Source organism: Schistocerca cancellata, chromosome 4 (genome assembly GCF_023864275.1).
Source record: "Schistocerca cancellata isolate TAMUIC-IGC-003103 chromosome 4, iqSchCanc2.1, whole genome shotgun sequence".
Taxonomy (NCBI): Eukaryota; Metazoa; Arthropoda; class Insecta; order Orthoptera; family Acrididae; genus Schistocerca; species Schistocerca cancellata.
Window position 1 is genome coordinate 453335652 of NC_064629.1, and position 1153433 is coordinate 454489084.

Consider the following 1153433-nt stretch of genomic DNA (forward strand, 5'->3'; position numbering starts at 1 on the left):
AATCGTCAATAGTGAAAGCCACTGACCATGCACGCTACACGCCCTTTGCCTGGATTTTGGTGGCACCTGTATCTGTAGAGTGTACACACATCTTCGATCGGATGATTTCAAACTCTGCAATCTGTGACCCATTCGCCTCGTCTTCCACTAGACTAATAACCTAATCGTTTCGAGGTATAATATCTGAAGGACTATTGGTCGAATCGGTTGGGGTGGCTTTTTACTACTTCATATGGGTCACATACCTTCACCCATTATATAAAAACAACTGGCCGTGTCCATATAAACTAACATGGGACCTGTGAAATGAGTTTTCACAAACTCGTAATGGCACCGGTACATGTGGAGTTTGGACAGGTCTAGTACACACATACCAGGATATAAAGGTTTGGTGAACACCACTGAAGCTTTAGCCGCCACCAGAGCCACATCTCCTTCACTAATGACAGAGGACAGTTTAAAATTTGTCCACACGATATAATTCCTTGCGCCGTAAAGCCAATCCCAGTGGTATATTTCAGTGGTTTCTCATTTTCTCCAATGTCTTACTGAAAACTGCATTAATTTTAACATAAAAAGTTCTTTTTGAAGCCACATGTCATGAGAGTCATCTGTCCAGTACTAACATCAGCGTGACTGATTAAAAGAGGTAGCGCAGGCGACTCTAACCAGTTCCATGCCGAAACTGAAGCACTGCTGGAGGTTCTTGTAATGCATTATGGTCTTGCCCAAACTGAGGCACTGCTGGAGGTTTCTATAATGCATTATGTATCTCTCCTTGCCCATAGTCTCATCATCACCTGAGGACTGGACCTGCTGTACGCACTATGCAAATCGCTGTGCGCATCATGCAAGTTATAGGAATATGTCAGTTTTGCCTCCACGACATTTGCCTCACTGGAATCAGCAGCCACATCCCAAAATTTACCTAATCCAGAGATTTCCACATCAGACAACCATCGAAACCCTCCAATCTGCAGAAATTATTAAATGGCGTCTCTTTATAACATGTTTATATCCCAGTATTGGATGTAACTCAAATTCTCAGATGCATGTCTATGCTTGCACGGGCAGAGCCTTCACGAATCCCGCATTCGAAAACGAGCTGACGGCCGAAGTGGCCGTGCGGTTCTGGGCGCTGCAGTCTGGAAACGAGCGACCGCTACGGTCGCAAGTTCGAATCCTGCCTCGGGCATGGATGTGTGTGATGTCCTTAGGTTAGTTAGGTTTAATTAGTTCTAAGTTCTAGGCGACTGATGACCTCAGAAGTTAAGTCGCATAGTGCTCAGAGCCATTTGAACCATTTTTTGAAAACAAGCTATTTGTCGACACTGGGCAATAGTTCGATGCCGATGTGTGTCATTATAGCGTCCCACAAAAGCCCTGGTGTAGTGTAACAGAAGGTTGGATCCAGTGTGTATGTAGTTACGTATACACGACAGTATTTCCCGAAAATATCAGTAAGTAAACATACATCGATCTCAATATACAGATTTGTGTACATCAGAGATGTTGAGCTCCGCCAAAAATTCACTGCATGCCCGTTCTTCGAATCCATTATATCATTGCCTGTAAGTTTGTTGGTAAAAGCGGCTACATCAGGAAATGTGGTTTTATTCAGTCTCCCCAACAAATCTAGAAATTTTTCAGGGAAGACCCCATTCTCTCTCACAAGCAGAAACTTTGCATCATATGGATGTTCAGTTGTTGTGAGGTGAATGTCCTTGTGATGAATTCTCTCAGCAAGTTCCAGACATGATGCATGCATAAATCGAAGGAAGTTTAAGAAGCACAACATAATTTTCAGCGTCCGCGTAATCCGATCGTGCGGCGAACTGAAATCACACAAGCGGTCAATAATGAAGCAAACAACACACCCGCTCATATTGTGGAAGGTATTTCAGGTTGAATGCATTATTTGCTGTGCCATGGAATTTCCACAGCAGACGCCAGTGGCCTCTACATGGAGTTTCCACTTTTCTATCTAACGGCAGCCCGTATATATGACACTCAACTGGGTTCTTATACAATGCATCACCCTCATGTGGTTTGGTCATGAGAGCGTTGGTAAGATAAATCTCACAAACACACTTTGCAAGTTGTTCGAGGTCAGAGGGCAACCAGCTCTCAGTATTATTCCCAACATATGAACAAAAATGATTGAGATCTGACTCATTTGAGTGCACAACCTGATATGCCACCGTATATGGCATATGATGCTCTGTGAAGATACGTATCACCCTCACAGAAGGGAGGAAACATTCAAAGTCAAAATATACACGAAAAGACAGTGTCTCTTATGATGGATGTTCTTAAACTACAAGAAATTTCTGCCTCAGCAGTATTTCCACACACACCAGGTCCTAACTGGAGCAATCTATCAGATACCTTGCTTAATACTCTCTCATAGAAAATGAGTTGAGATGTGAAGGGCAATAATTCTTTGTACCGTGATGTTTGCTTCATTTGGAGTGAAGTAAGCAGGACATATTTTTGAACCATATTTGGTGTTGATTCTCTCGTTGAGAAAAAAGCAAAAAATCTACGTTTTAGGTATGCTGATCGGATATTTACAGAGAAGTAGTGAGGTCCAACGCCTCTACGCCTCTATACTTTACTTCGTTCACCACATCATGCTTTTGTTCTTCTCGCTTGCTTTCTTCTTCCTTTCTCAGGCCATAAACGAAACTGATATGTGCGAATTCAGCATCTCATATATATCAACGTCCTGAACGTTAGTGGGGAAATTGATGTTGTCAGAGTTATAAAATGAAAGAAAATCTTTGGTTTCGTATGTATTGAGATGCTCTGCATTTTGATGTAAATTCTCTCAGAAGCCAGTAGTGACTTAGCAAGGTGAAGTTAACCGTCATTATTTTAGAAATTAATACATGCGTGTTTAACAGCTGTATCCTTTGGGAGACTCATGCAGGAGGAGCCCCCTTTGAATGGTTCATTGACAAGTCAATGGACATCCAAATGGAGTGTATGTCTGAGTGCCTTACAAGACCCTCTTTCCTACATGTAGGAAAAACGACCTAGTACGAAACGTGACGTAAAAGTTTCGAACCATGCAGCTATTGGACATCCCACAATATCACTCCAGTTTCCCCCTGACAACAGACAATGGTCTTTCACTCAACATCACTACTATCTGCTGCTGCTGCTGAATACCGCAGAAAACTGATGCCTAGGCTGCACATAGACATCATAGCCATCTTCTGTACCATACACAGCACATGCACTGCCCACCACAGAATTCCACGTCCTGATAAGAGGGAGACACTTGCCCCTGTTAATTAAATTATCTGCAAATCTAATTTCAGTTGCATCTATATAATCACTGTTCCAAAACCTGGAAAAAGTGGCAACTATCAGAGTCCCATCAAATTTCATCCCACCTCCCTCACTTAAACAATGTTCCGCGGCCGACGAATTTTTCAAGCTGTTCTAGCCTTGTGGGACAGCAATGTCCTGTGAACCTCTCCTGAACTGTGTGGATTGAATGGCCGGTGTAAGCGTTCCCACATTGGCAGGGAATTTTTATATTCCTAAGCCCAAACAACATCTTTGACAGAGCTGAGTATTGCCCTAATCTTGGAAGGTGGACAAAACATCAATTTCTTGCGGTCTTGAACGATATGCCCCAGTATGGGCAATAAAGGCCACAGTTCTTTGCTTCCCTTCATGTATCTCTGGTGATGGTCCAAATTCCACAGGTCGAGGTATCTGTTTTTCAGAGTACCCATTTTCCTTAAACGCAGCCATTAAATGTGGCAGTTTCTGGGCTAAGTTGTTTGCCTCAGAAATAATATAATTTCTGTGTACCAAAGATTTAAGACTGCCATTGCATTGGCATAATGAATGGCAACTTATACCAAGCAGATACCTATCGGTGTATGTTGGCTTACGTGAAAACTATGTCCCAGGGAAACATAACGTGTTTTGTAAACCATGACCTCCATGGTAAAGTTAATGTTGGGATGAAGGCATCTGAAATGATATAAAAACTGGTGCTCCTGCACCCAACCAGTTGCGCCCAAATGGGTGTGGCTGTACTTGGATAAGAACATTGCTCCCTGATTAATCCTAGTCGATGTTCCAGCTATATTCATACACACACACACTCGATTTCATATATTTGTTATCGAACGCCAAACTACTCTGCTTTTCCAGCAGCCATCGATACAAGTGCGGATGTACACTATGTGATCAAAAGTATCTGGACACATGGCTGAAAATGACTTAGAAGTTCGCGGCGCCCTCCATCGGTAATGCTGGAATTCAAAATGGTGTTCGTCCACCCTTATCCTTGATGGCAGCTTCCACTCTTGCAGGAGTACGTTCAATCAGGTGCCCACTCTTCACAGAGTGCCACACTGAGGAGAAGTATCGATGTCGATCGGTGAGGCCTGGAACGAAGTCGGAATTCCAAAACAACCCAGAGGTGTTCTGCAGGATTCAGGTCAGGATTCTGTGCAGGCCAGTCCATTACAGGGATGTTATTGTCGCGTAACCACACCACCACGGGCCGTGCATTATGAACAGGTGCTCGATCGTGTTGAAAGAAGCAATCCCCGAATTGCTCTTCAACAGTGGGAAGCAAGAAGGTACTGGCCTGTGCTGTGATAGTGCCACGCAAAACAACAAGGGGTGCAAGCCCGCTCCATTACAAACACGGCCACACCATAACACCACCGCCTCCGAATTTTACTGTTGGCACTACACACTCTGGCAGATGACGTTCACCGGGAATTCGCCATACCCACACCCAGCCATCGGATCGCCACATTGTGTACCGTGATTCGTCACTCCACACATCGTTTTTCCACTGTGCAGTCGTTCAATGTTTACGCTCCTTACACCAAGAGAGGCGTCGTTTGGCATTTACCAGCGTGATGTGTGGCTTATGAGCTCAGCGGCTCGACCATGAAATCCAAGTCTTCTCACCTCCCGCCTAACTGTCATAGTACTTACAGTGGATCCTGATGCAGTTTGGAATTCCTGTGTGATGGTCTGGTTAGATGTCTCACTATTACACATTACGACCCTCTTCAACTGTCGGCGGTCTCTGTCAGTCAACAGACGAGGTCGGCTGTACGCTTTTGTGCTGTACGTGTCCAGTCTCGTTTCCATTTCACTATCACATCGGAAACAGTGGACCTAGGGATGTTTAGGAGTGTGGAAATCTGGCGTACAGACGTATGACACAAGTGACACCCAATCACCTGACCTTGTTCGAAGTCCGTGAGTTCCGCGGAGCGCCCCATTCTGCTCTCTCACGATGTTTAATGACTACTGAGGTCGCTGTTATGGAGTACCTGCCAGTAGGTGACACCACAACGCACCTAATATGATAAACGTATGTTTTTGGGGGTGTCCGGTTACTTTTGATTACATAGTGTAATTCGATTCACATGATGCACAGTAAGCCTCGAATTTCGCTTATCGTTCTGTGTGCGTTGGACCTTGGGAGGGGGCCACCTGCAAACACATTGGCTTATGCCAACTTATCGACGAATTGAGTGACATATTCTCGCCTAAACTTGAAGAATGTGATACCGTATCTGGAAGAAATTGAATACATACTGTGAATATATCCTTTTCTGAATAACTTGTGTATCTCTGTGGAGATGGATGAATAGATAATAACACATCGTATTTTTATTAGAAGTATTTAGTCACCTAACTTAAAATCAATTCGACATTTTCTGAAGCTGACATAAACCTAAAATAAATATACTTTCATCACCATATTCCTTCTTCAGCTCTCAGGGAGGGGGGTATCTACATGATTTCTAGTTCTGGTTTGTTGGCTCTTGTAGATTCCACACATCCATCATATCTTCTTGTCACATTTAATACATAGAATCGTGCCTTTGTTGTCAAACATTCAAAGCGATGTCATTAAATCTGCGTATGGCGCACCCGTATCGTCCCACTGTATTGAATGATAAAAATGCATTAACCATAATGTAGTTCTTCATTTGCATTTCACATCCTCGAATAACTTTGGTGACGCTACATTCGGAGAGACTGTTTCATTATATGACCTCTCTTGATGATTGCAATAAGCCCTATATCCTGTAACATAAACTATTCATATTCATCATTCAAGCATCAAGAACAGTGTTCACACTTCAAGGTGTATGCATATCCGAAGGATCTTTGCATCGTATTTCTGAACAACACAGGCACTACCATATCGCATTCATCCGGCGACACCAGACAAATATCTCCCCTATACAGGAATATACATAATGAATGTACGGGTACAGGTTGTTGACACATGGTTGATGGTAAGGTGACCGATTGGATAAGCAGGAAATCCTGGTTCGAGTCCCAGCCCAGTACGAATTTTCATTATCATCATTTTATTATACAGCTGATGGTTGTCCATATCCGCAACTGTGAATTAATTTCATGTTTTTCGTAACGGCTATAGTCGCTGCAATGCCTGTTCCATTGGACATGCATGAATGTTCAGATGAACTTTGCATCGTATTCCTGAACAACACAGTCTCTGCAATATCGTATTGTATCGAAAGGTATATTGCTTTGATGAGCGTCTCTACACTGATCAGCCAGAACATTATGGCCACCTCCCTAATAGCCGGTATGTCCAACTTTGGCACAGATCACAGTGGCGACGCGTAGTGGAATGGAAACAATGAGGCCTTCGCAGGTCGCTGGAGGGAATTGGCACCGTATCGGCACACACATTTCACCTAATTCCCGTAAATGGCGGGGAGGGAGGGGATGAGCTCTGACGCCACCTTCAAACAAATTCCAGATGTGTTCGATCGTGTTCAGATCTGGTGCGTTGGCGGATCAGTATATCAACTGGAACTCACCACTGTCTTCCTCAGACCGCTCCATCACAGTCCTGGTCTTGTGACAAAGCACATTATCTTGGTGAAAAATGTCAGTACTGTCAGGAAACAGGATCGTCATGAAGGGAAGTACGTGATCTGCAATCAGTGTAGGATGCTACTTGGCCGTCATGGTGCCTTGCACGAGCTCCACTGGACCCATGGATACCCCTTCTAAACACGGAGGGCACGCTCACTGGTACTAATTGCACCATGTGTGTGTCTGACTGGCAGTAATGCCTCGCCAGGTGACGCTGCTATCGCCTGGACGCATTTAAATCGATAGTAGGTCCGTGATCATTATGTTCTGGGCCATCAGTGTACAATCTTATAATCTGGGCTGGCCCGGGGAGTAATCCATTAATTGTACGAATCAGCTTGTTGCTGAGATATGCGTCCATTGTGATACTATACTCGACGAGACTTGTACTGGCTGGTAATATATCTACCGGCTGAGCTGACGCAAAAAATTTATCCGCACTCTTCCTCAGAGCTTGACCATTTTAGAAACCTAGTATTGGTCCTACTGAACCTTCCAGCCTAAAATCTATTGTCGCCTGTGTTATGCTCATTTCCTATTGAAGCATATTGATGTTTGCACGTAGAACCAACCCGTTCACTTTCCATTTTATAAATGCGTTTAAATCATTAATATCGTATGTGCCAGGTGATATTTTGACAACTTCTTTTTTAATATCAACTGATAGTTTACTATTGCCTCAGTGATCTTAGGAATGGTGTTATACGTCGCTAGTCCAGTTAGTGTGACATTCCAAATCCCTTTGCTTAAATCAGTTAGTCGAAAACAGCTCGTATTAAAAGCTGACGATAGTTCTTTTAGGATCAGAGTGTATGATATATCTGAACTTCAGGTGATGTTGTGATATGCAGGCTGTCTGTTTCTATGGACTTGTCACGAGAAAACCTAGGCAAAAATGACTGCAGAGATATGAATCGAAGTCTTGACAGCATTGAAAGTTATGGAAAACACAATTGTTGGCGAAGTAATGGCCCAATTCCTCAGGTGGCTGCTAGTCACCGAAAGTGTGAAAATTGTCTAAGTTATTTCTTTTTTTAACGTGCACAACGCAGTGAGTTCCATGTCCTGCTGCAACAGCTCAGTTCACAATCCCACATTCTTTTGATTTCCAAGTAGTCATGGATTATGTATTCCACACAAACACTCCTTGAAATCTTGGAATGTTGAATTTTCTGCCGAATTTCAGGACATCAGTATTTGTGAGTAGCCTGTTGGGTAGTATGGCTATGAGATTTTTTACGAATAGTCCAAGCCCTAGACAAAGTTCTTTCTCAATAACCACGGATTCAACAATCCAGTTACGTCTTTTCGCCCCATCAAGCTGTTCCTGTGAGTTTTTCTCATTTTTCACTGTCCTGGAAAAAGCTGCAGCCACTGCAGCTAAAGAACCAGTCACTTAAAGACCCGTCAGCGCAGGAATCAGAAATGGAATGGAATAATTGCACCTGTTGTATTAGGTATTGGTAGAACTCATCATTTTCATCATCTCCCTCCTTTCTACTTCACGATGCCTTTAGCTGTGAACAGCACTGATTAGATGCACTTTTCTAAATGTGTTATGGGTTTATTCTTTGTCGTCTTCAGTGTACCACGAGCAACATTCATAACTTATCAGAAATTTACTTCCAAACAATATTTGAGTTTGGTGTGCATTGTTCTATCGACAAATGCTGTGATACGCTGTCCTATGTCGATGTCTCTTCTGTCACACATACCTCTAGCCTTATCAGCTAAAATTGGAATCGTAACGTGACGTTCTGTAAAACCTTTATTTGTAGCGCATGCAATATTATGTTGTTTGCACGCCTCGCCCAGTAGGTTAATTACCTTACCATCACGTGCTAGTCGTTTTTCAAGCTTTGTTCCCAGTCTACAATATTTATAGGAAGGAATAGCAACTCCACTGGTAGCTTATCTCACTACCACCACCGCCTCTGATTTTCCTCCCAACATTCATGTTATGTAACTACAGTATGTCGCTTGCATATGTTGTTCTATACCAAATCATGCATGCAGTCAACTGTTGTGTAATGATGGGAAACCCAGTAATTTAACTAAAACTCTGTTCCTTTCACGTCTTATGACATGCTCTATGAGAAAAATGTCTAGTTCACAGCTTCTCTGCAGTTCTTCTTTGTAAAAACCCCCAGCAGTATCTCAACCTTTCCACCCTTTAACTTATACTTCGGAAACCTTAAATACGAGGTACGTTTAATAAGAAATGTAACACATCTTTTTCTGAAACCAGCTTGCTTTTGTTCAGGAGTCCAGTACATGACACTACTCCCCACTCTTTTGACTACAAAACCATGTTTTTCAACACAATCTCAGTTTAGTTGCTGCATCATCTATATACTGCTTCTTGTAGAATGCATCTTTCATTGGCCAAACAGATGAAAGTCAGAAGGCGCAGAGATCCAGAGTGTAGGGTGGGATGACTTGTGTGAAGCCTTGCATTGTATGGAGAAGGACATGTCCATTTGCAGCTTTGCAGCGACGAACACGATGACATCCTTTCTTCAGTTTCCTGAGGGTAGCACAATACACTTCAGAGTTGGATGTTTCACCATGAGGGAGGACATCAAACAGAATAACCCCTCCAGTGTCCCACAGGACCGTCACTATGACTTTCATGGCTGCGGGTGCGGCTTTGAACTTTTTGTTTGGAGTTGAGTCAGTGTGGTGCCACTCCATGGATTACTATTTTGTTTCTTGTTTTAAGTGATGATCTATAGACATTCTGCAAGCACCTATGAAAATTTGTGATGCTCTCATTTCCCTCCAAAAGAAACTCAATGACAGATTTCTGCTAGGTACACACCTTCGTTACAGATGCCACTTTGAAGCTACGTAAAGTGCCGCCACCTATCGGAACTTCTTTTCCAATGAACTCTCACAGTTGTCATATTCATTTGATCCACAGCGTCTCCCAATGTTTGCATTTCCTTAGAATGACGTTTACGGGTTCCTCTGATAGTTTTAATTTCCATATTACAGCTTTTAAGACTCTCGTTTAGCACTTCAATTTTCCCATCCACATACAGCCGAATGTTCTGTCTGTGCACTCCCCAACGCTCGGGGAGATTGCTTGACAAGCAAGCGAATTTGTCCATATTCTAAAGTATAATGAAGTACTTACCTGTATAAAAGGTTACAATAAAAAGTTTCATCTGTATTGTCCATTGTTCAGTTTTCTCGTTTTATCTGATCATGGAAATCTCCACATGTGGTTAACTGAGTGAATGTTATGTCACATGCAACATGCACTTCATAAATGTGTTTGAAATTAATATTGGCGTGTCTGAAGGCTATGATAAGGTTAGCACGATCCCTTGTGAACCGTTTTGGAATCCTAGAATATGTCGGGCTCAAATAAAAGACGTCACATCCCATATGATGACCGTAACACAAACTTTTCCATATTTACTCCTGATTTTCCATTCCGACATCATCAAATATGTTCGACTTTATTTACTCTTCCAGGCTGTGTGATATTATTGGTTTCACTGAATTATGAGTACGTTACACCATCGACACCAAGTAATATCTCTTGGAACAGCTGGTATTTCCACTGAAATAATGACTTCGAAAACGCATATACATGCTTGAGGCGAATTCCATCTGGATGTGTTAGCAGTGACTTAAGGATATTCGTATTGCCACAGTTGGATGGGCCCACAATTCTGGCATGTATATTATCAGGAAAGACTGCTCCACTCTTCTTCTTCTTCTTCTTCTGGTCTTTGTCAGTACTGCAGAACCAGTCGGTTACAGCGAAGACCTTGTGATGATGAGCGTTTCGCCCACTTGGCAATGGTGATAATTGCAGACTGACATCAGCATGCAAGGTATTTTATAGAGGAAAAAACAAGTAGCTAGCTGTCACAGACACTTTACTTTCCATACTGTCTTACATATTTTAGGATATATGAACATATTACCTCATAGAATCTGTAGACGTACAGCTGCCAGCTTAAGTCATATGTCTAGAGCGTCTTGAATCACGCAACCATTATATATTAGGTTTTAAACATATGCTCTTGCAGATGAGTGCACTCTCTCTCTTTAAAATGGTTTAACTGTTCGTGGAAAGTTCCACACAGCGACCATATAATTGCCTATCTTGAGCAGTTCCAATGAATATTGCAGAAATTTGCATCGAAATAGCACACAGAGAAATCCACTCATCCATAAATAGTGCCACGTTTGTGTCACTATATCAAGCATTTTCGAAAACAACCACCAGGTAGAAATCTTGATACGGTATCATACCCACACTAATGCATTTACTTTCATTGTTGTGTAAACTGCATGTTGTATTAAACATTAATTTCACACCTGGTAGTGGCAGTGATGATGTGCCTTTATGTTACCTGCACAACTAAGAGGGACTGATGACCTCAGATGTTAAATCCCATAGTGCTCAGAGCCAACTAAGAAGAAAAGAAAATGAGTTACACATATATTTATGACTGTATTCTAATGTAACCATCGTCACCAATACTCACATGTTGGATGCACTGAGGACGATGGGTTCCTGTACTGTCGCTACACTTTTCGACATCTTTACGCTCTGAGAGTTCTTACTCGACAGGAAGAAGAGATTTCTTCAGCCTGTGTTAATAAGTCTCATTCATCAGAATGTATGCTAGTTTGAAAACGTAGTTAAATACTATTTTTGCTTTTGGGTATAAAAGAAAAAGCACTCAAGGCTCTACAGACAGTTCACTGCTGTCACTCATCACATATACCATCGAGGGTGAACAAGGTTATGTTGCTCGATGCCAAAACTGATACATGCAGAGCAATAGAACTTGTCATCAACTTGTGTGAGGGCAGTAAATTCATAGTTCAAGTTTTGAACATGGAAGCATCTTTCAATATTTTGAACACATCTATTAACGTGTTACAACGGAAATGGTGACTACATGATATTTGAGTATTCAAGAAATCTACTGAAGCCCACATATTTTTACTCTAATTATTCCTCATTATGTTATGATCTTGCACCTAGAAGACTATGAATGCGATGACAAGAATGTGGTGTTAATGCATACTACCTCCTCAAGTGGCTTAAATATAAAATGGTGTCTCAGCTGTTGTTTGAAAATTATCAGAAGCTTACAAAAGGACTTAGTTTCAATGGATTTGATTATTAACTATTTCCTAAATATCTGATATCGCTGTTATGTGATATTTCACATAGCTGTCACTGACTATCTCAAGTATTTAAGATTGATGTGCCTATTTCCAAGTATGGATATTGTTATAAATGTTTTAAATGCACATTGTAAGATTTATGGATCTACTTCTATTAAAATGCACTGTGAAGGTTGTAAAAAGAAACGAATAGGAAATTTTTTTTGTGAAAGAATGCACTGTCACCGTAGCAGCTTTGCTAACCTGTGGGGGGATACAACTGCCTCTATTTCTGTTTAAGAACCTTAGCGATAGTAGCTGCACGTCTTTATCCACTCTCAAGTCACATTAATTCAGTCTGTCAAACACTATCCACAATGGATAACTTCTCCAGATTTTAATTCAAGTGCTGTATGCCCATACATATCTATGATAGATGCTTAACACCAAAGAAGGTGATGCTTGGCGAAGGAGGATGAAATGGTTAGTACTCAGTCGTCATGTGAGCATTGATATATGTCACCGCACAATTTAGCTCATCCAATTCTGTGTACGCGAACTGCACTTCAAGACCATGTTTTACATTCTCAGTTTCCATTACTAAATGGCAGTCACTGTCTGCTTGTATACCAATATTTACACATTTGGTTCCACTACCAATTAAATTATATCTGGTGGTTAATAGTAGTACAGTAGGACCACTTAGCTGAGGCTGAACAAGTGGCAGTGCTGCAGCAAGTTATTGTGTGTTCTGTTCTGAAACTTCCACATGCTACTGTGACTCAATGAGCGAAACTGAATCAGATGAATTTTGTTCTGATGGGAAAAAGAATAAAATTGTAAGAATTTGCGAAATTACACACACACACACACACACACACACACACACACACACACACACAAATAATTATAGAGACGAGTGGCTTAATACTTACATGTTAGTTTTCCTCTGTTATTCTATTTGGTGGTTGCTCTCTCCTGATGCTTCATGACAATACATTCACTATGGTGTACAGAACACAACTGGTGTACAATTGACCTGTAGAGAGAGGGGTGGGGAGGGAAGAGGCAGTGAAGAGGGAAGATTTTGGTGAAGAAGTACTTTGACCTGTGGTCCTGAAGGACTTCGAACAGCGACCCTGAAAGACAATTGGGCCTTAGATTTTGACCCTTGACTGACCTTGCCCCTTTACTGTAGTGATGCCATCGAGGGACGGCATCCACGCTGCAAGGTACTGGCGCATATGTCAGTGCAGCATCGAACTGTTGCACATATGGCAATGACAGCGGCTGGTAGCGGTAGAGTAGGCCCACATGAGATGAATGGGTAGAAGTAGAGAAAGACCACACACGGCATATGGTCAAGCTCAGGCATGAACCAAGGTCTCCCAACCTAGACAACCACAGTTCATGGAAATTAGATGACAGGTGGCCTTTCAGCTGGAAGGCACCAGTGCAGATCCCAGCAGCATCCAGACTTAGGTACAGCAGGCAGTCCTGCAGCTTAGCGAAGTAGGCGCCTGGCAGTGGCACCTGGATGACCCATTTCAGGATTATGACCAGTGTGGAATATTTGTTGTAGCTGGATGCGTGCAATGACTGACACTGCTTGGCTAAAATGAGCAGTATTTATGTGGGCTCAGCCCATCACTGTTTTGAAACAGTATCGTTTTTTCTAAATCACAACAGACCCACAGCACGAGGCTTAGTAGGGTGGCAATCAGGTCACCACCGCCACAGATGCTTCTGTCTTTGCACTCTGTCAGCGGTAGTACAGTTCTGGCTGCACCTTCAGAGCTTAAAGGTGTAACGGTTTCTCATATCAAGATCCCCAGGCAGCGATTCCCCAAGTAGCTACTTATGCAAGAACTCCTAGCCAGACTCCTTCTGTCCTGCGTCCCTGGTGCTTCTTGCATAATCCCAGGGCAACGTCCTTTTGTTAACTTAGCTACGCCAAGTAAAGAAGCTGGGCCGCAACATTCCGTATGTATGTCCACTGACAATGAAAACATTCACATTGTCTGCTCACACTGCCCAGATTCTATTACTTTTGCTATATCCTGAGTCTTCCAGAGTAGGTCAACAAAAAAAACAGTTTTACTTTAAAACAAAACTCATATGATCACATTGTTGAGAACTTTTAGATTCAATTTTAAACTACATATGGCAAATTTGTTGCCAGCTGCTCTGAACGTAAAAGTACAGTAAAGTACACCAAACTGCAAAAACTGTTACAATAAAGCTGTATTATACTTGTAAATCTTGCAATCAGGCAAAAAAAAATCGTGTAAGGGTATTTGAACAAAACACTAGGGGTAAAACAGCTTTTGTGTACAATAATTGATAAATAAACGCCTTTCAAGTTACTTACCTCATTAAGATCCGAGCGCTGCATTTTTTTCTGTGGATCACTCTTCGATTTATGCCTCCTATCTGATTCTCCACCCTAAAAAGAGAAGCACAAATTTTTCTATTTCTGAAATTTATAAATGAAAGGGAAGATACATATGCTATTAAGGGAGACTGTTGTATTTCAGAACATATTGCTTATTTCCGTCTCTTGAAATTTAATATACTTTTTATTCCATTTTAAAATGATAGCGTTAGTTTTTTATCTGGTGCAGTCTTTTCCTGAAATCCCAAAAACTACTCAAGAAATAAGGTCTTTCCAAGTGTGAAAACACGTTCCCAGGTACAACATTGTCATCTATGTATTTATTCTATGAATCAGTAGCAATTAGTAAGGGAAATCAAACGAAGCAGAAATATTATCAAAAGCCAGTTACAAGTTAAATACATTTGAAAATAGAAATTACTTTAAAATTAACACAAATTTCCATTTTCAGGACAGGTAAAACTGTTAAGACGTTACCGAAACTAAGTTAAATGGCAAATATAACATGTGCCATGGTAAAAGATATTGTTCTGTTTTAAGGTACATGCTGGCGCACGATCAATGAAGTATGGCTTAACCGTCCATATGTTATAGATCCAGTTTTACAAATATATTGAATTTTACATGACATAAGTATTTGTAACCTAAGAATTAACGTTATACGGCAAATAACTTTAATACTTTATACGACACTTAAATGTGAAGGATTCGAAATATTTACAAATGTAGCATACAGCACAATGTCATGTCCAACAACAGCAACAAAAACAGTAGAAAATGCTGAAAACTGCTTATGGCGATCTGTAACGTGCATGCCTTCACGTGATCCAAAATCAGTTCCTAGACGGAAGTGCCGACCAAAACACATTCTGTGTTCCTAGGTACACTATCCTCTAGGTACAACACTCTCCCCTACTATTTTGGTAATAATGAAAAGAGTCCCAGTTCTCTACGTAATAATGAGCAATGTTGTGCCACTTAAGCCGAGCGTGTGCAAACATCGTTGTTTCTAAAAACAGAAATTAAATTATGCTTTTACTTGGCCGACACAGCAAAGTGCAACTTGGTAGTGTACTAGGTTTATTTTTCTAGTGGTTGCCTAACTAGGAAAATTGTAGGACATTTGTAGTGTTTTGAAATGGAACTTAAGTCTGCTTTTAACAGAATTTTGTTTGTTCTTAAGTTCCACAAAAGTTAATTAAACTTATCAAAGAAACAAGATTAAATGAATTAAGAATAAGGTTAACATAAAATGGCACGAACACTGTGGGAGGTACGAAATGAAAGCAAGAGTGCATGGAGATTGAAGCACGAACCCATCCTTATCTGTGCAGCTGACAGATACGAGATTACTGAAACAACATAAAAATTCGAATTAAATCAGCAAGACTAACGTAAGAGAAGCAGGCAGCTCAGATTACAGATCCTGCTACTGCGCATAGGCGTAGCCAAGATTTGATTTCCAGGTGCGGAGAGTTCAATAAATAAAGTGGATTTGTAATAGAACACAGTGTATTTATATATAAAATGCAGGTTATTGTGAGTCATTTAGCTAATACATTATAACATTCATCATCAAGCAGAAATCTATATAAATAAAACTGTTCATTTGTTCAGAATCTTAAATCTCCGAAAGTTCTTCACCGATAGCTTCGAAATTTTGACACACAGCAGTATTCGAATACGTGCGTTTTCTTATATATCTATTTTTCAATATATGTAACATATAAACTAACTATATAACACACACTGAAGTGCCAACGAAACTGGTATGGTCATGCCTATTCACATACAGACACACGTAAACAGGCGGAATACGGCGCTGCAGTCGGCAACACCTATATAAGACAAGTGGCTGGCGCAGTTGGTAGATCCATTACTGCTGCTGCAAATGTAGGTTATCAAGATTTAAATAAGCGATGGAACACAGCATCTCAGAGGTAGAGATGATGTGGGGCTTTTCCCGCACGACCATTTCACGAGTGTACCGTGAATATCAGGAATCCGGTAAAACAACAAATCTCCGACATCACTACTGCCGGAAAAAGATCCTGCAAGAACGGTACTAAGACGACTGAAGCGAATCGTTCAACGTGACAGAAGTGCAACCCTTCCGCAAATTGCTGCAGATTTCAAGACTGGGTCATCAACAAGTGTCAGCGTGCGAACCATTCAACAAAACATGATTGATGCGGGCTTTCGGAGCCGAAGGCCCACTCGTGTACCCTTGATGACTGCACGTCACAAAGCTTTACGCCTTGCCTGGGCCCGTCAACACCGACATTGGACTGTTGATGACTCGAAACATGTTGCCTCGTCGGACGACTCTGGTTTCAAATTGTATCGAGCGGATGGACGTGTACGGGTGTGGGCAATCTATGAATCCATGGCCCCTGCTGACATGCAGGTGGAGGCTCTGTAATGGTACGAAGCGTGTGCAGTTAGAGTGATATGGAACCACTGATACGTCTAGATACGACTTTGACAAGTGACCCGTACGTAAGTATCCTGTCTGATCATCTGCATCCATTCATGTCCATTGTGCATTCCCACCGACTTGAGCAATTTCTGCAGGACAATGCGACACCCCACATGTCCAGAACTGCTCCAGAGTGACTCCAGGAACACACTTCTGAGTTCAATCATTTCCGCTGGCCACCAGTCTCTCCAGACATGAACATTATTGAGCATATGTGGGATGGCTTGTAACGTGGTTTTCAGGAGAGATCTCCACCCCTTGTCCTCTCACGGATTTATTAACAGCCCTGCAGGATTCATAATGTTAATTCCCTCCAGCATTACTTCAGACATTAGTCGAGTCCATACCACATTGTGTTGCGGCACTCCTGCGTGCTCGCGGGGGCCCTACATGATATTAGGCAGGTGTTCCAGTTTCTTTGGCTCTTCAGTTTATAATGGGGGAAACTTTGTAACCAAGAATCTTGAAATGTTGTTCGCTGATTTACTTCAAATTTTCACAATACTCCAACGAACATACAGATGCCCAGTAGGCTATGTAGTCTTTTAAACTACAACGTACGGGTTTTCTGTTAGAACCGATTGTGAGAAACAAATGCTCTGCTGTAAAAATGTGTTGTTTTCTTTCTCCCAGCCAGTTTTAACTCTGACTGCGAGACATTTAAACCATTCGACAAATTGTTTCCCTTCCTAATTATACACATTTTTAAACGAAATTGTATGCACAAGAACGTGCTGCTGTGGTTTCTTTCTCACCGACTGCTTTCACAGAAAACAGGAAAGTTGTATTTATGGCTTCTTGGCTCATGATTAGAGTACTACCACAGAATCTGAATTTGCAATAACAATAAACGAAGCGCAATTTTAGAGAGAGAGTAGGAGAGCTTTCACAGAAAACAGGAAAGTTGTATTTATGGCTTCTTGGCTCATGATTAGAGTACTACCACAGAATCTGAATTTGCAATAACAATAAACGAAGCGCAATTTTAGAGAGAGAGTAGGAGAGGGAATATACAAAGGAGTGAAAGGAAATGGCCATAGCGGAAAAGAGGAGATAGGCATAGTGAGGGGGCCTGAGGAGTCAGAGAGAGAACGAGAAATTAAGATGAGCAGAGAAAGGGGAAAGGAGGAGGACGGAGGACACAGACAAAGAGAATGGGAGGAGGAGACGCACAGAGATTGGGACGTATGGTGAATCCCCATACATAGGAGAAACATGTGCTTTCTCTTTTCTTTATTTTCTATTTAACCAAACTGAGCCACAGCAACACGTCTCGGGGAACAGCTAGTGAAAAAAAAATGGTTCCAAGGGCTCTGAGCGCTATGGGACTTAACTTCTAAGGTCACCAGTCCCCTAGAACTTAGAACTACTTAAACCTAACTAACCTAAGGACATCACACACATCCATGCCCGAGGCAGGATTCGAACCTGCGGCCGTAGTGGTCGCGCGGTTCCAGACTGTGAACAGCTAGTGAGACAAAATTCTTTTGTCGGTGGTATCTCCCTGGAGCTGTGTTTTGTATTGGAGTAAAAGTAATCTACATATGGCAATGAATATGTGGTCATACATGTCGGCAATCCACGTCTTTCCAACACGTGGTATATGGTAATTTCAAGTAATAACGAATAAGCGAGCGAAAGAAGCAGCACAGTGACCGTCAGGAAAAGTGGAGAAGTACGGGAGAGTGAGGAAAATTGGCGCAGTGTGTTAGATGTCACATGTTAATAGGTCTTTAACTGTGAGAGCTAATCCTATCTGGTCGGTGCTGCCACTTGGTGTTCAGTTATACAAATAAGCAGGCAGAACGCGTGAACCGTTACTTGCCAGTTGTCCACGCCAGAAGCAAGGATGTATTTTGTCTTTGTTTCTTCTAATATTTGATCTTCTGATACTAAGAGGTAAGCCGTTCCCCGTTATGTTCAAATATAAATTTTTGTTGTTATACCTACCTCTGAGCATTGACACTCACGACTACAACCGAGTGAGGTGGCGCAGGGGTTAGCACACTGGACTCGCATTCGGGAGGATGATGATTCAAACTCGCATCTGGCCATCCTGATTTAAGTTTCCCGTGATTTCCCTAAACCGGTTAAGGCAAATGCTGGGAGGGTTCCTTTGAAAGGGCACGGCCGATTTCCTTTCTCAGCCGTCCCTAATCCGAGCTTGTGCTCCGTCTCTAATGGCCTCGTTGTCGACAGGACACTAAGCCCTAATCTCCTCCTCTGCTCACGATTACATAAGTATTATTTCTCTTAAGGAAAGCGGAAGTGTGGAACTAAAGTTTTATATAGGCCATACTTGTTGGGGTAATTTGAAGCACAGAGGCCACATGCATCATTTCACCCCACTTCAGTTTCACACTGATGAAAGCAGGTAGTTAATAAGATACATTAATGTATATTTAATGAAAATCAAAATAACGTTGTGCATCAGTTTTAGAAGAAGGGGTTCCTCCGTCAGATGACGAGAGCGTGCACCCATAAAACAGAAAGAGCTTCTCGGACGACGGGTGAATTAAGAAATGCCATCAGTGTTGTTGATAATGGGACTTTTGCTAGATAAAGCGTCATCCAGCCCAACATATCAGAGGCAAAGATCTGTGTGTAGTATGTGGTGAATTCGGCAAAGATGGTGAAGAATGGTTCTTGGGTATTTGTTGTGCTTTTTCGTGTCATTCTGAATGTACTGGGTGGCACAGTCCTGAAAACAATAACAGTGACCTGTGTCTGAAGAAGTTTATAGATATGCAAGAGACTAGTTACTGAATATTCGTATATCGATTCTTCTTCTTCATTTTTTTCGATATTTTATAAGAAACCTGTTTTTATTGCTTTGTATCTATTCCATAGGTAATTAAACTGATATTTTCGTTATTTTCTTTTTGTAAACTATGTTGTTCATTGTTTTATTAAATAAATATAATAATCAATACATATATTTTGTATTACAAAAGGTGTGGAATTAAATACCTTATACCATTCTTTGCTCCTGCGCATCCCCCTTACCACCTCATTTTACACAGTATGTCGGGTAAAATGATGCAATGCAATAATTATCAGTTCTTTTATAAAACGTGTAGCAGTACATTTATGGTTACAAGATATGCAACAGTAAACACATGCGGCTAATGCTATGCTAAAATGGGAGCCTGTATTTATCGTAGAATAAAGGTTATAGTCAAAATGCCTTAAGTGATCCAAATTCCTCAACTTTCCCCTATACGGAATTTCATCCTGCTCAGTGCCGAAAACACATGCAAGGTTTCCATTCCATAGGCCCAGCGATATTCTGCTACGTTAGAAGTGAGGAAGTTTAGTGTTTCATATCTCATTGACAGCTGAGTTCATTAAAAACAGAGCATTGTGCGGACATTTTAATAACGGAGAAGAAGGGAGTGGCGTGGCCTTTTCAAGGAACAATCGCAGCATTCGCCTAGAGTAAACTGGGAAACCACGGAAAACCTAATCTGTATACCTGGCCCTGGGGTTGAACACAGGTCTCCTGAATGTGAGTCTAGTGCATTAGGCACTATCCCTAAGTGCTTTGGTAGAAAAAATAATTATAAGTTTTTGTGAAACCGCAGAACAGGAATGTTTATGTTATTTGACACATATTCTAACAATGTTAGATTGCAAAGTTGACAATGCCCAGCTGCTGCCCAACGTTTACCCACTTTTACTGTCACTTGGGCCTACTGATTTCAACTGTAGCTTGTAAAAGTTTTCTTGATAGTTTCGTAACAGAAGAAAAAGGAGAAGAAGAAATTAATCATCATATCATAGTTGAAAAAAGAAGTATACACACCAAAAACAACATGAACATTAATAATCAACTGCAGAATCATCATCAGAGATCAATCTGATACACCTATTAGCGGCACCAACAATGCGTCGCTTCTTAACGCACAGAACGCTGATATGAAGGGAAAAAAAATTAATAGCAGTTTCTTCTCAGAGTTAGTGGGAATGGTTGGATGGTTACTATTGACAAGCACTACAGAGATCCTCCAACCAGTCTACTCAACAGGAGACGAAGACAATGCTGAGATGGTTCCCAATGAGAAGCATTAGAAAGTTTCCTCCATCAGCTTCCCTCTTTACAGGCTAGAGCCACATATTTCAGCCAATAGGAAACAGGTACACTTATCACTGCATAGACAGGCCGATTCCTGCATGCATGGGTGCTGTAACTTCGGTGGAATTCAGTGGCATCCTGTGATCGACAGAAAAGTATTGTTTTCCGCCCCTTTTTGGCACCAATATCACGCTGATGGTATTGCAAATGTGCGCTATATCATATTCGAGGTCGTACGTGGGCTGCACTGCACCTGACGAATATTTTTCTAATGCTTTGCAGGACCTCCCCTATAATGGTAGATTCATTGTCCACTCATTATCATGCCGGTAACCGGCGGCTGCCAAGAGACCACCAATGTTGCTGCTGCGAAGAAAAATTTTATTACCGTATACGCAGAGTGCAAGGAATATGAAGACGCGACAGGATATGCACCCAGCGTCGCAAATGACCTGTCTGATACACATAACAATATGTACTTCGAACTGGACCTAGCGAGGTGGCGCAGTGGTTAGCATACTGGACTCGCATTCGGGAGGACGACCGTTCCAACCCACGTCTGGTCACTCTCATTTCGGTTTCCTGTGATTTTCCTAAATCGCTTCAGGAAAATTCCAGGATCATTCCTTTGAAAGGACACGGCCGACTTCCTTCCACATCCTTCCCTAATCCGTTCGAACTGATGACCTCGTTGTTTGGTCCCCTCCCCCAAATCAACAAGGCAACCAACTTCACACTCGGAGTGATGCTTCGTCGGATGCCTACCTGTGTGGATCGATCGAATCTATAGCTATTTATCATTTACCTGACATGTTTCGAATTTTCATACAAGTTCCTGTAGTAATGAGAACAACCGTTCCGTTAGAGAATGGTTGCTTCCTGCCACCTTCAGATGCAAGATTATTTTATTTAAGCAGTAGAGTTAAAGCACATTGAACGTGAAGACCATCACGTTTACACACATCCATCGTCACCAAGTATTTGCCTGATACATATGGCAGCATATTCCCTCACTACGCAATGCTACTGGGAGGAGTTTCCTTTATGTGTGGACAGGAGTGGCGCAGTGTAAGAAAATTGCTGTATTCCCAGCCCCACCAACACATGGACAGTACTGGTCATACTGGGAGAAATGTAGCTACAAAATATAATCCTGCAAGCACACTGAGTGAGGATATTGATGGAAGGGGGCTACACCTGGGTTTACTTATGCATGTGTCCAAATAGCAATCAGGCTGAACCATGAAACGGATAGACTCTCGCTAATTCTACATGTAAGTCACATGTATATGTTGATCAAGTGATCATATCGTCACTTCTGCTCATGACTCCTAAATTTTTGGATCACGTCTACTCCACATGCCTGTATCTAAAAACTGTTCTACGTCGAAATATCAGCCAACACAATTCTAACTACCAAAACCAATACAGTTTGTGTCAATACACACACATAGGGATTCCTGTGGACTATTCACTTCAGCCAAACGTTAAATAACACAAGATGCTGTTCAACTGTGGCAAGTGCCGATTCATAAAAAATACTCTAAGGATACGTGATGGAAATAATGTCCAGAGTACTAATCAACCTCTGCTGTCCCATCTTAGATTTGGGTCGTGTGAAACAGCTGGAATTAATAATAATAAATCGACGGGGAAAAAATCGCAGCACTGAGAAGGAGCTGTGTGACGTAAACGAAAGTTCGTAGTCGTGTTTCTACATCTGGAAGATGATGCCTGTTCAGTTCACACGAGTTGCATAAGAGCGGCGGTAGTAGCGCCACTGAGTTTGAATGAGGTCTTGTATCAGGGCTACGAGAAGCTGGATGTTCCTTCTGCGATATTGCAGAAAGACTTGGCAGGAATGTAGCCACTATACAAGATTGCTGGCGGCAGTGGCTACGAGAACGTTCGGTCGCAAGATGACGGGGCTTGAGATAGCTACTTGGCACTACCGAGAGACAAGACTATCGTGTTTGGCGTATGGGCTTGGCGCGTCGTATTACATCTGCAGCAGTAATTTGAGCAGCAGTTGGCACGACAGTGACACAACGAACTGTTACAAATCGGTTACTTCAAGGACAGTTTCGAGTCGGACGCCCTGTAGCGTCCATTCCACTGATCACCAACCACCACCATTTGCGACTTCAGTGGTGTCAGGCAAGAACTCAATGGAGGGTACGTTGGAGGTCTGTTGTGTTTTCTGGTGAAAGCTGGTTCTACCTTCTACCTCAGTGGCCATGACGGCCGTGTGTTGGTTAAAAGATGGCCTGCTGAGTGCCTGCGACCAACCTGTGTGCTAGACACACTGGACCTACACCTGGCCTGGGGTACTTTCTTGGTTATCCCACCAACACTGACAGCAAATTTTCACGTCAGTCTCGTGATTCGACGTGTCGTGCTGCCAGCCTTCCAGGGGGTGTTATCCAACAGGACAACAGGATAATGTTCGCCTACATACCGCTATTGTAACCTAACACGCTCTACAGAGTGTCAGCATGTTACCTTGGCCTGCTTGATCACCAGCTCTGTCTCCAGTCGGGCACATATGGGACACCATCGGACGAAAACTCCAGCGTCATCCACAAACAGCATTAACCGTCCCTGTATTGACCGAACAAGTGCAACAGGCGTGGAACTACATCCCACAAACCGGCGTCCAGCACCTGTACAAAACAATGCATCACGTTTGCTTGCTTACATTCAACATGCTGGCGGTTACACCGGTTATTAGTGCACCCGCGATTCACATTTCCAATGCCTTATCTCGCGCTTACATTAACCTGTGTTGCAATGTTAATCACTTAAATATGTTTCCCAGACAAACGTGTTGCCGACATTTCTTTACTGTCCATAAATAATGTTTTGGTGTTGCGATTTTTTTTCTGTCAGTGTATTAATAATAAAAATGTCTGAGGAAATGACTTATTTCTACCTTTGTAAACACACGTAGCTCAGTTACGCTATTTTAGCGCAGCTGCTCATGGTACCGAAACAGTTGCACTTGCTGGCGTTGCCAGTCAACACAAGGAAATTCCTCACTGTCGACACCAGCAGTGATAACGATATTATAAGCAAGTACTATACTGCAGTAAATAATAAATAATTGCTACTTGACATATATATTATTATTTTTTTATAATAGTAACACTCACTTAAAAACTGATCAATACAACACTGAAACAAATTACGCTGATACCTTGCATTAACCAAATAGCGCACATTGATATCTTTTATAAAAGCACCTACTTGCCAGGTTCAGTTATGGTAAGTTCTGCAAAGCATTATTGACCTACCGACTACAAAATTTGTGGTTTTACTTTGACGATTCTCCCACTACATGGCGAAATATAGCGCACAAACTGTAGCCATTTACCATTAACCATTTCGCTGCTGCGGACGTGTATACATGTCCTGCTACGCCATTCCCCACGTACCGTGGACGTGTATAAGTGTGCCGCTTCGTTTTTCCTACAGTGCTCTGAACGTCTGAATGCCTCCTAATCTGTTGACCTCTCACTGACACGGACGAGTTACTTCTATATTTCGGTGACTAAAAATGTTTCCAGGATTTATCATACAAGATATGTTCCTCATTTCATGCTATCATTGGCAGAAAATATCGTTTCGATACAGAATAGGACATTGGGCATTACTAGCTAATCCATATACCCAGACGCCAAAACGAAAAAAATTTAACGAAATATCGTGGGCCTTACAAAGTTGTCGAAATGACTCCGCCAGTCAGAGTAAAATTAAAATTGACAACTAGAAGTTTTATAGTCCATGTAGTAGCCTGCAGTCAAACTCTTTAGATGTGAGACTGATGCACTGACTATTCCCGGAACTGTCTCAGACAAAACAGAATTACCAAGGAAAAAGGAACATCACAGAAAAATACCTTAAGCACTTAGGTTTTGGGAGTAGGGTAAATTTCATGCAAATATATATATATGGTATTTGTTACTTACTTATGTTAGTCTTAATTTTCTTTACTTCTCACGTTCTGTGTTTATGTACTTGCGTAAAGGAGAGAATCGATTGACAGTACGTCCTTTTTCCTAAGGTAAACCAGAAAACTTTTACTGAGTACTTTTGTACTTATCTGCTAGACAATCAGATGTTCCACTAACGAGTCTCAGACGGGCAGTCGTGATAACATTCGATATTTGGGAAGTAAGGAATGATGTACGAAGACTACTGGATAGGTTCACAATGTTACAAAAAGAAATAGAGAATCAAGGATTAAGGGAAGATGTGCAAAATGAGTATCAGAAATTAAAACTTTCGTACAAGAAGTTGAGAACTCAGTTGTAGCACTTACAGAGACAGTACCACGAATGGTAATACGTTCGAAACGCAGTTGGTTAAATGCAGGAGGGAAACTATTAAAAACTGTGTTGGGAACAACGGACAATGAAGACATCAAGATTTTAATGAGCACAATTGGAAAATACACTCCTGGAAATGGAAAAAAGAACACATTGACACCGGTGTGTCAGACCCACCATACTTGCTCCGGACACTGCGAGAGGGCTGTACAAGCAATGATCACACGCACGGCACAGCGGACACACCAGGAACCGCGGTGTTGGCCGTCGAATGGGGCTAGCTGCGCAGCATTTGTGCACCGCCGCCGTCAGTGTCAGCCAGTTTGCCGTGGCATACGGAGCTCCATCGCAGTCTTTAACACTGGTAGCATGCCGCGACAGCGTGGACGTGAACCGTATGTGCAGTTGACGGACTTTGAGCGAGGGCGTATAGTGGGCATGCGGGAGGCCGGGTGGACGTACCGCCGAATTGCTCAACACGTGGGGCGTGAGGTCTCCATAGTACATCGATGTTGTCGCCAGTGGTCGGCGGAAGGTGCACGTGCCCGTCGACCTGGGACCGGACCGCAACGACGCACGGATGCACGCCAAGACCGTAGGAACCTACGCAGTGCCGTAGGGGACCGCACCGCCACTTCCCAGCAAATTAGGGACACTGTTGCTCCTGGGGTATCGGCGAGGACCATTCGCAACCGTCTCCATGAAGCTGGGCTACGGTCCCGCACACCGTTAGGCCGTCTTCCGCTCACGCCCCAACATCGTGCAGCCCGCCTCCAGTGGTGTCGCGACAGGCGTGAATGGAGGGACGAATGGAGACGTGTCGTCTTCAGCGATGAGAGTCGCTTCTGCCTTGGTGCCAATGATGGTCGTATGCGTGTTTGGCGCCGTGCAGGTGAGCGCCACAATCAGGACTGCATACGACCGAGGCACACAGGGCCAACACCCGGCATCAAGGTGTGGGGAGCGATCTCCTACACTGGCCGTACACCACTGGTGATCGTCGAGGGGACACTGAATAGTGCACGGTACATCCAAACCGTCATCGAACCCATCGTTCTATCATTCCTAGACCGGCAAGGGAACTTGCTGTTCCAACAGGACAATGCACGTCCGCATGCATCCCGTGCCACCCAACGTGCTCTAGAAGGTGTAAATCAACTACCCTGGCCAGCAAGATCTCCGGATCTGTCCCCCATTGCGCATGTTTGGGACTGGATGAAGCGTCATCTCACGCGGTCTGCACGTCCAGCACGAACGCTGGTCCAACTGAGGCGCCAAGTGGAAATGGCATGGCAAGCCGTTCCACAGGACTACATCCAGCATCTCTACGATCGTCTCCATGGGAGAATAGCAGCCTGCATTGCTGCGAAAGGTGGATATACACTGTACTAGTGCCGACATTGTGCATGCTCTGTTGCCTGTGTCTATGTGCCTGTGGTTCTGTCAGTGTGATCATGTGATGTGTCTGACCCCAGGAATGTGTCAATAAAGTTTCCCCTTCCTGGGACAATGAATTCACGGTGTTCTTATTTCAATTTCCAGGAGTGTATATAGAGATACAAACTCACGAAGTACTGTTAGGTCAATTATGTCTGTAGCAAATTTAAAAGGTTTTATTAGAGAAAATGTTATTATTTGTTCAACAAAGGCGATACAAACAAACAACCACTCTCGTGAAATGCAGTTATTCTTAGGGAAAAATGAAGCAATAGAACGCGAGAAAAAAGTTTTAGCTCCTCAGATCACTGGATTTATTCCATATTTATCACTTGCTATAAAAACAGTAAACAGGACAATGGATTGCTAATTAATGGAACTAGGTGTGAAGTAGCAGGAAGACGATTTCATCTTCCAGCTACCATCAAAAGCACAACAATGATTAACGTGTCCCGACCATTGTTGTATTGGCCAAGAGAACAACCACACATATTGCTTAAAGGAAACCTAACTTTTATTGACGAGACTTAAGATTCCACGTTCCTGCAATCCCTAGACCAATTAATAACTTCAAAATTAGGACAAATTTCAGTCCATCAAATGATGCAATATGTGATACAATATCACGAGAAATGTAGAAAATATACAATTATTTTCAGTGTATCAGCGACAATCATAATACTGGTCCCAGAGTTGATTTGTGCAACTTCCGGTTTTGTAAAGCGTAAGATTTCTCATTCAAATGAGACAACCATCATCAGATACCTGTTGAATGGATGCAAACTAGTAATAAGTAATGTAAGTGGAAAGTCTAAATAGTGTATACAACCAGGATTCAATGACAAAGAAGACTAATTAAGCTAACTAAGACTGAACACTTAGGTTGAGAAGCAACCCAGAAAAAATATACAGAAACTTTTTTTTTTTTCAAATGCACGGCGGGTATAGACTTCCTAGCAATAAGTACAAGAAAGAGAAAATTCGGGACAATTTTTTTAAGGAGGAGGGATGTGTTACACGAATGAATAGTAAGGGGGAGATATTAGAAAAAAATACTAAAAGTCACTAGCACTGTCACAAGTAAATTCAGCTCATGCGAGATAGAGAGGCGGAAGCAAGAAGCGAGTCAGTAAGTCGCAAGTGGTTTAGGTATACGACACTGCTGACTAGGGATACGCATTCAGCAGAAAGTAGACTGCGACAGAAAACCAAAGGAAGCGACACAAGACTGTTCGTAAGCTAGTGCGATATGTTGCAAAAGACTCTAAGAACAAATAGCAACGGACCCACACAGCATTTAACACCCTGTTAAGTTAATATAGGAGAATAACGAGGACACATACGGTCATTGCGAACCCAGCCTTGCGTCATAGCCTCATGCTAGCTCACTTTCACTACTCCAACTCTTGTCATGAGTTGATCACTGGGATCGATGGCATTTACAGTAACAGGACTGGAATTTATGGTTACGATACTGTAATGAATCTGTGCCCTAGATGCTCCAGCACTATCTATGAACTAGCCGAAGATGTACTCAAGATGATGGCTTTCACCTGAAGAACTTCACGTTGCTTGCCGCCTACAATCTACTGACAGAGAAACTGACTGTCTCTGACAACATCACATCACAGAGTGCCATCAAAGAGTGTTGCCAGTATCGGACTTCCCGTTCAATACTCAGGCATCTTTCGGTACTGAAACCTACCATGGGGAAGGGAGGATATCAAGAGTACACACGACTAACAACACTATGTATATTATAGATGGGTCATCAAGGGTCGTCGTAGAATTCATAGTGGGACCGAGTATACTCCAGCAGCCAGCGCGAGAAGCACCAAGTTCTGGGCATGGAAGTGCTTCCTCACCGTCAGTCTGCAGCGGCGCCAGGATAGCTGATACCTTCTTCTCGGGGTACAAACGCCGAGGTTACTCGACGAACGTAAGCTAGAATCCAACCCCCTGCTGAATGAGCAACATTCGAGGCTGGTGCGAAAGAACAACATCTTGTACACATTGTGAATAATTAACTGAACTCTAATAATGTTTTACTAGAATCGAATATGCATCACACATTCCGAAAAGTTATCCTGACTTCACGCAGGGGTGTCTCCCCTCGGCCCTCTGTACTGCTATAACCGGATCTAGGCCAGAACATATACTGATAAGCTACTGGTGTAGTAGGTGAAATTGATAACAATGAACCCTCAGATTCAAATGCTGAAGAGAATCAAATTGAAATGCTAGTTTTTTGAATCCAGACACTATGATGAACATCTCTCCCGTTTGAATGGTTGATAGTAATTACTTAGTCTAGCAGAATTTGAAACAGATAAATGCTTAAAATGAACAACAAAGAAGACGCAAAGACGCGTAAAATATTTATATTAGACTTAACGTGGTCAAGTGGGTGCAGTTGTGATCTTAATTTTCAATATAAAGCTTTTTTATTGATCTGGGTAGTAGATTTATACAATAATATGGCCGTTTCGACTGTGCTAGTAATCATCTTCAGATCTAAAACTACACGAAAGAAATATTGTTCATAAAAAGTTCTATTTACTCGCACTACTACATAAAAAGAAATAACTGACTTAGAACGTGTCATAAAATTATCATTACGGTATATGTCTCATCACATGTTGTCCTATCAAGTACTACTGAGTCATTGAAATAATTGTGTGTTATTAATATATGATGCAGCTTTTTAAGACAAAAAAGGCATATCTGGCAGAGGGCATTATTATGTGCACAATTATATAACTTCTAAAGCTTATTAAATGAGAAACAATACAAAAAGAATATTGGCAATTTAACTTGGGGTAGTGAAAGAGTTCCAAAACTAATAATAATAAAATATGAAGGGAGTATATGTGAAGATAAAACAATTATTCTGATGAGCTGGCCGATAGCTGGTAATGGAATGGTTTACATCAGTAAACTACGAAATAATTTTACAAATAAAATTCAAAGTACACAGGGAACGCTGAGGCAACGATGAGTTCATTGCCGCCAGCAGGGGACGAATCATTCAGGAGCGCTCTATCTTCTTCATATCCTCAGACCATGATGGGCTGTGGATACGTAAAATAGATACAAAAACAAGTGAAATCAACAAACTAAATGAACACACACGATCTGAACAATAAACTGCATATATATGCCAGCGAATTAAATAAAATAAAGTATGAATTCAAGGAAGTCATACGACAAGTTATTTACAGAATTGGAAAACGAGCTTATAGGATCTACGAATACCAAACATTCCGATTACACTCAAGGAAAGTAAAGAACATCATGAAGAAAAACAATCCGAGGTCGCTGGTGTTCAGTCATAACTAAACCAGTAGGAGCAACAAGTAGTTTAATCGAATTGCTGAAACGAATTCAAAATCTGAGGATACCATTGTCAACACGTGAAAGCCACATGAAGAAAATAAAAATTCACCTTAAAACTAATTTTGAGAGCTGAACTAAGTGCTCAAGGCCAAACAAATTCGCAATGCTGACAATGATCGAAGTTTGTTAAGAGAGGAGACTAAATATTTAGTGCTCCTAATGATAACTGTTACTCCAAAATAACGACTGATAATTTTGCTACCAAATGGGCAATTGAAAACGTTTGATCTGGATGGATACTGTAAGACGATAAATACTGTTGAAAATTGAAAGATGGACCTTTACATAGCGACTATAAGGCAACTGGTATTTGGGCGCAACAAATGTCTGTTGCTGACGACATATGGGTAAAAGTGGATAAATTTACCAAATCAGTAGACTTCGAAACAACATCCACAGATGAATATTTGTCCAAGAATAGGAATGACAACGAATACAATCTACTAAGCCACGACGAGTGTACAGAAGATCGAAATCGGATCCCAACAAAAGATCTGGTGGAGGAATTCAGGTGGAAAAAATTATAAGAAACATCATGGGAAGAAGAAAAGGAAGAAATTTGTACGCTAATTTCCGAAATAGAAAGATCAAGGGTGACTGGAAAGGAAAGAGGAAGAATTTTCATGTTTTTTGTAGGGTGATAACACCTCGTGATGACTTGCTAAATTATGTTTTTATAGAAATTCATTGTGTATATTACCATAAATGAGTGTGTAATGGACTGGTTGAGAATCCTCCCAGTGATCGTTTGTCAGAAAATTGCGTCTTTGCGCTGTCCGTGTGTGACCTCCATTAAGTAAGATGGAGCAGAATCGTGACTTTGGCAGCGTTTTGGTTACTATATTTCTTCACCGGTAATACTGACTGCTCTATTAATTTTGCCTGTTACGAGTGTTAACGTGTTTGTCGGCTGAGCGGGGCATGTATTATCTGTGTGAGTGTCTCTTGTTTTGTTTATTTACGTGGAGCTTTCGTGGTGACACCACGTACTTCACCGCTACGTCATCAGATACGAGCAACTGTCTTACCAAAACAACGGCACGTCAACACATGTGCCATTCTACACTGAGGTGACGAAGCAGCAACTCGACGTGGCATGGACTCAACAATTCGTTGGAAGTCCCCTGCGGAAATACTGAGCCATGTTGCCTCTATAGCTGTCTATAATTGCGTAAGTATTGCTGGTGCACGATTTTGTGCACGAACTGACCTCTTTATGTCCCATAAATTTACGATGGGATACATGTCAGGTGATCAGGGTGGCCAAATCATACGCTCGAATTGTCCAGAATGTTCTTCAAGCCACTCGCGAACGGTTGTGTCATCCATAACAACTCCATTATTGTCTGGGAATGTGAAGTCCATGAATGATCGGTCCAGATGGACCAGAGGACCCGGTCCATTCCATGTAAACATAGACCACACCAATATGGAGCCCCCACCACCATGCACAGTGCCTTCTTGACAACTTGGGTCCAGGCTTCGTGGAACCTGCGCCACATTAGCACCCTACCATCATCTCATCCCAACTGAAGTCGTGACTCATCTGACCAGACCACAGTTTCCAGCCGGCCGCTATGGGCGAGCGGTTCTAGGCGCTTCAGTCCGGAACCGCGCTGCTGCTGCGGTCGCAGGTTCGAATCCTGCCTCGGGCATGGACGTGTGTGATGTCCTTAGGTTACTTGGGTTTAAGTAGTTCTAAGTCTATGGGACTGATGACCTCAGATGTTAAGTCCCATAGTGATCAAAGCCATTTGAACCACAGTTTTCCAGTCGTCTAGGGTCCAACCCGTATAGTCACGAGCCCAGGAGCCCTATTCTGTATCTTTCAGCCGCTCTGCCGATCCGCTCCGTAGGCGAGCGCATGGAGTGGCCTTGTTTACGAAGGAGAGCCCCCACGTTATTCTGTAAGCATTTCACAAACGGTGCTGCATGGTTCTAGTCAACCGAGGCGCTGTTATCAGCTCTCCAAGAGAAAACCAATCAAAAGCAAGAGGAAATAGATCAGTGCCTGCGCACTGCAACGCACACAGCGCCACAAACGCGAAGCGAGTAGCAGCCGACACAGGCACACTACTTTTCACAGTACTGAAAAGTGTGTTTAGAGTAGGTGCTACTACTCAACTTTCGCTGATCATGTGTTTCTATGTATGACTAACAACGATAGGATATTTGACTCTGTTCTGGAAATTTTCATATATGTCATTTATCTCAATTTATTCTCATTCACATCGACATCTTGATTTGGATTTTACGTTTCGGAATATGAGCTATGAATGAGGTGTAGCACCACATTGTACAAATACATCTACACTCAAGAACCAACGAAACTGTTACATCTGCACAATATTGTGTAGGGCCCCACGAGCACACAGAAGTACTGCAACACGACATGGCGTGCACTCAACTAATGTTTGAAGTAGTGCTGGAAGGAACTGACACGATGAATCCTGCAGGGCATGAATGGATGCAGGTGACCACACAGATTGCTTACGTACGTGTCGTCTGTTAGAATGGTATCTAGACGTATCGGGGGTCCCATATCACTCCAGCTGTACACGCCCCATACCATTACAGGGCCTCTACCAGCTTGAACAGTCCTCTGCTGACATGTAGGGTCCATGGATTCATGAGGTTGTTTCCGTACCCGTACAAGTCCATCCGTTCGATACAATTTGAAACGCGACTCGTCCGACCAGGCAACATGATCCCAGTCATCAACAGTCCAATGTCGGTGTTGACGGGTCCAGGCGAGGAGTAAATCTTTGTGTCGTACAGTCATCAAAGGTACATGAGTGGCCCTTCGGCTTCGAAAGCCCATATCGATGATGCTTCGAACGCTGACAATTGTTGATGGCCCAGTCTTCAAATCTGCAGCAATTTGCGGAAGGGTTGCACTTCTGTCACGTTGAACGATTCTTTTCAGTCGTCGTTGGCCCGTTCTTGAAAGCGAAACATATCTGTTAAATGGTGTTTTTAAATTAGAGTGCACGTAAGACGAAAAAAGAAAAGTAATGGTTCAAATGGCTCTGAGCACTATGGGACTTAACATCTGAGGTCATCAGTCCCCTAGAACTTAGAACTACTTAAACCTAACTAACCTAAGGACATCACACACATCCATGCCCGAGGCAGGATTCGAACCTGCGACTGTAGCGGCCGCGCGGTTCCAGACTGAAGCGCCTAGAACCGCTCGGCCACAGGGGCCGGCAAAGAAAAGTAATTACGACAATTATCGAACACTATGAGTCCCAACGACATAGAGGATGGAAGCATTATTTTCAACAGCCTCTGACTCGGATCTAACGGCAGCAGACAGCATCTGTCCTCCATGTAAGGAGCAAGTGATATTATTAACCTCAGAGTTCACAACTCTGAAAGTAAGCAACCTCTCACCAATTAAGTTGTCCCTACTTAAATTATCGTAACATGAAGAGAAATATTAACATAGAGAACACCCCAGGTGGTAACCGGTCCAATCCCACTGGCGATGTGGCAAGCCGGCCATTGGATTCTGGGGAGCCTGTACTTTCATGGGTTCCACCATATACACTACAGTGTAAAAACAAGAGCAATGTCACCTAACTAGCTATAGTAAACATCAGTTCCTTGCTAAAAGGAGATAAACATACCCTGGATGTGCTGGACAAGGGTAACATCAAGATAGCAGCACTACAAGAGACTCGTTTCACGGACAAAGCTGTAATGAAATCCAAGAAATACAGAATCTATAAAGGGAAACCAGGCACCAGAGTGAGAAGGAGTTGTTGGGGTTGGTCTTACTAACCTTACTGCGAAGAGGATAGATCACATATAAGGTCTGTTCTTCTGGTAAGGTCTCTGCTACAAAATGTCCTAAATAACCTGATGGATGCACAGTAAAAGTTGTCCATCTGTATGTTTCCACATCTCTACTACTATACAATCTTCACCTGAGGCCTTGTTGTTTTTCAGGCTCTTGATAATCTCGTCTGTTTTTACCCTGGTCGATGTTATGAAGTCTGGTTCCTAGAGAGAGCTCATGGTATGAAACTTATCAGGTTTGCAAAGCTGATGAGTGAAAGCTGTATACGGGATGGTCTGCTCCCTGAGTTCCCTACAGTGCTCTCTTGAGTTGCCCTTCTTGAAGCGTTCCTTTGCCCGTTGTATCAAGGACCTGGTGAGGTTTCTATTGGTACTGCAGTTAGTGCTCGCAGTTATTTTTCGCTGTGTTCAAAATGCCTGGTAGTTGGGCTCATGCTTACTCTGATTCTACTTGATCCAAGTTCTATGCCTTTCATCTATAGCCTTCTCACTTTCTATGATCCACCACGGACTTTGCGTTGTTAGATGAGGCAGGGATGGTTTCTTGTGTGGTATTCAGTAGAGATTTTTGTAGACTGAGCCACCCTTTTTTTAGTGTGTTTTCCCTAGGTTGGTCTGTAAGGTGCAGATCTCATTCAGTCATAAGATGTTAAACTTTGGTACCTTATAGTACTTTGTAATTTTAGATGGTCTCCTCGAAGGATGTAGTTTGATCTTTCTGGGAAGACGTAACAATCAATCTAGGTTAGCTCCTCCTAGTACCTTAACATTCTGTATCTCTCTGAGGTACGTCCTGTCTATAACCGCGTGGCCTATCTAGAATTCATCCAACAGGTGACTGGGACTTTTCTATGTAAATGTTTGAAGGTAATTGTCTTTAGGGCCATGTTATGTTTGTCGCAAGGGTCTATAAGGCACTCTCTATTCATGTTGGTCCTCGCCGGCTGCAGTGGCCGAGCGGTTCTAGGTGCTACAGTCTGTAACCGCGCGACCGATACGGTCGCAGGTTCGAATCCTGCTTCGGGCATGGATGTGTGTGCTGTCCTTAGGTTAGTTAGGTTTAAGTAGTTCTAAGTTCTAGGGGACTTATGACCTCAGAAGTTAAGTCCCATAGTGCTCAGAGCCATTTGAACCATGTTGGTACTCTTTAGGGCTGAACAGAAGCCAAATATTCCGCGATATTTTCGCCCCTTACCAACTTCTGTGTCGAAATCACCCATGTGTATGGTGGAGTGGTTTTGTGCGATCTTGTCCCAGGGTTCTTGTAGAATGCTCCAGTAGTGTTCGACCATTTCTAGATTTTCTGTATTAGTGTCATTCATAGGTGCGCGAATGCTCACTGAAGTATACACTATCTTGTGAGACCTTAAGGACTGTGATAAGTCTCTGCCATTAGGCAAAGTAAAACCTATTATGTGACTGATCATCCTTTGATGTACAGCAAATACAGTTCTAGGTTGATCTGATATCTGGCATCCACAAGATTTCCTCTACAGCTATGCTAACTAGTCACCATCCAACTTGACTCCCAACCATGCATATATCAGGCTGACTTTCGAAATAGGAGATCTTGCATATAGAAAATACATAACCTCAAGATCATCTTTAGATACCTGAAATGTCGTGGACATCCTTGGTAGCCATCTTAGTGGACTTTCAAAAGACATCTGATCTAATAGATAGGCCGAATCTTATCGCCACCCTACGACCAGACTGGCGTATGCAACTCTGAGGGAGACCACCTACAAAGTCAAATTTGCAGGTGAGCTGTGTGAGAGTTTTACCACTCAAACTGAGTTACGAGGTGCTGGCCTCTTTTGTATTCTCATCAACTGTCTACTGGAAAAGATTATTAGGGATGGACTTTCGTATTACCATCGGGAACTGGAATGAAGACTGGATACAAGAAAGACAATTCCAATGTATCCTGCTTTGTCGTTGCAGATGATCTAATCTTCTTAGCCAACAGCATATAGGAGGCAACTCACCAACAGCATAGCCTCTGCAGCGTAGCAGCTAAGACATGTTTGAAGGTCAGTATACAAAAAACTGAATTCATTACTCACATAGTGGTAGCCCCATTTGCAATTTCACTGGACAGCACCACCATTCATAAAGTCCCTGAAGCCAAATATTTAGGAGAGCGTATTTCAACAAATGGGAGTGACAAAATGGAAATAAATAACAGGTGTCCCTAGTCTAACAAATGTCCCAAGTTGGGGAGGGTCTATCACTTCTACAAGAGCGTTTACATCTCCAAATACCTTTTCAAGAAACTTAAACTGAAACTTTACAACTCAATAGTAGTAAGACGCTCCATGTTATACGCCTTTTAATGCCTGTTTATGAACACGAAGGGTCCGATCAGAAAACTAGAGCTCAAGGACCAGAAAATCCTAAGGACAATACTTGGTCAAATAAGAGAAGAGGATGGTACCTACAGGATCAAAAGCTACGGTGACCTATATCATCTCCGAGACGACATATTCACATCAATGAGGGAAAGGTGACTGATCTTCTATGCACATTTGATCTGCTTGAACCCCTGCAGATTCACGAAGAGGATGTTCATCACAACAGGTAGAGGAAAAGTCTCCAAACACAAATGAATTGTTACAGTGAAATCATACCTGGAGGAACTTTAAATTCCATTAGAAACTATACATGACTGGTCCAAATTCCGGCAGACCAGGGGTATTCCTAGTGTCCCTAACCAACAAAAAAAAAAGCACACCAATCAGCAGATCAAAGTGAGGAGAGGACAGGAAGATTACTCACAGCCAGAAATGAAAGCTTTCTGGGCTAAGAAGAAACAAAGACCCAGCTAAAGAATCAGAATAAGCCCTGTGCTCCTGAGTAGGCCCAAACTAAATGAAGAAGTAGTACTTATCGAAGGCCGGCCACTGTGACCGCGCGGTTCTAAGCGTTTTAGTCCGGAACCGCGCTGCTGCTACTGTCACAGCTTCGAATCCTGCCTCGGGTATGGATGTGTGTGATGTCCTTAGGTTAGTTAGGTTTAAGTAGTTCTAAGTCTAGGGGACTGATGACCTCACATGTTAGGTCCCATAGTGCTTAAAGCCATCTGAACCATTTTGAACTTATCGAAGACGGGCCACACAAGTAATCCCTGTGCTCTTAATTTACGGTATTTAGGATGCATCTGGACGTTATTTTTAACTATGCTTGAACAACAAATCCTATTTACAGAAAATGGCGTAAAGCTCATTTTCCCTTACTTTCGTCCCTCAATCAACTTGACAGCTACCCGAATCATGTCTTCAAATGTAAGCTATGCGCCTCTAATGTGAGCCCACTCAAGAAACACCTCGGCCGAAGAAAATTTTTCTTCCTGTTGATAGCGTTTTGGCCGGCTGGAGTGGCCGTGCGGTTCTAGGCGCTACAGTCTGGAGCCGAGCGACCGCTCCGGTCGCAGGTTCGAATCCTGCCTCGGGCATGGGTGTGTGTGATGTCCTTAGGTTAGTTAGGTTTAATTAGTTCTAAGTTCTAGGTGACTGATGACCTCAGAAGTTAAGTCGCATAGTACTCAGAGCCATTTGAACCATTTGATAGTGTTTTGAGCCTTACCAGTATCGTAGAATACAAATAACTTTTTAGGGAGGGCAACCACAGCTCAGAGACGTTTTGGATAACAATAACACTAAATCCTCAATAACCGCTCAAATTATTATAAAAATAATAACAAAATGTCACACAGTGATTTGTATTCTGGATAGATAAACCTGAAGACACAACTATACTCACGTGCATAGCATATAGCTATGCGGCTTTTGGAAACACCTCATCATTCTTGACTTTTTAATTGTTATATTTCTTATGATAATGCTGAGTGCTGAGTGTTGTTATGTTAGTCACAATAGTAGAATACGTTTGGCAACTGGGTGATCGTTTAACACATAGACTTTTCAGAGACGTTTAGAGCACATTTAACTATACAAAGAGAGGCCGTAAAATGCTGTTCTAATCGTAGATTCGGGTTCCTTGACGACGAATTTAATTCGCTTAGTTATGCATTAAAAGCAATTTTTTCTAGTCGTCTGTAACCACAGATAGCTTGACTGAGTACGGGACTTTCAAATGGTGGGACCGAATAAATATCACGGTTGACCTATCAGTTAATTCATAAATTCCGCGAAATGGCGCAGAGCTGGATTAGATTCAGTGGTCGTTGGTTACAAAAACCCACGCCAAGGAGATGGTTGGGCGGAGGGACACCGGCCTCTCCGCCGGCCAGACGCCTGTCGCCACCCTAGTATAACGCCTACCTGTGCGTGGATGGCCGAACTGACCCTCGGCTGAAAGTCTGAGCGACCGTCGACATTACCGGCCCTGCTCATATTCGCAGCAGGGACCTTTTTTTCTTCGGGAAACCGTAAAGTGTGCCATGATTCAAGTTTACAAAACTGGTGAAATTCGCCCACTCCGTCTCAGTGCGTGCAGTGCTTGGAACGCTCAGTTCATGGCAGTACATCCTAGGTTTTAGTTCGTGACCAGCAGTCGCGCGGTACTATCCGCCATTTTGCGTTTCGCGAGTTCTTCCCACAGCCGTGGAGGTAACCAAGTAAAATTACGTTCAGTTTTTATCAAGTTATTCGCAACAGAACGCTCATAGCGAAGCAGACTGTTTTTAAGACACAAATATTCGGTTTGCACCGCGAGAGATCAGTGTCATGGTTTTATCAATGTTAATTCGGTAGTCTTTGTCGTGTTGTCCCTGTGCGTATGCTCGCGACGTGTTTCCATCCTTGGCACTTTGATGTAACTTATGATTCGATTTCGAGAGAACAAGGGCTCAAACACGCGTCCGGCCATTCTGATTTAGATTTTCCGTGATCTCCCTAAATCGCTATAGGAAAATGCCGGGATGGTTCCTCTGAAAGGACACGGCTGATTTGCTTCCCTATTTTTCCCTCCATAATCCAAGCTTGTGTTCCGTCTCTAATGACCTCGTTGTCGACGTGGCGTTAAACACTTATCTCCACTTCAACCTCCTTCTCCTTGTGATTTGAATCCTGGTGTTCATCTTTGTTAAGATGCATCAAAACTCTCTCTAGGGAGTGGAATAATTATCGTTATCTTTATTCGTATTTTGTGTCTTTCCATACGCTTGTGGCTTGACCCACAGTAAACCTGCGGATTGCCTGTGTAATCCGAATTTGTGGACTAATTACCATTTATTTTTATGTGTGTTTACGATGATATATCTGCTGCTCTTTTAGCTGTCTGTCAGTGGTCTGTAGCTTCCATCTGTTCTCTTCCTTACCAATTAACTTCAATCAGCAATCTAAATCCCTGCGGTACGTGAAGAAGAACCTGCCGCCATTATTGTCCGGAGAGCAGCAAATCATCAGGCGAGGGTCTTCTACTCTGACGATAGGGAAGACGGTGAAAAGCAGAACTCATTTATGCCTTTCATTTTGATCCCACCGAAGCCAAAGGAAACGAGTAAACTACAATCACAAGAGATCGGATTTTTGTGTAAATACATATTCTTATTCTTTACCACTACTTCTTGAGAAGTGTCAATATTCATAAATTATGTTTCCAGTTTGGATGAATTTCATGTTGTTAGATATTTTTAAATATTTTACTATAACTACAAGTTTTACATATTTTAATTAATGCTGTATTAAAATACATATTACTGTTTTTATACCCTTCTTTATATTTCACTACACCCGCTGCAGGCCATTCCCTCTGAAACAGGGTGTCTACGACCCGGGACAACCGGGAGATCCGGGAAAAACCCGGGAATTTATTCATCCGCGAGAAAACCGGGAAAAACCCGGGAATTTTTTTGAATTCCGGGAATTTTTCATTGTTTTTGTTCTCAGTTAAATTTTTGTAATTTTGACTGGTAAGAACCAATACTCTAACAAACGATATTACTGTATCCCGCTAATGCAGAATAATACTGCAGCAATAAAACATGATCGAGAGAAAAAACTAAAATAAAACTTAAATTGCAAAGTAAATCCGCCATATACAGCAGCAAAAACAGTGCTCATACAAGCGTCTGCCAACAGCAAAATGTGTCAAAGGCTTTAGGAAGACTATGCAATGCTTTGAAACAACAAACTGCCTCCCTCCGATGAGCATAGCGTCACAACTGTTAACATTAAATCTGTTGTAGCAGTTACGAGTGGGATCATGCGCAGGTGCAGTTGAGTAGTATATTATTCCGCTTCTGGCTACAGAAACGTGGCTGTTGGCTGCGTAAGCAGTCGCAGCAAAAAAAAAAAAAAAAAAAAAAAAAAAAAAAAAAAAAAAAAAAAAAAAGTAGCTAGGTGCTACCGGGAAAAATTTTACTGGCGCGCACAAGCTGCCAGATTGCGCAACAGCCCTGGGTCTAGGAGTGGGAGGGGGGCTGCAAATTCATATAAACCTTGTTTCACAAAGCATCTAGCATCCAGCGCGCGTTGGTCTATCGATTATTCGTATGGCTTTGAAACGTGTCCCTGTCGGTTTCTGAACATTGTTGAACACATTATAAGTTGATTTGTGAATGCGTGCATGAAGTACGTGATGTCTCTGTCAGTGGAATCCTCTTCACATCTAGAAATAAACTTTCCTGCAGACAAAAGTGGCTATACGAACTGAGCAGAGTATAGCCGAACGTAAGAAAGCCAACCACTGTCTGATTATGTGGTTGATTGGGTTTGCATATGGTGAGCGTTGTTACGATTACCAGCGAAATCTGTAGATTCAGACTACCAGAGTGCGAATAAACGACTAACAGGAATAACAGGTAAGAAAGATTACGTATTATCTTCTCGGTGTATCCAAGAAAATGAAATTTTGACAGAAAATTTTTGGCCAGATCGCTATGCTAGCAAGGGCGAGTTGTACAGTCTCCGGCTAGCAGCCTCTTTAAGGTCTGTTCTGGAAGTAGGGCGGAAAACGCGTTGTACGAACATGTAACGATGCCTAACCGGAGAATAATCGCGGGATAACTAAACTGGTGATTCTGGCAAAGTTAGTGAAGTTAACCAGCGAATAAGCTTTGACATTGGCAGGAATAGATACAGAATTAGTGATGACAACATCGTTTGTTAGAACGAGGAAGGAGAAGACACGGGGACATCACACAAATTATGAAAGAATAAGAATATTCCAAATTTATATAAAAATTTCGCACTATTACTTTTCGATCTCATGCTTGAGAAACTGGAGCATATGAATGAAGTGTAAAATTATTTCCTAAAGTAAAGCTTTTTGCTTTTGGTAGGCCTATTAGGCATTTGGTACTTTGTGAATTATATTCCGTCGTGTTATAAAAATGACCATTTCTGCCAAAACAGTCTCGTTTATTTGGCGTGTGTTACAATTGCTGCAGTATTATAAACGTCTATTTAATTTTATCTCGCAGACACTGACAAAATATAGGTAATCAGGTCGGGAAACCACACCAGTCTTGGGCCTATTTGTAATTACAGCTTTTTCAGTATTAGACAACGACATTTCGATTTTTCATGTAGCAAAACGTGTGACGAACATTGATGAGATAACAGATCCTTTCGCAGAAAGGAAAGCACGTCATGTAAAGCTGTAGCAAGATTAGAGAGAAAAAAATTCTAGGAGCTAAGGATTGACGAAATGTGTACAGTCTCGCTTGTCTCTTCTCTTTACTGGCTTTATGTATCCTATACTTAATTTTATGTCACACAGAGCAGCAAGTTGTTAGCTAACAGGGAATAAATAGCGCAAATTTTCTGAAGAGTTTTTTTTCTTTAAAAAAAAAAAAAAAAGAGGGGCAGGATGTCAAACCGGCCGACTGGAAGCAGGAGAGGCACCATAGGACATTTTAATTTCCACTGTCCTAAATATAGTTTGATGGCATCCAGTACAAAATATACACGTTTCAATTCCACAGACCGAAATACAGTGACGTGTAATAGAAGAATGTTGTGTGAAGAGGTGTGGCGTTGCACTTTGGCACACTTAAGATCAGATAACATGTCTTACAATTCCTCGGACACTTATGTTTTATGTATCAGAGTCTTCAGAAAGATGTGCGCTACAAAATGAGCGTATGTTTGAAAATTCGATTGTTTTTAAATTTTTGACGTCCTATCTCAAACGCTCGAGGGACACCACTGTCTACTATTGCCCCGGATCGGAAATGTCGTAGATACGGGTCTGATGCGCAGAGCAGTCTTGAGTTATAATAGGGAAGCGGGTTGTCTCCATGTGACCCGTATTTACATTTAGTGATTTTGCTGTTTCCTCTTTGTCTACTGCACTCACGTCAAATGAAAACAAAATTGATTTCTTTGGCCGGTAGCTATCATGTGAATTAAAATACATTCACATAATTACGGAAGGCTAAAATACGTATTTAGTTTCAGATTTTATTTTATTTCCACCTTTCTGACAGTCAAGCATTAATTGCCGTGCAGAACAATGAAGTTATTTTTATCGGTTTGCTGAAGAAATTTTCTTTAATTAATCTTTTCCGCTGAGACAGTCAATACATTTGAAACAAAGGGTTTAATTTCAAACTATTGGCTAGTTTAAACTGTTTGGTGCATTTCAAGTGTACCTTTTCATTATGCCATAACAAAGAACCAGACATGAGATAACGAAGTACTGGTACCCAAGGAAATTTACATCCCGAAATCACGTTGAAAAACTTAATATCAGCTCGATGCCTACTTCACTGGGAATCTGGGACTCATTTAAAAATCAGCTCTTTGATGACGAGCCACTTAGAAGAATTTATAGCCCAGAAGATCACACTTTTATGTTGTTATTAAAAAATTTACTGGCACATTTGTGTGATATATCTTAAAATGTAATACGTGCATAAAAGACCAACATTATATGTGAAAGCTTAGCTTCTCTTGCCGCGTATTGGCCTTAGAGACCAATATTATATGTGAAAGCTTTGTTTTTCTTGTAGCAACATTATATATATTAATTAAAGCCATTAATTTTTCCTGTTCGTGTGATCACGCTTCTTAACAGTGATGTTGCTATTGACTGACTACACCACGTGTCCGAAGCTCTGAATATCCTCTGTCATCGGCTGGCGAGATCACGAGACATGAGCTATGACTGGCTTACAAATACGCATCGCAAATCTCGATTTCAATGCTTCGGAAAGTAACATGTGGTGTTTGGTGGAATTCGAATTTAAACTTTCGTAATACGAAAATATGCTGCGTACATGTTACTGCACATCAAACATCTTTCCAAAAGGTGCTTCGTCTTCTAAAGTGCCGGGAAATTCTACGCCTATATATAAAACCATAACCATTCAAAGGATTGATAAGTTATACAGTTCCGAGAGAAAATATACTGTCGATTAACGGGGAAAAGCTATGTTTCCACCCGGAAGAAAGTGTATTTTTAACCGGGAAATCCGGGAGAAATCCGGCAATTTTTTTTCCTTGTCCACGTATACACCCTGTGAAAAATATCCAAATCTTACCTACCAAAGAAGCTGAAGACAGGGAGTAAATTGTCTATAAATATCATGGTCCATTGCCATAAAATGTGGTTAAATGAACTTCGAATTTGAATATCGAGGGCGTGCTTACGTTTAAGTTTCTAACATTTGAAATGTCAGTTCTCAAAAGCAAAGCAGGTACAATAACAATACTATGTGTAGCATTATACTAGCCATTATTGTGTGTGGTAGTAAGCTTTGTCTGCTGTTAAGACTGGTTGATGGACAAGCAAGAAACTAGCGGCTCGAAGTTTTCCAGCTGCTAGTGACTTGTAGTGATTGAGAACAATAGTTGACATAAGAATAGTTGGCATAAGATGGACCCTGACTGGTAGCGGCACTGTTGGCAGCTTTCAACTGCAAAGCACAACCCTGAGGCGTTGGTACAAAGACGTGTACGAAATCGCGTTTTGTGACTGGTGGTGGTAGGTGCGCAAAGCTGCGGAGTCCTACCCTCTGCAGGTGTCAGCGACCTTCTTACACCGTTTCGAGTACAGGGAGCGCATGTTCCGAAAAAAGTTTTACAAATATTACTGCATAAGAATGCACGACTGTTTGTGTTCCTGATGCCTCCTGATGCATCAAAATTATCAGCTAAGTTAATATTTTCATTTAATACACTTCACTTATCTGGCCAACGCACTGCAAAGTATATCTGAAAAAGGGCGCGGCGGCTACCAAGAAGCAAAGAAAATAATTTCATAGACAAAGAAAGTTTATTTCTCAAAGCCTCGTCTCGTGTGTCGCTCTATAAAGAAATGCTGCCGAACCTAGAGAGTACATGGACTGAAGCTGTCGCTTTCTATAACGGACGTTTCATGGCATGCAATGTGAGATTGATTCATTTTCACGAGAATGTTCAGTTTCAGAATGAGAGACATAAAACGCTTTCCTGAACCTAAAACCAAAATGTTATAGGTTATATCTATCGCAACTTTGACTTCCTCGCCGACAGTGTTAAAGATCAGAAAACTATCACGTTGCCTTTGCACAAATCGTTAGAAATTGTTGAGAACATCTAGTTCAAGATGACTGACATCAGAAGTGATATTGAGCTGAGGATGGTGAATGAGTCTGACAATGTTTTGACAAGAAATCCACGCTACTCGATTCTCGCTACTATCTGCAATATTGTCAGCTGGGGAGATGAAAGACCCTCCAGTGAACATCTCTCCAGAAGTATTTCACCTCCTAAAACTTGCACTGTCAACCTCCTGTAATGTGGAGAGGTCGTTTTCCTCCTACCAAAACGTTCTTTCTAATGAGTGACATTTTATAACTGCAGAGAATTTGAAGAAATATCTGGTTGTTCATTATGTTTCAAATTGAAAGCTGAGGTAGAATACCGCAGTAATTTCAATGAAGATGGACATTTTAACAAACAGATGTGACCCACAATAATCTTCATTTTTAGCAAAGTACAGGCGTTCAAAGTATAAAACTGAATGGTGTAAAGTGTAACATTTTACTGTGTGTTTTATGTTTCTGGCACACTTAAGTACATGTTACGATAACATACTGTAGTTCAGAAATTGATTTCAGTTTAAATTATTATTTTGTGTGAAGTAAATAATAAAATGTTTTTGTGATATTACATATTTACTTACATATTTTAACTATTTTCATTACATAAATATGTAAGTATTTTGAGTGTTTCAATTGCATAATAATCCGGTCTATAGTGATAGTTAAATCTACTTGATATTTTCTTGTCATATCCATTAAATATTCCGAAAGAGTTTCACCTTCGTCAAGGGATTAATAAATCTAAGGTTTTCAGTCTCGGTGAGTCGTCCCATGCAGAATCTACCACTAATCTCCCTTATCTCAGTGATAATGTAATTGCTTTGTTCCAATCGTGTAGGAGACCTAGATACTTCGGTAGCATTTTACCTTTTGACTGACCGGCCTACAAGCTGTAAGATCAAAAATTAGCAAGGAAATTTTCTCCTTTGTACGTCCTCCTGAAAGCTCCATATAATACCCCCCAATATGTAACTGTGAAACACTTAAGAAATTGTGGAACTGCCCACTTTTTAAAAACTGCATTTTTCTACTTATGCTGACATAATATTTTAAATGCACAATTTGCTTGATTAATGTGCGGATAAGCCTAATTCGCTAATTGTGTTTCCTTACTTCCACTACAAGATTTCCATACTTCTGTGACAGTCCTGTTATTTTACTTGCACATGACGTAAGACTGAATGTAGAACCTGTTTCCAGGTCAAAAGTGCTTAATGTATTACTAAATCGTCCAGTTTTGTACTGGTGTGTGTTGGGGATACTTTTTGTTTAATTGAAATTGACTTTCGTCATATGGATACTGTAATACGTAGAAATTCATTTATACTGTACTATTACGATGCGACATGTCTAAGCAATGAGAGTGACAAAAAGTCCAAAACGGCCAGAGCACAAATGCAAGGCTGTAGTTACATGCATAGATAACAGAACGCAGCATGTCGTTCTCAATGGAGAGAAGTCTTGCAAAGTAAGAGTGACTTCAGGTGAGCCGCATGGGAGTGTCGTAGGACCGTTGCTATTCACAATATATATAAATGACCTTGTGGATAACATCGGAAGTTCACTGAGGCTTTTTGCAGATGATGCTGTAGTATATCGAGAGGTTGTAACAATGCAAAATTATGTTGAAATGCAGGAGGACCTGCAACGAATTGACGCATGGTGCAGGGAATGGCAATTAAATGTCACTGTAGACAAGTATAATGTGCTGCGAATACATCGAAAGAAAGATCCTTTATCATTTAGCTACAACATAGCAGGTCAGCAACTGGAAGCAGATAATTCCATAAATTATCTGGGAGTAGGCATTAGGAGTCGGTAAAACAGATGCCAGACTGAGATACATTGGAAGAATCCTACGGAAATGCAGTACGAAAACAAAGGAAGTAGGTTACAGTACACTTGAAACTTCCTGGCAGATTAAAACTGTGTGCCGGACCGAGACTCGAACTCGGGACCTTCGCCTTTCGCGGGCAAGTGCTCTGCCAACTTTTTTTTATTATTATTAATTTATTTACTATCAAATATGAAGACAACGCCGTTCATGATGCTGGTACTTAATATACAAAAGATTGAATCTTAATCTATATATAAATTGCACAAATAGGAAACAAGTTTAACAGTCACTGCCATCAGTTTACGTGACTTTTTATGATAGAGGGGCAAAATAAAGCAGAAAGTGAAATTAAAATTTAAACTACAGAACACCACACATGAAAGGCATGCTTTTCTGTAAAAACAAAAGTAAATCTGTGGGGACGGGGCGTGAGTTGTGCTTGGGTAGCTCAGTTGGCAGGGCACTTGCCCGCGAAAGGCAAAGATCCCGAGTTCGTGTCTCGGTCTGGCACACAGTTTTAATCTGCCAGGAAGTTTCGTATCAGCGCACACTCCGCTGCAGAGTGAAAATCTCATTCTGGATACAGTACACTTGTTCGCCCACTGTTTTTGAATACTGCTCACCGGTGGGGAATCCGTACCAGATAGGGTTGATAGAAGAGATAGAGAAGATCCAACAGTGAGCAGCGCGCTTCGTTACAGGATCATTTAGTAATCGCAAAAGTGTTACGCAGATGATAGAAAACTCCAGTGGAAGACTCTGCAAGAGAGACGCTCAGTAGCTTGGTACGGGAATTTGTTGAAGTTTCGAGAATATACCTTCACCGAGGAGCCAAGCAGTTCATTGCTCCCTCCTACGTATATCTCGCGAAGAGACCATGAGGATAAAATCAGAGAGATTAGAGCCCACACAGAGGCATACCGACAATCTTTCTATCCACGAACAACACGAGACTGGAACAGAAGGGAGAACCGACAGTGGTACTCAAGGTACCCTCCGCCACACACCGTCAGGTGGCTTGCGGAGTGTGGATGTAGATGTAGATACCTGGGGTAAATGTAAGTGCTGCCTTTGAAAAAATTTTAAATACTTTTGGAAAAACACTTGGATAAATATCAAGATTTAAGACAGCGAGCTAGTCCTAAGAAAAGAAAGAAAAGCTGAAAGATGGAAGGGATATGCACGAAATCGATATAAAAGAAACAAACTTCAGGACAATATCATAGAAAGATAAGAGGAAATGGGCGAAGACGAATGGGAGATATGGTACTGCGAGAAGAATCTGACAGAGCGCTGAAACACCTAACTGCAAACAAGGCCCCTGGGGTAGACGATACTCCATTAGAATTACTGATATCCTTGAGAGAGCTAGTCATGACAAAATTATTCCATTTGTTGTGCAGTGTATATGAGACAGGAGAAATACCGTCAGACTTCAGGAAGAATGTAATAATAACATTGCCAAGGAGGCACATGCTGACCGGTGTGAATACTACCGACCCATCAGTTTAATAAACCACCACCATCAACATCTTCTTCTTCTTTTTTTCTCTTCTTCTTCTTCTTCTTCTTCTTCTTCATCTTCCTTCATGATTTATGCTGCACAGCCTGTTCCGGAAATTATCTTGTTGTCGAACGTCTGACACGTCGCTGCCCTGTCGGCTTATAGTTCATGGCGATTCTCGGCAGAAGATCCTGCTGCATTCTTTCTGAATCGCTACACCAGTGGACTTTATGTTGTTCATTTTGCTTTCCATGTCTAAAATCTGTAGCTCTTGTCTTCTTTCTATGTTTCATACATTTTGCTTTCCAAATCTAAAATCTATAGCTCCTACCTTATTTCTATGTTTCATATTTTGCCCATCAGTGTGCAGACTTTGACTGCCCCGATAATTTCATCTCAGCTAACGTAATTTTCTTTTTGTCTATCTTCGAAAGGACTCACGTATAATTTCTATATTAATGCCATCATAACCGCCAAAGTTCTATAAAAATTCAACGTAGTTTCCTTTCTGGATTTATATTTGAGTGTTCTATGAACTGTACAACATATACCTTTAAATATGCAAATTTTGGTTCTATCTCGCGGTCTATTGTTGGGGATATTTCACATCCAAGGTAATTAAATATGGACATCTGCTCAAATATTTTGCCATTTATCCCAGTTTTAGATATTATTGTGTTTTTGCCCAGGAATGCCATTACTTTTAATTTAAATGTAGATATTATCGAACTATATTCTTCCACTATATTTGTTAAGTTGTAGAGCTCTCTTTGTTTGTCTGATGCACAATAACAGCATCGGTTGCATATAGCATACTACTTAAACCACGCTGTGGCTAAAGGATTATAACGCCATTAAAGATTTTGTCGATCTTTCTGTGACTCCGTCGACATAGATATTAAAGAGTGTTGGGGAGAGACAACACCCTTGTCTAACTCTTTTGTGTGTGCTTTAGTGATGCTATTAGATGATTCCCCGTGTCGATATACGCAATAACGTTTTCATATAGACTTCTGATTGCTCTTACTAGATGATTTCGTACACCTTTTCTGGTCCAAATTTCCCATAGCACGTCTCTGTTCATGCTGTCAAGTGTCTATTGAAATTCAGTGAAGGCGATATGGGGTTTCAAAACAGAATTCCCTTCTTTTCTGAATTATTTGTCTCACTACGAAAATAACAAAAAAAATTGTTCAAATGGTTCTGAGCACTATGGGACTTAACTTCTAAGGTCATCAGTCCCCTAGAACTTGGAACTACTTAAACCTAACTAACCTAAGGTCATCGCACACATCCATGCCCGAGTCAGGATTCGAACCTGCGAACGTAGCGGTCGCGGGGTTCCAGACTGTAGCGCCTAGAACCGCTCGGCCACCCCGGCCGGCCGAAAATAACATCTGCTGCAGACCAGCTGTTGAGAAACCCTATCCGTTCTTCGCTGAAGATAGTGGAAACTACACCCTCAAGCCTACTACTAATTATTCTGCAGCATATTTTATAGGCACTGTGCAACGAACTGATGTCTCAATAATTTTCATATTAACCCCTATCTCTCTTCAGGTAAATAACAATGACCTTCTCTTTTAGCCAGGTATTCGTCCTTATCTCCAGCCTACATTCAGCAGATGCGTGTATCTAATACGTGTAGCGAGTCGTAGTTGCGATGACCACGGAGGAGTGGAAGAGACGTTCTTCTAGCGTTAAGGACGGTGAGGGCTCTTTCCCCCGGACGTTGTGGGTTCTATGGGTTGGCAAGGGCTACGGGAGTCTGTCGGAGGTGAATGTGGCTGCAGCAAGACATGCGATATGCATGTACACTCTTAATTTCTCCAACAAGCCACAGCAGTGAGAGGTGCGGGTACTCATCCGGTGGCGCGGCCGAGCGTCGATCTCGTGGCCCACGGCTATGGAGTACTGGCACGTGGCAGCGTGGTGACTCGGCAGTTCTGACGGCCCTCAGGGAGGGGGGCAGCACTGAGGCAGGGTTACGCGCCGCATCAAATTCAGAATCTCGGTTACAAGGGGAAGGGGGGGGGGTGATGACGACGACGGCTCTCCAGCGGATTCTGGAGCGCGCCGGCAACACGACTCCTGCTGGTTACGGTCGCCTGCTCGTATCTTTGCCCGGGGGCTCGAACGCTGCTTATAAATACCGCCCACCGACTTGTTTGTTTGGCTGTCTGGCGCCGAAGGAATGCAGCGCTCGTCGGTGCATAGATGCGTCGACGGGTCGTTACGAGAGAGTTGTCGCACGTTGACGTAGCGTGTCATCAGCCACGTGTCTTCGGGGACTGTGTCCTGAATTCCCTTGAAATAACGGTGTGCCACACTCATGTAAGAAGCTGTCACAATATTTCCTGCCCTCCGCATTAATCCCGTCCATTGCCACTCTCTTCAAGAGAGATGTCTGATCTGTGAGGGCCATCTGTACATAAATGTCTTCCCCGGAATTCTTATGTGCGTACCAAAGATTTTCATATTACGAGAGCCAGGATGCCTCGTCAACCACATTTAGTTTCACGGTGTCTCTGCGTTCTTTACGTAATATTTTTAGTGCCTTTTAAGAGGAAGACTGTCGACAATGTGTGTCGTTTTCGTTGTTCGAAATGAATCTATCCCATGAATCTTGATGACTCTTCTTTTCTAGGTTTTCTGCTATTTTTCTTTTTATCCGATAGATAAATAAAAAGTTTAATATATCACTGACCAAATGAAATGTGCGTTTGGCAAGGATCTATACCGTGACGTCGTTGTGTTGTATTGTAAGGCGCCACGTATACCGTTTATATATGTATTCGTGTATGTCGTCGTTGTCGTCTCTTCTTTCCCTCGTCGATATCAGAGCATGAGAAATGTTTATGCTTGTGTTTACTATTTGCCGTCCGCGGTGGTCGTGCGGTTCTAGGCGCTCCAGTCCGGAGCCGCGCTGCTGCTACGGTCGCAGGTTCGAATCCTGCCTCGGGCATGGATGTGTGTGATGTCCTTAGGTTAGTTAGGTTTAATTAGTTCTAAGTTCTAGGGGACTGATGACCACAGCAGTTGAGTCCCATAGTGCTCAGAGCCATTTTTTTGTGTTTACTATTTGTTGTTGACAACACACAACTACACGGCTACGGTACTACCTGATTCCAGGATAGCTAGCTTAATATAGTATAAAGATAGTGGGTTTCGATGCAGCGTTATTTAAGTTTGATTTTATTCTGCGCTTAATCTTTGAGACTCTAAGAACTAGCTACTCTTAATCAGGCCCAAAACTCCACTTGTAACGAGAGCACTTACGACCAGTCTGTCACAATATTAATAATACGTAAGGTTCTATACCACTGTAAGAAAACATCACTGTTCATGAAATAACAAAATATACAAATAAACTTCTTTATATCTTTCCTTTTATTCAATGAAATGCTTTCGAATGTTCATTTCGCACCCACAAATCATTCACACGTGATGTAGAGTGTAAATGTGTGCATGAAAAATAGTACACTGTTTTGCTGATAACCACGTATGAGCTTTTGGGTTGCTAGGCTACTTCGAGCAACAGGATTTATATTGGATTTTGTTCTATCCTAACTTACGTCCTCCACAATGGCCCATCAACAGTGGGATAACCATCAAATATTCTACCCTTTCGCGATAATTGAGAATTCGCGTAAATTGTATTTTCGCGAGTTTAAAGCAAACCAAGCAGTCTTGATACAGCGACACACTCGCGACGCTTACTAGCCTGTCACGAAATTGGCCTGCATACATCTACAATTAATTCCAAGGTCATAATTCGCCCCACGCGATTTTGTGCAGTTGAACTTCATCAAATCAATTATTTCTCGAATCGTAATCACTGATCACGACACTGACCATTCATAAACACACAATTAACGCTTTTTTTTCTAAGAGTAAAGGAACGACGTCACGTCATCTACATAGTTATTAAAATATTATTCCAAATGACCTCAAACATTTATCGTCATTATATTTTAACGGTAGTCAGAAAAAATATGATTTATTATCGGAAAATAAAACATAACAGATCGCAAATTGCACGGAACTAAATGACAGCTTTGCATACCGTCGGGACTTAATAACTCAAAACTATATAAAGAAATGCCAGAAATTTCAGTTTCTCCCTATCAACTGACAGATACTAATAAGATATTCAAGACTTCATAGATCAATTCCGACCTGTAATGTTATAGACCTACCGTCGGGTAGACCAGGCGAATGGTGCAATACTTTTAGTTGACGCCACTTCGTCAACTTGCGCGTCGATGAGGATAAAATGATAAAGAAGACAACACAACACCCTCTTCCCCAGTGGAAGTCTCCGACCTGGCCGGGAATTGAAACGGGGGCCCCCGCACGGCATTCTGCCGCGCTGAACACTCAACTATTGACGTGGACATGTCGCGGTTGCAAAACACGCCATTGAGCCAAAATACTATGCCACCTGTTTACCAGCATGTGGTTCCACTTTTCTAACACAGTACAACACAGATTCTACAAGTCCTTGACAGGATTCCAGAAGTATGTAGCACCAGATGTCTACGCACAGGCCAAGCAATTTCCACAAGTTATGGGATGGTGGCTTGCGGATACGCAGCTGGCGCCCAATATGTGTCCCAGTGGATACAGATCAGGGATATCTGCTGCCCAAGACATCATTGTGAGTTCACTATAATGCCTCTCAAACCACTGCAACACGATACTGACCTTGCAACACGGGCAGTTATCTTGCTAGAACATGTCATCGCCGTAGGGGGACACTTCGAGCATGAAGTAAGACAGGCGGTCCGCAATAATGTTCATTTAGTTCACTGCTGTCATGGTTCCTTCAGTTACCACCCCAAATCCCTTGGAAGCCCAACTCAATGTACCCCATAGCATAATACTGTCCCTACCGGCTGCATCTGTGGTGCGGCGCACGTTTCGTGCAGCCATTCGCCTGGATTACGCCGCGTAAGGACCGAACCATCGAGCTGGTGTAGCAAGAAATGCGATTCATTCGACAGGCGACATGTTTCTACCGATTCACGGTGAAAACTCAGTCATTCTGTGCCCACTACAGTCATAAATGACGATGTCGTTGAGTCAACACAGGAACACGAAGAGGTCGTGTGATGTGGAGCTTCATGTTCAACAATAGCCTTTGAACGGTCTGTAACAGCATTCTATTCTGTCGTCAGATCAGCCTATCCTGGATTACACAGTGCCGCGCGGGATTAGCCGAGCTGTCTAAGGTGCTGCAGTCATGGACTGTGCGGCTGGTCGCGGCGGAGGTTCGAGTCCTCCCTCGGGCATGGGTGTGTGTGTTTGTCCTTAGGATAATTTAGGTTAAGTAGTGTGTAAGCTTAGGGACTGATGACCTTAGCAGTTAAGTCCCATAAGATTTCACACACATTTGAACATTTCGATTACACAGTGGGGGATCCTCCGACCTCTACGTTTTGTGATGAGACATGGTTGTCCAGTACCATATGACCTACTCGTTATTTCACGATCCTTCAACCACTTTCCACAGGTGCTCACGACTGTAATACGAAACAGGCGACCAGCATTGCCGTTTCAGAGATTCTCGTTTCCAGCCGCAGCTTCACAACAGTGTGCCTTTTGTCTCAGAATCCCTTATATCACTGCATTTCCGCATTCGCTGCTCTTATCTTAGCTATAATGACTGCCCATTCGTCTCTGTTCCGCTTACATTCTTACCTTACTGTGTCACGTGCCAACAACACTATCAGGAGGCATTCAACCACGTAGTGGGCAGTGGTCATACTGTTTTGGGTCATCACTGTATAGACACATATCGTTCACAGAAGTGTGTAAAAACTGGTGGGAGTCTACCTCAGAAAAGTTCAGTCTGCGTTCCAGAGAAATATAGTAACACGCAAGGCAATTCTGATCGTACGACTTATCCTAAATGACAGATTGGAGAAAGGCAAACCTAGATTTATAACATTTGTAGATTTGGATAAAGCTTTTGACAATGTTGACTGGATTTCACTCTGAAATTTTGAAGACGCAAGGAGTAAAATACAGGACGCGAAAGATTATTTACAAATTGCACAGAAACCAGACTGCAATCATAAGAGTCGTAGGTCATGAAAGGGAAGACATAGTTAAAAAGGGAATGGGACGCAGTTGTCGCGCATCCCCGATATTATTCAAACTTTGCATTGAGCAGACTGTACGGGAAACCAAAGAAATATCTGGAAAAGGAATTAAAGTTCAGGGAGAAAAAAGGCTTTAAGCTGTGCCGACGACACTGTAATTCTGTCAGAGGTAGGAAAGGACATGGAAGAGCAGTTGAACATAATGAATAGTTTCTTGAAAAGAGACTATAAGGCAAACACTAACAGAAGTAAAACAAGAAGGAATATAGTCGAATTAAACCACATTACCTGGAAAATGAGATACGAAAGGCTGTAGATGCGTTTCGTTATTCACGCAACAAACTGTTTGATGATGGTAGAAATACATACGATATGAAATGCAGATTGATAATAGAAAAAAGGCATTTCTGAAAAATAGAAATTTCCTAACATCGGATATAAATTTAAGTGTTATGAAGGTTTTTTCTGGAGTGTAGCCTTGTATGGAAGTGAAACTTGAACGGTAAGCAGTTGAGACAACAAGAGAATAGAAGCTTTTGAAATATGCTGTAAAAGAAAAATGCTGAAAATTAGATGAGCAGACTGAATAGAGAATTAGGAGTTATTAAATCTACTTGGGAAGAAAAGAAACTTATGGCACCTGGGCTCGGTTGACAGGACACTTCCTGAGGGATCAAGGGATTGTCAGTTTGGCGCTGGAAGGAAGTGTGTGAGGTAAAAATTGTAGAGACAGACGACGGTTTGAATATAGTAAGCAAGTTCAAATGGATGTTGCGGCAGTTATACAGAGATGAACAGGCTTGCAAAGAATAGACTAGCATGGAGAGTTGCTTGAAACCCGTCTTCGGACTGAAGACCGTAACAACAGTAATACAGTGGTGTTTTTAAAGCTTCATTTCGTTAGTTCATTGATCATAACAAATAAAAAAATTATTCATCAACTGTATAGTTTTTCCCAGCAGAGTGCCAACAGTGGTGTAGCTTTTCGATTCCACGTCTACAGAGGTCGTCTTTTTTGTAGTTCAGGACGTCATCCAGCCAAGTTTGAAGAGCATATTCGCCCAGAAAAATTCTGAAAATCTTTCGATAAGAAGTAGAAAAAAAAAAAACATTTGAGGGCATAAGAACTGCTACATCAGGGATAGCAACCAGAAGCCCGAGATTGGTTTCAACCGCCCTGCGAAAGAAATTCGCAAAGTTAATCCCCAGCGGCTCGCGAGCCACATGCGGTTCTTTGGCCCCTTGAGTGTGGCTGTTCTACAAATCACATACGAACGGTCACGTACATTTCCAGAATCATAAAATATCAAGGCATACTGCCAAGCCGTATCTTTGCATTGTGTCCTACAATGTATTACTGCCGAGCGCATGTCCCCGCAGGAAAATCTAGAAGTTATGGTTAAAAATCCGCATCGCTGCGGTTGACAGTTCCACCTGCCTCTTCCGAAGCGCTTCGTCTCGTTTCCAAGTTTACCCCTCCTAAGGCATTTTCCCCTCCTCTACTGCATTTCTGCGCATCTGGAGGCAACGATGTTTCAGTTGACCTGTACGCAAGAGGTAATGGTGCACGATTCAAGAACCAGTTGAGCGAGTCAGTCAGTCATCAATCTTACTATACAGCGGATAGTGCTAGTCGAGTCCGCAAAACAGGCGCGGCCGGCGGAAGTACAAAGCTTACCTACATTTTCGAAACAGCTGCAAATCCCACAGGTATTTTTGTCATCAATTTAAGAATGGTAATTATTTTGTGTGGTGGTTTTGTTATTGTAACATGAAACATTTTATGTGTCCTGTCTGATGTGGCTGCAGAAGAGAAGCAAAGGAAAACGGAAGAACGTAAACGGTCTTTCAACCTGTCTTATTTCCTAGGAAAAGTTGGCACTCGCGAAGAGAAACCAAACTTGAAGGGATGCTTTATAACCAGACACGTGTCATTTACTTCTCAACATGCTGCCTGTGATGCAAGGAAGAACACTGTTGAGAAACTTCAGAAGAATCAAGGAAAAGATAGTTCTGTTTTAAAATAATGGACTCAGTCTACCAAGAGATTGCTAAACGACGAAAACCGTAGACAGACGGCGAATGTGCAGCATGAGTCAAGAGGAAAGGTATATTGTTTTAGGGGTGATAGTATTAGTGATTCTGAACAACAAAACTTCATTTGGACATATGGATTGTTCGCAGTTGGTTCCTAGATAGAACACATTTAATGTACACTGCTATTTATTTTCTGTATTACTGTCATTGTTTACAACGTTCCACTGCAATGTTGAGGAAATTGAGACAAACAATTTGATACAGGTCACTTGTGATCTATTAAGTCCGGAAACTATCTCAAAATTGGCCTACAGAAACTACCTAAGCTAGAGTGCATGCGGGTCGTGCAAGAGTTTCGATATTCTCGCTCTCTCCTCGCGCAAATTATTAGTCCTGGAGAAAAAGATGAATAGGACTTTTTTGTAGGAAATTTACTGTAGATTGATTTCGTGCAGCAAAATGTTTCCGCTGGAGGGTGCAGTTTTCGAGTTATTCGGGAAAAACGTACAAAAGTGATATTAAATATGTTTCATCTCGGAGATCAGTCGAAATAAGGCATATGTCCACATGAAATCTTTTTGTACAGAACCACTAAACCACCACTTCCCAAAGCATGTAAATCCTCTACTCTCTCACCCAGTATATATATGAAAGGATTTCAAAAAGTAAGAAAACATGCTGTCCCACGCCAAAACCACGGCGCAACAAGAACGGAGCATTGTTCGGAGAGAGTTTCGTGCAGACAATTCTACTGCGGTATGGATAACAAATGCATCATAGTGTGGGAGTGAAACAGCGTGGCACCTGGAAACGTACTCCAAAGTTGAATCACGCGAGACAGGATGATTCTTGTGAAAAAAAGCTCTAAATTTCACACAGAATCGCCGTGAAATTCTGGCGCTATATGGGCCAAATGCAACGTCCCTTCCATTCGTAATGAAACGGTGTCAATAATTTGACCGAGACCGCATCCACATGAGCGATACTGATCGGGAAGGAAGGTAATCGACATCGATCACAGACGATAACGCCCAGATAATCGAGGAACTGATTCGTACCAGTCGAAGATTTCCGACGATGAAGATGTTCACACGGTGCTTCTCGAATGGCTCTGTGACCGTGAGCGGATTTATATCGTCTAAGAGTTCAACGATCTGCACAACGTTCCGACTGTTTTTTACGGACTACGTTGAAAAAATAGTGCCATATCTCTGTCACTTTGATGTGTATGGCAGCATTCAATAAAAGATACTTGGCCTGGCATAATCTGTAACATACATTTTGAAATCCCGTCGTAAAAAGTTGCTTTACAGATGCAACCAAATGGATACTTCGGGATTATAAGAACAAAGCAGATATCGTAACAAAATTGAAGAATTACCATTGTGTGCTGAATCAGTAAAAGATGAAACAGTCAAAATATCTTGGAATAAAATCAACCAGCAAGACGAAAATCTTACACTGAATTCAGCCTTGTCAATAGCAGTTGACGAGACTTGCGGCATAAAGGATATAGCCCTAGTTTCACTTTCTGCACGATTTAGTTCATTTACATGTTCTAAAATATAACTATTAGAAGTATTTCCACGCAAAGATTAAGTACGTGGAGAGGGTATAGCAAATTCTGTAATTGTGTGTACTGAAAATCATAATGTTCCAATCTGTAAAATTGTCTGTTTCAACACAGAGGACGGGAAGAATGAGAGGGCTTAAGAAACGGGTTTTTGTTAATATCGAGATACTTACTTACCAGAGAACCATTCATCAACAAGCTCTCTGTGCGTCGACCCTTCCAGAAGAAATTTGCAAAGTTATGCAGCTCATGATTAAGGCTATAAACTCCACTATAGCTAAAACTATAGATACTTAAATGTTTTTAAGTTGAAATAAAGAACGAGTACCTACTGAGTGAGGTCTTCTAATACATAACGTGGTTCTTTGGTTATCAAGAGTGAACATTTTGAAAGGTTTCACTTCCTTATTAATAGAAATTAAAGCATCGCTCCTGGAGAAGAGTGTTCACTATCCAGAACTAACAAACGGTTAGTGGATCAAAAAAAATTTAAAATGGTAGATGTTATATCTCCTCTAAATCAGCTTAACTGTGGACTGCAGGAGAAAGAAAACATTGTTTTCAATGGTAAAAGAAATTATTTCATTCAACAACATTTTGTCGTTTTTTGCTCATGAAAACTCTGATTCACTCTGCAAGCTCATTGAAAAATCGCCAAGAAACTAGTTACGGTAATGACATTTTCTGTTTCAAACGAACAGCTTTAAACAGGAGGGAAAGCTTTCTTAACAGGTTTCAGAATTGCAGAAACAGCAAAGCAACGTTAGCCTTTGTTGAAAAGAAACCTGTTAATGTTGCTGTAACAGAGTTACATCTCTCTCTCTAAAGGGGACACTGGCAAATGCAGCTGATGGATTTAAGGAATAAGCATTGTGGTGCTCAACATTAGAACGTGCTGATGTAGAAATATTTTAGATAAACAAATGAACTTAGTTCACAGTACATGTGGCTTTCTTCGAAAGACCAGGAGAAGGAAGATATGTTGACTGTTAACACCTGGAATGGTATTCTTGACGCATATAATCAGCTGAAAAAACTAGGTCACACTTAGGGATATTCTGCCCTAAAATCTGGCCAAAAGTCCTCTTTTTAAATGCGAGTAATTCCCGGAATGGCTAGCTCCCTGCGATAGTCTAATAGATGAGGTATTGCAGAGGCAGTATTGTACGTTATTTGCCTATTCTGGACTGAAACGCTGTAGAGCTAGTCTGTATTTGCGTCTCGCTTGCCGTGTATCTGCGCTTCTCTACTAGCCGGAAGTCACTCTGCGTTTCTGAATGAATTAAATTGTGTTTTTATTTGAATTGTGGTGAAAAGCTATAGGAATTTCGAATATACGGGCACCACTATTTACACTGAAGCGCCAAAGAAACTGGTATAGGCATGCGTATTCAATTACAGATATGTAAACAGGCAGAATAAGGCGCTGCGGTAGGCAACGCCTATGTAAGGCAAGTGTCTCGCGCAGTTGTTAGATCGGTTAATGCTGCTACAACGGAGGGTTATCAAGATTTAAGTGAGTTTGGACGTGGTGTTATAGTCGGCGCACGAGCGATGGGACACAGCATCTCCGAGGTAGCGATGAAGTGGGGATTTTCCCGTACGACCATTTCACGAGTGTACCGTGAATATCAGGAATCCGGTAAAACATCAAATCTTCGATATCGCTGCGGCCAAGAAAAAGGTTCTGCAAGAATGGGACCAACAAAGACTGAAGAGAATCGTTCAACGTGACAGAAGTGCAACCATTCCGCAAATTGCTGCAGATTTCAGTGTTGGGCCTTCAACAAGTGTCAGCGTGAGAACCATTCAACGAAACATTATCGATATGGGCTTTCGGAGCCGAAGGCCCACGCGTGTAACCTTGATGACTGCACGACACAAAGCTTTACGCCTGTACGTAAGCATCCTGTGTGGTCACCTGCATCCATTCATGCCCATTGTGCTTTCCGACGGACTTGGGCAATTCCAGTTGGACAATGCGAAACCCCACACGTCCAGAATTGCTACAGGGTGACCCCAAGAACACTCTTCTGAGTTTAAAATAAAATGGTTCAAATGGCTCTGAGCACTATGGGCCTTAACTTCTGAGGTCATCAGTCCCCTAGAACTTAGAACTAATGAAACCTAACTAACCTAAGGACATCACACACATCCACGCCTGAGGCAGGATTCGAACCTGCGACCGTAGCGGTCTGGCGGCTCCAGACTGTAGCGCCTAGAACCGCTCGGCCACTCCGGCCGGCTCTGAGTTTAAACACTTCCTCTGGAAACCAAACTCCTCAGACGTGATCATTTTTTAGCATATCTGGCATGCCTTGCAACGTGCTGTTCAGAAGAGATCTCCACCCCTCGTAGTCTTACAGATATATGGACAGCACTGCAAGATTCATGGTGTCAGTTCCCTCCAGCACTACTTCAGACATTAGTCGAGTCCATGACACGTCTTGTCGCGGCACTTGTGGTGCTCACGGGGGCACTACCAGTTTCTTTGGCTTTTCAGTGTATAATTAATAAACGGACAGATGTTTACCAGGAAATTCTCACATGAAGAATGCAATACGGACATATTATACTGGCTGTTATTTGTATGTGATCCATTAACAACAGGTATGAGACCGAAACCAAACAAAACCAGAAAACATTTCTTAAGAGAAACATAAAATTTGCTGCTCTAAAGCGAAGGATGGATTAGGCAGTTCCCCCAAGCTGAAAAGGAGGGTAAAGAGGAGTCTGCAGTAGAAACAGACTGCTCAGATGAACAAAAATGGGAGGCATCAGCAGAATAATACATATTATTGTAGCTAAGAAATAAAGACTCTAATAAAAATAGCATAATTTTGTTTTATTTCATGTTATAAAGTATATAAATACATTATTATATTACAAATATGTTCTCTAGGTCTCATACTACAGATAATACCAAACACTAATTTTGGCCAACTTTTCGCATGAAACACTCCTATGTGGGTCGTGACGAGCGGAAGGGCCGTGTTTACACCTCCGCTGCTGATGGCCGTGCGCTGTTAGCTAGTTGACTAGTTTAGCGCCCTAGAGCGTCCATAAGCACTTAACACCTATCAAACAGTAGAAATATCTCATGCTTGACAATACGTATGCACCACCTAAATCGTTTGTACGAGATGAGGATGATGTTTGGTTTGTGAGGCTCTCAACTGCATGTTTATCAGCGCCCATACAAATTCACAATCTTTACTCAGTCCAATCTCGCCACTTTCATGAATGATGATGAAACGATGAGGGCAACACAAACACCCAGTCCCCGGGCGGAGAAAATCCCCAACCCGGCCGGGAATCGAACCCGGGACCCCGTGATCCAGAGGCAGCAACGTTAGCCACTTTTTTTTTTTGTTCATCTAATTTTGTTTTATACTGGTCGTTGAATTTGTTCGGGGCGGACGACCGATGACACCCGTCTAGGTTGTTCGTTGATCCGTTCACTCAGTTTCTTACTACAGAGAGTAGCTAACCCTCTGACCGAACACGCTGAGCTACTGTGCCAGCATTAAAATGAGTGTACGGCATTGTGGGCCGGGAGTCCCCCAGTCGGGGAAGTTCGGCCGCCGAGGGCACGTACTTATGACATTCGACGCCACATTGGGTGACTTGTGGTTCGGAGATGGGGATGAAATGATGATGAAGACAACACACCACCCAGTCCCTGAGCGGAGAAAATCTCCTGCCCCAGCCGGGAATCGAACCCGGGCCCGTTCGCATGGCATTCCGCCGTGCTTACCACTTTTTTTTTTTACGACCGAGACTCGAACCTTTTTTTTTTACTCGGCACCTTTGACTTTGCAAGTGCTCTACCAACTTTTTTTTATGTCCCAAAAGAAAAATCATATATAAAAAAGAAGGAAAAGAAATATAGGACTGAAGTGACATCCTCGTCACTTCACTGGGAGTACATCCTATCCCTCGAAACAACGTAAACCTGGGACTCCCCACCGCTTCGGGGGGTTATGAAACATGCTGCCTAGAAAGTTCGCAAAATTCGTTTTATATTTAGAGTGGCGTCGGATGATTTCGTGTTGTTCTAGTAGATAATGCCAATAGTCCATGCCCGATATCAATGTCCGCGAGAGCACGTAGTGCGATGCGTGTCCACCAATCCATTAGATTGCCGAAGTTTTTTGTGAGGGGAAAAATACAGCGTCAGGGAAAAATAAAGCGTCCGTCGTGATCGTTGATTCGTCGGTGCGTCTGAGGAGGGCCATGATGCGTTGCGTCAGCCGCCAAACATCCGTTGCCTCACCGCACTGCAGAGAATGTTCGTCGGTGTCCTGCATGCCACATATAAGGCAGAGCGGGGAATCTACCATGCGAATGTCGTACAATCGTTGGCGGTTGACTGTCTTGCGGTTGATTAGTGTATACCATGACGATCGCGCTGCTGTGGTAAGGAGAGGTGTATGGACAGCTCGCCAAATCTGTCGCCAGTTTCGTGTTGGGTATTTAAGTTCGACAACATTGCTGCCATGATGACGCCGCAAGTATCGATATATCTCACGGGTAGTGGGGAGTCTTGTAGAAGGTAGCTGTAACTGAACATAACTAAAATCAACAAAAAATCGCGCGACGTGAGAAAAAGAGGGCGAGATTGTGCCTACCGCCACCGGTGGTTCAAAGGACGTGGGAAGAAGTACATCCAGGATGGCCGACGTGATGGCGTGTTGCCGTTGATTCCAAGTGCATAGCGTCGCTCGCAGGTATAGAGCTAGAGCCTTGTTCCGCACATCCGTGAGGTTAAGTCCTCCAGCATGGTGTGGGAGAGTTAAAGTCTTGTATTTGACCTTAAACAACATTCCTTGGCTGACATAGTATCCAAAGGCCGCCATTAATCTGTCAGCAATACCATGTGGCATTGGCAGTACCTGTGCCAGGTGCGGCAGTCGCGAGGCCAGGTGAACATTTGTGTAGTCCACCCTTTGGAGCAGGTCGTGCGTTCGGAGTGAATTGTTGTGTATGTGCAGTCGGACGTTCTGGAGGAGACGTCGATAGCTCGCCGCCGCTGATTGCCGTAGCGATCGGGTGAACAATACACCTAAGCATCGCAAGATGTCCACCGTCGTAAACGGACTGTGCAGATCGTCCAGCCCTCGACCGATGTGTATGATTTTGGTTTTATTCATGTTGACCCTGCTTCCTGCAGCTACTCCGTACGTAGTAAGAATGGTAACCACCTGATTTAATTCGTTCTCCGACCGGACGAGTATCATCAAGTCGTCGGCATATGCACGACACGTGAAGGAGCTCGCACGGAGTCGGACGCCTGTTAGAGTCCGTCTAAGAGTCTGCATCAATGGTTCGAGCGCTATTGTAAACAGTATCATCGACAAGGGACATCCTTGCCTAACTGAGCTGCAAACAGGAATCGGTCCTACCTCCCTGCCATTGACTCTCACCGTCGAAGAAGCGCCGCGAAGGAGGCGCATGAGGACGGTAATAAAATCCTGTGGTATCGCCATGCGTCGCATGGTCGAGTCAAGGAACTCATGGTTGATCCTGTCAAAGGCACGATCAAAGTCCACCGATACGAACGCCGCTCGCATGCGACAAGCTTCCGTTAGGGAAATTACGTCACGGTATTCGCCGAGGATAGAATGGATGTTGCTCCGAACCCCTAGACAAGCCTGGTCTGGTGGTATTGTCTTGGATATTACAGTCTTGAGCCTTACCGCCAACATTCGCGCAAAGATCTTATAATCAGTATTGAGCATCGTGAGCGGTCTAAATTGATGGGCGCTGACACTCGCTGTCGATTTCGGTATTGGTATAAGCAGTCCCGCCATGAACTGCGACGGAACGTCCGTGTCAGGGCTCAATAACTCATTATACATCAATACCAACTGGGACATCATTAAATCCGAAAATGCGCGGTAAAATTCGAGTGTCAACCCATCTGGCCCAGGGGATTTATGCACCGCACCCTTCGCGAGTTCGCCCCGGATGTCATCTTCCGTTAGGGGTTCCAATAGCGCCTCTGCATCCGGACCATCCACCTCCGTTTGCATCTGTCGCAAAATTTCTTCTCCTGTCCGACTGTCCGTCGGCGTCCCAGTGAAAAGGAGGTGATAATGCTCCAGAAACTCAGCAGCAATGTCCTGTTGTGACGTCAAGGGCCGACCATCATCATCATGGAGGACTGTGATTAGGGATCGGCGATTACGCGCATGTCCCTTGGACACATGATGCATGCCAATACGTTCTCCATCGACGTTGTCCAAGCACCGAGCACGGATCGAAAGTCCCTCCAGTCGACGTCTCGTGATCGATAAAATACAGGCCTGAATGCGATGGACTTCCGCTTGACGCTCGAGCGATGGGGCCATGGAGGACAGGTCGCGGAGCACCATGTAGAAATAATCAAGTGTATCTCGGAGCCATGTCGCTTTTTCCTTGCCATACGTGATGAGAGCTCTTCGTATCGCCGGTTTTGTACACTGCAGCCACCACGAAAGAACCGTACGGTGCAGCGGCAAACGGCGAGTGGAAGTCTGCCATGTTTCTTCGATCCGCTGGCGACATTCGAGATCCACCAATAAGGATGAATTGAGTTTCCAGGAACTACGACTCCGCCAGATCCTCTGCCGTGGGAGGGTTAACGTGCATAAATATGCAAGGTGATCCGTAAAAGCTGTGGGCCAACGTTCAGCAGCCAACACGTGATCTCTTAATCCGTCAGAAACATAAATCCGATCCAGCCTGCTCGCCGAGTGGCTAGTAAAATACATGTAGCCCTCTCGCTGCCCATGGATCTTTTCCCACGTGTCCATAAGGGCCATGTCCCGGCAGATCGTGTTCAATGCGTGGCATGAGCTGAAATTAGGAGTTTGATCCTTCGGGGCGAGTACACAGTTAAAATCCCCCCCTACCAAGATGTGGTCATACCTCCCATGGAATAGGGGGGCAATCTCCTCCGAGTAGAATCGTGCACGCGCCTGTCGATTGTCAGATCCGGAGGGGGCATAGATGTTGACGATACGAATGCCGTTCACGGTCATAGCCAAACCCCGAGCCGAAGGAAGGTAATCGAGGTCACACATCGGAATCCCTTCCCGGACTAGTATCGCTGTGCCACGTCCTCCATCTGGAGTCGGCGCTAGGTAAGTGTTGTATCCGTGCACGTCGGGAAAAGCAGCATTGCAGGTTTCCTGCATCAGCAGAATATCAATCCACTCAGCTAACGGGGCCGTACGGCACTAGACCACGAGCTGCGGACGTTTGGAGTAGAGGACTTTATGGAAGAAGTAATTAAGTTAACAGCTGAGGATATAATTGGAATTCATTTATCGATCAGTAGTAGCACTGTGTTTCTGAATTTAAAGAATCCTGAAAAATGTGACCATTTTGTCGAATTATATGTAAACAACTTAAAGTTCAAACTTTGTGACGGCAATATTGGTGAAGTTAAAGTTACTCATACAGGACTCGGAGTACGAACTATTCACATTTTCGAACTGTCCTTTAAAACAAAAGCAGAGAAAATTTTGTTTTATACTGGTCGTTGAATTTGTTCGGGGCGGACGACCGATGACACCCGTCTAGGTTCTTCGTTGATCCGTTCACTCAGTTTCTTATTACAGAGAGTAGCTAACCCTCTGACCGAACACGCTGAGCTACTGTGCCAGCATTAAAATGAGTGTACGGCATTGTGGGCCGGGAGTCCCCCACTCGGGGAATTTCGGCCGCCGAGGGCACGTACTTATGACATTCGACGCCACATTGGGTGACTTGTGGTTCGGAGATGGGGATGCTAAAAGCAGAGAAAATTAATGCAGTGTTGAAACCTTATGGCACCATTATAAGCAACATTGCTGGGAAATGATCCACTGCAGATAAATTACCTGTCCTGAATGGTGTGAGGCATGTTAAAATTGACATGGTCCCACCCACATGTCGCAGCTACCCATAACGTACGTTGCAGGAGTTCGTGGAACTGCAGCGACGTCAGAGGTAGTTATTCATGACACCGCGCGCCACGTCGCAGAGGACGCACGAATGCAAAAGATCAAATCAAACAGGGTAAATTCTAGAAGATGCAGTTTCAGATCATTAACGTGAAAAAGAACGAGACAACGGGGCAAATATTCCGCACACTGGCGCAAAATAACGATGACCTGATCGTAGCTCCAAATAATGAACTAGAGTTCACACATGACATTGAATCACAGGTGAGAAATGACGAAACAACAGAAACCTCCATCAAGGAAAACGAAAATCACAGGATTGTCCATCACGGAACGGGGAAACGTGCTCCAACTCAGAGAGAATAGGTGCAGCAGGTACGACAGCAACTACATGACACGTCATAGGAAAGCCGGGAAGAAAATCAACAATCGTCGAAGAGATCACGGACGGAAGAACTGCCAGACCGTGGAATAGGAAAATTACAGGACTCTATAAACACCATAATGATCAAAAAAGTTGCATCAAACACGAACAACCAACCTAAGGTCGTATCGAAGGGGGAAAAAGGAGCACAGAAAGCTGACCATCCATAGGCATGGGCGGGTGATAAGGATGGTTTTTAAGGCCAAGAAATGGCGACAAATCCAGAAGAAAAGGCAAGAAAAATCGGAGAAAAAGGGCTCAATCAAACACGAGACCCCTCATTACAAGAAGTAGATGCTGAACCTACCGTGACTGGAGAAAGGATTCCTAATAAACCCCACAGCAATGAATCACCAATTGTTGGTGTAGAAACACAGAATTAGCCGTATAGACAATCTCACTCGTAACAGCATGGATGGGTCTGCAGCATTGCCCGACAACACACCGCATAAAGAAATGGAAGAGTGTAATCCGCCGGCAACACTGAGTAGCGGATCCACGGAAACTCGCTGGGACTGATGCAGACTTGTAAGACAACTTCTATTAATACACAACTGTGATTCGAAGACTGGCCGAAATGAACAGTAGAACCGATTTACAATCATATAGTATAGTTATTGTTAATATAATCACTAGAGTGGCTAAAATAGAATGCCTATACACGAAGAAGAGTTACGAAGGTGGAGGCTTCATTTTTCAGTCAACCCTCGTATGGTCCATTGATCGTGACTGGGCCAAATATCTCACGAAATAAGCGTCAAACGAAAAAACTACAAAGAACGAAACTTGTCTAGCTTGAAGGGGGAAACCAGATGACGCTATGGTTGGCCCGCTAGATGGCGCTGCCATGGATAAAAAAAATGGTTCAAATGGCTCTGAGCACTATGGGACTTAACATGTGTTTTTCCTTCCAGTTAGTAGGTACCCTTCGTTGGTCCAGCTATCTACAGTAAACTGTTACTAAATGGGAGCATGTTATTTCGTATAATTTTTGTTCAATCTTACAGGTATCTCATCTGGTCCTGTTACCTTTTCGCTATCAAGTAATTGTATTTGCTTTCCAATTCCGCAATCGGTTACCTCAATATCTGCCATTTCGACGTTCTTACGATGTTTGAAAAGAGGGTCTGTGTTACGATCTTCCGTGGTGAAACAATTTCGGAAGACAGAATTCAATATTTCGGCCTTCTCTCTGTTATCATCAGTTTCGATGCCAGTATGGCCTCCGAGTGCATGAATAGATCATTTCAAACTGGTTACTGACTTTACATAAGACCAAAACCTCTTACGGGTTTTACTCAGATCGGTTGACAAAATTTCATTTTGAAAATCACTGAACGCTTCTCTTATTGCACTCCTTACGCTCATTTTCGCTTCGTGCAGCATTTGTCTGTCACCTAGGTTTTGACTTCTTTTGAATCTCAGATGAAGTTCTGTCTAAGGCATAATGAACGATGCTTTATAATTTTTTTTCATTTTTGCTCCACGTCTTCGCCCTCATCACTGAATATTTTTGATGCTAACTTCTCAGATACTCTGAAATTTGTATCCTGTTACTCTTGCTAAGCAAAAATATCTACCTACTTTTTTAACATTCCTCTAAAACCGGTAGTCATAGTTGCTATCACAGTCTTACGACCACTAAAACCTTCCTCTACGTTAACTGATTCGATAAGTTGAAGTCTGTTCGTTGCTAGGCAGTCTAAGACGTTACCTTCATGAGCTGGGTTCCTAACTATATGCTCAAAGTAATTTTCGGACAAGACGTACAGAATAATGTCACACGAATCCCTGTCTCTGGCATCAGTTTCGATAGCATGACTCTCCCAGTCTGCACCTGGAAAGTTGATGTCACCGTCCTCCCCACCCCCGCCCCTTCCCCCACTACAACAGCACGATCAGGAAAATTACTAACGATGTTCTGTGTGTTCCTCTTAAGCGCTCTACCACTACAGTTCCTGGCCCATCTGGTCTATAAACGCATCCTATTACCATTTTTGACCGACCTTTGATGGTTAACTTCACCCAGTGTCAGTTCACGAACTCCGAATACGCCACTGATTAAACATCTCTGAATCCTTTTTTTGGATTTCAAACTGCGGTCTGCGACGGATACTTTTGAGGAACAGCCATGCAGTGACCAAACGGTGGGTTTTTCTCTATACGCATACAGTTTCAAATATGTGGTAGAACTGGTCAGTCAACACCAACTGGCTCACAGGTGGGTGAATCTCACATGTTATTTGGGCGCTGTCTCCGTTGATGTAGCAGAAGAAGGTATGTTGCTACTGTCTCTTTGAAATTCATTATTTAGTGCCGCTTATAAGACTGCAAGTTGCTGCCATAAAACACTAGGTTGTTACAATTAATATTTTGATGTGTGTTAATGGGACACTTCTCCCTCTGTATCCATCTCTTCCTCTTTCCTTTCTCGCCCATCTCTTCCTTCTCTCTCTCTCCGTCCACCTCCTCCTGTCCCTCCTTCCGTTCATCTGCTCCTTCTTTCTCCCTCTGTCCATCTACTCTCTTCTGTCTCTTTCTATCTCCTGTCTAATTTCTCCACCTGCTTGCTCCCCCTCTTTCCATTTACTCCTTCTCTCTCTCTGTCGACCTCCTCTCCCGCCATCGGTGCCCATCTCTTCCTCCCTCCTATCTATCTATCTATCTATCTATCCCTACCTTGTTCCTTTCTCTGCATGTCTCCTCCTCTTCGATCTCTTTGTCCGCCTCCTCCTATTTCCTCCCCTCTCAGTCCATCTTGCCCACCGCCGGCCGAAGTGGCCGTGCGGTTAAAGGCGCTGCAGTCTGGAACCGCAAGACCGCTACGGTCGCAGGTTCGAATCCTGCCTCGGGCATGGATGTTTGTGATGTCCTTAGGTTAGTTAGGTTTAACTAGTTCTAAGTTCTAGGGGACTAATGACCTCAGCAGTTGAGTCCCATAGTGCTCAGAGCCATTTGAGCCATCTTGCCCACCCGTCTCTCTATCCATTTCTTCCTCCCCTGTCTCTGTCCATCTCCTCCTCTTTCCTTTCTCTGTCTATCTGCTCCTCCGTCTCTGTCCATCTCCTCCTACCCCTCCGTCCATCTCCTCTTCCCCCTCTGTGTCTCTGTCCACCTCCCACCTTTCTCTACACATTATCATCACTACCCAAACATGAGGTTGCTGGTAGTATTTCTTTCCAGATACTAAGTAATATGAGAAAAAGTTTGGCTGAAATCGATCCAGAGTTCAGGAGGAATGTTTTATCATATCACATATATTTAACGTATTTCGCCTGTACCCTTCCCTTTTTCATGCAGCTCAATGCTTGTGATGCCATATCTCTGGAACTATGTGTCGTACAATGACATATTTTCGCAAGTACGTTTATTAATATATGTAACTACCCTCTTCGAAATGTGTTCAAATGTAGTTAGTTCAAAAAAGTAATAAATTGATAGCTTTACAGCGAAAATGCAGTAAACGATAATCTTTCTTTCTGTTGTCATTTTGTGGGATGTCAGCAACAAAAAGTATCGTAAAGGTTTGAAATTATGTGTGAAGTTGGTTGCGAGTCACTAAGTGCTCTCACAGTGAAATACTGCATGAATATATTCTGGCTATTTGCGAGTAGTGAGCTGCGCTCCTTTTTCATCCCCACCACCATCACTTTGAGAGGTACGTGGTTCTTCCCCCACATTGGTTCCTTCCAGATAGTAAGTGATATTTATACGAAGTTTGTTTCAAATTGATCGAGTGGTTTAGGAGAATATGCGGAACATACATACATACATACACTTTTATAATGTGTATGGTTTGGGGGCAAACTAGCCATCTAGACTGACATCTAGACAAACTGCTCCATCTAGAATTAATCAGCCCGAACGAGCGAATCTTCCTGTGTGATTACATTTTAGCTAGCTTGAAGAATATAGAAAAAGAAATTTTGTAATAGGGCAGACTCTGATAACAGGGAACTATGAGAAATCCCACACGACGTTAAGTTCCAGCTTGACGCTGACGGAGGGGCAGTCAGTTACGCCAACAACAACACACGTAGGAAGGAGCACGTGCGGGCGAGGCAACCGCTTCAGAATCGGTTTTCCCACCGCTGGCCCTTCAGCTGCTCCACATATGACGATCAGGCAAATTACTGCTGACTTTGAACTGAACACGCAACTGACCCAGCTTGTGCTTGCCGGCTGGAGTGGCCGTGCGGTTCTAGGCGCTACAGTCTGGAGCCGAGCGACCGCTACGGTCGCAGGTTCGAATCCTGCCTCGGGCATGGATGTGTGTGATGTCCTTACGTTAGTTAGGTTTAATTAGTTCTAAGTTCTAGGCGACTGATGACCTCAGAAGTTGAGTCGCATAGTGCTCAGAGCCAGCTTGTGCTTAAGGATAGAGCACAAGAAAACACCATTAACTACGACAGAAGTATGGCGCTGCTCCTTGACACTGTAAACAGCGCCTGTACATCATTGCCATCGGTTAGCATGAGCTTGGTTTGTGACGCTATTAGCTGAGGCGCTCCGTTGAAGATTCGGACAAGGCCTCTGTGAAATTTGCAAATAGCGGCACCGTACAATACAAGAAGGCTACGAGAACGATCGTTGCTGATTATATCACTGTTGCTGCCATCGAAATTAATGAAGAAGCAATTATCAATTCTATGCCTCCTGTACCAGAGTATGGCTTTGAGAACTATGGGACCTAACATCTATGGTCATCAGTTCCCTAGAACTTAGAACTACTTAAACTCCCTGACCCCGCCGGGAATCGAACCCGGGAACCCGGGCGTGGGAAGCGAGAACGCTACCGCACGACCACGAGATGCGGGCTGTACCAGAGTAGACTGCACGCTCTATTTAGCAATAGCCACCTCCAATCTTTGTCGAAAACTCGGGCACCATATAGAGCCCCAACATTGGGTGAATGGGGCTGTTACTTCCCCAGTCACCGTAAAGGCCGTGGGAAGGGACATGCTGAAAATCTGTCTGCACACCATCGCTAGTCATATACGTCAGTACAGCATCTCGTCAACAACAAGGTATACCCTTATTATTCACACAACGTGACATCAGAGAAACTTCTCAGAGAGATTCTTCATCAAACTAACTGAGTTCAAGGAGTTCCTCGACTCAGAAGGTATTGATTTAAAAACTGTGAACCATATCAAGTCACTGAAGACAGACCTATTGACGCCCCAGTGAACGTCAACCTCACATATATCTATAAATGCAAACTTTAAAGGTCGGACACGTCATCCACGGCAAAGTTAGTGTTGAATACGTTAGTGCAAAACGAGGCTCTTCATAATGCTTCAGCTGTCAGGGCTTCAGTCATGCGGCAAAATATTGCTGGATGCCTGTTCGATGTGCCAAGTGTGCTGAAGGACATGACACCAGAGAATGCCCTAAAGAGAAGATGGACAAATCTGTCAGATTTGCCAACTGTGGTAAACAACATGTTTCCATAGATTATACCCAGACTTTAATAAAGCTATCGCAAAGTAGGGAGGACAACATCAGCCCATCAAATCACTCTTACAGTTCGGAAGGGCGTGAGTTACTCCGTAGCTTTCACAGCATCTCTACAGCAATCAGTAACTGAAAACAGCAGCTCATCAGAAAGGGGTGTGCCACGCACATCACCACGTGCTACTTCAGCCGCGACAGCTAGCCACTCAGTGCGGGAACCTATGAGAACGCAAATGCTTGGCCGAGTGGACCACATTACCACCAACACAGGCCCAGATCTGCGACCACACTCTGGCCGTAAGTCTGACTAAGATTACGAGAAGTCTAGCAAACATTCCAAAAACGTTGGTCACCATCTCCAAATTGATGGATGGCCACCTAAAAGACACCAGTTCGGCACTGACTTAAGCCATCCAGGAGACATTCCAGGAAAACTCTATCAAGCAACAAGGCTGGCTGCCAGACTCTCTTGATCTATCAGTAAATGGAATAACAATGACTTTCGTATTCAACACGCCTAATTTCAGCCTTCATCAGATAAAAAGTCATTAAAATTTGCCGAGTTTATTAGACGCATTATAAACATTATAAACAACGTCCCTAACTTCAGGTGTTACTGTAACGACTTCACAGCTGCTAATGGTCGTATGGCTGTTCACGTTGCAGCATACCACCAACCTCGAGGAGTTCTTCAATCGACTGACATCGAGATTTTGCTATCTCTCTGAAGCAAATAGTCCATTGCTGAGGACTTAAATGCCAAAAGCATAGCCAGGAATTCGTGACTGACAAACAACCATGGTCGATACCTCCAAAGAGTTGCTGATAGAGAAATAGTTCGCACTGTAGGAGCTTTAAACCCTACCATCCACCATGTGAGAGACCAACCTGACGTCCTTGACTTTGCTCTTATCAAAGACATCCCACAGCACGTCATGGCAACAAGAAATGTGTTGTCCTCAGGCTATCTTCTAGTGGTCTACAACATTGACCTGGACAGCTTTAATACACTGAAGCATCAACTCCACCTCAGAGGACGCAACAGAAATACCTACCCTACCGAGATCAGTTTGGCACTGGCGGCTGCACCAGCACCTTATGCAGACATAGACACTGCTGTTCGTTACCTCACACATACCGCCATCAGTGTTAACAGCTCAGCTGAAACTCGCACACACCGCCCTGGCCGCAATGAGGTTGCTGCCACAGCATATTCTGAGTATCAACACTCAGAAGAGCAGGGTCTATCAGGAGTGACTGCGCACTCAACCTCCCACAACTAAACGCATGTAAAAAGAAAACAAGGCCAAAAATGACGCACACAGTAACGACGAAACGTCCAGAAGAGCCTCCTCTCTCAGGCTAGATGACTAGCAGTGCATGGCAGGTTCCCAGGAAATTTCTGCACTGTTATCGAAAAACACCACTGCTGCAGATCATACAAGACAGTATTTGTGAACCTAATGAAAAATCAGATGCCCTTGCTAATGCATTTGTTTTTAATTTCATACCAGTCTTGGGTCCAATCAACGTAGCATACGTCCACACGATCAAGGAGAGACTTCCATGGTATCTCACTGCCAAAGACGTGCATGACTTCATCGCACCTGTGTCTTCTGAAGAATTCACTAGCCATATCAAACGCATGAAAGAATGCTGAGGTGATGCCGATACCTAACTCAGGTAAGGCTACTTGTCTGCCAACCTGCTGTAGGGCAATCAGCCTCCTGACACCGCTCTCCAAGCTATTTGAGAGACTATACTGTACAATTTTACTTCAAATTGAAGATGAAACCTGCTTCTGGATATACAGTTTGGTGTCAGACGTGAGAGCACGACGTCGAAACAATTAGTGAGACTGGTGGAAAAAGTACTGGACGCCTTGGAATGCCAGGGACCTAAGGATTCCCTGGCGTCCAGTGCTTCTTCCGTCAGTCTCAATAACTGTTCCGATGTCTTGTACTCTCTTCGAAAACCAAACTGTAATTCCAGAAGCAGACATTGAGCCTCAACGGCCTGAAGTGGACTGGTACAATATAACCTCTCAAAGAGCTTGGAGAGTGGGGCAGGAAACTGATGATGACATGCAAGGATCCTTCCCTTCATTAGGTGTTCTTGGATGTTTCCAGGTCATCTGACTCCTTAAGGCATAACAGGCTTCTGTTTAAATTACTGGAACAGGTAGTCCACTACGTTGTGTGTACTGCTACTTCAATCTAATCTGGCAGGCAGAACCTTCCGCGTGGTGACACTGGACTGCTACCCTACAAGAAGACATCGTGGTAGCAGTACCCCAAGGATTGATACCCAGACCATTTCTCTACTCATTGCACAAAGGTAATGTACCATCAATCGACTGTGTCGACCTAGCGTTGTATGCCGTTGAGACAGTGATCCACACCAGAAGCAAGAACGCTCGGGCTGCTCAGCACTGCCTCCAGTGTGCCCTGGCATACGGTGCGACTAAACGGATACTGAAATTAAATACCAACAAAACCTAAGGCACACATTTGCAATAAGAAGCATCCCAGTTGATCTGGAGCATCTAAAGATCAGTGATAGTGACATCCCATGGTTCAGACCTGCTAGATGTCTTGATGTTACCTTGGATCGATGACTGACTTGGGGACAACATATTAAGAAAATACGGGTGATAGCAGTAGGGTGACTAAGTGCCCTTTATCCCCTAACCAATCTGGACTCCACAGTGCCTCCACAACCTGAATGTGCTCTGCACAAGACATTAGTTCATCCGCTCCTGGAATATACTTAGGTGGCAAAGGGTAAAGCCGCAAATATTCACATCAAAATATTATGACAGTTGTAGAACAGAACCTTCAGGCTTATATGTTACAGTCATGACACGTCCCTTGGAGTGACCTCGTCGAGATCACTAAGAGCCCCCCTCTTCTCATACGTTATTTACAGATTGCTCCCAGATTTTACTCAAAAATGGGATGGACAGAGATCAATTTAAAAAAGCGCTGGGTAGTAAAAACCACCGAAACACCCGAACAAGGTGGGCAGATGTTCTCCACAGTCATTAACTGCACAGAGATAAAGTAAAATGTAAAAACATCTTACACCAGACACAAGAAAAGACAACACAAAAATGATATCTGGAGGTAAAACCAGAGGACTGGAGGTAAAACCAGAGGATTAATGAACTCCAAACAGACAGGAGTCCAGAGATGCCACAGTTGCGTTGGTGGAACAGGGACTAAGTCTTCAACCACGCCAAATCTGGATCTGCATCATTTTGAGGGGCCTATCTGCTGCACAATTGTGTTGAGACCTAGGATTACTCACACGTGATATTCATCAGCTCTGAGAATTTTGCTATTAAGTCACAGTTTGGTCTCTGAATTTAATTGGTGGTTTTGTGGACTTCATGACTTCTCCAGTGGATTTCTAAGAACTTGTAATAAAAGGGGGTACTCAAAAGTAATGTCTCTGATTTTTTTGTGTGAAAGCTCTTAAGACTTTTTAAATAAAACAAAAGTTATAAACATTCTACATCGTTGTTCTTCATGTCTACAAATTTGCAGCCCTCTGCCACTAGAGCGCTTCGAATTGTAGCGCGTAGCGTGACTGTTTGAAATGTAATTATGTCGATGCTTAAGAAACAGCGAATTTCGAATTCGAAGAGTTCGTCCACAAACGGAGTACCTTCTCCTTCAGCATGACAGTGCTAGACCACACACGAGCGCTGCAACATCTGCAACAGTTCGACGTCTTGCGTTCTCTGTCTTCGGTGACCCCCTATACAGTCCTGGCTTGACGCCACCTGATTTTCATCCTTTTCCAAAACTCAAAGAACACCTTCGATTACTTCACTCAGATAGTGATGATGCGATGCAAGCAGAGATGAGGTTGTGGCTCTTCAACGAAGTAAAACAGTCAATATTGATAGTTTCAACAAACTAGTCTCTCGTTGGAGAAATGTGTTCATCGTCTGGGTGACTATGTGGAAAAATAAATATGTAGACATGAAGAATAAAGATTTAGACTTTTAATAACATTTGTTGCACTTAAAAAGCTTTGAGAGTTTTCACATAAAATATTCGGAGGCATTACTTTTCACCACGACCTCATACTTGTTATGGATGCTGGTCGAGTGTTGAAGTTTGTCGTGAGTTAGCCAGAGTCAGGACTTGTATTCATTTATGGCTTGACAAACAGTCGGGACTTTTATTTATTTTCTGCTGGCGAAGAGGGCCTTATAATTATTTGTGTTAGCCACGGTTGGGACTTGTGTTGATTTCGTTGTGCAATAAACAGTTGTATTTATTCTTCGTTTGCCAAACAGTGGATCGGCTCAAAGAATTTAGATTGGTTGGTTGTTTTGGGGAAGGAGACCAGACAGCGTGGTCATCGGTCTGATCGGATTAGGGAAGGATGGGGAAGGAAGTCGGCCGTGCCCTTTCAGAGGAACCATCCCGGCATTTGCCTGGAGTGATTTAGGGAAATCACGGAAAACCTAAATCAGGATGGCCGGACCCGGGAAAAGAATTTAGGAATTTTACAGTTTTATCTATATTGTATGAGGGATCATGAGCTAGTATACGGACTTTAACATTGGGTTTAAGTACACCTGGTGCCGGACTTCGCTGTTAATACCAGTTTAAGTTAACAACAGGCACCAGTTAACACTGTCTATGAAATATGATTAAATAATCTTCCACTTTTATTAAAAACAGTGATTTATAGTACCTCCCTAGTTCACTATTATTAAGACAGTAGTTTCGTTGCAATTTAGTTCAGTCAACTACTAGGGGATAGTGTCGCTGATTTACATCAACTTGCCATGTAGCACAGCAAGATAGTGGCACTGACTTCAATAGTGCATGGAGTGCCCCTTCATCAGATTTTGAACCATGCCCATTGAATGCAGATGTCGCACGAATGTTACATGGTCACAATAACTCACATTTGACAATTATCCTAAACCCCTGTGTGGACAATATGGATTATTCCTTCTAAACGTTCTTCATGAAAGTCCGTAGGTCTTCCTGAATGTGAAGAGTACATCGTGTGAAAATAGTCAGCCTCGATAAGAGAAAACCATTTCCCCCATGGCACTAGTTCCATGCACAACACAAATGGTTCGAGCTTCCTCTACTGCTGTCACTCTTAGAGTAAATCCAAAGCGAACAACATGGCGAATATGTTAGACATTTTCCATTAGTCACTCAATTTCCTAACGCTTATACATCTCTTTTAATCCTCAAACATGGCACATTCCATACGTAAAAGCAAGAAACAAACTAATTTAAAATGGTAAATGGCAGTCGATAAATATACTCATAGCAACCTGCCCGCCATCACGCCAAACAAGAGCGCTACGAACTAACGCAACAACTTCCTCTTTCAGGTTAATTTAAAGCGAGATGTCAGATTACGTATTTCAGTATTCGTCTCGTCGTATGTTGCATGAGCTATGGTCACAGTGCAGTTGTTACTGCATGGTATCCACTCAGTTTATCGAAGATATATTGTGCTGAAACTAACACAGCTCTCCCAAATAATGCCATGCATGCGAAAGTGAGTGCGTTGTAGGGCACTGACGCAAGGTGTAACCCCGTGGTAATACACGTTACGTCGACCGGCGACCGATGGCCGGCGTCCGCAGCACAAAGTGGAGAGTCAGCCACGAGGTCTTCCGAGGAACTGCTTCTGGAAGATCACTGTATTACTACAGCCTAGAAAGTCAAATAATCTTTGGTCTTCCACCAGAACAATGCTTTTAACATAAAGATGAAATGCAGTTTATAAAAAAGCAAAGTAGGAAGTGAGGTCGACGTACGACTTTGCATATACGATGCACAACATTTGATCAGGAGTGGATACAGCACCTGAATAACTCGAGCAGACGATAATACTTCCTTCAGAAACTTCCGCATCCTACAGTGTTGCCAGTTCGTACACATGGCTGGCATTAGGATCTTGAGGGTCGAAATAAGTTTCTATGGCGGACGGCCAGCAGGCTGATTTTATGTCAAAAACTGCATGTTTAAAAAGGTACTGTTCATGTAGATAAAAACTTTTTCTGTATTTGTTAAAGATTATATGCTTACGTGATCTTCAGTGTCTGTATTTTTTACCTCCGTTTCTTCCGCGATGGTAGCATCCGGGAGTAGATACAGCAGCTTCCTCCTCGCCTTTGACTGTTTTCTTCCACCGGTCTCCGACGTCTCCATCATTACTTCCCAAAGGAGACGCCCAGGTCCTCTTCGGCCCCAGCCCATTGCAGATATCGAAACAGAGATTCTGTCAGAGGCGGAGCTGCGTGTTATTTGACGTGAAGTTGGAATGCTGTCTTTGTGTGGAGTCTCCATATTTTCTTCCAAATTTCCATTCCGCACCTGCAAAACATTGGTGGCGTCGGATTATACTTATCCATAATGGATATTGCAGATCACCATGACTGTGAACTAATTTAATACAAATATAGAGAACTGCGATCAGTCATATGTGAAGTATTTGTTTACTCTATTAACTAGTTTTCGAATGTCTTTCAGACTCATCTTGGTATTAGGCATGGGTCACTCCACGTCAAATCAACAAATGAAACCATCGTTTTCAACCTTACCCTCTTGCATTTAAATGGAATTAAGTATGCCTGTAGTACTCATAAATAGTACCACAAATTAATTTTTTCACGTTTTTCTGACAAAAAGTTACTGAATAATGGACTTTCAAAAACTGAAAAAAAATGACAAATTTTTGAATCGTGGAACACTGTTGTTTTCTTTATAACTAGTGTTCTAATTAAGCTAGAACAATAAAATTTACTTCATTGGAAAGCTCTTTTAAAGAGCTTTTATATGATATCGAACATCATTAGTTTAATACATATATACACATTGTTTATAAAAAAACATTGTTGAATTTATCGAATTTTGAAAAACTGTATTTTTAAAATTCTCAAAAAAATATATGTGAAAGATACACTTTACATCTACATATTCTGAAAGTTTCAACTTGGGATGAGCATGGGATCACTATCAAAAGCAATTTTATGTTTACCACGATTCTCCAAAATCACAGATAGGTGAATTTCTATTATTTTGCTACACATGAAAATATTAAACTGTTAGATTTTGTTACATGGTCCAAAAATTGTACTTTTGAAACGAATAACTGCTTATTAAAGTTTAGTGCTAACTATTTATTAATAGCTGTAAAACCACGGGGGAAAAAAAGAAAAAAGGAAGGTATCTCTCATTTTAAAGATTATATATAAAATGATTCTTTGGTGTTACTATCTGCAATCTATTCAGTATTTTATCTCTGGTTAATATCGTCAGCAATTTTCACCTATTGCTGAAAGTGACCCACACATTCTTTTGTTGTGAGGCAGCTGTGGTGAAATTATGTGATTAACTCTGAAATGTGTTTTGAATCTAGCTTAAAGGTACTTTTGTACAAACCTCACAGGAGTCTGTAAGTTTGTATGCCTACAACCAGTTAATGTTTGCATACAATTAACATAATGAAAATTTCTTTTACAGGAAGTGAAAGAATAGAGAAGTAATACTGTGTAGTATTGAATATAGAAAGCTGGGGCATTCAAATTCAAAAACATTTTTTTTAATTAATTCGTTCACTTGAGAAATATAAAATGCCTGAAATTTCAGCTTTGTGTTGTAATCCATTTAATGAAAAGGGCCACAATAACCACAAGAAAAACTTACGGCCTGTTTCACAATGGATGATAGCAAGAAAACCTTTCTTAACTTTAAATCAAAAAGTGTGTGACAACTGCCATAAAAAAATTGCACAAGTAGAAATTTGTGATACATCTAGCACAGAAAATGATGATGATCTACTGTATTCTGTGATAAAACAAGCAAGTGAAAAGGTTCTATGTGATAGTGACGTATAAGACATTGCAGCAAGTGAGGCCTTAGAAAGGCTGAATGCTTCTTTGCAGTCCATTGGTGAATCGCCATTTAAGAAGAAACGACTGTGTGAAGCAAAATATCCTAAGGAAAAACTAATTAAATTAACTTCAACAATTCAAACAAAGGTATTATTGCTTCCTTCCGAAAAAGAAGAGGAGGTACATGACCATGCAGAACCTGAGATGATCAGTCAGCTAAAAGATAAATTTCGTACACGTACATCTCAAAGTAAACAGATGGAAATTCTTACGATTTTACCCAAAAGCTGGAGTGTCAAGAAGCTTCAAGATGAATTTAACGTAACAAATTACATGGCTCGAAGAGTAAAAGATTTGGTGAAGGCCAAGGGAAAACTTGGAAAGACTCTTGATCAAATAACTGCTGATTTTGTTAGAAACTTTTATTGTTCTGATGAGATAAGCAGGGCAACGCCTGGGAAAAAAGATTTTGTGCTTGTGAGAGATAATGGAGAAAAACTGCAAGTACAAAAACGGATAGTTTTAAGCAATTTGAAAGAAATTTACGCGATCTTTAAAGACAACCATCCAGAGCTTCACATTGGATTTTCGAAGTTTGCAGACCTACGTCCCAAAAATTGTGTTTTAGCTGGAAGTAGTGGTACACATAGTGTCTGTGTGTGTACTACCCATCAATGGTTCAAACCCATGCTGACTGGATGTAACATTCCTCAGCTGACAAAGGATGAAGATAATCCAATAAAAACTTACAAAGACTGCATTGCAAGAGTTGTATGTAATCCGTCATTACCTGCTTTCATTTTGGTGAATGTAAATTCTGCCCTGACCCAGAAACATTTAAGACATATTTACAAGATTTGTTGAATACTAATAATATTGATTATATAACTTATCTGCAATGGATTTCCGTTGATCACACATCTCTACAAACAATCATAAAATCATCTGACAACTTTATTGATTGTTTTTTTTGATAAATTAAAATCGCTTACACGACATTCATTTGTTGCTAGTCAACAATCAACCTTCCAAAAGAGACTGAGAAATGAACTTAAAGAAGGCGAGGTCTTAGCGATCTGTGACTTTGTCATCCAGGACGAAGTTCAAGGCTATTACTGGATAAACATGCAAGCAACGATTCATCCCATTGTTGCTTATTACAAGGATGGGAACAAACTCGAGCACACAAGTCTTGTAATCATATCAGAACGACTAACACATGACACTGTTGCTGTGCATTTGTTCCAGTCGTACTTGATGGACTTCCTGACTGTTAAATTCGGTAGAAAACCAAGAAAAATATATTATTTCTCTGATGGAGCAGCAGCTCATTATAAAAATAGGAAGAACTTTATCAACCAGTGCCATCATGAAGAAGATTTCCAAACTGGAGCGGAATGGCATTTTTCAGCCACCTCGCATGGGAAGAGAGCTAGTGATGGTGTTGGTGGAACAGTTAAACGGCTTGCAGCTCGAGCAAGTTTGCAACGGCCATACAGTGATCAAATAATGACACCAAAACAACTTTATATGTTTGCCAAGGATAACATAGAAGGAATGAACTTCAAGTATGCTACTAAAGAAGATCACAAAAATGAAGAAATGAAACTTATGGAGAGATTTGAGAAATGCAAAATTCTATGGACACAAAAACTTCACACTTTTCTTCCTATTAGCAAGGACAAAATAATAACAAAAGTGTATTCAGACTCTGATGATAGTAAAATTGAACTGGTGACAGTTTCTGACAGTGATACAATACCATTCCAAGACATAAAAGGATATGTTGCTTGTGATTATAATGGACACTGGTGGTTAACCCGTGTACTTGAAAAAAATCAGGAGAAGGATGAAATCACAGTTAGTTTCTTACATCCACATGGACCGTCACCATCTTTTACATTTCCGAGTCATCCAGACATTCTTTCAATAAGCAGTAGGGAAGTAGTGGCAATCGTGAACCCTCAAACTGCTACAGGGTGAACATATAAGATATCCAGTGCATAAATGTTGATGTGCAACAGACTGATTAGTTTAAGTTTGAAGAACTGCACTAATAGGAAGCCTATTTGTAAATAATAGTAACTGCTAACTGAATTTAGGTCTGATCTCAGGTATTCATCTTTCTGTGTTTATTTTTTTATGTTTTCATTTTATATTTATTAATTGCAGAAGCATAAAACATATGTTCTTTTGTCAATTATAAGTTATTTTTAACTTCCACATTTTACAACAACATACAGCTGGTGAGAAGTAGACCTAATATCTAAAATAAATTAGTTTTGACGAGTTTTTAAAGTACCACCCTTACCATAAAATTGCTTTTGATAGCGATCCCATGCTCATCCCAAGTTGAAACTTTCAGAATATGTAGATGCAAAGTGTATCTTTCACATATATTTTTTTGAGAGTTTAAAAATACATTTTTTCAAAATTCGATAAATTCAACAATGTTGTTCTTATAAACAATGTGTATATATGTATTAAACTAATGATGTTTGGTATCATATAAAAGCTCTTTGAAATAGCTTTCCAATGAAGTAAATTTTATTGTTCTAGCTTAATTAGAACACGAGTTATAAAGAAAACAAGATTGTTCCGCGAGTCAAAAATTTGTCATTTTGTCAACTTTTGAAAGTCCATTACTCGGTAACTTTTTATCAGAAAAATGTGAAAAAATTAATTTGTGGTACTATTTATGAGTACTACAGGCATACTTAATTTCATTTAAATCCAAGAGGGTAAAGTTGTAGCACTTGTTAGTTTGACATGGAATTGCCCGCATGCGGAAGTTATATACTAATCTTTGTAACATGAAGCTGGGTATTGGTGGTTGTTTCTCTGTGACGAAGATAGTTAACACCTTAATAAATCACCTTGCCTGTCATTTTCATGGCAAGATATGTCGTAAAAATAAGTTTCTACTTATGGAGTCAGTACAGGGGGTACTGGGATTAATATCCACCTGACAGCTTCAGTTTTCATTCTCTGTTTGTCTGTTACAGGTAACGAAAATGGAAGTTATGAGGTGGACGTTAACACCAATACCATCTCTAGGGTACAGCGGGACTATTCCGCCCACGGGGATAATCCACCTAAAATTGAAAATGTTGCAACAGTGCGCTAGTTCCTCATAGAATCAAGGTCGTATTGTCTTCAGTGTGTTCCATTATCTCTGTGTCTTCGCATGTGGTTGCAGTGAGGTAGTTTTCTGTTACTTTATTGACAGGTCAAAAGAACAAACTCTAGAGGTAAGCTAATGGTGACGGATTATTGCCATAGTTAAAGAATACAACCTAACAAAAAAGGGGCACCATGCATAATGAAATGAAACTTTAGGCTCTTATTGTTGCTGATGTAAGAACACAGGTTATGTAAGGTTTGTATCAACAAATATTGCTGGCTTTATCCACAAAGGTCCGATTTGCTGCGTCTTTCGAAATGTCTGCGTATGGGGCTATTTCTCCCCGTATAGGTGCGGCTATTTCGGCTTCGTCGAGTTATCAGTTTAATATATGTTTTACTGCGAAATTCTAAAGAACACGTTTTCCTGGTTTCTTTTCAGATGATTCGTACATACAAAAGGAAAAAGGAACGTGCTTCTTGGTCCGAGGAAGATACGAAACAAACATAACAAGTGTTATATGCAGTTCCTCTGGACAAAGTGCCGGCAATGTGCTACATGGTTTCTCGAGGTGTAAGTGGGCGGAAAGGGACGAAAAAGGTTTACTTGTAATAAACGCTTTTGATTTTGACACTGAAATACACTGAGGCGTAATAGCCTCTTGGTTGAGTGGAACAGCCCCACCATTTTTTTATATTGCAATTTCTGCGTTCTTCAGATGTTTCTTCAATACTTTGTTCCTGTAAAGGAACTACGATCTTTTATATACTGGAATATACTCACAATTAATACACCATAATTGTATCACATTGACAGATGTCTTAAAAAGTTTCATGTCTTACTAAACAGGGGTTATAGTTGAAGTGAGTGGAAAAGCTCCGTACCCCATTGCCACAGTAAGTCAAGAAATTCGTTTTTCGATACAACATGCAATATTTCTAAAACACCAGACGAAGTAAAGTATTTTGTGTCTTTGTGTTACAAGGAAGCATTTTCAGAAAAATCTTCATACTCGGTCAGTATTTTTCGTAAGGATGTTCGCCCAATAATAAGTTACTAAAATGGCCAATCAGAGCACTACAGAAACTACAAAATGCACAGAGTGTTAAAAGAAATGTTCACGATATAAAAATAAAAAAATAAAATGAATATAAATGCAATTAGTATAGTACTAGAAGAAAAAAACTTTTTCATAGCACACATTAGCCCTGTTTCCCAAAAAATTTCTGGGTGCTTTTAGACAACAACACCATTCATATGGTGAACGAAAGAAAGGAACAAAACAACATTTACGACACAGCATGCAACACGAGTAAAAATACGGCAATTGTGATGATTATAAGATTAATTGTTGACAACGTGAATACCTTCATACACTTATTTATGAAATATTCTGTCGGTTCTTGAGGAACATAGACATATTAATAATTTTTGAATACGCAGTATTAATATTCAACAATAACATTTAATTAATAGTTCGCTATGAAACAGCTTTAGGCTTCTTAGGCCAGCGTCAGATAACTTAATACTAAACAGGTAGTCCACACAACTTCAGCAAGAATTCGTAGATGTACAAAGATTGCTGTACAAACATATGTGACATTTTATGACTGTATCGATAAAAAACAAAAGCATACCGTAGTACCAAAAGAGATTCTGAACAAATAAATATTATATCACAGGATACTGAAATATTAAAAGTATCTGAATGTATATACTAAAAATGTTCTACAAGTGAGTAATAGCACTGGCTGCTATCTCATATGCGCAGACTGGTGAATGTGAGGAACAGACGGACTAAAGGAGGGAGTTTTGAGAAAGTAGTCTATGGAATGTGAGTGTGGAACAATTATATGATTCAAATGGCTCTAAGCACTATGGGACCTAACATCTGAGGTCATCAGTCCCCTAGACTTAGAACTACTTAAACCTAACTAACCTAAGGACATCACACACATCCATGCCCGAGGCAGGATTCGAACCTGCGACCGCAGCAGCAGCTCGGTTCCGGACGGAAGCGCCTACAACCGCTCGGCCACAGCGGCCGGCGAACAATTATAACAAGCTTATTATCTAATGGTGACAGGAATAATAACTAGCATAAGACTTTCACTCTGCAGTGGAGTGAGCGCTGATATGGAACTTCATCGCAAATTAAAACTGTGTGTAGGGCCGAGACTCGATCTCGGGACCTTGCCTTTCGCGGGCAAGTGTTCTACCAACCGAGCTACCCAAGCACGACTCAGGACTCCTTCTCACAGCTTCAATTCTGCCAGTACCTCGTCTCCTACCCTACCAACTTCACAGAAGGTCTTCTATGGGTCGTGAGTCGTCCTTGGGTAGCTCATTTGGTAGGGAACAGGCCCGCGAAAGGCAAAGGTCTCGAATTCGACTCTCGGTCCGGCACACAGTTTTCATTTGCCAAGAATTTTCAGTAATAATAACTGTATGCTGCCACTTCAATTATGGTAAGTAATGGAACTGTGTTCGGTCGTTAAGAACCGGGTCATGGCTAGAACTTCAAGTAATGTTAGTTTTATGTCTTTAGTTCCTTTATGGAGAACATCACATTCCACATCAAATGAATGACATTCATTCTGAGCGTATTCATCAAAGGTGGAATCTTTCTTTTTTCAGTCTCCAAATCCTTTAACGTTCAGTCAGTCTAGTAGTTATAGCCCTACCCGATTGACCTACATATAGTTTGCACGCAGATTGCAGCAAAATCTATATATTCCACTCTGTTCTGAAGGTGGAATCTTATCTTTTCTGTTGAACAGAAGGTGCGTAACAGTATTCGTAGTGTAAAAAGCTGGAGTATATTTCCTGGATTTTAGTTTTCTGCCAATAACGTGTGAAGTCCTACCCACATACATCATGGGGGCCCATATATTATCAGTGTCATTTTGTGCTTTCTGAGGTGGATAAAGGAGTGCTGTTATCCTCTGTAACTTCTTTTTGTTGAGTATGTTGCCAATTTGTGTAGCACTTTAACAGTTACTGTTTGCTATTTCTTTAATTATTTTTGATTAATTTTCAAAATCTGGTTAGGTCTGTGGTACAGACAGTAGACGGTGCACTATGGAGTGAGGGCTACACGTTTGCGTGTCACGGGATGCTGGGAACTGCTTGGTATTATTGTGTCTCTTGAGGTTACTTTCCTGTATATCGTGAATAATTGATGTTGCTTACTGATGTCAATGGTGAGGTCTAAAAGGCTGATAGAATCTCCTCCCGAGTACTCTTAAATTACCTAATTACAAATTTGAGAAATAATTATTAAATATAATGCAGTATTTAATACGAACAGAAAATGCTTACAACAGTAGGTGACAGATAATGGGCAGAAACTATATTTAAAAGTTAATCCAGAAGAGCTCAAGGAAACTGAAAATCTTCAATGAAGCTTAGGAAATGAAACCTCTGTTATTAAGTCGTTTACTGCTTCTGGTGTCAATCTAATAACTTATGACAATTAATATGATTCAAACACATAGTTAACGTAAGACGGCTGCAATGAGAACTTCTGAAACCGGCTAGCTGTTTCTTCAGGAAAGGGGGCAACGCCGCCAGCTGTGTTGCATGCTCTGTGGTGCAGTGGGTTAACGTCCCTGTCTAGCATGCCGTTGGTCGTCAGCTGAAACCCAGCCATCAACAGTTAATTTTTTATTAGCACTAATCATTTCTGGAGGGTTCTCGAAATATCTGGTGTGTAATTTACTTTCATCAACCTGCCATTTATCGCTGCAAGATATGTGCACTCACTTGAATCAGGGTGTGCAATATCCCTTCACCAGATTTGCGAACCTCGCGCATTGAATGCAAAGTTGTTGGCCTTGGTGTAGTGCATGTACGAGGACATAACCGGTTATAACCGGTTTCTTATCTCAGTGTCACTTCTGGTGTCAGGTTACATTCTTGGTTAGATATATTCAGGATCAACCTCAAACCACTGGCAACTGCACGTTGTATATTTGAGGTCACACAGAGGAACTTCTGCCCACAACTTGGGGCAACTGTTCCAGACAGATTGAAGATTATGATGTATATCAACACAAAACACACGGTCCTGTGTGATATAAAATTGGCAGTAAGACACCTGTATCTCTCCTGGCCAATGGAAACATACCAATGTGATGTGAAACTCCTCCCCTCCCCACCCTGCACCAATAAGATTCACGTTCCCCCTACCCGCTACCATCCCTTACGACTACTTCAGTTACATAGCCCCCTTCATGCGAGGTCTGTACAACCCAGACAGTTAAATCTGTTATGAGCAAGTTATTACTAACAATAATTGTATAGTGAAGGGGCCACGAAATACTAACAACCACAATAAATTAACTAATGTTTTATTAATAACTGTTTTTGCTATACAATTAGTTAACAGTATTGCTTGATTTTTTATTAACGTTATTTCAAACCCTTTTCTTGGTGTATGTACAAAGTTGTTTTTGACGAATAGTAATTTGCAAGCTGATTTTCACAATATTTTTAGTGGTTATTTATGACGCTATTTATTTCTTTTTTTTAAATACAATAACTAGTAAAGTTATTTTTAGAATATTTTATGACACGTTTCCTAAAAATTTAAATACTACATTTCCCACTGAATTTTCTTTTCATTATATAAACACTTTTAATCAGAGATCATTCTATACATAATATTTACATTTTAATCACCAATCAGTCTCTATCAATCTGAATCATTTTTATATATGATATCCAGTACACACACACACACACACACACACAGATATATATATATATAGCGATCATCATTTCTGGAGGGTTCTCGAAATACCTGGCGTGTAATTTACTTACATCAACTTGCCATGCACCGCTGCAAGATACGTGCACTCACTTGAATCAGGATGTGCAGTACCCCTTCACCAGACTTTTGAACCTCGCGCACTGAATGCAAAGCTGTTGGCCTTGGTAGATATGTAGTGTATGTACGAGGGCAGAACCGGAAAATGACTAGCATCAGCAGGTGAATAAAACACACACACACACACAGACAGAAATATATTTAATATTTAGAGGCATACATGCACACAATATGCACACACACAAATGGTTTAAATGGCTCTCCGCACTATGGGACTTAACTTCTGAGGTCATCAGTCCCCTAGAACTTAGAACTACTTAAACCTAACTAACCTAAGGGCATCACACACATCCATGCCCGAGGCACGATTCGAACCTGCGACCGTAGCGGTCGCGCGGTTCCAGGCGGAAGCGCCTAGAACCGCTTGGCCACAGCGGCCGGCGCACACACAGAGTGGTTGCAGTCACACACCTGTACAACAAGTTCATCCAACTATTCCACACACGCTTGTACACACAACTAAGTATTTATAAATAAATTAACCAGGCACAGACTTAATCACTCACTGAATAGTGTGAGTACAGGAGGGTCCCGATTATGATCTTACAGATGGGCCGTTTTTCATCATGACACAGCAGCCCGACTGTCAGCTGGAGGGCAGTATGTCCCTCATAGCCTCACGACTGATAGACTGCCTGGCGCACCATATGCGGAGAGTTTCCATTGCCCTCAAACAGACACCTCCTGTAGAGAGTCTTTGAGGTCGCTTGATGCACAACCTTATCCCACCTCTGGGTGGCAGCTACATCCATACAGTATGCATACATTTTCCAACTGAACCCCAAAAATTCCACAATCTGCGAACCATTTGTGGCATGTTCCATCAGACTAATAACTTTCTTCTTTTATGGTGTTATTCCACAAGGATTATTGGCTGCACATCCAGACGTGTCGAATGCTTCATGATTGTACCTAATCACTTCATTTGGATTGCAGCCTTTCACCCAGTAGATGAAAAAACTGTCTGTAGTCATATAAAGTAACTTGTGATCAATGAAGTTGGGCTTCAGGAACTCGTAGTTGAATAGGTACATGTGTAGTTTGGAGAGTTCGATAACACACATATTAACATACACGGGTTTTGTGACCTGCACTGATGCCTAACCAACTCCACAGTCACTAGTTCTTCATTGAAACTGGTGGCCCACACGAAATTTGGCCTGGTATGCAACCTTTGGTGCCACAAGAGCCCCACCCCTTACATACACACACACACACACACACACACACACACACACACACACACACACACACACACCACACAATGGTAAAATAAATTAATTTCGGGGTATCCTCTAAGATTTTACATTGTTTTTCAACTGAGTAGTTCGTTATTAAAAAATCTTTTTTTCAAAGTCACACATCGCAAGTGTCCTCTGTTTCATGTTTACATCAACGTACTCCAGCTAGGATCCTGGTTGAAGGAAATGCCGTGGGGATCCTTGCAAGTTCCTTCCCAAACTGAGACTGGTCAACAGCTTAGAGACGGAACCATTGTGCCGGACTAGGCCGCCCAGACACAGCCACAATTCAGTGTGCACGTCATGCAAATGAGTTGGATATGTCAGGTCTGCCTCCAGAACATACCCTTCACCAGATTCAGCAGCCGCATATTGGATCTCTTTCTCTAATCTGCCGATATCTTCTTCGGGCAGCCGTCTGAACCATCCAAATGGTAGAGTTTGTTGCATTAAGTCTCTCCTCACTCATTCATGGGTTACTGCCTTGGTATGCCTTTGCACACACTGGCAAAGTCCCTACAAATCCCACGTTCAAAGAGGAACAGTATCTCAACATCAGTCAACAGTTCGATGCTGACTCATGTTCTTCTTAACATTGCATCCCACAAAAGCCCTGGTGTGGTGTCATAGAAGGCTAACTCCAAAGAGTAAGTGCCCAGATATACACTCCAGAATGTTTCGAAAAATAAGTTTGCGAGCAATCGTACGTTAGTGTTCATGTATAACGTAGCATTTTCCCCTACTTCAGGATTGCTCAACACCGGCCACACATTCATCACCTGTTCATAATCAGCATATGTTATGGAAGTACCTGTAGGCAACATGATTTTGTGCAGTCTCTCCATCAGCTCCAGGTATTCGTGTGGAAAGGCCCTCTTCTTCGTCACCAGCTGAAAATCTGTACCTGTACGTTTCCTGAAGCACATGTATAATTGCTTATATGTCCACCATAATTTTTTTCTGAGTCTTCGACGAGGTGGTCAGCTATACTCTACAAGGTTCCTTATTGATGCACTTTTGAATATATCACAAAACAACAACACTTTTCCACGGCCATTGACGAAAGCCATGACGTCTTTATGATCGTATATAAGACACGATTTCACCGTTTCCTCATGCTGCACTCTCTTCACCTCACTGCCTTCCATGATGAAAGCGAGTCAACCAAGTACCAGTCCACCGAGTCTTGGTGCTCTGGACTGTCCTAAACAGTCCACACAAAGCGACGATAGTCGAGAGTATTGTCAATACTCACCCAGTGTTGGTGAATGCATGTATCTTCAAATACAAATTGTCCGCATATCCAAAACGATGTTCGCACTTTGATGAGATATTGTGGAATGCCTCAAGCGTGATGCAGCATCACTATATTTATTCTGATCACAGTATGCCTGATGGTTCAAACTCAGTATAGGTTTCTGCTGGTCCTAATTTGACATTCTGGTTTTGCTTTCAGCAGTCGATCATGACAACTGTCACTAACTCCGTGCACTTCTGTGCGCTTAGCACGCATCCAAATCCATTGCCGTCAAAGTAAGAAGAGCAAAACCTTGAGTACACACTGTACAGTAGACCAATATTGTCATTGTTCCAGTCATGTTGTAGATTCTCGTATGAGTAATATACAGAATTCAGGAACTCTTTCGCAGTGGTTAGTTTACAGTTGTCGAACACGTTTGAAACATTAGTCACATTTCCTCTCTTGTCTGCAGTCCCAGAATAATGAATCAAGGTATTTCTAGTTGAACTGCCATCTTTACTGCCCAACTCTGGATCTCATTGGTAGAACTAGATACTCATACAGTTCCCATTAACGGAAACTTAATGGCAGCTGAACTCCAGAATTTAGCAAATGTAAAAGTTTCAGATGGTTCTCATCTTATACAGATATGTGGGACAGTTTCCACACCATCTTATCCAAACCAGTTTTATATATATGAAGATGGTATCTGTTCTTTCTGACATGTCCGAAAGATCAGACACCATTGGTGACCATGCAGCTCGTTAGAGCGAAATTACAGTGAAATGAATACCCTTAGCTGCATACAGGCGTTGATATAAGTCGACAGGGACAGTTGAAAATGTGTGCCCCGACCGGAACTCGAACCCGGGATCTCCTGCTTGCATGGCATACGCTCTATTCATTTTTTTTCTTATCTAGTATCATAATCACTTTTTTTGCTTTCATCGGCCAGCTTCTAAGCTGTATTTGCAAATAAATCATTACATTCTATTTGAAACACGAAAGCGGAAAATGATGGAATTCCATTGATGAGGAAGGAAAATAAACATTTTCTCCAATTAGTGATGTGAGTAAAATTAACAAAAGTATGTGTTATTTGCAGCCCTCCGTTGCGCAATATATGAAATGAAATTTCTTCTTGATATTTCTTTATTCCAAAGTAGTAAACATAAAAACTTATATGACACAAATTTAGTCTCCTGTTCTGCGAGAGAAAGGAAACGTAAGGACATTAAATGGGAAATGAAACTGCCTCCTGCAATGATAAGCGCCTGGAAATATTATCGTAAAATTTCGACGATAACGAAAGTCTCAGGAAGCAACTAGGATTCTTTATGTAGATAGGTGTTAACCTCTACTATCCGAAGTACTGGATTTGAAGTATTTAACCGTTTATTATGATGTGCAGCATATTTCCAAATAATCTCCTGTAGTCAGGATGTTGGCTTATTTTGAGGTGTTCAATTTCGATGTAAGAGTAATAATCTAGGAAAGTAGCATGCCTATTCTGCGTAATGAACGATTCTGTGTGGCCCATGATGCGCGTTGCAGCGTTTGTTTTTTGCTCGTGGATACCTCAAGGTTTGTGGCTGAATGATCTCTAAAAGGTCTACACTATTGGGCGTCGTCCGGTCTATCACCGACAATCTTTGAAGAAGAAATGTTGTAATATCTTCGGCAGGTCCGCACGTGAGCCTATGCATTAGTGTATCGACTCTCCCACATGCGTCACAGCTGGGCGACAGATGAAGGCCTATCTTATGTAGCTTGTCATTCGTTGCTACTTTATCCTTGACTGTGAGATACTAGTCGGATATGACGCGTGACGGTAACATGTCGCTATGCACATTCCGCCATACTATACTTAATGTTATATGTGGATATTTGTCTTCGAGACGATTCCGCTGATTTGTTGTCATGAGAAGGTTATAAAGTTTCCTGTTGGTCAGACTGCCGGTATCGAGGATGTTGTGTCGGATGTAGCTCAGTTCCATACAGTTCAGTCGCACATGTCGGTAATAAAACGGAATGCCGGTGATATCAACGGGTGGGTCCAGGCTATGAGGCTTCCATCGCTGGATGAGGTTTGTGATGATACTGGTCCTCCGGGTACGAAGTTCCTTTATGATGCGATTTAGAAGCTGGGCGACGCATTTTTTGTGTACCTTAATGAGGTTAAGGCCACTTTTGGACGTAGGTAAAATTAATGTATCAAATTGAACTTTGAAAATGTGCCCTCTAAAAAGAAACCAGCATAGTGCTCTTCGCTAGATGGTCGGATACAGAAAGAATCTGCGCCAAATAATTCATCTTGCTTGTAATAGCGATCCCTATGGTCTTAACTTTCTGTAGTATGTTCAAATCACGGTCGGAGTGGAGTATCAAAGCAGCACGTAATTTAGTAAGTATTTGTGGCCAGTTCTTCGTCAGGAATTTGTCTTACGCTGGGAGTTTTGTGACAATCCTTTACGTTGCACCAGGTAACATGGGATATATCTCCGATACCGCCTCCGATGGGCAAAGCTGTGGTTTTAGTTCTATTTAATATTGCTCCTGAAATAAACGTGAATGCTTGCAGAAGAATTTCTGCTGACATAAGTTGTTGTGACGATGAGATAGCTACGCATATATCGTCAGCATACGCAATGCATGGGATAGTAACAGAATCGATTCTAAGCCGTATCCTACAGCGGAATAAGTTGTGCAGTAGCGGCTCTACTGCAATGACCTACAAAATCATTGACAGAGGACATCCTTGTCGGATGGATTGCCCAATGGAAACTTCTTTTGTAAAATGGCCATTAATGAGAATCCTGGAAGAGACGTTTGTAGTAAGTTTGCGAATTAATTGTAAAAGGTCCAAAACCTACTTTTGCCATGCTTTTAAAGAGGAAGTCATGACGTACACGATCATACACCTTCTCAAAATCTAGAAAGATCAGAGTGCCTTTTCCTTCGGTTTCAGCATATGAACAGATGATGTCCCCCAAATCACAAGCAACTGAGATTGCACTTCGGCCTTGCTCGGCACTGTATTGACAATCACCTTAAATCTTGGGCATAATGGTTTGCATCCGAAGCTTAATACATCTGGTAATGATTTTAAAATCGGTGTTCAGGAGTGTGATGGGTCGTATGTTTCCTACCTTCCTGCTGTTACCTTTTTTCGGCAAGGGCGGGATGATACCTTCCTTGAATGCTTCACTGTTCTGCAAGGCGATTAATGCTTGACTGAAATTGCCGCCCGGGGCAGATACCCCGGTTCGCTCCCAGTGAATATGGCAGCTTGTGAGCGACAGTAAAATTTTTCCGAGTAGCATCTTGCTGCTACTGCTTATACAGCTAAGCAGCCACACTTTTGTAGCCAGAAGCGGGAGAAGGTACTACTCATGCGCGACTCAACTGCGCATGCGCATGGGCCCGCACGCAACTGCTCACACGAATCTAATGTAAACAGTTGAGACGTCACCCTCATCGGAAGCAATTTGTTGTTATAAAGCATTGCATAGTCTTCCTAAAGCCTATGACACATTTTGATGCTGGCAGATGCTTGTATGAGCACTGTGTTTTGTTGTTGTACATGGCGCATTTCCTTTGCAACTTAAGTTTTATTTTAGTTTCTTTGGCCGGCCGCGGTGGCCGAGTGGTTCTAGGCGCTTCAGTCCCGAACCGCGAGACCGCTACGGTCGCAGGTTCGAATCCTGCCGCGGGCATGGATGTGTGTGATGTCCTTAGGTTAGTTAGCTTTAAGTAGTTCTAAGTTCTAGGGGACTGATGACCTCAGCTGTTAAGTCCCATAGTTCTCAGAGCCATTTGAACCATTTTTTTGGGATCATCCTTCCCGGCAGCTTCAAACCAGGCTCGTTTTGCAACAACTGGAGTATGAGGCGATACGTCAGAGCAATAACGTGTTAGAGAGAGGCAGAAGGTCGCAGCGCGATAGCCGCTACTGCTGCGTTTCCTCGTCCTGCTGCCACCACGACTCATTGCTGTCGGGATGCTGTGCGGTGCCCGCGCCGCCCTGCCGCCACCGCCGGCTAAGTCTGTCAACGTGGCCGCATCCACCTGGCCATCACTCGGGGCTGCGACTGACGTCAGCGAGTCCCTGCGGGAGCGCTGCGGCAGCTGCTCGCTCTTCCTCTAAGCAGGTATAGCGCTCTGTTCCCTCTCGGCGCTCAGGAGTGCCTTCAGATGTTTAGTTTGTTCAGGAGTACGTTCTTGCCTCGCGGTGTTCTCGCAGCTCACTGAGCAAGAAGACTGAGGTTCAGTCTCGCTGCCACTTTCTGACACGGGTACGGTTATCATAGCATCCGGCTTTTCCTCTTTGCAGCTATTCCCTTTACTTCTCCTTCGACGTCCTTTCTTCGTTTCTTCTGCAGTCGCTGTCGATAGGGGTGGTTCAGGCAAACTGATCTGTACGTGCTTCTGTGTCTCACACGGCTAAGTTTCAGAGGAGGCCGCCGCGGCGTCGGTATCCAGCGGTAACTGTCCCGGCGTGGATGACGGGGCTGAGGTGCCGTCCGTCCTACCGGGAATGTCTTAGTCACTGTTTTCTACCAGTACTGGCATTGCCGCTTCGTTAAGATGTTCTGGCTGCCGAGGTTGTGGTACAGTCTCCGCGACTACCTCACTCAATAATGGAACAAGCCTTTCACTACCGTCTGCAGGAGGTTCCCGCGGAAGCTGAACGGGACGTCGGCGTGTGCAGTTCATCCGCAGGTGTTCTGTTGAATGGCAGATCGAACCCTATAGGAGGTTGACCAATGTAAGTTACCTGCGTGCGACAGCCGCCAATGGCAACATACGAAGGTATATGATTTTTTAAGTCTATACGTACACTTCTTACGCCGCTGTTAACTTGGTAACGATATGCACATGACCATTTTTCATTGTTAATCGACAAAACAACGCCGTAAAGAGACAGAGGACGTGCAATGATCTCATTAGGACACTCAGGTGGCACATTAAATACCCTGACGGTTCTGACTCCATACATGAAGGCACGATCTGGACATTACTAATACTACCATCAGTATGACGAAATTGTCTCATGCCAACATGCTCCTCAACGAATTTCTCTTAAGCTTCACTCGAAATAAATTTGACAAATAACGAGTATTACACAAAGTCCAACTGAAACGTGTCGACTATATCTTCAGCCTATTTCAGACCCTCAAAAATCCACTCGTGAATTTCAAACGCCGTCGGCCGCAATGCAGAGCGATCGAAAACACACTGAACACTGTTGGCTCTGGTACTAAAATGTAGACTTTCACGGCCGGAAATATTATGTCCATTATAATTATCCGGGCTGTTATGAGACAGTGGGTGTGTTGGACCTTCCATCGACCTACGGACCCCCTTGAAGATGTCTCCCGCAGTCGGAGACGAAACGTTGGGAATTGAGACAAAATTCATCAACCGACCACGGCATAACAGCCTGGATAATTATAATGGACACTGTTGGCTCTGGTAATTGTCTACATCGTACTTACTACAGTTATAAAGAAAATAGAAGTAAGCAACGCTCTCACACGCTGCTCGGCTCCCCACCTCGGCACCGCTCGCGATGTATACATTGTATATGAAGATGGTATCTGTTCTTTCAGACATTTTCTGACCACCCTATATATATATATATATATATATATATATATATATATATATATATATATATATATATAGGGTGGTCAGAAAATGTCTGAAACGCTTGTCGTGATGTTGTAGGGCAGATTGTACTGAGACATAAATGTTAAGAAAAAAATGCGATACGTTGCACCGTTTTCGAGTTATTTAGCATAGAATTTAGACAATCGGGCGTCGCGCGCTCACATTCAAGCGGCCTGCCAGGGCCGGTGTCGCCCAACGCGTGCTTTGTTTGGTTAGCTGAAACCTGAACTTGCGCGCGCCATGACCTGATTGGCTGACTTCAGTGCCAAATAACTCGGAAACGGCGCAACGTATCGAATTTTTTTCTTAACGTTTATGTCTCAGTAAAATCTGCCCTGCAACATCCCTACAAGCGTTTCAGACATTTTCTGACCACCCTATATATATATATATATATATATATATATATATATATATATATATATATATATATATATATATATATATATATATATATTACCTGCGTATATATATAAGGGTCACCGCAATTTGACCATCTTCTTCTGTGCGGATGCACAAACAGTGCACTCTTACAGGAATCGGCAGTAAAGCCGCGAATAATGAGTATAATAGGCAGGGGCACTATGAATATAGTGCGGGACAATAAGTTGCGAATGTGGGTCTCACGGGAGGCGTGCCAGAGACAAGTCCCTGCAGTCGCACTATCCTCTGCGTCCTCGATGGCTCAGATGGATTGAGAGGGATACACATGCCGGCACGGTAGCTCAGCGTTTTCGGTCAGAGGGCTGCGTGCTGTCTGTAAAAAAAAAAAATATAAATAAAAATAAAAAAACTGAGTGAACAGATCAACGAACAACCTGAACGAGTGTCATTGTCATCGGACGTCCGCCATGAACAAATTCAACGAACAAAATATAGAACAAAATGAGATAAAAAAAAGGATGGATAGAGCGTCTGCCCTGTAAGCAGGAGATCCCTGGTTCGAGTCCCGGTCGAGGCACACATTTCCAACTGTCCCGATGACTTACATCAACGCCTGTATTCAGCTAAGGGTATTCATTTCATTGTAATTTCAAAACAATTTTATTTCCTGCTGTAGCACTTCGAATGAAAATCAGTTCCAGTATGGCGTTCATAATGGAGAGCTTATTACACTCTAAGAGCTCCATAAAGATATTGAGAGGGATACACATACTAAAGCGTTTCCTTATCGATCCGTTTATGAACCATCCTGCGTTTTGAAGTGCAATGAGCTTCTGATTTGATGTCGATACGTAAGTTTTGAGTGCTGAAGAGATTCAAATGTGTACTGTGCAGTCGATCTTGACGCCATTATGTTCATATAATATTTCTTGAAACAGAAGGGCAAATGCATTATGTGCAAGTCACGACGTTTCTGCTGGAGCGCTTCCATTAGTCTTCATAAATGTGCCTTATAAGTGTAGCAAACTACTGCTTGGAACTGTTTTTCATAAATGTGCCTGCCCAGTATAGAAAACTCGTGCTTGGAACAGTTACATTATGTTGATGTTGAATCAGAAGCCTTATCTCGTTATTATTACTGCGCGTTGGAAAAGCAAAGGCTTTGTAGGAGATATATTCCCGATGAGTGGTTCGTTCATCATACTGAATTGGAGTTGTTACCTCGAGTGAAACTATTCTGTGATTTCCATCTAATCGATTTAAGAAGCTTGTAACTCTGATGGATTACTACGTTGTCCCTCTGTTGCGGAATGAAGTACTGACTAGTATACTTCATCCATACCGCTGCTGCTTTCACAGATTACTGTCCTTATCAACAGTGTTCAACAAGTAATGGTGTAATGTCTGAACTGTCACTGGGAGATATATCGGGTTGCTTGAGTTTGCATCATAATCCCACTGTAGGAAAAAGTCTTTAGATAGCATATACTAATCGATAGTTAAGGTATGAATTCGCTGCGATGTTATACTCCACACAGATAATGCTAACAAAGTGAAATATCCATTGTTCCATCCGACTCGTAAATTTTCTTGGTATTACTAAACAAAACTTGACTCCTAGAGGAGAGCAGTATTGATACTATTGAGGCTTCCTGGCTAGAGTCCTATGCCTCTTTTTGGTTTTTATCTCTGCCTTAAACTTATTAGTGTTTGAATGGGCAACAAATCCTTTCACAGATCATTTATAATTGCATTTAAATCGTCAATTCCTATGAGCCAGAAGGAATTTCCACAAACTTACCATTTCCTAGATGAAGTATAATGGTGGCTTTGACGAGATTTGAATTGCTGTTGTAAATTTCCAGATCGATCAGTGGAATACTACATTCTCCCTTGCTGAGGTCTACTGGACGCTGGGGGGTAAAGCAATTTGCGCTTAATACAGACGAGTACTCCTTTAGCGTCAGGATGTACAACATCACAAATAAACCTCATCTGATATAGTGATGTACACACTGCTTGCTTTTATGCATCTGTCAAGAGAAACATTAGACAAAATGACGGCAGAGGTATAAATCGAACTATTGGTGGGTTGAAAATCGTAGAGCACATGGTTGTTGGTAAAGTAATTTCGCAAGTCGGCTGGTGGGTGTAAAACTCAATACGAATCAGAGTAAAGCGTATTATTCCATATTTTAACATATGCAACCCAGTAGGTTCTAAGTCCTCCTGCAACATCTAAATTTATAACCCCATACTCCTTGCATTCCCACACCGGCTTTGGCAACAAATGGTTCAAATGGCTCTGAGCACTATGGGACTCAACTGCTGAGGTCATTAGTCCCCTAGAACTTAGAACTAGTTAAACCTAACTAACCTAAGGACATCACAAACATCCATGCCCGAGGCAGGATTCGAACCTGCGACCGTAGCGGTCTTGCGGTTCCAGACTGCAGCGCCTTTAACCGCACGGCCACTTCGGCCGGCCTTTGGCAACATATTCCACATAAACGTTCCATGAAATTTTGGAATTTTGAGTTTTTTGGCGAATTTACACAGACGAGTATTGGTAAGTAGCCAGTCCAGTGTTACAGTCTGAGGAATATTTTAAATAAACAGTCCAAGTCCTTTCTTCTATGATTTAAATACAGCCCCTTACCAATAGTGACGGCCTCCACCATCCTACACTACTGGCCATTAAAATTGCTACACCACGAAGATGACGTCTTACAGACGCGAAATTTAACCGACAGGAAGAAGATGCTGTGATATGCAAATGATTAGCTTTTCAGAGCATTCACACAAGGTTGGCGCCGGTGGCGACACCTACAACGTGCTGACAAGAGGAAAGTTTCCAACCGATTTCTCATACACGAACTGCAGTTGACCGGCGTTTCCTGGTGAAACGTTCTTGTGATGCCTCGTGTAAGGAGGAGAAATGCGTACCATCACGTTTCCGTCTTTCTTAAAGGTCGGATTGTAGCCTATCGCGATTGCGGTTCATCGTATCGCGACATTGGAAGCGTGTCTTCGTCATCGCCATCCTGGCGTATCACCCAGAGTGATGGTATGGTGTGCCACTGGTTACACGTCTCGGTCACCTGTTGTTCGCATTGACGGCACTTTGAACAGTGGACGTTACATTTCAGATGTGTTACGACCCGTGGCTCTACCCTTCATTCGATCCCTGCGAAACACTACATTTAAGCAGGATAATGCACGACCGCATGTTGCAGGTCCTGTACGGGCCTTTCTGGATACAGAAAATGTTCGACTGCTGCCCTGGCCAGCACATTCCCCAGATATCTCACCAATTGAAAACGGCTGGTCAATGGTGGCCGAGCAACTGGCTCGTCACAATACGCCAGTCATTATTCTTGATGAACTGTGGTATCGTGTTGAAGCTGTATGGGCAGCTGTACCTGTACGCGCCATCCAAGCTCTGTTGGACTCAATGCCCAGGCGTATCAAGGCCGTTATTACGGCCAGAGGTGGTTGTTCTGGCTACTGATTTCTCAGGATCTATGCACCCAAACTGCGTGAAATGTAATCACATGTCAGTTGTAGTATAATATATTTGTCCAATGAATACCCGTTTATCATGTGCATTTCTTCTTGGTGTAGGAATTTTAATGGCCAGTAGTGTATTATGCCTTTTTGATTCCTGTAGTTGCTTGGTTGTATTTTGCGCTTTCATTACTGTGCAGGCTAATGATCCAGTTGTTCATAATCCGGCCAAATGCTAGGATTAGAAATGAGATAAATCCACCAGATGTCTTAGGGATGGGCAGAACCTTAGCCATTTTAATACGTCTTCTTCTCACTCCTTTCTGTTTTAAGGCACTTCTTGCCGCTACCACCACTGATTGGAAGCAATTTTTTAAATTTCACGAAGGTTTCTTCTTCTTCTGCTTTAGTGTACGATGAGCTGCAGTCACAATGTGTTTAAAATTTATTCCAGCACACAGTTTAAGTTTGGCATGCATTGCTTCATCCATTTCGAATGCCGCAGTATGCTGTGACATGCCTATGTCATTCCTTCGACATATCTGCTTGGTTTTATCGGCTAAAATTCTATCTGCTGTGTGACACTACGCCAAACATTTATTTTCAACGTACACTAAATCACGCTCCAAAAAAAAAAAAAAAAAAAAAAAAAAAGAAGGGCTCTGAGCACTATGGGACTTAACATCTGAGGTCATCAGTCACCTAGAACGTAGAACTACTTAAACCTAACTAACCTAAGGACATCACACACATCCATGCCCGAGGCAGGATTCGAACCTGCGACCGTAGCAGTCGCAGGGTTCCGGACTGAAGCGCCTAGAACCTCTCGGCCACCACGGCCGGCTAAATCATGCTCATTTCAGGCTTCGTCAAGTAGATAAATCTCCATGATCCAGACATTTTTTTAGTATCATTCCAGGTGGATATAAGTTGTATCCAGGAATATGCAGATCAAATGGTACCTTATCGTGAATACTACTATCATCTCTGATGTGATTCCTAACTCTTTCGTCGTGCTACTGCTCTCTCTGATTCTTGCACACCCTGTTATATGCCAATTGCAAGCCTTCAGCCAACTGTTTTGCGATGTTTCCATGATGCCTTGTGACACAATCTACGGGAAACACATTCAGTTCAGAATTTCTCTGTAATTCCTCTGTGTGAAAAATCCCTGCAATTTCTTCGCCTTCATTGCTTTTTAAGATGTAAGTTCTTGGGTTTGTCTACGGTACTTTGGAAACTGCAAATACCTCCACTGGTGACTTCAACAGGTAAGACTTCTCAAATGCAGTTTTGTATTTCGAAATATGTATCAAATCATCTGCACTGAACTTCTGCTTCCGTAGATCCACCATTCTAATACGACTTTATACTGTATTTAACTGCCCACTGTCACAAATATCAATGGTTCCCATTTTGATCATATAATGTTCAGCTTAATTTTAGTCCTCAATAAGTGATAGACGTATGTCTAGCCATGTGTATCAGCCATGCTGATTAAATTGCGTCCATGTACGGTTTTTATGTTTCTGTTAAAATGATCCATAGTATTCGCTTTCATGTGAGAGAATGTCAAGTATGGGTTTATTCTGTATCATTCCATTACTTACTTGAATTACTTATTGTGAAATTCGCCTCTGTGGTTGTTTTGTAGGTAGTCAGGACGCCAGTTTCTCCTGACCTGTAGCAATTATTCAAAGACCACTTCCTTCCCAGTCTTTGCCATCACAGGAAGAGCTGAGGCGAATTTAGAATACGTATTTATGACCACTAAAATATATATGAAAACTTTATTGGGTATGAATATTCTCTCATATGCACAAGATCAGTCTGCCATGAATCATCCAAACCCCATATTTTGACACGACTATGAGGGAATGCTTTGCGAGCAGACCTGTGAAGTTCACAGACCACAGTCTCCATAATTATTATTGTTTAATAATGCATTTTCTTGATGTTCTGAGCCGCGTGGGATTAGCCGAGCGGTCAAAGGCGCTGCAGTCCTGGACTGTGCGGCTGGTCCCGGCGGAGGTTCGAGTCCTCCCTCGGGCATGGGTGTGGTGTGTGTTTGTCCTTAGGATAATTTAGGTTAAGTAGTGTGTAAGCTTAGGGACTGATGACCTTAGCAGTGAGGTCCCATAAGGTTTCACACACTTTTTTTTTCTTGATGTTCTGAAATGACTGATATTGCCTCGTTCATGTGAGATGTATTCCCCATGGTGGCTGATGCTCTGAGTAGTGATGGCATTCGATGATTTCGTTGGGGCCGTAATAGTACACTATGTGATCAAAAGTATCCGGACACCCCCAAAAACATACGTTTTTCATATTAGGTGCGTTGTGCTGCCACCTACTGCGAGGTACTCCACATCAGCGACCTCAGTAGTCATTAGACATCGTTAGGAATCACAATGGGGCGCTCCGCGTAACTCACGGACTTCGAACGTGGTCAGGTGATTGGGTGTCACTTGTGTCATACGTCTGTACGCGAGATTTCCACACTCCTAAACATCCCTTGGTCCACTGTTTCCGATGTGATAGTAAAGTTGAAACGTGAGGGACACCTACAGCACAAAAGCGTACAGGCCGACCTCGTGTGTTGACTGACAGAGACCGCCGACAGCTGAAGAGACCATCACACAGGAATTCCAAACTGCGTCAGGATCCACTGACAGTTAGGCAGGAGGTGAGAAAACTTGGATTTCATGGTCGAGCCGCTGCGCTCATAAGCCATACATCACGCCGGTAAATGCCAAACGACGCCTCACTTTGTGTAAGGAGCGTAAACATTGGACGATTGAACAGTGAAAAAACGTTGTGTGGAGCGACGAATCACGGTACACAATGTGGCGATCCGATGGCTGGATGTGAGTATGGCGAATGCCCAGTGGACGTTATCTGGCAGCGTGTGTAGTGCCAACAGTAAAATTCAGCGGCGGTGGTGTTATGGTGTGGTCGTGTTTTTCATGGAGGGGGCTTACACCCCTTGTTGTTTTGTGCGGCTCTATCACAGCACCTTCTTGCTTCCCACTGTTAAAGAGCAATTAGGGAATGACGATTGCATCTTTCAACACGATCGAGCACTTGTTCATAATGCACTGTCTGCGGCGGAGTGGTTACACGACAATAACATCCCTGTAATGGACTGGCCTGCACAGAGCCCTGACCTGAATCCTATAGAACACATATGGGATGTTTTAGAACGCCGACTTCGTGCCAGGCCTCACCGACTGACATCGATAAGTCTCCTCAGTGCAGCACTTCGTGAAGAATGGGCTGCCATTCCCCAAGAAACTTTCCAGCACCTGATTGAAAGTACGCCTGCGAGAGTGAAAGCTGTCATCAAGGCTAAGGGTGGGCCAACACCGTGCTGAATTCCAGCATTACCGATGGAGAGCGCCACGAACTTGTAAGTATTTTCAGCCAGGTGTCCGGTTACTTTTGATCACATAGGGTATATGTACTCCACACTTAATGTGTACATTTGGTTTATGCTCAATGTCCATGCCTTTGCCTTAGCTGTGTACATCACTTAACGCTGCTCTAATAATGTTCATGTCTTCCCTACTGTTTCGGCTTTTTAATCGTCCTTTCGGGTCATTGTCTCGTCAGTGGGCTTCAGTCATACGTAACATTTCAGCATGTGATCCCTTCTGGCGAATAATTTTTGGGGGTTTGAAGTTTATAGGAATATTTGTTCCACTAAACCTGTTGTACGCTCAAATTCTTTTTCTCCATCGCATATGGCATCCATCATTAAGCATAGCCTACAGTTCTAATCTTATCTGACCCTATATTCGTATATTTCGTATCTCGCTAGCACTGTGATGCTACCATCTGCTGGCTTGTGTAAGAACTATTTAATGCTTTGTGTTAGTAGCTTAAATGTCTTAGAAAGACTGTTTTTTCTCTATCTCAATGTCAAAAGTTGTAATCTCTGATCAATAACCTTCTATGTCTTCATCACTTTACATTTTCTCAACATGCTGCTGCATATTCAACTGAGTTGGATATAAAATGCATCTTACGTACTCTGGGACTTGCTGAGGTGATGGGTTGTTCTCCTTTTTATTGACGCACTCATTCGTCCCCCTATTAGAGCCTGTCATTCAACTGTAGAACCTTAGATTCATACATCTCTCCTTTCATAGCTGCTGCCTTGATAATGCTATCCAATTTCGCTAACCTTACCTTTCTAAGCTGCTGCCTTGTCACTGTCATCTAATTCCGTTAATATTACGTTCATTGCCTCAATTTTTTGTCAGTGTAAAAACTATTTTTTACTTGTGCCTCCCCCCAACTAAATAGCATTGCATACAAGCCAGTTTATTCATAGCCTACAATATACTGGCACAGAGTCCGCCCCAGTAGCTGAGTGGTCAGCGTGACGGATTGCCGTCCTCCGGGCCCGGGTTCGATTCCCGGCTGGGTCGGAGATTTTCTCCGCTCAGGGACTGGGTGTTGTGTTGTGTTCATCATCATTTCATCCCCATCCGGCGTGCAGGTCGCCCAATGTGGCGCCGAATGTAATAAGACCTGCGCCAAGGCGGCCGGACCTGCCCCGCGAGGGGCCTCCCGGCCAATGACGCCAAACGCTCATTATCATCATCTGGCACAGTTAAGTATTTTTACACGTTGTATGCAGAATCTACTGAAAGTCTCGTCTGTATCAACCATCATTCAATTTTCCCGTTTTTCCAATAAGGAGAAATCCATATTGTGAGTTATTCCTACAATCACCACACATGGTATCAAATTCGCTGAACAACATATCGGTTCCTACATTTGCTTGGTAGATATCCTTTACATTCATACTGTCCTGTTTGAAGGCGATAATAAGGCTCACATTACCCCTCACCAGCTGCTTCAGAATCCTGAATTAGGTTTGGCTCAAAAGAAGACATCGTCTTCATGTACCAGCCAAAACAGAAATATTTCCGTGTCTCATCCTGGTGTTTCTTTTTTTTTAATGCAACATCAAATATGAAAATGCTGTTTGGCTTTTATTTTATCAGGTGGTGCAATATCACTGCTTTCGTTAAACATCTGGTACATTACTCTATTGATACTGTGTCAAATCTCCTGCAATAGCTACTATTTGGGTGGAAACGAGGTTTTTGAAAAAATATACATGCATGAAGCGGATCCCGTCAGGATGTGTTAACAGTGATAGAACAGGATCCAACAATTAAAACACGTATATTGTTGAGAAGTAATGATCCATTCTTTTCCTCCGACTTCCGGTTTCCAGTATCCTTGCAGGAACAGTTGGTCACTACCAGACTCTCGTGGTGGGGATGTTTCATCCGCTCGTTTATGAGTACACACTCACATTGGCATACAGAGTATTTTGTATGGTACATATGTAGCTCTTGAACTCTTTTTGATTTATAAACGCTTACATATTGTAGGGTATATAAATATACTTAAACAAGACCGCAGATCTGTGTCTATATATAGCACACTGGGCTCCTACATTTCTACTTCTATAGACATACGGCATGTATCATGTCGTTGAGCGATGGTTTCCCCAAGGGGAAAAGAGTTTGGCGAGCTAACTCCTACAGATTACTTCACAATGTCTTGTAAAATCAGTAGTCATGTGAGTGCCACCTCAGTCGACACTCTACACTGGTGTGTTTAAAATGTAGCTAACATTAAACAAAACAGATAATTACCACATCACGTTGTTGCAACTTCACCTCACCCACTGCGCATCTCGACATCTACATCCTTTGTTAGTTCTCTCATGACTGGGTGACCTATTTATCAATCGCTGTTAATGTATATTATTTGCAGCAGTGTATGCAACTTTTTTAAAAAATATATATATATTCTTTGATTTCGATATGAAAGACGACTACCCTGAGCTCTACTGCCACTTCACCGACAAAATGAATAAGGTTCTGATCCTACGCAGAGAGATGGTCCTTGTTAACTTGTGCGAGGGCAGCGAGAATATATAACAAGTTATGGCCACTGATGCATCTTTGAAAACAGCCATTACCTCGCTCAGAAGAGAGAACAGCGAATGCACAACTTGGGTGCGCTGAAGAAATCACTTTAACACAGACATTCTGGATATTCCCGAATACGTTATGATGATTCAGCTGGAGGACTATGAGACCCAAGAAGGAGACGATGATCATGTAACTGCCTATTGCGTGTTTGAGTGGCTGAATATTTGTAAATTTCTTTTGAACATTTGTAGGAAACTTACTAAAAGATATCACAGTTTGAAGGCTGTGGACTATTAATTGTTTCCTACACAGTTTATAACTTCGACATGTCATATTTAACATATATTTATACTGCTGCCTCAAGTGTTTAAAAATGTTCTTCTTTCAAAGTATGAGTCCTGTTACAAGCATTATGTGTCAATGCATGATGCCCAATTGGTCGACCTTGCACTATTTAACTGTACAGTGTTGGTTGTAAAAGAGGAAACAAACATTTTTTTACTGGATTTTTTAAATTAATGATATATGTAGACACTGCAGCTTAGCAAATAGGTTGGATTATGGTAATATTTAGGAATAAATGTTTTCACAAACTTTTATTTCATACTTGACTACTTTGCTGTCGGAAGTGCTGCAGTATCTTCGTGCTCCGACCGTTAAGGAGGTGGACGGCTTATCGGCCCGTTGCTCTCGTCTACAGCGAGGCTGTATCTATTTTAACACTGCTCCGCTACAGACTGCGCCGCAGGCGGTGACGATGGGGACAGCGGCGAGAGCAGAAATGAAAGGGGTGGCGGCAACATGGCCAGCAGTCTCCATGTCCACAATTCAGAAATATTTTGCTCCTTTCAGGTAGCCTCAGGTATCAGCTTTACTACTGCCAGTACAGGAAGTTTCATATCAGCGCACACTCCGCTGCAGAGTCAAAATCTCATTCTGGAAGCATCCCCCAGGCTGTGGCTAAGCCATGTCTCATCAATATCCTTTCTTTCAGGAGTGCTAGTTCTGCAAGGTTCGCAGGAGAGCTTCTGTAAAGTTGGGAAGGTAGGAGACGAGGTACTGGCAGTAGTAAAGCTGTGAGGACGGGGCGTGAGTCGTACTTGGGTAGCTCAGTTGGTAGAGCACTTGCTTGCGAAAGGCAAAGTTCCCGAGTTCGAGTCTCGGTCCGGCACACAGTTTTAATCTGCCAGAAAGTTTCATATCAGCGCACACTCCGCTGCAGAGTGAAAATCTCATTCTGCATGTATATGTGTTGTTCCACGTATCCTCCTAAACCACTGAATTGATTCCAGCTGGACTTGACACACATACCACTTATTGTCAGGAAAGAAGTACTGTACACGTAGGGGCCACACTCCCATTCCCCACTGAGGTAATGGTGAAAAACGGGTTACACAGAAGATGGAGAGAGAGGGAGGGGAGGAGGAGATGGACAGAGAAATGGGATAAAGGCGATCGATAAAGAGAATGGGGGCAGCAGGAGACGGAAAATGCAAGACAGAGGGAGAATAGGGGGAGATGCTGGTGGCATGTGGAAGAAGAAGGTTGCAGTGGACAGGCGGAAATGGAAAAGTGTGTGAGGAGGCAAGTAGAAGATGGAGGCTGTGAGGTGGCAGAGGGAGATGGTGAGGAGGCAGATGGAAGTGGGAGGGACTGTGGGGGAGTAGATGGAAGAGGGACAGGTTGTGAGGAGGCAAGTGTAAGATGGACAGGGTTAGAGGAGGCGTGGGGAAGAGGGGAGAGAGGAGTAGAAGGGGAAATGCAGATTAGGGGAGAAATTAAAATTTTTCTTATTTATTTTCATGATGTCATTTCAATAAAACCTGGCATATACACCTGACACATTTTTTCTGTATGTGTGCAATATGGGGGTAAGGTACCCATACTACACATAGGGGACTGATGACCTCAGCAGTTAAGTCCCATAGTGCTCAGAGCCTGCCTGCCCTACTACACCTATGTATGGGGACTGGGTAAAAATGTTCTTTAACAAGATATTGGTACTTCCTTTCTATATTTAGTTGACTTAGAATACTTTTAAAAAATGTCATGCCATTGGCAGTTATTTTCGCTGTTCAGTGAGTCAAACAACTCGTGATAATATGCACTACGGTGAGCCAATATTTTTCTCGACATCTTTTGGTACCAAAGATCATGCCATAAATCTGACTACCATTGATAATTTTAACTTACTCTCTGGAGTAGTCTGGTGTAAAACAGGAGATATTGAGATATATGTGTGCAATATATGTGACACATAGGTGGGGATGAAGCCATGGGTAAAAAGTTAGTCAATAATATAAATGCCCCACATGCCGTTCTTTATCCCTTTTCCGATGTAGGTAATATGTATACTGAAAATAAAGTAGATATTGTTGAGAATAGTGTATTAAAATAAGTTCGCATGTCTATTGACAAAGCCTTCGAACAGATGGTTTATCTACTAGCAGTAACTTCGTAACCACAGATATTTTAAAGATAAACAAGTCATAAAGAACAAAACAATATTCAAAGGTTAGACTGATGGCAGCCTTTATCAAGTCAACCAATATGAAATAAGTAAGCACATAAAATGCATAACATATGGCAGAAGACGAAATTAAAGACAGATTTTACGCAAGAAATCTGTTTTTTTTTTTAACTTTGTGATGTCAAGATATGAGGAAGACGTTTTTAGTACAAACAAAAAGCCCACTTGTATGGGTCTCTTCGTTAATATCGTTGCTGATGACTGAGGAAACTGAGAAAGAGCTCTGAATTTTGAAACAAGCAACAAGAAGGCGAGGTCTTTGATCCAAATATAGAACACACATTAACAAACCTAAGTGTAAAAATAAAACTGTTTTATAATTGTAATGCAAACAAATATATATCTCTATGAAGTACAGTGGAATTATATTAAACGAAAGTGACTGTATATTTCTAAAAGAACGTGGTAACGTATGTTTCAAAGTTAAAGAAAATTTATAATTTCGCATGCGATGTAACGTCAAGATCAAAATACTAAGATTACTGATTCTATCTCTTTCATTATTACGCCTGATGACTGCAATTGTAAGATGAGGTGAAATTTTCTGACGTGCTGCAAGGACAGAAACGTGCAAGTAATGAAACAGTATTTTTTCACTTATAATAGGAAAAACATAAATATTTCTGAAAATATGAAAATGCTACACAGAGCCGACGAAGGACGACATTTAAACAGAAGAAGGAACATATATGTTTATTTCTGAGGCCTCTCCTCTTCAATCGCAGTAAAAACTTCAGTTATGTATATTGCACTAGGAAACTACTCATCTGACGCGACCATATCTGTGTCCGTGAAGAGAGGAAATGGGGTCATCTACGTTGTTCCTACTGGTCTAATGAGACTTATCGCACCTCAAGTATAAAATTTTGGTTAAGAAAAACATTTTTCGGTTGTGTTACACAGTTGGCGATAGAGAATTTTACTTTTTTTTCTGTTTTGTTATGCAACATGTAACAGAACCTCTTTTAAATTAGTGAGAAGGTATAGTAGCAAACAGGACCAATCGCAATTTTCAATTTTGTATAGTTGTAGATCTAACAATGATTGTTTGACCTGACTGGAGCTGGTCATGCAAGAATAAAAATAAAAGTTTTAAATCTTCGCATGTGACACGAACCGTCATTTGAAGGCTCTGGCGACGGTTCCGAAAACAGTAAAATGTTAGTCGTAGAAGCCAGAGCAAAATCGATGAAGAGTACCCATTTCTTGGCGGGACAAATGTATAATCACAAATACACGACAGAAGCCAACGATGTCCGCAAGAGAATTATATACACACAGTGCAGTTGCTTCGGTATTTTGTTTCCTACCAAACTGCATAGTGATTGGCCTTCATGGCAACTATATGTCGCAGTCACGGCGATGCTGATATACACACGTTTATTGTGGAGTCAGTAGCATTGACAATAAGAATGGACCAAAGGAATGCAGAATGATCCTCGACTTACCGTTGGAGAAAAGACAAGAATGTTGACTGATAAGAGACCACCGTATACCAATGAACCCACGGATTCATTGTTGTAGAAGATATAGTTCCAGTTTTGTTAGTTGTTTCAAGTTTGTATCTTCAGTTCACAATTTTTAAATCAAGCGTTGGCGTAATGTGTGGTGATGTCTTGCGATTACGCTTTACCTTACTCTGTTGGTCTTCTGTTGACAGATGTAGTTTCCTATTTTGATTATGATCCAATTTTACATACTACTGTAGAATCAAGACCGGCACTATCCACATCAGTTCTCCTGGCTGCATAAGGTTGAATTGTGTGGAACCAGCCGAAAGAATATTGTCATTAAAGAACACCGGAGAGCAATTCCTGCAGAGTACATTCTACTGTCAGTCTAATTTATGTTAATCATTGCTATGATTTTACAGAAACGTGGAACCTGGAAATCGAGAAGTTGTGGACCGTTCTGTACATACGTATAGCGTTTAACTGTAGTACGTGCTTTGCCAAACGTTTGAATTACAGGTTAATAACAGTCATATGATAATGTGCGAATAATATAAAAGTCTCGTGATCACAAACAACAGTAGCCAACGTCTTTATCTAGTACCTCTAGGATATTTAAATTTCTTACGCTATCATTAATCTTGAGGCCTCATCTTCGGTGATTCTGTATGTTACTACCAGCATTTGGTACTACCCTGAAACGACTATTTTTCACGAAAGGAAAGTAGATTTTAATTTGTCTACATACATACAGATGTCCACAAGTCATAAGCTGGCATAACTTACATTGGCCATCCTGGCTGGTTCGTAGCTGAAAAAAGAAAGAAAATATTAAATGTCAGTGATGTAGTCACAAGAAATATATATCAGTGTAAAACAAATAGCTTATTAAAGAATTTTTTCAATAATACATATAATGATAGCAATTCAAGTCAGTGAACACAATACACGAATGTAATGCATGTTTCTTGATACTGAAATTACGAACATACAAAACCACGAAGCTATTTGTAGCTGCGGTAACAATAGTCTGACACCTTTTCTTGTTGGTTCTTCAGACAATGCAATGAGATGTAACAACGGGGAATTAGGGCAAGTCATATTCTCTTTTACCTAAAGAACTGAAATAATACTCCGAGACGGTTGGATCTCTTGCATCATTTAAGTTCAAAACACACTGAATTCCTCTTGCAGAACCGCGGAAACCTACCCATCTAGGCCAAATGAATTTTCATCATGAGTAGAAACGAGTGTACAGTAAAACGGTTAATGAAGTGCTCTCACATCTGACGTATTTTCGTTTAGTTCGTGCGTTTTATTTTTTCAAATGGTAGGATTCCATCACCGCAAAACTGTCACAAACGACGTAAAATGAACGAGATTCCAGCAATCACTTTGATTCATTCCAAATAATGGCTGGCAAATACCATACGATTTAGAAAACAACTCATGTTGTTATAGTGTTTTCAATGCGACGAATGGTTTTTTACTGCTCACCATGCTAGTCTCCATTGTGCAAGTGTTTTCACATAGGCACTACAACTGCAACCTATCTCTACTTCCATCTGTTTATTGTAGTCGAGCCCAGGTCTCCCTCTTGAACGTTTACCCCCTCCCCCCATACTTCCCCCATTTCTCAACAGTCAACTCCTTACTGCATTAAAATGTGGTAGAACACCTCTGTCGCTTCGAAAGACGTGCCCAGTAGCTAGTTGCAACAGAGTAACTATATACTGGAGCGCTGTAGTTGTAAATATGCAGCATCAGGTACAGTCGTGGACAAAACGAGCGAGACCCCTCGCCTTTTCGTTATGCCGATCCGCACAGCTTTAAAGTCTGCTACACAGCATAACAAACAAGGCGACGAAGTGCTACCAACATACTATGCACAGGCCTGATATTGACAAACTATCCGAACTTTGTCAGACTGTTTTCAATCATGTGTAAGACTACATTAATGCTGATTAGTGTGTTAAACACAACACGTAAATATAAGATATAAATGAAAGAAGAAACGCTAATTAGTATGAACTGTACTAATAAAAATGAATTTCAGCTTATCGAGATAAGACAGCTGTTCTAGTAAGACAAAGTACCCCGGATCGTTACGAATTAGCAAAATATTACGCGCATTCGGCTGCGAAACGATTTTGTCAACGTTCAGACCAGTCATAGTGGATTGCCGTTGCTGACCTACCATGAAAGTGTGCAAATTTAGCAAAACGAAATTCACAAGGGAATGGTCAGACTTGTCATGCCGAAACATGTATTGATTTTTTTAGCACTGTTATTTAACTGTGCAAAAGGTCCGTTTGCAAAATTGTAGCTGCTGACATGAACTGGAAGTCCCTAAAAAAAAAATCACGAACATGGCTGTGTTTCCTGCTTGGCGCTTGCAGTGACGGCTGGCCACCCCTGGAACTGGCGAGTCGCGAGCGTTGTGCGCATGGTCGGGAAGAGCGGCCGTCTTACCGCGGCGTTCACTAAAGAGGAATATCGCTGCAAGGTTTTGGTGGAAAGGGGGAACGAATATTCGTTTCTGTGGCATGCACGTCCTTTTAATTTCTGGTACGTATTTCGAAACATACCGTCCTGAAACTGGTTAGAGATATGAAAGATGTTCTCTACATGTTCATCTATACTCCGCAAGCCACTTTACGGTGAACATTCAATCTCCCCTCACAAGTGATGGCGAACCCTGTAAATGTTTTGCTGCTTGCCATAGAGATATACCACAGGCGCCAAATGAAGCAATCAACAGAAAACACGCGTGAAGACTATGTGTTGTGCGACATGGTTGTTAAACTTCTAGACGAGCATGTAAATGGCGTAGACATGTGGCTAGAAACAACTGGAACACTCGATATTGCAGACTGTGTATACAGACGGCGAAGACACCGACGAAAGTAGCACTCGTGAAGACTCTTCGAGTGATAGTGCCGCGTACCATCATCAATTATCTCCGAAAGTAACACCAGCAACTACAATTACCTTATCAGACAAAGAAAAAGCGGTGAGGTATTGGTTGAACGAAAGTGGTAAGAAACGCCTACGCGTCAGTACTGTTCAAAATAAGTATCGCTTTGTCCGTTCTGAACGTGAATTGTATAGATGGAAAAAGCAAGTCGCTCGACGACGTAATAGTCGACTGGAAATTGCGACGGAGATAATTGCGCGACTTTTTGAGCTATTTACCGATGCCAGACAACAGTCATTTGGTGTGAGCAATGCAACGTTGAGTGACTGGGCGTTAGAGATTGCCAACGCGATAGGCGCTAAAGAATTTACATCTTCTCAAAGTTGGATTAGTCGCTTCAAAAGATCACATAAAATTGTGGCAAGAAAAATAACAAAATTTGTATCGAGAAACAGGTCGGAAAATGAAGTGACACAAATCGAAATGATAGAAGCTTTTCTTACGAATGCAAAAAATAAGGTCGCTAGTTTTAGTGAATCATACGTGGACAATGCAGATCAGTCAGGTTTTCAAAAAGAAATGCGTGCGAAAAGAACACTGTCATTCAAACGGGAAAAACATATTAAGGCGATTGCACAGTCCACGACTGCACTCACCCATTCATACACCATAATGCCCATAATTAGTCTGGATGGTTCAATGCTACCTAAAATTTATGTGTATCTTCAAGAACCAACTGGAAGTTTTGGACCACGTGTCAAAAGAACAATGTTCTACGCAAACAGTCTTGGAGTAGACACATCGAAGTCTGGAAAAATGGCAAACGAAAATGTTACACTTTTCATACGTCATGCTTTTCTTCCGTTCTGCGGGAACAAATCTCTTCTCCTTCTAGATTCGTGGTCAGGTCATAAAAGGTCTGATTCATTAAAAGCTGTATTTCGAGCCCACCCTGACAAAGAAGTAGAGATGCTTCAGATTCCACCAGGCACGACCAACGTAATTCAACCTGTAGACAGAGAATTTTTCCGCCAGTGGATGGCATTTTACAGAAAACTAACAGAGAAAATTATTGTGTGCTGATCACTGCAATTTCCTGTCTATCACCGTGACAATATTCTCAAGCTGCAATCAGTAGTACATTATCAATTTTCCTCCCCACGATTTGAGAATTTGATTAAATATGCGTGACACTCCTCGAAATATGCTGATATTAGGTCTGATTCATTCCTAACACCAGCCTAGTTTTGTCTACGGACATCTAACAACGTCTGTGATTCGCAGGGCTGTCATATGTCGTCTTTACTTGTATGTTCTTGGTACACAAAAAACCTATGTTTTGAACAATGTATCAACGTTTCGCATTTTTGCGGTAATTACAAGAAATAAAATTTGGACGTGTTATAAACCGTATATTTATTTGTGTCTATTTCATAGCTATTTGGAAAGAATGTCGTAGATAACATATCAGCCATATTTGTCAATGAATGTTTAATTATCATACGATCGCTTTCACTGGGGGAATCAGCTCTCTCACCGCTGTGGCAAGAGAGCGGCGCGTAGCTAACGCCACCTTGTCCCTAGATGGCGTTGGTATAACGTAGCGAGAGAGGCCAGGGTTGTACAAGAGGCAGTTATAAGAGTGGAAACCATGCGACAATAATGTCTTACTTCATAAAATTTTTTACAGACTTCCAGGTCATGTCAGCAGCTAAAATTCTGCATACAGACTTCTTGCAATGTTAACTCACAGTGGTAAAAAAAGCAACACAGGTTTCGACATGACAAGTCTGACCATTCCCTTGTCAGTTAAAAATCATTCAGTGCCACACGTAAGTCAATTCAATTACTGACAGAAGTGGAAAAAGGAAGGCAGTAACAAATATGAAATTCTACAAGAGTTTCATATTGACATCCACAGGGCGCCAGTACAGAATAATGGTAGAAATAAAACGTATTGGGGACGCGAGAATTTCTTAAAATTGCTTTACTTATAGTCTATTTGCCACCATCGAGATTAGAACCGAAAGCAAACCAGACTTCCCTTGCAGTAGCAAATACCTTTCACTACGCTAGCAGACAACCCAGGCAAACAGCCTTCTATTATTACCACAGATATGAATAAGCCGGCAATTTCGTAATGAAAATGGCAAAATGATCTGCAGTTTCTGTTGCATAGAGCTTTCTGGACTCTAAAACATGAATTTTCTACCTTTATGTCACCGCTTATGTGCCAATCATTCGGGATGTTTATCGAAATAACAAAACACTGTTATTTGCGAGTAAATTCAGTAAGATAATTCTGCACCACTTCAGGAAATAAACGGCTACATAGCTGCCAAACGTATTCTACAATGTTTCGAATTCTCCATTAGACTCGCCACAGCCAGAAGACGTCCATTAGCCGAAGTGTTTCTTAAGCTAGGTAGCAATGGGAATGCTCGCACTTCTAAAACGCGGTGGCATTAATACTATGATCTGAATTACCACGTGTGTAAGAAGATGGATTTTATTTGGATCGAAAGTGTAGCTACGAGTAGTATACTGTTGTATCGACTGCAACTACAACATTTCGAATAAAGAGTACGGAGAATTATTTATGCGGCCCTCATCTTCAGTAACTGTCGTAGCTATTTCCGTTTTTAAGATTTCGTCACCTAAGTAAGTAAAAATTGAACCCTACTAGTCTCACTTTCTTCAACGTCTATCTGTCTACCCAACCCTTAAAACCAGTTTACCTCGAGTACGGGTAGACATAATGAGCGGAAATGTATCGCACTTCCTGCGGTATATGGTCCCTTGGTGGTGTAAAAAAGTGAGCTTCTACGTCAACGCAATCTAAAGATAAGGCCGTTTGAGTAAAAAAAATTGCGCGAAAGGTCAAAAAATGGCTCAAAGAACTATGCGACCGAACTGCTCAGGTCATCAGTCCCCTAGACCTAGAACTGCTTAAACCTGCCTAACCTAAGGACATCACACACATCCATGCCCGGGGAAGGATCGTACTGACGGCGCAAGCAGCCGCGCGGTCCGCGTTATGACGCCGTTGAACGCACGGCTAACCTGCGCCGGCAAGCTGTTAATATCATCTGGTGTTGCTAAAAAGTTATTCACTTCTGGTGAATGTTTTTCTGGGCAGTTCATTTAAGATAGAATAACTAAAATATATTTGATGTTACGGAAGAGGAAGGACGCGTAATTCATTTCCCCTTGTCTTTATTTATGATGTTAGATTCGCAATCTGAGCATACGTACTATCCATAACCACACTTTAGCGCCAAGTCATAGTCACAGATATGCGAATACAACACATTGGCTTATACTTAAGGCATTTAGTTTCCCACAAAGTGGTGGCAGACGATGCTGTAGCGTCTTCGAAGCGCGAGTTTCGCCAGTGCTAGCTATCTCAGCTATGTGACCATCGATTTACGTTCTTAAGTGGTTCATAATTACGTTAGCAAATCCACTCAATATTTTTATGTCCTTTAAATTACATTTGCTACATGATTCGCGCTGAAGACGTAGGAAATGTATGTTATTTGGTCCAGGAAGCACGTTCCAACAGAAATTGCTGCTTACATTGACATTTACGTTGCGAGTTAACCGTCTTATCCATCACATGGACAACAAGGATGCTCTGTTTTGCTACAGTTGTTTCATAGCTAAGTGGTATTGTGTGTTGGTGGCGCTGCCAGTTTACATACTGCGCATGTAACACACAATAAAAGCGTTGGATGCCTACAGTGATCAGTCTACTTGAAAAACTTTTGTTGTCAACGTAATTTATGTAACTTGCTCTTCGACTTCCAATTTGCTAATTTGTGCAAAAATGTTTTACCATGCTTGTCCAAGTTTCAAACATTCTCTGACTGAAAAAACGTAGGCATGAAAGAGCCAGTGAAAGCAATTATTCGCTATTATAGCAAAATTTTGAATGCACTGCACACTTGAATTGTCTATATTGATTCTGAGAGTTTCGTAATTCCTCTTGTTATTTACTGTCTCAATGTCATCCCTGAGAATAAAATTAAAGGCAGTGGGATTAGGTTCTTGATCTATATACTGTGTACTAATATTCGGCGCTGCTAAGTAAATTTTTAAGGTTATATTCTTTACGTAAAACAGAGTATCGGTTTCAGTCCTAGGGTCGACGATAAACTTCAGAAGTACAATTACAGAATAGTGGCATATCGATTGTAGCTCCTCACCATCAACAGTAGTTGTTACCCACATTTTCGTATTTGCTATTTGACTGTCGCCACTCTTTAGAGACCAACCTGATCTTTCCACAACGCCATTTTTATTTGCTTCTTAATATGTCCTATAATTACAGATTTGTTGAAAATATTATTTGTTAAATACGCTATTCTACAAATTAAAAACTTCCAGTTATTTTTTATATCCTGAAACTTACTACCGATCACTTTCACTGAAGAGAAGATACATAATAATAAAATGAAATCATAGATTAGAATCTCAAAGCATACTGTGAATGGTTAAGATGAAATGAACTAAAAATCATCTTCTTGTCTGAAACACGTTACTGTTCCAGAGAACTTCGGCGCCTCTCAAAATTTTTTACACCTCTGACATTTATCCACATGTGGACATGCCTCATGAAGTAGCACTGTTTAGCCATCACAAAATAAAGCCTCAAAAAAAAGAAAGCCGTTTATTTCCTGGTATCGTGCAGAATTGTCCTACTAAATTTACTCGCTAATTACAGTATTTTGTTATTTCGATAAACATTCCGAATGATTGTCATATAAGCGGTGACATAAAGGTAGAAAATTCATGTTTTAGAGTCCAGAAAGCTCTATGCAACAGAAACTGCAGATCATTTTGCCATTTTCATTGCGAAATTGCCGGCTTACTCATGTCTGGAGTAACAATAGAGGGCTGTTTGCCTGGTTTGTCTGCTAGCGTAGTGAAAGGTATTTGCTGCTGCAAGGGAAGTTTGGTTTGTTTTCGGTTCTAATCTCGATGGAGGCAATAGATTATCAGTAAAGCAATTTTAAGAAATTCTCCCGCCCCCAATACGTTTTATTTCTACCATTATTCTGTACTGGCGTCCTGTGGATGTCAATATGAAAATGGTTCAAATGGCTCTGAGCACTATGGGACTCAACATCTTAGGTCATAAGTCCCCTAGAACTTAGAACTACTTAAACCTAACTAACCTAAGGACATCACACACACCCATGCCCGAGGCAGGATTCGAACCTGCGACCGTAGCAGGATGTCAATATGAAACTCTTGTAGAATTTCATACTTGTTACTGCCTTCCTTTTTCCGCTTCTGCCAATAATTGTGGCACTGAATAATTTTTGACTTAATTTCTTGATGAATCTTCACGCATTGCTAAATTTGCACACATTCATTGTAGGTCAGCAACGGTAACTCACTATGACTGGTCTGAACGTTGACACAAACCGTTTCGCAGCCGAACGCGCATAATATATTGCTTATTCGTACTTTGACTTCCTGGAACGGTTGTGTTATCTCGATAAGCTGAAATTCATTTTTATTAGTACAGTTCATACTAATTGGCGTTTCTTCTTTCCCTTATATCTTATATTTACGTGTTGTGTTTAACACACCAATCAGCATTAATACGAAGACTGGAACTTAAATAGTGGCAACTATTTATTCACAACCGATACAAAAGAGTGACATGCTTGTACCTGTTACTGTCCTTCAAAGAAGTCACCGCGTCGTGCAGAACCCGTTGCCACCGATGTGGAAGGCGTAATATACCATTAGCAGAGCCTGTTCTGCTGATGGTGCGAATGGAGCGGTCTAAATTTATGGTGATTCTCGTGTACGACTGTGATGGTGTTATTCTAACGCATTACGTTTCTCCACACCAGACCGTCAATCCACAGTATTACTGTTCGGTTTTGCAGCATCACCTGAGACCGGCTTTGCGAAAGAAACGGCGACACTTTCTGCACAACCCACCCACCATTTTGCACGACAATTCGCGGGCGCGTACAGCACAAGCTGTGGCTGCTCTGTTCGGTCGATGGGTCTGGGAAGTACTGTACCATCCAAAGTCCTTGTAACTTTGATTTGACTGCTTCGTGGCTTTCGCTTCAGAACTGTTCCAGAGATTCGACAGGCAGTAGACCGCTCCATTCGCACCATCAACAGACCAGGCTCTGCTAACGGTATACTACGCATTCCACATCGATGGGAAGGGGGTTCTACACAACGCTGGTGACTACTTTGAAGGACAGTAACAGGTGCAAACATGCAACTCTTTTGTATCGGTTGTGAATAAATAGTTGCCACTATTTAGGTTCCAACCCTCGTATAGTCTTACACATGATTTGAAACAGTCTGACAAAGTTCGGATAGTTTGTCAATTTGACGCCTGAGCATAGTATGTTGGTAGCACTTCGTCGCCTTGCCTGTTATACTGTGTAGCAGACTTTAAAGCTGTGCGGATCAGCATAACGAAAAGGCGAGGGGTTTCGCTCGTTTTGTCCACGACTGTACACCTCGGAAAGTTTCTTTCTTTCGCCTGGGAACTTCTAGAGATGATGATGTCCCCTTCACTGCAGAAGAGACGCTCGGCTGTGACTCCGTTTATAAACTGGTACTGTAAGAGTTATGATTACAGTAAAGTGATGGTCTTACACATTGCCCCTTACCACGGATAACACAGTGGCCGACGACCTTCACGTAACGGTCGAGAGCAGTGGCATTGAAGTAGAGTTGTCAATGCTAACAGACGAGCAACACTGAGTGAAATAACAGCAGAAATCAATGAGGTAAGTACGACGAACTTATCCGTTAGGACAGTGCAGCGAAATTTTGTTTTAATGGGCTACGTCAGCAGATGACCGACGCGAGTGATTTGGCTAACAGCACGACATCGCCTGCAGCTCCTCTCCTGGGCTCGTGGCCACATCAGCTGGAGCTTAGACGACTGGAAAACAGTTATTTGATCACATGAGTCCCAATTTCAGTTAGTAAGAGCTGATGGTAGGGTTCGAGTGTGACGCAGACCCCATGACGCCATGGACCCAGGTTGTCAACAAGATGGTAGTGGCTCCATAATGGTGTGGGCTACGTTTACATAGAATGGACTGCGTCCTCTAGTCCAACTGAACCGATCATTTACTGGAAATGGTTATGTTCGGCTACTTGGAGACCGTCTGCAACCATTCATGGACTTTATGTTTCCAAATAACGATGCGCCATGTCACTGGGCCACAACTGCTCACGATTGGTTTGAAGAATTTTCTAGACAGTTCGAGCGAATGATTTGGCCACTCAGATCGCCCGACATGAATGCCATCGAACATATATGGGACATAATCGAGAGGTCCGTTCGTGCACGAAATCCGGCGCCGGCAGCACTTTCGCAGTTATGGATCGCTATAGAGGCAGAATGGCTCAATGTTTCTACCAGGGACTTCCATCGACTTGTTGAATACATGCGACGTCGAATTGCTGCACTACCCATGACAAAACGAGATCCTTCACGATATTAGGAAGTATCCTAAGACTTTTTTCACCTCACTGTAGTACTCAGCAAAGAGCATTTCACTATAATTTAAGCGATGCCTTGTTTCATTCCGCAGAAAGTGTTGGCACAGCATCGCTACCGCAAAATGATAACACAATATGCTACACGTGTAAATTGCTGACACAGAAATCCAATAATGCTTGGTTACGCTTTATCGTAGATATCCTGAACAGTGAACCAAGTTATGTGTACTAATGCACATACTATTAACAAAATTTCACACTCGCGACCGCACCTGACTACGTCCGTTACAATCGCCACCGCTGACTTCGGTAGTCGCCACGCGACTCCTATAAACCATTATTTCTTACCAGTGACGTTACATGCGCAACCGCACTCGGGAACCTTCACCACCCAGCTGTCATCAACAATGACATCCGAGTTGCTGTCTCAAACTTTTCGGCAAATCAGGTGCCTAGATAACCCTCACTACCTTACAAGAGTCGGTTTCCCTCAGCCAACAGAAAGTGAAGAAGCTGTCTACAGATGGACTGTGACGCTGTTACTCACCAGAAAGACACCTCCGTCCCATAACAGACTCCCACACATTAGGGCTGGCCATACATTGCACAATGTTGCAGTTTGATGGATACTCGTTTGCCCTAAATGTTACGGTGTCCTACTCCTTCTTATAGTCAAATTGTGCCATGAAGTTCTTCTCTGCCCTATCATATTCTGCAACTCGTCGTTATCTACTCGGTCTGCTCATCTAATCTTGATCAGTCTTCAGTAGCATCGTATTACAAAACTTATGTTCTCTTCTTCTCTGTTCTGTTTATAGCCCACAGTTTCATTCCATATGAGACAACACCCCAGAGTAATACTTTCAGAAAAATCTTCCTAACAATTAAATCCATGTTAAACGTTAGCTAACATTTCTGTTTTAGGAAAACTATTCTTGCTGTTGTCTGTATTTTTTTATCCTCTCCATTTCGGACATCATCAGATTTTTCTGGGAGCTGATGTTCATATTATAACCCATTTTCAAGACACTGTCCATCCTGTTCAAGTAATTTTCCAAGTCCTTTTTCGTCTCTGACGGCGTTACTAAGTCTTCGGCAAAAGTTTTTACTTCTTCGTCCTTCATTTTAATTATTTTCTAAATTTCTCTTTAACTTTCTTTATTATATGTTCTGTCCACAGATTGGATAACAAATGCCGCACTGTACAACCCTCTCTCACTTCTTTGTTAAATACTGCCATCTTGTACGTCATTCGACTATTACAATTACGGTCTTGTTTACCTATTCGCTGTAGACAGCCTTTCGCTCACTGTATTTTAACTTTGATAATTTACAAACACCAAAGAATCGTACCCATAGATATTATAAAAATGTATGTATGTATGTACACCAATCAGCCAGAACATTATGACCACCTCCCTAATAGCCGGTATGTCCACCTTTGGCACGAATAACAGCGACGACGTCTCATGCCATGGAAGCAGTGAGGCCCTGGTAGGTTGCTGGCTAGAGTTGGCACCACATCAGCACACACAAGTCACCTGATTCCCATAAATTCTGGGGAGGGGAGCGATGAGGTCTGACACCACGTTCAATCACATCCTAGATGTGTTCGATTGGGTTCAGATCTAGCGAGTTGGGGAGCCAGCACATCAACTAAAGCTCGCCACTCCATCGTACTCCTGGCCTTATGACAGGGCGTAATACCATGCTGAAAAATGCCGCTGCCATCGGGAAACACGACCGTCATGAAGAGTTGTACGTGGTCTGCAACCAGTCTACGATATTCCTTGGCCGTCATGGTGCCTTGCACGAATTCCATTGCACCCATAGATGCCCACGTAAATGATCCCCAGAGCGTAATGGAGCCGCTGCCATCTTGCTTCCGTCCTGCAGCACAGGTGTCAAGGAGCTGTTCCCGTGGAAGGCGACGGATTCGCGACCTCCAATCGGCATGATGAAAAAGGTGTCGATATTCATCAGATCATGCAACGCTCTGCCACGGTGCCAACGTCGAGTACCGATATTCACGTGCCCATTTCAGTCGTAGTTGCCGATGTCGTAGTGTTAACATTGGCACATGGATTGGTCGTCAGCTTCGGAGGCCAATCGTGCACTAAGTGTTCAGACACACTTGTACTCTGCCTAGCATTAAAATCTGATACTAGTTTCGTGCGCAGCTCGTGGTCGTGCGGTAGCGTTCTCGCTTCCCGCGCCCGAGTTCCCGGGTTCGATTCCCGGCGGGGTCAGGAATTTTCTCTGCCTCGTGATGACTGGGTGTTGTGTGATGTTCTTAGGTTAGTTAGGTTTAAGTAGTTCTAAGTTCTAAGGGACTGATGACCATAGATGTTAAGTCCCATAGTACTCAGAGCCATTTGAAGCCATTTGATACTAGTTTCGCTATAGTTCGCAGCCTGTCCTGTTTTATCAGTCTGCCCAGCCTACGACTTCCGACTTCTCTAATATGGGATGGCCTGCCGAACCCCACGACGTCTGGAAGTGGTTTCACCTTGGTTTCGCCACGTGTTGAAGGCACTCGCCACAGCACTCCTCGGACACCCGACAACTCGTGCAGTTTCCGAAATGCTCGTGCCTAGCCTCCGAACCATCACAATCTACCCTCGGTCAAACTTAGATAGAACGAGCGCTTTCTTCATTCTACGCACAGTCAGCATGCTCACTGATATTACGAGGGTTGCCTAGAAAGTAATGCACCGCGTTTTTTTTTTTCTCAGCCGAAAAGAATGCTACGAATGCGAAACGTTACGTATGTATTATCTGAAGTGTCATGAGTGAGCGCGCCAAGTTTCCGTCACTTCCGATAGATAGTGTAGCTGCAGGACAGTTTCAAAATGGCGTCTGTATGTGATGTACGTTACAAGCAATGTATCATTGAATTTCTCAGTGCAGAGAAAGACACTGTGGGGAATATTCACAAACGCTTGTGCAAAGTCTATGAGTCATCTGCTGTCGACAGAAGTACAGTTAGTCCTGGGCACGGAGGGTGGAAGGCGGTTCGGCGGAACTCCACGACTTGCAGCGGTCGGAGAGACCATCCATGGCTGTCACACCTGACATGTTGCAGCGAGCTGATGTTGTCATTCGCGACGACAGACACATTAGGACTCGGCAGTCGGCGCTGCATCTGTCAATCAGCAAAGGAAGTGTGGATGCAATTATCCGCACTCTTGGATATTCAAAAGTGTGTGCAAGATGGGTCCCGCTGTGTCTAACGGTGTATCACAAATCGCACAGAAAAAAACATTTCTCTTAATTTGTTACAACGTTTTGAAACTGAGTGCGAGGTCTTCTTGTTCCAAATTATGACAGGTGATGAAACCTGGTTTCACCATTTTGAGGCCGAAACAAAACGACAGTCGATGAAATAGCGCCATTCCCATTCCCCACAGTAAAAAAATTCACAGCGACTGCTTCCCCCGGTAAGGTCATGATCACCGTGTTCTGGGACTGTGAAGGTGTGATTCTCATTGATGTGATGCCAAGAGGTGAGAAGCACATGTCAACACATTAACAAAAGTCAAGACGCGCTTCTGGCGACTTCGGCGCCACAGCAACGTAGGAGATGTTTTTCTGCGCAACACGATGACGCTCGGCGCCACACAAGTCTAAGGATTGCTGAACACATCGCAAAACAGCGTTGTACAGCGTCACCCCATCCACCCTACAGCCCTGACCTTGTCCCCTAGGACTTCCTCTTGTTTGGGCCATTAAAGGACGCCATTCATTGAAGACATTTTGCGGACAATGAGTAGGGGAGTCACACAGTGAAGCACTGGCTCCTCCACCATGACAAGGATTGGTACCTACAGGGCATACACGCCCTTGTTTCGCTCTGGAGGAGAGCCATGGAACGGGATGGAGATTACATGGAAAAATAGGGTATGTAGATGAAACACCATTTTTCAGTGTGTAATTCTCATTATGTTCAATAAAGAATTGTTGAAGAAAAAATGCGGTCTTTACTTTCTGGACAACCCTCGTACATACACAGTGCGTGTGTCTGACTAGCAGTAATTCATCACCAGGTGACAGTGCTATCGCCTAGACGGGTTTATATCGACAGGAGGTTGGTGGTCATAATGTTCTGGCTGATCAGTATGTGTATGTATGTATGTTCCACAGTTCCTCCTAAACCACTGCATCAATAACAACCAAAGTTGGTACACGTATAATTTACTTCTGGAAAGAATCACTGTGGGGGTAAGAATAACCCATCTATCAAAGGAGAGTGGAGGGACAGGGGGATGGGGCGGAGGACGGAGGGGTGGGGGGGGGGGGGGAGGAGTGAAAAAGCATTGTAGCGCACGACGCTCGAATACCAATACTTTAGTATCTGAGAATGAGAGGCACTTAGAGGCTTGCAAGAAACATAATTTCAAACCGTTACGGAACTTCTAGCTAACGACCCCCACAAAATGATGAAAGGAAAAAAAAATTGTCGCTTACTACATTTTCTCTGTTCACGCAGTAAAACTGCTAACTGAAGCATGACGCTTTAATTTATTAATTTTTTACTACCTACTTTACTCATGTCACATTTTGGACACAGTATTCACATATACCACTGAATGTACCAAACAGATTGCATCATTCTACGACACTTAGTTCAAAAGGTACGACGTCATAAACACTGAATGCGTGAGAAACCACCGCATCAATCATGCAAGACGTTTAAATTTTTACTTGGTTGCTGCTAACTCTATTTGTAACACTTTCCACACATATATCATTGTACGACACGTAGTTCAGGAGATATGATGTCAAAACTGAGATGGCCGGCCGCGGTGGTCTAGCGGTTCTAGGCGCGCAGTCCAGAACCGCGCGACTGCTACGGTCGCAGGTTCGAATCCTGCCTCGGGCATGGATGTGTGTGATGTCCTTAGGTTAGTTAGGTTTAAGTAGTTCTAAGATCTAGGGGACTGATGACCACAGATGTTAAGTCCCATAGTGCTCAGAGCCATTTGAACCATTTGAACCAAAACTGAGATGCAAGAGAAAACTGCTGCATAATGAATAGCGCTTTAATTTATTACTTCTTTGCTACTAACTCTATTCGCAACATATTTCGGAGACAGTGTCCGCTTATGCCGCTAAATGTACCTAGAAAAATATGTCAAGTACGACACATGGTTCGGGAGATGTGGCGTCATAAAAACAGAGATGCGTCAGAAACTGCCGCATCAAACATGACGTTTTAATTTATTAGTTCGTTACTACTAACTCTATTCACAATACATTAAGCAGACAGTAGGAATATGCACCACTGGGTGTAAGTGCAAAATTATATTACCGCACAACACATAGTTCACGAGATACGAAGGCATAAACATTAAACTGCGTGAAAATGAAACTGCATGGCTAAATACGTTTACAAATACGTGTGAAATATGTTTAGTACATGTGAAATATATTTGACACGTGCGTATGAGAATAAAGCCATGGGTAAAAGGCTCATCCAGACCCCTGGAACGATTTCAATCAAATTTGGTACACGTATCAATTACATTCTGGAAATAAACACTGTAGGTTGAGTGTGATAATGTGGAGAGAGAAGGGTGGACGATGTTATGGACAGAAAACGGGGGGCAAGGAGGATACAGGCACATATACGAGGAGAAGGAGATGGTCAGTGATAAGGGAGGGAAATATGGACAGAGCGAGGAGAGAGACAGAGATGGACAGGGACAGGAAAGAGGAGGAGATGGACAGAAACATGTGGCGAAAGAAACAGGTAGAGAGATGGGGTATAGAATATGAACAGGCAGTGGTGGAAGAGGAAATGGACAGAGAAAAGGAAGAGGAGGAGATGGACAGACAGAGGGAGAGGAGGAGGAGACGGACACGGAAAGTAAAGGGGAGGAGATGAAGAGGGAGAGGAGAAGATGGACAGAGAGATGGGAGAAGGTGATGGACATGGGGAGGGGGAGGAGATGATTGACAATGAGAGGAGGAGGAGAAGGTGGAGTTAGAAGGGGAGGAGCATATCGACAGAGGGGGGAGGAGTACATTGACAGAGGGAGGGCAGAGGAGGAGATGGACAGAGAGATTGGGAAGAGGGAGATGGACAAAGAGAGGGGGCAAGAAGAGACGGACAAAGAGAGGAGGAAGGAAGAGATGGAGAGAGAAAGGAGGGAGGAGTAGATGGACTAATAAAAGATTGGAGTCAATAGATACCTGGGTAAAGCCGGGATTCTCACCTAGTAACCTATAGAGGGACGTTCGGTACCTGGCTGACCGACTCACAACACTTCCTTGGGAGTCAGTGAGTCCAAATCCTTGTCTGGCCATCCCATTCTATCTTTATCTTAAATTAAATGTAATTAAAAATATGTGTACTGGAATTTGATTCTTCCTGCCTACGTCTGCCCCAAATGAAGTGTCTAACATTGTATTTTTTTCCACACTCGCATTTCACACTTAAAAATCTAATTACTGCTACGACTGTTGATGCAACATAGTTATCAGATTATGCGCTCATGTCACTTTTTATGATACATAATATTAGTTGCGACCACGATGCAGCCACTAGTGCAGGGGTGTCCAACTTTTTAGCCTAGCTGGACCACATTGGAAGAAGACGAATATTTTTCTGTCACACACAATATATTTAACACTAACAATACTCCCCGAAAAAAAGGAAAAATTGGAAGGACCAGGAATTTCAAATGGAAAATATTCAGTTTATCATAACTTCACATAAACGGAATTTTATGCATAATTCTTTTTTTTTAAATTTTTTATTTAAAAAAAAAAACGAGCGTTTTATAGATGCGCACTTCTTGGGCCGCACTGATAATTGCTTTGGGCTGCATGCTGCCCACCTTATCTTCGTGGTCCTTACGCGAAATGTACGTTGGTGGTAGTAGAATTGTTCTGCAGTCAGCTTTAAACGCCGGTTCTCTAAATTTTCTCAGTAGTGTTTCGCGAAAAGAACGTCGTGTTCCCTTCCGGAAATCCCACTTGAATTCAAGATCCTACTCTGCAGTACACGCGTGGTGATCGAGCCTACCGGTAACAATCTAGCAGCATACCTCTTAATCAGTCCGATCTGCGGGGAATTCGAAATACTTCAGAAGTACTCAAGAATGCGTCGCACTAGTGTTCCGTAGGCAGTGCCATTTATAGATGAGCTACACTTCTCTAAAATTCTTCGAATAAACCGAAGTCGACCATTCGTCTTCTCTATTACCGCCTTATATGCTCCTGTGTCAAGCAGCATAGCACTGATGCTGTGTTAGAGCCCTACAGGATTATTTTTCCCAATCATCTGCATTAATTTACATTTGTTTACATTTATAGCAAGCTGTCATTCATCCGACCTATTAAAAATTTTGTTTAAGTCATCTTCTGTTATCCTACAGTGATTCAACGACGACATCTTCCCGTACACCACAGCGTCCACAACAAACAGCAGGAGAGTGCTGCTCATCCTGTCCGTGATAGTCACTTATTTACAGTATATAGAGAATAAGAGCCGCCCTATCTCACTTACCTGGGGCATTCCTAACGATACCGTTGTCTCTGATGAACACTCACCGCAGAGGATATTATTTAGAAGGTCTTCAAGCCATTCGTATGCTCCAAACTTGTTAAAAGTCTGTAGTGGAACACCGTGTCAAACCCTTCCCGGATATCTAGGAATACGAAATCTACCTTTTGCCTTTCATCCACGGTTCGTATGATATCGTGTGAGAAAAGGGCAAGCTGAGTTTCATACGAACTAATTTGTCGACAGAATCTTTTCCGTCTCACGCAAATTTATTATATTCCAACTCTGAATATGTTCAAGAATTATGCGGCACACTGATATTAAGAATATTGGTTTTCAGTTTTGCAGGACCGTTATTTTACTCTTCGTGTATACGGGAGCCGCCTGTGCTTCTTTCCATTCGCTGGGGACTTTGCGCTGGGCGCGAGTTTCGCAAGAAACGCGAGCGAAATAAAGGGCCAGTAGCGTAGAGTTCTTTCCGTAAAGCCGAACTGGGACACCACCTGAACCTGACGACTTACTTGTTTTTATTTCAAGTTTCTTCTCAACCGCAAGGATGCCTATTTCTATGTCCTCCATGCCAGTGTCTGCGCGACGATCAAACTACGGTATGTTTGTACGATCCTCCTGTTTGAATGATTTCTTGAACGCGAAATTCAAAACTTAAACTAATACTATGCGCAAACAAAACCAGTGTTACCAAACAGGCCTTCGGACCACGGACTTAGATGTTCACGGAAATTTGCAGCTACCATAGCTCGATTGAAGATCAACCACTGCCGATTTGCACTGCACCTACACTGCACGGGCATAGCATAATCTCCACTTTGTGTCTACCGCGAAATGAAAGACACAAATCACATATTTTCTGCGTGCGACAACCGTTGGGACCTCTCATCAAAGTTGCTAAGTAATTTTGTGAGCAAGACATACCAGCTACTAACATCTGCGCCAACATTATTGGCAACTACAGACTCCGCAGGGTATAAACAACTTTACGCTTTTCTAACGGAAGCGAAAAGAGAGATATGAGCTAATTCACGTGAAGTAAATAACTTTTTGTGACCGCGGTATGTTATTGAACGTTGCTTTTGCTTTTGTTTTATGTAATCATCATTTGTATTTGTTTTATCAGTTGGCATCTGTGTCTAGGACAGTTGCATCGCTTTATGATTTACTTACGTGGATGGCTGTATGGGGAACACTCAAACGCCAATAAAATGAAATAAAACTAAGCTTTTCTTTTGCTGTCTTCTATTACCATACCAGTCTGATGTATGAGTGACTGAGTATAACCCTTCGTTCCGCTTGGTGAATTTATGCAGAATCAGAATTTTCGCCAGTTCTCAGCAAGATATTATGCTAAGGTATGGCGGTGGAAATTATTGTATACTTCGTGGACCGATCTTTTTACAGATGCACGAATTACTTCTTTTACGTGGAGAGCTTCTGTAAAGTTTGGAAGGTAGGAGACGAGATACTGGCAGAAGTAAAGCTGTGAGGACCGGGCGTGAGTCGTGCTTCGGTAGCTCAGATGGTTAGCCGGCACGGTAGCTCAGCGTGTTCGGTCAGAGGGTTAGCAGCCCTCTGTAATAAAAAAACTGAGTCAATCGATCAACAACGAACTTAAACGGATGTCTTACGACGTCCGCCCCGAGCAGATGCAACGAAAAAAAAGAAAAGAAAAGAAAAAAAAAGATGGTAGAGCACTTGCCCGCGAAAGGCAAAGGTCCCGAGTTCGAGTCTCGGTCGGGCACACAGTTTTAATCTGCCAGGAAGTTTCACTTCTGTTACGTGTCTGTCATGTGCACTTTCTTTGTTGAACTGAGAGTGCAGCAGTCTCTGCTTCCTCGGCATTTTCCAATTTTCCGACTTTTGTTACTAAACCATGGCTGATCTTTCCCATCCTTATTCCACTTACTCTATATTTATAAAATGTGAGAAAGAAAGATTCGAAATCAGTCACGCAAAATAAATATCATCTACGCGAAACAAATACCATTTATTTCTACACGGCGGGGTGTGAATTCGTCATTTCCCAGAAACTTCAGGCGCAGTCTAAATTCACAATGGCCCCTTAAAAAGAATATTGTCATTTGCTTCCAGCCCGCATGTTTATCTGAGCTTCCGTTGTGTCTCGAATGACGTAGAATATACCATATATTACGCCTTAACTAAATGTAGGAAATTTCTGGATAGCAATTCTCTGAGAGAATACAAATAACATACTGTCGATAATGCTATTCACAAGCTGTTCGTAACATCCTCATACAGTTGCTTTTCACACGATTTCTCCTTACTTAGGCCTCTGTAGACGAAATGGATTGAGAAAATAAACGAAGTGATACAGATGTCTAGACAATCATGTTCAGTGACAGAAACCTCTGGAGACAACGTTCTAGTTGTAGTTTAATGCGGGAAATCGTCGGACTGTTCTCCAATCTGTTTGTCCAAAAACCTCAGCCTCTTATTTCGCTTTCTCTAGAATGAGATTTTTATATTCAGCTGCCGCCAAGAGTCCGTGCTTTAATTGGAAAAGGTATGTTCATTCATTCATCTTTCATAACGTAACAAAGTACTTATTGACGTTAATAAAACGATCGGTAGTAAATTGCTATTACTGTGATAACTGCTACTCTTTTAACCAACTATCTTATGCTAGGGTACACGCAACGTGCCTTCCCCCCCCCCTCCCCCTCCAAAGAAAAAAGGAAGAGTAAAAAAGTTTGGTATGCCGAGGTAAGTGCCCGAGTGGTAAGACACAGGACACGTATTCGGCAGGGCAGCTGTTCAAATCCCCGTCGGACCGTTCAGATTTATATTATCCGTGATTTCCCTGAACAGCTTAAGGCGGATACCGGGAAGTTACGTTTGAAATGGCACAGCAGATTCCTTCCCCATTCTGAGATTGTGATCCGTCTCTAATGACCTCGTCATGGAAGAAACGTTAAAGGGTAATCACCCTTTTACATTTGACGTGTTTTCTTCCACTGATGATCCAACTGCCACTCTATTACTACAACAGCTATTTGCATGGGGCACTGTAACCATGCTAGTTGATACGTTACCATTTAATATGGCAAAACAGACCAGCTCGAATAGTTAACGTGGAGTGTGCTTTCTTTCAAGACACGGATATGAGTCACACCTGTCGCGAAAATTATGAATACATACTGAACAAAGTCTAAACAAATGTGTTTCACAGGTAGATGGTGCCCATGACATTCCTCCCATTGCGTAATTCATGACTGTAACGGCAAGGGAAGCACCCGACCACAAAATAAAAATAACATTATTGATATATGGTTGATGCTTAATTGTGTTTAACGAACAACGTCATTGGTGGACGAAACACTAACAAGAAAAGAAGCTCAACAATGCAAAATGACTCCACTTAAACTGAATTACCACGACGTGCATCTACGTCTATATTCCGCAAGCCACTAAATGGTGTGTCCCGGATGGTATTGCGGTACCTCCTTGTGAAAAGAACAACAGTCAGCAAAGTTCCGCATGAACATAGATTTCAATGATTTTCTCATCGTAGTCATTTCGTGAAACGTATGGGGGAAGAAGTAATATCGTGCCCCGCTCATCTTGGAACGCACGCTATCGGATTTCGAATCGTAGAGGTATTTCTGAGGCGAAAGCTATTCCTGTCGCGTCTGCCACTAGAATTTATTGAGCGTCTCCGTATAACACTGCCGCGCCTAGTAAACAAACCTGAGACGAAACGTGCCACTCTACTTTTGATCTTCTCTGTCTCTTCTATTAAGTTCAACAAATTTAGAAAGAACATTGCAAAAGAAAGTTAACAGTGACCTCAGATCTTGGAACACGTTACGTACGACAGTGTTTGCTTTTTTATTATTATTTTTGTTACTCAAACTGCAACTCAGAAACACACTAGAATATCCGAGTGCCCTAAGTACATAGTTGAGAGAAGACCGTAGTCATATTAACAATCGATGGTCTAAAGGTACAGGTGGATGTAGGGACAGAGTCCACGTCGGTAAGTCAACTAATAACATACAAAGAGAATACAAGATTAACCACAAAAATTTGTTCCACCATTCCAACAGTGCGACTTCTTATCTCATCTGAACGTTAAGGTAGTCAAGGTTTCAGTCCGGCACGTACAGAACTGAATGAAGACTAAAAACCAGGAGAAATTTACTAAGATGAAACATGTTTCAAAGAGAGCATTGGCAAGCCACAAAACTTAAGAGAGCCAGGGTGTCCGAAACTTTTAGGATCAAAATTATGTAGATGGATCATCTTAAACTGAGTACAAGGGGACAACAAAAATACGGAAACACCAAAAACACAACACATTCTTCCAGTCGTCTCGGAATGGATAAATACATGTCCTCTATGATTTTCAAGGGATTCTTATACCAATCTTCCTGCTAAACAGCGGTAGGTTGCGAAATGACCGAGCGGTTCTAGGCGCTACAGTCTGGAGCCGCGCGACCGCTACGGTCGCAGGTTCGAATCCTGCCTAGGGCATGGATGTGTGTGATGTCCTTAGGTTAGTTAGGTTTAAGTAGTTCTAAGTTCTAGGGGACTGATGACCTCAGATGTTAAGTCCCATAGTGCTCAGAGCCATTTGAACCATTTTTGAATATCACGATATGGTTGCACAAATCATCACCAAACTTCCGCCGTATTTCAATCTTAGCAGCAAGCAGTCTGCATGGTAGGCTTGGGACGGCGTACCCAAATTTAATCTCGGTCAGAAGTTGTGAAAAGGTGCGAAATGAGACTCTTACGACCAAATGACTGTCTTCCATTGCTCCATAGTCCATGTTTTATGGCTTCAGCACCACGTTTTCCTGTCATGCAGCTTTGCATCGCTGATGACTTATTCTGAAATTCCAGCTCGCCCTCAAATTCCCTGCTCATCGACCTCAATTCGTGTTATTTTTGTGCTGATATGGTTCGCAGTTCTGCAGTGACTTTTGCAACTGTCTTCCCCTGATTTTTCGTCACAATCCTCTTCAATGATCGTCTGTCACAATCACTCAACACACACTTTCATTGTGATGGTAGCGGATGATGTTTGTTCCGCTTTCCTTGTGTGTGTATAATCTTCGGTACGTTGCTTCTTGAAACAACACTGCGACTCCCTTCCTTACAGAAGAACCCTTCACGCGGGCAGCAACAACTTGACCACGTTCGAATTCACTTATCTCCGACATAATTCACTCACGACTTCAAAGAACACTGTTCTGAACACGACTGGCACTTGCAACTTGTTGAGGACATTGCCCAATTGTCATTCATGGTGAAATACAACAACGCAACTTGCAGTCTTGGCTAGCATCTGCATTTATGTTCAAGGATGCATCTCTCGCAGTTTTTCCATATTTTTGTGCAACCTCCGTACTTTTAGATAAAGAATTAATGGCCGGAAACGAATATTTCGTTTTTGTACCACACTTACACATTGTAGCAAGAAGTTCAGCTCACAGCAACTGTTCACAGAGAAGACCATCAGCCCCAATTTAAGCATCATATTGTCGCCAACAGGCGAAGGCAAAGGCAAGGAGAAGCTGAATATAGTGGCTCATATACGAAATACAAAGAAGTCTTTACAGGGCTGTAAAAGAATCAAAATTAATGACAGCCATAAGAAAACGGAAGATAATAATAAAGTCAAGGAAATTCATAAGCATCAGCTTCAGTATCACCATAAAATCAAGTTTAGCGATATATTTTTACCACTGGGGCTACCCACCCTCGTAGCCGAGGTCACTAACGTACACCAGAGTGGTACTGCTCGACTTGGAGTTAGCCGGATAGAATCCTGATGGGAAAGTAGCTGTTCACCGCCAGTATTTGATTGAAAAGGGGAGGAGAGTTGGCGGTATAATGTTCCCGATCGCCGAATTTTCGGTCTGTGTCCTGGATGAAGTTCGAGACCTCTCCGCAGTGTCTCACGGTGGCGGTGTTGATGGTTATCCGCCCGTTCAATGTAAACGTAAGTTAGACGGCACCATTGGTTCTAATCGAGAGGAGTCAGCTATGAAACTGCATCTCGTTTCACCCTCTTACATTTTTCGCCATCGTACAACACAAACATAACACCAAACTATACACTCATTAATTGTCATCACACACACTCAACATGATGCACTTTAAAACACAACTCTTAACACATCGCGTGGAATGGGTGCATTGTGCTTGGCGGAAGATATCCCTTTCTGATTATGGAGATGAACAAACCCTCGGCTTCCTCCAGTCAACGATGCCATATAACTCTCTTTTTTCATTTAATGGCTTTATATACAGCATAGCAGGAGGCATAATTGTTTTATCAGAAATAACATGAGAACGCATAGACAAATTTTATATTGTAATGGATTTTCTCATCATACAAGGGCGTGCTCAAATGTAATGCCTCGAATGTTTTACGTAAAAATTCTTAAAGCTTTTAAATAAAACAAAGTTTATTAACATTCTGCATCTGTATTCTTCATGTCTACATATTTATTTCTCAACATAGTCATCCTGGCAACGAACACATTTCTCCTAACGAGAGACCAGTCTGTTAATACTGTCACTATAGACCTTGTTATCACTGTCAGATATTGTTGACAGAGCTACGATCTTACCTCTACTCACCGCTTCATCGCTGCCAAAGTGAAGTCGTCGAAGATGTTGTTTAAGTTTTCGAAACAGATCAAAATCGGACGGGGCCAATTCGGTACAGTATACAGGGTGATCAGAAAATGTGTGAAATGCTTGTAGGGATGTTACAGGGCAGGTTGTACTGGGACATAAATGTTAAGAAAGAAATTCGATACGTTGCGCCGTTTCTGAGTTATCTAGCACTGAAGTTAGCCAATCAGATCGTCGCGCGCGTAAATTCAAGTTTCAGCTAACGAGACAAAGCACTCGTTGGGCAACACCGCCCCTGGCAGGCCGCTTGAATGCGAGCGCGCGACGCCCCGATTGGCTAAACTCTATGCTAAATAACTCGGAAACGGAGCAACGTATCGAATTTCTTTCTTAACATTTATGTCTCAGTACAACCTGCCCTGTAACATCCCTACAGGCATTTCACACATTTTCTGACCACACTGTATAAGATCATCGATGACAGTGAAACCGGGGAGTCGGATTGTTAGAGATGTCGTAGCTTTCAGTTTTCTCACTCACTGACATCGCTACATCACACACCGACATGTTACACGCTACGATTCGGAGCCCTCTAGCGGCAGCGGGCTACAACTTGCGTCAGCGAAGCGGGAAAGTCAATCGAGTAATATGTGTGATATGTAACACCTCAACCGATATTGAGAATAGAATAGAACACTCGGGAGCATTACTTTTCAGAATTCCCTCGTACATACTATACTATCAAGTAAAAACAAAGCAAGAAGCATTTTCAGAACAAGTGTTGTATTTTAATTGTATGTGGTTTCAGAACAAAACCACTAATAAATCATCTCATGTTCACTTTTTGTGGTACCCTGCGAACAGTTAATATTGTTACTCATGCAGAGTCCAACGCCACATGTACAGCACATACATTTCTGCTGTTAGATGTTGGAATTTACATGAACGTTACTTATAGACATGAAAATTTGTTTCAAGGCATAATAAGCGAGATGCAGTTGTCCGCATTGTTGCCTCTGAATGCTAGTAGTATGAGTAACTGCGAAGCCTTTTCACACTAATAAGGAGATGTCTTGAATTTTGTTTTTATTTTGCGTGTATTCATATGTATAAAGTGCATCAGTCACAAAAAACATTGTTTTGTGCGATTCCATTGTTGTTTTACAATTGCGAGTCCGTACCTATTGCTTCATTACTGTTTCAGCTAAACAGTGATAAGCTGTGTTCTCACACGTCCAAGCGAGCATCAGTAATATAAAATAAACAGGGAGTTCCGTACAATAAATGTACGATCCGTGCAAGAAAATGACCCAGATTCCGAGATAGCAGCAAATCCCACACTGAGGCGTCACCTGCGAGATAACTAGCAATAAAATAAGCCGTTGGCAAGGGGTCTGATGTAGCTGCGCTGTTTAATGCTTCGACTGGGTCATTAGTGTGTGGTAGAAGTGTACTCGGCAACAGAGTGATGTTACGAAAGTTTATTTTCTTATTGTTTAATTAAACGCTGGTTTAGTTCGTTAAATGAAAGTTTATTTTATCGTTATTTAATTAGACTTTCACACGTTATAAGTTTCTTTTATCGTTGTTTAATTAAACTAAGATTAGCCGGCCGAAGTGGCCGAGCGGTTCTAGGCGCTACAGTCTGGAACCGCGCGACCGCTACGGTCGCAGGTTCGAATCCTGCCTCTGGCATGGATGTGTGTGATGTCCTTAGGTTAGTTAGGTTTAAGTAGTTCTAAGTTCTAGGGGACTGATGACCTCAGGTGTTAAGTCCCATAGTGCTCAGAGCCATTTTTTTAAACTAAGATTAAACTGTGATTTTCCTCATACATGTTTACTTTGGTAACATAAAGACATCTATTCTTTACCTGTGTACAAAGTACGCCACGCGCCCACTCATGTTATGAAAAACGGTGCACCTTTTCGTGGGTAAAGATAGAAAAGGCGTGTTTCGGGCCCAACAGCGATAGATTAATACGTTGCGCACTGAAGGTAGGAATCGACGAAAGCTTTGTGTGCGACACTGTTCTGCTTGCTTTTGTGGCTTTCTAAAGTTTTCTATGACCCTTACTTGTGTTACTGCGACGCAATACTTTCCCCTCTAATTCAGAAAAAGGTACAATTCAAATTAGGCGAAAGAAGCAACAGAAGAAAAGATGGTGAGAAATTTTTACAACTTGACAGCATTATTATCTCCACATACAGTACATCAATCTGTGAAGAACAGACAAAATATAAAGTTATACATTAAATTTACTCGCAATAGATTACAATCAGCTGTGGAATGGCATGACGACAATGAAAATTTGTGCCGGATCGGGGCTCGAATTCGGATGCCCGCTTATCGCGAGCGGTCACCTTATCATTTGGCTAACCGTGCAGGACTCATGGCGAGATCCAAACTTCCATATGTCGTTAACCATCCGTCTACGACCTGTACTCGTACATCCATTATGTATATTACCGTACAGGTCAGACGTTGTACTTGAAAGTCGCTTTCTTGATAATGGCAGATAAATAAGATATTGCATGCAAGTCCAAAGGAACTTTGCATCGTAATAAGAATAGCACAGGTACTGCAATATCGTATGGTATAAGTGTAAAGTTTGTGACTACCTCCGTCCAAAATGTGGAAAACAAAGAGCTTGTAGTAGAGGACATTTGTTTCACAGTATCGAAGATGAGGAAGTGGTCGTTGCTCTTGAGGTGTACATTTTAGAGCCTATGTTTACAAGACATTTTTTGCTTCGAACGATTGTTCCTATTCTTGAATACTGACCATTCCGCCTGGGACATCCAGAATATTTCATAACCAAGAACTGTAAAAATACGTAATAAAAATGATAGGTTTTTCAGCTGCCAGTCAATGTAGGTTTGAGACTTCATTTTGACAAACCGACTAGAATGATGGTAGTTCAAAATTCACGAACAAAGCGTGTAGGTTTTTTAATTAAGCAAAAACATCGTTCAGACCAGTGGAACAATGGCAAGGAGTGATTAAAGAGCCACGGACTGATTCATTTATCGTGGAAAGAATGAAAATTAAGCCGACGAAGTGTACAGAAATGAGTGAAAACGTCACTGCAAAAAATTTTAACGAGAAAGTGCTAAACAAATTTCGCTGAAATTTAGTATATTTTCTCTTGAATTTATTGATATATGACCCGTGTGAATTCACTAATCTAACCCATGAGATATTCCTGCATTGTGGTTAGGTATTTTGATAAGCACTAATACAGAATAAGTCACCAAATTTTATAATCTACGGAATATTTTGCATCTGAATTGTATGACAATGCTAAAGACGGTGCATCTGTTTCTTTGTGTTACTATAAAACTTAAACAGTGTAGCACTCCCACTGACAACATTGTTTTCAGTTGAGTGCAACGTGATGATAGTCCCAAAAAGTCTCAGATGACTCCTTTTTATGAATGGAGTCCAGGATAGCGATAATTAAATGTGTACGTCAATCATTTCACTTAGGCGTCACTGAAGCATCCAAACGTCTCTAGAGATTTAAAGACTTAGTTAATTCTTGGAACCACTTTGATGCTGATGTTAAAAGTCAGATACTGACACGTTGTTGCCGCGTTGTCGATTTGGGAATATGTCCACACGCCACTGCATTGGGACAACTCAACCAGCCTTTACTTAAATGCCGTCCGAGAACAGAGTGGTATGCTGAAGGAACACATCGGTGACACTTAGTCTATTTATTTTTGTAGTTACAAAATAAAATAGTGTCGTGTGTTGATTCGCATTAAGTAGTGCACTTGAAGTGGAATTTTGTCATGGCTAAACAAAAATCGTCAAAAATAGGTCTTTCCGGTAGTGAATTGGGAAGACTTCAATTTCAAAACTAACGGCCGAGTAATTTTTTGCCAAGTCTATCAAAAACAATTGAGTAACCACAGGGTATTTTAACCATTCATTTTGTTTACCAGTCTTCTTGCGACTCTCTTTCTCTGGATTCCAAATCGATATTTAAAATTCGTTTACTAACATACAAATGCTGTTCAACTGCAGTGGATATTTTGCATGACCTGGTTCTTGTATTTTAGTTACTGTCATCTCCTTAGTGTTCGTTTGTTTTAATTTTAAATAAGCCATGATAAAATGTCACAAATCCTTCAACACAAAGATTCCGCAGCTCACATTACAAGCATCACTAAGAAGAAGAACAAAAAATACATTCAACCATTAATTTCCTCGATGACATGTAGTGCAGAGGACAGCTTTAATCTGGAGTTGTGTGAGGCTTTAGTGTCGCCACTTGTGCCGTAGAACGTGCTGAAGAACCCTACTTTTAGGGCTTCCTGGAGAGTATCATCGGCCGCAGTATACCAGATGAGCTGACATAGTGCAAAAATATATGACAAGGCTATTGCTGATATTAAAACAGGCATGGATAACCACTATATTTGGTTTTCAGTCGACATGACCACGGACAGTTTCAGATTTATAGCTAATATCATGCTATGGAAATTAGATTCCAGAGCACCAGGGAAATCTCACCTACTCATGTATAAATAATTGGAGAAGACGAATCACAATACTGTAGCCCACACTATCAGAGATGCCCTATCAGGGTGTATATGTGGACAAGGAAAAAAATTCACGGATTTTTCCTGGATTTCCGCGGTTAAAAACACACTTTCTCCCGGGTGAAAATACTCTTTTTCCGTGTTAAGTGACAGTATACTACTCCTCGGAAATGTAAAACTTATCGATCCTTTGAATGGTTATGGTTTTATACACTGGCATAGAATTTCTGAGCCCTTTAGAAAACGAAACTCAGAAAAAAGACCATTTACGCTGCATATTTTCGTATTACGAAAGTATATATTCGAATTCCACCAAACACCGCATGTTACTTTGCAAAGCATTGAAATCGAGATTGCGATGCGCTTTTGTAAGCCAGTCATAACTCATGTCACGTTATTTCGCCAGCCGATACAGTGGATATTCAGAGCTTAGGACACGTGATGTGGTCAGCCAATAGCATTATCACTGTTAAGCAGCGCGTACACACAAATAGGAAAAGTTAATGGTGTACATTAATAGGCATAGTGTTGCTACAAGAAAAGCAGAGCTTTCACATATAATATTGGTCTCTACGATTAATAAGCTGCAAGAGAAGGTAAACTTTCACATATAATGTTGACCTCTTTTGCGAGTGTTACACTTCAAGATACATCACACAAATGTGCCAGTAAAAGTTTGAATACCAACATAAATGTCTGATCTTCTGGGCTCGAAATTTTTTCTATATGGTCGTCCTCAAATACTTGATTTTTAAATGAGAGTCAAACGCTTTGTGATTTAATAAATTCATCGCACGTTCTCGCACTTTGTTCATCTTGTGTAAAAGGAAATTTACTTTGGAAGTAACACTTTTCAATCAATCATTCGCAATATTTTCCCGGGACCTGTTAGAAAGAGGTTCGTTTCAGCAGTTGCCAGAGAGCGCCAGATAACAGGCGTCACCGCGCTTGCGCAGCTACGATGACGCCGGAAGCCTGTATGTTCGTAAGTGTAAAACATTAAAAGATCTTACATTATGTCATAAAAGAAACAAGGCATCAGAGGAATTCCGTGAACCATACTAAAATGCATAATTCAGCTTAAAGTGCACATTCGTATGTCCAGATTCGGTTGTAAATTTTATTGGAGTACCAGTACTGTATTGTCTCATTTTTGGTTTTTTTTATTCTGGCATAATGCCATACTTGCTATAAGTTGAAAACATGCTCTTTTTAAATACAGCAAACAGCTGAAACTAGCCAACAGCGTGGAATTAAACACTTCGTTTCAAATAAATTGACTGCCTCAGCGGAAAAGATTAATAAAGCCATTTTTCTTATCAAACCGACAAAAATAACTTCATTGTTCTGCAAGGCGATTAATGCTTGACTGAAATTTTCCCCCGGTTTGCTCCCAGTGAATATGGCAGCTTTCGCGCGCCAGTAAAATTTTTCCGGGTAGCATCTTCCTGCTTGCTTATACAGCTAACAGCCAAATTTTGTAGCGGGAGAAGGTACATGCGCGACTCAAATGCGCATGCGCATGGGTCCGCTCGCAACTGCTCACACAAGTAAACATTTTTGACGTCATGCTCATAGGAGGCAATTCGTTGTTATGAAGCACTGCATAGTCTTCCTAAAGCCTTTGACACATTTTTCTACTGGCAGACGCTTGTATGAGTACTGTGTTATATTGTGTACATGGCGCGTTTCCTTTGCAACTCAAGTTTTATTTTAGTTTTTTTCTCTCGTTCATGTTTTATTGATGCAGTATTACTCTGCAGTAGAGGGATGCAGTAATATCCTTTGCTAGAGTATTATTTCTTACCAGTCAAATATACAAGAAATTAACTGAAAACTAAAACAAAACAAAAGTATCCCGGAATTCTGAAAAATTCCCGGGTTTTTCCCGGTTTTCTCCCGGATGAAAAGATTCCCGGGTTTTTCCCGGATCTCCCGGTTGTCCCGGGTCGTATACACCCTGCCTATGTATTCTATATTGAGGAAAAGATAGGAATTTTTGCTGTTGGTGACAGACTGTCCTGTCTATATGATAGAAGCAGGAGCAACAATGAATGATCCTATCCCAATATGATGCATCGCACCTGTCGTGACCATCACCTACAAACCTACACCGTATAGCAGGGGAAGTCAGAAATAATTTTCCTGAGGTTAATAGTATCATTTTCTCTGTTTACAAAGTATTTCCTAGAGCTCCTACTCGCATTCAGTTCTTTAAGAAAATACCTCCAAACATTCCTCTCCCACCTGAATCCATACCTACACGTCGGTGCATCTTGCTCTTGGCAACTTTATATTATGTCGTCATCTCCATCACTGAAAGATGCTGTAAGCATGATCTCCGAGGTGCAGATGAACCTGGAATAAATACCACGTTAAGCGGGTACAACGAATGTAGCTAAGTTAATGAATATTCTGCAGATGAATGCGAGTTATGAAGAAAGTGTCCGTCATTATTGAGCTTATAATGTACGAATGTGGATCGTATTGGGGGCCAAAAACAGTTGCGGCGATGAATTATGCACCACTGAGCACTGGCTGCAAATATATCTTTCTTAGCCTACAAAAATGTTCTGACACACAATAGAAAAAGCTTCACTTTACAATTGTGCACTGCAACATCATAATGTAAGATAAAATTTCTTGTAGTTGTAGATTTGGCCACGAATTGTTGTCATAGATAGGTACACATCACATGTGAGTGACACATGAAACAAAATTTTTGGGTAAAAGGTTTTTCACTGAATTATTACAAAAATAGAAATTAATTGTATCACGAGCAAATATCTCAGTTTTTGGGTATTTTTTCGAGTATCGGTATAAGGAATAGTTAACTGTGTATTTTCCACAAAGAACTAGAATAACTGCGTCAAAATTACAATAATATTTTCTATGTTAATATCAATATTTATTAGATTTTTCGTTAAAGGTCTCCTAAACGCTAAAGTAGTTAGTTTAAGCCTAAAATGGCTATAACAAGAAAATAAAACTTTAAAATCCTTATTACAAAAACCTAAAAGTCCGCGCCCTGCGCACAACTGATCCAATACAGGCGGAATACCAGTAGCCACATTTAGAAGAAGATTGCATTGTCGTTAGTAAAATTATTATTTTTTAAGTGAGATGTAAAACTATAACGTCTCTTCCATTGCCATTCACTAAAGCTGCATCACGGTGTGGTTTACAGTTACAGTTCCTAAAGAATACGTTCCTATAGGAATAAAATATATATTGAAAATTCCCAGAGAATACGTTCCTGTATGAGTCATCAAATGTATTGTTGCTTCTTCCCACATGTATCACACGAAAAGGTCATGCAAATAAAATTAGAGAGGTTTGAACACACACGGAGGCTTACCGACAATCGTTTTTCCCGCGAACCATTCGCAACTGGAACGGGAAATGGGAGACGTGACAGTGGTACGCGAGGTCCCCTCCGTCACACACTACAAGATTACTTGCGGAGTATTGTGGTAAAGATAACGGCTCCAATAGCTCGTCAACAGCTGACAATGCTGAACGCCTGGCGTCAGTGAAACGTAACTATAAAGCACATTTACAGATCGCCGATAACAACAAGAAAAATCATCTTACAGGTAACAGTTTATTCAAAGGCTGGAGCTGTTTTATTAATTTTAATTTCTTTCTTTATCTGAAAAAGTCTCTTTATTTTCTACAAAAGACGCTGTCCTGATTTATCCGCTACATTGTTCACCACTATCTCTCAACAGCAGATTGTTGAAAATTTCAATTGTTACGATTTCGTTTGTAATTGCCTTTGCCATTCTCGCCTAGCGAACCATTGCATAATAATAATAAAATTTTTGCTACTTCAGAGGGCCCCATGAAAAACGAGTGATCGTAGGACAATGAAACTTTGTGCAAAAATTTGTAACGACGTGCGAATAAAAATAACGAATAAACCATTGAAAGAAGCACATTTTTGATTTCCACATGAGAGGGTAACATTTATTAATTGTGTACATGTTTATGCTTCTGGTAACAAACATTGGTCAATGTGACGACCATTTGCATCCACAACAGCCAGGAACTTTGTACTGCTACTATTTCATAACTGTGCGCAATAATTTTTAAACGGAGGACCATGGAATATTCAGCAGCTATGACACAGCTCGTGCACTGCTTGTCTCATGCTGCATCCAGCATTCTCAGCCATGGCAACAGTAACTTCTGCAACAATTTGTGGCGCAACTGGCCGTTGGCCTCTCCTAGGAGCAATTCCAAAATCACCAGTTAATTCGAACTTACGACTTATGTTGTTCAATCCTGATTCGGAGAGAGAGCCTCTCCGTATTCCTTTAATGCGTTAATACGCGTGAGGAGCAGCAGCACTACTGCTGTTGTTTTTTGGTAAAACAGCTTTCCGAGTAAAATCCTGCTCGTCTTGTCCAGACCCATTTTGCAGTCTGTAACTGTAATGAGTTGATGCCCGTATTTCAGCCCTACGTCCCCATACCAGTACTGCCACCTAACGCCAGGTCATGAGACCAACACTACTAACAACGCAAATCCTACACAGTAAGCTATGAACTTCATTCCTATAAAGTTCACTACCCATACAGTAAATAGTTTTCCGTCTACACTGGCTCAAGCAGCGGAAGTTTAATTATAACCACTCGGTACTTGTTACCGAATATCGTCTAATCTACTTGCAACTGTGTATAAAATACGTATAGAGTATGACGTTAAAATTACACTCCTCTTTTAACATGAGTCTACAATGACCATTCCGAGAGGGGTTGCTCAGAGGATAAGGCACTGGATGCGCGTAGCGGTCATCGGACTTTTGGAAGATAATCCATCGACAGCTCTAATAACTAGAAATATTGATGACTGATGATTTCAAACTCTTTGCTACAACGAGAACAGATTATCTTTTGCTACAGTGCTGTCCAAAACAAATCTACGTGATATTGTTGCTTAAGCCGCTCCAGCAGCCACTGTACCATCCACCGTACTTTAAATGTCGGAAAAACAACGGCAAACGTGTCTCTTCCAGGGATTTAAATATGAAATTCTGAATAGCGTAATATCAGTAGGACCATACCCAAACGAAGAACAATCATGAACATTTGCGCACAGTCGTGAGATGACAGTTCCTACAGCCACAGATAACGAAAATCGCGGTACGGCCACAGAAAATAATTGCTCGTATATCAACAGCGAAGGGCCGTCGCTAATAGAGAAAAAGAAAGTCCTGTGAGGTTTCTTGTGGCAGTTTAACGTTCATTTATTCAAGCAGTGTGTACCTGTGATCCATCTGTAAACAGATCGGAGCTTATGGATTTCTACTTCTATTCTCTCTCTCTCTCTCTCTCTCTCTCTCTCTATCTATCTATCTCTCACTCCCCCTGTATCAAACACACAAGTGCTGCCACGCTGGGAACCACAATCTACCTTGTTGATAAATGTTCACTTCACAATGGCTGCAAGTTTATTTTCTCTTGTGGAAACGACAGTGAGCGAAATTTGGCAACAGAGCAGCAAGTACGAATTGATGGTGCTGCTGCGATACAGATGGCCGTGCTGCCATGTCGCTGTCACATCCACAGGGCTCTGCCAGCGCTATCGTTAAACGGTGCTGAAAGAGACTTATAAACTGCCTGAATATTACTCATATACTGCCTTTTGATCACATTGTACAAAAAACACAACATACTGAGCGAACAAATTTTCTTCGCCTCACTACTGCACTTAGGTTGTCCTTTGCTGTAATGATTTAGCGTTACTTCGGAGATTTGTCAGTTAAACTACGCACAAGCAAGGGAGATTCTTGAAGCTGACACTTATAATTAATTAACTGAGGTAATGAGATTCAGAATTACAACAAGAAACGCAAAAGCCCACTGTTTGTCAGTTGCAGCATAAAACATTGCTGTTTAATTGTAAAATGGATTCTCGTTTTAAAAAAAATGAAACCAAACATCAGTCTCATGGTGATATTTCAAATGTTAATAAAACCATTATATCATAGAGCTATAAATAAATGCGCTCAAGATTCTAGCGAGTTTGTAGAGTACTATCGTTTTAAATGCGCTGAGCATAATTTAAGGAACCCCTACGAAATATAGACCTAATTGTAGCACTGAACATAAACGCAATGAAATGCATCATTTAACAACCACTGTGGTGACTAATATGTCATAAAATCACATGTATTCAAATAACTACAGGGAATTCCGCTGGATCATGTGGATATTGGGCGGTATGTTCCTGTCATTAACGCGTTCAGACACGTACGTAAAGCAAATATTGGACCCCAACGCAAAACTGAGAGATTTTATGGGTGGCATAAATTTAACTACGAAATACGCAGTGCACGCCTATATGCTTTTCCTTGTTGTATGTGTTCCTAATTTGTGTAGTAACAGTTTGGTGGTGGGACGATGACTAAAAAAAAATATGAAATCAGGGTTATCATTCAATATCGCACTGCAGTTTTCGAAAAGAGATATCCAACATAAAGATTGCTAAAAAACCTTGATAACTTTTCCTCTTCTTGTACGTTATAATTATTAAATATCCAAGGATTTGTAATCATATTTAACTACTGCACAAATTGAATTATCTCTCTGATGTAGACATGGGATAGACATAAGCTGCCCACCTGGCTGAACTTTTTTAAAAATTTATAAATGGACTTGTATCGTGCACAAGCCTATCTTCAGCACCGTATTACATGCGGAGTGAATCAGAGCTCCATCGAAAACTTTCAGGGGTGGTAGTAAGGATCAAGGCAAGAAAAAAATTTCTAGTAAACATGAGCTCTAAAATGCATACCTTACGAGCTATGAGCACTTGTTCATCTTCGATGCTTTCCATATATTGGGAAGAGGTAGTGTAGGCCACAAGGGAAAAAGCGTCCAGTAAACATGGGCTCTAAAACTCATATCGTAAGAGCTATGAGCGCTTGGTCAGTAGAAGTAGACAACCATCTGTAAAATCTATAAACCAGGACAAGGAGCTCGAAAACCCCGGATTATCTAGCGTTAAACTCAGACATTTCAATTTTTTTACCTCACAAGTAAAATAATTATATATCACAATTATTTATTTATAAATAAAGCAAAATACGAATGTCTTTTTCTCTGATTATTCGAGAGCAAGAAACCTTAACAACTTTCAAAACAACAGTCGTATTTCTCAGACTTTTCACACTTATCAGTGTTTTAAAGAATCTTCAAAATGGCTTTCTTACTTATAATAAATTTATAAAAATCAACACAATTCAAATCTCTGAAATTATATTTAGTTGTTATGAGTTATGAAACCGTCTCTAGGCTCAAAAAAATTCTTTCTTTCGCCCACTCCTGATTAATGAGTGAAAACACTCTTCAACCGCAGAAGAGATGTGTTTCACAGTAATACGCTGTAGAGCCCCTGTTTACTAGACACTTTTTTTTATAGTTCTGGTCCACACTATCATCTCTGAAATTTTGTCGGTGGTGCTCTGATTCACCCTGTATAATGGTTTTCTAACGGATGCCAGACACCTGCTGATAACATTCATGTAATTATAATGAGACAATTACTTGAATGCTGTCAGCGTATATCTTTGACATGCAACTTCATACATCATGAAGGGCGCAAATTCCTGTACGAAAATATTATAACAGGTAGTCTCAGTCACTGGAACCAAGTGATTTTAAAAACATCCGTAGCGTAAGTTACACAAATTAATGCGACTATTGGTTCTAGATGTCTACACGGAGTAAATTCGTCTTATGTGCCACGTTCAAACTTTTATAATACTTCTTACACAAAATGGCGCTTTAGTTTATTTTGTTTAAGCAATATTTAAATGCTTCGCTCCCTGTCAAAGTGCGGACGATAAAACTCTTCAAAAAGTAAAATATTTTATCGTAAACGTCGATTGCAATTGATATAAATTACACTTACCTTTTCTTTGCAATCAGTCGCCTAAATCGTTGTAAGACAACTAAGAACTTAAACAGTTACACCAAAGATCTTCTAACACAACGATACGTACAACTACCTGACTGAGAAGAATTTAATTTTTTTCCACAGTCTCACTTACAGCAAATCTGAATTTAAAGCAAATCTGAAATCTGAATAGCAAAAGCAGACGTAAAGCGCTCAGAATTTTATATCGAATCTACCGAAACACAGATAATTGTTTTATGTCGTACAATTAAACTCTGTGTTCCCGGTAGCACGTCAAATATATCGTACAACCGTCAGAGATACATAGTTTGAGCAGTGTCAACAATAACAAATCTAAATTTGAAATCATATGACGCATATGTTCAGAGCTAATCACACATAAAAATAAATAAATCAATCAATCAAACCAGCGGTTTATGTAGATATCGTCTGCGAAATGTGTTGTGAATCGAATTAGCAGCAAATTAAAGTGTCATACACGATGCGGCAGTTTTTCACGCATCTCCGTGGATATGACGTCATATCTCTTGAACTATTGCTCGTAGAATGACGTGATTTTTAAGGTACATTCAGTGGTATATGTGAGTACTGTCTGCGAAAAGTACCGCGAATACAGTTTGTAGAAAATAAGTAACAAATTAAAACGTTATGCTTCTCGTGGCAGTTCTACTATAGTAAGCATATAACTGTTTTCACTTTTATCATTTTGTAGTGGCTGCCAGCTAGAAAAAGTTTCGTAAAGGTTTGGAATTATACATAAAGTTTGTCGCAAGTCCTGAAATGCTCTCATTCTCAAATATTTGATGTATTTAATCTGGATATTCGCGGGTCGTACGCTATACTTCTTTTTCACTCCCACTCTCAACCCTTTGATAGTTAGGTGGTTGCCTCCTCCACAGCGATACATTCCACACAGTGAGTGATATGAGTGATATGTGTACCTAGTTGGTTGAAATCTGTCCATTGGTTTAGAAGGAGATGTGGAACATACATACATACTTTTTAACACGTTTTATTAGGTCGCTTTCTTGTCTGTTTGTTCGGTACAGATTTTATAGTTGATTTTCAACTAGCTTCCGGATGAGCTACAGACTTGAAACTTTCAACATAGCTCAAAAGTGAATGACAACGCAATATTAACTCGCTCTCGTGTCTGGGATGTAGCAGAGGGTTCTTTATATACCACTGATATTTCCCCCTTTTCCTGTTTCGCCTGCGTAAGTTTCGTGGTAAAAACGGTTGCTTCCAGGTCTTTCTGAGATATTCGTGGGAGCAACGTATTGGTTTGATTCAGGTAAAGAGAAAGTGAAATAATGCTGAAATTTACTACATCTCTTCTTTCTAATCTCATCAGAATGTTTGAAATCGGTTAAAAAATTCGATACAAACAAGACGAAAAAACAGAAAAGAATTATTTAAATAAAAAACTTCGTAATATAACACGTTTTTAAAACACACTTAAAAGTATCAAATAGTTTCTCCTGGCCCCATACAGATTCTATCTGCATCCAGCTAGTCCTGAAGACTTGCACTTGTGGATTTTTAATAGCTATGAAAATGCTTGTAGAATTTAAAATGAAAAACGTGAAATACATTATTGATGCATGAGTAGTTCACCTCCTTACTGTTAGCTATTGCATACGCCCCACGTTTTCCATTTTAAATTCTAAAAGTATTTTCATAGCTATTAATAATTCATAAGTACAAATTTTCGCGACTATCTACGTGGGACTAGAAGAAATTACTTTGTACTTCTTTGTCCGTTTTAAAAAAGTGTTATATTAATAATATTTTTATTTAAATAATTATTATAATATATACGGATTATGAGCCATGATTTTCAACGTATGAACTATATAATAGATGATGGAAAAAACACTTATTGTTGTCACTTCTGAAAAGGAAAAGAAGTGAAATGCCGCACAACGGTATCTGAGAAAATCCATATGCCCATAGCTAAGTCAATAAAGCTCAACTGTTATAAGAATAATATGATAGAAAGCGCTTTTAATGTTAAAAGGATATATTTTATCCAAGTAAATGGATGTTTTACATAAATTATTTTAGTTACAAAATTTGTCGGCGTGTTTCAGAGTCTTACTTTCCATCTGAAGACGCGCATAATAATCTACGTGCTCTCTGTAAGTGCTTCAGTCACTACTGTGTTAAAACTGCGTATGTCTGGTTCTCAACAGTGAATTAACTGTTCGAGAGCGTTCACAGAAAATTTAACTCCGCCTTTAGACCGTTCTTGCTCAATCAAAGCGTATTATGTTTCTCCAAGTTCTATTTTCTCTGTGAAGATATTTGTTGTTGCTGTTATTGTGTCTCCAGTCCGACGACTGATATGATGCAGCTCTCCAACTACTCTATCGCGCGCAAGCCTGTTCCTCTACGAATAACTACTGCAACCTCCATTTTTGTGAATCCGCTTACTGTATTCATCTCTTGGCCTCCTTCTACAATTTTTATCCCCATACCTACCTCCAATACTAAATTGGTGATCTTTTGGTGTCTCGAATGCTTCCTGTTAACCGATACCTTCTTTTAATCAAATTGTGCCACAAATTTGTCTCTCCTCTTTTATTCCGAAACACCCCATTAGTTACACGTTCTGCCCGAGGCAGAATTCGAACCTGCAACCGTAGCGGTCATATGGTTCCAGACTGTAGTGCCTAGAACAGCTCGGCCACCCCGGCCGGCTCCTGCTATTGAATTCCAATCCCTTATCAATATTGAATTTTCTTCTCCCTTAACTATCTGAATAATTACTTTCATCTCATCACATACCTTTTCAAACTCTTCATTGTCTGCGGAGCTAGTTGACATACGAACTTGTACTATTGAGGTGAGTGTGCGCATAATATCTGTCTTGGCTACTATAATGCGTTCACTATACTGCTCATAGTAGCTTAACCGCATTCATATTTTCTTATTCATTATTAAACCTACTACTGCATTACCGCTATTTGATCTTGTACTCCTTGTTGTATTCACTTGACCAGCAGTCCTCCTTCTCTTGCCACCGAACTTCAGTAATTCCCATTATACCTAATTTCAACCTATCAACACTGTGTGAACAAAAGTATCCGGACACCTGGCTGAAAATGACTTACAAAGTTCGTGGTGCCCACCATCGGTAATGCCGGAATTCAATATGTTGTTGGCCCACCCTTACCCTTGATGACAGCTTCCACTCTCGTAGTCATACGTTCAACCAAGTGCTGGAAGGTTTCTTGGGGAACTGAGTGCTGGACTGAGGAGAGGTATCGATGTTGGTCAGTGAGGACTGGCACGAAGTCAGCGTTCCAAAACATCCCAAAGGTGTTCCATACGATTCAAGTCAACTATGAAATCCAAGTTTTCTCACCTCCCGCCTATCTGTCGTAGTACTTGCAGTGGATCCTGACGCAGTTTTAATTCCTGTGTGCTGATCTGAATAGATGTCTGTTTATTACACATTACGACCCTCATCAGGAAGCAGGGGACCTAGGGATGTTTAAGAGTGTGGAAATCTCGCATACAGACCCATGACAGAAGTGGCACCCAATCACCTGATCACGTTCCGAAGTCCGTGATTTCCGCAGAGGGCCCCATTCTGCTCTCTCATGATGTCTAATGGCTACTGAGGACGCTGATATGGAGTACCCGGCAGTAGGTGGCAGCATAATGCAGCTAATATGAAAAACGGATGGTTTTGGGGGTGTCCGGATACTTTACATCACATAGTGTATTTTCCTTTTTAAATTTTCCATACTACCTGCCCGACTAAGGATTCTGACATCATACCCCAGGCAAATTAGTAACAGAATCAACAAATGGGGGAAAAATTTATAAAGTTTTGAAACTTCGGAAAAATTCTCGTATAGTGTATAGTAATAAGAAACAGAGAAGTTCCCCTCGTAGGGGGCGTGGGGGGAGGCGTCCCCTTTTATCCCCTCCAAAAGTAAGTTTGCACCATATTTTAAATTTCTCGAACAGAGCTCTTATTAGTATACATATTCCTCGAAAATTGTACGCGAGAAAGATCTTGTGCATCTTTTCATTTATACGAATTGTATTTGAGGTCTAAGAATTGGAAGCTCTGATACACGTCAGCAAGGAACGGAAGGATGGGGCTCATAATCTTCTACAGATCGCTGGACTGATTGAAGTGCATAAGGTATGTTGACATGAATATATTAAGGAACGTAATATAAGGAAACTGATTAATCAGGATGTTGCACAAGCAGATGATAAAAGTTTAAGATCTTCTTCCTCTTATACATTGAATTTCAAAAAAGACTGTTTCATATGAGTTGAAAAGTATGATATAGAGGCGGAAACAAAGGAACAACACCACAAACTCCGTGGAGTGTTTGAAGTTCGCTCTTTAACTGTAAAACATACGCTGCTTGAGAAAGCAGAGAAACGCGATAATTATTTCGGTAGAAAGGTTGCCGAACACATCAACAGTGTTTTGTGTTTAACAGCTGCAGAAACCCCTTACCATCAAAACTGCTATGCTAAATTAGTGTCGAACCACTCCTCTGTTTGAAAAAAAAAGCCGTCCTCAAGATACCAACTTTCATGCCTCTTTCAAGAGTTGTGCAAATTTATAGATAGTTCAGAGGAATGTCAATTTTCACTGCTCGATTTGTTTCAAAAGTTAAAGAATGTCTCTCAGAAGGAGAGACAATGAGTATAAAAACTCTGAAAAATAAACTGACTGAACACTTCATTGATGGGGTCTTGTTTGCCACAATGCCAAAAAATCCCCCAGCTGTATATTTTCGTGGCAGTGGCCACAAACTTTTGAATCAATGGTACAATCAACAAGGCTATCATCCGTGAAGATATAAGAATGACTCCTTAGAGCATTGCCGATTACCCAAATATCAATCACTTGACAGAGAATGCTGAAGTTATGGTTCCTGACACTCTACTCTAGTTTGTGAAGGGTGTGGTTTTGTCAAAAAAGAAAGGTAGTGAACAGTCCCCTTTAAAAAAAATGTACAGCAATATCCCATGCGATTGTGTCAGCTACGAGGCCTCGTTCATTTATCTCCCCACTGCAACTTGGTCTTGAAGTGCATATGTTTTGTAAACTGGGATCAAAAACATTGATGAAATTGTCTCGAATATGGGTTTCTGTTCTTCATGTAGCACTGGGGCTTTATTTGAGGCTTCTGTCGTTCAGTTCTAGAAACCAAATTTTCAAATGATTCGTTCTCACAGTTCGTTTTCGATAATGCCGACTTCAATATTGTAACAATGACGGGCAAAGGTACATTCCATGCTATGGGTGGAATCAGGTGTGTGACTCCAGGGAGTGATAGAACATCAGGAAGTAACGAAACTCTCTGTCATGCCGAGCTCTACTAAAACAACAAGTGCCCAAAAAATTTGTCTGCTAGCATTCCGAAGGCAGAATAGAGTTGGAATGGAAGAATTTGTTCTGCAAAATGTCTACTCAGAACAGTTATTCACTGAAGCAACAGCGCCTACCAATCACGATTTTACTTGCATGATGGGGAAGTTTTTACTGCTTTCTGTTCCTGCATGGCAATGTTTTATGGAGAAAATCAAAAGTGGCGAAACCTATACGCACTCAAATGTATTAGCTCTTCCATTCATTAACATCCCGCCCACAGATTATAGCATTATTTTAACTGCGTTACCTTATGCCATAACGGAGAGTAAAAAGACCACAAAGCAAGCATGTATCGTGACGTTTGATCAACCACTCTAGATGAAAGCTACAAATATAGTTGGAATGGAAGCTAATGGAGGGAATGTGCTATTCACTAAAGTAGTTATTCAATTAGGAGGCTTTCACTTGATAACGTCTTTTCTAGGAGCAGTAGGATTCTTAATGAGAGACAGTGAACTCTCTCAACTTCTGGAGACTGGATATGCTGCAGTTTCTGTTCCCCATATACTTTCTGGTCGTGCATATACCAGGGCAATTCGAGCTCACTCTGCAGTCATGTGTACTCTTTCCATCATAATAATGGAGGAAATGGCAGTCATGGAGAAGGAGAAGCAACATATTAAGGACTGTACTTCTGACATGAGTGGAAATGGTGCATCTTTCGGCGATTTGGAAAAAGATCAAGTGATTGAAAAGCTGAAAGTGTTGTCAAAAGTGGATTCGAGAGGTGGAAGAAGATATGGGAAAATGCTGACTAGAGTGACAAGCCGAAAACGTAGTCGAAACAGCAGGGGCGTGTTCGGAGACTTTCTTCCCAAACATTGGAACACTGCTTCAAAAATTTACTGTACCTCGTGCACCAACCCGCAGTTGTGAGCGAAATTTTAGCTCCCTGCGTCGGATGAACACTTACTTGCGTTCGACAATGAAGATGAATGGACCGGCACACCTGTTCATTAACCGACATCTTAATATGAACCTCGACGTTATAACTGACGTTATCTCGTTCCCCTCAACGACCTGACTTTACTTTGTAATTTTCTGTTAGTTTCTTTCAATTTTTCGAGTTGTTTGTTTTCTACAGCGTACTGTGTGAGACTGATACTTAAGTAATACTGTGGTAAATTAAATAAACACTTATCTACTAGTTCAGCGAAAATTTGAGCTGTTAACACGTTTATGAACCATTTCAGACGAATGAAACAGCAAATCAATTCTTGGCCGCCTGTCTGGCATATTAATTCGTTTAATCGAATCTGCATTTATATTATAATATGAAAAAGTCATACTAGGTCAAAGTAGCTTCTTCATTTGGGTTGTCTTAGTCGTCCCCCTCCATCTACACCCAAAAAATAATCCTGTGTGGGTGTCTGCTTAAATCTTTTACGCCATTAGGCACTGTCAAAAGTAAAAACCCGCCTGTAAACATAAAAATCTTCCTAGAACTTTTGACGATGATTAATGGTATAGAAGTTTTAAGCATTTGATAATGGGATAACGTATTCCCTCATCATATTAACTATCACACACATGACCACTGGCGGCGTAAGATTATCACTATCGGTTCATTAGCCTCTGTATAGTTTTCACACACTTTCTGTTCCTATTAATACAGTCCTATCTGTGAAAGCAAGATGCTTATTGATGCTACATATTAACTGCGTAAGTAACGTAGAGCCGTGTGTAGCAGATATCGTTTTTACAATATATTCACTTCATGCTCTTATAGTCAGTTTACGCCTAGCAGAACCCGTGTTCTGAGTTTTTATAATTGGTGAATGTTATGCTGGAAACACATGTCAGCAGCGCTAAACCCCACGCATGCTGTCTCACTTAGTACCAATAATACCATACATTTTTATATTCTTTATCAATAACTATAATATTAGAATCTTCTCCTTTTATACTGCTACTACTTCCCAAAATGTCAGTACAAGTAATGGTAAGCAAGTTCATCGTAACGTTATTTATTTGTGCTGCTTCTCTGTCTCTCGTAATAACTAACCTACTTCTCTCTTTTTCCTCCAGAAGGATTTCCTCAATAATTCGCCGTCCTGAAAATGTACTACCGTTGAAGTGACAGTTTCTTGCGGCGGCTTCCGTTCCCTAGGGCGTACCCAGCGGGAGACAAGTGAGGGCCGCAGCCACGCCTTGCCCCCTTAAGCCCGACAAAAAATCAACCTTCCCAAATCTTCTCGCATCCTGCACTGCCAGACAAATAAACGTGTCATTTCAGTATCAGTTTCAAGTGAACCACAACATTTAATGGATATTAATGAGTAGCAAGTGTACACAGAGGCATGTGGCTTGAAATCGTCTTTCACCGCGAAACTAATATCAGTCGCCCTTCCTACATCTCAGACGCTGGGTATACTATTCCCCTGTCTGTCGATGCCGCTCGACTGTTGTGTATTCTCTGGCAAAATCGAAGGTATCCTGTATCCTCCAGTAATTCTGCTCCAAACAGCAGATAGCATTTTCATAATATATTCAAATCATTCTCCATCTTCCGTAACTTCCATTGCTTGCTGGATATTTTTGGCCAATTCCTAATCGTACCATGAAATAGGCATTATGCAAAGTTGATTCCATTGATTCATTTACAATTCATGTTGCATAAGTAAAACCATGAATTAGAGTCCTCAGCGACTTGGAATGAGTCAAGTTATACGTTAACAGGCAAAAGGAGTCACTACAGGCTGCTTCTCTAAAGTATTTACTAACATACTCTCGCTATTACTAACCTACTAACATTGCTGATTATACAAATTACCTTTGTATTATTTTATACAAACATTTCCTGGGAAAATTAACCTTCAGCGGTTCTGAATTTAAAATAATATTGCTTTCGGATTATGCGGGCATGATTGCCCACTACTACTAAACTGCTGGAACAATAGATCATTGTCAGAAAATTGTGTGTTTTCAAACATATGAAGACTAAATTCGCGGTTAATGGATTTTTTTTTTTTTTGAGCCTCATTACTTTTTTACGTATTGAAGTTTGGTACGTGAGTAATATTTACATTTGAGCTGGTTTGATGTGTGGTATCGCGAAGTTGCGTCACATTGTCGACAGTAACTGATTGCTTTACATTGTTTACGAAGCTCGTTTAAATTCGTTTGTTGTTTAACCATTGCGCCAAAAAACTTTTGCTATGGAGCGAAACATCGAACAACCAGAATACGCTCAAATTCTGACAACTAGAGACAATTTAACTCCGCTTTTGCGATCCGTCACGCTTCATGTGAAAGATTTTTGCTATCCTGTTTTTCGTTTACTTCACTAATTGTAAATTCATCCAGTGTTCCTTTACAGTATTCTTCGTACAATGATTTATTGTCCCGTATCAGTTAAAATTTAAGCTACCGGTTTCGGCCTCCACCCGCCGTCTTCAGATCAGGAGACGAAGCAGTAATCACCCACAAGCACACTGACGAAGTGATTCTCTTAATGTACCTTTAAATAAGGTTGGAATGTGGTCGGTAACAGGCGAAATCATTAATTTAAATGTTATGTCGATGTGCCGGAAGGTAAACCGTTGTCAAAAGAATTTTATCAGTCATCGACGTCTCTAACGTCTCAAACGTATGTCGCTCTTTCCATTACTGTCAGTTTGTGTGCCATGTTTCTCGCATATCTGTAAATGTGCAGTCTTGAAAGTTTATTCCACACATACAATCCAGTGTGCTCATTTCGTCCAGTCGAATATCACAGTGTCGGCTTTCGCTAACAGAGCTATCCAAACCAGTGTGTCACGACATTATACACTGTAGCAGTCTCCTAAGCCGTGTGTCGCAAAATTTTGTTCTACTCGAAAGCCTAACCTTTGTATGCATGACACGACGTATTATATTTTTTAATACCAAACGTAATAAAGCATTCAAAAACGCTTTGCAGCACCCTCATGACTTTCATAGTAAGGGTCTTTTTCTTTTATCAGAGACCTCTTTTCGATCCTCTTTGGTCACAGGAAGCCGCCACCTGTATAATGGAGATAAAAGTACGCCTGCATTCTCAGTGCCGTTGAATAAAGCACACACTGTCTCCGATTGTGGTTCACTGGACTCGCATTCTGGTGGACGTCGTTTCAAACCAACATCGGGTCACCCTGATTTAGACTTCCCGTGCTTACCCTAAATCCTTTGAAAGGGCACGACCAATTTCCTTCCCCATCCTTCCCTTATCCAAGCTTGTGGCGTCTTGTCACGGTTCGGGCGGCTTCCCCCGATGGAGGTTCGAGTCCTCCCTCGGGCATGGGTGTGTGTATTGTGCTTAACGTAAGTTAGTTTAAATAGTGTGTAAGCCTAGAGACCGATGACATCAGCAGTTTGGTCCCATAGGAACTTACTACAAATTTCCTAATTTTCCAAGGTTGTGCTCCGTCTCTAATGACCTCGTTGTCGACGGGACGTTAAACACTAATCTCCTCTCCTCTTCCTATTGTCGTCCACAAAATGCGACTTGTATACAGCCTGTTAACATGCCTCGAATGGTTGTTTCAAGCTTAGACAGCGGCTGCGTCGTTACTTTACAGCAAGAAGGGTTGTCAGCACGGATTATTATCTGCTGAAATGGCATACAGCACAACGACGTCACTCGGACGTGCAATCGCGGTTAATAACACTAATGACCACTATGTACAAATTATTCCTCCTGCGTACCACGAGGTAAATGCGACAGAACTGCCTGCTGCTTTTCGGTGGTTACTTAGAGGACCAGTGGTCGTCAAACTTTTTTGCTTAAGAGCCAATATTAACACTATAGGGCGACCCTTCGGGCCGCATAGGAACGGGGAGGGAGGATTGTTAGTGGCCACTCAAAGAGGAATTCAGGTTTCACCAAATCATGGTTACTGACAGAAGCTTATCACTTACATATTTTGAATCTACATATTATAAGGTTTCACACCAGAGATTTTTAACTGAAAAAGAAAGTAATATATTGGAACTACACCGATTTTTCTGAAGGCTTACGTAGTGAGCAGTTTCCTGTGCATAACCGGGTAACGTCGTCAGTACCATCGCAACAGGATGCCATGTTTTTTTATGAGTTCCAGGTACATTTTCTAGATCTCTTCACGCCCTGGTATATGACAAAATGCCAAGCGGCTGCAGCAGTCTCTTTTCAATCGAACTTTTGTATTGGGCCAAATATAGCAGAACTGAGATGGTCTTGAATAACATAAGTTAATTCAAAATTGTCACAAAGGAATAGAGAGACAGACAGTAGCTTTGTGTATACAAAGGGTTTAGAAGTCAGTTTTATCTGTTGTATCATTAGTGTCTTTTTTTTTTTGAAGTAATTAACTCTTTTTGAGGTGAACACCATAGCCACTTTTCCCGATCGGAAGCCATGTTGGCATTAGTGATCCACAGAAGAAACTATCAGACTAAATTAAATAACAAAGAACTACCATTGTAGACCAAAAGATGTCGTTTAACCATCGGTATCGTAAAAAATTATTATTGTCTTTACGAGTGAGGTAACAAGAATAATATAATACATCAGACAACAGAAAAAACAAACACATTCTTACTAACTTCCTCGGTCACTCTCATTGACAACAATGGAGATGTATATCGGAACTAGTTTGATCACTTCTCGGCAAGCAGCAGCACTGTTAAGCACAAAAAATGTGCAATGGCCACTTTGCCCGTACTCGCCACTTTACTACTCCTTCCCCTGCCGATCTTGTTACTAATTAGTAACCTCAATTAATTAGTGTGTTATACACACATAAATAAAGTTTCGCATCATCCCGGTTCCCAGAACTCCTGAAAATAGACGTTGACTGTGGATACTGTATCACAGACACAGTCCCTTTGACTGTTCAGAGATGTCACTAAACTCGCTCAAAGATGTAAACAACCATGCAAGAGCAGCGCCTATTAGACGGAGGGGGTCCGATCATTTCCAGTCACAGAGTCACTCTTCCAGGAAGGAGGTACACGGCTCGTGTTGTCTGTAGTCCAACCATGCCTAGACGGTCAATACCGCTGTTCGATAGCGTCCGCGTTGTCATTTTGTGCCAGGAAGGGATCTCAACAAGGGAAGTGTCCAGGCGTCTTGGAGCAACACAGACTCAAAGGAAGGCCTCGGCGCTTGTTGGTGACGTCAAGTCAGCTAGGCACGGCGAACGCCTGGGCGTGCTTATCACTATAGATCTCTTATTTTTGGACAAAATGTTTGTTATTGTTTTGGATTCTGCAGTTTTATTTAGATGAAATATTTTCTTACTATCGTAAAGCTACAAATGAAGATCATAGTTCTGTATTACTGATTCCTGTCGAAACAAACATAGATCAATATGAGAAGATGCTTTGGCCCATTGCAAGCTTCGGAATTTTTACATTCAAGTAACTATATTTACTTGATCCATTTTGCTATCGAAACTTGCCCCAACCCCCTTACCATTAACTCGTTTCTTTTATTTATTTATTTTCGTTTGACATCGTCACTGGAAATGTGAACTAATTTACATATGTAAATGTCCTACTGTTGCCAGTCATTAGACTACAGTCGTTTTCAACGATAGGAATTCTGAACAGGAAACAAAATAGCTTCATACATCGAAAAGACAGCTGAGCTTAAAATTTTTAAACATACACATTAGAAAAGATCAATATTCCCCTCGTGCAACTGAAAGGAGAAACTTTATAAGATAAAAAATTTTATTTGATAAAACAAGTATCTCTCTTTTGCCTCTTCTTCTGTCCCCCACCCCCTCCCCCAACGTGTACCATCGCAAGTTATTTCATTAACATTCAGTGCTCCTCACCCCATAGTCAACCAAGATACCTACAGAAGAGCACCAATATGTTCACAGTTTCTTGTAAAAGCAACCTAGTACCAACGTAACTTCCTCAGATTTACAAATAAGTTAAAGAAGCACGAGTTCTGTTGCTGCAGGACCATGAAGTTGTTTTTGTATGTCAATCCTTAAAACAGGTGGAAATTTTGAGTTCAGGAGTACACTATTAGTTAAGAAGTGTAATGAATTGCACAATTAATTGATTGCAGAAATCTCCCAGAACAATGTGTGTTGGTCAACTACCGCCAATAGTTTCACATTTTCCTGTGTCAGAGAGGGAGACAGCACCATTATGAGTATGCCTGCAACAGACCTGGCGTTCGCCGTGCCTAGCTGACGTGACGCCACAAAGCGCCGAGGCCTTGAGTTGGTGTTGCTCGGAGTGAGCCAAAGTGATGTTCGGACATGGAGGAGATACTGAGAGACAGGCCTCGCTCAGGCCGCCCAAGGGCTTCTACTGCAGTGGATGACCGCTACATACGGATTATGGCTCGGAGGAACCCTGACAGCAAAGCCACCAGTTTGACGACCACTGATCTAGACAGAATGTAACTGTCTGCTGACGATCAATTTAGCCTCTAGGAAAGAAGGAAGATTAGTGTTTATGTCCCATCGACAACGAGATCATTAGAGATAGAGCAAAGTCGGATTGTTTCAAAGATGGGAAAGGAAATCACCCGTGCCCTTTTAAAGGAGCGCACGGCATTTTCCATGAGCGCTTTAGGGAAAACACGGAGGAACTGAATATGGATGATCGGACGCGGGTTTGAACCATCGTCCTCCCGACCGCACGTCCGGTGTGCTAACCAATGCGCCACCTCACTCGGTAGAGCCTCTAGAGGTCCACAGGATAAAATAGTAGCGTGGTTCGCGAAGGTGGGCAAGGAAACACCTGATCAGTGGGGCCACATTTTCTTCTCTTCTCTAACGCCTCACGATCTTCGTAGGTCTGGAGACGACTAAGCTCCAGTGTTTATTTCAGGTATGCAGTTCTATGGAGTCTGCAGAAAGGTTGTTCAGTCTCTCTCTCTCTCTCTCTCTCTCTCTCTCTCTCTCTCTCTCTCTCTCTTTTTCCCCGTACAGATATCGGACGCCTATCATCACTATCAAAAGTAATTTGAGGGACACACATTATCGGGACAGAATCCTCCCACCTACTGTACAGCCCAACAGTCGGCGTTGTGTTCGTCTTTTAAGACAATTGCGCAGAAGCAGCCTGCGCCCCCCGGTAACAATGCGCAGCCTGACTTCCCTCTAATTTTCCACTAACATCAATTGTTGTAAGACGGACATGGAGGCTTGTTCATCACATGAATTTAAAATTTTAAACGTTAATTAGTTGGATGTGGGTATACAGTTTGGGGAGGGGGGAGCAGGAGAGGGGCTGGGGTGAGAGCTCGAGGGTTGAATCCCTTATGCAAGCATAAAGACAATGACATAAATTGCTCTGATGGAGAATTATCTATATTTATTTGTGAATATATGTACTTCTGCTCCTGTTTATTCTGAATATGATGACTACACGTAGACTTGAGAATGTTTAAATCCGTCTGTGTATTAGAGTGAAAATGTAGATGTGTATCCTTCATAGTCTTACAGTTTGTTTGAAGCGTAACTGTGGCGGAAATGTGTATCCAGTGCATTAGTGTCTGGGAGAGTATGGGCAACAGTCTGGAAACCATAATGAAGCTGACCAGTGAACAGCCTCAAAACGATCTAGGGTCGAATCAAGGCAGCACTCGCCTCCACAATCTGCCGCTGTTGACATGATAATGCACAGCCACCTAGAGGAGTGCCTGATTTCTCTTATTGGCAAGGAACACAAAACACAGTGTGCTATCTATTTACTTTTCTAAACAGCGGTTTTCCCTTGCCATGTGAATGGAATCCTCCCAGGGACATTGCTTTATAGAAGGGTAGTGTTGGCTGTAGCACAGCTACCAGCGGGGTAACCCAAGCCAGAGTGGTCATGACAGAGGAGCCCAATTGTGTGCCACAACATAGGGCAGGAAGGGCTCTACAGACAGGATAAAGCCAGCTTAGCTTACATAACATAGTAAACCTGATGCAAGCCCTGGTCTTCCATGTTTTGGATTTATCCCCATACTGTAAAATAATAATAATAATAAACCCCGTGGAGGCCCGGGAAAAGAATAGGCCTCCAGTATGTTCTGCCAGTCATAAAAGGCGACGAAAAGAACAAAATAGGGCTAACCCCACTTTTAGTGTGATTAGTTGGTTCAGGACAGAACTAATGAAGCCTCGGACAAGCGCTGTCATGGTCGGGGTCTACGTTTGAATCCTATGCCCATCCACAATGATAACAACACTGCTAGTCACACGGAAAATGATTTAAATCCAAATAGAGGTGTTTTGCAGGATATGCTTCCTGTAACCACTCTAGAAGGAAAACAAAGACAGAGGATGAGATGGTCACATGAAGTTAACCGACACCTCATGTTCTGTTATTACCAAGCAACAAACTTAGGAACCAACACAACTGGATACAGATCACAAGTATACACAACATTTATTACCAGATACCCAGAATTAAAATTTTTAACAGAACAACAACTAGCTGATCAGATCCGTGTAATAATCAAAAATAACAGGATACCCCGGTCAGAATTAGAAAACATCAAACAACAAGTACAACAAATACTGGAACAAAATAATGTGCAATCAGAAGAAGAAGAAAATACAGTAATGGACTCAAACATCCTAGAGCAAACAAACAAAGAACACGCATCAGTTAAACAATCAGAGGAAAACGAAATCTTAAGACAGCCACCAGAACAAGCACAAATAGAACACAAAGTGACACACATGTTAGATATAGAAGAAAAATTTCAGCTGACATGTGTAGAATACAAATACACAAATACAGACATTAGTCCACTCTTACATAGACCCCCAAATAACCCACAAGTCAAAAGAACAATAACAACCATCAACACAATCATATACAACAAAATAAATGAAAATACAACTATGGAAGAGTTCCAACTACTGGTTTATATAGAACCACTCACTACACTAAATATACAAACTAGACAGAGATCAGAACCAACCAACACACATAAGAAACCCACAAATCCAGCATGGCAACACAGGCTACAGATCAGAATAGAAAAACTGAGAAAAGATATCGGACAGCTAACACAATTTATAAGAAATAAAATATCAGACAAAAAACGAAAAAGGATAGGTAAAATCTCACAACAAGAAGCGATAGAGCAATTAAATGAAAAGAAGCAGAAATTACAAGCATTGGCCAAATCACTTAGAGGATACAAATAAAGTGAAAATAGAAGGAAACAAAACCAAACATTCAACACAAACCAAAAGAAATTTTATCAGACAATAGATGTCACACACATTAAAATATACAATCCACCAAACATAACAGACATGGAACACTTCTGGAGCAACATATGGCCAAACCCGGTACAACATAACAGACATGTACGGTGGATACAAGCAGAAACAGACACATACAAGATGATACCACAAATGCCTGAAGTGATAATTTTGCAACATGAAGTCACCCGAGCAATTAATTCTACCCACAATTGGAAAGCCCCTGGAAAAGATAAAATAGCAAATTTCTGGCTAAAGAAGTTCACCTCAACACATTCACATCTAACTAAATTATTTAACAGTGACATTGCAGACCCATACACAGTCCCTGATACACTTACACAAGGAATAACTTATCTGAAAGCTAAAGATCAAGCACACACAGCAAACCCAGCTAAATATTGCCCCATAACATGCCTACCAACAATATACAAAATATTAACTTCAGTCATTATACAGAAATTAATGACACATACAACACAGAACAAAATTATAAATGAAGAACAAAAAGGCTGTTGCAAAGGAGCATGAGGATGTAAAGAGCAACTGATAATAGATGCAGAGGTGACATATGAAGCTAAAACTAAACAAAGGTCGCTACACTATGCATACATTGATTACCAAAATCTTTTGATAGTGTACCCCACTCATGGTTACTACAAATATTGGAAATATACAAAGTAGATCCTAAATTGATACAGTCCCTAAACATAGTAATGAAAAATTGGTAAACCACACTTAATATCCAAACAAATTCAAATAATATCACATCACAGCCAATACAGATTAAGCGTGGAATATACCAAGGAGACTCACTAAGTCCTTTCTGGTTCTGCCTAGCTCTGAACCCACTATCCAACATGCTAAATAATACAAATTATGGATACAATATTACTGGAACATACCCACACAAAATCACACATTTGCTATACATGGATGATCTAAAACTACTGGCAGCAACAACTCAACCAATTACTAAAGATAACAGAAGTATTCAGCAATGAAATAAATATGGCTTTCAGAACAGACAAATGCAAGAAAAATAGCATAGTCAAGGGAAAATACACTAAACAAGAAGATTATTTATTGGATAACCACAGCAACTGCATAGAAGTGATGTAAAAACAGATGCCTGTAAATATCTAGGATACAGGCAAAAAATAGGAATAGATAATACAAATATTAAAGAAGAACTAAAAGAAAAATATAGACAAAGACTAACAAAAGTACTGAAAACAGAATTGACAGCAAGAAACAAGCAAAAGCTATAAATACCTATGCTATACCAATATTGACCTATTCATTTGGAGTAGTGAAATGGAGTAACACAGAACTAGAAGCACTCAATACACTTATACGATCACAACATCACAAATATAGAATACATCACATACATTCAACAACAGAAAGATTCACATTAAGCAGAAAGTGAGGAAGAAGGGGATTTATCGACATAAAAAACCTACATTATGGACAGGTAGACAATTTAAGAAAATTCTTTCTAGAACGAGCAGAAACTAGCAAAATACACAAAGCAATCACTCATATAAATACATCAGCTACACCACTGCAATTTCATAACCACTTCTACAACCCTTTAGATCACGTAACATCAACAGATACAAATAAAGTAAATTGGAAAAAGAAAACACTACATGGCAAGCACCCGTATCATCTAACACAGCCACACATCGATCAAGACGCATCCAACACATGCCTAAGAAAAGGCAATATATACAGTGAGATGGAAGGATTCATGATTGCAATACAGGATCAAATAATAAACACCAGATATTACAGCAAGCATATTATTGAAGATCCCAATACCACAACAGATAAATGTAGACTTTGCAAACAACAAATAGAAACAGTAGATCACATCACAAGTGGATGTACAGTACTAGCAAATACAGAATACACCAGAAGACATGACAATGTAGCAAAAATAATACAACAACTTGCCGTACAACATAAACTAATAAAACAACACGTTCCCACATACAAGTATGCACCACAAAACGTACTGGAGAATGATGAATACAAATACTGGAACAGAACCATTATAACAGATAAAACAACACCACATAACAAACCTTACATCATACTCACCAATAAAAAGAAGAAATTAACACAACTAATCGAAATATCCATACCCAATACAACAAATATATAGAAGAAAACAGGAGAAAAAATTGAAAAATACATCCAACTGGCTGAGGAAGTCAAGGACATGTGGCATCAGGATGAAGTTGACATTATACCAATTATATTATCAACTACAGGAGTCATACCACACAATATCCACCTGTACATCAACGCAATACAGCTACATCCAAACATATATATACAACTACAGAAATCTGTAATTATTGATACATGTTCAACTACCCGAAAGTTCCTAAATGCAATGTAACATATACCATACAGTTAAAAGGAAGTCACGCTTGATCAAGGTCCATGTCACTTTCCATTTTTAACCAGACATAACATCTGAGAAAGGAAAGAAATAACAATAATAATAATAAAAGATTTGACAATTAGAAGTTGGAATGTGAGGGCTACGCTTCAGCCTGGAAAGAAATAGCCAGTGAAATACCTTCAGAAACTACTCCCTAACACTTAAATTATCATTTAGTGTTAACAAGTTATTCTGTTTCGTAAATACTTTTCTTGCTATTGCCAGTCTGTGCATGATAATTTTTTTCTACTTTGGCCATCATCAGTTGTTTTGCTGTCCAAATAGGTATAAGGGAGGTTTGCCTGTCTTCTAAGATAAGTCATGGGGTCAGTATTTTCTTGTGAGTTTCTATATTTCTCAGAAATTCAAACTGATCTTCATCAGTATCAGCTTCTACCTACTTGTTAAATTGATGATTTGGGGAAACTAACATTTGTCAGCACATGACTTCTTCTTGAAAGCTGAGGGTATTTTGCCTGCCCCATATGCCTCACACATAAGGTGAAATGGTAATTTCATCACTGCCTCTCCTTAGGACCCCAATATTTCCAGTGGGATGTCATCTATTCCAGGAGCTTTATTTCAGCTCAGGTCTTCCAGTTCTTTGTCAAATACTGCCATACCTCACAGTATCATATCTCCCATATTTTTTTTTTTTGTTTACTTGCTCTTCCCTTTCCACTATGTTGACTTCCAGTTTTTTTCTTTTGTATAGTCATTGTCTATTTTCCTTTCACCAGTCAGCTTTTCCTTCTCTGCCTAGTACATGTTTGCCATTTGAGCATACAAATGCTTCCTATTCTCCAAACACATCTTTAATTTTTTTGTATGCAACATATGTGTATTTATTACAGTAATTCATGGGTCTTTAGCTCTGTATTTATCCTCTAGCAGTTCCTGCTTCATCATTTTACGCTTTTTATCACTTTCATTTTTTCAGTCACCTCTATTCTCATTTGCCTGCTTCAGATGCTACATTTTTATATCTTCTCACTTCATTAGTTAAATATTTTGTGTCATCCAAGGACTCCTACTGTGCTCTGCCTTTTTGCTAGTTTTCCTGTGCTGTCATCTCTACTTCTCTTTAAAATCTTCACATTTGTTTTCTGTTGCATTCCTATCTGCTCTTTCAGTCAACAGCTGCCTAATGCTCACTTTGAACCTTAAAATAACCTCTGGTTCTCTTAATACATCCTGGTTGAGCCTCCTTATCTACCTTTTGCAGGTTCTTCAACTTATTCTGCAGTTCATAAAGAATAAATAATGGCCAGAGTGCATATTTGTTACCAGAACTGTTTGGCAAAGTTTGGTTTCAAAATGTCTATCTTGCCATTATGTAAGCTGTCTGGAACCTTCCAGGGCCTTTACATCTTTTCAATGTGGACTACCATATTCATGAATCATAAATGAAATTTTCACACTGCAGAGAATGTGCCCTCTGCAAAATTCTTCCTGGTGACAACAAAGGATATCAGTTTATTATTTGTTTATGTAATACATACATAGTGCACTGTTTTCCTTCATGTAATGGTAGTTAATGCAGTCATCATAATATCTGTGGTGTATGTGTTAATTTCCATCTGATAGTCACCACCTACAGTGGGTGAGAATACCTCACAACCACTTTGCCACGCTCCATCCTCCTGCACCCATATTACGTTACCAGTCAAAATAACATCTACTAGACAGGATTAATTTATTAGTGACAGCAATGAACTTTCTGTTCAGCTTTACAAACAAAGTATAGTATATGTTATGTATGCTGTACTAACCAGTTATGACTCAATTAGGCCATGTCCTTGTCTAAAATTTGGGAAGGACAATAGCTATCACAGGAACCATTTGATGCTGGTGATATCTACCATTCTGACCATACTCTAGATTCTAAGATGACCTAATTTGGCCATAACTAGTCATTATAACAGCAGTGTGTGTTCATAAAATAATAAAAAAAGATTGTTATTTTCTCCTGATAGCATCTTGAGTGCAGCTGGCAGAATAGTTAGTGTGGTACTGGTTATTCAGCAGGTATCCATTTGACAGTAATAGATACACTACCAAGTTGGTGTGCACAAGATACATCCTAGCTGAATAACAGCAGATAAGCATTATTTTGTCCTCTCTCTCATAGTAGTTGCATTCATGTATATTATGTGTGAGAGTTATGCCTCATCCAATGTGGCCAACAGGATATGTTGTTAATGTTTGCACAATTTGGGTAGCTTGTGTTTTAATGTATAATGTCTAAGGAACAGTGATCACTAGGTGTGTCTCTTAATTATTGAAACACTGGCACCCTTCTGCACACCTGCCTCAAAAAAGCAAGTTCTGTGAAGTTCTGATGTACCCTTTGTGATGGTTCTCTGATCTTGTTAATTTTTGTGGCATGTTGAAGTTAAACAGAGTAGCAATTCTGTCTTAAATGTAAAGCTGTCCACAACCTGAAGGTTGGTTTGTACCCACTGAGCCACCAAATTACAAAAGTTCATTTCAAAAAATGTTATATGTTGGTCTTGATCATGTTCAATGTGCACTATGAATATTTGCAGCAAAATAGTGCAATATTGACATTTTATAAAAGACTATTTGTTGAGTGATTCAAACTGTCTAAAACAACAAGGGGACCATTTCTTGTAACATATATTATTAAAACTTTTGCAACATGTTGTGTTATCACATTCAATACTTTCAGTAGGTAAATCCTTATGATGAAAAGCACTATAGTTGACAAAAGCCATTGGATGCAGCTACATCATGTAAACTGTCTTGTGTACATGGTTAGTTGCACTATTTCTTCTCAACTGTTGGTAGCAACTGATAAGTAAAATATTATTGGTGTCAATCTACATGACAAAAGTAATCAAACAATGATTGTGATGTGTATAGCGGGTGAAAATATGATGTTGCAGAAAACAAAGTAAATAACTGCCTAGTAGATCTAAAAATAAATCCTAGGATGTAATAAGCAATATTATACAATCATTGCAACATTGCCCCATATAACAAATAAATATGAAAAACTAACACTGAAACAGAACAGATGTGTTCTTTGATAGTAAAATGCGATGTCCTCAATATTGGCATATTGGACAAAGGCCAGCATATCAGGCACAGAAGGCATCTGAATTATGAAGGAAAGAACTATATATGTATAATGATAAATGAAATCATTGCAAACAGAAAGAAAACAATCAGTGTAGATCCATGTGTGGGAACAACAGTGCCATCAGTACTGGAACCACCAGCTGAAACATTAACACACACAGTAGAAGTAGAAGCCTGTCCCACACTCAATGGAAAGGTAACTCACCATTTTGTTATGGTGAGTCACGTGAGACAAAAGCACTCAAAACTTTGTGAGACATCCCATTCTTGTATTCAAAACAATCCTCCAGTCCCCAAGCAGAACTAACTATTGCATCAGCAAAAACTGCTCAAAACAAGAACAGAAATGCACTGGTGAATGAGTCATAAGCTTTGTCTGTATTTAATTAAAATATGGTATAAGACACCTGAAGAATGAAATAGATCAATTGCTAACACACCTGAAAGATTAAGAATATGCTAGTGAACCCAACGTACTATGTTCCTCATAACATCATATCAGGAAGGGAATCCTCATGTTACAGATGGGTAACTTTAATTTTGCTTCTCATTATTGTAGCTCTATCAAGGGAAAGAGTGGTGGTGTAATACATGTTAGAAACAATGTAGTGTGGAGATCCTTAGATCCTTGCAAATAACGTGTGGAACAGTACTTTGAGGTGTGTGACACCAGTATAACAGCAGACAGTGCAACAGGTATTAGGCTGTCAATTTACAGGGCACTTGCTAGATACGTGAATATTTTTCTGAGACATATTGAATCACTCTTGTCCAGTCTGTCTAAAAAAATTAGGTCATTCATTGCAATGTGTGACTTTAATGTGAACTTTTTAATAGAAAACAGAAACCAGACAGATCTTGAACATCTGATATCCTCCTACAACTTAGTATCAGTGGTAGACATTCCACTAGAGTGACAGCCAGTGCTATGACTTTAATAGAAACACATTTATTGATGTGGATGCATATAATAATTTAACTGTGAAAAATGTTATAAATGGCCTATCTGATCATGATGGACAGTTCCTCACCATAAACCAAATAAATGTAGAAGTAGAAGTAAATTACATTAGGAAAAAAAATTAAGATTATACCCAGATATGCCATTGAAAACTCTGAATGTCAACTACAGGATGTGGACTGATCTGTATATACTGCTCTTGATGTTAACTCCAAATTTTATATATTTATCAATGAGATTACAAGTCTGTTTGAGGAAACATTTCCTAAAAAGTTATTGGGGAAAATCTGTTTAAATGAGGTCACAGGTAATGGAATACTAATGGCATTAAAATTTCTTTTAAAATGAAAAGTCAGATTTATGCAGCTATGAGGTCAATTCATCCAAATAAGATTAGGAATTACAAATTGTGCAATTAACCAAAACCATATAGATAACAAAGAACATGTTCTTGAAGGCAGAAATTTATATCTCAAGCAAGAAATAAAATCTTTATGGAATTTTGTACTCTCAATTTATTTTTGTACAGATTACCTGGTTTGCAGACTATTTGAGCACCTTAAGGAAAAAAACTCAATTTTTTGATGTTGATTGGCATGTAAGTGTCAATGAAGGAATTTTTTGTAAAAGTGGTGGCATTAAAACAAAGCAAACATTAGAATTTATTAAAAGATTAGAGAATGGGGAAACTGCTGCAAAACTAAGTGCAGATTATGGTATCAGAATGCAGACTGTTTGGGACATTGAAAAGAATAAACAGAAAATAAAGAATTTTATCAGGACATGTGAGTCTATTTATAGATCACTTGCATGAAGAAAACATGAAGGGATTTGAGCAGAATGTGACACTGTTTCAGGCATGATGCGTGCCCGAAAACTAACATTTTTTATGAAGCTATAGAGAATTTAATGCCTCATCTGGTTAGGTAACCAGATTCAAATATCAGTACAGGATTTATGAGCTTACTGTGCAAGGTGAGTAGTTCAAATCTTGTGGCAGCTGATTTCTTCTGCAAACACGTCCAGAAATTAGTGGAAAACAGAATTTCACACTCTCTATAGGCTGTGTCCACCTACCAGAACCCTTGCTTTTAAGAGCAAAGCTCATCTCCTGCGTATAAGTCATCTAATGAATGCATTACAAATTTGGGAACCGCTAATGCTTCTGGGAACCATAAAATGAAACACTTTGTGATGTTTTAAATTTTTAAAAAAATTCTCCAAGCTCTCTAGTATATCACAGCCAAGGATCTCCCTGGGCATTCTTATAACCAAAAAGAAGCATGGATGGACAGTGAAATTTTAAAACCTGGCTCCACAGCCATTTTTCACCACAAGTTGGATGATTTCTAAAAGAGAAAGAATTGTCACAGAAGGCCATTTTCCTTTGCTTGATAACACCTCTTTTACATCCCACTGAGAGGATTCTCATATCTGATAATGGTCTCATCACAGCTAAGTTTTCACTTTGTAATGTGACAGCCATTATACAGCCAATGGACCAAGGCATAACTGCATTGGTGAGATGGTGCTACAGGGCTGGTCTCTTGGGAATACTAGTTAATGAGGATGGTTTAGTAGCATTCTGGAAGAAGTTGAAAATACAGTTGCTGCAATATTAGAAAGGCCTATTTCATTTTATCTAGCAGACAGTGAAATGTCTACTGATAGTGTACTATTTTACAGAGAGGGAATACCACTGACTGATTTCAAAGTTCTTGATAACGGCCAAGGAATAGGCTACATTTTCTGTGACCTTTGATTATTCTTTATGCCCCTTCAGGGGCTGGTCATTCCACAGATCATGTGCGTTTTTATAAAGAGGATATATTTATTTCATAAAACTCCGCAGGTACTTCTGTTAGGTGGAGATTTTAATTGTTTTGCATCCTATGAATCCGACCCCTAATTTTTATTTCAGTAAGGGTCTAGAAGATTTGGTGCACTCTTTGAAAATACGGGATGCACAGATCTGTCAATATCCCACTCTTGTCAGGTACATGCATTTTACATCTACTTCCAGCAGCTGACTAGTTATTTTTTATCTTCCTGATTCTTTAAGGGGATAGCTGTTAGTGACAGACATGATACACACTTGCTTCACTGATCACTATGCTGTAGCTGTTAACTGTAAATCATGTGCCACAACCAGTAAAACTGTATCGCCTTCCCTGGATGTTGAACAGATCCGTCTTAAAGGATCCTTCCCTCAAGATCATCATTCAAGCAGTTTGGGCCGATAGCTTGCATTTGCAGGACCGTTGTCCTTCTCTTATGGAATAGTGGTCAGGCTATGCCAAATCTTTGCTCCAGATGCATTAATGCATTACAGCACTGAGAGGGCTAGGAATCTCCATCGGACCTAGGAATTTTATTATTCTGTCTTGCGTCAACTTTAGGATGGTACCAGGCAAGCTCCCTTACAAATTATGGATGTCCGTCATGTTGAGGCAAAACATCTTCAGTTAAAGAGGCTACATTTGGAAGGACTCAGGGTGCGATTAAAATCCTGTGCCTTCCTCCAGGATGAACTGACCTTCTTATATCACCTTATCTGGTTGTGGATGCATCAGAAATGAACATGTACCATGTCCCTTACTCACACCGTTGTTCACATACTGATATCCCAATGGGACATTTCCACAGCGATCTATAAATACTTTACCAACCTTTATGACACCCCTGCTACTGATACGATTGTCCCTGATGGATTTACTCCTCTCCTCGATTGCATGGTTACTCCCACATTAAATGATGACTTTCTAAGTGACTACTTGCAATGATGTATATCCCCTTATTGGTGATTCACCATTGCAGAAATCACCAGGGATCAACGGCATTCTTTAGGAATTTTATGTACATTTTTGGCCCCTTATAGGTGATACCATTATGCCACTGGTAAATGAGGTGATCCAGTGGGGTTTGATTCCTGACCCTTTCAAGGCTGGTCAAATCATTCTAATTCTGAAAGCAACTGGACATACAGACATTGGTAAAATCTGCCCTATCACACTACTTAAGTTTTGTTACAGAACTGTCACCCGGGCAATTAGTTGATACAGCTAGACAAGATTCTTGCTGTCCACCAAAGCTGTGTGACTGAGCACATGATTTTGACTTCTGTAGTCTAATGCCGCGATGTTGTCTTGGTGGCTGCAGCAACTTCTGTCTCTGGAAACTTGCTTTTTATTGATTTTAATAAGGCATTTGACCAGATCAGTCATGGTTTCTTGATGCAGGTGCCAAAGGCAACTGGTCTCAGTCATATTGCATGTCAGATATTATCCAATATTTTTACTGGTATTCACACATCTGTCATAGTGAATAGACAACTTACTCTCCAGATCACCATCTGAAGTGACTTACCGCAGGGCAACCACCTCTCCATGTCACTTTTTGTCTTGGCCATAGAACATCTGTTTTGCCGTATTGCAGATTAATTAAGTGACTGGAAGATATTAGGAGAAACCTTCTCGGTACGAGCGTATGCAGACAATATGGTACTGCTACGTCATATCTATGATATATCCTTGCTCAAGGTCATATTGGATTCCTTTTGTTCTCTCTCTGTGACCCGCATTAATTATGGGAAATGTATTCTATCACCATTGTAGGTTTTTTCCAACATGTAGTCATTTCAAGGGCAACGGTTGTTGCTCACCATAAATTGTCAGGAATTACCGTGGATCGCTGTCCGATGAAAATGGCAGCCTTCAGTTGGCAGGAGGTGATGAATCCAATAAGGGGCAATTTGTGAACATGAACGCCATTCCCTTAGTCTTCTTCACAAATTGCGGATCTTAGATCTCTACATTTTGAGCTAATTGTAGTATGTTGCACAAATATTCCTGCACCCCACAATGATGACACACAAAGGCCCTGTCCCCTTTGAGGTTTGGGACTTCACAGTATCAAAGCAAAGGCTTCAGTACTGTTTATATGGTGTACTGTTTTAACATGTACTCGAGCAATTCATTCTATTACATCTTGCTTATTTACGTGTTTTTGACCAGCCAGTCTGACTCCTCTCTCTGATGTTGGCCAGACCAACTCTAAATTGTGGCACGTATGCCAATTTTATATTATAATAACTTTTCTGGGAGCTGACATTTTATCAGTGACTCACCTTACCACCAGATCCTTGCTTTCTTGTTGGGGAGTACAATCACACCTCTCCCCAGTGGATTTGGTATCCTGTGAGATAGTGTGGTTTCACATTAGTCTTCCTATTTCCCGATAGAAGTTGCCTCATCGTGGTACAGGGTCATTCACAATTTGATACCAACCAAGGAATGCCGCCATGGCGTTAGTCTTAGTTCGACTGTTCTTCACGGTACATCATCAACCTGATACATTACCACACAGGTTTGTCTTTTGTGGACGAGAACACTGGCACTGTATACGCCAACAACTGGCTTTGCTCAGATGATCAGCTGAAGCTGCTTTCTCTTCTGTGTTTGAACTTTTTCATTTTCCCTCAGACCAAGACTAATTTGATCGTGTGGCCCCTCGGACACTACACCCACTATGTAGTCAGATGTGACAATGGTACCAACCCCCTTGTTTTTCATCAATATATGTTGTACCTTGTCTTTAATTGTCAAGCAATTGTGAACCTTTTTTTCTGGAGCCTTCTCTCATTGTGTTCTTCCCAGAGAATAGATTTGTTTCCTTTTGAGCCCTGAAATTGTGGAATCTTTGTCTCAAGTTTTCTTGCAAGAAAACAAATAACAAAAAAATAAAGAAGAAATAAAATAAAATAAAAAAGTGAAATAGAACAACCTACCTCAGTACCATGTCCATGTGAGTGACAAGCACAGTGACAGGTGGGAGGGGGCTGGAGGTTTGGGGGGGGGGGGGGAGGGGAAGGGGAGGCATCATGGCCTTCAGGTTATCATCACTGCTCACCTTGCCCCCACCTGGCCTGAAGCTGTTATGTTTCAAAAAGAGAAAGACAAAAACAGTAGACTGCCTGGACATCAAATATACTTCCACCATGGTTCAAATCCTTGTCACGTTTTCTTATATTATTTTTAGACATTCTTCCGTAGTTCTCGTCATTTGTAAGCATGACATCATTTTGTCTCATGACAATACCTTATCATATGACAATGGGATATATTAGACTGCATGCACTTGTCTAATTACCATGCATTGCACAACCATAACTGATCCTGTAAAGTTCATGTAGGGTGGCTTCCCAATGGAGTACACAAATGAGAAAGTTGAATGCACCTGTGTATCATATGTTTCTTTGCAATACTTTCCCTGACACACTAGAAAACGTTCCACTTGGCATTCAGCAACAGCTGTGTTTTCAACATGGCGGTGCAGTGCTACACTTTAGAATGAATGAAATGAAATGATCGTATGGCATTATTGGCTGGAAGGCCCCATACGGGGAAGTTCAACTGCCGTATTGCAAGTTCTTTTTAGTTGATGCCACTTCAGTGACTTGTGTGCGTCAATGGTGATGAAATGATAATGAAGAACACACAAAACCCATTCATCATGAGGCAGAGAAGATCCCTGACCCTGCCGGGAATCAAACCCGGGACCCCGTGCGATTTAAATTAAGTATTTCCAGGGTCATGGATTGGTCGTGGAAGTCCAATGTCCTCCACATTCTCCAGACTTAAATCCTCTAGATTTGTATTTGTGGTGTCACTTACAGGAACCATTTTATAATACTCTACCCATGGTTGGCAATGACCTAATAGCTCATGTGAACGCCATCTCAGCAATGGTGGAGGCAAGTATATTGCACAGGATCCAGCAAAGTGTGATCAAGTGAGTGGCAAAGTGTTTGCAAATGGAAGGTGGTCACTTTGAACGTCTTCTCTAAAGTGAACATTGCTTGTATGTTTATGGAACAGCTCTGTGAAGATAAGCCTCTCTGCAAAGATAAGCATCAGTGCTGAACATAAAGAATGAAATTGTTGTGCGTAACATAATGCACAATCTAGGGTAGCCTACCTATTCTGTTTTTTAAAATTATTTAACTGGATAGATAAAAAAATCTGCTCACCAAGCTGTGGCAATCACACGTATAAAATACTTTTGTGATTGGCAAGCTTTCAGAGCCAGTGGCTCCTCCTTCAGGCAGAAGGGATCAAGGGTAAGGAAGAACGGTGAACGAAAAGGACTGGAGAGGTCTAGGAAAAGGGGTAGATTTTGGGAAAGTCATCCTTACCAGCGGGTCAGGGGAGACTTACGGTATGCGATGAGAAGGAAAGACTGATAGTTGGGCACTGCATCGTACGAGACTTGTAAACCTGAGAGCTGAAAGGTGGAAGACAGGTCAATATGCAAGACAGAGATTACTACTAAAACATCGTGCACGAGTTAATAAGAGTGAGAAATTAAGAGTATTGTATGTGATGGTGGTGGGAGGGGGGGTGAAAAATAGATGGGAAAGTCAATAAAAGATGTAGAAAACTAAAATGGAGTGGAGCAAAGAGTAGTTACAGTGAAGAAAAGCTGAGACAGAAGAAATTAACAGAAATTAAGGTTAGGTGGGTGGCAAGAACCAAGAACATGTTCTAGTGCTAGTTTCCATGTGCAGAGTTCCAAGAAACTCTATCCAATTATATAATTTTATCAATAATTAATTGTTTTCATTGTTATATTCTATTGTGTTTTTTGTACCTCATTGGATACAAACATTATTATTTGCTGTTGGATTTATTTGTTTCATGGACAAAACAAAGTAGTCATTTAAATCTCTAAGAAGGTCATGTTATGTCTTAATGTTTAAATAAAGATAACAGTAACATAAAAAATATACAAGATGCTGCATTGTAGATATAATTTTATACTTTAACTGATAAACAAATTCAGTACAATGAAACACCAGCCAAAGTTGCAAATTACACTTTTTTTATTCACTTGATGAGTAGTTTCAGGCCAGGACCTATTTTCAATTCATCATAGTATACTCCAAAATGGTATTTCAAGAAATGCAAAAACCATATTTGCTGACCAAAAAGAAAGAGAGAGAGAGAGAGGGAGAGAGAGACATAATCACCACTCCTCGAACACTGGTGACTCTGCATATCTCTTCTCCAAGGCATTGCCTTATCTCACTGAGCTAATGGGAGAGCTCTGGCACAATGCAGAGTACATGTTACCAGTTCTTGGTCATGATGCAAGTGGTTACTGCATTTCCAATGTGTCATATTTTAATTAACATTTATGTTAAACCTACTGGCAGGACTATGTTTTGCTAGACAAACCTTTATCTTGAATTGTGATGAGGGATTGCACATTGACCTCCAAGTACAGCATTTTTACTTCACCCTGTAGATAATATGTGCTGCTTTATTGTATGCTATCCACATCTGAATCCTTTAACTTCTCATATCTCTGTGTAATTCTAACCAATAATTTAACCTGTGGAAACAGAATTGTTTTTCAAACTTTTTCAGACATGTAACAAGTGTTGCTTTCATGATATGTTCTTATGTTACAGCTGTCTCTCCCTCAGTCTCACTGTTCCTTGCCTACCAGGTGAACTTATACATACCCAACCACTTCAATCACAGGAAGTGCTCAGCAGTGTCAACAAAGTGATGGTACAGGCAGGACTTAGCCAGAAATGAGTGACACAAGTTAGAACTCCAGATGTCCAAGCACTTTTAAAAGTGGCATATTCGATGTGAGTCAGGTGAGGCATGGGCCATTTACGCTTCTATAGTTTTCAGGCAGCATTTGGTCCACGGGAAAGAGTACAAAAGGGTAATCTGAGAGTTTTGGAATTGAGTTCCAGTCCAGAAACTTATTTTTATTTTTTAATTTAAGTTTTTACAATACTTACACTGCAAATCCACTGAAGGAATGTGCAATGTATTGTACTTATTAATATTTTCATAAAATACATGAAAGGCAAGACAAAGGAAAATTTGGAATTGCAAATAAATTCCGATTTAGGATTATACTTACTTCTTTTTCTTTTTTAATTTAAATTTTTATAATACTTACACTGCAAATCCACTGAAGGAATGTGCAATATATTGTACTTATTAATATTTTCATAAAATACATGAAAGGTAAGACAAAGGAAAATTTGGCATTGCAAATAAATTCCCATTTAGGATTATACTTACATCATCCTTGAGGACTCTGCAAATAACTTTCCAAGTTTGGATTGTAATTTTTCAATTTTAAGAGTCCAATCAAACAGGTAAATCAAGAATTTTCATTCATCTACATCAACTGAAATATTCTTTCTGATGTTGAATATAATAAAATATTTACATTTCTATGTTCTATTTTCAAGTTGCCAGTATTAAAAGATTTATAACTGAACCCTGGACCATCATGGAGCAAAAGCAATTCTCATGAAATTATAGGATATGAACAATGTAACCCACTAGAATACAGTGCAACATGCTATACCCCTTTCTGGAAAATATTGACATCAGCCTGCATTTGTGTACAAGAAAGTACAGGCCACTTGGGGTGAATATTCAAAAATCAGTGGCTAAGTATGCATCAAAATATGCTTCATCAAAATGTGGGCTGAAATCGTGAAGCCCTGTGGGCAGAAAACAAATTTCTTCTGTTGATTGACTGACGGGAAGTACAAACAAATCCTCAATTATTATACAAGAAAACTTTTCACGATGAAGAAGGACTGACATTATGCAGTATTAAAGTGATTTCTCTCCTCCTTCCCCCACCTGTCTCCCAAATGTGCTCAGCTAGTGCAAACCTGTGATGTCTACTTTACCTACATAGAATTATACCAAAAAGCTTCAAAACTGCTCTTATCTCATTGCAAGAGGAAAATAAGTCACACCCAGAGAAGACTGCACCAAAATATGTTCCATTGTACTTACCAGCTATCTTTGTCAATATTTGGCTAAAAGTTGTGTTACATGTGAGAACCTTTTACATATGAAGGGGTCGGAGAGATATAGTCATAAGCCACATCGAACGAGTTTTGAGATACAGCGAGTTTAAAGTTCCATAGAGGTCTGAAAATGATTAATACAAAATAGAAACCTTATTTTTACTGTGAACACTTGCTTAATACTTGCGAAGCATGTTGTTAAATAGTCAACTCTCTGCATGCTATAAAATATTAATTTTAGAATGATTCTAATTAAGATGTAGTCAACGGTGGCTTATGACTATATCTCCCAAAAAATTCTTTAAAACATAATGTATGAATTTGTAAGGATTTATTTTAACTACTCTTACACAGCAAGCAGACTATATAATTTTTACACATTAATATATACATGTCAGGTATCTGAGATGTATAGATTACTTTTTCATTTTTACAGTTACATCAAGGATGTTCCTCTACCTCATTATTGTACACATTATTTCCAGTACATGACCGAAAGAAATCTTGATTTGCTGGAGGTATGTATGGCATAAGAGACAGTACATCATCAGTTTTTTTCTGGTTAATTGGTAGTGGCTTTCTGTTCTTTATTGGCAGCTGATATGGATTTGGTTCAACTAGCCTTCCTTTATTTTTGACACGAATATCCACTGACATGAAAGCTCCTATGTCTGAATAAGAGTGCTTTACACTTAGCTTGAAGGGATCTTCAGACTCAAACTTAAATTGAGTAGCTTCACTGAAATGGTGGGGTTTCCAGACGTGGATTCTGTACGTTTTGAGGTCAATGTCTTCAGGCTTTCCAAACTTCTGAACTCTTCTTTTTCCATTTTAGTTACAATGAAATGTTTTGGACTCGCAGATTTTATTACTTCTGCCCATTCATCTGGAGTGTACACTATTGGACGTCTGTTTCTTGCATACCGTTCAATGCAACCAAAATCACTATCGCAAGGTAGCATGGTGTGACCTACCACAGGGAAGTAATGCTGGACAGAATCAAATCTTTTGGTAGCAACAAGGGACCTTTCCAAAGCAATAATAGTCCAATTCTTTGTCTGACCCTTGCAGTTGTCTATGATTATGTGGAGATGTTTTGTCTGGGAATTAGTTATCTCCAAGTACTTCAATAAGCAGCTCCCAACCTCATCTGAACCCCATCCTCCATCTTTCTCGCTCCACAGAAACATATAATCCTTATTTGATCCACAGTCGTGGGTACCATAGTTGTATGTCCATATTTTCCTCTTGTAAAATGCTGGACCTACTGTTAGTTTATGTGTGGGGAATGTTTGCTGCATGTCCATTGCTATCACATGATGCTCTTTCGAATTTTCTTTAGCCAGAGCAGTTAAAGACACAATCATCTTTTTGAGATGCAGTTCATATTGTTGTTTCTTTTCTGTGACTTCTTCTGCATATAATTCTGGGTTATTTATTGCAATTAGAAATCCGTCACATTTTGAACAGGTGTCACTTTTTGGTAGTTTGAAGCCTACGTTAAATTCAGATATGAAAATTTCTCTGAATTTACTTTCAGATACTGCAGGAACCTGCTTTTCCTTGCAGTATTCTGAATATTTATCTCGAAAAAAGGAAGCAATTGCGAGATCACAATCCAAATACACTTTATTGGGGTTCTGTTGCCTACTGTAATGACTGTTATATTTCGTTATGGCGTTGAGAAATTCTCTAACACTTTGTACAACTTCGTCATGAAATTTATATGGGTAGTGTCCATGTTTTCCTGAAAGAAAATAAAAGATGAGCTTATATTCTCTTCCTAATAGAAATATTTGTATAGTACTCAGTTTGAGTACATCCGTAACTTATAGCACAGAGTAACATACAAACCTCTCCCATCTTCTTTTGGCACTGCAAATCCCTGCTTCATTTGATGTTGCAAATTCCCCACTCTTCGTGCATGTATCTGTAAGCCATGAACCCATAGGAAAGCTTCCTTGCAGATCATAACTTCTATTCCGCATACCCTCACATTATAAGAAAATGTAACATCCCTGGATGATATTTTCTTGGAAGTCTATTTTGGATAGCTTTGAAAGAAATTATGGCAAATATAACAAAATGAAATAAATGTACAAAATATTAAACCATTTGTATTTAAATAGTGAACAAACCTCCGATTTTTCGGTTCCATTTTCATACATCTCATCAAGTAAGTATTCGGGGCATTAAAGTTTCTTTTGTCCCAAAATGAATGAAAAATGTTTTCTTCCTCTGCAAGCAGTTTTGTGAAGCATTTATTTGAACAAGTACAGGGACTTCCTATAGTAGCAGCCTGAACAGTCTTATGGGTTTTTAAAGACTTATAATGCTGACCAGCATTTCGTTGACGTTCTGCTTTATTTTTCTTCCACTGATCAATATTTCGCTTTCTTTTCCGTGAAGGCTTTGGTTCTTCGGGTGATTCTTCATTTATTCTACTTATTTCAAGGTATAATATGAAGAGCAAAATAGTCTAAGAATTTGCATGAGATATAGTCATAAGCCACACAAAACATTAAATTTCGCTAAAATAACATTAATGAGAAAATATGTTTTACACATCTTTTGCCTGTGAAACTACATTATTGCACCATTAAGCAGTAATATAAATGTGCCCATCAAGTTTCATCATTAACACACAAGATGGCTGTCAAATGCGTTGCCAATGTTGAGAGAAACAAAGTCACAAGCCACAGGAAATTAATCACCAGAAATAAACCGTTTTATTTCCTTACCGAAACATCATCTGAGCTGCAACTGCTGGTGAATGGATGCCAAGATTCATCACTGTCAGGATCCAAAGGATAAAGCTCTTCACTTCCACTACTGTCTGTGTCAAATATTCGTTGAAGACCCGAAGACGCTTCAGACGTTCCTGACCCACCTGCCATTTTGCCGTGGCTTGTGACTATGTATCTTCTGAAACTACCACCAAATGGCACATCATAGAACTGCACTCCTTCATAGTCTGCCATCTGTTGCAGTAACACGGAACTTTTTCGACTCATTGTGAAGAAGACATTGTTAAGAATGCCGCAACATGAGAAACTCAATTTCGTGAAAGTTGTGGCTTATGACTATATCTCTCCGAGCCCTTCATATATAAACCAAGTTTATTTTTCTATAGAATCTTAACAAGCATGTAATGCAGTGATTATAAGTGTGCAGTAGGTCGAAAAAATTACTGCTTCCTTGTTCTTATAATGAGTATTACACCAGCATGTGTATATCATTAATTGGAAAATAATAAAAGTACCTAATTTTATATGTGAAGTTCCCATTTATACTTCATAATACCTTCCTGGAAATTTATTTGCAGTACCAAGTTACTTCTTGTCTTTTCATACCTTTAATGAGAATATTAATAAATACAATATGCAGAGGATTATTTTAGTTTATTTGCAGTGTAAGTAACACAAAAATTGCAAATAAAAAAAATTCAGCATAGTGACTCAAACACACAACACTAGGTTTACTGTCCTGTACTGTTTCTTCCGTTGGTCCATCCGCTGTCTGGGCAAGGCACTAACATAATGTTTCACGACTCACCCAACCCATGCCAAAAATCTATTATTTCTAAACACTTGGTCATCTGGAGCTCCCACTTCTGTCACTTTCATTTATAGATAGCCAAGCCCTGCATATAACATAAACTTGAATGAAATCAATGATGATGAGTAGGTGCAGTCCCCTTGTAAATAAGAAATTGAGTAGTGAAGAGCCACCAGTCATTCAGCAGCATCGGATTTGATTCAACTACATTCCATTAATGTTATGTCACTTTTCTTGATTTATATTTCATAATATGTTTTCAAGATCACTCATTCTGTTCAAGTGATCTACTAAGTCTTTTGCTGTCTCTGACAGAATTACGTTATCATTGCCAAGCTTCAAATTTTTATGTTTTCTACCTAGACTTTGACTCCTTTATCAATTTCTCCTTGACATCCTTCACTGCTAGCTCAAATTACAGATTGAATAACATGGGAGATAGCCTGCTGAATCCCCGTCTCAGTCCTTTCTCAGTGACTACATTCTTTTCATGTCCTTTGACTCACAACAGCATTCTGGTTTCTGTTTAATTTATAGATAACTTCATGCTTCCTCTATTTTATCCATGGTATATTCAGAATTTTCTAGTTTATTCCAGTCAACATTGTCAAAAGCATTATCAAAATATTTTCATGTTGGTCTCATTTTCAACCCAAAGACTGGTTTGATCTAACTGTCTGTGCTAATCTATCTTCCGTCTATGCCTAACTATGCCAACTTAAATCCACTGTAATTTTCTTGCTGTATTCAACTGTGATCTTTGTCTAAACTTTTTAACATCCTCACTTCCTTTCATTTACAAACAAATGATTGTATTTGTATTTCTTTATTCATCTTGTAAATTGTGATTAAGTAAATTGTTTGTACAAGCAATATAGGGTAAGTCAGTTTTGATATGCCACATACTAGGTTACACATACTGTGATTTAGAAAACAACAGCTGCTACATGTTGTGTACTGGTAATATAATTATTAATGCAATAAGATGATTGAAAGCATAGTATAGTTAAAAATAATTATGTGATCAATTACTCTATATTTTCTTGGTGCTCCAAAAACTCAGAAACAAAATGGAAGCAGTGGTCAAGCAAGTACTCTTTTAGTTTCACTTCAAATTTAGGATAATTTTGTAACAGTTACTGTGCTGCAAATTTGCAGGGCACCTGCTATATAAGTGAATATTTTTCTGGGACATATTGAATCATGTTTGTCCCACCAGGTCACAAAAACAAAAGAATTCATTGCAATGGTGACTTTAGCCAGTGCCATTGCCATAGTGGTGACATTGGTCCCCACCAGAACACCAAAGTTAAGTATTGTGATGGCCCAGGTTTGCTGAATGCTGTGAGCAAATGGGGTGCTCTCAAGGCCAATTAAGGAACTACTTGATTAAGAAGGAGCAGCACCAGTCACGACACAGTCAAAGATTGGGAGAGTCGGTGCTGACCACATATCCAACCATATTTGCATCCAGAGACACCTGTTGGCTGAGGATGATACGGCAGTCAGTCAGAACTGTGAATCTCCTTGAGGTCTGTTCGACAGAGTAATGAATGACTTACATGTGCACCTTTTAACAGAAAATGGAAAAAGAACATATCTTGAACACCTAATGAGCTCCTGAAACTTATTATCAGTGCTAGACACTCCAACTAGAGTAATAACCAGATCCAGTACTTTAACAGGCAACACGTTTATAGATAAGGATGCAAATAATAATTTAACTGTGGAAATATTACAGGTGGCTTATCTGATCATCATGGGCAGTTCCTCACTGTAAACCAAATAAATCTAAATCACACAGGAGTGAATTTCCTTTAGAGGAAAAAAGCATTAGAATTACAGACACACTGTAAACTACAAATTTAAATATTTATCAAAGAGATTACAAGTTTGTTTGAAGAAATATTTCCTGTAAAGTTAGTGAGAGAAAATCTATTTAAATTGGATCACAGGTGCTGGATTACTAAGGGTATAAAAATTCGTAGTAGAATGAAGAGGGAGCTTTTTGTAGCAGCCAGGAGATCAGATGATTTTAATACAATTAGGTGTTACAAATTGTAAAATAAAATTCTTAACAAAACCATATACACATCAAAGAATGTCTTCTTGAAGGGAGAAATTGATAACTCCAGCAAAATAGTAAAAATTCTCTGGGATTTTTTAAAGAAAGAAACAGAGAAAAGTGCAGTTTGCAATTAAAATATATAAATAAAGTTTGTAGATCTTATTATTAGTGATCCAAAAACAGCTGCTAATATATTCAACAAACATTTTTTAACAGCAATAGAACAAATAGGATTTGAAGGCTACATAAATTGAGTCCTTAATTTTCTGCAAGCCAATGTATCTACCACAGTACAACAGAACTAAGTAACAACAGTCACTATCCCAGAAACTGAGAGAGTCATTAAATTCACTGGAAAGTAAAAACTCTGTAGGAGTTGACAAAATATCCAGAAAATTATTAAAATACTTCTGCAACCACGTAAGTAAAATCCTTGCCACGTTTTGATATATCTCATGAGCAAGGAATAGTTCCTGAAAGGCTTTATTATGCAGTTGTAAAAAATTTGTATAAGGGAAATAAGGCAGATACTGCAGACTATTAGCCAGTTTCACTACTAACAAGTTTTCCCAAGGTATTACAAAAACTAATGCATGCCAGGATTTTTAATCACCTCAGCGAGGATAATGTCATCAGCGAAAGTCAGTTTGGATTTGAGAAGGTGTTATCAACATAAGATGCAATACAGTGTACTCCCAGATATTCATGGACAGATTATCTGGTTTGCAGAAAAATCCTCAGTTTTCTGATGTTAATCAGCATGTAAAGTCAACTAAGCAATTTTTTTGTAAAAGAGGTGATGGATAAATGAAAGACACATGTGTCGACATCAAATAAAATTAGAATTAATTGAAAGATTTGAGAAGGAGGAAACTGCTGCAAAACTACATGTTGATTAAGGTACTGGAATGCTGACTGTTCAGGAGATTAAAAAGAGTAAGCAGAAAATACATGATTTTGTTAGCACATGGGATTCTAATTATGTACCATCTGCATAAATAAGCATAAAGAGATCTGCACTTGATGAACACTCTTTTGCTATGGTTTAGTCAAAAATGGGCAGAAGGTGTTGTTGTTAAAGAGATGTTGTGTGCTATAAAAACAAAAATTTTTCATGCAGCTGTACAGTTAGAGAGAGAATTTAATGCCTCATGTGGCTGGCTGAAAATATTGAAACAAAATTACAGGATTCACAGACTTACTGTGCAGGGAAAGCAGATTAGGTCAAATGTTGCAGCAGCTGATTCCTTCTGGCAAGAGTTCCAGAAATTTGTGGAAGAAGAGAATTTCACACTAGACCAAATGTATAATGCAGACAAAAGTGGCCTGTATTGGAAATGTCTGCCATTGCTTCTAAGAGTGAAGTTCATGCTCCTAAATATAAGTCATTCAAAGCATAAATTACAATTTTATTGGACTGCTGATGCTTCTGGGAGCCACAAAGTGCACTACTAGGGATTGGAAGAAAAAACAAACATTCAAGGATAATAGGGCTAAGAATCTCCCTGTGCATTCTTATGTCCAAAAAGGGCCATGAATGGATAGAGAAATTTTCGAAAATTAATTCCACAGAAATTTTATACCACAAGTTGGGCAATTTCTAGAAGAGCAACAAATGCTGTAGAGAGCTGTTTTCCTTTGCTTGATAACATTCCTTCACATCCCAAGGAGACAATTCTTCCATCTGATGATGATCTCATCATAACAAAGTTTTTACTTCCTAATGTGACTGCCAATATACTGCCAGTGAATGAAACCATGATTATATCTGTAAAATAGCGCTAGAGTGCTGGTCTGCTGAGAGTTAATGAAGATGATTTGGTGGGTTTCATCAGAATGAGGTACCATCACATGTGGAGTGCATTTACACAGATATTGTAAACCATCCATCTGTCCTGATGACACTGCACTACTAATTGATAATTTAACAGACAAGCTTGTGGTGTCAGCTAACAAGGTTTTTGGGGATACTGTGAACTGCTTTAACATAAATGGTCTTTTTGTTATTTACAGTGAAACAAATTATATTCCATTTCACACAACCTCTGAAGATGAAGAAATAGGAGAAAAACTAGGTGACCAGCAGACAGCTAGGGTGGCTAGTCCAAAATACCTTAGCATATATCCTGATAGTAATCTAAACTGCTCAAACCACATCATGGATCTGTACAAAAGGTGGAATTCTCTAATTTTCTATTTACACATAGACTGCTGTTATAGAAATATGGAAACCATTGAATCAGATTATTATGATTATTTTCATGTGATTATGCCATATTGAATCATTGTTTGATGAAATGAGCCACTTGTTAAAAAAAGTACTATGTGCACAAAAAGAGTCATAAGGATCATTAGTAGAGCTGACCCTAGCACCACATGCAGATATGTTTTTAAGGAACTTGAAATCTTCAGATGCACTGCACAGCGCATATTCTCCCAGATATGTTTCATAAGGTGAAAAGCCCCTTTTTAAATATGATAGAGTGTACCATAATTATGATATTAGAACACAAGACAGTATCATCTATGAGCATGCAGACCTGTCCATGGTACAGAAGAATGTCCTCTTCAGAGGTTGTAAGAATTTTAATGCCCTTCCTTCATAAACAGTGTGTTTAGTAGATGATGAGCCATTGTTTAAAAAAAGTGTAAGACAGTTGACATTGTAAAGCTCATTTTTCATCATAGAAGAGTTCCTGATCCTCACTGAATAGGACCTATGTACCTGTAACTCTTAGATACATTCCAAGATCACTATTTGTGATCTTATCTATTTATTGTTCTGAAGCTATTTATTTTTCTATAATACATTTTCTCTAATATTTGTTTCATCTTTAATTTTGTATGAACTTCTAAATTTATATTTCTGTAATACAACCTAAGCTGTAGACACTTCAATATAAAACTGATTAATTTTATTACACAGTATCAAAACAAATTTTTAAAACTGATAGGTTTTATATCGTGTGATGTATTCACAATATGAGTTACCAGAACACAGAATAAATAAATAAATAAAATTAAGTATTTAGGCTCTACAACATATATCATAGGTTGGTTGAGACACCTGCACAGGAAAAATAGTTTCTTTAAACACATTTGTCATATTATTGTCATAAGGAAAAATATTTTTCCAAGAGCTTACTTCAGCACAGACTAATTTTAATGCCACAATTAAAACACAAATGATTCATCACAGTTTTTAGTCCACATTTATACAGTCTGTTGTTAACTTAGAATGAATTCAACATACTCTGTACACATTATGCTGTACTTGATTATATGCAATCCACATTTGAATCCTGGTCCAGATTGTATTTTTACCTTTTCCTGTAACTACATAATTCTAACCAATAATTTAATGGAAAAATTCAAATTTTTTGGAGCTTTTCAGAAATGTAAGAAGTATTACCTTCATAATATGTCCTTATAACTGTCTGTCTCTCATTCTCGCAGTTCCTTGTCTACTAGGTGTCTGAACATCCACATACCCAGCTGGTTCTCAGCAGTGTCACAAGGCCACCTTTTTACTGCCTTGTTAATACCAAGTAATGCTGAGCTATTTGGAGGCAGGTCTCTATTGAGTACCAAAGAGAAAAATAGACACAGTCCTTGAAAACAGCAAAAGGTCAATCTGACACTGAACAGTTGTTTGTGACACATCTAACATCTATCAGGGATACCACTATTCCCCCAGATCAAATAAGGTGATCTGGACCATTACTGTAGAGTAGTTATGATTCTAAACTGGTCACCAGAACTTACCCTTACGAGGCAAAAGGTTAGAATGTGGTGCTGAGGCTGTTACAGATCTGAATATCCTCTTTTGTTATACCACCTGCATGAAAGAAGATTTCCAACTATTAATTTCACCTCCTGTAACAGGGGCCCAGTGACAATTAATTCTGGTGTGTAAGTTGACCCTTTTCAGCCTTTCTCTTCCTTGAGGAAGGAACTAATTGAGCTGAAAGCTAGAATAGTTTCAATCTTATACAGACACTTAAGCCAGAATAGCAATAGCTCTTAAATAATCCCGTAGGAATACCATTAAGTCCATACTCAAGTTCATTTCATGGATAGTTGTGCATAAAACTTAAATAATTGGTATAAATGATGAAGTGGACCTAACAAAATACCTATTTATTTTATTTATTTATTTATTTATTTCTTGTTCCATAGATCCAGTTAGTGAGTCAATCACAAGGATATGGAACGTGTCATATAGTACAGGTTTCAATTTAAACTTACAATAAATACAAGGGCAATTCAATGCCAAATTGTACATAGTTTAATTAAGATATACTATAAATACAGTAATAGATACAAAGTCAGCTAGATAACATAACAACCATTTAACAGAAAAAGGAGTTTCAAATAAAGGTTAAAGATAAGAGCACAAAGTTAAATCAGTTATTAGGCCTACAAGAGTAAATACAGGTACAGCCAATTTGTTGTTACAAAAAGTGTGCTAATGCTCAAATGCACAATAAAATCAATTGAACTACTACTAGACACAATAAGTTTAGTGATGGTATACATTTTCTTTCAGATATTCATCCACAGTATAAAAAGATTTCTCTGTCAGGTAATCTTTGAGAACTTGTTTAAATTTTGGCAGTTCTGTATGAACACATTTAATACTTAGTGGTAGAGGATTGAACAACTTAATGCTGGAGTAGTAAACTCCTTTTTGTACCAGAGTGAGACGTTTCATTTTGAAATGTAGATGGTTTTTGTTTCTGGTGTTATAGCCATGGAATTTACTGTTGCCTTGGTAGATAGAATAATTTTTGCACACAAAGGTCAGCAAGGAAAAAATATACTGTGAGGCAGTTGTTAGGATACCTATCTTCTGAAACAAGTGCCTGCAAGAGTGTCTTTGATGGACCCCACACATTATTCTGATTGCTTTTTTTTTTTTTTTTGCAAGTGGTTGGTTCCCCCAGAATGTGATAGCATATGACATCAATGAGTGAAAGTAGCCAAAGTAGGCAACCTTAATGGTGTGAACTTCAGCCACTGCAGAAATTATCCGTAATGCAAATGTTGCCAAGCTAAGTTTTTTACATAGATGAAGAATGTGAACTGACCAATTACATTTACTGTCTATGTAAGCACCCAGGAATTTTGTATCTTCAACTTTCTGTATTGGTTGATCTCTAGATTTTATGTTAATTTCATTGAGATTACTTTGTGATGTATGGAACCTCATATAATGAGTTTTATCTGCATTGAGTGAGAGACCATTTGAGGAGAACCAATTTAAGATGTCATTAAAAACAGTATTTGTAGTTTGTTCAAGATCGTGATCAATGAAATCATCAATTAGAATTGTGGTATCATCGGCAAACAGGGTAAATTTGCTGTTTGTCTCACAACAAAGAGGAAGATCATTAATGAAGATGAGGAAAAGCAGTGCGCCCAAAACAGAGCCTTGAGGCACACCACACGTTATCGTGCCCCATTCAGATGAGGCAGGTTCTCCAGACGTGTCATTTAGCATTAAAGTCTGCTTCCGATCCTGTGGATATGATTGTAGCCACAATACCTGCCACTCAGGTGCAGCCTGTCTGAATGTAAGAGACACTGATGGCTCCTGTGTCAGTGTCAATGCTTAATTATTTAATGGACTTTGCATTTATCTTCATGAAGTTTAACTTATTTTACTTTAGGATCTGGCACTCTAGAAAATTTAAATGTGGTCACCAGGAACGCAGCACAGAACTTACACATCAGTACCCAGAGACAATAGAAGTTAGACCACTGAGCCAGGTACAATGTGAAACTTATCCATAGTGATGCCATTTTGTGTTTGGTACCTCAAGAATTAGGTATTTTTGTAAGGATAGGCCTCCACCAACATCAAATGTTGTCATCTACCTTTTCAAAATGTACAGAATGTGTTTGTCATACATCATCATATTTTAGGTTCTATCTTACATTGCTTTCTCGAGCATTATGCAGACATGTGCTGATTCATTTCCTGTTTTTTTTTTTTTTCATATATCACACACAATAAATAAATGTACTTTTGCTCTGGAAAGTAAATATTTATGATTTTCACACTTTTGGGAGGAAATTATCCTACTATAATACTTGGGTCATTATGTATGAAGTCATACACAGTGCTGTCCACAACTTCATCGCTCTGCTTCCTGTTGGCAGGTGTGTGAATGAATACTATTGCTTGCTTGCTTGAGAATCAAGCAACTATTTATAAAGTTTATCATTGGCTGCATGTTGGAGATTGGTGGGATAACATCACAAATCTTCTCTATTTTGTTGCATTGTTTTTCTCTTACAACAGAACTGAAATAATATTTTAGACATGTCATAAAAACCACATATACCAATAACAACAACTCCAAAGTTATTTTCACTGATAGTATGAGAACTTCCATGCCTTACATACTCATTTAAATTGAGTTGTGTTGTATTTTTTGTAGTAAGTTAGCAGTACTGAATGACTCCATGTGAATTCCATATTTGACATCCAGAGTGTGAGGCAGGGACCATTACAGAACTGAATCTCCTCTTTCATTCTAACATCTAAATCTAGAATATTTCTAACTGCTCCTTTTTGCCATCTACTACAGGGACCAGTGACAAATAATTGTCATTGATATCCTCTTTTCAGTCCTTGTATTCCTTAATGTTTTGCTCATATATAACTTCCATTTTTTGTTGATAAATGTTTCCCACTTCATCATCCACCTCATGCATGGGCAATGTTTGGTGGTCTGCTGGCCTGATTCACATAGTTGCTTGAGCTCACCCACCACCTCACCATGTGACGTGACAGCAGCACTCCTAGCACTTAAAGTGAAAACTATAGTCCGTGTCATTAATGCACACTCCTTCCCCAACACTCCACACCAACAATTTATGCCACAAACCATACTTTTTAGAGTATATTCATTTTACATTCACCTCATCGTCTGGTATATGTATTTAGTGACCCATCGTGAATATATTTCTTTACTTACAGCATTTTACAATAGGTGTCCTAAAAATTTCCATTGGTTGTTCCAACCAAATCACAGGTCTACACCACGAGCTGCAAACTTGAAGTGAGCCAAGTGTAGATGGAAATTTAAAAAGTGCATCCCAGGCAGAGAAGGCTCACAGTGTGAAACTCTCACTCTCCCACATATTTCTTCCACGGGCCAGATCGAAACCAATCACAGGTAAAGTATGATATGTGGGCCACTGGTTGCCAAACCAGTATCTACATATTCAGTGGAGCTTTGGTATACCTGAAATATACTGTCATTGTGTATGGTTCAATGAGATTTTTTCAGGATACCACTGAAGACTGTAATTATACTACTTTTGTGTTAAAACTATTGATGTAACAGCCCATATGCAAGTATTCCTACATTACACAGCTAAAAGTGGGTTTCACAAGTCATCATATGATGATCATCACTACTCGTAGGATGGCACTACAAACTACTGTTTGGCTTGTCTGCACATGCAAGAAGAACAAGGCAGTTATATGCAGTCTCTAAAACTGTGCAGCATGAGTATGAACCATTTCTGGAGCCATTGTAATGTTCACACAGGCAGTGTGGCATGCAATACGAGTGATTCATCATGCAGCCTCCAAAAGCCATTATACATGTCCATTCCTGGGTATTTCAGTCTGACTGAATCGGTATCTGTTTCACATATAGAATATTTATATCATGGTTTAGACACAATAATGTTAATCATCACTGAAAACATACATTTTCATGCGCTTTAAAATATCTCACCATCAATAAGGATTCTCACTTCCTACTGGAAACCATTTACCTGAGTGCTTGTGAGATGCGGATCACCGGTACCTCAGATTATGTGGAAGTAACATATGGCTAACAGATAGTGTAACATGATCAAACTGATTACACGTCTGTGGTAGATGAGTCAGCATTGCTGCTTTTTTTTGCTTTGAAGCTTTCCATTTGGCCTCATCATGTTGCATGGATTATGTCACTTTGGTATAAAACATATTGATGTAACTGCCTACATGCAAATGATCCTACATTATACAGCCAAAAACCAATAGTGTTGACTATCATAAGCAGCTGTATCCTGAACATCACTACTTATGATACTGCACCAAATCTGAAAACAAGCTGTAATCTTGATTGAAACTCTGTTACCACAGGCAGGGAATAGTGTTGTACCTTTGGACACTTTTAAGGCTTTCACCTCTATCCAGCTCTGTAATAGAAGTTTAATACATTTTTTATTCAGTTTTTAAATGATGCATTCATTTTTTATGTGCTGCAGTCTTTTATCACAATTATAAAAATAACTGCAGAAAATTAAGGTTTTTCCAAATTTCAAACAACATTCCGAGATAGAACATAGTCACGTATCTAGGAACAAATAATTTATTGAACTTTAATACTGGTGAAGTGTTGCAGTGCCTGTGTTGTTAAGCAGAAAAATTCAATGTTCCTTCCGGCATGCATTTGCGCATTGTATTGTTCTTCAGAGCTATGGACACACTGCAATATTGTATTTTTTTACAAATACCAGGCAGCAACTTCCAATTAAAATATCCTCCGCTGTATGGCAGTTACATAATGTGTCTCCAAGTAGAGGTTGTTGTGCAGGAACAACAACATATGGAAGTTTCGGTCTGGTTGCATGTCACACATGGACAGCTAAAGTTGTTAAGGTGAATGTTTGCATAAATTGGGAAATCCAGATTCGAGTCACAGTCCAGCACCAATTTTTTTGTTGTTGTTCCCTTGCACACAGTATGCAAATACATTTCATGTAATAGTGTTTCAGCCAAGAATATCTTGCCAGTACTGTATTTAGTTGTTAATCTGTTACATTATTAATCTGCTACACGCCAATAACCATGAAGTGAAATCAAACATAAGAGAGTATTATCGAAAACCAGTTAAGTACATTTTGAAATTGAAGCTATTGAAAAGTAACTGAAATTTCCATTTTCAAAACAGGTAAGACCTTAACTGCCAAATACCCCATTTTCCATGGTGCGTGATCAGTGAAGAATGTCCTTACTGTCCCATGATATTTAACTATCTAATACACTGAAGTTTACTTGAGGTAGAATTCAATAACTGAAGAATTAACAATATATTCCAAATAGTTAATGTGTAGAACTCAAAATGTTTGCAAAGGCTGCACAAACACAACCTCGTGTCTAGCAACAACACAGACTGTAGAAAATGGGAGAAATTTCTTTGGTGGTCTCGAGTGCACATTCCTTCTTCAGATTCTAAAATCAGTCGGTAGTATGAGGTATGAAAAGAAAGATCATGTGCTCCCTGGTACATTATCCTCTATGTACAACACTCTCCCTTATTGTAAAATCCTGCAGCCTCTCACTAAAAAAACCATATTTTGTGTTATATAGTGAAAAAATAAAACACTCCAAGAATAAGGAAACAATATTTGGATCATTATTAATACTTTCAAATCATTGGCTAGTAAAATTCAGTGATAAATCTGTCACATTAGCACCACAAACTACATCCTGTAATAAACAAACATATAAGGATCCATTATATTTACTTGTGCAGACACTGCATGCACCTCTGACAGATGTTAGTAACAAAATTCAGCCTCTGACGAGGTTACAAAATTCATGAGGTCAATAAATGACCAGTAATTCTGCTGACTATGAGGATGTTTGTAGAAAACATTTATATTTTGTACTAATGTTGTTAGGGTTATCTGCAGCTGTCTTTGCATCAATTAAAAAGTCAGAACACATTCCCTGACAGACTCAAATATGCTGAAGTAACAAAAACAACAATAATAAAAAGATCAGCTTACAGCTTTATTTATAAATTAATTGACTATTTGAATGTAAAATGACTTGTTCTGCATCATAATGATTTATCATGCAAGTTATCCATGAAACATTAATGTAATTGACTAGCTAACTAATTAGAAACTGAAGATCAGCAAACCTCCTTCAGCTGCAGACTTACATCACTCTTCACATTTTTTTCAATAGTGGCCTAGAATAGATTACTGACTGTATTGGTCACAAAATTCTGCTTGGCAAAACTAAGCAGCATTAATACTATCCCTCTTTCATTAATGATGTCTAAACATTCATAACAAAAAAACAGAGGAGTCTCATTAACAGACTGTATCCCATGCATGAAAATAACTGCAGAATTCATAAAAAGAACATGTGGAGTGTTTTGAGGTTTGGTACTGTGCCGACTATTGCTTCTGACCTCAGAGAGGAGTTCAAGAACATTTTTGCTAATGACACAACAATACTAATCAAGGGCCCAAACTCAACCTTAGCAGACACACCTCAGATGATAATTCAACATACCTACAAGTAGATTGCAAGTGACAGTTTGAAACTTAATCTCGAAAGACTCATACAAGAGCTATTCATAAACTGACATCCGACTGCTTATTAAAATAGAGAAACAGACAAATGGCTCTGAGCACTATGGGACTCAACATCTGAGGTGGTCAGTCCTCTAGAACTTAGAACTACTTAAACCTAACTAACCTAAGGACATCACACACATCATGCCCAAGGCAGGATTCGAACCTTCGACCGTACCAGTCGCGCAGTCTGTGACAATAATTTCAAGGCTGAACCCATCCATTGATTTTTATGAATGTTGTGAAGACATTTAGGAATCCATCATGCACAAAACTTATGATCATGTAGCCTCACTTTGACATTGCTAAAGGGGGTTGTCCTTGAAATTTAAGGCATGAGTTTGGAAACTATGACCTGACATCTTGCACACATCGTTTTGTCAACATGTTGCACAAGTTCATGAGTCACATCCAAATATCTTCCTCGAACACTACCATCAAGCACATCTGTGCAAATAGCCTTCAATTTTGTGCACCACTCCCTCACAGGACTATCACTCATATCCCATCCCCATACATACAATACCTTGGATACTAAATCTTCATAATATTGACTCCTGTTTGCAGAAAGTCAATGATAAAACATACCTCACAATTAGCAGGAGACACAGTAACGCCATCCATTTCAAGGGACTACTGCCTATGTATGGATGAATGAAACACAGATCTGACTGACACAATTTGACCTTCGAAGCCTTCTTCTCCAATTGTGAATACGCCATGAAGCTAAAAGCATTTGTTTATTTTTAACAATCAATTGAAGATTAACTCATGAATAGCCCTCATGTTATGCAATTTCTAACCAGTTATAATAACCCGTTATCACTAGAAGTTAAGGATCATACATTAAATGAGACAAACTGTATGCAATTTCTTGGGGTTGAGCTAGATAACAGGTTGAAATGAAATCGATGTATTACTAAACTAATCAAGGTGTTCAATTCAGCATCTTATGCCATTACAATCATCTGTCACTGTGATCACTCACAGATAAATGTGTTGGCTTATTGTGTGTTTTCCTGTGGATAATAAAAATTAATTTTAGCCTAATAGTAATATCTTGTCACAATAGAATGCACAAAAATTATTTTCATGTAGACTTTTCCTGCTAGTCTAGGGTTCAGAATGGAGGTACATACTCTAGTGGGGTGATGATAAACTAACTCCCATTTACTATAAAGGAAAAACTTGGTAATTCAAAGTAAAACAAAAAAGTTCTCATTAGCCACTATTTATACAAATTATGTGAATATCTAAACTCAGACACTGAAAAGTTCTGTTAGCAACATGGTAGATAACAGTGTTCACTATAAAGCTGAACGACAAGTAAAAATACACTGTGAATAGGACTCAGTATTTATAAACTAAGGTATACACTTTCATTAAAAATCACTGTAGTAACCAAGATATATTAAGCTAATAACACAAGATAAACAACAGTCATAGAATATAACTGAGGAAACAGCAGCTTTTTTCAAAGTGGCGGTGTCTTTCTAATGAACTCAGTTAAATACACATTTCATAAGTTTCTGCAATTTCCTAGTCAATTTCCTAGTATTCATTCCATATCCATGGAGGTTATCTATAATTATGGGAGCTACAGGACACAATGAATGAATAAAAGTGAATGAATTATATGGACTGTACCTGTCCCTCTTGCAGCTGTTTGATTCCATCTCAATGCAGTTATTTTTATGGCAATAAGTATCCATCAAAAGATCATTTTTACTAATGGTGCATCATAAGAATTACATATTAATTTGCTAAACAGTGTTTAAATATTGTGGTGATGTTACTTTGATTTTTTTCCAATCAATGGTCTTCTTCTTCTTCTTCTTCCCTTTTTTTTTTTTTTTTTTTTTTTTTTTTTTTTTTTTTTTTTTTTTTTTTTGTTCATGCATTTAACATTTTAAATGCTCTCTGGTGTGACTCTTCATCATTACAGCAATGTATTAAGGAATTTGGTTCACTGCCCTGTTTCCCTGTTTACTTCAATGAGTGTGATAAATGATAGCCGGCCGTACGGTTCTAGGCACTACAGTCTGGAACCGAGCGACCGCTATGGTCGCAGGTTCAAATCCTGCCTCGGGCGTGGTTGTGTGTGATGTCCTTAGGTTAATTAGGTTTAATTAGTTCTAAGTTCTAGGTGACTGATGACCTGAGAAGTTAAGTCGCATATTGCTCAGAGCCATTTGAACCATATTATTTATTTATTTATTATTTTTTATATATAAATGATAAATATGGCACTGCCCTATGCTTGCCCAAGCATTCCAGAGTTGAGAAGACTGCAGATACATCCTGATGCCTGCTTGCATCAGAAAAAGATATTTTTCTATTCTCAGTCAGTACCTGAGTGTTAGAAGAATAACAGCAGTTTCTATTTTTTCTGTTGTCAGATACTTATCTTCTTCATTTACATGATTTTGGTAGTAATTTATATAACTGAACTGCGTCCTCTGCATTAGGGCACATGCCACCAGCACATTACTATAATCCATTGCAAAGGGCTCATTCTGGCTATGGGGATTTTGAGCAAACTTATTTCGAGTAGATTTTGTGCATTCAGTTTTTTCTTTTATTTCAGAATAAGTTTAGAGTGTTTATAGAATATTGTACATGTGGTGAATCACAGACGAGTTTCAAAATAAATTTTTCATAAATTACAGTAAATTAGGGTGAGATATAAGTATAAATTTTATTTGTGTCCTGCCATGAACTCTTGTAATACTCTGATATGCTGACTGACTGAAGAGCTGCTATTTGTGTCACTAGTAGCATCTGTAGCTAAGCTGTAGTAATGTTAAAGCTAGTCATTGTACCAGTGAGTGTCGAATTAATCCTACATCATGCAGTCATCTGCCAGTGGTGATGGCAGTAACAGTTTGATAGATATAGTGTGTCACTGTCTACTGAATCATAGCAAATAAGCCTAATCTTTCTAGTTTAACAGTTTATTTGGGGTGTAAACATGGTTACAGAATCCACAGTTCTATTGCTGCATGTTGCAATGTGTTGCTCTCCCTAGAGATCGAGAAGGTGTCAACTTCTGGAGAGGAGATCTTTTTGAGCTAGAAATTTCAAACTGTTCTCATCTCTTGCACAGAAAATGACATTTTTCCTCTCCAGCTATTGTATTTTGCATTTTAATCCACATATCAAACATGGATAATGACACTTACAATATAACATGGCCATCTGCATTAGGGTCTACTGCAGACATGCAGCTGTGTGAAACTGAATGTAGTTTCTGCAATCCATGATAGGTTTTGTTTGCCAATAGACAAGAGGGAAACTGTTGTTGCCCTCATGGGAATTGGTCCAGACTCTAGCTGTATACAGTATAACAACCATGATCATGTACTAGTGGTGGGAGAGGAGGTGGTGTCCTGGCAATTGAAATCAGACTCTGTATTATGTGTTGGAGCAGTGTTTTTCTGTAGCTCACTAAGAGCTGTAAGACTAATCAACTGAGGAAATTTTGAGGATCCCTTCAGCTCGGTTCTGTAATGATCTGCATTCACTTTGATGCAGGATACCACAGAAACCACCTCAATGCCAAGAAAATTGCATAATTTCCATCAACAGAATGATAACCAATCTAATTCTGTAAAGTTTGGAAGGTAGGAGACGAGATACTGGCAGAAGTAAAGCTGTGAGGACCGGGCGTGAGTCGTGCTTCGGTAGCTCAGATGGTAGAGCACTTGCCCGCGAAAGGCAAAGGTCCCGAGTTCGAGTCTTGGTCGGGCACACAGTTTTAATCTGCCAGGAAGTTTCATATCAGCGCACACTCCGCTGCAGAGTGGAAATCTCATTCTGGAAACATCCCCCAGGCTGTGGCTAAGCCATGTCTCTGCAGTATCCTTTCTTTCAGGAGTGCTAGTTCTGCATGGTTCGCAGGAGAGCTTCTGTAAAGTTTGGAAGGTAGGAGACAAGATACTGGCAGAAGTAAAGCTGTGAGGACCGGGCGTGAGTCGTTCTTCGGTAGCTCAGATGGTAGAGCACTTGCCCACGAAAGGCAAAGGTCCCGAGTTCGAGTCTCGGTCAGGCACACAGTTTTAATCTGCCAGGAAGTTTCATATCAGCGCACACTCTGCTGCAGAGTGGAAATCTCATTCTGGAAACATCCCCCAGGCTGTGGCTAAGCCATGTCTCCGCAGTATCCTTTTTTTCAGGAGTGCTAGTTCTGCATGGTTTGCAGGAGAGCTTCTGTGAAGTTTGGAAGGTAGGAGACGAGATACTGGCAGAAGTAAAGCTGTGAGGACCGGGCGTGAGTCGTTCTTCAGTAGCTCAGATGGTAGAGCACTTGCCCGCGAAAGGCAAAGGTCCCGAGTTCGAGTCTCGGTCGGGCACACAGTTTTAATCTGCCAGGAAGTTTCATATCAGCGCACACTCCGCTGCAGAGTGGAAATCTCATTCTGCAATCAAATATTAATTTTGCGGCAAATTCTAAACTCACATTGTTTTCCATCACACTCAGTTACACTAAATCTCCTTTCTTTATTTAGAATCTCAGTCATTCCTAGAAAATTCTAAAATGAAGAAAAAACCATCGCCCTGACTCCAGGAGGTGGAAACAGCACCCGCTAGCCCCCTCCACATGTGCAGATGCCTATGTTTGAAAAACATTTGTAAAAAGTGTCTTCACAAATCCAATAATCTCTTAATACTCTTGTGCATTATCAAGTACTGGAGCAGCTTACTGTAGCATGTGTGGTATCGAATCAATACTTTGTGTGTCTTTGTATTTACTGGTATGTGACATTTCTCTGTTTGTGAAGGTTTAGGTGACAACCAAGCATTTTAAGATACATTAGTGGTATTAAAGCTGATTGCTGCTACTACTTGTATGCTTAAAAGAAAACTGCAGTGAATAAAATTTGACCTATGATACTGAGGAAATAGTATTTTATTCTCATTGGATGATACCCTGTCCTATTTAAAAGACACTAAAATCTATTTCAGTACATCCATACCTTTTGGAAATTTCTATACTTTCTATGCAACTATGACACAGATCTGTGTGATGGATTAATGAGACATGTGGAATATGTGAGTATATTCATACAGTACTTCAAATAAAGTAAAAATGTAAAAGAATTATTTCAAACAAGGCAAACTACAAAATGTAGCAAACGAAACTTGTAGCAAGGTGGTGGGGAACACTGCAGGCAAATATTGCTGGTCTTTGTGGATTAAATTATGTACATCCATAACCTTTCAAGAACATATATGAAGGTAGTATCTGTTCCCAAAAGAACAGGTACCATTGATGACCATCCAGCTTCTCTAGAATGAAATGATAATTAAATCGACACCATAGCTGCAAACAGGGGTTGATATACATCATTGGGGACATGTTGGAAATGTGTGCCCCGACCAGGTCTTGAACCCAGGATCTCCTGCTTACATGGCAGATGCTCTATCCCTCTGAGCCACCAAGGGCACAGAGGATAGTGTAGCTTATCCCTTTCACACTCCCCGTGAGACCCACATTACCAACATGTCCACACCACTACATTCGTAGTGCGCCTAATAGATGTTTTCCATTCACACCCATTACTCGTGGCAGATTAATCTACCAAGTCCCATTCAAGTTAGAGCATATCATGTGCATTCACACAAGAAGGTCAATGGCCGGGTAGCCATATTTTAACTATATATCTGTTCCCAAAAGGACAGATACAATTGATGAACTTGCAGCTTCTCTAGAATGAAATGATAATTAAATCAACACCCTAGTGGCATGCAGGCATTGGTATACATAATTGGGGACATGTTGAGAATGTGTGCCCCAACCGGTACTCGAACCCGGGATCTCCTGCTTACATGGGAGACACTCTATCCATGTCCCCAGTTATGTATATCAATGCCTGCTTGTAGCTAGGGTGTCGATTTAATTAACATTTCTTTCTAGAACACTTGGTAACTTCATTTCTTCTGGGCCATTTGCAACAAATGTGTTTTTATCTTACTACACACAGTATTAGAGACACATGTTCAACAACATTTAATTTCATACATTTCATGAGGCATCTATGTAAGAGCCTATCTTGATTTATTTTCTTCAATTCCTTCACATTGTATTTTGCCATATCTTGAAGTGAATCCTGATTACAACACTATTGGGTGGAATTCAACCAAATAAGTGTCATTTCTATACGTTCATGAGATAGGCTTCATATTCTATCATAATTAACCTCAAGAAAGGAAAATTTTATAATATAAAAGATGATCATCATATTGAGTGCTGGGACTATACCAGATGCTCCTGCAGGGATTTATTAATATGGCAGACAATATTTACCACAGAATGCAATTGTGTTAATTTATTTATTCATTTCAGTGGAAAAAAATGAATCATTATACAGACAGAACAGTGTGTACCATCGCAAGATATCTGAATAAGCAAGATTTTCACAGAGAAGTAAAAAAAATCTCTGAATGCTACATAAAGGAATCCTTTACTCAACCATAAAACTATACTACATCTTACAAGTTCACACCAAATCTATTATTGGTGGACTGTCTAACATCAAAAAATAATTAAAAATTATCAACTACAAATGAAGGGCTTATTTTGACAATGGAACAAGTCCATTTTTGTTTATATTGAGATACAGAGTCTTAAAGTTAAATGAGCGCTGAAAAATCTGCAGTTGAAATACCAGAAATATTCACACATATGGCGTCTTGCCAGAGATGAACCTTTCTTTCTGTTTCTTTGGGTCATTAATTTCAGAAGCATTATAGACAGAAATGTGGAGGTAATGGACTATTGAAATAAGCCCTACAAATGTTCTTGTATTACCTGAAGAATTTTTTTTGACAATGTATGATATAGTGTAATTTATGATGCATAAATAATTATCTACATGCTACAAAGTAAAAATGTGCAAGTATTATGTAACAAACAAAATACCTGAACATCATACATACTATGTTGAAAAGAAATGCTTATATCAGTGTAAAAATCTTTAAAAAATTGCTGACATCAAATCTTAGAATTTACATTATGATGTAATTAACTACCTGATGCACAGAAAAGTTTGTGGTTATTACTAATGTAGTATCTGAAATTAGATAAATTAATGTGCCCAATTCAGTCATAGATGCCGAAGTTGTGGTGTTAACATTGACACATGTAGGTGTCGTCAGCTGGGGAGGCCCATCTTTAGGAGTGTTTGATGCACTATGTGTTCAACCACACTTGTACTCCATGCAGCATTAAAGGCTGATGTTAGCTCCTCCACATTTCGCTGCCTGCTCTGATTTAACAGTCTGCCTAGCCTACAACATCCAACATCTGTAATAAGCATTGACCATCCAAAACCACATTATCTTGACATGGTTTCACCTTGTCATGGTTCCACCTACTTTCATTTATTTCGTTTTTCATCCTCGGTGTCGGCGTACTACATTGCTACACTGGCGGAAAACGGGGATTTGTAATTTCTATGCTGACTACTGTAAATAATGTAGCTGACGGATGCACAGTTGCATTTCACTATCTATTACTTTCACTTTTCACAACCCCCAATATACACATTTATATGGCCAGTGTACTATTGTTACAACTTTCAATAAACCTCATTAATAATTTTTAGGTGAACCTCCACCTACTACTACTATAGTTTACTGTTGAACATCTATGAGCAGTAAAAACATAACCGCATTGTTCACAGTCCTTCAAATGAATTGAACAGTCATTGTCATTACTTTAACACAAGGCCTATTGGTGTAACACTTATTTCACTGTTGTCATTCTAAGCAACACAGGTTTCTCATCTGAAACTCGGCTGTGGACTGACTGTCTCATAACTAATTACACATCATCACAAAATAGCTGCTGAAACTACACATTGTTCAAGGTTAAATTTACAGAAATTAAAATTAAAACTTAACTCATTAAATTAACTGAATACATAAAAAAATTTGTTCTTTTTAATAGTTCCTTTTACTACAAGAGTTAAGCCAAATTATTTGTTTAAATGATGAAATTAACAAATATCATTATGCAAACAATACTTTTCACAAAACTGTTAATTACTTTGGAATTAATTGAACATGTTTTCAAATAGAGCTAAATAGATACTTTAAGATTACTAGTATTTCATATTCTAAATATTTATAATTAGTACAGAATTTATATTTGTTTGTACATCAACAATAGAATTTATGTTATGAAACAATTAGTGTTTTCACCCTATAACAAAAGATAGTAACTAGGAATAATCAAAATAAATTAGAAAATCAATTACATGCCTAAAACTAAATAAGATCTGGTATTATATTCTTTAAAACTGAGTGCCAGCGTTTCTCTTTTATGAAAATGCACATTATATTCACGTATGTTAATGGTAATTAGTTAATTATGAAAAAAATGAATCTAAGGAGGCTGATGGCAAAACAAAAGGGGAATTAAAAATATTCCAGCTTGCTTCGTCGCATCACCTACTCATGGTATTGACCAGATAGATATTGCAGATAGCTAACTGGGTGATTCAATGATCACAAGTGACAACAGAAATTGAGTTTAAAATCTACACGCAAACAAATATTACATAATAAATCGTATCAAAACTACAGCACATATGCCTTTTTAAATTTATACTTACACGAACTGGCCATATGAATACCCCCATGCAAAATAATTACATACAGTGTATTGTTGTACAATATCACAAAATATCAACGTTATATTTTTAACAAAAATTTTGAATCTTCATCATAAGTGATGTCCTTTTTGGGGAAGTGAAGATTACATTTAAAGATACATATCATTTTATGTAAGTCCTGTCTTGCTAAACAAAATAAATCCTCAAGGGTTGCAAACAGTTACATTATACTGTGCATTGCTGTTCATTTTTCACTTTCACTTTCACTTTTTCGATAAGCATTTCCACATTTTCTCACCAAGCTGTCCACACATTCAACAGGTCCAAGTGGCAGTTAGCAAGGAAATGCATGGCAATCAGTTCCCTTGGAGGTGGTTCTCCTCCACCACAGTACATGAAAAAAATGAGACAAAATAACCTACTTTAGTGCACTTACTTTTTCTTCTATCTTAAGACTAAGAAAAAAATGTTTAACACTAATGGAAAATGATAGTCATTAAATCATAAATAAATACATTGCGTAGTTCTCATAACATTACAATAATTAGTACTAAATTTGACTATAGTGCGAAAGGTGTGGACTAGCCATTTTTTTTTTAAATCAAGTGCACATTACATTACAAAACATTACTCTTAAGTCATAACTGTCTGAAACTGGTTAAGCTTGAATGACTTTGTTTCTTTCCCATTTTCAAAACAGCAAAACTCAAGATGTGCATTACCTCTAGTAAAAACTCAAGATGTGCAGTAGCATAGATTTACTAATCATTACTTTATGAAAAAAAAATTGAGTCACCATCACATAACTTAATTATTGCTAAAATCAAAATTACTGGGATGGAAGTTGTACCAAACCATAGCCCTACTTCTCTACTCAACTCTGAGCACTGCTCTCATTCAATCAGAAAATTAAACCCTCACAAAACCACAAAATGGTACCAAATTATTTACCTGTCAGAATATTCACATCAGTCTAGCACCACAGTTATCAGTAAATCAGCAAAATTATTTTTCTTCATCCTATTGTTGCCTAGTTCACAATTAGATCATCAATACAGTTACACCACATTTGTTTGCATAGTTCTCTTTTTCATAACTCAATCATGTCCATCAGCTTCAGTATTTCATTTATATTTCTTACCTTGTTAGCTAGTGGAATGCATTCTCAAAAATATATCCCTACTTCAGAGACAGTCTCCTCAACCATTAAGACCCTAACATAATTCATTATTTTATTATTTCATTATTGTTTCATTATCTAATAAATAAACACCTGCTCTGCTCATCTAATGCACAGTTGACTCTACTGGAAACTACTCAACAGTAACAGATCCTTATGCTAAGGCAAACTTAACTCATATTACTGATCAGACAAAATTATCACTCAGAAAAACTATTATTTCACTGTATCCCACAAATTACTTGATATTCTAGCCTGAAGGGTGATATACATACAAATCTTGCTAATAAATTCCACACACATTACTCCAGGCAACTATGTTTAAATTTGTAATTCCTTAATGTTAGAAAAGGCTGTACCATGACACAGGTAGGTAGTTATCTCCATATACTGACTGTACCAAAGATTAACACTTCGACTATACAACGATATATATTAAGATCTTAGTATCCAAGATGGTTTTTTATTGCATATTGCCTCTGCTGCTGCACCAAATTCTACTAATTCCATGCATAAGCTGATTACTTCAGATGTTAATTATCCTTGACATATGCTGACACCTTTCATTTTCAGTTTACCTTACCTCATTGTTTGACAGAAATTCTTTAACCTTTATTTATTTTCTACCATACTCTTATGAATCCATTACTTATAAATAACACAAAATAATGTGTGTGTATATAACACTAGAGAATCATTTTCTACAATATTTCTATACTTAAGTATCCTACTGCACTAAATTATATGAAAGTCGAAGAGAGCTTGATTCTGATTCACTTACAAACTACAGCCAGGAGAGAAGAAGAGTTTGACTGCTTCAGGAAACATGAAAAATGAGACAGACAGATGGAGTAAACATTATCACAACATAATGAATCCAACACACAATGTTGAAACCCCTACTTGCTATATTACACACGAAATTATTCCCAAATATTACATCAATGCTGAGATTTTGAATTACCAAGAAATTGCATTTTAACAGCTTTCCTGCCAATTCTGCATTTAATAGTACTTCTTGTTTCACACTCTTTGATAGCTTAGCAGTAGCACTAATAATTTTATTTCCAGAAACATGCATTACTACTATGCCCTCTGTGTTGTTAATAGATTCAAAAATTGCTTGTGAAGTGTCATTCAAATCACTACCACTTTCCAATAAACACTTAACATGTGTACCTTGTACAGTTGCTGTTATTACAGGGTGCCAAGCTTCCTTTTTATTTACTATATGATCTTGTTCATACAATAAATCCTCATTAATCCTTTCTTTACTTAACACATTCCCCTTATTTTAAATTATAGATTCAAATACCTCATTCTCATCACTACTGGATTTGTCTTTGCTATCCTCATTACAACTACAGTCAGAATCAGACACACTCTAACGCTATGCTCTAAATTTGGTACCCCTTCCAATTTTTTCTCTATTTTAGCCAATTTTGAATCTACATTTTCATTTACTTTTTCCAGGTTTTTCTCTACCACTACTACACACTTGGTTTCTACCTCAGCTTCTGAATCATTTTTAATGTGACCGATTTGGTTCTCAAGTTTAACTCTACTTTCAGCACATTGTTTCTCGAAAACCTCCACCTTCATACTGTTGCCATCATAAAGTTTCTCTCTCCCTCTTCTACACATTTACTGCTCAATGTTAATTTCTCATTAGTATTACCACAATCTTTAACTACCACATCAAATGACTTACACTCCTGGAAATTGAAATAAGAACACCGTGAATTCATTGTCCCAGGAAGGGGATACTTTATTGACACATTCCTGGGGTCAGATACATCACATGATCACACTGACAGAACCACAGGCACATAGACACAGGCAACAGAGCATGCACAATGTCGGCACTAGTACAGTGTATATCCACCTTTCGCAGCAATGCAGGCTGCTATTCTCCCATGGAGACGATCGTAGAGATGCTGGATGTAGTCCTGTGGAACGGCTTGCCATGCCATTTCCACCTGGCGCCTCGGTTGGACCAGCGTTCGTGCTGGACGTGCAGACCGCGTGAGACGACGCTTCATCCAGTCCCAAACATGCTCAATGGGGGACAGATCCGGAGATCTTGCTGGCCAGGGTAGTTGACTTACACCTTCTAGAGCACGTTGGGTGGCACGGCATACATGCGGATGTGCATTGTCCTGTTGGAACAGCAAGTTCCCTTGCCGGTCTAGGAATGGTAGAACGATGGGTTCGATGACGGTTTGGATGTACCGTGCACTATTCAGTGTCCCCTCGACGATCACCAGTGGTGTACGGCCAGTGTAGGAGATCGCTCACCACACCATGATGCCGGGTGTTGGCCCTGTGTGCCTCGGTCGTATGCAGTCCTGATTGTGGCGCTCTCCTGCACGGCGCCAAACACGCATACGACCATCATTGGCACCAAGGCAGAAGCGACTCTCATCACTGAAGACGACACATCTCCATTCGTCCCTCCATTCACGCCTGTCGCGACACCACTGGAGGCGGGCTGCACGATGATGGGGCGTGAGCGGAAGACGGCCTAACGGTGTGCGGGACCGTAGCCCAGCTTCATGGAGACGGTTGCGAATGGTCCTCGCCGGTACCCCAGGAGCAACAGTGTCCCAATTTTGCTGGGAAGTGGCGGTGCGGTCCCCTACGGCACTGCGTAGGATCCTACGGTCTTGGCGTGCATCCGTGCGTCGCTGCGGTCCGGTCCCAGGTCGACGGGCACGTGCACCTTCCGCCGACCACTGGCGACAACATCGATGTACTGTGGAGACCTCACGCCCCACGTGTTGAGCAATTCGGCGGTACGTCCACCCGGCCTCCCGCATGCCCACTATACGCCCTCGCTCAAAGTCCGTCAACTGCACATACAGTTCACGTCCACGCTGTCGCGGCATGCTACCAGTGTTAAAGACTGCGATGGAGCTCCGTATGCCACGGCAAACTGGCTGACACTGACGGCGGCGGTGCACAAATGCTGCGCAGCTAGCGCCATTCGACGGCCAACACCGCGGTTCCTGGTGTGTCCGCTGTGCCGTGCGTGTGATCATTGCTTGTACAGCCCTCTCGCAGTGTTCGGAGCAAGTATGGTGGGTCTGACACACCGGTGTCAATGTGTTCTTTTTTCCATTTCCAGGAGTGTATTTAATTCTGAAACAAATGACTTATTTAATTCTGAAAGATTAGCACTAACTACCTTAAATTCCATTTTAATTTCTTTCTTCAGTTCTTATTTTAAACTAACCATATCAGTTCTAATGCTATCAGTTTTCTTTTCCAATTATTAACAAACCTATACATACTACTTTCCATCCTATTTTTGTCCTCTTTCGTACTCATACTACTTAACCCAGATAATCCTGACGTCCTTCTGGAAGGACGGCATCACTCACTGTTGAAATTATTTATTTTTGCGAATAACGCATTGTTGCAACGGACTGTGACACATTGTTATATGAAGTAGGCCGAGTCAGTTGCGCGCTGTGACAATCAGTTTGACGCTGTCGTTCATAATGAGTGAGAAACTCTGTCTTGAAAATAGGGCCTATTTTACCATGGACGAACTGACCGACCTTGTCATAGATATGTATGTATATTTTCTTTCATATTGCATCAATAATTCTGAAACTTGTCATTCTCAGACGATTCTGCGGAGATCTGGGGTGCAAATTTCTCGACCTCCGCTATCGGGTGGAGAAATGTAGGGTCCCCCTGAATAGGTCAGGCGTGCACTACACGCCGGAAGCGGCTACAAGGGTAGCGGAGTACGTGTGGAGTGCACATGGGGGTTTTTTAGGTTAGAGAATCCCCTCCCTAGGCCCGACAAGACGCCTCCTGAGACGCGGCAAGATAGGAGTAGGCAAAATGCAACAGGGAATAACAATATTAATGTGCTAATAGTAAACTGCAGGAGCGTCTATAGAAAGGTCCCAGAACTGCTCTCATTAATAAACGATCACAACGCCCATATAGTACTAGGGACAGAAAGTTGGCTGAAACCAGACGTAAACAGTAACAAAATCCTAAACTCAGATTGGAATGTATACCGCAGAGACAGGCTGAACAGTGAAGGGGGAGGGGTGTTTATAGCGGTAAGAAGTGCAATAGTATCGAAGGAAATTGACGGAGATCCGAAATGTGAAATGATTTGGGTGAAGGTCGCGGTTAAAGCAGGCTCAGACATGGTAATTGGATGTCTCTATAGGCCCCCTGGCTCAGCAGCTGTTGTGGCTGAGTACCTGAAGGATAATTTGGAAAATATTTCGAGTAGATTTCCCCACCATGTTATAGTTCTGGGTGGAGATTTTAATTTGCCGGATATAGACTGGGAGACTCAGACGTTCATAACGGGTGGCAGGGACAAAGAATCCAGTGAAATTTTTTTAAGTGCTTTATCTGAAAACTACCTTGAGCAGTTAAACAGAGAACCGACTCGTGGCGATAACATATTAGACCTTCTGGTGACAAACAGACCCGAACTATTTGAAAAAGTTAACGCAGAACAGGGAATCAGCGATCATAAAGCGGTTACGGCATCGATGATTTCAACCGTAAATAGGAATATTAAAAAGGGTAGGAAGATTTTTCTGTTTAGAAAAAGTGACAAAAAGCAGATTTCAGAGTACCTGTTGGCTCAACACAAAAGTTTTGTCTCAAGTACTGATAGTGTTGAGGATCAGTGGACAAAGTTCAAAACCATCGTACAATATGCGTTAGATGAGTATGTGCCAAGCAAGATCGTAAGAGATGGAAAAGAGCCACCGTGGTTCAACAACCGAGTTAGAAAACTGCTGCGGAAGCAAAGGGAACTTCACAGCAAACATAAACATAGCCAAAGCCTTGCAGACAAACAAAAATTACGCGAAGCGAAATGTAGTGTGAAGAGAGCTATGCGAGAGGCGTTCAATGAATTCGAAAGTAAAGTTCTATGTACTGACTTGGCAGAAAATCCTAAGAAATTTTGGTCTTATGTCAAAGCGGTAGGTGGATCAAAACAAAATGTCCAGACACTCTGCGACCAAAATGGTACTGAAACAGAGGATGACAGACTAAAGGCCGAAATACTAAATGTCTTTTTCCAAAGTTGTTTCACAGAGGAAGATTGCACTGTAGTTCCTTCTCTAGATTGTCGCACAGATGACAAAATGGTAGATACCGAAATAGATGACAGAGGGATAGAGAAACAATTAAAATCGCTCAAAAGAGGAAAGGCCTCTGGACCTGATGGGATACCAGTTCAATTTTACACAGAGTACGCGAAGGAACTTGCCCCCCTTCTTGCAGCGGTGTACCGTAGGTCTCTAGAAGAGCGTAGTGTTCCAAAGGATTGGAAAAGGGCACAGGTCATCCCCGTTTTCAAGAAGGGACGTCGAACAGATGTGCAGAACTATAGACCTATATCTCTAACGTCGATCAGTTGTAGAATTTTGGAACACGTATTGTGTTCGAGTATAATGACTTTTCTGGAGACTAGAAATCTACTCTGTAGGAATCAGCATGGGTTTCGAAAAAGACGGTCATGTGAAACCCAGCTCGTGCTATTCGTCCACGAGACTCAGAGGGCCATAGACATGGGTTCACAGGTAGATGCCGTGTTTCTTGACTTCCGCAAGGCGTTCGATACAGTTCCCCACAGTCGTTTAATGAACAAAGTAAGAGCATATGGACTATCAGACCAATTGTGTGATTGGATTGAGGAGTTCCTAGATAACAGGACGCAGCATGTTATTCTCAATGGAGAGAAGTCTTCCGAAGTAAGAGTAATTTCAGGTGTGCCACAGGGGAGTGTCATAGGACCGTTGCTATTCACAATATACATAAATGACCTGGTGGATGACATCGGGAGTTCACTGAGGCTTTTTGCAGATGATGCTGTGGTGTATCGAGAGGTTGTAACAATGGAAAATTGTACTGAAATGCAGGAGGATCTGCAGCGAATTGACGCATGGTGCAAGGAATGGCAACTGAATCTCAATGTAGACAAGTGTAATGTGCTGCGAATACACAGAAATATAGATCCTTTATCATTTAGCTACAAAATAGCAGGTCAGCAACTGGAAGCAGTTAATACCATAAATTATCTGGGAGTACGCATTAGGAGTGATTTAAAATGGAATGATCATATAATGTTGATTGTCGGTAAAGCAGATGCCAGACTGAGATTCATTGGAAGAATCCTAAGGAAATGCAATCCGAAAACAAAGGAAGTAGGTTACAGTACGCTTGTTCGCCCACTGCTTGAATACTGCTCAGCAGTGTGGGATCCGTACCAGATAGGGTTGATACAAGACATAGAGAAGATCCAACGGAGAGCAGCACGCTTCGTTACAGGATCATTTAGTAATTGCGAAAGCGTTACGGAGATGATAGATAAACTCCAGTGGAAGACTCTGCAGGAGAGACGCTCAGTAGCTCGGTACGGGCTTTTGTCAAAGTTTCGAGAACATACCTTCACCGAAGAGTCAAGCAGTATATTGCTCCCTCCTACGTATATCTCGCGAAGAGACCATGAGGATAAAATCAGAGAGATTAGAGCCCACACAGAGGCATACCGACAATCCTTCTTTCCACGAACAATACGAGACTGGAATAGAAGGGAGAACCGATAGAGGTACTGAAGGTACCCTCCGCCACACACCGTCAGGTGGCTTGCGGAGTATGGATGTAGATGTAGATGTAGATAATATCTTCAAGAATTAACCTATATTATTTACGGGTTCATATTACGATTGAAAGTTTTCGTTGGTTGTAATTCAATAATGTTTTCAACCGTCCTTCCAGAAGGACGTCAGGATAATATGTTGTCATTTTGTATTCACAGAAAATGATGTACACTGATGGAACTTTTGAACATGTTAGAATCAAAAGATGAGAAAATACCTAACGCTGACACGTGTAGTAAGGATTATGAAACGAAAAGTATGGGGTATGGAGTGGTAATGACTTATGTTGACCAGTTACTACCACATGTTCCATATCGAATATATTTCGATAACCTCTTTAGCAGTGTTCAACTACTACATGACCTAAAAGAGAGGGTCGTGGAAGTAAGAGGAACAATAAGAGGAAACAGCTAAGAATTGTACTCTATCATCTGTAGAGAAAATGATAAAAGAAAATTGAGGATCATATGAAATTTGTTCTAACTCAGCATCCGGGATTTCCATTGTACGTTGGAATGACAACAATGTTGTTACTGTAGCCACCAACTTTGACAGAGTGCAACCACTTCGCTCTGTAGCCAGATTTTCCAGGGAACAAAAGAAAAGTATTAGTGTGCCTCAACCTAACTCATTACACTCCTACAATATTCATATGGGAGGCATAGATTGAGCTGACGAAAATGTATCCCCATATAAATGCTCTGTAAGAGAGAAAAAGTGGTATTTCCCGATCACTGCACATTTTATAGATATTGCAGAGCAAAATGCCTGGGATCCTTACACGCACAATGAAGAACCCATGGATCATCTGACATTACGTCGTCGAATTGTCACTGCAATTCTGGAAAGTAACAGAAGAGCCACTACCAGCAGAGGATGTCCTAGTAAGATGGCAAAACTAGAATCTAGATTTGATGAAGAGAACATTAGGTTGCTGAATTACCAACGGACGAGATAACAAATCAGAAGAAGCAGCTGAAATGTCGAAGTTGCCACAAAAAAACTACTATGTGCGTAAAATGTGATGAACCACTTCATGTTTGTTGCTTTTTGTCTTATCATACTAGTGCATAAAATATGTGTATAGGTTATTTTCTTTGTTTTTTGTATTTATTAGCTGTTTTAGTCCATAATTCAAATTTATTTATGTTTATTTGAAAGTATAAAAACCAAAACAAGTTAATTATGCAATGTCATATACTTTAAAAACATGTTCCCTTATTGTCCTGACGTCCTTCTGGAAGGACGCCCATTTTTGGAAATACTAAATAGAAACAAATACTCAAAATTGTTTTTACTTTCTTCCTTATAACCTTGTGAATCTTTGTTGATAAGATATAAATCAATTTTGAAAAACAAATAATTCAGGACTAACTGGGTTAAACAACTCATCATAATTTGCCTTACCATCACTTCCACTTCTCCGTATGTCAGAAACTTTTCCCTTGCAGATTTTTGCTACTAGATTCCTCCTCCTTAACCTTAATGATCTCACCCACTTCAGTACTGTTTTTGCCCATTTTGCTCTTTACAATAGGACTTTTGTCCCCATCCTTCAAAGTTACATTCATGTTTGATTTATAATCGGCTACATAACCAGTCACACTTGGGTCTTTCTGTTCACTTAAAAACTTAACCTCTAGAGCTTTGTTCTCAGTCATACTATCTTGTTCATTAAGGTCACTCATTATCTATCACGTAATACAAAACAGCTTTTGCAATGGATTACCTTGTTTTTAATCACTCATATGCTGCTGCTCTGCTGTGGTTCTCACAGTTGTCATCTGGATCTTCAAAGTTGCAATTCTCTTGCCAAGGTATCTTGTTTATCTCCAGTCAGTTGTGTCCACCTGCATGCTGATTGGTTGCTCCTGTACTCAATGGCTACTTCCATAGAACCTGCTCACTGATTGGCTGCTGCACCTCCTTCGTTATGAAACCAAAGCGGTGACTGGCTATATTGAATCTCCACTGTAAACTGCTGCTGATTTCACTTTTCAAAGTTCACGAGTACTTGTTTTATTGTGGTTACATACAATAATCCTCACCTGCAAGGGAACCACATGTTGTGGTTCCACCTGCTTTCATTTATTTTGTTTGTTGTCCTCAGTGTCAACGTACTGTGTTGCTTCACTGGCTAAAAAATGGGGTTTGTAATTTGTACACTGACTACTGTAAACAGTGTAGCCAGCAGATGCACAGTTGCATTTCACTGTCTTTTACTTTCACTTTTCACAGCCCCCCATATACACATTTATACGGCCAATGCATTACTGTTATAACTTTCGATGAGCCTCATTAATAGTGTTCAGGCGAACCTCCACAGACTGCTATTACAGTTTACTGTTGAACATCTATGAGCAGTACAAATATAACCACATAGATCACAGTCCTTCAAATGAATTGAACAGTCACTGCCATTGCTTTAACACAAGGCCTATTGGTGTAACACTTATTTCATTGTTGTCATTCTAACAACACAGGTTCCTTGTCTGAAACTCAGATGTGGACTGACTGTCTTGTGACCAAAAACTGGGCCCTTAAATATCATCACAATAATTGGTGCTGAAACTACACATTGTTTGAAGTTAAGATTACAGAAATTACAATTAAGACTTAACTCATTAAATTAACCTAATACATAAAACATTTGTTCCTTTTAACAGTTCCTTCTACAACAAATTATTTGCTTAAATGATAAAATTAACAAATATCATTATGCAAACAATACTTTTCACAAAACTATTAATTACTTTGTAATTAATTAAGGGCTGGCTTTGCCAACATGTTTTCGAATAGAGCTAAATAGGTACTTTAAGATTACTAGTATTTCATATTCCAAATATTTATAATTAGTACAGAATTTATATTTGTTTATACATCAACAACAGAATTTACATTATGAAGCTATTAATGATTTCACCCTGCAACAAAAGATACTAACTAGGAATAATCAAAATAAATTAGAAAATCAATTACATGCCTAAAACTAAACACAAAATTAGATCTGGTGTTATATTCCTTAAAACTGAGGGCCAATTTTTCTCTTTTATGAAAATGCAGATTATATCCATGTGTGTTAATGGTAATTATTTAAACATGAAAAATGAATCTAAGGAGGCAGGCGGCAAAACAAGAGCACAATTAAAAATATCCCTGCTTGCTTCATCACAACGTTAGTTTTGTAACATCTTGAAGATACTCGCCACAGCACTCCTTGAACACCTGACAGGTCGTGTAATTTCCACAATGCTCATGACAAGCCTGTAGGCCATTACAATCTGAGCTCAGTAAAACTTGGAGAGATCGCTTGCCTTCCCCATTCTACACAAGGACAGCAAACTCACTGGCACTACATCTGTCATGCATGTGTCTGACTAGTAGTCATTTCTTGCCAGGTGATGCCACTGTCGCCTGGGTGGGCTTATGTCAATAACAGGTTAGTGGTCACAATGTTCTGGCTGATCAGTATAGTAACTAACTTGTGATCTAGACAATAAGGTGTTCTAGAAGAATACTAGGCTCTAAAATATAACAAATTACAACAATGTTTCTGAGAAGAAAATAAGTTGAAAAATTCTCTTTTTTGACTAGTTCCAAGGGAGTGGATGAACAAAATAATCTTTTAACAGGTCTTATATTACAAGTAGATAAGATATAACAGTGTGATTATTCAAAAAAGTGAACCAGTTGTGATTATAGAAGGTAAAATTTTTAACAGGGCAAATTGAATTACAGCAACTGGAATAAAGGAAAAATTGGGCATTTGAGTAGAAGGGGTAGTTTGCAAAAGGGACCAGGTGGGATTATGAGTAGTATCTACTGTTAGAAGTAGTGGGAAAGCTAGTCTGGTCATTCTACAGTTTCAGTAGATAGACATCTTTTATTAATTTACATTATTTCTAGGCACTGCAACTTATTCCCTGCATAGTGGTGATAGAGGACTTCACATTTCATCTTGTAACTAAGGCCATCATTAAGCAGGTGGTCTGCAAAAGTAGTCTCTTTTTCTGAGTTGCTAACTTCTATAGTGTTCCTTCAAGAAGGAACCCGTATAAAATTAGCCACAATCAAATGTATTATACTAGATAATGATTCCTAAATGTCTTGTCATGGACTTTAATGTAGTAGTTTCAACATAAGTGCATCAATAGATACAGTTACATATAGAGGAAATGAGACAAAGCAAATCATACTTGGCGAGGAAGTACCATACTATGAGCACGTCTGCAGTCCAGACATTAGCATAAATGTGTGCTGTTTTATGTATCATGGGTTTGATTCCCATTTATCACTCTCTCCATTTCACAGAAGTAATATTCCTGAATGGAGAAACATTCAGGCTCATGACACCAAATTAGAAGTTTCTTGAATATTCAGGTAGAGACATCTCAGTACTTGCTGTATTTCCAAAAGCAGTAATTCTCTGCCTCAACCAAGTAGTTTACTCAATGGTGTTATGAACTATGACTATAAACCCACGAAAAATGTAAAACTTTCAACAAGTTAGGCTGATGGTGAGGCATAACATACAAATGACAAGGTAAATGATGCAGTGAAAGGCTGAAACCAGAGGAAAATTTGATGACTATGTTGGACAGATGCCCTTAGAGTATGGTATTTGTTTATTTTATTTTTCTTGACTAAACAGTGACCTTGCCATAATGGAATACACCCAAGCCATAACAAACACAGTTCAGCAAGGGTTTACTATCATGAGAGCAACATCTGAAGGTGTTCCCATGCATAGTCACCAACTATTGTAAAAGGTGCAGTTTAATAATGACAGGAGGCATCCATTAGTTCTTTCTCATACATGCTATATGTAAGTACCAGTATTTAATGATATACAAGATACAGGAAAACTTAACATATCTAGAATGCATAAAATAGTTAATATGTAAAGAGCTTTAAAAAAGATACATTTTAAATAAGAAGTATTGGAAAGGTGTATTTATAAACCCAAAGCAGGATGGCCAGACAGAGCAAACCTCATCCTCAAAATTATGAAGACAGTGTCTTAACAGCTGCACCACCTGATTTAGTTCATCATTATGATACAGTGTTCTTTGAAAAGCATACAATCTGTTTGTGATAACTTATAATATTAAACATAATTCTGCTCTTTATCACAGCACACAATAAGAACACCTGCTGATGACTTATAGCCCATAAAGATGCAGCTATACCCTCTGCACTAACTCTATTCTGTTCTGAAAGCAGGCTCCAGGCCCATCAACAGTCAACTGTACTCCATATCTGTCTTCCTGTCCATCCTTTGATCCACTTGAAAAATGGGGTCACCTCCTATGTCGAATGAGATTTGAACTCAGTGCTGTGACCAGAAAAAAGTAATATTATCTTGCCACAACTGTGGGTTGTTTGAGCTCTGGGATATATTTTGCTTTCAACTACAACAGATGAAATATTAGTTCACTTTATTACATGAATGAATGAAAAGAATTACTTAATTAGAGACTGTGACTTACCACCAGAGACTGTAGAATATTTACGGCTGCCATTGACTATGAAAGCATCACTTTATCCATACAATCACAAACTGTTCTCTTAAAGTACAATGTTCAACATTAACATAAATACATTTTCCACTAAGACTTTGGCTAAAACTGTCCTACTAGATGAAATTGACTGCTGAAGCTGAGGTGACAGACTGGGTAGAGCTCTTGCCTGCTTGATACTATATTGATCTCAGTGTGAGAGAGGTACTGTTGCTGAGAGCGAGGCATGGTCTTCTGGAGTGCTATGATACTTTGCTGCAGACTGCAGCAAGCCCTTGATGATGTCTCAGGTATCGATTTGCATTGCCAAATTTGGTGTGGCACTGTGATTTCTGGATGATACCATACTTGGAAGAACAACAGGACATTACTATCATGCACATTAGTTCTCAATACATGATTTTATTTTAAAAGCAGCAAATTGTGACCATGTAGTGAAATGTGACAGGGTGTTGCAGTTATCCCCTTTAATTTTTACCTACTACTCTGCATGCTCCAAGTAATCTTTAATTGTGTACATCGCATTAATACTTGTTCCCTAGATTATGAATGCAATATTTCATGATGATGTGGCATGTGTCACTTGAACATAAGTTTCCTTTACACAACATAATTTAGTTTTTAATTTTTGATTACATTTTTTATTTTTTTACAGTTACTATGATATTTTGTGTCTAAAAATTCATCTATTGAGTAGAAAGTGTTGTTATTCAGAAATTCATTTGTTTTGTTTTTAAATGTTGGCTGTGTATCTGTCAGGCTTTTAACGTTATTTGGCAAATGACCAAAGATTTTTGTGGCAGCATAATTCACCCCTTTCTGTGATAAAGTCAGATTTCACCCAGAATAGTGAAGATCATCCTTTCTTCTGGTGTTGTAGCTGTGCACTTCACAGTTATTTTTGAATTGAGATGGGTTGTTAATAACAAATTTCATAAGTGAATATATGTATTGCAAAGGTTCTGTGAATATTCCAAGTTCCTTATATAAATGTCTGCAAGTTGATCTTGGGTGGGCTCCAGCTATTATTCTGATTACACACCTTTGTGCGATGGATACTTTTTCTCCTAATGATGGATTACACCAAAAGAGACTGCCACATGAAAGCAGTGAAAGAAAATAGGTATAGTAGTCTAATTTACTGGTGTTATATCCTAGCCAGTAATGGCAACCGAGCCCGCTGCCAAAAGGTTGGCAGCATCAAAGTCCGGACGCCGTCTGCATAAGCAGCGCCAGCGATACAGGAAATCACCGCAAGTCTGCGCGCGCCACCGCTGGCTTCTGGCTTCTTAAGCGCTGGAGTCGCGAGTGCTAGGACAGTTCTGTATTCGCCGCTCAGTTGTATACTCGCCACCGATTTGTGTACTTGCTAGTCAGTTGTGTGTTCATCGCAGCAGAGTTGTTGTTTGTCGTCAGCCAACGCTGACCTAGCCGCTCCGACTCGAACTAGACAGATTTCTGTAGACACGGAGTTCACTACTGTGTTTCTGTATCTTCGTTAATAAAGATAAGTACTGACTTTATTTAATCAGAGTGTTTGGGTTTTCATCTTTCTGTTCACTGTTCCAGCGGACCGGTCGGCCCGCTATTAAAAGTGTGGCGGTGACTTCGTAAGCCGTTTCTACAGCGAAGTGTTTGTCGCTACGAACGCCGCCACAAAAACTGGTATGTTTATTGCCTATATTTGCAATAACCCTAATAGCATAAGTAGCTGATTAGCATAAGTAGCCAATTCAATTTCTCATCAATGCTCACACCTAGAAATTTTAAATATTCTGCCTTAACAACAAACTTCTGTTCAATGTCTATATTAATGGTGTCATGCCATTTATGGTATTGAATTGTATGTACTGTGTATTCTCAAAATTTAGTGAGACTCCATTTGCAGGGGACCACTTAATAATTATATGAAAGACACTGTTTACAGTTTTCTCAGCTGACTCTTGTTTGTCTGATGTGATTAGTGTACTTGTATCATCAGCAAAAAGAACTAGCTTTGCATCTTCATGGATATAGTGTGGCAAGTCATTAATATACACTCCTGGAAATGGAAAAAAGAACACATTGACACCGGTGTGTCAGACCCACCATACTTGCTCCGGACACTGCGAGAGGGCTCTACAAGCAATGATCACACGCACGGCACAGCGGACACACCAGGAACCGCGGTGTTGGCCGTCGAATGGCGCTAGCTGCGCAGCATTTGTGCACCGCCGCCGTCAGTGTCAGCCAGTTTGCCGTGGCATACGGAGCTCCATCGCAGTCTTTAACACTGGTAGCATGCCGCGACAGCGAGGACGTGAACCGTATGTGCAGTTGACGGACTTTGAGCGAGGGCGTATAGTGGGCATGCGGGAGGCCGGGTGGACGTACCGCCAAATTGCTCAACACGTGGGGCGTGAGGTCTCCACAGTACATCGATGTTGTCGCCAGTGGTTGGCGGAAGGTGCACGTGCCCGTCGACCTGGGACCGGACCGCAGCGATGCATGGATGCACGCCAAGACTGTAGGATCCTACGCAGTGCCGTAGGGGACCGCACCGTCACTTCCCAGCAAATTAGGGACACTGTTGCTCCTGGGGTATCGGCAAGGACCATTCGCAACCGTCTCCATGAAGCTGCGCTACGGTCCCGCACACCGTTAGGCCGTCTTCCGCTCATGCCCCAACATCGTGCAGCCCGCCTCCAGTGGTGGCGCGACAGGCGTGAATGGAGGGACGAATGGAGACGTGTCGTCTTCAGCGATGAGAGTCGCTTCTGCCTTGGTGCCAATGATGGTCGTATGCGTGTTTGGCACCGTGCAGGTGAGCGCCACAATCAGGACTGCATATGACCGAGGCACACAGGGCCAACACCCAGGATCATGGTGTGGGGAGCGATCTCCTACACTGGCCGTACACCAGTGGTGATCATCGAAGGGACACTGAATAGTGCACGGTACATCCAAACCATCATCGAACCCATCGTTCTACCATTCCTAGACCGGCAAGGGAACTTGCTGTTCCAACAGGACAATGCATGTCCGCATGTATCCCGTGCCACCCAACGTGCTCTAGAAGGTGTAAGTCAACTACCCTGGCCAGCAAGATCTCCGGATCTGTCCCCCATTGAGCATGTTTGGGACTGGATGAAGCGTTGTCTCACGCGGTCTGCACGTCCAGCACGAACGCTGGTCCAACTGAGGCACCAGGTGGAAATGACATGGCAAGCCGTTCCACAGGACTACATCCAGCATCTCTACAATCGTCTCCATGGGAGAATAGCAACCTGTATTGCTGCGAAAGGTGGATATACACTGTACTAGTGCCGACATTGTGCATGCTCTGTTGCCTGTGTCTATGTGCCTGTGGTTCTGTCAGTGTGATCATGTGATGTATCTGACCCCAGGAATGTGTCAATAAAGTTTCCCCTTCCTGGGACAATGAATTCACGGTGTTCTTATTTCAATTTCCAGGAGTGTATATTACAAACAATTAGGGCCCCAAGACTGAACTCTGTGGGACACCATTCTTGATACCTCCCCAGTTAGAGGACCCTGGTGATTTTAGCAGACTACCTGAACTGTTAATTTCAACCTTCTGCATTCTTCCAGTTAAATATAAATTAAAACATTTGTGCACTGTCCAACTCATACCAAAATACTTAAGATTTTCTAGAAGAATTTCATGATTCACACATCCAAAAGTCTTTGAGAGATCACAAAAAGTTCCAATGGGTGATATTCAGTTTTCAAAGTAAATATTACTTGTGAAGAATGTGTTAGCTGTCTTTTTGAATGCCAGAAAATGCTATTTTGAGTTAGTTATTTGTTTGTATTTTGTAAATATAAAGCCAAACCAGCTGTTGTTCCATAATTATGATAGAACTATTAGTGAAATTGTTGGTAATGTATTCCCTGGTATTTTGCCTTCCTGATTTCCTGTCTTCCACCGAAACCGAAGCTGAGCTAGTGGGACATTCTTCACCTGCTAGGAAATCTGCTTTGTCCTGTGTCAAGAGGAGACAAACACAAAAGAGTGGGAGTCTATTAATCATTAGCAATTCAAATTTATGATGATTAGCGGTTCCCCTTAGAGCAAGAGACAGGAAGAAACATTGGGTACACACAGTGTGTATGACTTGGGGGTCTCCTTCAACATGCTGAAGGGGCTTTTCTGGCAGCCACTGAGATAATAAAGAGCAACCAACTGCAGAGTGTGGCACACATTGGAGCAAATGATACTTATTGTCTGGGCTCCTAGGTCACACTTGGATCATTCCAGTGATTGATAGAAAAGGTCAAGAGGATCAGTCTTGTACACAGAGTTTAGGTGAAGATCACAATTTACAGCATTGACCCCAGAGCTGATCATGGTCTCCTGGTTCTGATTCAAGTGGAAGGACTGAACATGGGTCTTCATAGGTTCCATGGAAAGTTAGGCTGTGACTTCCTGGATTTGCACCGTAGTGTTGAGAACTGTAGGGTCCACCTGAATGGTTGAGGTTGCACTACCCATCAGAGTCTGATAAGCAGGTAGCTGATTGTGTGGAAGGTACACACAAGGTTTTCTTTTTTTTTTTAGATTAGGCAGCTCTCCATTCAGGCCAGGTAATGATGGCAGTAGGAGACCCAGAAGTATTAGTGTAAGAACCAAAGGCACATCCCCCTACAATGAACAGAAGTAAAATCCTAGTAGTTAAGTGTTGAAGCATTGGTAACAAATTGCCTGAGCTCAAAGCACTCCTGAAAGTGGTAAAGCTCACATAATAATAAGTACAGAGAGTTGGTTAAAACCTAAGTTGATAGCAGAAATATATTTGGGGAAAATTTAAGGGTACAACAAAGGACAGGCTAATGGGAAATGAAGGTGGTGTATTTGTCACAGTAGACAAGAAACATAAATCCACTGAGATATAAGCTGAATCTGCATGTGAGATTGTTTGGGCAGGACTCAGTATCAGTGGTGGGCATAAAATAGTAATAGGATCCTTCTATTGACATCAGAGTCACCTCCTGATGTAACTGAAAGCTTTAGGGAAAACCTCAGTTCATATGTACCTATGTCCCCATTCATGCCATAATCACTGATGTAGAATTTAATCATCCAACAATCAACTCGAAAAATTATAATTTTATTAGTGGTTAGCATGACAAGACATCCTGTGAAACATTACAGAATGTCTTCTCTGAAAACTACTTACAACAAATAGTTTCAAACCTCACTCATGATGGAAATACATTAGATCTAATGGCAACAAATAGACATGACCTCTCTGAATATTTCTGCATCAAACTGGTATCCATGGCCAAGAGCCAGTTGTGCAATGATTACCAAAGTACAAAGGGCCACTAAAACAAGTAGGCAGATATATATGTTTGGTAAACAAGATAGAAGAGCAGTACTGTCATATCTCAATGAGGACCTCTAAACCTCTAACACAGGACAGGAGAAGCTATGGATCAAGTTTAAAAGAATAGGTGACCATGCACTGGATAGATATGTTCCCAGTATAACATTTCATAGAGGGAGGGATTGTCCATGATATACTGTCACAGTAAAGAAACCTCTAAAGAAACAGGAACAACTGCGTAATAGGTGTAAAAATAAAGTGCAGATTTATAGATACAGAGATGATAAATGAAATGCATTTGGTTGCATGGTGAACAATGCATGAAGTCTTCAGTGATTATGATAGAATGATATTGTCTTTCAGAAACCCAAAAAAATTGTGGTCATACAGAAATGCTATTAGTAGCAGCAAAGTTAATGTCCAGTCACTCATAGATGAGACATGGACAGAAATTGAAGATAGCAAAGCAAAATCAAAAATGCTTAACTCAGTTTTCAAATATTCCTTTACAAAATAAAACCCAACAGAATTTCCCCAGTTTAATCCTCATACCATTGAAAAGATTAATGAAATAAGTGTTATTGTTTGCGCTATTGAGAAACAACTGCAATCACAAAAACTGAGCAAAGCCCTAGGGCCTGATGGAATCACCATCAGATTTTATACTGAATTTGTGACTGAAATAGACTCTCTGTTAACTACAGGTCACACAAATTTACAAGAAGGGTAGTTAGTAGACGTGACCCACAAAACTACCATTCAATAACCCTGACATGGAATTGTTGTAGAATATTAGAATGTATTCCCATTTCAAACATGACCCATTTCAAACATTACCAACCAGCAAGGATTCCAAAAATGTTGATCATGTGAAACCAAGCTCTAACTTTTCTCACATGATATACTGTTGGCTTTGGTTGATCCAAACTCAAGTACCTGCAGTATTGCCAAGTTTTCAAAAAGTATTTGACTCAGTAGCAAATCTATGCTTATTATAGAAAGTATGATTTTGTGGGGTATAAAGAGAAATTTGTGACTGGTTTGAGGATTTTTCAGAAAGTTGCAGCAACTTATCTTGGATGAAGAGTTATCAACATATATAGAAGTAACTTTGGGTGCCCAAAGGAAGTGTTTTGGGACCCTTGGTGTTCATGTTGTATATTAATCATCTTGCAGACAATATTAACCTGTAATGATGTGCTGTCTGAAGGAAACTGCATAAATATACAGTCAGATATTGATTAGAGTTCCAAGTGGTGCAAAGATTGGCAACTTGCTATAAATCTTCAGAACTGTAAAATTCTGCTGTTCACAAAACAAAACAAAAATGTAGTTTCCTTTAACCATAATATCAATGAGTCACAGCTGGAATCAGTTCAGTCATACAAATACCTGGTTGCAACACTTTATATGATATAAAATGGAATGAGCACATAGGCTCAGTAATGGGTAAATCAGATGGAAGACTTTAGTTTATTGGTAGAATATTGGTGAAAATCAGTCTATGAAGGTGACTGCTTAAAATCATTTGTGTGAGCCATCCTAGAATATTGCTCAAATGTGTGGGACTGATACCAAATAAGACTAAAAGAGGACATTGAATTTTAGTAGAATTATTGTGTCATCTGCATCATCTGCAAATATGATTGTTTTATGTGCATCAACATTTAGGTTTAGATCATTTATGTATTGGAGGAACAGAAGGGGTCTCATTACTGATCCTTGGGGTTAGAAGATGCATCCTCTGGTATGTGAGCATCAGATTGGTCTGTGAGAAACTCTTTGTCTGGAGGAGCTTGGTGAGTAATGGAGATGGATAGTGAGTAGTGCTTCAAGAGTTGTTGGGTCAATGTTACAAGATAAGGTGAGAACTTCCTGGAATTGGTGTACCACAGAACTTCCTGGAAATGGTGTAGTGGGGACTCACACTGTGCAGTCATCATGGGCCCCTGTGACAACCAGCTCCTTGTCTCTAACCATGAGGCTAAGATCCTGAGGGTAGAAGCAGCAGATGTTGAGTGCCATCTGGAAATGATGGGACACAGTTGCAGGGGGCAGGGGGGAGGAAGGTCAGGAGTAGGGGATGGTGAAGCCACCGTGATGGTAGAGTCTATATCAGGGGGATCATCAAAGAGATACCAGGCAGATTTCAGTTGGTTGATGGAGATTATGACTGTCTTGCCATTAAGCAGAATGTCATATGTGTTAGGGCTGCATCAGAGGACTCTGTCCAGGCCCGGAAATGGGGGCTGAAATGTAATGTGGATAGTATTGTCATGTAGCCTGACATGGTTGCCTGGAGACAAAAACTTTAGGAGGGGCATGGGAGGAGGGGGGGGACATGAAGGTTGGCATCCATCACATGAATGTGTATATGTGAAGGTGCCTTAAGGAGGCAGTGTGTGCTGTATGCTTTTACGTTGATGGCATGATGCATAGTCCTTCGTCCACAACTTGCAGTCTCTCTTAACATGGGATCAAACATATCGCTCAGTTATAAGGCAAGTGGTATGTTTGACACAGGAGTGGTCAAGGTGTCTGACATTGGCTAGGAGCCAGTGGTCTGTGTAAATAACGAGGGGGAGTCTTTCAATATCTTCTCTAAAATACTGCATGGACTCATAAACAGCCAGTAGTTTCCAGCCATAAGCCAACAACATGCACTGTGCCTTGTTCGGCTTACAGGAGGAGAAGTGAAAGGGCTGATTTGAACTGTTGACCTTTTGCCAAAATATGGCTAATTTTGTTAAACTGCTAGTGTCAGTGGTGATTGACTTGTGAGCTTCTGAAATTTGATGGCAGCCTGAACCACATCATCCTTGATCACTTGGAAGGCCCACTGCATGTACATTGCCCTGTGACCAGTTGTATTTTTGCCTTTGAGGGTCTGTGTTAAGGGTTCCTGCAGGGCAGTAGTGTGTGGTAAGTGGTGGTGAAAGAAACTGACCATCCTGAGGAAACGACAGAGTTCATGGTAGTTGGATAGTGGCAGTAGGTTACAAATCAGGTCAGTGAACTCTGGAGTTGAGTGGACACTGGAAGCATTAATGATATGGTCCAAGAAGGTGGCTTGCACCTGGCAGAGTTGACATTTGTCTTTGTTGACCACTACACCATTGGCTTCATGCCAAAAACTTGATTGAGGCAGACAGAGTATGAGCCCATGTCTTGTGAAAAAATGAAGATATTGTCCAAATACAAGTAACAAAAATAAAATTTACAAAAAAGGCTGTCTATTAGACATTGCCTGGTTTTTCCAGCGTTTTTTATTCCATAAGGCATAAAAAGGAACTCAGACAATCCAAAACATGTGGTTATGGCAGTCTTGTGAATGTCATTTTGGTACATCAGTACCAGCAGATATACCTTCTTACTGTCAATTACACTGAACACTTCAGTGCTGGCAAGATAGAGTTTCATGTCTGATAGACCCTGCAAAGTCTGGCCTAGCCATCCTTCTTAGGGACAAGTGGGTGAGGCTCAGCTGCTCACTGACAGGTGAGTGATGCCAACTTGTAACAATTCATCCACCGCTGGTTTCATCATGCAGAGGCAGTCAGGGAGTAGATGTCTTGGGTGCTGACTAATCGGCAGGCTACATGTTGTCTTAATATGGTACACTGTATGTTGTTGATGGCTAACAAGATAAGAATATCATGAGGGTTGGAGCCTCTGGTGGAGAGTTTTTCAGCACAGGCTGTGGAGGTTGCTTTCACAAGCAGCAGAAATTATGATGGATATCAGCTGTAGGCTGGAGAAGGGTTGCCTGAGCAAGCTACTAGTCCACACATGTGCAGCTTCATCTGCAAATTGTGGAAGTTTGGACATGCCACAGCATGCAGCACTGTGTGCAGGCACTTGCTCAGCCTGGGCAGTGGTGGTATCAGATGGCAGCTGCAGACTGGGGCTGGGATGCCTATATGAGGCCAGCATGTGTGCATGCGTCATGCAATTAACACACTGCCAAGATTCAGTTGCAGTACGACAGGCAGTGCTGAGGGCAGGTATTGGCTTGGTATGGGCAGCAGCATATTGCCCAAGCTCAGGTGTGGTACAGATGAGGTCCTTATGCACAGGAGCATAGCAGGATGTGGTGTACTGTGCGGTGGTGACATGGTGCATCATCTAGCATGGTTGTGCGTGTGGGTCAGATAAGCAGTGGTAGTGTGAGCACAGTGCAGCTAACATAATTTGGCAAAGGAGCCTGCATGGAATAAGTGGCAGGGAATGTACTGATCTGGGTGACTGTTTCAGGTAACTTGTGGTGTTGGGTGACAGTTGCAGGTCTGTAACCATAAGTGATATGTAGGGAATGGAGGTGCTCAGGGGTGGAGCATGCCTCTGTGAGTTCCACATATGATATCTGGATGCAGCTGTGAAGGGACACATTGTCCTGTTGGAGGTGAGTAAGTGACTCTTTGACTCTTGAATAACCATACACTGTTGACAGATGTGTAGTAATCGGTCAGCACAGTCCATACACTGTTGTATGTACCATTGTGTGGCTGAGGGCAAGGTAGTGCCAGCATTGTTGTGCTGAGGTGGTCAGGTGGCCGTGGCACGTGTACTGTCAGCAGCATGGTCAGGAGGCATGTAGATGAGTTCATTTGCATGCAGTGCAGACACAAGGTCAAAGGCCCATGGGAAATAAGCACCCAGGACTGGCTCTGTAATATCATCAATGATGAATGACCAAGAGAAGGGTGCAGTGAAGCCAAAGTCTACAATCCTTGTTTGGATACCCCTAATGGTGATAGGAGAGCAATTATCAGCTGTCAAACAGAGGTATGATTCTACAGACTTAGGTTAGGCAGCCAGGGGAGATGCCATACTGACTTGTGATCCAGTGTCAGCCAGGAAACATAGTCTGATGATAAAGTCAGTGAGTGACTTTGAGTGCGTTCATGCAGCTTACATGTTTTTTGCACGTCAGGGATTCATCTTGAAGGCTATAAGAGTTTTGGTAGTCACAAGGCTCATGACAGAGGTGCACAGTGTCACCAAAGTGGACAGGGCACCATACGATGTTAGACTATGTTTGCATGGTGCATGATGTACCACAAATGGCAGCCAGAGCCAAGTTTCTTTTGTAAACACTGGGGGCAGTGGCCTCAGTGATGTCAGAATTAGGCAGGGCTGGAGCACTAAGCAACTGTTGGTGGCTGCAGGAGGTCACACATGTGGCAGTGTAGTGTGCATATCCATACACTTGTTGCGAGTTTTGATGATGCTGTGTCCATGATGAGAAATGGCAAAAATGCAGTCAGCCTGAAATAGACGGGCATTAAGAGACTGGAAACAAGTGGAGAGTAAAGTCATCTACCCCTGGGATGGGAGCATGATAATCCACACTGTCCACAGCACCTCAATGGGCATGATGGATGGGTCTATTTTGCTGCAAAGATGCCATCACAATTCAGAGGGTGTTCTATCCTCTAAATGTTTATCATAAATTACATGATATAGTTGGTCTTTGGGAGTCCATGAGAGGTGTCATAAGAGCATTGTTTTGATGGTCCCATAGTTATCCATAGATTTCAGTACCAGAGTTACATCGCAGATAATGTAAGTGTGGGTGCCAATGTGGCTGAGTAGAGTGACGTACTTCATGTTGTCCATAGTGATGGCACTGGGACTGAACATGCAATCAATGATCACAAACCACCGGTGCAGGTTGTCAATACAGAATGGTGTCATGAAGAAGTCAACGTTTGGTTCAATAATGTGGTAAGAATATGACCACACAGTATCAGGAGAACTGCAGGTGGGTGATGGCCGGTAATACACATGGCAGCATGAACTGGAGGACAGATAGCCCACCATGTGTAGTGGATGAGATCACATGCATATCAGGTGGACATTTGTGTAATGCATAAGATAACTGGTGCAACATGATCGGTATGGATTGGCAGTCCAGGTTGTGAAAATGTTGATGAAATGTGGGGGTAGACATTGTGCTGGTAAAGTCCATAACAAAGTCAATAAGCGGACTGTCATTTGCTATGCATTGTTGTGCCCTGAAATTTGCAATGAAGTTGCAGTGTAAGAAGTGCCATTTTCGTTTTTAATCATCTGGGTGACATACAGAGCACTGTTCATGTCTGTCAGTAGTAAGGGGTGCAAGAAATCAACAAAATTCATGGTTGGGGTAACACAATGAGGCCGTGATGGCCACATTGCAAATTTGCACTATTCTTTATTTTAGTGTTGACTCAAAGTTTGGGTCCATAAATGTGAACCTCTATGTAGAGATAGTGGATGATAGATGACACAGTGGTATGGAGTATACAACACGCTTTATTTTATAGAAACTCAGCACATACAAGGCTGCACGACATAAGCACAACTGAGCCACAGAGCATACTGCCCTGCTACTATTACCCATCAGACATAAGACTGTGAGTCCACATTACCCCATGTTAATTACATTGTTTCTTCTAAACTGTTGGCAGTAAGTGATAGTAAAATATTATTAGTGTCAATCTGCATGTTGTGATTTTTTTCAATGGTGTACAAAATCTAGGGATTGATCGATGAGAGGATACGGAGCAAAAAAGGTCTAATGAACTTATGTCTGGAAATGCATAGTTTCAGTCATACTTTGTGGCAGAGACTGTAGTCTAATATGCGCTGTACCATATAGCCAAAGTTATAGTATGCATGGTTTCCTCCTTGAAGGTGGTACTGTTCCTCATACACCATGCCTAGCTCCCTCTCCTGCCATAGCAATTGGTATTCTTGTGTTCAATTACTTCTCTTTCTGACTCACCTTGCACTGGATGTGATACAGTGTTGTACACAATGGTTCTGTGTTTGAACTGAGAGCTTGCCGACATGGTCAGGGTTGGCAGCAAGGGGGAGGGTATGGGTGCTATAGCCCTCCCCCAATGGAGTATCATATCACACTGGATAAAATTACTTCAGAAATCAGCGAATATATTACTTTAACAGATTCAACAATTTTTTTTTGTAATTATGTAGCAATAAAGGTTGCAATGAATTTAAAACAAATTTTAACAGAGGAATAAGAGTGACAAATAACTTACTATCTAAATCAATAAATATCATTTAACTTAAAATGGGTGTCTTATTATTTATTACTATACATTGGATGTATATTAATGTACAAACACCACTTACAATAATCAAGAAAGCTAAATATGCCAGGTATGCCTACCAACACTTTAACTGCACACTCCAGACAGAAACTTCAAAATTGCCAGACATCTGGGTTAAATCATATTATTTTCCCCAGAACACACATTCTGTAGACACGTTTTTACCCTGAAATCCAAAACAATTACCAAAAACTACTTTAAGCAACACCAAATTATACCAATTTGCCGGTGGAGGAGCTCAGCTCCCCTTTTGTTAAGTGATATTCAATTCTCCCAAACCCCCTCCCCCCGCCACCACCATTAGCCCCAGACCCCCCTCCACCCCACCCCCACCCCACCCCAACTCGCCTTGACCAACTTCTACAATCACCCCTGGACACGGTGTTTACTTATGGAAAGGCATATGGAAACAGGCAGCAGGCAACAAGATGGTATCAGGAGACCTGTCCCCACTAACAACAACCACAGCATTCAATGTTTGCAACAGTGCTTCACCATTTGTCTGAGACAGAGTCATTCCAGGAAGCATGAAACCATGAGGGATACACTAGAAATATTCAGACAGAAGGCTTGGGGGAAAATTCGCCCACCAGTACAGGATAAGCCAGACGACCATGTGGAACATTCTACATGACAACTGTTACTACCCTTATCACTTACAGCATGTGCAGAGGTTTCTAGCAACAGACTTTCAACATTGGGAGCAGTTTTGTCACTGGTTTCTTCACCAGGCATCCATGATTCCAGGATCTGTGTTGTCCATCCTGTTCACAGATGAGGCCTCCTTTTTACACAGTGGTATATTTAACAATCATAACAGTCATCTGTGGGGTAGTATGCAGTACCCCATGTTATGGTGATAGCGAAACACCAGCATGGGCACAGGTGGAATGTGTGGGCCAGGGCAATTGGCAATTATATTTTGGGGCCAGTTTTCCTTCCATGTTTCCAGAACTATGGGCATTTATTAATGGTGACATTGCTTCACCTGCTGGAAGAAGGCACCATTGATGATTCAAAGGGTTATGTGGATGTTACATGGTGGTGTTCCAACCCACTGTGCCATTAACGTCCGGACGCATCTCTATCATGTATTCCCTGGTTGATGGACAGAAGAGGGGGGCCAGTTGCATGGCTTGTTCATTGAGTGGATCTCTAACTGTGTGATTTCTGGTTATGGGGCCATCTCAAAAGTATTGTGTATACAGATCCCTTTCCAGAAGTGGAGACAAGGGAGCAGCATGTTCCTACCTTTGACACTGTTTGAATGCAACCTGGCTGATGGGAATGTGTGACACAGAACATACTCAGTGTGTATACTGATGCATTGAGGCACATGAAAACAGTTTTCACCACATACTGTAACTGTAGCTTCATGTTACAGTGCATATTACACCACAATGTCTGTCACAATGTGTGATTAGAGAATAGTCAAAAAACTGCCTATCAGAACTACAGAAGTTCCTAGAATGTAAGAAACAATATGATACAATTTTTTGCATCACTGTCACACAGATGTGATTTAATTCATCACTTGTGTGTGACCTAGAAATAAAAAAATTACCATTAACATAGAATAGATGCGTTCTTTGTTAGGGAAATGGTGAATTTGATATGGGCAAACTGGACAGATGCCAGCATACCATGCATGGAATATATCTGAATTATGAAGGGATGAACTGTATATGTGAAACAGTAAATGAAATCATTGCAAGCAGAGAGAAAACAAACAGGGTAATTCCATGAGTGGGACCAACATTATTACCAGCAGAAACAGCACCGTCATCAGTATCATCAAAAACAGCAGTGCCTTCAGTACCAGAAACTGCAGCTGAAATATTAACACACACAGTAGAAGCAGTAGCTCATCATACACTCATCAGAAATGTAACACAGTATTTTTATGGTAAGTCACATGAGCGAAAAGCATTCAGAAATGTGGGAGACATCTCTCTCATGAATTCAAAATGAGTATCCAGTGGCCCAAGCAGAGCAGAGCAGAACTGGTGCATCAGGAAAAACTGCTCAAAACAAATACACAAATGCAGTAGTGAACAAATTTCCAACTTCCCTGCATTTCATAAAAATATATGAGGTGTGAAGTATAAAAAAATTAACAGATAACACACCTAAAAGATGAAGAATATGGTAGTGAACTTGATATACATTACTTCTCAGAACATCATATGCTAGACAGAATCCACATGTTATAGATTGAAAACCTTTTTAGCTGCCCATTATTGTAGATCTAGAATGGGAAAGGGTGGTGTTGAAATATTTGTTAAGAATAATTTATTGTATAAACATCTATATTTAAACAAACACTGTGTTGAACAGTACTCTGAATTGTGTGGCATCAAATAACAGCAGATGGTGCAACAGTTGTTTTGCTGTCAATTTATGGGGCACCTGCTGGATTTGTGAATATTTTTTTCTGATGTATTGGATAATGTTTGTCCCACCAGACCACAAAAACAAAATAATTCATAGTAATGGGTGACTTTAGCCAATGGTATTGCTGTAGTGGTAACATTGGTTCCCACCAGAACACCAAAGTTAATTATTGTTGGGCTTGGCTAGCACTTGGATGGGTGAAGGCCCAGGTTTTCTGAGCGCTGTGGGCAAGTGGGATGCTCTCAACCCATGTAAGGCCAATTAAGGTGTTAAATGATTGAGAAGTAGCAGTTCTAGTCACAAAAACAGTCAAATGTAGGGAGAATGAATACTCACTACATATCTCTGTTCGACAGTGTAATGGATGACTTAAATGTGCACTTTTTAACAGAAAATTAAAAAAGAACTTATCACTGCTAGACAGTCCAACTACAGTAATAACAGGATCTAGCCCTTTAACAGGCAACACAGTGATGGGTAAGGATGCAAATAATAATTTAACTGTGAAAGATATCATAAGTGACTTCTCTGATCGTAACGGATCATTCCTCACTGTAAACCACATAAATCTCAATCATACAGTAGTAAATTTCATTTGAGAAACAAAGCAATAGTATTATAAACAAACACACTCTAAACTCCAAATTTAGTGTATATATCAATGTGATTACAAGCCTGTTTAAAGACATATTTCCAATTAATATAGTGAGAGAAAATCTATTTAAATCAGCTCACAGGTGCTGGGTTACTAAGGGTATCACAATTTCTTGTAGAATAAAAAGGGAGCTTTATGTAGTAGCCAAGAGAATTGTAAAATACAATTCTTAACAAAATCATTTAGGCATCAAAGAACATGTTCTTGAAGGGAGAAACTGATAACTAAAGCAATAAATTAAAGTTTTTTTGGGCTTTTGTAAAAAAAAAAAAAAGAAACAGGGAAAGGTACAGATTAAAATAAAAATATCCAAATAAAATTTTTGATCTTATTATTAGTGATCCAAAAACAGCTGCTACTATATTCAACAAACATTTCTTTAACAGCAACAGAACAAATAGGATTGGAAGGCTCCATAAATCGAGCCCTTAATTTTCTGCAAGCCAATGTATCTAGCACATTACAAAAGATCTAAGTAACAACAGTCTTTATTTCAGAAACTGAGAGAGTCATTAAACTCACTGGAATGTAAAAACTCTTTTGGAGTTGACAACATAGCCACCAAATTATTAAAATACTGCTGCAACCATGTAAGTAAAATAATTGCCACATTTCAATCTATCTCATGAGCAAGGAATATTTCCTGAAGGGCTTAAGTATGCAATTGTAAAAAAATTGTATAAGAATGGAGATAAAGCAGATACTGCAGACTACTAGCCAGTCTCACTACTGATAAGTTTTCCCAAGGTGTTAGAAAAACTAATGCATGCCAGAATTGTTAATCACCTCAGTGAGCATAATGTCATTAGCGAAAGTCAGTTTGAATCTGAGAAGGGGTTATCAACATAAGATGCAATACAGTGTACTCCTAGTTATTCATGAGCAGATTATCTGGTTTGCAGAAAAAAATACTCAGTTTTCTGATGTTAATCAGCATATAATGTCAACAAAGAAATTTTTATAAAAGAGGTGATGGAGACATGAAAGACACATGTGTTGACATTAAATAAAATTAGAATTAGAAACTGCTGGAGAACTGCATGTTGATTACGGTACTGGAATGCAGACTTTTCAGAAGATTAAAAAGAATAAGCAGAAAATACAGGTATCATCAGCACATCAAATTCTAATTATGGACCATCTGCACAAAGAAGCATGATGAGATCTGCATTTGATGAATGCTTTTTTTCTACAGAATAGATGAAAATGGGTGGAAGGTGTTGTTGTTACAGGCATGATGTGTGCCGTAAAAACCAAATTTTTTCATGAAGCTATAGAATCTAATGCCTCATGTGGCTGGCTGATCATATTGAAACAAAATTATGGGATTTACAGACTTACTGTGCAAGGAAAGCAGCATAGTTCAAATGTTGCAGCAGCTGATTCATTCTGGGATGAGTTCCAGAAATTTGTGGAAGAAAAGAATTTCACACCAGAACAAGTGTATAATGCAGACAAAAGTGGTCTGTATTGGAAATGCATACCAACCAGAAGCCTAGCTTTTGAGATTGAAGTTCATGCTCATAAATATAAATCTGAAGTAAGCATTACAATTTTATGGACCGCTAATGTTTCTGGGAACCACAAACTGCAGAACTAGTGATTGAAAAAAACTAAACATTCAAGGATATTGCAGCTAAGAAACTCCCTCTGCATTCTTACAACCTAAATGAAACATGGATGGATACTGAAATTTTCAAAAATTAATTCCACAGAAATTTTATAGCATAAGTTGGGCAATATTTAGAAGAGAAAGAATTGCTGTAGAAGGCTGTTTTCCTTTGCTTGATATCATCCCTTCACATCCTGATGAGATGGTTCTTCCATTTGATGCTGGTCTCATCATAACGAAGTTTTTACTTCCTAATGTGACTGCCATTATACAGCTAGTGGACCAAGCCATGATTGTATCATAACATCCCTTCACAACCTGATGAGACGATTCTTCCATGTGATGCTGGTCTAATCATTACTAAGTATTTACTTCCTAATGTGACTGCCATTATACAGCCAGTGGACCATGCCATAATTTTATCAGTAAAATAGTACTACAGGGCTGGTCTAGTGAGAGTGCCAGTTAATGAAGATGATTTGGTGGGCTCAATTGGAATGAGGTACCATCACATGTTGAGTGCCTTTGTACAGAATATTGTAAACTCACCATCTGTCCTGATGACACTGGGCCACTGATTGATAATTCAACAGACAAGCATGAGGTGTCAGCTAACAAGGTCTTTAGGGATATTGTGAACTGCTTTAACATAAAAGAATGCTTAAAGAGAAAAACATTAATGCTTTTAAAAGTAAATTAGCATCTGAGGAATGGCAATTAGTTCTTCAGCAAAAAGGGTCTGAATACAAATGGGCCAAATTTTATGATATTATTTTACAATATCTTAATTTTTTCTGCCCAGTGAAAGAAATTGAGAAAGTAGTAACTTACAACCAAATGTAAAAAACACCAGACTGGCTCTTCCAGCTTACATGATTAAACTCAGGCCAAATATCGATGGTCTAAGTGTGCTACATAAGTCAACTAAATTGCAAATATTTAGGGATAAGTACAATCAAGCTAAAAAACAATTTCAGGAAGAGCTCCCAAATTTAAGAAAACAGATCCTAGATAAGGAAATAGCTCAGTCAACAAACATAGGGAAGGCTTCATGAAATATAATAAATAGATATTGCAAAGCCACCCCTAAGTTAGATGCTCAAATTGACAGAATCCAACATGAAGGAAACCTTATTAATGATCCAGATAAAATATGCAATATATTTAATGAATATTTTATATCTTCAGCTGTGAATCCAGTTAATAACACAGGTCTGACTTGGATGGGAGTTTAAGGAAGTGAGTGTGGAGGAAATAGGAAAAAAAATAATAACTTAAAGAATAATACCTCTTCTGGCTGGGATGGACTGAGTAGTATTATAATTAAAAAATGCAGTAAGGAAATAGTTGGAATAATCACCCATATGATCAACAGCAGTATCAGGGAGCACATATTTCCAAATATATTGAAGAAAAGTACAGTTAAACCTATGCATAAAAAAGGATCGAAAGAAGAGCTATCGAACTTCAGGCCCATATCACTAATACCATTTTTTGGTAAAACGTTTGAAATTGTTTTGTTGACAAAACTTATTGATTATTTCACAAAGAATAATTTACTACCAGAAACACAGCATGGCTTCACAAAGCATCACAGTACCATTACGGCAATGACTGAATTTCTCCACGAGGTGTATGATGCCCTGGATGAGGGAATGCAGACAGCAGGGGTATTTCTAGACCTTACTAAAGCATTTGACTCAGTAAACCATGAGCTACTACTAAGCAAACTGGAAACTTAACAATATAAATGTCACGTCCACACAACTACTGATCACTTATCTAACCAGTCATAAGCAGTGTACACAGCTGAGTTATGAAATTAATGATCACATCAAACATTTCCAATCCCGCTATGAAACAGTAAAACAAGGTGTACCTTAGGACTCCATATTGGGCACTTTCCTTTTCCTGGTCTACATTAATGATTTAGAGGCACCTCTGTACTCCCAATTAGTAAGTTATGCAGATGATAACTCACTTTTGTTCTTTTGCAAACAAACTGATGACTTGATATTGGCTACAATTGATGGCTTAAGTCAAATAACTACCTATTTCCATGATCAAGGTCTAAAAGTCAATATTAGCAAATCCCAGCTATTACCATTTAAACATGGTACTTCATACCAAACCTGTATTGATAATATAAGTGGCATCAAAAAAGTAGACATTGACAAATGTAAATTTTTGGGGATATATCTTAGATGGGTATATCATATCAATTTTTTATGCAATAAAATCAGCAGTTCATTGCACATAATTAGCAAACTATCAAAATTAGTCTCTGAACAAACATTAAAAACTGCTTATTATGGGACAATATTTGTGTATATTAATTATGGAATAGAGGTATGGGGATGTGCTGTTGATAGACACATGAACAAAATCCTAACACTACAGAAAAGAGCAATCAGGACCATGCATCAACTAGAATACAGAGATTCATGTAATGAAACCTTTGTATAACATAAATATCTAACAGTATATTCCTTGTATCTGTACAAATTAATAACATTATTTGTGGACCATAAAAATAATGAAACTAAGTGCTCTGATGTGCATACCCATAACACAAGACAAAAAGACTGCTTCTTCAGAAACAGAACTAAGCTAAAGAGAACAGATCATAGTCCTTGGATTAATGGCCGGATATGGTTTAACAAACTGCCAAGTGCTATAAGATGCCACAGAGGTAAAGTATTCAAAAGGGAATTAAAATGTAGCTATTCATAAATGTAGGCCTAACTCTTCTATCTATATGATGTACTATTCGGAGGTGATTGTAATATATATTATTTTTGTAACAACATGCTGTAAATTCAAATACCTATACTATGTAACAACTGTATGATGCATTATCAAATACTGTACCATATATTGCCAAATGCATCACCCATAAGTGGCTTTTTGTACATGTGAATTGCAAATTCCTACTGTTTGTACAAAAATTGTATAAAAATGCTATGATGTTTGCAAAAGTCACCAGTTGGTGACTATATGCAGAAAAAGATGATAAATAAATAAATAAATAAATAAATAAATGGTCTTTCTGTTGTTTACAGTGAAACAAACTATATTCCATTTTGCACAACCTCTAAAGATGAAGAAATAGGAGAAAAACTAGGGTAACCAGCAGATAGCTAGGGTGGCTAGTCCAAAACACCTTAGTTTACATATTGATAGTAAACTAAACAGGTCAAACCACATCATGGATCTGTGCAAAAGGCAGAATTCTGTAATTTATTATTTTCACATAGTCTGCTGTTATAGAAATATGGGAACCATTAAATAGGCTTACAATCATTATTTTCAGGTGATGGTGCCATATGAAACCATAGTTTGGGGAATCTGGCACTTGCTAAAAAGTACTATGTGCACAGAAAAGAGCAATAAGGATTATCAGTAGAGTTGACCCTAGAGCTACATGCAGAAATCTTTTTAAGGAACTTGAAATCTTCAGATGCACTGGTTCATAAGGGGAAAAAAGCCCCTTTCAAAACCTGATACAGTGTACCATATTCATGATAGTAGAAGACAAGACAGTATCGTATATGAGCATGCAAATCTGTGCATGCCAAAGAAGGATGTCCTCTTCAGAGGCTGTAAGAATTTTAATGCCCTTCCTTCGTAAACTAAGTACTTCTGAGCCATATTGAATAGAATCCATGTACTTGTAACTCTTTGACACATTCCAAGATCACTGTTAATGATCTTATCTATGTATTACACTTAAAGTATTTATTTTTCTATAAAACGTATTCTGTAATATTTATTTCTTCTGTAATATTATATTAAATTCAAAATTTATATTTCTGTAAATACAACCTAAGTTGTAGACATTTCAGTATAAAACTGATTAATTTTATTACACAGTACCATAACAAATTTGTAAAACTGATAGATTTCATATCATGTGGATATATCCTCAGGATAAGAAGAGCTGCTGTGTGTAGTGACTATTTTTTATGGGATCTTTGCAATTCGAAGAAGAAGAAAAGGCAGAATATTTACAGTGTCAGCAGCAAGAAAGTACAAAGGTAAATAGTGGAGCAAATCCACTACATGAAACTTTAACAGTTGTATACCAAAATGTGCAGGGACTAGAAATTAGCTGAAATAGAAATTCTATTAACTGACTATCTAAAAGACATTATCGTACTATGCATAAGTGGGCACTGGGAAAAAGAAATGCAAGCGTCTAGCATAATTATTCCAAATTTTGAAATGATTAGCAAATTTTGTAGAATCAACCATAAAGGGGGTGGTACATGTATTTATGTTAGGGCAGGGGTAGAATCAAAAGAAATTAAATGTATACTAAAATGCATAGAAAAAGATTTTGAATACAGTATATGTGAGCTAACCAAATTAAAAATTACTATTGTGTGTTTGTACCGATCACCATTGGGCAACTTTCCCATTTTATCGAAAACCTTGAGGAACTACTGAATGAACTTAAACATAATGTAATTGTTCTTGGAGATTTTAATGTTAAATTTAAGAATGATTGTAGTAAACAACAGCAACCGTGCAATCTGTTTTTGTGTCATAATATGATGGCAACTGTAAATGAAGTTACCAGATGCGGAAATATGTCTGAAACTATAATAGATCAAGTATTTATAAACAAGGACAAGTGTGAATATAACACTGAAGTAATTGACACTGGTTTCTCGGATCACAAAAACATGGGTTACACAGGGGATTAGAAAGTCGTCAGACACTCTCAGAAAGTTAAATAAATCAGCCAGGAAGAATGTATCACTGTAAGCACATGTGAAATGTTATAGAAGCCTGTACAAGAAAGTAATAATTGCAGCTAAGAAGCTTGATAATGATTCATATATTGAGAAAGGTAACAACAAAAAGAAGTCAACTTGGGAGGTAATAAATAAAAATATAGGTAGACACAAAAGAAAAGATAACAGCTTTGTCATTAAAAGTGGGGGTAAAACTGTTAAGGACCCACTTCAGATTGCCAACATATTTAACAAACATTTCACAAATATAGCCATAAATTTAATTAAAACTAAATGCAATTCCAATAGCAAGGTAAAAATCCCCATGAATCACATGACAATGTTCCTTATCCAGTAACTGAATCAGAGGTATTAAATGCTATAAATAAGTTAAAAAATAAAATGTCATGTGGGTGTGATGGGATTCCTGACAAAGTCATTAAGCAAAGTGCAAGAAACATAGCCTCACATTTCACTGAAATTATAAATGAATCTTTTAAGACAGGGGTGTTTCCATCAAAACTTAAAATGTCAACTATAAAGCCACTTTACAAGAACAGTGATAGATATGATGTTAGTAACTTCAGGCCTTTATCAATGTTGTCAGGTTTCTCAAAAATAATAGAAAGGATAATGTATCATAGATTATACAAATTTCTTATGAAGAATAGAATATTGGTTAATGCGCAAAATGGTTTCCGTAAAAATAAATCAACTGAAACAGCTATCTTCAATTTTTGGAAACTTGTTCTAAATTCCATAAATAGAAAGGAATTAAATTGTGGAGTGTTTTTAGACTTATCAAAGGCCTTTGATGTCATCGACCATAAATTATTGCTTAAGAAGTTATATGCCTATGGGATATGTGGAGTTGTCCACAAATGGTTTGAATCGTATCTGTTGGACAGGTATCAGAAGGTGGAGATAAATCATGCAGATAGGACATATTCATCAAGATTCGAGAGAGTTTTGTACAGAGTACCCCAGAGATCTGTATTAGGGCCATTACTGTTTTTAATATTTATCAATGACCTACTAAGTCAACTATCTGAAGCAGAGGCAGTACTGTTTGCTGACAATACAAGTTTGTTTGTTAAAGCAAATAGTGAAGCTGACTTACAGGAAAAAGTCACATTAGCAACAGATGAAGCAGACAGATGGTTTAATGAAAACAGACTCATTGTGAATGCCAAAAAAACAATGTGGATCAACTTCAGACATATTACAAATAAAATAAAAACTAACCTTACAGTAGAACTGGGTAAGTGTAAGATTGAACAAGCATCATACACTAAATTCTTGGGAGTATGGTTTGATGAGCACTTAGGATGGGAAAAGCATGTAATATCATTGAACAAAAAATTAAGTCAAACATGTTATATACTTAGAATGCTTAAAAGATCATGTAATATTAAAACAGTGTTATGTGTTTATTTCTCATTCATGCACAGTTTATTAAGATACGGTGTACAGTTTTGGGGGAACAACAGTCTAACAAAACATGCATTTAGACTACAAAAGAAGGCAGTCAGAATAATAAAAGGTATAGGATATAGAGACTCTTGTAGGCATACTTTCAAAGAATTAAAAATCATGACACTACCATCCTTATACATATATGAAAGCATATGTTTCTTAAAAGAACACGAGGAATTTTCTACATTAAACAGAGATTTTCACAACTACGGAACAAGGAATAGGAATGATTTCCACAGAGAAATTCACAAAACAGCTATGTTTCACAAAAGTGTACTATACCAACCCAAAATCCTCTACAGTGCTCTCCCCAAAGAACTAAAAATAATACCAAAACTGCATATATTTAAAAGAGAATTAAAAAACGTGTTATTGAGCAATAGTTTTTACAGTGCTGCAGAGTTTATGAATCATTAACAATAAAAGCGCAGTTAATATTTCCCTGACATAATAAATATGTGTAATTGCTCACATTTAAATACTTACTGTTTCTATGAAAGTGTGAAACAGTGTTAATGTAAGAATGGAAATAATCTGTTGTGAGAATCACTAGCTTTTTTTTTTTACGTTGTTATCCTGCTTGTATATTTTTATATTAATGTTCTTATAGTTCTATTAAAATTGTAATGTCTAAGTGACAAGTAAATTCAATTATAAATTTTCATGTACATGTATTTAAATTGTAATGTTTATTGACAAGTCCTATGTCATTTTGATGATGTACCACAAGGACGCTAATAAATTGAATTGAATTGAATTGTGATCTATTCGCAATATGGGTCACCAGAACACAGAGTAAATAAATAAAAAATTAAAATTAAGTTTTTGTGCTTCATCATATCGTTATGGAAGTCTTGGGGTCAGAACTCTACAACATATAATATCATAGGTTGGTTGAGACACTTACTTCAGCACTGACTAATTTTTTATGCCAGAATTAAAATACAAATGATTTATCACAGTTTTAGTCCACATTTATACAGTCTGTTGTTAACCTAGAATGAATTCAACATACTCTGCACACATTATGCTGTACTTGATTATCTGCAATCCACATTTGAATCCTAGTCCAGATCGTATTTTTACCTTTTCCTGTAACTACCTAATTCTAACCAATAATTTAATGGAAAAATATAAATTTTTTGGAACTTTTCAGAAATATAAGAAGTATTACCTTCATGATATGTCCTTATAACTGTCTGTCTCTCATTCTCACAGTTCCTGGTCTACTAGGTGTCTGAACAGGCACATACCCAGCTAACTCTCAGCAGTGTCAGAAGGCCGCCTTTTTACTGCCTCGTTAATACCAAGTACTGCTCAAGAAGTTGGAGGCAGGTTGCTATTGAGTACCAAAGAGAAAACTAGACCCAGCCCTTGAAGAAAGCAGCAAAAGGTCAATCTGGCACTGAACAGTTGTTTATAAGACATCTAACATCTAGCAAGGATACCACTATTCCCCAGATCAAATAAGGTGATATGGGCATTTACTGTAGCATAGTTATGATTCTGAACTGGTCACCAGAACTTACCCTTATGAGGCAAAAGGTTAGAATGTGGTGCTGAGGCTGTTACAGATCTGAATATCCTCTTTTGTTATACCACCTGCATCAAAGAAGATTTCCAACTATTAATTTCACCTCCTGTAACAGGGGCCCAGTGACAATTAATTCTGGTGTGTAAGTTGACCCTTTTGAACCTTTCTGTTCCCAGAGGAAGGAACGAATTGAGCTGAAAAATAGAATAGTTTCAATATGATCCAGATACATAAGCCAGAATAGCAATAGCTCTTAAATAATCCCATAGGAATACCATTAAGTCCATACTCAAGTTCATTACATGGATAGTTGTGCATAAAACTTAAATAATTGGTATATATGATGATGTGGACCTAACAAAATACCTACCACCCAGGTGCAGCGTGTCTGAATGAAAGAGACATTGGTGGCTTCTGTGTCAGTGTTGATGCATGTTTATTTAAGGCACTTTGCGTTTATCCTCACGAAGTTTAACTTATTTTACTTTAGGATTTGTCACTCTAGAAAATTTAAATGTGGTCACCAGGAACCCAGCACAGAACTTACACATCAGTAACCAGAAACATTGGAAGTTAGACTACTGAGAAAGGTACAATGTGGAACTCATCCAGAGAGTTGCCATTTTGTGTTTGGTACCTCCTGGATTAGGTATTTTTTTGTAAGGATAGTCCTCTACTGACATCAAATGTTGCCATCTACCTTTTCATAACATACTGAATGCATTTGTCATACAATGTCGTATTTTAGTTTTTACCTGACATTGCTTTCTGAAGCATTATGCACATGTGTGCTCATTCCTTTTCTGTTTTTTTCATATATCAATACAATAAATAAATGTATTTTTGCTCTGGAAAGTATATATTTACTAATTTCATACTGCTTCCTGTAGACAGGTGTGTGTTTGTGTGTGTGTGTGTGTGTGTGTGTGTGTGTGTGTGTGTGTGTGTGTGTGTGAATGAATCCTATTGCTTACTTACTTGAGAAACAAGCTACTATTTATAAAGTTGATCATTGGTTGCATGTTGGAGATTGGTGGGAAAACATCATGAATCTTCTCTATTTTCTTGCATTGTTTTTATTATACAGCAGTAGTGAAATAATATTTGATACATGGCATATAAACCAATTATATGAATAACAGCAACTGCAAAGTTATAATTATTGACAGTATGAGAACTCCCACGACTTACATAGTCATTTAAATTGAGTTCTTCAGTATTTTTTGTAGTAAGTTGGCAGTACTGAATGTCTCCATCTGAATTTCATATTTGACATCCAGAATGTGAGGCAGGGACCATTACAGAACTGAATCTCCTCCTGCATTCTAACATTTACACCTAGAAGATTTGTAACTGCTGATTTTTGCCACCTGCTACAGGGGAACAATCACAGATTAGATTAGATTAGATTAGATTTACTTTCATTCCAATTGATCCGTAGTGAGGAGGTCCTCCAGGATGTGGAACATGTCAGAAAAACAACAATACATGACAAATATTTACAACTAAAACAAATAAGCTGATGTACCATTCCACAGGTCCCAAGTGGAATGATCGTCATTTTTTAATGAACACTAAGAGTCATATTACAAATACTAATGCACTGAATTTAAAATAAAAAAGTTTTTTATTTATTTATAAGGTAATAAACATGTAATACAACTACTGTAATACTTATTTACAGTGAACACATTACTGCACTGAAATGGTGCAGAAGTTAGATTATTCTTACACACACACACACACACACACACACACACACACACACACACACATACACACACAGACACACACACACACAAATTTTCAGTGAACACATTACTGCACTGAAATTGTGCAGAAGTTATGTTGTACTTATATACAAGTCAGTTGGTTTTACTAAGAAATTCATCAATGGAGTAGAAGGAGTTGGCCACCAATAAATCCTTTAGGCTTCTCTTAAACTGAATTTCATTGGTTGTTAAGCTTTTTATGGCTGCTGGCAAGTTATTGAAAATGTGTGCTCCTGAATAATGCACACCTTTTTGTACAAGACTAAGTGACTTTAAATCCTTGTGAAGATTATTCTCATTTCTAGCATTGATTCCATGAATTGAGCTGTTAGTTTGAAAACGTGATATATTTTTAATGACAAATTTCATTAAGGAATAAATATATTGGCAAGCTGTAGTTAGTATCCCTAGTTCCCTAAACAGGCTTCTGCAGGATGTTCTTGAGTTCACACCACATATAATTCTTACTGCACGTTTTTGTGCCCGGAAACTTTAAAAAACTTTAGCTTGGCTTGATGAATTACCCCAAAAAATAATCCCATATGACATTATGGAATGAAAGTAAGCATAGTATGCCAGCTTTTTCATTTTTATATCCCCTATGTCTGACAAAATTCGCATTGCAAACAGAGATTTGTTAAGACGCTTCAGCAGTCCTGTGGTGTGCTCCTCCCAGTTGAATTTATTATCAAGCTGTAATCCCAAGAATTTAACACTGTCCACTTCTTCTATCTTCTTGTCATCGTATGTTAGACATAGACTCTTGGGACACCCCTTACAAGTTCTGAACTGCATGTAGTGTGTTTTTTCAAAGTTTAGTGACAAAGAATTGGCTAGGAACCAGTGATTAATGTCCACAAATATTTTATTGGCTGATCTTTCTAAGACTACACAAATAATTATCATTGATATTCTCTTTTCAATCCGAGTATTGCCTAATGTTTTGCTCATATATAGCTTCCACTTTTTATTGATAAATGTTTTCTATTTCATCATCTACCTCATGCATAGGTAATGTTTGGTGGCCTGCTGGCCTGATTCACACACTTGCTTGAGCTCACAGGCCACCTCATCATGTGATGTGACACAGCACTCTTAGCGCTTAAAGTGAAAACTCTAGAGTCCATGTCATTAATGCACACTCCTTCCTCAACACTCCACACCAACAAATTATGCCTCAAATCATATGTTTTTTAGATTACATTCACTTTACATTCACTTCATCTTTTGGTATATGAATTTATTTACACCTAATGAATACTGTTTCTCTACTTACAACATTTTACAATAGGTGTCTTAAAAAGTTCCATTGCATAAATTTGCACTGAGACTAGACTGAGTTTCTCTTTGTTGTTCCAATCAAATCACTAGTCTACATCACAAGCTGCAAACTTGAGGTGAACCAAGTGTAGATGGAAACATAAAACAGACGTCCCTGGCAGAGAAGGCTTACAGTGTCTTCCATGGGCCAGACTGAAACCAATCGCAGGCAAAATCTGTCCTGTGGGCCACTGGTTGCCAAACCACTATCTACTTAGTCTGTGGAGCAGGATTATACCTGAAATGTACAGCCATTATGTATGGTGCAATGAGATTTTTTCAAGATACCACTGAAGACAGTGATTATATTTCTTTGCTGATTAATCTATTGGTGTAACAGTCCACATGTAAGTAATCCTACATTACACAGCTAGGAATCAATAAAAGTGGCTTTCACAAGAGACTGTATGATGTTCATCACTACTTGTAGGATGGCACCGAATATTGCAGTTTGGGTTTTCTGCATCTGTCAGAAGGACAAGGCATTTATATTCAGATTCCAGAACTGTGCACCATGTGATGAACCATTTTGAGAGTCATTGTAATGTTCACACAGGCAGTGTGGCATGCAATATGAGTGATACAGCATGCAGCCTCCTAAAGACCTTATACATGACAGTTCTTGGGTATTTCAGTCTGACTGAACTGGTGTCTGTTTCACATACAAAATATTTATGTCATGTTGTAGGCACAATAATGTTAGTTGGTACTGAAAACATACATTTTCATGTACTGTAAAATAGCTCACCATCAATAAAGTTTATCACTGCTACCAGAAACCATTTACCTGACTGCATGTGAGTTGTGTATCACCGGTACCTCAGATTATGTGGAAGTAACTTATGGCAAGTGCAACACTATTAATCTGATTACATGTCTGTGGCTGAGGAGTCAACATTTATTATTTTACTTTGAAGCTTTCCATTTGGCCTCATCATGCTGCATGGGTCCTATATTAGACCATCAGAATAGCAACTTAGAAATGTCTTATATGGTCATCATGATTCTAACAAGTAACCTTTCTGTCACAAGTCAGTTACAATAAAAGTTTTAGGAAATCATGTCACAAATGAGGATGCGAGCAGGGGCATTACTGAGAATGCTGTTCACACTAGCATGAAAATCATAGCAGTCTTTTATTGGTATAAGAATCCCTGGATTAATTATTCTGTGGGATAATAAAGAGCTTGCAAAATCAGTTCAGGGAGTAGAAAATTAGGCATGTTACTGATAGATGTGCCTAACTCAGTTGTATCACAATCACTGTAGTTTGCAGCTGAATGTTTCTGGTAAGGGGCTACATGCATGGATATTTTTCAGAAATAAAGCACTATTCATCCTATTGCAGTTACTTCCAATGTGTTGTTGAGTCCTTTTTGAGGTTAATTTTTCATAAAGACATAGCTATAGAATAAATATAGTGGGAGTGGAAATGGCAGCTTGCACAAAATACTTTTTTCTTTTGTATGTCAAATAACATTCATCTGTAACATTACCAGATGGCAACTTTATTTGCAGGTAATACAAACATTGCAACAAACATCAAATCAAATATGATCTTAGAAAGAATGCTTAATGAAATTTTCCTGGACATTAATAAATATTTCCTAGCCAATTTTTTGTCACTACATTTTGAAAAAACACTCTGCATGCAGCTCAGAACTTGTAAGAGTTTTTCCACAAGTATTTGCCTAAAATGTGATGAGACACAGACAGAAGAAGGTGGAAGGGTTAAATTCTTGGTGTTACATCTTGATAATTACTTCAGCTGGGAGCAGTATTCCACAGAATTGTTGAAGCATCTCAACAAATCTCTATTTGCAATGTGAATGTTGTCAAAGATAGGTGATACAAAAATAAAAAATCTGGCGTAGTACGAGGGCTTTTCAAAAAGTATGTGACTGTTATTTATGAAATCAATCTTTATTCAGATACAGTTGTTTAACACTAGTCATCTTCAACATAGTCCCTTTCAGCCTGTACACACCTCTCCCAGTGCTATTGCCACTGCTGTAAACAATGTTGTAAAGACTCTTGTAGTATGGTGGACAGCTGCTCCACCAAATTCTGCAGAATGTTTTCCCTATTCTGAAATCTGGTTCCTTTCAGAGTCTTTTTAAGTTCAGGAAAAAGCCAGAAGTCACTCGGTGTTGGCTTTGGCCAAATAACTCTGAACTTATTGAGAATGATAAGTGGGTTTATTATTGTGGGCAAGGTACCAACTGCCTGCTGCCCACACGTCTGGCTGTTTGCAGCTCTCTGCTTCATGAAGGCAACAGGGAACCTCTTGGTAGTGTTCTTTATTGACATTATTATCTTCTGGGGTGTACTCATGATGGATCATACCACTGCAGCAAAAAAAGACCTTCAGCATGCCTTTCACTTTGCTGGAGACCTACGTCACTGTTTTTGGTTTCAGGGATGACAGATACTTCCATTGTGATGACTGGAACTTTCCTGGCCATACCCACTGAAGTACATGATTATGTTACTTTAGTATTAAACAATTTGATGTAACAGCCTACATGCAAATGATCCTACATTATGCAGCCAAAAACCTATAGTATTGACTATCACAAGCAGCTTTGTGATGAACATCACTACTTATGATGTTGCACCAAATCTGAGAACAAGCTTTAATCTTGATTTGAAACTCTGTTACCACAAGCAGGGAATAGTGTTGTACCTATGAAAACTTTTAAGGCTTTCACCTATAGCCAGCTCTGTAATACAAGTTTAATACATTTTTATTTCATTTTTAAGTATTGGCATTCATTTTTTATGTGCTGCAGTCTTTTATAACAATTATAAAAATAGCTGCAGAAAATTAAAGTTTTTCCAAATTTCAAACAACATTCCAAGACAGAACATGGTCAGGTACCTAGGAACAAATAATGTATTGAACTTTAGTACTGGTGTAGTGTTGCAGTGCCTGTGTTTTTAAGAAGAATAATTCAATGTTCCTTCTGGCATGCATTTGCACTTTGTATTGTTTTTCAGAGCTATGGGCACACTGCAATATTGTATTTTTTTACCAGTATCAGGCAGCAATTTCCAATTAAAATATCCTCCCCTGTATGGCAGTTACATAATGTGCCTCCAAGTAGAGGTTGTTGTGCAGGAACAACAACATATGGAAATTTCATTCGGGTTGTATGTCGCACATGGACAGCTAAAGTTGTTAAGGTGACTGTTTGCATAAATAGGCAAATCCAGCTTCGAGTCACAGTCCAGCACCAATTTTTTTTGTCGTTATTCCCTTATACACAGTATGCAAATACATTTCATGTAATAGTGTTTCACCCAAGAAAATCTTGCCAGTACTGTATTTAGTTGTTAATCTGTTACATTATTACTCTGCTGCACACCAATAACCATTAAGTGAAATCAAACATAAGAGTGTATTATCGAAAACCAGTTAAATACATTTTGAAATTGAAGCTATTGAAAAGTAACTGAAATTTCCATTTCCTAGACACGTAAGGCCTTAATCTGCAAAAGCCCCATTTTCCATGGTGCATGACCTATTAAGAATGTTCTTACTGTCCATATGTCATTTAACCATATAATATACAGAAATTTACTTGCCGTGCAATTCTCTAACTGAAGAATTAACAGTATATACCAAATAGTTTTAAATATTTAATGCTGTGCTTATGTGTGTAGAACTCAAAATGCTTACAAAGGCTGCACAAACAAAACCTCACATATATGAACAACACAGACTGTAGAAAATGGGAGAAATTGCTTTGGTGGTCTCTAGTGGACATTCTTTCATGTGATTCAAAAATCAGTCGCTAGGCTGAGGTATGGAAAAAACATCATGTGCTCCTAGGTACATTATCCTCTATATACAGCACTCTATCCTATTGTAAAATCCTCCAGTCTGTCACTAAAAAACCAAAGCTCATGTCCTAAAGTCAAAAAATAAAACATTCAAAGAGTAAGGAAACACTGTTTGGGCCATTATTAATACTCTCAAATCATTGGCTACCAAAATTCAATGATAAATTTTCACATTAGCACCAGAAACTACATCCAGTAACAAACAAACAAATGAGGATGCATTATATTTACTTGTGCAGACACTGCATGCACCTCTGGCAGATGTTAGTATCAAAAAACAGCCCCTTATGAGGTTACAAAATTCATGAGGTCACTACAAAACCAGTAATTTGTTGGCTATGAGGATGTTTGCAGAAAAAGATTTAAATTTTGTACTAATGTTGTTAGGATCACCCAGCAGCTGTCTTTCTAATCAATTAAAAATCCAGAACACATTCCCTGGCAGACTTAAATATGTTGAAGTAACAAAAACAATAATAATAAGAAGGTAACTTATAGCTATATTTATAAATTAATTAATTATTTGGATGTAAAATGACCTTCTCCACATCATATTGATTTAAAAATTGCTTTAGTGTGTTTATCCCTCTCAAGATGCTTATGGGGTTCTTTTAGTGCAATAAGAGAGCCATTTTGCTTGCTAAACAGCGTCTGATTCTTCTTAGAAGAGGATCAGTTAATAATGTGTACATTAAAGAAGCAAAAGCAGCAAAAAATAAATCTGATTATGATAAATTAGTTTGGGAACTACTGCACATTACCATATCAGATGAGAACCACCTCAAACTTTTATATGTACTGAACTCTGGACCTTAACTAGCACTAAGATTCCATTTGCTGAAACTCTGTGAGTATCCATCTCTATCTATGACCTCAAAACATAGCTGATCGATTAAAACAACTGTACCAATAGAAACGCCATGTTTCACTGTTCTGGGGCTGCAGACAGACAGGAGAGGGAATGTGATTAAGGATTCCAGTGTATTGAACAACTTTAATCTAACAAATGGAAAAGTGTTTCATAATTTGGTATATTTCCCGTCAGTAATTCACAACTTCACTGGGACAATGAGGATATCAGTCTGCTGTACTATATGTACTCGAGATTACAATTTTCTTACTATTAGGGCAATGAAATGTGATGTGTGCTTAACCCACAAAACTTTAAAGAATGTGCACAGGAGCTCAGAGCAAAACGAAAGTATTAAAAGAGGCCCTTAGCAGCAGGACAAAGCTGGTGTCTCCCACACCTGTATTGTTACCAGATTTATTTGAGATAGCGGATCCAAGGTTGCAGCCATAGATGTGGCAATGTCCCACTGATGTCATGTCCAGAAATTCAAGTTTTGCCAGGAAAATAGGTTAATTGGGCTACCCCCACTAACTAACTCCACTCCCCTCTCCCCCCCCCCCCCACTCCCTTCCCCTCACCTATATCTGAAAATTTGCATTAAAGGACGATAGAAAGTGGATGGTGATCAGTTGCGATGGGATTATAGTGAGGTATTATTTAATGGTAGACTGATGGTGCATTCTAGAGAGAGGGAGATGTTGCTGCAGGTATTTATCGTGCAGTTAACCAATTTTTTTCCTCTTGTTCTCTTGGGGTGTATCAGTTGAGTGGTATAATTTACGTTCAACTAGTTTACAATAACTTATTCTGTGTGTGACTTAGAGCACTATTTACCTGTGATTGTTAACAGCAAACATCTCCATACCATAGTCATTGGAGGGCTTCCAACTCATGTGTGATGAAACATGCCCATTGATGGAAAACCTGTTTCAGTACTCTCATTTAGATGAACAAAGATTTATGTGAAGTACCCTATACCCCTGTCACATCTATGGCATAAATTGAGTCTTCAGTTTCGTAGCTATGGTGATTATAAGTTAGTGGTAGGTGTTTGTGAGGTACTGCAATCCTTGCGTATATATGTCTGCTTGACAGATGTCCCATTTACAGAGTTAGTGGCAGCATGGCGTGTGATATCACATCTACAACACTGCTGCTATGCATTTGTCTGTTTCCTCATAAGACGCCTTCTCCATTGCTGACGTCATTTTATTGGGTTGATGCAAGCATAGTAAAATTTCTAAAACATGACCAGATGTGAACAGTGGGTGCTGTACACCTACACAGAGCTATGTTGTGCATGTATCACAACGACTCTATGTTTTTTCTTTGGTGTAGAAGGAAGTAGTTTTATCACGTTAAAGTTTGTCATCGTAGCGAGTGGGATATAAAACCTGCAAGTTGAATGTATTTCAGATGTTGGACATGTATCTCCTGCATTATAGTATTAAGAGCATTGCATTCCACATGTCTAATGTTTTGGAAACAACCTGGCTTTAACATTATAGTGTATTTAGGTACAGAACTGTGTAGCCTTAGGAATGCATGTATTCATGTTCTACAATCATTTCTCTCTTGCCAACACATTCTTGGTCATGTCCCCAGATACTAGAACAATACTTTAGAATTGATAGTGCAGTTGACTCACATAAAATGCTTCAAACTCTGTCCATCTGGAGCTCCATCATGCATAAACCACACATTTCTTCTTAACTGTCTGTTAGACCATCACAGCATCCTCATATCTACTATACACTAATTAGAAGTGCTAACCTCCTCGACATGCGCGCATCTGGAGAGATTTTCTGCACTTGGATGGGAGCTATGAGTAAGACTGGAATAGAGCGGTCTATGCTGAACAGCAGTTACGGACTTGAGTATCTCTGTTTCTTCATGAGATTTGGAATGTAGCATGTATCATAGCCTCCTACATCTTATCAGCTACAAATTAAATAAATGACAGTGTTGCATGGCGGGTCAGATGAATACAATGCAGGGAGATCTTTCAGTCTCTAACTTTATCCTAAGAATGTGAGAATGGTCTGTGACTCCCATCAGCACAGGGAAAGATGGGCAATCGCAATTGTAAATTATACACAATGATCGCAGTGCTGGAAATATGTAGATGTATATACAACCCAGTCTGGTATACTTTTATATACATGTTCAAGAATTAACAATGAATAGATGCACTGCATAGTCATCTGTCTACACACACAATCTAGTATATTGTACTCGCAAAGCAGTGGAGGGTTGGTTTAGCAATGATACAGAAATTTGAAGCCTGCTGCTGTGTCACTGGTCAGGGTTCAAATTATGGAAAAATTGGTAAAATAGCTAAAGTTGATAGCACTATCAACTGTAGTGTTTATTAAAATACATTGCCCCATATTCATGGTGTCTTTTCCATTGAATCCATTCAATGGCATGCTGTTGGTTACCACATAATAATTGACTGACTTCACTTGCTGAAGATGGGGAGAGTCTTGGCGGGAGTAAGACATACTGGGGTTGGCCAGCACTGAAACAGTGATTGTGTACATGACTGCCATATGAGGAATCAATCAAAAAAACACCAAGACATCTCCTACCCTGTCACTGTGGAAGATGATATTAAATGTACAGGTCATCACCTTTGTGCAGCTGTTTGGAAATGCTCCACAATGCCGCAAACTCCTGCAGTTTCCATATGTTGTGATGTTTTCCACATTTTTGTCAATAAGAGATACCATCTCTGTCTTTTATTTCAATTATCCTGTGTGTTGTAAGACCAGCAGCATTGTTTACAACATGCGATGCTCAGTTGTCTGTGAGAGCTAGTGGATTGAAAAGCGTTAATATCAGTTTAGCACCTGGCACAGACCACGAAATCGTAGTGGAAAAACAAAATGTGTGGCAGTGCACAAACCTGCAATCATACACTGCTTTGATGTGTTATAGCAGAAGAAACAATATATCAAATTGCTTATGAAAGAATAAAACAAGGACGACTCTCTCTTGTGATTGATAGTCTGTGGGATATGGTCCTCCTATAGTATGAGTGATGGAACTTTACACTGATCTGTGCAAGTGACTTCGATTACTGGCCACCTGCTTCAGTGGGCCAGTATCTGTATATTTAATAGGATCGCAACATATGCTCTATATCAGCACGTGGACGGTATTTATTTTCGATATATCGGAAGAAATGGAGACGGTAATATTTTATAGAGTTCTCTACTAGGTGATGTTAGCGGAGTTTTTATGGTTCGTAGTTTTTCTCTGTTGGATAGTACAAAATAATGAGGATAGAGAGAATGATTGGGCGACGTACAAGAACTCACTTTGAGGGACATAGATCTCCTTTGCACTGTAGTACCTGTATGTAGTTTCGAAATGCATCACTATGCAGTAGTAAAATCCACCTTTCTTCCAGTTCAAATTTGATGTGGAGTTTTCCTAATTTTCTCGATAAGAAACAACACTGTAACTGCTCATACTGTCTTCTCTACTATTTCATGTTGCAGGAGAAAGCTTCAGTTGGCACTGGTCTTAAAAACTGTACATGGTTGGGGGAGCTATGAAATTATGTTCCGCCGGCCGGTTTGGCCGTGCGGTTCTAGGTGCTTCAGTCTGGAACCGCGTGACCGCTATGGTCGCAGGTTCGAATCCTGCCTCGGGCATGGATGTGTGTGATGTCCTTAGGTTAGTTAGGTTTAAGTAGTTCTAAGTTCTAGGGGACTGATGACCACAGATGTTAAGTCCCATAGTGCTCAGAGCCATTTGAAAACATGTTCCCATTTCCACCGAGTGCTCAAAACAAAGCCTGTTGCATTAACTCAGCTCATCCTGTTTCTCCATGTGATGCAGAAGATCTTCGATAGAGTGCCCTCTGATTTACACCCCGTTCAGATTTAGATTGGAACGATCACATGGACAAAGCTGCAGGGAGGAAGGAGCAGAGACTGAGGAATAGCTACAATATACATATTGATTGTCTAAAACGACGCTGGAGTTTTGCTGTATGAGGTCCTTGCAGACAGGTTCAAAAAAGGTGTCTCATTTCGAGGTATGAGAGTGCCTCAAATATGATTCATCAATGGCTGTAATCATTAAAAGTCATCTCTGTAAAGTCCAACGCAAGTATGTGGTTGAATTGAGAGACTTGATTCCAAATCGCTGACAGCATTTCTATTAGAAAGCGTAACACTATAGATCTGAAAAGTCAGTGCATTGATCATAGGATTTTGTACATTTGATATTCGATAGGATCTTATATGGCTTTCCTGCACTACAGAGAACAAAACTTTAACAGGTCCATAGAAGCAACTTCGATTACTGATCGCCTGCTCCAGTGGACCAATACATCTGTATGTAATTCAGACTGTAGCGCAGTAGTTGCTCATTTGTTTTACTTTGAAAGTAACCATCCGATTGTTTAGTAAGCCAGTCAGTCAGTCATTCAGGTTCCAGCTCTCAGCTGTGATATGAGTACGTATACAGAGCGGCAAGTTAAGTGTTTATCCTTTTCTGTTATTTCAACGTAGAATATTTATTAAATCTCGTGTGTCTTTCTCTTTTTAAGAGGGCTAATTTTGCCTTTTTTTTAGTGTAAATTCATTCAGTCTTTAGTACAATAGTTGCTCACTGAACAGCCAGCTACTTAGCTCTTTAACGCATCAGCATCCATTGGTGACACATCAGGAGGGTACAAGTCTCATATATAGGATTATCTGATTTTATAGTTCACTCCTTCATTTAGTCTTGCTAGGATGGATAGGATGTGTGCATGCAGATGTGTGGACGCAGGAGGAGCTGGCCACAGTTTGTGAACAGTTGAACATGCTGTTGGCTATGATCAGTCACCTTCATGCTGCTGCCTCAGGGTGTAGCGGTGGCGGAGAATCTGGCATGCCGCGTGGGGCGCCTCAGGCGTCACTTGCTTTGCCCATGGGCTCCACTTCCAGGGCACCTCCTAGTGCACCTGACGCAATGGATCCACATTCACAGCAGGGTGAGTGGCGGGTGGTAACGTATTCGCCTCGCTCGAGGCAGAATGGCGAAGTAGAGACTGGCCGCCTGGCTTACCCATTCACCCTGTGAATGCACAGGTGGCCGCTCCTTCAGCGGGGTCTGAGCAGACACACAGGGGAAGGGGTTTATGGGATAGTGGGAGCTCCAATTTTAGGGGCATTATGGAGTCCCTTATGCAGATAGTGTTCAGAGATGGAAAAAAGGCCAATATGCACTTGGTATGTCTGCCAGAGGGCGGCCTTGCTGTGGCTATCGAGTGGGCAGGGTGCAATCGTATGCAAGTCGTGGCTCATGTTGGCACCAACGACGCCTGTTGCATGGGTTCTGAGGCGATCCTCAGTTCCTACAGGTGGCTGGTGGAGTTGGTGAAGACTGCTAGCCTAGCACGTGGGGTGCAAGCACAGCTCCCAATTTGCAGTATCATTCCCAGAGTTGATCGGGGTCCTTTGCTTTGGAGCCAAGTGAAGGGTCTCAGCCAAAGGCTTTGTCATTTCTGTGACTGTCTTGGCTGCAGATTTTTAGATCTGCGTTATTCTGTGGGTATTTGTAGGACTTGATGGGTAAGGGTGCACTACACAAAGGAAGCAACTACTCGTGTAGCAGAGTACTAGTGAAGAGCACATGAGGGTTTTTTAGGCTAGGCGGTAGTTTGAGGTGCTCTAATTAACACTCGCCAGTCGATTCCACTGGGCAACAATGAAAATATTTCAGGCTTAAAAATAGTAAATTTACATGTATTTACATCTGCTGAATTCAAAAATCACCATAAAAATGACAGATTAGCTCTTCTTTTGTAGATAAAGTGACATTTCATTTTTTAGATTGAAGATTTTAAATTTGGGTGATTTTTTGGGGGGGAGTTGGCACACCTGTCAAATAACAAAACACAAATTCTCTTCAGCTGTTTGTAAGTCATAAACATAGATACTGTTGCTGTGACTGTGAATTACATGTAGTTTATACTCAAATTAATGCAAAATTTCTGGTTCGCGAGTGCTTTTTTAGTGTAAAAGTTGTAAAAACGCCACGAAAATGTGTAAATATGGTGAATAACTTCTGTTATATTTGTGGTGAAATAACATTTTCCTCACAGAAACGCAATCTGACATCTCTTGTAAAGACGGCCTATCAGTATTATTTCGGTATGAAACTAGGGGACCAGGATATGTCTTGTGTTCCACATATATGTTGCAACGCATGTTCAGTTACACTGCGAGAATGGCTGACAAAGAAGAAACAATCTATGGCTTTCGCTGTGCCTATGATTTGGCGGGAGCCTACAAACCATATAGATGACTTATTTCTGCCTGACTCCACCTATAAATGCAGGATTGTCTATGAAGGAAAGAAGAACAGTTCGCAACTCGAATCTTCCATCTGATATTCGACCCATTCCACATTCGGATAGTTTACCAGTTCCTACTCCACCCGAAAATTCTGTGTTTGAAGTAGAAAATGAAGACAGTGTGGAACAAAAAGAACCAAACAAGCCTTCCACATCCCATGACCCTGATTTTGAGGGAAAAGATGATAAACCACACCGAGTGAGTCAAGCGAAATTTAGTGATCTCGTTAGAGACCTTGGCCTGTCAAAGGGGTCTCGACTACAGTAATGGAATATTCTTCAAAGTGATGTGAGAATCTCACAGTACAGAAAACGTCACATGGAACTGCTTCCCTTTTTTGAGAAGAAAAATAATCTTGTTGTTTGCTGCGACATTAATGGCTTGGTGAAATCTTTGAATTTGAACCATGATCCAACTGAATGGAGGCTATTCACAGACTCCTCCAAGCTTAGTTTGAAAGCTGTGTTACATCACAACGGGAACCTTCTTTCATCTATTGCTGTTGGTCATGCTGTTCACATGAAGGAGACATATGCAAATATGACAGCTCTCTTGGACTCAATTAAATATCACGAACACAAATGGAAAATCTGTGGTGATCTAAAAGTCATTGCCATACTCTTAGGAATGCAACTGGGTTACACAAAGCATTGCTGCTTCTTATCTATGTGGGACAGTAGAGATATTGCATTATATTAAAGAAGTCTGGCCTGCAAGAAATCTTCACCCTAGCAAGAAAAATGTCGTTGCCTAGCCTCATGTGGATCGAAAAGACATTTTTCGTCCACCCCTGTATAACAAGTTGGGTTTGATGAAAAACTTTGTCAAAGCTATGAACCGAGAAGGACGGGCCTTTAAGTACATAAGAGAGAATTTTTCGAAATTAAGTGATGCAAAAGTTAAGGAAGGTATTTTTGTCGGACCAAAAATAAGAGAAACTGTGAAGGATCGTGCATTTGACCAAGTTTTGGAGGGGAAAGAAAAGGAAGCTTGGGAAGCCTTCAAGGCTGTTTTTCATGAATTTTTAGGCAACAAAAGAGATGACAACTACAAGCATTTGGTTGACAGTGCTCCTGCAAAAATACTGTAACCTTGGATGCAACATGTCCCTTAAGATCCATTTTCTCCACTCCCACCTAGACTTTTTCCCTCCTAGTTGTGGAGCTGTTAGTGATGAACATGGTGAGAGATTCCATCAGGACATTTCTGTTATGGAACAAAGATATCAGGGCTGTTGGAATGAAGTAATGCTTGCGGATTACTGTTGGTCTTTGTGTAGGGATTGTGCGGAACTCCATTCCAAGATGCAAGCTAAAGGACGACGACGTCAATAGGCAACCACATGATTCTTTTCAGACACGACCATCTGCGAAGTATTTTTTCAGCAATTTAGAACTCTTAGCATGTAATTACCAGTTAAAAAAGTCAAATGCACTTTCATTGTTGTTAGCATGTATGTAATTAAAATGTATCCTTTTCTCTCAATCCTTTAATATGTAATACTTCCATCTTGTGTATATCATAGGAGCTAGAGCTAATAAAAAATTTTCATTGTCATATTTGTTTTTCTCAACCCAAAATTAGTAGGAATTGCCTCATGAAGTGCTCGAAACGTCCAAAAATAATTTTTTTGTTGCCCAGTGTTCACAGCAAAGGAAGTCAAACAGCGTTCAGAATAAAGGCATTTCGACTGCCACAATTTTATCAGTAAACTGTCGACGTATTCGTAATAAAGTTCTCGAATTTCCTGCCCTCTGTGAAAGTTCTCGTGCTCAAATTATTCTTGGGACCGAGAGCTGGCTGAAGACCGAAGTGAAAAGATCTTAGATATTTAGTGAGTCGTGGAACGTATATCGGAAAGACAGATTAGAGGCCATAGGAGGGAGAGTGTTCATTGCAGTTGAAAAAAATATTGTCTCTATTGGCTCGAAGCTGAATATGACAGTGAAGTCATCTGTTCGCATATAGCAAGTAAAGCTGAAAATAAGTTGATTGTTGGATGTTTTTACCGGCCACATGAGTTTGCTGTGACAGTTCTAGAGTCATTCAAAGAAAGTCTAGGGTCAATAGCGCGTAAATACCCAGATCATGCAATACTAGTTGGAGGCGACTTTAACCTGCCAAGTATAGACTGGGATGTCTATGGCTTCATTGCTGTGGGTACAGACAGCCAGCCATGGGAAATACTTGTGAACACGTTTTTTGAAAATTGTCTTGAGGAGAGAGCTTGGCAGTCCACACGCATTGGAAATATCTTTGGCCTTGTAGTTACAAATAGGTCGGTCCTCAGCGACAGTATTAATAGTAGAAACAAGGATTAACGATCATAATGTCATTATAGCAACTATGATTACGAAATTTAATAAATCACTCAGGAAGGCTAGGATAGTATTTGTGCTAGATAGAGCAGATGGATGTAAAGGAATTATGGGCGAAGTTTAACCGAATTGCAAGTTGTGGTCTGGAGAGTTACTTGCACAGTAATGGATAAAGGATGGAAAAGACCCACCATCTTTTGATAACGAAATTCGGTGGATGCTGCGGAAGCAGAGGTTCAAAAATGGTTCAAATGGCTCTGAGCACTATGCGACTTAACTTCTGAGGTCATCAGTCGCCTAGAACTTAGAACTAATTAAACCTAACTAACCTAAGGACATCACACACATCCATGCCCGAGGCAGGATTCGAACCTGCGACCGTAGCGGTCGCTCGGCTCCAGACTGTAGCGCCTAGAACCGCACGGCCACTCCGGCCGGCAGGAAGCAGAGGCTGTTGCACTCTAGGTGTAAAAGGGGACGTACAAATGACGATAAGCGAGGGTTAGTAGAGATTCGTGCGTTTGTGTCAAGATCTGTGCGCGAGGCATACAACAAATAGTTCAAATGGCTCTAAGCACTATGGGACTTAGCATCTGAGGTCATCAGTCCCCTAGACTTAGAACTACTTAAACCTAACTAACGCCGGTCAGGGTGGCCGAGCGGTTCTAGGCGCTAAAGTCTGGAACCGCGCGACCGCTACGGTCGCAGGTTCAAATCCTGCCTCGGGCATGGATGTGTGTGATGTCATTAGGTTAGTTAGGTTTAAGTAGTTCTAAGTTCTAGGGGAATGATGACCTCAGAAGTTAAGTCCCATAGTGCTCAGAGCCATTTGAACCTAACTAACCTAAGGACATCACGCACATCCATGCCCGAGGCAGGATTCGAACCTTCGACCGTGGCAGGCGCGCGGTTCCGGACTGAAGCGCCTAGAACTGCTCGGCCACAGCTGCCGGCGAAGCATACAACAACTGCCAATGTCACACCTTAACAAAAGATCTGACAGAGAATCCGAGAAAATTCTGGTCGTATGTGAAATTGCTAAGCGGGTACTATTCAGTCCCTTGTTGACATGTCTGATGTGGCAGTTGAAGATAGCAAAACGAAAGTCGAAGATTTGAAAACAAATAAATCACCACGTCCGGATGGAATCCCAGTTTGATTTTACAAAGAACACTCCACGGCTTTCGCCCCTTACCTAACTTGTATTTATCGTGAATCTCTCATCCTGCACAAAGTCCCAAACTACTCGAAAAATCGGAGGTGACTCCAGTATATAAGAAAGGCAAAGGAACCGACCCCGCAAAATTAAAGACCATTATCCCTATCTTCTGTTTGCTGCAAAATCCTTGAACACATTCCCAGTTCGAATATAATAAACTATCTTGAGACTAAGCATCTAAAGTCTACGAATCAGCAGTTTTAGAAAGTATCACTCGTGTCAAACTCAGCTTGCCTTTTGCTCAGTTGGTATACTGAGAACTGGATATTTCTAGATTTCCGGAAAGCATTTCATACTGTGCACCATTGCAGGCTGTTAGCGAAGGTACGAGCATATGGAATAAGTTCACAGATATGTGAGTGGCTCGAAGAGTTCCTAAATAACAGAGCACAGTATGTTGTCCCCGACGGCGAGTGTTCATCAGAGACAAGGGTACCGTCAGGAGTGCCCCAGGAAAGTGTTGTTCTCTGTTTACATAAATGATTTTACGGAAAGGGTGGGCAGCAATTTTTGGTTGTTTGTTGATGGTGTCGTGGTGTGGCGGGTTGCTAGATTTATTACCGGTAGGTTCGAACAACACGTAAATGTTACAGAGGTGCATTTCTAACTCAGATGTGATCCCTTGACGGAATGCCACGTTCTTTTCGAGAAACACTATTGAGAAAATTTATTTGAAGCTGACAGCCGAACGATTCTACTGCCGCCAACATACATCTAGCGTAAGGACCACGATGATAAGGTACGAGATATTAGGGCTCATACGCAGACGTACAGATAGTCGTTTTTCCATCACTCTATTTGTGAGTGGAACAGGAGAGGAAATGACAGGTAGTGGTACAGGGTAATTTCCACCACGAGCCGTACGGTGGCTTGCGAAGTATCTATGTGGATACAGATGTAGAATGGGATCACCACTTATGGTTGACACCAACACGTAGACGAGATTTATTCCCAAATATATCGGGAGAGAGAGATGCGGTAAAATCTTATTGAGTTCTCTACCAAGCGACGTTATCGAAGTTTTTATAGTTCGTAGTTTTATTCAGATATGTGCTAAAAAAAAAAAAAAAAACGAGGAGAGAGAACTGTGCAGATAACAAAAGCTCGGGGACCCTTAAACTATCGTATTTCTAGTGTAGTAATCAAAGGAATACGATAAAGGGGATTGGGTCATGTACAGGAGGGGTATTTATAGATTGTTATTCGATATTGATGTATTATAGGTGTTCTGATTCTGAATTTCTTTATGGATGCCGTGTATACTCAGCATGGTAATGAATTTCCCCCTGTACGTTAGTGTGCTATTTTTCTCGTTGTGATTGCTCTCTACCTAGTCAGTGACAGGCGGAGGACTAAACAGTCCTCTAACTAATGGATCAGTGCTGTCGAAGTGTGATGGGATTTCGAGAGAATTAGCGGGGGTCTGTAACTTGGCTGGGGGGATGTCTCTTACCCGTCGAAAACAGGTGGATTCAAATGCTATTTATTGAAGACTGGAAGATTCGTGAGAATGCGGGCCGGCCGGTGTGGCCAAGAGAATACGGCAGGTAAGCGATATTGTGACGACTGGGGAAGTTGAGAGGTGACTTCTATACCGTTTCTTCAAAGTATTGTGGGTAAATATATTACAACCCTTCACATACGTCTCGAGAACTGCAATGTGAAAATTAGGGGCTAATACGAAGGTTTCTACAGAGAGACAATCGGCAGCAGCAGAAGTTCCGTCTTTTGTTTTCTCGATAAATAAGAGAAACATTCTTCCGTGACTTTTGTGTGCTTATAAATGGATGGACTGACATTTTAAAAGGTAGACTAAATTTACGTATATATGCTTACTTCGCAAGCCATCGTATGGGGTGCGGCGGAGTGTGTCCTGTAGCACTACTATTCATTCCCTTTCCTATTCCACTCGCAAATACAGCGGAGGAAAAGGACTACCTATGTGTCCCTATGAGCGCTAATTTCCCGTATCTTATCTTCGTTGTCCTTATGCGAAATGTACGTTCGTGGCAGTAGAATCCTTCTACGGTCAGCTTCAGATGCCAGTTCTCAATAATGTTCCTCGAAAAGAACATCGTCGTCCCTCCAGGGATTCCCATTCGAGTTCTCGAATCATCCGCCCAGTAATTTGGCGGGAGGAAAAAGGAACGCCTCTATGGGACTGCATTCTGAGAGAAATCTAGGTCTGCAGCCTCGTACACGTTTGGGATGTGGTGGCCAGTATACTGGTATCTTGTTATTGTTCACTACGTCAGCGTTTCTAGGACATTTCGAAAACACATCTCAGAGCCTTTCGGTTTGCAGAAAGGATGAGGGGGGGGGGGGGGGCGCATTGCTCAACATCCCGGTATTTACTCCAGCGGCATTTAAGTGCCCAGTCCTTCTAGGAATGATAGGACAACTTTTGTGAGTTTGGTATCATTAACACCTTTCCGGTACAGCAATGACGCGCGGGCAGAAGGTCGCGCCCAGGTGACAGCTGTTTCCATACAACCTGTGAGTGGAGAAGAGAGTGAAACAGCCCACTGCTCCCCCATAGACTGACAGGTCTCAGGCGTATTAGTTGGGGAGCAGTACAGCAGAATTCTAAGTGACTTACTTCCACCGGCATGGCAAGACAACCGAGAGAGAGAATGCAAATAGTGATAGACGTCTTCAGCTATTTGACCACCCATTTTGGTACCGATATCAGAGGAAGTGTTTACCTAGCCTTTGGAAAGCCTCCAGAGACGTCACGGAAGCGTGTGTAACAGTTACCTGGCAAGTGTAATCCGATTGCAGGAAAAAAAATTCTGCCGGCCGATGTGGCCGAGCGGTTCTAGGCGCTTCAGTCTGGAACCGCGCTACCGCTGTGGTCGCAGGATCGAATCCTGCCTCGGGCATGGATGTGTGTGATGTCCTTAGGTTAGTTAGGTTTAAGTAGTTCTAAGTTCTAGGGGACTGATGACCTCAGAAGTTAAGTCCCATAGTGCTCAGAGCCATCTGAACCATTTTGAAGAAAAATTCTCTCCATGCAAATGGGCTCTCATGATCAAATTAATTAATTCCCTAGCAGTTTGATATCAATGACATGCCGCCGGGTGGGTGGATGCGGGAGAAAGAGTACCACGGATATGATTCGAGAGTTGGAGCGTTAATCAAGCGTTTTTCCGTTGCGGTGAGGTCTTGTAACATAACCTACACAGGGCGAGATGATCATTGTAATAAAATCAGCTACATTATCTAATTTACAAAGTGACACGTAGTATAAACCTGATATTTACAATTTATCTGCGCTGTTACCTTGAGAGACTTCGTATGTTGCCAAGAATTTGGTTACTTTAAGAGAGTTCGAAAGTGAGGAGGCTTCCTGTGACAGAGATACAGCATGTTATTAGCACTCCGTCACGAGCCAAAAATGAGTTTAATGTTCTAGCCCCGTGATGCAGGACATAACAGATGGGAAAAATTATTTTTCTACCTGATGAGAGAATACGTAGATGAAATGTAGCCTATGCCATAATGTTGTACAGGATTTTCACAAGAAGTAACGATACTTTTATGGACTTGAAAACGAGCATATGATCCGATTTCCTCTGGCTTTTGTTTTTTCTTTATTGTAATTTCATTCCCCTGCCCCATGTGCAGGGGAGGGCTGGCAGCAGCACAGTCCACCACTCTTCAGCCAAACGGTTTTACAACATACATGAAAGAGGGGACGCTTACAAAAAAAAAAGGGGGTGATAAAAGGGGGACATAAAAAACACAGCAAATGGAGATGATGGGAGTTAAGATACAAACTAATATGGGGACATGCACAGGGGGAGGCAGTTGAAAAGTCGACATAAAGTAAAAGAAAACAGCTGGCAATTCGTTGCACACTTAAAATCACAGGAGTCAAACACAAGTTAAAAGTCGGCCATAGTATAAAAATCGCACAGAGCAGGGCACTTAAAAAGCAAAACCACTGGAAACGACCGAACACCCACAAAGAATAAAAACCGCTGGAAGGGACCTGCTGAGGGACTGGAGGTCGAAGAGGAGGAAAAATGACATGAGGGGGGGGATGGGGGGCGGGAGGAAGAGGAAAAGGGGGGACAGGGGGTGCACCAAGAGGCAGGAGATGGGCAGGGTGGGAGATGAAGAGGGAAGACAAGGCAGGGGGACAGCCCCTCATGCAAAGGGAGTGGGAGGAGAGGGAGCCCTGAAGAGGAAGGAGGAGGAAAGTGGGGTTGAAGTTGATAGCAGGGGTAGGTGTCAGGGAGAAGCTTATCATCTGGGATTGGTAGGTGCTGGAAGTTTCGTTGGGAAAGGAGGTGGACGGTGTGGAGATTGAGAGAGGGCAAGACACCAAGGTAAATTCACACGAACAGACTGGGGGTGGAGAGGAAGGGGGACACCAGGGGGTGGGGGGGTGATCGAGTAGGCAGACAATATATGAGGTACAGATGTGTTCAAGGAAAAGGAGAAGGTAAGGGAAGGGGATGAGGTCAGAGAGGATGAGCGTGGGGGCGGAAGGCAGATACAGAAGGCGAGGCAGAGTGCATGGTGCTCTAGGATTTGGAGGGTTTTATAGAATCTGGGAGGGCCGGAAATCCAAGCAACGCTGGTATAACAAAGGATGGGGTGGATCAAGGATTTGTAGGTGTGAAGGATGGTGGAAGGATGCAGTAGCCATGTCCAGCGGGACAAGAGTTTCAGGAGGCGGAGTCTGTTGGGGGCCTTGTATTGCATTGTAAGGAGATGGGGAGTCCAGGTGAGGTGGCGGTCGAGGGTGGGGCCAAGGTATTTGAGGGTAGGAGTGAAGGGGATAGGACAGCCATAAATGGTTAGGTAGAAATCATGGAGATGGAAGGAGCGGGTGGTGTGGCCTATCATGATCACCTGGATCTTGGAGGGGTTGATACGAAGGAACCATTGGTTGCACCAAGTGGTGAACTGGTCAAGGAGGGTTTGGAGGGTATGTTGGGACCATTGAAGGGTAGGATAAAGGCCTAGGAAGGCAGTGTCATCAGTAAATTGGAGGATATGAACAGGTGGGGGAGGTTTGGGCATATCAGCAGTGTACAAGAGATAGAGGAGAGGGAAAGTACAGAGCCTTGGGGCACGCCAGTGGAAAGATAGAAGATATGGGAGTTGTCTTCTGTCTTCGAAAATAACTCATATAAATGGGAGTAATATACATTTCATGTGAGAAATTCGAGGTGTATTGACAAAATAACATCACAGTTCCGGAATTTTTAAACTAAGGAGTCCATGTCAGGGATGCGGATGCAGTTAGCCCGAGTCAGGCCGCAATGTACCACGGCTTGGGGGGCTTGGGGCGGTCAGAAGTGGAGGAATAGCTGGGCCTTCGGTGAGCGGTAGTTCCTCGGCTCAACAGCTCTTTGGGCACACGTTATATTTGGTAGACGGTGCTGAACTAGACTGCAGGTGTCTGGAGGTGGCTGGTCAGTTTTCTTTTTCGTCTTGAGACACTGTGTTCAGGTAAGATAATGAGCACTAAATTCGTAAAAAACATCGTACGATGTACTTCCGATGTTTCTGTTGGCTAGGATGTGACTTGCAACCTGTAGATAGGTATAAGTGTTTTTCGTTCTCAAATCACATTGCTACAGGAATCCTGTATGGAGGGGTAGGATGTTAAGAGGTTGCTGTCCTTTCCCAAGGTGGCTTCCATAAACTTCCCCTTGCAGATGATGCCCTCTCTCCCTCCATTTATCCCTCCTATCAACTCTGATCCTCACCGCCGGCCGAAGTGGCCGTGCGGTTAAAGGCGCTGCAGTCTGGAACCGCAAGACCGCTACGGTCGCAGGTTCGAATCCTGCCTCGGGCATGGATGTTTGTGATGTCCTTAGGTTAGTTAGGTTTAACTAGTTCTAAGTTCTAGAGGACTAATGACCTCAGCAGTTGAGTCCCATAGTGCTCAGAGCCATTTGAACCATCTGATCCTCACCTACCCCTCCCTCCCTCTGTACTTTTCGCGGGCTCCCTCTCCCCCCTTTCCATCCTGTTTCTTCCCCGCCTACCCTCTCTTTGTCTCTTTTCTGTCCTCCAAGTCCTTTATTCTTTTCCCCTGCACTGCCTTCCCCACTCCTTCTCGCAGTCACCCTGGCCCCCTTTTTTCTGTGTCCTCTCCCTCCAATGGCTCTCACCTTTTCTGCCTTTCCTCTCCTCCCCTGGTTTTTGCCCTCATATGTCCAGGTCCTCCCACCCACACTCCTTTGTACTCTATAGTGCTGTCTTTCCGTGATTGTTCAGTGTTGTGCGTCCCCTTTTTATGTGCTGCGAACCACACCATGCTGTCGCTAGGTGTGTTTTTAACTGTTGCGAACAGAAACCAGATTGCTGCTGTGTTTTTTACTTGTGCCTGTCTATGTACTCTGTGTTTTAATCAGCATCACCGACCTTTTGTTTTTATATTTTCTTTGCAACTCTTTCGTCATATTTCAGTTTTAACAGTTGCCATTTTATCGTCTGCTTTTATTGTTATGATCTCTCCTAATTCTGGTTTTTTAACATTTCTGTAGACTGCAGAGTGGCGTATTGCGCTGCTGACAGCCCCCTCCCCCCTCTGGGGGGGGGGGAGAGGGGATTCGAAATCCTATAAAGGAAAAAAAAGGTTGTTATCCTTTCCCAAGGTGGCTTCCATAAACTCCTACTCCCGGATGATGCCTTCTCTCCCTCCATTTGTCCCTCCTATCAACTCTGATCCTCACCTCCTCCTCCTCCCTCCCTCTGTCCTTTTGCCAGGCTCCCTCTCTTCCCCCCTTCCCTCCTGTTTCTTCCCTGCCTACCCCCTCTTTGACTCCTTTCTCTCCCCCCAGTCATCTTCCTTTCCCCTCCACTGCTATCCCCACTCCATCTCATCCGCCCTGCTCCCCTTTTCTCTGTGTCCTCTCCCTCCATCGGCTCCCCCCTTTTCTTGCTTTTCCTCTTCTCCCCCCTTCTTTTACCCCTCATCTGTCCAGGTTGGCTTGGTTCGAATGGCTCTGAGCACTATGGGACTTAACATCTATGGTCATCAGTCCCCTAGAACTTAGAACTACTTAAACCTAACTAACCTAAGGACATCACACAACACACAGTCATCACGAGGCAGAGAAAATCCCTGACCCCACCAGGAATCGAACCCGGGAACCCGGGTCTGTCCAAGTCCTCCGTCCCCAATGTGAATTTTGTATTCTATAGTGCAGTGTTTTCCATGAGTGTTCAGTGTTGTGCGTCCCCCTTTTTAAGTGATGTGAACAGAAACCAGACTGTCGCCGCGTTTTTTTTTTTTTAATTTTGCGTGTCTAATTACTATATGTTTTAATCAGCATCACCCACTCTTTATTTTTTATGTTTTCTTCGCAACTTTTCACCATGTTCGTTTTAAGCAGTCACAGTTTTATCACCTGTTTGTATTGTTATATATCCTCATTATGTTTTTTAACTTTATCTGTAGGCTGCAGAGCGGCATATTACGCTGCTGCCAGCCCAATAAAGAAAAAAAATAGAGGTTGTGGCTTTAATCTTGTTATTACCTATCGTTATGTTCGTAGCAGCTGCAGCACTAGTAGCAGTTGCAGCAGCTATTCACTTGTAAATTGGCAGAATGTTCCTCCCTGCATTTCAGTGATGGCTCGCTGCCCTACCGTTGTTTTCCAGAGGGGGCTATCGGCTAGACTAAAAGCGCAAAACATCCTCTCCACTCCTAGCACGTATTCACATGTATATCGGCAGGAGGCTACTACCCTGTACTTCAGTGATAGGTTGCTGTCCTATTACCACCATCACCCATCATTCCCATATAGGGATGTTGGATAGACTGGCTGGAGCAACTCCCCAGAAGGACCGATGACCTCAGCAGTTTGGTCCCATAGAAACTTACCACAAATTTCCAATTCTTTTAATTTGGATAATAAACAAGTGATTTGCTGTAATCAATAAACGACATTGTCCTTTTTTTAATCATTGTTTTGTTTATTCACATCCTCCTCCTCCTCTCACTGGCTTCGGGTAAGTATTCATTATGTGGTGTCTGTGCGGCTTGCTGAGTACTTGACTTAAAATTCTCGAAACGTCCTTAATAAGTTTCTTGAAGTTCGAGCTGTCAACAGCAGCCTGCATCCAAGGAGCATCTCAGTATACAATAAGTGGCCAGTCATGTAATATCTGAAATGAGGTTTATACCTATTGAGGGAAATGCAGGCATCGTTGCAAATGGGCACTGCAGGCAGTGTTAGTCGTTTCGCCAGAGGAAAGCAGTGCCTGCGGCAGCAAACAGCGAACACATTCGCAGTGGCAACTCACTAACACTCTAGGGCGTGTTGGATTCAGAGAGCCATCTGCTCCTGGCAGGTCGCTGCTAGGCGAAATTATCTAATTGTGTGCGTAGGGCTCTCTGATAGCGGCAAAAGCCGCTAAAACTGTTACCGTCTCGTGACTGGCAATGAGAATTTTTCTACATGTAGCTGTGCAACCATTGGGGGTATTACACTGAAGCGCCAAAGAAACTGGTATAGGCACACGTATCCAAATGCAGAGATATGTGAACACGCAGAATACGGCGATGCGGTTGGCAACGCCTGTATAAGACAACAAGAGTCTGACACAGTTGTTAGATCGGTTACTGCTGCTACAATCGCAGTTTATCAAGATTTAAGTGAGTTTGAACGTGGTTTTATACACACAGCATCTCATAGGTAGCGACCATTTTACGAGTATACTGTGAATATCAGGTATCCGGTAAATCATTAAATCTCTGACATCACTGCGGCAGGAAAAAGATCCTACAAGAACGGGACCAACGAGAACTGAGGACAATCGTTCAAAGTGACAGAAGTGCAGCCATTCCGCAAATTATCCTACTGCAGATTTGAATGTTGAGCTATCAGTCAGTATCAGCATGCGAACCATTCAACAAAAGCATCATCGATATGGGCTTTCGGAGCCGAAGGCCCGCTCGTGTACCCTTGATGAATGCATGACACAGAACTTTAAGACTCCCCTGGGCCCATCAACACCGACTGTTTATGACTGGAAACATGTTGCCTGGTCGGACGAGTCTCGTTTCAAGTTGTATCAAGTCGATGAACATGTACAGGTATGCAGGCAACCTCATGAATCCATGGACCCTGCATGTCAGCAGGAGACTGTTCAATCTGGTGGAGGCTCTGTGATGGTGTGGGGCATTTGCAGCTGGAGTCATATGGGACCCCTGATACATCTAGATACGACTGACAAGTGACACGTACGTAAGCATCCTGTCTGATTGCCTGCATCCATTCATATCCATTGTGCATTCCGATGGACTTGGGCAATTCCAGCAGCACAATGCGACACCCGACACGTCCATAATTGCTACAGACTGACTTTAGGAACACTCTTCTGAGTTTAAACACTTCTACTGGCCACGAAACTCCCCAGACGTGAACATTATTGAGCATATCTGGTATGCCTTGCATCATGTTGATCAGAAGAGATCGCCACCCCCTCGTACTGTTACGGATTTATGGTGAACCTTGCAGGATGCAAGGTGTCAGTTGCCTCCATCATTACTTCAGTCATTAGTCGAGTCCATGCCACGTCGTGTTGAGGTACTTCTGCATGCTCGTGGGGGCCCTACACGACATTAGGCATGTATACCAATTCCTTTGGCTCTTCTGTGTATATTCAGCACCAGATTCACAGCAGCCTACACATGGTCTCGAAAACAATATACCAACCACCAGCGCTGTAACACAGAGCAGTGGTGAAACATAAAATTTCTTTGAATGCAATATGTGAGAGAAGCATTTGTATGATAGTGCTATTCTTTTCATAATAGGAATCTGTGGTCAGATCCTGTCTCGTCTGCACCTAAATGCGCACAGGAATCGACGTGACTATGCTGTGATAAGCGTTCCTCAAATAGGCAGTGCTCATGTACATAAAGAGGCACTTAAGTGGAGCAGCTCATTAGAATCGTGTCCATGACAGGTTTCACATTCAGACTGGTCAAAGCTACTCTTCAGTGCTTCTCACTGGCATTCCTATCCCACACTTTCTGTTGAATAACCTGATTCCCAATATCCTTTCCAAACTGCTGTTACCTCTGTTCTTCCTCACCTACCCCAACCCCTGCCCGTGCCATGAAGCACTGTGCTGCTGCTGCTAACAATGCCGTTGGTGTCACCAGTAAGCAGCCCAGATAGACGTCTAATGATACCAGAATGTAGGTATGATTTCTGTAGCTTTTTCTGTGTGCGCGCGCGCGTGTGTGTATGCTTCTTTTTTTATTACTTGCATTTATATGACTAATTTTTCCTTCGTCTGTTGCAGACATGAGTATCCCGTCATCTCTGTTGAGTGCCAGTGTACTTGAGGATATGGTGAGATAGCTCGGTGCTCCAAAGAAAGGAAGAAAGATTGGGTTTAGCGTCTCGTCGACTTTGAGGTCTCGGATTCTGTCAGGGGTGGAGAAGATAATCTGCCATCCCCTTTCAAAGTAACCATTTGACTGTGCGATTTAGGGAAATCATGGAAAACCTAAATCTGGATGGCCAGACGCCAGTTTGAACCATCATCCTCCAAAACGGTAGTCCACTGTGCAAACCAATGTGGCACCTCACTTGGTCTGGCACTCTTGTTTACACATAAATCCTGACTCTTGTGAAAGTAAGTATCATTCTCTTTCCTTCACCATTTCTCCCCATATATTTATGCAACCACCTAACATTACACTTTTTTTGTTTGTAGAATTTTCATTGACCTCAAGGCGGTGGGTATGGATCTGGTATCACAACCGAGTCCTATAACAATCAGCATTACTCTTTCCAGCACCGTCATTAGCAATGATGATGACGATTATGTATAGGAGATCCCTGTCAAGCTGACCCCATTCTCTGCTGTGAGCTCATGGTGGATAACACCTGTTTTTGAGGAGCACATATGCTAGTAGTAGTAGTTCTGTTCCTTTTTTAATTCCCAACAAAAAAAACACACACACACACACACACACATACACACGCGCGCACGCGCGCGCGCGCGTCGCGCGCACACACACACACACACACACACACACACCACTACTAACGTTATGTGTTATGTGATCTGCTTCTAGGTGTAAATGGTAATGAGTCACAACTGGATGTGTTGACTCCTATCTCCAGCATTAGCTCATGGGACATGAATCATGTCATCGAGGAATGAATAAGTGAGTAGCAGTTCTCCTTCTTCTTCTTCTTCTTTTTCGAGGAATGAATAAGTGAGTAGCAGTTCTCCTTCTTCTTCTTCTTCTTTTTCTAACGCAATTGCATGCATGTATTACTAAAGTGACGTTTGTTTGTTTCTAGCTACACTCGATGCACAGGTTGAGTTCAACCAGCTTTTGCTGGAGACAGCAGCCAATAAGGTCGTGTTGACCCATTCAGAGGAATCTATTTTTGAACATTAGTGCAAATACAAAATAGGCCTACATATATATTTAATTATGCATGGTACTTAATATTTTCCTTCCTCTGTCTGTGGTGCTGGGCGGTTGTTTTGCACCTGTAGTGGCCCTGTTGACATGGTGCAGCCACAGCTGGATGTCCAGCAGCCCAGTGCACCATCTATGCTCCTACAGACGGCTCCACTGACCACGTTGTACCTCTGCACACCATCTGTAAATCAGCAGCCTATTCCATCATTCACACTGATGCAGCTTGGCCCATTGACTAATTCTGAAGGTCACTAGAACAACTGTAGACCTCTACACACGTCTTTGTTTTTAAAAAATACTCATAATATTTAATTTTGTTCCTCATTCTGTCTGTGCAAGTGATACGCTTGGTGGCGGGCTTGTAGCAGTCCCATCATCAATGGCACAGCCTGCTCTGTCTATGGTGACAGTGCATTCAACTCTGTGGATGTATCCATAGCCAGCTATGCAACAGCAGGAGCCCGGAAAGTAGCTGTATCCACACCTAATGGTGCAGCAGCAGCAGTCAGAAAAGTGGCTGTACCCACAACCATTCGTGCACCTCAGCTCATAGCAGTCTCTACCACAGCCAGTTGATATACCCACTGCCACCCATGAGTTATATGTGATACTTAATTTTTTTCCTCTTTCTATCCATGCAGGTGAGGAGATGCTGGGTACTGGAATTGAGTTTCCTTCAGCAGCCGGAGTACTTACGATGTATCAGCAGGAAGCCATGCTGCTTCCACCACCGACCATGAAACAGGAGCCATCCCTTTCAACATCTGCGACCATGTACCAGAAGCTGGCCCTGAAGCGGCAGCCAACCCAGTCAACATATGCAATGCAGCCCCACGTCCCTGGCTTTCCCATGGCGTGGCATCACCTCTGTCTTTTTTGAAATGGGCTGTGCAGCACTTACCACACCATGGCCCATCTCACTAGTGTCACCTCAGATCGCCACGACATCACGTCAGGTCTAGCAGCAACAGCACGCCCGCCCTCACTGTTGAGCGTCACCAGATGAATCCTGCAGCCGCATTGGACTGTTGAGGTATCGCTGGCGCAATTGGGTACAGGATATAACTTGCCTGAATCGATAATTCAAATGCTGGCTACCGAGATCCTGTCACCTTCTTCATGCTTGTGAAACTGCTGAGGAAAGGGAGTTCCCTGGATATGTCAATGACCCATGGTATCCTGCCATGACGTTCAAGGCAATTCGGTATTATGAGCTCATGCAACGCTCAAAGGAGAGGAGCTTCGTCCAAATTTCGGAGGCTACTGGCGTGATATCACATTTCAAGTCGATCGCTGTGTGATTTGGAACTTTTACTAAGAGCATCATACTGAGACACTTTTCTGAGATGCAGGATATGGGGTCCACCTTGACGTTTACTTACACGCTTATGCTCCACTTAATGGGATGATCCACTTAATTGGGAAGTCTAGTTGCATTGCTTTTCGCGAAGGTGTTGCCAAGCAACATGCGTACATTAATGTCCAGAATTTTGATGATAAATATTGCTTTGCATTCTCGCTTATAGCTAGCGATAGAAATTATCATAGTTACGCAGGCGATCCTAAAACATGCCAAACAGCCGATGTCCGTGGGAATTAAAATTCCCAAGGCATCGAATTCCTTGTAAAATGCCAAGGTATTCCAATACTCGAGAGCTAGAAACCCGATTATTCAATTCAGGTTTACACTCTTGGAGTTGATGAGCCAGAAGACGAAGGCGACCATGATCACCCTCTGCAGAACAACAAAGAAGCAAATCATAAAGTAGGTGGGCCAATCTTCTTTTCCAAATTAGCCAGTAAACGCCCCAAACACGTAGACCTGTTGTTAATCTCCGAGGGCGATGGGCAACGCTACATGTGGATAAAAAGATGTCACGCCTACTTCCCTCCTAAATGAGTACGAAAAAATGTGAAAGGTATTTTTGCTGTAAATGGTTCAGTTCTTTAACCAAGAGTGGGTATCTTGAAAGACTCCTTATTGGTTGCTAAAACTAAGAACCGGTATGTGTGGAAATGCCCAGCGAGGACAGAAATTTCTTAAAGTTTAAGACTGCCCACCACAAGCAGCGAAGTCCCTTCGTCGTTTTGGCCGATTTCGAGTGCCTCCTAGCTCCGGTCGCATGTAGTGAAGGAACACTTCAACCTCCTATACCACCTTCATAGAATGGCACTTACTGAATGTGGCTGCCTATCAAGTTTTGCGCACGTATGACTCTAGTCAGAACAAATTCGAATCTTCCTTTGGTGATGATCTTGCAAGATGGTTGCTCACTGAGCTAAAAAAACTTGCGTGTGAAGTAAATCACATTTATTAAAACATTGTCCCCTTGACCAACCCAGAGGAGAATTATGCACTGTATGAGACGGCAGTTGAGTGTTTATTTTTGGGCTGCTGTTGCACTGAGATGCAGAAGTTCCCTGTACAGACCATTGATATCTAACAGGAAAGTTCCATGATGCAGCTCACAGTACCAACTGCTATGGCACATATCCTCCGTCTTTTCCACAATTTAAGCGGGTACGATGCCTATTTTCTAGTTCAACGCTTGGGCGTTTACGAGTTGGAGGGTGATAAAGTCAGGGTCATTTCCGATACCACTGAGTAGTGCATCTCGTTCTCAAGGAGAACTACGCTAAGAATAATGCTCCGTTTGCTGGATTCACTTAATTTCGCGTTTGCGTCTCTTCAGAAGCTTCCTGAGACGATGCGTTTAGAAGATATGTGTATCACCGGACCCGCATACCCAGATGATACAAAGTTTCAGCTTGTGACGAAAAAGGCGGTCTTATACACGAATACACATGTCCACCTGCTTGCAGACATCTTTAAGAAGTTCCGGAATGTATGCCTGGGCACATACTTTCTGGATCCTGCCTCCTATTTCACCACATCTGGGCTTTCGTGAGACGCAGTGCTAAGGAGGACACATGTCAACATCGAAACAAGTTGTAAAAGGAAGCGACTGATAATTGCAGGCGTTATTATGACCGTAATGAAAATGAAATGGATGTGCACGAAACAAGTTGCTAGGTGCAGATATGGTGGATGGACCAACAATTTTTTTGCAGGATTTCAAGAGAGGAGAAAAGGCCGAGCCGATGATCTAGTGGAAGATATGTAGATGACATTAAGAAGCATTTGGGAGTACAATCGATGATTTCGCTGAAGACTGGGAAGAACGGTTAAATCTAGAGGGGACCATTATGAAACACTGGATGTCAAATGGAAGAAGAGTGTTATGATGAAAAGATCGTAGATATATGAGGTGAAGAGATCATCTAAGCTCAGTTGTATGTGAAGAAATTGACAGACTTCAATTCATTGTTATCATGCCGCACAACTGTAGTTTTTTGTAAAAGAGATTGCCTGTACAACCACAGTGGAGTACTGGTAAACACTGTGGGCCACGTATCAGGTGGAGACATCACGAGTATTCAAGTGTATACAAAGAAAGTCGGCGTTAAAGTTCGTAATGTTGTTTAACTGGAGCAAGGATGTGACAGGAATGCTGAAAATTGTAATTGGCAGAAACGCCAGGAAAAACATAACATATGCAGTGAAAATTTGTTTAGGAGTCACCAAAAATCCCTTTCAAGGAGGAAAATTTTGATATAGAATACAACATTAGATAGTCATCTTGCTCGGAGGCTGGTGGAAATAATACTCAAATTTAAAAACCCAAAAATATAATTAGATGTGTATCAGGTAGCAGATAAGGAGGGCCACCGCGCTTCTCGGGCTCCATCCATGAATGTTTCAGGTAGAAGTCTTAACATCTGACGAAATAGAACCAATGGCTGAGTGCACTTCGTAATAAATTACTTATTACTTTTAGTTTTTGTTGATTTTATTTCTGAACATTTGTGAAATTTCTAGAGATGAAAATAACAATAATTTAAACTGTTAAAAGATGAATAAATCATATTTCTGGACTTAAATAGTGAATGGCTGCTTTTACTTCTCTCATAAAAAATTGTATTAATTTTATACACACGATAAAGCTTTTACGTTTGCAATATTTTAATATTCATATCCTGCCTGAATTTCACATATTTTGAGCCATTCGTGTTGACTAAGCATTGCGACTTTCTTCCTTGATAAACATTATTGTGTTGGTTTGGCTTTCAGTTTGAAAACTGGTTTGATGCAGCTCTTCAAGCTAGTCTGTTCTGTGGAAGCCTCTGCAAAATTTCTTCAGCTTTCAGTCACTGGGCTCTGTTCACTGCAATCAAGAAAGCCTCAGTCTCCCCCTATAATTTTGACTCGCCCCAAACTGCCCCCCACTATCAAATTAACTACCCCTTCATGTCTCATCGTGTGTCCTTCCAACCTTCCCCTTCTTTCATTTAAGTTGTACCATAAAGGTCTCTTCCTTTGCATTATTCTGTAGCATCATATTTCAGAAACCTATATTCACTTGTTCTGTGTGCTGTTTATGGTTGACATTTAGCTCCATATTACCCCACTCAGCCGGTCGCGGTGGTCTCGCGGTTCTAGGCGTTCAGTCCGGAACCGCGCGACTGCTACGGTCGCAGGTTCGAATCCTGCCTCGGGCATGGATGTGTGTGATGTCCTTAGGTTAGTTAGGTTTAAGTAGTTCTAAGTTCTAGGGGACTGATGACCACAGCTGTTAAGTCCCATAATGCTCAGAGCCATTTGAACCATTTTTTTATCCCACTCAATTCCTTCTATTAAAAAAAAATACCAGTTTCTGCCTGAGTACGGCGTACACTGTTCTTAGATCAATTGTCACAAGTAAATTGTTAAAATCAGTTCAAAACTGTATATATAACAATCTGAGAAAAAGTTCGTAGAGGTCAAATCTTACCATATAGCTATTGAAGAGTTGTTTTGATCATCTGAATGTACACATCAGATCGCCTATGCATTATTTCACGCACGTATTCGAAAATAACGTACAGATTTTGAGTTCCTCAATAGGCACCTGCGAATCAACAACCAGGTCAATGTCATAGTCTTCAAAGGTGACAAAAGTCTCCCATATAAACACGAAAGAAAATAATCAGTGTGCTTTAAATCTTCAAAATACTACGCAGGCATCTACAAAACTGAAGAGGACTCCTAAAAAGTTTGGTCTTACTTTAAGTCAGCCAACAGACCAAGGTCAGCTATACAGTTGGTCATTGACCATGTTGGCAGGATAACGGAGAAAATACCAAAAGACTGGCTTCTGCCCTCCGAAATCATTTCACTCAAGAAGATTGTACCTGTATACCGTCACTGGAGCAGACAGATATAAAAATACGTAAGTGTGTATTTGAAAATAATCTAAAATTCATCAATAGAGGAAAGGTAATTCGTCCTAATGGAATTCCTTTTCCAGTCTGTATAGATTATGTGAAAGAATTTGCTCTCTTTATAACATGTGTATCATTTGCTGCTGGTCTAACGAAGCGCTTAGAAAAAACGCACAGATCCCATGACTCTTGGTCTGGTACACTGGCCACCTTGAGTGTGGCTTCGATGACTTCTCGCGATCGTCTAGGCATAAGCTGAGGTCTTTCCCAATCTCCATCCCAGAAAATACGTTACACAAACAGTTAAAACGCAATAACTCACTAAATAATGTGTGGTCTGTATAACAATGTCGTAACGCCAGAAAAATTTAGCAAAAAGCGGTAAGACCTGCAGATGATCAACGCTTCTAACAATAACTACTGGTTGCCCTACAGTATAAGCAAACACTTGTCAGTGATCGATATTGAATCTTCTCAACTACCTATGTTAAAATCAGAGAATATTCACAACACACATGACGGCTGCCCAACACATACTGAGTATTAGTTCGCTATACACCAGCTCAGAGGGCGACACGGTTTTGGTCAACTGAATCCATTATCCCACCTTTCTGGTTTCGGGAGACTCAGCGTCGACTAACACCTTGAGCCGGAAATGTCAATTTCTTCTGGTGACTGGCTACCTCTGCCATGCACCCTAATGGCCGGCGGAGTCATCCTAGGAAAGCAGCCACATATTTACCAATGTAATTACAATTAAATATTACGATTGCAGCCCCAATCTGGTGGCATTCAACAGTGTGTGAAGAATCGGAAATACCTCCCCTGCTGTCTGTGTCTCTGGAAATATCAATTGCCCACATAAATTTATATCCTTCTTCTGACTGGACATTATTTTCCGTGTAAAACCTTTCATCGCCGCACGGGATTGCCGCGCGGTCTGTGGCGCCTTCTCATGGTCCGGGCGACTTCCCCCATCGGAGGTTCGAGTCCTTTCTCGGGTATGGGTGTGTGTGTTGTTCTTAGCGTAAGTTAGTTTAAGTTAGATTAAGTAGTGCGTAAGCTTACGGACCGATGACCTCAACAGGTTGATCCCATAAGACCTTACCACAAAGTTCCAAAACTTCCTTTCATTCCCCTTACGGCTATCGATGCGCTGAAATCACAGCTTTACACATGAAATCCATACCTCCCTTAAGACCGAATGTAGTCATTTCCTTTGCACATTTCTGAACGCTGACCACAGTTACTTTACACCCCAACACATTCTTTACAAGCCTGCTGATCACACTGAATCTATCACACTGTGCAGTCCTAAAGCATCAACTGCATACCGACAAGCGCAGTGCCACAAAACGGCATCAAGAAGGTCGTACGCCAGTGGAATGAGTGGGCAGCTCCACACCTCGAGGAACATAAAGTTCAGCGCCTCCTGTCAACGATGATTTATCATGCCTCCCATCGCTTTTCGGCTAAATTCGGTCTCAGTCTTTGAGACCATCTGCACTGAGTATTAAGACAAAACTTAGCTTGCTTTCTGCGAGATGTAGTAGGGAACATAAATTGCTTGTAGGAGGCGCAAGCAGCACCTCTAGTTAAGTTATATTTATTTTCTTTTTAGATATAAAGTACTGTAATAATTTGAAAGTTTAATTTTCGGATCATATCTGGATTCCTGCCGTCTGCCACTGCCATCGCAATTTCTCTCCTTCTTGGTTTATATAAGTGCTGTCTCCCACAGAAGCCGACACAACATCTGATGACGAGAATTCCAGAACCAATGCTGTCGTCACTCTGCGCCACTCCACCACAGTGCATTCGTAGGATTCGTGAACAAATTCTCAAACATTCTCATCCTCTTGTGACAGTTCCGTAGAAAATTTTGAAGTAGCTGCCGTGTGCAGTGTAACACAAAGTGACAAACAGGTATGGCCGTGCGACCGATCGTGCGCAAATCGGCCGCCTCAGCGCGCCCGGAGAAAACAAGTGTCCCTGCTTGTGTCTGCTGTGAAATCATGTTCCTACTGCTTTTATATACATAATAGACAACATTGCCCCCTCGCAGAACATGACTTGCTTTGCTTGTGGAAAGCCAGGTCATGTACAGTCTGTGTGCTTGCAACAGAAAAAGAACTCTACCTACGTTCATTCACATAAGCGCGGAGCACCTTCTCACTCAGTGCATGTCATTTTTTTTCTAAAGCGTCTACCAGTACTATGAATGACCATATTCATGATATGCCTTCACCCTGCCCCAATGCTGTGCAACGACAGTCAAACAAACTGTTTGTGAACTTCCTCATTGTCAGACGGTGTGTTGAACTTCAGTTAGACACTCCCGCTTCCGTTACATTGCTTAATCGTGCCACTTATGAACCGTTGACAAAATCTTGCTCGCCACAGTTGACAAAATCTTGTACACAACATACCGCGTATAACGGTCAGGAAGCCCGCCGCTGTGGACGAACGGTTCTAGGCGCTTCAGTCTGGAACCGCGCGACCGCCACGGTCGCAGGTTCGAATCCTGTCTCGGGTATGGATGTGTGTGATGTCCTTAGATTAGTTAGGTTTAAGTAGTTCTAAGTTCTAGGGGATTGGTGACCTCAGATGTTAAGACCAATAGTGCTCAGTCATCTGAACCATTTTTGAACGGTCAGGACAGTCCAGTGCTTGGTACACGTAGTTTGCCTGCCACATTCCAGTCTCACGCCAGAACATTGACATTTACAGTTTTTCATTCGCGAGACTGTGAAAGTATTTCTGGGTTAGATTCATTTGATTTGTTTGGTCTTCGTATTCAGGACAATATACTTTCTGTTTCTGCTTTTAGCCCAAAAGACAGTTTAACTCATTGATTGAGGAGTTTCCTGATTTATTTTCTGAAGGACTTGGCAGAGCAAATAATTTTGTATTGCACGTTACAATGAAGGACAACCAGGAACCTAACTTTTTCGGGCGCATCCTATTCCTCATACATTCTTAGAGACAAGGTTGTAAGCGAACTTAAAGAATGGCAAGAGAATGGTGTTATTGCTCTTATCCAGGCTAGTCAATGGGATTCCCCCTTAGTAATCTTACCAAAGCTTTCTGGTAGAATTAGTCTTTGTGTAGACTTTACATCTACTGTGAATCCACAGACGGTAATTAATATTTATCCGATGCCTCACCCTGAGGAATTAATGGACTATTTTTCAAAACTTGACTTATGCGATACTTATTTGCAAATTCCGCTAGATGAAGAGTCTCAGAAAGTGTCTGAGGTCAACATACATTTAGAGTTGCTAAAATTTTTGCGCTTACCCTTTGGCAGCGCTTCTGCGCCTGCCATATCACAACACTACTTGTAACAGCTTACTGCAAAAGTTCTATTCTATTCAAATTACTTGGACGATATTGTGGTGTCAGGAGTAACTTTTGTACGCTCTTTAAAGTGCGTTCAGCTGCGGGTTTGAAGTGTCACCTGGACAAATGTGTCCTTTTTTCAGACTAAAAATTAGTATTTTAGCCATGTATTGTACCCATGATGTTCATTCACTTCAATCGCATTTGCTGGCCATCCGGGACCTCCCTACCCTGCAGAACGTGACGGAATTGTAGTCAGTTCTCAGGAATTTGACATATTTTATCCTGTTTATACCCAACACAGCCCAGATCGCGCCTCCGTTGCATCGTTTGGGCCAGAAAAATGTGCCTTTTGTTTGGACCGAAGAATGTCAGGATGCATTCCAGAATCGCCGGCCGCGGTGGCCGTGCGGTTCTAGGCGCTGCAGTCCGGAACCGCGGGACTGCTACGGTCGCAGGTTCGAATCCTGCCTCGGGCATGGATGTGTGTGATGTCCTTAGGTTAGTTAGGTTTAAGTAGTTCTAAGTTCTAGGGGACTGATGACCTAAGATGTTAAGTCCCATAGTGCTCAGAGCCGTTTGAACCACATGCATTCCAGAAATTTAAAAATGCCTTGTTCAGTGACAGGTGCCTTGTTCATTTCCATCCCGCTAAACCTGTAGTTTCTTCGTACGGAATTGGAGCCGTGCTCTTGCACAGATTTGGTTAACAGGACAGGCCGCATGCTTTCGCTTATGCTTTATTGGCCAAGACTCAGTCAGTGTAACTATTCCCATACCGAGAAGGAAGCAGTCACTATTATTTATGCCGTGACTAAGTTTCACCATTATCTGTTTGATCGGAAGCTTTACCTACTGACAGTGCAGTTATTCTTTCAATCGTTCAAACCCGTTCCACCATGTATGACTCGGAAGCTGCAACGTTGGGCTTTGTTGCTGCCACAGTATCAGTACGAAATACTGTACCGGCCCATGTCGAAGCATGCAAATGCTAACGCCTTTTCTCGCCTTATGTTGGTCCTGATTATGAATTCTTCTGCCGCATCTTGTTGTCAGATTGATGCGTAGGACACTGAACTTTTTCCGGCCGGAGTGGCCGAGCGGTTCTAGGCTCTTCAGTCCGGAACCGAGCTGCTGCTACGGTCGCAGGTTCGAATCCTGCCTCGGGCATAGATATGTGTGATGTCCTTAGGTTAGTTACGTTTAAGTAGTTCTAAGTTCTAGGGGACTGATGACCTCAGACGTTAAGTCCCATAGTGCTCAGAGCCATTTGAACCATTTGAACTGAACTTTTACAGACTTTTCCACTGAACCATAGGAAAATTTCACAGGCCACAGAATCAGACGTTGACTTGAATCTTTTGTTGCACTACATCCGTACTGCTTGACCTCGTTCCGTGAAAAACATTCAGAATTATTTTGCGAGCCGATACTTTGCTTGTCAGCAAAGACTCTCCGTCCAACACGGTATGATTTTATTGCAAAATGACTATGGACAATCGCGTGTGACTGTTCCTAAAATGCAAATATATGTGTTGCGATTGCTCCACCAAGGACATTGGGAAATTGAACGCACAAAACAGTTTGCCGGGCATGGACGCCCACATTGAAAATAAGATGTCACAGTGTCGCGGTTCTGCAAAACGCTGTCGGCCCCAACACATTTTTTTCAGCTTGTCCAAAGTCTCAATTACCGTGGCAATGAGTGCATATTGAGTTAGCTGGTCCCTTTTTAAACATTCGTTGGCTTATTATTGTGGACTCATTTAGCAAATATCCGTTTGCAGTACCTAGAACTCAACTACATCGCATATTACCATTCAGTGTTGGTTACAGACAACAGACCACAGTTTACGACTCAGGACTTTGAACAGTATTGTACAGCCAACGGTATCACTCTCCTTCGCCAATGCTCTATTTCATCCTCAGTCGAATGGAGAAGCCTGAACAAATTGTGCATATCTTCAAACAACAGATGAACAAACTACTTGCCTCCCACACACAGGAGCAAGCGCTAGTGCTCTTTCTCGTAACGTAACGCTCCCAGCCTCGCGATGATCCGTCGCCGATGGAGCTTCTACGTTGACGGCGCCACTGCATCCTGCTCCAGTTGCTGCACCCACCGCAGCGCACGGCGCCTCCCACGCACCGCAAATATCGCTTTGCGCCAAATGATTCTATTATTTTCAATGTTTATCGTCGCACCGTGAGCTGGGAGAGAGGAATGGTTCTTCCCAATTCGGAAGCTTGCACTTATTTAAATCAAAGACCTGCTCGGTTGCTGCGCAGCCATCAGAACCAGGTACGTGCTTGTCAATTGCGAGATTCTTCTGCAGATTTTCTGTCCCCAGATTCGCATCCTACAGGGATCTTACGGCCGACGCGGCCCCTCATCCGGCTGCTTCTTCGGCACCGCCTGCGGAGCCGATGGAGCCGGACCCATCGCCTTCGCCACCGCAGCAGCTAAGCTTCCTCGACCTCCTCCTGGCGCCCGCCGTGGACCCCGCGCCATCGCCGTTGTCATCACCGCCCTTTCCGTTTTTCGTCGGACTGGCTCAGAAAGAGTGTGGGCGCCTTTCCTCAGGTTTTCCGACCAACGTGCCCTCGGAGCTCAGGACGGATGTTGGGGCGTGGCACGGGCTCGGCTTCAAATGGCTCTGAGCACTATGCGACTTAACTTCTGAGGTCATCAGTTGCCTAGAACTTAGAACTAATTAAACCTAACTAACGTAAGGACATCACACACATTCATGCCCGAGGCAGGATTCGAACCTACGACCGTAGCGGTCACGCGGTTCCAGACTGAAGCGCCTAGAACCGCACGGCCACATCGGCCGGCGGCTCGGCTTCGTTCCCAGTTGCAGCTCCCAGCTCCTCACGCCACCCAGCTTCCTGCCTTCCCCCCCCCCCCTCTCCCCGCCCCACCCGTTCTTGTAAGATGGCTCCTTATTTGACAACGGTGGGTAATTTGGGCGGTGGGGTGGGGGAGAGGGGAAGAATGTGCTGTCCTAAAGCATCGACTGCACAACGACCAGTGCAGTGCTGCGAAATGGCAACAAGAAGGTGCTGACCCGCATGCCAGTGAAAAGAGTGGGCAGTGGCACACCTCCAGAAAGATAGAGTTCAGCGCTCCCTTTCAACGCTGACTTAAACAGCCGCCCATCGCTGGTCAGCAGAGTTTGGTACGCCGTCTTTGAGAGCATCAGTACTGAGTATTAGAATGATGACACTTAGCCTGCAGTCTGCGAATAGTAATAGTGAACAGTAATTGCTTGTAGGAGGCAGAAGCAGCACCTCAAGTTAAGTTATATTTACCTTCTTTTTAGAAATGAAGTATTGTCATACTTTGAAAATTTAATGTACAGGTCATTATTAGATTCCTGCTGCCGGCCATCGCTACTTCTCTCCTTCCTTGTTTGTGTCGGTGCTGACTACCACAGTAAATGACACAACACACACGTCCCTACTAACTATAATACCTCGCTAATAAAAAAAATGCTAATGGAACCAAACAAAATTTAGCAAAAGTTCCTGGCTTGTTAGACATATTCCGTTTGTTTTTCTTCCGAGTGGTACCAGTGTGCCTTGAGAAGATAGACGTAATTGTCTTATAAGCTACCAGCTACTAAAAACACGATCGCAATGACTATGTTACTATCACCTTGCATAAAAAATTGTCTTGCTTCTTACAGGCATACACAAGTATTGCTAACGATATCCATGTTAAAAACCGTTCATGCTTTATAAATCGGGCTTTTGTATTGCTTTCGAATCAAGTGGTCTTCCACACAAATACCGCTACACTGGATACAGATGGTGATCAAAAGGGTGTGCATTAAAGACCGAAAGTGTGGGTGCACGTTCAAAAAATGGTTCAAATGGCTCTGAGCACTATGGGACTTATCTTCTAGGGTCATCAGTCTCCTAGAACTTAGAACTACTTAAACCTAACTAACCTAAGGACATCACACAGATCCATGCCCGAGGCAGGATTCGAACCTGCGACCGTAGCGGTCGCGCGGTTCCAGACTATTGCTGGGTGCACATCTCCAGCGGTGTAAACTCGTAATAAAATCATCCTTCTCACCGAAATTATAGATTGATTCAGTTAAGGAACGTGGTATTAAGCCGATACTGGCAACTCCCTCATGCCGCTGCTACGTATTTCTCAAGATGATAAATACACTACTGGCCATTAAATTTGCTACACCATGAAGATGACGTGCTACAGACGCGAAATTTAACCGACAGGAAGAAGATGCTCTGATATGGAAATGATTAGCTTTTCAGAGCATTCACACAAGGTTGGCGCCGGTGGCGACACCTATAACGTGCTCACATGAGGAAAATTTCCAACCGATTTCTCATACACAAACAGCAGTTGACCGGCGTTGCCTGGTGAAACGTTGTTGTGATGCCTCGTGTAAGGAGGAGAAATGCGTACCATCACGTTTCCGACTTTGATAACAATCGGATTGTAGCCTATCGCGATTGCGGTTTATCGTATCGCGACATTGCTGCTCGCGTTGGTCGATATCCAATGACTGTTAGCAGAATATGAAATCGGTGGGTTCAGGAAGGTAATACGGAACGCCGTGCTGGATCCCAGCGACCTCATATCACTAGCAGTCGAGATGACAGGCATCTTATCCGCATGGCTCTAATGGATCGTGCAGCCACGTCTCGATCCCTGAGTCAACAGATGGGGACGTTTGCAAGACAACAACCATCTGCATGAACAGTTCGACGACGTTTGCAGCAGCATGGACTATCAGCTCATAGACCATGGCTGCGGTTACCCTTGACGCTGCATCACAGACAGGAGCGCCTGCGATGGTGTACTCAACGACGAACCTGGGTGCACGAATGGCAAAACGTCATTTTTTCGGATGAATCCAGGTTCTGTTTACAGCATCATGATGGTCGCATCCGTGTTCGGCGACATCACGGTGAACGCACATTGGAAGCGTGTATTCGTCATCGCCATACTGGCGTATCACCCGGCGTGATGGTATGGGGTGCCATTGGTTACACGTCTCGGTCACCTCTTTTCGCATTGACGGCACTTTGAACAGTGGACGTTACATTTCAGATGTGTTAAGACCCGAGGCTCTACCCGAAACCCAACATTTCAGCAGGATAATGCACGACCGCATGTTGCAGGTCCTGTACGGCCCTTTCTGGATACAGAAAAAGTTCGACTGCTGCCCTGGCCAGCACATTCTCCAGATCCCTCACCAATTGAAAACGTCTGGTCAATGGTGGCCGAGCAACTGGCTCGTCACGATACGCCAGTCACTACTCTTGATGAACTGTGGTATCGTGTTGAAGCTGCAAGGGTAGCTGTACCTGTACACAACATCCAAGTTCTGTTTTACTCAATGCCCAGGCGTATCAAGGCCGTTATTACGGCCAGGGGTGGTTGTTCTGGGTACTGATTTCTCAGGATCTGTGCACCCAAATTGCGTGAAAATGTAATCAAATGTCAGTTCTGGTATAACATATTTTCCCAATGAATACCCGTTTATCATCTGCATTTGTTCTTGGTGTAGCAATTTTAATGGGCAGTAGTGCAGTATTTGTAAAGAATTCTATCTCCATGCCATGCAGACAGTTTAACAGAGGTTCTGCGGTATATCCATGGTGTTAGAAGCGAGGAAGAATGATGGTTGGTTGAGAAAGATCACATACAGTAGATGGAGGTGTGTGTGAGGAATCACTTAAAAAATGTAACGATACATCGAAGTCGCAAGAAATGTACAAAATCCTATGACCAATACACTCGTTTTTCCGATCTATAGTGTCACGCTGTTTGGTAGAAATGCTGATGCGATCTGGAATTTTTTCCCTCCATTCAACCACACCTTGCTTTGGATCCTATGGAGATGTCTTTTAATGATTACAGCCTCCGACGAATTATATTCGTGGCGCTCCAATATCTCGAAACGAGTCACCTTTTTCGAATCTATCTACTAAGGATCCCACACAGAAAAACTCCAGCGTGGTTTTAGCCATTCTCTCTGCATCTTCTAACTATTCCTCAGTCTCTGCCCCGCCCTCCCTTCACCTTTGTCCATGTAATCGTTAGAATTTAAGTCGGAACTGAGCTGAATTCGGAGAGCACTATATCTACCACCTTCTGCATCCTATGGAGAAACAGAGTGAGCTGAGTTAATGCATCAGGACCGTGCTTTGACCACTCGGTGGAAATGGGAACATGTTGCTCCGCCAATCTTGTACATTGTGTAAGGCCAGTCCCAAATGAAGCTTTCTCCTGCAGGACGAGGCAGAAGAAAAGACAGTACGAACAGGTATGGTAGTGTTTCCTATCGAGAAAATTAGGAAGACTTCACACAACACGGGGACGTGGATTTTGCTACTGCAATGCAGTGTGTTTCCGAACTACGTGCAGGTACTGCAGTCTGAAGGAGATCTGCATCTCTCAGGGTGCGCTCATATCTGTCACCCAATCATCTGTCTCTCTCTTTCTCTGTCTCTTTGTTATTGTGTACTATCCAACACAGAAAAACCGCGAACTATGTCGAACCAAATTATTAAGCTCCATGCCACCATGCCACGCACTGTAATAGCTCTTTGCTAACGTCACCTGGCAGAGAACTCGATGAGATTGTACCGTGTTTCTCTCTTCTGATAGGATAACAAATACAGTCCATGAAATATACAGATATTGATTCACCGGAGCAGGTGGCGAGTGATCAAACTCGCTCTCACAGACTCATCGCCTGTAGCTGGCCACTGTGGTCGAGTGGTTCTAGGCGCTTCAGTCTGGAACCGCGCGACCGCTGCAGTCGCAGGTTCGAATCCTGCCTCGGGCATGGATGTGTGTGATGTCCTTAGGTTAGTTAGGCTTAAGTAGTTTTAAGTTCTAGGAGACTGATGACCTCAGATGTTAAGTCCCATAGCGCTCAGAGCCATTTTGAATCATTTCATCGTCTATATGGAAAGAGACAATATCCCACAGCCTGTCATTAGCAGCAGAGGCTTTTTGTGCTACAGCTTTGTAAGCAGTTTTATATATCGTTCTTTCGCTGCAACACAGCCAAGCAGTCTATGACAACAGGTGTGTACTGCGCCATACACTTTGTTTTCTCTCCCACCATGACTTCTAGTCTGTGTCAGGTGCTCATCCGACATTAACACGTTTTCATCCATTGGCTGTCACAGAAGGCTGGACATTACACAGTGTAAGGTGAGCTGGTCCTACAACATACATACGGTGGTAGAAAAAAAAAGAGAGAGGCAATGTTTCATTTTGACAAATGTGGAAGATATTGTGACGTATGGAAGCTGGGACAGGTAATCAATATACTCTGATGCTGTGCATGAAATTTACAAAGGCAGGAATCTCCATGGAGAATTTCGTAAATATCATCAACTACGAAGATCACCAGACACATTCTTCGAATACACTTAGAATGAGCAGAGGAGCATTCGAGTATCTCATCAATGAATTAAATACGAATGTTTTTTTTTACATGATCAAGAACTTTAAACAGCCAATAAATGCGGAGAAATGACTATTACATGACTAACTGTGCTAAATATATACATAAGAATACAGATTGCTACCAGCAAGCAAAAGCTAGGTGCCGTGTAGGGGTAGCGTGTCTGGTTCGTGATTTAGTGTCAGGAAAAGATCTGGGGTTCGATTATGGGACGTTATTATATTTTTACTGACTCAGTTACAATTCTGCGTAATAAGTTTTATGTATACTGTCTACATTGCACTTATAAGTATACTTTTAAGGTCTTGCAAAAGAACTTGATCTTCACAAGTATCCCCGTACATCACACACATGTAATTCTTAATAAATTACAATGAATTACAATGAATCATGAAATTTTACAGATATTTGATGTTGCGAACGTAATTCATCAGCAGTCAATGTTAAGGCCAAGCGTTTCAATTACTCTAAATAGTCTTAAAAAGTAAAGTTTATAAAATATTTGAAAACAAAGTCAAACGTTTTGTGTAATGATCTGTCTAAAAGTATGAAATAAAAAAATATTAGGGAAACGTTTGGTGCACTTCATTTTCTGTTCATGATTTCGAGCATCATTCGAAGGCAAGTAGAACGTTTATCTGATCTACTTATTTCTCTTACACAAATCATTTCATAAAGTATTTGACTGATTTCTTTCATTTTTTTTAATTTCAAGTTTTATTCAGAAAGCATGATCTTACTGACTCCTCGTTTGCCTTCCTCACCTATTTGACTAGAAAGAAGCCTTTTTGACATTTAAATACCGCATCAATGTATCTTTTTATGTCCAAAATAACTAGCCCTTGAACAGAAGAAATTTTTGACATTTCATTTGCAGCAGCTTTTCGTGAAACATTTCAATTTTTCCTCGGCTTATTAATGAAGTTTTTATTAATTACCCCGATTACTTTCAAGCAGTTAAATATTTTCATGCCAAACTAGACCTTATTCTGGTCACTTTGATACCCTGTTTACCTGTTTCTCTCCCTTTGTTTGGCTATGAAAATTTGGACAAAACCTCATGGTGTAATTTATAGGGTGTCTTGCTTTCTTTCTGCTCACGCGTTCACAAAAACGTATCGGGTGTTAATCATATGATAAAATAGTCCTTTCTGCGTGCTGTCATTTCCAAAATTCGTCGTTTCGATACCTTGAACGTTTTACGAGATACGACGATTTTTACGACCACTTGATTCCCGAAGCGCAGGAGAGGTTCGGACGAGCTGCAAGCCACCCGTCCGTGGATATAACAACCAGTATCTCAAGAATGAAAAGAGATATCATTCCTGTCTGAATTTTAAATACAATTTAGATATATTGGTTACATTTCATACGAAATAATGTATGGCCTTAAATGAACTATACGGAAAGTCTACACAATGTGATTTTACCTCTGCAAATACTTAAAAATTTCGTGCAGCCATGTACTCAATTTCGTGCAGCACTGTAACTATGAGGAATAACAAAAATAAATTTAGACCTTTGTCGTTTAAATATATCAAGCTATATGTTTTGGAAGAATCAATTCTTTTCACCGAATAGTTTTCTTAAAATCAGATGTTAAGTAATTCATTGCTGCCGTCGCGTCCGCTCCACTGTTTTGCCGAGAAGGCATGTGGCTGTCGCTCTCTGACGCGCGTGCTGTAGCGACAAGATTCAAACACGTTTGAATTCAAACGTCGCCAGTTGCAGTGGGAGACAGGCAGCGACACAGATGTCGCTCACGTAGGACACTTCCGTAACTACACCTGCGGTTGTGTTTTGTCACCTGAAGCTGTGGCGCGCTGTCGCTCGCTTCTGTTGCTCACGTAGGACACGGCCTAACTCAAAACAATGTGTCACATAAATTACGAAGATTCTAAAACGAAACTCAAAAACATATATGATATATTGAAAAATATGGAAATTTTCTAGGCAATAACAATTTAAAGCCCAATTTCTTGTATCTGCCACCGTTTTTTCGCAAACATTGTTCTTGTGGCGTGATTTTGCTTTTCCCGGATTTTTGATACTAAACACAAATAAACAAATAAAAATACATACTTAATTACTCATATACCTCTTTAAACTTTAGAATGCTACTGCTAGTTCCGCCTCTTTAGATTAACTTGTTACCAAAAACACAGTTTCTGTCAGTCGAATCCCATATTCCGAGCTCTCATTTGTAAATGGTACACATTATGGTAAATCATGTCCGCAGATCGTGGTCCTGCTGTAGCGTTCTCGCTTCCCGCGCCCGGGTTCCTGGGTTCGATTCACGGAGGGGTCAGGATTTTCTCTGCCTCGTGATGACTGGGTGTTGTGTGATGTCCTTAGGTTAGTTTGGTTTAAGTAGTTCTAAGTTCTAGGGGACTGATGACCATAGATGTTAAGTCCCATAGTGCTCATTTGAACCATTTATGGTAAATCGGCTATGATTGCTCCATGCAGCTCTACTTGCTGCATCGCTAAACACTTTCTTCATACTAATTGGCCAAAGCATGGCAGATATATTAGCTTTTGAACTTACAAATTTACAATTTTTAAGATGACAATAACTTTTAAACTATTATACCGGTACAGTTTTGTAGCGCGTCTAGATAATTTAGCTTTACATATTTTTCTGTCCATGAGTGCCAACTCGCACCTCTGTGTCGCTCTTAGTTTTGTTTTTATCAACTTTTCTCTGGCATATAAATTTCTTCAAACACGCCAACACGGTCATATGTGCCCCTGCCTAGCGTCCACCAGGGTTTTTCCAAGGCCGTGTAAACGCTAGCCGCTCGCCACGGCCCCAAAAAACATCTCCATATCATTACACCACTTGTTCCGTACTCACTACTAGTACTACCCATAACGGCAGATAACTTTCTCCAGACGTTTTCGAAACCCAGCCCCTTCCATCGGATTGCCACAGGGTACAGCGTAATTCGTTAGTCCAGGTAACTACTTTCCGGACATCCACTGTGACTTATTTCTTTCCATGACCTCGAGCGTCGCTTAGCATTGACTTCATAGTTTTGTGGCTTCCCACTCTTTTTAACTCCCTTCACCCAGTCTTTGTGCTATCTGGACTGCTTTTAGCACTTTGGAACTCACGAGCAATTCCTTCTGCTGGTATCTCGTGATTTTTTGTAACAACTCTCCGCCATGCTTGGCGGTCCCTGTCCATCAGTCAGTCTGGTTTCGGTTTAGCTGCGGTTCTTCCTTCATTTCTCCACTTCACAGTCACATCAGAAGCAATCAGCGTGGGCGACCTTATAAGGGCTGTAATATCCAGGTTCGAAGTCAGCTCTCCTGACCGACCGATTTTTCTGGTACTGCTTCTGTACTGAAAATACAGTACACTCCGCCTCCTTCTATACAGGTGGGACCATCCCTCATAATATCTATTTGTTAATTCCTCATTAGATAGGGGTGTCTAGATACTGCCGGCCGAAGTGGCCGTGCGGTTAAAGGCGCTGCAGTCTGGAACCGCAAGGCCGCTACGGTCGCAGGTTCGAATCCTGCCTCTGGCATGGATGTTTGTGATGTCCTTAGGTTAGTTAGGTTTAACTAGTTCTAAGTTCTAGGGGACTAATGACCTCAGCAGTTGAGTCCCATAGTGCTCAGAGCCATTTGAACCATTTTTTTTTTTTGTCTAGATACTTCTGATCAAATAGTGTATATGTAGCACAGGAGACCATTTGGAAATATAGAACAAATGTTCAAGTACTCGAGGGGTTAAATAATGCCGAAACAGTGTTAATGTTGGAATAACTAAAATCACCGTACATTATCATTACACAAAATTTGAAGGCAAAATACTTAATGAAAACCTCAAAAGTGACTCAGTGAAAGTCTTTCGATACTTGGATAGTGATCTTAAAATATATGTAAACCTTTTTTGTACAGAAACAAGTATCCCTGTTTTTTCTATGTAAGCAAATAACCATCATTATGTTCCCAAACTGATCAATGTACTAGGAAGCCAACACAACCTTCTGTTGACGATTTATCTGTAGGGAAAGAAACTTCAGTGATGATAATTTTTGTATTACAGTGAAGTTGGTTGGTTGGTTTTAGGAAAGGAGACCAGACAGCGAGGTCATCGGTTTCATCGGATTAGGGAAGGACGGGGAAGGAAGTCGGCCGTGCCCTTTGAAACGCACCATCCCGGCATTTGCCTAGAGCGATTTAGGGAAATCACGGAAAACCTAAATCAGGATGGCCGGACGCGGGATTGAACCGTCGTCCTCCCGAATGCGAGTCCAGTGTCGAACCACTGCGCCACCTCGCTCGGTCATAGTGAAGTTACCACAATGAAGAAGTGCTTACAAACAGCAAGTGCCACGTTTAAGAAAACGTACTAGCACATGGAAATAATTTGTTCAATCTGTGCTGTGTATCAGATACACGAAGTAAGCAGAACTCGTGCCTGGCATCAGCAGAAATTTCAAATACGAATCTATTGTGAAAATCTAATTTTGTCCTTTCCTTCTATTCTCATACTGCCTGTCTGATGGCCGAATTGATTCCAGCACCATCTAAGAATCGTCAACCAGAGTTTGTAGTATTCGTTAGTATCGACTTTATCAAAAGCGATGCTGCTGTTGCTAAGTGACTTCAACTTGTAAGTTATTGTTCATAAAAACCATAGCCAGCTAACAAATAAATCAAGTGATGTGCTCAATAATGATGAGAAAGTTTCCGCTTACAATGCGTTATGTGGTGGGCATTCCAAGTCATAGCAACAATCGCAGCAAAAAGGCGAAAGTGGCCGAGCGGTTCTAGGCGCTTCCGTCTTCTGGAACAGCACGACCGCTACGGTCGCAGGTTCGAATCCTGCCCGGCCATGGATGTGTGTCATGTCCTACTAAGGTTAGTTAGGTGTAAGTAGTTCTAAGTTCTAGGGGACTCGTGTTTTTTTTTCTTTTTTTTTTAAGGCGAAGATCGTTACAGTCACAATTTCTAGTGACCTGGGCACATCAGCCCGTGATGCCAGCCACTTCTAATGTATGACGATCGTAGATGAATTCAATCACGTGTACTTTAAAATACCACAGACATCAACTTGCAAACAGATGGCTTTATTCTAATGCCCAATAGATCTTTAATTCTTGATAGTCAAGTGCCATGTCCCAGCAAGCATTATAGAGCATTATACTATATGAGTAACGGGTAGGCATGATGATATTTGCCACCTTGGACTGTTATTGATGAGCAAGACTACTTTGAACTGCGGATGTTCCAAAAAGCCACCGCTTGCTCAGGTAACTAGACAACACTCTCCACACGTCTCCTTCTTGAAGAGAGAGCTGAGAAACGTTTTTGCCTTGATCTGGTCTTTTGTCAGGTAAGTGGACAACTGTGCCTCTCTGTGGTACGGAAATTCATCAAGTGACCTTGCAGTGCCCTCCGTTGAATAGTACCCAACACAAGGACGGAATCAGTGTGCAGATAGAACCGGAGAAATGTATAATACCACCGCACAAAATTCCGCATGATGGACATAGAAATAAGCATCTCTGGCGTCGAAAAGCAGCTGAATGAATAGAAAACAACTAAGTCGCCAGTCACCAGGTCCAGATGGACTCCCAATTCGTCATTGGCACTCGGCTTACATTTATTGCAAATTTCGCACATAGCGGAAAGACTTAAGCGACTGGAAAGAAAAAGCTCAAGTTACAGCCGTATATAAGAAGGATAAGACAATGGACTCGGTTCAAACACCACACATTAACTTCATATAGAAAGCTTCTATTCGCAAATAAACACTAATTTTTGTCACACAATATACAGTGAGTTATGGACGAAGGGCAACAGGCAGATTCCATATTCCTGTAATTCAGGAAAACGTTTGATGCAGTACGACACTGTAAACTGTTAGCAAATATCGACTTACGTTTATTCTGATAATTGTAGGAAAGCGTGGTTCGTCTATAAAGCGGACTGCGTACAGAACACTGACCCGCTATTGAATACTGCTCGACTGTTTGTGATTTCCAACAGTTCGGGTTAAAGGGAGACGTCGAAGCAGTCCAGGGGTGTGTTGTTAGATTTGTTACTTATAGGTTCGATCAACACCGAGTATTAGGGAAATGCTGCGTGAAGTTAAACTGGAATCTCTGGAGGGAAGAAGACGTTGGTTTCGCGCAACACTATTGAGAAAGTTTAGACAAACAGAAATTGCCACTTACTGCAGAGCGATCCTACTACCAATATACATCTACCAGTATCTACCAACATCTGCCAATGTACATCTACCAATATACAACTCGCATAAGGCCACAAAGCCGATATAGAGAAATCGAGCCTCGTACAGAAGCACATTAATAGTCGCTTTTACATCGCTACATTTAGGAGTGGAACAGGAAAGAGAATGACTAACGGTAGTCCGAAGAGTATCTTGTGGCTGCAAATAAGTACTGAGAACTTGTGATATGTGCACTTTTTATAGGGGGCGAAGAGGGAAATGAGAGAAGAAGCCCTTGTACCCACGCTACATTCGCGGAAGCATCCCGAGCAAATATCGCGCCATTTAGGTGCTGCCACCAGCAATAGCAGCCAGAATCGCAAAAACACACCATTCAGCAGCAGTAAGTTGACCGCAGCTTGCAACAATATTACCTGAGAGAGACCTTCGGTGTCAAAATGCCGTAACCCAAGCACTGTCGACTTATGCCAGTTCAAGCACTGGCCAACAGATGAGCAAACACATGATGCGCAGATGGTAAACGAAGGGAAACGGACTGTATATGCAGAGAATCCCCCCATGAACCATGGAACCATGGACCTTGCCGTTGGTGGGGAGGCTTGCGTGCCTCAACGATACAGATAGCCGTACCGTAGGTGCAACCACAACGGAGGGGTATCTGTTGAGAGGCCAGACAAACGTGTGGTTCCTGAAGAGGGGCAGCAGCCTTTTCAGTAGTTGCAAGGGCAACAGTCTGGATGATTGACTGATCTGACCTTGTAATATTAACCAAAACGGCCTTGCTGTTGTGGTACTGCGAACGGCTGAAAGCAAGGGGCAACTACAGCCGTAATTTTTCCCGAGGGCATGCAGCTTTACTGTATGGTTAAATGATGATGGCGTCCTCTTGGGTAAAACATTCCGGAGGTAAAATAGTCCCCCATTCGGATCTCCGGGCGGGGACTACTCAAGAGGCAATCGTTATCAGGAGAAAGAAAACTGACATTCTACGGATCGGAGCGTGGAATGTCAGATCCCTTAATCGGGCAGGTAGGTTAGAAAATTTAAAAAGGGAAATGGATAGGTTAAAGTTAGATATAGTGGGAATTAGTGAAGTTCGGTGGCAGGAGGAACAAGACTTCTGGTCAGGTGAATACAGGGTTATAAATACAAAATCAAATAGGGGTAATGCAGGAGTAGGTTTAACAATGAATAAAAAAATAGGCGTGCGGGTAAGCTACTACAATCAGCATAGTGAACGTATTATAGTGGCCAAGATAGACACGAAGCCCATGCCTACTACAGTAGTACAAGTTTATATGCCAACTAGCTCTGCAGATGACGAAGAAATTGAAGAAATGTATGATGAGATAAAAGAAATTATTCAGGTACTGAAGGGAGACGAAAATTTAATAGTCATGGGTGACTGGAATTCGAGAGAAGAAAAGGGAGGGAAGAAAACATAGTAGGTGAATATGGATTGAGGCTAAGAAATGAAAGAGGAAACCGTCTGTTAGAATTTTACACAGAGCATAACTTAATCATAGCTATCACTTGGTTCAAGAATCATAAAAGAAGGTTGTATATATGGAAGAATTCTGGAAATAATAAAAGGTATCACATAGATTATATAATGGTAAGACAGAGATTTAGGAGCTAGGTTTTATTAAATTGTAGGATATTTCCAGGGGCAGATGTGGACTCTGACCACAATCTATTGGTTATGAACTGTAGATTAAAACTGAAGAAATTGCAAAAAGGTGGGAATTTAAAGAGATGGGACCTGGATAAACTGACTAAACCAGAGGTTGTACAGAGTTTCAGGGAGAGCATAAGGAAACAATTGACAGGAATGGGGGAAAGAAATACGGTAGAAGACGAATGGGTAGCTCTGAGAGATGAAGTAGTGAAGGCAGCAGAGGATCAAGTAGGTAAAAAGACGAGGGCTAGTAGAAATCCTTGGGTAACAGAAGAAATATTTGATTTAATTGATGAAAGGAGAAAATATAAAAATGCAGTAAATGAAGCAGGCAAAAAGGAATACAAACGTCCCAAAAATGAGATCGACAGGAATTGCAAAATGGCTAAGCAGGCATGGCTAGAGGACAAATGTAAGGATGTGGAGGCTTATCTCACTAGGGGTAAGATAGATACAGCCTACAGGAAAATTAAAGAGACCTTTGGAGGAAAGAGAGCCACTTGTATGAATATCAAGAGCTCAGATGGAAACCCAGTTCTAAGCAAAGATGGGAAAGCAGAAAGGTGGATGGAGTATATAGAGAGTCTATACAAGGGCGATGTACTTGAGGACAATATTATGGAAATGGAAGAGGATGTAGATGAAGATGAAATGGGAGATACGATACTGCGTGAAAAGTTTGACAGAGCACTGAAAGACCTAAGTCGAAACAAGGCCCCGGGAGTAGACAACATTCCATTGGAACTACCGACAGCCTTGGGAGAGCCAGTCCTGACAAAACTCTACCATCTGGTGAGCAAGATGTATGAGACAGGCGAAATACCCTCAGACTTCAAGAAGAATATCATAATTCCAATCCCAAAGAAAGCAGGTGTTGACAGAAGTGAAAATTACCGAACTATCAGTTTAATAAGTCATGGCTGCAAAATACTAACACGAATTCTTTACAGACGAATGGAAAAACTGGTAGAAGCCGACCTCGGGGAAGATCAGTTTGGATTCCGTAGAAATGTTGGAACACGTGAGGCAATACTGACCTTACGACTTATCTTAGAAAATAGATTAAGGAAAGGCAAACCCACGTTTTTAGCATTTGTAGACTTAGAGCCTTTGACAATGTTGACTGGAATACCCTCTTTCAAATTCTAAAGGTGGCAGGGGTAAAATACAGGAAGCGAAAGGCTATATACAATTTGTACAGAAACCAGATGGCAGTTATAAGAGTGGGGGACGTGAAAGGGAAGCAATGGTTGGGAAGGGAGTGAGACAGGGCTGTAGTCTCCCCCGATGTTATTCAATCTGTATATTGAGCAAGCATTGAAGGAAACAAAAGAAAAATTCGGAGTAGGTATTAAAATCCATGGAGAAGAAATAAAAACTTTGAGGTTTGCCGATGACATTGTAATTCTGTCAGAGACAGCAATGGACTTAGAAGAGCAGTTGAACGGCATGGACAGTGTCTTGAAAGGACGATATAAGATGAACATCAACAAAAGCAAAACAAATATAATGAAATGTAGTCGAATTAAGTCGGGTGATGCTGAGGGAATTAGATTAGGAAATGAGACACTCAAAGTAGTAAAGGAGTTTTGCTATTTGGGGAGCAAAATAACTGATGATGGTCGAAGCAGAGAGGATATAAAATGTAGACTGGCAATGGCAAGGAAAGCGTTTCTGAAGAAGAGAAATTTGTTAACATCGAGTATAGATTTAAGTGTCAGGAAGTCGTTTCTGAAAGTATTTGTATGGAGTGTAGCCATGTATGGAAGTGAAACATGGACAATAAATAGTTTGGACGAGAAGAGAATAGAAGCTTTCAAAATGTGGTGCTACAGAAGAATGTTGAAGATTAGGTGGGTAGATCACGTAACTAATGAGGAGGTATTGAATAGAATTGGGGAGAAGAGAAGTTTGTGGCACAACTTGACTAGAAGAAGGGATCGGTTGGTAGGACATGTCCTGAGGCATCAAGGGATCACAAATTTAGCATTGGAGGGCAGCGTGGATGGTAAAAATCGTAGAGGGAGACCAAGAGATGAATACACTAAGCAGATTCAGAGGGATGTAGGTTGCAGTAGGTACAGGGAGATGAAGGAGCTTGCACAGGATAGATTAGCATGGAGAGCTGCATCAAACCAGTCTCAGGACTGAAGACCACAACAACAATGCAGAGAATCGGTTGTTATAATCATGTGAAGAGAATGTGATGTCCAGCTTCGCATTTGTGTTTCTTTTTGAAACTTTCACACAAAATTAAAATATTGACTTACTTGGTGTCAAATGCCAGCACGGGTTTTGATTTTTCAACCTAGGAACATCTGTCATAATCATGTCAACAATATATACGGAATTTCTACACATTATCTAGATATCTGGTATCAAGAGTGTAAATATATCGGCAATGACGCACTCATAGGCACGTTCTACCGAACACAAGCTAAATTTTTGGACCATTACCTACTTGAGTCGTGTATAAACTGAAACTAACCAAATGACGAGGATGTACTCACACTTGTTTTCGATAAGTTGTAAGAGTAAGCTAACAAATGTTTCAAGCTCTCACCAACACTTGAATATTCGGCACGCACAAACCACAGTTACCCTCCATTAAAAGTGCTGACTCTTACATACTTTCTCGAAAATGATTACAGTGTAAATTATACAGCTCGATTAAACGTAAAATGCGTCGCATTATAAATTTATAAAAGCTTATACACACTGATGACAAAGCCTGATTTACATTGCGCTTAGAGAAATTTAAATTTACTGTTCACAGGAGAAAATTAATTAACGCACATTAGCAAAAAAATGGTTCAAATGGCTCTGAGCACTATGGGACTCAACTGCTGTGGTCATAAGTCCCCTAGAACTTAGAACTACTTAAACCTAACTAACCTAAGGACAGCACACAACACCCAGCCATCACGAGGCAGAGAAAATCCCTGACCCCGCCGGGAATCGAACCCGGGAACCCGGGCGTGGGAAGCGAGAGCACATTAGCAGTGCTGATTAGTTTTCACGTGGGGTATACTGGTTGACGCAGATGCAGAAATGTGTTATGTAGTGTCGTTTATTCTCGATACTGTTTGCCAAGGTAGAAAATAGTTTGATATAGTGATGTTAATTAGTTCTTTTTGTAACTTATGAGAGAGTGTTCTTACACGTTTCAGTTATTTTTTGAATTTTCCGGGCGTGTTTTATAAAAGGAATTTTTTTTCACTTCTGCGAGTTAAAAGATGAAATAACCTATCATCGCTAATTTGTTAACTTTTTACAAAACGCTAGTGCCTGTAACAGTAGGGAGTACCTGATGCACTCTGTATAATTTTCACTTGGACGACCGAACACAGATCGCTTTAGTTCGTTAAATCAAACGCCAAGTGACTCATAATGTGATTCCTCCCCTATCGTTAATGGAGGCTGCTTTGGTAGAGGTTATGGAATGCATCCAGAAAGTCAGGGAACATTATGTTGTGCACCATGTACTCTGTTTGGGGAAAATCAGACTTGGCAGGACTTCATCGTTTGTCGAATTGGACGCATCCAGAGGTAACTGCAGCTCATAAAAACAGTTCAGGGTACCGAATTTGTTTTCGTAGTTTTAAAAACAAAAGATTGACTCTAACCAGGATAGACAGAAAATTGTTCACATAACTTGAACATGAAGTACAATACTGGCTGGTGCAAAGTGATGATGTACTTACAAGTATCCATAATGGTAACTTTTTAATATTCACGGAACTTATCGCTAAATTTAATCCATTTCTTGAATATGAGGAGTCTGGGAAGGGAAAAACTTTATACCTGTCGTTTGCTACATATGGGGAAGTAGCCAATATCACGAGCAAAAGAGTAACTGGAGAAACAGGACAAAAATTACTGCAGCTAAATATTATTCTGCCACTGTTGAGTCAAGCTCTGATATTCCACATAATGATCAGTTAAGCTATATATTGTGTTATGTCGATAAAATGGTATTAGCAGAGGAGTGATTTGTTGAATTTGTCTCCAACCCAAGACATGGTGACCAGCAACTGGCAGATGGAGTACGCCACTTTCTTGAGAGACGTAGATTGGACATAAGAAACTGCAGAAGACAGAGTTTCGACAATGCACCAAATATATCAGGTATTTAGTCTGACTTGCAAGCTAGAATTACAGCCGACTGTCCCCACGCTTGGATATTGCTCGTTCACGCACACAGTGACTTTGTGGATTCAGGGGCAGCAAAAAGCTGTAGCCACACATCTTTTTGTGACATATGTCAAGAAATATTTAATTTTTTCTTTGGTTATAGTCAACAACTGAATAACGTAAAACATTTTTCTGTCCTCTCTATAACTCGATGGTCTGCTAAAGAAGAAGCTTGTACAAGCTTGAACAAAGATGGCGAGGCAATTGTCACAGCAATGTTATCAATCATTGGGAATGAAAGCGAAAAGCCCTTGTCGAAATCGGAAACTAGAGGCATGATGAAGAAACTGTGTTGTTTGAGACATCTTTCATGAATATAATTTTAGGTTCACAGCATGACAGGTACAATGTTGTAAGTAAGCAGTTTCAATCAGGAGACACTGTTCTGAAGTTGTGCAGTTCATTAGTTGGTTTCTTGGAAGGAATGAACATCGGATGTGAAGTTTTCAAGAATCTAGGTTAGAAAAAGTTGAATCCCTTTGTAATATTGCTAAAATTGAACAGTCGGGATAAGAAATGCAATAAGAAAAACCAAAGATTCTACGATAAATATGATTCATACACTGAAGAAAGTAACAGATCAGATGGTATGCAGATACTGTTCCTTTTGATTTTGAATAAATGAACTGAAGAACTCAACAACAGAGTCTCTTCCTACAAGGGCTTCAGTGAACCATTATGTTTTGTCAGACCTGATGAAGCTAAGTCCACTTGAAATCCAGGAAACGTCGTCCAGGCTTCAACAAGTCTACAGTTCAAACTTTGAAGACTCAGCATTTTACTCGAATGTTTACACTTCAGAAGCTACATCTCTATTGCAAAGAATGAAAATGAGTCATGCTGTCTTCCAGAACAGTGCAATGTGCTAAAAGGTTGCAACTTAGAGAATGTGTGCCAAATGTTTACATATTTCTTCAGATATACTTCAGTACTCTTACTTCCAATTGCTCATCAGGAAGGTCATTTTCTGCTGTGAGATGCATAAATAATTATTTAAGGACATCACAAATTCAGGATCGTCTTAGTTATCTTCGAGTGCTTCCTTCTGAATCAGATTTGGCAGTGAAACTGGGCTACGAAAATAAATACTAAACTTGCCTGTAGATGACAGGGCAAGGACAAAAAGACCTTGATATTAAAATAATCAGTGTTTTGCGAGTGGTATTTTTTTAAATGAAATTTAAGTTGGCTGTATTTTTTCTGTTTAATTTTAATAAAAGCACAGTTATGATGTTTGTATTTACATTTATTGTGTGACGCTTTATTAAGTTTACCTATTAGTAATTTTTGTAAAAGAATGGCTTTTGGTTTGCAACTCGTAGTTAAGTCTTACAAAGACAAAAAACAATTTAACATTTAGGCAAACATTAATAAACATCTGTAGTTCATATCTGGTGGGGGAGGGGAGGGTGGCAGCAAAGATTTCTTTCTTCTTTTTTTTTTCAGAAGCGTCAGGAGTTCTAAATACGGGCCTGAGTATCGCAAAAACAGAACTAAGTGAGTTAGATTATTATTAACTTCAATAAAAACTAACAGCTGTTAGTCGTATGAAGTACAATTATCGGCCGACTGCTTGGCTTAGTGGCTCACGTTACGTGAGGCTACATGGATGAACCGCCTTTGCTACAGATCAAGGGAAGCAGTCTGCAGGCTTGTTCCCGAATGTGACTCAGGCTACAGCGAAGTGATGAGTGACGCGGGATTCTCTCATGCATCATTACGAAAAAAAAGATCAATTATATTTATAATAACTCATGATTACACGGGATCTAATGAAAATAGTTATGGTTACAGATGGCTCATAGTTTGCTTTTCTCTTCAGCTACATTGTAGAAACGGCTCCGAATCATATACAGAATATGAAGGAAGACTTTCGCTTACTGCACCTTGTCTTTGTCTTAAAGATCTGTTGTTTAAATTTTATAACCTTATCTTGGTCCTGCAAGATTGGTTCTGTACCATAATCGTCATTTACGCACACAGAATAGTTGGCATTCCTGGTAGCGCCACGGAAAGCTTTCCCATTGGTGGGCTGTTGCTGCAGTTTCCCCCGCTGCCACAATTTCTCGGCTTCTTCCCCCACTCTAACCTCTCCAGACAACAAAGCCAGCGAGACGCTCAGCACGCTAGTCGCTGCGTAGCTGTTTTTGGACTGGCGGTAACCTGGAAGCAGAAGATATTGGAACTCGGACGACTTAATATTCTCGTGAACCCAAAAGCTCTGACGTTATTGGAACTCGGACGACTTAATATTCTCGTGAACCCAAAAGCTCTGACTTCACTGCAGGTAATGCACCGACAGTTTTCGTGTAATACTCTGAATACTTTATTTTGTAGAAAGTACACGGTTTTTTTTTTTCCTAGCATCAGCCAGTTTTGACCCCATGTTACGCAAGTGTCGTTGTAAGATGAAAATTTCCAAAAGCCATTTTGAACGTCCCATAATTTTCATTGGCACTAGCATATATCATAAGTGAAGCCCAAATATCTCGTTATTGATGTTTAGGATTGCAAGTGTGTGTGATTTTTTCTCTGTCATCGGAGATATTCCTCATCTCAGAATTCGTGCTATAAACTAGTGGTTGAAAATTCTCTGCGTGATTCCTAGTACCGTAGTCACTGCGTATTCTCGCATACTATTATACATATTAAAATACTCGCTTTGAGATCGGTGGTAGGGCACGGTCTCAATATCGCTAATGGAAATTAGCACCCCATTGAGAATCGTGTCATTAGACCATGTCATATGACGAAAATGTAAATCGTTAATCACGCATGCCCAAGTATTTTATGCAAGCATGTTTTAGGGTGTTTCAGATAAATTGACGGTAGCATGTGGCGCGGACAAGCTGTTTGTATTGAATTTCAGTTATGAAAGCACGCAACCGTGTGCATGCTTGAGCTTGCGTACCAAGAATAAGAAGGCTTCAGCAAGTGTTCTTGAGTTGTTAGACTGTGTCCGGAGCGTGTATACAGCGAGTAATTTCTGTAGCCGTCATATTCAACGACCTGAAAATATATCCAACCATAGATGTTTATACTGGTAACACATTCGAATTATCTGATGATACGCCAGCAAGAATTACGCCATGTCATATGTTCTCACAATTTAGAGAATCACATGATTTGACCCATAGTAATCAGCAAATAATTTGTAAAGCAATAGTTGCTCTTACTGTTTTATAAATACAGCCAACTATCAAATTCATAACAATGTGAAAATCCTAAAAAGTGCACTCAAAATCTCAAAAACGAGCCCAATATTGCGCCCTCTGTGTAATCGGTAGCTGCAGTTTTTATGCTGTTCGTGTCATTCTGAAAAGTTTTAGCATATAGGTTGTCAAAGAAAAAGCATAGTCTATCAATACATATGGCATTTTCGTGAACAGTTTTCGCCTTTTGTCTCTTTCAAATGTTCAGTGATATGAAAAGTCTTAAAAATTTTGTTTCATCCGATATTCCGCCATTTGTGCCGAAATCGAACCCAGTTAATGTATAACTTTTCATCTACTGTGTAAGTCGAAGCATAATGTCGGTTTGTATGATTTTATTGTTTTCTATCAATGCAGCAAGCAACTTCGACCTTTATTACGTGGAATTCCTGACAGCAGCGCTGAAGATCATGTGACGCAGTCACAGTCGCGTGACTAGCCGTATAAAGTCCAAAGTCGAATACCATTTAAGGATCATGAACACCTTCCGTGTACCATTTGACGATAGTTCTACATTATTTTCTTTGTTAGTAAAGTTAAAAGAAAGAGAAAAAGCAGAATAAAGCCGGACTTTAGCTATAAATGTAGGAACAATAATACAATGTGGCAATCAGATGTGTTGTTTTAGTTTCACATTCACGATTCACTAGACCTATCTTCTATGCTAGTTTCTATTACCAACTACTTTATTGTGTAAATAGTGTTACTGTCTCTGTTGATTCATCATGGACATGGGACATCGGCTGGTCAAGCAAATTATCAGTGAAATTCGCCAACAGCCGCGTAACTTATGATTTACAATTGATTCTGCATATCATATGACAAATTAAAAAATATGTGGAGAGAATTATAAGGACTGCTAATTCGAGGTTTAATGTTTATATGAAACAAATTAATCATCACTAGAACTTTTTATTTTTGTAAATATAGTGACATCACTTCTGAAAATGTATTGTGAATCTGAAGATGAAGAATGCGTGAGCGACCTCTACTCTTCGTTACTTGTGAAACTGAAGGTCGACGTCGCTGTAAGACGATATTTAATAAAGAACTGCAGAGTCCAAAATCCCCTTTAGATACACTTTAACTTTGCTCGAAGAAATTTCATTGAAGCCCAAAAAGGAGAAGTTCTCGGCAATTGTCAATGTTCGATCTAATGAATTATATTATTAACCTATATTTGTAATATGGCTGTAGCCATTTTCTGCCATGTGAATTAGCTTCACTGCGTATACAGTGGTAGATTGACATTCAACTCTGATTTAGGAGTTCTCATTCATACATGAAATACGCAACCCACAAGTGAATACAACAGAAAAATTTGTTAAAATTCCGGCCATTCCTATCAGGAAATTCTTAATTTTATAAAAAAGACATCTCAACTACCAAGAGGTTACACGTAATGCGTCTTAGTTGAGCTTCATCCGATAGTTATAAAATGATAATGCTGTGAGAAAGGTCTCCTGTTACATTTCAGATCTTGGTGACAGATTGCCCCAGTATCTGTGTGCTAGATACAAAGTGCCTGCCATACATGATGCTGAGATATTGCCCTGTTAATCAGTAACTTGTCCTGTCAGATGTCATTCATGAATACTGCGCTGATTATGACACGTGTCCTTTTTTTCTCAGTGTATAACATGTTAACTTAGCAATTAAGTAATTATTTGCAGTAACGCCTAAAATAGGTTTTGGCATATGACTAAATGCGCTTTAGCACTCTCCCAATTCTAAATAACATTTATCTTTATTTCTTTCAAGTAATTTGCTACCAGAACTCCCCTGTGTCCACGTGAACATTTGTCACATGCCAGTCGGCATTGTCTTGCTGGAATGTATAGGTTGTTCATGGATATTTTGAAACAAGTGTATGATTTTGACCTTTAAATCTTTTCTCTGGCTGCTGTTGAGAGCTCCCCCTAAAGTAATAATCGTAGTCGCAATTAGAATCAGCGATGACACACAGGATCGTATTTGTTGTTCTTAGAGTGTAACGCATACTTGGCTACAATTGTGAAGAGTACACGTCGCATGCTATAATTTAATTATTTATTTATTTTGTTTATTTTTATTCATCCAAGGATAATATCGCAATGATATAGGATTTGTCAACGTAATACAACGCCAATCAACAGGATAAAATACAACACACAGAATACATAGCATTCTTTAAGAGGATAGAACAGATAGCCTACAGGGATAGAACAAATGGCCGGCGTAGACTAAGGAACCATCTTGATATTGGCTTTAGCGTTCCAGGAAAGCCACAGGAAACCGAAATCAGCATGGCTGGACAGAGCAGTTCCATCCACTTGAATATGAGATCAGTGTCCTAACAGCTGCACTGACTCATTCGGTAATTTTCTATTGCATAATGTTCCTTCATTTAGACACAAATTGTTTCAGGCAACCTGCAATATCAAACATTGTTTCGCTCTTCACTGTCCACACACTGAGGACTTCTATTTTTGAATCCTCGACTGTTTCCAGTCACTTGCAATGTGAAATATCGTTCTGCTCTTCACTGCCACTCCCACCAATGACTCCTGCACTGAAAAGATGCTTCTGTGTCTCTTGCCTCAATTCTGAACTTCATACTCAACTGTGTGCTGCTGACCACCTGAAAAACTAAGCCAACGGACATTATTGTTATGCATTATACATCTTGATGCATGATCCTTCTGAAAACAGTTAACTTTAACCATGTAGTGAAATGTGAGAAATTGCTACTGTTATCCACTTTCATTGCTATCCACTACTCTGAGTCCTTAAGTAATCATTAAGTGTATAATATGCATTAATTGTGTATAATGTATTACCTGATTTTTAAACAAATGTGTTTTTGTAATCCTTTTTACTTCCATTTTCAATTTATTATACAATTTTATTCCCTGACATAAAATACTTTTTTTTTTGTTTTGTTTTTCCTCAGTAAATGTAACTCCAAATTAGCTTTTGTTCCACGATTTTGCATAGAACTATTAATGCAGTATTTATTAATATTTTCCCTCATATGCACCATATGTACTCACTCACTTAGTGGAGTAAGGATATTTAGTTTTTTAAATCATTCTTTGAAATGAGCTTCACTGTTGCTTCCAGTTATTACTCTTATAGCCTTATACCACAGTTTAAGAACTGTCTCCATGTTTTGTGCCTTCTTCCCGGAAAAGATCCCTATAAGTAAGAACCGGGTATATGTAGGCATAGTACATCACCACAAGACATTGCCTGTTACACACTCATGCTAACATCCTAAGGGATAGCATGCTTATGACTTTTGTTTTGTCAGTATCTTTGCATATTCACTCCATGTTAGCTGAAGTCAATGTTCATTCCTAAAAATTTTGTGTTTGTGCTACACATCATATAGATTTGTTTATATCTTGTTTCCCAAATAAGACTGAAACCAGTCGCTTGCTATTCCTCTTATACCTAATACTTCTAGCTTGCTTAATAGTATTTTATGGTCAACACTATTAGAAGACTTAAATAAGTCTAAGGTAATTCCTGTAACACAATCATCCCAATACTGCACGTCTTTCACTTCTGAAACCAAATGGCATTTCATGAAAGAGGTTGGTATTTATTGATGTAACTTAACAGTCTCTCTGCCGATATTGCTTCAGTTGTTTTTGAGACTGGAGACAGCAGTGAAACTGGACACCTGAAGTGAACGATTCATTTATTATGTTTGTTAATGGGGCATGTTGCTATATATGCATGCCTTCTGAACAGAGACAGGGTCCTCATCTACGCCTGCTGATGTATTATCTTTTAGTTGTTGTACAGTCCCCCTAACTTCAAGCTCTGATCTGGGAAACAACATCATTGTGCTTGCCATGTAAGTCATTGTGCCACATGTGCTTTAGGAAGAGTTTGCTGCAGCATCTGTGCAATATCAAAGAAATAAACATTTACAAAATTAGCCAATTCCTGAGGACTTGTTATTATTCTATCCCCATCCTTGATTTTTATGATGTTATACTTGTATCTACCTTTACCAGTTTCTTGTTTTATAACCTTCCACAGCACTTTGCTTTTATTTTTTGCAATATATGTTAATGTGTCACTGCATGAATATTTTTCTTTTTTTTGCCACAAACAGTACCCTCCTATATGTTTTTTGTGCGTCTGATAGTACTCAAGGAACTGTGGATTAGTACAGCACTTTTGCAAAGAACTGAGAAATGTAAGTGCTTCTGACTTCTTTCTAACACCCACACCTATCTATTTGGTTTCTTTAGCTGCAGCAGTAGGAATGGCTACTTTCGGGAATGACACCTCAAAAGTAATTTAAACAGTGTGCAAAATTACAGAACTCAGCATCTACATTGCTTTCCATATAAACATCATTCCAGGTTTTATTTGCTAATGCCCTGGAAAGAGTGTGTATCTTATGATCTGAGAAAATCATTTTGAAGGCCTGCAGTTTTGCAGGCTTCACAGAGCCTGTCTTTAGCTTCAGTGTCTGGCAATAATAATACAAAATGACAAGATCTCTTATAAGTACTTTACAGTTTTCCCTGTCAATGTCCATAAGTACATGGTCTAAAATTGGAACTGAACTTTTTGAACCCTCATAGCAATGTTTAAACATTTGTGTGTGCCCCTCCTGTTATTGATATATAAGCCCCCACCCTTTAAGGTAGACCGATAGTAGCAACTTGCACATTCATACTATGGTAGCACTATATGCAGCAGTTCATCGTCTCTACACCAGCACTCTCTAATGCACATTACTGTGCTGCTCAAAGACGGTGATTCAGCTTCAAGCTGGTGTACTTTATTTTTAATGGCCTGTAAATGATATAATAATAAATAATTCTGAACGAATTTTTGTGGTGCTTGACACTCCAGTGTGGTACGTTCTGTTTCTTGCATACATGGTGCATAAGTCTCTTGAGGTTTTAGGAGAGGGGAGCTTGTTGTCGTCGTTTGTCCTTAAAAAAAAAATCAAAGTTCTCCTACCCATGACAACAGGTACTTGACCATGTGTGGCCCCACATGCACCCTCTATATTCTAACTAATCAAATCCACCAACCTCTCTTTCCCAATCATGTTGAGGTCAGACCATGCCATTCATGCTTGCCATACCAGCAATTGTCGGTGTGCAGATGACAGAAATATGTGCCAGCACCCATCGCAGCATGAGTTACCCACCTATACACATGACGTGAAACAACAGTAGTTCAATATACACCGAATACTGATTTTATATTATACAAAAGGATTCGTATACCATACACAATTTTATATTTGAAAGTGTTTGTACCACTACATCCTCATGTATTCTGTTACGCCTAAAATATTTGAAGCTGGCGTAATTTGATATCTTATTTCTAAATGTCCTTCAAAATTTAATGACCGCCTGCGTAATCTAGTGGTTAGCAGCCCTGGCTAGCGACATAGATGCCTTGGGTTGAATCCCAATAAACACCCGATATTTTATGTGGGTGAGAAGTCTGGTATGCCATTCAGACTTATGAGATCAACTGAAAAACTGTTTGAATCAACAAACTGCGGAAATAGCACTGAACTGGCGTCAAATAGAGAGGTGCGCAGCAGAGAGTAATTCATACGACATTCATTCACTAGTTATGGTCCTGGAAAAGTTAGTAGTAAATCATATCTAATGTATTTTGTAGCGTTATTTAAGTTCCAGTTTACAGTTTATAGTCGCAGCTTTACCATTAGGGCTTAGGCCCAACGTTGTTGTTACGAAAGGATCTTCATTCCGATGCCACAACGCCAGAAACGCGTATCTGCGAATTTTGTTGACTGATTTTGTTTATGATATCACAATGAAGCAACTCACTCGTTCAACACAAACTATTTTTAAAGATCATCTTGAAGGTAAACGCTAGTTGATCCTCGAAAGCTAGTTTACAAAGTTTCATAACCGAATGTCAAGTGAAGAATCTACAGATGTTTTTCAGCCCCCACCATGTTACTCCCGCAGATTTCGTGAAGACAGGATTAGACTAATTACAGCACTCAAAGGGATATTTAAGAAGTCATTCTTCACGCGCTCCATACGCGTTTGGAACGGGAAGAAACCCAAAAGCCGCGTCTGCACCGGACTCGCCGCGCACAAATGCGCGCCGCAGAGCAGCGCAAAACGCAGCAGTATTCGTAGGTGTGCAGCAGCGTTTCAGTGTGCGCCCTCGCTTGCTCGTCTCAATAAAAATTGAAATCGCGGAACGCCATCCAAACACAGCCGCGCACGAACAAAGCAGTTCCTTTGATTTACGGACGCTGCGCGGGACTTGTCCGTTGTTGAGCTGAGCGGCGCGGTTTAACGTCCACACCGGACGCGCCACACTGCGCCAAACCTCTTTTCTTGGTTTGGCGCGGCGCAGCGCGGTGCGGCCGGTGTGAACGAGGTTTTACATGTGGTATCGTGATAAGTAGCCTCTGCCATACACTTCACCACGGTTTGCAGAGCATGTATGTAAATTCAGAATCTAACAAACCTCACATATACGTGTTTCTGGTTTGTTGAATCACAATGAAGATCATTAAATAACAACCTAAGCTCTCGTAATGAAGCTATGACATCGAAATGTACATTGGTATACAGGGTGTATACGACCCGGGACAACCGGGAGATCCGGGAAAAACCCGGGAATTTTTTCATGCGGGAGAAAACCGGGAAAAACCCGGGAATTTTTTAGAATTCCGGGATTTTTTGTTTTAGTTTTCAGTTAAATTTTTGTTATTTTGACTGGTACGAAATAATATTCAAACAAAGGATATTACTGTATCCCGCTACTGCAGAATAACACTGCAGCAATAATACATGAACGAGAGAAATAAACTTTAAAAAATGGTTCAAATGGCTCTGAGCACTATGGGACTTAACATCTAAGGTCATCAGTCCCCTATAACTTAGAACTACTTAAACCTAACTAACCTAAGGACATCACACACATCCATGCCCGAGACAGGATTCGAACCTGCGACCGTAGCGGTCTCGCGGTTCGGGACTGAAGCGCCTAGAACCGCTCGGTCACCGCGGCCGGCCAAAGAAACTAAAATAAAACTTCAGTTGCAAAGGAAATGCGCCATGTACAACAACAAAACACAGTGCTCATACAAGCATCTGCCAGCAGCAAAATGTGTCATAGGCTTTAGGAAGACTATGCAATGCTTTATAACAACAAATTGCTTCCGATGAGGGTGACGTCTCAACTGTTTACATTAGATTCGTGTGAGCAGTTGCGTGCGGGCCCATGCGCATGCGCAGTTGAGTCGCGCATGAGTAGTACCTTCTCCCGCTTCTGGCTACAAAAGTGTGGCTGTTAGCTGTATAAGCAGTAGCAGCAAGATGCTACTCGGAAAAAATTTACTGTCGCTCACAAGCTGCCATATTCACTGGGAGCGAACCGGGGTATCTGCCCCGGGCGGCAATTTCAGTCAAGCATTAATCGCCTTGCAGAACAGTGAAGTTATTTTTGTCGGTTTGCTAAAGAAATGTGGTTTTCATTAATCTTTTCCGTTGATGCAGTCAATTTATTTGTAACGAAATGTTTAATATCACACTATTGGCTAGTTTCAACTGTTCTCTGCGTTTCAAAAGAGCATGTTTTCTTCTTCTTGCAAGTATGGCATATGCCATAATAAAGAACCAAAAATGAAATAATACAGTACTGGTACACCAAGAAAATTTACAACGGAACCTGGACGTACGAACGTGCACTTTAAACCGAAAATGCACGTTATTATAGTTCATGAAGTTCCGATGATCTAGGAATATCCTCTGATGTCTTGTTTTTTTAATGACACAACGCAAGATCTTTTAATGTTTTACACGTACGAACATACGGGCTTCTTGCGTCATTGTAGCTGCGCAAGCGCTGTGACGCCTATTATCTGGCGCTCTCTGGCAACTGCTGAAACGAACCTCTTTCTAACAGGTCGCGGGAAAATATTGCGAATGATTGATTGAAAAGCGTTACTTTCAAAGTAAATTTCCTTTTACGCAAGATGAACTATGTGCGATGAATTTCTTTAATCACAGAGCGTTTGACTCTAATTAAAAAATCAACTCTTTGAGGATAACCATTTAGAAAAATTTCGAGCCCAGAAGATCAGACATTTATGTCGTTATTAAAAATTGCACTGTCACATTTGTGTAATGTATCTTGAAGTGTGACACGCGCAAAGAAGATCAACGTTGTACGTGAAAGTTTAGATTCTGTTGCAGCTTATTAATCGTTGATACCAATATTGTATGTGAAAGCTTTGCTTTTCTTGTAGCAACACTATGTATATTAATTTAAACCATTAACTTTTCCTATTTGTGTGTACGTGCTACTTAACAGTGATTATGCTATAGGCTGACTACATGACGTGTCCTATGCTTTTGAATATCCGCTGTATCGGCTGGCAAGATCACGTGACGTGAGCTACGACTGGGTTACAAAAGCGCGTTGCAATCTCGATAAACGGATAAGTTTTACAGTTCCGAGGTAAAGGATACTGTCACTTAACACGGAAAAAGTGTATTTTCACCCGGGAGAAAGTGTATTTTTAACCGGAAAATCCGGGAGAAATCTGGGATTTTTTTTCCTTGTCCATGTATACACCCTGGTATAGGAAAAACGCTATAAAAGGCAGTAAGTGGATTTTCATTTATTGCACTGCCTCGGGTTGCCATGACTAGCTACTATGGTTACTATGAAAAAAGGTATTCCAATGTAGATTATTTGGCATTTGACAGCAGGCTGGCCTGCCCCCACCAGCAATACACGAGTGGGGGACTGGCAATGTCGGCTCCCACTATGTTGCTGCTTCCGCTACACAAAGCACTGCGCTTCCCATTTCTTAAGCGAGAAACTTTTCTGGACGCGAAAATTTCACTTATCTCCAGGAAAAATACGACATTAATTAAAACTGAGTACAGGTTTTTGACACGCTTAGAGACTATAGAGACCTATACCATACGTGAATTTAAGATTTTTTGCGCGATTTGTGTAGAGCATTAAGAGTAAAACGATTTTATATCGCTGCATAGAGCGAAGCGCTGTGGTTGTTGCCTGCAGGCAATACTCACCGTGACAACTTCGCATCTTCTTACATTAAACGTCACATACCAAATAATTTAAATTATGCTATAACTGCGGTCTCAGAGAGAAAGAAGCAATACTTAAATAAACGAAAATAATGTGTCCGAATCTATAAACGTTTAATCATATGTAGCATTTGTACCCTGTTTTTAGGGTTATTCCTTGTTGTTGTCACAGTTTTATTCCAGTAGCGCATTCAGTACATTAAGACTCTCGAATAAACGAGAATATTCCCACCACACCAGTCGCAGTCAGTGAGCGTAAACATCTTGTATGGACGTGTTCTTGTGTGAAAATATTTTTGATTTATCGTGAGATGAGTAAGAGGGCGCAGACCATGGAAGATGTGATTCTGTTACCAACACCCTGAGCGAGATCGCCTGTCTTCCGGTATTCGGAGCTGCTGACGCACGGTAATTCATCGGCCGCTTTATGTAGTCGTAACGTCGGGTGTCCATTCTTCTCACCTCTCTCAGGTATTCGTATTCTCGAAAGGAATTATTCATTTCTTTTTTTACCCCTCACCACAGGCGAATTCGTCTTGTTATTTTTAACGACACCTTCATGAGTATTGCAAATGTGTTCTGCAGGTTTCATAAAGAAATAACAAAAGTGCACTGAAGAGATTTACAGGAAACTCGAGTCATCAGATCTGTACGATCGCTCTCAAACCAAATGTTTGTGTTCCACTATTTGAAACTGTGGAAAGCCTATACCTTACCCCTTTTATGGATTTTATAGAAGAACCGTGTAGTAGTTAGCTTCTTCAGAGCATTTCAAGGAGCCAGGTGGTGCAGTGGTTAAAGGTGTACCCTGTGAAGGCCATGGGGACGCAGCGTTTGATACATTTTTCCTAGTTCCGCTCTAAAAATTTTTCTTCGTTGAAGATCATAGAGGTTACTTTTCTTCACATCCATCCATAGTCCATGAAAGAATAAATGCTTCATTCGTACGCAGTTCACAGGTAGATTCTGTCCCAAATTTCCGAAAGACGTTCAACTGTATACATTGCCGACTCATAACCTAGGTATGAACATGCCAACACGCGTTCAGTTAGAGCTTCTTTGAGTAATATAACCCAGCGCATTAAACTGTACGACGATTGTTCAACATCTGGCGTGTTCCAAGGAAGCGTCATTGTTTTAGTTTTCGCAAACAATTAATTAGGTAGGACCAGCAGCATTGTCAGATGGTTTCTTGCTAAATTGTTGTCTGCATGAAAGTATCGTCGTTGGATAATCGTAACGAATTACAAAAATAATTGGCCAAATTTTCCATTTGTTGTAATGAATGGCAGCTCACTTTATATGTGCATAAATATAAAATAGTGCGTATAACAAACGTAAAGGCCCCTATAGTATCCGATTACAGTGTTAATGGGAACATGTGGAGCACGTTGCATCGTTTAAATGTTGGTGGATAATACCACAGGGGACATGTGCATTCTGATATTGGTTGGTTGGTTGGTTGTTTTGGGGAAGGAGACCAGACAACGAGGTCATCGGTCTAATCGGATTAGAGAAGGATGGGGAAGGAAGTCGGCCGTGCCGTGTCAAATGAACCATCCCGGAATTTGCCTGGAGCGATTTAGGGAAATCACGGAAAACCTAAATCAGGATGACCGGACGCGGGATTGAACCGTCGTCCTCCCGAATGCGCATTCTGATACTGCAAAAATATAGTCAATTAAGGAAATAAGATTTGGAGAAAATATTGTGCAGAGTTTCAAAGGGGGCATTAGGCAACGGCTGACTGTAACAGGCGAAGGACTGCAACAGAAGTTGGATGGATAACTTTGAAATACCGAATTGTGAGGCAGCAGAGATAAACCTACAAAAGGAGGCGAGACGAAGTAGAAATCCTTGTATAACACAGAATAGCTGTACCTTTTTTTAAACTGAAGTCAGCTGATAGTTATACCTGTTTAAAGGAAGCCCCTCTAACTAAGGGCTCACCTTCATATGACGTCATGTTTCAAAGCAGAGAAGGAATTAGCATATTTCATCAAAATATAAGAGGTATTAGAGATAACGTTAGTGAACTTCTTATAGATGTTGACTCTCAAATTATTGGTATGTCGGAGCACGACTTTAATAATTTGGCAACTCAGAGGCTTTCTTTACCAGGATACAGATCAGTTGGCTGTTTTTCAAGGAGTTCCTTGCGGGATGCGGGAGTGGCTATGCACGTAAAACACAGTATTCTGTTTGAGTACATAGACGTATCACTACTCTGCAATAAATTTCAATGTTGTGCTGGTGCAGTTGAATTTAATAAAACTAAACTTCTAATTTTTGTTGTTTATAGGTCCCCTAACTCTGACTTCAGAGAAGTTCTGCTCAATTTAGAGAGGGTCCTTCATTCACTTTGTAGGAAGTACTAAAAATTAGTTGTATATGGTGACTTCAATATAAATGTTGTATATGATGGAGCAAGAAAAAGGATGTTAGTAGATCCCCTAAATTCATATGATCTGATGCAGACTATGTTTTTCCAACTAGGGTGCAGGGGAACAGTAGCAGAGCCATAGACAATATTTTTATTAATTTTTCATTACTAGATGGGCATTCTGTTAGTAAGAGGGTGAATGGCCTTTCAGGCCATGACACACAAATTTTAACACTAAAGGGCTTTTGTATTCAAACAAATGTCACATATAATTACAAACTATGTAGGAAAGTTAATCCAACAGCAATAGAGAGTTTTTAAACCTTCTCAAGGAACAAGAGTGGCAGGATGATAACATAGATGATAAATATAATGCTTTCCTTAACACATTTCTCATGCTCTTTGAGAGTTGCCATCCATTAGAGCGTTCTAAACGGGGTACTAGCAGTAATAGGCTGCCCAGGTGGCTGACTAGTGGGATAAGAGTATAATGTAGAACAAAGCGGGAATTATATCAATATGTTAGAAGTAGTCACAATCAAGCTACAGTAGCCCACTACAAACAGTACTGTAAGGCGCTCAAAATGTTATTAGGAAGGCAAAGAGTATGTGGTATGCAAATAGAATAGTTAATTCACAGGATAAAATTAAAACCATATGGTCAGTTGTGAAGGAAGTGTCTGGTAAGCAGCACAAGGTCGACGATATAAAGCCAGTTCGTAGCAAAAATATATCACAAAATATTGCTCCAGAAGCTGGACCATTACGGAATACAGGGAGTAGCTCACAGTCTGTTCACCTCTTACTTTATCAACAGAAAGAAAAGGTCATTATTCACAGTGTTGAGAATGACCGTGATGTGGGGTCTGAGTGGGGTTCGGTCAAGTGGGGGGGTGCTCCAGGGATCAGTGTTGAGGTCACTCATGTTCCTTATTTATACAAATACACTCCTGGAAATGGAAAAAAGAACACATTGACACCGGTGTGTCAGACCCACCATACTTGCTCCGGACACTGCGAGAGGGCTGTACAAGCAATGATCACACGCACGGCACAGCGGACACACCAGGAACCGCGGAGTTGGCCGTCGAATGGCGCTAGCTGCGCAGCATTTGTGCACCGCCGCCGTCAGTGTCAGCCAGTTTGCCGTGGCATACGGAGCTCCATCGCAGTCTTTAACACTGGTAGCATGCCGCGACAGCGTGGACGTGAACCGTATGTGCAGTTGACGGACTTTGAGCGAGGGCGTATAGTGGGCATGCGGGAGGCCGGGTGGACGTACCGCCGAATTGCTCAACACGTGGGGCGTGAGGTCTCCACAGTACATCGATGTTGTCGCCAGTGGTCGGCGGAAGGTGCACGTGCCCGTCGACCTGGGACCGGACCGCAGCGACGCACGGATGCACGCCAAGACCGTAGGATCCTACGCAGTGCCGTAGGGGACCGCACCGCCACTTCCCAGCAAATTAGGGACACTGTTGCTCCTGGGGTATCGGCGAGGACCATTCGCAACCGTCTCCATGAAGCTGGGCTACGGTCCCGCACACCGTTAGGCCGTCTTCCGCTCACGCCCCAACATCGTGCAGCCCGCCTCCAGTGGTGTCGCGACAGGCGTGAATGGAGGGACGAATGGAGACGTGTCGTCTTCAGCGATGAGAGTCGCTTCTGCCTTGGTGCCAATGATGGTCGTATGCGTGTTTGGCGCCGTGCAGGTGAGCGCCACAATCAGGACTGCATACGACCGAGGCACACAGGGCCAACACCCGGCATCATGGTGTGGGGAGCGATTTCCTACACTGGCCGTACACCACTGGTGATCGTCGAGGGGACACTGAATAGTGCACGGTACATTCAAACCGTCATCGAACCCATCGTTCTACCATTCCTAGACCGGCAAGGGAACTTGCTGTTCCAACAGGACAATGCAATCCCGTGCCACCCAACGTGCTCTAGAAGGTGTAAGTCAACTACCCTGGCCAGCAAGATCTCCGGATCTGTCCCCCATTGAGCATGTTTGGGACTGGATGAAGCGTCGTCTCACGCGGTCTGCACGTCCAGCACGAACGCTGGTCCAACTGAGGCGCCAGGTGGAAATGGCATGGCAAGCCGTTCCACAGGACTACATCCAGCATCTCCACGATCGTCTACATGGGAGAATAGCAGCCTGCATTGCTGCGAAAGGTGGATATACACTTTAGTAGTGCCGACATTGTGCATGCTCTGTTGCCTGTGTCTATGTGCCTGTGGTTCTGTCAGTGTGATCATGTGATGTATCTGACCCCAGGAATGTGTCAATAAAGTTTCCCCTTCCTGGGACAATGAATTCACGGTGTTCTTATTTCAATTTCCAGGAGTGTATATGCCGTCTAGCATTACGAGTAACCCTAAAATATTTCTGTTTGCTGATGACACTAGCTTGGTAGTAAAGGATGTTGTGTGCAACATTGGCTCGGTTACAAGTAGTGTACTTGATGAAATAAGTTCATGGCTTGTATAAAATAAAACGACGCTAAATCGCAGTAAGACTCAGTTTTTACAGTTTCTAAGACATAATTAAACAAAACCTGACGTTTTATTTTCGCAGAATGGGCATATGATTAGTGAAACAGAACAGTTAAAATTTCTAGGTCTTCAGATATGTAGTAAACTGTCGTGGAAAGCCCACATTCAGATCTTGTTCAAAAACTTAATGCTGCCATTTTTACTATTCCAAAGGTATCTGAAGTGAGTGATGGTTCGACACGAAAATTAGTCTAGTTTGCTTATTTTCATTCGCTTATGTCGTATGGTATTATATTTTGAGGTAACTCTTCTCATTCTAAAAGGATATTTTTGGCAAAGAAACGGACGGTTCGGGCAATAAGCGGTGTAAGTTCGCGTAACTCTTGTCGACCATTGTTCACTAATATGGGTATTTTGACAATGGACTCTCAATATGTATATTATTCACTGTCATTTCTTATTAACAATATCAGCTTATTCCCAAGAATAAGCAACTTTCACTCAGATGATACTCGGCAGAAATCAAACCTGCATTACGATCGGACTTCTCTAACTCTTGTGCAGTATACTGCTGAATCCATTTTCAATAAGCTACCACTCGGATTCAAAAATCTTAGAAGTAATTCACCCGCTTTCAAATCGAAACTGAAGAGTTTCCTCATGGGTCAATCCTTCTATTCTGTCGAGGTGTTCCTTGAAAAATTAAGATGATTCTTGTTGTATTGTTGATTGCGTTTACTTAAACTGATGGACTGACTTTTTCTGAGTTCATAAACATTTTATTTTCATTTGTTATTACTTTTATGTTGTAATTCATGTACTGACACTACCGTAACCTTGAAGATTTGCTCCTCAATTTGGTCCTATGGCACACGACGTGTAAATAAATAAATAAAGATGTTAAATTAAATAGATGAAAGCATAAAACATAATGCAGAAAATAAAGTAGGCATTAGACGATACAAACACTTAAGAAATGAGAATCTCAGGAAGTGGAAAGTGACAAAGATGACAGAGAAAATCAAAACTATAGAAGTGTAGAAAATTAGATAACGCTTATAGAAAAATTAAAAGAACTGGAGAAATTGAAAAGTTGTTGTAGGAACATTAAGAGCTCCGATGGCGCGCCAGGACTAAACAAAGAAGAAAAGGCTGGAAAGTCGAAAGAATTTACACCTTGGTTGTTGTAATATTAATTCCGATGACTGAACTGCCTTATGGTGTGTGCTATCGGCTTATCCCCCCCCACCCCCTTTTCTTTTTTATTTTATTTAATTTTTTTTGTCAAGCTGTTCTGTAGAGCTCATTTCCTCCGATTCATTCCAGCACCTCTTCATTAGTTATGCCCTTGTGTGAACTGTTTATCGTCCACGTCTCACTCGTATATTATGAGACTACATTCATAACGGACTTGCTAACACTCAAATATATGTTCGATGTTAACATTTTTCTCTGTTTCAGATCAGCTTTTCTTTCTATTGTAAGTCTGAATTTTATATCCTGCCACCTTTATTTCTTTTCTTTTCTTTTTGCTGCCCAAACAACAAAAGCAAAATTCTTTTGTTATTTAGTGTCTTATTTCATAAACTATTTCCCTCGCCATCGCTTCATTTAATTCGACTACGCTCCGCTTTACTTTTGTAGATGTTCATATTACAACCTCTATTCCATGCAACTGACCTAACAATTCTTTTGACGTCCCTCCCACAATGGAAATGTAATCCACACACCTCAAAGTTTTTACTTTTTTGAACTTCGATTTCCCTTACTGCTTGCTCAATATAAAAACTGAATAACATGGCGGGGAGGGGGGGGGGGGGGGAAGGTTATCTCTCTGACTCACTGCTTAATCCTATAACCTTATGTTTGCTTTTCTTCGATCTATCATTTAAGATACGTCGTAGGTTCAGTATGGTTTCGTGTGTATAGGCATCCATCTGAAATCCAAACTGATCGTTCCACAAGTCGCTTCTTACCAGTCGCAACATTCCTCTGTAAATAATTCGGTTTAGTGTCTTGTAACATTGATTTATAAAACTGACGATTCGGCAATATTCATACGTGTCATCCAAGACACCTTTGAAATTTATATAATTATAGTCTTCTTGAAGTCCGTGAGTGTTTCGCCTATTCATATATCTTACACATCAGGTGTAATAGTATTGTCATTGTTGGTTCTCTCAAAGATCTTAATACTTCTGGGGGGATGTCGCCAACACCATTTGCCTTGTTTCGACTTAGATCTGTCAATGCTCTTTCGACTTCTCGCAATTTTGTATCCAGTCACTTCTACATCCACTTCCACTTTTTTTTCCATAATGTTGTCTTCAAGTTCATTTCATTTGCATGGCCCATCTGTACATTCCTACCAGGTTAAAGCCAGCTCTTCTGTGCTTAGTACTGGACTTACATTTGATATTCATCCAGCTACGTTTCTTTCTCCAAAAGTTTATTTAGTTTCCCTGTAGATGACATTCCGTTTCCATTGAGGAGGAGGAGGGTATTAGTGTTTAACGTCCCGTCGACAACGAGGTCATTAGAGACGGCCTTTCCAATAGTCACGCATTCTCAGCGGCTATATATACCAAAAAAACCTAATTATAGTATTATGAAAAGAGAGACGAGCCGGCTGAAGATGAGGTGAGCGAGGAAAATTTGACAACGTACAGAAAAACTTAAGTCGAAGGAAATCACCTGGAATACCTGACATTCCGTCAGAATTGTTAAAATCGTTGATAGAGCTAACCTTCACCATAATGTTCCACTTACACACAGCATCTATGAGACAGATGTAGTACTGTGTCTTGAAAAGAGGTTATAATATGATCACATAACTATAGCAACGATAATGTAGCTCACAAAGGAATTTTCCGAATGGAACAGAAATAGCTAGATGTGATGCACGTATACAGACAAACAAATGATTATGATCTCCCTTACATGGAAGTGAAAAATCGACAATAAACATGTCTGCTTTTAACTAAGAAAATAAATAGTTGGTACTAAAATGGATGATGTCATCTAGGTGTTGAATCAAGAGTATTACATAACAGATCCCAGTAGAAAAATAATGGAACACAATTCTCGTTATATTTTGAGTGTAGTACCTGTAGTGGACTGCCTGCGAGGCTTTTACTAAATATCACCAACAAAGAATGGTTTATTGCGTAAGGTCCTCTCCATTCATTATAAATGGGTTGCATCTCCATTCGTAGTATTATCCTTGTTTCAGTAGTGTTTAAAACAGCGGCAGGTGCACATTGACTAAAATTATGACACCTTTTGTGCAAAATATGCGGTACAATGTGTCCACCCAAATCTGATGCTTTAATGTTCTAGCTAATAAGTAACTGTGAAAACTTAGTATCACCAGTTATTTGGAAACATGGTGGAGAGTGAAGCTACCGTTGGAGACAATTGTGGCACGCAGATGTGACACCCCTGAGTACCGAGCGCCGTGAGTATCAGCGGGGCGTGGGCGCAGAGACGCTGCCGCCTTCCGGTGGCCGTTGAGAACGGCTGTGCTTTGAGTCTTTCCGCGGACGGCTATTTTTTTCAGTCGCGCCACAGCTTAGCAGACAATTTCACTTCCGACCTCAAGGTCCGTCCCCTTCCCACTGTCCTGCCGACTTTAGATCTCAGAACTGTGTCTTTGTTAAATTATAACACTCTCCTACGCAAATGGGATAAACGCAGTAGCCCATAGAGTAGTATCGACTTGAACCTGCACCCTTAGCAGAACTCCGAAAGCTGCGCATAATTCCCCCCCCCCCCCCCCCCCCCGCCCTCCCGTCCCAGAAAACTACCTTTCTGCTGTTTTTCCTACACAGATAGAGGAAATTTTGTAGTTTTTCAGGTAAATTTAATAAAACTGAAGCGTTATCGAAAAATATTACTCAGTACTTCACACAAATTATATAAGTCATTGTAGTAAATAAATTACAAATAGTATAATCATTCCAAAGAAATTGAAAGTAAAACAAACTTATCTCTTATTTAATGGTTATGGCAGCGTCTGTATTTTAGTACGATGTATAATAAAAACAGATTTTTATTTCCATTTCCTTGCCTTGAGCGAAGGAGGCTCATTGATTATAACTCGTGTAAAATTTAGGAGTTGCGTCGTATTCTGTTGTCAAGGTAGATAGTAGATGCAGCTCTCTTTGTTTTCGTAGCAGCTTGCCATCACAGTTATTGAACCATGATGTCTGTTTGCTATGTCTTACAACCTTGCTCATCACACATAGGTCTGAGGCATATTGTTCAGTGCTATTGAATTTTATTAATTTGTGCTTCCCCTCGTTGTCCTAGGCGTGAAATATTCGATGTTGACTGCTCAGGTACTGTGCAATTTGCGACCAATAACTCCTGTCTCTTATATCTGTTCACGTCTGCACATTAATGTACGAACAGAAATCCCATACATAAAAGGAATTCACTCGAAAGTGTAACACCAGTCCACACAATTAGGACACTAGTTCCTAGCCAAGAGTCATCGACAGAACAAGCACTAATAAACCAGAGCCCTTGAAAGAATACTAAGTGTTGTACCAGCGTTCGTAGTTGTTGAGTCTATCCAGCAGGTCGCGATGGTAAACGGAATCGGCGTAGTACAGTGATAGTGCTGATGCTGCCGTGTTGGCCTCCCGTTATCCCACGTACGAGGCTCTTGGCCACGCCCATATGATAGTGTGTGGCCTATGATGGCGGCGCCGTGGGTCTTTGTGGCTGCGTGGCGAAAGACTGTCTCCAGCTACATGAGATCCGCTGCCTCCAGTATAAATTTCGGGTAGTAGGAATTCTTGCCGTTCTGTAAGGTTCGCGGGTTGCGACAGGTCTCTGTGGGTGTAATGACTTTTACGATAAGCAAATGCCCGAAGTACTCTTACTTTCTCTTCAAAAAAACTTGCATTATCAAACACACACTTTGGGCCTGATTCTCGTAAGTGAGAAAATATCGCAAGCAAATTTTCCAATGCTCTGCTTTGTTGTAACCTGTTTTAACGACAAGGCGACAAGGTAATTTCTGCAACATGGAATTGGTGTTGTACTTTACTCAAGATAACGTTGGAAAGTAGATGTTTGTACATGCCGAAGGGCATATTCATTACCAATATGTTTTGTGATTCCTCGCTCATTGACAACGGCAGGTGGGCATCTAAATTTTACAGCAGTTCTTCTGCTCTGGTTATCAGTTATGATAGGTGAGCATTTATAGTTGATTTGAAATCCCCACACAGTCTCAATGATCCACTTGATTTCTTGATTAGCACTATTGGTGTAGTCCAGTTACTTAATGTCGCACGTTCGGTTACTCCGAAACTATGTAGGCGATCAAGTTTTGTTTTAATTGTGTTACTGCAGTTGGAACTGGGTGCGGCTATAGAATTTAGGTGTTGCTGCAGGTTTTAAAATGATACGCGCCGTGAAATTGTTAGTACACGCCGAGCCTGATGAGGATAACGACTTGAATTCTTTATGCAACTTTTCTAGGGCCCTGAATCGAGCATCCTATTGATTAAACTTGCTGCGTCCTGCACAGTGAATCCAAAAGTTGTAAATGATACGAAACGAGAAATAGTTGTTATTCCGTTATTAACCATTACCAGAAAGGAATTTCGCAGGTCACTAGTTTGTACTTTGTATCAGCAGTGGGTATTCTCATGACTGAAACTCTCTGCTTTCTGTACGATACCAAACGATGGTTAGCTTGGGGTAATGGTGAGGAGCAGATTCGATAACAAATTTCCAAGCTGCAGCACTGTTGTCGACTAAGAAAGACACTGGGTGTTAGTTTATAGTTAGATTCATTGACATTTTGTAGGGGTATTCGAACCTTAGTAATATGGCTTCTTGCGTGTTAATGTCTATTTTGCTAGCTGAATCTTCTGAGAACTTTCTTGCTTGCTATTGCACACAACTGCTAAATTGCCTCTTTGCCACAGCACTTAAACACGGCATTGCGCGAAAGACAGGTACATGTCATGCAACAAAAGCACGAATGCAAGAAAGAACTGCGCGGCTGTGCAGGAGTGTGCACGTTGTTCACTGACTGCACTGTTTTCCAAGGAGCAAATTAGTTTCAGTTTGCTTCCACGGTGTTTGCTTGTTCCACGCTCGTTGTCGCCTGGAGTCTGGCGATATTTTCCCACCGTGCTAGTATTTGAACTTTCCAAGATGAATGTCATGATTTACACATTTTTGCTATTTCTTGGAATTGATCTATTTGTGTGCTGTCCCTTTAAGCGAATTCTACTACCCGAGCTACACTACTGGCCATTAAAATTGTTACACCAAGAATAAATGCAGATGATAATTGGGTATTCATTGGACAAATATATTATACTAGAACTGACATGTGATTACATTTTCACGCAATTTGGGTGCATAGATCCTGAGAAATCAGTACCCAGAACAACCACCTCTGGCCGTAATAACGGCCTTGATACGCCTGGGCATTGATTCAAACAGAGCTTGGATGGCGTGTACAGGTACAGCTGCCCATGTAGCTTTAACACGATACCACAGTTCATCAAGAGCAGTGACTGGCGTATCGTGACGAGCCAGTTGCTCGGCCACCATTGACCAGATGTTTTCAATTGCTGAGGGATCTGGAGAATGTCCTGGTCAGGGCAGCAGTCGAACTTTTTCTGTATCCAGAAAGGCCCGTACAGGACCTGCAACATGCGGCCGTGCATTATCCTGCTGAAATGTAGTGTTTCGCAGGGATCGAATGAAGGGTAGAGCCACGGGTCGTAACACATCTGAAATGTAACGTCCACTGTTCAAAGTGCCGTCAATGCGAACAAGAGGTGACCGAGACGTGTAACCAATGGCATCCCATACCATCACGGCGGGTGATACGCCAGTATGGCGATGACGAATACACGCTTCCAATGTGCGTTCACCGCGATGTCGCCAAATACGGATGCAACCATCATGATGCTGTAAACATAACTTGGATTCATTCCGAAAAAATGACGTTTTGCCAATCGTGCACCCAGGTACGTCGTTGAGTACACCATCGCAGGCGCTCCTGTCTGTGATGCAGCATCAAGGGTAACCGCAGCCATAGTCTCCGAGCTGATAGTCCATGCTGCTGCAAACGTCGTAGAACTTCGTGCAGATGGTTGTTGTCTTGCAAACGTCCCCATCTGTTGACTCCGGGATCGAGACGTGGCTGCACGATCCATTAGAGCCATGCGGATAAGATGCCTGTCATCTCGACTGCTAGTGATACGAGGCTGTTGGGATCCAGCACGGCGTTCCGCATTACCCTCCTGAACCCACCGATTCCATATTCTGCTAACAGTCATTGTGTCTCTACCAACGCGAGCAGCAATGTCGCGATACGATAAACCGCAATCGCGATAGGCTCCAATCCGACCTTTATCAAAGTCGGAAACGTGATGGTAGGCATTTCTCCTCCTTACACAAGGCATCACTACAACGTTTCACCAGGCAACGCCGGTCAACTGCTGTTTGTGTCTGAGAAATCGGTTGGAAACTTACCTCGTGTCAGCACGTTGTAGGTGTCGCCACCGGCGCCAACCTTGTGTGAATGCTCTGAAAAGCTAATCATATGCATATCACAGCATCTTCTTCCTGTCGGTTAAATTTCGCATCTGCAGCACGTCATCTTCGTGGTGTAGCAATTTTAATGGCCAGTAGTGCGTATGCAGTACACATTCAGTGATGGGCAGTTTTTAGGTTCCGTGACTGATTTCTCTGCCTGGTGTGTATTGTAACATCGTATCGCAAATTACTTTATCCATTTATAACTTTTGACACTGATTATAGTCAAATGAGAACTTGGCGACCCAAACCATGAAAGTGCGTCACCCATTTCGTGTAGATTTGATCTGCCCTCTTATATGTCTGATGGAAACGCAATACAGCCGCTAAGATACGCGCTTCATTTCGACAGAACGCTGTTCACATATTGCTACAAAAGACAATGAATCACGGTCTGCTGCGGGGCTAGCTTGGGTAATAACTGAAATTTTTCCCGACAACACCTAGGGAGAAACAATACTTCCTGGATCTGCTCATCGTTCACATTACATGCTAAATGGTTGTAGTCATTTGATAGAGGATTCCGAGTCCTATTTATCATCGTTGAATGCTGGTAATACAGGCGGCAAGACTACAGGCTGCTGCTGCTCTGCTGACAGCTGCTGGTGGGTGGTCGAGGGTGCTCAAAATGTTCAAATGTGTGTGAAATCTTATAGGACTTAACTGATAAGGTCATCAGTCCCTAAGCTTACACTCCACTTAACCTAAATTAACCTAAGGACAAACACACACACCCATGCCCGAGGGAGGACTCGAACCTCCGCCGGGAACAGCCGCACAGTCCATGACCCGACCGCTCGGCTAATCCCGCGCGGCAGGTCGAGGGTGCTTTCGGCTGCATAATGAAGTCCATCTTCTGCTTTGGCTGCTGCTGTTATGCAAGGTGTCGTCTTTTCAGTTCCATTTGCTGTCGCCACAACTACGAGAATTCCGGATACTTTTTTACTACCACGCCGCCACTTTTATGCCGGCTGACAGCCACGCTTTGTTACACGAACACACAGTACGATAAACAGAAGGACTAAACACTAAGTTCACTCGACCGAGCGTGCTCTCTGACAGCGTCGCCTCGTTCTTGTGTGGCGACTTGGTGCACCTGACGAGTGACCGCTCCCAGCTACACAGAAATCTCTGGCGGGTCTTTATCGATGACGCTGCCGGATGCTGAAGTGCCTTTCCTAGCATTCCTTGTAACACCTCAATTTTCAGTAAAAACCCTGTCCATGGCACCATTTTATTTCCAAGACTCTCACATCCTATACGTAAAAAATTGAAATCTCGCTCTATTATAGTGGCATTACCTGTAAAGTTACTGGCGATGTTCTTAATCTTTTTTCTGAAACAGTGTGCCACTGCAGTCTCCTAGCTAGGTGAACTATAAAAGCATGCGTTATCATGTTGGACTCTCCTTTTATGCTTACTATCACCCAAATTACTCCATATTCTAACTCTGTAATAACGTCACTAACAATAGGGTTTCTTACGGCAATAAATACGCCACCACCATCAGCTTCTAGCCTATCCTACCGATAAGAGGGCTACATTTTTCAACCTCCGATCGGTCGCGAAATGGAGACTACAGTGCAAACCAAAAATGTTTTATTTGGAACATTTAGCTATTTCTGCATATAGTCGCCGCTCCGACTTAGACATATGTCATAGCGTGGTACAAACACTCCAATACCCTCGTCATAGAAAGCAACCGCCTGCACTTCCTGCCAAATCCCTACACTGAACTGTAGCTCGTGCTGTCATTGACAGCCGTTCATGTGAGCAAATGCAAATAAATGAAAACTAAAGGGTGCAAATAAATGAAAACTAAAGGGAGCCAATTTCGGGTTCTATGGTGGATGATCAAACGCTTCCCACCGAAAACGCAGCCTGAGCGTCGTCGTTGTCTCTGCAGTGTGCGACCGAGCAATGTCACGAAGAAGGATACACATGGCAGTTACGTTATGTGGACTGCATGAAATCAAGCGGAACTTCGCACTCTGCGGGAGATACTACGTCTCTAAGCATCTTTATGTGCTCACTGTGCTCTCAGAACTGAAAAGTGCGACGTGACGTGATCGACAGGTATAATAGAGAAACTAACAAACACATCTGCGCATAGCTTCATCGGATTTCCACTGTGGTTTTAACTGCGCGACCGACTGGAGGTCGGAAAAAATAGCCCTCGTATATCCCACACCGAATCTAGGAGATCGGTGCGACAGCAATTCACTTGTGGCTTCCGCCAGCTTTTGTTCCTGATACTATGGGGGAATTATTAAATCCAATAAGCGAGACTCTGGGACCTTTTCTGCTACTAACATGCAAGGACAAATGTTCTCTCCCCGAATCAAAGTGACTGTTTTTTCTCCGATTACAACAAGTAATTCATCGTTGACCTTAGGGAAGGGTTTCTCTAACACGAAAAAACCGCATGTGCACGCCACAATTGCTCTGCTACCCCAGTAACCGCTTGCTTTGTGTAGTGCACGTCTGCGCTATGCAGGAGAACCGTACAATAGGCCTAATCCACCCCACAGCGGTTGCCGAGAAATCTGCTCGTCGTCGTCCTAGAATCCTCGTGTCTCTTTTTTAATCCTTCCTCTCTCCGCCAGTCCAGAGGACCGCAATCGTTTCCGGGTTCAATGCTGCCAATCCCATGTGCGTGGCTAGCTGTCTTCATCAAGTCAGCCATCCGTCTAAACTAAAAACTCCGAAGGATGGCCTCAGAACCTCAACGACAAGCTTCATTTGTGTCGACTTGAGCTACGATGTGCAGGCAGTTGCACCCAATGCTTTCATTAACAGCTGACAGAGCCTCCTCTATATCTCGGACCAGACCTCTCAGTAAACATACTGAGTGCACGCTGGCATTCTTGCCCGATCTCCGTGCTGTTTTCTGGAGGATCTCCATTACTCGCCTACCGTTAGAGCTGTCAATGACTAACATATTGTCCGAACTTCGAAGAAAAATCGGTCAGTGGCCCCACTCATGAGGCATCCTGTGCTTACTGAGATGTCTTATCGACATTGGACAGCACGTTGTATCAGATGCTAAGACAGAGTTGCCAGTTCCCACACTCATCTTACGCCCAGACACGCGAACCCGCCATAGTCCATGACTCCCCGTCGATAGACCCGATTCTGGCGGCATCAGAGGTTTCACAGCCTTCGCCATTGCTACCCAACATCGCTGAAGCTTAGGACAGGAGCTTGTAACCTGTTAGCTGTATCCAAAGCAGCCTCTGTCTGTTTCCGGATTGATGTCAGTTCACTTAAATAGCCAATGAACACAAGAGCAATACTGAATGCTGAATGCTGAGAATCTCATGTGTTGAAAAGTAGTTCATTGTATTGTGGCCATATCTTCGAAACAAACATAAAGCTTCTTGTTTAGTTTGTTATAGAGTAGTCTAAGCTAATTTTCCTTTTCCTCACAGTCTGTAATGTGCAAGAAATAAAAGGAAATGGAGACAAGACAATTAACATCTCGTCAACGATGATGTTGGAAGGAATGAATTACTAGTTTAATCGGAGAAGGATATGGAAATGAAGCATGTTTGCTTCCTTAGGCATTAAAGACAATCACAATCCACATTCACCTTTCTCGTTGAATAAACGTGTTATTCGTATAACCAGGGGCGAAAATAGCAATTTGCCGCCCATAGACAGAGAATAATACTTCTGCCCCTCGTTTAGACGTAATTGTACTATCTAGTAACTTACATTCGTACGTAACTGAATACTACGATTGCTCCTGATAATAATAGTAATAATAATAATAATAATAATAACAATAATTACATGCACGTTGAAATCATCACACTCAAGTTAGGCAAAGTTGCTTACAACGTGCTTTCTTTGTAGCAAATTCGTCGATCACATCTTCATAGTACCCGTATAGTTGCTGTGGTGTGTCAGAATTAATGAAAAGGACAGCAAGACAGTCGACTCGATCCTGTGGGATGAATGGCCGCAAATAATTCTTGGGTGTTTTGAGGAGTGGGGAAGAGCACTCGGCCGAACATTTTTTTTGCAGCGATTGACAAAAATGTTCATAGTGCAACCTCCAAATTAGGGACAGTTCTGGAACGTGTTTTAACACAGCACACTCTACAAAGTACTTAAGGAGGAGGTTTTTATTTTGTTGGTCCTCAGGTATGCTTTAAAATTAATAACTTCATCCCTCAAAAATTTTCCAAGTCGTCTTTTTAAAGCTGTTGCAGTTTTCCAGTACATTTCAATAGCTAAGTGTTCTCTCGCCCAGAAAAATTACTTAGGAACTCAACACTGATACAAGACTCTTCTAACGATTTTTTTTCATTCCTCCAATCCAGATATCAATCTGTCTATAATAAATAGAAATTTATTTAACCGAAAATCTTCCTTTCCTTCAAAAGTAGCATCAAGCTCAATAGTTTTGTTTATCTTACTCTTTACGACACCAACGTTGTCATATGTGTCGTACATAGAAGTATTCTGTTATATATATTGAAGTAAAGAATCATACTACTTTATTACAGTCCCAATATCCGATGAACACTTTGCTACAATTTATTTGTAGCATTAAATCTCTTCAATACTGCTGACCAAAAGGTTGTCAGTATCGCAGTTTTCAGACTTCAGACTGTTCAGCTTTCCAGTCGTCATGTATCGTAGTAAAGCTCTTTGTGTTTCATCATCCTGAATAGCTTTCTAAGACGAAATTTCTACCCAGTTAACTTTGAGACTGTAGCAGGCACGGTGATGCCCTGACAAGCATGTTTTTGGTAGTCACTTTGTGGAGACTGAACTTCGGTATTTACTTTTAACTGCAGAATATTCCGTTGGCTCATCGAAGCAGAGAAGTAAGTGTAAAGTTTTGCAAAAAACGGAAAAATGAAGCTGTTTGAGGAAAACACTCTGCTGCACACGATCCTAAGTTAAGGAAGTGAGTTGGAAATGGAATATACACAGCAAGAAGATTGATTTGATTAATTCTACATTAATGACCAGAATAAGTACCAGCCATATTGCTTGCTTTGTCATATGATTGACCCCTGTATAAATGAATGTCCAAATCAGTGGTTCTCAATGCACCACGGCGCACTGGTGCGCCCTATAACATTTATGGGCGCGCCCTGTGATATTTTAAGAAAACATATGGCCAAATATAAAATAACATATAGCTACTCAGTTATCCATTTGACGACAGCTATAATACGGAACGAGTCCTTACGTTTTGTCGAATAGTTTGATTAAGGAAATAAGGTGGCTTATTCTCCTTGTAGTGTAGACAGTATTCGGAACGTTTCATGCCGACTGCCTTCTCTCTTCCATTGCTGCTAATCTTAGCTATCTAACAATAGCGGCTGTATGGGAACTTGGAAAAGGTATTTCTAAATAATGAGTGATGATAAAGCCATTGCTGGCCTATCGAGATCATCCGATACACCACCGAGAAGTGTAAGGATTTCTAGGGAAAGTGTAATTCGCAGTGGGACGAGAAAAATAATTATTCGGATGGGAGAATGCTGCGGTCTGGAGGAACAGAATGGTCAGATAATTGTCGCATTGCCACAATCATAACAATATGCAGTGGTGGGAGTGGTTTACTTATTTAATAATGAATGAAACTGTATTTATAAATGCAACACTTTATCCATGGTAAAGTTTGGCGAGGCTAACACATTAACTTAATGTTATGTTGTAAAAAAATTGCAATCCAAGACTGCATGTTTCTTACAACATAGTGCTTCATAGTCATTCATAATTAATAAATGCCTAAAATGCCATTTTCTTCAACTCTTTGCACTAGAACTGCATTACAACAGCCTTACCTCAATTTCACAATTTTTGATAGAAATAATGCGGTTTTAGCGAACCATTTTTACTTTTTTGTGTAAAATATAAAAAGGTCGTGTCCTAGGTGAGCGACAGAAGCGAGCGACGGCTTCAGGGGACAAAACACAAGCGCAGGTGTAGTTGGTGTAGTTACAGAAGTGTCCTACGTGAGCGACATCTGGATCGCTATCTGTCTCCCGCTGCAACTGGCAACGTTTGAATTCAAACGTGTTTGAATCTTGTCGCTACATCACGCGCGACAGAGGGCGACAGCCACTTGTCTTCTCGGCAAAGCCGTGGAGCGGTGAAAAAATTTGATTCTTCCGCAACTTATAATTTGATACCTTTAAACGATAAAGGTCTGAATTTATTTCCGTTATTCGTAATAGTTACTGTGCTGCACGAAACTGAGTAGCCTACGTGGGCTCACGAAATTTTTAAGTATTTGCAGAGATAAAATCACATTGTGTAGACTTTCCGTTAGTTCATTTTAAGGCCATACATTACTGCGTATGAAACGTAACCAATATATCTAAACCAATATATCTAAATTGTATTTAAAGTTGAAACCGGAATGATATCTCTTTTGATTCTTGAGATATTGGTTGTTATATCCGCGGACGGGTCGCTCGCGGCGCGTCCGAACCTTTTTTCCGCATCGGGAATCAAGTGGTTGTAAAAATCGTCGTATCCCATAAGAGATTCAAGATATCGAAACGACGAATTTAGGAAATGACAGCACGCAGAAAGGACTGTTTTATCATATGATTAACACCCGATACGTTTTTGTAAACGCGTCAGCAGAGCGAAAACAAGACTCCCTATAACTTACATCATGAGGATTTGTCCAAATTTTCATAGCCAAACAAAGGGAAACAGGTAAGTGGGGTATCAAAGTGACCAGCATGAGGTCTAGTTTGGCATGAAAATATTTAACTGCTTGAAAGTAATCAGGGTAATTAACGAAAACTTAATTAATAAGCTGAGGAAAAAGTGAAATATTTCACGAAAAGCTGCTGTAAATGAAGTGCCAAAAATTTCATCTGCTCAATACCTAGCTATTTTGCACATAAAAAGATACACTGGTGCAGTATTTAAATGTCAAAAAGGTTTCCTTCGAACCAAGTATGTGAGGAAGGCAAACGAGGAGTCAGTAAGATCATGCTTTCTGAATGAAACTTGAAATTAAAAAATGAAAGAAATCAGTCAAATATTTTATGAATTGATTTGTGTAAAAGAAATAAGTAGATCAGAGAAATGTTGTACGTGCCTTTGAATGATGCTCGAAATCATGTACAGAAGATGAGGTGCACCAAACGTTTCCCTAATATTTTTTATTTCATACTTTTAGACAAATCATTACACAAAACGTTTGACTTTCTTTTCAAAAATTTTGTAAGCTTTACTTTTACAGACTATTTAGAGTAATTGAAACGCTTGGCCTTAACATTGACTGCTGATGAATTACGTTCGCAACATCAAATATCTGTAAAATTTCATGATTCATTGTAATTTAATAGGAATTAAATGTGTGTGACATACTGGGATAGGTGTGGAGATCACATTCTTTGGCAAGATCTTGAAAACATACTTAACGATGCATTGTAAACACTATACATAAAACTTATTATACAGAATTGTAACAGAGTCATTAAAAATATAACAACAGTCCAGAATTGAGCCCTCGGCCTTTACCTAACTGGTGATCATGAACTATATACACTACCCCTACACTACATCTACCTTTTGTAAACATGTATCAATTCGTGTACTTATATTTGTATTTAGCGTAGTTGGTTATGTAGTAGTCATTCCTCCGCATTTATTGGCTGTTAAAAGTTCTTGATCATGTAGAAAACATTCGTATTTATGTTATTGATGAGATAGTCGAATGCTGAACTGCTAATTCACGTGTACTCGAAAAATTTGTCTGGTGTTCTTCGTAGTTGATGATATTTATGAATTTCTCCATGGACATTCCTCCCTTTGTAAATTTCATGAACAGCATTCATTTTCGCTTTGTTTTCTCGATTAACCTAATTCTGTATCCTTACTCTCCAACTATAGTATTCTACAGGTTAGTGATGCCGTTTCATACAAACAGCTGGTTGGCTCTAAGCAGCCATCTAGTAGCGCGACGTGGTCGCTCGCACGCAGGACACCCAAGCTTTTCGCCCAGTGCTGCTGCTTGTTGCTGAGTGTCGCATATCCAGAAGTCGCTCGCTTCTGTCACTCACGCAGGACATGGCCTGTAGTAGCTGGGTGGTACCAGGCGCACAGGCGTCCGTGGATTACTAGCAATGGTCGTGAAATTTTCCTAACCGTCACCCCTCTCACCACCCTTCGCCCTGTAGGCCCATGCAATTTATTTTCGCACTCCTCGTTCCGTGCCTTTTCTCCGTAACCAAACGGTATGACTCTTGTGTCACTCTTGAAGTTTGTAAATATACATTGAGCTAATCCACAGTGTTGTCAAGCGTTAATAGATTTCTGGTCAGATTCAAACGTTCAGAATCAGGAGAAAACAGTGAAAAAATATTTGACGATTGACGGATGTTTACGACGGAAGCTCTTACGGATATTATCTGAGTGTGTAATGCTTGTGTTTCGCAATTGATGTGCCTATCAATGTTTTTCTTTTATGATGGTAGCCATGCTGAAATCGAGCTTTGTGGGCTATGCATGTGATCACAACTTGTCCATAGAATTCGGAAGGTTTTGTGTCGTCCCCAGTGATTGCGAACCTATTGCACATAACTCCAAGTGGCGCTACAACAGCAAGTAGGAAGTGAGTTGCATGTTAATATCATTGGTCATTATAACCTATTTATGTACCGCAACAATGCATCGAAAAATTATAAATAACATCTGGAACCAGTCACTTTTTAATAATATTATGTTGAAAATGTATACCTTTCTGTTGTCAATAACATATTATTAAAAAGAGAATCTGGGAGGGGAAATTATCTATGAGAGCTGCTTATTGCTTGACCTCTACCTGTCCGTGACTAAAACCATTTCATTTCATTTTCTTTGCTACAAATAAGTAGCATATGTGAACATAATCGTCATAGTTCATGAAGCCTTGCTACTTCTGAGCGTCATTTCCATTGCAGTTTAGTGATCCAGCGGATTGTGATAAAAGCTTCCAGCAAGGTTAACAGAATTTGAAAATTATGGTTAGCAGCACTGTTAACCCATGGAGGCACAAGAATCCAGGCCCAGAAGGAAAACGCGTTTCCATTGTTGTGCGCTTGACGTTATCGCAGAGCTTTCAGGTGATATGTCAGTGAGATGTTGTTAGCGTACGTGGGGCTAATGTTTTGTGTACAGCGTACTGCTTATTTTCAAAGCGCTAGAAGTGAATCTTTTGTGTAAAATGCAATCGAATAAAATGGACAGATTTCTGAAAGACAACCATGCTGTCAAAGAAACCAGTTCTGGAAGTGAACAAACGCTAAGTACAAGTAAAAAGGCAAAACAGCGGCCAACTCGTAAGTACAATGAAAGCTACTTAAGCTATGGTTTCACTGGGACTGGGAGTGGAGATTATCCTTTGCCACTATGCTTGGCATATGGGTATAAAATGGCAAATGAATCACTGCTTCCTTGAAAACTGAGAAAACATCTTAAAACAATGTATTCTCATTTGCAAGATAAACCTGTAAGCTATTTCAAGAGATTGTTTAAACAGCAAACAAGGGCATCAAATTCCTTTAAAAGTGTAATGTCTGTTTCTGATACATGATCGCTTCCTACCAAAATTCGTACTATAGGTGAGTCACTTATTTTGCCTGCTTGCAAAAAAAGTGGTCTTGACAATGCTAGGAAATGAAACAGCTATGACAATAAGCGAGATTCCTTTGTCAAATGATAGTTCACAGGCCTATTATAGAAATGTGTATTGCTATAGAGAAAATGCGTGCAGTAATAAACTCAAACACTCAAGCTTTGCATATTAAGTTGATGAATCAACAGACATTACCAACCAATCACAGCTGTTAGCATTTGTCCGTTTCATTAATCAAGATCAAATAGTAAATCATTGTCATTTTTGCAAAGAATTAAGTGGGTCTGCTAAAGGTGTGGATGTTTTCAACATTTTACATTGTTATCTCAGTAAGTAGTTGGTAACATGGAAGTAGTGTGTAAGCATTTGTACAGATGGCTCCCCTTCAATGGTAGACTGTTTTAGGGGCCTTATTTCTGTTGAAGATGTCATCGTAACTTGCTGCTTTCTTCATAGGGAGGCCTTAATAGCAAAAGCATTGGGGGAAAAATTCAGAAAAGTCTTAGAACAAGTTGTTCAGATGGCAAATTTTATTAAAACAAGACCTGTCAAAACCCGTTTATTCGAAAAACTTTGTATCAATATGCAGTCAGAACACAGACGGTTGCTTTTACACAAAGAAGTCAGTGATTGTCGAGGGAGAAAAGTACTTAACCGTGAGCATGAGCTACGACAAGGAGTTCTTGTACCAGTAGTTTTCGAAGAAATGAAACATTAACATTTTTGCAACCTCCTTCGAAGTGAATTTTGGGTTGCCATATTGTAGTAATTTGACAATATATTTCAGCAGTTCAATATTTTGAATACTAGCATGCAAGGGAAAGAAGAAAATATCCTCACATCCACTGACAAAATTAAAATGTTTCACAGAAAATTACAAATATGGAAAAGAAAAGTTGTTCAAGGTAACTTGAAAATGTTCCAGTTGGTAAGGAGCATGTGCATAAATAAAATACTTGCAATAGTAGTAGATTATTTAATAAGTTTAGAAGAGACACTGAGTTCATTTTTTCCATCCTTCAACACTGAACGACTGCATTTGAAACCCATTCATGGAAACTTACCGTGATTTCTGCTTAACGTTAACAGAAGAAGAAGAAGAACTGGCAGCTGTATCTACTCAATTCAATTCAATTCAGTTTATTAGCGTCCTTGTAGTACATCATCAAAATGACATAGGACTTGTCAATAAACATTACAATTTAAAATACATGTACATGAAAATTTATAATTGAATTTACTTGTCACTTAGACATTACAATTTTAATAGAACTATAAGAACATTAAGATAAAAATATACAAGTAGAATAACAAAAAAAAAAAAAAAAAAAAAAAAAAAAAAAAAAAAAAAAAAAAAAAAGCTAGTGATTCTAACATCAAAGATTATTTCCATTCTTACATTAACACTGTTTCACACTTTCATAGAAACAGCAAGTATTTAAATGTGAGCAATTACACATATTTATTATGTCAGGGAAATATTAACTGCGCTTTTATTGTCAATGATGCATAAACTCTTCAATACTGTAAAAACTATTGCTCAATAACATGTTTTTTAATTCTCTTTTAAATATGTGCAGTTTTGGTATTATTTTTAGTTCTTTGGGGAGAGCACTGTAGAGGATTTTGGGTTGGTATAGTGGACTGATGCTTAAGCATAAGGGACTGCCACTTGAAGCCTTTTGGATTCCCATAAAAGAAGAATATGTGTCAATATCTAAAAAGGCTTTGAACATTTTACTTCATTTTCGACCTCATATTTATGTGAATTAGCCTTTTTGGCCTCACAACAATTAAATGTAAATAGAGGGACGAACTCTTCAATGAATTGATGAGGAAATGAGAGTTGGTCTTTCAAATATATCTCCAAACATGGAAGAAATCGTGAGGACACATCAGGGCCATGTTTCTCGTAAAGACTAGAAAGAGAAGGCATAAGCTACGTTTCATTTGTATTGCTTTATTACTTTTCTCTATGATCTGAATAAATCGTTAGTTTTGTTTCCTTATTTTATTTCAGTGCGTTTCACTTCATAGTTTCTCTTGCCTTTCGTCTTGGCAGGATAGGAGACAACACAGTGCTCGGAAGTCATATTTGGATGACAATCGTGCTTCATAAATCTCACATTTTTTTATACGAACATTATTTCTTCATATTCTGATAATATATGTTTTTATTAACATAAGTACCATTTTCTGTAGTCTGGACGCAAAATTCAAAATAAAATGTCTTAATTTTTATTTTATCACATTATTTAATTCCTGTATTGACCGTTGTAAAATATTCCTCAGAAAGGTGTATATAGTGTGCCCACAATTATTTGCGGCCTTTTCAATGCTCCCAGAGCTCAAAAAGTTGGAGAACCACTGGTCCAAAGTATATAACCTTAATAAATTTACTAATGAATCTGCTAATTCTTTTGTATTGTTCCAAGAATTTAAGACAAAACAGATAAATCTTTCAACGGGAAATATAGGCTACCTTTTGACAATTACCTTATAATGAAAGACAGCTTTAGAAAATGATCGAATTCTGCTATTAGTTGTAGTGCCATCACAGAACTTCTGCAATGTATGGACACAAATTCATAGTTACCGTATTCATTTATTATCAAGTTCACAGGATCATGAAAAACTGAATCACCATCATCATTCACTTTATATGTGTCATTTGTGTCAACTGAAATAATTGTCTCTGGGCCATTATTATTGTTTTTAATATTCAATACTGTTACGATGTTATTACACTCTGGGTTTCTAGACTCGAGCTCAAGATAGCTGTCTGTGTTTGGATTTTTAATTACACATCAATTTTTGCTCTCTTTCTTTCAATTTCCTCTTTCTTTACTGTCATATCTTTCAAGAATTTCTGGATCCGAGACCCTCTTACTCTCATGGTCACTCATTTTAATTAATACCAAAATATAAACCACAAATTAAACACTAGACAACTGCACACTTTACACTTTCGAACTGAATAGAACTGCTAGTGAAGTGGCTGGTGTTAAGAAAGACTGGTGGTATTTCCTTTGAATTTGAAATTTGAGTGGTCATTGTTGTGTGTTGACACTGGCCACTTCTGTGACAATGTTAGCGGCATCTACCATAATAAAGCTTTACCGCTAGTGAAAAGATTTGCCTATCTAACATACACCACATGAGAAGGCATGACACTGAATAAAACAAATAATGGTCACAGTATCACGATGTAGCATCTTTACTAAAACAAAACTTGCCCCTTTTCCATTGCCTGACCAGATCCTTCATGAATTTTGATCCAAATGTGATCCTTCATGAATTTTGATCCAAATGTTGCCAATGTTATTCATATCCATTAAGTCTGCACTCTCGTTTCAAGAGATGTGAGTAAAATGTTTTAAAAAACAGTAACAGCTTATAAGCCACCCCTTAAAATCAGACACCCTAGGCAGCTGCCTAGTTTGCCAAGGCCTAAAATGTCTCTGCATATGACAATCCAGTGGTTTTGAATGAACACTGTGATGATGATTGCAATTGCTTTTGTCATAGCATAATTATCTCTGTTACCGTATACATTAGAAATGTGCATATTCTCGTACTGCTCCCATTGCCTAACAATCTCTGTAAGATGCGTACATTATTTATTAGTACATTATTTAAGATCTGTTCATTTTTAGTACCATCTGAGATCTATTGAGTATGCTCTTTGGTGTCAGTTTACTCTGAAAACTATATCAGACTTACAACTGTAGTTCTGAAACAAATGTTAAAAATAGGTCATTATGTGGAATACCTCTTCAAATCATTCTGTTACCACCGCTAACATTTGTTGTGAAACAGTTTTGTTAAGGATGCTAAGCAGGAATTACTTTATCCTTGAAGGATAAATCACTCCCTCCTGGTACATATTATTATGGAATACCCTGCTATATTTTTCTCTATTGAACTTATGACATTCAGGAATTGCTATGCTAGCCATGGTCATGGTTTGGTAGCATGATTAAGGCAGACAAGAAACATTCAGCAAATATATTCATTTAAATAATCTGTAATATTTAGGTTCTATAGCAAATAATGATGAATATCTTTTGGCTATTATGAATCTGGTTTATTCAAAATTGAATGTAGATTAAGCTGACTTTTCCTATATTACAAGTATGCACTATGTAACTTTCATAATGTAATCAAAGGGGACCAAATAAAAAACAGTCAGTCAACAGATAAAGTTGCTTAGCTACTGTCAATGAAGGAAAAGTATAATAGGATTTAGAAGTGTGTTCCACTAGGGGAAAGACAGATACCGCTTACAGGAAAATTAAAGAGGCCTTTGGAGAACAGACGAGCAGCTGTATGAATGTCAAGAGATCAGTTGGCAAACTACTCCTAAGCAAAAAAGGGAAAGCAGACAGATGGATGGAGTGTATTGAGAGTCTATACAAGGGAGATGAACTTGAAGGCAATATTATAGAAGCTGAAGATGAAGTAGATGAAGATGAGATGTGAGATATGATATTGCAAGAAGAATTTGACAGACCACTGGAAGACTTAAGTTTAAACAACATCCCAGGAGAAGATGACATTCCATCCAAACTATCCTTGCCTTGGGAGAGCCAGCCATGACAAAACTTTCATCTGATTTCATCTGATGTGTAAGATGTATGTGAAAAAAAAATAAAATAAAAAAAAACATCATAATGTAATAATTCCAATTCCAAAGAAAGCAGGTGCTGACAGGTGTGTATATTACTGAAGTGTCAGTTTAGTAAGTCATGGTTGCAAAATACCAACATGAGTTCTTTACAGAATAATGGAAAAACTGGTAGAAGCTGACCTCTGGGAATATCAATTTGGATTCCAGAGAAGTGTAGGAACATTGAAGGCAATACTGACCATACAAATTTTCTTACAAGATAGGTTAGGAAAGTCAAACCTACATTAATAGCATTTGTGGACTTAGAGAACACTTCTGATAATGTTAACTGGAATACTCTTTGAAATTCTGGAGGTAGCAGGATAAAATATAGCGAGGGAAAGGCTATTTACAACTTGTACATGAATGAGGTGGCAGTTATAAGACTCGGGGGCATGAAAAGGAAACAGTAGTTGGGAAGGTGGTAGCCTGTACCAGATTTTATTCACTCTCTAAATTGAACAAGCAGTAAATAAAACCAAAGAAAAATTTGAGTAGGAATTAAAATCCATGGAGAAGAAACAAAAACTTTGAAATTTGCTGATGGCACTGTGATTCTGTCAGAGACAGCGAAGGAATTGGAAGAGCAGGTGAATAGAATAGCATGAAGACCTGCACCAATCCAGTCTCAGACTGAAGAGCACAACAACAACAATAACAATAACAAAACCCCCATTCTAACAAAAATGAAAAGAATTTTTGAATATCCTAAATGGAAGTTTACTCATACCAGTAGTCTGCAGACCTCACTCAGTACACTGTGATTGCATACATATTTTTTGCATGCTTGAGTGGCCAATGTACTTCACATCGTTTTGATTCATTGGTATGGAGGACGACATGTCACAGCAGTGAATATGAGGAATACACAAATGCATAATGTTGATATCTGCCTTGTAGTAGCTTTCATTTATCAGTTTCTGCCAAAAATAAACAAATGTTCTTAAGGAACATTAAGAGTGTCTATGAAGTGAGCCAGCAAATGCTTGAAGTGTTTTGATTAAACAATTCCAGTGCAGTTAAATGCCAAAAGCTGTCAGGCTACACCAGTGGAAAGAGGGCAAACAGTAGAGTAGCATTTACTGTTTCACTACAGTATTCACATAGTTTCCAGTAGACTGAATATACACAACAAGATAAGAGTATGCTCATTACACATATTTCCTCATGAAGGCAAAAATAACACTAATATTTCTGCAAAAACGCTTGCCACTCTCTCAGTTAAAGAGGCTGGATGTTGTAGTTGGTTCTTTATATGTTGATGAGAACTACAGAACTGAATGGAAACCTATCATACCCAAACAAAAATCCAGCATATTTTAGCTACAGTCCTAGGCCTACAACAGAATAAAGAACAAAGAACTATAAAGCAAGTGTGAGTGAAGAACACATCAAGATGTCTAGCAAAGCAGAGAGTAAATCTGGTGGACAAAAAAGAGTGAAACCATCAGTATTATCTGAGACCGAAATAAAGGTGGGGTTGACCTGGAAACATTTAAAAGGCTGAACAAAAGACAAAAGTGAATTTAAAGAAAATGATATCTGAAATCACAGATCAAATTTTAATCAAAGACTAAAAAAAATTCTAATTATATGATAACCTTCTGACCGTGAAGATCAAGCACTTTTATAAGATACATTTTATTGTGTGGATCTAGATAAACTCACAATTGCTAGTCCTAAAAGAAAATATGGACTTAACATGATTAAGATGAAAGGACTACAAATAAGAGACTTTGCATTTGCAGTGAAGTTTGTAGGAAAGAACACCAAAGTTCTATTTGTAAGGCAAGCAAAAGCGAAAGAAGAAACAATTAGAATGTAAAATTCAAGTGACCATTCCTGTTTTGTATCAGTAATTTTTCTTACAGACATTTGTTCTTTAGGTACTGAGAGGTACCCCATACAGTGCTGAGAAATGCCCCACATTGGGGATATTTTCTGACAAACATATGCTTCAACTGAAATGTAAAATTTGACCTTCCCTTTATCACCAGGAACTATGATATAAATTTACATATTGCCCAACATACTGTAGTAACTAACAGTATTAAATACAAAAAAATAAAGTGTTTCATAGGAAAAAAAATTTGAATCTAAAATTTGTTGAAATATGTCCCCCTCTATCTCAAGAATGTAGCTGACTTAGCAAATACCACACTAGCTGATAGGTTTTTTTATAAATTGTCATTCTTAAACTATACTGCAGAACATGTGCATGATCCTCTGTTGATTTATTTTTTTTATGTGGGAATAATCAGTACTAAATTTGGAAGAGAAGATTTTTTCATGTCTTTGACTTGAATTTGTTTTTATTGGTTCCAGAAATCCAGTTGCATGTTGTTACGCATGTATATGTCACAAGTCACAATTACAATTTGTGTAAATGTTACATTTAACTCATAACAAGAAAATATCTACAGCTACATCTTAAAAATGAAATAAATCAGCTGAAAACTTACAGTATTTATGGACCTGCATAATTTTTTCCCAGCAACTCTCCAGCAGAACAGAAGAACTTACTGACAAGGGAATTTTTCACTTTAGACTTAAAGTGGGAGGATTACTGCTCAGACTTTTTTCCCTTGCACTAGCTTATTGAAAACTGAAGCAGCAGAATATTGCATGCCTTACTGCACAAGAGCCAGTGAGGTGCAATCCAAATGTGAACTGGATTTTTGCCTAGTATTAACTGAGTGAAAGATGATGATACTTGGGAATGAGCTCAAATTGTTAACAACAAATGACATTAAAGAAAAGTTATAAAATCAGAATTCTCAGACTCCTAAAAGTGGTACCAAGAAAGAGATTACTACTTTTAGTTGTTATAACCTCACACTATGGACCACACTTGATCCATTGCGGGTCCCAATAGCCAGGGGTTAGCAGGTAGCGATATGTCTCACAGTTTGAGCTGCCAGTTGCACAGCCTGCTCAGAGAACATCAATCCCTGCCTGAGTCACAGCTCATAGCAAGTGCTAAATTATGAATTTTGCTGAGAATCATGAAAATCAGCAGCACTAATCCAAAAATGTTGTGTAGTATCACATTTGCCAAACCATGTAATAAATGCCTTTAAACTTCAATGTTTCCATTAGTTTTGCTGTTGTTTCCAGTTATCCACTTAATTATGGATAAGCAGTGCTTACCTTGTGTCCACTGAATACACAGCACTGATCTGACTTACCAATAACAAAAACATTTTTAATACCCATTGGCTGTAGATACTCGACCGTGTGCTGTTGTCCAGATACTTCTTCACAACAAACTATATTGTTTTAATTTTATCCTAATAATTTGTGGGATAGGGTTCCACACCTTTTGCACTTGGTTGGTCAATACAGGGAGAGTTAACGCTATTTGTGGATGATATTAGAGTTGTTGTTTCTATGATGTACCATATGTGCTCGATTGGAGGCAGGTCTGGTGATTGAGCAGGCCAAGGCAACATGTTGACACTCTGTAGAGATGTTGAGTTACAACAGTGGTATGTTAGTGAGTGTTATTGTGTTGGAAAATACCAACTGAAATACTGTTCATGAATGGCACCACAACAGGTCGAATCACCAACTGACGCACAATTTTGCAATCAGGATGCGTGAGATAACCATGAGAGTGCTCCACCTATCACATAAAATTCCACCCCAGACCATAACTCCAGGAGTAGGTGTAGGCTGTCTATCACACAGACAGATTGGGTACAGGTCCTTGACTGGCCTCCTTCTAACCAACACACGGCTGTCACTGGCACCAAGGCAAAACCAGCTTTATCAGAAAAGACAGTAGACCTCCACCTGCCCTCCAATGAGCTATCACATGACAACACTGAAGTCAGAAGTGACAGAGATTTGGGGTCAGTGCAATGCATGCTACAGATCATCTGGCTCAGAGCTGTCCTTGAAGTAACCGATTTGTAACTGTTCTCCATGTGGTGCTCTACTGCCATATTGCTGCTGCAGCAGATATAGTTCAATGCAACAGAGCCATATGCAAAACATGGTTGTCATCCCTCTTAATAGAGCCACATGACCATCAGGAGACCAGTCTTCTTGCAACCACAAATTTTGATGATCATCAGTGCGAGCAGTTGTACAGTAGCTCCATTCCTGCCAGGTCTTTCTGCAGTATCACAGGAGAAACATCCAGCTTATCATACCTTGTCACACAACCTCATTCAAACTCAGTGAGGTGTTGATAAATGCTTCTTTCTTGTCTTCAAGGTGTTCTTGGCTAACATCAGCTTATCACATACCATCTCAAAAGTTGCTAATGCTCACAACCATTACAGCATGTATTTAAAGCAAACATGATTTGCTTCCTCATAGTGGCACTATTAGCATGACTCTTATGCAGATGGTGTCAAATTTGAATGTGCCTCAACTTTCAGATGTAGAACCACACCTTTCAACTTTCATTCAAGTTGTTCAACTCCTTCTGGTTGTTGCAAACTTTTTTTTTTTCTGTCAGTGTATTTGGCAGAAGACAAGAAGCGTTATGGTGGATTTTTTTGAGAAGGCAATCAGATATGACACTAATCGTGTGACTGGATCCAGAAACAGTGTTTTGGGTAGTAACTCTAGGTCTGAATAGGGTGCAGGAGCACGAGTTTCATTGTCAATGTTTATGAAGTGGTCCTTGAACACTTCACCTATTTCCTTAGGGTCATAGGTAACACTTTCCTCATTCTTAATGTTGTTATTTAATGGCCCTTACTTTGGTTACAAACTATCTCATTGGTAACTTCCCACATGGCTTCAGATTTATTCCTAGCGTAGACTATAAATTCCTAGCTGTACAATTTCTTGGCTTCACAAATAACCTCTGTCACAATTTTGTATACGATCTGAAGTAGTCATGAAAAAACTTATTGCCTTTAGATCTTCTGTAAGTAAGCAACTATTTTCTTAAATTTTTGCAAGAGATGTGTATTCCTTAAGTTAATAATTGCTCACTAGAGTTTTTGGATTGATACTATGTAGATGTAAACCTGATTTAAATGCTATTTCATAACAGTACTGCAGAGTACCCATCAATTCACCTACATTACTGTTAACATCACAGGCACTATAAAGAAACCTCCAGTCTCCTTTATGGAGTAAATGTATGAAAGTTGCTTCATTGTTATGGTTGTCCAATGATGTTTGTTTGAATGCATTGCTGGTATGTTTGTGTCAGTTTATCTGTCCTGTTATTCTAATGTATTTTTGACTATGGTCACAAGTTTTTGAATAATTTGTTCTTTCTTGTTCTATTATAAATTAGTGCATACCTGGTGTGTTCCCCTTTAAAAAAAATATTGATTTTATCTATATGAATAAATGTATTGAATGTTATCTGGTGTATGAGTTGTTTTACTTCCAGTTCATCTTATCTGCAAAGGATGACATTACCCCCTTCCCTTCCCCCTTAGGATTAATTTCATATGATATGTCACTGGTAGTACATTATCTGCCATAACCTTGTAGTTACTTAGATTTTGTTCATTGTAATTGGTCCTAGCTAGACTATTAAAATGGTCAGTTTTGCTTCTAGAAAGCTCAATCATTTCTTTGATCATGTTTCCATGATGCTTATTTAGATACATAATTGATGTTAGATTGTACTATGTATCATTGAAACACATTTTAAGAGGCACACATTCATGCCAGTGTCCATCAGGCAGTAATGCAGCTCCATTGTTAGTTTTGTTGAGAAATATGGTGCCTGAGTTTTTCATATACTTCATGTTTTGTCTTATTCTGTCTTCCAGGGAAGCAAAAGAGTTTGTTTCACATGTGGAGTTTCTATTACCTGGAACACTAGAACTGCAGTGATCAGCCACTGGCCATATTGTCTTTCTGTTATGTACTTCACCTTGGAAAATGATTTCCAGAGCATTTTCCGCCAGTTGCAAATGTAATTTGCCCATTATGATGTAATTTCCCCTACTTTGTTTTGTGTGATTGAACTTCCTTTGTTAATAACATTAAAAAATGATGTTTAACAAACTCAAGTGGCAGACTCTGCAAGAGAGGCGCTCTGCATCGCGGTGTAGTTTGCTCGCCAGGTTTCGAGAGGGTGCATTTCTGGATGAGGTATCGAATATATTGCTTCCCCCTACTTATACCTCCCGAGGAGATCACGAATGTAAAATTAGAGAGATTAGAGTGCGCACAGAGGCTTTCAGACAGTCGTTCTTCCCGCGAACCATACGCGACTGGAACAGGAAAGGGAGGTAATGACAGTGGCACGTAAAGTGCCCTCCGCCACACACCATTGGGTGGCTTGCGGAGTATAAATGTATATGTAAATGTAAATGTAAAATCTTATGTTTGTAGACATTTAGGCATAAATGTTTGTAATTTGTACCATTTACACATAACAACACTTTCTGTGTTGGAATGGCATTTTAATGCTTAAAATTATAAACAACTTATTATTTGAAGCACATAACACTTTTAGTAGCATGTTTTTTATAGTAACATTTGTTTCAAATGGCAATTTTTGTAAATGTAGAGGTAGCTTTAGTTTTTGATGCTGTAACAGTGCCTAAATTTGTTTACACTCTCTTCTTTAAGCGTATTTTTTTTATTTCTTGCCACTTTACAAATAATGTCACTGTTAATATACACTGGAGAGCCCAAGAAACTGGTACACCTGCCTAACATTGTGTAGGGTCCCTGCGGGCATGCAGACGTGTTACAACATGATGTGGCATGGATTCGACTAATTTCTGAAGTAGTGCTGGAGGGAACTGATACCATGAAGCCTGCAGAGCTGCCCATAAATCCATAAGAGTATGAAGGGGTGAAGATCTCTTCTGAACAGCACATGCAAGACATCGTAGATGTGCTCAATAATGTTCATGTCTGGGGAGTTTGGGGGCCATTGGAAGTATTTAAACTCAGAAGAGTGTTTCTGGAGCCACTCTGTAGCAATTCTGGATGTGTGGGGTGTTGCACTGTGCTGCTAGAATTGCCCTAGTACATTGAATGCACAGTGGACAAGAATGAGCGCAGGTGATCAGAGACAGGATGCTTACATTTGTGTTACCTGTCAGAGTTGTATTTAGACATATCAAGGGCCCCATGTCACTCCAACGACACATGCTCTACACCATTACAGAGCCTCCACCAGATTGAACAGTTCCCTGTTGACATGCAAGGTCCATGGATTCAAGAGGTTGTCTTCGTACCCGTACACATCCATCCGCTCAAGACAATTTGAAGCGAGACTCATTTCAGGCAACATGTTTACAGTCATCAACAGCTCAATGTCAGTGTTGACGGACCCAGGCAAGGTATAAAGCTTTGTGTCATGCAGTCATGATGGGTACATGACTGGGCCTTCAGCTCTGAAAGCCCATATCAATGATATTTCAATGAATGGTTTGCACTCTGACACTTGTTGGTGGCCCAGCATTGAAATCTGCATCAATTCGCGGAAGGGTTGCTCTTCTGTCACATGCATGAAGTGGTTGTATGGGAATATCCCAACTTTATTGCTACATTGGAGATGCTGTGTCCCATCACTCATGTGCCAACTATAACACCACATTCAAAGTCACTTAAGTCTTGATAACCTGCAATTGTAGCAGCTGTAATGGTCTAATAATTGTGTCAGACACTTGTCTTATATAGGCATTGCTGACTGCAGCGCCATATTCTGCCTGTTTACATATCTCTGTATTTGTATATGCATGCCTTTACCAGTTTCTTTGGCACGTCAGTGTCTTTAGAGCTGTAATAAACACTGAAAACCTTACATGTCAGACATAATTATATACAAATTTTTGAATTAGTTTCAGAGCTTGTGATCACCAATCATGTAATCAAACAACAATGGTTAGCATGTTACAGCCATTTATTTTGAGGTTCAACTGGTGGTCCCCGCACCAAGTTGTTATCCTCAGCATGTCATTTTGCATTTTGTTACAGTTTTCTGGTATTGTAATTTTCCAGGTTATAACAGTACCATCTGTGAACAGCATTATTGAATTTTTAACATTAACCATTAGATCACATAGAGAACACTCATGGGCCCATAACATTCCCAAACTTACTTTTACATCTGAAAGTTTCATTCCAAGAAGAGTTGTATTTATTAGGAAGATGTTAATCCAGTCAGAGAGCTGCTATAACATATCATGATCTAATATTTTCTTCATTAGATGTCAGTGGAGAAGCCATCCAGAAGCCAAGTAACATAGCATAGGACTGGGTACCATTATCTAATGGCTTCAGTGCCTCATGTATTAACAGACCAAGCTGAGTTTCATAGGAATGCTGAATGCAGAGTCTGTGTTGATCTGTACAGTGAATATTTTTGGTTTCCGGAAATAAAATATCACATGAACAAAAAAGACACCCTGTCATTTAACAACAGACCTATGTCACTTATACAGGACTGTAGTTACACACATCTGCCCAAAGGCCCTCTTTGAAAATGAGGATGATGTGTACTCTTTTCCAAATAGTTGGTGTGTTTCATTACACGAGAGCACTATGATGAATTGCTGGTAGGAGTGTAGTAAGTTCCTTTGAATAATCTATTGGGCCACAGAGATATCACATCAGCTCCTGTTGTCTTCCATCTGTTGAGTGATTTTTCTTAGTATTCTTTAGTGTTTCTACATGCATACATACATACATACATACATATTCTGAAAGGCACTGTACAGTGCATGGTAGAGGGTACCATGTACTACTAATAGTCATTTCCTTGCTGTTCCACTCTCAAATGGAGAGAGGGAAGAAACTGTCTACAAGCTCTCATACAATCCCTAACTTCTATGATCTTATTTTCATAGTCCTTATTTGAAATGTACCAAGTACCCAGAAATTATTGCAACCAGTTATTTGCGATTTATTCTTCAATTTCTATTTTTCGTTACCGATTTTGAATCGCCTAGCGATTCAGAGGGTACATATTTATTGGATTTTTACACCACTGTGGGTGTGTGTAGAGTTATTAGTGTCTGTTGGTTTGTTCTTGGTGTGCACATTATTCTGCAAAACATAATGTAAGTTTTCCAGTGATGTCAATTTCACAGTACTTCATAAGCTTTGCCACAGGTACCTATTTCCACATACTTCACAAAACATTTATTTACTTGAGTAGACACATCCTTTGCATAGCACACCCCTGACCTGTCAAGGGGAGTCCTACAACTCACCATCCCATAACAAATGTCCAGAAATCTGCAAATATGACCATCAAGGAATCAATGCAGCCTTTTGTTGAGACCCTTCACTCAGCTGCAAACCAAAGGACTCCAGTCAGCTCTCGGTAAAATGCTGCAAATCGTGAGCTCTGCTAGCACCTCATGAGCAATGTCAGCAGTCATCACTACTTCTGCACATTATCGATAGGAACTGTGGATGGCCTCAGAACCCAAGTGACAGTTTTCACCACTCCCACCAACTGCTCATAGCAACTGTGGATGGCCTTAGAACCTGAGTGACAGGTGTCACTGTTGCTGACATGAGTAGCAACTTGCTTGCCACTGCACCCTGCACCCTCGATAGCCACAGGCAGAGCCTCTTCCACATCTCAGATGAGTCACACTGTCAGACACACCAGGTGCACACTGGATTTCTTTCCAGCTCTGGACCCTCTTTCCCTAAGGGGCTCCTTATTGTACCTAACATTGGAGATCTCGCTAACTAGTAAACACCTCCCTGTTTGCCTGCTCAGATCCTGACTACAAGTGTGGCCACCTGCCCACTCAGTGAATGGGTGAGGCCAGATGGCCAGCCTCCACATTGGATCTCTGCCTCGAGCGACATGACTGCATAGTGACCCGCCACTCACACTGCAGGAGGCACAGTCCCCCCACATTGCATGTGCTGGGAGGTCCGTGACAGAAGAGCTCATGGGTGAAACAAGTGACAGAGTTGTTCTGTATGATATTTCAGTTTCTCTGCTGCCCAGGGAAACAGCCTGTAGATGGCTGGCCGCAGCCATGTGTCTTCATCTGTTTGTGCACTGTAACCAGGTCCTGCTTCTGCACACAACACATACACACTGTATCCATTCTGCTACTACTAATTTAAGAATTAAACTATGAAAACAAACAGAAAGAGCTAAATGTGTGACTAGCTTGTCCCCTGTTGCTTCACCAGTGGAGGCTATTGCTCATTGGTGTGTGGTGAAAGGAGGAACTGTACGACCATGATCACTCTCAGCAATTAGATGATGACTGAATTCAGTATGTCAGCCATATCTGTGTTAGCCTCCATATCAGTTCCATTATGATTCCTTGATGGCTGCATAGATGATTTTTATTCATTGTCTTCACATAATGCAAGATGCCTTAGAACTTCTGTGTCACAATGGGAAGCAAAACTTTACTATAGAATTCATCAAATTCTTATTGCTTTTGTCTCCTCGCCTACATTTTGGTTTCATTCAGCTTCTGTCTGTCAACAAGACTTTGATTTTTTATATCTGTAATGAAACTCTATTTGCTTTTGTTGCCAATTTCTAACAGTGGTACTGAACCACAATGGATCAATCCTGAGGACAATAATGATGTTTGTCACTGTTGGTGAGTCTGCTCAAGCTTCAAGTTAGAGGATAATTCAGTAAATCACATTCTAAGCAAATGAAAAGGGGTTGTGTATACCTCAAAAAAATTAATTGTGATCTTATCACAATGCTTCCATTCTGAATTGTTTCCTATTTTTCAGACTATCAATATTTTTGAAAATCAGATTATAATTTCAGTTTTTATTACTTGTTCATAATTAGAATATACTGTATATCTGTTCAGTCTCATATAAATGAGTTTGACCTTTTCTTCTCAGGTTGAAGAAACAGAGATGGGATCCAAGAGAAAGAGGGGGTCCAAACGGAAAACATCAAAACAAAAGAAGGATCGACAAGGAAAATTGCAGAGTACACCAAAGGTAGGTAAAATAATTCATTAATAGAATATGTCTGGGAGGCTTGGGTTATAGCTCAAGGAACTACTACTAGCCAGTGCTGCAGCTGGCAAAAGATCCAAGACGATGCTCGCAGGAACTTTATAAATGCAAGATAGCAGAAGCCAATAAATTAAAAAAAAAGGGCCAGATGCGAGTGGGGGGGATTTTTACCAAAGTAGGACAGATTTCATTGGAAATTTTTAAAAAAATGCAGATTTTAGAACTAGTTTCAGTGGTGCTTTGTTCCCATTCCTTTCTCCTCTCCAGCCAATCACAGCATGGCATTTTAGCAGGTCTTAAAATGAGAAAGCCAGGCACTTGAATTGTGTAAATATGGCATCATGTTCAAAGATATTCAGCATTTTAAAAAATCTATAAGCTTCACATGAATTACATAAAAAGTGTGTCACATTCAAACATACTTGCCTCCTTGTTTCCATTTTTATGGATGACACTGCATGAACACATTGAACAGGGCAGGTGGAGGAGCTCTTCGAATGAGCATATATTCAGTGAATGGACTGGCCGGCCTGTTCCTCTGACTCAAATCCCATCAAGCACATGTGGGATCTGTTGAGGGGACATATTGCAGCATGTCCACATGCAGCAATAATCATCAAGCAGCTGTCAACCATCCTGGTGGAGGAATGAAATGCCGTACCTCAAGAACTCCTTACCAACCTTGTAGTCAGCAAGAGGACATGGTGCAAATCATGCACTGCCATCTGTGATGATCACACAACCTGTTAAAAGCCATTTCCCACAGTTTGTAATGTCCAGGAAGCTATCATGAACCACAGCAACTTCTGTCTCATTGTTTTCTTTGAATAAAAGTGTCACTTATGTTCATTTCATTGAATGTTTCTTTCTGTTATCTTACATACTAGACATGGTCCAAGCCATGTTAGTTGACAGTGACATAATTGTCAAGTTTTCACACCAGTGTACCATGGACTTCAGTATAGCTACAGGCTGGATGGCTAAGAGAGACAGACCTTGGGGGGAGGGGGGGGGGGGGGGGGGGGGGGGAAGAACTCATTTACAGTCAGAGTGCTGGAAGTGAGGGTCAGTCTGTCTCCTCAACATTATGCACATCACATTCTGGCAACAAGTCCTTAATTCTCTTGATAGTCTCCAAAACCTTTACAAACACACACACACTGGTGAAATAAATGAGCATATACAATTCAGCACTGTCTCCAGTTGCATACCTGCTGAGCCAGCTGGTGGTGGTGATTTTGCGTTAGACATTTTGTTCAAGTTTATTCAACTCATGGTAGGGCATTGTCCACTCTCAAACAAAATCAGAAGAGCAAGCACAGTACAAGCACACTACTTCAAGCACCACCAACATCTGAAATTTAAGTTCCTTCAGAACAAATAGATTGTGTGTGAGTGTGGAATCCTCAGAAATCAGAGATGACATTATGTGGTTCTGGAAAGAAAAAGACAACATGGCACTGTGCAGTCATATGCCGGGGAAAAAGGTCCTTAGTTTCTAAGCATGAGAGAAGATTTCCCCACACCTTGAGTAAGATATCTGACAAGAATTACAGATTATTGGTCAATTGTGGGTGTAAAATCTTGTTATACTCTCTGAAGATCCAAGATGGCCTGATTTCTGCTCATGTGGTAGTGACATCACTTCTAGTTGAGAACTTGCAAGCTTCCTTTCATGCATACAGCATTAAAACTCCCATGTATGCTTTTATTCGCTATTTGCTCTGTTTCATGCACAATTTGCTGAAGGTGTCATTTCTGCAAAAGAATCATGAATAAGCATTCAGTATGCTATCTTTTTTTTGGTAACCTTGTTTTTGTTTGCATTTCATTTTCCATGTCACTGAAGGATGATGTCAGTGTTTCTTCATCTTGACATGTATAACTGATGAAATGTATGGGACACTTCCTTAACTCAGTATGACTCATGAGTGGATTTCTCCTTAGCCCTCTCACTCATAATAAAGTTACTAAAACTGCAGTTTATTTTAAATGCTTGTACAGTATTCTTTGTTATAAAATTGACTGAATAGTTCTCTTTAGGACATTTAGGTGAATTATGCATTGAATATTGTGCAATCACTGGTAATATGTTAGCTATTTGTCTCAAAAGCTAAAATTGCATATCTTGCTTTTTCATGTGCTGTGTTAAATTTAACACAACTCATCTGTATACTAATTTCTAGAACAACAAATAGTAAATCCCATGGATGAAATGTTAGAGTCAGATTTTTATTATGTCTTAAGATGTCGCATAATGATATTTGTACTTTCCCACATGCTTGTGTTTGTGACATTTCTGAGTACATTTTTTCGATCAAGTTTTTCTGCTTTGTGTCTGCTCCACCTGAGATAATACATTTCATGCCATGTCTACTGCATATCAGCAGAAATTGATGGTGAGTGTCGAAAATAATCTTCCTGTAATCCTCTGTGAAAGTAAGTACTGTACTGACCAGGATAGAGAATTCAGAAGTTCATCATCAGTAAATTCTTTTTGTTCATTTCACTGTCTCCAGCCAGCATTCTGCAATGTGATTGCATCATTTGGTGTAAGAGATGTATATCCTCTCAGTAGCATTGTAATTCCCAGATTATGCACATGAGTAATAATTTGGTTGTTCAAGTAACACTGAATTTCCAAAAACAAGTGAAGTGTGCAATTTCTATTTAAGTCAATGTCCATAGTTTTCTGCTGCCCTCATTCATTGACAAGTCTGCCTTCAATATACAGCTGACTCTGATGTGACAGTAGGTATGTCTTCTCATTTTGTATCACAATTGATATGGAACCATTGTGAGCAAAAACAGGTTGAGAAAGTGCTTACTGTCCGCAGCTCGTGGTCGTGCGGTAGCGTTCTCGTTTCCCGCGCCCGGGTTCCCGGGTTCGATTCCCGGCGGGGTCAGGGATTTTCTCTGCCTCGTGATGACTGGGTGTTGTATGATGTCCTTAGGTTAGTTAGGTTTAAGTAGTTCTAAGTTCTAGGGGACTGATGACCATAGATGTTAAGTCCCATAGTGCTCAGAGCCATTTGAACCATTTGAAAGTGCTTAATACTTGTGATATCTGAAGTGAGCACTAGTTATCAATGAGAACTGTTTCTCTCACATTTGGTATATAACTCATCTTTTGCTTCTTCTTTCTCTTCCTCTTCACGCAGTACAACATTGAATGAGAGCTCACAGAGACTGATGTTAGTATTTATAGCACTGTGTATCCTAGTGGTGGTAGCACTTGTTGATTGTGGGGAGTGAATGTGTGCTTTCCTTTCTCATTCTTCATCGTCCTCTTCTTGTTTGTCTCCATTTTTTTTTCTTTTCAGAAACAACATGCTGGCTGGATACAATGCCTATTATGTTTCATTTAGCGCAATCAACCAGTTATTTCCTCACCATCAAAATCCACAAGATATTGGTATTGATCTCTAATTGATATTTCAGTACCAAATTCTCAAATGTGTCTTACTACAAACCAATCGAACAAACACCATCCATACAGGCCTAGAAGGCCAAAAGGTACTGACCAGCCGCCATGTCATCCTCAGCCCTTACATGTCACCAGATGCAAATTTGGAAGGTAATGTGGCCCAGCCATAATTAGTTTTCGTGACTGGTGCCACTACTTTTCAGTCAAGTAGCTTCTATATTGGCCTCACAAGGTTGAGTGCACCCCACTTACCAACAGTTCTTGGCAGACCCGGATGGTGACCCATCAAAATGCTAGTCATGCAGGACAGTTTGTAACATTGGTGATCTGACAGGAACTGATGTTACCACTGCAGCAAGGCTGTTGTTGTATCTTACATCAACTGGTATATAAATAGGTGGATCTGGTGATTTCACAATGTTCTATCCAGGTAATATTGCAGGCCAGAACTGATGTACTATGTGTATAGGAGCAGCATTGTGAAAAGAACTTCCCAGAATGTTACAGTCAATGCATAGAATGTCTTACCTCTCTCAACAAGGCAAAAATAATGTTAAAGTAACTCTATCCAGAATGTCCTTATGAGCTCTCTGATTATAAAAGGCAAAATCATTGTTTCTTAATGTATTGGGAGAATTCTAAGGAAATGCAATCCGAAAACAAAGGAAGTAGGTTGCAGTACGCTTTTTCGCCCAGTACTTGAATACTGCTCAGCAGTGTGGGATCCGTACCAAATAGGGTTGATAGAAGAGATAGAGAAGATCCAATGGAGAGCAGCGTGCTATGTTACAGGATCATTTAGTAATCGCGAAAGCATTACGGAGATGATAGATAAACTCCAGTGGAAGACTCTGCAGGAGAGATGCTCAGTAGCTCGGTACGGGCTTTTGTTGAAGTTTCGAGAACTTACCTTCACTGAGGAGTCAAGCAGTATATTGCTCCCTCCTACATATATCTCATGAAAAGACCATGAGGATAAAATCAGAGAGATTAGAGCCCACACAGAGGCATACTGACAATCCTTCTTTCCATGAACAATACGAGACTGGAATAGAAGGGAGAACTGATAGAGGTACTCAAGGTACCCTCCGCCACACACTGTCAGGTGGCTTGCGGAGTATGTATGTAGATGTAGATGTAGATTATTCTGTATAGAATTGTAAGTAAATAAACTGAACAAGGCAACCTCGAATGTGTGATCAGACAAACATTCCCCAAATCACTCCAGGCAAATGCCGGGATGGTTCCTCTGAAAGGGCACAGCCGACTTCCTTCCCAATCCTTTCCTAATCCGATGAGACCGATGACCACGCTGTCTGGTCTCCTTCCCCAAACCAACCAACCAACCAACAAACATTGTGTGTCACTAAAAGCAGAAGCTATAATAAAGTTTTCACCAAATAGGCTAAATGTTAGACCATGCTCAATGACATCCATTATGATACTGTCAGTAAGTGCTAAAAGACATGCTAATTTATCTAGAGCTCAGAACCTTTAAGCAAAGGTGTTCCCATCTCTGAGTTTTAGATGATTGAAACTTATTGTAGCTATACTTTACGGCATAGTTTTTTAAATATCTCACCAATTCTGGAGGCAGTAAATGGCTGAGCTTGTCAAAGTAATAAACAATGTTACCATTCATCTTGTACGATACTCAATGTGAACCACATTCACTTCACGTTTGGAGATTAAAAACTGCAGTCACATATATTTCAGGCATTTTGGGTAAAATATCTGTCATAAACACAGCCCGAAAATGTGGTATCTCCACTTTTTACTGCATACGTTCTTGCTGGAAGACTTAAAAGATAACTTTTTTTGATTTTCTCATATACAGACAAAGCCCATTTTCCCTATATGGTCGTAAGTATAATCCCTTCTCTGCATGATGTGCTGTTTCTTCCATTGTGCTTCTCAGCTAGATGTTTGGGAGTGGCCTTCATATCAGAGCTGTCTTAAGAATCCCTGCTGCACCATCAGCTAATTCTCAAAGTACTGATAATGAAGCAAACGTTTGAATGAGAGGTAATTCTCCATCTCCCTCTTGGATGGATGTTATATGCTCTCTACAGACTGATTTTGTTTTTGGAGCAACTTGTGAAGCAAGTTGATCCATTTTCACAGTTGCTGTGAGATTGCTGCTCATCAGCATACACTTCAGAATGCTTTGAACTGTTTTCATTATTCTATTCATTACATACTCTGTATTCTTCTTCTTCTTTTTCTCCTCCATCTGTTTCATACCTGCGTCCCTTTTAACTTCAGTTTCACTGCACCAGTCACTGACAAAGCAGTTGATTCTTCACTTAATGAGGATGTAATATCACATGATGAAGCACTACTGTTTTTTAATTAAATTTTTCATGAGATTGCCTGTGATAAGCCAGATCATATGAAGGTATCATCTGCATCTACATGTACATGATAAATGTGCAACTCACAATTAAGTGTCTTGCAAAGGGTACATCAAACGACCTTTCAGCTATTTCTCTACCATTCCACTCTCGATCAGCATGTGGGAAAAACAAACACTTAAATCTTTGCTTGTGAGCTCTGATTTCTTTTATTTTATTACGATGAACATTTCTCCCTGCTTTGGTGAGCACCAACAAGATATTTTCACATTCGGAGGAGGTAGTTGGTGACTGAAGTTTCATGAGAAGATCCTGATGCAGTGAAAAATGCAGTTGATTTTTCAATTATACAAAATGAACTGCCCTTCTTTGAACTTTTTTGATGTCCTCAGCAAATCCTGTCTGATGCAGATCCCAGACCATGCAGTATTACTCCACAAGAGGATGACCATGTGTAGTGTAAGCAGTTTCTTCAGTAGAAATATTGCATTTTCCAGGTGTTCTGCAAATAAATGACAGTCTTTGGCTCGTTTTCCCCACAACATTGTCTATGTGATCATTTCAGTTTAAGTTATTCATAACTGTAATCCCTTAGTGTTTAGCTGAAGTCACAGCATTAAGATTTGTGTGATGTGTCAGGTAACCAAAATTTAGTGGATTGTTTTTAGCACCCATTTGGATGACTTCATACTATAAATAAAGCAATTGCTACTTTTTTCCTGAGACAGATATCTTGTCTAAATTGTTTTGCAGTTGGTTTCAATCATTTGATGACTTTACGAGACAGTAAACAATAGCACAATCTGCAACCAGTCGAAGAGAGCTGCCCAGATTATCTCCTAAATCATTTATATAGATCAGTAACAGCAGAGGGCCTATAACACTTCATTGGGGAATGCCTGATATTACTCAATGACTATCTGTGTATTACTATGAACTGTTACTTTGTGACAGGTAATCATGAATCTAGTCACACAACTGAGATGATACTCCATGGATACATAAATTGATTGGAAGTTGGTTATGAGGAACGGAGCCAAAAGCCTTCTAGAAATCTAAAAATATGGAATCACTGTGATATCCCCTGTCAGTGAGAATGAGGAGCTAGTTGTGTTTCTCAAGAATTATATTTTCTGAATATGTGTTGGCTATTTGTCAATAAATCTTTTTCTTTGAGGTAATTCATGATGTTTAACACAGCATATGTTACAAAATTATACTGCATGCTGATGATAGTGATATGGGTCTGTAATTCAGCAGGTTACTCCTATTTCCTTTTTTGATTATTGGTGTTTAGGTATGAATCTTTTGACGAGCGAGCAGTTGTGTATGATTGCTAAGTATGGAGCTATTGTGTCAACATAATCTAAAAGGAACCTAACTGGTATACAATCTAGACTGAATGCCTTGTCTTTATTAGGTGATTTAAGCTGCTTCACTACACAGAGAACATCTCAGTTACTCACAGCAAACTTTTTATGGGCTTCCATAATGGTATGCAGAGCTTTTATATATGTGAAATATATAGAAAAATTCCAAAAAAGTTATTTACACACTTAGCTAATGGAATTATTATTTCCAGATAAGACAAATGTAATCTAAATCATGTATTCAGTGATCATATTAAGTCACATGTCAATTGTAATGCATTCCTTGAAATGTGTTAACAGGTATAGTGATAATGTACACAATATTCCAGTTATAAGCAAAGATGCTTACATAATGGCCATTATGGTTGTTGTTGTTGTTGTGGTCTTCAGTCCTGAGACTGATTTGATGCAGCTCTCCATGCTACTCTATCCTGTGCAAGCTTCTTCACCTCCCAGTACCTACCGCAGCCTACATCCCTCTGAATCTGCTTAGTGTATTCATCTCTTGGTCTCCCTCTATGATTTTTACCCTCCACGCTGCCTTCCAGAACCAAATTGGTGATCCCTCAATGCCTCAGAATATGCCCTACCAACTGATCCCTTCTTCTAGTCAAGTTATGTGACAAACTCCTCTTCTCCCCAATTCTATTCAATACCTCCTCATTAGTTATGTGATCTACCCATCTAATCTTCAGCATTCTTCTGTAGCAAAAAAATGGTTCAAATGGCTCTGAGCACTATGGGACTTAACATCTTAGGTCATCAGTCCCCTAGAACTTAGAACTACTTAAACCTAACTAACCTAAGGACATCACACACATCCATGCCCGAGGCAGGATTCAAACCTGCGACCGTAGCAGTCCCGTGGTTCGAGACTGCAGCGCCTAGAACCGCACGGCCACCGCTGCCAGCTCTTCTGTAGCACCACATTTCTAAAGCTTCTATTCTATTCTTGTCTAAACTATTTATCATCCATGTTTCACTTCCATACATGGCTACACTCCATACAAATACTTTCAGAAATGACTTCCTGACACTTAAATCAATACTCTATGTTAACAAATTTCTCTTCTTCAGAAATGCTTTCCTTGCCATTGCCAGTCTACATTTTATATCCTCTCTACTTCAACCATCATCAGTTATTTTGCTCCCCAAATAGCAAAACTATCAATTTCAAATATTATATTTGTATTTATCATCATCTGCTTCAGATAAACGATTTGGTAGTGTGGTATAACTTGAGATGTTTGCTTCTAATCAGTTCAAGAGTTGACTGAGCATTGCTGTTGTTGCTATGCCTCTCTGTTCCATTGTACAAAAGATTAGTTTTCAAAGTGAGATGTCGAAATACTGATGAGATATTTGCAGGAAACTGGCATTTCTGCAGAAAAGCCAAGCTGAAGATGAGTCTGTACTGAAAAGTGTGTTTAGAACCGGATCTGAGCCACTAAAGAAATTGATTCAGGAAGGGCATCTGGTCTGAATGGATAAGATGAATGACAGACAAAGGTGAAGGTGCTGGGGCCTAAGAAAACGAAGTATTTCTGAAAGCAGCAGCAGAAGAAGCAGAAGCAGAAGAAGGAGAATACATCAAGAAAAATATTGATGAAAAAGAATCACAAAAACTAATTATGGCAAAGACATGAGGTAAATTGGGTACATTATTTCTTAGTAAACCCACAGACAAAATGTGTGATACTGAATACAGCATCAGATTTAATCTGATAATAAAAGTTTGGTTCATTGGTGACTTACAGTTAGATTCAAAGGAGACGACTTAATAATTCACAGTGTAATATATCGGGCAGTGACGCTATCATATAACCTGTTGTTTCAAATTAATCATCCTGAAAGAAGTCGCACAGTACCAGAGCTCCAAATTACGGTACCATTATGAGGGCTAACAATGTTCATAAACAAAACTATTTCTCCCGCAGAGGTAATAAATAGATCATTATTGTTCAGCCTACTTCAGAAAAAAAAGGGTGGTGAATTGATACTGACAGATGATGATATACATGTCAGTCTGGGATTGAAAATATGCCTGACATTTGTGAGTGGAAAGACAGTCTCTACCACATTACCAGCACATTCGATTTTGTTCACTGGAATAATACAAACCAATTTGTGGAGTTATTAGCTTTCTTGCTAGCTTCAAAAGTGGTATACAATAATTTTTATGATAATGAAATCATATTTAAAGATGAAGTGCTTCACAAAGAATCTGTAATTGCTTGAGTTTTATGATATCTGCCAAAATTAAAGGCTAAGACCTGCATGCAGAGTGAGAAGTTGTGTATGAGAAGCACTGAACCTTGCGAAGAGATGCTGAGGGATCATATTTTATTTCAGTGGAGAAGTGAAAATATAGGCAACTGAATATATGGGCTGAATTACAGTGCCAGTATTATGAGAAATAGATGTGGAAAGAGAGAAGATTAGACTGGAGATCTGATACTGCAAGAAGAATTTGACAGGGCACTGAAAGACCTAACTCAAAACAACACCTCTGGAACAGATGACATTCCCTCAGAACTACTGATATCTTTGGGAGAGCAAGCCACAACAAAACTACTCCACCTGGTGAGCTAGATGTATGACACAGGGGGGAAAAGACCTCATACTTTAAGAAAAATTAATAATTGCAATTTCAAAGAAAGCAGACGCACACAGGTATGAATATTATCAAATTATCAGTTTAATACTTCATTGTTGAAAAATACTAACACAAATTATTTACAGAAGAATGGAGTGACTGGTAGATGCCAACCTCAGAGAACATCAATTTTGATTATAGAGAAATGTAGGAACACTTGAGGCAGGAGTGACCCTATGAATTAACCTATAACACAAGTTAAAGAAAGGGAAACCTAAATTTATAGCATTTGCAGACTAAGAGAGAATTTTTGGCAATGTTGACTGTAATAAACACTTTAGAATTCTGAAGGTATCTGGGGTAAAATACAGGGAGCAATGGTTTGTTTACAATTTATACAGAAACCAAACAGGAATTATAGGAGTCAAAAGGTGTGAAAGGGATGCTGTGATCAAGAAGGGAATGAGACAGGTTTGCAGCCCATCCCTGATATTATTCAATCTGTACATTGAGCAAGCAATAAAGGTAATCAAAGAAAAATTTGGGGATGGAATGAAATTTTGGGAGGAGAAATAAAGCCTTTGAGGTTTGCTGATGACACTGTAATTCTGTCACAGCCAGCAGACTACTTGGAAGAGCTGTTGAACAGAATGAACATTGTGTTGAAAGGAGGATGTAACATGAACATCAACAAAAGGAAAAGATGAGTAGTGGAATGTAGTCAAATTAAATCAAATGTTGCTAAAGATACTATATTTGGAAATGAGAAACTAAAAATTGTAGATGAGTTTCCTTATTTGGGCTGTAACGTAACTGGGGATGGCCAAAGAAGAAGAGATATAAATTGTAGTCTGGTAATGGTAAAAAAGCCATTTCTGAAGAAGAGAAATTTTTTAACATCAAATAAAAAGTTTATTTGTCATGAAGTCTTTTCTGGAGGTGTTTGTCTGGAGTGTAACCTTGTATGGAAGTGAAATGGGAATGATAAATAGTTCAGGCAAGAAGAGAACAGAAGATTTTGAAATGTGTTGCTGCAGTAAGAAGATTAGATGGTTATATTAAATCATTAATGAGGAAGTAATGAACAGAGTAGAGGAGAAAAAGATTGGTGCCATAACTTGAGTAAAAGAATGCCTTGGTTGTTAGGACACATTGTGAGGCTCCAAGGGATCATCTGTTTAGTACTGGAACAAAGTGTTTGGCTGAAAAATGTAGAGATAATCCAAGCAACAGAAGCACTAAAATTTGTGTTGGAGTGGGATTCAAACCCAGATGCTCTACTTCTCTAGAATGGTTACCTTAACTGTCTCAGCTACCAGCACATGCAGCCCTGCTGACCCAAATTCTGAACTTATTACAAGTAACTGCAGTGTCCTTTGTCCATTGCATCTCTTACTAGAAAATTCTTGATTACCATAGGATCTTTTTCATTATTTTTGCATTTGCACTGAAACATACATCATGGAGCCATCATGGTCATATGCTCTCTAAAAGAAGACAAGAATGTTAAGTTCTCAAATATGAAGTCATTGGTGTTGGCTATAATCTAAATTCTTTTGTGGAAGTGAATATGGCAGTAACACTTGCTTTGCAGATTCTGAACACTTTGTTGCTTTTGAAAGGCACGAACAGTTTTTGTTACAGTATGACATACTGGTTGATTGTTACATTAAGGATATATTACTCATATTTTATACATTTTGCTCACAAAATGCAATGCAGTGGTGTTTCTTTTTATTAAGGCAGATACTGATAACCAAAAGCTGGTTATGTAATGGATATGCCTCAAATATTTATTGTAACTGAAGAAAATTTCATAAGCCAAGATTGCTGAAAAGGCATTTTATTTGATGACAAGATTTGACAGAGCTATGCTGTCATCATCAGATCTAATGCTTGTGCAGTGTGAAGCAACATGTAACACTGATGGAGAATATGTTGTAAACAAGCATAAGATCTGATGATGACAGCATAGCTCTGTCAAAACTGGTCATCCTATAAAATGCTTTCTCAGCTATCGTGGTTTGTAAAGTTTTCTTCAGTTATCATAGATCACAGATCACATCCAGACTGAGTATGTCAGGAATGTATAACTCAAGTATTTACTCAAACTGCAACAAGTTACTGTTGGTAATAGATGATATTCGAAAAAGTGTTGAAGATGAATTGGAATTTGTGAAAGTCATATGTTTCCACTTTGTGACAAGTGACTTGTGCTGCAAAACAAATTTTGCATTAACAGCTTCGGCTGTCGGAGCACACTTTACATCCCACTATAGACGTATGTCCTCTGTCCATCACCCTCATTGTTCGCTGCCTCATACTGATTCCTGCAAGAATGAGGAGTGCATCTGCATTGAATGATCATTAATTGTGGTCATGATGCATATATCTGTATGAGTGGTGTCTGTTCTTTCAGAAGTGTCCTAAAGAATAGACATCACACATATAAATATACTTAATTCCTTTTTTTTCATCCAAAATTCCCAACTTGTTGCACACCACAGACATAGTGTCCCCTGCCCATTACCCTCATTGCTCACACACTTATGCTGGTTTGCACAAGAGTTTGGATAAAGAGTGTATCTGCACTGAATGATCATTAATTGCCCTCAAGGCACATAGATTTATTTGTGTGGTTTCTGTCCAAAAGAACAGATGCTACATACATAGATTTATACCTACAGCATTTTTGTTAATGTTTTTTCCTCTCACTGCCTCTGTAATATATTAAAAATTTGATGCCTTATTAAAATAACCATAACAAGAGAGAAGAAATTATGTGAAGCAGTACAGTATTTGTCGTACATAAAATTTATTGATTAAGAAAATGATGATGGCACAGATGTGGAAATATTGTACTTAATTTTTGGAGTTATGCTTGCACATGTGAGATGAAATTTAATTTAATGATCAGGTGGTACATTATATGACACAAACAAGGAGAGAGGGTAAGATGCAGAGGTGTAATGTCATGTAGTGTGTGTGTGTGTGTGTGTGTGTGTGTGTGTGTGTAGAGAGAAAGAGAGAAAGAATACTAAATGGAACAAATTTGCACAATTCAGAGGCAAACACTTTTGAACATGACACCTTTTTTATGCAGTTATAGTGATTGGCTGCTTCATATTATTTAAGTGATTAAGAAGATGATGATGGCACAGATGTGGAAATACTGTACTTAATTTTTGGTGTTATGCTTGAACATGTGAGATGATATTTAATTTAATGATTAGGTGGCACATTATATGACACAAACAAGGAGAGAGGTGAGATGCAGAGGTGAAATGTCATGTAGTGTGTGTGTGTGTGTGTGAGAGAGAGAGAGAGAGAGAGAGAGAATACTGAATGGAACAAATTTGCACAATTCGGAGGCAAATACTTTTGAACATGACGCCTTTTTTATACAATTCTAGTGATTGGCTGCTTCATATTAATACCTGCCAAAATATTATCTGTGACTGGCTGGAGCGATGAGATGTGGGAGAGAGAGGGGGTAGAAACCACTTGCATTTTTAAAAATTACCAAACGCCACCATCTTGCATTTTTCAAAATTTAAACAATTTTGCATTTTTCTTAGTTCCCACCCTCAACATCTTGCATTTTTTAAAATTACCAACCACCACCATTTTGCATTTTAAAAAATTTAAACAATCTTGCATTTTTTTAAAATTTCCTACTGGGACCATCTTGGAATTTTTGGCGACTACAGGTAGCAGCAGTTTCTCCCACTGTGACATAAATGCTACCATAGATATACTACTTTCATTGTCTTATCATCATACTTATTGGCAGAAACATGTGTTTCCACAGTCTATCCAGAAGATGAAACTGTGTGAAGTGGAAAGTGAAAATTGGAACAGTTGGCTGGCTGAGCAATGGTGACAGCTGAACTGTCTCAGCTCATTTACAAACTATTGTTTGACTGAGAAAACTTCCAACAATGAAGAGTGGACTATTACTCGAAAGAGTGCTCTTTTAGACTCATGATGATACATGGCAGACAGATGCTGCATCTAATTAAATTTATTTTAATTTTGTGGGAATACTTCTATGCAGCAGATCAAAAGTAATCCCAGTTTTTAAATATTACAATTTTGTATGCTGTCTGTAAATCAGAGAGGATCAAATTATAGTATTTATTTCTGTTATTGGCTTACATAAATTTAACTCATAAATTTGAGAACTAAGAAAATTTGTATTTTCCTTATTAGGTTGAACAGTCAATGGTAGGACCTATTCAGCAAGCATCACAAGAGGAGGAAGTTCTGCAAAACAAACACCTTAATAATTCCCAGGTAATTAAGAACTCAACATATGATCTCTGAACATATTACTATAGTAGTACTGGGAAGTTTAACAGCTACAGCTGTAATTTGGAAGAGCTGGAACTCTGTGCAGTTTTTTCACATGAACTGTCTAAGCACATGTGTAAATAGTAGCTAGCTATGCAAACTTTAACCACCGTAGAGTGTAATTTCAGTATCAACATTTAGAAAGTTTTAACAGTCACCTACACGTTACAGTGTAACTATGACTGTGGCAAACACAAGGGCAACTTTTACAAGCAGTAATACTTTTTAAAACATCAGAAATAATGCTGAAACTGGTAAAATGCAACTGTTTTAGGAGATTTAGATAGTTGTGTCTAATCTACAATTGAAATCTAGGAAAATACATGGCTGCACTCACAAGGGCAATGCTCCAATCCAACATGTCGAAACATGCCCTGAAACTTTTCAAACTGAAAGAATACAATGAAAGACAGATCCCTTCAAAATTATTGTACTTATTAAAAATATGTTGAAAACTGCCAAATTCATACCTCCTCAGGCACCTGGATAATTGTGCAACCCCACCGAAGCTGTAGCAGACTGCGCATGCACTACATTGTAGGCACATATCCCTTGTTGACGGTGCATCAGTAAACAGAACACACTACTCAGAGTGATCATAATTTTTAAAGTGTTTCTCTGAAACAAAACAAAACTCTCAGAACTGTGAAAGAAAAACTGTCCCAAACATTCACTTTACAGGATGACCACAAAGTGCTGGTACACCCCAATGAAAACCAGCATAAAAAACTAAAATTTAATCACAAATTAATTCTTCCAGCAAATCATTGGCCATCTCCAATCAGTACAACTACTAGACACATGACCAGTACTCCTACATACAGAACAAACAGCTGCTACAGCTCTGGTACATGTAAACTTGCAAATGAGCACCTCATTTGTACTAAATTTTCATGTACACCATTACCTCTAAACAAATATGAGTTCACAGGTTCCTGTGGCTTCAAAAAAGTAAATCCAGATATCATGTATCCTAGCTCACACAACTAACTCTGACCGAGCGAGGTGGCGCAGTGGTTAGACACTGGACTCGCATTTGGGAGGACGACGGTTCAATCCCGCGTCCGGCCATCCTGATTTAGGTTTTCCGTGATTTCCCTAAATCACTCCAGGCAAATGCCGGGATGGTTCCTCTGAAAGGGCATGGCCGACTTCCTTCCCCATCCTTCCCTAATCCGATGAGACCGATGACCACGCTGTCTGGTCTCCTTCCCCAAAACAACCAACCAACCAACTAACTCTGACAATGAGAGCAAACATCAAAAATAATAATATAAATAAAATTTAGACTCACCACACCACTTTGTCCTGATCTAGTACCACCAAAGCTACATCAAGTGCCACTGCCTCACTCACCACTCACCAAACACAACTCACTCACCAAAACATAGTGTTGGACATGGACGAACACTTTCTGACACAATATATTATTTGGAAAGCAAAATGACCACTTCAGACACCAAATTGTTACAATCCCCAGACCTCAGAGGGTATAACATGTCAGAATGACTGATAGGTACAGTTTGGGAAAAAAGGGGGACTCTGCTGAATTATGCAGAGAAACACTAGCAAGTGTATCACTGACTTTATTGCATCGAAGGTACACAGCGGGCCTTCTGCTGATCCCAGCAATGGTGCCACATGGCACACATGCATGGATCAGTGCCAATACCAATGGCAGAGTTTGCTGGGTTGGGTACTGGCTGCCTAGCCTTGCAGACATAGTGCTCCTACACACACCATGGCTAAGTGGCCATCGCACATGTTGACTTTACCAGCAGCCTGGGTCATTGCTAGCTGCTCCCTCAAGTGCAACTCATGGACCCAATGTAGAGCACCAAACGAAAACAAACAGCTGACCACTGTTGCTGTAGTGAGCCCTAGCATCTCCAGCCATCCACCCAGGGCAGCTTGGTCAGTGAATGCAGACAGCCTGACAGCTCTGCACCCAGGAGGCCATGAGTTCATGCCCCTGCACTGCCCCTGTGGATGGGGAGCTTGCAGTCTGCCAGACGATGTCACCCAGAAAGCAGAGGCTAGGAACCTGCTCGCTCCTCATGCTGGTGCAGCTTCAAGGTGTGGCTCGCCCCATCACATCTGTGGCATGTCCATGCAGCGGAGGTTGATGGTAGTTTCAGTGGACTGGTTAGCCACCAGTATTCATCACCAGAAGGTCATAGTAGTTGGCCTGCAACTTAAACAACTGTCATTCTCTCTGGTTCTAGACAGAGACAGAATGGCAACACAACTGCCCCCTCTGATCCTCAGGGCTTGCTTATTTATATGTCTTTCCCCTATGCCTCTGACATAATTCTTCTGGAGGGGACAAGTGGAGTGCTCTTTAATAATTGCAACATCAGCTTTCGTCAGTTCACTTCAGCCCCTACACACAGGTCACTAGGTGCTGTTGTAACTACAATGTATGGGGTCTTGACAGCATGTCAGTGCCCTGTACTGTCCTGATTACTTCACACTTGTATACAGTGCCTGTCAGCTCATGCCTTCTCACCTGTGAGGGGTGTTGTAATCCACCCTCGCAGAATTGTTTGCTAAATATCAAAATTGCTTGCATCTACCATTAAATTTGACAATCAGTCTCTTAACTTCTACCTTCCAGCCATAGCTGTGTAATATTTACAGGTACTCCCCAAATCCATGACTGTACTTATTTGTGGCACAGTATAACAGGTTACATCGCAGATGGATATGGACTAGATGTGGCTACTAGGGTTTCAGAGTAGTATGTGTGTCATGCAAAATGAGCTTTTTAAAGATTGGACAATGAGTTGCCTGCTGAATACAGAGAGAGATGCTTTGAGAGGAGAATTTTTATCCTTGCAGATCAGAAAGAGAAAATGACAATATGATTTCAGTAAACTGCAGGAATATCCATGGTAATGCCCAGAATTATTATTGTTTACTAAAAGTAATAATGTCCCAATATTATTAGGAACAGAAAGCTGGCTCAAACCAAAGGTGAAAAACTATAACTTCTGAATTCAAATTAGAATCAAAATGGTAGGCTAGATGCCAATATTGATTCCTGTAAAGAACCCTATAATACCTGTGAAGTTATGACAGAATCTGAATGTGAAATAATCTGAATATCAGTAAGCATCAAAGCTGGGTCAAACTTTGTGATCAGATGCTCTAATAGACCATCTGCCTCAGGAGTCATAATGGCGGAATATTCCAGGGAAAATTTGGGGAATATTGTAAGTTCCGGAATCATGACTTTTTAATGGGGGTGTAGGACTTCAGGTTTCCAGCTATGTTATGGGAGAGACATGGAGTCAAAATTAGTGCCAGAGACAGGGGTTTGTGTGTGATCATTTTGAATGTCTTAGCTGAAAAATACTCTGAACAGATAGACAGATGACCTGTAACGGTAATATCTTGGAATTCAAAGTAACTAACAGAAGCAAGCATTTCAAATCAATTAATATTGAGGATGGCATTAGTGATCATAAGGCTGTTATAACATCATTGCATACAGGTGTTACAAGAAATGTTAAGAAAGCTAAGAAAATACAACATCAAGTGTGATCCACATTTTGCATCAGTACCCCATTCTGCTAACAGGTGCATCAGCGTAATGTACAGTAAAAATGGCATGGAAAGTGCTTGCTGTATGCTTTGGTTTCATGAAAGAAACTCTGCAACAACTGTTTGGTGTAAATTAATGAAGATGACAGATGGGATGGTTTATCACCAGCAAGATGGTGCACCACCTCACTTCCTCACAGAAGTTCGAGGTTTCCTTGATAATCGCTTCCCAGGTCAATGGATTGGCCATAAAGGGCCAATTGCATGGCCATATCACTCCCAAAACTTGACACCACTGGATTTCTTTCTGCCCTACCAAACCGTTTAGCAGACCTGAAAAATCAAATCTATGATGCCATTGCCTGAGTTATGTCCAATTTGCTGCAATGAGATCAGAAAGAAACTAATCAGTGCTGGGACGTTTGCTGGATCATGAATGGTAGTCATATCAAATGAAAATGACACTTGATGGTTTTATGTGAAACTTGGAGTTATTTGCTACAAAATGACATAGCTACCGATCTGGTAAGTTATCTTAATAAATTGGTTTATCATTCCAAAGTTTTAAAGTCCTTTCTGACTCATCCTGCATTTTAGCATACTATAACAATGAAGAGTATCAAGTGGTTGGAAAAATTCACATGTCATTCCCACTTTCAAGGAGGATAATTAAACTTGTGCATAAAATTTTAGGCCTACATTGCTGATGTCAATGTGTAGGAAGATTATGAACTCTGTTCTGTGGAGATGCACCATGATGTTTCTGGAAACTGAAAATATCCTCTATAAATACAATCAGGAATTTCTTAAAAAAAGATCTTGAAAATACAGATCACTCTGTTGGTCCATGAAATACACAACACCTCACACAATGGCTGTCACATTGATACCATCTTCCTTGACTTCCAGAAGGAATTCATCAAAGTTCCACACTGTCATTTAGTTAACAAAATAAGACAATAACGGACCAGATTTGTGACTGGATTCAGAAATTTCAAAGAGATAGAACTTACTATGTCATTCTTAATGGGATGAAACTGAGAAATATAATGCTAATTTTTGAAGTAGCCCATGGAAATGTTATGTGGCCATTACTGTGAACACTGTACATTACTGATACATCAGCTAATATCATAAGTTCTATGAGGCTTCTTGCAGATGATGCTGTTGTCTACAAGAAATCTACAATGGCATATGACTGCAGCAAAATACAGAGAGACCTGCAGAGGATGGATGACTGGTGCTGTAGACTCTGCACATAAATAAATCTAATACAATGTGTGTAAATAGGCCAAAAGATCTATTACTGATTGATTATGTTATTTAAAATGGTGTGACTGAAAGTGGAATGCTCACATAAAAGAAATTGTAAGAAAAGCTGACGTCAGGCTGAGATTCAGTGAAGAATATTAAGTAAATGTAATTTATCTACGGAAAAAATGGCTTACAAAACACTTGGTTAACTGTTCAGCCTGGGACACTTACCAAGCAGTATTAACAGAAAGAGAGAGACAGAGAGCAGCTCCAACAAAGTGCAGCATATTTCATCATGAGATCATTTAAAATGCATGAGGGCCTTATGGAGGGGCTTAACAGTGCAAGATATTATGAGAGAAGTCTTGTGTATCATGCAGAAGATTATGGTGAAAATTTAAGTGTGTACATTTAAATAAGAGATGGACAACATATTACTTTTTTCCACATATGTGTTGCAAAATGGCAACAATGTACACATCACAGAAAGAAGAGCTCATATGGAAATTTACTGACATTCATTCTCCCCATGTACAACATGCAAATAGAACAGAAAAAGGAGAAAATTATAGACCAGACCATCAAGAGGCATGCAGAGTATAGATGTAGAAGTAGATGTAGATGTAGGAGGACAACATCTCTGGTCTTCATGTTCTCTGGTGATGAATTCAAAAAATGGTTCAAATGGCTCTGAGCACTATGGGACTCAACATCTGAGGTCATCAGTCCCCTAGAACTCAGAACTACTTAAACCTAACTAACCTAAGGACATCACACACATCCATGCCTGAGGCAGGATTCGAACCTGCAACCTTACCGATTGCGTGGTTCCAGACTGAAGCGCCTAGAACTGCTCGTCCACTCCGGCCGGCAGTGATGAATTCACTAGAATATTTGAAAGCTGTTGTTTCTAGAATCCTGGTGGAAATGTTGACTGTCTTTGTACCAGTGGTGTGGAAGCCTTCAAAATCTTAATTGCTACAGCCACATTAGTGTATCCCAAATTGAAAGGCATGTTCCAACTCAAAATTCAGGAATGAAACAGAGAAGAGGACATGAAGAGTTGTAGAAAATGAGTTCTAACATAGAAAAAAAGCACGTTTCGAGATCCATGTACAAATAACACATTTTCTCTCTCTAGGTGTGTGGATTGCATGGCAAAAGTTATGGCCAATCTTTTTGTTACACATTATAAATCTGGGTTGCGAATCTTCAAGACTTGGTAAGAGATACTGAGAAATTCAGCACTGAATGATGAGTCAGGCAAGGAAAATCCATATCAATAAAATTATTCTCATTTCCTCAACAACAAAAAAAAAAAAAAAAAAAAAAAAAAAAAAAAAAAAAAAAAAAAAAAAAATGTTGAGATGCTGCTACAGATGCGATATCTTTGCTTGATAGAGGACTGAATTTAGTTTCATAATACATCATAATTAATGTGCTGCATCAAATGAAGTAAGACACTGGAGAAAATCTGAAAGTGCTCATCCACCCTTCTCTTCCACAAGTACACAAATAATATCAAGATCTGGTGACTGTGGTGGCTGGGAGAGATGGAAAAATTCATCCTTGTGCTCCCAAAACCAATCCTGGGTTATCCAAGCTGTGTGAACAGGGGCACTATCATCTTGGATCACAGCATCACCAATGGAGAACAAACACTGCACCATAGGATGGGTCTGAACAGCTAAAATGGTCACATAAACCTTGACAGTAATGCAACCTTGCAGAGTAATGATGGGGCCCATGGAGCACCATAATATGGCTGCCAAAATCATCATCAAACTCCTGCCATATTTCACTCTTGGTGCACAAACTTGGTCAGAAGTTGGAAACAGTGTAAAACAAAACTCATCCAGCCAAATAACTTCCTTCCATTGCATTATAGTATAGTGTAGGTTTCAGGGCTTTGGCAGCACACTACCCTGTTATGAGCAAATGAATCACTGATGAGTGTGTTTGGAATTCCAGCTTGCCCTGACATTCCCTGCTTATGGCGCTCCCTTCATGTTTTGTTGGTGCTGACATGGTTTGCATGTGTGGTATTCAGTTCTGCAGTGAAGTTTGCAACTGTTGTTATCTTATTTTTTTGTCACAATCCTCTTCAATAACAATTTGTTACAATCACTAGACACCCTCTATTGCCCACTTTGTGACTTAGTCAACTATTTTTTCCACTTTCCCTGTATGGGCCATAAATCTTCAGTATGATTCCTCTTGAGTCACCAGACACTTTAGCTCCCTTGGTTACAGAAAATCCTATCACATGTGCACCAGCAATTTGGCCATGTTGAAATTCACTCAGCTAATGCACTCACAGCTACACAGAACACTAATTTATTGAAATGAAACACTTTTTGCACATGAATTATAAGCTTAGGATAATTTTTGAATAATATATATTTTAGTAACAATGAAACAGTTCCTTGTTTATTAACCATAGTTGTTACAATAAAGTGAAGTGACGTGATCCCGCAGATTTTCCCTGTGTCTTATATGATTATGCTCTTCACGGGTATGTTGCTGGATATGATCGTCTTCAGTACACAATATTTCGGCGATCCATCTGGTTGCCATCTTCAGGTGCAATCTTTGAGACACAATCACGTTGGAACTGAATGAACATCAGAAACGGTTGGTCCTTTATACCCCAGGGCCAGGTCACTGCACTTGCACAGGAAGCAGGAGAGCTGCCCCCTGCAAAGCAAAGAATTGCAGTGCCGCCGGCCATAGAAACTGGCGAAAGTGATAATTCACAAATTAAACAGGAAGTTTCTTATCACCTTCATTGTGCACCGCCACCACAGAGTAATATTTCTTCCAGTGAAAGGAAGGCCATTTGGTCATTGAGGGAAGATAAGGATCTTTTAGTTCTTCCTGCTGATAAAGATAGTGCCGTTGTTCTTTTGACTCAGGAAGTTTATTTGGTGAAAATGGCCTGTTTATTGGATGATTCTATTTACCGTAAACTTCGGAGTGATCCTATGGACCAGATAAAATGAAAGACCATTCCTCTTATTAAGAAGAGCTCACTGCCAAAGGACACCATCAAATAACTTCATCCAGGAGCGGCAGTACCACCCAGCTTGTATGGTTTACCGCAGGTGCATAAACCTGGAATTCCTCTTCAACCTATTGCATTTGGGCACTCCCACTTATAATTTAGCTAAATATCTTGCTTCTATCCTCAGCCCTTACACTGGGAAATGTGAACATCATTTATCAAACTCAACTGATTTTATTCAGTGGTTGAAGTCTTTGTGCACTTCGACTTCTGGCCTTTTAGTTAGTTTTGATGTGGTTTCTCCTTTTACCCAGCTACCTTTGGAAGAGTCCCTGTTGTTAATTGGTCAACTTTTGGATGATAAAACTACTGAGCTGCGTCGCCATGTGTTGACATTGACATATTTTTTATTTAATGACATATTTTTTGAACAAACTGATGATGTGGCTATGTGGAGTCCTCTTTCCCCCAGTGTTGACAATATTTTTATGGAAGATTTTGTAGATATTGCACTCAGGAGATACATGGATGATATTTTCATTGTTTGGCCACATGGAATGGAAGCTCTTAATCAGCTTTTAGATCATTTTAAATGTCTTCATCCATGCATCAAATTTTCTATGGAAATTGAAAAAGATGGCAAATTACCTTTTATGGATGTTTCAGTTCAAATGTTCAAATGTGTGTGAGCTCTGAAGGGACCAAACTGCAGAGGTCATCGGTCCCTAGACTTACACACTACTTAAACTAACTTATGCTAAGAACAACACACGCACCCATGCACAAGGGAGGACTCGAACCTCCGGTAGGAGTGGTCGCGCAGGATGTTTTAATACACAAGAAAGAAGATGGTACCTTGGGGCATGGTTCATATTATAAGCCCACACATATGGACCACTAATTTCGAAATATGATATTAAAAGATTTTTTTTTTTTTTTTTTTTTTTGCCAAGACTAGAGCCCTGTTTGGCTCTGTTAAAGATGGGGATTGAGAAAGCCTGGAGTTTATAAAGTTCCCCGTCATTGTGGAAAGGCCTATATTGGACAGGCTATTTGCACTGTTCATAACCAATGTGCAGAACATCAGCCTCACATACATTTGTTCCAGCCTGAAAAATCTGCCATCACCAAACATTGTCTCAATGGCATAACAGGTCATTTAAAGAGATGCAAATTGTTGCTCCGGCCTCTCGTTACTGGGATTGTCTACTCAAGGAATTCATTGAAATAAGATTATCCGATGACATTATTAATAGAGACAGAGGTTTTCCTTTAAGCAAGATACAGAACCCTATTTTATCTGATATAAAACAACAGTCCGGTTTTCGACCTGCTACATTTTAATTAGCGATTTATCACTTTTGCCAGTATCTACTGCCGGTGGCGCTGCAATTCTTCGTTTGCAAGGGGAAGCTCTTCCTCTTTTTATGCAGGCACATTGGCCTGGACCCAGGGTATAAGTGAGCTGCCATTTCTCATGTCCATTCAGTTCCGGTGTGATTGTGTCTCAGTGATTGCACCTGATGATGGCAGCCAGATGGATTGCCGAAATATCATGTACTGAAGATGATCATATCCTGCAGCATACCTGTGAAGAGCATAATCACAAAGTGAAGTGACATTTTTTAAAAGAAGAAAATACCATTTGACTGTGTATTTATATATTTACCTTATGTACCTTCCATATTTTGACTTTTATGCCATTATCAAGAACGGTGCTAAAAGGTATTAGACCATTATTAAGCCATACTTTTTAAGGCCTTGTTCATCTGCTTTGGACTATCTTAAGATATGACTTAATAATGGTCTAATAACTTTTAACATTGTATGTGATAGCAGCATAAAAGCTGAAATATGGATAGTACAAAAGATAAACATAATAATACTCAGTCAAATGGCAGTTTACTCTTTTAAAAAGTATTGTATGACTGTGGCCCTATGTCATCAAAAACTTTTTACTGAAGTGACATTTGAATGATGAAATGAACATTTTTCTTGCATCAAGCACACCTGGTAACGGAAAACTTAATGCTTTTAGACACATCACAGTAATTAATTGTTTAATTTAGACAGAAGTGAGGTGGAGTAAGAAATGGTCCTGGCCATTGCTCTGCTTATTGTGCTGCATACCGAGTATAATTATAGCAACTAGTAAGAAGTGCTGATGCAAACTGATAATGCCAAAATGACTGTAAGTTATGAATACTTTTGTGATAAACCTGAAATAACACAGAGCTGCTGGACACTATATTGTCCTACAATTTCCTTAAAAATACTTTTGACAGTAAAAAAACTTCTTTGAGGTATTGTTATGTTCAGGCCAAGGGTCCAGCAAGAGCAATGAATTAATGTCTGAAACTGGTTAGAAACCATTGTGAATAAAATGTTAAAAATTATTCTTTCCTATTTTTAAAGATTTTGATATGTCAGTTACTCTTTCCTATTTTTAAAGATTTTGATATGTCAGTTATAAGACTGTCCACAGCTCATGGTCTTGGGTAGCATTCTCGCTTCCAGCACATGAGGTCCCAGTTTCGATTCCCGGAGGGGCTAGGGATTTTCTCTGCCTCGAGATGACTGGGTGTTTTTGTGTTGTCTTCATCATTCATCCCCATTATGGTTGGAGGAAGGCAATGGCAAACCACCTCTGCTAGGACCTTGCCTAGTCGGTGGTGCAGGCCTCCCACATCATCCCCTACGCTCCTCGGAGTATGGGACCTCATCATCATCATCGATATTTTTGCCACTAAACAGTCCTTTTTTTAAATTTTTGGTCCTAATAAGCCTTGAGGTCCCCAAAGACAGATATAAAGTTGTGGGAAAACACTAATCCACTCATACTTACCACTGTCATGCTGTATATGAATGCATTATAGCATCAGTCGATGGCACAAGAGAAAGTGTTTTTTTTTTTACTCAAAATGATAAAGTGCGGTTTGCTCACAGATCTTTCATACAGCCTGATTAGTCAGTGTTCAACACAGCAGTTATTGGGATAACAGCAAGTTTCATGTACATATCAGCTATGAATTAATGGCATCTCCTCTATACTTTTACTTGAAGTAAACTTAGTTGTTTTGCAATGTCCTATGCTGTATGATTTCTTGACTCTGCTTAACTTGGTCAAAGCAAACTCAAAATCCCAGTTGCTATTTGAAGGGCCCAATATCTTCATCAGTAGTGGTGCACTGACTCTCATGAGCAGCTCTACATGGTTCATATCTCAAGAAAGCTCCTCTAAAGAAGTTTGCTCTCATTGTCAGAGTTAGTTGTGTGAGCTAGGGTACATGATATCTGGATTTACTTTTGTGAAGCCACAGGAACCTGTGGACTCATCTTTGTTTAGAGGTAATGGTGGACATGAAAATTTAGTACAAATGAGGTGTTCATTTTGCAAGTTGCCATGTACCAGAGCTGTAGCAGCTGTTTGTTCTGTAAGTAGGAGTACTGGTCATGTGTCTAGTGGTTGTACTGATTGGAGATGGCCAATGATTTGCTGGAAGAATTAATTTGTGATTAAATTTTTTGTGTGGTGTTGAATTTTTTTTTTTTTTTCAGTTGGATTAAGGTGTGAGTAGAGTACACAAAATGGTGGAAACATGTGCTACTACCTCAGATGCGGTTGCTGCTTTAACTCAGAAAGTACAAGCATTAACAGAGCAGTTTGAGGCCATAAAACAGAGAACTTTTGAACTTAATCATGAGTTAGATGCTCATTAAGAGAGTCATGATCATTCACAATCAGAGTCCTGGGAAAGTAAGTCTGAATTGAGAGTGTCATCTGTTCTGTATGGCCCAGAAATGATTACACTGATTAATCCCTCCTTGGGCAAGGCAATGGAGGATTTGACAATTTTTGTTAAAATGTTAGGGATGCTGCGAAAGCTCATGGGTGGTCAGATGAAGTAACCTTGTATGTTACTAATATTCGTTTGGAGGGGGATGCCAAGAGATGTGTTGTCTACCATAAGACACTGAATAAAGCATATGTGTTCCAAGAGGGAGCTGCTGGTTTGTGCCTGTGGTACAAAAGCAGAACAGTGCATGATTTTTTCAAGAGGAAAAAAGTATGCTCTTGATGCAGTGCAACGAGCCTGTGGAAACATTCTCAGATAGACTCTATAGACTAAATGCAAAGACATATGTGGAGATCCAGAATGTAGAAACTAATATGATACTGTTACAGGATGCAGAAAATAGAGCAGTGGATGTTGTTTTTTTTTGCATGGTATACCTGCTGAAATGTCATGGAGGGTATGGATGGAGAACCCGGAGCACTTAGGATCAGCTCTTGGGATCATAACACTTATAGAGGAGATGGATATGGCTACAAAGCAGAAAGCGAACCACCATGTGTTCACTTCTGAAGCCAAGTATTATAGATATGGTCAGGAAGAAGCATGGAAGGAAGCAGTGTAAGCAGCCAGAGCGCTATGCATGTGGCATAGTGGGCATTTGGGTGTAGAGGTAGAAAGGGTGGAAAGCACTGGCAACAGAAGCAGCCGTTAAATGTAAACTGGATTGCTTCAACCATCAGAGGGTAGTCCCAATATACCGTAACATGACAAAAGTTAGTGCTGAGACAGAATGCAGCTTAGTGGGCTTAGTGGGTGGCATGAAACAGAGATATTTGGTGGATACAGGTGCAAATGAATCTGTTATCAGTCCAAACCCTGTGGAAAAGGAAAACTGGGACCACCACAGTATGGGTTACATGGGTTTGATGATAATAGATTGCAATCATTAAGACCAACTAAACTGTGTAAATTTTCGGTAAAAATTGATCAGCAGAATAAAATAATGGTAGCTATGGGAAAGATAGATACTGATTTGTTGAGGGTACATTACAATTATATGGTTGAACTCCACTTAAACAATGAAGAGCTGCATAGTTCACACTGTTTTATCAAGAGGAGTTTTTGGGAAGAACAGGAGCACAAAAGGGGCTTACTGCTGAGCAGATTGGCCACCAGTTGTAGCTTGTTTCTATCAGGCTTTTGCATACTGTATTTCTGGGTAAGACGTAAAAGGGCACAGGCTGTGGATATCCAAAACACCAATTACCAGTAGAATGGTTGATTGGCATTGGTCAGGGAAGCAATTAGTTTTAAGGTATTAATTAGTGTATAAGGGTATGATATAGGAGTACGTGGTAGTAGTAAAGTGTGAGTGGAAGTCCATATGAGGAATTCAGTAGATTATCCTCAATATGTAATTTAGGTAGGTAAAAAGACGAGGGCTAATAGAAATCCTTGGGTAACAGAAGAGATATTGAATTTAATTGATGAAAGGAGAAAATATAAAAATGCAGTAAATGAAGCAGGCAAAAAGGAATACAAACGTCTCAAAAATGAGATTGACAGAAGGGCAAAACGGCTAAGCAGGGATGGCTAGTAGACAAATGTAAGGATGTAGCGGCACATATCAGTAGGGGTAAGATAGATACTGCCTACAGGAAAATTAAAGAGACCTTAGGAGAAAAGAGAAGCACTTGCATGAATATCAAGAGATCAGATAGAAACCCAGTTCTAAGCAAAGGAGGGACAGCAGAAAGGTGGAAGGAGTATATAGAGGGTCTATACAAGGGCGATGTTCTTGAGGACAATGTTATAGAAATGGAAGAGAATGTAGATGAGGATGAAATGGGAGATATGATACTGCGTGAAGAGTTTGACAGAGCACTGAAAGACCTAAGTCAAAACAAGGCCCCAGGAATAGACAACATTCCATTAGAAATACTGACAGCCCTGGGAGAGCCAGGCCTCACAAAACTCTACCATCTAGTGAGCAAGATGTATGAGACAGGCGAAATACCCTCAGACTTCAAGAAGAATATAATAATTCCAATCCCAAAGAAAGTAGGTGTTGACAGATGTGAAAATTACCAAACTATCAGTTTAATAAGCCATGGCTGCAAAATACTGACATGAATTCTTTACAGACAAATGGAAAAACTGGTAGAAGCCAACGTCGGGAAAGATCAGTTTGGATTCCGTAGAAATGTTGGAACATGTGAGGCTATACTGACCCTACAACTTATCTTAGAAAATAGATTAAGGAAAGGCAAACCTATGTTTCTAGCACTTTTAGACTTAGAGAAAGCATTTGACAATGTTGACTGGAATACTGTCTTTCAAATTCTGAAGGTGGCAGGGGTAAAACACAGGCAATGAAAGGCTATTTACAATTTGTACAGAAACCAGATGGCAGTTATAAAGAGTCAAGGGCCATGAAAGGGAAGCAGTGGTTGGGAAGGGAGTGAGACAGGGTTGTAGCCTCTTCCTGATGTTATTCAATCTGTATATTGAGCAAGCACTGAAGGAAAGAAAAGAAAAATTCAGAGTAGGAATTAAAACCCATTGAGAAGAGATAAAAACTTTGAGGTTCGCCAATGACATTGTAATTCTATCAGAGACAGCAAAGGACCTGGAAGAGCAGCTGAATGGAATGGACAGTGTCTTGAAAGGAGTATATAAGATGAACATCAACAAAAGCGAAACGAGGACAATGGAATGTAGTCGAATTAAGTTGGGTGATGCTGAGGGAATTATATTAGGAAATAAGACACTTTAAGTAGTAAATGAGTTGTGCTATTTGGGGAGCAAAATGACTGATGATGGTCGAAGTAGAGAGGATATAAAATGTAGACTGGCAATGGTAAAGAAAGCGTTTCTGAAGAAGAGAAATTTGTTAACATTGAGTATAGATTTCAGTGTCAGGAAGTCGTTTCTGAAAGTATTTGTATGGAGTGTAGCCTCGTATGAAGTGACACGTGGATGATAAATAGTTTAGACAATTTAGTATTGAAGGGAAGCATGGAGGGTAAAAATTGTAGAGGGAGACCAAGAGATGAATATACTAAACAGATTCAGAAAGATGTAGGTTGCAGTAGGTACTGGGAGATGAAGAAGCTTGCACAGGATAGATTAGCACGGAGAGCTGCATCAAACCTGTCTCTGGACTGAAGACCACTCTAACAAAATGTAAATTATTAGAGTTAAGGTAGCTGAGTGGGAGCACAATTTTAAAGATTCAGGATGGATCTCCTCATAAGGAAGGAGACATGCTGTCCCATGGATAAGTATAGGCATGGATTTGGGGGATTCTTGTAAATTTCTTGCAGCTATGCCTGGAAGGTAGTAGTTAAGGAACCAATTGTGAAATCAGTCTGCAGATCTGGGCATTGTTGATATTTAGAAAGCGATTCAGCAAAGCAGATTTACAGCACCACTCCAGGTGTGAAGGCATGACCTGGCGGGTGCTGTATACAACTTTTAGAGGAATCAGGGCAGTGCAGGGCACTGACATGCTAGGAAAAACCCATGCGTTGCAATTCCAGCAGCGCAAAGTGACCTGTGTATAGGGGCGAAAATGGACTGAGAAAATCTGATGTAATTATCCCCTTCCCCCTCCACATGAACTACATCAGAGGTGTAGGGAAAAGACTTATAAATAAATGGGCTGGGAGGCTCAAACGGTGGCAGTTGTGTTGCCATTCTGTCCACATCTAGAACTGGAGAGAATGACGATTGTTCAAGTTGCAGACCAACAACAACAACCTTCTGCTGATATGTATTGGGGGCCAACCAGCCCACTGAAACTACCACCAATCCCTGCTGCATGGACATGCCATAGCTGTGGCTCGGCAGGCCACACCTTTGAGCTGCACCAGTGTAGGAATGAGTAGGCTGGTAGCCTCCGCTCTTTGGGTGACATTGTCCTGCGGACTGCAAGCTACCGTCTGCAGAGGTTGGGCCAGGGCAGAACTCGCAACCTCCCAGGTGCAGAGCTGCCTGCAGTAACTGACAGAGCTGCCCTGGATAGATGGCCAGAGATGATAAGGCCCACTACAATGATGGCTGTCAGCTGTTTTCCTACGGTGCTGTATCTGGGGTCCATGAGTTGTGCTTGAGGGAGTAGCCAGTCATGTCCCAGGTGACTGGCACAGCCAGTAGGTGTGGCAGCCACTCAACTGTGGCATGATTAGGAGCACAGTGTGCAATGCTTGGTGGCCAGAAGCCAGTGAAGCAGGTTTTGGCATCAGCATTGGTGCTAACCCATGCATGCACACCATGCAGTGCTGTCACCAGAATCAGTGGAAGTCGTGCTGTGTACCTTCGATGGAATGAAGTTAATGAGAGAGTGTTTCCCTGCACACTTCTGCATGAGTCACCCTTTTCTCCCAAACCATACCCCTCAGTCATTCTGACATGTTACAACCCTCAGCTCATGGAGTTGTAACAGTTTTTTAGGAACCAATGGGAAATAACACTGAAACAAGTATGAGCCCCATCATGCATGTTGTATACATTTCATCAATAGTGAGAAGTGTGTGTTCTAGCAGATTAGGGTATTCTCAAAGAAAGCATTGCTATTCTTCTGCTGAGTTAGGATGTAAGAACATGAGTCTCTAACAAATTGTCACAACCCAAGCTCTATGAAATAGTGACTGAAAATCTTTGGTGACAATATGTTTCAACAACTATATTAAGAGTCATATCAACACACATATTCAGATTGTAAATATTTATGATTTCATCTTGTTCAAATTATGTCTCTTCCATAAATACCACAATTTCACTAAAACAAGGAGGACACGTTCTTGAATAGGACAATTCCAGTGCAGGTAAAATGGCTGCTGCTGGTCCTTGGGCACACTGTAAGTGGTATAGATACAGCAGGTTACCATTTAATACTCACTAGATAGCTATGTGGTCAATATTGCTTGCTGCAGCTACTTGTATTAACCTGACTCGAGGGTCATCATCATCTGCGTGATGTACTGTCTCCTCAAGATGTTTACCTCTCCCTTCTAGGCCTACCCCAATCACAATTAGTAGGCTCAAAAATCTCAGGCTCCTCGGTGGTTTGCCGGCTGTTGTGGCCGAGCGGTTCTAGGCGTGTCAGTCTGGGACCGCTCTGCTCCTATGGTCACAGGTTCGAATCCTGCCTCGGGCATGGATGTGTGTGCTGTCCTTAGGTTAGTTAGGTTTAAGTATTTCTAAGTCTAGGCGACTGATGTCCTCAGATGTTAAGTCCCATAGTGCTCAGAGCCATTTGGTTTTTTTCCTCGGTGGTTTGACGTTCTCTAATGAGCACTCAATATGCAGCAAGGAAGTTAGACTGTGTTCAGAGTAAAAACAGTTTAACTGTCACAATTTTATCAGTGAAGTGTAAAGTATTCATAAAAGTCTCTGAATTTATTGTCCTCCAGGAAAGTTCTCACACTTAAATCATTCTAGGAACCAAGAGCTGGCTGAAACACAAAAGGGAAAGGTCTGAGATATTTATCAAGTCATGGAATGTATATCATAAAGACAGATTAGAGGTCACAGGAGGAGTGTTCATTGCAGTTGACAAAAATATTTTGTCTATTGAGGTTGAAGTTAAGTGTAACAGTGGAGTTATCTGGTCATGTGTAACAGGTGTTGGTGAAACCAAGTTAATTGTTGGATGTTCTTATCAGCCACCTGATTCTGCTGTGAGTTCTAGAGTCATTTGAAGATAGTCTATGATCAGTAGCCTGTAAACACCCAGATCATGTAATACTAGTTGGAGGAGACTTTAGATTGCCAGCTATAGACCAGAATGGCTATGGATCCATTGTGAGGGGTACAGACAGACATTCATGGAAAATACTTTCCAACACACTTTCTGAAAATGTCTTGAGCAGCTAGCTAGGCAGCCCACCTGCAGTGGAAATATCTTAGACATTGTAGCTATGAATTATCTGGACCTTATCGAGAGTGTCAGTATAAAAATGAGGATCAGTGATCATATCATTATAGCAACTATGGTTATGAAAATTAATAAATCATTCAAGAAGTATATTAGAGTGTTTGTGCCAGACAGACCAGATAAGCAGTTGTTAGTATCTCACTTAGTCAGTAAACTGACATCACTTAATCCCAGTAAGATGGGTGTAGAAGAGTTATGGGCAAAGTTTAAGCAGATTGTAAATTGTGGTATGGAGAGATATATGCCTAGTATGTGGATAAGGAATGGAAAAGACCCACAATGGTTTAATAATGAAATTCATAAGATGCTGAGGAAGCAGAATCTGTTGCACTCGTGGTTCAAAAGAGAACACACAAATCATGGCAAGCACAGCTTAGTACAGCTTTTTATGTCTGTGAAGAGAGCTATACATGAAACGTACAATTACTATGATACCTTAGCAAAAGATCTGGCAGAGGACCCAAGAAAATTCTGATCATATGTAAAATCACTAAGCAGGTATAAGGCTTCCATTCAGTCCCTCGTTGACCAGTCTGGTGTAGCAGTTAAAGATAGCAAAACAAAAGCTTAAGTTTTAAATTTTGCATTCAAGGACTTGTTCACACAGGAGAATCATACAAACATAGAGTTATTTGACCATCTGACAGACTCCTATATTGAAGACATACTAATATGTGTCCCTGGGGTAGAGAAACAGCTGAAAGATTTTAAAGCAAATAAATCACCAGGTGTGGATGGAATCACTGTTCAGTTTTACAAAGAGTACTCTATGGCAATGGTCACTTACCTATCTTGCATTTATCATGAATCTCCTGCCCAGCACAAAGTTATAAGCAACTGGAAACAAGCACAGGTGACTAGTGTATATAAGAAGGGCAAAAGAACAGACCCACAAAATTGAGGACCAATATCCCTAATTTTTGTTTTCTGCAGAATCCTTGAACATATTCTTAGTTCAAATATAATAATCTTTCTTGAGACTGAGAAGCTTATGTCCACAAACCAGCATTGTTTTAGAAAGCATCACTTGTGCAAAACTCAGCTTACTCTTTTCGCACATGATGTAATGTGAACTGTGGATGAAGGGCAACAGGCTGATTCTATATTTCCAGAAAGCATTTGATACGGTTCCCTATTGCATACTGTTAATAAAGGTACTTTCCAATGTCTATTCTTCTTTAATGATTCCAAGTCTTCTTTCAGTTTTCTCTTTTGTATAGAGACATACTCATCTTCCTCGGCTGTTTTATTGTCAAGATATAGCATGTATTTCTGTGTAGCATTACTTGCTGGGGACAAAAGCATTTACTTTTTGCTAACCACCATGAAAACTGATGTTATCTTTGATTATTTTTGAAGAGATATAATAAGACTCCTATAGGTTTTCTACAGCCTACTTTTTGTTTACTAGGGACTCTCTTTTTATGGAGGCTTTCCCATGTTTTAATATGAACAACCCATATTTAGATGTGTTCTTCCTCATACAAGGATTTTAGAAAAATCATCCAATCTAGAATTTTGGGATATGGGATCAAAACTGGAAAGAGTGCTGTAATGGAGCAGATTCTATAAAATTTCTATACTGCAGTAGCAAGCTGCCACATTCACATGGACGAACCTAATTGCTGTCCACCGAGCTGCTTAAAATCATCTTCATTTTCTTGAAACAGAACTATTTCTTTGTCATAGTATTTCTTGGCTACATACAAGAAAAAAGGATTATTAGAGAATAGTTTAGTGGAGATTTTTCTACAACCTATTTAACAAATGCAACTACAAACTTCATAAATTCATGTCCTACTTCCTATTCATCACCCTCAATGACTTTGTTGCTGTTTAGAAGTTCCTTCAGTAATCAGTCCCTGACAAGCTAAATTTTGATGTGTCATTATGAGAATCTTTTTCAAATGTGACCTCTGCTGATTTTACTGGAGAACTGATTGCTGTATTTTTTCTCCTTTTACCACATTGATTGTTGACAGTATACTGCAGATTAAGATTGTCAAATCTGCAGTAAAAGATGGAACCAGGGCTTGTCATTTTCATAGTAAGTCGAAAATGGCTCAGTAACAAGCAAAGAAAGAAGTGTAACTTAACAGATATAAGTTTATCTTTTACAGCATTGCGTATAACACTGCATGACTTACAACATAGCCTAGTCACCTCTTCTTTCTCAAAAGTGGACACATACTTTTTCCTGTTATCCCAGATTTATGTGGCTCTTGATACTGCTGGACCATACCCCAATTATCGATGTGCACAAAATTTTAACCCAAGGTTTTTGTTGTTTGAAGATAAAACATAATCTTCACACCTTGCAGATGAAACTTTGAATGAATTATGGAGACTACTTAAAAAGAAGTCCACATTCCAAGTTCAAGCTGTCTCCCCCCCCCCCCCCCCCCCCCCCTGCCGCCACTCTTCCTGAATACATTGTGCATAACATGAAGATCACAAGTACCAACGTTTAAGATATAATTTCCAAAAACCTTTTTCACTTCAGTTTGTAACTGGTTGTAAAATTTCTGGTTTATGACTGGACCATCCACTGATAGTTGCAAAATTTTTCAAATTCTGAGATTTTATGTATAATGTCTGAAAGTTTTAAATATATCCTCTGAAGTTGCATGTCCCATGAAGCCTGATGTACAGTAACGAGTAACAGCTCTGTTCAGCTCAGGATGCTAAACTCACAAATAAATATCCATTTGCTTAATTTGGGGTGAAGAATGGAAGGGTCTCATCAAATAAAACAAATATGAGCTACCTTCATAACACTAAAATCTTCTGAAAATGGAGAGCTACCCTGAAACAGCATACACATGCAAACTTTTTATCACTGCAGGAAAAGTTTTTTGCATTTTGTGTATCATGAAACATAGAGCAGGTATTTTAGGGATAATTTAAATTTGGGCACTTCATAGACCACAGACTTTCAGCCTTAAGAGTATGGATTTCAGGAATGTAAGGAGAAATCATATTATTAGGATTTGTGGTAGTTTCTGTTGGTCAGGACACTCTTTTTCTTTATTAACTGGTGTTTTTTTCCTTTAATGAAAAAATGTGTTGTGGAGACTGTAAATGGCCAGGCTAGTATACTTTTGCATCTAATGTCTAAAAATAGTGCTATCATGTGAACCTTCAGTGCACTTTCACCCATCTCCAACATTTAGCTCTTTATTGTGAAAAACACACACTGCTTTTGTCTTGCAGGAATGAGGCTTCATCCATATTCTCTACTCTTCTTTTTTACTCCATAATATATATTAAAAACACACCGAGCATCTGCCACAATGAACAAAACAATAAAACAAAATTAATTGCATGTGGCACAATCCTAACCCATAAAAGCATAGATGAGTTGCATTTACATAGAAGTCATTGTACAAACTGATGGAGATCTGTAATTCAAAATTTCTTAACAAGACCAGTGACGTTTTGAGTGACATCATGTAGTGCATATAGATTTTCCTATGGTAGCTTAAAACTATGTTATGCTACCCATGTAATATGTAAACTTGCCATACCAAACTGCCCTTCTCAGAAGTAATAAAGTAAAATTAAGATACAGAAATCACACTATGAAATAACCTGTCAGACAACTGTTATTCTTATTATACACATAAAAATAAGAATTTTTAGGGCCCTTAAAATTTAGTAGCTCAAATAAGGACATTCTAAAGATTTTAAGGAGGCTAGAACATGAAATTTTGATACAAAACTATTTTGAAAAAATGAAAAGATATATACATATTACATAACAATTTACACAAGAAGTAAATCAGTGCTGTGACTAGGATATGGATCTTTGATATGAAACACTTCAGGAAAAATAAAAGCACATAATATAACATTGCTGAAAAGTTTGACAAATGAAAAAAGGGGGGTGAAGGAGGGAAGAGGGATGGGGGGAGTGATATACACAATAAACTGAGGTTCATAAAGAGATAGACATCAAAACTTCTACTATAGCTAGATCTGGCTCAGAGATCACTAGACTAAATGCTTATGACACAGACACTCACAAATGCAATGCTGAAACTTAAACAAGATTTTTGTTGTAAAATAACCAAACTAAACTGCCAATTTTATTATTATTCTGAAAGTAGTTTCAACCAAATGTGCACCATCTGACAGAACTTCCCAAATTACTCATTGTGATACAAAGTAACCAACATTATTTATCACTGCACAAACTGTGTGGCCCTGTACATTGCTCATTATCATCAGACTTAGTACTTGATGATGTCAAACTATATGCAAGGGTCAGATATTTGTATAGTAATAAGCAATTATAAACTGCTTTTCAAAGTTATAAACATAAGGCATCCACCTGAAGAATTTTAAGAGCTGATGCCAACTATATCAAAATTACTGGCAGAATAATAAAAAAAAATTCAGGAGCTTGCTTTCATAATTTTAGAACAAAATGATATTTACATAAGCTGTGTTGCATAATTTTAAGAAGATTTTATGGACTTAGAGATGAGTTCTAATACGTGGCAGATTATCAATATGTGTACTATGTCTCTGTATTACCTAAAACACTGAACATATCTCCACATAACATTACAGCTGCATTCTTTTCAGCAAATAAAGTTCACTGCACTTTATTGAAACTTGGCATACTGCAATATTTGTGCCAAAAGCACTGATGAGTACTTTCAGCAGCAAGTAAAGCCATGTATTACAGTACACCAAGTACTTAAAAAACCACAGTCTACTGAATACTAATCAACATGGTTTTCAAACAGGAACAGGAACACAAACAGCAATAATAGATTATGCAGATGAAATAGTTGAAAACTTGGATAACAACAATAGTGGTGTACGAGTTAATTTAGACATTTCTAAAGCTCTTAATACTGTTAGTCATGAAATTCTTTGAGATAAGATGGAAGTAATGGGGATAAAAGGGGCTGAAGACAAGTTGTTTAATTATATTTGCACAACAGATCGCAGGTTGTGGAACTCACATCAGCTTCCTGTAATTATAAAATCAGTAAAATCAGATTAGCATCTTACATAAGGAATGTTAAAACAGAAATGTTGTGGAACTCATATCAGCTTGTAATTGCAGAATCAGATTAGCATCTGATGTAATAAAAGTTGGAACAGGAGTACAGCAGGAGCCCTTCTGTTCCTTATTTATGTAGTTGGCATACACAACTCAGAAACTGCAGCTAAGATCATGGTGTTTGCAGATTACACTAGTATGTAAAGAAATATTTGTCCACAACAACTGATCATATCCTCAAGTCCTTGCATTCATGGTTCAATGCCAACAGATTGAATCTTGATGCAAAGACAATAAGTTGTATTCAATTTGCAAATATTAATCAAATCCAAAATCACCAACTGGAATATATGTTTGATTATGATTTAAACTGGAAAGACTATGTAACTAAACTCTGCTAGAGACTCAGTTCTCCATGTTTTGCTCTGAGAATTATTTCTAAGGTTTGCTCCTCATATGGTGCTAGAATGTCTTATTTTGATTACTTCCAGTCCCTTGTAGATTATGTGATAATTTTTGGGATAAAATAAATAGTCAATTAATGAAAATTTTACATTGCAGAAAGGGCTGTTCATATCATGTTATGTAGTTCTGACAGGGTTCACTACAAGTCCCTGTTTAAAAACTTCGTTTTCTCGCTGTAATCACCCACTATTGACACAAAAGTATTTTGATGACAAGGGCTAGACTTTGTGAGGTGTGAAACAACCATGATTACCACAGTTATACTGCTCACAGCTGTGGGTCCCTCCATATTGATCAAGTAAGAACAAATCATACTCGAAGACAGGTGAGACATTTTGGTGTCATTCTGTACAATGCACTGCTGACTTAAATAGAAACTTCAGAAAGGAAACTGCTTTTAGAGCAGAACTAAAAATCATTTCCTGTTGAAAAATGTTTCTAATATGAAAGTGAAAACAGCAGTTTACAAGAATACTAGACCCTCATTTTTGGTTGAATTCTTTTGATTCAGTTAACTGATGTACCATCTACGCTGCAATATAATATTTCTGCTGTTAGTTTTCTGTTGCATTTTTTTCAGATGCAGTGCCATATGCCATCTCAGACAGGTTATCTGACACCATGTTAGTTATGATACACACAGCAGTGACAGGTTTTTCATTTGTCAAACTTTTCAGCAATGTTATATTATGTGCTTTTATTTTTCCTGAAGTGTTTCATATCAAAGATCCATATCCTAGTCACAGCACTGATTTACTTCTTGTGTAAATTGTTATGTAATATGTATATGTCTTTTCATATGTATATGTCTTCAGTTAAGCAACTGTTTTCTATGTCTCAATGGATTACTTTTAACTTCAGTCATTAGATAAGATGGACACTGAAAACCCTGACACTGCACTCAAGTGATTTTGGTCAGTAATAATATTTGTAGAAAATAGCCAGGTAGTTATAAAATTTAATTGCTTTCATTTATGTGGAATCTCTTCATTGATAAATAGGAGCAAAAATGTATTGAAGTGCAGATTATCTCATAGAATTTAAATCCATGCACTTGTATAAGCCTCTTGTGAACAACTGTAATCATCCTGATGGATAGATTTTGTAGTGAAGGATGCAAGTTAGTTCTAGTTCATATACCAGCAAATGTATCTGAAAGAGGTCATTGTGTTTAAATATTCAGAATTTGATGTACATGAATCCAGCACATTTTTCTGCTTTATTTTGTTTTACATTGCACTACTATTTTATCTGTAGGTAACAGATCTGTTGTATCACTGTTCTCCATGCTACAGATATAATGGTATCCTTTTGCTCTTCAAGGCATTTGATGGAAATTTTTTTGCCTTCGTTCCTTCAAACGTTTTCTGGCTAAATGTCAAACCACAAGTCTGAAAGTCCAGCGCTGTCAGTTCCATATTTTTTTTTCTGTCACTGTTGGCTTTTTCACCTCTGGCAATGATTTAAATAAGTGAAAAATTGCAAGTTACATCATAACTTGCAACCTCATTTGACTACAAATCCTCCTCAAATGAGAATGAGAATCAGTTCTAAACTTAGAAGAAGTGTAAGGAATACCATATCTAATAGGACTATACACTGTAGTCCTCAAATCAGCCTGTAAGTGTAGAAGATCTTTACCTTCTTTCTTACAGATAAAATAAGAAAAAGTCTTACATATTTAATAAACTTTGCCTTGGAACAGAAAATCCTTTTGGTAAACCGTATTACAGGTTACAGCTTAATAACTGTGCAAAAACTATCATTTTGCACACGTAAATGAGTAATTGACAACATCTAAACAGTTCTCTCTTTGGTTAACTTTTTGTCTTTATGATTTCTTCAACAGCAAATTCCAGTAATAACTAAATAAAGTAAAAAGTAAAAAGTGAATAGATTGTGCATGAACATACTATATTGTCAGGGGATATTATTGTAGCTCACCAGATTGCTCAGGTCCCATATGATGTGCTTGAACTCATTGTTGACCAAATTGAATCATTCCCAAAAGGAATCCCTTCTCTGGAGTTCAGTAGCACTGGCTGTTTGTGAGACTTTTATTTTTGTAAATGAGGTTCCAGTATCACTGATCATAACATTTATTGATTATTATCACAGCAGTATCAGAAGATTTCCATTTTGAAGTAGGTCTACATTGTTCCATTATGTTTTGGGTGTGCAGCCACAAGAATTCTCCTTCTTCTTCTAATATTTTGGCCATATAAAGTTCATCCATATTCAGAGTGAGCAGCAAGACTGCCACTCCAGTGCTCGCTTTGTCCCTTTATACTCACGTACCATGCAACTGCACATGCCCCCACAGATGGAAGTGCACCAGAGATGGTGGTCAGTGGCAGAGACATGCAGAATGCTCGAGTTACATCTATGACTCTGCAGTCAATCTGTGTTGGCATGTTGATATATCACTGTGAGCTGCACAGTGACAGCGTCTCTTTGAGTTCATTACAGCAAGTGCCAGGATCCATGATTTATCAAGGTTGAAACCACTATCTCTATTAATTAAATTTGACATCAAGCAAATTTAAATTGCCTGCTTGACTATTGAGTCCCAAAAAGATGATGTAGTTACCAAAATTTTGACGTTGTCATAGAACATACTGCGACCAGTGTCAATGCAGTGCTCTACTGCTGTCAACTTGTTAGGTTGTAAAAGTCGTGTCTACCTCTGGTGTCCTACACATCTTTCTTGGATGGTATGAGTTGTTTGTCCAATGTAAGAAAGGCCACATTCATATGGAATTTTGTAAACTCCAGATTTTTGGAGCAGCAAATCATCTTTGACGGAGCCCATGAGTGCAGCTGTCTTGGGTGGAGGATGAAAAATCACTTTTACTTTGTGTCTGCTGAGAATCCATCGTATTTTTGATGAGAGGTCACCCACATATGGCAGGAAGGCCACAAGAATTCTCCTTCTTCTTCTAATATTTTGGCCGTATAAAGTTCATCCATATTCAGAGTGAGCGGCAAGACTGCCACTCCAGTGCTCGCTTTGTCCCTTTATACTCACGTACCATGCAACTGTGCATGCCCCCACAGATGGAAGTGCACCAGAGATGTTGGTCAGTGGCAGAGACATGCAGAATGCTCGAGTTACATCTATGACTCTGCAGTTGATCTGTGTTGGCATGTTGATATATCACTGTGAGTTGCACAGTGACAGCGTCTTCTGCTTTCTTTGTGGCCTCTTTCGGTTTCATTTTCAGTGCCTTCTGTATTTGCTGTGGGGAGTACCCATTGTCTTCAAACACTCTCTGTATGTGGGAAAGTTCATCTTACAGCCTGCTTTTGTCAGAGATAATATGTGCTCTGTGGGTCAAAGTTCGGAGAACACTCATCGTCTGGGCAGGACGGTGGCAACTATTTGCACGTACATACAAATCCGTGTGCGTCGGCTTCCGATACACTTCATATCCCGAGGTGCCATCCTCTCTGCACTGAACCAGAACATCTAAGAATGGAAGGGATCGCTCCTTTTCAATTTCCACTGTGAACTTTATTTGATCATGGAGGGAGTTCAGATGTCTAAAGAAGTCTGGCAAGTTATCTTCACCATAGGGCCAAACTACAAAGGTTTCATCAACATGCCTCCAGAATATCAAGGGTTTTTGAAGTCAGCAGATTCAAGCGCCTTCTCCTCAAAGTCTTCCATAAATAAATTGGCCACCAGAGGGGATAAGGAACTACCCATGGCAACTCCATCCATCTGTTCAAAAATTCGTTCTTCAATAAGAAGTATGTAGAGGTCAGAACATCTTTGAATAAAGCTGAAATCTTTCCATCAAAACTTCTTTCAATAAGTTGTAGAGATTCTGAAAGGGGAACCCTTGTGATTAAAGACACCACATCAAAACTAACTAATATATCAGAAGGGTTCATTTTCCATGATTTCAGTTTACTAATAAAATCAGCAGAGTTTCTTATGTGGTGAACACATTTTCCCAGAAGTGGCCCCAACAATGATGCCAAGTTTTTAGCAACATCATAAGTTGGAGAGCCAATGTTACTTACTATGGGGTGTAGAGGAACGTCTTTCTTGTGGACCTTTGTTAGTCCATAAAATCTAGGAGGTGCCGCACCACTTGGTTTCAATCTCTGGAAAACTTCTGATGGGAAGGGAGTATCATTCAGAATCAAAGCAGTTTTCTTCACCACTTGATTAGTGGGATCCCTGCTGACCTTCCAGTACATGCTGTTACTCAATAAATTGTTCATTTTATCATGGTATTTGTCCCAAGACAATAAAACAGTAGTGTTACCTTTATCCACTGGGAGTACCACCGTCTGAGTATCCTGGCGAAGCTTATGTAGTGCAGCCCTCTCTGTCACAGATAAATTGCTCCTTTGGGGGCAAGCCTTCATAATTGCACAGCATGTTTCACGTCTTATTTCCTCTGCTGAATCTGAGGGAAGCGGTTGAACCGCTTCTTCAATGGCACTAATAAATGAAGGTAATGGCAGAACGTGTGGCATGGGTGCAAAATTCAGTCCCTTACTCAAAACCATCATCATGGCATCATCCAGATCTCTACCTCTCATATTCTACATCTACATCTACATTTATACTCCGCAAGCCACCCAACGGTGTGTGGCGGAGGGCACTTTAGGTGCCACTGTCATTACCTCCCTTTTCTGTTCCAGTCGCGTATGGTTCGCGGGAAGAACGACTGTCTGAAAGCCTCCGTGCGCGCTCGAATCTCTCTAATTTTACATTTGTGACCTGCTTGGGAGGTATAAGTACGGGGAAGCAATATATTCGATACCTCATCCAGAAACGCACCCTCTCGAAACCTGACGAGCAAGCTACACCGCAATGCAGAGCGCCTCTCTTGCAGAGTCTGCCACTTGAGTTTGCTAAACATCTCCGTAACGCTATCACGGTTACCAAATAACCCTGTGACAAAACATACCACTCTTCTTTGGATCTTCTCTATCTCTTCCGTCATCCCGGTCTGGTACAGATCCCACACTGATGAGCAATACTCAAGTATAGGTCGAACGAGTGTTTTGTAAGCAACCTCCTTTGTTGATGGACTACATTTTCTAAGGACTCTCCCAATGAATCTAAACCTGGTACCTGCCTTACCAACAATTAATTTTATATGATCATTCCACTTCAAATCGTTCCACATGCATACTCCCAGATATTTTACAGAAGTAACTGCTACCAGTGTTTGTTCCGCTATCATGTAATCATACAATAAAGGATCCTTCTTTCTATGTATTCGCAATACATTACATTTATCTATGTTAAGGGACAGGTGCCACTCCCTGCACCAAGTGCCTATCCGCTGCAGATCTTCCTGCATTTCGCTACAGTTTTCTAATGCTGCAACATCTCTGTATACTACAGCATAATCCGCGAAAAGCCGCATGGAACTTCCGGCACTATCTACTAGGTCATTTATATATATTGTGAAAAGTAATGGTCCCATAACACTCCCCTGTGGCACGCCAGAGGTTACTTTAATGTCTGTAGACGTCTCTCCATTCATAACAACATGCTATGTTCTGTTTGCTAAAAATTCTTCAATCCAGCCACGCAGCTGGTCTGATATTCCGTAGGCTCTTACTTTGTTTATCAGGCGACAGTGCGGAACTGTATTGAATGCCTTCTGGAAGTCAAGGAAAATAGCATCTACATGGGAGCCTGTATCTAATATTTTCTGAGTCTCATGAACAAATAAAGCGAGTTGGGTCTCACACGATCGCTGTTTCCGGAATCCATGTTGATTCCTAAAGAGTAGATTCTGGGTTTCCAAACATGACATGATACTTGAGCAAAAAACATGTTCTAAAATTCTACAACAGATCGATGTCAGAGATATAGGTCTATAGTTTTGCACATCTGGTTGATGACCCTTCTTGAAGACTGGGACTACCTGTGCTCTTTTCCAATCATTTGGAACCTTCCGCTTCTCTAGAGACTTGCGGTACACGGCTGTTAGAAGGGGGGCAAGTTCTTTCGTGTACTCTGTGTAGAATCGAATTGGTATCCCGTCAGGTCCAGTGGACTTTCCTCTGTTGAGTGATTCTAGTTGCTTTTCTATTCCTTGGACACTTATTTCGATGTCAGCAGTTTTTTTGTTTGTGCGAGGATTTAGAGAAGGAACTGCAGTGCGGTCTTCCTCTGTGAAACAGCTTTGGAAAAAGGTGTGTAGTATTTCAGCTTTATGCGTGTCATCCTCTGTTTCAATGCCATCATCATCCCGGAGTGTCTGGATATGCTGTTTCGAGCCACTTACCGATTTAACGTAAGACCAGAACTTCCTAGGATTTTCTGTCAAGTCGGTACATAGAATTTTACTTTTGAATTCACTGAACGCTTCACGCATAGCCCTCCTTATGCTAACTTTGACATCATTTAGCTTCTGTTTGTCTGAGAGGTTTTGGCTGCGTTTAAACTTGCAGTGAAGCTCTCTTTGCTTTTGCAGTAGTTTCCTAACTTTGTTGTTGAACCACAGTGGGTTTTTCCCATCCCTCACAGTTTTACTCGGCACGTACCTGTCTAAAACGCATTTTAAGATTGCCTTGAACTTTTTCCATAAACACTCAACGTTGTCAGTGTCGGGACAGAAATTAATTGTTTTGATCTGTTAGGTAGTCTGAAATCTGCCTTCTAATATTAATGACAGGGCGTCGAATAACAATTTCTCACTGCGATAACAATTTCAGTCGACTATATTTTGCACTCTGTCTGGATGTGGCCACCTCACAAATCCAGTCTGATTTGGCCCAAGTTGTACCATCAATCCAATTCCAAGAATCATAGGGTATCACCACAGACATCTTCAGGTGCAGGCGATAAAGTTCTTCAAAAGCCAATTCTAATTTTCAGCGAGTAAAGTGGATCCTATCCTTAACAATAGCAGAACCAGCTTTATGGAAGACTTTGAGAAGAAGCCGCTTGAATCCACTGACTTGAAACCCTTGGTACTCTGGAGTTATGTTGATGATACCTCGGTAGTTTGGCCCTAGGGTGAAGATAACTTGCAAGACTTCTTTAGACCTCTGAACTCCCTCCATGATCAAATAAAGTTCACAATGGAAAGTGAAAAGGAGGGATCCCTTTCATTCTTGGATGTTCTGATTTGACGCAGAGAGGATGGCACTTTGGGACATGAAGTGTATTGGAAGCCCGTGCACATGGATTTGTATTTACTTGCAAATAGTTGCCACCATCCTGCCCAGATGATGAGTGTCCTCTGAACTTTGACCGACAGAGCGCATATTATCTCTGAAAAAAGCAGACTGTAAGATGAACTTTCCCATGTACAGAGAGTGTTTGAAGACAATGGGTACTCCCCACAGCAAATACAGAAGGCATTGAAAATGAAACCGAAAGAGGCCACAAAGAAAGCAGATGAAGATGAAGAAACCTTTAAATTGATGGCCTTTCTGCCATATGGGGGTAGCCTCTCATCAAAAATATGATGGATTCTCAGCAGACACAAAGGAAAAGTGATTTTTCGTCCTCCACCCAAGACAGCTGCACTCATGGGCTCCATCAAAGATGATATGCTGCTCCGAAAATCTGGAGTTTACAAAATTCCATGTGAATGTGGCCTTTCTTGCCTTGGACAAACAACTCGTACTGTCCAAGAAAGATGTGCAGAACACCGGAGTTACACAGTTGACCATGGCAGAGCACTGTATTGACACTGGTCACAGTATGTTGTATGACAACGTCAAAATTTTGGCAACTACATCATCTTTTTGGGACTCAATAGTCAAGCAGGCAATTTAAATTTGCTTGAGGTCGAATTTAATTAATAGAGATAGTGGTTTCAACCTTGATAAATCATGGAATCTGGCACTTGCTGTAATAAACTCACAAAGACACCGTCACAGTGCAGCTCACAGTGATATATGAATATGTCAACTCAGTTCAACTGCAGAGTCATAGATGTAACTCGAGTATTGTGCACGTCTCTGCTGCTGACCGACATCTCTGGTGCACTTCCAGCTGTGGCCGCATGTGCAGTTGGGCGGTACACGAGTATAAAGGGACAAAGCAAGCACTGGAGCGGCAGCCTTGCTACTCACTCTGAAGATGGCTGAATTTTATACGGCTGAGATATTAGAAGAAGAAGAAGGAGAATTCTTGCGGCTTCACATCCAAAACTTAACGGAACAGTCTTTGCACCACCAAAACCTGAAGATTCACATTAGGTCTAGATTGTTCAGATGTATATGCAGCATCTGGTGTGAGTATATCTGGTGACTGTTCTCATTATATCTCATGTGAAATTCGAAATATTGATTTCACATAGATCTTGCACTGTTTTATACAGTGTGGTATAAAATTTTGATTTAATATTTCCTGTAATTTTCTGACAGTTCACACCATAGATGTTTCATATTTACCCAGTACTATGTAATTTTTGGCAGTTTACACCATGGATGTTTTGTAATTACAATGTACTATGTAAATATGAAACATGTATTGTATGAACTGTCAAAAAATTACTGGAAATATATCAAAATATTATGCCAAAGAGTATAAGAAAGCATAAAATTGATATGAAATCAGTATTTTACAATTTCATATGAAATATAATGAGAACAGACAACAGATATAGTCATACCAGCTGTTTAAGTCTTGACAACACAGACATACTTAAAATGGAAATCTTCTGAAACAGCTGTCATAATAATAAATAAATGTTGTAAGCAGTGATACTAGAACCTTATTTGCAATGTCCTTTAAGAACATATATTTTACTGCAGTAATAATCATCTAGGAACTTTTCATAGCAACTAGCAGTAAATGTAATGAAGATCCAAATCAAGATGTCATACAATGCTGGTGTTAGCAGAGTGCAGTTAGGAAATTTGTTTTGAAGTAAAGCTGGTCTTTCATTTACCGGAGGTGAAATACTCAGCATAGAGTAAAGATCATGACTGCCAGTGTAAGTAGGTGCACAAAAGACACAAAGTGCAGATTCTTAAAATGCAATTTGAGTACATTACTGTTTGAATCCAATAATAAGTAATGGTTAAGGGACCGTAACAGTTAGTAAATATGTTAAATGTTTCTTATTAGCTCATTGTGGTATAATTCATTTTGCATCATGTATAGATAGTACTAGAATCAATTACTTTAATTTTGTAGTTAGGGTGAGTATACACATTTTTAATTTGATTTATAAATTTAAGAACTGGAGGAATTAACTTTTCATTATTAGGATGAAGAACCAGGCATGGCACCTATCCAGGAAGCTGCAAATTTGGAGGAGACACAGGAAGGGGAACAATCTGCTTACTCAAAGGTAAGTTAAAAGTTTATTTTCATGGTGTTCAAACATCAAATCTTATCTAGATCAAATTAGCAGATGCACCAACAGCTGGAATTTATGAACTCCAGGACGACAATTGAAGGGCATTCTTTTATTTAAACTTGGAGAGTAATTGTGACATGCTGGAATCAATAGATAGCAACAATGTTGAAAACCATACATACTTAAGATTTTTTGTCAAGCTACAAAAATTGTTCCTATGGTTTTATGAAAAAATTTGAAAGGAATTTATTACATAAAATACTTGGAAAAAGGAATATCAGATGGTAAATCTTTGATGTGCCAAGGAATCAATGACTCGGACATGAGTCTCTTGGCATCTAAATAACATGATGACCTTTTTTGAAAATATATCTATATTTCCAAATCTTCATCTTACAATGGGATTTTCAACTTTGGAATCTTTCCAAGCAGATTAAAACTGTGTGCCAGACCAAATTGATATCAGAGTTTGTGGGCAGGTGCTCTTCTGATTGAGCTATCAAATGGTTCAAATGGCTCTGAGCACTATGGGACTCAACATCTGAGGTCATCAGTCCCCTAGAACTTAGAACTACTTAAACCTAACTAACCTAAGGACATCACACACAACCATGCCCGAAGCAGGATTCGAACCTGCAACCGTAGCGGTCGCGCGGTTCCAGACTGAAGTGCCTAAAACTGCTCGGCCACACCAGCTGGCACTGAGCTATCCAGCCATGACTCACGGCCCATCCTCACAGCTTCACTTCCACCAGTATCTCATCACCCACCTTCCTAACATCACAGAAGTTCTCCAGTGACCCTTGAAAGACTATCCCTCCTGGAAAAAAGGATACTGTGCAGACATGGCTTAGCCACATGCTGGGACATGTTTCCAGGATGAAATTTTCACTCTGCAGCACTGTGTATGAGGTCTGTTCAAAAAATTCCAGAATTTGTCCACAATTTTTCTCTGTTTACCTTTTACTTATTGTGAATGGTCTCCTTGGAAATATTCTCCTTCACAATTGATACACTACATCCATTACAGTTTCCACTTCCAGAAGCAGTCTTGATGTGCCTCTTGCTGGATTGTGTAAACAACTGTCAGAAAAATTTTTATTACCTCATCTATAGTTCCAAATCTTCATCTTTCAATGGGATTTTCAACTTTGGAAATAAAAAAATTTCATAGGGGCCATGTCTGGAAAATACAGAGGATGAGGCAGCACAGTGATTTCATTTTTTTGCCAATAGTCACGCATCAACAAGGATGAATGTGCAGGTGCATTATTGTGATGCAAGAGCCATGAATGGTCTCACCATAGTTCAGGCCATTTCCATCTCACATTTTCTCACACACATCACAACATTGTCCAATAGTACCATGTTGCTTTAGCACAAATTCATGATAAACTAATCCTTAAAATACAAAGAAAACTATCAGCACAGCTTTGACGTTTGACCTGACCGGACAAGCTTTTTTTGGTTTTGGAGAATCTTTCCTGACCCATTGTGAAGACTGAACCTTGGTTTGAACATCATAACCATACACCCACATCTCATTACCAATTATAGTTCTCTTAAGGAACATCTCATTCTATTTTGCACGATCTGAAAATTCTTCACTGATTGTGAGGCAAAGGTCTTTCTGGTCTTGACTCTTGAGCCATGGACAAACTTGGTGGCAACACTAGGCATTCCAACATGCTGTGTCAGGATTTCATGAGATCAACCAAATGAAATATTACATTCTTCTGCTATCTTTCTGACTGTCGCCTTTGATTGGCATGCACAATTCGATTGACATTCCTGACATGAGCATCTTTGGTAGACATTGAAGGGCATCCTGAATCAGAGTCATCTTCACCTCCCACCTGACCATTTTTAAACCTTGTGGACCATTCATAACAATGAGTATGGCTTAAGCACTCATCACTGCAGACTCCCTGCATCATTTGGTGCATCTCTGTAAAGGTTTTCTTGAGTTTCACAGAAAATTTGATGGAGATGCATTGCTCCTCTTACTCTGCCAGCTTGAAATTTGCAAACTGTGTGACAAAATGTTCTACTCATTGCAGCACTGAACAATAACTAACAGACTACAAAAATTAAACTTCTGGCAATTACACATTAAACACAAGCATGTGCAGGGATGCCAACTGCATTTCGTTCCAACACACCATTGGTGCAAAATTATGAATATTCTGGAATATTTTGAACAAGACCCGTACACTAATATGAAACTTCTTAGCAGATTAATACTCTCTACATATACATCCACATCCATACTCCGCAAGCCACCCGACAGTGTGTGGCGGAGAGTACCTTGAGTACCTCTATCTGTTCTCCCTTCTATTCCAGTCTCGTATTGTTTGTGGAAAGTAAGATTGTCAGTATGCCTCTGTGTGGACTGTAAGCTCTCTGATTTTATCCTCATGGTCTTTTCGTGAGACATGTGGGGATATACTGCTTGACTCCTCGGTGAAGGTATGTTCTTGAAACTTCAACAAAAGCCCGTACCAAGCTATTGGGCGTCTCTCTTCCAGAGTCTTCCACTGGAGTTTATCTATCATCTCTGTAACACCTTGGCGATTGCTAAATGATCCTGTAATGATACACACTGCTCTCCACTGGATCTTCTCTATCTCTTCTATCAACCCTATCTGGTACGGATCCCACACCTGTGAGCAGTATTCAAGCAGTGGGTGAACAAGTGTACTGTAACCTACTTCCTTTGTTTTAGGACTGCATTTCCTTAGGATTCTTCCAATGAATCTCAGTCTGGCATCTGCTTTACTGACGATTAATTTTATTTGGTCATTCCATTTTAAATCACTCCTAATGCATACTCCCAGATAATTTATGGAATTAACTGTTTCCAGTTTTTGACCTGCTATATTGTAGCTAAATGATAAGGGATCTTTCTTTCTATGTATTTGCAGCAACTTAAACTTGTCTACATTGAGATTCAATTGTCATTCCCTGCACCATGCGTCAATTCGTTGCAGATCCTACTGCATTTCAGTACAATTTTCCATTGTTACAACCTCTCAATATACTACAGCATCATCCACAAAAAGCCTCAGTGAACTCATTTATATATATTGTGAATAGCAATGGTCCTATGTCACTCCCCTGCGGCACACCTGAAATCACTCTTTCTTCGGAAGACTGCTCTTCATTGAGAATGGCATGCTGCTTTCTGTTATCTAGGAACTCTTCAATCCAATAACACAATTGGTCTGATAGTCCATATGCTCTTACTTTGTCCATTAAATGACTGTGGGGAACTGTATTAAATGCCTTGCAGAAGTCAAGAAACACAGCTTCTACCTGGGAACCTGTGTCTATGGCCCACTCAGTCTCATGCACGAATAGCACGAGCTGGGTTTCACATGATCGTCTTTTTTGAAACCCATGCTGATTCCTACAGAGTAGATTTCTAGTCTCCAGAAAAGTCATTATACTCGAACATAATACATGTTCCAAAATTCTACAACTGATCGACGTTAGAGATAAAGGTCTATAGTTCTGCACATCTGTTTGACGTCCCTTCATGAAAACGGGGATGACCTGTGCCCTATTCCAATCTTTTGGAATGATACGCTCTTCTAGAGAACTACGGTACACCGCTGCAAGCATGGGGGCAAGTTCCTTCGCATACTCTGTGTAAAATCGAACTGGTATCCCATCAGGTTCAGCAGCCTTTCCTCTTTTGAACAATTTTTATTGTTTTTCTATCCCTCTGTCATCTATTCCAATATCTACCATTTTGTCATCTGTGCAACAATCTAGAAAAGGAACTACACTGCAGTCTTCCTCTGTGAAACAGCTTTGGTAAAAGACATTTAGTATTTCAGCCTTTAGTCTCTCATCCTCTGTTTCTGTACCATTTTGGTCACAGAGTGTCTTGACATTTTGTTTTGACCCACCTACCACTTTGACGTAAGACGAAAATTTCTTAGGATTTTCTGCCAAGTCAGTACATACAACTTTACTTTTGAATTCATTGAACACCTTTCGCATAGCCCTCCTCACACTACATTTCGCTTTGTGTAATTTTTGTTTGTCTGCAAGGCTTTGGCTATGTTTATGTTTGCTGTGAAGTTCCCTTTGCTTCTGTAGCAGTTTTCTAACTCGGTTGATGAACCATGGTGGCTCCTTTCCATCTCTTACGATCTTGCTTGGCACATACTCATCTAATGCAAATTGTGTGATGGTTTTGAACTTTGTCCACTGATCTTCAACACTATCCGTACTTGAGATACAACTGTCATGTTGAGCCATCAAGTACTCTGAAATCTGCTGTTTGTCACTTTTGCTAAACAGAAAAATCTTCCTACCTTTTTTAATATTTCTGTCCATTGCTAAAATCACCGATGCTGTAACCGCTTTATGATCGCTGATTCCCTGTTCTGCATTAACTGTTTCAAATTATTCGGGTCTGTTTGTCACCAGAAGGTCTAATATGTTATTGCCATGAGTTGGTTCTCTGTTTAACTATTCAAGGTAGTTTTCAGATAATGCGCTTAAAAAAAATTTCACTGGATTCTTTGTCCCTGCCACCCGTTATAAATATTAGAGTCTCCCAGACTATATTTGGCAAATTGAAATCTCCACCCAAAACTATAACATCATCGGAAATCTACTCAAAATATTTTCCAAATTTTCCTTCAGATGTTCTGCCACAACAGCTGCTGAGCCAGGGGACCTATAGAGACACCCAATTACCATGTTTGAGCCTGCTTTAACCATGACCTTCACCCAAATTATTTCGCATTTGAGAGCTCCATCAATTTCCATTGATACTATTGCACTTTTGATTGATATAAACACACCTCCCCCTTCACTGTCCAGCCTGTCTCTGCAGTATACATTCCAATCTGAGTTTAGAATTTCATTACTGTTTACATCTGGTTTCAGTGAACTTTCTGTCTCTGGTATTATGTGGGCATTGTGACCGTTTATTAATGAGAGCAGTTCTGGGGCTTTTCTATAGACGCTCCTGCAGTTTACTATTACAACATTAATATTGTCATTTCCTGTTGTGTTTTACCTACTACTACCTTGACGCATCTCAGGAGGTGCCTTGTTGGGCCTAGGAAGGGAATTCTCTAACCTAAAAAACCCCCATGTGCACTCCACATGTTCTCCACTACCCTCGTAGCTGCTTCCTGCGTGTAGTACATGCCTGACCTATTCAGGGGGACCCTACATTTCTCCACCCAATAGTGGAGGTCAAGAAATTTGCACCTCAGGTCTCTGCAGAATCATCTGAGCCTCTGGTTTAAGCCTTCCACTTGGCTCCAAACCGGAGGACCGCGATCGGTTCTAGGAACGACAATACAAATAGTTAACTCAGATTCCACCCTGCGAGCAAGGCTTTCTGCCTTCACCAACTCCGCCAACCGCCTGTATGAACTGATGATGACCTCTGAACCCAGATGACAGGAGTCATTGGTGCCAACATGAGCAACAATTTGCAGTCGGGTGCACCCAGTGATCTCCATTGCCGCCAGCAGGGCCTCCTCCACATCTCGGATGAGACCCCCCCCGGCAAGCAGACAGAGTGAACACTGGCCTTCTTCCCCGACCTTTCCACTATTTCTCTAAGGGGCTCCATTGTCTGTGTAACATTGGAGCTCCCTATCACTAATAAACCCCTCCCCCCATGTGCCTGCTCAGACCTTGCTGAAGGAGCAGCCAGATGTCCACTCACAGGCAGAGCGGGCAATGCCACACGGCCAGCCTCTTCATTGCCCCTTTGCCTCGTGCTACAAAACTGTGGTTACTTGACACTTCTGGTTGGAAACAATCAAAATAAGCACTAACTGTCTCTGGACTATATTCAAAACAAACACAAAATCTATGGGATACTATTACTAGTACTTGAAAATTAAAGCTTTCTAAAAACAAAAACACATGGAAAAAGAAGTGTCAAGTAAGAAAAACACAGTTAATACTTAAATTTACATAGCTTGCTGCACAGGAGGTGTGAAGCAGATGGCAGTTACAACACTGGCAGTACTGACAATCTGTCTTGCCAGATTGAGACTCAAATTTGGGACTTTTACCTTTCACAGGCTAGTGCTCCGACGACTGAGCTAACCAAGCATGACTCACAACCTGTCCTCACAGCTTCACTTCCATCAGTACCATCTCCTTTAAAACTTGTAAGACTAACACTTCTGCAAGAAAGGATACTGTGACGATATGGCCTAACCACAGCCTGGGAGCTGTTTCAAGGAAAAAAAAAAAAAAAAAAAAAAATTATCACTCTGCAGTGAAGTGTGCACTGATATGAAACTTCCTGGCAGATTAAAATTCTGTGCTGGGTTGAGACTTCAACTTGGGGCCTTTGCCTTTTGTGAACAGGTGGTCTTCTGACTGAGCTACCCGGCTATGACTCACAACCTATCCTTACGGCTTCACTTCCATCAGTACATCTCCTAACTTCTTAACTTCACAGAAGTTGTCCTCTGTACCTCGTAAGACTAGCCCTCATGGAAGAAAGGATATTGTGGAGACATCCCTCAGATACAGTCTAGGGAACTGAATTTTTCAATCTGTAGCAGGATGTGCACTGATACAAAACTTCCTGACTGAATAAAACTGTTCACTGCACCAGGACTTGAACTTGGGAATTTTTTCTTTTATGGGCAAGGGCTTTACTGGCTTTTTATTTATGTTTTATTAATTTATTATTTTTTTGGCCTCCCTCCTTCCCTTATGGCACAGCCATTCTTTCACCCATGTTGCCTTGTACAGCTAGCTTCTGAGCTTAATTTGCAAATTAACCATTACATTGTAATTAAAATGAAAGACAAAGGCTCATTGATGAAAAGGAAAGTAAATATTTTCTCCATTTTTTATTGAAATATATTGACAAAGGAAATTTATTGTTTCCATTCTTCTCTTATGAAATTTAAGAAAGGAAAGTGTATCTTGATATTTGTTCTCTTCCAATTATTAACAAAAAATACGAAATGGTACACAAATAATTATCATTTTATTGTTGAAGGGAAGTTGTCTCTCCTATTCTTTGAGAGAAAAAGAAATGTAAGATCCCAAAAATGAAAATAAAACCATCTTCTGCATTGTATAATGTCTGCAGTAATTCCTTAGAGATCTGATTACAACTGAAGGGCCCTGAAGCTACTATGTATCTTACATACAGAGCAAAGTCACCATCTACTCTCTGAATTACCTATATTTTAATTAGTTAACCACTGATTGTGATAGTCACATCTAATTCTTGGTGGTACCATCACTTTTGTGCTTAATGACAGAGACCAAAATCATAACACAAACAAATGGGAAGAACATTTAATTCCTGCACGCATCTTCAGGATACATAGTAAAAACTACATGATGAAAAAGTAGTGTAAATCTTCATAACCAGTCATTCTGTCAGTCATCTGCAAAGCCTCTACATGTCTGATGCACTCCGGTGACACATTGTGAACTCTGGAATAGCTCATGTCAACATCTCCGACCATTGTGTCTATCAATGATACCTTAACCTAGGGCATCAGCAAATTTACCATGGCAAAGGCTGCTGGAAACTGAATTAGTGTCCTGCAGGATGTGCAACTTAAAAAGGAGGTGTATCTAGTGTGGCAACAACTAAAGTGCTACCAACATCATTACACTAGCATTCTACGGTTGTGGATTCAGTGTGCCAAGTTAAAATTATGCCCAACCATCATGAGCTATACCTGATAGAAAAACTTTTGGCAGAAATAGACCATGAATTTTATAACTGCTGTTTGAGAGAACTGTATATTTAAACTAAAAATCCTTCACATGATATCTATGCACAGATCAAAGAATGTAAAGTGAAAATAATGGCAATTCAGTGCAAACAAATTGAATGAATCATCATGGGTGCCCACCCAAAAGCTGTTGCTGCCAAAGAACTAGCCTCTCTGTACCATATTATGAGAATGATAAAATGATGTAAAGCTATGATGATTGAATGGTGACGTCCAGAGTGCCATCACAAAGCAGTGTGACATCACCTCCCATGTATATGACTACTATAGTCAGTTTTACAAGAAGTGACCAGTTGATGAACATTCTTTTGATGATTTTCTTATGATCTTGAGCTGCTGTTTGTCATGTGAGAATATTGCAGAAGACAAAATCAAACTAGTGGTCCACAGTGCAAAGAAAGGGAAATCACCAAGACTCAACAGGCTCAGTGCTGAGTTTTACAAGTGCTACCAGAACCTCCTTGTGTCGACACTCCTCAACATAGTAATTGATATCTGGCACCGGGAAGACACCCAGGACATTCAAGGCAAAACCATAGCCTTGCAAATAGGACATCGTATCAGAGATATATCCCAAGCTACCTGACGCACAGACAAGGGTCGTTACAAAGCTCTTGCCATTATCTTTGAGGTCATTCCAGACAGATTACTGATAAAGAACTGGTCACAAATCTCTAATAAAATGCATGGTGCTTGGTATTCCACTCTGACCATGTTTTAAACTTAATACAAGAAGGTTAAGACCATAGAGACTGCCATTATAAGCAAGATGAATTATTTGTTACAAATTCTCACTGTGTGTGATTATCTAGCGAAGAGCATACAGCAAGTGTCATGCTGGTTCCTTTTTAGAGGGTCCATTTTCAAAGTTCAGTTTGATACATTAATTTTATCTGTGTCCAAAGATGGTCTTCAACTCATTAAGGTGCACAAAAATTCTGTAACCCTCCTCCTAAATCACATCAGGAAGGAAGTTTGTACCCAGAGCACTAGTATCATCACAAACCTCATCAAGCAGTGGCAGCCCCATAGCCTTGACCCACCAACTGGTATCATCCTCATTCAGGTTTATTACTGACATGTATGACTGTACTATATGGAAAGAGCTACATTCAGCACAATGACTGTAATACCAGAAGCCTGAGAAACTGAAACTTTGTGAATTTTTAACAACAAGCCACAGAAATGATATCAAAGAGAGACATTGACGTATGAAACAGAATAAAGTTTGGAAAAATGTGCAAAACTACATGTTACCATCACACGTTAAAGATGACTGGTGCTAAGTAGCATGAGAAACTCATTTTTGTAAAAGTTTGAATGTTCTCTCCTACAGCTACTACCTGGGAGGGGTATACATTTACAATCTGCACACCATTCACTTGAAGAGAAATTCCACGACCACTAGGCAGCTGTTGCACATCTGTGAAAGGTACACCATCATGCAAAAGAATGGCAATTCATACAGAATCAGCCATATTTATGTTATCAATAATTACATAACCAGGCACTTCTAAGACTGTGAGTACCTCATGCAGAAAGGCATTATCAACATTGGTACCATACAACAAATCAGCCAGAGAAAGGAGTTTCACCACACTTTTAATCCTATTGATGTTAAGTGAGTAATATTGTAGGTTTGGACATCGCACATGGAGGCACATATTGTGATTAGATCTGAGTGTTGCGATCATCCTTCCCAACATCTTCACACCAAGTTTGTTTTGTAATACCTGGAGGAAGAGGCAAAATGTCAGATCTATGGAATTTGTGGAGACTCCAGAGAGTTGCTTTGTGATAGGAATGTAAGAGAACAGCAACTACTGCATCTCCTCACCCTACTGCTACCATGGCCCATGGCTGTCAGTGTGACATCATGAGCATGCATCACCCTGCGCACTGCCACCGTATGAGTCTGTCAATGTGGCTGCATTTGCTGCCTGGCCGCCCCATGCGATTGCAGATAATGATCAGTGAGTTCTTGTGGGAGTGTTGTGGCAGCTGCTTGCTGCTTGGCTCACTTTTCCTTGTAACTGGGGACACGCCCTGTTCCTCCCAGTGCTCAGCAATGCCCTCAGGTGTTCAATCTGTTCCTGAATGCATTCTTGCCTCCCAGTATTATCACATCACTCTGAACACATTCTGACATGGGTGTTTTGTCAAATTATCTGGCTTCTCCTCTTTGCCACTGTGCCCTTTGCTTCTCCTTTGATGTCCTCCCTTAATTTCTACTAGAATCTGTTGCAGTAAGTTTCAGGCAACTTGATCTCCATCTGCTCTTGTGTCTCACTCAGAATATTTTCAGAGGTGACTGGTGCATCTTTTGTATCTAGAATATATCCAGAGGTGACTGGCACATCCTTGGTATCCAGCGGTAACTGTCCCAGCATGCAGGATTGTGCTGAAGTGACATCCATCCTTCCCTGAATGTCGTTGACAGTGCTTTCAATCTGAGCTGGCGTTTCCATGTCATGACCCTGTTCCTGCTGCTGCAGTTGTGGTACAAATCCCTTGGCTACCTCTCTCAATAATGAAGCAAGTCTCTCACTACCATATATAGGACATTCACAGTTAAGGTGAAATGGACACTGACATGTGCAGTCCATCCTTAGGTGTTCTGTTGAATGGCAGATTGAACAGGTAGGAGGTTGCCCATTGTAAGTTACCTGTATCAGATAGCTGCAAGTGACAACATAAGAGGATATATGATTCCTAAATTGACACTTCTCATGCCACTTTTAAGATGGTAAGGACAAGCACTTGAGCATATTTCATTGGTTGCTGACAAGACAATACCATACTGTGACAGAGCATGTGCAGTGAACCCATTAGAGCACTTAGGTTGCCCATTAAATACCGTGATGGTTCTCACTCCTTAACCCAAAGGCAGGACCTGGACATTATTAACACTGCCATCAGTATGCTGAAATTTTCTCACTTGACCATGTTCCTCAACAAATTCCTCATAAACATCACTCAAAATAAATTCGATAAATAACAAGTACTGCACAAAGTCTAGGTAAAACATATCAACTATATCTGAAGACAATTTCAAATCCTCCAAAGTCCAATTGTGTATGTCCACTGCCTTCAGCCACAAAGCAACATGATTGAGAGCACATTGAACAATGTTAACTTGGTTAAATGTTGACATTGTATTTACACCAAAAAAATCTAGACCACACACTTGTACATGCTGCTCGGCTTCCCACCTGGGCACCACTCAATGATGTAAATACTTTCTAGTGTGACTGCCCATCTCTGCATAATGTTCACTGGCTGAGTGTCCATCCACAACTGTGAGCACAAGTCACGACTCATCCCCACAGCTTCACTTCCATCAATACCTCATCTTCTACCTCCCTAACTTCACAGAAGTTCCACTGTGAACGTTGTAAGACTAACCCTGCTGGGAAAAAGAATATTACAGCTACATGGATTAGACGCAGCCTGATGGCTATTTCTGAAATGAAATTTTCACTCTGCAGCTGTATGTACATTGATATTAAACTTCCTGTCAGAATAAAATTGTGAGCTTGACCAAGACTCAATCTCAAGAATTTTCTCTTTCACAGGCAAGTGCTGTACCAACTGAGCTACGCAAGAATGACCCATTACCCATCCTCACAGATTCAGTTCCACCTCTACCTCATCTCCTAACTTCCTAACTCCACAGAATTCTCCTGCTAACCTTGTAAGACTAGGACTCCTGGAAGAATTGATATTGTGGAGATATGGCTTAGCCATAGCATGGGGGATTTTTCCAGAATGAAATTTTGCCTCTGCAGCGGAGTGTGATCTGATATGAAACTTCCTGTCAGATTGAAAGTGTGTGCAGGACCAAGACTCGAACTAGGGGACCTTTGTATTTTGTGGGCAAATCCTACACCACCTCAGCTACCCAACCAAAAGTCATGATCCATTCACACAACTTCACTTCCACCAGTACCTTGTTGCCTACCTTCCTAACTTTGCAGAAGTTCTCCTGCAAAACTTGCATCACTAGCACTCCTGAAATGAAGGATGTTGTGGAGACATTTAACCACAGCCTGGGAGATATTTCCAGAATGAAATTTTGAATCTGCAGTGGAATGTGTGCATTGATATGAAACTTCCATTCAGATTAATACTGTGTCCTAGAGTGAGACATGAACTCAGGATCTTTTCTTTTCATGTGCCAGTGCTCTATTGACTGAGGTATTCTGGCATGACCCATGACCCATCCTCACAGATTCACTTCTGTCAGTACCTTGTCCAATACCTTCCTAACGTCACAGAAGTTTGCCTGCCAACCTTGCAAACGTAGCCCACTTGGAAGAAAGGATATTGTGGAGACACTGCTTAGCCACAGCCTCAGGGATGTTTCCAGAATGAATTTTTCCATTTGCAGCGGAGTGTGCACTGGTATGACATTTCCTGGGAGATTAAAACTGTGTGACAGACCAAGACTCTAACTTGGGATCTTTGCCTTTTGCAGGCAATGCTCTACTGACTGAGCTATACAAGAATGATTCACAATGTCTTCACATCTCCACGTATGCCAGGACCTCTTATCCTACATTCCTAACTTCACAGATGTTCTCCTGCAAATCTTGCAGAACTAGCACTCGTGGAAGAAAGAATACTGGGAAGACATGGCTTAACTACAGCCTGGGGGATGTTTCCAGAATGAAATTTTTGCTCTAAAATTGTGTGTGTGCTGATATGAAACTTCTTGCCATATTATAACTATGTCCTGGAATGAGACTTGAACTCAGGACCTTTACCTTTTGTGGGAAAGGGCTCTTCCAAGTGAGCTAACCCATTTCTTTTTCTTCTCCTCTTACAGTACAGCCAATCTCTTATATGTGTTGCCTTCATCAGCTTGCTCCTAAGCCTTTTTTACAAGTTTCAAAAAGAAAAGACGTAAGTTTATTTACGAGGAAGGAAAGTAAACATTTTCTCCATATTTGTGGTGGGAGTAGATTAACAAAGGAAATTTATTATTTCCAATCTTCTCTTAAGCAATTTAAGAAAGGAAAGTTCTTATTGATATCTGTTCTCTCCAAATTATTAAAAACAATATGAAATTGTATACAAATAATTATCACTTTACTTTTGAAGGAAAGTGGTCTCTTCTATTCCTTGAGAGAAGAAGGACTGTTAGAACAATATCACTAGAATGATACCATTTCTGCGGCTACTTGTTGTTAAAGGTTCATAAAGTTTCCTGTTTATCAGGCATCTGATATCGACAATGCTGAGCTGAATGTAGCTCACTTTCCTTTAGCATGGTGATACATATCAGTAATAAAATGGAATGCTGGTGATATAAATTGGGTTGAGGCTATGTAACTGCCACCGCTTAATGAGTTTTGTGATGACACTAGCCCTCCAGCTATCAACTTCCTTCCTGATGAAATTTAGGAGGAGGGTTACACATATTTTGTGCACCTTATTGAGTTGAATGCCACCTTTGGACATGGGTTAAGTTAATGTAGCAAATCGAAATTTGAAATGTGCCCTCTAAAAGAAATCAGCATAGCATTTACTACATGGTCGTGTAAAGGGAGACTATGTGCCAAATAACTCATCTTGCTTGTAATGGTGATTTCTGTGTTCTTAACCTTTTGAGTTAAGTTCAGAACATGGTAAGAGTGGAATACCAAGCAGCACATAATTTATCAAGCATACCATTAAGCAAAAGAATGGCAGATTCTACAGCATCATCCATATTTATGTTATGAATAAACACATATATCGGTACTTTTAAGACTGCATTAGTACCTCCTGCAGCAAGGCAGTGTCAATGCTGGTACCATACAAGAAATCAGACAGTGAACAGAGTTTCACCACACTTTGAATCCTATTGGTGTGAAGTGTAGTAATGTTGTAGTTTTGGACATTACACATGGTGGTACTTACTGTGAGTAGATCTGAGTGTTGGGATCAACCTTCCCAACATCTTCATACCAAGCTCATTTTGTAATATCTATAGTAGGAGGCAAAACATCAAATCTATATTATTTGCAGGAACTCCAGAGAGTTGCTTTGCAGTAGGCATACGAGTGAGCGGCTACTGCTGCATCTCCTCATCCTATTGCCACTACATCCCGTAGTTGCTGGTGTGATGTGCAGAGTCTGTCAATGTGCCCTCATCCACCTGGCCACTGTGCAGGGCTGTGCTGATGGCTGTGCTGATGTCAGCAAGCTCCTGTGTGAATGCTATGGCAGTTGCTCACTGCTCTGCTTGCTTTTCCTCTTAGCTGCTGCCACACCCTGTTCCCTCCCAGCACTCAGCTATGCCTTCAGGTGCTCTGTTTGTTTTTGGGCATGGACTTACCATTTGGCGTTCTCACACTACACTGGGCAAGAATACTGAGGTTCAGGGACACTACAACTTTTTGACATGGCTGTGTTTGTGAAATTGTCTGGTTTCTCCTCTTTGCCACTGTGCCCTTTGTTTCTCCTTTGACATTCTTTCTTTGTTTTTACCAGAATCTGTTCCAGTAAGATTAGTTGAGGCAAACTAATCTCCACCTGCTCCTGCATCTCACTCAGAATATTTCCAGTGGTGATCAGTGTGTCCTTAGCGCTGTCCCAGTATAGATGATGGGGCTGAAGTGATATCAATCCTTTTCCAAATGTTGTTTGCACTACTTTCAACCTGTATGGGCTGCTAGGGTTGTGCTCCAGCCCCTGTGACTACATATACACTTGTCATGCCACTGTTAACCTGGTAGTGGTATGCACCTGACCATTTTGCATTGTTTACACAGAAGACAACACTGTTGATAATACGACACATGCAATGAACTCATTAGGCACTCAGGTGGCACATTAAATACCCAATCAGTATGTTGGAATTTTCTCATGCCACCATGTTCCTCAAAAAATTTCTTGTAAGCATCATTCAAAATAAATTTGAAAAAATAATGAGTACTGCACAAAGGTTAACTGAAACGTGTTTATTATACCTCCAGGGAAATTTATATCCTCAAAAATCCACTCATAAATCTCAGATGCCCTCAGCTGAAAAGCAGTGTGATCAAAAACACATTGAACACTGTTGACTTGATTAACTGTTGACATTGTACTTACAGATAATTGTACACATAAGAAGGTAAACCACACTTATATATGCTGCTCAGCTTTCCACCTCAGTGATGTGAACACTGGCTGGCATGACCACCCACCTTCGCAGAATGTGGACTGACTGAGAGCCCATCCACAACTGTAAGTGTGTGTCACAACCCACCTTCACAGCTTCACTTCCACCAGTACTTTGCCTCCTATCTTCCCAACTTCTCAGAAGTTCTCCTGCACTCCTAGAAGAAAGGATATTGCAAAGACATGGCATAGCCAGAGCCTGTGGAATGTTTCCACAATGAAATTTCAATCTGCTGTTCCTACAGCTTCACTTCCACCACTACCTCACCTCCTACCATCCTAACTTCATAGAAGTTTTCCTGCTAACTGTGCAAGAATAACACACCTGGAAGAAAGGATACTGTGGAGACGTGGCTTCACCACAGCCTGGGGGATGTTTCCAGAACAAAGTTTTCACTCTGCAGCAGAGTGTGCACCTATACAAAACTTGTGTAACATCACATTTGTCAACTCAAGTAAGGAATTCTTTTAAGCTTTAATATTTCCATTAATTTCACCATTGGCTTCAGTTATCCAGTTGATGCTGGATGTCCTTATCTTGCATCCTTTGAAAATATGCCACTGACCTACTTTTCTACATTTTGGATGTAGATACTCAAACTTGCGCTGTTAGCCAGGTACTTCCTTCACATTTGACCATGTTGTTCTAATTTCATCTTCGTAATTAGCTATTCTGTTAGCAAATTATGTGCTTTTTGCTGCCTTAATGAGTTTATAAGTGCCTTACAATACTGTCTGCAATGGGCTCGATTGTGACTATTCTTAACATTCTGATATAATTCCCCTGTTGTTCTACATTAGCCCCTTATTACATTAGGCAGCAGTCCAACTTACCTGTTAGTGCTAGTGCTCTATTTTAAATGTTCTAATGGAAAGTAACTTCAAAAGACTTTATTTACACTTATTAAAGCAATCGGAAGTTGTTACCTGTGGCAAAGTTTGTTAAGTAGTATAAAATTATTGCCATTGGCAAACGTTCATAACAATTTTCAGAATAATGTGCATACCAAGAACAAACCAAATCATACTAATAACTCTACACAACCCTCACAAAGACGCAAATGTACTGTAAATATATACCCTCTGATGATGAATCACTAGGCAATTTGAAATCGTTAATGGAAAATAAAAACTGAAGAGTAAAACAAAAGACAAATGGTTGCAGTAATTTGTGGAAACCTTTATTCATATCAGTCACAGCATTCTGCATCCATAACGCGTAAAAGCCACTTCGTTTATAGATGGCTACGCATTACCTAAATTATGGTGATGAAATAAAGTCAACTATTTGCCTTCCATACTACCAATATGACATGCTCATTCCATTTCATATTGTCATGTAGAAGAAGGTGTAATTAGATGAATGAGGAACACTAACTACACTTAACCCTTGATGCAACAGTTGAGTATCATAACCACTACACCACGGTGATACTTAGCTTCTTCTGTGACAATATTGCTTTGCAAAGTCACACCTAGGTATTTAAATGATGTAAGCATGTCAAGCAGCACACTACTAATGCTGTATTTTAATGTGACAGGATTATTTTTCCTACTCATCTGTATTAATTTAGATTTCTCTACAATTAGACCAAAAGCTGCCATTCATCACACCAACTAGGAATTCTGTTAAGTTATCTTGTATGCACCTGGGGTCACACAATGATGACACCTTCCCATACACAAGTGTCATTTGCAAACAGCTGCAGACTGCTGCTCCTACAGTCCATTAGGTCATTAATGTATGTAGAGAATAACAGTGGTCCTATCATATATCCCTGGGGCACCACTGACTTTACCCTTCTTTTTGATGAATACTTGCTATTGGGGACAATTAGCTGGATTCTCTTACGTAAGGAGTCTTTGAGCAACCCACATATTTCAGAACTCAGTCATATGTTCAGTCCTTTGTCAACAATCTACAGTGGACCTTTGTGTCAAATGATTTCTGGAAATCCAGGAGTACAGAATATGGTTTTTACCCTTCATCTGTAATTCACATAATATCATGTGAGAAAAGGGCAAGCTGAATTTCACATGAACAATGCTTTGTAATTCTATGTTGATTTGTGGACAGAAACTTTTCTGTCCCAAGAAAATTTATTACATTCAGTATCAGAATGTGTTCTAGAATTCTGCAGCAAACTGATGTTAAGGGCATTAGTCTGTAATTAATGCAGGTCTGTTCTTTTACCTTTCTCATATACAGGAGTCACCTGTGGTTTTTTCTGGTTGCTTGGGACTTTGCGGTGGGTGAGACATTTGCAATAAATGCAAGCTAAGCATGAGGGTCAATGCTGGTGAATACTCTCTTTGAAGCTAAATTGGGATTCCATCTGACCTGGTGACTTACTTGTTTTCAACTCCTTCAGGTGCTTCTCTACAACAGGGACACTTATTTCTATGTCTTCCATGTGGGAGGCTGCATGACCATTACATCTACATCTACATCTATACTCCGCGAGCCACCTTACGGTGTGTGGCGGAGGGTACTTATTGTACCACTATCTGATCCCCCCTTCCCTGTTCCATTCACGAATTGTGCGTGGGAAGAACGACTGCTTGTAAGTCTCCGTATTTGCTCTAATTTCTCGGATCTTTTCATTTGATCATTACGCGAGATATATGTGGGCGGTAGTAATATGTTGCCCATCTCTTCCCGGAATGTGCTCTCTCGTAATTTCGATAATAAACCTCTCCGTATTGCGTAACGCCTTTCTTGAAGTGTCCGCCACTGGAGCTTGTTCAGCATCTCCGTAACGCTCTCGCGCTGACTAAGTGTCCCCATGACGAATCGCGCTGCTTTTTGCTGGATCATGTCTATCTCTTCTATTAATCCAACCTGGTAAGGGTCCCATACTGATGAGCAATACTCAAGAATCGGACGAACAAGCGTTTTGTAAGCTACTTCTTTCGTCGATGAGTCACATTTTCTTAGAATTCTTCCTATGAATCTCAACCTGGCGCCTGCTTTTCCCACTATTTGTTTTATGTGATCATTCCACTTCAGATTGCTCCGGATAGTAACTCCTAAGTATTTTACGGTCGTTACCGCTTCCAATGATTTACCACCTATGGCATAATCGTACTGGAATGGATTTCTGCCCCTATGTATGCGCATTATATTACATTTATCTACGTTTAGGGAAAGCTGCCAGCTGTCGCACCATGCATTAATCCTCTGCAGGTCTTCCTGGAGTACGTACGAGTCTTCTGGTGTTGCTACTTTCTTGTAGACAACCGTGTCATCTGCAAATAGCCTCACGGAGCTACCGATGTTGTCAACTAAGTCATTTATGTATATTGTAAACAATAAAGGTCCTATCACGCTTCCTTGCAGTACTCCCGAAATTACCTCTACATCTGCAGATTTTGAACCGTTAAGAATGACATGTTGTGTTCTTCCTTCTAGGAAATCCTGAATCCAATCACAAACCTGGTCCGATATTCCGTAAGCTCGTATTTTTTTCACTAAACGTAAGTGCGGAACCGTATCAAATGCCTTCCTGAAGTCCAGGAATACGGCATCAATCTGCTCGCCAGTGTCTACGGCACTGTGAATTTCTTGGGCAAATAGGGTGAGCTGAGTTTCACATGATCTCTGTTTGCGGAATCCATGTTGGTTATGATGAAGGAGATTTGTATTATCTAAGAACGTCATAATATGAGAACACAAAACATGTTCCATTATTCTACAACAGATTGACGTAAGCGAAATAGGCCTATAATTATTCGCATCTGATTTATGACCCTTCTTGAAAATGGGAACGACCTGCGCTTTCTTCCAGTCGCTAGGTACTTTACGTTCTTCCAGCGATCTACGATAAATTGCTGATAGAAAGGGGGCAAGTTCTTTAGCATAATCACTGTAGAATCTTAAGGGTATCTCGTCTGGTCCGGATGCTTTTCCGCTACTAAGTGATAGCAGTTGTTTTTCAATTCCGATATCGTTTATTTCAATATTTTCCATTAAACAATGGTATGTTTGTATAATCCTGCTGTGTAAATGTTTTCTTAAATATGAAATTTAAAACTTAAGCTTTCCTTTTGCTGTCTTCTATTTCCACCTCAGACTGATTGACAAGTGACTGCACAGAAGCCTTTGATCAACTTAGTGATTTCACACATGACCAGAATTTTCTCAAGTCCTCCATAAGATCTTTTGCTTAGGCATGAAGGTGGAAGTCACTGTAAGCTTCACACTCTAATCTTCTTACAGACATATGGATTTCTACTCATTGGTGCCTGTTGACATTTGCTTCTTCTCTTTTGAAGTGAGACTGCAACAGCCTCTGCTTACTCAGCATTTTCAGAATTTTATTATTAAAACAACAGTGGGTATTTTCCTTTCTTAATCCACTTACTTGATACATACATCTCCAAAGCATGATTTACAATCAGTTTCAACTTTCCCCATAGTTTTGCTTTGTCTACCATACTGGAACTAAATGATGTCCACCCATTGTCTTAGTGGAATGCTAACAACAGCTTACCTGCTTTTCCTACCATACGTAATGAGTTAATAAATGTCCTACTCCATGTAGTTGCAGAAGAAATTATTAATGGCATTAAATCTTCTCCATTCTTTTCTATTATTACAGATACAGCACAGGACATTACAAAAAGAAATCAGTTAACTCAGTTGTTTAGGTGTGCTACAGTTTCATTTGATGTCACTCAAAGGCCTTGTGATGTGAAGAGAAATGAAAGCTTTTTAGCTTTTAGTGAAATAAAAGATTGGAGTACATTAGGAATATAAAATGAAATACTAAATGCCATAGATGACTCCTGTTAACTAAATACAGTGGTTGGGTTAGTATGTCAGACATATACCAAGAATTTAGAACAAGAATGCTACAAAGACAAAGATATGCAAAATATGTGCATTGTGTAGTGCATAATGTAAGTCTAGTACTTAATAATGCAGCCTGTGAAATTTAAGAGTTCAGAGTCTTTTATGACACAGTTAAAACAATTTATCTCTTCTTTGGCATAATGTTGAGAGATTGGAACTTTTGGTATCTTCTTGTAACTTGAAAAAGCTTTGCCCAACATGTTCATCTTCAAGATACAAATCTATTAAAGTCTATCACTATGCTTATGTTGATGTACTTAAGTCTCTGTGAAAAATGATATTGATATCTAAGAAAAGGCATGAAAGAGATTGAGCTTGTCTTTTGAAAAGCCAATTACACAAATAGAAATTCATATTTAAGATAGAGATGCAATCAAAGATTCTAGTATGTACTATTGTTGCATCTCAAATTATGCAATCAGAAAATTAGAGTTTGACAAAGTGTATTCTCTTGTTCAGAATGTGGGTGATAATGTATCTGAAACAATTTTGTCTGGTATCGGGCTGTGTGGAAGTTGAATGTCCGGCAGAGCAAATGGACCTCGATGGATGATAGAGGGCACTTTTGTAACAGCTCTGCACTCAACTGGTTAGTGAGCCATCATCTCATGATGTGAATACCCTGGCCAACAGTGTCTGTCACAGCTGGCATAAATACTGCCACACCTCGACCACACAGCCAGTTGTGTACTTTGTCTAGTAGCATTCGTTTCTGTCTCCACTCTACTACTGACTACTCATCGATAACTTTGCTTTGGTATTGGTTTTTCTATTTGGTCTTGATTTAGATTGTAGCTTGTACCTGACCTGTTGACAGTATTGTGTCAAAAGTTTGTTGCGCTTTGCAGTTGCATTGGTTTTGCTATTGACTTGCTCTTGTTGTGTTGGGTCAGCCATTTGGTCAGCCCTGTTGCTCAACTCTGGTGTGGATTTGAGTCCCATCAACAGGCTGTTTTCCCACCTTGCGTAATCATGGTTTGTCTCCTGTTTTCCTGACTTGTGCACCAGTAACCAGCTACTCGCAGATATAGCAATTGGCGCCGAGGGAAAATGAAGTTTTTACATAGCATAGAAACTAAATTGGTTACCCTCCTTGAGCAACAGCAGCAGCTGATGCACTAGCAGCAGATACAGATGGACCTGTTATAAAAGTCTTTCAGCTCTTGGCAGACAGGGTTGATGTGCAGGAGACTGCTGTGCAGAAGGGACCAGCACCTACTGCACTCAGCACCACATTCTGTCTTCTATTGTTTTCTCCTTTCGATGGTGCTATGGAGGACTCAGATACATATTTGTATTGACTGAAGCAATATTTCATGATGTTTCAAGTCACAGATGATTCATTGCAGTGATCGCTCTTTCTGGTTTGGTCGTTTCTGCACACTTTTTTCTCCTCCAGGAATTCATGCCTCTGCCTGACCCTGTCTGTCTCTCCTTTCTGGAGATATGCTTTCTGCTGATTAATTATTATTCCCAGAAGTACCATGCGGTTGCCTACAGGATGGAATTTCATAAATACCATAAACAGCTGGGACATTCATAGCATTTGAGGGTCACTGACTTGCGAGGACTGACACCTGACCTAGAATTTTGCATGGCAGCATTGAAACTGTATTACCTGTTGTTAATGGACATCTCGTGCATTGCTCATTCGTTCAAAATTGCACAGGTGGCTAACAAATGACTCATGCCAAGGCCACAAGTTGTTGCAGTTCACATGCCACCACATGCACCATCCCAGCATTGTAAACATAGGATGACTGCCATGTTGCAGCAACATCATGAATCATCTTTGTGTGATGTCTCTATCGCTTCAGAGCCTGCAGTCACCCCTGGATGATGGCTACAGGGGCAACATCCTATGTGCCCTCAGTGTTTTTCCTCTCTATCTCCTGAGCAGACTGTCCAGATTTCTGGGGTTCTGGCACATTCTGTGGCTGGGAGGGGCACCTCTGCTCAGTGTGTTGTGGTTGCACCACACACAGTAATCCCTCAGGGTACCCCTTCACACCGAAATTGTTTCTCATGCTTTGAATGTCTCACCAGGACATCTGATTCCACTGTCTCTTTGATCAGTCAGCCAGATTGTGCCCTACTGGGTTCACCTGACTTGCCCCACCCTCTCATAATTTGGCGGCCTGTGGAGACAGTGCAGTTCCTCTTCACAGGCAGTTCTCAATTGTGGCAACTTACAAATGTGTTACTCTGCATTTCATGATCTTTGTTGTCAACCATCCATTGACAACAACATTTTCAGCCTCAACACCTTCTTGGCATTTGTATTTTCTATCTCGCATGAAGTCAAGATGGTTTCCACTATGGCCCCTTTTCAGGAACTGGATGACCTCTGCACAGTGTTTATGCCTCTCTTTCAGCTGTATTTGGGGTGTGCACACATCACATGTCAACCTGGTGCCATGCCTTGTTTTCACCATGCCAGACCGATTCTGGTGGCCTTACAGGCTGCCATGAAGCAGAAACTCGATTGTTTGCAGGCAGCTGGGGCTGTTGAACCTTTCCAATCTAGTGCATGGGCCATGCCCCAAGTCATCATCTGGAAGCCAAATGGGTCTCTTCACTTCTGTGTGGATTTTGAGATGACCATCAATGCTCAATCGCAGATAGAAACCTATCCTACTCCCCAGCAAGAGGATCTCCTCACCAAACTGGCTTGGGGACAATATTTTTTCAAGATTGGCTTCACTGATGTCCACCTCCAGTTACCATTAGATGGGGCATCTCAGAGCACTGTCGTCCTTAACACAACTTTTGGGTTGTAAAGTACAAGCAACACCCCTTTGGCATTTCCTCAGCCCCTGCGATATTTCAGCGATTTCTGAAACATTTGATACAACATATTCTGACTTGCATCAATTACTTGGATCGCCTTATTGTCACAGGATCCTCCCACGAGGAGCATTTGGAAAGCTACCACACCCTGTTCATGAACTTTTGAGATGTGGTCCTGCATTGTAGCTTGGAGAACTGCAGATTTTTTTAGCCCAGATTGGGATAATTGGCTCTCTATAGTGGGAATCTGGCCTACTAATCAGAAAGTTGTCACCACCACTTCTTTATGTCGCCCAAGAAACTTACCTGAATTACAAGCATTTTAGTTTAGCTCAGCTATTATGCTAAATTCTCTTATATCTGGACCCCCCCCCCCCCCACCCCCCTGTGACCAGGCTTTTGTCAAATTGAAAACCATGCTGATATCCATGATGACCACACTCTGCCTCACAACCTTTTCTCCTGATCGCTCATTGGTTGTAGCAGCCGATGCATCCACCAATGATATTGGAGTGACCTTGGGACCCAGGAATGGGATTGGTACTGAACAGCCTATAGCATACTCATACAAGACCCTCACCTCAGCACAGCACAATTATTCCCTGATCAAAAAGGAGACCTTGCCAATAGTGTTCACAGTCAAGAAATTTTGTGTCTATCTTTTTTGGATGCATTTCTCTCTAATTATGGATCACAAGCCATTGGTGGTGTTATTCTGGTCACATTCCAACCTCCCAGAACAAACAGCCCAATGCCTCCTGTGCTGGGGATTATTCCTCAGTCCCTACAATTATACTATACACTCTCTACCAGCTGGCTCTGATTTTGGCCAGCAGGAGGTTCTCTGCTTCCACATCAATGATGAATAATGGTTTTCCCCTTATGATCTTGTATGCTGCCACTGCAACACATCAGGAGCCCACCTTGTGACAGGTCATTTTCTATGTAATTAATGGCTGATGCTATTATCTCACTCATTGAACAACAACATAGATCCAACCTTGGAAACAGCTTTTTCACTGACTCTCAGTTGTGGATGATGTCATCCTTTTGGATAATGAGACAGATGCATATGGAGTGGTTATTCTACATCTACACCTACATTTATACTCCACAAGCCATCCAACAGTGTGTGACGGAGGGCAATTTACATGCCACTGTCATTACCTCCCTTTCCTGTTCCTGTCGCGTATGGTTCGTAGGAAGAACGACTACCGGAAAGCCTCTGTGTGTGCTCGAATCTCTCTGATTTTACATTCGTGATCTCCTCGGAAGGTATAAGTAGGGGGAAGCAATATATTCGATACCTCATCCAGAAACACACCGTCTCGAAACCTGGACAGCAAGCCACATCGCAATGCAGAGCGCCTCTCTTGCAGAATCTGCCACTTGAGTTTGCTAAACATCTCTGTAACGCTATCATGGTTACCAAATAACCCTGTGACGAAACACGCTGCTCTTCTTTGGATCTTCTCTATCTCTTCCGTCATCCCGGTCTGGTACGGATCCCACACTGATGAACAATACTCAAGTATAGGCCAAACGAGTGTTTTGTAAGCCACCTCCCTTGTTGATGGACTACATTTTCTAAGGACTCTCCCAATGAATCTCAACCTGGCACCTGCCTTACCAACAATTAATTTTATATGATCATTCCACTTCAAATCGTTGTGTACACATACTCCCAGATATTTTACAGAAGCAACTGCTATCAGTGTGTTCCGCTATCATATAACCATACAATAAAGGATCTTTCTTTCTATGTATCCGCAATACATTACATTTGTCTATGTTAATGGTCAGTTGCCACTCCCTGCACCAAGTGCCTATCCACTGCAGATCTTCCTCCATTTCGCTACAATTTTCTAATGCTGCAACTTCTCTGTGTACTACAGCATCATCTGTGAAAAGCCACATGGAACTTCCGACACTACCTACTAGGTCATTTATATATATTGTGAAAAGCAATGGTCCCATGACACTCCCCTGTGGCACGCCAGAGGTTACTTTAACATCTGTAGATGTCTCTCCATTGAGAACAACATGCTGTTTTCTGTTTGCTAAAAACTCTTCAATCCAACTACACAGCTGGTCTGATATTCTGTAGACTCTTACTTTGTTTATCAAGTGACAGTGCGGAACTGTATTGAATGCCTTCTGGAAGTCAAGGAAAATGGCATCTACCTACGACCCTGTATCTAATATTTTCTGGATTTCATGAACAAATAAAGCTGTTTCTGGAATCCATGTTGATTCCTACAGAGTAGAGTCTGGGTTTCCAGAAATGACATGATATGTGAGGAAAAAAAAAATGTTCTTAAGTTCTGCAATAGGCCTATAGTCTTGTGCATCTGCTCAATGACCCTTCTCGAAAACTGGGACTACCTGTGCTCTTTTCCAATCATTTGGAACCTTCCGTTCCTCTAGAGACTTGTGGTACACAGCTGTTAGAAGGGGGGCAAGTTCTTTTGCGTACTCTGTGTAGAATCGAATTGGTATCACGTCAGGTCCAGTGGACTTTCCTCTGTTGAGTGATTTCAGTTGCTTTTCTGTTCCTTGGACACTTATTTTGATGTCAGCCATTTTTTTGTTCATGCGAGGCTTTAGAGAAGGAACTGCAGTGCGGTCTTCCTCTGTGAAACAGCTTTGGTGTTTATTATTTCAGCTTTACACGTGTCATCCTCTGTTCCAATGCCATCATCATCCCAGAGTGTCTGAATATGCTGTTTCGATCCACTTACTGATTTAACATAAGACCAGAACTTCCTAGGATTTTCTTTCAAGTCAGTACATAGAATTTTACTTTCGAATTCACTGAACGCTTCACGCATAGCCCTCCTTACGCTAACTTTGACATCATTTAGCTTCTGTTTGTCTGAGAGGTTTTGGCTGCATTTAAACTTGCAGTGACGCTCTCTTTCCTTTCGCAGTAGTTTCCAAACTTTGTTGTTGAACCACAGTGGGTTTTTCCCATCCCTCACAGTTTTACTCGGCACGTACCTGTCTAAAATGCATTTTATGAGTGCCTTGAACTTTTTTCATAAACACTCAACATTGTCAGTGTTTTGATCTGTTAGGTAGTCTGAAATCTGCCTCCTATTACTCTTGCTAAACTGATAAGTGGAAATGCATTATTAGGTATTGATTTTGATCAACCAGGATCGTTGGGGCATTTCCTGCATGACAACACTGGCACCCTGTATACTGGCCCAGGATAAATGGCAACATCAAAAAGATGTTCTGTAGTTGTGCAGCATGTGCCCAGCACCACACAGCACCCCCTCAGTTCATTGTCCCCTGTCCTACTGATTGCCTCCATCAGGACCACATCCATCTCATTTTTGCAGGCCCATTCTTGGGCTCTAGGTGGTTGCTCATTTTGGATGCTTATTAAAATTTATGTCATATCCATGCCATCCACACAACCCAAGGCCACCCTTACTGCTGTAGCCCAAGTGTTGGTGATCGAAGGGTTGGCTCCCACATTGGTCTCTGACAGTGACCCACAATTGATGACCTTTTCCTTAAATGACTTCCGTGCTGCCAATGACATCAAACACATCTGTAGACCTCTGTACTTTCCTTCCTCCAATGGTGAAGCTGAATGTCTGGTCTGGACTTTTAAGCAGCAGATAAAGAAGGCTGTTGAATCCTCTGCCACTACTGCAGCCCTTATTTTGTTTTGCAGCACTTATGACCCCACTCTGATTAACAATCGTAGCTCCTTGGAGCTCCTGCATGGTCACCAGCCTCAGACCTCGCTTCTTTTGGTGATACCGTTACTGTCAGAACCTTGCTTGCATCCCTCCCAGTGTTACACCTCTGGCATGTTGGTGTGAGCACCCTCCTATGTGAGTGCTGAAACTTGACAGCGGCAACGGTGGTGTCCACCCATGTGTGACACTTTGTGTCAGTAAAAAAGCAGTAGGGGCTTGAACACCATCTCCGCAACTAGCTTCACCCTCAGACACAAGCATCCTCGCCACAGTCACTCTTTCTCCACCTTCTGGTACCAATGTGGCACAATGGCCAGAGCCCCGGGAGGCTCCTGTGGATGTCCCATTGTTGCCCTGGCCCTCCCATCTGGTTTCGTGTGGATCAGCCAACCTCCAGTGCTGTTCCAATGGACACTGCCAATTGCACTTCCTCCCCACAGCCTACAGTTGACGACATTTGACCTTGGCCCACACCCATATTCCACCTTCCACTGCACAGTCCAGGCTGTTTCCACCCATGTGCACCAGTCTCAGGGGGGAGGGATCTGGTTTCTGGCTGCACAGAAGCTGAATACCCTCCAGAGAAAATGAACCTTGATGGTCAATAGAGGGCAGAGTCACCACAGCCCTGGCAACCACCTAGTGAGTCTCATCATATGACTACACCACACCACACGGCCAGCATAAATAATGCCACACCGTGAATGCTCAGTCAGTCATGTACTTTGTCTGATAGTATTCGTTACTTCCTCTGCTATACTACTGATTGCTCATTGACAGTTTCACTTTGGTGTTGGTTTTCCTCTCAATTTGGATTGTGACTTGTAATTGACCTGTTGACAGCATTGTGTCAATAGTTCATAGAACTTCATTATTGTCTAGGTTGCTATTGATGTCCTCTTGATGTGTTGGGTCCACTGTTCAGTCAGTCCGTTGCTTGACTCCAACATGGGTTTGAGTCCTGTCTGCAGGGTTCTTCTCATCTTGCATCATCATTGTTTCTCTCCTGTTTTTCTGACAGTTGCACAAGTACCCATCCACATGCAGATATAGCATTTTGAAGAACCAGTGTCATCAGCTGCATCTTTGGCAAAGAAATGTGACATTTCACCATGATTTGAAAATAAAAGAATTCAAAGATTGAAAAAAATTTGATGAATTGTTTCAGAATGAGCGACTTGTGGATCAAAATATCTATTTAAAAACCACTGATTTTAATGGCTGTTCAGACATTATTGTGACCCAGTTTGAAAGAAGGTGTGAGGCTATGCATAGACCTAATGTTAATATTAGTTTTTTTTCAAAATAATTTACCCAAAATTTCTAAAATCTGCTTCTGATGAAGAGATACATCAATGCAACAGTTGTTCTCCAAAATGAATATGAGGAAGACTTACCCAGTGAATTCCCATACCAGGTAATAGGTTTCAAAAATATCCTGAAAAAAAAAAAAATAGCTTGATAAACCTCTGTAGTTGACTTAACAAAACTATTACTGATAGATAATTCAATTGTAACTGCTAGTGTTCCAGACTTATACACAGCATATTACCTTTTTTAACTATCTGTTTTACTGTCTCTTTGGCTGAATGCTCATTTTTGAAGTTCAGACCTTTAAAGAACTATCTGCAGAATTCGGTGACACAAAACACACTTAATGAACCCAGTATCAAACGTGAAAGAGCTGGATTAGTGATGTCAGTGAAATCATCAATATCTTACATGACAGAAAGCATGTTACATGTCCTGTTTCATTAGAATCAAGGTGAATACAATGAGGTTTTAGAAGTACAAGTACATCAAACAACAGATAGTAGCATAGACCTAAGCTTATTGATATTGAGTGTTAATCATTATACTGCATTTAATTTTTGGTAACATTTGCCAGTATTAATATTTTTTAATACTTTGAAAATAGTGAATGGTCAATACCTTTATTTATGTTACATGGGATTATACTATGGATTTCATTAAATTCATACTTCTGCCTACTGTAACTACAGTTACATTAGTTACTGTTCTTTTCAGGGGGCCCAGATTTTTATGTTTACAGGCAAATTCATATCACCAACATTACGCCTATGCTCTTTACTGACACTGTATGTTAAGTTTGGGCCTGTTTGTAGCAACAAGGTCTAAAGTATTTCCAGTGCTTGTATCGTCAGTCTAGTTGTTCGAGGCAGTTTTCAGAAAACTTGTTCAAATGTACTTCACAAAACTGTCTGTCACCACCATCTGCAATGAACCCATAGACGTCACAGTCTATACTCATTAGATTAAAGTTCTCTCCAACTAATAATGCATGATCTGGGTATTTCTTCACTATTGAGCATAGAATTTCTTTGATCTATTCTACAAGTGTTACATCAGAATCAGTTTGCTAGTGAAAACATCTGTTAATCAACTTAAATTCACCTATTCCTGCTACTCACATCCAGAAAACTTCTGAGTCACACTCAGCTTCGACCTCGATGGACACAATATTTTTTTTTGACAGCAATAAACACTCCCCCTACTATGGTGCCTAATCTACATTTTTGATATGCATTCCATGCCTCACTAAATATTTCAGAGCTTTCTATTTTGTGTTTCATGAAGCTATTGGTTCCAATAATAATTCCAGTGTTACAATTTTCCTGTAGGGCAACTTCGACAATTTACTATTAAAATTTTGACAGTGGAAGTGTCTTTGCTATGTATTTGATCTGATTTCACTCTCTGCATGTTGACTGGTGGGCATTCATCCCACAACTTCAAAATTCTGCTCTCTACAAGTCCTCTGCTACATGAGTATCTGCTTCCTTTGTGTAGTTCACTTCTGACCTATCAAGGAAAATTCTAGAACTCTCCATCCCATAACATAGGACCAAAAATCTGTAAACATGACTGTCACAGAATTGATGGAGCCTTTGGTTGAGACCCTCCACTGAGCTCCAAACCAAAGCACTCCAGTCAGCTCTTGGAATGATGCTGCAAATTGTGAGCTCTGCTTACACCACTTCTCCCAGCTACTCACAGAAACTATGGGTGTCCCCAGAACCCAATCTACTATCTTCATAACCCCCACTAGCCACCCATAGAAACTGTGGATGGCCTCAGAACCAGAGCGACAGGCATCATGGTTATCAACATGTGCGAAAACTTGCATATCACTGCATCTTCAATAGCCACAGGCAGAGCCTCCTCCACATCTCAGATAAGGCACACCCCCACATACACAACGAGTGCATATTGGATTTCTTTCCAGCATTGGACACTATTTCCCAAAAGGGCTCAATAATGCACCTAACATTGGAGCTCCCAGTAAGTAGCAACCAATTCCCTGTTTGACTGTTCAGACCCTGCTGGAGGGGCACCCACATTACTCACAGTATGAATGGACAAGGCCAAATAGCCAGGCTCCACATTAATTCTCTGCCTCAAGTAATGCAACTACATAACAATCCTCTACTCAGTCTGCAGTGAGCCCAGACCCCCCCCCCCCCCCCCCCCATATCTCATACGCTGGAAGGTGCCATGACAACAGTGCTTGTGAAATGACATTTTCTCTGCTGCTGCTGCCATACTACCAAGAAACAGCCTGCAGACAGCTAACCACAGCCATAAGCATATTCAGCTCTTCGTACCCTATGACCAGCACCTATTGTGTATACACAAAGCATGTACACAATGTATCAATCCTGCTATTATTAATGAGAATTAAACTAGCTAAATATGTGACTAAAAAATCTACTCACCATGTGGCGGCAGAAGACACACGTGAAGTAGGATTGTAATTGGCAGGCTTTTGGAGCCAGTGGCTCCTTCTTCAGGCAGAAGGGTTGAAGGGGCCTGCCTGAAGAAGGAGCCACTGGCTCTGAAAGCTTGCCAATTACAACAATTACAACCGTCTTTTATGTGTTTGTTCTGCCGCCACTTGGTGAATAGATTTTTTATCTATCCAATCAGTAATTGATAGTTTTCATTATTAAATATGCGACTGCCTGGTCTCCTGGTGCTTCACCAATGGAGGCTGATGGGTCACTCATGTGTTGTGGTTGAAATGGGGAATCGTACAACCATGACCACTCTCTGCAATGAAATGTTCACTGAGTGCAGTATATCAACCCTGTCTGTCTCATTCTCGTTATCACTTCCAGGATGGTGGCTGTATCAATGATTTTTATTCATTTATTGTATTCATATACTGTCAGACATCCTAGAACTTTTTGTCAGACTGGTAAGCAAAACTTTACTATAAAATTCATCAAATTCTTCTAGCACTTCTCCCCTTACATATATTTTGGCTTCATTCAGCTTCTGTCCATCTACATGGCTTTGATTTAATTTATATCTGTAATGAAAATCTGTTTGCTTTTGTTGCCAATTTCTGACAATGTTACTGAACCTCTGGATCTTTCCCAAGGACATTAATGATGTCTGTCACTGTTGGTGTGTCCACTCAAGCTTCAAGTTACAGGATTAATTCAGTAAGTCACATTCCAACTAAGTGAGACAGAGATGATATTACTACCATCTGTCCATTCCGAATTGTTTCCCGTTTTCTAACTCTCATTATTATTTGAATTTCAGATTAAAATTCCAATTTTTATAACTTGTTAATGATTAGAATATATATATGTTCAATCTCGTATAAATGAGTTTGACCCTTTATTCCCAGGCTGAAAAATCAGAGATGGTGTCCACACAGAAGATGGGGTCCAAACGGAAGATGAGATCCAAACGGAAAACATCAAAGCAAAAGAAGGCTCGGCAAGGGAAACCACACAGTATGTCAAAGGTAGGTAATATAATTCATGAGTAGAATATCTCTGGTGGCTTCAGCTATACTTCAAGGAACCACCACTAGCTAGTGTTGCAGTTGCCAAAGGAATCCAAGATGGCAGTAGCAGGAATTTATAAATGCAAAATGGCAGAAGGCAATATATTTAAGAAATGCAGGATGGTGATGGTGGGGAATTTTTAGCATAGTAAGATGGAGACCACTGAAAATTAAAAAAAAAAAAATGCAGAATGGTCAAACTAGTTTCAGAAGTGCTTTGTACCCCCTACATTCTCCTCTCCACTCAATTACAGCATAACATTTTAGGAGGTTTTAAAATGAATCAGCCACTCATTTAAACTCCTTAAAAATGGTGACATGTTGGAAGATATCCTGTATTAAAAAAAAGAACATATGTAAGTGTCACTTCAATTACATAAAAATTATGTTACATTAAAACATGTTTACCACTGAGTTGTGTAAAACTGTGTAATGTTCAAATACATTTGTCCATACTATGAGATTTCCATGTCAAATAAATATATAACTGTCTCTTGAATTATCACTATATTCAAAGATATTTGCCTCTGGATTGTGTAAGGTGGTGCCGATAAGAAACTTCTGCATTATGTGTGACTGCCAAGAAACATAGCTCAATGAAACATGGGAAACTCCTACAGTATAGTAGAGAAGAAACTGAAAGAAATATTCAATGAGATGATCAGAAACAATGCCTTTATCCAAAGACAGTTATTATGTATAGGCACCAGGATTTGTGATGGTCCCCTGAACATTACAAAACATGAGATATGGTTCTCAATTGGATGTGTGATCACCAAGGTTGGCAATGCACACTCTGTAATGTGCTCACATTCTACCCACAATGTTTGTAAAGAGTTCTTGTTGTACAAAGGTATATCAAACATTGCTCAACACGATTGTTTTCATGGTCCAAGTGTTATGGTGTGGAGAGGTGTAACACTGCATGTGCTTACTGATCTGCAAATCTATGAGCATGATAAATTCACCAGTCATTGTTATTGTGGCAATATACTTCTCCTCCAAGGGCATCTTTTCATATGTGCATTTGGCCCTGGCTAAATTTTTGTATTTAGCATTACAAAATCACATCAAGCAGCAAAAGTGGAGGAGCCTGCAGAACATGAAGCTGTTTGGTGAATGAACTGGCCTGCTTGTTCCTCCAGCTCATATTCCATGGAGCACATGTGGGATGTGTTATGGAGGTATATTACCCCACATCTATGTGTGCTGTTGATCATTCAACAGTTGTCAGCAATCCTGGTGGAGGAATGGAATGCCCTATCTCAATAACTCCTTACTGACTTTGTAGCCAACATGATAGCATGTTGCAGATCATGCATTGCCATCTGTGATGATCAGACATCCTATTAAGAACCATGTCCAGCCTTTTGTTATGTCCAGGGAGCCATCATGAGTCACAGTAACTTCAACCTCATTATTTTCTTTGAACAAAATTGTCTCTTCTGTTCATCTCATTGCATGTCTATTCCAGTTACCTTCCATACTCAGCTGTATTATACTGTAGCAGTTTTCTCTAAGTATGGTCCAAGAGTCATTGAGCTGTGTTAGTATGCAGTGATATCATGCAAAGTTACTTTCATCAATAAGTTTTGCACACTAGTGTGTATGTACTTCAGTACAACTACAGGCTGGATGGCCAGGAAAGAGAGACCGAGGCTTAGGGTAAGAGAGAGAGAGACAGAGAGAGAGAGAGAGATAGAGAGAGAGAGAGAGAGAGAGAGAGAACGCCTTACATCACTGTGAGATAGCCATTAGCTCGGTCCAGCTGCTAGCCACTACTGTTGTTGCTGCTTCTACTCTGAAGAGAGAGAAGCCGTAAATTCAACTAAGTACCTAGGTATTACAATTACAAACAACTTAAATTGGATGGAACAAATAGAAAATGTTGTGGGGAACGCTAACCAAAGACTGCGTTTTATTGGCAGGACACATAGAAAATATAATGGACCTACTAAGGTTACTACCTACACTACACTTATCCATCCTCTTTTAGAATACTGCTACGTGGTGTGGCATCCTTACCAGATAGTACTGATGGAGTACATCAAAAAAGTTCAAAGAAAGGCAGCACATTTTGTATTATCACAAAATATGAGAGAGAGTGTCACAGAAATGATACAGGATTTGGGCTGGACATCATTAAGAGAAAGGCGTTTTTCATTGTGATGGAATCTTCTCACGAAATTCCAGTCACCAACTTTCTCCTCTGAATGTGAAATTATTATTATTATTATTATTATTTTTGACACCAGCCTACATAGGGAGAAATGATTACTACCATAAAATAAGGGAAATCAGAGCTTGTATGGAAAGATGTAGGTGTTCATTCTTTCCGCACGCTATATGAGACTGGAATAACAGAGAATTGTGAAGGTGGTTTGATGAACCCTCTGCCAGGCACTTAAATGCAATTTGCAGAATATCCACGTAGACATAGATGTAGATGTAGATGAAGCCAGAACATATATGCTCTCTCTCTCCTCTCTCTTTCTTGCTTACAAAGTAATCCAGGAACTGTGTGTTTTATCAAAACATAGCTATTATAAGAAAGCTTTGTTTCCTTTTCTTGATATGATTTTTCCGACTATTTATGTGGATGAGGATGTGATTTGGTTTCTTGTAGTTCTGTGCTGTAGAAACCTCCTGCTAGAGGCTGTGACTGTAATCTTCCATCAGATACATTCTTCGTTTGGTCTACTGAACAGCTCAAATTTTTAATAATGTGGTAGACCAGTTGAGGGAGAAACAGTCATCAGCAATTGCCTGATGTTTACTAATTCTGACAACCTCGACTCTGAATTTAGCTTTTTACCAGTCTGTCATCTTGACATTAGACAAAAGTTTTTTAGCTTTCACATCAACTGATTTCATATCAGTTGTATCATGTTTTGTGTGATTATGTTCATTGACTGAATCTTTCACCATATTACTTCATTTGAAAGGCTCATGAGCAGTGAAATGTTTAAACATCTTTCCTTTTAAGAGTTCTACTGAATCGCTCTACAACTGAAGCATTCAAAATTGAAAATGGTGAGTAGTGATTAATTTTATGTTCTTCCTTTAGCTTCCTGAAATTAGTATAGCAAAATTCCTTACCTGTGTCTGTTTATATATGATTTGGGATCCTATTACTTCTTCTGTATATTTTTCTAAACACATCTGCAACCTCAGCACCAGTTTTAGTCTTTTGAGCAGCAGTGCATTTATATATTGTGAACATATCAATTACTGTGAGACTAATATACATTTGTATCCATTATTGTGTTTAGAATTTGGAATCAGGTCACCCAGAACAGACTGATGAAGGTAATCAATTACTTTCATTATAATCACTCTCCTCACATAAACTTTACATGATGAATGATCCTGTTCATCAGCTATTTTAGCTTTCATGCTGATTACAGTGAGGTTAGTAGTAAGAAAAAGATCTCATTGAAATGCAATATCAGGAATGTAGTACTTCTTTATATAAGACACTAAAGAGGTAGAGGGGAAAACAAAACCAAAACACTCTAGATATAAATTTTATTATAAAAACACATTTCTTTCACTGCTCAAAATCAAGGTCAGTTCTGCTTGTTGTTAATATACATATTTTATTATAAAATATATTCCTTTTTTTTCCAACTACATGGTCCATTCGGCTCATTGGATTAAGAAACATTACCTTTCTTCCACAGTTTAACAACAAGATCTATTCCAATCATTGGTATGAGATGAGAAATCTTGTAACTGACAATCTCACCACCCCTATTCCAACAACTTCACATTTAACTTGCAAATGACTTGTTCATATTTATCAACAACTATTTTCAATTAGACTGCCAGAAGCGGGGGGAGGGGGGGGGGGGGGCAATTCTTCTCCTCAACATTTGGCACATCATATTCTGGCAGCAAGTTCTTAACCCACTTGATATTCTCCAAACCCTTCAAAAAGACACACACTCTGGTGGTATACATTTCAGTACTGTCTATCTGAGCCAGTTAGTGTTAATTTTGCGTTAGCTGTTTTGTTGAAGTTTTATTCAACTAATAGTAGGGCAGTGTCCAGTCTCGAATGAAATCAACAGAGTAAGCAGACTAGTTCTTTTTCTCCTCCATCCTCCCCTTTTAACTTCAGTTTAATTTCTCCACTCACTGCTAAAGCACCTAATTCTTCACTGAGCTTAGCATCTTTTGCTTTCACTCTTTGCTGTGCTCTTTCAGCCAGAATCCATTATGGTAGATGCTGTCTCACAAACTGTCTGGGTGATGTGTATAAGCAATGTGCTTTTTCAGAGTCTTCCATCAGTCCTGTTTGATACGAACCCCACAATGTGCAGCAATACTCCACAAGAGGATAGACAAGAATAGTGTAGGCCATCTCTTTAATAGGCCTATTTAATTTTACAACCATTCTGCATATAAACTGCAGTCTTTGGCTTGCCTTACCCACAACATTACCTATGTGATCATTCCAATTTAAGTTATTCGTAACTGTAATTGTAACCCTGAAGTATCTAGTTGAATTCAAAGCCTTCAGACTTGTGTGATTTCTCATGTAACCAAAATTTAGCAGATTCCTTTTAGTACTCATTTTGGTGACTACGTACTTCACACTATAAATGAGGGAATAGCTGCTTTTTGCACCAAACAGGTATCTTATCTAAATTGTTTTGCAATTTGTTTTGATCATCTGATGAATTTACAAGACAGTAAACAAAAGCATCATCTGCAGCAAATCTAAGAGAGCTGAGCAGATTATCTCCTAAATCATTTATATAGATCAGTAACAGTAGAGGCCTATAACATGTCACTGGGGAATGCCAGATATTACTTTCACTTTACTTGATGACTTTCTGTCAGTTACTATGAACTGTGACTCTCTGACAGGGAATCATACATCCATTTGCACAACTGAGGTGATACTCCATGGGTACACAATTTGATTAGGAGTTGCTTTTGAGGAATGGAGTCAAAAGACTTCTGGACATCTACAAACATGGAATCATTTTGACATTCCCTGTCAGTAGCACTAATTACTTGGAGAGAATAAAGAGCTAGTTGTGTTTCACAGGAATTATAATTCCTGAATTTGTGTTGGCCGTCTGTCAACAGACCATTTTCTTTGAGGTAATTCATAATGTTCAAACATGACATACATTTCAAAATCCTACTGCATATTTGTGTTATTGACATTGGTCTATAATTCAGCAGGTTACTCCTGTTTCCTTTTTTGATTATTGGTGTGATCTGTGCAACTTTCCAGTCCTTAGGTACAGATCTTTTGATGCGGGAGAAGTTGTATATGATTGTTAATTATGGAGCTATTGTAACAACATGCTGTGAAAGGAACATAATGGGTGTACAATTTTGTTCTGGAGGCCTATCCTTTATTAAGTGATTCAAGATGCTTCACTACATCGAAAATGTGTAAGGTACTCATGGCATACTTTTTTATGGGTCATCATTATGTTGTAGACAGCTTTTGTCTATGTCAAACATATGGAAAAAAATCTGAAAAAGTTAATTAGAGACATTGCTAATGGAATTACCTGGGAATCATGTATTCAGTAATCATGTTAACTCACATATGACTTTTAATGCTTTCCTTGAAATCTGCTAACATGCATAGTGATAATAAATAAAGATCATTATTTAAATAACAGTTGTTATCATATCAGTTTTAAATATTACATTCGTGTTTATCATCATCTGCTACATATGAGCAATTCTGTATTGTGATATAAATTGAGAAGTTTGTTTCTAATCAGTTTAGATGTTGATTGAGCATTGTAGCTGTCAATATGCCTCTTTGTTCCAGTCGATAAAAGATTAGTCTTAAAGGTTGGGTGCTGAAATCTTGACACAATATTTGTAGGAAACTGGCATTGCTGCAAAAAAGGCAAACTGAAGATATGTTTGTACTGAGAAGAGCATTTAGGCCCATATCTCAACTGCTATGGAAATTGGTTCAGGAAAGGATCAAGTAAAATAGTAACAGAAATGAAAAAGATACACAAAACAAAATTATGGCATAGGCATGGGGAAAACTAACATCATTTTTTACTAAACCATCAGAAAATTTGCGTTATACTGACTACAGTATCAGATTTGATCTGATAGCAAAAATGTGGTTGATTGGTGATTTATAGTCAGAGCAGTAGGACATGATTTAATAATTCACAGTGTAAGATATCAGGCAATGATGGTATTATATAATCTATTGTTTAAAATTAAACCTCCTAAAAGGAGGTGCACAGTAAGAGAGCTGCAAAATTGAGGTAACATTCTCAGGGTTATCAGTGTTCATAAACAAAGCTACTTCTCCTGTGCAGACTACAAATAAATCAATATTTGTAAGCCAAAAAAAAAAAAAAGTTTGACATTTGTGATTGGAAAAGAGCTCCACCAGATTAGCAGTACATTCAGTTTTGTTTGCTGGATATACACACATCAATTTATGAATTTTTAGCTGTCTTGCTGGCTTTGAAAATGGCATACAATAATTCAAATGTTAATCACATGATGTTTATTAAAGAAGAGCTTCACAAAGAATTTGTTGTTGCTTGAATTTCATGGTATCTACTGAAATAGGAAGCTAAGGCTCACCTGCAAAATAAGAAATTATGTATGAGAACATTCTGTAAGTTGAAATATTTTCACAAAATGTACATTTTGCAGATTTGTAAACAATTCAAATACCAAATAGTATGCATTGGAGCTTTTGGACAGATGCCATGGTATAAAATTTGATTTAAGTGGAGAAGTGAAAACATAGGACAATTTATAGTGGCAATATTATGAGGAAGATAAGTGTAAGCAGATGAAGAAGAGATGGGAGATACAAACAGCCAGAAGAATATGACAGGGCACTGAAAGCCCTAAATCAAAACACTGTTTCTGGAGTACTGGGTGATCTGAAAGTCAGTATAAATTTGAAAACTTAATAAACCACGTGATAATGTAGATAGAGAGTCAAAAATTGACACACATGCTTGGAGTGACATTGGGTTTTATTAGAACTGAAAAAAAACAATGTTCACAAAATGTCCAACAGATGGTGCTGGACAGCAAAATGTCAGTGACTTTGCATGACAATCATGTATAAAAGGAACTGTAATGAGAGAGAGAATCAGATGCACCAGCAGTCGCAGCATGTTGACATTACCTGAAAACATGCTTTTAGTGAAGCTGTATTATCAGAATGGGGACTGTGCTAGTTCAGTGTTACAATCCTATCACCATAGGAAGGGGATTCAAATGTGTAAAGGTCCATTGACAAATGCAGCTGTGGTGAGAATGATTTCAAAGTTCGAAGCCATGGGTTATTTAGATGATAGACCCCATAGTGGCCGACCGAGCACAAGGCATAATGCTGCGGAGACAGTTCAGGAAGAAATGGAGACTGCAGTGGGTTCATCTATGCACGGGGAAGTCAGCGCTCGTGCAGTCACACATCGAACCAACATTCCACACACTACTGTTTGGTTGGCACTTAGGCATACCCTCCAATGCTATCCGTACAAAATCCATTGGCATCATGAACTGTTACCTGGCGATTTAGTGAAGCGGAGGGCATTTGAGTTGTGGGCATTTCAAAAGAGGCCAAAGATGACAATTGGTTGAGTAACATGTTGTGGATCAAGGAAGCTCATTTCACACTCCAAGGGTCTGTCAACACCCACAACTGCAGAATTTGGGATACCGAAAATCCTAGAAATGTCGTGGAAACTCCACTGCATGACAAGAAAGTCACAGTATGGGTTGGATTTACCATATCTACCATTATCGGGCCTTTTTTCTTTGAGGAAATGCGTGATTCTGGTTTTGTAACTGCTACCGTGGTGGGTGAGAGGTACACCGATATGTTACAGAATCACATCATCCCCGGCCTGGCTGATAAACACCTCCTGGGATGTACAATGTTTATGCAGGATGGGGCTCCACCCGATATTGCTAGATGCATGAAAAATCTCTTGCACACGTTGTTTGGTGATGATCGTGTGCTCAGCCGCCACTTTTGTCAAGCTTGGCCTCCCAGGTCCCCAGACCTCAGTCCTTGCGATTATTGGCTTTGGGGTTACCTGAAGTCACAAGTGTATCGTGATTGACCGACATCTCTAGGGATGCTGAAAGACAACATCCAATGCCAATGCCTCACCATAACTCCAGACATGCTTTACAGTGCTGTTCACAACATTATTCCTTGACTACAGCTATTGTTGAGGAATGATGGTGAACATATTGAGAATTTCCTGTAAAGAATATCATCTTTGCTTTGTCTTACTTTGTTATGCTAATTATTGCTATTCTGATCAGTTTAATAATTCATGGTTGCAAAATACTGACAGAAGAATGGAAAAACTGGTAGTCGCTGACCTTGTGAAAGATAAGTGTGAGTTCTGGAGAAATGTATGAACACACAAGGCAATAGTGAACTTACAACTTAAACTACACTCCTGGAAATGGAAAAAAGAACACATTGACACCGGTGTGTCAGACCCACCATACTTGCTCCGGACACTGCGAGAGGGCTGTACAAGCAATGATCACACGCACGGCACAGCGGACACACCAGGAACCGTGGTGTTGGCCGTCGAATGGCGCCAGTGGTCGGCGGAAGGTGCACGTGCCCGTCGACCTGGGACCGGACCGCAGCGACCCACGGATGCACGCCAAGACCGTAGGATCCTACGCAGTGCTGTAGGGGACCACACTGCCACTTCCCAGCAAATTAGGGACACTGTTGCTCCTGGGGTATCGGCGAGGACCATTCGCAACCGTCTCCATGAAGCTGGGCTACGGTCCCGCACACCGTTAGGCCGTCTTCCGCTCACGCCCCAACATCGTGCAGCCCGCCTCCAGTGGTGTCGCGACAGGCGTGAATGGAGGGACGAATGGAGACGTGTCGTCTTCAGCGCTGAGAGTCGCTTCTGCCTTGGTGCCAATGATGGTCGTATGCGTGTTTGGCGCCGTGCAGGTGAGCGCCACAATCAGGACTGCATATGACCGAGGCACACAGGGCCAACACCCGGCATCATGGTGTGGGGAGCGATCTCCTACACTGGCCGTACACCACTGGTGATAGTCGAGGGGACACTGAATAGTGCACGGTACATCCAAACCGTCATCGAACCCATCGTTCTACCATTCCTAGACCGGCAAGGGAACTTGCTGTTCCAACAGGACAATGCACGTCCGCATGTATCCCGTGCCACCCAATGTGCTCTAGAAGGTGTAAGTCAACTACCCTGGCCAGCAAGATCTCCGGATCTGTCCCCCATTGAGCATGTTTGGGACTGGATGAAGCGTCGTCTCACGCGGTCTGCACGTCCAGCACGAACGCTGGTCCAACTGAGGCGCCAGGTGGAAATGGCATGGCAAGCCGTTCCACAGGACTACATCCAGCATCTCTACGATCGTCTCCATGGGAGAATAGCAGCCTGCATTGCTGCGAAAGGTGGATATACACTGTACTAGTGCCGACATTGTGCATGCTCTGTTGCCTGTGTCTATGTGCCTGTGGTCCTGTCAGTGTGATCATGTGATGTATCTGACCCCAGGAATGTGTCAATAAAGTTTCCCCTTCCTGGGACAATGAATTCACAGTGTTCTTATTTCAATTTCCAGGAGTGTATATTACAGGTTAAAGAAAGGAAAGCTACATTTATAGCATTCATACATAGACTGAGAGAAAGCTTTTGACAGTGTTCACTGGAATACAGTCCTTTGAATTCTGAAGATATCAGGGGTAAAATACAGGGAACAATGGGTTATTTACAACATGTACAGAACAAAACAAAATTATATTAGTCAAAGGGTGTGAAAGGGAAGCAATGGTCAAGAATGTAATGAGACAGAGTTGTATCTCACCCCTGATAATGAGTGAAGTGTCACAGTGGCTAGCACACTGCACTCACATCTGGGAGGATGACAGTTCAAACCTGTGTCAGGCCGTCCTGATTCAGGATTTCTATGATTTCCCTAAATTGCTTGAGACAGATGCCAGGAGGGTTCCTATGAAAGGATATGGCTGATCTCCTTCTCCATGCTTCCCTAATATGATGGGACTGATAACCTTACTATTTGGACCCCTCCCCCAAATTCAACAAGCCAACCATTCCTGCTGTTATTCAATCTGTACATTGAGTAAGCAGTAGAGGAAACAAAAGAAAAATTTGGAGAAAGAATAAAAGTTTGGGAAGAATAAACAAAATTTTGACATTTGCTGATGACATTGTAATTCTGTCAGAGACAGAGAGGGATTTGGAAGATCTGTTGAGCAGATTGGATACTGCACTGAAAGGAGGATGTAAGATGAACATCAACAAATGCAAAACAAATGTAATTGAATGTAGTCAAATTTAATCAGGTGATACTGAGGGAATTATGTTATGAAATGTGTAACTAAAAAAGTAGAGTGCTATTTGGGCTGTAATATAACTAACGATGTCCAAAGTGGAAAAACATATGACTTGTAGACTGGTGATTGTAGAAATAGCATTTCTGAATAAGAGAAATTTTGAAACATTGGATAAAAAATTTAACTGTTTGGAAGTATTTTCTGGAGCTATTTGTCTGGAGTGTAGCCTTGTATGGAAGTGAAATGTAGATGGTATGATATTCAGACAGTAATAAAATAGAAGCCTTTGAAATGTATGTGCATTGCAGCATCATTTATCTGTTACATTTCCTATCAGCAAACTCTTGATTCCCATAGGGTCTCTAACAACATCTGTGCATTTGCACCAAAACATATGTCTTAGAGCCATCAGGCTAGTACAACAATCAGTTTCACTAATAGTAATTGTAATTGTAGTTTTATTTATCCTGTAGACCGTACAGCATATGCAGAGAAGCACATAATGATAAGGGACAGGTCAAAAATGGAGATGAGATGATACATGTTTCAAATGATTATGACAGTGATCTTATAATGCTACAAATGTTCATGTAATACATGTGTAATGCCAAGAAACAGAAAAGTGTATGGGTGGATATCTCATGAAAAATTCAGAATTGCACACTATTTCTAAATAAGGTCACACTATTAAGTAAAAGAAATGTATAATAAAATAACATGGAAATTCAAAAGTACCACATACTTTTAAAAATCCATTACTGAACAACAACAGTAAAGATGACACACTTCTGTACTGAGGTGTTTGGGTTTACACACAAAGTATAGAACATGGACAGAACAAATTTTTATGTTTCAAGATATTCATCTATACTGTAATAACACTTTTGCAGTAAATGTTCATGGACAGCTGTTTTAAATTTTGAAGTGTCTTTTATTGTTTTAATGTTATTATGTACCTTGGTTCCTGTTTGCAATGGTCCATTCTGTTTTAGAGTTGTGTATGCATGTTGGACATGTGTATCCTGCTTTCTCCTTGTGTTATACAGATGGATACTCTGGTTAGTCGATACAAGACTTGCTATTTTCTAAGCTTTTCATAACAATTATTGTTATTTGTAAGATATATAGATATGGTAGTGGAAGTATATGAAGTTTCTTAAATAAGGGCTTGTGTGAGCTTCTTGTGGCAGTATTTTCTATGGCTCTTACGTTTCTCATTTGGCATATAAAAAAAAAATTTACTGGCAGGTGGTTTTCCCCAAGAGATTATGCCACATTGCAGTAAAGATTCTGCCTGGACAAGGTATACATTTTTAGTGTCTCTTTTAATGTGCACCCAGAAAGAATTTTTGTAGTATAACAAATGGTATTCAATTTATTTTTACTGTATTTTGCATGTTGGATCCCTCTTAGATCTTCTTGGATCCATATTCCAAGAAACGTTGTAGAGCTTACACTTTCAAGGGTTCTGCCAAACAACCCTATATCTGGTGTTAATGGGCATTCATTTTGAACTGTGTGTAAGTGCATTGTAACTATTTTTCTGTGTTTATTACTAATTTGTTTCTAGAAAACCAATCTGTAATGTGGGTGGTACACTTTTTAATCTCATGCAGTAATTCTTCTCTGGTCCTTCCTTTTACTATCACATTTGTGTCATCTGCAAATTTTGTGTAATTATGGTGTGGACTGGTCAGTTCCAAGTCATTTACAAAGATTAGAAGCAGAAGCGGTCCTGGAATGGAGACTTGTGGTACACTGTACTTATTGCTATGCTTTTCTGAGCAGTAGGACTTTATCTTGTTCCTTTCTTGCATAGCAAGCTCAACTACTTGCCTTCTATTTTGGAGATATGATTTGATCCATTCATATGCTGAGCCACTAATGCCTACAGATTCAAGTTTCTTCAACAACATGCTGTGACTAATGACAACAAATGCTTTAGAGAGATCTAGAAATATGACTGAGATATGCTCTTTGCTGTCTATTGCATTAAAGGCTTCATTTCGGAATGCAAAAATAGCAGTCTCAGTAGATTTAGATTTTTGGAATCCATGTTGTGTATTTGAGAAGTAATTATTTTTTTCTATGAAATTGATTAGTCTTTTGTAATAGAGATTTCATTTATTTCAGAAAAACCAGATAGTAGTGAAATAGGCCTGTAGTTTGATACTTCTGTTTTTATCCCGTTCTTGAACAGAAGTTTTACTTTTGCCGCCTTCAATTTTTCTGGGAATGCTGCTTCTGATAGAGAACAGTTACAGATGTTGGCAAGTGGCCTGGCTACGAGGGGAGCGCCTTTCTTCAAGATATAGTCAGGGATATTGTCAGTACCAGCAGAGAATTCGGACATCAGTTCTTTGATTATAGCAAGTATTTCCTTTTCATTGGTGGGGTATAAAAATAGATTTATTATTTGTAGTACAGCTGGATTGACTTCTGGGAGTACACTGTAAATTTTGATTTATAAGATGTTCAGTTATCTGCTTAAAGTAGGAATTAAATTTATTTGCAATTTTTGTAGGTGCAGTCATCACAGCTAACTTCTCTGTTAGGCAGTTAATATAATGGAAATCTGTGTGTTCTACTGCAGCTTCCTTCCTTACAGTATTCCATATGGCTTTGATCTTATTGGTGGATTTTTTTTACTATGAGCCATTCACCATTATTTTTGCCTGTTTGACACCATTTATGAAGATGATTTTATTGGTTTTGTAATCAGTATCAAATTACGGCGACATGAGCTGTTTGAACTGTCTGTGTAGTGTTTTTTTTTTTTTGTTTGAAGATAGCAGTATCCCAGAAATGATCCATTTACATTTTGTTTTCCTTGTGTATATTTTCCTCTGTGTTGGGGGGAAGAATGATTCAAAACATCAGGAAAAATTACTGACGAAGTTATTATACTTTCCATCTGTGTGTTTGCAGTTATAATCTCTTTCCAGTTTGCTTTCCTCAAGTAATGTAGAAAGGGATAGATATTATCACTACTGTATTTTCTGCTGGTGGTATTTAGGCAGTGTTTAAATTGCAGCTCAGTTTCTGTACTCAGAGTGAGTTTTTCATTAGAATAATTCTTCTGTTTCTTTGTGTTAGCCTGTTAAGTGAATATTCCAAACTTTTTAGGAAAGTATTTATGTCACCAGTTGGTGCTTTATATAACAAATGATGGCTAGTTTAATGTCCACTATCTCAACTCCAGATAGCTCTACATCTTTTTCCACTATTATTTCAGCAGGAAATATTATATTTACAACTTTTATATTATTTCTTGTGAATATACAACTGCCACCATGTTTAAGAATTTCTCTACAGAAATAATCACCTAGCACAAAGTTAGGTAAGGATGTAATTTGTCCTCATAAAGCCAATGTTCTGTGTGACACAATAATGAGGTAGTTTTTAATTCATTTTCTAAGAAGGTTTAGTTTTAATTTATTTTACTAATTAGTGACTGCACATTTTGATGAAAAAGAACCAAGTTCATATTTTTCTCTTTTGCCTGTGAGTTTAGAAACCAGATGTTACTGTGACTTAACTGTGAGTTGGCAGGCCGATTTTTCACATTTTTATTTTTTCCTGGCTTGAAACCATAAAAAATTTTCATTGAGTGTCTCAGATGTATTTTGCCTTAGGCTCCTCCTTAACCTGTGCTGTGCTCCAGTTGTTGTTGGTTCTGCTACTGTTACTGTTTTTGTCATTGCTGCTGCTGTTTCTGCTACTGCTTCTGATGATGGTGTTGTTGATGTTTCACTTATTGCTGGTGTTTGCTCTTCTACAGCTAACATGTTGTTCTGTGAGCTGCTTGCATTTGGGCTGTTCAGTTGAGTTAACAAAATCTCACAATTGTCTTGGAGGATTGTAGTGTTGCTGATAGCAGATTTTCCATTTTAGTTTCCAAGTAACACACACTTCTTGTCCATGAGAGGTATGATTCCTGTATCATCCCATTGCACATTTGCGAGTCTATTTACATCAAAATTTTTGTTTCTATAACATTTTGCATCTCTGTATTTGCACTTTCAATTTCTTTGTTTACACAGAACCATTCTCTCAAGTCATAACAATGTGGCACTGAAAAAACAACAATGTTTGCTCCTATCATCTCACAAATTTTTTTTTAAACAAGATTCAGAAATCCTTTTTGCATTCCTTGTGACATTGTTATATCCAGCAAAAACTCCCTTTTGCTCAATGAGGAAGTTTTTTCTTTATTCATTGATGTAGCAGCACTGAATTTTGCTCATGGCTTTATTATGCAATTGACATTCTGAGTGCTTGTCCACTGAAATTCAGTGACTATCTTTCACCCTTATCTGTCTGCATACATTTCAATTTTACATGTACTTACTGTTCAGAGCATACCAATTTTTTTCCTACCTATGCTGTGCATGATGTCTTGTTTGGCTCTATTTATTTCGTCTTTTGCACTAACATCAGTCGATAATGGCTCAATTGAACAGCTTACTAATGGCTAATTTTTTGAGAGCACTTTTGTATATGATCTTTCACTTAACTGTGGCTGAAATATTCCGTGTTCCACTTCATTCACAAAGTTGTTTTGTTTTCCCTGTGGTACACTGGAACTGTTAACAGCACTATCACATTCCCTCTTAAAAAGAACTTGAAAGTGATTTTCGTGCACTATATTTACGTTCCCTTCACAGTTTCCTATACCCTGTTATATCTGTCTGTATCTTTTGAACTTTACTTCAGTCGAGTTCTTCAATGAAGTCGAACTTCCGTGATGTGATTTTCTCATGTTCAGTACACTTTTTTCTTCTTTAAGTTTTGTGATATTTCTTTTCAGAAAACTGATAGTAAATTGTAAACTTGATACATGTTCTTTGAGCTCTGTTATTTTGTCTTTACAACTGCCACAGTTTTTCATTTTAACAGCATAACTGACATTATTTTGTGGAGCCACACATTGAATTTGTACCCTAGCTGCCATCTTGACTCTTACCTCTAATTTGAGATATATTAATATTTGCTCTCTAAAAGAAGATTGTTGTGGCTCTCTGTTTAATCTGCATGGATGTTTAGTTCTCACATACAAAGTCACTGGTGTTGGCTACAATTTAAATTCTTTTGCAGAAGTCAATGTGACAATAACATGTGCTTTACAGATTATGAACACTTTGTTGCTTTTGAAATGCATTTCTTTAAAGTTTTCCATACTTTTAAAGTATGGAAAACTGGTTGATTGTTATGTTAAGGATATATCACTCATATTGGATACATTTTGCCCACAAAATGCAGTTCAGTGTCATTTCTATTTTAGTGATTCAGATACTGATAAGTAAACCATGATTACCTAATGGAGTAGTCCCAATTATTTATAGTAACTGAAGAAAACTTAACAAGACAAGATTGCTAAAAAAGGGTTTTATCGGATGACGAGTTTTGACCAAACTATGCTGTTATCATCAGAACTTATGCTTGTGCAATGTTAAGTGACTTGTAACGCTGATGGATAATATGTTGTAGAAAAGCTTAACAGTCAATGGTGACAGCATGGCTCTGTTGAAACTTGTCATCCAATAAAATGCTGATTTAGTGATTTTGCCATGCGAAGTTTTCTTCATTTACCATGCACTTCAGGTCACCCCCAGACTGACCATGTCAGGAATATATAACTCAAACATTTACTGAAATTGCAACAACCTACTATTGCTAATAGAGGGTGTCTCAAAAGAAAGTTTTTATTTGATGTGTCAAAATAAAAAGGAGTGTGACATCGACTGACAAAATTTATTATTGAAATATACAATTTCTTAATTTACTTCTTAAAAATAATGTCATTTAAATGCAATCCAGCATACCTACAGCACTCATTTAAATGATGAACAAAATTTTGCAGGGTGGCTCAGCATGTAGGCACTAGGATGGAAGTCAGATGACTGACATATGCATTAGATTTGACAATATCCCCATAGGAGAAAATTTCATGGGACTCAAATCTGAACTATGTGGGTGCCAATTTATATTACCCCTTCTGGAGAACAATTTTCCAGAGAAAGTTCATGAACTGGATACACCGGATGTATATGCTGTTGCTCCATCTTGCTGAAACCATGTCCATTGCTTATAACCAGGAAAGTTTTGCAGTTGAGGCACCAAAAATTCATTTATTAGTATCACATAATGTTCCAAATTCACCGTAATGTCACGACCACTCTCATCCACCAAAAGTATGTTATGAATGGAGACATTAGGATCATCATGAACAGACCAGTTTACACTCTCCATGTATTCACCCATTCTTGATGATCTTGGTAACAGAGATTTCAGATGGTTCAAATGGCTCTAAGCACTATGGGACTTAAAATCTGAGGTCATCAGTCCCCCACACTTAGAACTACGTAAACCTGACTAATCTAAGGACATCACACACATCCTTGCCCGAGGCAGGATTCGAACCTGTAACAGCAGTAGCCACGTGGTTCCAGACAGAAGCGCCCAGAACCACTCGGTCACAGCAGCCAGCCATAGATTTCAGTTTGACCATTGTTGAACTAGTCTCTTAAAACATTTTCACCCATTTATGGATAAGAGGAACATTTGGAGTGTCATTTACATTACGCAGACCATGAGTGCTGCAAAATTTCCTCTTGCTACAGTTGACAAATCACTGCTTTTGTGAGATTCTCACACACAGAAAGCTGAGTCTGCTCTCAAGAAGTGCTCCATATTGACTGAATTTGTAAAGGCCACACAAGTGAAGAATGCACTGCACACTCTCCTCTGATTTGTTGCGCATGTGCTGAGGGCTCACCAAATATAAACTTTGTTTCGAGGCACCCTGTAGATGATATTCTAAAAAGTGTAGAAGATGAATAGGAATTTGTATTAAAGTGATAAATGATTTGTGCTGCAAAACAAGCTAACTGTGGTTTTAGTGTATGTATGAAAATATGACTTTTTGTATGAAAAAAGAAAAAAATATAAAATGTTGTTCTTCCAGTCATGTCTGAAAGAGCAGACACCATACAGGATCTTGCAGTCATATATATACTTGAAAAAATTGAAATGCCCCTCTTAGCTTCAGTGAAGCATTGAAATAAATTCAGTTGTGATGTGTAAGTCCGCGCTGGACTAGGACTCAAACTCAAAGTTTCCACTTTAAGTGAGCGGTTGTCTTAACAACTGCGGCTATTGGAACATGCTTCATGTCCAACCCAAATTCCCAACTTCTCACACACTCTACATGTGTTCTCTGTCTATCAACCTAATTGCTCACAGCCTTGCACTGATTGCTACAAGAGTTCGAATGAAGAATGCATTTGCACTGAAACATCACGAATTGCCATCAAGGTGCATGTATTTGTATGAGTGGTGTCTGTTCTTTTAGATATGTCCCAAAGAACAGACACCACACATATAAATATGCTTTATTATATTTTTTTCCAACCCAAGTTTCTAACTTGTCTCATACCACAGATTTAGTGTCTACTGCCAATTACTCTCATTGCTTGCAGTCTCATGCTGATTTCCACAAGAGTTTGGACGAAGAGTGCATCTGGACTAAATGTTCATTAATTACCAATCCAAAAGAACCAACACTACATATATAAATTTATATCTACAAGATTTTTGTTTAGGTTTTTTCCCTCCACTGCTTCTGTAATGTCTTACAATTTTGATATTTCATTAAAATAACTATTACATAAAAAGAGCAAGGAAATTTTCTGGGTCAGCACACTGTTTGTGGTGCATAAAATTGGCTGATTGAGATAATGATGATGCAGATGTGGAAATCTGTACTTAATTTTTGATGTTATGCATGCATATGTGAGATGAAATTTAACGATCAGGCAGTACATTATTTGATACAAACAAGGAGGGAGGTGAGATGCAGAGTTGTAATGTTACGCTGTGTGTGTGTGTGTGTGTGTGTGTGTGTGTGTGAGGTAACATCAGTTTATGCAATTCAGGTGGACCTTACATAATTTCTTGATATGATTCCAGCACTGGCAATACTTGTTTTGAACAATGCACCAGTCTCTGTCTCTCTCTCTCAGTATGTGTGTGTGTGTGTGTGTGTGTGTGTGTGTGTGTGAGAGAGAGAGAGAGAGAGAGAGCTCAATGATATAAAGTTGCACAATTAAGAGGCAAATATCTTTGAACATGGCACTAATTCAAGTGAGGCTTACATACTATTTTGACATGGAAATGTTGTAATATCTGTTAAATCTTCAAATTTAACACATATATTTCGGACAACACAACAACACATATAAGTCACTGAGGAAGTTGACCTGTGTACAAGTCGGCATTCGATTAAACACTGAGTCTCAGTCTAGTGGCCGCTGCTCAGCTGGCCGCTTAGGTGGCACAGCTGCTGCGTGGCTGGCAGACAGCACCGCACATAGAGGACGTGCGTAATTGCGCGGCGGCACTTTGAATAATCGGCGAGTCACAACACTTTTCCCCCCTTTGAAATTGTTGCACTGGTCTTGATGGAGGTGTCCTGGAGATGGCTAACGTCCATAGGTGTTGTTTGACTCGCCATAAAGTCTCGAGGAGGAGGCTTCCCGTACGGACGGAAGTGTCCCCGATGATAACGGGTCGAGATGACAGGAGATGTAGGGGTCGAATCTGCTGGGGCCCCATGCACCAATCTACCAGTTGCGGCAAGTCCAGTTGATATGACAGGAGACATGGGTGATGTGTCGGCGTCCGTTGGAGGAGGAGGCGAGTAGATGAACTCTGACAGAAGACGGTCCTCTGGTTCCTGCATGGGCACTTCTCCTGGTGGCGTCTGTTCTGGTGCTGGCATCGCGATGACAGTGAGAGGGCTGCATTGTGCGTATTGAGAGATGCCAAGATCCCGAGCATCAGGTAGAGCCAAAGGTGGTGTGGCGGCATTCGGAACAGGCGTTGCTGGCACCTGAGGCCGAAGCTGGTCCAAATGACGCACTGCAACACCCGTGTCTGTCTGGATTTCATACAGGCATCTGCCACGGTGTCGTAAGATGCGGCCCAGGCTTCATTTTGGCCACCTGCCATATCCCCGTACCAGACGAGGTCGTCGGCGGTGAACCGGCCAAGTGAAGGCACCCGCGGCCGTGAGGTGGGAGGCCGCAGAAGATGAAGTAGCGTGCAGGGCTGTCGGCCATGTAAGAGCTCAGCCGGGCTGTGATCGCCCATGGGGGTGAAACGGTATGACGCCAGGAACTGGAGAAGCACTTCATCAGCAGCAGAAGAAGTCAGAAGTTTCCGCATCTGAGCCTTAAATGAGCGGACCAGTCGTTCAGCCTCACTGTTGGATTGTGGATGGAACGGCGGGGACGTGACATGCGTAACGCCGTGACGAGCACAAAAATCCGCAAAGTCGGAAGAGGCAAATTGCGGACCATTATCAGTAACCAGAGTAGAGGGGAGGCCTTCCAAAGAAAGAATGCGGGCGAGAGCACTGGTGGTTGCCGCAGTGGTAGGTGATGTGCAACGGACAATGAAAGGAAAGTTAGAGTAGGCGTCAATTACGAGGAGCCAATAAGTACCTAAAAAGGGTCCTGCAAAGTCAGCATGAATGCGCTCCCAGGGCTTCTCAGGCGAAGGCCACGGTGACAAAGATGACTTTGGGGCAGCGGCCTGTGACGCACAAGGGCAACAGGCAGCGACCATGTGTGCTATTTCAGAGTCGATGCCAGGCCAGTACACATGACGGCGCGCCAGAGATTTTGTGCGAGACAGACCCCAGTGCCCCTGGTGAAGGAGGTGCAAGACCGAAGCACGCAAAGACGCAGGTACCACAACACGCGGCGAAGCATTGTCAGTGGAGAGGAGGACAACACCATCCCTAGCCGTGAGGCGGTAGCGCAAAGTGTAGTAGTTCCGCAACGGATCAGAAGTCTTAGCAGATGAGCGATCAGGCCAAACCTTCTGAATACAGTGTAAAACCCAGGAGAGGGCAGGGTCAGAACCCGTAGCAGCCGCCAGCCTGTCCCCAGTGATGGGGAACCCGTCCACAACCCGCTGCTCGGCAACATCCAGGTGGAAGCACAGAAGTTCGCCCCTATCGAATGCCTGATCAGGACCCATGGGAAGGCGAGACAGAGCATCAGCATTTTCATGTTGAGCCGTTGGCCAGAAATGAATCTCATAATTGAAACGAGGCAAGTAAAGAGCCCAACGCTGGAGGCGGTGTGCAGCCTTGTCGGGAAGTGACGTTGATGGATGAAACAAGGAAACAAGTGGTTTGTGATCCGTAACAAGATGAAATTTTGAGCCATAGAAAAAAACACCAAACTTATAAAGAGCATAAATGATGGCCAAAGCTTCTTTCTCAATTTGAGAATACTTTTGTTGGGCATCCGTGAGCGTTTTGGAGGCATAAGCGATGGGTTGTTCCGAACCGTCAGAAAAACGGTGCGCAAGGACTGCACCGACCCCATATTGAGAGGTGTCTGTGGCAAGAACAAGATGTTGGCCAGGTCAATAAGCAGCCAGGCACGGGGCCTGTTTCAGCATAGTCTTTAATTTCCGGAAAGCCGCGTCACATGACGCGGACCAGTGAAAAGGCACGTTTTTATGCAACAGGCGATGCAACGGCTGAGCCACCGACGCCGCAGACGGTAAAAACTTGTGATAGTATGCTATTTTCCCCAAGAAGGCCTGCAGTTCCTTTACAGATGTAGGGCAAGGAAGGGCATCGATCGCAGCGACAGTGTGTTGAAGCGGACAAATACCATCCAGAGAGAGTTGAAACCCCAAGTACGTGATAGATGCCTGAAAAAATTGTGATTTTTGAAGATTACACTTAAGACCGGCAGTCTGTAAGACATTAAAAAGTGTGCGGAGATTTTGAAGATGTTCTTCAGTGGTGGAGCCAGTGACAACAATGTCGTCCATGTAATTGATACACCCAGGGATAGGGAGCAATAATTGTTCCAAGAATCGCTGAAAGAGAGCAGGGGCGCTAGCAACCCCAATGGCAAGCGTTGGTATTGATAGAGGCCGAAAGGCGTGTTAAGGACCAGAAACTGCCGGGAAGCAGTGTCGAGAGGAAGTTGATGATAAGCTTCTGACAGGTCAATTTTAGAAAAATACTGTCCTCCAGCGAGTTTAGCGAACAGTTCTTCAGGACATGGCATAGGGTAAGTGTTGATGAGGCATTGAGCATTTACTGTGGCTTTGAAATCGCCACAGAGACGAATATCACCATTGGGCTTAGCAACTACAATGACAGGAGAGGACCACTCACTGGAAGTGACAGGAAGCAAGACCCCTGAAGCAGTGAGATGATCCAACTCCCGTTTTACCCGATCACGAAGGGCCACAGGAATGGGCCGAGCCCGAAAAAACTTAGGCCGAGCAGTGGGTTTGAGCGTGATACGAGCTTCAAAGTCGTTTGCATGGCCTAACCCAGGAGAGAAAAGGGACGAAAATGTCGTCGACAAGGAATCCAGTTGAGCATAAGGAATAGCGTCAGAGACAATATTGACAGAGTCATCTATGGGGAACCCAAAAATGTGAAAGGCATTGAAACCAAAAAGATTTTCTGCGTTGCTCTGGTCGACCACAAATATGGGAACAGTGCGAAAGATGGATTTGTAAGATACCTCAGCATTAAACTGTCCCAAGAGAGAAATCTTCTGTTTATTGTACGTCTGTAATTGCCGAGTGACAGGGGACAGGAGTGGAGAACCCAACTGAAGATATGTCTGAGAATTAATGATAGTGGCAGCAGAACCAGTATCCACTTGCATGCGAACATCTCGACCAAGGATTTGGACAGTGAGGAATAACTTCCCTGAAAGGGAAGAAGTGCAATTGACAGACAACACAGAATAGAATCAGCGTATTGTTCAGGAACATCATGTATGCGGTCGGATTTACAAACGGAAGACACATGACCTGTCTTTTTGCAATTGTGACACACAGCCCAACGTTGGGGACAATCCTCGCGTGAATGTTTCGTAAAACACCGCGGACATGAAGGAAGTTGCCGGGGATTTTGCTGCAGTTTCTTAGTGGGTTGTTTACGGCTAGGCCGAGGCTGCACGTGGGAGCATACTGCGGCCACGTCGGCCGGTGGGGACGCACCCCACGCGTCGTCAACAGTGCACAGAGGGTGTATTTCCCTGACGTCACCCCACACTTCTATTTGCGCCCCAGCAGTGCGAGAAATTTCAAAAGACTGCACAATGGAGAGAACTTTTATCTAGAGTCAGATTCGCCAATTGAAGGGCACGTTGCTGAACTTCTTTGTCGGGCACCGACCGGATAATAGCATCCCGTACCATGGAATCGGCATAGGATTCTTTGTGAATGTCAGTAACAAATTGACACTTTCGACTGAGGCTGTGAAGTTCAGCAGCCCAAGCGCTATAGTATTGATTTGGTTGTTTTTGACAACGATAAAAGGCAACACAAGAGGCTACCACATGTGTTTGCTTTTGAAAATAGACAGACAGAAGTGAGCACATTTCAGCAAAGGACAAAGACGCAGGATCCTTCAAAGGAGCCAAGTGGGACAACAACCGATACATTTGAGGTGAAATCCAGGAAAGGAACAGAGACTTACATGGTTGTTCATCCATGACATGAAATGCCAAGAAGTGCTGTCAAAGACGTTTTTCATAATCAGACCAGTCTTCCGCCGTCTCGTCGTAAGGTGGAAAAGGAGGTACAGCCAACGACGAAAAATGCCCCGCATTTGACGCTGTGACGAAATTGCGAATCGCCGCTGTTAGAAGTGTTTGCTGTTCAAAGAGATTTTGCAAGAGTTGCTTGACAGTAGCCATGGAACCCTGTGAGTCAACGGTGAAAAGGAAAAATCCACTACCTTGCGCCAATTGTTAAATCTTCAAATTTAACACATATATTTTGGACAACACAACAACACATATAAGTCACTGTCCTCTTCAAATTGTACTGAGAATCAGTTCTAAACTTAGAGGAAGTCTAAGGCATACCAGATCTAACAGGACTGTAAACTGTATTCTGCAAACCAGCCTGTAAATGGAGGAGAGCTTTACCTCATTGCTTACAGTTAAAAGAAAAGTCTTGCTTCAATAATTCTTGTCTGATAATACTATTTTAAATATCTTGTGTATTCTACCTTGCAACAGAAATTCCTTTCACTAAGCCATTTTACCTATTACAGCACAATAGCTGTAGGAAGACTATCATTTTGCACCAGCCAAGGAGTAATTGACAGCATCAAATCAGTTCACACTTTGATTAACTTTCTATGTTTATTACTTCTTCACAGTGAATTCCAGTGGGAAAAATAGGAAGTGAGTGAATAAAATGTGCATGAACATACTATGTTGTCAGGAGTACTATTGTAGCTTACTAGATTTATCAGGTCGAATATGCTACATGTCAACTCATTGTTGGCCAAATTGCACCAATCCCAAAAGTAATCCCTTCTCTGGAGTTTAGTAGCACTGGCTGTTTGTGAGACTTCGTATTTTCATTGTATCTAGTAGCAAATGTCATGTAGATATAAATCGAAATGTCATACAGTCCTGGTATTAGCAATGCATAGTCAAGAAATTTGTTTTGAGGTAAATATGTTCTTTCATGTCAGCCAGAGCTGAAATGCTCAGCATAGAGTAAAGATCATGAATGTCAGTGTAAGTTAAATACACACAATATACAAAATGTAGAATGTTAAAATACAGTTTCAGTATATTACTGTTTGAATCTAGCAAGAAGTAATGGTTAGTAATTATGCTAAATGTTTCTTATTAGATCATTCTGAAATGTTTTAGGTTGAAGGACTAGGCATGGCACCTGTGCAGGAAGCTGTAAATGTGGAGGAGACAGAGAAAGGAGAACAGTCAGCTTACTCAAAGGTAAGTTAAAAGTTTATTTTTGTAGTATTACACCATGAAATCTTGGCTAGATCAGTTTAGCAAATAATGCAACAGCTGAAATTGAGGAACTCCTGGCCAACAAGTGAAAAGCATTGTTTTATTGAAACATGAAGAGTAATTGTGAAAGTTAGTTTAAAGTCAACAGTTGAGATCTCTATAATAGTTATTTATTTACCAGTTTAATTATTGTGATTTCGACTGTTGATTTTAACCTAGATATAGCATAAGGTTGCTGTACTCCATGGATAATGTGGTCTAAATTTATGAATAATTTTGAAATGCTGGAGACAGTAGATAGGAAGGAGGTTGACAATTATAGCTACTTAAGATTTTTTTGTCAAGGTACCAAAAATGCTCTTGTGCTTTAGGAAAAAAATTTGGAAGGAATCAATGAGACATACTATGTGGAAAAAAGAATATCAGCTTGTAAATTTCTAATGTGGCAAGGAATTGATGACCCCAACCAAAGTCTGTTGGCAACTGAAGAGCATGATGACATATTATGAAAAAATGTTTTCCACTTCAGGTGTGAGGTTATTAAGTATCATCTTGGTAACTAACTCACAGTAGACCAATATTGTACATAGTAAAATAGGGTGTGTTGGATATACTCTCAGAAAACCAGACAGTGACATCAGAAGATATACACTGCCTGACATAAAGAATAAAATACCCAGAAGACTGATTATTGGTAATTTAACTATGTGTTCTCATACACACCATCTGTGTGTATGTAAATGGTTAGAGCAGCAATTCTCTGTGATAGGTAAATGGTCACCAGAGTGCTTTGGTCATATTCATGTTTACTGTTTCCAGAATGAAATTTTCTTTGTACAGTGGAGTGTGCACTAATATGAAACGTATACTGGCAGATTAAAACTGTGTGCCAGCCTAAGCCTCAAACTCAGAACCTTGCCTGTCATGGGCGAGTGCTCTACCAAATGAGTTACCGAAGCACAACTCACGACCTAACCTTACAGCTTCACTTCTCACAGTATCTTATCTCATACCTTCTGAACTTCACAAACATTCTCCTGCAAAACTTGCAAGACTAGAACTCTTGGGAGAAAGGATATTGTGGAGATATGTCCAGAGTAAAACTTTCACTCTGCAGCAAAATATGTGCTGATATGAAACTTCCTGGCAGATTAAAACTGTGTGCCATATTGAGACTCAAATTTGGGATTTGTGCCTGTTGCAGGTGACTACTCTACTGACTGAGCTACCGAAGCATGACTTACAACCCATCCTCACAGCTTCACTTCCACCAGTACCTCATCTCCTACCTTGTGAACTTCACATAAGTTCTCCTGTGAAACTTGAAAGACTAGCACTCCTGGAAGAAAGGATATTGCAAACACATGGCTTAAATACATTCTGGGGGTGTTTCCAGATTGAAATTTTGACTCTGCAGTGAAGTGTTCATTGATATGAAAGTTGTGTAATACCATGTTTGGCAACCCATGTAAGAAATGCTTATAAACTTTAATGTTACTATTACTATGTTTGCCATTGTTTCCAGTTATGCAGTTAATACTGGGTAAGCAGTGTTTACCTTGTGTACATCAAAAACATGCTACTGATATGACTAACCACTAACAAAACATTTTTACTACATGTTGGCCATAGATACCTGACTTGTGCTGCTTCTCAGATACTTTGTTCATGACTGACCATGTTGTTTTAATTTTATTCTGATAATTAACTATTCTACTAGATTACTATGTGCTTTCTGCCTTCTTAATGAATTTCTAAGTGCATTACAGCACTTTTAGCAAAGGGCTGCTGCAGCTCGATTGTGATTATGTGTAATGTTTTGATATAATTCCCACTTGGTTCTACACGATACCATTAGCCCACTAACAAATTCATCCAGGTTACCTGTAAGAGCTAGTGCCCTATTTTAATTGTTCTAATGGAAAGTAACTTTCACAGAATTTATTTACATTTTATAAAGCATGTGGAAGTCATTACATGTGGCGAAGTTTGTAAAGTCCTACAAAATTAACATCGCTGGAAAACATGCATTATGTTTTCCAGAATAACATGCACGCCAAGAAAAAAGCCAATGGATACTAATAACTCTACAAAAACACCACAATATTGCAAACATGGAGTAAATATGAACCCTCTGGTGATGTATCTCTAGGCAATTTGAAACTGTCAATGAAAAACAAAAATTGAAGAATAAAGCAAAAGACAACTGCTTGCATCAGTTTTTGGAAACCTTTATTCATCACAGTCACAGTCTTACATAGTGGGTACAGATTTAAGTACTATCTGTTTTCACAATGCTTCTTCATAATACTTGTATGCCGACAACCTACTGGTAATAAAGCTAGCATCACACTTCTGAACTACTTTCATATCTTCTTTTAATCTCAGCTGATGTGGATTCCAAACACTCTTGCAGTACTCAAGAATGGCTCACACCGGTGTCCTGTACACCATCTCCTTTATAGATGACCTACATATTCCCAAAATTATTCCAATAAAATGATGTAGTCTATTTACCTCTCCTGCTACAATACTGACATTCTCATTCTGTTCCATATTGCTTTCCAGTGTTATGCCTAGGTATTGAACTGATGTGAATGTGTCAAGCAGTACACTACCAAAGCTGTATTTGAGCATTATAGGATTGTTTTTTGTACTCATCTGCATTAATTTAGATTTTTCTACAATTAGTCCAAAATACCATTCATCATACTAACTAGAAATCTTGTATCCCCCTACTTTCACTGAACGATGACTTCTCCCTTACACAACAGTGTCATCTACAAACAGCTGCAGATTGCACTTCCTTCAGTCTGTCAGATCATTTATGTATATAAAGAATAAGTGTGGTCCTATAACATTTCCCTGGGGCACTCCAGATGATATCCTTGTTTCTGATGAACACTCACTGTCAAGGACAGTCAACTGGTTTCTATTAATTAAGTTGTCTTTTTGCAACCCACATATCTGGGAACTCTGTCCATATGCTCAGACCTTAATCAACAGTCTACAGTGGGACTTCACGTCAATTGATTTCTGGAAATCTAGTAATATGGAGTATGTACATTACCCTTCATTCATGGTTTGCAGGATATCATGTGTATCCTGTGTCAGAAGGGCAAGCTGAATTTCATGTGAGCAATGCTTTCTAATTCTGTGCTGATTTATTGACAGAAGCTTTTCTGTTTCAAGGAAATTTATTAGATTCAAACTGAAATGTGTTCAAGAATTCGGCAGTGGACCATTGTTAAGGATATTGGTCTGTAATTATATGGGTCTGTTCCATTACCTTTCCCTGTATAAGGGAGTCCCCTGCGGTTTTTTCTGTTTGTTTAGGACTTTGTGTTGGGTGAGAGATACATGACAAATAAAAGCTAAGTAAGGGGTCATTGCTGCCAAGAACTCTCTGTGAAACTGAACTAGGATTCCATCTGGACCTGGAAACCTATTTGTATTCATCACTTTCAGATGCTTCTCTACATCAGGGATGCATATTTCTGTGTCCTCCATGTGGGAAGCTGTGCGACAGTCAAACAGTGGGAAGTTTGTACAATCTTCCTATGTGAATGATTTCTTAAATATGAAATTTAAAACTTAAGCTTTCCATTTGCTGTCTTCCATTGCCACCTCAGACTAGTCAACAAGTGACAGGACAGAAGCATTCAACTTGCTTACTGATTTCATGTATGATGAGAGGTTTTCTCAGGTCGTTGGCAGGGTCTTTTACTCACATACGATGCTGGAAGTCTTTGTATGCACTGTACACCAATCTTCCTAAAGACACACGAATTTCTACTAACATGTACCTGTAGTTGTCTTTTGAACTGAGAGTGCAACAGTCTCTGCTTACTCAGATTTTTATGAATATTTTTATTAAACTGCAGTGGGTATTTTCCTTCCTTAACCCACTTACTTGGCACATATGTGTCCATTGCCACCACAGACTGGTCAACAAGTGACAGGACAGAAGCACTCAACTTGCTTACTGATTTCATGTATGATGAGAGATTTTCTCAGGTCGTTGGCAGGGTCTTTTACTCACATACGATGCTGGAAGTCTTTGTATGCACTGCACACCAATCTTCCTACAGACACACGGATTTCTACTAACATATACCTGTAGTTGTCTTTTGAACTGAGAGTGCAACAGTCTCTGCTTACTCAGATTTTTATGAATTTTGTTATTAAACTGCAGTGGGTATTTTCCTTCCTTAACCCACTTACTTGGCACATATGTGTCCATAGCAAGATTTTCAATCAATTTAAACTTTACCCATAATTCCTCTTAGTTTATCATATTGAAACTAAATAATGTCCATCCATTGTCTTAGTGTGATGCTAGCAACTGCTTATCTGGTTTTTCTAGTGTATATACTCTCCTAGAATTCTTGATGGATTTATTAATGTTAGTAACCACTGTAATAGTGATGGCATGATCACTAATCCCAGGCTCTATAAGAGAGATGTAAATTTAGGGCCTGCATGGCCTACAATGCAGGCTTGCCTGGTACTTTAGAGGCCTGCAGAAAAGCACATAAATGTTTATTGTTAATATTATTAATATTAAAAATACTAGTTATTACAAAACAAAGACAAGGATGAAAATGTATAATAAAGTATCACATTACATAGAAAAATTTTGTTTCTCGATGTGTAGCGTACCTGAAATTATATTATGCTAATTTTCTGAACATTTTACTTTTGTTGCACCTTTATTCAACAACAATGTCAATTATTCAATAGGATGTAATGCAGTAACAATCAGTTTACTACAAACTCAGATTCAAATGATCTCTCTTCACACTAAGTTAGTAGTAGGTTTATTGTTAAGTGGTGTGATTTTTCTAAACACCCTGAAGTTTAACCTTTCTTCAGATTTAGCTGTGCCCTTTTATGAAGAAATGAGACCTTTTAAAGTCCAATGTGAACATGTAAAAGAGACATAAAGAAGAAATTACAAGTGACAATTAGAAAATGAAACAAACCAATTACTGAAAACATGTATTTTTTCTCTTCTTAGTGGTAGTACTAGCTCAATGGTTACAGAAGTTTGGAGTTTCTCAAGTGAGTGCACTTCTGAAGTGACACGCAATAACAACAATTGTAAAAGGCAGAAAAGGAGATTGCAACAAAATTGCCATAAATATAATTAGACTATATCACAGTCTATTAAAATGATCATGCAGATCAGGCAGCCAGTCCATTTCCAAAATATCCTAAGGCAGGAAAGCAAGCCCTTCTCTACTAAAGAGTACAAAAAGTTCACAGTGAAAGAACAAAGAATTTGGTGAGAATGGTGTGCTACTCATCTAAAAATGCTTCTTGTTTACAATAAACTATGATGGCTTTTTGGAGGACATAATTCATTATCAGTTCTGAGGGAATAGGTTCTAGATTACAGAGGTGGCTAACTAAAAGTATAGTGCAACACTAAACTGGCAATTCACATTTGAACTCGTGCATTGCTTTCAATTTGCAGTTTAAGAAAAACACATCTGATGCTGGTGTGGATTCACAACTAAAGAAAAGTGAGAACATATGGAAACATTACATTGAGCATATTGTGAATGTGACATTCAAACTTGCATCCAGTAATAGAGCATCTCCTGGAGATAGGGAGGAAATTACAAAAACGAACATTGGAAGTATTTTAGCAGTTATTGAATATCTTGCGAAGTATGATCCAGTATTACATGAACTAATAAATAAACCAAAATATGTAGAAAATTACCTCATCCCCTTGATTCAAAATGAGTTAATAAACGTCCTATCCCAAGCTGCTAAATAAATTATTAATGGCATTAAATCTGCTCCAGTCTTTTCTGTTATTACAAGTACAAAACAGGACTTTACAAAAAGAAATCAGTTAATTAAGGTATTTTGATATGTTGCAGTTTCAAATGATATCTCTGGAAAGCCATGTGATATGAAGATAAATGAAAGCTCATTGGGTTATAGTGAAATGAAAGACTGAAGTACATTAGAAAAACAAATGCTGAATGCAGCAGATGTAAAGAGACACTTATAAATTAAACACAGTGGTATGGCTATGATGGTTGTACCAGTATGTTGAGCATATACTAAGAATTCAGAATCAGAATTTCAAAAAGAGAAAGATCTGCAAAATATTTGCATTGTGCAATGCATAATTTAAATCTAGTACTTAATGATGCTGCATGTGGAATTCAAGAGGTCATGTCCTTTTATGACACAGTAAAAACTTTTTATCTCTTCTTCACAAGTAGAGTTAAGAAATCGGAACTTTTGGTATCTTTTTGTACTTTAAAAAAGATTTGCCCAAGATACTGGTCTTCAAGGTAGCAGTCTGTTATAGTCCATCATCACGCTTATGTTCATGTACTTAAGTCTCTGTCAAAAATAATCCTGATATCTAAGGAAAGGGAAGAAAGAGAATTAAGAGTTGTTTTGAAAAGCCAGATATGCAAATGTGAGTTCATAATTCAGATAGAGCTGAAATCCAAGATTCTAGAAGGTTGTAATTTTTCATTTCAAAACACGCAATTGGAAAAGCAGAGCTTGGTATAATGTGAAATCTTGTTCAGAATCTAGCTGATTATTTGCCTTGTTACTGAAATGAGTTTGAAGAAACAGTGCCAAAGCTACATCTTTGGAAAAGAAATGTGGCATTTCACTACATCCTGAAAATAAAAGAATTCAAAAAGTGAAAAAAATTTTGGTAATTTCATCATATGATTGGCTAGTGGATCAAAATATAGGGTGTGGCACTATTCATAGTAGGATATTAAAAATACACCATCAGGCAGTAACTGTAATTTATTTATTACCTCTTATGTCAATTAATAGTCAAAGGTATGCCATTTACTAATGTGTAAGTCATTGTCCATTGCATGGATTAATTTTTGAATATGACTACTGTCAAATGATGTCCCCTCTGCACAACACATTCGTTCCAGGCAGCATTGAAGCTTTCCATTACTCAGCATATGTATTCCCTGGGACATTGCCAACGGCAATTCTGATGCAATCCTTCAACTCAGGAGTGGTGGCACAACATGTCTGGAACACTTTCTGCTTCAGGTAGCCCCAAAGGAAAAAGTCTGCACATGAAAGGTCAGGTGAGCGAGACGTCCAGGAAATGTCACCAAAATGGGAAATTACTCTACCGGGAAATGTTTCTCGCTAGAAATCCTGGCTGTATGCGAGGTTGCTCCATCTTGTTGAAACCATCCACATTGGCCATACCTAACTGGGGAAGAATGAAGTCTTTCAGCATCTTTCAGTAGTAATCCCTGGTGACAGTTACAGCCACACCACTGTCATCTTCAAAGAAGTAAGGGCCAATAATCCCAAAGGAAGCAACTCCACAACACACTGTGACATGAGAACTGTGCAATGGCTTGATGTGCAGTTCATGTGGGCTTACATCACTCCAATAATGCATGTTCTGTTTATTCACTGAATCACATAACTCTAAATGAGCTTCACCTGACATCAGGATGGTGTGCAACATTTGTGGATTTTGGAGGAGATCACGCATGGTTAAGCAGAATGTTTCCCATGAAACCCAACCATGAGGTCTAATTTCCTGAACAATATGCAGCTTATATGGGTGAAAATGGAGGTCTTCATGCAATATTCTGCTGAATGAGCAATCAGACATATGCACAGTTTGTGCATGATGATGAGCAGATCTGTTTGGGCTAAGCAATATTACAGTGCAAACATTTTCCACGGCTTCTGGTGTCCACACAGTTTTTTCACTTCTTCCCAGTTTGCTGTTGCAAACAGAACCTGTTGTTCAAATTGCACGTACCCACCTCATGATGGTACATCCATCTGGAACTTTTCCATGACGTCCCAAGTTGAAATGTTGCCAAAATAGATGCTGGGTAGCAATAACAGAGTCGTCATTCTTGAAATAACTTTCAACAGCAAAGCCATGACGCTGTACTCTCCACTGCTCAATATCACTGTCACACTCGAAATGGCAGCTCATTAGTACGCGGATGCAGCACGAGCTGTGGCGCATCCCTGCAGTACGTCATTGTACTACGCAAGTCAAATTACGCTATGAACGCTGCCACACCCTGTATGTATTTCAGAACCATTGTTGTTAATGGCTATTTGGACTTTTCTATGGCCCAGTTTAGAAGAAGATGTGAGGTTATGCATAGGTATAACATTAACTACTTTTTCAAAATAATTTTTCTAAGATTCCTAAATTTTGTTTCTAATGAAGAGACACATAATGCAGCAGTAATCCTTCAAAATGAATATGAGGAGCATTTATCCATTGTATTTGCAGACAAGGTAATAGGTTTCAAAAATTCCATAGATAAAATAGCTTCATTTACCTCTGTAACTGACTTAACAAAACTATTATTAATAGAGAATTCAATTGTAACTGCTAGCTTTCTGACTTTAGTTTATAACTGCTCCTTTCCCTGTTTCTTTATCTGAATGCTCATTTTCTAAGCTCAGATATTTAAAGAACTATCTGCAGAATTCTATGACTCAAAACAGATGTAGAAAACTCAGTATCAAAAGTGAAATAAATAGATCCAGTGATGTCAGGAAATTGTCAGTACCCTTGCAACACAGAAAGCACATAGCATAGTCCAATTACACTGGGATAAAGGTAACTGCAGTGGGGTTGTATAATTACAACATGATCAAACAACAAACAACAGTATAGACATAGGCTTAATGATATTAAGTGTTAATTATTATACTGTATTTAATTTTAATAACAATTACCAGCATTTATAATTTTGTTTCATACTTTGAAAATACTGAACAAATAATCACTTTATTTATATTGCCTGGGATTATAATATACATTTCACTAAATTTCTACTTATACATGCTTTAACCAAAGTTATGTTAGCTACTGATATGTTCTGCATTTTATTTCCCAGATTTTTATTTTTGCAGTTGGCCCTGTACTGCATGTATTACACCTCTACTCTATACTGAGATGGTCAATGATGTCAGGGTCTCAAATATTTCCATTGCATGTGGGTTGTGAAACGAGATGTTTGAGGCAGTTTTTGGAAAACTTGTTCAAAAGTACTTCACAAGACTGTCTGTCTGCATTACCCACAATGAATCCATAGTAGTTCCAGTCAGTACTCAGTAGATTAAAGTTCCCTTCTGCTAGTATTACATGATCTTGGTATTTCAACACTACCGAGCATAGAATTTATTTGAATAATTCTAGAAGTGTTATGGCAGAATTTGATAGCTGGTAAAAACATCCAATAATTGACTTGAGTTCATCTGTGTTGGTTACTCATGTCCAGATAACTTCAAGATCAAACTCAATTTCAACCTGAATCAACACAGCAGTTGCCAACATCAGTGAGCACTCCCCCTAATATTGTGCCTAATTGGTATTTCTAATGTATGTTCCATGTCTTGCTAGGTATTCCAGAGCTTTCTATTTTGGGTTTCATCCAGCTCCTATTTCCGTGAATAATTTCTATCTTATAATATTCCTGGACGGCATTAAATTCAGGAACGTTTTCAAAAATACTTCAATAATTTACTAGTAAAGTTTTGAGAGTGTAAGTGTCTTTCCTTTGTGCATGATCTCATTTGACCCTCAGCATACTGACTGGCGGGCACTCATCACAGGTCCTCAGACCGCCATTCACAGGTACTCTGCAACCTAAGTAGCTGCTTCCTTTGCATAGTGCATCCCTGACTTATTGAGAGGAGTCCTCTACATCTACATCTACATCTACATCTACATGATTACTCTGCAATTCACATTTAAGTGCTTGGCAGAGGTTTCATCGAACCACAATCATACTATCTCTCTACCATTCCACTCCCGAACAGCGCGCGGGAAAAAACGAACACCTAAACCTTTCTGTTCGAGCTCTGATTTCTCTTATTTTATTTTGATGATCATTCCTTTCTATGTAGGTTGGGCTCAACAAAATATTTTTGCATTCCATCCCATAACGCAGGTCCAGAAATCTTTGAAAATGACCGTCACAGAATCAGTGTAGCCTTTGGTTGAGGCTTTTCACTAGGCTCCAGACCAAAGAAGTCTAGCTGACTCTGGATACAGTGCTGCAAATTATGAGCAGTGCAGTGAGCAAGGCCATCAGTCTTCACTGTTTCTACCAGCTGGCCATAGAAACTACGGATAGCCTCAGAAACCAAGCAACAGGCCCCATTAATGCCATACTGCTGCCCCCCTCCAACATCAATGACTAGAGGCAGAGCCTCCTCCACATCTCAGATGAGGCCCCAGCAGACACACTGAGTGCATACTGGATTCCTTTCCAGCCGTGGATACTATTTCACTAGGGGACTCCGCAATAAATTTAATATTGGACTTCCTGGTAACCGGTAAACACCTCCCATTAGCCTTCCCTTACCCCTGTGAAAGAGTGGCCATCTGTCCACTCACAGAGTGAATGGGCCAGGGCAGACAGCCGGCCTCTACAGAGGCTCCCAACTGCAAGTAACACACTGCATAGTGACCCACCACTCACTCTGCAGTGAGTATGGACCACCTCACATTATATACCCTGAAACACATCATGACAGCAGAGTCTGTGAGAGAAAGAAGCAACATGTGATGCATCAGTTTCTCTACTGCCACCATAATCTGCAGAAACAGCCTGTAGAATGCTGATTGCAACCATAAGCATCTTCAGCTGCTAGCACACTGTAGTCAGATCCTCTTGTGTATGCACATAATATATACACACCCCCATCCATCTTGCTGCTACTAATTCAATAGTTGCACTGTGAAAAAATCAACAGAAAAAGCTAAATATGTGACTAGCTAGTCTCCTGGTGCTTCACCAATGGAGGCTGATGGCTCACTCATGTGTTGTGGTTGAAAGCAGGAGTTGTATGACCCTGACCACTTTCTGCAATAAAATGTTTGCTGAATTCAGTATGTCAATCATATCTGTCTCATCCTCATTATCTGTTCCATTATGATTGCTTGGTTGGCTGTATTGATGATTTTTATTTATATATTGCCTTCACATAACAGCAGATGTCCTAGAACTTTTTTGTCAGACTGGTAAACAAAAATTTATTATAAAATTAATCAAATTCATCTTGCACTTCTCCCCTTACCTATATTTAGGCTTCATTCAGCTTCTGTCTGTCAACATGGCTTTGATTTAATTTGTATGTGTAATGAAACTCTGTTTGCTTTTGTTGCCAATTTCTAACAATGTTACTGAATCACAGTCAGGCTTTCCCAAGAGTGTTAATGAGGTTTGTGACTGTTGGTGTGGCCACTAATACTTCAAGTTGAGAAAGAGTGGTATTATCACAATCCCTTCATTCTGAACTGTTTCCTATTTTCAGACTCTCAACATTTTTTGAAAACCAGATTATAATTTCAATTTCTATTACTTGTTCATAATTAGAATATATATATGTTTGGTCTTATATAATTGAGTTTGACCCTTCCTTCTCAGGCTGGAGAAACACAGAGGCCCAAACAAAAGACAAGGGCCAAACAGGAAACATCAAAGCAAAAGAAGTCTCGGCAAGGAAAACCACACAGTAAATCAGAGGTAGGTAAAATAATTCATGAGTAGAATGTCTCTGGGAGGTTTGGGCTATAGTTCAAGGAATCACAAATAGTCAATGGTGTAGTCACCAAAAAAATCCAAGATGGTGCTGGCAAGAAATTCATAAATGCAAGACGGCAGAAAGAAATGAGATGGCTGTGGTAGGGAATTTTTAAAAAAAGTAATATAAAGATCACCAGAAAAGTCAGCTACAGTGTAACATTTTAGCAGGTCTTAAAATGAGGCAGCCAGTCACTTGAATTGCATAAAAATGGTGCCATTATCTGGTGCCATAATCAAAGATATTCATTATTATTTTTTTAAACAATGCTAGCTCTTGAACTGCATAAAAATTGCTTCAGACGCAAACATATTTGCCTCTAAGTTGTATAAAAGAGTAATGTTCAGAATATTTTTCAATACTGGAATATTTATATGTTGAAGAAATATGTAAGTGTCTGTAGAATTGATACCATATTCAACGAAATTTGCCTCTGAATGTTGTAAATTGGCACCATTTGGCACACACACACACACACACACACACACACACACACACACACACACACTTCCATCTGAGAAATGTACACTGCTGTGCACAACTTACAGACAAAAGTACACTACTGCCCATTAAAATTGTTACACCATGAAGATGACGTGCTACAGATGCGAAATTTAACCAACAGGAAGAAGATGCTGTGACATGCAAATGATTAGCTTTTCATAGCATTCACACAAGGTTGGCACTGGTGGCGACACCTACAATGTGCTGACATGAGGAAAGTTTCCAACCAATTTCTCATACACAAACAGCAGTTGAATGGCATTGTTGTCATGCCTCATGTAAGGAGGATAAATGCATACCATCATGCTTCCGACTTTGATAACAATCGGATTGTAGTCTATCGCAATTGCGGTTTATTGTATTGTGACATTGCTGCTCTTGTTGGTTGATATCTGATGACTGTTAGCAGAATATGGAATCAGTGGGTTCAGGAGGGTAATATGGAATGCAGTGCTGGATCCCAGTGGCCTCGTATCACTAGCAGTTGAGATGACAGGTATCTTATCCGCATGGCTGTAATAGATTGTGCAGTCACGTCTCAATCCCTGAGTCAACAGATGGGGATGTTTGCAAGACAACAACCATCTGCACGAACAGTTCGACGACGTTTGCAGCAGCATGAACTATCAGCTTGGAGACCATGGCTGCGGTTCCCCTTGACGCTGCATCACAGACAGGAGCGCCTGTGATGGTGTACTCAGTGCGAACCTAGGTGCATGAATGGCAAAACGTCATTTTTTCAGATGTATCCAGGTTCTGTTTACATCATCATGATGGTCGCATCTGTGTTTGGCGACATCACGATGAACACACATTGGAAGCGTGTATTCGTTATTGCCATACTGGCGTATCACCCGGCGTGATGGTATGGGGTGCCATTGGTTACATGTCTTGGTCACGTCTTGTTCGCATTGACGACACTTTGAACAGTGGACGTTACATTTCAGATGTCTTATGACCTGTGGCTCTACCCTTCATTCGATCCCTGTGAAACCCTACATTTCAGCAGGATAATGCACGACAGCATGTTGCAGGTCCTGTATGGGCCTTCCTGGATACAGAAAATGTTCAACTGCTGCCCTGGCCAGCACATTCTCCAGATCTTTCATCAACTGAGAACGTCTGGTCAGTGGTGGCCGAGCAACTGGCTCATCACAATACACCGGTCACTACTGTTGATGAACTGTGGTATCATGTTGAAGCTGCATCGGCAGCTGTACCTGTATATGCCATCCAAGCTCTGTTTGACTCAATGCCCAGGTGTATCAAGGCCATTATTACAGCCAGAGGTGGTTGTTCTGGGTACTGATTTATTGGGATCTATGCACCCAAATTGCATGTAAATGTAATCACTTGTTGGTTCTAGTACACTCCTGGAAATTGAAATAAGAACACCGTGAATTCATTGTCCCAGGAAGGGGAAACTTTATTGACACATTCCTGGGGTCAGATACATCACATGATCACACTGACAGAACCACAGGCACATAGACACAGGCAACAGAGCATGCACAATGTTGGCACTAGTACAGTGTATATCCACCTTTCGCAGCAATGCAGGCTGCTATTCTCCCATGGAGACGATCGTAGAGATGTTGGATGTAGTCCTGTGGAATGGCTTGCCATGCCATTTCCACCTGGCGCCTCAGTTTGACCAGCGTTCGTGCTGGACGTGCAGACCGCGTGAGATGACGCTTCATCCAGTCCCAAACATGCACAATGGGGGACAGATACGGAGATCTTGCTGGCCAGGGTAGTTGACTTACACCTTCTAGAGCACGTTGGGTGGCACGGGATACATGCGGACGTGCATTGTCCTGTTGGAACAGCAAATGCCGGTCTAGGAATGGTAGAACGATGGGTTCGATGACGGTTTGGATGTACCGTGCACTATTCAGTGTCCCCTCGACTATCACCAGTGGTGTACGGCCAGTGTAGGAGATCGCTCCCACACCATGATGCCGGGTGTTGGCCCTGTGTGCCTCGGTCATATGCAGTCCTGATTGTGGCGCTCACCTGCATGGTGCCAAACACGCATACGACCATCATTGGCACCAAGGCAGAAGCGACTCTCATCGCTGAAGACGACACATCTCCATTCGTCCCTCCATTCACGCCTGTCGCGACACCACTGGAGGCGGGCTGCACGATGTTGGGGCGTGAGCGGAAGACGGCCTAACAGTGTGCGGGACCGTAGCCCAGCCTCATGGAGATGGTTGCGAATGGTCCTCGCCGATACCCCAGGAGCAACAGTGTCCCTAATTTGCTGGGAAGTGGCGGTGCGGTCCCCTACGGCACTGCGTAGGATCCTACGGTCTTGGCGTGCATCCGTGCGTCGCTGCGGTCTGGTCCCAGGTCGACGGGCACGTGCACCTTCCGCCGACCACTGGCGACAACATCGATGTACTGTGCAGACCTCACGCCCCACGTGTTGAGCAATTTGGCGGTACGTCCACCCGGCCTCCCTCATGCCCACTATACGCCCTCGCTCAAAGTCCGTCAACTGCACATACGGTTCACGTCCATGCTGTTGCAGCATGCTACCAGTGTTAAAGACTGCGATGGAGCTCCGTATGCCACGGCAAACTGGCTGACACTGACGGCGGCGGTGCACAAATGCTGCGCAGCTAGCGCCATTCGACGGCCAACACCGCGGTTCCTGGTGTGTCCGCTGTGCCGTGCGTGTGATCATTGCTTGTACAGCCCTCTTGCAGTGTCCGGAGCAAGTATGGTGGGTCTGACACACCGGTGTCAATGTGTTCTTTTTTCCATTTCCAGGAGTGTGTAATATATTTCTCGAATAAATACCCATTTATCATCTGCATTTCTTCTTGGTGTAGCAATTTTAATGGCCAGTAGTGTAATTCAGTGTGATGTATCACTGTCAGGTAACACAGTTCAATGAAACTTGGACCCTACATTGAAAGAACTGCTACACTACAATACAAGTGTGACTGAAAGAAATATACAATGAGATGAACAGAAATAACACTTTTATGCAAAGACAAAAATTATACTGAAGTCAGCATCTACATATATGCTCCGCTAGCCACCAAGTGGTGTGTGGTGGATGGCACAATTCATGCCAAAGTCGTATCCCCCCCCCTACCTCACCATTCCACTCGCGGATCACATGAGGGAAAAATGACTGTCTGAATGCCTCAGTACAAGCTCTAATTTCCCTTATCTTTGAATGTTGATCATTGCACGATTTGAAAGTTGATGGTAATAATAATTGCTCTACATCCTCAGCAAAGATCTGATTTTGGAATTTAGTAAGCAGCCCCTTCTGTTTAGCATGTCGTCTGTCTGCACGTGTGTCCCACTTCAAACTTTCTGTGAGATTTCTAATGCTTTTGTGATGGCTAAATGTACACCAGTCATGAATCTTGCCACTTCTTTGGACCTTCACAATCTCTTGAATGAGACCCAACTGGTAAGGGTACCATACAGACAAGCAATACTCTAAGACTGGACGAACTAACGTATTGTAAGCAATTTCCTTTGTTGAAGAACTGCATCACTTCAGGATTCTACCAATAAACCACAATCTAGAGTTCACCTTGCCCATTAATTGTGTAATCTAATCATTCCATTTGAGATCATTTCGAATAGTCACACCCAGATACTTGACGGATGTTACCGCTTCCAAAGACTGGGCATTTATTTTGTACTCATACATTAACGGGGATTTTTGCCTTGTTATACACAGTAGATTAGAATTACGAATATTGAGAGAAAGCTGCCAGTCATTACACCACACATTTATTTTCTGCAAATCCTCATTGATTTGTTCACAACTTTCAACTCATCAACCAGAACAAACGAACTAACCTTCATATTACACTCAACCTCGACATCCAAAACAGACTTGGCCTCCATCAGGAGACACGATGTATCCTGCGATGAGGCATGCTGCCAACTGCATGCCAGCTACCGGAAACATGCTATTTATAGCCGACACGTCACCCAAGGTCACGGACCTAGAAGAATTTCGAGTAGTACAGTGCGCTTATCCCGCCGCCGCACTGAGGAACTCTAGGCGTCGCACCATCCGGGCATGAATCTATGAATCTATCTTTAGCCACTGAGGATGGGTACACTGAGATCATTCCAGGGTGCCCCAGAGAGCTAAAACACTAAGAAGAATTGCTTCTCAGCTTTTGGCAAGATCAATGTGTTTTTTTTTCTTTTTTTTTAAAAAAGTATACAGCTCTATATCAAATGATAAATGGATGTACCATACATTATTACATATTATTATATACAGTCATATCGTCAATAAATTTATCCTTCATATCGACACCACGGCCACGAAAAAAGAGACAAATGTTATCATCATGACCAAGTTTACAAGATTTCCTAATCCTTACACACAATGCCTTATCAATAAAAAAATTTGATGATGTATCTCCAACACCACAAACTTGAAACATGGTAATCATGAATGTCTGATAACTCAAAACGTCACGAGGAGGTACCTGCTCCATAGACGTTGCAATAGACTTCATAGTTGTATCAATATGTATTATTACAACAGTCATCCAACACTGACCTACAGGATTGTCAGTAACAGAAAAAGAAAAGTCAAAATGACCTCCTCGAAACACAGTTTGTCCTTTCAATACATCAACCAGAACGGACGAACTGACGTTCAAATTCTACTCAGCCTTGACGTCCAAAATAGACTTGTAAATAGTAGGCTTCCATTGGAAGACACAATGTATCCTGCGATGAGGCATGCTGCTGGCTGCGTGCCAGCTACTGGAAACATGCTATTTGTAGCCGACACGTCAACTGAGGTCATGGACTTAGGAAAATGTAAACTTGGTCATGATGATAACATTTGTCTCTTTTTTTGTGGCCGTGGTGTAGATATGAAGTATAAATTTGGTGGTGATATGACTGTATATAATAGTATGTAATAATGTATGGTACATACATTTATCATTTGCTATAGAGCTGTATCCTTTTTTTTAAAAAAAAAAATTAAAGTACATTGATCTTGCCAAAAACTGAGAAGTGATTCGTCTTAGTGTTTTACCTCTCTGGGGCACCTTGGGATGCTCTCAGTGTACCCATCCTCAGTGGCTAAAGATAGATTCGTGCCCAGCTGGCGCCACACCTAGAGTTCCTCAGCACGGCGGTGGGATAAGCGCGCTGTACTGCTTGAAATTCTTGTAAGTCCGTGACCTTGGGTGATGTGTCGGCTATAAATAGCATATTTCCGGTAGCTGGCACGCAGTCGGCAGCATGCCTCGTCACAGGATACATTGTGTCTTCCTATGGAGGGCTGTAGATTACAGCACTATCAGCAAACAGTCTAATGCCGCTGTCAAAACCATAAACCAGATCGTTTATGTAAATCATAAAAAGCAGCGGACCTATTACACTGCCCTGGGGCACACCTTAAGTTATCCTTGTTTCTCTTGAGGTCACCCCATTCAGGATGACATACTGCTCTCTGTCTGTTAGAAAACTTTCTATCCAACCACATATGTCATCAGATAGACTGTAAGCGTGCACTTTTTGGAGCAAGTGACAGTGTGAAAGTGAGTCGAACACCTTTCGAAAGTCAAGATATATGGCATCAACCTGGGAGCCGGTATCTAGAGCCCGTTGTATATCATCACATAGAGGCCAAGCTGTGTCTTGCATGACCACTGTTTCCTAAAACTATGCTGGTTTCTGCAGATGAGCTTCTCAGAGTGTAGAAAGGTCATTATGTCTGAACACAAAATATGTTCAATGATTCTACAACAAATCGATGTCAGTGAAATTGGCCAGTAATTGTGTGTATACAATTTTCTACCCTTTTTATAGATTGCTATGACCTGGGCTTTCTTCCAGTCCCATGGAACTTTCTGCTGTTCCAATGATATCTGATAGATGATGGATAAGAATGGTGCTATATTTGTAGCATAGTCAACATATAATCTTACGGGGATACTGTCTGGGCCAGATGCCTTCCTGGTGTCTAAGGATCTTAACTGTTTTACAATCCCAGATACACTAAGCTCTATCTCAGCAATCCTTGCATTTATTTGATAATTGAAAGGGGGAATAATGCTGCAGTCCCCTACAATAAATGAGTGTTTGAAAGCTAGGTTTAAAATTTCAGCCTTCTGTTTATCATCATCCATTACATTACCCATACTGTCAGCAAGAGAATTTATTGAATTATTTGTAGCATTCATAGATTTTATATATTACCAAAATTTTTTGGGGTTATTTTTAGAATCTGCAGATAAAATATTACTTTCAAATTCGTTAAAAGAATCTCTCATTGACCTTTTGACAGATGCTTCCATTTCAGATCATTTCTGTTTGTCAGCAGGGCAGTGATTACGTTTAAAATGACTGTGCAAAGTTCTCTGCTTTCTCAGAAACTTCCAAATATGTTCATTGTACCAAGGTGGATCCTTTCCCTCCCCTATATTTTTTCTAGGCAGATACTTCTCTAGCACGTGGTGGACGATACCTTTAAATTCTGACCAAAGATGCTCAATATCTTTGTGTCCCATGGTGGATGCTTGGAGCTGACTATGAAGATATTTATTAATGACACTTTTATTTGCTTTCACAAACAAGAAAACTCTATGTTTTTTTTTTTGTGACTTCCATTAACATAGAAGCCACAATGACATTATGGTCACTAATACCGTCTTCTAGATTAACTTCCTCAAAAAGATCAGATCTGTTTGCCTACATCTACATCTACATGGTTACTCTGCAATTCACACTTAAGTGCCTGGCAGAGGGTTTATCGAACCATTTTCATACTACTTCTCTACCATTCCACTCTCGAATGGTGCGTGGGAAAAAGGAACTCTTAAATCTCTCCATTCGAGCTCTGGTTTCTCTTATTTTATAATGATGATCATTTCTCCGTATGTCGGTGGGTATCAACAAAATATTTTTGCATTCGGAAGAGAAAGTTTGTGATAGAAATTTCATAAACAAATATCACCACAAAGAAAACCGCCTTTGTTTCAGTGACTGCCACCCCAACTTGCGTATCATGTCAGTTACACTCTCATACCTATTGTGCGATAACACGAAATGAGCTGCCCTTCTTTGCACTTTTTTTATGTCCTCTGTCAATCCTACCTGGTAAGTATTCCATACCACTCAGCAGTATGCCAGCAGAGGATGGACAAGTGTAATGTAGGCTATCTCTTTAGTGGGTTTGTCGCATCTTCTGAGTGTTCTGCCAACAAAGCGCAGTCTTTGTTTCACCTTCCTCACAATATTATCTATGTGTTCTTTCCAATTTAAGTTGCTCATAATTGTAATTCCTAGGTATTTAGTTAAATTGACAGACCTTAGACTTGTGCAATTAATCGTATACCCAAAATTTATCAGATTTCCTTTAGTACCCATGTGAATGACCTAGTACTTTTCTTTGTTTAGTGCTAATTGCCACTTTTCGTACCATACAGAAATTCTCTCTAGATCATTTTGTAATTGGAATTGATCGTCTGCTGATTTTACTAGATGGCAGATTACAGCGTCATCCACAAACAATCTAAGGGAGCTACTCAGTTTATCACCTAGATCATTTATATAAATCAGGACAGCAGAAGCCCTATGACACTACCTTGCAGAATGCCAGATATCACTTCTACTCAACGATTTACCATCTATCACTATGAACTGTGACCTCTCTGAGAGGAAATCACATATCCAGCCACGCAACTGATATGATTAGATCTAGATATAGAATCGATCTGAGATCCCTTGTCAACAGCAGTTGTTACTTCATGTGAATAAAGAGCTATCTGTATTGCAAAAGAATATTTTCTGAATCCGTGGTGGTTATGTATCAATAAGTCATTTTCTTCAAGGTGATTCATAATGTTCAAGTACAGTATATGCTCCAAGATCCTACTTCAAATTGAGGTCAGTGATATGGGTCTGTAATTCAATGGGTTGTCGCCAAAATATATAATATGTTCTCATCTTGAGTTGTTTTTCTAACCTATTGCTCAGGGTTGTATGTTGAGAGCACTCCTAGAATAACTTCACATGAGACTCTGCTTCTGCCCCCTGTGATAAACGTGTAATTTTCCCAGTCAGTGGGTGCCAGATTAAAGTCTCCATCTTTAACTAATGCATAATTTTGATATTTGTTTCCTATGTACTCAAGACTTTCCCAGAAATGTTCTGCGGTGTTTGTTGCAGATGCTGGTGGTCCATAAAAACATACTAATACAGTGGTCAATCCTTGTCTGATTGACAGCTTTATCCACACTATTTCACATTCCAACCCAGTATCGATCTCATCTGCATTTAAACTGCTTCTAACTGCAATGAACACACCACCTCCCATAGCATCAGTCCTATCCTTCCTAAACATTGTCCAATCTGATTTAAAAATTTCACTGTTATTTATTTCTGGTTTCAACCACCTTTTGGTACCCAATACAATATTGGCATTGCTACTGTTTATTTTAGAGAATAACTCGGGGATCTTGCTACAGACACTTCGATAATTTACTAACATGAGATTTAGTATATTTAAATCTTTTGGAATTACCTGTTTAGGCGAACTAACAATTTTTATATTTGCCACACCAAAATCAGTATCAATAACTGGTAGTTTTTCAGGCCAATGGTTTGTTTCCTTTGGGTAGGAATCTAATCTAAAAAAAAAAAAAAAAAAAAAAAAAAAAAAAACCATGTGCACTCTACAAGTACTGTGCTAGCATGTAGCATGTAGCATGATTTAAGATGCTCCACCAGAAATTACAGAAGGTGAGATATGGTTCTTAATTGAGTGTGTGATCTACATGGATGACAATACATGCTCTTCAACATGCTCACATGCTGATCATAAGGTGTTTAAAGTGCTCTTGTGGTAGGACAGCCCATTCTTCTACCAGTGCCATTGACAACTGCTGGATGGTCAATGGGGCATGTGGATGTACTGCAGTTTGGCTCCCCAGCACATCCTACAAATGCTTGATGGTGTTTAAGTTAGGGTAATGGGCAGACCAGTCCATTCACTGAATACATCTCATTCCAAGAGATCTTCTGCCTGTGCAGTTTGATGTGCTCACACAATGTCATTCATAAAAGTGAAGTCATGGTCAAATGCACACATGAAAAGATGTACATGGGGAAGGAGTACAGTGTCACAATAACTTTGCCTGGTGAGTGTACCATATTGAATGATTTGAGGGTCAATATGCTCATGAAAAGCGTCAGGGCATATACGACCAGGGAGATCTGGGAAAAACCGGGAATTTTTTCATCCGGGAGAAAACCGGGAAAAACCCGGGAATTTTTTAGAATTCCAGGAATTTTTCGTTTATTTTTCAGTTAAATTTCTGTAATTTTGTATGGTAAGAATCAATACTCTAACAAAGAATATTACTGTATCCCACTACTGCAGAATAATACTGCAACAATAAAACATGAATGAGGGGAAAAAAACCGAAAAAAAAACATAGATTGCAACGGAAATGTGCCATATACAACCACAAAACACAGTGCTCATAGGAGCGTATGCCAACAGCAAAATGTGTCAAACGTTTTAGGAAGACCATGCAATGCTACATAACAACAAATTGCCTCCGATGAGTGTGACATCACAACTGTTTACATTAGATTCATTTTAGGAGTTATGAGTGGGCTCGTGTGCATGTGCAGTTGAGTGGCTTATGAATAGCACTATCTGCCATTTATGGCTACAGAAATGTGACTGCTGCTGTGTAAACAGTCACAGCAACCAGCTAGATGCAACAGAGAAAGATTTTACTGCTGTGCCCAAGCTTCCAGATTCATGCATGTGCAGCAGGCCCAGATCTATGAGGGAATTGGGGGAGGGGGGGGGGGGGCGCCAAATTCATATTGTTGAGGAGTAAAAATGTAGTTTCACGAAGTGCCTAGCATCTAGCGCACCTTGGTGTATCGATTACTCATATGATTTTGATGCACATCCCAGTTGATTTTTGAACACACTCTGTAAGTTGATTTCTGAATGAATCAAAAGCCGTGCAGGGTAGCCATGCGGTCTGAGTCAACTTTTCTTGGTTCAATTGGCTTCCCCGAATGGAGGTTTGAATCCTCACTCATTCATGGGTGTATGTGTTGTCCTTAGCGTAAGTTAGATTAAGTAGTGTGTAAGCTTAGGGTCCCATTACATCAACAGTTTGGTCCCATGGTAAAAAAGATAAAAAAATCATGAGTTGATTTTTGAATGCATGCATAGTGTACGTGATGTCTCTGTTAGGGGAATCCTCATCGCATCTAGAAATAAACTTTCCTGCAGGCAAAAGAGGACCGGGCTATATAAGCTGAGCAGAGTAAAGCTGAACGAGTGAACACCAATCGCTGTCTGATCATGTGGTAGATTGGGTTTGCGAAATATCAGCATTGTTATAATTACTAGGGAAATCCATAGATTCAGACTACCAGAGTGGAAATAAATGACTAACAGGAATAACAGGTAAGAAAGATTACGTATTATCTTTTCGGTGTATCAAGGAAAATGAAATTTTGTAAGAAAATTGTAGGTCAGATCGCTACACTAGTAAGGGCCAACTGTACAGTCCCCATGTAGCAGTCACTTAAGTTCTATTCTGGAAGTAGTGCGGAAAATAGTTTGTAGGAACATAACAACGCCTAACCAGAGAATAATGAGGAATAACTAAACCGGTGATTGTGGCAGGGTTAGTGAAGTTAACCGGTGAATAAGTTTTGACAAAGGTAGGAATAGTTCTAGAATTAGTCATGACAAGATTGTTTGTTAGAATGGGGAAGGAGAGGAAACAGGGACATCAGACAAATTAGGGAAGTATATGATGATTCCAAATTTATATTAAAATCCCGTACTACTACTTTTCGATCTCATGCTCGAGAAACTGAAACATACCACAGGACATTTTAATTACCACTCTCCCGAACATGGTTTGATAGCATCTAGTACAAAATATACACCTTTCAATCCCACGGAGCAAAATACAGTGACCTGTGATAGAAGAATGCTGTGTGAAGAGGGGTGGCACTGCACTCTGGCACACTTCAGACCAAATAACATATCTTACATTTCCTTGAACATATATGTTTTATGTGTCAGACTCTTCAGAAAGATGTGCGCTACAAAATGAACATATTTTTGAAAATTCGATTTTTTAAATTTTTTACATATCTCAAATGCTCAAGGGAGGGGGGTGAGGCTGGGAGGGGGTTCCTCTTTTCTAATAGCTGTGCATTAATCACCATGTAGAACAATGAAATTATTTTTGTCGGTTTGCTAAAGAAACTTGGCTCCTATTAATCTTTTATGCTGAGGCAGTCAACGTGTTTGAAACAAAGTGTTTAGTTCCACACTATTGGCTAATTTCAACCGCTCACTGCATTTCAAGTGCACGTTTTCATCTTCTAGCACGTATGGCATTATGCCATAATAAAGAATCGAAAATGAGTTAATACAGTATGGTACTCCAAGAAAATTTACATGCCAAAACCCACTCTGAAAAGCTTAGTGTCAGGTCAAGGCCTATTTCATTGGGAATCTGGACATACAAATGTGCTCTTTAAGTAGGCACTTTAAATGTGCCATTTTACTATGGTTCATGAAATTGTGATGCTCTTGGAGTATCCTCTGATGTCTTTTTTCTTTTGTGACATAAAGTAAGCTCTTTTCATGTTTTACATGTACGAACATAAGGGGCTCCCGCGTCATAGCAGCTGCCAAAGTGCGGTGGTGCCTGTTATCTGGTGCTCTCTGGCAACTTCTGAAACAAACCTATTTCTGACAGGTCGGGGGAAAATATTGTGAATGGTGGTTTGAAAAGTGTTACTTTCAAAGTAAATTTCCTTTTACACAAGTTGAACTATGTGGGAGAATGTATGATGAATTTCTTAAATCACAGAGCATTTGATGACAAGCCATTTAGAAGTATTTCGAGCCAAGATCAGACATTCATGTCTTCATTATGAGCAAACTGATGTAGTGCTGCTAATTTATTTGTGGAAAACTTTGAGGACAAGTCACTGGATTGGGCTAAAAATTTTACTGGCACATTTGTGTGATATACCTTAAAGTGTAACACATGCAAAAAATATCAACATTATATGTGAAAGCTTAGCTTCTCTTGCAGCTTATAAACCTTAGAGAAGCTTTGCTTTTCTTATAGCAACACTATGTATATTAATTTAAAACATTAACTTTTCCTGTTTGTGTATGCGCACTACATAACTGATGTTGCTATTAGCTGACTACATTACGTGTCCTGTGGTCTGAATATCCACTGTCATCAGCTGGCGGGATCACATGATATGAGCAATCTCGATTACAATGGTTTGGAAAGTAACATGCGGTGTTTGGTGAAATTTGAATTTATACTTTCGTAATACAAAAATATGCAGCGTAGATGTTGATGTACATCAAAAATCTTTCCAAAAGGAGTTTTCTTCCCTGAGTTTCGTTTTCTAAAGTGCTGGGAGATTCCACATCTGTGAATAAAAACATAACCACTCAGTGGATTGATAAGTTTTACAGTTCTGAGGGAAAATATACTGTCACTTAATAACACAGAAAAAGTGTGTTTTCATGTGGGAGAAAGTGTTTTTTTAACTGGGAAATCCAGGAAATGTCCGCGAATTTTATTTTCATTGTCCGCGTATACACCCTGAGTGTGTGCTTCCCCACGCCATATCACCTGGACCATCAAATTGATCATGGTTAACACTGTTTATGGCTACATTATGTGTTTCCCTCTCTTATTGTACATGGGTATGTCCAGCATTGTTGAACATGATTGTTTTGATGTCCAGGTGTTATGATGTGAGGGCGTGTAACGTAGCATATGCTTACTGACCTGCAACTCTTTGAACGTGGTACTCTCACCAGTCAGTCTTATTGCGACAATGTACTCCCTCCCCATGTGCATCTTTTTGGGGTGCCTTTGGCTTTGGGTTCATTATTATGGATGACACTGCATGAACACATTGAACAGTGTAAGTGAAGGAACTCTTGGAATGAAAGAATATTTGGCAACTGGAGTGGCCTGCCTGTTTCTGTTACTCAAATCCCATCAAGCACATCTAATGGAGAGACATACTGCAGCACTGCCAGATGCACCAGCGACCATCCAGCTGTTGTCAACCATCCTGGATGAGGAATGGAATGCTGTACCACAAGAACCCCTTACTAACCTTGTAGCCAACAGGAGAGCATGTTGTAGATTATGCACTGCCATCTGTGCCCTGGGAGACATCCTGAGTGATGTTGATTCCAATATAATTATTTTATTGGAATGGAAGTGTCAGTTCTGTTTATTTCATATAATACAGGGTGTCCATAAAGTCCCTTTACAACTTCTAAATTTTATTACAATGGCATTTGTTGAAATATTTTAACAACATTTCTTTTATTGTAATTAGTGTTTATAAAAGTTTTTTGACAATGTGTAATAGGCCTCTATATGGGTGCCTATAGTTGCATGAAGCACATCAAGACAGTACCCGATTTCTTGTCAGGTTCACTGTAGCATAGCCTCATCCATGGTGGAAATGGCTTTATGAATCCTTTGCTTCAAGTCAGCAATGTCCTGTATCTGTGTTTGATACAAGGTATCTTTTACATACCCCCATAAAAAAAAAAACTCCAGGGGAGCGATATCTGGCAAACGCAGTGGCCAAGGAAAATGATAGTTGGTTGTAAGTCAATTAATTGTGGTGCTACATATTTGGTCAGAAGGTCGAGGTAAACATCTGCAGTAATTGTTGACTCATTGAAGAAAAATGGACCAGATTCTCACATTGTGTCTGTTTAATGTCATAGAAACATGAAAAGTTGCCTTGTCACTAAAACAAACTTGCTTGAGGAATGCTTCACATTCCGAAAGGTGTTCTGGCATGTTGAGTGCAAACTCTGTCCGTTTTGGCTTGTCATTTCCCTCAAGTGCCTGTAAGAGTTGCACTTTGTAAATCATATGTTCTTGTGGAGGGCCTTATGAACATTTGAACATGGTAGTTGCAACTCTCTGGCAGTAGTGTGAATGGACTTCGTAGGTGAACAAGTGAAGACGTTTAAAACATAATCGATGTTTTCCTTGGATGTTCTTTGTCACCCGCTCCTCCCTTTATCAAACACTGTCCCTGTCTCCATAAATTTTTTGTGCCATGCATAGATTGAAGGGTGTGATGGTGGATCTCTTACATACTTCGTTCTGAAGTTTTGCTAAGTCTGAACATCTGATTTTGTCTCAGTAAGCCAGGACACACATTGTGCTCTCTCTTGAGGAGTTGCCATTTGATAGCAGTTCAGTTCCTTCCATCAACAGCATATCTGCAACACAAAATTTTATTATATATAAAAACTTTAGTAAACAGTGATTACAATAAAAGAAATTTTGTTAAAGTATTTCAACAACTGCCATTGTAATAGAATTTTGAAGTTGTAAAGGGACTTTATGGACACTTTGTATATCTTTCAGTTCCTTTCTGTACTATACTGGAGCAGTTCTTTCTATGTATAACCCATGGGTCAGGAAGCTATGTTAGGAGGCACTGACATAATGTGAAAATTACTTTTAAGTTTTGCACACTGGTGTATTATCGACTTCAGTACAGCTGCAGCAGGCTGCATGGCCAAGAGAGAGAGAGAGAGAGACAGAGAGAGAGAGAGAGAGAGAGAGAGAGTGAACTTCTCATGCAACTGTGAAGTGTTTGTTAACTCAATCAATCTGCTAGCCAGTACTGTTATTAATGCTTGTATCCTGAAGAGAGAGAAGCCATAACACACATACTCTCTCTCTCTCACTCTCACTCTCTGTCTTTCTTCCTTTCTTGCTTACAGAGTAAACCAGGAATTGTTTTCTTAATTCTTTTTTTCATTTCCTCTGTATGTTTTTTTCAACTAGGTATGTAGATGGATATCTGCTTTTTTTTGTTGTTCTTTGTTATAGAAACCTCCTGCTACAGGTTGTGACTTGTAATCTTCCAGCAAATATGTTCTTTGTCTGATTTCCTGAAATGTTGAAATTTTCAATAACTAATAGACCAGATGAGGGAGAAACTGTTATTGATAATTATTACCATAGCTACGTCATTCACCAGTCGAGACTGGATAGACTGCATCAATGTTACAATGTTAAGATTACACAAACATTATAATACAAAACCAATTAGCACAAGTGTGCATAGTACAGAACATATTTGCATAAGTATAGCATAACACTAATGACATATAGAGTGAGACTCTTTTAATAAATACATGTTCACTTCATTTCATGTGGCAGTGCATTGTTTAGGGAGCCCTATTTGCTGTTTCACTGTCAATAACTCATTTAAACTGTACAGAGGTTTATGGCATAGATTTTGTGACACCTTTTGTTGAAATGTTACCAAGTCCAAGGACTAAATTTAAGTATTTAGATGGTTGAACATTTTAATAGCTAATGTTGGAAAACTGTCTTATGTCATGGAGAGTCAACAACTCTGGATGTCTATGTTTTATTTACTGCATGTATTATAATTGTGGACATCAATTCTGCTGGTGAATGTTTCATGATTTACATTCACATATATGAAACAGCAAAGACATGTTAACTGAAAATTGTCACCTCACCTAGATGTGAGAAGGTGGGTTCACAGAGGTCCAGTTTCCTGCTTGATGTTATGATCTGTTCTCAGTTCACAGTTGTGCAATACATTTCACATGCAAAGCAGCCAGAAAAGCACAAAAGCCTGACCCAAATTATTACATGATCTACAGTCAAATACTCTGCTACTATATATGAGTTTCACATTCAGTCTTTTTCAGTGGATTTCTATTAAAGAAACTGCTCGCCAAATATGCCATAAACGAATACAAAACATGCCACGTGGAACTTTTACTAAGGCCAAAAGTTCACACGTGGTTCTCTTTCCAACAAAACAATCCAAAAACTTCCAAACTTAACAAAACTGTCCATAATTGCAACTACTATTATGGCCACACAATCTGGACTCGAGAAGCCAATTATGTCTTCATTTTGCACATAATAAAGACAGAAGTGTTCCACATGACCTGCACATGCGATAGCTGACTAGAGACCTCTGGTCACTCTGCTTCTCTTCCAGTATAACTACCCAGCAGTGTGCGGCATCTGCTTAACTCTGACTGATCGCTCAAAATGATCAGCCAATCAAAACTATCCTTCGAGATTTCCCTCGCACCTAAACTGTCCTATGCCAATCACTATTCACAGATTCATTTACGTCATTTCAATATGCAAATATTAATATAATGTTTAACAAAACCAAACAAATAGAACACTAATCTTGAAATACATTTAGAAACTTATTACTCTGCAAATGGCCATTCTGGCTGCCTCCTTACAAAAGCAAGTACACTTAGACATACGTCATCAGCAATGTGGGTAAAACACAACTTTTCCATGACACAGTTACGAAATGGTGTATATACTATAATATTGATATTTTATGTATGTCCCACAGACACACTCTCACTCATTCTCATTCATTCCACAACAACAACAAAAATAGTTATTAATTTTTTTCTTAAATTTTTATCTAACAACAATGAAAAGTAGTTACAGTTTTTAAATGTGAAAATCCTGATTAAATAACGCTGTGCATTGAGAATCCTGGAAATGTTTTCTAATGATACCAAAAGATAAACTATTATAGACCCAAACTGAATTTAATCTTATAAGTGTCGGTTTTTGATGTTTTTGAGTAAATTTCTCTAACTCTGAAACTATGACAGATAGAAAGCTGAAATTTTTATAAAATATTGTCCTGAATAACAGAAAGTAGAGGACCGATTTTTAAGTAGATTGAATTATATTTAATATACTTTATTTAGATTTTTAGGTGTTTGACTATACAGTTGCTCAAAGTGACACGGATACTGCTTCTCACGGTAGCATAATGACAGGTGCGAATGACTCATTGCTAAGACACAATGGGTGGTCTCCTTCACAGGCAATGGCTCCAATGCTATGGACTGTTCCACAGAGTAGCTTACTGCAATAAAGTTACCTCGTATTGACTTGTGATATTACACCCCCCCCCCCCCCCCCCCCAATAACCTAAAATTTCTCCTGAGTTTTTTTTGTGGTTCTTATTGCAAACAGTTTTGGTAGGAATGATTTCATTAGCTACACTGACACTGTAAAATCTAAATGGTTCTTGTTGAAATCCATTTTTTTACTGAAGGCTTTCTCAAATAAGCAAAATATTTAAAATTATGTTACAACATTATATACAGTTACATCAAGTATCAATATTGATACTCCATCAAATTAATTAACAAAAAAAAAATTTTTTTTTCGAAATCTCATCTTCCTCACAAAAATTTTTCAATTGAACATTTTTCACAAAATTAATATAAAAAAATTAATGATTTTACAAATTAATTAAAATTTTTTTTCTTTGAAATTTATGCACTGTGGGGAGTGTCCATAAAATTTCACTACACTATGGTTTTGACGGTGTGGAGGGTGTTCAAATGTATAATACTCGCTATGAATGGTGTTTATAAACTCTAACACTTTTTTTGCAAAACTCTGGGATTTCAGATAACTTCAGTTCAACACTTACATACTATGCTCTCATCACTGGGGTACATAATCCAGCTCTCAGTCACAGACTGGGGTTCTCTCTCAGTCTTGTATCGGGTTCTGTACAGTTTTTTTTTCTTTTTTTGTACTTGCATAATGCAGTACATCTAAGTGTCCTTGCTTAATATCTACATCCTTACCTAACACACATATATATACTTTAGTTGGAAATTGCTGCTCTCAAATTCAAAAGTAAAACTTTACTAATTTTCTTTTTTTTTCAATCATTACTGTAGTTACATCTACCTATTAATCTTCTCAGTAAAAAGTGAATTAACTGTTTCTCAAAATAAATCAACAGTACCCAAAATTGGGACTACTACTGTAATCTTTTTTCCTAAAATCATCTTGGATCTTAAGCAAGTTACTGTTACAAATAGTGCTGATTAAAGAAATTCACAAATATTTTCTCAAGGAATTTTCCTTTAGCAAAAATATTTTCCTTTACGGTTGCTATTTAAGCTCCATAATTCTATATAAAATGAACTATTATACATCAAGAAAAACACAACATGATTAAATATACTGAAAATTATTTCTGCCACCATCTGTGGCTCTGAAAAACATCATTATACATTACATAAAGAATACAAAATTATTGAACACACTGAAAATCATTCACGCCACCATTTGTGGCACTGCAACACCTCCTGTATACATTATATAAAAAGAGAAAATAGTTTTATAAAGTTGCTGTAGATTATTCACATAAAATTCACACTTGTAGAATATACTGAAATGACTCCTTTCAGCTCCTGGGGCTCTCCATTGCACATTATACACACACTTAAAGACAGAGAATACCGTAAGTCCTTATAGAAAATACTGAACCTAAGTCAAGCCAACTTCTGTGGCTCTGCACATACACCTTCTACACTAGCCAACTACTGTGGCTCCTCATTATTTCATATACCAATATTTAAACAGAATACACATTATTGAAATTACCAGAATATATTTAAGCCAACCTCTGTGGCTTTCAAAACGCATCATATACAATTTCATTTACTTCCATAGTAGGTAATTCTCTTTTGCCTTAAACACATTTCTTACAACAACATCTTTACAGGTTACAAAAAACTTCTGAAAACTGTTCATATTACTGTATTGCCTTTTAGTTCACTTTCATTTCTCTCTCTTTCTGGTTAGTATTTCAGTTTCTAACTCATGGAACTGAAACATGGACAATAAATAGTTTGGACAAGAAGAGAATAGAAGCTTTCGAAATGTGGTGCTACAGAAGAATGCTGAAAATTAGATGGGTAGATCACATAACTAATGAGGAGGTATTGAATAGAATTGGGGAGAAGAGGAGTTTGTGGCACAACTTGACAAGAAGAAGGGACCAGTTGCTAGGACATGTTCTGAGGCATCAAGGGATCGCAAAATTAGCATTGGAGGGCAGCGTGGAGGGTAAAAATTGTAGAGGGAGACCAAGAGATGAATACACTAAGCAGATTCAGAAGGATGTAGGTTGCAGTAAGTACTGGGAGATGAAGAAGCTTGCACAGGATAGGGTAGCATGGAGAGCTGCATCAAGCCAGTCTCAGGACTGAAGACCACAACAACAACAACAAACACTAAGACTGTCAGTTACGATAGGGAAGAAGGAAAGAAGATAGCAAAAGTTATGAATGATGAAGAGGAAGGTTGACAATATGAAAAGAAAAAGGAAATATTATTGCCAACAACTCAGGATGCCTGATGTTCGTCAACCACCTGACAATGCAAAGGATGCGTATCCCTTGAGGCTAAAATATGCCTTTACGTCTATGAACTCACTCTGAAAACTCTATTCTAACACTTTCTACATTATATACAATAACAGGGAAAAAGAAAAGAAGATAGCAAAAGTTCTGAATGATGAGAGGAAGGTTGACATCATGAAAAGAAAAGGAAATAGTATTGCCAACAACTCGGGACATCTGGTATTCTTCAACCATCTGACAGCACAAAGAATGCATGTCCCCTGAGGCTAAACTAGTTAATGCAATTTTATTGATCCTTCAATATGCATTTCTTTAAATCAATAATGTTTTCTAAGCCCAGTAATTTGTGTGACTTAACACATTCCAATAAGTAGGCATTTGCATGAGGTTTGGCTATGATTCTAAAAGGTCCCTCATATTCATCAGTAATTTTTTTAGTTTCAGACGTAAGTTTCTTATACATTTCTTTGGTTTTCAATAGCACTAGGTCATCAATCTGGAAATTAGTTGGGTTTGACCTGGCATCATGTCTCCTTTTCCTTTCCCAAGCCTTTTTCCTAATATTGGCAGTGCTATTTTCTTTTTCTGCTCCATAGCTACCTCAGACAGAGTCGGAAATTTTACTTGCTCAAAGAGGAGATTATTGGCTCTAATTGCACCCATTAACTCTACTGGTGCAAAACCAGTGGTTTCATGTTTCAAATTGATAATCACTTCTTCAAAACACTCCCAGTAATGAGCCCAAGCAGAGTGCTTCTTGTAACAGTATGTTCTACAGTTCTTTCATGATCCTTTCACACATGTTTCCCTGTGGAAAATCGGCTGAAATTTTAATGTGTTCTAAGTTTCTCTTCTCCCAACATTCCTCAAAAAGCTTAGAAATAAATTGCAGCCAATTATCTGAGAAAATTGCTTTTGGCAACCTAATGTTTACAAAATAGTCTTTCTCCAATTTACTCACAATTACTTTTGAATTAGCCTTCTTAAGAGGTCATTAAAATTGCTACACCATGAAGATGATGTGCTACAGATGTGAAATTTATCTGACAGGATATGCTGTGATATGCAAATGATTAGCTTTTCAGAGCATTCACACAAGGTTGGTGCCGGTGGCGACACCTACAACGTACTGACATGAGGAATGCTTCCAACCAATTTCTCATACACAAACTGCAGTTGACATGCGTTGCCTGGTGATACGTTGTTGTGATGCCTCGTGTAAGGAGGAGAATGCGTACCATCATGTTTCTGACTTTCATAAAGGTCAGATTGTAGCCTATCGCAATTGCGATTTACCGTATCACGACATACCTGCTCGCGTTGATCGACATCCAATGACTGTTAGCAGAATATGGAATCGGTGGGTTCAGGAGGGTAATATGGAACACTGTGCTGGATCCCAATGGCCTTGTATCACTGGCAGTTGAGATGACAGGCATTTTATCCGCATGGCTGTAACGGATTGTGCAGCCACGTCTCGATCCCTGAGTCAACAGATGGGGATGTTTGCAAGACAACAACCATCTGCACGAACAGTTAGATGATGTTTGCAGCAGCATGGACTATCAGCTCGGAGACCATGGCTGCGGTTACCCTTGACACTGCATCACAGACAGGGGGGCCTGTGATGGTGTACTCAACAATGAACCTAGGTGCACGAATGGCAAAACGTCATTTTTTTTTTGGATGAATCCAGGTTCTGTTTACAGCATCATGATGGTCACATCCATGTTTGGCGACATTGTGGTGAACACACATTGGAAGCGTGTATTTGTCATCACCTTACTGGCATATCACCCAGCGTGATTGTATGGGGTGCCATTGGTTACACGTCTCAGTCACCTCATGTTCACATTGACAGCACTTTGAACAGTGGACGTTACATTTCAGATATGTTACGACTCGTGGCTCTACCCTTCATTCGATCCCTGTGAAACCCTACATTTGAGCAGGATAATGCATGACCGCATGTTGCAGGTCCTGTATGGGCCTTCCTGGATACAGAAAATGTTCAACTGCTGCCCTGGCCAGCACATTCTCCAGATCTTTCACCAACTGAGAACGACTGGTCAATAGTGGCCGAGCAACTGGCTCGTCACAATATGCCAGTCACTACTCTTGATGAACTGTGATATCATGTTGAAGCTGCATGGGCAGCTGTACCTGTACACGCCATCCAGCTGTGTTTGACTCAATGCCCAGGCATATCAAGTCCGTTATTATGGCCAGAGGTGGTAGTTCTGGGTACTGATTTCTCCGGATCTATGTACCCAAAGTGAGTGAAAATGTAATCACATGTCAGTTCTGGTGTAATATATTTCTCCAATGAATACCCGTTTATCATCTGCATTTCTTCTTGGTGTAGCAATTTTAATGGCCAGTAGTGTAGTTTGTTTTATGGTTCCTCAGAGTACATCTGTCCCTGTATAATTCTGTTATTTGCTCAAACCATTTGACATCTGTCACAGTATTCAAGCCTCTTTTGCACTCTATGCCACATGTTATCCAAAATTACTACTTAACTTAATTTAGCAATACTGGGACATGCCCTGTAATGTCCATATTTCCCATGTATAAAATCAATTAACAAATCTACATGTTGTTGCGGGAAGCAACTATGCCATCCTTCATTCATGTTCTTTCTGCATCTAAAAAGAATATCCTTGATACCAGAATGAGATTTTCACTCTGCAGCGGAGTGTGCACTGATATGAAACTTCCTGGCAGATTAAAACTGTGTGCCCGACCGAGACTCGAACTCGGGACCTTTGCCTTTCGCGGGAAAGTGCTCTACCAACTGAGCTACCGAAACACGACTCACGCCCGGTACTCACAGCTTTACTTCTGCCAGTATATCCTTGATACCTGGTAATATTCAGCTAACTTTGTAAAATCATCAGATAATAATGAAATCAAGGCCCTAAGCTGTTGACAGGTGCTGATATACATCAACGGGGACAGTTGAAAACATGTTCCTGAACTGGGACTGAATCCCGGGCTCTCCTGCTTACATGGCAGATGCTCTGTCCATCTGAGCAGCTGAGGGCACGCAGGATAGAGTGACTGCAGGGATTTAAGCCTTGCATGATCACCACAAGACCCACATTCCCAACATACTGTCCACACACTACATTTGTAGTGCCCCTGCCCCTTGGTAAGATTGTCTGCCATGAGTAATGAGTATAATGGGCAGGGGCACTATGAATGTAGTGAGTCAACATTAAGTTGGGAATGTGGGTCTTACAGGGAGCATGCAAGGGATAAATCCCTGCAGTTGCACTATCCACTGTGCCCTCGGTGGCTCAGATGGATAGAGCGTCTGCCATGTAAGCAGGAGATCCTGGGTTCTAGTTCCGGTCGGGGCACGCATTTTCAATCATACTCGTTGATGTATATCAATGCCTGTCAACAGCTTAGGGTCTTGATTTCATTATCATTTCATTCTAAGATAGCTGCATGGTCACCAATGGTATCTGTTCTTTCGGACATATCGTAAAGAACAGATACCATCTTCATATATTTAGCAATTTCTGATTATCGTCCTGGTTTTGTTCCCGTTTGAGATTTTTACAGATGTGCTTAATTGGTCCCTTTCCTGCAGTTGAATGACCACCAGCAAAATTTCATCACAATCCCTGTTCCTTAATGGCTCTACCCCCTGCTCTTGTTCCATTACACTTCTAGATAACGCACCAGCCACAATGTTCTCAGAACCCTTAATATTCTTCATCTCATAATCAAATTGCTGTAAATACATAGCCCACCTCCTCAGTCTATCATGCTTGAGCTGACAAGTGTCTAAATATGTTAAAGCACTATGATCAGTGAAAATTATGACTTTATGTCACAAGAGGTATTGCTCAAATTTTTTCAATCCGAAAATAATGTCTAAAGCTTCCTGTTCAGAAATGCTATAATTTTTCTCTGCTTGTTGCAATGATCAGTTTGCAGATGCGATCATTTTATGGACCTGCTCTTCTCCTACTTTTTAAATCTGGTATAATTCTACCCCCAGACCATAACCACATGCATCTGAACCCAGACAAAAAGGTTTTGAAAAGTGAGGATGGTCCAAAATCTGACTGTTCACTAGTGCTTCTTTAAGTTTGACATTCCTGGGTCTACTTGTAGAGTATGTTTATCTTTAAAAGTTCCCTCAGACAAGGTGCATTGAATAACTGCCCAGACACAAATTTGCTATAAAACCCAAAAAATTCAAACATTCCTTTTAATTCTTTCCATGTGATTGGTGCTGCATAAACTCTGATAGCCTTTAATTTTCCTGGATCAGGCATAATTCCTTCACCACTAACTATATGTCCCAGGAATTCAATTTCTTCCTTAACAAATTCTGTTTTATCCAATTTCAATTTCATTCCCCCAATTTTATTTGCATCTAACACCTTGTCTAACAACAGGCAGTGCTCTTCCCAAGTGGGAGTTGAAATTAATACATCGTCCACATAAACTGTAATTCTCCTTAACAAATGGTCACCTAAAACCTGGGACATCACCCTAACAAATGCACAAACACTGATAAATTAAACCAAAAGGCACTACCTTATTCTGGTAACATCTCCCCTCAAACAGGAAAGCTGTGTACTTTCAAGATTCTTTAGCCAATGGTAGGTTCCAGTAGCCACACATTACATCCATGGATGTGAAAAATTTTGCACCTTTAAATTTTTGTAATAATTCTTGTATGTCCTCAGGCCTATCAGTTTCTGGCAAGATAATTTTATTTAATGCTCTGGCATCCAAAACAAGCCTAATAGAGTCATCCTTCTTAAGTACAACAACCAATGGGTTAGTATATACACTACTAGCTTTTTCTATTATTCCCCATTTGAGCAAGTTTTGTATCATTTCTAAAACTGCTTCCTTATGTACTTCCTGAACAGCAAATGGTTTTTGGAAAAAAATGTGTATCCTCTTTAACAGTCAAATAGCACTCATAATTCCAAACTAGTCCTGGTTGGTCTGAAAACACTTCACAATGCTCGTTCAAAATTTGTCTCAAATATTGCTTTTGTACATCTGTCAAATCCGTTAACTCATTTAGTTTTTCCTCGATCCTGATCTGCTCATTCTCGAATTCAGAAGGATCCACTTCCTTCCTTTCTCCATATTCATTATAGACCTTGATTACCTGTGTGGTCCTACAGTATCTTATTGGAATATCACTTTGTTCATTATTTACACATAGTCTGTTACCTATGAAGGGAATAACTACTGGTTTTTCATGTACTGTAATAATCACATCATTTGTCCCAAAATTAACCCACCCTTCCTATTTATGTAAGAAATTGACACCTACCAACATTTCAACACTGAGTCCATTAATAATCAAAAAATTTAATTCTATTTGTACTCCACATACTATGATTGGTAGCAATACTTCCTGTTTAACCACCTATTTGCTTTTCCCAGTGGCCACCACAATTTTTAGCTCACTCACCTTCGTTATAACAATTTGATTAATTTAGGGAGAGCACTCACAAAATTCTGGGACACTGCACAAATTTCAGAACCAATATCTATTAAACAAGGAACATTTTCTTTAAACACAGTGACTTCAGTGATAGGTTGTCTTGGATTTATTTTTAGATACTTAGACTCAGGCTCATCTAGCAAATCCTGCACTACCTCTCGTCTGTCAAAACCTACCACTCCTGTGGAAATTAAAAGTACATTTACATGATCCTCTTTCACCTCATTTTTGTTACTAGCAGCTTTCACTAACCTACTCAAAATGCAAAAAGCATCACTGTATTCTTCCTCCTCCTCATCTGAAATATACTCTGTTTCTGCAACCCTTCCTACAGTGTTGTCAGAACTATTAACAGTACCACCTTCTTCTTCGTCTCCTGACTCTTCATCTTCACTTTCTGAAATTACTCCACTCACTATATTCAAAAAGTCCTCAACACTTTCATCCTCCCCATCCTGTATTTCTATAGTATTAATTCCACGGTCTATAGGTAGCCTCTCATCTGTTCTGCAGTGTTGATTCACCCCCACCTCCTGACCTGAGTATTTACTTTGCATATGTGGTTCCTCCTCAAAAAGGTTCCTGTGATCTCTATCTGCACTTTCCCTCTCACAAACAGCTACTGAATTTATTGGATAACCAAATTGTTTTGCAGTGTCATGCTCCGCTACCCTTCTGTTTTCTATTGTGCTACCCCCATGCTGTTTAGCAGGTGCCTTCTTTACAAATGGCATTGCTAGCAGGTTTAATCAATATGGTTTCAGTCTGCAAATGTTAGAATCATTACAGACTGCTAACAGATTTCCTCCTGTGTGACATCATTGCCTCTGATGTTTCTGTCACCTGTTGGGCCACACCTACCCGTTATGTCATCAGACTGCAGCTGACGGCAATCAAAATATTGTACTCTGTCATTGAACCTATTTCCAGCAGTGCCACCTCTCCCCCGATATTTGCCTCTATAACTGTCCACACGCTGTATGCCTATTCTGTTTACATTAACTTTGGCTCTGTTGTCATTTGGTCTAGCAGGAGGCCTAAAATCTCTCCTAGTATTTTCTTACTTTTTTAAAATATTTTCCACTCTTTCCCAATAATGGATAAACCTATCAATATCATCTCGAGGAGCTGATATGACTTTATTTCTCCAGTGCAACGGTAGCTTGTTTTCTATTCCCATAATTATTAGCTCTGTTTCTACTTTAGAATTCAAGTATGACAAAGTTGTAACCCACTTCTGTACAAAGCTTTTAATGCCCTCCCTCTTGGGATCATAGTTTTCCTATTACCAGAATTTATTCAGAGCTTCCATTTGTTTTCTTTTTTCCCAATATTCTTCAAAAAATGCCTGTTTAAACTCCAGTAGACTGTCATACTTATCTTAAGCTAAAGTATCCCAGATTCTAACTTCTCCCATTAGATTAGAGGTGATGAATCCAATCTTTTGCTTATCATTCACACTTTAGGCAAAATATCCTCAAAATCACTAAAAAATTCATCTGGATTAACATTTTTGCTGGGATCAAATAGTAAAAACTGGCAATGAGTAACATAGGCAATTTCAGATGAATCTTCAACACTGTTAGATACTATACAGCCGCTATGGTTGTTAGCCTTTTGCTCTGTTTTTGTTAGTCTACTTTCATGCTCACAGAACTGCTCATTCACTCCTGTACTAAACAGTTGGAGGTTAGTTTCACTGTCACTAATTTTACTTGAGATTTGCATGCCAAACTTCACACACACATCCTTTCCACCTTTGATTTGACTTTCTAACATAGTGTGACCTTCCTCAGTGCTTTTCTACACGACAGATCTGTTCATTAACTATGGCTAATTCTAAGCATAACTGCTGCTTTGACTGTTGGTTGCCCTCAACTACTTGCTCAATCTGGGAAGTTAGTTCACTTTTCACTGTTACAATAGCAGCATTTACATTCTTGTCTAACCAGATTAACCTTACTTTTCATATTATTACTAAACAAAGCCATGTCATTATTCCAGGATTCCCTCAAATTAGAAATTTTGTCCTCCATTTTAGCTTCCATTTCTATTGACAAGTTAGTAAACCTCTGATCAACTTCAGTATGTAACTCATTTATTTCAGAACTTAAGGAAGTTTTTACATCTGAACCCATTTTATTCATTTTGGTATTCATATCAGTACCTAATTCATTCATTTTAGTATCAACATCATTACCCATTTTATTAATTTTGGTGTCATTATCAGAACTTAATCAAGATTTAATTGTGTTAGCCATTCGCCTTATTTTACTATTACGATTTGATCCCATTTCTTTCATTTTTGTGTTCATATCACATCCCATTTCCTATACATGTGTCAAAATATCTGTTAACATTTTGGAAGCACTATCCTTTGGAACACAAGTAACAGATAGTCGTTTTGGTTTTATTTCTGTAACAGTGACAGGCCTATATTTAGAATTGGCTTTTACCATGCTCTGTTCATTCTCTATACCATAAATAGAATAAACTTAATCTGGCAAACCTCTATCCTCTGTTTGTGACAGATCAAAACTGAAATTACCAATTCTTGACTCATTATATAGTCTTCTTTATCCACATCTACTCCACTCTCTCTCTTGCTACTTTCTGGTCCTTACTCACCATCATTCTGCAAAGTTTCTTGGCACACACACACAAAACTTAAGTAAAACACTACTTATCTTTTGCCTCATCTGGTTGACTGTACGGGGAGATGAAACTGCAGGTCCGTATGCCAAACTCTGCCTGCTAGTCCAGAATACGGGCCACCACTTCTGCCACAGCTACCAACTGCTCCAGCCGGTCAGCTGCCACAGCAATGCCACCTCTCAGAGTTCAGTGTTCACTGACATTGGCTGCCACAATGTTCCACTTGGTGCTGTTTCTTGATGATAGTTCATTTGCACACGTGTCTATTGTCCTAATATATTTCTTTTTACACACATGTGTGAATACTTCATTAATTTAATTGACACCGTTGCTTTTATAAAGTTCCTAAAAATGGTTCAGATGGCACTGAGCACTATGGTCATCAGTCCCCTAGAACTTAGAACTACTTAAACCTAACTAACCTAAGGACATCACACAACACCCAGTCATCACGAGGCAGAGAAAATCCCTGACCCTGCGGGGAATCGAACCCGGGCATGGGAAGCGAGAACGCTACCGCACGACCAAAGTTCCTACACAGTCAAAATTCACTATTGTTTTTCCTGGCTGATAAAGCACCAATTGTGGTGGGGCAGGTAATGAATTTGCGGCATAAATGTTTGATCACTGTCTTTTTTTGTACTGTTCACTACAAAAGTTCCACCTACCTGAGTATGGCATCTGATCACCAACTAATTTCTCTGCATATGTAGGCACTGTTCAGATGACATTAAAAACAGCGTTGATGAAAAATGTTGTTGACACTCACATTGCAAAGTGCATGTAAACTCTAGTAGCAAGCTATCCTGTAACATCTTATAACAATTTTTGGGTTGATTGCTTCATCTCTTTAGTAAAAGGTCAGAATTCTGAAACTAGTGTTTTTATTTTCTTAGTTCAACGAAAACACCTACCATCAGCCTGAATTTACTTAACAAGGTAACTGTTCTCAGTTCACAGTCGTGCAATACATTTCACATGCAAAGCAGCCAGAAAAGCACTTAAGCCCGACCCAAATTATTACGTGATCTACAGTCAAATACTCCACTACTACACAGCGTGAGTCACCTAACATTACCGCTGGATATATTTTGGAAACCACATCAAATACTGACGAATCAATTCCACAGACCGAACGTGAGGAGAGGGGCTAGTGTAATTGGTTAATACAAACCATAAAAAATGCACGGAAGTATGTTTTTTAACACAAACCTACTTTTTTTTAAATGGAACCCTGTTAGTTTTGTTAGCACATCTGAACATATAAACAAATACATGATCAGTGTAGTTTGTTGCATTGTAAAATGTTAATTACATCCGGAGATATTGTAACCTAAAGTTGACGCTTGAGTACCACTCCTCTGCTGTTCGATCGTGTGTATCGGAGAGCACTGAATTACGTAGGGATCCAAAGGGAATGGTGATGGACCTTAGGTACAGAAAAGACTGGAACAGCACATTACGTCCACATGCTAGCACCATTTTATTGGTCTTTTTCACTGATGCACATGTACATTACCATGAGGGGTGAGGTACACGTACACACGTGGTTTCCGTTTTCAATTATGGAGTGGAATAGAATGTGTCCCGACATGTCAGGCCAATAAATGTTCAATGTGGTGGCCATCGTTTGCTGCACACAATTGCAATCTCTGGTGTAATGAATGTCGTACACGCCGCAGTACATCTGGTGTAATGTCGCCACAGGCTGCCACAATACGTTGTTTCATATCCTCTGTGGTTGTAGGCACATCATGGTACACATTCTCCTTTAACATACCCCACAGAAAGGGTTATTTGGTAACCGTGATAGCGTTACGGAGATGTTTAACAAACTCAAGTGGCAGACTCTGCAAGAGAGGCACTGTGCGTTTCTGGATGAGGTATCGAATATATTGCTTCCCCCTACCTATACCTCCTGAGGAGATCACGATTGTAAAATTAGAGAGATTAGAGTGCGCACAGAGGCTTTCAGACAGTCGTTCTTCCCGCGAACCATACGCGACTGGAACAGGAAAGGGAGATAATGACAGTGGCACGTAAAGTGCCCTCCGCCACACACTGTTGGGTGACTTGCGGAGTATAAATGTAGATGTAGAAATGTAGAAGTCCAGAGGTGTAAGATCAGGAGAATGGGCTGGCCAATTTATGCGTCCTCCACATCCTATGATACGCCCGTCGAACATCCTGTCAAGGGTCAGCCTAGTGTTAATTGCAGAATGTGCAGGTGCGCCATCATGCTGGTACCACATACATTGACGCATTTCCAGTGGGACATTTCCGAGCAATGTTGGCAGATCATTCTGTAGAAATGCGATGTTGCAGCTGTTTGTTGCAACACGCAACTGAACGTCGGAGGTTTCAAGCGTCAACTTTAGGTTACAATATCTCCGGATGTAATTAACATTTTACAATGCAACAAATGGCACTGATTACATATTTGTTTATATGTTCAGATGTGCTAACAAAACTAACGTGGCTCCATTTTAAAAAATGAAGGTTTGTCTTAAAAACCATACTTCCATACATTTTTGTATGGTTTGTATTAAACAATTACACTAGCCCCTCTCCTCATGTTCGGTCTGTGGAATCGGTTTGTCAGTATTTGATGTGGTTTACTAAATATATCCAGCAGTAATGTTAGGTGACTCACCCTGTATATGAGTTTCACATTCAATCCTTTTCAGTGGATTTATATTAAAGAAATTTCTCACCAATTATACCATAAATGAATATGAAACATGCCATGCGGAATTTTTATGAAGGCCAAAAGTTCACATGTGGTTCTCTTTCCAACAAAACAATCAAAGAATTTCCAAATTTCACAAAACTGTCCGTAACTGCAACTGCTATTATGGCCACATAATCTGGACTCAAGAAGCCAATTATTTCTTCATTTTACACATAATAAAGACAGAAGTGTTCCACATGACCTGTACGTCTGATAGCTGACGAGCGACCTCTGTTCAGTCTGCTTGTCTCCCATCAAAATGATCAGCCAATCAGAACTATCCTTCTGATTATTCTCACACCGAAACTGTCCTACACCAATCACTATTCATAGATGCATTTACATCATTTCAATATGCAAATATTAATATAATGGTTAACAAAACCAAAATATAGAAAACTTATTACTCTGCAAATGGCTATTCTGGCTGCCTCCTTACAAAAGAAAGTACTCTTGGACATACGTCATCAGCAATGTGGGTAAAACACAACTTTCCCATGACACAGTTATGTAATGGTGTATATAATATAATATTGAAATTTTACATATGTCCCACATACACACTCTCACTTATTCTCATTCATTCCACAACAACAAAATAAATTATTATTAATTTTGCTTTAATTTTTATCTTACAAAAATAAAAAGTAGTTACAGTTTTTAAATGTGAAAATCCTGATTAAACAGTGCTGTCCATTGAGAGTCATGGAAATATTTTCTAATGATACCAAAAGGTAAACTATTATAGTTCCTAACTGAATTTAATCTTATAAGGGTCGGATTTTGATTTTTTAAGTAAATTTCTCTAACTCCGAAACTATGACAGATAGAATGCTGAAATTTTTATAAAATATTGTCTTGAATAACAGAAAGTAGTGTACCAATTTGTAAGTAGAATGAATTATATTTAATATACTTTATTTAGAATTTTAGGTGTTTGACTACACAGTTGCTCAAAGTGACACGGATTCCGCTTCTCATAGTAGCATAACTACAGGTGCAAATGACTCATTGCTAAGACACAACTGTCAGTCTCCTTCATAGCCAATGGCTCCAATGCTGCAAAGTAGCTTACGGCAATCAAGTTATCTCGTATTGACTTGCGACGTTACAGCATCACCTTTGGTTGGTAGTAGGTTTGCTAGAGTTAGCCTATAACTGGCTACTAGGTATGTAAGCTCTCTCTCCTAACTGCTCTATTGACGAAAAGTATATTGAAATCACCACAATACCAATTTTAGATATCAAGAGCATTAAGTAGAACAGGCAAGATTTCTCTTGGTTGAGAAAATTTTCTAAATTGCCATTTGGAGAATGGTAACTGAGACAACAATTAAGATCTAGTAACTCCAAAACAGTCAACTCTTAATCTAAATCCACTGAGTGGCTCCTTAAATCAGTTTCTTTAAAACTGAATTTTCTGTTGGCATATACAGATAGACCACCAAAGGAAGCAGTTGTTCTGTACCATGCACTTGCCAAGTTTAAGTATTCAGTACAGTTATGGCACTCAGCTTCCTGTGCTAATAACCATTGTTCACATAGATACAGCACATCTTGTTTCACTTCCTCAATAAAGAATGACAGCATATCAACTTTAGTCTTAAGACATTGTACATTGGCACTGCTTATAACTATAGGAGTGACATTTTTCATAAAATGTGAACTGTTTTCAATTGGTTGCTCTTGGTACCTGTTTGTCATAGAGAAGCCTATTTCCCATGGATATTGGTCATTCTTTGAAATAAAAACACTTTATCTTACTATTTTTGGGTCATATAGTGCTATCCATTACTTTGAAGTTGGCTTTGCAACAATCTATCTATCAAATGGCTCTGAGCACTATGCAACTTAATTTCTGAGGCCATCAGTCACCTAGATCTTAGAACTAATTAAACCTAACTAACCTAAGGACATCAAACACATCCATTCCCAAGGCAGGATTCGAACCTGCAACCGTAGCGGTCGCTCGGCTCCAGACTGTAGTGCCTAGAACCGCATGGCTACTCCGGCCGGCAATCTATCTATCATCTTGACTTTATTATACACATTAGACAAAAGGTCATTACCTTTTGTCATCAGAAGATTTTGTGTTAATTGTTCTATATCTTGGATGATTATGTTCACTGTCTAGATCTCGTACCATAATACTCCATTTGAAAGAATTTTGAGCAGTGAAATGTGTAAACATCTTTCCTTTAAGAGTTCCATTGAATTGCATTACAAGTGTAGCTATCAATATTGAAAATGGTGAATAGTAATTAATCTCATGGTTTTCCATTAGCTTCTTGAAATGAGTAATTTAAAATTCCTTACATAAGTCTGTTTCTAAATTGCTTTGGATCCCATTATTTCTTCTGTATATTTTTCTAAACACATCTGCAACCACAGCACCAGTTTCAGTCTTTTGAGCTATGAACTATACATGTTGGTGAATATGTCAATTACTGTAAGACTAATAAATATTTATAGCTTGAATCTTGTTTGGAATACACACACATCAAAAAAAGTTTTGCATCACCCTGGTTCCCAGAAATCCTGAAGATAGATGTTGACTGTGGATATTGTATCCCAGACACAGTCCCTTTGACTTTTCAGAGATGTCACTAAGCCCACCTAAAGATGTAAACAACCATGCATGAGCAGCACCTGTTATACAGAGGGGGTCAGACAGCTGATCAGTTCCAGTCATTCAACCAGGAAGGAGGTACACGGCTCTTCTTGTCTGTAGTTCAACCACGCCTGGACGGTCAATACCATAGTATTGTATGATTGTGCCCCATTGTTACTTTGTGCTAGGAAAGGCTCTCTACAAGGGAAGCATCCAGGCGTCTCGGAGTGAACCAAAGGGATGTTGTTCAGACATTGAGGAGATACAGAGTGACAGGAACTGTTGATGACATGCCTTGCTCAGGCCACCCAATGGCTACTACTGCAGTGGATGACCACTACCTATAGATTATGGCTCGGAGGAACCGTGACAGCAACACCACCATGTTGAATAATGCTTTCATGCAGCCACAGGACCTTGTGTTACAAGTCATACTGTGCATAATAGGCTGCATAATGTGCAACTACACTCCCCACATCCATTGTGAGGTCCATCTTTGCAAACACGACACCATGCAGCGGGGTACAGATGGGCCCAACAACATGCCGAATGGACCGGTCAGGATTGGCATCACATTATCTTCACCAATGAGTGTCACATATGCCTTCAACCAGACGATCATCAGAGATGTGTTTGGAGGCAACCCAGTCAGGCTGAATGCCTTAGACACACAGTCCAGCAAATGCAGCAAGGTGGAGGTTCCCTGATGTTTTGAGGTGGCATTATGTGGGGATGACATATGCTGCTGGTGGTCACGGAAGACATCATAACGGCTGCATGATACATGAGTGCTATCCTTCAACTGATAGTGCAACCATATCGGCAGCCTATTGGTGAGGCATTCATCTTCATGGACGACAATTCGCACCCCTGTCATTCACATCTTGTGAATGACTTTCTTCACGATAATGACATCGCTTGACTAGAGTGGCCAGCATGTTCTCCAGATGTGAACCCTATCAAACATGCCTGGGATAATTTGAAAAGGGCTGTTTATGGATGATGTGACCCACCAACCACTCTAAGGAATCTACGCCAAATACCCATTGAGGAGTGGAACAATCTGGACCAACAGTGCATTGACGAACTTCTGGACAGTATGACCATGATGAATACAGGCATGCATCAATGCAATAGGATGTGCTACTGGGTATTAAACATACCTGTGTGTGTACAGCAGTCTGGACCACCACATCTGAAAGTCTCACTGTATGGTAGTACAACACACAATGTGGGTCTGGTTTTCATGAGCAATAAAAAGGGCAGAAATTATGTTTATGTTGATCTTTATTCCAATTTTCTGTACGGCTTCGGGAACTCTTGGAACTGAGGTGATGCAAAACTTTTTTTGATGCGTGTATTGGCAGATCACCTAAAACAGCTTGATGAAGGCCATTAATCATTTTCATGACAACCACTCTCCTCAGGTAAATTTTACATGCTGAGTGATATAGTTCATTAGCTGTGTCAGAATTCATACTGATTACAATGAAGTCAGTAGCAAGAAAATGATCTCATCAAAATGAGGTATCAGGAATGAAGTATTTCTTTACACAATATATTATAGAGGGAGAGGGGAAAAGCCAAACATAAATCTCTAGATATAAATTTTATTATAAAACATTTCATTTCTTTTTCTGTTTAACAATAAGGTCCATTCTATTCAGTGGATTAAAAATATTACATTTCGTTCATTGTTTAGCACTCAGTTCCATTCTACTCATTGGTATCATATTGGAAATCTCGTAACTGACAGTCACACTATTCCTGTTCCAATTCACATTTAACTCACCCATTTCTGGTCTGTATTTGCCAAAAACCATTTTCAATTGGAGTGCTGGAGATGAGGGGCAATCCTTCTCCTTAATATTATGCACATCATATTCTAGCAGCAACTCCTTAATTTTCTCAACACTCTCCAAACCCTTCACAAAGACACATACTTTGGTAGAATAACTGAGCATAGAGAATTCAGCACTGTCTCCAGTGGCGCATCTGCTGAGCCAGCCGATGGTTGTTTTGCATTAGGCATTTGTTTGAAGTTTTATCCAACTCCTAGTAGGGCAATGTCCACTCACAAATGTAATCAGCAAAACAAGAAAACTATTTTGAGTACCACCAACATCTGAAACGTAAGTTCCTTCAGAAGAAAATGATTATGTGTGCTGTTGAATCCTTGGAACTCAGAGGGAGCATTGTATATGGTTCTGGAAAGTAAAAGAATAAATGGCAATTAAGAACATCATGTAATGGGAAATCCCCATAGTTTCTTATGCGTGAGAGAAATTTTTCCCTTATCTTGAGTAAGATGTCTGGCAAGAGTTACAAATTACTTGTCAGTTGTTGGTGTGCGAGCTTTTTCTACACCCTAAAGATCCAGGGTGACCTGATTTCTGATCACATGATCATGGCTTCACTTCCAGTTGAATAACTGTGACACTCCTTTCATTTTATAGTATTCAAACGCCTATATATGCTTTTATTTGTTATTTGATATCCAATGGTTGATGCTGTCATTTCTGGAACAGAATCATGAATAACCAGGCAGTAAGCTATCATATTTTCTGCAAATAGTGCTTTTTTTTCACATTTCAATTCTCATACGACTGACAGTTGATTCCAGTGTTTCTTCATCTTCACATGAAGCACTGATGGAATGCATGGGGCACTTCTTTACTCTGTATGTCTCATAAGTGAATTTCACCTTAGTCCTCTCTCTTCATAATATAGCTGCTGAAAACTGCTTTACACTTTATATGCATGTGCAATATTATTTGTGATAAAAATGACTAACTAGTTGTCTTTAGGATATTCAGTTAAATTCAGATATACTGTGTTATGTCTATTGCACTAAATATGCTCCAGTCTCTGGTAATCTATTACCTGACGAGCTAAAATTACATGTCTTGTATTTTCAGTTCTGTATTGAATTTAACTTGCGTTGTCAATGTACTAAATTCTGGCACAACACGGACAATTAAATCTCAGTGATAAAATACTAGAGTTAGGCTTAGATCATTTCATACATTGTCCCACATGGTATTTGTTCTTACCTTGATCACAATTTTCTATTTTGTATTTGCACAATCTGAGATAATAAGTTTCATGTCTTGTCTGTTACAATCAGTGGAAGTTCATAGCGAGTGTTTAAAATAATCTGCCTCTAATACTCTGTGAATGCAAGTGCTGTACTGTCCATGATAGAGACTCTGAAAGTTCATCATTAGCAAATTCCTTTTGTTCATTTCTCATTCCCCTACCAGCATTGTGCAATGTAACTGCATCAGTTGGTGTAAGAGATGTATATCCTTTCATTAATGTTGTAATTCTCAGACTGTGTACATGAGTAATAATTTGGTTTTTCAAGTGACACTGATTTTCCAAAAACAAGTCAAGTGTATGATTTTTATTTAAGTCAGTGTCAGTATTTTTTTGCTGACTTGATTCATTGACAAGTCTGACTTCAGTATACAGATGACTCTTGCATCACAGTATATAGGTCTTCTCATTTCATATCACAATTGATATGGAATCATTGTGAGTGAAAACTGGTTGACCAAGTGCTTTATATTTGTGATATGTGAAGCAAGTAATATTTATTAGTTAGAATTTTTTCTCTCGCACTCAGTATGTAACTCAACTTTTACTTCTTCTTCATCTTTCTCTTTACACAATTCAACACTGAATTAGAGCTCGCAGAGAATGATGTTAGTATGAGGATAAGTCAATTATTATCCACAAAGTACTTATAAAATTTTATTGTAATCAAATAGGAAACTTAAAAGAACATTATTTATTGACATAGTCTCCTTGCATTTCAACATACTTGTTCCATTGTTGTACAAGCATCCTGATGTCCTCATAAAAGAAGGTCCTCAGTTGAGCTGCAAGCCAGGAATGCACCACTTCTTTCACTGCTTCGTCTGAGGCAAATTGATGGCCCCTTAATGCCTGTTTGAGTGGACAAAACAAGTGGCAAGACCAGCACTATTTGGAGGACGATCCAGTACTTCAAATTTGAGTTTCTGGAGCTTTTCAGCAGTGTGGGCACCAGTGAGCAGATGGGCATTGTCGTGAAACAACACAACAGCAATCCTCGGCGTTTGCTTCAGATTTCAGGCTTTAGCCTTGCAGTAAGCATCTCAATGTAACATACACTGTTTATTGTTGTGCCCCTGTCCCCATAAAGTTCCAGTACTGGACCTTGTGCATCCCAAAATCTGTAAGCGTCAGTTTTCCCACTGACAGTTGGGTCTTGAACTTTTTCGTGTGTGGCGAATTTGGATGTTTCCATTCCATACTCTGCTGTTTACACTGCAGCTTGTAATGATGGATCCATGTTTCACCACCAGTAATGATTCTGTCTAAGAAGTTGTCCTCTTCATTACTACAGTGATCCAAATATCTTTTGCAGATGTCCAAGCACGTTTGTTTATGCAACAGTGTGAGTTGTTTTGGGGCCCATCTTGCATAAACTTTATTAAACCCAAATCTGTTGTGGATGATTTCATAGGCAGAAACATGAATAATTTGAAGATGATGTGCCACTTTGTCAATACCTAATCATCTGCCTAAGAGAATCATTTCACATGAACGCTTAATGGTTTCTTCATTTCTGACAGTAAATGGTCGTCCTGCTCCTTCATCATGCGTAACACTTATACAACCATTTCTGAATTTTTCAATCAATTTGTAGCCACTCCATTGTGCCAAAACACTCTTTCTGTATCATACCAGAAGTCTTCAATGAATTTTGGCCCCTAGTATGCCTTCCAACCACAAAAAACAGATCACTGAACGTTGCTCTTCTTTGGTGTAAATAGATAGCGGAGCAGCCATGATTAATTGCACAGCAGTGATGATGAAACTAACCTAGCAGCCTCAAAATTGCAAAAATAAAACAACAAATAAACAAAGCATGTGTCATCAATGTAAATTGACAGTACTACCAAAATAAACAAAAAATAACTAAATTGCGGATAATAATTGAAGTATCCTTGAATTTAGAACACTGTGGGGTGGTACCCTTTATTTATTACGAGGATTGAACACTCCTTTCCCTTTGTTATTCTTCATCTTCTTCTTCTTTGTAACAACTGTTATTTTATTTTGAGATACAGTACACTGCCCATATAAAGTTCCAATTATTAACTAAACACAAACTGTTTTTTGCCTTATTTCAACAATATTATTACCAATGTTACTGCACAACCTAGGTTTCAGGTTATAAGCCCATTTTCAAGTACATAACTGATGCCCAAAGATGATAATGCACAGATAAACATGATGATAAGGCAAATACAGTCTGAGGGCCACAGTTTTACTTCTATCCTGGAGTTGTGATATCATCTAAAAGAGGTGAACAATTGAATTGGGTTTGATCATTTAATAATAGGTATGGGGATGTACACATCTGCCTTTTAATTTCCAAAATTTTTAACTGTTTGAGTTTTGCCCTTTTTCCTCTGTGTACAATGTAAAAGGCAAACAACCAGCCATCACAGAAAGTAGAATCTATAAAATCACATGCCGTGAGTGTCAATCTTGTTACATTTTGGAGAGCCAGGGAGGTCAATCTGTACCAGGTGTAAAGAATATACCTGAACAATAATCACAAATACATAATAGATGCAAAGTCTTACACACAGAGGAAAAGATGCTAAACTCAACCAGTTAGAAATTTTAGAAATCAAAAGGTAGTTTGCAATTAAAGTCAGCAGTTATAATCAAGTTTTCACCAAATAGGCTAAATGGCAGACCATGGTAAATGACATTAATTATGATATTTTCAGTGAGTGCCTAAAAGATTTGGTAATATATTCATATTTCTGAAACAAACAAAGGTAATTGCATCTCTGACTTTTAGGTGATTGACATATATTGTAGTTATACTTTGTTGAATAGTTTTTTAAATGCCTTACTCTTTGTGGAATAGGTGGTAAACTGCAAAACCTGTCAAAGTAATACACAATGTTACCCTTCTTATTGTAAGATATTCAATATGAACCAGGTTTGCTTCCCATTTTGAGGATGAAAATTGCACGTTCATGTATTTTAGTCATTTTGGGTAAAGTATAACTCATAATCACAGCCTGAATATGTGGTACTTCCAGCTTTTTACCATAATATTCTAATTCAGTAATAGCAAGCACTCTTGCTGGAAGATTGTTTAAAGATAAGTTTTTTTTGGTTTCATCAAACACAGAAAAAGCCCATTTTTCTTACATATTTACAAGTATAAGCCATTCCCTTCTTGATGTGCTATTCCTTTCTTTTTGCTCCTCAGCTAGGTTGTTCTGAGTGACCTTTTATTGACAAACTGCCCTAAGAGTCGCTGCTGTGCTACCAGCTAATTATCCAAGCGCTGATAATGAAGCAAATATTGGAACAAGGGGTAATCCTCCACCTACCTCTGCAATGGGTGCTATATTCTCACTGCAGAGTGATTTTGTTTTTGGATCATCTTGTGAAACAAACTGATCTATTTTCACAGCTTCTGTGGTATTATTGCCCATTCTCATAGACTTTAGAATACTTTGAACTCTTTTAATTATCCTGTTCACTCCATTCTCTGTATTCTTCTTCTTCTTTTTCTCCTCCACCTTTTTCATACCAGTGCAAATTTTAACTTAAGCTTCATTGCACCAGTCATTGCTAAAGCACCTACTTCTTCACTGAACATAGCATTTTTGCCTTCAATCTTAACCATATTCTTTCAGTCAGAATACAGTCTGCTAAGTGGCTGTCTCACAAATAGTCTCCATGTATTGTATAAGCAATGTCATATTCTTTGCACACTGCATCTAATGGATTTATTCCAACCTTACCTCTGTTCACCCAGTCCATCAACTTTGTCCCTGGACATCAGTCTGAATAGCCAGGTATATGAAGTTACATTGTTACAAGCTGCATTCACAGAATTTCAAACATGGTGATCTATTTCCAAATAGAATCAAATGCATTAAATCTGGCCCTTCCAACTGTGGAAAAATGAATGTGATTATTAACCCCCTCCTTCATGAAAATAGCCTCAAATTAGGAACATTTTTGTATATTCCAAATTGCTTCCTAGGAGAATTTTTTGAAAACTTGATATTGAATATATCACATTTTCATGTAATAAGGATGTAATATCACATGATGAAGCACTACTGTTTTTGAATTTTATTTTTCGAGATATTACTTGTGATAAGAAAGACCATGTAAAACTTCATCTATACCTACCTTTACATCTACGTGATAACTCTGCAACTCACAATTAAGTGCCTGGCCGAGAGTTCATCGAACTACCTTTGAGCTAATTTGCTGCTGTTTGACTCTCAAACAGCATGCAAGAAGAAGACACTTAAATCTACGTCTACATCTACATACATACTCCACAATCCACCATACGGTGCGTGGCGGAGGGTACCTCGTTCCACAACTAACATCTTCTGTCCCTGTTCCACTCCCAAACAGAACGAGGGAAAAATGGCTGCCTATATGCCTCTGTACGAGCCCTAATCTCTCTTATCTTATCTTTGTGGTCTTTCCGCGAAGTGTAAGTTCGCGGCAGTAAAATTGTACTGCAGTCAGCCTCAAATGCTGGTTCTCTAAATTTCCTCAGTAGCGATTCACAAAAAGAACACCTCCTTTCCTCTAGAGACTCCCACCCAAGTTCCTGAAGCATTTTCGTAACACTCGCATGATGATCAAACCTACCAGTAACAAATCAGGCAGCCCGCCTCTGAATTGCTTCTATGTCCTCCCTCAATCCGACCTGATAGAGATTCCAAACACTCGAGCAGTACTCAAGAATAGGTTGTATTAGTGTTTTATAATGGTCTCCTTTACAGATGAGCCACATCTTCCCAAAATTCTACCAATGATCTGAAGATGACTATCTGCCTGCACCACAACTGCCACTTCATATTGCTCTGCAATGTTACACCCAAATATTTAATCGACGTGACTGTGTCAAGCACTACACTACTAATGGAGTATTCAAACATTACAGGATTCTTTTTCCTATTCAACTGCATTAATTTACATTTATCTATATTTAGAGTTAGCTACCATTCTTTACACCAATCACAAATCCTGTCCAAGTCATCTTGTATCCTCCTACAGTCACTCAACGACGACACCTTCCCATACACCACACCATCATCAGCAAACAGCTGCACATTGCTATCCACTCTATCCAAAAGATCATTTATGTAGATAGAAAACAACAGCAGACCCACCACACTTCCCTGGGGCACTCCAGATGATACCCTCACCTCCAATAAACACTCACCATCGAGGACAGCATACTGGGTTCTATTACTTAAGAAGTCTTCGAGCCACTCACATACTTGGGAACCAATCCCATATGCTCATACCTTAGTTAGGAGTCTGCAGTGGGGCAACGAGTCAAAGGCTTTCCGGAAGTCAAGGAATATGGCATCCGTCTGATACCCTTCATCCATGGTTCGCAAGATATCATGTAAAAAAAGGGCGAGTTGTGTTTTGCAGGAGCGATGCTTTCTAAAGCCGTGCTGATGCATAGACAGAAACTTTTCTGTCTCAAGGAAATTCATTGTATTCAAACTGAAAATATGTTCTAGAACCCTGCAGCAAACTGATGTTAAGGATATTGGTCTGTAAGTTTGAGGATCCCTCCTTCTACACTTGTTATATACAGGTGTCACCTGCACTATCTTCCAGTTGCTTGGGACTTTACATTGGGCAAGAGATTTGCGATAAATGCAAGCTAGGTAAGGAGCCAATACAGTAGAGTACTCTCTGTAAAACCGAATTGGAATCCCATCAGGACCTGGCAATTTATTTATTTTCAACCCATTCAGCTGCTTCACAACCCCAGGGATGTGTATCACCATGTCCTCCATATGAGAATCTGTACCAGACTCAAATGGCGGTATGTTTGTACAATCCTCCTGCATGAAAGATTTCTCAAATGCTAAATTTAAAATTTCAGCTTTCGCTTTGCTGTCTTCTAATGCCAGGTCACACTGATCAGTGAGTTTACTAGATGGCAGCCTTTGACCCGCTTACCGATTTTACGAAGAGCAGAATTCCTTGGGTTTTCAGCAAGATCTTTTGCTAAGGTATGATGGTGATAGTGGTTGAATGCTTCGCGCATCACTCTTTTTACAGCAGCACGAATCTCTACTAACTTTTGCGTGTCCTCATTCTCCCGATTTTTCTTGTACCATGAGTGCAACTGCCTTTGCTTCCTGAGCATTCTCCAAATTGCCCTGTTAAACCACAGTGGGTATTTTCCATCTGTAACCCACTTATTTGGCACATATTTGTCCAATGTGTGATTTACAATGTGTTTAAAATTTGCCCATAATTCTTCCACGTCCATTGTACCGGAAGTAAATAAAGTTGATTCATTTACTAAGTGGGATGCTAACAACTGCTTATCTGCTCTTTCTAGTAAGAATACTCTCCTAGCCTTCTTGACCAACTTTTTAACTTTCATAACCATAGTCGTAATGATAACATCATGATCACTAATCCCTGTCCATGTGATATCTGATTCCTTTTATTTTATGATGATGACCATTTTCATCTGTTGGTGGGTGCCAACAACATATTTTCACATTTGGAGGAGAAAGTTGGTGATAGAAATTTCGTGAGAAGTTACTGCTGCAATGAAAATCTTCTCTCTATTAATTATTGCCACACCAATTTGCGTATCATGTCTGTGTCACTCTCTCCCATATTGTGTGATAATACAAAATAAGCTATCATTCTTTGAACATTTTGAATATCCTTCATCAGTCCTGTTTGATCAGGACCCCACAAAGCACAGCAATACTCCACAAGAGGATGGACAAGCATAGTGTGGGCAGTCTGTTTAGTAGACCCATTGTATTTTCCAAGTAATTCTACCAATAAATCGCAGTATTTGGCTCACTTTCCTCATAACATCCATCTGATAATTTCAATTTAAGGCATTCATAATTGTAATCTCTAAGTATTTAGTTCAATTCACAGCCTTAAGATTTGTATTATTTATCATGTAACCAAAATTTAGTCGATTCCTTTTAGTACCCATTTGGATAACTTCATAATATAAATGAGGCAATTGCTACTTTTTGCACCAGACACAATTATTTTCCAATTGGTTTTAATCACCTGATGACTTTACAAGATAGTAAATGATAGCACCATCTGCAACTAATCTAAGAGAGCTTTTCAGTTTATCTCCTAAATCATTTATATAGATAAGTAACAGCAGGGACCAAAAACACTTCAATGGGGAATGCCAGATATTACTTCAGTTTTGCTTCAAGTCTTTCCGTGACGTTATTGATGTGACCTGTGCAACGTTCCAGTCTTTAGGTGTGGAACTCATTGTATATTGGTAAGTATGGAGCTACTGTATCTACGGTACATACTCTGAAAGGAGTGTAACTGGTATACAATCTGGACCAGAGACCTAGCCTTTATTATGTGATTTAAGTTTCATTGCTACTCCGAGTATGTCTTGTTATTCATGGCATACTTTTATGTAGGTAACCATTATGGTGTAGACAGCTTTTATCTATGTCAAATATACAGCATAATTCTGAAAATTTAATTAGAGACATTGGTAATGGAAGTATTCTTTTCAGATAAGACGTAATCTGAATCATGTATCCAACAATCATGTTAACATAAATGTGACACTTAATTCATTCCTCTAAATGTGCTAACAAGTGTAGCAATAATGCCTACAGTATTCTAGTTATATGCAAAGATGATAATTTAAATAACAGTTGTTATCATATCAACTGTGATTACTTTATCTGTATTTATCATCATCTGCTACACTAGAGCAATTCTGTATTGTGATATAAATGGAGATGTTTGTTTCTAATCTCTTCAGATTCTGATTGAGGATTGCTGTCATCATTATACCTCTCAGTTCTATTGGACAAAAGATTAGTTTTTAAAAGGTAGATGCTGATATCTTTGCATGAAATATTTGCAGAAAAGTGGCACTGCTGTGAAAAAAGGTAAGTTCATGATGAGTCTGCCCAGGAAAGAACATTTAGACCTGTATCTCGACCACTAAACAAACTGATTCAGGAAGGGCAGCTGTTGAAAAAGGATAAGATGACACATCAAAATTAAGGAGATGGAACCAAAGAAAACAAAGTATTTATGAAAGCAGAAGAAGAAGAAGAAGAGGAAGAATACACCAAGAAAAATAGTGATGGAAATGTGTAAGAGTCACAAACAAAAATTTCGGCAGGGACATGTGGTAAACTGGCAACATCATTTTTTAGTAAAGCAACAGACAAAATGTTTGATATTGAATACAGCACCAGATTTGATCTGATTGCAAAAGCGTGGTTGATTCATGTTTGATAGTTAGATTTGAAGGAGATGATTTAATAACTCACAGAGTGAGATATCAGGAATGATTGTATTATATAACCTACAATTTAAAATTAAACCTCTTAAAAGCATTTGCACAGTAAGAGAGCTTAAAAATTATGGTAACTTTCTCATGATTATCAGTGCTCATAAACAAAATTAATTCTCCAGCAGAAGCCAGAAATAAATTAATATCATGAAGCCTGGTTTTTGCAATTGGGAGACAGTCTCCACCAGTTTTGTTTTCTGGAATAATACAAATTATTTTGTGGAGTGATTAGCTTTCTTGCTAGCTTCAAAAGTGGCAGATGATAATTCACATGATATTTAAATAATATTTATTGAAGAAGAGCTTCACAAAGCATGTATTATTGCTTGAATTTTATGACATCTGCTGAAATTAAAGGCTAAGATTCACTTGCAGAATGAGATGTGTATGGTGAAATTACATAAACAAAAGATGTACACAAAACATGCATTTCGGAACAGGTTGCATATCAAACAGTGTGCATTGTGTTTTGGGAACAGATGCTGAGGGATCATATTTGATTTCAGTGGAGAATTTAAAATATAGGCCAAATTACAGAGTCAATATTACAAAAAAGAGAAGTGGAAGTATATGAAGATGAGATGTGAGATATGATAGTGCCACAAGCATTTTTTCAGGACACTGAAAGACCCAAATCAAAACAATGTTCCTGGAGCAGATGACATACCCTCAGAACTACTGATATCTTTGGGAAAGCCAGCCATGACAAAACTACTCCCCCTGGTGTGCAAGATGTATGAGACAGGGGAGAAACCCTCAGGCTTTTTTTTTTCTTTAAAGTAAAAAAATGTAATAACTGCAATTCCAAAGAAAGCAGACACATCAATATTATCAAATTATTAGCTTAAAAATTCATGGTTGCAAAATGCTGACATGAATTACTTACAGAAGTGTCAAAAACAGGTAGATTCAAACCTCAGGGAAGATCATTTTGTGTTCCGGAGAAATGTATCAACATGAAAGGCAACAGTGAACCTATGACATAACCTTTAAGACAAGTTAAAGGAAGGCAAACCTATGTGTCTAGCATTTGTAGACTATGAGAAAGCATTTGACGATGTTGACAGTAATACACTCTTTATAATTCTGAAGCTATCAGGGGTAAAATACAGGGAGCAGCGACTTATTTACAACTTATCCAGAAACCAAAAAGTAACTAGGGGAGTCACAGGGTGTGAAAAGCAAGCAGTGGTTGAGAAGGAAATGAGACAGTGTTGGAGCCTATTCCAGGTGTTGTTCAAACTGTACATTGAGCTAGCAGCAAAGGAAACCAAAGAAAAGTTTGGAAAAGGAATAAAATTTTGGGAAGAAGAAATCAAAACTGTGGGATTTTCTGATGACACTGTAATTTTGTCAGAGACAGCAAACTACTTGGAAGAGCTGTTGAACAGAATTGACAGTGTCTTGAAAGGAGAATATAGCATTGTTATAACCTTTAATGCACTAATAAACTGCGTGGATACACAAACGGAGAAACAATAGTGGGTTTCGTGCTACCAACTCCGTATCTGTCACTCAACTGCCGTGCCGTGACATGCGGCCGGCGTCGCTCATAGCTAGGTGGCGCTCCCGCGCTCAGCCGAGCTGCGGAGCGCCTCTATCGCCGTGTTTGCGTACTGACGTAGCGGCACTTTTAAATCTCGTGGCACTGTCACAACACTTTTCCCCCCTTGAAACAAAAAGACACTCACTTCCTGGGAGACACGGACAGTGCGGAGACATCCATGGCCTCTTGGGAGACCCCGAGAAGATCCCGCGGAGAAACACGAGAATATGGTCGAAAATGTCCAGGACGGAAGCTTGTGCGTGGAACATGCCTCCTGGATGAGATGATGGGTGAAAACTCCGGAGCAGCATCCATAGGTGTCGTGGACCTTGGGGTGTGCTCCAGCGAGATGGGTCCCGGAGAAGGCGGCGTCGCGACTGGGGCCGGTTCCGGCGTACTCAGAAGCGGCAGCGACGTTGGCTGCAGCGACACGCACGGGAGACCGGCAGCCGCGACAGGACTGGCGTCTCGGGCTGGTGGAGGCGAAAGAAGGGGCGGTGGCACCGGCGTGGCCACCACTCGTGGGCGCATCTGGTCATAATGATGAACAACCGTGCCGTCGTCCGTACGTATTTCACAAAGCCGGCGGCCGCGAAGAGCCTTGACCACCCCTGGAATCCATTTAGGGCGAGATCCATACCCTCGTGCCCACACGTCGGCGCTTACCGAGTATTTTCCCGCACTAGGGGACACAGGACTAGGCCTGATAGGGTGAAGCAGGTGCAGTAGAGTGCGCGGTTGGCGGCCATGCAAGAGTTCAGCAGGGCTGCGATCACCCCGAGGCGTGAAGCGATAAGAACTCAGAAATTGCAACAGAGCGTCATCGGTAGAAAAATCAGTAAGGAATTTTTTCATCTGGCTTTTGAAAGTGCGGACAAGGCGCTCGACCTCCCCATTTGATTGGGGATGGAAAGGCGGTGCTGTAACATGATGAATCCCTTGTCCAGTACAAAAATCATGGAAGGCCTGCGAAGAGAACTGAGGGCCGTTGTCCGTGACAATCGTGGAGGGAAGACCTTCTAGCGCAAAGATTTTGGACAAAGCCAGCATCATCGCCACAGTGGAGGGCAACGGACATCGAACCACAAACGGAAACTTCGAGAAGGCGTCAATCAACAGGAGCCAATAAGTGCCTAGGAAGGGGCCGGCAAAGTCAGCGTGCACCCGTTCCCATGGCTGCGCCGGATCAGGCCACGGAGAGGGCATTGTACGGGGTGCAGCCAGTTGTTGAGCACACTGACCACACGCAGCGACCATATGGGAGATGTCCGAATCGATACCGGGCCAATAAACATGCCGGCGGGCCAGGGACTTAGTCCAAGAAATCCCCCAATGGCCTTCATGCAATAGTTTGAGAACATCGTTGCGAAGAGAAGCTGGCACCACGACCTGTGGAGATGCGCCATCCGTGGCCAGAAGAACAACACCCTCACGACAGACAGACGAAGGCGCAAGGCATGGTAGTTGCGAAGGGAATCCGATGCCTGGCCCTTGGTCCTGTCCGGCCAACCCTGTTGAACAAAACCGATCACCCGACGGAGGACCGGGTCCCGCGCAGTAGCCGACGCGACCTGCGAACCAGTAAGCGGAAAACCCTCAACCGCACGACGTTCTTCCTCATCAATGTGGAAACAGAGTAGTTCATCTCGATCGAAAACCGGGTCGGGGCCCATCGGCAAACGCGACAACGTGTCAGCGTTGGCGTGCTGGGCCGTGGGGCGATAGTGAATCTCATAGTGAAAACGAGACAAGTATAAGGCCCAACGTTGCAGGCGGTGAGCCGCCTTATCTGGAAGCGACGCCGAAGGGCTGAACAGAGAGACCAGCGGCTTGTGGTCGGTGATGAGGTGAAACTTAGAACCATACAAAAAAACACTGAACTTTTTTAGCGCATAAATGATAGCGAGCGCCTCCTTTTCGATTTGAGAGTAACGCCATTGGGCATCGTTGAGGGTCTTTGAAGCATAGGCGATGGGTCGTTCCGACCCATCCTCATACCGATGGGCGAGAACAGCCCCTAGGCCATACTGTGATGCGTCAGTCGCCAGAACCAAGTGCTGACCCGGACGGAAAGTGGCAAGACAAGGCGCCGACTGCAAATGAGCCTTCAGGCGAACAAAAGCCTGCTCACACTCGTCGGACCAACAGAAAGGAACGTTTTTGCGTAACAGCTGATGCAGAGGATGAGCCACCGCTGCCGCGGATGGAATGAATTTGTGATAATAAGCAATCTTGCCTAGAAACGCCTGAAGTTCTTTGACCGTAGACGGCCGGGGAAGAGCGGTGATGGCCGCAACGTGCTGACGTAGAGGACGTATACCTTCACGGGACAGGTGGAAACCAAGATACACAATGGAGGGTTGGAAGAACTGTGACTTGTCCAGATTGCATTTCAACCCAGCCGAATGCAGAACCCAAAATAATGAATGCAAATTGCGAAGGTGCTCCTCAGTGGAGGCCCCCGTGACAACAATGTCATCCAGGTAGTTGATGCAGCCAGGAACGGAAGCCGTGAGCTGTTCCAAAAACCGCTGAAAAATGGCCGGCGCGCTAGCGACACCAAATGGTAACTGCTGGTACTGATACAACCCACAAGGAGTGTTGATGACGAGAAATTCCTTGGAAGACGCATCCAACGGCAACTGATGGTACGCCTCCGATAAGTCAAGTTTGGAAAAGAACTGGCCCCCAGCGAGCTTGGTAAATAACTCCTCAGGATGGGGAAGAGGATAAGTGTCAATGAGGCTCTGAGCATTGACAGTGGCTTTAAAATCGCCACACAATCACAGACTCCCGTTGGGTTTAGAAACCACCACGATTGGCGATGCCCATTCGCTGGTGGTAACAGGAAGGAGAATCCCTGAAGCTGTCAACATGTCTATCTCAGCCTTGACAGGTGCACGCAGCGCCATCGGAATAGGGCGTGCCCGGAAAAACTTAGAGCGAGCTGTAGGTTTAAGAGTAATGTGGGCTTCAAAATCCTTGGCACGACACAGACCAGCAGAGAACACGGACGAGAATTCAGAACACAACCCATCCAGCTGTTTATACGGAATATCCTCAGATATGAGGTGCACATCATCATCAATGGAGAACCCAAACAATTGGAAAGCATCATAACCGAACAGATTTTCAGTGCCCGCATGATCCACCACATAAAACGTGAGGGGCCGAACAACAGACTTGTAAGCAGTGGAAGCATCAAACTGGCCAACGATAGGAATTTTCTGTTTATTATAAGTTCTCAGATTTCGCGTAACTGGAGACAAGGGAGGGGAGCCCAACTCCAAATACGTGCAAGAATTAATGAGAGTTACTGCAGAGCCAGTGTCCACTTGCATGCGAATGTCTTTATCCAGAACACGAACAGTAACAAACAACTTATTTGTTTGAGAAAGCACACAGTTAACATCCATGTCCGATGCCTCGTCATCGGCGACAGGAACATGAGGGGACTGACACACAGAAGCAATGTGGCCTTTTTTCCTACATGAATTACACGTGGCCCAACGTTTTGGGCACGCGGCCCTGTCATGCTGGACGAAACAACGTGGACAAGAAGGAAGGGCGGAACGAACCTGTTTCTGTGGTTGCTGTTTTCGCTGCGAGCGTTGTTTACGCGAGTGAACCGCCGCCACATCATCGTCCTCCTGGGAAACAGGCAAATTGTCCGTGTCGAAAGTTGACTGTACAGCGCCCACATCACACCACGCGTCGATTTGCGCGCCAGCAGCGTGAGACACTTCAAAGGATTGAGCGATGCTTAGAACTTCCGACGACGACGGGTTTGGCAGTTATAGGGCACGTTGCCGAACTTCTTTATCAGGAGCAAGCCGTAGAATAGCATCCCTAACCATTGAATCAGCATAAGACTCATGATGAGTGTCCGTGACAAACTGACATTTCCTACTCAGACCGTGTAGTTCCGCCGCCCAAGCCCGGTAAGATTGATGGGGCTGTTTACGACACCGGTAGAACGCCACGCGGGCGGCAACGATGTGGGTGTTTTTTCGGTAATAGTTAGACAATAAGTCACACATTTCTTGGAAGGACAGAGAGGCAGGTTCCCGCAGAGGGGCTAACTGAGATAGCAGCTGATTGATCCGTGGGGAAATCCAAGATAGAAATAACGACTTACACATTGGGGCGTCGACAACACCGAAAGCCAAGAAGTGTTACCGCAAACGCTTCTCATAATCCTCCCAGTCCTCAGCGGCCTTGTCGTAAGGCGGGAACGGAGGCGGAGAAGAGGACGACAGACGATGAGTAAGTGACGTCGACAACGCCTGAATAGCAGCCGTCAGCTGTGTTTGTTGTTCAATGAGCGCTTGCATAAGCTGTTCCATGTCTGCCCAGACACGAACGCGCAATACTCCAACGCTGGAAAAAAAATATCCCATCCTCGTCGCCAAAAAGTGTTATAACCTTTAATGCACTAATAAACTGCATGGATACACAAACGGAGAAACAATAGTGGGTTTCGTGCTACCAACTCCGTATCTGTCACTCAACTGCCGTGCCGTGACATGCGGCCGGCGTCGTTCATAGCTAGGTGGCGCTCCCGCGCTCAGCCGAGCTGCGGAGCGCCTCTATCGCCTTGTTTGCGTACTGACGTAGCGGCACTTTTAAATCTCGTGGCACTGTCACAACAAGCATTAACATCAACAAAAGCAAAACAAGTTTAGTGCAATGTAGTCGAATTAAATCAAATGATTCTGAGGGAATTATGTGAGGAAATGAGGAAGTAAAAATAGTAGATGAGTTTTCTTATTTGGGCTGTAATGTAACCAATGATGGACAAAGTAGAAGAGATATAAATTGTAGACTGGCAACTGCAAAATATGCATTTATGAAGAAGAGATATTTGTTAACATCAAATGAAAAATGTGTTTGGAAGTCTTTTCTGCATCGAAGGATTAGATATTTAGTATTGGAGTGAAGTGTGGGGGCTGAAAATTGTACAGGGAGTACAATTGATAAAAACAATAACCAGTTTCAGATGGTTTCAGATGTATGTAGATTGCAATAGGTATTCTGAGATGAAGAGTCTTCCACAGCATGGTGTGGTTGGAGAGTGGCATCAATCCAGCCTTTAGCTGAAGGTCACAATGACAGCATTATGAGCTCACCTAACACTTAAAAGATTGGCCATGTAAGGTGCTGCTCTGGTAAGCTAGTGTCTTATCTTGCTTGCTGAAAAGAGGTCAGCACCAACTGGCAGCTGTTTTGCGCCTGAGAAGAGATGGCTTGGTTTATCATGTGCAAGTTAAACAGTGTTAATTAAGTTCTTTTACAACAAAATTGTGATTACTGACAGCCAATTTAACCATGCAGCACTAATATGCAGAGAAGTAATGCCTGCATTTGAGTTTCTTGACTGGGCATATTACCTTCTGATTATTCCCCCCCTCCCAGAATAAGTCGGAACTACTGGATTTAACTTGTTGATTCGGCCTGATGGTGTGTTGTTAAAGCAGAATATCAACTGTGAGCAATGTGTCATAGTTTCTGTACCATCATAGGCACCCCATCATAGTCATGACCATCATTCAAACTTACGTTATGCTTATCAATTACTTGTTGAAAGTCAAGAAAGCAGGGATTCTTCTACTTGCCCAACAGAGAATTTGAAACATCTGACTGATGGCTGGGAGGGCTATGGGCACTGAAAGATTGTCAGTGTTGGAGAAGGAAGAGCAGCATCCAATATTGAGAACAACAAGCATCAAGCATCAAATCTGGAGCTGCAGTGTTGGTTTCTCTGAAGGACTCAAAACACATGTCTGCTGTCAAGATTCTTGACTACCAGTAATGGTGAACTTGACTTTGTTAACAGTGACACCATGTGCATGTCAGACAACAGAACAACATGGACAGAATTTATTTTAGAAATATTCAAACAAACAAAAGTAATTTTTTCGTATGTACTTAGTAGAAAAACTGTTTATATAACAGCTGTAATTAGGTGTAAGTACCACATGACCAGTAGACTGAATACAACTTAATTCCATGGAAGCGTTAACAACTTGAACATAGTATGTAAGTAACAGTCAACAGGAACCAATTATGTACACAGAGAACTGTACCCATATACGTTGAGAACTTAGGCTGAGCGAAGCTTGACTGGCCTTAAATAGATTGAGGCCCATGGTGGTCTCTGACGATGATGAGGCACCCTCCATGGACAACATAGCACTGCCACACATGCAGCCGCCATTTGAAAGTATGCGCACATATCACTGCATTCCATTCAGGTATAGAGATCACAGATTCTTGAGATGTCCATGCTGTGCTCCTCATCCGTGAGGCTGTGGCTAAGGTGGCATGCTGCAACAGGAGTGTATGGTCTGAAGTGCTTCAGGTGTGGAAACATTCTACACCCACCTTCCTGTGTCAAACCATACAGCAACACCAGCAATGCTGGGCTGTTTCTGTGTTGACCTTGGGTATCAGCTTTGGTGATGGTTCTCATGATGATGATGATATTGGTATGAGTGACTGCTCAGGCGTGGGTGACAGAATCGCTAACAACTGGACTGGATTCATGACCAGCTGGAATTTGGTACCTCGGGGGAAAACCTGGAATTTCTTCACAGCATATACGATGGCCAATGCCTCCTTTTATATCTGAGAGTACCTAGTCTGAGCCGAAGTCACCATTTTTTAGGCATAAACAATGGGCCACTCTGAACTATAGGGATATCTATGAACCAGTTCATAATGACCCCAACCTGTAGTGTGAAGCATCCCTTGCAAGGACCAACTGGAGACCTGGTTGGTACGTCACTAAGCAGGGCAAAAACTGCAGCATGATCTTGTGGGTGGAAGTGGTTTCACAAGATGGCAACCAACAAAACTGCATCCCTTGCACAGCAATGGATCAATGGCTACACAATTGTCCCTACCCCAGGCGAAAATTTATGGTCATAGGTGACACAAAAGACTTGAAGTTTTTTGACTGATGTAGAGCATGGAATTGACAAAATAGCAGAAACATGTTGATGCAGAGGTTTGAAGCCCTTGCAAGGAACCCCAAGATAAATGATAGAAGGTTGAAAAAACTGATGTTTTTCTTCACTGCACTTCAACCTGGCTGCTTGGAGGATGGAAAAAATAGTATAGAGATTTTATAAATATTCTTCTGTGGAGGCACCAGAAACTACAATGTCATTGAAATAGTATGCACAACCCAACACAGACACTTTAAGTTGTTCTAAAAAGCATTTAAAAATAAAGGGAGCACTGGCGACTTGAGTAGGCACCTAAAAGTATTTGTACAGTCAAAAGGGATATTGACAAACTAACAAACATTGTGACTCTGTATCTAAAAGGAGTTGTAAATGGGCATCCAATTAGTAAATTTTTGAGAAATATTGACCACCTGATACCTTTGCAAACATTTCATCTGGACGTGGTATCAGGTATATACCCACTATAGACTGTGCGTTCACAGAAACATTAAAATTGCCACAGAGGTGTAATGGGCGTAACGGTTTCTTTGCAATAACTAAGGGGGTAGACCATTCACTTGATGCCATAGGCTGAACAATGCTGGATTCTATGAGGAAATCTAATTTATCATTTATTTGTTCCCTGAGTACCACTGGAACTGGATGGGCCCAGAAAAAATGGGGCCTAGCAGAAGGTTTCATGGTAATGTGTGCTTGGAAATTGTTGGCACACCTCAATCCAGGGGACAACAAAGAGGAAAACCAATGACATAACACATCTAACTGTGTATACACCACTTGTTCAAACAATAAAGTCACTTCACCTGAAATGGTGGCTGGGATGCAATAACATGTGTGTGCTTACAGTAGTATTTCGAAAGAAGTTCACACATTTGCTTAAACATTAAACAAGACGGATACTGCAAAGGGGTGAGCTGACATAAGACTTGACACTTGCTTGGTGATATCCATGAAAGGAACAAGACATGACATAAAACAGCATCAGTAATTCCAAAAGCTGGAAAGTGTTACAACAGATGTTTCTCATACGTGTCCCATTCATCAACAGATATGTAGAAAAGGGAGGTGAATAAACCATGTGGGCCATGGAGGGCAAAACAGCAGATGACACAGACTGAGGAGCATACCAACTAGACAAAACCAAAGCCAATGATTGAAGTACCTGAATTTGATTATCCAACACATGTGATTGGTAATGCAATTCTGTGGCCAGTGATTCTTGATGGTTGATTAACTGATGTAAAATGTCCTCCATAACACCATCAGCTGTTGTGAGAATATGGTGGACAAACAAGAGTAGAAATTTGTGCAGAGAATGAGATCACACTTGACACCAATTGTGTTGTAACTAGGTTTGAGTACTAGGTGACCAGTTGACTGAACACAAATTTATTCCATGAAAACATTAGCAAGTTGGACAGATTATTTAAGTAACATTCAGCAGAAACCAATTATGTACACAGAGAGCTTAGACATACGCATAGAACTATCCTTAAACTGACTGGGGCCCATCATGATCTCTCTCTCTCTCTCTTACACACACACACACACACACACACACACAAGTATGAGGTACCCTCACCGGAGGTCATAGCACTGCTACATGCATGAACTTTTGAAAGTACCTGCACATTTCACTGCCATAAAACTATCAGTTCCCATTCATAAAGTGTCATGCAGTTAAACTATAAGAGATATTTTCTGAGACAGAGGACAGGGGAAGAAAGGTAAAGGGGTAGGTGACTCCAAGCCACACTGGACTGGGAACCAGAAGTTGTTCCTCTTTAGGATGGTTGCCTTAACTAACTTGGCCATCCAAACATACCTCCTATCTGACCCAAATTCCCAACTTACCACATGTGTGTTGCAGCATCCATTGTCCATTACACCTCCTACTAGCCAATTCTTGTTTCCTAGAGGTGTCCAAACAGTATTAACACATTTACACTTAATCATGTCACAGAGCTACCACACTCCTACAACACTCAGTTGCATTAATTCGAGATACATTAATGTTTGCTCTCTAAAATAACTCTCTTGTGGCTCTGTGTCTATTCTGCAAGAATGTTTAGTTTTCAAATGCAAAGTCATTGGTGTTGGCTACACTCTAAATAGTTTTTGATAAGTAAATGTGACAATAACACATGCTTCAGATGTTCTGGACACTTTGTGGCTTTTGAAGTTCTCATAAGAATGAACGTATATACTATAGTGAACTGTTTCTGGCATAGTGGGACCAACTGGTTGACTGTTACATTAAAGATTTGTTAATCATATTGTATACACTTTGCCTACAATATACAATTCATTGTCATTTCTGTTTATTGAGGTAGATACTGATGATGAAAACTTGGTTATCTAATGGAAAATGTCTCAAATATTTATAGTTACTGAAGAGAACTTAACAAGCCAAGATCAGTGTAAAAGCATTTTTTTGTATAACACAGCTATGCTGTCATCATTGGATCTTATGCTTCTGCAAAGTGAAGCGACTTGTAACAGTGGTGGATGTTATATTGTAAAAAAAAAAATAAAAAAGAAAAAAGAAACATATGATCTGATGATGACAGCATAGCAGTGTCAAAACCTTTCATCTAATAAGATTCTTTTTTAATGATTTTGGCTTGTGAAGTTTTCTTTACATACCATACATTACAAGTCACTCCCCCCACCCCACAGTGCCTCATTGCTTATTTAAGGAATATGTAATTTAAATATTTACCTGAAATGCAGTGACCTAATGATTGTAGTAGATGATATTCTGAAAAGTGTTGAAGATGAATTGTAATGTATATTAAAACAGCATGTTTTCACTTTGTGACAAACCATATGTGCTGCGAAACAAAGTTAGCTGTGGTTTTAGTGTACATGTGAAAATGTGATTCATTGTATGGAAAAGGAAAAAAAAAATCATGAAAAATTTATTTATATGACTGGTGTCTGTTCTTTCAGACATTTCTGAAAGAAGAGACATCACACATGTTTCTGCAGTTGTATATATACATGACAAAATTAGAATTCCACTCTTAGCTGCAATCAGGCACTGAAATAATTTCACTTGGAAAATTGAAAGTTGGTGCTCGAGCAGCACTCAAACCCAGGTTTTCCACTTTACATCAGGGGTCAACTTATCCACTTTGCTTATTTGAGTACCCTTCATGTCCAACCCAAATTCCAAACTTCTCACACAGTACAGGCATATGCCCTCTATCCCCGTCAATCACCCTCATTGCTTGCAGCCTCATGCTGATTCCCACAAGAGTTTGGATGAAGAGTGCATCTGCACAAAGTGATTATTAATTGCCCACAAGATGCATATATTTATATGTGGGGTATATAAATTGATACCAACAGCATTTTTGTTTCGGTTTTTTCTCCCACTGCCTCTGTAATATACTACAATTTTGATGCCTCATTAAAATAATCATTACATAAAAAGGGGAAGAGAATTTACTGAGGCAGCACAGTGTTTTTAGTGCATAAAATATTGTGATTAAGATGCAGAAATGGAAATATTATACATAATTTTTGATGTTATGCGCACATATGTGAGGTGAAATTTAATGATAACACAAGACATTATTTGTCATAAAAAGGGAGAGAGGGTGAGATCCAAAGATGGAATGTCATTCAGTGCATGTGTGCATGCACATCTGTTCATGTGTGTGTGAGTGTGTGTGTGTGTGTGTGTCTGAGACTGAGAGAGACAAAGAGAGAGGGAGAGAGAGAGAGACAAAATACTGAATGGCTTGAAGTTGCACTATTCAGAGTCAAATGTCTTTGAACATGGCACCAATTCAAGTGACACATGCATACTGTTCCAATGTGGAAATATGGTCATATTGACAATTATGTTTGAGCACAATGTAATTTTACGAAATTCACAGTCAAATATCTTTGAACAAGGCACCTATTTTACACAATTAAAGCTAAGCTTATGTAATGATATGGTAAATATTGTATGTATTTGGATATGAGACCATTTTTGTGTAATTCAACTCACTGGCTGCTTCATTTTAATACCTGCTAAAATGCTAGGCTGTGACTGGCTGGAATGGTGAGAAATGTGGGAGGGAAGGGGTGTAGAAATCACTACTGTGATTAGTTGTGCCATCTAGCATTTTTTAAATTTCCTCATCTGGCATGTTTAAAAATTACCAAGCACCACTCTCCCACATTTTTATAAAATTTTTGGCAATTGTACATTTTTTCTGATTTCCCACCAGCCACATCTTAGATTTTTTGGTGGCTGCAGTGCTGATTAGCACCAGTATCTCCAACGGTGACTTAAATACCACCATAGATGCACTACTTTTGTTATTTCATCATCATACGTATTGGCAAGAACATGTTTCCACAGCCTATACAGATAACTAAACTGTGTGAATTGGAAAATGAGAACTGGAACAGCTGGCTGGCTGAGCAGTGGTGAGAGATGAAATGTCTGAGTTCATTCACAAAGTATTGTTTAACTGAAAAAACATCCAATAATGAAGAGTAGGCTATTAGCTTGAAGGGCTGCTCTTTTAGGTTCACCATGACACAGTTCACATGGAGGTTACATCTAATTAAATTTCTTTAATTTTGTGGGAATTGATTTGTCCAGGAAATCCAGAGTCATCTCAGTTTTGAAATATTCCTATTTTGTATACTGTCAAGAGATCAGAGAGTATCAGATTACAATATTTATTCTTGTTCTTTGTTTGTATTAAATTTAGCTTATAAATTTGAGAACTAAGAAGATTTAAATTTTCCATGTTAGCATGAACAGTCAGTGGTGGAACCTATACAGCATGCATTGCAAGAGGAGGAAATGCTGAAAAACAAACACCTTAATAATTCTCAGGTAAGTAAGAACTGAATATACAGTTTCAGTACATATTACTGTATTTGTACTGGTAAGTTCGGCTCCTAGAGCTGCAATTTGGAAGTGTTGTCTAAGCACATGTATAAGTAGTGGTTAGCTGTGGAAACTTTAACCAGTAGAAAATGAACTTACTGAATGAAAGAGTGTTTCTGTCAATGTCTGCAAAGTTGTAACTGCCAACTACAATTTTAACTATGAGTAATGCAACACAATGGCAACTTTTGCAAGCAGTAATTCTTTTTAAACATGACAAATACTGTTGAAACCAGTAAATAACATCTCTTTTCAGAAGATTTAGATGGTTGTATGTAATCTGAAATGGAAAGTTTTACTTTAGTTGATGGACAATTGCTCAATTTCATTTTATGGGCATTTTCAAGTATTCTGATTAAAGAAACCATAAAAAGCTCAGTGTATCAAAAACCAAGAGATGGTAGAGAAAGTGGAACCTTGGAGAAAATGATGGGAAATAAAATAAACTCTTTTGAGATTTGGGAGCTCTGATCGGCATTAGAATAATTGGCCACCAAGAATTTTCTTCATATAGGACGGAAAAAGACTGGCAAGTAAAGAGCTCGTAATGAGTGGAAAGTATCAGAAATATTGGTTGTAGTTCCTATGGGGCTAAACTGCTGAGGTCATCACTCCCTAGGCCTATATACTACTTAATCTAACTTAAACTAACTTATGCTAACGCTAACGACTACACACACACCCATGACCGAGGGAGGACTCGAACCTCTGACCGAGGTGGAGGGGGGGGGGGGGGGGGGGGTTAGCAGCACGAACTGTGGCAAGGTGACTGGTGACTCAGGCTGTGGGGGGGGGGGGGGGGCTATCCGCAAGGCAGGGAAATTATCAGATCAAGAGATTCAGAGAGTTGAGTGAAGTAGTTCCATGTAAAGCTTGTGGCAGTGTGAACAAGAAGTGCAAACTTCCAGACTGTCATGGAATTACCATTATGTAAAGAGATCATCAGAGCCTTTATAAAGCTCAAGAATGAAAACACCACTGATATGGACTCTATCCAAACAAAAATTGCCACATCAAGACCTTCTGTATCACTTGGAAAATTGGTAGAAAATTACAGATAGATGTGGTTGTATGGAGAAAAAGTTGTGACACCTGGAGCAGGATAATGCTGCCCTCCATCCTCTATAGGGATCCGAAGGGAACATTTGTATTGTCATTAGTTACCATTTACAGTGAAATCTATGGATGTACATGGTTCCAGAATGAGATTTTCACTCTGCAGCGGAGTGTGCGCTGATATGAAACTTCCTGGCAGATTAATACTGTGTGCCCGACCGAGACTCGAACTCGGGACCTTTGCCTTTCGCGGGCAAGTGCTCTACCAACCGAGCTACCGAAGCACAACTCACGCCCGGTCTCACAGCTTTACTTCTGCCAGTATCTCGTCTCCTTGATGTACATGGTTGTTTTCACAAGGGAGTGGTCCAATCTGACATGTTGAAACATGCTATGAAATTTTTATACAGGAACAATCCACTGAAAGGAAGGCTTTGCCAAAGTTTTAACTGTTAACAAGAAGAGGTCCCCAGCTGTGGGAGCGACTTTTTGAAACAGTCTGTACAGTGATGTAGGTTAAGATGCAAGGAATCATACACTGGACCCATTTAACATAGTAGGTTCTCGTTTGCAATTAATGGATAAAAAAATTTCGGAATTTCATGTGATGTACTATAGCTTCAAAAACAGTGACAAATAGGAAACTAGTTCCATAGTGTGATTGTTAGAATACTGACCTCACCTGGAAGAGGATGTGGGTTCATATCGTGTTTGGTCATGCAGAGTAGCAGCATGGTTTGAGGCGCCATGTCACAGATTGTGCGGCCACTCATGCCAGAGGTTCATGTCACCCCTCGGGCATGGGTATGTGTGTTGTTCTTAGCACAAGTTAGTTTAAGTTAGTTTATGTAGTGTGTATGTCAAGGGACTGATGATTTAAGTCAGTTTATGTAGTGAGTAAGTCTAGGGTATGATGACCTCAGCAGTTTGGTCCCTTAGGAATTAACACATTTTTCATATAATGTTGGGTGCTTTGAAATTTTGTGTTGTTAAATCTTTACCAAAACGACTTTTTTCTGATTTTTATTCAGTTAATTCGTTTAAATGCAATTTTTTACTATTCCTTTGTCACATCATGTTAGTCATTGTATAAAATACACCATTTCCTTTAATTTTTCTTCCTATCATTTTTTTAACAAGTGGAATCCTTGTTCATGTGCTTTTGATTATTGTCATGTATTAACTACAGTTTAATTCCTTCCATTTTGTCATCTTACATTTTTGTCAATTTTATTGCATTCATTATTTCAATTTCTCATTTTGCTTGAATTTTGTTTTACTTATAATCCCTGCTTTTATTTAAATCATCATTCATGTTCTCTTATCCATAGCGCAATAAGAATATATGTTTTAAATGTTTGTGTGATGATTGCCATCCAGAAAGTCATACATCTTTCAACAAAAAATACATTCTTGACACCATTGCACAGTCAGAATAAATAGATTATTTCATCTTTTCTTTTTAAATGACATATTGGCATTTGCAAATGTTTAAACATTGACAATGGATAAATGAAACCAGTTAAATTCATGTGCACAAAGAGTGCAAGTGGAAAAAGGATAACAGGAAGAAAAAATAAGAGCAATAATTCAATTACTGAAGAAGTTAAAATGTTGATTATAGTGATGTGATCAAAGAATACAAATAAGAGAAGTTGTGTGTAAACTAATTAATTGAATAAAAATTGTGATCAAAGTGATTTCAATGAAGATTGAAAAGTAAAAATATTTTAGTGTACCTGACAACATTTGCATCATCAACCTTTTGTATGTGAGGTCAGTATCTTAATCAGTACACTTTTCAACCAGTCTGTAAATGATTACTATTTTTAAACCTATGCACTATCACATGAAATACCAAGATCTTTCAGCTATTACTCGTAAATGAGGGCCTCCAGTGTGAATGGTTGCAGGGTGTGATTCCTTGGATCTGAACCTACAACACCATACCGATTGTTTCAAAAAGTCGATCCCAACATTGGGGACCCCTCCTTGCAAGACACACAGCAAGCATTTAAGAAAAAGATTGAAAATAGCCAAATTTGTAGCTCATCAAGTGGCTGGAAAATTGTACAGTCCTACAGAAGCTGTAGCAGACTGTGCATTTGCAATGTGGCAGGCTCACATCTTTGGTTGACAGCACAACAGTAAACAAATAACAAGACTCAGTGTGATTGTAATTTGTAAAGTGTATTTCAGTGTTTGTTGACAGTTTCTCTGAAACAGTTGTTCACAGCTACTGCTCAATCAAATTTGCGTTTCATTTGATATTCATAATAATTTCCACTTGATTTGCTGTAACATAAGTATTAACAATGGAGATAAAACTGAATAAATATTAATTGTCTTTAATTCTTAATGTTATGCAAACTTGGTTTTGCTTCAAAAAATCTGAACATGATCTGTGTAAATGAAAGAAAGATTTACACGAAGCAATAAATGAACATCAAAATGAAACTCTCAGAACTGTGAAAGAAAAACTATTGGAAAGATTTGCTGTACAGAGTGACCACAAAGTGACGTTACCCCCTGACTACTAACTAACACAAATCCAAAAGCTTTAATAAATAACATGAACAACAATTCTTTAGAGGAGATTTCTTGATATGTGAACCATATAGAGAGCTTGTGAGAGGCTGTGCTGGAGATCTATGAAACTGAGCCTTCCAAACCTCAATGAAGATGAACATTTCTGATTTCAAGTCTTCTTAGACCTGATTAAGCAGATTCAAGAAATGATGGAGTATACAATGTCACAAAGCAACTAAGTTTACTTCAAGTAAAATGTAGAGGAGATGCCATGAATTCATAGCTGACATGAATATGAAGCTTGCTGTTATCCCAATATCTACTGTGTGTAATGCCGATTAGTCAGATTGCGTGAAATAACTGTGCACAGAGCACATTTTACCATTTTGGGGGAAAACAAGACAGAGTCTGTTGCACAATCAGTTAATGCTATGTTCCTACACAACAATGACAGTGATAAGTTTGAGTGCATTACTGTTTCTTCTGCTTTATATCTGTCTTTTGGGACCTCAGGGTATATTAGGACCAAAATTTAAAGAAAGGACTGTAGTGGCAATAATATTACAATCGGCCTATCAAAATCTGGAAAAATAGGGAAGCATAATTTGTAACATTTTATTGAAAATGGTTTCTAACCAGTTGGAGAAATTAATTAATTGCTGTTGTTGAACTCTTGATGCAGACATAACAATAACTCAGTCTTTCAAGAGGACTACAGAAAGATTGTTGACATAATTCAGATTCCATCCAGAACAACCAATGTTACTTTCAATAAAGTAGTTTTCTACTGTGCAAATTATTTTTAATGAAATTATCTGACAATATAATTTCCAATAGCCCTATGTCATTTGAAATTTATCAGGAAAGAAATCTTAAATTTCTGTCATTTGTGCATTGTCAGTTTGCATCAGCTCATTATATGAATTGCTGTAAATATGCTCGGTATGCAGCACAACAAGCAGAGTAGCAGCTTTGACCATTTCTTACTGAACCACAATTATGTATAAATAAAACTAGTAATGAATGTTGTGTGCCTGAAAGCAATAATTTTTTTTATTGGGTGTGCCTGGCATAAAGATAATATTTATTTTCATTATTCACACATCACTTAACTTTTTAGCATTATTCCAAAATTATTGTGAGAACTGTGCTCCAGGAATTATTACAATTTTTGACATACAGGGGATAAGCAAAATAATGCTAATAGTGGTAGTAATGGGATGATTGTGTTTGATGGTCAACAATGCAGGTAAGGCACATATCATGCTGGAATGTGCAGGTTCAGTACAGACTAGGCATCAATGCAGGTTGTTTACTAGTAGTGCACACTTCATATTTGCATTCAGAGACTGAGGTCAATGTCCAATGAAAGACATAACAGAGTTCCAAAGAGGATAGATTGTTGGGGCCTGACTAGCTGGAGCATCAATAACCAAGACAGCCAACTTATTGAATGTTTCAAGAGCAACTGTTTCAACAGTTTGGATTAGATTAGATTTACTTTCATTCCAATTGGTCCATAGTGAGGATGTCCTCCAAGATGTATAACATGTCAGAAAAACAATAACACATGACAAATATTTACAGCTAAAACAAATAAGCTATTGTCTTTTTTTTAATGAACACAATATGTAAGAATCATTTTACAACACTCGTTTACTAATATCACATTAATGCACTGAATTTAAAATTTAAAAAAAAAGGTTTTTTTTTAATTTATGAGGTAATAAACATATAATAGAACTAATACAATACTTATTCACAATGTACACATTACTGCACTGAAATGATGCAGAAGTTATATATAGATACACACAAGCACACACAGAACCAATTGGTTCTACTGGCAATGACAGTCATGACAGCCTACACCAAACATGGATAGACATCATTGTGTAAACATAATAGTGGGCACAAATCAAAACTAAATGACAGAGACTGTTGTATGCTAACACGAATTTTGTCACAGCAACACAAAATTACAGCAGCTAAAGTGACTGCATGCCTCAGTAGCCATCTTTGAAACCCTGTATGGTGATGACAATCAACACGAAGAAGTGTCAGGAGCATGAATCCTGGATGGTTGATTAGTGGAAACACGTCATATGATCTGATGAGTCAACATTTTCTTTATTTCCAACATTAGGCTGGATTTGCCTCTGGAGAATGCCAAAGGAAGCCTACAATCCTGATTGCACAATTCCGATGGTTAAGCTTGGAGGTGGAATAATGATGGTGTGGGTAGCCATATCATGGTATTCTGTTGTTCCTATCACTACTCTCAAAGTATGTTTGCAGTCAATGATTATGTGAACATTTTAGGTGATCAGGTGCACCTCATGATTCATATGTTGTTCCCCAGCAAAATTGCCATATTTCAGGACAATAATGCACTGATTCACATAGCCAGGACAGTAAAATCATGGTATGAGGAGCAGGCAACTAAACTGCAGTGGCTTCCCTGGTCAGCACATTCCTCAGACCTGAACGTTATTGAACTCTTGTGGGCAGTATTAGAGTGCATACTCTGAAGCAGATTTCCACCTCCCTTCTCACTACAGGAGTTAGAAGAGTTTCTGATCTAAGAGTAGCATAACATTCCACTGAAGACAATAAAATTATTATATCCAAGAAGAGTTGCAGCTGTATTACAGCAAATGAGAGTCCAATCCATTATCATTAAACCATTCCCAAGTAAGTATAGGCGTTCACATTATTTTTCCTACCGCTGTACATATAAAAAAAATTAATTTCAGTAAATTAAACTCACAATTGAAAGAAGGCATCTGTAACATCAAATACTGCCTTGATTTGCTACCCTCTGCTAGTTATCTTTGTAAGAAATACACATGCAACAATTCATCTGTTAATACTAACTGCTTCTTATTCATTAATAATATGTGACCAATTCTGTATGGGTTAAGCACTTCAAATTCAGTTTTTTCACTCTGTGTATTAGCACTACATGGAGCTATGCTCTCTTCTCACGGTCAGTCATGTGCTAGGCAGGGAGGGCTGTACAAACTGCTTCATAAGTATAATTGAAAGAAAACAGCCCTCGGTCACTATTTTTAATGAATTAACCATGTTTCAACACTGCTAGGAGTGTCTTCCTCAGAACTTAAATCAAAGAATGGTCTATAACATGGTCACAGAATTATGACTAAAAATGTATGATACAGAGTATAAGTACAGAATCATCGCGAAAATCTGGCAGTACTTATATGCCATTTATAAAATAATAAATATGCCAAAAGGGCATTAGTCACAAAGATATTTAAGATAAAAAATTGTGATGGTGAGCCACTAAGGGCTGCTCGTTACTTACGCGGTTACAGGTTGCAAACGGACTCCACCTGTAACCGCGGCTGGCCGGTGTGGCCAAGCGGCTCTAGGTGCTTCAGTCTGGAACTGCGTGACCGCTACGGCCGCAGGTTCGAATCCTGCCTCAGGCATGGATGTGTGTGTTGTCCTTTGGTTAGTTTGGTTTAAGTATTTCTAAGTTCTAGAGGACTGATGACCTCAGATGTTAAGTCCCATAGTGCTCAGAGCCATTTGAACCATTTTGATCTGTAACTGCGTAAGTAACGGGTAGCCCTTTGTGGCTCACCATCACAATTTTTTATCTTAAATATCTTTGTGACTAATGTGCTTTGGGCATATTTATTATTTTGTAAATGATATATAAGTACTGCCAGCCTTTCACGATGATTCTGTACTTATACTCTGTATCATACATTTTTAGTCATAATTCTGTGACCATGTTATAGACCATTCTTTGATTTAAGTTCTGAGGAAGACACACCTACCAGTGCTGAAACCTGGTTAATTCATTAAAAATAGTGACTGAGGGCTGTTTTCTTTCAATTGTAACTATTCATGTTCTCTGAACGTGCAGCCATGTACAAAATTTTGCTTCATAAGTGATTCTTTGTTTGACAGAAATTTGTAACTTCAACAAATAAAAAAATACTTGCAGTTCATCCTAACAGTCAAACTTTTGATAGTCAATTTCCTTTATTCTTCCTAAATAAAAAATTTAACTGTGGCTTTCAGATTGGATCACTCCCTTGTCAATGTGTTCACAAGGTAGCACTATCCTTTGATTGTGAGATCCTCTTAGAGACAACTAAAGAACAGTCTAGGCTAAAACAAGAATTGAAGAAAACTATGAAAACACCATGATAAATGAAGATCTGGACATGAATGCAGATGCTAGCCAACTCTCCAGGTTGTAATGTTGTATTTGACCATGAACAGTGGATCTGTAATGTGTTCAATATCTTTGAAATGCTAGTTGTGGTCTGAACAGTGTTCTATGGTGTTGTGAGTGCATCATGTCAGAGCTTAGTAAAGCTCAAGATGGCCAAATTCCTGGTGCATCTATGCTGGGTGCTTCTGTTACCAAGAGAGCTGAAGTGATTTGTATTTCAAGAGACACTGTATCAAAGATTTATAACCCATACAGGTAAAGTAGAAAACATCACTCACTAAGTCACAAAATGAAGAAAAAAAGTGTGTGTAGTGACTGCTGCAGATGGTTATTGAAGAGGTCTATGACGAAAAATAAGAGAACAACAGCTGCAAACATTGCTGCAGAACTGAGTGTCATATTTGTGAATACTGTCAGCACCCAAAAAACTTGAATAGACAAGTAGGGAGGGAATTTCAGGTTAAGCCAGAATTCCTAACCCACTCATCAGTGAAGAATTTGCCCATGACAGGAAAGGATGATGCCAAAGCCATGGAACCTAGACTGTGCTATGGAGCATGGAAGAAAGTCATTTGGTTGGATGAGTTTTGTTTTACACTGTTTGCAACTTCTGGTCGAGTTCATGTACCCAAGTGTGGAACATGACATGGGTTCAATGACTATCTGGGCAACCACACTGTGAAACTCTATAAGGCCCCTCATTATTGTACAAGGTTACACTACTGCCAAGGATTATGTAACCATTTTAGCTGATCAGGTCAGTCCTGTGGTACAATATTCTTTTCTCCAATGGGGATATTGTGATCCGAGATGACAGTACCCTTGTTCACGCAGCTGAAATAGTACTGGATTGGTTTTGTGACCACAAGGATGAATTATTGCATCTCTCCTGGCCTCTACAGTCACCAGAGCTTGATATTGTTGAGCATTTGTGGTCTGCCATTCCAAGATGACTGTTGGCTGTTTTGAATGCCAACAGCTTTCATACACTGCATTAGGAGTTCTAATATCTCCTTTTTTTATTTTTCAGGACCCCTTTACATTAACTGATAATTATACCTTCTACTTCAAATGAGGTCTGCTATACTACACTGGCACATCTCTAGGGATGTTAAGATTAGTATTTTTTTTCCTCTCTTCAGTTTTTTTCCTTTCTTCAGTTATTTTATTTCTATGCTATTCTTTTGTATTAGACATCAAATTCTCTGGCCATAAATATAATAAAAGTTCATGTGTTCTTCATGTTCAAATAACATGGATGTGCTCATGCTAAAGTGCTCAGTATTATTTAATGGATTTTTGATAGGATTTGCAATCTCTTGCACATGTACAAGAGAATTTTTGTGATTATGGTGCAAATTTGGTGCATTTATGGGTGTATGGTGGACTGTCTTACATGGGAAAGTACAGTGAAGTGCAAAAATCCAATTATAGTGCTGTAAATTAGATGTAGGATCGATTCAGTTTCCATCTTCTTTGGTGAGCCTAATGAAACATCAGTTTAAAACAGTTGATATATTAACAGGGTACAACTTAATATTTTAATATTTGTGAAAGTACAGACTTCTGTTGTATGCTGAATGAAGATGTTTTCACGTACACATCCTCTATGGGTCATGACTTTGGTCTTTACTTTATCCTCTTACCATTGGTCTATTTTTGATCTATTCACTTGTACATATGCCCCATCATTATAATGTCATTAGAGCCATAATCATCTCATCCATTTCAGTTTGGTTCTCGTTCAGTTTCTTAGATTTCCTGTATTTCATAGTATTTTCCTACATGTGTCTCTCCAATGGTTGCTGAACCATCCTCTGTTTTGGAATGTTTTCCATTAAATGCTTATATCTTACTGCTATAATTCCAAACTCAGAATATAAAATTTGCTTTTGGGGCATGTTGTAAGCATTATTTTGATACTATTTAGTTTATGACAGTCACTTCATGCTTTTATACTACTCCATTTTCTTACTTCTTTTACTGTTTGGCAAGTCATTGAATTCAGTTGCAGCAAATCAGCCTGTTTTCTGCATTTTCATTTAATTTTATTTTCTTCTTTACTTGATTATATGTTGTGTTAGTTTAATAATAGTTCTGCAAATACTACTTTCAAATTTACTCTATTATATTCATGTACTAGATGTTGAAATTCACTGGCAAAACAAAAGTAGTTTAGATGCACTCCACTAATACTTATTTCCTATTTATGTTCAAAGTTTAACTCTTTTGCAGTTGTGGGCATGTATACTGATCCTGCTCCACTGGCCCCCTGGGTGCCGCGGGCATGTATACATGTGCCGGTTGCATTTTCTTACAGTGTTATTGACATCTGTATGTGTCCCAAGCAGCTGAGCTCTCACTGTTGCAATGTATAAACTACAATCAACCATGTTCAAATATAGCCAATTTGTTTTTACCTCTGCACTCTTTAAAATATCATACATTGTTTTACTTAATTTGCTGCAAAACATTAACTATGACGTATAATTAAAATAAATTCAGTTCCTTATTGAGCAAAGTTAACAGACTGGAAGATGTGCAAAAATAATTGTTTTTAGCCAATAGTTTTCTCAAAATTCATAATGGGTGTAATGTCATTCTTCAGCACAGGTATCAGCATCTGGCAAGCAGTACAACCACAAAAAACCCACACTTAGTACAGAATGCAGAGAGCATGTCAGTAGCAGCGAAAGTGTTAATCATCTGAAAACTTTTTTCAGCAGAAATGGGAATACTTTTATTGATATGAGTTTTACTTGCCTTCCTGCTCATTTATTGCTAAATTTCTCAGTATCTCTTGCTGAGTGATGAGACTTCACATCCCATATTTATACAGGGTGAGTCACCTAACGCTACCACTGGATATATTTCGTAAACCACATCAAATACTGATGAACCGATTCCACAGACCGAACGTGAGGAGAGGGGCTAGTGTAATTGTTTATTACAAACCATAAAAAAATGCACGGAAGTATGTTTTTTAACACAAACCTATGTTTTTTTAAATGGAACCACATTAGTTTTGTTAGCACATCTGAACATATAAACAAATACATAATCAGTGCCATTTGTTGCATTGTAAAATGTTAATTACATCCAGAGATATTATAACCTAAAGTTGACGCTTGAAACCTCCGACGTTCAGTTGCGTGTTGTAACAAACACGGGCCACGGTCGGCGAGCAGCATCTGCAGGGACTTCTTTCTGTGGGGTACGTTAAAGGAGAATGTGTACTGTGATGTGCCTACAACCCCAGAGAATATGAAACAACGTATTGTGGCAGCCTGCGGCGACATTACACCAGATGTACTGCGGCGTGTACGACATTCATTACGCCAGAGATTGCAATTGTGAGCAGCAAATGATGGCCACCACATTGAACATCTATTGGCCTGACATGTCGGGACACACTCTATTCCACTCCATAATTGAAAACGGAAACCACGCGTGTACATGTACCTCACCCCTCATGGTAATGTACATGTGCGTCAATGAAAAAGACCAATAAAAGGGTGTTAGCATGTGGACATAATGTGCTCTTCTAGTCTCTTCTGTACCTAAAGTCCAACACCGTTTCCTTTGGATCCCTACGTAATTCAGTGCTCTCCGATACATACGAACAAATAGCGTCAACTTTAGGTTACAATATCTCCGGATGTAATTAACACTTTACAATGCAACAAACGGCACTGATTATGTATTTGTTTATATGTTCAGATGTGCTAACAAAACTAACGGGGTTCCATTTAAAAAAACGTAGGTTTGTGTTAAAAAACATACTTCTGTGCATTTTTTTATGGTTTGTATTAACCAATTACACTAGCCCCTCTCCTCACATTTGGTCTGTGGAATCGATTCATCAGTATTTGATGTGGTTTACAAAATATATCCAGTGGTAATGTAGGTGACTCACCCTGTATAGTGTAACAAAAAAGCTGGCCATAACTTTCAAGATATAATACTCATACGAAGAAAAACGAAATATGTTATTTCAACATGAAAGAGAAAAATATTTCTTTTTAATTTCCTACATCCCTTCCTATCTTCTTTTCTGTTCTGCTCACACCTGGTGCAAGGGAAAGTCAGTGTCAATGAGAGATACACTAATGTAGCTATTAAGTGTTCCATATCCTTGCAAAGACTTCTGCACTACAGGCAGAAAGTCAGTCTGCATCTTGCATCAGAATTAAACAGACAGTGGCTTTTAAAGGACACTATATATGATATTCTAGTAAATTCATCACCAGAGATCATGCAGGCCAGGGATGTGATACTGCTGCATCTGCATTTACTTCTCCATCTATACTCTGCAAGCCTCTTCACAGTCTGTGTTGAATGTTGTATCTATTACTACTATCATTTTCTCCTTTCTTTGTTCTATTCACAAATGGTATGTGGGAAGAATGAATGTCCATAATCTTCCATATGTGCTCTAATTTCTGCGATTCATTCATCATTGTCATTTTTCAATATGTATGAGGTAGAAAGTAATAAGTTGTCCATCTCTTTTATGGACATATACTCTTAAATTTCAACTATTACCTTCTGCATAATACACAAAATCTTTCTTGTAATATTTGTCACTCTTAAGCCACTCCTTAAAGCTCTTGTGCTTATGAAATGACCTTGTGATGAAATGGCCGCAATTAATTCGAGCTTCTCTCTCTGTCTCTGTCTGTCTCTCTCTCTCTCTCTCTTTGTCTTTGTGTCTTTCTCTTCTTTTAATAGTGCTCGGTAAGTGTCCCACACTGCTGAACAATACTAAAGAACAGTCAAGAAAGTGTGTTGTAAACCACTTCTTCCATGAATGAATTACATTTTATCAAAATTGGTTTTATGTGGTCATTCAACTTTGTGTCATTCAAAATTGATCTTTTTAGGAATTTTTTGTTTGGTACTGTATCCAGTGACTTCTTGCAAATAATGTAGTCAGTCATTAATAAATCTTCTTGTCTGAATACACGCATTATTTCACATTTATTTAAGTGCAGTGGCAACTGACGGCCCCTGCACGTTTCCTCAAACCACTGCAGGTCTTTGTGCAATTTTGTGCAGTCATCTGGCGTTGTAAACGTCCTGTAGATAACATCATCATCTGCAAGAAGCCTCACAGTGCTTCTGATGTTAGCTACAAGATAAATTGTGTATATTCTAAAAGTAAAGGGCTCTTAACACATCTTTGTTGTACTTCAAAAACTACCTTTATATTTCTCAGTTTCATTCCGTTAAGAATGGTATTTTGAGTTCTGTCTCTTAGAAAGTCCTGACTCCTGTCACAAATCTGGTCTGATGTTTGATATTCTCCTATTTTATTCCCTAGATGACATTGCAGAACTGTAATGAATCCCATCTGGAAGTCAAGGAAGATAGTAACAACCTAAGTGCTTTTGTCTGTGGTGCTCTGGATTTCATGGACCAACAGAGGGGCTGTGTTTTCAAGATCTTTACTTAAGGAATCCCTGTTGGTATTTACAGGGGATATTTTCATTTTCCAGACACATCTTGGGCATGATCACAGAACACATTTCATAATCCTGCAACAGATTGGTGTCGGCAATGTACGCCTGCCATTATGTGTATCAGTTCAATCATCCGTCTTGAAAGTGGGAATGACCTGAGCATTTCTGCGACCAATTGGTGCCCTTCATTTTTATAGTCAGCTAAAATATTCTGTTAATAGAAGGGGAGAAAGTTCTCCTTAGTATCTGACATATATCTCATTTGGTCCTAATGCCTGCTACTGTTGAACAATTTTGGTTGATTTACTGTTTGTCATCATTTATCCGAGTGTCTGCCATTTTAACATTTGGGCAATGATTAGGAGGGGGAATCATATTTAATATTCCAAGGTGAAACAATTCTGGAATGCTAAGTCAGAGAATAGACGACTTCCGAATGTTTACTGACTTTATAGGATGCCACTTTTTTTTAGAATTTTACTCAGTTTTCTTAGAAAACTTTTCCTTTTACCATCTCTCACACCCTGGCTCACTACATACTTGTCAAGGCAAACTGTACAACATTTCTGAATTTATTCTATTTTATGTCTAAACTCTTAGTCTTCATATATGAATATTGGATGTTCACTACTTAGCTACTTTGCAGTTTGTTCCTATCACATTTGTTAAGCAAATATATTTTCCTACTCGTAACATTTCTTGTAATAACTGTAGGTAATGATGCTTTGATCAATAATGCCATCCTCTACATTAACTGATTTGACATGCTTGGGTCTGTTACTTACTTGGAATATTAAGACACTACCCTCACAAGTTGACTCTCAATCTGTGAGGACTAATTTTCAGAGAAAATATTCAAAATATCCTCACAAACCTCTCTCTCTCTGGCACTAGTGTTGACTGCATGGGTCTCTCATTCTATAGCTGTAAAATTCAGGGTCCTCCACCCCGTATTACAGTATCAAGTTAGGGAAAAATATGATATTCCCCAAGTTTTCTCTGTAATTTTCTGCCAGTTTGACTCCTGAGACAGATGATCTATTAGAGCATCCAATTAGCATTTTAGACCCATCTCTGATGCTTATCAATAGCTAGGTTATTTCAGTTTTGGATTCTGTTATAACTTCACAGTTACTATAGAGTACTTTCCAGGAATCAGTGTTGGCATCTAGCCTATCATTTTGATATGTATTCCAACCCAAACTTGTTGTTATTCATTTCTGATTTCAGCCATCTTTCTGTTCCTAATACTATGGGGACATGATTACCTTTAATAAGCTATGTTATTTCTTGGACATTACCATGGATATCCTTGGAGTTTACTAATATCATATCTATATTTTCTCTTTCTGATCTGCAAGGACAAAAATTCTCCTGTCAAAGAAACAAAGCTGATCTCACTCTGTTTTCAGTAACTCATTGTCCTTGAGAAGGGGTTTCTTGAACCTAAAAAAGCCCATTTTGCAGGCCACACATACTCTGATATCCTAGTAGACACTTCCAGTACATATCTGTCTGTGAACTTATCTGTTATTTGGAAACTAATTGGAAGTAACACTAAAATGAATAAGAGTTGCATCTTGGATAATGGACACGTTTCGGCAGTGCATGTGTTGTAGCAGATCAGAATATTCTCTGAGAATGAATTTTAAATTCTTCGCTGAGGCAGAATGAAAGAATACATGTCTCTAGCAAATTGTCACAAATAAAGATCACATAAACAGTGACTGAAAATCTTTGGTGACAATATGTTTTGGTAACAGTACAAAGCATCATATCAGCCAAAATATTGAAATTGTGAATATTTATGTGCTAATCTTGTTCAAATGATGCCTCTTCTGTACACACTACAGTTGCACTTAAGCAAGGGATGACACGTTGCTGACTAGCACAATTCCAGTGCAGGTAAAATGGCTGCTGGATGGTCCTTGCACACACTGTAAGTGGTACGGTTACAGCTGGTTATCATTTAATACTCACCAGAAAGCCACATGCTGTAGCTACTTGTCTTACCCTGATACAAGAGCCATCATCACTGCATGAAATAATGTCTCCTCAGAATGTTGCACCTCACCCTTCTAACCCTACCCCAGTAACAAGTAGTTGGCTTAGCAATCTCATATTTATTAAGATGACAATGAGTTGCTTCAAATGTGTGTGCACAACACACAGCTGAATTTAATCATGATTACAGAGGAGAAAGTGAGACACCACTGAGTAGTGATCAGACATATCTTGTCTTCTTCCATTAGTGCCTTCAATCATTTCATTAAGTATCACACAAGCTTATGTGGTCTTTGGTTATTCAATAAGAAATTTGAGAAGACTCCTTTAGATATTCTACTTCCAACTTTATGTTTGCTGAGAATCTTCTTTCTATGACAGTTTGTCCATGTGATTAATGTCAACATCACCTTCATGAACACTCATATTTTCACATATTCTTTCTTAAATATGTGTTTCCGAAATATCATCCGCTTTAAGATTTTGGAATAAAAAAAAAAAAAGAAAAAGAAAAAGAAAATGCTGTAATGGAGCAGATTCTACAAGCACAAGCTGTCCCATTCGTCTCAATGAACACAATCACTTCAAGCCATATTCATTTTCTAGAAATGGGACTCTTTCCTTGACACAATATTTTTTGTGTCCAGACAAGAAATAAGCCTAACTAGAGTATAGTTTACTAGAAACCTTTCTACAATCTTTAAAAAAATGTAACTGTCTTACTTCTAGTGTGTACCTCTCTGTGACTTTATTCTCATTTTGATGTTCATACCAGAATCGGTCCCCAACAAGTTCCAAGCTAAATTTCTCATATTTCCACTCTGCATATTTTGCTGGAGAACTGATGGCTGTAATTTTTTTCTCCTTTTCATACATTGCATGTTCCTGTTATGTTGCAAATCGAAATTGTCAGATCTGCAGGAAGAGGTGGAAGCAGGGGTTTATCACTTTCATAGTGAGCAAAAAATGGTTTAGTAACTTTTGCAAAACGAGCAATGATGTTTAACTTAACAAGTATGAGCTTATCTTTTGCAGCGTTTTGTGTAACTGTGAATGACTTACAACTTAGTTTGGTTACCTATCCCTTCTCAACATTGGTTGTATACTTTTCCATGTCATCCCAGATTTCTGTGGGTGCTGGTACTGCTGGATGATAGCATAACCATCAATGTGCACAAAATTTTAGCCCATATTTTTTGGTGTTTGAAGATAATATATAACCTTCACATCTCGCAGGTGAATCTTTGAACAAACGGTAGAGACCACTCAAAATGAAGTCCATACTAAATTTAAAGTTACGTCACCCCCCTCCCTCCAACACGTTACATCTGGAAAATGCACTGATATTTGCAAAATTTTTGAAGTTTCCTGATTATATGTAGAACTTTGGAATTTTTTTTAGTATTTCCATAGAAGTTGTGTGTCTCATAAAGGCTGATGCATGGTCACAAGTAACAATGTGTTCAGCTCAGGATGCCAAAACTGAAAATAAATATCCACTTGCTTAGTTTATGTTGAAGGTCTTCTCAAACAATAAACCGACATGAATTTCTATCTCAACACACTTCTCTAATTAGTAAATATTTCACTCTATTCAAAAAATACAAACTTAAATTCTAAGTACTGAAAAATAGAATGCATTCGTAACATACAGGTCATTAGCTATATACACTATATATCCATCATAAAAATATATGACATTTAAGTAATAAAGTTCACTTCATGAAGTGTAGGAAGTGTTTGTTTTCCTATGTACACCTTGTTATTCATAGTACTTTCTCAGGACCATGTGGTTATATAACCCTTTAACTTTATTTGTAAATGGCACTTTTAACAAATAGCTACATTTGTGAGGCCTCTCACTTATTATGTAGGGTCCAATAAAAAGCCTTTGCCACTTTTTATTCAGTCTTTCAAGACGTGATGACTTACGGTGGTTTTTTACTAATACCTTCTCACCAATTTGAAAAAATATTGCACACATGTGTCGTGGTGTTTCTTGTGTTGGGCTGCATGTTTCAGTGAGTTTTGCAAGGCTTTCTTAACTTTTGTATCATGAAACAATGTAGCGTGAGTTATTTTTGGTAAAGGTTTGATCCAATCTTCTTCCTGTGGCTTGTCAAACATTAGTTTGTGTGGTGTGAAATGTGTGGAAGAATGTGGGATGTGATTATAAATTTTCTGAAATGGTTTCATGTGATCTATTCACTTGGTTTGCTGTTGAGGAATGTATGTCCTTATATATCTATTAAATTCATGGAAACTTCTTCTACCAGGTTCAAATGGGGATGGTAGAAAATTACTAGTGTCTGATTGATTTCATTTTCTTTCAGGAAATTTCTCAAATAAAATGAAGTGAAATAAAATGCATTGTCAGAAATGATGGTTTCCAGTTTACCAACATCTGGAATGTAATCAGTGGCTAATTTTAAACTGATGGTTTTGAAAGCTGCTGCTCTCACAGGATACATTCTGACATATTTCATAAAAATACTGTGCAATGTTACTAAGTACATTACACCTCCTCTACTGGTTGGTAATGTACCAGTTACATCAAGGGAAATGGTTTGCAGTGGTTTGGTAGGCAGAATTGATTGCCAGAATATTTGGTTACTGTAGTTGGTTGGTTTACACTTTTGACATATTGTACACCTTTTCAATGTGTCAAGAACAATATGATTTAGATTAGGAAAATAACAGTAATCTTGTAACTTTCCTGTGCACTTTTCAGAGCCACAGTGTCCCCAAACACTATGAGTATACCAAATTAAGTCTGTTAGGTGGCTGCTAGGTACACAAATACATGCTTTATCCCTGTTTTACACTATAAGGTGACATAGTATGTCATAGTGTGTTTACTGAGTAATGCTTAGTAAAATCATTATGTGTGTTTTGTTTCAAAACTTTTAAAATTTCTCCCCACTGTGGGTTGGAACCCTGTAACTGATGGATATTTTTACAGAGATGCATAAATTTATTTCAGTACTGTTTAGTATCAAGCAGTAAAATTTCATATCCCTGTGCCTTTTCTATCCAGTTTGAAAATCAGTTAGGTCTTGTGGTAAACACTATAGAGCATCTGCTATGATGTTGTCCTGTCCTTTAACATGCATTCTTTCAAAGCAGTATTCATGCAATACTAACGCCCAGCACCCAAGTCTCTCGTGTAGCAATTTGCATGACAATAAAAAGCTGAGCGCCTGATGATCACAATAGAACATCACACGCTTTCCATATACATAGTAATCAAACTTTTTAAGGGCCCATACAACTGCCAGAGCTTCCAATCTGTTACAGTATATGACGTTTCACAAGCTGACACTGTCCTGCTATCTTGATTTCCAATTTATTTCCAGAACCAGTGGTTTGCAACAAACAAGAACCCAATCCAAAAAATGAGGCATCAGTAACAATACAAAAATCTAGCATCATATCATGGTGGTGCAACAAGTTTCCATTTACCAGGGTGGACTTTATTTTATTGAATGCTTTCTGATATGATTCACTCCATGCCCAAGTGTTATTCTAGCTTAGTAGTGACAAAAGATTTTCGTCATTGAGTAACTGGTTTGGTAAAAAATATCTGAAAAATGAGGCAAGGCCAAGAAAAGACTTTAACTGTTTCTTGTCCATGGGTACATCAGATTGTTCAATTGCATTGAGCTTTCCCAGCTCGGGAACAATTCCGTTGAGTGAGATGGTATGCCTGAGAAATTTCAACTCCAAACGTCCAAATTTAGACTTACCGAGGTTCACTGTTACTCCCCGCTTTGGCGAACTTTAGGAAAATTCTATGCAGTAGATCAACATCTTCTTCTCACATAGTTCCAGCAATTAACAAGTCATCCACATATGCTGTGACTTTATCTAACAGCACTGGTCCTAAAACCTTGTCCAGAGTGGAAATAGATACTCCAGTGCTGACATTCAAACCGAATGGAAGAACTTGAAATTGATAACTGCGTCCAGGACAATTGGAGGTCAATACTAGACAAATATTTAGCTGCATGAAAACGTTGAAGCAATTGTTCCAAGTTTTCAGGCCTAGTTTCTACAGGTATTATAATTTTGTTGATGTTATGTGCATCTAGTAGTAATCTTATTTTTCCCCCTGGTTTATAAACCGCTAAAATGGGACTGCTGTATGGTGAGTATGAGGTTTCTATGATTCCCCACTCTAACATTTGTCAAACTTCCGCATTTACAGCCACCTTTTTAGTCCATGGTACAGCGTACGATGTTCTGCAAAATGTCTCATGTGGGGCAACTTCCATGTCAACACAAAGTTTTTTATTACTCCAGATTTATCTGCAAAAACATTAGCGTACTCCTGAATGAGAATCTCTCTCTTCCTTCTGTATGTTTTCTGTATAGGATGAGTCTGATACTTAAGCTTTGATAGTGTGAAGATTACTGTGCGTGGCTGCTTCTGAATCATTTGAGTCGAGGAATTCTGTCTTCTCAAATTCTGCAATGTGTAGTATGTGTGGACCTACTAATTTTGCAGCAACGTTATGCCAGTATCTGTCATGCATGCTTGGATTTCTAATGAGCTGCAGTGTAGTTCTTTTACAGGGTGTATATGGCCCGGGACAACCGGGAGATTCGGGAAAAACCCGGGAATTTTTTCATCCGGGAGAAAACCAGGAAAAACCCGGGAATTTTTTAGATTTCTGGGAATTTTTCATTGTTTTTGTTTTCAGTTGATTTTTTTAAATTTTGACTGGTAAGAACAGATACTCTAACAAAGGATATTACTGTAGCCCGCTACTGCAGATTAATACTGCAACAATAGAACATGAACGAGAGAAAAAACGAAAATAAAACTTAAACTGCAAAGGAAATGCACCATACACAGCAACAAAACACAGTGCTCATACAAGCATCTGCCAACAGCAAAATGTGTCAAAGGCTTTAGGAAGACTATGCAATGTTCCGTAACAACAAATTGCCTCTGATGAGCGTAACGTCACAACTGTTTACATTAGGTTCGTTTTAGCAGTTATGAGCAGGATCATGCACATGCGCAGTTAAGTAGTATCTTCTCCCGCATCTGGCTACAGAAATGTGGCTGCTGGCTGTGTCAAGCAGTCACAGCAAGCAGCTAGATGCTACCGGGAAAAATTTTACTGGAGTGCCCAAGCTACCAGATTCTTACCTGTGCAGCAGGCCCACATTTAAGAGGTGGTGGTGGGGGGGGGGGGGGGAGGAGTTGGGGGGGGGAGGGGCAAACTCATACTCTTGAGGGAAGGAAACCCGCATTTCACAAAGTGACTAGTATCCAGCGCACCTTAGTATATCAATTATTCATGACTTTGAAACGAAACAAACTTTCCTACATACAAAAGGGGCTATACGAGCTGAGCGCAGTAAGGTCGAACAGATGAATGCCAAATGCTGCCTGATTGTGTGGTTGATTGGGTTTGCAAATGAAGAGTGTTGTTATAATTACTAATGAAATCCATAGATTAAGACTACATGAGTGGAAATAAACGAATAACAGGTAGAAAGATACCTATTACCTTCTCGGTGTATCCAAGATAAAGAAATTTTGACAGAAAATTTTGGCCAAATCGCTATACTAATAAGGGCCAGTTGTACAGTTCCCAGCTAGCAGATGCTTTAAATTCTATTCTGGAAAAAGCGCGGAAAACGCGTTGTACGAACATGTAGCAACGGCTAACCAGAGAATAATCGCGGATCACTAAACCAGTGATTCTGGCAAAGTTAGTGGAGTTAACCTGCGAATAAACTTTGACATTGGCAGAAATAGTTGCAGAATTAGTGATGACAAGACTGTTTGTTAGAACGAGGAAGGAGAAGACACGGGGACATCACACAAATTATGAAACAATATGACGATTCCAAGTTTGTATAAAAATTTCGTACTACTACTTTTCGATCTCATACTTGAGAAACTGGAGCATATGATGAAGGGTGAAACTGTCTCCTTGTAGTAGGCCTAATAGGCATTTGATATTGGTACTTTGTGAATTATAGTCTTACAAAAAGACCGTTTGTGCCAAAACAGTCTTGTTTATTTGGTGTGTATTACAATTGTTGCAGTATTAGAAAGGCCTATTTTGTTTTTTCTAGCAGACAGTGAGAAAATAGACATAATCAGATCAGGAAACCACACCAGTCTTGGGTCCTATTTGCATTAACAACTTTTTCAGTATTGGACAACGACATTTCGACTTTTCATGTAGCAAAACGTGTGACGAACTTTGATGAGGTAATAGATTCTTTCGCAGAAAGGAAAGCACGCCATGTAAAGCTGTAGCAAGATTAGAGAGAAAAAAATTCTAGGAGCTAAGGATTGAAGAGGTGTGTATTGTCTTGCTTGTCTCATGTTTTTACTGGGTTTATGTATCCTATATTTAATTTTATGTCACGTGAAACAGCAAGTTGTTAGCTGATAGGGAATAAAGAGTGCAAATTTTCTGAAAAGTTCTTTTTTTTTTTTTTTTAAAAAAAAAAAAAGAGGGACAGGATGTCAAACAGGCTGACTGTAAGCAGTAGAGGCACTAAAGGACATTTTAATTTCCATTGTCCTGAATATGGTTTGATGGCATCCATTACAAAATATACACGTTTCAGTTTCACAGAGCAACGTACAGTGACGTGCGATAGAAGAATGCTGTGTGAGGAGGCGAGGCACTGCCCTTTGGCACACTTACAACCAAATAACACATGTTACATTTCCTCGAACACATATGTTTTATGCATCAGACTCTTCAGAAAGATGTGCGCTACAAAATTAACATATTTTTGAAAATTTGACCTTTTTTAAATTTTTGACATCCTATCTCAAACACTCGAGGGAGTGGCGGGATATTGCCCCGGTTCGGAAATATTGTAGATCCGAGGCTGATGCGCAGAGCAGTCTGAGTGACAGCAGGGAAGTGGGTAGTCTCCACGTGACCCTTGTTTACATTTTGTGATTTTGCTGTTTCCTCTTTGTTTACTCCTCTCACGTCAAATGAAAACAAAATAGATTCTGTGGTGGGGAGCTATCAAGTGAATTAAAATACATTCACATAATTACAGAAGGCTAAAATGTGTTACTAGTTGCAGATTTTATTTCATTTCCATCTTTCTGACAGTCAAGCATTAATTGCCTTGCAGAACAATGAAGTTATTTTTGTCGGTTTGCTAAGGAAATTTTCTTTTATTAATCTTTTCCGCTGAGGCAGACAATATATTTGAAACAAAGTGTTTAATTCTACACACTGTTCACTGCATTTCAAGTGCACATTTTCAACTTCTAGCACGTATGGCATTATGCCGTATTAAAGAACCAAACATGAGATAACCCAGTACTGGTACTCCCAAGAAAATTCACATCCCGAAAACCACATTGAAAAGCTTAATATCAGGTCATGGCCTACTTAACTGGTAACCTGGACATACGAATGTGCACTTTAAATATGCACATTTTATTATGGGTCATGAAATTCCTATGCTCTTGCAGTATTCTCTGACGTCTTGTTTCATTTAAGACATAATGTACGATCTTTTAATGTTTTACACATACGAACATATGGGCTCCCTATGACATTGTAGCTGTGCAAGCGTGGTGATGCCTGTCATCTGGCAACTGTGGAAATGAACTTATTTCTAACAGGTCATGGGAAAATATTCCGAATGGTGGTTTGAAAAGCGTTACCATCAAAGTACCATTCTGGCAGTTACAACGGAGCTATGTGCGATAATGTACGATTTATTTCTTAAATCACAGAGCATTTGACTCTCATTTGAAAATCAACTCTTTGATGACAAGCCATTTAGATGAATTTTGAGCCCAGAAGATCAGACATTTATGTCGTTATTAAAAATTTTACTGGCACATTTGTGTGATATACCTTAAATTGCAATATGCGCATAAAAGACCAACATTGCATGTGAAAGCTTAGCTTCTCTTGCAGTGTATTAAACTTACAGACCAATATTATATGTGAAAGCTTTGCGTTTCGTGTATCAAGAGTATGTATATTAATTTTTCTGTTTGTATGTTCGCGGTACTTAACAGTGATGTTGCTATTGGCTGACTACATCATGTGTCCTAAGCTCTGAATACCCGCTGTCATCAGCTGGCGAGATCATGACATGAGCTATGACTGGCTTAAAAAATCACATCTTGATTTCAATGCTTCAGAAAGTAACATGCAGTGTTTGGTGGAATTCAAATTTATACTTTCGTATTACGAAAATATGCAGCGTATATGTTGCTGCACATCAAAGATCTTACCAAAACCTGTTTTTTCCCCATGTTCAGTTATCTAAAGCACTGGAAAATTCTACTCCCGTGTACAAAACCATAATCATTCAAAGGACTTATAAGTTATACAGTTCCGAGAGAAAGTATACTGTCAGTTAACAGGGAAAAAGTATGTTTTCACCTAGTATAAAGTGTATTTTTGACCGGGAAATCCGGGAGAAATCTGGGAATTTTTTTTCCTTGTCCACGTATACACCCTGTTTTACAATCATTTGTAACTACACTTTTTCTGCCTGTAGGTCAATCATTGTGTCCCTACTGTGCAGAAAATCGCAGCCAAGGATCCAAGGAAACAGACACATTTTTTATGAGTAAGACGTGGCATTGTATGTGCTCGTCTTCTACTATCAAATCGGCCAGTACCTGTTGCTTCACATACTGTGAAGATGTGCCTAATCCACCAGAAATATGGCAGTTTTGCACAGGCAAAACAGGAAGTCTACTTATGCGATTTACTTCGTTGTGTAATTCATGACACTGATTGTTGCTACTGTGTCTGTTATAGCTTCCACACTGATACTGTGTATCGAAACTTTCATTGCAGCTTGGACAACATAATTTTCTGTATATTTGCATGTGTTCAGCTCTTTTAGAAGTTCTTCCCTCATATTCACACCGCTGTTGTACCTAAATGTGTTAATGTCAGATTTGAAGTTGCCTCCACTTTGGGATATGACCACACTAGAACGGTCATTTCTAGTTTAACTGTTGTGTATTGGTATCCTCCTCTATGACTTCGCATATGCAATTCATTGTAGGACAGCTGTTGGTATTGCAACTGTTCGGGTTCGGAATAACAGGCATTGCTTGCATCATGTTTTGCATTGGATTCCCAACCCATAAAATTGGCTGCTGGTTAGGCCAGCCATTTCCATGATTAGGATTTCACTGACTACTTTTGTTCCTGTCATTTGCACCTTGCTGGATTGGTACATTACTGCTATTATTTCAGGAGATTCCCGATTAATTTTTCCATGGTGTTTTCCTATCGTGGCTGGAATTATTGTAACCATTTCTATTACCATCCTCCCGTTTTCTATTGGAATCACTTGTCAGATTACCATTCTTATTATTCCACTTATTATTTCCATAATTCATGTTTAGTTCACTTGCTGGGTGGTTATTTTGACTATAGGCACCCGTGTTCACTTTTGCATACTTGTTCTTTCCACTCGGGTGTTGTCTGTTACCATCACTGATGTTAGTGTTATCACTAATGTCATAGCTATTGCAGTTGTTGGAATAAGCCTGATATGACTTAGAGATCGAGTGAGATGATCAAGGGCAGAAACTGTTCCAAGACCTCATCTGGTTCATTAATCAACTTTTCTCTTAGGTGGATAGGAAGTTTTGCCTTCAGTATGCAGAGCATTTTTTGTGAGAGATTGGCTCCAACCAATAGTATTTTCACAAACTTCCCTTCTGCGGGTTGTACAATTTGGGAGAATACACTTCTTGGCCCAATTGCTCCTGTATACCCACAGAATAGTATTTAGAAAGAAACACTCTTTCAAAATCTGCTAATGTGCCACATACTTCAGATGTTTCACTCGCCCACAAAACTGCATCACCTGTAATGTGCGATATGATGAACTGTACCTTTTGATACTCCATCCAACATTGTGGTAAGATGTTCTTGAATGCTCGTATGAAGACAATGGAGTGGACTGACTTCTGGTCTTTGGAAAAAGTTTGGAAATGATGATGTTTCAACAAACTTTGTTCTATCTTGGTAGTGTTAGCACATGGTTCATTTTCATGTGTTTAACTTGGACTGGCATTTTATTGGGTGATTGAAATATTTTTTCATTCCTGTAAGTGGATTTAATGTCAATGACAGGATTTTCACATTGTGATGGAAAATTATTTTCCGATCAGGTATCACTTGACGTAACCCTCTCCAGGTTCCTTATGCAGGTGTTTATCTCTTGCTTCCACACAGGACTTTCTTCTTTGGTGTCTTTCTTATCAGAATGTGCATTATGTACTTCGTCATAATTTTCCTCTGCACTGGAACACATTTCTGCGCGTATGTATTGCACAGCATTCTTGACTGCTACATTTATTTTTAAATCAATTTCAGATTCCTTGTCTGCTATCCAATTGGATATGCCTTTATTTAATTCTTTTCTGTGACTTTCTAATTGTTTGTCCAGGATTTTCTTGTTATTGAGCTTAATGTTGGTGACTGTAGAAGTTAAAGTTACCACATTCATCTTTACATCATTGTGAGAGGTTTTCAACTTGGACTGTAAACTACCTTCATTGCAATTAGCTCAGATTTAATTGTGCCTAGTTCAGCTTTAATTTCATGATCATGTTTTTCCTGCTTTCAATAGCCCTCGTGATCACACATTTCAAGTTTGTGTAAGAAAGAGGTAAGCAGGTCGAGTGAAATGCTTACATCCATTACTGCTGAGATTGTGTGTTTTTCTGTTTCTCGTTTCTTCTGCTTGGCGCTTCTATTGGCGTTGGCTATTGGCAGCACATTTTCTAAATTTGCTGCCAAGTAGTGGGTTTTCTAATGGGTCAAAGTTCAAATCAATTAAAGAATCATTATTATTTTCTGCTTTGCTATTGATACTAGCTGGTGAAGCCATTACTTCAGTGCTAAAATTATCTTTCTTTCCTACTTTTACCATAACCAAAAATTATTCAAAGTCAGAAAAATCTTCACATGGATATTTGCTCTTAAAACTAACACAAAATAATCACAGCAATAATAATTCACAAGAAGGACAAAATTAATTTACCTCTATGCGATGTTCATTTATCAATGCTCAGCCGAGTCAGCCGTTATTACGGACGGAGGTGGTTGTTCTGGGTACTGATTTCTCAGGATCTATGCACCCAAATTGCATGAAAATGTAATCACATGTCATTTCTAGTATAATATATTTGCCCAATGAATACCCGTTTATCATCTGCATTTCTTCTTGGTGTAGCAATTTTAATGGCCAGTAGCATATTTATATTGCTTGAAAGAATGTTAACTCTTGTTAAACAGAGAGAATATTTTATAACTGAGATGACTTCTATTGACAGTAAATAGTAACTTTTATAAGTTAAGTTAGCAACATGAGATTTACCTTTTGTAGCAAAGTTCTGGAAGAAGTCATTGAGTGGTAAATATATCGTTTTTGGTTTGTATGATGGCTAGCTTTTAAAGAGGAGGACAAAACTTTGCAAAGAAAAGCATTTTTTCCTATTAGTGTCCAGAAGTGGCATCGACTAATAATGAAATATAGAATATCTGAGACTCTGGAAATCTGACTACTAAATAATTTTGTGGAAACCCCCCTTTTTACAACAATTTAGGTTATTATTTAGAAGTTTATTTATTATTATTTAGAAGTTTATTTACAAGTTTCATGGCAGACATCTTCTGCAAAGAAAACACAATGGCATTTGCCAACTTATGGCGAAAATTAGTGGTCGTTGTTAAAGTTTAATATTTCCTGTGCAGAAATTTGACTGCCCATCATCAGAGCGAATCATTGTGGGAAATATTAATATTGCAGTAATCGCAATGAATAATATGTCATAGGTAAAAATAATAATTACAATACTAAGAAATAGAGTTCACTAGAGCTAAAATGTCTGACAGAATTGAATCTGATAGTTCGAGAGGCTAACAGAAAAATCCTAGAACAATAGAGAGCACAAAATCAGTCACGCATCATAATTTATGGTAGTAACAGAGATGTTAATGCTATGCTGATCACAGTAAGTTTAGCATTAAGACTCCAACAATCAGCGTTACATGATCGCTGCAGTTAACGCAAAATATATCTTTCCTTTGAGATAAATAATTAATTATTTCTACCGAGTCACAGGAGGTGGTATTTCACACTCTTCTGTAAACACTACAGTTGCACTTAAACAAGGGATTACACATTGTTGACTAACACAATTGCAGGTGGAATGGCTGCTTGATGGTCCTTGCACACACTGTAAGTGGTATGATTGCAGCACGTTATCATTTAATACTCACCAGACAGCCATGTGCTGTAGCTACTTGTCTTACCTTGATACAAGAGTCATCATCATTGCATGAAGCACTGTCTCCTCAGAATGTAGCACATCTCCCTTCTAACTCTACACCAGTCACAAGTAGTTGGCTTAGTAATCTCATATTCCGTAAGATGACAATCAGTTGCTTCAAATGTGTGCACAACATAAATCTGAATTTAATCATGATGACAGAGGAGAAAGTGAGACACCACTGATGAATGACCATACTTATCTTGTCTTCTCCCATCAGTGCCTTCAAACATTTCATTAAATATCATTTAAAAAATATATAAAATAAAATAAAAAAAAAAAAATATTCAGAAATTCTTCCTCTTGATACAAAGTTAGGGGAAAACATTATATTTTGCTTAGAACACACAGGTGTAATTAGTAATCCTCTACATTTGAAACCACCTAGCTGTGGAATTTATCTGTAGGAGCAACAGTAATTGAAATGAAATGAAATGTTTTGACAACACACTGTGGACAGTAGAAAAATGTAACTGATATACCGTATTCTGATTTTGTATGAAAAATTTGGTTTTGATGCATCTCTGTACAGTGCATTGTTTGTTTTATTTATTTTATTTTATTTATTCATCCTTAGACCATTCAATAGAACAATATCAGATGCGTTAGATACGTTATGGAAATAACACACAGTCTGTTCACATTTAAGTGGTGACCACTGTCTATGTTTGACATCAAAGTATAATAACCACCTGCAGATAGTGGGTGGCACCACTAACAGTGGATGGTATATAAATATAATGCATTTTGGAGGGATGCAGAAAACAGTGCAGGTGTTATCATAATTTGGAAGCAGCACGATTTATCTGGTGTCCAAAAGGCTGTGATCATTGGCTTTAGTGCCAATTGTGGAAGCATTTCCAAGACAGTTAAGTTGGTAAACTTTTTGGTTGCCACCATGATTAAAGTACACTGTGCATGGCAAAACTGCACTGTCAGAAACTAGCAATGTCTTAACTGTGGTGCACCACTGACCAAACATGACAGGGGTGAATGACGGCTGCAGAGAAGTGCACTTGCGAATAGAACTGCAATAGTTGGGTCACTGACTGCAGAGATTAGCCAAAGGGCTATTAAAAGTGTCTTCTCAATGACTGTTCAGTGAATGTTACTAAAAAAATGGCTCTGAGCACTATGGGACTCAACTGCTGTGGTCATAAGTCCCCTAGAACTTAGAACTACTTAAACCTAACTAACCTAAGGACAGCACACAACACCCAGCCATCACGAGGCAGAGAAAATCCCTGACCCCGCCGGGAATCGAACCCGGGAGCCCGGGCGTGGGAAGCGAGAACGCTACCGCACGACCACGAGATGCGGGCAGTGAATGTTACTGTGTATAGGCCTCTGCAGTAGGAGAATGGTTCATCCACCCCTGCTGTTTGCTATTTATTGGCAACAAAACCTGAGATATGCTCACCAATTCTGCTACTGGACATCCACTAAGTGGTAACAGGTGGCCTTTTCATATGAATCATGTTTTATGCTCCATAAGAAGGGTGGCCGGTGTTAAGTGTATGAAAAGAAAGAGTTCTAGGCTTGAGGAGGGAGCGTTATGGCCTGCGGAATATTTTTGTGGCATTCCCTGTGTGATCTCAATATTCTGGAATGCACAGGGGATCAGCACACCTATGCATCTATCCTTGTGAACCATGTCCACCCCTATGTGCAGTTTGTTTTTGCTTGGCATGGTAGCATCTAACAGCAGGATAATGCAATGTTTCAAACAGCTCCAAACTGGGTTCGCCATACTGTTTAGGGCCACCATACTTCCTACATTTAAACTGAATTGTGGATATGTGGGACCACCTTGATCACGCTTTTAGTGCCATGGATAATCACCTGAGAGACCTAGCACAACTGTTCATGGCACTGGAGTCAGCATCACTCCACATACCTTTTGGTAACTCCAGAACATCATTGACTTTCTTCCTCCATGTCTCACTGTGATCCACCCTTCGAAAGGTGGTTATTCTGGCTTTTGACTGGCTATCACATTAATGTGAGTAGACAGTGTATATAAATATATAAATTGTAAACAAAGTAGCATAGAGTAAGGCAAAGATAGAGCAGGAAGCTGACCATGGCCTAATCAATGGAACCATGCAAGCATTCACCTTGGCAACTTCAGAAAACCATGGAAAACTCACGATGGAAAGGCCAGATCAGGAATAACATAGTTTGCATTGAGATTACACCATGTACAACAAGTATATAAGTATATCAATGTCATCGCTGGACATGGTGCTTAAAAATAAGGAGCTTTCAGGGTGTTGCTTCTTACTACACGTTTATACAATGTACATAAAAATCTTAAACAATTAAAACAACTGCAATTTCACAACCAGTAAGTTTCAACAAATTATATTTCACATAAAATATATGAACACAAAAATACAAGATTGCCTTACTTCAGTATCAAAGTATTTCTTTGATGAATCTGGAGTTTCTTGCATAAACAACCCCTTGTGCAGTGATACTGATTTTAGATGACAGTATAGAAAAGTACTACTCAGTTTGGTCACAAATTACATTGAACACTTTAAAAAATTGTTGAGAAAAATACACTTGATTTTAATCATCTAATGATGGGGGTTTGCACTGTATTTCTTTTTTTTTTTTTAATTAGCAGCATGTTAAGTTTGGTCTTTTTTTGTGTTTTACTTAACACATTCAGTTTAACATGGGACAGCAACATAAAATGAATTTCATTTAGTTCTGTAAACCATTATTTTTTCTTCAGTTTGTTTCTCAGTGTCTCAGTTATTTTTCTCTTTTTTCTTTCGTTGTTCCTTGGCAGTTGTTTGACACACAACATAGTGCAATGTCGATTGGCTGCTCTGCTCTGGCAGCTCATTAGCAGATTTTATTAGCTTTCCAACATAAATTTCTAAACATGCTCTATTCTTCTTTAATGATCCCCATTCTTCTTTCAATTTTCTCTTTCTTTCAGAGCCACACTCATCTCTCTGGGTTTTTTTACTGTCAGGATGTAGGATATATCTCTGTCCACAGAACTTGCTGAGGACAAAATCCATTTTGACACCAGTAGTAAGTCACCATTAAAGCTTATGTGGTCTTTGATTATTTAATAAGAAATTTGAGAAGACTCCTTTAGATATTCTACTTCCAACTTTATGTTGGCTGAGAATTTTCTTTCTGTGACAGTTTGTCCATATGATAATGTCAACATCACTTTCATAAACACTCTTATTTTCACATATTCTTTCTTAAACACGTGTTTCCAAAATATCATCCACTTTAGGATTTTGGAATACAAGACCAAAATGGAAAAAAATGCTGTAATGTTGCTGATTCTACAAAATTTTTATACTGCAGGCACAAGCTGTCCCATTCATCTGGATGAACATAACCACTTCAAGCCATATTCATTTTCTTGACATGGGAGTCTTTCTTTGATACAATTTTTTTGTGTACAGAAAAGAAATAAGTCTAACTAGAGTATAGTTTACTAGAAACCTTTCTACAATCTTTAAAAAAATGTAACTGTCTTACTTCTAGTGTGTACCTCTCTGTGACTTTATTCTCATTTTGATGTTCATACAGGAATCGGTCCCCAACGAATCCCAAGCTAAATTTCTCATATTTGCAATCTGCTTATTTTGCTGGAGAACTGATGGCTGTAATTTTTTTCTCCTTTTCACACATTGGATGTTCCTGTTATGTTGCAATTCAAAGTTGTCAGATCTGCAGGAAGAGGTAGAAGCAGGGGTTTTTCACTTTCATAGTGAGCAAAAAATGGGTCAGTAACTTTTGTAAAGCGAAGAAAGATGTTTAACTTAACAAGTATGAGCCTATCTTTTACAGTGTCTTGTGTAACTGTGAATGACTTACAACTTGGTTTGGTTACCTATCCCTTCTGAACATTGGATGCATACTTTTCCATGTCATCCCAGTTTTCTGTAGCGGTTGGTATTGCTGGATGATTGCATAACCATCAATGTGCACAAAATTTTAACTCATATTTTTTGGTGTTTGAAGATAGTATATAACCTTCACATCTCACAGGTGAATGGTAGAGACAACTCAAAATGAGACAACTCAAAATGAAATCCATATTGAAATTGAAGCTATGCCCCCCCCCCCCCTCCCCCCTCAACACTTTACATCTGGAACGTGCATTGATATTTGCAAAGTTTTTGAAATTTCAAGATTATAAGTAGCACTTGGGAATTTTTTAAATATTTCCTTAGAAGTTGTGTGTCTCATAAAGGTTGATGTATTGTTGCAAGTAACAACGTGTTCAGCTCAATATGCCAAAATTGAAAATAAATATCCTCTTGTTTAGTTTGTGTTGAAGAATTACGGGTCTTCTCAAACAATAAACCAATATGAACTTCTGTATCAATACATTAAAGCAAAATGTGCTGAAAATGGGACTTATCCTGAGACAGTATAAACACACACACTTTCTGTCTGTTCAGGAAACGTTTTTCACATTTTGTCTATCATGTAACATAGTGGCAAAAAGTTCAATAATACTAGTGCACCTATTACAGGAGTAATGCATGTTTGCACACTTCTTAGGCCAGAGAATTTGAGCCTCAATGTTATTACTTCCAGAAAAGTAAGCACAAAATGTATTATCAGTATTTGTGATAGTTTGTGTTGTTTGGGCCTCTGCTGTCTCTGACATGCTTGTATTTCACAATGTAGAATTCTCAGAAACAGTTGATGTGTTGGGTTTTGAAGTCTTGAAGAACTGCTTAATTCCATCTCTTTCTTTCTTTAATAACTGGTGATGTTTTACTGTAGTAAAAAATGTTTGGTGTGACCTGTAATGTGTAAAAAACCACACTAACCACCCAGCATTCTGAACAAACCAATAAAAGAAAATTATTAGCAGGTGACTTAGTCTTTCCCTATAAGAGTACACATGAGTCGTATTTACATAGATGTCATTGTACAACCTGATGGAGAACTGTGACCTAAATTTTCTTAACAAGTACTGTGACTTTTGTAGTGATGTCACATAGAGCATATAGATTTTCCAATGCTAGCTTAAAATGGTGTAATGCTTCCCACATCACATGTAAACTTATCACACCAAATTGTCCTTTCCAGAGGTAATAAAGTAAAACAAAGTTACAGAAATCATTCAATGAAATGACATTTAGAAAATAGTAATTTTTGGGAGACATATAAAAATAAAGACTTTTGAAGGCCAATAAAACTTAGTTAATGAAATAAGGCCTTATAAGAATTTTAAAGAGTTGTATGAACCCTGCTAGAATATGAAATTTTGATATAAAACAATTTTGAAAAAATGAAAACATATGAACATATTACATAACAATGTGCACAAGAAGTAAATCAGCACTGCAACTAGAACATGAAACTTCGATATAAAACCCATCAGGAAAAAAGCATTATATAACGCTGCCAAAAAGAAAACAGACAAAAAACTTGCTGCTGCTAGTTTCACCAAAACTAATCTAGTGCCAGAATCCATCTCTAAAGAACTGTATTGCACTGCATCTAAAACAAAGGAAACAAAAACCTGACACCAGAAACATCCTTTTGTGGTATCAAATACAGCATACATGGCACATTAGTTACATGAATCAATAGAACTCAATAATAAATGAGGGCCCAGTATTCTCCTTATCTGTTACACTCACTTTCATTGTAAAAATACTTTAAACAAGTAATGATTCTAATCCTGCTGTAAAACCAGTATCCTTTTCTAACCTCTTTATGTAAATTGGTAGTGCATTACAAAAGCGACACAAAAATGGCTCATATTTCTTTGAGCACATTTGTTTTTATTTGTTCTGTATGTAGGGACCAATATCTGTGAGTATTATAAAAGTGGTAATCACAGTTGGTTTCCAGAACACAGAGTCTAACTCTTGTCATCAACACACATTTGTAAATGTAGAGGGAGGTTACAGCGATCCTAGCAGAGTAGCATTACATGGTTTGAATAGACTTCTCTGTAACAATTTCATTTAATTAATACTTAATTTTATCTTAATAAAGTCATTCCATAAGCTACAGAGGATGGGAGTAATCAAAATAAACCATTCTAGTAACATCTGTGGAGCAAACCTTAGAATTAGTTCTTAGAGCAAAATATGCAGAACTGAGTCTCCAACAGAATTTAGTTAGCATGGTCTGGATAAGAGACAGGCTGTTGGCATTGAACAATGAATGCAAGAACTTGAGGTTTTGATCAGTTGTCATGACCATAACATTGTGCACCATTACACTCACGTACTCTGCAAACACCATGAACTCAGTTGCAGTTGCTGAGGTGTGTATGTCATCTGCATAAGTAAGGATCAGGCGGAGGCCATGTTGTACTCCTGTTTCAACTTTCTTTACATCACATATTACCTGATTTCATGATTAAAATGATCAGATGTGAGTTCCACAACCTGTGATCAGTTACAAAAATATAAGTGAAACCAGTTGTCTTCAACCCTATTTACCCCATTGCTTCCAACTTAATCCCTTGTTTCTGTTTCTCTTCTCATTCCTGTTTGAAAGCCATGTTGACTAGCGTTCAGTAGACTGTTGGTGTTTAAGTACTTGGTATACTTTAACACAAGGTTTTGCATTCTGCTGAAAGTGCTCATCAAATTTTACTGATTGTGGCAAAAATATTGCAGCTTATCATGTTTCAATAAAGTGCAATGAACATTATTTGCTGAAAATAAAGCAGCTGTAATTTTTTTTATCTCTCATATGAATATAGTGTTGTGTGTGTATTTGTGAGTGTGAGTTTGTCACATATTTTAAGCAAATGTTATCTATGTTTCAGTCTATTACCTTTTGCTTCAGTCATTAGACAATCTGGTCACAGAAAACCCTAACAATACACTCAGGTGATTTTGGCCAGTATTGATATCTATAGTAAATGACTGGGCAGCTACAAAATTGATTTGCTTTCAATTACATGGAATCTCTTCATTTGTAAATATCAACAAAATTTTATTTCGGTGAAGATTATCTTGCAGAATTTAAATCCAAGCACTTACACTGATGAGCGACACCATATGACCCATGCTCACCATGACATTGGATGCCACCTAGTGGCATTCTGTGCACATGATGCAGTAACAAAAGTATGAAATCAGAGCAGTCATGAAGGAGGGATCACCCTAGCGAAGATGTGGACTGAAAAGGGGGAAATGCGGAACCTGTGAACAAGTAACTCGGAAATGGGTAAGCTGCTCAAACGTTCACATGCTACTCCCATGAGTATCTACAGAATGAGGTTGAAGAACAGTGAAACTACCACTAGAAGTTAAATGGTTGGACATCCTCAATTATTCACAGAATGTTGGTTGTGGAGGCTTGTCTGCTCTGTAAAGTAAGGTAGATTGTTATCTGTGGTTCCACTGCTGAAAGATCACCATGCTGGTGCATGAACAAGTGTTTCCGAGCACACCGTTCATCGTACACTGTTGAACATGGAGCTCTGCAGCAGACCATCACTATGCGTACACATGTTGACAGAACAATAACATCAATTGGGATTACACTGGACACAAGATCATCAGGATTTGGCTGTCGATCAATGGAAACATGTCTTTTCATTGGGTGAATTGTATTTTTGCTACATCCGGTACTTGATCATCTCTACAAATGCAATCATCAAGGTGAACTGCAGCTCAAAATGTGTAATGTGCCATAGACATATACTGGTGGGAATGCTGTTACGCTGTGGGAGACATTCTGTTGCAGTTGCATGGGACCTGTGGTAGAAATTGAAGACATGCTTGATGATTTCCCTGATGGCAATGTCTCTTTCAGCAGTATAACTGTCCATGTCTTATATTGTAGCCAGACCTATGTAACAGTGGTGTTCAGAAGTATCATAATGAACTCACACTGATGTTTTGGCTACCAAATTCACCTGATGTAAATACTATGGAACCCAGGGTGCTGTCGGGTACCATCAGCATGTACGGAAAGAAGCGGCAAGTTGCTTTTGTGAATGAAATGACCTGTGAGTAGGCATCTAATGTCACATACCTACACAAACCTATTCACAAATTGTCAGACCCCTAATACACAGTATCAGTAATGTATTTTGTTCCAAAGATGGACAAAAAAGCTATTAAGCAGGTGGTCATAATGTTTTAGCTCATCAGGGTCTTTAAGCCTGATTGTGAACAACTGTAAACACCTGAATGGATAAATTTTGTAGTGAAGGATGCAAGTTAATTTGAATCAATATACCAACAAATTTATGTGAATTAGGTCATTCTGTTTAAATATTTAGAATTAGATATACAGGCATTGAGTAAATTATTATTTTCTTTTTTCTTTTTTGCTCAATTTATTTTTTCATTGCACTGTTCTTTTATCTATAAGCAGATGATCTGCTGTATCACAGTTCTCTATGTTATAAATGTAAAATTATACTTTTGCTCTTCAAAGAAATTAGTGGGAATATTTTTTTCCTTTATAGCTTGGGGTGTTTGCTGGATAAGTGTCAAACAACATGTCCAACAGTCCAGTGTTGTCAATTATACAATTTTTCTGTCACTTATTGCTTTTTTCACCCTTTACAATGATTAAATTATGTGAAAAGTTCCAAGTGACATCATAAATTGGAACCTCATTGGACTATAGGCACTCATCAAATCAGATCAAGAATCAGTTCCAAACTTTGAGGTAGTCTAAGCAACACCACATCTAATGGAATTTTACACTGCAGTCTACAAACCAGCCTTTGATTCGAGGAGAGATTTACCTTATTTCTTACAGCTAAAACAACAGAAAAGTCTTACTTGGATAATTCTTCTCTGATAATACCATTTTAAATATCACAAAATCATTATACCATTCTCTTTACTACAACTCAATAGGAGTGGAAGACTATCATTCTATACAAGTCAGTGAGTAACTGGTGCCATGCAGGATTAGCCGAGTGGTCTAAGGTGCTGCAGTTATGGGCTGTGTGGCTGGACCCAGTGGAGGTTCGAGTTCTCCCTCGGGCATGGGTGTGTGTGTGTTTGTCTTTAGGATAATTTCAGTTAAGTAACGTGTAAGCTTGGGCACTGATGACCTTAGCAGCTAAGTCCCATAAGATTTCACACACATATGAACATTTTTTTTTGTTTTTTGTTTTTTGAGTAATTGGTTGTATCAGATCAGTTCATATTTTGATTACCTTTTAGTATTTATCGTTTATTCAACAGTGAATTCCAGTAGAAGAAAAAAAAGTAAAAAGTAATACAGTGAATAAAATGTGCATAAACCCACTATGTTCTAGGGGATATTGTAGCTTATCAGATTGACCAGGTCCAAAATGTTACACTTCAACTCGCTGTTGGCCAAATTCCATTGTTCCTAAAAGTTATCCCCTATCCAGAGTTCATTAGCACTTGTTGTTTGTGAGACTTCTTATTTTCATAGCATCTAGCAGTAAGTGTCATGTAGATGTAAAACAACATGTCATATGATATTGGTATCAGCAACGTGTAATCAGGAAATTTGTTTTGGGGGGGAAGAAGTTCATCCATGTCAGCCAGAGGTGAAATGCTAAGCAGAAAGTAAAGATCATGATTGCCAATGTAAGTGGGTACACACAAGTCACAAGGTGCAGATTCTCAAAATGCAATTTCAGTACATTACTGTTGTAATCCAATAAGGAAGTAATGGTGAGGGAACCACAGCAATTAGTAAAAATGCTAAATGCGTTTTACTAGCTCATTCTGAATTGTTTCATTTTGTGTGGAGTGTAGATATTTCTGCAAACATTTATTTTTATGCTGCAATTAAGATCAGTGTATACATTTTTAATACCATTTATAAATTTAGGAATTGAAGAGATTATCCTTTTATTATTAGGATGAAGACCCAGGCATGGCACCTATTCAGAAAGCTGTAAATTTGGAGGAAACGTGGGAAGGAGAACAGCCAGCTCACTCAAAGGCAAGTTAAAAGTTTATTTTCATGGTATTACAACATGAAAGCTTGTCTAGAACAGTTACAGTTTAGCAACTGTTGCAACAAACGGAATTGAGGCACTCCAGGACAACTATTGAAAGGCATTTTTTTACTGAAACTTGAAGAGTAATTGTGAAATGCTCTTGTTGGTGGGTAGTAAAAAGTTTGAGAATCATATGTACTTAAAAGTTTTTGCCAAGGTACCAAAAATAAACTTGTGTTTTATGGAAAAATTTGAAATAAACCACTGACATATAAAACTTGAAAGAAAAAATACCAGCTTGTAAAGGAATCAGTGACCTTGATATTAGTCTCTTGACAACTGAGTAACATGATGATCCTTTATTAAATAATGTTTCTGTTCCAATTCAGGTATGAGGTCATTAAGTACCATCTTGATAACCATCTCACAGCAGACTAATATGGTACCATAGTAAAATATGCTTTGTTGGACATACCCTCATAAAACTAGACAGTGACATCAGAAGATAGACACCTGACAAAGAGAGTAGAGTACTGAAGAAATATGGTCAGTTGTAAATGTAACTTTGTACAGATGCAGACCATTTGTTGGTATTTACCAACAAGATGCAGACAGTTGTCAATGTAACTCTGTATGCATAAACACTGTCTGTGATGTGTAAATAATTAGAGTTGCAATTCTCTGTGATAGGTATAACAGTCACTATAATGCTTTAATGTTCTTGATGTTTGGCAATTCTGGAATGAAATTTACACTCAGTGGTACTGTGTGCACTGGTATGAAACTTCCTGGTAGATTAAAATAGTGTGCTGGACCAAGACTTCAACTCGAGTTGTTTGTCTACCAGCTGCTCTACCCAAGCACAAATCATGACCCATTCTCACAGCTTCACTTCCAACAGCACCTCATCTCCTACCTTTCCAACTTGACAGAAGTTCTCCTTCGAACCTTACAAGGCTAGCACTCATAAAAAAAAAGTTATTGTCAAGACATGGCTTAGCCACAGCCTGGGGAATGTTATCAGAATAAAATTTGCATTGTACAGTGGAGTGTACATTGATATGAAACTTGTGTAATATTGGATTTACAAATCCATGTGAGAAATGTTTTTAAACTCTAATGTTTCCACATGTGGTACCATTGTTTCCAGTAATCCAGTTAATTCTGAGTAAGCAGTGCGTACATTGTGTCCACTGAATATGTGCCACAGATCTGACTTATCAATAACAAAAAGATTTTTACTACTCATGTCTGGGGATACTACTATTGTTTTCAAGGTACTTCCTTCATGAGTAACCATATTATTTTAATTTTATCTTGGTAATGAGCTATTCAATTTGCATACCATGTGCTTTTTGCCTTCTTGATGATTTTTAGCTGCCTTACAGTACTGTTTCCAATGGGCTCCTGCAGCTCGATTGTGACTGTTCCTAATGTCTTAATATAATTCTCTCATTCTTTTACATGATACCCTTATCCCATTAGGTTCCATGTTAGGGCTCATGGCTTATATAACCATTCTGATAGAATGTAACTTTCAAAGATTATAGTAAATGAAAAGCACCAGTTTGCTTTTCTTCTACAATATTAATTTTATTGTTAACCGGTTTTCGGTTTACAAGGCCATCTTCAGAAATTTGCATGAAAGACTATCTTTTCATTTCGTAAAACATGTGGAAGTTGTTACCTGTGGCAAAGTTTGTGAAGTGCTATTAAATTGTATCACTGGAAAACATACATTATGTCTTCCAGAATGATGTGCACACCAAGAACGTACCAACAGATACTAATAACTCTACGACTCCCACACTACTGCAAACATGAAGTAAATATGAACCATCTGATGCTGAATCAACAGGCAATTTGAAACCGATAGTGATACAGAAAAATTGAAGAATAAAACAGAAGCAGATGGCTGGAATAATTTCACAGAAACTTTATTCATCACAGTTACAGTGTTCCACATCCATAATGGATAAGAGTATTATTCCTACTTGAGTTCACCATGCACCTCCGTAATGCGTGTATACTAGCTGAAACTAGTGCTAACAAATCTAGCAGCACACCTCTTAACTGCTTCCATGACTTCCTTTAATCTGACCTTTTATGGATCCCAAACGCTCCTGCAGTACTCAAGAACATGTCACACTAGTTTTCTATATGCCATGTCTATTATGGATGAACTACACATTCACAAAATTATTCCAATAAAACAAGATCAGCTGCTTGCCTTTTGTTCTACCATCCTGGTGTGCTTGATCCATTTCATAATGCTTTGAAATGTTATACCTAGGTATTTAATTTATGTGACTGTGTCAAGCAGTGCACTTATAATGCCATATGATAATGTTACAAGATTGTTTACCCTATCCATCTACTTCAATTTAAGTTATTCTATAATTAGACCAAGGTGCCAATCATCACACCAACCAGAAATTGTATCTAAGTGATCTTGTATCCTCCTACTGGCCCTCAATGACAACACCTTCCCATGCATAAATGTATCACCTACAAAAAGCCACAGATTGCTACTCCCCCAGTCTATTAGATCGTTTATGTATACAGAAGAATAAGAGCGGTCTTATCACATTTCCCTGGGGCACTCCTGATGATCTCCTTGTTTCTGATGAACAATGGCTTTAGAAGACAATCAACTGGTTTTCACTACTTAAGTAGTCTTTGAGGAATTCACTTATTTGGGAACTCAATCTGTATGTTCAAACCTTCCTCAAGCATCTGTCGTTACGTCTGTGTATCAAATGATTTGCAGATATCAAGATATATAGGATATCCTTGTTACCCTTAATTCATGGTTCATGTGATATCACGTGAGAAAACAGAAACCTGAATTTGGCACGAGCAATGCTTTTTCGTAGACAGAAGATTTTCTCTCTAAGGAAATTTATTGCATTCAGACTTAGCATATTTTTAAGTATTCTGCAGCAAACCCAAGTTAAGTATATTGGCCTGTAATTATATAGGTGTGTTCTTTTACTTTTCTTGTATAGAGGAGTCACCTGCAGTTTTCTCTGGTAGCCTGGGACTTCCTGCTTGGTGAGGTATTCATGACAAATACAAGTTAAGCAAGAGGCCAATGATGCCGAAGAGCCTCTGTGAAACTGAATTGAGATTTGATGTAGACCTGGCAACTTATTTGTTTTCAGGTCTTTCAGATCCATCTCTATGCCAGATACCCCTATTTCTGTGTCTCCCATGCAGGAGGCCTTGTGACAATCAAACAGCAATATGTTTATACAATCCTCCTGCATGAAGAATTTCTGAAATGTGAAATTTAAAACTTCAGCTTTCCTTTTGCTATCTTTGATTGCCACCCCAGGGTGGTCAATTGGTGACTGAACAGAAGACTTTGAACTTCTAAGTGGTTTCACTTGTGACCAGAATTTCCTCAGGTTCTTTTGCTTAGGTATGACAGGGAAAGATGTTTGCATCCTGAACATGGGCTTTCCATGACAGTTTACTATCTATCTGAACACCAAGAAATTTTAATTGTTCAGTTCCACAAATCATATTCCTATTCTGTGAATTTAAAGAATCAGATTTTGTTGAATTGTGTCTTAGAAACTGTAAAATCTGAGCCTTATTGTAATTTACGGTAAGTTTATTTTCTACAAGCCATGAACATATGCCAAGAACTGCATTATTTGAAACAGTGCCAATGTTGCACACAACATCCCTTACAACCAGACTAATAGCATTAGCAAACAGAAATATTTTACAATCACCTGTAATACTAGAGGGCATATCTTTTATATAAATATGGAACAAGAGTGGCCCCAACACTGATCTCTGGGGCACCCCCATTTAATTATGCCCCACTCAGATCCTACATCATTGCCATTCTGAACACCGCAGATAATGAGCTTTTGCTGTCAGATGTAAATGTAAGAAGTGGACCAACTGTGAGCTACTGCCCGTATTCCATATTGCTCCCACTTCTGGAGCAATATTTTGTGATCAACACAATCAAACACCGTAGTTAAACCAAAAAAATGCCTAGTATTCAAAAATTTTTGTTTAATCCATGCAGAGCATCACAGTGAAAAGAGAATATAGCATTATCAGGTGTTAATCCACTTCTAAAACTGTACTATACATTTGACAGCAAATTATGTGAAATAAAATGCCCGGTTATTCTTTTGTACACTGCCTTTTCAGTAACTTAAGCAAACATTGGTGGCATAGAAATAGGTTTAAAATTGTCTACATTATCTCTTTCTCCTTTTTTATAAAGCAGCATTACTACTGAGTACTTTAATGATTCAGGAAACTGACCATTGTTGAAGGAAAAATTACAAATATGTGTAAGTACAGAGCGAACATGTGCATCACAGTACTTTAATATTCTGCAAGGCACTTCATCATATCCATGAGATTCCTTAGTCTTCTGTGATTTAATTATTGACTCAATCCCCCCTGTGTCAGTATCACAGAGGAGTATTCCAGACATCAATCACAGAAAGACATTTTCCAAGAGGGTTATATAATTCTCTGCAGAAACTAAGTTTTATTTAATTCACCAGCAATGCTCAAACAGTGATTCTTTAATACTTTACATATGTCTGACTTATCAGTAACAGAAATAGTTTTACTACAAAACTGAATTTATATTGGCAACCTTGCACTACTCACCAGACACTTCCTTGATCACTGTCCATTTGATTTTAATTGTATCCTGTGATCAGGTATTCTGTTTGTGTGCCACATACTCTTTGCCTTTCTAGTAACATTTCTAAGCATATTAAAATACTATTTGTAATGGACTACTGTGGCTTGATTGTGAATACTTCTAATATTTTGATACAGTTCTCATTCATTCAGGCCTGGGATGTGGTCCTGCTACATCTAGATCTACTACTGCATCTATACTCTGCAAGCAACTTTATGCTCTGTGTTGAAATTTAGATCTATTACCTTTATTATTTTCCCCTTTCACTATTTTATTCATAAGTCATACATTTGAAGAATGAATGTCAATAATCTTCCATATGTGCTATAATTTTTGTCTTTTTACATCATTGCCATTTTAAAATATGTGAGCGAAATTAATATGTAGCACACCTCTTCTTTGGACATACACTCTTAAATTTTAACAGTTACCTTCTGCATGATACAAAAAACCTCTCTTGTAATATTTGTTACTGTTAAGCCTCTCGTTAAAGATCTTATTAAATGATATTGTGATGAGATAACCACACTTCGTTTGAGCTTCTCTCTCACTCTCTCTCTCTCTCTCTCTCTCTCTATCTCTATCTGTTTGTCTCTCTTTCTCTCTCTTCTTTTAATAGTAAGTGTCCCACACTGATGAACAAAACTCAAGAACAGTCAAGCAAGTGTTTTGTAAACCACTTCTTCCATGAATGAATTACATTTTATCAAAATTGCTTTTATGTGCAGTTGTAAACTTCTTGTAGGTAACAGCATCATATGCAAGCCTCACTGAGCTTCTGATGTTAGCTACAAGATCAGTTATGTATGCTCTTAAAGTGAAGGCCTCTTAACACATCCTTGTTGTACTTCAAAAATTACTTTTATATTTCTCAGTTTCATTCCATTAAGAATAGTATTTTGAGTTCTGTCTCTTAGGAAGTCCTGACTCCAATCATGAATCTGGTCTGATATTTGGTATTCTCTTATTTTATTCCCTAGATGACATTACAGAACTGTAATGAATCCCTTCTGGAAGTCAAGAAAGACAGTAACAACCTGAGTGCCTTTGTCTGTGGTGCTCTGGATTTCATGGGCCAACAGAGTGGTCTATGTCTTCAAGATTTTTGTTTAAGGGATCCCTGTTGGTATTTACGGAGGATATTTTCATTTTCCAGAAATACAACAGAGCATGATCACAGAACACATTTCATAATCCTACAACAAATTGGTGTCAACACTATTGGCCTGTCATTGTGTGTATCGTAAATGATTCCTCTGGAAAGTGGGAATGATCTGAGCATTTTTCCAACCCGTTTGTGCCTTTCATTCTTACAGTGAGCTAAAATATTCTGTTAATAGAAGGGGAGAAATTTCTACTTAGAATGTGAAATGTATCTCATCTGGCCCCAGTGCCTTTCAAATGTTTAGCAATTTCAGTTGATTTGCTGTTTTGTCAACACTTATCTCAGTATCTGCCAGTTCAACATTTGGGCTATGATTAGAAGGAGGAATTGTGTTACAATATTGCAATGTGAAACAATTCTGGAATACTAAGTGAGAGAATAGATGACTTCAGTCTGTTTACTGACTTTGCATAATGCCACTTTTTCTCTAATTTTTAATCGGATTGTTTGTAAAACTTTTACTTACACCATTCATCAGACCCTGGCTCACCATATACTTGTCAAGGGATACTGTTCAACATTTCTGAATTTATTCCATTATCTGCCTAAAATCGAATTCTTCATATATGAATATTTGATGTTGACTTCTTATCTATTTTGCAATTTGTTCCTATCACATTTGTTAAGTAAACATTTTTTTCCTACTCTTTGTAACGTTTCTTGTGACACCTGTAGCCAAAGATGTTATGATCATTAATGCCATCCTCTACAGTAACTGTTTGACATGCTTTGGTCTGTTATTTACTTGGAGTTCTAAGAGACTACCCTTACAAGTTGACTCTCAATCTGTGACGACTAATTTCCAGAGAAGACATTCAAAATAATCTCACACAAACCTCTCTCTCTAGCACTGCTGTTGACTGCATGGGTCTCTCATTCTATAGCTGTAAAATTCAGGGTTCCCCCATCCCCTATTACAGTATCAAGTTAGGGAAACATATAATCTTCCCCAAGTTTTCTCTGTAATTTTCTGCCAGTTTGACTCCTGAGGCAGATGATCTATTAGAGCATCCAATTACCATGTTAGACCCATCTTTGATGCTTATCAGTAGCTAGATTATTTCAATTTTGGATTCTGTTATATTTTCACAGTTATTATAGAGTACTTTCCTGGAATTAGTGTTGGCATCTAGCCTATCATTTTGATATATATTCCAACCTGAACTTGTTGTTATTCATTTCTGATTTCAGCCAGCTTTCTGTGCCTAATATTTTGGTGATATTGTTACCCTTAATAAGCTATACTAATACTTGGACATTACCATGGATATTCCTGCAGTTTACTAATATCATATCAACATTTTCTCTTTCTGATCTGCAAGGACAAAAATTCTCCTATCTAAGAAACAAAGATGATCTCTCTCTGTTTTCAATATCTCATTGTCCTGAAGAAGGGCTTCCTTTAACCTAAAAAAGCCAATTTTGTATGCCACACATACTCTGATATCCTAGTAGACACTTCCAGTACATATCTGTCTGTGATGTTATCTGTTATTTTGAAACTAATGTAATATAACGCTGAAATGAGTAAGAGCTGCATCATGCATAATGGACATGTTTTATCAACAGTGAAAAGCATGTGTTGTAGCAGATCAGAATATTCTCAAAGAAAGCATTGTAAATTCTTCTGCTAAAGCAGAATGGAAGTACACAAGTCCCTAAAAAGTCTTTGGTGACAATATGTTACAGTAACAGTATGAGGAGTCATATCAGCCAATGTATTCTGAAAAGGGAACCTCCCCATCACACCCACCTTAGATTTAGTAATAAGTTGGCACAGTGGATAGGCCTTGAAAAACTGAACACAGATCAATCGAGAAAACAGGAAGAAGTTGTGTGGAACTATGAAAAAATAAGCAAAATATACAAACTGAGTAGTCCATGTGCAAGATAGGCAACACCAAGGCTACTGTTAGCACAGGGGCACCGTGGTCCCGTGGTTAGCACGAGCAGCTGCGGAATGAGAGGTCATTGGTTCAAGTCCCCCCTCGAGAGAAAAGTTTATTTTCTTTATTTTCACAAAGTTATGATCTGTCCGTTCGTGCACTGATGTCTCTGTTCACTGTAATAAGTTTAGTGTCTGTGTTTTGTGACCGCACCGCAAAACTGTGCGATTAATAGACGAAAGGATGTGCCTCTCCAATGGGAACCGAAGACATTTGATTGCAAGGTCATAGGTCAACCTATTCCTCCACAGGTAAACACATCCGATATATTCTATACGACACTGGTGATGACATGTGCGTCACATGACAGGAATATGTTGTCAAGCCACCTAACTTGAACACTTGGCAAATGGGTAAAAAGGTTCTTCTACGTTGCCCGATTTAGGTTTACTTGTGGATGTGATAATTACTTCCAAAAAAGTGATGAAAACATATGAGTTTGTCACATAAACTGAAAATAAAGAATTAAACTTTTCACTCGAGGGAAGACTTGAACCAAGGACCTCTTGTTCCGCAGCTGCTCACGCTAAGCACGGGACCACGGCGCTCCGGAGTTCACATTATCATTGATGTTGCCTATGTTGCGCATGGACTACTCAGTTTGTATATTTTGCTTATTTTTTCATAGTTCCACACAACTTCTTCCTGTTTTCTCGATTGATCTGTGTTCAGTTTTTCGAGGCCTATCCACAGTGCCAACTTATAACTAAATCTGAGGGGGGTGCGATGGGGAGGTTCCCTTGTGAGTGTGAATATTTATGAGCTAATCTTGTTCAAATTATGCTTTTTCTGTAAACACTGCAGTTGCACTTAAACAAGGGAGGACACATTATTGAATAGAACAATTCCAGTGCAGGTAATATGGCTGCTTGATGGTCCTTGCACACACTGTATGTGGTACAGTCACAGCAGGATCTCACTTAATACTCTTCAGACAGTGATGTGGTCAACATTGCTTGCTGTAGCTACTTATCTTCCATTGACATAAGAGTCATCATCATTGCATGAAGTACTGTCTCCTCAGGATGTACCACCTGTCCCTTCTAAACCTACCCTAGCCATAGGTAGTAGATATCTTAGTAATCTCATATTCTTTAAGATGAGAATCAGTTTCTTCAAATGTGTGTACAACACAAAGCTGAATTTAACCATGATGAGAGAGGAGAAAACAAGACAGCACTGAGAAAGGATCATACTTACCTTCTCTTCTTCCAACAGTGCCTTCAATAATTTCATTAAATATCACACAAAATCAAAAAAGAACAAAGAAACATAAATAATATAAAGTAAAATAAAAATAAAAAATATTTAGAAAATCTTCCTCTTGATACAGACTTAGGGGAAACATCATATTTTCCTTAGAACACACAGATGTAGTTTCTAATTCTCAATGTTTTAAACCACCTAGTTGTGGAATCACATTGTCATTTATCAGTAGCGGCAACAGTAATTGAAATGAAATGAAATATTTGGACAACAGGCTGTGGACTGTAGAAAATGTGACTGATGTTCCGTATTCTGATTTTATATAGAAAATTTGGTTTTGATGCATCTCTGCACAGTGCACTTTTTATTTATTTTTATTTTATTTATTTATTCATACTTAGATGATTCAGTACAATGACATTCAATACATTAGATACATTAGTGAAATAATACACAGTCTGGTCAAATTGATATGGTGACCGTTGCATGTGTTTGACATCAACATGCAATAACCACTTACAGATAGCAGATGGCACCACTAACAGTTGATGGTATATAAAACATGTTGGAGGGGTGCAGAAAACAGTGTAGGTGTTATCATAATGTGGAAACAGTGCAATTTATCTAATTTGGGGAAGGGTGTGATCTTTGGCTTTAGTGCCAATGGTGGAAGCATTTCAAAAACAGTTAAGTTTGTAAACTCTTTGCTTGCTGCCATGATTAAAGTATACCATGCATGGCAAAACTGCATAATCAGAAACTGGCATCATCTTAACTGTGGTGCACCATGGACCAAATAAAATAGGGGTGAACAATGGCTGCAGAGAAGTACACATGTATATAGACCTGCGACAGTTGGGCCACTAAATGCTGAGATGAACCAAGCAGCTACTAACAGTGTCTCCTCAATGACTGTTCAACAAATGTTACTGTTTATCAGCCTCATACCTGATGTCCAGTTCATGCACCTATACTGACTGCTCATCATCAGCAACAAAGGCTGGGATATGCACACCAATTCTGCAACTTTACATCCACCGAGGTGTGCCATGTCACCTTTTCAGATGAATCATGTTTTATGCTCCATCTGACAGATGGTCATTGGCATTAACAGTGTGAAACATATGGAAACAAAAGTTTCCAGGCTTGAGGAGGGAGCATTATGCTCTGTGAAATGTTTTTGTGATTATCTTATCATTCTGGAAGGCACAGTTGGTCAACATTTTTACATAACTGTCCTTGGTGGCCAGGTCCATCCCTACATGGGGACAGTTTTTGCTTAGCACAATGTTTTCTATCAGCAGGATAATGCAGTGTGTCATACAGCCTGCCGTGTTCAAGCAGCACCAACATGTGTTTGGCATACTCTCATGGCCATCATACGCCCCACATTTAATCTGAACTGAGGATATGTGGGACCACCTTGATAATTCTGTTTGTGCCATGGATAATCAACTGAGAGACCTATCGGCACTGTCCATGGCACTGGAGTCAGCATCACTCCACATCCCTGTCAGTGCCTTCTAGAACCTCATTGACTCTCTTTCTGCATGTCTCGCTGTGGTCTGCCTGTCAAAAGATGGTTATTCAGGCTTTTGACTGGTGATCATATTAATGTGAGTAGGCAGTGTATATACTTAGCTAAAATATAAACAAAATAGCGTAGGATAAGGCAAGGATAGAGCAGGAAGTTGGTCATGGCCTAATCAGTGGAACCATGCAAGCATTCACCTAGCAACTTGAGAAAACCAGGGAACACCAGAACTGTAATCCAAAATTTCTTAACAAGTACTTTGACTTTTATAGTGATACCATGTAGTGTGCATAGATTTTCCTACAGTAGCTTAAAATGGTGCTACGCTTCCCACATCATATGTAAACTTATCACACCAAATTTGCCTTTTCAGAGGTAATAAAACAAAACAAAGATACAAAAATCATGCCATGAAATATCTAAAAAATCACTATTTGTGAGAGATATGAAGAAAAAGATTTCAATGCCTGTAAAACTAAATATATGAAATAAGAACTTTTAAAAATTTTAAGGAGGCATAAAAAGCCTGCTAGAACATGAAATTTTGAAAAAATGAAAACATTTTAACTTATTACATAACAATGTGCACAAGAAGTGAATCAGTGGTGCAGCTGGAATATAAAACATTGATATAAAATACTGCAGGAATAAAGCATAATATAGCAGTGCTGAAAAGAAAGCACAAAAAAAAATCTGCCGCTGCTATATCCATCACAACTAATCTAGTGCCAGATCCTTTCTCTGACGAGTTGTACTGCACTGCTACTGAAACAAAGGAAACAGAAAACTGGCAGCAGAAACATCTTTTTATGGTATCAAATACAGCATACATGGTACATCAGTTATCTGAATCAAAACAACTCAACCATAAATGAGGGTCCAGTATTCTCATAAGCTGATATACTCACTTATATGGTAAAAGCACATCTCAACAAGAAATGATTCTAGTCCTGCTGTAAAAGCAGTATCGTTTTCTTACCTCTTCATTTAAATTGGTAGTGTATTATAAAGGATGACACAAAAATGGCTTACATGTCTTTGAGCACATTTGTTTTTATTTTTATTTTATTTAAAAAAAAAAACAGCTTTTTGAATAGGGGCTGAGAGCTGCATGACATGGTTTGAATAGCTTTCTCTGTAATAATTTCATTTAATTGACACTTAATTTTACTACAATAAAGTCATTCTATAAACTACAAGGTACTGGAAGTAATTAAAATAAGCGATTATAGCAACATCTGAGGTGCAAACCTGAGAATTAGTTTTTAGAGCAAAATATGCAGAACTGAGTCTCCAGCAGAATTTAGTTAGCATGGTCTAGATAAAAGACAGTCTGCTGGCATTGAACAGTGAATGCAAGAACTTGAGGTTTTGATCAGCGCCGCGCAGGATTAGCTGAGCAGTCTAGGCGCTGCAGCCATGGACTGTGCGACTGGTCCTGGCGGAGGTTCGAGTCCTCCCTCGGGCACGGGTGTGTGAGTTTGTCCTTAGGATAATTTAGGTTAAGTAGTGTGTAAGCTTAGGGACTGATGACTTCAGCAGTTAAGTCCCATAAAATTTCACACACATTTGAACATTTTTTTTTTTTGATCAGCAACAGATGGAATTGAGACACTCCTGGACAACAATTGATAGACATTTTTTACTTAAACTTGAAGAGTAATTGTGAAATGCTGTTGTCAGAAGATAGGAAAATTTTTGACAATCATGTGTACTTCAAAGTTATTGTCAAGGTACCAAATATGATCTTGAGTTTTGTAGAAAAATTTGAAATGAATCAGTCACTATGAATCTTGAAAGAAAGAATACCAGCTTCTAAAGCCTTGATGTAGCAAGGAATCAATGGGCCTGGTAATAGTGTCTTGACATCTGAGTAACATGATGATCTTTTATTAAATAATGTTTCTGTTCCAGTCCAGGTGTGAGGTTATTAAGTACCATCTTGATATCTAAGTTACAGCAGACTAATATGGTACCAGAGTAAAATATGCTTTGTTGGATGTACTTTCACAAAACTAGACACTGACATCAGAAGATTGACACCTGACAAAGAGAGTGAAACACCCAGACAACATGGCCAGTTGTAAATGTAACTTTGTACACATACAGACTGTCTGTGGGTATGTACCAACAAGAGGTCTACAGTTGTCAATGTAGCTCTGTTTGCATACACACTGTCTGTAGTATGTAAATAATTAGAGATGTGATAGTTATAACAGTCGTCAGATTGATTTAGTGTTCTTCATATTCAGTGTTTCTGGAATGAACTTTCATTGTGTGGTATTGTGTGCACTGGTACAAAACTTCCTGGCAGATCATAGCATGATGCCAGACCAAGACTCATAACTCGGGACTTTTGCCTACCAGCTGATCTCCCCAAGCACAAAACATGACCTGCCCTCACAGCTTCATCTCACATGTACCTCATCTCCTACTTTTCCAACTTCAGAGAAGTTTTCCTTCAAATCTTGCAAGACTAGCACTCCTCAACGAAAAGTTATTGAGGAGATGTGGATTAGCCACATCCTGAGGGGTGTTTTCAGATTTAAGTTTTCACTCTGGATTAGGGTGTATGTTGATATGAAAATTGTGTAATACAAGGGTTGGAACTTAAATAGTGGCAACTATTTATTCACAGCCGATACAAATGAGTTACATAGTTTGCACCTGTTACTGTCCTTCAAAGTAGTCACCATTGTTGTGTAGAACCCATTGCCAGCAATGTGGAAGGCATAGTATACCATTAGCAGAGCCTGTTCTGTTGATGGTGCGAATGGAGTGGTCTGAAGTTATGCGGATTCTCATGTACGCCTGTGATGGCGTTATCCTAATTCATTATGTTCCTCCATGGCAGACCATCCGTGCACAGTATTACTGTTTGTTTTTGGAACATCACCTGCCACCAACTTTGCGACACTTTCTGTGCAACCCATCCATCATTTTGCATGGCAATGTACAGCTGTGGCTGCTCTGTTCGGTCGATGGGACTGGAAAGTACTGTACCATCCACCATACTCCCCAGACTGAAGTCCTTGTGACTTTGATTTGATTCTGAAGGTGAAGGAACCACTTCATGGCATCCACTTCATAACTGTTCTAGAGATAGAACACACAGTAGGCAGCTCCATTCACACCATCAACAGAACAGGCTCTGCTAACGGTATACTATGCCTTCCATATCAGTATCAATGGTTTCTACACAATACTGGTGACTACTATGAAGGACAGTAACAGGTGCAAACATGTGACACTTTTGTATCGGTTGTGGATAAATAGTTGAGTAATTTATTCAATGGGGTATTGCCTCTTGATTGTAACTGTTCCTAATATTTTGATATAGTTCTCACTTTGTTTTACATGATACCCTTATCACATTAGTTGGCCATACAGTTGCATTTTAATTCTAGTGACCTATTTAACTCTTCTAATTTAACTTTCAAAGACTATCTTTACAACTCTATATTTCGTAAAACATGTTGAAGTTGCTACCTATGGCAAAGCTTGTGAAGTGCTAAAAAATTATGTCACTGGAAAACATACATTATGTTTTCCATTATGACATGCACATCAAGAACAACCAACATACACTAATAATTCTACATAACCCACATAATACTGTAAACATGCAGCAAATACGAATCATCTGATGATGACTCACTAGGTGATTAGAAACTGATAATGAAAAATGAAAATTGAAGAATGAAGTAAATGGGGGATGGTTACAGTAATTTCTGGAAACCTTATCATCACAGTCATAGTATTCCACATCCATAATGGATAAAAGTCTTATTCCCATCTGAGTTCACCATGCATCTCCATAATACTTGTATACTGACTGAAACTCCTGGTAACAAATCTAGCAGCACACTAATGAACTACTTCTATGTCTTCCTTTAATGTGTAATGGTATGGATCCAAAACACTCTTGCAGTACTCAAGAACATGTCACACTAGTTTCCTATATGCCATGCCCTTTGTAGATGAACTACACATTCACAAAATTATTCCAATGAAATGAGATCAGCTGTCTGCCTTTCCTTCTACCAACCTGGTGTGCTTGATCCATTTAATATTTCTGTGAAATGTTACACATAGACATTTAATTTATGTGACTGAGACAAGTAGTCCACTAATAATGCTGTTTGTTACAGGGTTGTTTTCCATGTAATTTAGGTTTTTCTATAATTACCCAAGTTGCCACTCACCACACCAACTAGAAATTGTGTCCAGGTGATCTTGTATCCTCCTATTGTCCCTCAATGAAAACACCTTCCCGTACTCAACTGTGTCATCTACAAAAAGCCACAGATTGCTACTCCCTCAGTCCATCAGATCATTTATGTATACAGAAGAATAAGAGAGCTCCTACCACATTTCCCAGGGGCACTCCTGATGATATCCTTGTTTCTGATGAACACTGGCTTTAGAAGACAATCAACTGGTTTCCATTACTTAAGGAGTCTTTGAGGAACTTCATATTTGGGAAGTCAGAGCATACATTCAAACCATCCTCAACAGTTTGTTGTAGGTCTATGTGTCAAACGAATTGCAGTAATCTAGAAATACAGAATATCCCTGTTACCCTTCACCCATGGTGTGTGTGATATCACATGAGAAAACGGAAAGCCGAGTTTCACATGAGAATGCTTTTTTATGGACAGAGGATTTTCTCTCTCAAGGATATATATTATATTCAGACTCAAAATACGTTCAAGAATTCTACAGCAAACTGATGTTAAGTATGTTGGTCTATAATTATGTGGGTTTATTGTTTTACCTTTCTTGTATACAGGAGTTACATGCTGTGTTTTCTGGTATCTTGGGACTTATCTCCAGGTGAGAGATTCATGACAGATGGGAGCTAAGCAAAGGGCCAATGATGCTGATTAGCCTCTGTGAAACTGAATTGGGATTTCATCTAGACCTGGCAACTTATATGTTTTCACTTATTTCATTTGCATTGCTATGACACAGATCCCCATTTTTGTGCACTCCATGCAGGAGGCTGTGTAAATGTCAACCGATGGTATGTTTGTACAATCCACCTGCATGAAAAATGTCTTAAAAGTGAAATTTAAAACTTAAGCTTTGCTTTTGCTGCCTTCAGTCGCCACCCCAGGCTGGTCAGTGAGTAACTGGACAGAAGCCTTTGAACTGCGTAGTGACTTCAGATGTGACCAGGATTTTCCCAGGTCTTCGGCAAGATCTTTTGCTTAGGTATGACAGTGGAATTTATTATATAGCATGAAGAAAAATTCATGCACCCAGACTTCTCAGCTCAATTCCTCACATGCTGGCAATACAAAAATGTCTATTACAAAATTTCATTCTACACATTTATCGACCAGTAAATGGATGTTAAAGAATGGCAGCCTGGTGGCTCTGTGATCACGTGTACGATAACTACCTTTGTCAGCAAAGATAGCAGTGCTGTGCAGATGCTGTAGTGAATAACATTTTGGGTTAACATGCAGGAGGTTGAGGGTTTGGTTCTGGGTCGAGGCTTATTTGTCTTTGTTTCGTAAAAGTAGTATGTGTGGTATGGTATCTGGAGTCTTAGTCATCATACAGACATACAGTGGGTCTTCTACTATATATTTGCAGTTATGTACTATGAACACAGAAATGGAAGTACAATCATTTTCATTGGTCAGCTTTTAAAGAAGCCTTTTGCATGTCATGGATGTGAATTTTTTCGTACCACTGTATCTGTTAGGTTCCAAAGCTGTTTTGTTTGTACCCTCATCCAATGGTCCCACCAAAAACCACATTGCTAGCCCCACTGGTGACATAAGCCCTAATAGTCTGTATCAAACAATGGGGTGATTTTGAGAAGGTACACACAAAACAAGTTCAGAATCTAGTAGATTCAGTAGTGCGAAAAAATTTGCATTCACAATGTGCAAAATGTTTCTTTAAAAGATTACCAATGAAAACAATTGTATTTCCTCTTCTGTTTATAGAAGACCTACTGTAATCACAGTATTATGATTAAGACACCAGATATTGTACCACTCAGCAAATACCACTTTTAGCAAATAAATACAAATAAATTTTGACACAGAATCAAACCTTGACCTCCTGCATGCTAATCCAAAACACAGCCATTGCACCAACTGCACAGCACTATGGCTATGTCCTGACAGAGCTTGTTACTCTATACAAGATTGCAGTGTTGCCAGTTTGCCAGTGTTCAATGCCACTTTATTGCACAAAATACATGCAGGATAAAAATTTGTGAGATATATTTTTGTATTGCTAGAATGTAAGGAATCATGCTGCAAAGTCTGAATGCACAAATTTTTCTTCACCTTTTATACTTTATGCACTGATCTTCCTACAGATGTACAAATTTCTACTAATATGTGCCTGTCCACTTTGCTGTTATCTTTTGAAGTAACAATGAAACAGCCCCACATACTCAGAATTTTCTAAATTTCATTATTACACCACAGTGGGTACTTTCCTTACTTAAACCACTTACTTGGCACATATATCTCCAGTGCACAGTTTAAAATCAGTTTAAACTACACTCATAATTCATCTTTGTCTATCATATTTGGACTCAATGTCATCTATCCAATGTCTTAGTGGGATGCTAACAACTGCTTATGTGCTTTTTCTACCATGCATACCTTCCTGGCATTGTTGATTGATTTATTAACTTCAGTAACCATCATCACAATAATAACACCTTGATCACTAATCTCTATCCCCATAGAAAGTTAGGCCCTGTAAGACCTACAATATTGGCTTGCCAAGTACTTTGGGGACATGCAGAAAAGCTAATAAAGTTTATTCTTATTGTTATTAAGACTGAAAATGAATATAGAAAATCAAAATATGTATAAATATAAATGCAGAAATATGTATCAGACAAAGAATCAAGTCAAATTCCATTCTGAATGAAAATGATCAGATGAAAGCAGTTTTATAGAACTGGTCAGTGACGATTTGAGCATAGTACAGCTGTAAGTGTGTGTAAACTGTGCTTGTCCTTACCATCTCTCATAACTCTTGGTTTGCAACAGGTTCCTTGGTCATCACAAAAGAAGAGCATGTACTAGTTAATACAAAACAATGACAATGATGAAACCTCCTTATTTTGAAACTTATTGTCTCATGATGTGTAGCATACTGTAGATGGTGCTATGCTAATTTTTTTTCTTAGTATTTAACTTCTGTCGCTTCTTTATTTTGCAAAAATGTCAATTATCTAAGAAGAGGTAAAGTAGTAATGACATTCGACAGTCAACAGTTAAAGCATTTGAGCTACACCCTGTCCTCACAGCTTTACTTCTGCCAATACATCGTCTTCCATACAGTTTTAATCTGCCAGGAAGTTTCATATCAGTGCACATTCTGCTGCAGATTGAAATTCTCATTCTGGAGATAATTAGGCCTATTAATATCACTGACTACTCTAATGTTGATTCAGATTCTTATCAGCCAGCAGGTCCATTTCCTAAAGATGCTGAAGTGGGAAAATAGGACCTTCTCTACTAAATATTATGAAAAACTCACAATCAAAGAACAAAGAATTTGGTGAGAATGGTTTTGTTATTGATCAGGACTGTGTTTACTGTTGTCTCTTTGGAGGATAGGAATCATTATCAGCTTGGGGGGGGGGGGGGGGGATTCTAGATTAGGCAGGTGGCTAACCAAGAGTGCAGTGTGGCACAAAATTTACACTGAACATTGAAACTCGTCCATTGTTTGCAGTTCATAGTGTGAGAGAAATACAGTTGACCCTGGAGTGGATGCAAAACTGAAGAAAACTGAAAACATGTGAAACCAAGTCCTTAAGCATTTTGTCAACAGGATGTTAACACTGCTATCCAATAAGATAGCTTCCTCTGGAGACAAGGAAGAAATTACAAAACCAAATAATGGAAATGTGTTAGCAATTATTGAACTTTTTCCAAAGTATGATCCATAATTATGATATATAATAAATAAACCAAAATATACATAAAAGTCCCGTACCCCTTCAATTCCAAATGAATTAATAGACATCCTGTCCCATGCAGTTGCCAAAGAAACTATTAATGACATTAAATCTGCTCCATTATTTTCTGTTGTTACAAATACAACTCAGGACATTACAAAATGAAATCAACTAATGCAGATATTTAGATATGTTAACAGTTCCAAATGATGGTTGTGGAAAGCCTTGTGATGTGAAGATAAATGAAAGCTTTTTAGATTTTAGTGAAATAAAGATTGAGGTACATTAGGAATAGAAAATAAAATTATAAATGCAACAGATGAAAAGGGACTCTTGTTAACTAAATGCAGTGGTGAGGGCTGTGATGATTGCATCACTACATCTACATCTACATTTATACTCTGCAAGCCACCCAACGGTGTGTGGCGGAGGGCACTTTACGTTCCACTGTCATTACCTCCCTTTTCTGTTCCAGTCGCGTGTGATTCGCGGGAAGGACGACTGTCTTAAAGCCTCCGTGCGTGCTCGAATCCCTCCAATTTTACATTTGTGATCTCCTCGGGAGTATAAGTAGGGGGAAGCAATATATTCGAAACCTCATCCAGAAACGCACCCTCTCGAAACCTGGATACTGAGCTTCACCATGATGCAAAGCGCCTCTCTTGCAGAGTCTGCCACTTGAGTTTGCTAAACATCTCCGTAACGCTATCACGCTTACCAAATAACCCTGTGACGAAACGCACCACTCTTCTTTGGTTATTCTCTATCTCTTCTGTCAACCCGATCTGGTACAGATCCCACACTGATGAGCAATACTCAAGTATAGGTCGAACAAGTGTTTTGTAAGCCACCTCCTTTGTTGATGGACTACATTTTCTAAGGACTCTCCCAATGAATCTCAACCTGGTACCCGCCTTACCAACAGTTAATTTTATGTGATCATTCCACTTCAAATCATTCTGCACGCATACTTCCAGATATTTTACAGAAGTAACTGCTGTCAGTGTTTGTTCCTCTATCATATAATCATACAATAAAGGATCCTTCTTTCTATGTATTCCCAATACATTACATTTATCTATGTTAAGGGTCAGTTTCCACTCCCTGCACCAAGTGCCTATCTGCTGCAGATCTTCCTGCATTTCACTACAATTTTCTAATGCTGCAACTTCTCTGTATACTACAGCATCATCCGCGAAAAGCGGCATGGAACTTCCGACACTATCTACTAGGTCATTTATATATATTGTGAAAAGCAATGGTCCCATAACACTCCCCTGTGGCTCGCCAGAGGTTACCTTAACATCTGTAGACGTCTCTCCATTGATAACAACATGATGTGTTCTGTTTGCTAAAAATTCTTCAATCCAGCTACACAGCTGGTCTGATATTCCGTAGGCTCTTACTTTGTTTATCAGGCGACAGTGCAGAACTGTATCGAACACCTTCCAGAAGTCAAGGAAAATAGCATCTACCTGGGAGCCTGTATCTAATATTTTCTGGGTCTCATGAACAAATAAAGTGAGTTGGGTCTCACACAATCGCTGATTCCAGAATCCATGTTGATTCCTACAGAGTAGATTCTGCGTTTCCAAAAACGACATGATACGCGAGCAAAAAACATGTTCTAATATTCTACAACAGATCAACATCAGAGATATAGGTTTATAATTTTGCGCATCTGCTCGACGACCCTTCTTGAAGACTGGGACTACCTGCGCTCTTTTCCAATCATTTGGAACCTTATGTTCCTCTAGAGACTTGCGGTACATAGCTGTTAGAAGGGGGGCAAGTTCTTTCACGTACTCTGTGTAGAATCGAATTGGTATCCCGTCAGGTCCAGTGGACTTTCCTCTGTTGAGTGATTTCAGTTGCTTTTCTATTCCTTGGAGACTTATTTCGATGTCAGCCATTTTTTCGTTTGTGCGAGGATTTAGAGAAGGAACTGCAGTGCGGTCTTCCTCTGTGAAACAGCTTTGGAAAAAGATGTTTAGTATTTCAGCTTTATGTGTGTCATCCTCTGTTTCAATGACATCATCATCCCAGAGCGTCTGGATATGCTGTTTTGAGCCACTTACTGATTTAACGTAAGACCAGAGCTTCCTAGGATTTTCTGTCAAGTCGGCATCAAGAATATTTAAAATATATAGAATGAGATTTCAACAATCAAATTGTGCAGCACATAACTGAAATCTTGCACTTCACAATGCTGCATCAGGAATTTCAGAAATCAGGTCGTTTTGTAACACATAGAGAACATTGTATTCCCCCTTCAGGTGTAGTGTTGAAAGATGGGAACCTTTGGTAGCTTTTTGTACCTTAAAAGAAATTTGCACCACATGTTGGTATTCAAGATACCAGTCTGTTAAACTCTATCATTATGCTTATGTTGATATACTTAAGTGTCTATTAAAATGATATTGATATTTAAGAAAAGGGAAGAAAGCGCGTGAGGTGTTGTTTTGAAAATCCAATTACACAAATATTAATTTATATTTCAGATAGTGCCACAATCAAAGATTATTGAATGTGCTAATTTTTCATTTCAAATTATACAATTGGAAAAGTAGAACTTGTGGAAGCATTTCTTCTTGTTCAGAATGTAGATGATAATTTATCTTGTTATCAACACAGTTATGAAGAACCAGTATCATCAGTTACATCTTTGGCACAGAAAAATGTCATTATAGCACAATTTGAAAATAAAAGAATTGAAAAGTGTCAAAAACTTTGAAGAATTGTGTCAGGACAAGTGGTTAGTGGATCAAAATATGTATTTCAGAACTACTGTTTTTAATGGCCATGTGGACATTATTGTAGCCCAGTTTGAAAGAAGATGTGAGGTTAGCATGGGCTTAATGATAACTATTTTTTCATAATAATTTTCCCAAAATGTCTAAATTTTGTTTCCTGTGAATAAATCCATAATGGAGCAGTAATTCACCAAAATGAGCATGAGGAGAATATATTACTGAATTCCCTGGCCAGGCAGCAGGTATCAAAAATGCTCTGGAAAAATATATATGCAGAATTACACAGTCCAAGATTGACTTAGTGAACTAAGGGAAGTCACTCAACTCTAACAGAAATTCATTGTTCCAGTTGTGTTTAGAAGCTTTGTATACCACTATGATTAGGATGGTGAAAGTATTTAGTTGTGTTACTCTTAGTTTGACCACTATCAGACTTCAAAAATATGCATGAGGTTCTTAAATGAAATGTGTGTGCTAGTATGCACAATTGCAGTAGACAAACTTGGTGAAAGCAATATCTGGACAACCCTCAGAATCACATTCTTGAGCTGCAAAATCAAATGCCACTTGCATTGCATTCTTCAACTCAGCAACATGTGCAGGAGTGTTGTACCCAGCCGCTGCCAGGAATATTGAAACATAGGCTAATACTGGAGCATACAAATGGTAATGAATAATAGAATAATTTTGAATATGAAAAGTCTATTTGCCAATTTAGTATTGCAGTCACAGCATAGAGCCCTTTAGAAGTTAAAATGATTCAAATGGCTCTGAGCACTATGGGACTTAACTTCTGAGGTCATCAGTCCCCTAGAACTTAGAACTACTTAAACCTAACTAACCTAAGGAATCACACACATCCATGCCCGAGGCGGGATTCGAACCTGCGACCATACAAATGAATCACTTACTGTTTTTGTGTCCTTGTGAGCACACCAAGAACCAAAAGTTATATACATTTCTGGTTATTCATGACATTGTCATCAATAGAATTCATGAGACAGGATTTTAAATGCCCTTTTGACATTTTCCCACTTTTGCTAGCTTCCAAATGTATGTTTTGCGGAAGTTTGTCTTACATAGCCTTTTTAACATTCAGGTCGAAAGTTTTTTCCTGAAAACAAATACACAGATTTTTTTGTCAAGTGTCCACCCATTAGAAGTCCAGTATCCATTGTATAAATATGAACTGTTACATGTACAGGCCGGACCAGGGAACTGTTGATCTTCCCCTTTTTTGGCACAGTGTCACATCAGAAGTTAGTTCATAATTAAATCAACTACGATCAATGTTCCAAATGCAGTGTGGCTGTATCTGGAAACCAGATACCAGGGAACTGTTGATCTTCCCCTTTTTTAGCACAGTGTCACATCAGAAGTTAGTTCATAATTAAATCAACTACGATCAATGTTCCAAATGCAGTGTGGCTGTATCTGGAAACTTCCAGTTTTCTGGTTTACTTCTTCAACAAAACAGGACCTAGATTGGTGAATATTTTGGTCTTCCTGTATCTCTCTGGCAGTCATGAAAGTAGTGATGCAACAGTGGTACATCCTGTATTCTTTGTTCAGACATGTTACAAAAGCTGTAGAACATTTCAACTTTGTGTGCCTCATATCTCTGGCTTTTTGGAGGGTCCAAAATTTCAGGCACCAGTAATGGACACATATTAATTCGTTACCTGTTACGTCAAATTTGGATGGAATGTCTTTTAACTCCAGTGTTCTAACTCCAGTTCCTTCTCTCCTTTGATTGCCTTATTTCCTCGAAATAGATGTTCATTACATCTTCTTTTTTCTCCACATAATCAATCATTACTTTGATGTCCAATGTGCATTTTATAGATGGATGTCTCTTAGGTCACACATTTATGTGGAGGTGTGTGATATGTATCATAAATATATTTAAGATATTCTTATGAAAATTTGGTTTGAGTAGTAACAGTATTGGATTCATCTTATGATGAAGGTTCATAGTCACCAGAATTGTTAGATTCTTTTTCACAAGTACTGTTTCTGCCACTGCCACAAACACTTCAATCTTGAACACTACTACTAGCGTTATTTTCTATAGTGTCATTTTCATCATCCTGTATCCTGTTCACTGTAACTTAAGTTGACCACTCAAATGAATTTTCATGTTCCTGAATATTCAGATCCACCTAGAACATTGTTAAAGCATCATCACCTGGTCCAACAATGCTTACCATTGTATAATGACTACTTAACTTGGAAGCTACAAAATTTAAAACATCCCAAACATTAATGATTTCATTCATATTTGATGTATGTGTATAACAATACTGCCATTTATATGCTAAACAAGTTAACTACTCTCAGAGGTAATTGATTGACTCCCATGTTAACCTCCTCTTCAAAGACTGCAAGTACTTTTGCATACAAACAAAAAGGAACACAATCACATGCCATTATAGGCGTGGTTAGAAAATGTGATGGAACTGTGTACAGATGTTTTACACAAATTCCTGTTTGAGCTGAGAGACATCTACTGTTAGATCAAAAGTGAAATCATCAATAACTCTGCATCACAAAAAGCATGTAGCGTGGTCAAGTTGCACTAGCGATCAATGTGAGTACAGCGAGGTTTTGTAAGTACAAAATACATCAGACAACAGATAGAAATATAGGCCTAAGGTTATTGACGTTTTATGTCAATCATTATGCAGTATACACTTTTTAATAACATTTATCACTATTAATCTCCCCCCCCCCCCCCCCCCCTCTCGCTTCAGCAGTCACATATCACATACAGTACACCTCTACATTACACCTCTGCTGTATACTGACATTCTCAATAACATCAAGCCTGTTTGTGGCTACAGGTTCTGAGATTTTCATTGCTTGTGGGTTTTCAAACTAGTTGTTGAAGACAGTCTTTCAAAGACTGGTTCAAAAGTGCTTCACGAGACTGTCTGTCTACAACACCTGCAATGAATCCATAAAAGTCCCAGTCCATACTCATTAGATTGAAGTCCTCTCCAACTAATATTGCAAGATCTGTGTATTTCCACAGTTCTGAGCATAGAATTTCTATGAATGATTATCAGAATAGAGTAGGTGGTAAAAATTATGCAAGAACTGAGTTCACCTATGCGTGTTACTCATGTCCAGATAACTTTACAGTCAGACCCACTTTCAATCTCAATACACAAAATATTTTTGTCTGCAGCAATGAACACATGCCCTAGTATGGTGCCTAATTCGTGTTTCTGATATTCGTTCCATGCCTCACTAAATACTCCAGAGCTTTCTCCTTTAGGTTTCATCCAGCTCATGGTTCTGACAACAAGTTCAGTATTAAAACTTTCATGGAGGGCAGCATGTTCAGGAACTTTTTAAAAATTCGTTGACAATTTACTGTTAAAATTTTGACACTGAAAGTGTTATTACTTTGTATGCAATCTGCTTTCACTACCTGTGTATTGACTGGCAACTGTTCATGAGAGAACCTCAACCTCCTCCATGACACAATCACTCTGCTATGTGAGTAGCCTCTTGCTTTGCATAGTGCCCCCCTGATCTGTTAAGGTGAGTTCTACAACTCTCCATCCCATAATGCAGCTCTGGAAATCTGCAAGCCCGACTGTCACAGAATCAATGGAGCCTTTGACTGAGACCCTTCACTCAGCTCCAAACCAAAGATTTCCAATTAACTCTGGATCCAGTGTCACAAATTTTTAGTTTTCCTTTACCCCATGAGCAATGTCACCTGTCTTCATCACTTCCACTAGACACCCATAGGAACTGTGGATGGACTCGGAGTCCAAGCAACAGTCTTAGCCACTCCTGCCAGTCACTCATATAAACTGTGGATGGCATCAGAACATGGTGTTAACATGAGCAACAACTTGCAGACCACTGAACCCTGCAATGTCAATAGCCAGAGGCAGAACCTCCTCCACATCTCAGATGGGGCATCCAAACAGACTCACTGAGTATGCACAGGATTTCTATCCAGTGCTCGATGATATTCGCCTGAGGGGCTCCAGAATGCACCTAATATTGGAACTCTCAGTAACTAGGAAACACAATCCCATTTGCCTTCTCAGACCCTGCTGAAGAATCTGCCACCTGTCCTCTCCTAGGGTGAATGTGTGAGGCCAGATGGCCAGCCTTGAGATTGACTCTCTGCCTCAAGTGACATGACCATGTAACTACCCGCCACCCACTCTGCAGTGATTCTTGACCCCGCATTGCAAACGCTGGAAAGTGCCATGACAGCATAACTCATAGGCAAAATAGGCAATACCGGAAGTTTCACACATGATGGATCAATTTCTCTGCTGCTGCCACATCCTGAGGAAGAAGCCTGCAGACGGCTGATCACAGCCATGAACGTCTTTAGATGTTTGTGAACTGTGACCTCCTGTGTATGCACTCAGCATGTACACCCTTTATCTGTCCTGCCACTACTGATTTAAGAATTAAGCTGTGAAACCCAACAAAATTGTGACTAGTTAGTCTCCTGGTGTTTTACCAATGAGGGCATAATGCCCACTGATGTGTGGTGGTTGAAAGGAGGAATTTTATCTGGACACCTGGCTAAAAATGACTTACAAGTTTGTGGTGCCTTCAATCGGTAATGATGGAATTCAATATGATGTTGGCCCACCCTTAGCCTTGATTACAGCTTCCACTCTCGCAGGCAGACATTCAGTCAGGTGCTGGAACATTTCTTGGGGAATGGCAGCCCATTCTTCATGGAGTGCTGCACTGAGGATAGGTACCAATGTCAGTTGGTGAGGTCTGGCATGAAGTTGGCATTCCAAAACATCCCAAAGGTGTTCTATAGTATTCAGGTCAGGACTCTGTGCTGGCTAGTCCATTACAGGGATGTTATTGTCGTGTAACCACTCTGCCGCTGCCCGTGCATTATGAATAGGTGCACGAACATGTTGAAAGCTGCAATTGCCATCCCCAAAATGCTCTTCAACAGTGGGAAGCAAGAAGGTGCTTAAAACATCAATATAGGCCTGTGCTGTGGTAGTGCCAAGTAAAACAACAAGGGGTGCAAGCCCCCTCCATGAAAAACTGACCACATCATAACACCACCACCTCCGAATTTTACTGTTGGCACTACTCATGCTGGCAGATGACATTTACCGGCCATTCACCATAGCCACACCCTGCCATCAAATCACCACACTGTGTACTGTGTATCGTCACTCCACACAATGCTTTTCCACTGTTCAGTCGTCCAATGTTTATGCTCCTTACACCAAGTGAGGCATCTTTTGGCATTCACCAGCCTGATGTGTGACTTATGTGTACCCAGTTGACCATGAAATCCAAGTTTTCTCACCTCCTGCCTAGATGTCGTAGTACTTGCAGTGAATCTTGATGCAGTTTTGAATTCCTGTGTGATGATCTCAATAGACCTTCACCGAAGAGTCAAGCAGTATATTGCTCCCTCCTACGTATATCTCGTGAAGAGACCATGAGGATAAAATCAGAGAGATTAGAGCCCCCACAGAGGCATACCGACAATCCTTCTTTCCATGAACAATACGAGACTGGAATAGAGGGGAGAACCGATAGAGGTACTCAAGGTACCCTCCGCCACACACTGTCAGGTGGCTTGCGGAGTATGGATGTAGATGTAGATGTAGATAGATGTTTGGCTATTACACATTATGACCCTCTTCAACTGTCAGCGGTCTCTGTCAGTCAACAGATGAGGTCAACCTGTATGCTTTTAGCTGCATGTGTCCCTTCACATTTCCATTTCACTATCACATCAGGAACAGTGGAACTAGGGATGTTTAGGAGTGTGGAAATCTTGTGTAGGAGGCAGCACAATGCACCTAAAATGCAAAACATGTGTTTTTGGTGGTGTCCGGATACTTTTGATCACATAGTGTATATAAATATATGTTTAGTTCACATAAATGAGTTTGATCCTTTCTCATCAGGCTGAAGAAACACAGATGGGGGCCAAACGTAAGATGGGATCCAAATGGAAAACATCAAAGCAGAAGAAAGCTCGGAAAGGGAACACACAAAGTACATCAGAGGTAGGTAAAATAATTAATGAGCATAATATCTCTGGGAGGCTTGGGCTAAACTTTGAGTAACCACCACTAGCCAGCTCTGGTGTCACCAAAAAATGCAAGATGTCTGTTGGAGAAAATTTATTAAATCCTGGATGGCAGAAAGAAATAATTTAAAAAAAAATGGCAGTGGTGGGAAATTTTTAAAAAAGTATAGTGAATATCACTGGAAATTTGAAGAAATGCAGAATAGTGGAACAAGTTCCAGTGGTACATTGTGTGCTCTCCTTCTTCCTTTTCAGCCAATTACAACTTAACATTTCAGCAGATATTAAAATGAGGAAACCAATCAATTGAATTGCGTAAATATGGCGCCATGTTCAAAGATATTTGGTATTTAAAAAAAATATATGTAAGTTTCACTTGAATTGGATAAAAACAGCATCACATTAAAACATATTTGGCTCTGAATTGTGTCAGAATTGGTAATGTTCATATATATTTCTCCTTACTACAATATTTCCATTTCAAAGAACTATGTATACATCACTTGAATTGGCATCAAATGCAAAGATCTTTGCTTCTGAATTGTGTAAACTGGCACAATTCAGGAGATAAACAAACCAACACACACACAAACACACACACACACACACTTACATCTGAGTAACAAAAGCTGCTGTGCAAAAATTAAGGACAACAGTAACTTGTGTATGACGTGTAACTGCCAAGTAACATACCCAAAGAAACTAGGACCCTACATTGGAAGAATTCCTACAGTATAGTACAGAAGTAACTGAAAGATGTTTTGAGTGAGAGCAACAGAAATAACAATTTTATCCAAAGACAATAATGATTTTGAACTCACCACGATCTATGTTGGTCCCCTGGACATTACAAAAGGTGAGACATGGTTCTTATTTGTATGTGTGATCAGCATGGATGGCAATGCATACTGTGCAATGTTCTCACACACTGGCCACAAGGATTGTAAAGAATTTTTGTGGTAGGGCATTCCATTCCTCCACAAGTGTGGTTGACAGCTGTTAGAAGACATTGGTGCATGTGGATGTGGTGCAGTATGTCTCTCCAACACATCCCCCATTGCTTGATGTTGTGTCCCACACCAGGGTGAGCCACCAGCAGTAGAAGAGTCGCCACAGGCTGCTCTGCATCATACGCTGCTGCTGTGTGCTGTATGTGGCAGATGCCTCTCGCCGCCATCGCAAGCCGCCGCTTTTGCCGCTGCCACCTCCATGCATTGCCACTTCCATCACTATGTGATGCAAGTGTCACTGCAATGTGTTCTGCTAGGTAACAAATCTGGCGACCTTCTGATGAGGGATCTTTCCATTGCTTAGAATAGAGTGAGACCTTTTTTTGTGTATGTCTGTTCAGTCTCAATCCCAGTTTTGTAAGCATGCCTGATTTATGCCCTCACCAACCAGCGCAAAGGACCGAATAGGCTCCCAATTCTGCAACTGCAGCCCTGAGTAAGCCTCATAGCATTACTTTACTGTAACAGCAGATAAACACTCCGTCACTTTCAAAAATAGAGCTACAGGAGTGGCTCAACATGATAACCAGCAAACATGAAGCCAGAGCTGCTGAAAATGAGCCAACTGTGAGCTCAAAAGAGCCCCTAAGTTTGAAACAGAAAAATTAATATTGGGTATAGTCAGTACACTTCCAGCTATAGCTTTTGTACCTTCTGTAGCTGCAAAACCAGGTGAAAATGTAACAACATTTTGGAAAAATGTCAGAGATATGGGATGTACACCCACAAGGCAAGGGCATTGCTTGTTAAATGTCATATTGAATTGTTTGTTAAATGTCATATTGAATCAGTAGGTGCATTGTATTAACCACCCTCTGTTGTATTCTTGGCAGATGGGTTAGCAGAGCAATACTCTGACAAGAGTGGTGTTAGCTATTACCGTGATTGGTTGTCCACCCTTAGACAAAACAGTGCGGATAATTTTATGACCACAAACACTCTCTGCAATGAAATGATGACTGAATTCAGTATTTCAAACATCTCAGTAACAGCATGATTACTTGGTTGCTGTATAAATGATTTTTATTCATTTATCATCTTTACATAATGACAAATGTCCTAGAATTTTTTTGTCAGACTGGCAAGCCAAACTTTATTATAAAATTCTCCAAATTCTTCTTGCATTTCTGTGCTTACCTTCACTTTGGCTTCATTCAGCTTCCATGTGTCAACAAGACTTTGATTTAATTTATATCTGTAAATAAACTCTTATTTGCTTTTGTTGCCAATTTATAACATTGGTGTTGAACCACAGTGGGTCTTTCCCAAGGACATTGATGATGTTTGTTAGTGTGGTTGTGCCCACTCAAGCTTCAAGTTACAGGATTAATTCAGTAAATCATTCCAACCACATTAGAAGAGGATGATACTGTCACAATCCTTCCATTCATTCTGAATTTTTTCCTGTTTGTCGACTGACAACATTTTTAGAAAATCTGATTATCATTTCAATTTTTTTTACTTTTTTGTTGTTAGAATATACACTAAGCAATCAAAAGTATTTGGACACCTGGCTAATAATGACTTACAAGTTTGTGGTGCCTTCCATCAGTAATGATGGAATTCAATATGATGTTGGCCCACCCTTAGCCTTGATTACAGCTTCCACTCTCGCAGGCAGACATTCAGTCAGGTGCTGGAACATTTCTTGGGGAATGGCAGCCCATTCTTCATGGAGTGCTGCACTGAGGATAGGTACCAATGTCAGTTGGTGAGGTCTGGCATGAAGTTGGCATTCCAAAACATCCCAAAGGTGTTCTATAGTATTCAGGTCAGGACTCTGTGCTGGCTAGTCCATTACAGGGATGTTATTGTCGTGTAACCACTCTGCCGCTGCCCGTGCATTATGAATAGGTGCACGAACATGTTGAAAGCTGCAATTGCCATCCCCAAAATGCTCTTCAACAGTGGGAAGCAAGAAGGTGCTTAAAACATCAATATAGGCCTGTGCTGTGGTAGTGCCAAGTAAAACAACAAGGGGTGCAAGCCCCCTCCATGAAAAACTGACCACATCATAACACCACCACCTCCGAATTTTACTGTTGGCACTACTCATGCTGGCAGATGACATTTACCGGCCATTCACCATAGCCACACCCTGCCATCAAATCACCACACTGTGTACTGTGTATCGTCACTCCACACAATGCTTTTCCACTGTTCAGTCGTCCAATGTTTATGCTCCTTACACCAAGTGAGGCATATTTTGGCATTCACCAGCCTGATGTGTGACTTATGTGTACCCAGTTGACCATGAAATCCAAGTTTTCTCACCTCCTGCCTAGATGTCGTAGTACTTGCAGTGAATCTTGATGCAGTTTTGAATTCCTGTGTGATGATCTCAATAGACCTTCACCGAAGAGTCAAGCAGTATATTGCTCCCTCCTACGTATATCTCGTGAAGAGACCATGAGGATAAAATCAGAGAGATTAGAGCCCCCACAGAGGCATACCGACAATCCTTCTTTCCATGAACAATACGAGACTGGAATAGAAGGGAGAACCGATAGAGGTACTCAAGGTACCCTCCGCCACACACTGTCAGGTGGCTTGCGGAGTATGGATGTAGATGTAGATGTAGATAGATGTTTGGCTATTACACATTATGACCCTCTTCAACTGTCAGCGGTCTCTGTCAGTCAACAGATGAGGTCAACCTGTACGCTTTTTGCTGTTGTGTCCCTTCACATTTCCATTTCACTATCACATCAGGAACAGTGGAACTAGGGATGTTTAGGAGTGTGGAAATCTTGTGTAGGAGGCAGCACAATGCACCTAAAATGCAAAACATGTGTTTTTGGTGGTGTCCGGATACTTTTGATCACATAGTGTATATAAATATATGTTTAGTTCACATAAATGAGTTTGATCCTTTCTCATCAGGCTGAAGAAACACAGATGGGGGCCAAACGTAAGATGGGATCCAAATGGAAAACATCAAAGCAGAAGAAAGCTCGGAAAGGGAACACACAAAGTACATCAGAGGTAGGTAAAATAATTAATGAGCATAATATCTCTGGGAGGCTTGGGCTAAACTTTGAGTAACCACCACTAGCCAGCTCTGGTGTCACCAAAAAATGCAAGATGTCTGTTGGAGAAAATTTATTAAATCCTGGATGGCAGAAAGAAATAATTTAAAAAAAAATGGCAGTGGTGGGAAATTTTTAAAAAAGTATAGTGAATATCACTGGAAATTTGAAGAAATGCAGAATAGTGGAACAAGTTCCAGTGGTACATTGTGTGCTCTCCTTCTTCCTTTTCAGCCAATTACAACTTAACATTTCAGCAGATATTAAAATGAGGAAACCAATCAATTGAATTGCGTAAATATGGCGCCATGTTCAAAGATATTTGGTATTTAAAAAAAATATATGTAAGTTTCACTTGAATTGGATAAAAACAGCATCACATTAAAACATATTTGGCTCTGAATTGTGTCAGAATTGGTAATGTTCATATATATTTCTCCTTACTACAATATTTCCATTTCAAAGAACTATGTATACATCACTTGAATTGGCATCAAATGCAAAGATCTTTGCTTCTGAATTGTGTAAACTGGCACAATTCAGGAGATAAACAAACCAACACACACACAAACACACACACACACACACTTACATCTGAGTAACAAAAGCTGCTGTGCAAAAATTAAGGACAACAGTAACTTGTGTATGACGTGTAACTGCCAAGTAACATACCCAAAGAAACTAGGACCCTACATTGGAAGAATTCCTACAGTATAGTACAGAAGTAACTGAAAGATGTTTTGAGTGAGAGCAACAGAAATAACAATTTTATCCAAAGACAATAATGATTTTAAACTCACCACGATCTATGGTGGTCCCCTGGACATTACAAAAGGTGAGACATGGTTCTTATTTGTATGTGTGATCAGCATGGATGGCAATGCACACTGTGCAATGTTCTCACACACTGGCCACAAGGATTGTAAAGAATTTTTGTGGTAGGGCATTCCATTCCTCCACAAGTGTGGTTGACAGCTGTTAGAAGACATTGGTGCATGTGGATGTGGTGCAGTATGTCTCCCCAACACATCCCCCATTGCTTGATGTTGTATAACTTGGGGGAATGGGCAGGCTGGTTCTTTTGCTGTATATGTCTCATTCCAGGAGCTCCTCTACATATGCAGTCTCATGCAGCCACACATTTTCATAAGTAAAAATGAAGACAGGGGTAAATGGAAATGCCATGTAGCAAGGGCCTCCCATTGGGTAGACTGTTTTCCTGGTGCAAGTGTTTCGATTTCACACCACTTTGATGACTTGCGGGTCAATGGGAATAAAATGATGATGTTAGGGACAACACAACACTCACACCCTGAGTGGAGAAAATCTTCAACCCAGCCGGGAATTGAACCAGGGCTGTTAGGTATGACATTCCGTCGCACTGACCACTCAGCTACCAGGGACAGACTAGTCAGGGGTGCTGCAGCTGTTAGTAGATGCACATGGGGAAGGAGTACAGTGTCACTTTAATGTTGTCTAGTGAGTGCGTCATGTTCAAAGGTTAGAAGGTCAGTATGCCAATGCAACTTTATGCCTCCTGACATCATAATGCTTGGACCACCAAATTGATTATATTCAACAATATTCCTGGGTATAATATGCGTTTCCACCTCTTGCTATACAATGGTACATCCAGCAATGCTGAACATGATTATTTTGATGGTCCATGTGTTAGGGTTGAGGAGGTATAATAGTGTCACAATAACTTTGACTGGTGATTGTAATGTGTTCAAAGCTCTGCAGGTCAGTAAGCACTTACAACATTGTTGTAAGTGCTTACTGACCTGCAAAGCTTTGAACACAGTACAATCACCAGTCAAAGTTATTGTGACACTATACTCCTTTACTTGTGTCTTTTCCCTGGCTTTATTTTTATGAAACACCACAGGTGGTGGAGCTCTTGGAACAAGAGAATACTCAGTGATTGGACAGCCTGCCCGACCCTCTGATTCAAATCCTGCCAAGCACATGTGGGGTGTGTTGGGGAGGCATACTGCAGCACGTATACATGCTCCAATGACAATCCAGCAGTTGTCAACCATCATGGTGGAGGAGTGGAATGCCCTACCCTAAGAACTCCTTACCACCCTTGTAGCTAGCACAGGAGCATTTTGCAAATCATGTATCGCCATCAGTGGTGATGAGAATGGATGACTGGTTCTCTGCTGTAGGAACCTCCTGCTAAGGACAGTGATTGTAATCTTCCAGCAGATATGTTCTTTATTTGGTCTTATGAACTGTTTGAATTTTCAGTAACTTACAATATCAATTGGGTGAGAAACAATTATCTATAATGTTTACTTATTCTGAAAACATCACTGTCATTGAATGTACCTTTTTGTTGATTTATCATCTTGACTTTATTATACACATCAGACAATAAGGTGTTACCTTTCACATCAACAGATTTCATATTAACTGTTCTATGTTTCTCATGATTATATTCATTGACTAGATCTTGCACCGTGTCAATCAATTTGAAAGAAACCTGAGCAGCAAAACGTTTATACATCTGTCTGTTAAGAGTTGTATTAAATCACTCCACAAATGAACCTTCCTAGACTGAAAGTGGTGAGTAGTGATTAATCATATGTTTTTCCATTAGCTTCTTGAAATGAGTATTGCAAAATTCCTCACTTGGCTCAGTTTGTAAATGACTTGCTCACTGGACTAAAGTAATTATGTTTCTTCCAGTGTTTAACAACAAGATCTGTTCCACCCATTGTTGGAGAATAGGAAATATTGTAACTGACAATCACACAAAGCCTGTTCCAACAGCTTAACACATAACTCACCAGATCGTGGTTCATATATGTCAATAACCACTTTCAGTCAAAGTGCTGAAAGTGAGATGCAATCTTTCTCTTCAATATTATCCACATCATATTCTGGCATAAAACCTTTAAGCCACAGGACATTCTACAGGCCATTCACAAAGATACACAATCTGGTGGAATAACTGAACGTATACAGTTCATCACTGTCTCCAGTAAAACAATAGCTGATACTGCAGGTGATGATTCTGCATTAGCCATTTTGTTGAAGTTTTATCCTACTCACTCTCAAACAAAATCAGAAGAACAAAACACTATTTTGAGCATCATCAACATTTTAAATTCAAGTTCCTCTGGAATAGATTAATTGTCTGTGGTGTGGAATCCTGGGAAAGGATAGTGGTTCTGGAAAGACAAAGAAAACATTTCAGTGGGAAATCTCATGCAAGGGGATAAAAATCTTTAGTTTTTGATCATGAGAGAATGTTTCCCATTACCTTGAAAGGATATCTGACAATAATTACAGGTCACTGATCAGTTGTGGGCATGAAACCTTGTTAAAGGCTCCAAAGATCCAGTGGGGCTATTTCTGCTCACATGATCTTGACGTCCTTCTGCATATTTCTTGGGAACAGTGTTTTTGCTTGCACTTCAATTCTCATATCACTGACAGATGATTTCTGCATTTTCTCATCTTGATGTGAATAACTGATGAAATGTATGGGGGACTTCTTTAACTCTGTCTTACTCAAGAGCGGATTTCTCCTTAGCCCTTTCCTTTCATAATACAGCAACTGAAAATCACAGTACATTTTATTGATGTCTGCTATATTGATTGCGAGAAAACCAATTAAATAGTTTTCAAGGTATTTAGATAAATTCAGGTATGCTATCAACTGTATTATGTCTATTGCATCATACATCCTGCAGTCCACATGCAAAGTTTTATTTAAACTGATTATACACATATACAGGAGAATGCGATCTTATGATATAAAAAAGTTACAGTTGCGGTTCGCTTCATACATGATGAATTCTGTGTGACTATTGTTCCTGGAAAATTGGTTAATTACATCATTAATATGACAAAAAAAAGTCAGGGTGAGTGTTCAACAGAGCTAAGCCATTAAGTCATCCCTCCTGCATTGTTGACCTCAGCCACGTCTTTGTACTCCACAATGTTGAAAAACTTCTTTCCACTGTAGAAATAGATGCAGGTAGACATGCAAATGTTTTGTACAGCATGTGCAAAGTAGGGTAGTCAGATCTAGGACAAACAGACAACACTTGCATATCAGAATCACAATCATTAAGGGCATTTATGCCCATTTGCTTGAATTGAGGAATTTCTCCCATTAGTCTCTTTTTAACCGCAAAGAGTATTTCTTCTTCAAGAAATGGTAGTTCAGTTAAGCAATGATTCAGTTTATGTGCCAGATTATTACCATCATGTTTCAGTAGAGTTGAAAGCAAAAGTATGTTGAATTTTAAATGGTAAATATTTTCTTCAGCAAAACATTTTCTCGTGTCAGTCATAACATGGTCCAGTGGTGGAATAAAAACAGTTCTTTTCCAGTATGTCATAGATTCATCATTACTATTGCAGTTTTCCCTGTGTCTTTGTCTGCCTGTAAGATGAAGAACACTCATCTCCACATCTAACTCTTCCATAACTGCCTTCACCTCTTCAACAACACAAGCAAAGTGGCTATTGGCATTAGCTCTCATGCCATCGTAAACCTTGATCGTTGAATCTACTTTTGCTTTTCCCATCATGATGTCCAAGCTAGGGTCTTACAAGATTTTGCTGCCTGGATATGTTATGCTCATAATGTCACTCAGTGTAAACAGAGTTATAATAAACTCAAAATTAGAGAGAGCTTGAAGGAGAATATTGGCTTTGGCTGCCAACACTGTACTTCTTTAAGAACTTTACAAACTGTTCCGAGATAAGCTGCGAATTGAATTACTGCATCATGTTGCTCAACCCATCTTGTTTGACAGTGTGACTGCAGCAAGTGTTTTAGGTCACTCCTCAATGTTGTGAACAACTTGCTTGACACTGTAGAGAACAATACTACTTCTTCAATAGTACCAAGTGAGTTTCTCACACTTGAAACTTTGTAACTACAAGAGACAGTGATGTTGAGCTACATAGGAAAGTACAACTACTCTATAACACGATTCAGTCAAGTTGACTGACAAAAGAAATGAATGAATAGCATGCGAGCTGACTGATGGCGGGAGTGTGAATGGCAATGCAGGTGACCATGCAACGGAGGGGTGCACGCCCAGTGCGCTCCCCATAAGTATCCGCCACTGATTGCAAAAAAGGCACTGCAAAAGCATGTAATTCTTCACTGAGCATAGCATCTTTAGCCTTTAGTTTCACCATCCTCATTCAACCAGAATCCAGACTGCTCAGTGCCTGTCTGACAAACTGTCCCATTACACTGTATGAGCAATGTCATATTCAGTGCATGCTGCATCTAATTTCTTGACTACAGCATCATCTCTGTTCACCCATTCCATCAACTATGTCCCTGGTCATCAGTTTGAATAGCCAGGTCATATGAAGCTACAGGGTTAGAAGCTTACAATCACAGAATTGCAAACATGGTGATCTATTTTGAGATACAGTTTGATAAATTAATCTGATCCTTCCAGCAATGGAGAAATGAACATGATTATTAATCCTCTTCCTCATGAAAACAGTCTCCAATTTAAGAACATGTTTGTGTAGTCCAAATAGCTACTCCATTATAAGTATAAATTTCTAGGAGAAGTGTTTGAGAACTTGAATGGTATTTTGCATTTCTCAATAATGTGGATGTACAAGGGGCATTCAAAAAGAAGTATTGACACTGCCTGTTGACACACTTGTCCCACAGTGACACAAGGTGGTGAATGGCAGTCTCATAAAATTCCTGGAGCTGCGATGTTAACCAGTTCCAATGTACAGCTGGATGTTGTCGTCCAAGGTGAATCATTTGCCCTTCAGAGAATTTTTAAGGGGACCAAAAATGGTGTAATCACAGGAAGAGAGGTCCGGACTGTATGGAGAATGGCCAAGGACCTCCCATTTGTACAGGAGTGCCGCGACTGTGTTGGCCACATGAGGCTTTGCATTGTTATTGAGCAGAGTGACCCCACAGGTGAGATTGCCTGGTCGTTTTGATTTGATCACTTGGTGAAGGGTGGTCAAGGTTTGCGAGTGGCTCTGGGCGTTCACTGTTGTCCTATGCTGCAGGAAGTGAATCAGAAGGGAGCCATCTTGGTCCCCTTAAAAAGGCTCTGTGGGGCAAATGATTCACCTTGGATGACAATGTACAGTTGTACTTGCGGAACTGGTTAACATCACAGCCTGAGGAATTTTATGAGGCAGCCATTCACAGCCTTGTGTCGCAGTGGGACAAGTGTCTCAACAGGCAGGGTCAATACTTCTAACATACAGGTACTTGTTTCCGTAATTATGAATCCAGGTTATTTCATTTTGAATGCCCATTGTAGTATTACCTGTGGAGCACTATTGTTTTTGAATTTTGTTTTTCGTGATATTGCATGTGATAAGGAAGATTATAGCAGGACATCATCATATCTATGTCTACATGATAACTTTGCAGCTCACAATTAAGTGTCTGGCTGAGGTTTCATTGAAACACCTTCAAGCTATATCTCCTTTTCACTCTCAAACAGGGAGAAACAAACACTAATTATTTCCGTGTGAGTTCTGATCTCTTTTTTTTTTGTTTTTTGTTTGTTTGTTATAATGATCATACCTCCCTTTGCTAGTTCAAACCTACCTGACAATTTATAATTGGTGAGCATGCAGTTTGATTTGAAGTTACATATGAGGATCAGAGGCAAAAGCTTTCTGGAAATCTAAAAATATGGAATCATTTTGACATACTTTTTCAGTAGCATTCAGTACTTTGTGAGAATAAAGAGCTAGTTGTGTTTCACAAGTCTTTTATTTTCTGTATCTTTTTTGGCTATTTGTCAGTAAATCATTTATTGAGCTAGTTTCACAATTTTTGAACACAGCATATGTTCCAATAACCTACTGCTAATCCACGTCCGTGATCTTGGCCTGTAATTCAGTGGAATATTCCTGTTTCCTTTCGTGATTAGTGATGTGACCAGTGCAACTTTCCAGTCTTTAGGTATGGATCTTTCGATGAGTAGGCAGATGTATGTGGTTACTCAGTATGGAGCTAATGTATCAACATATGCTGAAAGTAACCTGAGTGGTATACGGTCTGGATCAGAGACCTTGCCTTTATTAAGTGATTTAAGCTGCTTTACTACTCTGAGGGTGTCTAATTTACTCATGGCATACTTTTTTATGTGTTGCCATTAAGGTGCAGACAGATTTTTTTTCTGTGTCACACATGTCGCAAAATTCTGAAGAAGTTAATTAGAGATTTGCTGCTGGAATTTTTCTTTTCAAACAAGACAAATGTACTCTGAATCAAGCACAAGCATAGTGATAATGCATACAATATTGTAATTATAAGCAAAAATAATGATTTAAAAGACAGTCATTCTAATATAAGTTTCGATTAACATATTTGAATTTATCATCATGTGCTACACATTTTCAGTTCTGGATAAGAGATGTTTGGTTATAATCACTGCAGACTTTGATTGAGCGTTGAAGTTATCACTATACCGCTCAGTTCAATTGGACAAAAGATTGGTCTTAAGACTCGGGTGCTGAAATCTTGACAAAATATTTGCAGGAAACTTATGTTGCTGAAGCTGAGCTGTACTGGAGAGAGCATTTAGATCAGTATTCGAACCACTGAAGAAATTGATTCAGGAAGGACAGCTTTTCTGAAAGGATAAGATGACAGACCAAGATGAAGGAGATGGGGCCAAAGAAAACAAACTATTCACGAAAGCAGAAGAAGAAAAAGAAGCATACATCAAGAAAAATAGTGATGGAAATAAAAAAGAGTCACAAAAGAAAATTATGGAAGAAATATGGGGTAAACTGGCAACATCATGTTCATAAACCAACAGACAAAATGCATGATGCTGAATGCAGCCTCAGATACGATCTGGTTGCAAAAGTGTGATTGGTTAGTGTTTTACAGTTAGATTCAAAAAATATGACTTAGTGATTTACAATGTATGCTGTTGGGCAGTGATAGTATTATATAATCAGTTGTTTAGAATTAAACTCCATAATAGGAACTGCACAGTACAAGAGCTTCACTTGATAATGAATTAATGTTTATTGAAGAAGAGCTTCACAAAGCATCTATAATTGCTTGAATTTTAGGATATCTGCTGAAAGTAAAGGCAAAAACTCACTTGCAGAATCAAAGGCTCCGCATGAGGACATTCCATAAAATGAAAGATGTACACAAATGTGTATTTGGTAAAAGTTGACACATCAAATAGCACACATTGGACTTTCGGGACAGATGCTGAGAAATTATATTTGCTTTCAGTGGAGAATTTAAAATATAGACCAAATGTACATGGTAACAGGTAATAATGGTATTTTTTCTTATTGTATTCTACTTCTGTCATTTTAACTTAGCCTCAGGCAGTGGCATGAGCAGTTACGTAAAGTGCTCCACAGTACTTGTGGCCAGCTCCCATGCTATTACACTGAGTTAGGGACACCACCACGGTATTGCTGAGTGCCACAAACCCACCAATGATGGGACCAGGTGCCATCATGTGAGGTACACAATAGGGTTGGCGTGGTAGCGGCCGCAATAGTGGTTCACTCTCTTGCCAAAAACCCACCAGTCCTTGTTGAGGGTGAAATACTCTTTCCATACCATGTGTGGTCCACTCCATGGCTGTAACCAGTTTTCATGAACATTGTACCACTTAGTTGTAGTTCTTGGGAATAAAACCCATTTTACCTCAATCCTGGCATTTATCATTTTACATGTAGGAAAAACACCCCAGATGCCCATCTGATACCATCTTGACATGTACAATTTGGTGTTCAAAAGTGAGATTTTTCTCAATGTTTGATCTGAATCAATATTTCCCTGCCAATCCTATGTGCTGGCAACCATAGCAAAGCCTAGTGGTTTGCTGCAGAGAGCCACTTGTCTGTTTGTGATAGACATGCCTTTGGGAGTGCATGACTATATGTTAGACTGTCACCACTTAATAAAGCATGCGAGCACACTATATGGTTGCACGCTGCTACATTGTGTCCCACACCAGGGTGAGCCACCAGCAGTAGAAGAGTCGCCACAGGCTGCTCTGCATCATACGCTGCTGCTGTGTGCTGTATGTGGCAGATGCTTCTCGCCGCCATCCCAAGCCGCCGCTTTTGCCGCTGCCACCTCCGTGCATTGCCACTTCCATCACTATGTGATGCAAGTGTCACTGCAATGTGTTCTGCTAGGTAACAAATCTGGCGACCTTCTGATGAGGGATCTTTCCATTGCTTAGAATAGAGTGAGACCTTTTTTTGTGTATGTCTGTTCAGTCTCAATCCCAGTTTTGTAAGCATGCCTGATTTATGCCCTCACCAACCAGCACAAAGGACTGAATAGGCTCCCAATTCTGCAACTGCAGCCCTGAGTAAGCCTCATAGCATTACTTTACTGTAACAGCAGATAAACACTCCGTCACTTTCAAAAATAGAGCTACAGGAGTGGCTCAACATGATAACCAGCAAACATGAAGCCAGAGCTGCTGAAAATGAGCCAACTGTGAGCTCAAAAGAGCCCCTAAGTTTGAAACAGAAAAATTAATATTGGGTATAGTCAGTACACTTCCAGCTATAGCTTTTGTACCTTCTGTAGCTGCAAAACCAGGTGAAAATGTAACAACATTTTGGAAAAATGTCAGAGATATGGGATGTACACCCACAAGGCAAGGGCATTGCTTGTTAAATGTCATATTGAATTGTTTGTTAAATGTCATATTGAATCAGTAGGTGCATTGTATTAACCACCCTCTGTTGTATTCTTGGCAGATGGGTTAGCAGAGCAATACTCTGACAAGAGTGGTGTTAGCTATTACCGTGATTGGTTGTCCACCCTTAGACAAAACAGTGCGGATAATTTTGAAGCATTTGCAGCCAGAATTTGAGCAGAATTTTGTTGCACATACAGCCTATGAAGGGATAGTGCATGTAATGAAGTGTTAAATGATGAAACTGAAGGAAGAGCAATCGATGTACTCATACATGGAATCAATCCACATAATGAGAATGAGGTAAAGGTAGCCTCCCCCACCTCCTTGCATGAAGAAGTGAGACTTGCTTTTTTACACGAGGAAGTAGGAATATTTGTATCCATCTCCAAGCATTCCAGCAAAGTGTGACATGTGTTCATTAATGACACAGATTTCCAGAGGTGCAGGAAGCCCAACCCTGTGGCAGAGCAGTACTGGGCTTCCTTCTGTAAGAAATGCCATACTGTAGGACACGAACAGAATCTTTGTTCACAAAATAAGTGGCCAAGTTCCTGCAAGAGGAACATGCTAGCATGGGGAGATGAGTATGTTGCAGTTTCTGCCACCCACCCCAATGAAATACATGTACATGTACCCTATACAAAGGCAAGAACCCACTGAGGTGGCAAATTTAATTTCGTATTGGAAGCTCAGAGGGAAGACTGTCAAAATTCTTGCAGATATTGGAGCTCAGATTAGTGTTCTTTTTGTTTTTAATAATGACAAATGTATGCTAAGACTGCTATGATAAAATATAAGCAGATTTGCAGTCAACATGATCATTCCTGAAGGCACTTGTACAAGAGACCTGTACATTGAAGGGAAAATGTATGTCTTTGCTGTCCAGACAATGAGTGTGTGTTTCATTCACAAGGAACCTGTGAAGGGAGGCCCACTTCACAAGTTCCAACTGAACTGAGTAAATGGCCATTGAAAACTATCACACACATTACAGTTGCTTATGGTACAGGAAAAGTTTGACTGGTGAGTGCCCCATTTGATTTGAGGGTCAGTATGCCCATGCAACTTTATGCCTCCCCAAAACATAACACTTGTACCACCAGATAGGTCATATTGAACAATGATCCTGGGTGCTTACATGTTTCCATCTCTTGTTGTGTGGAGGTATGTTCAGCATTATTAAACATGATGAATTTGATGGTCCAGGAGTTATGGTGTGGGGAGGCGTATTGTTGCATGTTCTTCCTGGCCTGTAAATCTCTGAACATAGTACACTCACCAGTCAGCATTACTGTGACACTATACTCGCTCCCACATCCATCTTTTCAAGGTTAAATTTGGCCCTGGCTTCATTTTTATGGCTAACACTGCATGAACGCTTCGAACAGTGGAGGTGAAGGAGCTCTTGGAAACTGAGGATAGTCAGTGAATGGACTGGCCTGCCCTTTCCTCAGACTGAAATCCTGTCAAGCACATTTGGAAAGTGTTGGGGGGCTAATTTGCAGCATGTCCACATCCACCATTGACTATCCAGCAGTTGTCAAACATCCTAGTGAAGGAATGGAATACCCTACTTCAAGAAATCCTTACAAAACTTGTAGCCAGTTTAGGAGCATTTTGCAGATTATGCATTGGCATCGGGTAATGACGCATCATGTTAAAAACCATGCCCAATATTTTTAATGACCAGGGAGCTGTCATGAATCACAATGACTTCAGTGTAACTATTTTCTTTGAATAAAAATGTCAGTTCTGTTTTCTTCATTGCGTATTTCTTTCCATTACCTTCTGTGCTATACTGTAGAATTTCTTTTTATGTATGGTCCAAGAATCATCAAGCTGTATTAATTGGCAGTGACATCATGTGAAAGTTATTTTCATCATTAAATTTTGCCCTCCAGTGCATTAGGAACTTCAGTATAGTTAGAGGCTGGATAGCCAGAACAGAGAGGCCTTGTTGTAGTGCAAGAGAGAGAGGGAGATAATGGAGAGAGAGAAGCCAGAACACACATGCACACTCTCACTTTCTGTCTCTCTCACTCTCCCTTTCTCTTATTTAGAAAGTATTCAAGGAATTGTATGTTTTACCAAATCCCATTCATTTTATGGAAGCTTTGATTCCTTATCTTCAATTGATTTTTTCAGCTAGTATGTGGATGGATATTTTTTTTTTTTTTTTTTTTTTTTTTTTTTTTTTTTTTTTTTTTTTTTTTTTTTAATTTGCTGTGTAGAAACCTTCTGCATCTCACCAAGCATATTACTCCATTTAAAGACTCCTGAGCAATGAAATGTTTAAACATCTTTACTTTAAGATTTATATTGAATTGCTCCATAGCTGAACCTTTCAAGATTGAAAATAGTGAGTAGCAATTAATTTCATGTTTTTCCATTAGCTTATTGTAATGAGTAGTATAAAATTCCTTGGGACATGAGTCTGTTTGTAAATGACTTGGGATCCTATTATGTCTTCTATATTTTTCTGAACACATGTGCAACCTCAGCATCAGTTTTAGTTGTTTGAGCAGCAACTCGTGCATATTTGGTCAACATGTCAATTACTGTTGGACTGAAAAAAATATTTAAAGCATCTTATGTATTTGGAATATGGAGTCAGATCAGACAAAATGGTTTTATGATTGTCATCAATTACTTTCATGACAGCTGCTCTCCTCAGATAAATTTTTCATGCTGAGTGATGTTGTTCATCAGCTATTTCACCTTTCATGCTGATTACAATGAAGTCAGTAGCAAGAAAAATAACTCATCAAAATGAAGTATTAAGAATGAAGTATTTCTTTATACAGGGTGAACATTAATAAAAACAGGAAATTGCAGGGATGTATTTCTGATTGGAAATGGAGGGAAAAAGGTCTATGAACATGTGTCCAGAACTGGACAGTGTGAATGCAATGACAACAAATCATCCTGGAACACCGTACACAGGTGCATCACAACTATGTCACAACAGATGTTCGATGTGGCCCCTGTGAGATGCAACCCATGTGTTCACAAATCACATCATGTATTTTTGCAACTCTTTTGCATGTTCCGGCCTCTCTCGAAATAGAATCACAGGCATTGTGAACATGCTGTTGAAGGGTCTCCACATCAGGAATTGGCTCAGCAGATGCAGTGCTTTTCAATTGCCCATAGGTAAAAATCCAGGTAGTTTACATCTTGTGATCTATCACGCTATGCTACAGGACCCCTGTGCCCTATCCAGTGTTCAAGGAAGATGTTGTTGAGGTGTCATCAAACTGTAATGTGGAAGCAGGGTTGGTGCTCTGTCATGCAGAAACCACAAAACCTGTCATATTGCCAAAGGCACATTCTCAAGCAGCCCAGGCAGAGTATTCCACAGGAAGTCCAGGTACATTCCTCCATTGAGATGTTGTGGAATAATAATAACTGGGGCAAGTATGTTTCACCAAGAATGCCTGCCCACAAATTTATGCTGAACCAATGCTGGTGAGATGCCTCAACCATTCCCCAGAGGACTGTCTGTGGCCCACAGATGATGATTATGCAGATTGACGATGCCAGTTCTGGTAAAGGTTTCTTCATTGGTAAAGAGGAATGATGACAGAAATCCCATAATTGTGATGGTCTGGTGCAGAAACCATCATGAAAATCAATCTTCCTGTAGAGGGAAATCTTCTGTTGGTTATCATTGCCCACTTTACAGGTGATAGGGATAATAGTGTTTGACATGCAGGATACCCATAATCATACTTTGACTTACACCATGTGGGCAGGAGACTTACCTGGAGTTTTCACTAGGGTTCATCTCAACATCCTGTAGAACCCAACCCTCCAAATCTGGTGTACACACCGTCTGCCACATCGCTGCACATTCATCTGTCTGAAAGGAACTATGATCACACAAACACCCAAAAGGGCTGAAATGTTGTGTGATGTGGTTGGTGTCTGTGAGGGTATTTGTTTTGGTATAGCCTCTCAGCCATTTCTGCTGCACCAGTCAGAAAGCCTGCAACACACTAGGAACACATGTCATGTGCTCGGAGTAACTTACATTGCTCAGCGCATCTGCTACAGTAACGATGCATTTCAGGGCACATGTTCATAGGACAATTTTTTCCTCCATTTCCAGTCCATAATTTGTCTCCACATTTTTCCAGTTTTGTTAATGTTAACTTTTTATAGTATGTTATAGAGGGAGAGGGGAAAACTAAACAAAAATACTCCAAATTTAAATTTTATTACAAAAAATATTACATGACTTTCACTGCAGAACAGCAATGCCCTTTCCAGTCATTGTTGTGAAGGTGTAAATTGTATTATAAAAAACATAGCATTTTATATGTTGTTCAACAACAATGTCCATTCTGCTATTAGGTTAAGGAACAGTGGTTTCAAATGAGAAATCCTGTAACTGACAATCACACCACAATGTTCCAACAGTGGCACATCAGCTGAGCCAGCTGGTGGTGATTTTGCATTAGCGATTTTGTTGAAGTTTTATCTAACTCATACTAGTGCATTGTCCACTCTCAAATGAAATCAGCAGAGCAACCACATTACTTCAAGCACCAGTAATATCTTAAATGTAATTTCCTTCAGAAAAGATCAATTTTTGGTGGTGTAGAGACCTTCGAAATGAGAGAAGCCATTGTATATGTTTCTGGAAAGAAAAAGAAAACACGTCAATGAGCAATATCATGCAAAGGGAAAAAAGTCCTTAATCTCTAAGCATGAAAGAAGGTTTCCCATTACCTTGTGTGAGATGTCTGACAAGAGTTACAAATTACTGGGCAGTTGTGGCTGTGAAAGCTTTTTATACATTCTAAAGATCTAAGACAGCCTGATTTCTGATCACATGACCATGACATCACTTCTGGTTGAGAAACTGTGAGACTCTATTCATTAAACTCTCATATATGCTTTTATTTGTTATTTGTTGTCCAGTTGGTTGAAGGTGTCATTTCTGTAACAGAATCATGAATAATCAGGAAGTATGCTATTGTATTTTTAGGGAGAGTGCTTTGTTTGCATTTCGATACTTGTATCAGTGAAAGATGATTCCAGCAATTCTTCATGTTCACATGAACAAGCGATGAAATGTGTGGGGCATTTCTTTAACTCTGTATGACTCATGAGTGGATTTCTCCTCAGTTATTTCTCTTCATAACACAGCTACTGAAAATTACTGTATATTTATAGGTGTGCACAATATTCTTTGTATAAAACTGACTGCATAGTTCTCTTTAGAGTATTTAGATGAATTCAGATATACCATCAACTGTGTTATTACCATTGCATCAAATATGTTTCAGTTAATGGTAATCTACTTCCTGTTTGTCTGAAAAGCTAAAAATCATGTGTCTTGCTTTTTTGAGTGCTGTATTGTATTTAACTTGCCTTGTCAATGTACTAATTTATGGTGCAACACAGACAATGAAATCTCTAAGGACAAAATGCTGGAGTCAGGCATCATTTCTTAAGGTGTCCCACACTGATATTTGTTCCTTCCCAGACACTCATATTTCTAGCATTTTGTAGTACATTTTTTGATCAACATTTTATACTTCACACCTGCACAATCTGAGATATAATTTTTGTGTATTGTGTGCTGCAAATCAGTAGAAATTCATGGTGAGAGTTTACTCTTCCTGTATTCCTCTACGAATGCAAGTACCACATTGAGTAGGATACAGAATCCAAAATGCCCATCATCTAAAATTCCTCTTGTTCATTTCTCTTTCTCCAGCAAGCATTCTGCAATGGGATTGTGTCATTTGGTGTAAGAGATGTATATCCTTTTATAGCATTGCAATTCCTGGATTGTGCTCATGAGTAATAATTTGATTATTTGGACAATACTGATAATCTAAAAACAAGTGAATTGTGTAATTTTTATTTAAGTTAATATCAGTAATTTTCTGCTGTCCTGATTCAGCGACAAGGCTGCCTTCAACATACAGGTGACACTTGCACAACAGTAGATAAGTGTTATCGTTTAGTGTGACAATGGATATGGATTCATTGTGAGCAAAAACTGATTGACCAACTGCTTTTTATTTGTGATATTGGAAGTGAGTAATAGTCATCAATAACATTTTTTTTCTTACAATCAGTATGTAACACATCTTTTGCTTCTTCTTCATGTTCCTCCTCACTCAGTACAATGTCAAATAAGAAGTCACAGAGAATAACATTAGTATTTATACCACTGCGTGCCACAGTGGTGATAGCATTTGTTTATTGTGAGGAGTCAACATGTTTTTCCATTTGTTATTCTTCATTTCTTGTTCTTTGTGTCCATTTTTTTATCTTTCCAGGTGTTGACAATGTCACAATTTCTTAAATATGAACAAATGAGTATAATCTACTATTCTTCAGTGTATCCATACCTCACACATGGAATTGAAGTATGGGGATGTGCTGCTGCTAAGCATGTAAATAGGGTATTCATCCTTCAAAAAAACGCAGTTATGATCATGTGTAAGCTTAGATATAATGAGTCTTGCAAAGCAATTTTCAAAATTAAGAAACTACTAACACTCCCATCACTATATATTTATAAAACTGTTCAGCTCGTGCTAAAATACAAGCAGCACAATAATCTAAATAGAGAATTGCACATGTACAGAACTAGGAGGGACGATGATTATCACCTGGAAAGAAATAATACAAAAAGTGCAAATGGCTCTGAGCACTATGCGACTTAACTTCTGTGGTCATAAGTCGCCCAGGACTTAGAACTAGTTAAATCTAACTAACCTAAGGACATCACACACATCCATGCCCGAGGCAGGAATCGAAACTGCGACCGTAGCGGTCATTCGGCTCCAGAATGTAGCGTCTAGAACCTCACAGCCACTCCGGCCAGCCACAAAAAGTGCAGACAATAGTCCCTATTACATGGGGATCAAATTTTATAACAAACTTAAAAAAAATAAGATGCTTAAGTGGAAGCTGCTTTGAAATTGTCTTGAAGGAGTTCCTCAGCAATAAGTGTTTTTATAGTATTAAGGAATTCCTCTCAAAGGAGTAGGATACTTTCATTTGCATAAATAGTATTTACATGTACCAAAAAAAAAAAAAAAGCAAAATAATTTTTTATCTGTAGGCCTATTGCATATAATTGTTTCCCACAATGTTATAAGCGGAAATGATCAATATGTAAACTATCCAAAACAAGTGCTTATAATTGTCCATGGAGAATAAATAAATAAATAACTGACCAATTATTTCCTCACCATCAAAATACACAAGATAATGGTATAGATCTCTATTTGATATACCAGTATTTAATTCTGAAACTTATCTTACAACAACTGGGATGTAAATGGATGTATATGGTGCTTTCAAAATCTTATACCCAGGTGGTAGTGCGGGCCACAACTGATTGAACATGTGTTTAGGAGCAGTATTGTGAAAAGAACCCCCAGAAATGTTACAATCAGTGCATACAGTATCCTATCTGCTCCATCAAGGTGGATGTAATCTCATAGAGTACATAACCTTCACATTTTAAAGTAGCTGTCCAGAATTTCCTTATGATCATCTGATTATAAAAGGAGAAGCCATTGTTTCTCAGTGTATTATTCAGTCTGGAAATTGAAGTAAATATGCTGAGCAAGACAGTTTTGTCTGTGTGAAATGTAAATCTAGTGTGCTGTTGAAGACAGAAGTTATAATTAAGTTTTAACCAGATAGGCTCACCATCAGATCATGCTCAATGACATACATTGTGATACAACCTGTAAGCAGTAAAAGACTTGTTAATTTATCAAGGGTTCAGAAACTTTCGACAAAGTTGGTTGCATCTATTCCATTTGGAGATTAAAAATAGCAGTGTCAGATATTTTAGGTTTTTTGGCTAAATTATCTCTTGTAAATATTGCATGAACTTGTGTTTTTTACCATAATGCCGTAAGTCAATAACTGAAAGCAGTGTTGGCGGAAGACAGTTTATTGAGAACTTTTTTTTTTAGTTTTATCAAATACAGACAAAACATATTTTTCCTGCATGGTCTTATGCAAAAGGCCTTTCATTCATGATAGTACTGAATAGACACAGTTCTCATGTTTTCCTCTGTGTCAGAAAATTAACTGATTTTGTGACATATTACAAGTTCCTGTTTGAGAGAGAATTATTTAGTCCCACCTGTGTGCATTGGTAGTTTAGTTTTTGGATCTCTGCATTTTAATCTAATTTATTAGACACACTTCTTGCATTTTAATAAGTGTCTACATTAGACTTCTGCAGCATGTGTTGATAGTCCTTTGTTTCTCTGTGTAGTGCAGTTTCCCACCATCTTTAGTATGGATAGGGTTTGTGATTGCTGTGTGCTGATGCAAGCTGAGTTGATGACACCTGACTCTCAGCTACAGGCTGTGCTGGCTTTGGTACAGAGCTAGGGAGTGCAGTAAATGGGCATCACTAATGTGGACCAGTTGTGGGGATCCAACAGTTCTCCAGCAGGACCTGTGAGTCTGCTGATCAGTTTGCTCCAGTGGACTGTCCAAATACTGCTCGCATTGAGGTTGACACCTGACACATTGTAAAGTGGGAGGGCACCTAGGAGCATAGAAGACTCTGAATGGCTTCCCAGGGGCTGAACATAAGGCCTCTTGAGTTAGTCTGACAAACAGGTAACTGGTGCTGTCTATGGCTGACACTGTCCCTCACCCAGATGCAGTTGCTTGCCCTGTTTCAGAGGAAACCTCATCCTGCAAGATCTGGGCAGTCGCAGAGGTTGAGATTATTGGTAGTTAAGAACTCAAATGTTTGACGCCTGATGGGGTCCCTTAGAGACATGGCTGCAAAGGAAAGGAAGAAAGCCAGTGTTCACTCCATGTGCATATTGGGTAGAGTCATTTTAGACATAGAACAGGTACTTCTGGATGCCATGAAGAGCACAGTGTGTAGCCAACTGCAGTACCAATGAGATGGGTCACTTGGGATCAGAAGAGATTCTCTCTGTATTCAAGCAGCTATCAGAAGTGATAAAGGCTACCAGTCTTGCTTGTGAGAAGAAAGTAGAGCTCACTTGGGATCAGAAGAGATTCTCTCTGTATTCAAGCAGCTATCAGAAGTGATAAAGGCTACCAGTCTTGCTTGTGAGAAGAAAGTAGAGTTCACCATGGCTTAGCCAACAGGACTGATTGCAGACCTCTGGTACAGAGCTGAGTGGATGTTCTGAATCAGAGGCTCAGACATTTCTGCAACCATGCATGCTGCAGATTCCTCAAATTGTGCCTTAGTGTTGTGGGGTTTTGGATTCTGCTAAATAGGTCAGGAGTCTATTACAAGAGGGATTTGGCTACACTTGTAGCAGGGGTTGTGTGATGTGGACTGGGCAGTATTTTGAGTTAGAGAGTCTCTCAGAAAAACAAAAAGGACTTTGGTCTCATAGGGTGCAGATCAAAAACAGGAAGAACACAGATCTAGGAACTATTGGTGTAACAGTGGTATGTTGTCATAGCTATGTTGTGAAAATACAAGAGCTTCAATCACTAACAGAAGGCACTGATGCTCAAATTGTTACAGGCACTGAAATCTGGATGAAGCCAGAGATAAGTTCAACTAAAATTTTTGCGAAGGACCAAATGGTGTTCAGAAAGGATAAGCTAAATACAGATGGCAGTGGCATGTTTGTTGCTGCTAGGAGTAGTTTGCATTGTAGCAAAATTGAAGTAGACAGTTCATGTGTGTTATCATAAGCAGAGGTCAGTCTTATAAACCAGAATAAAATAGTAATTGGATTCTTTTACTGACATCTTAACTCAGATGATACAGTTGCTGAAAGGTTTGAAGGAAACTTCAGTTATAGTTGATGGTAACTTACATTTATCCTCAATATGTTGGCAAGAAAACATGTTTAAATCCATAGGTACACATAAAACATCATCTTAAATTGTGCTTAAAGTATCTCTGAAAATTATTTTGAACAGTTAGTTCATGAGCCCACTCAGATAGTAAAATGTTGTGAAAACATGTTTGACCTGTTGGTGTAAAATTATCTTGAGCTGGTAATGAGCATCAAAACAGATCAAGGTATTACTGTACACAGACTTGCTCTAGTGAGGCTGAATACAGTGTCTCTCAAATCCTCCAAAAAGAAACAAAAAAATATATCTATTCAAAAAAGTGGATGAAAATCTGCTTGACACCATCCAGAGAGACAATCAGTCTCCATTCCTTCCAGATTAATAATATAAGTGCAGACCATATGTGATTTGAAATCAAAGAAATAATATCAACAGCAGCTGACAGATTTATACCAGATGAATTAACAAATGATGGAGCTAATCCCCCATGGTAAACAAAACATCTCAGAATACTATTGCAGAAACACTAAAAAATGCATGCCAAATTTAAATGTCCTCAAGACTGGTGAACTTTTACAGAAGCTCAAAATTTAGTGCCAACATCACTGTAAGATGCATATAATAGTTTCTTCAATGAAACTTTGTCTTGAAAACTGGGAGACAATCCAAAGAGATTCTGGTCATATGTAATGTATGCTAGCAGAAAGACACAATCAATGCTTTCTCCGCACAATTGCAATGGAAATATTATTGATGACATGGACGCTAAAGCAGAGCTGCTAGACACAGCCTTCTGAAATTCCTTCACTAAAGAAGCCAAAGTAAATATTAGAGAATTTGGATGAAGAACAGCTACCAATATAAGTAACTTAGAAGTAGATGTCCACAGATTAGTGGAACAACTAAAATCAATTAATAAGAGCAAGTCTTATGGTCCAGACTGTATACCAATTAGGTTCCTTTCAGAGTATGCTGAAACAACAGTTCCATACTTAACAATCATGTAGAACTGTTTGCTAGATGAAACATCTGTACCCAAATCCACTAAATTACAGACCCATATAATTAACAATGACATGGAGCAAGATTTTTGGAACTGATGTTGTGTTCAAACATTGTCAGTTACCTCAAGGAGAACAGTCTGTTGATATGTAGTCAACACGGAATTAGAAAACATCATTCTTGGGAAACACAACTAGCTCTTTACTCACATTAAGCTTTGAGTGCTATCAACAAAGAATTTCAAGTTGATCCCATTTTCTAGATTTCCAGATGACTTTTGACACTGTAACACACAAGCAGCTTGTAATCAGGTTGTGTGCTTCTGGAATATGGTGTCAGTTATGTGACTAGATTCATGATTTCCTTTCAGAGATGTCACAGTTTATAGTAATTGGTGGAAAGTCATTAAGTAAAACAAAAGTTATTTTAGGCATTCCCCAAGATAGTTTTGCAGGCCCTCTGCTGTTCCTTATCGGTATACACAAATGATGTAGGAGACAATCTGATTAGATGTCTTAAGTTGTTTGCAAATGATGCTGTTATTTATTATTTAGTAAAATCATTCAGAGTTCAAAACACATTGCAAAACAGTGTAGAAAAGATATCTGTAGTGCGTGAAAATTGGAAGTTGTCCCTAATTAATAAAAAGTATGAGGACATCCACATGAGTGCTAAAATGTTGGCTCCGAGCACTATGCAACTTAACTTCTAAGGTCATCAGTCACCTAGAACTCAGAACTAATTAAACCTAACTAACCTAAGGACATCACACACATCCATACCCGAGGCAGGATTCGAACCTGTGACCGTAGCGGTCGCTGGGTTCCAGACTGTAGAGCCTAGAACCACATGGCTACTCCGGCTGGCACTAAAAGAAATCCCATAAATTTTAGTTACATAATTGAGTCAAATCTAAAAGCCATAAATTCAGCTAAGTTCCCCAGCAACTACAATTACAAACAACTTAAATTGAAGAGGACTCATAGAAAATGTGAGGCAGGTAAACCAAAGATGATGTTTTATTGGCAGGTCAGTTAGAAGATGCGAAAGATATACTAAAGAGACTCCCTGCACTACATTTGTCTGTTCCCTTTTGGATTACTGCTGTGTGGTGTGGGATCCTTACCACATAAGATAAATGGTGTACATCAAGAAAGTTCAAAGAAGGGCACAACATTTTGTATTATTAAGAACTATGGGAGAGAGTGTAATGTACATGATAGAAGATTTGAGGCAGATGTTATTAAAAGAAAGGTGTTTCTTGTTGTGGCAGGATCTTCTCATGAAATTTCAATCATCAAATTTCTCCTCCAAATGTGAAAATATTTTGTGGATACCTACCTACATAGAGAGAAACAGTAGTCATAATAAAATAAGGGAAATCAGAACTTACATGCAAAGGTGTAGGTGTTCATTTTTTTTAGAGAAATAGTAGAGAATTTTTATGAAGGTGATTCAATGAAACAGGCACTTAAGTGTGATTTGGAGAGTGTCCATGTAGATATAGATGTAGATGGTGTGTTGTTTCTTCCATTGTGCATATCTACTAGGTGTTTGTGAGTGGCCCTTGCATTGTTAACTGTCACCAGCTAATCCTCCAAGCACTGATATTGGAATAAGAGCTCATTCTCCACCAACATCTGGAATGGGTATTATGTGGTCTCTGCAGAGTGATTTTGTATTTGGAGCTACTTATGAAGTAAACTGATCTCTCTTCAGGGTTTCTGTGAGATTACTGCCAATTACCATACATTTTAAATACTTTGAATGGTTTTAATTATTCCATTCATTGCATTCTGCGTATTCTTCTTCTTCTTTCTCTGCTCCATCTTTTTTGCATCTATGACCATTTCAACCTCACTTTCATTTCACTAGTCATTGCCAAAGCAGCTAATTCTTCACTGGTTTAGCGTCTTTTACCTTCACTTTTCACCATGGTCTTACAGCCAGAATCCAGCCTGCTAGATGCCTGTCTGACAAACTGTCTGGGTGCATTGTATAAGCAATGTCATATTGATTGCATCCTGAAACTAATGGATTAAGTCCAGCATCACTTCTCTTCACCCATTCCATCAACTTTGTAGCTGGCCAGCAGTATAAATAGCCATGAAGTTACACGCTTATAAGCTTACAATCATAGAATTGCAAACATGATTATCTTTTTCCTGGTGTAATTAGATACATTATATCTGGTCCTTCCAATTGTGGAAAAATCAATATGGTTATTAATCCTCATATTCATGAAAATAGCATCAAATTTAAGAACATGTTTGTATATTCCAGATAGATTCGACAATATAAGTATAAATTTCTAAGGAGAAGTGTTTGAAAACTTGAATGATTATGGATATTTCATATTTTCAGATAAAGGTAATGTAATATCACCTGATGAAGCACAACTGTTTTTGAATTTTGATTTTAATGATATTGCTTGGGATAATCCAAATCTTGTATCTACCTATACAGGATTACTCCCGATTAAGTGCCTTGCAGAATGTTCATCAAACAACCTACAAGCAATTTCTCTACCATTCCACTCATGTACAGTATGCAGGAGAAACATTCACTTAAATCTTTATGGGTGAGCCCTGATTTCTTTAATTTTATTATGATGATCATTTCTCCCTGTGATAGTGGGCATCAGCAAGATATTTTTGCCTTTTGAGAAGAAAGCTGATGATTGAAATTCCCTTAAAAGATCCTGTTGCAACAAGAAATGATTTTGTTTTAATGATTACGTCTCCAATTTGTGTATCATATTTGTGGTACTCTGTCCCCTATTTTGTGCTAATACAAAATGAGCTGCACTTCTTTGAACTTTAGCAGTGTTCTCCATCAATCCTATCTGATGTGCACTCCATATTGCACAGAAATCCTCCACAAGAAGACAGGCAAGTGTAGTGTTAGCAGTCTTTTTAGCAGACCTACTATATTTTCCACGTGTAGTAGGCCTATAACACGTCATTGGGGAATGCCAGATATTACTTCAGTTTTACTCAATGATTTTCCTTCAGATACTAAAAACTGTGACTTTCTGGCAGGGAATCATGAATCCAGTTGCAGAACTGAGATGATACTCCTTGTGCATGCAGTTTGACTGGAAGCTGCTTGCGTGGAATGGAGTCAAAAGCCTTCTGGAAATCTAAAAATATGGAGTCATTTTGATATATTCTCTCAATGGCACTCATTACTTTGTGAGAATAAACAGCTATTTGTGTTTGACAAGTATTATATTTTCTGAATCTTTGTTGGCTACATGTCTATAAATCATTTTCTTTGAGGTAATTTCATAATGTTCAAATACAGCATATGTTCCAATAGTCTACTGCTAATTCATGTTAGTGGTATTGGTCAGTGATTCAGTGGATTATTCCTGTCTCCATTCTTGATCATTGGTGTGACATGTGCAATTTTCCAGTCTTTAGGTATGGACCTTTTGACGAGTAAGCATATGTATTTGGTTACTAACCACTGAGCCATTTTATCAACATACTGTGAAAGGTACATAACTGGGATACAGTATGAACTGGAGACCATGCCTTTATTATGTGATATAAGTTGCTTCAGTACACCAAGGATGTCTAAGTCACTTATGGCATACCCTTTATGGGCCACCATTATAGTGTAGGGATCTTTTATCTGTGTCAGACATAAAGCAAATTCTGAATATGTTGATTAGAGACATTGCTAATGGAATTATCCTTTTCAAATATGATGAATGTAATCTGAATCATGTATTCAGTGATCATGTTAATTCGCTTATGTACTAACAAGTATACTGATAATGAATACATAATTATAGTTATACGTAAAGATGATGATTTAAATAACAGTAGTTATCAAATCAATTTCAAATATTATATTTGTATATATCATCATCTGCTACAGATGAGCAGTTTTAAACTATGGTATAAATTGAGATGTTTGAATATAATCAGTTCAGATTGAGCATTGCAGTTGTCAATGTGTCCCTCAGTTCCAATGGACTAAACTTTTAGTCTTTAAATGGTGGGTGCTGAAATCTTAACAAAGCATATGCAGGTTATTGGAATTTGTGGAAAAATGCCAAGCTCAAAATGAGTCTATACTGAAAAGAGCATTTAGACATAAATCTCAATTGCTACAGAAAATGATTCAAGAAAGACAGCTATTCTAAAAGGATAAGATGACAGACCAAGATGAAGGACATGGGGCCAGAGAAAACAAAGTATTTATGAATGCAGAAGATGAAGAAGAAGAATACATCCAGAAAAATAGTGATGGAAATGAAAAAGAGTCACAAAAGATAATTTTGGCAGAGACTCAGGATAAACTCGCAACATCACTTTTAATAAACCAACAGACAAAATGTGTGATACTGAATAAAGCATCAGATTTGATCTTTTAACAACAGTGTGGATGATTGTTGATTTACAGTTAGATTTGAAGGTATGATTTAGTAATTCAAAGGCTAAGATATTGGGCAATGATGGTGTTGTATAATTTATTGTTAAAAATTAAACCTTCCAGAAACAGTTGCACAGTACAAAAGATTTGAAATTATGGTGACATTCTGAGGGCTGACAATGTTCATAAACAAAACTACTTCTCCTGCAGAGGCCATATCAATATGGTGAAGACTGCTTTAGAAAAAAAAAAAATGTTGGTAAGTGGGTACTGGTGGGTGATGACATACATATCAGTAACAGATCGAAAATATGCTTGACATTTGGACTCCACCAGATTACCAGTACATCTGATTTTCTTTTTTTTTTACTGAAATAATACAAATGAGTTTGTAGGGTGATTAGCTCCCATGCTAGCTTTGAAAGCAGTGGACAATATTTGATGTAGTAATGAAATAATACTTAATAAAGGAGAGCTTCACAAAGCATCTATAATTGCTTGAATTATCTGCCAAATTAGTGGTTAAGACTCACTTGCAGAATGAGAATTCGCATATGAGAACATTCCATACATTAAAAAAAAAAAAAAGAAGATGGGTTGAAAAAAAAAATGTAATAAAACATATTTATATGTGTGGTGTCGGCTCTTTATGACATGTCCAAAAGAACAGGCACCACTCATATAAATAGCTGTGCCTTGATGGCAATTAATGACCATCCAGTGCAAATGTACTATTCGTCCTAACTAATTAACTCCAGTGGGAATCTGAGAGAGGCTGTGAGCAATGAGGGTGATGGACAGACGACAGAGGACATACGTCTATAGTGCATGAGAGAGAGAATATATATATATATATATATATATATATATATATATATATATATATATAGAGGGAAACATTCCACGTGGGAAAAATATATCTAAAAAGAAAGATGATGAAAGATGATGAGACTTACCAAACAAAAACGCTGGCAGGTCGATAGACAAACAAACAAACACAAACATACATACACACAAAATTCTAGCTTTCGCAACCAACAGTTGCCTCATCAGGAAAGAGGGAAGGAGAGGGAAAGACGAAAGGATTTGGGTTTTAAGGGAGAGGGTAAGGAGTCATTCCAATCCCGGGAGCTGAAAGATTTACCTTAGGGGGAAAAAAGGACAGGTATACACTCGCACACACACACACACACACACACATATCCATCCACACATATACAGGCACAAGCAGACATTTGTAAAGGCAAAGAGTTTGGGCAGGGATGTCAGTCGAGGTGGAAGTACAGAGTCAAAGATGTTGTTGAAAGACAGGTGAGGTATGAGCGGCGGCAAATTGAAATTAGAAATTAGCGGAGATGGGAACTTGCCCTTCAGCATATCCTTTCTTCTCGCTACCCGCCAGGCCTCAATCACAGGTAGAACTGCAACGCATTCTCTGTTAATGCCCATTGACAGAATTGCACTCGATGATTAAAGTCATCACCATGTTATTGCTGATGTAGCGACACATGAAACGGGTTAAAGTGGTGACGATGCAGTATGTGCATGACACTACTTTGACTCAGTCCACCGGCTCTCAAAATGTCCCATGTACTCATGTGTGGGTTCATGGCAACAGCAGCTAACACACCAACTGCACCCTCTTCTCCTGTGACGGGACTTTTACGGACCCGTTTGCGTGCTACGACCATACCTGTTGCATACAGTTGGCGGTAGATGTTTTGCAATGTGTGGCACATTGGATGCTCTCTGTCTGGGTACCATTCTGTATACACCCTGCAGGCTTCAGCTGCATTTTGTCGACACTCGCCATAGATGAGTATCACCTCCGCCTTTTCAGAGTTCGAATACACCATGGTCACAGTTCCTACAACACTACACTATCACAGACGTCTGGTAACATGGTGTACTACAGTTGGTCTGCGTGCAGAGACGAATGCGGAATAACAATAGCAGCAAGTGCTACATGCGGACACTGTGACAGCTAGACCAAACCACAACAGTGCAGTACAGCCACACTCGTATACACGGTCGTCATTGTAAACATGTCCCTGCAGATGCTGCTCAGTGACCGTGGCCCGTGTTTGTTTCAACATGTAACTGAACGTCAGAGGTTTCAAGCATCATCTTTAGATTACAATATCTCCGGATGTAATTAACATTTTACAATGCAAAAAATGACACTGATTACGTATTTGTTTATATGTTCCAATGTGCTAACAAAACTAACATGTTTCCATTTAAAAAAACGTATGTTTGTGTTAAAAAACATACTTCCGTGCAATTTTGTATGGTTTGTATTAAACAATTACACTACCCCTATCCTCACATTCGGTCTGTGGGATCGGTTCGTCAGTATTTGATGTGGTTTACGAAATATATCCAGCGGTAACGGTAGGTGACTCACCCTGTATAACTCTGTGTGTGTGTGTGTTGCGTGTGTGTGTGTGTGTGTGTGTGTGTATGTGTGTTTTTCCCTCCCATTGCCTCTGCAATATATTACAATTTTGATGACTCATTAAAATAATCATTACATAAAATGAGAATGGAAATTTGCTGAGGCAGCATAGTGTTTGTGGTACATAAAATTTACTGATTATAGTGATGATGAGGTAGATGCAGAAATACTTTATGTAATGTTTGATGATACCCATGTAAATTTGAGATGTGATTTAATGACTAGGTAGTACATTATTTGACATATATAGGGAGAGATGTGAGATGCAGAAGTGGATTTTTATGTAGTCTCTTTGTGTGTGTGTGTGTGTGTGTGTGTGTGTGTGTGTGTGTGTGTGTGAGAGAGAGAGAGAGAGAGAGAGAGAGAGAGAGAGAGAGAGTGAGAGAGTAGTGAATGGCATAAACTTGCAAAATTTTTGAGCAAATATCCTTGAACATGCCCCCAATTGAAGTGACACTTGCATGTTGTTTTGACACTGAAATATTGTAGTACTGACATTTATCTTTGAACATGATGTAATAATATACAATTCGGAGGCATCTTTGAATGTGACACATTTTTATGCAATTCAAGTGAAACTTACAAAAAGTTTTTGTAAATAGTGTATATCCTTGAACATGACACCATTTTAATGCCGTTCAAGTAATTGCCTGCTTCATTTTAATACCTGCTAAAATACTAAATTTGGCAGGGAGATGAGGTAGGAAGTATTACTGGGACAAGTTCTGCCATCTTGCATTTTTCTCAGTTTAGGCACACAATGTCTCATGGCAGACAAAGGTCACAGATTATTAAATTTATTTGAATTTTGTGGAAATTGATTTGTGCAGCAAATCATAAGTCATTTCTGTTTTGAAGTATTTCCATTTTGTATGCTGTCTAGAGATAAGAAAGAATCAAATTAAAATATTTATTTCTGTCAATTGTTTATATTAAACTTAACTTATAAATTAGAGAACTAATAGAATTTAAATTTTCCTTGTTAGCTTGAACTGTCAATGATGGGACCTATACAGCATGCATCACAAGAGGAGGAAGTTCTGCAAAACAAACACCTTAATAATTCCCAGGTAAGTAAGAACTTTAAGAACTTAACATATTGTTTCTGTACATACTGCTGGAGCTGTACTGGGAAGCTTAACTGCTGTAGGTGCAATTTGGAAGAGGTGGAACACATTGGTGTGGTGTCAGAAGAATTGTCTAACAGGGATCCCCTTGATAGAAAGGTCACAAGTTATCTGTAGTGAGGCTTATCTGAAAGTGCTGTTTTAAAATTTGTAATTTATAATAATAAAAATATTAGCTACCAATGACTCACCATGTGCATTGGAGAGTGACAGAAAATGAGTGCAGGGTGATGCAGAGGTCAACCTCCAATGAAATGTATGTATTACATATAAAATAACAGACATTGTTGACGTTCAAGAAATGTTCAAAATAAACCACTAACTTACACCATAAACACAAAATTAAAAATGGCGACACACAGTGATAACAAAGGTTGACACTATCAAGATTGAAGGTGAACTCCTTGGAGGTTACAAACTGTCGAGGACATTTAGCTAGGTACCCATTCTTAAGAAATGCATAATGAATTGTATTGATGTAATAGGGTTATGAGAACTGCTGGAATGTGATGGCATGCAATTGAATGCGAAATAGTCTGTTGTGAAGCTTATTGCAAAACTGGCTATCCTTTAAGGTATATCTGTAGATAGTACAATAATATGTTTTATAGGCACAAAAAACAAACACGCAGAGGCTGAATTAGTCCAGTGGCTCAGGTGGTATGAATTGCAACATCATACACTTTTCAGCAAAGAGAGTTTGCTCTACAGAGTATAATTTATATACACAGATCAGGAATCAAGAAAGAAAAGCTATTTTGGAAAGCTATTGGCTAAAAGCAGTGCTCAGACCATCGGTGTAGTTCTCTTACATCCATTTTCCCATTATTACTTGCTGTGATGTATCAATTACCTACTGGCATTGCAAGATCTTGCACACAAAAGGTTTCAAAGGGGGCAGAGCACCTCCAACTTCTCACATTACAATATATAACTAACCAGCCAATTTACTATCCAGATTAACAGTCGACATAATTATATATGAATGCGTTAAGGGCCGGATGTTAGTTGATCTTGATACAACATTCTTGGTACCTCTGATTTCCAGGGTCCCTTTCGTATATATATACTCTTCAAATCCTGATTGATTGGAGTTGACAATAAATTCCTTATTGAATGATGGGTTAAGTTTGTTTTTCTCATCTGCAAATTTTTGGACCAATTCCACAGTTTGCTGGCATTGTTGGCAAAGATGACACTTTATTCAAAATTTCATTATCTTACACTTTTCAGTTTTGCATCACAGTCTGGTGTTATACAACCATTATACTGCTTCCCTTGAAATCACCGTAATCTATGTCATGTGCAATTTGATGTGCATAAGATAGTAGATCACTATCATGAACATCCTATAAATTGTATGGAGCATTCTGTATGTGCGAACACCAGTTTTTTGTAACAAGGGCACCTTCTCCTTCCTGGAACATCCATAGTTTTTCTTATACACTGCACAGTCAACCACCCATAACCTTCCATGTACGTAGTTATGTTTAGTACCAGCACCTTCGACAACAATTGTCCTTTACTACATTTCACTGGAGATGAGATTTGTGGCTCCTGGTCTGACAAGTATAAACTACATAGCACGGCACCTCCTTCAGTATCACTTGCACTTGTTGACCATTTATTGTCATAATTGCCCTTCTCATCTCCATTGTTCAGACAGTCAAGTGTATATGATGCCACACATTCCACTGACTTTTCTTACAGAAACATTAATATTTCATTTGCCACTTCTTTCTCACTCTGTGAAATTGCTTGGATTCCTTTCTGACAAAATATCAACTTTGGCAACTGTTGTTGTATATATATATCAATGTTTACTTGTTAATAATTTCCATTGCACTGTTTTGTATCAACACCACTAGCACTGTAGCAATGTTGTGAGTTGCTCATTGACTAACCAGTTCAACTATACTCTGTAAGCCCATGCTGTTCTCACCATTGGTTGCCTCCAGTCCTGCCCCCTATTACCATTAGCATCCAGTCTTGTTGTTCCATTATAGACAGTATGTGGGTTTTTGAATGCCATAAACATCATTGGTCTTCTGCAGCCTCACATTCTAGGGGTTCCTTGTAGGTATGTGTGTAAGGAATACCTAGCTATGCAAACTCTAACCAGTGGAAAGTGAAGTTGCAGAGTAGAAGAGTATTTCTATCAACATTTACAAAGCTGTAAAGGCCAGCTGCACTTCACAATAAATGACTGTGGTAAACACAAGGACAATTTTTGCAAGAAATAGTCCTTTTTAAACATCACAAGTGATTCTGAAACGTGTAAACACCAACAGTTTTCAGAAGGTTTAGTGGTTATATTTACTCTGCAATGGACCATTGTACTTTATTTGATGTGCTGTCACTCAGTTCAGCCTAAGGGCATTTTCAAGCATACTGATAAATAGAACCATTAAAACAGAACCATAAAAAATCAAGAATTATCTGAGACAATAAGAGAATCTGGAATCTTGCAGAAAATCACAAGAAGGAACATAAACTCTTTAAGTTTTCTTAGCTACAAGAGGCACTGAAATAACTGGACACTGAGAAATTCTGGCATAGAAAACTGAAAGAGACTGGAAGTGAAGAGCTCATAATGAGTGAAAACTGTCAGTTCAAGAGATGGAAAGAGTTGCCTCAGATAGTTCTAAGTTAAGCACGTGGCATCATGATTGAGAAGTGGAAATTTTCTGACTAAAATAGTATAAGCGTAAAGGATATGCCATTAATTCATAGATGATATGAACATGAAGCATCCTATTATCCTGACATGTGTTGTGTCTAATGCCAGTCAATCAGGTTGTATGAAAGGGCTGTGAGCAAACCACATTTTATCATTTTAGGGGGAAAAAAGACAGTGTCTGTTGTGCAATCAATTAATGTTATGACACAGTCGTATACAACAATGACAGTGATATGCATGAGTGAATTACTTTTCTGCAGTTTTATATCTGTCTTTGGGAACCTTAAGGCATAGTAGGACCAAAAATAAAGAAAGGACTATTTAGTAGCAAAAATCTTGTGATTGACCTATAAAATGTCTGGAAAAACAAGAATGAATAATTTTCAAAATTATATGTGAAATGGTTTTTAACCAGCAGCAGAAATTAATTCATTGCTTTTGTTGGACTTTTGGCCTAGGCATAACAATACCTCTGTCTTGCAGGCAGTGTGCGATTTGTGCTTTTACCAGTGGTGGGGATGTCTTAGGGGGTTAGTATAATTACATATGTTACTAGCTTGGACCGTGGCATTACCAATGGTTAAATAGTTGTTTATAAATAGATGTTAATGCCAAAACTCACTACTCACGCTTATGCACTACCAGAAAAGCCATCCCTTGTTATATCTTTAAAAGTACATTATGGGTAAAGCTTATTTAGAAAATCATCTACATACAGGTATACGATGGGAATTCAAAAATTAAAGGCACACTTGTGAAAAGCTGTACTTATTCTGATGATAGAAAACTGAAACATGCGTTATTTTTCTACGTAACCTCCCTGGACTTCAATGCAGTTTTCTCAATGTTTTACAAGATTTTTTTTTTAAAATTTCATCAGAAAATACGTTTTTCGGTTGCATCTGTAACCACTTTTGCACCGCAGCAATGACGTCTTCATCACTTTCAAATCTTCTTCCCTGTAGTGCTTCCTTTAAGGGTCCAAACATGTGAAAATCACTTGGAGCCAGGTCTGTACTGTGTGGTGGATGTTCCAGCACCTCGAATCTCAACTCCTTTATTGCGTTGGCTGTCCGTTTGGCAGAATGTGGGCGAGCATCATCTTGCTGCAGGATGACACCTCTTCAAAGATTTCCACGACGTTTGGATCTGATTGAAGGTTTTAGTATCATAAGCAACACATCACATCCATCATACAAAACAAACCTGGCTCTAAAGCCTCGTACACGCTGGGGCGACGTCTTGCAACATTGTGGCATGCTACAGAAATGTGGCGTGCGTCGTCTTGTAGCACGCTACAGCAGGCAACATCTTGCGGCATATGTTGCATGTGGCAGGTTAATTTATAACAAAGCAACAGTATTTGTGCCACACGTGTGTCGGTCTTGCAGTATAAAGGATGATAAAGTATCACAGCGTTGTCGTACTTGGTGCTTGCACGTGCAGCTAACCACAGAAATGAAAACCAAAGGAAAAGAAAACGATGGTGGAAGAGAAGAGTACTTAAAGAAGATCCATGAAATAGTATCCTAGGAACTAGAAGCAGACTATGGTGCATTATTTAGTAATGTGTGCTTTCGTCCCAGGCGTGTTAGTCTGCGGCATACCGTTGCTAAAATGTGGCCTAACGGTAAACGTTCGCACAGGTACTGGGACGGTCACCACCCTGTGTCAGGGCCCGGGGTGGGACTTTCAGCCCCCAGCTCACCCAACTCTGCGGTACGACTGCCACACTACTTCCCTTGCAAGCTCGCAAGTAAATGGATGACGCACCTTAGACGAAAGCAACAGTGACAAGAGGGGAATGATGATTTAGTCCTAAATGTTTTGAAATGCTTAACTACTACGTAACACTTTTTCAAAATTAATAAGCAAACATATTAATAGTAAGACTGTATTAAAAACTTTCAGTGTTCGACTCCATAAATTTAAATTACATGTAAAGTTTTACTCCAGTGTGTGGGAAATAAACATCCCAGGTTGGGATGCATAAATTAAAGCCAGAGGAGGAGATGGTCTGATGCAGAGGGGGTGAAATCCCCCCAATCCCCTCCTGCAAATCGCACACTGCTTGCAGGAGGACAACAGAAAGATTGTTGGTATAATTCAGATTCCACCCAGAAGAACTAATGTGACTTTCACTAAAGAAATTTTTTGACTGTGGAAAAGATTTTTAAGGAAATTGTCACACAATATACTTTCCTATAGCTCATCATCATTTGATGTTTATCAGAACAGTATTTTTAAACTTCAGTCATTTGTGCATTACCAGTTTGCAACAGCACATTCTACAATGTGCAGTAATTATACCCGCTATGCAGTGCAGTAAGCAGAACAACAGCCATGACCATCTCTTACTCCATCATAATTCTGTCATAGTAAAAGTAGTTATTACTGTTACATGCCTGAAAGCCATAATTTTTCTATTTTGAGGTATGTCTCATGTAAAGGAAATGTTTGTTTTCATTGTTCACATGTCACTTTAATTTATTGTGATGACTATGAGTATCATTGTTTCTAAAATATACATTTATCAAAAGTTATCATACAAACTGTACTTGAGGGACTGTTGTGAAATGATGTATGTATAAACAAATATTTCCTTTCAAGAAATTAAAGTCATGATTCACAGAAGTAATATGTAATGTAACATCAAACACTGCCTTGATTTATTTTCCTCTGGTAGTCAGCTTTGCAAGAATTACATATGCACCAATTTAGCTGTTGATACTAGTATTAATGATATGTGACTCTTTTCATATGGATTAGGTGCATCAAATTCACTTGTGTCACTCCAGATATTAGCACTTGATTGTTGTATGTTGTCTTGTCCTAACTGAGGAATGGCTGCACAAACTGCTGTCATAAGCAGTTCTCTCTGTGACGAAAATGAGTAATTTCAACAATTTTTTAAAAAAATGCTTGCACACGCCTTAGAAGCTAAAGTTTTGACAATGCATTTCCTTCATGTTATTTTTCCTGCAAAACTTTCAAGGTAGGTTTCAAACATGTCAGATTGAACCACTCCCATGTCAGTGTGTTCACAAGAGAGTACTACCCTCTGGATATGAGATCCTGTTGGAAGTGACTAAAGAATGGTCTGTCAAGCTGGTACAGGGGTTTAACAAAACTACCAAAACATCACAATAAATGCATGTCTGAACACAAATGCAGATGTCAGCCAACCATGTAGGCTGTGCTGTTGTATTTGACCATGAACAGCACCTGTACAATGTGCTCAATATGTTGTAAGGTTCAGTTGGTGTCAAGAAAGTGTTCTATGTAATTGTGCGTGTATTATTTCAAAGCTGACAGAATTTGCACATGTCCATATTGCTAGTACATGTATGATGGGTGCTTCTGTAACCAAGGGAGCTGAAGTGTTTTGGGTTTCAAGAGACACCATATCGAAGATTTATAACCCATGCAAGGAAAGTGGAAAAACATCATTCACTAAGTCACTAAGTGGACAAGAATGGCTATTTAGTGATTATGACACATGATTATGGAAGAGAATTGTGACAAGAAATTAGAGAACAACAGCTGCAAATGTCACTGCAGAACTGAATGTCACACTTGTGAATTCCTGTCAGCACCAAAAAAATACTTGGAATGGAGCACCATAGGCAGAGAATTCCAGGGCAAGCTGGAATTTGAAACCCACTCTTCAGTGATTCATTTGCCAATAACAGGAAAAAATGGTGTCAAAGCCATGAAACCTAGACAGTGCTATGGAGAGATAGAAGAAAATCATTTGCTCTGATGAATTTTGCTTTACACAATTTTCTCCTTCAGGCAAAGTTTATACACTAAGAGTTAAACATGGTAGGCATATTGATGCTTTTTTGTGTTTCCATATTTCTACATTAACATCTATATGGGTACTCTGCAAATCACATTTAAATGCCTAGCAGAGGATTCATTGAGCCACCTCAACAATAATTCTCTATTAATCCAATGTCTTACAGTACCCATATAAAATTAAAGCTATATCTTTTCCTTATTTCATTATGGGGATCATTTCTCCCTATGTAGATTGGTATCAACAAAATATTTTCACATTCAGAGTGGAAAGTTGTTGATTGAAATTTCGTGAGCAGATTCTGCCGCAACGAAAAATGCCTTTGTTTTAGTGGTGTCCACCCAAAATCCTGCATCATTTCAGTGACAAACTCTCCCCTGTTTCATAATAAGACAAGATGTGCTTCCTTTCCTGGGACTTTCTCTACATACTCTGCCAATCCCGTCTGGCAAGATCCTACAACACAAAGCAGTATTCTGAAAGAGGCTGGACAAGCATAGTGTAGGCAGTGTCTTTAGTAGATCTATTACATTTTCTAAGTGTCCTACCAATTAAACTCAGTCTGTGGTTAGCCTTCCACACAACAGTTTCTATGTGTTCCTTCCAATTCAAATTTCTCGTAATTGTAATTCCTACATTTTTAGTTAAATTTATGGCCTTCAGATTTGACTGATTTATCATGCAAGTGAAGTTTAATGGATTCCTTTTAGCACCCATCTGGATGACCTCATACTTTCCATTATTTAGGGTCAATTGCCAGTTTTTGAACCATATAAATATCTTTTCTAATTCATTTTGCAGTGTGTTTTGATCTTATGAAGTCTTTATTAGTCGATAAATGGCAGTATCATCTGTAAACAACCTAAGACAGCTGATCAGATTGTCTCCTAAATCATGTATATAGACCAGGAACAGCAAACAGCCATTAACACTACATTGGGGAATGCCAGAAATCACTTCTGTTTTACTCAATGACTTTCCATCAATTACTACGAACTGTGACCTCTCTGACAGGAAATCAAGAATTCAGTCACATAATTGAGATGATATTCCATAAGCAAGCAATTTCACTACAAGCCGCTCATGTGGTACAGTGTCAAAAGCCTTCTGGAAATCTAGAAGGACAGAATCAATTTGACATCCCTTGTCAATGGCACTCAACACTTTTTTCACACAAGTAAAGAGCTAGTTCTGTTTTGCAAGAGCAATGCTTTTTAAATCTGTGTGGACAGTGTGTCAATACATCGTTTCCTTTGAGGTAATTCATAATGTTTGAACCCAATATATGTTCCCAGATCCTGCTGCATATCGATGTTAATGATATGGGTCTGTAATTTAGTGGATTACTCTTACTACCTTTCTTGAGTACTGGTGTGACCAGTGCAGCTTTCCAGTCTTTGTGTATTGAACTTTCATCAAGCATACGGTTGTAGATGATTGTTAAGTATGTAGCTATAGTATCAGCATATTCTGAAAGGAACCTACCTGGTATACAGTGTGGACTAGAAGACTTGCTTTTGCTAAGTGACTGAAGTTGCTTCACTGCTCCGAGGATATCTACTTCTATATTACTTGTGTTGGCAGCTGTTTTTGGTTCAATTTCTGAAATACTTACTTCATCTTCTTTGGCAAAGGAATTTTGGAAGGCTGTGTTTAGTAACTTCACTTTGGCAGCACTGTCATCAGTAGTGTTTCCATATTTCTCTAGAACCTCTGTACATTGCTTAATAATGATATCTTCTACTCTCAATAATGTCTGCTATACTTCAATGGGTAAGCTCTATGTATGTTGTAACTAATGACAATTTTTTTCCTTTCATGAGGTCTTTTCTTTCTATTCTTTACCTAGATACCAAATTCATTCACCACAGATATGATGAGAAGATAACTCATTCATCTTGAACCTGAAAGTACTTGTATCAATGTATTTAGTATTGATTAATGGATTGGTCATTGGATTTGCAATCTCTTGTGCCCTTACAAGAGACTTTGTGTGATTATGGTGAGAGCTGTGTGCATTTATGTGTATATTGTGGATTGTCTTATATATGAATACACAATGAAGAGCAAAACCAGAATTAGAGTGCTGTAAACTAGATTTAGGACAGATTCTGTTCCCAGGCTCTTTGGTGAGACTGATGAAGCAATAATTTAAAACTGTTGTTATATTAATAGTGTGCATGTAATATTTTAATATTTGTTAAAGTACAGATTTCTGTTGTATACTGATGTTTTCACCTACTGGTCCTGTATGGGTCATCATTGTGGTCTTATCTTTTTCCTCTTGAAGCTGTGAAAACACATCTTTGGTCCATTTTTGAACTAACCACCTGAACACAAAACCTACTCATTGGTTGTTGAGCCACCCTCGGTTTTTCAATTTCCTTTCATTAAACACTCATGTCTTACTGCCATAATTCAAAACTCAGGATATAGAATTTGCTTTTGAGGCATGTAAAAAACATTGTTTTGACACTGTTTGGTTTATGACAGTCACTTCATGCTTTTATACTATTGCATTTACTTACTTCTTTTGCTGTTTAGCAAGTCATTGTCTCCAGCTGCTGCACATCAATTTGTTTTTTGACATTGTTGTTAATTTATTCTATTTTCTTCATAACTGGATTATATGTTGCTTTAGTCTAGTAATTAATTTGCAACTACTGTTTTGAAATTTACTCTAGTACATTTGAGTACTAATTGTTGAAATTTGTGTACAAAATGTGTGTGATTTAGATATGTTCCACAAACACTTATTTCTCTCTCACCTTTTAAGTTTAAAGCTTTTGCTGCTGTGGACATGCATATCCAGCTCCTCCATTTCTCATGTGCTGTGGACATGCATACCTATGCTGGTTGGGTTTTCCTCTGGTGCTATTAAACATCTGTATTCATCCTGAGTAGCCATCCTCTCACTGCTGCAATATATGGGCTAAAATCAAATGTAGACAAATTTTATCCAAGGTGTTTTTTCCTCTGCAGAATCTTAAAAATTTCTTGCACTTTTTTCCCTGCATTTGATGTAGCACAATAACTATGATATGCAATAAAAATAAATTCAGTCCTTTATCTAATGAGTACATCAAACTGTAAGATGTATGTACAAAAACAAAATTTTTTTCAGCCAATAGTTTTCTTAAAATTATATGGTAGATATTTCATAGTGGCTGGAATGAAATTTTTCAGCACAAGTATAACCATCTTGCAAGCAGTACAGTGACAGCAAAGCCACAATCAACACAGAATGCAGGGAGCACATCTGTAGCAGCAAAAGAGTTAATTACCTAAAAACTTTTTTGGGAGAAAATGAGAGCAGTTTTTTTATATGAATTTTCTTTGTCTAACTCTTCACTCATTGCTGAATTTCCCAGTATTTTGTTGGAAGTCTGGAGGATTCACATCCCAGATGTATACGGTGTAACAAAAAGATTGACCATAACTTTCAATATACAATCCTTACACCTACAAAACTGAAACATTCTGTTTGAACATGGGTCTGGAAACTCTTTTTATCTATGTTGGAACTCTTTTTCTACAGCTCTTCACATCCTCATCTCTGATCAGTTTGTGAATGGAGCATGGGAAAATGTCTGTCAATCTGGGGTACACTAATGTGGCCATGGAGTATCCCGTATGGTTTCAAAGATTTCCACACCACTGGCACAAAGTCAGTCTGCATCCTGCACCAGGATTCAATAGATGATAGCTTTCTAATGATACTACTGTATGAGCTTTAATTTCTGTGATTTGTTCACCATTTTCATTTTGCAATACTTATGTTGAAGCAAGTAATATGCCGTCCATCTTACATTACAACACTAACCTCCTGCGTGATACAGAACATCTGTCTTGTAGTATCTGTCACCATTAAGCCTCTCCTCAAAGCTCTGGTGCATATTAAACAATCTTGTGATGAAATATGCTGCACTTCCTTGCAACTTCTCTCTCTCTATATCTCCGTCCCTACTTCCCTCCCTACCTTTCTTTTCCGTTAATACTGATTGCTAAGTGTCCCAAACTAATCAACAGTATTCAAGAACAGGCGAACAAGTATTTTTGTATGCCACCTCTTCCATGTATAAATTACATTTCCTTAATATTCTCCATTGAATCTCAGCCTGGCATCTGCTGTTCTTGCAATTTGTTTTATGTGATCATTCCACTTTGGGTCATGCCACCTCTGGGAAGTTTTTGGTGTTTAATGTTTCCATTGATTTTTTGCCGATAATTCAATCAATCAATAATGGTTCTTTTTCTCTATTTCCAACTTTGTATTACATTTATTTATATTCAGAGCCAACTGCCAGTTCCTGCTCCAATCATTGATCCACAGCAGGTCTTTCTGTATTTTGCTGCAGTCATCTAGCACTGCAAACCCACTGTAGACAACAATACCATCTGCAGGAAGCCTCATAGGTATTCTGATGTTAGCTGCTAGATCAACTATGTGTACTGTACACTGTGATGGCCTCATAACACTTCCTTGAGGTACTCCTTTACATTTCTCAGTTCCATCCCATTAAGAATAATGTGTTGAATTCTGTCTCTTGGGAAATCCTGACCCCAATTGCAAATGTGGTTCAATATTTGGTATTCTCTTATTTTGTTGACTAAATGTCAATGTGGAACTGCTGAATGCCTAGTGGATGTTAAGGAAGACAGTATGAACCTGAGTGCCTTTGTCGTGCATGCTAACCCAAAACTCTATCCACTGCATCAATTGTACAACAGAGACAATGTGTGCTGACAGAGGTAGCTACCGTACATGTGGTTACAGTGTTGCCAGATTGCCACTCTTTAACATGATTTTTCTGCCAGATGTACTTGCCAGATGAAATTTTCTGACAGACATTTTTTTATCGCTGGCGTGTGAGGAGTCGTGATGCGAAGCCCGAGTGCACAAATTTCGCTTCACCCTGTATATTCCAACCTGAACTTGTTATTCATCTCTGATTTCAGCCAGTTTTCTGTTCCTAATACTAGGGGGACATTTATTTCTTTACTAAGCAATACCATTTCTTGTGCATTGCCATGGATATTCCTGCAGTCTGCTAGTATGGTATCAACATTTTATTGTTCTGATCTGCAAAGGTAAATATTCACCTCTCAAAGTAAGAAGGCTGATCTCCCTGAATTTTCAGCAGGCAACTCATTGTCCATAAGGAGGTGTTTCTTTAACCTAAAAAACTTCTATTTTCATGCCACACTTGCTCCAATATTCTAGTAGCCATGCCCAGTACATAAATGAAATGACATGAGCATATGGCATCGTTGGCCATGAAGCCATATTCGGGAAAGTTTGGCTGCCAAGTGCAAGTCTTATTTCATTCGACACCACATTGGGTGACCTGCACACCAGTGAATTGGGATGAAATGATGATGAGGACAACACAAAACCTAGTCCACGAGCAGCGAAAAATTTCCAACCTGGCTGGGAATCGAACCTGCGCCCACTTGCATTGGATGCAAGCATGTTACCACCCAGCTAAGCAGTATATATCATCTGTGACATAATCTGTTATTGAATCAGAAGTAATGTTGAAATGGCTGAGAGCTCCATCACACATGATATATGTATTTCATCAACAGCAAAAAACATGTTGTAGCTGATCAGAGCATTGGATACAACAGCTTACTCTATAATACTCACCAGACTGTCATGTGATCAAAATTGCTTGCTGCAACTACTTGTCTTAAGGGGGAACAACAGTGTACCAGATGAAAATATTGCTCAAATTCAGTATCTTTTTCTACATACTGTAATGCAGAAGACAAATGAGGTTACTGCAATGAATAAAGCATACACTGAAGTGTGTGTGTGTGTGTGTGTGTGTGTGTGTGTGTGTGTGTGTGTGTGTGTGTCTATATATATATAACAGAGGGAAACATTCCATGTGGTAAAATATATCTAAAAACAAAGATGATGTAACTTACCAAATGAAAGCACTGGCATGTCGATAGACACACAAACATACACATAAAGTTCAAGCTTTCACAACCAACGGTTGCTTCGTCAGGAAAGAGAGAAGGAAAGGGAAAGACGAAAGGATGTGGGTTTTAAGGGAGAGGGTAAGGAGTCATTCCAATCCCAGGAGTGGAAAGACTTACCTTAGGGGGAAAAAAGGACAGATATACACTCGCACACACACACACATATCCATCCGCACATACACAGACACAAGCAGACATCTGCTTACAGAAATTACAGAAATAATATACAGTCCAGTCACACTAATATGACCACCACCTGTGTTTTACATCAGCATGCAGTAACCACTTTCAGACAGCAGGTGACAACACTAGCAGTGAAGGTTATATAAATGATGTCTGGGGGACATGGAAAACAGTGCATGTGACATCATAATTTGCAAATGGAGGGATTTATTTGACATCCAAAAGGGCCTCATAATTGGCCAAGGGTGGAAGCATTTTCAAAATGGCTAAGTTTGTAAGTTGTTTGTGTGCTGCCATGATTTAAGTATGCTGTACATGGGAAAATGGTGCTATCTAAAACTGGCGCCAAGCAATTGTTGTACACCATGGGCCATACAAGGCAGGGGAGAATGACAGCTGTGACATGTGCATGGGCAAACAGATGTATGACTGTTGAGCTACTGCCTTTTGAGATGAACTAAGTGGCTACCAACTTTGTCACCCCAATGACCGTTCAGTGAAGGTTGCTGCATGTAGGATCCAAAAAGTGTACCTGGTTCATGTACCCATATTGACTGTGATTCATCGGTGATGAAAGCTGCTATTTGCAGACTACTAGTGCAACTGGTCATCCGCTCATTTGGGACAGGTGGCCTTTTCAGATGAATCTTTCTTTATGCTCCATAGGACAAATGGCCATTGGCATGAGTAGTTTGAAACGTATGAAAGCAATGGTGTCCAGGCAACAGGAAGGAACATTATAGTGTGAAGAATGTTTTTATGGCAGTCCCTGGCTTAAGTCATCTTTCTGAAAGGCACAATGGATGAACATATATATACATATATCCTTGGGGATCATGTCAACCCCTACATGCAGTTCGTTTTTCCTCGGCACAATGGCACCTACCAGCAAGACGATACAACATGTCGCCCAGCTTGCAGTGTACTGCCCTAGTTCAAAGAACACTATGACATGTTTTCTGTACTGATATGGCCATCTAAATCTCTAGTTTTAAACTCAATTGAGAATCTATGAGGCCACTTTGATTGGGCTGTTTGCACCATGGATCCTCAGCTGAAAAATGTAGTGCAGCAGGCCATGATGCTGGAGTTAGAATGGCTCCATATCCCTGTTTTTACCATCCTGAACCTTAATTACTTTTCTTCCTGCATATCTCACTATGATCCACACTGCAAAAAGGTGGTTATTTAGGCTTTTCCAGGTGTGCGTATTAATGTGACTGCATAGTGGATAGACATATATGAAACATAAACAAAGTAGGACAGGATTAGGTGAGGATAGAGCAGGAGGTTGGTCATGGCCTAATCAATGGAACCAGGTGTGCAATCACCTTAGTAGATTGTGAAAATCATGCAAAACTCAAGCTTGAAAGCCAGATGGGAAATAATGTGATTCCTGTGCATTAAGAGTGGTGTAGCAACTTCGCTCAGTACAAGAGAGGAATTCTGAAATACATTGTCAACATTAAGATTATCAGTGATAACATCATATATGGGTGTACTCTTACCTCTTTTTTTTTTTTTCACCGAGCGGGGTGGCGCAGTGGTTAGACACTGGACTCGCATTCGGGAGGACGATGGTTCAATCCCGCGTCTGGCCATCCTGATTTAGGTTTTCCGTGATTTCCCTAAATCACTCCAGGCAAATGCCGGGATGGTTCCTCTGAAAGGGCACGGTCGACTTCCTTCCCAATCCTTCCCTGATCCGATGAGACCGATGACCACGCTGTCTGGTCTCCTTCCCCAAACCAACCAACCAACCAACCTCTTTTTTTGGAAGGTGCGGCCAGGGGGGTGGGGAGGAGGTGGGGGGTGGGGGGAAGAAGTTAAGAATATTTTGAGGAGCTTATAAATATAAGGAGTTTTCAAGGAGTCTCTGCTTTCACATGTAAACAGTGTACCTAAAAACCTTCAGCAAGTAGAAAACTGCAATCTTATAAACTGTAGGCTTCAACAAATTATTTCTCACATTATATATGTATATTTAAAAATGCAAGATACATTACCTCACTATCAAAACAGTTCTTCAATGACTCAGGAGTTTCTAGCATAAGCATTCCCCTGTACAATTATATTGATTTTTAGATCAAGCTATGAGAAAGTATCACTCAGTTTGGCCACAAATTATATTTAACACTTTAAAAAATTGTTGAGAGAAAGATATCTAAGTTTAGTCATGTAACTGTACAGCACTTCACACTGCTTTTTTATTGTTTTCTTAACACATTAGGTTTAACGTGGACTGCAGCAAAAAATGATTTTGATTTAGTTCTTCAGGCTCCCCTTTTTTCTTCAATTTGTTTCTCAGTTTCAGTTACTCCTCCATTTTTTTCTTAGCTCTTCTTTGAAAAGTGTTTGACTCAGAACAAAGTGCAATTTCCATAATCTTCTCTGTTCTCTGTCACAACTTATCATCAGATTTTGTTATCTTTCCAACATCTTTTTCTAAGCATACTGTATTCTTCTCTATTGGTTGTATTTCCTCTTTGAGTTTTCTCTTTCTTACTGAGAGACACTGATTTTCCTCACCTTATTTTATCAGCAAGATATAGCAGGTATTTCTGCCTGGTTTTACCTGCTGAGGGCAAAAGTCCTTTTGATACTTCCATTTTTAGAAAGCCATCATGGAAGCTAATGAATTCTTTGCCTATTCTCAAAACAATATAAGGAGACTCCTTTAGATTTTCCATCTCCAACATTTTGCTTACTGACAGGGTGTATACGAGCCGGGACAACTGGGAGATCCAGGAAAGACCCAGGAATTTTTCCATCCGGGAGAAATCCGGGAAAAACCCGGTAATTTTTTAGAATTCCTGGGTTTTTGTTTGTTTTAGTTTTCAGTTAAAGTTTTGTAATTTTGACTGGTATGAAATAATACTCTAACAAATGACTGCAGCAATAAAACATGAATGAGAGGAAAAGCTAAAATAAAACATAAGTTGCAAAGGAAATGCGTCATGTACAACAACAAAACACAGTACTCATACAAGCGTCTACCAGTAGCAAAATCTGTCAAAGGCTTTAGGAAGACTATGCAATGCTTCATAACAACAAATTGCCTCCGATGAGAATGACATCACAACTGTTTATATTAGATTCGTGTGAGCAGTTGCAAGTGGGCCCTTGCACATGCGCAGTTGAGTCGCTCATGTACCTTCTCCTGCATCTGGCTACAGAAGTGTGGCTGTTAGCTGTATAAGCAAGGAGCAAGGTGCTACTCAGAAAAATGTTAGTGACATGTGCAAGCTGCCATATTCACTGGGAGCAAACTGGGGTATCTGCCCCAGGCGGCAATTTCGGTCAAGCATTAATTGCCTTGTGGGACAATGATGATATTTTTGTCAGTTTGCTAAAGAAATATGGCTTTATTAATCTTTTCTCCTGAGGCAATCAATTTACTCGAAACGAAGTGTTAAATTCCACACTATTGGCTAGTTTCAACTGTTCGGTGCATTTGAAAAGAGCATGTTTTCATCTTCTCGCATGTATGGCATTATGCTGTAATACAGAACAAAAAATTAGATAATACTGTACTGGTACTCCAAGAAAATTTACAACTGAATCTGGATATACGAATGTGCACTTTAAGCCGAATTATGCATTTTAGTGTTGTTCATGAGATTCCTCTAATGTCTTGTTTCTTTTATGACATAATGTAAGATCTTTTAGTGTGTTACACATACGAACATACGGGATTCCTGTCTCATCATAGCTGCGCAAGTGCGGTGATGCCTGTTATCAGGTGCTCTCTGGCAACTGCTGAAACAAACCTCTTCCTAACAGGTCACGGGAAAATATTGCAAATTATTGATTGAAAAGCGTTAATGCAAAGTAATTTTTTTTTTACACAAGATGAACAAAGTGCGATAATGTGCGATGAATTTCTTAAATCACAGAGCGTTGACTCCCATTTAAAAATCAACTGTTTGAGGATGACCATTTAGAGACAATTTCGAGCCCAGAGATCAGACATTTATGCTGGTATTAAAAATTTTACTGGCAAATTTGTGTGATGTATCTTAAAGTGTAACCGCACAAGAAAGATCAACATTATACGTGAAAGTTTAGCTTCTCTTGCAGCTTATTAATTGTTGAGACCAATATTATACGTGAAAGCTCTGCTTTTCTTGTAGCAACACAATGTATATTAATTTACACCATTTATTTTCCATATTTGTGTGTACGGGCTACCTAACAGTGATAATGCTATTGGCTGACTACATCATGTGTCCTAAGCTCTGGATACCAGCTGTCATCGGCTGGCGAGATCACGTGACATGAACTATGACTGCCTTACAAAAGCACATCACAATCTCGATTTCAATGCTTCAGAAAGTAACATGTGGTGTTTGGTGGAATTAGGATTTATACTTTAGAAATATGAAAATATCCAGCGTACACAGTCTTTTTTCTGAGTTTAGTTTTCTAAAGGGCTGAGAAATTCTACGTCCCTGTATAAAACCATAACCATTCAAAGGATTGATAAGTTTTACAGTTCCAAGGAAAAGTATACTGTCACTTAACACAGAAAAATGGTATTTTACCTGGGAGAAACTGTTTTTAACTGGGAAATCCTGGAAAAATACAGGAATTGTGTTTTCTTGTCTGCATATACAACCTGACTGAGAATCCTCTTTCTATGGAGAGTTGTTCATGTGATATTGTTAACAGCACTTTCATAACATCCCATATTGTCACATATACTTCCTTAAACATATATTTCAGAACAATTGTCCAATTTAGAACTTTGAGATAAGGGATGAAAACTAAAAAAAGTGCTGCAGTGGAGCAGATTCTACTAAATTTCTATAGTGTGCACCAAACTGTCATCTGCGAAAATACAGACACTTAAAATCCTCTTCCTTTTCTTGTGTATTTCATGGGCTCATACAAGAAATAAGTCTACAAGGTACTAGTTTATGGGAGGCTTTTCTACAACATGTTTAATAAATGCAGCTAATAACTTCAAAAATTCATGTTTTACTTCAAGTTCATTAATCTATTTGATTTTGTTGCTATGTAGAAGTTCCTACAGTAATTCGCCCTCAACAAATCCCAAGCTAAATTTTGATGTGTCATTCTGAGAATCTTTTTTAAATGTGAACTCTACTAATGTTACTGGAGAACATTTTGCTGTAAGATTTTCTCTCTTTAACACATTGAATGTTAACAGTGTATTCCAGGTCAAAGTTGTGAAATTTGCAGCTCTATGACAATATGAATTACTTTCTTAACAAACTGAACCAAAATGTGCCAAAAACAGGGAGTTATCCTGAAACAGCATAAACATGCAACCTTTTTTGCACTGCAGAAAAGGATTTTGCATTTTGTGTGGAACTTGTAGCAAAAATTTCATTAATACTAGTGCAACTCTTATAGGAGTAATGCAAATTTGCACATTCATAGACCACAGAATTTCAACATTAATATTATTGGTTCCAGGAATATAAGATGAAAGCATGTTATCAGTATTTGTTGTAGTTTCTATTGTTCAGGACTCTACTATTTCTGACTTGCCTGTATTTGGTTATGTAGAATTCTCAGGAACAGTTGATGTGCTGGGTTTTGAAGTCTTGAAGAACTACTTTAGTCTCTGTCTTTCTTTCTATATTAGGTGTTATTTTTTTACAATAAAAAAATCTATGATGTAACCTCTAAATGTCAGGACTAGTAAACTTTTGATTTTAATATTTAAAAATAGGCATATTTTATCCATCATGTGAGCCTTCAATGCACTTTTGCCCATGTCTCCAATATTTAGCACTTTGTTGCAAGGAAAACAAACTACTGTTGTTTTGCATGAATGAGGATTTATCAACATTCTGTATTCTTCTTTTGTACTCCATAATATATTAAAACCACCCTAACTACCAGGCATAGAGAACAAACCAATAAAATGAAATTAGCAGCATGTGACACAAGTGCTGTGACCTTTTTAGTGATGTCAGGTAGTGCATATAGATTTTTCTGTGAGAGCATATGATACGGTAATGTTACCTATGTGGCCTATGTAGTATGTAAACTTGCAAACCAAATTGTCCTTTTTGATAGTAATAAAAAATAAAGGAGGTAAAGAAATCATACCATGAAATGATATGTCAAACAACAATAATTTTTGGTTAAGGACTTTTTGAGGATTTTAATTAGGCATACAAACCCTGAAAGAACGTGATATTTTGATATAAAACAACTTTGGTAAGATGAAGACACAGCAACATATTACATAACAATGTGCCCATGAAGTAAATCAGTGCTGTAACTAGAACATGCAACCTTGAAATAAAATACTCAAGGAAAAATAAAAACACATGAACACGTAATATAGCATTGGTGGACAGTGTAACACATGAAAAACCTGCCACTACTATATGATTGCACTGCATCTGAAACAAAGGAAACAGAAAACCAACAGCAGAAAAACTGTTTTCAGTATCAAACACAGCATACATAGTACATCAGTTAACTGAATCAAAAGAACTCAACCATGAATGGGGGCCACACATTCTTGTAAGCTGTTACATTCACTTATACTGCAGGAACATTTCTTTTTGTTTAAGTTGGCAGTGCATTATAAAGGATGAATTCAAAGTATTTTACATGTCTTTGAGCATGATTTGTTCATACTTGCTCTATATGGAAGGATCAATAGCTGGGAGTGTTATCATGATCAGTTTGCTGGTAACAAAGTCTGCCTTGGTTATCTACACACATTTTTGTGTAAACACAGAGGTTACTGCCAGCAACCAAAACTTTTCATGTAGAGGCTTGAAATGAAATCATGCAAAGATATGTGGTATGATTTGAGTAGCCTTTCCTGCAACGCAAAAATTTCATTTAATTGACTATTTATTTTACCCCAAAAATCATTCCATAAGCTACAAGGAGCTGGAAATATCAAAATAAGCCATTCTAGCACCATCTGATGCACAAACATTACAAATAATTCTCACAGCAAAAATCCAGAGCTGAGACTCTTGCAGAGTTTAGTTACATGGTATTTCCAGTTTTAAGTCTTTATCAACATATATTCCCAAGACTTTTTTGCATTGTATCATACTGACTCGTTTCTACCCTGAACCAGTAGGAGATTTTGAATTTCATTCATATTGCTTAAATGAATACAGTTTGTTTTCTTTATGCTAAGAGTCATTCTGTTGGCATAGAACCATGAAAGAAAGGACTTGAGGACCTGATCAGTGGTTCTGGACAAATATTCCTTAACATTTCTCACCATTACACTAGAGTCATCTGCAAACACCATGATCTTCGTTGCAGTTTCTGAGGTGTGTATGTCAGCTACATAAATAAGGAACTGGAGGGGGCAATGTTGTACTCCTGTTTAAACTTTTTTTTCACATCAGATACTGATTTGATTTCATGATTAGATTGAGTTGATGTGAGTTGCACAACCTGTGATCAATTATGTGAATATAATTAGAACAAATTGCCTTCAAACCCTTTTTTTCCCCATTGCTCCCAGCTTATCTAAAAGAATTTCATGACTAAAAATATTGAAAGCCTTAGAAAGGTCTAAATTCGCTCCTACAACACTATTGTTGTTGTCTAAGTTTCTCATTATTTCATCTGTGTAATCCATACCACTGTTTTCATCCCTCTTCCTGTTTGAAAGGCATATAGATCATTTTTCTGTAAAACGTACTTGGTGTACATGTAAAACATACTTGGTGTACGCTAACACATGGTTTTGCATTCTGTTGAAAGTGCTCATCAGATTTAAGTCCTTGTTTCACAAATATTGCAGTACACCATGTTTCAGTCAAGTGCTTTGAAGTTTATTTGCTGACTAGAGTGCTACTGTAATTTTAAGTGGAGACACATTCACTATTTCAGCTAATATCGAGACTCATTTAGTGTGTATATTGACATTCTGTCTGATATTAGAACTTTTTGCTAAAGTTCATCAAATATTCTTAAAATAAAGCAGTACTGCTTATGTAAAGGACATTTTTTCCAAAATAATGAAACCAAGCTCCTGCAAGTTATTGTTTTATAAGTCTGTATCTACAGTTTATCTGTTGGGTACCATCTGGCAGAACTTTTAAAATTGTTGAGATAAATGTGATATGTCTATAACTTTGAAAAGTTATTCATTATTGCTTACTGTTATGCAAAAATGTGATCCTTGCATATGGCATGACATCATCAAGTTCCAAACCAGATTACATTGCAAGGCCACATAAATCACCAAGTGATAAGTAATTGTGGATTACTTACCAAAATTATAGATATGCAACAGTCACTATGAATAATTTGAGAAGTTCTGGCAAATTGCATACATTAGGTTGAAATTAGTTGGAGAATAATAAAACAAAAACTGTTAGCACTTATTTTACAATAAAATGTCCTCTTTAAGTTTCATCATGATATTTTCGAGTGTCCATTTTATAATTGTTCAGTGTGGTGATCTGTGAGCTAGATACATTTAAAGCAGCAATCTTGATGTTTATCTCCTTGTGAAGTTCAGTTTGTTTTGCATATTATTACTTGCAGCATCCTGCCCGCCTTCTCTCTCTCATGTGTATATTGCGTTGAGTATGTGTGTGTGTGTGTGTGTGTGTGTGTGTGTGTGTGTGTGTGTGTGTGTGTTTAATGCATATTTTAAGCAACTATTATCTAAGTTTCAGTGGATTACTTATTAGATAGTTACTAACTAGATAGTTAATATACCAAAAAATTTATCTAATTGAGGTCATTGTTCTTATATATATTGTCAATTTCATTTTCCATTGCACTGCTATTTTACCTGTTGGCAACTGACCTACTGTTTCACTATTCCCCATGTTACAAATCTAAAGCAATGCTTTTGCTCTTCAAAGCAATTAGTGGAGAATTTTTTTTGTTATATAGCTTGGAAGGTCTGTTGGATAAGTGTCAAACTATAGGTCCAAAAGTCCAGTGTTGACAGTTCAACAATTTTTCTGTCAATTATTGCATTTCTCACCCTTGACAATGATTCAAATATACTAAAAATTCCAAATTACATCATAATTTGGAACCTCATTGGACTACATGTCATCATCAGATCAGATTGAGAATGAGTTTTAAACTTCGAGGAAGTTGTAAGGCATACTATATGTAATAGGACTATACACTTTATTACTAACCAACTTGTGATTGGAGGGGAGGAGGGGAGCTTTAGCATATTTCTTACAGATAAAAGAAAAGAAAAGTCTTACTTGTGTAATTCCTTTCTGATGCTATTTTAAATATCTCCTGTACTCTGCCTTTCACTAATCCATTTACCTATTACAACTCAATAGTTGTGGGAGGACTATCATTTCACACAAGTCACTGATGAATTGACAGCATCAAATCATTTCACACATTGATTAACATTTTGTATTTATGATTCCTTCAACAGTGAATTCCAGTGGTAATACAAAGGAAGTAAAAAGAAATACATTGAATAAAATGTACATAAACATAATATGTTGTCAGGGGATATTGTTGTAGCTTGATGGATTAATCAGGTCCAAAATGATACAGTCCAACTCATCACTGGCCAAACTGCATCATTCCAAAAGAAAGCGCCGGCCGGAGTGGCCGAGCGGTTAAAGGCGCTACAGTCTGGAACCGCACGACCACTACGGTCGCAGGTTCGAATCCTGCCTCGGGCATGGATGTGTGTGATGTCCTTAGGTTAGTTAGGTTTAAGTAGTTCTAAGTTCTAGGGGACTTATGACCACAGCAGTTTAGTCCCATAGTGCTCAGAGCCATTTGAACCATTTTTGAACCAAAAGAAAGCCCCTTATCTGGAGTTAATTTGCACTGTTTATGAGAATTTTTATTTTCATTGTGTCTAGCAGTAAATAACATGCAGATCTGAATCAACATGTCATACAAAACAATGCATGGTTGGGAAGTTTGTTTTGAGGTAAAGCTATTCTTTCATGTCAGCCAGAGGTGGAATGGTCAGAATAGAGTAAAAATTATGACCGCCAAAGTAAGCGGATACACAAAAGACACAAAGTGAAAAATCTTAAAATGCAACTTCAGTGCATTGCTGTTGGTATCTAATAAGATGTAATGGTTAACAAACCATAGCATATGCTAAATGTTTCTTATTACCTCATTCTGATATGTTTCATTTTGCATCATGTGTAGATATTTCTGAAAACATTTATTTTTGTGCTATAGTTGGGATCAGTAAATGTATTTTTAAGTTCACTTGTAAATTTAAGAATTAGAGGAATTACATTTTTGTTATTAGGTTGAAGAACCAGGTGCAGCATCTATGCAAGAAGTTGTAAATTTGGAGGAGGAAAATGAAGGCGAACAGTCAGCTTACTCAAAGGTAAGTTAGAAGTTTATTTTCATATTATTAGAAAATGAAATCTTTTTTTAAAAAAAAACGGGATGGGATAATGATAACATTATAAAAAGGAAATTTGCTACTCACCACATAGTGGAGATACTGAGTCACAGATAGGCTCAACGAGAAGACTGTCTTTTTGTTGTGTCTATTTGTGATACATCATCTCCACTGCATGGTGAGTAGCAACTTCCCTTTTCAATACATTAACATGCAATCTTGGCTAGATCACTTTAGTTACAAAGTAACAGTTGGAATTGAGGAACTGCAGGACAGCAATTGTAAGACACTGTTTTATTTATACTTGAATAATAATTGTGAAATCCTGTAAACAGTAGATAGTAACAGGGTTGACAATCATATTTGCTTGAGATTTTTTGTCAAGTTAACAAAAATGTTCTTTGCTTTTATGGTAAAGTTTGAAAGAAATTGATCACATATAATACTAGAAAAAAAAATTATAAGCTGGTTAATCCTTGATGAGGCAGGGAATTAATGACCCTCACAATAGTCTTTTGACAACTGAATAACATGATGATCCTTTATGAAAAATGTTTCTGTTCCAGTTCAGGTATGAAGTCATTAAGTTTCATATTGATAACTAACTCACAACAGACAAACATTGTACCATAGTAAAATATGCTTTATTGGGCATGCTGTCAGAAAACCAGTCAGTGACATCAGAAGATATACACTGCCAACAAAAAGAGTAATGTACCCAGAAGATCTGGTCAGTTTTCAGTGTAACGTTGTACACATGCACACCATCTATGGGTATGTAAGTTATTAGTGTTACAGTGCTATGTGATAGGTATAATGGTTACTAGAGAGCTTTAGTTTCTCTGTGTTTGTTGCCCATCGCTGGAATTTTGTATTTACCCTGGGTTGCAGGATCCCTATAGGGATTCATTTGAAGGATGTATCTCTGATCTTTAGTCATCTTGTGTTGGGGTCGAAATCTTCAACTTCATAAGCTTCATAAGTAACATCAGACAACTGTCTTACAACCTTATAAGATCCAACGTAGTGCCTGAGGAGCATCTCAGAGAGACCAAACTTCCGATCAGAAGTGAAGATCCAGACGAGGTCACCAGGCTGGTAGACAACAGGTTGGTGGCTCGCGTCATACATTCGGTGATCATTTTCTTGAGCCTGCAACGTGCGGATTTGAGCTAACTGCTTAGCTTCCTCAGCTTTGGTTAACACCTGGCTGATTTAGTCATTGTCCACTTCATCAGGATGTAATGGAAACACAGTGTCCATCGTCATAGTTGCCTCATGCCTATACACTAGGAAAAATGCCATAAATTCTGTGGTATCTTGTTTGGCAGTGTTGTAGACAAACATCATGAAAGGTAGCACCTCATCCCAGTAGCTCTGATCAACACTGACTAACATTATTAGCATGTTGGCCAAGGTCTTATTAAGGCATTCAGTAAGCCTGTTAGTTTGCTGATTGTAGGCAGTCGTCATGTGACTTTTTGTCTCTGTCACAAGATTCAATTGAAAAACTTTTCCTCAATCCATAATTAATGACTTTGAGGTGCTGTGTTTTAATACAATATCTTCCATGATGAATTTGGCTATCTAGGGAGCTTCTGCTGTTTGTAATGGCATAGCATGTCAGATAATCAGTGCAAACAATAATCCATCAACTGCCACTAGCAGACGTTGGAAGAGGTGGTCAATCCCAAAATGCTGGAAAGGCGTTTTGGCTGGTGGAATAGGTATGAGTCGGCCAGGTGGTTTCTGAGGAACTACCTTTCTCCTCTGGCACTCTCGAAAGTGCGTCACATAGTCATAGACATTCCTAAATAAACCTGGCCAGAAAAATCTCTTGCAGATTCTATCGTATGTTTTAATAAATCCTAAATGTCCTACCTCAGATATGTCATGAAATTTCAATGGAATATCTAAGCACATGTGTTTAGGAATCACTGGTAGCCACCTCTTTACCTTAAATTGTCCTTTCACATCCTCTGACCGATTTAAGGCAAGCATAATTTGAGATATTTTGGCATCCTTCTTCTGCTCATCAGAGAGATCCTGGAGTGCAGCAAGATGGTCACTATCTTCATCAAAGTCTTGTTGGTGTTGCATAGGGTTTCTTGAGATACAGTCAGCATCTTGGTGTTTTCTTACATTTTTGTACACTATGGTAATGTCATACTCTTGAAGACATAGTGCTCACCTGACGAGTCATCCTGTTTGATCCTTAAGACCTGTCAACCAACAAAGTGAATGATGGTCTGTGACAACTGTGAATGGCCTTCCTTAGAGATAATGTCGAAATATGCACATGGCCCAGATCACAGCAAGACATCTTCTTTCTGTAGTTGAGTAGTTCCTCTTGTAAGTGTTCTAGAAGCATAGGCTATAACCTTATCTTTTCCATCCGAAATTTGCACCAGAACAGCACTGATATCATACCCGCTGGAATCTGTGTGAAGTTCTGTAGGTGCTTTCTCCTCATACAGACTAAGTACAGGGTCAGTTGTCAGAGCTTTTTACAGCACATCAAAAGAATCTTGTTGAGCACCACCTTATATAAATTTAGCATCAGCTTTTAACAACTTTTGGAGTCCTGGCTTAGATAGAAAGGTTTTTGATAAAACGACACTAATAAGAACATAATTGGAGGAAGCTTCTCACCTCTCTCTAGTACTTTTAGGAATAGGAAATTCCTTTATAGACATCAACTGGCTGCACACCTTCATTTGACACAAGGTGTCCAGGTATTCTGGTTTATTTTGCTCCAGACACACTTCCTTGCATTAAGTTTCAGTCCGCCTTGTTGGAGACACTTATGAACAGCCCCCAGTCTTCTTATATATTCATCAAATGTTCCTGAGAACACTATAATGTCATCTAAATAACAAAGACACATCATCCACTTCAGGTGCCTTAGAAGATTATCAATCATCCGTTCAAAAGTTGCTGGTGCATTACACAAACCAAATGGCATTACCTTAAACTCATACATGCCCTCAGGCATGATGAATGCAGTTTTCTCATGATCAGCCCCATCTACTTTGATTTGTCAGTATCTCGAATACATGTCCATGGTTGAGAAAAGCTTAGGCCCCTCCATACAATCTGGTGTATCATCAATTCATGGAAGAGGGTAAACATCCTTTTTAGTTATCGTATTAAGCTTCCTGTAATCAACACAAAAGTGACAACTGCCATTCTTCTTCCTGACGAGGACCACTGGTGATGACCATGGGATATGCAAAGTCTGAATCATGTCATTCTTCATCATTTTCTCTACCTTGTTGGCAATTATTCAATGTTCCACTCTCTGGCTTATTGGTTGATGGTCTCCAGTGCTAATCTGGTGCTTCACTGTTGATTTGCCTTATTTGCTCTTCACCTGTGGATTGAAGCATTCAGAGAACTCTTGAAGACTGGCAAGTAGCTTCTTCTATTGTTCCTTAGTGAGATCTAGTGATAGTCAAGCTAGAAGATCTTGTCTCATAGTTGTAGCACTAATTTCGCCCACAGATTCCACATGGGACATTTCTACGATGCTCAGCGGTTGCTATGCACATGCGTCTTGGAATTATCTGCAGTTCTCGGTGACAGTTAATTATCCACAATTCACCAAATCCATTCCTAAATGAGACTACAGAGGCAGGGATGACCAAATTATTCTTCAGTGGTATGCTTCTCTTACATTCCACTACAAGATCCATGGGTTGATGCATGGCTTGACACGTGATAGTTACCTTCATAGCGCTGACTGCAGGAATGGACACTTTATCCAGTACACATAGTCTCCACACACTTGGATGTGCATCTTCTTGGTCACATATTCCATCTCGTCTAGCATAATCTTCCAGTGACCACCATCTATAACTGCCTGAGAAGCTTTCAAAAAGTGCCATCAGAGAATGATGACATGACTACACTCTTGTATGATGATGAATTGTAAGGGCTGTGTGTGGCCACTTATATCCACACAAATGGTACATCTTTCTGTAGGTTTTACATATTTCCCATTAGCCACCTTCAGCAGAGATGTATTGTTGTTGACAAATATCTTTTTCTGCAACTGGCGACAGTACTTTTCCGAAATGACTGAATATGATGCTCCATAGCCCACAAGAGCTTGGGCTGGTTGGCCACCCATGAGGATATCGATGTAGTTTCCTATCATCTTTGTAGTGATCGACGGTGAAGGATTTTTCTCTTTGGTGGCCTCACCTCCGAGAAAGGTTGCACCCTTTCGTTTTTTCAGGTTGTGGCTGCTAGGTGATCAGCTGGAGCTTCTAAATGGCAATGGAGACCTTGATTGGTGAGTTGGGGAGCATCCTCTCCACTGGCCAGGTTGCGGTGATGGTGACCTACATCGTCCTGCACCCACATCATCTTGTTCATCTTCGTCGTCACGGAGTTGGCGTCTGCAAAGATTGGTCTGCTGTCTTCTGGTGTGGGCATCAGCAAATACCCACCACCTTTCTCGACAATAGCACACCACATGTCCCAGTTATCAAGAGTGGTTGGTTATCCTGGGTCCACCAGATGTCAGTATTCCTTGGTGCCCAAACAGGTTCCTCATGCGGCGTTGTAGGAACATAACTCTGCCTGGGTCTTGACTTTTTCACCATTTTAAAAGGAAATGAAGACTGAGAGATTGGGTTCAATGTCTGTTCCACTTCCTCCCGTATGACCTCTTGAAGCATCTTGGTTTTTTGCTCGCTGTGCAATCCAGGTGCCTTCTGAACTTCCTCTCTCACTATCTGACAAAGAACACTTGTGAAATCAGTTGCTTCCTCCATCACAGACATCGATATAATATTTGGAAGCTGTTCAAATTCTTCCTTGTAATTCTTTTTGATGCATTGTCTTGATATACTGGCAACATTTTATGAAGTTGTCTGCTGCCAAAACCTTCTTCAGTAGTAGAGCTTGATACATGTCCTCAGCAACACTCTTCATGAGATGTGCTACATTATCTTCCTCCTTCATTTTAAGATCCACTATTTTACACAACTCCAAGACATCTTGAATGTTGTTTCTCCTGGACGCTGTGCCCTGTGCTTTAATTTATCTTCAGCCTTGCACTTCTGTCGTCATGTGTCACCGAAATACTTCCGCAGTTCTGCCTGGAATTCTTCCTACCTTGTGAACTTCTCCATGTTGTTCTCATACCATTGCTTGGCAGTGCCCTCAAAGTAGAGAAATATATTAGCCAAACACACAGTGTTATCGCATTTGTTAAATTTGGGTATACACTCACATACCTTCAGCTACTTGTTTGGATCTTGACCATCATCACCAAAGGACCCGTAAGGATGTCTCATGTGGTGGCACACAGTTGCTGTCATTGCAATGTTCTCTTCTTCTTCTGTCTCCAGTAGATTGTGATCTGTTGAATATGGTTCGAACTCAGGTTTTTTGCCACATAAACAGCAGCTCTGTCATGGCAAGGTGGGAGACACTGTGTCGTCGATAATGTGCACTGTCACAACATCCAATACCCGGCATCTCCACCAGAATAATGTTATATAGAAGAAGGTGTAATTAGATGAATGACGAATACTAACTTCACTGAACAAAGGTTTATTCAGCACTTGCAGTTACTAGAGTGCAGAGTGAACTCCCTCTGGGCAGAACACATACAGTATATATACAGCTACAGAACATTCCAGTTCAATGAATCTTGACATTTGTGGATACTTCTAGAATGTACTCAGACTGAATATATATATTAAAACTGTACAGCCCAGATAAGTTTTGAACTCATGACACTCCATGCAGCAGTTAAGTGTCATATCCATCACTCCACGATGCTACTCAGCTGCTGCTGTGACAGTATGAAAGTTCCTTCAGCTTAAAACTGTGCATCACACCAAGACTTAACTCAGGACCTTTACCTTTTGTGGATTCTTGCTCTACCAACTGAGCTACATAAACGTGACTCACAACCCATCCTCATAGCTTCCCCTGTGGCAATACCTCATCTCCTACCTTTCTAACTTTGCAGGTATTCTCTGGCAAACCTAGCCAGACTAGCATTCTTGGAAGAAAGGAGATTCTGGAGACACAGCTTAGACATAGCCTGGGGGATGTTTCAAGAAAGTAATTTCCACTCTCTAGTGGATTATGCACTGATGCAAAACTTCCTGGCAGATTTAAATTGTGTGCCTGACTCAGACATTAACTTGGAAACTTTACCTTTTGTGTGCAAGTGCCCTACTGACTGAGCTACCCAAGTGCGAATCACAACTCATCCTTACAGCTTCACATCCAATGCTACCTTGTCTCCTACCTTCCTAATTTTGCACAAGTTCTCTGCCTACTTTCCAAAACTATCACACTTCAAAGAAAGGATATTGCTTAGCCACAGCCTGTTTGATGTTTCCAGAATGAAATTTTCACTCTACAGCAGAGTGTGCACTGATGTGAAACTTCCTGGCAGATTCAAACTATGTGCTGGACTGGGATACAAACTTGGGATCCTCACCTTTTGCAAGTGAGTGCTCTACTGACTGAGCTAGCCAAGCAAGACTGGGCTATAAAAGCATGAAAGGCAAAGGCCCTGAGTTTGAGTGTTTGTGTGGCATACAGTTTTGAGTCTTCCATGAAGTTTCCAAAGCATGAAAGGCAAAGGTCCTGAGTTTGAGTATTTGTCATGCATACAGTTTTGAATCTGCCAGGAAGTTTCCAATGCATGAAAGGCAAAGGTCCTGAGTTTGAGTCTATGTCTGGCACGCAGTTTTGAATCTACCAGGAAGTTTTGGGTCAGTCCACGCTCCACTACAGAGTGAAAAGTTCTGTCTGAAAACTTCCCCCAAGGCTGTGGTTAAGGCATGTCTCCACAGTAGCCTTTCTTCCAAGTGTGCTTGTCTTGAAAAGTCGTGGGAGAACATCTGCAAACTTAATAAGGTAGGAGATGTACTGGCAGAATTGAAGCTGCCATGACGGGTCATGAGTCATGTGTGAGCTTCTCACCAGCTCTAGAGGACTTGCCCACGAAAGACGAAGGTTCTAATTTTGAGACATGATATGGTACACAGTTTTAATTTGTCATGAGGTTTCATATCAGCACACACTCCACTGCAGAGTGAAAATTTCACTTTCGAAACATCCCCCAGGCTGTTGCTAAGTCATGTCTCCACAATATAGTTCTTCCAGGAGTGCTAGTCTCGCAAGATTTGCAGAAGAACTTTTTCAAAGTTAGGTAGTAGGAGACAAGGTACTGGTTGAAATGAAGCTGTGGGGATGGATCATGGTTCATGCTTGGGTATGTGTCAATGGAGCACCTGAATGTGAAAGACAATGGTCCCAAGTTTGAATCTTGGTCTGGCACACCGTTTTCATCTGCCAGGAAGTTTCATGTTGAGTGTTGCTACCAGGTTTGTTAGGGTATACACTGAAGAGCCAAAGAAACTGGTACACCTGCTTACTATGTAAAATCCAGCAGCAAGGCCTAATTTCCTGAACAATCTGCAGCTTATATGGGTGAGAATGAAAATCTTTGTGCAATATTCTCCTGAATGAGAGATCAGACATACACACAGTTTGAGTATGATGATGAGCAGATCTGTTTGTGCTATGCAATATTGCAGCATGAGCATTTTCCATGGCTTCTGGTGTCCACACAGTTCTTTCACTTCTTCCTGGTTTGCCATTGCAAATAGAACCTGTTATTCGAAAATGCACATACCTACCTCACAATGGTTCGTCCATCTGGAAATTTCCAATGACATCCCAAGTTGAAATATTGCCAAAATAGATGCTGAGTAGCAATAACAGAGTCGTTATTTTTTAAATAATTTTCAACAGGAATGTCATGATGCTGTACTCTCCACCACTCCATATCACTGTCACACTCGAACTGGCAGCTCATTAGTACATGAATGTGGCACGAGGTGGTGCGCATTCCTGCAGTATGTCATTGTACCACACAAGTCAAATTACGCTATGATCACTGCCGCACAATGTATTCTATTTCAGAACCATTGTTATTAATGACTACTAGGACTTTGCTATGGCCCAGCTTAAAAGAAGATGTGAGGTTATGCATAGGCTTAATATTAACTATTTTTTCAAAATAATTTTTCTAAGATTTCCGCACAAGGTAATACGTTTCAAAAATTCTATGAATAAAATAGCTTCATTTACCTCTATAGTTGAGTTAACAAAACTATTATTAATAGAGAATTCAATTGTAGGTGCTAGCATGCTGACTTTATAACCACTCGTTTTCCGGTTTCTTTGCCTGAATTCTCATTTTCTAGGCTCAGACATTTAAAGAACTATCTGCAGAATTCTATGATTCAAAACAGACATAGCAAACTCATTATCAAAAGTGAAATAAATAGATCCAGTGATGTCAGTGAAACTGTCAGTACCTTTGCAACACAAAAAGCGCATAGCATAGTCCAGTTACACTGGGATGAAGGTGATTACAGTGGGCTTGTATAAGTACAAATACATCAAATAACAAACAACAGTATAGACATAGGCTTAATGATATTAAGTGTTAATCATTATACTGTATTTCATTTTAATAACATTTGCCTGCATTAATAATTTTGTTTAATACTTTGAAAATACTGAACAAATGATCCCTTTATATTACATGTGAGATTATAATATGCATTTCACTAAATTTCTACATATACATGCTGTAACTAAAGTTATGTTAGCTACTGATAAGTTCTGCATTTTATTTCCCAGATTTTTATTTTTGCAGGTGGCCCTGTATTGCATATATTACACCTCTACTCTATACTGAGATTGTCAATGAGGTCAGGGTTTCAAATATTTCCATTGCATGTGGGTTGTGAAATGAGTTGTTCAAGGCAGTTTTTGGAAAACTTGTTCAAAAGTACTTCACAAGACTATCTGTCCACATTACCTACAATGAATCCATAGAAGTCCCAGTCAGTACTCAGTAGATTAAAGTTCCTTTCTGCTAGTATTACATGATCTCAGTATTTCAACACTACTGAGCATGGAATTTATTTGAATAATTCTAGAAGTGTTATGGCTGAATTTGATAACTGGTAAAAACATCCAATAATTGACTTGAGTTTATCTATGTCGGTTACTCATGTCCAGATAACTTCAAGATCAGACTCAATTTCAACCTGAATCAACACAGCAGTTGCTGACAGCAGTGAGCACTCGCCCTAATATTGTGCCTAATATGTATTTCCGATGTATGTTCCATGTCTTGCTAAATATTCCAGAGCTTTCTGTTTTGGGTTTCATCCAGCTCCTAGTTCCATGAATAATTTCCATCTTATAATTTTTCTGTAGGTTATTAAGTTCAGAAACCTTTTCAAAAATACTTCAACTATTTTGTGGTTAAGTTTTGAGAGTGTAAGTGTCTTTTCTTTGTGCATGATCTCATTTCACTCTCAGCATACTGACTGGCGAGCACCCATCACAGGACCTCAGACCACCCTCCACAAGTACTCTGCAACCTGAGTAGCTGCTTCCTTTGCATAGTGCACCCCTGACTTATTGAGGGGAGTCCTACTGCTCTCCATCCCATAATGCAGGTTCAGAAATCTCCGAACATGACCATCACAGAATCAGTGGAGACTTTGGTCAGACTCTTCACTAGGCTCCACACCAAAGGAGTCTAGTTGACTCTGGGTACAATGCTGCAAATCATGAGCAGTGCAACTGTGGATATCCTCAGAAACTGAGCAACAGGCCCCGTTAGTGTCAACATGAGCATTAGTATCGTACTGCTGTCCCTCTCCTACATCAATGGCCAGAGGCCAAGCTTCCTCCACATCTCAGATGAGGCCCCCAGCACACACACTGAGTGCATACTGGATTCCTTTCCAGCCCTGGATACTATTTCACTAGGGAACTCTGCAATGCATTTAACATTGGGCTTGCTGGTAACTGGTAAACACCTCCCAGTAGCGTTTTCTTATGCTGCAGAAGGAGTGGCCATCTGTCCACTCACAGAGTGAATTGGCCAGGGCAGACAGCGAGCCTCTACAGAGGCTCCCCGCTGCAAGTAACATACTGCATAATGACCCACCACTCACTCTGCAGTGAGTACGGACCACCTCTCATTGCATACTCTGAAACTCGTCATGGTCATGATAGTAGAGTTTGTGGGAGAAACAAGCAACCCCTGAGGTTTCACATGTGACGTATCAGTTTCTTTACTGCCACCATACTCTGTAGAAACAGCCTGGAGATGGTTAATTGCAACCATAAGCATCTTCAGCTGCTAGCACACTGTAGTCAGGTCCTCTTGTTTAAGCACATAGCACATACACACCCCATCCATATTGCTATTACTAGACGGCTTACTCATGTGTTGTGGTTGAAAGCAGGAGTTCTATGACCCTGACCACTCTCCGCAATAAAATGTTCACTGAATTCAGTATGTCAATCATATCTGTCTCATCCTTGTTATCTGTTACATTATGATTACTTTGTGGCTGTACTGATGATTTTTATTCATGTATTAGTTATAATAGAAGGAAACATTCCACGAAGGAAAAATATATCTAAAAACAAAGATGATGTGACTTACCAAATGAAAGTGCTGGCAGGTCGACAGACACACAAACGAACACAAACATACACACAAAATTCAAGCTTTCGCAACAAACTGTTGCCTCATCAGGAAAGAGGGAAGGAGAGGGAAAGACGAAAGGATGTGGGTTTTAAGGGAGAGGGTAAGGAGTCATTCCAGTCCCGGGAGCGGAAAGACTTACCTTAGGGGGAAAAAAGGACGGGTACACACTCGCACACACACACATATCCATCCACACATATACAGACACAAGCAGACATATTTAAAGACAAAGAGTTTGGGCAGAGATGTCAGTCGAGGCAGAAGTGCCTCGACTGACATCTCTGCCCAAACTCTTTGTCTTTAAATATGTCTGCTTGTGTCTGTATATGTGTGGATGGATATGTGTGTGTGTGCGAGTGTGTACCCGTCCTTTTTTCCCCCTAAGGTAAGTCTTTCCGCTCCCGGGACTGGAATGACTCCTTACCCTCTCCCTTAAAACCCACATCCTTTCGTCTTTCCCTCTCCTTCCCTCTTTCCTGATGAGGCAACAGTTTGTTGCGAAAGCTTGAATTTTGTGTGTATGTTTGTGTTCGTTTGTGTGTCTGTCGACCTGCCAGCACTTTCATTTGGTAAGTCACATCATCTTTGTTTTTAGATATATTTATTCATGTATTATCTTCATATAACACCAGGTGTCCTAGAACTTTTTTGTCAGACTGGTAAGCAAAACTTTATTATAAAATTCATCAAATTCTTCTTGCACTTCTCCCCTTACCTATATTTTGGCTTCATTTAGCTTCTGTCTGTCAACATGGCTTTGATTTAATTATATCTGTAATGAAACTCTGTTTGCTTTTGTTGTCAACTTCTAACAATGTTACTGAGCCCCACAGTGGGTCTTTTCCAAGAATGTTAATGAGGTTTGTCACTGTTGGTGTGGCCACTAATACTTCAAGTTGCAGGATTAATTCAGTAAATCACATTACAATCAAGTGAGAAAGAGTGGTATTATTACAGTCCCCTCATTCTGAACTGTTTCCTATTTCCAGACTCTCAACATTTTTTGATAATCAGATTATAATTTCAATTTCTATTACTTGTTCATAATTAGAATATATATATGTTTGGTCTTATATAACTGAGTTTGACCCTTTCTTCTCAGGCAGGAGAAACACAGAGGCCCAAACTAAAGAGAAGGGCCAAACAGAAAACATCAAAGCGAAAGAAGTCTCGGAAAGGAAAACCAGACAGTAAATCAGAGGTAGGTAAAATAATTCATCAGTAGAATGTCTCTGGGAGGCTTGGGCTATAGGTCAAGGAACCACAAATAGCCAATGCTGCAGTCACCAAAAAAATCCAAGGTGGTGCTGGTAGGAAATTCATAAATGCAAGACGGCAGAAAGAAATGAGGTGGCAATGGTGGGGAATTTAAAAAAAATTAAGATAAAGAGCACCAGAAAAGTCAGCTACAGTGTAACATTTCAACAGGTCTTAAAATGAGGCAGCCAGTCACTGGAATTGCATAAAAATGGTGCCATTATCTGGTGCCATAATCAAAGATATTCAATATTTTTTTTTAATGTAAGCTCTTGATCTGCATACAAATTGCATCACATGCAAACATATTTGCCTCTAAATTGTATAAAACAGTAACGTTCAGATATATTTGTCAATACTGCATGTTGAAGAAATACATAAGTGTCTGTAGAATTGATACCATATTCAACGATATTTGCCTCTGAATGTTGTAAATTGGCACCATTGATTACATACACACACACAAACACACACACACACACACACACACACACACACACACACACACACACACTTGCACTTACATCTGAGAAATGTACAACGCTGTGCACAACTTAAAGACAAAAGTAATTTCTGTGTGACGTATCACTGTCAAGTAACACAGTTCAGTGAAACTTGGACCCTACATGGAAAGAACTGCTACACAACAATACAAGCATGACTGAAAGAAATATACAATGAGATGAACAGATGAACTTTTATGCAAAGACAATAATTATACTGAAGTCAGCATCTATGTCTACATCTAAATATATACTCCGCTAGCCACCAAGTGGTGTGTGGCGGAGGGCACAATTCACTCCAAAGTCATATTCCCCCACCTTCTGTTCCACTCGCGGATCATACAAGGAAAAAATGACTGTCTGAATGCCTCAGTAGAAGCTCTAATTTTCCTTGTCTTTGAATGGTGATCATTGCATGATTTGAAAGTTGGTGGTAATAATATAAGCTTTCATCTTTGGTGAAGATCAGATTTTGGAATTTACTGAGCAGCCCCTTCCGTTTAGCGTGTCGTCTATCTGCAAGTGTGTCCCACTTCAAACTTTCTGTGAGGTTGGTAATGCTCTCATGATGGCTAAATTATACCAGTCAGAATCTTTCCACTCTTCTTTGGACCTTCGCAATCTTTGGAATCAGACCCAACTGGTAAGGGTACGATACAGATGAGCAATACTCTAAGACTGGATGAACTAATGTATTGTAAGCAATTTCTTTTGTTGAAGGACTGCATTGCTTCAGGATTCTACCAATAAACTGCAATCTAAGGTTCACCTTGCCCATTACTTGTGTAGTCTGATCATTCCATTTGAGATCATTTCGAATAGTCACACCCAGATACTTGACGGATGTTACTGCTTCCAAAGACTGGACATTTATTTTGTACTCATACATTAATGGGGATTTTTGCCTTGTTATACACAGTAGGTTACACTTACTAATATTGAGAGAAAACTGCCAGTCATTACACCACACATTTATTTTCTGCAAATCCTCGTTGATTTGTTCACAACTTTCATGTGATACTACTTTCCTGTAGACTACAGCATTATTAACAAACAGTCTAATGCCACTGTCAATACCATCAACCAAATCGTTTATGTAAATCATAAAAAACAGCAGACCTATTACACTGCCCTGGGGCACACCTGAAGTCATGCTTATTTCTCTTGAAGTCACCACATTCAAGACGACATACTGCTCTATGTCTGTTAGAAAACTTTCTATACAACCGCATATGTCATCAGATAGACCATAAGCACACACTTTTTGGAGCAAGCAACAGTGTGGAAGTGAGTTGAACGCCTTTCAAAATTCAAGAAATATGGCATCCATCTGGGAGCTGGTATCTAGAGCCTGTTGTATATTATGCACAAAGAGGGCCAGCTGTGTCTTGCATGACCACTGTTTCCTAAAACTGTGCTGGTTTCTGCAGATGAGCTTCTCAGAGTGTAGAAAGCTCATTATGTCTGAACACAAAATATGTTCAATGACTCTACAACAAATCGATGTCAGTGACATTGGCCGGTAATTATGTGTATACAATTTTCTATCCTTTTTATAGATTGCTATGACCTGGCCCTACTTTCTGCTGTTCCAATGATATCTGATAGATGATGGATAAGAATGGTGCTATATTTGTAACATAGTCAACATATAATCTTACGGGGATACTGTCTGGGCCAGATGCCTTCCTGGCGTCTAAGGATCTTAACTGTTTTACAATCCCAAATATACTAAACACTATGTCAGCTATCCTTGCATTTGTTCGATAATTGAAAGGATTAATGGTGCTGCAGTCCTCTATTGTAAATGAGTTTTGGAAAGCTAGGTTTAGAATTTTGGCCTTCTGTTTATCATCATTCGTTACATTACCCATACTGTCAGCAAGACAATGTATTGAATTATTTGTAGTGTACACAGATTTTACATATGACCAAAATTGTTTGGGGTTATTTTTAGAATCTGCAGATAAAATATTGCTTTCAAATTCGTTAAAAGAATCTCTCATTGACCTTTTGACATCTGCTTTCATTCCAAATAATTTCTGTTTGTCAGCAGGGCAGTGACTACATTTAAAATGACTGTGCAAAATTCTCTGCTTTCTCAGCAACCTCCTAATTTGTTTGTTGTATCGAGGTGGATCCTTTCCCTCCCCTATATTTTTGCTAGGCACATACTTCTCTAGCACATGGTGGACGATACCTTTAAATTACAACCAAAGATGCTCAATATCTTTGTGTCCTGTGTTGAATGCTTGGAGCTGACTATGAAGATATTCATTAATGATGCTTTTATTTGCTTTCCCAAACAAGAAAACTTTACACTCTCTCTTTGGTTTTTTCGCAACTTCCTCTGTCATAGAAGCCACAACAACATTATGGTCGCTTATACCTTCTTCTAGATTAACTTCCTCAAAAAGATCAGGTCTGTTTCTTCCCAAGATATCTAATATGTTCCAATCTCATGTTGGTTTTCTAACCAATTGCTCACAGTTGTATGTTGAGAGTGCTCCTAGAATAACTTCACATGAGACTCTGCTTCTACCTCCTGTGATAAACGTGTAATTTTCCCAGTCAATGGCCACCAGATTAAAGTCTCCACCTATAACTAATGGATAATTTTGATATTTATTTCCTATTTACTCATGACTTTCTGTGAAACATTCTCCGATGTTTGTTGCAGATGCTGGTGGTCTATAAAACATCCTAATGCAATGGTCAATCCTTGTCTGATTGAGAACTTTATCCAGGCTATTTCACAGTGCGACCCAGTATCGATCTCAACAGCATTTAAACAGCTTTTAAGTGCAATGAACACACCACCTCCCATAGCATCAGTCCTATCCTTCTTAAACATTGTCCTAACCAAGTTAAAAATTTCACTGCTATTTATGTCTGGTTTCAACTAGCTTTTGGTACCTAATACAATATTGGCATTGCTACTGTTTATTTCAGAGAGTAACTCAAGGATCTTGCTACAGACACTCTGGCAATTTACTAACATGAAATTTAGCATACTTAAATCCTTTGGAATGACCTGTTTAGGTGAACTAAAAATTTTTACAGTTGACCCATCCACATCAGTGTCATGAACTAGTAATTTTTCAGGCCACCGGTTCGTTTCCTGTGGGGAGGAACCTTATCTAAAAAAGAACCATGTGCACTCCAAAAGTACTGTGCTACCCATGTAGCATGTAGCATGATTTAAAATGCTCCCCTAGACATTACAGAAAGTGAAATATGGTTATTAATTGAGTGTGTGATCGCCATGGATGGCAATGCATGCTCTTCAACATCCTCACGTGCTGGTCATAAGGTATGTAAAGTGCACTTGTGGTAGGACAGCCCATTCTTGAATCAGTGCCATTGACAACTGCTGGATGGTCAATGGTGCATGTAGATGTACTGCAGTACAGCTCCCCAGCACATTCCACAAATGCTTGATGGTGTTTAAGTTAGGTGAATGGGCAGACCAGTACATTTGCTGAATACATCTCATTCCAAGAGCTCTTCTGCCTGTGCAGTTTGATGTGCTCACACAGTGTCATTCATAAAAATGAAGTCATGGTCAAATGCACACATGAAAAGATGTACATGGGGAAAGAGCACAGTGTCACAATAACTTTGCTTGTTCAGTGTACCATGTTGAAAGATTTGAGGGTCAATATGCCCATGACAAGTGTGTGCTTCCCCACTCCGTATCACTTGGACCATAAAATTGATCATGGTTGACACTGTCTCTGGGTACATTATGTGTTTCCCTCTCTTGTTATACATGGGTATGTCCAGCATTGTTGAACATGACTGTTTTAATGTCCAGGTGTTACAGTGTGAGAAGGCGTAATGTAGCATGTGCTTACTGACCTGCAAGTCTTTGAACGTGGTACTGTCACCAGTAAGTCTTATTGCAACAATGTACTCCTTCCCCATGTGCACCTTTTTGAGGGTGCATTTGGCTTTGGCTTCATTTATATGGATGACACTGCATGAACACATTGAACAGTGCAAGTGAAGGAACTCTTGGAGTGAAAGAATATTTGGCAACTTGAGTGGCCTGCCTGTTTCTGTGACTCAAATGCGATCAAGCACATGTGGGATGTGTTGGGGAGACATATTGCAACATTTCCAGATGCACCAATGACCATCCAGCTGTTGTCAACCATCCTGGTAGAGGAATGGAATGCTGTACCTCAAGAACTCCTTACTAACCTTGTAGCCAACAGGAGAGCATGTTGTAGATTATGCATTGCCATCTGTGTCCAGCGAGACATCATGAATCATGTTGATTCCTATATAATTATTTTATTTTAATGGAAGAGATGGTACTGTTTATTTCATATAATACAGGGTGTCCATAAAGTCCCTTTACAACTTCAAAATTGTATTACAATGGCAGTTGTTGATATATTTTAACAACATTTCTATTATTGTAATTAGTGTTTATAAACATTTTTTGACAGTGTTTAATAGACCTGTATATGGGTGCCTTTAGTAATATGAAGCACATCAAGAAAGTACTCAATGTCTTGCCAGGTTTGCTGTAGCATGGCATCATCAGTGGTGGAAATTGCATTATGAATCCTTTGTTTCAAGTCAGCAATGTCCCGTACCTGTGTTTGATACAAGGTATCTTTCACATATTCCCATAAAAAAAAAGTCCAAGGAAGTGATATCTGGCGAACGCAGTGGCCAAGGAATTGTTCCACCCCTCCCAATCCATCTGCCTGGAAATGTTTCATTGAGGAAACGACGAACATGTAGCCCCCAATGTGGTGGTGCACCATCTTGCTGGAAAATGATAGTTGGTTGTAAGTCAATCAGTTCTGGTGCTACATATTTGGTCAGAAGGTCGAGGTAAACTTCTGCAGAAATTGTTGACTTGTTGAAGAAAAATGGACCAGATTCTCACATTGTGTCCGTTTAATGTCATAGAAACATGAAAAGTTGCCTCATTACTGAAACAAACTCGCTTAAGGAATGCTTCATCCTCCAAAAAGCATTCCAGCATGTTGAATGCAAATGCTGTCCATTTTCGCTTGCATTTGGCTCAAGTGTCTGTAACAGTTGCACTTTGTAAACAGTACATTCTTGTGGAGGGCCTTATGCATATTTGAACATGGTAGTTGCAACTGTCTGGCAGCAGTGTTGTTGGATTCGTAGGTGAACGAGTGAAGGCGTTTAAAACGTGATCGATGTTTTCCTTGGATGTTCTTGGTTGCTCGCTCCTTCCTTTATCCAGCACTGTCCCTGTCTCCATATATTTTCTGTGTCATGCACGGATTGAAGGGTGTGATGGTGGATCTCTTCCATACTTTGTTCTGAAGTTTTGTTAAGTCTGAACATCCGATTTTGTCTCAATAAACCAGGACACACATTGTGCCTTCTCTTGAGGAGTTGCCATTTTATAGTGGTTCAGTTCCTTCCATCAACAGCATATCTGCAACACAAAATTTTAGTATATATAAAAATTTTAGTAAACAGTGATAACAATAAAAGAAATTTTGTTAAAGTATTTCTACAACTGCTATCCTAATAAAATTTTAAAGTTCTAAAGGGACCTTATGGACACCCTGTATATCTTTCAGTTCTTTTCTGTACTATACTGGAGCAGTTCTTTCTATGTATAGCCCATGAATCAGGAAGCTATGTTAGGAGGCACTGACATAATGTGAAAATTACTTTTAAGTTTTGCACACTGGTGTATTATGGACTTCAGTACAGCTACAACAGGCTGGATGGCCAAGAGAGAGGGAGAGAGAGTGAGAGACAGAGAGAACTTCTCATGCAACTGTGAAGTGTTTGTTAACTCAATTGAGCTGCTAGTCAATACTCTTATTGCTGCTTGTACTCTGAAGAGAGAGAAGCCATAAAACACATGCTCTCTCTCTCTCTCTCTCTCTCTCTCTCTCTCTCTCTCTCTCTCTGTCTCCCTCTCTCACGCACTCACTCACTCATTCACTCTATTTCTTTCTTCCTTTCTTGCTCACAGTGTAAATCATGAATTGTATGTTTTATTGATGCTTTGTTTCCTTTCCTCCGCATGTTTTTTTCAACTAGGTAAGTAGATGAATTGTTTTTTAAGTTCTTTGCTATAGAAACCTCCTGCTACAGGTAGTGACTTGTAACCTTCCAGCAGATATGTTCTTTGTTTGATTTCCTGAAATATTAATATTTTCAATAACTAGGTAGACCAGTTGAGGGAGAAACTGTTATTGATAATTATTACCATAGCTACATCATTCACCAGTCAAGACTGGATAGACTGCATCAGTGTTACGATGTTAAGATTACACAAACAATATAATACAAAACCAATTAGCACAAGTGTGCATAATACAGAACACATTTGCATAAGTATAGCATAACACTAATGACATATATAGTGAGACTCTTTTAACAAGTACATATTCACTTTATTTCATATGACAGTGCATTGTTTAGGGAGTCCAATTTGCTGTTTCACTGTCAGGAACTCATTTAAAAGGGTTATTGCATAGATTTTGTGACATCTTTCATTGAAATTTCACCTAGTCCAAGGACTGTATTTAAGTATTTAGATGGTTGAACATTTTAATAGCTAATGTTGGAAAACTGTCTTATGTCATGGAGAGTCAACAATTCAGGATGTCTATGTGTTATTTACTGCATGTATTATAATTGTGGACATCAATTCTTCTGGTGAATGTTTCATGATTTTCTTTCATATACATGAAACAGGTGAAGACATAGTAACTGAAAATTGTCACCACACCTAGATGTGAGAAGGTGGGTTCACAGAGGTCCAGTTTCCTGCTTGATGTTATGATCGTTATTGCTTTTCTTGCAGTAGTAGAATTTTCTTGCAGCCTATAGAGTGAGTGACACCACAGTAATAGGCCATAGCTGATATGGCTGTGGAACATGAATAAAATACCATCAGCAGATACTGATTAGTTATCACATGATTCAGTTTCCTCAGGAGGTATACGACTCATAACAGTTTGTCACACACATGTACAACATGTTTTTGTCAAGTTAGTTTACTATCCACCATGAATGCCAGATGCTTCACATTACCTGCACTTTTTACGTACCCTTTTCCACTGAGGCTACATACCAATTTTTCAGTTTTTTCTTCATTTATTTTCGTTTTGTTTACAACTAACCATTCCTTTGTTGCATCAAGCAAAGCTGTTTCTTCTTGAGTCATGATGGTATCAATGCCTGTTGAGTAGAAAGTTGTGTCATCTGGAAACTGCTAGTACTGTCCACGTGGGATTATATCATTTACAAATACCAGGTACAGGAGGGGTTCATTTCTGATCCCTGTGGCACACTGTATTCCAACTTCTGCTCACATGATAGTGCTCCTTGGACTTATACAGTTTGTCTTTTGTTTTCTGAGTAAGATTTGAGGTTTGCCACAACAGTGACTCCATCTCCATATTTACTGATCTTGTTTTGTAGTACCTAATGAGGAATGCAGTCAAACACCTTACTGAGGTCACAAAGTGTCAGTGCTACAGATCCCTTATTCTCAAAGCTATGCTTTGTCCTAGTAACCAGATCTAGTGCTGCGGTTGTTGTAGAGCTGTCTTTCCAGAAACTGTCTGTACATGTGGCAAGAGTTCTTTAATTTTGAAGTAATTTGATATTTGGTCTTTCATTACATGGTCAATGGCACTAACGAAGATTGAAATGATTAAGATTGGTCTGAAGCTCTCTACCATGGCTGGGTTACCATTTTTATAAACTGATACTGTCTGCCCAAGTTTAAGAAAGTCCAGAAATACACCAGCAGTAAAATACATATTAATTACCATAGTTAATGGGTCAGAAATTTAATATATTATTTTGTTGAGGAGGTTAGTAGACATCCTGTATACAGCCTGGCTGTCAGAAGCTTTATAATATTTTACAATCTTTATTGTTTCATTTTATTTGTAATTCTTTCCAGTTCATCTTGTGCATCTCTTGTCATTTAGTACAGCACCTGCAGGGTCTATATTGGGGTCTGGTACTGTATTTACATTGTTTTCTACAATGTCAATAAAAAAAACAATTAAAGTCATCTGCACTACACAAGCTTAAGAGAGAGGTGGTTTTCTTCTTGTGTTTGTTGATCTGATCTGTGGCTGCCATGTATGGGTTGTGAGTTCATTCAATGAACCTATTATTGCTTTTCTTTTTGGCTTCTTCTCCGTCCTTTCTATAATGTCGTTTTGCTTTGGATATCTGCTGTAGAATACTTCCTTTGCACTGGGATCTGTTGCTGTTCTGTAGTGATAATGTAATACCAGTATGGAGTATTTTAATTTTTTTCATTTCATAAGTATACCACATTTTTTCTTTCATACTACGGCTGTGTTGTGACATGGTCACAGGACAGTTTTTTTCTTCTGTGGATAGATTCAGTCCAATATGGCTTTGATGATATGGAAAAACTCTTTAAATGCATCAGTCACAGCCATTTCGTGCAATCCAGGCTGCAGCTTTATACATAAATTGCTGTCTAAAAAACATTCAGTGTTTCCTTATTAATGACCCTTTTTGTGAATACATAATTAGAATGCCAGGTAACAGGTGGTTGATTGTCTTCTCTTTTGTATATAGTTCCATAAATAATGAACTGTGGTCAGAGATCATTCAGTCAATTATAGTCACTCACAGTCCTAAGTAATTAGATTTGTGATCACAGTCGAAGATAAGCACTGTTGTGGGGCAGGTAATGAATTTGCAGTGTAAATATTTGATCACTGTCTTTCATCATACTGTTCACTACAAAAGTTTCATCTACCTCAGTACAGCATCTGATCGCTAGCCTGTTTCTTTACATGTGTATGTACTGCTCAGAAGATTTTAAAAGCAGGGTTGATGAAAAATGTTGTTGATACTGATGTTCCAAAGTCTGCGTAAACTCTAGTAGTAAGCTATCCTATAACATCTTATAAAAATTTTTGGGTGGAGGGCGATTGCTTCATTTCTTTAGTAAAAGGCCAGAATTCTGAAACTAGTGCTTTTATTTTCTTAGTTCAACAAAAAACACCTGCCATCAGCCTGAATTTACTTAACAAGGTCACTGTTCTCAGTTCACAGTCATTTAATACATTTCACACATAAAGCAGCCAGAAATGCACTTAAGTCTGACCCAAATTATTACGTGATCTACAGTCACATACTCTGCTACTATATGTGAGTTCCACATTCAGTCCTTTGCAGTGGATTTCTATTAAAGAAACTGCTCACCAAATATTCCATAAATGAATATGAAACATGCCACGTGGAATTTTTACTAAGGCCAAAAGTTCACATGCGGTTCTCTTTCCAACAAAACAATCCAAAAACTTCCAAACTTTACAAAACTGTCCATAAATGCAACTACTAGTATGGCCACACAATCTGGACTCAAGAAGCCAATTATTTCTTCATTTTATACACAATAAAGTTGGAAGCATTCAACATTCAACAGTTCACAGGAGAGCTTCTGCGAAGTTTGGAAGGTAGGAGACGGTACTGACAGAAGTAAAGCTGTGAGGGCGGGACATGAGTCATGCTTGGTTAGCTCAGATGGTAGAGCACTTGCTCTCAAAAGGCAAAGGTCTCGAGCTCGAGTCTTGGTCCGGCACACAGTTTTATTCTGACAGGAAGTTTCACATGAGCGCACACTCCAGTGCAGAGTGAAAATCTCATTCTGGAAACTCCACAGCTGTCAACTCTAAATCTAGATCCATAGAGGAGTTCCTTTAATCAGTTTCTTAAACACTGAATTTTCTGTTGGCATATATAGATAGACCACCAAAGGTAGCAGTTGTTCTGTACCATGCACTTGCCAAGTTTAAGTATTCAATACAGTTGTAGCATTCAGCTTTCTGTGCTGATAACTATTGTTTGCATAGACACAGCACATCTTGTTTCACTTCCTCAATAAAGAATGACAGCACATCAACTTTAGTCTTAAGACATTGTTCATTGGCACAACTTATAGCTATAGGAGTGACATTTTTCGTAATATGTCAACTATTTTCACTTGGTTGCTGTTGGTACCTGTTTGTCACAGAGAAGCCTATTTCACAGGGATATTGGTCATTCTTCGAAATAAAAAAACACTTTATCATAATATTTTTTGGTCATATAGTGCTATCCATTACTTTGAACTTGGCTTTTCAATAATCTATCTATCATCTTGACTTAATTATACACATTAGACAAAACGGCATTACCTTTCTCATCAGAAGATTTCATGTTAAATGTTCTATATCTTGGATGATTATGTTCACTCTCTAGATCTTGCACCATAATACTCCATTTCAAAGAATTTTGAGCAGTGAAATGTGTAAACATCTTTCCTTTAAGAGTTCTGTTGAATCACATTACAAGTGTAGCTTTCAATATTGAAAATGGTGAATAGTAATTAATCTAATGTTTTTCCATTAGCTTCTTGAAATGAGTAATTTAAAATTCCTTACATGAATCTGTTTCTGAGTAGCTTTGGATCCTCCTATTTCTTCTGTATATTTTTCTAAAAACATCTGCAACCTCAGCAACAGTTTCAGTCTTTTGAGCCATGATCTATACATGTTGGTGAATATGTCAATTACTTTAAGACTAATAAATATTTATAGCCTGAATCATGTTTGGAAAATACACACATCAAAATTTTTTTGCATCATTCCGGTTCCCAGAAATCCTGAAGATAGATGTTGACTGTGGATACTGTATCACAGACAGTCCCTTTGACTGTTCAGAGATGTCACTAAGCCCATCCAAAGATGTAAACAACCATGCATGAGCAGCGCCTGTTATACGGAGGGGGTCAGACAGCCGATCAGTTCCTGTCATTCAACCAGGAAGGAGGTACATGGCTCTTCTTGTCTGTAATTCAACTACGCCTAGGCGGTCAATACCACAGTTCAATTGCACCCCATTGTTACTTTGTGCTAGGAAAGGCTCTCAACAAGGGAAGCATCCAGGTGTCTCGTAGTGAACCAAAGGGATGTTGTTCAGACATTGAGGAGATACAGGGTGACAGGAACTGTTGATGACATGCTTTGCTCAGGCCACCCAATGGCTACTACTGCAGTGGATGACCACTACCTATGGATTATGGCTCGAAGGAACCGTGACAGCCATGCCACCATGTTGAATAATGCTTTTCGTGCAGCCACATGACATCATGTTACAAGTCACACTGTGTGCAATAGGATGCATAATGTGCAACTCCACTCCCGACATCCATGGTGAGGTCCATCTTTGCAAACACGACACCATGCAGCGGGGTTCAGGTGCGCCCAACAACATGCCGAATGGACCGTTCAGGATTGGCATCACGTTCTCTTCACCAATGAGTGTCACATATGCCTTCAACCAGACAATCATCAGAGATGTGTTTGGAGGCAACCCAGTCAGGCTGAATGCCTTACACACACAGTCCAGCAAATGCAGCAAGGTGGAGGTTCCCTGATGTTTTGGGGTGTCATTATGTAGGGCCGACGTACGCTGGTGGTGGTGGTCATAGAAGGCGCCGTAATAGCTGTATGATACATGAATGCTATCCTCCAACTGATAGTGCAACTATATCGGCAGCCTATTGGTGAGGAATTCATCTTCATGGACAACAATTCGGACCCCCGTCATGCACATCTTGTGAATGATTTCCTTCAGGATAATGACAGCACTTGACTAGAGTGGCCAGCATGTTCCCCAGATGCAAACCCTATCAAACATGCCTGGGATAGGTTGAAAAGGGCTGTTTATGGATGACATGACCCACCAACCACTTTAAGGAATCTACTCCAAATCACGGTTGAGGAGTGGAAAAATCTGGACCAACAGTGCCTTGATGAAATTCTGGACAGTATGCGCACGACGAATACAGGTATGCATCAATGCAAGAGGTTGTGCTACTGGGTATTAAAGGTACCAGTGTGTACAGCAGTCTGGACCACCACTTCTGAAAGTCTCACTGTAATGTGGTACAATACACAATGTGTGTGTGGTTTTCATGAGCAATAAAAAGGGCTGAAATTATGTTAATGTTGATCTTTGTTCCAATTTTCTGTACGGGTTCGGGAACTCTTGGAACCAACGTGATGCAAAACTTTTTTTGATGTGTGTATTATCAGATCACCTAAAACAGCTTGATGAAGGCCATTAATCATTTTCATGACAACCACTCTCCTCAGGTAAATTTTACATGCTGAGTGATGTTTTTCATTAGCTGTTTCAGCCTTCATACTGATTACAATGAAGTCAGTAGCAAGAAAAGGATCTCATCAAAATGAGGATCAGGAATGAAGTATTTCTTTACACAATATATTACAGAGGGAGAGGGGAAAACCCAAACATAAATCTCTAGATATAAATTTTATTATAAAACTTACATTTCTTTTTTTGTTCAACAATAAGGTCCATTCTATTCAGTGGATTAAAAATATTACATTTCGTTCATCGTTTAACACTCAGTTCGATTCTACTCATTGGTATCATATTGGAAATAACTGACAGTCACACTATTCCTATTCCAATGACTTCACATTTAACTCACCCATTACTGGTCTGTATTTGCCAAAACCATTTTCAATTGGAGTGCTGGAGATGAGATGCAATCCGGATATTCAGATAAATTGAGATATACTGTGTTATGTCTATTGCACTAAATATGCTCCAGTCTCTGGTAATCTATCACCTGTTTGACTGACAAGCTAAAATTACATATCTTGTATTTTCAGTTCTATATTGAATTTAATGTGCCTTGTCAATGTACTAAATTCTGGCACAACACAGACAATTAAATCTCAGTGATAAAATACTAGAGTTAGGCTTAGATCATTTTGTACATTGTCTGACATGATATTTGTTCTTTCTTGGACACTCATATTTCTTACATTTCCTAGTATATTTCCTCAATCACAATTTTCTTTTTTGTATTTGCACAGTCTGAGATAATAAGTTTCATATCTTGTCTGTTACAGTCAGTGGAAGTTCATTGTGATGTTTTATATAATCTGCCTCTAATACTCTGTGAATGCAAGTGCTGCACTGTCCATGATACAGACTCTGAATGTTCATTATTAGCAAATTCCTTTTGTTCATTTCTCATTTCCCTACCAGCATTCTGCAATGTCACTGCATCATATGGTGTAAGAGATGTATATCCTTTCATTAATGTTGTAATTCTCAGATTGCGTACATGAGTAATAATTTGGATAATTAATAATACAAATTATTTTGTGGAGTGATTAGCTTTCTTGCTAGCTTCAAAAGTGGCAGATGATAATTCACATGATATTTAAATAATATTTATTGAAGAAGAGCTTCACAAAGCATGTATTTTTGCTTGAATTTTGTGACATCTGCTGAAATTAAAGGCTACGATTCACTTGTAGAATGAGATGCATATGGGGAAATTACATAAATTGAAAGATGTACACAAAACATGCATCTGGGAACAGTTTGAATATCAAACAGCATGCATTGTATTTTGGAAACAGATGCCAAGGAATCATATTTGATTTCCTTGGAGAATTGAAAATACAGGCCAAATTACAGAGTCAATATTACGAAAAAGAGAAGCAGAAGTATATGAAGATGAGATGCAAGATAAGATACTGCCACAACAATTTTACAGGACACTCAAAGACCCAAATCAGAACAATGTTCCTGGAGCAGATGACATTTCCTCAGAACTACTGATATCTATGGGAAAGCCAGCCATGACAAAACTACTACTCCTGGTGTGCAAGATGTATGAGACAGGGGAGAAACCCTCAGGCTTTCAGGCTTTTCTTTAAAAAAAAAAAAAAAAAAAAAAAGTAAAATGTAATAACTGCATTTCCAAAGGAAGCAGACACATGAATATTATCAAATCACTAGCATAAAAATAAAAATTTATGGTTGCAAAATACTGACATGAATTACTTTCAGAAGTGTCAAAAACCAGGTAGATTCAAACCTCAGGGAAGATCAGTTTGGGTCCTGGAGAAATGCATCAACACAAAAGGCAACAGTGAACCTATGACATAACCTTTAAGACAAGTTAAAGGAAGGCAAACCTATGTGTCTAGCATTTGTAGACTAAGAGAAAGCATTTGAAGATGTTGACAGCAATACACTCTTTATAATTCTGAAGCTATCAGCAGTAAAATACAGGGAGCACTGAATTATCTACAACTTGTACAGAAACCAAAAAGTAATTAGGGGAGTCACAGAGTGTGAAAGGCAAGCAGTGGTTGAGAAGGAAATGAGACAGTGTTGGAGCCTATTCCTGGTGTTGTTCAAACTGTACATTGAGCTAGCAGCAAAGGAAACCAAAGAAACGTTTGGAAAAGGAATAAAATTTTGGGAAGAAGAAATCAAAACTGTGGGGGTTTTCTGATGACACTGTAATTGTGTGAGAAACAGCAAACTACTTGGAAGAGCTGTTGAACAGAATTGACAGTGTCTTGAAAGGAGAATATAACATTAACATCAACAAAATCGAAACAAGTGTAGTGGAATGTAATCGAATTAAATCAGATGATTCTGAGGGAATTATATTAGGAAACGAGGAAGTAAAAATTATAGATGAGTTTTCTTATTTGGGCTGTAATGTAACTAATGATGGACAAAGTAGAAGAGATATAAATTGTAGACTGGCAACTGCAAAATATGTATTTATGAAGAAGAGATATTTGTTAACATCAAATGAAAAATGTGTTTGGAAGTCTTTTCTGGGGGTATTTCTCTGTAGTGTAGCCTTGTACAGAAGTGAAATATGGATGACAAACAGTTCAGGCAAGAAGACAATAGAAGCTTTTGAAATGTGGTGCTACAGCAAGAAGATTGGATGATTATATTACGCCACTAATGAGAAAGTACTGAACAGGATAGAGGAGAAAAAAATGGATCGCTTAACATGAGTAATAGAAGGGATTGGTTGTTAGGAAATATTCTGGGGCATCAAAGGATTAGATATTTAGTATTGGAGTGAAGTGTGGAGGCTGAAAATTGTGCAGGGAGTACAAGTGATAAAAACAATATCCACTTTCAGATGGATGTATATTGCAATAGGTATTCTGAGATGAAGAGTCCTCCACAGCATAGTGTAGCTGGAGAGTGGCATCAATCCAGCCTATAGCTGAAGGCCACAATGACAGCATTATGAGCTCACCTTACATTTAACAGATTGGCTATGTAAGGTGCTGCTCTTGTAAGCTAGTGTCTTATCTTGCTTACTGAAAAGAGGTCAGCACCGACTGGCAGCTGTTTTGCACCTGAGAAGAGATGGCTTGCTTTATCATGTGCAAGTTAAACAGTGTTAATGAAGTTCTTTCACCACAAAATTGTGATTATTGACAGCCAATTTAACCATTCAGAACAAAGATGCAGAGAGGTAATGCCTGCATTTGAGTTTTTTGACTGGGCATATTACCCTCTGATTAATTGCTCTTTTTTTGCCTTTTTGAACATGTCGGAACTGGATTTAAATTGTTTATTCAGCCTGATGATGTGTTGTTAAAGCAGAAGGTCAAATGTGAGCAATGTGACATTGTTTCTGTACCATCATAGGCACCCCATCATAGTCATGACCATCATTCAAACTTATGTTTTCTTATCAGTTACTTGTTGTAAGTCAAGAAAGCAGGGATTCTTCTGCTTGCACAACAGAGAATTTGAAACATTTGGTAAGGGTTGGGAGTGCTATGTGCACTGAAAGATTGTCAGTGTTGGAGAAGGTAGAGCAGCATTTAATATTGAGCACAACATGCATCAAGCATCAAATCTGGAGCTGCAGTGCTGGTTTCTCTGAAGGACTCCAACACATGTCTGCTGTCAAGATTCTTGACTACTAGTGATGGTGAACTTGACTTTGTTAACAGTGATGCCATATGCATTATTCATTGCAGACAACAGAACAACATGGTCAGAGTTTATTTTGGAAATATTCAAACAAACAAAAGTAATTTTTTCATATCTTCTTAGTAGAAAAACTGTTTATATAACAGTTGTAATTAGGTTTAAGTACCACACGATCAGTGGACTGAACACGACTTAATTTCATATAAGTGTCAACAACTTGAACATAGTATGTAAGTAACAGTCAACAGGAACCAGTTATGTACGCAGAGAGCTGTAGCCATATACATTGAGAACTTAGGCTGAGTGTAGCTTGACTGGCATTAAATAGACTGGGGCCCATGGTGCGCTCTGATGCTGATGAGGCACCCTCCATGGACAACATAGCACTGCCACACATGCAGCCACCATTTGAAAGTATGCACACATGTCACTGCATTCCTTTCAGGTATGGATATCACAGATTCTTGAGATGTCCATGCTGTCCTCCTCATCTGTGGGTCTGTGGCTAAGGTGGCATGCTGCAACAGGAGTGTATGGTCTGAAGTGCTTCAGGTGTGGAAACATTCTACACCCACCTTCCTGTGTCAAATCATACAGCAACATCGGCAATGCCGGGCTGTTTCTGTGTTGACTTTGGGTATCAGCTTTGGTGATGGTTCTCATGATGATGATATTGGTATGAGTGGCTGCTTAGGTTGTAATGGAACTGAAATGATGGTGGGCTGACAGTAATTTGGAGCCCGCACGTCGGAAACGGGCGCGCTTGTGTGAGACTGCCATGGAGTGCACCCTGATGCCATCTATTGGTGAAACTGGGAATTAGTGCTGCCTGTCAGACAATGCACTAAGCTCTCAGAGTCAAATGTATTCTTTTTCTTGGTAATTATAAGTTATTACTGTATAATTTAATGTTGTAAAGCACTAGTAGTAAATTATTATGACTGGTATGAACTCCAGGGTAGTAAATATAAATATTCTTAAATACTAAATGATTTCGGTAAAAAGGTGGTAGGGGAACGCCCCCACTCTTGGTGATACGAGCGTAGCTAGGGGTAGCTGGAGACACAGGGACTGAACAATGAGATGGCCTGGGGAGTGTTGACGTGATCGGACGTGCGTAACTGTGCTCACGCAAAAGTGATTGTGCAACAGCGAAGAGGCGAATATCGTCCTCGTAAGAGTTCCTGTGCCCAGATTTTATGGCGGACGTGCAGTAGCTTATACGAGTGCTACAGCTCATAGTTCCAGCCGCCATTAAGGGCATGAGGCGTGAAGAGCTGTGTTAGCCACATGCATCTCACCACCAGCACCGACACGTCTACCCAAGGCAAGACTGCTTGCAATTGTTAAGTCGAACTTTGTATACATGTAAAAGGAGAATACCAGTTTTCTTTTATGCAAGTGCAGAGGACAGAATATAGTAATGAGTAAAATTACGACGCATGTTGTTCATTGTAAAGTGTAGTAACCTCAAACATAGTATAGTGAAATCAGACTGAGGCCACCATCGCCTCTTTCATTTACAATTCTTTTGTTTGTAGAATACTTTAGCGTATAAGAATGTTGAAAAGAGCAATGGTCACACCAGAATGAGTCGCCTATTTATAGTTACTTAAATTTTTCTGAGCAACCTTTCAAGTAAAGTCACTTAACTAATTCTGTATCAATGGTCCAAAGAGTAATATCCAAAATCATTAAATAAGTTGAAGGATAGAATTTTGTTAACCGAAGTTGCATAACCTGTCTTGGTAGTAATTACCAAGCCAACTCACAGAAATTGAGAGAGTATTTGCTTTGTAGAATCATCTAGAATGATCAGAAATAGTAATATTCAGAATTAAGTTTAAATTCAACTCAAGCCATTTCACTTTGAAACGAGCCCAAAAATTGATTTATTCTTTTGCTCCTTCAGAGCTGGCGACCGTAGTTATAAGTATTTTCAGGAGGATTTGACGGTAAGTCTGCTGCTCTCGTCGTGCTGATAGGATTATCCATTGCTGCTAGCAGTGGTGATTGGATACATAAGCTCACTACCAAGTTAAGTGGGTCAGGTAGGCAGTGTTACCGTGTGAACTGTAGGGCACTGTAGGCCATGGATCGAACCCGTTCAATCATCACAGCTCTTAGGGAAATAGTCCAGTTAGGAGTGTATTAATCATTAGGTAAATACTGGCGAGTAACGGTCAAATATGTATACGCAAGTGAATTTAGCAAGGTCCACGTAGCACCTAGTTAATCTGGTGCAATGGCGAGGGTAGGAGTGGAGTAAAAGTGAGCTGAGCTTGTGGCAGCTGTGCTGGATTCAAATATTAACTACGTGAATTCACTACTGCCTCTTACCATTGGGACTGAGCTATTTACAGTCAAAATACGTAGCAGTAAGCGCAAAGGCGTGACAGCTACAAGTCCGTATTGGTTTTATACATACGGAATTGGGAAGTGGGTCACTCCGTCAGTGGAGGGGGTTAAAACAACCGAGTCAGTGGAGAACATACCCCATTTACTGATGGAAAGATTCAGCGGTTCGGTCGCAAGAACCACAGGCACAGGCACATAGACACAGGCAACAGAGCATGCACAATGTCAGCACTAGTACAGTGTATATCCACCTTTCGCAGCAATGCAGGCTGCTATTCTCCCATGGAGACGATCGTAGAGATGCTGGATGTAGTCCTGTGGAACGGCTTGCCATGCCATTTCCACCTGGCGCCTCAGTTGGACCAGCGTTCGTGCTGGACATGCAGACCGCGTGAGACGACGCTTCATCCAGTCCCAAACATGCTCAATGGGGGACAGATCCAGAGATCTTGCTGGCCAGGGTAGTTGACTTACACCTTCTAGAGCACATTGGGTGGCACGGGATACATGCGGACGTGCATTATCCTGTTGGAACAGCAAGTTCCCTTGCCGGTCTAGGAATGGTAGAACGATGGGTTCGATGACGGTTTGGATGTACCGTGCACTATTCAGTGCCCCTCGATGATCACCAGTGGTGTACGGCCAGTGTAGGAGATCGCTCCCCACACCATGATGCTGGGTGTTGGCCCTGTGTGCCTCGGTCGTATGCAGTCCTGATTGTGGCGCTCACCTGCACGGCGCCAAACACGCATACGACCATCATTGGCACCAAGGCAGAAGCGACTCTCATCGCTGAAGATGACACGTCTCCATTCGTCCCTCCATTCATGCCTGTCGCGACACCACTGGAGGCGGGCTGCACGATGTTGGGGCATGAGCAGAAGATGGCCTAACGGTGAGTGGGATGGTAGCCCAGCTTCATGGAGATGGTTGCGAATGGTCCTCGCCGATACCCCAGGAGCAACAGTGTCCCTATTTTGCTGGGAAGTGGTGGTGCGGTCCCCTACGGCACTGCGTAGGATCCTACGGTCTTGGCGTGCATCCGTGCGTCGCTGCGGTCCGGTCCCAGGTCGACGGGCACGTGCACCTTCCGCCGACCACTGGCGACGACATCGATGTACTGTGGAGACCTCACGCCCCACGTGTTGAGCAATTCGGCGGTACGTCCACCCGGCCTCCCGCATGCCCACTATACGCCCTCGCTCAAAGTCCGTCAACTGCACATACGGTTCACGTCCACGCTGTCGCGGCATGCTACCAGTGTTAAAGACTGTGATGGAGCTCCGTATGCCACGGCAAACTGGCTGACACTGACGGCGGCGGTGCACAAATGCTGCACAGCTAGCGCCATTCGACGGCCAACACCGCGGTTCCTGGTGTGTCCGCTGGGCCGTGCGTGTGATCATTGCTTGTACAGCCCTCTCGCAGTGTCCGGAGCAAGTATGGTGGGTCTGACACACCGGTGTCAATGGGTTCTTTTTTCCATTTCCAGGAGTGTAGTTACAGAGGGGATCAGGTGCATGAGAAGGTGTACGAATGTTATGACCTTCTGCAAATCAGGATCAGAAGCTACAACCTCCATTATCTGTGTGCTACTTACAGGAAAACCATCAACTATCTACTGTACAGTGATAAAATGTGGAAACAAAGCAGTTCCTCCTGGTCATATCCTGGGTATGGACAAGCCAGCACTGGCATTTGTGTGTTGATTTTTAGGACACAAATGAATCTCATAGTTGTAACATGAAAGGAAAAAAGCCCAACATTGAATGAAATGTGCCACTTTCCCTGCTAATGATGCATAAGGACTGGAATAAGGAAGCCAGTCGTTTGTGATTTGTGACCAGGTCAAATTTGGTACCTCAGGGGAAAACATGGAATTTCTTAATAGCATATATGATGGCCAAAGTCTCCTTTTCTATCTGAGAGTACCTAGTCTGAGCAGAAGTCACCATTTTTGAGGCATAAACAATGGTCCACTCTGAACTATAGGGATATCTATGAACCGGTCCATAATGGCCCCAACCTGTAGTGTGAAGCATCCATTTCAAGGACCAAGTGGAGGCCTGGTTGGTATGTCCCTAAGCAGGGCACAAACTGCAGCATGATTTTGTGGGTGGAAGTGGTTTCACAAGATGGCAACCAACAAAACTGCATCCCTTGCACAGCAATGCATGAACGGCTACACAATTGTCCCTACCCCAAGCAAAAATTTATGATAGTAGAGGCATGAAAAACTTGAAGTTTCTTGACTGATGTAGAGCATGGAATTGACAAAATAGCAGAAACATTCTGATGCAGAGGTTTGAAGCCCTTGCAAGAAACTTCAAACCCAAGATAAATGATAGAAGACTGAAAAAATAAATATTTTTCTTCATTACTCTTCAACCTGGCTGCTTGGAGGATGGAAAAAATAGTACAGAGATTTTATAAATATTCTTCTGTGGAAGCACCAGAAACTACGTCATCCAAATAGTATGCACAACTCAACACAGACACTTTAAGTTCTTCTAAAAAGCACTTAAAAATAAATGGAAACAGTGGCAACTTGAGGGGGCAACCAAAAGGTTTTTTAGCCAAAAGGGGTATTGACAAATTAACAAACATTGTGACTCTGTATCTAAATGGAGTTGTAAATGGGCATGTAATAAGTAAATTTTTGAGAAATACTGACCACCTGATAATTTTGCAAACAGTTCATCTGGGTACCATATCAGGTATGTACCAGCTATAGAGTGTCCATTCACAGAAACATTAAAATTGCCACAGAGGTGTAACGGGCATAACGGTTTCTTTGCAATAACTAAGGGGACAGACCATTCACTTGATGCCATAGGCTGAACAATGCTGGATTCTATGAGGTAATCTAATTCATCATTGATTTGTTCCCTGAGTACCACTGGAACCAGATGGGCCAGAAAAAATGAGGCCTAGTAGAAGGTTTCATGGTAATGTGTGCTTGGAAATGGTTGGCACATCCCAATCCAGGAGACAACAACGAGGAAAACCAATGGCATAACTCATCTAACTGTGTATACACCACATGTTAAAACAATAAATTCACTGCACTTGAAATTTTGGCGGGGATGCAATAACGTGTGTGCTTACAGTAGTATTTTGAAAGAAGTTCACACATTTGCTCAAACATTAAAGAAGACAGATATTGGAAAGGGATGAGCAGACATAAGACTTGACACACACTTTGTGATATCCATGAAAGGAACAAGGAATGACATAAAACAGCATCAGTAATTCCAAAAGCTGGGAAGTGTCACTGTAGATGTTTCTCGTATGTGTCCCATTCATCAACAGATTTATTGTATGTAGAAAAGGGAGGCGAATAAACCATGTGGGCCTTTGAGGGCAAAACAGCAGGTGACACAGACTGAGGAGCATACCAACTAGACAAAACCAAAGCCAATGATTTAAGTACCTGAATTTGATTATCCAGCACATGTGTTTTGTAGTGCAGTTCTGTGGCCAATGATTCTTGCTGTTCAACCAACTGATGTTAAATGTCCTCCATAACATCATCAGCTATTGTGAGAAAATGGTGGACAAACAAAAGTAGAAATTGGTGCAGAGAACAGGATAGTACTCAACACCAGTCGTGTTGTAATTAGGTTTGAGTACTGGGTGACCACAGGTGACCAGTTGACTAAACACAAATCTATTCCATGAAAATATTAGCAAATTGAACACAGTATTTAAGTAACATTCAGCAGGAACCAATTATGTACACAGAGAGCTTAGACATGCACATAGAGAACTATCCTTAAACTGACTGGGGCCCATTGTGATCTCTCTCTCTCTCTCTCTCTCTCTCTCCTCTTTTTCACACACACACACACACACACACACACACACACTTATTCACAATTAACACATTTCTGCACTGAAATTGTGCAGAAGTTATATTATACAAAAATCAGTTGGTTCTACTGAGAAATTCATCAATGGAGTTGAAGGAGTTGGCCACTAATAAATCCTTTAGGCTTCTCTTAAACTGAATTTCGTTGGTTTTTAACCTTTTTGCGGCTGATGGCAAGTTATTGAAAATGTGTGTTCCTGAATAATGCACATCATTTTCTACAAGACTATGTGATTTAACTGGCCAGTGTGGCCGTGCGGTTCTAGGCGCTTTAGTCTGGAACCGCGTGACCGCTACGGTCGCAGGTTCGAATCCTGCCTCGGGCAGGGATGTGTGTGATGTCCTTAGGTTAGTTAGGTTTAAATAGTTTTAACTTCTAGGGGACTGATAACCACAGATGTTAAGTCCCATAGTGCTCAGAGCCATTTTTTGAAAGTGACTTTAAATCCTTGTGAAGATTATTCGTATTTCTAGTATTGATTCCATGAATTGAGCTGTTGGTTTGAAAAAGTGATATATTTTTAATGACAAATTTCATTAAGGAATAAATACATTGGGAAGCAGTAGTTAGTATCCCTAGTTCCCTAAACAAGCTTCTGCAAGGTGTTCTTGAGTTCACACCACATGTAACTCTTACTGCACGTTTTTGTGCCAGAAAACTTTAGCTTGGCTTGATGAATTGCCCCAAAAAATAATCCCATATGACATTAGGGAATGAAAGTAAGCATAGTATGCCAGCATTTTCATTTTTATATCCCATATGTCTGACACAATTTGCATTGCAAATAGAGATTTGTTAAGACGCTTCAGCAGTTCTGAGGTGTGCATTGCAGCATCCCTTGTCCATCACACCTCCTACTAGCAAATTCTTGTTTCCTAGAGGGGTTCAAACAATATTAACACATTTACACTGAATCATGTCATAGAGCTGCCAGACTCCTACAACACTCAGTTGCATTAATTTGAGATATATTAATTTTTGCTCTCTAAAATAAGACTCTTGTGGCTCTGTGTCTATTCTGCAAGAATGTTTAGTTCTCAAATGCAAAGTCATTGGTGTTGGCTACAATTTAAATTGTTTTCGATAAATAAATGTGACAATAACACATGCTTCAGATGTTCTGGACACTTTGTTGCTTTTGAAGTTCTCATAAGTATGAGCGTATATACTATAGTGAACTGTTTCTGGCATAGTGGGACCAACTGGTTGATTTGCTACATTAAGGATTTGTTAATCAAATTGTATACACTTTGCCAACAATATATAATTCAGAGTCATATCTGTTTATTGAGGTAGATACTGATACTGAAAACTTGGTTATCTAATGGAAGATGTCTAAAATATTTACGGCAACTGAAGAGAACTAAACAACCCAAGATGAGTATAAAAGCATTTTTTGGATAAAACAGCTATGCTGTCATCATCAGATCTTATGCTTGTGCAATGTGAAGCTACTTGTAACAGTGGTGGATGTTATATTTGTCTGATCATGACAGCATAGCTCTGTCAAAACCTTTCCTCTAATAAGATGCTTTTTTATAATTTTGGCCTGTGAAGTTTCTTTATATTTACCATACATAACAATCTCCCCCCCCCCCCCCCCCCCCATGCCCAGTTGCATATTTCAGGAATATGTAATTTAAATATTTACCTGAAATGCAATGACCTAATGATTGTAGTAGATGATATTCTGAAAAGTGTTGAAGATGAATTGTAATGTATATTAAAACAGCAGGTTTTCACTTTGTGACAAACCATATGTGCTGCAAAACAAAGTTTACTCTGGTTTTAGTGTATGTGTGTAAATGTGATTCATTGTATGGAAAAGGAAAAACATTCATGAAAAATTTATTTATGTGACTGGTGTCTGTTCTTTCAGACATTTCTGAAAGAACAGACACCACACATAATTCTGCATTTGTTTATATACATGACAAAATTAGATTTCCACTCTTAGCCGCAATCAGTCACTGAAATAATTTAAGTTGGAAAATTGAAAGTTGGTGCTTGAGCAGCACTCAAACCCAGATTTTCCACTTTACATCAGGAGTCATCTCAACAACTTTGGTTATTTGAGTACCCTTCACATCCAATCCAAATTCCAAACTCCTAACACAGAACAGGCATATGCCCTCTGTCCTCTGTCAACCACCCTCATTGCCACAGCCTCATGCTGATTCCCACAAGAGTTTGGATGAAGAGTGTGTCTGCACTAAGTGGTTATAGGTATTTTTTCTCCATTGTCTCTGAGATACTACAATTTTGATGCCTCATTAAAATAATCATTACATAAAAAGGGGAAGGGAATTTACTGAGGCTGCACAGTGTTTTTAGTGCATAAAATATTTTGATTAAGATGAAGAAATGGAAATACTATACATAATTTTTGATGTTATGCACACATAAGTGAGATGAAATTTAGTGATAAGACAAGACATTATTTGTCATAAAAAGGGAGGGAGCTGAGAGGGTGAGATCCAAAGGTGGAATGTTATTCAGTGCATGCACATCTGTTCATGTGTGTGTGAGTGTGTGTGTTTGTGTTTGTTTGTGTGTGTGTGTGTGTGTGTGTGTGTGTGTGTGTGTGTGTGTGTCAGAGAGAGAGAGAGAGAGAGAGAGACGACGAAATACTGAATGGCTTAAAGTTGCACTATTCAGAGGCAAATGTCTTTGAACATGGCACCAATTCAAGTGACATGTGCATATTGTTCCAATGTGTAAATATGCTCATATTCACAATTACGTTTGAGCATAATGTGATGTTACACAATTCATAGCCAAATATCTTTAAGCATGACACCTGTTTTACACAATTCAAGCTAGGGTTATGTAATAATATGGTAAATATTGTATGTATTTGGATATGAGTGCATTTTTGTGCAATTCAACTGACTGGCTGCTTCATTTTAATACCTGCTAAAATGCTAGGCTGTGATTGGCTGGAATGGTGAGAAATGTCAGAGGGAAGAGGTGTAGAAATCACTATTGTGGTTAGTTGTGCCATGTAGCATTTTTTAAATTTCCTCCTTTTGTCATCTGGCATTTTTAAAAATTACCCACCACCACTGTCCTGCATTTTTATAAAATATATGGCAATTGTACTTTTTTTTTATTTCCCACCAGCCCCATCTTAGACTTTTTGGTGGCTGCAGTGCTGATTAGCACCAGTATCTCCAACGGTGACTTAAATACCACCATAGATGCACTACTTTTGTTATTTCATCATCATACGTATTGGCAAGAACATGTTTCCACAGCCTATACATAAAACTAAACTGTGTGAGTTGGAAAATGAGAACTGGAACAGCTGGCTGGTGGAGCAGTGGTGACAGATGAAATGTCTGATCTCATTCACAAAGTATTGTTTAAGTGTGAAGAGTAGGCTATTAGCTCGAAGGAGTGCCCTTTTAAAGCTCACCATGACATAGTGCACATAGAGGTTTCATTTCATTAATTTTCTTTAATTTTGTGGGTACTGATTTGTCCAGCAAATCCAGAGTCATCTCAGTTTTGAAATATTCCTATTTTGTATACTGTCAAGAAATCAGAGAGTATCAAATTACAATATTTATTCTTGTTCTTTGTTTGTATTGAATTCTGCTTATAAAGTTGAGAACTAAGAAAATTTAAATTTTCCTTGTTAGCATGAACAGTCAGTGATGGAACCTATACAGCATGCATTGCAAGAGGAGGAAATTCTGCAAAACAAACACCTTAATAATTCTCAGGTAAGTGAGAATTGAATATATGGTTTCAGTACATATTACTGTAGTTGCACTGAGAAGTTCAGCTCCTAGAGCTGCAATTTGGATGTGTTGTCTAAGCACATGCATAAGTAGTGGTTAGCTGTGGAAACTTTAACCAGTGGAAACTTTAACCAGCTGCGCGAACTGTGGCACAGTGCTCAGACTGCTGTGGGGCTACCTGCAAGGATCAGATCAAGAGATTCAGAGAGTTGAGTGAAGTAGTTCCATGCAAACCTTGTGGCAGTGTGAACAAGAAGTGCAAACTTCCTGACTGTCATGGAATTACCATTATATATAGAGATCATCAGAGCCATTATCAAGCTCAATAATGAAAACACCACTGATATGGACTATATCCAAATAAAAATTTCCATACCAAGACCTGTATCATTTGGAAAACTGCTAGATAATTACAGATAGACATGGTTGTATGGGGAAAAAAGTTGTGACACCTGGAGAGGGATAATGCTGCCCTCCATCCTCTATAGGGATCCAAAGGGAACATTTGTATTGTCATTAGTTACCATTTACAGTGAAATCTATGGATGAACATGGTTGTTTTCACAAGGGAGTGGTCCAATCTGACATGTTGAAACATGCTATGAAATTTTTATACAGGAACAATCCACTGAAAGAAAGGCTTTGCCAAAGTTTTAACTGTTAACAAGAAGAGGTCCCCAGCTGTGATAGTGACTTTTTGAAACAGTCTGTACAGTGATCTAGGTTAAGATGCAAGGAATCATACAATGGAGCCATTTAACCTAGTAGGTTCTCGTTTGCAATTAATGGATAAAAAAATTTCGGAATTTCATGTGATGTCCTATAGCTTTAAAAACAGTGACAAATAGGAAACTAGGTCCATAGTGTGATTGTTAGGATACTGACCTCACCTGGAAGAGGATGTGGGTTCATATCATGTTTGGTCATGCAGAGTAGCTGCATGGTTTGAGGTGCCATGTCACAGATTGTGCGGCCACTCATGCCAGAGGTTCATGTCATCCCTTGTGTATGGGTATGTGTGTTGTTCTTAGCACAAGTTAGTTTAAGTTAGTTTATGTTGTGTGTATGTCAAGGGACTGATGATTTAAGTCAGTTTATGAAGTGTGTTAGTCTAGGGTCTGATCAACTCAGCAGTTTGGTCCATTAGGAATTCACACATTTTTCTTATCATGTTGGGTGCTTTGAAATTTTGTGTTCTTTAATCTTTACCAAAACGATTTTTTATGATTTTTATTCAGTTAATTGGTTTAAATGTAATTTTTTACTATTTTTTTGACACATCACATTAGTTATTGTATAAAATATACCATTTCCTTTAATTTTTCTTCCTATCAGTTTTTTAACAATTGGAATCCTTGTTCATGTGATTTTGATTATTGTTATGTATTAACAACAGTTTAATTCCTTCCATTTTGTCATCTTACATTTTTGTCAATTTTATTGCATTCATTATTTCAATTTCTCATTTTGCTTGAATTTCGTTTTACTTATAATCCCTGCTTTTATTTAAATCATCATTCATGTTATCTCATCCATAGCGCAATAAGAATATATGTTTTAAATGTTTATGTGATGATTGCAATCCAGAAAGTCATACATCTTTCAATACAAAATAAATTCTTGACACCATTGCACAGTCAGAATAAATAGATTATTTCATCTTTTCTTTTTAAATGAGATATTGGCATTTGCAAATGTTTAAACATTGACAATGGATAAATGAAATCAACTAAATTCACATGAACAAAGATTTGCAAGTGGAAAAAGGATGACAGGAAGAAAAAATAAGAACAATAATTCAATTACTGAAGTAGTTAAAATGTTGACTATAGTGATGTGATCAAGGAATACAAATAAAAGAAGTTGTGTCTAAACCAATTCATTGAAAAAAATTGTGATCAGAGTGATTTTAATGAAGACTGAAAAGTAAAAAATTTTAGTATACCAGACAACATTTGCATCATCAACCTTTTGCATATGAGGTCAGTATCTTAATCAGTACACTTTTCAACCGGTCTGTAAATGATTACTATTTTTAAACCTATACAGTATCACATGAAATACCGAGATTCTCTTTGAGCTATTACTCATAAACGAGTGCCTCCAGTGTGAATTGTTGCAGGGTGTGATTCCTTGGATCTAAACCTACAACACCATACAGATTGTTTCAAAAAGTTGATCCCAACACTGGGGACCCCTCCTTGCAAGACACGCAGCAAGAATTTAAGAAAAAGATTGAAAATAGTCAAATTTGTAGCTCATCAAGTGGCTGGAAAATTGTACAGTTGTACTGAAACTGTACCAGACTGTGCATTTGCAATGTGGCAGGCTCACATCTTTGGTTGACAGCACATCAGTAAACAAATAACAAGACTCAGCGTGATTGTAATTTGTAAAGTGTATTTCAGTGTTTGTTGACAGTTTCTCTGAAACAGTTGTTCACAGCTACTGCTCAGTCAAATTTGCATTTCATTTGATATTCATAATAATTACCAGTTGGTTTTGCTGTAACATAAGTATTAACAATGGAGATAAAACTGAACAAATATTCATTGTGTTTAATGATTAATTTTAAGCAAACCTGGTTTTGCTTCAAAAAATCTGAACATGACCTGCATAAATGAAAGAAAGATTTACACAAAGCAAATGTGCACCAAAATGAAACTCTCAGAACTGTGAAAGAAAAACTATTGGAAAGATTTGCTGTACAGAATGATCACAAAGTCACGTTACCCCTCCCCACTAATAACTAACACAAACCCCAAAGCTTTAATAAATAACACAAATAACAGTTCTGTAGAGAAGATTTCTTGAGATGTGAACCATGTAGAGCAGCTTGTGAGAGGCTGTGCTGGAGATCTATGAGACTGAGCCTTCCAAACCTCAATCAAGATGAACATTTCTGATTTCAAGTCTTCTTAGACCTGATTAAACAGATTCAAGAAATGATGGAGTATACAATGTCACAAAGAAAATAAGTTTACTTCAAGTAAAATGTAGAGGTGATGCCATTAAGTCATAGCTGATTTGAATATTAAGCCTGCTGTTATCCTAATATCTGATGTGTGTAATGCTGATTAGTCAGGTTGCATGAAATAACTGTGCACAGAGCACATTTTACCATTTTGATGGAAAAAAAGACAGAATCTGTTGCACAATCAGTTAATGATATGTTCCTATACAACAATGACAGTGATAAGTTTGAGTGCATTACTGTTTCTTCTGCTTTATATCTGTCTTTTGGAACTACAGGGTATATTAGGACCAAAATTTAAAGAAATGCCTGTTTAGTGGCAAAATTATTACAATCGACCTATCAAAATCTGGAAAAATAAGGAAGCATAATTTGTAACATTTTATTGAAAATGGTTTCTAACCAGTTGGAGAAATTAATTAATTGCTGTTGTTGAACTCTTGATGCAGACATAACAATATAATTTCCAATAGCCCTGTGTCACTTGAGATTTATCAGGAAAGAAATCTTGAATTTCAGTCATTTGTGTATTGTCAGTTTGCATCAGCACATTATATGAATTGCTGTAAATATGCTCACTATGCAGCACAATAAACAGTGTAGTGGCCTTGACCATTTCTTACTGAACCTAAATTATGTATAACTAAAACTAGTAATGAATGTTGTGTGCCTGAAAGCAAAAATTTTTCTTTTGTTGGGTGTGCCTGGCGTAGAGAAAATATTTATTTTCATTATTCACACAACACTTAACTTTGTAGTATTATTCCAAAATTATTGTGAGAACTGTGCTCCAGGAATTATTACAATTTTGGACATACTGGGGATAGGCAAAATAATGCTAATAGTGGTAGTAATGGGATGATTGTGTCTGATGGTCAACAATGCAGGTAAGGCAAATGTCATGTTGGAATGTGCGGGTTCAGTACAGACTAGGCAACAATGCAGGTTGTTTACTAGTAGTGCACACTTCGTATTTGCATTCAGAGACTGAGGTCAATGTGCAATGAAAGACATAACAGAGTTCCAAAGAGGGCAGATTGTTGGGGCCTGACTACCTGGAGCATCAATAACCAAGACAGCCAACTTACTGAATGTTTCAAGAGCAACTGTTTCAACAGTTTGTATTAGATTAGATTAGATTTACTTTCATTCCCACTGATCCATAGTGAGGACATCCTCCAGGATGTACAACATGTCAGAAAAACAATAACACATGACAAATATTTACAACTAAAACAAATAAGCTATTGTCTTTTTTTTTTAAATGAACGCTATATGTAAGTATCATTTTACAACATTCATTTACTAATATCGCATTAATGCACTGAATTTAAAATAATTTTTTTTTTTAAATTTATGAGGTAATTAACATATAATAGAACTACTACAATACTTATTTACAATGAACATATTACTGCACTGAAATGATGCAGAAGTTATATATAGACACACAAACGCACACACAAAATCAGTTGGTTCTGCTGGCAATGACAGTCATGACAGCTTACACCAAATACGGAAAGACATTTTGTAAATATAATAGTGGGCACAAATCAAAACTAAATGAGAGAGATTGTTGTATGCTAACATGAATTTTGTCAAAACACCAAAAAACTACAGCAGCTAAAGTGAATGCATGCCTCAATAGCCATCTTTGAGACCCTGTATCTATTGACACTGTCCACCGAGAACTCCATAAAGTGGATGTTCATGGAGAAGCAGCTATACCAAAACCATTAGTGATGACAACAAACACAAAAAGTGTAAAACATGGTGTCAGGAGCATAAATCCTGGATGGCTGACCAGTGGAAACATGTCATATGGTCTGACGAGTCAAAGTTTTCTTTATTTTCAACATCAGGCTGGGTTTACCTCTGGAGAATGCCAAAGGAAGCTTCCAATGCTGATTGCATGATTCCAATTATTAAGCATGGAGGTGGGGGCATGATGGTGTGGGTAGCCATATCATGGTATTCTGCTGTTCCTATCACTACTCTCAAAGTCCGTTTTACAGCCAATGATTATGTGAACATTTTAGGTGATCAGGTGCATGCCATGATTCAAATGTTGTTCCCCAGCAGTAATGCCATATTTCAGGACAATAATGCACTGATTCACATAGCCAGGACAGTACAATTATGGTATGAGGAGCATGCAACTGAACTGCAGCGGCTTCCCTGGTCAGCACATACACTGGACATGAACATTATTGAACTCATGTGGGCAGTATTGGAGTGCAGACTTTGAAGCAGATTTCCACCTCCCTCGTCATTACAGGAGTTAGAAGAGTTTCTGATCAAAGACTAGCATAACATCCCACTGTGACCATTAAATCATTATATCCAGTATTCCAAGAAGAACTGCAGCTGTATTACAGACAAATGAGGGTCCAATCCATTAGTGTTAAACCATTCCCAAGTAAGTACACATGTTCACATTATTTTGCCTACCCCTCTATATATAAAAAATATTTTATTTCAATAAATTAAAGTTACGATTGAAAGAAGTCATCGGTAATGTAACATCAAACACTGCCTTGATTTACTATCCTCTGCTAGTTATCTTAAAAGAAACACACATGCAACAATTTAGCTTTTGATACTATCTGTCTCTTATTCAAAACATTAATAATATGTGACCAATTCTGTATGGGTTGGGCACTTCAAATTTGTTCGTGTCACTCTGGATATTAGCACTACATGGTGCTATGCTCTCTTCTCATGGTCAGTTGTGTGCTAGGCAGGAAGGGCTGTACAAACTGCTTCGTAAGTGATTCTTTGTGTGACAGAAATTTGTAACTTCAACAATTAAAAAATACTTGCAGCTTATCCTAACAATTAAACTTTTGATAGTGCATTCCCTTTATTGTATTCTTCCTAAATAAAATATGTGACAGTGGGTGTCAGATTGCACCACTCCCTTGTCAGTGTGTTCACAAGGTAGCACTATACTTTGATTGTGAGATCCTTTTAGAGGCAACTAAAGAACAGCGTAGGCCAATACAAGGATTTAAGAAAACTATGAAAACACCCTGAGAAATGTAGATCTTGACATGAACACAGATGCTAGACAACTCTCCAGGCTGTACTGTTGTATTTGACCATGAGCAGTGGATCTGTAACATGTTCAATATCTCTGAAGTGCCAGTTGTGGTCCAAACAGTGTTCTATGGGGTTGTGAGTGCATTATGTCAGAGTTAGTAAAGCTGAAGATAGCGAAATTCCTGGAGCATGTATGCTGGGTGCTTCTGTTTTCAAGAGGGCTGAAGTGTTTTGTATTTCAAGAGACACTGTATCAAAGATTTATAACCTATACAGGTAAAGTAGAAAACATGATTCACTAAGTCACAAACTGTATAAAAAGGGTGTTTAGTGACTGCTGCAGATGGTTATTGAAGAGAACTGTGATGAAAAATAAGAGAACAACAGCTGCAAACATTACTGCAGAACTGAGTGTCATATTTGCAAAGACTGTCAGCACCAATACAGGGCAAGCCAAAATTCCTAACCCACTCATCAGAGACACATTTGCCTATAACAGAACCCCTTTACATTAATTGATAACTATATCTTCTACCCAAATAAGGTCTGCTATACTATACTCACACAATTCTAAGTATGTTTAAACTAATAACATTTTTCATTTCTTCAGCAATTTTATTCCTATGCTATTCTTTTATTTGACATCAAATTCTTTGGCCATAGATATAATCAGAAGTTCATGTGTTCATCATGTTCAAATAATGTGGAAGTGCTCATGCTAAAGTGCTCCATATTATTTAGTGGCTTTTTGGTAGGATTTGCAATCTCTTTCACAGGTACAAGAGAATTTTTGTGATTATGGTGAGAGTTGGATGCATTTATGGTGTATGGTGGACTATCGTACATGGAAGTGTACAGTGAAGTGCAAAAATTGAATTAGAGTGCTGTAAATTAGATATAGGATCAATTCTATTTCCATCTTCTTTGGTGAGGCTAATGAAACATCAGTTTAAAACAGCTGATATATTAATAGGGTACAACTTAATATTTTAATATTTGTGAAACTACAGATTTCTGTTGTATGCTGAATGAAGGTGTTTTCACTTACACATCCTCTATGGGTCAGGACTTTGGTCTTCATTTTATCCTCTTGCCATGAAAAAACCTCATTGTTCAATTTTTGATCTATTCCCTTGTACACATGTCCCATCCTTATAATGTCATTAGGGTCCTAATCATGTCATCCATTCCAGTTTGGTTCTTGTTCAGTTTGTTAGATTTCCTGTATTTCATAGTATTTTCCTACATGTATCTCTCCAGTGGTTGCTGAGCCATCCTCAGTTTTGGAATGCTTTCCATTAAATGCTCATATCTTACTGCTATAATTCAAAGCTCAGAATATACGATTTGCTTTTGGGGCATGTCATAAACATTATTTTGATACTGTTTAGTTTATGACAGTGACTTCATGCTTTTATACTATTCCATCTACTTACTTCTTTTACTGTGTAGCAAGTCATTGTTGCAGCAAATTAGCCTGTTTTTTTCACTGTTCATTAATTTTATTTTCTTCTTAATTTATTATATGTTGTTTTAGTTTAGTAATAGTTCTGCAACTACTACTTTCAAATTTACTCTATTATATTCATGTACTAGATGTTGAAATTGACTGGTAAAACAAAAGTAATTTAGATGCACTCCTCTAATACTTATTTCCTATTCATCAACAAAGTTTAACCCTTTTGCTGCTGTGGACATGTACACACATCCTGCTCCACTGGCCCCCAGGGTGCTGCAGACATGTATACTGTTTTCCTACAGTGTTATTGACATCTGTATGTGTCCCGAGCAGCTGACCTCTCACTGTTGCAATGTATAAACTAAAATCTACCTTGCTGAAAGTACACCCAATTTGTTTTTACCTCTGCAGACTCTTTAAAATATCATCCATTGTTTTACTTTATTTGCTGCAACACATTAACTATGGCTTATAATGAAAATAAATTCACTTCCTTATCAAGTGAAGTTATCAGACTGGAAGATGTGCAAAAATAATTTTTTTGCCAATAGTTTTCTTAAAATTGGATGATCAGTGTTTCATAATGGCTGGAAAGCCATTCTTCAGCACAGGGATCAGCATCTGGTAAGCAGTACAGCCACAGCAAACCCACACTTAGTACAGAATGCAGAGAGCATGTCAGTAGCAGTGGAAGTGTTAATTGTCTGAAAACTTTTTTCAGCAGAAATGGGAATACTTTTACTGATAGGGATTTTACTTGCCTGACTGCTCATTTATTGCTAAATTTCTCAGTATCTCTTGCTGAATGATAAGAATTCACATCCCATATTTATATGGTGTAACAAAAATGTTGGCCATAACTTTCAAGATATAATACACATACATAGAAAAACGAAATATTTTATTTCAACATGGAGCAGAAAAATCTTTCTTTTTCATTTTCTACACCTCTTCCTATTTTCTTTTATGTTCCAATCACACATGGTGCAAAGGAAAGTGTGTGTCAATGAGAGATACACAAATGTCGCTTTGAAGTGTTCCATATCATTGCAAAGACTTCCACACTATAGGCAGAAAGTAAGTCTGCATCTTTCATCAGAATTAAATAGACAACAACTTTTACAGAACACCCTGTATGATATTCTAGTAAATTCATCACCAGAGATCACTCAGGCCAGTGATGTGATACTGCTGCATCTGCATCTACTTCTACATCTATACTCTGCAAGCCTCTTCACTGTCTGTGTTGAAGATTACATCTATTATTACTATCATTTTCTCCTTTCTTTGTTCTATTCACAAGTAGTATGTGGGGTGAATGAATGTCAATAATCTTCTATATGTGCTCTAATTTCTGTGATTCATTCATCATTGTCACTTTGCAATATGTATGTGGGAGAAAGTAATAAGTTGTCCATCTCTTTTTTAGACATACACTCTTAAATTTCACCAATTACCTTCTGCATGATACACAAAATCTCTTTTGTAATATTTGTCACTCTTAAGCATCTCCTTGAAGGTCTTTTGCTTATTAAATGATCTTGTGGTGAAATAGCTGCAATTCAGATGAGCCTCTCTCTCTCTCTCTCTCTCTCTCTCTCTCTCTCTCTCTCTCTCTCTCATTGTCTCTCTGTCTCTCACTTCTTTTAATACTGCTTGGTAAATGTCCCCCACTGATGAACAAACTGTCTCCCGTGGCTTCTAGCAAATGATGTGGTCAGTCAATAATGGATCTTTTTGTCTACTTACACACATTATTCTACAGTTATTTAGGTACAGGAGCAACTGCCAGTCCCTGCGCCAATCCTCAAACCTCTGCAGGTCTTTCTGCAATTTTCTGCAGTCATCTGGCATTGTAAACTTCCTGAAGATAACATCATTGTCTGAAAGAAGCCTCACAGACCTTCTGATGTATACTACAAGATCAGTTGTGCATATTCTAAAAGTAAAGGCCTCTTAACACATCTTTGTTGTACTTCAAAAACTAACTTTATATTTCTCAGTTTCATTCCATTAAGAATAGTATTTTGAGTTCTGTCTCTTAGAAAGTCCTTACTCCAGTCATGAATCTGGTCTGATATTTGGTATTATCTTATTTTGTTCCCTAGATGACATTGTAGAACTGTAATGAATCCCTTCTGGAAGTCAAGGAAGACAGTAACTACCTGAGTGCCTTTGTCTGTGGTGCTCTGGATTTCATGGGCAAACAGAAAGGGGCTGTGTTTTCAAGATCTTTTCTTAAGGAACCCCTGTTGCTATTTACAGAAAATATTTTCATTTTTGAGAAATGTCATAGGGCATGTCACAGAACACATTTCATAATCCTGCAAAAGATTGGTGTCTGCAACGTACGCCTGTCATTATGTGTATCAGTTCAATGATCCCTCTTGAAAGTTGGAAAGACCTGAGCATTTCTCAAACCCCTTGGTGCCCTTCATTGTTATAGTCAGTTAAAATATTCTGTTAATAGAAGGGAGTAAGTTGTCATAAGAATCTGATATGTGTCTCATCTGGTCCTAGTGCCTGCTACTGTTGAGCAATTTCAGTTGATTTACTATTTTGTCATCACTTCTGAATGCCTGCCATTTCAACATCTGGGCAATAATTAGAAGGAGGAATCATATTACAATATTCCAAGGTGAAACAATTCAGGAATACTAGGTGAGAGAAGAGATGACTTCAGAATTTTTACTGACTTTACAAAATGCCACTTTTTAGAATTTTACACAGTTTTCTTGGAAAACTTTTACTTTTACCATCTTTCACACCCTGGCTCACTACATACTTGTCAAGGCAAACTGTATGACATTTATGAATTTATTCCAATTTTTGCCTAGAATCTTAGTTCTCATATATGAATATTTGATGTTAACTACTTACCTACTTTACAATTTGTTCCTATTACATATGTTAAGCAAATATGTTTTCCTACCCTCTGTAACATTTCTTGTAACATCCTCTACATTAACTGATCTGAGATGCTTGGGTCTCTTACTTACTTGGAGTTCTAAAACACCAAATTACATGTGGGGTACCACAAGGTTCCATTTTAGGGTAGTTACTTTTTCTTGTGTATGTCAATGACCTTTCATCAGTAACATTACCATATGCCAAGTTCATTTGGTTTGCCGATGATACAAACATTGCAATAAATAGCAAATCAAGTGTAGTCTTAGAAAGATCGGCTAATAAAATATTTGTGGACATTAATCACTGTCTACTAGCCAATTCTTTCTCACTAAACTTTGAGAAAACACACTACATGCACTTCAGAACTCGTAAGGATTGTCCCACGAGTATATGTCTAACATACGATGGCATGGGTGACTGGAATTCGTCAGTAGGAAAAGGGAGAGAAGGAAACATAGTAGGTGAATATGGATTTGGGGGAAGGAATGAAAGAGGAAGCCGCCTTGTAGAATTTTGCACAGAGCATAACTTAATCATAGCCAACACTTGGTTCAAGAATCATAAAAGAAGGTTGTATACCTGGAAGAATCCTGGAGATACTAAAAGGTATCAGATAGATTATATAATGGTAAGACAGAGATTTAGGAACCAGGTTTTAAATTGTAAGACATTTCCTGGGGCAGATGTGGATTCTGACCATAATCTATTGGTTATGAACTGCAGATTGAAACTGAAGAAACTGCAAAAAGGTGGGAATTTAAGGAGATGGGACCTGGATAAACTGAAAGAACCAGAGGTTGTACAGAGTTTCAGGGAGAGCATAAGGGAACAATTGACAGGAATGGGGGAAAGAAATACAGTAGAAGAAGAATGGGTAGCTCTGAGGGATGAAGTAGTGAAGGCAGCAGAGGATCAAGTAGGTAAAAAGACGAGGGCTAATAGAAATCCTTGGGTAACAGAAGAAATATTGAATTTAATTGATGAAAGGAGAAAATATAAAAATGCAGTAAATGAAGCAGGCAAAAAGGAATACAAACGTCTCAAAAATGATATCGACAGGAAGTGCAAAATGGCTAAGCAGGGATGGCTAGAGGACAAATGTAAGGATGTAGAGGCTTGTCTCACTAGGGGTAAGATAGATACTGCCTACAGGAAAATTAAAGAGACCTTTGGAGAGAAGAGAACCACTTGTATGAATATCAAGAGCTCAGATGGCAACCCAGTTCTAAGCAAAGAAGGGAAGGCAGAAAGGTGGAAGGAGTATATAGAGGGTTTATACAAGGGTGATGTACTTGAGGACAATATTATGGAAATGGAAGAGGATGTAGATGAAGACGAAATGGGAGATAAGATACTGCGTGAAGAGTTTGACAGAGCACTGAATGACCTGAGTCAAAACAAGGCCCCGGGAGTAGACAACATTCCATTTGAACTACTGATGGCCTCGGGAGAGCCAGTCATGACAAAACTCTACCATCTGGTGAGCACGATGTATGAGACAGGAGAAATACCCTCAGACTTCAAGAAGAATATAATAATTCCAATCCCAAAGAAAGCAGGTGCTGACAGATGTGAAAATTACCGAACTATCAGTTTAATAAGTCACAGCTGCAAAATACTTACGCGAATTCTTTACAGACGAATGGAAAAACTAGTAGAAGCCGACCTCGGGGAAGATCAGTTTGGATTCCGTAGAAATGTTGGAACACGTGAGGCAATACTGACCTTACGACTTATCTTAGAAGAAAGATTAAGGAAAGGCAAACCTACATTTCTAGCATTTGTAGACTTAGAGAAAGCTTTTGACAATGTTAATTGGAATACTCTCTTTCAAATTCTGAAGGTGGCAGGGGTAAAATACAGGGAGCGAAAGGCTATTTACAGTTTGTACAGAAACCAGATGGCAGTTATAAGAGTCGAGGGGCATGAAAGGGAAGCAGTGGTTGGGAAAGGAGTAAGACAGGGTTGTAGCCTCTCCCCGGTGTTATTCAATCTGTATATTGAGCAAGCAGTAAAGGAAACAAAAGAAAAATTCGGAGTAGGTATTAAAATTCATGGAGAAGAAATAAAAACTTTGAGGTTCGCCGATGACATTGTAATTCTGTCAGAGACAGCAAAGGACTTGGAAGAGCAGTTGAACGGAATGGACAGTGTCTTGAAAGGAGGATATAAGATGAACATCAACAAAAGCAAAACGAGGATAATGGAATGTAGTCAAATGAAGTCAGGTGATGCTGAGGGAATTAGATTAGGAAATGAGACACTTAAAGTAGTAAAGGAGTTTTGCTATTTGGGGAGTAAAATAACCGATGATGGTCGAAGTAGAGAGGATATAAAATGTAGACTGGCAATGGCAAGGAAAGCGTTTCTCAAGAAGAGGAAATTGTTAACATCGAGTATAGATTTAAGTGTCAGGAAGTCATTTCTGAAAGTATTTGTATGGAGTGTAGCCATGTATGGAAGTGAAACATGGACGATAACTAGTTTGGACAAGAAGAGAATAGAAGCTTTCGAAATGTGGTGCTACAGAAGAATGCTGAAGATAAAGTGGGTAGATCACGTAACTAATGAGGAAGTATTGAATAGGATTGGGGAGAAGAGAAGTTTGTGGCACAACTTGACTAGAAGAAGGGATCGGTTGGTAGGACATGTTTTGAGGCATCAAGGGATCACAAATTTAGCATTGGAGGGCAGTGTGGAGGGTAAGAATCGTAGAGGGAGACCAAGAGATGAATACACTAAGCAGATTCAGAAGGATGTAGGTTGCAGTAGATACGGGGAGATGAAGAAGCTTGCACAGGATAGAGTAGCATGGAGAGCTGCATCAAACCAGTCTCAGGACTGAAGACCACAACAACAACAACGATGGCAAGCGGATAGAAGAAGTGGACAGAGTTAAAGTCTTGGGATTACACCTTGATAATAAATTGAACTGGGAGGAGCACACCACAGAACTGCTGAAATGTCTTAACAAATCTCTATTTGCATTGCAAATTGTGTCAGACATAGGGGATATAAAAATGAAAAAGCTAACATACTATGCTTACTTTCATTCCATAATGTCATATGGGATTATTTTTTGGGTTCATCAAGCCAAGCTAAGGTTTTCATATCAAAAGAAAGTGCAGTAAGAGTCATATGTGGTGTGAACTCAAGAACATCATGCAGAAGCCTGTTTAGGGAACTAGGGATACTAACTACTGCTTCCCAATATATTTATTCCTTAATGAAATTTGTCATTAAAAATATATCACTTTTTCAAACAAACAGCACAATTCATGGAATCAATACTAGAAATAAGAACAAACTTCACAAAGATTTAAAGTCACTTACCCTTGCAAAAAAAGGTGTGCATTATTCGGGGACCAGGAACACACATTTTCAATAACTTGCATAAAAGTCGTAACAGCCAATGAAATTCAGTTTAAGAGAAGCCTAAAGGATTTATTGGTGGCCAACTCCTTCTACTCCACTGATAAATTTCTCAGTAGAACCAACCATTTCAGTGCAGCAATTTGTTCATTATAAATAAGTATTGTAGTAGTTTTAGTACATGTTTATTACCTTATAAATAAATAAAAAACCTTTTTTCATTTTAAATTCGGTGTATTAGTGTTTCTAAAATGATTCTTTCATATAGTGTTCACTAAAAAAATGACGATCATTCCACTTGGAACCTGTGGAAGGTACATTAGCTTATTTGCTTCAGTTGTAAATATTTGTCATGTATTATTGTTTTTTCGGCATATTGTGCATCCTGGAGTATCTCCTCACTATTGATCAATTGGAAAACTTCTCTCTCTGGCACTGGTGTTGAGTGCATGGGTCTCCCACTCTATAGCTCTAAAATTCAGGGTCCCCCATCACCTATTACAGTATCAAGTTAGGGGAACATATGATATTCCCCAAGTTTTCTCTGTAATTTTCTTCCATTTTGACTCCTGAGGCAGATGATCTATTAGAGCATCAAATTACCATGTTAGACCCATCTGTGCTGCTTATCAATAGGTGGTTATTTCAGTTTTGGATTCTGTTATAACATCACAATTATTATAGAGTACTTTCCAGGAATCAGTGTTGGCATGTAGCCTATCATTTTGATATATATTCCAACCTGAACTTGTTATTATTCATTTCTGATTTCAGCCAGCTTTCTGTCCCTAATACTATGGGGACATTATTGCCTTTAATAAGCTATACTAATTCTTGGACATTACCATGGACATTCCTGCAGTTTACTAATATCATATCAATATTTTCTCTTTCTGATCTGCAAGGACAAAAATTCTCCTATCAAAGAAACAAAGCTGATCTCTCTCTATCTTCAGTAACTCATTGTCCTTAAGAAGGGCTTTCTTCAACCTAAAAAAGCCCATTTTGCAGGCCACACATACTCTGATACCCTAGTATATACTTCCAGTACATATCTGCCTGTGACCTTTCTGCTATTTAGAAACTAATTGGAAGTAACATTGAAATGAGGAAGAGCTGGATCATGCATAATGGACATGTTTCATCAGTGAAAAGCATGTGTTGTAGCAGATCAGAATATTGTCTGAGAAAGAATTTTAAATTCTTCCACTGAGGCAGAATGAAAGAATATAAGTCTCTAACAAATTGTCACAAATAAAGATCACATAAACAGTTACTGAAAATCTTTGGTGCCAGTATGAAGAGTCATATCAGCCAATATATTCAGATTGCAAATATATATGAGCTAATCTCGTTAAAATGATGCCTTTCCTGTAAACACTAGAGTTGCACTTAAGCAAGGGATGACACATTGTTGACTAGCACAATTCCAGTGCAGCTAAAATGGCTGCTTAATGGTCCTTGTACACACTGTAAGTGGTATGGTTACAGCAGGTTATCATTTAATACTCACTAGAAAGCCACATGCTGTAGCTACTTGTCTTACCCTGATTACAGAGTCATCATGATTGCATGAAATACTGTCTCCTCAGAATGTAGCACCTGTCCCATCTAACCGTACCCCAGCCACAAGTAGTTGGCTTAGCAATCTCATATTTATTAAGATGACAATCTGTTGCTTCAAATGTGTGCACAACACAAAGCTGAATTTAATCATGATTACAGAGGAGAAAGTGAGACAGCACTGAGGAATGATCGTACTTATCTTGTTGTCGTTCGTCAGTTCCTTCAATCATTTCATTAAATATCACAAAAAAATAAAAAAATACGTATATAAAATAAAATAAAAAGTAAAAATCAAAAAAATATGCAGAAATTCTTCCTCTTGAAAGAAACTTTGCGAAAACATCATATTTTCCTTAGAACACACATGTGTCATTTGTAATTCTGTACATTTTAAACCATGTAGTTGTGGAATCACATTGTCATTTATCAGTATGAGCAACAGTAATTGAAATGAAATGTTTGGACAACAGGCTGTGGACTCATCTCCCTTGGCTTTTTTTACCATCACGGTGTAGCACATGTCTCTGTCCAAGAGTACTTGCTGAGGACAAAATCCATTTTGAAACATTTAGTTAGTCACCATTAAGGCTGATGCGGTCCTTGGTTATTCAATAAAAAATGTAAGGAGACTGCTTTAGACATTCTACTCCCAACTTTATGTTTGCTGAGAATCTTCTTTCTATGATGGTTTGTCCATGTGATAATGTCAACACCACTTTCATGAACACTCAAATTTTCACATATTATTTCTGAAATACATGTTTCCAAAATATCATCCTCTATAGGATTATGGAATATGAGACCAAAACGGAAAAAAATTGCTGTAATGGAACAGATTCTACAAATTTTATATACTGCAGTCACAAGCTGTCCCATTAATCTGGATGAACATAATCCCTTCAAGGCATATTCACTTTCATGACATGGGACACTTTCTTTGACACAATATTTTTTGTGTCCAGACAAGAAATAAGTTTAACAAGAGTATAGTTTAGTAGAGACCTGTCTACAATCTGTAAATAAATGGAACTGTGTACCTTTCTGTGACTTTATTGTCATTTTGATGTTCCTTCAGGATCAGTCCCCAACAAATCCCAAGCTAAGTTTCTTATATTTGCACTCTGCTTATTTTGCTGGATAACTGACGGCTTTAATTTTTTTCTCCTTTTCACACATTGGATGTTCCTGTTATGTTGCATATTGAAGTTTTAAATCTACTGGAAGAGGTGGAAGCAGAGGTTTATCACTTTCATAGTGAGTAAAAAATGCTTCAGTAACTTTTGCAAAGCAAACAAAAATGTTAACTTAACAAGTATGAGCTTATCTTTTACAGTGTTTTGTGTAACTGTGAATGACTTACAACTTGGTTTGGTTACCTATCCCATCTCAACATTGGATTTATACTTTTCCATGTCATCCCAGATTTCTGTGGGTGTTGGTACTGCTGGATGATTGCATAACCATCAATTTGCTCAAAATTTTAACCCATAATTTTTGGTGTTTAAAGATAATATATAACCTTCAAATCTTGCAGGTGAATCTTTGAACAAATGGTAGAGACTGTTCAGAATAAATGAAGTCCATACTGAATTTGAAGTTATGCCACCCCCTCCCTGCAACACTTAACATCTGGAACATGCACTGATATTTGCAAAATTTTTGAAATTTCAAGATTCTAAGTAGAACTTTTCAAATTTTTAAAATATTTACTCAGAAGTTGTGTGTCCTATAAAGGCTGATGTATGGTAACAATTAACAATGTGTTCAGCTTAGGATGCCAAAATCGAAAATAAATATCCACTTGCTTAGTTTGTGTTGAAGAATTAAGGATCTTCACAAACAGTAACCCAATATGAACTTCTACTTCAACACACTAAGCAAAATATGCTGAAAATGGTAACTATCCTGAAACAGCATAAACACACACACACTTTCTGTCACTGCAGGAAAACTTTTTCACATTTTGTCTATCATGAAACATAGTGGCAAAAAGTTCAGTAATGCTGGTGCACCTATTACAGGTGTGATTCAGATTTGCACACTTCTTAGGCCAGAGAATTTGAGCCTCAATATTATTACTTCCAGGAAAGTAAGGAGAAAATGTATTATAATTATTACTGATAGTTTCTGTTGTTTGAACCTCTGCTCTCTCTCAGACATGCTTGTATTTGTCACTGTCAAATTTTCAGAAACAGTTGAGGTGTTGGGTTTTGAAATCTAGGAATAATGCTTAATTCCAGCTCTCTCATTCTTTAATAACTGGTGTTATTTACTAGGACAAAGTATGTTTGGTGTGAACTGTAATGCATTCAAACAACACTAACCACCCAGCATACTGAACCAACCAATAAAACAAAATTCTTAGCATGTGAGGCAGTCTTAAGCAATAAGAGCACACGTGATTCACATTTACATAGAAGTCATTGTACACCCTGACGGAGAACTGTGACCTAAATTTTCTTAACAAGTATTGTGACTTCTGTAGTGATGTCAAGTAGTTCATATACATTTCCGTATGGTAGCTTAAAATGGTGTTATGCTTCCCACATCGCATGTAAACTTATCACACCAAATTGTCCTTTCCATAGGTAATAAAGGGAAACCAAGTTACAGAAATTATGGAATGAAATGACATCTTAAAAATAGTAATTTTTGGGAGGTATAAAAATAAAAAACTTTTGAACGCCCGTAAAACATAGTAGAAGAAATAAGGCCTTTTAAGAATTTCAAAGAGGCATATGAATCCTGCTAGAACATGAAAGTTTGATTTAAAACAATTTTGGAAAAAAAAATGCAAACATATGAACATATTACATAACAATGCACACACGAAGTAAATCAGTGCTGCAACTAGAACATGAAACTTTGATATGAAACACATCAGGAAAAAAGCTTTATATAACACTACCTTAAAGAAAACACACAAAAAACTTCCTGGTGCTATTTAAACCACAACTAATCTAGTGCCAGATCCCTTCTCTAAAGTATTGTATTGCACAGCATCTAAAACAAAGGAAACCAAAACCTGACAATAGAAAAATCCATTTGTGATATCAATACAGCAATTGGTACATTAGTTATCTGACACAATAGAACTCATCCATAAATGAGGGCCCAGTATTCTCGTTATCTGTTATACTCACTTACACTGTGAAAACATTTCTCATCAAGAAATGATTCTAAACCTGCACTAAGAGCAGTATCCTTTTCTAATCTCTTTATTTAAATTGGTAGTGCATTACAAAAGCTGACACCAAAATGGCTCTCATGTCTTTGAGAACATTTGTTTCTATTTGTTCTGTATGTAGGGACCTATATCTGTGAGCATTATAGAAGTGGTAATCACAGTTGATCTGTGAAACACTGGGTGCAGGTCTTGTCATTGACACACATTTGTAAATGTACACAGAGATAACAGCAAACAAAAGAAAAATAAACTTTTTAATTAGGGACTTGCAATGAATCCTAGCAGAGTAGCATGAAATGGTTTGAATAGTCTTCTCTATAACAATTTCATTTATTTGACACTTAATTTTACCTCAGTAAAGTCATAATTTATAAACTACAGGGGACTGGAAGTAAACAAAATAAGCCATTCTAGCAACATCCTTGGAGCAAACTATAGAATTAGTTCTTAGAGCAAAATATGCAGAAATGCATCTCCAGCAGAATTTAGTTAGCATGGTCTGAATAAGAGACAATCTGTTGGCATTGAACAATGAATGCAAGAACTTGAGGTTTTGATCAGTTGTCATGACCATAACATTGCACACCATTACATGTGTGTAGTCTGCAAACACCATGAACTCAGTTGCAGTTTCTGAGGTATGTATGTCATCTGCGTAAGTAAGGATCAGGCGGAGGCCATGCTGTACTCCTATTTCAACTTTCTTTACATCACATATTACCTGATTTCATGATTAAAATGATCAGATAAGAGCTCCACAATCTGAGATCTGTTATACAAATATGAGTGAAACCACTTGTCTTCAACCCCTTTTACACCATTCCTTCCAACTTATCTTTTGGAACTTCATGACTAATGATAGTGAATGCTTTAGAAAGGTCTAATTTATCTTCTACATAATCATTGTCATTATCCAAGTTTCTAATTATTTCATCCATACAATCTGTTATCTCTGTTTCAGTTCTCATTCCTGTTTGAAAGGCATGTTGAGTAGCATTCAGTAGACTGTAGGTGTTTAAGTACTTGGTATACTCTAACACAAGCTTTTGCATTCTGCTGAAAGTGCTCATCAGATTTTACTGATTGTGGCAAATATATTACAGCTGAAAATGTTTCAGAAAAGTGTCATTTACATTATTTGTGGAAAGAATGCAGCAGTAATTTTTTATCACTCATGTGTATATTGTGTTATGTGTGTAATCATGAGTGTGAGTTTGCCACATATTTTAAGCAAATGTTATCTATGTTTCAGTCTATTACATTTGGCTTCTCTGAATAAACAATCTGGTGATTTTTGGCTTGTGTGGATATCTATAGTAAATAAATGGGCAGCTACAAAATTGATTTGCTTTCAATTACTTGAAATCTCTTCATTTGTAAATATCAACAAAATTTTATTTAGATGAAGATTATCTTGTTGAATTTAAATACAGTACCTACACTGATTAGCCAAAACCTTGTGACCCTTGCCCTACATGACATTGGATGCCCCGTGGTGCCATTCTGGGCACATGATGCAGAAACAAAAGTATGAAAGCAGAGCAGACATGAAGGGGGGATCACCCTAGCAAATAAGTAGACTGCAAATGGGGAAATGCTGAACCTGTGAACAAGTAACTCTGAAATGGGTAAGCTGGTCAGATGTTCACTTGCTACTGTTATGAGCATCTACAGAAAGAGGTTGAAGAACAGTGAAACAACCACTAAAATTTAAATGGTAGGACATCCTCAATTATTCACAGAATACTGGTTGTGGAGGCTTGTCTGTTCTGTAAAGTGAGATAGATGGTGATCTGTGGCATCACTGCTGAAAGATTGCAATGCTGGTGCATGAACAAGTGTTTCAGAGCACACCGTTCATTATACACTGTTGAACATGGAGTTCTGCAGCAGACCAACACTTTGTGTACACATGTTGACAGAACAATAACATCAATTGTGATTGCAGTTGGCACAAGACCATCAGGATTTGGCTGTCGATCAATGGAAACATGTCGGCTCATTGGGTGAATCGTATTTTTCCTACACCTGGTCCATGCTCATCTCTACAAATGCCATCATCACACTGAACTACAGCTCAAAATGTGTAGTGTGCCACAGATGCATGTTGGTGGGAACAGTCCATGTCTTGGAGCCAGACGCAGGCAACAGCGGTTTACGAAGCGTCATAATGAACTCACACTGATGTTTTGGGTACCAAATTCACCTCATGTAAATCCTATGGAACCCAGCTGGGTTGCTGTCAGGTACCATCAGCATGTACGCAAAGAAGCAGCAAGTTGCTTAAGTTAATTAAATGATGTGTGTGTAGACATTTAATGTTACATACCTACACAAACCTATCAAAAAACTGTCAGACTCGTAATACACAGTATCAGTAATGTATTTTGTTCCGAAGATGGACAAACAAGATATTAAGCAGGTGGTCATAATTTTTTAGCTCATCAGTGTATTTAAGCCTGCTTGTGAACAACTGTAAACACCTGGATGGATAAATTTTGTTGTGAAGGATGCAAGTTAATTCGAATTAATATACCAACAAATTTATGTGAATGAGGTCACTGTGTTTAAATATTCAGAATTAGATGTACAGGCATTGAGTAAATTATTATTATTTTTTTTCTAAATTAAACTTTCAATTACACTGTTCTTTTATCTGTAAGCAGCTGATCTGCCATATCACTGTTCTCGTTGTTACAAATGTAATGTTATGCTTTTGCTCTTCAAAGCAATTAGTCAATTAGTGGAATTTTTTTATTTTTTATTTATTTATTTATTTTAAAGCTTTCGGGATTTGCTGGATAAGTGTCAAACAACTAGTCTAACAATCCAGTGTAGTCAGTTCTACAATTTTTCTGTCACTTATTGCATTTTTTAACCCTTGAAAATTATTAAAATATGTGAAAAATTCGAACTGACATAATAAATTGGAGCCTCATTGGAGTATACACACTCATCAAATCAGATCAAGAATCAGTTCCAAACTTTGAGGAAGTGTCAGTAATACCACATCTAATGGGGTTATACACTGTAGTCTTGAAACTAGCCTTTGATTGGAGGAGAGATTTACCTCATTTCTTGCAGCTAAAAGAACAGAAAAGTCTTACTTCGATAATTCTTCTCTGATAATACTGTTTTCAATATACATGTATTCTATATTGAAACAGAAATTCCTTTCAATATACCATTCTACCTATTACAACACAATAACTGTGGGAAGACTATCATACTACACAAGTCAATGAGTAATTGGCAGTATCAGATGAGTTCATATTCTGATTACCTTTTAGTATTTATGATTTATTCAACAGTGAATTCCAGTAGAAGAAAAAAAAAGTAAAAAGTAATACAGTGAATAAAATGTGCATAAACCCACTATGTTTAGGGGATATCGTAGCGTATGAGACTGCCCAGGTACGAAACATTACGGTTCAACTCACTGTTGGCCAAATGACATTGTTCCCAGAAGTAATCTCTTATACAGAGTTCATTAGCACTGGTTGTTTGTGAGACTTTTTATTTTCATAGCATCTAGCAGTAAGTGCCATGTAGATGTAAAACAACATGTCATATGATAATGGTATCAACAACGTGTATTCGGGAAATTTATTTTGAGGGGAAGAAGTTCATCCATGTCAGCCAGTGGTGAAATGGTAAGCAGAAAGTAAAGATCATGATTGCCGATGTAAGTGGGTACACACAAGTCACAAAGTGCAGATTCTTAAAATGAAATTTCAGTACATTACTGTTGTAACCCAATAAGAAGTAATGGTTAAGGAACCACAGCAATTAGTAAAAATGCTAAATGTTCTTTACTAGCTCATTCCAAATTGTTTCATGTTGCATGGATGTAGATGTTTCTGCAAACATTTATTTTTATGCTACAGTTAGGATCAGTGTATATATTTTAAATTCCATTTATAAATTTAAGAATTGAAGAGATTATCCTTTTATTATTAGGCTGAAGACCCAGGCATGGCATCTGTGCAGGAAGCTGTAAATTTGGAGAAGACATGGGAAGGAGAACAGTCAGCTCTCTCAAATGTAAGTTAAAAGTTTATTTTAGTGGTATTACAACATGAAATCTTGTCTAGAACAATTACAGTTTAGCACCTGTTGCAATGGATGGAATTGAGGCACTCCAGCACAACATCAGATAGGCATTTTTTTTTTTGTTACCTAAACTTGAAGAGTAATTGTGGAATGCTGTTGTTTGTAGATAGTAAAAAGGTTGACAATCATATGTACTTAACAGTTTTTGTCAAGGTACCAAGGTACCACTCACATATAAAACATGAAAGAAAAAATAACAGCTTGTAAAGGAATCAGTGACCTTGATATTAGTCTCTTGACAACTGAGTAACATGATGATCTTTTGCTAAATAATGTTTCTGTTCCAATAAAGGTGTGAGGTTATTAAGTACCATCTTGATAACCAACTGACAGCAGACTAATATGCTACTATAGTAAAATATGCTTTGTTGGCCCTACCCTCATAAAACTAGACAGTGACATCAGATGATAGACACATGACAAAGAGAGTAAAGTACTCAGGCAACATGTTCAGTTGTAAATGTAACTTTCTACACATGCAGACCATTTGTGCGTATTTACTAACAAGATGCAGACAGTTGTCAATGTAACTCTCTATGCATGCACACTGTCTGTGATATGCAAATAATTAGAGTTGCAATTCTCTGTGATAGGTATAAGAGTCACTAGAGAGATTTGATGTTCTTCATGTTTAGCATTTCTGGAATGAAATTTTCACTCTGTGGTACTGTGTGCACTGGTATGAAACTTCCTGGTAGATTCAAATAGTGTGCCGGACTAAGACTTTAAATAGTTACTTTTGACTACCAGCTGATCTACCCAAGCACAAATCATGATCCATCCTCACTACTTCACTTCCAACAGGTACCTCATCTCCTACTTTTCCAACTTCACAGAAGTTCTCCTGTGATCCTTGTAAGGCTAGCTCTCCTTGAAGAAAAGTAATTGTGGAGACATGGCTTAGTCACAGCCTGGGGGATGTTTTAAGAATGAAATTTTTGGTGTACAGTGATGTGTGCATTGATATGAAACTTGTGTAATATTGGATTTACAAATCCATGTGAGAAATGTTTTTAAGATCTAAAGTTTCAACAAGTTTTACCATTGTTTCTAGTAATCCTGTTAATTTTGAGTAAGCAATACTTAGATTGTGTCCACTGTATAGATACCACTTATCTGACTTATCAATAACAAAAAGATTTTTACTACTTGTGTGTGGGGATACTTGACCTGGCACTGTTGGCCAGATACTTCATTCATGAGTAACCATATTATTTTAATTTTATCTTGATAATTAGCTGTTCTATTTGCATAGCATGCCTTCTTAATGACTTTTTAGCTGCCTTACAGTACTGTTTGCAATGGGCTCCTGCAGTTTGATTCGGACTGTTCCTAATGTCTTGATATAATTCTCACATTCTTTTACATGATACCCTTATCCCATTTGTTGGCCATCCAGGCCATGTTAGGGCTAGTGACCTATTTAACCATTCTAATATAAAATAACTTTCAAAGACTATCTTTTCATTTTGTAAAACGTGTGGAAGTTGTTACCTGTGCCAAAGGTTGTGAAGTGCTGTTAAACTATATCACTAGGAAACATACATTATGTTTTCCAGAATTATGTGCAGACCAATAACATACCAACAGATACTAATTACTCTATGTAACTCACACACTGCCACAAACATTCGATAAATATGAACCATCTGATGTGAATCAACAGCAATTTGACACCAGTAGTGATAAAAATTGAGGAAAAAACAAAAGCAGATGGTTGGAATAATTTCTCATAACCTTTATTTATCACAGTTACAGTGTTCCAAGAATAATTCACAAGAATGAATAAATTAATATTCCTCTATGCAACATTAATTTATCAGTGCTCATCCAAGTTGGCCACTTTGTGTTCCCTTTTGCTTACGAAAAAATTTTGATTTTCCGTAGCACTCCCCTCCAAATTCACTGATTAATACTTCTTCTAACAACGATTTGACTTCTACTGAGCATCAAAGGAAGTTTTTCTGAAGAAAAAACTATGAACGTGAAAGGGCAAAAATAAAAAGTCATTTGTGTGATTTTATCTTATTCGTTGCTTTATGGCTTGGAATACATGGAATTTATCTTTCCTTTGGCACAAATAATTAATAATCTCTACCGAGTCACGGGAGGCATTATTTCACACTCTCCTGTAAACACTACAGTTGCACTTAAACAAGCAATGACTTACACAATTGCAGGTAGAATGGCTGCTTGATGGTCCTTGCACACACTGTAAGTGGTATGTACGATTGCAGCAGGTTATCATTTAATACTCACCAGACAGCCATGTGCTGTAGATACTTGTCTTACCCTGATACAAGAGATATCATCATTCCATGAAGCACTGTCTCCTCAGAATGTAGCACGTCTCACTTCTAAACCTAGCTAAGTCACAAGTAGTTGGTTTAGTAATCTCATATTCCTTAACATGACAATCAGTTGTATCAAATGTGTGCACAACACAAAACTGAATTTAATCATGATGACAGAGCAGAAAGTGAGACACCACTGATGATGGACCATACTTATCTTATCTTCTTCCATCAGTGCCTTCAAACATTTCATTATGTATGTGGATAAAAACTGACACCAAAATTACTCACATGTCCTTGAGCATATTTGTTTTTATTTGTTCTGTATGTAGGGACCCATATCTGTGAGTATTATAAAAAAAACCTAACTTGCTGCTGTTATATCCTTCTAAATAATTGTATTGCACTGCATCTAAAACAAAGGACACCAAAAACTGACAATAGAAAAATCCATTTGTGATATCAATACAGCAATTGGTACATTAGTTATCTGACACAATAGAACTCATCCATAAATGAGGGCCCAGTATTCTCGTTATCTGTTATACTCACTTACACTGTGAAAACATTTCTCATCAAGAAATGATTCTAAACCTGCATTAAGAGCAGTATCCTTTTCTAATCTCTTTATTTAAATTGGTAGTGCATTACAAAAGCTGACACCAAAATGGCTCTCATGTCTTTGAGAACATTTGTTTCTATTTGTTCTGTATGTAGGGACCTATATCTGTGAGCATTATAGAAGTGGTAATCACAGTTGATCTGTGAAACACTGAGTGCAGGTCTTGTCATTGACACACATTTGTAAATGTACACAGAGATAAAAGCAAACAAAAGAAAAATAAACTTTTTAATTAGGGACTTGCAATGAATCCTAGCAGAGTAGCATGAAATGGTTTGAATAGTCTTCTCTATAACAATTTCATTTACTTGACACTTAATTTTACCTCAGTAAAGTCATAATTTATAAACTACAGGGGACTGGAAGGAATCAAAATAAGCCATTCTAGCAACACCCTTGGAGCAAACTATAGAATTAGTTCTTAGAGCAAAATATGCAGAAATGCATCTCCAGCAGAATTTAGTTAGCATGGTCTGAATAAGAGACAATCTGTTGGCATTGAACAATGAATGCAAGAACTTGAGGTTTTGATCAGTTGTCATGACCATAACATTGCACACCATTACACTTGCGTAATCTGCAAACACCATGAACTCAGTTGCAGTTTCTGAGGTATGTATGTCATCTGCATAAGTAAGGATCAGGCGGAGGCCATGCTGTACTCCTATTTCAACTTTCTTTACATCACATGTTATCTGATTTCATGATTAAAATGATCAGATGTGAGCTCCACAATCTGGAATCTGTTATACAAATATAAGTGAAACCACTTGTCTTCAACCCTTTTTATCCCCATTCCTTCCTACTTATCTTTTGGAACTGCATGACTAACGATAGTGAATGCTTTAGAAAGGTCTAATTTATCTTCTACATAATCATTGTTGTTATCCAAGTTTCTAATTATTTCATCCGTACAATCCCTTATCTCTGTTTCAGTTCTCATTCCTGTTTGAAAGGCATGTTGAGTAGCATTCAGTAGACTGTAGGTGTTTAAGTACTTGGTACACTCTAACACAAGGTTTTGCATTCTGCTGAAAGTGCTCATCAGATTTTACTGATTGTGGCAAATATATTGCAGCTGAAAATGTTTCAGAAAAGTGTCATTTACATTATTTGCTGAAAAGAATGCAGCAGTAATTTTTTATCACTCATGTGTATATTGTGTTATGTGTGTATTCGTGAGTGTGAGTTTGCCACATATTTTAAGCAAATGTTATCTATGTTTCAGTCTATTACATTTGGCTTCTCACTATAAACAATCTGGACACAGAAAACCCTAACACTACACTCAGGTGATTTTGGCTTGTGTGGATGTTGTTGTTGTGGTCTTCAGTCCTGAGACTGGTTTGATGCAGCTCTCCATGCTACTCTATCCTGTGCAAGCTTCTTCATCTCCCAGTACCTACTGCATCCTACATCCTTCTGAATCTGCTTAGTGTATTCATCTCTTGGTCTCCCCCTACGATTTTTGCCCTCCACGCTACCCTCCAATACTAAATTGGTGATCCCTTGATGCCTCAGAACATGTCCTACCAACTGATCCCTTCATCTGGTCAAGTTGTGCCACAAACTTCTCTTCTCCCCAATTCTATTCAATACTTCCTCATTAGTTACGTGATCTACCCATCTAATCTTCAGCATTCTTCTGTAGCACCACATTTCGAAAGCTTCTATTCTCTTCTTGTCCAAACTATTTATCGTCCATGTTTCGCTTCCATACATGGCTACACTCCATACAAATACTTTCAGAAATGACTTCCTGACACTTAAATCTATACTCGATGTTAACAAATTTCTCTTCTTCAGAAACGCTTGCCAGTCTACATTTTATATCCTCCCTACTTCGACCATCATCAGTTATTTTGCTCCCCAAATAGCAAAACTCCTTTACTACTTTAAGTGTCTCATTTCCTAATCTAATACCCTCAACATCACCCGACTTAATTCGACTACATTCCATTATCCTCGTTTTGCTTTTGTTCTTGTGTGGATTACTATAGATATCTTGTGTGGATATCTATAGTAAATAAATGGGCAGCTACAAAATTGATTTGCTTTCAATTACTTGAAATCTCTTCATTTGTAAATATCAACAAAATTTTATTTAGATGAAGATTATCTTGTTGAATTTAAATACAGTACCTGCACTGATGAGCCAAAACCTTATGACCATTGCCCTACATGACATTGGATGCCCCGTGGTGGCATTCTGGGCACATGATGCAGAAACAAAAGTATGAAAGCAGAGCAGACATGAAGGGGGGATCACCCTAGCAAAGATGTAGCCTGCAAATGGGGAAATGCTGAACCTGTGAACAAGTAACTCTGAAATGGGTAAGCTGGTCAGATGTTCACTTGCTACTGTTATGAGCATCTACAGAAAGAGGTTGAAGAACAGTGAAACAACCACTAAAATTTAAATGGTAGGACATCCTCAATTATTCACAGAATACTGGTTGTGGAGGCTTGTCTGTTCTGTAAAGTGAGATAGATGGTGATCTGTGGCATCACTGCTGAAAGATTGCAATGCTGGTGCATGAACAAGTGTTTCAGAGCACACCGTTCATTATACACTGTTGAACATGGAGTTCTGCAGCAGACCAACACTTTGTGTACACATGTTGACAGAACAATAACATCAATTGTGATTGCAGTTGGCACAAGACCATCAGGATTTGGCTGTCGATCAATGGAAACATGTCGGCTCATTGGGTGAATCGTATTTTTCCTACACCTGGTCCATGCTCATCTCTACAAATGCCATCATCACACTGAACTACAGCTCAAAATGTGTAGTGTGCCACAGATGCATGTTGGTGGGAACAGTCCATGTCTTGGAGCCAGACGCAGGCAACAGCAGTTTACGAAGCGTCATAATGAACTCACACTGATGTTTTGGGTACCAAATTCACCTCGTGTAAATCCTATGGAACCCAGCTGGGTTGCTGTCAGGTACCATCAGCATGTACGCAAAGAAGCAGCAAGTTGCTTAAGTTAATTAAATGACGTGTGCGTAGACATTTAATGTTACATACCTACACAAACCTATCAAAAAACTGTCAGACTCGTAATACACAGTATCAGTAATGTATTTTGTTCCGAAGATGGACAAACAATATATTAAGCAGGTGGTCATAATTTTTTAGCTCATCAGTGTATTTATGCCTGCTTGTGAACAACTGTAAACACCTGGATGGATAAATTTTGTTGTGAAGGATGCAAGTTAATTCGAATTAATATACCAACAAATTTATGTGAATGAGGTCACTGTGTTTAAATATTCAGAATTAGATGTACAGGCATTGAGTAAATTATTATTATTTTTTTTCTAAATTAAACTTTCAATTACACTGTTCTTTTATCTGTAAGCAGCTGATCTGCCATATCACTGTTCTCGTTGTTACAAATGTAATGTTATGCTTTTGCTCTTCAAAGCAATTAGTCAATTAGTGGAATTTTTTTATTTTTTATTTATTTATTTATTTTAAAGCTTGGGGGATTTGCTGGATAAGTGTCAAACAACAAGTCTAACAATCCAGTGTAGTCAGTTCTACAATTTTTCTGTCACTTATTGCATTTTTTAACCCTTGAAAATTATTAAAATATGTGAAAAATTCGAACTGACATAATAAATTGGAGCCTCATTGGAGTATACACACTCATCAAATCAGATCAAGAATCAGTTCCAAACTTTGAGGAAGTGTCAGTAATACCACATCTAATGGGGTTATACACTGTAGTCTTGAAACTAGCCTTTGATTGGAGGAGAGATTTACCTCATTTCTTGCAGCTAAAAGAACAGAAAAGTCTTACTTCGATAATTCTTCTCTGATAATACTGTTTTCAATATACATGTATTCTATATTGAAACAGAAATTCCTTTCAATATACCATTCTACCTATTACAACACAATAACTGTGGGAAGACTATCATACTACACAAGTCAATGAGTAATTGGCAGTATCAGATGAGTTCATATTCTGATTACCTTTTAGTATTTATGATTTATTCAACAGTGAATTCCAGTAGAAGAAAAAAAAAGTAAAAAGTAATACAGTGAATAAAATGTGCATAAACCCACTATGTTTAGGGGATATCGTAGCGTATGAGACTGCCCAGGTACGAAACATTACGGTTCAACTCACTGTTGGCCAAATGACATTGTTCCCAGAAGTAATCTCTTATACAGAGTTCATTAGCACTGGTTGTTTGTGAGACTTTTTATTTTCATAGCATCTAGCAGTAAGTGCCATGTAGATGTAAAACAACATGTCATATGATAATGGTATCAACAACGTGTATTCGGGAAATTTATTTTGAGGGGAAGAAGTTCATCCATGTCAGCCAGTGGTGAAATGGTAAGCAGAAAGTAAAGATCATGATTGCCGATGTAAGTGGGTACACACAAGTCACAAAGTGCAGATTCTTAAAATGAAATTTCAGTACATTACTGTTGTAACCCAATAAGAAGTAATGGTTAAGGAACCACAGCAATTAGTAAAAATGCTAAATGTTCTTTACTAGCTCATTCCAAATTGTTTCATGTTGCATGGATGTAGATGTTTCTGCAAACATTTATTTTTATGCTACAGTTAGGATCAGTGTATATATTTTAAATTCCATTTATAAATTTAAGAATTGAAAAGATTATCCTTTTATTATTAGGCTGAAGACCCAGGCATGGCATCTGTGCAGGAAGCTGTAAATTTGGAGAAGACATGGGAAGGAGAACAGTCAGCTCTCTCAAATGTAAGTTAAAAGTTTATTTTAGTGGTATTACAACATGAAATCTTGTCTAGAACAATTACAGTTTAGCACCTGTTGCAATGGATGGAATTGAGGCACTCCAGCACAACATCAGATAGGCATTTTTTTTTGTTACCTAAACTTGAAGAGTAATTGTGGAATGCTGTTGTTTGTAGATAGTAAAAAGGTTGACAATCATATGTACTTAACAGTTTTTGTCAAGGTACCAAGGTACCACTCACATATAAAACATGAAAGAAAAAATAACAGCTTGTAAAGGAATCAGTGACCTTGATATTAGTCTCTTGACAACTGAGTAACATGATGATCTTTTGCTAAATAATGTTTCTGTTCCAATAAAGGTGTGAGGTTATTAAGTACCATCTTGATAACCAACTGACAGCAGACTAATATGCTACTATAGTAAAATATGCTTTGTTGGCCCTACCCTCATAAAACTAGACAGTGACATCAGATGATAGACACATGACAAAGAGAGTAAAGTACTCAGGCAACATGTTCAGTTGTAAATGTAACTTTCTACACATGCAGACCATTTGTGCGTATTTACTAACAAGATGCAGACAGTTGTCAATGTAACTCTCTATGCATGCACACTGTCTGTGATATGCAAATAATTAGAGTTGCAATTCTCTGTGATAGGTATAAGAGTCACTAGAGAGATTTGATGTTCTTCATGTTTAGCATTTCTGGAATGAAATTTTCACTCTGTGGTACTGTGTGCACTGGTATGAAACTTCCTGGTAGATTCAAATAGTGTGCCGGACTAAGACTTTAAATAGTTACTTTTGACTACCAGCTGATCTACCCAAGCACAAATCATGATCCATCCTCACTACTTCACTTCCAACAGGTACCTCATCTCCTACTTTTCCAACTTCACAGAAGTTCTCCTGTGATCCTTGTAAGGCTAGCTCTCCTTGAAGAAAAGTAATTGTGGAGACATGGCTTAGTCACAGCCTGGGGGATGTTTTAAGAATGAAATTTTTGGTGTACAGTGATGTGTGCATTGATATGAAACTTGTGTAATATTGGATTTACAAATCCATGTGAGAAATGTTTTTAAGATCTAAAGTTTCAACAAGTTTTACCATTGTTTCTAGTAATCCTGTTAATTTTGAGTAAGCAATACTTAGATTGTGTCCACTGTATAGATACCACTTATCTGACTTATCAATAACAAAAAGATTTTTACTACTTGTGTGTGGGGATACTTGACCTGGCACTGTTGGCCAGATACTTCATTCATGAGTAACCATATTATTTTAATTTTATCTTGATAATTAGCTGTTCTATTTGCATAGCATGCCTTCTTAATGACTTTTTAGCTGCCTTACAGTACTGTTTGCAATGGGCTCCTGCAGTTTGATTCGGACTGTTCCTAATGTCTTGATATAATTCTCACATTCTTTTACATGATACCCTTATCCCATTTGTTGGCCATCCAGGCCATGTTAGGGCTAGTGACCTATTTAACCATTCTAATATAAAATAACTTTCAAAGACTATCTTTTCATTTTGTAAAACGTGTGGAAGTTGTTACCTGTGCCAAAGGTTGTGAAGTGCTGTTAAACTATATCACTAGGAAACATACATTATGTTTTCCAGAATTATGTGCAGACCAATAACATACCAACAGATACTAATTACTCTATGTAACTCACACACTGCCACAAACATTCGATAAATATGAACCATCTGATGTGAATCAACAGCAATTTGACACCAGTAGTGATAAAAATTGAGGAAAAAACAAAAGCAGATGGTTGGAATAATTTCTCATAACCTTTATTTATCACAGTTACAGTGTTCCAAGAATAATTCACAAGAATGAATAAATTAATATTCCTCTATGCAACATTAATTTATCAGTGCTCATCCAAGTTGGCCACTTTGTGTTCCCTTTTGCTTACGAAAAAATTTTGATTTTCCGTAGCACTCCCCTCCAAATTCACTGATTAATACTTCTTCTAACAACGATTTGACTTCTACTGAGCATCAAAGGAAGTTTTTCTGAAGAAAAAACTATGAACGTGAAAGGGCAAAAATAAAAAGTCATTTGTGTGATTTTATCTTATTCGTTGCTTTATGGCTTGGAATACATGGAATTTATCTTTCCTTTGGCACAAATAATTAATAATCTCTACCGAGTCACGGGAGGCATTATTTCACACTCTCCTGTAAACACTACAGTTGCACTTAAACAAGCAATGACTTACACAATTGCAGGTAGAATGGCTGCTTGATGGTCCTTGCACACACTGTAAGTGGTATGTACGATTGCAGCAGGTTATCATTTAATACTCACCAGACAGCCATGTGCTGTAGATACTTGTCTTACCCTGATACAAGAGATATCATCATTCCATGAAGCACTGTCTCCTCAGAATGTAGCACGTCTCACTTCTAAACCTAGCTAAGTCACAAGTAGTTGGTTTAGTAATCTCATATTCCTTAACATGACAATCAGTTGTATCAAATGTGTGCACAACACAAAACTGAATTTAATCATGATGACAGAGCAGAAAGTGAGACACCACTGATGATGGACCATACTTATCTTATCTTCTTCCATCAGTGCCTTCAAACATTTCATTATGTATGTGGATAAAAACTGACACCAAAATTACTCACATGTCCTTGAGCATATTTGTTTTTATTTGTTCTGTATGTAGGGACCCATATCTGTGAGTATTATAAAAAAAAAACCTAACTTGCTGCTGTTATATCCTTCTAAATAATTGTATTTCACTGCATCTAAAACAAAGGAAACCAAAAACTGACAATAGAAAAATCCATTTGTGATATCAATACAGCAATTGGTACATTAGTTATCTGACACAATAGAACTCATCCATAAATGAGGGCCCAGTATTCTCGTTATCTGTTATACTCACTTACACTGTGAAAACATTTCTCATCAAGAATTGATTCTAAACCTGCACTAAGAGCAGTATCCTTTTCTAATCTCTTTATTTAAATTGGTAGTGCATTACAAAAGCTGACACCAAAATGGCTCTCATGTCTTTGAGAACATTTGTTTCTATTTGTTCTGTATGTAGGGACCTATATCTGTGAGCATTATAGAAGTGGTAATCACAGTTGATCTGTGAAACACTGAGTGCAGGTCTTGTCATTGACACACATTTGTAAATGTACACAGAGATAACAGCAAACAAAAGAAAAATAAACTTTTTAATTAGGGACTTGCAATGAATCCTAGCAGAGTAGCATGAAATGGTTTGAATAGTCTTCTCTATAACAATTTCATTTACTTGACACTTAATTTTACCTCAGTAAAGTCATAATTTATAAACTACAGGGGACTGGAAGGAATCAAAATAAGCCATTCTAGCAACACCCTTGGAGCAAACTATAGAATTAGTTCTTAGAGCAAAATATGCAGAAATGCATCTCCAGCAGAATTTAGTTAGCATGGTCTGAATAAGAGACAATCTGTTGGCATTGAACAATGAATGCAAGAACTTGAGGTTTTGATCAGTTGTCATGACCATAACATTGCACACCATTACACTTGCGTAATCTGCAAACACCATGAACTCAGTTGCAGTTTCTGAGGTATGTATGTCATCTGCATAAGTAAGGATCAGGCGGAGGCCATGCTGTACTCCTATTTCAACTTTCTTTACATCACATGTTACCTGATTTCATGATTAAAATGATCAGATGTGAGCTCCACAATCTGGAATCTGTTATACAAATATAAGTGAAACCACTTGTCTTCAACCCTTTTTATCCCCATTCCTTCCTACTTATCTTTTGGAACTGCATGACTAACGATAGTGAATGCTTTAGAAAGGTCTAATTTATCTTCTACATAATCATTGTTGTTATCCAAGTTTCTAATTATTTCATCCGTACAATCCCTTATCTCTGTTTCAGTTCTCATTCCTGTTTGAAAGGCATGTTGAGTAGCATTCAGTAGACTGTAGGTGTTTAAGTACTTGGTACACTCTAACACAAGGTTTTGCATTCTGCTGAAAGTGCTCATCAGATTTTACTGATTGTGGCAAATATATTGCAGCTGAAAATGTTTCAGAAAAGTGTCATTTACATTATTTGCTGAAAAGAATGCAGCAGTAATTTTTTATCACTCATGTGTATATTGTGTTATGTGTGTATTCGTGAGTGTGAGTTTGCCACATATTTTAAGCAAATGTTATCTATGTTTCAGTCTATTACATTTGGCTTCTCACTATAAACAATCTGGACACAGAAAACCCTAACACTACACTCAGGTGATTTTGGCTTGTGTGGATGTTGTTGTTGTGGTCTTCAGTCCTGAGACTGGTTTGATGCAGCTCTCCATGCTACTCTATCCTGTGCAAGCTTCTTCATCTCCCAGTACCTACTGCATCCTACATCCTTCTGAATCTGCTTAGTCTATTCATCTCTTGGTCTCCCCCTACGATTTTTGCCCTCCACGCTACCCTCCAATACTAAATTGGTGATCCCTTGATGCCTCAGAACATGTCCTACCAACTGATCCCTTCATCTGGTCAAGTTGTGCCACAAACTTCTCTTCTCCCCAATTCTATTCAATACTTCCTCATTAGTTACGTGATCTACCCATCTAATCTTCAGCATTCTTCTGTAGCACCACATTTCGAAAGCTTCTATTCTCTTCTTGTCCAAACTATTTATCGTCCATGTTTCGCTTCCATACATGGCTACACTCCATACAAATACTTTCAGAAATGACTTCCTGACACTTAAATCTATACTCGATGTTAACAAATTTCTCTTCTTCAGAAACGCTTGCCAGTCTACATTTTATATCCTCCCTACTTCGACCATCATCAGTTATTTTGCTCCCCAAATAGCAAAACTCCTTTACTACTTTAAGTGTCTCATTTCCTAATCTAATACCCTCAACATCACCCGACTTAATTCGACTACATTCCATTATCCTCGTTTTGCTTTTGTTCTTGTGTGGATTACTATAGATATCTTGTGTGGATATCTATAGTAAATAAATGGGCAGCTACAAAATTGATTTGCTTTCAATTACTTGAAATCTCTTCATTTGTAAATATCAACAAAATTTTATTTAGATGAAGATTATCTTGTTGAATTTAAATACAGTACCTGCACTGATGAGCCAAAACCTTATGACCATTGCCCTACATGACATTGGATGCCCCGTGGTGGCATTCTGGGCACATGATGCAGAAACAAAAGTATGAAAGCAGAGCAGACATGAAGGGGGGATCACCCTAGCAAAGATGTAGCCTGCAAATGGGGAAATGCTGAACCTGTGAACAAGTAACTCTGAAATGGGTAAGCTGGTCAGATGTTCACTTGCTACTGTTATGAGCATCTACAGAAAGAGGTTGAAGAACAGTGAAACAACCACTAAAATTTAAATGGTAGGACATCCTCAATTATTCACAGAATACTGGTTGTGGAGGCTTGTCTGTTCTGTAAAGTGAGATAGATGGTGATCTGTGGCATCACTGCTGAAAGATTGCAATGCTGGTGCATGAACAAGTGTTTCAGAGCACACCGTTCATTATACACTGTTGAACATGGAGTTCTGCAGCAGACCAACACTTTGTGTACACATGTTGACAGAACAATAACATCAATTGTGATTGCAGTTGGCACAAGACCATCAGGATTTGGCTGTCGATCAATGGAAACATGTCGGCTCATTGGGTGAATCGTATTTTTCCTACACCTGGTCCATGCTCATCTCTACAAATGCCATCATCACACTGAACTACAGCTCAAAATGTGTAGTGTGCCACAGATGCATGTTGGTGGGAACAGTCCATGTCTTGGAGCCAGACGCAGGCAACAGTGGTTTACGAAGCGTCATAATGAACTCACACTGATGTTTTGGGTACCAAATTCACCTCATGTAAATCCTATGGAACCCAGCTGGGTTGCTGTCAGGTACCATCAGCATGTACGCAAAGAAGCAGCAAGTTGCTTAAGTTAATTAAATGACGTGTGCGTAGACATTTAATGTTACATACCTACACAAACCTATCAAAAAACTGTCAGACTCGTAATACACAGTATCAGTAATGTATTTTGTTCCGAAGATGGACAAACAATATATTAAGCAGGTGGTCATAATTTTTTAGCTCATCAGTGTATTTAAGCCTGCTTGTGAACAACTGTAAACACCTGGATGGATAAATTTTGTTGTGAAGGATGCAAGTTAATTCGAATTAATATACCAACAAATTTATGTGAATGAGGTCACTGTGTTTAAATATTCAGAATTAGATGTACAGGCATTGAGTAAATTATTATTATTTTTTTTCTAAATTAAACTTTCAATTACACTGTTCTTTTATCTGTAAGCAGCTGATCTGCCATATCACTGTTCTCGTTGTTACAAATGTAATGTTATGCTTTTGCTCTTCAAAGCAATTAGTCAATTAGTGGAATTTTTTTATTTTTTATTTATTTATTTATTTTAAAGCTTGGGGGATTTGCTGGATAAGTGTCAAACAACAAGTCTAACAATCCAGTGTAGTCAGTTCTACAATTTTTCTGTCACTTATTGCATTTTTTAACCCTTGAAAATTATTAAAATATGTGAAAAATTCCAACTGACATAATAAATTGGAGCCTCATTGGAGTATACACACTCATCAAATCAGATCAAGAATCAGTTCCAAACTTTGAGGAAGTGTCAGTAATACCACATCTAATGGGGTTATACACTGTAGTCTTGAAACTAGCCTTTGATTGGAGGAGAGATTTACCTCATTTCTTGCAGCTAAAAGAACAGAAAAGTCTTACTTCGATAATTCTTCTCTGATAATACTATTTTCAATATACATGTATTCTATATTGAAACAGAAATTCCTTTCAATATACCATTCTACCTATTACAACACAATAACTGTGGGAAGACTATCATACTACACAAGTCAATGAGTAATTGGCAGTATCAGATGAGTTCATATTCTGATTACCTTTTAGTATTTATGATTTAGTCAACAGTGAATTCCAGTAGAAGAAAAAAAAAGTAAAAAGTAATACAGTGAATAAAATGTGCATAAACCCACTATGTTTAGGGGATATCGTAGCGTATGAGACTGCCCAGGTACGAAACATTACGGTTCAACTCACTGTTGGCCAAATGACATTGTTCCCAGAAGTAATCTCTTATACAGAGTTCATTAGCACTGGTTGTTTGTGAGACTTTTTATTTTCATAGCATCTAGCAGTAAGTGCCATGTAGATGTAAAACAACATGTCATATGATAATGGTATCAACAACGTGTATTCGGGAAATTTATTTTGAGGGGAAGAAGTTCATCCATGTCAGCCAGTGGTGAAATGGTAAGCAGAAAGTAAAGATCATGATTGCCGATGTAAGTGGGTACACACAAGTCACAAAGTGCAGATTCTTAAAATGAAATTTCAGTACATTACTGTTGTAACCCAATAAGAAGTAATGGTTAAGGAACCACAGCAATTAGTAAAAATGCTAAATGTTCTTTACTAGCTCATTCCGAATTGTTTCATGTTGCATGGATGTAGATGTTTCTGCAAACATTTATTTTTATGCTACAGTTAGGATCAGTGTATATATTTTAAATTCCATTTATAAATTTAAGAATTGAAGAGATTATCCTTTTATTATTAGGCTGAAGACCCAGGCATGGCATCTGTGCAGGAAGCTGTAAATTTGGAGAAGACATGGGAAGGAGAACAGTCAGCTCTCTCAAATGTAAGTTAAAAGTTTATTTTAGTGATATTACAACATGAAATCTTGTCTAGAACAATTACAGTTTAGCACCTGTTGCAATGGATGGAATTGAGGCACTCCAGCACAACATCAGATAGGCATTTTTTTTTTGTTACCTAAACTTGAAGAGTAATTGTGGAATGCTGTTGTTTGTAGATAGTAAAAAGGTTGACAATCATATGTACTTAACAGTTTTTGTCAAGGTACCAAGGTACCACTCACATATAAAACATGAAAGAAAAAATAACAGCTTGTAAAGGAATCAGTGACCTTGATATTAGTCTCTTGACAACTGAGTAACATGATGATCTTTTGCTAAATAATGTTTCTGTTCCAATAAAGGTGTGAGGTTATTAAGTACCATTTTGATAACCAACTGACAGCAGACTAATATGCTACTATAGTAAAATATGCTTTGTTGGCCCTACCCTCATAAAACTAGACAGTGACATCAGATGATAGACACATGACAAAGAGAGTAAAGTACTCAGGCAACATGTTCAGTTGTAAATGTAACTTTCTACACATGCAGTCTATTTGTGCGTATTTACTAACAAGATGCAGACTGTTGTCAATGTAACTCTATATGCATGCACACTGTCCGTGATATGCAAATAATTAGAGTTGCAATTCTCTGTGATAGGTATAAGAGTCACTAGAGAGATTTGATGTTCTTCATGTTTAGCATTTCTGGAATGAAATTTTCACTCTGTGGTACTGTGTGCACTGGTATGAAACTTCCTGGTAGATTCAAATAGTGTGCCGGACTAAGACTTTAAATAGTTACTTTTGACTACCAGCTGATCTACCCAAGCACAAATCATGATCCATCCTCACTACTTCACTTCCAACAGGTACCTCATCTCCTACTTTTCCAACTTCACAGAAGTTCTCCTGTGATCCTTGTAAGGCTAGCTCTCCTTGAAGAAAAGTAATTGTGGAGACATGGCTTAGTCACAGCCTGGGGGATGTTTTAAGAATGAAATTTTCGGTGTACAGTGATGTGTGCATTGATATGAAACTTGTGTAATATTGGATTTACAAATCCATGTGAGAAATGTTTTTAAGATCTAAAGTTTCAACAAGTTTTACCATTGTTTCTAGTAATCCTGTTAATTTTGAGTAAGCAATACTTAGATTGTGTCCACTGTATAGATACCACTTATCTGACTTATCAATAACAAAAAGATTTTTACTACTTGTGTGTGGGGATACTTGACCTGGCACTGTTGGCCAGATACTTCATTCATGAGTAACCATATTATTTTAATTTTATCTTGATAATTAGCTGTTCTATTTGCATAGCATGCCTGCTTAATGACTTTTTAGCTGCCTTACAGTACTGTTTGCAATGGGCTCCTGCAGTTTGATTCGGACTGTTCCTAATGTCTTGATATAATTCTCACATTCTTTTACATGATACCCTTATCCCATTTGTTGGCCATCCAGGCCATGTTAGGGCTAGTGACCTATTTAACCATTCTAATATAAAATAACTTTCAAAGACTATCTTTTCATTTTGTAAAACGTGTGGAAGTTGTTACCTGTGCCAAAGGTTGTGAAGTGCTGTTAAACTATATCACTAGGAAACATACATTATGTTTTCCAGAATTATGTGCAGACCAATAACATACCAACAGATACTAATTACTCTATGTAACTCACACACTGCCACAAACATTCGATAAATATGAACCATCTGATGTGAATCAACAGCAATTTGACACCAGTAGTGATAAAAATTGAGGAAAAAACAAAAGCAGATGGTTGGAATAATTTCTCATAACCTTTATTTATCACAGTTACAGTGTTCCAAGAATAATTCACAAGAATGAATAAATTAATATTTCTCTATGCAACATTAATTTATCAGTGCTCATCCAAGTTGGCCACTTTGTGTTCCCTTTTGCTTACGAAAAAATTTTGATTTTCCGTAGCACTCCCCTCCAAATTCACTGATTAATACTTCTTCTAACAACGATTTGACTTCTACTGAGCATCAAAGGAAGTTTTTCTGAAGAAAAAACTATGAACGTGAAAGGGCAAAAATAAAAAGTCATTTGTGTGATTTTATCTTATTCGTTGCTTTATGGCTTGGAATACATGGAATTTATCTTTCCTTTGGCACAAATAATTAATAATCTCTACCGAGTCACGGGAGGCATTATTTCACACTCTCCTGTAAACACTACAGTTGCACTTAAACAAGCAATGACTTACACAATTGCAGGTAGAATGGCTGCTTGATGGTCCTTGCACACACTGTAAGTGGTATGTACGATTGCAGCAGGTTATCATTTAATACTCACCAGACAGCCATGTGCTGTAGATACTTGTCTTACCCTGATACAAGAGATATCATCATTCCATGAAGCACTGTCTCCTCAGAATGTAGCACGTCTCACTTCTAAACCTAGCTAAGTCACAAGTAGTTGGTTTAGTAATCTCATATTCCTTAACATGACAATCAGTTGTATCAAATGTGTGCACAACACAAAACTGAATTTAATCATGATGACAGAGCAGAAAGTGAGACACCACTGATGATGGACCATACTTATCTTATCTTCTTCCATCAGTGCCTTCAAACATTTCATTATGTATGTGGATAAAAACTGACACCAAAATTACTCACATGTCCTTGAGCATATTTGTTTTTATTTGTTCTGTATGTAGGGACCCATATCTGTGAGTATTATAAAAAAAACCTAACTTGCTGCTGTTATATCCTTCTAAATAATTGTATTGCACTGCATCTAAAACAAAGGACACCAAAAACTGACAATAGAAAAATCCATTTGTGATATCAATACAGCAATTGGTACATTAGTTATCTGACACAATAGAACTCATCCATAAATGAGGGCCCAGTATTCTCGTTATCTGTTATACTCACTTACACTGTGAAAACATTTCTCATCAAGAAATGATTCTAAACCTGCACTAAGAGCAGTATCCTTTTCTAATCTCTTTATTTAAATTGGTAGTGCATTACAAAAGCTGACACCAAAATGGCTCTCATGTCTTTGAGAACATTTGTTTCTATTTGTTCTGTATGTAGGGACCTATATCTGTGAGCATTATAGAAGTGGTAATCACAGTTGATCTGTGAAACACTGAGTGCAGGTCTTGTCATTGACACACATTTGTAAATGTACACAGAGATAACAGCAAACAAAAGAAAAATAAACTTTTTAATTAGGGACTTGCAATGAATCCTAGCAGAGTAGCATGAAATGGTTTGAATAGTCTTCTCTATAACAATTTCATTTACTTGACACTTAATTTTACCTCAGTAAAGTCATAATTTATAAACTACAGGGGACTGGAAGGAATCAAAATAAGCCATTCTAGCAACACCCTTGGAGCAAACTATAGAATTAGTTCTTAGAGCAAATATGCAGAAATGCATCTCCAGCAGAATTTAGTTAGCATGGTCTGAATAAGAGACAATCTGTTGGCATTGAACAATGAATGCAAGAACTTGAGGTTTTGATCAGTTGTCATGACCATAACATTGCACACCATTACACTTGCGTAATCTGCAAACACCATGAACTCAGTTGCAGTTTCTGAGGTATGTATGTCATCTGCATAAGTAAGGATCAGGCGGAGGCCATGCTGTACTCCTATTTCAACTTTCTTTACATCACATGTTACCTGATTTCATGATTAAAATGATCAGATGTGAGCTCCACAATCTGGAATCTGTTATACAAATATAAGTGAAACCACTTGTCTTCAACCCTTTTTATCCCCATTCCTTCCTACTTATCTTTTGGAACTGCATGACTAACGATAGTGAATGCTTTAGAAAGGTCTAATTTATCTTCTACATAATCATTGTTGTTATTCAAGTTTCTAATTATTTCATCCGTACAATCCCTTATCTCTGTTTCAGTTCTCATTCCTGTTTGAAAGGCATGTTGAGTAGCATTCAGTAGACTGTAGGTGTTTAAGTACTTGGTACACTCTAACACAAGGTTTTGCATTCTGCTGAAAGTGCTCATCAGATTTTACTGATTGTGGCAAATATATTGCAGCTGAAAATGTTTCAGAAAAGTGTCATTTACATTATTTGCTGAAAAGAATGCAGCAGTAATTTTTTATCACTCATGTGTATATTGTGTTATGTGTGTATTCGTGAGTGTGAGTTTGCCACATATTTTAAGCAAATGTTATCTATGTTTCAGTCTATTACATTTGGCTTCCCACTATAAACAATCTGGACACAGAAAACCCTAACACTACACTCAGGTGATTTTGGCTTGTGTGGATGTTGTTGTTGTGGTCTTCAGTCCTGAGACTGGTTTGATGCAGCTCTCCATGCTACTCTATCCTGTGCAAGCTTCTTCATCTCCCAGTACCTACTGCATCCTACATCCTTCTGAATCTGCTTAGTGTATTCATCTCTTGGTCTCCCCCTACGATTTTTGCCCTCCACGCTACCCTCCAATACTAAATTGGTGATCCCTTGATGCCTCAGAACATGTCCTACCAACTGATCCCTTCATCTGGTCAAGTTGTGCCACAAACTTCTCTTCTCCCCAATTCTATTCAATACTTCCTCATTAGTTACGTGATCTACCCATCTAATCTTCAGCATTCTTCTGTAGCACCACATTTCGAAAGCTTCTATTCTCTTCTTGTCCAAACTATTTATCGTCCATGTTTCGCTTCCATACATGGCTACACTCCATACAAATACTTTCAGAAATGACTTCCTGACACTTAAATCTATACTCGATGTTAACAAATTTCTCTTCTTCAGAAACGCTTGCCAGTCTACATTTTATATCCTCCCTACTTCGACCATCATCAGTTATTTTGCTCCCCAAATAGCAAAACTCCTTTACTACTTTAAGTGTCTCATTTCCTAATCTAATACCCTCAACATCACCCGACTTAATTCGACTACATTCCATTATCCTCGTTTTGCTTTTGTTCTTGTGTGGATTACTATAGATATCTTGTGTGGATATCTATAGTAAATAAATGGGCAGCTACAAAATTGATTTGCTTTCAATTACTTGAAATCTCTTCATTTGTAAATATCAACAAAATTTTATTTAGATGAAGATTATCTTGTTGAATTTAAATACAGTACCTGCACTGATGAGCCAAAACCTTATGACCATTGCCCTACATGACATTGGATGCCCCGTGGTGGCATTCTGGGCACATGATGCAGAAACAAAAGTATGAAAGCAGAGCAGACATGAAGGGGGGATCACCCTAGCAAAGATGTAGCCTGCAAATGGGGAAATGCTGAACCTGTGAACAAGTAACTCTGAAATGGGTAAGCTGGTCAGATGTTCACTTGCTACTGTTATGAGCATCTACAGAAAGAGGTTGAAGAACAGTGAAACAACCACTAAAATTTAAATGGTAGGACATCCTCAATTATTCACAGAATACTGGTTGTGGAGGCTTGTCTGTTCTGTAAAGTGAGATAGATGGTGATCTGTGGCATCACTGCTGAAAGATTGCAATGCTGGTGCATGAACAAGTGTTTCAGAGCACACCGTTCATTATACACTGTTGAACATGGAGTTCTGCAGCAGACCAACACTTTGTGTACACATGTTGACAGAACAATAACATCAATTGTGATTGCAGTTGGCACAAGACCATCAGGATTTGGCTGTCGATCAATGGAAACATGTCGGCTCATTGGGTGAATCGTATTTTTCCTACACCTGGTCCATGCTCATCTCTACAAATGCCATCATCACACTGAACTACAGCTCAAAATGTGTAGTGTGCCACAGATGCATGTTGGTGGGAACAGTCCATGTCTTGGAGCCAGACGCAGGCAACAGCAGTTTACGAAGCGTCATAATGAACTCACACTGATGTTTTGGGTACCAAATTCACCTCATGTAAATCCTATGGAACCCAGCTGGGTTGCTGTCAGGTACCATCAGCATGTACGCAAAGAAGCAGCAAGTTGCTTAAGTTAATTAAATGACGTGTGTGTAGACATTTAATGTTACATACCTACACAAACCTATCAAAAAACTGTCAGACTCGTAATACACAGTATCAGTAATGTATTTTGTTCCGAAGATGGACAAACAAGATATTAAGCAGGTGGTCATAATTTTTTAGCTCATCAGTGTATTTAAGCCTGCTTGTGAACAACTGTAAACACCTGGATGGATAAATTTTGTTGTGAAGGATGCAAGTTAATTCGAATTAATATACCAACAAATTTATGTGAATGAGGTCACTGTGTTTAAATATTCAGAATTAGATGTACAGGCATTGAGTAAATTATTATTATTTTTTTTCTAAATTAAACTTTCAATTACACTGTTCTTTTATCTGTAAGCAGCTGATCTGCCATATCACTGTTCTCGTTGTTACAAATGTAATGTTATGCTTTTGCTCTTCAAAGCAATTAGTCAATTAGTGGAATTTTTTTATTTTTTATTTATTTATTTATTTTAAAGCTTGGGGGATTTGCTGGATAAGTGTCAAACAACAAGTCTAACAATCCAGTGTAGTCAGTTCTACAATTTTTCTGTCACTTATTGCATTTTTTAACCCTTGAAAATTATTAAAATATGTGAAAAATTCCAACTGACATAATAAATTGGAGCCTCATTGGAGTATACACACTCATCAAATCAGATCAAGAATCAGTTCCAAACTTTGAGGAAGTGTCAGTAATACCACATCTAATGGGGTTATACACTGTAGTCTTGAAACTAGCCTTTGATTGGAGGAGAGATTTACCTCATTTCTTGCAGCTAAAAGAACAGAAAAGTCTTACTTCGATAATTCTTCTCTGATAATACTATTTTCAATATACATGTATTCTATATTGAAACAGAAATTCCTTTCAATATACCATTCTACCTATTACAACACAATAACTGTGGGAAGACTATCATACTACACAAGTCAATGAGTAATTGGCAGTATCAGATGAGTTCATATTCTGATTACCTTTTAGTATTTATGATTTATTCAACAGTGAATTCCAGTAGAAGAAAAAAAAAGTAAAAAGTAATACAGTGAATAAAATGTGCATAAACCCACTATGTTTAGGGGATATCGTAGCGTATGAGACTGCCCAGGTACGAAACATTACGGTTCAACTCACTGTTGGCCAAATGACATTGTTCCCAGAAGTAATCTCTTATACAGAGTTCATTAGCACTGGTTGTTTGTGAGACTTTTTATTTTCATAGCATCTAGCAGTAAGTGCCATGTAGATGTAAAACAACATGTCATATGATAATGGTATCAACAACGTGTATTCGGGAAATTTATTTTGAGGGGAAGAAGTTCATCCATGTCAGCCAGTGGTGAAATGGTAAGCAGAAAGTAAAGATCATGATTGCCGATGTAAGTGGGTACACACAAGTCACAAAGTGCAGATTCTTAAAATGAAATTTCAGTACATTACTGTTGTAACCCAATAAGAAGTAATGGTTAAGGAACCACAGCAATTAGTAAAAATGCTAAATGTTCTTTACTAGCTCATTCCGAATTGTTTCATGTTGCATGGATGTAGATGTTTCTGCAAACATTTATTTTTATGCTACAGTTAGGATCAGTGTATATGTTTTAAATTCCATTTATAAATTTAAGAATTGAAGAGATTATCCTTTTATTATTAGGCTAAAGACCCAGGCATGGCATCTGTGCAGGAAGCTGTAAATTTGGAGAAGACGTGGGAAGGAGAACAGTCAGCTCTCTCAAATGTAAGTTAAAAGTTTATTTTAGTGGTATTACAACATGAAATCTTGTCTAGAACAATTACAGTTTAGCACCTGTTGCAATGGATGGAACTGAGGCACTCCAGCACAACATCAGATAGGCATTTTTTTTTTGTTACCTAAACTTGAAGAGTAATTGTGGAATGCTGTTGTTTGTAGATAGTAAAAAGGTTGACAATCATATGTACTTACCAGTTTTTGTCAAGGTACCAAGGTACCACTCACATATAAAACATGAAAGAAAAAATAACAGCTTGTAAAGGAATCAGTGACCTTGATATTAGTCTCTTGACAACTGAGTAACATGATGATCTTTTGCTAAATAATGTTTCTGTTCCAATAAAGGTGTGAGGTTATTAAGTACCATCTTGATAACCAACTGACAGCAGACTAATATGCTACTATAGTAAAATATGCTTTGTTGGCCCTACCCTCATAAAACTAGACAGTGACATCAGATGATAGACACATGACAAAGAGAGTAAAGTACTCAGGCAACATGTTCAGTTGTAAATGTAACTTTCTACACATGCAGACCATTTGTGCGTATTTACTAACAAGATGCAGACAGTTGTCAATGTAACTCTCTATGCATGCACACTGTCCGTGATATGCAAATAATTAGAGTTGCTATTCTCTGTGATAGTTATAAGAGTCACTAGAGAGATTTGATGTTCTTCATGTTTAGCATTTCTGGAATGAAATTTTCACTCTGTGGTACTGTGTGCACTGGTATGAAACTTCCTGGTAGATTCAAATAGTGTGCCGGACTAAGACTTTAAATAGTTACTTTTGACTACCAGCTGATCTACCCAAGCACAAATCATTATTCATCCTCACTACTTCACTTCCAACAGGTACCTCATCTCCTACTTTTCCAACTTCACAGAAGTTCTCCTGTGATCCTTGTAAGGCTAGCTCTCCTTGAAGAAAAGTAATTGTGGAGACATGGCTTAGTCACAGCCTGGGGGATGTTTTAAGAATGAAATTTTCGGTGTACAGTGATGTGTGCATTGATATGAAACTTGTGTAATATTGGATTTACAAATCCATGTGAGAAATATTTTTAAGATCTAAAGTTTCAACAAGTTTTACCATTGTTTCTAGTTATCCTGTTAATTTTGAGTAAGCAATATTTAGATTGTGTCCACTGTATAGATACCACTTATCTGACTTATCAATAACAAAAAGATTTTTACTACTTGTGTGTGGGGATACTTGACCTGGCACTGTTGGCCAGATACTTCATTCATGAGTAACCATATTATTTTAATTTTATCTTGATAATTAGCTGTTCTATTTGCATAGCATGCCTTCTTAATGACTTTTTAGCTGCCTTACAGTACTGTTTGCAATGGGCTCCTGCAGTTTGATTCGGACTGTTCCTAATGTCTTGATATAATTCTCACATTCTTTTACATGATACCCTTATCCCATTTGTTGGCCATCCAGGCCATGTTAGGGCTAGTGACTTATTTAACCATTCTATTATAAAATAACTTTCAAAGACTATCTTTTCATTTTGTAAAACGTGTGGAAGTTGTTACCTGTGCCAAAGGTTGTGAAGTGCTGTTAAACTATATCACTAGGAAACATACATTATGTTTTCCAGAATTATGTGCAGACCAATAACATACCAACAGATACTAATTACTCTATGTAACTCACACACTGCCACAAACATTCGATAAATATGAACCATCTGATGTGAATCAACAGCAATTTGACACCAGTAGTGATAAAAATTGAGGAAAAAACAAAAGCAGATGGTTGGAATAATTTCTCATAACCTTTATTTATCACAGTTACAGTGTTCCAAGAATAATTCACAAGAATGAATAAATTAATATTCCTCTATGCAACATTAATTTATCAGTGCTCATCCAAGTTGGCCACTTTGTGTTCCCTTTTGCTTACGAAAAAATTTTGATTTTCCGTAGCACTCCCCTCCAAATTCACTGATTAATACTTCTTCTAACAACGATTTGACTTCTACTGAGCATCAAAGGAAGTTTTTCTGAAGAAAAAACTATGAACGTGAAAGGGCAAAAATAAAAAGTCATTTGTGTGATTTTATCTTATTCGTTGCTTTATGGCTTGGAATACATGGAATTTATCTTTCCTTTGGCACAAATAATTAATAATCTCTACCGAGTCACGGGAGGCATTATTTCACACTCTCCTGTAAACACTACAGTTGCACTTAAACAAGCAATGACTTACACAATTGCAGGTAGAATGGCTGCTTGATGGTCCTTGCACACACTGTAAGTGGTATGTACGATTGCAGCAGGTTATCATTTAATACTCACCAGACAGCCATGTGCTGTAGATACTTGTCTTACCCTGATACAAGAGATATCATCATTCCATGAAGCACTGTCTCCTCAGAATGTAGCACGTCTCACTTCTAAACCTAGCTAAGTCACAAGTAGTTGGTTTAGTAATCTCATATTCCTTAACATGACAATCAGTTGTATCAAATGTGTGCACAACACAAAACTGAATTTAATCATGATGACAGAGCAGAAAGTGAGACACCACTGATGATGGACCATACTTATCTTATCTTCTTCCATCAGTGCCTTCAAACATTTCATTATGTATGTGGATAAAAACTGACACCAAAATTACTCACATGTCCTTGAGCATATTTGTTTTTATTTGTTCTGTATGTAGGGACCCATATCTGTGAGTATTATAAAAAAAAACCTAACTTGCTGCTGTTATATCCTTCTAAATAATTGTATTGCACTGCATCTAAAACAAAGGAAACCAAAAACTGACAATAGAAAAATCCATTTGTGATATCAATACAGCAAATGGTACATTAGTTATCTGACACAATAGAACTCATCCATAAATGAGGGCCCAGTATTCTCGTTATCTGTTATACTCACTTACACTGTGAAAACATTTCTCATCAAGAATTGATTCTAAACCTGCACTAAGAGCAGTATCCTTTTCTAATCTCTTTATTTAAATTGGTAGTGCATTACAAAAGCTGACACCAAAATGGCTCTCATGTCTTTGAGAACATTTGTTTCTATTTGTTCTGTATGTAGGGACCTATATCTGTGAGCATTATAGAAGTGGTAATCACAGTTGATCTGTGAAACACTGAGTGCAGGTCTTGTCATTGACACACATTTGTAAATGTACACAGAGATAACAGCAAACAAAAGAAAAATAAACTTTTTAATTAGGGACTTGCAATGAATCCTAGCAGAGTAGCATGAAATGGTTTGAATAGTCTTCTCTATAACAATTTCATTTATTTGAAACTTAATTTTACCTCAGTAAAGTCATAATTTATAAACTACAGGGGACTGGAAGGAATCAAAATAAGCCATTCTAGCAACACCCTTGGAGCAAACTATAGAATTAGTTCTTAGAGCAAAATATGCAGAAATGCATCTCCAGCAGAATTTAGTTAGCATGGTCTGAATAAGAGACAATCTGTTGGCATTGAACAATGAATGCAAGAACTTGAGGTTTTGATCAGTTGTCATGACCATAACATTGCACACCATTACACTTGCGTAATCTGCAAACACCATGAACTCAGTTGCAGTTTCTGAGGTATGTATGTCATCTGCATAAGTAAGGATCAGGCGGAGGCCATGCTGTACTCCTATTTCAACTTTCTTTACATCACATGTTACCTGATTTCATGATTAAAATGATCAGATGTGAGCTCCACAATCTGGAATCTGTTATACAAATATAAGTGAAACCACTTGTCTTCAACCCTTTTTATCCCCATTCCTTCCTACTTATCTTTTGGAACTGCATGACTAACGATAGTGAATGCTTTAGAAAGGTCTAATTTATCTTCTACATAATCATTGTTGTTATCCAAGTTTCTAATTATTTCATCCGTACAATCCCTTATCTCTGTTTCAGTTCTCATTCCTGTTTGAAAGGCATGTTGAGTAGCATTCAGTAGACTGTAGGTGTTTAAGTACTTGGTACACTCTAACACAAGGTTTTGCATTCTGCTGAAAGTGCTCATCAGATTTTACTGATTGTGGCAAATATATTGCAGCTGAAAATGTTTCAGAAAAGTGTCATTTACATTATTTGCTGAAAAGAATGCAGCAGTAATTTTTTATCACTCATGTGTATATTGTGTTATGTGTGTATTCGTGAGTGTGAGTTTGCCACATATTTTAAGCAAATGTTATCTATGTTTCAGTCTATTACATTTGGCTTCTCACTATAAACAATCTGGACACAGAAAACCCTAACACTACACTCAGGTGATTTTGGCTTGTGTGGATGTTGTTGTTGTGGTCTTCAGTCCTGAGACTGGTTTGATGCAGCTCTCCATGCTACTCTATCCTGTGCAAGCTTCTTCATCTCCCAGTACCTACTGCATCCTACATCCTTCTGAATCTGCTTAGTGTATTCATCTCTTGGTCTCCCCCTACGATTTTTGCCCTCCACGCTACCCTCCAATACTAAATTGGTGATCCCTTGATGCCTCAGAACATGTCCTACCAACTGATCCCTTCATCTGGTCAAGTTGTGCCACAAACTTCTCTTCTCCCCAATTCTATTCAATACTTCCTCATTAGTTACGTGATCTACCCATCTAATCTTCAGCATTCTTCTGTAGCACCACATTTCGAAAGCTTCTATTCTCTTCTTGTCCAAACTATTTATCATCCATGTTTCGCTTCCATACATGGCTACACTCCATACAAATACTTTCAGAAATGACTTCCTGACACTTAAATCTATACTCGATGTTAACAAATTTCTCTTCTTCAGAAACGCTTGCCAGTCTACATTTTATATCCTCCCTACTTCGACCATCATCAGTTATTTTGCTCCCCAAATAGCAAAACTCCTTTACTACTTTAAGTGTCTCATTTCCTAATCTAATACCCTCAACATCACCCGACTTAATTCGACTACATTCCATTATCCTCGTTTTGCTTTTGTTCTTGTGTGGATTACTATAGATATCTTGTGTGGATATCTATAGTAAATAAATGGGCAGCTACAAAATTGATTTGCTTTTAATTACTTGAAATCTCTTCATTTGTAAATATCAACAAAATTTTATTTAGATGAAGATTATCTTGTTGAATTTAAATACAGTACCTGCACTGATGAGCCAAAACCTTATGACCATTGCCCTACATGACATTGGATGCCCCGTGGTGGCATTCTGGGCACATGATGCAGAAACAAAAGTATGAAAGCAGAGCAGACATGAAGGGGGGATCACCCTAGCAAAGATGTAGCCTGCAAATGGGGAAATGCTGAACCTGTGAACAAGTAACTCTGAAATGGGTAAGCTGGTCAGATGTTCACTTGCTACTGTTATGAGCATCTACAGAAAGAGGTTGAAGAACAGTGAAACAACCACTAAAATTTAAATGGTAGGACATCCTCAATTATTCACAGAATACTGGTTGTGGAGGCTTGTCTGTTCTGTAAAGTGAGATAGATGGTGATCTGTGGCATCACTGCTGAAAGATTGCAATGCTGGTGCATGAACAAGTGTTTCAGAGCACACCGTTCATTATACACTGTTGAACATGGAGTTCTGCAGCAGACCAACACTTTGTGTACACATGTTGACAGAACAATAACATCAATTGTGATTGCAGTTGGCACAAGACCATCAGGATTTGGCTGTCGATCAATGGAAACATGTCGGCTCATTGGGTGAATCGTATTTTTCCTACACCTGGTCCATGCTCATCTCTACAAATGCCATCATCACACTGAACTACAGCTCAAAATGTGTAGTGTGCCACAGATGCATGTTGGTGGGAACAGTCCATGTCTTGGAGCCAGACGCAGGCAACAGCAGTTTACGAAGCGTCATAATGAACTCACACTGATGTTTTGGGTACCAAATTCACCTCGTGTAAATCCTATGGAACCCAGCTGGGTTGCTGTCAGGTACCATCAGCATGTACGCAAAGAAGCAGCAAGTTGCTTAAGTTAATTAAATGACGTGTGCGTAGACATTTAATGTTACATACCTACACAAACCTATCAAAAAACTGTCAGACTCGTAATACACAGTATCAGTAATGTATTTTGTTCCGAAGATGGACAAACAAGATATTAAGCAGGTGGTCATAATTTTTTAGCTCATCAGTGTATTTAAGCCTGCTTGTGAACAACTGTAAACACCTGGATGGATAAATTTTGTTGTGAAGGATGCAAGTTAATTCGAATTAATATACCAACAAATTTATGTGAATGAGGTCACTGTGTTTAAATATTCAGAATTAGATGTACAGGCATTGAGTAAATTATTATTATTTTTTTTCTAAATTAAACTTTCAATTACACTGTTCTTTTATCTGTAAGCAGCTGATCTGCCATATCACTGTTCTCGTTGTTACAAATGTAATGTTATGCTTTTGCTCTTCAAAGCAATTAGTCAATTAGTGGAATTTTTTTATTTTTTATTTATTTATTTATTTTAAAGCTTGGGGGATTTGCTGGATAAGTGTCAAACAACTAGTCTAACAATCCAGTGTAGTCAGTTCTACAATTTTTCTGTCACTTATTGCATTTTTTAACCCTTGAAAATTATTAAAATATGTGAAAAATTCCAACTGACATAATAAATTGGAGCCTCATTGGAGTATACACACTCATCAAATCAGATCAAGAATCAGTTCCAAACTTTGAGGAAGTGTCAGTAATACCACATCTAATGGGGTTATACAATGTAGTCTTCAAACTAGCCTTTGATTGGAGGAGAGATTTACCTCATTTCTTGCAGCTAAAAGAACAGAAAAGTCTTACTTTGACAATTCTTCTCTGATAATACTATTTTCAATATACATGTATTCTGTATTGAAACAGAAATTCCTTTCAATATACCATTCTACCTATTACAACACAATAACTGTGGGAAGACTATCATACTACACAAGTCAATGAGTAATTGGCAGTATCAGATGAGTTCATATTCTGATTACCTTTTAGTATTTATGATTTATTCAACAGTGAATTCCAGTAGAAGAAAAAAAAAGTAAAAAGTAATACAGTGAATAAAATGTGCATAAACCCACTATGTTTAGGGGATATCGTAGCGTATGAGACTGCCCAGGTACGAAACATTACGGTTCAACTCACTGTTGGCCAAATGACATTGTTCCCAGAAGTAATCTCTTATACAGAGTTCATTAGCACTGGTTGTTTGTGAGACTTTTTATTTTCATAGCATCTAGCAGTAAGTGCCATGTAGATGTAAAACAACATGTCATATGATAATGGTATCAACAACGTGTATTCGGGAAATTTATTTTGAGGGGAAGAAGTTCATCCATGTCAGCCAGTGGTGAAATGGTAAGCAGAAAGTAAAGATCAAGATTGCCGATGTAAGTGGGTACACACAAGTCACAAAGTGCAGATTCTTAAAATGAAATTTCAGTACATTACTGTTGTAACCCAATAAGAAGTAATGGTTAAGGAACCACAGCAATTAGTAAAAATGCTAAATGTTCTTTACTAGCTCATTCCGAATTGTTTCATGTTGCATGGATGTAGATGTTTCTGCAAACATTTATTTTTATGCTACAGTTAGGATCAGTGTATATATTTTAAATTCCATTTATAAATTTAAGAATTGAAGAGATTATCCTTTTATTATTAGGCTGAAGACCCAGGCATGGCATCTGTGCAGGAAGCTGTAAATTTGGAGAAGACATGGGAAGGAGAACAGTCAGCTCTATCAAATGTAAGTTAAAAGTTTATTTTAGTGGTATTACAACATGAAATCTTGTCTAGAACAATTACAGTTTAGCACCTGTTGCAATGGATGGAATTGAGGCACTCCAGCACAACATCAGATAGGCATTTTTTTTTGTTACCTAAACTTGAAGAGTAATTGTGAAATGCTGTTGTTTGTAGATAGTAAAAAGGTTGACAATCATATGTACTTAACAGTTTTTGTCAAGGTACCAAGGTACCACTCACATATAAATCATGAAAGAAAAAATAACAGCTTGTAAAGGAATCAGTGACCTTGATATTAGTCTCTTGACAACTGAGTAACATGATGATCTTTTGCTAAATAATGTTTCTGTTCCAATAAAGGTGTGAGGTTATTAAGTACCATCTTGATAACCAACTGACAGCAGACTAATATGCTACTATAGTAAAATATGCTTTGTTGGCCCTACCCTCATAAAACTAGACAGTGACATCAGATGATAGACACATGACAAAGAGAGTAAAGTACTCAGGCAACATGTTCAGTTGTAAATGTAACTTTCTACACATGCAGACCATTTGTGCGTATTTACTAACAAGATGCAGACAGTTGTCAATGTAACTCTCTATGCATGCACACTGTCTGTGATATGCAAATAATTAGAGTTGCAATTCTCTGTGATAGGTATAAGAGTCACTAGAGAGATTTGATGTTCTTCATGTTTAGCATTTCTGGAATGAAATTTTCACTCTGTGGTACTGTGTGCACTGGTATGAAACTTCCTGGTAGATTCAAATAGTGTGCCGGACTAAGACTTTAAATAGTTACTTTTGACTACCAGCTGATCTACCCAAGCACAAATCATGATCCATCCTCACTACTTCACTTCCAACAGGTACCTCATCTCCTACTTTTCCAACTTCACAGAAGTTCTCCTGTGATCCTTGTAAGGCTAGCTCTCCTTGAAGAAAAGTAATTGTGGAGACATGGCTTAGTCACAGCCTGGGGGATGTTTTAAGAATGAAATTTTCGGTGTACAGTGATGTGTGCATTGATATGAAACTTGTGTAATATTGGATTTACAAATCCATGTGAGAAATGTTTTTAAGATCTAAAGTTTCAACAAGTTTTACCGTTGTTTCTAGTAATCCTGTTAATTTTGAGTAAGCAATACTTAGATTGTGTCCACTGTATAGATACCACTTATCTGACTTATCAATAACAAAAAGATTTTTACTACTTGTGTGTGGGGATACTTGACCTGGCACTGTTGGCCAGATACTTCATTCATGAGTAACCATATTATTTTAATTTTATCTTGATAATTAGCTGTTCTATTTGCATAGCATGCCTTCTTAATGACTTTTTAGCTGCCTTACAGTACTGTTTGCAATGGGCTCCTGCAGTTTGATTCGGACTGTTCCTAATGTCTTGATATAATTCTCACATTCTTTTACATGATACCCTTATCCCATTTGTTGGCCATCCAGGCCATGTTAGGGCTAGTGACCTATTTAACCATTCTAATATAAAATAACTTTCAAAGACTATCTTTTCATTTTGTAAAATGTGTGGAAGTTGTTACCTGTGCCAAAGGTTGTGAAGTGCTGTTAAACTATATCACTAGGAAACATACATTATGTTTTCCAGAATTATGTGCAGACCAATAACATACCAACAGATACTAATTACTCTATGTAACTCACACACTGCCACAAACATTCGATAAATATGAACCATCTGATGTGAATCAACAGCAATTTGACACCAGTAGTGATAAAAATTGAGGAATAAAACAAAAGCAGATGATTGGAATAATTTCTCATAACCTTTATTTATCACAGTTACAGTGTTCCAAGAATAATTCACAAGAATGAATAAATTAATATTCCTCTATGCAACATTAATTTATCAGTGCTCATCCAAGTTGGCCGCTTTGTGTTCCCTTTTGCTTACAAAAAAATTTTGATTTTCCATAGCACTCCCCTCCAAATTCACTGATTAATACTTCTTCTAACAATGATTTGACTTCTACTTAGCATCAAAGGAAGTTTTTCTGAAGAAAAAACTATGAACTTGAAAGGGCAAAAATAAAAAGTCATTTGTGTGATTTTATCTTATTCGTTGCTTTATGGCTTGGAATACATGGAATTTATCTTTCCTTTGGCACAAATAATTAATAATCTCTACCGAGTCACGGGAGGCATTATTTCACACTCTCCTGTAAACACTACAGTTGCACTTAAACAAGCAATGACTTACACAATTGCAGGTAGAATGGCTGCTTGATGGTCCTTGCACACACTGTAAGTGGTATGTACGATTGCAGCAGGTTATCATTTAATACTCACCAGACAGCCATGTGCTGTAGATACTTGTCTTACCCTGATACAAGAGATATCATCATTCCATGAAGCACTGTCTCCTCAGAATGTACCACGTCTCACTTCTAAACCTAGCTAAGTCACAAGTAGTTGGTTTAGTAATCTCATATTCCTTAACATGACAATCAGTTGTATCAAATGTGTGCACAACACAAAACTGAATTTAATCATGATGACAGAGCAGAAAGTGAGACACCACTGATGATGGACCATACTTATCTTATCTTCTTCCATCAGTGCCTTCAAACATTTCATTATGTATGTGGATAAAAACTGACACCAAAATTACTCACATGTCCTTGAGCATATTTGTTTTTATTTGTTCTGTATGTAGGGACCCATATCTGTGAGTATTATAAAAAAAAACCTAACTTGCTGCTGTTATATCCTTCTAAATAATTGTATTGCACTGCATCTAAAACAAAGGAAACCAAAAACTGACAATAGAAAAATCCATTTGTGATATCAATACAGCAAATGGTACATTAGTTATCTGACACAATAGAACTCATCCATAAATGAGGGCCCAGTATTCTCGTTATCTGTTATACTCACTTACACTGTGAAAACATTTCTCATCAAGAAATGATTCTAAACCTGCACTAAGAGCAGTATCCTTTTCTAATCTCTTTATTTAAATTGGTAGTGCATTACAAAAGCTGACACCAAAATGGCTCTCATGTCTTTGAGAACATTTGTTTCTATTTGTTCTGTATGTAGGGACCTATATCTGTGAGCATTATAGAAGTGGTAATCACAGTTGATCTGTGAAACACTGAGTGCAGGTCTTGTCATTGACACACATTTGTAAATGTACACAGAGATAACAGCAAACAAAAGAAAAATAAACTTTTTAATTAGGGACTTGCAATGAATCCTTGCAGAGTAGCATGAAATGGTTTGAATAGTCTTCTCTATAACAATTTCATTTACTTGACACTTAATTTTACCTCAGTAAAGTCATAATTTATAAACTACAGGGGACTGGAAGGAATCAAAATAAGCCATTCTAGCAACACCCTTGGAGCAAACTATAGAATTAGTTCTTAGAGCAAAATATGCAGAAATGCATCTCCAGCAGAATTTAGTTAGCATGGTCTGAATAAGAGACAATCTGTTGGCATTGAACAATGAATGCAAGAACTTGAGGTTTTGATCAGTTGTCATGACCATAACATTGCACACCATTACACTTGCGTAATCTGCAAACACCATGAACTCAGTTGCAGTTTCTGAGGTATGTATGTCATCTGCATAAGTAAGGATCAGGCGGAGGCCATGCTGTACTCCTATTTCAACTTTCTTTACATCACATGTTACCTGATTTCATGATTAAAATGATCAGATGTGAGCTCCACAATCTGGAATCTGTTATACAAATATAAGTGAAACCACTTGTCTTCAACCCTTTTTATCCCCATTCCTTCCTACTTATCTTTTGGAACTGCATGACTAACGATAGTGAATGCTTTAGAAAGGTCTAATTTATCTTCTACATAATCATTGTTGTTATCCAAGTTTCTAATTATTTCATCCGTACAATCCCTTATCTCTGTTTCAGTTCTCATTCCTGTTTGAAAGGCATGTTGAGTAGCATTCAGTAGACTGTAGGTGTTTAAGTACTTGGTACACTCTAACACAAGGTTTTGCATTCTGCTGAAAGTGCTCATCAGATTTTACTGATTGTGGCAAATATATTGCAGCTGAAAATGTTTCAGAAAAGTGTCATTTACATTATTTGCTGAAAAGAATGCAGCAGTAATTTTTTATCACTCATGTGTATATTGTGTTATGTGTGTATTCGTGAGTGTGAGTTTGCCACATATTTTAAGCAAATGTTATCTATGTTTCAGTCTATTACATTTGGCTTCTCACTATAAACAATCTGGACACAGAAAACCCTAACACTACACTCAGGTGATTTTGGCTTGTGTGGATGTTGTTGTTGTGGTCTTCAGTCCTGAGACTGGTTTGATGCAGCTCTCCATGCTACTCTATCCTGTGCAAGCTTCTTCATCTCCCAGTACCTACTGCATCCTACATCCTTCTGAATCTGCTTAGTGTATTCATCTCTTGGTCTCCCCCTACGATTTTTGCCCTCCACGCTACCCTCCAATACTAAATTGGTGATCCCTTGATGCCTCAGAACATGTCCTACCAACTGATCCCTTCATCTGGTCAAGTTGTGCCACAAACTTCTCTTCTCCCCAATTCTATTCAATACTTCCTCATTAGTTACGTGATCTACCCATCTAATCTTCAGCATTCTTCTGTAGCACCACATTTCGAAAGCTTCTATTCTCTTCTTGTCCAAACTATTTATCGTCCATGTTTCGCTTCCATACATGGCTACACTCCATACAAATACTTTCAGAAATGACTTCCTGACACTTAAATCTATACTCGATGTTAACAAATTTCTCTTCTTCAGAAACACTTGCCAGTCTACATTTTATATCCTCCCTACTTCGACCATCATCAGTTATTTTGCTCCCCAAATAGCAAAACTCCTTTACTACTTTAAGTGTCTCATTTCCTAATCTAATACCCTCAACATCACCCGACTTAATTCGACTACATTCCATTATCCTCGTTTTGCTTTTGTTCTTGTGTGGATTACTATAGATATCTTGTGTGGATATCTATAGTAAATAAATGGGCAGCTACAAAATTGATTTGCTTTCAATTACTTGAAATCTCTTCATTTGTAAATATCAACAAAATTTTATTTAGATGAAGATTATCTTGTTGAATTTAAATACAGTACCTGCACTGATGAGCCAAAACCTTATGACCATTGCCCTACATGACATTGGATGCCCCGTGGTGGCATTCTGGGCACATGATGCAGAAACAAAAGTATGAAAGCAGAGCAGACATGAAGGGGGGATCACCCTAGCAAAGATGTAGCCTGCAAATGGGGAAATGCTGAACCTGTGAACAAGTAACTCTGAAATGGGTAAGCTGGTCAGATGTTCACTTGCTACTGTTATGAGCATCTACAGAAAGAGGTTGAAGAACAGTGAAACAACCACTAAAATTTAAATGGTAGGACATCCTCAATTATTCACAGAATACTGGTTGTGGAGGCTTGTCTGTTCTGTAAAGTGAGATAGATGGTGATCTGTGGCATCACTGCTGAAAGATTGCAATGCTGGTGCATGAACAAGTGTTTCAGAGCACACCGTTCATTATACACTGTTGAACATGGAGTTCTGCAGCAGACCAACACTTTGTGTACACATGTTGACAGAACAATAACATCAATTGTGATTGCAGTTGGCACAAGACCATCAGGATTTGGCTGTCGATCAATGGAAACATGTCGGCTCATTGGGTGAATCGTATTTTTCCTACACCTGGTCCATGCTCATCTCTACAAATGCCATCATCACACTGAACTACAGCTCAAAATGTGTAGTGTGCCACAGATGCATGTTGGTGGGAACAGTCCATGTCTTGGAGCCAGACGCAGGCAACAGCAGTTTACGAAGCGTCATAATGAACTCACACTGATGTTTTGGGTACCAAATTCACCTCATGTAAATCCTATGGAACCCAGCTGGGTTGCTGTCAGGTACCATCAGCATGTACGCAAAGAAGCAGCAAGTTGCTTAAGTTAATTAAATGATGTGTGTGTAGACATTTAATGTTACATACCTACACAAACCTATCAAAAAACTGTCAGACTCGTAATACACAGTATCAGTAATGTATTTTGTTCCGAAGATGGACAAACAAGATATTAAGCAGGTGGTCATAATTTTTTAGCTCATCAGTGTATTTAAGCCTGCTTGTGAACAACTGTAAACACCTGGATGGATAAATTTTGTTGTGAAGGATGCAAGTTAATTCGAATTAATATACCAACAAATTTATGTGAATGAGGTCACTGTGTTTAAATATTCAGAATTAGATGTACAGGCATTGAGTAAATTATTATTATTTTTTTTCTAAATTAAACTTTCAATTACACTGTTCTTTTATCTGTAAGCAGCTGATCTGCCATATCACTGTTCTCGTTGTTACAAATGTAATGTTATGCTTTTGCTCTTCAAAGCAATTAGTCAATTAGTGGAATTTTTTTATTTTTTATTTATTTATTTATTTTAAAGCTTGGGGGATTTGCTGGATAAGTGTCAAACAACAAGTCTAACAATCCAGTGTAGTCAGTTCTACAATTTTTCTGTCACTTATTGCATTTTTTAACCCTTGAAAATTATTAAAATATGTGAAAAATTCCAACTGACATAATAAATTGGAGCCTCATTGGAGTATACACACTCATCAAATCAGATCAAGAATCAGTTCCAAACTTTGAGGAAGTGTCAGTAATACCACATCTAATGGGGTTATACACTGTAGTCTTGAAACTAGCCTTTGATTGGAGGAGAGATTTACCTCATTTCTTGCAGCTAAAAGAACAGAAAAGTCTTACTTCGATAATTCTTCTCTGATAATACTATTTTCAATATACATGTATTCTATATTGAAACAGAAATTCCTTTCAATATACCATTCTACCTATTACAACACAATAACTGTGGGAAGACTATCATACTACACAAGTCAATGAGTAATTGGCAGTATCAGATGAGTTCATATTCTGATTACCTTTTAGTATTTATGATTTATTCAACAGTGAATTCCAGTAGAAGAAAAAAAAAGTAAAAAGTAATACAGTGAATAAAATGTGCATAAACCCACTATGTTTAGGGGATATCGTAGCGTATGAGACTGCCCAGGTACGAAACATTACGGTTCAACTCACTGTTGGCCAAATGACATTGTTCCCAGAAGTAATCTCTTATACAGAGTTCATTAGCACTGGTTGTTTGTGAGACTTTTTATTTTCATAGCATCTAGCAGTAAGTGCCATGTAGATGTAAAACAACATGTCATATGATAATGGTATCAACAACGTGTATTCGGGAAATTTATTTTGAGGGGAAGAAGTTCATCCATGTCAGCCAGTGGTGAAATGGTAAGCAGAAAGTAAAGATCATGATTGCCGATGTAAGTGGGTACACACAAGTCACAAAGTGCAGATTCTTAAAATGAAATTTCAGTACATTACTGTTGTAACCCAATAAGAAGTAATGGTTAAGGAACCACAGCAATTAGTAAAAATGCTAAATGTTCTTTACTAGCTCATTCCGAATTGTTTCATGTTGCATGGATGTAGATGTTTCTGCAAACATTTATTTTTATGCTACAGTTAGGATCAGTGTATATATTTTAAATTCCATTTATAAATTTAAGAATTGAAGAGATTATCCTTTTATTATTAGGCTAAAGACCCAGGCATGGCATCTGTGCAGGAAGCTGTAAATTTGGAGAAGACGTGGGAAGGAGAACAGTCAGCTCTCTCAAATGTAAGTTAAAAGTTTATTTTAGTGGTATTACAACATGAAATCTTGTCTAGAACAATTACAGTTTAGCACCTGTTGCAATGGATGGAACTGAGGCACTCCAGCACAACATCAGATAGGCATTTTTTTTTTGTTACCTAAACTTGAAGAGTAATTGTGGAATGCTGTTGTTTGTAGATAGTAAAAAGGTTGACAATCATATGTACTTAACAGTTTTTGTCAAGGTACCAAGGTACCACTCACATATAAAACATGAAAGAAAAAATAACAGCTTGTAAAGGAATCAGTGACCTTGATATTAGTCTCTTGACAACTGAGTAACATGATGATCTTTTGCTAAATAATGTTTCTGTTCCAATAAAGGTGTGAGGTTATTAAGTACCATCTTGATAACCAACTGACAGCAGACTAATATGCTACTATAGTAAAATATGCTTTGTTGGCCCTACCCTCATAAAACTAGACAGTGACATCAGATGATAGACACATGACAAAGAGAGTAAAGTACTCAGGCAACATGTTCAGTTGTAAATGTAACTTTCTACACATGCAGACCATTTGTGCGTATTTACTAACAAGATGCAGACAGTTGTCAATGTAACTCTCTATGCATGCACACTGTCCGTGATATGCAAATAATTAGAGTTGCTATTCTCTGTGATAGTTATAAGAGTCACTAGAGAGATTTGATGTTCTTCATGTTTAGCATTTCTGGAATGAAATTTTCACTCTGTGGTACTGTGTGCACTGGTATGAAACTTCCTGGTAGATTCAAATAGTGTGCCGGACTAAGACTTTAAATAGTTACTTTTGACTACCAGCTGATCTACCCAAGCACAAATCATGATTCATCCTCACTACTTCACTTCCAACAGGTACCTCATCTCCTACTTTTCCAACTTCACAGAAGTTCTCCTGTGATCCTTGTAAGGCTAGCTCTCCTTGAAGAAAAGTAATTGTGGAGACATGGCTTAGTCACAGCCTGGGGGATGTTTTAAGAATGAAATTTTCGGTGTACAGTGATGTGTGCATTGATATGAAACTTGTGTAATATTGGATTTACAAATCCATGTGAGAAATATTTTTAAGATCTAAAGTTTCAACAAGTTTTACCATTGTTTCTAGTTATCCTGTTAATTTTGAGTAAGCAATATTTAGATTGTGTCCACTGTATAGATACCACTTATCTGACTTATCAATAACAAAAAGATTTTTACTACTTGTGTGTGGGGATACTTGACCTGGCACTGTTGGCCAGATACTTCATTCATGAGTAACCATATTATTTTAATTTTATCTTGATAATTAGCTGTTCTATTTGCATAGCATGCCTTCTTAATGACTTTTTAGCTGCCTTACAGTACTGTTTGCAATGGGCTCCTGCAGTTTGATTCGGACTGTTCCTAATGTCTTGATATAATTCTCACATTCTTTTACATGATACCCTTATCCCATTTGTTGGCCATCCAGGCCATGTTAGGGCTAGTGACTTATTTAACCATTCTATTATAAAATAACTTTCAAAGACTATCTTTTCATTTTGTAAAACGTGTGGAAGTTGTTACCTGTGCCAAAGGTTGTGAAGTGCTGTTAAACTATATCACTAGGAAACATACATTATGTTTTCCAGAATTATGTGCAGACCAATAACATACCAACAGATACTAATTACTCTATGTAACTCACACACTGCCACAAACATTCGATAAATATGAACCATCTGATGTGAATCAACAGCAATTTGACACCAGTAGTGATAAAAATTGAGGAAAAAACAAAAGCAGATGGTTGGAATAATTTCTCATAACCTTTATTTATCACAGTTACAGTGTTCCAAGAATAATTCACAAGAATGAATAAATTAATATTCCTCTATGCAACATTAATTTATCAGTGCTCATCCAAGTTGGCCACTTTGTGTTCCCTTTTGCTTACGAAAAAATTTTGATTTTCCGTAGCACTCCCCTCCAAATTCACTGATTAATACTTCTTCTAACAACGATTTGACTTCTACTGAGCATCAAAGGAAGTTTTTCTGAAGAAAAAACTATGAACGTGAAAGGGCAAAAATAAAAAGTCATTTGTGTGATTTTATCTTATTCGTTGCTTTATGGCTTGGAATACATGGAATTTATCTTTCCTTTGGCACAAATAATTAATAATCTCTACCGAGTCACGGGAGGCATTATTTCACACTCTCCTGTAAACACTACAGTTGCACTTAAACAAGCAATGACTTACACAATTGCAGGTAGAATGGCTGCTTGATGGTCCTTGCACACACTGTAAGTGGTATGTACGATTGCAGCAGGTTATCATTTAATACTCACCAGACAGCCATGTGCTGTAGATACTTGTCTTACCCTGATACAAGAGATATCATCATTCCATGAAGCACTGTCTCCTCAGAATGTAGCACGTCTCACTTCTAAACCTAGCTAAGTCACAAGTAGTTGGTTTAGTAATCTCATATTCCTTAACATGACAATCAGTTGTATCAAATGTGTGCACAACACAAAACTGAATTTAATCATGATGACAGAGCAGAAAGTGAGACACCACTGATGATGGACCATACTTATCTTATCTTCTTCCATCAGTGCCTTCAAACATTTCATTATGTATGTGGATAAAAACTGACACCAAAATTACTCACATGTCCTTGAGCATATTTGTTTTTATTTGTTCTGTATGTAGGGACCCATATCTGTGAGTATTATAAAAAAAAACCTAACTTGCTGCTGTTATATCCTTCTAAATAATTGTATTGCACTGCATCTAAAACAAAGGAAACCAAAAACTGACAATAGAAAAATCCATTTGTGATATCAATACAGCAAATGGTACATTAGTTATCTGACACAATAGAACTCATCCATAAATGAGGGCCCAGTATTCTCGTTATCTGTTATACTCACTTACACTGTGAAAACATTTCTCATCAAGAATTGATTCTAAACCTGCACTAAGAGCAGTATCCTTTTCTAATCTCTTTATTTAAATTGGTAGTGCATTACAAAAGCTGACACCAAAATGGCTCTCATGTCTTTGAGAACATTTGTTTCTATTTGTTCTGTATGTAGGGACCTATATCTGTGAGCATTATAGAAGTGGTAATCACAGTTGATCTGTGAAACACTGAGTGCAGGTCTTGTCATTGACACACATTTGTAAATGTACACAGAGATAACAGCAAACAAAAGAAAAATAAACTTTTTAATTAGGGACTTGCAATGAATCCTAGCAGAGTAGCATGAAATGGTTTGAATAGTCTTCTCTATAACAATTTCATTTATTTGAAACTTAATTTTACCTCAGTAAAGTCATAATTTATAAACTACAGGGGACTGGAAGGAATCAAAATAAGCCATTCTAGCAACACCCTTGGAGCAAACTATAGAATTAGTTCTTAGAGCAAAATATGCAGAAATGCATCTCCAGCAGAATTTAGTTAGCATGGTCTGAATAAGAGACAATCTGTTGGCATTGAACAATGAATGCAAGAACTTGAGGTTTTGATCAGTTGTCATGACCATAACATTGCACACCATTACACTTGCGTAATCTGCAAACACCATGAACTCAGTTGCAGTTTCTGAGGTATGTATGTCATCTGCATAAGTAAGGATCAGGCGGAGGCCATGCTGTACTCCTATTTCAACTTTCTTTACATCACATGTTACCTGATTTCATGATTAAAATGATCAGATGTGAGCTCCACAATCTGGAATCTGTTATACAAATATAAGTGAAACCACTTGTCTTCAACCCTTTTTATCCCCATTCCTTCCTACTTATCTTTTGGAACTGCATGACTAACGATAGTGAATGCTTTAGAAAGGTCTAATTTATCTTCTACATAATCATTGTTGTTATCCAAGTTTCTAATTATTTCATCCGTACAATCCCTTATCTCTGTTTCAGTTCTCATTCCTGTTTGAAAGGCATGTTGAGTAGCATTCAGTAGACTGTAGGTGTTTAAGTACTTGGTACACTCTAACACAAGGTTTTGCATTCTGCTGAAAGTGCTCATCAGATTTTACTGATTGTGGCAAATATATTGCAGCTGAAAATGTTTCAGAAAAGTGTCATTTACATTATTTGCTGAAAAGAATGCAGCAGTAATTTTTTATCACTCATGTGTATATTGTGTTATGTGTGTATTCGTGAGTGTGAGTTTGCCACATATTTTAAGCAAATGTTATCTATGTTTCAGTCTATTACATTTGGCTTCTCACTATAAACAATCTGGACACAGAAAACCCTAACACTACACTCAGGTGATTTTGGCTTGTGTGGATGTTGTTGTTGTGGTCTTCAGTCCTGAGACTGGTTTGATGCAGCTCTCCATGCTACTCTATCCTGTGCAAGCTTCTTCATCTCCCAGTACCTACTGCATCCTACATCCTTCTGAATCTGCTTAGTGTATTCATCTCTTGGTCTCCCCCTACGATTTTTGCCCTCCACGCTACCCTCCAATACTAAATTGGTGATCCCTTGATGCCTCAGAACATGTCCTACCAACTGATCCCTTCATCTGGTCAAGTTGTGCCACAAACTTCTCTTCTCCCCAATTCTATTCAATACTTCCTCATTAGTTACGTGATCTACCCATCTAATCTTCAGCATTCTTCTGTAGCACCACATTTCGAAAGCTTCTATTCTCTTCTTGTCCAAACTATTTATCATCCATGTTTCGCTTCCATACATGGCTACACTCCATACAAATACTTTCAGAAATGACTTCCTGACACTTAAATCTATACTCGATGTTAACAAATTTCTCTTCTTCAGAAACGCTTGCCAGTCTACATTTTATATCCTCCCTACTTCGACCATCATCAGTTATTTTGCTCCCCAAATAGCAAAACTCCTTTACTACTTTAAGTGTCTCATTTCCTAATCTAATACCCTCAACATCACCCGACTTAATTCGACTACATTCCATTATCCTCGTTTTGCTTTTGTTCTTGTGTGGATTACTATAGATATCTTGTGTGGATATCTATAGTAAATAAATGGGCAGCTACAAAATTGATTTGCTTTTAATTACTTGAAATCTCTTCATTTGTAAATATCAACAAAATTTTATTTAGATGAAGATTATCTTGTTGAATTTAAATACAGTACCTGCACTGATGAGCCAAAACCTTATGACCATTGCCCTACATGACATTGGATGCCCCGTGGTGGCATTCTGGGCACATGATGCAGAAACAAAAGTATGAAAGCAGAGCAGACATGAAGGGGGGATCACCCTAGCAAAGATGTAGCCTGCAAATGGGGAAATGCTGAACCTGTGAACAAGTAACTCTGAAATGGGTAAGCTGGTCAGATGTTCACTTGCTACTGTTATGAGCATCTACAGAAAGAGGTTGAAGAACAGTGAAACAACCACTAAAATTTAAATGGTAGGACATCCTCAATTATTCACAGAATACTGGTTGTGGAGGCTTGTCTGTTCTGTAAAGTGAGATAGATGGTGATCTGTGGCATCACTGCTGAAAGATTGCAATGCTGGTGCATGAACAAGTGTTTCAGAGCACACCGTTCATTATACACTGTTGAACATGGAGTTCTGCAGCAGACCAACACTTTGTGTACACATGTTGACAGAACAATAACATCAATTGTGATTGCAGTTGGCACAAGACCATCAGGATTTGGCTGTCGATCAATGGAAACATGTCGGCTCATTGGGTGAATCGTATTTTTCCTACACCTGGTCCATGCTCATCTCTACAAATGCCATCATCACACTGAACTACAGCTCAAAATGTGTAGTGTGCCACAGATGCATGTTGGTGGGAACAGTCCATGTCTTGGAGCCAGACGCAGGCAACAGCAGTTTACGAAGCGTCATAATGAACTCACACTGATGTTTTGGGTACCAAATTCACCTCGTGTAAATCCTATGGAACCCAGCTGGGTTGCTGTCAGGTACCATCAGCATGTACGCAAAGAAGCAGCAAGTTGCTTAAGTTAATTAAATGACGTGTGCGTAGACATTTAATGTTACATACCTACACAAACCTATCAAAAAACTGTCAGACTCGTAATACACAGTATCAGTAATGTATTTTGTTCCGAAGATGGACAAACAAGATATTAAGCAGGTGGTCATAATTTTTTAGCTCATCAGTGTATTTAAGCCTGCTTGTGAACAACTGTAAACACCTGGATGGATAAATTTTGTTGTGAAGGATGCAAGTTAATTCGAATTAATATACCAACAAATTTATGTGAATGAGGTCACTGTGTTTAAATATTCAGAATTAGATGTACAGGCATTGAGTAAATTATTATTATTTTTTTTCTAAATTAAACTTTCAATTACACTGTTCTTTTATCTGTAAGCAGCTGATCTGCCATATCACTGTTCTCGTTGTTACAAATGTAATGTTATGCTTTTGCTCTTCAAAGCAATTAGTCAATTAGTGGAATTTTTTTATTTTTTATTTATTTATTTATTTTAAAGCTTGGGGGATTTGCTGGATAAGTGTCAAACAACTAGTCTAACAATCCAGTGTAGTCAGTTCTACAATTTTTCTGTCACTTATTGCATTTTTTAACCCTTGAAAATTATTAAAATATGTGAAAAATTCCAACTGACATAATAAATTGGAGCCTCATTGGAGTATACACACTCATCAAATCAGATCAAGAATCAGTTCCAAACTTTGAGGAAGTGTCAGTAATACCACATCTAATGGGGTTATACAATGTAGTCTTCAAACTAGCCTTTGATTGGAGGAGAGATTTACCTCATTTCTTGCAGCTAAAAGAACAGAAAAGTCTTACTTTGACAATTCTTCTCTGATAATACTATTTTCAATATACATGTATTCTGTATTGAAACAGAAATTCCTTTCAATATACCATTCTACCTATTACAACACAATAACTGTGGGAAGACTATCATACTACACAAGTCAATGAGTAATTGGCAGTATCAGATGAGTTCATATTCTGATTACCTTTTAGTATTTATGATTTATTCAACAGTGAATTCCAGTAGAAGAAAAAAAAAGTAAAAAGTAATACAGTGAATAAAATGTGCATAAACCCACTATGTTTAGGGGATATCGTAGCGTATGAGACTGCCCAGGTACGAAACATTACGGTTCAACTCACTGTTGGCCAAATGACATTGTTCCCAGAAGTAATCTCTTATACAGAGTTCATTAGCACTGGTTGTTTGTGAGACTTTTTATTTTCATAGCATCTAGCAGTAAGTGCCATGTAGATGTAAAACAACATGTCATATGATAATGGTATCAACAACGTGTATTCGGGAAATTTATTTTGAGGGGAAGAAGTTCATCCATGTCAGCCAGTGGTGAAATGGTAAGCAGAAAGTAAAGATCAAGATTGCCGATGTAAGTGGGTACACACAAGTCACAAAGTGCAGATTCTTAAAATGAAATTTCAGTACATTACTGTTGTAACCCAATAAGAAGTAATGGTTAAGGAACCACAGCAATTAGTAAAAATGCTAAATGTTCTTTACTAGCTCATTCCGAATTGTTTCATGTTGCATGGATGTAGATGTTTCTGCAAACATTTATTTTTATGCTACAGTTAGGATCAGTGTATATATTTTAAATTCCATTTATAAATTTAAGAATTGAAGAGATTATCCTTTTATTATTAGGCTGAAGACCCAGGCATGGCATCTGTGCAGGAAGCTGTAAATTTGGAGAAGACATGGGAAGGAGAACAGTCAGCTCTATCAAATGTAAGTTAAAAGTTTATTTTAGTGGTATTACAACATGAAATCTTGTCTAGAACAATTACAGTTTAGCACCTGTTGCAATGGATGGAATTGAGGCACTCCAGCACAACATCAGATAGGCATTTTTTTTTGTTACCTAAACTTGAAGAGTAATTGTGAAATGCTGTTGTTTGTAGATAGTAAAAAGGTTGACAATCATATGTACTTAACAGTTTTTGTCAAGGTACCAAGGTACCACTCACATATAAATCATGAAAGAAAAAATAACAGCTTGTAAAGGAATCAGTGACCTTGATATTAGTCTCTTGACAACTGAGTAACATGATGATCTTTTGCTAAATAATGTTTCTGTTCCAATAAAGGTGTGAGGTTATTAAGTACCATCTTGATAACCAACTGACAGCAGACTAATATGCTACTATAGTAAAATATGCTTTGTTGGCCCTACCCTCATAAAACTAGACAGTGACATCAGATGATAGACACATGACAAAGAGAGTAAAGTACTCAGGCAACATGTTCAGTTGTAAATGTAACTTTCTACACATGCAGACCATTTGTGCGTATTTACTAACAAGATGCAGACAGTTGTCAATGTAACTCTCTATGCATGCACACTGTCTGTGATATGCAAATAATTAGAGTTGCAATTCTCTGTGATAGGTATAAGAGTCACTAGAGAGATTTGATGTTCTTCATGTTTAGCATTTCTGGAATGAAATTTTCACTCTGTGGTACTGTGTGCACTGGTATGAAACTTCCTGGTAGATTCAAATAGTGTGCCGGACTAAGACTTTAAATAGTTACTTTTGACTACCAGCTGATCTACCCAAGCACAAATCATGATCCATCCTCACTACTTCACTTCCAACAGGTACCTCATCTCCTACTTTTCCAACTTCACAGAAGTTCTCCTGTGATCCTTGTAAGGCTAGCTCTCCTTGAAGAAAAGTAATTGTGGAGACATGGCTTAGTCACAGCCTGGGGGATGTTTTAAGAATGAAATTTTCGGTGTACAGTGATGTGTGCATTGATATGAAACTTGTGTAATATTGGATTTACAAATCCATGTGAGAAATGTTTTTAAGATCTAAAGTTTCAACAAGTTTTACCGTTGTTTCTAGTAATCCTGTTAATTTTGAGTAAGCAATACTTAGATTGTGTCCACTGTATAGATACCACTTATCTGACTTATCAATAACAAAAAGATTTTTACTACTTGTGTGTGGGGATACTTGACCTGGCACTGTTGGCCAGATACTTCATTCATGAGTAACCATATTATTTTAATTTTATCTTGATAATTAGCTGTTCTATTTGCATAGCATGCCTTCTTAATGACTTTTTAGCTGCCTTACAGTACTGTTTGCAATGGGCTCCTGCAGTTTGATTCGGACTGTTCCTAATGTCTTGATATAATTCTCACATTCTTTTACATGATACCCTTATCCCATTTGTTGGCCATCCAGGCCATGTTAGGGCTAGTGACCTATTTAACCATTCTAATATAAAATAACTTTCAAAGACTATCTTTTCATTTTGTAAAATGTGTGGAAGTTGTTACCTGTGCCAAAGGTTGTGAAGTGCTGTTAAACTATATCACTAGGAAACATACATTATGTTTTCCAGAATTATGTGCAGACCAATAACATACCAACAGATACTAATTACTCTACGTAACTCACACACTGCCACAAACATTCGATAAATATGAACCATCTGATGTGAATCAACAGCAATTTGACACCAGTAGTGATAAAAATTGAGGAATAAAACAAAAGCAGATGATTGGAATAATTTCTCATAACCTTTATTTATCACAGTTACAGTGTTCCAAGAATAATTCACAAGAATGAATAAATTAATATTCCTCTATGCAACATTAATTTATCAGTGCTCATCCAAGTTGGCCGCTTTGTGTTCCCTTTTGCTTACAAAAAAATTTTGATTTTCCATAGCACTCCCCTCCAAATTCACTGATTAATACTTCTTCTAACAATGATTTGACTTCTACTTAGCATCAAAGGAAGTTTTTCTGAAGAAAAAACTATGAACTTGAAAGGGCAAAAATAAAAAGTCATTTGTGTGATTTTATCTTATTCGTTGCTTTATGGCTTGGAATACATGGAATTTATCTTTCCTTTGGCACAAATAATTAATAATCTCTACCGAGTCACGGGAGGCATTATTTCACACTCTCCTGTAAACACTACAGTTGCACTTAAACAAGCAATGACTTACACAATTGCAGGTAGAATGGCTGCTTGATGGTCCTTGCACACACTGTAAGTGGTATGTACGATTGCAGCAGGTTATCATTTAATACTCACCAGACAGCCATGTGCTGTAGATACTTGTCTTACCCTGATACAAGAGATATCATCATTCCATGAAGCACTGTCTCCTCAGAATGTACCACGTCTCACTTCTAAACCTAGCTAAGTCACAAGTAGTTGGTTTAGTAATCTCATATTCCTTAACATGACAATCAGTTGTATCAAATGTGTGCACAACACAAAACTGAATTTAATCATGATGACAGAGCAGAAAGTGAGACACCACTGATGATGGACCATACTTATCTTATCTTCTTCCATCAGTGCCTTCAAACATTTCATTATGTATGTGGATAAAAACTGACACCAAAATTACTCACATGTCCTTGAGCATATTTGTTTTTATTTGTTCTGTATGTAGGGACCCATATCTGTGAGTATTATAAAAAAAAACCTAACTTGCTGCTGTTATATCCTTCTAAATAATTGTATTGCACTGCATCTAAAACAAAGGAAACCAAAAACTGACAATAGAAAAATCCATTTGTGATATCAATACAGCAAATGGTACATTAGTTATCTGACACAATAGAACTCATCCATAAATGAGGGCCCAGTATTCTCGTTATCTGTTATACTCACTTACACTGTGAAAACATTTCTCATCAAGAAATGATTCTAAACCTGCACTAAGAGCAGTATCCTTTTCTAATCTCTTTATTTAAATTGGTAGTGCATTACAAAAGCTGACACCAAAATGGCTCTCATGTCTTTGAGAACATTTGTTTCTATTTGTTCTGTATGTAGGGACCTATATCTGTGAGCATTATAGAAGTGGTAATCACAGTTGATCTGTGAAACACTGAGTGCAGGTCTTGTCATTGACACACATTTGTAAATGTACACAGAGATAACAGCAAACAAAAGAAAAATAAACTTTTTAATTAGGGACTTGCAATGAATCCTTGCAGAGTAGCATGAAATGGTTTGAATAGTCTTCTCTATAACAATTTCATTTACTTGACACTTAATTTTACCTCAGTAAAGTCATAATTTATAAACTACAGGGGACTGGAAGGAATCAAAATAAGCCATTCTAGCAACACCCTTGGAGCAAACTATAGAATTAGTTCTTAGAGCAAAATATGCAGAAATGCATCTCCAGCAGAATTTAGTTAGCATGGTCTGAATAAGAGACAATCTGTTGGCATTGAACAATGAATGCAAGAACTTGAGGTTTTGATCAGTTGTCATGACCATAACATTGCACACCATTACACTTGCGTAATCTGCAAACACCATGAACTCAGTTGCAGTTTCTGAGGTATGTATGTCATCTGCATAAGTAAGGATCAGGCGGAGGCCATGCTGTACTCCTATTTCAACTTTCTTTACATCACATGTTACCTGATTTCATGATTAAAATGATCAGATGTGAGCTCCACAATCTGGAATCTGTTATACAAATATAAGTGAAACCACTTGTCTTCAACCCTTTTTATCCCCATTCCTTCCTACTTATCTTTTGGAACTGCATGACTAACGATAGTGAATGCTTTAGAAAGGTCTAATTTATCTTCTACATAATCATTGTTGTTATCCAAGTTTCTAATTATTTCATCCGTACAATCCCTTATCTCTGTTTCAGTTCTCATTCCTGTTTGAAAGGCATGTTGAGTAGCATTCAGTAGACTGTAGGTGTTTAAGTACTTGGTACACTCTAACACAAGGTTTTGCATTCTGCTGAAAGTGCTCATCAGATTTTACTGATTGTGGCAAATATATTGCAGCTGAAAATGTTTCAGAAAAGTGTCATTTACATTATTTGCTGAAAAGAATGCAGCAGTAATTTTTTATCACTCATGTGTATATTGTGTTATGTGTGTATTCGTGAGTGTGAGTTTGCCACATATTTTAAGCAAATGTTATCTATGTTTCAGTCTATTACATTTGGCTTCTCACTATAAACAATCTGGACACAGAAAACCCTAACACTACACTCAGGTGATTTTGGCTTGTGTGGATGTTGTTGTTGTGGTCTTCAGTCCTGAGACTGGTTTGATGCAGCTCTCCATGCTACTCTATCCTGTGCAAGCTTCTTCATCTCCCAGTACCTACTGCATCCTACATCCTTCTGAATCTGCTTAGTGTATTCATCTCTTGGTCTCCCCCTACGATTTTTGCCCTCCACGCTACCCTCCAATACTAAATTGGTGATCCCTTGATGCCTCAGAACATGTCCTACCAACTGATCCCTTCATCTGGTCAAGTTGTGCCACAAACTTCTCTTCTCCCCAATTCTATTCAATACTTCCTCATTAGTTACGTGATCTACCCATCTAATCTTCAGCATTCTTCTGTAGCACCACATTTCGAAAGCTTCTATTCTCTTCTTGTCCAAACTATTTATCGTCCATGTTTCGCTTCCATACATGGCTACACTCCATACAAATACTTTCAGAAATGACTTCCTGACACTTAAATCTATACTCGATGTTAACAAATTTCTCTTCTTCAGAAACACTTGCCAGTCTACATTTTATATCCTCCCTACTTCGACCATCATCAGTTATTTTGCTCCCCAAATAGCAAAACTCCTTTACTACTTTAAGTGTCTCATTTCCTAATCTAATACCCTCAACATCACCCGACTTAATTCGACTACATTCCATTATCCTCGTTTTGCTTTTGTTCTTGTGTGGATTACTATAGATATCTTGTGTGGATATCTATAGTAAATAAATGGGCAGCTACAAAATTGATTTGCTTTCAATTACTTGAAATCTCTTCATTTGTAAATATCAACAAAATTTTATTTAGATGAAGATTATCTTGTTGAATTTAAATACAGTACCTGCACTGATGAGCCAAAACCTTATGACCATTGCCCTACATGACATTGGATGCCCCGTGGTGGCATTCTGGGCACATGATGCAGAAACAAAAGTATGAAAGCAGAGCAGACATGAAGGGGGGATCACCCTAGCAAAGATGTAGCCTGCAAATGGGGAAATGCTGAACCTGTGAACAAGTAACTCTGAAATGGGTAAGCTGGTCAGATGTTCACTTGCTACTGTTATGAGCATCTACAGAAAGAGGTTGAAGAACAGTGAAACAACCACTAAAATTTAAATGGTAGGACATCCTCAATTATTCACAGAATACTGGTTGTGGAGGCTTGTCTGTTCTGTAAAGTGAGATAGATGGTGATCTGTGGCATCACTGCTGAAAGATTGCAATGCTGGTGCATGAACAAGTGTTTCAGAGCACACCGTTCATTATACACTGTTGAACATGGAGTTCTGCAGCAGACCAACACTTTGTGTACACATGTTGACAGAACAATAACATCAATTGTGATTGCAGTTGGCACAAGACCATCAGGATTTGGCTGTCGATCAATGGAAACATGTCGGCTCATTGGGTGAATCGTATTTTTCCTACACCTGGTCCATGCTCATCTCTACAAATGCCATCATCACACTGAACTACAGCTCAAAATGTGTAGTGTGCCACAGATGCATGTTGGTGGGAACAGTCCATGTCTTGGAGCCAGACGCAGGCAACAGCAGTTTACGAAGCGTCATAATGAACTCACACTGATGTTTTGGGTACCAAATTCACCTCGTGTAAATCCTATGGAACCCAGCTGGGTTGCTGTCAGGTACCATCAGCATGTACGCAAAGAAGCAGCAAGTTGCTTAAGTTAATTAAATGACGTGTGCGTAGACATTTAATGTTACATACCTACACAAACCTATCAAAAAACTGTCAGACTCGTAATACACAGTATCAGTAATGTATTTTGTTCCGAAGATGGACAAACAATATATTAAGCAGGTGGTCATAATTTTTTAGCTCATCAGTGTATTTAAGCCTGCTTGTGAACAACTGTAAACACCTGGATGGATAAATTTTGTTGTGAAGGATGCAAGTTAATTCGAATTAATATACCAACAAATTTATGTGAATGAGGTCACTGTGTTTAAATATTCAGAATTAGATGTACAGGCATTGAGTAAATTATTATTATTTTTTTTCTAAATTAAACTTTCAATTACACTGTTCTTTTATCTGTAAGCAGCTGATCTGCCATATCACTGTTCTCGTTGTTACAAATGTAATGTTATGCTTTTGCTCTTCAAAGCAATTAGTCAATTAGTGGAATTTTTTTATTTTTTATTTATTTATTTATTTTAAAGCTTGGGGGATTTGCTGGATAAGTGTCAAACAACAAGTCTAACAATCCAGTGTAGTCAGTTCTACAATTTTTCTGTCACTTATTGCATTTTTTAACCCTTGAAAATTATTAAAATATGTGAAAAATTCCAACTGACATAATAAATTGGAGCCTCATTGGAGTATACACACTCATCAAATCAGATCAAGAATCAGTTCCAAACTTTGAGGAAGTGTCAGTAATACCACATCTAATGGGGTTATACACTGTAGTCTTGAAACTAGCCTTTGATTGGAGGAGAGATTTACCTCATTTCTTGCAGCTAAAAGAACAGAAAAGTCTTACTTCGATAATTCTTCTCTGATAATACTATTTTCAATATACATGTATTCTATATTGAAACAGAAATTCCTTTCAATATACCATTCTACCTATTACAACACAATAACTGTGGGAAGACTATCATACTACACAAGTCAATGAGTAATTGGCAGTATCAGATGAGTTCATATTCTGATTACCTTTTAGTATTTATGATTTATTCAACAGTGAATTCCAGTAGAAGAAAAAAAAAGTAAAAAGTAATACAGTGAATAACATGTGCATAAACCCACTATGTTTAGGGGATATCGTAGCGTATGAGACTGCCCAGGTACGAAACATTACGGTTCAACTCACTGTTGGCCAAATGACATTGTTCCCAGAAGTAATCTCTTATACAGAGTTCATTAGCACTGGTTGTTTGTGAGACTTTTTATTTTCATAGCATCTAGCAGTAAGTGCCATGTAGATGTAAAACAACATGTCATATGATAATGGTATCAACAACGTGTATTCGGGAAATTTATTTTGAGGGGAAGAAGTTCATCCATGTCAGCCAGTGGTGAAATGGTAAGCAGAAAGTAAAGATCATGATTGCCGATGTAAGTGGGTACACACAAGTCACAAAGTGCAGATTCTTAAAATGAAATTTCAGTACATTACTGTTGTAACCCAATAAGAAGTAATGGTTAAGGAACCACAGCAATTAGTAAAAATGCTAAATGTTCTTTACTAGCTCATTCCGAATTGTTTCATGTTGCATGGATGTAGATGTTTCTGCAAACATTTATTTTTATGCTACAGTTAGGATCAGTGTATATATTTTAAATTCCATTTATAAATTTAAGAATTGAAGAGATTATCCTTTTATTATTAGGCTGAAGACCCAGGCATGGCATCTGTGCAGGAAGCTGTAAATTTGGAGAAGACATGGGAAGGAGAACAGTCAGCTCTCTCAAATGTAAGTTAAAAGTTTATTTTAGTGGTATTACAACATGAAATCTTGTCTAGAACAATTACAGTTTAGCACCTGTTGCAATGGATGGAACTGAGGCACTCCAGCACAACATCAGATAGGCATTTTTTTTTGTTACCTAAACTTGAAGAGTAATTGTGAAATGCTGTTGTTTGTAGATAGTAAAAAGGTTGACAATCATATGTACTTAACAGTTTTTGTCAAGGTACCAAGGTACCACTCACATATAAAACATGAAAGAAAAAATAACAGCTTGTAAAGGAATCAGTGACCTAGATATTAGTCTCTTGACAACTGAGTAACATGATGATCTTTTGCTAAATAATGTTTCTGTTCCAATACAGGTGTGAGGTTATTAAGTACCATCTTGATAACCAACTGACAGCAGACTAATATGCTACTATAGTAAAATATGCTTTGTTGGCCCTACCCTCATAAAACTAGACAGTGACATCAGATGATAGACACATGACAAAGAGAGTAAAGTACTCAGGCAACATGTTCAGTTGTAAATGTAACTTTCTACACATGCAGACCATTTGTGCGTATTTACTAACAAGATGCAGACAGTTGTCAATGTAACTCTCTATGCATGCACACTGTCCGTGATATGCAAATAATTAGAGTTGCTATTCTCTGTGATAGGTATAAGAGTCACTAGAGAGATTTGATGTTCTTCATGTTTAGCATTTCTGGAATGAAATTTTCACTCTGTGGTACTGTGTGCACTGGTATGAAACTTCCTGGTAGATTCAAATAGTGTGCCGGACTAAGACTTTAAATAGTTACTTTTGACTACCAGCTGATCTACCCAAGCACAAATCATGATCCATCCTCACTACTTCACTTCCAACAGGTACCTCATCTCCTACTTTTCCAACTTCACAGAAGTTCTCCTGTGATCCTTGTAAGGCTAGCTCTCCTTGAAGAAAAGTAATTGTGGAGACATGGCTTAGTCACAGCCTGGGGGATGTTTTAAGAATGTAATTTTCGGTGTACAGTGATGTGTGCATTGATATGAAACTTGTGTAATATTGGATTTACAAATCCATGTGAGAAATGTTTTTAAGATCTAAAGTTTCAACAAGTTTTACCATTGTTTCTAGTAATCCTGTTAATTTTGAGTAAGCAATATTTAGATTGTGTCCACTGTATAGATACCACTTATCTGACTTATCAATAACAAAAAGATTTTTACTACTTGTGTGTGGGGATACTTGACCTGGCACTGTTGGCCAGATACTTCATTCATGAGTAACCATATTATTTTAATTTTATCTTGATAATTAGCTGTTCTATTTGCATAGCATGCCTTCTTAATGACTTTTTAGCTGCCTTACAGTACTGTTTGCAATGGGCTCCTGCAGTTTGATTCGGACTGTTCCTAATGTCTTGATATAATTCTCACATTCTTTTACATGATACCCTTATCCCATTTGTTGGCCATCCAGGCCATGTTAGGGCTAGTGACCTATTTAACCATTCTAATATAAAATAACTTTCAAAGACTATCTTTTCATTTTGTAAAATGTGTGGAAGTTGTTACCTGTGCCAAAGGTTGTGAAGTGCTGTTAAACTATATCACTAGGAAACATACATTATGTTTTCCAGAATTATGTGCAGACCAATAACATACCAACAGATACTAATTACTCTATGTAACTCACACACTGCCACAAACATTCGATAAATATGAACCATCTGATGTGAATCAACAGCAATTTGACACCGGTAGTGATAAAAATTGAGGAATAAAACAAAAGCAGATGGTTGGAATAATTTCTCATAACCTTTATTTATCACAGTTACAGTGTTCCAAGAATAATTCACAAGAATGAATAAATTAATATTTCTCTATGCAACATTAATTTATCAGTGCTCATCCAAGTTGGCCACTTTGTGTTCCCTTTTGCTTACGAAAAAATTTTGATTTTCCGTAGCACTCCCCTCCAAATTCACTGATTAATACTTCTTCTAACAACGATTTGACTTCTACTGAGCATCAAAGGAAGTTTTTCTGAAGAAAAAACTATGAACGTGAAAGGGCAAAAATAAAAAGTCATTTGTGTGATTTTATCTTATTCGTTGCTTTATGGCTTGGAATACATGGAATTTATCTTTCCTTTGGCACAAATAATTAATAATCTCTACCGAGTCACGGGAGGCATTATTTCACACTCTCCTGTAAACACTACAGTTGCACTTAAACAAGCAATGACTTACACAATTGCAGGTAGAATGGCTGCTTGATGGTCCTTGCACACACTGTAAGTGGTATGTACGATTGCAGCAGGTTATCATTTAATACTCACCAGACAGCCATGTGCTGTAGATACTTGTCTTACCCTGATACAAGAGATATCATCATTCCATGAAGCACTGTCTCCTCAGAATGTAGCACGTCTCACTTCTAAACCTAGCTAAGTCACAAGTAGTTGGTTTAGTAATCTCATATTCCTTAACATGACAATCAGTTGTATCAAATGTGTGCACAACACAAAACTGAATTTAATCATGATGACAGAGCAGAAAGTGAGACACCACTGATGATGGACCATACTTATCTTATCTTCTTCCATCAGTGCCTTCAAACATTTCATTATGTATGTGGATAAAAACTGACACCAAAATTACTCACATGTCCTTGAGCATATTTGTTTTTATTTGTTCTGTATGTAGGGACCCATATCTGTGAGTATTATAAAAAAAACCTAACTTGCTGCTGTTATATCCTTCTAAATAATTGTATTGCACTGCATCTAAAACAAAGGAAACCAAAAACTGACAATAGAAAAATCCATTTGTGATATCAATACAGCAAATGGTACATTAGTTATCTGACACAATAGAACTCATCCATAAATGAGGGCCCAGTATTCTCGTTATCTGTTATACTCACTTACACTGTGAAAACATTTCTCATCAAGAATTGATTCTAAACCTGCACTAAGAGCAGTATCCTTTTCTAATCTCTTTATTTAAATTGGTAGTGCATTACAAAAGCTGACACCAAAATGGCTCTCATGTCTTTGAGAACATTTGTTTCTATTTGTTCTGTATGTAGGGACCTATATCTGTGAGCATTATAGAAGTGGTAATCACAGTTGATCTGTGAAACACTGAGTGCAGGTCTTGTCATTGACACACATTTGTAAATGTACACAGAGATAACAGCAAACAAAAGAAAAATAAACTTTTTAATTAGGGACTTGCAATGAATCCTAGCAGAGTAGCATGAAATGGTTTGAATAGTCTTCTCTATAACAATTTCATTTATTTGACACTTAATTTTACCTCAGTAAAGTCATAATTTATAAACTACAGGGGACTGGAAGGAATCAAAATAAGCCATTCTAGCAACACCCTTGGAGCAAACTATAGAATTAGTTCTTAGAGCAAAATATGCAGAAATGCATCTCCAGCAGAATTTAGTTAGCATGGTCTGAATAAGAGACAATCTGTTGGCATTGAACAACGAATGCAAGAACTTGAGGTTTTGATCAGTTGTCATGACCATAACATTGCACACCATTACACTTGCGTAATCTGCAAACACCATGAACTCAGTTGCAGTTTCTGAGGTATGTATGTCATCTGCATAAGTAAGGATCAGGCGGAGGCCATGCTGTACTCCTATTTCAACTTTCTTTACATCACATGTTACCTGATTTCATGATTAAAATGATCAGATGTGAGCTCCACAATCTGGAATCTGTTATACAAATATAAGTGAAACCACTTGTCTTCAACCCTTTTTATCCCCATTCCTTCCTACTTATCTTTTGGAACTGCATGACTAACGATAGTGAATGCTTTAGAAAGGTCTAATTTATCTTCTACATAATCATTGTTGTTATCCAAGTTTCTAATTATTTCATCCGTACAATCCCTTATCTCTGTTTCAGTTCTCATTCCTGTTTGAAAGGCATGTTGAGTAGCATTCAGTAGACTGTAGGTGTTTAAGTACTTGGTACACTCTAACACAAGGTTTTGCATTCTGCTGAAAGTGCTCATCAGATTTTACTGATTGTGGCAAATATATTGCAGCTGAAAATGTTTCAGAAAAGTGTCATTTACATTATTTGCTGAAAAGAATGCAGCAGTAATTTTTTATCACTCATGTGTATATTGTGTTATGTGTGTATTCGTGAGTGTGAGTTTGCCACATATTTTAAGCAAATGTTATCTATGTTTCAGTCTATTACATTTGGCTTCTCACTATAAACAATCTGGACACAGAAAACCCTAACACTACACTCAGGTGATTTTGGCTTGTGTGGATGTTGTTGTTGTGGTCTTCAGTCCTGAGACTGGTTTGATGCAGCTCTCCATGCTACTCTATCCTGTGCAAGCTTCTTCATCTCCCAGTACCTACTGCATCCTACATCCTTCTGAATCTGCTTAGTGTATTCATCTCTTGGTCTCCCCCTACGATTTTTGCCCTCCACGCTACCCTCCAATACTAAATTGGTGATCCCTTGATGCCTCAGAACATGTCCTACCAACTGATCCCTTCATCTGGTCAAGTTGTGCCACAAACTTCTCTTCTCCCCAATTCTATTCAATACTTCCTCATTAGTTACGTGATCTACCCATCTAATCTTCAGCATTCTTCTGTAGCACCACATTTCGTAAGCTTCTATTCTCTTCTTGTCCAAACTATTTATCGTCCATGTTTCGCTTCCATACATGGCTACACTCCATACAAATACTTTCAGAAATGACTTCCTGACACTTAAATCTATACTCGATGTTAACAAATTTCTCTTCTTCAGAAACGCTTGCCAGTCTACATTTTATATCCTCCCTACTTCGACCATCATCAGTTATTTTGCTCCCCAAATAGCAAAACTCCTTTACTACTTTAAGTGTCTCATTTCCTAATCTAATACCCTCAACATCACCCGACTTAATTCGACTACATTCCATTATCCTCGTTTTGCTTTTGTTCTTGTGTGGATTACTATAGATATCTTGTGTGGATATCTATAGTAAATAAATGGGCAGCTACAAAATTGATTTGCTTTCAATTACTTGAAATCTCTTCATTTGTAAATATCAACAAAATTTTATTTAGATGAAGATTATCTTGTTGAATTTAAATACAGTACCTGCACTGATGAGCCAAAACCTTATGACCATTGCCCTACATGACATTGGATGCCCCGTGGTGGCATTCTGGGCACATGATGCAGAAACAAAAGTATGAAAGCAGAGCAGACATGAAGGGGGGATCACCCTAGCAAAGATGTAGCCTGCAAATGGGGAAATGCTGAACCTGTGAACAAGTAACTCTGAAATGGGTAAGCTGGTCAGATGTTCACTTGCTACTGTTATGAGCATCTACAGAAAGAGGTTGAAGAACAGTGAAACAACCACTAAAATTTAAATGGTAGGACATCCTCAGTTATTCACAGAATACTGGTTGTGGAGGCTTGTCTGTTCTGTAAAGTGAGATAGATGGTGATCTGTGGCATCACTGCTGAAAGATTGCAATGCTGGTGCATGAACAAGTGTTTCAGAGCACACCGTTCATTATACACTGTTGAACATGGAGTTCTGCAGCAGACCATCACTGTGTGTACACATGTTGACAGACCAATAACATCAATTGTGATTGCAGTTGGCACAAGACCATCAGGATTTGGCTGTCGATCAATGGAAACATGTCGGCTCATTGGGTGAATCGTATTTTTCCTACACCTGGTCCATGCTCATCTCTACAAATGCCATCATCACACTGAACTACAGCTCAAAATGTGTAGTGTGCCACAGATGCATGTTGGTGGGAACAGTCCATGTCTTGGAGCCAGACGCAGGCAACAGCGGTTTACGAAGCGTCATAATGAACTCACACTGATGTTTTGGGTACCAAATTCACCTCATGTAAATCCTATGGAACCCAGCTGGGTTGCTGTCAGGTACCATCAGCATGTATGCAAAGAAGCAGCAAGTTGCTTAAGTTAATTAAATGACGTGTGTGTAGACATTTAATGTTACATACCTACACAAACCTATTAAAAAACTGTCAGACTCGTAATACACAGTATCAGTAATGTATTCTGTTCCGAAGATGGACAAACAAGATATTAAGCAGGTGGTCATAATTTTTTAGCTCATCAGTGTATTTAAGCCTGCTTGTGAACAACTGTAAACGCCTGGATGGATAAATTTTGTTGTGAAGGATGCAAGTTAATTCGAATTAATATACCAACAAATTTATGTGAATGAGGTCACTGTGTTTAAATATTCAGAATTAGATGTACAGGCATTGAGTAAATTATTATTATTTTTTTTTCTAAATTAAACTTTCAATTACACTGTTCTTTTATCTGTAAGCAGCTGATCTGCCATATCACTGTTCTCGTTGTTACAAATGTAATGTTATGCTTTTGCTCTTCAAAGCAATTAGTCAATTAGTGGAATTTTTTTTATTTTTTTTTTATTTATTTATTTTAAAGCTTGGGGGATTTGCTGGATAAGTGTCAAACAACAAGTCTAACAATCCAGTGTAGTCAGTTCTACAATTTTTCTGTCACTTATTGCATTTTTTAACCCTTGAAAATTATTAAAATATGTGAAAAATTCCAACTGACATAATAAATTGGAGCCTCATTGGAGTATACACACTCATCAAATCAGATCAAGAATCAGTTCCAAACTTTGAGGAAGTGTCAGTAATACCACATCTAATGGGGTTATACAATGTAGTCTTCAAACTAGCCTTTGATTGGAGGAGAGATTTAACTTATTTCTTGCAGCTAAAAGAACAGAAAAGTCTTACTTCGATAATTCTTCTCTGATAATACTATTTTCAATATACATGTATTCTGTATTGAAACAGAAATTCCTTTCAATATACCATTCTACCTATTACAACACAATAACTGTGGGAAGACTATCATACTACACAAGTCAATGAGTAATTGGCAGTATCAGATGAGTTCATATTCTGATTACCTTTTAGTATTTATGATTTATTCAACAGTGAATTCTAGTAGAAGAAAAAAACAGTAAAAAGTAATACAGTCAATAAAATGTGCATAAACCCACTATGTTTAGGGGATATCGTAGTGTATCAGACTGCCCAGGTACGAAACATTACAGTTCAACTCACTGTTGGCCAAATGACATTGTTCCCAGAGGTAATCTCTTATACAGAGTTCATTAGCACTGGTTGTTTGTGAGACTTTTTATTTTCATAGCATCTAGCAGTAAGTGCCATGTAGATGTAAAACAACATGTCATATGATAATGGTATCAGCAATGTGTAATCGGGAAATTTATTTTGAGGGGAAGAAGTTCATCCATGTCAGCCAGTGGTGAAATGGTAAACAGAAAGTAAAGATCATGATTGCTGATGTAAGTGGGTACACACAAGTCACAAAGTGCAGATTCTTAAAATGAAATTTCAGTACATTACTGTTGTAACCCAATAAGAAGTAATGGTTAAGGAACCACAGTAGTTAGAAAAAATGCTAAATGTTCTTTACTAGCTCATTCCGAATTGTTTTATGTTGCATGGATGTAGATATTTCTGCAAACATTTATTTTTATGCTACAGTTAGGATCAGTGTATATATTTTAAATTCCATTTATAAATTTAAGAATTGAAGAGATTATCCTTTTATTATTAGGCTGAAGACCCAGGCATGGCATCTGTGCAGGAAGCTGTAAATTTGGAGAAGACATGTGAAGGAGAACAGTCAGCTCTCTCAAATGTAAGTTAAAAGTTTATTTTAGTGATATTACAACATGAAATCTTGTCTAGAATAATTACAGTTTAGCACCTGTTGCAATGGATGGAATTGGGGCACTCCAGGACAACATCAGATAGGCATTTTTTTTTACCTAAGCTTGAAGAGTAATTGTGAAATGCTGTTGTTTGTAGATAGTAAAAAGGTTGACAATCATATGTACTTAACAGTTTTTGTCAAGGTACCAAGGTACCACTCACATATAAAACATGAAAGAAAAAATAACAGCTTGTAAAGGAATCAGTGACCTTGATATTAGTCTCTTGACAACTGAGTAACATGATGATCTTTTGCTAAATAATGTTTCTGTTCCAATAAAGGTGTGAGGTTATTAAGTACCATCTTGATAACCAACTGACAGCAGACTAATATGCTACTATAGTAAAATATGCTTTGTTGGCCCTACCCTCATAAAACTAGACAGTGACGTCAGATGATAGACACATGACAAAGAGAGTAAAGTACTCTGGCAACATGTTCAGTTGTAAATGTAACTTTCTACACATGCAGACCATTTGTGTGTATTTACTAACAAGATGCACTGGTGCACTGATGCACTGGTATGAAACTTCCTGGTAGATTCAAATAGTGTGCTGGACTAAGACTTCAAATAGTTACTTTTGACTACCAGCTGATCTACCCAAGCACAAATCATGATCAATCCTCACTACTTCACTTCCAACAGGTACCTCATCTCCTACTTTTCCAACTTCACAGAAGTTCCCCTGTGATCCTTGTAAGGATAGCTCTCCTTGAAGAAAAGTAATTGTGGAGACATGGCTTAGTCACAGCCTGGGGAATGGTTTAAGAATGAAATTTTCGGTGTACAGTGATGTGTGCATTGATATGAAACTTGTGTAATATTGGATTTACAAATCCATGTGAGAAATGTTTTTAAGATCTAAAGTTTCAACAAGTTTTACCATTGTTTCTAGTAATCCTGTTAATTTTGAGTAAGCAGTACTTAGATTGTGTCCACTGTATAGATACCACTTATCTGACTTATCAATAACAAAAAGGTTTTTACTACTTGTGTGTGGGGATACTTGACCTGGCACTGTTGGCCAGATACTTCCTTCATGAGTAACCATATTATTTTAATTTTATCTTGATAATTAGCTGTTCTATTTGCATAGCATGCCTTCTTAATGACTTTTTAGCTGCCTTACAGTACTGTTTGCAATGGGCTCCTGCAGTTTGATTCGGACTGTTCCTAATGTCTTGATATAATTCTCACATTCTTTTACATGATACCTTTATCCCATTTGTTGGCCATCCAGGCCATGTTAGGGCTAGTGACCTATTTAACCATTCTGATATAAAATAACTTTCAAAGACTATCTTTTCATTTTGTAAAACGTGTGGAAGTTGTTACCTGTGCCAAAGGTTGTGAAGAGCTGTTAAACTATATCACTAGGAAACATACATTATGTTTTCCAGAATTATGTGCAGACCAGTAACATACCAACAGATACTAATTACTCTATGTAACTCACACACTGCCACAAACATTCGATAAATATGAATCATCTGATGCGAGTCAACAGGCAATTTGACACCGGTAGTGATAAAAATTGAAGAATAAAACAAATGCAGATAGTTGGAATAATTTCTCATAACCTTTATTTATCACAGTTACAGTGTTCCAAGAATAATTCACAAGAATGAATAAATTAATATTCCTCTATGCAACATTAATTTATCAGTGCTCATCCAAGTTGGCCACTTTGTGTTCCCTTTTGCTTACGAAAAAATTTTGATTTTCCGTAGCACTCCCCTCCAAATTCACTGATTAATACTTCTTCTAACAACGATTTGACTTCTACTGAGCAGGAAGTTTTTCTGAAGAAAAAACTATGAACTTGAAAGGGCAAAAATAAAAACTCATTTGTGTGATTTTACCTTATTCGTTGCTTTATGGCTTGGAATACATGGAATTTACCTTTCCTTTGGCACAAATAATTAATAATCTCTACCGAGTCATGGGAGGCATTATTTCACACTCTTCTGTAAACACTACAGTTGCACTTAAACAAGCAATGACTTACACAATTGCAGGTAGAATGGCTGCTTGATGGTCCTTGCACACACTGTAAGTGGTACGTACGATTGCAGCAGGTTATCATTTAATACTCACCAGACAGCCATGTGCTGTAGATACTTGTCTTACCCTGATACAAGAGATATCATCATTCCATGAAGCACTGTCTCGTCAGAATGTAGCATGTCTCACTTCTAAATCTTCCTAAGTCACAAGTAGTTGGCTTAGTAATCTCATATTCCTTAACATGACAATCAGTTGTATCAAATGTGTGCACAACACAAAACTGAATTTAATCATGATGACAGAGCAGAAAGTGAGACACCACTGATGATGGACCATACTTATCTTATCTTCTTCCATCAGTGACTTCGAACATTTCATTATGTATCACACAAAAACAAAAAACAAAAGAAATAAATGTGATATAAAGAAAAATAAAAATTAAAAAAAATATTCAGAAATTCTTCCTCCTGATACAAACTCAGGGGAAACATCATATTTTGCTTAGAACACTCAGGTGTAATTTGTAATCCTCTATGTTTGAAACCACCTAGTTGTGGAGTCACACTGTCATTTATCAGTAGGAGCAATACTAATTCAAATGAAATGAAATGTTTGGACAACTGGCTGTGGACAGCAGAAAAATGTGACAGATGTACCGTATTCTAATTTTGTATTTAACATTTGGTTTTGATGCATCTATGCACAGTGCACTGTTAATTCTTTTTTATTTTATTTATTTATTCATCCTTAGACCATTCAATACAACAATATCAGATGCATTATATATGTTACAGAAATAACACACAGTCTGTTCACATTAAAGTGGTGACCACTGTCTACATTTGACATCAAATAATAATAACCACCTGCAAATAGCGGGTGGCACCACTAACAGTGGATGGTATATAATGCATTTTGGAGGGATGCAGAAAACAGTGCAGGTGTTATCATAATTTGGAAACAGCATGATTTATCTGATGTCCAAAAGGTTGTGATCATTGGCTTTGTTGCCAGTGGTGGAAGCATTTCCAAAACAGTCAAGTTTGTAAACTCTTTGGTTGCCACCATGATTAAAGTACACTGTTCATGGCAAAAATGAACTGTCCGAAACTGGTGATATCTTAATTTTGGTGCACCACTGACCAAACATCACAGGGATGAATGACAGCTGCAGAGAAGTGCCCCTGCGAATAGAACTGCAACAGTTGGGTCACTGACTGCTGCGATTAACCAAAGGGCTATTAAGAGTGTCTTCTCAATGACTGTTCAGTCAATGTTACTGTGTATAGGCATCTGCAGTAGGAGCATGGTTCATGCACCCTTGCTGGCTGCTATTTATTGGCAACAAAATCTGAGATTGCTCACCAATTCTGCACCTGGACATCCACTGAGTGGTGACAGGTGGCCTTTTCATACAAATCACATTTTGTGCTCCATCAGAAAGGTGGCCAGTGTTAAGTGTATGAAAAGAAAGAGTTTTAGGCTTGAGGAGGGAGCGTTATGGCCTGTGGAATATTTTTCTGGCATTCTCTGTGTGATCTCAATATTCTGGAATGCACAGTGGATCAACACACCTATACATCTATCCTTGTGGACCATGTCCACCACTACGTGCAGTTTGTTTTTTCTTGGTATGATGGCATCTACCAGCAGGATAATGCAATGGTTCAAACAACTCCAAAATGGGTTCACCATACTGTTAGGGCTACCATACTTCCAACATTTAAACTGAATTGTGGATATGTGGGACGACCTTGATCAGGCTTTTAGTGCCATGGATAATCACCTGAGAGACTTAGCACAACTGTCCATGGCACTTGAGTCAGCATCGCTCCACATCCCCTCCAGAACATCATTGACTTTCTTCCTCCATGTCTCACTGTGATCAACCCTTCAAAAGTTGGTTATTCAGGCTTTTGACTGGCAATCATATTAACATGAGTAGACAGTGTATATACATATATAAAATGTAAACAAATTAGAATAGGATAAGGCAAAGATAGAGCAGGAATTTGACCATGGCCTAATCAATGGAACCATGCTAGCATTCACTTTGGCCTCTTCAGAAAACCATGGAAAACCCGAGTCGGAATGGCCAGATCGTGAATAGCATAGTTTGCATTGAGAATTGAGATTACAGCATGCACAAGAAGTATGTAAGTATATCAATATCATTGCTAGACATCGAGCTTAAAAATAAGGAGCTTTTAAGGTGTCACTTCTTACTACACGTATATACAATGTACATAAAAATCTTAAACAATTAAAACAACTGCAATTTCACAACCAGTAAGTTTCAACAAATTATATTTCACATAAAATATATGAACACAAAAATACAAGATTGCCTTACTTCACTATCAAAGTATTTCTTTGATGAATCTGGAGTTTCTTGCATAAACAACCCCTAGTGCAGTGATTCTGATTTTAGATGACAGTATAGAAAAGTACTACTCAGTTAGGTCACAAATTACATTGAACACTTTAAAAAATTGTTGAGAAAAATACACTTGATTCTAATCATCTAATGATGGGGGTTTGCACTGTATTTCTTTTTTTTTTTTTTTTAAATTAGCAGCATGTTAAGTTCGGTCATTTTTGTGTTGTAATTAACATATTCTGATTAACATGGGATAGCAACATAAAATGAATTTCATTTAGTTCTGTACACACTTATTTTTTCTTCAATTTGTTTCTCAGCCTCACTTATTTTTCTCTTTTTTCCTTAGCTGTTCTTTGGAAAGTGTTTGACTCACAACAGAGTGCAATGTCCATAGGCTGCTCTGTTCTGTCTGACAGCTTATCAGCAGATTTCATTAGCTCTCCAAAATCAGTTTCTAAACATGCTCTATTTTTCTTTAATGATCCCCATTTTTCTTTCAATTTTGTCTTTCTTTCAGAGCCACACTCATCTCCCTGGGCTTTTTTTTACTGTCAGGATGTAGCATATATCTCTGTCCAGCAGTACTTACTGAGGAAAAAATTCATTTTGACACATTTAGTAAGTCACCATTAAAGCTTATGTGGTCTTTGATTACTCAATAAGAAATTTAAGAAGACTCCTTTAGATATTCTATTTCCAACTATATGTTTGCTGAGAATCTTCTTTTTGTGACAGTTTGTCCATATGACAATGTCAACATCCCTTTCATGAACACTCATATTTTAACATATTCTTTCTTAAACATGTGCTTCCAAAATATCATCCACTTTAGGATTTTGGAATACAAGACCAAAATGGAAAAAAACTGCTGTAATGGTGCAGATTCTACTTGTTTTTTACACTGCAGGTGCAAGCTGTCCCATTCATCTGGACTAACATAATCGTTTCAAGCCATATTGATTTTCTTGACTTAGGACTCTTTCTTCAATACAACATTTTTTGTGTCCAGATAAGAGAGAAGTCCAACTAGAGTATAGTTTACCAGAGATATTTTTACAGTCTTTAAATAAATGGATCAGTTTTACTTCCAGTATGTACCTCTCTGTGACTTTATTGTCATTTCGATGTTCCTTCAGGAATCGGTCCCCAACAAATCCCAAGCTAAATTTCTCATATTTGCACTCTGCTTATTTTGCTAGAGAACTGATGGCTGTAATTTTTTTCTCCTTTTCACACATTGGATGTTCCTGTTATGTTGCATATTGAAGTTGTTAAATCTACTGGAAGAGGTGGAAGCAGACGTTTATCACTTTCATAGTGAGCAAAAAATGCTTCAGTAACTTTTGCAAAGCAAACAAAGATGTTTAACTTAACAAGTATGAGCTTATCTTTTACAGTGTTTTGTGCAACTGTGAATGACTTACATCTTGGTGTGCTTACCTATCCCTTTTCAACATTGGATACATACTTTCCCATGTCATCCCAGATTTCTGTGGGTGTTGGTACTGCTGGATGATGACATAACCATTAATGTGCACAAAATTTCAACCCATATTTTTTGGTGTTTGAATATAATATATAACCTTCAAATCTTGCAGGTGAAACTTTGAACAAGTGCTATAGACTACTCAAAATGAAGTCCATACTGAATTTGAAGTTATGCCACTCCTCCCCCTCCAACACTTTACATCTGGAACATGTATTGATATTTGCAAAATTTTTGAAATTTCAAGATTATTTGTATAACTTTTCAATTTTTTAAAATATTTCCTCTGAAGTTGTGCGTCTTATAAAGGCTGATGTATGGTAACAACTAACAATGTGTTCAGCTCAGGATCCCGAAATTGAAAATAAAAATCCACTTGCTTAGTTTGTGTTGAAGAATTAAGGGTCTTCTCAAGCAGTAAACCAATATGAACTTCTGTATCAACACACTAAAGCAAAATGTGCTGAAAATGGTAACTATCCAGAAACAGCATAAACACACACACACTTTCTGTCACTGCAGGAAAACTTTTTCACATTTTGTCTATCATGAAACATAGTGGCAAAAAGTTAAGTAATGCTGGTGCACCTATTACAGGTGTGATTCAGATTTGCACACTTCTTAGGCCAGAGAATTTGAGCCTTAATATCATTACTTCCTAAAATGTAAGGAAAAAATGTGTTATCATTATTTGTGATGGTTTCTGTTGTTTGGGCCTCTGCCATCTCTGACATGCTTTTATATGTCACAGTCAAATTTTCAGAAACAGTTGATGTGATGGGTTTTGAAGTCTCTAAGAACTGCTTAAATTCATCTCTTTCTTTCTTTAATAACTGGTGATGTTTTACTGTAATAAAAAAGTGTTTGGTGTGAACTGTAATCTGAAAAAAAAACCACACACTAACCACCCAGCATACTGAACAAATCTATAAAAGAAAATTATTAGCATGTAACCGAGTCTTAACCTATAAGAGTACACATGAGTTGCATTTACATAAATGCCATTGTACACCCCGATGCAGAACTGTGACCCCAATTTTCTTAACAAGTACTGTGACTTGTCACATAGTGCATATAGATTTTCCTATGGTAGCTTAAAATGGTGTAATGCTTCCCACATGTCATGTAAACTTATCACACGAAATTGTCCTTTCCAGAGGTAATAAAGTAAAACAAAGTTACAGAAATTATGGAGTGAAATGACATTTTGAAAATGTAACCCATCTTTAAAGAATTGTATTGCACTGCATCTAAAACAAAGGAAACAAAAAACTGACAAAAGAAACATCCTTTTGTGGTATCAAATACTGCATACATGGCACATTAGTCTTGTGAATCAATAGAACTCAACAATAAATGAGGGCCTAGTATTCTCATTTTCATTGTAAAAATACTCCTTAACAAGAACTGATTCTAACCCTGGTCTAAAAGCAGTATCCATGTCTAACCTTTTTACGTAAATTGTTAGTGCATTAAATAATCTGGGACTAAAATAGCTCACATGTCTTTGAGCACATTTGTTTTTATTTGTTCTGTATGTAGGGACCCATATGTGTGAGTATTATAAAAGTGGTAATCACAGTTGGTTTGCAGAACACTGAGTCTAACTCTGGTCATTGGAGCACATTTATAAATATACATGGGGGGGATTTTGAATAGGGACTTGCAATGAAACCTAGCAGAGTAGCATGACATGGTTTGAATAGCATTCTCTGTAACAATTTCATTTAATTAACACTTAATTTTACCTCAGTAAAGTCATTCCATAAACTAGCAACATCTGTGGAGCAAACCTTAGAATTAGTTCTTAGAGTTAAATATGCCGAACTGAGTCTCCAGCAGAATTTAGTAAGCACAGTCTGGATAAGAGAAAGTCTGTTGGCATTGAACAATGAATGCAAGAACTTGACATTTTGATCAGTTGTCATGACCATAACATTGCACACCATTACACTTGCATAATCTGCAAACACCATGAACTCAGTTGCAGTTTCTGAGGTGTGTATGTCAACTAAATAAGTAACGATTGGGTGGAGGCCATGCTGTACTCCTATTTCAAGTTTCTTTGCATCACATATTACCTGATTTTATGATTAAAATGATCTGATGTGAGTTCCACAACATGTGAATTGTTACATGAATATAAGTGAAACCACTTGTCTTCAACCCCTATTATCCCCATTGCTTCCAACTTATCTCATGCAACTTGATGACTAACAATGGTGAAAGCTTTAGAAAGGTCTAATTTAACTTCCACATCATCGTTATTGTTATCCAAGTTTCTAATAGTAAACATCTGGGCAGCTACAAAATTGATTTGCTTTCAATTATGTGGAATCTCTTCATTTGTAAATATCAACAAAATTTTACTTAGATGATGAATATCTTGTAAAATTTAAACCCAAATACTTACACTGATGAGCCAAAACTTTATGACCTGTGCCCACCACAACATTGGATGCCACCTAGAGGCATTCTGGACACATGATCCAGTGACAAAAGTATGAAAGCAGAGCAGGCATGAAGGGGGGGGATCACCCTAGTGAAGATGTGGGCCGGTGAACAAGTAACTCGGGAATGGGTAAGCTGCTCAGATGTTCATATGCTAGTCATGAGCATATACAGAAAGAGGTTGAAGAACAGAAACTACCACTAGAAGTTAAATGGTTGGACATCCTCAATTATTCACAGAATGTTGGTTGTGGAGGCTTGTCTGCTCTGTAAAATGAGAGAGATGGTGATCTGTGGCATCACTGCTGAAAGATCACCATGCTGGTGCATGAACAAATGTTTCAAGGCACATCGTTCATTGTACACTGTTGAACATGGAGGCCTGTGGAAGACCATTGCTATGTGTACACATGTTGACAGAACAATAACGTCAATTGTGATTGCAGTGGGCACAAGACCATCAGGATTTGGCTGTCGATCAATGGAAACATGTCGGCTCATTGGGTGAATCGTATTTTTGCTAAACCTGGTCCATGCTCATCTCTAGAAATGCCATCATCAAGTTGAACTGCAGCTCTAAATGTGTAGTTTGTCTCAGATGCATGTGTTATGTTGTGGGAGACATTCTGTTGCAGTTGCATGGGACCTGTGGTAGAAATTGAAGACATGCGCGATGTGTTCCCTGATGGCAATGTCTCTTTCAGCAGTGTGATTGTCCATGTCTTGGAGCCAGACCCATATAACAGTGGTTTGAGAAGCATCATAATGAACTCACACTGATGTTTCAGCTACCAAATTCACCTGATGTAAATCCTATGGAGCCCAGCTGGGTTACCGTATTCTTTGAAGAGGTTTCTACAGGACATCCATGAATTTACATCACAAATAATACATATTACATGCTTTTGGACTCTGAAAACTTTTGTTTGACTTGAAGAGTTCCCCAAAATATTATACCATATGACATTGTGGAATGTAAATAGGCAAAGTATGCAACCTTTTACATTTTTATGTCGCCCGTGTCTGCTAACACTCGAATTACAAACACAGATTTGTTTAGATGTTTCTGCAGTTCTGTGGTGTGCTCCTCCCAACTGAATTTATTATCAAGTTGTAATCCCAGGAATTTAAGACTGTCAACCTCTTCTATCTGCTCTTCTTCATACTTTATGCATATGCTGGGTGGAAACCTCTTACAGGTTCTGAATTGCATATAGTGAGTCTTTTCAAAGTTTAATGTTAGTGTGTTGGCTTTAAACCATTTATTAATATCCATCAAAATATCATTAGCAGATCTTTCTAGACACAAACCTAATAACAAACTGTCAGATCCCTAATACACAGTATCAGTAATGTATTTTGTTCCAAAGATGGACATACAAGCTATTAAGTAGGAGGTGATAATGTTTTGGCTCATCAGTGTATTTAAGCCTGCTTGTGAACAACTGTAAACACTTGGATGGATAATTTTTGTAGGGAAGGATGCAAGTTAATTCAAATTAACATACCAACAAAATTATGTGAATGAGGCCATTGTGTTTAAATATTCAGAATTAGATGTACAAGCATTGAGTAAATTATTATTATTATTTTCTTTTTTGATAAATTTCATTTTTAATTACACTGTTCTTTTATCTGTAAGCAGCTGATCTGCTGTATCACAGTTCTCGGTGTTACAAATGTAAAGTTATGCTTTTGCTCTTCAAAGCAAATAGTTGGATTTTTTTTGCCTTTATAGCTTGGGGTTTTTGCTGGATAAGTGTCAAAAAAAAAGTCCAACAGTCTAGTGTTGTCAGTTCTACAACTTTTCTGTCACTTACTGCATTTTTTTAACCCTTGAATATGATTAAAATATGTGAAAAATTCCAAGTGACATCATAAATTGGAATCTCATTGGACTATAGGCCCTCATCAGATCAGATCAAGAATCAGTTCCAAACTTCGAGGAAGTCTAAGCAACACCACATCTAATGGGATTATACACTGTAGTCTTCAAATCAGCCTTTGATTGGAGGAGAGATTTACCTTATTTCTTACAGCTAAAAGAACAGAAAAGTCTTACTTCGATAATTCTTCTCTGATAATGCTAATTTAAATATCACATATGTTCTGTATTGGAACAGAAATTCCTTTCGATATACCATTCTACCTATTACAATTCAATAACTGCGGGAACACTATCATTCTACACAAGTCAATGAGTAATTGGCAGTATCAGATGAGTTCATATTTTGATTACCTCTTAGTATTTATGATTTATTCAACAGTGAATTCCAGTAGAAGAAAAAAAAGTAAAAATTAATACAGTGAATAAAATGTGCATAAACCCACTATGTTATTGAAGCTTATCAGACTGCCCAGGTCTGAAATGTTACAGTTCAACTCACTTTTGGCCAAATTGCATTGTTCACAGAAGTAATCACTTATACAGAGTTCATTAGCACTGGTTGTTTGTGAGACTTTTTATTTTCATAGCATCTAGCAGTAAGTGCCATGTAGATGTAAAACAACATGTCATATGATACTGGTATCAACAACGTGTAATCGGGAAATTTGTTTTGAGGGGAAGAAGTTCAACCATGTCAGCCAGTGGTAGCAGAAAGTAAAGACCATGATTGCCAATGTAAGTGGGTACACACAAGTCACAAAGTGCAGATTCTTAAAATGAAATTTCAGTACATTACTGTTGTAACCCAATAAGAAGTAATGGTTAAGGAACCACAGCAATTAGTAAAAATGCTAAATGTTTTCTACTAGCTCATTCCGAATTGTTTCATGTTGCATGGATGTAGATATTTCTGCAAACATTTATTTTTATGCTACAGTTAGGATCAGTGTATATATTTTAAATTCCATTTATAAATTTAAGAATTGAAGAGATTACCCTTTTATTATTAGGCTGAAGACCCAGGCATGGCATCTGTGCAGGAAGCTGTAAATTTGGAGGAGACATGTGAAGGAGAACAGTCAGCTATCTCAAATGTAAGTTAAAAGTTTATTTTAATGGTATTACAACATGAAATCTTTTCTAGAACACTTACAGTTTAGCACCTGTTGCAATGTATGGAATTGAGGCAGTCCAGGACAACAATTGAAAAGTATTTTTATACCTAAACTTGAAGAGTAATTGTGAAATGCTGTTGTCAGTAGATAGTAGAAAGCTTGATAATCATATGTACTTAAAATTTTTTGTCAAGCTACCAAAAATGATCTTGGGTTTTATGGAACAAGTTGAAAGGAATCATTCACAAACAAAACTTGAAAGAAAAAATACCTGCTTGCAAAGGAATCAGTGACCTTGATATTAGTCTCTTGACAACTGAGTAACATAATGATCTTTTAGTAAATAATGTTTCTGTTCCAATACAGGTGTGAGGTTATTAAGTACCATCTTCATAACTAACTCACAAAAGAGATATATGGGACTATAGTAAAATAGGCTTTGTTGGACGTACCCCCATAAAACTAGACAGTGACATCAGAAGATAGACACCTGACAAAGAGAGTAAAGTACTCAGGCAACATGTTCAGTTGTAAATGTAACTTTGTACACATGCAGACCATTTGTGGGTATTTACCAACAAGATGCAGACAGTTGTCAATGTAACTCTGTATACATAAACACTGTCTGTGACATGTAAATAATTACAGATGCAATTCTCTGTGATAGGTATAACAGTCACTAGAGTGCTTTAATGTCCTTCATGTTTGGCATTTCTAGAATGAAATTTTCACTCAGTGGTACTGTGTGCACTGGTATGAAACATCCTGGTAGATTAAAACTGTGTGCTGGACCAAGACTTTGACTCAAGGCTTTTGTCTGCCTGCTGATCTACCCAAGCACGAAACATGATCCATCCTCACAGCTTCACTTCCAACAGTACCTCGTCTCCTATCTTTCCAACTTCACAGGATTTCTCCTGTGAACCTTACAACACTAGCTCTCCTTGAAGAAAAGTTATTGTGGAAACATGGATTAGCCTAGTGGATGTTTCCCAATGAAATTTTCAATGTACAACGGATTGTGCAATAATATGAAACTTGTGTAATATTGGATTTACTAATCCACATGAGAAATGTTTTTAAGCTCTAAAGTATCAACAAGTTTTACCAGTGTTTCTAGTAATCCAGTTAATTCTGAGTAATCAGTACTTACATTGTGTCCACTGTATTGATACCACTGATCTGACTTATCAATAACAAAAAGATTTTTACTACTTGTGTCTGGGGATACTTGACCTGGCACTGTTGGCCAGATACTTCCTTCATGAGTAGCCATAGTATTTTAATCTTATCGTGATAATTAGCTGTTCTATTGGCATAGCATGTGCTTTTTGCCTTCTTAATGACTTTAGCTGTCTTACAGTACTGTCTGCAACGGGCTCCTGCAGCTCGATTGTGACTGTTCCTAATGTCTTGATATAATTCTCACATTGTTTTACGTGATACCCTTGTCACATTAGGTGACCGTCCAGTTCCATGTTGAGGGTAGTCACATATTTAACCACTGTAATAGAAAGTAACTTTCATAGACTATCTTTTCATTTCATAAAACGTGTGGAAGTTGTTACCTGTGGCGAAGTTTGTGTAGTGCTATTAATTATTATCACTGCAAAACATACATTATGTCTTCCAGAATAATGTGCACACCAATAAAATACCAAAAGCTACTAATAACTCTACATAATTCCCACACTACTGCAAACATGCGGTAAATATGAAACGTCTCATGCTGAGTCAACAGGCAATTTGAAACCGGTAGTGATAAAAATTGAAGAATAAAACAAAAGCAGATGGTTGGAATAATTTCTCAAAACCTTTTTCATCACAGTTACAGTGTTCCACATCCATAATGGATAAGAATATTATTCCCATTTGAGTTCACCATGCATCGTCGTAATACTTGTGTACTAGCTGATCCTACTGGTAACAGATCTAGTATTACACCTCTGAACTGCTTCCATAGCTTCCTTTAATCTGACCTTTTATGGATCCCAAATTCTCCTGCAGTACTCAAGCACATGTCACACTAGTTTCCTGTAAGCCATGTATTATTATTATAGATGAACTACACATACACAAAATAATTCCAATAAAACAAGATCAGCTGTTTGCCTTTTGTTCTACCAACCTGGTGTGCTTGATCGATTTCATATTGCTTTGATATGTTACACCTAGGTATTTAATTTATGTGACTGTGTCAAGCAGTGCACTAATAATGCTGTATGATAACATTACAAGATCGTTTTCCCTACTCATCTATCTCAATTTAGGTTATTCTATAATTAGACTAAGGTGCCAATCATCACACCACCTAGAAATTTGTCTAAGTGATCTTGTATTCTCGTGCTGTCCCTCAGTAACAACTCCTTCCTGTACGCAACAGTGTCATCTACAAAAAGCCACAGATTGCTACTCCCCCAGTCCATCAGATCATTTATGTTTACAGAAGAATAAGAGCGGTCCTATCACATTTCCCTTGGGCACTCCTGATGATATCCTTGTTTCTGATGAAAACTGGCTTTTGAAGACAGCCAACTGGTTTTCATTACTTAAGGAGTCTTTGAGGAACTATCATTTGGGAACTCAGTTCATATATTCAAACCTTCCTCAACCATCTGTTGTTAGGTCAGTGTATCAACTGACTTCCAGAAATCAAGAAATATAGAATATCCTTGGTACAATTAGTTCATGGTTCATGTGATATCACGTGATAAAACAGAAAGCTGTATTTGGCACGAGCAGTGCTTTTTCGTAGACAGAAGATTTTCTCTTTAAGGAAATTTATTACAGTCAGACTTACAATACATTCAAGTATTCTACAGCAAACCCACGTTAAGTATATCGGCTTGTAATTATGTAGGTTTGTTCTTTTAACTTTCTTATATACAGGAGTCACCTGCAGTTTTCTCTGGTAGCCTAGGACTTCTGGCTTGGTGAGAGATTCATGACAAATGCAAGCTAAGCAAGAGGCCAATGATGCCGATTAGCCTCTGTGGATTTGAACTGGGATTTGATCTAGACCTGGCTACTTATTTGTTTTCAGGTCTTTCAGACCCATCTCTCTGCCAGAGACCCATATTTCTATCTCTTACATGCTGGAGGCCTTGTGACAATCAAACAGCAGTATGTTTATACAATCCTCCTGCATGAAGAATTTCTGAAATGTGAAATTTAAAACTTCAGATTTCCTGTTGCTGTGTTCTATTGTAACCCCAGGCTTGTCAATTCGTGACTGAACAGAAGACTTTGAACTACTAAGTGATTTAACGTGTGCCAGAATATCCTCAGTTCGTCCATAAGATCTTTTCCTTAGGATGTTAAACATCCTGAACTTGGGCTTTCAATGACAGTTTACCTTCTATCTGAACACCTAGAAATTTTAATTGTTCAGTTCCACAAATCATATTCCCATTCTGTGAATGTAAAGCATTAGATTTTGTTGAATTGAGTGTTAGGAACTGTAAAAACTGAGCCTTACTGTAATTTAGGGCTAGTTTATTTTCTACAAGCCCTGAACATATGTCAAGAACTGCATTATTTGAAATAGTGCCAATGTTGCACTTATTATCCCTTACAACCAAACTAGTAGCATCAGGAAACAGAAATATGTCAGTATCCTCCGTAATACTAGACGGCATATTATTTATATAAATATGGAACAGGAGTGGCCCCAGCACTGATCCCCCATTTAATTATGCCCCACTCAGATCCCACATCATAGCCATTCTCAACACTGTGGATAATGAGCTTTTGCTGTCTGATGTTAAAGTAAAAGGTGAAGTAACTGTGATCTACTCCCTGTATTCCATGGTGGTCCCACTCTTCGAGCAATATTTTGTGATCAACACAATCAATCTCATTAGTTAAACCAAAAAAGATGCCTTGTATTCGAAACTTTTTGTTTAATCCATCCAGAGCTTCACAGACAAAAGAGAATATAGCATTCTCAGTTGTTAAACCACTTCTAAAAGTGAACTGTACATTTGACAGCAAATGATGTGAAATAAAATGCCCAGTTATTCTTTCGTACACTGCCTTTTCAGTAACTTAAGGAAACATTGGTGGCATAGAAATAGGTTTAAAATTGTCTACATTATCCCTTTCTCCCTTTTTATAAAGGGGCATTACTACTGAGTACTTTAATCATGAAGGAAAATGACCATTCTTAAAGGGAAAATTACAAATATGTCTAAGTACAGAGCCAACATGTGCATCACAGTACTTTAATATTCTGCAAGGCAATACATCATATCCATGAGAGTCCTTAGTCTTCAGTGATTTAATTACTGACTCAATTCCCGACCATGTCAGTATCACAGAGGAGTATTCCAGACATCAATCTCAGAAAGACATTTTCCAAGAGAGTTATATGATTCTCTGCAGAAACTAAGTTACCAGTAATGCTCAAAAAGTGATTTTTTAATACTGTACATATATCTGACTTATCAGTAACACAAATATATTTACTACGAACTGACTTTATATTGGCAACCTTGCACTATTTACCAGACACATCCTTGACCACTGTACATATGGTTTTAATTTGACCCTGTGATTCAGCTATTCTATTTGTATGCAACATGCTCTTTGCCTTTGTAGTAACATTTTTAAGCACCTTACAATACTATTTGTAATGGGCTACTGTGGCTTGATTGTGAACACTTCTAATATTTTGAGATAGTTCCCATTCATTCATGCCAGGAATGTGGTCCTGCTACATCTAGATCTACTACTACATCTATACTCTGCAAGCAACTTCATGATCTGTGTTGAAATTTATGTCCATTACCACTATCATTTATTCCTTTCTTTAATTTATTCATAGGTTGTACATTCAAGGAATGAATGTTAATAATCTTCCATACCTGCTGTAATTTCTGTCTTTTTACATTACTGTCATTTTGCAATAAGTATGTGGGAGAAATTAATATGTAGCACACCTCTTCTTTGGACATACACTCTTAAATTTCAACAATTACCTCCTGCATGATACACAAAACATCTCCTGTAATATTTGTTACTGTTATGCATCTCCTTGAAGCTCTTGTGCTTATTAAATGATATTCTGATGACACAGCCACACTTTGTTTCAGCTTCTCTCTCTCTCTCCCTCTCTCTCTCTCTCCTCTCTCTCTCTCTCTCTCTCCCACCCTCTCTCTCTCTTTGTCTCTCTTCTTTTAATACTGCTTGGTAAGTGTCCCACACTGATGAACAACACCCAAGAACAGTCAAGCAGGTGTTTTGTAAACCACTTCTTCCATGAATGAATTACATTTTATCAAAATCGGTTTCATGTCGTCTTTCAACTTCGGGTCATTCAAAATTGATCTTTCTAGGAATATTTTGTTTGGTACTGTCTCCAGTGACGTCTTGCAAATAATGTGGTCAGTCAATAATGTACCTTTCTTTCTACTTACACACATTATACTACATTCATTTATGTTCTGTGGCAACTGCCAGTCCGTGCACCAATCCTTGAAACTCTGCAGGTCTTTCTGGAATTTTCTGCAGTCATCTGGCATTGTAAACTTCCTGTAGATAACAGCATCATATGCAAGAAGCCTCACAGAGATTCTGATGTTAGCTACAAGATCAATTGTGTATATTCTAAAAGTAAAGGCCTCTTAACACATTCTCGTTGTACTTCAAAAATAACCTTTATATTTCTCAGTTTCATTCCATTAAGAATAGTATTTTTAGTTCTGTCTCTTAGAGAGTCATGACTCCAGTCATGAATGTGGTCTGATATATGGTATTATCTTATTTTGTTCCCTAGATGACATCAACTGTAATGAATCCCTTCTGGTAGTCAAGGAAGACAGTAACAACCTGAGTGCCTTTGTCTGTCGTGCTCTGGAATTCTTGGGCCAACAGAGTGGGCTGTGTTTTTATGATCTTTGTTTAAGGGGTCCCTGCTGGTATTTACTGAGGATATTTCCATTTTCCATAAACATCGTAGGGGATGATAACGGAACACATTTCATAATCCTGCAACAGATTGGTGTCAGCAATGTATGCCTGATATTATGTGTATCAGTTCAATGATTCCTCTTGAAAGTGGGAAAGACCTGAGCATTTTTCAAACCTCTTGGTGCCCTTCATTGTTATAGTCAGTTAAAATATTCTGTTAATAGAAGGGGAGAAAATTCTTCTGAGAATCTGACGTGTAAATCATCTGGTCCCAATGCTTTTCTACTGTTGAGCAATTTCAGTTGATTTGCTGTTTTGTCATCACTTATCTCAGTATCTGCCATTTCAACATTTGGGCTACGATTAGAAGGAGGAATCGTATTACAATATTCCAAAGTGAAACAATTCTGGAATACTAAGCGAGAGAATAGATGACTTCACTCTGTTTACTGACTTTGCATAATGCCACTTTTTCTTAGAATTTTTAGTCAGTTTGGTTGTAAAATATTTACTTTTGCTATTCATCAGACCATAGCTCAGCACATACTTGTCAAGGGATACTGTTCAACATTTCTAAATTCATTCTATTTTTTGCCTAAAATCTTAGTCCTCATATATGAATATTTGATCTTGACTTCTTAGCTATTTTGCAATTTGTCCCTATCACATTTGTTAAGGAAATATTTGTTTCTTACCCTTTGTAACATTTCTTGTAACACCTGTATGCAAAGATGTTATGATCATTAATGCCATCCTCTACATTAACTGATTTGACATGCTTTGGTCTGTTACTTACTTGGAGTTCTAAGACACTACCCTCACAAGTTGACTCTCAATCTGTGTGAACTAATTTTCAGAGAAGACACTCAAAATAATCTCACACAAATTTCTCTCTCTGGCCATTCTATAGCTGTAAAATTCAGGGTCCCCCATCCCCTATTACAGTATCAAGTTAGGGAAACATATGATATTCCCCAAGTTTTCTCTATAATTTTCTGCCAGGTTGAGACTTGAGGCAGATGATCTGTTAGAGCAGTCAATTACCATGTGTGATCCATTTTCAATGCTTATCAATAGCAAGATTATTTCAGTTTTGGATTCTCTTAAACTTCACAGTTATTATAGAGTAATTTCCAGGAATCAGTGTTGGCATCTAGCCTATCATTTTGATATATATTCCAACCTGAACTTGTTGTTGTTCATTTCTGATTTCAGCCAGCTTTCTGTTCGTGATAGTATGGGGTCATTATTACTTTTAATAATCTATACTAATTTTAAACATTATCATGTTTATTCCTGCAGTTTACTAATATCATATCAATATTTCCTCTTTCTGATCTGCAAGGACAAAAACTCTCTTATGAAAGAAACAAAGCTGATCTCTCTCTGTTTTCAGTGACTCATTGTCCTTAAGAAGGGCTTTCTTTAACCTAAAGAAGCAAATTTGTATGCCACACATACTCTGATATCCTAGTAGTCACTTCCAGTACATATCTGTCTGTGATGTTATCTGTTATTTTGAAACTAATGTAAAATAACACTGAAATGAGTAAGAGCTGCATCATGCATAATGGACATGTTTTATCAACAGTGAAAAACGTGTGTTCTAGCAGATCAGAATATTCTCAAAGAAAGCATTGTAAATTCTTCTGCTGAGACAGGATGGAAGTACACAAGTCTCTAAAACATCTTTGGTGACAACATGTTTCAGTAACAGTATGAGGAGTCACATCAGCCAATGTATTCAGAGTGTGAATATTTATGAGCTAATCTTGTTCAAATTATGCTTCTTCTGTAAACACTGTAGTTGCACTTAAACAAGGGATGACACATTGTTGAATAGAACAATTCAAGTGCAGGTAAAATGGCTGCTTGATGGTCCTTGCTCACACTGTATGTGGTACAGTCACAGCAGGTTCTCACTTAATGCTCTTCAGACATCCATGTGGTCAACATTGCTTGCTGTAACTACTTGTCTTACCCTGATACAAGAGTCATCATCATCGCATGAAGTACTGTCTCCTCAGGATGCAGCACCTCTCCTTTTTAAATCTACCCCAGTCATAAGTAGATACCTTAGTAATCTCATATTCTTTAAGATGACAATCACTTGCTTCAAATGTATGTAAAGCACAAAGTTGAATTTAATCATGATGACTGAGGAGAAAATGAGACACCACTGAGAAAGGATCGTACTTACCTTGTCTTCTCCCATCAGTGCCTTCAACTATTTCATTAAATAACACACAAAAACAAAAAAAGTATAAAAACATAAATAATATAAAATAAAATAAAAATAAAAGTAAAGATAAAAAATATTCAGGAATTCTTCCTTTTGATACAAGCTCAGGGGAAACATCATATTTTCCTTAGAACACACAGGTGTAATTTGTAATTGTCTATGTATTAAACCACCTAATTGTGGAATCACAATGTCATTTATCAGTAGGAGCAACAGTAATTTAAGTGAAATTAAATGTTTGGGCAACAGGCTGTGGACTATAGAAAATGTGACTAATGACCTTATTCTGATTTTATATAGAAAATTTGGTTTTGATGCATCTCTGCACAGTGCACTGTTTATTTATTTTTATTTTATTTATTAATTCATCCTTAGATGATTAAGTACAACGATATTCGATATGTTAGATACAATAGTGAAATAATACACAGTCTGGTCACATTGATATGGTGTCTGTTGCCTATGTTTGACATCAACATGTGATAACTACTTACAGATAGCACGTAGCACCACTAAAAGTCGATGGTATTTAAAGCATGTTGGAGGGGTGCAAAAAACAGTGCAGGTGTTATCATAATGTGGAAACAGTGCAATTTATCTAATGTATAGAAGATTGTGATCTTTGGATTTAGTGCCAATGGTAGAAGTGTTTCCAAAACAGTGAAGTTTGTAAGCTCTTTGCTTGCCACCATGATTAAAGTATTCTGTGCATGGCAAAACTGCACAATCAGAAACTGGCATCATCTTAACTGTGGTGCATCATGGACCAAACATGTTAGGGGTGAACAATGGCTGCAGGGAAGTGCATGTGCATATAGGCCTGCAACAGCTGGGCCACTAACTACTGAGATGAACCAAGTGGTTACTAACAGTGTCTGCTCATTGACTGTTCATTAAATGTTACTGTTTTTAGGCCTCCACAGCTGATGTGCAGTTCATGCACCTATGCTGACAGCTTATCATCAGCAACAAAGGCTGAGATATGCACACCAATACTGCAACTTCACATCCACTAAGGGGTGACATGTCGCCTTTTCATATGAATTGTGTTTTGTGCTCCATCTGGCACATGGTCATTGGCATTAACAATATGGAACATATGGAAACAAAGATTTCCAGGTTTGAGGAGTGAGGGTTATGCTCTGTGAAATGTTTTTGTAATTATCTTATCATTCTGGAAGGCACAGTGGGTCAACATTTTTACACAACTATCCTTGGTGACCATGTCCATCCCTACATGGGGACAGTTTTTGCTCACCACGATAGTATCTATCAGCAGGATAACGCAATGTGTCATTCAGCCTGGAGTGTATGTTTATGGTTCAAGCAGCACCAAAATAGGTTTGGCATACTCTCATGGCCACCATATTCCCCACATTTAAACTGAATTGAGGATATGTGGTACCACCTTGATAATAGTATTTGTGCCATGGATAATCAACTGAGACACCCATTGGCACTGTCCATGGTACTGGAGTCAGCATTGCTCCACATCCCTGTCGGTACCTTCCAGATCCTCATTGATTCTCTTCCTGCATGTCTCGCTGCGGTCTGCCCCTCAAAAGATGGTTATTCAGGCTTTTGACTGGTGATCATATTAATGTGAGTAGGCAGTGTATATACTTAGATAAAACTTAAACAAAACAGCAGCTATTTATTCACAACCGATAAAAAAGAGTTACATGTTTGCACCTGTTACTGTCCTTCAAAGTAGTCACCAGCATTGTGTAGGACCCATTGCCAGCAATGTGGAAGGCATAATATATCATTAGCAGACCCTGTTCTGTTGATGATGCAAATGGAGTGGTCAAAAGTTATGGGCATGCTCGTGTATGCATGTGATGGTGTTATCCTAATGCATTATATTCCTCCATGGTAGACCAGCAGTGCACAGTATTACTGTTCATTTTTGGAGCATCACCTGCCACCAGCTTTGTGAAAGAAGTGGCAACACTTTCTGCGCAACCCACCCATAATTATGCATGACAATGCATGGGCACATCCAACACAAGCTGTGGTTGCTCTGTTGGGTCGATGGGACTAGGAAGTACTGTACTATGCACCATACTCCCCACACTGAAGTCCTTGTGACTTTGATTTTATTCCGAAGATGAACCAACCACTTTGTGACATTCGCTTCAAAACTACTCCAGACATTCAATAGGCAGTAGGCCACTCCATTCACATCATCAACAGAACAGGCTCTGCTAATAGTATACTATGCCTTCCACATAACTAGCAACAGGTTCTACACAGTGCTGGTTTCTACTTTGAAGAACAGGTGCAAACATGTGACACTTTTGTATCGCTTGTGAATAAATAGTTACCACTATTTAAGTTGTAACCCTCGTATTTTAATTGCCCGTCCATGGCAGAAATGCTTTTGAACTTTCATAATTGTTTGCAGTTATCCAGTTAATTCTGGGTAAACGGTACTTATTTTGCGTTCACTGAATACATGCCACTGGTCTGACGTATCAGTAACAAAAATGTTTTTACTACTTGATACTTGATTTTGTGCTGTTAGACAGATACTTTCTTTGTGAGTGACTGTATTATTTTAATTTTACTGTGACAATTAGCTATTCTGTTTGCATACCATGTGCTTTTTGCTTCTTAATGACTTTTTAACTGCTTTACAGTACTGTATTCAATGGGCTACTGCCTCTTGATAGTGACTGTTCTTAATGTCTTGATATTGTTCTCACTTTGTTTTACATGATACCCTTATCACATTTGTAGTGAATTGGCAGGAGCCAACTCACGGGGTTTGGAGGAAGCCGAAATGCACGCGCTTAAGCTCACGCAGGCTGGCGTGAGGTCTGGAACAGGTCAGAGAAATAAGACTAGGAAAACAAGAGTAACTGGTAGAATACCCAACCTCAATCCACAATTGGAGTACATCGGTCTGATGGTTCATGCTTCATTAGGTACATAGCAAAGGATAAATGGCGCCTTGCTAGGTCATAGCAAATGACGCAGCTGAAGGCCATGCCAACCATCGTCTCGGCAAATGAGAGCGCACTTGTCAGTGTAGCCCCGCCAACAAAGTCTGCTGTACAACTGGGGCGAGAGCTAGGACGTCTCTCTAGACCTGCCGTGTGGCGGCGCTCGGTCTGCAATCACTGACAGTGGCGACACACGGGTATACGTATACTAACAGACTGTGGCCTATTTAAACGCTACCACCTAGCGAGTGTGGTGTCTGGCGGTGACACCACAACATTAGTTGGCCATCCAGTTGCATTTTAATGTTAGTGACCTATTTAACTCTTCTAACAGAAAGTAACTTTCAAAGACTATCTTTATATTTCGTAAAACATGTGGAAGTTGCTACCTATGGCAAAGCTTGTGAAGTGCTAAAAAATTACATCAATGGAAAACATACATTATGTTTTCCATTATGACATGCACGTCAAGAACAACCAACAGATACTAATAACTCTACATAACCCCATAATATTGTAAACATGCAGCAATTATGAACGATCTGATAATGAAACACTAGGTGATTAGAAACAGGTAATGAAAAATAAAAATTGAAGAATGAAATAAATGGCAGATGGTTACAGTAATTTCTGGAAACCTTATCAGCACAGTCACAGTGTTCCACATCCATATGGATAAAAGTATTATTCCCATCTGAGTTCACCATGCATCTCTATAATATTTGTGTACTGATTGAAACCCCTGGTCACAAATCTAGCAGCACACTTCTGAACTACCCCTATGTCTTCCTTCAATGTGTACTGGTATGGATCCCAAACACTCTTGCAGTACTCAAGAAAATGTCACACTAGTTTTTTATATGCCGTGCCCATTATAGATGGATTACACATTCACAAAATTATTCCAATGAAGCTAGATCAGCTGTTTGCCATTCCTTCTACCAACTTTGTGTGCCTGTTCCATTTAATATTGCTGTGAAATTTTACACATAGGCATTTAATTTATGTGACTGAGGCAAGCAGTCCACTAATAATGCTGTATGTTAATGTTGCAGGGATGTTTCCCATTTTTCTTATATAATTATACCAAGCTGCCAATCACCACACCAACTAGAAATTGTGTCTAAGTGATCTTGCATTCTCCTGCTGTCTCTCAATGACAACACCTTCCTGTACTCAACTGTGTCATCTACAAAAACCATAGATTGCTACTCCCTCAGTCCATCAGATCATTTATGTATACCAAAGAATAAGAATGGTCCTATCACATTTCCCTGGGGCACTCCTGATGATATCCTTGTTTCTGATGAACACTGGCTTTAGAAGACAATCAACTGGTTTCCATTAGTTAAGGAGTCTTTGAGGAACTTCATATTTGGGAACTAAGTCCATATGTTCAAATCATTCTCTACAGTTTGTGGTAGGTCTATGTGTCAAATGAATTGCAGAAGTACAGAAATACAGAATATCCCTGTTACCCTTCATCCATGATTTGTGTGATATTACATGGGAAAATGGAAAGCTGAATTTCACATGAGAATGCTTTTTATGGACAGACAATTTTCTCTCTCAAGGATATATTACATTCAGACTCAAAATATGTTCAAGAATTCTACAGCAAACCAATGTTAAGTATATTGGTCTATAATTATGTGGGTTATATGTTTTACCTTTCTTGCGTACAGGAGTTACCTCCAGTTTTATCTGGTATCTTGGGACTTATTGCTGAGTGTGATATTCATGACAGATGCAAGCTAAGCAAGCTGATTAGCCTCTGTGAAACTGAATTGGGATTTCATCTAGACCTGGCAACTTAAATGGCTCTGAGCACTATGGGACTTAACTTCTGAGGTCATCAGTCCCCTACAACTTAGAACTACTTAAACCTATCTAACCTAAGGACATCACACACATTCGAACCTGTGACCGTAGTGGTCGCGCGGTTCCCGACTGTAGCGCCTTGCACCGCTCGGCCAATCTGACCGGCCCTGGGAACTTATCTATTTTCACTTCTTTCATATGCTTTTCTAAGCCACAGATTGCCATTTCTATGCACTCCATGCAGGAGGCTGTGTAAATGTCAACCGATGGTATGTTTGTACAATCCACCTGTATGAAACATGTCTTAAAAGTGAAATTTAAAACTTAAGCTTTGCTTTTGCTGTCTTCAGTCGCCACCCCAGGCTTGTCAGTGAGTAGCTGGACAGAAGCCTTTGAACTGCGTAGTGACTGCACATGTGAACAGGATTTTCCCAGGTCTTCTGCAAGATCTTTTGCTTAGGTATGAGAATGGAAGTTATTATATAGGATGAAGAAAAATTCGTGCACCCAGACTTCTCAGCTCAATTCCTCACATGCTGGCAATACAAAAATGTCTCTTACAAAATTTCATTCAAATATTTATTGGGCAGTAAATCGATGTTAATGAATGGCAGCCTGGCAGCTCTGAGATCACGTGTAAAATAACTAACTCTGTCAGCAAAGGTGGCAGTGCTGTGCAATTGCTCTAGTGATTAGAATTTTGGGTTAGCATGCAGGAGCTCAGGGATTTGGTTCTGGGTCGAGGCTTATTTGTTTTTGTTTTTTAAAAGTAGTATGTGTGGTATGGTGTCTGGAGTCTTAGTCATCATACAGACATACAGTGGCTCTTCTACTAAACATTTGCGGCTATGTACTATGAACACAGAAATGGAAGTACAATCACTTTCATTGGTCAGCTTTCAAAGAAGCCTTCTGCATCTCATGGATGTGAACTGTTTCGCGCCACTGAATCTGCTAGGTTCCAAATCTGTTTTCTTTGTACCCTCCTGCAATGGTCCCACAAAAAACCACATTGCTAGCCCCACTGGTGACATAAGCCCTAATAGTTTGTATTAAGCAGTGGGACTAATTTGGGAAGGTACACACAAAACAAGTTCAGAATCTAGTAGATTCGGAAGTGTGAAAAAATTTGCATTCACAATGTGCAAAAGTTTCTTTAAGAGATGACCAATGAAAACAATTGTATTTCCTCTTCTGCTTGTAGAAGACCTACTGTAATCACTGTTTGATGATTAAGATGACAGATACTGTACCATGCAGGCTACTTTTAGCAAATAAAAACAAATAAATCTTGATACAGCATCAAACCCTCTACCACCTGCATGCTAATCCAAACCACATCCATTGCACCAACTGCACAGCACTATGGCTACGTTCTGACAGATGTTGTTACTGTATACATGATTGCAGTGTTGCCAGACTGCCAGTGTCAATTGTCACTTTACTGTGCAAAATACACGCAGGACAAAATTTTGTGAGAGAAATTTTTGTATTGCTAGAATGTAAGGCATTGTGCTGTGAAGTCCGAGTTCACAAATTTTTTTTCACCTTTTATACTTTATGCTCTGATCTCCCTACAGATGCACAATTTTCTACTAATATGTGCCTGTCCATATTTGTCTGGTATTTTTTGAACTGAGAATGAAACAATCCCCGCATACTCAGAATTTTCTGAATTTCATTATTGCACCACAGTGGGTACTTTCCTTACTTAATCCACTTACTTGGCACATATATCTCCAGTACACAATTTAAAATCAGTTTAAACTACACCCATAACTCATCTTTGTCTATCATATTGGGACTCAATGTTGTCTATCCAATGTCGTAGTAGGATGCTAACAACTGCTTATGTGCTTTTTCTACCACGCATACTCTCCTTGTTTGTTGATGGATTTATTAAGTTTGGTAACCATCATCGCAATAATAACACCATGATCACTAATCCCTATCCCTATAGAAATGTAAAGATAGGCCCTGCAAGACCTGCAATGTTGGCTTGCCAAGTACTTTGGGGACCTTATAGAAAAGCAAAATATGTATAAATAAAAATGCAGGAATATGTATCCGATAAAGAATCAAGTCAAATTCCAGTCTGCATGAAAATGATCAGATGAAAGCAGTTTCATAGAACTGGTCAGTCATGGGTTGAGCATAGCACAGCTGTAAGAGTGTGTAAACAATGCTTATCCTTGCCATCTCTCATAACACTTGGTTTGAAACAGGTTCCTTGGTCATCACAAAAGAGGAGCACGTACTAGTTATTACAAAACGATGACAATGATGAAAATGTATACCAAAATATAACCTTATTTTGAAACTTATTGTTTCATGGTGTGTAGCATACTGGAGATCGTGTTATGCAAATTTTTTTCTTAATATTTAACTTCTGTCACTTCTTTATTTGGCAAAAATGTCAATTATCTAAAAAAAGGTAGTGTAGTAATGAAATTTAACAGTCAACAGTTACAGCATCTGAGCTATGCCCCATCCTCACAGTTTTACTTATGCCAGTACATCATCTGCCAAGAAGTTTCATTTCAGCGCACGCTCCACTGCAGAGTGAAAATCTCATTCTGGAAACATCCCCCAGGCTGTGGCTAAGCCACGTCTCTGCAATATCCTTTCTTTCAGGAGTGCTAGTTCTGCAAGGTCTGCAGGAGACCTTCTGTAAAGTTTGGAAGGTAGGAGACAATGTACTGGCAGAAGTAAAGCTGTGAGGATGGGGCGTGAGTTGTGCTTGGGTACCTCAGATTGTAGAGCACTTGCCTGCAAAAGGCAAAGGTTTCGAGTTTGAGGCGCGGTCCGGCACACAGTTTTAATCGGCCAGGAAGTTTCATATCAGCACACAGTCCACTGAAGACTGAAAATCTCATTCTGGAAATAATTAGGCCTAATAATATCACAGACTACTCAAATGATCATTCAGATTCTTATCAGCCTGCAGGTCCATTTCCCAAAGATGCTAAAGTGGGGAAATAGGACCTTCTCCACTAAATATTATGAAAAACTTGCAATGAAAGAACAAAGAATTTGATGAGAATGGTTTTGTCATTGATCAGGACTGTGTTTACTGTAAACTTTGTTGTCTCTTTGGAGGATAGGAATCATTATCAACTTGGGGAGGAGGGACTCTAGATTATGCAGGTGGCTAACCAAAAGTACAGTGTGGCACAAAATTTACACTGTACATTTGAACTCATCCATTGTTTTCAGTTCATAGTGTGAGAGAAACACAGTTGACCCTGGAGTGGATGCAGAACTGAAGAAAACTGAAAACATGTGGAACCACGTCCTTAAGCATTTTGTCAACAGGATGTTAACACTGGTATCCAATAACATTGCTCCTTCTGGAGATAAGAAAGAAATTACAAAGTCAGATAGTGGAAATGTGTTAGCAATTATTGAACTTCTTGCAAAGTATGATCCATTATTATCCTATGTAATAAATAAACCAAAATATACACAAAAGTACCATACCCCTTCAATTTAAAATGAGTTAATAGACATCCTATCCCATGCAGTTGCCAAGGAAATTATTGATGGCATTAAATCTGCTCCATTCTTTACTGTTGTTACAAATACAAGTCAGGACATTACAAAAAGAAATCAACTAATGCAGATATTTAGATATGTTAACAGATTCAACTGATAGTTGTGAAAAGCCTTGTGATGTGAAGATAAATGAAAGCTTTTTAGATTTTAGTGAAATAAATATTGAGGTACATTAGGAATAGAAAATAAAATTATAAATGCAATAGATGAAAAGGGACTCTTGTTAACTAAATGCAGTGGTGAGGGTTATGATGATTGCATCACTGCATCAACAATATACCAAATATTTAGAATGAGATTTCAACAGACCAAGATATGCAAAATAAATCCATTGTGCAGCACATAATTGAAATCTAGCACTTAACAATGCTGCATGAGGAATTTGAGAATCAGGTCCTTTTGTAACACATAGAGAACATTGTATCTCTCCTTCAGGTGTCTTGTTGAAAGATGGGAACCTTTGGTATCTTTTTGTACCTTAAAAGAGATTTGCACCACATGTTGGTCTTCAAGATACCAGTCTGTTAAACTCTATCATTATGCTTATGTTTATACTTAAGTGTCTGTTAAAATGATACTGATATTTAAGAAAAGGGAAGAAAGAGAATGAGGTGTTGTTTTGAAAATCCAATTACACAAATGTTAATTCATATTTCAAATAGTGCCACAATCAAATATTATTGAATGTGCTAATTTATCACCTCAAATTATGCAATTGGAAAAGTAGATCTTGAGGAAACATTTCTTCTTGTTCAGAATGTAGATGATAATTTATCTTGTTATCAACACAGTTATGAAGAACCAGTATCTTCAGTTACATCTTTGGCACAGAAAAATGTCATTTCACCACAATTTGAATATAAAAGAATCAAAAAGTGACAAAAAGTTTTAAGGATCATGTCAGGACAAGTGGCTAGTGGATCAAAATATGTATTTCAGAACTACTGTTTGTAATGGCCATGTGGATATTATTGTAGCCCAGTTTGAAAGAATATGTGAGGTTATGGATATGCTTAATGATAACTATTTTTTCATAATAATTTTCCCAAAATGTCTAAATTCTGTTTCCAGTGAATAGATCCATAATGCAGCAGTTATTCATCAAAATGAATATGAGGAGAATATATTACTGAATTCCCAGGCCAGGCAGCAGGTATCACAAACACTCTGGAAAAATTTATATGCAGAATTATATGGTCGAAGACTGACTTAGTGAACTCACATGGGGTGTCCCTCAACTCGAACAGGAATTCATTGTTCCATTTGTGTTCAGAAGTATTGTATATCACTATGATTAGGATGGTGAAAGTATTTAGTTGTGTTACTCTTAGTTTGACCACTATCAGGCACCAAAAATATGCATGAGGTTCTTAAATGAAATGTGTGACAGTATGCACAGTTGCAGTAGACACCCTTGGTGAAAGCAATATCTGGGCAGCCCTCAGAATCACAATCTTGAACTGCAAAATCAAATGCCTCTTTAATCACATTCTTGAGCTGCAAAATCAAATGCCACTTGTATTACATTCATCAACTCAGCAACATGTGCAGGTGTGTTCTACCCAGCCACTGCCAGGAATATTGAAACATAGGCTGATACACTGGAGCATACAAATGGTAATGAATAATAGAATACATTTTGAATATGAGAAGTCTATTTCCCAATTTAGTGTTGCAGTCACAGCATAGAGTCCTTTAGAAGTTTTTTATAGTCAATGCATATAATTTATTTCCCTAGAAGAAGTATATATCTGAAAGCTGCATGTATTTTGTTGTTTTTGGTGAAATGATTATGCATTCAGTGTCTTTACATACAAATGAATCACTTACTGTTTTTGTGTCCTTGTGAGCACACCAAGAACCAAAAGTAATATACATTTCTGGTTATTCATGACATTGTCATCAATAAAATTCATGAGACAGGATTTTAAATGCCCTTTTGACATTTTCCCAATTTTGCTAGCTTCCAAATGTATATTTTTGTGGAAGTTTGTCTTAAATAACCTTTTTAACATTCAGGTCAAAAGGTTTTTTCCTCAAGACAAATACATAGTTTTTTTGTCAAGTGTCCACTTGCTAGAAGTCCAGCATCCATTGTATAAATATGAGTTGTTACGTGTGCAAGCCGAACCAGGGAACTGTTGATCTTCTCCCTTTTCTTGCATAGTGTCACATCAGAAGTTAGTTCCTAATTAAATGAACTACAATCAATGTTCCAAATGAAGTGTGGCTGTATCTGGAAACTTGCAGATTTCTGGTTTACTTCTTCAACAAAACAGCACCTAGATTGGTGAATATTTTGGCCTTCCCATATCTCTTTGTCTGTCATGAAAGTAGTGATGCAACTGTGGTACATCCTGTATTCTTTGTTCAGACATGTTACAAAATTTGTACAACATTTATACTTTGTGTGTCTCATTTCTCTTGCTTTTTGTATGGCCCAAAATTTCAGGCAACAGTAACGGACACATATTAATTTGTTACTTGCTACGTCAAATTTAGATGGAATGTCTTTTAACTGGAGTGTTCTAAATTCAGTTCTTTCACTTCTGTGATTGCCTTATTTCCTCAAAATAGATGTTCATTATATCTTTTTTTTCTCCACATAATCAATGATTACTTCGATGTCCAACGTTCATTTTGTAGATGGATGTCTCTTAGGTCACAACTTTATGTGGAGTTGTGTGATATGCATCATAAATACATTAAATGTATTCTTATGAAAATTTTGTTGAAGCACTAATATTATTGGATTCATCTTCTGATGAAGGTTCGTAGTCACCAGATATGTTAGCTTCCTTTTCACAAGTACTGTTTCTGCCACTGCTACAAGAACTTTAATCTTGAACACTATTAATTGTGTTATTTTCTATAATGTCATTTTCTTCATTCTGTATCCTGTTCACTGTAACTTTAGTTGAGCACTCAAGTGAATTTACATGTTCTTGAATATTCAGATCCACCTAGAACATTGTGAAAGCATCATCACCCGGTCCAAGAATGCCTGCCATTGTATAATGACTTCTTAACTTGGATACTACAAAATTTAAAACATTCCAAACATTAATGGTTTCATTCAGTTTTGCTGTATGTGTATAACATTACGGCCATGTGTATGCTAAACACATCATTATACTGTATACACTTTTTAATAACATTTACCAGTATTAATAATTTTGTTTAAAACTTTGAAACTAATGAATGAATAATTCCTTTACCTATACTAAATGGGATTATACTATGCATGTTATTAAATTTCTGCTTCTCTCTGCCACAACTTAAGTTATGTTAGTTACTGATAAGTTCTGTATTTGATTTTAGGGGACCCACTTTCTTTTCTCTCTCTCTCTGTTTTTTAATTCTTTTTTTATACGCCCCCCCCCCCCCCCCCCCCCCGCCACCAAGCAGTTGCACATCACATACATTACACCTGTGCTCTATACTGACATTCTTAATAACACCAAGGCTGTTTGTCGCTACAAGTTCTAAAATATTTTCATTGTTTGGGGGGTTTCAAACTAGTAGTTGAAGACAGTGCTACCCAAGAATGTCTGCCCACAACACCTGCAATGTATCCCTGAAAGTCCCAGTCCATACTCATTTGATTGAAGTCCTCTCCAACTAATGATCTGGGTATTTCCATAGTACTGAGCATAGAATTTCTGTGAATGATTATCAGAACATAGTAGCTGGTAAAAATTATGCAAGAACTGAGTTCACCTATGCCTGCTACTCATGTCCAGATAACTTTAGAGTCAGACTCACTTTCAATCTCAATACACAAAATATTTTTATCTACAGCATGAACACAAGCCCTAGAATGGTGTCTAATCCGTGTTTCTGATATTCGTTCTTTGCCTCGCTAAGTACTCCATAGCTTTCTTGTTTAGGTTTCATCCAGCTCTTGGTTCTGACAACAATTTCATTATTACAACTTTCATGGAGGGCAGTATGTTCAGTAACTTTTTAAAAATTCCTTCAGAATTTACAGTTAAGATTTTGACACTGAAAGTGTTATTACTTTGTATGCAATCTGCTTGCACTCTCTGTGTATTGACTGGCAACTTTCATGAGAGAACCTCAACATCCTCCATGACACAATCACTCTGCTATCTGAGTAGCCTATTGCTTTGCATAGTGGCTCCCTGACCTGCCAAAGTGAGTTCCACAACTCTCCATCCCATAACGCAGGTCTGGAAATCTGCAAGCATGACTGTCACAGAAGCAATGGAGTCTTTGACTGAGACCCTTCACTCAACTCCAAACCAAAGATTTCCAATTAACTCGGGATCAAATGTTGCAAACTTTTAGTCATCCTTTACCCCATGAGCAATGTCACCTGTCTTCACCACTTCCACTAGCCATTCATAGGAACTCCGGATGGACTCAGAATCCAAGTGACAGTTTTCACCACTCCAGGCAGTCCTCCATATAAACTGTGGATGGCATTGAAACCTGGTATTAACATGAGCAACAACTTGCAGACCACTGCACCCTGCAACGTCAATATCCAGAGGCAGAGCCTCCTTCACATCTCAGATGAGGCATCCAAGCAGACACACTGAGTGCACACTAGATTTCTGTCCAGTGCTCAACGAAATTTCCCTGAGGGGCTTCAGAATGCACCTAATATTGGAACTCTCAGTAACTAGGAAACACAATCCTATTTGCCTTCTCATTCCCTGCTGAAGAATCTGCCACCTGTCCTCTCCTAGGGTGAATGGGTGAGGCCAAATGGCCAGCCTTGACATTGACTCTCTGCCTCGAGTGACATGACCACGTAACTACCCGCCACCCACTCTGTAGTGATTCTGGACCCCTGCATTGCATACGCTGAAAAGTGCCATGACAGCAGAAGCCATAGGCAAAATAGGCAAGACCAGAGCTGCCCCACATGATGGGTCAATTTCTCTGCTGCTGCCACATCCTGAGGAAGCAGCCTGCAGGCAGCTGATCACAGCCATGAACGTCATTTGATGTTTGTGAACTGTGATCTCCTGTGTAGGCACTCAGGATGTACACCCTTTATTTATCCTGCCACTACTAATTTAAGAATTAAGCTGTGAAACCAAACAGAAAAAGCTAAATATTTGACTAGTTAGTCTCCTGGTGCTTTACCAATGGAGGCATAATGCCCACTGGTGTGTGGTGGTTGAAAAGAGGAATTTTATTACCACAAACACTCTCTGCAATGAAATGATGACTGAATTCAGTATATCAAACATCTCAGTAACAGCTTGATTACTTGGTTACTGTATAAATGGTTTTGTATTCATTTATCATCTTCACACAACACCAAATGGCCTAGAATTTTCTTTTCAGACTGGCAAGCAAAACTTAATTATAAAATTCACCAAATCTTTCTTGCGTTTCTCTGCTTACCTACATTTAGGCTTCATTCAGCTTCAGTGTGTCAACAAGACTTTGATTAAATTTATATCTGTAAAGAAACTCTTATTTGCTTTTGTTGCCAATTTATAAAATTGCTGTTGCACCACAGTGGGTCTTTCCCAATGACACTGATGATGTTTGTTACTGTGGTTGTGCCCATGCAAGCTTCAAGTTGCATAATTAATTCTGTAAATAATTCCAACCAAGTTAGAAGGGGAAGATACTGCCACAATACCTCCATTCATTCTGAATTTTTTCTTGTTTGTAGACTGGTAACATTTTTTTGAAATTCTGATTATAATTTCAGTTTGTTTTACTTTTTTGTAGTTAGAATATACACTATGCTATCAAAATTATCCAGACACATGGTTAAAAATGACCTACAAGTTTGTGGTGCCTTCCATCAATAATGCTGTAATTCAGTATGATGTTGGCACACACTTAGCCTTGATGACAGCTTCCACTCTTGCAGGCATACGTTCAATCAGGTGCTGGAATCTTTCTTGGGGAATGGCAGCCCATTCTTCATGGAGTGCTGCAGTAAGGAGAGGTATCAATTTTGTTTGGTGAGGCCTGCATGAAGTCGGCGTTCCAAAACATCCCAAAGGTGTTCTATAGCATTCAGGTCAGGACTCTGTGTAGGCCAATCCATTACAGGGTTTGTTATGGTCATGTAACCACTCTGCAACAGCCCATGCATTATGAACAGGTGCTCAAACGTGTTGTAAGATGCAATTGCCATCTTCAAACTGCTCTTCAACAGTGGGAAGCAAGAAGGTGCTTAAACCATCAATGTAGGCCTATGCTGTGATAGTGCCATGTAAAACAACAAGGCGTGCCAGCCCCCTCCATGAGAAACACGACCACACCATAACACCACCTCCTTTAAGTTTTACTATTGGCACCACTCACACTGGCAGATGACGTTCACAGGGCATATGCCATAGCCTCATCCTGCCATCGCATCACCACACTGTGTACCATGATTCATCCCTCCACACAACACTTTTCCACTGTTCAATCGTCCAATGTTTATGCTCATTACACCAAACAAGGTGTCTTTAGGCATTTACCAGCATGATGTGTGACTTATGTCCATGAAATCCAAGTTTTCTCACCTCCCACCTAGCTGTCATAGTACCTGCAGTGGATCTTGATACAGTTTTGAATTCCTGTCTGATGGTCTGGCTAGATATCTGCCTATTACACATTACGACCCTCTTCAACTGTCGGCGGTCTCTGTCAGTCAACAGATAAGGTTGGCCTGTACAGATTTGTGCTGCACATGTCCCTTCACATTTCCACTTCACTATTACATCAGGAACAGTGGACCTAGGGATGTTTAGGAAGATGGAAATCTTGTGTACAAATGTATGACACAAGTGACACCCAATCACATGACCATGTTCGAAGTCCATGAGTTCCACGGAGCACCTCATTCTGCTCTCTCACAATATCTAATGACTACTGTTGTTGCTGATATAGGGTACCTGGCAGTACAAGGCAGCACAATGAACCTAAAATGCAAAACATTTGCTTTTGGTGGTGTTCGGATACCTTTGATCACATAGTATGTATAAATATATGTTCAGATGATATAAATGAGTTTGACCCTTTTTATCAGGTTGAAGAAACACAGATGGGGGCCAAACGTAAGATGGGATCCAAATGGAAAACATCGAAGCAGAAGAAAGCTCGGAAAGGGTATACACACAGTACATCAAAGGTAGGTAAAATAATTAATGAGCAGAATATGTCTGGGAGGCTGGGCTAAAGTTTGAGTGACCATCACTAGCCAGCTCTGGTGTCACCAAAAAATGCAAGATATCACTTGCAGGGAATTTATAAATCCTGGATGGCAGAAAGCAATAACTGAAAAGAATGGCAGTGGTGGAAAACTTTTAAAAAGTAAGGTGAAGATCACTTGAAGAAATGCAAAATAGTGGAACTAGTTCCACTAGTACTTTGTGTGCTCTCCTTCTTCCTTTTTAGCCAATTAAAACTTAACATTTCAGCAGATATTAAAATAAGAAGCCAATCAATTGAATTGCGTAAATTTGGTACCACGATCAAACATATTTCGTATTTAAAAATGTATATGTAAGTTTCACTTGAATTGGATAAAAATTGTGTCAAATTAAAATATATTTGACTCTGAATTGTGTCAGACTGGATAATATTCAGCTATATTTCTCACTACTACAATATTTCCGTTTCAAATAACTATGTATGCAGCACTTAAATTGGCTTCAAATGCAAAGATCTTTGCCTCTGACTTGTGTAAATTGACACCATTCAGGAGACAAACACACACACACACACACACACACACACACACACACACACACACACTTACATCTGAGTATCAAAAGCTGGTGTGCAAAAATTAAGGACAATAGTAACTTCTGGCTGATGTGTGGCTGCCAAGTAACATGGCCAATGAAACTAGGACCCTACATTGGAAGAACTCCTACAGTATAGAAAAGAAGTAACTGTAAGATGTATGGAGTGAGAACAATAGAAATAAGTTTTATCCAAAGACAATAATGATTTTGAAGCCACCACGATCTACGGTTGCCTGCTGGACATTACAAAAGGTGAGATATGGTGCTTATTTGCATGTGTTATCAGCATGGGTGGCAATGCACACTGTGCAATATTCTCACATACTGGCCCCAAGATTTGTAAAGGATTCTTGTGGTAGGGCATTCCATTCCCCCACAAGTGTGGTTGACAGCTGCTGAAAGACACTGGTGCATGTGGATGTGGTGCAGTATGTTTCTCCAACACAACCCCCACTTGCTTGATGTAGTTTAACTCAGGGGGAACAGGCAGGCTGGTTCATTTGCTGAATATGTCTCATTCCAAGAGCTCCTCTACATATGCAGTCACACATTTTCATAAGTAAAAATGAAGACGGGGGTAAATGGAAATTCCATGTGGCTAGGGCATCCCGTTGGGTATACTGTTCACCTGGAGGAAGTATTTCGAGTTCATGCCTCTTTGACGACTTGCGTGTCGATGGGGATGAAATGATGATGATAGGGACAACACAACACCCAGTCCCTGAGCAGGGAAAATCTCTGACCCAGCTGAAATCGAACCTTGGCCATTAGAAGATGCATATGGGGTAGGAGTACAGTGTCGCATTAATTTTGCCTAGTGAGTGTACCATGTTCAAAGGTTTGAGGGTCAGTATGCCCATGCAACTTTATGCCTCCCGACATAATAATGCTTGGACCACCAAATTGATCATGTTCAACAATATTTCTGGGTACAATATGTATTTCCACCTCTTCCTATATGATGGTACACCCAGCAATGTTGAACATGATTATTTTGATGGTCCATGTATTTCTATAAGAACTTTGCAAACTGTTCCAAGGTCAGCTGCAAATTGAATAACTGTATCATGTCGCTCAACCCATCTTGTTTGATAATGTGACTGCAGCGAGTGTTTTAGGTCACTCTTAAATGTTGTGAACAACTTGCTAGACACTGTAAAGTACAGTACTACTTCTTCAATAGTCCCAAGAGAGTTTCTCACACTTGTAACTTTGTAACTATGAAAGTCAATTATGTTGAGCTGATGACTTTGACATGGTGCTACTCGCATGTTGATAGCTTTCTTTTTTATTGTACCCACAGCTTGTTTCAATTCTGACATATTAACTGAGCAACCATCACAGCCTATACCCACACATTTTTCCAGTGACAGAGAAAGGCTTTCCATTCTCCTTAGAATCATAGTACCTAGTACTTCACCATTAATGCTAAGCTCTTCATCTTGACTCTCTTGGGGTTCATTGTCAGTGTTTCACTACAATCATTCTCTTTATGGATGTCAACAAAACACAAAAATCTTTCATGTAACTTGCCGTCACCATTAACATATCTTGCACCTAGACTCAGTTGGGCGGTGTGCACTATGTCCGTAGTCTCATCGAAGATTATGCTGTAATAATAAGAATCTTTGATTTCCTCCAGTATTCTTGATAACATCACTGTTTCACAGCATGAAATAAGTTCTTTACACATTATATTACTTATGTAAGTGGTGTTCATTTTTGTGGTCTCGAGGTGATGTTTTAGTTACAAGTCTCCAGTGTCAATTCTACATATTAGAGCAGCTCCAAAGTTTCCCTTGTTACTCACTATACTTTCATGATCATTTTTGTATTCTAATAGACTCCCATCATCTCTATGCCCCTGCAGAGGAATATTTTGCATTCCATGAAGTATGATTGTTTTTGCTATAGGTACAAGATGGTCTCTCTGTTTTCCCTAATGCTTTCCCTAATGCTTGGCAATTGGTTTATGACCTCAAGTTAGCAATTGTCTCATGTCACCAAGAATAATTTTGCATCTGTTGATGCTTCAACATGGTACTGGAGCTGAGAGTGGGTCTCAAGGTTACCACTATACCATTAAGTTTGGCAAACTTTGTTAGTGGTTCAGTCACAAATCGCTTTACCATAATGGATTTATTTCCTCCAGCCATTTTATTATTCACAAAAATTGAACAGTTAATGCAAATAAGTCTCTTTTCAACTTGTGAGAACACCACCCATGGATATTGTTCAAAGTGATTTTCGTGCACTTGTCTGTGCTCAACCCATCTCCTCTTGCTGTGCTCAGAAGTAGGAAAGATATAACCTTTTTCAGGTTTCCTTGGAGCTTTGAGAAGCTTGTATTTTATATCTTCACTAATATTAAGTGACCATAATATACACAAATAATTGCCAATATCTATGGGATTAAAGGGATCAGTCAATGAACTTTGTTGTGGAAGTTTCAATGAAGTGCTGCGCTCTGCCTGTACATCTGGTGGTGTTTTTGCGGCTGAATGGTGACTGGAATCTTCAAGTGTTTCTACTTTTACATAATGATCCACTTAATTATATTGTTATGAATTGGTAAATTAAATGTCAATTATTCTCAAGTAAACACTATATTCACACAGAAAAATGGACCCTAGTACACTTAGCACTAAAACACATATGTTAACACTCTGCATATTCCTAATAGCACTAAGCACAATACTGACTGAAGTCCATTGTAACAGCCACTAGTCACATTCATCCACTTTTTTTCATTTACAAGTTATTGCAACAGTTGTAGCTTTCAAACTGACATCCTGGCAATGAATCTGCTTCCCTTATATATGTGGCTTGGTTGTTTCAAGATCATTCGCTGCCAGATTGTTCATTTCCAGACTTTTATGAAGTGTGAACAAATACATACTATGAAACTGACAAGTCAATATCTGCCTTACGACATATAATATAAGGGCAAGTTTCCAATGATGACATCGTCTGGCAATTTATGTGTGAGGAACTTTTATTGTCATTTCTGTTCCTTTCTAGTGCATTCTTTAGAAGGCCCATATAGTGGGAATCTTCTCAAAAGTCACTATTACCAGAGAGATACGCATCAATATTTTCCCATATCTAATTCGTATTACAAGTTAGGTATGGGAAATTATTGGTACATTATTAGTAAAAGTATTGTTACGGGTCAACTGATCACTCTCACTCTTGACTCATCTTCACACTTCCACATGCTACAACTAGAACTTTTGACTTATTCATTCTTCAGTCTTAATATTTCTGCTTCTGAATGTAAACTAGCTTCCTTTTCAGCGAATAGTTCATATTTATAATGCTACGTATCAAAGGATCTCTGTAAAAGATACACAATAGAATATTTGCGACTTTTCTTGAACAAATACCAAACAGAATAATGTATTGACATCACTAGAATGGGTGCAACTTTTCTTGTAGTTATGTGTTAGCTATCTACTACGTGCCAGACAGAAACGTATGAAATACGATGACACGGACATACGTGCTACGTAGGAAAGTACAACTACTTGATAGCATGATTCATTCAAGTTGACTGACAAGAGAAATGAATGAATAGCATGCAGGCTGACTGACAGGGGCAGTGCGGGTGGCAAAACAGGTGGCCATGTAAGAGACGGGTGCACTCCCAGTGCACTCCCCATATGTATCCACCACTGATTGCGAAAAAGGCACTGCTAAAGTAGGTAATTCTTCACTGAGCATAGCATCTTTTGCCTTTAGTTTCACCATCCTCATTCAACCAGAATCCAGACTGCTCATTGCCTGTCTGACAAACTGTCCCATTGCATTGCATAAGCAATGTCATATTCCCTGCATGCTGCATCTGATTTGTTGACTACAGCATCATCTCTGTCCACCCATTCCATCAACTATGTCCCTGGTCATCAGTGTGAATAGCCAGGTCATATGAAGCTACAGGGTTAGAAGCTTACAATCCCAGAATTGCAAACATGGTGATCTGTTTCCAGATACAATTTGATACATTAATCTGATCGTTCCAACCATGGAGAAATAAACATGATTATTAACCCTCTTCCTCATGAAAACAGTCTCAAATCTAAGAACACATTTGCATACTCCAAATAGCTTCAACATTATAAGTATAAATTTCTGGGAGAAGTGTTTGAGAACTTGAATGATATTTCACTTTTTTCAGTAATGTGGACATATTCATTTCTTTTCGAATGCCCCTTATAGTATCACCTGATGAAGCACTATTTTTTCTGAATTTTGTTTTTCATGATATTGCTTGTGATAAGCAAGAACATATCAGGGCACCATCATATCTACGTTTACGTGATAATTTTGCAGCTCACATTTAAGTGCCTGGCTGAGGGTTCATTGAACCACCTTCAAGCTATTTCTCTCCTTTTCACTCTCGAACAGGGAGAAACAAACACTTAAATCTTTTGGTGTGAGTTCTGATCTCTTTTTTTTTTTTTTTTGTTATAATGATCATACCTCCCTTTGCTGGTTCACACCTACTTGATATTTTACACGTTGTGAGCATGCAATTTGATTAGAAGTTGCATGTGAGGAAGAGGCTAAAGCCCTCTGGAAATCTAAAAATATGAAATCATTTTGACATACTCTCTCAGTAGCACTCATTACTTTGTGAGAATATAGAGCTAGTTGTGTTTCACAAGCGTTTTATTTTCTGATTCTTGTTTGGCTATTTGTCAATAAACCATTTATTGAAGTAGTTCCATAATTTTTGAACACAGCATATGTTCCGATAGCCTACTGCTAATTCATGTCCCTGATCTTGGTCTGTAATTCAGTGGATTACTCCTGTTTCCTTTCGTAATTGCTGGTGTGACCTGTGCAACTTTCCAGTCTTTAGGTATGGATCTTTTGATGAGTGGGCAGATGTATATGATTACTCAGTATGGAGCTAATGTATCAACATACTGTGAAAGAAACCTGAGTGGTACATAGTCTGAATCAGAGACCTGCCCTTTATTAAGTGATTTAAGCTGCTTTACTACTCTGAGGGTGTCTAATTTACTCATGGCATACCTTTTATGTGTTGCCATTATGGTATAGACAGCATTTTTTCTATGTCACACTTGCAGCAAAATTCTGAAGAGGGTTATTAGAGATTTACTACTGGAATTTTTCTTTTCAAACAAGACAAATGTAATCTGAATCATATATTCAGTGATTGTGTGAAGTTACATATTACTTTTAATGCCTTCCTAGAAATGTGCTAACAAGCATAGTGCTAATGCACACAATATTGTAATTGTAAGCAAAGATAATGATTTAAAAGACAGTCATTATCATATCAGTTTTGATTAACATATTTGAATTTGCTACACGTGGTCAGTCCTCGATGGGAGATGTTTGGTTGTAATCACTGCAGACTTTGATTGAGCCTTGAAGTTATCACTATACCTCTCAGTTCAATTGGACAAAAGATTAGTTGTAAAACTTGGGTGCTGAAATCTTGACAAAATATTTGCAGGAAACTTGTGTTACTGAAGCTGAGCTGTACTGGAGAGAGCATTTAGATCCATATTACAACCACTGAAGAAATTGATTCAGGGAGGAGAGTTATTCCAAAAGGATAAGATGCCAGGACAAGATGAAGGAGATTTGGCCAAAGAAAATAAACTATTCATGAAAGTAGAAGAAGAAGCATATATCAACAAAAATAGTGATGGAAATGAAAAAGAGTCACAAAAGAAAATTATGGCAGAGATATGGGCTAAACTGTGAACATCATTTGTTCAAGAACCAACAGACAAAATGCATGATACTGAATATAGCCTCAGATATGATCTGATTGCAAAAGTGTGATTGGTTGGTGATTTACAGTTACATTAAAAAAATATGACTTAGTAATTTACAATGTATGCTGTTGGGCAGTGATGGTATTATACAATCTGTTGTTTAGAATTAAACTCCATAATAGGAACTGCTCAGTACAAGAGCTTTGCTTGATAATGTATTAATATTTATTGAAGAAGAGCTTCACAAAGCATCTATAATTGCTTGATTTTTATGATATCTGTTGAAAGTAAAGGCAAAAACTCACTTGCAGAATCAAAGGCTCTGCATGAGGACATTCCATAAAATGAAAGATGTACAGAAATGTGCATTTGGAAACAGTTAACGTATCAAATAGCACACATTGGACTTTTGGTATGGATGCTGAGGAATCATATTTGCTTTCAGTGGAGAATTTAAAATAAAGGCCAAATGTACATGGTAACAGGTAATAATGGTAAAAAAATTATATTGTATTCTGCTTCTGTCATTTTAACTTAGCCTCAGGCAGTGGCATGAGCAGTTACTTGTGGCCAGCTCCCATACAATTGACATGAGCAGTTACTCATGGCCAGTTCCCATGCTGTTACACTGAGTTAGGAACACCACCACGGCATTGCTGAGTGAGAGACACCAACTTTCTGCCACAAACCCACCAATGGTGGGACCAGGTGCCATCATGTGAGGTACACAAGAGTGTCAGCATGGTTGCAGCCACAATAACAATTCCCTCTCTTGCCACAAACCCACCAGTCCTTTTTGTTGAGGGTGAAATGCTCTTTCTGTAGCATGTGTGGTCCACTCCATGGCCATAACCAGTTTCCATGAACATTGTACCACTTAGTTGTAGTTCTTGGGAATAAAACCCATTTTTAACTAAATCCTGGCATTTATCATTTTACGTGTAGGAAAAACACCCAAGATGCCCATCTGATAGCATCCTGGCATGTCTAAATTGGTGTTCAAAAGTGGGATTTCTCCCACTGCTTGATCTGAATCAATATTTCCCTGCCGATCCTATGTGCTGGCAACTATAGTGAAGCCTAGTGGTTTGCTGCTGTGGACCACTTATCTGTTTGTGGTAGACATGTCTTTGGGAGTGTGTGACTATGTGTTAGAACATGACCGTTCAACAAAGCACTCGAGTGCACTATATGGCTGCACACTGTTACATTGGTCCCACACCAGGGCGAGCCATCAGCAGTAGAAGAGTCACCATAGGCTGCTCTGCATCATACGCTGCTACTGTGTGCTGTATGTGGCAGATGCCTCTCACCACCATCCCAAGCTGCTGGTTTTGCCACTGCCACCTCCATGCACTGCCACCTGCATCACCACCACCACTAAGTGATGCAAGTGTCGCTGCAAAGTGTTCTGCTAGGTAACAAATCTGGCAACCTTCTGATGAGGGATCTTTCCATTGCTTAGAATAGAGTGAGACGTTTTTTTGTGTACATCTGTTCAGTCTCAATCCCAGTTTTGTAGAGGTAGTCTCCCCCACCTCCCTACATGAAGCAGTCAGACTTGCTTTTTTATGTGAAGAAGTAGGAATATTTGTATCCACCCCTGTGCATGCCAGCAAAGTGCAACATGTGTTCATTAATGACACAGATTGCCAGAGATGCAGGAAGACCAACCCTGTGGTCAAGAGCTACTGGGCTTCCTTCTGTAAGAAATGCCATATTGTCAGACACTTGCAGAATCTTTGTCCATCCTGGGGAAATATTTCCTAACACACTATCAGGCTGTGATAGGTTGTAGGATGTGCACTGTTCATGTCAGTGACACACACTGCTGTCCAGACATTGAGTGTGCATTTCATTTGCAAGGAACCTGTGAAGGGAGGTCTACTTCACAAGTTCCAACTGAACTGCATAAATGATCATTGAAAACTATCACACACATAACAGTTGGTGGTGGTACAGGAAAATTTTAACTGGTGAGTGTACCATTTGATTTGAGGGTCAGTATCCCCATGCAACTTTATGCCTGTCCACACTATAACACTTGGACCACAAAGTAGGTCTTGTTCAACAATGTTCTTCGTTTAGTTTAGTTTTAGTTTAGGTATGCGATGTTCTGTAGATCATTTTCCTGATTTTTTTATTGATATGATGTAGAACAAGTCATATTACAATATATATAAAACAAAGGTGATGTGACTTACCAAACAAAAGTGCTGGCAGGTCGATAGACACACACACAAACAAAAAAAAAAAAAAAAAAAAAAAAAAAAAAAAAAAAAAAAAAAAAAAAAAAAAAACTGGCAGGTCGACAGACACACAAACGAACACAAACATACACACAAAATTCAAGCTTTCGCAACAAACTGTTGCCTCATCAGGAAAGAGGGAAGGAGAGGGAAAGACGAAAGGATGTGGGTTTTAAGGGAGAGGGTAAGGAGTCATTCCAATCCCAGGAGCGGAAGGACTTACCTTAGGGGGAAAAAAGGACAGGTATACACTCGCACACACACCCATATCCAAGTCTGTGTATGTGCGGTTGGATATGGGTGTGTGTGCGAGTGTATACCTGTCCTTTTTTCCCCCTTTTTTCCACTCCTGTGATTGGAATGACTCCTTACCGTCTCCCTTAAAACCCACATCCTTTCGTCTTTCCCTCTTCTTCCCTCTTTCCTGATGAAGCAACCGTTGGTTGCGAAAGCTTTAATTTTGTGTGTATGTTTGTGTTTGTTTGTGTGTCTATCGACCTGCCAGCACTTTCGTTTGGTAAGTCACATCATCTTTGTTTTTAGATATATTTTTCCCACGTGGAATGTTTCCCTCTATTATCCTAATATTAATATTACTGAAATTTTAGTTCCACACGTGCAACTACATTTAGATGCACTTTTTTTTTACCATTTCTGAAACAGAAACTTGTCCATGGAGTAGAAGGAGTTGTCCAAAAGAAATGATTTTATGCTAGATTTAAAACTTGATCTGCTACCTGCCAGACACTTTATGTTGTTGGGCAAATGATCAAAGATTTTTGTTGTTCAATAATGTACTCCTTTTTGAGCAACTGACAGCTTCAATAACAGATAGGAAAGGTCATTTTTCCCTCTAGTGTTGTACGTATGAACATCACTGTTCTTCACAAATTGAGATGGATTATTTGTAACGAATTTCATTAGCAAATATATATACTCTAATGGTGCAGTTAAAATACCTGACTCCTTGAAAATGTGCCTACATGACGTCCTTGGGTGAACACCACTAATTATTCTCACTGCTCTCTTTTGTGCAATCAATAATTTATGTCCAAGTGTGAGTTATCCTAGGAAACTATTCCAAAAGACATTATTGAAGGAAATATGCAAAGTATGTTAGGAGGCTGATCAGTTTATTACCAAGACAAGCAATTGTATGAAGAGCAAAAGAAGCTGAACTTAGTTGTTTGAGAAGCTGAGTAATATGCTTCTTCCAGTTCAAGTTGTCATTAATGTGAACACCCAAAAATTTGGAGAAATCTACCCTGTTAACTGAGCTCTTTTCATATGCTACATCAATTGTCAGTATGGCTTTATTCGGCATACAGAACTGGATATAGTGGGTGTTTTTCAAAATTAAGGGAGAGTCCATTAACTGAGAACCACTTAATAATTCTTTGAAAGACATCCTTAACAATATCTTCAGCTGCTTTATTTCTGGAATGGGCTTTATTATAACACTCATGTCATCTGCAAAAAGTACTAGTTCCGCTTGCAGAATGTTAAGTGGGAAGTGATTCTCATGAATAAGGAACAGGGGAGGACCTAAAATTTAACCCTGAGGGACCCCCTTTGTGATAACTCCCCATTCACTACAATTTACCACCCTCCCAACATTTTTTGCACTTTTCTACACAACTTTTTGCTTTCTGTTCATTAAGTATGATTCAAACCAGCTGTGTGTATAGAATTCAATTCCATAAAACCTGAGTTGTTCTAAGAATGTGACATGATCCACACAGTCAAATGCTTTGGAGAGATCACAAAAAATACCAATGGGCAATAATTTGTTATTTAGGGCTTGTACTATTTGATGGGTAAATGTGTAGATAGCATTCTCAGTCGAGTAACCCTTCTGGAATCTGAACTGTGACATGCTGAGTAAATTATTTTCACTTAAATGTGAGACCACTCTTGAATACATAACTTTTTCGAATATTTAAGAAAATGAAGTCAGCAATGAGATTGGTCTGTAATTATTTAAGTCACTATTGTCCCCTTTCTTATGAAGAGGTTTGACAATTGCATATTTCAATCTCTCTGGAAAAATTCCCTGTGCCAGCAAAGCTTTACATATGTCGCTAAGGACTCCACTTATTAAATTAGAACGAAACTTCAAAATTCTGTTAGAGACTCCATCAACACCACATGAGCTCTTGTTTTTCAGTATATTTATAATTCCTCTTAATTTCAGTGGGGGATGTTGATGCTATTTCTAAAGGCCTAAAGTCCTGGGGAATGACATTTTTAACATATGATTCTTGAGTTTCTCCCGGCGTATTTGATAATCAAAATATCCACGGGTATGCTGCCGGTCTATAGTGTCCAACGGGCACAATATTTCGGCGATCAAACATGTCGCCATCATCAGGTGAACTGACGGACTGAGCTCCTGTGAACGTGCCGGCACGGAGATCCGTACGCTATGGCTGCTCAGAGGGAACTGGGTTCGGTCGCCGCGGCGGCCGATTTAAATACCCTCCGCCCGCGGCGCGCTCCCTCCGCCGTCCGCGCCCAGTGCCACGGTCGCGCGGTGGAACAGATTGCGATGGCGTCTGAGATGACGTCGGTGTGATGGCTCTGTCCGCCGTGGTCGTCACAACTATACGTCTGCTCGATTTACTCTTGATTAACCCGATCGCTGGTTCCCAAGCCTTGCTAAGATTATAGCCACAGTCCCGGTTTATGAGGTCGTCATTGGTGCGAATTTCGATGGCCTCTCTAACAACGCTGTCCCAGTATCTCGACGTCTGTACCAGAATCCTCGTGCGGTCATACTCCATGGCGTGATTTTCCGACAAACAATGTTCAGCGACCGCCGACTTGCTCGGATACATCAGTCGAGTGTGCCTCTGGTGTTCACGGCATCGATCCTCGATGGTACGCATCGTCTGACCAATATACGACTTGCCACATTGACACGGAATCTGGTACACGCCGGCCTTCCTCAAACCGAGGTCATCTTTGGCGCTCCCCACCAGTGCACGAGTTTTATTTGGAGGACAAAACACAGTTCCGACCCGGTGTTTCTTCAGAATGCGGGTGATTTTCCCCGAGAGTGCGCCTGTGTATGGAATAAATGCAGTGCCTACCTCCTCCCTCGTGACTTCATCCATCTCAACAAGTTGTGCTGCAGTGGTTGGGCGGAGAGCACGTTGAATCTGCCACTCTGAGTACCCATTTTTTCGAAATACAGTTCTCAGATGTTCCAATTCCTGGGGTAGTTTCTCTGCATCAGAGATAGTGCACGCCCTATGTACTAGAGTTTTAAGTACCCCATTCCTCTGTGAAGGGTGGTGGCAGCTGTCTGCATGCAAATACAGATCAGTGTGCGTAGCCTTCCGATACACCCCATGACCTAGGGTGCCGTCAGCCCTTCTCTTGACCAAGACGTCAAGGAAAGGTAATTTACCCTCCGTTTCAGTCTCCATAGTGAATTTGATGTTGGGGTGTATGGAGTTTAGATGTGTAAGGAAGTCAAGGAGTTTATCCATACCATGTGGCCAGATGACGAACGTGTCGTCCACGTAACGGAAAAAGCAAGTAGGTTTCCATACGGATGACGACAGGGCTTCCTCCTCGAAGTTCTCCATGTACAAATTCGCTACCACCGGTGAGAGTGGGCTACCCATGGCGACTCCCTCCATTTGTTCGTAGTATTCTCCATTAAAAAGAAAATACGTGGAAGTCAAGACATGTCTAAAAAGTTCAGTGGTCTTCTCATCAAACTTCTGACTAATCAATTCTAGTGACTCTCGCAGGGGTACCCTCGTAAACAAGGAAACGACATCAAAACTCACCATGATATCTGACTCATCCAACCTGAAGCTATCAAGGCGTTTAACAAAATCCACGGAATTACGGATGTGATGAGGGCATTTACCCACATAAGGACTTAATATTCCCGTTAGGTATTTGGCCAACAAATATGTAGGTGCCCTGATGTTGCTGACAATGGGGCATAATGGTACCCCCTCTTTGTGAACCTTCGGGAGTCCATATAGTCTAGGCGGTACCGGACCTTGGGGTAACAATTTCTTAGCGTCACCCTCCGGTAAATCTGCGTCTTTGAGAAGCGCCCTCGTCTTGTTCTCCACCTTCCTTGTAGGGTCAATGCTGATCTTCCGGTAGGAATCGTCATTTAGCAGGCTCTGCATCTTATCAGTGTAGTCCTTATGGGAGACAACAACTGTAGCATTGCCTTTGTCAGCTGGTAAGACAACAATTTCAGAGCGCTCCCTCAGATCACGAATGGCCGCCCTCTCTTTACTGCTGATATTTGACTTCATCGGCTTGGATTTCGTCAACACACGACAAGTTTCACGACGTATTTCCTCGGCTGATTCTGGCGGAAGTCGAGCTGCAACCTGTTCAACAGCACTAACAATTTCTGCGACCGGAGTGAACTTGGGGGTGGGAGCGAAGTTGAGACCTCTCTGCAAAACCGAGACCGCATCATCACTCAACACCATGCCACTCAAATTGATGACAGTCTTGCACGGAACCTGCAGGGATGGTTTGTCAAGGAGACGTGAGAACTTAGCTCTTTGACGTCCTGTAGCCTTCTTATGGGCGGAATCAGCTGACACCCAGGTGACACCATCAATCCAATCCCAGGAACAAGAAGTGAACTTACTAGCCAGTTGCAAATGTAGTTTGAGTAATTCCTGTGAGATAAACTCAAGGCTCCGGCGGGTGAATTGCACTCTCTCACGTACCAATGCGAGGCTGGCTCGTTTCTTGATTCTTTTAGCTGCTGCAGAATCGATGTGATGCATAACCTTAGCAAAATTTGGAACAACATTCTCGGAACGACATCTCTTTAGAAATGCAAGAGTACTTAGCAAACGACATCAACGGTGGCGCAACTTTTCAAATTTCTTCATGCTGCGATACATCTCCTCCCCATAAAGGTGTATGATGTGATTCTTGAGTTTCTCCCGGCGTATTTGATAATCAGAATATCCACGGGTATGCTGCCGGTCTATAGTGTCCAACGGGCACAATATTTCGGCGATCAAACATGTCGCCATCATCAGGTGAACTGACGGACTGAGCTCCTGTGAACGTGCCGGCACGGAGATCCGTACGCTATGGCTGCTCAGAGGGAACTGGGTTCGGTCGCGGCGGTGGCCGATTTAAATACCCTCCGCCCGCGGCGCGCTCCCTCCGCCGTCCGCGCCCAGCGCCACGGTCGCGCGGTGGAACAGATTGCGACGGCGTCTGAGATGACGTCGGTGTGATGGCTCTGTCTGCCGTGGTCGTCACAACTATACGTCTGCTCGATTTACTCTTGATTAACCCGATCGCTGGTTCCCAAGCCTTGCTAAGATTATAGCCACAGTCCCGGTACTCTTGCCTTTCTAAAGAGATGTCGTTCCGAGAATGTTGTTCCAAATTTTGCTAAGGTTATGCATCACATCGATTCTGCAGCAGCTAAAAGAATCAAGAAACGAGACAGCCTCGCATTGGTACGTGAGAGAGTGCAATTCACCCGCCGGAGCCTTGAGTTTATCTCACAGGAATTACTCAAACTACATTTGCAACTGGCTAGTAAGTTCACTTCTTGTTCCTGGGATTGGATTGATGGTGTCACCTGGGTGTCAGCTGATTCCGCCCATAAGAAGGCTACAGGACGTCAAAGAGCTAAGTTCTCACGTCTCCTTGACAAACCATCCCTGCAGGTTCCGTGCAAGACTGTCATCAATTTGAGTGGCATGGTGTTGAGTGATGATGCGGTCTCGGTTTTGCAGAGAGGTCTCAACTTCGCTCCCACCCCCAAGTTCACTCCGGTCGCAGAAATTGTTAGTGCTGTTGAACAGGTTGCAGCTCGACTTCCGCCAGAATCAGCCGAGGAAATACGTCGTGAAACTTGTCGTGCGTTGACGAAATCCAAGCTGATGAAGTCAAATATCAGCAGTAAAGAGAGGGCGGCCATTCGTGATCTGAGGGAGCGCTCTGAAATTGTTGTCTTACCAGCTGACAAAGGCAATGCTACAGTTGTTGTCTCCCATAAGGACTACACTGATAAGATGCAGAGCCTGCTAAATGACGATTCCTACCGGAAGATCAGCGTTGACCCTACAAGGAAGGTGGAGAACAAGACGAGGGCGCTTCTCAAAGACGCAGATTTACCGGAGGGTGACGCTAAGAAATTGTTACCCCAAGGTCCGGTACCGCCTAGACTATATGGACTCCCGAAGGTTCACAAAGAGGGGGTACCATTACGCCCCATTGTCAGCAACATCAGGGCACCTACATATTTGTTGGCCAAATACCTGACAGGAATATTAAGTCCTTATGTGGGTAAATGCCCTCATCACATCCGTAATTCCGTGGATTTTGTTAAACGCCTTGATAGCTTCAGGTTGGATGAGTCAGATATCATGGTGAGTTTTGATGTCGTTTCCTTGTTTACGAGGGTACCCCTGTGAGAGTCACTAGAATTGATTAGTCAGAAGTTTGATGAGAAGACCACTGAACTTTTTAGACATGTCTTGACTTCCACGTATTTTCTTTTTAATGGAGAATACTACGAACAAACAGAGGGAGTCGCCATGGGTAGCCCACTCTCACCGGTGGTAGCGAATTTGTGCATGGAGAACTTCGAGGAGGAAGCCCTGTCGTCATCCGTATGGAAACCTACTTGCTTTTTCCGTTACGTGGACGACACGTTCGTCATCTGGCCACATGGTATGGGTAAACTCCTTGACTTCCTTACACATCTAAACTCCATACACCCCAACATCAAATTCACTATGGAGACTGAAACGGAGGGTAAATTACCTTTCCTTGACGTCTTGGTCAAGAGAAGGGCTGACGGCACCCTAGGTCATGGGGTGTATCGGAAGGCTACGCACACTGATCTGTATTTGCATGCAGACAGCTGCCACCACCCTTCACAGAGGAATGGGGTACTTAAAACTCTAGTACATAGGGCGCGCACTATCTCTGATGCAGAGAGTCTACCCCAGGAATTGGAACATCTGAGAACTGTATTTCGTAAAAATGGGTACTCAGAGTGGCAGATTCAACGTGCTCTCCGCCCAACCACTGCAGCACAACTTGTTGAGATGGATGAAGTCACGAGGGAGGAGGTAGGCACTGCATTTATTCCATACACAGGCGCACTCTCGGGGAAAATCGCCCGCATTCTGAAGAAACACCAGGTCGGAACTGTGTTTTGTCCTCCAAATAAAACTCGTGCACTGGTGGGGAGCGCCAAAGATGACCTCGGTTTGAGGAAGGCCAGCGTGTACCAGATTCCGTGTCAATGTGGCAAGTCGTATATTGGTCAGACGATGCGTACCGTCGAGGATCGATGCCGTGAACACCAGAGGCACACTCGACTGATGTATCCGAGCAAGTCGGCGGTCGCTGAACATTGTTTGTCGGAAAATCACGCCATGGAGTATGACCGCACGAGGATTCTGGTACAGATGTCGAGATACTGGGACAGCGTTGTTAGAGAGGCCATCGAAATTCACACCAATGACGACCTCATAAACCGGGACTGTGGCTATAATCTTAGCAAGGCTTGGGAACCAGCGATCGGGTTAATCAAGAGTAAATCGAGCAGACGTATAGTTGTGACGACCACGGCGGACAGAGCCATCACACCGACATCATCTCAGACGCCGTCGCAATCTGTTCCACCGCGCGACCGTGGCGCTGGGCGCGGACGGCGGAGGGAGCGCGCCGCGGGCGGAGGGTATTTACATCGGCCGCCGCCGCGACCGTACCCAGTTCCCTCTGAGCAGCCATAGCGTATGGATCTCCGTGCCGGCACGTTCACAGGAGCTCAGTCCGTCAGTTCACCTGATGATGGCGACATGTTTGATCGCCGAAATATTGTGCCCGTTGGACACTATAGACCGGCAGCATACCCGTGGATATTTTGATTTTTAACATATTTTTTTGCTTCTTCAACTAAACCCTTTAACCCTATTTTTGCTGCTACATTCAGAAAGTGATTGTTAAAAATAGTTGCAATTTGTGAATTATCACTCACAACATCATCATTTAGCTTTATTGATATGGTATACTGTGCACTGTCAGGCTGCCCCATCTCCTGTTTGACAATATTCCATATAGTTTTAATCTTATTATCGGCATTATTATTTTCTGTCAGAACACATAAGCTTCCTGACTTCTTAATGACTTTCCTCAAATATTACAATAGTAAGCAAGTAACGTTGGATCCTGACTTATTCTGGCCTGTCCATATATTTCCCTGTTCCTCTTACACAATATCTTAATTCCCTTAGCAATCCATGGCTTACTTGAGGAAAGCAACTCTCAAATATTGAGACAAATGTCCAGTGGAATAAACTGAATCTGGCATCAGCATCATTTTCTGTGTATACTTCATCCCATTCTACCTCTTCTAGGCTGCACTTAAATCTCTGTATCCTATTCACATTAATAAGCCTCCCTACCTTGTATGAACCTGCCTGAATCCTGTAAGGTGCTATTCGGCTATTCGTATTTCCATTAACTGTACATCATGATGAGATAGCCCATTAACAACTGTGTACACATTAATTATTGTTTCTGCCTGAGCACTCTCTATGAAAATGTTATCGATAAGTGACCTGCTATCCTGCTCCACACGCATTGGAAAATTTACAACAGATACTAGATTGAAACAACAGAACAAAGATTCCATCTCATTTTTCCTATCCGCATCTTTTAAGAAATCTACATTAAAATCACCACAAACCACTAACTGCTTCTTTTTGTCTGACAGGTAGCTCAATAATGCCTCAAGATTTTTTATGAATAGCTGAAAGTTACCTTGAGAGGATCTGTAGATTGTTACAATTACTATAGAAGTATATTGCAGTAGCAACTAACAAGCACATGCTTCAAGGATCTGATCTACGCAAAAACTATTTCTTTCAATATTTTTGACTTTGTGTCCAGTATTTATATAAGTAGAAACTCCTCCTTTTTCCATGTTGACTTTACATGAATAAGATGCTAATCTGTAATCCCTTAAATTTAACTTCTCCATCCCTGAGGTTACATTGTGTTCATAGAGACACAAAACATATATACCATCAGATTTTACCCCATTTTCTTGGCATACAGGAAGCTCATCTATCTAATTTTTCATTCCTCTAATGTTCTTTGGAAACACACAAATTTTATTTCTTTGGATACTGCTACAGACATTATGGCACTGTTCTGTTTTAATCTCTTTCAATACTCTCTGTCTGTAACCTGACCCTAACCTAATAAATCAGTCCCTCTGACTCCAGTAATCACAGGTATTTTGTCTTGTTTGCATGTGTCCCCCCTTACATTTTCTGCAACAAGATCAACTAATCTATCCTTCCCCCTCCTATACAGGTGTAGGCCATGACTAATGTAACCCCACCTCCCAATTGTACAACATATGCTTACATGTTTCCATCTCTTGTTGTGTGGAGGTATGTTCAGCATTGTTAAACATGATGGTTTTGATGGTCCAGGAGTTATGGTGTGGGGAAGCCTAATGTTGCATGTCCTTCCTGGCCTGTAAATCTCTGAACATAGTACACTCACCAATCAGTGTTATTGTGACACTATACTCCCTTCCATGCACATCTTTTCAGGGTTAAATTTGGCCCTGGCTTCATTTTTATGGCTGACACTGCATGAACATGTCAAACAGTGGAGGTGAAGGATGTCTTGGAAACAGAGGATAGTCAGTGAATGGACTGGCCTGCCCTTTGCTCTGACTGAAATCCCATCCAGCACATCTGGAAAGTGTTGGGGGGACATATTTCAACATGTCCACATGCACCATTGACCATCCAGCAACTGTCAAACATCCTAGTGAAGGAATGGAATACCCTACTTCAAGAAATCCTTACCAAACATGTAGCCAGCATAGGAGCATTTTGCAGACTATGCAACACCATCGGGTGATCATGCATCCTATTAAATACCATGTCCAATATTTTTTAATGACCAGGGAGCCATCATGAATCACAGTGACTTCAGTGTAACTATTTTCTTTGGATAAAAATGTCAGTTCTGTTTTCTTCATTGCATATTTCTTTCAGTTACCTTCTGTGCTTTACTGTAGCATTTCTTTCTATGTACAGTCCAAGACAGTTAGAGGCTGGATAATCAGAACAGAGAGGCCTTGTTGTAGTGCAAGAGAGAGAGAGAGAGAGAGAGAGAGAGAGAGAGAGAGGTCCCCTTATGTCAGTTTGAGGCTTTGTTAACTCGTCCCAATTGCTAGCACTACTCACTACTGCTGTTGCTGCTTCTACCCTGCAGAGAGAGAAGCCAGAACACACATGCACACTCTCACCTTCTGTCTCTCTCTCTTTCTCTTATTTAGAAAGTAATCAAGGACTTGTATGTTTTACCAAAACCCATTCATTATATGCAAGCTTTGATTCCTTATCTTCCATTGATTTTTATCAGCTAGTATGTGGATGGATATTTTTTTTTTTTTTTTAATTTGCTGTTTAGAAACCTCCTGCTACAGGTTCTAACTTCTTCCAGTAGATACGTTATTGGTTTGGCCTCCTGAATTGCTCAAATTTTCAATAACTCGGTAGACCATTTGAGGGAGAAACAGTTATCAATAATGCCTTATGTTTACTAATTCTGATAAGATGGCCTACTTTGGATTATGCATCTCACCAAGCATATTACTCCATTTGAAAGACTCCTGAGCAATGAAATGTTTAAACACCTTTACTTTAAGAGTTACATTGAATTGCTCCATAACTGAACCTTTCAAGATTGAAAATAGTGAGTAGCGATTAATCTCATGTTTTTCCATTAGCTTTCTGAAATGAGTAGTATAAAATTCTTTGGATATGAGTATGTTCGTAAATGACTTGGGTCCTATTATGTCTTCTGTATTTTTCTGAATACATGTGCAAAGTCAGCACCAGTTTTAGTCTTTTGAGCAGCAGGTCACGCATATTTGGTCAACATGTCAATTACTGTTAGAATGAAAAATATTTAAAGCCTTTTATGTATTTGGAATATGCAGTCATATCAAACAAAATGGTTTGATGAATGTCATCAGTTACTTTCGTGACAGCTGCTTTCCTCAGACAAATTTTGCATGCTGAGTGATGTTGTTCATCAGCTATTTCTACTTTCATGAAGTCAGTATCAAGAAAAATAACTCATCAAAATGAGGTATAGTATTTCTTTATACAGGGTGAAATTAATAAAACAGCAAATTTCAGGGTTGGATTTCTGATTGGAAAGGGAGGAAAAAAAGGCCTGTGAACATGTGTCCAGAACTGGACAGTGTGCATGCAATGACAACAAATCATCCTGAAACACAGTACACAGCTGCATCACATCTGTGTCACAACAGATGTTCAACATGGCCTCCATGAGATGCAACTCATGTGTTTTTCACACATCACATCATGTATTTTTGCAACTCTTTTGCACATTCCAGTATCTCTCCAAATAGCATCACAGGCATCGTGAACATGCTGTTGAAGGGTCTGCACATCAGGAACTGGTTCAGCAGATGCAGTGCTTTCCAATTGCCCATAGGTAAAAATCCAGGTAGTTTACATCTTGTGATCTATCAGGCTATGCTACAGGACCCCTGTGCCTTATCCAATGTTCAAGGAAGATGTTGTTGAGGTGTCGTCAAACTGTAATGTGGAAGCACGGTTCGTGCTCTGTCATGCAGAAACCACATAACCTGTCATATTGCCAAAGACACATTCTCAAGCAGCCCAGACAGAGTATTTCACACGAAGCCCAGGCACATTCCTCCATTGAGGTGTTGTGGAATAATAACTGGGGCAAGTATGTTTAACCAAGAATGACTGCTCATGCATTGATGCTGAACCTGTGCTGGTTATGCAGATTGATGATGTCAGTTCTGTTAAAGGTTTTTCCATTGGTAAAGAGGAATAATGAATTAAATCCCATAATTTTGATGATCTGGTGCAGGAACCATCATGGTGATAGGGATAGTAGTGCTTGACATGCAGGATACCCATAATTGTACTTTGGCTTGTAACATGTTGGCAGGCTACTTGCCTGGAGTTTGCAAAGGATACCCATAATCATACTTTGGCTTACACCATGTTGGCAGGCCACTTGCCTGGAGTTTGCACTAGGCTTCATCTCAATATCCTGTTGAACCGAGCCCTCCAAAAGTTGTGTGATGTGATTGGTGTCTGTGAGGGTACTTGTTTTGATATAGCCACACTGCCTCTCAACCATTTCTGTTGCACCATTCAAAAAGCCTGCAACACACTAGGAACACATGTCATGTGCTCGTAGGAACTTTCATTGCTCAGTGCCATCTGCTACAGTAATGATGCATTTCAAGACATATGTTCATTGGACATGTTTTCCTCCATTACCAGTCAGGAATCTGTCTCTACAGTTTGTCAGTTTTGTTAATGTTAACTCTGTATAATATTTTATAGAGGGAGAGGGAAAAACCAAACAAAAATACTCCAAATATAAATTTTATTATAAAAAAATATTACATCACTTTCACTGCAGAACAGCAATGCCCTTTCCAGTAATTGTTGTGAAAATATAAATTGTATTATAAAAAAACATGGCATTTTACATGTTGTTCGACAACAATGTCCATTCTGCTATTAGATTAAAAAACATTAAATTTCATCCATTGTTTAGCAACAAGATCCATTCCACTTGTTGGTTTCAAATGAGAAATCCTGTAACTGACAATCACACCACAATATTCCAACAGTGGCACATCAGCTGAGCCAGCTGCTGGTGATTTTCCATTAGCCATTTTGTTGTCTAACTCATACTAGACCATTGTCCACTCTCAAATGAAATCAGCAGAGCAACAACATTACTTCAAGCACCAGTAATATCGGATATGTAAGTTCCTTCAGAAAAGATCAATTTTAAGTGGTGTAGAGGCCTTGGAAGTGAGAGAAGCTATTGTATATTGTTCTTGGAAGAAAAAGAAAACATGTCAATGAGCAATATCAGGCAGAGGGAAAAAAATCCTTAATTTCTAAGCATGAAAGAAGGTTTCCCATTACTTTGTGTAAGATGCCTGACAAGAGTCACAGATTATTGGGCAGTTGTGGTTTTGAAAGTTTTTTATACATTCTAAAGATCCAAGACAGCCTGATTTCTGATCACATGACCATGGCATCACATCTGGTTGAGAAACTGCGAGGCTCCATTCGTTAAACTCTCATATATGCTTTTATTTGTTATCCAGTTGGTTGAAGGAATCATTTCTGTAACAATCATGAATAGCCAGGCAGTATGCTATCATATTTTTAGGGAGCAGTGCTTTGTTTGCACTTTGATGCTCATATCATTGAAAGATGATTCCAGCATTTCTTCATCTTCACATGAACAAGCTATGAAATGTGTGGGGCATTTCGTTAACTCTGTATGACTCATGAGTGGATTTCTCCTCAGTTATTTCTCTTCATAACACAGCTACTGAAGATTACTGTATATTTATAGGTGTGCACAATATTCTATGTATAAAACTTATAAGTACTTTAGGGTATTTAGATGAGTTCAGATATACCATCAACTGTGTTATGACCATCGCATCAAATATTTTTCAGTTAATGGTAATCTACTTCCTGTTTGTCTGAAAAGCTAAAAATTATGTATCTTGATTTTTTGAGTGCTGTATTGTATTGAACTTGCCTTGGCTATGTACTAATTTCTGGTGCAACACAGCCAATTAAATCCTAAGGACGAAATGCTGGAATCAGGCATCATTTCTTAAGGTGTCCCAAAATGATATTTGTTTCTTCCCAGACACTCATATTTCTAGCATTTTGCAGTACATTTTTTGATCAAGATTTTCTACTTTATGTCTGCACAATCTGAGATATAAATTTCATGTACTGTGTGCTGCAAATCAGTAGAAATTCTTGGTGAGAGTTTACCCTTCCTGTATTCCTCTTTGAATGCAAGTACAATATTGAGTAGGATACAGAATCCAAAATGCCCATCATCAAAAAATTCCTGTTGTTAATTTCTCTTTCTCCAGCCAGCATTCTTCAATGTGATTGTGTCATATGGTGTAAGAGGTTATATCCTTTCATAGCATTGCAATTCCTGGATTGTGCACATGAGTAATAATTTGGTTATTTGGACCATACTGATATTCTAATAACAATTGAATTGTGTAATTTTTATTTAAGTACATATCAGAAATTTCTGCTGTCCTGATTCAGCGAAAAGTCTGCCTTCAACATAAGGTGATGCTTGCACAACAGTAGGTAAGTGTTATCATTTAGTGCGACAATGGATATGGAATCATTGTGAGTAAAAACTGATTGACCAGCTGCTTTTTATTTGTGATATTTGAAGTGAGTAAAACTCATCAACAACAATTTTTTTTCTTACATTCAGTATGTAACACATCTTTTGCTTCTTCTTCATGTTCCTCCTCACTCAGTAAAATGTTGAATAAGAAGTCATAGAGAATAACATTAGTATTTATACCACTGTGTGCCCCAGTGGTGATAGCATTTGTTCATTATGACAGGTCTACATGTTTTACCATTTCTTCTACTTTGTGTCCAATTTTTTTTCTCTCCGGATGTGGACAAAGTCACAATTTCTTAAACATTAGCAAATGAGTATAATCTACTATGCTATAGTGTATCCATACCTCACATATGGAAATGAAGTATGGGGATGTGCTGCTGCCAAGTGTGTAAATAGGGTATTCATCCTTTAAAGAAAGGCAGTTAGGATCGTGTGTAAGCTCAGATATAATGAGTCCAGCAAAGCAATTTTCAAAATTAAGAAACTACTAACACTCCCATGACTATATACTTATAAAACTGTTCAGCTGATGCTAAAATACAAGCAGTACAATCATCTAAATAGAGAAGTGCACATGTACAATACTAGGAGGGGTGATGATTATCACCTGGAAAGAAATAATACAAAAAGTGCAGACGAGCCCCTATTACATGGGGATCAAATTTTATAACAAACTTCCCAAAAAATTAAAAAGCTTAATTGGAAGCTGCTTTGAAATTGCCTTGAAGGAGTTCCTCAGCAATAAGTGTTTTTATAGTATTAAGGAATTTGTCTCAGAGGAGTAGAATACTTTCATTTGTATTAATAGTATTTACAAAAAAAAAAAAAATAAATAAAATAAATAAATAAATAAATAAATAAAAAAAATGCAACGTAATTTTTCATCTGTAGGCCAATTGTATATAATTATTTCCCACAATGTTATAAGGGGAAATGATCAATATGTAAATTATCCAAAACAAATCCTTATATTTGTCCATGGGGAATAAATAACTTACCAATTATTTCCTCACCATCAAAATACACATGATAATGGTATATATCTCTAATTGATGTAGCAGTATTTAATTCTGAACCTTATCTTACAACAACTGGGATGTAAATGGGTGTATTTGGTGCTTTCGCAATCTTATATCCAGGTGGTAGTGCAGGCCAGAACTGATGTAACATGTGTTTAGGAGCAGCATTGTGAAAAGAACTCCCATAAATGTTACAATCTGTGCATGGGGTATCCTATCTGCTTCAACAAGGTGGATGTAATGTCATTGAGTACATAACCTTCACAGTTTAAAGTAGCTGTCCAGAAATTCCTTATGATCATTTGATTATAAAGGGAGAAGCCATAGTTCCTCGTTATTTTATTCAGTCAGGAAATTGAAGTAAATAAGCTGAACAAGTCAATTTTGACTGTGTGAAAGACAGATCTAGTGTGCTGTTGAAGACAAAAGTTATAATTAAGTTTTAACTGGATAGGCTTACCATCAGACCATGCTCAATGACATACATTGTGATGCAACCTGTAAGTATTAAAAGACTCATTAATTTATGTACAGTTCAGAAACTTTCAACAAAGATGGTTGCATCAATTCCACTTGGAGATTAAAAATAGCACTGTCATATATTTTAGGCTTATATATATTTTTGGCTAAATTATATCTTGTAAATATCGCGTGAAAATGGGGTATTTCCAGTTTTTTTTGCCATAATGTTGTAAGTCAATAACTGCAAGCAATATTGATGGAAGCCAGTTTAGTGAGAACTTTTTTTCAGTTTTATCAAATACAGACAAAGCATATTTTCTCTGCGTGATAATATTAAATAGACACAGTTCTCGTGTTTTCCTTTGTGTCAGAAAGTTAACCAATTTTGTGACATATTACAAGTTCCTGTTTGAGAGTGAATTATTTAGTCCCACCTGTGTGAATTGGTAATTTAGTTTTTGGATCTCCGCATATTAATTTAATTTATTAGACACACTTCCTTGCATTTTAATAAGTGTCTAAAATAGTCTTGTGTTGATGTCTTTTGTTTCTCTGTGTAGTGAAGTTTGCCAACGTATTTAGTATGGATAGGGTTTGTGATTGCTGTGTGCAGATGCAATCTGAGTTGATGACACTTGACTCTCAGCTATAGGCTGTGCTGGCTTTGGTATAGAGATTGGGAGTGCAGTAAATGGGCATCATTATTGTGGACCATCTGTGGTGATCCAACAGGACTCCAGCAGGATCCATGAGTCTGTTGATCAGTCTGCACCAGTGGACAGCCCAGATACTGCTCCCATTGAGATTGACACCTCACACATGGTAAAGTGGGAGGGTACCTAGGGGCATAGGGGCATAGCAGAATCCGAATGACTTCACAGGGGGCTGAACGTTAGGCCTCTTGAGTTAGTCAGGCAAACAGGATCCAGGTGCCATCTATGGCTGACACTGTCCATCAGCCAGATGCAGTTGCTTGCCCTGTTTCAGAGGAAACCTCATCCTGCAAGATCTGGGCAGTCACAGAGGTTGAGATTATTGGTAGTCAAGAGCTCAAATGTTTGACTCATTATGGGGTCCCCTAGAGACATGGCTGCAAAGGAAAGGAAGAAAGCCAGTGTTCACTCTATTTGCTTATCTGGTAGAGTCATTTCAGACAAAGAACAGGTCCTTCTAGATGCCTTGAAGAGCACAATGTGTAGCCAACTGCAGGTTGTGGCTCACATCAGTACCAATGATATGGGTCGCTTGGGATCAGAAGAGATTCTCTCTGTATTCAAGCAGCTATCAGAAGTGATAAAGGCAACGAGTCTTACTTGTGAGGAGAAAGCAGAGCTCAACATTTGTGGCTTAGCCAACAGAACTGATTGTAGACCTCTGGTACAGAGCTGAGTGGATGTTCTGAGTCAGAGGCTCAGACCCCTCTGCAACCATGTATGCTGCAGATTCCTCGGCTTGTGCCATAATGTGGTGGGGTTTTGGGTCCCGCTAAATAGAGCAGGAGTCTATTACAAGTGGGATTTGGCTACACTGGTAGGAGGGGTTGTGTGATGTGGACAGGGCTGTATTTTGAGTTAGAGAGTTTCTGAGAAAAACAAAAAGGACTTTGGTCTCATAGGGTGCATATCAAACACAGGAAGAACATAGATGTAGGAACTATTGGTGTAACAGTGGTAAATTGTCGTAGTTATGTTGGGAAAATACAAGAGCTCCAAGCACTAACAGAAGGCACTGATACTCAAATTGTTACAGGCACTGAAATCTGGATGAAGCCAGAGATAAGTGGAACTAAAATTTTTGCGAAGGACCAAATGGTGTTCAGAAAGGATAAGCTAAATACAGATGGCAGTGGCATGTTTGTTGCTGCTAGGAGTAGTTTGTCTTGTAGCAAAATTGAAGTAGACAGTTCATGTGTGTTATCATGGGCAGAGGTCGTTCTTATCAACCAGAATAAAATAATAATTGGATTCTTTTGCTGACATCTTAACTCAGATGATACAGTTGCTGAAAGGTTTGAAGGAAACTTCAGTTTAGTTCAGTCAAGTACCCAACTCATACAGTTATAGTTGGTGGTGACTTCAATTTATCCTCAATATGTTGGCAAGAAAACATGTTTAAATCCATAGGTACACATAAAACATCATCTGAAATTGTGCTAAATGCATTCTTTGAAAATTATTTTGAACAGCTAGTTCATGAGCCCACTCAAATAGTAAAATGTTGTGAAAACACATTTGACCTGTTAGCGTAAAATAATCTTGAGCTGGTAATGAGCATCAAAACAGATGAAGGTATTACTGAACACAGGGTTGCTCTAGTGAGGCTGAATATGGTGTCCCTCAAATCCTCCAAAAATAAACAAAAAAATGTATCTATTCAAAAAAGTGGGTGAAAATCTGCTTGACACCTTCCAGAGAGACAATCAGTCTCCACTCCTTCCAGATTAATAATGTAAGTGCAGACCAGATGTGATTTGAAATCAAAGAAATAATATCAACAGCAACTGAAAGATTTATACCAGATGATTTACAAATGATGGAGCTAATCCCCCATGGTACACAAAACAGGTCAAAACACTGTTCCAGATACACTAAAACATGCATGCCAAATTTAAACGAGCACTAAATCCCCAAGAATGGTGAACTTTTACAGAAGCTCAAATTCAGTGCCGACATCACTGTAAGATGCGTATACTAGTTTCTTCAATGAAATTTTGTCTTGAAAACTGGGAGAAAATCCAAAGAGGTTCTGGTCATATGTAAAGTATGCTAGCAGAAAGACACAATCAATGCTTTCTCTGCATGACTGCAATGGAAATATTATTGATGACATGGATGCTAAAGCAGAGCTACTAAACACAGCCTTCTGACATACCTTCACTAAAGAAGGGAAAGTAAATATTCCATAATTTGGATGAAGGACAGCTAACAATATAAGTAACTTAGAAGCAGATCTCTACAGATTAGTGGAACAACTAAAATCACTTAATAAGAACAAGTGTTATGGTCCAGACTGTATACCATTTAGGTTCCTTTCAGAGTATGCTGAAGCAACAGCTCCATACTTAACAACCACATAGAACCGTATGCTTGATGAAAGATCTGTACCAAAAGATTGGAAAGTTGCACAGGTCACAGCAATAATCAAGAAAAGAAATAAGAGTAATCCACTAAATTACAGGCCCATATCATTAACATTGACATGCAGCAAGATTTTAGGAACTGATGTTGTGTTCAAAATTTGTGAATTACCTCAAAGAGAACAGTCTGTTGATACATAGTCAACATGGATTTAGAAAACATCATTCTTGGGAAACACATCTAGCTCTTTACTCACATGAAGCGTTGAGTGCTATCAACAACGAATTTCAAGTTGATCCCATTTTCTAGCCCTCTGCTGTTACTTATCAGTATACACAAATGATGTAAGAGACAATCTGACAAGATGTCTTAAGATGTTTACAAATGATGCTGTTCTTTTATCATTTAGTAAAATCATTCAGAGATCAAAACAAATTGCAAAACAATTTAGAAAAGTTATCTGTATGATGTGAAAATTGGAAGTTGTCCCTAAATAATAAAAAAATATGAGGACATCCACATGAGAGCTAAAAGGAAGCCCATAAATTTTACTTACATAAGTTAGTCAGCTAAGCTCCCCAGCAACTACAATTATGAAAAACTTAAATTAAATATGATGTTTTATTGGCAGATCAATTAGAAGATGAAACAGATATACTTAAGAGACTGCCTGCACTACATTTGTCTGTTCCCTTTCGTATTACTGCTGTGTGGTGTGGGATCCTTACCAGGTAAGATAAATGGAGTACATCAAGAAAGTTCAAAGAAGGGCACCACATTTAGTATTATTGAGAACTAGGTGAGAGAGTGTCATGGACATGATAGAGGATTTGGGGCAGATGTTATTAAAACAAAGGTGTTTCTTGTTGTGGCAGGATCTTATCATGAATTTTCAATCATCAAATTTCTCCTCCAAATGTGAAAATATTTTTTGGATGCCTACATACATAGGGAGAAACAATAGTCATAATAAAATAAGGGAAATCAGAACTTACATGGAAAGGTGTAGGTGTTCACTTTTTTTTAAGTGAAATAATAGAGAATTTTTATGAGGGTGATTCAATGAAACAGGCACTTAAGTGTGATTCGCAGAGTGTCCATGTAGATATAGATGTAGATGATGTGCTATTTCTTCCATGTGCATATCTACTAGCTGCTTGTGAGTGGCCTTTACATTATTAACTGTCACCAGCCAATCCTTCAAGCACTGATATTGGAATAAGAACTCATTCTCCACCAACCTCTGGGATGGGTATTATGTGGTCTCTGCAGAGTGATTTTGTATTTGGAGCTACTTGTGAAGTAAACTGATCTATCTTCAGGGTTCCTGTGAGGTTACTGCCAATCACCATACAATTTAAATACTTTGAATGGTTTTAATTATTCCATTCATTGCATTCTCAGTATCCTTCTTTTTCTTCTTCTTCTTTCTTTTTTTTTTTTTTTTTTTTTTTTTCCCCGTACCTATGACCATTTCAACCCCAGTTTCATTTCACTAGTCATTGCCAAAGTGGCTGGTTTAGCATATTTTGCATTCACTCTTTACCATGCTCTTACAGCCAGAATCCAGCCTGCTCAATATCTCCCTGACAAACTGTCTGGGTGCATTGTATAAGCAATGTCGTATTGATTGCATCCTGAAACTAATGGATTAATTCCAACATCACTTCTCTTCACTCGTTTCATCAACTTTGTAGCTGTCCAGTGGTATAAATAGCCATGAAGTTACATGATTGTAAGCTTACAATCACAGAATTGCAAACATGATTATCTGTTTCCAGGTATAATTAGATACATTAAATCAGGTCCTTCCAATTGTAGAAAAATGAACATGGTTATCAATCCTCATCTTCATGAAAATAGCATCAAATTTAAGAACATGTTTGTATATTCCAGATAGATTCGACAATATAAGTATAAATTTCTAAGGAGAAGTGTTTGAAACCTGGAATGGTTATGGATATTTTTTATATTTTCAGATAAAGGTAATGTAATATCACCCGATGAAGCACAACTGTGTTTGAATTTAGATTTTAATGATATTGCTTGGGATAATCCAAATCTTGTATGTACCTTTGCATCTGCTAATTAAGTGCCTTGCAGAAGGTTCATCAGACAACCTTCGAGCTATTTCTCTACCATTCCATTCGTGAGTGGCATGCAGAAGAAACATTCACTTAAATCTTTATGGGTGAGCCCTGATTTCTTTCATTTTATTATGATGATCATTCCTCCCTCTGGTAGTGGGCATCAGAAAGATTTTTTTGCCTTTGAATTAGAAAGTTGATGATCGAAATTTCCTTAGAAGATCGTGTTGCAACAACAAATGACTTTGTTTTAATGATTACATCTCCAATTTGCATCTCATATTTGTGGTACTCTGTCCCCTATTTTGTGGTAATACAGAATGAGCTGCACTTCTTTGAACTTTTTCAGTTTTCTCCATCAATCCTATCTTATGTGCACCCCACATTGTGCAGAAATCCTCCACAAGAGGACAGGCATGTGTAGTGTTGGCAGTCATTTTAGTAGACCTATTATACGTATTTTCCAAGTATAGTAGGCCTATAACATGTCATTTGGGAATGCCAGACATTACTTCAGTTTTACTCAGTGATTTTCCATCAGTTACTACAATCTGTGACTTTCTGGCAGGGAATCATGAATCCAGTTGCAGAACTGAGATGATACTCCTTGTGCATGCAGTTTGACTGGAACCTGCTTGCGTGGAATGGAGTGAAAAGCCTTCCGGAAATCTAAAAATATGGAGTCATTTTAATATACCCTCTCAATAGCACTCATTACTTTGTTAGAATAAAGAGCTATTTGTGTATGACAAGTATTCTATTTTCTGAATCTTTGTTGGCTACATGTCTATAAATCATTTTCTTTGAGGTAATTTCATAATGTTCGAATACTGCATATGTTCCATTAGTCTACTGCTAATTCATGTTAGTGGTCTTGGTCAGTGATTCAGTGGATTATTCCTATCTCCATTCTTGATTAATGGTGTGACGTGTGCAACTTTCCAGTCTTTAGGTATGGATCTTTTGACGAGTGAGCATATGTATATGGTTACTACGCACTGAATCATTGTATCAACATATTGTGAAAGGTACATAACTGGTATACTGTATGGACTGGAGACCATGCCTTTATTAAGTGATGTAAGTTGCTTCAGTACACCAAGGATGTCTAGTTACTTATGGCATACCTTTTTATGGGTAACCATTATGGTGTAGGGATCTTTTATCTGTGCAAACATATGGCAAAATTCTGAAAAGACTGATTAGAGTAATTGCTAACAGAATTATCCTTTTAAAATATGATATATGTAATCTGAATCATGTATTCAGTGATCATGTTAACTCCCTTATGATTTTTAAGGCATTCCTTGAAATGTACTAACAAGCATAGTGATAATGGATACCATATTCTAGTTATACATAAAGATGATGATTTAAATAACAGTTGTTATCAAATCAGTTTCAAATATTATATTTGTATTTATCATCATCATCTGCTACAGACAAGCAGTTTATATCATGGTATAAATTGAGATGTTTGAATGTAATCAGTTCAGATGTAGACTGAGCATTGCAGTTAGATTGGATTAGATTAGATTAGATTAGATTAATACTAGTTCCATGGATCATGAATACGATATTTCGTAATGATGTGGAACGAGTCAAATTTTCCAATACATGACATAATTAAGTTAATTTAACAACATACTTAAGTTAATATAAAAACTCTTTCATTTTTTGTGTTTTTTATTTTTATTTTTTTTATTTTTTTTAAATATTTTTTTTTTTAAATTTATATCTAAAAATTCCTCTATGGAGTAGATGGAGTTGTCATTCAGAAATTCTTTTAATTTCTTCTTAAATACTTGTTGGTTATCTGTCAGAATTTTGATACTACACTCCTGGAAATTGAAATAAGAACACCGTGAATTCATTGTCCCAGGAAGGGGAAACTTTATTGACACATTCCTGGGGTCAGATACATCACATGATCACACTGACAGAACCACAGGCACATAGACACAGGCAACAGAGCATGCACAATGTCGGCACTAGTACAGTGTATATCCACCTTTCGCAGCAATGCAGGCTGCTATTCTCCCATGGAGACGATCGCAGAGATGCTGGATGTAGTCCTGTGGAACGGCTTGCCATGCCATTTCCACCTGGCGCCTCAGTTGTACCAGCGTTCGTGCTGGACGTGCAGACCGCGTGAGACGACGCTTCATCCAGTCCCAAACATGCTCAATGGGGGACAGATCCGGAGATCTTGCTGGCCAGGGTAGTTGACTTACACCTTCTAGAGCACGTTGGGTGGCACGGGATACATGCGGACGTGCATTGTCCTGTTGGAACAGCAAGTTCCCTTGCCGGTCTAGGAATGGTAGAACGATGGGTTCGATGACGGTTTGGATGTACCGTGCACTATTCACTGTCCCCTCGACGATCACCAGTGGTGTACGGTCAGTGTAGGAGATCGCTCCCCACACCATGATGCCGGGTGTTGGCCCTGTGTGCCTCGGTCGTATGCAGTCCTGATTGTGGCGCTCACCTGCACGGCACCAAACACACATACGACCATCATTGGCACCAAGGCAGAAGCGACTCTCATCGCTGAAGACGACTCGTCTCCATTCGTCCCTCCATTCACGCCTGTCGCGACACCACTGGAGGCGGGCTGCACGATGTTGGGGCGTGAGCGGAAGACGGCCTAACGGTGTGCGGGACCGTAGCCCAGCTTCATGGAGACGGTTGCGAATGGTCCTCGCCAATACCCCAGGAGCAACAGTGTCCCTAATTTGCTGGGAAGTGGCGGTGCGGTCCCCTACGGCACTGCGTAGGATCCTACGGTCTTGGCGTGCATCCGTGCGTCGCTGCGGTCCGGTCCCAGGTCGACGGGCACGTGCACCTTCTGCCGACCACTGGCGACAACATCGATGTACTGTGGAGACCTCACGCCCCACATGTTGAGCAATTCGGCGGTACGTCCACCCGGCCTCCCGCATGCAGACTATACGCCTTCGCTCAAAGTACGTCAGCTGCACATACGGTTCACGTCCACGCTGTCGCGGCATGCTACCAGTGTTAAAGACTGCGATGGAGCTCCGTATGCCACGGCAAACTGGCTGACACTGACGGCGGCGGTGCACAAATGCTGCGCAGCTAGCGCCATTCGACGGCCAACACCGCGGTTCCTGGTGTGTCCGCTGTGCCGTGCGTGTGATCATTGCTTGTACAGCCCTCTCGCAGTGTCCGGAGCAAGTATGGTGGGTCTGACACACCGGTGTCAATGTGTTCTTTTTTCCATTTCCAGGAGTGTATTTGGTAAGTGACCAAATGCTTTAGTGCCAGTATAATTCACCCCTTTCTGTGCCAAAGTTAGATTTAATCTTGAATAGTGAAGATCATCCTTTCTCCTAGTATTGTAGTTATGCACACTGCTATTACTTTTGAATTGGGTTTGGTTGTTAATAACAAATTTCATAAGAGAGTATATATACTGAGAAGCTACTGTGAATATCCCTAGATCCTTAAATAAATGTCTGCAGGATGATCTTGGGTGGACTCCAGCTATTATTCTGATTACACGCTTTTGTGCAATAAATACTTTATTCCTCAGTGATGAATTACCCCAAAATATGATGCCAAATGAAAGCAACGAGTGAAAATAGGCGTAGTAAGCTAATTTCCTAAGATGTTTATCACCAAAATTTGCAATGACCCTTATTGCATAAGTAGCTGAACTCAAACGTTTCAGCAGATCATCAATGTGTTTCTTCCAATTTAATCTCTCATCAATGGACACACCTAAAAATTTGGAATATTCTACCTTAGCTATATGCTTCTGATTAAGGTCTATATTTATTAATGGCATCGTACCATTCACTGTACGGAACTGTATGTACTGTGTCTTATCAAAATTCAGTGAGAGTCCGTTTACAAGGAACCACTTAGTAATTTTCTGAAAGACAGTATTGACAATTTCATCAGTTAATTCTTGTTTGTCAGGTGTGATTACTATACTTGTATCATCAGCAAAGAGAACTAACTTTGCCTCTTCATGAATATAGAATTGCAAGTCATTAATATATATTAAGAACAACAAAGGACCCAAGACTGACCCTTGTGGAACACAATTCTTGATAGTTCCCCAGTTTGAGGAATGTGCTGATCTTTGAATATTATGAGAACTATTTATTTCAACTTTCTGCACTCTTCCAGTTAGGTACAAATTAAACCATTTGTGCACTGTCCCACTCATGCCACAATACTTGAGCTTGTCCAATAAGTTTCTCAGTTCCAATGGACAAAACATTAGTCTTAAAAGAAGGTGATGAAATCTTAACAAAATATATCTAGGATATTGGAATTTGTGGAAAAAAGGCAAGCTCAAAATGAGTCTGTACTGAAAAGAGCATTTAAACCTATATCTCAGTGGCCAAGCAGTTCTAAGTGCTTTAGTCTGGAACCGCGCGACCACAACGGTTGCGGGTTCGAATCCTGCCTCAGGCATGGATGTGTGTGATGTCCTTAGGTTAGTTAGGTTTAAGTAGTTCTAAGTTCTAGGGGACTGATGACCTCAGATGTTAGGTCCCATAGTGCTCAGAGCCATTTGAAACCATTGAACCTAAATCTCAATTGCTAAAGAAAATGATTCAAGAAAGACAGCTATTCTAAAAGGATAAGATGACAGACCAAGATGAAGGACATGGAGCCAGAGAAAACAAAGTATTTATGAATGCAGAAGATGAAGAAGAAGAATACATCCAGAAAAATGGTGATGGAAATGAAGAAGAATCACAAAAGACAATTTTGGCAGAGACTCGGGGTAACTCGCAATATCATTTTTAGTAAACCAACAGACAAAATGTGTGATACTGAATAAAGTATGAGATTTGATCTTATAGGAAAAGTGTGGGTGATTGTTGATTTACAGTTAGATTTGAAGGAGATGATTTAGTAATTCATAGCATAAGATGTTGGGCAATGATGGTGTTGTATAATTTATTGTTAAAAATTAAACCTTCTATAAACAGTTGCACAGTACATAAGCTTTAAAATTATGGTGATGTTCTGAGGGCTACCAATGTTCATAAACAAAACTACTACTCATGCAGAGGCCATATCAATGTGGTGAAGACTTCTTTAGAAAAAAAATGGTGGTAAATAGGTACTGGTGGGTGATGACATATATATCAGTATCAGATTGAAAATATGCTTGACATTTGGACTGGAAGACAGGCTCCACCAGATTACCAGCACATTTGATTTTGTTTACTGAAATAATACAAATGAGTTTGTGGAGTGATTAGCTCCCATGCTAGCTTTGAAAGCACCAAACAATAATTGATGTAGTAATGAAATAATACTTAATGAAGGAGAGCTTCACACAGTATCTATAATTGCTTGAATTATCTGCCAAATTAAAGGTTAAGACTCGCTTGCAGAATGAGAAGTTGCATATGAGAACATTCCATACATTGAAAGATGAACACAAAACATCCATTTTGCAGTTTTGGAAACAGTTCACATATCAGACAGCACACATTGCAATTTGGGAACAGATTCCAAGGGATCATACTTGATTTCAGTGGAGAACTGAAAATATAGCCCAAATTGCAGTGCCAATATTATGAGAAAGAAAAGTGGAAGTAGATGAAAATGAGATAGGAGGTATGATACTGCTGAAGAATTTGACTGGGCACTAAAAGTCCTAAATGAAAACAATGCCCCTGGAGCAGATGACATACCTTCAGACTTACTGATATCATTGGGAAAGCCAGGCATGAGCAAACTACTCCAACTTGTGTTCAAGGTGTGTGAGACAGGGTAAAAACCCCCAGACTTGAAGAACAATGTAATAATTTGGATTCCAAAGGAGATAGGTGCTCACAGGTGTGAATATACAATATTGTCAGTTTAATAATTCATGGTTGCAAAATAATGACCTGAATTATTTACAGGCAAATGGAAAAACTTGTAGATGCTGACCTTGGGGATGATCTGTTTGGGTTCTGGAGAAATGTAGGAACACACAAGGCAGTAGTGACCCTATGACTTAATGTAAAAGGCAGGTTAAACAAAGGAAACCTATGTTTATAGCATTTGTACAATAAGAGAAAGTTTTTGACACTGCTGTCTGGTATACACTCTTTAAAATTGTGAAGGTAGCAGCAGTAAAATATAGGAAGCAACAGTTTATTTACAACCTTTACAGAAAATAAACATAGATTACAGGAGTCAAAGGGTATGGAAGGGAAGGAGTGGTCAAGAAGGGAATAAGACGAGGTTGTAGGTCATCCCTTATGTTATTCAATCTGCACAATGAGCAAGAAAAATTTGTAGAAGTAATAAAATTGTGGGGAGAAGAAATAAAAATTTTGAGGTTTGCTGAGGACATAGTTCTGTCAGAAACAGCAAAGGACTTGGAAGAGCTGTTGGACAGAATGGGCAGTGCCTTGAAAGGAGGATATAAAGTGAACATCAACAAAAGCAAAAAAAGGGTAATGGTATGTAGTCAAATACAATCAAGTGATTCTGAGGAATTGTCAGGAAATGAGAAACTAAAAATAGTACAGGAGTTTTGCTATTTGGGCTGTAATGTAACTGATGATGGCCAAAGTACAAAGGATATACAGTAAATTGTAGACTAGCAATGGTAAAGGATGCATTTTTTAAGAAGAGAAATTTTTTAACACTGAATAAAAAATTTAAGTGTCAAGAAGTCTTTCCTGGAAGTATTTTTCTTGAGAGTAGCCTTGTACAGAAGTTAAATGTGGATGATAAACAGTTCAGACAAGAAGAGAATAGAACCCTTTGAAATTAGGTGCTACAATAAGAAGATATGATGGTTATATTGCACAACTAAGGAGGAAGTACTGAATAGAATAGGGGAGAAAAAAATTTTGCCATAACATGAGTAAAAGAAGTGATTGGTTGTTAGGACACATTCTGAGGTACCAAGGAATCATGAATTTAGTATTGGAGTGATCTGTGTGCCCTGAAAATTGTAAAGAGAATCCAAATGCCAGAAATAATAAGCAATTTCAGAATGGTGTAGGTTGTAGTATGTATTCCAAGATGAAGAGGCTTGCACAAGATAGTGTAGCTGGAGAGTGGAATGAAACCAATCTCCAGACTGAAGGCCATGCCAACAACATTATGAACTCACCTAATGCTTAATAGAGTAGCCAATGAAGTGCTACTATGCTGAGTGCCTATTTTATCTTACTTCCTGAGAAGAGGCCAGCACCAACTTGAAGCTGTTTTGGCAAAGAAGAAGAAATGGCATGGTTTATCACAGGCAAGTTAAACAGTGGTAGTTACCTTTTTTAGAACAAAATTGTGATTACTGTCTGCCAATGTAACCATGGAGGACAAAAATTAAGAGAGGTAACACATGCATTTCAGTTCCTTGAATGGGCATACTACCTTTTGATTAATCACATTTATTTGCCTGTCAGAACAAGTCAAAACTTAATTTAACTTGTTGACTCAGCATGATGGTGTGTTATAAAAGCAGAGGAACAACTGTGTCTAGCATGACACTGTTGCTCCTTCCTCTTAGTCATCACCATCGTTCAATTTTTTCTCCATTTTGCACCCAACATATAAGTCTGGCATGCTTTATGTACCACTACTACCAATAAAATTTATATTTTACTTATCAACTGCTTGTAATTCAAGATAGCAGGGGTTCTTCTGCTTGCCTGTTGCAGATCTTGAAGCATCTGGGTGAGGGTGGGAGCACAGTATGCTCTGAAAGACTGTCAGTATTGGAGAAGGGAGAGCAGCATCCAGTATTGAGCGCAAGTTGTGTCAACATAAAATTTGGAGCTGCAGTGCTAGTTTCTCTTAAGGACTGCAACACATATCTACTGTCAATCTTCTTGACTACCAGTGATGGTGAACTTGACTTTTTCAGCAGTGGCACAATGTGCGTGATACATCACAGATTGGTGGACAGCATGGACACAGTTTATTTTGAAAATATTGAAACAGACTAATGTACATGGTGCGGCAGAACCAACTAAGCAGTTTCGATCAATTACTGGAGGGACTGTGGTGGGCGTAGGCAGTTGCACGTGGTCTGCCTTTGTTCAGTTGTTGACCCCATTTCAGTAGCCAACATGGTCTGGACCAGCACACCTCATGGTTTTGCCGTTCACACTTATTATGAAAATAACAGATCTGTGATCGCTACACAGTGAGCTTTAGTGGGTGTGTGAATAAGCAAAACTTTCGCTACTGGGCTGAAAATGGCCCCAGAATTATTCATAAAAGACCGCAATGTTCTCCTTAAGTGACAGTGTGGTGTGCCATATCACAGTTTGGCATGGTAGGCCCCTACTTTTTTGAGGAGGAAGGAGTGACCGTAACAGTGAATTCCACACTTTATGTTTCAATGTTGATAAATTTCTGCTACCCTGAATGGACAAGACTGTTGAAGCACATGGACTGTGGAACTTGTGGTTCCAACAGGATGGAGCTACTGCTCACACAACTTGAATTTCACTTGATGTTTTGAGAGAAATGTTTCCTGGACATCTCGTCTCTTTGAGGGGTGACATTGGGTGGCCTGCACAGTCACCAGTTTGAGCATTTGTGACCACTTTCTTTGGATATATCTGAAGGAAAAGGTTTTCAAAAGCCGCCCTCACACCTTACCAGCTTTAAAAGAGGGATTATTGATGAAGTGAATGCCATACCCCATGATACGTGTGCAAGAGCTGTTCAAAACTTCAGGGATCGTTTACAACAATGTATTGATGCGACGGCTACCATCTTGAGGACATTATTTTCAAAACTACATGAATGTAAAATGGTATATTGTACTAATTTAGAAAATAGAAACTTTTTTTCTCTATACATCCCAGTTTACGTTTTATTGCTCCTTAAAACTGCTTAGTTGATTCTGCCGAACCCTGTAAATTTTTTCATACATGCCTAGTAGACAAACTGTTTATATAAAAAATCTGTTCCTTATCCTAAAGTATCACGCAGTCAAACTATAACAGATATTTTCCAAAACAGAGGACAGGGGAAGAAAGATAATGGGGTAGGTGGAAAATCATGGCTCCAAGTCATGTAGGGAATTGAAGTATTGCAATGGCAGAAGATGAAAATTTGTGCTGGAGCAGAACCGAATCCTAGATGCTCCAATTCTCTAGAATGGTTGCGTTAACTGTCTCAGCCACAGGACACACCGCCCATCCAACCCAAATTCTCAACTTATCTCACAAGCATTGTAGCATCCCTTGTCCATTAGCTCTCCTACTAACAAAACCTTGATTCCCATGGTGATTGAAACAGTATTTGTGCATCTGCACCAAAATGTATGCCATAGAGCTGCTGTGCTTGTACAACATTCAGTTACGTTAATGTGATATATATTAATGTTCACTCTCTAAAAGAAGACTATTGTGGCTCTGTGTTTAACCGACAAGAATGTTTAGTTCTCAGATACAAAGTCACTGGTGTTGGCTAGTTCTTTTTCAGATGTGAATGTGACAATGACACATGCCTTAGAGATTCCCAAAACTTGGTCAGTTTTGAAGTGCATGTTTTTAAGTGTGACTTTCTTTATTACACTGAACTATTTCTGTTGCAGTATGACAGACTGATTTATTGTTATGTTAAGGATGTATTACTCATATTGTATATATGTTTCCCACAAAATGCAATTCAGTGGCATTTGTGTTTTATTCTGACAGATACTGATAACCAAAACTTGATTATCTAATGTAAAAGTCTAAAGAAAACTACACAAACAAAGATAACTGTCAAAGCATTTTATTGGATGACCAGTTTTGACAGAGCTGTGCTGTCATCATCGGATCTTATGCTTGCGCACAGTGAAGCAACTTGTAACACAAATGGATAATATATGTCATAGAAAAGCTTAAGGTCCAATGATGACAACAGAGCTCTGTCAAAAATAGTAATTCAATAAAATGCTTTTTAGACATCTTTGCTTGTGAAGTTTTCTTCAGTTGTCCTACATCACAGATGGCCTGCAGACTGACCATGTCAGGAATATAGAACCAAATATTTACTCAATCTGGAGCAACCTACTGTTGTTAATAGAAGATATTTGAAGAAATATTGAAGATGAATTGGAATGTTTTGAAGTAATATGTTTTCTTTTTGTTACAAACAATTTGTTCTGCAAAACAAAGTTAACTGTGGTTTTAGTGTATGTGTGAAAATGAGATTTACAGCATGAAAAAGGAAAAAAAAAATTAAAAAGTTAGTTTTTTCTGCAGTGTCTCTTCATTCAGACATGTCTGAAGGAACAGGTACCATTTGTGATCTGACAGCTCTATAGATACATGAATAAATTGAAATTCCAATCTTAGGAGCAATCAGATATTGAAATAAATTCAGTTTTGACAAGTGAAAGTGTTTTGGCTATTGGATTATCCTTCACATCCAACAAATTTCTGATTTCTCATGCACTATAGATGTATGTCCTCTGTCATCTGTCCATTACCCTCATTGCTCACAGCCTCTCTCAGATTTCCACAGGAGTTAATTAGTTAGGATGAAGAGTTCATCTGCACTGGATGATCGTTAATTGCCATCAAGGCACAGATGTTTATATGAGTGGTGCCTGTTCTTTTGGACATGTTATAAAAAACAGACACCACATATATAAATATGTTATATTACTTTTTTTTCAGCTATAATTCCCGACTTGTCACACACTGTAAACATAGTATCCCCTGTTCATTACCCTCATAACCCATAGCCTCATGCTGATATTCATGAGTTCAGGCGATGGATCCATCTGCACTGAGTGTTCATTAATTTTCCTGAAGGTGCATATTTTTATTGTATGGTGTCTGTGGTACATAAAATTTACTGATTATAGTGATGATGAGGTAGATGCAGAAATACTTTATGTAATTTTTGATGTTATCCACATACATGTGAGATGTGATTTAATGCCTACGTAGTACATTATTTGACATAAATAGGGAGAGAGGTGAGATGCAGAGGTGTATATTTTTACAATCTCCGTGAGTGTGTGTGTGTGTGTGTGTGTGAGAAAGAGAGAGAGAGAGAGAGAGAGAGAGAGAGAGAGATAGTAGTGACTGGCATAAACTTGCAAAATTTTTAAGCAAATATCCTTGAACATGCCCCCAATTGAAGTGACACTTGCATTTTGTTTTGACACTGAAATATTGTAGTACTGACATTTATCTTTGAACATAATGTAATATTATACAATTCGGAGGCAAATATATTTGAACATGACACATTTTATGCAATTTAAGTGAAACTTACAAAATGTTTTTGTAAATAGTGTATATCTTTGAACATGACACCATTTTAATGCCGTTCAAGTAATTGGCTGCTTCATTTTAATACCTGCTAAAATACTACATTTGGCAGGGAGATGAGGTAGGAAGTATTACTGGGACAAGTTCTGCCATCTTGCATTTTTCTCAGTTTAGGCACACAATGTCTCATGGCAGACAAAGGTCACAGATTATTTAATTTATTTGAATTTTGTGGAAATTGATTTGTGCAGCAAATCAAAAGTCATTTCTGTTTTGAAATATTTCCATTTTGTATGCTGTCTAGAGATAAGAAAGAATCGAATTAAAATATTTATTTCTGTCAATTGTTTATATTAAACTTAACTTATAAATTTGAGAACTTATAGAATTTAAATTTTCCTTGTTAGCTTGAACTGTCAATGATGGGACCTATACAGCATGCATCACAAGAGGAGGAAGTTCTGCAAAACAAACACCTTAATAATTCCCAGGTAAGTAAGAACTTTATGAACTTAACATATTGTTTCTGTACATACTGCTGGAGCTGTACTGGGAAGCTTAACTGCTGTAGGTGCAATTTGGAAGAGGTGGAACACATTGGAGTGGTGTCAGAAGAATTGTCTAGCAGGGAACCCCTTGATAGAAAGGTCACTAGTTATCTGTAGTGAGGCTTATCTGAAAGTGCTGTTTTAAAATTTATAATTTATAAAAATAAATATATTAGCTACCAATGACTCACCATGTGCATTGGAGAGTGACAGAAAATGAGTGCGGGGAGATGCAGAGGTCAACCTCCAATGAAATGTATGTATTACATATAAAATAACATTGTTGATGTTCAAGAAATGTTCAAAATAAATAAACCACTAACTTACACCATAAACACAAAATTAAAAATTTCCTTTGTTGGGTTGAACAGTTAATGATAAGACTTATACAGCATGCATCGCAAGAGGAGGAATTCTGCAAAATGAACACCTTAATAGTTCCCAGGTTAGTAAGAACTTAACATATCATCTCTGTACATACTACTGGGGCTGTACTGGGAAGCTTAACTGCTGTAGGTGCAATTTGGAAGAGGTGGAACACATTGGAGTGGTGTCAGAAGAATTGTCTAACAGGGAACCCCTTGAGAGAAAGGTCACAAGTTATCTGTAGTGAGGCTTATCTGAAAGTGCTGTTTTAAAATTTATAATTTATAAAAGTAAAAATATTAGCTAGTAACGACTCACCATGTGTATTGGAGAGTGACAGAAAATGTGTGGGAGATGCAGAGATCAACCTCCAATGAAATCTATGTATTAAACACACACACACACACACACACACACACACTCGCACACACACAAATGCATAATGAAATGTGTTGGTGTAATGGGGTTATGAGAACTGTTGGAATGTGATGGCATGCAATTGAATGTGAAACGGTCTGTTGTGAAGCTTATTGCAAAACTGGCTATCCTTTAAGGTATATCTGCAGATAGTACAATAATACGTTTTATAGGCACAAAAAACAATTATTCAGAGGCTGAATTTATCCAGTGACTCAGGTGGTATGAATTGCAACATCACACACTTTTCAGCAAAGAGATTTTGCTCTAAAAAGTATAATTTGTATACACAGATCAGGAATCAAGACAGAAAAAGCTATTTTGGACAGTTAATGGCTGAAAGCAGTGCTCAGACCATAGGTGTAGTCCTCTTATGTCCATTTTCCCATTCTTACTTGCTGAGATGTATATATTCCCTACTGGCATTGCATGATCTTGCAGACAAAAAGAATCATAGGAGGCAGAGCACCTCCAACTTCTCACATCACAATATATAACTTTCCAGCCAATTTAATATCCAGATTAACAGTCAACATAATTATATGCAAATGCGTTAAGGGCTGCATGTTAGCTGATCTTGATACAACACTCTTGGTACCTCTGATTTCCAGGGTCCCTTTAATATACATTTCCTCTTCAAATCCTGATTGGTTGGAGTTGAAAATAAATCCCTTATTGAATGATGGGTTAAGTTTGTTTTTCTAATCTGCAAATTTTTGGACTAATTCCACAGTTTGCTGGCATTGTCGGCAAAGTTGACACTTTGTTCAGAATTTCGTTATCTTACACCTTTCAGTTTTGCATCACTGTCTGGTGTTATGCAACCATTATACTGCTTCCCTTGAAATCACTGTAATCTATGCCATGTGCAATTTGATGTGCATAAGACAGTAGGTCACTATCATGAAAAACCTATAAATTGTACTGAACATCCTGTACGTGCAAGCAGCAGTTTTTGTAACAATGGCACTTTCTCCTCCCTGGAATATCCGTAGTTTTTCTTATACACTGCACAGTCATATTGCCGTGGACTTATTTGAAATTTGCTGGTAATTTTTCATGACACCCCCTTCAGTATCACTTGCACTTGTTGACCATGTATTGTCATCATTGCCCTTCTCATCTACATTGTTCAGACAGTCGACCATATGTGACACCACTCATTCCACTGAATCTTCTTCCCGATTCCTTTCTGACAAAATATCAACTTTGCCAACTGTTGTTGTATATATAATTCAATGTTTACTTGTTTATAATTTCGATTGCACTGTTTTGTATCAAGACCACTAGCACTGTAACAATGTTGTGAGTTACTCATTGACTAACCAGCTCAACTATACTCTGTAGCCCCATGCTGTTCTCACCATTGGTTGCCTCCAGTCCCGCCCCCTATTACCATTAGCATCCAGTATCATTGTTCCATTATAGACAGTATGTGGGTTTTTGAATTCCATAAACATCATTGGCCTTCTGCAGCCTCACATTCTAGGGGTTCCTTGTAGGTTCGTGTGTAAGGAATACCTAGCTATGCAAACTCTAACCAGTGGAGAGTGAAGTTTCAGAGTAGAAGAGTATTTCTATAAACATTTACAAAGTTGTTAACACCAGCTGCACTTCACAATGAATGACTGTGGTAAACACAAGGACAATTTTTAAACATCAAAAGTAATTCTGAAACTTGTAAACACCAAGAGTTTTCAGAAGGTTTCGATGGTTATATCTACTCTGCAATGGACCATTGTAATTTATTTTATGTGTTATCACTCATTTCAGTCTAAGGGCATTTTCAAGAATCCTGGTAAATAGAACCATTAAAAAATCAAGAATTATCTGAGACAATAAGAGAAACTGGAATCTTGCAGAAAATCACAAGAGGGAACATAAACACTTTAAGTTTTCTTAGCTCCAAGAGGCACTGAAATAAGTGGACACTGAGAAATTTCAGCATAGGAAATTGATAGAGACTGCAAAAACTGCAAGTGAAGAGCTCATAATGAATGAAAACTGTCAGTTCAAGAGATGGAAAGAGTTGCCTCAGATAGTTCTGAGTTAAGCATGTGGCATCATGAATGAGAAGTAGAAATTTCCTGACTAAAATAGGATAACTGACAACAACTTACCAACCCATATATGGATCATCAGAGACATTATAAAGCTCAAGAATGAAAACACAACTGAACTAGACTATAGCCAAACAAAAATTTCCACATCAAAACCATCTGTATTATCTGGCAAACCTAGCACAAAATTGCAGAAAGATATCGTTGTGTGGAAAAAATTTGTGGCAGCTGTACAGGCATAATGCTGTTTCCATCCCAGGTAGTAGTACTGCCCTGTAGAGATCCACAGAGACCTTTAGGATTCAGTTAATAGTTGCTGTCAGAATTGAAATCTAGGGAAGTACATGGCTGCTATCACTAGGGAATGATTCAATCTGACAAGTCAAAACATGCTCTGAAATTTTTTATACAGGAAGAATACACTGAAAGAAACACTCTGTCAAAATTGGAGCTACTAAGACATACTGCAAGTATCTTTTAAAAATGTGGAAAATGACCAGATTTGTAACTTACCATGTGGCTGGTTTTATATCTTCAAATTTAACACATTTTTCGGACAACACAACACACATATAAGTAACTGAGTAAGTTGACCTGTGTACAATTCAGCATTCGATTAAACACTGAGTCTCAGTCTAGCGGCCGCTGCACGGCTGGCCGCTTAGGTGGCGCAGCTGCTGCCTGGCTGGCAGACAGCGCCGCACGTAGAGGACGTGCGTAATTGCGCGGCGGCACTTTGAATAACCGGCGAGTCACAACAGCTGGACAACTGTTCAACCTTATCTGTGCTGTAGTGGATTGCAAATACACAGCAAGGCAGGCACATATCCCTGATTGATGGTTCATCAGTAAACAGATAAGACAACTTAGTGAGATCATAATTTGTGTAGCGAGTTTCAGTTTTCCTTGATAGTTTCTCTGAAACAATTGTCCACAATCACTGTTCACTCAAATCTGCAACTGATTTTGTTGTGACTCGTCGATCTTTCAAAGTGCCACCGCGCAGTTACGTGCGTCCTCAACTTGCGGTACACTCTGCCAGCCATGCAGCAGCAGCGCCACCTAAGCGGCCAGCCGGCCAGCGGCTGCTAGGCTTGGGCTTAGTTATGATTCGACTGTTAAAGTGTACATAAGTCTTACTCTGTTTACTTGATCTGTGACTTTCATGTATTGCATCTTCCTTGAAATATATTTGTTCAACTTGAAGTTATAACAGATTTAATATCACTAATAATTTCCAGTTCCTTTGCAGCAGTGTAACTGTTAGCAGTGGTGATACAACTGAATTACTATTCATTGTATTTAATACTTAATGTCAAGCAGTGTGCAAACTTGGTATTTCTTCAGAAAGTCTGACCATGAACTGTAGAAATGGAAGAAAAACTTACATGAAGTAATAAATGTGCGCCAAAACAAAACTCTCAGAACTGGAAGAGGTACTGCATAAGGTAGCCACAAAGTCCCATTACCTCCCATTAACAACCAACAAAAAACCCTAAACTTGAACAAGTAACATGGGCAACAGTCTCTTAGAGGAGCTTTCCTGAGATGTGAACTATGTAGGGCCATTCATGAGAGGCACTGTACCAGTACTGATGAAGATCTATGATACTGGGCCCTCCAAAATGAAACTGAAATAAACTTTGCTGATTTCAAATCTTCTTCAGCCTAGTTAAATGGATTCAAGAAATCATACCATATAGGAAGTCTCAAAGCAGCTAAGTTTACTTCAAGTAGAAGTGTAAAGGATATGCCATTAATTCGTAGATGATATGAATATAAAGCTTCCTATTATCCTGACATCTGTTGTGTCTAATGCCAGTCAATCAGGTTGCATGAAAGAGCTGTGAGCAAACCACATTTTATCATTTTAGGGGGAAAAAAGACAGTGTCTGTTGTGCAATTAATTAATGTTATGACACAATCATATACAACAATGACAGTGGTATGCATGAGTGGATTACTTTTCTGCAGCTTTATATCTGTGTTTAGGAACCTTAAGGCATATTACGACCAAAAATAAAGGAAGACTATTTAGTGGCAAAAATCTTGTAATTGACCTACAAATATCTGGGAAAACAGGAAAGAATAATTTTCAAAATTATATGTGAAATGGCTTTTAACCAGCTGCAGTAATTAATTCATTGCTTTTGTTGGACTTTTGGCCTGGACATAACAATACCTCCGTCTTTCAGGAGGACAACAGAAAGATTGTTGGTATAATTCAGATTCCACCCAGAAAAATCAATGTGACTTTCAATAAAGAAATGTTTTGACTGTGGAAAAGATTTTTAAAGAAATTGTCAGACAATATACTTTCCTATAGCTCTTCATCATTTGATGTTTATCAGAACAGTATTTTTAAATTTCAGTCATCTGTGCATTACCAGTTTGCAACAGCACATTTTACAATGTGCTGTAAGTATACCCACTCTGTAGTACAGTAAGCAGAGCAACAGCCATGACCATTTCTTACTCCATCATAATGCTGTCATAGTAAAACTAGTTATTACTGTTATTTGCCTAAAAGCCATAACTTTTCTGTTGTGAGATACATCTTGCATAAAGAAAATGTTTGTTTTCATTGTTCAAATGTCACTTTACTTTATTGTGATGACTATGAGTCTCATTGGTACCAAAAATATACACTAATCAAAAGTTATCATATGAAATGTAGTTGAGGGACTGTTGTACAATGATGTATGTATAAACAAATATTTCCTTTCAAGAAATTAAAGTCACAATTGACAGACATAATCTGTAAAGTAACATCAAACACTGCCTTGATTTATTTTTCCTCTGCTGGTCATCTTGGCAAAAATTACATATGCAACAATTTAGCTGTTGATACTAATATTAATGACATGTGACTCTTTTCATGTGGTTTAGGTGCATCGAATTCACTTGTGTCACTTCAGATTAAAAAAAAAAAAAAAAAAAAAAAAAAAAAAAAAAAAAAAAAAAAAAACCTTGCTCACACCTTAGCAGCTAAAGTTTTGACAATGGATTTACTTCATTTTATTTTTCCTGCAAAACTTTCAAGGAAGGTTTCAAACATGTCAGATTAAACCACTCCCTTGTCAGTGAGTTCACAAGAGAGTACTACCCTCTGGTTATGAGATCCTGTTGGAGGTGATTATGGAACGGTGTGTCAGGCTGGTACAGAGGTTGAACAAAACTACCAAAACATGACAATAAATGCAAGTCTGAACATAAATGCAGATGTCAGCCAACCATGTAGGCTGTGCTGTTGTATTTGACCATGGACAGCATCTGTACAATGTGCTCAATATGTTGTAAGGTTCAGTTGGTGGCAGGAAAGTGTTCTATGTAGTTGTGTGTATTATGTCAGAGATGAGAGAATTTTAACATGTCCATATAGCTGGTACATGTATGATGGGTGCTTCTGTAACCAAGGGAGCTGAAGTGTTTTGTGTTTCAAGAGACACCATATCCATGGTTTATAACCCATGCAAAGAAAGTGGAGAAACATCATTCACTAAGTCACTAAGTGGACAAAAAAGGGTATTTAGTGATTATGACACATGATTATGGAAGAGGATTGTGACAAGAAATTAGAGAACAACAGCTGCAAATGTCACTGCAGAACTGAATGTCACACTTGTGAATTCCTCTCAGCACCAAAGAAATACACTCCTGGAAATGGAAAAAAGAACACATTGACACCGGTGTGTCAGACCCACCATACTTGCTCCGGACACTGCGAGAGGACTGTACAAGCAATGATCACACGCACGGCACAGCGGACACACCAGGAAACGCGGTGTTGGCCGTCGAATGGCGCTAGCTGCGCAGCATTTGTGCACCGCCGCCGTCAGTGTCAGCCAGTTTGCCGTGGCATACGGAGCTCCATCACAGTCTTTAACACTGGTAGCATGTCGCGACAGCGTGGACGTGAACCGTATGTACAGTTGACGGACTTTGAGCAAGGGCATATAGTGGGCATGCGGGAGGCCGGGTGGACGTAATGCCGAATTGCTCAACACATGGGGCGTGAGGTCTCCACAGTACATTGATGTTGTCGCCAGTGGTCGGCGGAAGGTGCACGTGCCCGTCGACCTGGGACCGGACCGCAGCGACGCACGGATGCACGCCAAGACCGTAGGATCCTACACAGTGCCGTAGGGGACCGCACTGCCACTTCCCAGCAAATTAGGGACACTGTTGCTCCTGGGGTATCGGCGAGGACCATTCGCAACCGTCTCCATGAAGCTGGTCTACGGTCCTGCACACCATTAGGCCGTCTTCCGCTCACGCCCCAACATCGTGCAGCCCGCCTCCAGTGGTGTCGAGACAGGCGTGAATGGAGGGACGAATGGAGACGTGTCGTCTTCAGCGATGAGAGTCGCTTCTGCCTTGGTGCCAATGATGGTCGTATGCATGTTTGGCGCCGTGCAGGTGAGCGCCACAATCAGGACTGCATACGACCGAGGCACACAGGGCCAACACCCGGCATCATGGTGTGGGGAGCGATCTCCTACACTGGCCGTACACCACTGGTGATCGTCGAGGGGACACTGAATAGTGCACGGTACATCCAAACCGTCATCGAACCCATCGTTCTACCATTCCTAGACCGGCAAGGGAACTTGCTGTTCCAACAGGACAATGCACGTCCGCATGTATCCCGTGCCACCCAACGTGCTCTAGAAGGTGTAAGTCAACTACCCTGGCCAGCAAGATCTCCGGATCTGTCCCCCATTGAGCATGTTTGGGACTGGATGAAGCGTCGTCTCACGCGGTCTGCACGTCCAGCACGAACGCTGGTCCAACTGAGGCGCCAGGTGGAAATGGCATGGCAAGCCGTTCCACAGGACTACATCCAGCATCTCTACGATTGTCTCCATGGGAGAGTAGCAGCCTGCATTGCTGCGAAAGGTGGATATACACTGTACTAGTGCCGACATTGTGCATGCTCTATTGCCTGTGTCTATGTGCCTGTGGTTCTGTCAGTGTGATCATGTGATGTATCTGACCCCAGGAATGTGTCAATAAAGTTTCCCCTTCCTGGGACAATGAATTCACGGTGTTCTTATTTCAATTTCCAGGAGTGTACTTCAAATGGAGCACCATAGGCAGAGAATTCCAGGGCAAGCTGAAATTTGAAACCCACTCTTCAGTTATGCATTTGCCAATAACAGGAAAACATGGTGCCAAAGCCATGAAACTTAGACAGTGCTATGGAGAGATGGAAGAAAATCATTTGCTCAGATGAATTTTGCTTTACAATATTTTCTCTTTCTGGCCGAGTTTATACACTAAGAGTTAAACATGGTAGCCCTGTTGATGCTTTTGTATGTTTCCATGTTTCTACACTAACATCTGTATGGGTATTTTGCAAATCACATTTAAATGCCTAGCAGAGGATTTGTTGAACCACCTCCACAATAATTCTCCATTCATCCAATGTCTTACAGTGTGCAGATAAAATGAACACCTATATCTTTTCCTTATTTTATTATGGAGATTGTTTCTCCCTGTGTAGACTGGTATCAACAAAATATTTTCACATTCAGAGTTGAAAGTTGTTGATAGAAATTTTGTGAGCAGATTCTGCCGCAATCCCTTTGTTTTAGTGGTGTTCACCCCAAATCCTGCATCATTTCAGTGACAATCTCTCCCCTATTTCATAATAATACAAGATGGTCTGCCTTTCTTTGGACTTTCTCAACATACTCTGTCAAACCTGTCTGGCAAGGTCCTACAACACAAAGCAGTATTCTGAAAGAGGGAGGACAAGCATAGTGTAGGCAGTCTCTTCAGTAGATCTGTTACATTATCTAAGTCTCCTACCAATTAAACACAGTCTTTGGTTAGTCTTCTCCACAACATTTTCTATGTGTTGCTTCCAATTTAAGTTTTTCATAACTGTAATTCCTACTTTTTAGTCGAATTTATGGCCTTTAAATTTGACTGATTTATCATGTAAGTGAAGTTTAATGGATTCCTTTTAGCACCCATCTGGATGACCTCATAGTTTCCATTATTTAGGGTCAATTGCCAGTTTTTGCACCATATAGATATCTTTTCTAACTCATTTTGCAACGTGTTTTGATCTTATGAAGTCTTTATTAGTCGATAAATGGCAGTTTCATCTGTAAAAAACCTAAGACAGCTGATCAGATTGTCTCCTAAATTGTTTATGTGGACAAGGAACAGCAAAGGGCCTATAACACTACTGTGGGGAATACCAGAAATCACTTCTGTTTTACTCAATGACTTTCCATCAGTTACTATGATCTGTGACCTCTCTGACAGGAAATCATGAATTCAGTCACATAATTGAGACAATATTCCATAAGCAAGCAATTTCACTACAAGCTGCTCATGTGATACAGTGTCAAAGGCTTCTGGAAATCTAGAAGTACAGAATCAATTTGACACCCCTTGTCAATAGCACTCAACACTTTTTTTCACACAAGTAAAGAGCTAGTTCTGTTTTGCAAGAGCAATGCTTTCTAAATCTGTGTTAACAGTGTGTCAAAGCATCATTTCCTTTGAGGTAATTCATAAAGTTTGAACCCAATATATGTTCCCAGATCCTGCTGCATATCGATGTTAATGATATGGGTCTGTAATTTAGTGGATTACTCTTACAATCTTTCTTGAATATTGGCGTGGCCAGTGCAACTTTCTAGTCTTTGTGTACAGAACTTTCATTGAGCATATGGTTGTAGAGGACTGTTAAGTAGGGAGCTATAGTATCAGCATATTCCGACAGGAATCTACCTGGTATGCAGTGTGGACTAGAAGACTTGCTTTTGCTAAGTGACTGAAGTTGATTCACTGCTCCAAGGATATCTACTTCTACATTACTTGTGCTGGCAGCTGTTCTTGGTTCAAATTCTGGAATATTTACTTCATCTTCTTTGGCAAAGGAATTTTGGAAGGCTGTATTTAGTAACTTCGCTTTGGCAGCACTGTCATCAATAGTGTTTCCATATTTCTCTTGTACCTCTGTACATTGCTTAATAATGATATTTTCTACTCTCAATAATGTCTGCTATACTACAATTAGTCTATGTATGCTGTAACTAATGACAATTTTTTTTCCTTTCATGAGGTCTTTTCTTTCTATTCTTTACCTAGACACCAAATTCTTTCACCACAGATATGATGAGACAGTAACTCATTCATCTTGAACCTGAAAGTACTTGTATCAATGTCTTCAGTATTGTTTAATGGATTTGTCATTGGATTTACAATCTCTTATGCCCTTACAAGAGACTTTGTGTGATTATGGTGAGAGTTGTGTGCATTTATGTATATATTGTGGATTGTCTTACATATGAATACACAATGAAGAGCAAAACCAGAATTCGAGTGCTGTAAACTAGATTTAGGACTGATTCTGTTCCCTTAATATTTGTTAAAGTACATTTTTCTGTTGTATACTGATGTTTTCACCTACTGTTCCTGTATGGGTCATCATTTTGGTCTTATCTTTTTCCTCTTGAAGCTGTGAAAACACATCTTTGGTCCATTTTTGATGTATCCACTTGAACATTGGTTGTTGAGCCACCCTCAGTTTTTCAATTTCTTTTCATTAAATACTCATGTCTTACTACCATAATTCAAAACTCAGAATATACAATTTTCTTTTGAGGCATGTAAGAAACATTGTTTTGACACTGTTTAGTTTATTACAGTCACTTCATGCTTTTATACTATTCCATTTACATACTTAGTTTGCTGTTTAGCAAGTCATTGTCTCCAGCTGCTGCAAATCAATCTGTTTTTTGACATTGTTGTTAATTTATTCTATTTTCTTCATGACTTGATTATATGTTGTTTTAGTCTAGTAATTAATTTGCAACCACTGTTTTGAAATTTACTCTAGTACATTTGTGTACTAATTGTTGAAATTTATGGACAAAATAAGTGTGATTTGGATATGTTCCACAAACACTTATTTCTCCCTCACCTTCTACGTTTAAACCTTTTGCTGCTGTGGACATGCATACACATCCTGCTCCTCCATTTCCCATGTGCTGTGGACAAGCATAACTTTGCTGGTTGGGTTTTCCTCTAGTGGGATTAAACATCTGTATTCATCCTGAGTAGCCATCCTCTCACTGCTGCAATATATGGTCTAAAATCAACTGTACACAAATTTTATCCAAGGTGTTATTACCTCTGCAGACTCTTGAAAATTTTATGCACTTTTTTCCTGCATTTGATGTAGCACAATAACTATGATGTGTAATAAAAAGAAATTCAGTGCTTTATCTAATGAGTACATCAAACTGAAAGACGTATGTACAAAAATAAATTTTTTTTCAGCACAAGTATCACCATCTTGCAAGCAGTACAGCGACAGCAAAGCCACAATTTTTTCAGCCAATAGTTTTCTTAAAATTGTATGGTAGATATTTCATAGTGGCTGGAATGCCAATTTTTCCCACAATTATCACCATCTTGCAAGCAGTATAGTGACAGCAAAGCCATAATCAACACAGAATGCAGGGAGCACATCTGTAACAGCAAAAGGTTTAACTAATTATCTGAAAATTTTTGTGGGAGAAAATGAGAGCAGTTTTATTTATATGAATTTTCTTTGTCTTACTCTTCATTCATTGCTGATTTTCCCAGTATTTTGTGGGAAGTGTAGAGGATTCACATCCCAGATGTATATAGTGTAACAAAAAGATTGGCCATAACTTTCAGTATAGAATCCTTATACCTACAAAACTGAAATATGGTATTTGAATGTGGGTATGGAAACTCTTTTTATCTATGTTGGAACTCTTTTTCTACATTTCTTCACATCCTCATCTCTGTTCACTTTGTGAATACAACATGGGAAAATGTCTGTCAATCTGCGGTACACTAATGTAGCCATAGAGTATTCTGTATGGTTTCAAAGATTTCCGAACTACTGGCACAAAGTCAGTCTACATCCCGCACAAAGATTCAATAGATGACAGCTTTTAAATGATACTACTGTATTAGCTTTAATTTCTGTGATTTGTTCACCATTTTCATTTTGCAATACTTATGTTGAAGCAAGTAATATGCTGTCCATCTCTTACATTACAACACTAACCTTCTGGGTGATACTTAACATCTATCTAGTAGTATCTGTCACCATTAAGCCTCTCCTCAAAGCTCTGGTGCATATTAAACAATCTTGTGATGAAATATGCTGCACTTCCTTGCAGCTTCTCTCTCTCTCTCTCTCTCTCTCTCTCTCTCTCCCCCCCCCCCCTCCCTCTGTCCCTCCTTCCCTCTCTCTCTCTCTTTTCTGTTAATACTGATTGGTAAGTTTCCCAAACTAACAAACAATATTCAAGAACAGGCGAACAAGTATTTTTGTATGCCACCTCTTCCATGTATAAATTACATTTCCTTAATATTCTCCATTGAATCTCAGCCTGGCATCTGCTTTTCTTGCAATTTGTTTTATGTGATCATTCCACTTTGGGCCGTGCCGAATAGTTACCTCTAGGAAGTTTTTGGTGTTTAATGTTTCCAGTGATTTTTTGCCATTAAGTTAATCAATCAATAATGGTTCTTTTTCTCCATTTACACCGTTATATTACATTTATTTATATTCCGAGCCAACTGCCAGTTCCTGCTCCAATCATTAATCCACAGCAGGTCTTTCTGTATTTTGCTGCAGTCATCTATCACTGCAAACCCACTGTAGACAACAGTACCATCTGCAGGAGGCCTCATAGGTATTCTGATGTTAGCTGCTTGATCAACTATGCATACTGTACACTGTGATGGCCTCATAACACTTCCTTGAGGTACTTAAAAAATTATCTTTACATTTCTCAGTTCCATCGCATTAAGAATAATGTGTGGAATTCTGTCTCTTGGGAAATCCTGACTCCAATTGCAAATCTGGTTCAATATTTGGTATTCTCTTATTTTATTAACTAAATGTCAATGTGGAACTGCTGAATGCCTCCTAGATGTTAAGGAAGACAGTATGAACCGAGTGCCTTTGTCTGTGGTGCTCTGGATTTTATGGAGCAAACAAGTGATGTGTTGTTTCAAAATCCTATTTAAGGAATCTATATTGGTATTTATAGAGGATATTTTCATTCTCTAGGAATAACACAGTGTATGATCACAGCCTTTTTTTAATAATACTACAACAAATTGACATCAGCAGTGTAGGTCTGTAATTATGTGGATCAGTTCAATTACCCTTCCAAAAGTGGGAATGACCTGAGCATTTTTCTGACCACTTGGTACCCTTCATTTCTATAGTGAGAAGGGGAGAAAGTTCTGTGTAGAATCTGATAGGTATCTCATCTGGTCCAAATGCCTTTCTATTATTGAGCAATTGCAGTTGGTTTTCTGTACTGTGATCAATTATCTCCACATCTGCCATTTCAACATTGTGCAGTGATTATGAGGAGGAGCTCTAGCATGATATTCTAAGGTGAAACAATTTCAGAATACTGAGTGAATGAATAGATGATTTCAATCTGTGTAGTTTCTTTACATAAGGTCAATACTTCTTAGAAATTTTAGTCAGTTACATTAGCAAAATTTTACTTTTACCATCCCACAAAATTTTGCTCTTCGTGTACTGGCTCATGGTGTATTCTAACATCCCTCACAACCTGGCTTGCTGTGTACTGGTCTAATGCATACTGTACTATCCTTCTGAATTTCATCCATTTTTGTTTTACACCTTAGTTATCAGAGCTGTATGTTTGACTCGAATACTTAGCTATTTTGCTGTGTGTTTCCTATCATACTTGTTGAGCAAACATATTTCATAATTTTGTCAACATTTCTTGTATCACCTGTAGACAGTGATGTTATAACAGGCTTATGATCACTAACGCCCTCCTCTACATTAACTGAAGTGACGTGCTTGGGCCTGTTAGTTACTTTGAATTGCAAGATATTACCCTCACAAGTCAACTCTCTATGTGTTCAAAGCAATTAGGCACCAGTTTTGGCTGCATGACTGTTTCCTTCCATAGCTGAAAAGTTTAAGTCCCCCAACCCTATTACATTGTCATGGTAGGGAAGCATATATTGCTCCAGTTTTCTCTGGAATGCTCTGCACTTTGACTCCTGAGTAAGATGATCTATTATAGCATCCAATTACAGTGCTTGAAAATCTCAGGTGCTTACCTATAGCCAGATTATTTCAGATTTGGTTTCTGTTATAGCTTAATAGATGTTATAGAGTTCCTTCCAGGAATCAGTGGTAGCATCTAGCCTATCATATTGATGTACAGGGTGAAGCAAAATTTTCACACTCGGGCTTCACAGCATGACTCCTCACATGCCTGCAATAAAAAAATGTCCCTCACAAAATGTCGTCTGGCGAGTACATCTGGCAGAAAATGGATATTAAAGAGTGGCTGTCTGGCATTGCTGTAATCACACGTATGCTAACTACTGCTGTCAATGCATATTGCTGGTATAGCATAATTGGTGCAGTCGATAGCATTTGGATTAGCATGCAGGAGGTCGAAGGTTCGTCCTGGATTAAGGTGCACTTTTTTTTTTATTTGCTAGGTTCATTCTGTAATATACGCCATTTCTTAGATCACATATATCCTAAACTTACAACATTTTGTAATGCTGAACATAACAAATACATGGTTAGACAAATAAGAAATAGACAGTTAAAACAAATGACCTGTCATAGGACAGACTAACTACAAAACCAAAATTGATTTGGAAATGCTAAAGATGATAGCACAGTACAATAACACAACATTTACTTGTCATTTGTACTACATGTAATATCAATGTTCAGATGTCACACATTACCAAACAGTGACAATAATACTGTTTATGTTAATGAGCACATGACTTTCACAACAGAATATGTTGTCCTCAGATCAACAGATGCTCAAAGTGACCTCCCTACACGTCTAAACATTGCACAACCCGCCGGATCATACAGCTCTGGACCCTTTGCAGCAAAGCTGCATCAACAGTAACAACCCCAGCTTAAACATGCACTACCAGTTCTTCCACATTCGTCAACAGAGTAGAGTACATGTGCTCCTTTAGGTGTCCCCACTGGAAGAAATCCAGGAGATTCAGGTCAGGAGAAAGCAGTGCTGATACAACTGGACCTCCTCATTTGAGCCATTACCGTGGAGATGTTCTGTCCAAGCACATTAATTCCAGAGTGTGGAAGTGCACCATCGTGTTGGAACCATATCCTCTGCCAAACATGTAGCGGAACATCTTCCAGCACATCAGGCAGATAGTTTGAGAGGAATGCATGATACCTTACTCTCGAAGGTGCAGCTCCAGATGATGAAACACATTTTTATCTGGTTGGAGTCAATGAGGATATCTAGCAGCATATTCACAAGCAGCAACAACAGCTTGGCTTTCTGATGCATCAGACCAGAAGCATATCCACTTATTAATCATTTGTGTATGCCATACATCTGCCACACTGGTTTAGAGGTTCACAATGAGAAAATTCGATACATGTATGGGTGTACATTGGAGTCTGTCATGGGTGTCTGGTGGACAGCGCATACAGTATAAACATTCCATTGGTCCTGCACACTATTCCACATAATACGCAAACCCCTCTAACAGATAATTGTGAAATTTTCCGTTTCAAATTACCCTGTCTCCCTAATGGTAATAGACGTGATGTTTTGACAAACCCATCAATAGAATAATAATAATAATAATAATAATAATAATAATAATAATAATAATGTTGCATTGCGATACACACTAAACAGCATGTGGTTACCAGACTCAGTGTTGAAATGTATAATTAGTGGGACCACGGTGATACATACAAATAGTAACCGAGTTTGGACATTATTCCCAAAGCACATCGTTGTCCTACTGGTAGCATAAGGCCCTAACAAAATGCATCTGAATGAAGCAAGAATATTAGTTGTTACTAATGTATGGGACCATTGGAGGAGGGTACAAAGAAAAAAGTTTTCGCATCTAGTCCTTGAAGTGGTGGGAATAAATTCACACCCATGATGTGGAAAGGGCTTCTTTCAAAGATTACTAATCTTCCACTTCTACGGTTGTAGTATGTAAGTGCAAATGTTTTCTAGAGGACCCGCTGCCATTGCTGTTGACAATTCAGATGCCTGGTACCATACCACCTGGACTACATTTACCAAATAAAAAACTTACTCCCCAATCCAGGATCAAACCATCGACCTCCTGCATGATAACCCAAAACTCTACAACAGAGATAATGTGTGCTGTCAGAGGTAGCTACCAGACATGTGGTTACAGTGTTGCCAGATTGCCACTCTTTAACATCTTTTTTCTGCCAGATGTACTCACCAGACAAAATTTTGTGGGAGAAATTTTTTTACGGCTGGTATGTGAGGAGTCGTGGTATGAAGCCCGAGTGCACAAATTTCACTTCACTCTGTATATTCCAACCTGAACTTGTTGTTATTCATCTCTGATTTCAGCCAGTTTTCTGTTCCTAATACTATGGGGACATTTATTTCTTTACTAAGCAACATCATTTCTTGTGGATTGCCATGGATATTCCTGCAGTCTGCTAATATGGTATCAACATTTTTTTATCTTTCTGATCTGCAAAGGCAAATATTCACCTCTCAAAGTAAGAAGGCTGACCTCCCTGTATTTTCAGTGGGCAACTCATTGTCCATAAGGAGGGATTTCTTTAACCTAATAACCTCTATTTTCGTGCCACACATGCTCCAATATCCTACCAGCAACACCCAGTACATAAATGAAATGGAATGAGTATATGGTATCATTGGCCGGGAGGCAATATTCAGGAAAGTTCGGCTGACAAGTGCAAGTCTTATTTCATTTGATGCCACATTGGGTGACTTGCACACCAGCAATGAGGATAAAATAATGATGAGGACAACACAACACCCAGTCCACGAGCAGTGAAAAATTCCAACCCATCTGGGAATCGAACTCATGCCCAATTGCATTGGAGGCGCGCATGTTACCACCCAGCTAAGCAGGCAGACATCCCCAGTACATATCATCTGTGACATAATCTGTTATTTAATTGGAAGTAATATTTAAATGGGTGATAGCTCCATCATGCAGGATGTGTGTGTTTTATAAACAGCAAAAAATGTGTTGTAGCTGATCAGAGTATTGGATACAACAGTTTACCCTATAATACTCACCAGACAGTCATGTGATCAAAATTGCTTCCTGCAACTATATGTCTTAAGGGGAAACAACAGTATGACAGACAAAAATATTGCTCAAATTCAGTATTTTTTTCTACAAACTGGGATGCAGAAGAGAAATGGGGTTTGCTGCAATGAATAAAGCATACACAGAAGTATTTATTGTTTTATTTTTTTATTATTATTGAAATCGGGAGTGATTTTCACAAATCAGCACTGAAAGGAGGTAGATCAAATGTTGTCTCTGTAACTCTGGTTGTGGTTATCTGTAACATGAAATTAACATATCAACCTGATCATTACAGATGTAATTTTAGTTCATCATAGAGATTTGGAAAGAAAATTGGCAAAATTAAAAATATTTGAAAAACAGTCCATTTTTGGACCCCTCTTTTTAGGACAAAAATAAAAAAATACTAAATATCAACATAAAAAAGCAGCTGTGATGAACTAAACAGAATTAAATTTGCTTCAAGGGAGACAAAAAATTATTAAAATCAGATGAAAATTGTGAAGTGGGCGATGACAACCATGTTGAAAAAAAATTGTTTTGGGAAGAAAGTGTTTAAAGTTTAGCAAGTATTTATCATATAAAGAAAGGGACAAATGTTGAAACTTATGGGATATCATTGAAGCCTGGTCCATAATAACTATTGCTCCAGTGGATGGCCACTTTTTGCTACTTTCACCACCTCATAGTATTCATTTGCATCATCAAAATCCTTTTTGGTGCTGAGCACATCACTGCTAATGTCTATTTTCACAGAAACAGCAGATTTAATTGCCAATTCTGATTTAAAGGAGAATTCTGCAAATGCATTAAAGCAGTATGGCCAGTATTGAACAGAAATGTGGCCACATTTGAAGCAATGTTTACAATTTCGCTTTGACTGGATGTTATTTTTGGAGCATATCTCCAAATGAGACTATTGAAACTTTTCTTCACATTTTCAGTAAAAGGATCCAAACAATGATCCCACAAATCAGATTTACTCAAATTGATAAAAATAGGGAGTGTGGGTGCAGAATTGTCTGTCTAACACCAGTGTGTCTCGTGCACACTCAGCTTCAAACGCTCACAGTATCATTACTTTTTGGAGTTCATGCATAATATTTTGAGGAGTAATTCTTTCGACTGTCACTCTTAACTTGACACAAGGGACATCATTATCAACATGAAGCCCTATCTCCTCAAGTTATATCCCCTCTCACTTCTAAACTGCTCCTTAACATGATAATGAATTGCATCAAATGTGTACACAGCAGAAGTCTTAATTTAATCATGAGTTTGTGTAGCAGTGAAATAAATCACGTTGCCATTTATCAGAGGGAGTAGGGAGTAACAGCAACTGAAATGGATGGATAACATATAGTGGTCAGTAGAAAAAGGTGGCAGATGTCCCTCACTCTGATTTCTTACAGATAACTTGGCTTTGACGCATCTCTGCACAGAGCACTGTTTATTTACTTATTTTTAGTTTATTTATTTGTTTGTCCTTAGACCATTCAATACAACAGTATCAGGTGTGTTAGATACATTTCAGAAATAATATACAGTCCAGACACACTAATATGACCACCACCTGTGTTTGACATCAGCATGCAATAACCACATTCAGACAGCAGGTGACAACACTAGCAGTGGAGGTTATATAAATGATGTCTGGGGGACACGGGAAACAGTGCATGTGACATCATAATTTACAAATGGAGGGATTTATTTGACATCTAAAAGGGCCTCATAATTGTCCAGGGGTGGAAGCATTTTCAAAATGGCAAAGTTTGTAAGCTGTTTGTGTGCTGCCATGATTAAAGTATGCTGTACATGGGAAAATGGTGCTATCAAAAACTGGTGCCAAGCATTTGTTGTACGCCATGGGCCATACAAGGCAGGGGTAAATGACCGCTGTGACATGTGCATGGGCTACCAACTTTGCCACCCCAATGACCGTTCAGCAAACGTTGCTGCATGTAGGATCCAGAAAGTGTACCTATTTCATGTACCCATGCTGACTGTGATTCATCAGTGATGAAAGCTGCAATTTTGCAGACCTCTAGTGCAACTGGTAATCTGCTGATTAGGGACTGGTGGCCTCTTCAGATGAATCTTTCTTTATGCTCCATAGGACAAATCATCATTGGCATGAGTAATTTGAAACATATAAAAGTAATGATGTCCAACCTACAAGAAGGAACATTATAGTGTGAAGAATGTTTTTATGGCAGTCCCTGGGTTATCTCATATTTCTGAAAGGCACAATGGATGAACATATATATGCATCAATCCTTGGGGACCGTGTCAACCCCTAGATACAGTTTGTTTTTCCTCGGCACAATGGCACCTACCAGCATGAGGATACAACATGTCGCCCAGCTCGCAATGTACTTCCATAGTTCAAAAAACACCATGATGTGTTTTCTGTACTCACATGACCACCTAACTCTCTAGTTTTGAACTCAAATGAGAACCTGTGAGGCCACTTTGATTGGGCTTTTTGCACCATGGATCCTCAGCTGAGAAATATAGTGCAGCTATCCACGGAACTGGTGTTGGAATGGCTCCTTATACCTGTTTTTACCTTCCTGAACCTTAATTACTTTTCTTCCTGCATATCTCACTATGGTCCACACCGCAAAAAAGTGGTTATTTAGGCTTTTCCACGTGTGCATATTAAGGTGACTGCACAGTGGATAGACATATATGAAACATAAACAAAGTAGGACAGGATTAGGTGAGGATACATCAGGAGGTTGCTCATGGCCTAATCAATGGAACCAGGTGTGCAATCACCTTAGTAGATTGTGAAAATCATGCAAAACTCAAGCTTGAAAGCCAGATGGGAAATAATGTGATTCCTGTGCATTAAGAGTGGTGTAGCAACTTCGCTCAGTACAAGAGAGGAATTCTGAAATACATTGTCAACATTAAGATTATCAATGATAACATCATATATGGGTATACTCTTACCGTTTTTTTTGGAGGGTGTGGCCGTGGGGGTGGGGTGGGGGGGAAGAAGTTAAGAATATTTTAAGGAGCTTATAAATATAAGGAGTTTTCAAGCAGTCTCTGCTTTCACATGTAAACACAGTGTACCTAAAAACCTTCAGCAAGTAGAAAACTGCAATTTTATAAACTGTAGGCTTCAACAAATTATTTACACACCTTAAATATGTATATTTAAAAATGCAAGATACATTACCTCACTATCAAAACATTTCTTCAATGACTCAGGAGTTTCTAGCATAAACATTCCTTTGTGCAATTATATTGATTTTTAGATCAAGCTATGAGAAAGTATCACTCAGTTTGGCCACAAATTATATTTAACACTTTAAAAATTGTTGAGAAAAAGGTATCTAAGTTTAGTCATGTAAGTGTACAGCACTTAACACTGTTTTTTTATTCTTTTCTTAACACATTAGTTTTAACGTGGATTGCAGCATAAAATGATTTTGATTTAGTTCTTCAGGCTCCTTTTTTTTCTTCAATTTGTTTCTCAGTTTCAGTTATTCCTCCATTTTTTCCTTAGCTCTTCTTTGCAAAGTGTTTGATTCAGAACAAAGTGCAATATCCATAATCTTCTCTCCTCTCTGTCACAACTTATCGGCAAATTTTGTTATCTTTCCAACATCATTTTCTGAGCATAGTGTACTCTTCTATATTGGTTTCATTTCCTCTTTGAGTTTTCTCTTTCTTACTGAGAGACACTGATTTTCCTCACATTATTTTATGGGCAGGATATAGCAGGTATCTCTGCCTGGCCTTACGTGCTGAGGGCAAAAGTCCTTTTGATACTTCCAGTTTTAGCAAGCCATCATGAAAGGTAATGAGTTCTTTGACTAATCTCAAAACAATATAAGGAGACTCCTTTAGATTTTCCGTAAACATTTTGTTTACTGAGAATCCTCTTTCTATGGAGACTTGTCCATGTGATAATTTTAACAGCACTTTTACAACATCCTGCATTGTCACATATTCTGCCTTAAACATATATTTTTGAAAAATTATCAAATTTAGAGCTTTCAGATAAGGGATGAACACTAATAAAAGTGCTGCAATGGAGCAGATTCTACTAAATGTCTATAGTGCAGGATCAAACTGTCACATTCATCTGGGCAAAAATTGACACTTAAAATCCTCTACATTTTCTTGTCACAGGACTCTAACCCAGACACAGTATTTCATGGATCCAGACAAGAAATAAGTCTAACAATGTACTAGTTTATTGGAGGCTTTTCTACAACATTTTTAATAAATGCAGCTAATAACTTCAAAAATTTATGTTTTACTTCCAGTGCATTCATCTATCTGATTTTGTTACTATGTAGACATTCCTCAACAAATCCCAAGCTAAATTTTGGTGTGTCATTCTGAGAATCTTTTTTAAATGTGAACTCTACTAATGTTGCCTGAGAACATTTTGCTGTAAGTTTTTCTCTCTTTAACTCATTGAATGTTGACAGTGTATTGCACATCAAAGTTGTCAAATTTGCAGCAACATGACAATATGAATTACTTTCGTAACTAACTGAACCAAAATGTGCCAAAAATGGGGAGTTATCTGGAAACAGCATAAACACGCAATCTTTTTCACACTGCTGGAAAGGCTTCTGCATTTTGTGTGTCATGGAATTTGCAGCAAAAATTTCATTAATACTAGTGCAGCTCTTATAGAAGTAATGCAAATTTGCACATTCATGGACCACAGAATTTCATCATTAATATTATTGGTTTCAGGAATATAAGGTGAAAGCATTTTATCAGTACTTGTGGTAGTTTCTATTGTTCAGGACTCTACTATTTCTGACTTGCTTGTATTTGGTTATGTAGAATTCTCAGGAACAGTTTATGTGCTGGGTTTTGAAGTCTTGAAGAACTGCTGTAGTCTCTGTCTTTCTTTCTTCATTAGGTGTTTTTTTTTTTTTTATTTTTTTTTTACAATTAAAAAATGTATGTTGTAACCTGTAAATGTCAGGACTAGTAAACATTTGATTTTAATGTTTAAAAATATGCATATTTTACCCATCATGTGAACCTTTAGTGCACTTTTGCCCATGTCTCCAATGTTTAGCACTTTGCTGCAAGGAAAACAAACTACTGTTGTTTTGTATGAATGAGGATTTATCAAAATTCTGTATTCTTCTTTTGTACTCCATAATATATTAAAACCACAATAACTACCAGGCATAGTGAACAAAGCAATAAAACGTAATTAGCAGCATGTGGCACAAGTGCTGTGATCTTTTTAGTGATGTCATGTAGCACATATAGATTTTTCGGTGAGAGCATATATATGCAGAAATGTTACCTATGTAGCCTATGTAGTATGTAAACTTGCCAACCAAATTCTCCTTTTTGATACTAATAAAAAATAAAGGAGGTAAAGAAATCATGCCATGAAATGATATGTCAAACAACAATAATGTTTGGTTAAGGACTTTTTGAGGATTTTAATTAGGCATACAAACCTTACAAGAACATGATATTTTGATATAAAACAACTTTGTTAAGATGAAGACATAGCAATATATTACATAGCAATGTGCCCAAGAAGTAAATCAGTGCTGTAACTAGAACGTGCAACCTTCAAATAAAATGCTCAAGGAAAACTAAAAACACATGAACACATTATATAACACTGCTGGACAGTATAACACATGAAAAACCTGCCACTACTATATTATTGCACTGAATCTGAAACAAAGGAAACAGAAAACCGACAGCAGAAAAACTGTTTTCAGTGTCAAACACGGCAGTTAACTGAATCAAAAGAACTCAACCATGAATGGGGTCCAGCATTCTTGTAAGCTGTTACATTCATTTACATTGCAGGAACATTTCTTGACAGGAAATGATTTTAGCTCTGCTCTAAAAGCAGTTTCCTTTTCTAACCTCATTATTTAAGTTGGCATTGCATTAGAAAGGATGATATGAAAATATCTCACATGTCTTCGAGCACGAGTTGTTCATATTTACTCTATATGGAGGGATCCATAGCTGGGAGTGTTATAACTGTAGTAATCATGATCAGTTTGCTGGTAACAAAGTATGCATTGGTTATCAACACACATTTTTGTGTAAATACAGAGGTTACAGAAAGCAAACAAAACTTTTTATGTAGGAGGCTTGAAATGAAATCATGCAAAGCTATGTGAGATGATTTGAGTAGCCTTTTCTGCAATGTAAAAATTTCATTAAATGACTATTTATTTTACCCCAAAAAATCATTCCTTAAGCTAGGAAGTAATCAAAATAAGCCATTCTAGCACCATCTGATGCACAAACATTACAAATAATTCTCACAGCAAAACATTTAGAACTGAGTCTCTTGCACAGTTTAGTTACATGGTCTTTTCAGTTTAAGTCTTTATCAACATATATTCCCAAGATTTTTGTGCATTGTATCATACTAACTCATTTCTACCCTCTACCAGTAGGGGATTTTGAATTTTATTCATATTTCTTAAATGAATACAGTTTGTTTTCTTTTTGCTAAGAGTCATTCTGTTGGCATTGAACCATGAAAGGAAGGACTTGAGGACTTGATCAGTAGTTCCGGACAAATATTCCTTAACATTTCTCACCATTACACTAGAGTCATCTACAAACACCATGATCTTAATTGCAGTTTCTGAGGTGTGTATGCCAGCTACATAAATAAGGAACTGGAGAGGGCAATGATGTACTCCTGTTTCAAATTTTTTTACATCAGATATTGTTTTCTAACCCTTTTATCCCCATTGCTCCCAGCTTATCTAAAAGAATTTCATGACTTAATATACTGAAACCCTTAGAAAGGTCTAAATTCACTCCGACAGCACTATTTTTGTTGTCCAAGTTTCCGAATATTTCATCTGTGTAATCCATTACCACTGTTTTCATCCATCTTCCTGTTTGAAAGCCATATAGATTATTATTCAGTAAAATGTGGTTGTTTACGTACTTGGTGTACTCTAACACATTGTTTTTGCATTCTGTTGAATGTGATCATCAGATTTTATTCCTTGTGGCACAAATATTGCAGTACACCTTGTTTCAGTCAAGTGCATTGTAGTTTATTTGCTAAAAAGAGTGCTACTGTAATTTTAAGTGGAGACGCATTCACTATTACAGCTAATATCGATACTCATTTAGTGTGTATATTGACATTCTGTCTGAAATTAGAATTTTTTGCTAAAGTTCATCAAATATTCTTAAAATAATGCAGTACTGCTTGTGTAAAGGAATTTTTTCCAAAATAATAAAACCAAGCTCCTGCAAGTTATTGTTTTATAAGTCTGTATCTACAGTTTATCTGTTGGGTACCATCTGGGAGAACTTTTAAAATAGTTTAGGTAAATGCCATATGTCTATAACTTTGAAATGGTATTCATAATTGCTTATTGTTATGCAAAATGTGATCCTTGCATTTGGCATGAATCATCAAGTTCCAAGCCAGATCTTCCAAGGCCACATAAATCACCCAGTGATAAGTAATTGTTGATTACTTATCAAAATTATAGATATGGAATAGTCACTATGAATAATTTGAGAAGTTCTGGCAAATGGCACACATTAGGTTGAAATTACTTGGAGAATAATAAAACAAAAACTGTTAGCACTTATTTTACAATAAAATGTGCTCTTGAAGTTTCATTATGACGTTTCTGAGTGTCCATTTTATAATTGTTCATTGTGGTGATCTGTGAGCTAGAGACATTTAAAGCAGCTATGTTGATGTTTATCTCCTTGTGAAGTTCAGTTTGTTTTGCATGTCATTACTCTCAGCATCCTGCTCTCCTTCTCTCTCTCTCTCTCTCTCTCTCTCGTGTGTATATTGTGTTGAGTATGTGTGTGTGTGTGTGTGTGTGTGTGTGTGTGTGTGTGTTTAATGCATATTGTAAGCAACTGTTATCTAAGTTTCAGTGGATTAAGTTACTAACTAGATAGTTAATGTACCAAAATATGTGTGTAATTGAGGTCATTGTTCTTAAATATTCTAAATTTGATGTGTGTATATATATATATATATATATATATTTTTTTTTTTTTTTTTTTTTTTTTTTTTTTTTTTTTTTTTTTTTTTTTTTTTTTTTTTTTTTTTGCCCCCCTGACCTACTGTTACAAATGTAAAGCAATGCTTTTGCTCTTCAAAGCAATTAGAGGAGAATTTTTTTCTTGTATAGCTTGGAAGGTTTGTTGGATAAGTGTCAAACTATAAGTCCAAAGGTCCACTGTTGACAGTTCTGAAATCTTTCTGTCAATTATTGCATTTCTCACCCTTGACAGTGATTCAAATATATTAAAAATTCCAAATGACATCATAATCTGGAACCTCTTTGGACTACAGGTCATCATCAGATCAGATTGAGAATGAGTTCTAAACTTCGAAGAAGTCCTAAGGCATACTACACATAATAGGGCTATACACTTTATTTCTAACCAACTCTTGATTGGAGGGGTGGAGGGGAGCTTTACCATATTTCTTATAGATAAAAGAAAAGAAAAGTCTTACTTGGGTAATTCTTTTCTGATACTATTTTAAATATCTTGTGTACTCTGTCTTGAAACAGAAATTCCTTTCACTAATCCATTTACCTATTACAAATTGATGACTGTGGGGAGACTATCTTTTCACACAAATCAGTTATTAATTGACAGCATCAAATCATTTCACACATTGATTAACATTTTGTATTTATGATTCCTTCAACAGTGAATTTGAGTGGTAATAAAAAGGAAGTAAAAAGAAATGCATTGAATAAAATGTATATAAATATAATATGCTGTCAGGGGATATTGTTGTAGCTTGCTGGATTAATCAGGGCCAAAATAATACAGGCCAACTCATCACTGGCTAAACTGCATCATTCCAAAAAGTAACCCCTTCTCTGGAGTTAATTAGCACTATTTATGAGAATTTTTATTTTCATAGTGTCTAGCAGTAAATAGCATGCAGATCTGAATTAACATGTCATACAATATGATGCATGGTTGGGAAGTTTGTTTTGAGGTAAAGTTATTCTTTCAGAGGTGGAATGGTCAGAACAGAGTAAAAATTATGACCGCCAAAGTAATCAGATACACACAAGACACAAAGTGAAAAATCTTAAAGTGCAACTTCAGTGCATTACTGTTGGTATCTAATAAGAAGTAATGGTTAACAAACCATAGCAATTAGAAAGTATGCCAAACTTTTCTTATTACTTCATTTTGAAATGTTTAATTTTGCAACATGTGTAGATATTTCTCAAAACATTTATTTTTGTGCTATAGTTAGGATCAATAAATGTATTTTTAAGTTCACTTGTAAATTTAAGAATCAGAGGAATTATGTTTTTATTATTAGGTTGAAGAAGCAGGTGTAGCATCAATGCAAGAAGTTGTAAATTTGGAGGAGGAAAATGAAGGGGAACAGTCAGCTTACTCAAAGGTAAGTTGGAAGTTTATTTTCATATTATTTGAAAATGAAATCTTTTTTTGAAAACACAGGATGGATAATGATAACAGTATAAAAGGGAAATTTGCTACTCACAAAGTAGTTGAGATACTGAGTAGCAGATAGGCTCAACAAGAAGACTGTCTTTTTGTAGTCTCTTTTTGTGATACATCATCTCCACTGCATGATGAGTAGCAACTTTCCTTTTTGTTACATTAACATGAAATCTTGGCTAGATCACTTTAGTGCATAAAGTAACAATTGGAATTGAGGAACTGCAGGACAGCAATTGTACTTGAATAATAATTGTGAAATCCTGTAGACAGTAGATAGTAACAGGGTTGACAATCATATTTGCTTGAGATTTTTTGTCAAGTTAACAAAAATGTTCTTTGCGTTAATAGTAAAATTTGAAAGAAATTGATCACATATAATACTACAAAAAAAGATTATAAGCTGGTTAATCCTTGATGAGACAAGGAATTAGTGACCCTCACAGGAGTCTTTTGACAACTGAATAACATGATGATACTATATGAAAAATGTTTCTGCTCCAGTTCTGGTGTGAAGTTATTAAGTTTCATAGTGATAAGTAACTCACAACAGACAAACATTGTACCATAGTAATATATGCTTTGTTGGACGTACTGTCAGAAAACCAGTCAGTGACATCAGAAGATATACACTGCCAACAAAAAGAGTAAAGTACCTAGAAGATATGGTCAGTTCTTGATCTAACTTTGTACACATGTACACCATCTGTGGGTTTGTAAGTTATTAGTGTTACAGTTCTCTGTGATAGGTATAATGGTTACTAGAGTGCTTTAGTTTCTTTGTGTTTATTATTTCCAGAATGAAATTGTCACTCAGGGTGTGTGCTAATAATATTGTCATGTAGAGGAAGGTGTAATTAGATGAATGAGGAACACTAACTTAATTTAATGAAGGTTTATTCAGCACTTGCACATACAAGAGTGCTGAGTGAACTACCTCTGGCCAGAACACATACAGTATCTATACAGCTACAGAACATTCCAGTACAATGAGTCTTGACATTTGTGGATACTTCTACACTGTATTTGAACCGAATATAGAAATTAAAATTCTACAATCCTGGTGAGTTTTGAACTCACAACCCTCCATGCAACAGTTTAATATCACATCCACTACACCATGGTGCTACTCAGCACCTTCTGTGACACTGCTCCCTCCTTAACAGAACAGCAGCTTGGTGTTCCGTCATCCTAGTCTGGGAATGAGTCATTGGTCCTACATACTTCGGCTCCTGATGACTGATTCTTGCTCTGGTGGTGATCTTCTTAGAACTTCTTTTGCTGCTACACTCTTCTTCACCTTTCTGCTTGTTGCCTATGGCTGCAACTTTGAATTTACCCTAGGTGCAGGATCCCTATAGGTCTTCATTTGAAGGATGTGGAACGTATCTCTAATCTTTCGTCATCTTGTGTTGGAGTTGAAATCTTCAGCTTCATAAGTAACATCAGACAACAGTCTTACAACCTTATAAGATCCAAAGTAGGACCTGATAAGCATCTCAGAGAGACCAACCTTCCGAACAGAAGTGAAGATCCAGACGAGGTCACCAGGCTGGTAGACAACAGGGTGGTGGCTCGCATCATACATTCGGCGATCATTTTCTTGAGCCTGCAACGTGAGGATTTGAGCTAACTGCTTAGCTTCCTCAGCTTTGGTTAACACCTGGCTGATGTAGTCTTCGTCCACATCATCAGGATGTAACGGAAACACAGTGTCCATGATCGTAGTCGCCTCACGCCTATGCACCAAAATGCCATAAATTCTGTGGTATCTTGTTTGGCTGTGTTGTAGGCAAACGTCATGAAAGGTAGCACCTCATCCAAGTTGCTCTGCTCAAAATTGAGTAACATTGATAGCATGTTGGCCAGGGTCTTATTAAGGCATTCAGTAAGCCTGTTAGTTTGCGAATGGTAGGCAGTCATCATGTGATGAGAAATGTTGCACCAACAGTTTATCTCTGTCACAAGATTTGATTGAAGAACTATCCCTCAATCCGTAGTTAATGACCTTGAGGCACCGTGTTTTAATATGTCTTCCACAATGAATTTGGCTACCTTGGATGCTTCAGCTGTTTGTAATGGCATAGAGTGTCAGATAATCAGTGCAAACAATAAGCCATCAATTGTCACTAGCAGACATTGGAAATCTTCCGAGGGGATCAATCCCAACACGCTGGAAAGGCGTTTTGGCTGGTGGAATAAGTATGAGTTGGCCAGGTGGTTGCTGAGGAACTGCCTTTCTCCTCTGGCACTCTCAACAGTGCGACACATAGTGATGGACACTCCTAAATAAAGCTGGCCAGAAAAGTCTCTTGCAGATTCTATCATATGTCTTAATAAATCCTAAATGTCCTGCCTCATGTGTGTCATGGAATTTCTATAGAATATCTAAGTGATTGTGTTTAGGAATCACTGGTAGCCACCTCTTTACCTTAAATTGTCCTTTCACATCCTCTGACCGATTTTATCCAAGCATAATTTGAGATATCTTGGCGTCCTTCTTCTGCTCATCAGAGAGATCCTGGAGTGCAGCAAGGCAGTCTTCATCAAAGTCTTGATGGTGTTGCACACGGTTTCTTGAGATACAGTCAGTATCTTGGTGTTTCCTTCCATTTTTGCACACTATGGTAATGTCATATTCTTGAAGACACAGTGCCCACCTGGCGAGTCATCCTGTTGGATCCTTAAGACCTGTCAACCAACAAAGTGATTGATGGTCGGTGACAACTGTGAATGGCCTTCCATGAAGTTACTGTTGAAATTTGCACATGGCCCAAATCACAGCAAAACATCCTCTTTCTGTAGTTGAGTAGTTTCTCTTGGGTTTTGTAAGTGTTCTAGAAGCATAGGCTATAACCTTCTCTTTTCCATCCAAAATTTGCACCAAAACAGCACCGATCCCATACCCGCTGTCATCTGTGTGCAGTTCTGTAGCTGCTTTCTCATCATACAGACCTAGTACATGAACAGTTTTCAGACCTTTTCACAGCACATTGAAAGAATCTTATTGAGTACCACCACATATAATTTTAGCATCAGCTTTTAACAACTCTTGGAGTTGCCTGTCTTAGATACAAAGGTCTTTGATAAAATGACAGTAATAAGAACATAATCTGAGGAAGCTTCTCACATCTCTAATACTTTTAGGAATAGGAAATTCCATTATAGATCTCAACTGGCCACACACCTTCATTTGACTCAAGGTGTCCAGGTATTCTGATTTCTTTTACTCTGAAGAGACACTTTCTTGGAATACTTTCAGTCCGCCTTGTTGGAGACACTTAAGAACAGCCCTCAGTCTCCTTATATGTTCATCAAATGTCTCTGAGAACACTATAATGTCATATAAATAACAAAGACACATTGTCCACTTCAGGTGCCTAAGAAGATTATCCTCAGGGGTGATGAATACAGTTTTCTTGCAATCAGCCTCATCTACTTCGATCCTTTTTAGTTATCTTATTAAGCTTCCTGTAATCAACACAACAGTGCCAACTGCCATCCTTCTTTCTGACAAGGACCACTGGTGATGACCATGGGCTCTGCAAAGTCTGAATCATGTCATTCTTCATCATTTTCTCTACCTTGTTGCAAATTATTCGATGTTCCCCCCTTGGCTCATTGGTTGATGGTCTCCAGTGCTAATCCAGTGCTTCACTGTTGATTTGTCTTATATGCTCTTCACCTGTGGATTGAAGCATTCAGAGAACTCTTGAAGAGTGGCAAGTAGCTTCTTCTATTGTTCCTTAATAAGATCTAGTGATAGTGAAGTTAGAAGATCTTGTCTCGTAGTTGTAGCACTAATTTTTCCCACAGATTCAGCATGGGAGGTTTCTACAATGCTCAGTTGTTCTTCAATTAATAGCTCACCAGTTGCTATGCACATGCGTCTTGGAAGGATCTGCAGTTCTCGGTGACAGTTAACTATCCACAATTAACCGAATCCCTTCTTAAATGAGACTACAGAGGCAGGGATGACCAAATTATTCTTCAGTGGTATGCTTTTCTTACATTCCATGGGTTGATGCATGGCTTGACATGTGATAGTTACCTTTCTAGCATTGAAGGAATGGTCACTTCATCCAGCACACATAGTCTCCACACACTCAGATGTGCATCTTTAAGTCAACAGTTCGAGGGGGGATCCAAAAATAACTAGAATTTCTTTCAAGAAAGCGTATACTTTATTGTTTTCAAATACAATCTTAATCTGCTTCGAAGTACTCACCATTAGCATGAATAAACTTGTCCAAACATTCATTCCAGTGTTCAAAGCACCTTTTAAATTCGTCCTCTTTGATACCTGCTAGCACATTCATGACATTGCAGTTTATGTCTTCCACATCCGCAAAACGCTTCCCTCTCAAGTCTCTTTTCATCCTTGGGAATAGGAAGAAGTCCGAGGATGTTAAATCCAGCGAATAGGGCATGTGGGTCAAGTTAGTCATCTCTGTTGGGGCCAAAAACTGGTGACCGCTGAGAGCCATGTGCGTGGGAGCATTGTTGTGATTCAGGAACCACACCCCAGAATCCCACAAAGCCAGACGTTTTCACGACAAACTTCTGCAAACCCGTTTCATAACCTCCAAATAGAATTATTGGTTTACTGTCTGGTTTTCATGGACAAATTCAGAGTGTACGATCCCTTTGATGTCAAAAAAACAGATCAACATCGTTTTCACATTCGATTTCACTTGTCAAGGTTTTTTCGCTGAGGTGAGCGAGGTGACTTCCATTGTGATGACTGTTGTTTATTTCCTGGATTGTTCACATAGCACCATGACTCATGACCTGTAATGATTTTGTTGAAATATGTGGATCATCTTTGAACGCGTCCTTCATTTCGAGACAGGCTTGAATGCGACGACCCCTTTGATCTCCGGTAAGAAGCTTTGGCACAAATTTTGCTGCCACTCTTCACATCTCCAAATCGATAGTCAAGATGTAAATGCATTTGAAAACTGCTTCCCCAAGAAAATAGTTAAATATACTCGTAAGAAACCTTGTAACAAACCATGGCTTACTAAGGGTATAAAAATATCTTGTAACCGGAAAAGGGAAATGTATCTGACAGCAAGAAAGAGTAGTGACCCAGAAACTATCAAAAATTATAAAAAATACTGTGTTATATTAAGAAAAATTATTAAAAAAATCCAGGAGTATGTGTATCATGTCTGAAATCAGCAACTCTGATAGTAAAATTAAAACAATTTGGAATATTATTAAAAGAGTAACAGGTCAACCAAGAGCAGAGGAAGACAGTATTACCATCAAATTGAATGAAAGCTTTACGAACAAAAAGTCAGAAGTTGAAAATATTTTTAATAATCATTTTCTAAATGTTGTGGATATAGTAGGATCCAGGTGTTCATTAGAAGATGCTAGGCTGTTAATGGAAGAGGCCATACCTATGCAATTTGATACAATTGAAATCTCACCCACTTCTCCCTCTGAAATTAAGAAAATAATAAACTTGCTTTAAAGCAAAAACTCACATGGAATTGATGGCATTTCCAGCAAAATACTAAAAGCTTGTTCTCAACAGATAAGTAAGATTCTCAGCCACCTGTGTAATAGCTATCTGGAACAGGGCATTTTCCCTGATAGACTGAAATATGCTATTGTTATACCTTTGCATAAAAAGGGGGATAGATCTGATGTCAACAATTACCGTCCAATCTCCCTTCTAACAGCTTTATCCAAAATTTTTGAGAAAGTAATGTATTCAAGAGTAGCTTCACATATCTGTAAAAATGAAGTACTAACAAAATGTCAGTTTGGTTTCCAGAAAGGTTTTTCAACAGAAAATGCCATATATGCTTTCACCAGTCAAATTTTGAATGATCTGAATAACCGAAAACCACCCATTGGGATTTTTTGTGATCTCTCAAAGGCTTTTGATTGTGTAAATCATGAAATTCTGCTAGACAAGCTCAAGTATTGTGGCATGAGTGGGACAGTGCACAAATGGTTTAATTTGTACCTAACTGGAAGAGTGCAGAAAGTTGAAATAAGTAGTTCTCGTAACATGCAAAGATCAGCACATTCCTCAAACTGGGGAACTATCAAGAATGGGGTTCCACAAAGGTCAGTCTTGGGTCCTTTGTTGTTCTTATTATATATTAATGACTTGCCATTCTATATTCATGAAGAGGCAAAGTTAGTTCTCTTTGCTGATGATACAAGTATAGTAATCACACCTGAGAAACAAGAATTATCTGATGAAATTGCCAATACTGTCTTTCAGAAAATTACTAAGTGGTTCCTTGTAAACGGACTCTCACTGAATTTTGATAAGACACAGTACATACAGTTCCGTAGAGTGAATGGTATGACGCCATTAATAAATATAGACCTTAATCAGAAGCATATAGCTAAGGTAGAATGTTCCAAATTTTTAGGTATGTCCATTGATGAGAGATTAAATTAGAAGAAACACATTGATGATCTGCTGAAACGTTTGAGTTCAGCTACTTATGCAATAAGGGTCATTGCAAATTTTTGTGATAGACATCTTAGTAAATTAGCTTACTACGCCTATTTTCACTCATTGCTTTCATATGGCATCATATTTTGGGGTAATTCATCACTGAGGAATAAAGTATTTATTGCACAAAAGCGTGTAATCAGAATAATAGCTGGCGTCCACCCAAGATCACCCTGCAGACATTTATTTAAGGATCTAGGGATATTCACAGTAGCTTCTCAGTATATATACTGTCTTATGAAATTTGTTATTAACAACCAAACCCAATTCAAAAGTAATAGCAGTGTGCATAACTACAATACTAGGAGAAAGGACGATCTTCACTATTCAAGATTAAATCTAACTTTGGCACAGAAAGGGGTGAATTATACTGGCACTAAAGTCTTTGGTCACTTACCAAATAGTATCAAAAGTCTGACAGATAACCAACAAGTATTTAAGAAGAAATTAAAAGAATTTCTGAATGACAACTCCTTCTACTCCATAGAGGAATTTTTAGATATAAATTAAGAAAAAAAATTATTAAAAAATAAAAAAATAAAAATAAAAAATAAAGAAAAATAAAAAAAACACACAAAAAAATAAAGTTGTTATATTAACTGAAGTATGTTGTTAAATTAACCTAATTGTGTCATGTATTGGAAAATTCGACTCGTTCCACATCATTACGAAATATCGTATTCATGATCCATGGAACTAGTATTAATCTAATCAAAACCTAAAGATGCGCTAAATTGAGGTCCAGGACAACCCGGACAAGTTCTTGAGTTGTCCGATTGTCCTGCGTTGATCTTCACTGATGAGATCACGGATTTTGTCGATGTTGTCTTAGCTTCGAGCAGTTGAAAGTCGACTGGAATGGGGCTGATCTTCAACCACCATTTCTCCCTTTTTAAATTGAGAAAACCATTCTTACACTTGCATTTTACTAAGAGCATGGTCTTTGTAGGCTGTATGAATCATTGCAACAGTTTCTGCTGCGTCCTGTCGAGAAAGAAATGAAACTTCACCTCTGCACTTTGTTCGTAATAACTAACCATTTCCTTGTGTCATGTCTGCACTGTACACACACTCAAAGAACTGCCAAAGAAACCACACACCTCACTGTTGGTCACTGCTTGGCAGAATGACTCAGCAGAGCTCCTACAACAACCCTCTGGCGGCGCAACCTGCTACTACAAGTACACGATGTGCAGCATTATGATTCTGGATACTTTTGGGTCCCCCTAACATCTCATCTAGCCTAGCATAATCTTTGAGGGACCACAATCTATAGCTGCCTGAGAAGCTTTCATAAAGTGCCATACAAGAATGATGTCATGACTACACTCTTGTATGACAATGAATTCTAAGGGATGTGTATGGCCACTTATACCCACATGAATGGTACATCTTCCTGTAGGTAAATATTACCCATTTGCCACCTTCAGCAGAGACATATTGTTGTCGACGAATATGGTTTTCTGCATCTGGTAATGGTACCTCTCTGAAATGACAGAATGTGATGCTCCTTAGTCCACAAGATTTTGGACTGGTTGGCCATCCATGAGGATATCAATGTAGTTTCCTATAATTTTGTAGTGATTGACGGTGAAGGATTTTTCTCTTATGTGGCCTCACCTCCAAGGAAGGCCGCACCATTTAGTTTACCAGATTTTGGCAGCTAGGTGATCGGCTGGAGCTTCTAAACAATGATGGAGACCTTGATCGGCGTATTGGGGTGCGTCCTGTCCAGCGGCTAGCTTGCAGTGATGGTGACCTACGTCATCCTGCACCCACATCTTCTTGTTCATCTTCGTCGTCCCGGAGTTGACATCGGCAAAGATCGGTCTGCTGTCTTCTGGTGTGGGTATCAGCAAATACCCTTTGCCTTTCTTGACAATAACACACCACATGTCCTGGTTGTAAACAGTGGAAACATACTGGCTGGTTATCCTGGGTTCACCAGATGTCAGTATTCCTTAGCGCCCAAACAGGTTCCTTGTGTGGCATTGTAGGAACAGAACTCCACCTGGGTCTCAACTTTTTTACTGTTTTAAAGGGAAATGAAGGTTGAGGGATTAGGTTCAATGTCTGTTCCACTTCCTCTCTTATGACCTCTTGAAGCGTCTTGGTTTTTTGCTTGCTGTGCAATCCATCTGCCTTCTGAACTTCCTCTCTCACTATCTGACAATGAACACTTGTGAAATCAGTAGCTTCCTCCATCACAGACATCGATATATCATTTGGAATCCATTGAAACTTCTTGCATGCAATTCTTTTTTGATGCACTGCCTCGATATACTGGTACCATTTTATGAAGTTGTCTGCTGTCAAAACCTCCTTCAGTATTAGGGCTTGATACATGTCCTCAGCAACACCCTTCATGAGATGTGCATTGCTATCTTCCTCCTTCATTCTAAGACCCACTACTTTACACAACTCCAAGATGTCTTGAATGTTGTTTCTCCTGGACACTGTGCCCTGCACTTTAATTTATCTTCAGCCTTGCACTTCTGTCGTCATGTGTCACCAAAATACTTACACAGGGCCACCTGGAATTCTTCCCAGCTTGTGAACTTCTCCATGTTGTTCTCATACCATTGCTTGGCAGTGCCCCCCAAGTAGAAAAATACATTAGCCAAACACACAGTGTCATCCCATTTGTTAAATTTGGGTATACGCTCATATACCTTCAGCTACTTGTTTGGATCTTGGCCATCATCACCAGAGAACCTGGAAGGATGTCTCATGTGGTTGCACACAGCTGCTGTCATCGCAAAGTCCTCGTCTTCTTCTGTCTCCGATAGATTGCGATCTGCTGAATATGGCTCAAACACATACAATGTATATACAGCTACAGAACATTCCAGTACAATGAATCTAATCTAGAATGAATCTAACTTACAGTTACAAGAGCGAAGAGCGAACGGCCTCCCGCGAGAACACATACAATATATATACAGCTACAGAACATTCCTGTACAATGAATCTTGACATTTGTGGGTACTTTGAGAATGTACTCAAACCGAATATAGAAATTAAAATTTTACAGCCCAGGTGAGTTTTGAATTCATGACCCTCCATGCAACAGTTAAGTATCATATCCACTACACCACAGTGCTACTCAGCTGCTGCTGTGACAATATGAAACTTCCTGCAGCTTAAAACTGTGCACCAAACCAAGACTTAACTCAGGACCTTTACCTTTTGTGGATTCTTGCTCTACCAACTGAGCTACATAAACATGACTCACAACCCATCCTCACAGCTTCCCTTGTGGCAGTACCTCATCTCCTACCTTTCTAACTTTGCAGGTATTCTCTGGCAAACCTTGCCAGACTAGCACTCTTGGAAGAAAGGAGACTGTGGAGACACAGCTTAGCCATAGCCTGGGGGATGTTTCAAGAATGTAATTTCCACTCTGTAGTGGATTATGCACTGATAAAAAACTTCCTGGCAGATTTAAATTGTGTGCCTGACTGAGACATGAACTAGGAAACTTTACCTTTTGTGTACAAGTGCTCTGCTGACTGAGCTACCCATGCATGAGTCACAACTCATCCTGGCAGCTTCACTTCCAATGCTACCTTGTCTCCTGCCTTCCTAGCTTTGCACAAGTTCTCTGCAAACCTTCCAAAACTATCACACTACAAAGAAATGATATTGCTTAGCCACAGCCTGTAGGATATTTCCAGAATGAAATTTTCACTCTACAGTACAGTGTGCACTGATATGAAACTTCCTTTCAGATTCAAACTATGTGCTGGACTGGGACTCAAACTTGGGATCCTCACCTTTTGCAGGCAAGTGCTCTACTGACTGAGCTAACTTAGCAAGACTGAGCTATCAAAACATGAAAGGCAAAGGTCCTGAGTTTGAGTCTTTGCCTGGCATACAGTTTTGAATCTGCCAGGATGTCTCCAAAGCATGAAAGGCAAAGGTCCTGATTTTGAGTCTCTGTCTGGCACTCAGTTTTGAATCCACCAGGAAGTTTTGGGTCAGGCCACACTCCACTGCAGAGTGAAAATTTCTGTTTGAAAACTTCCTCCAGGTTATGGTTATGGCATTTCCCCACAGTAGCCTTTCTTCCAAGTGTGCTAGTCTTCAAAATCATGGAAAAAGTCCACAAATTTGAGAAGGTATGAGATGTACAGGCAGAATTGAAGCTGTCATGATGGTTCATGAGTCATGCGTGACCTTCTCAGCAGCTCTAGAGCCCTTACCCATGAAAGGTGAAGGTTCTAAGTTTGAGTCTTGGTCTGATACACAGTTTTAATTTACCACAACGTTTCATATCAGCACACACTCCACTGCAGAGTGAAAATTTCACTTTCAAAACATCCCCCAGGCTGTGGCTAAGCCATGTCTCTACAATATAGTTTCTTCCAGGAGTGCAAGTCTTGCAAGATTTGCAGAACAACATTTTCAAAGTTAGGAAGTAGGAGACAAGGTACTGGTTGAAATGAAGCTGTGGGGATGAATCATGGTTCATGCTTGGGTATGTCAGTCAATGAAGCAAGTCTTGCAAGATTTGCAGAAGAACATTTTCAAAGTTAGGAAGTAGAAGACAAGGTACTGGTTGAAATGAAGCTGTGAGGATGAATCATGGTTCGTGCTTGGGTATGTCAGTCAATGGAGCACCTGAATGTGAAAGGTCCCAAGTTCAAGTCTTGGTCTGTCACACCATTTTAATCTGCCAGGAAGTTTCATGTTCAGTGTTGCTACCAGGCTTGTTGGGGTGTACACTGAAGAGCCAAAGAAACTGGTACATCTGCTTAGTATTGTGTAGGACCTCTGGGAGCACTCAGAAGTGCTGCATCAAGAGGGAATTGACACCATGAATCCAGCAGGGTTGTCCATAAATCCATAGGAGTATGAGGGGTTGGAGATCTCTTCTGAACATCATATTGCAAGGCACCCCAGATATGCTCAATGGCATTCGTGTCTGGTGAGTTTGGTGGCCAGCAGGAGCCAGGCATATGATGTGGCCCTGAGTATGCCAGGGGTTAACCACATTGTCTCCTGCAGATGGATGTCCACCTCAGCTACATGTGCAACTGTCATCCAGACTGTCAAATAGTACTCAGCCGCACTGTAGCCAAGGTCTAGTGCTAAAGTCCTCAATGTACTTGCTCTACAACCCCATGCCATTCTAGATAGTTTCAACGTGACAGCTTTGTGAGATTCTAGTTTCTGTTTTGTATGTTACAGGTGTGACCTATATGTTAGTGTGTGATTTAATTTCACTCCCAGGTATTTAGGCTTATGCTCTGCCTAATACATGGCAGGTCATAAAGGGTTTTAGTTTTCTATTTTCACCTGTATTGTTATGTTGCATTATGGTGCTGGTTGATTTGTTAGCATTTCAATAAAATTATTTACAAAAGTTGTACAAAATGTGATTTATGATACAAGCACTGGATGTCAGTAGTAGTCTCTCAAATTCTGTCCACCATTTTGTCTTCTAATTGTGGAAATATTTGATAATACATGAGGTTGCTATTGCATCAGCAGTGCATTCAATGTGAGATAAATAGTTTAAATCTTACATGTAACACATATTTTTTTACAAGTTTTAGCATTGCACTTAGAGTATAGTATTATCTAAAATGTAACTCAGCAATAATTGATCTTTCCACCTATAAATTCGTAGTATGTTACATAATTTTTGATGAAATTTAACTTCTAGTCCTTGTAACAAGTAGTAATTGCATTTCAACAGAGTTCTTTGGCATTCTGGCTTTCCTACATACAGCATCATCACCTGGAACTGTATCCATGCCATGAAGTTGACAATACTAATGAGCCCATAATGCTCCAGTATTGTATCCACAAAATTATTTTTATGTTTGCTGGTATTTTCCCATTAAGAATGATGTGTAGAAAAGTGGTATCTGCTAGGTAGCTGTGAATCCAATCACTGGGTTGAAATTGCCTAACTCATATCTTCTTCAGTAAGTGACAGTGGTGAACTCTGTCTCATTTGGTATTTCAGGAGGCACATTATCAAAGATTTATACTGCATACAGAAAAAGTCACAGTGCAGATGAAAGTGCATATTGCATGATCTTCACACACAATCATTGAAAAGGATTATGATGTAAAACAAAAGAATGATAACTGCAAAAGTCACTGCAGAACTGTATGTCACACTTTTGAACCCTGTCAGCACCAAAGCAGCATGAACGTAGTTGCATAAGCAGTGAATTGCAGGGTGAGCTGGAATTCCAAGTGTCAGTAATACAAATTGCACAGCACTGGTTTTGTGAGCATGAGGATGAACTGTTGCTTCTCTCATGGCCACCACAGTAACCAAATTTCAGTGTTATTGAGCCTTTCTTGTCTTCTTTGGAGGGAAGAGTGAGTGATCTCTATCTGCTTCCTTCTGCATTACATGAACTTGTCACTATTTTATAGGAAGAATTTCATAAGATTTCCATGAGAACCATAGAGGACTTCTATTCATCCGTTATGAAATGACTAGAAATCTCTTTTGAATCCCACCAGTTTTCCTACACTGTATTAGACACGATAATGTGTTGGTTTTTTGATGGTTCGATATTTTTATCCACCCCCTGCATATTGACTTTATGTAAGAATAAAACTTTTGAATTCTTTTGCCAGCCTGGAAAGTGAAACTTTATTATCAAATATACTGAATGCTTCTTGCATTGTTGTCTTTATGTTAGTTTCTGTTTTATTCAGTTTTTTATGTGTCACTGACTTTGCATGAATTTGGTATGAAGCTGTTATTGCTTTTATTACCACTGTTTAACCTGGCTTTTGATTCACAGTGGTCTTTCACATTTCTCATAAACAATGAAAAAGATTGTCATTGTTTTTGTGTCTTCACATGGTTCAAATTGCAAAATCGAAAAGTGGAATTTGAGTACATCACTTTTGAACCTGGTGAGAAAGAAAAGTCTGCTCTGCAAAGACAGTAACTGTGATATCATAATAATTACTTTATTCTGAATGTGTAAATGTAGACTTTCCTGGCATATATAATTGATGAAAAGCACTCAGGTTTCCAGCTGTTTGGCAGTATTATAAAACTGCAACCTTTTAACGAGTGACTTACTCATCATGTTCACTAAAGAGCTTATTTCAAATTGTTCCCAGTCTGCTGACTGTCTATACTTTTTTTGAAAATCACCATATAATTTTAATTTTTATTTCTTTTGTGTGACTAACATACATATACTCAGTCTCATACATATAGATTTCATCTTTTCTTCACAGGTTGGAGAACCACACTTGTGCTTCAGATGGAAAATATCAAAACAAAATGAGACTTGGCAGTTGAAACAGCAGAGTACATTTAGGGTACGTAAAATATTTTATCCTTTTGTGGTTATACTTATTGACCAAACACATATTACTGTAGCCTCCCAGAAATGTAAGCTGTGATAAGTGTGAGGTGAAAACTGATACAGCTGCAAGGCTGTGCAGTGACAACAGCTGCACTGCCAGAGATCATTTATAAACTACTATTTGACTGGGAAAACTTCCAGCAATGAAAAATGAACTTTCTGACTGAAAGAGAGCTGCTTTAAGATAATAGTGACATATGACAAACAGAGGTTACATTCGGTTAATTTCTTTTAGTTTTGGGGGAAACAATTTGTGCTCCAAAGCAAAAGTCTTACCAGTTTCAAAATACACTCATGTTCAGAAAAAACAGAACTTGAATGACTGCAGATAGGATGTTCATATTCACAGGAGAGGTACATTAGTATGTCCTGCAAAAATGATTAGCATTTCAGTCACCTTGGTTTAGCATGTGTTCTGTTGCCTAGTAAGCACAGGGTCCACCAAGGGCCCTTATGATGTGTTCCATATTTGATGGTACTGATGCGTATAAGATGCAAATGGTGTCCTGTGAAATAACCATCCATGATGCATACAACTGGTTCTAAAGTTCATCTGTGGTGGGCCACAGGGCTGAAACCTTTGTCTTACCACATTCCACACATTTTTTATTGACAGCATGTCTGGTGATCTGGTGGGCCAAGGCAAAATGGTGACATCTCGTGACATCAAGAAGGCACATGTTCATGCAGCAACGCGTGGTCACACTTTGTCTTGCTGAGAAATGGCATCTGGAGTGTTGTGCAGAAAGGGTATGGCCACGGGACACATGATGTCATTCATGTAGGACACATTGCTGACAGTGCCATGGAGGTGCACCAACTGTGATCTGTGATTGTATCCAATAAGACCCCACTCCATAAGGCCATGAGTTGGCGTAGTATGTCCTGTGCAAATGCAGTTACTGTGATGCCATTTACCCTGGCAGTGGTGAACTGAAATGCAGCCATCATTTCCAAACAAACAGAATCTGGATTTGTGTGTAAACACTGTCTGATGGCATTCCTGTCCCCAGTGATGTCATTCTGTACACCATTGCCATCCACCACATTTCTGCACATTTGTGAAAGGTAGGTGGAGAAGTGGATAATGCACATGTAACCCATGCTGTAATATATGACAGAATGCCACCTCTGATAGTGTACGATGTGTTATGCTGTTCCACTATTGAGCAGAGCCAAGGAACACAGACCTATCCCGCAATGCTAATTGGTTGAGGTATCGATTTTCTCAGTGGGTGGTCCAGGTGGTGCGTCCTGACCCATCTTTTAATGTTCTGTGGCCTTCTGTGAACCATTCTGCATAGCACTATTGCACTGCCAAACACTTTGTCTCACATAAACAGCAATTTTCTGGATTGATGCATCACATTCTCTCATGCCAATAATGCTCCCTGTTTAAAACTCATTGATTTGAGGGTATGATTCATGCATATATGTGTGAGGCATCATGCATGTCTGCTCCATTCACACTGATCCATTACCTTCAGATTATAGTGACAACAACAGCCGCAGGCACAATTTATCAGTAGGTGGTGTTGCACCACAATATCTATGTTTGCCTGGAACCTGCAGGCCAACATGGTACAAATACTAATCATTTCTGCAGATCATACCAATATACATGTCCTGTCAATATGAACATCCTATCTTTAGTCATTCAATGTGTTCTGTTTTTCCTAAACACGAGTGTGTTTCCATTATGCATGCTGTCTTGATATTAAAGAGTATATAATTATAATATTTATTTTTTTACTTGTTTGTATTAAATGTAACATAAATCTGAGAACTAGCAAAATTTGAAATCTTTTTGTTAGGGTGAACAGTCAAAAATAGGACCTGCACAGCTTACATCACCTGAGGAGTTGGTGCGCCAGTGCAAACATCCTGATTCCCAGGTAAGTAAAAAACTTAACATATTACTACTATATATATTAGGGAGAACACATATTACCATAGCCATCCTGGTAAGTTAAACTGCTACAGTTTCAATGTGAAAATTGAAAGAGCAGAAAGGTTGTGCAATGGTAGCAGATGAACTATCTGTTCTCAGGGGCAAGTAGTAGCTTGCTGTGTAACCTTAAGCACTGGAAAGCGAACTTTCAGTTTAAAGAGTCCTTCTTCAAGCCACCATGCCCCATATATGAAAGAAAGTAAACCTCATCAGATTTGTGTTTGTTTCATGAGGAGCAATCTGACCAGCAAAGTAAGCAACTGAAATGTTGCAGCTTTTTCATTATGAAATATTTCTATTTTGCAGGCTGTTCATAAGGTTCTTGGTACCATTTTTTAATATTTCTGTTTGCCGTGCGTGTGTGTGTGTGTGTGTGTGTGTGTGTGTGTGTGTGTGTGTGTTTGTGTGTAGTAAATTTAATATAACAATTTGAGAACTTTGATAATTTGAATTCTTTTAAAGTTGAACACATAATGGTGAGACATACACAGCATGCATCAGATGTGGAGTTTTTGCAGCAAGAACACTACAAATTCGCAGGTACATGAAAAACTTCAGATTTTATCACTGCACAAATTACCATAGCTATCTAGGGAAACTAGACTCATACAACTGGAATGTAAAATGTAGACAAGCTGTGAAAGGCTATGCATTGATGACAGATGAACTGTCCAAGCTGAACTGAAAGTACCAACTTGCTATGTAAACTGTAACTAGTAAAGTGTGACTTTTCAGAATGGAACACTCTTTCTTCCAAAATTTCCAAAGCTACTGTTTTTGATGCAGTCTTCAGTTTGAAGACTGGTTGCATGTTGCTCACCATGATACTGTATCCTGTGAAAGCCTCTTCATCTCTGAACAACTACTGCAACCTGTATCTGTCTGAACCTGCTAAATGTGTTCATCATGTGACAGTGCATGCTGCCATGGTCCATTAAGCCCTTGGAATATCAGTGATCGGAGCCTTGTAAAATAGCTGTAAATTGATTTCTAGGATTTGTGAAAATGATGTGCACTACATAAATTTACAAAATACGTGGCTTTTCTTCAAATTTATTGCCTCCACAAACACTGTGATGGCTAGATTCAGTTTCACACAAAATATTTTTATGCAGTTAGGTACCTCCAACTTTCCACTTTACTGTACACAGACATGGCATTAACAGTCTAATCACTTTCTGGAGTTACAGTCCCTTTTAGACACAATATTTGTGGAATACAGTGCCTGTACAATATATAAACATTGCATACATTCTAGCTTTTGACACAGTCACTAAGTTGATTAAACATCATATACATAACATGGTGTCAGTTTGAATTAAACAACGTCCATCAACTCAAAAGAACTGATACAGTCACTGATTGAAGAAAAGACCTCGTATTCCAAACATACATACTGGTCATATGTGCACTTTTAAAAGTTTTGTGTAGAAATGTTAACTATGGGCAACATGAACATAAAATAGTTATATGGACATCAACATGGTAATCATGACTGTAACTGTTCTAAGCAGGGTGTATACGACCCGGGACAACCGGGAGATCTGGGAAAAACCCAGGATTTCTTTCATCTGGGAGAAAACCGGGAAAAACCTGGGAAGTTTTTAGAATTCCGGGAATTTTCCATTGTTTTAGTTCTCTGTTAAATTTTTGTAATTCAGACTAGTAAGAACCAATACTCTAACAAAGGTATTACAGTATCCTGCTACTGCAGAATAATACTTCAACAATAAAACATAAAAGAGAGAAAAATACAAAAATAACTTAAATTGCAAAGGAAACACGCCGTATACGACAATGACACACAGTGCTCATGCAAGCATCTGCCGACAACAAAATGTGTCAAAGGCTTGAGGAAGACTATGCAATGCTTCATAACAACAAATTGCCTCCAATGAGCGTGAAGTCACAATTGCTTATATTAGATTCGTTTTAGCGGTTACGAGCGGGCTCATGCGCATGCACAGTTGAGTCGTGTTTGAGTAGTAGATTCTCCCGCTTCTGGCTACAGGAATGTGGCTGTTGGCTGTGCAAATAGTTGCCGCTAGATGCTACCTCGCCAAGCGGTTCTAGGCACTTCAGTGTGGAACCGGGTGACCGATATGGTCACAGGTTCAAATCCTGCCTTGGGCATGGATATGTGTGATGTCCTTAGGGTAGTTGGGTTTAGGTAGTTCTGAGTTCTAGGGGACTGATGACCTCAGATGTTAAGTCCCATAGTCCTGATAGCCATTTGAACCATTTAGATGCTACCAGGAAAAGGTGCACCAAATTCATATTTTTGAGGAAAAAAAACTTGTTTCACAAAGCGCCTAGCATCCAGTGCAAGTTGGTCTATCGATTGTTCATATGGTTTTGAATTGCACCCTTGTTGGTTTTTAAACATTTTTGAACACATTTTAAGTTGATTTCTGAATGAATCATAAGTTTATTTTTGAATGCATGCATAGTGTACGTGATGTCTCTGTCAGGAGAATCCTCATCGCATCTAGAAATAAACTTTCCGCAGACAAAAGGGGACGGGGCTATACGAGCTGAGCTGAGTAATGCCGAAAGGATTAATGCCAATCACTGTCTAATTATGTGATTGATTGGGTTTGCGAATGATCAGCATTGTTATAATTACTAGTGAAATCCACAGATTCACACTACTAGAATGGAAATAAACAACTGACAGGAATAACAGGTGAGAAGGATTACTTATTATCTTCTTGGTGTATCGAAGAAGACGAAATTTTCCCTGGCTAGCAGCTGCTTAAGTTCTATTCTGGAAGTAACATAGAAAACGTGTTGTACGCACATGTAACAATGCCTGACTGGAGAATAATTACTGGATAACTAAACATGGATTCTGGCAGGGTTAGTGAAGTTAATTTGCGAACAAATTTTGACAATGGCAGGAATAGCTGCAGAATTGGTGATTGTTAGAATGAGGAAGGTGAATAAATGGGGACATCACACAAATTATGGAAGAGTATGACAATTCTAAATGTATATAAAAATTTGTAATACGACTTGTCGATCTCATGCTTGAGAAACTGGTGCGTATGAATTAAATGTGAAACTATTTCCTAACATAAAGCTTTTTGCTTGTAGCAGGTCTTACAGGGATTTGATATTGATACTACATGAATTATATTCTGTTGTGTTATAAAAATGACCATTCGTACCAAAACAGTCTCATTTATTTGATGTGTGTTAGAAAACTGCTGCAATATTAGAATATTGTTTTATCTAGCAGACAGTGACTCAATAGATGTAATCAGATCGAAAAACCAAGCCAGTCTTGGGTATTACTTGTATTAACAGTTTTTTCAGTATTAGATAACGACATTTAGATTTTCCATGTAACAAAACGTTTGACAAACTTTGATGAGATAAGAGATTCTTTCACAGAAAGGAAAGCACACCATGTAAAGCTGTAGCATGATTAGAGGGAAAAAACTGCTAGGAGTTAAGGATTGAAAAAATGTGTACTTTCTTGCTTGTCTCCTTGTTTTTATAGGTTTTATGTATCCTATATGTAATTTTATGTCACACACAACAAGTTATTAGCTAATAGGCAATAATGAGTGCAGATTTTCTGAAGAGTTCTTGTTCTGCCGTTTACAAATAATCCCATCCACTATTAATTGCAAGATTTTTTTTAAGAGGGACAGGCTGTCAAACCAGCCAACTGGGAGCAGGAGAGGCACCACAGGACATTTCAGTTTCCACTGTCCTGAATATAGTTTGATGGCATCCATTACAAAACATACATGTTTCTATTCTACAGAGCGAAATACAGTGACATGCGATAGAAGAATGCTGTATGAAGAGATGTGGCACTGCACTTTGGCACACTTAAGACCAAATAACATGTCTTACATTTCATCAAACACATATTTTTATGTTTCAGACATTTCAGAAAGATGTGCCCTACAACATGAACATATTTTTTAAAATTCAATTTTTTTTTTAGCAAATATTGTAGATCCGGGGCTGATGTGCAGAGCAGTCTGAGTTATAGTGGGTAGTCTCGACGTGACCCACGTTTACACTTATTGATTTTGCTGTTTCCCCTTCATTTACTCTCACATCAGATTTAAAAAAATGGATATATGTAGACAGGAGCTATCAAGTAATTAAAATACATTCACATAATTATAGAAGGATAAAATATGTTATTAGTTTCAGATTTTATTTCCACCTTTCTGACAGTCAAGCATTAATTGACTTGCAGAACATTGAAGTTATTTTTGTCTGTTTGCTCAAGAAATTTGACTTTTATTAACCTTTTCTGCAGAGGCAGTCAATGTATATGAAACAAAATGTTCAATTTCACACTATTGGCTAGTTTCAAATGTTCGCTGCATTTCAGGTGCACGTTTTCATCTTCTAGCACACATGGCATGGTGCCATAATAAAGAACCAAACATGATAAAATGAAGTACTGGTGCTCCAAGAAAAGTTACATCCCGAAAACCACACTGAAATACTTACTATCGCCTTAAGGTCTACTTCATTTGTATTCTGGATATGCACTTTAAATGTGCACATTTTAATATGGTTCACAAAATTCCAATGCTCTTGGAGTATCCTCTAATGTCTTGTTTCTTTTGTGACATAATCTATGATCTTTCAATGTTTTACACGTACGTACATACGGGCTTCCTACGTCATGGTAGCTGTGCAAGTGCGGTGTCACCTGTTATCTGCACTCACTGGCAACTGCTGAAATGAACCTGTTTCTAACACGTTGTGGGAAAATATTGCAAATCGTAGTTTGAAAAACGTTACTTTCAAAGTAAATATCCTTTTAAGTAAGTTGAACTATGTGGAAAAATGTACCATGAATTTCTTAAATCACAGAGCGTTTGACTCTCATTTAAAACTCAACTCTTTGATGACGAGCCATTTAGAAGAATTTAGAACCCTGAAGATTAGACATTTATTTCATTATTAAAATTTTTACTGGCACATTTTTGTGAAATATCTTAAAGTGTAACACGAGCAGAAAAGATCAACATTATATGCAAAAGTTTAGCTTCTCGTGCAGCTTATTAACCTTAGAGACCAATATTATATGTGAAAGCTTTGCTTTTCTTGTAGCAACACTGTGTGTTTGTGTGAACGTGCTACTTAAAAGTGATGTTGCTGTTGGCTGCCTACATCACGTGTCCTATGCTCTGAATATCCACTGTCATCGGCTGGCGAGATCATGTGAAATGAGCTATGACTGGCTTACAAAAACACATCGCAATCTTGATTTCAATTATTCAGAAAGTAACATGCAGTATTTGGTGGAATTCCAATGTATACTTTCATAATGTGAAAATACACAGCGTACATTTTGCTGCACATCAAAGATGTTTGAAAAATGTGTCTTTTACCCTGAGTTTTGTTTCCTAAAGTGCCAGGAAATTTTATGCCCTTGTATAAAACCATAACCATTTAAGGAATTGATAAGTTTTTCAGTTCCGAAGGAACATATAGTGTCACTTAACATGGAAGAAGTGTGTTTTCACCCAGGAGGAAGTGTATTTTTAACCAGGACATCCGGGAAAAATTCAGGAATTTTTTTTCTTTGTCTGCATATACACCCTGCTAAACAGAGTTCAACATTATGAAAATCAAATATGAATTCCAGATTGGACTTTAATACATCCCAGGCAAGCCATAGTGTCTCACAATACCACATATTTTTTGGGTGAGGATTTGGTGCTTCCAGACTGATAATTCTAGTTATCATGTGACTAATGAAGGAATGATGTATGAACTTATTGTGACTTTTTATACTACACACTAATTTGAAAAATAGCTAGGTTTCATTTTTTCACTTAGTATAAAAAATAAATATTAAATAGTTACTCATTTTATGAAATATGTGGTCTTTTACAAAATTAGATAAGTTCATGAAACAATTTTATGCAGCCGCATTTGGAATATCAAATTTACAGGTATAAGCACCATATTAACTATTATTATAAATTCTGGAAAAATCTTAGTTAATGGATTAATCAGTTAGTGAAGTATGTCAGCATGTGTATTAAATCCAAACCAAAAAAGGTATAATGGCAAAGGCTGGAATCTAACAGGCACAGAGACAAAATCTGCATTGGAAAATGCAGCTGGTCATGGAACTTTAATGTTAATTATCTGACAAGTTAATTAGTTTTACAGAAAGTAATATGTTACTGGAAAGCCAGAATGACAGTCTTTCTAATGAGGTGTGCCAAGCCAGAATGGCAGTCTTTCTAATGAGTTGTGCCAATATGTCCATAGATACCCATCAGCTCACATAAAAATTGGAAAGACATACTGTAGTTAAAAGTCCACTTATTCATTTGTTTTGATTATCAAGGTTTTCAGTAAAAACAGATGCATCATTGGAATCAGTAGATTGAAAATAATATAGTGAATAATGAATCTGCACAGGGAAGGGCATAGTTAAGGTTTTGAAATATTTGACAATGTATAACATGTGTATTAGAAAATATTCACAAACTGAAAAGCAAGTAAGGAAAAGAAATTAATTATTAGCAAGATTCCAGTAAGTGCAGATGAGAAATTCCAATTGGCTGTATTTCAGTCCCTGGGTCTTCCTCTATAATTTCTTGGTGCTTTTGAAAGTGTCCTATCAACCAGTCACATCTAGTGAAATTTTGGCACAAATTTCTTTTCTCCCCAGATTCTGTTCACTAGTTTCTCAGTAGTTATATGATCTATCCATCCAGTTTCATCATTCTAATGTAGCACTAAATTTCTGAAGCTTCTGTTCTCTCCTTGCCTGAATTTCTTATCATCCCCACTTCACTTCTGTACAAGATTGAACTATAAAGAGGTACCTTCAGGAAAGACCACCTAACACTTAACTTATATTTAATGTCAACAAATTTCTTTTCTCTATGAATGCTTTACTTGCCATAATCAGTTTATATTTTGTATCTTCCCTACTTTAAACCTTGTTTCTGACATAAGTACCAGATCATTCTGCTGCTTACAGTATGTTGCATCTATCACACAGCCTGCAACACACAAGGAACACACAGCACATGGTCAGAGGAACTGTCATTCATCAGTACCATCTACCATGGCAACAATGCATTTCTCAACACATGTTCATAGGACCTGTCTTCCTCCATTTCCAGTCAAAAATTTGCCCATGCAGTTTGTCAGTTTTAATATACATAAGAAACACAGGAAAATCCAGGATGAAATGAAATGTAGCAATATAATGAAAAGGAAGTTTCTACTCACCATATAGCAGAGATGATGTAACTAACAGTGGAAAATCCAGGATTAAATGTAAAATTGTAATGGAAGGGATATAGTGAAAACAGAGATGTTGGGGCCAAAAAGGAAGAGGAACAGATAACTCTAAAAATAAATGAGACTTTGGTAACAAGTACATGTAGTGTTGCAAACCTCTTAAACAAGTACTTCATTTCTGTTACTGACAGCTTGGGGTTCTTAGGTTTGGTGAACAGTGCAATGGAATATCTGAGACCAGTCTTTAAAAATAACTCTAGTAAAATGGAAATGACCATCAGGTCACCCAAAGAAGTAGCATTCATCATAAAATCCTTAAAATGTAAGTAGTCCAGTGGGTATGATAACATATAAGCCAAGTTAATCAAAGAGTGCTCATGCAAGTTGGGTTCTATCTGAAGTTATTTGTGTAATCAATTTCTTATTGGCAGAACATTTCTAGACTGGCTAAAATATGCTGAAGTTAAGCCTCTTTACAAGAAGAGGGATAAAGAGATACCATCAAGCTATCAACCAATTTCACTTTTGCAGGCTTTCTCAAAAACATTTGAAAAGGTTGTGTTGAAGTGTCTCCTTAAGCATCTGACTGCAAATAATATATTGTCTAAGTCACAATTTGTATTTCTTAAGGGTTCTGATATAGATAAATCTATTTTCATTTACAGTGAGAATGTACTTCATTCATTAGATAATAAATTAGAAGCTACTGGCATTTTGTATGACCTGTCAAAAGCCTTTGACTGTGTGAACCACAGCATCCTCTTGAGTAAATTAGAATATTGTGGTGTCACCAGCAATGCTGCAAAATGGTTTCATTCTTATCTATCTAACAGGAAACAAAGAGTGTCATTGTGAAATACCTGTGCAGTAAGCAGGCAGTCTTCATCTGACCGGGAATTAATTTCATGTGGTGTTCAAGGTTCCATCTTGGGTCCATTGTTTTTTCTTGTGTACTTTAATGACCTCTCATCTGTTACATTGCCAGATGCTAAGTTTGTTTTGTTTGCAGATGATATGAACATTGCTATAAGTAGCTAGTCAAGTGCAGATTTACAAATAGCTGCTAATCAAATTTTCACTCACATTAATAAGTGGTTTAAAGCTAATTAACTGTCATTAAACTTTGAGACTACCCACTATATTCAGTTCAGAACCTGTAAGAGATTTCCTTCCAGAATGTATATAAGATATGAAGACATGCATATTGAAGAGGTTGACAGTGTGCTAAATTTATGGGATTTCAACTCAATAATAAATTGAGAAGTGCATACCACAGAATTGCTTAAGTGCCTAAACAAGTCTGTATTTGCTGTGAGAATGATGTCAGATGTAGGAGGTATAAATATAATAAAAACTTGGATACTTTGCTTTCTTTCATTTTATTATGTCATATGAGATCATATTCTGAGGCAACTCAACAAATTGAGGAAAAGTTTTAGGGTGCAAAAGTATGTGATGAGAATCATTTGTGGTGTAAATTCAAGAACATCATGTAGAAACCTGTACAAGGAACTTTGTATTCTAATGACGGCTTCTCAGTATATTCATTCCTTAATGAAATTTGCTGCAAATAGTACATCACTATTTCCAACCAATAGCTCAATACTTAGTATTAATACTAGGAATAAGAACAATCTATATAAAGACCTAAAATCACTTACCTTGGTCCAAAAAGGGGTCCAAAATTAAGGAACACACATTTTAAATAAATTGCCAGCAACCAATAAAACTTGGTTTCAGATAAAGCACAGTTTAAGCCAGCCTAAGGAAAAATATCTGTTAGATTTCAGTTTTGATAGCACTTGGTCACAGGAGTCAAGATTAGGAATTTTGTGTATGATAAATTTATTAATAGTGCATAACAGTGTTTCATTCTGATAGAGTGTTAATTCTGCAAATATTAGCTGTTCCAGTTTACCACATTGTATTCACCTATTTCGACTATCTCCTGACAACTGATCAGGGTAGTAAGTACTATATTCAAGTATTTATGTTATACTTTCTGACATGTCCCACACCTATGAGAATCATCCCACTTTTTGTTTCTATGGAACAAAAACTGTATCTAATCTAATCTACTCACCATGTAGTGGAGATGCTGAGTAGCAGAAAGGCACAACAAAAACAATGTCAGGAAGTTATCTTTTGGCAAACAAGGCATTTGTCAAAAATGGACATGAACATAAGTCACACATGCACAACTACAAACTCTCACAGCTGGAGTGAGCTCCAGTTGCCAGCGTTTGTGGTCATGTGTGTGTGAGTTACATTTGCATGTGTGTGTGTGTGTGTGTGTGTGTGTCTGTGTGTGTTTTGTCTATTTTTAACAAAGGCCTTTTTTGCTGAAAGCTAACTTTCTAACAGTCCTTTTTTGTGCCTTTCTGTGACTCAGAATCTCTGCTATAAGGTGAGTAGTAGCTATCCTTTTCATAACCTTTCTCTCTTTGTATATTATTCCTCTGTTGTAATCAACATTGTCATAAACTTTCTTTAAGTCTGCAAATGCTATACATGTAGGATGGCTGTTCTTTAAGCTGTCTTACAAGATAATTCATGTGCTCAGTACTGTCTCACATGTTCCTACATTACTTTGAAAACCATACTGATAGTCCTCAGGGTCATATTTTACACATAATTCAAATAAGTGTTTTGCAGCCATGAATTATTAAACTGATAGTTCAATAATTTTCACATCTGTCAGCACATCCTTTTTTTGTAGAAGGTATTATTACATTATTCTTGAAGTCTGAGGGTACTTCCCCCTGTCTGATACATCAGTAGTTCCAAGGGATTGTCATCTACACCTAGGACCTTGTTTCAATTTAGGTCTTCTAGTGCGCTGTCAAGTTCTTCTTACAGTACCATACGTTCCACCTCACTCTCATCTAGTTCCTCTTCCCTTTATACAAGGTGCTCAAAATTCCTATTGCAGGCTTCAAGGGACTGTATAATGGACTTAGTATATGAAGTTTTGACAGGGAACCCATGTCTGAAAATGTACCATTCGGATGTAAAATCAGTTTGAGGATCATATCACTTTCAAATCTTCCACTTCACAGTGCACACACACTGGAGGCAATGAGTTCTGACCTGTGTGCTGTGGGATCACATGACATGGGGAATGTTTTGAGTACTTGTGCCCAGGTTCTCTTCTGTATGATGAAGGACACCCTCTTCAAAGTCGAGAGCACTGTGCGTTAGTGGACCGCTGCAGCCAACCCTTGTACTTTTGAACATACCAATTTCTTGCAGCCATTGTTGTAATTGGACAAGCATGTTATGTGATGTCATAATTACAACAGGGACTGACAACAATGTGTTCTTCTCAGCTTGTGTGCAAACCTTGAAGTGGGTGATCTGGAAGTGACCCAATCTTCAATCTTATTTTGCTTCCAAATTTTACATCCAAATGGTGCATTTTCAGTCATGAGTTTCTTATCAAAATGTCATCAACAACATTTTCTCTGCAATCAATAGAAGCTTGTAATTTAAATTTTCAATCACTCTGCATAATCTTGCCTTTATAGTCACTTCTCATGTATTGCCCCTCTGTCTAATGCTTTCACCTTTCATCTTTTCCTTCTTTGCTCAATACTGGTTTTCCATCTGCGTTCTGGACATTCATACAGCTGATTCTCTTTCCTGAAAAGGCCTCTTTAATTTTCCTATAGGCAGTACCAATGCTTCCCAAATGGTATGCATGCTTCTGTAGACTTGGATTTGTCCTATAGGCATTCCTGCTTGGCCATTTTGCACTTCTGGGCAATCTCATTCTTTTTAGATGTTTGTATTTCCTTTTGCCTACTTCATTTTTATATTTCTCCTCTCATCACTTAAATTCAATGTCTCCTATGATATCCAAGGATTTCTACTAGGTATTGTTTGCTTTTTAAGCTACTTGATCCTCTGCTGACTTCACTGTTTCATCTCTCAAAGTTACCCATTCATCTTCTACTGTGTTATTGTCCTCTGTTTTTGTCAATCATTAACTAATGCTCCTTTTTAAACTCTCAACAGACGCTGATCCTTTCAACTTATCCAGGTAATATCTCCTTACTTTCCTACTTTATTGCAATATATATCTGCTTTCATTGTGTTTATAAGGTAGTACTACCCTTTGATTTTCTTATCATGTTGGAAGTAGATATGTCAGACAGATGCATCACTTAATGATGTTTCCTTCCAGTCATAATAATGTCTGCAACACTAACCGTGGACAGCTCTAGGTATGTTGTAACTAAGGACATCTACCCCTTTTATAAGTGCCTTTCTTAGATGTAAAATCATTAGCCACACATATAATAAGAACTCACTTGCTTATCCAGCCAAAGAAACCTGAAACTAATGGCCCTAAAGTGTCCATTATTTTTCATTTCATCACTGATAAGATGTGCAGTGGAAATTAACCTGTTAGTTCTGACTTTACAGACTATGTGTTATTATGGTGCATGTTGAGTTCAGATACATAAAAATGATGGTCTGTCTTGCATGCAAATAAACACTGAAATTCACAAAAGATATTAGGTTGCTGAAAAGTGGATTTAGGATCTGTTCTATTCCCAGCTTCTCTGGTGAGATGTAGGAATCATTACTTTAAATCAGGTGACATGTTAATAGGGTAAATAGGTGTATAAAACAAATTATGTACCTAGTCATCAGCATGCACTGTTGATTGTGATCAAGCCATACATATTTTTTTAATGTCTATGGATACAGATATTTCTAGTGCCTACATCTACAGTTACACAGTGTAAACCACTCTGAAGTGCATAGCAGAGAGAGCATTCCATTGTATCAATTGTTAAGCTTTTTCCTGTCCCATTCATGTGTGGAGCACAGGAAGAATGATTGTTAAAATGTGTCAGTGCTTGCTGTAATTAGTCTAATCTTGTGCTCATAATCACTATGGGAAGAGTACATAGGGGGTTATTGTATATTCGTTGAGTCATACTTTTGGAATATATCAAGGAAGTTGTTTATACAAAAATATTCAACAACAGTCATACATGTTGCTGATTTCTGTGTTGGGGTATAATTTCAGTCTTGTAAGTAGGATAACTCAGGATAATTTACATGTGTCTTCAAGAATCTGCCATTTCAATTTCTTCATCATTTCTGTAGCACTCTCCCGTGGGTTAAACAAGCCTATGAGCATTCATGCTGGTCGCCTCTGTACACATTCACTATCTTCTGTTAGTCCAGTTTGGTACAGGTCTCCAGCCAAGTAACATGACTAAAGTACTTAAATGCATTTTGTGTGTGAGGCTGTTGGATGTGATACTTATTGAAAGAGAGTGAGATTTCAACACTGCTGCTTAGCTGGAAACCCAAGAGTTCTTTATCAGTATTTTAATAGCTCCGTTTGGCAATGAAGATCTTTGGAATCCATCCAGGAAGCTGTTTTTTATGTGAATATTAAACATTAGGGATTCCTGTTGTTCCTTCCTGTGTTGGGTTGTAATTTCAGTCTTTTTTCTCCCCCTTGGTCTGTCTTCCATGCATTCATCTGGCTACATGCCCCAGCCAACAATACCATTTAATTTTAATTATAGTCATAATTCTCTTCAGTTATTCAGTAAATGTGTGATATAAAACTATAGGTTACATTTAGGTCTGATTCATTTCTGCTAGTTAATCTGTATTGCACTGTGGTATGAGGTATTTTAAAAGTTTTAGATGCCTTTTAAGACATTCTATAAGTTGAGAGATGTCAGCAAAAAGTTCATTTCACAGACTCAGAAATAAACAAAAGTTAAAGATACTAAAGAATCTATCTATAAGAAACCTGTAAGTTTTGTTCCAGGTTTTCTCTTATTAACTACAGAAACCCCTTCCTTTGGTGTTGTGGCTGCAGATTGTATAGGGAACTTACACTCCTTGTAGTGTCCTGAAATTAGAACAATTAGAACAACAATTAGAACAGTTATAATAATATCAGCAAGGCTAATTAAAACTTATTTGTTAAAACATTGCACCAGCAGAATGCAGGCCCACTGTGAATGCTGTTTTTAGGCATGGGATGAGTTATTTAATGTTTACAGGTAGCTAGTAATTGCTCTGACTGCTGACAAACAAATGGAAGATTCTTGAGGTGGGCGTATTGTCTGAAATGCTGAGAGTCATGTAACAGAGTTGATTGATTACAGTCTGATCATAAAACTTCAAACTATTACATATAAGAAGACAAAGAAATGAAGATCAAAATTGTAGAGTGTAATATATTATTGTTTCTTTCATTTTCCCATAATTTTTCATTGATTGTGTGAAGACATACATGTTTTGTGAGACAATGTGTGTTTTCAATCATTTGCTGTTGTCATACAAAATTCACTCAATGAGTCCAATTTTACACCAAATTTATACTTTTTAAAATTTTTTGCAACAGTTTCTTTGCTCAAAACAATCATTCCCTGATTTCATTATGTATTTAGGTATAAAAATTAGCCTATTTTTTTTACCTATATTTATGACTGTTACATTTAATATATTTTGAAGTAGATTGTGAGAAGCAGCAATATGTCCCGTAAACATTGGCAGCAATATTTTTACAGGTCATTTCCCCCTTATTGCAGAGTAAGTACTTGTGTGATTAGTGCAATATTTCAACTTTTCTGCTCACTGGCCTCTTTCCACTCAATCAGAGCGTAGTATTTACATGGGGTATACAAATGGCACCCGAAAGGTAGTGAAAATTACACAACCTCCACTTTAAAGTGAAAGATATTTATTATTTCATCAAAAGTCAAAAATATTCAACTTGAAAGTTTTTATTTCTGGTGTAAAAATTGGTTTCATGTTACACTATTTAGGTACAGACCAATTGTGTGCATTATAATCCCATTCCCCTCCTCTTTCTGGCTAAATAGTAGAAATATAAGTCAATGGAACTGTATCAAGTGTCCTCCACACTTTTTACTGCATCATCTGTTACAAACAGTCATTTCTTGCAGGTTGAGTAGACATTGTAACAACTCCATTAGACAGCCAAGGTTTCACAGCTTTATCTGCATTAATGAAAGTGAAATGGTACTGAATGACATTGTGCTGGCAAGGGCACATTATGAGTAATATACCTACAGCATAGCAATCTACCAGCTTCTTATACTGTAACAGAAACAGATCTAAGTAGTAAATACAGTCATATCTATTATATACTTTATAAACAACACAGTGTTCAAAAACTAATAAAGCACTCTTGCTAAAGTGATTGTATTGTTTGCCCATTCACTTCTGTAAAAGCTTTTAGATCACCAGTGATTTTTATATATTTCACAAAAAGGAACAAGGGCTTATAACAGTCTTCCTTATAGATGTAATATTAACATGTCTTATTTTTCTACTATGTGTGTTGGAGAAGAAAACTGATTAAGCAAATAATGCTTGCTTCTCCATAGTGCAACTTTGCATGGAAAAGAAATTCAGGTTAACTAGAATATCATAATAATTATGTGTGGTGGTAATGCAAACCCTCTCAGCATTCGCTGTGACCTTGTGATAAATAATATCTCTTGCATACAACTGTTTCCAGTGCTTGGTTGCTCATCTTATGCTATAAAATGTAGACTTCAAAGTAGATCAATTATTTGACTAATATTTCCAATTTTTCTGCAGAACCAAATATAATCTCATGGAAATAATGCAGTGCATGCTGTTTGACCCAAATTATGAATATGTGGACTGTTTCTAACTCTGCAAAATGAACATTTTGTTGAAATCTCTCAACTGATGGAATGCCTCCCAGTCTTTCACTCTAATATTTTCAAAAGCTTTTGTAAACTTCAAACAATAATCAAAGCTCATCAGCTGGGTTCCTATTTATATCCACCCTTTAATCTCATTTGCAGTGTGCTATAAGATATTTTTAAAATTTGAGCAGTTTTATTAAACAAATCTTCTACAACCCATTTTCTACCCATTTGAAACATAAAAAGGAAATGGGCAAGGTTAGTTTTTCTTTTTGAGGATGACCAAAACATGGTTTCATTCAACAGCTGTGTGATACAAAACTGGAGGTTACATTTGGGTCCAATTAATTTCAACTAGTTAATCTATTATGACTGTGGTATGAGGTATTTTGAAAGTTTTAGATGCCTTTTCAGTTGATAACCCTGCTGGAAAATGTGTTGTTTCACATTTTGCAAATCTTCAGCAGTTCAGTTTGTGCCAGTCTCTAAATGGATAAGGTTAGTTTCTACAGGATTAGAATGGTTTTATTAACCAAGTATGTGATTTAAAGTAGGACTTGTCTTGGAGTTGGATTCATTTCCTCTGTTTAACCTGTCTTGCAATGTATTAGCTGGCATTTTACATTGAAGAGCCAAAGAAACTAGTACTGGAGAACTTTTGCAAAGTTAGAAAGTAGGAGACAAAGTACTGGTTGAAATGGAGGTGTGAGGGTGGATCATGGCTTGTGCTTGGGTAGGTCAGTCAGTAGAGCACTTGAATGTGAAAGTCAGTGGTCCCGAGTTCGAGTCTTGGTCTGGCACACAGTTTTAATCTGACCGGAAGTTTCATGTTCAGAGTTACTACAGGGCTTGGTAGGGTATAAACTGAAGAGACAAAGAAATTGGTACACCTGTCTAATATTGTGTAGGGCCCCCATGAGCACTCAGAAGTGGTGCAACATCATGTGGCATGGACTCAACTAATGTCTGAAGTAGCGCTGGAGGGAACTGACACCATGAATCCAGCAGGACTGTAAGACTACGATGGGGTGCAGATCTCTTCTGAACAGCATGTTGCAAGGCATCCCAGATATGCTCAATAATGTTCATGTCTAGGGAGTTTGGTGGCCAGCGGTAGTGTTTAAACTCAGAAGAGTGTTCCTGGAGCCACTCTATAGCAATTGTGGATGTGTGGGGTGTCCCATTGTCATTCTGGAATTTGCCAAGTTTGTCAGAATCCACAATGGACATGAATGGTGATCAGACAGGTTGCTTACGTGTTTGTCACCTCTCATTGTCATATCTAGATGTATAAGGGGTTCCATATCACCCCAACTGCACATGCCCAACACCATTACAGAGCCTCCACCAGCTTGAACAGTCTCCTGAGGGCATGCAGGAGCAATGGATTCAAGAGCTTGTCTCCATAGCTGTACATGTCCATCTGCTTGATACAATCTGAAATGAGACTTGTCCAACCAGGCAATATGTTTTCAGTCATCAACAGTCATATGTCAGTGTTAGCGGTGGCAGGCAAGTCATAAAGATTTGTGTCGTGCAGTCATCAACATTACATGAGTGAGCCTTTGGCTCTGAATGCTCATATAGATGATGTATCATTGAATGGTTTGCACGCTGACACTTGTTAATGGCCCATCATTGAAATCTGCAGCAATCTGTGGAAGGGTTGCACTTCTGTCACAATGAACAATTCTCTTCAGTTGCTGTTGATCCTGTTTTACAGGATCTTTTTCCATCCTTAGTGATGTTGGAAATTTGATATTTTACCGGATCCCTGATATTCACTTATGAAGTGGTCGTATGGGAAAATCCCCACTTCATTGCTACCTTGGAGATGCTGTGTCCCATCGCTCATACGCTGACTAAAACACCACATTCAAATTCACTTAAATGTTGATAACCTGCAATTGTAGCAGCAGTAAACAATCTGACAACTGCACCAAGTCTCTTATATAGGCATTGCTGACTGAAGCACTTATTCTGCCTGTTTACATATCACTGTATTTGAATATGCATGCCTATACCAGTTTCTTTGGTGCTTCAGTATAAGTTCCTCAGCAGCTTTATTAATCAATAATCCTGCAGCAACAACCTGTTTTTCCCTTTGCAAATCTTTTGCAGTCCATTACTACCAAACTGAAACATATGGAAAATAGGGACAATGCCTGATTTCATTTAACATCAACAATTACATGATGCAAAAAAGTAATGCTTACCTAGATGCTTGAACTGTTCTATATTGTTACTCACTTGATGTCTAGACAACACCTGATAAACATAGCCCACACTGTGCCTCTTATATATAGGGTGTAACAGGTGTAAATGAAAATATTTTTGTATATATTAACTTAAAATGTACACACATCGATGTGTTGGTTGTTTTTTCTCTCCATCGATCAGTCCTCCCACAAACTCATCACAAACTTTATGATCTAATTTTTTCTGTGTGGTTGTAAGTATGGCAGTAAGTGAACTATGTTTCTCAATACAGACTCAGGATTTTGTGTCTGTGCATCCATACTTCAGTACCTTACATGCTGCCCAGGGAAAAATAAGTATTAATGGCTTACTCTTGCCAGATGTGCCTGGAGGTACTAATGAACCTAAAAACAGACAACTAGTAGTACTAATAATGATTTGTCTGAAGATGACATAAATACTGATGTAATATTATTCACTACATTTTCCTCAATCACCAACAGAAATATCTACACTTACAGCTGTTAACATGGTATATAGTTGTGCTCACCATCATGGACTAAAATATGTTTTCAAATATGCTCTTTTTCATGATTGAGTCACTGTCTCTCTTGGATTTTGTGTGGTCTACATTTAAAAATTGACAATTCACCACAATTATTATTATTTTTATTTTTAAGAATGCACATGTGAAGGCTCTGGTTCATAATATATTTCAGGGAATTTCCTTCAGGCTTTTTTATTGGAATCCGGGTTTTGATTCACAAGAAATTTGTGGTGGAAAACCCCTATAGATTTTTTTTTCAATGATGAAGCATTGCCCTTCTTGTGATACTATAAATATAAATAAATATTTAATTAACTGGTTTTTGAACCCGCTATTTTTGTAAATTAAAGGCAGAACACCTCCTCTGCTTCTGGAGAGAGAGAGAGAGAGAGAAAGAGAGAGAGAGAGAGAGAGAGGCTGGAAGTTTTTGCAGTGGAGGGATAATTCCTAGCAAAAACGTGTGGAAAAAACTCTCAGTTGGCCTGTTTCTTGCATCAATTTGCTTAGATCTATTTGTTTCCTCACACTCGGTATTTGTGCGAAACTCTTATTTCTGAGACTGTGATTGCAAGAATCAGCACACAAGATAAGAAATCCTTGCTGACTTGATATGTTTGTTGTAGTGAGTTAAGTTGTGATTGAGCACTGCAGTTGTCAACATGCCTCTGAAAATCAATAGGACAGAAGGGTATTGTTAACAGTCAGACCATTCACATTTCTAGGTGTCCATTCCATCAGAATTCATGACTTTCCTTGATAAAGAAGTTCCTGGCATGATAATATGTTTAGCATAAAAGTCAGTGAAGAACTGTAGTTCAGTACTCCACTACTAAATTACTAAGAACACTGCATTTTGATTCAAAGGATACTATTTACATAGCATTTTCAGTTTCGGAGAGATAGTAGTAATTCATTTCTTGGATGCCATTATTTTCATTTGTTGTAGCATGACTGCTGAAATTATTAGTAACTAAGTGTGAGTAAACATGAGAAACTAAAATTCAGAAAATTCTTACAAATTTCTGTACAAATGGTCACATTATTGCAAAGTTTACAAATTAAATCTCAACTTCTTCACCAAAAACACTTTGAGGTATTTCCAAAATTTTTATTTAGCTGTTGTGATTGATGTCCTAAATTTAAAAATCTTTTTGCACCTGTTCACTTTTGGTGAGTGGTTTTTGTTATTACACTATTTTTTTTCATGTTGTCCACTATTTTCCTGCTTTGCTTTGCTGAGTGTCTGTCCTTTCCAAACTAGGTCCAAATATATTTTACTAGAGGCAATACTCTACCATCTTTCTGCTAGCCAAACACTTTTCCTTGCATTTTCCATGTGATGCCAATACCCCTCTACTTTCTTGTTCAGCATAGTCCAAGACTTTATTACAGATTGGTTTGTCCTGAAAATTTAACGTGATCTAAGATTACCATTTTTAAATGTTATCTTCGTGAAATATAAAATGTTAGTACAAATTTAATTCCTGCTGCTTTTCATTGTTAATCACAACTATTGACACTTAATTTTTTCTTCACAGACAAACTATACTAACAAAGTATTTATGAATTAAGTGTAAATAATCACACTCAGATTCAAATGTACTTCAAAACTGACTCTCCAGATTGAAAGTTACAAAACTTTAGCAAAAGGCATAAGATTTCTAGTTAAATCATGTCTACTTATATACAGTTTCAAAAACAGTTTGTCCTTAATTTAATTCAGTAAAAACACTTTAGATGTAACCTAGTTACCATTTTTCACGTAGACATACATCTTGGATATACCTTTACGTCCTCAAAGCTATTAACAAATTCCAGATACTTTACTATGCATATAAACATGTTTTATAAAAGTCTCTTATTCTTTGCACTCAAATTACTCACTCTATGACATTGTTGTGACTACAGTAAACATTTTTATTCTTTCTGTAATCTATATTCATACAAATTACTACTCAAGTAATTTTGCAAAAAATATATTATATTACTTACCCACATTACGTTTTCTTGCGCAAAGTCTACATTGCTTATCTCTCATTACTTCACATCAGTACCAATGTCAAAAGCTTCTTTTCTAATCAAATACTTCAGTACACTTATACTCATATGATCCTTAACTGACATACTAGTTCACTAGAAACCATTTTCTGCCACTTTCTCCTTGTATTCCTTATATTCTTACCCACATTTTAATCTCTTTTTCTCCTCAACATTTTGTTTATTTTATGCAAAGTCACCATACTCCTGACTGATTCTCAGCAAATCCTCTGGGAACCAAAAAATAGGAAAAGTGACAAAAGCAGTTCATAGGGCCAGACCAGGATGACTAATAACACAAAATCAAAGTTATGTAGTGTTGCTAATAACTTAGGTACCTCATGATCATCAATCACCAGGCATTGCAAATGACGCAAGCCTCCTCAGGTGTTATTGTCTCCCAGTAATGAAGAACATTTAAGATGATGATATACTCCAGAATAATAGAGACATAAGATATAGCTCAGAATGACTAAAGAGGAAGACTGGAAACATAAAATTGAAGTGAAGTAGTATCAGCAATAATGTAGGTACCTGGTGATTGTCAATCACTTCTTATTGTAGTGAATGCAAGCCCCCTGCGGGATTACTCCATCTTCTATCTGATTCATGAGTCCCTTTCATCCTATTGTCTATTTTATTCTGCATCATTTGTAATTCTCCTGGACCCATGCCCATTTACTCCCCATATTCAATGTACTCAACCTTTTCAATTATTTCCCTTCTTCTGTAGTATCATATGAGAATACTATCTATTTTCTCCAGTGTCAGTTACTTTTTACACCCAAATACTACTGTTAATTTTCTTCCATTTATTTCTAAGATTACAGAATCCTTGTTAACATCCAATTTTACCTAATAGCTATTGACAAATCGACACCTATTGTCATTGAAGTAGTAAAAAAAATTTATTATTCTGTGTAAAGAAAATTTACATTAAGGTGACACATTCCACATCATTACAAAATGTCATATTCATGAACTGTGGAACAAGGGTTAGTGTATTTATGTATGTATGTGTGTCAACATGGAATTATGAGTAAGTTGTAATGCGACTGGACTTCACTGAGTTTAATGGGCATTAGCAATTAATGTTTAATTTATTTCTTTACTTTCCCTGTTGCAGTTATTTGAATTCCAAGCAAATAATCAATGATTTCTTGTCAGGTACAGCATATATCCATTTGTGATGCACCGCACATAGAGCTCCTCCCCTGTCAACTAAATACTATACATCTTCATTCTACAACAACGGATTCATAACGGCTGTCCTGTCCTCTCCACTGTTGGTTTCAAGTTCTTCCAGTACAACATGTAAAATTTCATGTCTCTGTACTTCATTTTTGGAGATCACACACACATTTGCATGATTCACTATCCACTTTATGAGCATTAGATAGCATGTCAACTAATTTCAATAAATGTACATCTACATATATATTCCACAAGCCACTGTACAATACATGGTGGATGGTACCAGGCAACACTACAAGTCGTCACCCTTCCTGTTCCACTAGCAAATGGAATGACGTAAATGATTATCTGTATGCTTTTGTATGAGCCTTAATTTCTCTTGTCTCATCTGTGTGTGCCTTATGTGAGATCTACACTGGTGGCAGTAGAATTGCTATGCAGTTACCCACAAATTCCGGTTCTCTGAACTTTCTCAATACAGCTCTGTGAAATCTATGTTATCTTCCATCCACGAATTTTATTCGAGTTTCTGAAGCATTTGGGTAGTACTCACACATTGTTTGAACCTACTATTTACAAATCTAGAAGCATCCCTCTGAAGTGAATCAATGTCTTCCTTTAACCCAACCTGGGAGGGGGTATGTGGAGGATCCCAAACAATGAAGCAGCAGTCAAGAATGTGTTCCACAAGTGTTCAGTATACAATCTCTTTTACAGCTCATTCAGTTTCATATACTTTTCACTGTTACCAAGATGATTAATCATCTTGAGTGTAATGAGCAGTACACCCCTAATACTGTATTTGAAAATTTTGTTTTTGTTATGAGACACTTTAAAACCAGTTGCTGTAACAGCCTGCCATGATAGAATGCAAAAAAAATTTATATTACAGGATTGTTTTTCCTACTCATTTGCTTTAACTTATGTTTTTCTACATTTAGAGGAAGCCTCCTCTCTTTGAACTTCTGCAATTTCATCTTCAATTTATCCTTTATCACATTTCCACATAACAACTGCCCCCCTTTATCTTCATCCTCCTTCACATCTTCATCAAATGCAAATAAATATCCCTTTCTGCCTCTAACACTTCATCCTTGTCCTCTAGGTACTGAAATGTGTGCTGTTTGCGCTCTCCTTTCTACCTAACAAGATTGCTCTTCTGCTTTACTGGGCACATTCTCTTGTTTATCTGATTCTCCACTTTGTTCAATGGACCCCTCTACTAAGGTTTTTTCGTTGCAATGTTTGCTTTGTTCTCTTCTGTTCTTGGAAGTTGCAATTAAACATGCAAACTTTAATTTACTTGTGTTTCTTCCTCATGTTCTACTTTCACTGTCTTTATTTTTAGGTCCTTTTGGTCCACAATACATATAACTGAAAAATGTAGATAGTGAATTCAAGTTCCTACTTCTGATTCTGCAAAAGCTAACAACTTTACAGATGGGTTTTAATTTCCCTTATTTGGTATTCCTGTATGATTTTCCATTTAAACCTCTTCCTGCTGCCTAGGATGTATGTCCACATCATCATGTATTGGTGAGTGTGATCTGTAAATTGGTTCTCCCTCTCTTTGTCTAGGCGGTGGAGCATAGTGCCAACTTCATACCCTATACTACTATTGTTATTCTGCAGAACATCCATTCTGTTGACATTAACTATTTGTTGATTACCTGCATTTATTTGGTTTTTAAAATTCCAATTCACCTACTCCTCGTGCTTCTTCAATTTTTCCAACTTTTCTAAATAATTAAAAAATCATCCAATGTCAACCCTGGAAGCTGGAATGATTTTGTTCTCCAGTTCACATAGCCGGTGTCCCAGAAATACTGTGACAAACTTTTATGGGTGGTGGGGCACATCATAAGAATTGAGAATGGAGAGTTGCCCACAGCTGCAGATATCATTGTTTGCCACTGGGTGGTGCTGTACACAAGAGTACTGAAGGGGAACACCACTAGGTGGGGCTCTACATGAGAGTACTGGAGGAGAATGTGATTACTTCCTCATGTGAGCACTAGCCAGCATACGAGGAGCATGGAATGGTATATGAACAGTGAGCTTGCAGATAAGCATTTAATATGTGGACTATGTGAGTGTAACTATCTGGACTTATTAATTGAGAACACTTCCCAGACAGACATGAAGTGCACCACAGTTTGTTTGCACATTTGCACAAACATTTGTGTGAATAGAGGTCATTAAAATGTGGTAGGATTAGTGAGGACAGGCCACAATAGGCACATTCAGTCATTAAGAAAGGAATTGTGCTGGATGCTGTGGAGACTAATCCAGGCACCAGGATACATGTCATTTCTTCAGACTTAAGGATGTCTTGCAGCAGTATCCAGCATATTTTGAACACTAAATCTTTACATGCCTTTCATCTCCAAAGAGTGCAGTTATTACACCCCATGGCCATTCTGCATGTGTGCATATAGCACAGTTGTTTTTGCATCGTAGTGGCCAAGATATGCATTTCTCAGCTTATGTGTTGTTCACTGATGAGGATACATTAATTAGGGATTGTGTATTCAGTCATCACAGTGAGCATTTGTGGCCACCAGAAAACTTCCACAGTGTGTGCAACCATGTGGCACAAAATTGCTCCACAATTAATGCATGGGCAGGTTTTTATTTTATTTTACCATCTTACTCAACTGCCATGAATTACCAGATATTTCTGGAGCAGGTCCTTTCAGGTTTACTTGGAGATGTTCCAGAAAATGTGAGGTGCAACTTGTGGTTCCTGCAGGATGGGGCACCTGTTCACATTGGACTGCCTGTTTGTAGGCATTTGAACAGGTCATTCTGACATCAATGGATTGGGCATGGTGGGCTGCAAGCTTGCTGAATTTATCAAGCCTTGGTTTCTTCCTGTTGGAAACCATGATATCTCTTATGTGTTGCAATCCCGTGAAGTCTGAAATGGATCTCATTACAACAATCATCCACACAGTTTCTACAATCAAATAATATGTGTGTCTGAGTGTGTCCAACAGTCAATGCTCCATTGGTGTTGGGCATGTGGAGTATCTGAAGGTGCAAACTTGGAGCATCTTTTATAGAATTAGAACTGTACTCATGTTATACATCATGTGTACTCATTATATCCAATAAATTATTCAAATAAATCACTCTCTTGTTTCCTTTCCAGTCTTTGAGCTCTGCTACCAATTGCCCATGATGTTTGCAGCCATGGGTTGGCATATAAATCTCAATCCTTATGATGTGCCCCTCCTCTCCTACAAGGTTTTTGAAACATTTATTGGACACTCTGTATAGCTTCCAATCTGAACCCATGCTGTTTCTTTTCTGGTTCCAATATATTAGTCAAATATGAAAAATAAATAAATCTCTTTACACTTTTCTCTCTATCATTGAAATTTTTCCCATACCTGAAACTGTTTTACAATGCCTTTTGCTTTTGTCATCTAAGGTTATTTTTGAAAAGTGCTTCCTATGTTTTTCCAAAGTGTCATACTGTTTAGTTGCATTAATCCTCCATGTCCTTGTTTCATTTTAAAAAAATTGAAGTAATTGACATAATCTTTTGTCAATATGGGTAACATATTTTCAAAATTATTTCCAAATTCTATGAATACATGTTATCAGAGGGATGAAATCTTTAAATCTACGTATTAGTCATATAATCACCTTCAAACAACTCAGTTGCAGAATTAATTCCAACATGGGTAGTGTCTTTTGTAACATTATTTCTTACCATAGCCAATATACAATCATGAGCAGGCAGACTAATTACTAAGCCATTGACTTGACTAGTCAGGTGATCTATATTACTTTTAACCACAGTCACATGGTCAGACATATTCTTCTCAAACTGTGCACATTTCACACTTCCAGCAGTTGTTGTATAGTCCAGAGACAACTTCATGTTTACTTTTAGCAACAGCAGTGGCATTCTGTTCTACAATTTGTACTGTCCAATTCAGTTCATCGGTACACTGTTTACTTTCATGAGCTACCCTCTTAATTACTTTTGTTAATTCAGTTTTTATATTGTCCAAGGAATTTTTACCTGTTATGTCAACTCAGGAAATTTTTGCTCATTCTTAGTGTCAAACATTAGCATATATTTTTTTCCACAGAAGCCTGTCATTCTATTTTTGCATTAATTTGAGATTTAAAACTGTAAACTTCACTTATCAAACAACTAATGATACCACACTGTTTATAATTTTCCTGATTGATTTTGCTATATTCTTCATTAGGTTTATTATTGAGATTACTAGCCACTTTATTGTTTTACCAGAGTGTTGCTCAGTTTTATTGTTCACCTCACTAGCTTCCACAGTTACAGAAATTACCAAGCTGTTTACCTATGGCCATCATTTCTTTAGGAAATATTTACTGAATACTCTTTTGTCTGGGTCCTCATATTTTCTGTTTTTCTCTTGTTAACAGGGGACAAACCAAATGTGACGTCTGCTTCCACAATTCACTATTCACTTACTTCATCCGGATTAGTGAAAACCAACTGACAATACAAAAGTCTTTCAACTGATTATTGTCAGAATTTGAACTATCACCCAGATTTGCAACTGCTCATAAATTATACACTGTCCCACTTGGTGATAGTTGCTGTGTGTTTTCAACTGATACACAATGCTGTATTTCCTCTACTTTTCTTTGATCTGAAGTGCTAGTTTGACATTCACCCACACTAAAATGTACATCACCTTTCTTCACTACCACTGAATTTTGTACCACACTGATAATTCTTTTAACACTAGCAAGCACAAAGTGAAATAAATTTAACATATATTTTGTAGTATGTGGCAGTTGCTGCCTGTTGTTAGTATTTAGCCACACAGCACATGCAGTTATATTAGAACAAAGGTCCCTCACCCGTCATTTCAACTATCAGCTCCCACACCAGCAGCTGCCCTGTTATAGAATCTGTCACTTCACCCATCTGCTGCTATGCTGCCCCTTTCATTGTGTGACTGCTGTCTGCTAGCAGCATAATGTCGTAGCAAACCAGTTTTGCTACATAAATCTTCTTTTCTTTTGTATCTTTACATTTTTCAGATACATTTATGTACTAGTACATATTTTCTCAATTCCAAATTTGGAATACTTTTATTCTTCCTCGTATACAGTGCAATGTTCAGTGGCATGTCATTTTACATATTTCTGCTAAGATAGAAGTTACCCAGCTTGGTGAATTCTGCAGAAGAATGGCCTTTACAGGAGCAATGTGTAATGTTCTTGAGCCAAGAAAAGCTGTCAAAACTAGCTGCCCCACATGAGTCATTACAGGTGGCAAGAAAGCTTCTGACAGATTCCCACTGGAGAACTGCAGGGTTTGCATAAAAATATGGAAACACAGCAAGAAATGCATGCATCCACATAAATGCAGATGCTAGCTAAGCTGGCTGGTTGTGCTGTTGTATTTGACCATGGATAGTACTCTACAATGTCCTCAATATGTTGCAAAAGCAATCATTATCACAACAGTTTTCTGAGTACTTGTGAGTGCATTATGTTGGAGCTGAGTGACTTTTAATGGGCACAAATTGTTGGTGCTTATATGGTGGTTGCTTCCAAAACAGGGTACCCAAAGGGTTTGGTCTTGCAAGAGGAATCATATTGAAGATTTATACCACATACAGGGAAACTAGAAAACCATTATCCACTGAGTCACAAGGTGGACCAAAGTGTATATTGCCTCACAGACTGTCACTGAAGGGAAATGTTATGAAAAACAGGTGGATGAGAACTTCAAAAGTCACTGCTGCAATAGTCACTTCAGAACTGAATGTTTGGTTAGAATACCAGTTTTGGTCAATGATAACCAATTTCAGATCTGTTTTAAAACATGACCCAATATAATGAAGCCATTGTGGCATTATCAAAAAAATACACACAGAATCATCTTACTACTATATATTTTTAATGCTGTCACTATGGCAAGGTTCCTGCTTACAGAGCTTGCATCATACATGACTGGTTTTGTGAGTGCAAGAATGAATTGTTACACCTCTCCTGCCACAACGGTCACCAGATCTCAACATTATTGAGGCTTTGTGGTTTACTTTGGAGAGAAGGGTGTGTGATTGCTAGAGGCACCTGTTTTCACAAAGTGCAAAACTGCGAAACTTTTACAAAATTTTACAAATTTTGCTCAAAACAGGAAACTGTTTACCATTAAGCAAAATTTTGTAATAATTATCAAAATGGTGTGGAATCACGTTATTTGAAGTTAACAGCAGAAGTTTTATTTGAGTTATGGAAATGCAGTCTGAATATTGATGACGATTGATTCTATGCCACTTTGAAATGGATATTTTATATTGTATTGGGTATTGATGACTTCATTTCCTGTGTTAGGGACTGAGACATTCAATAATATCTAGTGCCTTCTTTGATCAGGTGGTGTATTGTGTTGTGGGTTGGCAGGAGAGCCAACACCGTATTACTATAGGAAGCCGAAAGACACGCATTTTATCTCATTCAGGCTGGCGTGAGGTCTGGAACAGGACAAGGAAATTAGAATTTAGAAAAACGGACATAGCTGGTGGAATACTTAACTTTAATCCATTAATGATGAGCATTGCTCTTGACTGTACATGATTCAGTATCAATAATAACTGGTAATGGGGCCTTACTAGGTCGTAGCAAATGATGTAGCTGAAGGCTATGCTAACTATGGTCTCGGCAAATGAGAGCGTATTTTGTCAGTGAACCATCGCTACAAAGTCAGTTGTACAACTGGGGTGAGTGCTAGGAAGTCTCTCTAGACCTGCCGTGTGGCGGCGCTCGGTCTGCAATCACTGATAGTGGCGACACACGGGTCCGACATATAATAACGGACCACGGCCGATTTAAAGGCTACCACCTAGCAAGTGTGGTGTCTGGCGGTGACACCACATATTGCATGTTGGAAATTGTTGCTGATCACTGGTGCATTTAGTTTTATATTTTGAGCTTTGTTTGTGTGCTGCAGCTTAATAATATGGGAGTGACAGTTTTTGCTCTGTAGAAAGAATTTTTATTAGAAGGATATTACATGTTTGACAAAATTAGAAAGATACTTACGTGGAAATACTGCAATATGAGAATTGAGTGGCAGAGAAAGGACATATGCATAAAAGAAATTGATAACAGTTCTGCCCAAAAGAAGAACAAGGAGAAGTCACAAACAATGACATCTGTCAAAAGACAAGTTACTGTATCACATGTCAGTGCAGTGACAAAACAAGTACAAACAAATAAAGAGGAATTCATTTTGTCAACTTTTCATCAAGGCCAATATTCCACTGCAAAAGTTGATCATCTAAAGATAAAGAGCAGATGAACAAATTCATACCAGGTTTGTGTAGTATATTTTTGGAGGGGAAGAAATATGACTTTAACTTATATTGGTGGCAGTTCAATTTTGGGGCTTTGGAGCAGCTATTTTCCTAGTGTTCTTAAAAACAGATGGCATGGTTTTATGTAACAAAATGTAGCTGGTGGGATAGACGATTCTTTCATGCTTGTCTAACCCACCATCCCGTCCAAAAACTATTCTTACTTTTATACCAAGAATGAGACTGAGACATTGTGGATCAGTAAAATTTGCCCTTTTCTGTGCTGCCAGCTGTCATGCAGCAAGAATTTTAGAATGTAGAAGTAGAGTGACCTAGTGAACCTAACCAAACTGTCATGCATCAGGATTTTATAATGTTCATAGCATCATGTTTTAGAATGATGTATTAATGTTGGCAACCCACTATTTACACATGACCGTGTCCGCCATGATGACACATGGTTTCCCACATGGTCACTGTGTTGGCACTCAGAAGCCCCACAATCAAACCAGTACCCATATTTTTTGTAGTATAACTCTTTACATTTACCTGGGAAATGGAATCAAATTGAATGTGCTTTCCATACTCAGTATGTTAATTATTATTCAGACATTAGGAATGATTAAATATGAAGACTAATGAGCCAAATCCATTGAACACAAATGCAGTCACAGGCTCAATGATGATTAAAATAAATTTCAGTGCCCCATGATGAACTGCCATTTTTCAAAATGATGAAAGATTGTGAGATGGTTCTGAATCTCGAATCATGAAAGAAGAACAGGAAAGATTAAAAGTAGCTGTGAAAGATGAGATAGTTTCAGTTATGTGTGATGAAACAACAGACAGGAAAGGGCAGTATGTGTTCACGGTTCTGATAAAAGTACTTAGCTGTGGCAGTGGTGCAGTTCAGAAGTTGTCTGTTGGGGGAGAGAATGTTATTGCAAATACATAGAATGTTCACAAGCAACAAGAAATTACAGGTGTAACTCAGAAACTTGAAATGAAACGTAGCTCCTGTAACTTAAGATTGAGCCTGTTGTATGGGAGTGTAGAAACATAATTAGGGTCTTAGTTCCATATTGGTTAGCACCCACATAGCGCTGGGCTCATAAATTAAATTTGATGGACCACAGTTGGGCTGTACAACTTCGTGATTTTAACCAATGTATTGTGCAGACAAAACACATCTTCCTTAATATCTGAAATAAAAAGTGTGCACACAGTCAATTTCACTACAAATACACCACCAATGAAATTTGCTTTAGCTTTTACTGTTGAAAAGTGGAAATAAAATTTAGCTAAATTATTGGCGAAATGATATAAAACAGTGAAAAAGACACTGAAATAGCTTTTTAAAAATGACGTAATCAGGCAAGAATTACCAACACAAAAAGGTGCCTATAGGGATTCCTCCATAATCATTACCTATTTTGCAGGAAGAATAATATAAGAATCCCTTGAAAATCATACAGGATCTGTATTTTTCTCTTCTGAGATGACTGGAAGCTGACTTGAATACCAACGGGTTTTGTACACCATATTAGGTATGATGTTTCCATATTTTTATCAAACCCTTGTATATCACTACACCTGGGTATTTTAAAGAACATGCATTAATTTCATCTCCCAAGTGTCCTCTTCGCATCTTTCATTATATTGATGACATCTTTTACGATAATGCCACATTGGATCAAAGGTATTTTCTAGCTCATTAATCATATGAATAGTATGCTCACTATTATCAAATTCACTGATCGAGTGAGGTGGCACAGTGGTTAGCACACTGGACTCGCATTTGGGGGAACGATGGTTCAAACCCGCATATGGCCATCCTGATTTAGGTTTTTCATGATTTTCCTAAATTGCTTCAGACAAATGCTGGGATGATTACTCTGAAAAGTCCCGTCCCCCAAATCAACCAACCAAATTCACTGCTGAGAAACAGAGAAAAGGACAGTTACCATTTTCAGATGTTTTACTTGAACAAAAATCTGAATGGTGGCTCTGTTACATTGCTTACACACATACTAGCTTATGTCGCAGTGCTCAATGCTTTTATTACCCATCCCAAAAGAGAGAAGTTTTAGATAATGTGATTCACAGAATAAAATGTTACTGACAAAGACCACCCAGATTCTGAAATCAGATATCTGAAAACGATGTTTCTGAAGAATGGTTATAGTGAATAAAATATTAATTTAACCACCTCTAACAACGTCCTGGAAATTATAAAACACCTCGGGAATGTAGTAGCTGCTAATTTTACCCCATGCAACTACTTATTGGGGCTTTGCCAGCAAAGAAGCCACTGGGATCAGAATGTGGTAACAGCTTTTATGAGAACAGCAATTGTATCTTTAGTGGTGCAAGGATATGGTTGCTTGCTGTGGAGAGGCTACACAGAAATAAAAAGAGATACCCACTGCAACATAATTAATATTCCAATTAATGTTCCTTCATCATAGGTATTGGCGTAATCTATTTTAGAATGTGGAAGTTTCTATGATTTTTTGATATCTACATGTTATACGAGGGTGGTCCCATATGTACCCGACGCAACAAAGAAAACACAAAAATTTTGGAAAAAAAATGTACTTCATTTTCAACTTAATCTCCTTTCAGCTCTATACACTTTTCCCAGCGGTGTTCAGTAAGTTCAGTACCCTTCTTTTAATGAGAACTGTTTAACTCCTTAAAATAGCCATTAACTGCCTACATCGCTTCTTCATTTGCTGAAAACCTTCTACCACTGAGCCATTTTTTTAAGTTTTTGAACAGAAAATAATCTGAGGCAGCTAACTCTGGCTAATAGAGTGCATGAGGTAACAATTCAAACTTTAATTCATTAATTTTGGCACTTGCAATAACAGACTTGTGCATTGTTCTGAAGAAACAACACTTTCTTCTTGACCAAGAGCGGCCATTTTTTCTTGATTTCTTGGCCCAAACATTGCAATAAGTTTGCATAATACTTGCCATTGATATTTTTTTCCTTTTTTAAGGCAGTCAGTGAAAATTATCCCATGTGCATCTCACATAACCAACGTCATAACCTTGCTTGCAGATGAAATGGTCTTGCCTTCTTTGGAGTTGGTTCTCCAATTTGTGTCAATTGCTTTGATTTCATTTTGTCTCAGGAGTGAAGTGATCGACCCATGTTTCATCCATGGTAATGAAACAGTGCAAATCATCATTTTTGTTGCTGCAAAACTTCAAGAAAATCCTCATTTGAAACATCTTCATGACACTGTTTTTGCTCTAGTGTGAGCAAACATGGCGCAGACCTTGCACACAGTTTTCTCATGTCCTAATTTTCAGGTAATATGTGATGTACCACAGTACATGCGTACTATGTCTGCTAACTCACACATTTTCAATCAACAATCATCCAGTAGCACTTGGTGAATTTTCTTCTCCATTTCTGAAGTAGTCACCTCATTTGGTCAACCACTGCAATGCTCATATTGGCAGCTCGTACGGCCTTGTTTAAACTCAGCTACCCAATATTTTATTGTTGTCAATAAAGGGCAGTCTCTCCCAAACTAGAATCTAGCTCAGCTTTATTATTGGTTGCACTGAGGCCTTTAAAGAAAAAATATTGTATCACCAAACAATGACCAGTTTTCTCCATTTTCACAAGTTCACTCACAATGTTCACCATTGATGGCTACCAAACAAATACTAAACAATGTGGTGTCTTCAAACTTGAAACGTATGCTTCATAGATCACATACTTTATAATTCAGAGATATTTTTCCACAACAACTGTCTCGGTGAGGCCAGGTACTTACGGGACCACCCTTGTAGTTTGGCCAATTATGTAACTAAGTACCAAATGGCCTCTTAGTACAACAGTTATCTCTTGGCGATGATGAAAGAGGAAGTAGTTGAAAACTTCAGTCTACAAACAAACTAGACATGTCAGAAATTCCTAGAATCATTTATGCAATAATTGATCTTTCACCCTCTAAATGGACGGTTGGTTACATTTATATATGCTGAAGTTCAACTGCTATTCCCTGCTCCATGAGTTGATCTGCTCCATGTCTTCTTGCATTTTGCTACAACTTTTGGGCACTGTAACTTTCCTATATGCTACATCTTCATGTGCAAATATCCTTACAGAACTTCTGACAGTATCCATAAGATAAAGTAAGCAATGCTAATTAGCCTGTAACATTCCCATGGGGTACATACAAACTTACTTTTACATCTGTTGCTGTTGTCCTATAGAGAATGATGTGCTTAAGAGTTGTACCAGATGGTAAATCGTGTCCAATCACTGGCCTCATATTGCATAAGCTCATATTTTATTCAGTAGGTGACAATGGCAAAATCTGTTGTATATGATCCAGAAGCCAAAGAAGATGGCATCAGCCTGTGTGCCATTAACTACTGACTTCTGGATCTGATGTACGAATAGAGTAGTAGGGTTTCACAAGAATACTATTTGAAGAATGTCTCTTTATTTCCATTTTGAAGATTTGTGGTTTCTAGCAATGTCCTGATAACTAAGCATAAAAGATGTTCTGCAATTTAAAAATGTATTGATATTAGCAATACAGGCTTATAATTATCCACATCTTCCTGAAAAATCCATCTTGAAAACTGGAATGATTTATTCTTTTACAATTACTTCCTACACTTTGTTGCTCCAGTGAGCTAAGATGAACCGCTGGTAAAAAGTGTGATAAGTACTCACAAGAAAGGCAAGTAATCCATACAGCAGTACAAAAATAGTACAGTAATCCACAAGTAACCCATACAGAAGCTTACAGATATCTACTCAAGTCATGCTGAGTGATTTCCTCTAATCACTTACCTCAATAACTCTCTTTACAGTGTTCGTGTTCCGAATGAACGGATGACCTGCATATGGTCTGCAGTGAAAAAATTTCAGAAGAAAAAATTCATTATTTCAGCCTTGTCTGCATCATCCTACATTTTGGTTCAACTATAATTGCTGAGTGACTGTATGCTCAACTTTTATACATTTACTGCCTTTAACTAAGAATAAAAGTCCTAGATTTTTTTCTTATATTGGAAGCAAAATTTTAATATGAAATACATTGAATACTACTCACATCAATGATGTCTTTACATCATAAATCAGCTTTTGTGTGTACTGACTTTGTTTGCATTAATTATTGATTTTCTTATCCTATTAAATATGATCTCTTGACCCTCAGTGAGCCTTTCCCATCCCTTATTAACTCTGAATATATTTATCATTGTTTGTGCTTGTACACAAGGCTCAAAGTGCAGTATTTGGTATATTAGTTGAATTTAGTGCATGATCTGTACTATCAATAAATTAGCTGTGATACTTTCACAATCATTTCATTCTGATTGTTTGCAGTTTGCAAACTGTTTACATTTTTCTGAAAATCAGACTGAGACCTCTGTTTTTATTACTTCTTTATGATTAGTATGTGCATCTCCAGTTTCATTAACTGCTGAATAAGGCCATTTTTTCTCAGGCTGAAGAGTCACAGTTGGGATCAAATTGGAATACATCAAAAGCAAATATGACTGAGAAGAGTAAGTCAGGACAGATGAAGCAGCAGAGTATGACAAAGGTAGGTAAAGTTTTTCTTGGTTTTATCATTGCACTTACTATCCAAAACTAATATTAGCATAGACCACTCAGTGAGCTAAATTGTGACAAGAGTAAGGTGAAAACTGAAACACCTGAAAGGCTGTGCTATGGTGTCAGTTGAACTGTCTGAGCTCATTTATAAGTAATATTTCACTGGGAAGAAGCCGGATATTTGTAAATGAACACTAGGATCGGAAGATTGTTACTTTAGGCTCGCCATGTCTCATGACAAACAAAGTCTGCAGCTCACTCAATTTTAATTTTTTTATTTGGAACAATCAGTACAGAAAAGCATTTCAGTCTTGAAATATATCTATTTTGCATGCTGTTTAGAATTAAAGAGTTTCTATTTATGATATGTGTTTTTTGTTTTTGTCAAATATCATTTATAAATTAAAGAACTGTGAAAATTTGAAACTTTTTTCTTCTAGTTTGAACTCTCAAAGATGGGGCCCACACAGCATACTTCAAAGAAGACATTTTCGCAGCAAGAACACACTACTATTTGCCCGGTATGTCAGAAATTTCTACTCCGCAAAACATGAATTGCCATAAGTGTGAATGCAGGCTTTTCCAACATATACTTCAGACAAAAAGCTCTTTGGTTTCCAACCATGTAATGGTACTGAGATACTGAGATTCATCAAATCAACATGTAAATTTATCAGCATGTGTCTTAGCTTTCATTTCCTGGCCGAGATGATGAGCGTGACACTTGAAAAATTGCAGCATTTCAATACTGATAACTGGATGGAAAACCAAGAGTTCTTCATCAATAACTCAATAATGGTTTTTTTTCATTAAGGAAGTCCTTTGTAATATATCAGAAAGATTTATATGTATGTTCCATGAACAACATGCATTCATGTAGTTCATTTGCATTTTCAGCCAACTCCATCTGTATTGGGTCATAATTTTTCGATTTTTTTCTCTTAGGTAGCAGCAAGAAATTTCCAGAGTCCATCTTTCACAGTAGTCAAATGGCTCCATGTCCCAAATGAGACCATTTCATTTCCATGACAGTCATAATTGTGCCTTTCGTTGCAGTTTGTTTTTTGAGCCCATTGTTTCTTTTTATGTATGTTCAAAAAATTAACAAACATCTCTCTCCAATATTTATGTTGCCATCCTCAATTTTGATGCAGTTTTGCTTTAAAAGTTCATGTCCACCTACTATAACTCAAACTCTGACATACAGTTTTTGCTTTTGATGCGTATCAGAAACAAAACAAAATTATTTAGCTTACCACAATCACTCAAATCTTTTACACTATTCTATTAATTTCTATTTACTTCAACTAACAGACTTTGAAAACAAGATGGCAAAAGAAGCTAGACAGATGGGACATTCCATTTCAGAAATCTGTGATAGGGTCTTCAGTATTCTGAGACCCAAACTGTCAAAAGTGTGCTGAGAATACAAAATTTCAAGCATTACCTCTCACCATGGACAACACATTGGTCAATAGCATTCATTAAAGACAAGCAACACTGCATGAAATAACCCACAAATCAGTGTGGGGCATACGACAAATGTATCTGTTAGGACAGCGGGGAAAATTTTGAATTAATGGATCACCACAGCTGATGACCAAAATGATTGCCTTTCCTAACAGCACAACTTCACCTGCAGCATCTCTCCTGGACTGGTGACCATATTGATTGGGCTGTAGATGACTGGAAAACCATGTTCTGCTCAGATGAGTGCCAGCTTCAGTTGGTAACAGCTGATGGTAGGTTTCAAGTGTGGCAGAGACTCCATGAAGCCATGTACCCAAGTTGTCAACAAGGCAATGTGCTAGCTGGTGGTGGCTCCACAGTGGTGTGTGGGCAGCGTTTACATGGATTGAACTGGGTCCTCTGGTCCAACTGACCCAATCATTGACTGGAAATGGTTATGATTGGTTACTTGGAGACCATTTGCAACAATTTCCAGACTTCATATTCCCAAACAACAATGGAATCTGTGTGAATGTCAAGGCACCATTTCGTGCGGCCACAATTGTTCACGCTTAGTTTGAAGAACATTCTGGACAATTTGAATGAATGACTTGGCAACCCAGAACACTCAGTATGAAATGCATTGAAAATTTATGGGACATAATTCAGAGGTCAGTTCATGCACAGTATCCTGCACTGACAGCACTTTTGCATTTATGAATTGTTGTAGAGACAGCATGGCTCAATATTTCTCCAGGGAAATTCCAGTGGCTTGCTGAGTCTATGCCACATCACGTTGCTGCACTTCGACATGCAAAAGATCTGATATGACATCAGGAGGTACCCCATAACTTTCATCACCTTAATCCACATATTAGTAGATACTTGTTTTATATTCACACATTATGACATATATTACATATTGCTTCCTGGAGTGTCTTTTTTTTTTATTATCTCACTATTAGTCACATTTATAATAGCATTTATATAGCTGTTTTATGTATGTTTGACAGTCCTCTCCAGTGATGTCTGTATGTTTGCAATGAATTATATCCATGGAAAATCAGTAATAGTAAGAACATTACAAAGACTGTATAACTTTTTGTTTCCTAAACAAAGATATTAGCAGTGAGTATTCCACTGTCTTTTATGTGTCATAGGTTGTTGAAATTTATCCTCTCTCTTTTAGGATGTCAATAAATTATTATCAATGTTTCTTATGCTATAGCTCTAACTATAAGAATTGCATTTGGGTTCACATCTGCATGGGTGTAAATTTCCAGTCATGCCAAGATATTCATTGTATGTCCCTTGGTACTCTATATACAATTATTATTGCATTTTATATTTTTTTCTACTTTGTGTTTATGGTTTCATATGTGCATATAAAATGCAGATTGGTTGCTCTGAAGGTGCTGGATGTGTTTCTTGAACCTTATTCTGACATTTCTGCTCATTTTTCCAATGTAGAATTTGCTGCAGTCATGATGAGAGATTTTGTAAATTCCTGAGTTTGAGCGGTTAGTGTTTTTAGCTTTTCCTTATGAATTTTTCTTTTCCAATTTTTATTGGTATGAAATGCTAGTTTTACTTTAATCTTTTTAAACAGATTGTTCAGTTTTCTTGAAACTGGCCAAATTTCACTAATAATCTGAATTTATTTATTTATTTTATTTACTTATCACTAGTCAACATTTGTTGAAATAGACAATTTGTCAATTTTAAGGTTCATCACAGTTGACAGTGAATCTGATAATGGGAAGTTATGTATATTGATATTTCACCACATAGAATGAAAAGATTTACTCTTTACACTCAGATTCCTTAACATTATAGTCACATTTATCAACTAAATATTTGTGAAGCTGCTCCTTGAAAGTATCACCTTGTAGGTCTTTCAGTGATGGTGTAACTTGTTACAGAATTTTATGCCTGTTTGTTTAAAACTGCATGGGACCTTACACAGTCTTGTAAAGTCTATGTCAAAGTTGTTTTTATATCTGGTTCCATGTGAATGAACATCTGTTCTGCGAGGTAATGTGTGTACTTTTTTTTTATGCAAAGAAGACACGTTTGAATGTACAGTGGAGGTACAGTCAAGATGTTGAGACCCTTAAAATAGTTTTGACATGATTCTTGACTTTTAGTAACTAACAATTCTAATGGCTTTCTTCTGTCACATGAACACTGTCTGAGCACCAGGAGAGTTGCCTCAAGTTTTATTCCATATTGCAAATGAGACTGAAAGAAGCTGTAATAATATTGTTGTCTGCTAACTAATGTTACTAGTTTCCTTAACGAAAAGACTGCTCTAGATAGTCTTGTACATAACTGTTCCATGTGGCTGTTCCAGGTTAATATGGGGTCCAGGTGGATACCGAGATGTCTTACAGAGTCAGACTCATTTACTTTTTCCTGCAGATTGTGCAAGAAGAAAAACATAGTTTCTATTTTGGTACTGTTGAGGATTAGTTGGTTACTGTGGAGCCATAAGGCAGACTTTTCAAGCATTACTTTTGTTTGTTTCTTCACCTTCTCCAATTTGTTATTTAAGGTAATCAGGGTAGTATCATCAGATATATTTCATTCATTTATACCAGGAAGAGGAAATGTCCAAGCACTGAGTCTTTGGAAGAGGAAAGGTCCAAGCACTGAGTCTTTGGGCACACCTCTTAGAACTGGTAGGGCATTTGAGTATTGGTTATTTATCATAAATACCTGAATTCTGTTTTTCATATGTGATTTGATTAGAGCCAGTTCATTATTCTTGATATCATAGCTCTCTTGCTTCTTTACTAGTATTTCATGTGACACAGCATCAAATGTTTTACTCAAATCTAGTAGTAAGGCACAAGTGATGGAATTGTTCTCAGAGCCATCAAGTATGTCTGTCACAAGAGTTTCTACTGCATTAATTGTAGATAAACCTAGCCTAAAACTAAAGAGTGAGGAGGAAAAAAGATTTCGCTCAGCAGAGTAGTTGTAGAGTTGCAGTTTAATGCAACAGTCTATTATCTTGGATATTACAGGTATGAGGGATATTGGATAGTAACTTTTAGGTTTGTTTTTATTGTTTCTTATAGACTGGGGCAAGGATAAAGACCTTCAGGACCTGAGGAAATTTTCCAGTTGTAAAAGTGCTATTGACCAGAAATCAGGGGCAATAATAATATCAATTATTTGTTTTAAGATGTTGTTTGAGATGCCATAGAGATCTTCACTGTATGAGCCATGCAGATTTGTGACTACTTTGTATACAGTTGGGCATAAGTGATTTAGGTCAGGTATGTTATGGATAAAACTTCCAGAAGTTGCATAATCTGTTACAGAGGTAGTAGGAGCTTGAAACTTACTACTGTTTACAAAGAATTCATTTAATTTTGCTGACTCTATTGGAATTTCTTATCTGTTTTTATGTTTTACTGCTATTTTGTTTATTACCTGCCAGGCCGCTTTGCGTTTGTTGCTGGAGTTTTCAGTGAAGTCTGGTTGGCTTGCCATTCATGCAGTACAAGTTGTGGGATCTTAACATGTTTTGAAAGTGGGTGAGAGTTGTTGTTTTTTGTCGGATGTCAGTATTAATATCACCAGCGTATGTCATCTTGTGGTGTTTGTTTTTTACCAGCAGGTATTATTAAAAGTTTTCATTTGATCAATAAACAGATTAATGTCAGAACTTTGGGTACAATAAATACAAATGATGACTATTTTAAGTTTGGGAAGTAGTAATGCAACAATCTCAAAAAATTTCTCCTTGCAAAAATGATAAACTTTTTGTTCTACATATTCAATGTTAGAGTTTTTGTTAACAAAAGTAGAATTGGTCCATTACTGCTTTTGGTTCTACAGTATGAGCTGGCTGATTCTAAACCTTCTGGGATATACAGAGCAGATTCTAAACCTTCTGGGACATACAGAGCAGTCTCAGCTGGTGTGCATTTACACAAAAGACATGGCATGGCTTTGACTTAAGAAAGACATCAATTTTGTCTGTTTTGTTTTCGATTGATTGCACATTTAGATGCATAATTAAAGTTCAGTTTTCAACATGAATAGGCAAAGAATTAGATGCTTCTGTACTTACAATTTTTATGGCACTGGATGGAGGATGATAGTCCATACTTTTTAGAAATTGGATGTTGAGAAGCAAACTTACCAGGGAGTTGTCACAAGACAACAGGAGGTCTGTCCCATTTGAAAGCATTGATCTTTGTAGTTGCTTAACACAGTCAGTCTCCACATTTAACATAAAAAAGATATGTGATCCCATCCTACATAATTGACTGTGTGTTTAACACTTTAGGCTTGTTTGCTATGGTATAAAGCTCTTCCTTTGTTACTAGATTTTTATCTACTACATTGAAATGTAAGCCATGGTGAGTATGAGATCTCCATCCAATTCTATTTACATTTATCACACAAACATTTTTAAGGTCTTTAAATACTTTTTCAAACTGTTGGTTTGCTGCATTTATTTCTTGATTAACACAAGGCAATTATGGTAGATCATGGCAGTGTTTAATGTTGACAAGTAGGACATTGGTAGGCGTTAGCAGATTTCTTCATTTCCCGAACAGCTGTAGACGTTTCTTTCGTACAAACATCATTCAGTCCTGCAATAAGCACAATGATATCATTGGAGGACAGCTCACCTATTTCTGATAGTCTTGTGAGTTTATTACACTACTGGCCATTAAAATTACTACACCACGAAGATGATATGCTACAGACGTGAAATTTAACCAACAGGAAGAAGATGATTAGCTTTTCAGAGCATTCACACAGGGTTGGCACTGGTGGCGACACCTACAACGTGCTGACATGAGGAAAGTTTCCAACCAATTTCTCATACACAAACAGCAGTTGACCAGCGTTGCCTGGTGAAATGTTGTTGTGATGCCTCATGTAAGGAGGAGGAATGTGTACCATCATGTTTCTGACTATCATAAAGGTCGGGCTGTAGCCTATCGCGATTTCGATTTATCATATCGTGCCATTGCTGCTCGTGTTGGTCAAGATCCAATGACTGTTAGCAGAAAATGGAATTGGTGGGTTCAGGAGGGTAATATGGAACACCATGCTGGATCCCAATGGCCTCATATCACTAGCAGTCGAGATGACAGGCATCTTATCCGCATCGCTGTGTAACCAAGTCTCGATCCCTGAGTCAACAGATGGGGATGTTTGCAAGACAACAACCATGTGCACGAACAGTTTGACGATGTTTGCAGCAGCATGGACTATCAGCTCGGAGACCATGGCTGCAGTTACCCTTGACACTGCATCACAGGAGCTCCTGTGATGGTGTAATCAACGACAAACCTGGGTGCACGAATGGCAAAACGTCATTTTTTCAGATGAATCCAGGTTCTGTTTACAGCATCATGATGGTCGCATCCGTGTTTAATGACATCATAGTGAATGCACATTGGAAGCATGTATTCGTCATTGCCATACTGGCGTGATGGTGTGGGGTGCCATTGGTTACACGTCTCGGTCACCTATTGTTTGCATTGACGGCATTTTGAACAGTGGATGTTACATTTCAGATGTATTACGACCCGTGGCTTTACCCTTCATTCGATCCCTGTGAAACCCTACATTTCAGCTGGATAATGCATGACCGCATGTTGTAGTTGCTGTATGGGCCTCTCTGGATACAGAAAATGTTCAACTGCTGCCCTTGCCAGCACATTCTCCAGATCTCTCACCAACTGAAAATGTTTGGTCAATGATGGCCAAGCAACTGGCTCATCACAATACGCCAGTCACTACTCTTGATGAACTGTGGTATCAAGTTGAAGTTGCATGGGCAGCTGTACCTGTACACGCCATCCAAGCTCTGTTTGACTCAATGCCCAGGTGTATCAAGGCCGTTATTACGGCCAGAGGTGGTTGTTCTGGGTACTGATTTCTCAGGATCTGTGCACCCAAATTGCGTGAAAATGTAATCCCATGTCAGTTCTAGTATAATATATTTGTCCAATGAATACCCATTTATCATCTGCATTTCTTCTTTGTGTAGCAATGTTAATGACCAGTAGTGTAATTTGAACACACTGTCGATGCTTCAGTTATGTGGGTTGAAATGCCATGACCGTAACTGTCACCAAAAATGATTACTTCTTTCCATTGGATTGGTTTTTGATTGGTTGATGATCAAGGATCAGAAGTAGTGTCCTGTTGTGTTTGCATGTCTTCATTATAAAACTGTGTGAGAACATTATCACTAAACACTTCAGCACTGAAACTTCCTGGTAGATTAAATCTGTGTGCTGGACTGAGACTCGAACTCAGGACCTTTGCCTTTTGTGGGAAAGTGCTCTGCCATCTGAGCTACCCAAGCACAACTCACGCCCCATCCTCACAGCTACACTTCTGCCAGTACCTTGTCTCATACTTCCCAAACTTCACAGAAGCTCTCTTGCAAACCATGCAGAACTAGCACTCCTAGAAGAAAGGAGATTGCGGAGACATGGCTTAGCCACAGCATGGGGGATGTTTCCAGGAAGTTTCATATCAGCGCACACTCTGCTGCAGAGTAAAAATCTCATTCTGGAAACATCCCCCAGTCTGTGGCTAAGCCATGTCTCTGCAATATCCTTTCTTCCAGGATTGCTAGTTCTGCAAGGTTCGCACGAGAGCTTCTGTGAAATTTCAAAAGTAGGAGACGAGGTACTGGCGGAAGTGAATCTGTGGGTCATGCCTGGGTAGCTCAGATGGTAGAGCACTTGCCTGCAAAAGACAAAGGTCCTGAACTAGAGTCTCGGTCCAGCGGTCCCGAGCTAGAGTCTTGGTCCAGCAGACAGTTTTAATCTGCCAGGAAGTTTCATATCAGCGCACACTCCATTGCAGAGTGAAAATCTCATTCTGGAAACTTCAGTGCTATTTAAAGTAGTCATATTTTCATTAATACTAACATTTGAGTTCTTATTGTCTGCTTTCCCAAACGAGCTGAATGACCATGTGGAAATTTTTGCATGCTCATATAACTTTTAACTTCATGGCAGTTGTTGTCCACGAAACTGCTGTCACACATATTTTTGCTAAGTCTAGTATTTGAGTTCTTATTTGTCTGTTTTTCTGAATGAGTCAAACAACAATGTGAGGATGCAGCAAATTCAATATATGACATATATGTAGAAATGTCAGAATAAGGTTCAAGAAACATGTGCAGGACTGTTACCAAATCAGTGTACATTCTATATGCAACTACAAAACCAAAAGCAAAAAGTAGAAAAAATAATAAATGCAGTAATAGTTGTACATTGGGTGCCCAAAAAACATACAATGAATATCCTGAAATAACTGGAAATTTACACCTGTACAGACATATACCGAAATGAAATTCTAAATGAAGAAAAAGAACTGAAGCATAAAAATATCTAGAAAATTTTATTGACACCCTGAAAGAAAAAAACATTCAGAGATTTATGATACATGAAAGCCAATACAACACAACACAAAAGGCCACTCCAGGATGCAGTATTCGGCATACATAATTATGTCTGAGATGTAAAACAAGTAACTACTATCATATAGGTAAGCCCGCCCGGTTGGCTGTGCAGTCTAATGCACAGCTTTCCGGGTGGGAAGGAGCGCCTGGTCCCCGGCATGAATCTGCCTGGTGGATTTGTGTCAAGGTCTGGTGAACCAGCCAGTCTGTAGATGCTTTTTAAACAGTTTTCCATCTGCCTCGGCGAATGCGGGCTGGTTCTCCTTATTCTCTCTCAGTTACACTATGTCGGTGATTGCTACGCAAACAAGTACTCCACATACACGTACACCACCATTACTCTACATACATAGGGGTTACACTCATCTGGGGTGAGATGTTCCCTGGGGGGTCCAGGTCTGCGGTAGTCGTCATGGGGTTGTGGACCACTGCGGCTGCGGTGGGGATGGAGCCTCTCTCCATCGTTTCTAGGTCCTCGGTTAACGTACAATGCATACAATACAATCATATAAGTAAGCCACAAAATACTAAACTTAACTCTGTCTGAACAGGCCTTGAAGGCCCTACGGAACTGACTGGCCATTGTGTCATCCTCAGCCCACAGACATCACTGAATGCAGATATAGAGGGGCATGTGCTCAGCACACTGCACTCCCGGCCGTATCTCAGTTTATGAGACCAGAGCTGCTACTTCACAATCAAATAGCTCCTAAGTGTGCCTCATGAGGGCTGGGTGTACCCCACTTGCCAGTAGCGCTCAGCAGACCAGATGGTCACCCATCCAAGTGCTATCCCAGCCTGACAGTGCTTAACTTCAGTGATCTGACGGGAACTGTTGTTACCACTGTGCCAAGGCTGTTGGCAAGCCACATAATACTGCAAATGAAGTTGTACAGTACACAATTGGCAATTCAATTAGAAAAAAAAATTGAAATCATAAGCTTAAAAGGTGTGTAAATTAACAAGTTCGTTGACATGATGATCAATTGAGAATGAGATTTGGGGATTTGTGTTTGGATGATGATGATGATGATGTTTGGTTTGTGTTGTGCTCAACTGTGCAGTCATCATTGCCCATTTAAAGACCCAATTTTTGCACAGTCCAGTTTTTTACACAGTCAAATCTAGCCACTGTCATGAATGATGATGGTGATGATGATGATGAAATAATGAGGACAGCACAGACACCCAGTCCTGGACTGAGAAAATCCTCAATCTGGCAGAGAATCGAACCTGGGTCACCGTGATTGAGAGGCAGCAATGCTAGCCACTGGGCCATGAGCTGTGGACATTGTATCTGGAGATATACTGCAACCTGCAGTACCTGGTGAAGGTGAAGTGCTCTCTGCTGCAGAAGTTCCATACGGAGGATAACTAGCGGCAGAGGGAAAAGCAAAAGCAGACTTGATTTTATCCATCAATTCCACTGAGGTGAAGCAAGTAAAGAACTGCACTACATCATGTCAAGTATGACTTAAACTCAATCTATGCATTCAAAGGACCTGCTTGCAAAGCAATGCTGTCGAAATGCCTTATCCTTCACAAAATGCAGTATAGTGATGATGTGACAAAATGTCTTACTAAATTCTTTGATGCTGGAAATAAGTTACATGCAGTGGATGTCAACATAAATGGTAGTATTTCACAAACAATGTGGTTCTACAGTTTTCCAGGTAGGTATGCTGATTATAGACGTGCTATTTAATCCCGTGACAAACAGCTTAATGTAGAGATATCAAAAGTAAAAAGTTTGGATGAATGCAACACAAGGGTTCAGAAAGACAGTAAAAATGCAAGCACTGCAGTGTTTATTAAACTGGATAAACATTTTGTGAGCAAACCTAAATGTACTGTGAATGACATTGACAAGTTGGACCAAAAATCAAAACAAACGCAAAACAGGGAAAAGCAGCCTACAAATGCTTCTTTATTAACAGTAAGAGACACAAGGAAGATGAAAGCTTTTACAAGAAGAAACTAACTGTACAATCAGTAAGCAATGTCAATAAAGCTCATTGCTGTTTCTTAATGAATGAGTTTGCTCCAAATTTTTGTGACAACAACTTTTTTGGTGTGTAGGCAGTGGTGGCATACCACACATGTGCAACAAACCAAAACTGTTCAAGTATGAGATGGAAATGAAAGAGAATTTAATGCTTGCGTACAACACTGTTATGCAAACAGCTAAAAGTCATGCCTTACAGTTACAGCCAGTGGCCCCAGTTCACTAATGCTGAAAAACACTTTGTACATGCCAAAATTTGGAACTAGTCTCATTTCAGTTGCAAAGGTTGTAGACAACAGTCACTCAGTGATATTTGAGAAAATTCTTGCAGTTATGTGACACAATAATGATTAAGCAAATTGATTGCAGACTGAGTTGATAACACATTTTATTTACAAGAAAATGTTCCAAAGGCATATATCATTGTTAAGTCATGTGCAACATTGCCATGTTCAAATGAACCACTTGAATGTACAAGATATGATCAACATGATGTATAGATGCAGATTGAAGACATGAAAGAAAATTTGTGCCAAGACCAGTATTATAATCCCAGCCTTAGTACAAATTTTGTTTGTTTTTGTGTGCATATACACATCATAGGTGTTTGACTCCTGAAAAGGTCTCTGGAACAATATATTTTCATTTGATATGATCAGAGTGCTCAAAAAATGGGTATGTGACAGTTTTTTAATTCAGTGATATCAGTCTGGTGAGATGCACTATGTGTCCTACAGGAAAATTCCCATCTACTCCCTTCACCGAATCAACTCAAATGAACTTCTGGAGTTAATGCACTCTGATGTCTGTAGACCAATGAGAGAAATACTTTCCAGGTGGTACAAAATATTTTTTACCTCTATATACAGTATGACCACAACTGATGGTATCAAATCTACTTGCTTCAGTATAAAGGAGGAATCATCTACAAATTTGTTCAATTCAGAATTGTAGTTGAAAATCACACTGGTCATAAAATTAAATCCGTTTATTCAGACAAGTGAATGGAGTACCTCAGTGAAAGAATTGACTCTGTCCTCAGAATGGAGCAATACAGCAATGTCTAATGGTTCCATACACACCACAGCAGAATGGTGCTGCTGAAAAAAAGAACAGTTCATTGGTTGAAGTGGCTCATCAGAAGCTGGTGAAATGAGGACTAACATCATCATTTGCACCGATGCCTTCAACACAGCTAATTACATCTGAAATCATTGCTTAATTATATGACTGTCTGGTGGAACTCCATTTAATAAGTGGCTGAAGAGAAAACCTGACCTATGTCATCATCATACATTTGGTCAAAAGTTTGTCATCCTGGAGAAATTACCAGGCAAAGGAATGTTCAATCCTAAAGGGAAGATGGAATTTTTGTAGGCTATTCTAGCTGTTTGAAAGCCTGTGGTTTGTGGGTACCTAGAGATCAAATGATTCACATGTCAAGAGATGTGAAGTTCATTGATCATGTCAGTTCTGAGCCCAAATAAACTTACGTGGACTTCTATGAAGATGAGCCAGATCATTACCAAATAGGAGACATCGACATGAATTCAATGGGAGGAGATTTCAATGGTGATACAAACACTGAACCAGAGCCATTATCAGACAATGAATCATTTTATGGGTTTCATGAAGATGGGCTTCCAGTCACTGCAGGATGGGAATTAAGTCCTGATGGTAACTTATCAAATGATGAAGATAGTATTTCTTCAAGTATCACACCTGCTCAACAGTCCTTGCTAGATATAGATTCATAAAATATTTCAATGCATAAAGCTCACTTCATTTCAAATGCAACAGAGATCAGTGTCAGTGATACATTATGTGGTCCATTTGACTGAGAGTGGTATGAGGCTACATATGATGAAGTCAGGTCACTTGTGGAAAATGATGCCTTGTATATTGTAGACAGGCTGACAAATGGAAGGGAATTTCACTGAGGTACTTTTCTGAGGAATGCATATAGAAAGAAGTGATGGATCTTTGCTGAGGAGAAATGCAAAAATAGATAGACGCATGAGGATTCAGCCTAAGGCCTGAAGTTGACTTTGTGGAAAAATTCTGTCTATTAGAAAGAACTGAATCATTTAGACTACTCATTGCTCTGAAAGTCAACTTGGAGTTGCATGTCTCACAGCTGGGCATTACCTTTGCATTTCTCAGTGTTGAAATTGACACAGAAATATTGAGGGAACAACCAAACTCAATGGTCACATTCTTACAAAAACTGGAAGGTTTGGAGAAGGATACCTATATATTCAAGAAGGTAAGTGACATGCTCCAAACACTGAAGTCCAGTTACAAAGTGTGTAAACTTAAAAAAGCCAGTTATGGGCTGCACCAGACTTATCAACAGTGGTATGTCAAGTTGAATACAACTCTAACATCAATTGGATTGCAACCCAGAAGTTCAGATCCATGCACCTTTGTAAACGGTGTATGGCAACGTCCAGTCTTCCTACTTCTTTATGTATATGACATTATAATCACTTCGGGAGGCCCATAGAGGATGAAACAAATCGTTGATGAGTTATCAGGCAGGTTTTATGTTAAGGACTTTGGTGCCATTAGGTACTATCTGGGCATCTAAGTATAGCAATTTTGTGAAGAGATTTAATTAAGTCAAAGTTGTCATAGGAGAAAAGTGTTATAGTAATGTACAACTGCAGGTTATGAGTGTGGTTTGGAAAATTATTGGAATGGAATAGAGAAAAAGTACTTACATCACTGAAACCTTTTTTATTTTTCAATGTAGTCTCCTTGAAGATTAATGCACTTGGTCCAACTATGTTCCTGTGCCTTGATCCCATCTCAAAAATGAGTCTCCTCCAGGACTGAAAAATAGTTCTTTGTTTGAAATGAATCTTTCTCCACCAAGAAAAATTTTCAGTTTGGGGAAGAGATGAAAGTCTTACGGATCCATATCAGGTGAATAAGGCAGGTGTGGCAACAATTCATGCCATAGTTCATGTGTGCGGGTGTGCATTGTCCTGCTGGCAGATGAATTTCCTTGCTAAACCTGACTTTTTTTCATGTATCTTTTGTTGCAATTTGTCCAGGAGCTTAGCATAGTATTCTCCAGTAATTATTTGCCCAGTGGGGAGATAATCTACAAACCGAATCCCCTTTGCATCCCAGAACACTGATCCCATGACCCTTCCCACTTAAGGAATTGTCTTTGCTATCTTTGGTGGTGGAGAATGAGCATCTTCCCACTGCTTTGATTGTTGTTTTACCTCTGGGGTATAGTAGTGCACACAAGTTTCATCTGTGGTCACAAACTGGTGCAAAAAATTTTGTTCGTTTCTCCTAAAACGGACCAAACATTGTTCTGATATGTCCATTCTCATGCGTTTTTGATTCATCATCAAGAGTTGCGACACCCATCTTGCACACAATTTATTCATTTCTGATTCTTCAGTTAAAATGAAATATAAGCTTTCAGATGACATCTGGCAAGCATGAGCAATTTCACACACTTTCAATTGGTAATCCTCCATGACTATTTTGTACACTTTTGTAATGATGCATGGATCATCATCTAAGCTCTCCCGACCAAACTTAAGTTCATTTGTCCACTTAGAAACAGTTGAATATGAAGGAGCAGAGTCCCCCAGTGTATTCTGGAAATTGACATGAATATTCTTTACTTTCATACCTTTCTTTAGGAAGCACTTCATCACTGCTCACATCTTGATTTTTTCCATCTATGAAAATTATTACATGGGAACAACAACAGAGCCATGTCACCACCACAGCTCTCTTCCAAGAACACTGATGGGGCAAGTGTTTACAGGCAACAGTCCAATGAACATCACTTGAACAACTTGTTGTGCTAGTGCTGACCTCTTCTGGTGATTCTGAGAACTTTTCGAACCACCTTTGTAGTATGTACTCCATTGGCAACTGGGAGCAAGTTGAATGCAACAGCTAGAAATAAATAAGATAGTACATACTCATGATCCATTCGGAGAACAGGTTGGAGCATTGATGTAAATTGCTTCATACATCAGGCTCTGCAAGAGTATTCACTGAGACTGAAATATCAGAGAATTAAAGATATGTACTGACAAAGGGTTTTCATTCACCAGAGCATGAGAAATGTATTGAAGGACTTGGACTTCAGTATCTGAACCTCAACCTTAAGAGTCATTTCATTATTTATAACTACCTGTAAAAACTAAGGAGTAATGCTGAAATTTAAATTTTGCCACAATGCAATGTTTTTGGTATTTATAGATGCCACTATGCACATGTTTTTCAAGTCAATTGTTTTTAGTTCTGTGTTAGTCTCCATACAGTGAGTTGCAGATCCAGTTGTTTTGGTACTGTCAGATCACATCTAACCAAGTACTATCTTCAGATTTGCTATGTCTACACCTACATATCTGCCTTGGAAGTTATCATACAGTGTATGGTGGTGGGTACTTCATGACACTGCCAGTCACTGCAGAGGTCTCTAGCCTGAACTCACTCCAGCACGATTGTCAATTAGTTTAGATACTCTTCAAATGTCTTCAAAACAATGACAATGTCACCTATATAACAAAGATGTGCCATCCAGTTAAGGTGTCAGGGCAGGTTGTCCAATATATGCTTGGAGTGGCTGGTACATTTCATGATCCAATCAGCATTGCTTTGTAGTCATAGAGGATTGCACATGTTATGAAGGGGTACTCTTCATGGCCAGCCTCATCAACCTTGATTTTTCCAGTAGTCTGTGTGCATGTCTATAGTTAAGAAACGACCTACAGAGTCATCAGTGCATGACCATGGATAGACATCTTTTTCCTGATTTTGTTCAGTCATTGGTAGTTGACACAAAAATGCAATGTGCCATCCTTCTTGTTCACAAGGTTCACAGGAGAGGACCAAGGAGTCTCTGAAAGTTTACTAATGTCATGTTGTAGAGTCTTCACATGATACCTATGTGAATGCTGCTTAATTGGTTGATGATCCCCACTTTTGTCACAGTGTTTTACCATGCACCACTTGATCTATCTTTTCTCCATTCTTCATTTGAAATAATCCAATAATTGCTGCAGGATGGCTCATATATGTTGTCATTGTTCCTTAATCAGGCTAGGTTCAATTGGGAGTAGCTTCCTCAAGTGTGTTGTCTGCAGTTCTAGCACAATTATTCCTTGATGGCACTATGCTGCCCATCCTCACCTGGTTCAGCTGTTCCTATGCATGTAACTTGAGGGATGAATTGTGGCTGCTTTTGTCACTTAATGATCCGAAGTTCTCCTTGACCTTGTACAATACTTATCATCATCACTAGTACATGGATTTCTTTCATGAGCCTGCAGTCAACAAAAGCTTCACTAATCAAATGACATCTACATTTGTGACTGTTATTGATCTCATTTATGCATGTGATCCACCAAAGTCTTCAACAGGCAGTGGCCACTCAGGCCAATATTTGTCAAGTGTGAGTACTGGAATAGCTTTGCTAATCTTGAGCTCTGATCTTTCACAGTCTGTGACTGCTTGCAATGCCTGGCAGAAGTCACATCTCAGAATAACTTCATGATTACATTATAATGAAAAGATAAATTCAAAGGCCTGTGTTCTGTCATTGATAGTTACTCTTGCAATATATGTTCTGTTCACTGGTAATATTTCCCATATCTACCTTCTGCACACTCACTTTCATATCAAAGAACAGAATCATTTTTAGTTGGTAATATTACAGAAAAAGAAGCCCCTCAGTTGACTAATGCTTGGACAGGATGCCCATTGATGATGGCATTGGTGAGATTTCCTGACACATTAGTAACTATCATCCATAGAAGATTTTCATCTGTGATTGTCTCACTGCCGTAGACGGTCAACTTGCATAGTTTTTCTGAATTTAGTGGCTAGGGTAGTAATTGGTACCTCTATATAGCAATGGGGAATATCTGCAGCATGTTGAGGAATGACTTGGTCCATGGTGCAGTCAAGGGATTTGTCACACAGGTTAACTATAATCATCTGCAGTTGACTCATGCAAATATGACTGTTGTAGTGATAGATGTCATAATGTATAATATTCATCACAAACTGGTTTTCTTCCTTTGCAGTAGTGAACAACATGCCCAGAGTGTCCACAGTGAGAACAAACTGGCATATGGTGTTCCAACCTCCAAATATCTGTTAGTCTGTGGAGCAGTAAACTTGACAGAGGAGTTGGTAGTACTTTTAATTGGTCAGATGCTTAATTGTCATTTGATGGTTGTGGCATTCATGCCCACTGTCTGTTCTGTATTCAGTCCAACATAACATGCTGTCATAAGCTGCTGCATATCTTGCCTTACTACCTGGCATATGAGAAATGTGATCTCATGGTTTTCTACCAGAAGTGCTGTAGGAGCCACATTCAGGAGTTGGTCTTACCTTCTCCATACATCCTTTTTTGTTACATTTTCTTGGTGCACTGCCACCACTTGATGAATTATCCTCTTGTGGCATCCTTTATCAGTAGCACTTGGTAGATGTCTTCATCAACTTCTTTCATCAAATGCAAGATTTTATCAGCTGTCATATTCACATTCATGATTTTGCATAGGTCTAAAACATTCTGTATGTATGACTATGTCATTTCCCCATGGTAGTGGGCTCTCCTCTTCAATTGTTCTTCTGGTAAACAAATTTGCTGTAAATTTTCACCAAATGCTTTCTTCAGTTGGCCCAGTTATTAAGCTTCTCTTGTTGTTCTTGAACCACTGCTGGGCTGTGCCATTCTTGTAAAACTACACATATCATGGATTCTATATACATACTCTGCAAGTTACAGTATAGCACATGGCAGAGGGTACCCTGTACCATGGTAGTAATTTCCCTTCCTGTTTCACTTACAAATAGAGAGGGAAAAAGGACTTTTTACATGCCTCCACACAATACCTAATATCTCTTATCTTATCGTTTTGGTCATTATTCAGAATTTTAGTTGGTGGCATTAGAATCATTCTGAGGTCAGCTTCAAATGCCAGCTCTCTAAATTTTATCAGTAGTGTCACTTAAAAAGAATGTCACCTGTCCTCCAGGGATTCCCATTTGGCTTCTTGATGCATCTCTGTAATACTTTGATGTTGTTCAAACCTGCTGGTAACAAATCTAGCAATCCACCTCTGAATTGCTTTGATGTCTTCCTTCTGTCCAGAATAGTGCAGATCTCAAACACTCAAACAGTACTCAAGAATAGGTCAAGCTGGTGTTCTATATGTGGTCTTCATTACAGATGAATTGCTTGTTCCTAAAATTCTTCCAATGAACCAAAGTTGTCCATTCACCTTCCCTCTACAATTCTTACATCCTCACTCCATTTCATATCTGTTTGTAACATTATGCACATATATATAAACAATGTGACTTTGTCAAACTGCACATTACATTACTGTATTCAAACATTATGGGTGTCTTTTCCTACCTATCTGTATTTACTTACATTTTGCTACATTATAGGTAGCTGCCATTTATTACATGAGCTAGAAATTTTCTCTTAGTCATCTTGTATCCTCTTGCTGTCACTTAATGATCAGATTTTCCTGTACACCTTAGCAACATCAGCATCACCAAACAGCTGTAGATAAGTGCCTATTTTGTCTGCCGGATCATTTATGCATACAGAAAATAGCAGCAGTCCTATCACACTTCCCTAAGGCATACCTGATAATACCCATGTCTCTGATGGACAATTGCCATTGAGAACATTGTACTATGTTCTATTACTTAAGAGGTCTTTGAGCCAAGCATATACCTGGAAACCTATTCCATATGCTCGTACCTTAGTCAACAGTCTGCAGCAGGACATGGTGCCAAATGCTGTTCAGAAGTGTGGGAATATGGAATTTTGGCCTTTCATCGATAGTTTGCAGTATATCCTGTGAGAAAAGGGCAAGCCATGTTTTGCGTGAGGAATGCTTTCTAAAAGCATGCTGATTTGTGGACAGAAACTTTTCTGTCAAGGAAATTTATTACATTTGAACTGAGAATATGTTCAAGAATTCTGCAGCAAACTGATGTTAAGGATATTGGTCTGTAATTTTATGGGTCTGTTCTGTTATCCTTGTTGTATATGTGAGTCATTTGCACTTCTTTCAAGTCCCTTGGGATTTTGTGATGGGTGAGACACTTGCAATAAATGCAAGATAAATAAGGAACCAATGCCATAGAGTACTCTCTGTAAAACAAATAGGATTGCATCTGGAACTGGTGACTTATTTGTTTTAAACACTTTTGGTTGTTTCTGCAGGCCAGGGTTGCCAATTACTGTGTCATCCATTTAAGAGTCTGTGTGATTACCAAACGATGATACCATTTGCGTGATTTTCTTGCGTGGGCAATTTCTTGAATGTGAAATTAAAACTTTGGCTTTACTTTTGGTGTATTCTCAAGCCACACTGGAGGAAACGAGTATTCTCTGGTCCTTAAGCCACATCTTTTGCTAAGAAGTGATGGTCATAGATGTTACATGCTTCACGCATAGATCATTCAGTAGAACCACAAATCTATAACATCTTTAGCCTGTTGTCATCTGCATGTTCTTTTTTGAACTGAGTATACAACAGCCCTTGCTTCCATAGTATTTTCCAAATTTCAGTGTTAAATTTCGACATGGGGATGTCTTTTCTGTCCTTAAGGGGAGCCCGAACGATCCATCTCCTCCATGTTAATTTTAGCAAATAGAAGGAATGTTTTTTGCTAAAACCATTAAACATATTGCTCTGAAATTTGGACTAAATGTTCAGTGAATATTTTTCTACAAAGTTATCATGCCATGTTAAGAAATATGTATTGGTTTTTGTTTTAAAATTTTTTAAACAGATGCTTATTTTTTCTCTAAAATTTTGCACTTTTTCTTCTATAACTCTTGAATTATCCTTTTTTTACAATTTGTTATAAAAATGAAGGAAAAGAAGTAAACAATATTGTGTGTAAATTTCATTAATATACTGTTAGCAGTTTTTGAGAAAAAGTTTCTCAAAGATGAAAATTTCAAAGTTACGGGAAATGGCTTCCAAAGTTTTTTAATTCATTCCTGCCCCTATGATGAATTATTAGCATCCTCTTCTTTTTCCATTATTAGTTTCCTTTTCACTGGTCTTTTCTTCACTTTTGCTGCATGTTGTAGGCTTTTGTCTCTTCTTCCTGCACCTCTTAGTATTTCTTGATCAATTAGGTGCATTGTGGAAATGGTGTCGTGTCCTGGTTTGAAACCTAAATGTTTCAGCACATCACACTTGATAATGTTTCCTTCCTGCATCATACACTCAAAAATGCAATGTTTTATCTGTGCAAACACTCTTTTGGGAATCCTAATCCAAATTAAATTATTTACAGTTTCATTTGGATTTTGTGTTTTCCCACATCAACACTTTTCCAATAAACTTGGCTGTAATAAATCTCTGAATATGGGCTTAATTACATCAATTACAGCATTTGGCAAACTGTTTTTATGGGCATATTCCTTTCCTGATAGGTACTTACACCATGAGTCATCACCTGTGTGGCACAGTGCATGTTATGGGTGCTCTTTGTTGATGCAGTATGAAAAAATAATGCCCATACTGCTCTCCTCATATGCTCAATGCTTCTTGTATTTTGCCTAATTGCACACCCATAATCCCTGTGCAATCTATAAATTGCTTCATCTGTCAATCTTCCTCTTCCTCCAAAGGTCTTACCATCACTAAGCTTCTGGGATCGTAATGTCTGCTTCTGTTTGCGCAAGCGAGCCCCCATGCTCTTCTGCGCATGTCCAATGCACTCCTGTTTTTCAATGTGAATTCCATTGCCATAAGGTCTGAGTTCCTCTGCAGCTTTATATCCCTCAGAATCACCATCTCGTTGATAGTTGGTGTATCGTACATTATACCACTCCTGTGATCTGGAAAAAAATTGCTTTCACTCCCTCTACTTCCATCGCTCCACTTGTGCTGTGAAAATTTGCTTCACAACTGTCACTATGTTCATCTTTGGTACTGCCCTTACATCTACAATGTTTTGAGAGAATAGCAACATCAATTACTTTGCAACTGTTTCTACTGGTAGCTGTCACAACTCCATTTAGATATTTATGACCTCTACGTTGCCATGATCCATCTAAAGCAACAGTTAAATCTATACAATTCCCATTATCTGTCACAGTTTCTTCAAACTGCTTTCTTCATTGTTGCTTGAGAAATATCTTTAGCAGAAGATCCCACCAATTCATTATAAAATCCAAATTGGTTAGTGGTTTTGGCAAGTTGATAATTCCACATAACATTGTCCCTGCAGCACTGCCCTTGCCAATGGAACGCAAGCCATACACTAGCCTAACAGTTATATCATACACCTTCTTTCTACTATTACCACTATGAGGAATACTGTTAGAATTAGAAAACAAAATTTCTGCAGTACATTTGTTACACTTCAATGACATTTTACATGCCAAACCAATGTGTGAAGTTATTTTCAATTCCAGTCCTCTTACTTTGCAAACTTGGCATAATACATTATGTTTCAAAATATTAGAGAGCAAGGAAATGTTAATTATTTCATTCACATCATTACTGGAACTTTCATAGTTTTCAAATTTTTCTTTACTGTCACAAAGTTTCTTGCTGGAAGAAGTTCTGTCACATTCATTTGGAGTAGTCGGTGAAGCAGTCTGAGCAGCATCTCCCTTCAAAACAATAAAAGATTTCTTCTTCCATTCATTGTGCCTTTTCTTAAACACATGATTGCTGAAATGAGGTATATTGATATCCACAAACCAAATATGTAAAATAGGTATGAGCAAAATTCATCAAATACACAAAATTGAACAGCTAAACAACACAAAACTAACTCCACAAGTCAACACACACAGTATAGCATTTATGTTTACCAATATGAACAATCACTTGTCACAGAAATAAAGCCATACAATGTTGGAAAACAAAACACTGTGTAATTCTGCAAAGATACCCTGCTTGCAACCAGTGAGCTGTGCCGTCAGAGGTGACACACCAAGTCGCTACAACATTTTTTGCGGCACGTCAACTTTGCAGCAATAAAAACACACTTAGAATTCACTTAGAAGGGTGAAACTTGATTTGTTTTATTCAGAAAGCTCCAAATAATTTTATAATGCAAAATAAATAAAAAAACGTTAATTTTGTCATTTTCATTGTTCCGGCTCCCTTTAATCCACTTACTAGATGCATACTTCTTAAGAGCACAATTCATAATACACTTTAGTAATCACAGTCACTATGAAACATCATGACTGCTGATCCATACATCTATACTGATACCAACAATAAGATCAGGCCTATTTGTAACAATAATGTCTAAAATATTTCCATTGCATGTGGGCTCCTGAACCAGCTGCTAAAGACTACTTTTGGAGAATGTATTCAAAAGGATTTTGCAAGACTGTCTGTCTGTGCCCCTTACACTCTATACTTGGTAAGTTGAAGTTGCCTCAACTAGTGCTGCATGAGCAGAGAATTTTTGTCAACTGCAATGAACACTCTCCCTCTCATGTCACCTAATCTGATGTTATGATACATTTTCTATGACTTGCTAAATAATCTGAACATGAGAAATTTCCTGAATGGCAGTAAATTCAGGAAACTTTGTAACAAATGCTTTGACAATCCCCCCCCCCCATGAACCACAGACCTTGCCATTGGTGGGGAGGCTTGCTCTAGTACCTCCCTCCGCAGAAGTCGAACATGCGCCAGAACAAATGGACGTGGTCACCCTATTGAGGGCTCCGCGTCCGCGGCAGCTTGTCCGCGCAGCAGTGAGGGCGCCACCGCTACACCATGTGTAAACTGTGGCCAACAGCCACTCCCTCCAGTTTCATATATAGGGACCCGCTCTGCCCTAGTACAGTCAATCTGGTACTTGCTCTGGATTACGTCTATATCACGGCGGTACTGCATTCTGGTCGTTGTTCGTTGTTGACACTTGCATGGCTCTGGTTCTGAGTGGATTTACTGTTGATGTTTGGTGTTGTGGTTTCTACAAGCCTCCATTGTTTATCTCTTCCTTGTTGTGTCAGTCATAGTCAGTTGTTGTTGGTTGTCGTTGGTCTGTCGTTCGACTCGTCCTTGAGTTTACCCGGTGGTGCATGCTCCACCACCGGCGGCTTCCCCGCCTGGCAGTTCCGATCCTGTAGCCCAAGGCATTCCCACGGTTGGTTTTGGTTACTACACTTGCATGCCTCAATGATACACATAGCCATACCGTAGGTGCAACCACAATGGAGGGGTATCTGTTGAGAGGCCAGACAAACGTGTGGTTCCTGAAGAGGGGCGGCAGCCTTTTCAGTACTTGCAGGGGCAACAGTCTGCATGATTGACTGATCTGGCCTTGTAACACTAACCAAAATGGCCTTGCTGTGCTGGTACTGCAAACAGCTGAGAGCAAGGGGAAACTACAGCCATAATTTTTCACAAGGTCATGCAGCTTTACTGTATGGTTAAATGATGATGGCGCCCTCTTGGGTAAAATATTCCGGAGGTAAAATAAACCCCCATTAGGATCTCCAGGTGGGAACTACTCAGGAGGATGTTGTTATCAGGAGAAAGAAAACTGGCATTCTATGGGTCAGAGTGTGGAATGTCAGATCCCATAATCAGGCAGTTCAGTTAGAAAATTTAAAAAGGGAAATGGATAGGTTAAAGTTATATATAGTGGGAATTACTGAAGTTCGATAGTAGGAGGAACAAGACTTCTGGTCAGGTGAATACAGGGTTATAAATACAAAATCAAATAGGGGTAATGCAGGAGTAGCTTTAATAATGAATAGGAAAATAGGAATGCGGGTAAGCTACTACAAACAGCATAGTGAATGCATTATTGTGGCCAAGATAGATATGAAGCCCATGCCTACCACAATGGTACAAGTTTATATGCCGACTTGTATACATGGAAGAAGCCTGGAGATACTGACAGGTTTCAGATAGATTATATAATGGTAAGACAGAGATTCAGGAACCAGGTTTTGAATTGTAAGACATTTCCAGGGGCAGATGTGGACTCTGACCACAATCTATTGGTTATGAACTGTTGATTAAAACTGAAGAAACTGCAAAAAGGTGGGAATTTAAGGAGATGGGACCTGGATAAATTGACGGAACCAGAGGTTGTAGAGAGTTTCAGGGAGAGAATTAGGGAATGATTGACAAGAATGGGGGAAAGAAACACAGTAGAAGAAGAATGGGTAGCTTTGAGAGATGAAATAGTGAAGGCAGCAAAAGATCTAGTATGTAAAAAGCCGATGGCTAATATAAATCCTTGGGTAACAGAAAAGATGTTGAATTTAGTTGATGAAAGGAGAAAATACAAAAATGCAGTAAATGAAGCAGGCAAAAAGGAATACAAACGTCTCAAAAATGAGATCGACAGGAAGTTGGTTGGTTGGTTGGTTTGGGGAAGGAGACCAGACAGCGTGGTCATCGGTCTCATCGGATTAGGGAAGGATGGGGAAGGAAGTCGGCCGTGCCCTTTCAGAGGAACCATCCCGGCATTGGCCTGGAGTGATTTAGGGAAATCACGGAAAACCTAAATCAGGATGGCCGGACGCGGGATTGAACCGTCGTCCTCCCGAATGCGAGTCCAGTGTCTAACCACTGCGCCACCTCGCTCGGTCGACAGGAAGTGCAAATTGCCTAAGCAGGGATGGCTAGAGGACAAGTGTAAGTATGTAGAGGCATATATCATTAAGGGTAAGATAGATACTGCCTACAGGAAAATTAGAGAGACCTTTGGAGAAAAGAGAACCACTTGCATGAATATCAAGAGCACAGATGGAGATCCAGTTCTAAGCAAAGAAGGGAAAGCAGGAAGGTGGAAGGAGTATATAGAGGGTCTATACAAGGGCGATGTTCTTGAGGAAGAGAATGTAGATGAAGATGAAATAGGAGATATGATACTGCGTGAAGAGTTTGACAGAGCACTGAAAGACCTAAGTCAAAACAAGGTCCTGGGAGTAAACAACATTCCATTAGAACTACTGACAACCTTGGGAGAGCCAGTCCTGACAAAACTCTACCATCTAGTGAGCAAGATGTATGAGACAGACGAAATACCCTCAGACCTCAAGAAGAATATAATAATTCCAATCCCAAAGAAAGCATGTGTTGACAGATGTGAAAATTACTGAACTATTCAGTTTAATAAGCCACGGCTGCAAAATACTAATATGAATTCTTTACAGACGAATGGAGAAACTGGTAGAAGCCAACCTCGGGGAAGATCAGTTTGTATTCCGTAGAAATGTTGGAACACGTGAGGCAATACTGACCCTACGACGTATCTTAGAAGAAAGATCAAGGAAAGGAAAACCTACGTTTGTAGCATCTGTAGACTTAGAGAAAGCTTTTGACAATGTTGACTGGAATACTCTCTTTCAAATTCTGAAGGTGGCAGGGGTCAAATACAGGGAGCAAAAGGCTATTTACAATTTGTACAGAAACCAGATGCAGGGACATGAAAGGGAAGCAGTGGTTGGGAAGGGAGTGAGACAGGGTTGTAGCCTAACCCCAATGTTATTTAATCTGAATATTGAGCAAGCAGTAAAGGGAACAAAAGAAAAATTCAGAGTAGGAATTAAAATCCATGGAGAAGCAATTAAAACTTTGATGTTCGCCGATGACATTGTAATTCTGTCAGAGGCAGCAAAGGACCTGGAAGAGCAGCTGAACGGAATGAACAGTGTCTTGAAAGGAGGATATAAGATGTATAACAATAAAAGTGATATGAGGATAATGGAATGTAGTTGAATTAAATCAGGTGATGCTGAGGGTATTAGATTAGGAAATGAGATGCTTAAAGTAGTAAAGGAGTTTTGCTATTTGGGGAGCAAAATAACTGATGATGGTCAAAGCAGAGAGGATGTAACATGTAGACTGGCAAAGGCAAAGAAAGCGTTTCTCAAGAAGAGGAATTTGTTAACTTTGAATATAGATTTAAGTGCCAGAAAGTCTTTTCTGAATGTATTTGTATGGAAAGTAGCCATGTATGGAAGTGAAACGTGGACAATAAATACTTTAGACAAAAAGAGACTAGAAGCTTTCGAAATGTGGTGCTACAGAAGAATGCTGAAGATTAGATGGTTAGATCACATAACTAATGAGGAGTTATTGAATAGAATTGGGGAGAAGAGAAATTTGTGGCACAACTTAACAAGAAGAAGGGATTGGTTGGTAGGACATATTCTGAGGTATTAAGGGATCACCAATTTAGTGTTGGAGTGCAGAGAGGAGACCAAGAGATGAATACACCAAACAGATTCAGAAGGATGTAGGTTTCTGTAGCAACTGGGAGATGAAGAAGCTTGCACAGGATAGAGTAGCGTGGAGAGCTTCATCAAACCAGTCTCTGGACTGAAGACCACAACAACAACAACTTTGAAAATTTACTGACAAGAATTTTATGGTCAAAGTGTCTATCTGAATGCTGTCTGATTTCTCTATGTCCATAACTTCTGGTGACTGTTCATCAGAGTACATCAAATTATTACCTAGCCTAGAAAAAACTATGTGCAAGTACTCTGCTATCAGAATAGCTGTTTCCTTTGTTTAGGGCATCCATGATTTATCAAGGGGAGTCCTACAATTCCCCATCTGATAACACAGATCCAGAAATCCGTAGCCAGTACCATCACAGAATTGATGGCATCTTTTATTGATACACTCCACTCAGCTCCAAACCAGAGGACCCTGGTCATTTCTGGGAACAATGCTACAAATTGCTATGGTTGGACCTATTGCATGAGGCCAGCAGCCTTCACCCATTCTGACATCTGTCTGTATCAACTGAGGATGACCTCAGAACCCATATGAGAGGCATTTTTGGTGCTGATGCAAGCCATAACTTGCAGACAACTGCACCCTGCATGCTCATTAGCTTTAGGCGAGGCCTCCTTCAAATCTCAGATGAGGCCACTGGCAGACATACAACATGCACCTTGGCTATCTTTCTGGTCCTGTATGCTGACTCCCTGAGGTGCTCCATAACATACCTAACATTGGAGCTCCTGATAACTGGTAATCACCTGCCCACGTGTTCCTGCTTAGAGCCTGCTGAAAAAACCATCACCTTCTCACACACAGAATAAGTAGTTGAGGCCAGTCGGCCAGCCTCCACGATGTCCCTCCACTTCAAGCTATGTGAATGCATTACCACCCACTACTCACCTTGCTGTGAAGAGAGATCCACCACATTGGGTACACTAGGAGGTACCTCAGCAGCAGAAACCATGGTCAAAACAAGTGATGCCTGAGGTGTCCATGTGATTCTCCAGATTCTTCACCACTGCTGCACCCTTAGGCAGCAACCTGAAGGCAGCTGTCCATAGCCAAAAGTGCATTCAGATGTTTGAGAACTGCCGCCAGCTCCTACTGCGTCTGAATTTAGATTGCACACATTCTACCGATCCCAGCAAGACTAACTGAAGAAGTAAACTACAAATGCATATCCAAACCTATATTTGCAACTTGCTACCCTCCTGGATGCCTATGCTTTAATGAACTTTGTATCTGGCTGTTCAGAAGAAATGAAAGAAGAAGGCACTACAGCCTGCCAAAATTTACACTTACAGTAAAAAAATGTGAGATTAAACCTCTTAAATAGAAAACCATGCATTAAATTGAAGAAATATTCCATTAGAAAAGCACAGGATTATATAACTTGTCCCTCAGCAGGTTTGTAACAGGTGACAGGTGGAGCATAACTAAGTGGCTTATTAGGTTGAAACAAATGGTGACTTGTCATCAAAACAAACAAGCAACTACTGCACTACAGACTTCCTAAATTTACACGTACTCTTTAAAAAAGCATCTGGGTTGGGGATTTTCTCCACTCAGCGACTGGGTGTTGTGCTGTCTTCATCATCATTTTATCCCCATATGGTGCACAGGTCACACAATGTGGCATGGAATGTAATAAGACCTGCACCAAGGCGGCCGGACCTGCCCCGCCAGGGGCCTCCCGGCCAATGGCACCAAACGCTCATTTCCATTCTTGCTCTTGATTAGAAAGCAAGGGCATTTAACACCCTAACATTTGATACAAGTGATTTTTGTCATTGATGACATCCATTGAAAAGTGGTTGTACAGCTATAAAACAGAATTTCTGTTAGTTAGTAGTAATCTTATCACTGACAGATGAAAACAACAGTACATTTAAATATGGATTACAAATCTTAATCTAAGTATTTATTTAAGTCTCTTGCACTGCAGGAGAAAAGTTTGATCTTCCTAGTTCCTCAACAGACGTATACAAGGAAGGCCACTCTGTTTAAATTTTCAAAATTAGATATACAGGTATCCAGGGAAAATTTTTGGCTTTAACTCATTTTTAATTGCAGTAAAATTTTATGTATAAATAGTTGATCTACAGTGTCACAATATACCATCTTAGAAATATGAAGGTGCTGTATTCTGATACCAGTACATGTGAGTGTGATTGTGATGAGTATGGTGTCACCACGTGTGTGTGTTTGAATCGGCAGCCAACTGTATGAACATGGGCTGACTGCTGGAAGCCTCCTGTTGGAGGTGAATTGGGCCACATTGAAGTGTCTTATAATGTGTGGATTCGTGAGAGTCTCATTTCTTTCATTGTTTTGAGATTTATGAACAAAGCCGTATTTGTATTACTTGGAACAGTTTCATGTATTACTTGCTTACTACACAATTGGGGACAAGTTTGGAATAGTTTCTGTGTGTGCACCCTCTAAGTGCTGTTTCATCACATCAGTCATGATTGACATTGTGCTACCAGCTTACTTCAGTAGTGACCACTTTGTTGGCTTCACTTAACAGACAGGGTACCATTCTACTGGTCCAGCCACCCACTTTTTCTGTGGATGATGATCCAACTGAGTACTGTGAAACTTACAAAAAAAGACTCTGACAATTTTTTTAGTCTTTTGGTGTCACAGACTTGCATTAGTGCAAAGCCGTCTTCCTCTTGTGGATTCCACCTAAAGTGTATCAATTACTGCCTCAGCTCTTATTTTTTATTACATGTACAGTTTACTGTCCAACTCCCATAACAAACAAAAGCATGTCATTGCATCATGACTTGAATTCTACCAATGCTGTAAGAAACCAAACCAGTCATACAGTGCCTGGGCAGCTGAACTTCATGGACTTTGCTGTAAGCATCAATTCATTACTGAAGCCAAAACTGATTCTTACACAGACTCTGTGGTGTGCAATGCAATTGTCACTTTATCTCTGGACAGGGAAGTGAACCATATGGCTTTACTGTGTGAAGACCCTTCTTTGGCAGAAGTTTTGAAAATAACACACTCTTTTGAATTTCTTAGGGCAGCAGGTGACCAAACTGATGTATAAGGTGATGTGACATCAGTGTCACAAGATGTGCCCACTAGGATGACAGATAGCTTGCACAAGGAAGCAGCAGTGGTGGATGTAAACTTGTGGGCCCAATGCCGAGTAGATCAGGGCCAACCTAAGAAGCCATGATCACCACATCCTCTATTTCAATCATGTCCTTTCTGTTTTGTCAAGTATGAATGTTCAGCCTTCCCTAAGTACTGCAATACTTGTAATGCTTGCGAGAAGAAAGGCCACATTGCCTCCATGTGTCATTCACTGAAGGTTGCTCAGAATATGGACATGGATGTAAACAGTGTGACTCCAATGCTTGCGACTTCCCCCAAGTTATTTATTGAGTTAAGTGTTTTCTGGTAAGTGCACTGGCTACAGTTTGACACAGGTGCTGAGGTGATGTTATTGAATTCACAAACTTATGTGAGTTTGGCTCACCACCATTGACACTGGTCATGTGGAAGGTGGTCAGTTATAATAAACAGAACATTTCGGAGTTGGGACAATTTAATGCATGTGCCTCTTATACAAGTCAGTGATTCATTCAATTACATTTTTGGTGTTTGCTGATGCCAAGAGAAACTGCTGGTGGAAATGTCAAGTGGCTGGTTCTTTTCTAAACTTGACTTGTCTGAATTGTATATGCAGGCTCCTGTCAATGGAGAGTTTCAGCAAGTTCTGGTTTTGAATACTTATTTTGGTCTTTGTCAATATTTGTTTCTTCATTTTGGTGTGGATAGTGCCCCGCTATTTTCAAAATGATTTTTAGGGCAGTTGACTGTACCTTTCCTGTGTTGCATTATTTATGTGAATGATATTGTTGTAAGGGCCCCTCCATGGATTACTTGAAAAATTTGCACACTTTATTTTCTGTCTTAGAGCCCACAGGTTTATGGTGTAACCTCAGAAAATCTCAGTTTGTTAACCTTCTTTTGCTTATTGGGGTTCAAGTTTTTGCGGGATGTGGTTATGTCTGTGCCTCACTGCTCATCCATGAAGTAGCTTCAGGCCTTCCCGCTAGGGTCACCTACACTGGACCACACATTATGTGCCTTGTTTCACAAGAACATACCATTCTGCTGGAGCCCAGATTGCAAATGTGCTTCTCAAATGTTGAAATCCAAACTACACTTGACCCATTGTTTAGCTACATTCTTTCTGGACCAGCACACTATTTTGGCATCTGACACCCCACAGTATGGCCTCAGTGCAGGCCTAGCACACTGATATGCTGATGGGTCTGAATGACCTGTTGCTTTCACCTTTAAATCTCTCACTCAGGCACAGCAGCAATACTCTAAGGTGGAAGAACAGGCTCTTTCCATAATCTATGCCCTCCATAAATTCCATGTTCTTTTGCATGACTGCAAGTTTCTCCTTATTACTGAGCATAAACCCTTGGGTTCTTTGTTTAACCCTCACACTTTCTTGCTTGACAAGGCAACAGACCACCTGCAACACTTCATGCTGTTCTTGTCTCACTAAATTACAGAATCCATTTTTGACCTACATCTAAACATGCCATAATGGATGCCTTCTTCTTCCTTCCTGTGGGTTCTGAACCCAAATTTGATCATGAAGAATTGCTTTGCTTCCATCTTGATACCGAAATGCAGGCCATGATCAAGGCTTTCCAAATTACAAGCTATCACATAGCAGCCACCATTGCTGTTGGCTCGATTCTCTGGCAGGTTGTTTCCAACAGGGCTGTCCATATAAACCACCAGGTTGGCTTCAGACCACTGTGCTAGTTATTTTCCTTATGGTATTGCCTCTCTGTTTTTGATGGTGTTCTGCTGTTGTCCATGGAAGACCTCTCGCCCAGAGTAGCCATTCCTGCTGCGTTATTGCACCCTGTTCTATATCTTTCTCTATGGTTGACTTTTTGTATTTATTATTGCTTCAGCAATAAGTTAAAATATTGTGCATGGTGGTGTTTGTTAGGAAGGCAGGACTGAAGGCTGTTGCAGTATACCAGGTGGTCAAAATAAGTATAGGTTTTTTAGCTCAGATCTACCCATTAGAGTTTATTAAAAAAAGACTACTACTGGGGCTCATCTGGCATGGGGGGCTCAACCCTCTGCTCAAAATGGTAGTCATTCTGACTAAGAAATTGGAATAAGGGTAGAAGAGTAGAACAGAGGGCTATGAAGCAAGAGTGAAAAGCCACTGGCTCTGCTCCCTGGCGCAACCACATCTGTGGCACCGCGTGACCCTTCTTTGCACCCCTGTAGGCTGAGAATCATGAACAATATTCACATTCAGGTGTTCCTTCTTCAGATATCCTACTTTGGGAACAATAAGAGCTCAGCAACATGTGCTGAAATTGTGGGCTGACTGTAACCAGTCTCTACAGCTTCTAAGCTCTCAGCAAGTACTGGAAACCTTTCAAGGAAATAAATTGTTCTCAATAATTTTTTAAAAAAGTTATGCTTTCCATCCCCTTCAAACAGGTGTCCCCTTCTACAATATAAAAAAAAATTGTGTAAACAGTTATACTACAAATAAAATGTATATTAACATACAGTTGTCTGGGTTCCGTGATTTCCCTAAATCGTTTCAGGCAAATGCCGGGATGGTTCCTTTGAAAGGGCACGGCCGATTTCCTTCCCAATCCTGCCCTAACCCGAGCTTGCGCTCCGTCTCTAATGACCTCGTTGTCGACGGGACGTTAAACACTAACCTAACCAAAAAAAAAAAACAGTTGTCTGGGAACATTATTGTACGTTAACAGGTTGATCAGGTCCTGTCCACTGCATATGAACTTACTGTGGGCCAAACTGCATCATCTTCAAAAATATTTCTACACCTGGAGTTCAATAGCTCTGGCTGTTTATGAAACTTTATGTTCTCACAGCATCTAGTAGGAAATGTCATTTAAATGTCAACCAGCATGCCTTTCCTTTGCAGCAGTACACAGTCAGGAAATCTATTTTAAAATAAGACTGTGCATTTATGCCAACCTGAGGTGCAAGGCTCAGCATAGAATAAAGATCATGGCTGTCAGTGTAAGTGGACAAGTACAAGAGATAAAGTGCAGAATCTTACAGTTCAATTTCAGTATATCATTATTTAATACTGATAAGAAGAAGGATTGGTTTGGGAACCATAGCAGTTAGGAACTGCATTAAATGTCACTTACTAGTTTATTCTGAAGTGTTTCATTTTACATTCTGTGTAGACATTTTTTGGAAACCTCTATTTTTATTACATGATTAGAATCAATGTATGTAGTTTTAATTTCATTTATAAATTTAAGAACTTGAAGAATTAACTCTTTATTGTTAGGTTCAAGAATCAGAGATGATACCCATGCAGCAATCATTAAACTCGGAGGAGTCGCAGCAAAGGGAACAGTCAACTTATTCACAGGTAAGTTGAAAATTTAGAACATGAATTCTTGGCTAGACCAGTTTAGAGAATATAGCAACATGCAGAACTGAAAAATTGTAAAATAACAACTGAAAGACATTGTTCTATTTAAAAAATTTTAGACAAATTGTGGTGTCACCGCCAGACACCACACTTGCTAGGTGGTAGCCTTTAAATCGGCCACGGTCCATTAGTATATGTCGGACCCACGTGTCGCCACTATCAGTGATTGCAGACTGAGCGCTGCCACACAGCAGGTCTAGAGAGACTTCCTAGCACCCGCCCCAGTTGTACAACTGACTTTGATAGCGATGGTTCACTGACAAAATACGCTCTCATTTGCCGAGACGATAGTTAGCATAGCCTTCAGCTACGTCATTTGCTATGACCTAGCAAGGCGCCAGTACCATTTACTATTGATACTGAATCACGTACCGTCAAGAGCGATGTTCATCATTAATGGATTAAAGTTAAGTATTCCACCAGCTACGTCCGTTTTTTCTAAATTCTAATTTCCTTGTCCTGTTCCAGACCTCACGCCAGCCTGCATGAGCTAAAACGCGTGCCTTTCGGCTTACTCTAGTAACATGGTGTTGGCTCTCCTGCCAACCACAACACAAATGTCTGTGGAACTACTATGAATACTATATATATACTCACATTAATTTTATCACTGCCCATATTTGATGTCAACATACAATAACAGCTAACAGATGGCATAAGGCAGCACTAGGAGTGGAGGGACATAAATTACCTTGGGGAGATGTGGAAAACAGTGCAGTCATCATCATGCAGAAACAGAGCAATCTATTGTACAAATGGACATAGTTATCGGGTTTTGGGCCAAAGGTAGTAGTGTTTCTGAAATAGCTAAGTTTTTGAACTGTGTGTGTGCTGCTGTGGTTAAAGTATATCACACATGGCAAAATGGCGCTATCCAAAACCAGCATGGAGGCAACTGTAGTGCATCATGGTCCATAGATGACAGGGGTGAATGATGGCTGCACAGATGTATTTGGGTGAGTAGACATACAACTGTTGAGCAACTTACCTCCCAGATGAACCAAGGGGTTATGCTGACTGCTGTTTATTGATGGCAGAGGCTCGAATTTTTGTACCACTACCACAAGTGGACATCCATGGAGTGGTACAGGTGACCTTTTCAGATGAATCATGTTTTTATGCTCCATTGGGCAGATGACTGTTGGTGTGTACAGCATGAAAAGTCTAAAAGCAAAAGTTCCTGGCTGAAGGAGGGAGCATTATGGCCTGGAGAATATTTTTGTGGCATTCCCTGTGTGATCTTGTCATTATGGATGGCACTGTGGATCAACACAACCATTCATCCATCCCCAGGGACCACATCCACTCCTACATGCAGTTAGTTTGTCCTTGTTACAGTAGTGTCTACCATCAGGACAATGCAACATGTCACACAGCTTACAGCATATGTGCATGGTTTGAAGAGCATCAGGATGAATTTACTGATCTCTTCTCACTGCCAAAGTCCCCAGATTTAAACCCAGTTGAGAATTGTGGGACCACCTCAATTGAGCTGTTTATGCCATGAGTACTCAACCAAGAAACCTAGCATGGCACTTGATTCCATATGGCTCCACAGCCATGTTGATACCTTCCAGAAACTCATTGACTCACTTTCTCTATGTCTTGCAGCTGTCCTTGCTGCAAAAGGTGATTTTTGATGAGTGGTCACAATAACCCTTAAACAGGAATGTAGGTCAATAGGACATAGTTAGAAAGAATTCACTCTGAAAGACCTGATTTTTCTTCCACCACATTTTTTTCTAGATTTATCATTTCTATAAATTTGTTTACGTTTTTGTTCTTTTTGTATGAAACATCAAATTAAGTATTATTGAAGTTTCATTTATTCAAAATTAGTTGTGGTTTTTGTAAACAGTCACAATAGTGGACTTCAGTAACAATGAAGAATAATATCTGTGTACTAACCAACAAAAATACATGGCCTGCAACCTTGTTTTCCTCGTGTATTGTCAGTAATTATTTCTTGTTGATCTTCCAGTATATTTTCACAACAGTCATCCTATTACCATACTTTTTTCTTCTCTGGCCATTTTCTCTCATGTTGGTAATTATAATTTGTCACTGCTCACCCGCAATAATAAAAATATTCCAGGGAATTCTGCTATGGTCAAACGGATTTCACTTCAGAACCTGATGTTTCATACCAATCTGAGGAGGACATTTTCAAGTGGGATCATAGCTTTGTTGAATATCCAATTCACATCCTGGCTAGCTACTAACTACAGCAAAATTCGGCTTCTGCGAGCTTCTGCAAGCTTCCACACAGTGGTGTGACATCACATGTTTTGAATACCTGACTGCAACTGGCTGTTGTCAACTGCTGTCGTCCACTGTTACTATCATCCCATGGCAGATGATTGGTACACATCTTCTTCAGCTTCGGAAAGCACATTTCATTCAATTTCATGCCATCCTCTTTTCTATTAAAAGTACTGTGGTGTTTCACAATCTCTATGGCCTCTCTATGTAGTCTTTTATTGTATCCATTTGTGGCTGCTAGTACTTCCGTCCAGTCAAAATAAATGTGGAGGTCTCCTGGCTGTAAAACATGTTCTGCAACAGCTGATCTGCCAGTCTCTCCCAGTTTTATTAACTGTGACAATTCTCGCCTGAAAATTTACATTTTACACTCTGAATGTTTCTTCTTAATATTGGCCTCATGGCACCACATTCCCTCATTCCATGGGCCTCTTGTAGATTTACAAGCACAAATGCTATTCTTCTTGACAACTTCTAAGGCATGAAAAGAACATAACACAAAAAAGGAAAAGTAGAAAAAAAGTTCATGTAAAACAAAATACTCAGTCTAACAGACCAAGCCATTTCATACATAATACAAAACAACTGGTAACACAGACCTATAAGTACACTCCTGGAAATTGAAATAAGAACACTGTGAATTCATTGTCCCAGGAAGGGGAAACTTTATTGACACATTCCTGGGGTCAGATACATCACATGATCACACTGACAGAACCACAGGCACATAGACACAGGCAACAGAGCATGCACAATGTCGGCACTAGTACAGTGTATATCCACCTTTCGCAGCAATGCAGGCTGCTATTCTCCCATGGAGACGATCGTAGAGATGCTGGATGTAGTCCTGTGGAACGGCTTGCCATGCCATTTCCACCTGGCACCTCAGTTGGACCAGCGTTTGTGCTGGACGTGCAGACCACGTGAGACGACGCTTCATCCAGTCCCAAACATGCCCAATGGGGGACAGATCCGGAGATCTTGCTGGCCAGGGTAGTTGACTTACACCTTCTAGAGCACGTTGGGTGGCACGGGATACATGCAGATGTGCATTGTCCTGTTGGAACAGCAAGTTCCCTTGCCGGTCTAGGAATGGTACAACGATGGGTTCGATGACGATTTGGATGTACCGTGCACTATTCAGTGTCCCCTCGACGATCACCAGTGGTGTACGGCCAGTGTAGGAGATCGCTCCCCACACCATGATGCCGGGTGTTGGCCCTGTGTGCCTCGGTCGTATGCAGTCCTGATTGTGGCGCTCACCTGCACGGCGCCAAACACGCATACGACCATCATTGGCACCAAGGCAGAAGCGACTCTCATCGCTGAAGATGACATGTCTCCATTCGTCCCTCCATTCACGCCTGTCGCGACACCACTGGAGGCAGGCTGCACGATGTTGGGGCGTGAGCGGAAGACGGCCTAACGGTGTGCGGGACCGCAGCCCAGCTTCATGGAGACGGTTGTGAATGGTCCTCGCCGATACCCCAGGAGCAACAGTGTCCCTAATTTGCTGGGAAGTGGCGGTGCGGTCCCCTACGGCACTGCGTAGGATCCTACGGTCTTGGCGTGCATCCGTGTGTCGCTGCGGTCCGGTCCCAGGTCGACGGGCACGTGCACCTTCCGCCGACCACTGGCGACAACGTCAATGTACTGTGGAGACCTCACGCCCCATGTGTTGAGCAATTCGGCGGAACATCCACCCGGCCTCCCGCATGCCCACTATATGCCCTCGCTCAAAGTCCGTCAACTGCACATACGGTTCACGTCCACGCTGTCGCGGCATGCTACCAGTGTTAAAGACTGCGATGGAGCTCCGTATGCCACGGCAAACTGGCTGACACTGATGGCGGCGGTGCACAAATGCTGCGCAGCTAGCGCCATTCGACGGCCAACACCGCAGTTCCTGGTGTGTCTGCTGTGCCGTGCGTGTGATCATTACTTGTACAGCCCTCTCGCAGTGTCCAGAGCAAGTATGGTGGGTCTGACACACCGGTGTCAATGTGTTCTTTTTTCCATTTCCAGGAGTGTATTATGAAATTAATACATACTTGGCAATAAGAACCTGCAAACTGAACTGCAATGCATCTGCTATATAAACAATTTGCCAATAAGAAGGACTGTGGAGGGGATAGCAGCAAACAGAACAGTGTGCCCAAATGACACATTTAAAAAATCCTAAAGTTCTGGACAACCAATGTTTCTGTGTAGAGGTTAATGTGACTGGACAATGTATAAGCCTAATGCTGGTGGCACTTTTAGTCAGTAGACCATAGTCAGACAACATTTAATGTAGCAGTGAGAAGTGGCAGCATTCCTGTAAGAGGAACAGTTCTACAACAGAAAGCTTGGAAAATTGCCATGAAGATTGGTGCTGAAAATTTCAGAGTGTCAAATAGATGGTAAGATTATTTTAATTAATGTCACAATCTCTCATTTAAGAGTGTAGCTGGTGAGAGAGTGAGGTTGTACATGCAGAAACTGTAAACCACTGGAAGAGCATTATATTTTCATGATTAATACAGAGACTAAAGACATTTGTAAAACAGATGAAACAGACATTTTTTACAAATTACTTCATAGAAAAACTTGTTCTGTAAAGGACAAAAATGTCTCACAGATAAAAACAGTAAAGAAAGTATTACTCTGCTGTTGTGTGTAAATAGTAATGGAAGTAAGAAGTTGCCAAATCTGATAATAGGGAGATTTAAAACTCCCAGATGTTTTAAAAATATTAAGACACTACCTTGTACGTAAGAGTACAGCAGCATTGTTGGGTGACATCAGAAATCTTCACAAGATTTCTGAGGCATTTAGATCCCAAAATGGGAAAATATTATTTATGGTTGACTGATGATCTGGACATCCAAAGGAAGCATTATTTCTGAGAAATATTAATGTTTTGTTTCTTCCACCAAACTGCAGGATCCTGCAGCCTTTGGACTTGTGCATAATACTCCCAGTTAAAGACAAATACAGGGTAGCAGTCATCCAGGAATCAGTTACATTTCTTGAGAGGAAGAAAGTATTGAGACACAACATTTTACAAGCCATGCACATTTGTTGCTGCATGGAATTTTGTAACTCAACAGACTGTGTTAAATTGTTCTGCAAATAGTACTTGTGATACATCAGTTGCTGATGAAGTTGACATCGTTCCACAAGAAGAATAGATTAGAATCATAGATGTTCCTGAAAATGAAACAATCCAAGGCATTGTTTCTTGTGATGATGATGTTTTTACTTCTACACCCAAGTTGAATGTGACTGAAATGTGTGAAATTCTAGTGGAGTGAAACTGTGAGGTAGGAAGTGATGGTGGCAATAATCATGAAGATGAAAATGCAGGGGAGGAGGAGGAGGCTGTTGCACCAAGTTTCACAGCTGCTGTACAAGGACTTGATACCATCAGAAACTACTCTTTGTTATTTAATGTAAATGACTCAGCTATAAAAAATGTCAACCAACTGCAGTGACAATGTCTGTCATTCTAGTATGCTGGAAGAAGAAAAAAAAAACAACTCTTCTTGAGTTTTAAAAAAGAATTTGTTTTGCAAGAAGTATGATAAATGTGTAGGCTGTATTTAAATCTGTAGCAGATTATTGGTAACTTTGTAATTACATCACTGAAACATGAACTACGATTCTGGGCCACTCATTCTGAGTATGTAGGGAAAACCTCCATTTAAGGAAAACCCGCATTCAAAGAAAAAATATTTGGGTCCCCACTGATTCTTTAAAAAGGAGTTTTACTGTAATGGTTTGATCATAAGCTGCTGCAATGAAGGGGAGAATTTTTAACTGAAAAGAAAGGCTATATATCTCTAATAAATGAAACAGAGGGTCAGATTAAATTGTGGTTAATGTATAGGGCTCATGGAACAACTTCCTAATTTCCACCCTGCATTTGAAATTTAAGTATATGTGGTGTCTCTAAACTCTTTCAAATGAATGGTGTACTAGTTGGCTAGTACTTCATCTCCAATTAACTTATACCTGTGAGAGGTTATATCGTAATCACTCTTCCTATCTTCCATTTGTAGCTTAAAGGACTTCATCCTTTATTCATATGATTGTTTACTTATTCTCCCTTTCCTATTAGCTGTAACAAATAAGTATTGCTTCTGTGAAGTGACTGGCAGTTCACATTCCACAGTCATGAGAGTTTGTTAACTCCAATGGACATATAATCATTCTAAGCTATTGTAACTTCCTCACTTTTTGTGAATTATTGAAATATAATAATGTGTGCTTTTCTCTGCAGTATGCATATATTTTTGGTGCAGGAGAATTATTTAGTGAATGAATGGTCAGATCAACTGGGAAAGGAGTAATAATAGCATTTTAATGAAATTATTTATGAAAGCCACAGAAAACTTTATGTAAGATGTAAGTTCTGGGCTTTGATATACAAGATAACCAAATGCTGTCTAGCATTTGGTCACCTAATCTCAGAAATGTTTGTAGTTATCTGAGATCACCAATGCATTTCCAATGAAAACATCCCTGAGTATTTCAGTAGTTGTTCACATAAACATTGCAAACCCTTTTCATTTGCTGCTATGTATAACAAGTAGTGCTCTTGTGGAGTGACTAACCACTTCACCTTCCCCATTCATAACAGCTTATTGGCTCTAATGCACCAAACAGCCATTCTGAATAACTGAACTTCATCTTTTCTGTGCCATATTTAAATTTTGTAATGTTGTGCCTTTATTTGCAATATGTACCTTTTATCATTGAGAAAAAGGCAAGTAATATAGGAAGGGTCATGTTGGCAGGAATGATGTTAGCATTTGTATGAAGTGATTTACAAAATGCCTAAAACACTTGATTCATGATATTAATTCTGGGATTTAAAATCTTCCAGAATGTTGCATAGCATTTTATCACTGAAACACAGAACCATTCATAGTTAATCATCCCAATTATTGAGCTCACTTACCTTGCTATTGTCATAGAATTCACCCTTGAAGTAAATGATATCAGTCCTTCATTTAGTTAGCATGAGAATGAAATGGTATGTTGCAAAGGTTTGCCTGTGCATTACCTTCCCATCTCAAATTCTAGAATCTCTTTGTGTTGCATCATTGAGTGTGTGTATATGTCACTTTTTACAGTGACCCATTTTTCACATGGAGAAATTATACCTAATGGTTCCTTTAGTTTTATGTGAGATCGGGAAGCTACTGCAAGCATCAGATCTTGTCCTCTGCCTTCCTTTTATTTCTTACTCATCTATGACAATACAGACTGTACAGTATATCACAGCCACCTACATTATTCAAATACATATTTTAAGTATTAATACTCTTAAGATTTTATATGGTAGCACAAAGTTTTATTTCTATAACTGTAAGCAGAGCAGCACTACCATCCAACTGGGTAATCGGCTAGGTGCAGACTGATGTCCTCACCAAAACTTTTCTCTCATACTGTGTAGGGAGAAGTAAGTGATAACTACAGTTTAGGAAACTGTTAGTGATTACAGGGAGAATTTGTTCACATGATGTTGTCAGAACTGTGTCCTCTTCTCTAGATGTCTGATTGGTGCACCACTGATGACTGGGTGTGCAGTGGACACTTCCAAAGCGGTTGGTGGTGGGTTATGCACATGGGCCAGTGTGGTAGTGACTGGCGATGCAGCGACACTTTTATCACTCAGGTTTTCTGCTCTACATCAGTCAATGGGTACAATTCTGTTTTCCCATTTTATATGGACAGCCAGAAACCTCCCACACCATTCTGCAGCTGGTATGTGGTCTAGGTAAGGTGGCTCAAATGTGTTATGTTATAGACATTGGTGCAAAAATGCATGTTTGATATCTGCACAGGTGTGACAATGTCATAGAGCAGTCACTGTTGGCACAAATTTAACAGTACTAGTCAACAGTGTGTTGACTATAAGCTGGGGAGCAGAACCCTAGTGGGTGAGTTAATCTACACTCCTGGAAATGGAAAAAAGAACACATTGACACCGGTGTGTCAGACCCACCGGACACTGTGAGAGGGCTGTACAAGCAATGATCACACGCACGGCACAGCGGACACACCAGGAACCGCGGTGTTAGCCGTCGAATGGCGCTAGCTGCGCAGCATTTGTGCGCCGCCGCCGTCAGTGTCAGCCAGTTTGCTGTGGCATACGGAGCTCCATCGCAGTCTTTAACACTGGTAGCATGCCGCGACAGCGTGGACGTGAACCGTATGTGCAGTTGACGGACTTTGAGCGAGGGTGTATAGTGGGCATGCGGGAGGCCGGGTGGACGTACCGCCGAATTGCTCAACACGTGGGGCGTGAGGTCTCCACAGTACATCGATGTTGTCGCCAGTGGTGGGCGGAAGGTGCACGTGCCCGTCGACCTGGGACCGGACCGCAGCGACACACGGATGCACGCCAAGACCGTAGGATCCTACGCAGTGCCGTAGGGGACCGCACCGCCACTTCCCAGCAAATTATTGACACTGTTGCTCCTGGGGTATCGGCGAGGACCATTCACAACCGTCTCCATGAAGCTGGGCTACGGTCCCGCACACCGTTAGGCCGTCTTCCGCTCACGCCCCAACATCGTGCAGCCCACCTCCAGTGGTGTCGCGACAGGCGTGAATGGAGGGACGAATGGAGACGTGTCGTCTTCAGCGATGAGAGTCGCTTCTGCCTTGGTGCCAATGATGGTCGTATGCGTGTTTGGCGCCGTGCAGGTGAGCGCCACAATCAGGACTGCATACGATCGAGGCACACAGGGCCAACACCCGGCATCATGGTGTGGGGAGCGATCTCCTACACTGGCCGTACACCACTGGTGATCGTCGAGGGGACACTGAATAGTGCACGGTACATCCAAACCGTCATCGAACCCACCGTTCTACCATTCCTAGACCGGCAAGGGAACTTGCTGTTCCAACAGGACAATGCACGTCCGCATGTATCCCGTGCCACCCAATGTGCTCTAGAAGGTGTAAGTCAACTACCCTGGCCAGCAAGATCTCCGGATCTGTCCCCCATTGAGCATGTTTGGGACTGGATGAAGCGTCGTCTCACGCGGTCTGCACGTCCAGCACAAACGCTGGTCCAACTGAGGCGCCAGGTGGAAATGGCATGGCAAGCCGTTCCACAGGACTACATCCAGCATCTCTACGATCGTCTCCATGGAGAATAGCAGCCTGCATTGCTGCGAAAGGTGGATATACACTGTACTAGTGCTGATATTGTGCATGCTCTGTTGCCTGTGTCTATGTGCCTGTGGTTCTGTCAGTGTGATCATGTGATGTATCTGACCCCAGGAATGTGTCAATAAAGTTTCCCCTTCCTGGGACAATGAATTCACGGTGTTCTTATTTCAATTTCCAGGAGTGTGTATGGAAGAAGAGATTTCAAGCACTGTCTAGAGAATGAGCAAAGAGAAACACATAACATTCGAGCAACTGACAATTTAGCACATGGTACAGAGCACTGCATGATGGGAAGTCAGTATTAGAACTGCCAGGTCAGACCTGTTGATGCCAGCAGGTAAACACCTGGGTCACTGGGTCTGCCATGCCACACTTCACACATGCCATCCCTTACAGCACTCTGGACTTTTACATTGTAATAACCACATCAGCTCTTCTGCTTCCATTTTGATGTCCACTGGCAAGGATACTAAATTCTTCCCACCTGACCAGGCAACATAGAGTCCAAAATGGCCCAGTTTGTGCCATTACCAGCATCATAATACCAGAGAAGATGCAAGATTTGCTGGCAGCAGATCAAGTAGCAAAGGAGACAGTGCTGATGCAGCTTGCTCTGCTGGAGGGGCGGAAGGCTGTGGAGGATAGGGTCATGGTTGGTCCATCGGCATGGATGGGGGTGAGGTCTCCATTACTGGCGAGAAGGAAAAGGGGGCAGTTGCTCAAACTCCATGGGATTCACAGCAGTACTGACTGTTACCATATTCCATGGTCGAAGGTAGGACACCAGAGGGTATGGTGATGGTGGGAGGAGATTAGCAAGCTGCCGCAGTTGGGAGTCTCCAACCAGAACAACACTGTTACTGACCATATCACTGGCTTGTGTGGAGATGGCAGTGATGGAGGTACAATATTTCATATCTGCAGCTGACTGGAATAACGATAAACTACTCCTGACTGATATCTGCCACAAAAAACTGCCAAACGTAGTGGCCTACCATTACACATGGCAGCCAAAAGACCGGTCCCAAGTGGCAACCCTGTAAAAAAGCATGACGGGCTGTGATGGTCAGGGCAGGCAACTTGGGGTGTAACAAATCCAAAACACCACACAGCTGGTGCCCATGCTTTAACCAGTGTCACACAGTACATGGTAATAAAACTGAACAGCGCATTAGCTCAGGCTGAGGCAGACAGGTTATTCTTCATTTGTTCCAACTCCAAGTTAGATGCTGGGTGAAATGGGATGAAAATCGGATGCTGGATAACCACTATGAATGTAAAAGTCTACAAACCCAAGTGATACAAATTCCTGTTCATTATCAGATACTTTGGTCTGGATAGAGCCCTTGAAGGCAAAAGTGTCTGACAGTGCACTGACCACCAACAACCACTTGGTGCCCAAAGGAAGGTCCATAACTTGATGTGCACCCTGTTGCAAGCATACTCCAGAACTGGCAAAGGGGAAAACTGATGGGGCGACACAGTCTGGTTTTGTACAAAGACTATGAAATCTTATGCAAGGTGTTCAGTATTGTGATCAATTGCCAGCCAGTAGACATGACAATGTGCCAAAGTCTTCATATGAATCATACTCCAGTGTGATGCATGCAGCAGCCACAATATGCAAGGGTGCAACACAAAAGAAATAACCCCTCAACAGCTTTGCTCCTCAGTGGCAAGCATGAGGACCCCTGGACAATGTTTAGTTGATCACATAAGAGGAAAATGTATGCCATGCCCAATATGTTCCCAAAAGTTTGAGCTGTGGCCACCTCACATGGACAGCTTAAATTATTCTCCAGAAAAGTGAGTGCTGGCTGCAACCTCTCATGCTGTTAAAGGACAATCGTTTTAAGTCTGCTGCAAGACATCATCCAAGTTGAACATGAGAGCCTCATTTTGGCCAAACTATTGATTTGGTCCCACTGGCAGTTGTGATAGTTCATCCACATTTGCATGCTGGGTGGCGGACCAGTATCATATGTCATAACAACAATTACTGAAGACAAGCAGCCACCTGTACAGTTAGTAAGCAGTCTTGTTGAGCAGCATGAAATGAGGGCAACTAAGGAGACCAGCTGCTTGTATTCAATGATGAGTAGGAACTTCATCTCATACAAGAAATCATGAAACTTTTGATTCCAGGAACGATATCCAGTAACTCCTTTTACACCCATAAATAATTATGTTGCACTGTGGAAAGTGTCTTTGAGACATAATTTATGGGATGCTCAGTATCATCCCTATTCTGTTGTGACAGGACCTCACCAATGCCATAGTGGAATACACTACAGAGCATTGTTAAAGGTTGACCAGGCGTGAAAGAGGCTGAACTGGGAGTGGAGCACAAACACTGCTTGAATGACTGAAAACCCCATTAACAATCTGTAGATTAGACAAATGTGATGCCCTTTTGGTAAAGGTGTTTAAGAGGATGACAGATTAGCATTTTAATACAAAATTTTGTCTGAAAAATGCTGGAGCCCCTCATCTTCTTTAGTGCCAGCAAGTTGACAATGGCTTTGATGTGCTCACCCATAGGGATGAAGCCATCTTTGCTAAGAACATGACTCCAAATATGCAGCTTTGGGAAAGAAAGAGTACATTTTTCTTATCTGCAACAAAGACCATTTTCCAGAAGGCACTGAAAAACCACCTGCTGATTCCATAGATGCTCCTCTCACATGTAGCCCATGACCCAAACATCATCAAGGTATCAGAGAGCTTCTGTAAAGTTTGGAAGGTAGGAGACGAGATACTGGCAGAAGTAAAGCTGTGAGGAGCGGGCGTGAGTCGTACTTTGGTAGCTCATATGGTAGAGGACTTGCCTGCAAAAGGCAAAGGTCCCGAGTTCAAGTCTCAGTCAGGCACACAGTTTTAATCTGCCAGGAAGTTTCATCATCAAGGTAGTTTATGCAACAAGCAATATTCTGGATCAACTGCTGTAAATATTGCTGATAAATTCCAGGAACAGAAAAAATTCCAAAAGGCATGTGATTAAGCTGATAAAAGGCCAAAGGGGATGTTGAGCACTAAGAAACTCCAAGAAGTGGCATCCTTCAGCAGCTGCAGGTATGCATTGCGCAAGTTGATGTAACAAAGCTACTGGTTCACAGACAACTTCACCAACAGCTACTGTGGCCATGGAATTGTATATGAATCCATGACACATTGCACACTGATTGTTTAAAAGCAGTGCAAAGGCACACATTGTCATCTGCTTTCTGAATCACGACCAAAAATGTGGTCCACTGACTCAGTGACATAAGAGAAATGATGATGAGGTCCTCCTAACACTACAACTGAGCCTTAACCTTGACCACATGCTGAAGGGACTGGGGCAAGGGTAACAAAATTTGATATCACTGACAGATTAAGGGTGCATTGAAATTTTCTGCCTGACCCAAAGTGTTCTCAAATAAGTGGGTGAAATGTGATCAATTGAGCTACTAAATGTACTTCGTCAGCTATCTGGAAGCGAGAAACCAAAGTCTTATCTAATCCAAAGTTATTTTGCTCTAACAGCGAATTTACTAATAACAATGTAGGTTGCTGCTCCATATCTTTATAATGTGCAGAAATGGAGTGGCATTTGCAACACAGGGCAGCGCAAGACCTTGTACATGTCTAAGTCAGTTAGACTCACTGTCATTCCTGTGTCCACCTGAAATTCAATCAGTCGCCCATTCAGTACTGGACATGGCCTCTATATGTGAGCACCCTTGTGCAGAAGGACAATCAGGGCAGCCAAATGACTGTAAAACTCACTTTTTACAGCTTCTAACACACAATTCAACAAAAATGGACCTTATGATTTCAACAAATAGGCATATAATTAGAGAGACAGGACAGTTCAAATTCCAAGGCATTCAGATAGATATTAAATGTTGTGGAAACCCCATGTTCAGGACCTCATTCAAAAACTAAATGTTGTTTTATTTGCCATTTGGACAGTATCTGAAATAAGTGATGTTTCAACACAAAAAGTAGACTACTTTGCTTATTTTTAATCACTTATGACATATGGTATTGTTTTTGATGATAATTCTTCTAACTTGAAAAGGATATTTTTGGCACAGAAATGGACATTTCAGGCAATAGGTGGTCCAAATTCACAAAGCTCTTGTCTGCCTCTGTTCAACAGTCTGGTAATCTGACATTGGGAGCTTAATATGTCCTTATTTATTGTCATTTGTTATTGATAATATCAGCCTTTTCCCAGGAGTTAGCAGCTTTTACTCAGTTAATACTAGGCAGAAATCCAGTCTGCACTTAGAATACACCTCTTTGACTCTTGTGAAGAAAGGCATGCAGTATTCTGCTGCATCCATTTTCTATAAGATGCCACAAGAATTTAAAAATCGTAGCAGTAATCTATGCACTTTCAGGTCTAAACTAAAGAATTTACTCATGGCTCACTCCTTCTATTCTGTTGTTTTACATGTATCCACTGAGCCCAACACAGGTGGAGATGGGCAGTGTTGTGATGTCAATGCATTCATATTTTCAATGGCATCAACACATGATTGTTCAGCAGAAGGCAAGGTTACCTGGTTCACCTCACAGGGCACTGGGAAGTGCTTATCACACAGGTCTGTATGGGGCACCAGCCAAATGTCGGAGAGTATACCATTTGCCATTGTTCTAAGTTCATATGATTCAACAGTCTTAGTGACTTTGGGTAAAGAAGGGTCAGACAAAGGCAATGCGTTAATTTGGACCTCCTGGTCAGATGTTATGTGGATGATCATGTCCCTGATTTGTGAGTCTGTATACAAGGTAGCACCAAATGTGTTTGATGACCAAAGCACTGCATGAGCAACTGACAGATTTCCTCAAAGCTAAGTCCCTAAGGTCAATAGTTGGTGTCAAATTGTGTGCAGTCTCATATAATCCCACACTGCTACCCAGTAATGAGGTAGCCTTATCAACTGGATCAAAAATACATGTTACCTGGCAGTGCAGCAAGAAGTGGTGTAGATGATGTTCCCTCCTTTCCGGTGACTGTTCAAAGATGGTGAAAGTCATCAGAGGTGCTGTGGAAAACTTCTCAGTGAACACATGGCCTGCCAACAATGCATCATGGGTATGAAACAGTTCCACATACTGCTGGACCAGTTCTTCCCAGGATATTAGGTTTGTGTTTCTATAACTGATCTCCACATTTTGTGGACTTGATTGAAGATTAATCCTCCATTATTGTGTGCTTACTGAAAGTAAACCTCAGTCTGGTGGTCATAGCTACCCAAAGCTGCATTGTCTCCAGATATTTCTTGGGACATTGATGGTGTTATTTGTTGATTTCTACATATGATAGGAGTTCACTGGAAAGAAAGAACCAGTCTTCCTTTGTTTTTAATCTCTTTCTCACTGACATTGTTTCCATGCTTGTGCATCTACATTGTTTGTTTGGAGAACAAGCATTGTAGGCCTCTCCAAAGTGATAACTTATGCAGTTAGTGGCATCAATCTATAAAATTATCTTTGTGTACCAGTCACAATTGAACCACAACTACAGCAGAGTCAAATATCAGTCTCAGCTGTCAGTCGTCATCTGACAATGCTGATTGTGAAAATATTTGAATGATGAAATATCTACTCAGATTTCACTTAGTCCAGGCTACAATATCAACAATGTTATGAAAAGGATAGATTGCAGCTCACTGTAAAGATGACACCTTGAGTTGCAGATTGGCTAAATGCTTCTTCAGAAAAGAAATGTCAAACCTCACTCACAGACGACCACTGTCCCCCGCCACTCTGGCCACAGTGCAACAAATGCATTGGATGGTAGCAACAATTCAGAGGGGGGCATGGAGGGGGTGGTATAGCAGGGTATGGGTGGCAGAAGAGGAATCAGTATTGCCTGACAGAATGGCAAAGCATGCAGGGACTTGAGATGGCAGGACAGGGCTGCCAGCACTGCATCCGGAAGCTGTAGGGAGTGAGAGAGGGAGAAAATGGGGTGCAGAAAAAAGAGGAGCAGAGAAGGGGAGAAGACTGATGGGTACATCAGCAGAGAACACCGCACAGTAAGAGTGAGGGGAGGCAAATTGTGAGGAATAGACAGGACAGATGGGGCAGAAACTGTTGGGTGAAGGGTGTGGGGACAGTAGGTTACTGTAGGCTGAGGTCAGGATGATTTCAGGAGTGGAGAATGTGTTGTAAGAATAACTCCTATTGGTTAAAGGAAGGGGAGGATCCATATGACCCAGGTTAATAAGATGACCTAGGTTAATAGATTGACACAAGTAATAGATGAGACCACTTGATGACATCCAGAACAACTATGGAACCAATGTGTTATGGCATGTCTGATGATGCAAATATCATAATAACAGTTAAAATCTTCTACTCCAATGACATATAATCTAGTCTAATCTAATCTGATCAATAGTGAACAGCTATCCTTTCTGGGTGTTCTGATCATGGGGAGTGGAGGAAATATTTCCCATTAGATGCATTAGAAACCATTTCACATTGACAAATATTTTTCATCACCAGAGCCATTCATAATCCCGATTCCAACAAATTTTATGCAAGCAGAAAGCTCATCCTATACTGAATACTATGCACTTGTGCAAAAGCTAATGTTACATGATACGGAGGTTCATAATGATGCATTGCAGGCTGGAGTAAATATACAAACTGGCCATGGATGAGAATGTGCTTAAAGATGCCCATTCTCTAATGATATTCAGTGACACTCAAATGCTCACTTACGTGGGCAACGAATGTGCCCATTTATTCAGAGAAAAATTTAAGTAGGTGGAGGTGGGGTAAAGTGGCCACTCTAAGTGAAACTGAATTTTCATGAAATCATGGCTGTTAAGAGAACCTTGTGACATAGAAATCTCAAATCTACATACTGTTTAGTATTACACCAAACATTTGTAGCTAAGTTAAAATTGTATTTTATGTGATACATAAATGTTTTTCTGAATATTTACATAGTGGCCTCTTTTCCCTGCCTAATGGGATAAAGCAGCCAGTCCTTTGTCAACATCTCCAAATAGACTGTTTAACTAAAAAAACGGGTAAGTTCATAGCTGCAACAGTATCCACAGAAGGAGCAGTTATACTGACTGAAGCTTTTGTCTCCACAATTCTGGCATGTCTGTGCTCACTATCTGCCACTAAGGTGTCCATCAGCCTTTGTAACATGGAAATTTTCTCTGCTATTTCACTCATCTGCTTCATCAAAAGTATGACTGCATTCTGCATCATCATTTCTCATGTTTCTAGCATTTTTGCAACCTCTGTGTTACTATACATTGTACTCAAACTGCACCACAAAGCAAGAATGTCTACCACAAACACTCAGACAGTGTTTGTTACCTATTAAATTACAGTAATGACATCTCACTGGACATGAACAGTATTTTTTACAATCCTTTTTAAACTTTGAGAAGTATTCAGGTTTTTTTGGTTTCATGAATTGCATCTTGAAATTTCTATGTCCATTTATTCATTTACCATGACTGTGGATCACAGTTAATGAGGATTCAGAAGAGTGAAAAAAATCTTGGATTAGCTGGCTCTGATTTAGAGCAAGGATCCCTTGGCAGTGTAATGGTGAAGGTCTCAATGGCAGTAACAATGAGAAAGGGTCTTTTCTAATGGTGAAGCTTGTAGAAGAGGCACCTTTTGTCTTTGGGTGTGTGAAAAGTTCAAATAGTGACTATAACCCTGAGAGGAGGATACAGACTTATAGTCAGCCTCTGATTTCATGCTGAGTAGCTTGCTGCCTATGTGGACAGTAATTTCCAAAGCAGTAAATGGTATATCTCTCCATGTGAAAGAGTCTAGAGAAAGTTTCCCCTCTTGCAGAACTCTGGGAGAGGAGCACATTGAGGGGAAACATATATGAAAGGAAGAAGGGGAGAATAAAGACAGGAAAAATAAGTATTGGAACATGGAATGTGCACACACTGCTGGAAGTAGGGCATCTAGAAAATACAAAACGGGAGATGAAAAGGAACAGATTATATGTGTTTGGCAAATATGAAGTGAGATGAAGAGAGAATGGGGAGGTAGAAATTGGAGATTATAAGGTTTTGTACTGTAGGAAACTAAAAAGTAGTAGAAACTGAGTAGGTATCCTATCAGTATCTCTGGCAGAAGTGGAAAAATTAGGTAATGAACATGCAATATATTGATGGAAGATTGATGATGGTATGACTGCAGGGTAGTTTGAAAGATGTGGTATTACTGCAGGTATACATATCAATCAGGCAGGATAGATATGAGGAGGGCCAAGAATATTATGAAAAGATTAAAGAACATATCAAGAAAGAATATAGAAATGCCTGCATAATCATTATGGGGGCCTGGAATGAAGTCATGACTGAAGAAAGGAATGAAGATACTGTAGGAAAATTTCAGTCAGGGATAAGAAATGAATGAGGTGAATAGCTATTTAGCTTTTTAAAAGAAACTCATTAGTTGTAGGTAACACATTATTTGAAAATCACAAAGGAGTTGTTATAAATGGATTTCAAATTGAAATAGAGAAAGCTATCCTCTGCCTACATCCTGATGTGGAAAAGATTTAAAAACTGTCTAAAGAATGCCAAGACTAGCTCAGGAGCAGACATAAATTAAGACTAAAACCTCATAATGGGAGATATACAAGTGAAGTTGAAGAAAGTTTGGAGGGGTAAAACAAAAGAAAGGTTAAACTTGGAGACACTGAAGGAGCTAGGTAAGGATTCAGAGTTGGAAGACAGGTTTATGAAAACGGTAGAGATGAAGAATGTGTAAATGACAGATGGATGAAAATGCGAGAAGGAGTCATAAAAGTAGTAGCAATTAGTAATTCCAAGAGTATTGGGAAAGAATGGATAACAGAAAATGTGTTGCGAAAGATGGGAGAATGGAGAAAATTCAAAAATGTGGTAAGGGAGAAGGTAAAAAGAAGTACAGAAATCTGAATATTGAATTACGAGGGGAAACAGATGAAGCTAGAGAAAGAGGACAAAAGAGAAATGTGAGGAAACAGAGAAAATGGAAAGAGAATCAAAGTATGAAATCACATACAGATTGGCTAGTGAGATAGGTAGAGAAGTAAAAGAAGGAAGACTAACATAGAAATAGAAAGAGTGGAGGGTACGTTATCAACAAAACCAGTTTTGAGCAGATGACAAGAATATATAAATGCCTGTATAAGATGGATCAAATACCAAATGAAGTCAAGATTGAAGAGCAGAAATACATGCTGGAAAATGGAAAGGGGTGCAGCATCTTGGAAGCAGAAGTAGAAAAGGTGCTGAAGGAGATGAACAATTGGAGGCATGTGGACTCAACAGATTGCCAGTAGAAGTGTTGAAAATTTAGTAAATAAAGGAAGGGATAGGAAATAGTCTACCTCTCTTATGAGATATACGACAAAAAGGAATGACCTGATGAATTTCTTACATCACTAATGAAACCAACTGAGAAAAATGAAAATTCACAAAAAATTTGGAGATCATAGGATTATCAGCCTAACTTCTCATGCAGCTAACATATTGCTGAGAGCGATGAGCAAAAGGCTACATGGGATGTTGGATAGATGGGTTGGAGAAGAGCAGTTCAGCTTTAGAAGAGGAAAAGGAATACAAAATGCTATCAGTCAGTTAAGAATCATAAGGAAAAGTTATATTGTGAAAGGAAGAGAAATTCATGCCAATTTTATTAATTTGGAAAAAGCTTTTGACAGAGTACAGTGGAACCACCACTAGCATAGCTGAATGTGTTGAAGCACCTCTCAGGATGGGGAGGTACACTGAACATGGATCCAATCTGTCTGGTGGATTAACAATGAGGGTCAGAGTGCCAGCCATTGTAGATATAGTTTTTAGGTGGTTTCCCACGTCCCAGTAGGTGACTACCATGATGTTACCAAAGCCACACCTTAATTACATGAATTGCAACTTTTGTGCACTTCCACATGACTAACACTGCACACAGACAGTCCAGGTATATATATTCCATCCCAAGATATTATGGTATGGGGACAGGAAGGCCTTTGGACATCCCTTAAGGTAAAAAGTGTATGGCTTGCAAAGATGCACAGCTGGCAGATGGTGGCCTACAGCTTGCTGTGTCGAACAGCCACAGATGATGACAGTAGTGGTTCTCCAAGGATGCAGCAAAATGTGGTGGCTCATAATTCAGTCTAAAAATTACAAGTATTTATATGGTCTTGGTCCATCTTTGTTTTGCTACAACAATGATTCTGTTCATGTCAGCCACAGCAAGTCTGTGGCCTGTATGTGAAGTAACTGGCTCACCTATGCTGTAGTGGCTTTGCCTTCCTGCTGGACTGGTGATATACTATGTGATCAAAAGTATCCAGACACCCCCAAAAACATATCGTTTTCATATTAAGTGGATTGTGCTGCCACCTACTGCCAGGTACTCGATATCAGCGATCTCAGTATTCATTAGACATTGTGAGAGACCAGAATGGGGGACTCCACAGAACTCATGGACTTCGAATGTGGTCAGGTGATTGGTTGTCACTTGTGTACATGAGATTTCCACACTCCTAAACATCCCTAGGTCAACTGATTCCAATGTGATAGTGAAGTGGAAATGTGAAAGGACACATACAGTACAAAAGTGTACAGGCTGAACTCGTCTGTTTACTGACAGAGTCTGCCGGTGATTGAAGAGGTTTGTAATGTGTAGTAGGCAGACATCTATTGAGACCATCACATAGGTATTCCAAACTACATCAGGATTCACTGCTAGTCTATGACAGTTAGGTGGGAGGTGAGAAAACATGGATTTCATGGTTAAGCGGCTGCTCATAAGCCACACATCACGCCAGCAAATGCCAAACAACTCCTCGCGTCATCTAAGGAGCGTAAATGTTGGGCAATTGAACAATGGAAAAATGTTGTGTGGAGTGATGAATCATGGTACACAATGTGGCAATCCAATGGCAGGATGTTGGTATGAAGAATGCCCGGTGAATGTCATCTGCCTGTTTGTGTAGTGCCAACAGTAAAATTAGGAGGTGGAGTTGTTATGGTGTGATTGTGTTTTTCATGGAGGGGGGACTTGCACCCCTTGTTGTTTTGCATGGCACTATCACAGAAAAGGCCTACGCTGATGTTTTAAGCACCTTCTGGCTTCCCACTATTGAAGAGCAAGTAGTGGACAGTGATTGCATCTTTCAACATAATCGAGCACCTGTTCATAATGCAGGGCATGTGGCAGAGTGGTTACATGACAAGATTATCCCTGTAATGGATTGGCCTGTCCAGAGTCATGACCTGAATCATGTAGAAAATCTTTTGGATGTTTTGGAATGCTGATCTTGTGCCAGGCCTCAACAACCAATAACGATACTTCTCCTCAATGCAGCACTCTGTGAAGAATGAGCTGCCATACCCTAAGAAACCTTCCAGCACCTGATTTCACATATGCCAGCGAGAGTGGAAGCTGTCATCAAGGCTAAGGGTGGGTCAACACCATATTGAATTCCAGCTTTACTGATGGAGGATGCCACAAAGTAGTAAGTCATTTCCAGCCAGGTGTCTGGATACTTTTGATCACATAATCTATTTCAATAACATTTGGCTAGCTGTGGCCTGACCTGCTTATCTGGCCTGTTGCATTAGCAATGGCTGGTGTCTTAATTTAACTCAGCAACACCCAATCAGTTATTTGTGGTGCAACAAAGTGGTGCATTTTTATATTTTCTTCTTTTGTTAGATTCAACATTGGTTGTGTTCTCCAAGGATATCTGCTAAACCTTAACTTTTTGCCTATTTTATCATCTACTGCCTTCACTGTTTCATTTCTGAAGGCTACCCATTCATATTTTATTATGTTATGTACCCCTATTTCAGTCAAATAGTACCTAATTTTCCCCCTGAAACTCTCAAAACCTTTGGTTCTTTCAGCTCATCTAGCTCTAATCTCTGTAAATTCCTATCTCTTTGTAGTTCTAATCTGCAATTAATAACCATCAAATTATGGTCAGAGTTAGCATCTGTCCCTAAAACTGTTCTGGTTTCAAAATGTCTTTCTTACTATTATGTAAGCTATTTTAAACTCTTAGATGTCTCCAGGTGTCTTCCACGTAGACCTGTACAACTTTCTTTCATGACTTTTGTAGACAATATTAGTGATTGTTAAATTGTGCTCTGTGCAATATTCTGCCATTTAGCTCCCCCTGTCATTCATCTCCCCCATGTCATATTCTCCAATTCGTCCTTTTTTGCTTTTGAATTCCAGTCGCCCATCACAATTAAATTTTATATCCCTTAACTATTTGAATAATTTCTTTTATCTCAGCATAGGCCATATTCTTGAACTACTATAATGCATTCACTATACTGTTCATAGAAATTTACCCACATTCTTGTTTTCTTATTCATCATTAAATATAGTCCAGCATTACCCCATACTTATTGAGAACCCTGAAAACCCTGAACTGACCTGACCAGAATTTCTGTTCTTCCTTCTACTGCACTTCACTTATTCCCTCTGTACTTAACTTCATCCTATCAATTTCCTTTTTTAAACACTCTAACCTATGTACCCAATCAGGGGATTTAATATTCAGTTTTGATTGTCCTGATGACAAACATCCTCCTGTGTGGTCACTTCCTGTATCCAAATGGAAATTATTTCACCTCTGGGAAATTTTATCCAAGAGGATGCTATCATCATTAAGCCATACAGTAGAGCTGCACATCCTCAGAAATATAGCAGCTGCAGTTTCTCTTTGCTTTCAGTGTTTTGCAAAACCAACGCTGCAAGGCTATCTTGGCTAAAGATACTACAGGTGGTCAGTCAGTCTTTCAGAATGGTTCCCCAGCAACTACAGAAAAAGCAGCTGTTTCTTTTCAAGAACCACCAGTAAGTCCGCCCTCTCCACAAATACCCTTTGAAATGGTTGCACACACTGTACCACCACCTGTGTCATAAAGTCGCAGACATCACTTCATCTCAGCAAGGTCCACGGTTTGTGGGGGTATGAAATAGTTATGTGATCTCATGTAACACATTCTTTTCCTTTTTACATGTCATAGACCAGATTCTTAAGAACTGATTGTCTGGTATTTCAAAGCTCAACAACAACTCATCAGTGAATTTTTCTTTGAAATTGATACATTTGAACAAGTGCTTAATAAACCTAAAGTTTTGTCTCAGTATTGAGGGGTTTCCAGTACTTTGTTTTTTCCATGTGTGCACCTCAAAGAGCTCCTAAAATCCATTAGTAATAGACAAAGTGAACTACTTCAAGTAAATTTGTCTTTAGGCTAAATTTTTTTGTTAATGTCAAGAGAATTCTGTTTCAGAAAAAAGAAAACTTTTCAAATTTCTCTTACCCATTAGCTTATTTTATAACCTTCTTATTGAATTTTGTTCTAAATTTTTCACAGCTTTTGTCACTACATCACCTTCATAATTGGCTAACTGGATATGAAGAGGCAAATGTTAATTTCTATTCCCCTCAATTGTGCCGTGAAATAATTAAAACAAAGTCAAATAAGTTACATACAGGCATTCACTCAAAATATGTGAATGGAGAAATTATTAGATGTCGTGTGAAACACATCGGTCCTAATGCTAAGGTAAGTGTAATCTTTATGCTTAGAGAAAGAAATATTCCAGTTTGTGGCTTAAAACACTCTACCTCCTCGTACTACATTTAATATGCTCATTTATTGATTGGAGGTTTAAATAAAGGTCATCAGATTTTATTTATTTGAGACTGAAAAATTAATGTACAGGTGAACAAGGGTAGGTTAAGAGCTGTGACTGTCTACTTGCTTCTATTTCCATGTATGTGTTTTGAGCTTTTGAGAAAGTTTGCAACATATTTTCATTTACATTTAACAGATAATAAAATATCTTTTTCTGTAGTTATAGATTAATAATAAATGCTTGCATTAAAGTTACTATTTATTATACACCAAATTCAACCTAATAATACTTCAGTTCACAGTCACACTTGGCATTGTCTGTACAACAATAGTTTCATTCGAATTATCATCAGTCTGGATTATTTTCTGAAAAGATTTACTGAATCATAATTCAGTGATCTTCATGATTCATTTTCCATGTGTGCATCATTTTTAAGCTTAAGAACTCTAGCCACTAAACTTCTGACTCAGTTTCATTCATAACTTCCCATTGTATTACTTCCTCTGATTTCTTTGATTGATATGCCTGCTCTTATCACAGCTCCTTTCTTTCCTTTCCTCAACACTTAACTCCCATTTAATGACCACAGTATACAGTATAACTCTATTTCACTTCATTTTCTATCTACCAATCTCTATCTACCAACCTTGAAGTCTTATCCTGTGACTCTCACTTATAAATGAAAATACACAGATTGTCATTTCAAAAACTCACAGTTTTGAGATGAAAATGCTCAGCAAATGTTCACCTCTGAAGGAATTAGGCATTTATGTCAATATTGCCCCTTAGTTATAACCTAGTTGTTGGACTGGCATTTAATAGTTGACAGTTTGCCTTGGCTTGGTAGTGTGTTAAAAGTTTGTGTGTCCATGTGTTCAAACTTCCTGCTCTAAAGAACCCAAAATATTTTCAAATCCTAAGCAACTTTTATGTGTCTATGCATGACTCAGCATTTCATTGTGAAGAACAATGATATCATCTTTCTACAGTGCCATTGTTTGTAGTGCATGCATGAGCTTCCATTATCATAATAAATATTTCTAATTAAATTGGTTTTCAGGAATCTAAGAGTCTTCCTCAAGATAATGAGTCTTATCAATTGAATCATAACATTTATATGTTTATGGGAATTTTTGCATGGAAATAACATACAACAGATGAGAAAAGATAGCCATTCATCTGCAGATGAATGGTGGGTGACTAATAAAATTTTTGTGTACATATTTTGTGTATGGTGGGCTTGGGGGAGGGAGAGGGTGGAAGGAAGTGAGATGAAGCTTTCTTACACTAAAACTGTAAGATGAATGGCACTTCAAAATCTAGAGTAATTATTTAATTTTCAAGATAGTGGTTGCACATTCTAATTTTTTATATAATGTTATTGTAGAATAATTTTAGAATCTCAAGAGACCATTATTTATACTATCAATTATTAGAAAGCTGCTTCTTTCTTTTCAGATGATTGTAGCAACTAAAAACTTGCAAACAAACCAACCTGTAATAGAGCTGAAAGGAAAATATATGCTTCCTTATGAACTTATGTCAGATAAGCCAACCTGTTCACACAATGTAAATTATGAAACTCCTAGAGGACCTTTTATTTTTTCATATGAGATACAGGAGCGAGGGTTTTTTGTGTGTGTTGACACTAGAGGATATGGTAATGACGCAAGATTTGTACGGAGGTCCTGTAAACCAAATGCCCAGGTTTGCACTAAAAAGAAAACATTGTTCATATTAGCTAAGTATACACATAAACAGCAATTAACAAATTAGTTTTGTGTATGTAATGAGACAGTCAGTCTCTGAAATCACCTGAAATCCCTGTTGCAGATTAAACATTGCTTCAAACAAGGAATGATACACTTGTATATTGTTGCAACAAAATCTATTGAAAGAAATTGTGAGATAACAATTGCCCATGAAGGAATGCTGCCATATGCTTGTAATCAGTCATGTAATATTTCTGAAAACATATCAGGGTCTGCAGTTAAGAGGACTAAGAAAACCACAGCTTTGGGGTAAGTAACACCATTTAACATTTTAAAAATGCTCAGTGGCATAATTTACATGTATATACAAGTTTAATTGAGATTTTAAATTTCCAGAAATGATTCTGGCATGATGGCTGGTTCTAATTATGTGACTGATGGCGGTTCACAACAACCAATTCACCCAATACCAAGCTGTTCTGTTGTGCAACAAATGACTGTTCAAGTTAAGGTATTGTTTCACATCCATAAATCAGTCTCATTCTAATAACTGGTGGATGTAATTATCATACCAAAGACAAGTGTTTAATAGAGTACTTTAGTACAGGTTCAAATGTCATTAAGATTTCCTTGATGGAAAATAAGTAAACTTCTATACTGATATAATGTGGACATAAAGTATTTTAAACTGGTTAATTACAGAAAATTTTAATGTGTTGCTTTACTATTGATGCTGTTGATGATTATTTGAATACCATGAAAGTTACTAACAAGTTTGTGATACACACTTGGAAGCAGTTTGGCCTTAGTGCTCTGTGAGTAATACTCTAACCAACAGAATTCTCTCCTTGCATATCTCAAGGAATTATTTTAACCTTTGGCTTTGCAGAAACACTGTCTTAGGTTCCAAACTTCATGAAGGTCCTCCTGTGTCCTTTGCTGGAATCATCCTCTGAAGGAAGAATCTGAAGAGTAATTCTTTTAGCCACAGTTGGCACTGTAGCACTACTTTCATAAGAGATTATTGAAAGAATGATCTTCTATAACTTTTTCTTTATATACTTTTGGATTAAAGGAGACCACTTGCCAAAGAGCAGAAGTGTTGAGTTGTTAATAGGCACACACAAACAGAATGAAAACTTCATTGCTTCTGGAGTAATCCTTTTATGTAATGAGGGTGGATGGGTGGCTTTGGCATGTCTGGCACCTTTGTCTGCCACAAGAATATGATCCCTGTTTTGTATGTTATGTGGATGATGCAACGCCACTCTTTGAGTTGTGGGAAGGGTCTTGAGTTGGACTCCTTTTGTGGGTGATTCTTATGGGTGGTGGAAGGATTGGGGGTGTTGTGAGGATATGGCACTGGAAATCTGTTTGTGGACCAGGTATGAGGGGTATTGCCTGTCTGTGAAGGCCTTCATGAGGCCTTCAGCATATTAGGCAAGTGAATTCTTGTCAACGCAGATATTCTGTCCATGGGTGGCTAGGCTACATCAGAGGGACATTTTGCTGTGCAAGGGCTGGCAGCTGTTGAAATGCAGATACTTTTCATGGTTAGTGGGTCCACTTGCTGAAATGCAGCACTGGCACTAATAGTCTAGTTGGCTCCATTAGAGGCTTAGGTGTGTGCATGGTTGCATGTTTACGTGTATGTTTACTGTGTGTATTTTACCCTAGCTAGTGAAAGGAGTACCCTGAAAGCTAGCAAGTTCTCTTTCTTTCTGTGTGTATGTATCAAAAACTAAATTCTTCTGCTTTTCAATCAGTAGCCTCCTTCAATCCAAAAGTATTTACATTTTACCAGAACTTTCCTACAACATTCATCCCACCTATTGGCTATCTTCCTTTAGTCAGTGGTCTCCTTTAATCCAAAAGTATTTATATTCTACCAGAACTTTCCTACAACATTCATCCCACCTATTGGCTCTCTTCCTTTCTAAACCTTGTGTCATCCCTTCTTTGTTACTATCTTGTCACCTCTGTCTATTTTGTCTCCCTGTATTGTTTATCCAAATCTTTTCATACATTTTCCCCAGTTACCTTTGTTATGCAGATGCTTTGCAGGTCTGACCAATGTGGATGCACATGACTTTTGCGACATCCTATAAAACAGGCCACTACTTTTGTCTTCCAAACTGTTCTACATACTATCTGTCCACTGGATCACAGTTATAACACTTTCTAACAATTAACTACTACATTTAACCACCAAATCCACTTATCCCTCCTCACACATTACTCCCATCAGCACTTTTTGTCTTTCTTCTTCCTTCTCGCACAAGACAATAATGCATACATGGTCAAATGTCCTCACACCAGAAAACTATCCTCTCCTCTTAGCACAATTTCTTCCATCCATTTCAACTCTGACTGTTTTATTCAGTTACCTTAGGAACCACCTAATGTTTTTATTTGCCTATTTCCTGCATCACTTTCTGTCTCCTAACACAATACCTACTCCAGTGGATGCATGCTCCATCTTTCTGCACCCGTTCAGAGAAGTGTCTCATTCCCTGGCTAAATCCCAGTCCCGTTATATGTTGCTTAAATGCTCTATAAAGCAAGGTGTAACCCAACAGCCTAATCATAAAAGTGCTCTTCTTTCAATCTTCCATAATGACCTTCACTTTTTCAGTTTCCACCCGTCCCTATCCCTCACAAAGCTGCCACTGAGGGAACACCTCTGTGTGGCACTTACATCCCAGAACCACCTCTACTTCCTCCACAAGATACTGTAGCTGTGCAGTTCTTACTACATACACAATTTCTCCAAAATTGGAACCCTTGCAAAACATCACTGGAAGGAGCACTCCAAACACCACCTCCATCAACTGTCCAAACTGTCGACATTCTTCTCTCACCCTGAGGCACCACTAACCACCAACACCTGTCCTACTTCCAGTGAACCCCTTGCCTACCCTTCATAACCATGTGAGGTGGCGCAGTGGCTAGGACACTGGACTCACATTCGGGGGGATGACAGTTCAATCCTGCATCTGGCCATCCTGATTTAGGTTTCCTATGATTTCCCTAAATCACTCCAGGCAAATGCCAGGATGGTTCCTTTGAAAGGGCATGGCAAACTTCCTTCCCCATCCTTCCCTAATCTGATGAGACTGATGACCTCACTGTCTGGTCTCCTCCCTCAAAACAACCCCAACAACCCACAACACTTCCTGGTACACAGATGCTGTCCATCTGAGCTCTTCAGTTTACTACAGCCACCAAAACTCTCTCACTACACCCCATAAAACCCAGAATCCAAGCAAACACTAAACAGTGTTATTCAACTTTCCACTCAAAACCCCAGACCATCAACAGTTTCAGTCCTGTCCAAAGGCATTATCATCAGCCCCACATCCAAATTTAGCCATGTAAGACATGTCAAAGACATACTCTTCTTCTGTCAGTCCCTACAGTGGAAACACTTCTTTGCCACCAATCCTTCAAACCAAAACCAACTGAATTCCAACACTGAACATCACATCTTTCAGTTCATATGACCAGCCCACCATGATCCTCCCTCCCATCAACCTAACCACCCCTTGTCATCCTCCAGGAATTTCTTACCTCCAACTTGGCTTCACCATCCTTCCCCAAGGCCCTCCTATGGAAGTGAAAGAAAAAAACAACTACAGCCTGAAAATGGATGATATCTACTCCCTAGAAACAAAGGCTCCACCACTGTTGTGATTGGTCACTGTGATGACTTGACAAAAGGCATCTGCCAACTGTCTGACACATCCATCTATAAGCTTTGCTAGACAGATCCCATCCCGGAAGTCCTACAAAGCTTCTCGTCTCTACTGAAACCAATAGGCCTTTCCTAGAACCTCTCTCTCAGTCCATCACCTTCCTCTCTCCCAATAACACACACCCCACACACACACCTACTACATACTGCCCAAATTACACAACCCCAACTATCCTGCATGCCCTGTTCAAATGGTTCAAATGGCTCTGAGCACTATGGGACTCAACTGCTGTGGTCATCAGTCCCCTAGAACTTAGAACTACTTAAACCTAACTAACCTAAGGACATCACATATGCCCATGCCTGAGGCAGGATTCGAACCTGCGACTGTAGCAACAGCGCGGCTCCAGACTGGAGCGCCTAGAACCGCACGGCCACCGTGGCCGGCCATGCCCTGTTATAGCTGGCTATTGTGCTCCCACTGAAAGAATTTCGACTATTATTGACCAACACCTCCAATCAATTGGCTAGAACCTAGCCTCCAACACCAACAATACTAACCACTTTCTTCACTAACTCTCCACTAAGCCCACTCTTCACATCCTGGATTACTATTTGTCACTGTTGATGCCACCTCCTTCTACACCAACATCCCTCATGCCTATGGCCTTACACTATCAGACAGGAACTCTCCCAGTCTCCTCTAGACTCCAAACCCACCATCTCATTCCCTGTATAATTTACCAACTATATCCTGGTTTACAACTACCTTTCCTTTTGAAGGAAAGCTATACAAACAAATCCATGGCACAGCCCTGGGGACCAACACGGCAACCTCCATTGCCAACCTGTTAATGGGCCATTTATAGGAAATCTTCCTAGAATCCCAAAATTCACAAACCCTAGTCTGGTTCAGGTTCATATATAATATCTTCATGATCTGGACTCAGGGCCAAGCCACCCTATTTCTTCACAACCTCTGCACCTTCTCTCCCATCCGCTTTACATGGTCCTCCTCTACCCAACACTCCATCTTCATGGACATTGACCACCATCTCCCCAGTGGCTCAATTCACAACTCTGCCCACATTAAACCCACTAACCACCAACAGTACCTACATTTCAACAGCTGTGATACTTCCCACACCAAAACATCCCTCCCATACAGCTCAGCAACCTGTGGATGATGTATTTGCAGCAATGTCAATTCCTTTCTCCAATATGCTGAAGGCCCAAACCTAGCCCACAAATAGATTTCTTGTGCCATGTCCTCACACAACCACAATCCTTAAACTCCTGAGAATCAGCTACAAAGGAGTGCCCTCTTCATCACCAAAGATCACCCTGTACTGGAACAGCTAAACCACATCCTTCACCAGGGCTTTGATTTTCCCTCACCGTGCCCTGAGATGAGGGACATACCACTCAAGATCCTACGCATCAATTCTAAACTGGTGCATAATTGCCAATCCAACCTACACAATGTCTTTGCCCATTCATATGCCACTCCCACTGCCCAATACACCAATCCAGTGGCTTCTAGTCCACAGACTTATCCTACCCCATTTGAGATCAGGCCATCTGTGAATGCAGCCATGTAATATACCAACTCTGCTGTGAATGCTGCACAGCTTTTTATGTCAGTATGACTACCATCCAGCTGTCCACCAGAATGAAAGGCTGCCACCAAACTGTTGCCAAAAACAAAGTTGACCACCCAGTGGCACAACATGCAGCTGATTGCTACACGCTGAATTTCTGTGTCTGCTTCACAGTGTGGACCATCTCTATCCTTCCCTCTATCACCAGATTTTCTGTACTATACTGATGGGAGTTATCCTTACAACACATCCTCTGTTCCCATAACTGCCTTGGTCTCAGTCTCAGGTAATCCTCTACCCCATACCTTCCACCTAGCTGTTTCACTTACTGAGTCTGGTCACACTCTCCCAATCCTCATCCCCAAATCACCTTCAGCATGGGCCATTCCCCACCAGCTCTTACAATTTTGCATCACACATGTAGCCTGCATACCTGCCATCCTACCCTTCCACATTCCTAGCTGGTAAATGTGCTGCCTCCTTCTGAGCCACTAGCCACCCAGCCCAAATCCCTCTCCCTGCCTCCCACCTCACTCTCCCTATCCCTTACCCCCCTCCCTCTCTATTCACCCAACCTGACATTACCCCCACTACAGCCAATCTATCTGTCAAAATGTAGCATGGGCACCATTAGCCCAGTCCGCACCATGTAAGGGCTTAGACATGTGTGTGTGTGTGTGTGTGTGTGTGTGTGTGTGTGTGTGTGTGTGTGTGTGTGGGTGGGTGGGTGTGGGTGTGTGGTTGGGTGGGTGGGTGGGTTTGGATGTATTGTATTAGTCTAGCACACAAAAATATTACTCCAAAAGCTATAAATTTGCTTTCTTTTGTGTGTTCCTGTCAACAATGGGTGGTCTCCTTTAACACAAAGGTGTTAAATTCTGCCAGAACTTTCCTACAACATCTGTAACCTCATCTTACCTCTGTTTTGTATAGTATCCCAAAATAGTGAGAAAATTTAATTTTTGAAATAATGAAGTGACTCTTACCAGTTGTTATTGTTTGGAACTACCTCTGTGATTATGTCATGAGATGCAGATCACTGAATTGAGATGATAATATTCCTTGCTGCTGGGATTTCATACTAAATACGTACAGCTGCGTTCTTCATCTTTCCTTGTATTCAGAGGTCAGGAAGCAATTGATGTGAATGTTCTTAAGAGTTATGAAACATACTTACTGTGTGACTGTACAATGTCTTTGTTGGCAATTCACATGCAACAGTGTTCCTTCAGGCATGCATGCATGCATGCATCTAAAAACTTAACTATTGCATTGAAAACATGTGAACAGTCACAACATGAAGAGTGATTCAAGTAACAGCTGTGGAGAAAAATAGACAGGTACTCTTTTTGAGGTTACTTAGTGTACAATTATGCAGTAAGTGTTACATGCATTTATGGGTTAAAAGTCTTATGAGAAGTGGACAATTGTGGGGTATCCTGGAGGCATGCTTGAATAGCTGAAGCAGTTAAAGTGAGCACTTACCAAATTCAGGAACTCCAGGTGTGAGTCCTGATATGGCACAAATTTTCACATGTCATCAATAAATAGTATAGCTATAGTCAATTTAGATTCACAATTTGGGAACCAATTTTTGCAATATGTGGTGAAACATGTAAATGTTTCATATTCAGGATGCCTGTAGACATCACCTTTTCTCTCACTGTTGATCTTTTGTGACAAATAATTATAGTTGTGGTTTCTTTTCTGTCTCCTTTCTGAGGATACACATAGTTAAAAGTTCTCACTGAAGTGTCATGTTAGTTATTTAACATGGAACTCCAATGGTTTCAGCAATATTTGAGCACAGGTGAATCAATGCATGATGTAATTTGCTATAATGGTAAAGCTAGTGGTTGCGGTAACAAAAATTGCCAAAATCTTGCCAGTGGTATAAGTATTATCTGCAACTTCCTTTCACTTAAAGCCACAGCATCTGTAAGTGAACCAGTATGAGTAGCATCTACTTTGATGCAAACACTATGCAGGTTGAAACAAGACATAAATATTTCTCCACACACAGTTTTAAAATGGTCTCCTGAACAAACAAAGGAAAGTTGATCTTTTTCTGATAACAAACCACCAGAAGATACAGTTAAGAGTTCAGAAGCTCCTAGTAACTATCAGGCATCAAATACTGATCTGTGAGTTCCTGCGTAAAATAGCTGACATTAAAACGAGCTCAACATAGGTTTGTCAGACTGCAAATATCAGTGATTCACTACCTGTCTCATTTTCCCTGTCAGGATCTGACAATCATTTTCAATTTGAAACAAGCTTATGCAAAGCAGTCCCTGTCATCATTTCCATGGAGTCAACCATAGTACTCCCCAACCTACAATATAGATTCTTGAGATGACTGTTATGATAGATATTCTGAACATTCTTCTGTAATTTTGGATGTATGCATGTGGGACATGCTGTGTAGTGATGTACAACTTGACAAAAAGCCTTTACCAGCAGAACAATTCAAATGATTGATAAAAGCAGCCAAAAAAGGTGTTATCCATCACCAGAAAATACACAAGAAATTATGAAGCATCAAGACAAATAATTGACAAAAACCTTGCTAAGACAGTGTATATAAACATATGCAACAAATTACAAAGATTGTCACTAACATTAGAAATGGAAACTGGATGAAAAATATGTCAACATAGCTTCTGTCATAAAACACAAATCATTAACTGGCCATCCTTTGGCAACTCTCATGTAAGTTCATCAAGTACTTGACATGATCCATGACATCTCAATAAATACATGCAACTAAATCTGCAGCATTCTTCAGCAGCTACACACCATCTCATGCAACTCATCCTGTAGTATAACACTGATGTTGTATTTCTCTAAGAAAAATTAAGAAAAGGATGTGGTCAGAATAAGAAGCAACTACAGAACAAAGAACACTCAATCTGCCATAATTGCCTAACAGTGGCCCACTAGGTCATGAACTAAAAAAGCTGATGATGACAGAGAACCAGCAGCAATCTGAAAAAATGTAAAATCTGCTCAAACAATTGTGTACATATTCATCTTTTGGATGTGCAGCTCTTATCTTTCTTTCTCTGTTTGCAGTTAAATTATACAATATAGGTTCTGTCGTTTCACAAACACACTCTTTTTTTCTTTTTACCCAAACATGTTACAGCACCTCTGTGTCATCAACAGTGGGCTTTGTTTATTGAAAACTGTTAAAAATGAACGTATTTTAGGTTGTAACTGATCTAACAAAGTGAGGCCTAAAGAAAGTTTTTGTTTATTTTGCTTCTTACCATGATTTTATATTATATGATTTTGCAGGACCAGCTGTATGGTGTCCTGCACTGATAGCTTGTCATCTGTAAACTAAATGATGTAAATGTAAATTTCATTGGTGAGTCAAAATGTCCCTTGTGTTTTAAAAAAAATTATTTTGGCATGTCAAAATGTTTTGCATATATACTTGTTGTTAGTCACATTTTGTTGCGACTGATCTATTTTCTTTTGTATTCTGAGGGCACTGCACACACATATTAATGTACTTTTTGTTATTTTGTGTTTTATAAATGCCTTTTCACTTTGCGAAATGCGGTGACCACTATGTTGTTGTGTTTCTTAGCCTCATTGGCATTCATTTGTTCCCAAGAGAGTATGGTATCAAATTTGAATTTTCTTTACTTTTTCTGTCTCTTTATATGTGTGTGTGTGTGTTTGTTTGTAAGCTTCTTCAGCTGTCTGAGTTGTCTTTTCCGTAAAATTCCTTTAATGTGTTAAATAATGTGCCTCTACAGAGTATAGTGTTTTCATTTAAAACTTGTTTGCCCTCAGCTATAGCCTTCTGTATGTGGAAGTTCTCTTCTGTTGTCAGTTTGTGATATAGGCTGTGGCTGGATTTCAGTATCTTTAAATCTGTTGCTACTGTGGTTGTTATGGGCTATTAGATGGTTAGCAAATGTGCTATGTATGCTGTTACATTTTAGGGCTCTAAGGTGTTCTGATTATCTTGTTTTAAAGTTCCTGCTTATTTGTCTTATGTATACTGATTGACAAGTATTGCATGTGACTTCATATATTCCTAATCCGCTGAATTTATCTGTGGATGTCTCTTGTGTTTGTGTGTTTTCTGTGTCACATTGTCTGTCCCATATCCTATTTCAAGTCCCTGTTTGTTCAATATGTTGCCTATTCTGTGGACAATTTTGTTATGTAGTTAAGTATGTGATATTCTGTTTCATGTATGTGTTGTACTGTTGTGTCTTGCATGTGGTCATTGTACATTGTGTTGATCTGTGTTGTGTAAAGTTTTGTGCATGTGTTGTGGATTCATTCCTTTTCTGTTTACAAATTTGTTGGTTTAATTTCTCTACCATATGGGACTTTTAACCATTTTTCTCTGCTATCTGTTTTATTGTGTTTATCTCCTGTGTATAATTCTGTCTGCTTATGGGTGTTCTGTTCAGTCTGTGTGGCATGAATCTGGAGCTTGCTTGCTTGTGTGCCACCAGGTGGATCAACAGATTATGGGTGCTGATCCTCACTGTTGTCAGTTGCCTGAATACTGTGAAGTCATGGGTGTTGTTCGTTTTTGTATGCTGATGTCCAGAAAATTTAGTATGTTGTCTGTTTCTGTCTCTAAAGTGAAGTGAATTTTTGGGTGTAAGTTGTTTATTTCACTGTATAGCTGATCTCTCTCTCTCTCTCTCTCTCTCTCTCTCTCTCTCTCTGTGTGTGTGTGTGTGTGTGTGTGTGTGTGTGTGTGTGTGTGTGTGCCCCTGTTTGTGTGTGTGTGTGTGTGTGTGTGTGTGTGTGTGGTTCATCAATCTAGCATATTATGTCACTGACATAGTGGTACCAGTATATTACTTTGTATTTTTTTGGTCTTCTTATGTGTGTGAAGATCCTGTTCTCTAGCTTGTTCATGAATATGTTGGATAGGAGGCCACTAATTGCTGATCCCATTGGCAGCCCTTCATGTTTGGAATAAAATTCTTTGTTGAACATAAAGTAATTTTGCACTGTTACAATCTTGAGTGTGGTTGCTATTTCATTCATGTGTGAGACTGGTGTGTTTCCTTGTTGTGTTAGTCTTTGTGCAAGGATATTTATTGTTTTATTAATTGGAATACAAGTGTACATTGATGTGGCATCGAATAATATGAGGCTTGCTGTGGCTGGAATGTCTACACTCTTGTTTCTGTCTGCTAGTTCCTATGTGTTTTCTAGGTTCCTGCTGTTTTCAAAAGCGTATATTTTCTTTAGTGGTATGTGTGTTTATGTTGGGGTAGGTGGTATGATGGAGTATTTCTGAAGTTGATGACCAGTCTTAAAGGGGTTTGTTCTTTGTGCACCTTTGGTAGGGATATTAGAGTTGGTGCCTTTGGATTTTTTTGTGTCATTCACTTTATCTGGCCTTTTGAGAATGTATTTTTGATGATGAAAAAGAAAAAGAAGTGTGTTTGCAAAAAGGGGGAACCTGTGTCGTATAATTGTGTACATGATGTGAGCAAGATGAAAATGCCAATTGAATTCTTGGTGCAGACCAAATTTCAGTATAGTGTAATGTGACCATACATCTTTACAGCTGACCCATTTACATTATAAAGGTAATTATCATGTGTAGTATGTCATGTAAGATGATTGATTCATGAGACAGTATTGATTTATGTAAGATGGTTCACAGAGTATACAGATGCATTGCAATAATTCTGTGCATCCAATAATAAATAATTCACAATTCCCATGTCTAAAATCCTCCGCTGCTGTTGCCGTTGCTCCTAAGACATGTTTCACATTTTCTATGTTGCAATGTGAGCTGTATTGTTTGGCTTCCTCTCTGAACTTTCTGTAGTACCAACAAGACTATAATTTACTTTGCAAATGTCTGTCTTGGTTTGTGAAATGTTATTACTGCATTTCTTGCCTGGATCATTGTGCCTTTGGTGACATAATTTGTTTAGAAAATTCAGTTGCACTCATGGAAACCTCTATTTTCTTGGACACTGCTGCAAAGCTTGTGGAGTTAAACTGTTTCACTATGTGATCTATGGCTTGTGATACTGAATCCATGTCCTCAGCACACACAGTTAAAATTTTCTGGACTTCTGTCAGAGAGCCATATGTTGCACAATATGTCATTATTTGCTCCATTTCTTGCTAGTGTTTGCAGTTGATGAAGCAATTTGGATAGCATTTAATATTCAAGCTCATCTTTTATTAGGGATTGCTTGAGCCTTTTGGTCTCTTATTGCAATTATCAGTTGAGTAACACATGCTTAATAGCATTGCATATGGCTAGCAAGTAGCAGAGTAAGTGTGTTGACTACTTTAGTCAACCTCATCCAATATGAGATGTCAATTGCTCTACTGCTGACCAAAGGAAGTTCACCTAACTATGGCAATTGCAACACATGAACATGATTTGCAAACAGAAATTTATGCAGTGAAATGAAAAATGTGTGGATTTATTTAACATAGCTGAGTGAGCATCAGTTGTCTGCTAGTTAAAATAGTTTCTGCACAGACTTTGATATTTTTGAGGACTTAATGTAACTGACAGAATACCTTCTATTCCTGTGGCTTTTTTGCTTCTTAAGAAAATTGTGCCATTTTCTACTGGGCTATTAGTCACTGAAAAACTGTAAAGCTAATTTCACATCTGATCCAAGTGAGTTCAATCTAACTAGTGGATAACTTTCAGTGTAGTGAATTTAGAGGAATTATACAGTTGATAAAGTCATTGATAAAAATTATAGTTCACAATCCCGTCATTAAAAAGTACACGTATTTTTGCCACAAGAATTATTTCATACACACTTTATTACATGAACAATGTCTGAAAATATCTATATTCTAATGTTTTGGTCAACTAGATTTGGTAGGTACAGAACAAGTTACTTTTTAAGCTACCAGTTCCTAGACATCATCAAACCTTTTTTGTGGTACTCTGCCATCAGAAGTGAATGCAGTAATTTTTGTTCAATCTTGCTGAAGCTGGATAATCCCTCAAATTGGTGTCTTCAAGATGACATCACTAGAAGTTAAATTGTGACTTTCATACACTATAACCAGCTGAATCCAGTTATGCAGCAGAAGAGCATGATTTGCAGATTTATTCTGAGAGTTTTATAAAGTATTTTCACCTGAATTAACATAACCATCAAGTTTCAGCCAAGTGTAACTGAACTGAAGTTCTTCAGGCATTTTAAAATCATGAAAAATTAGCAATCTCATGCATCTGTGTAATAGTTTTTAATTGATTCTTCAGCATTTGTTTGAGACCCTTTCAGAAATTTAAGAGATTTTCTGCTGTAGGGAGTGTTTGCAATACAGAGTGCAAACAATACCTGTATTCTCAGGGAAATTTAGTTTTTAAGAGTCCATAGCATAATATCATCCTGCATTCCCCTATTATCTATCAAATTTATGTCATCTGTGTTTCTCATTGAGTTTAGAATGATGTAGAAGGTCTGACTGAGTTGCATTATACTTCTCATCTGTGAGCTGCTCTTGCATTTGATTGATTTTGGCATTCACTCATTTCAATTTATTATGTAATCACACTCTTTCCAATTTCTTACATTTCAGTGATCTTTTTAATGAAACTACTGCTGCGTCTGGCACTGACTTGTTCTGTACATTATCCTTGACAGAACAAACTGGCATACAACGAAGCACTTATCATTCACCATCTTCTCTGCTACAACTTTTCGTTCGCAAGTGTTTTACTACCAGTCTTCTTTTGTAGAATATTTTGGGTAGATATTAAGGTAAACAATAAAATAATCAAGGAACACCTCTGGCTTTTGTAGGCCAGTTAACAAAGACACAAAAATCTCAAATAGTGGGAAATGTTTGTGTAGCCACAACTTTTTGTACGGTGGTTGGAAGGATGTTAGCATTTGGTGTGTGTGTGTGTGGGGGGGGGGGGGGGGGGGGGGGGGGGGGGGAAGATTTAAGGGTAACTGACTTAATGTTTTTATTTAAAACCTTGAAAACTGCAGCTTCTAGTGGAAAGTATTCCTGTACAAAATTAAACTACATTAAATTTCCTACAAAGAAGGTCTAATTTTTTTCTGCAGGACTAACAGTTTCCGCTTGCAAGGGATGCAAAAATCACAGATTATTAAAAATAGTGTTTTAATGGTATATGAAATTAACTAGTATTGTTAAATTAAGTAGGTTAAGAACAAATATTATATCTGTGTACCAATTCTAAGTGCATTGGAGTCTTATTAAGGAATAATTTATGTTCTAGGGATGTAAGAGAGTGGAGGGTAGATGATGGTAGGAAGAGTGAGAGAACTTAGGTCACCAAACTGTGGTCATTCAGTTCCCTTCTTCATTGCCAAATGAGGAGTAACTCAGGGGATTCTCAACTCCATCTACCCCATTACATCCCAAGAAGCAACTACAGGGTTTTCACAAAGTTATCTCTACCCTCCACAGTGTCCCTTACAAATCACTGGCAATACAATGCACATTATTGAGTGAGTGGTGTTTATGTGAATACCAATAAATATGCACAGAATCTGCATATATCTCTGCACACTCTTCTGCAGTACTAGAGTGGAAATCGATTCAAAGATATCCTGTATGGTTCAAATGGCTCTGAGCACTATGGGACTTAACTTCTGAGGTCATCAGTCCCCTAGAACTTAGAAATACTTAAACCTAACTAACCTAAGGACATCACACACATCCATGCCCAAAGCAGGATTCGAACCTGTGACCGTAATGGTTCCAGAGTGTAGCGCCTAGAACTGCTCGGCCACCCCGGCCGGCTGTCCTGTATGGCAGCTGTGGTGTTCTTACAGGTAAAGCAAATTCGCCCCTCATAACTGATCCCCACATTTCAGTTAGCAGACAGACCATATCTGCCCAGCATTGCTGTCTAGTTCTCTTATGTGAGTACAGAAAACGACATGATTAAGTTCATTTTTATATATGGGAGACATTTTAATAAATTGAGTACTTATTTGCAGTTTTTAAGTGACAAGGTGTATACGGCCCGGGACAACTGCGAGAATCGGGAAAAACCTGGCAATTTTTTCACCCAGGAGAAAACTGGGTAAAACCCGGGAACTTTTTAGAATTCCGGGAATTTTTCATTGTTTTAGTTTTCTGTTAAATTTTTGTAATTTTGACTGGTAAGAACCAATACTCTAACAAAGGATATTACTGTATCCTGCTACTGCAGAATAATACTTCAACAATAAAACATAAATGAGAGAAATAAATGAAAATAACTTAAATTGCAAAGGAAATGCGCCATATACAACAACGACACACAGTGCTCATGCAAGCGTCTGCCAACAGCAAAATGTGTCAAAGACTGTAGGTAGACTATGCAATGCTTCATAACAACAAATTGCCTCCGATGAGCTTGAAGTCACAACTGTTTACATTAGATTTGTTTTAGAGTTACGAGCGGGCTCGTGCTCATGCACAGTTGAGTCGTGTTTTAGTTGCAGATTCTTCTGCTTCTAGCTACAAGAATGTGGCTGTTAGATGTGCAAGCAGTCGCAGCAAGCAGCTAGATGCTACCAGGAAAAGGGTGGGCCAAATTCATATTCTTGAGGAAAACAACTTGTTTCACAAAGCGCCTAGCATCCAGCGAATGTTTGTCTATCAATTATGCATATGATTTTGAAACGCTTCCTTGTTAGTTTTTGAACATTTGTGAACACATTTTAAGTTGATTTCTGAATGAATCATAAGCTGATTCTTGAATGCATAATGTCTCTGTCAGGAGAATCCTCTTCCAATCTATAAATCAACTTTCTGCAGATAAAAGGGGGCGGGGCTATACGAGCTGAGTGGAGTAAAGCCAAACGGATGAATGCCAATCGCTGTCTGATTATGTGATTGATTGAGGTTGCGAATGATCAGCATTGTTATAATTACTAGCAAAATCAATAGATTCAGACTACAAGAATGGAAATAAATGACTGAGAGGAATAACAGGTGAGAAATATTATGTATTATCTGCTTGGTGTATCCAAGAAAATGAAATTTTGACAGAAAATTTTTGGCCAGATTGACATACTAGTAAGGACCAGTTGTACAGTTCTCGGCTATCAGCCGTTTAAGCTCTGTTCTGGAACTAACATGGAAAACACTTTGTACAAACTCGTAATAGTGCCTAACCAGAAAATAATTGCGGGATAACTAAACATGTGATTCTGGCAGTGTTTGTGAAGTTAATCGGTTAACAAATTTTGACAATGGCAGGAATAGCTACAGAGTTGGTGATGACAACAATGTTTGTTAGAATGAGGAAGGAGAAGAAACGGGGCCATCACACAAATTATGGAAGAATAAGATGGTTCCAAATTTATATAAAAATTTCGTAATACTACTGTTCGATCTTATGTTTGAGAAACTGGTGCGTATGAATGAAACGTGAAACTATTTCCTAACATAAAACTTTTAGCTTGTAGTGGGCCTGATAGGCATTTCATATGGGTACTTCATGAATTATATTTTTTTCTTGTTATAAAAATGTCCTTTGTGCCAAAAGAGTCTCGTTTATTTGGTGTGTGTTACAAAATTGCTGCAATATTAGAAAGACCTATTTTGTTTTATCTAGCAGACAGTGACAAAATAGACATAATGAGATTGAGAAACCACACCAGTCTTGGGTATTATTTGTGTTAACAGCTTTTTCTGTATTAGATAATGACATTTCAACTTTTCATGTTGCAAAACGTTTGACGAACTTTGATGAGATAATAGATTCTTTCGCAGAAAGGAAAGCATGCCATGTAAAGCTGTAGCAAGATTAGAGGGAAAAATATACTAGGAGTTAAGGATTGAAGAAATGTGTAATTTCTTGCTTATCTCTTGTCTTTATTGGTTTGGTGTATCCTATATTTAATTTTATATCACATAAAACAGCAAGTTATTAGCTAATAGTCAATAAAGAGTGCAAATTTTCTGAAGAGTTCTTGTTCTCTCAATTACAAATAATCCCATTTGCTATTAATTGCAAGATTTTTTTTAAAGAGGGGCAGGCTGTCAAACCGACCAACTGGCAGCAGGAGAGGCACCACAGGAAATTTCAATTTCCACTGTCCTGAATATAGTTTGATGGCATCCAATACAAAATATACATGTTTCAATTCCACAGAGTGAAATACAGTGACAGGCAGTAGAAGAATGCTTTATGAAGAGGTGAGGCACTGCACTTTGGCACACTTAAGACCAAATATGTTTTAACATTTCCTCGAACACATACGTTTTATGTTTCAGACTTTTCAGAAAGATATGAGCTACAAGATGAACATATTTCTGAAAATTTGACTTTTTTTAGTATTGACCTGCTTTGCAAATATCGTAGATACAGGGCTGATGCGCAGAGTGGTATGAGCTATAGTGGGTAGTCTCCACATGACTCATATTTACATTTAGTGATTTTGCTGTTTCCCCCTCCTTTACTCTCATGTCAAATCAAAACAAAATGTATATCTGTGGCTGGGAGCTATCATGTGAATTAAAATGCATTCACATAATTACGGAAGGCTAAAATATGTCATTAGTTTCAGATTTGATTTTTATTTCCACTTTTCTGACAGTCAAGCATTAATCGCCTTGTGGAACAATGAAGTTATTTTTGTCTGTTAGCTAAAGAAATTTGTCTTTTACAAACATTTTCTGTGGAGGCACACAATGTATTTGAAATGAAATGTTTAATTACACAGTACTGGCTAGTTTCAACTGTTTGCTGCATTTCAAGTGCACGTTTTCATCTTCTAGCACATATGGCATTTTGCCATAATAAAGAACCAAACATGATATAATACAGTACTGTTGCTTCAAGAAATTTACATCCCAAAAACCACACTGAAAAGCTTAATATCAGGTCGAGATCTACTTCATTCAGAATCTGGACATACGAATGTGCACTTTAAGTATGCACTTTAAATGTGCACATTTTAGTATGTTTCACAAAATTTGGATGCTCTTGGGGAGTATCCTCTGAAGTCTTGTTTCTTTTATGACATTATGTATGATCTTTTAATATTTTATATGTACGTACATATGGGCTTGCTGCATCATGATAGCTGCACAAGCGCGGTGTCGTCTGTTATTTGCACTCACTGGCAACTGCTGAAACAAACCCATTTCTAACAGGTCATGGGAAAATATTGCGAATGGTGGTTTGAAAACCATTACTTTCAAAGTAAATATCCTTTTATGTAAGTTGAACTATGTGCAAGAATGTAGCATGAATTTATTAAACCACAGAGTGTTTGACTCTCATTTAAAAATCAACTCTTTCATGGCAAGCCATTTAGAAGAATTTCGAACCCTGAAGATCAGACATTTATGTCATTATTAAAAATTTTACTGGCACCTTTTGTGTGATATATCTTAAGTGCAACACGTGGAAAAAAGATCAACATCATATGCAAAAGCTTAGCTTCTCTTGCAGCTTATTAACCTTAGAGACCAATATTATATGTGAAAGCTTTGCTTTTATTGTATCAACACTACGTATATTAATTTAAACTATTAACTTTCCATGTGTTGTTCGTGCTAGTCAACGTGTCCTATGCTTTGAATATCTGCTGCCATCGGCTGGTGAGATCACATGACATGAGCTATGACTGGCCTACAAACGCACATTGCAATATTGATTTCAATGATTCAGAAAGTAACATGCAGTGTTTGGTGGAATTCTAATGTATACTTTCGTAATACGAAATACTGCACATCAAAGATATTTCCAAAATGTGTCTTTGTCCCTGAGTTTTATTTTTTAAAGTGCCAGGAAATTCTACCCCATGTATAAAACCATAACCACTCAATGGATTGATAAGGGAAAATATACTATCACTTAACACGGAAAACGTGTGTTTTCACCCAGGATAAAGTATTTTTAACTGGGAAATCCAGGAAAAATCTGGGAATTTTTTTTCCTTGTCCGTGTATACACCCTGACTGAGTTATTATGTAAAAAGCTCAACAGCTGGAGATGTCAGTTGTCCACCATACTGAAATGCCTGTGCCAAATGTAACTTGTTATCAGCATGTGTTCAAAAATGAGTTCATGGCATGAGTGGTACCAATTGCAGCAATTCAACCTCAACTGCTGTGATATCTAAAGAGGCCCAGAGACATAGATGTTTCAGTATAAGTTGAACAATGCACTACAGCAGACTGATATTCTAGACTTGAACATTATCAGTCCCATTCTATCAGACATATTTGTACTCACCTTACAAGCTATACTGTGGATGTATGGCTCCATTCAGTGTGGTCCACACTACAAGCACCATAAATTCCTGAATAGAAGATTATTTTATGCAGTCTGCCAGTAACATAATTCATGGTGAAAGAAGTGCAGTTACTTCCTGGTCATTCATTAATTCACCAACTAGTGAATACAACTCAGTTGCAGAGCCTTACAATTTGCTGCCAATAACAGACAGGTGCCACATTTACCAATGCAGAACATTTCCCACCAACACAACATAGATCACTGACAACTTCATTCTTACAAACAGCCATTTTTTGTAGTAATGTATTTTACATAAATGATCACTTAAAATCTGCCAATAGGTACTTACTGAAAACAATTCCACCGTATGAACATGTGTTCATTGAAGGTATGTTGTCTGCTAATGTTAGAGAGCTGGTCAGGAAATACTGAGGAGTCTGTCCATAAACTGAAACATGAGCTGTGCAGATGGTGGGGGAGGTTTCCTTTCCCAGGAGAATGATACAGCTGCCGTATAGAATGACTAAGAATCAGTTTCCCTCTAGCAGTATACAACAGTTTGCAGAAACTTAACTAGAATCTGTTCATATGTGTTTCTTGCATTAGTAATGTTAATAATTTAAATCTGTATTCCATGTGGTATTAATGCATTTTCTGGAAAATAAACACTCCCAAGATTATGTGCACACCGTGTCACCAGTGATTCATAAGGTGTTTTGTGGAGGGTTGGTATAACTTTGTGAAACACCCTGTGATTGCTTCTTCTGGCACAGTGGGATAGATGGAGTGGGGATCCAACTGCTTGCACTTCAGTTTGCAGGCCTATGAAGGTGGGAAGGGCATGAGCACAACTTGGTGACCTACCTTCACTCATGCTTCTACCCTCCATCCCCCATTTACCTGATTACACCCCCAGAAAACAATTTATTCCATAATATGGCTCTACTGTGTTTAGACGTGGTACAAAACACTTAATATTTGTTCTTAACCCACTTTATTAAACAATAAACATTGTTATACCATAAAAATACTATTTTTAATAGTCTGTGATTTTTCCACCTCATGCAATGCAGAAACTAATAGTTGTAGAGAAAAAGTAATGGGACCTTTTTATAGGCAATTTAATGTAGTTTAATTTTCTACAGGAAAACATTTTTTCTAAAAGCCACATTTTTCAAGTTAATCATGAAAAACCTAAATAAGACCTTTAAAGATCCCACCCCCCCAACATAGACCCAAACCTCACTCCCCACTAGTCAGGTTTTTAGTATGTTGTTCGTGGCACTCCCGCCTATCATTGTACAAAAATTTATGGCTACACAATTTTTTTCCCTACTTTACCTTCATTGATTTGGCTGTTAGACACTGTTGATAAACAAGTCCATTTTAGTAATTAGTTTGTGCATGAAACATGAGTCACACAGAAATGCGCAGAACAGTTTTTGAGTTAGATCTTTGCATTTTGGACAAACTACTCTCACTGATTTTAAAAATTCTACTTTATTTTTTGGAGGTCTAAAGAAACGTTTGCCTTTACATTGTCTGTAAACAGATCTGTATGCTGCAACTAACATGTAGGTTTTTCTTCTTTTTCTTCTCATTTAAATACAGGTAACTGGAAGCTCTAACATCTTTAATGTTTGCATACAATACTGTAAGAAAACTTGCAAAGTAAGCACACAAAATACACTATCCAATAAAGGTTGAGTCTCAAATGATAGTGCTGTTCATAGTTCATATGTACACCACATGTCCTATGCCACCTGTGTTAATGTGCAGCTGTGTTAACGTTCAGGGAGACAGGGCACTTCCTTTCTTTTATTAACTATAGTATGTGTCTGTAAGTGGTTTTGATGCTACGGTGTACTGTGACCCTGAGACCATACATTCCTTAAGAACAGCAATTATTTGGCTACATTTTGTTTCGTCTTTTGTGGTGTAGATGACGGTCAATTGACTCACTGATTAAGTGAACCATAATATTGGATTATCTTCATAGCAGGCTGTTGGTTTCACAGCTGCAGGGCTGAGTACAATGTTACTCTTAATTGGGGCTTCCTGATTTTGCTGAATTTGTTGTTTGTATCATAACAATTGTTGTCAATGTATTTTATGCTGTGCTGGAACATATTTATTTTCCAGAAAACTTTCAGTGCCTGGCGTCATGAACATAAACAGGGTCTACATTAAGTCTGGGAGCACTTTCAATTATTTAATGCACAAGAACAAAACAATCTACAGAATCATACATATTTTATTTTGAAGAGAAATGCTGAAAGTTTTTTTTTTTTCATGTATACCATCACACCATAGTTTGGTAATTTGCTGATAGTCAGAGGTAGTTGTAAACATGGTGAGTTCAGGTGTGGAGTGAGCTTCCTGTGCATTGGAGTTTGACAAAAACATTTGCCCTACAGCTGATCAACAGATCTTTAGAACCAAGTATGGGAGGAAGCCACCAACAAGGAAGGCCATTTACCACTGGCACAACAAATTTGCTACGACAGGTTGTTTGTGCCCAGCAAAAGAGAAGCGGACATCCCAGTGTGAATGAAATGAATGTGGAGCATGTGCAAGAGACATTCATAAGGAGTCCAAACAAATCAGTGCATCGTGCATCCTCTGGCTCCAGTGACAATGTGGAAAGTCCTGTGACAGAAGCTGTCTATGAAACCATTCAAACTGGACTGTTACAGAAGGGGACAGCTGTTTCATGAAATGGCCTCCCTGATCACCAGATCTCACTCTGTGTGACTTTTTTCTGTGGGGACACATTAAAGATCTGGTGTATGTACCACCTCTACCACATGATGTAGAAGAGCTCTGCGAGGGAATACGAGAAGCTACTGCCACAGTCGATGATTCAATGGTGGGGTGGGTATGGAAAGAATTCAATTACCATATTGACATCTGCCAAGTCACTCATGGGTCACATATCGAATGTTTGTAAAACAAACTTCCAGAGTTTCTCTTCAAAATGCAATATGTATGACATCTGTACAATCTTTTAGTTCATGTGCAATAAATAATTGAAAGTGTTCCTAGACTTTATGTACACCCTGTATATGCAAAGCTTTTTCTAGCATCATCAGTCACGGAAAAAATTGTTACCAAGTTATGGAGACCACAACACAAACCTTATACAAACAACACTGTATATCAGCCAAGTATAAAATTAGATCCATTCAACCATGGAAATAAAACTGTTCATAGGTGTTATTAACTTAGGTTAGAATATTAGTTCACAATAATTAATTATATTATGTAAGTACTGGCTAAGAGTGCAAAAGCAATTTAGAATTTCTGTTTCCATAACTGTGTTTGCCGCCTGCTACATTTATGTTAGAAGGTACTTACCAAACGTTTCTGACACAGAGCCAATATGGAAAACAAATGGATACACTGGAACATCTGGTATGAAAAGATGTGAAGTGCGTTCTCACGCATCCACAAACACACACACACACACACACACACACACACACACTGTACAGTGTAACCTATGTGTGTATGTGTGTGTGTGTGTGTGTGTGTGTGTGTGTGTGTGTGTGTGTGTTTTTCATGGATGAATCTTTGAAATTTGATTAACAATGTTGAATGCCTTTATACGTCAATAAGTTTAACACTTTCGCTTCGTATTTAAAGCTTGTAGTTAGTGTAACTTGCATCTTCTCAAACCTACTTATGTAGGTTCTTCTGGAATGCTGTGAATATAAAACAGCTTTCAGAGATTTGAAGTAATGCCCATTAATGTTTTATTTTGCTTATAATGAAAAACAAATCACATAGTCTTGTAACTGAGCTGTAGAATGGGTGAGGGAGTATATTAATTTGGTGCTAATATGAGCTTGATAATAAATATGTTTTTGTGATAGAATTTGATTCACTACAGATGTGCCTTTAAGCATTTCTCATTACTTCTCACTACTTCTCACTACTTCTCTTCTCTTCATAGGATTAGTCAGGGTAATGGTGTTCCATTCATGACAGGTCCTTTGTCTCAAGTCTCACTTATTTCTTTCAATTTTTTTTCATACTTAATATTGTCTTTAAACTGCTGGTATTAAATCTACCAAGCATCAAACAACAAGATTCAAAATGCAGTAACTTCCATTGTAGTATATTTGCAGTGGTGTTTATGAATTTAATATCTTGTTAAGATACCAGCTTTTACAAAATATAATAGAGATTGTTATAAATAGAGACTGGTTTATATGCATTATAAAAACCTTAAAATATGCATGCAAATATGCATGAAAAATGCTCAAAAAATACATGAAAAGTGTCAAAATATGCTAGATCAAATAATAAAAAGAACATGGTAATCACTGTGTGTATTATATCTCAAAGTTGAACCTGTGCATATCAATTATGAGGAAGAGCACCGCCCCACAGAAAATTGGTACATTTAGAATACTGATATCATTTTCTGAAAACTTTCTGCTAGAGGTTAGGAATGGGGCCTTTCTGAGAATATTTTCTAAAAATTTGCAAAATGGGAACAATACCGTGTTTCAAGAATTGTTCCTTCTTTGCTATTATTGTCACTAACAAGCAGATGCGATGAGAGTGGTTCACAGCAAAATATTCGATATGTGCAGGAACAACTTTGAGATATATCACATGCAGGGGGCATGCTCAAAAACTCTGTAGTATTTTATTTAAAAAACAACATACAATCATAAAAGTTTTTGAACAACTTTAACTTTTAATTAATACTATTGGACCAAAGCATCACTTACAATTTATTTTACATTTTTCTGTGATTGTAAACATAAACGTCCAAGTGCTGTTCCAAATGTTTGGTAGTAATTTTGTGTGTTTGATAACTCAAAACATTTCTGTAAGCAGAAAGAGACCATTCTACATCAACTGAGGTAACTGAGCAGTATTTGAATCTGGGTGCTATGTTGGTACTCATTGTTTCTGGTAAAAGTTCATCCCTCCCATTAATAAAACTATCAATTTGGCACAAGGTTTCAAAGCCTGGGTTATTGTTTAAAATGTTTTCAAACTTTTTTTAAGTTTTCTTGGGAATACTTCCAGCACTCAGGAGTTGACTAGAATAATTTTATTCATTAACTGAATGGATTCATTCAATACCAACATTTGAGTTTCAAGCTTTTTAGTACTTACAGGTATATGGGAAAAATGAGGACTAATCACAGCAATGTCTTTTTTAACACTGAAATCATTAAAAGCCTCCTTGCCATGGCCAACTGGCAAAGCCTCTGCACTATCGGAGTCCCTCTAATGGCCTCAAAATCAAAATGCTCATTGTAAAACAACACAGCTTCGACCCACGTACCCCAACGAGTTACCACTGGTTTAGGAAGTAACGGCACATTTGGTAGTTTTTCTTTGTAGGTTTTGATGCGAACAGGAGCCTTTAGGAACACTTTCTTTGAGGATGAAATCAGTTTATTTACATTCACAAACTTGGTACGAACTTCTTCAGCAAGGTGATATACTCCACGAGTAAAGCACATCACATGAATCAGATTGGGACAAAATACTCAGAGGGATTTTCCTGCTTTGATCATATAGGGAGCAGCATCTGAAATAAACACAAACACCCTTTCATCTGCAGAAGATTCTGGAACTTTTTTCTCTAATACCCTCATCCACAAATCTGGCAATCATACAATGATTTAGTTTTTCAAGTTCTTTGCAGGCCTATAAATAGGAAGAAGAAGGCTCTTCTTTTAAAGTGTCAACAATTTAATTTGCAATGTAGTGGCCACAGGTATCTGTGGTTTTGTCAGCTGAAACCCAGATAGTGCTCTCCTGGAGTTCATATCATGTTTCTTTCAGAACATTTACATAAATTGTTGGTACATAAATTTTACACAGTGTTGATTCATCTGGTATATTTTGATTTAACCCTTGAGCAGGGGTGGCTGTGCATAAAGTGTGCCAACCAAAAATAAAATGATTTTGTACGGCTCCATTTTTGTTTCATAACTGCAAACCTATACCTATTCCTTCAGTATTGCTTTAGGTAACACAGTGATAAATTGTATTGTCATATGTTCAAGTGAGCACCAGTAATATAAAATACAAAGCTAGCTAGGCAAGAAAAAATTTACAATCAGTTCAAAAAAATAATGCAGTATTGAACTACCAACGTAATCCCACATTCAGGCAGTTGTCTACGAGATAGTTAGTGATTGAATAAGCAGCTGACCAAGATCTGATGCAACTGCACTGCTTAATGCTTCAAATGCGTCATTACTGTCTCATTAACACCTGTCACAGACAACAGAAAATTACAGTGAAAATATATTTCATTATTTTTTAATAAAACAGTATTTTAGCTCATATTTTGTAAGTTTATGTTCTCCTTGTTTAAATAAACTAAGATTAAACTCTGATTTTGGTCATACATGACTTACCTTGGTAACATAAGGAAATCTATTCTTTTCATGTGAACAAAGTGTGCTGTGTTATTAGGAATGGCGTGCCCGCTCAAGGGTTAAGCAATATTTGTGCGAGAAGCCTTTGCGGATATGGTTTGTAAGTTTGTGTAGAGGAATATTGCTTGCAATGAATGTTTCATATAGATCCATGTTAAACCAACTTTTTTGCTTACCTTTGGACAAATCCCTACTACTGCAACATTCTGTGGTCATAAGTTGTTGTAGTGGTCCTTTCTTCTGCATTGCTGTGATGTGAAGACTTATCTTGACATGCTGGTCTATTTGAAACGTTTTTTTGCATGACACATTTTTATCAGAAACTCAATGATATAAAACAATTCCATCATACAGAAATGTTCCAGGATGGTCACACTACAAGTTGTGAACATGTTTAACTGTAAAGTAAATGGAAGTTAAACTGAAACAATGGACATGTAACTAAGTGCTTGTGTAGTTTAATTTAATTGTTGCCAACATGTACAGTATGACAGCAGAGCGGATTAACCGGTGGCACAGGCATAGGAGCATTGACTCTGTCTGCCTGTTCCTGTTCCTCTTCTGTAATGATTTCACTAGGCAGTGGCCTCTTGTTTAGTGACTGCACACTGTTCTAGGTCACAGTCAATCTGTGAGACATCAAAACTAGATCAGTCTAGAGACTGCCTGTCTAAATTTTTAAAATATTGTAAACATAGAGCAACAATATGCATCATCACTAGTTTTTAGTTAAAATGTGCAATAACTAGTGAAAGGGAGCCAAATATCCAAATGCATAAGCAACATGCAAATGCATATAATCTGGTCTCTAGTTATAAATATAAGTACAAAACTGTGCCACATTCACCAATTAGTGAACTGTGTCTGCTCTACAGTCATTATCCAAACACAATATTTTTTCCAGTAGTTGCTGGGTGCTCTGGCCAATGTAATCATAAAAAAAAATTCTTCATATATGTACTCCTTAAACCACTGGAAGACCTGTCTCATGGAAAGCAAGTTAGAAATGCAATCATTGAAAGCAATGAGATACACTCAGACCCACCTTCAGTTTCTAAAAAGTAATCATTTGGAAATATTTTCAGTTCATTCTCATGGCTGACAGTGACTGAATGCTACACAGAGCAAAGCAATGAAGTCGTTTACAGTTTTTTCGTAAATCATACAAAAGTAATTAATACTTGCACAATTAATTTTGTTAGTTACTAATTTACTGCTTCTTAGAACATAAGCTGAGCTTAGCAGGTACTCTCGATTAATAGCTTAAACATTTGTTATCAGTTATTGTTAATTTGTTCCACAGGAGTAGTACATCATGGAAGTATTTTGGTGGTAATGTGTAGTTTGACTTGTTCTACCTCCCTGGTGGTTCTCTTCTACAATGGCATCTATGAGAAACAATGTGTGAATGAATTAATAGCTAAATTCGAAAGTAGTGTATGTTTTGTGTGTCTATTGGTGGTGATTTGTGGTGAAGTACACATTTCATCCTCATTACCAAGCTCTGGACATTAATTATCGTAACTTCTTGCATATCAGTAGGCCTGTACTGTCTATGAGGCAGGTGAATGCTTAAACTGAAGGTTTAATTTTGTTAGTTTTGTTTGAAACATGTAGGTCCCTTAAGTATTTTTTATTAATATAAATGTTGTGTGTATATAATGTATTGCAGAATAAGAAAAGGAAGACAAGTCAAGCACCAACAAGGGAGCAAAACATTACTAAAAAACCATCACAAAGGAAACCGAACAGCACAAAGGATTCAAGAAAACGGAGGTGAGTTGCTGTGAACTTGATAATATTTTGTAAGCACTTTGTGAATGTGATGAAAGATGAACATTCTGTGCTGCATTGATTTTTATGATTTGCAAGTCTATCAATTTGTATGTAGACTCACTGTAATGTGGGCTTAACAGTTATTAACCCACTGTACCATCATTAGCAAGGAATTAGTAACTATGTTGTGATTGGAACAATAGCTGTAATATGCACTATTCTAAAATGATGAAATAACACAAATTCAAGATTTTACTGGTCTCATAAAATATTCTCAAATGATTTATCTACATCTACATACATAATCCATGTTCCATGTGTGGTGGAGAGCATCCTGTACCACTTATAGTCACTTACCTACCCATTACACTCACAAATAGAGCAGGAAAAAATGATGGTCTTTATGAGTGCATACAAGCTCCAATTTCTCTTATGTTGTTTTTGTGGTTCATACTCAAAGTGTACATTGGTAGCAGTAGAATCATTCTGAAATCAGCTTCAAATTCTCTTAGTAGTGTTCCTCTTTTGCCTTCCCTCCAGGGATTCCCATTTGAGTTCCTGAAGCATCTCCATTATGTTTTCATATTGTTCGAGCCTACCAGTATCAAATCTAGCAGTACTCCACTGAATAGCTTTAATCTTTTCCTTTAATTCAACCTGATGTGAATCCCAAACACCTGAGCAATACTCAAGAATGGGTCACACTAGTGCCCTATATGTGGTCTTCTTTACAGGTGAACCACATTTTCCTAAGACTCTCCCAGCGAATCAAAGTTGACCACTTAACTTCCCTGCTACAATCATTACATGCTCATTCCAATTCATGTTACAGCTAGATATTTAACTGTATTATGTAAGGGACTGTAGCTTCTTGTGCATGTGAATGAGAATATACATCACTTAACTGGAAATAATGCTTTACTTATTTTTCCAGTTGATAACACAGGTATTACTTATTATAGAGACATAAATACTGAAATTGTTAGTCTCTCACTAGTGAACTGGAAACTGAGGTGTGAGAAATAACTGTAGAAAAGCTAATAATTGTGGAAAAACTAAAATGATAAAACAAGTAAGAACCAGTTAGATTGGAGCATAAACCATAATAGAAACAAATACCACACCAAGCCAAAGTCTTCCATAGAAGTGACTACCACATCTATTTACAACATAGGACCAACCCTTATGACATCTTTCTTCATTATACATACTGACTGAAATTTAGGCATTGTTAATTCCTATGTTAGATGTTAAACTTCAACAAGAAGTTATTGTGGAATTTATTCTTACTATTTTTCTTTGTGGAAAATATTGGTTTGAACTGAACTATTTTTCTTGAGTCAGTTCCAATGGAGAAGTCCATATTCCTGTCTGAGAGATGTTATCTAACATTTATTGCACTTTACATTATTGGGAAACTGCATGTCTACCTTCACAAATGTCCTACAATATTCTTGGCATTCAGCTTAAAGCTTTCACATGCATACCTTCCAGTTGTTCTTCAACTTCATGAATAACCTTTATGCCTATTATCTTATCCCTTACTATGACTGTGTATGCTGTTCCCAGGTAAAGGAGATAAAAAAGTGGTCACCATACATGCCTTGCATTATTGCATCATTAAGTAATGTACAGTCTACTTGTTTAATTTATTACAAAACTAATTACATTTTCCCTCTCATAAAAATATCTTCTTTCATCTGAAAATATTAAAAACTCATCAACTGTTTTTAAATAAAGATTGAATTATAGATTGTTCTATGGTTATACAGAATACACTGTGAGCATGAAGATTCCAAATTAGCACAGCTTATAAAACAGTTGGCTAGCCATGCTTCAAGCAGTGTGATGAAAGTGTTCTGTACTCCAGGTAAATTAATAGGAATATGAGTATGAGCATACCTCAAAAAAGCTGAAGGAAATATAGAAAATATTGGCTTAAGGAATTTATAGAATAATATGGTTATGGAAATGAGGTACAAAGGAAAAAGTAGATGTATGATTAAAGCAAAGTTGTATGAATTTTGAGTAACATTTGTGTATAATGAAAACGAAATATGGAAGAGTATCAGTAACAAGGAAGAGAATGAATCACCACTGTGCAATGTAAATGTGGAGTGCAGTGAAAGAAAAGAAAACATTTGGAATACGGTACTAACATAAAACAGAGACATAAATTTATGTCAGTTGCTATAATGGTAGCTGTCACAGTCAAATGTAACTAGAATGAAAGCAAAGAAACAATTGGTCACTGTACACAAGAAACCTGGAAATTAACTTAGGGTGTAAAAGAGAAACTCGCTTTACTCATAACCGGTAAGAAACGTCACACTGAAATCATTATATGAGTATTGGGTGATGAAAGTTTTATAATAATTTAAAATTAAATGTGAACCTCTACCAGCTGTTAATTTTAAGTGTAAATGACAGCAAATAGAAAATGGGATAAATGGCTTCATGATTCAATAGAAGGATAGCATCTCAGGTTTAAAGCAGATGTAAGCCAGTAGAAAGCCAGAGGAAAAATAATTACAAACAGAAAGAATCAGACACCATACCCTCCGGGCATCTGCTGGCGAAGTACTGTGACAAAGAGAAAATATTTTTACCTGAGAATGAAATACTGTGCTTATAGAACAAAAGTGCACTCATTTTTATACATGTTACCCATCACATCATTTATCCCTTGAGTATCTTTCATCCCACAACAATGATTTAGGATAATCTGCTAAATACCTATGCATGGCTGCCATTGTATAGTCATTGGATTCAACATATTCGCCAGCCATAAATTAATTTTGAGTTGAAACTGTTGGAGCTTTGAGTGTTCATTACATTATCAGCAGAATGGATATTCAAAGAAATTCCCAGTTTTATACTTTCCATAGAACATTTGTAGGTAAATGCACTGTCCTGATGAAAGGTGGCTTTTTTCCTTTTACTTTTACAATCCAGTGCACTTTCTGCACTGTTTTCCACACAGTTAATCTGGATCCAAGAGACTAGCATGATTTTCTTCACCTTTTGTTTTACATTGTGAAATCGGATCAGTAAGAAGAAACTGTATTGTGGGGAAAAAGCAAGCAACACTTTTGTTAGCATCTGAAACTAAACTTTGTCTGTAAATAGATGTGTGCTTCAGCCCACTACTTAGGTTAACGGTTTCTTTGTGGCAAAGAAGTTTTGGCTCCGTATTTTATCTGTAGTAAAATCAAATGCATTGTTTTGAAAACAGTCTAAATATCACAAAGAATTGTTTTTCCCTTTACTTTTGGTCATCATGCAACAAAGACAGCACTCATCTTGCACAAATCTTTCTCTTAATTAATTTCTCATGTGCAATGTATTTTATTACTTTTATTACTTTTATTACTTCTGTTTCTTTATGTTTTTATATTTTTGTATGTAATTAATGTCTTGAAATGTTGTTCATGTGAATCCCCTTCATGAGAAGTTATCTGAAAATGAGAGTATTATGCTACTAAAGAATTAATAGTTTATTCTCTTGTATAAAAATATTTTGCAGAAAAATTTAACATTTCTTGGTACTGTTCTGCACCTAACAATATAATAAAAACAAAATATACTTAGTACCAATAACAGCCCCGTGTTGTATTGATTATTTTCTTTAATGGATGCAATGCATCAATCTACACTAATTATAAATTAACCAGCTAAACATAGTTACTCACAGATCTGATTTTAACACACTTCCATGGTCAATAATACACTGATGGATTTTAAAAAATCCCAACACCAAGAAATGATTACCGTAGAATAATGAAATTTCTGGAATGCATTTGTCTAGGTAACATATTTAACTGATTAATGTGGAAAATCACAGGTCAATGTAAGCGCAAGAAAAGCCATCAGAAATGTGAAATACTAGTATTGTATTGTATTGTGTTGTATTGTATGAGAACCGGGGACCTAGAAACAATGGAGTGGCTCTGTCCCCGCTGCATCCGCAGTGGTCCACAACTTCATGACAGCTACTGCAGTCCACTTCACCCCTCCGCCACCCCACACAGAACCCAGGGTTACTGTGCGGTTCAGCCCCTGGTGCCCGTGCACCCCCCCCCCCCCCCCCTCCCCCAAGAGAACGTCTCACACCAGACGAGGTTGTGCATGATGCAGGAGTCCCATATGTGCTCGATTGGAGACAGATCTAATGAATGAGCAGGCCAGGGCAACATGTTGACACTCTGTAGGACATGTTGGGGTGCAACAACAGTGTGTGTGTAAGTGTCATCCTGTTGGAAAAGATCCCTTAGAGTACTGTTTATGAATGGCAGCACAACAGGTTGAATCACCAGATTAATGTACATATTTGCAGACAAGGTGTAAGGGATAACCATGAAAGTGCTCCTACTTTCATGCGAGAACACACTCAAGATCATAACTTGAGGTGTAAGTCCACTGTGTCTAGAGGATAGACAGGCTGGTGGCAGGTGCTCACCTGGCCTCCTTCCAGCCAACACCGAGCCACCACTGGCATTAAGGCAGAACTTGCTTGCATCAGATAACACAACAGACCTCCACTTTGCCCTCAAATGAGCTCTTTCTTGACATCACTGAAGTCACAAACAGTGGTGACTTGGTGTGAGGGTGATGTACACTCTAGAGCACCTGGCTCAGAGTTATCCTTGAAGTAACTGATTTGTAACAGTTCGCTGTGTCACTTTGGTGCAAACTGATGCTCAAATTGCTGCTGTAGACACCATATAATGTGCCACAGCCATATGCGGAATGTGACAATCTTCTCTCTTGTTAGTGCCATGTAGCTGTCTGAAGCCTGGTCTCCTTACTACCATACATTCCCATGACCACTGCTGCGAGCAATCATGTACAGGGCTGCTTTCCTGCCAAGTCTTTCTACAATATTGCAGAAGGAACATCCAGCTTCTCATAGCCTTATCACTTGACCTTGTTAAAATTCAGTGACATCATAAAGAGATTCTTCACTAACATTGACTCACTACATCCAATCTTAAAGCCAGCTAATATTCATAACCAACACAATCCCACTTGTGCAAAATTTCAACAGATGTTATCTTTCAGATGTAGAAGCAGACCTACCAATTTTTCTTTATCTCACAAAGCTCTTTCTTTGTGTTAAGTTTTATTTCTGTCAGTATATTATGTTTTTAAGTAAAATAATGTAAATATTGTTTTTGCTCAAAAACATAGTCACAATAGTATTTTTACTCTTGTGCAACATTGATTGTAATATTGTATTTTTGATGCTAGATCATCGTTCTCAAGAAATGAAGTGACTTTGGTGGCAAGCAGTTCAATAAATCAGCCTCCAACAGAGAGATCAGCATCAAAAGTCATAAACAATGAGACACAACCATATCATGACATTGCCGAAATGGAACAAGTTATGTTAAATGATCACACTGTAAGTGAATAGTTAACTTTTTATTACTTTCAGTGAGCTGTTTAAGTAATATTCTATCAACTGGTTAATGAATAGAAATATATTTTCAGTTCTAGTGCATATTAGACATATTAGATGCTATAGACACACACAAACACACACACACACACACACAGAGAGAGAGAGAGAGAGAGAGAGAGAGAGAGAGAGAGAGAGAGAGACAGACAGAGAGAGATAGATAGAGAGAGAGAGAGAGAGAGAGAGAGAGAGTTGCCATCACTGACAACAACAGTGACAGAAACCTGGCTGAGCATTAAGACAAACTGAGGATGGATGCAGATTAGTAATGTCATTCCATACTGCTTCAACTGTACACCAAAATTCATTAATTTTTGTAGCTGTTGGGTGGTACAGCACCCCAAAATCAACTGTTTTCAGTCTTTGGAGATGTGGAGAGTGTGCTGACCATGATAACAGTCAAATGCCCTGTGTGTAGTGGTAGCTCAGGACAGCATGAGCAGTATCCATTGTTATGTAACTTTCTTGAAAGATAATGTGATGTAGGACTTGAATATCTGGCATAGCCACCACTCTGAACAATTCAGAGGTGGTGATGTTGTGTACCCAATGGCAACCCATACCATCAGACCAGTTTTGTGCCCATATGTTGATATGAATGAAATGCAGTTTAGCAATTTTTCTTCACCTTGGAGCCTCAACACATGGATGTGCCCTTCGTGATGGTGTACTGAGAACCTGGACTCACTTGAAAATATAATGTGGTGCCACTCCAACAACTATTGCTGTTGTTGCAAATACCACTGGTGGTACTCCACTCACTGCTGCTGCATCAAGGGAAGCCACATCTATGATCACTGTACTGACCATATGTGGTATTCCCAGTGTGGATACTTCTCTTGCTTTAAACAAACTCATTTCCTGTCTTCCACTAGTGCTAGTCTTGCAAGTTTTGCAGGAGAGCTTCTGTGAAGTGTGGAAGGTGGGAGACTAGGTACTAGTGGAAGTAAAGCTGTGAGAATGGGTTGTCACTTGTGCTTGAGTAGCTCAATCAGTAGATCTCTCCTCTGCAAAAGGTAAATGTCCTGAGTTTGAGTCTCAGACCAGCACACAATTTTAATCTGCCAAGAAGTTTCATGTCAGCACACACTGTGGTGCAGAGTGGAAATTTTGTTCTGGAAACCCATTTGCTTACTCCAAGTATCTGTTACAGCTGTATGATCTCACATGAGTGAGCAAACAACCAGCAAAAACTGCAGGCTTCATGGGCCACAATCTTGCTTCTGTTGATTTTTGATACTTGCCGATTGATATTTCTGCTTCTTACACTAGGCATAACATAATCTTCTCACAAGCAAACACCAGTCAGATGTCATTTCTCAATGAGAAACGTTTAGTATAATCTTCCCTTATAAACAGATTGTAGATGGCATTACTTCAACTCATTGTCCATGCTTGTGCTGAAGTGCTAATCATTTGGGCACCCAAGCTTTTGATATGCACACTTTATGTCAATTTGACTTTCAATGCATGTTGTCTTCTTGCAGTTTTAGACATGCACACACACACACACACACACACACACACACACACACACATCATAAAAAGTTTTGCATCATCTCAGTTCCAAGAGCTTTGGAACCTGTACAGAAAATTGGAATAGAGATCAACATAAACATAATTTCCGCCCTTTTTATTGCTCATGAAAACCATACATTACAAATTGTAGCACCACATAGCGAGACCTTCAGAGGTAGTAATCTAGGTTTCTGTACACACTGCTACATCTAATACCCAGTAGCATGTCCTCTTGCATTGATGCATGCCTGTATTTGCCAAGTTCATCAAGGTACTGTTGGTCCAAATGCTTCCACTCCTCAATGGCGATTCGGAGTAGATCCCTCAGAGTGGTTGGTGCATCATGTTGTCCATAAACAGACCTTTTCAATCTATCTCAGGTATGTTCAATAGGGTTCATGTCTGGAGAACATGCTGGCCACTCTGGTCAAGTGATGTTGTTATCCTGAAGGAAGTATTTCACAAGATGTGCATGATGGGAGTACAAATTGTCATCCATAAAGATGAATGCCTAGCCAGTATGCTGCCGATATTGTTGCACTATCAATCGGAGGATGGTATTCACGTATCGTACATCCACTATGGTGCCTTCCATGACTACCAGTGGCATACATCAGCCCTACATAATGCCACCCCATAACATCAGTGGGTCTAAGGCATTAAGCCTGACCAGGTTGCCTCCAAACACATCTCCGATGATTGTCTGGTAGAAGGCATATGCGACACTCATCAGTGATGATAACGTGATGCCAATCCTGAGTGGTCCACTTGGAAAGTTGTTGGGCCCATCTGCACCACACTGTATGGTGTTGTGGTTGCAAAGATGGAGCTCACCATGGATGTCGGGAGTGAAGTTGGCATCATGCAGCCAATTGTGCACAGATTGAGTCATTACATGATGTCCTGTGGCTGCACAAAAAGTGTTATTAAACATGGTGGCATTTCTGTCAGGATTCCTCCAAGCCAGAATCCATAGGTAGCAGTCATCCACTGTAGTAGTAGCCTTTGGGCAGCCTGAGCGAGGCATGTCATCGACAGTTCCTGGTGCTCTGTACTTCCTCAATGTCTGAACCACACCACTTTGATTCACTTCAAGACGCCTTGTTGAGAGCCCTTCCTGGCACAAAGTAACAATGTGGACACAATGGAACCACAGTATTGACTGTCTAGGCATGGTTGAACTACAGACAACATGAGCCATGTACCTCCTTCCTGGTGGAATGACTGGAACTGATCGGCTGTTGGACCCCCTCCATCTAATAGGTGCTGCTCATGCATGATTGGTTGTTTGGTTGCATGTGTGTGTGTGTGTGTGTGTGTGTGTGTGTGTGTGTTTAGCTTTATTTAAACTTTTCTCACTCAGGTCTACCTTTCTCAAACAGTGTTCTCTCATTTCTGAGCTTCTGTAGGATAAACTATGGTGTGCAGTTTTTACTTTCTGGAAAGGCAGTTTTTGAACATTAAATCCTGTGTGAATCTATATTTTGTATCACAAAGTAATACACGAAAATATTTTCTCAAATGGCTGTAGAAACTTGGAAAATTTTATATTGGATTTAATGTGGGCGTGCTTCAGAAGATTTAGACACACAAAGTGTGAAAAAATTTTCTTTGATCATAAAATGCAGAGTTTAATGACTGGTAACTGCACCCTATTTAATTTTTGTTACATAGCCATTAGGTTATGTTCTAAGGCACAGAGACATTCATTTGACCATGGACTATTGCATATTTAACAAACACCATGAAAGATTTTCTTTTAGAAACAATTAAATTGTGTGTGCCTTACTTCTGGAATACAAAGTTCATAGCTCACAATAATTTATAACCTGAGTATTCCACTCCATTTGTACAAGTATAAGCATCATCAACTGATGATGATCGAAGCAGAGAGGACATAAAACATAGACTGGCAATGGCAAGGAAAGCGTTTCTGAAGAAGAGAAATTTGTCAAATTGATTATAAATTTAAGTGTCAGGAAGTCTTTTCTGAAAGTATTTGTATGGAGTGTTGCCATGCATGGAAGTGAAACATGCATGATAGATAGTTTAGTCAACTGAGAACAGAGGCTTTCCAAATGTGGTGCTACAGAAGAATGCTGAAGATTAGATGGATAAATCATGTATCTAATGAGGAGTTACTGAATAGAGTTGGGAAGAAGAGGAATTTGTTTCACAACTTGACTAGAAGAAGGGATTGGTTGATATGATATTTTCTGAGGTGTGAAGGGATCACCAATTTAGTATTGGAGGGCAGCGTGGAGGGTAAAAATCATAGAGAGAGACAAAGAGATGAATACACTAATTATATTCAGAAGGAGTAGCTTGCAGTAGGTACTTGGAGATGAAGCAACTTGCACAGGATAGGGTAGTATGGAAAGCTGCATCAAACCAGTCAGGACAGAAGACCACAACAACAACAAGCATTAAAAAAAAGGATGATTCACTCAGACAAAAAAATATTTTAAAATCTGATTTGTGTCAAATCAAAAAATGAAATGTAATATAAACTTAATAAGTTGCTGAGGATGGACAAAAATGGGGAAACATCAAAAACACAACACATTAACCATTCTTAATATGGCAAAGAAAAACCATTGGTATCCAAAATGCTTTTCAGGCATCTCTGAATGGATAAATTCAGTTCCTGGTTGGTTTTCAAGGGAGTCTTATGCCATTCTTCCTGCAAAATAGTGCCAAGTTCAGGTAACCATGATGGAGTGGGATGTGATCATGCATTCTGTTGTCCTGACACATCAGAGGGATAGCAAAGTGCATATCTAGGAATCTGTCTGCTTTTATAGTTTACTTCTTCAGTTAGTCTTGCTAGGATAGTTAGAATATGTACATGCTGTGTACAGATGCAGAAGGAACTGTCCACAGTTCACAAACAGCTGAATGTGCTGTTGGCTATGGTCAGTCATATTCAGGCTGCAGACTCAGGGTGTAGTGGTGGCAAAGAATCTGGCTCATCACATGGGACACCACAGGTGTCACTTGTTTTACCCTCTTCCTATTTTACCTGACATGGTGGATCCAACCTCACAGCAGGGTGAGTGGCAGGTGGTAACACGTTTGCATCGCTCGAGGTGGAGGCCAGCATGGAGACTGGCCATCTGGCCTTGCCCATTCACCCTGGTCACTCCTTCAGGAGGGGAAATGTTTTTGCAAGTGACAAAAATATTGTCTGTATTGAGGTTGAAGTTGAGTGTTGCAATGAAGTCATCTGGTCACATATAACAGATCTAGATGAAACTGAGTTAATTGTTGAATGCTTTTATCAGCCACCCAACTCTGCTGTCACAGTTCTAGAGTTATTCAAAGAAAGTCTATGGTCAGCAGTGTGGAAATATCCAGATCATGAAATACTAGTTGGAAGCAACTTTAAACTATCGAGTATAGACTGGAAACTAGATTCATTGCAAAGGTTACAGACAGACAGTCATCGAAAATACTTCTGAAGGCGTTTTCTGAAAACTTTCTTGAGCAGACTGCTTGGCAGCCCAAATGCAGTGGAAATATCTTAGATCTTGCTGCTAAAAATATGCCAGACCTTACTGACAAGGACGGTATAGAAATGGTGATTATCAATCATAATGACATTATAGCAACTGTGATTATGGAAGTTCAGAAATCAATCAAGAATGCTTGGAGAGTGTTTATGCTAGATAGAGCATATAAGCAGTTGCTGGCATCTCACTTAGACGGTGAACTGATATCACTTAGTTCCATCAAATTGAATGTAGAGGAATTAGAGGCAAAGTTTAAGCAGGCATGGTTTAGCGAGTTATGTACCTGCTAAGAGGATAAAGGATGGAAAAGATTCACCAAGGTTTAATAATGAAATTAGGAAGATGCTGAGGAAGCAGAAGCTGTTACGCTCTTGGTTCAAAAGAGAATTCACAATTGATGACAGGTAAAGGTTATTAGTGATTTGTTCATCTGTGAAGAGATCTATGTGCGCAGCATACAACAACTACAGTTGAAGATAGCAAAATATTAGCTGAAGCTTTAAATTTCTCATTTAAGAAATCATTCACAGAGGAGAATCATACGAACATAACATTATTTGCCCATCAGACAGACTCCTGTATGGATGACATAGTAATAAGCATTCCTGGTGTAGAGTAACAACTAAAGGATTTGAAAGGAAATAAGTCACAGGTCCAGAAGGAGCCCAGTTCAGTTTACCAAAGAGTATTCTATGGCACTGGCCCCTTACTTAGCTTACATTATTGTGAATCTCTCACTTGGCACAAAGTCCTAAATCAATGGAAAAAAGTGCAGGTGATTCCAGTATACAGGATGTTACAAAGAGGTACGGCCAAACCTTCAGGAAACATTCCTCACACACAAAGAAAGAAAATAATTTATGTTGACATGTCTCCGAAAATGCTTACTTTCCACGTTAGAGCTCATTTTATTACTTCTCTTCAAATCAAATTAATAATGGAATGGGAACACACAGCAACAGAATGTACCAGTGTGACTTCAAACACTTTGTTACAGGAAATGATCGAAATGTCCTCCGTTAGCGAGGATACATGCATCCACCCTCCGTTGCATGGTATCGCTGATGCGCTGATGCAGCCCTGGAGAATGGCGTATTGTATCAGAGCCATCCACAATACGAGCACAAAGAGTCTCTACATTTGGTACCAGGGTTGCGTAGGCAAGAGCTTTCAAATGCCCCCATAAATGAAAGTCAACAGGGTTGAGGTCAGGAGAGCGTGGAGGCCATGGAATTGGTCCGCCTCTACCAATCCATCAGTCACCGAATCTGTTGTTGAGAAGCGTATGAACACTTTGACTGAAATGTGCAGGAGCTCCATCGTGCATGAACCACATGTTGTGTCATACTTGTAAAGGCACATGTTATAGCAGCACAGGTCGAGTATCCCATATGAAATCATGATAACATTCTCCATTGCGTATAGGTGGAAGAACATGAGGCCCAACCAAGACATCACCAACAATGCCTGCTTGATGCTAGTACTGAAGAGCAATGAGTCGCATGTCAACACAAGCACTGAAGTCAACATTACCTTAATTCAATTGGGCCAACTGGCAGTGAATCGAGGAAGTACAGTCCATACTGATGAAACTACAATGAGCTCTAACATGGAAATTAAGCGTTTCCGGACACATGTCCACATAACATCTTTTCTTTATTTGTGTATGAGGAATGTTTCCTGGAAGTTTGGCCGTACCTTTTCATAACATCCTGTATAAGGAAGGAAAAAGAACAAACCCATAAAACCACAGAGTGATATCCGTGACTTCAGTTTGCTGCAGAATCCTTGAACATATTCTCAATTTGAATATAATAAACTTTCTTAAGACTTATGTCTATTAATCAGCATGCTTTTAGGAAGCATCACTCATGTGAAAGTCAGCTTGCCCTTTTCTCACATGATGTACTGTGAACTATGGGTGAAGGGAAATAAGAAGATTTCATATTTCTAGATTTTCAGAAAGCATTTGACATGGTACCCAATTCTGGGCTGTTAACAAAGGTATGAGAAAATGAAATAAGTTCACAGATGTGTGAGTGGCTTGAAGACTTCTAAAGTAATAAAACCTGGTATATGGTCCTCAATGGTGAATGTTTGTCAGAGGCATGGGTACGTCAGGAGTGCCCCAGGGAAGTGTATAGGACCACTGTTGTTCTCTATATACATAAATGATTTGGCAGACAATGTGGTCTGCAATCTGCAGTTCTTTTATGATGATGCTGTGTTTTATGGTAAAGTGTCAAATTCAATGACTACAGGAAGATACAAGATGGCTTACAAGGGGAAGGCCTCAGACATGTCCAACTGATTTGGCTCAAATTTGATAGGTCATTTGTGAACAACGTAAAACAAAGGACTCTAAGATATTTTGGATCAACACCCATTTTTGTGAAAATCGACCCTAAAAGTTATGATGAGCAATGGACTCAAAATTTGTGGGATAGATAGATAATTGTAAAAAGAGCATTTTTCGTCCTCAGGTATGGGGTCTGCAAATGCATACTTTTCCAGAAATCGAGGAAAGAAACTTTTACAACTGTTGCTTATGTACCCACATGGTAAACGCTTTTCACCGAGCATGCCAGTAGCGCAATTGCCAAGGTAACTGGCTGGGAAGTGGATAACCTGGGATCAAATCTCAAGGAAACTGTTCATTTTTCATTTTTTGAATTGTAGTTTTTTGTATCAGAATTTGTATGGATTGGAGGGTTAATAAGGTACACAACTCAACATGGAATAATAATAATAATAATAAGGTAGGCAAACTAATTCCCCAAAAGGCATGAATTAGTAAAGAATTAAACTTTTAAGCCTTGTCACATGAAAGCAACTCCGAGTAAGAGCACTGAGAATTCCTCATGAGGGACCACAGATAGCCAAGTGCATCCATCCATCTGGTTAATTGAAGAAAAGGGAGAACACATAACAGTGACTGGAAGAGCCATTGTAAAGTGACCAGAAGTAAGATTTTACTTGTTTACTAATCCAAGAGGTTTGAGAAATTTATTTGCCTACCTTTTTATCATTTCTTATTGATTTACTTATCTTATTATCTCTCATATCCCTATCAATTGAGATAAGGAGAAATACAAACAAGAAGAATAAGATCCGCTAGGTTTCCTCAAGATTCAGTTCTGGGTTACCTGCTTCCCAGCCAGTTACCTTGGCCGTTACCTTGTCGGCGCTCTCAGCAAAAGGTGTTTACCACGTGTATACATAAGTGGCAGTTGTAAGAGCTTCTTTCCTCGATTTCTGGAAAAGTATGCATTTGTGGACCCCATACCTGATGATGAAAAATGCTCTATTTACAATTATCTATCGATCTCACCAATTTTGAGTTGATGATGTCATGTGACTAGGGCCTCCCATCGGTTAGACCATTCACTGGGTGCAAGTCTTTCGATTTGACGCCACTTTGGTGACTTGTATGTTGATGGAGATCAAATGATGATGATTAGGACAACACAACACCCAGTTCTTGAGTGGAGATAATCTCCAACCCAGCCGGGAATCAAACCCGGGCCCTTAGGTTTGACATGCTGTTACGCTGACCACTCAGCTACCGGGACTGAACAATTTTGAGTTGATTGCTTCTCATAACCTTTAGGGGTGATTTTCTCAAAAACAGGTGGGTGTTGAGCCAAAATATCTTAGAGTGGGCAGAATTGTGATGTTGCTGAATAACTATAAGGCCAAGGAATATTATCATACAGCTGCCCAAATCAGCACCGAACCCCCTTATATTTCACTCTTATGGCGTAAACTCAGCCAGAAGTTGTAAACAGTGTGAAACAAGATGTGACCAACCAAATCATTTGTTTCCATTGCTCCATAGCCGAGGTCTTATGGCTTCGGTGTCATATTTTCGTGTTACAGGCATTTGCATCACTGATGGAGTGATTCAGGAATTCCAGCTTCCACTGCAGTTCTCTGCATATGGAGCTCCCTTCATGTTGTTTTGGGGCAGACAGAATTTGTGACTGAAGCATTCAGTTCTGCAGTGATTTTTGCAGCTGTCATCCTCTTATTTTTTGTCACAGTCTTCTTCAGTGACCCTCTGTCCTGATCATTCAACACACAGTTTCATCCTCATTGTGATTCAGTGGATGATGTTGTTCTACTTCCCCATGGATGCAGTATAAATCATTGATATGGTGCTTTTTGAAACACTAAACACTTTGCCTACCTTGGTTATGGAAGTACCCACCATACAAGCCCCAACAACGAGTACCAAATGGAGAATGATTTTAGGTCCTGTGACTTAATACCATAGTCATAGGATGAAAATATAATCATACTTGTTGCAATGGCCCTCATGCAAGTCTCTTAGGCTCCTATGCAAACTTGTTTCCTGTATTTACATGTGTAGCCCTTTTACAGGTTGAAAACAAGGGCTTTGAATATGTAGTAATATTCCCCTGCTGCCTAAATATATTGAATAGGTTTCAGAACTTGCACATTATCAGAAAAGATGTGGAATTATTCTGTGTAGTAATATGCAGTTGCTTATTTTGCCCTAAAAGCTACATGCAGTCCTACAGCATGAATCTATTTAGCAAGAAAATATTTGCAATAAGTTGAATAAGGTGTACTGCACCAAGACTTGAGCTCAGATCCCTGCATTTCAGAGGGAATATGATGCCAGGAAGAAAAAAGTACCATTTGACTTCAGGCCTAGCACAAAATTGTAATGTGTTGCAAGTGTGTCTGAAGTAATTCGCACTTTAAGCTCTAGTGAGATATTTTCTCAAGAGAAAAAATCTTGGCTGATGCAGAACTTTGCAGTTTTCTATGTTATTGCTATAGTCATCAAATCAAAGTCTGCTTTGATGCAGCTATTCATCATAGACTATCTTGTGCAAGTATTTTCACATCCACATAACTACTGTTCCCTATACTCATTTGAAACTTCATGTCTAGGCTTAAGTCTCCCCCTACAATAAAGCCTGGTTCTTTCCAGTTCAGTTTAATACCTCTTCATTGATTGAGTTACCAGTAAAATGATTACTTTCTGTGAGGTGGAGTGTGGAATGTCAAAAGTGTGAATAGGTAATGGAAGCTAAGAAATATGCAAATGTGAATGCATAGACTCAGTCTAGAATAGTAGGGGTCAGTGATGTGGAGTAGAAATAAGGTAAGGATTTCTGATCAGACAACTACATGACAATGTCAACAGCAGCAGAAAATGATCTAATGGCAGTAGAATTTGTTATGAATAAAATTGTATGGTAGACAGTGAGTTATTGTGAACAGTTCAGTGATAAGATTGTTCACATTAGAATCTACAACAAACCAATGCCAACAGCAGTAGTTAAAGGATACATGTGAAGATACTGAATGAGTAATGCAGTATGTAAAGATAGAGGATAATTGAATAATCATGCAGGGTTGGAATGTGATAGCAGGGGAAGGAACAGGAATAGGAGACAGAGTTTTGGGAGAAAATGAGTTTGGTAATAGGCATGAGGGAGGGGAAAGGTTAATGGATTTATGCAATAAATTTCTGCTGTTAATAGCAAATACACTTTTCAAAAATCACACGAGGAGTAATCTTTAGAGAAAGATGGGTGTACAGGAAGCAAGAAGGAACACTAATAACTGAAGACCAAATATGAACTGCTCATTTAACAAGGATGTTAATCAGGGATGCAGTGTAGACCCAAACTGTTCAGTCTATATATTGAAGAATTTTGACAACACCTAGAAACACAAGAACATTCCAGCGTTGTTCCATAATGGTCAGACAGACATTCTGGAATCAGACATTGGACTGTAAGATGTAGACAGAAGCAGATAGACTGATATTGTGATGATGATTACCACTGTAGGTAATTAAGTGGAAGAGGAAAGGACATTTCTAAAGAGGGCAATTATAGGAGCTGGATTCACAAAAATTGGTATGAGGAATGAAACTGTGAATAAACGTGGAAACAGAAGAAAAATTTCTTGATCAGTGAAAGAAGGAATTACAAAAATATTGAGAGAAAGACAGGAATACAACAATGTAAGTCATCTAGGACTGAAATAAATTGAAGTACAGGGATGCCAGAATGAAAGGCAGCAGGAAAAATGTGAAGATAATGGAAAAGACGTTTTTGTGAGAAAGACTGATCCATTGTGTAGGAAAGTCAAAACAACCTTCAGTGAAATTAAAAGCAAGGGCATCAACATTAAGAGTGCAGTGGGAATCCCATGGCTAAGTACAAAGAAGAAAGTGGACAGCTGGACAGATGTATGGATGACTTACGGGATCCAGTGTTGATGCCACAGTTTAACAGAGCTTTGTACGGCTTGTCACCAAATATGACAGAAGGGATACAAAACATTCCATCAGAATGTCTAAAATCATTGTGTGGAGCTGCAATGAGTCATCCATTCAAAGTTGGTGTGTAGAGTCTATGAGACTGGAGACATACTATCAACTTTTGGAAAAATGTCACCCCACAATCCCAAAGATAGAAAGGGCTCATAAGTGTGAGAACTACCACACAATCAGCTTAACAGCTCATGCACCAAAGTTTCTGATAAGACTAGTATGCAGAAGAATGGGAAAAAAATTGAGGATCAGATAGATGATGAGTCCTTAGGCTTTTGGAAAGATAAAGACACTAGAGAGGCAGTTATGATGTTGTGAAAGCAAAGCTTAACAAAAATAAAGGTATGTTCATAGGTTTGTAACCTACAAAAAGCATTTGACAATGTGCAGTGGTGCAAGACATTTAAATTCTGTGGAAACTAGGAATAATCTGTAGAGAAGGATGGATATACAGAAAGCAAGAAGGAACAATAAGAATGGAAGACCAAGGATGAAGTGCTCATTTATAAGGAGTGTTAATCAGGGATGCAGTTTTTGCCCCAACTGTTCAATCTATACATTGAAGAACCAGTCACAAAAATAAAATAAAGATTTAAGAATGGGTTTAAAATTCTAGGTAGAAAGAGATCAGTGATGAGATTCTCTGAAGACATTACTATTCTCTGGAAAGGATGAAGAATTACAGCATCTCTTGAATGGAATGAACAGTTTAATGAGCACACCGCCATTGATTAAGAGTAAACCAAAGAAAGACATTATTAATGAGTAGTAAAAGTAATGAGACTAGCAATAAGCTTAACATAATAATTGGTGAACATGAAGAAAATAAAGTTAAAGAATTCTGCTGCCTTGGAAGCAAAATAAAACGTGCTGGACAAATCAAAGTGGACATGAAAAGAAAACTATCACAGAAAAAGAGGGCATTGCAGGACAAAAGAAGTCTGCTAGTGTGTAGTACGAGGTGTGTTTTTTAAGTAAGTACCATTTTGAAATTAAAAAAAATATGTGTAAGATATCTCAATAATTTTATTTTTACATGAAAGCCTGTACCTTAATCTGCATTTCTATATAATTTCCATCAATATTGAGGCACTTGTCATAATGTTGTACCAGTTTTTGAATACCTTCCTCATAGAAGTCCGCGGCCTGACTTGTTAACCACTGCATCGCCACTGTTTTGACTTCGTCATCGTCCTGAAGACGCTGACTGTCCAGATGTTTCTTCAAGTGCAGGAACAGATGATAGTCACTGGGCACAATATCAGGGCTGTATGGAGAATGATATAGAGTTTCCCATCGAAAAGATGTGATGAGATCTTTGGTCTGACTCACCACATGTGGACGAGTGTTATCTTGCAGCAAAATGATGGCCCTGCTCAACTTGCCACATCTTTTGTTCTGAATTGAACAGTGCAGATTGTCCAATGTCTTACTGTAAGCTGCTGCATTGATTGTCTCATTATGAGGCAGAAATTCCACAAGCAATACTCCTTTTCTGTCCCAAAAAACCGTGCACATGATTTTCTGGGCAGAAATTGTTTGCTTAAACTTCACTTTTCTGGGTGAATCTGAATGCTGCCACTCCATGGACTGTTTCTTTGATTCTGGTGTGATGTAGGCCACCCATGTTTCATCACCCGTGACAATTTGGCTTAAGAAATGATCACCGTCGCTGTGGAACTGCTCAAGGAAAGTCAATGCATTGTCTAAACGTTTGGTTTTGTGCACATCTGTCAACATTTTTGGTACCCAACATGCACACAATTTTTGGTAATTCAAGTGCTCAGTCACAATACCGTACAAAACACTATGAGAAACATTAGGAAAATCATCCCGCAAGGAGGAAATCATAAAATGTCTGTTTCCTCTCATCTTACTGTCCACTTCCTGCACTAAACTTTGATTAACGACCGAAGGACGTCCACTCCGTTGTTCATCATGCACATTTGTGCGGCCATCTTTAAATGCTCTCACCCATTTTCTTACCATTCCATCACTCATAATGTTTTCTCTGTAAACTGCACAGATCTCACGATGAATATCGATCACTTTTAGGTCTTTAGCACAAAGATATCTTAAAACAGCCCATACTTCACAGTCTGTGGGACTCACGATTATCGGAGGCATCTTAAAAACTCAGTACACAACGTAAACAAGGAAGAATCAGACTGTAATGGTGTCAGTGCATAGACAACAGATGTAGGCACCCAGTGTGCATGCGCAGTGCGCCGGCCACAGCACTGTGGCCGCAGTGTGGCAAAATGGTACTTATTTACAAAACACACCTCGTATATGTCTTAATTTAAGGAAATAAGATGTGAGAAAGTTTATTTGGAGCACAACATTGTATAGTAGTGGACTGTATGGAAAGCTGAAAAGAAGAGAATTGCAGCATTTGAGATGTGGTGCTACTGTAGGAAGTTGGAAATTAACTGAACTGGTAAGACAAAGAGTAATGAGTTTGTCCATAGAATCAGCAAAGAAAGATGAAAATGTGGAAAACACTGACAAGAAGAAGGGCAGGATGGTAGGCCATGTGTTAATTTCCACAATACCAGGAGCTTTAGAGGGTCATTTTCTGTACTATTTATTGGATTCACTTTGTTTTAAAGCAAGTTCTTTTATTTTCAACCCAAATGACAAAGAGAAGCCACAGAGATGGCTAACTGATTCAACTCATATTTGAGAGGTTGCTTGTGTACAAACTGAAATGAAAGACTCTTTAAAAAGTTTGGCTCAACACCCCTCGAGTTCTGAGAAAACCACTGTAAATTTCATGATATGCATTCAACTAGAATTTGACAGGATTGATAAATAAGTGAGAGTGGATCATTTTTAAATATCATATATGGGTTTGAAAACACATATCTTCCTAAAAATTGAGGAAACCAAATGTTAAAACTGCCACTTATGTACCCATAAGAGAGACATGTTGTTCAATGAAAGTGCCACTGGTGTAGCAGACTGAGGCATCTGGCTGGGGAGCAGAGACCCTGTGTTCAGTTCTCAAATGCATTCTGCATTTTTTTTTATTTGAATATATTTCTGTATAAAAGTGTAAAGTGTATCCACAGGACATGTGGCCTGTGTTTGAAGAAGTGTCATGATGATCTCCCCATTGGCAAAAGATTCTGGAATAGTCCCCCATTCGGATCTCCGTGATGGGACTGCCAAGGGGGAGGCTACCATGAGAAAAAGATTGAATAATCAATGAAAGGATAACGTTCTACGAGTCGGGGCATGGAATGTAAGAAGCTTGAACGTGGTAGGGAAACTAGAAAATCTGAAAAGGGAAATGCAAAGGCTCAATCTTGATATAGTAGGGGTCAGTGAAGTGAAGTGGAAGGAAGACAAGGATATCTGGTCAGATGAGTATCTGGTAATATCAACAGCAGCAGAAAATGGTATAACAGGTGTAGGATTCATTATGAATAGGAAGGTAGGGCAGAGGGTGTGTTACTGTGAACAGTTCAGTGACCGGGTTGTTCTAATCAGAATCGACAGCAGACCAATACCGACAACGATAGTTCAGGTATACATGCCGACGTCGCAAGCTGAAGATGAACAGAGAGAGAAAGTGTATGAGGATATTGAAAGGGTAATGCAGTATGTAAAGGGGGACGAAAATCTAATAGTCATGGGTGACTGGAATGCAGTTGTAGGGGAAGGAGTAGAAGAAAAGGTTACAGGAGAATATGGGCTTGGGACAAGGAATGAAAGAGGAGAAAGACTAATTGAGTTCTGTAACAAGTTTCATCTAGTAATAGTGAATACCCTGTTCAAGAATCACAAGGGGAGGAGGTATACTTGGAAAAGGCCGGGAGATACGGGAATATTTCAATTAGATTACATCATGGTCAGACAGAGATTCCGAAATCAGATACTGGATTGTAAGGCATACCCAGGAGCAGATATAGACTCAGATCACAATATAGTAGTGATGAAGAGTAGGCTGAAGTTCAAGACATTAGTCAGGAAGAATCAATACACAAAGAAGTTGGATACGGAAGTACTAAGGAATGATGAGATACATTTGAAGTTCTCTAACACTATAGACCCCCCCATGAACCATGGACCTTGCCGCTGGTGGGGAGGCTTGCGTGCCTCAGCGATACAGATGGCCGTACCGAAGGTGCAACCACAACGGAGGGGTATCTGTTGAGAGGCCAGACAAACATGTGGTTCCTGAAGAGGGGCAGCAGCCTTTTCAGTAGTTGCAGGGGCAACAGTCTGGATGATTGACTGATCTGGCCTTGTAACATTAACCAAAACGGCCTTGCTGTGCTGGTACTGCGAACGGCTGAAAGCAAGGGGAAACTACAGCCGTAATTTTTCCCGAGGACATGCAGCTCTACTGTATGATTAAATGATGATGGCGTCCTCTTGGGTAAAATATTCCGGAGGTAAAATAGTCCCCCATTCGGATCTCCGGGCGGGGACTACTCAGGAGGACGTCATTATCAGGAGAAAGAAAACTGGCGTTCTACGGATCGGAGCGTGGAATGTCAGATCCCTTAATCGGGCAGGTAGGTTAGAAAATTTAAAAAGGGAAATGGATAGGTTAAAGTTAGATATAGTGGGAATTAGTGAAGTTCGGTGGCAGGAGGAACAAGACTTTTGGTCAGGTGATTACAGGGTTATAAATACAAAATCAAATAGGGGTAATGCAGGAGTAGGTTTAATAATGAATAAAAAAATAGGAGTGCGGGTTAGCTACTACAAACAGCACAGTGAACGCATTATTGTGGCCAAGATAGACACAAAGCCCATGCCTACTACATTAGTACAAGTGTATATGCCAACTACCTCTGCAGATGATGGAGAAATAGATGAAATGTATGACGAGATAAAAGAAATTATTCAGGTAGTGAAAGGAGACGAAAATTTAATAGTCATGGGTGACTGGAATTCGTCAGTAGGAAAAGGGAGAGAAGGAAACATAGTAGGTGAATATGGATTGGGGGGAAGGAATGAAAGAGGAAGCCGCCTTGTAGAATTTTGCACAGAGCATAACTTAATCATAGCCAACACTTGGTTCAAGGATCATAAAAGAAGGTTGTATACCTGGAAGAATCTTGGAGATACTAAAAGGTATCAGATAGATTATATAATGGTAAGACAGAGATTTAGGAACCAGGTTTTAAATTGTAAGACATTTCCTGGGGCAGATGTGGATTCTGACCACAATCTATTGGTTATGAACTGCAGATTGAAACTGAAGAAACTGCAAAAAGGTGGGAATTTAAGGAGATGGGACCTGGATAAACTGAAAGAACCAGAGGTTGTAGAGAGTTTCAGGGAGAGCATACGGGAACAATTGACAGGAATGGGGGAAAGAAATACAGTAGAAGAAGAATGGGTAGCTCTGAGGGATGAAGTAGTGAAGGCAGCAGAGGATCAAGTAGGTAAAAAGACGAGGGCTAATAGAAATCCATGGGTAACAGAAGAAATATTGAATTTAATTGATGAAAGGAGAAAATATAAAAATGCAGTAAATGAAGCAGGCAAAAAGGAATACAAACGTCTCAAAAATGATATCGACAGGAAGTGCAAAATGGCTAAGCAGGGATGGCTAGAGGACAAATGTAAGGATGTAGAGGCTTGTCTCACTAGGGGTAAGATAGATACTGCCTACAGGAAAATTAAAGAGACCTTTGGAGAGAAGAGAACCACTTGTATGAATATCAAGAGCTCAGATGGCAACCCAGTTCTAAGCAAAGAAGTGAAGGCAGGAAGATGGAAGGAGTATATAGAGGGTTTATACAAGGGCGATGTACTTGAGGACAATATTATGGAAATGGAAGAGGATGTAGATGAAGACGAAATGGGAGATAAGATACTGCGTGAAGAGTTTGACAGAGCACTGAAAGACCTGAGTCAAAACAAGGCCCCGGGAGTAGACAACATTCCATTTGAACTACTGATGGCCTCGGGAGAGCCAGTCATGACAAAACTCTACCATCTGGTGAGCACGATGTATGAGACAGGCGAAATACCCTCAGACTTCAAGAAGAATATAATAATTCCAATCCCAAAGAAAGCAGGTATTGACAGATGTGAAAATTACCGAACTATCAGTTTAATAAGTCACAGCTGCTAAATACTAATGCGAATTCTTTACAAACGAATGGAAAAACTGGTAGAAGCCGACATCGGGGAAGATCAGTTTGGATTCCGTCAAAATCTTGGAACACGTGAGGCAATACTGACCTTACGACTTATTTTAGAAGAAAGATTAAAAAAAGGCAAACCTACATTTCTAGCATTTGTAGACTTAGAGAAAGCTTTTGACAATGTTAACTGGAATACTCTCTTTCAAATTCTGAAGGTGGCAGGGGTAAAATACAGGGAGCGAAAGGCTATTTACAGTTTGTACAGAAACCAGATGGCAGTTATAAGAGTCGAGGGGCATGAAAGGGAAGCTGTGGTTGGGAAAGGAGTGAGACAGGGTTGTAGCCTCTCCCCGATGTTATTCAATCTGTATATTGAGCAAGCAGTAAAGGAAACAAAAGAAAAATTCGGAGTTGGTATTAAAATTCATGGAGAAGAAGTAAAAACTTTGAGGTTCGCCGATGACATTGTAATTCTGTCAGAGACAGCAAAGGACTTGGAAGAGCAGTTGAACGGAATGGACAGTGTCTTGCAAGGAGGATATAAGATGAACATCAACAAAAGCAAAACGAGGATAATGGAATGTAGTCAAATTAAGTCGGGTGATGCTGAGGGAATTAGATTAGGAAATGAGACACTTAAAGTAGTAAAGGAGTTTTGCTATTTAGGGAGTAAAATAACCGATGATGGTCGAAGTAGAGAGGATATAAAATGTAGACTGGCAACGGCAAGGAAAGCGTTTCTCAAGAAGAGGAATTTGTTAACATCGAGTATAGATTTAAGTGTCAGGAAGTCGTTTCTGAAAGTATTTGTATGGAGTGTAGCCATGTATGGAAGTGAAACATGGACGATAACTAGTTTGGACAAGAAGAGAATAGAAGCTTTCGAAATGTGGTGCTACAGAAGAATGCTGAAGATAAGGTGGGTAGATCACGTAACTAATGAGGAGGTATTGAATAGGATTGGGGAGAAGAGAAGTTTGTGGCACAACTTGACTAGAAGAAGGGATCGGTTGGTAGGACATGTTTTGAGGCATCAAGGGATCACAAATTTAGCATTGGAGGGCAGTGTGGAGGGTAAAAATCGTAGAGGGAGACCAAGAGATGAATACACTAAGCAGATTCAGAAGGATGTAGGTTGCAGTAGATACTGGGAGATGAAGAAGCTTGCACAGGATAGAGTAGCATGGAGAGCTGCATCAAACCAGTCTCAGGACTGAAGACCACAACAACAACAACACTATAGATACAGCAATAAGGAATAGCGCAGTAGGCAGTACAGTTGAAGAGGAATGGACATCTCTAAAAAGTGCCATCACAGAAGTTGGGAAGGAAAACATAGGTACAAAGAAGGTAGCTGCGAAGAAACCATGGGTAACAGAAGAAATACTTCAGTTGATTGATGAAAGGAGGAAGTACAAACATGTTCTGTGAAAATCAGGAATACAGAAATACAAGTCACTGAGGAATGAAATAAATAGGAAGTGCAGGAAAGCTAAGACGAATTGGTTGCAGGAAAAATGTGAAGACATTGAAAAAGATATGATTGTTGGAAGGACAGACTCAGCATACAGGAAAGTCAAAACAACCTTTGGTGACATTAAAAGCAACGGTGGTAACATTAAGAGTGCAACGGGAATTCCACTGTTAAATGCAGAGGAGAGAGCAGATAGGTGGAAAGAATACATTGAAAGCCTCTATGAGGGTGAAGATTTGTCTGATGTGATAGAAGAAGAAACAGGAGTCGATTTAGAAGAGATAGGGGATCCAGTATTAGAATCGGAATTTAAAAGAGCTTTGGAGGACTTACGGTCAAATAAGGCAGAAGGGATAGATAACATTCCATCAGAATTTCTAAAATCATTGGGGGAAGTGGCAACAAAGCGACTATTCACATTGGTGTGTAGAATATATGAGTCTGGCGATATACCATCTGACTTTCGGAAAAGCATCATCCACACAATTCCGAAGAGCTGACAAGTGCGAGAATTATCGCACAATCAGCTTAACAGCTCATGCATCAAAGCTGCTTACAAGAATAATATACAGAAGAGTGGAAAAGAAAATTGAGAATGCACTAGGTGACAATCAGTTTGGCTTTAGGAAAAGTAAAGGGACGAGAGAGGCAATTCTGACGTTACGGCTAATAATGGAACCAAGGCTAAAGAAAAATCAAGGCACTTTCATAGGATTTGTCGACTTGGAAAAAGTGTTCGACAATATAAAATGGTGCAAGCTCTTTGAGATTCTGAAAAAAGTAGGGGTAAGCTATAGGGAGAGATGGGTCATATACAATATGTACAACAACGAAGAGGGAATAATAAGAGTGGACGATCAAGAACGAGGTGCTCGTATTAAGAAGGGTGTAAGACAAGGCTGTAGCCTTTCGAACCTACTCTTCAATGTGTACATCGAGGAAGCAATGATGGAAATAAAAGAAAGGTTCAGGAGTGGAATTAAAATAAAAGGTGAAAGGATATTAACGATACGATTCGCTGATGACATTGCTATCCTGAGTGAAAGTGAAGAAGAATTAAATGATCTGCTGAACAGAATAAACAGTCTAATGAGTACACAGTATGGTTTGAGAGTAAATCTGAGAAAGGCTACGGTAATGAGAAGTAGTAGAAATGAGAACAGCGAGAAACTTAACATCAGGGTTGATGGTCACGAAGTCAATGAAGTTAAGGAATTCTGCTACCTCGGCAGTAAAATAACCAATGACGGACGGAGCAAGGAGGACATCAAAAGCAGACTCGCTATGGCAAAAAAGGCATTTCTGGCCAAGAGAAGTCTACTAATATCAAATACCAGCCTTAATTTGAGGAAGAAATTTCTGAGGATGTATGTCTGGAGTATGGCATTGTATGGTAGTGAAACATGGACTGTGGGAAAACTGGAACAGAAGAGAATTGAAGCATTTGAGATGTGGTGCTATAGATGAATGTTGAAAATTAGGTGGACTGATAAGGTAAGGAATGAGGAGGTTCTACGCAGAATTGGAGAGGAAAGGAATATGTGGAAAACACTGATAAGGAGAAGGGACAGGATTATAGGTCATCTGCTAAGACATGAGGGAATGACTTCCATGGTGCTAGAGGGAGCTGTAGAGGGAAAAAACTGTAGAGGAAGACAGAGATTGGAATACGTCAAGCAAATAATTGAGGACATAGGTTGCAAGTGCTACTCTGAGATGAAGAGGTTAGCACAGGAAAGGAATTCGTGGCGGGCCACTTCAAACCAGTCAGTAGATTGATGACCAAAAAAAAAATAAAAGTTGGTAGAAATATGAGGACTAATCAGGTAATAAAGAAACAATAATGACAAAGAAGGCAAATAAATTCCAAAAATGACCTGAATAAGGAAACATTTAAAATTTTAAATCTCTTGTGTAAAATAGTTCTGAGTAATAAAACTGCAAATCCATCACGAGGGACAAGAGAAAGCTGACAGCACAATGCTTGTTTACCGTGAGATTTGGGACAGAACTTCAGTTTGCGATTTAAGAATTGCAATGTGCTCCTGAAAATCCAGTGGTAATTACAGAACTGCATGGATGTGATAATGATTTGCAGCATAATTCATGATCAACTTACAGCACTGATTTTTTAGGCAATGTTTCCCATAGTTTTAAATGCAAACCAAGTCATTTTTCCACCAAATCTTTGGAAATAACAATGTAATTACACGGAGATTGCATTCATTAGATCCTGTGACTGTATTTCCTTCCAATGTTTGTATGACAAGCACCACACATACAGTTGTTTAAAGGATAGTGAGGACATATAACAGATTGAGTGAAATAGCTACCGTAAAGCAACCAGGATTAAAATTTTATTTCTTTTTTAATCCAAGTTGTTTGAGAAAGTAGGTTGCCTACATTGTAATTATTTCTCATTCATAACTTACTAACTCTTCAGTTCCTACCAGCTTTCATACATAAAAAAAAATAAAAAAAAAAAATTCAAATGAGAAAAGTTACAGAATGTATTTGGGAATTTAACACAGTTCTCTCCTCCCCAACATTGGTTGCTACACTGGTGGCACTTTCATTGAACATCATTTACCTTATGTGCCCATAAGCATCACTCATAACAGTTCCTTTGCTTGATTTATAGGAAAATATTCATTTGCAGACCTATGGAGATGATAAAAGTTCATTTTTCAATTATTTATCCATCCCATCAATTTTGAGTCAATTACGTATCACGAACTTTAGGGGTGGTTTCTTCAAAATGCAGGAGGCAATGAGTTTGAACCAAAATATCTTATACTCTTCCATTTTGAGTAGCACACAAGCCACCTGCCAAATGTAAGCTTCATTGAATAGCTATATCTGAAGCCTTCCCTTGTGAATGCCTTGTGTGTCCGCATTAATTGTCATGCATCATTTAGCTGCCAAAAATTTTGTGACGATTGTGACAGAGTGCCAGTTGAAGCACTGAAAATGTGGTTATCACCACAGAAGTGTTTAAAACTGCTTTGGCAAAAGTGATGCTTGAATTCAAGATTGTTGAATATCTATTGCAAGAAATAAAATATGGGAAATAAAGATCACAAATAGCTGTAGATAAAAAATTACTACCAGGTTCAGAAGCGTTCAATGCTCCTTCTATTATACATTTCTGTCATCAAAAAGATGTTCTGAAAATCTGCTATCATACACAGTCAGCTGAAGTCAATACTGATACCTGTGTCTGCAGTTACATCTGCAATGTTGGATTTTTCAACAGCCCGTTATCTTCTCTACGTGATATGGGAAAATAGTATACAACAGCATATCAAAGTTCTCTGTCACCCCCACAGGCAGCAAGAGATTAACCAAGCCACATAAACCCTCATTAAAACACATTATTCAATGTTGAAGGTGGTACATACATTTAGAAGAGGAAATATCACAAATATTGATGTGAAGTTATTAGATTTTGGCTTGTTGTTATTATCTGACAATTCAGCTGATTGACATACTGAAGATATGTAAGTAGATGTCTACCTAAGAGAACCAATTTGCCTTTGACTAATTGTTCAGAAACTGGAGGCCAACATCAATGGAAAGACAGCAAATGGAAAACAAAACAATTCACCATGAATGTGCCTCACCTTGTATTTGAGAACAGAAAGAAATGTAGGCTTCATGTGGAGGAATATAGTGAAGTTCTACATAATTGTCTCTGTAAAAAACATATAAAATTTTTTGGTGTACCTTTATTAAGGGTTTGTATTACACACAGGAAGGAGAGCATCATCTGAAAGAGTGTCAAGTAGAGAAAATATTTTTATTAACTGAATGTAGCATTCAACACATATTTACATTATGGCTGATACATAATCTTTGGACATGTCATAGCATTTATGCTTTTGGGAAGAAGATGTTGACATCTGATAAACAAATACCAAGCTTCTGAAGATAACGCAGGTAAAGTGAAATAAAAATATGTGTGTAATTGATGACTGAATTTAATTCTGAAAAAATATAAGCAAGTTTCATTAAAATTCAGATGCCGTAATGAACTTTCTAGCCTGCCCTGTCAACATCTGCAACTATGTGTCTCATAAAGGAAGCTACTGAGAGCCTGTTAACTTCAGGATGCTTCAGAACTGCTACAGGATTTTTCACTTCCAATGAATTTCCACAAATTTCAGTCATGGCTCAGTAAGAAGTGGTAGGTTACTCCAGTCCTTTGAGTACTTCCTGGTGTACTTATGCTCTCAGACTAAGCAATCCTCAAAGACAGCCATGCATACTGTTTTTCAGTTAGACAAACTGAGTATTGTAGTGCCTCTTATCCATGTTTGAACATCAGAATGGCTACTGCAAATGGGTTAATCATATAATGAACATAATTTGTCACAGCACTAAATCACCAGTGCCATGTTATTCTCACCAATATGTAAGAAAATATGTTCCCTTTTGTAGCAAGTAGTGCTCTCTTACAATCACCGGCAGGTGTGGGACGCTGCGGAGATTCGATTTGCAGCTAACTGTTAAGAACTTCATACTCTTTGGGTAAAGGTGAAAGGACATCAGATTATTGAATGGAGAAAGAATAGATCAAAAACTGGGCCCATAAAATACTAAAAGCGGTTGCATTAGCTGTATAATTATGTGGAAGATGTGTAGGGGAATTTCAAGGAGATCTGCAAGCTGTCCTGACTCTGCTGCAAAGAACAATGATAGTCGGCAAAGGACCCTATCAGAGGAGTCTTAGTCCATGTAGAGCATTTTCTTGGTGTTCCCTCTATTGCCAACAAGTATCTAGCTTTCACATTAATAAAATGATTAGCGTAACTATTGAGACTTCAGTTCCACCAATGATGAAGTTTGCAACTGCCCCTTCTTCATGGTTGAAGCTGAAGTCTTCATCATTTTTGGAATGCGACACAAACATGGGTAATGCCAAGATTCTTTTTAACACAAACTGGAATATTTTTATGATGTTGGTAATTGTTAGTTTTAGTCATAATCATGAATGCAACCAGAACCAATGTTTCTGAATTCCACTCAGGTGATTTTAATATTGACTATAGAAGCTGATAAAATGTGTCTGCTGTAATTTTGTAGACCATTCAGGTAAGTATGCTTTTCAAATGTATTAATGGTCTATGAGACTACTTGATTAGTTTATCAGATGCGGGAAATAGGCTAATGACACAGTCCCAGTGTGGCTGCTTTACATGTTATCTTCTCTGTGTATCCAAGAAAATGAAATATTGACACAAAATTTTTGCCAGAACACTACACTATTTAGAGCCAGCTGTACAGCCTGTGATTAGCAGCTGATTAAGTTCTGCGCTTGGAACAACGTGGAAAACATGTTGTACAAGCACATAATACATCCTAACCGGAGAACAAAGATGGAATAACTGAACTGGTAGATCTGACTGAGTTAGTGAAGTTAACCATAGAATAAGTTTTGTCAATGACATGAACAGTTAGAGAATTAGTGATGACTAGTTTGTTTGTTAGACTGAGGAAGCATAAGAAATGGGGACTCACAGAAATTATATGGCAGAATATAATGATCCCAATTTTATAGAAAAATTTTGTACTACTACTTTTCAATCTCATGCTTGAGGAACTGGAGCATGTGATTGCAAAGTGAAAGTATTTCCTAACATAAAACTTTTAAATTTGATAGTGGTGCTTCATGAATAATTATATACTGTCATGTCTTTTATATAAATGAGGTACATAAAAATGACCATTTATGCCACAACAGTTTCAGTTATATAGCATGTGTTGCAATTGCTACAATACTAGAAAGACCTATTTTGTTTTATCTAGCAGACAGTGAAAAAATAGATGTAATCAAATCAAGAAACCATACCAGTCTTGGGAACAATTTGCATTAACAGCTTTTTTCAGCATTAAACATTTTAATTTTTCATGCACCAAAACATCTGACGAAATTTGATGAGATAATAGATTCTGTCACAGAAAGGAAATCATGGCATGTAAAGCTGTAGCAAAATTATAGAGAAAAAGATGCTGGTACCAAAGGGTTGAAGAAATGTGTACTGTCTTGCTTGTCTCTTGTCTTTACTGGTTTTATGATTTGTATACTTAATTTTATGCCACTCAAAAGAGAAAGTTTTTGGCAAATAGACAATAAAGAGTTTAAATTTTCTGAAAGTTTCTTATTCTGCCTGTTACAAATAATCCCACCCAGTATTAATTGTGGTTTTTTTTAATGGCAGGTAGGATGTCAAACCAGCCAAATGAGAGCAGGACATTTTAATTTCCACTGTCCTGAATATAGGTTTGATGGCTTCCATTTCAAAATATACACATCTGAATTCCACAGAGCAAAGTACAGTGACATGTGGGTGAAGAATGCTGTTTGAAGACGCATGGCACTGCACTTTGGCACACTTAAGACCAAATAACATGTCTTACATTTCCTGGAACATATATGTTTTATATATCAAAGGCTTCAGAAAGATGTACACTACAAAATGAACATATTTTTGAAAAATTATTTTTATTTTTTTTATTTTTGATGTCCTCCACCTTAAAGAGATAATTGTGTAATCAAATATACATGACAGAAAAATTGCCAAAGGACTTTACAGAAAGTATCTTAATACCTATAGAAAAGAAAAAGAACAGCAAAAAGTGTGAGGAACATAGAACACTCAGCAGAAGGCTATATGGAAAACTGAGTTATGTAATAAGAGAGTTTGGAGTTTGTATAGGAGGTCGGAGAGTGGAGTGTGTAAGAGTTGCTGACGACATGGTTGTGATGGCAGAGAGTGCAAGAGAGATGGAACAAATGTCAGATGATCTAAACACAAAATTAGAAGAATGTGGAATGAAGATTAACAAGAAGAAAACCCAAAGCATGGCAATTGGAGGAGAGGGGAGAAAATGCCGTATGAAAATTGGGGGAGAGGAAATAGAGCAAGTGAATAATTTCACTTACTTGGGAAGTGTAATAATGGATGATATGTATTGCTCAACAGAAATTAGGGACAAAAATGCAATGGCAAAAGAAGGATTCAAGAGGAAACAGAAATTATTTTGTGGATCACTACACCAAGATCTGAGGAAAAGACTTCCCAAATGTTACATCTGGAGTGCTGCACTGTATGGTGTGGAGACCTGGATATTGAGGAAGGAAGATGAAAGAAAATTGGAGACAATAGAGATGTGGATATGGAGAAGAATGGAAAAAAGTTAATTGGGAAGACCGACTAAGGAATGAAGAAGTATGAAGAAGAGCTGGAGAAAAAAGAAACGTACTGAAAATCACCAGAAAGAGAAAACTGGATTGGACATTGTTTGAGGAGGGGCTGTTTATTGAAGGAAGGAATAGAAGGAATGGTGGAGGGAAAACGGGGAAGAGGAAAAAGAAGATATCAAATAGTGGTCAATATCAAAGGAGACAGATATTCAGAAATGAAAAGACCGAATATGGACAGACAAAAGTGGAAGAGGCTTAACCTGCCATAAGGCAGGATACCATACAACAACTACTACCTTGTGTGGTTGTGGGGGGGTTTGCCCCAATTTGGAAATATCTTAGTTCTGTGACTTAACACAAGACATGTATTTATATACCAGTTGCCTTAATCAGTGCACCCTCAAGGATCTCATTTTAACTACTCCTAATGTAAATGAAGACACTTGCCTAAGTGATCTGTTCTGTTTTGCACATATTTAATTGCCGTATTTTTGTGGATTGTTACATGTGTTGTGAATGGTGTAAGTGTATTTGCCTGTTTCAGTTCCATTACTTTTACTCTATTTTTTTCCCTAATTTGTGATCCAAAGCGTCTGCCATGATTAAAAAAAAACTGAAAATTGAAACATTTGACCATGCTGTTTGCACCACCAAATGCATCTACCTCTACCATGTCTTCTTGTTTCTTTAAATCTGTAATTCAAAGCTTCCGACATGACTTAAGAAAACTCTAAATAATGAAACACTTGGTCAAGCCTGCTAAGATGATTGCGTGCATGCTGTAATGCATCAGCAAATGCAACCTCTTCTATAAATCAGAATGCTCATACTTTCTTATGGCACAAACTCACCATAGTTGTCATAGTACACAATTTCACACTCAGAATTTGAAATCTTCAAAATATGCAGAATCACATTATCAAATGCCTCCCACTAGTGATTCATGATAGGATGCTACATCTCAAGTAGTGGATATAACTAGAACACTCAGGCATAAATTGTGACATATTACAGTATGTTCTTCTGAGGAATCAACAATCATTATATTTCTAATTTCTGTACCTTATTTTGCCTATTAAGAATAAAATTTTTTTGTTAAAGTTATAAGAGTTAAGATTTATGTCTGGTGCAACAGATAGCTTTTAATCTATATAGTGTAGACTGTTCCAGCTTGAGTGCTTGCAAAGCAGCAATGAGCAGGGGTGAGCAAACAGCTCATGGCTTTATAGTCAGATATCCAGGCCATAGCCTATGCAACCATATGACACACATGAGCATCTGCTAGTAAGAGTGGAGACATGATTTGTGCATTTGACAGATCAGGACACTAATACAGTACAGTAGGGACATCTGGTGTGGTGGGTAGCCCACCCCATCTTTTGTCATATGAGATCAATAATTGAACTAGAATATGAGTGAACTCTGCAATTTAGCAAGGGATTTTAGACAATGACATGTTTGGAAAACTAGCAGTATAGTGTAGTCAGAGTTAATGTGTTCTAATGATACAAAAAAATTCCAGTAAGTCAACACATAGTGACAATGTCTTACGTTATTTCTGTGGATATCTCATGTTTTCCTCATGAGTTTTAATTACTTATGCTAAGATACTCATTCCTTTCTTGTAAATAGGAGAAGTTCCCTTGCACAGTTAATTTCTTTTGGTACTGCCACAATCCTAAAACTCATTGTATTTTATGTATTCAGTTACATTTCATTTATAATACATCTCCAAACATTTTAAAGCAAATGTTTTCCTCTTTATGGGCTTGGTTTGTAGCATAACTATTCCTGCCCTATCATACTTTCTCTTGGTTTGTTTGCCAATATAAACAACATATCTTTCTACATAATTCTACTGTTATGTTTGAATGATGTATTTCTAATTATTTAATGATGCAAATTATAGGTGGAGAGACAGCAATCAGAAACAGTGCTAAGTAAAGAACATTGTGAAGAAAGACAACAAGAGGATTATGTAGCAAGAGAATTAAGTACAAGTGTGAACAATGAAAGGTAGGACACCAGCCTGTTAATTCCTGCCGCTTCCAAATGTCTTAATTTTTCAGAAAATATTCATATAAATATGATGCTTTCTGTAATGATGCGTGGTAAGTGTTTGAGCAATAATCGTACATGTAAAAACATTACAACAATTCCATATATCAGTACTGAAAGCATCACTTAATTTTCAAAAGAAATTTTTCTGTCATCCTGAAAGTCATCAGGAGTGGTTATTCTTTTCATACATATTTCATCATTATTTACAGCATTTGAAATTACTCAAATGGCCACTGCTTAAATCCTTTGTGTGCATCTTCTGTCATTAAATATATGATATATATCAAGCAGTGTGTTTGTGTGGATGTACAGGATTTCCCCCCAAACCCTAGGATTGATTTCAACCAAATTTGGCACAGAAACAACAGGCCTTATGAGTATCAGTGCTGTAGAGTTTATAACCTTCTAGCTCCAATAGGAGAGGAGATGGGGCAAAAATGTGTTTTTCTAGTCCCTGTTATGTAGGCTGTCTTGCACTGTAGTATCCTACCCACTTGTCCAATACATGGTGCCTAGGAAGCTGTTTTCTCAGATCACTAAACAACAGTTCAACAAATCGTATCAATGGAATTTATTAAAGTAAGTGAAACTGACAGTAATTGACTTTACATATTCACAAAGGTGTGTGACAAGCAAATGGTGACAATGCAACTAATCTATGTCCTTCAATATATAAAATTTCAATGCAATAAAAACAAAACAGTTCATAAGTCACTGCTGTAGCATTTATGTGAAGGCTCTTCTTCCCCTGTACCCACAGCTAGGTAGTGCGGTGCATATATTCTCTTCGTGTAGATGCCGTTCCTGTCTTGGTGTTGTCCTAGTCCTAGTCCTAGTTATACTATTGGCTGATGTTGTCTCACAGCCCTCTCTGCTCTTCTGTCCTTCATTGTCATGCTGGCTCTTGTTGTTACGCCAGAACACGCACAACAGGCTTATTGCGTAGGAATAGCATTGGCATGCCAAATGGACGTGCTTTGCAGGGCAGCCTACATGTCAGGGGCTCTGTCGTGCAGGCTGCCCTGCAAGACAGATGTATTGAGAGACTAGTATCATCCTGCTTTTTTGAACTATATTGCAGGGGCTGCACGTGCCAATGAACATGGCTGGGGACAGACAGATGGATAAAAGAGGGGTTGAACAGAGTGAAGAGGAGGAGGAAGTGGACAGGGAGAGAGAAGGAGAGGGAGATGACTGAGGCAGGTGGAAGGTGTAGAGGAATAGTGGGCAGGTGGAAAAGAAGAGGGGGAGGCTGAGATGTAAGGAGATAGGGGGAGGAGGATATGTTCAGAGGGATGGGTGTGGAAGATATAGTAGGAAAGAGGGGTGGAAGGACGGAGATGGAGAAACAGAGAGGGTGTGGAGGAGAACATAGATACAGATGGGACAAGTGTACGGGCAGAGGGTGAAAGAAGTGGATACAGAGAGGGGAAAGAGGATGTCTGTTCAATATACAGGGTGTCCATAAGTAAATTTCCAGTTTCAAAATGCTGTAGAAAGAGAACCACTGCTCAGAATGACATCAGATTTGAACAGCATATTAGTGACACAAGGGGAAATATCATGCATTGTGTGTGTGTGTGTGTGTGTGTGTGTGTGTGTGTGTGTATAATTAATCAATAGAAGCATCTTGACAGAAGTGAGATCAGCTACAAATGACAGATGAATCACAATACAATGGCTATACATTGTGTTGCACATCACACCATCAATATTGTTCAATGTGAATGACTATAAATATAGCAGTAATAATTTTTGGCACTCTTAGTTAGGTAAGCCCACCCATCATAGCAAGTTCGTACCACATTGGATGGGAAAAATTAGTTTTTAATTACCCTGAGACAAAAACTGGAATAAAAAGCCAAACGACACAGGTTTCTAATTGACCTAAGGGCAAAAAAAGATATAAAAATCAAAATGACATTGGTTTTTTATTTTTCTTGTGGTAAAAACCTGCTTAAAAGGCCAAATGTCATGAGATTGGTGTGTGACAAGTTGAAATTGAGAAACAGCAGGGTCCAGAACAGATCAGAGTCATGTTCAGAATGCATTGTTCAGTGTGTGCCGGGAGTTCAGCTACATTCATAATCAAAGGACTGCACATAACTTCTTTCAGACAACCCCACTCCAGAAGTCACATAGATTAAGATCAGGTGATCTGGATGCAGCCACTCCACAGTCTATGCAATGTGCAGAGGAGGACCATCTTGCATAAAAATTATCCTACCGACACATCTGTGCTGTTGAAGGTTTGAAATGTTGTTGGTATGCAAAAGACTGTAATAGCATTTACCAGCAATTATACATATAACAGGAACTACAGGACTAATTTCCTCAAAATAATATGGCCCTACAATAAATTATGCTATTAACCCACATCATATAGATTCCATGAAGTACTGGTTAATGTGTGTGCAGATTTTCCATTTCCCATAGTCTGCAATTCTGTGTCTTGAAATGTTCTTGGATATTGAAATGATCTGTGTCTTTCCACAGAATGTTCCATGGTCATTCATTGTCCAGATTCATGTGACCAAGAAATTCCAGAGCAAACATTTAGCTTGCTGGCAGGTCCACAGGAAGCACTTCCTGAACATTAGTTATTCTGTATTAATAACAATGCAGGATCTCTCATAGGATTTTAAGCGCTGTAGTCGCTGGCGTGTCCAGCATTCATGCAATTCCTTATTCGCTGATGTTTGCCTGTCACCACTTGACCCCTCCAGTAATGCTGTGGCCACATCATTGACAGACATAGGAGTAACTACTCTCCTGTCTCTGCCACATTGAACTTCAACAGAATATGTCTTTTTGAATTTCATGATAATTTCTCGAGACCATTAACAGGCATTGGACCAGTGTCTTTGTTCATACCCTTGAGTGTCTTGAATTTCTGCTGGGCTACTGGCACCAAGTCATCATTCTTGTAAAAGAGCTTTACTAGCAGTGTACAATCCTTAGGGAGAAAGCACCATATACTGGTCAAATTTTCATTAAAGCTTTTCCTCCCATGATGTTTCCCCTGTGTCAATCATATGCTATTCAAATTTGACATCCTTCTGAGCAGTGGTTCTCTTTATACAGCGATTTTGAAAGTGGAACTTTAACTATGGGCACCCTGTATGTGTAAAATGCATACCCAAGTGAAGTTGTGTGGAAAAGTTTAGTATTATATAATCGAATTACATTCAAAACTTGTTTTAAGGAATATAGAAAATTAAAACAACCATACAGTACTTTGTGACCTTCATCATAATTTTTCTTTGATTAGTGTTCTCAAACTAGTATCTATTTTTCTTATGATCAAGAATTGTTGGTTGATTTTTTTTATCTATCCCAACACAGTCTTTCCTTCTCATCCCATGCAGTAAATCTCCCCTGATCCACAATTCTGGGTGACTTTCCCAAAATCTACTCCTTTTCCTAGACCTTTTCAGTCCTTTTCCTTCACCCCTCCTGTTTTCCCTACAGCCCTTCATTGGCTCCAAAAGCTTGCCTAATCACAACACTCTTTTATGTCTGCCTTCTGCTGCCACTTGGTGAACAGATTTTTTATCTGTCAAATTGAATTATTTTGCCAACATAATTGATGTTATTTAAAAATGGTTTATGTTAATAAGGCATTTTAAGCCACCACTAAAGTATTTTTTAAATGATAAAATCACTCTATGAAGTTTGAGCTTCAAAAAAAGGAAATTTGTTTAGTGTTGGCCACAGCTTCTCTGACTTCCTGCCAAGTGTAGCACTTTTCACTGATAAGTTTTACTTTGAACTTACTGTTCTAATATGGTTTACTGCTTGCATCTTGCTTAACACTGTAGACAATGGCGACAGCTTCTCTGACTTCCTGCCAAGTGTAGCACTTTTCACTAATAGTTTTTACTTTGAACTTACTGTTCTAATATTCTTTACTGCTTGCATCTTGCTTAACACTGTAAACAATGCTATCTCTCCTTTATAGAACAGGCTGTATTAAACCTTGTGGTGGTAGTAAGTGCCTATGGGACCCTCAGTCCCTAGGCTTACACACTACTTACTCTAACTTAATCTAAAATATGCTAAGGACAACACACACACCCATGCTCAAGGGAGGACTCGAATCTCCGACAGGGGGAGCCGCGCTAAACCTTTTGGTCCACTGTATTGCACTGTAAGCAGAAAGCACAAAACCTTGTTGTTTGTCTCTGTCGTCAGTTCTCCCTCTGAGGCTGAAAAATGTATTCAGAACCTCAAGCTAGGGAGACACCACATATAATTCACTAATTACGTTAAAAAGACAAAACCCGTCTTTCTTCCATTCTTTCAGAGTGTTTCTTTGTATGTGTGTGTGAGACATATTCTTTGTTTAGGAAAATTGCTTCTCTGTATATGGTAAAATTTCTAGCTGCAAATTTCTTCTTATGGAATACTAATTTTCTTTTGATACTGTCTCATTCCAGAAGACTTTCTCATATAATTGAAAAAGTACCATCAGCAAATGACACATGTCAGCAGCTTTCAACTGCCAGACCCTTGCCTACTGAAATAAATGAAAATGTGTCAAACCATTCGAAGCATATTGTCCAGCCAGATGTGGGCTCAAATGAGAAAAGGGTAAGCAGCAAATCATTTTACAGCAGTAAAAGCTTGTACCATTTCATATTATTTTGTGATATATATCCACAAAAATACATTACATTTAAGAATTTTGATGTTATCATGTATGTATTTCCCCCAGTCATGAATTCAAGAATGCGTTTTCAGTATGGGATGATTGATGACTGGTATATAGATACTGTCAGTGTTATTGCTGTCATTGCTTGACAATGTCACCTATAAATAATAAAAATTTAAACATTAACAGTTGATGTGTTCTTACATTGCAGTTTATTTAATTGCTTGGAAAATTAATTTTTGCAATGGAAATTGTATAATACACTGCCTTAATGTTTAAATGGAATTCTCATGTGTCTCAATTCTGATCTCATATATGAGCGACTGCTTCTCAAGAGAAATTTAACAAATACAGTGAAACCTCGTGATTTGGATTCCTAGTCTGCATTAGTGAAAGCCCCATTTATAAGAATGTTTTCTCAGATAGTTATTTGAAGCTATAATTAGGAATATAACATACAGTATATGTTCACAGTTAAATAAAAATTGATGAAGTGTAAAATTATTTTAAATACTATACAGTATAATTTGAAAAAAGAAAAATATTGATATTACATTATTGAATGATATGATTAAACAAATTCAAGCTACAGTACATCTTCAAAAGTTACATTAAACACATGTGATAAATAAGATACTCCATTTATTTAAAAGTGAAGTGTGTCAAAGTAGAAATTTTCCTCTTTTAAAACACTCATTAATTCTTCACAAAATGCAATGTCTGTAATTAATCTTTTCCACAAACTTTTCGGCCAGAGGTATCATGCTGATGATTGAATCTGTGCAGCCCTGTAGTACTAGCCTTGTAACCTATTCATCGTATTTTATAGAACTTTTCACTGCTACCTGCAGAAGAAATCTTCTTACAAGAAATCCAATGGTGTGTATTTTCTTGTACCTAGTGTGCCCAGAAACATCAAACACTTTTGGTGCAGTTGTCCTTTTTCACTTTCTGATTACTTCTCTTGTTTTGGATCAAAATTTAAAGTGTTACTCTAATATTTCATAATTTGTAAAATATTAATATAGCAATGTTGGTCTTTCTCATAACAACTTGAACAGAAGCACCTCCTTGGGTTTTATCAAATGCTGTCAATTTATCTTTTAAACTTAATTACTGGTATTTACTCCTTACTCTTGTTAACTAAATTAACTATTTGCACACTCTAAGAAAAGAAAATGATACACCATACTTAAATACTGGTATTAACTCCTTTCTCTTGTTAACTAAATTAATTATTTGCACACTCTAAGAAAAGAAAATGATACACCATGAAAGAATTATCCTAATGAGACAGAAATTGGTGGAAGTGATGTACGTGTAAAAACACATAGATTATTACAATTTCAGAAAAATTGGATGATTTAGTAGGAGAAATAACTTCCCAATTTGGGCAAGTTAATAACATGTTGGTCCACCTCTGGCTCTTATGCCAGCAGCTAATTGGGTTAGCCTTGATCAATGGAGTTTTTGGATATCCTCTTGAGGGCTATCATGCCTGATTCTGTCCAATTGGCATCTTTCATTGTCAAAACCCCAAGCTGTTTGGAGGGTCCAGCCCACAGTTCTCCAAACATTCACAGCTGGGGAGAGATCTGGCAAACTTTCTTGTCAAGGTAGGGTTTTATAAGCACAATACTAAGCAGTAGAAACTTTTGCCATGTGTGACTGGGCATTATCTGGCTGCAGTGTAAACCTAGGATGGCTTGCCAAGAATAGCAACAAAATGGGGTGCAGAATACTGTTGACATACTGCTGTGCTGTGTGCCACAGATGACAGCTGAAGGGGTCCCGCTACGAAATGAAATGGCAGCCCAGACCATCACTCCTGGCTGTCAGGCTGTATGGAGGTGACAATGAAGCTGGCATCCCCCTACTGTTCAGTTTGTACTGACCGTCCCCCCCCCCCCCCCCTGCACCCCCCTTCACCCCCCATGCAGCCTACAAAATAGGAGTGATGGTCTGGGATGCCATTTTGTTTCACAGCAGGCACCCTTTGGTTGTCACCTACTGCAGCCTTACAGCACAGCAGTCAACAACATTCAATGCCGCATTATGTTGCTCTTCACGGTAAGCCATCCTGAGCTTACATTTCAGCAAGATAATGCCCACTCACTCACAGTGGGAGTTTCTATTGCATCTCCTCACACATGACAAACCCTGCCTTCTCCAGCAAGGTCACTAGATCTCTCCCCAGCTAAGAATGTTTGGAGCATTATGGGCAAGGCCCTCCAATCAGCTCAGGATTTTGATGATCTAATGCATCAGTTGGACAGAATTTGTTATGATATTCCTGAGGAATTCACTTCCTTAATTTGTGATGCTGTTTGTCTTGAATAAATCATCCAATTTTTCTGAAATTGTTATCATTTGTTTGTCTGTACATGTACAGTACATCTGTTGATTTCCATCCCAACCAGACAATTCCTTCATGGTGCAACATTTTTTTTTTCTTAGACTGTATTTACTCCAAACTCTTGGTTACTGTTCAGAGCATATGACACTGTACCACACTATTAACCAATTACAAAGGTATGGTTTAACACAACTCATCATGTGGGCTGCAGACTTTGTTTTGTGCTTGTCACTCACAAGTCCCGTAGATTAAGTGATTGGGAATGGAGTGAATCTATATATCATTTTACAATTAATGATCTTTTCATGAATGATGGCTGATACAGAAAGTATGTGTATCACTTCATTATGAAAAACCAATCTATATTATCATGAATTCAAAATTAGTGAGGATTTAGGTGCTGTATTTATTGTACAACTGTACAGTTTTTGCTAAAGACCAAATAAATTTCTTAAAATGAAGTTCGTCATTATAGAAATACTTTGCAGACAGCTTGAATTTGCATTTCCTGAGCAGTTTAGTTAATTTTTGGTTCAATTTTTTAGTTTGAATTAGTGTTCAATGGATCATAATCTTCAATCTTGACAGTACGAAATATGGTAACATACTGACAATTTACATGTTTTATTAAGTTTATTAAGTTTCTATGCATACAGTCTATGCTTAACTATGTTAATCTCTCTCTCTCACTCCCCCATCTCTCTCTCTCTCTGTTCCAAATCTCTCCCTATCCCCCCTCCCCCTCTTAACACAGGCGCGTGCAAGCACACACGCACACACACACACACACACACACACACACACACACACACATACCTGTACCTCTTCATTTCATATGTCAAATACAGGGTAAGTCAAAAGGATACACACAGTCTAATTGATTTGTGTTTCATAAAGTATAATTTGTACATGAACAGTCTACATATCAATGAAAGGAGGAAGTTTCAAAGTTTTTTGTAACATACATTACAAATATTCTGTGTGTCCTCTGTTTGCTGCACAGCAATCCAGCAATCATCAAAGCAGTAGCCAAACTCATACTGCACATTAAGAAGCATATCTGGTGAACTAGATGTAGTTCACTGAACCATCTTATGCTTTTTCTTGTTGGTGGCTCAATGCTGAATCAGAGACAAAAAGCCCACTGCACTATAACTACCAGTCACTTCCTGCAAATTCAGGAATGCAGAAAACCTTCTGCTGCAATATAGGCATCTTACTCACAGTTGCCAATTAGCACAAATACCCTAGTGGCCATTTATGCAGCTAACACTATCTTCTGTCATCTCTGCAACTAGCGGTTAATAAAAGAAAACATTGGACTTTCCTCTTTCCTTTGATATGTAGACTTTTCATGTACCATCTATAGGTCATGAAATGCAAATTAATTAAATTGGATCCAACTTTTTGAATAACCATGTACTATAGTACACACATTAAACACAGATGGGATATCTCTCATTCAAAGTAATCATTGCTCTCTGTCTTTCATACATAAAAAATACGGAATTCCTTAAAGAGGCCTGTGATCTCTCTCACACAAAGTAATCATTTTATCTGTCTGCCTGTCTCTCTCTCTCTCTCTCTCTCTCTCACCCAGAACAGTCACAAATTACCCAATCATTATAATAAATTACAAGAAAAACAATATATATGCAATAAAACTTGATCAAAGTGGAACGTATGTAATTTGGAAATCTGCCCAAACTGTACAGATATTTCAGTCACAAGACAGTCATTACTCCCTTGGATGCTAATTTTTTTGTGTAAAGTGGAATGAGCTTAACATAAGAATGGAATGCAAATTTTTAAGATTTAATTAATAATTCATTGTATAATATGGAAAAGAGCTTATACAGTACTACTGTATTACAGTATACATTAGTGATTCATGATTCTACAAAGATGCTACTTTTCACTCAAAGAGTGTACAGCTCTGACAGTGCTGTTAATTGGTGCAAAACCAAGAAAAGAGGTCCAGCACAGCACGGTGCTGTGAGTGCAGACATTAAACCATACCACTCTGTGCAAAAATGAACAGGTTACATGCAGTGTCAGTGTATCAGAGACAACAATTCATTCATAAGTGTTCTGTTTGTTGGAATTTCCATCTTTTATCATTACTGGCACATGAAGGCACACACTGGAACATTGTTACTTACCTACAAACACTCTGCTGCAATCTTTGCATTGTAAGTGGTGGGTGCTGTTCTGTTAAACAGTGGTTTTACCTTGACGGGTCAAGGATTCCAAAGAAATACACCACCTGCATTATTTTCTTCCAGTTTCAGTTGAGTAGTAGGACTTTAAGTGATAATGTGATGTTGACAAAAATTATGTTTTGCTAACACTTAATGAAAAACATTAAGATAATGAAGGTGAGTGAGAAAGACACACTTGTTATGATTGAAATAATGTTGCATTTCAAATGTGGTAAAACACAAATTTTTGATACTTTACAAAACAAGGATAAGATATGGGATGAATGAGTGAAAGGAAATTGGCAAATGGAGAGAAAGGCAAAGAAGATGGGAAATTAAGAAATTAGAGACATAGTGTAGGGATGGTTGGTAAGTGCACAGGCAAAACACTTACCATTGTCTGGATCTGTGTTGCAGAATGAGGCTCTGAGGCTCTAAAAGTCACTAAAGAGCCTATAAATATGAAGTTCAAGGTATCCAGAGGATAGAAACAGAATCATTGGAATGATGTGTCAGGATGCAGATGATGTGCAGGAAAGCATAGCCACAGAATGGAAGACAATACTGCACAACCTAATTGGGAATTATGACCCAAAAGACATGTTCAGTGCTGATGAAATGAGGCTATTTTATCATGCACTGCCTTGAAAAGTGCACCAGTGGAAAAATATCCAAGGAAAGACTCACTTTACTGCTGTGTGAAAACGTGTTAGGTAAAATGCAAAAATCACTGATGATTCGAAAGGTGGCAAAACTGTGTTGTTATAAAAGGTATATGTCAGTAACATTCCAGTCACATGATAAAGCAATAAAAAGGCATACATGATGAGTGGTCTTATCGAAGAATGGCTGGGCGCTTTTGCTGCAAAATGAAAAAAAGGATATCGCCAATCTCTCCTCTTCCTAGATGATGCAACCTCCCACCCAACACTCAAGTTATCAAACATAAAAATATCTTGGTTCCTGTCAGGTTCAACCAGCCTCACACAATCCATTGGCAATGCAGTTATATACATATTCAAGTCCAATTATAGGTGATTACTGATGCAGTCTCTTATTCTTAGTGTCAAAGAAGCCAGAAGTGCATTTGCCCTTGCACAATCAGTTCCTGTCCTGGATGCAATAAATTGGTTGGCAGTAAGGGAACTAAAGCCCAAAACTGCAACCAAGTGCTTCAACAAAGCAAGATTTGGAGGCTAAGAACAAGATGTTTTGGTGGCCATTGAAGCTCAAAAAAATTCAGCAGCAGCTACTGCATTAATTAAAATGCTAAGCATTTTGTGTAGTGCAGATGATTCTATTCAACATGCTGACTGTCTGTCAACTCAATTACTTTCCCTTCAGCAACAGATTTAATAGAAATCTGCAAAACAGAAGATGACCAACCAAGAAAGAAAGAGGAGAAAAATGATGTCCCTAGGCTAATACACCTGAAGCAACTACAAGCTTAAGTGATGTTATTAGCAAATTTTCAGCACACAAAAATTCTCTCAAGCTGTTGGAACTATTGTATAGTGCAAAAAATTGCACAACAAAAGCAGTTTTGAACAGGAATTCAGACAGGTTTCTTCCATGACATGTGGCAAAAAAAATTGAAATGTGAAGCAAATAAACACAGTAGTCATATATATATATATATATATATATATATAGAGAGAGAGAGAGAGAGAGAGAGGGAACCATGGGAAAAATATATCTAAAAAAAAAGATGATGAGACTTACCAAACAAAAGCGCTGGCAGGTCAATAGACACACAAACAAACACAAACATACACACAAAATTCAAGCTTTCGCAACCAACGGTTGCCTCATCAGGAAAGAGGGAAAGACGAAAGGATTTGGGTTTTAAGGGAGAGGGTAAGGAGTCATTCCAATCCCGGGAGCGGAAAGACTTACCTTAGGGGGAAAAAAGGACAGGTATACACTTGCACACACACACATATCCATCTGCATATACACAGACACAAGCAGACACTTGTAAAGGCAAAGAGTTTGGGCAGAGATGTCAGTCGAGGTGGAAGTACAGAGGCAAAGATGTTGTTGAAAGACAGGTGAGGTATGAGCGGCGGCAAATTGAAATTAGAAATTAGCAGAGATTGAGGCCTGGTGTAATGGTTCAAGGATTCCGGACTGGAGCAGATTCGTTTGCCATGAAGACCTAGGCTGTAGGGAAGGGACCGTTTGATGTGGAATGGGTGGCAGCTGTCATAATGGAGGTACTGTTGCTTGTTGGTGGGTTTGATGTGGACGGACGTGTGAAGCTGGCCATTGGACAGGTTGAGGTCAACGTCAAGGAAAGTGGCATGGGATTTAGAGTATGACCAGGTGAATCTGATGGAATCAAAGGAGTTGAGGTTGGAGAGGAAATTCTGGAGTTCTTCTTCACTGTGAGTCCAGATCATGAAAATGTCATCAATAAATCTGTACCAAACTTTGGGTTGGCAGGCCTGGGTAACCAAGAAGGCTTCCTCTAAGCAACCCATGAATAGGTTGGAGTATGAGTGTGTCTATCGACCTGCCAGCACTTTTGTTTGGTAAGTCTCATCATCTTTATAAACAAATTTAAATTTAGGATAAAGATACAGATATTCAGTATTGTTTATCAATTAGCATAATAGTCTAGCGTACTGTTGTACAGTATCCAGTAAATGAGCATCTGCTGCAAATGAGCAAAGATACATAAATACATGCATAATTACAAATTATACTTTTGCTCACAATACCAGAGAAATGTTATGTAGCATAGTGAGTTTTGTGTAATCTGGAAACTGCTCCAATTTTCGAAAATTGTTTTAGTTCCATGTGATTCCATTTTGAGCAAGTTCTATTGAGTGTGAATGTGTGTGTGTGTGTGTGTGTGTGTGTGTGTGTAAGTTTCACAGAAGACTTTCATAATTTATACTATCACATACTGTGGAAATTAATGAATTTAATGCACATTTTACATTATTGTCCCCACTTTTAGAACATCATCTATAGCCAACGGTATTTTTTTGCAATCTGAGTAGATAGTTGAGACAAATCCATTACACAACTAAGTTTTCTACACTGTATCTGCCTTAATGAAGTTTAAACACCACTAGATAGCATTTGAAGACAAACTGTGTACAGTATGGATAATATATCCTTAATGTAGCATTTGACCACCTTCTTATACTTGAATAGAAACAGTTCTGTGTAATAAATACATTCATACCTATCATACAATTCAGAAATAATATAATGTTCAGAATTGGTAAAGTACTCTCTTTCATTCACTTCCACAAAAGCTTTTTCATCACTAGTGAATTTGTTCCCTAGAACTAAACACTCTTGCAAATAAAACAAAGAATCATAACAAACTTCTTTTAGATACCTAATATTAATATCTCTTATTTTTCCACTGTGTGTTACTGTGTGAACAGAAACTGACTTTTTTATATTCTCTGATGGTTCAGCAGCATATGTGATTAGTTAAACCTAGCCTGCTACTTTATTCCATATATTCTTGTTGTTTACAACACACACATTTCCAAGGAAGATGATCCCTCTCTCTGCTAGAGATATTCCCATAAACACAGTCTCTTTGCAGACATACATGTGTTGATGTCTTGCAAGAAAATAGGTAAGCAGAGTTCACATCTTGTCACTGGAATTTGCATTAAAAATTATAGTAAAAATATTTTTTCACTATTCTAATGTGTGTAATTATATACTGCAGCAGTCTTATGAGCAACAGTGTTGCCAGTCTTCACAGTGATCTTGCAAGAGATTATGCACATCCACTCTGAGGTTATCTGACAGCCTAACCTGGGAGACACTTTGCTTTTCCTCACTACACATTGCCAGGATCTATTATTTTCAGTTACTCAGTGGAAACAGAACTTTCCCAAAATCCATCCTTTCACTTTATTATTTTCACCAGTCATCATAAACCTTAGGGAATAATATCTTTGATAGATATTATTTTGCAAATTATTATCTATGTTTCTTGTTTGATTCATGTTACAGCAAAGTGACTTAGTAAGAAATTGTCAGACTAAAAAATAATATGGTCTATGCCCAGCCTTGGCCTTTATGATGGCCTGAACTCTGCTGGGAAGACTTTCAATGAGACATCTAAATGTCAGGCAAGTAATGGCAGACCAATTTTTCACAGTGGCTGAAACCTGTGGTGCTGGATTCTCAGGTCTGGGGCAAATTTGGAATACTGACTCATCACAAAGGTGTTCCATCAGATCCATGTCAGAAACTGGGGCCAGTCCTTTTCTGGAATTTTATTGTCCACAAAATCATTGTTTCACATATGCTGCATTATCACATTGATAAAAACGTCCATTGTCTCTAAACTCTTCCTCTACTTTCTGCAGTACACAATGCTGTAAATTGTCTTTATATCCATCTGTATTTAGCTTTTTCCTGAGTGTAATAAGGGACTCAATCTCTAAACATGAAAAACAGCTCCATCCTCAAACATCATCACCTCTGTTCTTCGTTGACCACAAGTAGCATTCACCACTCCAGATCATTTGTTTCCAGTCATCCACTGTTCAGTGGAATCACTTGTTACACCACTTCAAGTACTCATTAGGAAAGACTGCAGAAATTTGTTCAACATTCACTCTGTTCCCTTTACAACTATTGTGATAACTGACCAGTTGGTAGCAGCTGCATTGTTTACACATCCCCTTTCCAGAAAAATTAACTGTGATTCATTTCTACTCTGAAATCTCATTTACAGTGTGTCATATGATATTTTAAAAATTTCAGCTGTCTTATTAATCAATAAATCTGCAGCAACAATCTGTTTCATTTTTTTTGATATCTTCTGCTGTCTACTTTGTAACCATATGAAACATAGAAAATTGGTAATATTAATTTACACAATGAGAAAGACATTGTTTTGTTTGACAACTATGTGATAGACACTATGACTAACCCTCAAGTCTGATTCATCTGTATCACAGTGTGCTAGCAAGCATTTTAAATTTCTGACAAGGCTTTGTAATTGAGAAAGCTACAGCAGCAGTCTGTTTTCCCTTTCTCAAATTTCCTACAGTCCATATGCTAGCTATCTGAAACATAAAGAAAATGGGCAACGCCATTACCCTGAATCCATGCTTTTTTAAGTCAATAACTATCTGATGCTGTGTAATTACAGAATTAACTGCAATTTTTGCTAACACTGTTACTCAGAGTACCAATAATAACAGAAAAGATAGCTCATATTACGCCTGCCACATACAGAAGACAGCTATACTAACCATCATGATTGACAGGATGAGCAATATTATTTTCTTTCTTTCATGATAATCATGTCCTTGTGCAACATATATTATAGCATCTTGGTGCAGACACTTGTTATTTGTATATAACACTGATGAATGTCAATATTTTGATCTGATTACAATAACAGTATTCACATTATTTTGGACAGATTTTGTAAACTTCAGACTCTAATAGATGCTTCATGAAACTTCTTTTCAGTAGATATTACTTAAGAATATTGACCTCGCTGCAATTTACTTGAGGTTGATATCTGCAGGCAGTTTGTTGCAGACCATCTTCAAACCATGAATAACATCAAAATCATTCTCTTCTTCTTCCTCTTCATTGCATACACTTTCATTTCTTCTCCATCTTCTGCCTGCATAGATACATTGTTTTAATGTCTTAGTCTGTCTTCTTTTGATACAGTCACCCCAACCTCAGAATTGGATCTGGTGGGATGTGGAAATGTATACTTGTTGATTGCATCTTCTTCTTCTCTGACAAAACCTGAGAAGTTTTTTCTGTATCCAACAAAAGGCACAGCAGGATTAGGGTTTGAAATTATGTTCTATCCCATGCTGATATGTATGTCACCATCTCTCAATAATAAACAACCAATTTTATCGAATTCCACCGTAATTATATATTTATAACTTCTGTCGAAATTTTTCTTATCTGTAGGTGAGGTGGCATTGCATGTGAGCACTGGTAAATTTTAAATTTCGCTATAATTTTGAAGATTTCATGTTGAATGGCTTTCTCTTTAGGTTTAATTTTAAACAATACATTATATAATCATCTCATTCCTGTGTATCTTACATTGTGAATTATAGGAAATAAAGCACACTGGGATAGCTGGATTTTTTTCAAATTGATTATATTTTATTGATTGATGACATCACTGATAGGGATAATGACTTCACTGATAAGAACAATTATGTTCGTCAAGAGTCATTGACACATGCCCCTGAATATACTCAACATGAAGATCAAAGGTCAAATTTATCCATGAGTCAACATTGTATTCCTACTGCTGTTCAATGCAGCCTCCCACCACCATCTATTCCAGTCCTGTCACAGGCTTTTCCTACCCCATCAAATGCAGGGCCACCCATGAAAGCAGTCATGTGGTACACTAACATAGCTGCAGCCACTGCATTATACAGTGGCATTAAACCTAACCAGCTGCCCATCCACACAAATGACTACCACCAAAGACATAGCTCAGCCACCCAGCTGCTGAGCATGCCTCCCAACACAGCGTGCTTGACTTTGATGACTACTTCACAGTCTCTACAATCTGGTGTATTCCTACCAACAACTGCTGTTTTGAAGTATGGAGGTGAGAACTCATCCTTTGTTAATGTAACTCCCTGGTCTCAGCCTTTGCTAGTCACCTATGTTATTAGACATGCCTTCTGTCCCACCAGAAGAACACAATCCTGACCCCATTACATCCCTCACATCTCCACGGGCAGCACCAGGATCTTCTCCCACCTCTATTCTGATAAACCTCCCCCTCCTTATCCCAAGCCTCTTCCATACCCCTAATACCCACTCCAGCCGAGATCACTGCTCACCTCAGAATCCACTGTAGTCAAGCCTTCGGGGCTGCAGATGATAGTGGACATGTGTGTGTGTGTGTGTGTGTGTGTGTGTGTGTGTGTTTTATGCTTTTGTGGATAAGTATGAGTTTTGTTTTGTGTATGCTTGATGAAGGACTCAGTCTAACAGATGAATATCATCTAGCAGTCTTTTTCACTGTACCTGTCTGTAATCAAGGTCTCCTCTGTGTAGTGAGTAGAAATCTTTACATATTGTTGTCATTCCATCATGTATATTCCACTGTTAGATTTTTCTTAGTGACTTCTCTTCCATTCTACAACCCAATGCTGTTTCCCTTTGTTAATATTCTCTGTTGTATTGTGTAACTCTGTGTCCATATTTCCTTTTCTTTACTTTCCTATGTTTCCTTATTGCCTTCCAAATTGCACATGCCCTCCATCCATTTACCACATAACTTGTGGATGTATCACTTTTGAGCAACTCTGTATCAATGGTCTTCTATGTGCACACATGTGGCTACATGCCTGTACGGAATGTAGGTGCATTACCTCATGTCACACAATCCTCCTGCTGAATTCCAGAACCATCAGTGTGATCCCAGTATCTCCATACACTCATACATAAAGTTTCCTTCACCATAGCCAGAACCCTGCCCCACATATTCTTCCTGGATTGTTTCGTAGCTCATGGAACCCCCTGAAAGGTATTACCATCAAATTACTCATCCATGGTTGCAGTCTTTCTTTTCATAATGACCTCTATCTGCAAGCCCATTGCCTTCACAAACTTAGTCATGAATAACCATATAAATCTGACCCATGTCTCCTTGCATGACCTTGGCTACATCCGTGAAATCCTGTTGCTCAGCAATCCCAAATTCTTGCATCACATTTCCCAGATTGAAACTCTGCCCTGCAGGAACTAGAGCAGCACTTACAACATTGCCTCAAAATACTTTTTGTTTTATACACCTTTACTCCTTCCTTTGATTTCCATTATCTACTACCACTGCAGGACCCTCCACCATACCTCTCCTGCATTCATTCATAGCTGCCAAACCTTATCTTGCAGATGTACCACATTTACCACAACTACAGAAACTCCCACCACCCTACAGAAATACTATATAGTTTGAACCTGTTCCCTTTTCCAAAGCCTTGCCTTTTGCACCATTCCAAAATCCAACCATGCTGCATTTTTTAAAGAATTTAACTCTTTTTCCCATTCCCTACAGGGGAAAAACTTTTTATCCACTAACCTGACTAATAGAACTCAATCCAAAATGAATTGTAAGCCCTGATTGCCTTAGTTTACTTTTCCCTCTGTTCATGATCCAACTGAACTGTTCCTAAACCAGCTTCTGTTAACTTTCCAGCATTTTGGAACCACAAACATTGCCTCACCATCATTCCCCAAATACTTCAAGATGGAAAACAAACCCACAACCACAGAAAATCCACAATGCATTATCTAAAACCTGATCATGGCCATATAGTTATACCTGCCGATAAAAGCTTCACTACTGTTGTTATGAACTACAGGAATTACCTGGTGGATAGACTCAGCCATCTGTCATATACATCCATCTATAAGCATGGGAATGGTGACCCCACTCCCGAAATCCAACAGGATCACCAGTCTCTCCTCAGATCTCAAGGTCCATTCCAGAACCCTCCCCTGAGTCTTTCTCTCTCCTGACCCAAACCACTTTCTGCACGGCTGACTTCTACATGCCTCCTAAAGTACATAAACCCAACCACCCAGGACATTCCATTGTTGCTGATCACTGTGCCCTCATAAAGAGAATCTCTGCCCTTTCAGACCAATACGTTCAGTCCATTTCCCATCGCCAACCCTCCTACATAAAAGAAACCAAACATAACATTTCCTCTTCTACTTCTCCAATGTTTCTGTTCCTTTCTATGCTGGGAACCAGCCAGTGTCATGTCCCTCTATATTAACATACCCAGTGCCCAAGGCCTTGCCATTATTGAACACTAACTTTCATAACACTTGACTGACTCCAAAACCAGAATCTCCTCCCTGGTCACAATGGCCAACTATATCCTCACCCGCAATTACTTCTCATTTGCATGCATCACCTATAAACAAATCCAAATTACAGCAGTGGCTACCTGCATGGCTAACCTGTTCATGAGGCATGTAGAGGAATCGTTCCTAATGACTCAGAATCCCAAACCCCTCATATTCTTCAGATTAACTGATATTGCTCAGATTAATTGATTCACATTGTGGAAAGAGTGTGATGGCACTTTATCCACATTCCTCAAGAACCTCAATATCTTTTCCCCAATTTTCTCCATCTGGTCCTCCTCAGCCCAAAAAACAACCTTTCTTAATGTTTTCCTCCACCTCAAGGAAGGCTACATCAGTACCTCCACCAACATCAAACCTAACAATCACCAACAATTTCTCCATTCTTATATCTGCCATCTTCCCCACACAAAGAAGTCCCATTAATACAACTTACCCAGTCATTGTCACTGAATCTGTAGTAACAAGCAGTCCCTCTCTAAATATGCCAATGGTCTCACTCAGACAGCTGGACCACACATTTGCTGAGTGTGCCACCTAACACAATTTGTTTGAGTTCAGTGACTAATCTCAGCCTGTGCCCTGTAGAGTCTTTTTGCCAATAGCAACTTTTATGAACTGTTTACATGGGAATTCACCATGCAAAATCTCCTTCATTCCTGTAACTCCCATGACCTCAACCTTTACTTATTCCTGTCCTCCACCTGCCTATCCCTTCCAAGTTCCCACTTCAGCCCTACACACACCACTCCTCTCTCCTTTTTGCGACCTCCCACACAGGCTCCTAATGCCACAACTAGTAGCTCGCTTTCCCATATCAACCATGTCACAGTGGTCTCCCATAGGTTTCACTAGCCTTTTCCCCCAACTCCTACCCTGTTACTCCTCCTCCTCCACACCAAAGCCTCTTCTGCATTCCTACTATCCACCCAGCAAACAATCTTTTTTCACTTCACTGTAAAATGAGGTGAGGACCCAAGTACCGTGGGTGAAGTGATGGCTGACAGACACCAACGCATATCAGCACATGAGTGCATGATGCAAAATCTACATCTACCTCTAGATTTATACTCCACAAGCCACCCAACAGGGTGTGGTGGATGGCACTTTACATGCCACTGTCATTACCTCCATTTCCTGTTCCAGTCGCGTATGGTTCGCGGGAAGAACAACTGCCGGAAAGCCTCTGTGTGTGCTCAAATCTCTCTAATTTCACATTCATGATCTCCTCAGGAGGTATAAGTAGGGGGAAGCAATATATTCGATACCTCATCCAGAAATGCACCCTCTCAAAACCTGGACAGCAAGCTACACCGTGATGCAGAGCACCTCTCTTGCTGAGTCTGCCACTTAAGTTTCCTAAACATCTCCGTAATGCTATCATGCTTACCAAATAACCCTGTGAGGAAACACACCACTCCTCTTTGGATCTTCTCTATCTCCTCTGTCAACCCAACCTGGTATGGATCCCACGCTGATGAGCAATACTCAAATATAGGTCGAACGAGTGTTTTGTAAGCCATCTCCTGTGTTGATGGACTACATTTTCTAAGGTCTCTCCCAATGAATCTCAACCTGGCACCCACCTTACCAACAATTAATTTTATATGATCATTCCACTTCAAATCATTCCATACACATACTCCCAGATATTTTACAGAAGTAACTGCTACCAGTGTTTGTTCCGCTATCATATAATCATACAATAAAGGATCCTTCTTTCTATGTATTCGTAATACATTACATCATGGCGTATGAAAGATTTGTGCTTGCCATGATGTCACGGAGGCATCAACTGCCAGTGTATCATGTGGTCTTGCAGCTTCTGAATGTAAGCTTGGATGCACAATGTAGTAGGGAAAGACTATAGTTCAATAAAGTCACCTGGCAGGACCAGAGGCTGTCCATACACCAGGTCTGTGGGGGATGTCTCCAGGTCAGCGTTGTGGGCAGCACACAAAACTAACAAGACCAGTGGCAAAGGGGCAGACCATTTTCCACTGCAGCAGGTAAGAGTGGATTTCAACATGCAATGGGAACATTCCACCATGCCATTTGCTGCAGGATGATAGCCAGTGCTACTATGGACAAGTGTAATGCAGGTCTCAGTCAGGGTTTTGAACAAGGGGGAAGTGAACTGGCAACTGGGGTCAGACATTATGTGATGTGGGGAACTGAAATGTGAAACCCATGTGTTGATGAATGCTGGGGTGACTGCTTCACATGTCTGGGATAGGCATGGCTTCTGGCCAGTGTGTGAGTTGGTCTGTCATCGTGAGTTGAAAGGGGCAGCCGTCTGAAGAGAGCAAGGAGCCGATGAAGTCAATGTGGTCATGGGAGAATCGGTGTTCAGCAGAGGGAAAGAGGTCATCAGGCATGAATGTGACAGCCCACAATGACATGCTGACATGGGATCCAGGTGTGAGCCCAAAAGCGGCAGTCCTGTTGGACACTGGGGCAGAGAAAATGTTCCTGCATGAGAGCAGCAGATGCCAGGATGTGTAGTCCATGCAAGTGGTCAAAAACTGGTTTGAGAAGACTGGGGGAAGGCAGGTGCAGATGTGGTCTATGATGCCAGTGGTGTGAATGGGAAAAGACAGGAGATCACACCAAATCTGCAGGTCAGTACCCAAGACTGGGTGGAGCTGGACAATGAGATCAGAATTTGGATCCTGGAATAACCAGTCTAATGTGAGATCAGTGGCTTGGCCTTCTGCAAGGGCCTCATATTCTAGTGAAAGGGTGATGTACAGGAGCATCTGAGACAATTGATGATGATGTTGTTGACGATGGCTATGTGGAGTTTATCAGTGGTAATTTGTGCTATGTACTCCTGCTGGCTTAACTGCCAAGGTGAAATTTGATCACTATCTTTCTGACAAAAACCTGTCATGAGTAGCTGATGGTCCATAAAAATGGTGAAATGGTGCCCTCAAGAGAGGAGTTGATGTACTTCACTGTCTCATATACGTATTTCAAGCAGCTTCCAATCGTATGCAGTCCATTTGCAATGCAGTTCTGACAGCTTGGCCAAAAAGAAAGCCAGTGGCTGCCAATTGTCTGAAATACACTGCTGCAGGACCACACCCATTGAAAAATGACTCAACTCAAAACTGGCTGTCATACTAGGAGTCCATGGTGCAGGTCTGTTACCATTTGTTTGGCTGCCTCTCAATGCAATGATGAGGAGTTACTGAATGGAGACCATGACTGTCAGGAAATGGCAAAAAAAATTGGCATCCCCAAAAATCTGCACAGTTCATTGAATGTTCTGGGAGGCAGAAACTTGGTGACTGTGTAGACTTATTGGGGTGGCAGGTGCAAGTTGGTTTCAGAAATGATGTGTTCAAGGAATTTAGTCTTGGCTACCTTGAACATGCATTTGTCCACATTGATGATGCCTCCTGCTCGTTCCAGATGGATAAGAACCTCCCTTAGGTATTGGTGGTGTTCAGCCAAGTTCCAAGAGTGAATAAGGATGTCTTACAGATAGGCAAAACATCCAAATGCACCACAGAGGACATCATCCAGAAAATTGTGCCACTTTTGTGTGTCATTATGGAGGCCACAAGTCATAAAGGGGCTTTCAAAGAGACCAAAGGGTATAATAATAGTCATTTTCATGGCGACTTCTGGTGTGAGCAGGATCTGCATAAAAGCTTTAGCACAATTTACCTTACTGAACATGGAAGAACCCAAAATGTTGGTACTATATCTGCACAAAGCGGGCAGAGGATAACAGTTAGGAACTATTTGTTTATTTAGATGCCAATGACCACCACAAGGGCACCAGGTGCCATCCTTCTTGGGAGCTAAATGGAGTGCAGAGGACCATGGAATTTTTGATGAGTGCAGGATTCTGGCGGCAGTGAAGGCTTCAATTTCCACCCCTGTGAACTTGCTTTTTGCTGGCAGGAGGGGGCAGATGTGGCAGTGTACATGCAGGCCTGGCGTGGTCACGATATAGTGCACTGTGTCAGGGTGCAACTCATGCGGAATGCCGGGGAAACAGGTGAAGAGCAGAATTTTGGAGAGAGTATCAGCAAAAGGACCAGAGTAGAACAGCTGCTTAGTGGAAAAGTGAGCAGGTGGGGCAGACAGTGCAGGGTGCAGAGTGATGAAAAAAGCCATCAATCAGGTAACACTGTGCAAGGTCACTGAGGAGATTGAAGTGGGAAAGAAATTCTGCACTGAGGATCAGGTCACTGATGTTGGCCACAGTGTAAGTCCAGAGAAACTCATCACCAAGGTCGACACGACAGGTGTGGGGGTTGTAAGTATTGATGATGGAAACACTTGCAGTGGTGAGCAGGAAAGGGGAGTGATGATTGCGGCTGAACTAGGGTGGGAGCCAGCGTGGGAAGATGCACAAGTCTGAAATTGTGTTTGCGAGTTATGATATTAACAGTGTGAAGTAATAGTGGTCCAATACAAACAGGTGCTGGGAAATTATAGTGCAACTGGTTATGCCTAACATCAGTCCTTGGCCATGTTTGGGAGCCACAAGCACTGCAGATGGCAGTTTGCTGCATCACTGCCAAAGTTCTTGGTTGACTGTTGGTGCCAGCAAGGCTTGTGCAAGGTTTGCAGAGGTGCTCATGGGTTGGGCAAACTGTATGAGGAACTGATTAAAGCTGGATGCATGTGATTGTGGGTCAGAAGACCCTTTTGCATGGCTGTGATCAGAGGAAATGCTTTCCACTGTGGATGAAGTTCTGGAGATGTGCTCTGTGGGACCATTTCCCGATGTGTGCTGCGTCTTGGTAATAAGTGTGACTGGACAGATGTGAAGAGAGGAAGACCAGGATTGTATGTTTGGAGCTCATGTGGATACTGTGTGGCATGGAGGTATACAATGGGCATTCTAATGGAGAGAGGCACTGTGTGGGAAAATGTAGAAATGAGGGTGACCAGTGTGGGTACTCTTGCTGTGCCATCAGTGCTTACTGCATGGTGCACATTGTTACTTAATTTAAAAGGGAAAGTAGTTGGGAGCAAAATGGAATGAACATATATTTTATAAATATGCACAAGGTCAGAGATTTAGCCACATGATTATTTACTGATGCACAAACTACACACAGGAAAAAATGACTCATAAATTATTTAACCATCTCTTTACTAATGCTCATGTCCTAATTGGCAGATAACTAACTGTCTCAGTATCTGAAAGGGGCCATACAATATCAAGGTATTTCCATTGCATGTTCGAGTCATGCCAGCGGGTGTGCCATTGGTTCTGTTTGATAAATGATTCTACTGCAAGTTATTTGCAAAATACAATGCAATGCTGACTCTCTGAACTGTGTCCATACACTGCCCTCAGAAAGCCATCGTGTTACAGCATTCACAAGTCTTTATACAGAGCCCGGGTCTTCAATGAAAAACATTGCACATTTGCTGGAATTCCAGTTGACACTAATACGTCATCTCCAGATAGTGGAAACTCCTTCATATTTGTTCATTTTCATGTGTGGTGGTGGGGGAAAGACACTCCTGGGGGCAGTTGCCTATTGCGCACGGGCTCTTTGGAGAAAGTGCAGATGCGGCTGCACAGATAGAATCATCTGCTAGGGCATACTATTGGGATCCCAGAATTTAGAATTTAGAGGTGCCATGTTATTATTAAACAGAAGACACAGGATGCTCATGTTTTTCACTCTAAAATGCAAGACCAAATGGAGGGTATATCGTATCAGTTTTATGTCGATCGCGTAACAGTAGGCGTCAACATTTGATACACTGAGATTGTCTTCTAGTATTCACTCTCTTACTGCAGAAATAATCTTCCCCTTGCAATGTCTGAACATGTAAATTTTCTCCTTTTTGCAGATAATATAAGATAGAAATGGAAAAGTAGTACCAGTCCTGTCACTAAGAACACCATTAGAACTAGAACCTCGAATAGGATATGTAAAATAGACATTATTATCATTAGCACAGAAAAGCATACCCTGGATTGCAACAAGGATAGTTAACCTGTATTCCTGTCCTCATTGTTCTACTGCTAAAAATGATGATATTATCCTCACGGTATATCAAGGAAGTCCAGGAAAGTAATAAGTCTCAGTTTCTTACACTCAGAAATAAAAATTGGTATTGACACAAAATCAAAGGGTGACACTGTGATATGTTACATTGGAACTACGTATGGAGCAGATGTTGATCAGATGGCCTCTGTGAAAGCTGGTGGAAGAAGGTGACCTGTTAATACTTTAAATTCATAAATATGGCTACATGCTGAACATTTCCAAGATATCCCATACCCTATCCCCTTCTAAAAACAGTATTCAGTTGTGAGATAGCAAATCCTACCTACCAACTTTTACACATTACAGGAAATGTAATTTTTCTACAGAATAGAAGAAGTTGTCAAGGAGAAACTTTTTCAGTTTGTTTTCAGATTTTACTTTGCTGTCTGTCAGACATTTTATATCACTGGTTAATCTGACCAGAACTTTCAGCAGCTGCATTGTGCACCTCTTTTGTGCCAAAAAGAATCTTAATGTATAGTAATTAATATAATTTTTCCTTCTGATATTTTAATTATGTACATCATTGTTCTATATCTACATCCATACTCTGGAAGCAATAATGCAGTGAATGACAGAGGGTATCCTGTGCCACTAGTAGGCATTTCCTTTGATGTTCCACTTGCAAATAGAGCAATGGAAAAGCAAGTGTCTATATTCCTCCATATGAGCTCTGATTTCTTGACCTTATCTTCATGGTCCTTATGCAAAATGTACAGATATGTTGGCTGCAGCAGAATTATTCTGCAGTCAGCTCAAATGCTGGGTCTCTAAATTTTCTCATTAGTGTTTCTCAAAAAGAATGTCACCTTCCCTCCATGGTTTCCAATTTGAGTTTCTGAAGCATCTCTGTAAGACTTGTGTGTTGTACAAAGCTACTGGTAATAAATCTAGCAGAATGCCTCTGAATTGCTTCAATATCTTCCTGTAATCTGACCTGGTATGGTCCCAACACTCAAGCAGTACTCAAGAATAGATTGCACAATTGTCCTATATGTAGTTCCATTTACAGATGAACCACACTATCCCAAGGTTCTTCCAGTAAACTGAAGTTGACAATTAGCCTTCCCTACCACAGTTCTCTCATGTTCATTCCATTTCATATCACTTTGCAGTGTTATGACCAGAAATTTAAATATATATTTACTAAGATGCTATCTGTTCTTTTGGACATGTCTGAAAGAAAAGGTACCGTCAGTGACCAAGCAGCTCATTAGAATGAAATTACAATGATATGAACACCCTTAGCTGCTTACAGGCATTGACATATGTCAACGGGGACAGGTGAAAATGTGTGCCCCAACCGGGACTCGAACCCGGGATCTCCTACTTACATGGCAGACGCTCTATCCATCTGAACCACCGAGGACACAGAGGATAGCGCAACAGCAGGGTTTTATCTCTGGCATGCCTCCCACAAAACCCACATTTTCAACGTATTGTCCTGCACTACATTCGTAGTGCCCCTGCCCATTATACTCATTACTTGCGGTGCGTTGCCGATTCCCGTAAGAGTTCGGGCACTGTTTGTGCATTCGCAGAGAAGAAGAAGAAGATGGTCAAGTGGCCAGTGAGCCATAACTATATATTTACTAAGATGGAATCTGTTCTTTCGGCAACATGTCACGAGTAATGAGTATAATGGGCGGGGGCACTACGAATGTAGTGTGGGACAATGCGTTGAGAATATGGGTTTCGTGGGAGGCGTGCCAGAGATAAATCCCTGCAGTTGCACTATCCTCTGTGTCCTCGGTGGCTCAGATGGATAGAGCGCCTGCCATGTAAGCAGGAGATCCCGGGTTCGAGTCCCGGTCTACATCTACATCTACATCTACATTTATACTCCGCAAGCCACCCAACGGTGTGTGGCGGAGGGCACTTTACGTGCCACTGTCATTATCTCTCTTTCCTGTTCCAGTCGCGTATGGTTCACGGGAAGAACGACTGTCTGAAAGCCTCTGTGCGCGCTCTAATCTCTCTAATTTTACATTCGTGATCTCCTCGGGAGGTATAAGTAGGGGGAAGCAATATATTCGATACCTCATCCAGAAACGCACCCTCTCGAAACCTGGCGAGCAAGCTACACCGCGATGCAGAGCGCCTCTCTTGCAGAGTCTGCCACTTGAGTTTGTTAAACATCTCCGTAACGCTATCACGGTTACCAAATAACCCTGTGACGAAACGCGCCGCTCTTCTTTGGATCTTCTCTATCTCCTCCGTCAACCCGATCTGGTACGGATCCCACACTGATGAGCAATACTCAAGTATTTTCATCTGTCCCCGTTGACGTATGTCAATGCCTGTAAGCAGCTAAGGATGTTCATTTCATAGAAATTTAAATTATGTGACTGTGTCAAGGAGGACACTACTAACGCTGTATCTGAATATTATGGGTTTGTTTTTCCTACACATCTGCTTTAAGTTACGTTTCTCTAGAGTTAGAGCTAGCTGCCATTTATCACACCAATTACAAATTTTGTATGGCATTTTGTATCCTCCTACAGTCACTCAACTTTGACAACTTCCCATACACCGCAACATCATTAGGAAACACCTGCAGATTGCTTCCCACCCTGTCTGCCATAACACTTATGTATACAGAAATTAGTTGTGGTCCTATCATACTCCCTTGGGGCACTCCTGCTGAGATCCTTGTCTCTGATGGACATTTGCTGTTGAGGACTACATACTGGTGTCTGTTACTTAAGAAGTCTTTGAGCACTCGTAGCTTCATTAACAGCCTACAGTAGGGCACCATGTTAAATGCTTTTTGGAACTCTAAAAACATGAAATCTTCCTGTTGCCCTTCATCCATAGTTTGCAGTATATTAGGTGAGAGAAGGGCAAGCTGAGTTTCACATTAGTGATGCTTTCTAAAACCTTACTGATTCATGGACATAAGCTCAATCTCAAGGAAATTAATTATATTCAAACTGAGGACAAGTTCAAGGATTTTGCTGCAAACCAATGTTAGTAACATTGGTCTGTGATTCTGCAGGTCCATTCTTTTACCCTTCTTACGTACAGCAGTCACCTGCTCTTTTTTTCCAGTGACCTGGACATTTGCATTAGGCAAATTGGGTGGTAAGATCCAAAAGCCATAGAGTACAGTTTCCTTTTCAACTGCAGTGGGTTATTTATAACAGACTTTATGAGGGAATAAATATACTTAAAACTGTAGTCAGAATGCCGAACTTCTTAAACATAATGTAATTGGATAGATAAAAATTCTACTCACTAAGCAGTGACAGGAGAACATACATATAGAAATTATTACAGTTTGCAAGCCTTTGGAGCCCTTGGCTCCTTCTTCTGGTGAAAGGACTGAAGAGGAAGGAAGAGGGGTGAAGGAAAAGGACTGGTCAGGTTTATGAAAAGGGATAGAGTTCAGAAAATTTGCCCAAAACCCTGGCTCAGGTAAGACTTACTGGATGGGATGAGAAGGAAAGACTGGCTGTTGCAGACTACACTGGACAAGATTTGAAAACTTGGCTTATGCCCATTTGTCCCAACTGACAACTAGATGACAGTCATGCCGATGTAAAAGGCTGAACAGTGTTAACACAACAACTGGTATACGGCATGTGGCATGTCAGTGGTGTCTCTCCCTTTGATATTATATATTTTACCAGTTACAGGGCTTTGAATTAGGTTGGTGGGATAATAATATCCAGTCGAGGCTGATGTGAGACAGGATCTGAATTTGAACAAGTACATTTGCCTCAAATGCCAAGGCTGCATGACAGTGAATTTTTAACATTTGAGGCAAACAAAACAACAGCAGTACACCACTTGTCACTCAGTATCGCCCTGGTCTTCAATGTACTAATCAGCTAATTGGACAAGGTTATGACTTTCTAAAATTATGAACTGAAATGAAGTCCATCCTGTCCAAGATCGTATCCACCACACCTAGAATCCCCACGATAACCTTGTCAGACCCTATACTTCTTCTGCCCCATCTCCCTACCATATGACTCTTACCACTGGCACTGTCCCCCCAGCAAGACTTGCCCAATGCACCCTCCTATCACCTACACCAGCCCTGTAACTGGTAAAACATATAATATCAAAGGGAGAGCCACCATTGACATGCCTCATGCCATACACCAGCTGTTGTCTAAACACTGATCATGCTCTTATGTGGGGACTGCCATCAAGTTATCAGTTAGGGTGAATGGGCATAAGCACAGGGTGTGTACTGGCAACACCCAATATTCTGTTGCTGAGCATGCTCTACAACATGAAAGTCATGACCTCAGTGTATATTTCACCACACGTGCCATCTAGATTCACCCCCCACACCAGCTTTTCGGAACTCTGCAGATAGGAACTAGCGCTACAACATGTCCTTGGTTCTTGCCAGTAATCTTGCCCTAATTTAAATTAATTTCTTCAGCTGCATCACTTCTTTACAGTAATTGTTCCTTTCTTCATTCCATTTTAGTTTTCTACATCTTTCATTTTTTAACTTGTTTATTTATCACTGTTCCATTCCCATCTCTATCACATACAATCCACTTAGCTTATTGCTCTTATTAATTTGAACATAATGTTTAAGCAATAGTCTCTGTTTTGCATATTACCCTATCCTCCACCTTTAAGCTCACAGGTTTTCAAGTCTTGTCCTGTGCATTCACCAACAATCAGTCTTTCCTTCTCATCTGATCCAGTAAGTCTCTCCTGACCTATGGTTCTGGGCAACTTTTATGAACTCAGTCCTTTTCCTTAAACTTGATCAGTCCCTGTCCTTCAACCCTCTTCCATCCCCTTAAACCCTTCTGCCAGAAGAAGGAGCTAAGGGGTCCAAAAGCTGGCAAACTGTAATACCTTCTATATGTGTGTTCTCCTACTGCCTCTCGGTAAATACATCTTTTATTTATAAAATTAAATTATATTTTCTATAACTGACTGTTTTCAACTCTTTTAATCAGTTGTCTACAACATTATCATGGATGATCACCACATATTATATTTACAGAACATTTTTTTGAACTATGAAGCCTTTCTTTCTTTAAGATGAGCTACCCAGAACATTATTCCATAGGACATTATTGAATGAAAATATGCAACATATGTCACCGTACTGCTTTGTCTCTCCCCAAAATTTGCAATGATTCTAAGTGCAAATGTGGCTTAAATAGGTTGTTTTAGGAGTTCCAAAATGTGCTTTTTCCAGTTCAAATTTTCATCAATTTGACCAGCTAAGAATTCTGAAATTTACACCATATTTATCATTTCATCATCCTGTGTTACATTTATCATTACTGTAGTACCCCTAGGTGTAAAAACATGTTGTGTCTTTTTAAAATTGAGGTTGAGACCATTCATGGAAAACCAGTGAATGATACTTTCAAGAAAATTGTTTACCATTTCTTCTATTTCTGTATCTCTGCTTGAATTGGGTACAATACTAGTATCATCTACAAAAAGATCTAATTCTGCTTGCTGTGCATTAGACACAGAATAATTTACAAAATCCTAAGAAATTTTGGTCTTATGTCAAAGCAGTAGGTGGATCAAAACAAAACGTCCAGACACTCTGTGACCAAAATGGTACTGAAACAGAGGATGACAGACTAAAGGCTGAAATACTAAATGTCTTTTTCCAAAGTTGTTTCACAGAGGAAGATTGCACTGTAGTTCCTTCTCTAGATTGTCGCACAGATGACAAAATGGTAGATATCGAAATAGACGACAGAGGGATAGAGAAACAATTAAAATCGCTCAAAAGAGGAAAGGTCTCTGGACCTGATGGGATACCAGTTCAATTTTACAGAGAGTACGCGGAGGAACTTGCCCCCCTTCTTGCAGCGGTGTACCGTAGGTCTCTAGAAGAGCGTAGCATTCCAAAGGATTGGAAAATGGCACAGGTCATCCCCATTTTCAAGAAGGGACGTCTAACAGATGTGCAGAACTATAGATGTATATCTCTAACGTCGATCAGTTGTAGAATTTTGGAACACATATTGTGTTCGAGTATAATGACTTTTCTGGAGACTAGAAAGCTACTCTGTAGGAATCAGCATGATTTCGAAAAAGACGGTCATGTGAAACCCAGCTCGCGCTATTCGTCCACGAGACTCAGAGGGCCATAGACACGGGTTCACAGGTAGATGCCGTGTTTCTTGACTTCCGCAAGGCGTTTGATACAGTTCCCCACAGTCGTTTAATGAACAAAGTAAGAGCATATGGACTATCAGACCAATTGTGTGATTGGATTGAGGAGTTCCTAGATAACAGGACGCAGCATGTCATTCTCAATGGAGAGAAGTCTTCCGAAGTAAGAGTGATTTCAGGTGTGCCGCAGGGGAGTGTCATAGGACTGTTGCTATTCACAATATACATAAATGACCTGGTGGATGACATCGGAAGTTCACTGAGGCTTTTTGCAGATGATGCTGTGGTGTATCGAGAGGTTGTAACAATGGAAAATTGTACTGAAATGCAGGAGGATCTGCAGCGAATTGACGCATGGTGCAGGGAATGGCAATTGAATCTCAATGTAGACAAGTGTAATGTGCTGCGAATACACAGAAAGATAGATCCTTTATCATTTAGCTACAAAATAGCAGGTCAGCAGCTGGAGGAGTGATTTAAAATGGAATGATCATATAATGTTGATCATCGGTAAAGCAGATGCCAGACTGCAATTCATTGGAAGAATCCTAAGGAAATGCAATCTGAGAACAAAGGAAGTAGGTTACAGTACGCTTGTTCACCCACTGCTTGAATACTGCTCAGCAGTGTGGGATCCGTACCAGATAGGGTTGATAGAAGATATAGAGAAGATCCAACGGAGAGCAGCGCGCTTCGTTACAGGATCATTTAGTAATCGCAAAAGCATTACGGAGATGATAGATAAACTCCAGTGGAAGACTCTGCAGGAGAGATGCTCAGTAGCTCGGTATGGGCTTTTGTCAAAGTTTCGAGAACATACCTTCACCGAAGAGTCAAGCAGTATATTGCTCCCTCCTACGTATATCTCTCAAAGAGACCATGAGGATAAAATCAGAGAGATTAGAGCCCACACAGAGGCGTACCAACAATCCTTCTTTCCACGAACAATACGAGACTGGAATAGAAGGGAGAACCGATAGAGGTACTCAAGGTACCCTCCGCCACACACCGTCAGGTGGCTTGCGGAGTATGGATGTAGATGTAGATGTAGATGTAGAGGTGACAAATGTCATCTGATATCTCTTAATATCATGGCAGACCTCCTTTTCTCTGACATATTGCAGCACTGAACACGGCATGGACTCAACAAGTTGTTGGAAATCCCCTCCAAAATATTGAGCCATGTTGTCTCTATCTGTAAAAGTGTTGTTAGTGCAGGAAATTGTGCATGAATTTACATCATGATTATGTCCCACAAATGTTCATTGGGAGCCATTTTGGGTGGCCTGGGTGACCAAGTCATTTGTTTCAACTGTCCCAAATGTTCTTAAAACCAATTATGAACAGTTGTGACCCAATTACAGGGCACATTTTTCTCCATAAAAGTTCCAATGTGGTTTGGGAACAAGAAGACCATGAATGGCTTTCAAGTCAATGATTAGCTCAGCTGGACCAGAGGATTTAGTCCATTCCATGTAAACACAGCACCAATCATTATGGAGCCACCACCAGCTTGCACTGTGTGTTGTTGATAATGTGGGTCCATGGCTTTGGCTTCATTGGGTTTGCACCACAGTCAAACACTACCATCAACTCTTACCAACTGAAACTGGGATTCCTCTCATGAGGCCTTGGTTTTCCAGTCATCTAGAGCCCAACTGATAAGGTCAGGAGCCCAGCTGAGGCACAGCAGTGCTGTTATGAAAGGCACTCACATCAGTCATCTGGTGCCATAACCCATTAAAGCGAAATTTTGCTGCACTGTCTTAACAGATATGTTCATCGTATGTCCCACATTGATTTTTGTGGTTATTTCACACAGTATTGCTTGTCTATTAGCACTGACAACTCTACACAAGTACCGCTGCTTTATGTCATTAAGTGAAGGCTGTCAGCCACTGGATTGTCCATGGTGAGAGGTAATGCCTAAATTTTGGGACTCTCCAAACACTCTTGACACTGAATCTCAGAATAATGAATTGCTTAATAATTTCCTAAATGTAATGTCTCATGCATCTAGCTCGAACTACCATTCCACATTCAGAGTCCTTTATCTGCTGTCATGTGGCCATAAGCACTTCAGAAACCTTTTGATATGAATCACTTCAGTACAAATGTCAGCTCCACCAATACTCTACCCTTTTACACCTTGTGTACATTATACTACCATCATCTGTATATTTGCAGATCACTATCCCATGACTTTTGTCACCTCAGTATATGAGGAACAATGTGGACCTAAGACTGAGCCCTTGGGGAACCCCATATCTGATTTCTCTCAAGTCAGAGTAAAGTCCCTGGACTACAATGGTTGAATTATTAAGTACAACTTTCAGCATCCTTTTGGTTAGATATGAGGTTTTCCATTGGTTGGTTATACCATTGAAGAGGGAGGTGCAATGGGGTGCTGTGAGGTGCCATGCAAACAGCCAGGAATTCCAAATTACTTTATTGCGTCTTCCCACTTTGGTTCATTTCAGGCAGCATGAGTGTGGCTGCAACTTTCCATGGCCTCCTTTGTGTGTGTGTGTGTGTGTGTGTGTGTGTTTGTGTTTGTGTGTGTGTGTGTGTGTGTGCACACATGGCATCCAGCAATGCTGACAGAGGTCAACGGAGGCTGAGCAGTCGTGTGTTGGCAGCTGCGTCTGCCTGTGATGATACTGGGTTCTGGCAGGGTGGCTGTTTGTGGCCATATGTGCGGCAGTGCATCTGGCATCCCTCGTGCTGATCAGCAAGTGGTGGCTGGTGACTTAATGATGATGACATACAGCCTCCTGCTTCATATTGCTAGGTGGGCTGAATGTGATTGTGGCTCTGCACCCTCTGATCTCAGGGTGGCCCACACTGGTGCAGAGTGAAACCTCGGTCATGGAACAGCATTTTGGATGGTGTCCCGCTTGTCACGGTCTCTGTGGTGATAGAGCTATAATACCAACACCAGTGACTGCAGTACAAAATGGTTAGGTATTTATATGCTTCCAGGCTGCACTTGGCTTTGCTATGCCTTGCAGCACATATTCTAAACATTTCTGTTGCTGCTGGTATGGAAAGGCTGCCACCTTCTTGTGATTATTCACTGTATTCACTGCTGTATCAACTGTTACCACACCTCATCAGGCCAGCCAGTTATTTTTTGTAAAGCATAATGTCTGCATTGCCTGTGGCTGTTGCTGTTGCAATCTACTTCCTACTTGGTGTGTTTCTGGCCACATATGGTTGGCACGCTATATAACCCTCCTTAAGACAACCCGACCCAGGCAATGGGCTGCTCTTAATTCAAGATTATTTTTAACATCATGTTGTCTTAAGTGCTGCTTATCCAAGGTTCCATCAATGCCTTTTAACTTAAATCAGCTTGCAGTTACAGTTCATTCTTCTACTTCCTAGGCTCTGGGAATCAAGTCCATTGGGATTTGAGCAATGGATGTTTCCAAACTTCCTCTTGTGTTTTGCTTTTTGTAGATGCAAACAAGGACTAAACTTAGCAGAGTATTATTAGAATATCTGGTGTGGCAAAGGTCAGTGTTGTTTCACTCTGCTACTGATTCTCCCTGTACTGACTCCCACACTACACCAAAATTTCCACAGAGATTCATTCCTTCTGCTCATTACTGAGTTTGTCTGTGGTCTTCATTAACTCAGATCCTAAAATCTGGTTTGACAATTGAATTTTCGACTGGTGATACTTGCACGAGTTTCTTTGGTCAATACAATTCAGGCTGTGAAATTCTTCTGGCAAGTAGATGGAAAGTAGGACACACTATTTCACATGCTATCCCCTTTATGAACAGTTCACTCCCATTCATCTCTAATCTTTTTGCTGTTGTCCAAAAAAAAAAAAAAAAAAAAAAAAACTAGCCACTACTATGACTTTATCAAAGTGGAGTACAACCATTGTGCCTCAGTCTGCTGGAAGTACAACTCAAGCCAGTCACTTCTTCCTTGGAATCATTTTCTGTTTTCTGACCCAGCAATAACTTCACTGCACGGGGATTCTGACCTTCTCTAACTACCCTGTTTGAACAAAATGTTATGTCACTCCTGTAACAATTCATAAACTCTGCTTCATTCATTTGTGCATGCCTGGTCTTGTCTCTTGCAATCAATTACAACCTCTGTATTTTTACCCCAACAAACTTTTTCAGCATCCTGCATTTAGTCAGATACATGTGGACTACATTGGGCTACATAACATTGGTACCATGCCAACTTCTCTGCTATTGGAAACAATACTGAAACATACACCTTTGCTCCATTGGTCCTCTCTTCTTCCTTGGTTAGCTTAAAATAAAAAGGTAAGGTTTTATGACTAGATTACAAGTTCAACCCTAATTTTAATGGTAGCTCCTTTTGCACTTTCTGTAGCCCCTGCAGATATTGATTAGGTGACACCAAGTTTATTCTTAGTCATCCTTGCACAGTGTGCTGCATAGGTTCCTGCAACTCTGATACCTCTCTGCATGCTCCCCTTACACCATTTTCCAAGGACTGCAACCATTTCATTACCACTACTTCTTTGTCCAGTATTTCTATTTCAGTTTGTAACCTCTGGATTTTCTGGTTCACTGATTCCTCCACAGTTTTCACATAATTCATTACTGCCATTGTTAGCTGGGGTAATAACTAAGTATTGTTTAAAATACCCTCTCCAAACTTGCAATTTGCATGGTGTGCCACTCATTCACCACCTTGTTGCCTCTTACCTATTGTTCCATCACTTAAACCATGTCATTACCCTTCTCTAGTCCTCTTAATCAACTGTCCCCATTAATTTTCAGAAACTGGCCTCCCACTTTGTTCCATCATCTCCTCATTCTTGTATGCAGTATAATCCCCAGAACCTGCTTCGTCTCATCCCTCAACTGCTTGTTATTCTCATGTATCTTAATATATGGCCATGTTGGAAACCGCCAAATGCTTACTCCACCTCTCTCGCCTTGTTCTGAATCTCCCATGTATTAAATATCCCATGCATTACCCTGTGGTAACGAATGATTCTGCTACACTTCCTCTCTGATGATGACCAGTAACATGCCTGTGACTCACATCGTCTTGTCTCCTGAGGCCTGGGATATCCTTTACCCTTTCCTCCACGCCCCCACTCTCCCCCCTCCCCCCTGGTGCTCCACAGCAGTTCATCTCATCTCAACTTCACTATACATCAAGCTATATATATATCTAACACATTTAAAACATAAATCTACTCATATCTTCTAGGTCTTAAGGTATATGAACTTATCCTTGGTCCACACACATCCTCTTGCTCACTTCTCCACACCCCCTCTGTTACTTTCCCTTTCCAGCCTGAGTCCCCATCTTTTGGGATAATTTCCAGACTTCTCCACAATATTTTCAAATGTCCCACATGTAAAATTGTCATCGTTGTTGGCAAATGCAACTAGAGTGTAAGAAGGTGATAACATTATCCGTTGACTAACCATGTATTGTGGCACTCTTGCTGTACAGCTCACTGCTTCCTGTTGCTTTTCCAGTGCCCATGTATTAGCCTCACACATCCTGATCCATATTCATGGTTATTACTCTCACAAATTCTTTAACCAGTTTTTCTGTCTTAGCCATCTTGGTTTGAACATATTGAACAGTGATGGCATCTTATGGCCATGTACTACCTCATATGGTGACAGTCCTGTATTGGTATGGTGCTTTGAGTTGTACACCGAGACTGTATGTCTTAAATAAACATCCCAGTTGGTATGGTGTGTATCCATGTAGTATCCATCCATCTTTCCTATGGTTCTATGCACCCTTTCTGTTTTTCCATTTGCTTGAGGATATAGAGGACTCATTCTGAGTTTCTTCACACATGAAGGCTTACAAATTTCCTTGAACAAATCCAACATAAAGTTGGTTCCCTGATCCATCTCTACAATTTCAGGTATTCCAAACGTCAGTTGTTTACTCGCACTTGCACCACTGTTGCTGCCTATTGGTTGTGCTTTGCTATTATTTCCATGTATCTTGAAAATAGTCTCAAATCATGAGTACATATTTATTCCATTGCAAGTGTTTTGTTGAAAGGATGTAAAATATTTGTCCTAAGCAATTGAAACAGTGCTAATGCTTCAGGTAATAACTCTGGTTATTTACTAGACTGTTTGCATTTGTCTGCCATTCCTTGATCTCATTACCACCTATTTGCAACAGTGCTACTTCCCTACTCAACCCTTCTGCATTCCCATGGTCCCTGTTGGTCTATATACAACCTCAAAATTAAACTTACTCATCATACTGCCCATTTTATAAATCTATGAATGGATCCTTCAGTCCAAGCAACCATTCAAATACTCTCCTCTTACACAAATATGATCTTTGTGCAATTCCACACATACTGATACACGTCTGTCCTATTCTTCCACCAGTATCTCTCCATTACCTTTCTGTTGGTAGACCTACATCCCCTGTGACCTGCTAAGATGCCACATTGTGCCTGCTGTCATACTCTATCCCTCAGCTTTGCTGGCATTACCACTCATGGTCCCAACTTGGTATCCCTGCGCAGCAACCCATACTGCACACAAAACTGTGGTTATTTACTAAACTGTTTGCATTTGTCTGCCATTCCTTGATCTCATTACCACCTATTTGCAACAGTGCTACTTCCCTACTCAACCCTTCTGCATTCCCATGCTCCCTGTTGGTCTATATACAACCTCAAAATTAAACTTACTCATTGTTCTGCCCATTGTATCAACCTTCAGTACCAGCAACCATTCCAGTACTGCATGATGCGTTATCACTCAAAACATTTTTCCCAAGTGATTCCATACATAAGGCTAAACATTTCTTCCTCTGTGATGAAGTAATTCCTCTCTGCTAAGTTCATTTGTCTTGATGCATAGGCTTCCAGGTTCTCCAAGCCCTCTGTTTCTTGAGAGAACATTCAACCAGGTGCATGGTTGGATGACAGAATGATTTTGTCATTGGAAATTGGTAACACTAAGATCTGTCTTGAAGTGAGAGCTTCCTTCAGTTTCCCGAAAGCACATTAACAGTCCTCTGACTAAACAAATTTTCAGCCTTTCTTCAGCAGTTACATCAGCAGTCTGGTAACATTCACAAATCCCTTTATGAATATTCTATAATAATTATTGACTCCACAAAATGATTGTAGCTCCTTCACTGATTCGGCATTGGAAAAAGACATATAACTTTAACCAACCTCAGGATCTGTCTTAACCCCATTCTTGCTAATAATGTGACCAAGATGTGCCACAACAGGAAATTGCACTACACTGTACTTAGCATTAAATTCACAGGCTTCTAGCTCAGGATACTTCCCTTAGGTGTTGCGAGTGCTGGAAAGGTACACCATGCACTGGCATGGTTTCACTTCTCTGGGAAGCCAATACAACAATCTCTGAAATGTCATAGGTGCATTATTTAATCCAAAGCTCATCCTGCTGTATTGATAATGGCCCCACTGTGGAGAAAATGCTGATTTTGTTCAGCCTTCAGGAACAGCTGGTAGCCACTCCTTAAATTCATTGTTGAAAAGTTCTTGCACTGTCCAAAATAGGCCATTGTGTCTATAATGTTTGGCAAAGGGCAGGCATCTGTTACAGTCTTAGCAGTCAGATGTTGATAATCACAACAAAACTTGTATTTCCATGACCCATCCATCTATTTCTTGGACGCAATGACAATTCTTAGCCCTCCGTGGGCTATTACCTTCCTTCAACTGCTGAAAATAAATTCCTCCAGAATGGATTGTAAGTACTTTGGAACTATTTATGGTTTGTGGTAAACATGTAATTCTTACCCTGTTGGTAGTCAGTGCTGCATAATATGTGTTGCTGGCAATGACTCATTCAGAAAAAATAAATCCCTAGATTCCAACAGTAACATTTCCATTTATTCCTTAGCACTTCTCTTTAGATGTTTCACCTTCTCTCATAATGCAGTTTCATTGATGTTTGCTGATTGTCTCTTGTGTCCTGCCCTTAATCCTCCATGGAATCCATTTTAGCAATCAACAGCCACTTTGTTAACCTTAAATCCTAGGCACTAACATCATACAAAAACACACATACCATTTTCTCACCATTTATGTCTTGTACACAGCTGGCTCTTCTTTTTATTAAGAAACCTGCCTGATCCAATACTTCACTTACTTCCAATGTTTCCACCACACACAACATCTCTACTGATGAGTTAGACTTAACATTAACCCAAAGCAATTTCCTGGTACCCTTAGGTACACAGTTGTGTGAATCGAGTCATAGTGTAATTGCTTCCAGTCTAAATGGTTCATCATGCATGACAGACTCACCTCACAACATTGTTATACTGGCAACAGTTTCATGCAACTGAAACATTTTTGCATCAAGCTCAGGCATGTGGTGCTGAAGATCAAATTTGGCACAGTGCTGATGCCAGAAACACAATCCCAGAATCTTCTCATAGCCCTCACTCACATGTTGCACAATCTCTACACATTATCTGGGAAGAGCCAATGTCCATCACTCCCAAAGGTGTGACATCTCTATCACTCCCTTCCTGCCATGTATATCATGATGGATTCCATTGCTTAGATCATCACTGGCAACCTACACATGTGTATCTGACAATATATTGTAATTCATTACCCCTACTATTACCATGACTGGACAGTCCACCTCTGCGTGTGACTTCATAGCATCTGATCTTACAGGGAGTAACAGTAGGTGGACCTCAGGTTACCTTTGGCGTTTAATGTCTATTTGTTTCCCAGTCCCATACCCCTGAAACTAACATTATGATTATGCTGCCCTCTGCCCCTTCTTCCACTGACCCATGACTGGTGTTTGCCTATACCCCATCTGTCTATCCCTATAACACATTGTCTTGGCCAGAAATACTGCCCATCTAACTTGAAATCCAATGGACATGTCAGTTCCTCACACTATACCACTAATCTGACAGTTGCACACAAATCAATCAGAACATCTTTTCACATCCTTCTTGACATTTCTGAAGGCAATCCTCTTAAAAATGCATCAGATGCCCTCTGCTTATCCTCCCAAAAAATTACATTATTCACCATAGCATTCTTTCCCAGCTCCTATGTACAACCATTGATCTTTCCTGTTCTATCCATAATTTCTTCTATTGATTCTGTATGATCCTTCATTACCATTTCAAGTGTGTCCTAAAATGTCTGGCAGTAGTTTGCTTTGTATACCTTTGAACTAAACCCTTTATAAATTCTTCAGATATTTCAACTCTGCCTTGAGAGCCTCAGTTTAATCTACATAAGCTTTAGCTTCTCCTGTTAATATTAGATTTGATACTCTCAAAAGTTCTGGGTCAGACCACCCATCCATCTTTACCAAATTCCTAAGATCCTCCACAAATACATGCACATCCTCAGGTGATTAATGTGCCGATTATGCCACCACTAGACCACATAACTTCATCTTGTCTGATGTCAATTGTGCTACCTTTTTCAATAATATGCAGACTGCCTGTGGTTCTGATACACCTTACTTCTCTGACTCTTCTGAAACTTTGCCCTTATTTACACTAATTTTGAAACACCATCATTACAAGATACACAAAATAAAACACATTAACTTATTTCTTACATCTAATGATCAACCATTTCGATTCTTGGCACTGTTGAGCCATATGCCCATAACACTTACATGTACCATCAAAGCCAAATGAGTTTTTATTTGTGAGAGAACATATAATTTTCTTAATTTCAGAAGGAGAAGTTGGTGATACATTCATACAATTTAATTTTGTTAGGGTTGCTTTTTCAACACACTGCTGTGACTTTTGTCTTCATCAGTTTCTCACTATACTTTCTACTGTATTTGAGAAATGGTTATTACATTTATTTGCTACCTGTGATTCATCCTTAATAGCCCTTCCATTCAGTTAATAGTGTTACTATGCTTGTCTGTGGCTGGTTGTCCTGCCTCTCATTTTACTACATGCAATATAGCCTTCAGTTTTTTGTTGGTATTAATGATTTCTCATGCTATGAGCATATTCACTAATTTTTAATAAACTTTCTTAGTAATTTTGAGTACTTTCCTAGTGGGCAACTACTGCAGGATCTCTACTTGTTCTCCCCTTTTCCTTTCGTGAGAGACATTACTCTCTCTAGTGAGCCATGTTCTTTTAGATAGGCTTATCAAGCTTGCAGAGGAACTTGCCAAAGATTATACAAAAACCAGGGTCAAAACTTTAGCTATAGAACTAAGTCATCAGATCTGTTGCCACTGCTGCCAGGTGTGAAAACCTGGCAAAGGATCCATAATTTCATATAAATCTGAATCGTATGACAAGACTGTAATGTTTACTTGTAGATAATATGTATCAAAATGCAGACCTATTCCAGACTTTGGTAACAAATTGATTGTGTATTATCTGAATTTGCTTACGTGTAGGAAATATCATTTTGTACAGAAAACTTTGTGACCTGGCTGTACTTCTATAACAATACAAGATTTCTTCACAGTGTTATGAACCATTTTCAAGTATTTGCATATTTAAGTTAATGTAGACAAGGATTACCAAAGCAAGAAATTTGTATGAAGTTATATAAAATCATTTTAATATATAATAAGTATCTAGCATTACTCAACTGTATATATAGTATTAAAACAAAATAACAGATCATTAGGGTGACTATTTGTAACAGCAAAACTAGTCCTCAAAAACTAAAAGTCTAAGAACTAGCTTTAAATGCCCTGAATAGAAATGGGACATTTTTGTCCCAGTGGTGATGTTAGATGGGTCAAAAAATACACTGATTCTTGTGTTAACAAAATATGTGAAAACATCCACTGATGTTTAAAGAAAATGAATTATCAGTAAATTATCACAAGACTCAACTCATACATTTCTGCACTTTACATAGAACTACAAAAACTATAAAAATAGTCTACTCAAACAATCAAATAAAACAAACAGGGGGTGTTAAGATCCCGGGACTACTGATAGCCCACGACCTTAATTGGAAAAGTAACTGTCTACAACTGAGATGGTAACATAGTGCAGCCATTTCTGTGTTATGTATGATTATGACATTAATAACTTAAAAAGGAAGAAACAAGTACATCCTGCATCTTAACATTTATTATAAATCACAAATTCAGTTTTAGAGGAAACAGAACATAATTTATATAATTATCTGTGCAAGAAACATGATAAACTATATAGATTAGATTAGATCTAGTTTTCATTCCACAGACCCAAAAATGAGATGATTCTCATGGCAGTCAAACAAGGTAGAAACTATAACATAAAAAAAATAAAGCACTTGATTATAATACTCACTTCCCTGATCATTCATCAGGAGAGTGTCAAAATATGTGAATACATTACAGTAAACTGGAACTGCTAATATTTACAGAATTAATACAATCTCAGAATGAAGCATAGTTATGGACTTTTAATAAATTTATCATGCAAAAAATACTTAATCTTGACTGTTGTGACTGAGTACTGTCAAAACCAAAACATTGCAGACATTTTTACTTAAGCTGCTCTAACAGTCCCTGTTAAGATGTTCGTCTATAGAGTAGAAGGAGTTGCCTATTAAAAAGTCTTTCAAATTGTGTTTAAACTGTGATTTATCTGAAATCAAATTTTTAATGGTTGCTGATTTTTCTTCTGCTTTATTAATACTTACATTGTATGCTAAACTTACTGGAAAGTGGTACCTTTTAAAACTATATATTAAGTTACTCAAAATGATTGGAATTCATGGTATCAATACTGACTAGCCTTTCTCTTTTCTGGTTTATATTTCCAGTTCAGTGGTGTTTCTTAGAAGCCTCTCTGCTTGACATATCTGGAATGTTGAGTGAAGTTAGGAATTATGTTGGTGTTTTGGTTCAGATTGTCTCACTGAAATTAAATACTTTTTCTTCCCATGGTATCATATTCTGTATTGGCTGATATGTTTATTGAACTAACTCTTTTTTTGTTAAGATATTTTCTCCACAAAACCATTATCTGTTTACATAGATTCCCTTTATATGCAGGTACACTTTTTTGATGACTAGTTTTTTTTTGTCTTCACTGTATTCTACAACATTTGAATACATTCATTAACATTCAAGAATATTTGTGAAAGTATGAGAACATAATAGAACAACCTATAATTTTCCCCTTGACAAATACATTGATACTAAAGAGACAAAAGTTTCTCTGGTGACCACGATGATGTAATGATGACCAATTCAGACACTTGTATCAGGTCAATCACTATGGCTACTACTGAAAAATTCCTATAGTGCACAATGGGGGAACCAAGGAGGGCCCAGGCAGAAAAACCATTGAGTGCCAGTGGTTGGTTTTGGAGGCATCATCAACTTCACCATAGTATATCATTCCTTTTTACATAGGATGTCTTTTCCAACTGTCCCCATTTCATAAACCTCACCAGACCTTTTCCTTCATCCCTCTTCCTTCTTCTTCAGCCCTTCTGCGTCAAGAAATAGTCACTGTCTCTGAAAGCTTCCACGTTTACTTTACCTTTATACATGTTTTCTCCTGTCATCATTTGGTGAGTAGATTTCTTATCTACCTATTTCCTAAAATATGCAGTGCTGGAAAAAATTAGTACACCTGGAAAGACAATGGCAATTTTGCATCGATCATAGCGTATGCCACCTGCTGAATAGTAGATGTACTGATAGTGGTTTTAGTGTCATCCGCCGACAGACAGTATAGTGGCATAGCTACTGGAATGCCATCTGTGTCTAACCTTTAATGGGAAATTCCCACAGTCAGAAAGCTATGTGTGTTGCAAATGTGTGAAGCAGGCAGGCAGTTGTGATTTCTACAGCCAACCAAGCGAGTTTGAAACGGGGTCAAATTGTGACCTTCTGTGTGGTGGGATGGTCCTTTCAGGAAAACTGCCACACAAGTTGGATGTGCTGCATCAGTTATGCAATGATGCTGACATGAGTGGTCATCTGAACATTATCACTCCCATACATGAAATTCTGGACATCCACACAGCTCAAATGACCACCTGTATTATTATACTGTAAGGGCAGCAAAGGCAGATTGCAAAGCTATCACAACACATACAAGAGGGCTTGTGAGCCCAGACATGTCAACACAAACTGTTGCAAACTGGGATTATGGGCACGCACACCTCTAGCCTGTCTTAGCATCAATATCCATGGAGTCATTCATGCCATCAGAGGATCCCTTGGCAGATGGACTGGTACACCGTGGTCTTCAGTGATGAAAGCAGATTCTGCCTGCATGCAAGTGTTGGTCATCTGCGTGTATATGTAGACATGGTGAGCACTGTCTCATAGAGTGGCATTTGTCCAAGACACACTGGCCCCAACCCAGGCATTATGGTCTGGTGTGCAGTAAGCCACAGCTTTCATTCACCTTTGGTGTCTCTGGAGGTGATGTTTCTCATTCTGCAATATTGCAGAAAGACGTGGTAGGAATATAGCCACTGTATATGATTGCTGGAAGCAGTGGTCAAGAGAATGTACATTCACGATCAACTGGGCTCCAGAAGGCCAGATGGCACTACCAAGAGGGAAGGCCAACATGTTCAGCATATGACTCCATGCATTGTACTGCATCTGCAGCAACAATTTGCTCAACATTTGGCACCACAGTGACCCAACAGACTGTAACAAATTGGTTACTTTGAGGACAGCTCCAAGCCAGATGCCCTGCAGCATGCATTCAACTGACCTTAGATCACTGTCGTTTGTGACTTCAGTGGGGTCAGGTGGGAGTGCATTCGAGGGCAGGTTGGAGGTTTTTTGTGTTTTCTGATGAAATCTGGTTCTGCCTTGGTGCCAGTGATGACCATGTGCTGGTTAGAGGGAGGCCAATTGATGGCCTATAAACTACCTGTCTCTGTGCTAGACACATGGTGCCTACACATCAAGTTATTATCTGGGGTGCAATTTTGTATGATAGAAGGATCACTCTCATGGTTATCTCATGCACCCTGATTGTAAATATGTATATCAATATGGTGATTTGGCTGGTTATCTTTCCATTTACGAACAGCATCTCAGGGGGTATTTTCCCAACATGACAGTGCTCACTCACACGCCATTGTTGTGACCCAATCAGTTCTACAGAGTGTCAACATGTTGCCTTGGCCTGCTTGATCATCAGATCTGTCTCCAGTTCGGCACACGTGTGGGGACATCATTACATGACAATGCCAGCATCAGCCACAAACAGCATTAACTTCCCTGTGTTGATTGGCTAAGTTCAACAGACATCAAACTCCATCCCATAAACTGACACCCAGCTCTTCTTGTTGAAACTGTTTATCATCTCTCAGCTGGATTTTCAGCTGGAGCCCATGGTCAAAGGATAAATAACTAAATAAATAAATCTACATTTCACTTCCATACAAGTGCTACACTGCTGACAAGTTCTACACTCTAGACAAATATCTTGAGAAATGACTTCCTAACACATATATCTGTATGGAATGCTGACAAATGTCTGTTGTTCAGAAATGCTTTTCTTGCCATTTCTAATCTGCATTTGATATACTCTCTAATTCAGCCATTGTCAGTTATTTTACTGCCCAACCAGCAAAATTCATCTACTACTTTCACTGTCTTATTTTCTAATCTAATCCCCTCAGCATTAGCTGATTTAATTCAACCACATTCCATTACCCTTGCTTTGTTTTTGTTGATGTTCATCTTATACCCTCCTTTCAAGACACTGTCAGTTTCGTTCAACTGTACTTCCAATTTCTTTGCCGTGTATAACAGAATTACAGTGTCATCAGCAAACTTTGAAGTTTACATGTCTTCTCCCTTAACTTCAATTCCCTTTCCTAACTTTTCTTCAGTTACCTTCACTGCTTGCTCAATGTTAAGGTCAAATAACATCGAGGATAGGCTGCAGACCTGTCTTATTCCCATCTCAACCACTGTTTCCCTTTCATACCCCTCAACTCTCACAACTTTTGTCTGATTTCTGTACAAGTTGTATATAATCTTTTTCTCCCTGTATTTTACTGCTGCTACTTTCAAAATTTCGAAGAGAGTATTCCAGTTAAGATTGTCAACAGCTTTTTCCAAATCTACAAAAGCTGTAAATGTACGTTTGCCTTTCCTGAAACTTTCTTCTAAGGTAAGTTGTAGGATCAGTAGTGTCTTTCTCTGGAATTCAAACTGACCTTCTCTGAGGCTGGCATCTGCCAGTTTTTCCATTCTGCTGTAAATAATTTGTATTAGTATTTTCCAATCATAACTTGTTACTTCAGTAATATTCACACCTGTCAACACCTTATTACTTTGGAATTGGAATTATTATAGTCTTCTTGAAGTCTGAGGGTATTTCACCTGCCTCATACATCTTCCATACCAGGTGGAAGAGTTTTATTATGGCTAATTTACCCAGTAGTTCTGAGGGAATGTTGTCTACTCCAGGCACCTTGTTCTGATTTTGGTCTTTCATTGTTCTGTTAAATTTTACTAACTGTATCACATCTCCTACCTCATCTTCGCCTATGTCCTCTTCTCTTTCTATAGTATTGTCTTCAAGTACCCTTTCCTTGTATAGTCCCTCTATATAAATGCCTTCCACCTCTCAGCTTTCTCTTCTTTGCTCATTACTGATCGTCCATCTCGGATCTTGATATTCATACAGCTGCTTTTCATTTCTGCAAATGTCTCTTTACTTTTTGTGTTTCATAATCTGTCTTTCCCCTGTTTATATGTGCTTCTAGCCATTCCTGCTTAGTCATTTTTCATTTCCTGTCAATCTCATTTTTTAGTCATTTGTATGTCATTTCATTTGCTTAATTGTTGCATTTTTATATTTTCTCCATTCATCACTTAAATTCAATATCTCTTTCAATATCTGAGGATTTCCACTAAGCCTTGTATTCTTATTTATTTGATATTCTGCTGCCTTCAATATTTCATTACTCAGAGCCCTATTGGCCTTCTACTGTACTTGTTTGCCTAATAACCCCTCTGAAACTCTCAAACATTTTTGATTCTTTCAACTTATCCTAGTCCCATCTCATTAATTTCCTGTTTTTTGCAGTTTTTTTCATTTTTATTCTCCAGTTCAGAGACAATAAATTGTTTGCAGAGACTACACATGCCCATAGAAATGTCTTGCAGATTCAAATCTAGTTCTGAAATCTCTGTCTTATCATTATACAAGTCATCAGAAGCCTCTTCACCTATACAACTTTCTTCCATGACCCATAATCCTTTGATTTTCAACAATATAAAAAAAAATTAATTTTGTAATTTTTCACAAAGTTGACCTTTATTATCACAGTAAGCAACAAATGCAAGATGAAACTGCCAAAAAGTAAACAATCGATTATTTTAAGGAAGCATTTACACTTTGGAATGTAACTGAAAGTATTATCATTTTATTATCATTGTAAGCAATGAATACAAGAAGAAATTGGGAAGAAATAAAGACTCAATTTTTTTAAGGAGGTGATTTTACCATGGAACCATTGGGACATTACAGTTTTCATTCACCAATCATTTCATGAGATATATTTTAAAGCATTTTCATGTTTCCTGAATACAATCTCACATCTCGAAACTTCAATGAACTCAAAATGCCTAAAACAAATTATATTCCTAATTAACAAGCAAAAATGGGTTGTTGTTGTTGTGGTCTTCAGTCCTGAGACTGGTTTGATGCAGCTCTCCATGCTACTCTATCCTGTGCAAGCTTCTTCATCTCCCAGTACCTACTGCAACCTACATCCTTCTGAATCTGCTTAGTGTATTCATCTCTTGGTCTCCCCCTACGATTTTTACCCTCCACGCTGCCCTCCAATATTAAATTGGTGATCCCTTGATGCCTCAGAACATGTCCTACCAACCGATCCCTTCTTCTGGTCAAGTTGTGCCACAAACTTCTCTTCTCCCCAATCCTATTCAATACTTCCTCATTAGTTATGTGATCTACCCATCTAATCTGCAGCATTCTTCTGTAGCACCACATTTCGAAAGCTTCTATTCTCTTCTTGCCCAAACTATTTATTGTCCATGTTTCGCTTCCATACATGGCTACACTCCATACAAATACTTTCAGAAATGACTTCCTGACACTTAAATCTATACTCGATGTTAACAAATTTATCTTCTTCAGAAACGCTTTCCTTGCCATTGCCAGTCTACATTTTATATCCTCTCTACTTCGACCATCATCAGTTATTTTGCTCCCCAAATAGCAAAACTCCTTTACTACTTTAAGTGTCTCATTTCCTAATCTAATTCCCTCAGCATCAGCCGACTTAATTCGACTACATTCCATTATCCTCGTTTTGCTTTTGTTGATGTTCATCTTATATCCTCCTTTCAAGACACTGTCCATTCCGTTCAACTGCTCTTCCAGGTCCTTTGCTGTCTCTGACAGAATTACAATGTCATCGGCAAACCTCAAGGTTTTTATTTCTTCTCCATGGATTTTAATACCTACTCCGAATTTTTCTTTTGTTTCCTTTACTGCTTGCTCAATATACAGATTGAATAACATCGGGGAGAGGCTACAACCCTGTCTCACTCCCTTCCCAACCACTGCTTCCCTTTCATGTCCCTCGACTCTTATAACTGCCATCTGGTTTCTGTACAAATTGTAAATAGCCTTTCGCTCCCTGTATTTTACCCCTGCCACCTTTAGAATTTGAAAGAGAGTATTCCAGTCAACATTGTCAAAAGCTTTCTCTAAGTCTACAAATGCTAGAAACATAGGTTTGCCTTTCCTTAATCTTTCTTCTAAAATAAGTCGTAAGGTCAGTATTGCCTCACGTGTTCCAGTATTTCTACGGAATCCAAACTGATCTTCCCCGAGGTCGGCTTCTACTAGTTTTTCCATTCGTCTGTAAAGAATTCGTGTTAGTATTTTGCAGCTGTGGCTTATTAAACTGATTGTTCGGTAATTTTCACATCTGTCAACACCTGCTTTCTTTGGGATTGGAATTATTATATTCTTCTTGAAGTCTGAGGGTATTTCGCCTGTTTCATACATCTTGCTCACCAGATGGTAGAGTTTTGTCAGGATTGGCTCTCCCAAGGCCGTCAGTAGTTCCAATGGAATGTTGTCTACTCCGGGGGCCTTGTTTCGACTCAGGTCTTTCAGTGCTCTGTCAAACTCTTCACGCAGTATCGTATCTCCCATTTCATCTTCATCTACATCCTCTTCCATTTCCATAATATTGTCCTCAAGTACATCGCCCTTGTATAGACCCTCTATATACTCCTTCCACCTTTGTGCTTTCCCTTCTTTGCTTAGAACTGGGTTTCCATCTGAGCTCTTGATGTTCATACAAGTGGTTCTCTTATCTCCAAAGGTCTCTTTAATTTTCCTGTAGGCAGTATCTATCTTACCCCTAGTGAGATAAGCCTCTACATCCTTACATTTGTCGTCTAGCCATCCCTGCTTAGCCATTTTGCACTTCCTGTCGATCTCATTTTTGAGACGTTTGTATTCCTTTTTGCCTGCTTCATTAACAGCATTTTTATATTTTCTCCTTTCATCAATTAAATTCAATATTTCTTCTGTTACCCAAGGATTTCTAAGAGCCCTGGTCTTTTTACCTACTTGATCCTCTGCTGCCTTCACTACTTCATCCCTAAAAGCTACCCATTCTTCTTCTACTGTATTTCTTTCCCCCATTCCTGTCAATTGTTCCCTTATGCTCTCCCTAAAACTCTGTACAACCTCTGATTCTTTCAGTTCCATCTCCTTAAATTCCCACCTTTTTGCAGTTTCTTCAGTTTTAATCTACAGGTCATAACCAATAGATTGCGGTCAGAGTCCACATCTGCCCCTGGAAATGTCTTACAATTTAAAACCTGGTTCCTAAATCTCTGTCTTACCATTATATAATCTATCTGATACCTTTTAGTATCTCCAGGGTTCTTCCATGTATACAACCTTCTATCATGATTCTTAAACCAAGTGTTAGCTATAATTAAGTTGTGCTCTGTGCAAAATTCTACCAGGCGGCTTCCTCTTTCATTTCTTAGCCCCAATCCATATTCACCTACTACGTTTCCTTCTCTCCCTTTTCCTACACTCGAATTCCAGTCACCCATGACTATTAAATTTTCATCTCCCTTCACTATCTGAATAATTTCTTTTATATCATCATACATTTCTTCAATTTCTTCGTCATCTGCAGAGCTAGTTGGCATATAAACTTGTACTACTGTAGTAGGCGTGGGCTTCGTGTCTATCTTGGCCACAATAATACGTTCACTATGCTGTTTGTAGTAGCTTACCAGCATTCCTATTTTCCTATTCATTATTAAACCTACTCCTGCATTACCCCTATTTGACTTTGTGTTTATAACCCTGTAGTCACCTGACCAGAAGTCTTGTTCCTCCTGCCACCGAACTTCATTAATTCCCACTATATCTAACTTTAACCTATCCATTTCCCTTTTTAAATTTTCTAACCTACCTGCCCGATTAAGGGATCTGACATTCCACGCTCCAATCCGTAGGACGCCAGTTTTCTTTCTTCTGATAACGACATCCTCTTGAGTAGTCCCCGCCCGGAGATCCGAATGGGGGACTATTTTACCTCCGGAATATTTTACCCAAGAGGACGCCATCATCATTTAATCATACAGTAAAGCTGCATGCCCTCGGGAAAAATTACGGCCGTAGTTTCCCCTTGCTTTCAGTCGTTCGCAGTACCAGCACAGCAATGCCGTTTTGGTTATTGTTACAAGGCCAGATCAGTCAATCATCCAGACTGTTGCCCTTGCAACTACTGAAAAGGCTGCTGCCCCTCTTCAGGAACCACACGTTTGTCTGGCCTCTCAACAGATACCCCTCCGTTGTGGTTGTACGTACAGTACGGCCATCTGTATCGCTGAGGCACGCAAGCCTCCCCACCAACGGCAAGGTCCATGGTTCATGGGGGGGGGGGGGGGGCAAAAATGGGTATAAAATTTAATAAATCTATATCAAAAGCATGTACTGCTCCAGTGGTTTAATTTCAAGATCACCCATAGAAACAGTAATACAAACTCAAATATACATTACACTACCTTTAATTATACTTACTTCCACTGCTAATGATCTCAATATGATCACAATCTCCTACAACCACATAGCACAATCTTCATTCCAACTGTTCCTTTGAATGCTGCAAGTGACACCTACAATGCACTGCATTCAAGGGAATGCCTCAGTTTACCACTAAATGTCTGTGTCTTACAATGACAATAGTTGTTTCATGTGAAAGGCACTAGCACTTCAAATAAAAAATTAATAAAATGGTTATTTCATGTCAAAACCACAGGTAATCTAGGAGTCAAAGCAAGAGTTAGCAATTATTAAATTGTGTGCTGGCAAAATTCTACCTGGTGCCTCCTTTTACCTTTCCTTTTCCTCACTCCATATTCACCTACCACTTTCCCTTCCATTCCTTTTTCTACTATCAAATTCCATTCCTCATCACAGCTAAATTTTCCTCTCACTTAACTATCAGAATAATTTCTTTTACCTCATCATAATATTATTCAATCCCTTCACCATCTGCAAAGTTAGTTGGCTTGGCAACCTGTACTGCTGTGATGGGCATTGGCTTTGTGTCAGTCTTGGCTCCAGTAATGCATTCACTATGCTGTTCATAATAGCTTACCCGCATTTTTCTTTTTGTTGTTAGGCTTACACCTGCATTACCCCTATTTGATTTTGTATTTATAACCCTGTACTCACCTGACCAGAAGTCCAATTTATACTGCCACCAGAGTTCACTCATCTCCATTTTAACTGACTTCTACACATCCATTTTTTTTAAATTTTCTAATCTACCTGCCAGATTAAGAGATCTAATATTTCATGCTCTGACACGTAGATTGCCACCTCCATTTTTCCTGATGACAACATCATCTTGAGTATTCCCTGACCAGAGATCCAAATGGGGACTATTATGCCTGCAGTATATTTTACCTAAAAGGATTCCATCATTATTTAGCCATAAAGTAGAGTAGCATGTCCTTGGGAAAATAATGGTTGTAGTTTCCCCTTGCTTTCAGTTGTTCACAGTTCCAGCTCAGCAAAACTCTGTCGTTTGTTGTTACAAGGCCAGATCCATGAATCATCTAGAGTGTTACCCTTACAACTACTGAAAAGGTGGCTGCCCTCTTCAGAAAAACACGCTGTCCAGTCACTCTACAGATGCCCCTCTGTTGTGGTTGCACCTATGTTATGGCAGTCTGCATCACTGAGGCATGCAAGGCAATCCACCACGGCAAGGTCCATGGTTCAGAAAATGGAATGAGCTGGTGTGTGTGTGGGTGGGTGGGTGGGGTGGGGGGGGGGGGGGGAGGCCATACGTACTGTGCTCAACTAAAATGTATATCTTTGGTTTCTTTCCACACGCGAGAGACCCATTTTGATGGGTACCATATAATAGGACTAATGTAATGTTAGGTACATGAAGTACCTTGAAGTTGGAGGAAAGAGGCTGTTTCAAATCAGGAGAGTCAGTAGGCCCAGATGATGGGAAAATGAACAATTAAATTTTGCCTACAGGATAATAGCAAAACTTGAGAAGAGATCTACTGCCAATAATTCACAGGTAAGGGGCAGACATAAAAGAAGCAGCATTGTTTGCAAAGAAAACTTTGAACAATGGAGAAATGGGAAAAAACAAAAGCCTGAAAATAAACTGAATATTTTCTGAAATGTGGGAGAGTTTTAAGGTATAATATATTTATTCCAAACTAATTCCATTTTATGTATTGTAACACACATATATCATGCACAATCCTCCACAGTGATTTATGAAACACAGCTCTATGTCTGGCCCAATCTCTCAATAACTATCCAAAGTTTGGATAGCTTAGTTAGACTATTGGTTTGCCTCTACTGCTGGACCCATTTCAGTACTCTCAACAGCCCTTTGTTTCTGGCCTGGACCCTTCTGACATTTGTTGCAGGGTGTTTTCTTTCAGGTTGATGGAGCATAAAACGAGATTTGTCTGGCAAGACCAGCTGTTGCCACTCAGTGGATGTCCAGTTGGGGTATTGGTGTGCAAATCCCAACGTTTGTCACTGATGGACAGTAGTCAGAATGGGTGCATGAATCATGCGCGTGCTGGTGATAGACATATGTAGCAATGTTCGCTGAGTGGTTGTTGAGGAAATACTGTTGGTTCATCTGGGAGTTTACTTGCTCAATAGTTGCAAATCTATTTGCCTGTACTCTTCTCTGTAGCTGTTGTTTAAACCTGTCACCTATAGCTCATGGTGCACTGCAGGTCCCTCGGCACTGGTTTTGGATAAAGCCATTTTCCCATGCACAGTATACTTTAACTATGCAGCATGTGCACAGTTTACAAACTTAGCCATTTGGGAAATACTCCCACACTTCAACTGAAATCCAATGAATGTGCGCTTTTTGACATCAGACAAACTGCACCATTTCTGCATTAGAACAGCAACTGCACTATTTTCCATGTCTCCCAATATGCATTATATACCCTCAACTGCTACTGCAGCCACCTGCTGTCTGTGAGTGGCTACCACCATCTATCAGAAGAAAAACAACCTTCATTTAGTTGTGAACATGGTCCCCCAGGACAGATCCACTGTGCCTTCCAGAATGATGGGGTCACAGAGGTAACACCACACACATTCTCCCTCCATCATCCAGCCTGGTCCCTTTTGAAGATGGCTAAATGGTATTTTGTTTCAGACTTTTTGTAGCCTACATGCCAATGGCCATCTGTTTGATGGAGCATAAAAAGTGATTCATCTGAAAAGCACACCTGTCACCACTCATTGGATGGCTAGCTGTGGTATTAGCACACAAAGTTCTGCCTTTATTGCCAGTGAACAGCAATCAGCATGGGTGCATGAACCAGGCACCTGCTACAGAGGCCCATATGCAGCAATATCTGTTGAACAGTTGTTGAGGAGACACTGTTGCTACCCGCTATGTTTATCTGGCCATTCAATTGCTCAACAGTTGATTCTCTATCCACGTGCGCTCATCTCTGCAGCAGTCATTCACCCCTGTCATCTATGGCCCATTGTCAATCACAGTGGCCTCTGTGCTGGTTTTGGGTAGCATCATTTTGCCATGCACAGAATGCTCTAACCACAGCTCTAGCCATTTCAGAAATGCTTCCTCTCTCGGCCCGGAAGCCAATGATCATGCTCTTTTTGTGACCATATAAATTGTTTTGATTCCATCTTATTACGATGACCACACTGTTGCCTGTGATCCTCCAAATCACTTTATATACCCTCTACTACTATTGATGGCAACTGCCCTCTGGAGTGGTAATTGCATGTTGATGTCAAACATAAGTGGTTGTCCCATTAATGTGACTGGACCATGTATTTGTCTTCGCATTGCTCAACTGAAAAAATTGGAAATTAGTAAACTGTGGTCAGGGCATGTATTCGTCAAGCCTTCAATTTTCCACAAAATTATGTTCTGATAGGGTTTTGTGTTAATTTCAGAATGCTTGACTTCAGTAAGATCTCAACTAGTACAGCAGAAAAAGCTTATTCAGTATTATAAATGTTAATCATGAAGTCCGTGAGGTGGTTTATGGATTGTTTATTTTATATGAAATCCTTTTTATTGCTGAAAGCTTATTGTTGTTGAATTGATAATTATTTTGGAAGTTATTAAAATTTAATTGGAATTTTTTTTTTTTTTTTTTTTTTTTTTTTTTTTTTTTTTTTTTTTTTTTTTTTTTTTTTTTTACATCACATAACTGAATGTGGTCAGCATGTTGACATATTTTCTGCTGAGAAGTGAGAAGACACAGTATGATTGTAAAACTAAATCATTCAATTTCATAGTGAGAGCTCACGGTTATGATCCATGGAAGAAGGAAAAAACTAACTTACTAACATTTTTTGATATGTTATATGCAGCAAGAATGTGTGTCTGAGTAAAGATGATCACACACCACATTAAAGATATAGTGTATAACATTTATCCTTATTTCTGGCTCTTGAAGTGAATGGTCTTTGAATCTACCTCTTTAATTCAGAACTCCCAGATGAAGTCATTGCCTGTAACATACATGATACACATAATTAATTACATGGAACAAATAACAATTTCATGATTGCTAATCAGGTAGTTGTAGTGATTTTGAAAGCATCGGGATCATATTTTGAACTTAAAGAAATGAAGACTTCAACAATGAGAAGTCAAATCCCTTCACTAATTATCCATTCACATATTGTTGAAAACTAAGAAATTTTAACATTATCTAGTCTATGCTTCCAGTCAGGTCACTTGCAGCAATTACATGTTTCATGTCATTGTTTGGTCTTCAGTCCAAAGACTGGTTTGATGTAGCTCTCCACACAAGTCTGCCTTGTGCAAGGCTCTTCATCTCTTAACTGTAACCTAAATCCATTTGAACCTACTTCCTGTATTCATCCTTTCATCTCCTAAAAATTTTCACACTGTCTCCCCCCCCCCCCCTCCCCATCTACCTACCAGCATACACACACACACACACACACACACACACACACACTTTCCTCCATTACCAAATTGACAATTCCTGGATGTCTCAGGCTGTGGATGTGTTCTATCAACTAGTCAATGTTTTAGCAAAGATGTGCCACAAATGTCTTTTTTCTGCCAATTAAATTCATTAGTTACTCAGTTTGCCCATCAAATCTTCAGAGTTCTCCTGCAGTACCACATTTCAAATGCTTCTAATCTACTCTTGTGCAAACTGCTTATTGTCCATGCTTCATTTCCATATGAAGCTTTACTGATACTTCTTAATATTCACATTACATGTTATCAAATTTCTATTTCTCAGAAATGCTTTTCTTTTATTGCCTGTATGCATAGTCTATTCTCTCTACTTTTGCCACCATCAACACATATACTACTCTAACTTTCCCATTTTGTAATCTAGTTCACTCAGAATCATCTGATTTAATTTGACTACATTTCATCACCATTGATTCACTTATGTTGATGTTCATGTTCATAACTGAGTCAAATGTATTACTAGTTCTCTTCCATATGATTTTGTTTCCAGGACTCAATGTCTTCTCAAGAATGTTCGCAAACCGTTATGTTTTTCGCTGGTATTTCTATGGGACTCAGCTATCCCATTTATCGGGTGCTGCAGGTACTACAGGTAAGACAATTTTCAATACCCAGACACATGGATATTGTAATATAGTTATGTTGAGTCTTATGATTTTTTCTACCATGTACAAACTCTAGGGACTGATTAATGAGAGGATACGGAACAAAAAAGGTCTAATGAACATAACTGCAGAAATGCATGGTTACCATGCTAGGGACCATTTATTCAATCATACGTTGTTACAAAGACTGCAGTCTAATACATGCTGTACAATGCAGCCACAGTTACAGTATGCATGGCTTCCTCCTACAGGGTAGTACGGTTCCTGCCCTCAGCCCCTCTTCTGCCAAAGTAACTGGTAATGCTGTGTCCGATGTACTTCTCTTGCTGACTCACCTTGTAGTGTATGTGATACAGTATTGTACACAATGGTTTTGTATTCAAATTGAGAGCTTTCAAACATGGTGTTTACATACAGAAAGACAAATTGCAATGGGCGGTAGGCAGCAAGGATGTATCAGGAGACCAACCCCACTGACAAAAACCACAGCATTCAACCACTGAAAGCATTGTTTTGCCATTTTTCTGAGACAGGGTTATTTCAGGAAGCAGGAAATAATGAAGAATGCACCCAAAATGTCTGGGCACCAGATGTTGAGGAAAATTTGAATACACTGCAGAATGCGACTGCCATGTTGGTACCAGGCAGTTGGCCTTTCAGAACGGGGTAAGCCAGACGACTATGTGGAACATTCTCCATGACAATTGTTACTACTCTTCTCACTTATAGCATGTGCAGGGCTTACTAGAGACAGAGTTTCCACACCAGCAGCAATTTTGTCACTGGTTTCTCCACCAGGTAACCACAATTCTGGGATTTGTGTCATCCATCCTAGTCGCAGATGAGGCCACCTTTATGCAGAGTGGTATCTTCAGCTTTCATAACAGTCATCTTCAAGGTAGTATGCAGAACCCCCATGGTACAGTGACAGCAAAACATCAGCATATGTGCAGCTGACATATATGAGCCAGGATAACTGGTGATCTTATTTTGGGACTAATCTTCCTTCCACATTGCCTAACATGCCAGAACTCTCGGTGTCTCTTGTGGATGGCTTTGCCCCCCTGCTGGAAGAAGTGCCAGTGATGATTCAGTTATGTGGCTGCTATATGATGGTGCTCCAGCCCACCTCATTGTTAACAACTGGATACATCTCAGTCATGTGTTCCCAGTTGATGGATCGCACGAGATAGTCCAGTTGCATGGCCTGCTCATTCACCAGATCTCAACACATGCAATTTCTGGTTATGGGGCCATCTCGAAAGTATCATGTATGCAGAGCCCATTCTGGGAAGTGGGTTGGTAGCCTTTGCACAGACCACACATGTTTTAATATTGAGCTCATGAATATAAGTAGTTAATAATATAATAACTGGCAATATAGTTAATATTATACTGCAAGTAAAGTAATTACAGTCTGTTTCATATTATCTATTGAAGGTTTCTCTTGTTTCAAAGTATTCCTTGACCAAAAATAAACAAAACATAGGGGCTGGTTTCCACATACTGTACATTAGACATAGGCTTACATACAAATTTAAGACATTTGCGTAATTATTAAGTGAAGAATTTAGGTTCTTTTTGTTACACATATATTTAGTAGTGCTGTATCTACTCATGGAATTAAAGGTTCTAAGTTCCATCTTTTATCTCTTTTCAAAACTCATAAAGTCCATATCATGCATATATGATCTTTGGCCTAGTTTTTCGGGTATACAGGTATGAGTATTAACATTATTTTAAGTGCATGATGTTACTGTATATTAACAGTATACACATAGAGTAGTGTTTCACATAACTTTAATGACTCTTTTGATTTGAAGTTAATAGAATATTAGCATTATTGTCTATATCAATTTTGTAAAAACATTGTAAACAACCAAGAGCAAGAAGTGTTTAAGCTGCTGTAGGAAAATTAGTTCTGGGGTTCTATGAAGCTGTTGTGACAAGTGGTTACATTGGGGGGAATGTCAAGGCATAGGAACTGGGGATGTAAATGAGTATCTTCCATGGTACTGCACAGTACATTCAAGTGATAGGAAAATATGTGAACAGCAAGGGAAGATTAGAGCCTTTAAGACTGAATTGGATAGTGCTTGGGAGGAACTGATGAAGTTAAGGGGGAGAAGGGTGAAGGCAGGTGGGAAGTGGTAGCAAGAAACAGGGGCCACAGAAAGAGAACAATATCTGACAGTTTCATCATTGGCACAAACAATAGATTTGCTTTGCTACCTCAGTTAACTAAGGAAGAGGTTCAGGTAGATGTAAGTGTAGTTAATACTCAATAGACTTTCACCAGGAAACCAACTCATCCAAAAAAAGTAGAAAGTAGGAGGGAAGTTCTGTTTGTAGGTAGTAGGTATTGAAGAAGTATGGAAAAGACCTAGCAGGAGAAATTAGGTGACAGGTACCAGTCACAAGTTTATTCAAGCCCACTGCATGTCTTAGCCAAGTGATAGAGGATGCAGGATCATTGTGCAAAGGTTTTGCAAAGCAGGATCATATTATGGTAGTGGGTGGAGCAGGAAACAATATTGATAGGGATCAGGGCAACAATATTGAGTGTGATCTGGTAAAAATAGCATCTGCAATGAACCATACAGATGTTGGCTTTGTTCCTGCTTTCATGTGGTATGATCGGGCCTAACTGAACGGCTTTGTCAGGAGCTTCAATATGGAGCTAGATCAGCTGCTTTGGGCAGCTACTTTGTCAGGCATAGGTTTGGCTCCTGTTGATGCTATTGTTAGATGGATTTTCACAAGGCATGGCCTGCATCTCAGTAGTTAAGGGAAGGGTAAACTGGCTGGTATGATAGCAAAATCTTTAAGGGGGGTGACACTGACTCTCAAGGGAGTACCCCTTTTTTAGGCTAAGATCACTGTCCAGTGATTCAACATTGAATGAAATTAAGCTCGATAAGAAGCTCAGGCAGGCAGGTACTAGAGATATTAAAATATCATAACATTGTCATAAAGTGCAATGAAAAATAATGTTAGTATATCACAAGATTCTCATAAAAGCACAGTGAAAAGCACAGTAAATGTATTGCATGAGAATATCAGGGCATTAAAAAACAAATTAGATGAGCTTCTTGTTTGTTCAGAAGATTTAGAAACTACGGATGGAAAATATGTACTATGTCTGTCTGAACATCATATAGCCACAGATATGGAAAAAAGAAAGCCAACAGATTGTATTACAAAGTCTGTCAAGCCTTTCAGAATGCATTATTTCTCCCTACAGGGGATGTGGACCATGACTTCTTCACCAGACATGGCATGCACTTCAGTTGGAGGGGAAAATCATTTCTCAGTAAAAAAAATTTTGGAAATTTTGAGAACTGCTCATTGCACACCTGATTTAACAACCATTCCTCTACCTCAGAAAGTACTAACAGATTCACAGAATACTAATCATAGTCAATCAAAGTGCAGTGAAGTGTCCCAAACCACAGTAACAGCATCAGAGATTGCTCCCACACTGACAGTAAGCCTACACAATCAGTGTCAACACCAGATACCTCTCAAGGAAGATACCCCAGAAAAAGTTATGGTAGCATCATGAATACAGGCGCAGAAGTCCCAGCTTCTGTTATAAATACAGAAGAAACAACACCAGCAGCAGTGTCCATTGAGCAGGGCAGTAGGAAAAGAGTACCACCTTCCCACCTGAATGATTTTTTTAGTAGAAAACAGAACAAAGAAGAACAACACAAGATAAACAGGGCCAGGACTTTATTTGAGGTGAGTGGTTCATCAGAAATGACTAAAAGCAGTAGCTGCAGTAAGCAAATTAAATCCAACCTTCTGCCATTTAACATAATGTATCATAATGTTCAGTCTCTGACTAACAAATTGCAAGAACTAGAAATAATACTGTGTTCTGACCTAAATGTTGATGTTATCTGCATAACAGAACATTGGCTAGAAGATCCACAAATAGAGACACTAAAGATCCCTAATTTTTCCCCAGTCAATGAGATTCCAGATTGTATTATAAACCAAACAAGATATCATATTGTAGAACCTCTGAAGCATATTGTTAATCACTCCTTTTCCACAAGTACCTTTCCAAATCGTCTAAAGATTGCAAAAGTAACCCACTTGCACAAAAAGGGAGCCACAGACAATGTTAACAATTCCAGACCTGTAGCACAGCTTAGTGGCTTCTAAAAGATCTTTGAGAAGCTCTTTTATAATAAGTTGCTAGATTTTGTTAACAAAAAATCACTGTTGTCAAATCATCAGCATGACTTTAGGCAATCTAGATCCACAACCACAGCAGTCTCATCAAAAATAGGTACCCCACTCATACTATTATAGTTAGTGGTGACATAAATCTGCCTTCAATTTCTTTTCAAAAATGCATATTCAAAGCCAAAAGTAGCCATAAAAAATTGTCAGAAATCGTACTAAATGCTTTCACCAAAAATGGTTTTGAGCAATTACTTGAGGAGCCAGCTCAAAGTGAAAATGGTTGCAAAAACATACTTGATCTCTTAGGAACAAATAAACCTGAGCAGTTAGGGAGCATCATGATGGATAGGGATTAGTGACCACAAGATCATTGTAGCAAGACTGTCCATCTCAACATCTACATCCACTAAGTGAACACAAAGTATATGTATTTAAAAAAAGTAAGTAAAAATTCACTTTATGCCTCTCTAGGAGGCAGTCTCCATTCCTTCCAGTCTGACTATCTAAGTGTAGAGGAGATGTAGCTTAAATTCCAAGAAATAGTATCTGAGGCAGTTCAGAGATTTATACAAAATAATTTAATATAAGATGATACTGATCCCCATGGTACTCAAAAAAGATCAGAAAACTGTAGCAGAAGCAATGAAAAACACAACAAAAAATCTCCAAAATTCATGATGTTACACTGAAACTGGAAACTTAGTGCAGAAATCAGTGTAAGATGCTTTTTATAGCTTCCACAACAAAACTCTCTCTCAAAAATTGACAGAAAATCCAAAGAGATTTTCGTTGTGGTGTTTACAACTTAGGGATAAACTTAGCATAATAGTTGGCCTTTCCTGAAAATTTTCATTGTTAGGATGAATTTCTAGATTGTGGTATCAAAAATATTAAGTAAGGTACCATTCTGTTGATTTGATACCTTATACATGTAGAACATCTTCTAAATACTAAACCTTCAGGTCAAAGAACATACTTTCTTTTATATTGCATTTATTCCTGTCTCCTATAGACACTTGGCATGGTGCATAAGTTATTCAAAAGTTCTTCATTGCTTACATGTGTCACTGTAATTTCATCTAGATAACTGGCACAGCAGTGAATGGGAGCTACAAGATGCTCTACATCAGGGGCATCCAGTCGTTTAACTTACCTGGGTCACATTGGAAGATGATAAATAGTTTTGGGCTGCAGCTTTGAATAAACAGAATATCATAGACCATGAATTTTATTGGATCGCCCCGCTGTAGATATTTCCAAAAAATTGCAAGTGCTCTTGCTGCTCAAAATGGAATCTAAAGATGGCAATAGACCTAAAAATAAGCACTGATCATATGATCCTTTGATACTTTGCTTCTAATGACAGTTTTTAGTTTGCATCCAATAGCTCTATCTGCATAAAGGTCTTTACCCCTGTAAGTTTTAACAGCAATTCTTCTGACCCAGATATTGATTAAAAAGCTGCTATTGGGGATATAAAGTTTTCACAGAGAAACAGTAGGGCTTCCTGATGATTTCATTGCCTTATGGTTTCAGATTACAGACTTGGTGGTACCTTAAGTTTGGAACTCCAGAAGGCTTGAATGTTAACATGTACCTCACAGATGTTGGCACAATCTTGGCAAAGACCAAACACTGATTAAAATTCTTGGCATATGTATTCCAATGTATGGAAGGTAATATTATACTCAGTCAAATTTGCCAACTTATTTACACTGAATACAGAAGTGGTAAAGGCATTTAGTCAAAAAATATTGGACACTGCCTCCTGCTGTGGTTAACATGCCTATGACAAGTATATCCCGCTTCTTCTGAAATATTAATTGATTATTTAGATATTACACTGGTGACGCAGAAGTGTATTGGTAGGTTTCTGAATTGCCTACAGAGACAGCAGCATTCATGTTATTGCATTCGTCAGTCCAAAGACTTCTTTGATGCAGCTCTCCATGTTAGTCCATCCTGCATTAGCCTCTTCATCTCTGTAGAACTACTGCAACCTACATCCATTTGAACCCATTTACTGTGTTTAAACCTTGGTCTCCCCCTGCAGCTTCAGCCCTCCAGATTTACTTCCATTACCAACTTGATGATTGCTTGATGTCTCAAGATGTGTGCTATTCACTGATCTCTTTGGTTGGTCAAGTTGTGAGATGAATTCATGTTTTCCTCAGTTTCACTCAGTACCTCCTCATTAGTTATTTGATGTACTCATCTAATTTTCAGCATTCTTCTGTAGTGCCACATTTCAAAATCTTCTATTCTCCTTTTGTCTGAACTGCTGATCATCTACATTACACATTTCACTTCCATACAAGGCTTTGCTACACAAAAATACCTCCATAAACAACATCTTGATATTTAATTTTTATTTGAAATGTTAATAAATATTTATCTTTTTCCTAAATTGTTTTCTTGCTATTGCTAATCTGCATTTTGTATAATATCTACTTCAGCTTTCATCAGTTATTTTGCAAAACTCAGCAACTACAGTACTTTTACTGTGTCATTTTCTAATATATTTATATCAGCATCTGATTTAATTTGACTATATTCCATTACCATGATGTTATGTATTTTGATATTGATCTCAAAACATCTTTTTGAGATGCTACGCATTCCATTCAACTACCATCTGTGACAGAATTACAATGTCTTCAGCAAATCACAAAAATTTTATTTCTTGTCCCTGAACTTTAATTCCCTTTTGACACTTCTCCTTGATTTCCTTTACTCCTTATTCAATGTACTGACTGAATAACATCAGGAAATGACCCACTCCATTTCCAGCTACTGCTTTCCTTTCATGCTATTTCACACTTATAATTACCTTCCTAGATAACTGTTTCTTGCCTTCTGTATTTTATCCTGCTGCCTGCAAAATTTGAAAAACTGTATTCCAGTTAATGTAATCAAAGTCTTTCTCTAAATTTACAAATGCTGTATACATAGATTTACCTTTCTTCACCCTATATTCTGAACTGAGTTGTAGGATCAGTATTACCTTCCTTGTTCCTATACAAATTGATCTTCCCAAAGTTGGATCTTATCAGTTTTTCTGTTCTGCAGATAATCTGTTTCAGTATTTTGCAGCCATGACTTATTAAACCAATGTTATGTAATTGCATATCTGTCAGGTATTGCCTTTCTTTGGAATAACAATTGTTACATTCTTCCTGAAATCTGAGAGTATTTCATCTGCCTTATATACCTCACAAACAAGGTGGTTGGGTATCCCAAGGATCTCAGTAATTCTGAGGGAATGCTGTCTACTCCAGGGACACAATTTTCACTTAGGTCTTTCAGAGCTCTGTAAAATTTTTCTTGTAATATCTGCTAACTCACCTTCATTTATTTCCTCTTCCCTTTCTATAATATTGTTTTCTAAGATGTTTTGCACATAGAGATCCTCAAGTAATCCTTTTACCTTTCAGCCTCCCCTCCTTTATTTACTATGTACTATCCATCTGAGCTATTAACACTCGTAGACTTGCTTCTCTTTCCCCAAAAATCTCTTAAGTTTTGCTATACATTGCATCTTTGTTGTCCATAGTTATGCATGTCATACAGCTTATAAAAGTCTCCCATAGGCATTCCTGTTATGCAGTTTGCACTTCCTATCAATCTCTCATTTTTTAGAGATCTATCTTACCTCTTCATGTCTTCATTTGCTGCATTTTTATGTATTCTCCTTTTATCAGTTAAACCAAACATATAATGCATTACCCAAGGACTGCAACTGGACTTTGTCTTTTTACCTATTTGATACTCTTCTACTTTCATTATTTCATCTGTCAAGGCTACCCATTTGTCTTCTATTCTGTTCCTTAACCCTATGTCAGATACTTATTGTGTAATGCTCCCTCTGAGACTGTTCACAACCTCTGAGTCATTCAGCTTATCTGGGTTCCATCTCCATAATTTCCTCCAATTTTTCAATTTCTTCAGGTTTACTGTGCAGTTCACAACCAAACACTTGTGGTCAAAGCCCACATCTGCTATGAAGAATGCTTTACAGTCTAAAATATTGCTTCAAAACCTCTGTCTTATTGTAATCAGGGTGGCAATTCTTCTGGTAAAGCTGGAATTCTCAGGGCGTTACATTATACCTGGAAAAATCAAGTGAGTCTAAAGAATTTCAGGAATTTTGTAAAATCTCAGGGAATTCTCTGTTTTGAACCTAACATTGAAATTTAATTTCATTGAGCTTTAAAAGTCATGAATTTTAAAATAATTAATATTCAAAAGTGTGTTAATTATTTAAATATTAGTCTACATTAATTATCAATGTTTAAAAGCTGTGGTTAAACTGCAGCTGACAGGAAAGAAAAGTGATTATTGTAACACATTCAACGTTTCTTATTACATCATCTTCTTCCCCATTCCTGGAATTCAGGGATTTTATTTTCCAAATTTGAGTAGGCACCCTGTATTATGTAATCTGTCTGAAATATTCTGGTGGGCCCAAGTATCTGTCTTCCTCTGGTGCAAAATTCTTCCATGATTTTTAAATCATTATTTTGAAATTATGCTTGGTGCAAAATTCTACCAGTCAACCTCCATTGCACTCCTCTTTTCAATACTATTTTCACCTACTACTTTTCCTTCTCATCCTTTTGCTACTATTGAATTTCAGCCACTCATCACAGTTAATTTTTTATTTCTCTTAACTCCATGGATTTCTTTTATCTCATCACACATTTTTTCAGTCTCATCATCATCTGCTGAATGAGTGGGCATATCAACTTGATATGCTAATTTGGATGTTGGCCTTTTGTGTATTTTGGCTGCAATAATGTGTTCACTATGCTGTTCAAAGTAGCTTACCAATATTCTTATTTTGTTATTCATTATTAGCCCTATTCCTGTATTATTCGTATTTGATTTTGTATTGGTAAGATTTTACTGGCCTCACTGAAAGTGTTGCCCTTTCTGCCACTGCATTTCACTAAGCTGTATTGGTAAGATTTTACTGGCCTGACTGAAAGTGTTGCCCTTTCTGCCACTGCATTTCACTAAGTTGCACTGTATCTGACTTCAGTCTACCCATATCACTTTTTAAATTCTCTAACCTTCCTGCCTACCTACCTGCTTGAGGTATCTAATATTCTGCCCTCCACATGTGGAATGCCACTTATTTTTTCCTCATGATGACATCTTCCTAAGTCGTCTCCACCCAGAGATCAGAGATCCAAAGGGACAACTCTTCTACCTCTTAATTATTTTACCCATGAGGACACCATCATTATGCCATACAGTAGAGCTGCATGTCCTCAGAAAATATAATGTTTGTAGCAGAGATGTGCAAAATACTTTACTAAATGTATTTCCATTCAAAATTCTAATAACTAGTTATTTTTTATGTTTAAATTGTAAATATAAAATGTTTTCAAATAAAAGTATTTAAATAAAAATGTAAAATATTTGTTTTAAAAATACCTCTCTCCAAATAAAATGCCCCTAGTTAGCAAACATTTAACATTCTATTTATTTCACTGATTTTTAACACCAGTAATTATCAAATATATCATCTTCCATGTTCCGCCTATGTGGCATCATTATCATTCCACCAAAGCAAAACAGTCATTCAACAGAAGCAGAACTTGGTAAACAAGTATTGCATTTAAAGAAAAGTTTTCTTTTACAGTTGGCTATCTGTTCAAGAAATCTGAACTATTTTCATAATGTTTTAAATATCATAGTATTTTCATAACTGTTGTAATGTTGGCACTTTCAATAGCAGCAGGAGAATCAGGGTTCTCAACAAACATATAATAAGATTCAGCCACTCTCTCTCTCTCTCTCTCTCTCTCTCTCTCTCTCTCTCTCTCTGTCTGTGTGTGTGTGTGTGTGTGTGTGTGTGTGTGTGTGTGTGTGTGTGTGTGTTTCTCTCTCTCTCGTTTTTCCCTCTTCCCCATCAGAATCTCGCAAGTTCCTTGCATCTTCTTATTTCATCTCCCACACTTCTGAAACAAACTGTGCTTTAATTTATTTTCTGCTAGCCTTCAGTACCCATTTCATTTCGAAAACAAAAGGAAAAAAAAGGTAAGATATGGATACTAATATGCAATCCTTTGCTTTTGGTTTCTCTAATTTATGGAATCTCTTTAAACATCTATTAAAACTTTCTTTAATAATTTCAGTCAGCACACCGCAGTATGTAGGGTTTTCCATTTGCAAGCCACTTAGCCTTCTTCAAATTCGCATTAGTTCTGACAGAAGACATCCACTGTAGGTATCACTGACCCATTCTAAACTTCTGATGGCATCAGCAATAGGTTTTGATCAGCTTATGCATTAATTAAGAAACTGTATTTCAGTTTCCTTAAAAGCTGGTGCACCTCTCATGATTAGGCAGTTGTAACTCTTCAAACTCTCTTCAGAGTCTTCTCTTAGTGTTAATGCATAATCATCATAATGATCATTACCATACACAACTTCAGTATTCTGAATATGAGCTGAATCTCTTTCACTTGTTCCTGCAGCTGAATTTTTTCCATATATTTTAGAAGGTTTGGCCATATTTCATCCATTGTCAGTAATAGTATTCATGATTTTTGTTAGCTTTAGATCAAATTCAGAATGAATGACCATCCCTTAAACCTCCCGTAACCACACTACACTTTTTTGTTCATATGTTTCAGTATCATGCCAGTGAGCTGCTACACCCAGAGAGCTTTTCTGGATGATCACAAAATGTCAGCAGTGGTGCACACAAAATCAACCTATTTTGAAGTTCCTTTTGTATTATCTGTATACTCCATGTAGTGTTCTGCAATATTTTTATTACTTGTTTTCCAGCACTTAATTTTTAGCAGGATGGATAACTACTGTGCACCTTCAATAAGAGTCTCAAATGATTTCTATTCTACAATTGATGTAGGTAACTTGTCAAAATTAACCAACTTCTTTAAGATGGCTTGAAGTGTTTTTTCTTCATTATCATTATGTTAGATGAAATTGACCCCTCACCAGCCTCATCAGCACACTTCCTCTTCTTTGTATATTGAGCTTTGAGTTCCTCAAATTCACTTAATACTTCAGCATACCCTTTTCTCTGCAAAAGTAAAATTAATAGTTAAATCATTGAAGCATAGAATGGCTGAAATTATTGTTAGTATTAAAAAGAATCTTATTTTACTATTGGGCTCTTAGTTTTGAAGTCAAAATTACTTTTGGTTCTACAAAATAAAATAAATGAGGTACCCCTTCTTACTTAGCTTTAAATGGCTCAAAAACAGTGCCTTTAAATCTACTCTGGACAGTGCAGAATTTATTATTAAGATTTATGAAATGTTTCAGGGTAAGATATTACTGAAAGTGAGCAAAAACCAGTCTGAAGGTATGCTGCTGCCTCATCCCTCTTGCCCTCAAATAAGTTAATTTTTTAGTTAACAGTTGTCACAAGTCCCATAATGTTTCTGACTTTTTCATGTATGTAGTAACCTTCTTCAGGTCAGTACTGATTTCAGTGCTGAATTTTGTGGTGATCAAATAACTCGTACCGACATTAGCCTTGGACAAACATGCATACTCACATCATTTCTGCTTTATATATTAGAAGATAAAAAAATGTAATAACCACAAATTAAGCAAAATACAGTACATAGAATCTATTATATAAAGCATAAATGACATGGATGTATATGTTTGTCTGGTACTCCATAAATGTAGACACAACTTACAAAGGTATAGCTGTCACTGTCACATTGAATGAACTCTATAAGTTCCCATGAGTAAACTCATGATATCAAAAAAATGTGATACTCACCTCAGTCTCTGTATTATTCACTTCCTTTTGAGACTACTAGGCATTATCAGATGATTTTGGTAAATTTTACATGAAACGAACAATAATGGTAAACATATAATGTGTACTCAGGTCTTACTGCCTTTGTTAATAATTAGGGTCATGGTCATATTCATTTGACAGGTATAGCTTTAGCACTTAGTGCATCATCTGTATTTGTTATGGAACTATTTTTGTTTAAACAAATTGCTCATTAAATGAATGGAAACTGCAAAGTGTCAAATAAATAAATTCAAGAGAAGAATTTTTCATTTTGGAAATACACAATATATGTATTTTAAGTATTTCAGATAAAGTAAACAATGCTTTTTGAAAAAAAAAAGTATTTAAAATGTAAAATAAAAATTGGTGTTCTTTATTTTGTATTTCCATTTCAAATATATGTCTTTCACATAACTGACATCCCTGGGCAGTTGTATCCTCATTCTTTCAGCCATTCGCACTACCAACAAAGGAAGACCATGTTGACTGACCCCATAACTATTGTAAAGGCTGCAGCTCCTTTGCAGGAACCATGTGTTTGTCAGACCTCTCCCCTTGAATGTGGTTATAGTATTGCTATCCGTTGTGGAAATCTAATCTGGTTTGCTTGAACCCAAATAATATTTTTTGTATTACCACTCATGTACATAATTAAGGACATGTGTTAAGAGCATAAATGTACTGACTCACTATTAAATATGCAGGCTACTGTATGTGGCTACTCTTGTTACAAAACCTACAAGAAAGTAGCCATGGAAAAGAAGGAACAGTGAGTGTGATGAAAGTACTTATCAGTATCTCAGGGATGTCTTCACTGTACCCATTTGATAATCATGTTTTCTCTGCTGCCCGAGTTAGTAGCACAAATTTTTCCTGCACAGCCAACGCTATCAGAATTGTGGCTGGCCATGGTGATGTACTAGGATTGGACAAAAATATGGAAACCCCATGAGAAATACGTGTTTCAACATAAATACTGATGCTAGCTAAGCCTGGAGTTTGCACTGTTTTATTTGACCATGAACAGCCCCTGCAGAAGATCCTCAACATGTTTTCTAACGAAAAGTGTTTTGTGTCATTGTGAGTACATTATGTTGGAATTTGTTGAATTTAAATATGGGCAAGTTGTGGGCTTTAGAGTTTATTCCACAGAAAGGGAGAACAGAAAAACATCATCTGCTAAGTCACAATGTGGACAAAAGTCACTGTTCAGTTATCATGACAGATGGTCATTGAAGAGGATTCATACAAAAAGTAAGAGGATGACAGCTGCAAAACTGACTGTAGAACTGGATGTCACACTTGTGGGCACTGTATGAAAACGACATGAATGGAACACCAGAAGTAGGGAATGACAGGATGAGTTGTAATTCCAAAACCACTCATCAGTGATGTAGAGCCTTTAATAGAAAAACATGGTGTCAAAGCCATAAAACCTAAACAATGGAGCTATAGAAGATAGTCATTTGGCTCAATGAGGCACACTGTGACCAATGTCTGGTAAAGTTTACATTCCAAGAGTGAAAAATGGATAGTGTATCATGATGATTTTGGCAGCCATATTGTAGGAGTCCTGTGGCACCCAGGGGTACTCTCCAAGGTCATGTTACCACTGAGGATTTTGCTATCATTCTGAATAATCATGTCCATCCAATGGTACAATGTTTGTTCTCTAAAGGTGATGCTGTGTTCCAATATGATGGTCCCTTGTTCATAGAGCTCACATTGTCCAGGACAGTTTTTGTTAGTATGAGGATGAATTGTCACATCTCCCCTGGCCACTACATCAACATATCTCAATATAACTGAGCTTTTGTGATGTACTTGGGAGAGAAGGGTATGTGATCACTATCCATCTCTATCATCATTGGCTGAAAATGCCACTATTCTGCAGGAAGAATGGTGTAAGATTTGCTTTAAAACTAAATAGGACATGTATTTACACATTCTGAGACAAGTGTAAGCTGTTTTGCACACCAGCAGTTTTCCCACACCATATTATGCACAGCAATGTGTTGCATTTTTGGTGTTTCCATATTTTTTACCAATCCCAGTAAGTGAAACAATTTCTTAAACTGAAATATTGAAGTATGATTACTTCTGTTGTGTCTTACACAACCATTTGTAAATACATTTGTGACCTTCTCCTTTTGGCATCTCCAAAAGGATTCACAATTTGCAGGGTGTCTCATAGGTTCAAAGGTTCATGATGAACTTAATTGTCTAGATAATGGCACTATGACTCAATGAGTTTTCATAAGAATATAGATAGTTACTGCAAACAAAGAAGCTTTGTGATATAAGCTGTGAAGATCAGCTACCTATGCCTTACACAGTTGTTTGTCTTCTTGTGTGCCTGATAAATATGTAACAAGATGCTACAATAGGTTTGTTTACAAAAATATGCAGTTAACAAACCATACATTTCTGAAAATAGTGGGACCTTTGCTAGCTGCATCTGTGAAAAGTTTTCTTAACAGCTGGAAATATTCTGAACAAGGCAAAAGTAAAAATATATTTCAACTATCAATATCTGTTACCTTGAATGCATCAAAGTAGTCACATAATATAATAATAATAATAATAATAATAATATCAGTTTTCATTATTATTGTAAAATGAAGGAAGAATTGGACATAATGTTGTCAATGGTGGATTGTGTCCTGGTTTCAGTGACTGATGCTGTATTAGATGCTCAGAAAATTTCTGTTAACAATTTCCTTATTATTGGTGTCGATGCTCCTCAAATTTCCACATTCACAAAGTAAGGTATTCTGGTTCCATGTTGATGCACAATATGTTGCACATTAAATCAAAACCAACTTGTTACCATTATCCTGTTGTCACTGTGCCAATGTTTATAACAGTGCACTGTAATAAACGTAACTGGTGAAGCACATACTAGTATGACTACAATCTAGTCATCACAAGGAAAACACAAGTCCTTTCAGGTTGTATAGTATTCAGAACCCAGTCCAAATTCCAGATGAATGACCAACAGGTAGATAATACATTCTAAGAATGACCACTGGAAGAATCGTAGGGTGCTGTCCTGATTTATATTTAGGAATAGACACAAATGAAAGAGAGTAATTGAGCAGACTACCCCAAACTATTCAGCTGATTTACCCAAAATGTCTCAACTATTTCCCTTTTCCTCTGAGACTGCTTTTACCAAGAAATAACCAACATACAAATTTTTAAACCACCTTACTGAGTTGTGTATTAGTGTATACAAACTCTGCATAAAGGCATGTAGATGGGTTAGTGTTCAGAGATCTATGCTCAGACCACTCATCAAATCATACCAATTATTCACCTCAAACTAATTGAAAACGGAAAGAGTAAGGCATACTATGTGTCTTGTAAAATCTATGTGATTTTATACTAGGTTAAAAAAAGATCTCAGGTGGAAGTTTTCTATTACTTGTTAGCAATATGAATATATTGTGAATAACCGCACCTTCTTCAGAAATGGCACAAAAAATTTTATTTTCCCTTATGGTGTGTATGTGGCACATTAATTTAACATGTTGGAAGGTATACTTTGGCATGACTTTCACTTGGCATCCAATATCTTACTTGCATCCTACTAACAGTTGTCAGACAATGTTGAGATGACTAGCCATACTTCTAATGATTCACTAAAGCTCACATTGTGGTTGTGAATATTTGTCTGAGAGCTATTTGTGAGGCCTAAGCTAGAGCCCTTGCAAAACTTGTGATAGTTACATGTGAACATACTCCATAGTGTTGAAAGCTGCAGAGTATAACTATATGGCTTGCAGAGTATAACTACATGGCTCAAATATCTAAATATCTGTTTTTGATGATGATCTCACAGGATACCTGGTAGATGCAGTTACCAAAGAAGTCATTCAGCACTCCATGGCTTGTTTGTTGCTAATTGTCAAATGAATGTGTGCAGATTTGTGGAGATGATAGGTGTGTTGATGAGAATGGCAGTTAATATGTTACACAGTATGCCAGTGATAAAAGGATTTTATGCCCAATGAGTTCCACAGTTGCTGATGGTAAACAACTTTGTATCTGTTTTTGTAAACATTTCATTAAGATATGAAAACTTCTCACATCACATTTTCACTGTTGATGAGACATGGTTTGCTGCTGCATGCAGAACATATGCTTTATTGTTGCTTCACAATTTTAACTGTGATAAAATGATGCCACAGTGTTCGTCTCTGGCATGCCTATGTAGGAAGTGTCACAGATTCAGATAATTGAAAAGTCTGTGATATTCACACATTTATTTACACGTATAAGTCAGTTTCCAAACTTTCCTTTGTGTTATACTGTGTGTGCTATGTAGTTCCAATTTTAAATTCTGCATTCTAACATTATTGGGTAAATGAGAGACTAGGGTATCATCAGGAGTGCCCCAGGGAAGTATGATGGAACTAAAATTATTTTCTATATACATTAATGATCTGGCAGCCAGGGTAAGCAGCAGTATGTGGCTGTTTGCTGATGATGCTGTGGTATATGGGTAGGTGTCATCATTGAATCACTGAAGGGAGATACAAGATGACTTAGACAAAATTTCTAGTTGGTGTGATGAATTGTAGCTAACTCTAAAACTAAAAGAAAAACTAAGTTAATGCTGATGATAAGGGAAAACAAGACTATGGTGTTTGGTTACAGGATTAGTACTCTGCTTCTTGACACAGTCTACACGTAATGTTGCAAAGCAATGTGAAATGGAATGAGCATGTAAGGATTGCAGTAGGGAAGACGAATGGTTAGTTCCATTTTATTGGGAGAATTTTTGGTTCATCTGTAAAGGAGACTGCATGTAGTACACTAGTTCATCCCATTACTGAATACTCTTTGAGTGTTTGGGATCTGCACCTGGTTGGATTAATCGAAGATATTGAAGCAGTTCAGTGGTGGACTGCTGTATTAATTACCAGTGGGTTCAAACAACACCTAGGTACTTTGAAGGAGATGCTTTGGGAACTTAAATGGGGATTATTGGAGGGAAGATGAGATTCTTTTTAAGAAGCACTATTGAGAAAATTTACAGAACTGGCATTAGAGGCTGATTGCATAATGATTCTACTGCTACCAACGAACATTTCACATTAAGGCCCATGAAGATAAGATCACAGAGATTAGGGCATATACAGTAGACAACTGTTTTTCCCTCTCTCTAATTGGTTGTGGAACAGGAAAGGAAATGACTAGTAGTGCCACAGAGTACCCTCCATCATACACCATACAGTGGCTTGAAGAGTATGTACGGAGAAGTAGATGTAAATGTAGAATATTGTCAAATTTCTTAGTGACCATAACCTGAAAAATACACACTTCAAAAAATGTTTTGCATTACCTTGGTTCAGAGAGTTCCAGAACCTGTAAAGAAAATTGGAATAGAGATCAACATAAATATCGTTTCTGCCCTTCTTATTGCTCATGAGAACCACACATTGCATGTTGTACCACCATACAGTGAGATCTTCAGAGGTGGTGGTCCAGACTGCTGTACACACCAGTACCTCTAATACCCAGTAGCATGTCCTCTTGCATTGATGAATGCCTGTCTTTGTCATGGAATGCTATCCACAAGTTCATCAAGGCACTGTTGGTCCAGATTGTCCCACTCCTCAACGGTGATTCGATGCAGATCCCTCAGACAGGTTGGTGGGTCACGTTCATCCATAAACAGCCATTTTCAATCTATCCCAAGCACATTTGATAGGGTTCTTGTCTGGAGAACATTCTGGCCACTCTAGTCAAGTGATGTCATTATCCTGAAGGAAGTCATTCACAAGACGTGCATAAAGACAAATGCCTTGCCAATGTGCTGCTGGTATGGTTGCACTATCAGTCAGAGGATGGCATTCACTTATTGTACAGCCGCTACAGTGCCTTCCATGACCACCAGTGGCATATATCGGCTGCACATAATACCACTCCAAAATGTCAGGAAACCTCTACCTTGCTGCACTCACTGGACAGTGTGTTAAGACATTCAGCCTGACCGGGTTGCCTCCAAACACGCCTCCAACGATTGTCTGGTTGAAGGCATATGTGACACTTATTGGTGAAGAGAACTTGATGGCAATCCTGAGCGGTCCATTCAGCATGTTGTTGTGCCCACATGTACCGTGCTGCATGGTTTTGTGGTTTCAAATATTGACCTCGACATGGGTGTCGTGAGCGAAGTTGCGCATCATGCAGCCTATTGTACATTTTGATTCACTTCAAGATGCCTGGTAACAATGCAGACATGATCAAACTGCAGTATTGACCATCTAGGCATGGTTGAACTACAGACAACACGAGCTGTGTGCCTCCTTCCTGGTGGATTGACTGGAACTGATCGGCTGTCGGACCCCCTTCGTCCAATAGGTGGTGTTCATGCATCTTAGGGTGGGTTTACTGACATCTCTGAAGAGCCAAAAGGACTGTGTCTGTGACACAATATCCACAGTCAACATCTGTCTTCAGGAGTTCTGGGAACCATGGTCATGCAAAACTTTTTTTGGTGTGTGTATGTCAAAGAAATAATGAATTTAGTACCAAACTTTCCTGCTATTAAGTGATACTTCAGTTTAGCTGTTAACTGTTTCAGTTATAAAAGACTACTGATGGTAAAAGTAGCAGATCAGTCACATAAATTCGAAGAGAGTCAGTTAGCTTAGTTTAAGCAATTTGTTTACTGTTCTGCAAAATATTGCACCAGGTACAATGCAGCCCCACTGAGTATGCTGTTCTTAGAAACTGGATGAGTTAATTGCTGTTTGTTAGCAGATGTAATGTGCCCTGACTACTGTCAAGTAATTGCAATCTGCTGCAAATAGGTGTGTTATGAGGGCACTCAAGAGTCTTATACCAGAGATACGGAAGGTACCTCGAGTATTGTCCTCTCCTGTTGATATTGCCTCATCTGCATGGAATGCAGGCTCTGTCATTACTCGTCCAGTTGATTGTGAGTGGCATGTCAATGGTTGTCCTATGTGTCCTGTGCAGTGAAGACAAGGAACATGGAGGATTCCGACTGTTACACTCTTCCCTGTAACCAATAAGTTCAAGGTGCTGTCTTCCACTGAAACTGGAACTAAACTAGTACGACTCACTTCACCTACTATGAAACATACTGAGTCCTTTGGCAAGGGGAGGCATACACAAAAGGGTAGGAGTCTATTAATCATCATCATTTGAGACATGCAGCAAATAACGATACCCATTAGGAAAACAGCAACAATGGATGTGAAGTAACAATGTGTGCACTCAGTGTTATGCCTGGGAGCCACATTCAGCATGTTAAAGAGGCTATTCTGGCAGCCATTGAGGGAAGTGTGTGTAACTAACTGCAGATTCTACCATACATTGGGACAAACAGTGACTTTCATCTGGGCTCTGAGGTGATACATCGATCCTTCCAGGTAGCAACATGTAAGGTGTGAAGCACAAGCCTTACTCATGGGATTTAAATGAAGCTCACAATCTGTAGTATTGTTCTCAGAACAGATGTTGTCTCTCTGGTTCTGCATCAAGTGGAAAAATTTAACCAGAGACTGCAGACACTCTGTGACAACCTATGCCGTGGTTTTGTAGACTTGCACCATAGGATTGAGTATAGTAGTATATCCCCTAAATGGTTCTAAAAGCAACAATGGTTACCAAAGTACAAAGAGTATCAAAAACAAGTTGAATGATTTACATGTTCAGTAAACTAGATAAAGAAGCAGTCATGCCATATGTCAGTGAGGAACTTCAAACTTTTAGTTCAGGCTAGAAGCATATAGAGGAACTATGGCTCAAGTGTAAAAGAATAGTTGACCATGCGCTGAATAGATATGCACCCAGTATAGCAGTTCACCATGGGAGGGAGTCACTGTAAAAGAACTTCTAAGGAAACAGACACAATGTTATAATATGTGTAAAATAAAGCTTGGGGCTATAGAGAGGTGCAAAATGAAACATTTGTGGCTGTAAACAAAGCAGTGTATGAAGCCTTCAATGATTAACATGGTATAATGCTGTTAAAACACCTTTCATAAAACCAATAGAAATTTGTAACATTTGCAGACTGTTAGCTGTACCAAAGTTAGTATCCAGTGGCTCACAGATGAGACAGGAACCAAAACTGAAAGTAGCAAAGCCAAAGCAAAAAAAAGACCTTGAATAGCTTTCCCACATCAGGCAGTGACAGATGCATGTATCTCTCTGCTAGGCCAGCAGATGTCAGCCCCCGAAGTTACATGCAACAAGCTATCCTAAATCAAACGTTCACTCAGAACAACTTGCAACACAACACCCTCTTTTAACTACAATCTACCACAGATCACTCAAAAAAAAAAAAAAATTTTGACCCATTTTTGGAAGAAATCGAAGTTTATACTCGCGTACAAGAATGGTAGCAGAAGTGACCTACAAAACTACTGTTCAGTGTCTTTGCCATCCACTTGTTGTAGGATCTTAGAACAAAGTCTCAGCTCAAACATAATGAGGTATCTTGAACAGAATGAACTACTCTATGCTAACCATCCTGGATTCACAAAATAATCAGTTATGTACAACCTGACTCTCAATTTTTTTCTCATGATGTACTGAAAGCCATGAATCAAGGTAGGCAGGTAGATCCAGTATTTTTCAGATTCAGAAAGCATTTGACTTAGTACCTCATCTATGCTTATTAATAAAAATATAATCATATGGTCTATAAATCAAAATTTGTGAGTGGACTGAGGAGTTATTTTTTTGGTAGAGAGGACATAGAATAGTTTCTTGTATGGAGAGGCATCAACAGAAATAGAAGTAGCTTCAGGTGTGCCCCAGGGAACTGTGTAGGGGTCACTGTTTTTCATGTTGTATAATGACCTTGTGGAAAATATTAGTAGTAACCCCAGACTTTTCATAGATGATGCAGTTATCTATAATGAAATACTGTCTGAAAGAAACTGCACAAATATTCAGTCAGATCTTGATAAGAGTCCAATGAGATACAGTAACTGACAACTTGCTTTAAATATTCATAAATGTAAAATTGTGCAATTAACAAAGAGGAAAAATGTAACATCTCATGACTGTAGTATCAGTGAGTCGCAGTTGGAATTGACCAACTCCTACAAATACTTTGGTGTAGCAGTTTGTAGGAATATGAACTGGAACAGTCACATACACTAAGTCTTGGGTAAAGCAAGTGTCAGACTCCAATTTATTGGTAGAATAATGGGGAAATACAGTGAGTCTGTAAAGTTGAATCCATACAGAACACTCATGTAATCCATCATAGATTTTCGCTAAAGCTAAATAGGACTGACAGCGTATATTGAAAGGATGCAAAGAAGGGCAGTATGAATTGTTACAAGTCTTTTTGAATGATGGGAGAGTGTTTTGAAGATGCTGAAAGAACTGAGCTGTATGCTTGAACCTAGATGCAAATTATACCTTGAAAACCTACTTAGAAATATTCTACAACCAACCTTAACTGATGAATCTAGGAATATATTACAGCCCCATATGTATTACTCCAATTTTGATGGGGAAGACAAGATTAGACTAATTATAACACGCACTGAGGGATTTAGTGGATCATTCTTCCTGTGTTCCATAAGTGAATGGAATGGGAAAAATACCCAATAAATTGTACATGAGATGTACCCTCTATCATGCACTTCACAGCTGTTTGCAGAATATAGATGCAGACTTAGTTCTAGAAATCATTACACCCTATGAAAAAATGATAATCAAACCAATGGGGTATCTCCAGTGATCCAGAGAAGCACAAGTTATGGAACGATACTTTACATCTACATCTACATCTACATCTACATTTATACTCCGCAAGCCACCCAACGGTGTGTGGCGGAGGGCACTTTACGTGCCACTGTCATTATCTCCCTTTCCTGTTCCAGTCGCGTATGGTTCGCGGGAAGAACGACTGTCTGAAAGCCTCTGTGCGCGCTCTAATCTCTCTAATTTTACATTCGTGATCTCCTCGGGAGGTATAAGTAGGGGGAAGCAATATATTCGATACCTCATCCAGAAACGCACCCTCTCGAAACCTGGCGAGCAAGCTACACCGCGATGCAGAGCGCCTCTCTTGCAGAGTCTGCCACTTGAGTTTGTTAAACATCTCCGTAACGCTATCACGGTTACCAAATAACCCTGTGACGAAACGCGCCGCTCTTCTTTGGATCTTCTCTATCTCCTCCGTCAACCCGATCTGGTACGGATCCCACACTGATGAGCAATACTCAAGTATAGGTCGAACGAGTGTTTTGTAAGCCACCTCCTTTGTTGATGGACTACATTTTCTAAGGACTCTCCCAATGAATCTCAACCTGGTACCCGCCTTACCAACAATTAATTTTATATGATCATTCCACTTCAAATCGTTCCGCACGCATACTCCCAGATATTTTACAGAAGTAACTGCTACCAGTGTTTGTTCCGCTATCATATAATCATACAATAAAGGATCCTTCTTTCTATGTATTCGCAATACATTACATTTGTCTATGTTAAGGGTCAGTTGCCACTCCCTGCACCAAGTGCCTATCCGCTGCAGATCTTCCTGCATTTCGCTACAATTTTCTAATGCTGCAACTTCTCTGTATACTACAGCATCATCCGCGAAAAGCCGCATGGAACTTCCGACACTATCTACTAGGTCATTTATATATATTGTGAAAAGCAATGGTCCCATAACACTCCCCTGTGGCACGCCAGAGGTTACTTTAACGTCTGTAGATGTCTCTCCATTGAGAACAACATGCTGTGTTCTGTTTGCTAAAAACTCTTCAATCCAGCCACACAGCTGGTCTGATATTCCGTAGGCTCTTACTTTGTTTATCAGACGACAGTGCGGAACTGTATCGAACGCCTTCCGGAAGTCAAGGAAAATGGCATCTACCTGGGAGCCTGTATCTAATATTTTCTGGGTTTCATGAACAAATAATGCGAGTTGGGTTTCACACGATCGCTGTTTCCGGAATCCATGTTGATTCCTACATAGTAGATTCTGAGTTTCCAAAAACGACATGATACTCGAGCAAAAGACATGTTCTAAAATTCTACAACAGATCGACGTCAGAGAGATAGGTCTATAGTTTTGCGCATCTGCTCGACGACCCTTCTTGAAGACTGGGACTACCTGTGCTCTTTTCCAATCATTTGGAACCTTCTGTTCCTCTAGAGACTTGCGGTACACGGCTGTTAGAAGGGGGGCAAGTTCTTTCGCGTACTCTGTGTAGAATCGAATTGGTATCCCGTCAGGTCCAGTGGACTTTCCTCTGTTGAGTGATTCCAGTTGCTTTTCTATTCCTTGGACACTTATTTCAATGTCAGCCATTTTTTCGTTGGTGCGAGGATTTAGAGAAGGAACTGCAGTGCGGTCTTCCTCTGTGAAACAGCTTTGGAAAAAGGTGTTTAGTATTTCAGCTTTACGCTTGTCATCCTCTGTTTCAATGCCATCATCATCCCAGAGTGTCTGGACATGATGTTTCGAGCCACTTACTGATTTAACGTAAGACCAGAACTTCCTAGGATTTTCTGTCAAGTCGGTACCTAGTATTTTACTTTCGAATTCACTGAACGCTTCACGCATAGCCCTCCTTACGCTAACTTTGACATCGTTTAGCTTCTGTTTGTCTGAGAGGTTTTGGCTGCGTTTAAACTTGGAGTGAAGCTCTCTTTGCTTTCGCAGTAGTTTCCTAACTTTGTTGTTGTACCACGGTGGGTTTTTCCCGTCCCTCACAGTTTTGCTCGGCACGTACCTGTCTAAAACGCATTTAACGGTTGCCTTGAACTTTTTCCATAAACACTCAACATTGTCAGTGTCGGAACAGAAATTTTCGTTTTGATCTGTTAGGTAGTCTGAAATCTGCCTTCTATTACTCTTGCTAAACAGATAAACCTTCCTCCCTTTTTTTATATTCCTATTAACTTCCATATTCAGGGATGCTGCAACGGCCTTACGATCACTGATTCCCTGTTCTGCACTTACAGAGTCGAAAAGTTCGGGTCTGTTTGTTATCAGTAGGTCCAAGATGTTATCTCCACGAGTCGGTTCTCTGTTTAATTGCTCGAGGTAATTTTCGGATAGTGCACTCAGTATAATGTCACTCGATGCTCTGTCCCTACCACCCGTCCTAAACATCTGAGTGTCCCAGTCTATATCTGGTAAATTGAAATCTCCACCTAAGACCATAACATGCTGAGAAAATTTATGTGAAATGTATTCCAAATTTTCTCTCAGTTGTTCTGCCACTAATGCTGCTGAGTCGGGGGGTCGGTAAAAGGAGCCAATTATTAACCTTGCTCGGTTGTTGAGTGTAACCTCCACCCATAATAATTCACAGGAAATATCCACTTCTACTTCACTACAGGATAAACTACTACTAACAGCGACGAACACTCCGCCACCGGTTGCATGCAATCTATCCTTTCTAAACACCGTCTGTGCCTTTGTAAAAATTTCGGCAGAATTTATCTCTGGCTTCAGCCAGCTTTCTGTACCTATAACGATTTCAGCTTCGGTGCTTTCTATCAGCGCTTGAAGTTCCGGTACTTTACCAACGCAGCTTCGACAGTTTACAATTACAATACCGATTGCTGCTTGGTCCCCGCATGTCCTGACTTTGCCCCGCACCCGTTGAGGCTGTTGCCCTTTCTGCACTTGCCCGAGGCCATCTAACCTAAAAAACCGCCCAGCCCACGCCACACAACCCCTGCTACCCGTGTAGCCGCTTGTTGCGTGTAGTGGACTCCTGACCTATCCAGCGGAACCCGAAACCCCACCACCCTATGGCGCAAGTCGAGGAATCTGCAGCCCACATGGTCGCAGAACCGTCTCAACCTCTGATTCAGACCCTCCACTCGGCTCTGTACCAAAGGTCCGCAGTCAGTCCTGTCGACGATGCTGCAGATGGTGAGCTCTGCTTTCATCCCGCTAGCGAGACTGGCAGTCTTCACCAAATCAGATAGCCGCCGGAAGCCAGAGAGGATTTCCTCCGATCCATAGCGACACACATCATTGGTGCCGACATGAGCGACCACCTGCAGATGGGTGCACCCTGTACCCTTCATGGCATCCGGAAGGACCCTTTCCACATCTGGAATGACTCCCCCCGGTATGCACAGGGAGTGCACTTTGGTTTTCTTCCCCTCCCTTGCTGCCATATCCCTAAGGGGCCCCATTACGCGCCTGACGTTGGAGCTCCCAACTACCAGTAAGCCCACCCTCTGCGACTGCCCGGATCTTGCAGACTGAGGGGCAACCTCTGGAACAGGACAAGCAGCCATGTCAGGCTGAAGATCAGTATCAGCCTGAGACAGAGCCTGAAACCGGTTCGTCAGACAAACTGGAGAGGCCTTCCGTTCAGCCCTCCGGAATGTCTTTCGCCCCCTGCCACACCTTGAGACGACCTCCCACTCTACCACAGGTGAGGGATCAGCCTCAATGCGGGCAGTATCCCGGGCAACCACAGTCGTAGTCCGATCGGGGGATGCGTGGGACGAGCTGGCCGTCCCCGACAAACCCCCATCCGGACCCCCACAGTGATGCCCATTGGCAACAGCCTCAAGCTGTGTGACCGAAGCCAACACTGCCTGAAGCTGGGAGCGAAGGGATGCCAACTCAGCCTGCATCCGAACACAGCAGTTGCAGTCCCTATCCATGCTAAAAACTGTGCAAAGAACGTCTGAACTAATCTACAGAGAGCGCAAACAAAACGACACAAAATTGAAGCGGTTATTAAAATACAAGATTGCCTAGTAAATGCAGTAATGCTGCCACTTGTGCACTGCTGACACACTGCTCGGCGGCGGAAGGAGACTACGCGATTTAACACTATTCGAGTACTAAAACGTGATGCTACAACTCTCAAATACTATAATACGCCCGAAATTTATGAATTAAACAATGCAAGTACCAAAAACACGCAAAGAAATTAAGAATTAAACTATGTAACAAATGAGTGAGCTAGGAGTATACGACTTGCTGCTGCAGCTGCTTATCCAACGGCGGCAGGGAGCACACTGACTGTGACCAACCGACACTGGCCGTTCAAAACAAAAACAGTTGACAGACGACTACGCGAATTTACACTATTCAGGTACTAAAACGCGATGCTACAACTCTCAAATACTATAATACGCCCGAAATTTATGAATTAAACAATGCAAGTACCAAAAACACGCAAAGAAATTAAGAATTAAACTATGTAACAAATGAGTGAGCTAGGAGTATACGACTTGCTGCTGCAGCTGCTTATCCAACGGCGGCAGGTACTTTACAGTACAGAATCATCTTAGACTTCATACAGAAGAGAAAAACAATTTTTGGGACAATACAACAGTGAGCTATTGGACAGTTTTGACAGTAAATTGAAGAAAACATTACCACATTGACAGAAAAGATTATTTCTCAATAACGAAATACCAGCCAATTAATCAGGAATTGTTGCTGAGAAATTGCATGAATTACTTTATGAATCAACACTGTACCTCTGTATTCAGATGATTCCCTCCACCCCACCCCACCCCCACAACTGTTTTTTTTTCTCAAATAAAAAGAAATGCCTCAAAGATAAAAAAAATCACCTGCAGTCTGGTCCTCATTGAGATTAAAAGAGCTTGACTGTTCCAAACTGTTGGGAAGTTTGGAAAGGTATCTATCCCTTAAAAGGAAATATAATGAAAAATATCTGTCTGATTCCATTACTAACTCTGGTATTTGTTGTACTAATATCACAATAAAGGCACAAGGAAGGTATAGAAAACAGTCTTATATTCAGGCAATTTATTGACTAAACACAGTAAGAAATTTATGTATAAAAGAGTCAGTGGCTGTTAGACCCATTTTGGTGTGAAAACAATATTTGTCAATATTTGGACAAACAGCAGTCCTTTGCAGTAGACACAAAGAATAACAGAGAGCAGCAAATAGACAAATCGTTACAGGCTACACCCAATTTATCTGAACTGTAATATATGTGAAGACTTCAATAGCTGTTCATACAAAATCCTACTGCTGGATCTCTCTCAAACACAGATTTGTCCACACTTATTGATAACACAGCTGTGAGAAGTGGCATCAGAAAAACATTGAGTTCAGCATTCATATGTTCCTCCATAATAGAAAACCAAGGAATTCTTTTGAATCAGTACCAATATTGAAATGAACTGTTATTATTAAATCTCATTATAAGGCCAGGACTAGATAGAGACCCTTCCAAGTTCGATATGTAGTCAGAAAATGAAGTTACTTAACAACTAAGCATAAAATAGCTGAGCTCACTTGTTGAACACAAAACTATTCGTGATCAGAAGAGAGCACCTACAAAAATGCAACACAATCCCTACCTTTATCAGAATTCTAAAACTACATAGATAAGGCCAATAACAAGGTGTCAGTATTCACAAATCACTACTACTGAACCACCATTAATGGCAGACCATGCTGGTGAAGAAATCTTGGTAAACGTCAATGGATTCCCATTTTTCCAACCTCCACTTGCAAACACACCAGATTCACTGAATTACAATCATGTTAACTGACACTCCATCTCTGTCTACAGTCATGCAGGTTACTGGAATTAATCTCTGTAAGTCTCTGTCATGAATTAACCTTATCTGTTTTCCCCACTCCATTTGTGCACTGTCTTCATCCCATAGCTCCTTATTTTCTGCAACATGATGATGGTTCATTTAATGTCTTAAAACCCTTCATCCACATTATTTTTGTAGCAGTTGCCATCTCCTACTATTCTTTCTTGCCCACACCCTTTTCTGTGACTTATCTCACAGTCTGTAAAACTCTACAGCCAGCGTGTTACAGGGATAGCAATCACTAGTATGTATTTCAATCATTTATACATGGTATTGCTCTTTTTGCCCTTCTTTCTTTTGAATATACCTTCCCTCCACTCATCGTTCCCTTTGATACTTAGCAAAATTAGTGGTAAACCTCCTCAAAGATGGAAAATGCCCTCTATGATAAGAATAGTTTTTACATTTAAAAAAAATTAATTGTGTCATTATGAAAGGGAAATTCTGAAACAGCAGGGTAGAAATTGTTTCAATTATAAAATCTTCCAGAAAAAAATAAAAAAGGATACTCATTTACAGTATTTCATAAACATATATTTATAGGTTTGATTTGGTTGGTTTTTAATTAATTTGATTACAGATTTGATGTTTGATGTGTTCCTGGAAATACTGTCAAACTATAGGCTTACAAAAAAAAGTTCACAGTTCATTTTGCGTTTACAGCATTTAGAAATCATGCACTTCCATTTAATGTTATTTGTTGTTTCTTCCATCACATGAATGCCCCATTTCTATTGAAAAATACTGTGGTGTGTTCTTTATTTATTTGTTGCTGTCTGGCTTTTGAATCACTTAAATATACAGAGTGTCTCTCCTCAGAGTTATCTGGCTCATTTTCTCTGGTGTTTTGGAAGATATTTGCAATTTCTTTTTTCCAGCATGTAACTGGATTCATCCCAAACAAATACTGCTCATCACATGTTTCATGCAATGCCTAGCCTTCATCGAAAGAGACACTTTGTTTCCATTGTAAACAAAACAATTGTTAAAGTGAAATTTTATGTATCCATTCAACAGAGTGGTCCCAAATTAGTGTGGTGGGATATTCCATTTATCAATATGTTTCAACAAGGACAGTAAAATTTAAGAATAATGAGTACTATAGCAGTGACAGTGCTGCCCTGGCCTCTGCTGACTGCTACCATCCTGCAGAAGCACTGCTCAGCCTCTGCTACAGTACTGTTTATTCTCTGTGTTTTACTGTTGGTTTTAATACATACTGATAAAATGAATAATGCACCAGACTAATTTGGGACTGCTCTATCAAATGAGTACCTAAAATTCCACATTAAAAATAATTTGGTTTGTAATGGGAAACAAACCAACACTCTCTGTCAATGCTGGGTGCCATATGGATGATATGAAGAGCAGAATTTATTTGGACCAACTCCAGCTACATACTGCAAAAACAAAACTGCACATACCTATGGAAACTCCAGAGAAAATATGTCTGATGACCCACTGGAGAAAAAAATCTATATAACATTATAATAATTTCACAGCCAACATAGCTGTGTCATATGATCTATATGTACTTCTGTGCTTTCTAATTAATTTTTCATCCATCATAATGAACTTGGATCTAATATCACCTCAAGACTCACCTAAAGCTTTGATTAGCTATTGGTATGAAAAATTAGGTTACATTAATATTTAAAACTGCGAACTAGCATTAGCAGACAAATTGTGGGATAAAGGCATGCATTTTAGCAGCTTACTATTGGTGTGTGAAGTTTCCAGGTATTAAATAGACATTACTTTAATTACAGTTGATGTGCCATTACAATCATTATATTTCCTTTCGTATTTTGTGCCTTAAAGGTGATGGAGAGTAAACATGTTACACAGTCTACAATACACAAAGGACACCAGACAAACCATGGTTTGACAGTTTCAGTTCGAGAAGCTAATAATAGAGACACACAAGATCATGGTATAGAAGGAAGTAATAGCAAGACTGGGCCCCAATCTGGTTAGTATATTAAATTTCAGTCACTTCTTCAGTCTACAGTCTGTAATTTCTGCTTCAAGGTTATGAATATTTATAACTCTATGAGAAATACTTTTTTCCTGTTTATGAGTTTTATTTCATTAATCGCTGTTTCCTCACCGAATGTTCATCATCTTGTTTCCAAGATCACTACCCTACTGTAGTTATCTGTTTATGCTATAATCATAATTACTGTATGAAATTGACTTTTATTGGCATTTTTTAGAAACAGGGATCTAAATATAAAACAAGAGTAATGCATAAAGTAAAGCTATAACGTAAAGAGGTCATCAAAATACAAAATGAGATTAATGTATAAAGTAAAGCTATACTGTAAAGAGTTGATACAAAATTCAGTAACACAGCAGTTATGCTATCTTAACTGTATGATGCAGAGCTTAATATTGGCCAGAACAGCATTCTGACACCTCCCAGAGACCATTTGTTTACTTCACTGGAGTATGTGGGCTGGAGATTTAAAACAGATATGTGTATTAAATTGCTGGGCACTTGTAACATGCCAGCACCAGTGACCTGTGAATGTGAAACAGGTGACCAATATGACATGATGATGGCCAGGGCCATGAGGCAAATGTTCTGTGTGTGTGTGTGTGTGTGTGTGTGTGTGTGTGTATGTGTGTGTGTGTGTGTGTGTGCATGTATGGTATACACAAGATAAGTTCATTGAGATGTTAAACTGACTGCAACTTTGAATGTTGTAGGAGTTTAAAAGATGACGTCATAGTCACAAAGACTTGTGCCAATATGTATCAAACAGAACTAAAACCAAAATGACACTGCTACAGAGGCAGCTGATAGTACCTCTTGGTTATGTAGAATCTTGTCATTTTATTGTTGTGATTATAGAAAAATTATGTTTTAAAAATCCGAATTTCAAATGAGTGTTTTGTAAAAATTGATTTCTCATTGTACGTTTTATCACAACTTTTCAGAAGTCAAAACTTATGATTTTTATGGCTGCTGTGGACAGGGGGTTTGGGGGTCAATTTTCTTGAGGAAGGGTTGTTTTCTAGTACCTAAGTATTAGAACTTAAGTGTTGATTTTTTCGTAATTGAGGAATGCCATGTTATTTACACACAACTATGCTAAAGTTTCAATTTTAGCACGAGGTATATTTTTCCTTATTCATTATAAGTCTAAAAAAATATGTTTTCTAGCATTTCAGCCTTCATTTATTTAGAATCAGTTTCACTACCATCCTGCTCTATTATTATTTTATCTGTCATTGTTTCATGAAATCGCTCACAGCAGGTGCTGTGCAAAATGCTACCAGATGTTCCAGACAACCTGATGTTCCAGAACACAGTTTCAATCCACCACAAAATTAATGTTCAGCTAAGGAAAAACACACTCCTTTTGTGATATATAGGATTATTCTTCACAGTATGAAAATAGTATTTGTGGTAATGCCTTTGAGCTGAAATAGCAACAACTCTGATAACTCTTTCAATATGTGGTGTTCTGTTGTTTCCCATTTGCTGTGAAAGTGTTTTAGTACACCATCATACTTTCTCTTCAATGCTACAGAGGGACACTATGTGAGGGAGCCATTTTGTTTAAACATGCTACCACTCAGGTGCCTGCATGTTGTAGATGTGTTAATATACACAACTGAATTCCCACAAAAATTTTCCAGTATCTGTTTGAATTTATAGTGTATATATGCAGTTGCTGTAGTGGCCTTTTTTGCTGTTTTTGACTTTGCTTTGAGTCTAACTGTTTGTCATAATTGAAATAATAATATAATTCTCTTTTCTTTTCTGTTCTATCTATTCAGAGTAAATTTCATATTTTTTATGAAGTTGACACAAACTTGGGCTTACACAAATTTAGATAAGGAATTTATTCATATGGCTGATGATTTGGATCATGTATGCAATGTCAAGTATTGACTGATTCAATAATTGTATCTCTTTATGTGATATTTCACAATGGAAGCTTAATAAATATTGGAGGAAATAACTGCCTTAGATATTATTCACACGTCATAACAGACATGATTGTTTCATTGCCCTCTCAATACCCAGAGTGAAAATGTTCTGGATTCAGGAAATCACGTGTCTATTTACAGTTATTTTGATTTTTACAGGTTGAGTGAAAAAGATTAAACATGTTGATTACTGGACAAGATATGTTCCTTTGTAGTCTCCATCATCCAGACCTTTTTTCTGATATTGTCTGCATTACTTTGAGATTGTTTAACTTCTGTGAAAGCTCTAGCTGTTCTCAAGTAAACAGTTTATGCTAAGTCAATAAACTTAAGCATCATTCCACAGTAGGCGTTATCTGTGTAAAGAGCAATGCATTTTTATTTTTCTTCAAATGGTCATTATCAACCAAACAACTTGTTCCATGCAAATGAAATAGGTCTGGAATAAAACAATGTATGCTCTCTGAGTGGAATGGAATATGTACATTGACGGAAATGCTTCAATGGAAATTATGTTCCACAAATTGGAGATAAAATAGTAACACTGTAGTAAGATCCAAGAAGGTATGTTTCAAGCAGGGATACACTCTCTGTCAGTAACTGGTATTGAAGTCCAGACTCTTTTCTCTGACTCCACAACTATGAGCCAAACACATCTGATAGGGCTCATCAGAACAGGCTCAACATGTCATAACTGTAGTTGATATAGAAACCAAGAGAAATCCTGCTTATTCTAACTGATACAATACTTTCTCTAGTGTTGGATGTAATCTAGCTGTTACATGACTTTCATGTTTTAAATCGCAAAAGACTGTGATAATTACTATAAGAAAAATGGGAAACTGCAAGATGCAGTAGCTTACAACTAGAATATAGTGGCATTTGTTCAATTGAACAAGCTACTGAACTTACATGTGTTAGTGCATACATATTCTAAAGATAAACCACTATCTTCTCTCATTGACTATTCATTTTAGTTCCATGTAATTGTCACATACCATCCTCTTCTCAGTGTCTTCTAAATGCTTCATCATAGATCATCCTCTTCCTTTCCTTTCCCATTACCTTCCTTTCAAGAATATTAATGATGGAAGTGTTGTGTCTGATGACATGTCTAATAAATTTTATTTTTCTCATTTCTGTTTCCTTCAATAGTTTCCTCTCTTTGTTCATTTCTCTCAAGACTTCCAGGCTGGTTTTTCTTTCTGTCCAACCAATTCTTGTCACTTTCTGCCATGTCCATATTTCAACAGGTTTAAATTAATGATATGGTTATAATAGAAGGAAACATTCCACGAAGGAAAAATATACCTAAAAACAAAGATGATGTGACTTACCAAATGAAAGTGCTGGCAGGGCGACAGACACACAAACGAACACAAACATACACACAAAATTCAAGCTTTCGCAACAAACTGTTGCCTCATCAGGAAAGAGGGAAGGAGAGGGAAAGAGGAAAGGATGTGGGTTTTAAGGGAGAGGGTAAGGAGTCATTCCAGTCCCGGGAGCGGAAAGACTTACCTTAGGGGGAAAAAAGGACGGGTATACACTCGCGCACACACACACATATCCATCCACACATATACGGACACAAGCAGACATATTTAAAGACCATATATGTCTGCTTGTGTCTGTATATGTGTGGATGGATATGTGTGTGTGTGCGCGAGTGTATACCCGCCCTTTTTTCCCCCTAAGGTAAGTCTTTCCGCTCCCGGGACTGGAATGACTCCTTACCCTCTCCCTTAAAACCCACATCCTTTCGTCTTTCCCTCTCCTTCCCTCTTTCCTGATGAGGCAACAGTTTGTTGCGAAAGCTTGAATTTTGTGTGTATGTTTGTGTTCGTTTGTGTGTCTGTCGCCCTGCCAGCACTTTCATTTGGTAAGTCACATCATCTTTGTTTTTAGGTATATTTCAACAGGTTTAAGTTGATTTATTTCCAAATTACCCAGAGTCCAGCCTTTACATCCACAGAGCAGTGCACTCCATCAAAGTGATTTTGGAAAGGATTCTGTGAAATCTGTATTCATATGTTTGCTGGTTTAAATGTTTTTGTTACTCAATGCGTGATTTTCCAGTGCTGTCCTTCTGTTCACTTCCATTAAGCATCTATTGTCCTCTGTGATTGTACTACGAAAATAACAAATTGTGTCACCTTCTCAGTTGAGACAACATCAATTTTCTTTTCTGTACTACCATTACTTTTGCTTTCTATGTGTTCACTTTTAATTTCTATAGTTAGGAGCGTCTGATAGGATTTGCTACATTTTATTCATTTCTTTTTCTTTGCATCCTTTCATCACTGGCTTTTACTACCTTTGTCTTCTCTTTCATGATCTGAATAGTTTCCTCAATGAACACGTTAAATAAATATTGGGTTAAGGGACATTCTGTAATAACACAATTCACGTTTGCGTCACACTTCACCTAGTGTGGACCGGGAACAGTCTGCTAGACCTGCCCAATGTGAACTGGCTAGGCACAGCCCATGCTGCCTGAGTTGTTGTTCTGCCGGCAGAGGGCATGTGCCCTCTGGTGGACGGGCCTTTACTTGTGGCAGTTACTGTCCGTGATGGGCCGTGCTGATGTGCGCCTCCCGCGATCTTTCTGGTGGCTACTGCACATTCTAGTGTAAGTCCTTTTCTAATCATGGCCTTTTCTTCTACATTATTGATGTTTATTTTGTTATCTTTTTTTGGATTCTATTGATTAATCATTATTTTATCCTCCAGTCAAGTCTGGTTCTTTTCATAGAGCTAAAGAATAGTTTCTAGTTCACATTCTCAAAAGCTTCTCATAGTTGACAAAGGTAAGATAAGCTCTTCTACTCACATCCATCCATCCCTCCAACAGCATTCAAAAGGCATAAATTCTTCTCTTGTTGCTCTGCCTTCTCTGAGTCAAAATTGGTCTTCTTCATTATAATTACCTACTTTTTCTGTTGTCCTGCTTTTAAGTGTATTATTGAGTATTTCAGAAATGTGATGACATAGACAGTGCTCCATAATTGGTGCAGTCAACTACCTTTCCTATTTTAGGTATGGTAATGGTTCTGCATTGTGTGCAGTCTTCTGGCATGATTCTTCTTTCACAGAAATTATTTATTACTGTAAATAATTGGTACTTCATGTTGTTACCTACACTTTTTAGCAATTCTGCAGAAACATCATAAACATCAGTTGTTTTTCCTTCTTTGAGACTCCAAAGTGCATAATAAAGTTCATATCTCATGACTGGAGGACCTTTTACTTCTCTTTAACACTCACTGATGTTTTCAATTAGATTACTTTCAATGTAGTCGTCTTTACCACTGTACAGTTCTTCTGTCTATTCTTTCCAATGTGCACATACCTCATCATTGTCTGTCAGTTATATTCCCTCTTTATTTTTAAATATTACTAATTTTGCTCTAGGTTTATTCTAAAGGGCTCTGATTTTCTTGTAAACTTGGTCCTGTTTTCCCTTTGTCTGATTTTCTCCTCTGTCTCTAACAATGCTTTTCATCCATTTCTCTTTTTCTTCTATTCATTTGGTTATGATGTGATTCTTAATTGTTATGTAATCATCTACATTGTTTTTCTTCCTGAGTTCATTCCTTTCCTGAATTAGGTTTAGTATTTATTCCAACATACAAGGTTTTTTGTATTCCAGTTTTCTTTTTTTAAAAAGCACATTATTGCTTCTATTATCCTCGTTGTGATATTATTCCACTGCATTGGTTCATCACTTCGATTAGCTATTTTATTGGTTCTTTCCTCAAAACCCACCTTTACTACTCCTTCATTCAATTCTTCTACTCTCCATTTATTTCTGACATATCTCTTGGTGCTCTTAAATCTAATGTTCCACTTGGTTAACACAAGTGTCTGTAGGCTATTTGTGTGTGGTCCTGGATAGCTGTGGCATGATTTTTATGTGATTCCAGTACCTTTGTTTCATTGGTATGTAATGCAACTGAAATTGTCTTTTGTCTGGTGCCTCCCATGTGCACCTTCTTCTAAGAGGATCTTCAGATTATGTATTTATAATAACCATATTATTTTGATTGTAGAAATCTATCAAATTTTCACGTCTTTCATTTGTCCCCCCAAGCCCAAATTTCCTGCTCTCTTACTGCCTGTATGGGATCCTACAATGTCATTTAACTCACCCATTACTTTCACATTATTCTTTTCTTTAGTCAGTTTTAATAGTTATTCTACATCTTCATATATGTCTTCCAAGTCATGAGCAAATGTTGGGAAATATGTCTGGCATATTGACAGGTTCACAGGTCTAGTACTTATTTGTATCATCAGTAACTGGTCGCAGACATTTCAAGTATTGCCAACATTATTTGATAATTTTCCTCTTATTACAACTGCCACTTCTTGCTTTCTTCTTTTCTCATCACCACCATAAACTACTCTAAACTTACCACTTCAGAAATCTCCATTTCCCTTGCATATTGTCTCACGTACACCTAATATAGCTATCTCATTCTCATTCATGTGATCTTTCACATCATCCAGTTTTCCAGTTTCAGTACCATTTGTACATTCCATGTCCCAATCTCCAACATAATTTTACAGGGATTTCACTCAGTGATGACCTGAAAAGCCCTCTTACATCTCCTGCCAGATCTTGGCTTCCAACATCTATAATCAGTAGTTAATATCAACTTCCTTGGTTGCATTCTACACTACTGGCCATTAAAATTGCTACACCATGAAGATGATGTGCTACAGATGTGAAATTTGACTGACAGGAAGAAGATGCTGTGATATGCAAATGATTAGCTTTTCAGAGGATTCACACAAGGTTGGTGCTGGTGGCGACACCGACAACATGCTGACATAAGGAAAGTTTCCAACCGATTTCTCATACACAACAGCAGTTGACCAGCATTACCTGGTGAAACGTTGTTGTGATGCCTCGTGTAAGGAGGAGAAATGCGTGCCATCACATTTCCAACTTAGATAAAGGTCGGATTGTAGCCTATCACGATTGCGGTTTATCGTATTGCGACATTGCTGCTCGCGTTTTTCAAGATCCAATGGCTGTTAGCAGAATATGGAATTGACGGGTTCAGGAGGGTAATACAGAATGCTGGGCTGGATTCCAACGGCCTTGTATCACTAGCAGTCGAGATGACAGGCATTTTATCCACATGGCTACAGATCGTGCAGCCACGTCTTGATCCCTGAGTCAACAGATTGGGACATTGGCAAGACAACAACCATCTGCATGAACAGTTTGACCACATTTGCAGCAGCATGGACTATCAGCTCGGAGACCATGGCTGCAGTTACCCTTGATGCTGCATCACAGACAGGAGTGCCTGCGATGGTGTACTCAACCACGAACCTGGGTGCATGAATGACAAAACGTAATTTTTTCGCATGACTCCAGGTTCTGTTTACAGCATCATGATGGTCGCATCCGTGTTTGGTGACATCGCGGTGAACGCACATTGAAAGTGTGTATTTGTCATTGCCATACTGGTGTATCAGCTGGCGTGATGGTATGGGGTGCCATTGGTTACACATCTCGGCCACCTCTTGTTTGCATTGACGACACTTAGAACAGTGGACATTACATTTCAGATGTGTTGTGACCCATTCTCTACCCTTCATTTGATCACTGTGAAACCCCACAGTTCTGCAGGATAATGCACAACCGCATGTTGCAGGTCCTGTATGGGCCTTTCTGGATACAGAAAATGTTCGATTGCTGCTCTGGCCAGCACATTCTCCAGATCTCTCACCAATTGAAAACATCTGGTCAATGGTGGTTGAGCAACTGGCTCATCAGAACATGCCAGTCATTACCCTTGATGAACTGTGGTATCGTGTTGAAGCTGCATGGGCAGCTGTACCTGTACACGCCATCCAAGCTCTGTTTGACTCAATGCACAGGTGTATCAATTCCGTTATTACAGCCAGAGGTGGTTGTTCTGGGTACTGATTTATCAGGATGTATGCACCCAAATTGCGTGAAAATGTAATCACATGTCAGTTCTAGTATAATATATTTGTCTAATGAATACCCGTTTATCATCTGCATTTCTTCTTGGTGTAGTAATTTTAATGGCCAGTACTGTACTTGGGACATCTTTAAGATCTTTACTGGACTGGTATGCCACTGCTTCTCTGCTTTGTGCCATTGAACAAGATATGCTGCGTCATCTGGTTTTTTCCTTCTTTTTTTAGTAATTTCTCACTCCCAAGGACAAAAGAGTGCCCTGACCTCAAAAGAATACATACTCTTTGAAAAAGCTTTTTATGTCCTGAACTCATTATAATCAATGCTCTCGATAAAGCTGTTAGAAGGGAGATTGGACGGTAATTGTTGACATCAGATCTATCCCCCTTTTTATGCAAAGGTATAACAATAGCATATTTCAGTCTATCAGGGAAAATGCCCTGTTCCAGAGAGCTATTACACAGGTGGCTGAGAATCTTACTTATCTGTTGAGAACAAGCTTTTAGTATTTTGCTGGAAATGCCATCAATTCCATGTAAGTTTTTGCTTTTAAGCAAATTTATTATTTTCCTAATTTCAGAGGGAGAAGTGGGTGAGATTTCAATTGTATCAAATTGCATAGGCATGGCCTCTTCCATTAACAGCCTAGCATCTTCTAATGAACACCTGGATCCTACTATATCCACAACATTTAGAAAATGATTATAAAAAATATTTTCAACTTATGACTTTTTGTTCGTAAAGTTTTCATTCAATTTGATGATAATACTGTCTTCCTGTGCTCTTGGTTGACCTGTTTCTCTTTTAATAATGTTCCAAATTGTTTTAATATTATTATCAGAGTTGCTGATTTCAGACATGATATACCTACTTCTGGATTATTTAATAACTTTTCTTATTATAACACAGTAGTTTTTATAATGTCTGATAGTTTCTGGGTCACTACTCTTTCTTGCTGTCAGATACATTTCCCTTTTCCGGTTACAAGATATTTTTATACCCTTAGTAAGCCATGGTTTGTTACAAGGTTTCTAACGAGTATATTTAACTATTTTCTTGGGGAAGCAGTTTTCAAATGCATTTACAAAAATGTCATGAAATAAATAATATTTTAAATTGGCATTAGATTCACAGTACACCTCATCCCAGTCTAACTGCTGTAGGCTTTCCCTGAAATTTGCAATTGTTAAATCGTTGACTGAACGTACTATGGAGGACTGTTTAGTATTGCTGAATGGAGCTATGTCATATATTGTAACTAGCTGTGCACCATGATCAGAAAGACCATTCTCAACAGGCTGAGCATTTATCTGGTTAATTTTATCTTGGTCTATAAAGAAGTTATCTATCAGTGAGCTGCTATCCTTTACCACCCGAGTAGGAAAATCAATACCGGGTGTCAAATTGAAAGAACCGAGAAATACTTCAAGGTCATTTTTCCTGTTACCCTCTTTCAGAGAATCTACATTGAAGTCCCCACAAATAATAATTTGCTTCCCCCTGTCTGACAGATAGCACAACAAGGAGTCCAAATTTTTCAGGAATAGATGAAAATTTCCTGATGGGGACCTGTATACAGTTACAATTATAAATGTGCCTTTATTTAATTTAAGCTCACAGGCACATACTTCTATTGTTTCTCTACACAAAACGTTTTTGTTTCTATACTTTTTGCACAATGATAAATTTTGACATATATGGCAACTCCTCCTTTCTCCATATTTTCTCTCATTACATGTGCAGAGAGCTTATATCCACTTACATTTGCCTTATCCATATCAGTAACAATGTGATGCTCAGACAGGCATAGTATATCTATTTCATCCTCAGCTTCTAAATCTTCTAAACAAACCAGAAGCTCATCTATTTTATTCTTTAAACTTCCAATATTTTGATGAAATATACTTACATTATTTTTAATTATACTTTTATGAGAACCTTTCCTTATTCTAACATTTGCAGTACTCTCCTGTCTGAGTTTCTCATTGTGCGTAGGCCTAGTTCCTATACCAGTGGTCACATGGTGTTCAGAGAGGCAGATTATGTCAACTGGGTTGGGTGACTTTAATTCATCAATGCAATTACCTAGGACTGAGATACAACTTGGTGGAGATAAAATTTCTGGTGATTGGTGAAAATTTATAATTGACAGCGGTGACTGGTGATCCAATGTGCTAGAATTGTGCTGTTTAATTTCTTTCCTAAACTGAAGATTTGTTTCAATCCTGACCTCTCGTAGAACTTGACATCTTTCTGTCTTACCTATCCTAAAAAAGGTGCTGCTCCAACACCTGTAACCACTGGTATTTTACCATTCATGGCAGTGCCTCCCCCTCCTTAAATTTCCTGCTCCTACCCCAGCCAGTTTCCCCTTCCCTTTTCTTGTTGAGATGTAGGCTGTGCCTGGTATAGTCCCACCTACTGAGAGAATCAACAGGAACCACACCAATATGAGCCCCCGCACCCAACCCAAGCAGCCGTTCCAACTCCAAATTAACTCTCCCAACAGAAGAGTTTAAATGAGGCCAGTCATGGCATCTCAAGACAGATACAAATTCAACATTGGTGTGTCTCGATGCCGACGCAATCTTTACCAGGTCACACTCTATACTGTACCCAGGATCTCTGTTGATGCTGTTCCCTGGCCCTCCCACAATAACCACGGTGTCTTCCCTGGTAAATCCTTTACAGAGTGAACCTAAATCCTCTGTCACCTGATCCAGACTAGCACTTGGTTTGAAAAAATTTGTGACCAGATATTCTGGTCCTAATTCCTCCTGCAGAAGTTGGCCTACACCTCTGGCATGAGAACTGCCTAACAACAAAACTTTCTTCCTTTTCGATGACTTTCCTACATTCTTTTTCAATTTCCTATTGAAAGTTTGTTGTGTCCTGTCTACACATACCACTGCTTGAGGCTCATCAGTTTCTAACTGAAGCAACAGGTCAAACTTATTTTTGACATTCACCACAAAACTGCTAGACTTAGTTCTAGGCCTTTTCCTTCTGTTACCTGTTGCCTCTTCCCACCTCTCTTTGCCCTTCTCCCTCCTTAACCTGTCCAGATCTTCCCTAGCCTGATCTAGCTCAGCCTGAAGGGCAGCAATTTTCCCCTCCTGTTCCACTATCTTCCTATCTCTGCTGCAAATCCTACATAACCACTGATGAGCCTGATCCACTTTCCCGACACCCACGCCACTGCAGTCCCCCCAGTGAAAAACCTACTGCATCCATCACACCAAACCCTGTAACAAACAATTCTATGGCAAGTCAGGCACTTCTCACTCATGGCAAAAAATAATACTTTAGCTAGAATAAATCAATTAAATTACCGAAAATCAAAAAAAGACGTTACAAGAATTAAGCCTATTCACAAATGTATATAAGCAAGGTTCTGATTTAAAATTTCACTGTTTTTCTGAGATCTGTATTAAAACAATGAAGGTAGATGCTATTTATTATTTATTTCACTCAATGGAATGAAAAAAAGGACAATTAAATGAGATACTTTAAGTTTGATTCTCCAAAAACGTTACGAGAATTAGGCCTATAAACAAATGTATATAAGCAAGTTTCTGATATAATGTTATGCTGTTTTTCTGAAATCTGTATTAAAACAATGAAGCTATACACTGTTTATGGTAGTTTACTTATTTATTACCGAGAAACTAGTTAAATTACCGTGAAACAAGAAACAAACACGTTTACAAAATTTAAGCCTAAGCGCGACTTCGCGAAGTTACGACATTTTTCGTGTTTTCTGAAAAAATACCCAAAGAAAAGTCAAACTTTTAATTGCAAGACTAAACAATACACTAATGCATGTATTTAATTTGTTGTTGGCGTTAAACTAAATTATATTCCTGTCTAACTCACTTAACTTTCTGGAAATAGTTTCTTGCGTCACTTACTCGGCGGCCATCTTGATATCAGGGGGAACTGTGGAGAGTCAGTGAGGTAATGGTTACTGTCTTTTATATGGTAGGATAGGTTATAGATAATAGGCTGAAGGTGTTGGTCCAGAAGAGCATAGATTCTGTCTATGGGGTAACAGTAGTGGCCATAATGAGACATCCTGGGCAGTTGGGTTTATGCACTTTAGATAGCATGTAAACACATCTACAGACAAAGTAATACCTTCTTGCTCTCAACATCTCATACAGGGCATATACAACCTGAGAAAATTGGGAGATCCAGGAAAAACACAGGAATTTTTTCATCTGGGAGAAAACCAAAAAGAACCCAAGAAATTTTCATTGTTTTAGTTTTCTGTTAATTTTTTGTAATTTTGACTGGTAAGAACCAATACTCTAACAAAGGATATTACTGTATCCCACTACTGCAGAATAATGCTTCAACAAGAAAACATAAATGAGATGAAAAAAAAAAAAATAACTTAAATTGCAAAGGAAATATACCATATACAACAATGACACACAGTATTCATGCAAGCATCTGCCAACAGCAAAATGTGTCAAAGGCCTTAGAAAGACTATGCAATGCTTCATAACAACAATTTGCCTCTTATGAGTGTGAAGTCACAACTGTTTACATTAGATTCATTTTAGCAGTTACGAGCGGGCTCATGCGCATGCGCAGTAGAGTCACGTTTGAGTAGTAGATTCTCCCACTTCTGGCTATAGGAATGTGGCTGTTAGCTCTTCAAGCAGTCGTAGCAAGCAGCTAGTTGCTACCAGGAAAAGGGGGCACCAAATTCATATTCTTGAGAAAAAAAAATACCTTCCTTCACAAAGCACCTAGCATCCAGTGCACGTTGGTCTACTGGTTTTTCATATTATTTTGAAACACATCCCTGTTGGTTTTAGAACATTCTTGAAAACATTTTAAGTTGATTTCTGAATGAATCATAAATAGATTTTTGAATTCATGCATAGTGTACATGATGTTTCTGTTAGGAGAATCTCCATTGCATCTAGAAATAAACTTTACACTGACAAAAAGGAACAGAACTATATGAGCTGAGCGGTGTAAAGCCGAATGGATGAATGCCAATTGCTGTCTGATTATGTTGTTGATTAGGTCTGTGAATGATCAGCATTGTTATAATTACTAGCAAAATCAATAAATTCAGACTACCAGAATGGAAATAAATGACTAACAGCAATAACAGGTGAGAAAGATTATGTATTATCTTCTCAGTGTATCCAAGAAAATGAAATTTGGACAGAAAATTTTTGGCCAGATCGCTACACTAGTAAGGACAAGTTATACAGTCCCTGGCTATCAGCCGCTTAAGCTCTATTCTGGAACTAACATGGAAAACACATTGTGCAAACATGTAACAATGCCTAACCAGAGAATAATAATGAGATAACTAAACCTGTGTTTCTGGCAGGGTTAGTGAAGTTAATCGGTGACCAAATTTTGACAATGGCAGGAATAGCTACAGAATTGGTGATGACAAGATTGTTTGTTAGAATGAGGAAGGAGAAGAAACGGGGCGCCACACAGATTATGGAATAATAAGACAACTCCAAATTTATATAAAAATTTCGTAATACTACTTTTCGATCTCATGCTTGAGAAACTGATGCATATGAATGAGATGTGAAACTGTTTCCTAACATAAAGCTTTTTGCTTGTAGTAGACCTAATATGCATTTCATACTGGTATGTCATGAATTATAGTCTGTCTTGTTATAAAAATGACCATTTGTGCCAAAATAGTCACGTTTATTTGGTGTGTATTACAAAATTGCTGCAATATTAGAAAGGCCTATTTTGTTTTATCTAGCAGACAGTAAAAAATAGACATAATCAGATCAAGAAACCACACCAGTCTTGGATATTATTTGTAATTACAGCTCTTCCAGTATGAGATAACAACATTTTGATTTTTCATGCAGCAAAACATTTGATGAACTTTGATGAGGTAATAGATTCTTTTGCAGAAAGGAAAGCATGCCATGTAAAGCTGTAGCAAGATTAGAGGGAAAAAAATGCTAAGAGCTAAGGATTGAAGAAATGTGTAGTTTCTTGCTTGTCTCTTGTCTTTATTGGTTTTATGTATCATATATTTAATTTTATGTCACACAAAACAGCAAGTTATAAGCTAATAGGCAATAAAGAGTGCAAAATTTCTGAAGAGTTGTTCTCCCAATTACAAATAATCCCATCTGCTATTAACTGTGAGATTTTCTTTTTAAGGAGGGGCAGTGTGTCAAACCGGCCAACTGGTAGCAGGAGAGGCACTACAGGACATTTCAGTTTCCACTGTCCTGAATCTAGTTTGATGGCATCCATTACAAAATATACACATTTCAATTCCACAGAGCAAAATACAGTGACATGTGATAGAAGAATGCTGTATGAAGAGGCATGACACTGCACTTTGGCACACTTATGACCAAATAACTTGTCTTACATTTCCTTGAACACATGTGTTTTATGTTTCAGACTTTTCAGAAAGAAGTGCACTACAAGATGAAGATAGTTTTGAAAATCTGATTTTTCTTTTTCTTTTTTTAGTATTGACCTGGTTGATCCACAGAGCAGTCTAAGTTATAGTGGGTAGTCTCCATGTGATCCATGTTTATATTTAGTGACTTTGCTGTTTACCCTTCATTTACTCTCACTTCAAATGAAAACAAAACCAATATCTGTGGCCGGGAGCTATCAAGTGAATTAAAATACATTCACATAATCACGGAAGGCTAACAAATGTTTTTAGTTTCATATTTTATTTTATTTCTACCTTTCCGACAGTCAAGCATCAACCGCTTGCAGAACAATGAAGTTATTTTGCCTGTTTGCTAAAGAAATTTGACTTTTATTAACTTTTTCCACAGAGGCAGTCAATGTGTTTGAAATGATATGTTTAATTCCACAGTACTGGCTAGTTTCAACTGTTCACTGCATTTCAAGTGCACATTTTCATCTTCTAGCACGTATGGCATTATACCATAATAAAGAATCAAACATGATATAATACAGTACTGATGCACCAAGAAAATTTACATCCCAAAAACCACACCGTGAAAAGATTAATATCAGGTTGAGGTCTACTTCATTGGGAATCTGGACATACAAATGTGCACTTTAAATATGCACGTTTTAGTGTGGTTCACAAAATTCTGATGCTCTTGGAGTACCCTCTGATGTTTTGTTTCTTTTATGACATAATGTATGATCTTTCAATGTTTCACACATACATACATATGGGATTCTTACATTATGGTCACTGTGCAAGCATGGTGTCGCCTGTTATCTGCGCTCTCAGGCAACTGCTGAAACGAACTTATTTCTAACAGGTTGCTGGAAAATATTGTGAATGATGGTTTTAAAAGTGTTACTTTCAAAGTAAATATCCTTTTATCCTTAAATCGCAGAGCATTTGACTCTCATTTAAAAATCAACTCTTTGATGACGAGTCATTTAGAAGAATTTCGAATCCTGAAGATAAGACATTTATGTTGTTATTAAAAATTTTACTGGCACATTTGTGTGATATATCTTAAAGTGTAACACGTGCAAAAAAAGATTAACATGATATGCAGAGGCTTAGCATTTCTTGCAGCTTATTAACCTTAGAGTCCAATATTATATGTGAAAGCTTTACTTTTCTTAACTATCAACTTTCCCTGTTTGCATGTTTGCACTACTTAACAGTGATGTTGCTATTGGCTGACTGCATCACGTGTCCTATGTTCGGAATATCTGCTGTCATTGGCAGGTGATATCATGTGACATGAGCTATGACTGGGTTACAAAAGCTCATCGCAATCCCAATTTCAATTATTCGGAATGTAACATGCAGTGTTTGATGGAATTCCAATGTATACTTTCATGATATGAAAATACGCAGTGTACATGTTGCTGCATATCACAGATATATTTCAAAACGGGTCTTTTCCCTGAGTTTTGTTTTCTAAAGTGCTGTAAAATTCTGCGCCCATGTCAAAAACCATAACCATTCAAAGGATTGATATGTTTTGCAGTTCCGAGGGAAAATATACTGTCACTTAACACAGAAAAAGTGTCATCACTTAACATTTCCGGGCTGAGATGCCGTGGTCCATACATAAGACTCTCCCCTAATATTTCGCCTTCGACTGCGGAAGGCATCCTCCAGAGACAATCGGCAAACTGCGACGAGAGCGTGAGTGAATGCCATATATATAAGACATCAGAAGGCACCACTGTCAATCATGTGACATCAGCTGTGCTATGATCTCTGTTATTGCCAACTCTCTTAGTTGAAATTAATTGATTGTCACACTGTTGCTGCATTGTTGACATCCATATCTTATCCAGCTTAATGCCTTCATCTTTTCTATTACAATTATTGCAGTGTTTGGCAATGTCAATGGCCTCTCTGTACATTCATGCATAATAATGCAATGTCTTTGCTATGATGGTCATCTCACTAAACTTTATTTCATGATCACTTTCCTGAAACACGTGTTCTGCTAAAGCCGATTTATCAATATGTCCAAGGTGGCAGTTCCTTTTATGTGCACCCAGACAAATGTTGAGGTCCTATTTGTTGTGCCTATAGAGACCTTTCCACAACTGCACAGAATTTTATAAATGCCTGGTGCAGCTAGAGGATGTTTTTTATCTTTTGCAGATCTTAAACCATCTTTTATTTTCATGGTGGATCTGAAGACAGTTTCCACATCGTACTTGCTTAAAATTATTCCAATGCGGTCAGTGACCTTACTGATGAATGGTAAGAACACTTTCCCCTTGGGTTGGTGTAGATCCTCATCCATCCTGGTAGTCAGTCTAGGGCATACTGCAAAATCTATCTCTTCGTTGGAATATCCATTCTTCTTTAAGGTCGCTCTAAGGTGTTTAATCTCATAATCTAAGTGAATTGCTTCACATATTTTTGTGCCCTGTCTATTAATGTTTTAATCACCCCTCTTTTATGTCTTGGGTGGTGGTTGGAATCTTTCTGCAGATAACAATCAGTGTGTGTGTGTTTTCTGAAAAACTTATGACCCAATGATCCAACCTCTCATTTGATTACAGTCACATGTAAGAAGTTTAGATGACCATCAGTTTCCTTTTCCATTATGAATTGAATTCTTGGATTAATACTATTCAGATGTAACAGGAAGGCATCCAGTTCCTCTTCTCCATGGGTCCATATAACAGACGTATCGTCTACAGAACGATACCATCAGGCTGGTCTATTTCTAGCTGTTTGCAGCGCCCGTTGTTTGAAGTTCTCCTTGAACAAGTTAGCCACAGCCGGACTAAGAGGACTTCCCATAGCCACCCCATTAATCTGTTCATAAAAAGCACTATTATATTGAAAATAAGTTGTTGTAAAGCAATGTATGAATAATGTCAAAATATCACTAGGATTGTCCACATACACACCCTGTCATAGCTCACAAACGTAACTTTCCAGTCAGTGGTACACCATCTCATATCTGTCCCCATGTCCACAAATGATTTTAAAGCAGAGTTAGATACAATAAAAATTATTGCCTCAACCAGTGGTTACAACCCAGTTCTGGTTGATCACATCTTGCACTGGAAACAAAAACTGAAAACTGTACCCTTCCTCTATGCCCATCTGCTGCCCCTTCCACTGCCTACAAGGAGTGGCGTACAGGAGAGGTATCACAGATTGTAGCAAAAATACTGAAACCTTGCAAGTATAGGTTTTTCTACTATATTAAGAACACCACAGCCCAGTGTGCAAAGATAAGACTCAGTTATTAGACAGCAGTGGGGTATACAAAATAACCTGTTCTGATTGTGATGAGTTATATATCAGTCAGACAGACAGAGACATAGCAACTAAGCTGTCTGAACATGAACACAGGAGGAGGTTGCAGAATTATGACTCCACATTTGTTGAGCACATACTGGGGGATGGCCACAACTACCAACCAGAGTCCCACGTCATTCACATAATAAACATAGGCCAAAAACTCAATCTTCTGGAAGGTCTGGAAATTAACAAACATCAAGTTCACAGTCCAGATCTAATCTTAGATGATCAGACTCAGCTTAATACTTTCCCTCTTCTATACTTCACTTAATCCTCTTAATTTTTCATTACTTCCCACACTGTCTGTTGCCTCATATTCCCCCATTTTCCTGTATTCACTGAGTTCTTTTATTTTATCGCTATTGCATATGTAATCCATACATTCTGTATTACAATTGAAAATTCTTTCTTTTAATTGGTTTGTGTCTCACTCATCATGTTTCATACCTCTTGAAGTAGCCTTGTCAAGTAATAATTTTATTTTATTTCATTGTTTTTGTTTGTCAATATTAACTCTTATGTAAGCATGCTTGTCCTGTTTTGTGTTAAGGTTTTTTCCTGTGTACTCCATTTATATTTATTTATTGTTCAACTTTTTACCTTTCACTTTTGACTACCATCACAGTGTCAAAGGTCATTTGCCATGCCTTTGTGCTTCAGCCTAGATATGTAACATCTTTTCCAATACCGTTTACAAACATTGTAACTTTTTTGGTGATAATAGTCAGCAAATGTCCAATTATGGCCTTGTAAGCTGAAAACCAGCTAACATAATAAATTAATACTGTAGAACAAAAGTGAACCAGTGCTTTTCATTTATTGTAATGTTGTTCTACAAAGAACTAATGGAAGATTCAGTTAACGTGATAGAATCTAACAGTGCAGGTGTGATAGGGGTAAGGAAAGAGACAGATTCAGGGAAGAGTTTCTAATATGTGCCTGAGGATTTGAGGAGGGACTGGAGATCCTGTTGCATTTTTGGAGTGGGGTCACTGTGGCAGTGTTTATAGGCAGACAAATACTACAGCTGGCAGAGTACCTCTGCCAGGTAATCCCTGAGATTCAAAACCACAGTGGTGGAGCCTTTGTTTTCAGGTAGTATTATAGGATCAGGATCAGTTTTTACTTTTAAAATCAGATTAAATATGATTGAATATTTGTACAGCTTTTTTCAGACAGTATTTCATTATAGATACAGTAATGAAGCACCTACAAAAAGTCTGAGATTACTATTAATATTTCACCATGTTATTGATATACAAACTGAACAGCAAGGACCCCAACATACTTTTCTGGAACACACCAGAATTTACTTCTACATCTTTTGTTGACTCTCCATCCAAGATAACATTTTGTGTACTCCCTATCAAGAAATCTTCAATCCAGTCACAAATTTTCTACGAAAACATCTATGACTATACTTTTCCTAATAAGACTTGGTGAGGTGCAGACACAGTGAAGAAATACTAAATTTAACTGAGTGCTATGAGTCATGGCTTCCAGTGTCATGTAAGAAAGCACAAGTTGAGCTTCGCATGACCTGTGATTTTGGAAACCATGTTGGTTTGCATGGAGGTGGTCATTCTCTTTCACATACCTCAATTCAGAATAAGTCCTGAGATTGTACATCATATGGCTGTCAAAAATATTAATGGCATACTTAAGTGTGGAGTGAGGCTTAACTTCAAAATAGAAATCAATGGGTACTGGTATGTAATGCTTCATTTGTAGCACATGTGTTTGTCACTAAGCTGTAAACTTGTTCAAATAAAATTTTTTTTGGTAGTTCAAGTGTTTGATGTATAAGTATAAAGTGAATTTATTTGGACTTTTAGTTAACACTAACTACAAATATTACTAGCAGAAATTTGCAGAGTTTAATGCGTAGTGCAATTTGTCCTTTTTGCATAGCTGAATATGAAGCTGGCAAATGTAATGCCAAAGTGATTATAATTTTCATTACATTGTAAATGTGACTATGTCTGACATAAAAACAAGCGTCTAAAAAGAAAGTAATTGTAACAATAATCAATTTTAATGTGAATGAAACATTTGAACCCATTTAGACAATATTGTTTATTAAATTGATTCAAGAACATTTTCAATTTTAATGTTTTTGAAGTCACTAGACAAAATTATTGAGCAGCAAATTGTACAGACAACATTCTGATAAATTATAAGTTTGATGATTCAAGAAGGTTTCGTTTCAATATATAAATTACATATTATTCATAATTATTTCTATAATTACCAGAATAAATGGACCAGCAGTCTTCACAACAGTAATGAAAAATGAGCTTATTCTGTCATATACTGGAAGAAGTGAAGTGGGCAGATAAGTACTATAATGGAAATTCTTAAAACTTTTGTGCATATACTTGTATGTTAAAAAAAATAATTCCACTTTCAATCAATTAGGAAAATATGTTAATAATCTGAAGTGAATTATAGCTGGCATAAAAATAGTAAGTGTTAATAAAATATGTAGATGTTGTAAACTATATTAAACAATTAAAAAACTTTATTTTAAAACATTGTTGGAGGTTCAGAACAAATGGCACCCACAAGATTCATTTTGCATCTTAAGAATAAGTCAGTTACAAACTTTGAGATCACAGCTGATGATCCAGCAATGGCCATAATCTGTTCGATAATTTAATTGCATATCTTTCTAAGACACTGGAATTCATCACTTAATTCTTTATAAAAGGAACAAAATGGGATGCTAAAATGAGTGGATGTAAGAAATGCTAGTCCCTTTGTCTTGAATCCAAATCTGTGTAAGGCCCAGGCACAGTGGTAATGGCCTTAATGATTAAAAATAAAATGGTTGTGATGGTATACAGCTGAGAGTAATTAGAACAGCTTGCAAGGTAAAAAAATCAGAACCCTTGTCCTGTATAGTTAACCAGTCATTTGGACTAGGCTACTTTTTAGATACTTTGTATTATACAGTTTCTATGTCTTTAATACAGATATTTTCAAAGGATGATCTAGGAAACTACTGTCCAATTTCTATTTTTAAAATACTTTGAAATAAATGTTGGAACTTGTATTCAAAACTTTATGTACACATTTAATATCAACACAGTGAATCATTTTGCTTTCTTGAAGGGCAAGAATAAAATGTGTTTTCAGTGAATTTTAAATTAAGCCATAAACTTTGAGCAAGTCATAAAAGAGCAAAAGAATCTTCTGTGAGCTGATGCAGCCATTTGGTGATGTGGAGAAATCTCTACTTGCCTGTAAATTGGATACATACAGAGTCAGGGGTAGTATTCAGATCATATCAAACAAAAAGAATGTAAAATTCTGATGGAATAATTTCTCAGACGAGAGAATGATCTTTCCAGGAGACCCATAAGTTTTGATTTTAGGCACAACCTAGTTTTTATTTAGTGTTGATGTACTCAAACAAAATATATGATATTTCTGTATGTACTAAAAATTATACCATAGTTAGGATACTCCCAATTGTTCAAATATACTAGATAGCTTAGAGAAATGGTTCAGTTTAAAAGTACTGAGGATACACATTGTAAAGTAACAACTGCCATTATATGAAACAAAATAGTTAAATTCACATTGTCACATCGAAACCACACTCAAATCAAAATTTCAACAGAAGGGTTATCAATGAAATATAACATTCAGAACTGGAAGCAAGTTTATTTGGAACATCAATGTACAGCCACAACAGAACCAACCTCCTGGATGGAGACTGAAGCATTTGTGTAAACATTGAATATTTCAGAATGTTTATATTTACACAAATATCAAATATTCCAGAATATACAAACATGAGAAACATAAGGTATTTCAAGAATATTCCAGAAACAATAAACACTAAGTGACATATAATTGCTGATCATTGGGTTTGAACTGGGAATTTGCACCATTTCAGCCATCAACAATAACCTATACACCACACTGCATCCATCACAGCTTGTGGCATTGCTCTTTGTACTGGAGAAACAGTGACCCTCTGTTTCAGAAGTTCTCATTGTACTGACTACAGCTCCATGAATCTTAAAACTTATCGACAGTCCGTTGTATTGTGGCACTTGGAAATCTCCATATTGTGATCCTGTTGTTACAGCTTCTTTGCTATAGTGCCATTGTAGGTAGTCTGTCCCATTGAATATATGTGATTCCCAAGTGGATTTTAAGTTCCTTGAACTACATGTTGTTGGGCTGAGCCTCTGGACTGTAGCAGGGCTTGATATGTGGGACATGGATTGTCTAGCTGGTGAAAAGTCATAATCCTCAATTTCATATGTGACATCCAAGAAGCAACAAAGGATACAATATGGCCCAAATTAGCACTTAAATAACCTTTTGACTGCTGTGGACAAGTTTGTGTGTCATGCTCTGCTTCTTCCCAGGTGCAGTCTCTGGATTTTCCTTAAGTGCTACTGAGATGTTTGTGCATCGCATTCTGCTGAACTCACACTGCTGTGGACATGTTACATCCATATCTCATAAATTTTTAAACAATGTATGTGCCTCTTTGCATAGTGTTATTTGCAAAAATCCTCATTCCGATGTCTTGAATCAGTTATGAAATATCACAACTGTTATGACCACATCATCCACAATGTGCCAGTACAGAAATGCATGCTAATGCATCAACCAAATATAAATACCATTAACTCAAGAATAAAATGAGATATCTTTCTGCTCACAGTTTTAAATAAAATTTTGATTTCTTATCCACATTTCATATGCAGCAGTGTATGAGCTAAAATCAACCACATGCAAAGTTTTTTGATATGCCTATATAGTCTCTTTAAAGTTTTGTGCAATACTTCTACTTAATTTGATGCTGCACACTAACTATAATGAATAATGAAAAGAAATTCAATCCTTTACTGATTGAAGATGTCAGACTGTAAGATGTGCAAAAATTCATTTTTTTCCATTGAGTAGTCCTTAAAACTGGATGACAAGGATCTTATAATAGCCACCAAGTCTGCAGGGACAGAACTGGACAACACATGTGTGACCATTTGCCAGGTATAAAAATCACTAACTTGAAAATTACATGAGGTATCATTCTGCTGTCAGTGTTAAATAAAATTTTGATATCTTATCCACATATCATATACACAGCAATGTATGAGTCAAAATCAACCTAATACAAATGTGTTTATACCTCTGCAAACTCCTTAAAATTTTGTGCAATTTTTTGTTTAATTTGATGCAGCACATTAACTATGATCAATAAGGAAAAGAATTTTAGTCCTGTATTGAGCAAAGATGTCATACTGTAAGATGTGCTAAAATCAAATTTTTTCACCAAATAGTTTTATTAAAATTGCATTATAAATATTTCACAGCAGTTGGAACTCCATCCCTCAGGACAGGTAGCAGCATTTGGCAAAAGACAGACAGCACAGAATGCAGAGAGCATGTCTGTGGCAGTCAAAGGGTTAATTTGTCTGATAGGTCTTCTTTCTGCACAGGCATAAAAAGCCAACACAGATATCATGTGCTATATCACTGGCAGGTGCTTCAAGGTATAGTGCTCCTGATCTTTCTCCAGGGCATCTGCAGTTTCTATGTGAGCCAGCTGCCTTGCTTCTTTGATCCCAATGATGAGTTGTTTCAGGTAGTCATCCTCAAAATGGCTACAGTGTATCTGTTGTCATTTCAGCCTTTCAGCCATGGAGCAGAAAGACCAGCATGGAGCTTGTATTATCTTACATGTCTGTTTTGTATGCAAATGACACAATGAGCTATATAGTATCCCAGTCTCTCTGTGCATGGGGAGCATAGAGGATGTCACAATGTGAAATATCTCTGATACTAGCCTTGAGGGGAAGACTTTTACATGATTAGAGATCATCACATGGGATACTCTATGCTTCTAAATGTTTGCTTCTACAAGGAACTTTGCAGTTTCTGGAGCTTCAGCATTCAGCACAGTTTTTGTGACAGCATTGCAGGTGAGGCAGTCAGTGCAAACTGCTATCCGTTGATTCCCACTTGTTGACGTCAAGAATCTCCGCAAGCGGTGCGTTCCACATTGATGGAATGATGCTGCACATGTGCCATTGGCATCAGATTCTGCACAGGTAAAGCAACATGTGCATTTTTTACAGTGGCTCACACAGCTTCCAATGAATTGGTAGAACCCTGATCAGTCGTATCTGCATCTGATACTGTAAAGTTTTTATGAATCACAGTCAACTATATGTTGGAATATCATGCAAATCCTTCAAGATAGTTGGCTGTAGATGAGCTGGGATAACAAACAACCATTTTTACTTCATTGGGCCATATGGCCTCTTATAGAATGCTCCATTTATTAATTGGAATCCTCCTTTACCAGATCCTCTCTCTTCAATGCTTGTGTGGTTTCCAACAGTGCTGAATCACTGATCTGTTAAGCAGCAATGTAATTTACAACAGCAGTAAGAGAGAATTCATCCAGTCCATGTCACATCATGTTGCGGCACTTCTACATTCTTGTGGGGGCCCTACATGATATTAGGCAGGTGTATCAATTTCTTTGGCTCTTCAGTGTAAATACAAGGAAAGCTCTTTCTTTCTGCTTGTTTCAGGTAAATTTAGTAGTTCATTGCAGCAGTTCTTGAAAGGGACATGTCATCATACAGAAGTCTTTTATGAATATCTGGTTGTATCAGCAAACTTTTCACATCACAAATGTGCTGAGAAATCAAAAAAGTTTTAACTGATCTTATTTTCTCCTGATCAGACTGGAATCCATTACCATTAACTACATGCCCCAAGATTGCTATTTGTAGGGTGATGAAGATGCTCTTTTCCCAATTAAGATGAAGACTGGCAGTATGAATACACTTCAACATAGTTGTCAGTCAGTTTACACATTCTTTAAAAGTATTAAAGAAAGGTAATGTCATCCATATAGCATTGACATGTTGTCTGTCTTAGGTGTCAAAGTGAGTTCTCCATCACACACTCAAAGGTGGCTGTAATGATTCATAGTCCAAATGGAATAGCTTTAAGCTCATAGATGCTGTTGGGAGTTATGAACAAAGTCTTTTACCAGTCAGTTTCATCAATCACTATCTGCCAGTAGCCTTTCTCCATGTCTGTAATTGGAGAGATACTTAGCTCCTTTGAAGCAGTCCATGGTGTCATCAATGCTTAGCAATAAACAGACACCTTTCTTCATGATTTTGTTCAGTCATCAGTGCTCAGTGCCAGAATTCCATGTGCCATCTTTCTTTTCCATGTGGACCACCGGAGAGGACCAAGAACTCTTTGAAGGTTCAACGACATCATCTTGCAGCATTTTCTCCACTTCCTTACTGTCCATCTTTTAGCCAGTGACATTATATTTGACTGTAGTGCTGGTATGGTGTTTTACCATGGACTTCTTGGTTTCTATATTCTCCACCCGAGATTTTAAAGCATTTAAACATTGATTCTGAAAGGCCATCACTCACAGACCTTGTTCCTTGGTCAGGCCAGATCCTCCTGACAGTCTGAGAGTAGGCTCCTCCACTTCATTATGTCTATTGATATGGAGCATGAATCTTCAGTGATGACACTAAGCTGTCTTTTGAGTTCATCTGAGCACATGCATTTAAGAATGACCTGTGTATGTTTGTGACATTAGTGATCCAAATTTCTCAGTAACCACTTACAATGCTGATGATCATAACTGATATGTAGATTTCTTTCGTAAACCTGAATAGTTTTTTGCAATCAACAAAAGCTTTACAGTTTAACTGGACATTTTGATCGATGATTGGAATAGTTCTCATTGTTGATGGCTGTCTTCAATGGCAAACAACTGTCCAGAACAATCTCTATTACAAGTGGTTGTTGAATTAGCTTCATCAGTCTGCAGCTTTGTTATTTCACAGTCTGCGACTGTTTATAATGCCTATAACAAGTCATATCTGAGAATAACGTTATGACTATATTATGTTAAAAGGGGGTGTATTCTGCCATTCTTGCAGTACATGTTCTTGGCAGTAATTACCATTTGTGACTTTCAGCCCAATCACTTCCATGTAATGGAACAAAATCTTCTTTAATTAAAGGTGGTAAGCATCTTTTATGATGGATAAGGAAGTCCCTGAGTCAAACAGTGCCCAAACAAATTGGCCATCAGTGATGATGCCAATGAGATTCCCTGACATCTTGGTGATTTGCCCAAGGAGAATTTATGCCTATCGATGCCTAAACTTCATAGACATTCACCTTTCTTAGTTTTCTTGAAATTGGCAGCTGGATGCACACCTGGAGCCCCTGTACTCTGATGGTGAATGCCTATCATGGTTAGAGAATGACCTTGTCTAGGGTACAGTGATCGGCTTCATCTCCGAGTCTGACTACAACTGTCAGCATTTGACTGGCATGAGTAAGAGTGTTGTTACAGTTGACATTGTGTGATGTAATAGTGTGTTCTCTCTCAGCAGCAGTGTGCATCATATCCAGAGCATGTACAGTAAAATTGTACTGGCATGTTGTTCTCTACCCTCTTAATATCTTTGTACATCCATATGTAAACTGGGTAAAGGTGGGACACAGCTGGTATAATTTTTATTAAAAATTAAATTCCTCCAGCTGTACTTGAGATTTTTTATTTTCTATGTTACTAGTTTTGGCGTTGCGTCAATGCCATCTTCAGGCCCGTACACTGCTGAAATCAGTTGTGTGTGGCTCAGTCTCGAATTGAGATCAACACATGCTCCACATGGATGGCAGGCAGTGCCTGCCATCCATGTGGTGCACGTGTTGCACTGACAAACTGGCCCCTGTGTGCTGTCATCCAGCACCAGAGAGAGCTCTGGTGTAGTGTAGTCTTCCCAGTCTTCCCAGAGGGGGGAGGAGCAGCACCTGATTTCTGTATACTGCTTCACTGGCACCACCCCTTGGGGTCCAACAATACTGATATTCACTCTGGCAAGCTTTTGACACCTAGCACTAGAATGGTGTCTTACAATGAGACCACATCCCACACACCTCTTTTGAAGCATTGTAAATTTTCATAGGGTTCTTTCCATGCAGGAATTCAATTTTATGTAGGGACACTGGTTATTACATGCAATCTGACCTAACTTGGTAGCAGCTTCCTTTATAAAGTTGAATTACTCATTACACAGTCACATGAACCAGCAAACACATGCATGACCATCATGCCTAAACTCTCACTTGCAACTGATATGAATTTCAATTTCATCATGCTATCGTAACAGTCACACATGCGCAATATGCAGATCTTTTGAAATGATCCTCATATGAAAACTTGATCTGGCAGCTGTAACTAAATATTAAGTTAAGTTAGGGATGAATGTTACAGCTACAGTAGTTGTGTTTACAAATATTGTAAATTATCACATTACCTAATTTGTCATACCTTACAAATTTCTGTAAATTTAATTAGTAATTTGTAGGAAATTCAAATACAAGAATTTAAACCAATAATTTAATTAAAATCTTGGTTCAGGTTTCCATTATGAAGTTTTTTCATAATTTAACTTAAATCATACATAATCAAGTCATAACTGTAAGGACCAAAAAGACTTAAGTATTTATGACAGACTACTTATGCTATAATACCATGCCTTTACAATGTAAACTGACAACAAGAAAAAATTATTTAAGTTATGCCTAGTTTATTAATACATTCATTATCAGTTGAGTAAGATACTTGGAATGAGATTCCTTAGAAACTCAAATGAAATGTTAAGTTCAGAAAATTAGGGTATTAGTATTAAAGATCATCATTTTTCAATGACATATGATTCAAATCTATACCTTACATTATTTGTTAATTCATGTAACAATTATTAGCTTAAATATGTGTGTCTCTGGTTTTATTGATCAACATTGTAAAATGTATAGAGTTATCCAAATAACAGAAAAGAGATACTTGTAATATAGTTAAAATATTTAATGTTGAATAAGCATATATTCTAGATTAAAAATGACAATAAATTTATGATTGAAAATACATGCAGAGAGGATATGAGATAGGAATGTTGTATTAGAGACCTTGTTCTGGTGAAGGTGCTATGTGTCTGCTGCTGCTTTTCAGCATATAATGATTAAACTTTAAATTGTGGCATGATGGTATTCTGCCTGGTATCACTGAAAAAATTTGTTTATACTGATGTTTTTCCTCTGTAGAGAGGGACACAAGTGCTCTGAATTTGTCCTGGAGATCAGTCTATTCAATAAACTAGTACTTCTATTTTAGAAGGACATAGATATGTAAAGCATAACTGTATGATGGACACATTAATCTTTTCTAAGCTATAGGTAACATTTACAGTTTACACTAATTTAACAATGAATGTTCTTGAATTCTGTATCTGATCTTCATTACTCAGATAAACTATGATTTGCTTGTGTATCTCTCATCTCTCTCTCATTTACTTTTGAGGTACAATTTGGTAATTATGTAACTACAAATATATTGAATGTTCTGAGGTGAAACATGTTAAAAACATTCAATAAAAAATGAAAAAGTTTATGCTCATAACATTTTTACATGGTGGAACACGTTTGAGATATTAACTGTTGAAGCATTTTTTTAATGTCATATATTTCTCCTATTATATAAAAGATTGCACCTTACTTGTGTAAAGTCTAATTAGAATTTGTAGAATTATTTTTATTCATTTACAGTTTAAACTGCTTACAAATGTGAATATGGGACATATTTACCTTTTCTGCAATGATTTATTAACTATGAGTTTTCTTAAAATTATTAATGGCTCATGTCACATTAATTCTGTTTAAATGAATATTTCCCCTGTTTTGTTTAAGTGCCTGGTACATCACTATTTTTGTTTGACAATAAGACTCCAGTAGGGGATGGTATGAAGTGTGTACTTTCATTTGGTGATTATAATAGAATTTTCATCAAAATATGGTATATGTGTGCAGCCAATTCAGCACTTAGAAAACTTGCTTTGGAAAAATTATTATTTACAGCAAAACTTAGGTTTTATGACCTGTGATGTGTAATGTATGAAGTTGTAAACTCTGTACTTTATGCAGATATCATACCCTTGAAGATTAATGAGCAAACATTTTCAGTTAATTAATTACAAAATTTCTATTTCTTTGAATATATTTTAAAAGAATTATGAAGTATTTCTCATTACACTGAATTTCTGTGTTTGTTTTCAGATTTGGTTGGCACCTCAGATGGACGCTATTGCTCTCCCACATCTGGTCACGTAATGTACCAAAGGGGACCCTTGGTAAGTCCAGACATTTATAATTACAGGAACTACATTAATGATAATAACAAAAGGTTATCATCTAACCTCTAAATAGAAATATTTATTATTAGTAAATACTGTAAGTGAATTTAACCAATGCTTATATATGTGACTACATTTTCTCATGTTAAGAGATTAGAAGAGGCATCTATTTTATTTGGTAAAAACTTTCTAAAACCAATATGACATAAATATTTCTTTATTTACAACAACCAGTTTAGACAGATTTTTTAACACATTTTATAACAAAAAATTTTCAAAGATGACACCAAAATCTCTGGTAGTTCTAAATAAAGAAATATTTAGGTGATCTTGTCTTTAGAAAGTTTTTGCTTGTACATTTACCTACCTTTATTATGTAGAGCACAAATGGAAAAAATTCAAAGCATCATTCAATATGCCCTAGACAAGCATGTTCCAAGTAAGATCTTTAAGGATGAGAAAGACCCACTATGGATTAAAAGCTATATGAAAGAAGTGCTGTGTAAACAAAGAGTACTTCATCTTGTAACGCGTGCGTGGGGCACACGATACTCACTGATGCTTGTACTATGGTAAGTTGATGGGCTTCACCTTATGAGAAAGGATTTTTGTATAGATATTGACCGCGTGTACCTGAATGGAGGCAAATCAGACTTACACCCACTCAGTAATAACAATGATAATTCAAGTAAGTCTGAAATGCAACAATACGTCAGGACGGCCAAGAAACAACACAGAAGATGCTACCAATTTGTTAATAATACGGTCGCCAGCCTAATTAGGCATTAACTGAGTTTCTTTCCTGTACAAGTTGGCAGATATTCGTGCAACGCAACAAGTAGTAACACTGCATAATATAGTAGAATTTTAGAACCAGAAAATCTATTGAACTGATAATTTCACTTTCTGTACTGATATGGATAAACCATAAATTCATAACACCACACTATAATGTTTACTACAAAACTTCGCACTGTCTATTGATCTGATTAAAACTGAGCATTCGTTACCCTAGAAATAGCAATTTCAAGCCACAAACAAAATGTCAATTTTAAAAAAGATAAAACACTGATAAATTTTTTGGCTTTTATATTGACTTTAACTTTTGCCCTTTTCTCCATACATCTTTACATTTATAGTGCATTTGGTAATCTGAAACTCATATAAGTACATTAGCACACCGACATTGGTATACATATATTTACAAAGATTTGTTACATTTAGAATAAAATAGTTTCAGTATAAGATACAGCACATTTACTGCAGATTGCTCTCTGAGTGTACTTAGGTCACTCACTTCTAGGAACATACAGTTTCAGGTCCACAATGTTTCTTACACCTAAAGGTCTTTTGGATTTTGGGTAGATCAGGTAGTAAGCATTATCATGTGGAATGTTCTGTATTATATATGATCCATTATAAATATATTTAAATTTGGAAATTTCATGGTTCAGTTCACTAGATTTTTCATGGGTTTTTAAAAGAACATAATCCCCAATTTTAAATTTTGAAACTTTCAGATTTTTATCATGTCTTTTAGATCTAGATTCAGCTTTTTGCTTTGCCCTTTTTCTGACTAATTCATTCTTTTGACTCAACCCCAAGCTTGTACAAGGTGGAAACTCTTGTTTTTCCTGAATTAAACTTTTACTTCTGCTGCCTAACAAAATTTCTTCCGGTGGGAACCCAGTAGTTTCATGATGTACTGTGTTCATGACATTCTCAAAGTCCAATATAAATCTTCCCCAGGCTCTAAATCATGCCCCTTCCTGTTTTTTCTACAGCGCACCTTGGTCAACTGTGACATCGTCCCAAGATATGTTCCTGACCTGTGAACCATTTATATCTAGTGGTTTCCTAGGTTTCTGGAGTTCAAAGTCTTTACTTACTTGAACTCTTTGCAAAATAAACACTGAGTCATCAGGTGGCTCTTTCTTTCTGCGTTCAGTCTCAACATCTGGGTTTTGTTTTGAAACTTCATCATTAGTAGGTACAATATCGCAATTAGCTGTATTCCCATTACTTTCACTAGTACCGAAATACTCGTCATCTGAACTATCATCAGAATCCGACCATTCTGGATCGCTTTCAGGTTCTACCATAAAAGCTTTTCTGAGACAGGCACTAAGTTCTTCCTCTGCATTTTCGTCAGGCTTTGATTTTAACTCAGTATCCTATTCTGACAAAACGACCTCATTATCAGCTTTACTCACATCCACTGTTACTTCATATTTAGTGTAATCCTTGTGGACTTCCGTTACTCGTAGCTAATTACCTGCCTCTTCCCCACGGTGTCTTTCGGTAACAGCTTGTACTGTTGGCGGATCGTTAACAGAAGTTACTTCCTCGTCAATGCTTAGGATTTCATCCTCCAATTCCTTTCTATCGGCAGCACACATACTTTGCGCGGCGCTATTTATTCTCCCCTCTTTAAATTCGGGCCACGTCACCTAATCAATGTCCCTACTATCTCCTTTTTCACTATTTAACCTCCTTGCCTCATACTACTTCTTAAAATCCTCCCACTCACATTGCTTGAGGCCCTTGTACACATCGTCGATCTGCACACGTCAATCAGTTACTTCTGTTAATTCATTCTCGCCATCTACTTCATTGCTAACACTCCTAACCGCACCTCTCTGTGTATCCACTGTTCCATCTACTATTTCCTTCGCCACGGAATTACTACTCGTAATGTATTCACCAGCTCTCACGGCAATGTTTGTACCTAATTCTGCTGCATTGCTAGCAGCTTCTCTCTGAACAGCTGTTCTGCTAGGCTGGGCCGTTGCCCTCTGGTGCTCCACTCGCCTCTTAACAGGTATCGCTCTGCGCAGTGAAGATGAGTCATCTGCGCTCGCACCTGACGCATGTTTCGCAACAACACGTTGCGTCGTTCCAGTCCTCTCTCTAACCTGTCTCATAACTTTACTGTCAGTCCAGTAACATTTCTTAAATTGGGGCCAGTATGTTCTGTCCGCTTCCGTTTGGCCTGCAACGTTCGCGGAAATCAGTTTACCGTGCCGTTATTATTTTGCGCGGTGTACCCTCTACCGCGACCTAGATAACTCCCTCTTCCTCTGCCTCTACCTCTCTGTATCACGTTGACGCGAAACCCATCGCCATCATTTCTCTTGTCATTATTACGGTTATTCCTGTTACTAAATTTTTGATAATTGTCACGACTTTCACGCTAATGATCTTTGTCTTCGACCCTTTCGAGAAACGCTTGGAAGCTACGATGATTGCTTCCCACATATCTCTTTGAATCTTCTGGAAGCTTTTTATATAACTCCCATATGATTTCTGAATTGGGTCTTCTCCCTCTTAAGTGTGTCAACTTTTGGTACCAATATTCACAGTAATCTTTCATAGAATTTCTGCCCTCATATCATGAAGTTTGGCCATGATAAGCTCACGCCACAAATGATCCTGTTTTTGTTCGGACCAATATTCTTCCGTAAACTTTTGTTTAAACACTTCGAACATCATTAGTTCGGTATTCAAGTTAATTCCCCAGCACTTAGCGTCACCCGCTAAGGCGCTAATTACTACGTTTATCTTTTCCTGACCAGACAAGTGTTCAGGAAACATTCTCTCGCAATTTTTGATGAAATCCAACGGATGCCATCCATTATGTTTCTTGGCGGGATCGAAGCTCTCCTCACCTTCCAACAGCTTCGTAAGTGGTGTGCCATTACAGACAACACCAGGCCTGTCTTTGATTTTACTCTCGAGATCGAAATTTTGCCTTGAATTTTCAATGTATTTTGTTCACACTTTTGTACACATCCAGTAACTTTCTTGCCTAAATCTCTTTCAGTGTCTGAAACTGCCTTTCTCAACTGCGAGATTCCGTGTTGACATTCGTTTACGATCTCAGTTTTAAGACCGAAAATCTTTTTGTCTACTTTTGTTGCAACCAAAGGCTCTACATTCTCTTGGATGTTGAGAATTTCAACATCAAACCTACTGTTAATGTTGTCAATTTCCCCCTGCATAGTATCCATATTTTTATTAATTGTGTCAATTTCAAACTTCATAGTATTTACCACAGAGCTTAAATTACCCACTTTTTGTTCTACCTGTTCTATTTGTTTACTAATTTTAATTCCTTGTTCTTTGACCTGTGCTTTAAGCTGACCAACTTGTGTTTTAAGCTGCTCGTCAACATGTGTTTTAAGTTGATCATTCTGTGTTTTGAGCTCGTCAACATGTGTTTTAAGCTGATCATTCTGTCCTGCAATTTGTTTGGTTAATCGTTCAAATAAATCGTTGATGCCTAAAATTTTCATGCTGTTTTGTTCTACGAAATCGGAGTGTTCCGATCCTACATCAAAATTTTCTTTCGGTTCTTTCTTTATCTGTGGTGAATCAAACATCTCAGTGGATTCGTTCACATACCCACTATCATCTACAAAGTCATTCTCTACTTCCTGTTTTATTCCTTGCTGTGTTCTAGGCAATGTCAACATTTCAATCTGTTTGTTAACATGTTCATGGTATTGTATGTATGCCAATGGTCTTCCGCTAACGCCATCTATTGTCTGGCTGCATGAACTCCTGTCATTGCCACGCGCATGTTTCATTATGCTCGGCACATCCACCGTGCCTACGTTCCTGTCCATACTGAATGCAAATTACACCTCTCCACCGTACTTGATGTTCACTGCTATTTACTTTACTAAATATTATTGCAATTCGTGCCACTGAACATCCACTGTTTGGTATTCACATTAATTTGTGACCGACAACAACTGGACATCCTGTCACCGGGAAGCCACTTGTAACGCGCGTGTGGGGCACACCATACTCATTAAAGCCTGTACTATGGTAAGTTGACGGGCTTCACCTTATGAGAAAGGATTTTTGTATAGATATTGACCACGTGTACCTGAATGGAGGCAAATCAGACTTACACCCACTCAGTAATAACAATGATACGTCAAGTAAGTCCAAAATGCAACTATACGCCAGGACGGACAAGAAACAACACAGAAGATGCTACCAATTTGTTAATAATACGGTCGCCTGCCTAATTAGGCATTAACTGAGATTCTTCCCTGTACAAGTTGGCAGATATTCATGTAAAGCAACAAGTAGTAACACTGCATAATATAGTAGAATTTTAGAACCAGAAAATCTATTGAACTGATAATTTCACTTTCTGTACTGATATGGATAAAACATAAATACATAACACCACACTATAATGTTTACTACAAAACTTCATACTGTCTATTGATCTGATTAAAATTGGGCAGAGGTTACCATAGAAATAGCAATTTTGAGCCACAAACAAAATGTCAATTTTAATAAAGATAAAACACTGATAAATTTTTTGGCTTTTATATTGACTTTAACTTTTGTTGGTCAAATCAATTTAGAACACTTCAGAATTCAAGTGAATAAAAAGGGGGGGGGGGGACCTTGAAACTGTTATGATACTGTACTAAAAAAAATTAATTACTGACACCATTATGCGCTCAAGATTTCCAGTATATGAGTTACTACTCTCTTTATCTTATTTCCAGCTCATTTAAATACCTTATATATATGTCTCGAAATAATTAAACTTCATAACTAAATCAATATTAAAGTTATCTTCCAACTTTGTCAGACCTTCGTTATTCATTTACTGTCATTAACAAAACAGTTCTTTAATCACCATTCTAACATAGTTAGGCCTGCACATAATTATTATTAACACAAACTTTAATTCTTCATCTCGGGACACTCGGATTGCACAACATTTGGAAAGGAACCTGTCTTGGTTAGTTGTGAGGATAATTAACTGATAGGACAGTTCTGGTAAAATTTAAGTTGTTATTGAACAGTATGGAACAAAAGTAACACTGGTCCATACGAATACAGTACTAAAAGTTTCAACCTGTTTGTATCGATGCGGCTGTTGGCAGGCGGCGAGATGGCGAGGCACAGAGCACACATACAACCACAGCTATGGCTCTTGATGTATCGGCACTTTATTTCTTCATAGAGTCACAATACTTTTCCATTTAGTGCCTATGGAATTTTGCCATGCTGTATAGGCGTTGGAACGGCATACCCGAGGCTCAATGAAACTACGTCTTCCAGGAGAGCCTCCTCGCTCCAGAACGTGTTGCTCAGACCAATGCCAAACTCCAACTACTACTGCTGAGCCCGTTGTGCCGTGCAGCGCCCGTGCGCATATTCCCACGCTCGCCAGCCATCCACCTTTTACCACTCCCTTACGACAGGGTATTCACCCGAGGTTTTACATTCTACATATTCTAACACATTGCCTACATATGGACCAGACCCACAGTTACAATTTTAAACATCTTACAACAGTTTCAACATTTGTTACATTTTAATTCACTCAAAATACTACTTGACATTTGACATAAACATTAATATTCACACTGAAAATTGTTTACCGTTTTCTTAACACAATGGCATGAAACAAAAAAGAAATGAAATCGGAACATCAATTACACTAATTTATCAAAAAATCAGATGGAAAAAAAACAATATACTTATATGTACAATAGTACAGTGTTGTTGTTGTTACAATCTCAGATTCAAGATAAGTCAAAACCTAGCTAAGAAACAAACAGTGAACAAAGTGAAAATGAGCTTAAGAAGAGAAGTGAGAGAAGCTATCTGAAAAAGTAAAAGTTTGGCACCTAGTCTGATTGAATACCTGAAAATGTTTTGGGTTGATGTAAAATCAGTATACAGTTCACAAATCATGTATTCACTCACTCAGAGACCATACTGACACTGAAATTGAAGATAACAGAAAGGAGGCCAAAACACTGAATTCAATCTTCTGAAAGGATTCACTGCAGACTTACTTGTAGATAGAACTCAATGTGTCACAATTAATGGAACCAAATTGACAAATGTCAAGGTAATTTCTAGAGTACCCCAATGAAATGTGATAGGACCATTATTGTTTACAGTGCATTCAAATGATGTAGTAGAAAGTGTTGGATGCTTTTTGAGACTATTTGCAGATGATGTACTTGTTCATAAGAAAGTACTAATGCCAGAAGATCATATTGATTTGCAGAATGACTTGCAGAGGACTGATAAAAGCAGGTGGCTCTGGCAGATGATGCTGAATGTAAACAAATGTAACATACTGTGCATACATACTAAGAGAAAGCCTCTACTGTACAACTACACTATTACCAAGAAGCTGCTGGAAACAGTATCTACTTTAAAATAACTAGGAGGTACAATCCAGAGCAACCATAAGTGGTATGACCACATAAAACAAATAGGAGGAAAAGCAGACTCAAGACTGGGAATAATAGAAAGACATCCAGCGAAGGACATAGCTTATAAGGTGCTTATTTGACTAATTCTTGAGTACTTTTCATGAATATGGGATCCTTAATAAGTAGGACTGACAGAAGGGATAGAGAAGATCCAACAAATACCAGCAAGTTTTGTCACAGCATTGTATAGTTGGTACGAGATCATTACTGAGATGCTGACAAACTCCATTGTCCAATGTTACTAGAGAGGCATTCTGCATGATGTAGAGGTTTACTGCTGAAATTTTTAGAGGGCACTTTCCAGGAATAGTTGTACGAGATATTACATCATCCCACATACATCTTGTGTAATAACTGTGATGAAAAAATCTCAGAAGTTAGAGGCAAAACAGATGCTGACCGACAATCTTTCTTACCACTCACTACTCATGACTGGAACAGGGTAAGGGGGATCAGTGATTGGCACCAGAAGTACCTTCCACCACACATCATGATATGGCTTGTATAGTATGATGTATATATTCACAGTAACTCAGCTTTTACAAGACCAATTCACATGTCTTTAGCACGATGATTTATACTATAAGTACTGCATGGTATACAAAGAATGGAAGTAGTAAAGGTAACAACACACCATACACTTGATGTACTGGGAGTGTGACAGGATCTAAGTAATTATTCTTAAACTTTCCAATAATGGACTCTGCATAAATGACCTTCCTTAGT